Source organism: Lepisma saccharinum, chromosome 10, assembly GCF_977018435.1.
Source record: "Lepisma saccharinum chromosome 10, izLepSacc3.1, whole genome shotgun sequence".
Lineage (NCBI taxonomy): Eukaryota > Metazoa > Arthropoda > Insecta > Zygentoma > Lepismatidae > Lepisma > Lepisma saccharinum.
In genome coordinates, this window is record NC_139238.1 from 45,873,596 (window position 1) to 46,976,105 (window position 1,102,510).

A 1,102,510-nucleotide genomic window follows, 5' to 3' on the forward strand; every position below is an offset into this window, starting at 1 on the left:
ATCCTCACAACCAATTCCACATTTCATATTTCCCATAAATCGCTGGAAAATTAATAATATATCATGGGAAACATATACAATTCTAATAGAATCTTATATACCTAAAGAACAAATAAATTCTTGTCAATCGGTTTCATACGAGGGTCACTATTAATATTTTGAGCCTTGGCAACACTGATTGTAGTTAGGTGCGATTTGACGTTTGCACGGAATCGTCTGGCATTATTGACCATAACGTACTTCAAATGTTTTGTCAATAGCTTCTTTTGTGTTGTTTATGTTGCCTTGGAGATTGTGCGACAACAATAAAATGGAATTAACTCGTGAACATTTTCGTGCGATGATTTTTTACGATTTTCGACGTGGATTATCAAGACAAGAGTGCATCGATCAACTTACTTCCACATTTGGCGATGAAGCCCCATCCTTTGCCACTGTGAAACGCTGGTATAACGAATTTAATCGTGGCCGCCATTCGCTCACCGACGACCGAAGGTCGTCCAAAATCAGTTGTTGTTCAAGAAAACATTGATGCTGTGCAAAACCTAATACTGCAAGATCGTCATGTGACATACTGTGAGATTGAGGCAACCATAGGCATTAGTTCCACCAGCATATATAAAATATTACATGATCATTTAGCTGTGAGAAAGGTATGTTCTCGTTGGATCCCACACAATTTGACAAAAACTCAAAAAGACGCTCGCGTCAATTGGTGCAAACAAATGCTCAATAAATACAATCGTGGTGCTTCAAAAGACGTATATAAGATTGTAACAGGTGACGAATCATGGATATATGCATATGAGCCGGAACGTAAACAGAAGTCGACTGTATGGGTATTTCAAGATGAACCCAATCCAACAAAAGTTGTTCGCGCTCGAAGCACATCGAAACAAATTGTCGCCTGTTTTTTCGGGAAAACTGGTCATGTGGCAACTGTGCCTTTAGAGGAACGTAGAACGGTCAACTCTGAATGGTACACAACAATTTGTTTGCCAGAGGTCTTCGGTCAAATACGGAAAACAAACAAACGCCGTCGGATCATTCTTCATCAAGACAATGCCAGCTGTCACACATCTCGTCTAACAACCGACTTTATGAATAGTCAAAAAATCGAATTGATGGGTCATCCGCCGTACAGTCCTGATTTGGCACCCAATGACTTCTTCTTGTTCCCGAATGTCAAGAATAAATTGCGTGGACAACGATTTTCGTCGGCGGAAGACGCCGTTGATCCGTTCAAAAACCATATTATGGAGGTGTCTCAAGAAGATTGGAAAAACTGCTTTGACAAATGGTTCGAACGAATGCAAAAGTGTATTGACCATAAAGAATACTTCGAAAAACAATAAAACAGTTTTCAATGCCAAATTCCTGTTTTTTCATTGTTAGGCTCAAAATATAAATAGTGACCCTCGTACTATACACTCCAAATTATCACAAAAGTTCTAGACATTCTTAGTTCACGGAAAAAAGTAAATTTTTCACGAATATTTTTTTCAAAAATTCATTGGTGGACCTTAGAGTGCGAGACAGCAAAAACCAACCGAAAGAAGAGAGAGAATCAATTTGCTTCATATCCCACCCTTGAAAATCGTATATTATGAAAAAAAGCAATAGCACAAGGAAAAAAAAAATTCTGCAAGCCAAACGTCAAGCGTGGATTAAATATTGCAATTCAATAGACATGCAGGAATCATCCCGAAATGTGTAGCATAAATTTAATTCCTTACGTAAACCATGTCCACATCGTAAAAAACCAATAGATAATAGTTGGCAAGACCAATTTTTAATGCTTTTGCCTCCACCGTCAGTACACCTTCCACATAAAAAAATGGAGGAAAATATTTCTAACTTGTCACTTGAATTCCCTCCCACTTCTACAGAGGAATTAAAAAACATAATTGATAATGTTAAACCCACTGCACCAGGTTTAGATGGAATACCTTATCAAGCCATACAATATCTACCGAATGCAGGTTTAGATATTCTTGTATCTTTTTACAACAACATATTCCGCACCGGTATAATACCGAGGGAGTGGAAAGATTATATAGTTCTCCCAGTTTTAAAAGCAAATAAATCACCACATTGTGCTACATCTTACAGACCCATAATGTTAATTTCAGTCTTGGAAAATATATTCGAACGAACGATATACCTCAGAATTACCTGGAGACTAGAACGTCAACGTTTCTTTCATCCTACTCAACTTGGCTTTAGAATCAATTATGGCAGTCAAGATGCAATAGCTATCCTAAGCACTACAATTCAAAATCGCAAAATTAGTCACTCATACTGTACAGTCTTTTTATAGATATAGAAAAAGCATATGATTCTATTAATTTACAAATGCTCTGTAACAAATTAGAAAATCTTTTAATTCATCCTCAATTATCGTTAATCATATGGAATCTATATTCCAATAGAAAGATATATGGATGGTTCTCAGAAAAAAATAGTGACCCTCGTTTCACTCCATAGGAATTCCTCAAGGTGCCCTTTGAGTCCTTTATTATTCAATATTTATACAAATGAAATTCATTCCTTACCTCTTTATCCATTCCAGGTAGTACAATACGCAGATGATTTCTGTTTTTACTGTACTACAGATGATGCGACCCAAGGCGTAATCAAAACGCAGAGATTAATTAGCACCATTAGAGAATGGTTTCATAATGCAGGATTAACCATTAGTGAAAATAAATCCAAAATCATTTGCTTTAATAACAAACGCGCAGACAGTTATCCCAATAATATTTTACAAATTTCTGACATCCCAGTGACAGATTCTCACAAATATTTAGGTGTGCATTTTGATAGAAGTTTTACATGTAATACACACATTTTATATTTATTAAACAAAGGTCAAAAGTTTTTAAACATAATTCGTAGCATGACAACAACAAAATGGGGTGGCCACCCAAAAATTTTACTTCTTTTTTATAAAAATTGCTTTCTCTCATTTTCCAAGGTCCATTGGTTCAATTCATACACACTCCCACGGCAAGTCATAGTTTTTTCAGATCAACAAATCACACTCTACAAAGGTTTACAACGTTTAAAAATTTCATTTCCAATATCACTCTCATCCATTCTAACAGATTTATCCCCTTCATTAATATGGATGCTGTATGCATATTCTCGGAAATGTAGACTCGAAATATAAAGTGATTTATATATATATATATATACTTAATAAAAACAGCAAAAGGACAAAAAAGTGAATTATTCATAATAATCGTTTTATATTGGTGGTTCTGATTAATTTGAGAGACTAACTATGAATTTTAGAAGAAAACATTAAAACAAGTACAAAACAATAACGATGTCCAAAGTCGACAAGATAATGCTGACAGGGGCAGTTAAAAAGAAGAAGAAGAAGAAGTAGTAGCTACTAACACGTCGCAAAAATCGGAACAAGCAGGTTGTTGATTTTGTAGCGTTAGATTTATTTTTATTGTATTTTTGTATTTGTAGACTGCAATCATGTCTAATTGTGCTGTAGCAAGCTATGAAAACTGTAACCAGAAAACTAAAGGAACTGACATAAAATATCATAGATTTCCAGTCGATAATTGCGTAAGTAAACAGTGGATTCATGCTTGTAGACGAAATGTAAAAAATGCAAGTGTGCAGTGCCAATTTTTGTGAAGAAGACTGTGTGCGAGATCTGAAAGCAGAATTTCTGTATTTTCCACCAAAGAACGTGCTGAAGCCAACTGCAGTGCCATAGCTAAAATTACACCCAATTACTTTAGTACCAAATAATCGTTGAAATGGTGTAGCTCTCCTAAACACTTATCTTCATAATATGATTCGCTTGTAGGACGTGTTGATAAGGTTTGTAGAGATGTACGCTACGAAAGACATGCAATAAGGAGACGTGCCCTAAACAGGCTAAAGACCATGTTGCCAAAAAAAAGATAAAAATATATAGACGAAGGTATATACACAAACTGCAAACAATGTTTCGTTGTTGGAAAACATATTCGATCGTTTACAAAGGAGAAACACACGTCTGCATAATGAAGCAAATAAATTAAAGATTACAAACAACCTCTTTCAACCTGTTTTAACTAAATAAAGAAGTTCAAAATCTACAACGTAACCTAACCGACAGTACTACAAGAAAAGTCATCAATATCTTGAAAATGTGTTCAACTAGTGCGAAGTACGTAGTGAGCCTAACTGATTTGTTATGTACAGTGTCTCTCAAAAGTTTTAGGACAACGACATTTTAAACTAGGCAACCCAATTTACACAAAGCGTTGGTGGGTTGCGTGTACAGTTAGGCTCACTTTCAGGGTTGCCACATGCACAATAGATATTTATAAAATACGCGAAAGAAATAAAAACAAGTATTATCGTATGAAATTATTAAAAATATCACTATTATATCGCAAGTGACAAAAATTTTTCTCAAAGAAAAAAAATAGGTTTTCTAGTATTACATTGCTGATGAGTCTACAGAAAGGAAAAGAGGTGATAGAAAACGAAAGGTGACAAAGAAGAGGAGAAAGAGAAAGCGAAAGGAGAAGAGGAAAAGTAGAGGAGAGAAGAAAGAAAAGATAGACGAGGAGAGGAGATGTCGTGAGGAGAATGGAAGAAGATTCTAGGAGAGATGAGGAAAATGGAGCAAAGAAGAGAAAAGAGAAGGAAAACGAGATGAGAGAAAAGGAGACGAGAAGAGGGGAGTGGAGAGTAGAGTAAAGGAGAGAAAAGAGAAGAAGGAAAAGACGATTGCAGTGGAGTCGGAAATCTAAGACAGGAAAGGAGATGCGAGGAGTGGAGATGAGTGGGATAGAGATAAGATGCGAGTAAAGTAGGGAAGGCGATATGAGATAAAAGCAGAGCAGAAGGAGGGAAGAAGAAGGAGAAGGAGAAGAGAAGAACAGAAGGGACTGAAGAGAAGAGGTAGTTGCAGAAAATATCGTCTCAGCGTCAAGAATTGATGCATTGGTCAAATTATCGACATGAAACATTCAATAACATTTTGAAATGTATTGGAGAATGTATTAGATCGGTGCGAAATGCCTTTTGGCTGAGTTCAGAGCAAGATAAAATCTTCCATGTAAGATCTTTGATTTTACTTTCGATTATACCACTAAAAACATGAATGTAATTTGAATATTTATAAGAATTAACTGATTTTTGTCCACTTCTCGGTTCGTTGAAATGGAGATTTTGTAATTTAATATTTCCCCTCCCCCCATCGTTAATTCCAAACTGAATCATTCCGTTTCACATGGCGTGGACAATGAACACAATGGGATAGGTCTAAAACTTACGAAAATTTTCTGCCACCGGAAGGGTTTGAACCTACGACCATGAGATTGACAGTCCTGAACGGTAAACACTACCCTACAAGCTTTCGCTCCTGAAAGTAAGTAGAAGGAGCTGACCAATGTGAAATGTAGATGCAACTCTCCTCTTACATGTAATGTGCAAACAATACTTGTTTGTAACAAAGAAATCGAAGGTAGTACGACTCGGCGAAAACATTTAATGGAGAATTGCACATGATGAAAACTTTTCATTCTATATTTGCGGAGTTTTCCTTGCATTGAACTCGAGTGGGAAAAGGGGTAAAATTAGTATGTCCTGAATTTCCACAAATATAGTTATTTCATTAATATTTGTCAATGTCTTTGAAGCAGTACACAGTTATCGTTAGAGTATCATAATTCACGATCGTATACATGAAAATATCCCTTTGAACGTGTGTCAATTTATTTATTTGTTTATCTTTTTTTTATAAATTCCATATGCAGAACAATGTAGCCACTATACACTGCTATTACAAATAATGTTACCATACTCTTGTTTAATAGAATTGAATTAAAAATAGAAAAAAAGAACACCTAGTATGACGCTGAGACGATATTTTCTGCAACTACCTCTTCTCTTCAGTCCCTTCTGTTCTTCTCTTCTCCTTCTCCTTCTTCTTCCCTCCTTCTGCTCTGCTTTTATCTCATATCGCCTTCCCTACTTTACTCGCATCTTATCTCTATCCCACTCATCTCCACTCCTCGCATCTCCTTTCCTGTCTTAGATTTCCGACTCCACTGCAATCGTCTTTTCCTTCTTCTCTTTTCTCTCCTTTACTCTACTCTCCACTCCCCTCTTCTCGTCTCCTCTTCTCTCATCTCGTTTTCCTTCTCTTTTCTCTTCTTTGCTCCATTTTCCTCATCTCTCCTAGAATCTTCTTCCATTCTCCTTACGACATTTCCTCTCCTCGTCTATCTTTTCTTTCTTCTCTCCTCTACTTTTCCTCTTCTCCTTTCGCTTTCTCTTTCTCCTCTTCTTTGTCACCTTTCGTTTTCTATCACCTCTTTTCCTTTCTGTAGACTCATCAGCAATGAAATACTAGAAAACCTATTTTTTTCTTTGAGAAAGAATTTTGTCACTTGCGATATAATAGTGATATTTTTAATAATTTCAAACGATAATACTTGTTCTTATTTCTTTCGCGTATTTTATAAATATCTATGGTGCATGTGGCAACCCTGAAATTGAGCCTAACTGTACACGCAACCCACCAACGCCTTGCGTAAATTGGGTTTCCTAGTGTAAAATGTCGTTGTCCTAACACTTTTGAGAGACACTGTACATTTTATGTAAGTCGGATTTGTAATTACTAACAAATGTATTTATTTAACACAAACCGATGTTGATTGTGATTTGTATGTTCACATTATTGTGAAAGACGTTGTCGGAAATGTGCATTTCGAAGATCACATATTGACTTTCACGCTATTGGAAATGAAATTCTGTAATGACCCCGAGTTTGCCATTACTTCGTGGTTTTATATTATTATTATTATTTCATGCTTATTATAGTTGAACGTATTATACAGTTAATAATTCATGTATATATTCATAAATATATTAATGCCTTCAGCCAATTTTCCAATATGGTCGCCTTTATAATCAACATTATACACTGATATATCTACAAGTATGAATAGCGATCAATTTAAGCAATTTACATAGTTTCAACATTAATCCTTTGATTTGGCTTTAAATGTTCTAAGGAGTGTTATAAGTTTAATTTTAATCAAGTTATTGAAGCCTAAGTTAATAATTTCTGAGTTAAATTCTTTATATCTATTTGTTGTTTCATGTTTCTGTCAAACGCCGTTCGTTTCTCTTATATTTTGAAAGCCATTGTTGATTTATTTAAACTCTTGTGGTGTGAGAAGATCACGAGCTTTTCATTGCATTGTTGCCACCACATACCTAAATTCACTGTGCCAGATTACTGTACATTTCTAATATATTACTGTTGGCTTTTATCAAACTTCCTAGTATTAAAAGGTTATTGTGTCTGGTAACACTGTGTAACTGAGGAAGTGTTTTCGCCTTCCAGAAAAACGGTTAGTAGTTGCGCGGAGAGATTTGAAGTAGCAAGAGGTGCTTCGCGTTACAGGAAAGATACGCTTACGCATCTCGTGCTGTACAGTTCGAAAGTATTTGAATTGTAATTTTAGTCTTACATGATATACGTGCGTGTCTATAATAAACGTAAAGTTGAACATATTCCGGTTTTTCTTTATTTCGAAAGTGCATTTCGTACTTTTGGATACCTGCATCAGGAGGACAACCTCGTGGGTTGTCATTGGACTTCACCTGTGGATCCAAGGGGAAGGAACGCAGTAACTTAGCCCGAACCCTGTGATTATCCAGCATGCTCTGCTGAGCTTATAAGGTAAGTGTACTTGTGAAGTGCACCGCTACGCGGGACGTAGCAATTCACTTACATCTTCAATTCGAGTTACATAGGTGTATGCACGATGGTAAATATTGCATGAGTGAATATTACACCCATCCTTGAAATTTTTGCAACTTCATTCAATTTTCGTATTTCACAAATACATTGTGGATAATTTTGTACTCTTATTTCTTTGTAGTACATTTATGTCAAAAAGAGCAAGATCTATGATTACATATTATATTTACATGGAAATGGAAATGGAAAATCTGCGGACAAAGTCCTTTAACGAAGTGTACGAATAATAATTCGTACACTTGCACGGTCAATCATTGTGAGGTCATGTAACTTTTTCCCTTTATTGTTTAATTAAACTAAGAACTAAGATATTTTCATGGATATTCTCAAAGAGTTTCATTTACCGTGTGATCATAAATATATTTCTATAGGTTTGAATTAGTAGGTTAAGACATTTAAGTTTGATGTTCTTAGCACTCGTCAATTATTTCGAGTAGGTTAAGTTAGTTAAATTAGTACTTGTACACTTTGGCTCGTCTTCTGCACGCATGTGTGTGTAAAGTTCTTAATACGAAAAACTAGAACTATGACAATGATAACTTGCAGCCAAATTTGAACCAGAGAAATTTAAAATATCTGCAAATTACAAACTGGAATTGAGTTTTCAAAGTCTGAAACTACTATCTTACAAACTATTTCGTCATTCTTACTCCACATAAAACTTTCCAAAAAAAATTTGCATGTGAAACTTTGATCCGTAAATAAATATATGAAGAAGGTTTGGGATTCTTTCGAATTTAGAATAAATTTCAAATGCAGAGTAAAATTTTATCTAGATTGTATGTTGCTTCTTTCATTTGATAATTTGAGAAATAAAGTTACATTATGGAGAACGGTAAAGATTGGATTTTAAGTATATCAGTATTATTTTAATACTTTCAACTTATTCAATTCTGTGTCAACCTATAGTTACCAATTTTTTTTCGATTATGCCTTCTATTTTTATCGTCGTGAGAACAAAATAGGATATTTTTTAGTTTGGCAAACTATCGCTCTCTTTGAAATTCTATAAATAAAGAACGGGTGTTTTTTATTTATAGATTATATATTTTATTTATTTATTATCCAAACTCTAATATCATAATTTATAATCCGATAATACTCCTCTGACGTTCTATGAGGCCCGTAGTACCTCGGAGGTTTCTGTCGATCTCCGTGTGGGGAGTTGTTAGAACAGCGCACTACGACGCCAGGTTCGAATCCAATCGGGTAAGACATTGATTTGTCCTTAATGAGAAAATTGAGAATTTAGTAAATGTGATAGTATATGTGGAAACAAAGATTGATTTACTTTATTTTACTTCGCTTCTTGTGCCACTTTTGGCTAATTTGCGAAGATAGGGATGAGTGATGAAATTGATGAATGAACTCTCACAAACATCCATGCCCAGGCCAGGATTCGAACCCGGACCCCTGGCGTTGAAGCACGATGTTCTAACCACTACGCCAAGGAGGCCGGCTTGTGGAAACAAAGAGAACGACGGGGGGGGGGGGAGGAGGGAGGGACTACCGCTTATGGGTTTTCCTTTCATATTTAAAAAGAAGACAGAAAAGCAAAAATAAGCCAAATCTGTCAATCAATTATTTCTTTGTAACTCTTTCACTATGCAATTCTTCTTTAGCATGCAACGTTTTTATTAAAATCATAATACGATTTATGAAATGATGAAATCTGAAATGCTAATGGGAACAAGGACAACCTTCTTTGTAATAAATCGATCAGGTTTCAGAAACATGATTTTTTACAATACATTTGCATGTGCAATTTTCCCTCTTTTAAAAGTAGCATGTTTTAATTATGTTACTAATCATTAAAGGAATACCTCAATACCATCCCGAAGTATGATAATTAATATTTCCCCCTCAAAGTAATCAAACACTTTTCCTCTCTGAAACTCGCGTAGAAATGATAGCGGCCGTTTGCTTCGGCCAAGCCCCGAACGAACATAACCAAAGGGGCACCGAGCATAACCGAGCCTCCCATATGACGTCACGCGTTCGTGCATGATCGGCAATTTTCGGATGGCGCTACCTTATATATTAAGTTACCTTGCATTGTAGTTTCTTCAGATTTAGACCATGTACGTAGTTGAGTCGAAATGTCACTCAATTCTTTGTGTATATTCATAAGTAGAGCCCGGAAGTTTGGCAAAATGCCTCTTTTTATCTACTGCATATATTGATAAAAAATTTCCGGATATACGTTTTTTATGTTGTTTCGAATGTTTTAGAAGCCTTTTCATTTTGCCTATTTTGCCTATTTGGGACCCCACTGCCTATTTTTAATTATAATGCCTTTTTTTTGCCTTTTTCAATAAAATTTGACCATTTTTTAAAAAAAATATGTTGGCATTTATTTTTCTTCCGTTTATTATGTGAATAATTTTCGCTTTATTTAAGTAATATTGAACTCACGCATGTTTCAACATTGCTGAAGGATAAAAGTGTGAGAAAAAAGTATTTCATGCTCAGTTAGGATATTGCCTTTCGGTTAACATTTCCTTGTGCATGATTGACTGCTGAAGTGGAGAGGTTGATTTCGAACACAAAGAAGATATTTCTGAAATCTCCCTCTCGAACCCGAAAATTTCAGGAAGTTGCGCCTGAGCTTAGTTTACCTCCGCAACCAGTCTTGACAAGATGGGAAACCTGGATACCAGCAGCTATATATTATGCTAGCAACCTTGAAAAAATCAGTGAGGTGATCGATGCTCTTTCAGAAAATGAAGCGGCTTCAATTCGTGAAGTGAAAAGCTCCTGTGCTATTCAGAACTGAAGAATGAACTGTCGTTTATTTTTGCACATTATTGTGCACTGCCAGAGACAATTACAAAGCTAGAAAAAAGAGGTGAGACTCTTGTAGCATCCATGAAAATCTTCGAGGAATCCATGCAGCAGATGATGGAAGTGCCAGGAGAAAAGGGGTCAGCTGTTGCGGGAAAGTACAAACGTGTAGTGAGTGCAAATAATAACTTGAAACAATTGAAAACAATTTGTGATATTCTAAAAGGTGAAAATGCTGTTACCAAAATGAGTCCAGCTACATTAGCTTGTTTTATGTATGCTCCAATAACTTCTGTCGAAGTAGAAAGATCATTTTCTATTATGAAAAACATTCTCTCTGACAGACGGCTATCAATGAATGTTGAGAACTTAATAAAACACCTTGTAGTTATGTGTAATCAAGACGAAGAAAATTGAAATGCTTTTCCCAATGTAGATTTTAACATTTTGCCAGAGATTATAGATAAAAGTAAGTGACTTCCAAATGTGCCTTTCTTCGCTTTATTTTGCCTTTTTTTTCATTTTTAGTGCCTATTTTCCACATTATAAATGCCTTTTTGCCTGCCTATTTTAACGAAAATAAATGCCTGAACTTCCGGGCTCTATTCATAAGTAAATAAATGTATTATGTAGCCTGTGAGAATATTGAATATCTATCCCTATATTCGAATAAAGTGGTATAATATTGAATCTCTTCAAGCAATCGACTGTATATAAAAAATATGCACATGTATATGACATAAAACTGTTATTTTGTGAGTATCTAAATCCTTACTTGTCACTTTTTCCTTTTCAGATAGCACCATCAGCATTCTTGGCACCATCGCAAGGAATTTGTTGCTCATGCGTCACGAGGTACGTGATCTTTTGATTGGCCTTTAGGAAAATGATTAGGATTTGATTTATTTTAAGAATTTAGATTTTCACAATTCACAATGTATCAATTCAGATCAAGAATGGCATTAAAGGTGGATGTGAGCAATCCTTGGCCCACAATTTTGGACGTTAAAATTCATAATTGAAATTTCTATTTGTGCAAAAAACAAGCGTGTGTGTCCACGTTCTCGTATACTACCGGGTACCGCAAAAGTTACCTAATAATTCGTCTTACATTTTCTAACTTTTTCCACTTACTAAACATGACATTCACTTACGATGAGTACATTTCGTCCATTGAGAATGTAAATATTTTATCTCCAAGTTGTTAACAAATCGAGATATTTTCGCTATGGTCTACTTAGGATGCAATTATTTTATCTCTGCTATCGCCTGATGCTTATATACAACCAATATTGATATATTGAGAGTATTTTTGGTCCATGTACAGAATTTGCCACGAGAATGCAAAGTCCAACAGCCAATGAAACCTTACGACAATTTCCTCAACCAACCACAAGCGCCATCCGAGTTTGAGATAAATCATTTGCATTCTAACCTGTCACTTGTGGGAGCTGCTTAGCAATAGCAGTGATCTTCGGTTCTTACTTTTGTTTTTAACAGACAAAATGCTTGAATAATAGAGGAATCAAACTAGTTGATTGATTTCCCAAAATGCGAATTATTTATTTTATTTTGCTACCGAATGACAAATTCATTATGAAGTGGTTTCATATCCATCTTGTTTCTAGAATGCAATGTTCTATCTGGTAGATAGAGCACTGCCACTTTCAAATCAAAGCTAGCGTTGGGTTCTATCTGAAATTTCAATTATTAATTACAGCATATATATCTAACCAAACAACTTCTTTTTAGAAGGGCTTCAACATATCAGCCTTTGCAATGATACAGTCTTTCAGCGCAATGGTGACAAAGATCCAAGAAATATATCATGTCAAATTTTAAAGGGGCCTCCTGAAAAATTGGACATGGAATACTTACATTCTCAGTGGACGATTTTGGCATAGGACATTGGTTTATAAGTAGCTGTGAGAAGTCTAACATGATGTTTATAAATTAGATAATTCTGCACTGGCTCAGGTTAATAATTAACTCATTGCGAAATCTTCAGCTCTTGTATAATTTGAATAATAAAATACATCTGATTTCCCATTGTCTCTATTAGCTGCATTTTTTGCCATGAGAAACAAATTTCTATAATCCTTCATTCCTTCGAATATTTTCATATCTAAATGTAAATATGACAAGTTTTCAGTTTCCTATAGATAAAATTACATAATTAACTTTTTTATCCCAAATAATTTATTAGACTCTATAATAAACATACAATAACACAATATGCACCTAAAATAAGCAGTACTTAATGTACTTATATTTAATTCTTAAATTGTTCCAACGATGTAGGAAAATTACAGAAATTTAAATATTTGGGTGCAAACAAATGTGTAGTCAATGGTGAAATGGTTTACAGACCATGAAAGTTCTTTGAATGGTTTTAACAGAGGCGACTAAAAGTTTTGAGTGCCAAGAAAACCAAAGAAGAAACCGATTTGACAATGCTTTTATTTTTCAACGTAATATCCCTCAATGGCTACACACTTGCTCCAGTGACGTTGAAGCGCCTTTATCCCAGTTGAAAATAAGTATTTATACTGGGACTATGAGTACTCTTCCACGTAGTCGGCCAACTTAACTGGAACCCGCAGTCATGGATTGTCGCCATGGCAATCGCTGAGGTGTGTGGGGAAGCATTGTTCTGGTGGAAGAGGACTGCTCTGGTCAGCATGCCTGGTCCCTTTTTTTGGCTTTGCACTCCGAGACGTTTCAGGTCAGAATATACTCTCCTGTGATGGTGTCACCCCTTTCAGGGTAATCAATCAGCTCATAATGGAAAACCTATCGAATCCCAAAAAAACTGATACCATCACCTTCACTTCTGACGGCGTGACCTTGGCCATCGGTGTGTGAGATGATGCTTCCACTACTTCCATTAAACTCTTTTTTCTGTCTGAGAGCGTTAGACCCAGCACTCATCCATAGTAATGAATCGAGCAAGAAACTTGTCCACATCTGCTTCAAACCGTTCAAAATTGTCCCTTGACATCTTGTGCCGAGTGCGCTTCTCCTCAAGAGTCAGACGAAGTGAATCCATCGAGGAGCAGAAACTTCTGAGAAGCCAAGTTCGTCCTTCAAAGTGTAATCGGATCGATCCTGTGAGATGCCCAATCTGTCTGCTACTTCAAGTGCTGACAATCTACGATCTTGAATGTTCAAATCCAAAACATTTTTTTCTTTGGAGATGTCAGTTGCTGGTCTCCCGGACTTTCCTGCCACTCTTGAACTTTTTCCATTTCCAAAAAAATCACTGCACCTTTAAAAATCTGGAAACAAAAAGACGAGAAACGTTAGAAACATGAGCATGGGACATGATACTAATGAAGAGCGCTGTTATCAAAAATATTATTTGGTTTGCCTAGCTACCCATTTTCTGTGTTAGTCTCAAAACTTTTCAGTCACCCGTCGTACGTGAGAAAAATACGCCATAGCCATCTACGTCCCAGTCTACGAAACCGAATCACCTGATAGATGTATCTTTGTATCTTACACTTTATCGTACAAAAATAACAAAACTTCAAATATCTAAGCTTGAAGCTATTTTTAATATTTTGAATTGAAAGACAAAAATGGCTTAAAAGCTGCAAGCGCAAACTACAGTGCAAATGTCAGAAATAAATACACTTTAATCACGAAGGTTTCTAGTGCCCCTTATACAAAACCATATACTACTTGGCTATTCTTCAGACATGGAAACTGGAATGTTAACAATTAAGTTTGGATTTGGTAAGTACAATATTGCACATTGTAATTTTCTTTTCGGACATTCAACTGAAGCAACTACCAAATATATTGATAAACTAAGTACTATTGTTACTGAATAATTGAAACGTGTCTGTGTGGAATATAGAAGCAACATTAATATATAAAGGACTAGTTCTGTTTTACATTCGAAATGCGTTACTTCATTTGGCTATGTATATTTTATAGTCTACTACAAAAGTAACAAAACTTACTCTTGCTGCATTCCTTCACCTGGGAGCCTTCATGTTTGCAAAATTTGACGCAGATTCCTGCCCTTAATCTTTTGTATATAAATTGTTTTCCCTCTTGCCATATCACCGCGAACTGGAGTTCCACTGCCTGATATGTTCCTGAGCCTTAGATGATTTGGTGAGTCAATCGCTCATCCTTCCCTCCCCCACCCTAAATCCCTTGAGGGCCCCCTGGCCCCCTCCTAGAGACCCCCAGATCCCTCTGGAGGGAAAACCAACACCGAGGAAGAGGTCCTGGCCAATGGGAGACTTCCAGGCCGGAGGGGACGTGGGATAACTCCGTCTTCCACCCTGCTTCACACCATATCCCTCCCGCCAGTTAGGGATGGATCCCCCGGGTTCCCAGACGATGTATCGGATGGTGCAGTGGTGGTGTGCCCAGAGGACGACCTGCTGTGGCCAGCGCCGAAAGGGGCGAGAGAGGCCCACACCAAACAAAGATATGAAGGGCTACAACACTAATAGAATGAAGGACGGAAAGTTCTATTAGAATAAAGGACGGAAAGTACTAATAGAATAAAGAAAGGAAAGTACTAATAGAATAAAGACGGGAAGTACTAATAAATTAAAGGATGGAAAGATCAAATAGAATAAAGGACGGAAAGTACTAATAGAGTAGGGAACTAAGGGAGTAATTGAGGGAACTACTGTGACTCCAGCCACATCCTAGCAGCCGAAGAGCACCCCATTGACAAAACAATCTGCTTCACACGAATGTTACCTCGGAAATAGTGGTAACCACGAAAGTCCCTCGCGTACTCTAATAGCAAATTTGGACCTAACTCTTTGTCATTGTTCCTTGCCTCTTGTTACGAGTAACAATCCCTAATCATGAATAGGTACTGGAAAGAATCAGGGTAGATAGCCATGGTCGCCTGCAGGAGAGGATTACCTAAGTAAATGTCGAACTGACATAAGCGCGACCTATCAAGCCAAAGATTCTGATCTGAAGCGAAATAACTATTGAACTGTCATTATCATATTTGTTAACCTTAATGTTGTGAAATAATATTTAATACATTTTATGCTACGTGTAAATGACTGGTTAGTGTAGCAATCTATGAAGCCAAAGATCCTATGTTGGAAACCTTACGTCATTCTGTTAACCTTATCACTTGGCTTGTTATTCAATGTGTAATAACCGAGAGAAGTTGACTGAGAATGTTACATACTTTCCATTGACTGTTCTGACAGTGGCACCATGAGTCACTGGGGAATTGCTGGAGCTGATAGAAAAATGGAAAAGAGAACGAACTGCCTGGATGCGACAGGAGACAGTCTACATGCAACCCTTCCCCTACGGCGCAAAAGCGGAATGTATTCTACCACAACTAAGAAGAGAGGAGGGTGGAGATCGATTAAAGCGGCGGCTGGTGTGTCCGAATTAGGTGAAGGGCTAGTAGGAAAATAATAGAGAGAAAACTAGGTCAATAGTTACACATACTTATTAGAAATCCCATTTTCTGATAAGTACGTGTCACTTCGGTCTAATTTTCTCTCTGTGGCAATATATAACATTAGATCAATGGTTACACATACTTATTAGAAAGTCCATTTTCTAATAAATATGTATAACTTTGACGTAATTTAAAATTTCTATTACTCCATTTTCTCTACTAGCCCGTCACCGTTAAGGGTCAGTCAGTGGAAAACGGGCCACCTCGTAAATCTCGACGTGTAGATGCCTCGGCTCCACGAAACTCTTGCAGCCACTGGAAGAGGGTTCCGTTGTCGCCCGGAAGATGGCAGTCGAGTCTTACGCTTGTATGAAGCAGTGCGAGTGTGAGCCGTGTGAAGTGTAGACGTGCAGGGACTTGCCGTCCGGTACATTGTGGAGGCCAGCAAGGAGAAGCAGCGAGCAATCTTGCGTTTCCTAGTGACGGAATGAGCTAGTACGCGAGACATTCACCGTCGAATGACGGCAGTGAATGGGGAACATTGTTCTTCACTGTCGCGGGTGAAGGAGTAAAGTCGGAGGTTCATTCGCGAAGGACGAGCGTCACTCCAGGATGACCAACAACCTGGACCATACGGTCAATGTTGTCGGAGACCTGTTACCCAGATTTCGGTGGAAAACATTCAACCACCTACCTTACAATCCGGACATGTCCACGTACGATTATGACATCTTTGTAGAGCTGAAACGGGCACTGCAAGGTTGCCGGTTCAACTTACAGGATAAGATGAAGGATGCAGTGAGTTATTGGTTGTTGCAGCAACCGCCTACCTTCTACAGGGCTGCCACTGACCTACTGCCCAGACGGCAGGATCAAGGGCCTCAACGTCTACGGGGATTACTTTTAAAATGAGCACATAGTTTCATAGCTATACAGGGTTTTTCACTGACAGACCTTTATGCATTATAAATAAACAGTTCACGTGCACGTGCTCTTTAAGTTGAGGATTTAAGAGATTTAAACCCGTGTGGAGTTCCCGGTCTCCTATCGGGCGCCTCCTCGGGTGGCGGATAGAGGAAAGCTCACTAGATATTGTGGACACTGGGCAATCAAAATAGCTATGGGGGACCAAGACAAGGACTACTGTCTTGTAGTTAGTAGAGGGATCTACAAAGGCTAGGGGAAGAAAATCCTGAAAACAAATCACCTGGCCCTCCAGGTTGGGGGTTGAACGTAAGGTTGACGCCCTTGCCTTGTAAAAGAGTAACTTGTAGAGAAGCCAATAAACGAACCTCGGAAAGATGGATTTTTAAGAAGAGGACAAGGACAGACCGGGAATATGAGAAAGGTCAACAAGAAGAGAACAATCAACATTGCAACCTGGAATGTACGCACTCTAAGGAAACCAGGTGTACCAAGAGTCGTTAAACAACAGGCTGAGAATAATGATCAACATTATTGCATTTCTAGCAAGAAGATGGAAAGGGCAGGATTCCACATAGTGTTTAATAGCGGCGGAAACGGAATGGCGTATGGAGAAGGTTTCATTGTAGATAGGAATATGAAGAACGATGTACTTAATTTCACACCGATAGACGAGAGAATATGCACCATGAGGATCAAAGGAAGAATGTTGAACATCACAGGAATCTGTATATATGCACCAACTTAAGAAACTGATGATGAGTTCAAAGATGAGTTTTATGAAAAATTGGAGTATGTTTATGATACAGTAGCACAACATGATATAAATGCGAAAATAGGAAAATAATAAATTTTCAAAAAAATAATTGGTAAAGGAAGCTTACACGGTCATAGTTGTGACAATGGTTTGCGCATAATAGAATTGGCTGTAAGCAAAAGAATGGTAGTTTATTGTACTCAGTTGCAAAGAAATAACATTAAGAAAAAAGATGGAACCACAAAACACCAAATCGACCACGTGATAATAGATGATACACTTCTTGTGATGTAATGGATATCAGTTGTTGCACAGGTGCAGACAGTGGGTCTCACAGGTGCAGACAGTGAATATGACCACTTTTCAATAAGAATTTAATACAGACAAAAATTGCTTGTTATAGAAAGAGCAAAGGAATGAAACAAGAAAAATATGATACAACAAATGTAATAAAAGACGAAATGTATAGAGAGATATTAGGAGGTATTAGAGAAGAGATTGGAAGAGACGAATGAGGAATGCCATAATTCTGATTTAGAGCGAAAATGGAAAACAATAAGAGACAGAGTTCAACATACGGTAGAAGAGAAGAATGGTGCGATGAGGAATGTGATAAAGTCATCAGAGAAAGATATCAAGCAAGGATGAGAATGATAAACAGAAATACAAGAGAAAATAGAGAGATGTTTAAGGATAAGAGAGGAGTGGCAGATACATTATACAGAAGAAAGAAAAGAGAGTATGAAATGCAAAAAGTAGCAGATAGAAGAGACAGAGAAAGGAGGGAGTACTTCTGAAAATTGAAAAAGAAAATAATGGATTTCAACCAAGGGTTGCTTTCTGAAAAGATAAAGATGGCAATCTATTGGGAGACAAGGAAGGCATACAAAATAGTTGGGCATAGTATTTTAGTGAACTGTTGAATGGAGATGATAATGAATAAGAAAATGAGGATATGGGAAAAAATTAGGAGGATAGTATCTTGGCGGTAGAAAAGGGAGAAGAAGAGGACATGGGAATGGAGGACACAGATCAATCAGAACTGATGAAACTTCTTTCGAGAAAAGAGTCTACAGAAGCAATTGAAGATCTAAGAACAATAAAGCCTCAGGATACGATAACATAAACGCTGAACTGCTGAAGGGACATCATAGTGGACAAATTAGAACAACTGTACAAACAAATATGGAAAGTGGAGAAATTGGCACAACAATGGAGAGGAGGGATCATATACCCAATACATATTAGTAAAGATAAAACGCTATGTGAAAACTACAGAGGATTACATTTTTCAATATGGCATATAACGTATTTGCAAAGATACTACCCATGGACTTTCCCCAGTAGTAGAGAAGATGATCGGAGAATACTAGTGCGGTTCTAGGAGAAACAGATCGACCACAGATTAAATTTCTTCAATTAGAAAAATGGAAAAGTGCTATGAATACGATATTGACCTGCATCAACTCTTCATTGACTTCAAACATGCATATGACAGCATAAAGAGGAACAAACTGCTAACAATCATAAAGGAACTGAAAATATCAATGAAACTGGTGAGATTAACAAGAGTGACATTAAAATAAACAACAAGTAAAGTAAACATTGAAGGAGAATTATCAGGAAGAGAATTCCAAATAGAGAGGAGTAAGGCAAGGAGATATGTCAACAATATTATTTAAACTTGCACTAGAAAGATTTATCAGACATTTGAGTGTAAACCCAGGAGGGACAATTTATAATAGGATGTGTCAGTGCCTAGCATATGCGGATGATATTGATCTCGTAGCACGAAACAATGCAGAACTAAATAGAGAATTCCAATAACTAGAAGAAGCAAGAAGCTGCCGAGAATGTAAATGTACAAAGGACTAAATGTATGCTTATTTCAAGAAGAGGGAAATACAACGAGAGAATGATATAGGTAAGAGGTAAAGAATTTGAGAGATGTGATAACTTTAAATACTTAAGATCAATAATAAACCAAACAAACAATATATCGGATGAATTCAGGCAAGAATAGTTGTAGGAAATAGATATTCAGTGGCTTTGAAGAACGTTTCCTCTTCCAAAGAGATAAGAAAAAAGACAAGATTAATATATACAAAACAATTGTACACCAAGTTGTAATATATGGGTCAAAACTTGGATCTTAGTGATAGGGGAAGAAGAGGTTTTTAGAAGATGGGATAGGAAGATCTTGTGAAGAATTTTAGGAGTAGTGAGAGAGAACGAAACAAGCTCAAAAATACAAAAGCTGTATAAAAATACGGATATTGTAACAGACTAAGTGTGGACGAATTAGATGGTTAGGACATGTGTGGCGAAAGTAGATTGAACAGGGGAACAGTTGGAAGAAGAAGGAAAGGAGGAACTAGGAAACGATGGCTCGACGACGTGAAAGAAGATCTGAGGAGACTGGAGTCCGGAGATTTAGGACGAAGGCAACGGATGGAGATGACTGGAGGCTGGTTGTGAAGGAGGCCAAGACCCTACATGGGCTGTATCACCAAGGAGGGAGTAAGTAAGTAAGTAAGTAAGTAAGTAAGTAAGAGGTTTCAATCACAATGTACATTTACTACGGCAAAGTTATATGTTAAAACTTTAAAAGTTAATGAACATGAAACTCAGTGCTATAGAAGGGCCACATTTAGAATAAAAGGATACATAGGGTAACTTAGGGTGAATCGGATTACAGGATGAATAGGGTCATTTTTGAAGTTCTCTCTCACTGAAGGAAATGTTTCGATCTGGCTGTGAAGTTTGGAACTCCTAGCATCTAGTGAACGTAGAAAATACCAGGGAGTCGTGTATTTGAAACTGCCAAGAAGTACAGAAAATACTCGTATAGAAGTAAAACTGTGTTTTAAAAATGCCTATGTGTATTTATTACTGTTTTACTGTACTATATGCGATATTTTGAAAATCAATTGTGCGTAGCATGTGTAGTTGTCGCAGAAGAAGTCGTGATATTTTCCTTAGTTTGTGTCGCCGTTACAGTGTTTCCAGCTGATCAACAGAATATTGGAGGATTAGGATCAACACTAGATGTGGCTGTGTATCACCAATCGCAATGTTTAAAGGAAAGAACACCACCTAGAATTTTCTGACAGTTTGCTTTGTTGACAACTTTCAGAACCACCACGTTTCCTGAATCATATTTGATTCTTTTAGATGACCATGCACCAGGCAAGGACCTAAATATTGTATATTGAAATCTTATGAGAAGAACGACTAACACATGATATGTGTACCAAGCCATACGACACATCAACTACAGCCTTTGCATTTTTCGTTTTTCAAGCCCCTAAATTCCGTATTTCTTCTAGTCGAATAACTGAACGTAATATGAACGTGTGATAAAAATAAATACATTAACTTAGGAAGCATTTTAAAGGCATCATGGCTGATGGTAGCAACTCCAGCGATCGCATAAAATGGTTTGCGTCCCATATGTGTTATCCTCTGATCTAACAAGGTCTGTCTGAACAATCACTTGTGTTCAAAAGTATGCTTGTTCAAGAAAGAAGAAAGTTTATTTGTTGATGATGTGCGAATAAGGAAAAGGTCATATACTCTGAACGTAAAGTTTGTATTGGATACTAAATACTAATTTTGCCTAATTTTTATGGTACTCGTATTAACAAATAACTCCACTGCAGCAAATGTACGTTATGATTGATCTTTAAGCCTCTTTAATTCACAATATAAGGAACATGCGCATTTAAGTGTTTATTAATGTATAATGGTCGGTTAGTTGGAAACAGGTCACCCTGTATAACAATGAAACTTTGTGCTCACCTTAAAAGCAATCTCCGTAGACGTTGAGGCTTTTGTTTTCCCGTCCTGGCATTAGGTCGATGGCAGCCCTGTTGAAGGTGGGCGTTTGCTGCAACAACCAATCACTCACATCAGCGTCCAAGTTGAACCGGCAACCACACAGTGCCCGTTTCAGCTCACCAAAGATGGCTCAATCGCACGGGGTCATGTCCGGATTGTAAGGTGGGTTCTGGAGTACATCCCACCGAAATCTGAGTAACAGGTCTCGGACAACACTGGGGCCAGGTGTTGGTCGTGCTGTGCGAACAGTGATGCTCTTCCTTCGCGAGGAAACCTTCGAGTCCACTCCTTCACAGGGAACAGAGATAGACAATGCACCTCACCCACCACCCTCGAATGACAGCAGTGTGTGAGGAACATTGTTCAACTCTGTCGCGGGTGAAGGAGTGAAGTCGGAGGTTCCTTCGCGAGGGAAGAACGTCTCTGAAGGACGACCATAACCTGGATCGTTCCGCCAACATTGTCCGGTACCCGTTACTCAGATTTCGGTGGGATGCACTTCATCACCCACCTTACAATCCGGAAATGTCTCCGTACAATTGTGCCATCTTTGTTGAGGTGACACGGGCACTGTGTGGTTACCGGTTCAACTTGGACGCTGAGCTGAAACATGCAGTGAGTAATTGTTTGTTGCAGCAACCGCCCACCTTCTACAGGGCTGTCACTCACTCACTGCCAAGATGGTGGGACAAATGCCTCCACGTCTATGGAGATTTCTTTTAATGTGAGCACATACTTTCATAATTATACAGGGTGACCTGTTTTCCACTGATTGACCCTTATACATTATAAATAAACACTTCATACGCACATGTTTCTTAATGGAGAATTTGAGAGGCTTAAAGATCACTCATGATGTACATTTACTACGGTAAAGGTATCTGCTAATAGCGAAATTTGGGGTGAATTCGGAGGCTGGGGTGAATTCAGGAAACAGTGTATTTCCTCCCTCGTCCAGCCTGCAACATTGCAGAAGTGTGTTGTGAGTTCCTGCATTGTCGCTTTTGTCATTGCTGAATTGTAGCTGATAACCTTCAGTTATTGAACTTGTGCACGTGTATCAATGTACGTCTAAAGAGAACTTACATTGTTGTTCTTAATAGCGGAAACTTTCGGCCGTAGTTGACAAATAATGAGAATGGGGAATTTTTGTCACATGGATGGAGATGTGAGGACAGTTCTGCGATAATGTAAGCTGTGTACATTTGCAAGTGGACGTGTAGCAGCAGTCAAAGTGGCAGGCAATGCTTCATCGTGGTGAATTCTTTCAATGCTGAATGAGTACAGAGGAGAAGTTGGAGGACGGAATTATTGAAACTATGATAAGAGAGATTTGAAGAATGTCATAAGAGATGTGATGGTAGGAAAATTGACACACAACAGAGCACGTACACAGCAGTGATGAATCAGAAATGCAAGATCAACAAGACAGAGAGAGATTCTATGTCACAAACATGCAACGTTGTTGTAGATGAGGAGGATATGATGTGTTTGTAATAGTGCGTTATACATGCACAGATAAAGAAAAGAGCAAAAACGAAAATATGTTGGTGTTGTAACTGGTGTAGCCGCAAGAAATGTTGATCTGAAATTTCTATGTCCATAGAATAACAGTAAAAGCGTATTTGTGTTTCCTACCGTAGATGATGATGATTCCATTGGAAAACATCAAATCATGGAGATTCTTCCAAAGCCGAAACAGAAGAGAGGAAAATTCACATCTGGATATGATATTCTGTGATGTTATTGTCTTGTTTAATATGCAGATTATGTAATGAATGTTTGTATCTATGCATGTATTTTGTCTGTATGTAGCCCTTTGCGTCTTTTAAAACTAATTTTTGTGTCAGAAATCACCCATAGAATGGTAAAAATTCAGACAATCTGTTTGTACAATTGTTTGTCCGAAATCACCATAAAACGCACATCGGTCATCAGATATATGTTTTAATAAAACTTGAAGTATGATATTTTCATGGAATGTTTTATCTTAGTTGTGTTCCTCATAAATATACCCCACAATGTAATGCGTAACAATTATTCCTGCTGAAAAGTTTGTTTAATATACATATTAAAAATTCAACGAAAGCGTCCGAATTAACCCCAGATTACGATACTTTAAAAGTTAAACAACATGAAACTCAGTGCTACAACGGCCACATTTAGAATGAAAGATACATAAGGTAACTTAGGGTAAATCGGGTCACAGGGTGAATAAGGTCACTTTTGAAATTCTCTTTCCCTACACAAAACGAAACGAACTGATGGAAAAGTTTCGATCTGGCTGTGAAGTTTGGAACTTCTGGCATCTAGTGAACGTAAAAACTACCAGGGAGTAGTGTATTTGAAACTGCCAAGAAGTACAGAACGTACTCGTGTTAAAGGAAAGTAGAGAAGAAAAACTGTGTTTTAAAAAGGCCTGTGTGTATTTATTAGTGTTTTACTGTAATATATACAATATTTTAAAAATCATTTGTGCGTAACATGTGTAGTTGTCGCAGAAGTAGTCATGATATTTCCCTTAATTTGTGTCGCCGTTACAGAATTTCCAACTGATCTATATCCCATATTTCTTCTAGTGCAATAACTGTACGCAATAAGAGGGGGTGAGAAAAATAAATACATTCACTTTGGAAGTATTTTGAAGGCATCATGGCTGATAGTAGCAACTCCAGCGATCACAGAAAATGGTTTGCGTCCCATATGTGTTATCCTCTGATCTAACAGAGTCTGTCTGAACAATCACGGGTGGTCAAAAGTGTGCGTGCTGAAGGAAGAAGAAAGTTTATTTGTTGATGATGTGCGAATAAGGAAAAGTTCCTACACTCTGAACATAAAGTTTGTATTGGATACTAAATACTAATTTTGCCTAATTTTTATGATACTCGTATTAACAAATAACTCCACTGCAGCAAATGTACGTTATGATTGATCTTTAAGCCTCTTTAATTCACAATTTAAGGAACATGCGCATTTAAGTGTTCATTAATGTATAAGGGTCAGTCAGTGGAAAACAAGTCATCGTGTATAACTATGAAACTACTCGTATGTGCTCACCTTAAAAGCAATCCCCGTAGACGTTGAGGCAATTGTCCTACTGTCCTGGCTGTAGGTCAGTGGCAGCCCTGTAGAAGGTGGGCGGTTGCAAAACAACCAATCAGTCAGTGCATCTTTCACCTAGGCGTCCAAGTTGAACCGGCAACCACACAGTGCCCGTTTCATCTCACCAAAGATTGCATAATCGCAATCCAGAGATCCAGATTGTAAGGTGGGTTCTGGAGTACTTCCCACCGAAATCTGAGTAACAGGTCCGGGACAACAATGGCCGTATGATCCAGGTAGTGGATCGTCCTGCAGGAACGTTCTTCCTTCGCGAAGGAACCTCCGACTCCACTACTTCACCCGCGACAGAGATAAACAGTGTTACCCATACACTGCCGTCATCGACGAAGAATGTCTCGCGTATTAGCGCCTTCCGCCACCAGGAAACGCACGACTGCTCGTTGCTCTTCCTTACTGGCCTCCACGATATACCGGACGGCAAGTCCTTGCACGTCTGCACTTCACACGGCTCACACTTGCACTGCTTCACACAAGCGTGCGACGCGACTGCCACCTACCGGGCGACAACGGAACCCGCTCCCAGTCGCAGCAGGAGTTTCGTGGTGCCGTGGCATCTACATGTCGAGATACGAGGTGGTCTGTTTTCCATTGACTGGCCCTTATGATTCGGACAACCACCTGCCGCTGCCTCTCCCACCCCTCACGGCACCAACTGCGACGAGCCCTCCCCAGAGCGACACCAGCATCACACCACCCGACACGGCGCCCAGGTACCAAGAGGACCCATCCCCCGTGGCACATGAGGGTGGAAGTGTGGAGTTTTCACCAAGGAGTGCTTTTCAGCAGCCGCTGGTGCCTACGTCCCCAACGACTGGGGTTACGTCGCCCATGGTCCATTCACCCCTCCGCAGTGTTGTTTCTCCCCCCTGTAGGCCTGAATTCCGTGAAGCCCGTTTAGGCCTCTGGGCCGTGTCCGAAACCGCAGGTGCAACCCTCGCTCGAAGTGGGAATTCCTATACTCTGTTCCGGGGAATCTTTAGAACCAAAGATCGAAAAGAAGTCTCTGTGCAAGTAGTACCTAGCTATCTCCCATTCTCTACCATTATGGGAGGCCTTGGTCAACAGACAGAGTATAGTTGGGGGATGCTTTTCCGAGTGCAGGGATGTTCATATGGATTAACCTGGAGACAATGAAGTAAGTGGGAAATGCTTGAGCAAATTGTCTCAACCGAGTGGATTCTTCCCTTAGATTCTCTTAATGGGAGGAATAGCATCTCCCGTGTTCCCCTCACTTCGAGCTCTAGGTGCAACACTCCATAGCACCTTACTACCCGTCGAATCCCCGTACCGTTCTTCTCTGAATCTGCGTCTCAGACAGGCAGAGTTTGGGAGGAGAGGAGGAAGGTGCGACATGTTCACCCTTAATAAGCCTTTTCCTGCTCTCCCCGAAATAGGCAATAGTTGGGCTGAATAGTCCGATTCTCTAACTATGCACCAGTAATCACAACAGACAATCTGCCATTGATAGAGAATTGCTATCGACAATTGCACCCTTGAGTGTGCGGTTGTCGTCTAAACTTCCACCTAGCGGTAGAAGGCGGCAATAGTGCTGTTCTTTGGACGTCCAATCAGGACGCCTTGAACGGTAGGGGAAAGCGACGGGAGAACAAAACGGATTCGAACACGGCTTTAAGTCTTGGGCCAAATGTGAGGGCGCCAGAAAAAAACCGGGTGAGGAGAAATATTTTCTGGTGGCCAGGCGCATTTGATGTAAGGTACCAATAAAATAAATTGCTTTCTAGAGTTCATATCTGAGACAAGGTTATTTATGTGTTATTGATTATTTTGCTTCTCTATTGACGGACACATCGACCATTCACACCCTTCCCCCACCCCTTTCTGGCGCCTTAAACCTGAGCCTCCCACGGGGCGATAAGTCGGATAGCGGCTCCTGCTTTTCGAGAGGCAAATGGTTGCAAACAAACTCAGCGTTCACCACCATCGCAGCAGTGGCGTGCTCAGGATTTTCGAAAGGGAGGAGTTACGTAACGACTCTTAGTAGTCATATCTCATTTTCTAATCTTTCCCTCCGTTTGGCGCTTGTTTCTTTTATTTGTTTTTTTTGGAAATACTAGGCCAAAAGAAGGGTAATAACTCCTACCGACTCCCTTTAGGCACGCCACTACTTCGCAACAGGATTCTTGTTTTCCGAGCAAGGAAGCTCGATTCTTGCCGGCTAGAGTTTGTCGGCGTTTCGCCTCTTTGTTAAGAAAAGTTCGCTTTGGGAAGGCGGTGGATCAAACAGCAAGGTCGGCCTCCTTATTTTTGCCGCTTCCACCAAACCCTATTTTGTTGCCCCGTGGGATTTACCCAGGACTTAAGCAGAGCCATAAGCCAAAACAAGCTCCATGGATCCCAGTGCCTTGTGGAAACTGTGGGCCTCACCCTCCCCTGCCCTTCCCTTACTTTTCCCCCTAAGGCTGAGGAGACCCTTAGAAAATGGAACCATGGCTTTTCCCCTGTGCCCAGACAGGCCATTCAACGAGGCAGGAGTTTTTTTTTTATTATTAAGGAAGGGCAAAAATCCTTTTTTTTTTAGTCAAATTCTTTGAACCTGGAAGAGAGAACCTTAACTTTAGTGTCGTTTGAATAAAATCTAATTAATTTCACTTTCGTAATACATTTTTGTAAATAATGTCAATATTAAAACTGGCCAAAGACTGAAAATGGCAGATGAAAGAAATTTTTCTTTCGAGAAACATAATAAGAGCCAAATGTCAATCCAGATCTTCTGATTTAACACAGTTTAGTTCCTTCCTGTGGGGAACGGATTGAATGCTGTATACGCCAGAGACACTGAGTGACGTGGGACATGCAATTGAGACGCTTCCCTTCCTGCAGAAACCGTATCTGCTGTTTATCAACCTGTTCAGTTTGCACATAATGTATTACTACCAATGGTGGTCATTTAGAACATCCATTACTTTATGGTATGTGACAAAAAAAAAAGTTCGTTAGTATTGGAATGCAGATACTTTTTCGGGACACTGTATATATATATCATATATTTATGAAGTAGCAAACTAATTCCATTACTAACAGGTTAAAGAAGACAATGAAGTACATAATAGTTGAAATTCATTTATTATATAATAGTTGAAATGATATAATGTTTAATTTTAACTTTCTATTAATATAAATTAATTGTCATACTTATATTTGTCTTGCAGTTGTTTTGCTCTAATTGTGAACTTATTGCTATTGATGTAGATCTGTTAATGATCTCGAGAGAGAGAGAGAGAGAGGGACTATCCAACACTCAAAACCTCAACGCTTTTTGTGTCATCTCGATATTATCCTTAGTTAAGTATATTTGAAGTCAAAACTAATTGCTTAGCTTTTGTTGTTAAACAGAAACGACAATGTTCTTGTTTCTCTTACCCCAGGAGGACTACACACACTCTAATCATTAAACAAGACACGAGTCTAATGTTTCAGTTTCTCATAACGAGTGAACGAAAAGGATAGTTTTTTTATATAACTATCTTTCCAAGTTAAGTTTTAGTGTAAGCAGCAGTGTGACAATTCACAAACAACAAAATAACAAAATTGAATACATCATCATACTGTAGTGTAGCTTAAAAAATACTACTGTAGAGTTGGTAGAAATGCATTTATAAAACAACGCGTTTCATATATTTCTTAATTTTAAAAATGCCTTCTCTATAAAATATAGAATTATGGGTAGATATTCGTCTTCATCATCAGTATTCTACTATGAGCGACTTTTTTGTAGAAGTAAATTTATAACCTGATATTTGAAAACCTAATCTAAAATTTATGGAAAACACCCACTTAAACGTTGCGCAATACATGTGAAAATGCCTTTTGAAAATTCTGGGGCTACAGCACTGCCTACATCTACGGCCCTAAGAGTAACTCCATCGTCATTAGGATTCACTACACTGGAAAGCCACCTAGGGTTATGCAAATGTTAAAACAAGGCTTCAAGATTAAAGACAGCTTCTCAATGCCCCTTGTAATGTTCTGTGTCCTTTTCTTCTGTTATTTTTCTTCCTTACCCTCTCGCTTCTATAATTCTGTCTCATTCGCTTTTTCGTTTCTCTCTCTTTTTGTTCCTCTGTTATCTGCTTCTATTGAGATCAAATGGTTCAACACCCACTACCGGAAAACGCACGGAGCTGAATTTCCGTGGCAGAAGTTAATTTTTAAGTTTATCGCCCACTGAGACACCGAAAACGCGTCTGTTGCGTTATGTTGCCGCGTTTCTTCGCGTCTCATTGGGTGTTAGGTTTATGTCATGCTTAGGGCTCCTGCTGCGTTACGCGCGCAGGTCCGAGTCTCCTGGGGGAAGCGTAACAACTTTTCTCCTGAGAATTTGACCTGTGTATGGACCACTTCGTAGCGTAACTCTGTCACGGAAACATTCAAAAACGACCCTTACTGGCAGGAACCTGTTCACTACTAAATTTTACGATGGTACTTAATTTTTTCTGGTATCTACAAAATAGTTCGTGATTTTCAAAACTGAATATTTTCTCTCATTCGTACATAGTATTGCGAGTCCAAATATAAAATTTTGTTTGTTTCCCTTATACCTTTATAGATATATATTTTTTCATTATTCTTATTTGCACTGACTGGGAAATGCAAAAGTATAGGTCCGAAATATTGTGTCCGAATGTTAATTTTAAGAAATTATTTTGCAAATGAAACTTCTCTTTGCAATAAGAAAAATCCAAAAAATAATCTCTAATGTAGGAATTGTAAAATATTTTTTATAATTATCGACTAGATTTTAAATTCAAATTACATTTAAAATAAATTACGTCCTTCTGTAATTTGTTTTTATAAGTCTCTACATTCCTTCTATGGGCATTTGGACCTTCCGAACCATGATTAATTGGTTAACTGATTTTTTTTCTTATTTAACGTAATTTTTGTTTATTTAGTCTGACCACACTGATCTCAGAAGTGAAATATACAATATCCGTAAATATCCCTACGCTTAACGGCACAAATTTTCAGACTTAAAGTTTGTACTGCATTCGTGTTGTGAAAATATACAGTCGAAAAGTTAGTGGTCCTTTCATAAATGCAATGATTCAGTGTTCAATTAGTGCTGTTAACGTGCACAAAAGAAAAAATAGTGATGTTCTTACGAGTAAGTTATTAGAGATTGATTGATTCCTTTGATGTATGCTGCCTCTGAAGATGGCCTTGCGACTTTTACATTTGGAGCCACATGGCAAGACATCGGTAAACTCGCAAGAAGAGCTCAGGGAGAGGATCTTAACAGTTGGTCAACACATCAAGGACACCATCACATCACGAGTTACGAGACCAAATGTCCGTAAAAACCGGCGTGCCTGCATTCGTAACGGAGGTGCCCACTTTGAGCAAGACGTGTAATGTTCTTTAATTGTATTGTTCATTGATTCCATTCACATGAAGATGAATGAAGTATTATTTCTTGTACACAAATGTGTATGTTAGCAACATTTGTACCTTGTTGGATAGCAGATGTCACAAGGAAGTAATTTACGTAATTTTTACGCTTCGTGTCATACCATTTTTGTTATTAATACGTTGCCAAGTAAACTAAGAGTGCATTTTTTTTATCATCACTTGTAAGTTTAGACCCACCCGTTACTTACATGTGATTGTTATTTGGGAAAAACTTTTTTTTCAATGAACCACTTATTTGTTATCTATCAGAAAACGCTGAAATATGTTCCATACAATGAGCAGTTTTTTCTCAATTCATCTTTTTATGTGGAAAATTGTCATTTTTTAAAAAAACAATTGAAACTCGATTATCTCGAAAACTACTAATTTTCGGACGGGGTATCATATGGTCAAATTTATTGCAAATTGTCACTACTTTAACCCCTTTCAGGGAATACATCTAATTACCAGTCACCCTGTATATTGGTACTTTTTTTTTCCAATTGAGGCAAAATTTTGGGAATAATTTTCATTGTGACTAAAGATCAAAATTGCCCTCTTCCCTCAGGTAGTCTAGCTGTAAGACTGCTGCCTTGTAATCAAGTAGTGCCGGGTTCGATTTCGTTGAGGGACTCGGATTTGACTATAAGTTGTAGGCTTTGTCTGATTAGCCTCTGTGCATGCATGCATGCCATTAATACTAATCTAACCAACCAAGCATTCCAATACTGTGCAAGAACCAGCAGGTTTAGGCAATTCTATTGCTTGTAGTCATATGCCTAGATGTTAATCAATATCATTTGTGAGGTTAGAAAATAATCTCTAGTAGCCCATTTCGATTCCAGCATGTGGAATCAAAGGGGCTACATATGATGAAAAAATTAAAGTTAGGATCTATTATTTTCCAATTCTTGATCACCTGAATTCTAAATTAAATGGAAGGTTTGATAAGGGTAGTAATATATAATTGGAGTTAGCCGTTTAAATTCTGAAAGTGCCGCTTTTCTGAAGGACGAAAAGCTGCAATCATTTACCGCGTACTGCTGTTGTTTTTTCCACAGTTTAGAGTGTCAATAAACGTTATGGCAGAAATGAAACTCCAATTAAGAACCCTTGAGCAACTGCTTGCCATGGTTAAAACACTCAAAATTAACTTTCGCGAAATTTATATAAGCTTTGTGATGTTGCAATGTGCATTTCCCCCTCAACAGCTGGATGTAAAAGAACATTTTCTAGTTTGCGGCAAATCAAGTGTTACCTTCGTAATAGGATAGGTAACGAGAGGTTGTTCAGAATAGTGTTACATGTGGTACATAGAGAGTTGAGAGTGAGTGTAGTTTTTATGGTGTATTTTGATCTGTTAATATGAATAGCAAGTCTGTGATATTATTCCACTAAATAATGTCTTACGAAAAGACTGTAGGCCAAGTACACGGCAAGCGGATATTCTCTAAGAAAAGTACGAATATTTTCGCGTTGAAGTTGTAGACAGAGCAGCAGTTGGAGTTGATTGATTGAATCTGAAAATGTGGGTGCGTCAGCACTAAGGTTATTTTACATCAGTAACACCAGCCTCTTACCACATCTAAAATATGACTAACACAACTGTAATGAAGGAGAACTGAAATATTCTTATTGGGTTAAAAGCTGAGGCTGTAAAGGGGCACTCGGCACACTTAAAGACAAAATGCAGGACAATACACATACGACCCTGCGAGGATTATACTGGCCGTAGTTCCAGACGCTAGAGCCTGCAAAATGTAGTCCAGGGTGTACTACGTGGAAGTGAGGTTGACAATTGGGTGTACTACGTGGAAGGGTCATCCCTTACATCCCAGCAGTTGGAGTCGGGAGTGGATGAAGAGTTACGTGTGCGAGATGTAACCATCACTGCTGGAAATCTTGAAGAAGAGCCACTGCAGCCTTACTACCTCACCATGGTTAGAGAAAATGTTACTTGCAAAAACCCAAACAGAAAGGAATAGATTTTCTATTTAAAAAGCGAGACTTCCCATTGGAACACCCAGTATTATGATAGTCCGGTCAAAGTTCTGCTTTGAAGTGTGGTGACAGCAGTGCTTCATCTATAGATACACAGGCTTTGCCAACACGCTGTTACCGTTTAGTGTTTGTTATTTAAATATAAGGCCGACATGCACAAATTGCATTGAATTTATATACCGTTAGGATTCTTTGATTGAACTACTAATGTACACTTGAAGCAGAATCAAAAGTGCATATAAGCCCAGTATTTGCGTCGTTTTGTTGTCAAGAAGATCCCGGAATACAACGACAAGTATGAAATTGGAATGCGTTCTGGAACGAAAATAGTTCTTTCAGATAGTGCCTATACCGAGAATCTCTAGAGCAAGGGGAGAACTCGGATTGGTGAAGCAGTAGACGCTGCTGCGAGGGCTGCTGACTGCAGTCTCTTTTCCCCTCCACGCAGTCCCGTTCCCTCTCACGCGTCCATTGGTCGAGCCCTTTCGAGAGACTACTTGCGCAGAGACTTGTCTTTATTCCCTTGCTCCAGAGATAACAGGGACAGAGTATACATACAATGCTCACTTAAGGGCCCGTTTCATTAGTATGGCACAATCTGGCCCTGTAGGTCTCATTCATTGTCATGCATCACACTGCTCAGATCTCCCAACCCTGGAGATGACTGAAGCGAATAACTCGTACCTTCTGTATTTAACTCCACTCAGTTTTAGCCGATCAACGTCCACCTGTGGTTCAACCAGTGCGAAATACGACATTTGAGAATTTTTGAGCCTAGTTGATTGGCATGAATGTCGAACTTGTAACAGAAAATATATCTAATATTGCTTTATTTAAGACAAAGAATGTTGATTGTGATTTGTGCGTCCGTGTAATATGTTGTCGAAAATTGTATAGTTCGAAGTGTACGTTCTAGTCACAGAACACGACATTCTATTCCTTCTCGTTCAACAGCTTACTTAAAATAATACATTACGTTCAAGTGTAAAAGCATTATGTACACGATGATAAACACAATTGAAATAAATATAACGTCCATCAATGGCATTTACGACTTCGTTGTATTTTTACGGACTATTTCAGAAATATATTCGTCCATAATTGTGTACCTTTCCACTATGGATGTCATATTCTTCCTTTGCAAAATATTTCTGTCAAAACAGGAACATCATTATGATTGTTTCGATGGAATTTATGAGCTGCATAAAAAAATGTGTACCTGTGTAACATACCAGCATTTAACGTATCTGGAAATGTAAAAGAAACTCTGTAAACAAGTTTCTAAAGTGAACGAGATATCATCTCAGCTTGTTTTAAATGTTACAAGTACAAAAGTGAAAATATACGTAATCATTAACTTACATGTCAGTGAATATAAAGTTAAAATACTATATGCTCAACGAATATCAATCCATAATCTATTTCAAGTTTATGTACACATACTATTTCGCATGAAACGATTTAGATACATGTCCATGTACAGTTAAAAATTAACTGTCCTCTTTAGGGATTAATGAAACACGCGCTGATATTCCTAAAACTAATATCCTATCCTGAAAAACAACTTGCATCATTCATTGCTCTTTGATTTCTACCATTACCTTCCTTCTGCACCGAAAAGGAATAGGCTATAAACTTTATGAACTTTAGAACAAAGAATTCCAGTGGTCACTAACAATAGCAAAATTCTCCTCATAGTACTAGGGACGTTCAATATATGTTTCCCTGTGCTATAAAATATTGTATAAAGCAATGCCATTAAAAAGAAGCACATGGTTGACAAGCGCCATCCTTCGTCTACAAGGAACAATACTCGATTCGTTATCATACGTGAAGGCGCATGCGCTCAAGGGCGAAAAGTAAATGCTTGTTCGGAAAACGCGGGCTCGCGTCATAAGGAGTTCAGAAGCATGGATGCTAAGGGTGTTCTGCTGATGGACTTTTTGGAGCGAGGAAGAGCAATTAATGCTGACCGTTATTGTCAAACATTGGATAAACTGAAAAACGCAATTCGACATAAGCGACCAGGTCTCCTGTCAGCTGGTGTCATTCTTCTTGACGATAATGCTCGCCCTCACTCAGCAGTGCGAACACAACACAAAATTGAAGAATTGGGGTGGGAACGGCTGCCCCACCCTCCATATAGCCCCGATTTAGCACCGAGTGATTTTCATCTTTTTCCGGTGTTAAAGTCTGAATTGCAAGGTTACCGTTTCGAAACAGATGAAGAAGTGAAGCGTAATGTGACAATAGTGCTCAATAGCCAGAGCCCTGATTTTCTTGCAAAGGGTATGGACAAATTGGTGCAACGGTGGGACGAATGGCTGAATCTCTATGGGGATTATGTGGAGAAGTGAGGAAGGATCCTGCTACACATGTATGTATAGTTTTCTAATGTACACTATCTACCAAGAAGTAATTGGGCACCTGTACAAAATTGTTGTTTGATGGTGCGAAACCTGTTAGAACCTCGTGGAGCCACCTCTTGGTACTATAACAGCAGCCACCTGTCAGGCATGCTCTCGACTAGTTTGTGGAAGAAGTCCATGGGAAAAAGTCGCCATTCCTCTTCCAATATCTCACTCAGTTGGACAATGGAATTTGGCCGCATCTCCCGATACCTCACCCGCCGGTCCAATGCATCCCAAAGGTATTCTATGGGATTGAGATAAGAACTCTGTGCAGGCCAGACCAATCGGTGAACATTGTTGTTGGCATACCACTGCATAGTAGCTTCCGAAACATGGCACCTAGCTTTGCCATCCTGGAAGTAACAGGGGTACATTCCGTAAAAACGCCACAAGGTTGGGAGCATTTCATTGTCTCTGCACTACGCGCCATCACTTTCATAAGTGGTTCTCTTGCTCAAGGAACAACATGAAGACCACGCGAATCAAATTAGATACTAAATGATTCAAATTAGATACTAAATTAACCACTATCATAGGTGCCAAATTACTTTTTGGTAGATAGTGTATCTTAAAAATAAATTTTTTTGCAGCATACGGAAACTTATACCTATATTGAACGACCCACGTACATGAGGTCTAGTGCATTATTTTGCTATTTGTTTTGGATTTCTTAATTAAAGTAACCTACTTTCTCTATCATTCTCAATGAATTCCATTTTCCGTGTGAAGTAAATCTCTTTGAATCTTTGAATACGTGAATTAGTGGGTTAGGTCATTTAAATTTAGTGTTCTTAGGATCTAGGTGTTTCGAGAAGGTTAGGCTAATTATGCTAATTGCATTAGTATTTGTACACTTTCACTTCCTTTGCATGGACGTGTGAGCACTTAAAATAACACTAAAAATGTTTTTAGAAAGCTGTAACCTATGACCACGGTAATTTGTGCAGCCAAATATTTACAAGATTTCTGGAAAATTATAAATTTAATTCAAATTACACAGGACAATTATGTTTCCAAAGTTTATTTGATACGAAATTCCAGTCTTATAAACACTTTCCTCATCACCCTATACTTAAAAATTTCAGAAAACTATCTTGCATGCGAGACTCGTACTCTCAAGTTGTCATTACACAGCATTTAAATAGTATTTACATACGAAAGCTGATATTTTTTTACGAATTCAGGGTATGTTTCAAATGTAGTACAAAAATTATCTAATCGCATTATTTCATTTGGTAATTCGAAAAATAAAGGTAGATTATGCAAAACGGTAAAGATTGTATTTTATTATTATCAATATTATTTACGTGCTTTCTAATATTTCATAAAATTTGAAATGTTCCTGGAGGTAGGATCGATTCGGTCAGAAATCTAAATGCTTTTGTGCGTCACTGATTGCATTTTGACGGCATTTTGACGGCTTCTAACCACACATTCGCACACATTATTAGCATTTTACCAACTAAGACGACGTTTACAAACAATGAAGTCAGTGGCGGCTTGTAATCACACATTCGGAATTATCTCGGAAACGGCTCGTTTGCAGACCCATGTTTACTGAGATTTTTTTGCTTCTATTATCGTGTAGTTTCAACTGTGCCATCAGGCCTCCCAGATGTCGCAGTGGAAGCGTCGTCGCCTTGTAATCAAGGGGTCCCGGGTTCGATACCCGGTGGAGGCACAAGTGGTTCGGATCCTACTTTAAACTGTAGGTCCAGTCCCGATTAGCCTTTTTGTGCATAAAGTGGACTTAAAACACCAAATCAATCAATCAACTGTGCCAGTTTGGGCCATTACTTATAATACACCCTTTATATACAGGGTGATTGATAATTCGACCTATTCATGGAAAGGGGTAATACTAGAGCACATTTGCAACAAATTTGACCCTATGCACGGGGGTCGGAAATCAATGGGTTTCGAGTTATTGCAGTTTGTAGATTTTTGTGACATATTCCGACTTGCGACCAAAAAACTACTAATTGTGAAAAAACTACTACACCCTGGGCACTTAATCGACATGTTGCTAACAGCTGACGAATGAGTGACTTCTGGGAAAAAGATGCATGCCCAAAAACCCCATACCCACAGAAAGAAACAGTCATTGGAGCCCACGTCATGAAGAAATTTGGAAATTATCGTTTTATCGAAGAGGATTACTCAAAAAAATGGTAACACACTTAGCGTAAAAATTACGGAAAAAACTTCCTCGTTTCATAAGCTCTCCAAAACTGGCACACTGGTTGGGGGGAAATTTTGAATAAAAAGCGGGGAAGGCTCGTTGTAGACCTCTTTGTAAAGTGAAAAGAACTTGTCGGTTGTGAGAAATAAAGGAACGAAAATGAGTGAAATAATAATGTTATTTACCATTCTCATGATTCGAGGTTGTCAGAATTAACTGTTATGAAAACTACAAATCCTGTTCAAATTGCCTCCCCGGTTACGTATGCAAGCACGCAGCCTGCGGCGTACTTCAGACACAGTCACTCACGTTAACACTCAGTCCCTTATGTATTGGGCGGCTGTCACAATTCTCTCTCTCAACTCTTCCTGGGAATCCACTGGTGTACTGTAGACTAACTCTTTCACGTGACCCCAAATGTAAAAGTCGCATGGCGTCAAATCCGGACTCCTCGCCGGCCAGGGGGTCGAGCAGCCTCTACCAATCCATGCATGGGATAATTTTCGTCCAGCCACTGTCGCACACCCCGAAAATAGTGGGCTGGGCAGCCATCATGTTGGTAGATCATACCCCTTTTTGTGGAGAGCGGCACATGCTCCAGCAGCGTCGTCAATTTTTCCCTTAGTTTTCGTAGGTAATGCCGTTTAGGTTTTGTGGCAGATAGAATGGCCCGATCACATGATGTGGATGATTCCCATTTAGCGAGAATTTTCTCTGGTGAGCCTTTTCTTTAGATTTTCTGGGGTTATGACCCTTAGGGGACCAAAAAATGCTCACTATGAAAATTCGTAATACCATCGCGGTCGAATTTGGGTTCGTCCGTCCACAGAATTCTCGTCAGATGATGGGGGTCTATAACGCGCCTTCTCCGCTTTTTATTCAGATTTTTCCCCTAACCCGTGTGCCAGTTGACAACATTTGTATCGTTTTGGAGAGCTTATGAAACGAGGAAGTTTTTTCCGTAATTTTTACGCTAAGTGTGTTACCATTTTTTTGAGTAATCCTCTTCGATTTAAACGATAATTTCCAAATTTCTTCATGACGTGGGCTCCAATGACTGTTTCTTTCTGTGGGTATGGGAATTTTTGGCATGCATTTTTCCCCCAGAAGTCACTCATTCGTCAGCTGTTAGCAACATGTCGATTAAGTGCCCAGGGTGTAGTAGTTTTTTCACAATTAGTAGTTTTTTGGTCGCAAGTCGGAATATGTCACAAAAATCTACAAACTGCAATAACTCGAAACCCATTGATTTCCGACCCCCGGTGCATAGGGTCAAATTTGTTGCAAATGTGCTCTAGTATTACCCCTTTCCATGAATAGGTCGAATTACCAATCACCCTGTATATGTAACATATTAAAAGGAATTTTAAAAATATGGAATCATATTCAAATTAATCACAAAATAGTGTCTGACAGTATTTAAGGCAATTTAATGTATCAAATTCATAAATTAATCTGTTTAATATGGAATAAAGAAGAAATCCCTCAACAGTGGAAAGAATCCATAATTGTTCCTGTGTTTAAAAAAGGTGATAAAATGAACTGCAATAATTACCGTGGAATTTATCTACTCTCAACAACATATAAAATATTATCTAACATTCTTTTAACAAGACTAACCCCATATGCTAATGAAATTATAGGTGATTATCAATGTGGATTTAAACGTAACAGATCAACTACAGATCAAATTTTTCACATCAGACAGACACTTGAAAAAAAGTGGGAATATAATCAAAATGTCCATCAGCTATTCATTGATTTCAAAAAAGCATATGATTCAGTCAAAAGAGATAAACTATATAATATATTAGTTGAGTTTGGAATACCTAAGAAGCTTGTTAGTATGATAAAAGTATGCACCAGTGAAACAGAAAGTAAAATTCGTGTGGGTATTAATATGTCTGACAAATTTACAATTCATGATGGGTTAAAACAAGGAGATGCATTATCTCCATTGCTCTTTAATTTTGCCTTAGAATATGCTGTTAGGAAGGTAAAAGAAACTAAAGAAGGACTAAAATTAAATGGTGTGACTCAGTTGTTAGCATATGCAGATGATGTAGACTTACTGGGGGATGATGTGAATACAATTAAGAATAATGCTAAAATATTTTTCAAAACTGCTAAAGAGATAGGTTTGGAAGTTAACAAAGAGAAAACTAAATATATGCTTACAGGCCGAAACCACGTGTTAGGTAATAATCAAAATATAATTATTGATAACAACTCGTTTGAACCAGTTTCCAAATTCAAATACTTAGGAGTAATATTAACAAATGAAAATTATATTAAAGAGGAAATAAAAAGTAGGCTTAATTCAGGAAATGCATGTTACTTCTCTCTTCATAAACTTTTGTCTTCTCGTTTAATATCTAAGAAACTGAAAGTTAAAATATACAAAACAGTAATTTTGCCTGTAGTATTATATGCATGTGAAACTTGGTCCCTTACATTGAAAGAGGAACATAAATTGAGAGTATTTGAAAATAAGATCCTTAGGAAAATCTTTGGACCTAAAAGGGGATGAGGAGACAGGTGAGTGGAGAAGGTTACATAATTTAGAACTACATAATTTGTATTCATGTCCAGATATTATTAGAATAATTAAATCAAGAAGACTTAGGTGGGCAGGCCATGTGGCACGAATGGGAGAGGAACGAGGAGTTTACAGGATTCTTGTTGGGAAACCTGATGGTAAGAGACCTGTAGGAAGGCCAAGACGAAGATGGAGGGACAACGTTGAGATGGACCTAAGGGAAATCGGTAGGGATGGAAAAGAGTATATAGAACTTGCTCAAAATAGGGAAACATGGAAGGCCTGTGTTGCTGCAGCCATGAACCTTCGGGTTTAAGAAGGCTAGAGAGTTAGTTTAGTTAGTTAGTATTTAAGGCTAGGCTAGGTACACCATAGTGTACAGTACACTCGCATCACATAGTAGTGGAGCAATTCACTTCTTTATACAGCATTTTGGTTTCTATGTACAGTTCAACAGACATTGAACCAGAATGCTGTATAAATAAGTGAATTGTGGTACTACTAAATGAGGTGAGTTTGCTTGCTAAAATAAGTTATAGCTAAATTTGGTCCCTTATAGAAACTGAGCCAAACTACAGCACTTAAGATGGTTACAAGACGAAACTGTCGCTTGTCATTTGTTTCTTCTCTTGAATTCTTCAAGGAAAATGACTTTAGATAATTATAAGGTCCTATCATCAATTTCGTCTAATCATTACCCATTATCATCGTTACGATTAATAGACAGTTGCATAATAGGGACATAATTAAAAATTACCATTCTATGATTTGTACTTACCTCTAAGTGATACAAAATTGCCTATTCACCCACGTCATTTTGTGCAAATATTTAAGAAAAAAAGACAGAAAGGTTTTTGCACGGCGTCAGTCAACGTGTTTATTAAAGTATGGAAACTTCCAAAATTTGCTTCCCTTTAAAATATTCTAGTGGTACGGATTTGCTGTTTGCTATTCTATTTTGCTGATATTTCCAAGATAATCACGATTCAAATGGACATTTCCACTTTGACATGAAAAACGTTTTAAATCCATTCATTTTACAGATAATGACACAAACATGAGATGTGCAAAATATCTCGGCGATATTTGTTTCGGTTCTCGAGAAACACGCCTTCAAACACGGCTGAAATTCACCTACTACGTCACGGATTTGAAAACGTCCTCTCCACAGACAGGAGGTCCTCTGACGTCATCACTTTGAAATGCGTGCAGGCGGGGCTTCTGCTCGTCCCGTCAACTTAGCATGAGCCGCGGAAGCGACAGAAAATTCACTTGTTAGAAGTCGAATTACTTTCGGAACATCTCCAGCGGACTACGCGAGACTGTCTAGCGAGCCTAGTGGGCGTGTAGAGCCTGAGCAGGGGGTTTAGCGATAGGTTCTGGGTTGAAATGACGTCAGCGGCTCGCTTCGTTGATTGGCTGCTTCGAGAGTTGTGACTCGTTCCGAAGCTTCAAACGCATAACAGCCAAAGATGTTATGGAAATAATCTCCCTCTACTGTGTAAAACAAGTATCTTACAACTTCCAGTGCAAAAATCTGTGCTCCATTTCTTGGAGATGAATTATGCCCTAGCAGTATAGTAGTATTTACTATAATTCAGCCACTCGGTAGAGGGTTTTTCCATTAGGGTGACAAAGCAAACCTTGCAACAGTCAATGGCTGAACTAGCTGAACACGTGAACAGCCTTGTTCATTGCGAATACATAGGTTAGTTCTGACTGGCAAGAACTTTATGTTATAGGAATGCCTTTTCTGGAATTACAATTATTTTCGTCATAATATTTTCTTCGCAAATTTTAAGATAATACTTTTAGAACACACTGGTTTACACGTCAATTTCTGCAATATAAGGTGATACGGTATAAAAAGGTACGGTGAGTTTTTAAATTTCCTGCAATAAATGACAGTTTTCTTCAGTTAATATATATATTGCAAATTTTTGTATTTAGCCTACTTTTACGTCGCTTTTCCGTTCACATTGTTTAACCGCAACGATGAGAACGCATGGTTAATTTATTATGTATCATCTCTAACATCACATTTCTTCCCACTTTTGGCTAATCGCTACAATGAAGATGAATAACTACAAGCAGTATTCGAAGTCGGGGTGCAGGAGTACACCCCCCCACACACACACACACTACCACCAACTGCACAATCTAAGTATCGCCCAACCTGCCATGATAAGAGTATCCTGCTAGAGCGTGTGTGTACACGACATGGAAATACCATATTACAGTTTATAAAAGGATTCTGTCTTCGGCACTTGAAGGGAGGGAATGTTTTTACGAGAGGTAAGTGAAAAATTTTGACCCTCAAGAAAACCAAGGAAGATACAGATTTGACAATGCTTTTATTTTTCAACATAATCCCTCTCAGAGGCTACACACTGTGTTGGAGCGTCTTTATCTTCTAAAGAACTTTTCCGTTTGGACCATAAGAACTCCTCCACGGCTTCAATGGCGGCATCGTCGTTGGCCAACTAAACTGGAACCCTCAGTCATGGGTTGTTCCCATGGCAATCCTTGAGGTGAGTGCAGGGGCATTGTCCTGGTGGAAGAGAACTCCTCTGGTCAGCATACCTAGCTCTTCCAGGATCTGCACTCTGAGACGTTCCAGTAGGTCAGAATATACTCTTCGGTGATGGTGTCACCCCTTTCAGGGCAATCAATCAGCTCATGATGGAAAACCTAGCGAATCCCAAAAAACTGATGCCATCACCTTCTAGGTTGACGGGGTGAACTAGACCTTCTTCGGTGTGAAACATGATGCACGCTCACCTTTGCTTCGATTCTTCTTCTCTTTCCGGCTGATAATGGTGGGCCTAGCACTCATCCAGTATAATGTATCGAGCAAGAAAATTCTCCACATCTGCTTCAAACAGTTCCAAAAATTCACTTGACATCTTCTGACGAGTGCGTTTCCGCTTAGGAGTTGGAAGCAGAGGAGCAGATAAAAAGTGTAGTCGGTTCTCTCCTATGAGATCCCCAATCTGTCTCCTACTTGACGACTTGACAATTGGCGTTCTTGCATGATGATGTCCAAAACAAGGTCATTGTCTCTTTGGTGATGGATGACACTCCCAAACCTCCCTGTCACTCTTGAACTGTTGTACCCAATGCTGGACTGTGGCATATCAAGGGGCATTGTCATGTAAACGATTGAGAATATCTTGATCTTTCTGATGGTGACATTCTTGTCAGATAAAGGTATTTGATCACCGCGCGAAATTCCACTTTTTCCATTTTCAACAAATCGCTGCACCTTCTTCAATTCAAACCTATGGAATAAAAAAAAACGAGAAACGTTAGAAACATGAGCATGGGACATACTAATGTAGGGTGCTCCTATCATGAATATAATTTCGTTCTTAGCTACCCATTTTCTGTGTTAGTCTCAAAACTTTTCAAGCCCCCGTCGTATGTGAGAAAAATACGCCATAGGCATCTACCTCCCAATCGACGAAACCGAGGCACCTGATAGATATATCTTTGTATGTTACACCTTAGCGTACAAGAATAACAAAACTTTAAATATCTAAGGTTGAAGCTATTTTTAATATTTTCAATTGAAAGGCAAAAACGGTTAAAAGCAGCAAGCGTAAACTACAGTGCAAATGCCAGATATAATTACACTTTAATCACGTTCCCCTTATACAATACCATATACTTGGCTAGTCTTCAGACATGGAAACTGGAATGTAACAATTAAATTCGAATTTGGTACAAGTACAATACTGCAAAACAGAATTTTCGTTTCGGTGATTCAACTGCAGCAACTACAAAAAATATTGTTAAACTAAATACTATTGTTACTGAATAATTGAAACGTGTCTGTGTGAAATACTCAACCAACACTAATATCAATAAGACTACTTTTGCCTTTACATTCGAATTGCACTATTTTTTTTTTTGCTATGTATATTTTAAAGGCTACTACAAAAAGTTACAAAACTTACTTGTACTTGCTGCAATCCTTCATCTGGGAGCCTTCATGGTTGCATGATTAGACGCAGATTTCTGCCCTTAATCTTCTGCATATAAATTGTTTTCCCTTTTGCCATGTCGCCGCGAACTGGAGTTCCACTCTCTGATATGTTGGTTCCTCAGCCTTAGATGTTTTGGTGAGTCAATCGCTCACCCATCCCGCCCAACCACCCTAAATCCCTTGAGGCCCCCCCGGCCCCCTTTTAGAGACCCCAGGTCCCTCTGGGGGGAAAACTAACACCGAGGAAGAAGTCCTGGCCAATGGGAGACTTCCAGGTGAGAGGGGACGTGGGGTAACTCCGTCTTCCACCCTGCTTCCCACCAGTTCCCTCCCGCCACCTGGGGATGAATCCCCCGGGTTCCCAGACGCTGTATCGGATGGTGCAGTGGAGGAGCGCCCAGAGGACGACCCGCTGTGGCCAGCGCCGCAAGGGGCGAGAGAGGCTAACACCATGGAAAGATATGAAAGGCTACAGTACTTATAGAATACAGAACGGAATGTACTAATAGAACAAAGGACGGAAACTACTAATAGAATAAAGACGGAACGTACTAATAAAATAAAGAGCAGAAAGTTCTAATAGAATAAAGTACGAATAGAACAAATGACGGAAAGTACTAATAGAATAGAGGACGGAAAGTCAAATAGAATAAAGGACGTAAAGTGCTAATATAATAAAGGATGGTAAGTGCTAATAGAATAGAGGACGGAAAGTCAAATAGAATAAAGGACGTAAACTGCTAATAGAATAAAGGATGGCAAGTGCTAATAGAATAGAGGACGGAAAGTGCTAATGTAGTAGAGGACGGATAGTGACGCCATGAGTCACTGGGGGAATAGGTGGAAGTGATTAAAAAATGCAAAGGAGAAAGAACTGCCTGGATGCGATAGGAGACAGTATAAAAGCAACCCTTCCCCTACTGTGCAGAAGCGGAATGGTTCCTACCATAACTAAGAAGAAAAGAGGATGGAGAACGATTAAAGCGGCGGCTGGTAGGTCCGAATTAGGTTCAGAGCCAGTAGCAAAATACTACTAGCTCGTCACCTATAAGGGTCAGTCAGTGGAGAACAGGCCATCTCGTATATCTCGACGTGTAGATGCCACGGCATCACGAAACTCCTGCTGACACTGGAAGGGGGTTCTGTTGTCGTTCGAAAGATGACAGTCGAGTCGCACGCTTGTGTGGAGCTGTGCGAATGCGAGCTGTGTGAAGTGCAGACATACAGAGACTTGCTGTCCGACACATCGTGGAGGCCAGTAAGGAAGAGCAGCGAGCAGTCATGCGTTTCCTGGTGGCGGAAGGCACTAGTACACGTGACATTCACCGTCGAATGACGGCGGTGTATGAGGAACATTGTTCATCTCTGTCGCGGGTGAAGGAGTGGGGTAGGAGGTTCCTTCGCAAAGGAAGAACGTCACTGCAGGGTGACCAACAACCTCGACCATACGGTCAATGTTGTCCGAGACATGTTACTTCGATTTCGGTGGGAAATACTCGATCACCCACCTTACAATCCGGACCTGTCCCCGTGCGATTATGCTATCTTTGGTGAGCTGAAACGGGCAATGCAAAGTCGCCGGTTCAACTTGGACACTGAGGTGAATGATGCTGTGAGTGACTGATTGTTGCAGCAACCGCCTACCTTCAACATGGTTGCCACTGACCTACTGCCAGGACGTTGAGACAAATGCCTAAACGTCTATGGGGATTACCTTTAAGGTGAGAACATAGTTTCATAGTTATACAGGGTGGTCTGTTTTCCATTGAATGAGCGTTATACATATAAATAAACACTTGATATGCACATGCTCTTCAAATTGAGAATTTAAGAGATTTAAACCCGTGTGGAGTTCCTGTTCTCATATCGGGGGCTCCTCATGTGGCGGATAGAGGAACGCTCACTAGATATTGTGGACACTGGGCAATCAAAATACCTATAGCGGACCGAGACAAGGACTACTGCCTTGTAGTTAGTAGAGGGATCTACAAAGGCTAGGGGAAGAAAATCCTGAAAACAAATCACATGGCCATACAGGTTGGGGGTTGAGCATAAAGCTGACACTCTTGCCCTGTAAAAGAACAACTCGTTGAGAAGCCAAGAAACGAGCCTCGGAAGGATGGATTTTTAAGAAGACGTCCAGGACAGACCAGGAATATGAGAAGGATCAACAAAGAAAGAACAATTAACATTGCAACCTGGAATGTACGCACTCTTAGGAAACCAGGTGTACTGAGAGTCGTTAAACAACAGGCTGATATATATGTCATCAACATTAAGGCAGTTCGAGAAACAAGGTGGAAAGGGCAGTACCCCACATTATAGGTAATAGTGGTGGAAACGGAAAGGAATACGGGACAGGTTTAATCGTACATAGCAAAGGAAGCTTACACAGTGATAGTAAAGCAAAGAGATGAAAGCAAAAGAATGGTGGTTGAAAGTACTCAGTTGCAAAGCAAAAAACATTAAGAAGGAAACATAGATCTCATAGATGATAGACATTCTTCAGATGTAATAGATGTCAGTAGCTCCAGAGGTGCAGACTGTGGATCTGACCACTTTTTAGAAAGATTAAATCCAGACAAAAATTGATTGTTAAAGACATAGCAAAGGAATGAAACAAGAAATATATGCAAAGGTAATAAAAGATGAGATGTATAGAGCAAGATGTAAAGAGGTAATAAAAAAGATATTGGAACAGAAAGTCGAGGAATGGCATTATTCTGATGTAGAGCAAAAATGGAAAACAATAAGAGACAGCATTTAACATACGACAGAAAAAGTACTGGGTAAGAAGAAACCAAAAAGAAGAGAAAAATAATGGGAACATTAATGTGATAAAGCCATAAGAGAAAAAAATGAAGCAACGATGAAAATGATATTCAGCAACACAAGAGGAAATAGAGAAATGTGTAAGGACAAGAGAAGAGTGGCAGATAAATTATGCAGAAGAAACAGAAGAAAATATGAAACGCAAGAATAGCAGAGATAGAAGACACATGGAAAACAAGGGAAAGGAGTGAGTAATTCTGGAAACTGAAGCAAGAAAAGAATGGATTTCAACCCAGGGTTTCCTTCTGCAAAGATAAAGAGGGAAATCTGATAGGACACAAGGAAGGCACACTAAATAGATGGCAGAGTATTTTAGTGAACTGTTGAACAAAAGTAATAATGAACAAGAAAATGAGGATATTGGAAATAGTGAGGAAGAAAGTAGCTTGACGGTACAAGAGAGAGAAGGAAAGGACATGGAAATGGAGGACACAGATTAATCAGAACTGATCAAAGCCCTTTCGAGAAAAGAGGTTAAAGAAGCAATTGGAGAACAAAGGTACAATAAAGCGCCAGAAAATGAAAATATAAAGGCTGACCTGCTGAAGGCAGGAGGGAACATCATAATGGAAAAGTTAGAAGAACTTTACAAACAAATATGGGAAGAAGAGAGAATGTCACAACAATGGGAAAGAGGGATCACATGTCCAATATATAAAATTAAAGAGAAAACGCTATGTGAAAACTACAGAGGAATTACACTTCTCAATCTGGCATATAAATTATTTGCAAAGATACTAGTCAGGAGACTTTTCCCAGTAGTAGAGATGATGATCGGAGAATACCAGTGTGATTTTAGGAGAAACAGGTCGACCACAGATCAAATTTCTTCAATTAGAATAATGGTAAAAGTGCTATGAATACGATATTGACTTGCATCACCTCTACATTGACTTCAAACAAGCATATGACAGAATCAAGAAGAACAAACTGCTAACTATCATGAGAGAGCCAAAAATAGCAATGAAACTAGTAAGATTAAAAAGAAGGACATTTAAAGAAACAACAAGTAAAGTAAAGATTGAAGGAGAATTATCAAGAGAATTAAAATTGTGAGAGACGAGTAAGGCAAGGAGTCGTCATATCAACCCTGTTATTTAATCTAGCACTAAGAAAGGCTATCAGACATCTGAGTATTAACCCAGGAGCAAAAATTGATAATAGGATGTGGCAATGGCTAGCATGTTCACTGGCATTGAAGAAATTTTTCTCTTCCAAAGAGATAAGAGAAAAAATAATATATACAAAACAATTGTACGCCCAATTATAGCATATGGGTCAAAAACCTAGACGTTAGGGAAAAGGCATGAAGAGTGTTAAGAAGATAGGAAAGGAAGATCTTGATAAGAATTTTTGGAGCAGGGAGAGAGAACGAATCCTGGAGGATATGAACAAACATAGAAATACAAGAACTTTATAATAATCAGGACATTGTAACAGAGATTAAGTGTGGACGAATTACATGGTTAGGGCATGTGTAGCGAATGGAAGATTGCAGAGTGAGCAAGAAAGTATTAGGCGGGGGACCAGGTAGAAGAAGAAGGACAGGAGGACCTTGGAAACGATGGCTCGACAACGTGCAGAAAGATCTGAGAAGCCTGGGAGTCCGGAGATGGAGGACGAAGGCTACAAATAGAGACGACTGGAGGCTGGTTGTGAAGGAGGCCAAGGCCCTACATGTATTGCAGCACCAAGAAGTAAGTAAGTAATTAAGTAAGTGGAATAGAGATCAATCATAATGTGTATTTACTTCGTTAAAGTTATGTGTTAAGACTTTAAAAGTTAAACAACATGAAACTCAGTGCCAGAATGGCCAGATTTAGAGTGAAAATATACATAGGGTAACTTAGGGTGAATCGGATTACAGGGTGAAATTGCCGGCCCCTGTGGGGGCATCCCCATCTTTGCAAATTAACAAAAAGTTGCACAAAAAGCGAAGTAAAATAAATCAAATCAAATGAAATCTTTTGAAATTCTCTCTCTCTACACAAAGCGAAACGAAGTCAAGGATATGTATCGATGTGGCATTGAAGTTTGGAACTTCTAGCATCTAGTGAACGTAAAAACTACCAGCGAATAGTGTATTTGAAACTGCTAAGAAGTACAGAAAATACTCGTGTTAAAGGAAAGTTGAGAAGTGAAACTGTGTTTCAAAAATACCTATGTGTATGTATTAGTGTTATACTGTACTATAGCCGGTATTTTAAAGACAATTTCTGCGTAACATGGTATTTAACTTAGTTGTCGTAAATAGAAGAAATCATGATATTTCCCTTAATTCTTGTCACCGTTACATCCAACTGATGAACATAAAATTCTTGCGCTTTGGGGGATTAGGCTCAACATTGCTGTATTCCACCAATAGTAATGTTTAAAGTAAAGAAAACCACGCATAATTTTCTGTTTCTCCAATGAATCGTTGACAACTTTCGGACCCACCATGTTTCCTGAATTCTGTTTGATTCTTTTGAATGGACATGTGACACACAAGAACCTAAATACATAGACGTTTTATGAGAAGAACGACATACACATGATATGTCTACCAAACGATATGACACATCGATTACAGACTTCGGACTTTCCTTCTCCGAGTGCAATAACTTCATACGCAATACAAGAGGGTGAGATAAACAAATACATTAACTTTAAAAGCATTTCGAAGGCAGCATCGCTGATGGTAGCGACTTAGTCCCATATGTGTTTATCCTCTGATTCAACAGTCTGCTGAAGAACTAAGAGTGTTCAAATGTGTCCGTGATCAAGGAAGAAAGAAGTTTATTTGTGGAAGATGTGCGAACAGAAAAAAAGGTCCTGCACTCTGAATCTAAGATTTGTATTGGAAATTAAATACTAAGATTGCCTATTTCAATGTTAGGTAATTGATCCGTGTATTCCTCACGTGGGACCCAATTCACACAATACTCTTAAGGGTGAATAGGGTCATGCAGAGTTGTAATCTAAATGCTGTGAGCAAAAAATAAGTGAACTTAAAAAAATATTAGTTGCAGGCAGTTATTTATTTAAGATCTATTTATATCTATATAGGTATAGAAGTGCGAGGCGTGTTTGGAAAGTAAAGCAAAAGGGATACACATCTAAGGAAAAATATCGTCTAAATCTAAAGTTGATTTAGAGGGGATTAACGCTCAGGCTATGTGAGAGCCTGGTGTTATAAATAATGGCTGCGAGAGGTACATTTGTACGATATGTAAGACATAAGTTGACTACACTGACAGTAAACTTGATCCTTAGTCTTTCCGGAAACGTTCATCACACAGTGCTGCGCTGAGTCTTCTACGAGTCATGCGTGCAGGAAATGGTTGCGGCGATAAAAATCCAGCCAAATGCGTGGTGCGGGTGGTGATGTTGTTTCTGCAGCACGCGTGACTCACAAGACTAGTGTTTACACTTTACGTACGTTCAAATAAGAAAAATTAAATGTCGTAGTAAATAATATAGAATATGGTTATACTGGTGCCTGATGTTGTTTGCTCTCTCTTACAGTGCATGAGAATGTGTATGATGAAAGTTGCTAGAGTCGTATTTTTTATTCTGAACCTGGCCCTTCAAGCACTGAGTTTCATGTTGTTTAACTTTTATGGTACTAACAGATAACTTTACCTTAGTAAATGTACATTATGATCATTGATCTCTAAACCTCTTAAATTCTCAATTAAGGAACATGCGCATATGGAGTGCTTATTTATAACGTATAAACAACCCGTATAACTATGAAACTAATTGCTCACCTTAAAAGTAATCTCTGTAGAAGTTGAGGATTTTGTCCCACCGACCTGGCAGTAGGTCAGACAACAGAAGGTGGGCTGTTGCTGCAACAACCAATCACTCACTGTATCCTACAATTCAGCGTTCAAGTTGAACCGGCAACAACGTAGTGACCGATACAGCTCACCAAAGATTGCATAATCGCACGGAGACATGTCCGGATTATAAGGTGAGTGCTTGAGCGTCTCCCACAAAAATCTGAGCAATAGGTCCCGGAAATTGGCCGTATGATGCAGATCATGGATCGTCCTGGAATAACATTCTTCCTTCGCGAAGGAACCTCCGACTTCACTCCGTTACCCGCGAAAGAGATAAGGAATGCTCCTCATCCACCACCATCGAATGACGGCAGTGTATGGGGAACATTGTTTATCTTTGTCGTGGGTGAAGGAACGGGTGAAGGAGGTTCCTTCACGAACGAAGAACGTCACTTAAGGACGATACACCACCTGGACTATACGGCCAATATTGTCCAGGAGCTGTTACTCAGATTTCGGTGCGATGTATTCTAGCATCCACCTTACAATCCCGACATGTCCCAGTACGATTGTGCCATCTCTGGTGAGCTGAAACGGGCACTGCTGCAAAGTTGCCGGTTCAATTTGAACACTGAGCTGAAGGATGCAGTGAATGACTCGTTGTTGCAGCAACAGCAAACCTTCTACAGACCTCCCACTGTCCTACTGCCAGGACGTTAGGACAAGTGCCTCAACGTCTACGGGGATTACTTTTAAGGTAAGCACATAGTGTCATAGTTATACAGTGTTTTCCAATGACTGACGCTTATACATTATGAATATACACTTCATATGCACATGTTTCATAATGGAGAATTTGAGAGGCTTAAACATCAATCATGATGTACATTTACTACGGTAAAGTTATCTGCTAATCACTAATCTGGGGTCCATTCGGACGCTGGGGTGAATTCGGACAAGAGTGTATCTCCTCCTCTGTGGAGCCTGCAGCATTGCACTAGTGTGTTGTGAGTTCCTGCATTGTCGCTTGTGGCATTGCTGAGTTATGTGTAGCTGATAATCTTCAGTTGTTGAACCTGTGTACGTGTGCCAATGTACGTGTCAGACGTGTCTGAAGTTAGAAGAGAATTTACATTAGCGGAAACTTTCGGTCGTACCTGACAAATAATGGGAATCAGGAATATTTGTCCCAAGAATGCGTCAACAATGGAGGTGTGAGGACAGATCTATGATAGTGTAAGCTGTGTCCATTTGCAAATGGAATTGTAGCAGCAATCGAAGTGGTAGACCGTGCTTCATCGGGGTCAATTCGGACAATGCTGCATGTGTACAGATAAGAAGTTGAGGACAGAATTATGGAAACTATGATAAGAAAGATTTGGAGAATGCCACAAGAGATGTGAAGGCTGGAAAATCAATACACTACAGACTACGTAGACAGCAGTGGTGAATCAGAAATACAAGAGGGAGAGAGAGAACGAGAGAGACCATGTCAGAAACTGTAATCATGTTCTAGAAGAGGATATGATGTGCTTGTAACATGCGTAATACATAGACAGATAACAAAAAAGAACAAAAACGAAATTATGTTGAGGTTGAAACTGGTGAAGCAGCAAGAAACTTTCATGTGAAATTTCTGTCCTTATAATAACAGTAGAACAGTCTTTGTGTTTCCTACCGTAGATGATGAGGATTCCATTGCAAAAGATCAAATCATGCAGATTCTTTCAAAGCCAAAAGAGAAGAGAGGAAAATTCACATTTGGATATGATATTCTGAGACTTTGTACTGGAAGCATGATTTAAGAAAGAACAATTAATCACAAAATGATGTGATTGTCTTGTTTAATATGCAGATTATGTAATGGATATTTGTATCTATGCAAGTATTTTGTCTCTATGTAGCCCTTTGCTTTTTTAAAAACTAATTTTTGTGTCAGAAATCTCCCGTATGGTAAAAATTCGTACAAACTGTTTGTACAATTGCTTGTCCGAAATCATACCAAAACGTGGGGTGACTTCGGACATCAAATATGTTTTAATATAATTTGAAGTATGTTCATTCATGGCATGTTTTATCTTAGTTGAGTTCCTCATAAATATACCCCACAATGCAATAGCGTAAGAATTGTCCGTGCTCAAAAGCTTGTATGATATACTTATTAAAAAGTCACCAAAGCGTCCGAATTTACTCCAGATTACGGTAGGTTAAAAGTTACACAACATGAAGCTCAGTGCTAGAAAGACCAAATTTAGAATGATCAGATACATAGGGTAACTTATGGTCAATCGGGTTACAGGGTGAATAGGGTCACTTTTGATATTCTTGATATTCTCTCTCCTTACACAAAACCAAACGAACTGATGGAAAAGTTTCGATCTGGCAGTGAAGTTTGGAACTTCTGGCATGTAGTGGACGTAGAAACTACCAGGGAGTAGTGTATTTGAAACTGCCAAGAAGTACAGAACACACTCGTGTTAAAGGAAAGTAAAGAAGAAAAACTGTTTTAAAAATGCCTATGTGTATTTATTAGTGTTGTACTGAACTATATGCGATATTTTAAAGATCATTTATGCGTAAGATGGTGTTTAGTTGTGTTAGAAGAAGACATGATATTTCGTTTAATATTTGTCGCTATTACAGTGATTCCAACTGATGAACAGATTTGTTCCGGAGATTAGGCTCAACACCATACGTGGCTGTATTCCACAAATAGTAATGATTAATGGAAACGATGGCGCCTTGTAATTAAGGGGACCCAGGTTTGATACCCGGTGGAGGCACATAGTGGTTCGGATTCCACTTTAAACTGTAGGTCCAATCCCGATTAACCTTACTGCTCATAAAGTGGACTTAAAATACCAACTCAATCATTAAATCAATGGTTAAAGGAAAGAACACCACCCATAATTTTCTGACTGTTTCCCCAATGCTTTCTTTGACAACTTTCTGACCCATCACGTTTTCTGAATCCTGTTTGATTCTTTTGGAGGGGCATGCGCCACACAAGAACTTAAATATTTTGAAGTTGTATGAGAAGAACGACATACACATGATGTGTCTACCAAGCCATATGACACATCGACTACAGCCTTTGGATTTTTCGTTTTTCAAGCCTCCAATTCACATATTTCTCAGAGTGCAATAACTGTAAGCTACATGAGGGGGTGAGTAAAAGTAATACATGAACTTTGGAAGCATTTTGGAGGCAGCATGGTTTATGGTAGCAACTCCAGCAATAGCAGAGAATGGTTTGCGTCCCATATGTGTTTATCCGCTAATGAAACAAAGTCCGTCTGCAGAACCACAGGTGTGCTCAAGGAAGAAGAAAGTTTATTTGTGGAAGCTGTGCGAACAAAAAAAAAGTCCTACACTCTTGAATTCGAAATTAGTTACTAATATTGCCTATTTCAATGTTAGATAACTGACCCATATAACCCTCACATGTGACCCGATTCACACAAAACCCTTAAGGGTGAATATGGTCATGCAGAGTTGTAATCTAAATTCTGTGGGCAAAAGATAAGAACTTAAAAATATTAGTTGCTGGCAGTTTTAGTTCAAGGATCTATTTATAACTATATAGGTATAGAAGTACGAGGCGTGTTTGGAAAGTAAAGACAAAAGGGATATACTATATCTGAGAGAAAATATGTAAGACATAAGTTGACAATACTGACAGTAAACTTGATCCTTAGTCTTTCCAGAAATGTTCATTAGACAGTGCTGAGCTGAGTCTTGTACGAGTCACGCGTGCAGGAAATGTCTGAGGTGATAAAGAATCCCGCCAAATGTGAAGTGCGGTTTTTTTTGTGGTTCCTCCAGCACGCGCGACTCACAAGACTAGTCTTTACAGCTTACGTATGTTCAAATAAGGAAAAAGGTAGTAGTTTATAATATGGACTGGTGACTAATGATGTTTGTTCTCTCAGCATCTGTACGATGAAAGTTGCTGGTGTCGCATCTATTCACTCTAAATCTGTCCATTCAAGCACCCAGTTTTATGTTGTTTAACTTTTGTAATATTAACAGATAACTTTACCGTAGTAAATGTACATTATGATCATTGATCTCTAAGCCTCTTAAATTTTCAATTGAAGGAACATGTGCATTTAAGTGTTTATTTATAATGCATAAGGATTATTCAGTGGGAAAAATATCACTCTGTACAACTATGAAACTATGTGCTCACCTCAAAAGCAATCTCTGTAGACGCTCAGACATTTGTGCTACCGTCCTGGCTGTAGGCCAGTAGAAGCCCTGTAGAAGGTGGGCGGTTGCTACAACAACCAGTCACTCACTGCATCCTTCACCTTAAAGTCCAAGTTGAACCGGAAAACATGCAGTGCCGATTAAGACCACAAAAGATGGCATGATCACACGGAGACATGTCCGGTTTATAAGGTAGGTGCTGGAATGTTTCCCACCGAAATCTGAGCAACAGGTAACGGACAACATTGGCCTTATGTCCACGTAGTGGATCGTACTGCAGTGACGCTCTTCCTTCGCGAAGGAACGTCCGACTCCCTCCTTCACCCGCGACTGAGATGAACAATGCTCCCCATACACCGCCGTCATCGACGGTGAATATCTCGCGTACTTGCGTCTTCCGACACCAGAAAACGCACGACTGCTCGATGGTCTTTCTTACTGGCCTCCACGATATGCTGGACGGCAAGTCTCTGCACATCTGCACTTCACACGGCTTACACTCGCACTGCTTCACACAATCGTGCGACTCGACTGCCATCTACCGGGCGACAACGGATTCCCCTCCCAGTGGCAGCAAGAGTTTCGTGGTGCCATGGCATCTACATGTCGAAATACGAGGTGACCTGTTTACCAATGACAGGCCCTTATAATTCGGACCACCAACCGCCGCTGCCTCCCCGCCCCACGCGGCACCAACTGCGACGAGCGCTCCCCTGTGCGACACCACCCCTACACTGTCCAACACGGCGTCCAGTTACCCAAGGAACCCACCCCCTGTGGCACATGAGGGTGGAAGTGTGGAGTTTTCACCAACGAGTGCTTTTCAGCAGCCGCTGGTGACTACGTCCCCACCGACTTGGGTTACGTATCCCAGTGGTCATTCACCCCTCCGCAGTGCTGGTTCTCCCCGTGTAGGCGTGGATTCCATCAAGCCCGTTTTGACCTGTGGCCCTTGTCCGAATCCGCAGGTGCAAACCTCGCTCGAAGTGGGAATTCCTATTCCGAACTACATCAAGTCTCTGCCCAAGTAGTGACTCGCTCTCTCCCATTCTCTAACGTTATGGAGGCCTTGGTCAACAGACAGATCATAGTTGGGGGATGCTTTTCCGAGTGTAGGGAATGGTCGTATGGATCAACCGGGAGACAATAAAGCAAGTGGGGGATGCTTCCTTCAGATTTTCTTAACTGGAGGAATATCATCCCCCGTGTCCCCCCCACTTCAAGCTCTAGGCGCAACACTCCAAAGCACCTTACTACCCGTCGAATCCCCGTACCGTTCTTCTCTGAATCTGCGTCACAGGTAGAGTTTGAGAGGACAGGATGGAAGGTGCGTCAAGTGCACCCTTAATAAGCCTTTTTGCTCTCCCCGAAATAGGCAATAGTTAGGGTGGATAGTTCAATGAACTAACCAATTCTCTAACTATACACTGGTAATGGCAACAGACACTCTGCCTCCGATAGCGAATTGCTATCGACAATTGCACCCTTGAGTATGCGGATGACGTCTAAACTTGCACCTGGCGGGAGAAAGCGGCAACAGTGCTGTTCTTTACCAGTTAAATCAGAACGCATTGAACGGTAGGGGAAAGCGACGGGAAACAAAACGGATTCGAACACAGATTTAAGTCTTGGGTCAAATGTGAGGGCGGTAGAGGAAGCGGGGGTGGGGGATATTTTCTGATAGGGCAGTCTTATTTGATGTGTCCTACCAATTAAGTAAATTCATTTCTATAGTGTATATTTGAGACCAGCTATTTTTTTGTGGACCTTTCTTGATTTTCGTTAATGGACACATCGAACGGTGTTGCCCTTCTCCATTTACACCCTTGCCCCACTCCATTGTGGCCATGAGCCATAATCCTCCCACGGGGCGATAAGTCGGTGGTGGCTCCTGCGTTTCGAGAGGCAAATGGTTGCAAACTAACTCAGCGTCCACCACCTTCAAAGCAGTGGCGTGCTCAGGGTTTTCGGAGGGCAGGGGTTACATCATCACTCTTAGTAGTCATATCTCATTTTGTAATCCTCTCCTCCCTTTAGCGTTTTTTTTTTTAAATACTAGGCCAAAAGAAGGGTAATGACCTCTATCAACTCCCCTTGGACACGCCACTGTTATGCAGCAAGATTCTTGCTTCCGAACATTGAAGCTCCATTCTGACTGGCTAGAATTTGCCAGCGTTTCGCATCTTTGTTAAGAATACTCCGCTGTGGGAAGGATGGTGGATCTAACAGCAAGGTGGACCTCATTCTTGCAGCTTCCACCAAACCCTATTTTGCTGCCCCGTGGGGTTCACCCAGGACTTAAACCGAGCTTTAAGCCAAAAAAAATCCATGGAACCCAGTGCCTTGTGGGATCTGTGGGCCTCACCCTCCCCTTCCCATCCCCTTCCCCTAAGGCTGAGGAGAGCCTTAGAAAATGGAACCGTAGTTTTTCCCCTCTGGCCAAACAGGCCATTCATCGAGGGCGGGTTTTCTTATTATTAAAGGCATAAATCCCTTCTTTTTTTTACGTCTAATTGAACCTGAAAAAAATGTATTCATTTTAGTTTTATGGAAAACGATAATAAACAATCTAGCTATACCAGTTCCACAATGTTTAATGCTTTGCTAATTGGGAACACACGAGAGGAATTCAATAAAGGTTTTTTCTAATCCACTTCCAGTGTCCGTATGGGAATTAGAGTGCTCTTGGGAAAACTCTTTACACGTGATACACTGCAATTTGTAGCCACGAAGTAATAACTGTTGTTGTATGAGGGATGTAAAGTGTGAGGATGAAGCTATTGACGACAGAGCAGTTATCAGGTTCTTCTTCCTTAAAAGCAACACACCCCAGAAACTTTCCCAGGAGCTGACGACGGTGTATGACCCAGATGCCCTATTCTGTGAGGCCATAATGCACTGGTCGATTGATTTGTTGTTCTAAGTCTACTTTATGCACAGGAAGGCTAATCGGGACTGGACCTGCAGTTTAAGTGGGATCCGCACCACTGTGTCATGTGCCTCCGAAGGGTAACGAACCCGGGATCCCCTAATTACAAGGCAACGACGTTACCACTACGCCATCGGGGAGGCTCCCCATAAAGCACTGGTATAGGCAATTCTAATTCCTATGTGGAAACGGCTCCTATTCTCGGGAGACCACTGTCGGCCATTGAGACACCCAGGGTGCGAAATCACTGAAGACTAGTGGACGAGAGGAGGACCTTAATGCACACGCACGCACCAAAATAATGTTTACACTCTTTGAACTTTAATAAGAGAGAAATTATTAAAGATGACTTGACTGGCCTTTTTGCATTTGAAGCTGCAATGTCTATGTTGAGGATGTGTTTTTAGTCCCGTCACAGCCTGCCAAGCGGTAGTCGTTAGAAGGGAACGGATTTTTAGGTGCTAAGGAAGAGGATTTAGGACTTTTAGGTGCTTATAATATATTAATAGGCATAATTATTAATTCATTAATAATTTTATGAAATACCTGGTTTTAGATCAATTTGTATGCAAAAGTTACTATTTTTTGTGCAATCAATACTATTCTCCGATTATAAAAATTTACAATTTGTCCAAAGTACAACTTGATCATGGTTTGAAGTACTGCACCACCATATGCTTTTCAATGTTCTCCGTGGTGAAGTTCTTCCAGTCATCCGTGAATGGGCTCTTGTACAGTCACAGACACTTCTGGGTTGTAACAATCTCAAAAACTTTCAACGTGATCGTTACAACCCAGATCTGTTCATGGAGAACCTTCTTTTTACACCGCAAGAAGTAACTGGTACAAAAAAAAAGAACTTCATGGTTCGGATCCCACTTTAAACTGTATCCTGAGTCCCGAACAGTCTATCTGTGCATAAATTGTGCTAAGAAATCCAAACGTCGAAACTCAAACCGCATGCAAGTTCGCGGTGGTCTTCTCTATAATAGGGCAGTTGTAGTTTCCGGCGCAACCCTCCCCTTTCACCTAACTGTTGTGTCAATTGGGAAAACAGGTGACATGATTGGTCACTTGCAGGGTTGCCTTTCCTACTCGTTACACCAGACACTCGAAACAGCCAAACTTCAAATCTCCCTGCGCTCTTACACTTTTCGAGGCCGGGAATAACGAAATAACTGTTTTAACAACTGAATGAGGGCGCAGTGGTAGCGTCGTCGCCTTCTGATCATGGGGTCCCGGGTTCCATACCCGGTGGAAGCACATAGTGGTTCGGACCCCACTTTGAACTGAAGGTCTAGTCGGTGTTAGCTTTACTGTGCATAAATGGACTTGAAAACACCAACTCAATCAACAACTGAATGATTTTGTAGCTAGGATTCTGTCCCAAAACAGCCTGCATTTTTGTTTGGTATGCTACACCTACGGTCCCTTTAATTACCTGGGAAGTACAGCGTTTAATAGCGGAGAACGCCTCATCCAGTCAGTTTGCTCTACATATTTCCAATTTCGTGATGCAGACTGGAAGATGGCGGAAATATGCACAGACACTGACAACCCTTGCTGTACCATTGCTTCTCTTGGCTCTTGGATTCGTCTAAAGTTTCAAGGTTCAAGGGTCTCAAACCTTTGTGGTGGAAATTGACAGTTGTTCTTAATAAAAGTTAATTTTGAAGTTAAGCGAATTGTTTAAAAAGCGTTTTTCAAGTCATAATAGGGCTTTTAGGCATTTATAGGAGTTTATAATTCATTTAGACATTTTTAGGTCCTATAGAATTTCAATAGGGGGGTGCTGGGTACATAAAACGCAAAGATCTCTGAATAGCATACTAATCATTAGTGTACGCACATTGCAGAGGTGAGAAATTTTGCTCTCGAGAAACGTACGAAGAGTCGAATAACCATACAGATCTCCTGATTTAGCACCGGTAAATTACTACCTGTGGGGAACTGAAGCCAGAAACACTGAGTTGAGTGGGACATGAAATTGAGACGCTTCCCTTCCTGTAGAAACCGTATCTGTTGTTTATCGATCTGCTCAGATTGCACATAATGTATTGCTGCCAATTGTGCTCATTCTGAACATCTATAACTTTAAGGTATGTGACACCAAAAAAAGTTCGTGTTCTTTGTTATTGGCGTTGGAGTGTAAACACTATTTTCGGACACTCTGTATATACGTATATCATATATTTATAGTAGTTATGTACCCGCGTTGAGTCCGATAAATCAATTGATTGGAAAAGATCGATCTAAGATCAATTGATGATGTAGTTGTGTGGGCAAGCAAGGGGTATTGTTGTGAGCGATGACGTCATAAAATGGGTGTGTCTTAAGTTGTGAGGCTGATTCTGATTGGTGGAATGTTTTAAAATGGGCGTGGCTTAATTTTGTGAGGAGCGTTTTGATTGGTTGTTGGGAAGAGGAAAAGTATTCGGGTTTTTCCCGGTCGGCCGCCGTCTGAAAACAGATGGCGTTGATGATTCTGAAATTCTGGGAATTTGGGTTGGGAAGGAGGAAAAGTATCAAACGATTTTCCGGTGACGGTTGGTTTTCTCGGAATTTCCGGCGTCTGAAAACAGATGGCGTTGATGAGGCTTTTAAGGCGTGCGGTGAAGGTTAAGTGCCTGTTCTTGGAAAATGTGGTTTGTTGAGTGTTAGTTCGAGAAAATGTTGTGAGAATTAATGGATGTGGTTTGTGTAATGGGTCTGGAATGGTAATTGCTTTTTCGTGTTTGAGTGAAGTGTTTTAAGGTCTGTTTTTCAAGGAATTTTGTCGGGAGATTATTTCAGGGTCTGGTGAATGTTCGAGCAGATGACGTTGAAGTGTTGAGTGTGCGAGTCCTAGAAATTGTGTGGGATGAGAGTAGGGTTTCGGGGAATGAGTAATGTTTGATGTCTGGTGTTAATTGGTTTGGTTTTGCGAGAAAGATTATCGTTAAGTGGTTCCAGGAATTGGTGAGCGATGTGTGTGTGGACGGTTGAGAGTGATATGCATGGACCGGATGAATGATGTGCGGAATGGTTGAATGCTGTGCTGGAAGGAGGATTCTCTGCAAAGCATGTGGGATAGCACGTGATGGAGAAAGAGCATAAGGAGAAAAAATGTGCCGGAGAAGACGGATGTAGATAAATTATACAGAGTAAAAAAAGTACGATTCTCGGAAGAGTTGAGTGTGTACAGTGTACCAGGACAGCAAGAAGATATGAGAGGCACGTGGGCGTTGGACGCTCTGCGCGAACGAATACGCACGGAATGTATTGATAACGTAGATCGGAAGGAAGGTATATAAGGGGCTAGCGGATTGTGTTGTTACCAGAATCACCATCTCCATTGTAGAATCAGCAGAGTCGCCTACCTGGAGCAGCATGAATTCCCGGATATCATAGAGGAGACCGGCACGTCGGAAGCAGAAAACGATACAACTTGAAAGGTGAGAAAATAAAATACATTACCTATGGCAGCAGAGGTTTATTTCGGAAATGTACAGCCTATGGTGGGGGTTGGCTGTTCCCGGTCCTCTGGTGGAGGTAATGGAGGCGTAAGATGTCCCTCCTCCTCCTCCTCCTCCTCCTCCCGCTGCACCAAATTAATGAGGGGCGGATCTTCCTCCTCTTCCAGAGCAGGAGAAGGAGGACGAACATAGCCTCTGAGGACCGCCGCGTCGATCCATTCTGAAAAACAATATATAATAATTAAAAAAATATATTCGGTTCCATGTAGATATTGGCTATAAAAGAAAAAGTGGTATGTGAGATATATAATCGGGAAAAATGGTGAACATGCATGTGAAACCAATTTAACTAACCGGGGCTTATTTGCAGTAAGTTTTAATGAGGCCTAACAGGACCGCAACAGGGCGTTCTTTGAAACATGAGTACAGGAGGCCTACAACCTTAAAAGTGGGGTATGTGTAGATTCCGAATATACAATACTCTAGGGATAACAGGACCGTAACTGAGGACCCTTTGAAACACGAGGTCCGGGAAACAGGGTCAGTAACGAGGACCCCTTGAAACTTGAGGTCTGGCGAAAACAGGGTCGCAACTAAGGGCACTTTGAAACGTGAGGTCCGGGACAAACAGGATTGTGACTGAGGGTCTTTTATTTCAATTTTGTTCAAAACTTTTTAAACGTGTTTAAAACATTTTAAACTTTTTTCGATTTTTCGATTTTTGCGGTTTTATTTTTTCGATTTTAAACAAGGATAGTTGATAGGTTGTCGGACCATGTCAAAATATACAATGTTATAAGAAATAAATTAAAATAATTACCTTTGGCGGACGGAAAGTGTCTTCCATTCTTTGACGATTGAGGTGACGCCGAACCGCGAATACGGCTAACGTCTGTTCGTATTTTCCGATTGATTTCTGCCTACTCCTCCAGACACCTCCTAGCATCCCTGGTGAGCTCTGCGAAGTGCTCTTCTTCTTCTGCTCCTATCTGGTATTCGTGAAAAGCATTTCGCAGAGCCTCCCCTTGCTGCATGTTACGTTCCTGAAAATATGTGTGAATTAATATATAACAGTGATTACAGTTTGTGTAATATATATATATATATATATATATATATATATATATATATATATATATAACTAATATATTTTCTGTCTATTTTTAGATGACTACACTTCCACTAGGGTTCAGTCTACTGTATGGTGACGTAAAAGAGGAGACGGGGACTACAACAGAAGAGAGAAGAAATTTGTGGAGCAAAGTTCACGCACGACAAGTAGAAAAGCATGTAGGCAGCTACGTCAATTTCTGCGAAGAAAACGGATTGGCCGAAGATTTATTGCGCCGACTAGAAGAAACGTGTAAAGATTTTGAAGTGAAGGTGGACACATTGGTGAAAATATTCAGCTTCATTATTGAAAAAAAAGAAACGCGGCAGTGTTTGGTGATTTTGTAGAAAACATACAGAGAGCCCAATATGTACCCTCGCATTTATCGTTAAGAATCTGTTTCGAGTTAATGGAACTATTTAAAAGTGTGAGGAATGAAAGAGCAGAAAATAAGAAAACAGGGGGAACGGGGAAAGAGCTAGAGGAACGGATGGTGGAGATGTTAAAAAAGAGAAAACTGAACGAATAAACATTACTAATATTACTAATAAACTAACACGTTTCGTTCAGTTGTGGGAAAATTAAACAATCTAGCTGATTTTAAATTTACTTTATGCACAGAACCATAGGTTTCCATCGGGAATCGAACCCGAGATTGTACATATAACGTCTACATTGAGAGGTATTGCATTTAATGGGTATAATAAAATATGTATAATAGTTTCTTGTAATAAAAATATATGCTGTATACAGAAAATATGTTATTGTTAATATGAATATGAAAGAGGTACTTACCAAATTTCCATCAGCCATCGCACGTTCTGCTTGACCCAACACGAAGTAACAGAATGAGTGGAGGAAAATCTGTTTCAGAAGGTCTGCAGACTTCCTTACACGCTTAAGTCATTAGCAAGCGTGTTACGCGGAAATCTGTAGAAGAGATTAAATTGCGGTGACTGGAGTTCTTTATTACATCATGACAGATTTACAAGGAGGAAAATGCGGGACTGAGGCCTGCAGTTCTGAGATGAGTTTCACAGTAGTTCCTTGTTGCATCCGGTCGACTCTGATAACGTTATGTACATAGTACTTCCTTGTTCCATCCAGACAGATAATAAAAGTATGGAGATATAATTGCATAACCAACTTCCTTGTTAGGTCCTCACAGAACGTCTGAGAAAGAACATCGTGAAATAGATGATGTTGAAAATGTAGCGTTATTGTAATTGCGTTTGTTTCTTAAATAAACAGAATCAGAGTCGACCTACACATATAGCAAATCCGTTTTTACAGGGTTTGAGTGGACTCGTTGCAAAATACAAAATTAAAGCAATCAGTTTTTTGTTTTTTTGTTTTAGGACACACAGGGGGGAGTCGAACCCCTTTGAAAATGCAAAGTTATTTCTATTATTTCTTCCCGGGGCCAAACAGAGTCGGAGTCGCCCTTTGAAAATGCACAGATATGGCAAATCAATTTTATGTTAGATCACACAGGGCCGGACAATAGGCCCGCCATGTTGACCGCAATGTCGGGTTTCTGTATTTCAGAGCGTAGACCCCCTCCATATACTCTTGACGTACAGATTCCGAATCTACAATTGCCTTCACTCTAGTTCAAGTAGGGCCGGCTGGACGGCCCTCCGAAATTTTCCGGACATGTTTTTCGAGTTTTTCAATTTACCTACAACAGATAGGTGCAAGTTAACATCGCCGACGGTTACTACGTAATATTATACAATTAATTGTCATCTCAGCTCGTCATGACAATGGGGGCCGACATCTTGGCCGCCATCTTGGTTTTTGTTATTTTTACCGTAGATCTCCGCCCATATACTCTATTTAAAGGTGTTGACGTACAGATTCCTAATCTACAATTGCCTTCACTTTAGTTCAAGTAGGGCCGGCTGGACGGCCCTTCGAAACTTTCCGGACATGTTTTTCGAGTTTTTCAATTTACCTACAACAGATAGGTGCCAGTAAACATCACCGACGGTTACTACGTAATATTATACAATTAATTGTCATCTCAGCTCGTCATGACAATGGGGGCCGCCATCTTGGCCACCATCTTGGTTTTTGTTATTTTTACCGTAGACCTCCGTCCATATACACTATTTAAAGGTGTTGATATACAGATTCCGAATCTACAATTGCTTTCACTCTAGTCCAATTAGGGGCTGGACGGCCCTTCGAAATTTTCCGGACATGTTTTTCGAGTTTTTCAATTTACCTACAACAGGTAGGTGCCAGTAAACATCACCGACGGTTACTACGTAATATTATACAATTAATTGTCATCTCACCTCGTCATGACAATGGGGGCCGCCATCTTGGTTTTTGTTATTTTGACTTTAGACCTCCGTCCATATACTCTATGGAAAGGTGTTGACGTATACATTCCGAATCTACAATTGCTTTCACTCTAGTCCAATTAGGGACGGCTGGACGGCCCTTCGAAACTTTCCGGACATGTTTTTCGAGTTTTTCAATTTACCTACAACAGATAGGTGCCAGTAAACATCGCCGACGGTTACTACGTAACATTATACAATTAATTGTCATCTCAGCTCGTCATGACAATGGGGGCCGCCATCTTTGTTTTTGTTATTTTGACCGTAGACCTCCGTCCATATACTCTATGGAAAGGTGTTGACGTACAGATTCCGAATCTACAATTGCCTTCACTCTAGTCCAATTAGGGTCGGCTGGACGGCCCTTCGAAATTTTCCGGACATGTTTTTCGAGTTTTTCAATTTACCTACAACAGATAGGTGACAATATCTATCACCGACGGTTACTACGTAATATTATAGAATTAGTAGTCATCTCAGGTTCTGATGCTGGTGTGACAATGGGGGTCGCCACCTTTGCTTGGAGGATGAGTGATAGTGTGTTGGACTCGGAATAAAGTAGAGCAGTTAGGGATGGTTCGGGGATTTATTGGAAAAGAGTGTTAATTAGTTCCGAGAATTTTAGATGGTTTCATAGCAGTCAGGAAAACATCTGGTGAGGACAGTTAGCTATTTCCGAGAATTTTACTTGGGTTTGATATCAGAAAGAACAACATCTGGTGAAGACAGTTAGCTTTTCCGAGAATTTTACATGAGCATTCATATCAGCCAGAAAGGGGGAAGACGGTTAGCAGAGGACTGTTACAGATTTCCGGAGAGTTTGCAGATCAGACGGCAAAACCGTTAGGAACGGAAATAACTGGTTTGGTATGCTTGCGTATATAAAGTACGGTGTTCTCTCCACATGACAGTCTTCGTGACACAGACATCGTACGATCATGGACGTACAGTTATCCGCTGACGATCTGTTATTGCTATATCGTGATGGATATTACAAAACACCTAGACAGTTACAGGAAGTGTTGGTGCAAATTGCGCAAAAAATCATCGCAGGAGAAAGAATCTCCTTGCTCGAGGAGTATGACCGCTTACTACGGACAGTGGCAACATCCGTACCCGATCTTTATGGAGAAGGATGGACAGGTATTTCCGAAGAATAACCAGGCCCTTCATCAACACCCGATCCTGTATCCCGAGTTACTGAGGAGAAGCAGACAACCGCATTTGACCCTGTTACATCACCAGGACCTTCAAGGAACGTCGCACCTGGATCAGGCTCGGAACCTTTACCAGGACCGTCATGCAGACCGGATCCCATGCCCCCAGCAGAAACGTCATCCCCGAGTGTTTCTGTATCAGATAGAAGAGGTAAGAAAAGAAAATGTGATACAGTGTCTCGTGAACAAATAGGGAATATAATATTGCATAACATTCAAGAACGTGAATATCCCAAATTCCATTCCAAAGGACGTCGTGTGGAATTCAGTTTCTCGCACCCTCCACAAAATGTTGATCCTCACACATGGATTCGTGAAGGTGTTGAAAATCTTCTCACCTATGTTGAGAAAAACACCAAAGATGAAGACAAGATATGTTTAACTCTGTCTAACATATCTGATCCCACCGTGAAATATATTTATGTCGGATGGCACAGATGTGACCAGTTACACAGTGATATGGTGTGGAACATTATGTATAAAATATTGCAGAGCGCGAAAACATTCACGGCTACAGACCGTTTAATTTTGCGCGCCGACCATGTCGACATACCTGTCGGAGGTGGCGGAGGTAAAAGAACATATTGTTTACCTAATTACATGTTAAGCACGCAAAAAGAACTGTCGTCGGTGTGCCGAATAGAAAGAAACCACTCTGTTTAGCTGAAGCTTTGATAATAGGAAAATCCCATGCTGATAATGATCCGTCTTATTCACAGTACCGAAAAAAATAGAAATCTTCTGAAACCTGTTTTCGAACTTATGCGCAAAGCAGATGTAGATCTCACAAACAATGCGTGTGCAGGAAGTGGAATTCCTGAACTGAGAAAATTTCAGCAAGTTCTTGCAGAATATAAAATTGTTGTATACAACAATCTTCGTGATGTGAAAGATGTTTTGTTTGAAGGACAGGTTAAAAATGCTTCCAAATATATATACCTTCTCTATGATAACACTCGACAGCATTATGATGTGATAGTGAACCGTGTTGGAGCATTTGCGGCAAAACAAGAATGTCGCGGGTGTAACGAACTCATATTTCAAAAAGCTCATAACCATCTGTGTAAACAATTATGTTCTATGTGCCGTTCAACTCCACCGTGTGTGCCTGAACAGGGTGTTCGCAGAATATGCCAGACATGTCACAGAATTTTCAAAAATGGGAACTGCTTCACAAATCATGTCTCTACACCATTCCGAAACGGTACAGTCTGTAGTGAAATCCAACAGTGTCCCAGATGTTTCAGAATTATTCTAACAAACAATACATATGAAAAAGTGCATAAATGTAATATGAAGTACTGTACTGTATGTAACTGTGTGAAACCTATAAATCATTTCTGTCACATGGCTGTACCGAAAACTAAAGTGAATTCGAAATTTCTATATATATTCTACGATTTTGAATGTTATACAGACATTCCTTACTCTGAGAAAGAAAAAGCGTTTCTTCATGTCCCGAATCTTATTGTAGTACAGACAGCCTGTCACTCGTGTTACAAGAAGGAGGATTTAACAGTTCCCTGTTCTGTTTGCGGAACCAGAGAGTTTATATTCTGGGATGACCCTGTAGACACTTTTCTGTCCTATCTCGAATTGCAGCACAAGTTTTCCAACATAACCATTTGTGCACACAATGCACGAGGCTACGACTGCACATTTCTGCTACGGAGAATGTTGGAAAAAGAAATGAAACCTCGTGTGATCTTAGACGGTACCAAAATCATCAGTATGTCATACCAAAATCTTCATTTTGTGGACAGTCTCAACTACGTTCAGACAAATCTTGCTGGATTTTCCAAACTTTTCGGTTTACCTGTTCAGAAAGGATATTATCCGCATCTGTGGAACACCTACAAGAACAGAAATTACATAGGACCGATGCCTCCTCCTTCTCCATACGGCTATGAATATATGAAAACAGTCAAAGATCAGCACCGTTTTATGTCTTGGTATGACATTGAATGCAGCAAAAATGTTCCTTTCAACAACAAAAACCAACTTCTCCAATACTGCATCAAGGATAGTAGTAGCATCAAGGATAGTAGTAGTATTGATGATATTATTGGGACACTTATAGCGTACATGAAGAGCCCATTTGATTAAACAGCCCGATTTGGCTACACTTAAAACTATGCCAAGATGCCCATATGCCCCAATTTCCCAAGTGTGATATGCTCTTAATCCCAAGAATTCTGAATTCTAGTGTACAAATGAAGAACCCCCAACAGACAGATTTGCCTACACTTAAAACAATGTCAAGATGCCCGCCCATATACCCCAATCGGCCATGTGTGTACATATTTAAGTCTAAAGAATTCTGAATTCTAGTGTAGAAATGAAGAACCCCCCTCAGACAGATTTGGCCAAGTGTGCAAAGGCTGAATCTCTCAGTTTGTTGTCCATAAGCTTGTCAAAAATATGCCCCCTTGATATTGTTTTGACTACACCTAAAACTAAGCCAAAAATGCTCATAAGAGCTTTTGCTCTACAACTTACAGATCTAATTCAATATAGGATTATTTGGACAAAGGCATGCGTACAAATTGAAGTTTTATGTTCTTTCTAATCTTTGATCAGTTTCATGCCCAGGGCAGTAATTACTTTGCTCAACAATGTATTAATCTGTTTGATCGGGAAAATTGATGCATTGCTGAGCAAAGTAATTATTTACCCCAGGCAATAAATTATGCATGCTTGGAGGCTTTTATATGCTGGCACGCAAGAGATATAATCTACACAGCTAAAAAGGGGCATTAATTGAAGGAAATTCTTAGTAAAAAAACATTACCCCCCTTGCATGCTGTCATGCAAGCCTGGGTACAATTCTAAAAGGCTCTGTTCTGTTAATATAAACACAAGTGAGACTTACAGAATATTCATTGCACAGTTCAAAATCCAATTTTGACTGTATTTAGTTGATATAGAGCTCATAGCTCCTGGGTTCTGATACTCAATAAAATGTGGACATAGTCCCATGGCTTATTGCCTTGTAAACAAGAGCTCTGGGTTTGAGTCCTGGTAAAATGTGAGGCCTCCCCTGATTGCAAAGTGTTAATATTGTTGCCTTGTAAACAAGAGCTCTGGGTTTGAGTCCTGGTAAAATGTGAGGCCTCCCCTGATTGCAAAGTGTTAATATTGTTGCCTTGTAAACAAGAGCTCTGGGTTTGAGTCCTGGTAAAATGTGAGGCCTCCCCTGATGGCAAAGTGTTAATATTGTTGCCTTGTAAACAAGAGCTCTGGGTTTGAGTCCTGATAAAATGTGTAAGATTGAAATACATGTGGCAAAATAATATCTCTACACGTGAGATTTTGAGAATATTCACTGCTAGTTAATATACAACTGATAGCTCGCAGATCTGAAACCTGGTAAAGTGTGTTATACAACAGCATAATAGAGCAAAATTATTTTATATTGGGGATCACCAGAGCCTAGTTATTGCTGTTGTCTGGGTATAAAAGCATCAGCTCAGCCACTAACTGCTGTTATAATTGTTTTGGCATATTGTCCATAGTTCTGTTTTTTTGGACCAAGAAATTTTATATAAATAAACAATAAAAATGCCAAATCAAAAATATTGCAATCAATGCAATAAAAATATATCTAGTTCTAATTGGTCTAGGCACCGGCATATTTGTGACCCTAAGAAATGCAGAAAGGCCACAAAAATGTGTCCAAGATGCCATAAAATATTAAGCAAGGCATATTACAAAAGGCATAAGTGTACTTGTTATGTACAGTCATCAATATTGCCCTCACAACCATCTACATCTGGTCTGAAAAGGAAGCATGAAGCACCTGTTAATGCTAGAGCAGCAAAGCAGCCACGCTATGCACCACCTATCCATAGCAGTTTTGCTGGCCAATTAAGGGATCACTGTTTTAAATCAGAGCCAAGATGTGACATTAAGAATTTTTTGAACAGTATAAATCCTGATGTGCAGGCAGTTCTAAATGCACAAAATGGCTCTTATAAGCTGTCCCTCAAATTGTTTACACAATATAAGAAGCCAAATGGCACAAAATTTACACAGCCCACATAACAGAAACTGTAGCTGTATATTCAAATGCAAATTCAGACAAAATAATAAGCAGTTTGATAGATCAATTGAATATTAAACACTCTGAATTTGCTGGAAAAGAGTCAGGATGGAGCCTATGCGGATCTCCACACAAGTTATATGTTAATATTTCTGAATTCAGCCCATTACGAGGATCTACATATCTACCATTACCTGCCAATATTAAAAACAAAAGAGCCGTGGTTAACATAAAAAATAATGATGAGAAATGTTTTCTGTGGTGTATTTTAGCTGCTTTGTATCCAGTTTTAGATCATCCTGAGAGAATAACTTATTATAAACAATATGAACACAATTTTGATGAAGCAATGGAGGGCTTAAAATATCCAATGTCAGTTCAGAATATTGATAAATTTGAAAAAAAGGCCAGGGATATCAATGGTAAACAATTATCTATTAATGTTTTTATTTGTTCTACTGGCCGTGGCAATTGCTTGATAGCACCTCTCAGAATCAGTACACTTGATGATGATTCTGCTGTTCCGATTGATCTGTTCTTAATTGAAGGGGATGACACACACCATTACACTCTGATACACAGTCTTGAAGCTTTAGTAAGAAAACAAATAGACAAATTTAATAGAATATTCAAGTTGTGCAGAAGATGTTTAACTGTATTTGATGGTCAAAAAATGGTGAATGGGGTTCGGGAATTGAATACAGAAATTGCTAAAAACAAGTTAATTGAGCATCTGAAATACTGTGGCAACCATAAACCTGTTCATATGCTTATGCCTAACCCAAGTGAAAATGCCAAATTCAAAAAGTTTGAAGCCTTGTTGGAACACCCAGCATATATAGTGTGTGATTTTGAATCAAACCTCAAACCCCTTGCATTCTGTAGCCCAGATCCTGAGGAATCTTCAATTACATCATATCAATTACATGAACCTTCTAGTTTTTATTATGTGGTTGTACAGGATGGGGTTGTTAGTAAAGAATATTTATACATGGGAGCAGATGCCATCAAAGAATTTGCACATAGAATAGAAAATGAGTGCCATGACATAGCATCTAATATCTTATTAAAATCAAAACCTATGATGCCTTTAACAGAGAAACAGATTGAAGATTTCAACAATGCAGAAAAATGCCCGGTATGTGATTGTGAATTTTCAGATACAAATAGCAAGGTGAAACACCATTCTCATACAGATGGTAAATTCTTAATGGCCCTGTGTAATAGCTGTAATATTAAGATCCAGAGACCAAAATTTGTCCCTATATTTTGCCATGGTGCATCTAATTATGATTTTCATCATTTGATCAGGTACGAGGGGTTTGACAAGCAGAATTTAAATATTTTAGCTGAAAATAATGAGAAATATATTGCTATTAGCAAGAAAATTGAAGTTAATGGTGTTTCTATTCACTTAAGATTTCTTGATTCCTACAGAATTCTGTCTGCTAGCCTGGCTACACTGGCCACTCAATTATCTGATGATCAATTCAAAATCACATGTGCTTTGTTTCCAAATCAGGAGCTGAAATTAATTAGGCGGAAGGGTGTATACCCATATGATTATGTTACAGGTTTTTCTAAATTTGATGAGTGTTCTCTGCCACCACAACAAGAGTTTTACAGCAAACTCAGAGGATCTGGAATCACTGATGAAGATTATCACCATGCCCAATTGATGTGGAACAATTTAAAATGCCAGACATTTGGTGATTATCACAAGGCTTATTTAAAACTTGATGTGGTTCTCTTAGCCGATATACTGCAGACATTCAGAAAATCTTACATGCAAAATTATAAACTGGATCCAATGTATTTTTACAGTGCACCAGGCCTAGCATGGTCTGCAATGTTTTTAAACACAAAAATGCAATTGGATCTGATCCAAGATCAAGATATGTATCTGTTTATGGAACAATGTATAAGAGGAGGCATGGTGCAATGTTCTCAGAGATATGCCAGAGCAAATAACAAATATATTCCTGATTATGATCCAGCACTGCCATCAAATTATATACTGTATGTAGATGCCAACAGCCTCTATGGTTATGCTATGATGGATAAACTGCCATATGCAGGGCTTGAGTGGGTTGAAGATTTCAATATTGAAGATCTTAAGGATTTTGATGACAGTGACTATGGCCTGTTCTTAGAGGTTGATCTGACAATTCCAGATAATTTACACAACACATTTTCTGATCTGCCCCCAATTCCTGAGGTTGAGTGCTCACCTGGCTCTAAACAGAAGAAATTGATGATGACTCTAGAGCCAAAACAGGATTATGTCATATATTACAAAAACCTCCAGTTCCTAATGAATCATGGTGTTCAAGTAACCAAAATTGGCAAAGTTTTGAGGTTCAGGCACTCAAGATGGTTGAAGCCATATATTGATACAAACACAGAGCTTCGAACATCTGCAATGAGCCAATTTGATAAGACCTTGTTTAAATTGATGGTCAATTCTGTGTATGGCAAAACCATAGAAAATGTCAGAAAACATACTGATGTTAAAATAATTACTGACCCCAGCCTGAGCAAAAAATTGATAGCAAAGCCTAATTTCAATTATAGAAGAATTTATGATGAAAATATGGCACTCTTCAACATGAAAAAAACAAAGATTAAGTTTGATAAGCCTATTTATGTAGGGGCTGTGATATTGGAATTGGCCAAATTACACATGCTGGAGCTCTATTATAATGTGTTGAAGCCTTTTTATAAGGATTGTGTAAAATTGATGTACATGGACACAGATAGTTTTATTCTTGATATTCAGACAGAAGATGTTTATCAAGATATGTCACAGCCTGCATAGCTTGAATATTTTGATACCAGTGAACATACAAAGATTCAACCCCACAACAAAAAAGTGCCTGGCAAGTTAAAAGATGAGGCACTTGGTGATGTTATTGTGGCATTTGCTGGGTTAAGGGCCAAGATGTACAGCTTTGAAACATGTAGTGGTGTTGTTGCAAAAAAAGCCAAGGGCATTGGCAGAGTAACTGTAGACAAAGAGCTTGAATTTGAAGATTACAAAAATTGTCTCAAATCATGTAGCACAATCAGAACATCAGAATGCAGAATTCAGAGTGTGGATCACTTGTTGACTACAAATGTTGTAAGAAAAATTGCTCTGGACCCACATGATGATAAGAGATGCATTTTATCATGTGGCATACATACTCTACCATGGGGTCATTGTGATTTGAAAAGTGGTAATCAATGCCCAATTACAGAGCATGATTTGAAATAAATAAACATGCTAATGAACTTATTTGGGTTCAAAAAACAGGCTATTATGGACCTACACAGGCAGACTGTATAATTGTTTACCATATTTACATATATAATTATTATCATGTAATAATTCAACAATACACTTGTAATTGCAATCCCTAAATCTCTGTCTCAGAAAATATAGAACAACCTCACTTGTGTGTACATGCTCTGGGCAGCTGACAAGATCTGGATTAAAATCTTCACCACTGTACAAGTTTCCATCATCTGTTGTGACAAATTCAACACTCTCATCTATCAATTTTCTGTTAATTTTATTGAAATATTTGTAGTGCTTCCAATTTGAGCTCTGCTCTGTAATCATATACATCCTATACTCTGCATGCAATTCATAGCAATTGTTGAACCAATAATTCTCATACAATCTCAACATACAATAATTGTGATAAGACTTGTCTTTGTAAAAATTAACAAAGAACCCAACAATCCTCCTGCACCTGTTGTATACAATTCTTTCAAACTTGCTAAGCATCTTGAGGAACAGGTACTGGAAGCACCTGTCACTGGCAAGCACCCACTGTATTTCAGTTTCATTCTGCACAGCAAACAGGTCATACTCAGACAGGCCAGAGAACCTAAGCTTGAACTCATCAACAAGGGATTTGGATTTTATGTATTTCAAAATACATCTTCTCTCAAAAAAATCTTGTGTTCCCATCACACAGCAATATTGAACAGGTGTTTACCACAGATACATCTGTAGTTGTATAAATTTAAAGAGTTAATATTCAACAAGATAGGGATTAAAATTCTTCCTACTACAAATTCCTATTATTTGTTTCAAAAAATTCTTTTAAAAATCTCCAGTTTGCACTCTAATCTGCAATAATTTCTATCCTGTAATTTGGAGAAGATTCATAACAATTGCTAAACCAACACTTGTAATAAGGGGTGTAAGGGGTGACCTTCCACGTAGGCGCCCAAAAGTCAACCTCACTTCCACGTAGTGCACCCTGGACTAAAGACTAACGAGGCTCTGGCGACTGGCACTATGGCCAGTATAATTGTGTGTGTGTTGTTCTGTTTGTTGTCCTTGTGTGTGCTGAGTGCCCGTTTACGGCCTCAGCTTTTAACAGAAGTCAGAACATTTTAACATTTTTAGTTATGCAACGCTAGAGTTGTTATTTGTAATGATAAGGGGCTGGCCCCCGTATAATGTGACGGGAGCAAAATAGCCTAAGTGCTGACGCTCCCAAAATTTTAAATTCAAATCAAATCAAAAAACACTTGTAATAAGCAATCATTGTAATAAAAGCTGTTTTTTTTTTACAAAACCAACAAATATCCCTACAATCCTCTTGTACTTGTTATACATAAAATTTTCAAACCTGTTAATAATATTAATAGATACTGGAACAGGCAATCACTGGCAAGCACCCACTGCACCTCAGTTTTATTCTGCACTGCAAACAGGTCATGCTCGGACAGGCCAGAGAACCTAATCTTGAACTCCTCAACAAGGGATTGGGATTTAATATATTTCAAAGAAAAAATTCAGAATCCATATTTATTTATCTTGATTGTTGTGTCTGCTGATGATCAGGGCCGGCTGCTGCGGCTTGATGCTCTGCTGTTAAACCTGAAATATTGAGAACATATCTCAGTTAAGTGTTGTCTCAAACTTAAGGAAAGCCCACAACTTGCACAAAATCTCTGCTCCTCTATACATAGGAGCTGCTTTTTGTAATTTATATCAAGTGATGCATCTTGTAAATATTTGATTAATAATTATCTTACCTTCAGCTGCTATCTTAGAAACTGCTTGATTACACCACCTGTGAAAATAAAATAAAATTTAAAATTTCTGCCAATTTTTACAAATTTACTGCTGTTTATTTGGCAGCCACAGTTACCTATACCTACCTGTACAATTATTACAAATAAGCAAGCAGACAGCTCTGCACCAGAAATACAACTGGCCTAGAATCAGGATCCACACAAAAAATGCCAGCAGTTAAAATTGTAGAACTGCACCTCTGCTCTTGTTGCAGGAAAGCAAGTCTGCACCAGAAATACAACTGGCCTAGAATCAGGATCCACATAAAAAATGCTAGCAGTTAAAATTGAAGAACTGCTCTTGCTGCAGGCAACTTCTGCTCTTGGCAGGAAAAGGCAAACATGTGCAAACATAAATACAACTGGCCTAGGATCCACAAAACTGCACCTCTGCTCTTGGCAGGAAAGCAGGCAAACATAAATACAACTGGCCTAGGATCCACACAGAATTTTAAAACTACACCTCTGCTCTTGTTGCAGGAAAGCAGGCAAACATAAATACAACTGGCCTAGGATCCACACAAAATTGTAAAGCACCTCTGCTCTTGTTGCAGGAAAGCAGGATCCACACAAAATTGTAAAGCACCTCTGCTCTTGTTGCAGGAAAGCAGGATCCACACAAAATTGTAAAGCACCTCTGCTCTTGTTGCAGGAAAGCAGGCAAACAGGTCTGCACTAGTACAACTGGCAAATACCAGCACTCACTTCTGCTCTTGTTGCAGGCAAACAGCTCTGCACTAAAAATACAACTGGCCCAATAAAACTGCCCATCTGCTCTTGTTGCAGGAAAGCAGGTAAACAGGTCTGCACTAAAAATACAACTGGCCCAATAAAATTTCCCCTCTGCTCTTGTTGCAGGAAAGCAGGTCTGCACATCCACACACAAAATGCCAGCTGTTAAAATAGTAAAACTGCTCTTGTTCTACACCAGAAATGCAACTGGCCTAGAATCAGATCCACACAAAAAAATATGCCAGAATTTAAAATTGTAGAACTGCTCTTAGGCAAACATGTGCAAACATAAATACAACTAGCCTAGGATCCACACAAAATTATAAAACTGCACCTCTGCTCTTGTTGCAAGAAAACAGGCAAACAGCTCTGCACAAATACAACTAGCCTAGAATCAGGATCCACACAAAAAAAATGCCGGTATTTGCAGAATCAGAGCTTTTAAAATTGTGGACTTGATTCAGAATTTTGTAGAGTGGGAACCAACTCTTCCATGGTAAGTATTCTTTTAGATTATAATTACCTTGCCTTCAGCTGCTGTCTTAGAAACTGCTTGCTTACACCACCTGTGAAAATAAAATAAAATTTAAAATTTCTACAATACACAATTACCTATACCTGAACAATTATTACAAATAAGCAGGCAAACAGCTCTGCCCCTCTGCTCTTGTTGCAGGAAAGCAGGCAAACATACAACAGGCCTAAAAAAAACTGCCCATCTGCTCTTGTTCCAGGAAAGCAGGCAAACATACAACAGGCCTAAAAAACTGCACATCTGCTCTTGTTGCAGGAAAGCAGTCAAACATACAACAGGCCTAAAAAAACTGCCCATCTGCTCTTGTTGCAGGAAAGCAGTCAAACATACAACAGGCCTAAAGAACTGCACCTGGAAAAAACATACAACAGGCCTAGGATCCACAAAAAACTGCCCATCTGCTCTTGTTGCAGGAAAGCAGGCAAACATCAAACAGGCCTAGGATCCACAATACAACAGGCCTAGGATCCACAAAAAACTGCCCATCTGCTCTTGTTGCAGGAAAGCAGTCAAACATACAACAGGCCTAAAAAAACTGCCCATCTGCTCTTGTTGCAGGAAAGCAGGCAAACATCAAACAGGCCTAAAAAACTGCCCATCTGCTCTTGTTGCAGGAAAGCATACAACATGCCTTAAAAAACTGCCCATCTGCTCTTGTTGCAGGAAAGCAGGCAAACATACAACAGGCCTAAAAAAACTGCCCATCTGCTCTTGTTGCAGGAAAGCATACAACAGGCCTTAAAAAACTGCCCATCTGCTCTTGTTGCAGGAAAGCAGGCAAACATACAACAGTCCCAGGATCAAATTGCAACAACTCAGGAAAAAAACATAGTAAGTATTTTTTAAATTATAATTACCTTGCCTTCAGCTGCTGTGTTAAAAACAAATTATAGAATAACCACCTATAAATAAAATAAAATTAGAATTTACCAAACATATCTACACCACTATTATTGCATTTTTACTCAGGCAAACAGCTCTGCTCTTGGCAGGCAAACAGCTCTACTCTTGGCAGGCAAACAGCTCTGCTCTTGGCAGGCAAACAACTCTGCACCTCTGCTCTTGAAGCAGGAAAGCATGCAAACCAGGCAAACAGCTCTGCATTAGGAAAGCAGGCAAACAGCTCTGCACCTCTGCTCTTGAAGCAGGAAAGCATGCAAACCAGGCAAACAGCTCTGCTCTTGGCAGGCAAACAGGCAAACAGGTCTTCACCAAAAATACAACTGGCCCAGAATCAGAATCAGTGAGACCACACAGAAAAATGCCAGCATAGCTTTGAGAATTGTAGAACTGCACATAACATCCTTTGATTCAGAATCAAAGCAGCAGTTCACCTTGCTTTCCCTGTAGGGTGGTGGAGCTGATGGAACCAACTCTTCCTTGTAATATTCCATGCTTGGGTGTATATACAAACCTGAGTCACATCCACCGGATAGGTAATATTATTCACAGAGCTGTTAGGAGCTTAAAATATTTAGCTGGCAATCACAAGAAACTGCTCTTGTAGGCAGTGCCACCAAGCAATAATATCAACAGAACTGCTGTTGTAAGCAGGCAAGCAAGTCTGCACCTATATACAGGAAAGCAAGTCTGTACCTCTATAGAAGTAGAATCCAAGCCTGAGATTTACCTGCTCTTGCAAGTCACATCCACCCGGTAAGTAATATTGTGAAGAAGTGAAGCCAACAGCTCCTCTGCATTGCAGTAATACCCGAGTGAAATGTGGAGGCCCCCTTCCTCTAGATTGAGAAAACACGCACAGGCCTCCTGGAAGCCCCCTTCCATAGGCTCCTCTGCATTGCAGTAATACACATGCCGGGGAGGTTACACGTGCCGAGGTCACTACATGGTTTCAAAACATGCCTCGTGGAAGCCCCCTTCCACTAGATTGAGAAAACACGCACAGGCCTCATGGAAGCCCTCTTCCACTGTCTCCTCATGGAAGCCCCCTTCCACTAGATTGAAAAAAAACATGCCTCGAGGAGACCCCCTTCCACTGTCTTCTCGTGGAAGCCCCCTTCCACTGAGAAATAGCATGGCAGCAGAGAATCAATACTTAATTATTTCTCCGATACATGCATGAACCTGCTTCTATCAGCCTCTGCATGTATTCTTCTTCTGAAAATCTTATACAGAAATTTTCTAAACAATATATACCCAGATATACTGTACAGCAGCCTTCTTGTACAGCTGTGAGCAATTCTATGTCTGTATAGCTGTGAGCAATTCTGTGTCTGTACAGCTGTGAGCAATTCTGTGCCTTGTACAGCTGTGAGCAATTCTATCTGTACAGCTGTGAGCAATTCTATGTCTGTACAGCTGTGAGCAATTCTATGTCTGTACAGCTGTAAGCAGTTCTGTGCCTGTACAGTTGTAAGTACAGTTGCTTGTACAGTTGTAAGCAGTTCTGTGCTTAGATACAAATATATAGCTTGATACATATAATATAGAGCAGTTTTAATATTATTTACATAGTTATTGCTCAATACAATTAAACTGCTTACAGTTGTACTCTAACTTAAGCATAACTGTTTACAATTGTACAATACAAACCTAAAATTAGGATTAATTTTAATCCAACAAGCACAACTGCTTCCAGCTGTACAGCTCTATTCCCACACCTGTACAATTGGGCATATCACAGCTGTACAATGCTCTGGGCATAAAACTTTTCACAGCTGTACAATGCAAAACTTCTCACAGCTGTACAATGCTCTGGGCATAAAACTTTTCACAGCTGTACAATGCTCTGGGCATAAAACTTCTCACAGCTGTACAGGCATAAAACTTCTCACAGCTGTACAGGCATAAAACTTCTCACAGCTGTACAGGCATAAAACTTCTCACAACTGACAGGCACAGAACTGCTTACAACTGTAACACAGAACTGCTTACAACTGAACAGGCACAGAACTGCTTACAACTGTACAGGCACAGAACTGCTTACAACTGAACAGGCATAAAACTTCTCACAACTGACAGGCACAGAACTGCTTACAACTGTAACAAAGAACTGCTTACAACTGAACAGGCACAGAACTGCTTACAACTGAACAGGCACAGAACTGCTTACAACTGTAACACAGAACTGCTTACGACTGTACAGGCACAGAACTGCTTACAACTGTACAGGCACAGAACTGCTTACAACTGTACAGGCACAGGACTGCTTGTAATTTTCTTAAAATTGCTTACAACTGTACAAGTAATAAAATTGTTTATTATCCCCGCATATGTGAGCCTAAAGGAGAACAGGAAATACTCTCAATCAATAAATTGATCCCGGTGCATGTTTTTCACCTAATTGAGGCCTTTCATGCTAACTTGATGGATACTTCTAGGTTAATTGCCTGTATATAGATTGCTGAGGAAACATGTATTGAATATGCCAGAATCAAGAAGACATGTTTGAATATGATACAGGTTACAATTCTCAGCTTCAATATTTACAGCCATATAAGATCAGGGATAGAATATTACAATATGAGGGTTGTTCCTACCCTTTTCCTGAAACAGGGTATTCTCAGTGCAAGCCTACAGTTTTGAAGTTGTTTTTGTAAATTTTGTTGAATATGATACAAGTTACAATTCTCAGCTTGAATATTTACAGCCATATAAGATCAGGGATGGAATATTACAATATGAGGATTGTTCCTACCCCTTTCCTGAAACAGGGTATTCTCAGTGCAGGCCTACAGTTTTGAAGGCTGTTTGTTTTTGTAAATTTTGTTGAATATGATACAGGTTACAATTCTTAGCATGAATATTTACAGCTATATAAGATCAGGGATGGAATATTACAATAGGGTTGTTTCCACCCTTTTCCTGAAACAGGGTATTCTCAGTGCAAGCCTACAGTTTTGAAGGCTGTTTGTTCTGTAAATTTTGTTGAATATGATACAGGTTACAATTCTCAGCTTGAATATTTACAGTCATATAAGATCAGGGATGGAATATTACAATAGGGTTGCTCCCACCCTCTTAATTCTGAGTTCTCAGTGCAGGCCTACAGTTTTGAAGGCTGCTTGCTTTTGTAAATTTTGATCCTAGGTATCTTATATTCCTGGAGGTGACTCGGCATGGCCCACTGAACAACATACTCAAATTTTGAAAAAAATCAATAATTTTGTTTCTCTTATAACTCTGAAACTACTGATGCTAGAGACATGGGGCTTGGTGATTTTTCATAGGCATGCCAAAATGCAACTTTTTGATCTCTACAATTTTTCAAAAAAATCTTGTTGTTCTCTAGATCCTGAATAACTCGCCTATTTTTCAAGATAGAGTCATGGGAGTTGTGTATTTCAACTCTGTATGATGTTTAGAAGTTTTGTGAAAAAATCGATAATTTTTTTGAAATTTGTGATTTCTCAAAAACTACAAGTGCTGGAGACCTGGAATCTTTTCAGGTGGATTCTGTGCATGATTCTCTATATTTTAGGTCTCTATAATTTTTTTGATAGATGCAATATTTAGGCTGTAAATGTCCAATTTATGTCTGTTCTATAAAATTCTATTTATTATATTGTCTTAGTACTAGATATGCAAGTTGTGCCTGGTGCCCAATTGAACTTAAACCGGAAGTGGACCGGAAGTGACCGGAAGTAGACCGGAAGTGACCGGAAGTGGACCGGAAGTAAATATGAGTGGGTGTGGGTGGCTCTTATGAGCATTTTTGGCTTAGTTTTAGGTGTAGTCAAAACAATATCAAGGGGGGCATATTTTTGACAAGCTTATGGACAACAAACTGAGAGATTCAGCCTTTGCACACTTGGCCAAATCTGTCTGAGGGGGGTTCTTCATTTCTACACTAGAATTCAGAATTCTTTAGATTTAAATATGTACACACATGGCCGATTGGGGTATATGGGCGGGCATCTTGACATTGTTTTAAGTGTTGAGGGTTCTTCATTTGTACACTAGAATTCAGAATTCTTGGGGTTAAGAGCATATCACACTTGGGAAATTGGGGCATATGGGCATCTTGGCATAGTTTTAAGTGTAGCCAAATCGGGCTGTTTAATCAAATGGGCTCTTCATTTGTACGCTATGTGTGTCCCAATAATATCATCAATACTACTACTAAGGATGTTACCCTGTTGAGACAAGGATGTTTGAAGCTGAGACAGAATTTCCTAGACATATGCAAAATCGACATTTTCAAGGATTGCCTCACAATAGCATCTGCCTGTTCACTAATTTACAGGCAGAAATTTATGCCGGCTAACACTAAAGGAATAATACCTAAAGGAGGTTACCATCATGCAGATCAGATGTCCAAGTTCGCATTGAAATGGTTAACCTACGTGGAAGAACAAAATGATGAAATACTTCTTCACGGCGGACGTACTCGTGAAAAATATGTCATAGGAGAGCGTTACAGAGTGGACGGCTATCACGAGGAGACGCAGACGATGTACGAGGCGCTTGGCTGCTACTGGCATGGTTGTCAACGCTGCATATCAATTAACAGGGGTATGTATCCGAAAGGTGACGAAGAAGATGAAACCGGTCAGGATAGTAACAGTGATAAACATAGTGACTTTTGAACACTGCAGCCTTCAGATACGAGACAACGTGTCGTAAACTTGAGGCTCTACGTTCTGAAGGATACCATGTTGTCACAATGGGGGAATGCGATTTCAAAAAAAATATTGCAAGCAGATCCTGAACTCGATAGACATCTATCGACACATCCTATCGTTTGCTGCATTCCTTTAAATCCACGAGATGCCTTATATGGGGGAAGAGTTGAAACAGTCAGGACGTATTACAAAATCAAGGAAAATGAAAAATACAGTACTATGATTTTACAAGTTTGTACCCTTATGTGAAGAAATACTGTGCCTATCCTGTCGGACATCCTACCATATTTATAGGAACTTCTATTCCTTCGGTAAATGAGTTTTTGAACATGGAGGGGCTCATAAAATGTACTGTTCTTCCACCAAAAGCCCTTTTACATCCTGTTTTACCTACAAAAATGCATGGAAAACTGATGTTTGTCTTGTGTAACGAATGTGCTATCAGATTAAAATGTGAAGGTACATGCAGCCATTCCGATGAACAACGCGCACTTTCGGGGACTTGGGTCATCGCCGAGGTGCGTAAGGCTTGTAGTTTAGGCTACAAAGTGCTGTCCGTATCGGAAGTGTGGAAGTATGAAACATCGATGTACAACCCTGTCACAAAAACTGGAGGACTTTTTGCTGGTTATGTCAACACCTTCTTGAAAATAAAACAGGAAGCGAGCTGTTGGCCTTCATGGTGTCAGAACGACGAGGATAAGAAGAAGTACATACAGAAATATTTCGATAAGGAGGGTATTCTATTGGAAGAAAACAGTATCGAAGTCAATCCTGGTAAACGTACTCTGGCTAAACTTTGCCTTAATTCTTTATGGGGCAAGTTCTGTCAACGGGACAAACTTTCCCAGACGACCATCATCAAGGAATCGAAAGATTTTCTCGATAAAATGACTGATCCAAATATAATGATTGGAGGAGTCGTATTCATCAATCAGGACACCGTTTTAGTGAACTGGAAATATGTTGAAGAGGCTGTCAGTCTGAACAGGAAAGTAAATGTTCCTATCGGAGCCTTCACAACATGCCATGCTCGTCTGAAACTGTATGAACTTCTCGAAAAATTGGATGACAGGATATGTTATTGTGATATAGATTCTGTAATTTACGTAGATAGTCCAGAAATGGAATATCATCCCCAGACAGGTGACGCACTAGGAGAACTCACCGATGAATTGGCAGATTTCGGACCCGATGCAGTTTTTGAACAGTTTGTTTCAACGGGACCGAAAAGTTACAGCATGAAAATAACAAAACCGTTCTCCGAACCGCAGTATATCTGTAAAGTGAAAGGAATCACATTGAATACCTCCACATCGGAATTGGTCAATTTTGATACCATGTGCGACATGATAAACAATGAGCAACCTGAAGTTATGGTCGAAAATATTTTCAGGATCAGAAGAACAAAACAGTTCCAAGTAATCAGTACATATGAAAAAAAGCTGTTTCAGCCGGTACTGTTGAAACGACGTTCCGACGATGAACATTTATCGTATCCCTTCGGATACTGTGCTGACTAAAATATGTCTGTAGCGGTCCAGAGGTTGAACCCTTCTTCGGACAGTCAGTGTATAAAATGTGTTTACAATGTGCCAGATCTTCATTTTTCTTCAAATCTCCAGTATAAAACATGTTTCCTAAACTTTCCCATCCTTTCACCATGATGGTCTGCGGAGCATCAGGAAGTGTAAAAACTACTTTTGTGACAAATATGGTCGACTCCATCGTTCATCTTGTCGAAGGACCCGTCAAGAAAATCGTATGGTGTTACGATCAGGAAAACAGTATTCCGCAAAATCTTCGAGATGTACAATATCATAAAGGGATCGTCGATTGGCAGTCGTGGAACGGAAAAACCCCTACTCTCATAATCCTGGATGATCTTATGATGGTTGCTCAAGGAGAAAAAGTCGCCGACCTTTTCACAAAAGGCAGTCATCACAAAAACATTTCGGTGGTGTTCATAACACAGAATGTTTTTCATCAAGGGAAAAATTGCAGAGACATTTCGCTGAACGTAAAGCATTTTGTTATTTTTAAAAATCCGCGAGATATGAACCAATTCACTGTGTTTGCACGACAACTTCATCCTCACCGCATGAAGGAACTCGAAAAAGTATATATAGATGCTACCACTCAACCTTTCAGTTATTTGTATATTGATCTTTCACAGTCAACACCGGATCCTTTACGTTATCAGACAGACATTTTTAACCAGAATTACTCAACTGCATATCTTCCTAAGGAATGTTTAAAACATCGAGATGAGGAGAACGAGGAAAACACGTACCAAATCACGTTCTAACAGGGATGGACATTCGTCTTCTTTCAAGAAACATTCACCTTTCTTGCACGTGTTGAAAAATTCACCGACCAAAATCCGTAAATCATTATTGAAAAATGCTCCGAAAAAGACAATTCGTTTCATCAGCGAATGCTGCCTGAACGTTTTAAAAGAAAACGTGAAAATTAAACCGTCCACAAAACGTCGTCTGACACCTTACAAGTCGGTCTTACGCAATCTCGTGAAACCGAAAGTGAACATCGAAAAACGAAGAAAACTTCTTGTGCAAAAAGGTGGATTTCTACCCTTACTTCTAGGTTCTTTGTACCGGGAGTACCGGGTCTTCTCGGTACTCTCATTCCTCATTGAGAAATGACATCTTCCTACAAAAAGATGATCGTCCTTTCACCGGAACAGCTAGCACGTATTCGTGGTTCCGACTCGTCTGTAACTCAGAAATTATCCGTTCTGGATAAAAAAATGAATGATATTCTGAAAATGAAAAATATATCAGACGATCAGAAATGGCGTCTTTACAGAAAGGAACTGGACGAGTATTTATGGCTGAGTCGAAAATCCAAAGAACCATTACAAATTCCTATTGTTCAAGATAACGACGGTTCTTCTACTATTTCGCCAGGATCGACGTATTTTCCTCCGAACCTAGCATAGACGTTACCCCGTAATACACGTCATCAGTTACAAAATATCATCGACGAGTACCAATCTACGGCTCAACATTTGATAGACGAACGTCAGGAAAAAACACTTCCTGATCCGAAGACGTTGAACTTCTCAGCGTCGTCAACGGAAAGCCCTGGACCGTCTCATCGACAGAAACAGAAAAAGAAGAAGAAAGCGGCTGTCCGTGTTTCCAGAAAAACTACACCGTTTCTGAGAACACCTCACGCATACAAGCTGGTTCCTCTGAGAAAAAGCCGTAGACAGAGAGATCAGTCATGGGAGTCCCTAAGTTAAAACACGATAAAATCCTCACCAAAATATATTACGATCCCCGACACCGTGCTTCATTCTCATCTGTAGATCGTTTATGGAACGCGGTACGGGATAAAAATATATCCCGCAATACGGTGAAAAAATGGTTGATGCACCAGGAAACGTACACTCTCCACAAACCTGCAAGGAAAAGGTTTCCCCGAAATCATTACAATGTGTGGAACATAGACATGCTTTGGGAAGCTGATCTCAACGACATGACATCGATACAAAAACATAACGATGGATACAGATATCTTCTGACAGTGATCGATGTATTCTCAAAATATGGCTTTGCATTATCACTAAGAAATAAAACAAGCAATTCGGTAACCGAAGCTTTCACAATTATTTTCGGACAAAGCAGACGAAAACCTGTCACACTACAGACCGACCAAGGAACGGAGTTCACAAATTCTACATTCCAGAAGTTTTTAAAAAATGAAAATGTAAATTTTTCGATCGCTTCAAATTATCCTGTGAAAGCAAGTGTAGTGGAACGTTTCAATAGAACATTGAAAGAACGAATGTGGAAATATTTCACATCGAAACAAACAAGACGTTACGTAGACATTTTACCGCAACTTCTCGAAGTTTACAATACAACTATCCACAGTTCCATAGGAATGGCACCTCGAGATGTGAACGAGTCTAACGTTTACATCGTGTGGAAACGTCTCAACAAACCGGACAAACATATTTCACAACCGTCTTCAGATCTGAATGTTGGTGATTTCGTACGAATCTCTGTCGTCAAAGGACATTTTGAGAAGGGATACGAACAATCGTGGTCACGAGAACTTTTCAAAATCCACTCCCTTGTTCAGCGATCACCTGTACCTGTATACATATTAGATGATTTAAATGAAGAACCTGTAAAAGGCACATTTTACAAACATGAACTGCAAAAAGTTTATTCGGATCCTGACGAAGAGTATAAAATTGATAAGATTTTGAACAGCCGGGGAAAAGGTAAAAATTTGGAATACCTGGTTCGCTGGCTCGGATATCCACCTAGTTTCGATTCGTCGATCAAGGCATCTTCCGTAAAACAGTTATCTGAAAAATAATTTCCAAAACATATTTATATCAAAATATATCGTCACCACGATCCAGTGAATTCTTTGTGTTCGGCGAGAATGGACGATAATTTCTATGTTTACCTTCCGTCATCTGCATCGGAGAATTACTTTCCGAACAACACGCTGACCCATTTCAACGTAAAACTTGCAAAACGGATCGATCTGTCTCCAGAATTGTGGGAAGTCGGATTAGCAGAACTGCATTATTCAACTCTATACGACAATGTTTTGGAAACAGATTACGGAACGGTAACCTTTCCTGTTCGGACGTATGCAAATGCTGAGGACTTGATCTCTACCATCGAAGAATCCCTCCCCAACGACCTGGAAATACGGAGAAACATTCTTAAGCAATTCTGGCATTTTCTGTTGGAAGCGCAATGGGACGCGTCGGGATCTTCTGTTTCTCGATATTAACGAGCAGCCATTTTATTTTCCAGTAGCAACATATACAATAGAGGAGTTCATTCATTTCCTGAAAACAAACCCTGCTAATGCCGTTGTTCCTACTCATCTCAGATTTTTCTTTAAGAGGCTGTGAACAAACATCTGTCCGTGATAGGGGTTTCCGATCCTGAATCGGAAGGTGTTCCAACAAATACTGTTACACCCATAGACGAAACTGATGACTACGCTAAATTTCGATATGACGTATAGAAATCTATTTATTCTACGCACGCAGTGTCCAATAACGTCGTGGATAAAAAACCCTACATATTCATTTATTCCGATCTCGTGAAACAGCAATTGGTCGGAGGAGAAATGCTACGTCTTTTACGTCTTGCCCGAAAACAGTATTCGGAAACAGAATCATCTTGCACAGTACCCGTAGCCCATCATACATTTAATCCGATTCATTACGTTTCTCTGGATAAAGGTTCTTTCGAAACAATAGAAATTGCGATGTATGATAGACAAGGATATTTCCTGCCTTTGAGAAACGGCTCCGTACCTACAATAGCTGTTTTACATTTTCGTAGGAAAGCAAAGTCCTTTTAAAAAAGTAAGGAATCATTTTGCTCAGTCTATGTCGAAAAGCTGATGAATCACCATGAATTCGCAGACCGAATATTACAGTAATCAGATCCGTGGGGGAATTGGACCCATCTATCGTTCAACTAGAATTCAAAAAGGGAGAGGATTGGGGTCTCTCTTTGCAGGACTCTTTAGAATGGTGAAACCTCTACTCTGGAGTGGTGCAAAAGCGATCAGAAAAGAAGCTTTGAAAACAGGCGCTAACATTATCACCGACATTGCAACGAGCCAGCAAACTCCGAGAACTATCGTTCGTCAACGTGTACGTGAAGCGGGTCAAAATCTTCAAAGTGAAGCACAACGGAAAATCGACTCTCTGGTAGGTTCCGGTATAAGAACAAAACCTGCAACTAAAATTGCTCAGTTGATGTTAAAACGTTCAGTCACCCGTATTAGAACATCTACGATCCGTAAAAAAAGCGCATCCAAAAAGCGGAGAAAAACATCCACAAAATCTAGGACAACACGCAAAAGGAAAATTAAACAGAAGGCGGCAGGAAAAGATATTTTTGGATAATGATGGAGAATAACACTTGCATGATCTCGCAGTTCGATCTTTTCAGTAAAAAACCTATTCAGCAAAATGTCGAAAAAACTTACACGGTCGCCTACAAGCCTATCGCTTCCATCGATAATATAATCAGAACATACTTCAGTTTGCCATTCCGCCGGCAGGAACAGATTTTCTAGATCTTTCATCTGCCTATCTTCGTCTGTTAACGCAGATGGTCAATCAAGATGGGTCTCCCATGAGCGCTTCCGAACCTTCCAACGCCCTCACAAAAAACTGCGGGGTCGTAAATTATCCTCTCCATTCACTTTTTTCACAAGTTACAGTGGCTCTCAACGGTATCGCTGTAACAGTTGCCGATAACAATTACGCATATAAATCAATCTTCGAAGCAGAAATCAATTACGGCAGCGATGCTGCGAACACGCATCTCACAAATGCCTTGTGGTACTTGGACAAACCTGGACATCAACATGAAATCACCGCCGACAACAAAGGTTTCACCGCCAGAAAATACTTTTTCCAGCACGTTCCGACAACCGGAAATCCTACGGAAGTGTCTGCCGTAGTCGAACTTATGGGAAAACTGCACATTAATTTTTTCCACCAGCCTAAATACCTGATCAACGGCGTTGAAGTACGTATCGATCTAGCCAGGTCACGTGATGTTTTTTACATCTGGGGAGATCAGACTTCACCAACCACCAGAATAAAAATTTTAAAGGCTGTTCTCGAAATAAATCACATCATTCCTACTCCTACCACCAGTTTGGCCATAGACAGAGCACTCTCTTACGCTCCTGCCCATTATCCGTTCACCAGAAGCGTCATCAAAGCTTATTCTTACGTTGCCGGAACGCAGCAGATTTCGATCGATAATGCTTTTCAAGGTCCTTTTCCGAATGTTGTTCTTTTTGCTATGGTATCCACCGCCAGCTTTCTCGGAGACAGTAAGAAAAATCCGTTCGAAGTTTCAATCTATCTTCTTTCCATCTTGTGAAAAATGGAGAACTCGTACCTTACGAACCCTTGCGGGTCACCACAGGAGGAAACGGCGGATTGATAACACGTGCCTATCAAACTCTATTTTCCGGTACAGGCATTCACCACGCCAATTACGGACACCAGATCACAAGAAAAATGTTCGAGAACGGATCCTTTTTCCTGATTTTCGACATAACGCCTGACTCTTCAGGAAACGACACGCACACCAGTCTCCAGGAACAAGGTATCATCGGAGCCGAGATGCAATTTTCTCCCCAGCTGTCGGAAAATATAACATGCCTTCTGTATGCTGAATTCGAATTTGCAGTAGATATAACAAAAGACAGAAGTGTTATCCTCCATCAGTGAGACCGACTTGTCTATAAATATGTGTGCTCTTGTTTCAGGCCCGCAGTGTTATCGAGACAGTTCTGATGTAGACATTATACTACCTGTGATGGAAAAACCTACCAAAGTGATAACCCGTACTATTAAGCATAGTAGTGTTTATTCGAAAGTGACAACTCCAAAACCTGTGAAGATACAATCGTTTCCCGAACTACTTGACAGCAGCCCTGGGAGCATAGAAATGACCAAAGTAGAAATATTATTATAAACATATGAAAACATATGTAAAGTGAGATGGGAAAACTCATCGAACTGATAACCTGTGATGATATTTATAATAGTGATTCTTTGGAAGTACTGTCTGCCAAACCTGTTGACACGCAACGGTCCCCCCAAATATTAGAATAATATCATCTTGAGAGTATAGAAATAACAGAGCGCTGTACACTCATTTTACGTTTTCGAAAACATAGGCAACATGAACACGTCGCAGATCAGGGAGATTCTATCTCGAAACTGTTCCACCAAGAACATTTTCTACGGTGTTTACTCAAGAGATCTTTTACCTGGGACGTTTCCTACTCCTGCCTTGATAATCGCAAACACTGACACTTCCAACTTCCAGGGTACACACTGGGTGGCCTTCTATTTTGGCAAAAACAATATGGCTGAATATTTCGATTCATACGGATTTCATCCTTTCTATCCAGAATTCGTAACTTTCCTGAACCGTCATTCCTCGGTTTGGACTTACAACAACATTCCCTTACAGGGGGTATTGGCCACGACGTGCGGACATTACTGTTGCGTGTATGTTTATTACAAAGCACGCCATGTTACGACCAAGGATTTCATTCAAGCATTTCCGCCCGGTGTCAGTAAAGATGGATATATCCTACACCGTTTTCGTCAGATCTTCAAATGTTTACCCCATTGCAAGTGCCCGAGAGGGGATCAATCTTGTTGCTCTATCCACGCGATCCGGTGTCGTGTTATGCAAAAAGTATATAAATGTGTGCTGCAGTATCTTTCTCTCAATGCCGTCGAGACAGCTCCAGTGAAAACATCATGGAAGCTGTTAGGGATTCTACAATGGAAAAACACGACAAACTAGTGAAACGCATGACCCGTCAGGATGATGCTTCCAAACGTAAAACTCGCAAACGTGTGCAACCCCTCAAAATCGAAACTGTCCCTATCAAGAACGAACCAATGGACGAGGGAATAGATGTGACTACAGACTGTGATTTCATAAAACGGCGTAGGAAGATCGGCTTTTCCCCAGATACAATCGAATGTCCTGGACTACACAACGTAGAGGCATGTTTAGATCTCTATCTTGCTAACACATATTTTCTGAACAAGGAAGAAAACAAGTTCGTAGAAATAGTATTCGAAAAGCAATCCCCTTTCAATTTGGTGTGGGAGTTTTCGCAACAGGGGAGATCACCCGTACGCATCGATTCTAAGCAGATTAGAGAACTGTGGGCTTTGAAATCTGACTTACTGAATTACGTCGAAACAGGTCGTCGATTCAATTACTTGGTTACGGGAAATATCACCGTCAGTGGTGTAAATGTTTTCGGGAAACGTTGTATCTCGATGTATCAGCATCATTCATCCGATGCTTTTATTTTCACAGCCTCTGAACTACACTTATTTTTGTGTAACCTTTTTTGGCCTCTGCAGAAATTAAAGAACGAACGTTATCATAAATTGCAACCCGAAATGGAGGCTTTTGTATATTGTATCAAGAACAATATGGTTTCAGAAAAAAAAGAAGTGCCCAATTTAGTGAACTATTTTTATATTCTTTGGTACAACGAACTGATGATTGAAATATATCTTGAGAACAATCTTGGACAGACATTGACATTGTAAATAAGTTCTGTTACTTTCATGTATCTGATGTTGTAAATGAACCATTGTTCTTTCTGTGTATTGTTATTTTATGTATTGTAATATAACCCTTCAGGTATTGTAAACCTTTCATATTCAATTGTAAATACAACATTTGTGTTATTCTATGTATTGTACACCTATATCCATATTATCGATTGTAAATAAAACATTTGTATATTTTAAAACACTCTTTGATTTCTTGTACTTATTGCAATAGAAACTGTACATCTTCCAGACATTTCAACTGCACAGATTTTTTTTACATTTTTACATTTGCTATGTTCTTTGCGTCTTCCTGAAGTGTTTTTCACACTATTCAATTTTGGACATTCAAGTTCTTCGATGTTACGTACGGATATTTTACCCATACCTTTTTCTCCAAGTAATTTTTCAAACCATTTCACTTTCTCCGTACCTTTGACGTACACTATTTGATTCACAAGCACAACATATAACAAATCTCCTAATTTCTCATACGGTAGCCATCCATCTCCCCAGTTGAGACCGTGTTTGTTGGTACGGAGTCATTAATTCACTCGGCGATACTTTTCACTCAAAAAGCGTAAACCATATGGAGATTTCACTAAACAGTCAAATGCATTGTCAAAAGGAAATTTTAAAATTCCGACTTCTTTCCACACAAATTCTCCTCCTGCTCCTCGAAGACCTTGAACGTCCAAAAAACAGACATCCATTTTGGGCATCAGGTGAAAACTGTCAACGTATCTTCAATGCTACCCCGGCATACGGCGCACTTGTCCAATTGGGAAGCACAGGATCCGCAGGAAACAAAATGTCGACACGGGAGAATTACAACACTGCTAGGATTCTGAAAACATATTTTGCACACAGAATCCACACTAGGTTTATCGGACGTTTTCTCAGGAGTCTCTATACTGTCGCAATACTTGCAGCTCTTGGAGTTACGATGTAACGCCGCAACACTCTGTATAAAAGGACACTGGGGTACCAACATGTAATGTCCTAGAATCGGACAATCTTTGGATGTCCAATCGCAAAGTCCGTACGAACAATGAAAACATAATACTCTGTCGCTAAAGCCTGAATAGTAAAATCCTGCAGTCACTAATTCTTCCGGAGTCTGACGTAATCCTATAGGCCACTTTCTGTATGTTCTGTATCTCGAATTCACTGATACGTAATTGATAAGATACGGCTCGGCGTGAGTCCAGCAGACGTGGTGAGTAAACACTCTCATACGTCATAAAAGGTAAAGTAATCTGATAATGTAGGTGACGGCGTCCCAGGTATCGGTGATAAAGGAACAGCCTGAAGATCGTCGGGGAACAGACGTCTGCGGACGCCGAAACCTTCTGCAGGAACCACAGGGAAACAGGGATGTCCTTCTAATTTACGTAACAAAGGACGATCACAGCCAGAACACCACAAGGAATTTCTGACTGCCAGCAATGAAAGACACTCTTTCACTCTCTGCTTCAAAGCTTCACCGATCTTGTCCTCTTCCTTCCTGCGACGTAGTTCGCACATACACCCGTGACCTGGAAATCCTGTTCTCTCGTCCGCTCTTCTTTTCCTCTCTTCTATCTCCCTCAACGTCTCGCAGTGATGGTGGACTCCTTTTCCTAATCCGTTGAACAGGTAACATCCACACCAGGGAGATTCAGGTATCGCTACATACATAAACGGGAAATAACTCAGCACCCGATGCAGGGCCGTTGGATCATTGTCCAGGTCGCCGCAAGATCGAACAAGTTCCCAGAACTCCTCGTAGCTAACCTCGTAGAAATTCACACCATTATCAGACAGTCTTGTACCGCACACATCCATCCTCACATGATACTATTATCCTGTATCCATTCTATTTATACCTTCTTTTTTCTACGTCACGATTTCCGTTAAACATACTTCAAACAGTCACCCTGGAAGGTAAAACCTAAAACATGTTAGGACATGCTTTTTCAGACCACACCCAATTCCTGGAATTTCAAACTCATCAACGGTCGCCCGAGAAAAACACCACCTTCCCCGGAATGACTCATCAACGCCATCTCTCTTCAAACAACAAAAACACGTACCCAAATTCCCAGAATTTCAGAATCATCAACGCCATCTGTCTTCAAACACCAAAAACACGTACCCAAATTCTCAGAATTTCAGGAATGCAAAAGCAATTACCATTCCAAACCCATCACCCAAACCACATCCATTAATTCTCACAAAATTTCCTCGAAACAACACTCAACAAACCCCATTTTCCAAGAAAAGGCACTTAACATTCAACGCACCACTTAAAAGTCTTATCAACGCCATCTGTTTTCAGACGCCGGAAACTCCGACCAACCGTCACCGGGAAAAACCCGAATACTTTTCCTCCTCCCCAACAACCAATCAAAACGCTCTTCACAAAATTAAGCCCCGCCCATTTTATAACGTCATCGCTCACAACAATACCCCTTGCTTGCCCACACAACTACATCATCAATTGATCTTTGATCGATCTTTTCCAATCAATTGATTTATCGGACTCAACGCGGGTACATAACTACTTTTATGAAGTAGCAAATTAATTCCTTTACTAACTGATTAAAGAAGACAATAAAATACATAATAGTTGAAATTATTTTATTACATAACAGGTGAAATGAAATCGTTGTTTTGGGCCTCCCCGATGGCGCAGTGGTAGCGTCGTCGCCTTGTAATCAAGGGGTCCCGGGTTCGATACCCGGTGGAGGCACAAGTGGTTCGGATCCCACTTTAAACTGTAGGTCCAGTCCCGATTAGCCTTACTGTGCATAAAGTGGACTTAAAACATCAACTCAACAACATGAAATCGTTGTTTAATATAAATCAATTAAATTCCATACTTATATTTGTCTTGCAAATGTTTTGCTTTAATTGTGCACATATTCCTATTGGAATTAGATATATTAATTATCTCTTGTAAGATAGAGAGAGAGAGAGGGGGGAGGGAGGGAGGAACCATCCCCACACTCACAACCTCAAAGCTTTTTCTGTGTTCTCGAGTTTATCCTTAGTAAAGTACATTTGAAGTCAAACCTAATTGCCTATATTTTGCTTTTATAACAAAAAAGACAATGTCCTTGGTTCTCTTACCCACGGAGGACTACAAGAACTCATCATTAAACACAACATAAGGTCTTATATTTCAGTTTGAAACAACGAGTCAACGAATATAAAGAGAACTGTTCATTTTATCGCTTATTTATATATCTTCATAACTTCATTTTTAGTGAAATCAGCAGTGTGGTAATTCACAAAAGCATTGTCAACAAGAAAGTAAATTACGTCATCATACTGTACTCTAGCCTATAAAATACTACATTTTTTCCTTTAAAAGCATTAAATATCTTTCTGAATTTTAAAAATGTCTTCTCTACAAAATACTCCTCCTTTGTGCCAATTATAGCTATATAATCGTCACCGTCAGTATTCTACAATGAGTCACATTCTTGTAGAAGTTAATTAATTATTTCATACATGAAAACTTAATCCAAAGTTTATGGAAATATACACCCTCTGAAAGTTTTGGGGCTACAGCTACTATGGCCCTAAGATTAACTCCATCGTCATTAGGATTCACTACACTTGAAAGCCACCGAGGGTTATGCAAATGTTAAAACAAGGCTTCAAGATTAAAGACTGCTTCTCAATGCCCAGTAAAGTTCTATCGCCTATTCTTCTGTTTTTTCTCTTCCTTATTTCATTTCTCCTCTCGCTTCTCTAATCTCTGTTATATTCACTTTTTCATTTATCTCTTTTTCTTCCCGTTTTTCTTTTTTCACTTCTTTCCCTGTCACTTCTTATCTCTTTTCGCTCTCTTCATGCCTAGCCTCCATCGTCTTCTTTTGGCTGTTTTATGTCTCTCACTTTCTTTCTTTCTCTCCTTGTCTGTCAGGTCTCATTAGTCTATCGGTTCTTTATTTCATTTTCTTCTTCTTTCTCATTCTCTCTCTCTCTCTCTAGCTTCTATATTTGCTCTCCCCCTATTTGTAACAGGAAGATATTTTATCTCTCCCTCTCACACACACACTTAAGGACGTAAGCCCACATTTACATTTCATCCAACCCACACCGAAGGGCATCCACAAAGAGAGTGATAGGGGGCACTTACCCCCCTGAAATAATCTGGAAAATCTTCATGTGATTCGAAATTGTAGTGATATTTAATTATATTGTTTTCTGAGGTATACAGCTGTAAATTACAACAAAGAACTACATAAACGAGAGAACGTTTTCACCGAAGACATTAGAATCACATTGACTGTCGTAACTAGGGATGTGCAGACGGAAAAAAAATAGGATCGGAACGGGATTAGGAAGGGAAATTTTTAAAACCCGGACGTTCGGGACAGAAAAAAATAGCAATTTTTCAACAAGGATGAAAATTTTTCGACATTTCCTGATGCAGTGAAAATTTCAAATATTACACACTATGTCCTTCTCAAGTGCTTATTTTTGCACTTCCGGAAGGAAAACAGTAAATTTCAAGCAAATACCAAGAATTAATAATTTTTAAATGCGATCCTTTGGAATTTATTGACTGTTAGGGATCCCGAAAAGTCGCGTTATCATTTCTCTGAGCCGGGATCTGACCTTGACACATTTGAAATTATTTTTGTTACAATGTACCGTCAGCGCGTAAAAACATAGATAATAGAGATGCGATGAAAGAGAGCAGATTTAGTGATGTCTATCTTATATCTGTGCATTGTGAAAAAGTACAAAAAGACAATGAACTTTTCATCAACATAGTTAGAGATGTTTATGGAAAGGAAGCAAGGCGAATCCACTTTATATTTAAATAGTGGATTCATTCCTGAAATTGTCAAAAACACTAAGTATTTTCAGTTCAATTTCATGATTTCTATAATAATAATAACCATAATAAACAGAAAAATATATGTGAAATGTCAAAATTCTTACCTTCTGCTCGTACAGTACTCCTCTTGCAAGGTGCTGTTTCTTCTGTTCTTCTATTTCATTGGCTTCTGAGGAGGCTTCGAAGTCGAGAAGTCGAACTTCATGTGTCACCACTCTGCCAGTCCTCTATTGGTGGCTTCTCTTTCCACTTGTCGAAGCCTTCAACTGTCATCTGAGAAACAAAAATGCATTCGTTTTACTATCCCATTCCTACCACACTGTAATCAACACATGAAATTGAGCAAAATTGAGCTGTTATTGTAATGTTCTGCATCAGAACATACATTAAATTATATACGCGTTTAGATTATTCAAATAAACTTATATATGGTCAGTCTTCAAATTTATTTATTTACTGCCACAAGAGAGGTAAATCCTCCAAATTACGGAAGGGAGATAAGCAATCACACAAAATATAAGTTTATATATATATATATATATATATATATATATATATAAATAAACAGGACCAATACAATTAACATACATACATACACAAACCAATAATAAAAATAATCAATTACATAATCACAAGGGTCCCCTCCAAATTTTGATGGCGAACCCCCCTTTTTTTTGGCACCCCTGTCTGAACACCTCGCGAATCATTTTAAGCGCCACACTAAAAGGCAACGCTTGTTTCTGTAGAAATATTCAAGCCTGGCTTCACCGTTAAAACTGTAAAGAGCCAGGTAGGTAAAATGAGTTTGTCTTTGTTTATGAGTGACCTTTTGTTAGCAAATACTATAGTGGAACCACAAGGAAAGAAACCTGCCCAGAACCTCATCACGCTGGCGTGTGGGGAAAAGGACAGGGGGAAGGAGCCTTCGGCGCAGCCAATGTTAGTGTTTCCAGATCTATTGATTTCTCGGGAGAATTCCTTAATAAACTATTGCTATGGCACCTCCAACGGCCTGCTCAAAAAAACGTTTCCTGCTCATCTTACTTGAACATGGAGGGGAGAGATAGAGTGGAATTCCACCAAGCCATGAAAAGTGCTGTTTGAAATTATGCCAAACGATACTCAATTATGCTAGGACATTATTATTATTATTTTATTAGTATCACTACATTACTATTTTTAGACAGTTGTACGTATTTTATCCCACCGGAAAATGTATTTCTATTATAGTTATTTTACATCGGTTTTTTATTTATTTATTTATTTAAAGACATGACACTACAGGCAAATGCCCATTTACAGTGTCTTGTATTATAACACTGTTTGGTACACAAAATATGCAATCAGAATAATTCATAAGGTACAATACTATGATAATATGTGTTACAGTAATATAAAAATTAATATAAGATTAGATATGAAAAAAAGTATAAAGTATTAACCTGACAGTTGGGGATAGAACTTACACATGATAACCAAGAAAATAACCAAGAAAATAACCAAGGAAAAACATATGAGCTTCACGTCACATTTATAAACGATGATATATAGATGTAATGATAGTAATTAGTAAATAACACCAAAAGAAAAAGGAAAAATAGGATAGACTCTTTCGCCAGTACATAAAGAGGCTGAACTGCTAAACAATGTTAAGTCTGTTGTTCGAAGTAAGTTTCATTTTCCCTTTTGAACCTTAGAAAATTTTGGAAGATGTCTATCTTATCATATATGTTTGCAATTTCGTTATATAACCTACACATTCTCCGAGTGGGTGCCGCATTGGCTGACTTTGTTTGAGCTCAAGGTACTTGAAACAGCTCTTTCCGTGGTCTTACCTTATTATATGGAACATAAAAAGTGATTTCTGATAGCAGCTGAGAGGAGTCTAATGAGTTGTTTAAAAGTTTATGTAAAAATAGTAACTGATGTATGTTTCTTCTATCGCCTATGGATTGTACATTGAAGTATTTTTTTAGGGTATGATAAGGAGTATATTTGGGGTAAACGCCGTCTCTTTTCAATCCTAGGAATCGAAGGAACTTGTTTTGTACATTCTCTATTCTGCTGGTTTCAGTTAGGTTTTGTGGGGACCAGACGATAGACGCGTATTCCAATTTCGACCTTACGTAGGTATTGTATAGCGTTTGGAATGTTTCTAATTTCTTAAAGTCGTTTCCCATTCTCATTATAAACCCTAGGTTTCGGTACCCTTCTGCTACAATGCGGTCGATGTGTTTTCGGAAACAGTTATTTTTTTTCAAACTGAACACCAAGATCTTTATAACTTGACACTCTGTCTAACGTGTGGCCACTGATTGTATAAGTGTGCGTGTAGGGTTGTTTCTTTCGAGTGAAAGTCATAATTTTGCATTTGTTAAAATTGAGTTTTAGTTTGTTTTTAGCGCACCATTCTACAAGATTTTCAATGTCTTTTTGCAGTTCCAAGCTATCATTATCGTTCGTTATAGACTTAAATATTTTCAGGTCATCTGCGTACAAGAGTTTCTTGGAATGTAGCAAGCATTCTGGGAGATCGTTAACAATCACAAGAAATAGCAGTGGTCCAAGGTTCGATCCTTGCGGGACACCCGAGGAGGTCTGAAATACAGTAGACATGCTATTATCATATCTAACATACTGTTTTCGGTCTTTCAGGTAGGAGGAGATAAGTTTTAAAACACGGGCTGAGAGGTTAAGATGGTGAAGCTTTTGGAGAAGTGTATCATGATCAACAAGATCGAACGCCTTTGAAAAATCAGTATAAATTACATCAACTTGCCCTTTCCCGTCCAGCATCAAGGTTATAAAGTCGGAGATTTCCAATAAATTTGTTACAATGGACCGTTTAGGTATGAATCCATGCTGGTGAGGGGACAGTATCGGATGAAGGTGTCTGGAAATGTATTTACATAAGATTTGTTTGAAGCGTTTTGCAGGAGTTGAAATAAGAGCGACTGGTCTATAGTTGTTGATATCAGCTTTGTCGGAGGTCTTTGGTACGGGACACACCTCAGAAAGCTTCCACATTTCCGGGAAAACGCAGGTGGAGAGTGAAAGGTTGAATAAGATGTGTAGCGGGTACTTAAGGGTAAGTACAATATGGATGAATGAAAAACTGATGAAATGGTTGAAGTGACACAGACACAGTGAAACACTTCCCCTACTAGGTAGAAACACTGACTTCGTAGCGTGGGCAAATTATTTTATACATGTGTGTGTGTGTATATATATATATCTATTATATAATGTATATACATATATTGAATGCAGCAACATAGAGGCAGCATAACTGATGAATAAAGCATGTGAGTGTTAATAACAAGAAATTTGCTAGAGAACGAAGCAGCATTGTTCAATTACAAAGGAAATAATGCCCCCTCCCCCGTAGTTGCTCCCAAGTTTCATCGGCTTGAAAATACTTACTTTTCTATCCTTAATATACTATTCTATACTTAAATACTTAATTTTCTACAAAATTATATAGCGGCATGGACGTCTAGAAGGAAGTGCAAAAATGGTCGCCACTCCCCTTCCCTTCTGGAAAATGAATTTTGATATAAAAGTACCTATTATTTCAGATGTATGAGTTGATTTCAGTCACAGTAATTTTACATCCACTATTATAATAGGGATGTATGAACGTGATAATTTCAAACTCAAGTGGCGTTTTCTGAGAGGGCAACATTATTACGGGGTAATATGCCTCCTTTACCGCCTGATAAAAATACATTGTTTCCCCCTCGCTGGAAAAATCTGCGGACATCCCCTCCCCCCCCCCCCGTGCGCATGCCTATGGCACCCACCCCCGAGAACGTCGTTTATCCGCTACTATTAGATCATCGGATTTTGTAGCAGATCTTCTGGTTTCCCAAGGAACAATCTCCCGATTTTTTTCAAGTATGACCTGGCAACACTGCCCCGAGCACCGATGCTGGCAGGGAAGATGCGCGAACGCTTTTGACGGAAGGTTTTTTTCCTTCTGGTCGAGCTATACAGCGCCTTGAATAACGTAGTGGATAACGACCCAAGAAACTGGTTCCCGAGACGCTGACAATATAAATGACAGTGCGATCAGCACAGCCAGCTGCTAATTTTCTTATGAAAGTAATGCAGCTCACTTAATTTTTGGAATATATTGTGTAGATTTGTTTGTCTTGAAAGGCGGTACGTGAATTGATGGAAACAGTTATATTTGTGGAGTGATTTGCAGTCACGAAATGGCATTAATTTGGAAAGAAAAGTCAAATAAAATTAATAGATAAATAGCATGCGTAACACAAGAAGAAACATCGCAAATGTGATTCCGGACGTCAGGTGTTGGATTGTGTACTAGAGTTTATTTTTCTATGTTATTAGAATGTAAATAGTATCCTGAGAGATATTTCATACCGAGGCGACAAGCCACAAGTGTCGCATGGAAGCGAACCGTTGGTAACCAATGTAGCCTTTCGAACCGTAGGGACACAAGCTCTTTCCTGAAGGAGATTTTAGATCAAAGCGACACGCGACAAACGATACGGGGATTTCACACCAAAGCAACACGGGTCCTTCTGTCCAAGGGAACTTTCATACCGAAGCGACACGCGACACATGTCACTTAGAAACGAGCCAAACAAGATCAACATTTCACATCGTAGCGGCATGACGGGCAGCACAGGCTAGCGTTCTGTTGGTAAAATCCTCAAACGATAAGTGTCGCGTGCTGCTTGTCGCTTTGGTGCGGAATCTCCCTAAAGCAAGGCACTCATTGCATCTCGCATGCGCAAACAACAAATCACGGCAACACGTTGCAAGCTATTGGGCAAAAGGGCCCAGTATGAGCGACACGTGTGGCTTATCGTGTTGCCTAGATCTGCTGTTCGCACAATTAGCAGAAAGCGCTTGCTAATAGACTGAAGGAACGAACCATGTCGCTTGTCACTTAGTTGGGAACTCCCCATGTGGCGCGTCGGTTCGGTCTGAGCACCCTTCCTTTAAGGAGCTTTCAGACCGAAGTAACAAGTAGCACGCGAATGCGGCATATGAACGTGTCGTTTGCTGTTTGGACCCTCATGCGCAATGCATACTATTTTACAGTCTGGAAGTGTCTGTGTCACTAGTTACATCAGTGTGAACATCCCGTGTCGCTTGTCCCATTGGACTGAAAGTTTCCTTACACTAAGGAAGTTTTGTGGATTTTCCCTTGTCGTTTCATGCAATCATTATTATCATCATCTCCACGATTAGTTTAAAGCGGAAGAAAAGATACCAAAAATAACGAACCTAATTCATACACAAAAATTTAGTTACCAAGAGCATTTCACGGTATTATTCATGAAAGTAACGATAACAGGACTTGGTCGACTGTCTAGAATCTTCGTTAATATCTTCGCAACCACTGTACCAAATATCATAGCAATTATCACATTCATAGAAATGCTTCATGTAAAAGAACCTGACGTTGCAGCGAAAGCTCCATTTACTTCCATTATAAGCAGACGAATACCATGCAGCTGTGCCGACACCAGCGCCTCTAGCGGTATCATTTTCGAGTGGAACCAGGCAGAGAGTCCAGAACAGCGCCGTTTTCCACACTACGTTATTCAAGGCGCTATAGTAAATCCTATATAAGTATTCATTTTAAAACCAAAATAATATTTTCGGATTGCAACAACGCAGGAGATGCTAATTTAAACGAATATCTTATTTGTTTACGAACAAACATGCACGCTTGTAATGATAACCTACATTGATTGATTGATTGATTTGTTGTTTTAAGTCCACTTTATGCACAGTAAGGCTAATCGGGACTGGACCTACAGTTTAAAGTGGGATCCGAACCACTTGAGCCTCCACCGGGTATCGAACCCGAGACTCCTTGATTACAAGGCAACAACGCTACCACTGCGCCATCGGGGAGGCCCCGTAATGATAACCTACATTATGTGCAATTTGAAAGAGGGGCATTCCACGAAAAGTGGTCTTGCTCCATGTAAATTACAAAATGAATTAATATGCAAATTATTTTTTAAAAAAATTGCATTAAGGTTTAGAGGTTTGTGAATGAATACAGTTTGCACATTCACCAATAAATGTTGCTAGCATCTGCAGCCTGTATGCTTCACAGACAAATGAAGTCACAATTTGCTACATTTTAAAGCGTCACAAACGTAACGCACCTGTGTTAAAGCTTTTCATGCATTCAGACTATGTCATCATACTCAAGTTTTTTTTCTTTCATTTGTTAGCAGACACCACAAAGTACTTTATGATTCTATGAAATCAGTTCATTACAAATATTTGAATCCAATCTCACGTCTAGAACCCTATATCTTGTGTCTAAAATGTCACACACGTAACTCTGGAATGCCCCAATAGCGAATTTGTTGTATGTGTTCGTGTTGGATCTTTATTTTATATGTTCATGGACGAATATATCACGCAACTTCTTATTATTAAAAAGCGAAAAGAGAAACACTGATCACTAATAACCTTTATCCAGTGCAATCGCGAATGTTAAAGTTTGGATGAGAGGCACACTTACTTTGTTTTCCTTCATAGATTTTGGCTTCAACTTCTGCCGGACTGTGAAATTTGTTTTTCAGTCACCGATATTTTTTTTTTCATTCATAGTTATTTTTGCAAGACCATCTCTGGGGAAACGGTTAACATGTCGCCATTGTTGTTCTGGTATATTGTTGTAAGACAATAATGCAAATGTTAAGGCTCGGTGGAAGGGCGACGACTTTCTAAATTGTTTGAAATCAGAGAGTAGCAAGAGAAAATTGTGACAGGCAGTAGCGAAGCGTGGTATCGCTGGAAGGGTAGGCACAGGCGTGTGAACAAGGGGAGGGAGGAGGGGAGTTCATGTTGTTATTGCCGTGATTTTTTTAGATGAAGTAATTCCATTGTTCCAGAAAGCTCGAAAATATGTACTGAGTATCGGTGTTACAAATTCCCGAGATAAATGACTGTCTATGATTCCAGGAATTTGTGATAAAAACCGCGTGTCCGGGGTTAAAAAAAACACGAGTATATTAATTAGGTGGAGGCACATAGTGGTTCGGATCACACTTTAAACTGTAGGTCCAGTCCCGATTAGCCTTTCTGTGCATAAAGTGGATTTAAATGAAAAACTAAAGCAAACAAAGGAGCATATTATTTTTGCTGCAGGATACAATGATCTTTTGAGCGTAATCGTGAAGCGGAATCTTGGACAATTGCGATGAAGCCAAAATCACGGACAATTGTGATTATTTTAACGGTCAAGGTCATTTTACAAATTAATGGTAGAACAATTGCGACGATAAGGACCTAACCTAACCTAACCTAACCAAAGGCGCTACAGAACTAATAATGCTGTAGAACGTTGGAACAACAAAATAAATAGGTGGCTTGGAAGACCGCATCCAAACATTCATCATGTTCTGGCCTGCCTCGGGAGCCAAGCAGAAGACACCAACATCAAGTACATGCGGATGGAACTTAATCTAGAAGGTCAGAAGAGGAAGAAGCGTGACATTAAAATCGACGAGAGAGTCGGAAAGTAAGTGTATTCGCACATATGAGGAAACGGACGGGTGACTTCAAAAGGTATCTGTTGGTTCTAGTCCATGTTAAAAAACTTGATTGAACCAAATTCCCAGCCAAGTTTGACAAAGCACTTCCGTGCTGACAAGAAATAAAAGAACAGAGAAAAGTAATAACAAAAATACGAGAATGAGGAAATAGTTATCACTGACGATGTGTGGAATAACACTAATTTTAAACACGCCAAAGTGGTTGTAATGCAAGTACGTTGACAAGCTACCTTCCCAGTCTGAATCCTCAAGTGTGAGAGGAATCAGTGTTCTATTCGAAAATATCAATATTTCACATAGGGTAGGTTCCTATAAGAGTACGCAGTGCCAATCTCCAAAGTTGGCAGCATTGTGGGATGGTGGTAGCTTCTAGACGTTAGCAAGCAGCAGTACGGAAGGTTGTGTATGAGCATGAAGGAAGTAACAAGCTGCTGGCAGGGACTGAGTAATTAGCAGGTAAGTACTTTGATGCCATTTCAGTGTAATATAACGCTTGTAGAATATAACGTCTGCACAATAACGCTAAAACGGGAAGACAATGACATGTATAGTAAATATCTGTGCACGCCACGAGAATACATAGGTGTGGATTTCACATGCCTAGTCTGATTGATTCTGCCGTCTGGTGACAAAACATTAAATGTGGCGTTGTCTTCAAAGAGTATGCATTGAACAGGACCCAAAGAGTCCTACAGACCTTCAAGAACTTGTTAACTGCCCAGGATGCCACTAAATCTACGGGGAACCAATTACAGAAGACTGGATTCACTTTGGAGGTTGCGAGCAATGGTGGCATGAAGCTTGCTCTTCATATAAAGGACAGGGTGCCTTTCAGTGTGGCATGTAGTTAGATTTTATTTCCTTCATCTCCACGACACTTTCAAGTGCGCACTTTTAGACGGCGCGTTGCTTTCTCTTTAAGGACTAGTCCCCTAAGAGTACTATTTTGCATCCATTTAAAAATATAATTGTATATCCTATATTTTGTTTCCATTCCTTTTATTTTTAGTTTCATCCGAAAGTAAAGATACTACTTATGAAGTAGGTGCAGTTGTTTTGTGTTTCTGTTTGTTTACGTTCCCGTAATATGACTTTAAACACTAAGTGCGTACTCTTGTAGGAACCTGCCCGACCCTGTGGCCAAGTGGTTAGTACACTTCGCAACATCTTATTTGACCGCCCCGCAAGAATTCTAAGTCCAGAAATCGTAAACTTAGCAACATTGCACTTCAGCTCCAGTTGAGAGTAGCCAACTTTGAGTAGGTCCTTCCACTAGACGAAAAACGCTGCGGTGAGAGGTTTTCAATTTAACACTTTCCATGAACTTAGAAACTATAAACCGCTTTTATAATATGCAATCAAACAGAAATAATAAATTGGAAAAATAACCTTGAAGGATATTTATGATTCTGCTTGTTCGACTTGAAATTTGGGGGGTTTGAAACACTGAATAGAGTTTTTCTCCACCTGGAGGAAATTGCCATCAAATTTGTGCAGAGAGAAGCAAATTTGTGAGGAGTTTATGCGACATTTTATTTACAATACCTTGCATAATATCGAACAGTTCTCAAAAACATATATTTTACACGACTTGTCGAGAAAATGTGCTTCAAACACAGGAAGGTGGGAGTCTTCATATACGTCAACATGTTTTTAAGGGCATAACGTCATTAAGTTAACATAGAGCAGTTTGGTTAGGCGCTACTATCCTTATTTTTCATCAAGCTCAAAAGGTCGCGGGTTCAAATCCCACCCTCTCCTATTTCTTTTTTTTCTTTTTTTTTGTTTGCTGAAAAGATACCGTTGATATTAGAATATTTAAAAAATGAATAAGATGCACTCTTGAGGGACGTCCCTTCTGGGCATATTTCCCCTTAGAAGTTGGAGATTTCTAGGATTTCAAGTTAAAACTTTTATTTTTACTTATTGTTCATATGTTGTGTTAACACACACATCATGATTAATTCATAAATCACATATATGTATTCAGGATACAAAATGTAATGTTATTTAAGTTATGTATTTTTTGTTCTTCGTTGACACCTAAATTATTGATTATTTGATTTCGATATACTAAAAAAGATTTACAGTTATGTTAAGTAGTGATGTAGTGCAGTACTGTAACGAAGGAGAGCGTTTAATGAGTTCAAATTGCTAAGATTGGTAATTTTATGTCCGTTCCTTCGTAATGACTATTGTCAATCCCCTCACCACCATCTTACCATGCGTCTAAAATAATAGTAAATCGCTAATTAACATAAATAAATTGTTATTGCGACGAAGGCCGATTCGATAAGAAACCACTAATAAGTATTTATATAGTGAGTGACAAACAAAAAATTCAAAATCTCATAATGATCGTTAATTCCTAACTGCTTTGTATCTAAAATGTTTGTCTTCCTTGAACAGAAAGTACGAGTATCAGATATAACAAACTTTCCGCACTAACTTTGCAATATTCGATACCACAATTACAGACTTAGCTCTATGTAACGTGATTCTGCTCATTCCACGTGGCATGTGACTTCCTCCTATCATCGAAATAACTTTCTCTTAATATTTCCTTTCCTCTCGTGAAATACAGAGACCAATGTTAACTTCTTAGCACGGTGGATAAACTTTACACCCAACGATATACTCCTGAAAAAAAATCCTGCCTATGTGGTGAATCGAACCTACGACCTCTCTCGTACGAATCAAGCACGCTACCTCTTCTCCAGGTAGCTCATGTTAAAACTTGCTACCAGTTTGAAGAAACCAATTCACACATAATGTCATATCTATAATTCCCTCGTGGCAATTTCCATGAGGAAACGAATTCAGATAAAATCGAGAAACGCTGAAAGGGAAAAATGATGAACATGTCTATTGGCGTTTTGTCATATTTTGTAAATTGTGCAAAAATTCCTTGTTTTGAACAAGCAATCGTTTAGTTACGAAGTAGTTTGTTGTTTGTTTAAAGTAGGAACAGGAGAGCGAAAAGGAGTCATTTGAACCAGACCGCGTTTGTCAAGAAACTTCAGCTTTTTTCCAAAGACTATGACAAGAGAGAGGAACGTATGAAATATAAAATATGTGTGAATTTAATACAATGGAAACCTTGAAAGATAATACTAACGAACTTCAAACTATGAAAAACATATTTTCGTGGTGAAAAACTCCAAGTCATTTTCAAAATATGAACTTGATGTTTTTCTTTTTTATGAAGTGGAGATATGGGACGTATGATCCCTCAGCAAGAAAATTTTAAGTAAGCTACCTCCAAATTTTCAATGGTCATAATTACTAATTAGGGTCCGGAAGTTGATGAAAAATTAACTTTTTTTCTGACCCTTAAGAACAATGCCAAACCTGATATCATGTCCGTTTCCCTTCAGTTAAAGCCGGAAAACACTTTCTATTTTCCATTTTTTTTCTTTTGAATTTTTCGGCCTTTTTTGACTTTTAGTTTATTTGTCAATATTTTTAACAGTTTTTGTTACATTTTTACTTGTTTTTGAGATTTATTTTTCTCCTCCTCTGTTGTTTCATGTTTCGTGCATTTTAAATGCATTTACTAGTAAATCTTACATATTTAGATTTCTTGACATGGTCCTTTTAGCAAATTCACCATGAATCGAAAATAAGGTCAATAGAAAAGCATAATATTATTCTTAACTGAAATGTTTGGCAATGGATTAAAATACTTTGTGTGAAGATCTACTTTGAGGTTTTTTTTCTGGACACTATTATCGCTTTAATCTGTAGTTTTAAAGTAAAATTAGTCACAATATTAAATGCAATTACACTCTGGTATGCGCGAAGCAGAACTGTATTTTCGGAATCTGGCCGTCTACAGTATCGTAGAACGCCCATTCTGAAAGGAGATGAATTGTTTGATTTGGTGTTTTAAGTCAACTTTATGCATAGTAAGGTTAATCGGGACTTTACCTACAGTTTAAAGTGGGATCCGAAGCGAGTGCATAAAATAACGTGAACCGTGTGGTGTGGGGGGATCGTTTGCTTATGGAATGGAAGGTCATTGGTTCAAACCTACTTCTTTGCAAAATCTTTTTCGGGAAGTAAATGGCTTTGGACGAGAATGCTTATCTACGTTTCTTGGATATTTCCGTTGATATTTATGCGATTTATGTCCAGCATTTCCGGATGCAGAAAGTTGACATGTAACTTCTGAATATGTGTTAACTTATAACAGCTGAATGAAAGGAAAAGTATTTCCTAAAATCCTGCCAATCACTGAAAGATTAAAAACATTAGTAGAAGCATTACTTGAGGCATGCACAGTGGCGACGATTATGGAGTGTGGAGGGGCAGATGACCCAGCACTATGCTAAACATTATCTACCAAGGGAAAGAAACTGTCTTTGCTCTCCCCCCCTCCCCCAACTTGCCCCATCAGTTTTGAAACCCAATCGCCGCCACTGAGCATGCATCGCATAAATATTTACAGTAATATCATATAATATTATATTACGTTATTAGAACACTTCGTACTCGGTAAATAAAAAGGAAAAAATTATGAGGAAAGGGTGGGATTTGAACCTACGATGTTTCGATCTTGACGAAAACAGTAAAAAAACCGAAAGTGCTGTTATCTAACCAACTACTCCAGGAGATTGCTAACAGAAAACTCAGTAAAGCACGTTAATCTCAGTTGAAGCAACATTGTGCCGGAGTTTCGAACCATTTTTCGTCAAGAACCAAGGAAAATACACACTTTGCAGACTCGTTTGGTGTTGTGCAAGGTATCTTTACTAAACATTTCGCATAAAATCATCATAAATTTGCTTTCTTGCATTCAAATGTGACCGTAATTCTTTCCAGGTGGTTGAGAACCTGTTCAGTGTTTCAGAATGCACATACTTTTTCCTATTTTCAAATTCAGAACGAAGAATCTTGAAATATTTTCAACATTCGTATTTCTACTTAACATTGTTTTGTCTACTCATATATTTTATTACTGCTTTAGGGTATCTTTACTTTATGGAATGTGAAAGAATGAAAAAAAATCACAAGAGCGTTTTCATTCAGGAAGAAGAAATGTCGCCAAGTACTCTTAGTTGGTTCTGAAGCTCTATGCTGCCAAATTTACGAATTCCGGACTTTGAATTTTTTCAGGGCGGTCAAATAAGATGTTGCGAAGTGTACATCGCGCTGCGACGCCAAGGGTCCCGGGTTCGATTCCCGGTCGGGCTTGGTTGTTTGTGAATGTCCATTCATCAATTTCATCATTTCATCACTCATCCCCATCTTCGCAAATTAGCCAAGAGGCACAAAACGCGAAGTAAAATAAACTAAATCAATCAATCAATCAATCAATCAATCTTGTAGGAACCTACCCTAATTCTCTTGTAAGAGGTGTTGTACGGGGTGTTAAGTCACCCTTCAATTTGAAAGATTTAAAATGTCATTACAATTGTCCACCCGCTCTTTCACTTCTTTGTTCATCGCAATTGTCCGGCTAGCCGTGAAACGACAACAAGCAAGTTTTATTTCACACATTCCTCGCGTAGCTGTACGACCTAAACTGTTCATCGAAGCCGTGTAACCGAGTCCCAGGAAAAGGCAACTAGTTGAAGATGAGTCACTCGGAATACAGCAATCTCAGGAAATGATAAGTAAAGAAGAAACTTTTCACCAAAAACCTGAGGAAAATGATGTTTTCTAAACTGAAAGAATGTGTAATTTAGACGTGACGGTACCGAAAATGACTCTGATCAGTAGAAGGAAGAGAAGTAAAATGAGGCTTAGATATATTTCTGTAAAGAAAAATAAGGAAATGAAGAGAAATGAATTGAAAGCTGCAAAGAAAGTTGGGGATGCGTCAGTGAAAGTGAAGAAGAAAGTTCGTAAAAAAATTTAAGAATGTCAGTGCAGGAAGATTAGACACAAGTATGAAAAAGATGAAACAAGAAAAGAGCTTAATGCATTCATCTGATGAGCGTGATAGAAAGTTCCAAAAGAAACGAGACAGGAAAGAATGAATGAAAGTTAAGAAGAACGTAACTAGTGATGATTCTCATAGTGAGGAAAATATACTAATGGACAACCGGAAACGAAAATAAAATACTTTACGGATAAGAGAAAATACAAATAGTTTTATCAGACTAATACTTTCTCTACTTGACGAAAGTTGGAAGAAGAGGAAGAAAAATGAAAAGCAGAGAAAAAGGAAAAGTTGGAAGAGGCATGATAGGTAAGACGAACAGGGATCTTTAGAAATGGACGTAACAACCAAGACGGATAATTCAAGAAGAAGAGATATTCTGAGTAGTCGATTGATAATGATGTGTTCCTAAAGTTGGTATATTTTAGTATACCATTTCACTTGTAGAAATGTTGATAATCACAAATTTAAGTAGGTTTTTGTTAAAAATGTGGAAATTGTTAAATGAGATAAGCATTTTTAGAGTTGTGTACCTATATATACTACGGAATGCTAAGCATATTGTAATCAGAGTATTTAGGAAGAAAAGAAGGTTATTTATTGTCAGTTGTTTTAAGTACAGGTTATATGAAACTTGTTATGGTTCAATTTAAAAAGTTTAATGATGGTTTTGGTAAAAGCGCTGATAACTTTTTGCGTTAATCAGCGGGTAGATATTGTAAAATTGAAAATAGCTATGTAATAAGAAAAAGAAAAGGAAGATAGAAATATGAAAGTAACCCTGTAAACTGTTTATGATGCTGCAAGAGAAAGAATGAAGAACAAATTAGAAATAAGATAGAACAGTCATGCTCAGAAGAAAGTTACTGAGGAAATTCTTCAGAAAGCAAGGTTAAATAGCATTAATAGAAAGATGAAGTGATGAGAATTCTTGGATAAACTTGAGATAAAAGTCAGTATGTATTAAGATGAGAAGAAAGTGCGAGAGAGGTACACTAAAATAAAGTCCAATGCGGACCGAAAATGTTGTTGTTAAAGAATAGTAGGTCGAAGTCGGACCGAAAGTGTTGTTAGAAAATAGTAGGTCGAAGGTGACCGAAAATGTTTGATGATATTAATGTATTATACATGCTGATGTAAAGTAAATGTGGAAGTCCAGAATTCTGTTGCAAGTTAAGAAAGAGTTTGTTAAAGAGATAAGCGAAGTATTGTACGATGTAATTTCCTAAAATTAGTAATTTGAGCTAGCTGATACTTTGTACAAGAAAGAAGAAGAAGAAAGCGAAAGGACTAAATGGCATGATATCATGAGGTTTACTAATTAAGATTATTTTGAGGGAAATTATATATATTTGGCATCCTATTTGAAAGGTAGTAGTAAAATTAAGAATAATAATTTTTAGTACTATTCTACCCAAACCCGCTGAAGAGCATATCTTAGAATATGATTGTGATAAAATTTTATCACTTATAAAGAATTAAGTTGATGATAAAGGCTGTAAAATTTAGAAAATATGTTTATTTGTGAAAACATGGAGAGAGTGATGATTTAAAGATAAAAGCTGAATACATGAAAATGATACTATGTATTCAAAGTAAGTTTTATGCAAGAGAAAACAACTGTAAAGGCGATTCAAGGGTAAAATTTTGAACTTTTGTTGTCGTGAAATCATTGTACTTAATTAAAAAACAAATATCATTACTATCAAGTTGTAAAGGAAGATTGAACAATATTTTTAAAGGTGTTGTTCCTATTATGTACAGAGAGTTTTAAAAAATCTTTGAAATTATTGTATCTTTATTTGAACTTTATATTCAAGAAGTAATCTAAAGGATTACTCAACTTTTTGCCTCTCAGAAGCCGAGATTGTGTCTCATCCAGCGCTCTCTGTTCCATAGACTGCCCAGTGAATATAATAATCTAGGAAGCCAAATAGACATTTTTGAAAATCTGGACAGTTTTAGAAGAAAGTTAGCAAAAAATATGTAAGTCTTTTAACCACATGTAATTTTTTTTTATGTTATTATTTTTGATGTATTATGTTATTATTTTTTTGTCCTTATGTTCTATAAAAACGTTCCAATGTAAAATGGCTAACGCTGTATTTGGAATCTTCTATTAAATAAATAAATAAATAAATAAATAAACTGAAGAAAATTTGACTAGTAGCAACTATGTTATAAATATATACAAAAAATGTGAAAATTGTAATCTGAGTTTGATAAAAAATGTATATACGAGGTCTGGTCAAAAATTTAAGGAGATAAAGTGACTTCAAAAGACATTAGCTCTCCTTGATCAGTCCATCTAATATCTTGGGGAAGGGGCATCTATAACCGATTGTTGTAGGACTTATGCTTCGGAACGAATGAAGATGGAAAAGACTTCACTCCCCTTTGAAATAATAGACTGAGTCCCAAAGACAATGGAAATAAGCGCTTGTGAATTTCGGCGCGGGTAGTTGCAACCAAGGTACACTTCGCAACATCTTATTTGACCGCCCTGAAAGAATTCTAAGTCCCGAAATCGTAAACTTAGCAACATTGCACTTCGGCTCCAGGTGAGAGTAGCCAACTTTGAGTAGGTCCTTCCACTAGACGAAAAACGCTGCGGTGAGAGGTTTTCAATTTAACACTTTCCATGAACTTAGAAACCGCTATTATAATACACAATCAAACAGAAATAATAAATTGGAAAAAAGAACCTTGAGGGATATTTGCGATTCTGCGTGCTCGACTTGAAATTTGGGGGGTTTGAAACACTGAATAGAGTTTTTCTCCACCTGGAGGAAATTGCCATCAAGCTTGTCCAGAAAGAAGCAAATTTGTGAGTAGTTTGTATCGCTACGACGTCTACTTATTTAACGTGCCTGACGTCGTTCTGGTTCTACATTACAATGGTAATGTCAAACCCACAAAAACAATTAAACAAATAAACAAAAGGCAATCATTAATAACCTATTTACCTTTTGTCCCAGGGTAAGTGCCATCAGTCGGAGCCCAAGAGATTACATAGGGTAGAACAAATCACACCACAGGGTTAGTTCTGCAGAGTGTCCGAAAAGTCACGCAACCCGGTGTTTACGACCGTATAACGGAATAGCGAAACGGAATTAGAAGAAACGCTTTCTGCCAAGAGAATGCCCTGTATATTGGGAAAATTTAGAGAGACAAACATATGTAAGAACATGCATGTTTTAATAACAAATAAGCAAAGTGTTGCCAAAGGCGGAAAAAAAATATTTGCAAATAGTGTATATTGATGCACAGAACTCACTGAGGTAAATTATTGCAACATTTCACAATACCAACGAACAATTTGGATGGCCATCTATTGAATTTGACAGAAAAAGAACTTTGACGAAGTTTCAAAAACATTGCAGAAGGGAATAAATGGGCTGTTCCAAAAATCGATGTTTTCACAATATTACGAGGGACACTGGCAACACTGTTGGTGTCACGTGTCACTAACAGACGTGTTTCACTTCAGGCTATCACACTAAGTCACTTTTAACGACAAAGGAGAAAGTTGGTTATTCTCGAACATATGGAATAAATTACATACACCTTGCAACCCTGAAATGTGAGTATCCCTAAATGCTTCTCTTACGCAAGAATATGACGATGTTCGGATATATTCTTCAACAATAAACACTCTTTCCTGTGTAGAATATGGCATTTTAAAAACACACACACGACGTCAGCATAAGTAGACACAATCTGGAATGCCGTTCGCTGCAAACAGCAACCACCTAAGGCAGAGAAAACATGACAATTGATACACGTTCTTCTGAACACACATTTCAGGGTTACAAGGTGTATGTAATTTATTGCATATGTTCGAGAATAACCAACTTTCTCCTTTGTCGTTAAAAGTGCCTTAGTGTGATAGCCTGAGGTGAAACACGTCTGTTAGTGACACGTGACACCAACAGTGTTGCCAGTGTCCCTCGTAATATTGTGAAAACATCGATTTTTGGAACAGCCCATTTATTCCCTTCTGCAATGTTTTTGAAACTTCGTCAAAGTTCTTTTTCTGTCAAATTCAATAGATGGCCATCCAAATTGTTCGTTGGTATTGTGAAATGTTGCAATAATTTACCTCAGTGAGTTCTGTGCATCAATACACACTATTTGCAAATATTTTTTTCCGCCTTTGGCAACACTTTGCTTATTTGTTATTAAAACATGCATGTTCTTACATATGTTTGTCTCTCTAAATTTTCCCAATATACAGGACATTCTCTTGGCAGAAAGCGTTTCTTCTAATTCCGTTTCGCTATTCCGTTATACGGTCGTAAACACCGGGTTGCGTGACTTTTCGGACACTCTGTATATAAACTCATACATTCACTCACGCATTCATATCTCGGCAATCCAAAAAACATGAGTAATTAGTACAATAATAGTTCGGCGGCATGTTTAAAGTTAGCTACATTGATTAAACTGTTCTTAATTTGACATTTACTTTTGCATTTACGGAAAAACCATGTTCCGGTAGGAGCTTAACTTGTACGACAAAACACTACTCCTTTTATGTTGTTGTAATTGAATGTTAATCTTTATATGGTTACTTTTTTGCGGTTAACCAGGATCACTGTTATATTATTATATTGACAATTTATAGCGTCGTACAATCTGAATGTTAGATACTTTGGATAAATGGATAATTAAAAACTGTACGGTTTTACATGTTAAAATTATAGTTGGTGCAATTTAATCACCGTAATAAGCAATGTCACTTCGAGATATTTAATGTAATCAGCGAGTTCATTGGATGTCACGACGGGGCGAACGAAGCTTATCCATTTTCACGTCCATTCCGGCTTACCTTTGTCGGCTCTGACTGAAGTCCTCGTGGTGGAAATGTGGAAGCTTATCGGCGTGGTCAATAGATGGTTTCCTGGCGATAAGATTGGATTTCCTGCATCTTCATAGGTGGCAACTGGGTCAGACGCCCCTCCCAGCGGGGCCTTTCGCTGTCTCTACTCCATCTTGATAGTAAACAGCCACGTTGGAAATAAACACAACACGGAACGGTGCGACACACAAAGCGGATACTTTACGCGGGTGGTTCGCGAAAGATTGTGTACGATAACACGCCGAAGAAAATCTGAGTAAAACTGTGTCTTCCGCTTCTCCGCTCGTCTATTTATTTGCGATTCAAAAGGTTCGTTACTGTACCCTCTCTTGCCAAGCGTTGATAAATTGTCCTCAAATCGTAGCCTCTTGTCCTGCTATCTTCGCCCGTATATTTGGAGTTCTTTGACCCTTCTCCAAAAGCACCTCGAAGAGAGGTTACCCTAAGACCGGGCCTATTGTAACCTGCACGTTCGTTCCGAAGACAGTGCCAGGGAGTCTGTAGCTATTGTTATCCAGTCTAGCTGTTTAACCTTTAATATCGGGCTTAATTTATCTCCTATCAAATTCTGCTTTGGGGATTTCGTCGATGATAATCTGCTGCTGGGCTGTCTTTAATTTCAGTTGAATCTGACCATTGGTAATAAATAGGGAAAGGAACTTTAGGTAAATAAATGTTTTTTTCTGCGATAAGATAGAGGCCCTCATTTTTGCCAAAATTCTGATCATAGCCTTATATGTCAACACAGCAAATTTTATTTTACATAAAAACACATATTTTCCAGTTTTCCGTATGTAAATACATATTTTGCGAATTTTCATTTTAAATACATAAAATCGCTCATTGACTTCATCTACCTCGAAATCCTCGAAGGAAAAATGTTTATTCTCCACATCTCTTTCATATCGAGAGTGCTAGGTTTGTTTTGTCTTTGAACACCCTCGCTGGCAGACTTCTGGCGCCTCGCCTATGATTCTATTGGGAGAAAATAGCTGTAAGTAGCTGGGGCTGGCTACACGTAACGATAGCAAGGCCTTTTAATGAAGCAATGCAGCTATTGTGGCTAGAAGGTATAAAATTTGACAATGTTCTTCTCTTGACAGATGCTGCAGCTTACATGCAGTGGTCTTGCCGTTAGCTACCCCAATATGGTGCACATTACATGTGTGGCGCATGCATTGCATATAATAAGTGAAAAGATAAGAGCTCTTTATCCCGATGTTGATAAACTGCTTTCAAATGGGAAGAAAGTTTTTATCAAGTCGCCTAGAAGAATAGACATTTTTAAACAAAAATGTCCTGAGGTTCCCCTTCCCCCTACACCTGTAGTTACGCGATGCAGATGTTATGCCCAGAACTTTGAAAAAAATTGTATCTGTTGTAAATGATCTCGACAAAGAAGAATTCTGCAAGAACTGTTGATGGAGCCCTCCTTAAAAGTCGAATTGGCATACATCTCAACAAACCTGTCCATTCTCTCTAATTCCATATGCAAGCTTGAATCGTCCGCGAACACTTTGGAAGCTTCCATTGGTGAAGTCCGTATAGTAGAAACGAAACAGAAAGAACTCACTGGATCTAAATGTCTAAATGTACAGAATTTTTGGGGAAAAACCAAGGTTTTCAAACATTGTGCCAAATTGCATGTGTTTTGGAAGGAGGTGAAGTAGAGGAAGAGGAAGCTTTGTAAAACTTCGGCGTTAGTGACATTTCGTGCTTCAAATATGCAAGAATTGTTTCTTGTGACGTGGAGCGATCTTTCTCACAATATAAGACGCTTTTTAGAGATAATCGTCACAGATTTACAATGATCCACTGCAACTCTTCCAAAAAATAGCTCGCTAAGAGGTAATCATTTAGAAACTAATTTCAGGTGTTTAAAATGCATGTTATAGTTTGTTTTTGTTACCAAATGTTTTTATTTTTGTCACATATTTTCCTGTTTTTATCACATATTTTCAACATTTATGACACATAAAAAATAAATATTTCTGAGTTTTTTAGCACATAAAGTTCCGTTCCCTAGTAATAAAGTTGTATTTTTATATTTCTTTACCCGAGGCTCGGCCTCTTCTCTCGGGAAACAGGCTAGTCCTTCGCTCTCCGCCGTCCAACTCTCGGTGTACAGCCACCATCCAATGCATATTATTGCTTATTACGATGATTAATTGATTTACCTGATAATTAATGAGTCTTCATAAACGTCAACATGTTTTTAAGTGTGCAACGTCATTCAGTTAAAGTAGAGTAGTTGGTTAGGCGCTGCTATCCTTATTTTTCGTCAAGCGTGAAAGGTCGCGGGTTCCAATCACACCCTGTCCTCTTCCTTTTTTTTTGTTTGCTGAACGGAATATTTAAAAAATTAATCCGATGCTCACTTGAGGGATATATTTTCCCTTAGAAGTTGGAGATTTCCAGGATTTAAAGTTAAAACTTTTCTTTTTAGTTATTGTTCATAATAATAATAATAATCCGTCGCGCAACAGCCCATGAAGGGCCTAGGCGTACCTACCGACTGCCGGTCTCCCTCCCACGCTTTCATTCGTCACCTCTAAGCGTGGAGATCTTCAACCGGTATTGGAATAGTCGGGGGGTCGGCCCGACGTATCCCCAGCCGTTATAGTAGGTCTCCGTGACCGGATTACGCTCACTCACTCGGAGCTCCCCAATTTCCTCACGATGGTGGGTTGCCACCGGCCCTATACGTAGGCCGAATAAATTCCGACCAGAGCCGGATTCGAACCGACGCCGTCCCGCAGCGAACGATCTCAAGACGAGTGAACGCCTTAACCCGCTCGGCTACGGAGGAGGACAGTTATTGTTCAAATGTTGTGTTAACACACACATCATGATTAATTCACAAATCACATATATGTATTCAGGATGCAAAATGTAATGTTATTTAAGTTATGTATTGTTTGTTCTTCACTGACACGTAAAATATTGATTATTTGATTTCGATATACTAAAAAAAGATATACAGTTATGTTGAATAGTGATGTAGTGCATTACTGTAACGAAGGGGAGCGTTTAATGAGTTCAAATTGCTAAGATTGGTAATTTTATGTCCATTCCTTCGTAATGACTGTTGCCAATCCCCTCACCACCATCTTACCATGCGTCTAAAACGTATAGTAAATCGCTAATTAACATAAATAAATTGTTATTGCGACGAAGGGCGATTCGATAAGAAACTACTAATAAGTATTTATATAGTGAGTGACAAACAAAAAAAAATTAAAAACCTCATAATGATCGTTAATTCCTAACTGCTTTGTATCTAAAATGTTTGTTTCCTTTGTACAGAAAGTACGAGTATCAGATATAACAAACTTTCCGCACTAACTTTGCAATATTCGAAATCACCATTACAGATTTAGCTCTATGTAACTTGATTCTGCGCATTCCACGTGGCATGTGACTTCCTCCTAACATCGAAATAACTTCCTCCAACTATTTCCTTTCCTCTCGTGAAATACAGAGACCAATGTTAACTTCTTAGCACGGTGGATAAACTTTACATCCAACGATAAACTCCTGAAAAAATCCTGCCTAGGTGGAGAATCGAACCTACGACCTCCCTCGTGAAAATCAAGCACGCTACCTCTTCTCCAGGTAGCTCATGTTAAAATTTGCTACCAGTTTGAAGAAACCAATTCGCACATAATGTCATATCTATAATTTCCTCATGGCAATTTTCATGAGGAAACGAATTCAGATAAAATCGAGAAACGCTGTAAGGGAAAAATGATGAACATGTCTATCGGCGTTTTGTCATATTTTGTAAATTGTGTAAAAATTCCTTGTTTTGAACAAGCAATCGTTTAGTTAAGAAGTATTTTGTTGTTTGTGTAAAGTAGGAACAGGAGAGCGAAAAGGAGTAATTTGAACCAGACCCCGTTTGACAAGAAACTTCAGCTTTTTTCCAAAGACTCTATGAAATGAGAGAGGAAAGGTATATTCAACGTATGAAATATAAAATATGTGTGAAATTAAAACAATGCAAACTTTGAAAGATAATACTAACGAACTTCAAACTATGAAAAACATATTTTCGTGGTGGAAAACTGCAAGTCATTTTCGAAATATGAACTTGATTTTTTTCTGTATTATAATGTGGAGGTATGGAACGATACGATCCCTCAGCAAGAAAATTTTAAGTAAGCTACCTCCAACTTTTTCAATGGTCATAATTACTAATTAGGATCCGGAAGTTGATGAAAAATCAACTTTTTTTCTGACCCTTAAAAACAATGCTAAACTTGATATCATGTCCGTTTCCCTTCAGTTAGAGCCGGAAAACACTTTCTATTTTACATATTTCTTTTTGCATTTTTCGGCCTTTTTTGGCTTTTAGTTTATTTTTCAGTATTTTTAAAAGTTTTTCTTGCATTTTTACTTATGTTTGAGGTTTATTTTTCTCCTCCCCTGTTGTTTCGTGCATTTTAAATGCATTTACTAGTAAAACCTACACATTTAGATTTCTTGACATGGTCCTTTTAGCAAATTCACCATGAATCGAAAATACGGTCAATGGAAAAGCATAATATTATTCTTAACTGAAATGTTTGGCAATGGATTCAAATACTTTGTGTGAAGATCTACTTTGAGGTTCTTTTTCTGGACACTATTATCGGTTTAATCTGTAGTTTTAAAGTGAAATTAGTCACAATATTAAATGCAATTACACTCTGGTGTACGCGAAGCAGAACTGTATTTTCTGATGCTGGCCGACTACAGTATCATAGAAAAAAGCCCACTCTGAAAGGAGATGAATTGATTGATTTGGTGTTTTAAGTCAACATTATGCATAGTAAGGCTAATCGGTACTGGACCTACAGTTTAAAGTGGGATCCGAATCGAGTGCATAAAATAACGTGAAACGTTTCGTGTAGGGGTATCGTTTGCTTATGGAATGGAAGGTCATGGGTTCAAACCTACTTCTTTGCAAAATCTTTTTCGGGAAGTAAACGGCTTTAGACGAGAATGCTTATCTAATTTTCTTGGATATTTCCGTTGATATTTATGCGATTTATGTCCAGCATTTCCGGATGCAGAAAGTTGACATGTAACTTCTGAATATGTGTTAACTTATAACAGCTGAATGAAAGGAAAAGTATTTCCTAAAATCCTGCCAATCACTGAAAGATTAAAAACATTAGTAGAAGCATTACTTGAGGCATGCACAGTGACGACGATTATGGAGTGTGGAGGGGCAGATGACCCCGCACTATGCTTAACATTATCTACCAAGGGAAAGAAACTGTTCTTGCCCCCCCTCCCCCACCTTGCCCCATCAGTTTTGAAACCCAATCGCCGCCACTGAGCATGCATCGCATAAATATTTACAGTAATATCATATAATATTATATTACGTTATTAGAACACTTCGTACTCGGCAAATAAAAAGGAAAAAATAATAAGGAAAGGGTGGGATTTGAACCTACGATGTTTCGATCTTGACGAAAACAGTAAAAAAACGAAAGTGCTATTATCTAACCAACTACTCCAGGAGATTGCTAACAGAAAGCTCAGTAAAGCACGTTAATCTCAGTTGAAGCAACATGGTGCCAGAGTTTCGAACCATTTTTCGCCAAGAACCAAGGAAAATACACACTTTGCAGAATTGTTTGGTGTTGTGCAAGGTATCTTTACTAAACATTTCGCATAAAATCATCATAAATTTGCCTCCTTGCATTCAAATGTGACCGCAATTCTTTCCAGGTGGATGAGAACCTGTTCAGTGTTTCACAATGCACATAAATTTCCCTATTTTCAAATTCAGAACGAAGAATCTTGAAATATTTTCAACATTCGTATTTCCACTTAACATTTTTTTGTCTACTCATATATTTTATTACTGCTTTAGGGTATCTCTACTTTATGGAATGTGAAGGAATGAAAAAAATCACAAGAGCGTTTTCATTCAGGATGATGAAATGTCGCAAAGTTGGCTACTCTTAGTTGGCTCTGAAGCGCTATGCTGCCAAATTTACGAATTCCGGACTTTGAATTTTTCAGGGCGGTCAAATAAGATGTTGCGAAGTGTACATAGAGATTAGGTAAAGCCATCCGAAGATTGCCGATCTCGCACGAACGCGTGGCGTCACCGGAGAAGCAGTGAGCTCGGCTGAAGCAGACGGCCCCTAGCATTTATATGGAAGATTCAGAGAGCGAAAGTATATTATTACTTTTAGGAGGGGGAAAATAATAATTGCATCCTCCAAGATGGTATTGAGGCATCATTTTAATGATTAGTAACATAATTGAAAACGTACTACTTTTAAATGGGGGCAAAGTACATGTGAAACAATGTATTTTGAAAATCCATATTCCTGAAACTTTATGACCGATGCGCTACAAAGAAAGTTGCGTGTTCTCCTTTAAAATTTCGTAATTTTACAAATTGTAATATAATTTTAACAAAAACGTTGCATGCTAAAGAAGAATTAAAGAGTTTAAAAAAATAATTGATTAATAGACTTAGTTTATTTTACTTCGCTTATCTGTCACATATGGCTAATCGCAAAGATGAGGATGCGTGATGATATGATGAAATTGAAGAAACGAAAGTAGACCCATGCCCGGGCGGGGATTCGAACCTGGGGGCCCTTGGCATCGTAAAGCGTTGTGCTAACCACTTCGCCACGGAGGTCAGCATTACATGGAAATAAACAGAAAATGGCATATATGTTTTAATATGCGAGAAACATTTGCGAGGAGGTTATTGAAGTAACAAATAATTATACAAGACGTTGTGATGAAAATTATTAATATATCTGAAATGCTGAGAGTTGACCTTGCAGTCTTTAAATGTACTTTTGGGGTTACACAAAACCTTTACTCAAAATTGCTAGTGTAAATTTATAAGCTATTAAAGTTTAAAACTTATTCCTGTTCGAAAAAAGAAACTGCCAAGTCAAATTAATATTTCGTAGAAATACATATATTTTTCTTTCATGAAGCCAAGAGAGTATTTGGAGGGGACGGTGGCTTGGGAAGGCTATAGCCCCGGATCTCGATCTGCAAAGGGGCTTCCAGTGGGAAAACATTGCTATGAAATAGTCCAGAAGAAGGGGCGAAATTATTTTTTTAAAATGGCTCAAGAATACAAAGATATAAGTGGACACTTGGCAAGCTTAGTCTAAAACTTACAACTGATATCGTACGTGTGTGTGTGTGTGGGTGGGGGGGCTACGTGAGGTAACACAGTGGAATATGATTCACAATACTAAAATTAAAATAAATATGTGGGAACAATAGAAATCAAAATATATTGTAGCTAGTGACGGCGCAATAGTAAAGATGGTGGGGTAAATCATATTTTGCCTGGGCAATCATGTTTATTATTCCGTTACATACGACACAAAAATGTATATTTTGGCTAAAAGAGCATTCATTCATTTATTTATTTTTGTCGTTTTACTGGGGCCAGATAAGAGAGAGAGAGAGAGAGAAATTGTCGAACGAGAGCCTCCCCCCCCCCCCTTGTAGTGTGGTCACTGCCTATAGCTATGCTGGAGAAGAATGCACCAATTAATACACTATAGATACTTTTAAAACTTTTAATCAAATTATTTGTGAACTATGATTTAAATTTAGCTAGAGAGAGCACATTTAATTTGGATGAGTTAACTTCTGAAGCCTGCCATTTCCGAACCTTCTTCCGGTGTAACTGCACTGCCCTTTGAGCCCTAGCTGCTGCGTTCAGGTGGCGGAACGAGCAGAATACTAATTAAAACAAATATGTGACAAATATATATATAAAAAAACAACGTGTTGAAGCTATTGACGGCGCCAAAGAAAAGACAGAAGAGAAACGTGGAGAGTGCAGTGATATTTTACGGGAAGCAGCAGGCACGTATCCAGGGATTCCTTTCGGGGGGGAGGCTGAACACCATTGTTTAAAGGGGTATCACAATTGTATGTTTAAGGCCGGTGGTGGCAATTGGGTTCCAAAATATGGGGGGTGGGGGGTGGACAAGGAGACAAGCATTAAGAGGCCATAGTGTGATAGTGTGGAGGCAAAAGAATGGGGAGCAACTATCTCCTAAATCGTCGCCACTGTTTAAGTCTGTCATTTTAAATCAGAACTTGAAATCGGGACATTTTCTACCACTCAACTCCTCTGTTTCCATGCATTAACATTGTGTGCCGGAACCATCTCAGTATGTGGGTTTGTCCATTTCTTCTCATCAGGCATCAAAACATCTATGTACCAGAAGTATTTTTACGAAGGTTTTACACATGCACGGAATGCACCATCCACTCGACAACGAGAGATTCAAACTGTGTGCTGGGAACTGGAGGCAGACAGTTCACGAATATTTCTCTCTCATTCGAGCCTGAGCACCACTAATGCAAAGAGAATTAATCCCATTCTCTTTGCACTAATGTGTCTTGTCCTCCCATGTTTGCAGCTCTTATAAAAGCCGAAATCCACCAAATTGTTCATATTCAGGCCTATGCACTCGCAAGTGTTGAAAATTGTCTGTTGAGTGTGTGTCGAACCCAGTAGCCTTAAACAAAAGTATTTTTTTATGGCATGAAATTCTCGGACTGCATACACAAAATTTGGTCCTGGCACAACCAAATCATCACTCAAAACTTTGATTTTCAGTTGATCTGAGCATCTTATTTCTTTTTTAATAAATCGCTCCAATGCCCAGCCCGATACTGCCGAAATATTCACTTTAGAGAGAGAGAGACCTTCGAAATCTTCGTCTTTGGACCCGAGCTACTCGTAGCACTACTCGAAGTTCCGCTGTCGTCAATGTTTTTAGCTTTGGGACCGAACTGGAACTAGTGGTAGACTTCGTTACTTTACGGTATTTAGTCCATTTCATTTTCGAATCACTAGATCTTATAAAGCAACCAATGGACACTGACTGATCGCTAATCGACTGTATGAATTGTCATACTTACCTCTGAAGTCTCCACCTATTCTGTACAGATCAACCGGGAAATTGAAGCCGCGTATTAATATCCTCATTATATTCTAGAACGTTCCGCAGATAAAATGATTCGTAAATATTGCCAGTAGTTCGACTCCTTCTCTTTTTCAAGAACGTTCCCTCTCGCGCTTTCCAGAGATTAAAAAATTACAATGAATCCGAATCGCCCTACGTGTGGCGCTACCTTTGTTGTGCAGCATGCAAATGCTGACAAGTCTCTAGATAGAGTTCAAGTTCGCTACGACAACACCGAAAGCGTAAGAAAAGTTTACGTGCAATATTATCAACAGCAGGGCAGGCGCGGCTCGTGCATTATTTTCCTGGGGGTTCACCGAAGTCATATGACACATATTCAGTTTCCGCAAATAGACTTTCTTCGGGAAACAAAGGGATGGGGGGGTGCTTAAAAGATTGGTACATATTTTTTCATGGAATGAGGTTTCATAGTAGAGGTGTGCCAGGCGCGGCTCGTGCATTATTTACCCGGGGGTTCACTGAAGTGATGTGACATATATTCACTTTCCGCAAAATATACTTCCTTCGCCCAACAAAAGGATGGGGGAGGGTTTAAAAGCTTTGTCAAGAATTCTTTTTATCTGGGAGTATAAGGTTTTGTTGTAGGGGTGTGCGAATAAATTTAGGGCTGAAACTACAATAAATTGTGCCTTTATGAAAAAAGTTGAGTTTTGTTGGAATATCATGGACGTCCTCAAGTAGGGGCAAGTAATATATTTTTTCCCCACGAGGAGCAAAAAACACTCCTTCAGTCTGAAGTTACTGCAACGCTTTTATAATAATTACCAAAAATTACTGTGACTGAAATTAAATTATATGCGTGTAATATATAATTTTTGGTTTACATTCAATTTCCATGGGGGGCGGCCCCCTTTTCCCCTTCCGGACGTCCATGCTGACTAATCAGAACTGGTCCTACATTTGTTAAAGGGAAATGGCAACTAATGGCATGCGCATACTAGAAATCGAACCTGAGACCCTTTCATTTATACGCGACAGGTTTGTTCAAATTTGGGGCTGGTCGACCAGCACACGCTTTTTTTCAGTGGACAAGTTTGTTTGCGTTAATTATGTGCATTTCTATCGGTCATTTCTTACCTGCGCGGACAGCAACGCCTACACTGCATCAAATGACATAACCTAGGTAAAGTCCATCCCTCGTTTCACTCGCAGCATCACTTAATACTTTCCAACAAGTATCCAAGCACTTCAAAAACTAAAAAACTTGAGACTTTGACACCGAGCGACAGCGAGTCACGTCTTCGCGCCATTCTTTCTCTTTCGCGAACCCGAAGTGTTTCCACCTTTAAGGAAAAACCTCTGAATGCATGCACAAGGTATTTTGGTAATGTATCTCCTTTATTTTAATTCATCGCATCTAATTCCAGCTTCTATTTGTTTCCACTCATCCATCTCTGACACAATCTTGCATTTATTCCAAGAAGTTCGGTGCAAAAATGATACAAGAGAACAGAGGCGAAGATATAGTACAAGCAATGCAAGCACTGCTTGCATAATTCGAATATCATTTAATGTACTTAATGTTCTAACCGTATTTAGTTTCCATCGCACTCGATTTCGCGAAAAAATGCGACCGCAAACTCCCCCAGCAGCTCTGTAGCAAGCACCAGCCTCAATGCTTGCAGCCGTTCTGCGGGAAAATAAGGCCTCCGAAGGAGTCACATGGCGAAGCGTGAATTCTGGTGGAACCCGTCCACAAAGCTTCTACAAAAAGCTGTGCTTTCCGAGCTTGCGTGATTCCCGAAAATAGCCGAGTTCAACCGAAAGCAGAAGGATTCATCTATGGGTACGTTGCCAGCAAAGACTAGTAACGAATATTTGTCTTCATGAACACGTAAACAAGATCGCAAATATAATAATAATTGTTAGTCATAAAATAACTAAAAGAAGTTATTATCACTGTTCTAAATTCCATATATATCATCATATTATATTACAAATTATTTTAGATTTCGCGAAATGTAAAACGCGTAAAAAAAGTTGACATTGGGAGTTGGGGCAGTGGAATTTCTGCACCCCCGTGAAGAGTTTTCTCAGGGAGGGAGGGAAGATTGGACGGACCTTGGTCCTGCACCCTGCTTCCTGGTCGGTCCAGCTCAAATTACGCCAGAAGTGTTGACCGCTACCAGTGTTTGCAACTGCCAAATTATTTACGCAGTAATTCAAGTGAGCTCTTTCACAAATTTTACAATCAATAAATTGACTGCTTTTGAATAAAACTTGGGGTGAAAATAAAGCTATCTGAGAAAGAACTATCTACTGATATTTGTACATGGCATAGAAGTAAATCGTATACATTCTGCATATTATGAGCACAAGAATATGTTTTAATGATTGATTGATTTGTTGTTTTAAGTCCACTTTATGCACAGTAAGGCTAATCGGGACTGGACCTACAGTTTAAAATGGGATCTGAAACACTTGTGCCTCCACCGGGTATCGAACCCGGAACCCCTTGATTACAAGGCGACGACACTACCACTGCGCCATCGGGGAGGCCCGAATATGTTTTAAGTTCTATTATTATGACGCAAGTGGTGTTCCCAGGGTCTTTTACGGTCCCCATTTTGTCATCTTTTCCTTCCTTTGACGTTTTTTCTTAGATATACTGGGCCAAAAGGGGGTTATGTCTACCATCCACCCCCCTTCGCCCCGGGCACGCCATTGAATGACACTTTATTACTTAAATATTAATGTACATACTCGTTCTGCTGAAATGATTCTGATTCCTCCGCGTAATTTTATCTCCAAACTGATATATCTTTCCTTTGTGACGGATAAAATTAATGAAATAGGTTGGTATCACTTTCTGTTGTTTCAGAGATTTTCAAAGTGATCTTGTGTAGATGCTTGCATTTGCAGTTGTGGAAAGCGCGTGGGATAGTGTGAGTGTTTGTTGCTTCGTGTTTTGTGCTGTGAATTTATCGGAATGAACGCGTATTTAGGAACGGTTGATGTGAAGTACGGGTGTATTATTGAGCAATTGAAAATTGCTTCGTTTAAGTGTTAAAATGAAAATCGTGGAAGGGGGTCGACCAACACCAAGAGTTTGAAATTTATTGTGGTGAGTACATCGTCTATGCATGTGTTTCTTTGCTTTGAAATGATTTTTTTATTGTTTGTGTTTAACTTTTTATTTAGTGTTTAAGTTACTCCAATGCGGCTTTTAGGGTACCCAAAAATACTAAATTACATCATGCAGCGTAAAATAAACAAATGATTCCCATTTTTTTTTATCTAAATCGGTTTGGTCACCGTTTGACCATATTAAATAATAATGAACAAATAAAGGTACTAATAAGTAAGTAAGAAATTCCGTCTCCCTTTAGTCGTATGCGGAAAGTTCGCATATGCAAAACGTTTAATATCATATGAATAACGTTACCTGGATTTTTTTTAAAAAGTAAATGTGACGTTTGCGGATCATATGGTTTATTTTTAGTACAGTCACTTTATTACGATATTTTGACAAATCCAGCGACTGGGTAAATGAGGCTATAAACCTTGAATCTTTCCCCTCGGCATGTCGTTGTACTACATGTTTTGTTGTACTGAAACATTGCTTGCCTCCTTCGTAAGACTACGCTTCGCTACTGCAAGAGAAGATTGAATATGTAATGTGTGCGCTTCAAACTTGAACCGCACACAGCAACACTTGAAGGGAGGAAGCATCGAGAAAGGAGCCTTGTCCCGCGGCTTCTGCGAGAGAACGAACTGCGCATGACCGTTGGGTAGAGACATAGGTTCTGGAATCTCATCTCCCATGTATTTTGTCCTATACCCTCCTCGCGCTTCTGCTCCCGCACGAAGCTTTCACAATGGCACGAGCTGTCCTGTGGGGGTTCAACTGAGGGTCTGTATCAGGGCGGCCGATTCGCGGTTTCTTCTTCTCAGCAAGAGAGTTCGCCGTGTTACGGGCACAAATACATGACTTATTGTGTAGAATTTTTAGCGAAATAATGTGAAAATTTAAAGACATTGTTCATTGTTCATTCTCGAGGTGATTATCGTATATTACTGGGGGTTCACTGATCCTGTGCGCTATAGGGCCAACCGCGCCTGGTAGGGGGCGATCATTTTAATTTAAGATTTTCGTATGGTATTGTATTTAGGGGTATCTCAGAATTCAGAAAATATTCTCGCCTCAATTTTGCCTCTTCCACTCTTGACAACTCTTTTCTGGTCCCACCACTGTCAAATAGACTATATTATTGGAACTGGATCCTGAACCTACAGTTAAAAAATACAAATCTCTGCCTGCTAAAATGAGTATGTATCAGTCAGTAATCGAACCCAAGACCCCTTGATTACAAGATAATTCTTATATAACTATTCGAAAGTATATCGCTAAATCAAAGCGATTAGATTCTATTCTATGCAATATGTTAACTTCTCGCACAGCAACAACTACACTCCTTCCAATACACAATCCACCTCACTTCACTCAACGTATCACTATGCCATATATATTTCAATCACCAGCCATGCACTTCAAAACAAACTAACAAGTATGGAGACAATGACACGTAACAAAGTTAAATGCGCGCGTCCCTTCGAACACCCTCTCGAGCTAGAGTATAACTGATCGCACGAAACCCAAACAACTTTTTGGTCGTCTTCTGACGTAAGTGCGAAATGCCTTCATTGTTAGGTCAGGCTTGAATAAATAGCAAATATTACATTTTTGGTCAAGCACGGTAAGCCCCGAAAATTGAGTGTAAATATTCTAAGTCAACTAAACCTAAAAAGCCTAGCATGTCAACGAAAGCATTTAGTCTGACGTAAGAAGACCAAAAGGTTGTTTAAGTCTTGTCCGATAAGCAACCCCTCGCCCTCGCGCTATTTTTAACTTTTCGGCTCCTTCCACCTGAAGTGTTTCCATCTTAAAGATGAAAACTCTGAATGTGTAGGCAAGTTGTTTTCTATCATATTTATCTTATTTGTCCCATCATCTTTACTTCTAGCTTTCGTTCGGTGTTACCTCTACATTTATATTACACCCTCTTCATTAATCTAATAAGTCTTGTAAAATATAAAAATACAAAGAGAATGACAAATGAATTCAAATTGAAACACATAGTGCAACACTGGAAGAGAGAAGAGCGTGATTCACTCCAGCTCGCTGGTGATCCTACGAACTGCGCATGTCCGTTTTGACGAGACTGCCTTCCTCCAGTCTCAGACTGCATGTATTTTCGCCATATGTACGCGTCGAGCTTCTGCTAGCCGTCCTAAGCTTTTAGCATGGTAGGGGTTGCCTTGCGGAGGTTCAGCGGAGACTTTGCACGAAACGGAACTAGAGGGGAGCTGAGTGGCTCTGGCCCGCGGTTTCTCCTTCTCACTAAGAGAATTTGCCACTCTACGCTTATGAACTTCTCAGTTATTGTTTATTTTGTATATTACTGGGGGTTCACTGCACATTTGCGCTATACAGCCAACCGCACCTGCAGCAGGGTTATTGAACATTCTTCGTCTCGCATCGATAATTATTTATCTCCTTAAATTATCGTCACATTATTGAAGAAGACAACAACCTAATTTTATCTCGTGTAAACTGAAAAATTTCCTGGGCGAGGGGGCTCGAGACACCTGATGCCCACCGTGGATACGCACTATTAACAATAACAGGGTTATAGAACATTATCGATAATTATATATCTCAAATTATTATCACATTATTCAAGAAGCCAAAAACCTACGTATTTTATCTAGTGTAAACAAAACAATTTCCTAAAGGGGGGAGGAGGGCTCGAACCCCTGATCCCCACCTTGGATACGTGCCATTAACAATAATAGGGTTATAGAACATTCTCCGTCTTGTCTCGATAATTATCCCTCTCCTTAAATTATCGTCACATTATTCAAGAAGTCAAAAACCTAATTTTATCAGTGTAAACTGAAAAATTTCCTTGGGGAGCGGGGGGGGGCCTCGAGCCACCTGATCCCTACCTTGGATACGCGCTAATAACAATAACAGGCTTATGTAACATTCTCCGTCTTGCCTAGATAATTATCTCTCAAATTATCACCATATTATTCAAGAAGACAAAAACTAATTTTATCAAGCGTAAACTGAAAATTTTCTAAAGGGGGTTTGAGCCCCCTGATTCCCACCTTGGTTATGGATAATTATTTTTCTCCTTAAATTAACGTTACATTATTTTATTTGACACCACAAGAAACAAAAAATCTCATTTTATCTAGTGTAAACCGAAAACTTTTGGTGGGGCTCGAGCCCCCCCCCTTGGATACGTGCCTGGGAAGCAGTCACGTTTATTACACCCTTACATTTAGATACAATATTAAAAAGTTCTGCTTTTAGATCTCGCACAATGCCTTTTTCACAAAAATGGGCAATACCGCATTTTTATATCAGTCAATCTGTGATATTTTAGATTTATTCCGTTAGTTTTCTGATAATAGTTTTCACAGCTTTCCATAGCATTTAGGCATGATTTCAGTTGACAAGAACAAAATAATCTTATTTCAAAACATAGAGCAAAAAGAAATCCAACGCGCTTAAGTTAAAACTCCTCCCTTACATTGGAAGCCTGGAGAGAACAAAACAGGGGTTCCTTCGTAACACGATTTCTTGAAAACCATTTTACACATTTCAATCAACTTTGTGAAAAATTGATTAGAAAGGATGAATCTTAACAGTAAAAGTTGTAACTTTTCCCCTGATACTATATTTTAGAAGATATTCGTTGTCAAATATCTCAATATTTGCACAAGGAACCAGCCTTTTCCGTGTCGAGCGTTTCGATGATGACGTCATGCATCCACGGACAACTGCGCATACGATCTGCGCCGCCAAACGAGCACCCCCTGGTTGCAACCAGCGATGCCAACCCTAGCATAATGGTGCTAAACCTAGTATAATTTAACCTTCTTTGGCACCTAGCACCCTGTGTTTGGCATAACAGCCAAATCTAGCATAATCTACAACCGTCGGTAGATACTGAACTCAAAGAAAAGTGCTCTGAAGAAGTAAAAATAAAAGTAACTGCACATGTTTCCAACAAAAGAGAGTAAACTGGCCTAGGGATCCCGTCCCCCACCAACGCCTTTCATCTCTTCGGCATCTTCCTGCCATGAAATCGAAGAGGAGGGTTGGGGCGGCCCACCCTCAAAAAGTTGTCCTTTCTCAACACCCACACAAGGGGTCACCCATTTGCGGTGCCTGTATTTTCGCGAGGAATGTTTAGTAGAAACTTGGATTGATAAAGAAAGCTCATGTGCCGCCCTCCTTTGTCGGCATTTTGACCATCTTCGTCTTCAGTAGTCTTCAGCTTGTGTTCGGTTCGGTCGGGCGGCATCTTACAATCCCCACCGGCGAGAAAAGCGTTATTCGTGTGTATGATTTTAATTCTTCGTGCGTGCATCTTGCTGTGTATTTTTGAGCGTGTATTTGAGCGTATCTATCCTGCTTTTCTAAAAATTTGTTTGTAAAATATATTGGGAACAATTTCGAAAAATGAGTAGGGGCCAAATTACTAACTGTGAAACTCCCGAGAGGAAAAAAGAAGACCGTGGGGATCTAAACCAGAAATGGGACTCGTATGCTCAGAAATATAGAAAGGAATGGGAAAGAGTGGTTTTTTTTTCGTTCGTTTGATACCTTTTTTCCTTTCTTTTTTTATTTTGAAATGTTGTTAGTTTACATAGAAATGCATTGGATGAGCATTTGAAAGTTGTAAAAAACTAGAACAAAAGTGTGTGTATCTTGCGGGGTGTTGTTGGAGGTGGAAATGGGTTAATACATTCTTCCATGTAACGCAAAAAAAATGCAGTAAGTAGTATATGAAAGATATTTGTGAATTATACACCCCCCCCCCCCAGTAATTGAAAGGTGGTAACGACGCTTAAATGTGTCATGTCATCTTCCCTCTCACCATCTGCTAGGAAAAATATGTGAAGTATTTTTACAAATTTACGGAGCCACATGCCCTAGTTCGACCCTTGGTAAGGTATGGACATGTAATTATGTTTTTTGTATCCCATAGTCAATAAACCATTTCATCAGTTCTTCACTCACTCTCATTGTCGTATTTACTCAGAGACCCTAAGGCAAAAAAGCGACTTAAAATAAATAGATCTTAGGGTGGAATACAATATAACATCTGAAAGTAGTAATAAAATATATTGTTAATAATAATAATAATAATAATAATACTGCCCTAGCACAATTGGTTGGCGTTCTAGCATAATTTCACAGTTCAAACAGCATTTTTCGTAGCTGAGGGGTTGGCGAAAGAGAGTTACAGCGTCACGTCTTTGTGGCTGTCCGCGCGCGCGTTGCTGGAAAAAACGCAAAAAGTTCGAGCTTTGACATTTTTTTAGATTTCGTCACCGCGGAACACAAAAGTGCATGGAGCCCAAAAGAGAACACGAATGGTAAAGTCGTAGTTTGAAAGAAGAAAAGACTTGTAGTGTGATGGATCGGCGAGAGGTGGCTTCTACCGCAACCTTTTAAGGATACAGACAGGAGGAATGAAGAGGAAGGGCTATCCAGAAGTTGAAGAATACAAGTGCTCAGTGGTTTTGATAGTGAATCTTGTTTAAGTGTTGAGAGCTCTCAAATATATGGCCTTTTTTAGCATCGATCATTACAAAGTTAAAAGTACAGCGCTGAACTATACAACCGTGAGTAATAATTCTCAATGTGTATATTAGTTTCTATTTTGTGTTAATTTTTAAGTATGGTTACATTTTTAATCTTCATCGAGACAATCAGGGCATTATCCGTAAATTACTGTATCTGAACCTTTTAGTATAAATCAGTTGAAGGAGACTTACCAAGAACCTACTCATAATTATTTGTCAATTAGAAATTCAGAAATAAACGTTTGTAAAAGGTTATTTTCATCTCTGCTTTACACAGTAAATCTGGCTTTGTGAAAAACTGAAAATCCTGCTTTTTGCTCAACTGGGTTAATCAGGACAGAACGTACAGTTTAAAAAGGAATCCGAACTACTATGTAATTTACTTCCACAGGGTATCGAGCCTGGAACCCCTTGGCTACAACTAATACAATATGCACAGGCAGAATGTGGCTACATCTATGTTTGAACAAGAACTGCTGACGAGACGAGTCAGAAATTACTATGATTTCCGGCAATTTTCAACATCGAAACTAGCATTTCTCATTAAATTTAAACAAGCTACTTGAATTAATAATTAACGAATCACTATATTTCACAAATATTGTTTATAATTGTATTCCAATACGTTTTGATTATTTTACGTCGCTTTTCTACCTCTTGGTTAATCACGACAATAAGGATGAATGATGAAGGCAAGGGTCAAACACAATTATACATCCATGTCCTGACCAGGGCTCGAATGTGGAACCTCTTGCTTCGTAGTGCGCTATGAAGTCCAATCCGCCACGGAGGACGGCGATGTAGCTTCTAAAAGTACATAACATTTATTGTACAGGGTGATCCATAAGTGCAGAAACAATCGTTTAAGACAAACACGGATGGGGAAACACGAACCAAACGCTATTGTGTAGTCACAGACACTTATGGGTTGTAATGACATCATTGAAAGTCAATGGGGTTTTTGCAACCAAGAAGTGTCTGTTAGTGTACAAGATATACTAAAGCGGGAGATTTTTTTAGGAATCTTCCCTCTTTCCTATGTCATGTACCAGGCCGTTTTTCGTGTTTCCCCATTCGTAAGGTCAAAGTTCGTTTGAGTCCACTTTATGCTCTAATAGACTAAGCAGGACTAGGCCGATAGTTTAAAGTAGAATCAGTATGTATCCGCCGGTTATCGAACCTGGAACCCCTTCGTAATTGTTTAAAACGAGGCATTTCCACCCTATTTTGAAAAACTACTACTTCCCTGACAAGGGTTATAGTCGACACGCTAGCTTCGTTAACAACCGGCTGGCTTTGGAGCCCACGGAGCGCACCCCCCCAGCTGCACATTCACCGCACAGTGTTGCCACACATCTACTCTCAACATCCACTCTACGCCACCTTGTCCCTCCCCAGACTAGCACCGTCCCACGGTCTCCACATTGGAGTTGCAAACTACGCAGTCATGTGACTGAGACTCCACGTGGAGTAGACGAGCAGAATGACAGCTGCGCCTACCTATTGGCTGAAGGTTGAGTGTGATTGGACGAAAACAACTCGCCCGCTGTTTATCCCCACCCACGTTCGTGGCGGCGGATTTCTTCAGTTCTTGGACGTTAACCAAGTAAACGCGTGGACTTTACTCTTCACCACTTTTAATAAATTGATGGTTCGCAATTATAATTAATTTAATATATTGTAGTGCCCTTTGATGGTTGGAATTAGTACCACAACACTCTTTCTTCTTCTATCTTACCCAACCCAGCCTAACCTAAACTAGCATCACTAATGACTTCACGTCAGCCAATCGGATTGCTTAAAACTGTAGTGGCAGCAATCACTACCCCCTCTGGCAGCAGGAGTAATGTGGCTCCCTTTTCGAGTGCGACATCTGTGCTTTGCCAACGCTCCTAGGAATATTCGTGACCTGACAACATTTCTTAAAAGTTACGAAGTGTGTGAAGAACCGATGGGTTGGCAAACGTACGACAACACGGCTGGTGTACGACGACAGGAAGACTCTAACTTTCGTCGTACACAAAATAACCGAGCTCCACAAGTAAGGATGGTAAGACAAAATAACCGTCCTAACAACCAAAACCAGAATTCATTTCATTCGTACAATACTTCTCGACGGCAGAATCAACAGAATCGGACGTCTCAAACAGATGAGCGGTCAGAAAGAACGAGGCAATGGACACCACCTGCTCGTCGACGACAGCGATACAGGCCGAGCTACCAACGGTCAAGATCGGACTCTCCCCGTCATAACCAGATGGTGAACGCTGAAACAAACACTGATGAGCCGCCGTTAAGTCACGAACAGCAACAGGCCATAAATGACACTCGAAACTACTACTGGAACATAAATCAGGCGGGTGGGAATTCTGCGGAAAACTCTCACCTTGCTTAATTGATCAGCTCCGTGTTGGGCAAGGGCATCTTGAGAAGCTATCCCACGTTAGTGATTCGAGATCTTTTGGAGTGACCACGACGATTGATTTAACTGAAACTGAAAAGGCTGTGATCCGAAGTGCCGTATTTAAAATTCAAAATTTATCTTCAAATAGCACCACTCCGATCATGCATAGTAACATTGCTGGACTTCTGGTATCTTGTGTCATCGACACTGGAAGCGAGGTATCCTTGTTGAATTATGAAATTTGGGAACGTTTAGTGCAGAAATTCAGTGGAATGACACAAAGGAACCACAAGTTAGGCTGACAGACTTTACAGGAAAACAGCACGTACGTGTGTGTGGAAAACGAAAACTTACAATATCATTTGATGGACAGGAAGTTCGAGTGGACATTTTTGTGATTCAAAACATTCCGGCAGATATGTTTTTAGGAGTTCCGTTCCTGCGTGACTACAAGGCTAATGTGGACTTTCAAACCAATCAGCTGATACTTCGTCTCGATGATGGATCATCCTTGTCTGAGAATATATTTTTTTAACATGGGGGCAAATGAGCAAAGGAAGGCTGTGCACCACGTTCAGTATGACAAGTGGATGGCTAGTGAGGAGGATTTGAAGTGCAAGGTCGATGAAAGTATTACTTTGAGTATTTCAGAACGAACGGAACTGTTAGATTTAATTTTAAAATATCAACCGACGTTTTCTGACAGACCAGGAACGGTCAAAGGACTGGAATGTAAAATAAATTTAATTGATCAAATTCCTGTATTTCGGAAGCATTATCCGATTCCCATCTCTAAACGTGCTGCACTCAACAAAGAAATTAGAACAGTGGAAGGAATTCAAGAAATCACCGATTGTGGTCTAATTTCATCATTGATATTGTTTTGGCTCCCAAACATTCGATCTCACAAGTCATCCGACCCTTGCCCAACAACTCTCAAATTGATGCATTTTGACTGAAGGAAGAAATCCCACAAGTGCAAATGATCTTATAGATTCAATTGTTGTTTTGTTCTTTTCATTACTCAATACTGTCAAACAAAATAATCCATTGTTCTGTTAAATCTTAGGTTGAAATGCAAGAAACAAAGAACTGAGAGAATAAGAAAGGGATCTGTTTATTTCTCTTCAAAGCAAGAACGCGCTTTTTCTGTAAAAGCCTGTAACAATGAATGAAGCTTGCGACTGTAATTTCCTGTAAATATTTGAATGTTTTATTTTGGTTTTATTTTCTTTGGTGGAGAAGCATAACTGTAACAATGCTTAAATTGGTAACTTTTTCTCATGTTCGGTGATGGTTGTCAAAGTGCCGACAACTTTTCCTTTTGTAATTGTTTTCTGTGATTGTTGAACCGCTTGTATTTACGAATCGTATATGTTTCTAATGTAAGTTAAAAGGGTAGAATATTTTGACTGTCAAAGAAAAACACGAATTACGTATTGGAAGCTAAAGATTAAGCTCTGTGCACACATGTAAATTCTTTTGGAAGCTTATTTTGTAACAATGCATTGAGTGAAACAAAAAGATATTTAAAGATGGAAAGTTTTTTTTGTGTACAAGAATGGAATAGTACACTAACCTTGGTTTGTTATCTCCATAATCTGTTTATTGTGAATACGTTGCAAAACATTTGTGTAATCAATGTTTAAGATACTTCGTTGTTAGTACGTTTTCTGGCAAAGACAAGTTTTATATTTGTTTTATATACAAAAAAAAATAATTTTCTTCGCTTTTCTCAGTAATGATTTTTTTTGGAAGAGGGGGATATTGTAATGACCCCGAGTTTGCCATTACTTCGTGCTTTTATATTATTATTATTATATCTTATATTATTATATCATGCTTATTATAGTTGAACGTATTATACAGTTAATAATTCATATATATATATTCATAAATATATTAATGCCTTCAGCCAATTTTCCAATATGGCTGCCTTTATAATCGTTAACATTATACACTGATATATCTACAAGTATGAATAGCGGCAAATTTAAAGAATTTATATAGATTCAAAATTAATAGTTTGATTTGCCTTAAAATGTTCTAAATATTGTTGTAAGTTTCATTTTAATCAAGTTAGTGAAACCTAGTTAATAATTTCTGAGTTAAATTCCTTATATCTATTTGTTGTTTCATGTTTCTTGCAAACGCCGTTCGTTTCTCTTATATTTTGAAAGCCATTGTTGATTTATTTAAACTCTTGTGGTGTGAGAAGATCACGCGCATTTCATTGCATTGTTGCCACCACATACCTAAATTCTCTGTGCCAGATTACTGTACATTTCTAATATATTACTGTTTGCTTTTATCAACTTCCTAGTATTAAAAGGTTGTGTCTGGTAACACTGTCAAACTGGGGAGGTGTTATCGCCTTCCAGAAAAACGGTTAGCAGTTGCGCGGAGAGATTTGAAGTAGCCAGAGGTGATTCGCGTTACGGGAAAGATAGGCTTACGCATCTCGTGCTGCACCGTTCGAAAGTATTTTAATTGTAATTTTAGTCTTACATGATATACGTGCGTGTCTATAATAAACGTAAAGTTGAACATATTGTGGTTTTTCTTTATTTCGAAAGTGTATTTCGTAGTTATGAATACCTCCATCAGGAGGACAACCTCGTAGGTTGTCATTGGACTTCACCTGTGGATCCAAGGGGAAGGAACCCTGGGATTATCCAGCATGCTCTGCTGAGCTTATAAGGTAAGTGTACTTGTGAAGTGCACCGCTACACGGGACGTGCTCTATACTGTACAATAATTTACGGATCGAAGTTCCACATGCAAATTTTTTTTGGAAAGTTTTATGTGGCGGAAGAATGAGTAATTTCCGACTTTGAAAACGCAATTCTAGTTTGTAATTTGCAGATATTTTAAATTATCTCTGGCTCAAATTTGGCTGCAAGTTATCGTTGTCATAGTTCTAAAAAGTTTTTTTTTCGTATTAAGAACTTTACATACACACGCGTGCAGAAGACGAGCCAAAGTGTACAAGTACTAATTTAACTAACTTCTAACCTACTAACTCAAGCCTATAGAAATAGATTTACGATCGCACGGTAAATGAAATGCTTTGAGAATATGGATGAAAATATCTTAGTTCTTAGTTTATAAAAGAATAAAGGAGACAAGTTACATGAACTCACAATGATTGACCTTGGAAGTGTACGAATCAATATTCGTTAAAGGACTTTGTTCTCACATTTTCCTTTTAGTACATTTCCATGTGCGTCTGAGTTGTATAACTGAAAATCCAAGGCTGATATGCAACACACATTTGTACATGTAGTTCATTAACGAATTAACTTACATTACACTAATCATAGATCTTGCTCTTTTTGACAGAAATATACTACAAGAAATAATGTAGTATCCATTGGTTTATATTGAGTACAAGGGTACAAAATTATCCATAATGTTTTTGTGAAATATCAAAATTGAACAAAGTTGCAAAACATTTCAATGAGGGGCGTAATATTCACTCATGCAATATTTACCATCGTGTATACAACGCTATGAAACTCGAATTGAAGATGTAAGTGAATTTCATTTCCAATAGCGTGAAAGTCAATACGCGATCTTTACACTTCGAAATGCACATTTCCGACAACGTTTTTCACAACAATTTGAACATACAAATCACAATCAACATCGGTTTGTGTTAAATAAATGAATTTGTTAGTAATTGCAAATCCGACATACATGAAATCTACATAACAAGTCAGCTAGTTTCACTATACGTACTTCGCCTTAGTTGAACACATTTTCAAGATATTGGTGAATTTTCTTGTAGTACTGTCGGTCAGGTTACGTTCTAGATTTTGAACTTTTTTATTTGGTTAGAGCAGGTTGAAAGAGGTTGTTTGTAAACTTAAATTTATTTGGTTCATTGTGCAGACGTGTGTTTCTCCTTTGTAAACGATCGAATATGTTTTCCAACAACAATTTTTTATTTATTTACATTTTACTTGGGATTACCGCTAAGCAGTTTTTCCCATATCTATTTTCCAACAACAAAACATTGCTACGTCTATATATTTTTCTCTTTTTCGGCAGCATAGTCTTTAGTCTGTTTAGGGCACGTTTCCTTTATTGCATGTCTTTCATAGCGTACATCTCTGCAAACCTTATCAGTGACGCTACTTTATTTTTATTGTATTTTTGTACTTGTCGACGGCAATCAAGTCTAATTGTGCTGTAGCAAGCTAGGAAAACTATAACCATAAAACTAAAGGAACTGACATAAAATATCATAGATTTCCAGCCGATAATTGCGTAAGTAAACAGTGGATTCATGCTTGTAGACGAAATGTAAAAAATGCAAGTGTGCAGTGCCAATTATTGTGAAGAAGACTATGTGCGAAATCTGAAAGCAGAACTTTTGTATTTTCCACCAAAGAACGTGCTTTCAAGCTTCACACTATCAGGTCGATCATTGGTGCTTGATGTTTCTCATACCATCCCTTCCATCAAGAAGTAAATTTAACTTGGCTTCGTATCGAACATAGGTGTCTCACTCATGATCATTTGCTGCAAGGGCTAGACCATCCAATGTGCCATGTCTAAATGTTAAGTGATTGGCTTATTCCTACCTAATGTGTAGATTACACTTTCCTCAAACTTTTGATCTTACCAATTATTGACCAGGTTGGGAGATAATGACAGCACTTTAACAAATGTAGAGTAAGGTGGGGTAAGACTGCGCGGCGGGTAAGACTGCGCACCGGTTTTTCGAGGTGAAAATCACACACAGTTGGCACCACTGCGCCATCGTTACTTCGTCCAACATGGTAGCTAGCTGTGGATAGTGGTGAAGATACGTTTGAAATTCGTTGTGCTGAGAGAAGAGAGGTAAGTGAAAAGATTTTGAGGGTGTTTGCTATTTATTTTGGTACTACGTGTTTTGAGTACTACGTCACTGTGAATGTATACAATATTACGATATTGATGGATAGAAGAAGCTGTGTTAATGCCGAGTCCACCTGTGTATTAGTTTCCATTGCTTTGTGCAATGGCTGGGCAGCATCACGTGATTTGTTCAGGAATGCAGCACGGGGCACGACTGCGCACGTGCGCAGTTTTACCCCACAAGTGTGTGGCTTGCAGGTGCAAGTGTGTGGCTTGAAAGGCCCAGCCATTAAATAGATCATTTTTTTGGTCCACTGAAGTCGTTTTATTCATCTGAGTGTGATAAGTGGATGAGTAACCATCCGGGTGGCCCAATCACAGTTTTCCAAGTGGCATCCATTTTTACAAAGGCATATGGGAAGGCAGCTACAGTTGGGAATGCCATGAAGGGCTTTGAAGTGACTGGATTATGCCCTTTCAAACAAGACATCTTCCCTGAGGACGTGTTTCTTCCCTCTACTGTGAAAAATGTATCAGCTCCAACTCCAGGTGAGCAATCTTCAACAACTGGGATTAACAATACTAGACCATCCACCAATGACGTGCCACAGGAGGCAAATGTGGCTCATGCATCAGCTGATACTCCAGGTGAGCAGCCCTCAACAAGTGGGGTTAACAATACTGGATCATACGGGCACATTTCCGTTAACCAGATATCACCACTTCTACGTGCAAAGCATATTCAGCACCGCCGACGAAAGGGAAGGCAGTCTCAGGTGTTAACTGGATCTCCATTCAAAGTCAACTTGGAAGCCTCGTTGGCTGAGAAGAGTAAGAAGAAAGTTCAGGGGAAACAGAAACGGAACATCGTTGTTGAAGAAGATGTAGTAAGCAGAAAACGCCAAAAGAAAGAGTACAATTGCCCAGGTTGTAATGAGAAGTACAGCGATCCTCCAGTAGTGGATTGGATCCAGTGTTCCACATGTGACGAGTGGTGGCATGAAAATTGCACCTCGTATGAAACAGGAACCTTTATTTGTGATTTGTGTTAGCGATTCCTAACCCAAGTGCAGGACGGTATTCACTGGTGATTTGTGTATCATTTTATACAAATGTGACTCTGTGTAGAAAGTGCGCATTCTTACCAGAACTTGATCGCAGTCTTACCCCGCGGTGCGGGTAAGACTACGCATTTGCATGGTCACGGTTTTGTAATTGTTTCATGCAGAAATATTGTTCATTCAGCTTTCGGAAATTTACTGTAAGTTAGCAAAGGATAGTGCAATGTGTATTGCTTTTTTCATGTGTGTCTGTAGTTTCATAGCTTGAATATAAAATTATGAACTCAAACTGCGCAGCCTTGCCCCACCTTACTCTAATTACCTTTTTGAGAAGAGCAGGGCTCTTATACTGTCTCTGAGGAAGTTCGTAGTTTTGTGTATGTCCTTTGCAAGTCTTTATAACATTCAACTTTTCTCAAGGGGCTCTTCACACCCATTTTTTAACTCAGGTATGGGTTCGATACCTGATGGAGACCCATAGTGTTTCGGATCCCACTTTAAACTGTAGGTTCAACCCAATTAGCCTTTCTGTGCATAAAGTAGACCGAAAAGAACAGTTCAAACTCAAGTACGGTTATTAGATAAGAGGATTCTTCCTCACATACCTTGAATGGCTCAATATGATCATATATGCCTACAAGTCCCAAAATTCATTTCAAGCATCTTACTTCCAATTACATATTGATTTGATTGATTGATTTGTTGTTTTAAGTCCACTTTATGCACAGTAAGGCTAATCGGGACTGGACCTACGGTTTAAAGTGGGATCCAAACCACTTGTGCCTCCACCGGGTATCGAACCCGGGACCTCTTGATTACAAGGCGAAGACGATACCACTGCGCCATCGGGGAGGCCCCCCTTCCAATTATATATATAAATCATATTGTTAGCATTAAACATATGGAATATAGAGTAAAATACTATAAGAAATCCTTAAAACCCTACAGCAATTAATTTCCACTGTATTGAATATTATCGTAATATTGTTAATGAGATTCCATGAGACAAACCATTCATAGTCATACTGATAGGTTTCTTGGTCGGACACTCACTATGGTGACACGTTATACTTCACCAAGAATGAATTTACATGTTGAAATACTCCAGAAGAAGAGAACAGTTTCAGAGTAAGTACATTACTCTTAATGATTTAGTACTCATACTGTAAAAATGTAAAACAATATATTCTATTGCTAATAACAAATGTAAGGGAAAATAAACAAACATTGTTATTTAGGTATACATATATTTATTGAATCACTAGTAATTAATATATTTTGCATAAGGTATGATGATCTCATTGAGGTGGTCCTACAGACTTTCACTGGAATAAAAGTTACTGAAATTATTGAAGCATCATTAACACACTCAACAAACATTTCCATAGTAGGTTCACATATGTAGTCTCAAACAGAAAAATGTGTGCATTTTATTTCCTTTAATCAAACTGTTCAAATATTTTACAGAACTGTTTAGCTGAAAATCATATCATCTTTTTTCATCCACCCTGCTTGGAATATTTAGTGAAACATTAAATACATTTGTTTCTAACATCCTCAAGCAATGTATTGTGTTGTTAGGTGTTATGTATAATCAGCAAAATTTATCTCTAAAGCATATATCTTTTAATCAAGAAAAGGGAAAATACCATTTCTTATGCATGAGCCATAACTGATGACAATGTTATTCCATAAGAAATGCAATATACTTACTTGGTTCTACATCTGGGTATGCATCATGCACTAACTTATTTCTATTAGAATTCATAAACATTTTCTCTGAAAAATTGTCTCGACAAACTTTTTGTTTTGTTTGTTTTTACTCAATTTTCACATTATTTCTCATCGTAACTAATTCTTATGGTACCAAACAATGTGTGGAAATGCAAATAAAAACATATTATAGATATTGCACTAAACTTCCTAACATATGAAGCAAAGTTTTACCACATTATTTTTTTAGAAAGAGTCACTGAAGCTTACTGCCTAACCTACAACTGACTAACAATGCAATTTTTGTCATTGAATGGATCATGGAATCTAATCCCGGGAATGGTTCCAAGAAAAATGTTATGACACAACATATTTCTGAAGAAGATTAACTACAGGTATAATTAGGTAATTCCGTCAACAAAATACAACCTTAGTGACAATGAAGTTCGATCAGTCACAAATATAGGAGTGCGTTGTGAAAGAAGAAGAACACATGCATATGCTGAACATATTTTATTCAGCAGGCTACATGGAACAAAGGAAAACATAAATTTCCGCTGCAACGCAGCAATGTATGGTGTCCACACAAAATAAAACATTTTCGTCCATCTACACGTGACATTGAAGTTCGACCACTGTTAGAGGGGATCCTGTTTACCATGGTGTGACGCCGCCCCGTCGGCGAATAACTGTGGCAATGCATCGGGGCATGCTGCGGACGAGTCGTTCAAGGTATTCCACATCGATGCGGTGCCATTCCTCCTGCAGGCAGGCGATGAGAGCAGCCACTGTCGTGGGTCCCCTTTGTTGCACACGTCGCTTAAGAACACGCCACACATTCTCAATGGGCGAGAGGTCGGGACTCGATGGTGGCCATGGCAGAGTTCGCACGTGATGGCGAGTCAACCATTCTCTTGTCAGCCGCGCTGTATGAGGCCTGGCATTGTCGTGTTGAAAGATGAGACGCCGCCTGTGGAACAGGTGCCTTCGTACTGTGGGAAGATGCCGCTCCAGTATGCGTGTATAGGCGTGTGCATTCACAATGCCCTCACAGACGTGTAGTGGGCCAACCCCAGATGCCGTCATGCATCCCCATACCATCACTGACGCAGGTTTCTGTACCCGACGTGCATAACATTTGGCTTCATTCTGTTCCTCCTTCCGACAAATGACTGTTTTCCGTATTTTCCCGTACACAACATTGAAAATGGATTCGTCCGTCCACAAATCCCTGTTCCACTGCCGAAATGTCCATCCCCGATACATTCGTGCCCACCGTAGTCGATTGCCTTTGTTCAACATGGAAAGGAAGGGTTTACGTTTCGCCTTGTACACTCGGTAACCGCATCGCTGTAGGTAACGGCGAATGGTTCTGGTTGACACTTCAATGTGAAAGCGTTCTCGAGTCCACAGTCGTAATTCGGCCACAGAAACATGATTGTTGGTCTGGATATAGCGCCTAAATATCCGTAGGTCACGCACGCTCAGCAGGCGTTTTCGACCGGGGGCCTTACCTGGCTCTGTAGTACCCGTATTTTGGTGGTGTTTGATGATGCAGTGGACGGTTGACTTGGGTAAGTTCAGTTGGCGCCCTATTTCTCGTTCACTGAGTCCATCCCGTTGCAACTCCACCACTCTTCTCCTCACGGTGTTGTCAATAGGTTTGCCCCTGGCCATGGTGATGATGCACTGCGGTTCCTCGGTGCACAGCACGCGCTTATATACGGCGGACTCCCTTATCGTGTCCGTGACGTCATGCTTCCGTCGAATGCGCCACTATCTGGAATTTCCGTATGGGTCTGGTGCCTGGTCGAAGTTCAATGTCACGTTTTCGTTCTTTACGTGACCTTGGGTGCAACATGCTGGGATCACGATTCTTGCCTGCTCACACGCCTCCTCTTACACACATGCGTCACCTCTGCGGGTCACCCATTCCACCGCCTATGCCTCTGTGCATTTAATCACGTATTCCTTTCTGGTCGAACTTCATTGTCACCAAGGTTGTATATTATTATTAATAATAGGAGTAACGTCCATAATTCTGTAGTGTTGGACTAAAGCACATAGATTAAAATGTGATTTGAAACACAAAATCTTCCTTCCGTGGCACCAGTGAGAAAGGATTGTTCTTTACAGTAGCACATGTGTAAATGTTGGTAAAATATTTTAGGTATTTTAAATATATATAAAAGGTTCACATTTCGTGTGACAATGATTGCTAAAATTCTACGATTCTAGAGAATTTTATAAAAAATCATAGAACGATAGGAACCGTTACCTTAGGTTTCATCGCTTTAATATTTGCACGCTTTTCTTTATCTCCTGTACATGTTGACAAAGTTTCATATGCTAGAAGAAATAAACTTCATGCAGTAGCGAATAGGAGCGCGATAACTTGCAACTTTCTGCATTATAACATTCACAAATGAGCTTTTCTGAACCTCAAACAAACTTCAAGTTATTCCCACTATTCTCGTTGGCTTCCTATCATCCTATGTAACTTATAAATAGCATTAAGTTACAAAATCGAACCTTTACCCTTTCAGACGTTTTTTTTAACACATGGCCTTTTATTTAAATGAAGCAAAATACAGAATACGAAGACATGCTAGGAATTATTCTCCGTGGAAATCATACGTGGAAACTAACTTCATGTTAATGATTTTTACATAAAGAGCGAGCATAATTCATAAATAATTAACCTTTCAGGATTTGACGGAACACGAAAAAAGACAGCTCTGGATTCCACTTCTGACAGTTTTTATAATAAAAAGCTGCACAATAAGCCATTGTTTTTCTTATTCTTCTTCTACATCCTTATTAAAATAGTTAGTGTACATCCATCACAGATCATATGGAACGATGTTACGTCATGTAGAAGTAGTGACTTTAAAAATACGACTTTTCTTATACATGTTTAAGAAGGGAAAGGCATTTAATAAAATACAAAATCACGTACAAGTGATCATCATTGATTAATAGATACATAAACTAAATTTTTAATGAGAAAATTAGGATTTAGCATCGATGGTGGTGCCGACTGGTAGCTGGTTAATTCATTCACGAACAAATGAATTCCGAAATTAACCTTGTTCGGATTTTTGCACCAGTGCGGGGGGCCTGGTAGCGTCATTGCCTTGTAATCAAGGGGTCCCGGGTTCGATACCCGGTGGAGGCACAAGTAGTTCGGATTCCACTTTAAACTGTAGGTCCAGTTCCGATTAGCCTTACTGTGCATAAAGTGGACTTAAAACACCAACTCAAATAAATATTCATGAATATTACTTCTTCAGCAAGAAAATACACCAAACCAAACAATAAAAATAAATCGAACGCTATAAAATCAACAACCTGCTTGTTCCGATTTTCGCGACGTGTTAGCAGCTGAATGTACCCCGCACCAAACCCAATTCTTCCAGGTGACGTAATGCATCCACGGACGACTGTGCATACACACTGCACATACTAACGAGCACCCCAAAACCCGATCGTCCCAGATGACGTAATGCATACGTACTGCACATAGCAACGAGCACCCCCTGGTTATTCCTGAGTAAACAAAAAATGATCGATTAGACAATTCGATTATTGATGGCGGGGAAAGAACTTCCGGTTTGGCGAATTTTCCAATGTAAACAAGTGGAATACAGATCGTCACCGACCTTATTTTCTTATAGAAGATCGGAAACAAAATGGATCACTTGAAATTTTTGAGTGATGTAGAGAATCAAAGGTACCTAGAAAAGATTGGCAATTTCCCGGATCGTTTGGATGCAGATATAAGGGACAATACTAACTATTTCCAAGGCAATGTTGATCTTCTACCATCAGTTTCTCCAGGTTGAAATGAAGCTTATATAAACATTGAAATACTTCGATCAGAACAGTAAAAGAAATAATAACAATTACTACCATTAAAATTATTATTATACACTATAAATACCTAATAAAATACATTTGATTCGAATTTAATTATTATTGTTGTTGTTTCTTATCATCATGCTATTCGATCCACAAACCGAGTGAATATCCAGCACAAATATTTTCCATTAATACTTTTACATTTTATAGTTACTATACTGAAATACACAGTTGTTGTATTTTATTATTGACTTTTGCAAGTGTCGTTCAAGAAAGGACTTTAGAAGTTAGAAAAAATACTGACAAAGTTTATATTGTGTGACCTCTTCTAAAATTATAATATTTCGAATTCTGAAAACTGTGGAACCATTTATTCTTTAATTAAATGGTAGAAAATGAAAAATATCCTGGTTCCTGTATTTTTCACTCATTTTTTCGATCTAATGCATATTTTACATTGATTACTCTGTTCGAATACTAACCAAGGTAACTTTATTTCTGATATTAACAATAAGAATAAGGAACTTCCTGCTTTTTTGCAACTTGAAATGAAGGGTGCCAATTTCCAGAAGGGGGGAGGGGTCGACTGACCTACCGACGCCCATGGAGAGAACGCTAATCAACAACCAAAAGGAAAATGCGTTATAATATTATAAATAGTTCCAACTTTTAAATATAATCAACACATGTGCGTTAGACAATTATAATTTTCGAAACGCGTAAAATATTTTCATTTGATTTGATGAAGTGCCGACTGCAGAGCCTACTCCCTCGTGTTTGTGTCCAATATTTTCGCTTTACTGCCTAAATCCACTGACCTTTCAATATTGGGTCTGTCTGAAAACGATGCATAGATACCTGAGAACTATTGTTTGTTCCCTATCTCATGGTGAAACCAAAAGCCACACAAATATTGTCGGCTATTCCGAAGACACTGCCTTTACACCATTGAATTCAATGTTATTATTTTCAAAACCGGAAGTGCAGTCCCCGCCACCGCCAAGGAAGCACAGAAATGTAAACATGCGGTGAATACGCTGGTCTAGTGAACGTCACTTCCGGCGCTGTTGCCATAGCAACAGTATACCTGGCAATATACAACGCGTTGTCCGTACTTTCCCCATGCAGTGAGTATTGGAAGCGGACCGCAAGGGATACCTTTTGTTCTTAGTGACAGGGTTTTTCAACGAAAATGGTAATATCTATCTTACACCATTGTAAAGATTAGATTCAGAAGAATACGCACATAAAATACAGGTTGCTTACAGGTGACAAGTTAAAGAAACAATGGAAGAACAAAAGCAGGCACGCTCCGCTACACAGGCTTGCTGACGGGTAAATGAACGTAATTCGCATGGTTCTTTGTCTGTGGTCAGATATGTCTTATTGCTATGCGTATGATTACAATCATTGTGCACATTAGGCATATTTCGTGCCTTTGAACTAATGGGTATTCAAAAACTACAATGTATTTTCTCGATCGGAAGAATACATATGTGTAATACATAGTCATAGACGTCGAAAGAAATTCTTGTAGGGCTAGTCAGGCCATTGACATATTTTAATAGTAGTAGTAGTAATATTGGGATTGTCTAAAGTGATTTCAGTCAATAGCCGGAACAGCAAACTAATGAATAGGGACGAGTACTGCTACTACTAATATCAACAACAATAATAAATGCATATGAAGATAACAATGGTTTATTATTATTATTGATTGGTTGATTTGGTGTTTTAAGTCCAGTTTATGCACAGTAAGGCTAATCGGGACTGGACCTACAGTTTAAATTGTAATCCGAACCACTATGTGCCTCCACCGTATTATTATTATTATTGCATCCAAAGTAAATGTGTAAACTCAAGGTGTATCACGTCTGTTATTTCAGAAAATTAGGTTCGCATTTACATCTTAAACGAATGGCACTTTCCAAAATATATTAATATTATGTTCTTGAATTTCCAGAAATTCTGAATAATCGTAACTCGTAAATAAGCGATTTCTAACCGAAAATATTTTACTCCCAATGAGGAATTGAGATAATACGAAAGAAATCTCTCCCCTAGAAGCTTATCTTCCCGCTTCTTGGAAATTCACCCCTTTTTCGAGTTATGCATATCGCTGTGTGCATTAAGGACTATTGAACGAAAGATTGAACATGTGATAAATGCAGTGGCGTAAATAACACCTCCGCGGTGCGCGGGTGAGGCGCACGAGCTTCGGGGCGCAGTAAGAATGATAAACTAAGAAAGACGGATAGTTCACTTTCGGCGTTAAAATATATTTTCAACCGAACATATTATATTTTATGCCCCTAACTGCAAACTGAAAATGTTAATCACAAGTAGAAAGTGGATTACCAGATTAGAAAACAAAACTTCATTAGCTCAATGGTTTACGTAGAAGAAAGCTAGACGACAGGCAAGAGAACACACTTGCAACGCCAATTTTCACCCTACTTACAATTTTTACCAAACGGAAAAGAGAAGTTTTAAAAAATCTTCCTCGACGAAATGATTTTCCAAGTTAAAATTCATCAAAAATTACTTGAGAAGCACAATGTCAGGAGTGAGAGTGATCGAGCTCGAAAACTAGCAAAATAATTAGCTTCCATGAAAAAATGCAGAGGACTGCTAATGATCATTTGACAATATCGTAATTTTTGTAATAACAGTCTGTTTTCATATATAATTATAATATATAATTTTTTACAGCTTCTCTGTTGTCTTAACCTTTCGTATCAGTTTTTACATTGACTCAAATTACATGTATGCATTTTCATGTTTTTATATACCTAATATAAATCCTAATATAAATGTGGGCGTGAATTAATATTTTAGAAAAGAAATATATTTGTATATTTTTAGACGAGTATGGGCGCACAACTGAAAGTTGCGCGGGGGGGGGGGGGTGCAGAGCATGTTAGTTACGCTACTGGATACATTCCTGGCGCCTTGAGCGTACTGATCGACCTGAAGGTGTTTTCAGCTTGGCAGCCCATTATTAATTACAACAAATTGTTTTCATTCTAATATTTTTGCATAAAAGAACATGATAAAGTGATAAGTTGAAATAATAACAAGATAATGATGGACAGAGGAAACGGCACATGTTGTGTTCAACCCTTTTGTCCTCGTAATAGGCTCGTAACAAAGGAATAGAGACTACATTGGTTATGTAAAATATTTCATCTGGTTTACGTAAATATAAAGAAAGCAGTGGCGGCGATTGGGTTCCAAAACCGGGGGGGGGGGGGGCAAGGTGTCAAAACTGGGAGGCAAAGACAGTATATTTATCTTTTTAGATAAGATTTAACATAGTGTGGGGAGCAAAAGTGGGCGAAAAAGTGGGGGAATTGTCCCCTCGCCCCCCTAATTGTCGCCACTGAAAGAAAGATAATAAACATCTCTTCGCACATACACAAAGCTAATTGCAAAATTTTCGAAGAACTGCTAGTCACAACACGTGCGACATCTAAGTATCTCTTTCCTTAACATCATATTCTTTCCTTCATGCTTGCTTTCACCCTTACTTTGACGACGCCTTCTTATCTTGTGTATCTGAAACTACGAAAGTGGTTCTCCTTACATGCTAACCCTCCATCCTTCATTGTTTTCGGCTCATCTTTCCAAAACCTCAGCAACGCTTTATAGCCAACGCCATGTTACCGACCTTAGCAACGACCGTAGCAACTGGTTGTTTATTGCCAATATGGCCGCACCCATGCGCGGGACCAGCAGACGACTTGACCAGCATATAGCGTCCATAACTATAGCCATCCCCGGAATAACATTATCCCAAATCGCACATATCTCCACAGACGCCGCCATCTTGCAAGATCTTGTCCAGACGAAACGAGTCAACTTTTCCTTAACTTGCTCCGGCTGCAAGATGGCTGTAAGCCACGTCTCTCGTCAGCGTCCGCCCGCCGAATGCTAAACATGGAAAGATCTTCAAGCCGACTTGAAGTCGTCTGGCCCGCCGAACGGAGCTATTGCATTTGAAAGTGATAGTGATGACTAGGGCTAGGATTTTTATGACCTAAAAATCACCAAAAATATAGGGGTGTGCGGGATCCCGAAAAGTCGGGACAGGGATCGGGAAAAAAATTGGCCTAGTCTGCTGCCAAGCGCGTGTCAGCAGTAAGAATAAGCGTCAAATTTGCTCCTGCCACGTAATTCGTCTGCTAAGAGGATGTTACAAATCTTAAGGTAAAGTGCTCCCCTGTGCTTAGCACCACGCCATGAAGGTGTATAGGGGATGTTGGGGTAACGCCCCACACTTTCTTGATCCGGTCATGAGTGGAGGTGATGTGATCAGCATCACGCCCCTGACCCCCTTTACCCCCCAGGGTTTCCCCCATGTACCCATGTCATTCGACGCTGGGTGGGCGCCGGGGCCGTTTCCAACGTTAGAAAAGTTCCCGGATTTGAACCGGTACAAATTTTAAGAACAGATGAAGACGAAAAAAATGCAAGTTTATGACTAAAGGGAATGAATGTACAGGTAATGTAGAACCTTTTTTTTAGAAAGCATTTAGCGATATTATTTTAATGCTAACAGAACCTAACCTAACTACGAGAGCATTTAGGTTTATTATTAGAAGAATGCAAGGGGACCTAATCTTAAAACATTTTTGTGTAAGTAATTGCTAATACTTCACAGTATGTGTTACAGACGTAATTGCATACATAGCAAGATGAAATCACGATAAAACAAAGACCGAGTTTTTACTGCCACGCGGACCTCTTTTGAGGTTCCAGCAGAAAAAGAACGTGGCAGCAGACACTATTATAGCAAAAGAAAGCAGATATTAGTGAACAATTTAACATAAGCACACATGAGTAGAATATAATTTATAATTAGATATTTTTTCTCTGAAAATAGCTTAGACAGAATCCTAATACCTGACGTCACGTAATACATAGCAGAGTTGGAATGAACGGAGATTTAACTGGTTGAAGGTGCTATAAGGAAGATAATTCTATTCGTGGACATATAGTCAGTTGTTTTTTCAGAATTTGTCGTCTGTCTTCTCACGTGGCTTGTTTCATGATGGAAGAGATAAGATGATTAACCGTCTGTACAAGAGAGACTGTTCTGTATTTCATGATAACTAGAAGAAATAACTTGATGTTTTTAATTTTACATTTTACGTACTGCATAATCAAGGAAATATGAGGAAATACCTGAATATTTACGTACGTCTATTAGAGACCCATCCCTGGAAAATGCAGTCAATTCAAACATGTAAGATTGTCGTACTTTAAGAGATCTCAGTTGTACTTATGTTATATAATAGTATGTGTATTCTGTAGCTGTGTAATAAGAGATAACAGTATGTGTAATCTGTAGCTGTGTAATAAGAGAACAGAATATGTTAAACATAACCAGTTTAATAAACACATAATTATTGAAAGATAGATAATGCATAGAACATAGAGCACAGAGAATATATTAGTGAAGATGCCAGGCCTGATATAATAGGAAGGGATGTTAACTAAAAAGGGGCGTACCTTGGGACAACTTTGGGGGAGGAGTGCAGAATCGAAAAGTTTTCCATCTCATAATAGTTTCTGGACTATTTTGCTACATAACTGTTGATTAAATGTTAGGTATCCTCGAAACGTCTGAAATTACTTTATTTTCTTCTTTTTCACATTGGTACTTACGTATTCTGCATTCCTAAGGATTCTTGAAGGTGCCATTTCGTTTGTTTTTTTCACGCAAATAATCTCAATTTTCGACATATCGAGTAATTGTTGTTTGTTCGTTTTCGCTTGCGTTACACGCAATATGGCGGAGAAATCTTGACGTCGATGATCAGTGATTATGCAGTGTTACAACCTTCTTCATCGAAAAAGACCTACTTTCGTGTTACTGATTTTGTATTATTTTCCAGGTTCGAAAACCCCACAAACCATGCATGGCAAGGTTAGGTTAGGTTAGGCAAACATAGTGTAGTCTTCAAAATTGTTAAAAACATTCATAAATAGCCCCATGAACCATGCACGTGAAGGTTAGGTTAGGTTCAGTTAGGTTATGCAAACATAGTTAAAATTGTCATGTTCTTGCAAATAAATGGTGCAGCTGGAAACACTGACCGGGGGTTACATCATCGAGCGCACACAGCATTTGGTTCATGTAGTAGAAGGACATAGGGGCAACAGCTTTCGTGCATCGGAGAGACATTAATCTTCTAAAATACATGATTTACCGGCTATATAAATTAAGCGATGGGAAAAAAAAACAACACTTGCACGACCTTTCAAAAGTGTACAGAAAGTCAGTTCGGTAAGTACTTTCTCTTGTAAAATTGAAGAAATGCATTTTGGGGATACTGAAATTTTACCATATTCTGCATTGAGAAACATTGTTAAAGGTGGCATTTCACTTATTTCACGGAAAAAAGCTCTATTTACAACATATCGATTAAGTTTCTTTAATTTCTTTTTGCCTTCGGTAACATGCAAAATGGCGGTCACAGTTTCACTACCATACTCTGCATGCAGTGTTTTCACCCCACTGCACCAAAAAATACCTACGTAGCCCCACAAACCATTGACACATAGCCCCACGAACCATTTCCGGTAAGGTTAGGTTAGGTAGGGTCACGTATAGGTTACAATAGAAAAAAATTAGCGTAGCCCCACGCACCATTCTCGCATAGCCCCACAAACCTTTGACACAAAGCCTCACAAAACAATTTGCGGAAACTTACCTTATTCAGTTACAAAAACACGTGTTTGGAAACACTGACCGTGATTACGTCATCACACACAGGCAACATCCGGCTGGAAGGAAATGGATGCAACAGGTTTCGTGCATCGGTCACATATTTATATCGAAAAATAGATGATTTACCGGCAAAATTCAATGAACAATGGGAGAAAACACTTCCCCGAACTTTCACAATTATAAAGAAACTGAATTTGGTAAATTTGAAGAAATCAGTTTTCCGGAGATAAGAAATTTACCGTGGATAATGCATCGCTGCTTACTAGGGAGCAATACACGATAATATATTTCGTATATTTAGAACATTGTGCTCCGAAAAATGGCAATTTCAACGGGATTTTATATTTACCACTCTCGTTTTGCCGAGTTCATTGGTTTTATTTGAAAATGTTGATTTTTCAGGTTCATCATGAAATCTTCCACCCTCGATTTCGCTAGGGAAATTTTTTTGGAGCAATTACAGAATATCAGGAGTATCTCGAATTGCTTTCAAATTCGGCATACTCGCTAATTTTGGCATCCTAATCACGAACCTGCAGTAAAAATCTGATATTCCCCAGACACCTATAACTTCTTCGTTTTGTCAATTTTTGACATTTGTACTTACCTATCTGCTTCGCTGAACATTCTTTAACGTGTATTCATGTTTTTTTGATCTAAGTAATTGCAATTTTTCCAAAAACAAAAAAAAAGTGTTTTTGTAACTGAAGAAATGGTTTGTGGGGCTATGCGAGAATGGTGTGTGGGGCTATGCATATTTTTTTCGAAACCAATTTTTAACTATTGTAATCTATACGTGACCCTACCTAACCTAACCTTACCGGAAATGGTTTGTGGGGCTATGCATCAATGGTTGAATTTCTGCTATGAAACATTCCCACATCACACAAAACACCTCCCCGATGTTAGACAATGCTACAGGAACTTATTACCGTAAGTAGTTTCTTCTGTAAAAATGAAGAAATCTGTCCGGGGAATATCAGATCAGTACCATAAGCAGAAATAAGGGGGTCCGTGAATGAAGTATCGCCAGTGATTTATGAAGGAAACAACAATTTTTTGGGTAACAGTATGGTATTGTGAAAACACATTTCTTCAAATTTATAGGAGAAACTACTTATAGAACTGAGTTTCTGTAGACTTTTGGAAGCTTGTGGAAGTGTTTTCTCCCTTCGTTCAACTTATTTGGCAGGTAAATCATGTATTTTTCGACATTAATGTATCTCCGATGCATGATAGCTCTTCCGACCATTACTGTCGACTACGTGAATTAAATATTCCATGCGTTCGATTATATAACCCCCTGTTAGTGTAGCAACCACGCGGTAGTTTTACAAGATGACATGTTTTTTTTTCTTCTTCTTTTCAAATTTAATTTTCTATGTTTGCCTAACCTAACCTTCCGTGAATGGTTTGTGGATCAATTTTTGCTTAAAAACCTTCTGTGAATAGTTTGTGCAGCATTTCGGTTAATAAGTTTGGAAACAAGATTATGTGTGTGTGTTCTTAAAATAACAAAATCCCACGTTCAAAAATGTTCCGCTATGCATAACAGGTAAGTAAAAATGTAAATAATTAGGAAATAAACGAGTGAAATCTGTTTTCACTATAGCATACTGTTACCACTTTGCAATGATTAGCGTTCAAAAACTATTTTTATGAATACCCTGAATTTTAACTGTGCTTGCCTAACCTAACCTTACGTGAATGGTTCGTGGGGCTACGTGAATGGTTCGTGCGTCAAGTATGTTTTCCACATTTACTGAAGGTGCCATATTGTCATATGTAAAGCAACACTCCATGGAACGGATAGCGAACTTCACTTGTTCACATCATCAAGCATGGCGACCATTAGTATCGACAATCATAGCAGTAATGTATGCAGGGCGAATTTTCTAGACGTGACCACCAATTTTTAACTGCAGATTCGTGATTTTGAGGTCAAAATTAGTGAGTATACCAAATTTGAAAGCAATCTGAAATACTCGCGGTATTCTGTAATAAAAACATTTTTTTTTTTTTTTTTAAAGGAAGATTGTGTGTTGTAAATTGTGAAAAACAAAATTCTCAAGTGCGGAAACAAATATTTAAGAGTGTACAGCCGTTTAAAGTGGAGATACAGCCGTTTAAAGTTGCAAGGTGGAAGTTTACTTGCCGCCATGTCAGTTTCGTAGCAGCCACCTGCACCTGTACCGATGGATATATAACAGTCGCTTTTTCAAGGCTAAACAAATAATTTCATAAAAAATGCTCCCCGATTCTGGGCACCGCCCCTGGGGTAATTGCCCTATCGCCCCTACACACATTAGATAGTAAATTCATATCACAAGGAAATTATATGTCTAATGCAAGTTCACTGGCAATAATGTTATACAGAAATTACTTTTTTTTCCAGTGTGTTAACAGGACCAGGAAATTTTGTTATCAGTTTTTCCATAATGTCATTCATTGTTGAAATATCATTTTCTATATAATCAAAGCAATCATTTTCTGCAGTGGCCATAATCAAAGAATCTTTACAAACCTGCATCTACAGAGCATTCCCTGACATTCGCTACGAGACTCGGCGGCAAGCGGCCCAGCGTCAGCGCTTGTCTTTCCCGGTGAACGTGTCCGCGACAGTCGCTACTCGGCTATTAAAATTACAGTTTTCATATTGTGTACTAACGTTGACTACAGAAGGTGTTGAAAATGATGTCCCTCTCCTGCAACACATTCCTGACATCTCCGAACAAAATTGACATTTACACGTACAAGTTCGTCTTCCGATTTCTCGTACAATACTCTCTTTTAACTCACAGATAGTGTGCGGATTGTCTTTGTATACTTCATTTTTTAGATTTCCCCAGAAATAGAAATGGCAGGCTGACAATTTTAGCAGCTCTAAATGCTGTGGTTTTTGAAACACCCGTTCCTTGTGAGAGGCGGCGGATAGATTTCCGAACTCTCATCGAGTTTTTCCTCAGTAAGTACACGTGGGTTTTTCTTTCCACTTTTATTCAGAACTGACCCTGTTACTCTAAACTTTTTTACAAGGTTTAATATAGTGGTCCCATGTGGAACGGGAACACCAGGAAATTTCGTTGAAAAACGTCGTTGCACTTCTCCACAATTCCTCTTTCCGAAGTAACACTCTACAAGATAAATCCTTTGTTGTAATGTAAACTTTAATGGTGCCATATTAAGCCATAATCTTCAACACACGGACACTACACAACACAACTTCCGAGGGAGTATTAGACTGGCGTCAGTCTGCAACGTCAACAGAAAGGGAAGGAGAACGAAAAACAAACAAAAAAAAGAACAGACTGTAGCGTGCGACTGTCGTGGACCCATTCACCGGGAAAGACAATTGCTGATGCCGGGCCGCTTGCCGCCGAGTCTCGTAGCAAATGTTACGGAATGCTCTGTAGTAATGGCCATGTGGTCTACACATACTGTTTTGTGGTTATTTCTATTTCAGGATATAAATACTGCAATTCTAACATTTAAACTTACCTCTGAACAAATTATATGTTCCTGTCATATATAACAAGTGTGGAAAACATTATTGTGGCTCTCTCTTTTCTTACGAAAATGCATAAGAAATCTACTGTAACAAGCAGCTTCTTCCTTACAACAAGTTTACTTCCTACAGGAAGTACAAAGAGGAAAAATGGATATCCAATTGGAAAGATTGTTTTACACTGATTTATGTAAGCTGGTCTCCGATTGGCTTTAGATCACCTGGTAGCTACCAATTAAATATGAACAGCAAAGTGGCCATAAGTGGGGTAGTGGCCAAAACTAATGCCTCCACCCTACCAAAATATTAAACATCAGAAGGGTACTTACCTCTTTTTACGTAGGTAAGGAATTTTTACATTACAAAAATGTAAGTTTCGTAGCACTTAGATTTCTAAAAATTTCCTTCGGACCTACCTAAAAACACCCTTTCTTATAAAAAACTTTATTTTGGACAAATAAATTTAAAATGTGCTAGAAATGGAGGGTGGAGGATTTCACGACGCAGCCGATTTTTCTTAAAATTTTGGAGAGTGCTGTAACCCCATCTGTCCTCCCTCTACATACACTAATGGGGTCAATTACCTCCCTTGCCCCCCGCCAACCAGTGACGGTGCCAACCTGAAATAAGTGGGTGGTGCTACAGATTTCGGAGTCAAATTCCCAGGGGCTAACTAATACCGACTAAAATGTACTTACTTCATACTTTTAGGGTATAATTTTACCACTTGCATATTTTTCAATCAGAACTCAAGATAAATCAATGAGATGTTGCATTTTGTTCCATCATATACAAAAGCACTTTTAGTCACGAATCTTTTATGTCAAATAAAATGCAATAATTATATTGTTTATTTTCCTAAGTCATTATTCAGTGGAATAATATCAGTCTTACTATTCATGTGAAGTGTACAAAATACACCATAGATACTACACTCATTACATTATCAACTCACTGGATATTCGTATATATACTACACGTAACACTATTTCTATATAAAGAGTGTGACTAACTTGTTGCTAAAATGAGAAAATGAGCCACAGCAAGAAACTACGATAAGATACGTCTGTTTTTATGAGCAGCCACAACCTTTTTTAAATGCAAAGATTTTGCAAGCTCTTCAAAGGACAAAACAGATAGAGCACTCAACCTCTCGTCACCAATTAGATTTCGAAGGTTTGTTGCAAGCAACAGTTGATGGAGATATGAACATTTCAATAACAAAGCTTATAAAGTTCGTAAAAGGAAATTTTGAATGTTTCTATCATTGCAAGCACCTGCTGAAGGTCTTTATTTTGGCTTCCGTTCTGCCTCATAGTGTGCCATGACTCTAAACTGTCCAAATCAGAACAGTAGGGAGTGTATAAAGATTGTAGCTTTTCATGCTTCAGAAAAGTGGCACTAACTTAATAAAATAGGTATCAAATAAGCGAAAACACCCTTGAATAGAAACTGTATTAATGATACCATTTTCTCTTCCATGATCTTACTTTTCTTGTTCAACAACTGGAATTCAGAACTTAGGGCTAAAAATGGGGAGGATGTGAGAAATATTGTCCACTTAGGACGTGCCACTCTGAAGGAACAAAAATATTTTCACTACAAATCCACCTCCACTACGAGACAAATATATTGACATAAAATCAATGAATATATGTAGTTGCAACTTTTGCACTGGGTGTTTTGGTTCGAGAAGTGACTGCTGTGAATATTGATCAGAGTTGGATCAACAGTTTTATGTGATGTGCTTCAAAGATTGATTCTTCTGCACGGAATCAAATTTGGCCATTTTGATGGTACTGCAGATATTATTTTCTAACATCACAAATAATATTTAATTAGCATGTAGGCCTAGGCCTGCGAGGAATGAAATTTGCCCAAGCATGCTGATTTTTGCATTGTATGCAAAAATGTTTACTTGATTGGATTTGTATTAAGATCCACTACATACACAGAAGCTAATTGGGATGAAACCTACAGCTTACAGTGGAATCTGAGCCACTTAATGATATGTGCCTCCACTGGGATCGAACCCGGGACACCTTAAATTTCAAGGCAGCAGTATTGCTGCTAGATAACCAGGGGGGAGGTCCAATTTTATTATTTCCAATTCTTAAAATTTAAGAATTAGTTACTTTGTGTACTCTTTGATTTCTTAACGTCCTATTTCTCCCTCTTGAATATTTGCAATGATAAAGATAGATACAGTATGTAACATTGTTATTCGTACACATAGAATTTCCAAGGAAAGAATGTCATATCTACTAGTAAATATAATCATTTTCATATGTACCTGGAAATTAATGTTAACGAAGGTTTCACCAACAAATGTCAATAAAAATGTATGTTCAAAGTGTATAAACAGAGCCTATAATTTGTGTGAAAAGAGAAAAACACGCTGTTACATGCAACATTGTTATTCGTACAGGCAAGAGTTTCAATCTTCCTCGCATACAGCGCCACCGCTATTCGGGTGATTTCGTGCAGTTTGCAACTTTGTAACAAGTTTGAACATGCAGGCGTGCTCCCCGTCAAGCGGAATGCTGGCGTAGGTATTGTTGTAGGCCTATCGTCTATCTATCAGCGTGTTCAAAATGGGCAAGGTGAAGGAACTTAGTTCCGATCTGAGGGATGTTGTTATAAATTTGTCCCTTAGAGGTTATTCGTTAAGAAAAATTGGACAAACAGTCAATAGATCACACTCCACAGTTCAATACATAGTAAACAAATTTAGAGAGGAAGATTCAACACAGAATGTGCCGAGAAAACCAAAAGAGAGACAGTTGAATAAATGTGATGAATGCTTTTTTTAAAAAAGAGTGAGAGAAAACCCCAGACTAAGTGTTCCTCAGTTACGACCATTAGTAGAAAATGTTGCTAGCAAGATGATGTCCGATCAAACTGTCCGACGTGCCTTGTGGAAACATGGATATCATGGCAGAATACCACGAAAGAGGCCGTATGTAAATAAGGTGAATCCCAGGAAAAGACTATCATTCACGAAAGAGCACATCCACAAGGACCAGGAATTTTGGGATAGTGTCATATGGTCAGACGAGTCCAAGATTAATATATACAGGTCAGATTTGATAAATAGGGTCTGGAGAAAATCAAATAAAGACAATGATCACATTAACACAGTTCCAACAGTTAAACACGGTGGTGGGTCATTAATGATTTGGGGCTGTATGTCGTCCAAAGGTGTTGGTACCATCCAGTTTATTGATGGTATGATGGATGCATATGTCTATTTGGACATATTGAAAAACAATGTAAAGCAGAGTGCCCAAAAAATGGACATGCTGTCTATCTACAGATTCCAAGACAATGACAGTAAGCATAAGGTGCGAGTTAACATGAATTGGCTAATATGGAATGTGCCCAAACTACTACAAACACCAGCTCAAAGTCCAGACTTAAATCCATTGAGCATTTATGGGCAATTTTGAAGAGGCGAGTTCATAAAGCAGGCGTCAAGTCCAAACAAGAGTTGAAAACTGTTGTGCTAGCCGAGTGGAATAAAATAAGCTCTGAAACATGTTGGAAACTGGTTAATTCTATGAAGTACAGGTGTCAAGCAGTAATTAAAGCCAAAGGATACGCATCAAAGTATTAGAACTGCAGTCAATTTGCTCTGAATATACTTTTTTTCTTTTATATTGTTAAGTGTACGAATAGAAAAGTTGTACAAGAAATGGCATGTTTCTCTTTCATTTTAATTTAATTTATCATTGTCATTGGGTAAGATTTTATGTTCCTAATGATACTAGTTATTGAATTGTAAAGAAACAATTTCAAAAGAGTGTATTTCCTTTCAGATATTAAAGCATTTTCTTTGAAATCCGTGTATACGAATAAGAATGTTACATAGTGCATAACGATGAAATGAATGAGAGAACATCGATAACACTCATACCATTGTCAGTACTCGAATGAGGAACTTTAGATGTTGAACATTGTCCTACTTTAAAAAAAATAATTTTACACATCTGTTAGATTTATTCAGAAATATAGCAATACGATTTATGGAGCCTAATAATGTACATGTTTAGCTGCATATGCCAACAATTAGAGAACAATCTCACAGCCACTGAATATGTCGTCCACCTACGAGGCAGGTAACAGATTTCATAGCAAGTTTGGCTGGCACTCATGATTGGTCCATTACGTAGTATCAAATGGTAGCCACTTCTATCCAGGCATATCTGGATATACCCCCTCCCTTTGATTTTAGAACACATCGTATTAAAAGTAACTTTGCGATCTATCTTAACTAGAAAATGTACTTGAACATTGTACTTGCCTCAATGGAATTTTAATAATGGAAAATGTAAACTTAAACCTTTTAAGTTTTCGGTCAAAATCCATCTACCATACTACAAAAATCTTGGGAGGCTACAAGGGGGGGGGGGGGCTGAGGCCAATTTTGGGGGGCTTCAGCCTGCCTGTAGTGCCGTCCCTGCCACCAAGATACACCTATGCTAGCTATCAAAAGCTAATAGGTATTTACTTAACATTTTACTACAGTATAATTTTACAAATGACATATTTTACAGTCAGATCCAAATATAGATATGTAAGATGTTGCATTCTGTTCCATCCAGTGATGGTGGTATGCCGTTGCACCTTTTTAGATGTGATTCTTTATGAATATTGTAGTAGTACTGATGATGAACACAATAAGGAACTAACTTGAAGAGTACTGGAGTCTCTCTTCCCAGAAAAAAGCACTGGTTCCATAATTTACAAAAGTTCTTCTCCTGTACTACTTTTTTCACCTCTTCATTCCACCATCTGGTTCTTTTCCTTCCTGTATTTACTCTTTTATTTGCAAATACCTCTTCCGCTGACTTGAGTATTATATCTTTGATTTTTTGCCACATTTCCTCTATATCTTCATCTTCAAATGTTTCTTGGTTTAGTCATTCTCCTACTTTATTCTGATATTCTCGTTTTTTCTCTTTTCCTTCAACTCTTCTGTTGTTTTTTTTTTGTAAGAGGTCTTTTTATTTTCCTTCTTCATCCCTGTGTAAAACAGTGTTTCTGCTACCAGCAGCCTGTGGTTGTTTCCAAGTTCTGCTCCTTTTATTACTCTTGTGTCTTGGATATGTTGTCTTATTTGTTGTGGGTATATTATATAATCTATGATGCTTTTGGCATTTCTTTCTTCGCCTTCAAACGTTACTTGATGTATTGTTTTATGTTTGTAGAAGGAGTTTCCTATCAGGATTGCGTTCTCTATGCAAAAATCTATGATTCTCCATCCATTGCCGTTTTTAATAATTTCTCCTCCATACTTTCCTAGTGTTCCGAATCCACTCAAGTGATCATTTCCTACTCTTCCATTTAAGTCACCCATAATTATAACTTTTCTTCCTCCTCTTTCTGCTTTTTCCACTTTTGATTGTAATTCTGTGTAGAATTCTTCCTTGTCTCACATTAGCATCTTCGGTTGGTGCATATACTTGAATCTGAGTAATCTTTTCTTCTAAGTCTATGTCTAGAGTTATTATTCTTGAATTTACTGGATCCCAGCTGATTACTCTTCTGTCTATTTCTTCTGTCACTATAATTGCTACTCCCTCTTTTGCTCTGTTTCCAACTGGTACTCCTGAATATCTCAATACAGTTCCTCCTTCAAGTATTTTCCCCCCCATTTCCTTTCTTCTTTACTTCGCTTATTCCAAGAATTTTTATTTTATATCTTTCCATTTCCTTGATATCTTCTACTTCTTTACCATTTAATGTTTTGATATTTCAGGTTCCAATTCTCGTTTCCTTATTCTTGTCTTGCGTTGTCGTCTTTGTGACATCTGTCCCGGGTTTCCGATTCATTCATTTCTTCTCTGAATCATCATCTACCCCTATGCGGGTCATTAGCCCAGCCATAGGGTGCCTTTTGGTTGTTTAGTCCTTTCAGCCTCAAGGCCATGGCTGGTTTTCTGTCGGGGTTTTTTCTCCCTTAGTCTTCTGAGGATCCCTCCTCGACACTAGACAGTGGTTTTCCCAATTTTAACTGCTTGGGAATGTAGTGCCCCTTCCGCCACATCTGCCATTGGGGTCTTCGCCGTTACCCTGGCTAGGGGCCCTTACAAGGTGCTACCATCTGGAGCGAGATGGACCAAGGTTTTTTAGAGAGCTGTTACTCCTCTAGGTTTTCTGGCTCCGCCGCCATTGAGATGACCATCCATCTTTTTCCGCCTTTGGAGCCGTTAACCAGGTTGGGGACCCGTGGTCACCACTCCACGGATTACTAATCCCTGGGGGGATGTTCAAATTTAATGTATTTTTATTTATTTATTTATGTATTTATTTACTAATGGGTGGTCAAAATATCTGGATGATGAACTGCCGGATTTCATATTATCCAGTACAAAGAAACAAATATGTTGAATGACTGACATTCACATACTTAATCTCCAATTTTCTGAAATCCAATAAATTATCTCTGAGAATGGACAAAATTTTATCTGGATTTAACCATTCCCAATTTTGAGTGCATGAAATGAGTTTTACGCCTAGTAGTGATTATTGTATTTTTATCCTCTTTCATAGGTGTCCTTATGTCTGCAGGGGATGTGATTTCTCAGACTATAGTTGAAAAGAAACGAATAAAGGATATGGATCCTGTCAGAGTTGTGAGATTTGGTGCTGTGGGACTAGTCTTTGTTGTGAGTATCTTATGCGGGTGTTTCATCTAACCACATCAAATTAAGTTCCACTTGATCTAGTTAAAGGTGAAGGGTTATGCCATATGCCATTTTATTTGCATGGGAGTGTACAACCAGTGTGTTATTTGACAAATGGGGTAGACTCCGACCTCTTCTGTGAAGCTACAGGATATCATCAACAACACCAACAGATTTTCACAGACTTTATAATGTTTTACCCATTGAGCCAGAGCCCCTTGCATCTGTATTTGTTATCCTGCATGTATGCAATCACATGGCACAGACTCATGGTTGCCAGTGCTATTTATTTTATAGTGAAAATGTACAAAATATTTTATGCCAGTGAAGTGGTATCATGTCGGCATATCCTACTTCACGTTTTTGCATTGCATAAAGGCTTTGAAAAGGTTTCTCCATTCTAAAAGTTAATATACTATAATTCCTGTATTCTGACAGGAAATATAACTGTAGGTGGCAACCATGAATCTCATAGTTGCATGTTTCCATGATAATATTTGCCCTTTGGGGGGGGGGGGGGGAGAGCTTGCAGCATCGAAACAAGACCTCCCGTACAATATGCCTTAATAATAGTCAGGGGCGCCGACTTGTCAAAATTATTGGGGGGGCTCTGATCACTGAAATAAATTAATGCATTACTCCCTCCCTCCCTTTTTTAAGTTTTGGCCTCGGTGTTCGGAATCTCGTAAAATACCATGAATTCCTCAAAAATATCAAAATTTTCATTCACAGTTCGAATGCAGAATGTCAATTATTCACATTCCCGACTTTTAATATCTGCTACCACGGAGCGCAAAACAGATCTCCCTAACATATCAAGGATCTCGTTCTGAATGTCATGGGAGAGCCATTGGTAGCCCGAACGTCCAATCCACTCCCCTAGTTCATGCACATCGTCTTTTGAAACTCTTTAGTAAACATGTTAACCAGGGCTGGATTAAGACGAAATTGGGCCTGATGCTGCATACCGTCGATTTTTTCTGTTCAACTATCTTTGAAGGTGAAAAATTTACTACATCGCATTTACCGAATAATAATAAAGTGGCAACAATCGCCAAGATATTGCAAAAAACGCAGCTAAATTACTATGTAAACTTTTTAACGTAAAATTGATAGCATTAACTTGAAATCTTCGGTGAACAATAAACACAACGACGTTATAGTTACGTCACAGCGCAAAGAATAATAGTAACTGTATAATAAGTAACGCTGTGTCTAGACGTCTGAAATTGGGGCTCCAAATTTAATTCTAAGATTTATTTTCAGGTTAATATAGCAAAAGAAAACTGTTCAGCTTTCTGAAAATTCTCGTCTGTTTTCATCTGGGCCCATTTCAGAAATGGGCCTAATGCTGCAGCATCAATACTACCCACCTTAATCTGGCCTTGATGTTAACAATACTCATAATTATATACTTACAAGGGAGTATTTCTTCCATTGGGCCCATCTATGCACCTGCCACGTTTCATGGAAATCGGAAGGAGACACTTAGATAACCTCCCTCATGTGTTTTGCTGTCTCTGGTCATAGCCCGCCCCCAAAGTTGATTTTTTAGCGGTCTCGCACCCCCTCCCCCCAGCGTTGATGGTCTAGAACATTTCAAATGTGTATTTAAAGTTAAGTTCATGGGCACAATTCAGAGTAAACTTTACAAGAGAAGCAAAGTAATACATTAGATCCTCTTAAGCAAATTATTAGGGGGCTCTGCCCCCACATCGTTAACATTGGGGGCTCGAGCCCCCCCAAGTCCCATGGAGTCGGCACCTATGATAATAGTTATCCACTGTATGTGTTGTGAAAGTATCTTTTGTATACATATATGTTCACAATGTGTGTGTGCTAACATCAAGATTTCTTAAACCTTTCGAAATCATGCAAACTATAGGCTTCTTCATGACTTGAACTAGTGATAATAGTGTCACTGCTCCATGCCAGGTTTGAAGTGTGGTAGTGGATCTATGCCCAATACTAACAGTCAATTATAAATGGTGACAATGACTTTCTGTCACTGAAATCCAGAAATTTTAAAGCATTGCAGAATGTATCGCCTTCTCAAAATGGCTTTCCACTTGTTGCAAATAACATTAACTTTTAACCCTGGTACGGAAGTCAGACCATTGTTTTTGTATGTTCATGATACCACCTTATGTGTGACAGCTTGAGTAATGTAACTTTTTATGTTTTTGTAGGGCCCAGCACTCTGGGCATGGTACAGGCTGCTTCACCACACAGTGCGTGGAAACGATCGTTCCGTTCCATTCAAGAAAGTTTTCTGGGACCAAGGCATAGGTGCTCCACCGTACCTGGCTCTTTTCCTAATCGTTAATGGAGGAATGCAGCAGAGAGATTGGCAGGGGATCAAGGGGAAGATGAGACAAGACTACTGGGATATTCTTATGGCTAACTGGAAGGTGACTACCAAATCCTGAATTACCCTTAGGATCGGAACAATGTCATTGCACCAAAGGTGGGTGCTGACTTAAGTGACAGTTCAAATACACATGCATACTTGGTGGTGAAACAAAATAATTTACTGAGCAATGCGTAAAGTATAACTGCACCATTGGATTAAATGTGTGTGTGTGTGCTGTTGGATTTTCATTAACCCCCCCCCCCATTTTTGCACTTCTGTTGGCTGCAATATGATTGCACAGTTTCTGTTTAGTATATTATGAATGCCCAAGTTCATAGAACTTGCATGTTTATTTAAATACCTTCAGTAGAGCATGTGACATTTTAAATAGAAAGAAACAATCGTGGAACAGAAGATCACTACTAATAAACAAAGTAACAGTAGCAAGATGACACAAAGCTCAGATTTATAATTGGCCTCCCTGATGGCGTAGTGGCAATGTTGTTACCTTGTAATCAGGGGGTTCAGAGTTCGATACCCATTGGGTTCACATTGTGGATCGGATCCCACTTATTGTAAAGCCAGCCTGTGTATAAATTGAATTCTTTTTTAAAATATATAAAAAACAAGGCCTCCCCAATGGCGTAGTGGTAGCATCGTCACCTTGTAATCAAGGGGTCCTGGGTTCGATACCCGATGCAGGCACATAGTGGTTCGGATCCCACTTTAAACTGTAGGTCCAGTCCCAATTAGCCTTACTGTGCACAAAGTGGACTTATAGCACCAAGTCCATAAATAAACAATAAAATTTAAAAAAAAACAAAATCAATCAGATTTATAATTACATTAATCTTGCACAATTTATTGCAAGTTTGACACAAAAGTCAAATCCTGTTCCCCCCATGCAAGTCTGCCCTGAACATTGTGAGGGGCTTAGTTACATGGATAACATTCATTCTCATCACTATGAGGTACTCATATCGTTGTTGTTCGTTGCTCAACTAAGTGTACTGTGTTTTTAACATTTTAAGCTATTGTTTTTTTATTTTTTTTTGTATGTAAGGGGTGACCTTTGAAGATACCCAGAATGTTTCTTCTTGTAGTACACCAAGAAAGCACATGCTTGACGATCTAACACCTGGATTCACAGCTAGTACAATCCTCTGTGGGATTGTGTGTTATTTTGTTTCTTGTCATCTTTGTGCTTAGTGCTGTATTGCATCCTTAACTTTTAGCACTACATGTGTTTTAATTTTTTCTGGATACTAATATAAACCTTTATCTACGGTTTCTGGCAGATGCAGAAGAGAGCTGATGGGCTACAGCCAGGGGTGCTGACTTGTCAAAATTATTGGGGTGGGGCTCTGATCACTGAAATAAATGAATGAATGACTCACTCCCTCCCTTTTTTAAAAATTAAAATTACGTCTTCCTATAGAAATTTTTAAGCAGCTATTATATATATATATATTATAAAATTTGATACAGGAAAGTTTACTGATGAAAGAATTAAGAAAGATTACCAAATTAAACTGTCAAATAGATTTGATGTTTTACAGGATTTAAATGATGATGAAAATATAAATGAAACAGACGTAAATAAGTATTGGGACACATACGTAATGCAATAGAATCAGCGGCTAAAGAAAGTATAGGATACCATAAACCAAGAAAAAGTAAGCCATGGTTTGATAATGAATGTCATAATCTAATAGAAATAAGAAATCAGGCTAGACTTGGTGGTTAAATATCTCTGATGATACAAATCTAAACAATTATAATAGAATAAAGCGAGAAGTTAACCGCACATTTAGAAGTAAAAAAAGAGATTACTTGAAAAGCAAAATTAACGAAATTGAAACAAACAGCAAAAATAAAAATATCAGAGATTTATATAAAGGTGTAAATGAGTTTAGAAAGGGGTGGCAACCTAAAGTAAAATTGATAAAAGATAAAGACGGCATTTTTTTTAGCTGGTCCAAGCAATATTTTAAATAGATGGAAGAGCTACTTTAATGACCTTTTAAATGTTCATGTAGGAGATAAATCAGAAGTAAATGAAGTACACACAGCAGAACCTTTAGTTCCAGAACCTAACTTGACTGAAGTTAAAGATGCTATTAAAAGGCTAAAGAATAACAAAGCACCTGGCATTGATTTAATATCAGCTGAGTTAATTAAATATGGTGGAAATTCGTGAATATGTCAAATTCATAAATTAATTTGTTTAATATGGAATAAGAAGAAATCCCCCAACAGTGGAAAGAATCCATAATTGTTCCTGTGTTTAAAATAGGTGATAAAATGAACTGCAATAATTACCGTGCAATTTCTCTACTCTCAACAACGTACAAAATATTGTCTAACATTCTTTTAACAAGACTAACCCCATATGCTAATGAAATTATAGGTGATTATCAATGTGGATTTAAACGTAACAGATCAACTACAGATCAAATTTTTCACATCAGACAGACACACTTGAAAAAAAGTGGGAATATAATCAAAATGTCCATCAGCTATTCATTGATTTCAAAAAAGCATATGATTCGCTCAAAAGAGATAAATTATATAATATATTAGCAGAGTTTGGAATACCTAAGAAGCTTGTTAGTATCATAAAAATATGCACCAGTGAAACAGAAAGTAAAATTCGTGTGGGTATTAATATGTCTGACAAATTTACAATTCATGATGGGTTAAAACAAGGAGATGCATTATCTCCATTGCTCTTTAATTTTACCTTAGAATATGCTGTTAGGAAGGTAAAAGAAATTAAAGAAGGACTAAAATTAAATGGTGTGACTCAGTTGTTAGCATATGCAGATGATGTAGACTTACTGGGGGATGATGTGAATACAATTAAGAATAATGCTAAAATATTTTTCAAAACTGCTAAAGAGATAGGTTTGGAAGTTAACAAAGAGAAAACTAAATATATGCTTACAGCTCGAAACCAAGTGTTAGGTAATAATCAAAATCTAATTATTGATAACAACTCGTTTGAACCAGTTTCCAAATTCAAATACTTAGGAGTAATATTAACAAATGAAAATTATATTAAAGAGGAAATAAAAAGTAGGCTTAATTCAGGAAATGCATGTTACTTCTCTCTTCATAAACTTTTGTCTTCTCGTTTAATACCTAAGAAACTAAAAGTTAAAATATACAAAACCGTAATTTTGCCTGTATTATTATATGGATGTGAAACTTGGTCCCTTACATTGAAAGAGGAACATAAATTGAGAGTATTTGAAAATAAAATCCTTAGGAAAATCTTTGGACCTAAAAGGGATGAGGAGACAGGTGAGTGGAGAAGGTTACATAATTTAGAACTACATAATTTATATTCATGTCCAGATATTATTAGAATAATGAAATCAAGAAGACTTAGGTGGGCAGGCCATGTGGCACGAATGGGAGAGCACAGGATTCTTGTTGGGAAACCTGATGGTAAGAGACCTATAGGAAGGCCAAGACGAAGATGGAGGGACAACGTTGAGATGGACCTAAGGGAAATCAGTAGGGATGGAATAGAGTATATATAACTTGCTCAAGATAGGGAAAGATGGAAGGCCTGTGTTGCTGCAGCCATGAACCTTCGGGTTTAAGAAGGCTAGGGAGTTAGTTCGTTAGTATTATATTCCTCATGCAAATGAAATGTAACATGAAAAATGTTTAGAAAATGTTTCGAAGTCTCTTTATGTCGTTTGTGTCTACTCATTTGTTTTTTAGATAATTAACATTTTTATTGAAAAGTATGTATTTACATTATGAGGCCAGCCTAACAGTTTTATGCCAGCCTCGGTAGCCGAGCATGTTGGGTGATCGACTCAACTCGCTTTGATCCATAGGTCTCGGGTTCGAGTCCCAGCGAGGGCGTGGGTGTGATTTAATGTCCGCAACAGACATGTGATGGGTTGAAAATAACCTTAGTGTTGACTTACCCATAAAATAACGAATATTTACAATATTTAACAGTTTTATTTAATTATTTACATAAATGCTAACAAAAAAATTGCAGGAAAATAGTTTTACTTTTTTGTTCTTGCTACAATATTTTACTTTTTAAATTTAATTATGCAATAATAAAAAAATAGCATGTACACTAAGATATAAAGTGACATACACAACAAAAACATATGAACATAATTTAAAAATATAGCAAAAGTTGCTCTATGCACTGGGTTATTTTTTTATGAACTCCAAATTATCAAGCACAGTTTGATGTATGTGGAGTACCGCTAAGCTGCTTAATCTCTTCTGCCCCATTGTAGATCTCAAATATATCTTTAGTCTGCGAATAGCACTGAATGACCTTTCGGCTGTGGCTGTCGTCACTGGCACAGTGCGGAGGACCATCATGAATTTGGCAACTTCAGGCAGAATCTCCTGGAGGGTGCTGTCTTCCAAAAGAAACTTCCTTATGTCCTGCATGGTAGTTAGAAAGGGGTCCCTGGTTCGATACCCGGTGGAGGCACAAGTGGTTTGGAATCCACATTAAACTGCAGGTCCAGTCCCAATTAGCCTTACTGTGCATAAAGTGGACTTAAAACAACAAATCAAATCAAAATCAAGCATGCTAGTTAGAACCACTGTCTTCTTTTTGGCAATATCACCAAGCATAGACATGTGTAAGGCGAGCCTATCGGCATCCAAATCTTGGCGAAAGAATTCTAGCGTTTGCTGAAAGTTTGTTGTGCAACTGTTCACAGCTGAGATGCATTCTTTCTCTATGGCTGTTACTTTTTGTAGTCCTGTAAATTCATGTCCTTGTTTAACACATGATTTTACTGTGTCACACACGTCAGTGTATATTGATTTATAATGCTATTTTGGAGTGTAGAACTTGCGAGTTTTGGCAGCATCAGGATTTTCAAGTCTCTTAGGGACAATTCTGGCTCATCAACGAGGCTGGGTTTGCCCTCTGTGTATTTCTGCCAGAACTGCTCAAAACCCATTCGCTTTTCTTGAAAGTATTTTAGTTTTGATTCCACTTCTGTAGCACCAATGCGTGGAGACTGAATCTTACAGTTTACCTCTTCTATTGGACCTATCACATGGCAGTAGAGGGAGAGAAAGAAACATGTCTTGAAGTGAAGCATTGTCTCCAGGTATCCAGCTTCAGTATGGTATGCTTTGTCAGTAGAATCTTCTTCAGAAAATTTCTCAAAAAATTGAGAAGGTTTTCATAGTACTTTAAGATCTGTTGCATACTGGAGGCTCTCAACGTCCACCAACGAGGGCAAAGTGGTCGCAGTCCTGTATGGCCAGCCTTCTCATTCACATAAAAAATATTCCTAAATATTTGCATTCTTTTAGGGGATTCCCTGATTCAGCCTGAGTCGATACCGATACTTGAAGTATGTAACAGTTCAAAGTAGTTCAGTGTGTGTATAAGTTTTAATATCTTAATTTTGTTGGAAGTGTACCACCTTAAATACCAGCATAATTATGTACTGAATTGTACGAAAATATGTTAATAGCTGTTATAACGTTTCTACATTTAAACCCATAAAACTATATATAGGATACAATAAAAAAAGACACTTTTTGAAAAATGTTGATCAGTTCTGACCGGGTAAATTTTTATTTTCACCTTTAACAATTTTTAAAATATTAATCAGTATTTACAGGTGGTGGACATTGAAACTGAAATACCTCGAACACAGTCACTAACCTTTATTAGTAGGTGGCCAGTACAGCAGCAATGTGTCTGTGACATGTTGGTGGAGAGAAGCATCACCACACGTGTTCCTCCAAATGACCCCATAAGGGCTCAATAATGTTCAGGTCCTGCAACTGGGCGGGCCATGGCAGATGTTCAACCTCACCTTTATGTACATCTAACCACTCTCTCACCTGTTTAGCAGTGTGTATCAGTGCGTTATCACCACTGTCCGGAAACAATATTTTCACCATATGGTCATCCAGAATAGTCCTTGGCAGTGACATGTCCCTTTAGGACGATCAGTGGTCCCAGCACTCTGTTGTTATGCTTCGGATGTACTTCTCCACACGTAAACTCTTCCAGATGTTGGAAAAGCAGTGATGGTGGACTCATCCAAGAACATGACATGTTTCAGGTCATCTTACATCCACGATTTGCGCTGCTGGCACCGGTCAGCCTACTTTTTGGCATTGGTCCGAGTGACCAAGTGTTTCGGTATAGCAACCCTGCCGTGGATGTTGGCCCTATGCAGTTCTCGATGGATGGTTTTGGTAGAAACAGGTTCAGTCAAGTGTGCATTCAATTCTGCAGTGACTTTTGCAGCGGTGGTTTTGCACTTTTTGGACATAATCATCTTCAATACCATTGCATCCACTCTTCCCACTGTACTTTCTACTGTGCAAAACCAAATATTCGATGTGAAGTCCAGCTACTACTGTGCCGATGTGACTGGCAGGCACACAGCTATGTGCTCGAATGCCTGCTATGCTGTTCATGACCAACAGGTGGTGCAGGCAAGCCCTCCAGTGGTGTGTTCTATAATCACCGGTGTTTGAGTTTCAATGTCCACTACCTGTATAAGTATTGGAATTAGATCTCAACTGATACCACTTTGAACCAATACTAGTGCTTGCAAATTGTAACAATCCTAAGTTGTTCAAGATATCGATTAATATTAATGGATGAATATTTCGCTCCAACTATAAGCATTAATATACCAGAGCCGTGCTTCAAAAATTTAGAAATTACATCAGAATGTTAAATATGTGCTACATAATGAGAAAGTACTGTTTTTCGCACAATGTTGGTGCAAAATAAATGGAAACTAAATTTTGCCTAATTTCCAGAAAAACCTTTATGAACCTTGCAAAAAAAGCCAAAAACCTGGAAAGGTATCATTGGTATCGGTAAATCAAATCTAACCGCTACTGTTATTAGCGCAGCCCTAGTTTGAAAGGAAGGATGGTAGTGTGTGGGGAGGGGAGGGGGGATAGCCAGGGAATTCCCCTTCTGGATTTTATTTCCCAGTCCTCGCATTCCTAAGTTTTATTCTAATCGGTAAAGGAAGTTTCCTCCCCTCCATTATTATTTTCAGAATTAAATTTAAATTTTGCATGCAAAAGGGGTAATTGTACTCATTTCCAAGTCAGACCTTTGTGAAAGAATGAAAATCATAGAACTGGAAGTTAAGGAAACAAATATTTTAATAAAATTTGTCTTGAGCCCTCTAGGTGCCCACATAACGTTGGGTGGCCAACTTGATTTCACACCAAAGGTTACAGGTTGGATTCCTTGTGTTTCTTTGGGAGTGTCCATTCATTAATTTCATCTCATCATCATTACAATTAGCCAAAAGTGGAAGAAAAGTGGGGCAAATTAAAAAAAATATATATGTAATGCTTTTGTTAATATATTCTTATGAATGCTTGCAGATATTTTTACTTTAATACATAGTTTTAATTGACTTCTGTTACATAAATCATAACACACAAAGAAATACATCAGATATGGAACCCCCTTATTGAATTCCTACTGTACTCCTTAAGAATTTCATCTCCACTGCCTGCTTCTTAATTATGTCTCTTTCTCGTGCTCCTTCATGCAAGAGAAGAGTTGGATGTTCTGGAGAGTTTCAAGTATCTGGGAAGAATAATTAAAGGAAGGTGAAAATTAGATGAGGAAATGGAGGACAACTTTGGAACTCAATCCTGTTAAAGTGAAAGGAGAAGAATATAGCAAATGCTTATGGGATGTAAAATAACAACATAAGAAAATACTATAGTTAAGACAGTAGTGCAAATTTATTGGCTAGTACCACTTGATACATTTCCACAATCTGGGTATTTCATGGAGTTTCACAAAGTGACGGTATGACATTTTTCCTGGAAATTATATAAAATTTGACATTTTCATTTATATTGCACCAGTATTGTGTAAAGAAAATGGATATTGTGATTAAGCAATAACTGTTTTAATATTTTCTCATGTAAAATTATAAATATTTTAAAGTAAAAACTTTGGTTGATTAAGAAGTTACATTTTCAATTGAATTCTTAATAAAGGTATTTTCTACTCTTACAGCGGCCGGTCCTAATTCTGGCAAGGGAAGTGAGAAGCGGGGAAGTGACCAGTCCAGCAGGATAAGAAACACAGCAGCCTGTAGAACGAGGTGGGCACAGCACCTCCTTCTCTCGACGTTGTAACTCTCGGTGCTTGGTCTGCGGCGTAATCCCTGCTTCCCACTTCCCTTACCAGAATATGGTCAGCCACCGTAAGAGTAGAAAAGACTATAATAATGTAAATATTCTGGAACACTTCAAATTATTACAATGTTCAATAGATATTTATTTGTATTGGTGGGGCTCAGTAAGTCTCAATTCAAAGTGGTGTCAGCTCATTCCCTCTCCTCAAAATATAAAATTTAATAGTGTTTCATAATTTTACTGGTTTTTATTTCCTGTACTATTATAGTTCGTAATATTTAATAATTATCTTTGTGGCATTTATATAGTTTTATGTTTTCAGCTCTGGCCTGCTGTACAGTTGGTTAACTTTGCATTTGTGCCCCTAAAATTCCAAGTTCTGTTCGAACAGTTGGTAAGCATTCTTTGGAATACCTACCTTGCATGGAAGACCAATCGAGAAGATGGTTTGGAAAAAGTATGATGAAAGTGAAAGTCGTAGGTAAGATCATATTTCATGACTTTCCATAGCTTTTCTCTAATGCTGATGTAAAACAATAGCAGCGAAATTATTTCATATTTGCATTAGATATGTACTGGCAAAAAATGGGGGATTTTTTCCTTTCAAGTTGCAGTGAAATATTGATTATATTACATAGGTATAATTTTTACATTATTCCACATTGGAATTTTTTTCAGCCTGGCACCATGAAAAAACAAGGGGAATCTACATTATGCATGCAACTTCTTATTTGTCTGCCCTTAATAATTCAAATGATTGTTGTTTATTGATTTGGGTTATTAGTAGGACTACCCAATACTAAGAGAAAGTTGTTTCACAAAATTGATAAGAACGTTTCCACCTGCACTGTATTTAAATTTCATCACAATCGGACCACAAGTTTTTTATTTATAGAATTTCAGAGAGAGTGCTCGTTTGGGAAACACTTTTTTCGTTCTCATGACCATATAAAATCGAAGGCATGCTTGAAAATTATTTTGGTTACTATAGCTTAATGCAGAATTGAATATGCTAAATTTTGATGTAACTCGTTTTTACATAGGTCTACTGGTTAATTTTTAATTTGAGTCCAAACTCGAGCATTCATAATTTTTAATCCGATAGTAGGTAATGGAAAAATAGGATGGTGGTATGTTTACATACCCAGCAATTTGTGAACATAAAAACATGTATGAGATTCAAAATGAAAGTTTGTAAAGGGGCAGAGGCAAAATAAACCATAAAATATAGTCAGTGTGATAAATTATGCAACTTCTTAATCACCAGTGATATTTTCATGTCATTTGAAACACTCAAAATACGTCATATTCAGTTTTGAACACAGACTAGTTCAGGTGGAAAATGTGTTTGTCACAGCAACAGGTGATCACATTCCTGATTTATCTACATGTTTGTTAAAATATATGTGTGCTCACTTGTATTTTGTAATGCTTACAAAGTACATTGAGCTCTGGCTTAGGTGTGTGGTTATCACTAGGGGAGTGGATTTTTATGTGGTAAAAAAAGTGACAAATATGTTATCTAAAATATGTGGCTAAAAGCCGAAAATATTTTCATTAAAAAAACTGTCAAAGAACTAAATAGATACTCACATGTGAATAGATTTCAAAATTTGTCTCTAAGCACTTGCATGCGTGTCCCTGATAGAGTTCAATTTCCTTTCAACTACACTAACATCCTTACAGGAACCTCAAATCATTTTGTAAACATCTGCCTTTCAATAAATCTTGAAGTATCGCAATGGATGACAGTTTTGTCAGACTCATTCACAACACAGGCAAAAGCTTCAAAATTATTTGTTGTGGAGTTTCGAATAGGATAGTAATTTACTAATTTACCTTCTATTTTATGCATTAACTCCGAAATATGCATTTGTAGAAAATTCGGAACCTTCATTTTATGTGGAATGTCTAAAATATGTACATTTTATGTACTTTACCTGTTTTATGTGCTGAAAGTAATATTATGCATTTTTATGTGAAATAAGACTTCACAGATTACTTTGCAACCATATGGTCAGCATTCCCGAGTTTTGTCGACTTCTGAAAATATGCTTTTACCTAAAAATCCACTCAATAGTTATCACTAGAGCCCGGATTTCTATGCAAAATGCATGTTTCATGTAGCATGCAAAAACTTATGGAAAATATATTTTTCTTTCCGACGAACTTGTAAAGAGTCTTTTGAGACGCATATGATAGCGCATATAAGTGCATATTTTGATTGAATTTTGTTTTGCGTGCATATTTCTTCAACTTTGCAGGATAAGGCATATTTCGAATTTTATTGCTACATACTAGCATATTTCATAGTGTATCAAGAGATAATAGCGTTGAGTTTGTTGCCCACATTAGTTGATAAATTCACTTTCGACTGAACGGCGATAACCGAATGGAGAACATACTAATTTAATATACAATAAATATACACTATAATTTTTAAAGTTTTTTTCAGCATTTTATGCAGCGCTTTTTAAACAACAGCGATCTAGCACCTTCTGATGCTTTTACAACTGTGAACTAGCGTGAAGCCTTTCTCGCGACTTGGCAACTATGTGTAAAGGGTTTCTGCTGTCAGTATCAAAGGAGTTCTCGAACGTGTAAGTGTTATTTTGTGTTGTGTTAAACATGCCACCTGAAAAATCAAGTAAGGCAGTATTTTTGCGTAAATATGTACAAGAATTTGGAAGTAGTGTATTTACAGAAGATGGGTCAGTTTTGTTCTGTGTGGTGTGCGAAAAAAGAGTTTCAGCAGAGAAGAAATTTCAAGTTACTCAACATGTCAATACAGCAAGACACTGGGAAGCCCTTCAAAGAAGATCGCGCAGTAAACAACAACTGCTTACTACCGCGTCCACTAATTCAACATCTGAATGCACAGTAAGTGATACATTCTATGTAGATCTGTGTTCTGCGTTTGTGAGGGCTAATATTCCTTTGTGGAAACTGAGCAATGCCCATCTACGATGTTTCCTTGAAAAGTACACGGGAAAGAAGGTGCCAGATGAATCAACGCTACGTAAAAACTATGTGCATGTTTGTTTTAATGAGGTCATGGGAGAAAATCGGTAAGCGTTGAAGCACGAGAAAATATGGGTGTCTATCGATGAGACTATTGACGTGGCGGGACGTTGTGGGATAAACGCAGTGGGTTTACAGAAGAAAACCTAAGGAAGACGTTCATAGTTCATTGCAACAGAGGTCATTAAGGTAAGATGTTTGGAAAAAAAATAATTGTTCATGCATATCTTAGTGCATATTTTTTATATTTTTCGTGCATATTTGCATGCATATTTTGCTGTTTGTTTGTGCATGGAAATCCGGGCTCTAGTTATCACTCTTTGGTGCAAGTGATTCCATTTTTGATCTCTGGTCCTAGCTCCAAAATTTCAGTGTTGACCTAACATTGTGAGGACACCAGTCCAGTATGCCATATAACAGCAGTGATGGCACCTGACACTGACATGTCACCCAAAGAACATCTGCTTGGCAGGGCATGGCCACTTTAATGGCTGTTGCTTCACAGAGTTTAGTTTTTCATTTTTTTATTATTGTGGATTCAGCATTAGCAAGTGACCGTGTTTGCATGGAATGGGATAAAAGTTTTAAAAAAGGAAGTGAAACTTGAACCTTTGGTGGTTTGTGTCAGAAGTTGACATGTCTCTTTTAAACATCTAGATAACTGCCGATCAACCTTCCAACCCACAGAAAAACTTTATCACATATTGTACAAAATATACATTGTGCATGTTTGTGAATATTAGATTTTCCATAGAGGGTTGTGAAATATGTTTTCTTCCAGTCAAAACTTAATCGTGAATTCTATATTGATCACATCACTACTGTAGCTGACAATGTATAGATCCCCAGTCTGTATGATAAGAAGATGTTACTTTTTTAACAGCTTGCCATTATTTACCAATACCAGTATAGTATCGATTATACAGTAAGGTCCTGATAATTCAAGGACTACTCAAATTACAAACAAACTCAAGACTATTTGGAATAACCTATGGACAATCGGAAGAGATGAAAGAAAATCAAAAGAACTACATGCCGTTGAGGGGAAAATAGTTAAACAATATTGAAGTTACAATTTAAAGAAATGGTCAAGTGCCTTCTTCAGGACGTTACACCATTTCATTTTCACAAACACACTTATCAGAAGAAAATTCGATTTAGTTTTTTTTTGCCTTGGATTATACAAAACATCGGATTATCGAGATTCTACTGTAATAGACAATAAATATATATAAATGTTTACTGCATTATTTATTAAACTTATAGCTCATATTTTTTTTTCTTTACAAAATATTCAAATATATTTACACTACAGTCCTGATTAACCGAATTTGATGGTGCTTCAGTTATACGAAAATTCGGTTAAACCGGAATAAAGGTTTTTTGATATTCGTACAGTACAATGGAAATGTTTTTCACTGACTCACCCTTGTCCATACGATAAATAGCCTCCAGGTTGTTTTTTTTTGTCACAACTATTGCTACACACTATAGCACGCTATTGCCACACACTAAGCAAATTGAAGTCCGCCAGGGCTCATAATCGAGGCGTTATGTTCTTGGACGACAATGAAAGACCCCACACTGCAAGGGTCACTGCAGAACACATTCGTCATCTGGGATGGAAGAGACTGAATCACCCGGCCTACAGCCCCGATCTTACCCATCCACCTTTTTCCTGCGTTGAAGTTAGCACTATCGGGATGTCACTTCGGAAGCAATGAAGAGGTGTGACAGGCTGTGAAGAACTTCCTTAAATCGCTGGGTACCGATTTTTACCAGGAGGGTTTCTTGAAATTGATTTCACAGGACGACAAATGTTTCAATGTCTGAGGCGACTATGTGGAGAAAGAGCCAAAAGATTGTATTTTGTTTGTTATGACATTTTATTCTTCTGTTTGTAATGAAGCTTCCCTGTGAAAAAAATGACGAAACTTACTTTCGGAACGTCCCTCGTACATATAGTATAATGCTCACTAACAGTAAGATTTCAGGTGCACTGAACTTAATTACAAATCTCAACTGGCAGGTGTCTCTTGTCCTTGAGCATATAGCACAGTATGCATGCTGCTAAAAATAGACTGGGATGGGGGAGTGGGTGAGTACAGCCAACGCATTGTAACAATGAACTTACTCTTTGACAACTAACTGTTAGACCAAAACAAAGACAAAAGTGCTTCGTCGCTGCTCCCGTGTAAAACACAGTCACGCACGAGTAACTGCTTTTTTTAGCGATTCGGTTGAACGGAACTGTAGTGTATTTAGCTTGTGTAAGCAGGTTATAAATTTATTCACAGTTAACTTATTGATTTTCTTTTTTTTGCATGAGAATTAATTGGGTGAGGTATTTTTTTGTACTACTATTTAAATATAGACCAAACCTTTGCAACCATCATGCAGTGAAACTTTATATTCAAAATGTAGAAAAAATGTTAAATCTTTCGTTAACCATGCTATTATTTTTTTTTCTCACTACAGGTATATGTAAAGCAAGGGAATAGTATGTAGCAGTTATTTACATGTGTGTGATGCTGATGCCGTGTTATTATGTACAAGCCACCAGTGGTATAAGTTAAGTATATGAAGAACTTGTACATGTGGTGCTCATACTTATTGCCAAAAGTTGTGTTCAAATGATATATATATGAAATATGATAATATGACGAAAGGGTAAATTTTTTGTACATAGTCTGAGGAAGACCAAAGAATATATTTGTGTTTTTCCTACATGTGCCTAATTCTCATGTTCATTCTTTTTGTATATAAGAATCTATTATTTTGTCAAGATTGATCAAGAAGCAACAATCTTCAACATTTTTCTAATGATAACTACTTTGGCATTTACTTTGCCATGTATCTGGCTTCGCACTTCTTCAAAGTGGCTTCATTTTCTTGTGCACAACTTGGGGAGAGTAGGTCTTAGTGAGTACTGATACCAATGATTGCTAGGGCTACAGTCATGTAGGTTCAAACCTACTACCGATATCAGCAGATACTGTTTCTGGAGTGCGTGTATCGCAGGATGTGTGTGTAAATTGTGGACAGACACTTTTTACAGATTCTGTATATCATTGGATTTATGTATATTACTAAATTTTCTTTCAATCTGCATCAAAACTGTGTTGCAAAAGTGCATTTTATAATCAAATGAACACAAATTCAATCAATATTTCAATTGACTGAAAAGTAAATCTAACAATATTTCCAAGGAAAATTATTTTAGATTTGTATTGCATAGTTGAAATGTTATACATATATTCTATCACTTATAACTTGGGACGTGAAGTTTTCGTTTTAACGATAACACCGAAAAGTTCAGGAAAGCAAAAGAAAGTGTTTAAAATGTATTTGGGTAGGTAAAGGAGGCAAGTTTTTGGTGTTTTGGAATCTCAAAATAACACGAATTAATGCCATTTTTCAGAATAAAACTGATTTTTGCACTTGAACACCAAAAACGCCACGAAATGTGCAATATAAACGGGACATAACACTTCTTTTGTTAAAAAAGAACTACCTGAAGTGCTATGTGATCTGTCATTTCTAGTCTAGCTGGTGAAAGTTCTATTCAAAAGAGATTGCCGGATTCATTTATTCAAGTACGGCGCAGAAATGACTGACAGTTCTGAAATAGAATTCTCGGCGGGATCTTCCCAGAAGGGAAATTTCCTACGAAGAGGAAAATTTTCAGGGAGAAGTACCTGTTGTGATCCGAAAAGGGGGTGGGGCAAGTATGAGTGTATACACAAAACGGTATTTTGAGGTCGCAGAGGGATTTTTTGGCATTGTTAAGGAAATGTGATGTGCATGATTGTGTTCAAACATTTGGGTTTAATCATTCAGTAAACATTTCATATTTAGTGGATGATGATATGAAATAGTTTTCCACATGGAAGAAATTTGGTCATTTCTCACATAGGTAAGCCTTTTTTTTTTCTTTTTGTCTGTCTCAATTTTTCAGAGCTAGAACAATGTGAAAATCTTAAGCATAGAAGGAACAGTAAAAATGCATGTAACAATAACACCGATTTTGTCCTAAACTGCAAAAAATAACACCAAATTGCAGTAATAATTAACATCGAAATTTAGGGGAAAATAAAAAGAAAACTTCATGTCCCTACTTATAACTATTTTGAACAGTTTAAGAAGTGTTATTGGTCCTTAGTTTAATATATAATGCTTAGAATATCATATGCATGTTGAAGCGTAAATACCAAATGGTAATTTTTACTGTTGCATTATCATGACTTCCAATCTTATTCTGTCTTGTGCACAAGGTTAACTGTGGAACAATATTGCCACTAGTTTCATATGAAAGTAATCAAGGCAGTTGCTGCCAAACTTTGCCTCTCTATGTGCTCAAAACGTAGGTATTCTTAGTGCTTTTAATAAGTATGGCAACTTTGAATATGCTATTGCGGCAACCAGTGGTAAAACTTTATCTTTAAAGTAGAATTGTACTTTTATTTGACTGCCAGGCTTTATAAGAGGCATAATTTGGGCCCATACTACTCGCTTCATTTATATTTCTTATATATTGAAATATCTTGGTTACATTACTGATATGCAATTGCTGGGTGCTTACTCACTGGGAAGTCGAAATTATGTGGTAATTATTGGCACCAGGAATTTTGCAGGTATTGTACATGAATTTACTGTGCAAATGTGCAATATCCCAGCATCTAGTATTCATAGCTTGTAAATGTAGACAGATGGAGGATGCAAGGAACTCAGCAGAGTCTTCATTTTCTCAATTTTTCTTTAAAATTTTATGCAGGTTAAGTTTCAAACTTACGTTTTTGCTTCAAAGTACCTATTTTTTTTTATTTGTCACATAACAGTTGCAAATTATTTGGAAATGCCATACAATATACACTACAAAATAGGAACAATTTTGAATTGGGAATTCTCTTCTCGTTAAACGGAATTTCTATTACGTATAAGAAGGTTTACATGATTATGTGGCATACAATTTTAAACCTTAAATTGTATACTTTAGAAAGCATAATGTTGTCGCCTTGTAATCAAGGGGTCCCAGATACGATACACGGTGGAGACACATAGTGCTTCGGATCCCACTTTAGACTGTAGGTCCAGTCCCGATTAACCTTACTGTGCATAAAGTGGACTTAAAACACAAACTCAATCAATCAAATGTGGGGATGAGTGACGATATACTCAATCAATCAGTAAATTGTGGCAGAGTGGTTAGCACAACATGTTACAATGTCAGGGGTCCCGTGTTTGAATCCCAGCCTGGGCATGTTTGTTTTTTGTGTCTCCCTTCATCAATTTCACATCATCATCCATCCTCATCTTTCTGATTAGCCAAAAGTGGTAGAAAAGCAGAGTAAAATAAACCAAATCAATCATACCAGTAGATTTCTATGATTTTTAGAACAACAAGGATATGATTGCTAGGGCTTTCAGAGGATTTACAATGTTGACATTCCATCTTGGTACAGGTGTAATTGAGGTTTACATTTTAATGGCTAAACTAACTTCATAGTTTTTTTAAAATAGATGATTTTTTCACATAATTTTAAGTTTGTCTTGTAGATAATTTTTTTTTTTTTGCAAAATTTTTCTCATAAACCACTTCATTATTTGTCATATGTGACTATTAGACACACAGTCTTGTTTCTTGCATATGCTTTATATAGTGAATGTAAAAAATTGTATTAGTCTGATACGTTCAAGCAATTACTTCATGCGTCGTATTATTATACTATTAATATTAACTTAATAATACTCAGCGGTGAACGATGAGACTCGGTGAAGTACACAGACTCCTCTCAGGTACAGGGATAGTGTTAGGCAAAGACAATATTCACAGCACAGAGAAATAAAACCACATTACTGGAGTATGCATAAACTGAAAGGGTTTATGCTTTATTTATTGCAATTATAATTCAAATGTACTTGAGACGAAGGCGAGGACTTCGCTTTGTCGATGAATTGACTCAATTAAAACGCATAAACTCAATGCGTGGCTATCGGCAAGCCTATGATCACATAGACTTAGCTTGCGCCCCGAACTACCACACCAAGAGATATGCAATGATAACTGAGCCAATATTTGCTCTTTAGCCTTTTATTTCCAAATTAATCCTTAGGCTAACTTTATTATTTGACGTATCATCAATGCATGGCTATCGGCGTACCTATGATCACATAGGCCTAGCTTGCACCCCGAACTACCATACCAAGATGTATTCACAACACCGAGGAGTTCTTTTTAAGTTTAAAAGCTTCGTCGATCCGTGGTGAAAAAGTGTGATGATTTCTTACGCGATATCCTCGCTTTTATACTCTTTTCGAGAACACAGATTAAAGTACAGATGAATCACTCACTATCTACAAAAGGATACTATCAACAAAACTGACATCTATATATCTTTAGAAATACAATTCGTATAGTGCACTCTGGCAAACATGAAGATACATTAAACTACTCATAACAGAGCATAAAATACAATAAACATTAAACAAGAGATATACATTACAAACAAGGTGCATTATTACAAAGAAATTACGCTTTCTTTTACAAAAATAAATACATTAGTGACATATTTTCTACTGGTGACGTCACATAAAAATGTGGATCATATCAAGTCATAAATAAAATAAATAATAACCCATAGCTCAGTAGCCCATGAGTGCCAGGTCCTACCTGCTGACTGCCGAAGTGGGAGATCATCCAACCAGTTACGAGCTGATGTGTGGTCAGCACGAGGTACTCCCAGTCGTTATTGTAGGTTTCCATGCCCGGGGAATGCATCTCATTCGTAGCTCCCCAATTTCCTCACGATGGTGGGTGGCCACTTGTCCCATACACAGGCTGAAATCTCAGAAGAAAATTTGTTACACTCCCCCAAGTAGACTTGTACCTGCATGCATCCCTTAGCCGATGCTCAAAGCACGATGCCTTAGACACGGTACACGACATTGTATTAACCTTTACACTCCCGAGCAGGTTTACGAAAGTACCCCCGTTCTCGCCCAGGCTTCGCGGTGGTGAATTTTAAATTCGAACACTCTTTGGAGGAAAATTGTTATAACTCGGTCACTATGGGAGCTATCTGTTTCGGATAACTTTTGTTTTGCAGCTAAAACATCAGCGCATGCAACCGTGTACAATTCAGAATGCCGAACCGAAAAAGAGGGGTTTGGGTGGCATGACCCCCGAATTTCAATGGGGAAGAAAATCTGGAGTTTGCCCCCCTCTTCTCCCACTATTTTGGGGAGAAGGCGCAAACTTTAGTATTCGTTTCAAAGAATGGACATTTCTCAAGAGAATGAAACATGTTTCATGTTCTTGGGTGCCATACAGGTTGAATAATAAGCGAAAATGTTTTTATTTTATTTTTTTTTACGAAAAATAGATAATTTGCATTATTGGAGGAAAATTGTTATAACTCGGGTACTATGGGAGCAATCTACTTCGGATAAGTTTTGTTTTGCAGCTAAAACATGAGAGCATCCAACCATGTACAATTCAGAATGCCGAACCAAGGAAGGGGGTTTGGGGGATGCGACCCCCGAATTTCAATGTAAAGGAACATAAAAATCTGTAGTATGGCCCCCTATTCTCCCGCTATTTTGTGGAGAAGTTGCAAACCTTAGTATTCTTTTCAAAGAATGGACGTTTCCAAAGAGAATCAAACATGTTTCATGTTCCTGGGTGCCATACAAGTTGAATAATGAGCCAAAATGTGAAACTCTGTTCGGAAATGTGGCATGGATATGTTGCAGAGGGGAGAGGGGGGAGGTTGGTCATCAATGTGAATTTCCCAGGCTTGCTCCAGACCTGTGTCACAGTTTCCACCCAAACATAACAGTATGAAGGTCCAAAATGCAAATTCATTTCGTAATCAGCACCATGATACCATATGGTATCATTGGGGCAGTACGACCTTACTCTGATGATACCATATGGTATCATCAGGAGAGTAAAGGTTAATCACCAATATTATAAATTACTTTTTCATGTTTGAAATTCTTTATTCATTTACTGCCTAATGATGTTCTATCTGCAAAAAAGTAATCTTTAAATATTTTATATTGGCATTTAATATAAAATATGTGTTATCACATGGATAACCTGCCGAGATAGAACAAAATTAATAAAATGGTTCACTCTTCTGAGTGTTCTTTATCCTGCATCTTTTAGTAGTCCTTTGGCCAACTCCACCACCATTTTAGGCATTACTATATTACAGAAAGATGAATGCTTAATGAACTTATTTGTGCAATCCTAACAATGCAGATTGTTACAGTGCTTTCCAATGTTTTTACATTACCCATATTGTATGTTTTAAACCACTTCCATAATAATAATAATAATTATCAATGTCACTGTGTAAATCTGTGATATTGTAAGCAGATTTTTAATTCAAGCAAAATATACCTAGAACTATTAACATATTTCGTGTTGTGTGAATTTATGTAGCAAAATATTTTTACAACTATAAACTTTTACTAGTGTAATATGTACTTGTACTAATGGATGATATTCAGCAAACAACTTCTCCATATTCATTGCACAAAATCATGCCCACTGCTATATTTCGGGCAAACAGATCAGATCCTGCATTGAAATTATGGGTAAGCATTGTGCGTATGGTCTTTCCTGAAGTGGCTCAAGGTATAATTATCATGATCATATGAGGAATGCAGCCAGCAATCTCAAATTTTAACGCTGTAAGGCTTCTCATATGCTTTCCTTAATACCCACGAATCTGTTTGCCAGACTTTATTCATATTCAACTGTTTCTTCCCAAAGTGCACTCTGTGATGGTGTCAAGTTGAATATCATCCGTTGGTAATAAGTTGTTGAACAGTCTTAATTTTTTTATAGTTTATTGTAAATAAGAGCAAATATAATGTGATTTGTAAATGTGCCTGTACCAGATTCAATATAATGCTTATCATGGTTTGTCAATGCTTATCCAAAGAGTGGCAGGTGTACTTAAAAATCACTTTTCTCTGCTGAATATTGACACTTAAACTTAAAATATACATGAAGTCTTATCGTGACATAGGAAGATGATACAATATTTTTACTTATCAAATTAGCTGTGTGGTTCGTTCGGCTTCCTGTCATGTAAACTGTGGGAGTATGTGATGCTGAGGAGCCATGTATGACATTTTGAAAACCTAAGAAGCCATGTATGACATGTAAATTCATATCAAACTGCACAGTTTAGTGATTAAAATAAACTTATTCTCTGTTCTTCAGAAAAACTTCATTATAAAGTTATGATTAAGTGGTAGTACATAAAGTATTAAAAACATGATTTTTTCATTAAAAGATTAAATATGGCTGTACAGGTTGTTCTTTTTTAATGAAATTTTGCCTAACTGTCTGTGATACCATAACATTTATGGGTGCTAAAAAATGGGTGTTAATAATTATTGGATATTTGTGAAGTTACGTAAAATTCATCTGTTAGTGTTATGTTTGATACCTTTCATATATATATAAAAGCTTGTTTGAAAAATGTCAGTTGTGCATATATTGTAGACTATGACGTGCAGAACAGTTTTAAACTGTTTTGTAGGTATTATGTAATATTTTGATCATTTTTCATATGTGTCTGTGTAAAATTGTCAAATAGAAAATACTTTCTCTAGCTTCCATCAATGAACAAATTAAATATGAGTCATGTTATGGTGAGTCATCAGGATTACAAGGATTTTTTTTTTAAGTAGCATCAAAGACGTAAACATCCTTTATTTGAATGGCAAAAAGAATCAGCAAATTGAGCCTATTATGTATTTTCTATTATGAAGCAAGATGAATGAACAATACAATTACGAGGGACGTTCCGAAAGTAAGTTTCGTCATTTTTTTTTCACAGGAAAGCTTTATTACAAACAGAAGAATACAATGTCATAACAAAATGCAATCTTTTGGCTATTTTTCCACATAGTCGCCACTGACATTGATACATTTGTTGTACCGTGAAATCAATTTCAAGAAACCCTCCTGGTAAAAATGGTGCCCAGCGATTTAAGGAAATTCTTCACAGCCTGTTGCACCTCTTCGTTGCTTCTGAAGTGACATCCCGATAGTGCTGACTTCAACGCAGGGAAAAGGTGGAAGTCTGATGGGGCAAGATCGGGGCTGTAGGCCAGGTGATTCAATCTCGCCCATCCCAGACAACAAATGTGTTCTGCAGTGACCCTTGCTTCCTTCATTGAACAGTGAACACTAGCACCCAACCATCTGCCGGGACATAACGTCGTCTCCATACATGCTCTGTAGGCATCGATGAATATCTGAAACACTAGTCGCACGTGCCCATTCATAGCGCACAACAGCACACACTTCCATTTGTGACCACGTTTCCAGCACATGTCTTTCTGCCATACTGGTTTACACTCAAATGAGTTCGGGCACGTCAGTCTGCTGCTTAACTCTATTCTTCGGCACTCTGCGCATGCGCCATCGCTTCTCTGCTCTCGCTACTCTTGTCGTGAATTCAGGAAAGATTGTCTTTTGTTATGGCAATGTGTTTTCTCACTTTGTAATACATCTTTCCTGTGAAAATAATGATGAAACTTACTTTCGGAATGTCCCTCATATAAATATGCTGCATTTCAGTTCTTAACCAAGAGATTTACCTGCTTTTTTGAGTTATTATCCCACAGTTTGCACTGAATTGCAACAGAACTGTGTGCATCATATTCATACAATCTTCTCAGAGTTTCACAAAGAGTTTGCACATCATATATGAACATTTAGCTGCACTTCTAGCTCGAAATATTTTCCACAGTTGCATTTAGTATATTTCTTAACATTTCACAAATATATAACTCGGCAAAGAAAAAACAAACTTCTATTTGTTTTGGAACACATGTCACTAAAACATGGAAACATAATGAATTTGTATGCTTTCTCTATTCTTTGTAATAAATCCATTCTAATACAATTTGATTGCAACAAAAACTCATGTTCTCTGCCAGACTGCTCATATTTGCAAGCCGGAACAGGAGACAAAGATTCACACAAACGTGGTAACCATGTTTTTCTCTGACTGCCCAGGAAGCCCTTCCATAACATTATAATATTGTAATGATACAATGATATGATATATAGAAGTTACATTATTGTTGTTTTTAGGTAGGGTACACAAAACCATTCTCTTGAAAACAAACACCCTAAAAAATGTTGAAGTAGTCAATAAGAAGCCAAAATATCCACATTGTTATAATTATTTGAGACTGAAATATTTATACGTATTGTCTCTTGTTAATCAACAATTAATGGGAATAGGAAATTATTTTATTGACATAAAATGACAAAAAATGATGATAATGATTTGCATTAGGAAAAGGAAGCTGCATATTAGGAACTTATTTTATAAAAACAGAGTCCATGGAACTAATAATAAGAATGATACAAATAAGAACTAAGAAGCAGCCAGTAAACAATTTTTAAATTGCTGTGTTTTGTTGTACCTCAGTTTATCTGCATTATAAGAACATTACACACAGCATGCATGTCTGCTAAATAGATTATATAGATATTATGTGTAGTGCATTAAAATGCTGAACAAATTTTGTATAAAGAAATTTAGGTGCTCAAGATACAAAAGTTCTTATTTATAATATTTTTAAAGCTAACTATAATATTGACCATTTGCGAAGATAGGCAGGCATACATGAATTGTTTTTCTATGTTCGTAAGAACAATAAGAAAATTACCTAATTGTTCATCAACATGTAAATTATTAAATCAGTAAAATTATTAGCCTTCTTACCAGTAAATATATACATCACTATACAGTGTGTTCCACTTAGATGGCTCGATAAATAATTGATAATTTGAAGTGTAAATAATGGTTTATTAAAACTCCTTTTTACATACCTTGATGAAGAAACTCTCCGAGTTTAGGAAACTGGTCAATGCAACTCGATGCTTGCACTTTGAGTTGCCCTGTAGATATATAAATGATATTCAAACTCCTGCCTAGTGTTCTGTAGCATCTGTGGAGTGACTAGTGCAGATTGTAATGCTTGTGCATGCGCAAGTACATGTATCCACTATTGGTGTATAAACTTGGAGAGTTTCTGTATCTTGTAAAATAAAAATCATAACAATATCTCCGGTTTTTAAACGATGAGCATTTATTTCTCGATCCCTCTAAGAGGAACATGCTGCATATGTATTATGTCCTATAACATAATTTTACCACTTTTACATTTGTAAGAAAACATGTCTTTTTCTGCCATATTATTTCAGAGTTGTTCTGTACACAAGGCTACTAAGCAGTTTTGTGATAATGTTCAAAGTTGATGCAGAACTGTAATGTAAACAATACTAGATTCTAAATGTAGATGAATACCCTAAGTTAAAACAAGTGATGTGATTTATTTTGTAATTACTTAAACATTTCGACCCCAATGGTATCAGTGCAATTATTGTTATTCAAAAATACTGCATGTACACTGTATTGTGTTTAACCCCTTTCCTGTGAAATTTTCTGACAAAATGCTTTCCCTTTCTGTGTATTTTTTTTCTGAATTTGCGTAATATTTTTAAGTAGCTACTGCTTCAGCACAATTCATCCGAGTATCATGATTCTTACATCTTTCTCTTCAGAATAGAACAGGCTTTCAAATGGTACCACACACATGTGTACATCAAGTATGAGCAAAGGGAAATCAGGGATAATTCGGGAAATTTCCCTCCGAAAAATCCCTTTTTGGAACTTTGGGTCCCTCTGGACCGGCCCTGGATATAGGTACCCAATTATAATCTACCTTGAAAAATACTATGGTCTATACATAATACATCCACCAAGTTTCATTGAAATGTCTTCAATAGGTATGAGGGAAAACGTATTTCGCAATCCTGTTTAACAATACTATTAGATACTAATCGGGGATCATTCGGGAAATTTCCCTCTGGAAAATCCCTTTTGGTAACTTTGGGGCCCTCTGGACCAGCCCTGGATATAGGTTCCCGATTATAATATACCTTGAAAAAATTCTATGGTCTATACGTAATGTGTCCGCCAAGTTTCATTGCAATATCTTCAATAGGTATGAGGGAGGGATGAGGAAAAAAATAAATCACCAACAGTTCAAATAACACAACACCAAAAAAAATATACATAAAGCAACTGACTAAACACGCCACACAAACGAACTCACGTTTGCACTTTGTCAGCATAACACAAAACAGTTTACTTTCCTCTGACCTACTACTTCTTTTTCTTCTTTGTCGGCACTGAAATTCATGACTAAATAAAAGGTCAATGTTTCTTCAATAGCAAAACATACGCTTCACCAACAAAAAATGTATTATACCGTTCAACACAGGTTACTTCAGTCAGAGATGTTCGTGGACATAATATTATGCCCAACACACAATAAGCTATAGTGACCAAGGGCGTAATATTATGCTGAACACAGGGAAGGGGTTAAATATCTTCAATTTCAGCATGTCAGTTTCATTGAAATGCAATGCCTTAACATTGTTTGCCAACTTGAGACAAATGTTTTACTTTGAAAGTCAATGTTTGGATAAATATCAGTGTAATGCTACTTTATGCATGTATTTTTACTAATGCTGAGGTGCATTGTTTAAAATAGTAGTGTTACAAAATGATTTTACATTCTTTGAATGAGTGTGTTCTCTTTTTTGAATTATTATGAATAAAATATTTATATACATTGGAATTTTCATTGTGTCATTTCGTAATATGCATTTTGACTGTTCTGGGATGTATTGTTTGTGTTTCGATAGAATTTATAAATACTCATAATTGTTAATCTATGAGGGTCATACCATAAATAGGGTTCCATAATGTTTGCAGTCTCAGCTCCACTCCTCAGTAACACAATAGAGAAGATTTAGGTGCCTCTGTAACACAAGTGCACTTGTGTGTCAGCTCTGATCCACTTTTCATAGAAAAAGAAATCCTCTGTTTTTATATTCATAGCACAAACATGAATAACCTTAAGTGGACAAAATCTTGTGCGCCTGGATAGCCTCTTTGGATGCTATCTTTCCAAGCATACGCTTTTCAAATTTGCTGCGATGTGCAAAGAAATCGTAGCTCTAGAACCAATTGTCACAGAGAGATGGAATATGTTTTGTTTTCTTTTCTAAAGAGCTTTCAGCAGATGTAAAATGTACACATTGTGCCTCCTAATAATGAGTGTTAATAATTGTTACCCCCCACAATGGTAAATGAAAAATGTAGTATGTAGCAGCGATATACATCCTACAACCATACAAAGTTTCGTTGAAAACAGGCTGATTCTCTTTGTGGAAAAAAAATCACAATATATAAGAATGGCAGTATTGACAGCTTGCAGAAACAATTTCCGGAATTTCAGTAGTAATAATAGTAATAATTGATATATTCTTTTGTAATTCAAGTATGTTTTTCCTTTATATGTATACAAAACAAAAAGAAAGAAATTACTGAAATATCATAAACACTAAGTTGCTGACCAAGGCAGTTTATTAAGATAAAAACCCCTAACAGGTAATGTTTCCAAACAAAAAAAAAACATATCCTCTGAGGAAGACCCTGATACAGGGTTGAAACGTTACCTGTTAAGTGTTTTTATCTTAGTTGCTGACCAAGGCAGTTTATTTAGTGTTTTTAATATGGAAACAAGGCTTAATTATATTACAAATTAAATATTATGTGTAGTTTTCAAGAAGTGGCATATTAATTGATGTCACATGCTGGTAGGAGATATATGAAAGATCTGTCCGCTAAAGTTTAAAATTCACTACTTACATCAATGATAATTAACCTCCTCAGGATGAGTGAAATCTATCTTGACCACCTTCACATGGTCATTTCTTGAAAACACCCATGACATTTCAGTTCTGACTTCTTCATTTGTATACATACGTAGGAAGGCATGACAAGACTTGAATTACAAAACATTACATCCATTCTTGTTATTAATAAGCTCAAATTGAAAATGTATTTTTTTTTCTCTGTGTGTTATGGGATAGATTTTGTAAAATAGTGGGATATTTCCAATTTTCAAAATTTCCTGAAAATTACAACTTTCGAAAATGTTGCATAATTTCAGTGTTCTGTTTTCAAAATTGTTGGACGGCCATTACATGCCCTCAATGAGTAGTCTTTTGTTGTGCTTCCCTCAAATTTGCTCCATTCAGCATCATAGTGCTGAAACTAGAAGTGAAATTCTGGATTTTTCCGTAAGCTGGCAACACTGTCACTCTTATACATAATTTTTTTCCCAAGAAGTATCAACCTACTTTCAGTGCAATTTTGGATGGGTGTAGGAATGTACAACTGCTACATATACATTTTTTGTTCACTTTGGTCTATTGTAGTGGCCACAGGATATGCCATTTTTTTTTAAAAAAAATGATCTCATCTTCCTCCTTTCAATTTCATTATTGGAGGTACAATGTATAATTTTCACCTCTGCTAAAACCCTGTCGTTCTGAAAGAAAACAAAACTGATTTCATCTCTGTACGCAGTAGCAGCTTATGCCTATTTGCACGTGCACACCCAAATAAATCTGTAATGCAAATCATTATTACAGTATTATACTTATTCATTGAACTCTATCTCCTTCGAAACATCAAGTGTTCCCATGCCGTTTCACCAAGAGAGGTGGTGGAGAAGCGCGTGATCAGTGATATCAACTCGTGTAGACTGAGGTGCGCTCGCATTACGAGTTTTTCTTTCCCTTTGATGCTGTTGCATAGAGAACGCTGATTGGGTCTTCTGGCTTGGGTGCCATGCCTGTGGATTTTGCATCTAGGGTGTGTTAGCAAATGCAGTATTGCAAACCCATTCGTTCGAGACTCTGTGACAGAGTCGAGGGAACCCATACATCATTGCAAATTGAGTTTTTTTTATTTTTTAGAAAGGGAAATTTCAATTGTATATTGTACCTCTCATCCTGTTCTGAGCATGGCAGGGGCAAAAAAGAAGGGGAAGGGGAGGAGGGTGACTGAAAGTGAAACTGGCATTTTAAACATGTCTGGTTTTGCCTTTGCTTAGTGCATCTTTGCCAAAATAAACTGCCCCTATGGCATCATGCCTTCCCCCCCCCCCCTCGAGCCATGAAATATTTTGATGCAAACCTACAAAAATAACATGGATAATTTTTAAGATTTTGCAAGAATTTAGATTTTCTTCTTGTATAAATGAATGGGTTGTCTCTGGAGAGAGGCAAGAGTCCAGAAGTCTGCAGTCTACTATATTTAGTAGTTTGTTTTATATCCATTTATGCGAAGCTACTAAATGTTCCAATTTTGGTCGGAACAGTTCATCATATTTACGCCCTGTTTTGACTTTTTTCGAACTGCATTCTTGATGAGAAAATTTCCTCCTTTTTTTTGGTTAAGTCACATTCAGACATTCATTATATGGATAATTCCATAGTGTGGTGGTCACATTCAGGGTACGAATTCCCATGGCAGAAGGGGGATCTCTCACCTTCCCACCAACGATCTTGTTCTGTTAAAAAATTTCCCCCATTAAAATTTTCCGAGGGTAAGAGTTTGTATTATAACAACAAAGATAAGCAATTAGTTTGGACTTCAAATATACTTTACTAAGAATAACATCATAAACACATACAAAGAAGGAATAACAAAGAATGATGTCTGCCTGTGTGTGAATGTTGCATACATCTTTTGTTTCTCTCTCTCTCTCTCTCTTTAGGGCTTGTAACAGCATGGGGTAAAAACGTACTTCTACAGTCATAAATAAGATTTTAAAATTATATCAAATTGGACTAGTAAGAAATGGAGCTGTAGCTGTGAAGATAGTTGTCAATGTCACCCTAGGCCCCTGGAACATAGAGACTAGACGGACCTATTTCTCCTCCATTTCTCACCTACTTTCATCAGGAATAAAACATAGCATTTACATGTTAATTTAATAGGAAACTAATGTCTTCATAAAGTTTCTCATATTTTGCCCCTCCACCTAGTTATCTTTAATTTGCAATTTGCAGATGTGAACAATAACACACACTTACTTCAACGATATGAAAATTTTTAATTTGAACGTATAAAAACCTACAAAAATTACGTTGACTGTTTTTCAAATTTTGCATGAATTTCGATTTTGCCTTTGCGCAAATGAATAGGTTGTTTCTGGACAGAGGCAGGCTCTAGAAGGCTGCAGTCTGCAATATTGGGCTATTTTAGTTCTGTAACCATTGATGGAAGGCTATCAGATGTTCCGATTTAGTCGGGACAGTCCATTCCTTTTAATCCATGTCCCGACTTTTTCGTCTGCTCGGACACTACTTTGCTATAAGGTAAGAAAGACTCTTGCACCAGTACAGACATTGTACTGGTTATGTAGGACTTTCTGTAGAATACTGTGTACATTATTAAAATTGTCTGAACTTTTTATGAGTCAAAAACAGTTGTTTTTGTTTATTGACACACAACAAATAGAAACCCCTTGATTGTTGAATGGTTTCTTCTATTACAGTGTCATTAATGTTTCACATAATTAGTATAGAGAAGAATTTTCTATCTTTACAGTATGGAAGAAAGGTTCCTGAATGACTGCAATACAAAACCAACCATACAAGGGGCATTTAGCTCTCCACCCGCACCGCAAGGTCTGTGATCACTTTTCGTCACCACTGAGCAGAAGGATAAAAAACTTTGTTTTCTTTCTCCAACATCAGGGTTTTTCTGCAACTGATGTCCATTCTGTCACTCAATGGCTTAGGGTTAATTAATATTATGTAATTAGAAAAATCCACTTCGCAGCAGAATGGTTGCTAGATTCTTGGGTCAAAAAATTTGTTTTACTGTAACTTTTCTGCTTGTAATTGTCTTGAACATAAATACACAGTGGTGACCGTACAACAGACAACTTTCACAGTGTGCAGAGGACATCAACCCCATTTAATAGCTTCTTGGTTGCCACTGGCATTCATTTTTACTATTGAATAATATTCTAAAGCGAAAATACACCATAGAAACAATATTTTGCCAGCAGACTCACTGTCAGGGTGAAGTCACTTAGCCGTTCCCTTCAGATAATTTATTTACAGGGTTTGCACTGACTCCAAAGTCCTGGCAAGTGGAGGACTAAGGAAAACAAGGCTGGGACTGAGGTCATTGGAAACATTTTTCGTTTTATCTTCCCAACAATATTCCTTTTTGGGTAATTTTGCTTATAAAAGGTTCTTTCAATTATTTTCAAAAATGTTTAACAAACGTGATTCATTTGATTAACTTAGTGTAACTCTTATTTTTTAGCATGTTAAATCATTACCCATTTATGTAAAATATCTGGAAAAGTCAGGGACTTTGCAAGATGGGTGTGAACCCTCATCTATCAACCCCACACACATATGTTGCTTTTCTTAGGCTATTTGAATTGTTTGTATTATGCATACATGTAGTTTACCCGTATAATACAATTTTTCTTTTAGCTCTCTGACAGAAACAAATGTCAGGGTCAACTGCAAATATTTGTCACGTGGTCGTATACATATAGGTTCGAAAATACTGTTCTTCAACATTTCGCTGCAAAATGAACAAATTTCTCTCCCATACACCCCCCCACACACACACACACACACAACAATAAATATATATATAATATAATATAATATACTAATGTCCAAAATTAAAGCAACAAACGGAAATTCTTTCCCGTGTGTCCATTTGACCACATAATACGATCAGGTGATAGTAATATTTATGATGTCATAGACGACCGGTTGAAGATCCCCCCCCCAGGCCAGTGGCGCATTCCCCCCCAAAAAATCATGTCATGCGTTTCCCCCAAATCATATCATTTGCACCCTTAAACCATATCGTAATCCCTACAAAATATTTAATTACGACAGCGTGTCTACCAAAAGTAACTTTTTCTTAGCTTTACTGAACATTATAATTGATCTGGACCTCCTCCCTAAACTAGACCACCCCTAAAATCATTCATCATAGTTGAGAATATCGCCTGGATCCCACTTTAAAATGTAGATTCAGTGTCGATTAGCCTTAGAGTGCATAAAGTGGACTTAAAAAACCAAATTGATCATTCGAGAATATCGCTTGTCTGTAATGCAGCTTTAGTATAAAAACTTCACATTAATCTCATTAAAGTGCCAAGCACACATTGTAGCAACAAAGTATTGCGAGCGAAGCGAGCAAGAAAAATTTTACATTCATTTCTTTGCAGGCTTTGAAGAATATTAATTTAATGGGGTGTCAATGCTTTAAGATCCCGAGATATTTAGTCTTTTCCTTTTCCAGCTTTTTCTTTGGCACATTCGGGGTCAAAAAGTGTGGATGCCTTATCGCTAAATACAATCTCCAAAATGTAATGTTCGAACTCTCTCTCAACTACAGCTATCCCTTGACAATCTAAGATTTAACACTTTATCAAGAGCTTTCTATCTCCCCCTTTAAATTTCATACTCAATCCTACCACCAAAATTTGCCAATTTTAGACTTACTGTTAATATTGAAGAGTAGATACTGCCTCCTCCAAAAAATTAATTCTCAGTCTCCACACCAGAATTTCCACAACAGTCTAAGACAATAGTAATACACAAGAATTTGATACCCCCTTCCATTTAATACTCAATCCCCCTCTAACTAAAGCACTCACCATAATCTAAGACCTGTCCTCCCCCCCCCAAAAGTTTAATTCAGAATCCCCCTCAGAACCCACGTGTCAATTAAGGCCTAATATATAGGAGTTCGATACCCCCCCTTCCCCTTTCGATAATGACCTAAACACTTTCATTTCTTCATCTAATGGATTAAATATGGTGCATTTAAGGTGTAAAATTTTTACATATATTTTGGAAAATATATAAATGTTGAATTTTATATTATTTGAAGGGAAAAAAACAACAAAAAATCTCGATGGCGCAACCTGCGCCATAAAACCCCCCTGTGGGCACCCCTGCCAGTATTTATCAACAAGAAAAATCACACGAGGAAAGGATTTCTGTTTGTTGCTTTAATTTTGGACACTAGTGTGTATATATATACTTGCATACAGTCTGTAACAAAATAACTGCACCACCACTAAAAATGAGGAATATTGAAATACAACCTTAGTGACAATGAAGTTCGACCAGTCACAAATATAGGAGTGTGTTGTGAAAGAAGGAGAACACATGCATATGCTGAACATATTTTATTCAGCAGGCTACATGGAACAAAGGAAAACATAAATTTCCGCTGCAACACAGCAATGTATGCTGTCCACATAAAATAAAACATTTTCGTCCATCTACATGTGACATTGAAGTTCAACCACTGTTAGAGGGGATCCTGTTTACCATGGTGTGACGCCGCCCCGTCGGCGAATAACTGTGCAATGCATCGGGGCATGCTGCGGACGAGTCGTTCAAGGTATTCCACATCGATGCGGTGCCATTCCTCCTGCAGGCAGGCGATAAGAGCAGCCACTGTTGTGGGTCCCCTCTGTTGCACACGATGCTTAAGAACACGCCACACATTCTCAATGGGCGAGAGGTCGGGACTCGATGGTGGCCATGGCAGAGTTCGCACGTGATGGCGAGTCAACCATTCTCTTGTCAGCCACGCTGTATGAGGCCTGGCATTGTGAAAGATGAGACGCCGCCTGTGGAACAGGTGCCTTCGCACTGTGGGAAGATGCCTCTCCAGTATGCATGTATAGGCGTGTGCATTCACAATGCCCTCACAGACGTGTAGTGGGCCAACCCCAGATGCCGTCATGCATCCCCATACCATCACTGACGCAGGTTTCTGTACCCGACGTGCATAACATTTGGCTTCATTCTGTTCCTCCTTCCGACAAATGACTGTTTTCCGTATTTTCCCATACACAACATTGAAAATGGTTTCGTCTGTCCACAAAACCCTGTTCCACTGCCGAAATGTCCATCCCCGGTACATTCGTGCCCACCGTAGTCGATTGCCTTTGTTCAACATGGAAAGGAAGGATTTACGTTTCGCCTTGTACACTCGGTAACTGCATCGCTGTAGGTAACGGCGAATGGTTCTGGTTGACACTTCAATGTGAAAGCGTTCTCGAGTCCACAGTCGTAATTCGGCCACAGAAACATGATTGTTGGTCTGGATATAGCACCTAAATATCCGTAGGTCACACACGCTCAGCAGGCGTTTTCGACCGGGGGCCTTACCTGGCTCTGTAGTACCCGTATTTTGGTGGTGTTTGATGATGCAGTGGACGGTTGACTTGGGTAAGTTCAGTTGGCACCCTATTCCCCGTTCACTGAGTCCATCCCGTTGCAACTCCACCACTCTTCTCCTCACGGTGTTGTCAATAGGTTTGCCCCTGGCCATGGTGATGATGCACTGTGGTTCCTCGGTGCACAGCACGCACTTATATACGGCGGACTCCCTTATCGTGTCCGTGACGTCATGCTTCCGTCGGATCCGCCACTATCTGGAATTTTCCGTATGGGTCTGGTGCCTGGTCGAAGTTCAATGTCACGCATATAGTTCCCCGTTTTCGTTCTTTACGTGACCTTGGGTGCAACATGCTGGGATCACGATTCTTGCCTGCTCACACGCCTCCTCTTACACACATGCGTCACTTCTGCGGGTCACCCATTCCACCACCTATGCCTCTGTGCATTTAATCACATATTCCTTTCTGGTCGAACTTCATTGTCACCAAGGTTGTATGTTTAAATTTAAATTGCCAATGTCATAATGGCAAATTGCACCTGGGATTGTTCCTTGGTGCATCTTGATTCTTTTTTGTTATTTTTGCACTGGTGTCTTTCATTCCACTCTCTGCCAATAGGTGTCTCTGATGTCTGCGTGCAAATGCCTGCCGCCTGTAAGGGTGGCATACCAAGTTCTGAGTGCCATTTGTGTTCTAATAATTTTCATGTTTCTCTTAATGTTCAATGTGTTACTCACTGTTCATAGTTTGAGCAGATACATTGAGTTTTGCTAGCAAAAACTAAAAGAAAAAAAAATAAACAGCTAAAAAAATTGTGGTTGAAATGCGATTTATTAATAATGTCAGTTTGTTCAAAATCAACATGTAATGATTATTTTCCTGAAAATAAAAAAGCAAATGACAAGAGGTCAATCCAGGCTTTAACAGATATAAAACAAGGCCCAGGATTAATCTAAAGTAAAATATGAGCGGTATAATTGTCTACATATCACCTAAAACACAGTTTGCACTCCATTGTGTTAAGTGGTGCAGTTATTTTGTTACAGACTGTGTATGTACAAGGGTCGTTCAAGGTTGACTGGGATTTTCGTACGTAAAAAATCGATGAATAGCCGGATCAAGATGAAACGTGCGGGTGACGTATTGTATTCCTTCGCGAGTAACTAGCGCCCGGCATGACGTATTTCGCTAATGCGCAGCAGTTGCAGCGAACATGGCGGCAAGCAGTGTGTGTCTGGCTGTGGAGCAGCGGTGTGTAATCAAATTTCTCGTGAAGGAGAAAGTGAAACCAGCTGAGATTTTCAGACGATTGCAAGCACAATATGGTGAACAAACGATGTCGCAGACAAGAGTGTACGAATGGTGTGAGCAGTTTCGCGAAGGACGGGAGCTGGTGACAAATGAAACGCATGGACACATTCGCCCGACTGCAGTCACACCAGTGAATATCGCACGTGTTGAGCAAATGATTCTTGAGAACCGGCGAGTAACAGTGTGGGATATTGCTGCCGAGGTGAATATCAGTGTCGGGAGTGTTGAGACAATCATTCACGACCACTTATGCTTCCGCAAAATCTGTGCAAGGTAGGTTCCCCGCCAGCTGACATTCGATCAGAAGTGGACACGCAGGACGGTCTGTGAACAGCTTCTGAATCGGTTTCGAGCAGAAGGTGATGAATTGTTGCAATCCATCATCACGTGTGATGAAACATGGTTGCACAATTCAACCCCAGAGACCAAAAGACGCAGCATGGAGTGGCGGCATAAAGGTTCCCCGCCCCCCAAGAAAAGCAAAATGCAGCCGTCCGCTGGAAAGATCATGGCAAGTGTCTTCTGGGACATGAAGGGTGTTATCCATGTGGATTTTCTGGACAAAGGGAGCACGATTAATGCCCAGTATTACTCCACATTGTTGAGTGGTGCTGTACGAAAGTCCATTCGCAAGAAAAGACCTGGGATGTTGTCTGGAAATGTCATTCTTCTCCATGACAATGCCCGCCCTCACACGGCCAATGTGACAACAACAACTCTGGCCGACATGCGCTGGGAAGTTCTGCCCCATCCCCCTACAGTCCGGATTTAGCCCCTAGTGATTATCATTTGTTTGCACCCCTTAAAGGCCATCTGGGAGGGAAGAAATTCACGACAGACGAAGCACTGCGGAGCGATGTCCTCCAGTGGCTATGACAACAACCAAGTTCTTTCTATGCCAAAGGAATTCGGGAGCTGCCAGAACGATGGCAATGGTACCTCGGCATGCACGGAGAATACTTTGAAAAACTGACATTGGTGTTTCTTCTGCTACCTATTTCCTCTGCAGAAATAAAAGTCCCGGTCAACCTTGAACGACCCTTGTATGAATGTGTGTGTGTGTGTATATATGCAGTGGCTTACGCAAGGTGGAGGGGGGTTCAGGATTTAACCCCCACCCTTTAGCTTTTAAAATATTATGAAAAATGCTGTAGAAAAAATTTAAAATGGCCAATTTATCAGTCAAAGATCTGCAACATTACTACTACTACTAATAATAATAATAATTTGAATTATTATTCCCATGCAGCATAGCATTCCAAACACACGTGTCTTTCAGAGCGAATACCTTGAAAATAAACAAAAATCTTGAAAATAAAATATGACGACAACTATGATTTAAAAGAGAAAAAAAATGTTTTGTATCTCAGCTGAAACAATGTTCAATCAACATGTATTTTTATGTGAACAATGAGCATTAACTAAAGCAAGTTCTTGGTTCGTTGTAAGCGGTTAAAATATAGACAAAAGGCTAGGCAGACAAGAATACACTGTAACCAGTCCGCCTTCCCATTGTTTATCACAGCACGTTTGAATTTCTGAATTCAATTTACAACAATCTTAACTATTGTAAAATGTTTTGTTGGTAAGAACAGCGAGACAAACTACAGTGCGTCCATTTCGATCTGCAGCCGAGAGATCGGGAGAAACGTGGCGGGCGGCGCTGACGGAGATGCCGACATTTGAGGCCTGTAATGCCCGCTTATTTTTGTGGACATCTTGCAAAACGAGCACTAACCTGTGTTATAACACGCAAAAATTCTTCTGTAATTCTTCCAAGTTCCACCCTTATATACACAAATAAATACGCTTTAGAAATTATATTAAGAGCCACAGATAATACTCTGTAAAACATTTTAATCATAGTTTTGACCAGTAACGTCCTGCTTAAGTTTATATCCTTGAAAGAGTTTTGTGTCGATGGGGATCGTTTGGAGGTTTCGAATGTGCAACACTGTATCAAGATTACGCTGCAGACGAACCGTTAAAAGCAATGGTGTTCGTGAGCTTCCTTGCAATCCGAAATCTCCTAGCTCAAGTTTTTTGTTCCTTCGCGACTACAGAGCTGTGAATATAGTGGCAGGCAGATGTAAACCAAGAGCGTGTTAATTTCGTACTGTACGTAAGAGTGTTATTCTTGTTTACTTGCCGTTACTTGTTCGTGTTATTGCAGTGTGTATGTGTGTTGTGTCAGTCAGACGATTGGAATGCCAGCCGCAAGGTTCATGTTAGAACAAAGAAATTTTATGTATGACACTTACGTGAAAACAGACTCGTGTCGAGACGTGTGTAGGCAATTTGTACAGAAATTCCCAGGCGTTTCACCTCCACATAGAGATACGGTTAGACGTCTTGTCCTTAAATTACGAGAAACTGGATCGTTAAATTTTAAAACACCTAAGCAAAAACGACGGATTCTAACCGAAGCAAAACTCGATGAAATTGGTGCAGCGTTAGAACGTTCTCCAAACAAACCTCTACGCCGTGTTTCACAGGAGATGGGCGTGTCAAAATCATCAGCACGTACAGCCACTAAGCTACTAAAATTAAAACCGTACAGAGTTTCTATAGTGCAAGAATTACGGCCCCCTGACAACGTAAGTAGAGTAAATTTCTGTAATTGGGTTTTGCAGAATATTGTAGATGGTATTGTTGATCCACAGTTAATAATTTTTTCGGATGAGGCATGGTTTCACTTGCGTGGTCATGTTTGTTCACAGAACAATAGATACTGGAGCACTGAAAATCCCCGAATAATACACGAAGTTCCGTTACACGATGCAAAAATTGGTGTGTGGTGTGCTGTAAGTGCCAAAAGAATAATAGGGCCTATATTTTTTGAAGACACAATAAATTCAGAGAGGTACCGCACACAAATACTCGCGCCGTTTTTTCAGTTGTTATCAGATAATGAGAGACAATATGGGTATTTTCAACAAGATTCGGCCACAGCCCATACCGCCGCTGATTCTTTGGACGCTATAAGGGAGGTGTTAGTGGACAGAATAATTTCAAGAGGTTTATGGCCTTCACGTTCGCCAGATCTTACCGTATGTGACTATTATTTGTGGGGAACCTTGAAAAATAGAGTCTACCGAAATAACCCTCATAGCATCGACGAACTAAAAGACAATATAAGGGCAGAACTAGGAAGAATTACGGAAGAAGAACTTTTGCGTGTGAATCAAAATTTCATCAAACGATGCCAGGAATGTGTGAATGTAGGTGGACATCACTTTGAACAACTCTTATAACACAGGTTAGTGCTAGTTTTGCAATATTTATATAAATGTCTGCATATGTCCATAAAAATATGCGGGCATTACAGGCCGCAAATGTCGGCACCTCCATCAGCGCCGCCCGCCAGGTTTCTCCCGATCTCTCGGCTGCAGATCGAAATGGACGCACGGTAGATGTGAATTATCGGGGAAGTTTATGCGGGAACAGAGCCGGAAAATTTACAACCAATTCCAGGATCTGCATGGTAGTCGAATGCCCTACCTACCGCTCCTGGGATGAGTTCGATACTTTAATTATTTCAATTTATTTTCTTGTTTTTATGCATTTTTTTCACACTTAAAATGTCTCATCTCGTTGACTAGACAATTATTTCGTAACAAAGAAACAAAAAAATGCTCCCAGGATTTGATAAAAATCGAATGACTAGAAAGTAATTTCGGTCTATTGCTTTCATAAATACTATATTTATGTAGATCTCTACTACTTAATAATAGTAGTGGTATTAGTAGTAAATTAACTAATTAGTTAATTATAAGTATTATTAATTAATTATGAGTATTATTATTTAATTAAAGTATAATAAAACAATGGTAATCTGAATTTGGATGAAGTTTTAGAAATAACCCCCCTTGATGAAATGCTGCGTACGCTACTTGTATGTGTGTGTGTGTGTGTGTATATATATATATAGTACAATATGAGAGAAAATTTATGAAAATTTGCCTATGGGTCTGGTCCCCCCTCAAAAAATCCTAGGTACGGGTCTGCGGGGGGGGGGGGGGGTTACAAGATGTTACAACATGTACACCACTAAAAGTCAAATTGAGCTTATATACTATTTACAGATGATGTTCGAAATGAGCCCCATTTACTTCTTGGCAGTAGAACAGACGAGTATGAAATGCACGTCGAACTTTGCTGAAATGTCTCTACAGGCTGCTATTATTCTTTGTTGCAGATCAGCAAGACTACTAGGTTCTGTTTTGTACACAACAGAACAGAACTCCTCTTAGTTAGATTGGAAGGTAGTTGGAAACACTTCATTACTCCTGTATTGGATAAGAAAGTGGGAGAAGGCAGTTGCAGACAAGGCCATCACTACCCTATGCACATGTAAACTTGTTTCCGGAAATATTTCTGTTGAGTCTTGTCAGGCATGATCTGGGCAGTTTGTGGAAGATTTTTGTGTTCCTACCCCCTCCCCCCCTCTCTCTCTCTCTCTTTTTGTGTGTGTGAGTGTGTGTGTGCGCACGCGTGCATGTGTGCCGAGTCGAGGTTGTGTGTTGCAAGACGGAAATGTATAACTATTATCTCAAGAGCACGTTCATTTATATTAGGGCAGAACCATATATCACACAATACAGGTGAAATTGTTGTAGGTTGACGTGAACTGTTAATCTTCCTAAACTCTTAAAATACTCTAATATCAGGTTTTTTGTTCCACTTATTATTTCAATTTTGAAGGTCTTCATGACCGAGTGCTTTGCATACTGCTCTATGAAACCGGAGACCCTATGTTCGATTGATTGATTTGCTTTATTTTACTTCGCTTCTTGTGCCACTTTTGGCTAAGTTGCAAATATGGAGGAGGCCTCCCCTATGGCACAGTGGTAGCATCGTCGCCTTGTGATCAAGGGTACCCGGGTTCGATACCCGGTGGATGCACATAGTGGTTCGGACCCCACTTTAAACTGTAGGTCCAGTTCCGATTAGCCTTACTGTGCATAAAGTGGACTTCAAACACAAACTCAATCAATCAAATGTGGGGATGAGTGACGATATGATGAAATTGATGAATAGACACTCACAAATCCATGCCGATGCCAGGATTCGAAGGCAGGACCCCTGGCGTCGTAGCATGATGTGATAACCACTCTACCGGTATCTATTTTCGAAGCTTGGGTAATATTTAAGAGCTTATTGTATTCGTTCATTTTTTTGCGGTCCCTCCAACATTCGTCGTTATTGTTGAAAGTAAACAAGAGGGATATAATATAAAAATAGCAAAGTTATCACATGCCTGTTCCGTGACGAAAGAAATGACCTTTACTCGTTTTCTTTTTATATTTGTTTTAGAGCTAATGACAAAAGAGAGAAAATAAACGAAAAAATGAACAACCTATTTTCATTCATGAAGGAAATAAATGGCCAGCTCAGAACCTGATTTCTTGAGAGCTCAAAATAGACAACAAATATTTTTTACCGAGGCCGAATGACCACAGAGAGAAACGCTGTGCTAATTCCTTGATGACTCGTGGTTAACATTACTCTTCTGTGTGGACGAAACGACTGACAGCTGTGCAGCTCTTCCTTATCTTGCATAGAGCTTCAGCATTGAAGCTGCAGTGTGTCCAATTCAATATCGTTTTTTTTTTTTTTTTTTTTTTTTGTAAAAGGTGAGGCCTGAGTGAGACCTTACTAAAGATTTACACGGTACATTGTAATGAGGCCTTTATCAGTGATATAGCTACACATATTATTTTGTATCTTCTGATTCTATTGCAGTCCCAGTTTGATTTTTTCATGTTTTAGAGTATAGCATGGTGTGAGAAACATATTTTTTTCACGAATTTTGGCAATCACATGCTTTGAGATATTCAAGGTCAAAGGTCAAGGTCACGTGACAAAATTTTATTTTTATTGAAAGGTAGGCTTGTAACATATCATTGGAAAGCGTGTTCTATTCCCTGCACAATAAACTTTATTTGAGCTCTCTAGCCCAAATAGGAGCAGAGTTACAGCACATTTAGTACAGCTAAACAAGCTCAGAAAGGGCAATTTCTGAGAATTTCGACCTTCAATAATTTTACAATTACGTACAAGACAAAGGAGACTCAAAATTTTCATAGTTACTAAGTTCCACACATAGCTTCAATTCCCCAAATTTCATGAAAATCGGAGATGGCCAGGTTGGGAGCTGTGTTGATTCCATATGGAATGACTCATAAACGATATTTGAACCTGTTTTTCATATCTAGAAAAATCCGCACACTATATGTATTTACATTGTTACTTTCTTTATGCTTAAAGCATGTTCTGTGCCTATCTTAGGAAAATATTCTAGATCCGGTTGGCCCGGAAAAAATAACGAGAGGAATGAATAGGAGACAACATAATTTGTTCTTGTTCCAGGGTAGGGTCAAGGGACTTGACAGTCTCTCGTTTTCTTTCAGGATATATAGTGTAATCCACACAAACGGCGTCATTCAAGCAAACTACATTTTCACAATAAAAAAATATGTTTGACGCCTCGTTTCGATGCTAGGAACTCTCGAAAACCTGAATTTTTTCGTATGCATACATGAAACCACTTAACATGTACTCACCATTGCCTCTAATGGGTTGACTTTTCGGTTACTATAAGCAGATTTTGTGATACACTGAGGGTTCGAAATGGACGTGTTCACGAAACGGAACGCTTTACTTTTGTTGGTATTTTTTTTTTATCTCTGATCACCACAGCGACAAAATTATCCATAAGAAACAAAAAGATAATGGCAACATAGACCACATCATAGGCTACTCTAAACCCCCAAATGGAAACAACACATCTCCACGTAGAGATTCTTATATAACTGCCATAATATGTACTTACTATTAAAGAACAGTTTAGTTCAGGAGGATATATATATACATGGACGTCCGCAGGATTTTTTCCAGGGAGGGGCAAGCAAGGTAATTTTTTTTCTGGGGGGGGGGCAAAGGACACATATTTTCCTCCAAAATAGTGATGCCCCCTCAAAAAACACTGTTTCATTCTGAAATTATCATGTTTCTTCAACGAATTTATAATAATTAATATAAATTAAGGGTCATTCCACGTCAATGTCACCCACCATCCCCGATTTTGATGAAATTCGGTATGCTTATAGAACTTTTGATGCTGATTACAAAAATGACAACTTTTTTAAAATTGGTCAAAGGGTTCAGAAGTTACGCGCTTCTTAAGATCTCCGTGTACGCCACATGCGGCTCCACTTTGAATGTCACACATTAGGTTATAAACGATTGTATCTTCCCTCGGGTTTGCCATAGAAACTTCAAGTTTGTTTTCTTGTGTTCAGAATAGTATAAGCTTTCATTTAAATAACGTTTCAGATGAATGCATCAAAAAACATGTATTTTTATATATAGTTTTATGTATTTTTTTAGAAAAATAAATGACTAACTTCAAGAGCGAATTTCATGCAATGCCCCCCTTCAATTTCCCCCCCCCCCAATTTTATATGCAGGTAGCTCGGAGTGTGTACTAATGCCTGATGAAAAAATTGGGATGGGCGGTTCAGAGACAGGGTGATTAAAAAATCATTTGCATAAAATGACATTAAAAGTAAATCTTCTTAAAAATTAGCACAATACCTGAAGTACAATATGTTTCAAGCTATAATATTCAAAATTTATGTTCACTATGTGTGAATGTAAGCATAGGCGTAACCTGGCGGGGGCAAAGGGAAGCTTTTGCCCTCTCCCAAATTTATAGATTAATTTCAAATTTGCAAGTAATAATTACAGTGGAACTCATATTGAAGTTCCTCGATTTTACATTTATCTTCATTTTGCATTCAATCTTGGTGGTCCCAACATAGTAAATTTTTTAGAAATTTTCTAAGATTTTACATTTTCCCGCGTATTAATTTTTTCAGCTTGGTCTCTTGGATAACATAAAATCGAGGTTCCACTGTATCTAAGTTAGTTTCAACAGTCTTCATTTTTTTAAAAAAAATTATATATTATATAATTATATATATATAATCATTATTAACATTCTCAAGTTTAGCAAATTTATCTTCGATAACATTCTTTTTGTGCATTTTATCTCAATATGGAAGTTCTTTTTTGGCTACTCTTCATGGGGATACGTAATATGAAGTAAGAATTAATACTACACATTTGTGCTGATTGAAGTTTTTTTTTCAAATTGAGCTTTTTCGCCACATACCACAGAAAATATCCTTGTAACGGGATGGTTGGAACAGAAAAAAATACTTGTATAGACTTCTATAGTATAAATCAACAAGTACGGCGATTATGTACCAATTCCGTAGAAACAGTATTGAAGGCATAAATTTCTTAGTAATCATCTAGGGTGAAATGACAACCCACAGTACAATGTGTTAGCGATTGCAAAGTACTACAACAGTACCAGGAAGTATGCACTATTTTGAACTTACAGGTTCCGTAAGTTACTTTTTACAAGTAACTGGGTTTCTTTTACAGTTACTGTAACAGTAACGTACTGTTAATGATCATTGATTTGTGTAAAAGTTACACAAAATCAATGATCATGAAGACTTCCGTGTTTTACTTATGTTTCTAGTACATAATATGTATTCATATATTTACATTATTACTGCTAATAAATGATGGAAAACACAGTCAGTTTTGCTTGAACGATTATAATTAAAAAATCATTTGTATGCTGACCATGGTGTTTTGAATATGGTGTCATTGATTCCACTTACACCTATTTCTTTCTCCCCCATTCCAAGTTCAACAAGATCCAAAGATCCACTCCCTCGACAATGACTTTTTCCTAGCTGGACAACAACATTCCAAACGAACACAGCAGTCTACCAAAAACAATGGAGTTTTCACATGCAATTAGAAATGAATTACAGTAAAGCGTGGATGTTCTAAACAATTAGCATAGCTTCCTTGCCAGCAATTCCAAGAAAATCCTTTCACGTAGCATCCAGAGAAGGTACATATTTTATTTTTATAGTCTTGAACAGAATTGTCCAATTTAGCTATTTCCCTACTGCAAAAAGTAACTCTGTTACCGTTGTTAACGTTACAGGTACTTACTTTTAAAAGTAGCTACTTACAGTTAGAATTCCTAAATAAAAAGTAACTGTACTTGTAACTTTGTAACTATTTACTTCGAAACACTAGTTGTTTAACAGTCAGAGCAAAATGGTATGTGCTGATGTAATATGTTTTGTATAACTGTATGGTTTGACTTTTGTGAAGAAGTGGATTTCCGAATTCCAACTGTAAACAGTTGTGTAGTAGCATGTGTGTGCGTGCCTCAAACTTGTTTGTAGGATTGCTTCAAAAGTCCACGTGAAAATGGAGATGCAGCTATTAAATTCTCGCATCCACTTGATCCATCAACTTCCTACTACTGGCCACAAAATATTCTGTGTCCAGTGGACATTAACAATACAAATGTATGGACATATGTACTTATTGATAAGTCAAATACTTTAGTGTGTTTGGAATGGTCAAAATATCCATGTAAAATGTGAACGGCACAATTTATAGTACATGAAATTTTGGCAATGCATAGAGTACAATTTTTAGGTACTATCTTAATGGGTGTCACTTGGAAACTATCTTCGGGTTGAGATAATCACAAAGTTTTCCATCGCATAAAAATAGTGTCCAGGATTATTTGATAAATACATTTGAAAAACCACAATTATTACTCTTTATTCGTTTGTTCCTCAAGTGCCAGGAGGATCACAAAATATATTTAACTTGTACATTTTAATTAATATATAAATTCGGTAGTGGCAAGTGTTTCCCTTTGCCCCCGCCAGGTTACGCCTATGCTTACATTCACACATAGTGAACATAAATTTTAAATATTGTAGCTTGAAACATATTGTACTTCAGGTTTTGTGCTAATTTTTAAGAAGATTTACTTTTAATGTCATTTTATGCAAATGATTTTTTAATCACCCTGTCTCTGAACCGCCCATCCCAATTTTTTCATCAGGCATTAGTACACACTCCGAGCTACCTGCATATAAAATTGGGGGGGGGGGGAAATTGAAGGGGGGCATTGCATGAAATTCGCTCTTGAAGTTAGTCATTTATTTTTCTAAAAAAATACATAAAACTGTATATAAAAATACATGTTTTTTGATGCATTCATCTGAAACGTTATTTAAATGAAAGCTTATACTATTCTGAACACAAGAAAACAAACTTGAAGTTTCTATGGCAAACCCGAGGGAAGATACAATCGTTTATAACCTAATGTGTGACATTCAAAGTGGAGCCGCATGTGGCGTACACGGAGATCTTAAGAAGCGCGTAACTTCTGAACCCTTTGACCAATTTAAAAAAAGTTGTCATTTTTGTAATCAGCATCAAAAGTTCTATAAGCATACCGAATTTCATCAAAATCGGGGATGGTGGGTGACATTTTCACAAAATTCTGGATGATTTGACATGGAATGACCCTTAATGTGATTGAAATGAAATTATGTGTGAATTATATAATTTTAAGGTACACATTCATTTTCCAGGGGGGCCGTGGCCCCCCTTGCCCCCTTCCGGACGCCCATGTGTATATATATATATATATATAAAATAACATGAACGATCTGTTGCTACTCCTGACGAGAAGGTTCCAGATTTTCACAAATCGGAATGCCATTCCACAGTGGTTCCAAAACTAGGGAGGACCGGGGAGCAAAGTGGCAAAATGGGGGGGGGGGGGGGCATGGACAGCTTACTTTCCCTTGGTAGATAAGATTTAGCATAGTGCTGGAGCAAACGTGGTAAAATGTGTGTGTGTGTGTGGGAGGGGGGGGCTGCCATTCCGGTCCATTTCGGGACCTGGATATATCGACAAATAATGAGGTAGATATCCGCTTGTTACGTCTGGATAAGTTGCATGGTAAAGTAATTTCGGTTTAGTTAAAGATTTTAAGTCTCTTACAGTTAAGTCTTGTTTTGCAAAAAATGTTAAAAGTCTGTCTTCGGACGTGCGTCGTCACAATATCATCCCTAGAAGTGGCGGAGATTAGGGAAAGAGAGCAGTTACAACCAACTTTTTACCACTTTTTACCCCCGCACTGTGACCTCTTAATGTTAAGCCTTGTGTAATAAAGAATGTAAACTTTCCTTACCCTCCAGCCTTAATTTTAGCATCCCATAGACTGTGTTAAAGGCGGAGCTAACGCGGAGCATACGCACTCGTCTGGTCCCCCTCGAACATCCGGTTACGCTTACGGTGCTATGGATGTTAATATGAAAGGGCAAAGTGGAGATTCTTTTACAAGGAAAGAGGGTGTCAACTGTGTAGCATATGGTTGCACAGTTCGATCGGGAACAAATTTATTGAGTCAAGTATCACTTCGTAGGTTTCCAAAGGATGCAGAAAGACGAAACCCGTTGATACAAGCAGAACGAAGAAAGGATTGGTTCCAGGAAAGGATTTGTACGACTTGCATTTTGTTACAAACATGTTGATAGTTTATCTGCGTATTGTGTTGTGATGAAGAGCACGCCTCTTAGTGAGGTTTCAAACCGAAGCAACACGCGACAGCAGTGGTTCGTACCAAAGTGACAAGCGACACAGGCCCATTTAGTCTATAAATAAGCATTTACCGCTCATGGAAAATCAAGTCTCAGGCGGCACAATACACGCCATTGGAAATCTGAGTGACACGTGCAGCTTGTCGTGTCTCTTCAGTTCGAAAAATTTAATTGATCACTGAGGATTCACTTTTAAGTGGCACGGAGATTACACAACGAATCGACAAGCAACACCTCCTATACTCTAAAGGAAACAATTCACCTTGCATACAAGTATACAACAGACCGAGGCGACACGATGTATGATACTGAGAAAACAACAGTCTAGTCCAAGCGATACGTGCATTTTCTCGTGGTTCGAAAGAAAGCTTTCAGACTGCAGCGATACGTGTCTCTTGGAAACCAACATTCAAAAATAAACAACACCTTTCGAATTAAAAATACACGACAAATTGCAGGTGTTGCTTGTCGCTTGGAATGGGCCGTTTGATCAATACCATGCATTGTGTTGCCCCGGCCTGTTATTTGCGCAAGTGTGGCTGGTGAATGGTTTGCTTTAGATCGAATGCTTCTGTGCGAAATCCCAATATCACTTGTGGCTTCAGTCTGAAAACTCCCTTGTTGTTTGAAGTAAATTCGTGCAAGTGAAAGTGGCGTGCCATATCATAGGTTTTGCCTAAATCCCTCAGGCGGAAAGGTGACGTTGAAAGCACTATTTACTAGCATTTGTTATGTGTCATTTCATTACTTCTGCAGATTTGTTGACAAAGATTCACCTAAGCATACTTTATAATATAATAATATCACTAGTTTTATAGAATAATCTTTCCCTCACTTTTCCATTTACAAAATAATTGAATATATCTAAACTTTCGTACGTTTTGAGTTCGTCGTGCGCGTACATGAGCCCGTATGTAGTATGCTATACAACTGGCGGCCACAAAGACACGTCATATTTTAATAATCTGCTCTGCAGTTGATCATCCAACGGATTCTAGACGTCCACTCCTTCATAGTAGAACTTTAACTAATACCTTTCTTGACTATCGTCGCACAACTGATGAAAACAAGCGCCCATTTCTTACTTCGTATGCCGGTGAATCTGCACTGGCAACAACGGGGACTGGCCTAAACCGGAAGTTCCTGGGGGACCGGGCAAGACCTCACCAATGTTTTTGTTTACATTTTTAACACAATCTATAGCCGCCACTGGTCCATAGACTCCTATGTTAGGGTGACCAGATGTCCTCTTTTAGGTGTCTGTCTGGCGTCCGGGCGGCGAGAATTTTGTTTACAAACAGCTATGCCATATCTAGTGAATTATCCAATCAGATGCGATGATCTGTTTCCCGCTCATTTCTGTCGTCAGCACCTGAGGCCTCTTCTCGCGTAGTTCTGTCATCTTCCATTCATCTCACCGTGGATGGTTCTGGTGAAAAGTTTGTTTTAACTTTTGCGAGTGATATCAGCATGGCAAAGAACCATGGGTGTGCGCACGGTGGTGCAAGAGGGGCAGTTCCTACCCTTAGAAATTTTGTGCAGAGGAATCTTGTCAAATAATATTATGCTCTGAAAGAAATAAGTATTTTCAAGCCGTCGAAAGTTGCAAGCAACTACAGAAGGATGCGCATTATACCCTATGTAATTGAACTATCCAACTTCGTTCTCTAGCAATTTTTTTTATATTAATACTCCAACATACTTTATTCGTTTATTGTGATTGATTGATTTGCTGTTTTACTTCGCTTTTTGTGCCACTTTTGGCTAATTTTCGAAGATGGGGATGAGTGATGACTAAACCCCGGATTTTTATGTAATATCAAATACAAAATATGTACATAAATATGTAACAATAATTGACAAATGTGTACCTAAATATGTATTATCAACAGGCTATGTAGCTAAATATCTAGTATCAAAGAATATATAATAATAATAGAGTATCCAAGCAATTTCAAGAATTCTGCTAGATATTTATTTTATATGAACATATTCAACATACTCGTAATTTTAAGGAGATAAGGTGTTCAAGTTAAAATTTGTATCAAATTTATAAACTCAAAAAAGCACAGCAACGTGTACATATTTAAGAAACCAATTTTGTCAACTATTAATTACTTTTCACATGGCAAATTATTGTAGAATATTTAAATATGTAAGAGAGCTTTTTGTAACTTTCGAAACAAATTGAAAAAAAAAAGCATCTACAGAAAGAACAATCAAATTAAAATGCATAGCTACTATTGCACTTTTTGTACAAGGGAACATTGTGTAAATCGCTATGTACAGGAAAGTAGCTTTCTTGCCCACCGATGCCAAGTTTCTAGGTGCTTTGTCAAAACCTAAAAGAGAAACGAAAATATGTAACCAGAAAGGGGCGGGGGCATTCCAGCATCTTTCAATAAATAACAGTTCCCTTTTTTTCTTTCTGTCTTCAGCCTGTCTTTCGACTTGGAGGTCAATTTTAGGTGACGTTAAGCTTAATGCATCTCATTTATTAGAAAATATTGCATCACATAAGCTACAAATTTTCTTCATTATGTTCAGAGATTGAAAATATAGGGAAAAGGATCACGATAGGAAAAAAATACTAAAATGTGTTGTTTTATGTAAGTAAGTTAGCAAATAATTATCCTCCGTGGCCTTTCGGTCTAAGGCGCTGTGCTTTGAGCTCCGACTGCAGGACGGCATGGGTTAGAGTCCACCTGGATTCAGTCTCAGGGTGTTCGGCCTGTGTATAGGACCGGTGGCAACCCAACATCGTGAGGAAATTTGGGAGCTACGAGTGAGTAGCGTAATCCGGTCTCGGAAATCTCCTATAACGGCTCGGGGTTCAACGTGCTGACCCCTCGTCGCCCCATTACCGGTTGAAGAACTCCACACCTCTAGGTGGGATTGTGGGAGGGAGACTGGCAGTCGGGAGATAAGCCAAGGCCCTTCAATGGCTGTCGGGCTACGGATTATTATTATATATATATAAGTTAGCAAATATGTAAAATATGTAATATCCCGGCAAATATGTAAATATATGCAACATAAAACTTATGCAAAATCATGTCAGTTATATGATTCATTGACAATTTTCTGTTCAAGGTATGTATCTAGAAAGGGATAGAATATATAATTGATTACAAATCCGGGCTGTAGTGATGACATGATGAAATTGATGAATGAGGACTCACAAACATCCAGGCCAGGATTCGAAACCGGGCATCGTAGCGCTATGTGCTAACCACTCCGCTACAGGGGCCGGCCCGTTACTTGTGTTACATCTAAGTGTTTTCAGAATAAATTGCTCATACATTGGAAATCAATGGAGGCGATTGGATGCTGAAATTGTTGAGGGCACGGGCCTGTAGCCGCATTTTATTTCGGGGTGGTTCATCCTTTATCAGCAGCCGCCATCTAAAAGCGAGAAAGAGAGGGGAAGCCCTGAAGATGGATTCCTCAGTACATTACAACTAATTGTAGTACAAGATGTTTAATCCTGCTAAGGAAGTAAAATTAATTACCACTACACACTCAGAGAACTAAATGCATTATATCGGTTGATGCACCAGAATGCATAGATTGATGCACTAAAGTGTGTTTTGTGGCTTCTTCCAAGAATTAGATTCACATTTTATGCATTTGGGTGCATTTTTGTATGTCGTGAAAGAAACACCAAAGTGCATCATTTGATCAAGTGAGGATTTATTTCAGTCGAGATGCACTTCAATGCATCAGTTGATATTCCTTGATGCACCTTCCTGCATCTTTTTAGATGATGCACTTAAATGTTTGATCTGAGCTACAGAGTTTATGTTTAAGTGCATCATCAAAAAAGATGCATTCTGGTGCATTAACTGATGCATTGAAGTGCATCTCGACTGAAAGGAATCCTCACTTGAATCAAATGATGCACTTTGGTGTTTCTTTCACGACATACAAAAATGCACCCAAATGCATCAAATGTGAATCTAATTCTTTGAAGAAGCCATAAAACACACTTTAGTGCATCAATCAGTGCATTCTGGTGCATCAATCGATATGATGCATTTAGTTTTCTGTACACTATTTAAATTAAATATTTGTAGATATTCGGGGGGTTCATCCCCCGGTCTCTCCTCCTGGCTACGTACCTGGTGAAAGGGGGGAGGGGTCAAGAAGAGTTTAGTGTTTCTTTGTAGACAAAGGTTTAGCAGTAAGAGGCTATAGTGCGGTTGTAGAAACGTGCGTGTGTGCTCGTGTATAGGTTAAATTCCTATTCTTATATGTCATTCTTTGTGTTTTTTTATTCCTTTGTAATTTTTATATTGTTTTTTTTTTCTTTTTTTAATATTTCAATGTAGACTACTAACTCTCATATTAAAGAATTGTGTAAACATGGTCAAGTGGAAGAAAAGGCTCCAAAGCCTTAAATTCGCCATGTAAAACAAGACGAAATAAATAAATAAAAAAATAAATAAAGCAATGATGCCCCCTAATAACCGTCACTGATGGAAAATAATAAATTATGTGTAATTGTTTTGAATCTGCTGTATGAAACCATTTTTACATGTAAATTAGTCTCTGAATCAGAGAGAGGCGAAATGGAGGGGCAAAGAACATTGGTGCCACGGAAGTTGGAATTATTTTAATATAGTGATTTTCGATGGGTCCGGACACACTCTATACACGCCCCTGTTTTGTACCCATCCATAGAATAAAACAGTGATATGAAATAAAGTTTTTCTTTATCCGATCGAACATTCATGAAGGCTTGCCCCCACACCTGCACATGCCTATGCAACATAGAAAGGTACAAGTTGCAGGTAAATTAAAATAGAATACAGTGGAATCATGATAAGTGTGCACGTGCAATATGTTGATTTTTAAACCGTGGTTTAGCCTATCAGAAAGACAAATTCAATATGCTTTAATTGTACGCAGTATGTTTACATTGATGACGATATTTTCAGGAAATTTCTCATTTCCATATTTCCTTTACCACGCAACGTACATACATATACAGACATCGATTGAAATGGTTTGAATTTTTTTAATTGATACATTGGGTTGTTTTTTCCAGATGATAAATGTATAAGTGTGTTACATACGCGAAAGAATTAATGATTATACATTGGCATTAACAGTGCTCGAAGTGAGGGTGGATGGTATCTCCCAGATAGCAAAATCTTCGCAAAGCTTCCCATCAGTTCAAGGACGTATTTAGGGGATGGGGTCCAGAGGGTCCGGACCCCCCCCCCCCCCGAAAGACTTACCAAGTACTGGCATAAAATAATGAAAATATACTTTTGAGCATAATACTGTACTTGTGTAATATCACAATCCTTTATTTATCTCTTGTGATAATTACACGTACGTCACTGTACGGAAACAGACCTTATTTGTTTCAAATAAGTTCTCAAATCCGCATAGACGGCAGCACTATTGTGCCTGGACCTTGTCGCCGTCAAGCGGTGTTAATCGAAACTGACTTCCTTCTCCCCCTCCCCCTCGTTTTTTTCCCGATGACTTCGATCGGAGCAATCAGTAGTTCGGTAACAGGAGACTCCAGCACTGCAACACAGGAAGCCATTCACAGTGCAGCAGTTCCTTCGTACGCCTTCCCAGTCAGCGGAGACGGGAGACTTTACTTGCCGTAGAGTGTTCTGCATCCATGTGGATCCTATCAACCGTAGAAGTGGGTACCCGTGCGGTTGGAAGAGGAACATTAAAAAGGAGGCACCTAGGAATACAAGGTAAACCAGAGACTGCATATTAAATCCTGTTGTTTGCGTTGCGATAGAACTTATTGTCTACAAACTCGCCCTTAATGTTTTAGGATTGGCGAGCATCGTGTGTTTAATTGGCTAATCATTACTCAACCTTTTTGTGCTAGTGAAATGGACTCAAGCCAATGCAGCATATAAGCGCCGAACTTAAATTGATTCACACGTGAGAAAACGAGAGTCAAACGTGATAGTCAAGTGCGGCACCATTCAACTCGTTTCTGATTGTACTCCCCCTATCCTTTATTTTTGAATTGCTTGTCTAAGATCAATTGAGGAGTTTATCCACTTATCTAGGGCACTGTCCCTTACGATTTGAATGTTGGTATCTTTGCCTTACCCAACATGATTAAAAATGGGAAAAGTGACCTTAATAAGCCAATGCCTAAACAGTAGCATCAATTCCCGTGCACGAGAGGTCAAAGCGTCACTAAGTAAATTTAATAGAACATTTTTAGGTTGTTCAATACGCTATTGTAAGAATTTAAATTATTTATGGAATGTTAGCCTAATGTAATTACTAAGGTACACTGTGCTGCCTATGTTTGAAGTCATCCCATTATGGGTCGTAATTGTTAACGTTGAGTCCAACTGGACATGTGTTAAATGCCGTAATAAAATGAAAACAGAGAATTGTTTGGTTATGAAAATTGGCTTGTTACTAATTGCTTAAACCTTTGGATAACCTTTTGACGTCCAGAATTAAACATTAAGCGAGAACAGTTCTTATTGTTATTATTTGCCTTTTTTGAAATTGTGCCAATTAGTTAAATGTGAACTACCAAACCGTCGCGATTAGCATTGGCGCATCTTTTGCGGCTTTATAAGGAGATTGGTGGGTAACAGTTGGTATACTCTATACACTCACGCACATATATATTTACGTATCTGCGATTATGTGTTTGGTGTGGTAAGATAAGTGTTTAAAGTTGTAACGTTACTGATATTCTTATAAACATATCTAATACTGTCCCCTTTGTTGGATAAAGAAAAGAACGGAATCCTCAGGATTAGTCCCGTTCTTCGGGTTTCCATTAATGATTGGAACCTAACGCGACCTCCCTGTTAACTGAGTAGTTCTTTGGAACTGACGCATAGCAGGAATGTCGCGTTATTTCTATTTTGTATCGCTTGCTCAGGTTTAGATGTCGATATGGGTACCCGTTACACGTGCTTCCTTTACGTATTATAGAACTAATCTGGATTAATCGACATCGCCCTAATCAGGCGTTACACTTGATTGTACTATAAGCTATGGTTATTTATTTCCTATGAAATTGGAAGGCAAAGGTTATTATTATATTAATTATTATTATTATATTTGGATCATACTGCTTTAAAGGACGGTAAAAAATAAGATTTATGCACACTACTATAATGATGATATGCATAAAATATTAATCAGGAACTTTACTTTTCGTCAACTGGACCTAACATCCTCTCTTTATTATTCGATAAATATTCAATTCCTTATCTATTTGACATTGATTTCCTTGTCTTTTTACAAATTTTAGCGATCTTAAGCACACACAAGCTAGATAATAAATATATGATGTTATATCTATATTTCTAAACCATTTTTTTTACGTATTCATGAAATAATAAACATGCAATATTAATAAATTTACATATTTAGTTAATCTTTAATTTAATTATAACTTAATTATTTTAATTTCAACAATTATGTTAGTGTTATTATTATTATTGAAACACTTGGTTCGGACCCCCCCCCCCCCCCTGAAATATATTTCTAGATATGTCCCTGCTCCAGTTGCCTCATTGTTACAATGTTAAATCATGGAAGCATCCTTTTAGCTTACCTCGAGGTTCAACCAAACATACCCAAAGCTGCATTTTCCACTTCAAGAGCGGGGTATCGAGGACATACGCAGCATCTATATGTTATTACAGTCGCGTGGCATAGAGTTCTTCAGCAGTGTTATCTGCTAAAAGACAATTATGGTTGTTAGATGTTATCATTGCTGCCCCTCCCCTCCCCCATCCAGATATCTTCGATCTAGTTTTTTGTTCATTTCGTTCTATTTTTACAACCCACCTCGGTGATTTATTCACACACATCACTCACGCAGCGCGAAGATCCTACGAATAGTGATCGAGCCCTGTTGTCATTTTTCTTTCCATTTGAGGTGCAGAGGGTAAAAAGAAGAACCACCTCACACTTCTGGCGTCAGTTTTCCGTTAGGCGACAGCACGGTAAAATGTAGCTGTACGTACTATTGTTGCCAACTTATTTTTTTTTTTAATCAAGATTTGTCCAAATCACGAATCACGCCATTGAACTATCCTGCCATAGTCATGTATTACCTAATCAGTCTCAGTCGTAGTTAAATCCAGCCTTGGCTTGCAGACAAAGAAATTTTCATATACGTACGCAAGTAGTACAGAAAATGATTAAAAGATCTTGCCTTCGTTCTCTATCTCACACACCTGGGGAGACACCCATGAACGTCCGCAGGATTTTTTCCAGGGAAGGGCAGGCAAAGTATTTTCTTTTCGAGAGGGGGCAGTAAAGGAGGCATATTTTCCCCCATAATAGTGATGCCCCCTCAAAAAACACTGCTTCAGTATGAAATTATCATGTTCCTTCAACGCCCTTATAATAATTAACATAAATTACTGTGACTGAAATGAAATTATGTATGAAATATATACATTTTAGGTGGACCTTCATTTTCCAGGGGGGCGCAGCCTACCCCCCCCCCTTACGAATTTCGTACAATTTAACAGAAGTTTATATTCTTTCTTTAGCCCATATTTACACTCCAATCGCCGCCACTGGTTTTATCTCATAACAAAACGATCTTACGCAAATATTTTGAAAACAATCACCGAAATCGCTTCTGATATTTACTTTTCCATTTCATAAACTACGACAACCAAAGTGACGTGTTCATTCCACATTCTCTTCCACTGATGTATTCTTCTTCTTCGATGTGTTATTAAATTAATAATAATATTTTTATCGTATAGTCCATGCGTTTACTTCGTTAACGTCGAAGACTATACTGCAGAAGGTTTATTATTATTCCCGAAAGTGGGTAAAACCTTAAAATATTTTGTTCACTGTATAGTGAGAATAAATAAGGTTGGTTAACCAAAAGGACATTAATATTTAATATAATGTTTGTTAATTACCAATAGCTATATAGAGAATGAAATCTACTTTGTTGTTTTCATGCCTTCAATCTACTCTTTTATCCATCATACACTAAGATAGCTTTCAGCCCCAAGCGACAGGCGCCAAGCCGCAGGGGGAGTTTGCACCGAAGTTACAATCAACACGAGCCCCTTACGTATATGGCAAATATTCACTCCATATGCACTACCAACTAACAGACCAAGGCTAACTATACACGATATTAAGTTCAGCGACAAGGAACACATACACCTTGTGTTACTTCGGTTCAGGAGGTCACATTCAGTGGTACGCAAGGGGGGGGGGGGAGGTGGTAAGGGTTTTAAACCCCTCCTTGAGCTTGTGAAATATTATGAAAATTGCTGTGGAAAATATTTAAATGGCCAATTTATCACAGTCAAAGATCTGGGACAATACTATTACTATTACTACTTCTACTACTACTACTACTACTAATAATAATTTGAATTATTATTTCCATGCAGCATGGAGAAAAGCACAGCATTCCAAACACACGCGTCTTTCAGATTGATGGCTTGCAAATAAACACGAGTTCTTGAAAATAAAATATGAGGGCAACTATGATTTAAAAGAGAAAAAAATGTTTTGTATCTCAGTTGCAACAATGTTCAATACACTGGCGTACGCAGGATTTTTTTTTCGGGAAGGTCTGGAATAGTAATGGAATACTAAATATGGATAGCACATGGCTTCGTTTTGGAGGGCAGGATACATAATCAAATATTTCGTATTTTTTGGAGCTTATCAGTCTATAAAAATTGTATTCAAAGACAAGAATGGTAATCGGGACTCTCTTTGTTAGAGGTTTCGCAGTTACACATTTAGATTTTTTAAAGTTCTTAATGAACTTTTATTTGAAAATTCTGATTTTCTCAAAATTTCGGTAGGGGCTGTAACACCATTGGGCACCCCTCTATGTACGCCCTCCTTTCTCCCACGGTTGAGCTTTCGGTTGTTGGTTTTCGAGATATGCCCCCCCCCCCTTGAGAAGGAGGGGGTGAAATCTCTATCATCAGTTGCACTTGGTCCCATTTTTCTTTTTTCCCTAAGGAACATCGGAGATTTCGGCTTTTTTGGTCCTTAATAGGGCCGTTTTTGCCGTTGAGCGATGTGTGCTTTCTGCCCTAAGAAATCCAGCACTTTAAGACAATTTCGATGGACAAATCGTTCTTTCGCTGAGTTTCTTGTTAACTTTGGCAATCCTGATAAGGAAATACCTCAGTGTCGGAGAGTCGGAGTTTATGGGTACCAAGCTTGATGCAACTGGGAAGCCGAAAACCGGCACTGTCCCCGAGGGAGATTGGAGCTTCGGAGTTCTCTCGTCCGGCAGGCGAACGAGAACGTACGTCCGGGGTACGTGTAATTTTGAATTGGGCTGTGCGCTTAGTTGTCACCGTTAGGATCCACGCATGCCCTTCCCCCCCTTCCCACCAAAAAGTTAAGACAAGGAGCCGCCGAAGTTCCACGATGCTCGACTGCTGCCGATTTCCGCCGACTGCTGCCTCCCATCCTGGAATCTCTGTGTTCTCGCTGCCTGCTGTCTGGTAATGGATTCAGTCATGTTCTCTATGCATTTCTGCTGTGCCGAAAGGTTCTTCCCCAAATTTAGATAGAGAGCATGTCCAACGTCAGCGCTCGGAGCCACCAGTCCCTCAGCGTCTGCAAGTAAAGATACCTGCAAAACAAGGCTATATAGTCTGGGCAAATTCGTTACGGGCATCGTGTGGCAAATTAGGTTTTGCAAGGGGGAATCTTACAGAAAAACTCGAAAGAGCTTGCTAAAGAATCGAAGAAATGTTGGAACATCCAGAAATATGGAGAAATAAGAGAATACTTAACCGATGCAAGAAATTAATTACAAATGAGATGTTGATATGGGCAGTGATAGAAAATACGTTTTCCCAGTTACACGTTCAGCTCATCGTGCTACTTCGGTTAGAAAGGTTGTATTTATTACTGAGGTTCGATTCCAAGTGACATAGGTTGTTGCAGTGGCCTGGTCACTTCGGTCTGACATATGCAACAAACAACATGCGACAGGCGAAAAGCGAGAAGTGTCGCTTGCGAACTAATCAACAGTTTCGAGCCAAAGCGCCGTGACTAGCAGGAGAGGATAACGATCACCCAGGGAAGTATACCACAAATTGATTACATTTCCTCACAGAATTCAGGTGTTCTCTTGCTCCATTTTTAGTTTCCGTGTCTTCCCGATTTGCCGAATCGCTCAATTACCCAGAGGCGCATATCACATTTCCCATCCAAGTAAAAATTTCGGCGAAAGGGGAATTCTCGTTTCATTGAATATTTTGAAGGGAGGGAATTTTCTCTCCGCTGGGGAATTCCATGTTTAAACAGACAGAATGCTTAATAAAAAGTTATATGGTGAAAAATACCTAGAGAATAGGGTTATTGACCGCGAGGGGGTTTGAATGGAGAAATATTACAAACAGCCAGAGAGGTTACATGCAGTGTGGTATTGAAGAAATTTCCAGTGGGGGGGGGGGGGGGAGGAATTCTACTGACTGTCTAGGAACGGCATGAGATAATGATTTTATGCCATATAACATATACTCCCCATGGATAAAATTTATCAAGCAGAGGGGGACACAAGTACCCAGGGGGGAAGTACCCCCACCCCCCATAAATACCACAATGGTTACATGTCAAAAATAACTTCCTTCGATGAGATGCTTTGGGTCCTTTCCTTAGATGGCACAATTTTATGTGGAATATTCCTTATTCCTTGTGTGGGAAAAATCGTGTTGTGACGATAACAACTATTGTATGTCTCACTTAACTGTAGTTTACGCGTTATAGCAGTAGTTTTTACTTTAAAGGCGTTAAATATATTTAAGCTGTTTTAAGCATAAACAAATAATAAATTTCGTTACCTATGGAAAGCAAACAAAGCCCGCAATTTTCGTAATTCTCGCAAGGTTTACAATATTTTTCATAAATTTTCCATTCAAAGAAATTATCGAGAATAGTTCTCTCTCACAATGTTTTTACACATAGATATCTGAATTGGTATTTTAGCAAAGTACTTCTATCTAGAGTACTATTACAACATAAACTTACTAAGCTTGAATACATTGAAGAGAGGAAGTAATACAGAATACTGGATTTCGTTAGAGTATAAAAACTAAATAATATAGCCTTTTTTGATGTTATAGACGCTGATTTGGGTTTCCAAAGAAAATATTCTATTCCGAGTAAATAAAAAATCGCAACCGATTAATTATTTTGTTTGTAATTTTTTCTAGACTTTCGAGACGAGATAAGACTTTTCCCGAGCCGTCCCGTGTCGCGTCTCATTTTCGAGACGGGACACGAGACGAGACGACACATGTCTCATCTCGTGGGCAACACTAATTGGGTTTCGGGCGACGAAAACCGTCATCCTCCCATGCACAGATCCCGTGCGTGTTATTCCCCCAGCTACCTCACCTCTCCCCCCCCACCTGGCCTCGCCTCAAAGTGCTTGCAGGGACGTAAAGTGGGAGGACGGTGCCCCGCCAGATTTCTCTAGTTGTAAAAGCCGTTTAGTATTCCCGCGCAGTGGCGTGCAAAAGAAAAAATACAGAACCGACTAACCAACAATCTGCAAGCAAGGAAATACTTGCAATTCAGACAATGTGAAAGCTATAATATATAAATTTATACGTAGTACATCTGCTCTGTGTGCCTAATCTACAATAATTAACATCTCTACGCCGGGAGGAACCAGGCAACGTCGAAGTCTACTGTGTTTCAAATGCAACAGATCCTGTTGCGGTAGCACTGGCAAAGACGATTCCACGCAGGTAAAGCAGCGATTGCGAAAAATCAGGCGTGGCCAGGCTGGCTCGGTACCTCAGTGGTTAGAGCAATGGCACAGTATTCCAGATTATGAAAAACTAAGTATGCTGACCAAGGCAGTAATTTATTAAAAACATAAACTAAACATAACGTTTCAACCTTCTAGCAAGGTCTTCATCAGACTCTGTATCAAGTACAAAACTCAAGTACAAAACTCAGAGTCTGCCTTGGTCAGCATACTTAGTTTTTCATAATCATGAAAACAAGGCTTAATGGTGTTATAAAGGTATGCCAGAGACCCGGGTTCGAGTCCTGGTCGAGCCTGCATTTTTCACTGAAAATTTCTACATAGTACATCTCCTGTGTGTGCCTAATCTACAATAAATGTTAATGTAATGTTTGTTCACTTGTGATTATATATGGAAGTGCAGCGTCCGTATCGCCTGCATGAGCATCCGCCCCTGACTAGTGGTGTTCTAACAAATGACCAAAATTCAGCTTTTACGGAATTATTTCCGACACTGGCCCTTTCTCATCCTTCATTGACTGGGCTACAGGCAAGCTCGCTTACGCAATCGTCCCAACACCTGGCTTGATGTGCGTGTTGCATATTATTTTAGGCGTGCCTCCTTGTGGGCGAGTTTTCTCCAGGGCTCGTGCAGGCCTCTGATTGTGGAGCCTAGAGCACATAGCATGCACTGGACCTATAATGAAAATTGTTCAGATTAATTTAAAAAATCTGAGATCTCAGTCATTTTTATACCTATTAAGCTTTTTGCTATTTTTATGGGATGGAAAAATGGTCGATTCTGTCCCCTACATGCATTGCATTGAGAATTTTGCTGACAATGCCTCTTACTGTAGATTGAGCTGAGAGAAGTTTTTCGAAACTTAAAATTATCAAAAATTACTTGAGATTAACTACGTCGCATATGAAGAGAATTTTCTCTTCATTAAAAACTTTGCATCAAAGAAGACTAGAAAGGTTGAATTTTGATAGACAAACAATAAAGGCATTTGAAACTGAAAATGGAAGTCATAAATGATACTTATGAAGTGACCCACATCAAGCACTACACCTCGCTCTTCACACTCTGTTAGGCCTACATTGTGTGGAGTTCCTGTGCTAAACAATCCGTGACATCTTGTTTTGCAAACGACTTACAACTGTGCTCTCCTACCATTTAAAGCAATGGCCGTGAAATATTTCTATTTGTATAGAAACAGTGGGAAAAATTGTTCTTTCTAAGGACTGATTCCACGTCAAATTAACCAGGCCATGAAACCGACTGATTCAGATTTTAATGAAACTTGGAGTATTTGTTACTACTAACATGGTATGAACACATGCAAAATTTTTCTTCTCTAGACCTCATAGTTATTGAGAAACAGGAGGCCAAAATTTCAGAATTTTGCACGGATTGGTCATTGCCGAGGCCATGGTGGTAGCCTGCAGTGTTAAACATAAAAAGTTATATCTCAAGAGTCAAATCGACATATCACTTTGAATGTTTTTTTCTAAATTTCATAGATATATGTATATTCCATTTAAAAAGTTGTCACAAGGATTCCTTTGCACTGAGAGTCAGAAAAATTATTGTATTGTGGCTCATGTCTGACTGCACGTTTATCTTAAAGGTTCTTATTCATGAGGTATAGTAACTCAGACTTGAAATTTACGTGTCAATCAGCAATTGGTCTATGTTAAAATGCAGGAAACTTGTGCAACCATACATGATGAAATACACTAGATATAAAATAAAGACAAATTAAGGTTTTCATTTCACATCCGTTGTACATGTTTTATGGAAGTGTCTGAGAAAAGGTATTCTATGGTTACTGTTGGAGAGAGGATGGGCGACTGAGCATAATTGCGTAATTCAACATTATCTCGTAGAAAGTACCATAAGCTTAATACTCACTGCAGAAGAAGTGCCATTTAGATAAATGTGTGTAACCAGGAAGAAGCTAACCCACCCATCTTCATTGGCGTCGCCAGAAATTTTTGTAGGGGATGTGGTTCAGGCATCCCATAAACTTGAGGATGAAATAATAAACATTACTATCATGGTGATGATTATTATACAATTGTAACTTTTATAAACGAATAAAAAATAGCCAATTTTATTCCAAATTTATTGTTATTATAATATCCTTGGGGAGAAATTTCTACTGTATCCACCAGATAGGTGAAAATCCAACACAACTGTTTTCTAGTATTTTTGTACATTCCATACGGTTAACCGAAATGCATAGTTATTCTATTTTGTTATTGGCTTTTCAATACCTCATTAAAGGAAAAACGTTCAGAAGTTAGAGGAAAACTTTAGTCATGATGCTTATTTTCTGTGACATCTAACAAAGGACTAATTTTCGGAATTTTGAAAATTGTGTAACTATTTATTTATTCCAAAAATAACCCGGTGCCTCTGTTTTACACAATTCTCATCTAACACAGTTTTAGCTCTGGTTATTTAATTCGAATACTAACTGAACCTCATTTGGGTGAACCAACTGCCTCATTTGGATGTTTTTGCTCTTGAGAAAAAGGAATGCCAAGTCTTGGAACAACGAAGGTGGTCAATGTGTTATCCAAAGTACATATAATAGAATTCTCCCACAGGCGAATTGCACTTCACGAAATGACTTTTGTAGTTTCTAATGCTTAAGAAAATTAATTTCTTCAGTCATATTTATTTTGCAAGAAAATTAAACTCTTCAAAACATTTTTTTTCTGTCATTTACATCATTATGTTAAAACTAGAATATTTATACCAGTAGTTTCATCTTAAGAAAGACGATGAATTATAAAATTATAAATAGGGAAACTATTTTAGACAATTTTCTACCTCTCTTCCAATACTGAAATAGGCCACAAGAAACAACGCAACTTATGGCAGTTCCCACGAATTATAAAGGAATTAATGCCTTTATTAAAACGAATCATGGAGATAAACTCATAATCAAAAACTAAATTTAGGCAGTAAACGTCCACTCTAAATGAAGGACACACAAAACACAATACATAAATATACTGCTGGACAAAAAAAACCGGACACTTGCATTTTTTGTGATAACGCAATGGGTCGATAAAAGCTCTGGTACAAGGGCTAACTAAATGTTGCAGAAACTGAATTAAGTACGAATGCATAAACAAAGTCCGAGCCTATGAATGGTGCATATGGTACTACATGATCTGCCGAACATTCTGTAATATACCTGCGAGCTGTTATTGCAATTCAGATGTCAAATATTAAAGTGTCCGGTTTTCATTGTCCAGCAGTATATAATAATAATATTATTTTTGTTATTACATATGTAAGTGTTTTCGGGTGTTTAATGTGACTGCCTCCCCAGTTAATTTTCTCTGGTGCTGTCACTGTGGTAAGCCATTGTTTATGGCGTGATAATGCCATTTCAATTTTTTCCCTGTAGACGCTGATATTGAGGGAAGAAGGCATCATGCCAGAGCAAAGATGAAGTACCCTCCTCTGAAGGACAATCATTTTATTTGTCAGTGTTTGGGAGTTTGCAGCACATAATCAAAAGTAGCTTGAAGTAATTACGATAGCAAAGTAACATTATTGTTAACCCCATTTTGTAGTGACCAATGCTCATAAAACATATAGTATTGATTTTCCCTTGCTTTAAATGTTTCTATTGTTATATACTATTTAGATAAAATGTTTCCAGTTAACATCCAAACTATGAAATTTGCTCAAATGTTATTGCGATTGTTACTAGTGAATTTCAGTTAACTTTGTTGAAATTGAATTAAGTGAAACATTTCTTGTTTAATAAAGAAAAGTGGTTGGTAATCTTAATCCATGGTTTTGGTCACCTGTAATTATATTGCTTTTGATTGTAATTTAACCAATTAAATATTAGATTGGTGTAAGCACAATGCAATATACATGAAGACATCATAACAGTTTTACTATTTTTCAAGTAAGAAACATGTGTTTTTATGAACGTATGTTGATGCATGATTCAGACAAGCTGACACTTAGTTCACTGCTAATTGGTCAGTTTCTTACCTACATTTGATTTGATAATAGGGCCCAACTATATTTATTCCATTTTGGGGACTAGTTCTTATTTCATTGCATTTTTTCTTGTTGTGAACACAGTCATGCTTCCACACTGCATTTCACAAAGTTTCAACTTACCTTGTTATGTAGTGCATGTTTCCTTTTTATTAAGTGTTGAATTCTTGGAACATTACAGAGGTTTGTCTGGGAAATTCCCAAACATGTAAATTAGTGTGCGAACAAAGGATTCTAGTCTAATGTGACTAATGCTGTGACCTAGTAGCAACATTATAAGCAGTGGCACAACCATAGAGGGGGTATTATACCCTCCAACCTTGGACGTAAATGAGTTCTGGGGGGAGGGGGCAAACATTGACAGCCAAGAGTACCTGCAGGGGCCCCCATTTTCAAATTTTATGCTAAATAAGAATACTTTTCCTAATATTTTCTTGCTCGCTTTGCTCGCATGACCTAGCTTTTCTTAGTCTTATCAAGTTCAGAGCCATACCTAGGGGGCAGCAGGAGTCGGCTTTGGGATCCGTACGAGGTAAATGAAAATGGTTTGAAAAGAGAGAATGCCATGGCAACCCATGAAATTATTTACTACCTATTAATTCAATATTGATTTCAGTCTGCAAAAAATATTGGATCGAAAACTTTTCTTTCTCGCTTTGCTCGCAATATGTGATTGTTTTCTGTAATGCATTGTAAATTAGCAGAGAGAGAAGTAAGACTTCTCTTAATTGATTTTGTCTTAAATGCATAAACAATTGTTTTGAGGAAAATTAGCGTGCACATTTCGGAGACAATTTATATAATATTTGCTGTTGGTTTATTATGAAGTGGATGAATTGATTGTGTGATGTATTTAAATAATAAATTGTTGTGTTTATATGTATTAAAGAAACTTTGAATACGTACAGAATTCAGTGTTGTTACGTTGCATATGTAGTTTAGGTGGCAGAGCAGCCTACGGCTGAACCTTGCCCGATAAATAAAGGAATTATTATTATTATTATTATTATTATTATTATTTAACAGTGCTCCATGTTGCAAATGTGTGAAACATATATCCCGCATGAAAGTTATACATGTTAATGTAAGATAAGAATTACGGTATATTCGGAATGCATTTATCAAGCATTTTCTGTCTTTCAAAAATAGTTTGTGTGCTTGTTTTCCATGATTAATGTGCAATTGAACATGTTGAAAAAATTCAAATCGTTTGTTCAAACACAAATGCTTTAGCACCGACTTCTACCCCTTTTTGGCGTAATTTACGAAGATAACAACATCTTTGATACTGCTATTACTACTACTACAACTAATAATAATAATAATAATAATAATAATGTTATAATATTGTTAATATTATTATTATTGGGTACGTTTATTCTGGTGCTTGCCCCCCCCCCCAGACAAACATTCATGGTTGCACTTCTGATTATAAGTAACCTAATGAAACTGCAATGAGATGGTATACTTAATCATCATAGTTTGCCTGTCTGGGTCAACATGTATGCGGTGTATATTTATGTTGTTTAAATGAGCAATGAATTTGTGTGAAGGTTTCTGTCAAATTCGGGACATTTTTTACAGAATGTGCCTTAAAGCCAGACTCAAACATACGAGTGGAGAAAAACATTTAAAAAAATGGCTGATGACTCTCATTCAGGACAAACCTCAACATTCAAAACTGATTAAACTGTTGCAGAAATAAAGAAGTCATTTCTTCTAATCATTACTTAACACATCATGAGGTGGCTGAAGAAGTACATTGTTCAAAATCTGCCTGTTACGACATTCTGATGGGAAATTTTGGACCATGTTGCATTACAAAACCTGCAGATCGGAGTGAAAATCGATGAATTTGACACTTGCCAGTGCACACAGTGCTAGGAATCCATCACAATTTGGGTAAAGATGAGGTCAGGTCATGGTCATTCTACAATCTGCTTACTTACCTGATCTATCACCAGCAGACATTTTAAGGAAAATTCGCTTGCAGTACTGCACAGTTTCTTGAAAGAAGGGTTACAAAAAAACAAATGGAAGTGATGATAGCACTACTATTTTGAATGTGACAAAAGCCGAATGGTTTCTAAGGCATATGCAAAAGGAAAATATTTACAAAGTTCAGAAATTTCCTGCACAGAACTCAAATATTACATATGAATGGCTTATTGCAGAAAGGGACCTGAGTCACATTTTTGAAGTATCGGAGTTAATTATATTTTTGATTTTCCTAGTTACAGACACATCTTTTAGTGCAGAAAGGACGTCAGTCTCACGAGGCTATAGCCAAGAAAATGCACAGTGAAATGTGTACTTTAATGCAGAAAGGTACCTAAGTCACTGACTCGGGTCCTTTTCTGCAATAAACTTAGCCGTATTTATACGTTGTACGAACTGTGTACTCTAATCTGTAATGCAGCTCGAGGCGGTAAAAATACTGTCAAACTTATTGACACCAGTAACATTATTGGTTTTCCAACGTGGTGCCCTCATGTCTACAAAAAAATGTAGCATCTGTGAAAACTACCATGTGTTCCTACAAGAATAGGCAGTATTTTCAGATTTCCAAGTATCATTACTTTGAATACTGTGTTGTTTAACATAAGGGTACTGTCAAAGTTTCCGAATTCATCAAAGGTTTGAGGTCTTACACCTTCTATCTGATTGATTGAGTTGGTTTTAAGTCAGCTTTATGCACAGTAAGGCTAATCAGGACTGGACCTACAGTTTAAAGTGGGATCCGAACCACGAACTCCACCGGGTATCGAACCCGAGACCCCTTGATTACAAGGCGACGATGCTACCACTGTGCCATCGGGGAGGCCTACACCTTCTATCTGTCCAAAGGTGCAAGAATTGTAATTCCTACGCCACGTACGTTCCCAGTTACACGTATGCCGATCAATCTTACTAAATTGAAAGACATATGAACTGCCTTGTCGTATGTACCAGACAACGTCAAAGGATTTTATGAAGATATTCTTCAGTGGCCCACTACACGCGCCAATGAAACAGACTCAGGCTGAACCTCGCCCTTTAATAAAGAAAATTTGAATTTGAATAACACATGCAAGTATGAGCTCGTACATTATTGTACTTCAAACACCGACAATAAAGTCCAGAAAGTGCAGTACACTGTCATTTTCTGATATGACTATAATTTTCTCTGGCATATATAACATAACCTAGCGTATGTGGCAACGACGTTTGTAGGATATTTCTTGTCTTATTTATCACAGTTTCCACTTTTATTGCAGAAAGGTACCGGAGTCACAACCTTTTCATCTCCACTGTCTCTAGCAGCATACTGAGGGAGGGCACATTGAGGATTGCAAAATTAACTTTTCTTTATGCTGAATATTTGAGCCAACAGCGGTACATTTCTTTCTTACACTATCAATATTATACGATTTTTCTTGTTTTTCTCAGAATTGTGCAAAAGTGACTCAGGTCCCTTTCTGCAATAAGCCATTCATATGTTGAACTGAAATATTGAGCATAACAAATTCATATGAGAGATATCCACAAAATAAGTTTCATATGCAAATATTGCTGCTGCACTGCTGCTCTTATGATAGTGCACATGTTTGCCAAGTCGATGGCTTCTTCGGCAAGGCACAGATGCTCTTTGCTGACATTTGAACAGTGTTTATGTATCATGCTGTGCATTTATGATGTTTAAGAAAATCAAGAAACCACTGCATGTTAAATGGGATCTACAATCTCTCTTTCTCCAATGCGAGGAACTTGAAACCAGCTGAAATTTGTCAACTTTGTGACGTGCACGAGAACACCATGGAACAGAGATGTGTGCAATTCTTCAATGAAGGAGAAGGAGACTGTGATGCATGAAGATTTGATGCATGCAGTAGAAGAGATTAGAGAGAACAGACGAATCACCATTGTATCCCTTGCCCTGCATTTTCTACAAATTTCATGGTCATGTGAAATTGTGTTAAATAAACTTGAGTTTCAGAAAGTGTGTGCATGCTGGGTGCCAAAAATGTTTACAGAAAAACACAAAGTGATTACTTCTTGAACCGTATAGTCACCAGAGATGAGACATGGGTGTTGCATGCAACCCATGAATCAAAGCAACACTCGAAGAAATATAAAATTCAAATAGACCACTTCAACTTGGAAGATCACGTGCACAGTGTTTTGGAACCTTAAGACTCCACAATTAACACAGATCTATTGTGATCTGCTTAAAAAATTGGACTGTAGTGTTGGGATGATTAATGAAAATGCCTGGTCATGCACTACCACTGCAACACAAGATCCCATTATGATATTTGGCTGAGAACAATTCACTCATCGCCCTACATCCCAGATTTGGCACCAAGTGATTTTCTACATCTGAAATCCTTCCTGCTGGCCAGCAGTTTCCACGATGACAATAAAGTCAAGCAAGCAATATCCATGTGGTTGGCATCGCAGGAAATATCATTATACTAGAATAGATACAAAAACTGGTATCTCGCTTTGGCATGTACCTCAATAATGGTGGTAATTATGTCAAAAAGTAGTATACAATATATACATGAAGTAGCATTATAAATGGCTTGTAAATATATTATTGTTTTTCTTAATAGCCCAGCAGAACATGCATTCTGTCTGAATAACCGTTGTATATTCATGGCACAAAAATGGTTCAAAATTAACTTCTTTGTATAAAATAACAATAAGTGCAAAAAAAGTGGTTTAATCATCGCTACAATATATATCCATAGTGTCTCTAGACCCAAATAAATATTCAATTGTGAATACAGCAGAGTCTCCCCAAAGCTGATAGGTGATAAAAATATTACTTCATTACTAGCACAGACATTTTGATATTTTATACAGTGTGTAGACATTTTATCATAATCATCTGCTTATTTTCACTTCATAGATTACTCATTAATAGAAATAATGTGATATGTACAGCAGGAAAAAAGTAATTGGCATATGTTTGTTTATGCGGTTATATGATTGTTATTAAAGAAAGGTCATGCCACATGTTGTCAACGTATGCTCCCCAGACAAAAAAAAAATAGTCACGTCCATGTAGAATATACATCAGTTGCTTTCTGGCACAACAAATGGTATCCTGATAGTAATACAGGCTGACAACGAGAATAAATCTCATCCAGAAGTCTTGTACAGTTTGTCAAACTGATTGCAATAAAGTTGTGGCGAAATGGCAAAAAGGGGCTATCATGGATGGGCATGCCATGGCACAAAGTGAATAAAGTGGTCCAATTTGTAGATCTGTCACAGTGGATTCCCCAAAGAGTGTACAAAATGTGGTTTACTTCACCAGCATTGTAACAATGGGCGAACAAATATGCTCACTGCCAGGGACTGCTACTATGGTGCATGCCTAGTAGGGGTTCAAGTCAGTTTCAAACCCAGCAGGAATTATTCCAGATAGTAAAGAAGCCCATCCCAACCAATTTCAGAAAGGACATTGAGAAGGGGACTGTGCGCGATGGACATCTGAAGCAGAGTATCATGGAAGAGGCCCCAACTAACGGTAGTTCACAATTGATTGATTGATTTAGTTTATTTTGCTTCACTTTTCTGCCAGCTTTGGCTAATTGCAAAGATGATGATGATAAGATGAGATGGATGAAAGGACAATCACAAACATATAGGGATGCCACAATATGTGGCCCGCAGAGTATTATGCTGGCTGTGAGTCCAGAGCTTCATTAGACTGCAAAATGCAGTCCGGGTGTACTACGTGGAAAACAGGTTGACATTTTGGTGCCTCTCCAGAAGGTTCAACCCTTATACCCCAGCAGTTCATGAAGCAGCATGTTTGACATGGAAACATGTAATATAGTCTGATGAAACTAGTTGTTGTACGTCCAATGATTCGAGATGATGAGTGAACCACAGAGCCGGAGGGGGCTCTGTATGATGTTCCGGAGTTGTCTTTTGTACTACGAGTATGAGTTTGACCCTCATACATCAGGATTCTGAATGACCAAGTGTTGTCTTGTAGTTAAATTCTCCCCTGGATGGTCCTGTCTTTCAGGATGACAGTTGCTATATGTACAGGACAGGGATAGTACTGTGTCTGAGTGACATGACGAGCATTCGGCAACTCTCTCTCTCATATCGACTGTCCCACCAATTCTCCAGATTTGAATCCCATAGAAAGTTTGTGCATCTATTTGGAACACCGTGAACAAGTATCAACATACACTGGTGGGTCTTCGTAACATGGGTGGCTGCACATTGATATTGCTTAAATCTGCAATCACACAGGATGCATGCTGTTATTCAGATCAAATGTGTTGTCACCTATTATTTAGCAAGTTCTGCTAGGGGTGATTATCATCATATTATTTGTCCAGAAAGAGTATTAAAAACTGGGGAAAATCACAGACATGTATCTTCTTTTGTCCTCCCGAACTTTCAGATCAACCTTGATCCTTCTTCAGGGATGGATAGAAATAAAAAGTCATGGAAGGTTTAAAACATGGTTAAAATAATTTAAAATGGGTTAAAATACATAAAAAGTTGATGTCCTGAATCTTGTCATTGAAGTGAAAAGCCTTTTCTTGTAGCTGCCTTAGAATGATGTCGTGATCAGAGACATCCATTTTGTATACATTTAATCCCAATTTAAGCTATTTTAACCATGATTAAAACCTTCTACGACTTATTGTTCCCTCTCATCCATGAAGATCAAGATCGATTTGAAAACTTGGAGGACAAAACAAAGAACGTGTGGTAACTTTATCTCGGTTTTTAACATATTATTGTTATCACAATCAGTTTTAAAAGTCTAACATCTGAATTGACATATAAGTTTTTAAAACGCTTCAATGCAAAACTCAAATCACCTTCACCAGTTACTTTCTTGCATCACAGAAAACAGGCTCATTTATTTAATTGGATAATTATTTATCGTGTTTAAGAAAAAGACAGCAGAAAATATCTGATATTTTTTTATCCTTTTTATCTTTTACACTTTGAAGTAACACTCACCACACACGCACACTCTCTCTCCCAATGTATGTATTTTATGTAAGAGAAAAACACAAAAAAAGGGAAATTGATGGACAGAAGTACATGTAAGTTGTATATGATCATGTTGAAACATAGCAGAATAAGTAGCGAAATGTAATTTTTATCAATTCAATTACTTTATTGTCATGAGTCACCATAGTCCCTGGATTGTATGGTACAAGAAAGGTAAACTGTAAAACCGAATACAAGATTTGGAGCTGGTCGCATGTCTTTTTTTTCTCTCTTTCTTTTATCAGTAAGGCTGGGAGGAGAAACTTTTAATAACGATAGAAAATGAAAAATGAAAAAAAGAAAAGAAAACAACAAGAATGTTCATAAATATTATGTTGATCAATAAACATTTCCTTAACGTGTTTCATTAACAACATAGCAGCTTGACTTTTATGATTAGGGTACTGTAGAAATAAGGTTATATCTTCTACTTCTTTTTTTTATTTTTTTAACAACAACATCCTTAAAATGGTAAGAATAGGGTTTTTATTTCTTTTGATAGCACAGCTGAAGTGTTGTAAAGACCAAGATTGAGGATAAGGATCTATGAATACGTTAAATATATAAACAAAACATAATCTTGTTGTAAGTAACAAGAATCAAGGCCACAAATGGTTACCTCTTTGCTTCTTTCCTTTTCCATATATATATATGTATATATATCCCCTTTTTAAATACACATATGTTTGTGTATATAATATATACCTTGAAAAAAAAATTAAAATTTAACAAAGAATTGCTAAAGCTACAATAGAGACCGTGGTAGGGACTTTATTTACATATCTTAATATATCACTTATCTTCCCGTAGAATGCACAATGAATCCTAGAAATCATGTTTTCATGCATGTACATGTTATATAGCGCACAGACATTGTCAATACATAGGTTTCTTTTTTTGTTAATCTTCAATGCAGGCAGTGTTTCAATATAATTAATATATATATATATATCTTTATGCCTTAGCAGACATTTCAACACATCTCACATTTAACAATACCTCTGTTACGTTTGTTATCTTGTTTTGGTTTGTTTTGAATATCAGTTGCACACTATTTTACCTGCTATAAAAAATGTAATGAAGATGTACCTCTTCTGTGCATAACATGCATCTACTCATAGCATTCTCTGAATTTCATCATTGTGTATCTTTCTCTTTAAAAAGTAGTTTTGATTATTTTTTCTACCAATCTGTAGTGCACAAAGAATTCTACGAGTAGAATATATGTTTTGACAGGAGAAGCATTCCCCCATGATCATTTGTATCTTACACTTATGAAAGTCAAAAGGCTAATCTAATGATGAATAGATGAATACATTTGCATATTGTGCAACCATGACTAAAATTTACATGAAAAAAATATATATTATTCCTTTTTTTGTATTTATAAATCACAATGGATAGAGTTATTATTTTCCCAAGATTTGTGTAAAGAAATGTGAGGAATAGAAATTGGTATAAAAAGGAGGAACATCATGAAGATTAAATTAAAACGAAACACAATAGAGTGGAAAAAAAATCGCTCAATATATAATTTCGGTCATGGTTGCACTGACAGTAACTCGCAACTAGAAATTCTAAGACTGTGTAGTTCATTCCTTTGACCCATTTTGGAAAATAAGTACATACTTTGGAACTAGTTGTTTGGTTTCCACAGCCTCTTTTTTTTAATATTTTTTTTAAAACAATATTTTTTTTTACTTTTTTTTTAAATATCTTAGGTACAAAGTCTCATTTCTTGTCTAACTACCCGATATGATGATTTGAAGCCAAGTTACCAAGAGGAGGGAGGAGGGATGGGGAGGGAGGGGAGACAAAACACTGCCAACGCAAGTCAGATTTATGTCACAATAACCCACGTTTCTTTTACAAAACAGAGCAGTTTTTTATTAACGATTGATTTTTGCTATGCCACCACTTGTTTTTTAAAACTGTTTGCATCAATACACTTTTTTGATAACATGGCCACTAGAAACCCTCCAGCCCAAGGGGACAGTGGTCAATTTCATATGAAAATAATGTTTAAATTAAGATTCATGAATAAATTAAGAAAAAAGGGATAATGACTGACATTCTTATTATTAGCAACAAACAAATTGCTGATATTTTCTAGGTCTATCTAAAGTAGACTTTTGAAGAAAGTTCTAATAAAATATTACTAGTTCGCTCACTAGTAAGGAGAGGGTAACGTAGCTGATATTCAACATATTAAAGCACCAATCATGTACTAACCAGCCTTCAGTAAAAAAGGCCTATGATAACCCATTGAAGGCAATATTGGAAAAAGATACCTTTTCCATATATATATATATATATATATTCTTCCATGTCAAATCACAGATATTGTCTTTTTTTAAATGCACTCTCTCTCTCTCTCTTTCTATACAATTTCAGCAACAGGAAATGATGTTTCATTTTCAACACTCAACACCACAAACTCAACAAGGAAAAAAAAATGACACTCAAACAAACACGATACAATTGGACTGATATATATATATACTATGTATATATTTTATCATTATCTTATCCAGAAAACCAATAGAACTTGGCATTCTTGTAATGATTTTGAGGAAAACATGCAAGTAATTTATTTTTAATGAGGGATCCATTTCTTGGAACCACAATGTCAGAGATGCAAGAAGAATGAAATCTTGCAAAATAATTGTTCTCTTAAAAAAACTACAATTAGAGCATTTTGCTTCCTTTTCCTCAGATTTATATATATATATATACACACACATACATATATATAGACCTCAATAATTACCCAGAAATTTATAACAAAGCATTTCAATCATAACATAATTACTCTTATATCCAATAAAGCAACAATATTTTCTTTGTTTCAACTCAACAATTTACATTGCAAAATCTATGAGGGATATGTGAAATGATTTATATATATATGTATATACATATATTTCTTTTGCAGAAGTAGCAAGTAGACTTTTTACTCATAACAAAATAAATATGCTACAGTATATCAAGTACATTTTTTTTTTGTATCACGATATTAAGAAGTGACACAATAGTTTGTTGAAATTGAGACAATGTGTCTCATTAGATAGTCAACCTTTGTTCACTGGTATATAAGCATACACCCGTGACGAAATTTCTCTATGCATCTATAAACCATTTTTCTAGATCTGTACCTACACAACAGTCTGATAATTAGCATATAAAAAATTTTGCAAACAAATGAAATGATGATCAACTTTACAAGTATCCACATGTCAGTCAGTTTTTACACACTTTTTTACACAATATTTTTTTCATTCTGTATTATGGCATCTATTCCTGTGTACTCCATCAGTAAAATGACAATAATAAAAACAGTCGTAAAAAGTGAACCATCCGTATCATTTGAGATATGATCCTTGTATTAAATAATTACAATAGATACATACATACATACATATATATATATATATATATATATATATATATATATATATATATATATATATATATATATATATATATATATATATATATATATAGTGTTCGCAGATTTTGGGAATATTAATTATCGATTAGTAAAAACTGATCCCTTTCATATAGTTGTGTTATGACACCTGGTTCCAAAATAAGAGCAATAATAAGACTAATGACATAATAATAATAGCAATAAAAAATATAATTCACTTATCACCATACAAAAAAAAAACGAAAGGGGAAAAATCACATTGCCACAAAGCACTACGATTTCCTTATCCCTTGTTATAATATCAGTTCACCTAATTTTTCTGTCTCACCCTTTTTATCCTTAATATACATATATATGCATGTATATATGTATATGTACATATGTATACATATGAATATATTCATACATTCATATTCATATATTCATATTCATATTTTATTCACTCAACTCTGGAAGGCTTGATGAGATGCTTCAGACGGAACACTTCGTAAGTTCAGCCCCCGGAACAAGAATCTCATGTTCCCGTTATGAGGAACTTCGCTGACGAGGGAAGCAAAACTTTTTTTTAGCTGAAAACTTTGAAAGTGTACAAAGGGACACAAAAGATTCCCTTGTGGAGGGAGAAAAGTTTCCCCCTCTCTAGTTACGCTTTGCTTGCTGCTGCCATCACAAGTGGAACAGCGGTTCAGAACAACTTGAAGGGGGGCGAGGTCGTCCATTTTCCTGGTCTCGGGCCTCAGGATGTTCACTGTATAAGAAAGCACACGTTCAACAAACTGAATCGCTTCAGATTTTTTTTTTTTCAAATGTCATATTGTCAAAATTACTTAAAGAGGTTGACAACAAAGAAAAAAATAAAGAAAAAAATATGTTGTATCTCTTCAAATATGAAAATTTGTTCTCTTCTGTTAACAAGTCGCAAGTTTTTATTTTTTAATAGGATCAAATTGGCACCTAATAATTAAAAAGACGAACTAGACCATTAACGATCCTTAAATTGCATGCTGAACAATTTCTTAATTTTTAATTAACAGTGTTTGTTAAAATTTATTTTTCGCATTTTTAAACAGCTTTGTTGCTTTAAAATTTCATCTTGAGAAGATATTCGTATAAAATCTACATCATGTTACGACCCTTCCTTTTATGTACACCAAGAAATCCACGCTGATAACTAGATTATTAACATAAAAAATTACCCTACAATTATCTAGATGAATGGTAACTGTTCAGAAAAGAAATGGTTAACCGCTAATTATTGCATTTATATAGAATACGCTACAGTTTCAAGGCAATATTAAAAGAGCAGAATTATTTTTTTTACTGAAGCTTGTGAACTTCCAAACAGCATGCTTAAAGAGAAATACATTATCTACAGAGCTTAACCTTGCAAATTAAAGCTTTAGTATAATTCATGCAGCAGCTTCCGAAATATGATAGCTGTGTTCAAAGATTTACGGTGATGGAAAAATCACAGTCACTACGTCTACGGATCAAATCACTACTTGCAGTGCTTTTTAGCATACCGAATTCTTGTTGCAGAAACGTGTGAGCAAGAAAATAAAGGCAAACAGTGTGTGTGTATATATATATATACATATATATATATATAAGAAAAAAGAAGGAAAAAGAAAAGATAACAAACCTAAAGAAACAAAGAGTATAGTCAGTGCTAATAGTTGAACGTCAACGTTACAGTGTAGAAAGAAATATTCATATTAGAGAGAACTAATGTTGAGAGTTTCAAAAATTTTCAGCAGGCTTAGCTGTTGGTAGCATGTTTGATTCTTTTTTATATATTTTGTTTCTAGATGTCTTGCTTAAAGATTCAGTGAGTCTAAACTAGCCAGCGAACTCTTTCTAGATATGCCAATGGCAGGCACACTAACCAAGGAAGTTGTTCCAAATAGTTTGTACCAGCCTATAACAATGTTTGAGAGGTCAAGATCATCCAGCATTATTTGTGCCACTCCCATGAAGACCTTCTTTCCTTCTATCCTTCCATAGTCTCCCCAAACAGTCACCTATAATGACGAAAAAAAACATGGAGATTAGCTTAAAAGGAAAGCCACACTGCATTGCATTTCAGTTTCTTGGATGGTTCTGTGGCTTCAGAGGGAGATTTCAGACTGAAATGACAGGCAATGGGCCAATTCAGTCTATAACCAAGCATTAACTGTACATGCACGATGAACAGAACGAGCCGACATGCTACTGAGAAAATGACCCAGTCTGAACAACATGCAAGCGACACGTGCAGCTTGTCATATCACTTCAGTTCAAGAGGTTGCATATTACTGACTGTTCGCTTCTACACGATATGAGCCACTTGTCACTTATCGTTTGTTGTTCAGTCTGAAAGCTCCCTAAAGTTAATCACCACGATGAGGTTCAGACTCATAATGAAGTCTTAAATAATATAGCACAAAACCCTTAGGCTGCAGATCCATCCACAAATTTTCAGATATACCAGCTTCGGACAGTGAATCTCACTTTTTGTAAAGACAATGCTTTCAAATGAAAGTTGCAAAAAGTCACCTTCCATTGCTTTTGCAGTGGCAGAGCAATTAATATTATATTCTGTCATGTCGAAATTTCATGGTTTACAGAAAAATGCCATCAAATGCAAGGAACCTCAATATTCATTCCATGCAGGTACCACAGACTTTTAGAAAGAGTTCACCAACCACAGCCATTTTATACCATCCCCAGAGCCTGGGTTGATGGCACCAAGTGTCTGAAAAGTTGAGAATGGATTTACAGATTTAGTATGGCAGGACCATTTCTGACCCTGTAAAATAAAAAAGTATAAACACACACACACAAAAATGCATTAACTAAAATAATTCTTAGGCACCTCTAGACATGAAAGTTTATTCCTATGTCAAGATAAGTCTTCCATGTGTCCCTATCTTTGGCAAGATCAATTTACTTTTGATCATCTTTACAAAATTTCCTTCTTTAATATTGCCATTCAGTATTTGTTTTGATCTTTCTACAGGTCTCTTACCACCAGGTTTACTCTCAAGGATCTTGTAAACTTTTCTATCCTCTTCTATCTCTGGAACATTGAAGATAATGCCATGACTTCAGGGTTGCAAATATCAAAACAGCGATCAAACTAGTCATGACACATTAAACAGCTCATATAACAGTACCAACATGAATCTTTAAAACATTTCCTAAGTTGCAGCATGTTTATGAATCCCATATTATATTATGCCATCCCATGTTACATACCTTACACTATGTCAAAGTCAGTACAAATGCCAGCACAGTATAGTCTTAATTTTCCGTGATGAAAAGTACTTGTGATTTTTTTTTTTTTGGTTACCTATATTCTAGTCAGTGCTGTGTGCACATGCATCAATAACAATAGTCTGTATCTCGGTAATAGACAATGTATACTGTGCAATGCATGTATTTAAATGTTTGCAGATTATCTGTAGATACATTCATAGTATCACCAAGTAAAACTATACACTTTCTTAGCAGTTAGTAAATTTATGTTATTCAACATTTTAACACAATTTCACATATCACACCCAACTCAAAAGCATACTTCATCAAGCAGTATATTTCGTCTTCTGATGTCAAGCTAAATACATTCATAGTTAGGTTAAATGTAGTGTGTTTATGCTAAGAGTTTTAAACCTAACAAGCCTTACCTAACCACAAAAGCATTCTGGGCTTAGGTCGGAAGATGAAATACGGCATATGAAGGCTTTTGAGTTGAAAGCGATGAGTCATACCCTTTCACACGTGTCTTTTTCAGGGCCTATATAAAGGATGAAATGCAATGTCAATTGGAACAGGATTCTCATAGTTAAGAGAAGGCATACTAGTATAATTGATGTTCATTCACATAAAGGTGCTGACTCTGCCAGTGACCATTATTTAGTAATTGCTAAATTAAGAGAAAGACTCGCAGTGATAAATCATAAGCAACAAAATCTAAAAGTTATAAAATTTAATACAGGAAAATTTGCTGCTGAAAGAATTAAGGAAGATTACCAAATTAAACTGTCAAATAGATTTGATGTTTTGCAGGATTTAAATGATGATGAAAATATAAATGAAACAGACATAAATAAGAATTGGGAGCACATACGTAATGCAATAGAATCAGCAGCTAAAGAAAGTATAGGATACAATAAACCAAGAAAAAGTAAGCCATGGTTTGATAACGAATGTCATAATCTAATAGAAATAAGAAATCAGGCTAGACTTAGGTGGTTAAATAACTCTGATGATACAAATCTAAGCAATTATAATAGAATAAAGCGAGAAGTTAAACGTACGTTTCGAAGTAAAAAATGAGATTACTTGAAAAGCAAAATTAGTGAAATTGAAACAAACAGCAAAAACAAAAATATCAGAGATTTATATAAAGGTGTAAATTAATTTAGAAATGGGTGGCAACCTAAAGTAAATTTGATAAAAGATAAAAACTGTGATTTTTTTGGCTGATCCAAGTGATATTTTAAATAGTTGGAAGAACTACTTTAATGTCCTCTTAAATGTTCATGTAGGAGATAAATCAGAAGTAAGTGAAGTTCACACAGCAGAACCTTAAGTTCCAGAACCTAACTTGACTGAAGTTAAAGATGCTATTAAAGGGCTAAAGAATAACAAAGCACCTGGCATTGATTTAATACCAGCTGAGTTAATTAAATATGGTGGAAATTCGTGAATATGTCAAATTCATAAATTAATTTGTTTAATATGGAATAAGAAGAAATCCCTCAACAGTGAATAGAATCCATAATTGTTCCTGTGTTTAAAAAAGGTGATAAAATGAACTGCAATAATTACCGTGGAATTTCTCTGCTCTCAACAACATATATTATCTAAGAAAACTAACCCCATGTGCTAATGAAATTATAGGTGATTATCAATGTGGATTTAAACGTAACAGATCAACTACATATCAAATTTTTCACATCAGACAGACACTTGAGAAAAAGTGGGAATATAATCAAAGTGTCCATCAGCTATTCATTGATTTCAAAAAAGCATATGATTCGGTCAAGAGATAAATTATATAATATATTAGTCGAGTTTGGAATACCTAAGAAGCTTGTTAATATGATAAATGTATGCACCAGTGAAACAGAAAGTAAAATTTGTGTGGGTATTAATGTGTCTGACAAATTTACAATTCATGATGGGTTAAAACAAGGAGATGCATTATCTCCATTGCTCTTTAATCTTGCCTTAGAATATGCTGTTAGGAAGGTAAAAGAAAATAACAAAGGACTAAAATTAAATGGTGTGACTCAGTTGTTAGCATATGCAGATGATGTAGACTTATTAGGGAATGATATAAATACAATTAAGAATAATTAAGTTAAAATATACAAAACAGTAATTTGCCTGTAGTATTATATTGGTCTGAAACTTGGTCCCTTACATTGAAAGAGGAACATAAATTGAGAGTATTTGAAAATAAGATCATTAGGAAAATATTTGGACCTAAAAGGGATGAGGAGACAGGTGAGTGGAGAGAAGGTTACATAATTTAGAACTACATAATTTATATTCATGTCCAGATATTATTAGAATGATTAAATCAAGAAGACTTAGGTGGGCAGGCCATGTGGCACGAATGGGAGAAGAAAGAGGAGTTTACAGGATTTTTGTTGGGAAACCTGATGGTAAGAGACCTGTGGGAAGGCCAAGACGAAGATGGAGAAATAACGTTGAGATGGACCTAAAGGAAATCGGTAGGGTAAAAAAGAGTATATAGATCTTACTCAGGATAAGGAGAGAGGGAAGGCCTGTGTTGCTGCAGCCATGAACCTTTGGGTTTAAGAAGGCTAGAGAGTTAGTTAGTTAGTTAGTTAGTTAATCATCAACAAAGTTTTTTTTGTTTGATTTACTTTACTTTACTTGTCTGCTACTTTTGGCTCATGAAGATGAGGATGAGTGATGATATGATGAAATTGATGAAGGGACACTCACAAAGATTGGCCAGGCTGGGATTAAAACCTGGGACACCTGGAATTATAACATGCTGTGCTAACCACTCTACCATGTAGGTTAGCTACATCATCAACAAAGGAATAAGCAATTAAATAATAACAGTTACATTATCAAGTTGTCAAATAACAACAAATGGTGTCATTTTGATCGCTATCAGCATAAAAGAAATTGATCATCTGAATATGAGAGAAAGTGCTCTCTTGAAATGCAATGTTAGAATAGATATAGGTAACAAAAGCACTACACAGTGGATGAAAGTGCTACCCTGTGCTTTGCACCATGCCATGAAGGCGTATAGGGGGTGGGGCATTAGGGCCCCACACTTTCTTGATCTAGGCCGAGCTGTGGGTGATGTGATCAGCACCAAGCCCCTACAACAGTGGATAAACTCCAATATAATGATGTTAATTGGACCATTAGACCTTGTCACAACAAGGAAAATTATACCTGAACAATTAGATCATTTAATTTGATTTGGCTTGGTTTACTTTACTTTGATTTTCTGCCACTTATGGCTAATCGCAAGATGAGTATGATGAAATTGATGAAGAGAGATTCACAAAGAACGCCCATGTCCAGGCTGGGATTCGAACCTGGGACCACTCTACGGAGGCCAGCCAGCTGATGAGGATGAGTGATGATTTAATAAATGATACTGTAATAGAATCTGTTGTCTTTGAAACACTGTTGACATCAACGGCGCCTATTCTCTTCCTGAGAAAAGCTGTATATTGCATCAGTTGCTAGAGCAATGGCATGGTATGCAAGAGACACAGGTTAGAGTTTTGACCAAGGCTGCATTTTGCACTTAAATTTTTACGTATTCCACTTTATGTTTTTACTTCTTTACAAGCATAAATGTAATTATCCAGAATATACCTGTTTATGCAAATATAAACTAATGAACAAAAAAAAAAGTTTGTTAGAAGAATTTAACATTGGTTAACTAACCAACTGCCTGTTGAATTGGAGAGAGAGAGCTCAGATTAATAAATAATATTGTACTGCCTGTTATTTCACTATTACTAATACTAGTAACTAAGGCAAGCTACCCACCTGCAGAACACATCCCTGATACTGTTCACGAAAGACTAGTTGTTGCTGATACAAAGGGTCTAAGGTTCTACGAGCTGTGGAAGTTTTTGACTTGGCTATGCACTTCTTTCCATTCACTAAATACACCTTTACATAAGGAGCTGCAAAGAGATGTTCAATAACTAGAGACATCTTCTGTACATTTACAGAAAAAACAGTTTTTCAATCATACTGCACACAAAAAACAAAAAAAGAAATATCAACAAAAATTGGCTGAGGCAAAATCACTTTGCCACCAATTGTCGCTGATACTACAGGAAGTTGCAAAATACCTGGAAAGCCCATAAAAAAACTTTTGCACACAGATGTAAATTGTGGAAATTGTGAAGTCAAGAGGTTTGCTTTATAGATCTGAACAGGGATCTTACTTCTGTCAGAAACCACCAGCTTTGTGACTATCAGGCATGTGAATATTTACATGTGTGTGTGTATTTTTTGGGTGTGGTAGATTTGTACATAGGGCAATCAAAATATCTTTGATGAGTATATTGTGTGATAAAGAAATAGTTACTTTCTGGGTAAAGTAATACATTAATGCATTACTTTTGGGAGGATAGCAAAGTAACTTGTAATGTATTTTATTTTTTTGTAACTTCCTGATTTCTGGCTATATGATTTGCAATCATACTAATCATACAGACTAAAAAGATAAAGGTAAAGTGCTCCCCTGTGCTATGCACCATGCCATGAAGGTGTATAGGGGTGGTTAGAACCCCACATTTTCTTCATCACGGCCGAAGGTGGGGGTTATGTGATCTGCACCATGCCCCTGGCCACCTTCACCCCCCAGAGTTTCCTCCAGGTACCCATTTTATACGTCGCTGGGTGGGCGCTGAAGCAGCTTGAACAGGTGGGAAAATATCCTGGTTCTCCCCTGCCGAGGATCGAACCCAGGTCTCTCACATGGTAGTCAGATGCCCTAACGACTGAGCTACTGCAGCTTGCAATCATATAGACTAAACACAAACAATTTAATAATTTACAATACACTTGTGCAATTCCAGTTTAACAGAACAACAACTCACAATTTTTATTTTTTCTCAATAAAACATTTACAAATTACGTATATACAAAAGACTAAAGATACTAATGCGACAAGGACACATGCCACTTAAAAATAAATGAATCGACTGCATGACATGTTTTATAAGTTTCCATTAAATGGGAATACCCAGCTAAGCTAACTGCAGCTGGCAGCACATAACCTGATAATATTTAATTTTAATGTAAGAAACTGTTTCATTTGTACAATTAGTACTTTGAAACAAGAATCAAAAGAGATGATCAACAACAAAGAAGATAACGGAACTTAAAAGAAAATAACTTTTAATTTTTTTATTTTGTTTATGTCATTTGTAAGTTTCACAATTTTTAAGTATTTTATTGTTAAGAGTTAGTGCATTAAAGAATAATATACAGGGTGAACAGAAACTATAGGGACAAACTTCAGGAGGTGATTCCTGACAGGTAAAGGAACAAAAAAGTTCATATCAACATATGCCCGGAAATGCATATTTGCCAAGGTAGATGGCACTGAAGAACGATATCATCCTCTCATAACAACACACAGTGTGCTTTTTTGTGTTGCAGATTGTGTGATAGGAGCTACGTCGAAGCACCATGGTCCGTTATTCATACCAGGAACAAGCCGAGATGGTCTTCATATATGGTCAAGTAGATGGAAATGGCCGAGAGGTCCACCAGCATGATGTAAGTCAAGCAACGGGGTTGTGTATGCTGTATGAAAACCGCTATCCCTATCACCTGCAACGTGTACAGGGATTGTCCAGCAGATTTTCCTCCAAGGGAACGGTTTTGTCGCTGGTTTTTGCAACAGGTGACCACCATATAGGGATTTCTGTCATCAGTTCTCTTCACCGATGAAGCGACCTTTGGTATAGATGGCATCGTCAACCTACACAATCGTCATCTGTAGGCTACAGCCAATCCTTGGGGAATGGTTGAATCGTCTCATCAGCAACGGTTCAGCATCAATGTTTGGGCAGGGATTATTGGCGACCACCTACTTGGACCATTTGTTCTTTCACAATGCCTTAACATACAGATGTATCTGGATTTCCTGCAAAACACTCTGCCTCATTTGCTTCAGAATGTGCCTCTGGCAATAAGACAAGTAATGTGGCTGATGCATATTGGAGCGCCAGCCCACGATCGCATTATTGTTCGTCAACACCTCAACATCATCTTCCCCAGAAGATGGATCAGACGAGGAGGTCCTGTATCATAGCTTGCTCGATCACCGGACTTAAACTCCCTTTATTTATACTTGTGGGGGCATCTGAAAAGTGTTGTGTATGCTGAGCCACTTCCTCATTTGCATACCCTTGAACAGTGTGTCCGTGTAGCCTGTGTTACGATTGAGAATTTTTTGTAAATTTTCATGATTTTCTATGTAATTTTTAGACAGCCCTCGTATAAGTACTTTAAGAGTTCTAATTTTTCTTGAATGCATATTTCGTTCTTAGTTAAATTGTAACGCAGTTTCTGCCAAGCGAAAAAGAGCACAAAGCAAGTTGAAGCTTGCATTATTTTCTTTCTTATTCAACAATGCGTTCTTTTTCGGTCGGCGCTGTAAGTAAATTTTGCTACATTGTGTCTCTTGCTATGCCTTTTTGGAAGGGATAATTGTTGAAGACTAAAAATAACTTTCCGTTGTCCAAATCTTTTGTTCAGAGGAAAGAATTGCATAATCCCGTGACTATAAATACCAGCTGTTTCGCTGGCAGAAGTTAGTATATTCCGGAATTTTTAGGTGATTAAATCGCTTGTCGAGGTCCAGGGCTGGGAGAATATGGGCGTTGTGTGGGGAGTGGCTGGTCAGCTCTCCCTTCCACAATGTCCGAGATTTTCCGAAAGCCACCTTTGAGGTGTAGTGCTGGTTAGCATGGTCCTTAAAGGGGAATTAGCGGGCTTATAAATAATTTATTCATATATAAATATTTAATCTTAATAATTAAAATTTGAAATATTTCATAAATTGTAAATTCTGTTGGAGTTTGCACTGGTCAGTGTAACTCCGATGTAAACTCAACATAAATATATTAGGCTCATCAAAGATATGCAACCCTCTCGTCGAGTTAATTTTATTCTAAATCATTTGGAATTCTCCTGGTCAGGAGGTTCAATTAAATAAAAAAATGACTCTTTTATGACATTAATCCGAGAGCATACCTCTGGTCAGAGGGTGCATTTAAATCTCATAGCCTATATAGTTTACATGTCCATTTAAAGTCTGAGTATAAGGAAAGTTGAGGAAACTTTATGGTTTATTTTATTTGGGTTGATGTTAGATGTGATTTTGAAACAGATATAATAGGTGACAGGTCGAATATATGTTTTTCTAGAAATCATTTACGTAAAGTTCTATTGTACTGCTTTTGTGATGTGAGTAGCCAGCGGCGTTGATAAAGGGTAAACATAGTGACTATTATGTTAAAGGAATTCCACGTGGACATTTGTAATTTGTGGCCAAGATATGGTGTTGATAAAGGGTAGAGAAAGGCTCCCCATAAATTTTATTATGAATGTTTTTAGAGGTTGACCCTGAAAATGGTGTATACCTCATGAATTCTATAGAACAAAGCATGAATAGGAATTTCCGATGGATGTTATGCAAATTTTCTTTGGATTTGGTTACAAGTAATACTGTCGACCATTAGTAAGTGAATAAATTGTCACCCGTTTATTGAAATCAGGTTACAGCTATATTAGATCTTTGATGGGATTTGGACATGTAATAGATTAGAGTGCTCTTGGTTTTATGTTTGTTCAATAGCAAGTTTCTGACTATATTACGGAAGTCGTTATGATATAAATTTATTTTGGCATTGTCATAGTTTTTTTAATTTTTGATCAGAAGTTTGTATATTTTCTTCTATTTTAACTATGTTGAGAACTGTGAAAACTTTGATTAAGGATTAAACAGAGAACTTTCTCTCCTGTCAATCTTGGAATGTTTATTTGAAATCTGAGAAGTAAATAAATTCTGTAATTGTTAATGGGTATTTCCTTGAGGGTGAATTAGAATTATAAGTACATCTTAACTGGTATCCTTTTGGTTTGATGAGGTGTTCCGCCGTCACTGGTCAGTGGGGCGGAGGCTTTATCATCCACAAGATGTCAGTTTCAATTATGTTGATTTCCATCACGACTGGCATGCCTATCCTCACTGGCCAGTGGGATGGGGGTGCGGTCACAATGAGAATTTAAGCATAAGAATGGTTACCTTGAATTAGAGTTAAAGTTCTTAGATAAGTAAGCTTAATATATATATATATATATATATATGTATTATTTTATTATTCAAAGGCAGACCCTTACCTGAACTCTGAGATACGGACTCTCATGACCCGCAGATACTGAGCATAGTCGAGGCATATAACAAAAAGAGAAATGGTAGGCAGCGACGCCCGGTCTTGGTCTTTTGAGGGGACCGAACTGGTGTGTCGTGTGCCTGGCATCGGGCTGACGGCCCTGACACTATTCGGGTACAGGCTGGAACATTCGAATGAGTTAGGCAATCCATGATGCGATGTGTGGACGCTTGCATTGCATCCCATGGAAGCCACTTTGAGCACCTGTTGTAACATGAATGAAAGTCATGCCATGTAATGTGTGCCGGTACTAATTGCTTTATTACAGACTCACCGTCCATTTCCGGACATATGTTGATATGAATTTTTTGTTCCTTTACCTGTCAGAAATCACCTCCTGAAGTTTGACCTTATAGTTTCTGTTCACCCTGTATAATAGTTCAGTATGACTGTGCTTCTATTTTCATAGTTGTTTTTTACACAATGTCACACATCTGAAAGTGCTGTAGAAGTAGGGAGAAAAGGATAAGAAATAGATACATAATTTATTTAATGCAAGGAATACATACATTATCATTAAATTATTGGAGAAGGCATAGTGTATATTAATAAATATCATGCATACGTGACAGTTAATACATATTCTGGATTATCTGAAGTATTCCTATGATTAAAACACCCATGGTTGAACTATGCAACTTGCAAACCAGAAAAGAACATGAAATGTAGTGTGGAATCAAAATGTTTGTATTGTCTATCTACAGCAGCTGGAAACAAACTAAGTGACATGAAATTTTGTGATCTTATCTATAAACATAAGCTACTTAGATCTTCCAAGCTACCCTGCTTTTTTGTTTCATAGCTTCATAAGAATATCATTTCAGAAACTTATGACTTGCTCATTTTAGATTAAAATAGGATTTGAATACTACACAGCAAGCCAACCAAAGGATGAAAAAAAATTATCTTCGGCTCCAACTACTCTGGCACTGCCATCAGAAAAGTGTGATGGTGAACAGCCCCATTGATTCATCAATTGACACATGTAAGTTATCACTTAACCCTTGACTACTATGGACCGTCTCTCAAACTACTCTGAATTTCACCTTTATTTCTTGCACCCCTCCAACTATGCACTTTTCCATACCTTTCAGTGGGGTGCTGGCTACATGCTGTCAAGGTCATGAGGTCTTGCCTTTGTTTGTTTAAATCTTATCTATAAACATAAGCTACTTAGATCTTCCAAGCTACCCTGCTTTTTTGTTTCATAGCTTCATAAGAATATCATTTCAGAAACTTATGACTTGCTCATTTTAGATTTAGATACTCCTCACAAAAAGTTTGGAATATTGTTATATTAGACAATAGGTGATAGATACTGACTTGGAATGCAACCACACATGGTATCTGTCTGCTGGACGTTCTCGTCTTTTGACCAACACATGCCACCGTGCCTATCACCTATTGCCTAACATAACAATATTCCAAACTTTTTGTGAGCAGTGTATTTTTAGAGAACAGTCTGACAGATGTACCATAGTAGTTATGTGAGTTTCTTGTTATATTGTGTTTCAAATGGCTCATAACCCATTTCCAATATCAGCAAAAGATTAGATATTACTTTGATCTCCTGCTCTTCTGACAACATAAAAATGTAGACATTTTAAGAATTTTGGAAAATCAAAATTAATGAAAAAGCCATTGTTGCAAATTTGACCGATTTTCTCCCCCTTTGCATAAATTACATTATGTTTCTTTAACTAAACAATAATAATTGAAAATTCATTTACAATACTCTTCTATAACCATGTAAAGTCAAAAGAAATGCATCAGAAATTGAAAATAGCAAAACAGTTCACAGTTCAACATCAAAACAGTAGTCTGACAGACCTCTCCATAGTAGTTGTGTGATTAGTATCCATAGTGGTTAAGGGTTTAGTGCGAAATCTCCGTAAAAGTTCACACATATAACAATTTCACTATTAAAATATAACTGCAATAAAACACTTTCTACAAAATATATTCCTTGCAGATAATAGCCAAAATAAAATACATACCAGGAGTAACTTTTGAACCTTGCCGTGCTTGAAGACCTCGTGCTCGTATCACCTCAACTTCCAGATTTCCTTTCCTATCACACATGCTGAGCTGAATGTCGCCCAGTGCAGGTGCACCTAGGACCTGCCTCCCCACCAGTTGACCAGGACCCAGGCCTTCTATGAAGTCAGAAAGCTGGCCTTCTCCAGTTAGCCGTAACGATGGAACCCAGCTGTGAACAGTGAAGAAACAATCATATTAATGAAACTGAGAAAATGAGGAAATAGTCTGTATTTTATGTTCCCTAGCTACTGCATCACTAATTGAAACTGATTGTTGCACTTATATATTTTCTAAAAATGACTTAAAAGTACATTTTCTTTGGAATGATAATGCAATATGATAGAAAAAGGCCAATTTCTGTTGCTTTTTATTTATTTATATTGTTGTGTGCATTCGATTCCCTGGAGGTATACAGAAAAATGGTTCCTCTTGCATATGTGACCAAATTGTTGCCACTCTTGTTTCAGAAAGTACTATTATTCTTTGGATATAAAAAACTGGATAATTGACAGAAAGAACATATGAAGCAATGTAGTTCATAAGTACCTCACTAACTTTGAAACTAGGATTAGATTGCCAGAAAGACTTCAAATTTTCTTTTGCTGCATTTCTTGTTCCACTGCAACTTGCTTGAAATCACAATTGGAAATGAATTTATTACGATTTTAGCACTTGAACTGGAACAGGTTTTAGAGGAACATAGTTTGGAACTGGTTCAATTTTCGTACCGGAATAATCGATACTCTTTCAGTATTGACCAACATTGGCATAGCAGTTTGTCAGTAAAATTGTTGATATTTATACCAATCATATATTTCTGTAAATAACTTGAAATTTAGTTTAAAACTCTTTATTGGAATCACTTAAAATTTCATATCGAGCCGTCATCTTTTCATGTTTTCTTTCTTGTATATAATTTATAGTTGGCAAGAATACTGTTAATAAAACATTAAAATGCTGGCCAAGGTAAAATTTATTGTATAAAATATACTCACTAAAAACGTAACATTTCCACCCTCTAACAGGGTCTTTTTCAGATGAACATTCATAATAAATTATTTTTAATTGTGGATGTTCGTCTGAAGAAGACCCTGTTAGAGGGATGAAAGTTAACGTTTTAGTGAGTATTTTTTATACAATGAATTTTACCTTGGTCAGCAATTTAATGTTTTATTAACATGGAAACAAGCCTTAACAGTGTTACCATTGAATACTGTTATGCAAAATGCCACATTAGCTGAACCAACTAGAACAACTCCTATTCCACATGCATTATTGGCCTTCTTCTAGCTTAAATTTACTAATTTTAGACATTTTCTTTTACAAAATAAAATTGCCATGTTATTTTAAAGTATGCCTTAAATTCTTCCAATACCTTTATGATTGAAAATCAAATACAAAAACTAAAGAAATATTTTACGTATCTGAAGGAACTATTTTCTACTACTATCTGATAAAGCACTGAATGCGTTCCATGGCAGAAACATGGTTTTCTTATGGAAGGTAAAGAACTAACATCAAGTTAGCAACATACATAATATACAATGGTTATGTAGAACAGTACATATATCTATGTATATATCAACACTACTTTTTTAAGAACAAAGACAAAGAAGATGATCCCACAATTTATATTTTTAAAAGTTCTAAATTTTGAAGATTTTCGAAAATTCTCTCAATTCAATTATGATTGCTTAAGCTCTCCTTAAGAAAGGAATTATTCCACAAGAGTTCTTTCAAAAATATTACTACACAAATTCTCCAAAAATCAAGAATGGTTTAGAAGACTCAACTGACACCATGATATCTGCATGAAGTAGATCTTCAATTAAGTAGCATTCTGGTGTTTGTATTACATTATTTATCATTTTATTTGTTAATATCCCTTTGAACTTCTTCCTTCTCCTATCCTTACTTCTGAAATAAACCCAAAACACAATTATTTTTATTAAAGCTAATGGTGTTCCAAATTTCTTTTCTTTTCCAAAGAAACATAATTGTTAGTTATATATATATATATATTTTTACATTCCTTTTCTTTTGAAAAGAAACTAATAAAACCATTCACTTCTAAAATTGAGATTTGGCAACATCATTTGGTTGAGTTGGTGTTTTAAGTACACTTTATGCACATAAGGCTAATTGGGACTGGAACTACAGTTTAAAGTGGGATCCGAACCACTATGTGCCTCCACCGGGAATCGAACCCAGGACCCCTTGATTACAAGGCAACTATACCATCACTGTGCCATCGGGGGTTACAAGTTTTTTAATTCAGATTGTTCAGTACTTTTGCCAGAAGTCCTTCTCTGTTGGGATGTAATGAAACCTGACTTAACTGATACCTGACACAGTATTGATTAAATTTAAGTGTAGCTTAGAATACAACAGTGTTTGTACATGTTGGAGGCAACAGAACATTTCACTGTGCAGTATTTGTGTTGTAAATTGTTCCCTTGAATGTTAAAAATTGATGTTACATTGTTATAGTTGTGCTTGAGCAATTAATGTCAAAGAAAACTTTCACCATACATTGTATGAGCTCATGTACTTGTATTTTGGTAGATTTACTGCAAGGAACTATTCCTACACTTCTCTGCAAACTTTTGTTGGTTGATTTGGTATTTTAAGTCCACTTTATGCACAGTAAGGCTAATCGGGACTGGATCTACAGTTTAAAGTGGGATCCGAACCACTATGTGTCCTGCAGACTTTTGAGTTCAATAAAATTCAGGATGAACCTGAAGCTGTTACTTATATATTAAGAAAACAACAGTGTTTCATTAGAGACATTTCAGTAAATGCCTTTGAAGATTGACTATTGTAATCCATGTGACTTACAGAAATTTCAAAAACCCGTGAAAGCCTTTCATGTATATCTAGCAGTATCAAACTACAGTAGTTTAAACACACGTTTTAATGTATAGTGCAAGCAATATGTACATATGAGGAGAATAAAATGGTACATATAAAAGGAATAAAATATCTCAATTGACCTTTTTTTTCTGATTGATGCAATAATAAAATGACAAGGTAACAAGAGTTAGAATCTTTGAAAAATCTACCTAGTTCTGTCTCAACTGGTGTATCTGTCTGTCTGTGGGAGTTGAACAGTATGGAGTCCACAATAAGTATCTCTTTAATCTTTGACATCTCAAAGACAAATGAAGGAATCAACTTTATGAGACAAATAATATCAACAGTGGCGTAGCATGAACATTTCGGGTGGGAACGCCAAGTCCGAAGGAAGGGTCAGCCCTTTCTTGCTTAATAATTTACTTATGGTGTTAGTCGCCACATGTATTATTTGCCTGTAGTCAGCTGGGTTTTCAATAAAACATCATCCATGCATGTTTTAGCTAGAAAATTAGATGCCTCACTATGCAACAAATGTTTTGAACTCTGGTGTTTTGTACCCTTTTTTATACCTTTCGGCGTGACGTAAGTAATTAAAAAACCTCCCTGAATAACAAGCGCCTCTGCACAACAGTAGACTTCATTGTTGTGGATGGTCCAACTACTGATTGATTTGGTTTATTTTACTTCACTTTTCTACCACTTTTGGTTAATTGCGAATATGAATATGAGTGATGATATTGAAGAAGGGACACTCACAAAGAACACCCGTGCTCACGCCGGGATTCGAACCAGGGACCTCTGTCATCTTGGCGCACTGTGAAAAGCACTCTGACACGGAGGTTTGTGGATGATCCAAATATCATACACTCTACTGACGTAACAGTGCCGATTAGTAATTCAGACCACTGTTTATTACATCTTGAGAATGTTGATAAATATTTTAAAATAATTTTGTCCAGAGACCATTCGATGTTAAGAGTTTTCAAATGAATGCCAAACATTTCCATTGACGCAATATTAAGCAGTTAGATAATAACAAAAAAATAATAACAATAAAAAAATAATAGTTTTGCGGGTTAAGTGGTAGAGCAGCCACAGGTTGAATTTCTACCATGAGGACTTCACCAACTTATTTGACAAAAACTGTGTTGATCTTTTAGTTTCTAATGCACATTGCTGTTCGTGCGATAAATTATACAATGCAGTGGTCATTAAGAAGTGGTATATTTGAGATTGGTAAAGTTGCGTCAGTCAATATTGCGTATTGTAGCATCACATAGCATAAGCATGAAGAACCGGGTAGGAATTCTACCGCTGTCGTCTGCTTCAGAAGGAAGGAAAGGTCACATGAACCAATCACGGCAGACCTCTGCTCCGCCAGCGCGTGCTGTAGAGATCAAAGCTTTCCCTCCAGAAAGGCAGCAAGGAATATAGAGTCCTTTATGCCGAACAGGCTCGGCGTCCGGCCAGGAAAGGCATTGAAAAGAAATGCTAGAACGAGTGTTGTTAGTGGAAAAATAGCTATTATAATGCCATGAAGGTTGAACATATATGAAATTAGTCATGTTTTACTTTATATTCACAGCATTTACGCATTTTTGAAATTTTAAATCTGGGAACGCAGGGTGTACGGGCATACTATAATGCTACACCACTGAATATCAATTGCAACCTCCTCCAACTCACAATTTGTTTCAGTTAACAACTGAACTATTCAATTACTATTGATTACACTGGAACAACTTCAGATATAGAATTCAAATTTGGAGGACTATTTCAATTTTGCTTATTTTACATCACCATTCTACAATTGGTTAATCACAAAGATAGAAATGAATGATGATACAAAGAAAATGATGCACCTATGCCTGACCAGGATTTGAACCTGGGGCCTTTATTGCTACAAAAATTTAATCTAATCCTTGGTGAAAATAATTTCATATATTTCTCACTAATACTACCACAGTTTGTGAAAGTTCTTTTTATGCTCTGGGCCTAGAGTTTGAAGTGTGATCCTGACCACTGTGCCTCAATGAAGGATTGAACCTGGGACCCCTTGGTTACAAGGTGACAAATTATCACTATGCCACTGGGGGAGGACTTGGTAATACTACAACCAGGCTAATAAAGCATAACAGGATATTATCTTGCCGGTGAAGTAAATAAAGCATATTTAATCAAAACTACTACTTAATGCTTTGGCCAATACCTTTCTGGTAGTTTCTTGCTTTATCTTTTACACATGCATTTTAACTTATTTATTCCACACAAAAACAATAAAATATTTCTTAGCTGCAGACCTGGACAGTCTGATACTGTGACCAGCTAGTTGATGGTGGTTGATGATTTAATGCCCGAAGCCAAAATCCAAAATGAGCAATACTGATACAATAGGTGAAGTCACAGCAGCAACTTCCATAATCACAAATTTAATTTCACGTTATTTTTGAAAGCTACATAATACCTCTCTTTCTAGTTTTTCAGAATTTTTATCATTCAAGTGTATATGATTCACAGCAAGACAAATGAAATCTATGAGATATGAAGTTACCTCAAAATAAAAATCCTGTAAAATCCAGTAATTTGGTGCATTTACTAACTACTCTTACCTCATACTCATACGACTGTCTGAAAAAACAAATATTTAGAATATAGCATAAAACATTATTATAAATCCTTTTAAAATGCCAGGAAAGACAGCATTAGTAGTTAAAATTTAGAAAGTGCTGAAAAGATGAAATTTCTAACATTTAATGATACAAGTGCTACATAACAAACTAAAGCCATCTCTTTGTTTTGTTTGTAATAAAAAAATAATGATTTCCAAACACCAGAATCGCTACAGTAATGAAGTTAACACTTCCCTTTAAAATAAGCTGTAGTACAGTCACTGACATTTTTGTGTTGTAATGTTTGTTACAACCCAGAAGTTTCCATGACTGTACAAAGAACTAATGAAGCCACTTTCATTAACCACAGTCAATGATTTTATTATAAGGAACCAATGGTAAATAGGGTTAAAAGTTAGGGAGAAAGCATTATTTTTGCAGCTGTGCATAATTTAATTTACTCAAGAAAACTGACGCATTTTCCAAGTGAAGAAGTGTCAAAACTCTCAACTCTGTTCAGCTTCAATATTAAGCAATGTAGCAGTAGCAAAATAACTGATAACAGCAGTAATAAGCAAATATATGTAACGTGCTTAAATGTGTTCAACCTGGGTGAAAGCATTACTTTTGACTGCATGGGTACTTTGCTTGGATTTAATTATTACTGAAATTTTCCATTTTTTTCATTAGAAGCCTAACTGTCTGGCTGCTGTAGATGAGACTAGCTTAAGAAGACAAATCTAAACTTGAAAGGGAATGTAGGTAGAATCACATACAAAACAAAGCTATAACAGATTAGTATTTTGCTTGTATGTATTTGATTGTTTTGTTTATTATCATTTGCATTGTCGTGTTTGTGATTTTCAATGGCTGTTATAACTTGTATCTTAATATATATTGCCAGTGACGTTAATATGTGTGAAACTTCAATGTTGTTTCAGCAGGAGATGATTTTCATGGAACCTGTTTCCCTTATCTGTTCAACTCCTATTGTGCCACTGGACTCATCAAATTAACACACGTGCACTTGCACATGGTTTAAACAAATAAAGTCGGACTATAACAGCTGTTTTATGTGCAATACAGTCTACTATTTAAATAAAATTAAAGCTTTGTTTCTTCCTTTTTATCAGGGTTACCAGATCACTATAAGCAAAACACAGGAGTGTGTCTCCCAAAATGTAAGACTTTACATTAAAATGTAGCACACCATCATTCACAGTAAATAATATATGTTACTTGGAAATGCTAGCAAATAATATAAAACTAGCATATTTCCAGTTCAAAAATAATGGAGTTTTAAAATGAATTCTTCAATACAAAATTTCAAAACTTGTGTTTTTTCACTTTTTAAAAAAATCAAAAAATGAGTTTTTATATAATTATTAAGCTCTGGACAGTTCAAGTATTTGAAATCATACTGAACAAATAAAAAAAATAAAAAAGTTTTACACAATATGTGTAAAATTATACTAGAGTACCTACTATAAGTACTATTTTATCTCAATTATCTCAGGTGATAAATTATTTCCATATTGTCTGTTCCTCCACCTGAAGGAGCTATTTTCTTAATGCATACTGTGCAATGCTCCAAATATAGGGCTTTTACAATTATTTTTTCAAATTTCTCCCGGACAGCAGACACAAAATTAAGATATGGGACATGTCTGAAAAAAAAAGGAAGATACCTAGCAACCCTGTCTCCTAAGTTTCTTTGTCCCAATGACACCTATGCAATAGCTTGAACTTTTTTTTTTTTTTTTTGGACCTAATGTAGAAAAACATAAATCTACTTTAATCGAATTCTGGTTAAATAGTATCTGGGGTGAAGCCGATACTGATCCATATGAGTGGTATAGGTATTGGTTGGAATTCAATCACTTATACCAGCCATCCTTTATCACTTCAAATTTTATCCTGATATCTTACCAATGCTACATATTTTAGAGTATTGGTATCTACCAAAGGCAGCAAAACACAATGTGGAATTTTCGCAGTCTTAATATACGGTAATTAGGTAAGATGCACAATTTTCAATAATTTTGACAGTGTCTGTTCAATGAGAAACTGAACTTCAGCAAGCCAACTTGGCCAATATAAATTATTTTACTAGTGACACCACTGTTTGTTGCATCACTTCATCAGTTAACAATCTCTTCCATAGTATAGTTTTCGTTATTTATTAATTACATTCCTACATATTAATTAATCTATCATGTAAGGTACAAAATAATTTACTGTAAATTATTTTTAAGTCTTGAATGTGTGAGACCTTTGTTGCAAAAATGTGTCATCCAAAATTAGGCTTTGCATCCTTGAAAATACGTTTATAAAATATCTTATCATATTTGGACCCCCAGCGATTTCAGTGTACAGTCCATAATAATTATGGCATACATACATGCTACTTTGTCAAATCCCCCCCCACCCCACCAACACAAGCACACACAATAGGCTTCTGATCAGAGATATTCTGAATTTTTACTTCTGATACATAGCAATCCTAATCTACAGATGTTTATATGAGGTTGCATTCAGTGTCTGGATCCTTTTATTTTGTTCTAAATTATGGAAAAAGAAAAATATAACCTACAGTTTAAAATCGATATGCAATGTGCCTCTACTGGGGATTGAACTCAGAACCCCTTGATTACAAAGGGTGTGTGCATGCATGCATTTGTATTAGGGATCGTTCAGATTAATAAGTACTCTATTGGTATTCAACAGTATAGACATACTGCATATTACAAATAATTTTACCAATCTAATGCATCTTAAATAGCCTGAAATTTATTGGAAACGTCTACTATTTTGTGATTATTTTTGTTAATATATACATATAATTTACATGTCCTAGTGTTGTAAAGTAAATGTCTAAATATACATTGGCCACCTGGTTACATGCATTGATGAAGGATGTAAAGGAACTATTTATGTTCTTCAAGAAACATTTGAAATCAGATCAGCAGAATATCAGTTATTAATATCAGTAAATTTTATATCGGATTTCAAACACTCAATGGCATTGAAGATACGTATGTACTTATGCATCCATGTAAAGGTTTATTTCATTCAAATCATTTTCATGACCACTTTCACCATCCGTCCCACACTGTGGTTATGCGGTTTAAGGTGTCATGTTTTGGGCTCCGGTCAGTGCTCGAAGTGAGACCATGCGGGATGATAGTATCTCCCCAGCTAGCAAAATTTTTTCCACTTCAAGCACTGGCTCTGGCTACGGGATGCGTGCAGGTTCGAGTCGCCTGGAAGAAGAGTAACAACCTTTCTCATGAGATTCCGGCCTGTGTATGGGATCGGTGGTCACCCACCATTGTGAAGAAATTGGGGAGCTACGAATGAGTACTGTAACCAGGTCATGGAAACCTTCATCAATGACTGGGTGTTCGTTGTGCTGACCACACGTCACCCCGTAGTGGGTTGGATGATCTACCACCTCAGCAGGTGGGAGTGAGGCTTGCAGGCCATGACCCTCATGTGCTGTTGCACCATGGGTTATTATTATTATTATTATTAATATCACCACCTAAATCGGCATTTGTAATTATAAGCTTACATTTTCTGTGTACAGTATATTAATATTTATCATGCCCAAAGTCCCGTAACACAAATAACTTTTATTTAAATATTGATAATGCATTGTCATCATGTGAAACTACAGGAGCATCCTTTCAGTTATCCCCAAGGCTCAAGCAAATGAGTTCCACTTTGTTTACAGATGTAAATACATGATATTTAATGCATTTGTCTATAGTTTCAGTGGACAAGCAAAGCATATAAGTTACCTGATACGAGGGACACTATTTATATTTTGAGCCTTGCCAACACTGATTGAAGTTAGGCACGATTTGACGTTTGCACGGAATCGTCTGGCATTATTGACCATAACCTACTTCAAATGTTTTGTCAATAGCTTCATTTGTGTTGTTTATGTTGCCTTGGAGATTGCGCGACAACAATAAAATGGAATTAACTCGTGAACATTTTCGTGCGATGATTTTTTACGATTTTCGACGTGCATTATCAAGACAAGAGTGCATCGATCAACTTACTTCCACATTTGTCGATGAAGCCCCATCCTTTGCCACTGTGAAACGCTGGTATAACGAATTTAATCATGGCCACCATTCGCTCACCGACGAGATTCGCTAAGGTCGTCCAAAATCAGTTGTTGTTCAAGAAAACATTGATGCTGTGCAAAACCTAATACTGCAAGATCGTCATGTGACATACTGTGAGATTGAGGCAACCATAGGCATTAGTTCCACCAGCATATATAAAATATTACATGATCATTTAGATGTGAGAAAGGTATGTTCTCGTTGGATCCCACACAATTTGACAAAAATTCAAAAAGACGCTCGTGTTCGATACCCAGTGGAGGCACAAGTGGTTCGGATCCAACTTTAAACTGTAGGTCCAGTCCCGATTAGCCTTACTGTGCATAAAGTGGACTTAAAACGCAACTCAAACCAAAAAAAAACACTCGCGTCAATTGGTGCAAACAAATGCTCAATAAATACAATCGTGGTGCTTCAAAAGACGTATATAAGATTGTAACAGGTGACGAATCATGGATATATGCATATGGGTTGGAACATAAACAGCAGTCGACTGTATGGGTGTTTCAAGATGAATCCAATCCAACAAAAGTTGTTCACGCTCGAAGCACATCGAAACAAATGGTCGCCTGTTTTTTCGGGAAAACAGGTCATGTGGCAACTGTGCCTTTAGAGGAACGTAGAACGGTCAACTCTGAATGGTTCACAACAATTTGTTTGCCAGAGGTCTTTGGTCAAATACGGAAAACAAACATACACCGTCGGATCATTCTTCATCAAGACAATGCCAGCTGTCACACATCTCGTCTAACAACCGACTTTATGAACAGTCAAAAAATCGAATTGATGGGTCATCTGCCGTACAGTCCTGATTTGGCACCCAACGACTTCTTGTTCCTGAATGTCAAGAATAAATTGCGTGGACAACGATTTTCGTCGGCGGAAGACACTGTTGATGTGTTCAAAAACCATATTATGGAGGTGTCTCAAGAAGATTGGAAAAACTGCTTTGACAAATGGTTCGAACGAATGCAAAAGAGTATTGACCATAAAGGAGAATAATTCGAAAAACAATAAAGCAGTTTTCAATGCCAAATTCCTGTTTTTTCATTGTTAGGCTCAAATTATAAATAGTGACCCTCGTAATAGTGCTATAGATATTAGTACTGATCAAAATAATTAAGAGGAATGAATGATATTAACACTCTTAAAGTCATTCCTTTTTCAGAAACCAATGGTGGGTATTTAGAATATAAGAAAGAAGATAAGAATCCAGTAAAATATTGCTATAATGTACTAATGAGGTGGATATTTGCATAAGCACAATTTAAAATTTATTAACCAGTTATCATCCTACCATTAATTCCTTCCATAACATATACATTTTAAGACAGACAGCTTGCAATATTGTAGCAATAAACTTTTGGATTTAGAAATGCCATGGACCTAGTTTACTTATTCATATAGGTATGAGAAAATGAACTCTTTTAGAAATCGAATAAGAGATTATTCTCTTTCAAAATACAGCCTGCAACGTTGTGTCGATAAACCTTTTGATTTAGAAATGCCATGGAGCTAATTCGCTCATACACATGGACACGGATATGAACTCCTTTAGAAATTTAATAAGGGATCATCCTCTTTCTAAATACAATGTTAATTTACACATTAATGACATCTAAAATGTACTGTGTGACAAGACATAAAAAAGTAACACTGATTAAGCTTTGTATACACAGACACTTCCCCCATCGCAAACATTCACTGCGTCTATACACACATACACGCACGCTCACATACAAACAGTTGTACATGAACAAGAACTTTACAACATAGATATTTACTCAGACAGTATTAAAAGAGAGAGAACACAGTACCTGCAAAAAAGAGAGTGCCAGCTCTTAGGTAGTGAGAAAGGAAACCACTATGAATTTTATGGCATTGAATGAAACACGACAAGGATGGTGACTGTGGTGGACTACAGTGAAGAGTGATCAGTTCTCATGCATATCATGCAAAAGGGAAGCAGTCAGACAAAAATGAAGCTTGGACACCAACAATCGGTGAATATATGAATTCATTTATTGAGTTTTCAGATGTCTGGAAACTAAGATTGAGCTCATACCATTATGTGTGTATTGCAGGGATATATTTACAGGGATCTAGGGTGTTTGAATCCCCTCTCAAGAGTTAACAGGAACAAAAATTATTAAACAAAATACTTGTATGCCATTAGTTGTATAATATCAATTGTATTTCTTTTTATTATCAATTATAATATATAATATCAATTTTATTTCTTCCAAACTTACAAGAAGTTGGGATTTGATTGGGCTAAATCAGTTTTGCATTAGCAGTGGGTATGAATGTTAATGCTTGACCAGTTTCATCAGCTGAAAATAACTATCTTTTAGTTATCTTATAAATATTGAATTTCTCTACTTTTACATTATTTTTCTCTGTAGAACAGCTTTTATTATATAAATTGACATGGTCTCAACTAGAAACAAGCTAGATAATGAATATATGCCATCATCTCTCTATATTTACATCACATTTATACTTTTCATGTAACAATAATAAAATATTATGAATAATAATATGTCAATTATTATTATTATTATTATTATTAATGAAATTTATTATTATGCATGAGAGACTTAGTTAGATGCAAAAAAAAAAACCTCCTGAAATAATTTCCAGATACATGACTGGTGTATAGGTATTGGAAAATATCAGTACAGATTTAGTAACCAATATGAGTCAATACTTTTCTGAGGTACGAGTTCCTATAAATGCCAAGAGCTCAACTATTTTGGTATTTATGTTGAATTTTTATGACTCTTGTGCTTGGTAGAAGTTGTTTTCATGACAACCAAAGAGCAATTTAGATATTATAATACCTCATAGATAAAACTATGAAGAGACAGATTAATCAGTGCTCTATTAGTCAGAAAATACATTTATCAGCAACATTGTGGAAATAATTTCACCCATTCATCATTTCTATAAATAGCGTGTACTCAGAAAGTTATTTTTCCCAAGATAAAGCCAATTGCAATCATCTGATTACATACATTAATTAAAGAGGTGAATGAAGTACTCAGGTTCTTGATAGTGTATTTGCAATGATATATCAGTTTCATTTGTTTGTGTGCGTGTGAACACTTACTGCATGCTTGAATTATATTTCTGATACAAATTATTTATTTTTATAGCATCATATTCCAACTGTATCAGTCATCACCAAGCGATTAAACTAAGATGTATTGCCACATGATTTAAGTTTGGTTAACAGGCTAAAGGGCTCCTACATAGTCAAATGGTTAGTGTTTTCGCCTTTGGTGTAAGCGTTTCCTAGCCTCATGAGGACAATTGGTGAGCCACTTGAAAAGAAGAAGTAGTGAGCAGTGGCAACCTTTTACCTTTACAGGTAAAGGTTGCACATGTCCTGCAGCATGGCTGTGAGGTATAAGGCATCATGGTTTGAGCTCCAGCTCCAGGATGCCTGCAGCTTTGAGTCTCCTGATATTTTGAGCTCTGTAGAGAACCAGTGGCCACCCACATCGAGAGTAAATTGGGGAGCTACGAATGACTAGGGTAACTTGGTCATGGAATCCTACAACGATGACTGGGGGTTCGTCAGCATGACGACAGTCGGTAGGAAGGCCCTGGCCCTCAAGAACTGTTGTGCCATGGGTTAAATTAAAAATTAAAGGTTGCACATTGCAATATGTGGCGGTGGAGATATGGTCTAACACATTGTAATCTATGCCATTTTTGATGTGATCAGCACCATGCTCTGGCCACCTTCACCTCTCAGGGTTGCCCCCACGTATATATTTATTAGAGGTTGGGTACCCCAGAGCTGCTCCATTCAGGGACAATGCTAAAAAAAAATTCCCCACCTGAAATCACCAATGCTGGGAATCAAACCAAGGTCTCCAACATGGCAGCCGGATGCCCTATCGATCGGAACACCACCGCTTTTAGCAAGTAAAGGTACATATCTCCTTTGTACACTGCATCATGTTGTAAAGTTACATAGGGGAATGCCCTGCACATTCTCAATCTTGGCCACCATGGAGATGGAATCAGCACCATGCTCCCTTTGCCTTTAGCATACTCTCTCCCCTCTCCCCCTCTATGAGAGACCAGGTAAGCTTCAAACTTTTGTATCTTATGTGGCAATAAGATGTCGTATGGACTGGACTGTTTCATTCACAGGTAATATTATTTTATAGAAATAAGTCCAAATATATCATTCATAGATAACATCTAGAATTCATTCAACAAAATAACATTAATTTGTGTGAATGTTAACATGCTGGAAGGTTGGCAGATTTTACTAAAACGAATTTACATGTAAAGAATATACCAAATCTGTTGTGAAAATTGATGAAACATATGAAGAAAATGTGTGAAAAATGGTCAAGTTTTGACAGCTATAATAAATTGTATCTGAATTTTTCGATAGAGTACAAGGAAAAATAGGAAATCTAAATCTATATGTTACTTGTGGGTGAACTTTTAATTTGTTAACAATATTGTTTAGTTCAATTTCCACATTATGGCTGTGCCATACAGCTGAAATGTTTCTTTTCCCTAAGAAATAATACATGCCAGAAATATACAAAAAATACAGTAAGCATTTATATTTATGTATTTGTTTGAGTTTGTTTTTAAGTTAACTTTATGCAAAGAAAGGCTAACGGGAGTGGACCAACAGTTTAAAGTGGGATCTGAAACACTATGTGCTTCCACCAGTTATTGAACCTGGAACCCCTTGATTACATTGATTTACTTTATTTTACTTCGCTTTTTGTGCTACTTTTGACTAATTTGCGAAGATGGGGATGAGTGATGAAATTGATGAATGGACACTCACAAACATATGTGGCCAGGCCGGGATTCATACCTGGGATCCCTGGCGTCATATCACAATGTGCTAACGACTCTGCGACAGGGGGCCGGCCCCTTCATTACAAAGTTTCGATGTTATCACTATGCCACTATCAGCCCATATAGGCATATTGGTGTATCAGTGAAATAACTCATACTTTTACCAATAGGATATTCAATAAATAGCCAATAAAACCAAGGTGAAAACAATTAAAATGCAGGGAAATGTAAAATATGAAAAAAATTTATAATACTGGGACCATAAAATGTAATGTATTATGTGAGAAAACGTAAAATCAAGGTTCCAACTATACAAATTTTTACCTTTGTATGGATAAAAGTAATAACAAAAACCACATACGTTTGCACTAAGAGCAAATTGATGGTAACTTTATTGATAAAGTGAGTCATCAATATGCCTTTGTCAGTACTGGTATCAGCCACTAGTGTAATGTGATTAATAAGTCTCATCTCTAACCCCCTCCCCACACACAAAAAACAGATGAGAACAGAAAAATTCAACTATTGAAATTGATTACAATACAATTTCTTACTTTCAAAATTGTCATTCTATAAAACATATTGATGTAGTTTTGGCAAGTTTTACAAATGTGTTTTTGAAGTTTTGTTTTCTTGTAGTTGTTTTCAAATCTCACAACTTCATGCCATCTAAAAAAATATGTGAAATATGTTTCTGTACTATTGTAAAAGAGGTAAGGATATTTATAAAACAAAAGCATTTTTTTTATTTCAACTAGTTTAAAATTGCATTTTGTATCTATTAAATAATCATGTCATCGGAATTAGTTAAAAAATTATATCACGAAATCAGAATTGGTTACATATTGCTACTGGTTCAAAAAATTGTCATGTAACAGAAATTGGTTAAGTACTGGTATTGGAATTAGTTCAAAAAATTGTCAGTGAGTACACAGAAATCATCAAATTTCATGCTTCCTCAGATCATATATAATCATAACCCTAGATAGACTTAAAAGGCCCTGTTTCAATTTTCAGGTTACAGCATCAGTATTGCCACGTAATTGATACAGGTTCAAAGTAGTACCAGTTCGGTTCTACCAGATTAAAAAAGGAATATGCAAATTACAATATGCATTTGCAAGACTGTTATTGTCTCAATCGTTTATAAACAGAAATCAGTAACTGTTTCTTTCACACTAACAAACAAAGCTCTCATGCCTGGACCCACAGACAGGATAATCCTTTGTGGGGTTGTGTTGTTCTTTGTTTGACCTTCTGTGTGCTGAGTGCCTCTTTACAGCCTCTGCTTTCAAATTAGGTAAGGAGATCATAGTCCTCAGATAGTTTAGTTTTAGTTCTTAAGTAATGAATGAATGAATTAGCTTTAAAAATTGAATAAGGAATTTTTAACAGACATGCTTAATTTTCTTGTTAGGGGCCTGTCCTGAAATTTTGTTTCAGTTAATTGACATATCCCCATATTGCATAATGGGCAAAAATAATCTATATGCTGATGTCACTATACAAGCCTTTCTTTGGAAGCATATATCACCACGAGCTTATTAATATCTGATGTAAACAGACCAAAATTTCAGGAAGAAAAATGGACTTAATTTTAGGTTCAATTTCAGTCAGTAAGTGAAATGACGTTTTGGTGTTTTATGGTGTTATTCACCATACTACTTTACAAATTTTACATATATAAGTTTTGATCCATGTATGCATATGTACACATTTATAGGAAATGTGTGGAATATTATAAAACTTAGTACTTTTTTAAAGATGTATTTTTATTTCATCGTAGAGATAATCAAAGTTCCAGAATCTTCATAACACACAGGATAAGTCAGACTCTGAAAGTTTGTTGCAGAAAATGAATTGCAAAATAACCTAAAATCAACATTATAATATCACATTTCATGTTTCTGTGAAAAATGAAATGTTCCTTTTAATAAGTGTTTTTTGTATGTTTTATAAATATCGAGTAAATTTGGTGTCACAAACTTTTTCATTGAGTCACTGCGGAAAGGTGCTACAAACTCAACTACAAATATTACTGAGCAAACATCAACTTCTTTGTTTATTCATGCTTTGCAAACAAATAAGTTGTAAACCAAATCAAAATCAGTGTCAAGCAGATAGCAATATCATCTACTGATGGTGTAATCAAGAATGCAAAAGCTTAGTAAAAAAAGTATTTTCAAACATGAAATCAACAGGGGAAGGTATTGAAAAAATAATTTATTCATAGATAGCTGAAAAGGAGAAACCTCCCAACCATGTCGAACAGCTCTACATGCGACGTGCCCCACCCATGACAGGAAGACAAGACTGATGATCGACGGAATCGACTACTTACGTCGATCCCTCTGAACTTATGCTGTTCATACTTCCATCCGTAGACTCTTTAGAAGCTTGCTTGACAAGACGGGAATGTGTGGCACTCGGAACGACCTCCTGACTTCGTTGGATGCTGCTAGTGATACGTTTTCTACCCTCTGTTCAGCAGAAAATAATAAAATGGGGGGATACAGCTCTACTCAACATAATATCAATGTCCCATCTTGCAACTACATTCTGCATAATCCTCAATACAAGAAATAACCACAAACCCTTTATGTATACAACTGCCCATGAACAACCAAGAAAACAAAGTAGTATATGTAGTTGGTAAACTAAACTCTAGCCAATCGGATTAATAATATTTAAGACATTCACAAAAGCCAAACCGCATACCATGGCTGCAAAGAACGTACCATACATGTTTCAATACCCCAGAGCCAAAGCCATTCTACACGCCACTACAACAAAATATATAATCTACTGGTAAAGGGAAAAATAATTTAAAGGATAAGAAGGAAGAATTCTGTTACCAGGCTACCATGACGTCATGGATACCACATCCAGCATTGTACATAATGGCCCTGCAATGTACTTTTCCAGAGTGACGAGTGATCAAGGATGACACAATTTGTTTCTTTTTTTTTCTTTTTATTTTGTCTCAAACAGTACTGCATGCGATGTAGATTTTAGATAGAAAAATATATATATAAATTGCAATTCTGGTATAATATTTGCATGCCGCTGTTTTAGTCAAACTACTGCAGAAAAGGCAGATATTGTTTACAAATGTAACTACAAAATTGTGCCACCACGCTGTTTAAAAAACACTACATTATCAACTCCCTGTCACCACTATTTGCTCACGCTGTTCCTTTTTTTATCGAGACAGAGGGAACAGAGAGAGAAGATATGTGGATAAAGAGAGCGAGGAAACACCGGCCATCACTACAGCTTAAATGACTGGGATCTAGGGTCCGAACCTGTCACCATCTTGAGAACCCTCTCCATCACTTGATACACTTGAACCCTGTTTCACGATGTGTCGTACATCATCTGGAAACACCTCTTCACTCCTATGGACGGTAATGGAACTTTTGCCTTTGCGGTTAAAACCTAACCTACGTTTCCGACCTAGGCGTAGAAGGATACAGTTAGTGAGTGCCTGAATGTGATGTGGTATTAATGATAAAAAAAAAATAATTATGAAAACTACAATTACTGCCTCTAATCTAGTGTTATTTGGCCAATATACAGTGTGTCCGGAAGGTTCCTATCATCTTACATTGTCTATGTAAATGATGCTTGGAAGTGATGAAATGAAATTACTTCATGTGATAACGTGGCACATGTTTAAAATATACCAAGTATGATTTCCTTGGTAATGTTTCAAGGGAGAGTTGCACATATGCACGAGTGTGACCTTGAACACCCTTCATGGCTTGAATTAGTTTTCTTTCCATTGAGTAGATGCTGAGTCTTATTAGACCATTCCGGAAAGGGAAAGGTATCCTTCCTGAGTAATGGCATCCAAGATCCATACACTCACCTCTCTTCTTATAAGGTCACGTTGGCCATTTCAACGTGCACATTAACACTGAAGTGAAAGGCAATCATGGTCATACTTACATGTATTATTATGCACGACTCTTTCATTGAAACATTACCATTAAATCATGCTTGGACAGTTGTATCATGTGCTACATTGGCACTTGAAATAATATATTTTCCATTTTATTACTCTCAATACATCATCTGCAGAGATAATATAAGGGTATAGAGACTTCCTGGCTTCACTGTGTATGTATATATATATATATATATTTATATTGCTAGTTAAAAAAAATCAACAGACTGCCTGGTAATGCGGTTCTTTAATAAAACAACAAAACTTTACATGATACAGAAACACACAGCAGTCAATACAACTAGCAATAAATGTTAAAACTGAATGCTCTTATCTAAGTACCTAAAAAAGTTTGAAAAATTCTAATTTATTCATTTGTACCTTCCAATAGTTAACACATTAAAATACATACATTTATTATAGTAGTTAAGAAAAATAGATGCTTGCAAACACATACCGCACGTACAATCATGCTTAATATTTTAGATACATCTAACTGAATTTATCTACAACTGAAAAGATCATCAATGTTTACAAAATAAACTTCATAACGACCTACAGAGACATATAGAGAGAGGGAGAGAAAAAGAGAGAAAATATACTCATAAAATCAATAAAAGATGCTGAAACATGATATATATTTATATATAAATTATATGTATAAAATATACCAAGAATGAAATTAAGTCTTAATGAACAAATTAGAAATATAACACCATAGTATAGACAGATACATTTAAATGCATTCACAAATATTTGAATTATGATGCTTTGGTATAATTGGAAAGTAAGCTACAGTAAATAGAAGAGAGACAGTAGAATGTTCTACATGTCCTGTTTATGCTGTGTTTTTTTGGTTTTGAATCAAACTTACTTTGTCCCTTTCCCCTTAACTTCTTGACTGTATACAAAGAACATACAACAGGTGTTAGGTTAGGGGAATTCGAATGAAATTACAAGAACAAGTCATTTCCAATGTTGAAAAACATAATTTCTATAAAAATTAGATATATAAATATATTGCATAATCTGGTACAGGAATTATCTGCCATTATAAATGTTTTACTTTAACACAAAAATTGCATAAGTTTACCTTATTAAATGTGAAGGTGTTAATTAATTTGTACTGAATGTGACGATGAAGGATGTCTATATTTTGCACAATTAACATTAGCAAAAATTATGGAGGGGCAGTGAATAATTTTTAATTTTAAACTTTCCTAGGACTACATATTCTAACTGTTTAAATCTATTTTTTAACATTATGGAAGGCACATTAGTGTGTAAATGACTCCTTGGCATAAATTTGGAAATTAATTTTTAATTCCTTTATGGACCATGAATTCAAGTTACATCATTTGGGTTATAAGGTTGCAATTTATGTTTTTCTTTTATATATTCAGTTTTCGCTTGATGGACTGAAGTACAGAGTGATCCATTGAAGCATAGACCATCGCGTCAGTATTTGCCCTACTGGCAAGCGAGGCACTCCCAGCCATTTGTCAGCATCGTAGAGTGTCGATGAAGCAAGCACACAACAATTTCCATAATTATTTTAAAAAGTTATTTACTTACCAGATTTATTCAAGGAGGTGTCCAAACTAGTCACCTTCAATGCACACACATTTTTGATACATCTTTATTAAGAAACCCAGTAACATAAGCTGGCAAGGGGGGGGGGGGGTAAAACTGTTTTTTATGGAGGTCCTTAAAGTAGACACAAGACTGATGAAGTGATAAGGATCCTTGTTTGTATTGTGTGGCATGTTTATTAGTCTGGCGAGTGCAAAGTGCTTGTTACGTATTGTGTTTTTTTCTAGTGTATTAAACCAGAAAATGTGTTATGGCTCAGCAAATGTTTTCTACTGCACAACGTGTATTTATTTATGATTCATATGTGTTAACTCAATTGGCATGTGAAACTTCCATGTCGTAAATAAATCACTCTTTAAAGTAGTTACAGAAAATTGCATGGACAATCTACAGTGCCGACATACAGCCGTAAGCTTCTCACTTGCCGATAGCGGAAACACTGACATGGGGTCTACACTTCAATGGATAGCACTGTACAATTTTTTAACTCAAGGTACAAATATCGGCGGATATGTAGAAATTTCAGAGAAAAATGGAAGCTCGACTAGGACTCAAACTGGAGTCTCTGGCATACTTCTATCATTGCTCTATCAGCTGAGTCACCAAGCCACACCTGATTTCATCTAATTTTTCGCTTTTGCTGTTTTACCTGTGTAGCATTGTCTGTCAGTGCTACAGCAATGGGAGCAGTTACCTTTGAAACACTGATGACATTGACGGAGCCTAATTTCTCCCAGCATAGTTACCTTATGGTATGGCACACACAGGCCATATATATATATTATATTAGATGAAAAAAAAAAAAACTAATTTTTTTACCACAATGATTTAACTATCAATCAAATTTTACTGATGTATGATTCTTATTTGAGATTATAGTTTTCAATCAAGATTTTTAGAAATTGTCTGTGATGCAGTCTTGTGTTGTCCCAGGAATTTTTTAAAGGTGAGGAAGATGTGTCTGGGCAGTAGGTAGAATGCAGCCAGGGTAGGTATCACCCACATGAATCAGCAATTATTCAAGTTGAGAAAATGCACACACACTATTAGATTGTGACTACAGCCCTAGGATAAGACCTTAAGGGGGAGAACCATTTCCAATCTTCAAAATCACTGTGTTGTTGGATGAGGTTTCAATTCCCACTATACAGTTCAATGACACTATATAGTGTGATGCCCAACTCCCCTTCTCTGTTAGTGGAAGGCATAGTTATATACTTCATATATATTTGGTCCCATAAAACACATGCTCATATAGTGCATAGTGACTGTATGACTGTGTATAAGTATAAGTCCAATTATGGGGAGCCCCTCCCTAAAAGTTATTTTCTGTCTATGGCCATGTGTTTTCATAAGACAGTACTAATTACATTCACCTATGTTACTTTAAGGTGATGAATGAACCTAATAAGATTTTCATGAGACATTTGGCACTTTATGTAAAATTAGTAGGACATGGAAGTGTTGAGGGTAGTGGAGACTTTCAAATATCTAGGAAGCATAATAGAGATAAGTGGAAGAATAGATGAGGAGGTAAACAGAAGAGGACAAATGGGTGGTGGACTCTTATCAAAGTGTTTGAACATTGATATGGAACAGGGATGTACCTATAAAATGCAAGAACGTAATACACAACACATACTATGTGCTAATATTATGTATGGAGCAGAGACTTGGACAATGACAGAGAGAGACAAAAGAAAGATGCAGGCAGTAGAGATGAAATTTTTAAGGAGAATATTGGAGAAGACTAGAAGGGATTGAATAAGGAATGAGGAGATACGACAGACAGTGTGGGTGGTGAAGCTTCAGGACAGAATAGATGAGGCACGGATGAGATGTTTTGGACACATGAAGAGGATGGGTGCAGAAAGACTGCCAGTAAGAGCTTTCAATGCACAAGAAGTGGGAGTAAGGGCAAGGGAGAGACCAAGATGTGGTGGAAAGAGCAGATAGCAGATAGTGTTAGGAGAAGAGGACAAGAATAGAAAACCATGAAAAAGAGAGGAGTGGTGGAAGACCAGAAGAAATTAGAGAGGCTTGACTTCTATGCCAACCCAGCCAGAGGCAGAAAATGGCAAAGGATGATGATGACATTAGGGCAACATATTTATGGTGAATAAAAGATCAAGATTTCGGTACAAAAACTGGTCACATTTCAGGATCAAAAGTGGTATATAAAATGGTATTTCAGTGTTAAAATAGAGAATAAAATCCAAGATTAGATTTGAAAAAACTATACTTATTACACGAAAGAAACATTTCCTTTCTAATAGCACATTTATGTAGTGACCTAGTTATCAAGGTGTTAAGTTTATTCCTGTGTAAAAGCATTCCATATTTACTTCTCAAATTTTTACAGTTGAGTTAGTAAGTTTCCTGTGATTTTGCATACCTCACAGGATAATTCAGACTTCAGAAAGTGTTTTGTTTGTAAATAAAGTCTAAATTTCATGTTTAAGAGTTTATTTCACATTTTTCATTTTATATTGCATCATTTCGTGCCGAAACATGGTAGGAAAATGAACCTCACACCTTTCAAAATTATGAAAAATTAGCATTACAGCATGTTATTTCACATTTCATGTTTCCATCAAAAATGAGATATGCATGCCTCTAAACATTAGTTATCAACAATGATTCATTATCAGTATTGGTTAAGTTTCTGTATTGGTCCATCTCTATAATATTGTTTAGGAGTAGCTAAGAATATGAGCAAGTACACTCATAAAGCCAAGCAGTCATTTACATTAGGATAACATTATACAAAAAATTCAAATGCAAATACACTTTTGAAAACTATATGAAATATATGATTGGAAGTAAAGCTACTTATGAAAGTTATGGAGTCATACCTGTTGCTGAAAGCTGTGATGTGGAACTACTTTTCTTACCCATCCCATATGGACTAGCTTTAGTATTGCTTGCCATTTTGCCTCGAGTGTCCTCTGACATATGACGATTACTTACTGCAGTATCACTTAAACTGCCATCTGGAAATGAAAAACTTTGCATGTGAAAATGAATTACACGAAAAACTTGGTTATCTGAATCATGCTTATCCAAAAATCTGGTTTACCTAAGCCAATTTTAGTAAGTTTTAAAAAACACACAAAAACATTCTTCCTTTGCTATAATCAATATATTGCACTAAATTATAATATACTTATAGATATATCACATCAGTAAAATTATTGGTAATTTTGTTGATAAACCAATATTGTCAAATACTGATTAATCTGTCCCGTCTCTAAAATATAGTAAAAATTATCATTTTTAACTGGTGATACTAAACTATCTTATTGCAAATTTATTATTATAATTATATCTTGCCATGAATATCCACAAAATGTATAATTTTCTTTATTATATCAACAATTCTGTGAGGAAAAATTGATTTTGTAAATACATAATTTTCTCATATAAAATTATGAATATTATAAATCAGGACTACTAGATTGCTATGGTCCAGTTCCAATGGAAAATTTATATTTGAAAATTTATAAATGTTCTGCACTATTTTGAATTGTTACAATTTCCAAGTACCGGTTTTGATTTTGGAAAGAATATCGGCAGTGGTATCCTTATTGGTTCAAAGTGGTATTGGACCAGACCTAGTTTCCAAGTCATCAGCATGTAATAAGACATTAAAATTAGGAATATGGAGGGTTTGACACCTCTTTCATTACATTATTCACACACAGACCTACTTACCAGCCTTTTCGCTTACTGGAACTTCAGCATTTGATAAACTTCTCCCAAACTGACTTCTTTTGCTGGAACCAGAGGGCCCGTAAGATGGCCGCTGGCTAAATTCGCTACAGGAAGGTGAGAAACGAATACTTTTAGCATTACAACACACTAGCTTATCATCAATAATATTTGCTACCGGCTTGAGCAAGCTTACTGAATCACTAGCCTTACAGGTATCAAAGATACATGCATTGTCACTAGGATATAATGTGGATGGAGAAAGGGTATTAAGGCATTTATTATCACCTTCATCACAGTCGCTGTCAGATGCTTGAGCAATTTTCATTCTTTCAGAACACTCTGCACTGGTGCATGTTGCCTCATCATTAGGCTTTGTGAATTTGCAAGTCGGAAACATATTGTTATATTCAATTGTTTCAATAAACCATTCATTACTTTCAGGTTCATGTTCTTCGTCTTCTTTTTTAACAAGTTCTTCCCTAATCTCATAAATAATTTCTTTCAGGGAATTGATGCTGTTTTCAGAGCCATGTTTATGCAACGAGTGTTCACTTAAGCAAATGCTAGAGTTACTAACATCTGCTATCACAATACAAGTGCTTTCTGTATTTATATTTTCCATTGAAGTGTCATTTGATTCATTATGTACTATTTCTACTGGGCTACCTGTTTCAAAAGATTCCTGTACCCCTGCATTATCTACCACCTGCGCACTCAGTGCCTTACTGCCAATTGGGAATAATTCTTTGTAAGTAATTTTGACATGCGGATCAGCATAATAACTTTCAGAGCAATTAGCTAAAACATTTCTAGCTTCATTAACAAAAGCTATACAACTTTTACTCTGTTGGGTGTTAGGGATCAGGATAGTTTCGTTATCTTTCCTGAAAATAAATAGAAAGGAAAAATAAAACTGAAAAAAATATTCTAGTAACTCACAGCTAACATATCTGCTACATTTCTTTATTTAGTAACTTCCTGAACCTTCTGAAATAAATGCACAAAGGATGAAAAATAATATCGGCATTGAGCAGATCAGTCTTTTTAAAACTTGCAGAAAGTAATTGTTCTCTAATAGTGGAGTATTGGTACAGATACACTGTTTGTGGTAAATAAATAAATATAAATTTCAGTACAAAAATGAACTGAACTTCAATTTCAACATTGGCATAAAAAATTACATTTCAGTATTATTATGGTGAACTGAATTTTGAATTTTTACACTTGATACAAGTTACACATTTCCATCCAGATAGGCATCTAAACTATCTAAATTGAAAAATCTGTGCTCAAAGTTTTCGTTCACATATATATTTAGTGTGTGCCTGGGAGCTTTATCAGTCTGTTGCTAGTGTTTCATATGATATAATACTAGGTGGAATGACAAATTAAGTGGAGTTACCAAGTGCTTGCAAGATTAGTTTCTAAAATACATCACATCGTGATAAACTATCTTCATAAAAAATAAATTACTACATGCTATTCAAATGAATCAAGACATTTTAACACTTTTGAAAATAAATGAATAGAAACAGAATACAAAAAACATTTTTTCAAAAACTCCCATCTACCCAAGAAATATTTTTCATTTTCTGATCCCAATAAGTACAAAATTTTCCAAACTTTTCCCATCCACTATATTTACAAAATTTGCTAACTTTCACAACCATAAACTGATTTTTCTATTTTTTCAGGTTTTCCATGTTGGTGGGAACTATATAAAGTCAACAATTGAATGTATCTAATTTTACATACCTGGAAAAAGTTATCAACTCTGAACATAATGAACAAGTGTTCAATTAAAGGTAAAACTCACCATGCTCGAGCTAAACAAATTATAACAACTGTATGTGTGGACAACAGCTGTACAGACATCAAAAGCACCCTTGTTTAATGTTTCTTTAAGAGACTTCTAGTGGTTGAACATAACTTGTGCCTTATCTTGACTCTTTTAGGCTGTTTATCCTGCTTAAATGCATACAAGAATTTTCAATGCATGTTAACTATCGATTTTATCTCAGCATTGGCTTCTGGTACACTAATGATCAAATGGAACCTACTGCAGTTAAATTTTGAACCATTACCTTTTCCGGGGCAATTGATATCATGTACATTCGAGAGTTGTCTCAGTATTTTACCATCACACAGTCCACATACTCACCCACAACTCATCCCTCTGGATCCTCCAGGACGTTCAGATTGGGTAGACAAGGCACTAGTTACACTGACAACACTTTCAATATCACTGTCGCCTAAGTCGGGAACATCAGGAGAGACAGTGGGCCGCGAAGGTCGCATGTGCATCTTTTCCCCAGGATGCCTTGATGGTAAGTCATTATCACTAAGCCCACTGTGCATTCTGGAGTTCTGGCCTGTAACAAGAAGACATTTTCATATTATAAGCTGGTCATTTGAGTTGTTTTGGTTCAAAATTATATTGGCTTACTCCTAATACCAACTCACCAGAGAAATGAGACAAAACAAAAGTTCTTAGTCCTAGTAACAAACTCATTAAGTTAATAAAAGACAGTTTTTAGTCCGAGTAAGAAAAAAAACGATGTTGCCAAAAAGTTCTGGTAACGAGCTCATTAAGTGAAAAGGAGAAATTCACAAGAGAAAAGGTTTTTTGTCACAATAAATAACAAACTCCTTAAGTTGCAGAAGAAACTTCTTAGTCCTAATACAACTCATTAAGTTACGAAAAAAGTTCTTAGTATTAGTAAAACTCATTAAGTTACCAAAAAATGTTCTTATTTCTCATAACAAACTCATTAAGTTACCAAAGGAAGTTTTCAGTCATAGTAAAAGAAACTCAATATGTTACAAGTTCTTAGTTCTGGTAACAAGCTCCTTAAGTATTCTGGTGACAAGCTCATTAAGTAAAAAGGAAAAATTGATGAGAAAAGTTCTTAGTCCTAGTAACAAACTAATTAAGTTAAAAAAGAAAGAAATTAGTCTTAGTAAAAAAAACTCATGAAGGGACCAGTGAATGTGATAAAAGAAAAGTTCTTGGTCCTAGTAACAAACTTGTTAAGGTACAAAGAAGTTCTTAGTCCAACAAATTCATAAAGTTCAGACAGGTAGTTCTTAGTCCTAGTAAAAAAATCATTAAGTTACCAAAAGAGTTCTTAGGTCTGATAACGAACTGATTAAGAAACATGAGAAATTGACAATAGAAAAGTTCTCATTCCTAGTAATACACTCATTAGGTTACATCCAAAATTCTTGGTTCCACTAAAAAAAAACTCAATGAATAACAAAGAGGAACATACCTGGAAGTGGTCCCAAACTTCTGTACGTCTGCATCTGCTTCATTCGGATTTTCATCATTTTGGCTCTGTCCTCCAAATCCTATAAAGATTATATTTGCAGAATACAAACAGCACCTGATGTTGGCCAATCATAAAATGCATTCATCCACCACATGCAGAGAGCATAGTGTACTTTCTAAGAGATATTGCATCATATTGAAGAAATGAACAATGTACAAACATGGTAATGGGAAACTTTAAAATAGAGTAAGTGCGAGGGGTGTACTAGCAATATGATGTACTTTTCAATCAAGTACAAATATACACTTGAGTGTGCACTAAATTGTAACCCCATTGCTAATGAAGGCAGGTGAAGCACAATATTCTGGTATGGTCACAAAGGCATGTGTTTCCATATCACATGACTAGGGGCCACTCATTTTATCTTTCAGTGTCTTGTTGAATCAATACCACTCATAAATACAGAATAGACCAAAGAAAAAGTTAATATAATTACATATTGTAATAAGCATGGGCATCAGAAGGGAGGGGGGATTTAATTTGCTGGTAGTAAAAATAAATATTTATCTTTATGGTAGGCAATGACAGGAGCATGGTAAATAACTTCGAAAGCTAAGTGTAAGTTTAAAAAATCATGTCAGATCTTGATTTAAAAAAATGATCTTTTATGTGAGAGGTCACACAATGCAAACATTTCTTTTACAGTGGGATTCAAACCACCATGTGCCTCCACTGGGTGTTGAACTGGGACCCCTTGATTACAAAATGACGCTATGCATCAGTGAGGCCCATAATTAAATATGAGAAAAAGGTATTTGCCTTTAATTTTCTTTACACTTCACCTTCTTGCAATATAAAAGTGGACAATGGAAGCTAATTTTTCATGCATTATGCTTTATTTTTAGCATTACTATCCCAAATATATTTCAGGAGGCTTGAGCCACTCTCTTGGCAACTTCACACCCTAAATACATCACTCTCAGATTCAATGTCTTCTTCACCTATGGTTGATATTAAGCTACTTTCATGGCAAACGGTGAATTTAGCAAATACTATTAGGTAGGTGGTCGCAATTCAGTGAACACTCTGTGTAATTATTATTCACAGATAATGATACTGTACTGAATCAATATAAGATGATATACATCATAAAGATTCTTTCACCCAGTAGCATGTTCAAGAGAGGGTAGTTCATGGGAGTCACATATCCCCTTTTGGGCCAACTTTCCTAAAAACAAGAAGTCAAATATTGGAGAAAGTGACACAATATAGGACTGGCAACAACAAAAATAGAGAGGATGAGAGCATCATACTATTGTCAGTGAAACTTCTACGTTTTAGCATGATTCTTTCTTCCTTTTATATCCATCTTTGTTTTTAACTTTTTAAACATTTTGAATGTTTTAATTTCTGGGACACCCTGATGAACTGAAAATGGGTCCAAAACATTGGATTGAAGCAGAAGTATCCATTTGTAAGCACAAAAACTTCTTTTAAACATTTAAAAAAATCAAATTATTGCAGTGCTTACGCAAACATTCAAGAAAGTGTTGAAATTATTGTTATTGCTATTCTGCCTCTTTATACTTTGAAATGCAATATTGAGAACTTACCTGAGTAACTTTATTCCTGGAAAACTGCTGCAGACTTGCAGGAATTTGGGGCAGCTGACGCTTTTTTGGTGATCCCGTTGGAGTAGCTGTTGCAGACCGAGATGGTAAACGAGCATACGATTGGGATGGAATAGGGCTGTGTGGCCTGTTGAGATACAAAGATAACGGTGATTAATAGTTATTTGAAAGCTTAATCAGCAACTTCAAAACTATTATGAACTGTAATTCCCTATAAAAAAAAGTCCTATACATTTTAAGCAGAAAATAATATGTTCTTATATTACATATTATTATAACCTTATATGCAATGTCTTGTGCTCATCATGTAATAAATTGGGTGAGTGGGAACAGTAATACAAAAACACTTATATCATTAATATAACCTGCATTAATTGGTCAAGGTACAACAAGTAGACCAACTTTGTATAACAATTCAGCATATTATGTAACAAGAAATGATAATAGTAATACAAAAAATCAGCTGTAGTAAAACTAATAAAGTTGTTTCATTGTTGTAAAGGTGCATATGGGTTGTGGAGGGTAGAGTTCCACTTAATCACAGTGAAGATGCCTTTACCCAAGGTCGCCCACAGATACCAATTGATCAAAGACTGGGTGAGTCCCAGAGCAATTTATGCAGAAACACTGACAGAAAAATCCCTGCATGAAGGGTCACTCACAATGGGATTCATAACAGCACCTGCCAGATATGAATAGTAAGGTGTCCTATGGACAAGATTGTTTGATGGTTTCTTAAATATCATTCATATATTGGTAAAAGCTTGGTAAAGTTCCCCCCCTTCCTGCTTATTGCACTATGCTATGAAGGCATATATGTAGATGTGGGTGTAAGGCTCCCACACATTCAAGATTCTGCCATTTTTTGGTAGTGTGATCAGTACCATGCTCTGGTTATCTTTACTCCCTTTCCTGAGGTGCCCATTCATTCATTTATTACATGTTGGGTGAACCCCAGAGCCACTTTATGGAGGGACAAGGAATCAAACCCAGGTCTTCCCCCATGACAGCCAGATGCCGTACTGACTAGACCATTGTGACTCATTGCATGTATTGAAACAATGAGAAAATAGATTTTAAGCTACAAAACGTACATTACATTTATCATTACAAATTTTTGAAGGATCTGAACTGATACGATTCTTACTAATGCCAACGAAGAATCCGTATATTCACTGATCCCAATAATTGATATTGATGGTCTGACATGAAAATAACAAATATTCATGAAAAACTTGGGAGATGCATAATTAACATGCGACTTTCATGAGTTTTCAAACTTAAATTCTGGGTCTACATGACTATTTGTACAAATTACTATTTAGCAAATTAACTAAAATGCCAAACAGTCATGAATCTTATAAATTCTCAAAAATGGTTCTTATGTGTGGCACTATCAGTTGAGTATTCATAATGTTGTTAACTCACATTTGTAACAAAATGTTTTTGCATTGTTATCCAATTGTTTCAAAGATGAATCCATTTAGTTATTACTATACCTAAACACTAAAATTACTATGAAAGAGAATATATATAATATAGATTAGTGTGTCTAAAAACATGGCACAATATACATCCTTCACTTGCTATCCATAGTTTAACATAAGTGGCCTCCTTTTCCTTTTTGAGAGAATATGAGTCATTTGCAGGGTGTGGATGGGTGAGGGGAAGGGGAGGTAGAGGAACTAATTACTTGGACAAAATGAACACCATAAATGTTAAACAATCACCTCATGTGGATACTCTGTTGCACAAAACAATAGCAAGCTGTATAGTACAGCAGCATTCTTCTTCCAGTAATTTAGAAAAAAATTCAAAGTGTTTGAGGTTGGAACTAGAACTCTGAATGCTTCAACTACAAATCAGTAAGATTACTCATTACACTGCCAGTAAAGGGGAGGGTTCTATACCCAGTGCTGAATAAGTTACTAGACATGTTAAGGCTGAAAGAATATAACTTTCACACAACAGAAATTTCTTAACCATAAATGCACACTTGTGACCAATAAATAATGTCTCATTTTACACAACTCTACACTATAGTTTCACAAACAAACAAACAACACAACACACATTTCCAATGGTACAAAATACTTAACACATGCATAAAATAAAAAGAAAACAAAAAATATTTATCGTGGATAGTTTAAGGTAAGAATTACGTAAGAACACATGAAATGGAAGGTCTACTCCACACCACACATACTTGCAATAAAATCAATGGTTTATACTAGTGAGAATCTACATTTTATTGTCATTCAAAAGAAAATAAACACACGTTAACACCTGAAAACCAATATGTATATATATATAATTTAAAGTGCAAAATGTACTGTGCATGTGATAACACATTTCAGTTTCACACATTACAAAACAGATTCATAATGTTACTAATGTTCATGTGAAGTACATATTAATTCCACTTTAAAATTGTGGATCTAAATGCAGATGAAAATGTATGCTATAAAGTTGTACATATTTCTTGCTTGTGTTACTTCTTTTTGTTTTCTTGAAATGTCTGTTTGGAAATCTATGCAATCCACTTACTTCTTCTCTTCAGTCATCTTGCTACTCTTCTTTTTAAATTCACTTTTATTTATTTATTCACAAGGACTTATCCATCATGCTCACTCCATTTAATTTTAATAGTTGTACAGTTATAGTAGTAACACTCCTTGTCTTGTTTGTTATTTTCTGCTGACTTGCAATCTCAATATTCCATGATGGCACTCTGTTTTTTTTTTTGTACTTTCTTGCTTTTCAAATGAAATCAAACTATGCAATTCCATCAGATCCCTATGTAAAGCTGTAGTCGCAACTCAATATTTATCAGTTAAATTTCATGCTTTTCACTGAACTTGGTTGATATACCTGGACTTTAACTCATATTCAGGTGAACACCTATGTGTGCAGAGTTTTATTGTACATCTAACATTTCTAGCATAGTGAAATGTGTGCACATTAGTTTCTAATAAGCCATGTTAATGAGCAGATGACACTTTGCTGGTGTTGTCCTTGATCATATGAATCTAACAATGTATGTGCATGCATGTATGCATTTTGTGTTCTGTAGTGAAGATATTGAGCACAGCTCACAATATCAATGTTGTAGCATAAAAAACACAGAACATAATCAAACGAGAAACAAACAACAAAATAAAAAATATATAACTTTAAATATATACTGTTTGATGTATGTTGCCCTTTGCTGTTTATAAAAAACTAGGTACTAGGTACCATGTTAAGTACCTATTTTTTATACAAATCTGAAGAAGGAGATAGTTAATCCCCGAAACATAGTTCTAAAGAAAGTAAAATAGGAACAACATACTCACATACGTAAGTACAGTTTTTAACGTTAATTTTTTAACGTCCTTTTTATATTCTGGAATTGTGAGTAATATGCACCAAACCTACAAAATGTTCTTGGGTTACCAGCCAGGTTAAATCAGCATTAGCTTCCAACATTTTGAGCATATACATTTTCATATCACCAGGAAATGTAGCAATGGAGACCAGTGTAGGGTTAAATGTGTGACTATAAAGGGGCGAAGCTTGGATGCTGTCTCCTATTGGCTTGCTTAGCTGATAAGAACACCAGCATCCACAGCGAGTTGATAGGAAGACAGTGTTTAAGCTCTGCCCGATCATAGTCATATATGTATTTAACCATGCACTGGTTTCCATTTTTACATTTCCTGATGATGAGAGCAATAAATGCGCTCGAAACGTTGGAAGCTAATGCTAATTTAACCTGGCTAGTAACCCGAGAACACTTGTTCGAAATTTTCTTTATTAAGTGGGCAAGGTTCAGCCTAGGACTGTTCTGCAAGTTTGACTGCAGTGCAGTGTCCCTAGAGTGTGGCTGTGTGTGTATTTTATGGATGACCTGAGCATCTGTATGAACCATTCAATTGTAATATGCAACCATACAATCCTCCTCCCTAAGCACCCTTTTCCTCTTCAGTGTAATCTATCTTTCATTCTGTTTTGGTAATTTTACATCACCTTTCAACTGCTTGGCATAATCGTGATGATGAGAATGATTGAAATGATGAAATGAACGATGTAGCAAATAGAATGATACATCCACGCCTTACACAGAGTTAGAACCTGGGATCTCTGGCTTCATAACCACTCTGCCACAGAGTCTGGCTCTGAATATAGTAACTCAGTCCAACGATGAATGAAAAATCTGAATAAATTTACTTTTATTTTCTCCCTAGTTTGAAAAGTGGCCAACTTTTTTGGCACATGCACACTCTCACTCTCACTCAGATCTCAAAATGTAAATAAATAAATAAACCCATTTGAAATTATAAATTCTGTTGCTTTGCCATCTCTATCATTTTAAAGTGCAAGGCTTTCGAACATCTCATGTCATTTTATTTTATCTTAATAATTTTGTTTCCTTTGGACCATCCGATTTCTCACTGTCTTTGATTTCATGATACTTGTTAATCTGTTGTAATACTCTGCACTTTGTTTCTTGGGATCGGTTGGTTGTAATGCTCCTCCTCCTTTAAAAATAAACCTTATGTAAAAATTATACATTTTCTTTTACAAAGGAAACTTGTAATTGTAGTTATCCATTGTAACATCTTCATAAAAGTTGATTTTTGTTCTGGATTTTTATTTCTTCAAGCAAGCAATAAAAATTCAGCAGTAAGTTACATTATCACAAGAATTCTGTCACTATTCATTCTCATGGTATTAATCTGTCCTGTTTAAATTTATCCTTGCTGTAACTCATATCACTGTACATAGCAGTGTCACTGACCACATCCTCAACATAAACTACCTGCCATAAAAGTGCTTCCAAAGCAAATCCATCTTCCTGGTTTGTGCTCAATTTTTGCCCTTGTAAACCATATGCATGCCAGACACTGGAACGTCCATGTGGTTATTCTCGGACAAAATAAATATTTTGTCATAAATTAATTGTTCTAAGTATTTACTTGATCTCATATTGTCTGCTACCATCTCATGCATCCATTCAGTCACAAATACCACACTTAGATGCTCTGGAAAAGTACAGACCTGGCCTCTGGCGGAGAGAGACTGCGGTGACTCATTTCAGCCATCCGGCGTGGACTTTTGGAGCGGCTACGTGAGTGTAGGCTCGGAGAATCCGTGGGGGCGGCTGAATGTGAACGTTGCCTACTTGATGGTTCCGACATTACCCCTAAGCCATTCTACAATTAAATAAAGAAAGAAGATAAAGTACATTGTAAACATTAATTGTTCTTACAATTACATTGTTCTATTCAGTTCTTAAGAACATCATACACTTGTAATAATTGCTTTCATGCATGCTTTATATGAATGAAACTATTACATTTAGGTATACAGGTCATTTCAAGTAAAACTAATTTACTCTTGATTTGAACAATATTCATAATAGAAGGCATTATAATAGTACTGTTCCATTTTTTAAGAAAGTATCAATGATCACTCTGTGTATATTTACTCCTTCTGAGAGTACTTGCAACAAAGAAAATAAAGAAACAAAGCACTTTGAGACATTTACCTTGTGCACTGACGAGTAGCCCATCATATCATTACGAGGAGTCATCATGCCAGTTCGCTTTCTCCCTTGAGGTGACATATCCCGCCTTGACAGTCGTTCCGATGTTTCTACTTCTGGAGGAGGGCTAATGTATGCAAAGAAAAGTATAAAGCATGCACTTATTTAGAGTCAGATAAGAGCACTGAGTAATGCCTAAATAAGGGTCAAAATGTTTCATTATTGTTGGTATGTATATGCATGTATGTACAGAGTGAGGCAGTGATTCAAGTAATTTGGAAACACTGGTGTTAGAGAAGTGGGGAGTGAATACCATCAGCTTGTAACTCTCTAGCATTCAGTTACAATGAAGTCACGGACAAAACCACAGTGTGTTTTACTGTAAAAATAATTTTACAAGAACTATGATTATTAACTGCCATTTAGCATGCTTTCACAAGGCCAGTGAGATCACTTGATCAATTTTCATTTGACTTTTTCCTGCATTCGAAATCAAAAGTCTTCCAAGCATTGTCATTGTGGATTCAGGATCTAGAAACAATAAATCCAAGAGAAAGTGGCTTGAATCCCTGGGAACATGTTTCAAAACATGATGGGTAACATACAAACTAGAATTACATGCCATGTATGGAACAAAAGGAATGGAAGCCTAAAAATGCTATTTGAAAAATAAAGATGGTCCAGATGTTAAACTAAATTATTATTATTATCTTTTTTAGTATTTTCAGCCAGACCATGTTATATCACTAAGAAATACATATTTAAGATCTTTGAGCATCATAATAAACACCAGCTTCTTTGCCCTAACCTGGATATACCAATTCAAACCAGAGAAATTACTTATGCCTTGCACTAGGTAATACCTGTTATATTTAGTATTACTACTTAAGTACAAAGGGCGAACTAAACACAATACAACTAGCCATTTTTTACAAAAATCTTACATAAACCATCAGATATAATAGAATGAGAGCAAGGCACCTCAACTCAAACTACAGCGTGTATCAAATCATATCTTACAAATATGGTCATTCAATTATATCTGATAATTAGAGCTGGGCTGATACTAATGCCAATAATCTTACTGATTTCCACCGATATCAAAGTCAATAACTGAAACAACTTACAGTAGTTCAGAATAAATATAAATATCAAAATATAGTATTCAGTTGGAACTATACCACATCACTCAATCAAAGTTTTGATTTAAAATATTCATAATTTCACATAAGTTGATTATTTATTTACAATATTTATTTCTCCCCACAATGCCATTGCTAATAATAATAATTTTCTATAATTTCGTGGATATTTAGAATGTGCGCAATTATGGCATTTTTGCAAACCACACAAGATTCCTGGACTCTAGAAAAAGTGTCGGCCAAGAACGATGCTTAAATCTGAACTTATATTTTCGAGGTACTGGTATTGATTCAGCCCTAGTGATACACAAATAAGATGTTTGTGAAATATTGAGTTGGGTTGTGTTTTGTGTGTTGTTTGTACTAATAATAATATATCAATGAAGCATGTTCTTAAAATTATACTGACTCCAGTAAAACTTATCAACTAAGGAGTTTTCAACTACTCCTTCACATGCATGATGTTAAATGAAACAATCAAACTATCAACACTGTAACCAACATGATGATGATGAATGATGAATAGATTCTCTTGGGCTATCGACCAGGTGAGTCGAGGAAAGAATTCCAAGTAACTCTCATATTCAGGGTATAAGTGCAGTTCTGAGCATCAACCCTGTGTACTGGGGTGGTCCAAAGGTATGGAGACCCCAAAATAAAAGTTGAACTAACACTGTAGGTTTGTAATAGGGGTGGGGGAAATGCTATAGGGCATGCAATGATGACGGCCTCCATCTTGAAACTCGCCATCTTGAATTCAACTTCAAAATTTTGAATGGGAAGGGGGTGATATGAAATATCAAATCAGGCTAGAATTTTATGAGAAATGCAATGCTGAACATTTTTTCGATGCATCTTTAACCAGTAAGAAGATATGAGCGAATTCTTGTATCAATTTGCTTCTTTCCGATGTGTCAGAAAAAAACATTGAAATGTGTCTAACGTGTCAGTAACGCATCGAGATCAAACTGACATCTAGGGAGAAAAGTTTGTATGCCATTGAACATGATTTTAATCAGGGATATTCCTGAAGTTTGAATTTTGTGATTGGTTGTTTTGAACAATTACAATGCCATGCTTCCACTGGAATGAAAAGTCCTTCACAGGGACGAGGCTGATTTTCATGTACATAAAGAAGTTAATAAACAGAATATTCAATACCTTTTATCTGATAACCCATTTTGGACAGATCACAACTGAATGGTCTGTGCTGGTAAGTTAAGTGTAGAACGTGACTGGTTAATCCGCTTCCATCAACGGAACCTTAAATACTGAGGATTATTTGGATTTGTTAAATGAACAGGTTTTTTCATCCTTTCTTACGAAAGAAGGCACTTTTACAGAATTTTTCAATAGGACAGAACACCACAACACTATGGGAACGTTGTGAGACAGTTTCTGTCCAAAGTTAGTTATCAGATGACAAGTGTCTCATTTTCACCATGAACATAAACATTAGCCAGCCTTGTCACTGTGAAGGATGTTTCATTCAATGAAAATGTCACACTGTAATTGTTCAAGACAACCATTTATAATGCACAACTCTTCGTGGATGTATCTAATTAAACACATATGCAATGGATTGTGAACGTCTCTCCCTAGATGTCAGTTTGATCTCGATGAGTTACTGATGCATTAGACAAATTTTAATGCTTCTATTTTGACTCCCCTGAAAGGAGCAAATTGGTACAAGAATTCATTAATTTCTTCTTACCAGTTAAATATAAGTCGAAAAAACCTTCACCATTGCATTTCTTGTAAAATTCTAGCCTGATTTGATATTTCATATCACCCCCTTCCTATTTAAAATTTTGAAGTCGATGGCATGTTTCAAGATGGAGGTCGTCATCATTGCATGCCCTATAACATTTCCATGACTCCTATTACAAATCTAAAGTGTTAGTTTTGCATAACAGTATATCATTCGACTTTTATTTGGGTGTCTCCATACTTTTGGACCACCCTGTATGTTGAAAAGATTCTCTCGAGCTATCGACCAGGTGAGTTGTGGAAAAGGTTCCAAGCTGGGTCCAGTTCAAGCCCCGTGTCGCAATTGAGATTCTCCTTTTCCCTATAAATTGCTTCTTTTATGATGCGATCCCAATAGTTTGAAGATTTGGCTATAATTTCTGTATTGCTGAAATCTGGTCTATGGCCCTCGTTGATTGAATGTTCCGCTATTCCCTACTTTTCCAGATGGAAATTCCTGATGTAGCTCTGGTGTTCTTTGCAGTGCTGTTCTATTGTCCTGCCCATCTGCCCAATGTATGCTTTACAGCATTTGCATATAATACAGTAAACTCCATGTGTTTTAAGTCCTAAATTGTCCTTGGAATTGTGTAGTAGGTTTCTGATCTTCGGTGGTGGTTTGTGAATGGTTTTTATGTTGTGTTTCCTGAGAATTTGGCTTAATTCTGGAGAGATTTGCGATGTATGGCAGGATGGCTATCCTCATGTCAGCTTCGTCCCGGTTCCCTGGAGTGTCTGGATTCCCTGGTGTGTCCATGTCCCCTGATGTGTTCGGATTTCCTGGTGTGTCTGGATTCCCTGATGTGCTGGTCTTCTTGGACAGTACTCGTTATAATGTTTTATTGATATTGTGTTCTGAGTACCCATTCTGTCTAAAAGCTGTTTGAAGATGCTGTATTTCTTCTGATAGATTCTCTGTGTCGCTGATGGAGATGGTCCAGTAGAATAAGGTGGATAGTTCTGTAGCTCATTGATACGGGTAGTGAAAACTATTGGCATTTAGATATAGATCGGTGTGAGTTAGTTTCTGATATACACTGTGTCCTAATGGTCCATCTGGCTTGCATCTGATGAGAATATCCAGTAATGGAAGGCTGTTATTATTCTCTGTCTCCATGGTGAACTTCATATTTGGGTGTTGATTGTTTTGGTGCTCTAGGAATGGCTGAGAGTTTCTTTACTGTGTGGCCAGACGATGAAGGTGTTGTCGACATATCTGTAGAAGGTGTCGTAGAATGTGGTCTGGAGAATAACTGATGCATTTCCTTTGTCTGCTGGTAATATGAGGATGCCCTTGTCTTATTTTAGTGCCTTGAATGCAGCTTTCTCTGCTTTTTCTTCCTCCATGAATGTATATACACTGGGTTGATGCTCAGGACTGCACTTCTACCCTGAATATGAGAGTGATGTTAGCTCTTGAAAGCTTGGAATCTTTTCCACAACTCGCCTGGTCGATAGCTTGAGAGAATCTTTTCATCATTCATTGCTAGGAAAGCTTCAAGACTTGTTCATAGAGGGAGGTTCCCAGTGAAAATGGCAGAAAAAGTGCCACTTCAAGATTCACTGGAAATACTAGAACAGCACTTCACACTGAAAATCATCAGTGTATTCAAACATACACTGATGTCTACCTACTTCAGCTGTGGGGAACAGTACTACGAACAAACTGACGGTGTGACAATGGGCTCCCCACTCTCGCCTGCCATAGCCAAGTTTTTCATGGAAAACTTTGAACATGAAGCGCTGCACACAGCTCCATTGAAACCCGCAACCTTCTACAGATACATCAATGACATCTTCATCATCTGGCCTCACGGTAAAGAAGCTCTTCAGTCATTCATAGGTCACCTAAACAAGCAGCACCCAAATATAAAATTCACCATGGAGACAGAGAAGAATAACAGCCTTCCGTTCCTGAATATTCTCATCAAATGCAAGCCAGATGGATACTTAGGACACAGTGTATACTTGAAACTGACTCACACCGATCTATCTCGATGCAAATAGTTTCCACATCCATCTCAATGAGCTACAGTACCCTCCACCTTATTTCATCAGCAACATGGAGAATCTATCAGAAGAAATACAGTATCTTTTGCATGGCTTTTAGACAGAATGGGTACTCGGAACACAACATCAAAAAAACATCAAACCGAGTGCTGTCCAAGAAGACCAGCACATCAGGAAATCCAGACATGTTATGAAATCCTGACACATCAGGAAATCCAGACACACCAGGAAATCCAGACACATTGGGAATCTGGACACACCAGGAAATCTGGACACATAATCACACAGACACACCAGGGAATCCAGACACTGCAGGGAACCTGGGCAAAACAGACATGAAGATAGCCATCCTACCATACATCAGAAATATCTCTAGAATTATAAGCAAATTCTCAGAAAACACAACATAAAAGACATTCACAAACCACCGGCGAAGATCAGAATGCAACCCCAAAGACGAATTAGGACTTAAAACACCTGGAACTTATCGTATTATCTGCAAAAGTGGTAAAGCATATATTGGGCAGACGGGCAGGACAATAGAACAGTGCTGCAAAGAACACCAAAGTTACATTAAAAATTTCCATCTGGAAAAGTTAGGACTTGCGGAACATTCACTCAACAAGGGACATAGACCAGATTTCAGCGACACAGAAATTAAAGCCAAATCTTCAAACTACTGGGACCGCATCATCAAAGAAGCAATAGCTATTCATTCATGGGAAGATAGAGAATCTTAATTGCAACACAGGGTTCGAACTGGACCTGGCCTGTCTAGCAATAGTCAACCAATAGCGCAGATGCATCAGAACACTGTACCCAATTGGTCCACCATCTTTACCGGTAACCTCCCTCTACGTATACATACAGGTTGATGCTCAGGACTGCACTTCTACCCTGAAGATGAGAGTGATGTTAGCTCTTGAAAGCTTGTAATATTTTCCACAACTCACCTGGTCGATAGGCTGAGAGAATCATTTCATGAAAAGATCTTGCTAAAGTCATTTTCACGTCGTGAAGGCACAATAGTTCTTATGGAGAAAACGTGCGGTGTTGCCATTTAAAGTGCACTAGCTCTTATCGTCGGCCTGGATTACCGTGCTTCCTTCCTTTCACAATAAATATGTTGTATATATTATATATTATTATTATAATTGTTGTTACATCTGTTACAGTAGTTAGTTTTCCATTATTATTATTATTATTAATCAGAGTTAACAAAACACGGGGAGACTCTTATGAAATTGGTGCACCACCACCAGCATCACCATAATTCCTCTATTTCATAAAGTAACATTCAACTTTGTGTCTGTGGGTTTTTATATAGACTTACTAGCTGATTACCTGGCATTGCCCAGGTATCTATTTATCCCAATCTTCTATTAGCCAGGAAAATAATGAATTCTAACTAAAGTGTAAAATGTAACAAAATTTATTTCATCGTGAATGTCACCAATTCAATTAGCTTAGAGACTCCGAAAACTATGGATTCGACACTAATCTAGGTCATTTGTGGCATTTTATTTTTCACTCCTGCTCACTCCCCATGCCGATAGGTTCAAGTTGAACTTGAAGTTGAACCGCATTGGGAGTGTCACTAAAACTATGGATTCCACACTAATATCGGTCATTTTCACAACACAGTCTGAATGTTAGACAACCTGAGAAACACTATCATTGTGCAGGATTGCATAGAGTCACGAATGTCTGTTTGTGCGGAATTTAATATAGGTCGTTTTGGATTATTTTTACATGTCACCCCTTCCCACCCCACCCCTAGGGGTGCCAGGGGTGTCTTACCCCCAAAATCTTATTTCCAGATTGCAGGTGATACGTGTACCAGGTTTTGTTGAAATTGCTCCAGGCATTCGAGAGTTATGCCGGAACAAACAAACATACACACCCACACACATACATCCATTTTTATACATATAGAGATAAAAAAAAATTAGCACAGATTTTCCACTGCGCCAATAAAAAAATCCACACCATTTTTTATTCGACAATTTAGTTCTTAAAGACATACTTTTAAAAATATTGAGAACCATCGGGTTCTACATAAAATTTGATGCGTTACTGTATTTATTTTTACTTCATATAAATTTAAAACATATTTGACAACAGCGCACTTTATTTTCCCATAAGAAAAGCATTGTTCATAAGAGCCCATTTTGCCTTCACGATATGAAAATGACTATAGTAATAACTGAACCTTTTGTGGACAGATGGAAAAGTCTTGCCTACACTGTGGCACGTAAGTGGTATGTCTAATTTTTGTGCTGTTTCCGTCAAATTTAGTGTTTGTTGGTTACATCATTGTTCATGTGACTACTTCAAATATTCATATGCAAAAATAAAGGATCTAACATTTTACTCCATTTTCAGTATTTTTACACATTGAACCTCCACTTTAAAATGTAGAATTGCACAGGGATGTCCATTTTTTCACAAAGAAACGTTCTGGCATGCCACATCTGTTGTTGGAGATTGGAGTTGTGGAATTAGGGTGCTGGATGCAAGGTACACAATGAGGCACTGAATTTTATCCCCTTCGTTACATGTTGAGGAGAAAGTACACATGTGGACATGGGCTTCTGTTTCATCATCCAAGCTTCAAAGAGTGAGCTTCAGCTTATGTCAAAATAATAATAATAATAATGACAACAATAACAACAGTACACAGTACAAACAGACAAAGGTAAGAGTTCATAAACATAACTCTAGCTAGCAGACTACTGTTCTCTCACACAGTTGTCCTAAAGCAGGTCTGTAATATGGTGGAAAGGGAGGAATGATTGAAGACCAGTTGGCTCGACTCGTATGCTGACCCAGGCAGAGACTGAAGATGATGATGTTCATAATTCCAAATAGCCCTGCTTTTAATTCATATATAGAGAGTGGCTATAAAATCCTTCCAACATTACAAAGGTATATTACAAAGAAACTATTACATTTACAGCTGCGTGATTGTGACAAAAGAAAGATACACCCGTTTTTTTCTCTTTGTTCTAAGTAGAGGCTGTGTTGGTATGGGAGGCATTGCAATTGTTTGAACTGAAAATGGCATCAGTGCAGAAGAATGCTCACTGTGCTTTATCATACCATGACACCAAATCACCTATTGCTGTACAGCGAAACTTTTGTAATGAGGTGGTGGTCATCCATATTCTCTCCTAAAATTTTGCTGCACATCAATCAGTGACTTGGTGTCATGGTACCAAAAAGTACCTTGAGCTTTCTCCTGCACTGATGTCATTTTTAGATTGCCACAAGTCATGTGGCTTTGTAATAAACCCTTGTAATCTTGGAAAGACTTTATGGCCACCCTGTATATTTTATTTACAAGTGGTGGTCATTGTTGTTTCAACCCACATTACGAAATTCGATCATTGCACCTACTGTGAGTCATAGAGAGCAAGGGCAGAAAATTTTTTTTTGGATAAAAGTGCAAGTTAAAATTGAACACTACATGATTAATCCCAACTACATTCTTAAAAGTGAAATTTCATCACAATTACAGATTTTAGTATTTTTAAAATCTGAAAGTTTAGTTTTTATGATATTCCTTTTCATGAAGAAAAAGAGTAAATGTTCTGAGATATGTTCTTAGAGAGACATAGGCTAGTACAAAGTACAGACCACATGATGTGTCTGGCCTTGCCCTGTATACACTGCACTGTGTACCAGCATGCACCTTCTCTCCAGAGTGTAGCACCATTCAGGGAAATATAGGATCTGTCTACAAGGGGGAGGACAGGCTTGAACCCTCCTAAAATAACAGAAAAATACTATTGTTATTACCAATTTCTTTACTGATTTTTTAAAATTTTGTGCAGTATTATCTTTATCTTTAAGAACAAGGAAATCATAGAATGTATAGACTGGAGTTAAAAAAGGAAGGAAAAGCTATGGAAACTAAATCATAAATACAATCCTCCATTTAAGATTCCCGATTGTTATCCATGTAATAATTGCACCTATTACTGGCCACTCAGGCATATAATGCCTCACAATCGTAAGTCCTACTTCTATGGCAGTGGAATGTTCAATTACAGTAGGGCAGAAAGTAATAATTTCCTTATTGGTCACAATGCACTGTATTAGAACCACCACTGTTATCTTCTAGGCATCTACCGATGGTACTTTCATGCATGTGAAATAACACATACCTGGAAGAACTGCCCACACTGCTAATGGAGGCGACGTCTGTGCGTCGATCACGTACAACGCTCACACCATCATCATAGTCGAACTCCGAGGTATCGGAATCCGACAATCTTGAAGTTGTGCTAGGAGGAGATAAGTGGTCGGTAGAAGTAATGGTGGAAGCTGCCTCTGTGTCCAGGTACATGTTCCGTTTCTGCAAACAATACAATCAGAAGTTAACTTTGTTTCCAAATTTCTTGTCCAGGTATACAGATAATCTGGTCAGCCAGACAATCTATTTTCTGGATAGTCAGCTTTTTGGTCATTCTTATTTTTAAGGATATTTCATATTATGATCATAATGTTGGTTAACTAAAACTACATGGCACAACAGATCTCCAAGTGTCTGGGTCTGCCAAGAAGCGTTTGCTAGGTTAATGCATGGTCAGGGTGATGAGTCCATTTGCTGCTGTTTTTGGCTTTTGACACCAGAGATCACTACAAGTAGCTCCCCAATTGTCTCACATTGCCATGTCAACACCAAAATTTTGCAGGCTCCCATTGGGAACTGAACTTGGGACCACTTACACCAAAGTCAAGAGCACTAAGCATTTGGCTGTGCAGGAGCCTGTATTGGTGAACAGAGATGCTAATAATATGATGCTGCCACTATGGCCATGAAGCTAAATGTAACACTCTATTTATCATGTAAGAAGTTCACGGTTTGTCCCCAGCCTTCAGTGTTCATTTAGCTTTTTTGAGAAAAATTGGGTGCTACTTGAAACGACAAAGTATCAAACTTTGATCAACAGTGTCAGAGTGATTGGTATAACACCTTGTGATCCTCCGAAAGGCTCAAATTCTGAGTAAGGCATGAATGTATCTATGTTCACTCTTATATTTTATCAATTCATTATTCACTGTCACACTTAAACTTGAAAGATATAATTGTAAAATAATAGAAATACCAAGACTTTAACCTTGAGGACAGCATGTCGTACAGCTGTCTGGTGACCGAGCACATTAAATTAACAACTTTTGATACTGCCACTGAAGTTCCCAGGCTAGGTGAGACTAAAATTCTCACAACCTAGGTATTATTTCTAGAACACCACTTGTTTCTGTGTTTTATTTTTGGACACAAGACAGACAACAAACCAAACCCACAAGTAGGCCACTTTTTAATTTGATATAATAGTGATGTGTTGTCATGTTTTTTTCTGGTAGTAATGTCTGTGTGACAGCTCACTGTCTTGGCTACTACAACATAAATGGCTTTGAGGTTCATGAAAGACTAACTTGAGAGAAACTGTGCATGTGAATCTGAGTTTATATTGGTGAAATATGTAGAGGAAGAACATTTGGAGAAGGCAAAAAATAACATTGCTGGAAGGTAACAAGTTCTTTTTTCAAGAAAAGACTAATAAAATTAAGTTACTTCTATATTTGCTTAATTAATAAAGTAATAGTTTGCAGAAAATGAAATTGTAATCTTCATGTATACACAGGTCCGCCATTAGGAAATGTGAGACCCTGTGCGAATTATACCCACGAGGTCTTATATTTTGGAAAAATAAAATGTATACACTTTCAATTTCTGGCAAAATTATACACAAAAACCAACATGGTTATTAATATTGCATAATTATTACCCCCCCCCCCCACACACACACATTCAACACATGAACCACCAATGAAATTTGGCAGCATGTAGAGGACATCCAGACAAATAACTTCCATTCATTACTTTTTGCTACTTTTGTACCTGTTTCGACTCTTATCAGTCCCCAATAAACATAATATTTTATCCTGTATATATGTACAAATTCATCATTGACAACATACTAAAGACATTAGTACCCTATTGAAACAGTATAACGCTAACACAGAAGCTGGCAGAATGACATTCTTGATTGAGGGTAATCTTTTCTATCAGCCTGTGTAAGTGTATATTCATATATACATATAAATGTTTGCTTGTTACTTAAAATCTTTAGCAATGCTCTGAGTGGGGGCATGTGAGGGAATGGCATTCCCGAGCTATGAGATTTTATGCAAGGAATCCCCCTAGCTACCCCAAAGGCTCGAACAACATCTCCCACCTAATGATTTCCATATGAACGTTATTCTTTACACACTGGTATTGTGAAAGTATAAATATTTCATTAAGCATTTAGTATGGCATAGTTGAGGGAAATTCTTTTAGAGAATACAATGAAGCTTACCTCTAGTTTAAAATGTATCTCTCGCCTTTTGTGTAGCAGTCGACAACCCCAGGGATGCCAACTCCCACATCATGTCATAATCCCCATAAAGTATCTAATTATGACAGCATGACTATCCCATTACTAAAAGTCACTTTTGTTTAGCTTTACTGAACAGTTTACTTGATCTCCCTCCCCTAAATTCTTCCTTTTCTTCATTTAAGGAATTAAATATGGTACACCTAGTTGCAAAAGTGACTTGGAACCATCTAAAGTAAATGAATTTCTCGGGAAATATATTCTTATTTACCCTTCACCCTGGATCATCGCAGGTGTTACTAAGGTGTAAACTTTTCACCCCCAAATAATTTGATGGTGAGGTTCATGCAATTATCACACCTCCCCCTCCATGTGCACCCCTGGTCAATCCCATCACTGAAGTCAAATTTTGATGCCACATCACTTTCTGTCTATAATCTGGCAAGAGAAGAGAGCCAGCCAATTGTGCTATTTGAAAATTTCCAGTGGGAGGAATTTTAGTTAATTGCTCCTAAAGCAATGGGATATTATAAAATTACACACATAACATCCCCCAGAGCAAAGCCCTTTGACCACTACTTTCCCACAAAGCAGGTGGGAAGCAGGTCAAAGGACCTTGGATGGAGAATCCAGAGGGGTAAATTTGCTGTCATCCGCTCTTCAAATACCACCTCCGGTGATACTTTTTTCGGGGGGGGGGGGGGGCTCATTGACATAGTGGTAAAATCAACAAAATCTCTGGGTTTAAAGAAAGAAGAATAAAAGTATCTCCAGATCTTTAATTATAAAACAGAATATACTGATGGGACAACTTTCCCTGCCACAGTCTGTCCTCTTCTTGTGCTCATTTCTCAATTTAGCTGCAATGTAAATTGCACATCCTCAAATTTGGGTCTCTCAGCTTCAACGCAATCACAATTATGTCTGTGCTCTCTTGAACAATAGAGTTTATGACAGGAAATCGGTAGAAAGTTTGAGCCACAATCAAGAAATACAACTGTGTTAGAGGGAGATATTTTCTTTTCACAGCCCGCTTGTTGTCCCTGTTTTAATCTTTGGTTTCCTTTTTCTATAGCACATATGCTGATTGCAAATATAGCTGTGTTGCTAATGTAGGCTTGTTTTATTTTCTACTTTCTATTCTAATGTGATCGCTTTTGCACAAGAAAAGAATGTAAATAAAAGAATTAATAATCTCGAAGCGCAAGGCCCTTTATAGTGGCACGTGTCGCACACCCTTAACAGCGAGCCTGTATATACATGATATGTTCATTTGTGATGCCACTTCGTCAAGTATAGCTCTATGTATATTTACATATTTAATAAATATGAAGTTTATTATAATTTAATGACAAATAATGTTAATTTTGGATGTCATAAGTAAAAAAAAAGGGCTCCGATATCTTACACTCTGGATTTCGCAAACATTTCAAATATTTTTGTCAAATAACAAAGGGTTATTTCTTGCAACAAAGGGTGTTTCTAAATAGCATGGAAGGTTTCAAATTAACTTCGACCCGCAATTCAGCCTGCACTTGGGATAAAGAGGTAAGTTACCTTTTAAGGTTTAATTTCAGCCTTATTTCTTTGGTACCTAAATGTGTCAGTATGAAAAATAGGGCAGGGACTCTATATAGAAAGGCGGGGCCGCGATAGTGGTAGGAGGTGGTAAGCTAATTAGCCCAGCGGCGGAGCCCGGAATCGGTAGGAAATTTGAACACAGCAACCACCTTGCAACTTCAAACAGCTACATCTCAACTTCAAGCGGCTGTACAGTCGTAAATACTTATTTCCGCACTCCAGAATTTTATTATTCACAATTAGCAGCACATAATCTTCATAAAAAGAAAAATCACCTCCGAAATCGAGGGTGTAAGATTTTGACACGAACCCAAAAAAAACAGCATTTTTGTATTTGATGCATGCAACACATTCTTCTCTACAATAAAGTAACTAGGAAAGGAACTTACAGTTGCTTTTAAAGAACAGTAATGCGAGTTACCTTTTGAACAAAGTAACTGTAACTCAGTTACTTTTAAAAAGTAACATTCAGAAGATGAACAAAACTTCAAATACACGGGCAGCTTCTTAATGTATGATTGTAAAAAATCATGGGTTAGAAATATGTTGTATAACTGCATTTCTACTTGCACACTTTCATAAACAAGTAACATTCGTTCATTGAGGAAAAAAGTACTGGCACACTTACCAAATGTGATGGAAGAATTTCTTCATGAGCACTCAAATAATACCATTCTGGCTCCTCATCTAAAGGAGCTGAAGTAAGCTCTATCACAACCTGAAAAGAGCAATAACATTTTATCAATTTAAATGTCTTGATAATCAATAATACATTTATCTTTCAGTAACTTTCCTTTAATGTTTGGGATGGGGGAAGGGGGTTCACATGTATGTTTATAGAAAATTTCACATGTTTCATGCATCTGCATGTGGACATCCTGTCAAAAGGAGGTGTAAGTGCTGTGCTGATACCAATACTGATGAACTGATATCATTGTTACTTATTTGTATCATAATGTAATATTTGGATGTTCAGCTACACATTGTGTCACCTTGGTCGATTCTGACCATTTGCGCATTGTAATCTGGAAATGTGGCATATGTGATTAATCTATTGGTGCATTCTATTCGAATTTTCTGAAAGAAAAATTGTATCAGTATTTAGAAACAAAATTTTTTATATTTGTGATTTGTTTTGACCTCAGAAAAATATTTCAGAAAGGTGTGTCATTTTCAAATTTATCAATTTTATGTAAAAATTGTAAATGGTAAAATTACATGAAGTAATTCTGTAAATCTAAATACTGGCCAGGTTGTTTAGGCATTTGTAAACAAATTTTCACTATAAAAAGAGCCAAAATTATAAGCTCTAGGGTCTACTTTTCTGGTTGCCACAAGGCTGGTATCTCAGGTCAATGGATAGAGAAGAACTTATCCCTTAGTTTCGGATTTCCTCTGGTGCAAGCCAGTGGGTGTTTTTCACAAACCTGTTGCCTTTGAGAGTGGTTCTTGTGATACAAGAAGAACCATGGTTAGGTTCTGGAAGGGATACCCGGTCAGGATGCAAGGTTCAGGATGCAAGGGTCAGGATGCAAGGGTCAGGATGCAACGAAACATGATTTCATTACTGTGAACTGGACACCAAAGTCCACTAGATGCAGTGTAAGCTCAAGGTCAGCCCCCTTCAGACATCATTTCATGAACATAAAATATCTGGAAGCAGTTGTCTAGGCATAGGCATGGGCCTAGGCACTCTGAAAAAGTGGTTCGAAGAGAGTTTGGAGACACTACACACCTCTGACACAAGTGAATGCATTTGAAGGGAGGCTATATTGAGAAGGCAGCCCTATCTACCGAGTTGTAAGTGATCTGTTTGTGTGGGAAAAAATAATAAATTGTAATTCAATATGGTATGCCCATTTTATATTTTTCTTTAATTAACACCTCATATACTGGCCTCCATGGTGAAGAGATAAACTGCAAAGGTTCAAACCCTACCCAGGCCATGAATATATTATCTTGTTTGTCCATAATCAACTTCATCTTTTTATCACTCATCTACATCGTTGCAATTAGTTCAAAAGCCAGAAGAGTGACAAAAGATGATGATAATAAAAAAGAAGTGGAAATACATTCTATACAATATGAAAGACATAGCAATACATTCTATCTCATAATATGACTCTTGTCTTTTCGTAGTAAGATGTCATTTGACTATGTATAGTCAGTCGAGTTTTGTATTTGTGTTTTGTTATTTAGTGTCACTTTGCTGCCACTTTGGCTAATCAGTATTATGAGAATGAGTGATAACTAGGGGCGGATATCTGCATATGTGCATGTTTTTTTCCTTGGGGGAAAATTCATATGCTTTCAATGGATTCATTCATATTACTTGATCAGGAATACTCTGGAAAAGTTTTATTTGCATATTTGAGGTGTTGGTGGACATTTGGGCTTAATGTGCATACAAATCCACATATTATAAGTAATTTTCATAGAATATTTCATTTCAAGTTTGCCTCTTCCATTTTTTGTTCCTTGAATCACCTACACATAGGCTCTATTTGGGTCAAGGACATTCAGTAGCTGTATATTACTACAGTTATTGCAAAGATCATGAAAACCAACTTTCCACCAATCAGTGGCATCTGAAGGAAATGAGCCACAGTTCCATGTGCTAGCAACAGTAGCAAGGTGGTATTATTTGTTGATTAGCTGTGTTACGTTAGCTTCGTAATAGTGTGTGGGTGCCCATATCTAGAGAGGGACATAAAAAAAGGACTTTTTTTACTTTAGGTTACAAATGCTCATCCCTTGTGGAATGCTTCCAATGAATTTCATGAGCCGTCACAGCCTCCACAACTTGGAACCGTTCAAAGTACTACATTCGTGTGTGTTATTCTCCATCCACTGTAAGAATAAGGTAAATGTAAACAACAGCACGTGCCTTGTGAAATTCTGACTTAATTCCTTAAATCTGATGCCAGCTTGTTTGTAGGTATGGTACTTGAAAGAAACCCCCCTTCTCTTTCAGTATAGAAGCTTAGTAGGTAAGTCGTATCTTTTGTCAGACACACTTTATTCTGATGCTTTGGATCAGATGCCATTGGAATTAACAAATTGAATTTCTGTCAGGCCATGTGCATTTGTTTACATATATATTCATTCTGGCTGTGGATGGATGACAAAGATTTTTAATACCGAAGGAGCAAAGAGAAAATTGCTTCAACAATGAATAGGTTACTAATGATCAGGGACGTAGCTAGGCTAATCAGTTTGGTGGAAAGGGGGGGAGGCAAATATGAAATATTGTTCCTATGTAAATATCACCATACACCATGCAACACCATATATACCTATGTGAGTGTGTGCATACTTTTTCTGTATATATATATATTTATATACAGTGCACAGGAATATCAAACCACTTCAAAGTGCATGTAATATATTTTATATGAATCCTGGAGGTCAAATAAAAATTACAAATCAAAATTTTCAGGAAGGCAAATCAATTACACCAATTTTTCTTAATTTATTGTATTTTTTGTTTGTCTCAGTGACAGCTTTTTTTTTATCGAAACCATCTCTGATGATTTTGTGTGTTCTGACAAATTATTCTGTATATCATTTATCCTATACATTCTGGAGAATCCTTGTGTGAATTATACTTCTGGCTGTCTAGATATTGCATATTAAGTTTATGGAGAAATGAAAATACTACATTTATGTCTCAACATGAACACAGCCACAAATGTAATCATCATGAAGATACTCCCGAACATAGTGATTATTAATTTTTCAGAAATTAAAAAAATAGCTTTCACAGAGAGATGTTTTCAAAACATCGTTCAGATTTTAAGAATTTCGGATTTTCAAAATACGCCGGCATATAAGGTCTACTGTTTGTTTTCCTGTATATCATCAACAAATCATCAATTATACATAAACTCAGTTTTTGAATAACAAGTACATTTAGATACTTATTAGAAATACTTATAATGAGGGCGAAGTGAACAAGAAAAGTATTACTAATCCCATTTCTTTTCAGATAAAGACACAAATTTACTTTCATCTGGCATCATACTTAGCTCTATTTATCTTGGTACTGTTTTGTTTTGTTTCACTGTTTTACAATTATTTGTTTCCAGTTTAAAATGGCTTATGCTGCACTGGAAAAAATCAATAAATAAATACTCCTCCATATTTTTCCCCCTCTTGCCTCCGCCATCCTCTCTCCCCCCCACACCTCTACTCCCCATGCTTGCTCGAGGGCAGTTAACTCTAACATAATTTGGACAGTGCTGGTACTTGACAGCCTGAGTTTAACATTGTGGCAAAATGTAGCAGAATGAACAAAGTTAATCGAGACCAAAGGTTTGTTGTGGAAGGGAAAACTTAACTATCTGTGGGTGGAAATGTATTTTCATTTCAGAAACAGTGTAAGCGAACAACAGGGGTAAAATAACTTAGGGATAGGGATAAGTTTTCGATACAATTTGCTTGCCATTTCCTTCCTTTTATCTTTTCCATCATTCCCTTGAGCCCTCAAATCAAGAAAGGTCGCTCCCTCAAATTTGTCAGGTTCGACACAAAGGGTCATATGGTGATGGCTGTCCTCTTGCAGGAACAATTTATAACGGGCAATTCAGAGAGTATTCGGGTCACAGTGCCTTCTTTGGTTTTCGGTGACCTTTGCACCAACATTTGTTGAACAAGCTTGTTGTATTGTCTCCATTCAAGCATTGTGCTGATGTTTGGGCTGCCTTATTTGCCAAGATGTTACCTTGAGTGAGTGAGATCCTGTTTAATTCTTATTTCTGGCTGTGTTTAGGCTCCATGTGTCACTCGATCCCCTACTGTTGACCGCTAGGCGGAGTCTGTAAGGGAAGGGTCATTTGCAACAAAAGGTTTGAATCTCTGGTATCTAGAAACTTTGGGCAAGGGTAGTAACCTCAAGGCAGGCAGATTAAATGACTTTGGTTACAAACCGGTAAGCAAGGAGAGGGTGTCCTACATTTGTTCTGAAGAGTATCTTCAAAATAGCAAGTTTGTTCTCAGCTCAATGCTTCCAGTTCTGCTATAAATTTACTGGAAAATTTATGTAGTTTTAATTTACGATAATTTTTATAGGTCAAAATTTTGTTTGAGGGGGCCACAGTTACAACTGGTGGGGCCGGGGCCCCCCCTGGCGCCTCCCCTAATGTCGTCCCTGCCACTGATGCCAAAATTATTTCATGTCAAGCCTATCCTGAGCATGTAAGTATTACGTTTAATATCTTAGGTATTTAGAAAAATCTCTTGTGGTTCACATGTAAATTTGTATACATATTAATATCATCACAAGTACCATCTACCATCCAGCATGCACATGTAATCTTATGGATGACTAATCACAACATTTTCAAAGCTTGGGGTGTTTTCTGTTGCAGGACGGTGTTAGTTCACTCTTCACATTTCTGCTGATTTTTTTTGGAAAGAAATCGAAGTACAGCCATTTATCTGCAATGGAATTCAAAGTCAACATTGAAAACAAAATAGGCTTCTTTCTGTACTGAATTATTTGACCATCACAATCTTTCGTTCATGTATTCCATGTATATTACAGTGGGAAATTGGTCCTTTTGTAATGACCAATGTAATTTTTAATGGCAATAGAGCAGTTGTGAGTATTTGTGCGATTTTTAATAATTTATTTTGCAAATTTTGCATACAAAGGATGGTATTGTTGCTGGTGTTTATCTGTTAATAACTAGTGCATGATGACCCTGTTATTTTCTACAAAAACCTAAACTAAGTTCCAGCAACTAGTCATCATTTCCCATTTTTCATGTTCAGCCATTATATTAGTCAATTACACTGAAAATATTGATATATGGATAGGAATTCCTTTCAGTTTTAGAAGTATGTGGCCAGTGACATGCCAGAAGGAGCAGGAAAGGGGTATTGGTGCAGTTATAAAGCATATGTAGACGATAATACACAGTTTTTAGGACACATTTAAACATTTATAGTGCATATTTGAAGTGCATATTTTGGTCTTTTATAGTACATATAAATCTGGCCTCTAGTGATTACTAGATGAAGTTTATCGAGACTCACAAAGAACTCCCATGCCCAAGCTAGTACTCTAATCTGGGAACATAAGTATTGAGGGGATAGTCAACCACTTCATGTGCTTGGGCACTGAGTCAGCTAGTTTTGTTTATAGTCTTACACCTATAAATGTCAGATCTCGTTCATGACACCTATGCACCTACAAGAGCACAATTCACTTTTCCCATCTGTGAAAGTTAATAAAATGCAATAAACTCTAAAGAAGAGATATAAATACAAAAATCTATTTGTTCATTCTTTACTTATTAGAATTTAACTGCTTATGCCGCACATTTGATAACACTACATGACTACTGTTACCATGCAGACATTACAGAATACAAGTGACTATGTTATGCCTAGCACATCCTTAATTATTTTTTTTCTGATTGTACTCACCTCACCCAAAAAATCATTGGCCCCATAACGGTCATAATCCCAAACAGTAATTTCTAATATCCGAAGTTTTAGATCAGCTCTTCTAACAGGTGAGTAGATGAAGGTTTGACTCCATTTTGGATCATTTGTATTAGCCAAAGTTTTGGTTCTTCTTTTAGATTTTTCACTGGAAGAAAATAAAGAAAACAGTGTCATAACAGGTTCTCATAATACGGCCAGCATTAAATCTAATATAGTGGAACCTAGATTTTTATGTCTGAAAGGTTTACATTGTGCCACAATTAATCTCTGTGGTCTCATTGAAACAACTTACATATTTTTTAATTAAGAATTTACATTTTCCAGCATTTTAGTTCTACAGGCACAGATTGCTGAAAAACATATACGAGGGTTGTTCCGAAAGTTCATGAACTGAGATCACTATTCGGAGTCTGAGTCAGTACAAGAGTTGGTGTAAGTTTCCTTCTCGAAGTAGCACCCTTTACACTCTATACACCTATTCCAGGATGCACTAGCTTCTCAAACACATGTTGCAGACCATTTTCTGAGAGTCGGTGTAAAGTAGTGGATGTGACAACTTTCACTTCCTGGTCCGTGCCACGTAACTCTTTCTTAAGTGTAGGAAATGCCCAGAAATCCAGGATGCGAGGTCTGGGCTGTATGGAGGATGGTCTAGAGACTGCCCACCAATTTTCTCCAAAGCTGCAATAGACGTTCTACATGTGGCTTAGCGGTATCCTGCAGGGGAAACCATTCTTCATGAAACAATTCACGTCTTTTTTTGCTAATTGCTCCCTTCAAATGCACTTACAAAACATTAGCATAATAATCTCCATTTACAGTTTGATTACTTGGAACCCAGTGCTGCAGTACCTACTATTCCATGGATATCAAAAAACAAAATCAACATTAACATCTTTGTTTTCATTGTTCACTGATGTTGATGGATGCCCACTTCTCACCTTATCCTGCACATTGCGTTTACCTTCCTTAAAATGCTTCCACCACTTGAATACGGCTGATCTGCCCATTGCTTCGCCACCGTAAGCTTCTTTGATCATCTCAAACATTTCCTGGCAACTTTTGCGTAACTTCACACAAAATTCAAAAGTGATTCTTTGTCTGGTGATTATCGGTATATCATTCTCATCCACCATTGTAATACACTCTGCAGTTTGACATTTATAGCGAGCAAACAAACAACAGCTATGTGTTGGTTCACTCGTACATTAACAAAGCATACCACAGGCTATCTTCACGTGCAACAATCACAGACTCGGCTTACAGAGAATCAGCACAGTGTTGCAAATCCACAAACTTTTGAAACCTCCCTCGTAGTTGAAGTTCCACTGTAAAAGCACTAGTAATATAATACAATAAAATTCTGTTTTGGATGATTTGTTCCCCTCCAGTTTACCAAAACTTTCCTAGGTTAACACTACCATGATATATGAAATTGTACCTGACCAGTCACTCTACACAAGCAAGCATGGTTCAGAAGCATGCTGCCTGTCACTTTAGCATAAAACCTTTCTAACGATTCCTATTTCATGAATTTCTACAGAAATAGCTATATTTTGTTTTTTACAGAATTATTATTTTTTAGTAATAGTGTACATTGATGAATTCTGGAAGTGGCTGTCTGTTTAAGTTGCAGAGAATAATCATGTGAAAGTACAATACATAAATTTGTGTGGAATTTTTTTGCCCAAGATAAGATATAAAAATTTTCCAACGTTCAAAACTGAAAATGTTCAGAATCTTTTTACACTTTAAATATCTCAATTGATTGATTGAAATTAAAATGTTGGGTGACTCAGAAATAAGGCAATTTACCCTGCAAAAATATATGGGGATGAATCCCTTGTCAATAAACATATGAATAACAGGTTGAAAATACAACAAACAAGCCTTCTTAATTAAAACTCATTATGGGGTGACAAAACTGCTTACCTAGACTACAAGCAATAAAATATATAAGAACTAAAATTTCCATAATTATGCTACAAGTTGAGGCTGTAAAGAAATTCACTGTACAGAAATTGATAAAAAACAAGCTGCGAGTCCAGACATTAGAGTTTTGTTGGCCTTCTAGATTGCAATTACTGGGGTTTACTATGTGGAAGTGAAGTTGAATTGGTGCTTTCAGAAAGGGTAACCCCTTACTACACTTAAATATATCAAATTCTACAACTATTGAAATGATTGCTATCACATTTCACACTTCACAAGGCATTTCCAATACTTATAGTGCATCAAACTTTAAGCCATTTTAAACTTCCCATTTATTTGGGATTCCCAGAATTGGAAAAATCATTTCTTGAAATTATGATCAGCACAGAACTTTCTTCCCAATCCCAGTACCAACATTTCAGAATGCTGCACACCTCTAGCAGACAGTAAACATTACAAATGACACAAATGTAACAATTATGATGTTTTTGCACTACTCCAACTCACCTACGGTCTGGAAGTAGAAAAAGCTTTGCATATGGATTTCTTGGTTGCCCATTTGGCCGAGGAGTTAATCCTGCCGCACAAACAATGGTAACAACTAGTTGTAATGCTGAGGCATCGAACCACAACTTAACTTGTAGCCGGCCCCCTACATTGGCAGACTGTGGCCGTAATCGTGATGTGTCTGGAGAGCTGGGGGAAGTTACCATAACGCTTGGTCTTTCCCTCATCCCTTCACTAATTTTTCGGGGTTCATATATATCTGTAACAAAAGATACATGTACATGTATAATCAAAATCACTCAATCTTTTTTTGGCTTAATATTAGCATCAATAATATCACAAGGCCATTATTGTCCTGAAAAAAGATACATAAACTGGCACAGTGCAATGGAAGTTATTCAGTTCCTTTAAACATTATAAAAAAATCTGAAAATAAAGTGGAAAGGTAATTAACTTGTAGTTCTCTAATAAGAGTGTGCTGTAAAACGACTCCTGTATTAAATAAATAATTTCAGATCCAGTAAACCACTACAGGGTGTCAAGAAATGAATGGAGCTATGGCAAGGACTGGGAATGCAACAAAATACCACATAAAAACTATTATAAAGGATATGACAATTCCTTGATAATAATTATGATTAGGAAACAAGTGGAGCTCTGATTAATGCTGAACAGTGAAATAATACATGAATACTAATCAGATCTTAATATATCCACAATTCACTGGACACAGATATTTGTGACAAAGTAATGAAAATAATTCAAATGGTTATAAATTAATATTTGGTAAACAATTTGTATATAAAATTTTATATTTGTAGTTCCTGTTATGTTGTATGTAGCCCAATAGAAATTTCATCACCTACTATGAATGTATATATATTAACGATTTACTAATATGAAATTTTGCTGATACTACTACCCTCATGGCACCTGGTAATCAAGGGATTCTATCTTGATTCCCAGTGGAACTACATAGTCTTTTGGATCCCACTTTAAATGGTACATCCAGTCCCAATTAGCCTATATGGACATAAAATGGACTTAAACTAACAAACAACAACGACCAATAAAGTAAAATACCAAATTTATCAATTCTGCCTAATGATATTCTACAGAAGCAATATAAAATTGCAAATGTTCATTGCTGAACCTGAATGATTTATCTGCTACTTAAGTAATGTACGAAATTAGGTGACTGGCACCAGGTGACTAACACACCTTGCTTTGAAAAGAAGCTGCGCAGTTAGGCAATATCTTTTAAAAACCAGAATAGGTAAATTACACTTTCTTAATCATAAAAAGAATCAAACACTCAAACGTTGACATTTGGGTTTTTGATTAAACATGGAAACAAGGCTTAACAGTGTTACCATAAAAAGAATTGTAAAATGGGAGAATTTTCAACTAATCTAATATTTGTTATAGAAATATTGGATCAACCGATACATTGTCAGAATATATCAGCTGATACTGATTAATCTGCACCATCATATTTGTGTGTGTGTGTCTACAATGATTAAGTGGAAAGATCAATCAAGAATATATATATATATATATATATGAGGAGGAGTCAAATGAAAACCTTAAAAGTGTCATAAAATGTTTACTATTTATGCTATTGTGATGAGATTTGGTGGTGCTGTTACTCGTACTTTACTTTCTCTCCAATAGGCGGTAGAAGAGTGTTGGTCGTTGTTGTAGGAGCAGTTTCAAGATGGCCACCCCACAAAGAACATTCACTAAGGAAGAACAGCATTCTGTGATCAGATTTTTGATGAATGAGGGCATTAAACCTATGGATATTCATCGTAGAATGAAGACGCAGTATGGTGAAGCTTGTGTGTCACATCAACAAGTTTATGAGTGGAGTAGGAAATTCAGAAGTTGTGTGACATCTGTTGCAGATGCTCCTCGCCCAGGCCAAGCACATCGAGTTGTGATGCCACAGAATATATAGCGACATGGAATGGCGCCATTCATCTTCCCCTAAACCCAAAAAGTTTTCTTCACAAACATCTGCCAGTAAGGTCATGCTGACCCTTTTCTGGGACCAAAACGGCTTTATTCTGGAGCACTACACGCCTAGGGGACACACAGTAACTAGTGCTTCATATTGTGATCTCATGAAGAACCATCTGAAACCTGCAATAAGGTCAAAGCGATGCAGACTGCTGTCGTCAGGTGTCATTTTTCAGCATGACAATGCTAAGCCACATACTGACTGAATGACTGTTGCAACAATTAATGACTTGCATTTTGAGTTCCTACCCCATCATCCTAACTCTCCAGTTTTAGCCCCAAGTGATTACCACTTATTTGGACCACTTAAAGAGGCCCTAGAAGGACAGAAGTTCCATTCTGATGATGAGGTCAAAGAGACGGTACATACGTGGTTATGCAGCCAACAATATAATTTTTTCCGAGGCATACAAGCACATTATAAACGATGGGAAACTTGCATTCAACGTGGAGGGGATTATGTAGAAAAATTATAACTATTTGTTTCACTTCCACGGAATACATATATTTTTACAGCACTTTTAAGGTTTTTATTTGACTCACCCTCGTAATATATCAAGTTGGCATTTCACACAGTTTTTTTTAGTGTAACAAATTTCCTATTTGTAGTCTGAATGGTTTTAGTGATGCTGCAATGCAGAAATTATTGATAGATTTTTGCCCTGCAAGATAATTTAAGTGAAAATAAAGTAATATTTGCTAAGTCCTAAAATTCGGTAAATATTTTTGTTGCAGTGTTGACTGTTTCCGGAATATTTATGTGCCATGTGTGGCCAATTATTGTCGCTAGCAGTCATCGACACAATATAATTTATGAGTGTTTATTTACAGTTTTGTAGGTCTATGTACTTTTTAGCCATTAGCATTTTGTAGACAGATCAATTAACATCAACATTCTATTCATGCTTCAGGGAAATAAAGATACAGTGCAAATTAATATACTGAAATGAAGTACTTATTTATCCATAGAACTGTTTTCTATGATATTCTATTCATTTTGTTGGTTGATGACAGTGTCCACCAGAATGAATAGAACAGTATTATAAAAATAGTTTTACCGACATGTGAGTACTTCATTTTACTATTCTTCCTCTCTAAAATGTAATCAATTTTTAGAATTGAAATAAATAAAAATGAAAGAGTAATTTTAGTTTTGTGATAAGTGATATATTTTAATAGGAGTAAAATGGATAGTTGTAACAATTGCATTGTGATTTTAGATCAAACACTGAAATAGTTCATGGCAGATTGAATGTGGAAGATTTAAGTTTAGGAAACTCTAGTTGTTGTTATTATTTACTTTGAAAGGGCTAGAAAATATCACTTAGCCAGCTTGTAATCAGAAGCACACTATAGTGTCAATTAAGGATTCAAGAGATGTAATCATGTTGGATGGACAAGCAGAGAACCAATAAATAGTGTATATTATGGGTAACTCATAGAGCAAGCAGGCTGTCCTTTTCTTTACTGAATATCATCTAAAATCAACACTGATTTATATCATTTTAAAATAGTAAATCTCCATGTTCAATATGAAAATGTAGAGGTAAGAAATTTTAAGGTAAACAATTAGAGTTGAAAAATTATGTGGTCAAACACATGTATGTAATGAGATTGTGTATATAATGAGATTAGGGACGTACCACTTTGTAAAAAAGGTAAAAAAGCCAATCTGATCTAAAATTACAAATGCTCCTTGCAAAACATGATTGAGTCATTAACTTTACAAATTAATGTATATTACCAGGTGACTGCAATGGGCATTGCTTTGAAAAAAAACTGCATTTACTTCCCGAACCAAAGCATATGAATTATATGTTTATGTCCATAAATTTTGGCAGAATTTTGCACTAAACTGTAAACCATTTGTAGATATATCAGATCAGTAAAATCATGTGCAGATACTGATAAGAGTACTAATTAATTTACTATATTCCTAAATTACATTAAAATTTTACTCCTCCGTTTCATTGAGCTTAGGCATAAGCTGGAATTATCTATTGGATTGAATTGGTTTCAATTGGAATGTATCGGATTCTATCGGATGTCTAATATAGCTATCGGAATGTATTGGTTTCAATCAGAATCTCAACTGAAACCAATTAGAAAATCAAGACAATTTCCAATTGGTGAATTGTATCCAATTGTAAGTTTGTATATATTGGAGAATCAATATGTTATAAATTCATTTATTGACTAAAAAGCATAGGTAGTTGAATTCTTGATACAACATTTCTTGTAATTTAGAAGTTCATTGAAAAAACAGCACACTTGAACTGAATTTCATCTGAATTCTAATGCATACTACTGAAGTCAGATTTATCTTAATAAATACCTAACAGAAGCTCTTTCTTAAGAATCAACTATACCTTAAAGCAGCTAGTAGTTCAAGTAAATGTTCATATTAATTCTTGATTTCTTGCAATGTGGAATTGCCATAGTTATTCTTATGCGCATGTAATGCAATTGGAAAAATGAGCATTTTTTGATCAACTAAGTCGATCTTGACAGTGTTTTTTATTTGTTTATCACTTTTTCAAGTGTTGTGGGTCAGATTCTTTGTTTAACCCCTTCCCTGTGTTCGGCGTAATATTACGCCCTTGGTCACTATAGCTTATTCTGTGTTGGACGTAATATTAGGGCCGCGAACATCTCTGACTGAAGTAACCTGTATTGAATGGAATAATACGTTTTTTGTTGGCGAAACATATGTTTTGTTATTGAAGAAACAACGACCTTTTATTTAGTCACAATTTTCAGTGCCGACAAAGAAGAAGAAGAGGAAGAAAAAGAAGTAGTAGTTCAGAGGAAAGTAAACTAATTTTGTGTTATGCTGACAAAGTGGAAACGTGAGTTCATTTGTGTGCCACGTTTAGTTAGTTGCTTTATGTACTTTTTTTTTTGTGTTGCATTATTTGAACTGTTGGTGATTTATTTAAGGTTTTTGAGTTTCTAATAGTATTGTTAAACAGGATTGTGAATTTTTTTTTTCCTCATCCCTCATACCTATTGAAGATATTGCAATGAAACTTGGCGGACCCATTACGTAGACCATAGTATTTTTCAAGGTAGATTATAATTGGGTATCTAAATCCAGGGCCGGTCCAGAGAGCCCCAAAGTTACCAAAAGGGATTTTTAGGAGGGAAATTTCCCGAATTATCCCCGATTTCCCTTTCCGCATACATGATGTACACATATGCGTGGTACCATTTGAAAGCCTGTTCTACTCTGAAGAGAAGGACGTTTGAACTATGATACTCAGATGAACTGTGCTGAAGCAGTAGCTACTTAAAAATATTACTATGCAAGCTCAGAAAAAATTAATACACAGAACGGGAAACCATTTTGTCAGAAAATTTCACAGGGAAGGGATTAACCCAATTTGTTGCTGTTTTCGCATATATTAAGGAAGAACAACATGTCAATTTATGACTGAAGCAGCATGTTTTTCGATTCTCTATAAGTGTGTTAAACACAATGAAGCTACAGAGTTAAAAACATGTTCATATATTTGAAAAAAAATTGTATGTGAAAGTTTTTGTAAGTTACAAATTTGACATGCTTTACCAGAAACTTATTTTAGTTGTTTTATATGATTTCTCCATTACATTTACAGTTGTATACACAAGAATTTTTCACAAGCAATATATTGAAAACAATAAAATACTTTCCAATAGAAACCAATTCATTACAATTGACCAATCGGTTCCGATAGATTGTCTAAAAACTCATATTGGCTATCCGAACCAATAGGAAAAATTTCCAGCTGGGAAAGTGGGGGGAATTTTCTGTACAGTTGCAGAGTTCAAATGACTCTGGGAGTCACATAAACCTTACTGTAATTATCACTAATATGACTGGACTGTGTTACTCTCTCTTCCATACATGAGCAAGAGTACGAATACTGGAGCCTTACCACTATACCCCATACCTAGTTTTAGTGCATTATGCTAGATTTTAAACTTTATAATACTTTTGTATGTATCAAAGACTGCAACTAAATCTGAACAGGAGGCATATTCACATTACATAGTACACATTACTTTTAAAAGCCAGGTGTCCCAGGTTCGAATCCTGGTCTGGGCATGGTTGTTCTTTGTGTGTTCCTTCACCAATATCGTCACACATTCTCATCTTTGCAATTAGACAAAAGTGGTAGAAAAGTGAAGTAAAATAAACCAAATCAATTACTTTTAAAAATCCATGGAAGCAAAAAGTATCATATTAATACACACACGCACACGCACACACATATTCCTCTGCTTCAAACCACCCTCTTACTTCCTTAATATGAACAAGTGCCGCAAAGCAGCACAGAAAAGCACACAACGTAAGATTAATGTACATTGTACACCTTGTGTTTTGCATTGCCAATAGGGCCTCCCCGATGGCGCATTGGTAGCGTCGTCTCCTTGTAATCAAGGGGTCCCAGGTTCTATACCCGGTGGAGGCACATAGTGGTTTGGATCCCACTTTAAACTGTAGGACCAGTCCCAATTAGCCTTACTGTGCATAAAGTGGACTTAAAACACCAAATCAATCAATCATGCATTGCCAATATGTTGTAAAATTTGTGTACTCAGCAGTAAATAAAGCAGATTGCCATAATGATCAATGACCCCTAATTGTTGGCATGAGGACACTACAAATGTGTCTTGGCATCCTCACCAGTTACAAGTGGACTCTACAAGACAAAAGGATTGCATCTATTTGGACCATCAGTATGGCAGCTATCACGGAAGAGAGAGAGTTACTATTTCAAACACTGGACCTTCCGGAAGAAAATATTTACTATTATGAATTCCTAACAGCCCTAGAAGCATTATTAATGTGTGTACAGTTTCACACCATAATTCATGTTGATAACCAAGCAGTATTTTATAATTTGCGTAGAAAATTATGTAATGAGTGCAGATTAATGTACATTGCACATTTTGTATTTTTTGCATTGTCAATATGATGTAAAATTTGTGTACTCACAATTAAATAAAGCAGATGGCCCATCGAGGGTGCATCTGATAGAGAATTTTTCATTTGGGGGGAAGCGTAAATGTAAATTTAGCATTAAAATTGGATATTTGTGAAAAATTTGGGGCTTGTTAGGGTGTGTGTGGATAAATCACTGATCTGCATCTAAGATTCCATACACCTCTGGACAACAGTTTGACAGTGAGCTTTGGAAATTAAGTTTGCAAATACGAAAAGTAATACAGATCCATTAAACACCTTCTGTCTTGATATTTGAACTGTGTTTATCATGACGCATCATAAATGTGATTGAAGAAGCATGACATAAGTTTAAAATAACTCTCATATATGCAGAGTTGACAAGGGAATTTACTTGTTACGTGTTTTACGTAAATTACACAGTTTTTACGCAGACATAAAAAACGAATTTTCTTTCATAAATTAGTAATAGAAAACTACTTTAATTATATTACATTTTAAACTTTAATTTTCTTACATATTTCAGCACAAAATCATTATTTTTTGAAGATTGTTTGTAGAGCCACTTCACGCCCTCATGAACAGATTTTTAAAAATAGAACTATCCTTTCACATATATTAAAAAATTGAGAAAACTGTTGATATACTGTATATGTCTTGTATTAGTACTTGTATTTATAACATGACATAACGATTAACAACAATTTATTTGGATTGGATTGGATTTCAAAGTTTTACTAACAGCTTCAAATTCATTTTTCATACGTTTTAAACATTTGCATAGGCTAATTATGATGTGAATGTGAATATGGCAGTTTGTAAAATTCCAATTCAAGAGCTCATACAAATTAGGAAGCAAAGTTTTTTTTAAAAGCTTTATTTTTTGTTTTGTACCACTGACAACTGCTGTACATAACAATAGCCATCGCAAAAAAAACAACATGTTTTCTTGTAATTTTTATGTTTGATTCTACGTACTTTACATTTTATACGGGTCATTCCATGTCAAATGAACCAATTTTAAAATAATTGGTTGCATGACCATTTTAGAAAGAAATCATTGTTAGTACATACGTTTGTACATGTTTCTAGATATCAAAACCAAGTTAAAAAAAATTATTGTATTTAGTTCTCCTGGGGTACCCATTTTTCCAACATGGCACATAGCTTTTTCTTGCTCATGTAGCACTTTTCAGAAACCTTAATATCTCAAAAACCATTAGAGCTAAACACCTGAAACAAAATTCATTTTGTAGCTAATGAAGTATACTTCCTATGATATTCAAGTATGTTTTGCTTAAAATTGCATCGTAAGTACGAAAACTATGGTGGAAATTGGGGGTAACAATAATTAAAAAATTGGATTTTTGAGCCTGATTATTTCAATGAAGGGGTTTAGTCTAAGCCTTGATTATTTTTTTCATGTGAAGACCTGTCTGCAGGGTGTCTGTAAATAAAATATCAGTGCTTAGAAATGCAACACTTTTTTACAGCATGGGTTCAAATGGCCATTCATTGAATTTTGACAGTTTTCGGGGTTAAATATCTGAGATGGATCCTCTTGAAAAATTCTGAAATTTGGCACAAAGGAAGCCCTGTATGAACCTAACTCACAGTAAAAATCTCAACTTTTAGATTCAACTCGTTTTGGTCAATATGAGGTAACATATGTCACCTAATTTCTGACATTGCAAAGTAAGGTTAAACTACATCCCATACTTAGAATAATGAAGTACCGGGTGTTCCGTTCAAATCTCCCTAATTTCGATTAATCGTAGAAAAGAAAGTATGAATGATAGAGCAATGAAATTTCAGAGAATTTAAGAAAAACTCATAAATTTTATTTTCCACACACTAATACACCTCCATATGTGCCCCATTGGTAGCACGAACAATATCCAGTCTGTATTCAACTTCTTGCCATGTTCTCACCAACATGTCCCCTGTTACTGTTGCAATCATATCACGTATGCGGGTTTGTAACTCTGGGATGAAATTCACTGGAGTCGCAAACACATGATCCTTGACGTAACCCCACAGGAAGAAGTCCAGCGGAGTGAGGTCAGGTGAACGTGGCGGCCACCATATCAGTCCATCGCATCCAATCCAGCGATTCGGAAATGTCGAATTGAGGGATCTCCGGACATCAAGTCTCCAGTGTGGGGGAGCCCCCATCTTGCACAATTTGTTTGCCAGAGGTCTTCGGTCAAATACGGAAAACAAACAAACGCCGTCGGATCATTCTTCATCAAGACAATGCCAGCTGTCACACATCTCGTCTAACAACCGACTTTATGAACAGTCAAAAAATCGAATTGATGGGTCATCCGCCGTACAGTCCTGATTTGGCACCCAATGACTTCTTCTTGTTCCCGAATGTCAAGAATAAATTGCGTGGACAATGATTTTCGTCGGCGGAAGATGCCGTTGATGCGTTCAAAAACCATATTATGGAGGTGTCTCAAGAAGATTGGAAAAACTGCTTTGACAAATGGTTTGAACGAATGCAAAAGTGTATTGACCATAAAGGAGAATACTTCGAAAAACAATAAAGCAGTTTTCAATGCCAAATTCCGGTTTTTTCATTGTTAGGCTCAAAATATAAATAGTGACCCTCGTACCAGTTAAATCAATATGCCTGACATGTTGGAGTAAGATTTTCATATCTGGAGAAAGTGACTCACTTAAATGCCAGAATGAAAATGATGTCCAAGAAAAACTAAAGGAAATGCATGAAGTCTGTTCTGTTTTTGATGTATCTCCTCTTTCAAAACTGAGGAGGCTGATTGCAGAAAAACAATAAAGTGCTCTTGCACGAAAAACTATTCACATCATGCAAGGAGTGCAAAGGAAACTGGAAAGTTGCTTTTCACAAAGTATTAGAACTGAAGAAAAGGAAGACAAGTGTGACAATGCTTTGCATGACCAGTACAATCATATAATGGAAATTATAAGAAGAAAAATGTAAATTAGCGAAAACTAATGTTGAAAAGGTCAGAATTATCAGTTTGATTGCTACCACTTGGTCAAGAAAAATATATGTGATGAACTGAAGGTTTCTGATAATTTACTTAGGAACTTAGTGAAAGAACAAAGAATTCTGCCTAATTTGACAAAGAGAATGAATAGGATATTGGAGCTGACAACACCAACTGGTCGTGGGTACCTAATAAATCAAACCTTTTGCAATAAGATTTTGCAGATTTTCAATTGTCATACCTTGTAATTTGAAGTTCTGGTAAGTCAAGTATTAAAAACTTATGTTACTATATTTTCTGAGGCTTTAGTTAACCCAAATTTAAAAAAAGGAAAGAGAAAATACTTCATTATTCTAAGTATGGGATGTAGTTTAACCTTACTTTGCAATGTCAGAAATTAGGTGACATATGTTACCTCATATTGACAAAAACGAGTTGAATCTAAAAGTTGAGATTTTTACTGTGAGTTAGGTTCATACAGGGCTTCCTTTGTGCCAAATTTCAGAATTTTTCAAGAGGACCCATCTCAGATATTTAACTCCGAAAACTGTCAAAATTCAATGAATGGCCATGTTTGAACCCATGCTGTAAAAAAGGGTTGCATTTCTAAGCACTGATATTTTATTTACAGACACCCTGCAGACAGGTCTACACACGAAAAAAATAAATCAAGGCTTAGACTAAACCTCTTCATTGAAATAATCGGGCTCAAAAATCCATTTTTTTAACTATTGTTACCCCCAATTTCCACCATAATTTTCGTACTTACGATGCAATTTTAAGCAAAACATACTTGAATATCATAGGAAGTATACTTCATTAGCTACAAAATGAATTTTGTTTCAGGTGTTTAGCTCTAATGGTTTTTGAGATATTAAGGTTTCTGAAAAGTGCTACATGAGCAAGAAAAAGCTATGTGCCATGTTGGAAAAATGGGTACCCCAGGAGAACTAAAGACAATAATTTTTTTTTGAACTTTCGTTTTGATATCTAGAAACATGTACAAACGCAAGTACTAAAAATGATTTTTTTCTAAAATAGTCATGCAACCACCACTGGATCGTTTACATGGATTGACAACCCATACACATTTTATGCATTTTTTTACAAGTAATTTTGTGTCATGTAGAAAAACTTTTTTTATGTGTAATTGCGCAACCCTGCTTATATGGAATCCTTGTCATGAAGTTTATGACATTAATATCAAATGGATGCCACTAACATGTTACATATGCATGTCTATGCATAAAATGTTATGAGGGTATCGTGGGTGTTAAACAATACCTTTCATCACAGTATAGAAGCTACAGAAGTAAGTACTCAAGGAGTAATATGCAAAATTTGGTACTTGACATAGTAAGATTTGTCCAAAGCAATAGTATCTTTTGTATTTTTTAACTGGTCTAGGAAATCTCAAGTTATAAGCTTTTTTCATAGACACCAGCTATCTGGGCAAAAAGAATAAAACTTTTTCTATGCCTGCATTGATTTGAAACTTTTAGTATGGAATTCTCTTTTTGGAGAGATACTTTTACAGCAATTATCGGCTCTACCTCAATGCTTTTTACAATGAAATTATTTTAGATAACAATATAAAGGCTATTATTTCTCTATTTTTTCCTATCGCCTGTGCATTGCATGGCATGGTGCGAAGGAAGGGTCAAACATATTCTCAATCAAATAGCGATGATGTGATCAGCATCATGTTGCAGCCCCTGAAATCCAATGATTAAATGCTGGATGAGCCACAGAACCACTTTATGCAGGGTTATTGCCAGAAAAATTTCTACCTGAGTAGAATTGAACTGGGTCTCCCATGTAGCAGTAAAAAAAGCCCTACCAACTGGACAACCATGACTCCATTTCTGTATTTGTATTTTTCTAGTTTCAACATTTTTGACTAATCATGACAATAAGGATAAATGGCAATTAGATGAAACTGACAAACACACACCACAAAAAAACACTCAAACCCAGAACCTTGAGTGTTAAGATAATTAATTCATCTTTAAAATTATGAATGAATCAGCACGTTTATTCAGATTTTTTTTCTATTTGGTTGTTTGAAAGTAAATTTAGAACAAAAAATGACCATAAATTTTGTCTTCATGGAAAAAAAAATTATGGGGGTGTTGCAAAAAATTTGTGGGGTTGGAGGGGTTATTGGGGTGTGTGGATATATCTCTGATCTCATAATGAAAGGGTGTCTCTCTTAATAAAATATATCCTCTTAAAACTCAACTCTTTTCTTTTGTTAATTTTGCCGATATGGATTTAAGGTTTGAATTTACACAACAACAACAACAACAGAAATTATTATTATTATTATTATTATTATTATTGTCATTGTTTGTGTAAATAATTACTGCAAATTTTCTGCTCAAATGTAAAAAGCAAATACACAACATTCAATAATTGGGTAATTTATCAATTTGATTGATATTAATGTGAAGAAAGAAGTTATAAACATTGAAGTAATTCTGATTCAAATTATTGCTTTCTTAAAACAAAACTTGTTGCACATAATACATGAATGTGTCCAGTCTCCATGATGAAGTGGTTAGTGTAACATTGTACAGTTAATGGCAAATTTTCCATTGTTATTTTCATTCCTTTTTCTTATTCTATATCTTGTGTTGTTTGAGGAATGAAATTTTGTTGATGAGAAGCAGATGTCCTCTGTTTGCTAAAGTTTCTATTACAATACGTGACGATCACATTGTGGATAACATTGTGGACAATGAACGAAAGTGGTGATGGACAATTCATCTACTATTACTTTTGCTCTTGAGTATACAATCCAGGGGGCCATAGATTCAAACCCTGGATAAGGCTCATGATTAATGTAGAGAGGTAAAAAAAAAAAACTGATGTACTAAGTAAATCAAAAACTGAAGGCAATTTTGTGTTTTCGCAGGAATAAACAAAGACTAGGTGTGTCTGACGTCACCATGTGTATACTTGGAGTGACGTGGAAATAGGAGTATCCATCACTGCCCCATTCAGTCGAGTGTCGCAGAGCAAAAAGATCACATGTATGGATGCACCACTCCACGAATGCACCATTGAAGAACAGCGTGCCATAGTGCACTTTTTGCGGTCGGAGGTTGTGAAACTGGCAGAGATCCACCGTCGGCTGTTAGCACAGTATGGAGCAAGCAGCATGACTCAATGAAAGGTGTATGAGTATCTTGGAACAAATCGTGACAGGAGACGAAACATGGGTTCACCACTATGAACCAGAAAGTAAGCGGCAAATTCAAACAACAGCCGTCCTGTAGGAAATTGATGTTAACGCTGTTTTGGGATGTAAAGGGACCAATTCTGACGGAGTTCCACCCACATGGTGAAACTGTGAATAGTGCAAGTTATTGTGCGGTCCTGCAATACAAACTAAACTCTGCAATTCGTCACAAGCGACGAGGACTGCTGTCTAAAGAGGTGCTCTTACTCCACGATATTGCCAGGCCTCATACAGCAAGAGCAACAGTAGACACTGTGCACAGGCTTGGCTTTGAGTTGCTTCCCCATCCTCCATACAGCCTTGATCTGGCACCATCAGATTACCACATCTTCCGCCCTTTGAAGGAGGTGTTGCATGATCGTTGGTTCAGGTCAGAAGATGAGGTCCAGCAGGCGGTGCAGACGTGGCTTCGTGAGCAACCAAAAACCTTCTTCGCGGACGGGATACAGAAGCTGATTGCATGATACCAAAAGTGCATTGCCGTGCAAAAGTCGAAAAGTGATATGTGTGATACTTTTTGATTTACCCTAATACAATAACTGGATATGGCATTTGCAAAGTTTGTTTTGAGTCCACACTTTATTCTCTGACAGGCTAACTGGGACTGGAACTATAGTTTGATTGAAACCATTGCAAAGTGCCTCCACTGGGAATCTTGCCAATAACCTCTTGATCACAAGGCAACATTAGCCACCTCACTATTGGGGAAGTCTATTTCAGTGTTTGTTTCTTTATTATATTATCAATCGCTTGCTTTATAATTGCAATTAAACAAAGCTAGTGCGGAACACATGGCCAAGATAACTATCTTCAATGCTGTCGATTTCAATGGCACAATATCATCTGCATGCAAGTTACTGTTGATCTACAACAATGGAGGCAGCATTCCTCTGAAGTTAATATGTTTTAAAGAAAGACGAAACTTGGAAGAAAGAAACCTTTGCTATTTTTAACATAAGGGCATAAAAGTAACATACTATAACACAAAACAACACTCCCTTAAAGTTTATTTTGTTTTAAGGATAGTAAATCAACTATACAGTTGGAAAAATCAATACTCAACAAAGCAGTTTTGATGGACAACAATGCGTGTTACTCAGACTGTATATTGTACAGAACTCTGGAATTTACTAGATTACTGACAGTAGGAAAGACGTATGTATGAGGGTTATTCAAATCAAACCAGGACTTTATGTCTTTCAGATTAATGGAACAGACCCAGATATACATAAAATACCAGACAAGTGTGTAATATTCCCATGTGAAGCGTTCATGTCACAAGCAAAGTGAGTCACTTGTTAAACAAGATGGCAGACAAGCCTATGAGTACAAATGTGGAACAGCATATTGTGATGAAATTTCTTGTGAATGAAGTGAATTCACTGAATACTTCAGGCACAGCATGGTGATTGGACTCATAGCTGCAGAAAAAATATTTGAAAAGTGAAAACAGTTTAAAGAAGCATGTGCATCAGTGCAACATGATTTTAGTATTGGTGTTACTGTCTTCCCGTAAACCTTCAGCAAGTGAAACACCTGATTCAAGAAAATCGACAGATAACATGTTGCCAAACAGCAGAACAAATGTATATTTCTGTGAGAACACTCTTAAGAAAAAATGACCTGGTTTGACACTAAAGGCATTTTGTTCTTGCAAGACTGCCCACCAAACAATTTGCACACTACAGGAATTTGACTGGGAACTATTGCCACACAACCCTTACAGCTCAGACCACCCTTCAAGAGATATCCACCTATTTGAACCCTAAAAGAAGTTCCTCGGAGGCCAGAATTTCAGCAATGATGAAGAGGTAAAGCAAGCAGCCTGATCATGGCTCCCAGGATACTGAGAAATCTCTCTATGTTGCTGGTATCCAAGCACTAGTGAAATGCTGGCATAAGTGTAGTAGTGTAGGGAGTGATTACATTGAGAAATAAAGTATTTTCTAGGTGTCCAAATGTGTTCTGGTAATGAGAAAAATCAAACGTTGTTGTTTGACTTGAACACTCTCATATAAGCAGAAAATATTTTTTGAATGTATTGAACAAGTATATTTTAAGGAAGGAAAAACTTGAGTTAGAACTATTCCATGTTTTCACCGGCATTGTCAATTCCAGATACCACTGAGAACTTGGTACTAGAGGCCATGGTCAACTAAGAAGGCAGTCAAGCTTTATCGGGCAAAAGCAATAACTTGTTAGCATCAAATTTTGTTTACAGAAACATTTCAAATGATTCAGATTGCATCGTGCAGGATGAGTTAGCCTTAAGGCTGCACCAACCTTACTCTCAGCACTCTACTGGCAGATTCCTTTGTTTCCAAAGTCACTTGAGCCCGACCCTGTGGCTGAGTGGTTAGCACATCGTGCTGCGACGCCAAGGGTCCCGGGTTCGAATCCCGGTCGGGCTTGGTTGTTTGTGAATGTCCATTCATTAATTTCATCATTTCATCACTCATCCCCATCTTTGCAAATTAGCCAAGAGGCACAAAACATGAAGTAAAATAAACTAAATCAAATCAAATCAAATCAAAACCAAAGTCACTTGAAAGGGCATCGTTTTCAATCACAGAGAAGATTCAACAGTTTGAAATTCAAGACATCTGCACAATCCAAATACGTGTTTCAGGACACTTTCCAAGAATGACAAAAAATTTGAAATAGGAAACAACTTTGAAAGAGATGCCACTTAGAAAGTAGAATAATAGATAACACTGGGGAACAGTGAAATTGCGGCACAGTGTTTGAGAGCTAATTTAGGGCGATTTCATGCTGCTGAATAATGATATAATAATATATTTCCTGAATTGGCTCTAATTTATGAAATAAATGCAACTAAACCAAAATGGCGGAAACATAAGAATACGTATAAATGAACTTCCAACAACAATTTAATATTTCTTTTTGTGATTACAATCATTATTATAAAAATAAATTTATATAGGCCTATGATCATAATAATTAAGAAAATATGTACACAATGAAGTAACAAACTATGTGAAACGTTTTCTATTAGATTTCCTGCTGTATTGCTTTTTAGGACAATTCCTCTGTAAGCTCCAACAGTAGTTGGCCATCATGTGGCGATCCCACCGTCCCTGGTACCTTTCTTCCATTATCCTTATATCCTGATGGAACCTTTCTCCCTGTTCTTCACTAAAATCACCAAGGTTCTCAGGGAATCTGTTAATGTGGCTATGTAGAAAATGTATCTTCACACTCATATTAGCTCCCAATTTCTCAAAATTTTTCAACATATTTCCTTCCAACTATATCGCGGTAGTTTTCTGCTCTGTGATTCCCCAAAAGGTTTTTGACGACGGACACAAAGCTCAGCCAGGCCTCAGATTCGATGTAAGACATGTAAGTTGTAAAATTGGCATCATTTTTTATAAGTGTACGAATTTGTGGTACGTCCAAGATTCCTGCCTTCAATTTTTCTATACTTAGTCCTGGAAAAGTGTGGCATATATATTTGAAACAATCAACACTTGTATCTAAGGCCTTGACAAACTGTTTTATCAACCCAAGTTTAATATGCAGTGGGGGAAGGATGATTTTGTCCCTATCTATCAGCGGTTCATGAATGACATTAGCTTTTCCCACTGTAATATTTTCCCTTGTGGGCCAAAATTTTATCGTCCAATGCTTTTCTCTAGCACGACTATCCCACACGCATAGCAAACAGGGATGTTTTGTGTACCCACTTTGCTGTCCTAGTACAAAATTCACCATCTTCAAATCCACACACACAAGCCACTTATGTTCAGCATATTCATTTTTTTCTAAAACCATTTTTATGTTTTGGTATTCTTCCTTAAGCTTTGTTAAGTGTCCGATAGGAACTGAACGATGTTTATTACCATTGTGTAGTAAAACACATTTCAAACTTCTTTTAGAACTGTCCAGAAATAAACGCCAATGCTCCGGGTGATATGTTGATAGACCTAACAGCAGCAAAAGCTCAGGAATATTGTTACAATACACAAGATAATTGTCTTCGCTAAAGTAAGGAAGAATGTTGTGTTCTCTAGTTCTATATGATGTTACAGTAACACCAGGCTGAAGACAATGTTTTTCTCTTAGTCGCGATGCTAGAATCTCAGATGATTTTTTTGACAAATGTAGGTCACGAATCAAATCATTCAGTTCACCTTCGGAAGAATGCTTGCGGTGTAGAACTACATCCTTCAAAATCACTTTCGTTTTTATTGTCACTTTCATCTGATATCTCAACGTCATCGTCGATATTTTGCGAAAAGTTACATACTGGTAAAGGTATATTTTCACTGTGCAGTATTGGCGGCTTTGCTGACTCTACATTAGAGTACACCCAATTACGCTTTTTGAATCTATTCATGCCTTTAACATTTACAGCACGAAAATAGCAATCATTAACATGATTTTTTGGTTCACTCCATGTCATGGGCACTCCAAATTTGAGGCCCTTTCGTCCACCTTGGCCTCAATAACGAAGTGATTCCAAACAAGTTTTGCAAACTATATGTTGGACCCATTTTTTATTCTGTTGTCCCAGATTTTTGGCAAAATAAGCCTGATACAAATCTCTCACTACATCCGTGATATTTCTTCTCTGTGATGGTAGACAATAGGCTATATTCCACATATATAGCAAAAAAACATTTGGGTTATTGAAACACTTACTACGTGAGGAACTCATATTTCCAATGTATTCACATTAAACGCATTTCGCTTAGTTATACTACAAAATTCAACATTAAGATATATATTGCCTAGCAATGCTTCATAAGTTGCCTAGCAACAATTTACAAATAAATAAATAAGTTTCTTAATGGGAATTTCAGCCAATTATCAAATTTTGATATTACCGAGAAAAGTGTGGAGTAATTTTACCTCCTACATTTTCCATGGTGTGTTTATTTTTGTAACTGGAGTCAATTCAACTGAATCAATCATACAATTGGCAATCATAGCTGTTTTGTGTGCTGAAACTGTTCTTAAACTTTATGCCACAAAATAAAATCTTTTTTTTGTTCCCCAGTGTAATCAATTTTTATAGCAACAGTTCAGACTTGTTCAGGCTTTCTAGACAAGAGACCACCACTTCTTTTCAAGTAGCTTTACAATTGTTCTCATGATGCTGAGCCATACCTAAATTCGAGATTCCCTCTGTGGATCAAACCCAAGACTACTCACAGCGCATGTGGGAGTGCTAACCATTTGGCTTTATTGAAAGCTCCTTGTTTTGAACATGACCATTCAGGGACCAATACAGCAATGCATAAAGATCAATTTATTAGGATTATTTAATTTAATTTTCAACTGTGAGGAGCATTCTGTATTCTTAGAATATGCACTATCTCATCAAAAGAATCCGGACACTTATCTCTAACTCATAAACTCATGTCTAGAGGTCGCTATGGCCTGACCAACAGGTACAAAAGGAGCACAGAGCTATGTGTTGTTCAATGAGAAGTAGGAACAGAATGGATAAGTCAAAGGAGCTCAGTGACTTTGAATGTGGCCACATGAGCAGGAAATGAATCACACACATTTCAGCCCTTCTCAACTTGCCCAAGTCAACTGTTAGCAATGGGATTGTAAAGTGGAAAGCTGAAGGCACAACCGCAACAAAACCACAGTCAAGTAGGCCATGTGTAATGAGAGAAAGGGACCGCCATGCTTTGAAAAAAATAGTTCGCTAAATTCGCCAGTCATCATGTGTAAACACCACCCAGGAGTTCCGTAATGTTACTGATTGTCCAGCAAGAACCATGATTGTACATCGAGAATTGAAACAAATTGGATTCCATGGTCACACAGTCATCCACAAGCTAAACATTACTGCTGTAAATGCTAAGCGTCACCTGCAGTGGTGTAAAGAACAACACCAGTGGACTATGAATGACTGGAGTAACGAATCATGCTTTACCATGTGGCAGTCTGATGGGAGGGTTTGGTGTGGCAAATGCCTGAACCATACCTGCCAGAATTTGTAGTGCCAATGGTGAAATTTGGAGGGGGTGGGGTTACAGTGTGGTGGTTTTTTTCATGGAATGGAATGGAATGTACCCCTTTCATAAAACTGAATAGAAATCTAAATGAAGAAGAGTACAAAGACATTTTGACAAGTTCCATCCTATCTATGATAGGAGAACAATTCGGTAATGACAATTGCCTGCATCAGCATGACATTAGGTTATCATTCACAACAAAGGGTGGACCCACACTGTATTAATGTCAATTACTGGAACTTGTGGCATAAAGTACATCTGACGACAGTTTTAAGTATGTGTCCATATACTTTTGATCGGATAGTGTATGTTGTAGATATATGATAATTTGAAAGGTGCTGTTTTTTAAGTGTCTGTCCTCATGATACTGATCGAAACCTAAATTTGGAATTCCCTCTGTGGATCAAACCCAAGACTACTCACACCACAGGTGGGAGTGCTAACCATTTGGCCTTATTGGAAGATCCTTATTTTGAACATGATCATGCAATTCATTAACAAATGAATGCTTATCCAAAGAGCATATGCCTCAGTATGCTATTCTACCACCCTGAATAGAATATGAAATAACAACAACCTCTAATAGAGATAGTGGTTCAGTCAGTGTGGCATCTGATTGCTATGTGAGAGACAGGATTTGATTTCTAGATGAGTGGTGACTTCAAACAGGAATTTTTCTGTTCATATCACTGAGGCTCACACAACCTGTCATAAATGAGTACCCAGAGATGATCCAGGAACTGAGTTTTTGTTTTAAGTCCACTTTATGCACAGATAGGTTAATTGGAACTGGGACTACAGTTTAAAGTGGGCTCCGAATCTCTATGCAATGCCACTGGGTATCAAACCCCTCGAATACAAGGCGATGATGTTACCATCATGCTACCGATGAGGCGAGATGATCTAGGAGAGGGAACTAGTTGGAGCAATGAGGATCTATGTAGGCCTACCTTCACACCCCTATGTGTCTTCACAGCAAGAACAATGCAATTACCTCTAATAGAGGAAGTGATAGACACTCCACAATCACCAAATCTCCAACAAAACCAAGGACAAGCACATCAACTTTTGCACCCGATTTTAAAGAAGAATAAAAACTGATAAGAAAATAATTGAAACATGAATAACATGAACTCACAACATTAACTAATTCGCTAATCAAAATGCTGTTTCACTACCTCAGTTGTCACACAAACTGGCCTCCCACTCCAATGTTCATCACTGACATTTCGTCTTCAGTCTTTAAATCTTTCCACCCATTCATACACTCTCCCCTGACTTAAACAATTGTCTCTGTACAGAACCTTCATTCTGCTGTAGATTTCAGAAGGTTTCACTCCTTCTGACCACAAACAACGAATAACACTTTGTTGCTCTTCTACGGTGCAAGTCAATAGTGTAGCTGCCATGTTGTACGAGCTACTGTGCAGGCGCATACCTCTCGATCATCATGACATTTTTATGGCATGTTTCTAAGGAATGTTTTTGAGTGCCGAATCACAAATTTTCGTTGTGCATAAATCTCCATGAAGTTTAAAATAAAATTCCTGTTATTTAATTACTTCCCCTCATACATTTTTCAATTTGCTTACCTGATATTAAAAGTAATAAATTTTAGGTATTTCCATGTTATTTGTAGTTCAAAAATTATAAAATAAACAAATATGAAGACTTCAGCATCAACCACTCAGCTTAGAGTTATGGTTTTAACATGGAAGTCAACAAATTTAGCGAATTTCGCACACATTACAATACAAAAAAATAATATCCATAGAAACCCATTGCCGTCCCATTATGGAATTTTGCACACAAATAGTCAATTGATGTCTTCAAAACATATATATTTTTTTCAAAAAAATTAAAAATGGTGTTTTTGAGATTTTGATTTTTTTTTCTTCAAGTGTTTCAAAAATTACAAAATTCAAATACCACAGTCATGTTGTATTTCAAATTAAAGCTCATTAAAAGTAGAAGAGAATGACACCAATTTGGGCTCTCTAGGTGAAATAGTTTTTGATCTACAGCTGTTTAAAAATTTCAAAATGTCGTCAAATTTGGGGATTTTTGCTTCTTTGAAAGTCAATAACTCAAAAACTAAGAGCCAAAAAAATCTGAATTTAGCAGTTTTCGCCAACTTTACTGGAATAACCATTGCACCAAAAATTATCTATTTCTGAGATGTGAAGGTTCAGATCCTGGTTGATTTGACAAGGAATGATCCAGGGGCAACTGCACTCTCATGACTTAGAGAAAGCCTCCTGTTGTCTAATATTAAAAACTAACAATAAATTAGCAATTAATATAAGGGAAAGTAATGATCACTGTCCCCTTTCATGTCTAAAAGTAAGTAGTCATCCTCAAGATGAGTGATGATAAATCATCAATTAACATGAGCACAAAAAACAACCATTACCCTCCCCCAACTCCCTTCATATCGGAAACAGTCATTGCAAATTGAAAAATTGTGTGTCATTTATTTTCAGTTTTAAACCTAACTAAACCTAAAAAGTTACCACTTTTGGCGAACTATATAATTCTGATATTTATAAATATGATGTGCAATTTGTATGTTATCTTGAATTTTTGTGATTAAACATGATGGAAACATTTAATATTTTCAGATTATTGGACAGTGAGTAAAGAATTTCCTTTCCATATTCAGCAAACTAACTTTATGCTATGCTAGCTTCATGGACTAAGAGTGTGATCTATACTTGACAAAATTACTGAGAGCTTGATATCATAACCAAAATCTCTCACTACACAGCACCAATCAATTTGTGTTCCATGTACTGTCAAATATTGACATGTGATATATTGACAGGTATTGAAGCATTTCAGTAGAAAAATTGAAGAATGTTTTAAATTCTACTAATTTTATTCATTGTTGTGTGGTCTGCAAGAAGTGCAGAAATAAATGTATCTCATATACAATAATCAGATATATTGCCTGAACTCTGCACCTAAAATTTAAAATATAGTTTTGAAGCTTTACCTCTCCCATCCCCTCCTTTACATTTAAAATTAAGCTATAAGACCCATGGACTGACATTTTGAACCAACAATATCCCTTCAAAAACCTAACAAACCACAGCTAAGAAAAAGATCATTGCTCTCACAAAAGATAATTAATATGCTACCAGTACTTCTGTCCAAGGAAGAAGTAACAGTGTGACCTTCTTGACTTATTATGTTTAAAGTTTTGTTTGTGAAATGAATGGGCAAAATATGTGTTAGTATGACTGAGATTGGTCATTTATTAGCAGGTTACTAAATGGCTTTATGAAAGGAATCAAGAAATAGTAATGACACATTTTATTGATTTAAACTGTGTGTGTGTGTCATCTCTGAAAAAGATAAAAGGGAGGGAGGGGAGGGGAGAGAGAGAGAGAGAGAGAGAGAGAGAGAGAGAGAGAGAGAGAGGTAGGGGTAGGTAGGTGCGTGTGTGTGAGAGAGTGGGTAGGGGGTAGGTAGGTGCGTGCACACATGTCTGAGTTTAAGGAAAGATGTGGTATTGCAACGATCATAGGGTAAATACATGGCTGCATATATTCTGAGCATGGAATTTTTTTAAAAAACTTGCCAATAAATATACAGGGGTTTCAGAAAAGAATTGAACATTTTTGGAAGATAACAATTCTGGCATTTGATATTGTATCCCACAGGGAAATATTTCATGTTGAACAGCAACTTCAAAAGTATTGTTCTGAATCTGATGGTGACTGTGTTTTATGTTCTTACCACTAGTTGGCACTAATTATAATATGGCGACCATTCAGGAGAAGGGATTCAATTTGAAATGACAGAACCAACATTGGCCACGCAAAGGACTTTTTGGTGTGTTTTGAAATACCATCCAAACCATGACTACTTGACAGCAGTGGCAGCTGGTGGTCTGGCTCTATGGGTGTGCACTTCAGTCTCATGTCCAGAAATGTTGTATACCACCCCTGTCAAATACTAGCACCCGTTTTTGCATACATAATGATGCTAAATGTATTGGCAACCCAAGTTGTGACCACCTTTCACTAAAAATGAGGCTATCACGGAATTATATTTCATGATTTTTTTTTAACCCAGAATTTTTAACAAATTTCAAATATTTCGGAAATTATCCAGCCAATCACGAGAAGAGCGATGTTATTGTGCAATATGTAATTCAGCATTCGATAACCTGACAAAATCAGTCAAAACATAGAAATATCGATCTACAATATCAATACTATTGTCGATTTGCAAAATATTTCGTAAAAACTTCCTCCCTCGCTCCATTGATATTAATGAACAAGGAGAATAATAACATTGGAATACACTAAAGAAGCCGATCCAACTGCCACATTGAGGAAATCAGTTGTAATCTATCTAGCTGTTGTTTATTTCTAATGACAGACTGATCGAACCAAGCAAATCAAGCAAAATCAAGAGAATAATAAATCTTAAAGAAAATGACAGTACTCACTCAGTCACACTGCCCAGCTTCGAACTTCAGAATTTTTCCTTCCCTTCTGCTGTATCCATATATATTACTGCAGTTGCTACAGGCTTTGTAGCTAACTTCCCTCCAAAAATTCAACGTTAAATATTAAGTCTCCACTTTCGCTATGTACAGTTTCCCTATTCATCATGAAATCAAACACTTTGCACTGAAACAGGAATGATATTTTGACAGCGCTAAACAATTTTGCAATGCAGTAACAGGCACACAATGCAAAACAGCTGACTGATTGATGTATGCTTCCTCCTCGTGGGTTGCTAATTCGGCTACTGCGCCACAAGGATCATTTATTTTGGCCAAGATGCACTAAGCATACTCAATATCAGCCATGTTTAAAACACCTGTTTCCCTTTCAGTTGCCCTCCTCCCATTCCCCTTCTTTCTTGCCCCTGTCATGCTTGGGACAGAATGAGAGGGACAATATACCATCAAAATTTCCCTTTTCTAAAATAAAAATACCCTCACTTTGCAATGACGTATGGGTTGCCTCGACTCCATCACACAATCTTGAATGGAATGGGTTTGCAACACTACATTTGCTAACACAATGACCGCTGTATTCATGGGTTTCCTAAATGATGCAAAATCCCCAGGCATGGTGCCTAAGTCAGAAGATCCAATCAGCGTTTTTATGCGACTGCTACAACAGCGTCAGAGGGAATGAAATTCGCATTGCGAGCAGGGCTCGGTCTACGCAGGTTGATAACACTTGGGTTTGAGTTGGTGTTTTAAGTCCACTTTATGCACAGTAAGGCTAATCGGGACTGGACCTACAGTTTAAAGTGGGATCCGAACCACTTGTGCCTCCACCGGGTATCGAACCCGGGACCCCTCAATTATAAGGTAATGACGCTACCACTGCGCCACGGGGGAGGCCCGCGGTTGATAACACTGATCGTACGCTTCTCCACCACTTCTCTTGGTGAAGCGGCATGGTAACAGTTGATGTTTCGAAGGAGATAGAGTTCAATGAATAAGTATAATAATAATAATAATAATAATAATAATTTGCATTACAGATTTATTTGGCTGTGTACGTCTGAATGTGCGAATAGGCAGAAGCCGCTACTGCTTTACAGCACATATGGTCAAAGTTTGCATCAGGTTACCTGTTTTGCTTTTCTTTCAAATACAGTATCTCATTGACAGTTGTCTATGACAGCAGCATTGCAGCCTGGTAGAGTTTCATAACATTGACAAAAAGTATTTTGCACATCAGTTGTAGATTATGAATTTGCAAAATTGTATCACACAGAATGCCTTTTCTTGAAGGGTTGGCATAATGTAATTAGCAACAATTGGTGGTAAGACCATGCAAAATTGTGTCCAACAGATTCAAATAAAACTTTCAAGCTGCTGTTCAACATAAAATATTTTTCTTTGGGACAGAATTATAGTGCCCCAAAAGTGTTCAATTCCTTAATAACTGCCCTGCCTAAGAGATTATACAGCATGGCCTCAGGTGACAAAAGTGTTAAGGAGTCAGTATTTTGGTTAACGTTTTGGATTACACTGTATAACAAAGAATCTAGAGGTGGAGTAAGGTGAAATCATACCATAATAGGAGAAAAATACCAGTTCATTACTGGTATAGGCTAAAAAAATCTCTTCCAGCAATTGAGGCGTTAATGAAAGAAGTAGAGGGGACTTCAGTATTAGGCCAGATGACAATCTTAATTCAATGACCATTTAACTGATCATTCCATGAAAAGTCTCTTGACATACCTGAATCTTCAATTTAACAGATTTATTTTTTATTCAGCTTATAAAAAATACCAGCAAGAGAATTTTGATAAACTAGGCAACAAACTGTGATGAGATAAACTCAACTCTCTGGAAAATTGGGGTAAATGTTTTATTTCAAAATAACCAATGAAATTAATACATTATAAGCTATACTTAAAACATATTGAACTGAAGTTCACTTGTGTACTGTTTAAGATGAATATTTTGGGGACTGATAAGGCAGTTATAAAATTGTGAAAGAAATAATACTGCTTACGGCCATTTCAAAGATAATGTCACTAGTGATACCATTATTAACAGAGTATTAGGTCATAACTTATTACAATATGTAAATCAATTTAGTTTGTTGGAATAAAAATGTCTTACGTTAAACTGAATTCAGGATTAACTATTTTATAGTAACATATAGATACACTGCTAAATGGAACTGGATTCATTTTGGAAAAGATGAAAGTCTCCCTCGTGCCACGAAGGCATGTAAGGGCTGTGAAGGCAGTGTTCTACACATTCTCAACCTCAGATGCAGCAGCGATGATGTGATCAGCACTGTGGTTTGGGTGACTTTAACAGAGTTCCCTTTTCAGATAGTCATTGATGAGAGACTGGGTGAGCCAAGGAACCACTAACATGGACAGAAAAATTCCTACCTGAGATCACAGACTCTGGGAACTGAATCCAGGTCTCCTATAGGGCAATATGATATCATATTGACCACACCAAGATTTAGAAAACATTTCCTTTTCATTAAGTAACATTTCTCTAATGAAAAGAGTTAAAATTCTAGAAATGTTTGCTAATTGGGATTCAACATACAGTTTAAAATTAGATCCAAACAACAGTGCAATGTGTCCACCATAAAACAAACCCAGGACCCCTTCATTATAATGCAAGAGTGTTACATCTCTGAACCATGGGAATGATTACATGCAATCAGAAAGTAATGAATGTCAAAAAGGTAAAGCTCAATCCTGTGAATTTCTAACATGCCATGAGGGCACAAGAGAGAGGGGTGCTAGTAGGACTCCACACATTGTTGACATTGGCTACAGTGTAAGTGATGTGATCAACACTGTTCTCCTTCCACCTCAGTGAAAGGAGAAGTAAATATACTGCAATGATACTTAACTGCAATATTAGTAACTTACAGTATGAAATTGGCTTAATGCTTTGTTCACAATTAACAATACAGATAATAGCATTTAATAATTCTACAGATAATACCATTCTCTTGAAGTTACGAAGGAAGTTTCATGCCCAAGAAATCCCACTTTTCTTTTCTGCCTGTTTTTTGAGGCCATACACAATTACAACACATGACAAGGGCTGGGTAGATATGAAATTTTCAATGTTGGGTAAAGAAAGTGTAGTTGTCTTTTAATTGCATCGTACATGTTCTGATTAAAAATAAACAATTTCAGATAGATTTCAGGTAAGCTAAAATTCTATGCCATGACAGCCATATACTATTTGTGTTGGAATATTTACATTACATTTATACTAAAACTAAATGACAAGGTAAATGATGATTATCATGTAATGTATAACACATGAGAAGCACAAGAAAACGTGCCTGGTGGAAAGCCAGGTATTATTGAGGGCCCTGTTGTTGGTGTTGAGGTCGGTGGGCTTCCTGCCATCAGGAATATGCATACCCATAACCTGCTCCCCGCATGACAAGAAACCAAGCCGGACCTTAATCTCTCACAAAAAAGCCTTCCTGTGCACGTGAACTAACGCCTTTCCATGGAAGCAGAAGATGAACCCAGAACCAATACCTACAGCACCAAAACCCCAATGTGTGGCAAAAGAAGGAAGCACTATGCCCACACCGAAATGCCACAAAGTGAAAGGACCGCATCAACTAGCACCATCGCGAACACAAGCGGAAGAAGAAGGAACCATGCCTAACGAAGCTACCAGATGGGTGACGAAATCAATCGCAAAGAACATCTGGTGAAAAAATCAAAAGTGAACTTATCAGAGTAAATTACCTATCTCTGCATAACCGCCAAACACATATATCTTTAGATGCAATAAGCTTCAGTTACCACATGGATACACAAATCTCATTTTGTGATCAGATGCATGTTCATGTGCATGTTTTCAAAACAGTTACATATTATTGGAAGAAAATTACCATGATTTGAGTTGTTACTCTAGTTAAAATATTTTATTCCCATTTGAAGTTCTTGTTAAAGTATACAATGGATGAAACTGACAAATTGAATTAAAAAAAGGTAATTGCTCTCTTCTTCCTTATTTATGAACTTTTGCTAAATATTAGAGTAACTGTGAATAGATATTCTATTTCAGCCTCTGCATTATATTATATATAATACTAGGGCTTTGCCGATATCACTTTGAACTGATATCAATACCAATGCCGATACTCTAACCGATTCCCACCGATACCGATAGTTGAAAATTACAATTATTAAAATTGTTCAAAATATTGGTGTGTATATAATCTTCTCCATGTATATGCATCAATATACAAATACATTTGCTTTATAATATTCAATAAATAAATCAGAATATTAAAATAGATATTATTTAATCACAAAATACAGTTTCTCATGCAATACTTGTGCAAAATAAAAAGAAAACTGAATTTTGTGTAATTTCCAGGATAATTAGACTTTGTGAAAATGTCACGTGGCATTTTTTCGAATCCCGTGAAAGACCAAATTGCCGGAAAAATGTCGACTGGTATCGGTAGAGGAATTCCAACCAATACTTTCTGATACTGATACCACTGGTATCAGTCGAAACTGATACATCTGCATCAATATTAGCACAGACCTATATAATACCCTTGAACATGTTTAGATAATTTCCTTTCAAATTTATATCAATATTTTCACACGTGTGTGGCAAAGTAGTAACCAAAACTGTTACTGTTGGCAGTAATCACCAAAAATATTAGAATGGCACAATAAACAGATTCATGGATAACATAAGTACATGCTACATATGTATGAATACTTCATTCAATTTCTTGAAACATACTTATTGTTATTGGATTTTGATTGATTGATTGAATTGGGTTATTTAATATCGCTTTCTGCTACTTTTGGCTAATTGCAATGATGAGCATGAGTAATGATAAGATGATATTTATGAAGGGACACGATAACACACGCTTGGATTCAAATACGGGATCCCTGGTGCCATAGCATGCTGTGATAACCACTATTTTTGATGGGTATAACTGTATATTTACACAGTGTGTAAATATAATTCAATTTTCATTGTACAATTCATTATGGATTGCCCATTACAAAATTCATTATTGTCTTACATTTTTGTGTAACTTTACTGAAAAAAAAAAGTTTGAATCCTATCACAGAATACTAATTTCTGAAAAATCCTTCATGTGGTTAATCCTCCAGAAGATATTCATACAAAAAGAGAGAAGAACTTTAAATACTTAAACATATAATATTAGCTCTCCAATGCACTGATTCCATAAACAACATACTAAAATACAGGAAATCTGCTAAAGAAATGAAAGATATGAAAAGATAAGTGAGAAATCGGGAAACACAAATTGAGTCACAAAGCAGAATTGATAGATCAGTGACAGATAATCATGAAAGAAAGATACTGTAAGTGTTATAAATTCACATCTTTTAAAACAATTCTAAGATAAATTGGAAATCACTCTACAAGAAACAAGAGTAAAGAAGTGGGGGATAAAGAGAAAGAGTGAGAGAGAGAGAGAGAGAGAGAGAGAGAAAAAAAAAGAGAGAGAGAGAGAGAACTGTCAATCACAAGTACAACTCAATTCCTGGAGAAGTATTCAATAAAATAAAACCAGGTATATGTATCATATCACATTTCAACATTAGAAAGTCCTGTACCTCCACAGATTAACTGGAACTATATCAAAAGAAATATTAAAAAGCAGAATTAGATGTAAAACATCATATCTGTAAATTGAAGACAAGTCATTATAATGGTGGCAAATACAAGTTTCAATTAGTTATATCATCTTTGCATTATATACTTATTAACCATATTAATGAGCTAACAGTAATAAAAAGAATAGATATTTGAAGTCATGCTGTATAACAGTCATAAGAGAACACACAAAAAAAAACTGCATTCCACATCACAATACATGCTCATGTTTTACCATTTCCTGTGGTAAAATTTGGATAGTCATTTTTTTAAATTTCTTGCAGTTTAATGTGAACCAGAGAGTTAAAGTTGTTGCTCCCATATATATTTTAAATAAAGCACACAAATATGCACTCTGCACAAAAATGCTCACACACATACGCACATGATTACATACATTAAGAAAAAAACATAACAGTTAGTTAAAGAGAGTAACCACAGTGTTTCGAAATCAGCTCTCTTCATGGTCTAACTTGTAGTTGAAGGAGATGTGCATGCTGTAAACAACACTCAGTTAGAAAACTTGTCAATCATCTGGGAAAAGGACAAAGAAAACAGAAACACATTTAAAACTCTAACAGTGTAGAATGTTGAAAGGAGAAGCCAATAACATAATTCTTAAAATTATCACAAGGTATTCAGAAATCATTTAATGTTTAAAATGTTTGCATGCAACAGTGACTACTTCAGAAAGCATCAGACAAGAATATGAAGAATTCTTTACACGAGAGAAAATTTTCACAATATTTATATAATTTTTATATAGAACATATATTGTCAGTCATGCACACTTTTAAAAAAAATATGCTTTCTCCTTTAAATTTAAAGCACATAAGTTAAGATTTTGTTTGCACTTTAGATAGTATTAATAGGTATATAATATACAAGATGATAAAGGCAACTTTATTTCCCACCAAAAAATTAGTGTGATACTACGTATTAAGAACAAATAAGAAAAAGTTCTAAATAGTAAAAGTATATTTAATATGCTAGAAATAAATTGATATTAATGGACAAAATGTAATTTGTGTGTTTGTACCAGTTTATAGGCTCAATGTGTATTACTGAATACATTAATTTAAGAATGATTAGCAAATATATCAATTCAAATTAAATTTCAGTGGATGGATAAACATTAAATTTTTGTTGATACCAAGAAATTACTGATCTAAAATTTACCAATGAAGATGACCAATATTCATCCAATCTGATATAAATTTGCAGGTGATTGCAATGGGTTCATATTGAAAAATGAACTGTATTTAGACATTCACTTTACAGTACTAGGGTATATGAATTACACATTAATATGCATAAAAATTGTAACAATATGGCAGAATTTGTGATAAATTACAGGCTATTTGTAGATATGTTGGACAAGTAAAAATATCAGTAATTTTACTGATACTAATAGAGTACTGACTAATCTGTCCCAATACTAATACAAAGTGATTAAGGAAAGTAATTTTTCTTTCTTGATTATGAAGAGGTGGAAAACTTGAAATATCTGACTCAACAAAACAATGTAGAGCTTGATATCAAGGAAAAAATTCAGCAGGCAACAAACATGGTCATATCTTTGCTGATGTATTTTGGAATAGACGACTATCAAGGTCTTTAAAATTCAGTGTGTAGTGTATAATACCATGATTTGACCAACAAAACTGCATGAAAGTGAAACCTGGACACTTTCGGAGAGAGCATCATTAATGATTTGGGAAAGGAAATATTACAAAAAATATACGGACCAAAATATTAGATTGAATGAATGTATTAAGGAAAATATTTTCCATTAACCCTGATGGCAGATGAAGAAGAGTGCCACCCATGATGAAATGGATAGATGGTGCAGAGAGAAATATCAGAACAATGAGGATAAGAAGGTGGAGACAAAAGGTGCACAACAAAAATTAATGAACTGGCATTGTTGAGAAGGGTTGTAAAACCAAAGGAAGAATAAGAAGTTATTATTGGATAAGTCTATCAGTTCACCAAATTTATTTTTGGCCAGCTATGGTAGTTTCCAATATATATACAGTAAAACCTCATTAATCTGGACCTTGATAAGCTGGACTTGGCTTAATTCGGACAGACCAATAAAAAAAGCAGAATGCAAGGTTTTAAATGTAGCTAGAAGTCAACAAGAGAACTTCCCAAAGAAAAGGCAGTCAACCACTGATGAAATTCTGTTTCCCGCAGACTTTGTAGTGTACTGTATAGTGTTTTTAGGCCTATGCCCTTTAAATACACCATAATAAACATGTTTTGTTGCTATAAACAGAGTTTTAATGGACTTTCTACTGTTCTATTAAGTTATTTCAGTTAATCTGGACTTTTGTTAAACTGGTCAACTTATCATTCCCATTAGTCTGGATTAACGAGGTTTTACTGTATATACATACATCCAAGTATCTGATTGACACAGATGGACACATGTTTACATTTTTTTCTGATTAGTGCCCAGAAATCATTGGAAAAGGATAAATGCAATGTGAAATAGACACATAGGGAATACGTTTACAGAAAATAGGTTCAAACTTCTTATAGTATCTCGCCACATCTTCTCGATTTAGTTTTAATGCTGAGGAAGATCCTAGGTTCATGGGTCAAAATGTTTATCATTTAAAGTGATATACTATACCAGGTATATTTTTTAAAATATCTTATTAAAAATTGTCAATCGTTTTTTAAAATGTATCTAATCACTTTGAAAGGCTCTATTTGGAGTAAGATCAATATATCTACAACACTTCTCCTTAGCAGTAAAGTGCAATCACATATCTCCAATTTACTGATTTTTTTTGTGGAGATCTGAATCGATCTGACTCTAAATAGAGTGAAACAGATGCATTAAAAAAAACCAAGCACTGCATTTTTTACGTTACATTCCTCTGGTTCTCCCACGACAAAATAATATTTATTTTCTTAATGGAACTGTCTTATTAGGCTTAGATATGGACAATGCAAGAGGAGTCAGAAATTAGCTGCAGAAAATGGAAGACGAAATTCTTAAGGAGTATAAAAGGAAAGACCAGAAGTGACATACGAAGGAGCAAGGATATTCAACAGAGAGAGTGTGTGAGGTTGTGAAGCTACAGAATAGATCAGGGACAGATGAGGTGGTTTGGACATATGAAGAGGATGGGGCCAGAAGGGCTGCCAATGAGAGCATACACTGCACAAGGGGTGGTAAAAGGTCAAAACATGATGGAAAGGGAGCAACGGTAGAACATCAAAATAAAATGGAGCATTTGGCTGACTTCTATGTCTTCCCAGCCAGAAAACTGGAAACAGTGGAAGATGATGATGATCCAGAGTTTGAATTCTGCTATTCGGATCTGATCCAGCATAAGAAATTTCAGTGGAAGTTAATATTGATTGATTTGGTTTATTTTAATTCACTTTTCTGCCAATTTTGGCTAATCACAAAGATTAGGATGAGTGATAATTCATAGAATTAGGTTATTTTATTTTGCTTTTCTGCAACTTCTGGCTAATCGCAATGAAGATGAGTGATGTGATAATATGATGAAATTAATGAAGGGACATTCACAAAGAACACCCATACCCATCTCCTTGAACCTGGGACCCTGGCAGGCTACTATGTCAGAGAGAATGGCAGAAGATAATAAGAAGTAAGCCATGGTGTAGAAAGTGAGTTAGAAAAATTGATGACTTCACCAGTCATTAATTGATAAGTGAGTTAATGTTAGTATACATTTGAGATGTGGATTACAACACAGAGATTTCACATTACATAAAAAGTTAAATGAAATTTCCTCCTTTTCAGAACATAAAAATGTTGTCACGCAGAGAGAAATAACTTACATTAAAACATTTAGGAAAGTCTTTGTTTGTTTGTTTGAGTTTGTTTTTAGATTTCCTTTATGCACAGAAAGGCTAATTGGGACTGGGCTTACTGTTTAAAGTGGGACCCAAACCATTATGTATCTCCATTAGATAGGAATGTTTTGGATACACAACACTGTCATTTAACACAAATCAAGATGGAAAACGTTACAAAAGAATATTGATTGGTTGATTTGGTGTTTTAAGTCCACTTTATGCACAGTAAGGCTAATCGAGACTGGATCTACAGTTTAAAGTGGGATCTGAACCGCTATGCACCTCCACTGGGTATCGAACCCTGGACCCCTTGATTACAAGGCGGCGACACTACCACTGTGCCATCTGGGAGACCCGAAAGAATACTGAATACCAAAAACAAAGTTTAGGGCATCGCTGACAATGGCATATGCATATACCATTAGAATTCTTGATAATTCTGTTATTATTACTGATATTCTATAAAATAGCCTGTGACCTGATTCCACAATTTTATCATCTCATTCTAGTTCATATGAAATTCATGTAGAACAGTAACTTCTTTCTTAATGCAGATGGAACTGAATTAATTGGTACTGTATTGGCATTGCAGATAAATTTATTGATTCAATAATTCTATAAATAGCCTGTAATTGAACTCAAAATTCTACAAATTGTATTTCTTTTTTTACACACATTAGGGACCTTACAGTTTAATTAGTACTTGATTGGTTTGATTGATTGATTCATTGATTTGGTGTTTTAAGTCCTTTATGCACAGTAAGGCTGATCGGGACTGGACCTACAGTTTAAAGTGGGATCCGAACCACTGTGTGCCTCCAAATACTGGATTGGATTGAAGATTGTAGATATATATATAATATGTCAGCAAAACTACTGATAATTTACCAATATGATATTTCTATGACTAGTGTAACTGAATGTACTATTGTACCTGTTAATGTTTAATCTTGGAGCTCAACCGATATCACTTTGAACCGATATCAGCGCTGATACTCTTACAGATTTCCACTGATACGGATACTAGAAAATTATAACGGGGCCTCCCCCATGGCGCAGTGGTAGCGTCATTGCCTTGTAATCGAGGGGTCCCGGGTTCGATACCCGGTGGAGGCACAAGTGGTTCGGATCCCACTTTAAATTGTAGGTCCAGTCCCGATTAGCCTTACTGTGCATAAAGTGGACTTAAAACAGCAACTCAAACCAAACTAGAAAATTATAACAAGTCAAAACAGCTCAGAGTATTTATAAATTTTAATCTATAAATTTTCCATTGAAACTGTATAAATGTGCCACAGTTATGGTTTAAACTATTCATAATGTCACATGAGTTAATAATTTAATCACAAAATCCACTTTTCCCCACAATGTTGTTGCAAAAATAATGAAAATTATTCATTTTTGCATAATTTCCAGGATATCCAGACTCTGCAAAAGTGTTACGTACCATTTTTTGTGGACCCTGCAAAAGGTCCAGACCCTACCTAGGTAGAAAGTATTGGCCAGAATTGGTGATTAAATTCCAAACTATACTTTCTGATACAGATACCAATATAATTTTGAATCTTTGTGAAATGTTTGTATCTGAAATTTTTATAAATATTTTTAAAGTGCTAATGCTGTTAAAAGGAAGCAATAATTACAATAAATGAAACATCCCCAAGTGATTCTGCTTTGTTTATGTTTCTTAATCACCCTTGAACTTTCTAAGGAAGAAGGAGGCAACATGAATCTATAACCCTCCCCCGAACACATGCACATACTTGTAGTAATGAATATGTATAGGTCTGGAATCATTTAATATGAGCTTAAATTTGTTATGTTTTGCATTCAGCAAATAGAAGGAGTTGTGTAATGTAATGAGTACTCGCTCATTGGTCAATACAGGCATATCAGTCTACCAGTTGATTGGTTTTGATTGATTTACTTTATTTTACTTCACGTTTTGTGCCTCGTGACTAATTTGTAAAGATGGGGATGAGTGATGAAATGATGAAATTGATGAAGGGACATTCACAAACAACCAAGCCTGTGCGGGACTCGAACCCGAGACCCTTGGCGTCGCATCACGATGTGCTAACCACTCGGCCACAGGGTCCGGCTCCAGTTGATTGGTAAATGTGCTGATAATGTTTCTATAAACAGGCTGTAACTTAGTGCAAGATTCTGCCTTTTGTTATTCATTTTATGTGTATAAAATAGGGTTAAGCTGATAATGATAATGATGTATCATTATTGGCCGATACCATTGGTACCAGTATCAGAAAGTATTGGTTCAATTTTTTTCACCGATATTGGTCGATACTTTTTCAGAGTTTGAGAATCTCACAGGGTATGCAAAATATCAGTGTGAAAAAAAATATCCACCTTCAGAGTCAAAATATATTTTGAAAATTACACAAAATGCATAATTTTTGTTATTTTGGCAATGGCACTGCAGGGACAAATGGATTTTGAGAAGAATTAATTATACAAAATTATTAATATTTTAAAGTAAAACCCAAACAGATTGATATGGTGTGGTCCCAATTATTTTTTTTTTAATTTATAGATATTTTGAATTAATTTAAATTCTTTCAATTTTCAAATATTTGCATCAGTATTGGTGGATTGGTAATGGTGTTTTATTGGCTCATTCCTATTATAAAGGTGAAATTCATATACCCTGATTTTACAAAGTAGATGTCTAAATATACAGTTTTCCTTACAAAGGCAAACCCATTGCAGCCACTTTAACTAAGGACATTAATGAACTGTTCTTGCTTTTCATGGAATACTTGCAATTTTATATCAGATCAGTTGAATATTATAAGTACCGGCAAATTTCATATTGGTGCTTGACCAGTATCAGAAAATCCCTACTAATAAGTATTCTCAAGATCATTCCAAGGATGGTAGCTTCAAATCTCAAGTCTTACAATACTTCAGTATAGACTGAATTTTGTTGCCAGAGCAAGTATTTTCACCATTCGTCATAGTGCTGGTGCAACATTGTGCAATATTGTGCATTGAACCAAGATAATGCAATGTTCTAAAAGCCTCTGCCAAAATCAGATGTTGAAGCAATTTGGACAGTTGGACTGCAGGTGTCAAAGATATTCTGATAAAGATTAATCACAGATTGATACGACTCACTATGATAGAAAGCAAAATAAAAATGGAAACAATCAACTTCCTGCACCCTTTGTGCATTTTGGTAGGCATTGCAGCCCTTGCAGTTATGTATGGGTTTAGAGACAATGGAAAAGCATGAAAAACAATTCATGCTTATGTCATGAACCTCTTCAATCATCATCATTATACATGATGATATTAATCGATACATTAACTAAAGAAATATAGTACATAAATTGTATGTATCAAATATAGATAATGATTTTAATATTACACTATCAAAAAATAGGAAATATTATGTAAAATAAATTAAATAAAGTTATGATTGATTGATTTGATTTATTTGACTTTGCGTTTCTGCCACTTTTGGCTAATTGCGAAGATGGGGATGAATGGTGATAAGACGAAGTGGATGAAGGGACAATCACAAACACATCACAACATAGAGGATTACACTGGTCATGGGTCCAGACGCCAGAGCGTTGTTAGTCTGTAAAATGCAGTCCAGAGTGTACTACATGGAAGTGGAAGACATTTGGGTGTCTTGAGAAAGGGTTATTTCTTACACATCTAAATAAAGTTATGCACAGAGATGTGTTAAAAAGAGGTGTAATGAGAATACCTGTAATTGTAGCTGTATGAAATAAAATTGAAAGCTTTACTCATTCTAGTTTCTATGCTCAACAGCAAATCAAAGTATGAGTCAGAATTAGAAATGAAGGTTTGATGCACATAAGGTGGTGTTTGTGAGTTAATTAATATCAAGAAATTCTAAATCATAGTTGTAAAACACCCTGAAGAATAATTCTTAACTCTTGGTGGAAAATATATTTTAGGTTCTTTTTATTCATTTAATCAAATATACCAAATAATGAAATTTATTTATGAGAAACAACAAAAAAGAAAGAAAATTCCTGGAATAAAACAGAAAAGAGAGAGGAATAAGGTGAAGATGTAACAGTATTTGGAATTCTGTTATTTAGCATCACTTTTCTGTCACTTTTGGCTAATCACAATGATGAGGATCAATGATGATTACATGAAATTGATGATGGGACACTCACAAAGAACACCCATGCCAAGGCTGAGACTTCAACCTTCAAACTTCGGTGGTAAACTTGAAAGTTGACCACTGACTTGACCCCAAGAGTGTTGTGATAAAGTAACATTCCAAAGGAAGGCTTGGCTGGGTGACATTGAACAAAACCATCAAGAGAATTACAAAATGGCAGGACCATGAAGGAAATCAATAATAAAATTGGATGAGAGTGTCCAAGTTTCAATAAAATAATAATTGAAAAATTGGAAACATGAGGATGTGGCATTGCTCAGCTTACCAAAACTCAAAGAGTTGTGGCAAGTGAATAATAATGCAGCATGTCCAATTACTATAAAAGACAATTGAACTTTTAAATATGAGAATACATGAATATACGAGGCACATGTAAAAAAAAAAGGGCCAATAATTTTTTACTTGGGAATGGCAACACTGACGAAGCTGCACGTGCAATGAAGCATGCTTTAGTATTCTGTGCATGCAACAGAGGTATATTTCTCAGTGTGGAGGTGCGTACGTGCGAGTAGCAGGAAGTTGAAATGGCTGCTGTAATAGAAAATCTTGCCAAATCATGGCAACCGTGTTTTGGGACCAAAAAGGTGTAATCATCGTGAAATTCTTGGAACCAAGATCATCACAGTCATGTATCGCCAAACACTGTCTAATCTGCGACGTGCCATCCAAAACCAGCAAAGAGGAATTTCACGGTCTGGAATCCTGCTTATTCATGACAAAGCCTGCCCACACACAGTTGACCATACTGTTGCAACACCTCAAAAATTCTGACGGGAACGTTTTAATCACCCACCATACAGTCCCGATCTTGCCTTAAGTGATTACTTTCTGTTCCTTCACCTCAAAAAGTAGCTTGCTTCGCAAAGTTTCAATGATAGTGAAGTTCTCAAGATATCAGTTCTCAACTGGCTGAGATTCCAGGTGGCAGATTTCTACGCAGAGGGTCTACGCAAACTTGTTCCAAGGTACCAAAAATGCTTGGAGCATCATGGTGTCTATGTAGAAAAATAGCCAGGGTATGCACTTGTATAGCATCAAAATAAAAATTTTCTCGCTTGATTTTATTCTCTGTGATACCCAATCGGCCCGTTTTTCTGATCCCAAAACACGGTTGCCATGATTTGGCGGGATTTTCTATTACAGCAGCCATTTCAACTTCTGCTACTCACACATACTCACCTCCACGCTGAGAAATATACCTCTGTTGCAGGCACAGAATACTAAAGCATGCTTCCGTGTACACGCAGCTCCGTCAGTGTTGCCAGTACCAAGTAAAAAAATTATCGGCCCTTTTTTTGGCATGTGCCTCATATAACATCATTACAGAGTCCAGTTTCTCAGAAACATATTCAAGATGCATTCCTATGTTACCTTATAATATGAAAACACTAAGGAATCAAATTTGCTTTCTATATACACTTTATGGATGTTCATTTAAGTATGAAATGCGTTAACAGAACATAATTTTATCTTCCACCCTTCACTTAGTAAAAAACTTATAAAGCAAAAACAATTTTATGCTTAATGGAGGACATGAAATACATTCACGTTCAGGGCAAAAATGTGTATAAATTTCATACTGCATTTAAAAAAAAAAACAGTTCTGTGCTGAACCAATGTTCCTACAGTGAAAGTTAATACACTGTGAAATATGTTTATTTCACCATCATGTAACTGATCTCAATATAATTTCTTTACCTTACCATCAACGAAGGAACAACTTCAATTAGTTATGAATCTTCTTTTTCTCTTCAACATAAATGACATGCACATACCTGTACCTATATTGTTCACACTACAATATTATTTTATATATGTATTTGTAAACATATGCATTGGACAATGTTGCTTCTGTCTACTTTTTTTTTACCACACTTTTTTTTCTGATTGAAGTTATTACACAATTACCTTTTCCAGCTATACCCGCATTAGTGTGTCTCCGTAGAGGTTGTTCTCGAACTCTACGGCTGTCAGTTAGTGTACGAGAAACTATAAGTTCTACTTGAGGTTCTTGTTTTGATTCGGCAATTATGTCATACACTTCTTCGAAACTTTTTCCTTGTAGTGACCGTCCATTCCATTCTATCACTTCATCACCTGAAAGTACAAGAATACATGCTGTTAGTTGATTTTATTCATATCACAGACAATTGTTTGATTAAAAATTATCTTTAGCAACAACTTGAGCATACCTAAAAGTATCTAGTTGAACAATTGTAACATTCATGTTAATATTAATTACGAACATAAAAGGTTTCATTCTGCACATTTGGAAGGTGATGAGATCAGCACAATGCTCTGGATGCTTTTATCCCTCCAAAGAGGTTGGCCCCACGTATCCATTTATTAGAGGCTGAATGAACTCCACAGCTGCTCTATGCAGGGACACTGTTGGAAAAATTCCCACCTGGGATCACCCACCCTGGGAATTCAACCTGGGTCACCTGCATGGCAATCAGATGCCCGATCAACTGGTTCTAATTACTAGGGACTCATTCATAGTATTTTTTGGCTGAAACTAAGTAAGGATTGGAAGTTGATGACTTACAACAGCAAGGGAAAAAAGGCCTATAAAATAACTTTTAAAATTATACACAATGGCCTGATATGTTAAAAAATGACCTATGCTGAGCAAGATTTATATACTCTTTTCCATCCCTACAGATTTCCTTTAGGTCTGTGTCAACGTTGTCTTCCTCTTGGCCTTCCTATTAGTCTCTTACCATCAGGTTTCCCAACTAGAATCCTGTAAACTCGTCTCCTCTCCCATTCGTGCCACATGGCCTGCCCACCTAAGTCTTCTTGATTTAATCATTCTAATAATATCTGGACATGAATATAAATTATGTAGTTCCAAATTATGTAACCTTCTCCACTCACCTGTCTCCTCATCCCTTTTAGGTCCAAATATTTTCCTAAGGATCTTATTTTCAAATACTCTCAATTTATGTTCCTCTTTCAATGTAAGGGACCAAGTTTCACACCCATATAATAATGCAGGCAAAATTACTGTTTTGTATATTTTAACTTTTAGTTTCTTAGATATTAAACAAGAAGACAAAAGTTCATGAATAGAAAAGTAACATGCATTTCCTGAATTAAGCCTGCTTTTTATTTCCTCTTTAATATAATTTTCATTTGTTAATATTACTCCTAAGTATTTAAATTTGGAAACTGGTTCAAATGAATTGTTATCAATAATTAGATTTTGATTATTACCTAACACTTGGTTTCCGCCTGTAAGCATATATCTAGTTTTCTCTTTGCTAACTTCCAAACCTATCTCTTTAGCTGCTTTGAAAAATATTTTAGCATTATTCTTAATTGTATTTATATCATCCCCTAATAAGTCTACATCATCTGCATATTCTAACAACTGAGTCACACAGTTTAATTTTAGTCCTTCTTTAGTTTGTTTTACCTTCCTAACAGCATATTCTAAAGCAAAATTAAAGAGCAATGGAGATAATGCATCTCCTTCTTTTAACCCATCATGAATTGTAAATGTGTCAGACATATTAATACCCACACGAAAATTACTTTGTTTCACTGGTACTAACAAGTTTCTTAGGTAATCCAAACTCGACTAATATATTATATAATTTATCACTTTTGACTGAATCATATGCTTTTTTGAAATCAATGAATAGCTGATGGACATTTTGATTATATTCCCACTTTTTCTGAAGTGTCTGTCAGATGTGAAAAATTTGATCTGTAGTTGTTCTGTTACATTTAAATCCACATTGATAATCACCTATAATTTCTTTAGCATATGTGGCTAGTGTTGTTAAGAGAATGTTAGATAATATTTTATATGTTGTTGAGAGTAAAGATATTCTACGGTAATTATTGCAGTTCATTTTATAACCTTTTTTAAACACAGGAACAATTATGGATTCTTTCCACTGTTGAGGGATTTATTTTTATTCCATATTAAACAAATTAATTTATGAATTTGACATATTAACGAATTTCCACCATATTTAATTAACTCAGCTGGTATTAAATCAATGCCAGGTGCTTTGTTATTCTTTAGCCTTTTAATAGCATCTTTAACTTCAGTCAAGTTAGGTTCTGGAACTAAAGGTTCTGCTGTGTGGACTTCATTTACTTCTGATTTATCTCCTACATGAACATTTAAAAGGTCATTAAAGTAGCTCTTCCATCTATTTAAAATATTGCTTGGGCCAGCTAAAAAAATGCCGCTTTTATCTTTTATCAAGTTTACTTTAGGTTGCCACCCCTTTCTAAATTCATTTACACCTTTATATAAGTCTCTCATATTTTTGTTTTTGCTATTTGTTTCAATTTTGTTAATTTTGCTTTTCAAGTAATCTCTTATTTTACTTCTAAAGGTGCGGTTAACTTCTCGCTTTATTCTATTATAATTGCTTAGATTTGTATCATCAGAGTTATTTAACCATTTAACCACCTAAGTCTAGCCTGATTTCTTATTTCTATTGGATTATGACATTCGTTATCAAACCATGTCTTACTTTATCTTGGTTTATGGTATCCTATACTTCCCTTAGCTGCTGATTCTATTGCATTACGTATGTGCTCCCAATTCTTATTTATGTCTGTTTCATTTATATTTTCATCATCATTTAAATCCTCAAAAACATCAAATCTATTTGACAATTTAATTTGGTAATCTTTCTTAATTCTTTCATCAGTTAATTTTCCTGCATAACTTTTAGATTTTGTTGCTTATGATTTATCACTGTGAATCTTTCTCTTAATTTAGTAATTACTAAATAATGGTCACTGGCACAGTCAGCACCTCTATGTGAACGAATGTCAATTATACTAGTATGCCTTCTCTTATCAATGAGAATATGATCTATTTGATTATGAGTTTTACCACCTGGAGAAGACCAGGTATATTTATGGATATCTTTATGTTTAAGTGTGGTACTTTTCACAATTAAATTCTTTAAGGTTGCAAAAGTAATCAATCTTATACTATTATCATTACTTCATTCATGAAGACTTTCTTGATCATCCTGTGCTTGTGCTAGGCATAGAAAAGGGATAAGAAATGCCAACATAATTATTGGTATCCTCTGAAGTTGTTTCCTATAGGTCATTATTCTTTCTGAAATAATAGGAATGCATTCATGAGTGAAGAAAATGTTTCCTTCTCAAAAGCTGAAATTTGAGTAATACATTTTCATCATATTTCTAATTGTTGTTTGTTGCAAGATGTGTTAACATATGTAAGTTAATCTGATAAGAAAAAATACTTGATGCGAGGCTAATCTTCATGCATATCATGCAATGTTCAGTACAAGATTTAAACCTGGCTCAGCAAATTCCTTGCTCGAAATCTGAACTCTGCACTTCCAGAGCCAGCTCAATCTTTCGAAAGTGAGCTCCAACCATCTTGCCTTGCAAAAGCCTTTCCGTCGCCTGTTGTGAAAGAATGAATGCAAGTGAATGACTTTGAATGATACTTTACGAGTTGAAATTGAATTGAAATCTCTGTGCATGATAAATGTTTGTAGCCTTAATTTATATTACATGTGACTGCTTTCTTTTTCCATGGGGAGAAGCGTACATAAAGTTGGAGATGCTATTACCAATCGACAGGATATATGAGAATAGAATTTTGTGTAATATTGCTTTTAAATATCATCGAATGATGTATTCTGAATGAAAGGGACAATTTGTTCTTCCGAGGCCCGAATTTCATTTAATATTGGCATATCCATATCTTTATTATTTATGGTAATTTCTACACTGTTTGTTTTATCATTTGTGTCTGATTTGACAATATAATTTTGTGTAATGAATTCCAAATTTAAGTGTTCTTGGAAGTTACAGACTTCATTGTACAACGGTTCACTTCCAATCGTATGATTTTTGATTTTCATAAACGACTGCATCTGACACACAACAAAACTTTAAATTATCACTCAGTGGTATATTATTAATAATTTGTGGTTCTACAACTTCATTTTACATTTCCATGTTTCCACTTTGGTTACATGTTTATGATTTAAATTCGTACATTGTCTCCAGCAGCACACAAATAAAATGACAAACATAGTGCATATTACAATTGTTGTCATTACTATACCGGAAAATGGTTTTCCAAAGAATCAAAAAGCACATTTGGATTTCGAGGGGAATAAATTAGTATTGAGCAGATTTGGAGTATAACACATTCCAAGAAAACTTTTGATGTATCCATCAAATTGGCTAATCTGATAAAACACACATTAGAACTGGACATTTACCTGCTAAACTCCTTTCTCATCATCTTTGAGTTGTGAGACTCACACCTGCACCGACAGACATTCCACAATATATATTAGGGCTGAGTCGATTCCAGTGGTATTATTGGAAGGTATTGGTTATATTTCATTTATCGATACCAGCTGATACTTTTCCAGCATTTTGGTTTTATGCGTGGTTTGCAAAAATGCCACCAGACACTTTCAGAGTCTCATTAAATTTGGAAATTATCCAAAATTTAAAGTTTCCATTTATTTTGCATCAGAATTGCATGAAAAATTGTATTTTGTGATTGTATAACACATATGTTGATATTCTGATGTAATTCTGGAATATGATGAAACAAAACTCTGGTAAATTGATGCTTATAATTGGAGTGAAACACTCACTCAATAATATCAATCGATATTTTAAAATTTCAATTGTCACAATTTTCAGGTATTGGAATTGGTGTGAATCTGTAAGAGTACTGGTATCAGTATGACCATTGATTCAAAGTTGTATTGGCTCAGCTCTAACACACACACACAGTTTACCAATCAACCACACAACTCAGAAAACTTCAGGATTTTATTCACACTTGGGGTCTTCCTGATAGTCTGACTGACTCTACTATAGTCACACTTATCCTACAGATCACTGCATTTCTACTTTTACATACTACCCAATACTGGAAGACCCATTGTGTCCAGTCATAATTCCCCCAATGAAAGACACCAACCAGTTCCTTCAGAAAATCAGAATGGGCCCATCCAATATGGACCTCTTCATAGGCAAACTCAAAGAAGAGTGCCTGGATACACAATCCTTGAAACTCCCCCCCCCTCCCCCTGGATCCATTTATTGATGACATGTTCATGCTTCTGGACACATGGGGAACCCTTCCTATCCAATTTACAAAACCAACTTAATGACTTACTGAAATGACATTCAACCAAGTAGACGAAGATTCAACAAATGCCTGTCTGCTGATTTAAACGTTCATTTGATTAGTTAGCATTCACCACATGATCATACACCACACATTACAATGCTCCAGAACATAGTGCAAATGATACAGACACCAAATACACTACTTGACACCAAATCAACGAAGTAGACGAGTCAATGTTGCACCATGTAACCAATTAGATGTGCAAGTGCAGAGAGAGTCAAAAAGGGCAGCGAACTAGATGGGGCTACTGTCACCAATGAACCTGACACAAGCTCCACTTAGTACTTGTCACCCAATATCACCCTGACCTAATCGAAACCAGTTACGCCCTATATTCCCTCCTCCCCATTCTCAACAGTGATCCAAACATCAGAGACTACTTTCTGACAAGTCCAAGGTTGTTATCAACTGCCGACCAAATCTCAAAATCATCCTGGTCCACAAATAGTCCAGCACCTTGCAACCAACACCCTGCCTTCACAAATGCAACTTCAAATCTGTCCAGTTCTCATCATTTCTTCTACTTTTCAGATTCACATTGCAACAGGCAACTCTTCTCTCCACCCAAAAGAAACCTGCCACACTTTGAACCATATTGATATACTACCCTGTAACTTCTGTGTTAGCTTTTACCTGGGAGAAATTTCCACAGGTCTCAGCCTCAGGATCAACAACCAACAACTTTCCACCCAAAAACCTGGAACTGACTGATGCCATTCACATCAATAGCACCTTCAACGATTGCTTCTGGGTAGCGATCATCCATACATTCAGTTCAGTCTACCATCACCTCAGTATGAAAACATTGGGAATGGGCTTTCATATGAGCCTTGAGTACAATCATATTAACTGGCCTAAATGAAGCCACTCAGTAACTCTCCCAACCAACTTCAGCCTCCACCAGTCTCACTACATGCCCACATACCCCCTGCACCCACACTGTGCCACTCGACAGATTGCTTGTTTTGACAAGCCTGGTTAGAAGACCATGTTATTCTGTACCAACTATATCTTTGTTCTTCACTTGGCAACCAACACTGTACTGTGTACCCAGTTGTTTTAAATACTCCATTCAGTAAAAAAGAGTTGTAGATATTCCATTACGAACCTAAATATTCTATTCACCTTCTCAAGTAATGCGTGTAACTTGGAGACTGCAATAAGTTTTTGCTTAGAAAAAGGAACTGGGTATTTAGATATTTACTTTACCAAACCACTGTACAGGAATTATAACTTTACACACATAAAAATAACAACAAAATGGTAGAATTTGGTACTAAGTGTCATTCACAGAAACAAAAATTATTGACAATTTTACTGATAAACCAATATGCTTAATCAGTGATTACTGATGTCATACCGATTAGGCTGTTCTATCTCTAACTTCAAGTATACCTTACTACACATAATAAACAGCTGTGGTAGACTGATTACACTAATCTGTTTTGGCTAATGTCTGTGTGCACATATATTTTCATGGCAATAAAAATAATTATCACAGGATATTCTTAATTCCAGAAATAGAGAAATAAAAGACTTACAAATACCATATTCTTTGTTCATAGCATTTTTATGTTTGCTAAGAAAGAATGACACCATTGTCATGAGTGTAATATTAAGAGCAGTGTCACTATCACAGCTATTATAAGTGGCTTCTATTGTTTAGTTCTGAGGTAATACAGAAGTATATCAACCAATGAAATTGGCAATGAAGGGGTGTCAGTCCATACTTTTGATATAATGCAATGCTTGCAATATCAGAGTGTACACTCATTTTTCTAAAATAAATTTCCTAACTTATCCAGTTCTTCCAGATAATGTCAAATTAATTTTCAAACATGTCTTTAATGTTCTAACTTACTTAAGCACTATTTACATGCAGATTATTCTATAGTCTGACAGTATTGGCTAATATAAGCATGTAAGCATATCCGAAAAATTACCAATAATTTTACTGATCTGTTCTATAGATGAATAGCCTGTAATTTAGTATCTGCCATTTTTGTTATTATTCTTATGAATATAAGTGTACATATACAATATATTCATATTCATACAATTCACAATTTTGTAAAGTAAATTTCAAAATTGTGAATTGTATGAATATGACTATATTGTATACGTACACATATATTCATACAAATAATAACAAAAATGGCAGATACTAAATTACAAGTAAATGTCTAAATACGGAGTTTCTTTTCAAAGGCAAATCCCACTGTAGTCACCTGGTTATGTAATTTAGTAATGGAAACAAATGAACCATTTACTTTTTTCAAGAAACACTTGCCAATAATAATTTGAATTTTCTACATTTAATATTCTTCATTTATATCAGACCTATTCTAGAGGATAATACACCTGTCTGAAGCTTTGCATGTAATGGAACTAAGAAACAAGTGATAGGAATAGTACATTATAGATTTGTTGCATCTAAGGTGCACTTTTTTTTTTATTTTGGATGTTGAAAATTTAGGTGCACCTTGGATTCGATGGTGTCTTGGATTTGAGTATATGTGTATAAATATACCACAGTATTACTGAAGCTCTAAAGGGTTGAGATATCCAAATAATGTCATCAGTACTTCTCAAGATTACCGGCACTGTTGTATCAGAATCCTATTTAGAAAACAATGGTACTTTAGTTATGATAATGCATATATTTTTTATTTTCAAAGTACACATACAGAGTATCCCATAAGTTTGAAACCATAGCTCAAGTTATTAGACACAATATCAAATGTTATTCAATGTGTTACTGCCATGATCATGATCTCTAGCACTGTGTGACAAACAGGTTCTCTAGTGCTACTTATATTTTTGGCTCAAGACCTGCTTAGTTCATTTTTGATTGGGTGATATCTTGGTCAGTGCATTGTGTTCCATCACGTCACTCATCTAATTTTAACATCTGCTGGATGAACATTAAAATTTCTGAGCTCCATTTGGATTATACCCTGCCTCAGTCATACCAAAGGCGAGAGTGTTAACCAATCATTTATGCAAAGGATGTCCAAAGTAATGATATGTACTTTCAATTGAGGCATATTTTGAAGTTTAACTGAATTCACCAGAGTGTACTAGTAGCTTTAAAATGATGTCAAATTGAGACTTTGTGTGGGCCATTAAAAAATAAGGTTACAAAATCACTATAAGCAAAAAGTAGGCCACACTGTCACAAACAGGCACGTATCCAGAAATTATTTTTTGGGGGGCTAAATAACATTTGTATAGGGGTATAGATGGAACCTCACAAGTGTAGCTATATTTAAGGCCAGTGTGGTAATTGGGTGCTAAAACAGGGGATCCCAGTGTGGTAATTGAGTGCTAAAATGGGGGAGGGGGGAGAGGTTGGAAGGAAAGTTTACTGTGTCTTGGTAGACAAGGTTTAGCATTAAGAGGCCATAGTGAGGGGGCAAAAAATTGGGACCGACTGTCCCCTAAATCGTCGCCACTGTTTAAGGCTTCCATTTTTATAAGAACGTGAAATCAGGACATATTTTACCACTTGACTCATCTGTTGCAATGAATTAACATTTTGTGTGTGTGTGTGTGTGTGCCGAAACCATCTCAGTATGCATGTGTTTCATTTGTCTGTTTCTTTTCATCAGACATCAACACATCTATGGTGTCTTTGACTGTTTTTATGAAGGTTTTATACACGGAATGGGCAATCCACTCAACAACGCGAGATTCAAACTGTGGACTGCAAAGTGGACGCAGACAGCACTCGGATACATATATTTCTCTCTGCTTCGAGCCTGAACACCACTTATGTGTTCTGTGCTCCCATGTTTGCACATCTTATCAAAGCCAAAACTCACCAAATTGTTCATATTCAGGCCTAAGCACTCGCAAGTGTTCAAAATTGTCTTTGTCACAGCTTCAGCAGTCATGACATATATCGGCACGAAAAAGAGGAAGTCTTCTTGTATACAGCTGGATTGATTTTCTTTCGAAAATCGTTGGCACACCACTGTTTTTCTCGGACATGTTTTTTGTAAAATCAAATCACCAGTATTATTTCGTATTGGAGATTGAAGTAAGATGAGTTCTTGTAGCAGGTTTGGATAGGATCATTTAGGGTGTTGTCACCCGCCTTTGCACCTAATCTTAACAAAGACCTAATATCCCATCCTTGTGACTTGGATCTTCAGGACTTAGGAAGATTTCGGTCCGAAAGGATGTGATATATGTCATTTGTAATGAGTGAATCAACAGCAACATTTCACACCATAGCGACACAAAAAGCTGCACAAGTCTGTGTTAGACTTGTGAAATCATCATGCGACATGGTCTGAAAGTCCCTTAGTAGGCCACTGTCATCATCACCTCGAAGTAGCAGCTCATGTTGACCACAGAAGAAAAATGTCTTGTCAATCAGTGGGAATGTGGGAATATTCACTTTAAAGATCTTTGATCTCTTCAGCTCTTGATCCAAACTAGCACTACACTGAGGCTCCAAGGAGTTCCATTGTCATCAATGTCTTCAGCTTTGGACTCAAGCTGGAACTAGAAGTAGACTTCGGTATTTTATGGGAAACTGTGTCACTAGTCCTCTTCATTTACAAATCCCATATAAAACTGTCAATGGGCACTGACTGATCACTAATCCACTGTATGAACTGTCACACTTATCCCTGAAGTTTCATTAACTGATTCTGTTGCACAGATCAACTGGGAAATTCAATCCTCAAATTTATTTCCTCATTATGTTCTGCAGATAAAATGTTTTGTTAATATTGCCAGTAGTTCGACTCCACTTGCTATTCAAGAACGTTTCCTTTTTTGGTTTTCCAGAGAATAAATAACGTAATGAATCATCCTACTCGTAACGCTACCTTCAACAGTGCTTTGTTGTGCAACTTCCAAATGCTGACACACCTTTACACTATGTTCATGCTTGCTGCGACAATACCGAAAGCGCAAGAAAAGTTTACATGCAATATTATAAAAAACAGGGTTACAGAACATTCTCTGTCTTGCCTCAATAATTATTCCTCACCTTAAATTATCGTCACATTATTTTAATTCACACACACACACACAAGAAGCCAAAAACATAATAATTTTATCTAGTATAAACTGAAAAATTTCCGGAAGTGGGTGGGGGAGGGAAGCCCCTGATACCCACTTTGTATACATGATATTATCAATAACAGGGTTATAGAACCTTCTCCATTTTGCCTCGATAATTATTGCTCTCCTTAATTTACCGTCACATAATTTTAATTTACAGACACGAGAAGCCAAAAACTTAATTTTATCTAGTGTAAACCAAAAACTTAAGGGGGTTCTCGAGCCACCCCTCTGGATACATGCCTGCTCACAAATGCAGGACACAGTCACATTTAACCTTCCGGGATGCATCCTTATTTCACTTCCGCGAGCAGTCGCATGTTGTACATTTTACAACATATGCAAATTAGCTGCTTTTTTACAAGTTTAATTTATCCTGTATTTCTTGACTATATATTTTTATGTTTTTACAATTATATTATATTTAATTTTTTTATTATAAATTGTTTTAATTTATTTTGCTGGGTGAGATTATTTCATTAATTTTAGAGGCACAGTACACAGTGGTTCTGATCCAATTTTAAACTATAGGTCCAGTCCTGATTAGCCTATGTGTGCCTAAAGTAGACTTAAAACATCAATTCTAATATTCTATTTTATTATTTTATATCGGCGACAAGGTTTTTTCAAGAAAACAAAAGAATTTACCATCCACACACTGTAAGCAAATGTTTTCTTGAGAATTTTATGCTCAATATTTTCTTCACTCAGGACACTTTCACTTTAATCTAAATCACTAATTACACCTACATCGTTCTCCTCGCCTGAAGGTTCTTGAAGAAATTGTTCTATTTCACTTGTATCTAATCCATATGACATGCTGAATAAAACAAAATTGCTCGCAAAAAGTAAGACAACCAAAAATAAAATACTACATGAGAAGGCACGTGTTGTAAAAAGTACAACATTCACTGACATTCATTGTTCGAAACCTTATTTGCCACTGACAAACCTTTAGGGAAGTTACTTGAACTTATGGAAGTGGTGGAGGAGAGTCAAAGCAAAGAATAGACACGGGTGCCACGATGCACGATAACAAATGTCTTCGTTATTAACAAAAGAACAATGCTGTTGTAACATTTACAATGGTGTGCATCCCGAAAGTAAAAAAGTAAAGTGTTCCCCTGTGCTTAGCACCACGCCATGAAGGCGTATAGGGGGTGTGGGGGTAACGCCCCACACTTTCTTGATTCAGTCGTGAGTGAGGGTGATGTGATCAGCATCACACCCCTGACCGCCTTTACCCCCCCCCCAGGGTTTCCCCCAGGTACCCATGTTATTCGACGCTGGGTGGGTGCCGGGGCTGCTTCCATCGTTAGAAAAATTCCCGGATTTGAACCGGCCGGGGATCGAACCCGGGACCTTGAGCATGGTAGTCAGACACGTTACCGACTGAGCCACCGCGGCCACTAAAGGTTAAGTAAAAATATTATTGGGAATTATTAGCAAATAATGTGAAAATAATATATTTTCAGTTCAAAAATAATTTCTTAAATGCATATTTGAGTACAAAATACCCAAGTTATTAATCAATAGCAGTACAATATGTGTTTCAAGAAGGAGTGTGAAGGATTGTACATTCTTGGTCAGGATGGGTTTAGGGAAGGGAAAAAATTCAGGCATTCAGGATGGGAAATGTTCATAGTTTCCAAAAACATCCGGTAGTTTCTGATATGGGAAATGTTCCAAAAACTGGTATAATCTCAAATTTTAAATCATATTTTGCCCTGAAGTTTTTGCTTCACCCTTCCCACAGATTTTCAACATTTACAGCATTGAAAAAACTTCACAATTTAAGCACTTTAATGTGTGACAATATGAAATGTTCTGTTTGTTTAAGTCAATTTTCATGTGAGATAGCCTAATTGGGACTGGGCCATCAGTTTTTAAACTGGGATCCGAAACATTGTGCGGCCTCTCCGATGACATAGTGGTAACGTCATCACCTTGTAATCAAGGGGTCCTGGGTTCGATATATGGTTTGGATCCACTTTAAACTGTAGGTCCAGTCCCAATTAGCTTTCCTGTGCATAAAGTAGACTTAAAACAACAAACCAATCAATCAATCAAAAACAAAACACTGCGCAATGTGCCTTCATTGGGAATCATGCCCAGTAAGTTACATAGTAACAGTTCTACCTCTATGCCATCAGGGCGGCCCAATTTCATGACTGTTTTGGATCTTGAAAATTGAGAAGTCATTCCATGAAGTCAGGATTGGCATTGATTTTTTTTATTATTATTTTTATATTTTTCAAGAACCAGTAATAACTGCGCACACCCCTAGTTTCAACCAGCAAGGGGTCCTGGGTTCGAATCCCGGCATGGGCATGGATGTTTGTGAGTGTCCATTCATCAATTTCATCATATCATCACCCATCCCCATCTTCGCAAATTAGCCAAAAGTGGCACAAAAAGCAAAGTAAAATCAAGCAAATCAAACAATCAACCATCAAGGAGTCATTTTTCCCCAAACTTTTATCATCGAAAGACATCACATTCTTAAATGTGATGCCCAAAATGTAGGACACTTACGATTTCTTTCCCAATGCTCCAGGATGCTAGATGTATGTCTAAAATTAGGACATATTTTGAAAAAAGAGGGCTACCATATGCTGTTGACTTATCCAGCTGTCACTGATCCTAGAAGACCAATACAAATTCAAGACATTGGCCAAAACCAGAATGTGCCTGGCTATGTAATGAGTGAACTAACTGCATCAAGATGGAATATGAGCATGTACTGTAAATGTCAGGAGGTAAAAGCAGTTCCCTTGCAGAGCCAATATGAGCTATGGGGGTTGAGTCAGGGTTAGACCTGAATTTGGGAGAATCTGAGGCTACAGCCCATGGCCTCCAATGCAAAGGCAGTTCCACTGGGGGAAAATTAACTTTAACTCCTTCATGAGTAAATGTAGGTGGCAAATTCTGGTCGAATATTTTTCCCCCAAGTTATCTAATATTTGTGACCATTTTCAGATCCCTATGTTTTTATCATGAAAGAACACATTGTCAGGACTTTGCACCAGGGATGTAGCTAGGTTGATAAGTTGGGGGGGGGGGGCAAATGTCAGACATTTCTCTTTCAAACCATTAAGAAATTTAACAACAACCAACATTATGAATGTGGGTATATATATATATATATATATGAATATGAGAGTGAGCTAGAGAGAATGAGAGACAGACAACTCTCATATACATACGCGTGCCACTCACCCTTGTAAGCAGGATGTTTTTCTGGGGTAGGGGTGTAGAATTGTAAAATTGGATAATGCACTCTAGGGGGTGAAAATTGTACTCAGAAAAAATAGCAATCGTGGCTAATTTTAATGGGGGTTTTCTTGATTGAGTTGGCGTTTTAAGCCCACTTTTTGCACAAAAAAATGGTTGATTGAGACTGGACCTACAGTTTAAATGGGGATCCGAACCACTTGTGATTCCACTAAAATCCATACGGGGATCCCTTGATTACAAGCAGCGATGCTGCCACTGCGCCATCGGGGAGGCCAGTAATGGGGCTTTGCTTGATTGATTTATTTTACTTCGCTTTTCTGCCACTTTTCGCTAATTGCGAAGATCAGGATGAGGGATGATATAATGAAATTGATGAATGGACACTCACAAACACCCATGCTCAGACCGGGATTCGTACCTGGGATCCCTGGCATCATAGCATGATGTGCTAACCACTCCATCATGGGGGCGGCTAATGGGGTTTTTCATTTGCCACTTTCTTTTTCATTCTTAGGTTACCACTCCAATGACAGTTTACCTTCTCTTGGAATTCAAGGCTTAACATTGAGAGGCCATAGTGCGGGGCCAAAAATGGCAAGGAGTGGGGGGACTGCCCACACACACCCCTAATCACTGCCACTGGGTCTTGTAATTTTATTTACTTTACGTCGTTTTGCTCCGAATTTAGGTCAATTGTGACGACGAGGATGATTACATGGAATAAATTTAGAGATTGTGGGAAACACCCACAGTTGTACCTGGGCTTGAACCTGGAACCGCTGGTCGTGAGATCAGGAGCCCAGTACTAAATGCCCACGGCCCCTGAGGTAATACCCTTGAGTACGTAATAGCATGGTAGAACGTCACAGTTCTAAGCAGTGAGTTCTTCTGACAGCCCAACACCGAACAGCGGCATATTTATTTTATTTGTGAAACAAGGTTTCTACCGATTTTCCATCATAAACTATCTCTGGAGAGAGTACATATTCATGATTCTTTTGTGTTGAAGCTGACAGAGACAAATTTGAGGGTTTGCCACCCCGCGCACTGGCATTTAGGATGTAGTGAAGAAAGATGAAATGAAACGGACAGACCATTGGCGAAAGAGAATGGGATACATCCCATACTTTTTGCCGTCAGCATTCAGGAAGTCAGAAGGTCCACTGGGTTCTTTTCCACCCTCTTGTGTTTACAACCACTGGAGGGTTTTTCTGACATCAAGATGAAACTGCCTTCCGAGTTTCTCATACTTCAGTACTACAAAGCACGTAGTGCTGTTGTTTCTTAGAGTAATAAGCAGGGGTGAAGATTTATAGACGCTAAAAGCTTTTAATACGGCAGGCAAATAGACAACAAAAATGATGAAAATGCACGTAAACACTTGATGGCACAAGTATTGACTTGATTGTTTTGGTATTTTATTGTATATTTCTTATTTTTGCATCACTTTATTTACATTCGGTTAATCACAACAAATATGATGAATAGTAGCTAGATGACATTGATTATAGCAAAAATGCTTTATTCAAAGATAATAAGAAGAAGAAGAAGAAAGAAAAAATGTGAATTTAAGCATATTGCAGGGAAAAAACTTGGAAATTGTGGATACATTTGTTTCATTGTTATCCTCCCCTTTTATTCCTATGCTAATATCTAGTTCTCAAAAACTCTGGCTTTAATCGCGGTGTTGAGGACAAATGGCGATAAGATGAAAGGACAATCACAAAGCAACATTGACAAGACAAAACAGAACCCGTCAGGTTCACATATCGGAGCCTCATTAATCTGCAGCAATGCAGTCCACAGTGTAGTACGTGGAAGAAAGGTTGATACTTGAGTGGCCTCCGTAAACACCATTCCCTATTTTAATTAATATTGGTGGTTTACTGTGGTACAGTAAGCGCACGTGTGTGTGTGTGTAACAATAAGTAATCATTATGCAATATTAATAACCATGTTGGTTTTGAGAATAGAATTTTACTAGAAATGGATGTTGTCTGTTATTTCAGTTTTCATAATGTAACATAGATGCCGACATAAGCCTTGAGTGATGTATACTTGCGCCAAGATAACCGAAATATTGGAAACATTCCATTCCTCTTTCTTTCACCCTGGCACTTACATGCTAGGGTTTCAATGGGAATATAACTCCAATAAATCCTCTGCTGGGCATCTCATGTATATAGTTTAAACCAGAATCGAACCTAGCACTTTTTATTTTGAGGCGATCGTGTTACCCACTGCCCTTCGGGGAGGTCCCTGTCTGGTTCTGAACTTCAAGAATGATGACGTTGGATGACAAATTTTACATGCATTTATGGAATAATTTTGTAAAAAATAATCTTGTCTGTGAGTGTTCTAAATATTTGATGGCACTGGATATAACAGATTTCGCACAGTTAGTGGCTAATTTCATTTTTATACGTGAACCGAATGTGTCTTTTTATGCACCCAGCGATGGTACTTTCCTTCAGCCCACTTTTACAGTTTTTAAAAAATTCCGCTTCCAACAAGTAAGTGTAATACACTATGAAGCCAGATGCCCCATGCTCTAACTCTGGTCAGGCATGGGTGTACCATGCTTGTCCCATCACCATTTCTTCAGTTCATCATTCATCCTCACCGCCGCAATTAATGAAAAGCAACGAAAAATAACCAACCAATCTAGAAGTGGAATTAAAAAATGTTCTCTCGAAATTGCACAAGTTGAGTACACTGACCCATGGGAAGAAGACTGGCTAATTTCCGAAGATAGGGATGAGTGATGATATGATGAAATTGATGAAACATCCCAAACATCCATGCTCAGGTTGGGATTCAAACCCAGGATCCTTGGGATCATAGCACGATTTAGTGCATACCTCGTTATATTTCATACATGAGGGGTGGCTTTTTCTTCATTATAGCCATGTGATAGCAGCAATCCCCCCTAAAGGTTTATCTTGCAACTTCTATCACATGCACCACACTATAACTGTCTCCGTAATCTGAGACAGGAATGAAAATTGTGTCCAAAGAGCTCCGGAAGGAGTGATGTAGATCCCGAGTGACATCTGTTACCGCTTACTAGTCATTTGGCCGAAATTTTGACCTGGCAGGAAGGGAAGGTGCTTCTTCAAAAGACCTCCGAGTTCCCTTAACGGGATGGGCTATAAAATCATTAGCAGCAGCTCCTGCGTTGCATTTGTTTTCGACAGGCAAGAAGTAGAAAAATGAGTATTAGAAAGACAAGTCTTGCTTTGGCGTTCATGTGGCGGGAAATTTGGGAGCAGTATTTCAAACTGTAAGCAAACTTTACTGAAGAACAATTTTGCAATATTTGCCATTAAATTAAAATTTCCAATAAAATACAGAAACATTTGTCTGGGCCACGTAGACATTTGTGATGCCCAGTGCCCCCTCGGGCCCCCCCTAACGACGTCCCTTCTTTGCACTTTCATATTTTCCTCAAGAGATGTCATTTGAAGCATGATAGAGCAGTGATTCTAGGGTATGTGTGGGAAAAGCTTGTTTGTTGCTCAATCTGTTGTGAGAAAAGTGTTGCATTTATTACTGTGTAACTTTGAAAATTGTTTTTTTCTTCTTCAGTGATTCTGATTTCACAGCTAGTGACCAGGAACTACAAGGCAGTCACGATTCAACAACTGACAAGGAATTTTCAGATTCTGAGATGACCAACGTTCATTGTGAATTATTTCTTAGTTGCAACGACAAGCTTGGGACGTCCATGGATTTCCACAATATCCATGGATGTGAACTGGACATTGTGGATATCCTATGGATGCCCCTTGGAGATGTGCGCTGTATGGAATAGTACATGATGCATCATCCTGGAAAAATGCATATCCAGTCATGCAAAGACCTGTTTACTGTAATGTAGCATCCTGTTCAAAACCATGGAGAAAAATCACTGAAAGGATCTAGAATTATCGAAAGTGGCACTTTTAAAATCAGCGGCCAAAGAATGGAATGAACTTCCTCCCTCCACAATGTCCCTCCCCGATCCTAGCATACTTAAGAATGAGCTAAAGAATCTACTGTTAGATGAGCAATCTCTCTCTTCAAGCTCCCTTGAATAGCGTTCTTAAACTGTCTTGCAAATCCTTGACAAATTCTTAACCACATTGTAACATATTTACCTATGCATTCTTCTATTGTACACAAAACTAATTTGTATGAATCTCCTACTCATAAATGTAGTGTGTGGGTGTGTGTTTTTCTTTATTTGTGTCTCTTCTTTTTATTCCATTATTGTTCTGGGTACCTGGAGGAAACTCTGTAGCATAAAGGCAGCCAGGGGTGTGGTGATGATCACATCACCTCCATGTTAGACCATGATCAAGAAAGTGGTGGAACCCTAACTCCACACCCCCTATACAGTATCATGGCCTGGTGCAAAGCACAGGGGAGCACTTTACTTTTTATTTTTTAGGTAACAGTAGTATAAGCCGGAGACGGATTTCTTAAAATTTACAGGAGAAAAGACGAGAAAGTACTTACGGAATTGCGTTCTTGGGGACTTTCTGAAGCCGGGGAAATTGTTTTTTAGAATCGTGCAACGTATTTTGCCTGTAAATAAGGTATTTTTCGTCAATCATGCATCTCCGTTGTACAATAGCTCGTGCCGCCATTACCGTCGACTACGTGAATCAAATGTTCCATGCGTTCGGTTATGTAACCCCCTCACAGTGTAGCAACCACGCGGAAGTTTGACAAGATGACGTGTAAGCGGGTTTTTTTTTTTTCAAGGTAAGGTAAGACTCTAGTTTACGTCCTTTTCCTAAGGAATACGTGTCATATATCGTTGGAAAGCTTATTTTATAAGGAATTCAACAACGTAAATCCCAAAGCGAGCAAAAATTTCCTGAAGGAGTAAATCGAGAAAAACCGATGTTGTCCGGATATGCGCAATTGAACGTACTGAGGAATTTTTTAGATGATGAAGCACATATTTAGGGGTGAAATGAGTGCTAATGGAACCTAACCTAACAGGCCTAACCTAACCTCGTAGGCATACCTCGATCCCGTGAATGGATAGTGGGGCTATCGTGAACAGAGAATTCAACAACGTAAATCCCAAAGCGAGCAAAAATTTCCTGAAGGAGTAAATCGAGAAAAACCGATGTTGTCCGGATATGCACAATTGAACGTACTGAGGAATTTTTTAGATGATGAAGCACATATTTAGGGGTGAAATGAGTGCTAATGGAACCTAACCTAACAGGCCTAACCTAACCTCGTAGGCATACCTCGATCCCGTGAATGGATAGTGGGGCTATCGTGAACAGAAAGTGTAAAAAGAAAAAGGTACTTACCCAAAGAGATGCGCAATTGAACGTACTGAGGAATTATTTAGATGATGAAGCACATATTTAGGGGTGAAATGAGTGCTAATGGAACCTAACCTAACAGGCCTAACCTAACCTCGTAGGCATACCTCGACCCCGTGAATGGATAGTGGGGCTATCGTGAACAGAAAGTGTAAAAAGAAAAAGGTACTTACCCGAAGAGATGCCGGGTGCCGCACCACGATCGCGCACCGCGAACGCAAAGAAGCAATCACCATGCAGATAAGGACGTAAAGTAGAGTATAGCCTCAATTTTCGCTTCAAAACCTTTCGTGAATAGTTTGTGCGGCATTTATCGGTTCATAAGTTTGGAAACACTGCACATCAGCTGACGATACTGCATATCAGCTGACGATAGACAACGTGAGTCAAAATTTGAGCGCCGAATTAGCAACGACCAATAAATGATTATAATGTTAAAAATAACGCTTTTTTCATGGGAAAAAAAGTTATCCCCAGCTTGAAAAATCTTCCGCTATGCATATGAGGTAAGTAGCAATGATTTCTATTTGAAAACAAACGAGTTTAATGTGTCTCCGGCTTATACTACTGTTACCATCTTTTACTTTACTTTGTAATGTAGTTGCAAGTTAAAATTGAATTTGATATCTCCCTATGAAGGAAATATAAACTACTGATTTGATAATCCCATACCATGCCACAGTCAGAACCATGCTCCATTGACATATGGAACTAGTGGATTTGTTGCCAATTCTTGTCAATGCTATGGTCACTGAGCAGGAACTTGTAATCACAATCCATTCCTGCTTAAGATTTAGGACATGTGCAGCATTTCAGTGATTTGGTTATGGTTTCAAACTTCCAAGACACTCTGTTTGCATACATAAAATTTTAAAAATTCCTACCTGGCCTGAGATGTCCTACTGTATCAGCTATACTTCCCTTCTTCACCTTTTCGATAATAGCACCAAATTTTCCATTTTCTAATTTTTTCCCACCTACAACTTTGAGTCCTAATATTACAGCACTGGAAGCCGGCCCGACCCCCTCTCGAACAGTCTTCTTTAAGATCATGTGACCTATCATTTTTGCCCCATCTGCACTAGGTTGCCAGGAGACTGGATGCTAGAAAAAATAGATAAATAGATAAATAATAAGCAAAAATGATTGCATACTACTGAACTGCTGGTGCAACTTTGATATTGATGCTGGTTGAAATTACTAATTTGTTGGTGAGTATGTCAAAAAATTGAAGACAAGTCAAAGAAACTCTATTAACTACTGTAAACTATGAAAACGAATTGTGCTATTTAAACTTTTGAAGAGAAAATAAACAATGCAATCATCATAAACTATTGAATTATCAAAAACTAACTGAAAACTGCTGTGATGACTAATAAATATATATAATTAACTTTTTATTAATACACAACCATTGTTCAATGCAATTATATATCATCAATATCAAAATTTAGCTGTTATTGCAATGTTCCAGACTTGAATATTAATTACTGATAGAGTTATTTAAAAATAATTAATTTTAAGTCACTAACCACATCAATGTCTGAATTTGTCCTAAACAGTACCCTCTTTTCATAAAAACTAAAACTTTTACATATATTAAAAAAATAAAAGAAATCAAAACACACAGTTTTTTTTAAACTTTACCTTAATATCACCAGGGGCCGAATCATGCAAGTCCTAAATTTAAAGAAATATATGAAAAGAGGCACACAATGCATTAGAAAAGGACACACAAAGCACCATTTTCAGTTCCAGCAAAGCTTGGCAAAACAGCTAAGAAGTAGAAGAAGCAACAAAAGCATGAATTATGAAAGTGCAGCATGACTTCATAATTTCTTCTTTAAACAGAAATTGGTAAAAGGGGGGGGAGAGGAAGTGCAGCATCACAGTGCATAAAGTAAAAAATAACAAAAACAGGCTTAAACTCGGGAAAATAGAAAACTTATTGCATTGGTGTCAAGTTTGTGTTCTGTGCTTAAAACAATATGTAATTTGTTTAAAAAAAATCATTAGTTAGCTCTTACTACCATTTTCAACTTATAAATCATTTCACACAGGTTAACATTATATTGCTACTGTATAGGGAATAATACTCAGGTATGTAATTCTATTAGGAAACTACAGTAGTATGCAACTGCCTACATTAAAAATTCTAAACTCTAATCTTCTCAAGAACTACTTCATGCAGTTGTGCCCAAACATGCTTTTTATACTTCCAGAACAAGTATTGTGAATAAAATTTACCTCCATTATTGACAAAACAAGATTGCAAACATTTTTACTAAAAAAAATCATATGTGCAATATTTCATAAATTATCACTGATCTATGACGCACACATGTAATAAATTAAATTTTAATTGAGACTGCAACATATAGATGGGTATATTACCAAATAACAGTTATGCCGAATGAAATAAAATACTTCATAATTTATCAACGCATAAAATACGTAATTTAAAATTCTCTCAATACACACACCCATAAGCTTGTTCCTATGAAAGACAAGAAAGATGCAGAAAAATCAATTCAAAGAGAAATAAGAGAAACGTATAACAACATACTATATCATAACACTATTTTGTTCAGTGTTAGTTTTGTCATAGACATCGATATATATCTATATAAATATGAAAAAAATATACACTTATCTCAAAAAGCACGTTTGGTCACAGCTACAGAAAATTATATACGTGCAGAACTTTGCTAGCTTCTGGATATGAACAAACTATTCACTACATTTTCAACACTGACTTTCATTACAATGAATGATTTTCCTATAAAATGTGCTTTATTAAAATATATGTTGATATGAAAAAATGTTCGTCTCCATTTTGTAGTTATCATGCAATAGTAAAAGAAGAAATTCAAGAAAACAAAAACTAATATTCAAGATGTATGAAATATAATTCTGCGTATTTATGTATTTGTATATACTTTGTGCTAACAGCAGATATTTGATAGTATATCTGAAGCATATGTGTAAACCAAAGTCTATATTTCTAGTCCATGCACTATGCAAAAATACAATACATTAATTTTAATTACTGACTTCTACATTGCCTCTTACCAGAACTATTAAAGTTATATACTATTATACTACTTATATTTAGCATAATTGCTACAAATGCCATTGTTCCTCAATAAATTACAATACATAAGTGTTCCTCACTATGCATTTCCATACTTAAGATATAGATTGCTTCATTCTAAAAAAAAACTTATATCAAAATAGAATATCCAAACAAGAAAAAATTTACAATGTGATACAAACTTGTAGTAGATTTTGTTAATACAATCTCAATAATTTATTTTAGTAAAATGTCAATTTGGGCATTTGCTAATTCTGAAGTGAGATTTTTACCTCAACACATATTTGCAGCCTTGAATTACAATGAAATTCGATATCAACAGAGTTGGCTCAATAATTAAAAAACAACAACATAATATTCATGTAAATGTGAAATTAATGTATATAATTTTCACTAATTTACACAAAAAATAAATTCCTTATAACTAATCCGAAGAGAGGTGTGAATTATCATGCCATTAAATAAATAATATACCAAAACTTTACAATTAAAATATAAGAATTCAATATCCTTACTATAGTTTTAAAAAAACATGAGCAATGTGTTACAAATAAAAAATAACATAAGTTATAAAATATGAAATTTAACAACTTGAGAGTTGAACCATTTTAAAGATATAATCTCTACACATTTGTTATAATTACATTTGAATGACATCATTTGTAATTGAAGTACTTAGTGCTAGTTGTAATGAATAATGTTTACTGTGCACAAGAAATAATTGATTCTTATTTAATGAATGGACAATGAAAAATAATGGCACACATATCAGTGATCCCAGTTACAGAAATTATTGAATCAAATATGGAATTGATTTGCACTTAGGATAAAAATCCATGTAATTATTGCTATGCACTACTAAAATAATCATATTTATCCCAAAGGGAGGGGGCAAGTTCTTTGAAGGAGGCATCTTATATTCTAGCCTCAGCATAGGAATTTCTAGCTAGGGTTCTCTATATGTGTTGTAAAAAAATAATTGCATCAGTCACACAAAGAAGCCAGTTTGAGTTAACAGACAATTCCAGCTTGTTATTTGTTTGCCCAGGTTGAATTTTCTATTTTAAGTTTTGTAACAATTTGTGTTAAGTATTCAAATTTACATTATGACATTCATTTAACCAATCAATGAGCTAGCTTTCTGTTATTTCAAAAACTTGAACAATTATAAAAATATGGACAGTTTATTTTTTAAAAAATCAATTACTATGTATTCATTATCCACACTAGTTTGGGATTATGATGAACGATTTTTTTTGGGGGGGGATTTTTTCACAGTCTTAGGTGGGATGGGCACCCCTGTTTAGGGGGAGGGGCAGATCAAGTATAATGTTAAGCTAAAAAGTTACTTTCAGTAGACACGCTCTCGCAATGAAATACTTTATGAGGACTATGATATGATTTGGAAGGAGTGCACCATTACCATTAGGGGGAGGCACTGCTGAGTTTCAGTTGTCCATCACTAATTGATCCTGTATGAACTAGGTGTAAATTGCTAAAGCATTGATCGCAGAATTATTAGCAAGGTTACATTCATAGCTCATCTAATCATTAAAGAGATGAGGAGGGAGATGGTGAGATGTGATCATCCAATGTGAAATAATGCAAGGGTTTCAAACAGAGCTTAACCAATAACTTTTCAAGCAATACCATGCTCTTGCCAATTAATGAACATTTTAAAAAATTAAATGTAAATTACCACGTAACTTTACTATACAAAATGAGCAAGATATTGCTTGAAATATTTGTAGATTCAATTAGGCGATAATCAGAGTAAAAGTAGTCACTTTTGGTGAAAATTTAGTGAAAATGATGTATTTTGTATGCATAATTCACATATTATTTGAACTCGAATCACATACTGCTTCAATTTCTACATGTAACATTATACTTAAAATCTAAAATGATAATGGTGATAACAGCAATAAAATTATAATCAATGATTTACAATACCCATAATGAAGGTTTTCAACTCAGTCCTAATTTTAAATTCATAATGAATTAAGTATTTATTAATTATTAAGTATAATTAAGTATTTATACAATAAAATTAATATAAAGACACATCATTACAAAAGTTAATGAAAAAGAGTCATAATGTTTTCAGCAAGTACTTTAAAGTATGAACCATTTATATAAAACAATACTTTCAATGCAAGGGTAATTTAAAATGACCAAAGGTGTATCAAACATTGGGAATATCAAGTTTTGACAAAACATTGCATCATTATTCTGCCTAGAGTTACATAAATGTGTGTTTCTCTTTCACAAAGCCTTTCTGGAATTGCTTCTAATGAATTCAATATATGTGAATGGAATTGGATTCTAGGCTACATTGGTTGTTCTTAGCTCTCTACATTAATTGGAAAAATGGGGACGAATGTTGAACTGATGAAATAGATAAGGTGAACAAAAATAATGAAATACTCATGTCATATCCAGGATTCAAGCCTGGGACCTCTTGCTTTATGGTGCACTATGATGTCATGAAGAATGACATGTATTGAAGAAGAATTTTAAAAAATGAACTGAAGAAGAATTTTAAAAAAATGAATTGAAGGAGAATTAAAGATGACCACACATCAACACAAGTGAATTTATATAAGTACATTATGGCAAAAATAATTTCCTTGATTGAATTCACAGGTTATGTAAACATTATAGACTTCATGAAAAATTATAATTTAATCTGACTTGATTTTTTAGGTGCTATGTAACAGATATAGGGTTCAGATGCTACTAAAACCAATGAAACATTGTACTGAAAAATCATCTACAGAAAGTTGAACACCTTTGAGCTGAGTTAGATTCAAGTTTGTGTGTTCACTTCCAAGAAAAAGAGAGTCACCCCAAGTGGCTTTTCATTGGGCGATGCATGGTTGGCACATTGAATTTCATTGCTGCTGTATTGTTTCTTACATGACCAGTGTTTTACTATTGCTATCAAATAGCTCCCCAATTATCCTCATGATGCTGGGTGTACCCCAAATGTTGAAGCTTCAACAGATGACATTCACCAAAGTCGAGAGCTCTAACCATTCAAGTATTTGGGAGCTCTTCATAACATTTCTCCTATGCCAATTCTTGTAATGTTGGACACACACTTCAATCTAACCCATATCATTTAAGCACAAGCACAGAATGTGACGATGGCACCTTACTTCGCCGTTCTCTGTTCCCTCCCAGAAAAAGAGGTGAAGGATTGACCAGATGTTTTCACTATTATTTGCTTCATTTCTGCATGCTTTCACTGTACCTTTTCTGCTAACTGCTTTCCTTGTTGATAGGTATATAAATTGTCCATAAAAATTTGGTACAACTATGCAACAGAATGACCTCAACTTGTGTAAGTGAACTGTTCTGAAATTTCTTACAGAAGTTCAATTTGATGTATGTAATATATCCCCCTCCCCTTCTTTTTTGACCATCAGTCATTATGTGGAATATTGAAATAAAATCTAAAAAAATTAAATGTGTGAAAATTCATGGGAATAAGATGTTGCACAGTAGATATGGGTACAAAATCTACTTCTGCATAATGTTCACAGATGGTCAAACAGCTTCAAAAGTAAGATCTTGAGAGGAAATAGTCCCCAATGACACAGTACATCGAGTGATGAATTATGAAGCAATTCTCTCTGCTGAAGGTCAGATGAGTACTGGAGAAGTTACCAAGCTTCGAGAGTAATCATAACTCTCATTTTTGAAAATTAAAGTGCCATGTAGTCGACCCAGTATATATTATTTTGTGTGTGTGTGTGTGAGGGGGTTCCTGGCTGCTGAACTGCTGCTGAACTGGATCCTGCCTGACTGGTGATACTGGATCTAGAGTATCTTTTTTACTTATTTTCTGTCACGTTTGGCTAATTGTTGAACAAAGTGTGAACACATCTTCATATATGCATATATGTAAGCTTGAGAAAGATAAACATGAGGTTTATGGCAATGATGGAGAGAGATCAGCTTACGTTTCAAGCCAGTGTGCACTACTATTTAAGTATTCAGACTTAAGACACTCACAATACACACATTTAACAAATGCAATTACACTTCATACATTTTGTACACATACTATTCATAAATAATACATATGCCAAATATAAATTTGTACACATGTTTATATAGTATGCATTTACACATGTTGAGGTCAGTCTGTATTTCCTTATAGCACTGACAATATAATTGGCGAATTCATGTAACCAAAAAGCTATCAACTTCTATAAAAACCTGAATAACTATGTTATCGATCACATGTGTACACTTCAAATGCTTCCTATAAAACAATAACAAACAATGGCATTGGTCTCAAGCCACTATGTTCAAAATAAGAATGAATAATATGGACTTCTTTGCATGCACGGTAACAATATATATACATTTAAAATATATGTTGCAGCATGTACCTCAACCTTGGCACTCACTACATTAGTGCTAGTGTCACATGATATTCTTGCTACAACATGAGTTTGGTTATATCACATTCTACCATGTCACACTAAAGTTTTGTTAAAATCTGCTTTATCTCATTTATTTTTTGTTGATTAATAATTTCTCTGTAAATTTATCTCTCATGAAGCACAGTATTCAGGGATGTTGACTTCAAGTTTGAATTAATTGCTATTCCAAATTGTCAATTTCATTTTCGATTTAGTTTACCAAAACATTATATATACAGTATTTTTTTTTTAAAAAAATCCCTTTAATTAAAGAGCATGTACCTCCAAACATGAAAAAAATATGGGGTTTGTATCACATTGTTTCAAATTATTCAATTTTGGGGTTAAAACAGAACCCCCAAAATTAACTTGGGTAGTTAGAAACACTCACAATGTAAAAGCAAATAACTATCCACTACATTACATAGAGAAGGTAAAGGCAAAAAAAAATCTTAAATTCACCAAATATAACTACAAATTATCTCCTATCAAAACTATTTTCTACTTATTTTTGTATAAGTTCAAAGTCATTGTAGAAATGTGCATGCTGCATGTACATTCATTTCTCCATATTTCTTTTAGATGTTTTGCCATTTATGGAACTTTGTATAGTTTTTAAATACATTTATTACAGTATTCTTTGAACATATTTGCACGTTTCATATCCTACTTAAATTAATGAAACTCAAATTGTAATGTAAACTTACATCAAATATAAAGCTTCACACATTGGAAAGTATATTTTAAAATCACAAAAAAAAAAACCATTTTGATTCTACATATCATACTACTGCCAAAGAATCGCTGTATTTTGAATACCCTCAATAAGCATATGAAAAATATTATCACCTTTGTACTACCCATGGAGATACTTAGAAAATTAATCTATATGCTATGAAAGTGCATATGGTGGGCATATGGTATGGTATGTACTGGTGTGGATATCATGTTTTCAAATAACTAAATATTATGTAATACTATGCACATAAGCAGTGCTTTTTAAAGGAAGCATGTAATGTTGCATCAATATTTACTCTTTTTTGAGAACAACTCAAGACTACACCAATATATATATTTATACATATGTTCATGTATGAATAAACCACACAGATTTTAGTAGCTCTCATGAGTAATTTTGTACGAGTTTCATGGAATAAGTTGATTTCACTTTCTTCTATTTTTAGTGTCACAGTAGCAAATTGAGTTAAGAAAAATACTAAAGTCCCCCCCAAAAGCACTGTGTGTATATATACACATTTGTGTGTGTATGTTTGTGTAGTAGGATGAGGCAATAGCACTGTGAACTGATACAGATTCCAGATATTCTCACCTAATTTTGTGTCAATCCCAATATTTGAACAATCTGAAAAATCTAGAAGATTAGGTGTCACTTCATATGTTTGTTATGTTATCTACTAGTATTCTGGTCTAAAATATTCTTATGTTCATATTTTATAATCCAGATATGAAAACAATAACTTCTGCTAATTTTTTTAATTATTTTGAGAGCAGGGTGATAGAATTACTGAAATTCTTAATTTTGTGTAATTCATGACACAAGAAAACAGAACATCACAAAGGGATTAAATTGCATCTACTCTTATTTTGGTTATTTAAACATAACTTGGATTAATTGTCATGAATCACTCCATCTGATATCCATACCAGTTCATCTCTAGTAGTCAAATATGCAAACACACAGTGTGTCATTCTTCATTCTATAAACCCACAATATTCAGGGAATGTACTTGGCCTCAAATTGTTCTAATGTGTTTCTCTTTGAGCTATTGGTCCTTGAAAAACAACATGGATACAAGGTTGCCACTGACATTTATTTTATTTTCTGTCAGAGAACATAGTGAAAAAAAAAGAAAATTTTGTTAACTAGACTGGTTAACCAGCCAAGATAATGGACCCTGTGGAGTATGAATAGCCCTGGGCAAAAATAATTAATATTATCCTTGATCTTTTTTTTATTATTTATTCTACATCAGTTTTCTACCTCTTGGTTTAATCACAATGATGAATGATGGAAGCCAGCCCCCATGGTGGAGTGATTACATTGCGGTATGACACCAGGGGTCCCGGGTTCAAATCCCAGCCTGGCATGGATGTTTGTGAGTGGCCATTCACCAATTTCATCATATCATCACTCATTCCCATCTCCGCAAATTAGCCAAAAGTGGCACAAAAAGCGAAGTAAAATAAAGCAAATCAATCAATGAATAATGGGAGAAACATAATGATACAGGTTCTACCAAGGGTTCAAACCATCGAATTCATACCACACAATCATGGAGGGCAGTGCAAAAGTATCTTACAGTATAAGAAACATATGGATGGATGGTGATATGTGCATGGAGTGAGAGCTTTACAAATGCTAATTTCACTCTGGCACTTTATGTGCAGCAAGGCTAATTGGGACTGGACCTATAGCTTTAAAGTGAGATCTGTATCACTATATGCCGCCACTGAGATCCCTCATTCACTCTGGTAGCATATTGATTTTAGTAAGTCATACAATACGAAAAGAAAATGTCAGTGGCAACTGTGGAAATATGCTGCATGGTTGGATACATAGAAGATAAAATGCAGTTTCTTGACAGCTTGTAGCATCAAAATGGCAGGTACATCAAAACAAGGCCTCCACAAGAAAAATATGATTAAGGAAAGTTGCTTATCTTGAAGGCTTCACTTCTTTTGAATATCTTGCTTTTGCTTAGCTACAGACTGTATATATTATGGCTGAGCTGACACCGATACCCATGCTTAAAAATTGTATCAAAAGTTGTTCAAAATAATGTTTAATATTAATAAAGTCCACTGCAACTTATGTGCATAAATTAGGAGTTTTACTTTAAAATATTCAAGACTGACTTACTCTTACTTACAAAATCCACATTTTCATGTAATTCTTGTGTAAAGTAAATGAAAACTTAAAATTTTGTATTATTCGTAGGTTAATTAGACTCTGAGAAAGTGTTGCATGTTATTTTTGCAGACTGTGCTCAATACCAAAACTCTGGAAAGGTATCAATTGGTATTGGTGAAAAAATTCCAATCAATACTTTTCTATCTTACATCAGCATCGGCATTGGCTCAGCTCTAATAAATATGTGTATCCTCATTGCAATATTTACTATATTATTCAATTCTAGAAGTCCATTCTTTATATAAAGATACCTTTAATCATAAAATCATGAGTTCATAAACATAATATAATAATTTCATTTCAAAATTAGCTTCCTTTTTTAACAATTCCCAGTCAACAGAAAGCCACTCTCAAATCTTGAAACTATAACAATATACAAGGAAGTGTTGATGTTAAAATGCACTTTATATGAATCTTACAGAGATAAAAAGAGAAGAATTTCAGTGATAATCACGACTATACACATTTGGTTTAACATGTTCTTTCTGTACTAGCAACAGCTCAATAGTTCCTGTGTCAGTCTTAAATGAGACAACAGTTGATGGTCAAACAACATGGAAACAAAGAAGGCAGCGTTGGTCCACACTCTGTTGGAACATTGTAATTTAACATGCATATTCCTAGCTGTAATGTTCTAGTAGTGCATTCATGCATTCCAATGTAGTTTGTGCATAGCCTGTCTACCCCACAATGTTGTGTTGATTCAATCTGAAGCATGAGCACCATGTGGCAGTGACAATATGATGCCTCCTTTTCAGTTTTTTTTTAAAAAAATGACCATTAATATGTAATGGCAATCATTATTAAGATATGTAGTATTTTGTATTAACTTTCAAACTTCCAAAAATTTTTTTATAGGATCACTACTGCCATCTAATTTCTCAATGAAAGGTCAATACATGGCAAGTTCAGAAAGGACAACGTTACACCAAATGTATTTTAAATAAATATAATTTTCCCTTCCAGAGAAATGGAAATATAAATATAATTTTCCCTTCCTTACTTAATGCATAAAAAGAAAGATTTTTTTTAACAAGATTTAAATGAAATTATGTACATTAAAATAACAGCTTCATTCAACAATGCACCCACACATTCAAACCATCACACACACATATACCTATCCTCATTATAATGCAGCATGTATTAGAGAAACATAACTAAACTAGTAAAACATAGGACAGTGTTGGGTAATCAAATAAAAAGAGAAGACTGTGCTAACCAATGCAGGCAAAGCAAGAAAGATGTGGTTGTTAAACTACCAACTACTCAGGAGTGCCAACTCTGCTGATTCCAAGACACAAAACATCCAATTGTACTTTACCTAAATTCCAGTCTGCAACATGGTCTACACTATTATATATCTTTTCAGCAAATTTAAAATTAGCAACTATGCATACATAGGGTTTTTGTCTTGTGGAAACCTCACCCTAACTATACTTAAGAAGGATTTGTATGTTTTTATTATCTTTTTCAATATTATTTTGTGCTTACTACTGGTGTGTGTAATTTTAGAATGAAAGATGAAGCAATTTATTTTTCATACATTTATATTTCAATTAATTCTTCATAATAACAATTATATTTGGGTATCCCACTGAAAAAATAAGTGTCAGTGGCAACAATGAATCGGTACTATATGTGTGCATACACTTAGGTTTAAAAAATGTTTTGTAGTGCTAACAAGATTTCAACGAGCAAATTGTTACCATGAAAATTTGTTTCCCTTGATGTTCTCTACTCAATGTGAAAGTTTGTTAGTATTTTCCTCCAACAACTTGTATGTGTGTGATATAAGGGAAGAGCAAGAGAAATTCTGGGGTGTAACAACAAATATTGCAGTTGAGTAGATCGGTAATATATAAAGTCACTTGTTAGGAATAATGATGCTACATTTTGGTAAGTTTGCCATTTTCAAGAAGATTAGCTGTGTGTGTGTGTGTGTATGTGTGTGTGTAACAAGCATCTCCTCCTTAGAAGCAGCATACTCTCAACAATACAGAATTCTTTTCAAAGTAAGTGAAATTGGCGACATCCTGTAAATACATGTAAGTGTAAATATAGATACACACACAAACGCACACAAGATGTTGCCAACAAATTTTCAAATCTTGTATAGGACACCAAGACAATCAAGTTTTATGATATTAAAAAACTTCTTACGTCTTCAACATTTTTGTTTAAAAAAAACACAAAACACATAAACAGCACAATACCAGACACTTTCAAAGTTTATCTGAGCTTTCAACTCCATCTTGGCATTGGTAAGTTCCAGGTTGTTCTGATTTATGGCTGAGAATAATGGATTTATCATAGTACAACACAGTTAAATGTGAAAAACCCATCCTCTTCAGCCATCAACAGGAACAACCTGAAATTTACCAACACTGTAGGACTGCAATGACATCTTCCAGCAGATAACAGCAAGTAGTGTCATCAGAACTTCAACCACATCTTCTTTACCGTCTCTCGATCAACCAGCCTTGTGGATAACTTCGAGATGGAGTTGAAAGCTGGGACAAACTTTAAGGTGTCTTGTATCATGCTGTTTATGTATTTTGTGTATTTTTTAACAACAAGTTTTCTTAGTGATATTTGCCATAAGTTCTAGGAAAAAGGCATTTTCTATCCTGTATGAATGCAGCAATGCATTACAAACTTATGGTTGCCACTGACTCATTTATTTCTGTCAGAAAGTGACAAACAATTTTAGTGTGCTATGGACACACCGTTATGCAATCAATGTAAAGTCTGTAGGAAAAACTTCCAAACTACATACACTAAGTCCTTCTTCAATGCGCAAGAAAAAATATATGGGGGATCAGAGGTGCTGGAACAGAGAAGTACAGGAGTACACTGTACCTCCCAATTTTTAGGAGAGAATACAGTACTCCATCAATCCATATTGTACCCTCTGAAAGCTTGAAAGGTACAGAAAGTTACAATAGATGTGGGGATTATAAAAGAACTTTTTTTCATTCATATTATCTCCAAAAGCATAGTTTCAATTAGGATATATTATTCACATTAAAAAAAATCCTAGCATGTTTTCTGTGTAGTGTACTGAAAAGCATGAAGAGAGAGAGAGAGAGAGAGAGAGAGAGAGAGAGAGAGAGAGAGAGAGAGAGAGAGAGAGAAGGAACATGTTCCAAGCTCATTCGAAAGTAAAAGTATTGGTTTAGTAAAAGGAAGCAACAACATGCTCTCAGAGTTTGTTCTGAGGTTATACCAATATTTTGGAAAATAGCAATTTTCAAAATGTGTATAGTATTTTTGTACTAGAAGCACACAGATTTTGCAAATTTCATAAAAATCTAAAGAAGGGGAGATTGAGTCCTAATTATGTGTGTATTCTCCATTACCTCTCTCACTTTTATATACATGTAAGATTTTTATTTTTATTATTATTATTATTATTTAAGTGAACCCCAAGTCAGAAATGTTCCAGAGTCAGTGTGCAGGATAATGAGGAATATAAAACAGGAATACATGGTGGTACATGATCATACATGCGTGGGGGAAGGGGGGGAAGGTCAGCCTGCACAAGTTTATGCTTGCATGAAAGTGTTTCCATGAGCATGGCACATTATCTCTATTTAATATGTTATCCAACAAATAAAATAAACTATAATGGCAACAGGATAGAAAATGTCACTTTTGAGGGCTTATAGCATCGAAACAAGACTTCAATGAACCAAACGCTACTAAGGAAAATTGTTCGTCTTGATATCCTTTACACACTGTGAAAGTCTGTTGGAGTTGTACAGTGACACCCTGTATGGCAAATTCAACAGTGATGATAGATGGAACTGATGAAGGGTTAGCCACAAAGAAACACTTTTGCCCTTGACGAACTCAAGCCTGAACTGCCAGTGGCAAATTCTTGAGCCTCGACCATCAGGATCACTATTTTGAAGTTTGTATTGATCTCTAAACAGTAAACTTAATGTTTCATATATTGCAAATTTACATCAGGCTTGTAGCGTTATGTATGAAATACTTACAGTTCGTGAACAATGAAAAAATAATTTGGTTCCTCACGTAAATAAATAAGCTTTTAAAGCTTAAAGCTGAATCTATTTTAAATTACATTTGTATAAACCTTTCGTAAACCCCCAAAAATCATCATGCTCTTGTTTCATTGTATTCTCTTAATCCATGATTAACGTATGGAATTACCTCAAGAAATATGCATTTAAAAAAGGACATAGTTTAATAAATCGTGAAGCACTCAGTCTTATATGTATAATTGTTTGTTGTATAACAGTATATCAGTTTCATATGATGAAAAAAATTAAAACTACTCTGAAATATATCAAAAGTCATCCACTCGAACTGGTTATATAATGTACAATCTATTAACCTACCATGGTCTCTTGATAAAAGTTTATATCTGTGGAACCAAAACTTAAGCAAACAAGGAATCTTGGCACAGTAGGAACAGAATTTAATATGTAAATTCACTGTTCTCAAATTGAAGAACTTGACTGCAAAAATAATACAATTTACTTTTGAGGTACATTAATTTTCCCATATTTAAAATAACTATGCTACAATTTTGTAAAAATACATATTTAAACATTTCATGATAACTCGTTGAAGTGGGACATGTAATATTTTGGTAAGAAATAATGTAAATCCTATAGCATTAATGATGTGAAATATTTTCATTAACACACATATGCCTAAGATAAACTATTTTTATGACAACCTTATTAGTAATTGCTCCAGTTTTATAAATAAATGTGTAAGAGAAAATATAATTAGCACCAGCAGCAGTGGACTATAAATAGGTGTATGTGTATGTGTGTGTGTGTAAACAATCAAGACAAAAACTCTATGTTAGTTGCAAGCTATTAAGTATTCAACACCCAAACAGGTGACTACTACAGGTACTATTATAACAAGGCAATTTTCTTGATATAGAACAACACTACTAAAATGCTAAGTACAAACTACCAATAGCTACCATCTAACAAGCTAATCGTATTTGGTTTTATTAGGAAATCAGTGAATCACAAGTTAAATATACTGTAATCATTTATCAGTCAAAATAAACTGATAAATGGATAACATATTAAAAAAAATTCTGTACAGGGATTTTATATATTAGCTTGAAATTAATTATTTTATAACTGCCAATCACTATCTATATGCCTACCTAATTTATTTGCATTATACAAGCCTATATGAATATATTAAGGTTGTACAGAATGGATATCATGAGAAGACAATAACATACCCAAAACAAGTACCGGTACGAGTATTTACATTATCTGAAACTGTGATTCTTTATTTTTAATGTGTTGATGATGGCAGTGGCAAACAAAATTAATAGAACAAAACTAATCATAGTATATTAATAAGGGTATTCTACATGGTGTTTCTGTGATCTTGAAACAAACGGGCAGGGTGGATGGAGACTGACCCAATTACCAATGTGAGATAAGGAACCCCTGTCTGGAAACATGTCATTAAAAACTTATACGCCAAAACTACGAGGGCTATTTTTTTCCCTTCAACCTCCAATGGTGCTGCCAGGTGGCCTGTGAAGTGATAGGAAGCGAGGCATCACACAGCGTGATAGGCATCCCCCTGCCACTACCACCACCACTGCCAAGGCCAATGCTTCAATTGAAGCTGAGCAACGGGCACGTAGAGATGTCTGCTACAATCGACTCTCCCGCCAAGTGCGAGGTGCGTAGTGTGATACGATTTCTACAGGCAGAGGGGCACAATGCAGCGGAAATTCACCCTCAAATGAGCCATGTATACGGTGAAAACTTTCTGAGTGACGGCGTGGTTCGCGAATGGTGCAGGAAATTTCAAAATGGCCGAACGGACGTTCATGATGAAGGTGGTCAGGGACGGAAGTCTGTAGCGAGCTCAGATGTACTCCTGTAGCATGTGGATCATGTGGTTCGGATGAGGTGTCGGTTCACAATTTCAGAACTGTCCGAAGATTTTCCCAAATTTCACAGTCAGCCCTCTAACCATTGTACAGAACACCTTGGATACTGTGAGACATTGCGTAGACTATGCAGAGCCATCCAGTACAAACGGAGAGGCATGCTGTCTTCAGGCATTGTCTTGCTTCATGACAATGTCCGACCGCATGTTGCTGCATTAACCCAAAACCTTCTTCAACTATTCCACTGGGAAGTGTTTGATCACCCTCCCTACAACCCAGACTTGGTGCTGAGTGACTTCCACCTTTTCCCAGCGATGAAAAAGTGGTTGGGAGGATGGTAATTCCACACCAATGAGGAGCTTTGGAACACTGTGCAGACCTGGCTCAACAGACAGGCGGCACCTTTTTTGCAGAGGGTATTGGAAAGCTGGTGCATCGGTACGATAAATGTCTGAATCTTCTTGGTGATTACGTTGAAAAGTAGATTATACGTGTATGTAACTTTTGTCAATATACCCATTTTCCTATTATCTGTGGTTTTGATTTCATGCTCTATTGGAGGTTGAAAAAAAAAGCCCTTGTATTGGGACTGCCTATGACAGTGGAATAAGACAACTGACAGATGTGTTGTAGATTTTATACGGACATTACTAGAGTGCATCATGACACTATACATTGAAAACGTTACAATAGTTCTTCAAAATGGCAGCCCCAAATGTCGAAGCCTGTGATATAGTCAGAACAACTCCAGGGACGTTAGAGCGGATGCAACAGAGCTTCTTGCTATGCTGCCTTGCCTGCATCAATGCTGGGGACCACCATTTTGAACATCTACTTTAACATTTTCATTGTAGAGTGCTACAACACACTGTAGAAATGTCTGTATTAAATCTACAAGCTGCATCTCTCAGTTGTCTTACTCCACTGTCATAGGCAGTCCCAACTAGTTTTGGCGTATAAGATTTCAATGACATGTTTCCAGACTGGAGTTCCTTAGCTCATATTGGTACTTGGGTCAGTCTCCATCCACCCCTGCCAGTTTGATTGAAGGTCACAGAAACACCCTGTATAAGAAAATTTACCCAGTGGAGGCACATGGCACAGTCGTTTGGATCCAACTTTAAACTGAAGGTACAGTCCCAATTAGCCTATATGTGCATAAAGTGGACTTTAAATTCAATCAATCAATCTACAAATCTATTTATATAATCTATTTAAATTATGTTAATATGAGGTTTATTCATAAAATCGTCTATCTTATAAAATCTATGAATATTGTTTCTCCCTTATATAATAAATTAAAATGAAAATAAAGGATGTTCTCAATAAGTTTTGAACATATGATAGTAGCGATTTATTCATTCTGTTTTGGACTTTTAACCACTGTGATATTTTTAAAATTACCAACATTTCGGAGGCTGATTCTGCCTCCATCTTCAGGGTAGTGTCTGATCTACTAAATCATATTGCAATCCCTGGACACATGATGTGTTTGGGGGATGGTGTCTATATAGAGAATAAATTGTTGCCTTGTAGGATTATTCTCGGTGGCCAAGGCTCCACCTTGTCTGTTGGTTACAAGCACCTCTTGTACATGAAGTTGCCAGGGAGAGTTATGAGTGGCCCAGGCTCCACTTCGTCTGGTGGTCCCTTCAGGACTGTTTTTTTCTATATAGGTTGCCAGGGAGGATTAATTTGCGGTGGCCCAGGCTCCACCTTCCAAAGGATTGATACCATTGTGAATCAACCCCCTAAAAATGTAATGCTCCTTCAGTGCTGCTTACATGCAACTGTCAGACCCTGAATGGTTGTGGATATACAGTTCTTCCAGTGCATGTGCTACACTGATCCTCTTTGGATACTGACTGGCCAAAGCAGGGTTGGAGATGTATCTGTAAATGATGTAAAGGGGGGTTGGTGTGCAATGTATATGAATAATCTATAGAGACTGTGCGTGAGATCTTAGGTGTATGGAGATATAGTGTCCGAATTGTGTACTCTGGTCCCGTTGTTGTTTAAGATTTTTTTTATAATTATTTTTTTTGTACAATTTTTTCACTATTTTTTAGTGTTTATGTTGTGTTCTGTGGATAAATGTGTCATGTGGTTGCGTTTGGTGTAGTGCTGCCTTCTATTGTTTTTTGAAAAAGTTACTAACTAATGGTGTCCATATTGGTCCGGTCTCTAGGCTGGGTTGGTTGATCGGTTCTGTTGTTGCAGTCATATGTGATATTTCCTTGAATTTTCTGTTGTAGCTATTTTCTTCCCTGCAACTTCATGTACAAGAGGTCCTTGCAACCTACAGACGAGGTGAAGCCTTGGCCACCGAGAATAGCCCTACAAGGCAACAATTTATTCTCTATATAGACACCATCCCCAAACACATCATGTGTCCAGGGATTGCAATGTGATTTAGTAACTTACACACTCCCCTGAAGACGGAGGCAGAATCAGCCTCTGAAATGTTGGTAATTTTAAAAATAACACAGTTGTTAAAAGTCCAAAACTGAGAATATGATAGTAGTGTTTCAGAAGTCTTGCAACCCTAAATTTGTTCAATTATAACATCAACACTAGAAGGGATATTCATTATGCATTATGAAGCAGAATGCACTGATATTTTAAAATTACTTTTGGTTGCAAGTTCCATACAGGAAATATTAATTAGTGGCTCAGTTAGTGTGAAGGTTTATGAAAATGCCAACTTCAGTGGAGAATAAATTACCAGAAACCATCACATGGTCATAACTTGCAATTTTGAGATTGACTGCATGATAGAATCGTAAATCATCATTTGGCCCTGAAATGTCACTTCTGTAAGGATTATTGGTTGCTCCTGGGAACCCTGGTTTAACTTTCCTATTCCAGTTATTCTGGTATTGCAAATTACTTGCTCCCTGGCACAACTCAGTAGTATTGCCAGGTGCAACAAAAATTACTGTAAAAAGTAACTTTTCAGAAGCAAAATTATCATTTATGATTTTCCAAGGGGTTATATGATCAGTACTTGGGAACTATGCCCACTAACAACATTTTGGACTGGTAGTGTTGCTAAGGTCAAATGCCACTAAAATGCCATCTTTTGACTTCACCCATAAAACCACTATTTTCAAACCCTTCAGGCATTGCACATGACCAAATTGGACACAAACTAATGATTAGCATGGGAGCAATGATGAAACTGAATTATGACCCATATCTTCTCTCCTCCAAAATTAGTATTCTGGGAAAAACATTTCTCAGACTTGGCTCATTAATTAATTTCTACAGGTTTTTGTAAAGAAAAGTAGACAATGTAAAGTATTTAAATATTAAACAAACATATCAAACAACAAAGCTCCAAGATGAAAGATTGATTGATTTGGTGTTTTTAGACCACTTTATACACAGTAAGAGTAATCGGGATTGGACCTACAGTTTAAAGTGGAATCTGAACCACAATGTGCCTCCACCGGGTATCGAAACTGGGACCTCTTGATTACAATGTGACAACACTACCACTGTGCCATCGAGGAAGCCCTCAATATGAAAGAAAACCTTAAGTTTTCAAATTATTGTTGATAAAAGTTAGAGTTGTGTGACTTTTGAAACACTGCAGTTTGATGTTTTTGTAAATAATTTTTTAATGTACATTTAAATATATTTACATCATAGTTCTATAACATTATTAAAATATGCTGCCCAGCTCATTGTTTGAACTGTAACGACACCAAATTTATATTTCTCCTATTCCAAGATTTCAGATGATAAGTTTCAAATATTCACGAAATACAGGAGTTCTTGAATGTACATTAAGAGAATATATCATATCTGTCTGATGATTGATTTTCTTTGCATTAATCTATAAAAATATGCATCCGATATGAAACAAGTAATTTTTAAAAATATAAATAATTTTATGAATTTGAACCACTGGATATTAAATAAAAACACCCTGTTATCTTTTCAGTATTTGCTCCAGCACATAGATTTTGAAAGTGTTACAAAATAATTAAATAATTCACACTCAAATGTAATAGCTTATATTCCATAAAGACAAGTTTGTCCTAGTTTTCTAGCTTTTCAATGGTAACACATTCATACGGAATACATGTGTATTGGCATTTTTGTTATTTTACTCCAGTCTTCTAGTACTTGTGGATAATTGTAATGATGAGGATGAGAGATGATTAGATGAAAGGATACTCACAAAGAACACCCATACCCACACCAGAGCTCGAACCTGGGGAGTTCGAAGGTAAGATCAAAAGATTACCTCATGAGCCGCAACATGTTTGGCCACCGAGCATTGATAGATGCTCTCAACCATGTGAATGTGTTTGCCTTGAGAAAAATCTAGACTAGGTTGATTGCCTTCAAGAAATAAAAATAACCTGTGTGAATTATTTGGTTATATTGTAATAATTAGAAAGTTATAAGCAAAATTTTAAGATGACTGAAATGATTTGAAAAGTGAACTTAATCTTTATTGTGCAATAAGATTTTACATAATGAAGAAACCTAAAAGTCTTACGTTTTGCTCAACAGGTTCCTTGTTACCTCATTTAATAATCTCGCTTATTGTATTGTACAGTTATTACCATATTATATGTATGCTCACAATATAGTTAAAACATTAATCTATCAGGACTCTGAAAATTTGTGGTATGCGTATGGTGGTGCATGATTTGTCACATTTTATCATCTCATTAGAACTATACTATTGCAGTATCAGGTTGCACTTGTATAAGCAAATGTTTTACTTCATGGAAATTATGCTTCATGGCATACTGAGTACCGGATGTAATGAGTATGCAGGCTATGTTACAAAAGTTTCATCCCCCAACCCTTGAGAACATGTCTACCAATCCAGACACAGTGGCCCATGCAGGATGGAGCATGTACACACACTGTTGACCTTCTTGACTTCCTGCAGGAAGTATTTAGTCTCTGTGAAATATGAAATTAGCTCTCCGAGTATTATGAAGGTGGCAGAATAAACATTAATCCACATGGTTGTCTTCTGTGTGGTGTCTCGAACTGAAGGTGTACCAAAGAGACTCAGAACATGTATTGCTGCAACTTGTCGCCATGTGCTTCTTAAAGATTTGAGTCAAAATGTTGTTGCCATGTCATGAGCTATAATAGTGGTTTTCTAGAAAATTTCATCCCTTAGAGGTAACTTCCTAGGTTTTAGCGACCAATTTTATTACAATCTTGTCAAGAATAAATCCATTACTCTTAGAACAGATGATACTTTCATTTTGTGTATCATACTGCACATATATACACTATGAGACGTGAATGTAACTTAATGGATTACAAAGTACATACAAAATCTTGGAGTCGTTATAATTTTTTAAAATAAATGTCAGTACAATAACAATGTGTGCAAAATTTGTTCATGTCTTGTGGCTAAAAAAATATATATGCATATATATGAGAGCAAATATTACATCACTTAAAATTTTACAATGAAGAATACCAAGTATTTAATTTCTATCAAAATGCATTTTCTTTTCATTTTGCATTTAATTTAAAAAATAAAAATAACACTTGTGATTCACTGAAAACTAGCGAAAGGGGGAGACCATTCAAGTATATTTTTCAAAATTTAAACTGTACAGGAAACAATTTAGTCATAACACACACAAAAAAGTGCACTACTCACATTGTTTGGTCTTCAGAGGTTAAGACAGAATCGCATAATTTAAATATATTTTTTTTAATATACATTCAGTAAGATGCTGAAAATGTACGTCTTTTTTCAATTAGAAAAAAACAAACTTAAATGGCCCCTCCCTTGAATATTCTTGAAGGCACTGCAAAAGTTCTTCACTTAAAATTCTATTCTAACAGTTTCGGTTGTTAGGTGATACCTTCGGGCACTCTCCTCGGTTTGAATCTTCACTGGATGTAAATGTGCTACTTGTATCAATGCCGGAGTCCTTAGTTTGTGAGTCCTGAGAGCCTTGCCGGTCCCCATCCCACCGGCCACTTGTGATATTGCTTAACGTCATCCACTCCCCTTCAGTCTCCCGTAATGAGTCACCATCTTCGACCCAGTCATCTGAGTCAAAACGCACTGTTTTCTTTCTTCGCTCTGTGAAGCGTCTGTTATCACTTGACCTGGGATCACTAGTTTCTTCCCACAGTTCAGAATATTCTTTCCCAATGCGGTCACGAAAGGCAAAATAACGATCACGATATTCGTTCAGATCACGTGGAAATTTCTCTAGTTCTTTGCTCCCCCGTTCGTTTGGTCTATCTCGAGTATCGTCCCTTGGAGTTCTATTATACCTATGGTAGTGTCTCTCCCTATGGGAGTTGCGATGGTGATGATTTGAATGCTGACTGTGACGATGTCTCAAGTTTTCTACTTTCCCTAGTAGAGTCAATAATAAAAGAGGACATAAGACTGGTTCAACATTGCTACAACAATGCACAACATGAAATCAACAAAAAGAACCATCCCAAACTGAGTAAAAAACAAATGCAAAAAGTAGACTGTTAACAAAATGTTGTCAATGGAAGCTGAAAGCCAATTTGAAAGACAGAGAAGAAAAAAAAACATTCAGTTAGTTAACATTATTTGAAAAAAGACATCCATATTGAAACCTAGGAATAAATACATTACCAGTATGTTTGCACAACATGAGCACTGGACATAGAGGAGTCTACAATAGGGGGTATTTATTGTTCAAATTAACAACACAGATGCTATTTCACAAAGCTCAGCAGGAGATGGTTCTAGGAGACACATGAGGAGGCGGATGAAGAGTTCCCACTCCTAAAAGACACATGCAAAAGAGCATGACTGAAAATATCTGCAATCGGAACTTGATTTCTCACCGCTAAAAATTTCTTTATCTTTGCATCGAGAATTTCCTGTCTTTTCAACCTCTCGCCCAAGTTCTCTGGCTCCCCTAGAAGAGAAAAATCAGTAACAGTGGTGAAATAGTGGGAGCAACAACTTTTCTTTTCTTTTCTATTTTTGGTCGCAGTTTCAACAATAATATTTACTCGCGTAAAATCTCTTACTGGTGACTCCACACATCAAATATTGTTGATGGACCCCCTATTGACTGAAATTATTGCTCTGCATCAACGTAAAAAGTGCTTGTGTCCTTCGGCACTTTGTGAAATCTAGTTTCTTTTCGAGGTTGTATTGTGTGTCTCACACACAACATGTTTGCTATGTTACAAACACTGATTTATTCAATGTTACCACATTAAATGATATGTGGGAAAGCTCATTGCATAGATTTCTTTAAACCTTACAATGGATAACTAATTAAAGAAAACTTATAAGGGCATACTGCCATATATATATATTTAAAAAAAATCACCTATCCTATAAATTTCATGCAATGATCAAAATTTCAATAATTTCAATTTGCGATTTATGCAGAACACTTATAAAAATATCCCCATTTTACACGAGGCCTTAAAGTACCCAATGTATGCAACAACAAATTCAAAATTATTGTCGGATATGTATGTGGTATGTTAAGCCGCAAAAAAACAACTTCTTAATATGTTTTGGAATATTTTTTTCTACATTTAAACACATCAATGAAAGAGCTTTTGTTAGATCTGTCCGCCCTTGAATTTCGATTATTGTCAATTTATTGTTGATGAATCATTCAGAAGTAGTTTTCAGAAATTTTGGGGGAGCACTTGTGTTATGGAAGGTGGAGGAGATTCAACGAGGTTTCAAAATTGAAAAACACAGGGTTAAATTTTCTGCTACTTGTACAATTATCAGTCTGTTTTATACAATATTATATTTTAACTCAAAATATTACAGCATTAAACTATTAACTTGGGATATTAGCCTGATCACCATAGCATGTAAAGTTTGGGAGAGACACTTGCCTGCTTGCTTAACTACTCTCCCACTGTTGATAAGCCTGACACTTTTCTCTATAGCAAAATGTGTGAAATTTCATGTAAATCAAGGGTGGGCGGATGTATTATGATTCCAGAATAGTACCTTTGTTTTATCAATGTGAAAAATACATACTGCTTTACCAAGAAGAGGAAAACCCTAAGCAAGCAAAGAGAGCAAGGGTGATGCAATCAGTTGCTTCCCATGCAATCCTGCCCCATGTTGCAGAAATCTTCAGCATTCTTCAGCACATCGTCATCACCTTCATTCAATACCAAGTGTTTTTATCAGCATGAAGGGAAAACCGTAAACAGCAAAAACAAGGGAGTTTATATAACGGTTGTCCGAGAAGTCTTTGTATGAAAACAAATATTAACTGTATCCGCTATATGCAACATAGACATGAAGAAATGGTACCAAAATGTTCAGAAACCATTCAACCTCAGATGAAAGGGTGGAAGATGTCAGAGTGACTTTTGTGTGCAGTCCGAAGAAATCCGTGCGTATGGCCTCACGTGAATTACAGATGCCAAAAAGTTCTGATCATGATGTGTTACACAAATGTTTACTGTTTCGCGCATACAAAGTGCAAATCCTGCAGGCTTTGTTGCCCCATGACTGCAAACGTCGGTATAACATTGCGGTGAAAATGTTATCACGCATTGACGCTGATAATGGCTATCTAGAATGTGTTGCTTTTTCAGACGAGGTGGTCTTTCATGTCAGTGGTTTAGTGAATAGACACAACATGCGTATCTGGGGTAAAGAGCCCACTCATGAGGGAGGGAGTCGACCATGGGCAGCCTGAAGGTGAATGTTTGGTGCGTGCTGCTGCATGACAGAATAATCTGACCATTCTTTTTCTGTGAGGACACTGTAACATCTGGATTGTATCTCGACATGTTGCAATTGTTTGCTGTTCCTCAATTGTTAGAATACCACCAGATGTTATCTTTCAACAAGACGGTGCACCGCCACATTGGAGTCTGGATGTTTGTTCCTACATTTCCTGGAAAATGGATTGGTCAAGATGGACCGACAGCATGGCCTGCACGATCTCCAGACATAACCCCTTCAGATTTTTTTTCTATGGGATTATGCGAAAGACAATGTCTACAGAACTCCTGTATCCGATCTTGCAACTCTACAAGAACGGATAACCAAAGTCATCACATCAATCCCTCCTGTGATGTTGGCTAATGCATGGCGAGAAGTTGAATTTTGACTAGATGTACTCTGTGCTACCAAGGGTGCTCACGTGGAGATTTATTGATTTCTTTCCTATTGCCAATAAAACGTGAATAGTTTCCAAACATTTTGGTACCATTTTTTCATGTCTATGTTGCATATAGCGGATACAGTTACTTTTTGTTTTCATACAAAGACTTCTCGGACACCCGGTATAATGTTAAAATTTTGACAACATAGGGGCACTGAGGCACAAGCACAGGGGAACATTTTTGTCTGCGGTGAATATGAAAGGAGTAAATAAATGGCTGTGGTTCTTCTCTTCTTGATACAACCGCGCAAGTATAAATCATTATCTAATATACATGACAGGAGCTATATTGTATTTGGAGAATGTGTGCGGTCCATGCATTACTACCTTGTGTTGACTTAATATGCTCTACTACTCTCAGTGTGTCTGTCTTTCCTTCAATTGGTTAAACAAGTGGTCCTTTTATGATTTCATTTTGTAAGGAGAGTGGTAGGTTTTTTAGTGTCAGTTCTTATGTGACTCGATGGTTTTTATTTCAGTTATATTTTATTTTTGTCATTTTTGTCACTTTTCTGCCATTTACAGTAATAACAAGTTGCTGTAAGAATAAAATTAAAGTAAAAAGGTACACATGGCTTGTGAGAAAACCCAAATCCATTGTTATTCAGATGGCAGCTGTGCAGAAATCTTTCATGTAGGAATATAGTGCTAAAAGTCATACTGCTCAATGTAAGCACCATAATGAATTGTCGATTTGCTGTTTTAAGTCCACTTTATGCACAGACAGACTGATCGGGACTAAACCTAGAGTTTAAAGTGGGATCCTTTGGAACCACTATGCAAGGCGATGACAAGTTACCATAATGAGTTTGTTGTAACTTATATACAGTAATGACCTGTACAGTTATGTCAACATGCATGGTGCCCAAAAAAGAGTGTATCTTTTTCAAATATTTATTCTCATCCCCATTATGAGATATGAGCATGCATTCTACAACAAAAGGAAGATAATTCTTCCAAGTTTTGTTAACATACATTACAAAATTACAAGTTTACTTTCAACCAACCTCTGTGGAAAAGTGGTTATTCCTTCATGTCCACACTGAAGACCGAGCAAAGTGCTTACATTTTGGTTTAATGAGTGCCTGCACATGTTACACCTTGTGAGCCTTCAGATGCAAGTGCTTACAAAGCACATCCCATGCCGTAGAGTGGGACATTTCCAACTCACAGCTCAGTTTTCAAATCGCGTTCTGGGATTGCGCTGGAAGGCTTGCCAAACTCTATCCACTGCCTCCAGCAAACATGATGGGCAGCCAGTGCTTTTGTCTTAGAACAGGCTAACTTTCTCCAGAAATTGCAATACTAATGCTTAATGGAATTCTTATCGGGTTGGTGAAGTCCAAACTGATGCTGAAAATTTTGATCACAGATTCAGATATTCTTCAACACAAAACCCTTTCTGTTATTTCGTCAGCACCATTTTACACAAATAGTTTGCATGTACGCAGTGGGTAGTTCAAATGAAATTTCTGAAGTCTAGTTGCAATCAATGTCTCTCCGCACACTGGTTACTTAGAGCGAGAGAAGAAATATATAGAATCTTCTCTGGACATTCTGTATTTGGAGCAAAGATAGCAGGAACTAATAAATAGGAAAGGAACTATTTTTAAAAGTCATGTGGTTTTCTTTAAATCAGCGTTGTTGTTACAATGGATGAAGAACGATGCCCAAGCCAACCCCTGACATATGCAGGGGGGCAGCAATGGGGCTACAGCTCCTGGAAAACCAGAGTGGTAAATGCAAATTCCTCTTACAATGACCCCCCGATTGCCATTGTTGAGAGAAGAATGTTCTAAAAATACAAAACATCCTATTGTGTATACCATCCATCTAGAAAGCAACTATGTACTATTCACTTTTACAATTTCAGTCTCTCTCCCCCAAAAAATCCTGGGTATACCAGCGATACCAACCATCAGTGACAACACATTGAGTCCAGCATTCAATGTGCTTAGCCAATGAGGTGACTTACTTCAGTTGTATTTGAGATTGATTGATTGATTTTTTCGTGCCACTTTTGGCTAATTTGCGAAGACGGGGATGAGTCATGATATGATGAATGGACAATCACAAACATCCATGCCCAGGCCAGGATTCGAACCCAGGACCCCTGGCGTCGTAGCGTGATGTGCTAAGCACTTCCTCACGTGGGCCGGCTGGTTGGATTTGAGAGTATTGCTTTACAGTGTTCAGGATTGCTACATTTTTTTTTATTATGAAATTCCCTGACATTTCCAGGTTTTCCAGACCAAAAATGAAATTAGGCAAACTTAGTTAAAATTGTCATCCTCAAAATTGTCATGTTCTTGCAAAAAACGGCGTGGTTGGAAACACTGACCGAGGGTTACATCATCGAACGCACGCAGCATTTGGTTCACGTAGTAGAAGGACATAGAGGCAACAGCTTTCGTGCATCGGAGAGACATTAATCTTCAAAAATACATGATTTACCGGCGATATAAATTAAGCGATGGGAAAAAAACACTTCCACGACCTTTCAAAAGTGTACGGAAAGTCAGTTCTGTAAGTAATTTCTCCTGTAAAATTGAAGAATACTAAAATTTTACCAAATGATCATTCTTGAGTAGTTAACTCTTGATGTTTTCTACAATATGTGTCTGGAACCAGTGGCGTGTCAAGGATTTTTTTTAAAAAAAGGGGGTGGCTTACGTTGACATCTTTTCCTGCCTTTGACGTTCTTTCGGGGGGATAAGGGGGTGGTTATGACCGCCACGAGCCCTCCACCTGGGCACGCCACTGTCTGAAACGCCTTGGAAACTGACAGTTTTTATTTGGGGAAATAGTGTTCATATTTCGAGATTTTCATACTATCTGGAAATTCCGAATATTTTCCGACTTAGTCGGGAAGTGGCGAATTTTTCCCGCCCCGAACGTTCAGGATTTTAAAAATTTCACGTCTCAACCAAAAAATTTCCTTCCTGCACACCCACTGGCGTATACAGAAAGGAAGCTTAAAGGTCAAAGAACCTCCCGAAAAATTCAGAAAACAAAAGTTTCAAATGAAAGCGGTATAGAACTCGATATAAAGCATAATGGTAAATGCAAGCTTCCCTTAAAATGAACTCCGATTACCATTTTTATCTTTAAACGACTTTTAAAACGAAAGTTAAAAATGGTAATTACGAAAATTTTTATTGTGTATCCCACTTCCTCTAGAACGCAGCTATTAATGGCCACTTATACAATCCCAGCCCCCTCCGTAAAAAAAATCCCTGCGTACGGTAGTGTGCACACCCCTACAAAATAGATATACCTATATTTTCATGTCTTCAATGTTTTCTCAGTTACTGCTTCATTTATTCCTGTTCCATCAAAGAACAACATACATTTGATCATATTTCGATGTGTAAAGGCCCAAGAGGCGCCCTCCTACAAACAAAAAATATCAATTATCTAATTTTCCTTTTTATTATTGTAGCAATGCCGACAATAACGGTGCGTTCCTTAAAGCCAGGAAGAACAGTTTCAGTGTCAAGCCAGTGGAAAGGCCCTAAATCGCTACTTTCTTACCGACCTTTCTCCGCGGTGAGCTGTGCGCTCACAAACTTCGGGGTGTAGACAAACACACAAATGGAAAGAGGATACGTTGATGATTTGATTTACCGTAACTTGAAGTTGTTGCGTTTCTTTTCCTTCATAAGAAATGCATTGGGTTCTGAAAATACTTATTCATTATATTTTTCAAACATCGCGACTAGCTTAATAAGCACTATAATTGTGCTCGGCCTGTTGTGCTCTATCAATAAAAATAAAAATAAAATAAAATAATCAACTTGAAAAACATGAGGAGACATTCATACTCTCCGTCTCTTGTATAGTCGTTTTTTAGTAGCAGTGCCTATTCCTACGATATTGAAAAATATGCACAACAAGTGCGAAACTGTCCCTCGAAACGCACGGATCGAACGAAAATAACTGGCACCGTGAACAGTCAGCCGCAGTGTCTTTTTATGCAAGAACTTATGAACGGCCAGTGGCGTAGGGGCCACTCCCGCAACCTACGTAATGAAGGGGGTTAGGATGTTTATGGGCTCTGTTTTCTTTGTACTCTTGAAATTTTGTATAATGCCAGAAATTCAGAAGACTGTGTCACTTACATGGAAAAAATCGATTTAACGAAAGTCGCGTTTTTGTGTGATTGTCGATCCAGATTTATGGGAAGGAGGCTGAAAAGAGCCAGAAAATGAAAAGGTTTAATTTGAAATGCAACTTATATATATATATATATATATATATATATATATATATATATATTTATATCTGTGTGTGTGTGGCGGCCTCAATGCATGTAATTGTTTCTTTGGGTAAAAAATAACTTAATCTGGTTAAATATTGCTTAGGCAGCAATGCTACAATTCTAGCTAAAAATTGTTTGAGGTGATTACTGAATAGAAAAAGCTTTTCTTGTTGTTTTTATGTTGATGAACTTACAAGACTATGGGTGCCACAAAGAATTTCACGAATGCTTGTTTTTGTGTTATTTTTTTATTTTTTTTATTTGCTAAACAGGGGATTTATTTCCTTTTCAGTATACCACAATGTTTGGCAGACCTTCATATAGGGAAAAGGAGGGGGGTTGAATTTAGCCTCCAAATACAAAAGGGCCTCCACTGAAAAAGAAATTGCTTCAAAAGGATGACAAAATTTAAAAAGCAGACGTTTCACATGTGGTTAACATATAAATAATATAAGTTATAAATTGGTTGACTTAACTTCGCCTAAAATTTATAACTCAAATTGTATATAGGGGACCTCACTATGATGTTAGCCTGAGCATCCACATATACAAATCCGAGCTTGATGTCGGTGATAATAATTTGTGTATTCTACAATACACTGAGGCAAAGGGTACGTTAAATTCCGTCATTATTTCTATGTATTTGTGAAGTTCGTAAATAGATCACATACAATCTTGAATTGATTTTTCTTTCTCACTGAAGTTTTAGCGACATTCCACCGAACGAGATTTTCGGTGACAGTGTGTTACATATATTTTGACGTTGATCCATTTTACAAAAAGGTATTATTACCGAAATGTCTCATAAAGATGTATTCATTGGTATACCGAAAAGAAAGTCCATTGTTGCAGTCAGAGAATCGAGTTAACTTCTGCTCCATAACTCTGGCTCAAGACTAAATATTACTTTCTAGTAAACTCTACTGTCCTCACGATGCTAGGTCAACGCAGACAATTTGGCTGCGCCACGGAATTGAAGTAAAAGGTAACATCAACAATTTAAAATCTTCCAGTTATTTATGGAGAAATTCACAATTCCGATTAATTCGTAGAAGCTATTTTCCTCATATAAAAAATACCATGCGTGTGCATTCCAGAACAGCAAAGCCAGAAGAGCTGGACTACAGCATTGCAACTGCAAATCTTTTTGCTTTCACTTGGATTTTTTCTATAATGATTTCTGCCATCTCAAAACATTGAACTTTTAATCCTTTCAGTCGCAGTCCATTTTTTTAGATGAAAGCCCTTAGCACCATCGATTTGGCAAAATATGTGTATTTCGTCCAAGACACCGGGCCAAGGGGAAGGAGGACCTGAAAATGGAGTAAATGACCTTGAACCATCCAATAACAGGCCAGCTTCTATGCACGATACCATAGAATAGATACCTTTACACTCCAATCTGCAGGGGCTGAAATGCAGTCGCAGTACTATCAACAAGGTCTGCTACTGAATCTATCGTAGTCTTTCAAACTAAATATCTACGTGCAGGAAATTTTTGTACCGTATAATGCCATCACCAGCGTTGAGGCAAATCAGCGAATCATTTTCTAAAATTACAATTAAAAGCTTTGGAGCGAAGTGGACACACAAAACTATGATTTTTGACGGAAGAACAACTTATTATGCATGATGGTGATCGATTGGAAAATAACTTTTGCACACAAAGCAAAGGATATTTTTATCAAGAAATGACTAATGAGTTTTTGCAATGACAGAGAAAGGCCACCTTTTACCTTCAAATAGCCACTAAAGATCATTTTGAAGGAAGAAAGACATTAAGGATATTTTACTTTCTTAATTTTTCTGCAGATGCTTCTCGCCATTGAAAAATATATACACATATCTATAAGAAAATGTATGTGGGAAGGCAGGATAGAGTACAATTTTGGGGAGCATATCTTAATTTCCTATCCGTTGTAGCTCTAACCCTCTGGCGTCTTAATTGTATAGGTACGTTGAATTTTTCACTAAGGGTCCCCCATATTTTATCTGCTGTGGGGGAGGGGGTACAAAAATGCACTAGGCCGCCTGAGAGCCAATGGACACAGCTCGTTTAACGCGTTAAACTTGGGCGACTTTTAGAACGCGACCTTGAGCCTCCCCCAGGGGGCAGTAGTAACGCTGTCGCCATGTATAATAATAATAATAAAATGTTATTGTCATTAGGCCAAGTACAGCAATAGACAAAGTCAATAGTTAAGATATGCATATAATAGTGTGAAACCTATAGGCTATGCAAAGTCAATTAAATTATGTACCAAAACTAAATCATATATCTACTAGACATTCAAAAAACTCATTAATATCATAAAATGGGTGTAAAACTAACCAATTGCTGAAATCGTTTTTAAAACCCTGTAACGATTCATTATGCAAGTAGAATGGAAATTGGTTGAAAAGTTTTTGGCCAATTACTTCATAACTATTTAATGACTTAGACAATCTATGATGAGATAAGTAATGTTCTCTGTTATACCTTGTATTGTAATTATGTACATTTTGTTTATATTTCAATTCAGGCAACCTATTTTTAGTATAAATCAAAACAGAGTAAATATATAAATTTATTACAGTCATTATTTTGTAATGAATGTATGCCAGGTGTCCAAGGTTTGATCAACGGTGGAGGTACGTAGTGGTTGGGATCCCACTTTAAACTGTAGGTCTTAGTTTAGGGATTAGTTTCTCTGTGCATAAAGTGAAATCAACAGACAACAACTAAGAGGAGGCCACGCCCCTACTGTCCCCTCGCGGTTGCTCTAGCCTAAAATATGTGCCTCTTCGTATGCTTTTCACGTGTGAGGTGGCATAGTCCTACTTAGTAACAATACTCGTATATTAAAAGGTTCACCTCGCTAGACATTACTGTTGCTATTATTACGAAGGACTATTGTACTGTATAGTATGTTACATGTGCGGCAGTGTTCAGTTTTAAACAAAGAAACCTCGGAGACATGCGTACGATGTGTACAAACAATCAAGTAAGTGACGGATCGTAAACATACATTTGAAATTATCTCGCAAACGGTTCGTTTGAGACCCCACGTTTACTGAGACTTTTTCAGTACTACTATCGTATACTTTTCACAGTTTCAGTTTGCGCCACCACTTCTGATACACCCTGTATGTATAATGACTTATTGGTACAGAGATATTGAGAGTTTAAGTTTAATAAGTGTAAAATCATTATAAAAGTTTATTATGTTTAAAATCTAAAGCATTCATGCTTGTTATACGTTATACGCAGTAGCGGTGATTGGGTGCCAAAACTGGGTTGGCAAGGCTTAGCATTAAAGGCCATAGTGCGTGGATAAAAAGTGGGGGGCAACTGCCCCCCTATCCCTCCTAATTACTGCTATTGGTTATACGGACAAGATACAGAGATATAGTTATGTCTGTTAATGTGTGCCCGACCCTGTGGCCGAGTGGTTAGCATATCGCGCTGCGACGCCAAGGGTCCCGGGTTCAAATCCTGGTCGGGCTTGGTTGTTTGTGAATGTCTATTCATCAATTTCATCATTTCATCACTCATCCCCATCTTCGCAAATTAGCCAAAAGGCACAAAACGCGAAGTAAAATAAACTAAATCAATCAATCAATCTGTTAATGTGGTTACACATGTGTTATACGTTTACAAATTATACAATGAAGTTACTTTAATTTATAAAAAGTATGTTTTAATTAAGCAACGAAGAACAAATAATACATGTGCTTCTTCGATTAACGGAATGGATAATCTCAGCTCTGGGGCTCACCCAGCCTCCTATTGTATCTGGGAGCAACGCTATGGGGGAAAGGCGGCCGGAGCACGATGCTGATCACATCACTAAACTATAGCCGAGATCAAAAATGTATGTAACCCTACCTCCACATCCCCTATGTGCCTTTACGAAAACACGCAATGGACGCAATTGAAGACTAAAATTGGTAAACGCTGTAAGTGCCACAATAATTGAAATACCGTTTCCCACGTTAAACTGTGAAATGTGCCATGCTTTATAATGTGGTAAACGTGAAATGTGGCTTGTAGTCCTCTAAGTAGTTCAAAGGGCGCGTAAAGAGGTCACTAGTGTGCACGTTCTTACGGGCTGATGTGCGGAACGATGCGATTTCCCAACACTTTATCTATTGGCACTTACAACGTTTACCACTTTTAGTCCTCAATTTTACCCTTTGTAACCTAAAACAACGACCTCTTGCTCCACTGCGTGTTGCGCTCAAGCCTCAAGGGTCTACAATATATACACGTATGTGAATTGCTTTGTTCAGTACGCTACGTACGAACAAGCGCGCCAAATGTATGATAAAACATTCCTATGATCAGAGATAGTAAGGTTGGAAATGCTGTATCAAAACAGCTTGCACAAGTCGTGTTTCCAAACACGCACATTGTACTGAGTAGAAACCACGAAAGTGGCTCCCCCCAAGTTGCACATTGGAGTATTGATCAAGAGGCAGGGTAGGAACGTGACCTCATAAGGTCTTTATCTGCAATCAGATCCTGTGCCGAGGTATCTTTATAACGTAGGTTCTTTATGGGGTCAACAGCACCGAAATGGGACTAAAAATAACATTATATCGCGGCACGGCAGGGCAACCTATGGCTAAATTAAAACTTGTTGGCAGGTTAGTTACGTTACGCAGTCAAACGTTAACAACAGTAGAAAACTGGAACCGGAAGTCATTATTTTTTGGACTGCACATGCAACGTTTGGATCTCTGAGCAATAGCATTTTACTTTCCGACAGTAGTTCAACCAAGATGAATATATATACCTGATTTGTTTGCTGACATAGTTTCATGGTGATCGACAAACCGTCAAACTTGAAGGGGTGGGAATTTTTAGCTGGCAAGCAAATTTTTAAGATTCCTTTCTTGATACACTGTAAAATGTTGGCTGGTGAAATGACAGTGACTATTTTTTTAAGTATTAACAACTGTTCATAGTTAATGATAATTGAAGACTAAAATTGGTAAACGCTGCAAGTGCCACAATAATTCAAACACTGATTTCCACGTTAAACTGTGAAATGTGCCATGCTTTATAATGTGGTAAACGTGAAATGTGGCTGGTATCCCTCTAAATAGTTCAAAGGGCGTGTAAAGAGGCACTAGTGTGAACGTTCTTACGGGCTGAGGTGCTGAACGACCAACACTTTTGCTTTTGGCACTTACAACGTGTACCACTTTTAGTCCTCAATTATGGTAATAGTAGTTTTAAATAATATATTTATGATGCATCAATTGTCATTTCTTGTAATTATATAGCTTTATGCACGATAAAATATCCAAGTTTAAATTTGAAAGTTTAATTTTATTGTATGCTATAATGCTGTTCTATAAATGTTAAACGTTAACGTCAGAATATTGTACATTTTAAAGTAATTTCTAATAGTTTATGGATATGTGTGCAATGTGCATCACCAAATGATGTGCGTCTAAGCGTAAACAAGGACTATGCCTCAGAAGGTGTATCCTAGTATCGTTCCCGCCACTCGGTGTTCTGTCGTCTGCAGGAAGACCTTGGCAGTCATCACGTGAGTGCTTCCACGCAATAGGAGGAACGCTGGACACATCACGTGCTTTGTTCTCTGCTCGCCGTTTCGTTTGCGAGGGGAATTTGAACACTTGGTTGTCATATTCATAGCGAAAGGGAGGGAAAGGAAATTCAGGGAACAGTTATTTCAGATGTCGAGAGGAAAGATATCGCCTTCTAAGGGCTTGAATAGCTCATTGATATTATTTGCTTACCCTTTCGTAGGACTTGAAAACAGCACGATGTAGTGAAACATAACATACGAAACAAAACATACGTTTGGCAACGATGACCCATAAACAACAGGTCATTCCTTGGCGGGTACTGTACCAGAATAAACCTTCTGGCCTATACGCAGCATAGACATTGTACGCATAAACAATGTAATCTACAACATTGTGACGAGCATGGAATTAAGAACGGTAGAAGTCGCGGTAGCTCAGTCGTTAGGGCGTCTGACTACCATGCGAGAGACTCGGGTTCGATCCCCTGCGGGGGAGAACCGGGACTTTTAAACACCTGTTCAAGCGGCTCCGGCGCCCATCCAGCGTGGTATAAAGTGGGTACCTGGAGTAAAGGCGGCCAGAGCCGTGGTGCTGATCACATCATCCCCAACTCGGCCGAGATCAAGAAAGTGTGGGGCCCTAACCCCACACCCCCTATACGCCTTCATGGCGTAGTGCAAAGCACAGGGGAGCACTTTACTTTTTTATGGGATTAAGAACAGGCGTTGTGGAGATGAAACACAATTATCCTGATTTTCAATTGTTGAAGAAGAATGAGAGTCAAGGGCGGCGCCAAAAGGGAGCCAGAGTGGTTAATGGCCCCTTATCAAAATGTAATAGGCCAATTTCGTGATAAATATAAAATTAAAGTGCATAGGCACTTGTTTGGTTCGTGTAACAATGTTAATATTACAATACATTTTTCCTAGAAGATGAGGCCCACCCAAATCTTGAATGGTCGTCCAGTGGCTCATGTATTTTATAAATCAGAAAGTCTGGCGCCGCACGGAGAAGTGCACTCTTACAGTTCGAGGAACGTCCTGCAAAATACGTGAGATACGTACAATATATGAAATATTCTAGTGATTGTTGGCAAAATAGATTATTTCTTTTCTCGCGATTGCCGTGCTTTTTTACTACATTTTTCCTTTTCCCAACAGGAAATTCTGGAAAGAGAAGGTAGAATATTTTTTTGTTCTCGGTCGGATATGAAACAGACACGATTGAGTAATGGAACTTGTAGTTCAAATGTGTGTTGTCAATTATTTTCTAGTGTAGTTTACATTGTTGACGTAGATAATAGATAAATATTATTTTTGCTGAGAGTTGCCATATTTCTCCAGGATACACACTGAATGGGAATGTAAAAACCAGCTTTATTACGCTGACACGCAACGATATTATATACTGCATAAATACAACATATAATGTATAATATTAACTTGTAGTATGGGTAAAATAAGGTTGGAGACGGAAATAATTATTAGAAAGCTAATTCCTTCTGAAATACGTTCTTTAGGTCCCCCTGTACTTCCCCAGAAAAATCCCAAAAAATCCTGCATGGGGAACACCCTTAAATTTTGAATAAACGGCCGCCATCTTGGATTTTTTAAAAAATGCGATAACTCAGTAATGGACAATCATAGGGAGGTGCTGTTGGTGCCAAACATTTCAGTTTTGAAAGAAGGAACTTATTATTGAAAAAAAAGTGTAAAATAGAGAGTTGATATAAATTTATTAACAGATTATTAGATTATTACATAAAACAGGTTTGAAAACATACAAAAAAATAATTTTTTCAGTACAGAATTGTAGAATTTGTTTCGAAACATTTCAAAATGAAAAATGAACACGTATACATAAACAGGTAAGGTATAATATGCCTGACAAATTTCCGTCTTCCATTAAACTCGTCTTCGTTTTGCATAATCTTCTCTGGTGGAGGCTCTCGTACGTTTGGCTTCGACATGATCCTCGGTATCGCAGTAGGCTTCGATATAGTCTTCATCCTCGGAATCCAGGTAAAAAGGTAAAGTGCTCCCCTGTGCTTAGCACCACGCCATGAAGGCGTATAGGGGGTGTGGGGGTAATGCCCCACACTTTCTTGATCCGGTCATGACTTGGGGTGATGTGATCAGCATCACGCCCCTGACCGCCTTTACCCCCCCAGGGTTTCCCCCAGGTACCCATGTCATTCGACGCTGGGTGGGCGCCGGAGCCGCTTCCAACGTTAGAAAAGTTCACGGATTTGAACTGGCCGGGGATCGAACCTGGGGCCTTTAGCATGGTAGTGAGACGCGTTACCGACTGAGCCCCCGCGGCCACCTCGGAATCCAGAATATTCCGATTGAAGCAGGACTCCCCCGCACATTCGCTGCACATAGTGGTGCATGTCAGCCCACTTCGCTTGCACTCACAATTTCGGGAGAAGTCTCCTTTGCACCCACGTGCACGAGATGCAGCAGGTTGTCTGGCGCCGGGGGTAAAGTGGATGTGACAGGCTTATGGTGTCCCTGTTCGATGGTCCAGCCCCAATCTTTAGCTGAAAAGGAGGATTCACCTGTCGGCACTCCTGCAAAAGCTTCCACTGCTTCCATCTCCTGGAGACTTCCTGGCATGGTGGAAATCCAATGCGCTAATACGCTTTCAGACATATTTCGGCCTTGTGTCAAACCACCGCTAACCTTTATAGATCGCATTAAGACCTGCTCTATAGTCATGTCCGCACCAAAACTTATCCGATCACCGAGCTGTAAAATAACCCTGACTGACAAAACGTTCAAACTCTTGATCCGACAAAGTAGTCTTAAGTTTAAACATATTCTGGAGGTAAAGGTGGGCTGATTTAGCGTAATGAATATGGCCAGCTGCATGGAGGTGAACTAACATACGTTGAACGGAGAAGAGATGAAGGTTCCAGTCGCCTGTTCTTTCCGCTCTCACGAAGTCATGCATTATAGAAACTTGCTTGAAATACTGCAGCCATAATTTAGCAGTACGACTTCTTTCTTCAAGTGTCTTCATCGCACTGGATACAGCACTCAGTAAAGGTTTGACTTTGGATAGGAAAGATTCTGCGGAGGAGGACAAGTTTAACACCTCACTGTGAATTCCCATGAGAGTTTGGACGTCAGAGCTGATCAAAAGTCCGCCTTCCTCACAACACTCCAAAATCAAATGAGCGATAGCTGCCTGAGACAGCGAATGAGCTCGTAATGCTCTTGCATAAGCATGCCCATTAGCCATGTGGACAACAGTGTTCTTGGCAAATACCTCACCCCACATTTCTTCCATACCACTGCCACCCATGATTTTGCCCATCCATGTAACTCATAAGCAGATGAAATCCACGTAATCTCACGATTACCTTGGACAGCTCATCAGTTTCGTCTAATATATAGTCTGATAGACTATATCCATGCCTTTAATGAAAAGGGGCTGATCAAATGTCACAATACACCTTTGTTGCCGCTTCCTGCATTTTTCTACCGCGAAAAGAAGACAGGTGTTAATTGAGGTGGGGTTGGAAGGTTGGAGATTGACGAAGTGCAAGGGTATCACTGCTGACTTTTCGTAGGATCTTTTTCCTGTGGCAATCTCCATGAAGCCACTCCATCCCGTATGAGGTTCTTCAGCTGACTTGGGACCCACCATCCAAATCCATTGGTATGAGGTTCCGATTTCTGCATCTATCGGCCGCAATTCCAGGAAGAGGACGTCTTCCATTACCAGGCGATTCAATCCATGGTTCTTGGGCCGGTAAGTAACGATTGGGATGAAGCCAAACTTTCCAAGTCGCCGTTGGTATAATCTTCGGTCGTGGAACACGAGAACTCGTCTGAACAGTTGAAGAAGCCGTTACACACTGCACTCCTCCCATCCCATGATAGGTTCCATGTCCATCCACAGTTATGATCAGCATTATCGAAGACAAACTGCACAAATCCATGTTTCTGAACATCACTTGAAGTGTTCATTGTCACGGAAGTTTCATACTTACAGATTTCACTGTAAGAAACAGAGCAGCCTAAATTATGAAGAAGGTTAATTAGATGTTTTGATCGGAAACTCCTATGAAGAAACACTCCAATTCCAACCTGCACAGCTGACACAAATAAACGTGAACGCACCGAAGAAATGATAGAGTGCGCAACACTCAACACCTTCTGGTTGCAATGTGGACCTTTTACTGGTTTCATTAGACCAGAAAACAGATGAGTCAGCATGTCACGTAATTGATTTTCTCCACTTTTCGATATTTCTTCGTAGGATGGATATGTCGAGCAATCATAAACTTTAGATCTTATCTCTTCTTGGAGGATGGTAATAGCCGCGTCTTAATCCTCTTCTTTTCTTCCACAGCGTCTTTTATCTGTCGCTGTACCACTTGTCCGTTAAAATCCTCGATGCAACGGGCCTAAAAGAAACAACAGTCCCGAAACATTTCTTGCTGGATGACATAAGAACAGTATTGCCGTAGGGTGCTGATAAAAGCTCCCGCAGACGCTTTTCACTGTATAACTTGTCACTGTCGGTACTGAACTTTAAGAGCATCTCCATAACGTCAGACAGCAGGTACTGGCAGTCATCATTGTCATCCAGGAAGTTGTTCGATACCCGGTGGAGGCACAAGTGGTTTGGATCCCACTTTAAACTGTAGGTCCAGTCCCGAATAGCTTTACTGTGCATAAAGTGGACTTAAAACAGCAGCAACTCATCCAGGAAGTTGCATAATTTATTGAAAGCCTCTAACTTGGACTAGTCAACAGGTCTTCCGACCACATTTTCAGATGGCTCGCCTGGAATGCTTGAACCAACGATTGAAAATTGTGCATCACAGTATTTATGATATTGCGCTTCGGCCGCAATCAGGTCACATTAGCTATTAATGCGATTTAGAACTATTTTCCCCCACTTGTCGCACCTATTTGCGCACATACTCCGAATACTTGACATTTTTTGTAAAGTTTCCACTTGGCATATTTTTGGGTGGCGATGTGGGTGCTTGTTGCAAGCTTCCTTATCAACCGTCTCCCCGCAATAAAGACAACACGCTTTAAAGTTGAAGGTATGTAGGTCACTTCTGAGGAGGGGTTTTGTTGCATTTGTTCCTACAGGTAGAGACACTGGAACGTAATTTCCATGTCAGTATAACGTTTTCTGCACTGTACATGCACTCGCACATGACTAACGCCCTAAATTTTCCCCCCAATCCCATCTTTTCTCTTTATACTGAGATTCCTCAAAGTCTCTAACCCTCTTGTCACATTGGCACTGTCAATGTCCACCATCCCGCCTTCACCACAGAAAATGCACTTCTCCTCCATCTTCTGTTCAGCTTTCAACAACCACATACGATCACTAACACCTGATAAGATAAGAAACTATTAAAAATAATGGTAATGCCGTTTTTTTTCTGAACATTCAGTTTTTTTTGTCAAAATTCTTATTGATTTCATTAAATTTTTGCCGTAAACTGGACTTTCTTTAGAAAATACATGTTTTAATCGATTATACTACACAAACCATTCATTTTAGCACAAAACAGCACCTCCTCATGATTATCCATTACTGACTTATCGCATTTTTAAAAAAAATCCAAAATGGCGGCCGTTTATTCAAATTTAAGGGTGTTCCCCATGCAGGATTTTTTGGGATTTTTCAGGGGAAGTACAGGGGGACCTAAGGAACGCATTTCAGAAGGAATTAGCTTTCTAATAATTATTTCCGTTTCGAGCCAAATTTAGGTCTAAATGTACTATACTATTGTGGGGCCATCTAAACAGATTGTAGAATGCAGGAAAATATTGTAAAACAACAGGATGTGACAACCCTATCTTTGCTGTACTTATCCAACATTGCAAGTTTCAATTGCTGTTACAACTAGCGTAAAATACGAAAATTAAGAAAATAATGTGGATTTTTTTTAATACAAAACGTTTTTCAGAGTGTTTAGTCAGTGTGATAAATCTTCAGAAAGTTTTTCAAATTAAGTTAGGTACCTAGCTTTTATGATTTTACTGTAATTGACTTGACATAACATTTCAATAAACAAGAATTAACCTTTTAGGGTTTTCATTCCTGAATTCCTAACTTGTTTAATTCCTGGAAATTACAAGAGAGTGTCCGCCTCCTCAGCCTCCCATTGTTTGTGTTCTTGAAATTTTAGACAACCTCGGAAATTAAACTAGCAGTGTCTCATATATATAAAAAATCAATACAAGAGAGAGGTGTGTATTTTTTTTTATGTGCTCATGATTATGAATGTATGCAATTATTTATTCAGGAGACAATCAATTGTTTCTAGAAAAGACAAACGAATTACTTCGCTGGCTTTACAATGCGAGTGTCGTGAGGAATCCAGGAGGAAATGTCTCCCAAATAGATAATAAGAGAATGTTACGTATATAATATTGATGCATTAGGCAAAATTCCTACAAGAATTGAAAGGTAGAGACACGTACGGCTAAGAATGAAACGTTTCTACACGGTTAGAATTTAGCATTAAATTTGCAATATTCTACCGTTAAAATTTAACAGCAAGGTTGTTAATTTACAAGAATTGGAAGGAACCATTTTAAATTTAAAGAATTTATATTTTATCAATCACTAAGATATATAGTGATTAAAAACTGCATTTGAATTCACCATAAATATATATTTAAAACTAAATCATTAAAATTATATTAATTAGGTCAACTATGTAATGGTTGTTAATATACAGTACTTTAAAAACGGTCCTAGTTATGTTGTTAGTCTTGGGGTCAATATATAACTCCTGCACTGTAAACAACGTTGGACATAGAAGGTGCATCAACAATTGCCTAGGTGAAACAATTGTGAAATATCTGTGTTACAAATATGACTAATACATTGTTCTATGGGGCTGGGTGAAATCATCCCTTCCTGATGGATAAACACCTTCATGATTACGTTACAATCATGAAAGGACACGAACACACATATGTTATGAGTCGAACACTTAACTACCGCAATCGAAACAGCTATGCACACTATAGGCACACCAACAATTGTAAACAAGTCGGGTAGTTACTCTGGGCGGTAAAAGGAAACCCGGTTTATAAATCAAACAGGAAACAAACAAACAAACCAATGTTTCCAATTTATGCGGAATTTCACAAAATGTATAATGTACATATTGGTAAATGCTGGATTCCATTAAAAAAATCCCAAGGGAAAAAAATTCCAGATTATCACTGTAGTTAGCCTAGACTATAAATCTAAAAATGGCAACTTTATTAATTTTGTTTGCAAAATTCAGAGACAAGAAAAGTTCTGTTAATTGTAAACTCATGCCCCACATAGTATTAGTAACAGTAACTTAAATTATGTCGATAATTTTCACGGCTCGTTCTTCTCATGATTTAGCTATTCTCAAATAACAATAGCTCCTTGCATCAATAAGCAATTTATTTTCTGTTTTCTTTTGGCAGAGCAGAGATTGTGTTCAAATACTATGATGTAACTTGTATGTTTATGTTATGTATTTTGTCTACATGTTTTTATTTTTACTTATTTTTCATTCATTTTATTTTATTTTTATGTAGTTGTCTTTTCACAATTTTTGTATAATTTTATTCATACATTTATTACAATTATTTTATCAATAGATTTTGTAACTAAATCATACAGTTTATTGCACACTGTATTAATACTGTAATAACGTATGTATAAGAAATGTAAATTTAAATGTAATCGATGACACGGGTTAGGCGGCAGAACAGCCTTAGGCTGAACCTCGCCCACGTAAATAAAGAATTTGAATTTGAATTTGAATTTGAATTAGATTGACGAGCCCCTATCATGGAAAACATTACTGATGTAAATACGCGTATATATTACGGTTTTCATGTAATTCACGATCAATTTTGAATTATCTATGTATGACTCATCCTGTTCACTTCATTCTAATGGATGATATTGACCTTGACGTCATCACACAGTGCACTTTGGGAAGAAAGAGCATGAAGTCGGGCAAACAGATTCACATGTGTTAAGGAAATCGTATTAGAAGCCTTCTTACAGCGAGAATTTTTTCGATATTTTATAAACATTCCTCATATGATCATAATAATCATACCTTGAATCACTTCGGCAAAGATCATACGCACAGTGCTTACCCGACATGTTTTCAACGCAGGTTCTGATCTGTTTGCTAGAAATACGGTGGAGCGTGCTTTCACGGAATGAATTGTGGGAGAAGTTGTTCGCTGAATATCATCCAATAGAAACACAAAAATGGAGACTTCACATCTAACAGCTTGCAGCGACATGAACAACCAACATCTTAAGCACTGATAGACGTGAAAAAAATGTTTGCAAACAAATTTGCCAAAAGACAGTTTTTTCTTGTTCTGCTGGCAATGCTATTTTGTTCCGCAAGCAATATGTGGGAAGAATTCTTAAATGTAGCAACATGTCTATACATTTGTCAGTTCGTTTCTGCACGATCACACACACACGCACACATACGCGCGCTTGGGCAGCGTGACTCGATTGAGCGAGATAGCGTTATTCACGTGCACAGCCGGTCTTGCTCAAGTCTTACTAACCCCTGCGTGACTGACTGTGCAAAAGTAGAACAGGAACGAAACAGGGCGATGATAGGGATCAAAGAAAATAAAAGCAAAAAGACCACCTAAAACTCACGGAGTTGTCGAACAAGGAGGTATAAAAAAAACGAAAAAAAAACGAGCAAGCTAGACCACGGGGAAGGAACTAAAACAAGCGTTGATAGGATTGGAAGATATAGCTAGCACATTATCTTCCGACACGCTAAAATAGGATCAAATAGGCAGGGTACAGTTTTGCCGTTTCGAATTTCTAAATGGGAGTAGGTTTTTAAGATAAAAATGACAATGACAAATCATCCTGTTCAGCTGCTTTACGTGATTTTTTCGTTCGTTTAGAATTACTCCCACTTTACACGCAAGTTAGTTCATGACCAATATTCTCATTTGTATCGTGCTAAATGGTTTCTAAATAACACCTAATATTATCAAGTCCATCAACCCTACAAACTTCGGATAAACGTCATGAAGTAAAAATTCATAAATTCACCTTCAAATTTACTTTTCACAGCCGTTAAATTGGGGAAAATGTTGCTAATAAGGTTAGACAAATAATTAAGTCAAGAAGACTTAGGTGGGCAGGCCATGTGGCACGATTGGGAAGAGGAAAGAGGAGTTTACAGGATTCTTGTTGGGAAACCTGATGGTAGGAGACCTGTAGGAAGGCCAAGACGAAGATGGAGGGCCAACGTTGAGATGGACCTAAAGGGAATCGGTAGGGATGGAAAAGAGTATATAGATCTTGCTCAAGATAGGGAAAGATGGAAGGCCTGTGTTGCTGCAGCCATGAACCTTCGGGTTTAAGAAGGCTAGAGAGTTAGTTAGTTATAAGGTTAGACATATCCTGAAGAAGCATGTTCACTGGCCCTCACAAAGACGTCAGACTGTGCCACATTTACGTCATGAACAAACAACACGATGGTTCACTTGATATACGGACCGGACACAAATTCGTTCCTGCCGCCAGGTGACGTGTGAGTTCGGATACGTACGTATTCACGGTTCACTGTAATGATAATGTGGAAATTCCTACTAAGGAATAATTAGTTGTACAGTGGGATCGATGAGTATTACTGTGCAAATTGTCCATCACCATGTTCGTGCACTTTATTTGACCCAATAAGAGCTTCAAGAATTAAAATAAAACTCAAAACAAGCTGTTGACAACTTTTGCACCAGCATACATAGAAATCCATCGCCTATAAACACATAGGATGTGAGAGAAAAAGTAAAGAAAATAGTCATGGAAAATTTGCACGGTAATTCTCATGGATCCCACTGTACCTAATATAAAAGTGCATATTCTTGAACGTTAAATTATAGAATTGGAGAAAAAAGCGTGTACCTACAGCATCTCTCAGTACGGTTACGTTTTTCTTGTACAATATTTGCGGAGTACAGTGATTTTAAGTGTTTCTGAAATGTATGATATTGTGTATTGTACTTTTGTAATGAATGGCTTGTTGCCATGGAAACTAGTAATATTTTAAATTTGCCACCAGGTACTTTAGTAAATTTGATGTACACACTCGAACTACGCATTACATACATAAAGTTGAAACATACAATAAACATTTTATGAGACTAATATGATTAGAAATGAAGCACCGTTGACAATACTTTGTCTACTAACTTCTTCCTTCTCAGTTCTCATATTCTTACTAAATATTTCACTAGGTCAAAATAATGTTGTTAATAGTTAGTACGTTATTTATTATTGTTTGTTGTTAATTAGGTAAGTAATGAAAATAGGAATTGCAGCTTGCTAAATTTGTATAACTGGCGTATAGACAATGTCTATAACCATGAGAAAATCACAGATAATTTGTCATTCGTTTGGTTCTTGTTATCAACATAATGACATAGGCTGATTTTGCTTACCTCCTATGGCCTCATATAGACTACTGTTTCACCCATAGACATAAGCAACAAGAAGGTTTAGCTCTGCATATAATATAATTTGATGCTTGCCATAGCGAGCCCTTACGAACGCTGGCGTACGAAGGTTTTTTTCGGGGTGGGTGGGTGGAATTGTAAGGGTAGATATTACATAGCTGCGTTCTGCGGGAGGCAGAACACGCTATAAAATAATTAATAATTTCCATTCTTAACCTTTGTTTTAACAGGCAAAAATGAAAATGGGGGATCATTTAAGGGGGAGTTGTTTTTACCACTTTGGGTTTTCTCGAATTATTTATTGCTTTGATTTGAAAATTTTGATTTTCTCAACATTTCAGAGGGGACTGTAGCCGCATCAACTCCCCCTGATTACGCCAGTACTTACGAATGCAGGGTAGTGGGACCAATTAAACGAATTGTTATCTAATGCGTCACAGAGCAGAAGGCTATCAAAGTTGCAGCGATAACTGGTGAATTAAGTACAAAGTTGTGTGATCTAAAGGAGCATTCAAGTACTAGATACATATAAAGAAAAAACAATGCTCCATATGTTTATCTGGGGAAAAAATCTAAGTTACATGACCTTTCGATAATTCTATCATTTCTTTGTGTGTTTTATTTTAAATACGTTAATATTTCTAATATATGTGTGCATATATATATATTGCAACGAGTCTTCAAGTTCGTCCCGAACTGCACACAGTACATAACAATTGTATTATTCTAGTTAATTTATCAATATACATACATATACAGGTTAAATATATGCAAGAGTTATGACGCTAAGCAGTGATGTTTTTACTATCCGTGATGTAATCACATTACCCACGAAACCAAATTTCCTAATAGGACGTATTTTGGCCACTGAATTATGTTACTAAGGTAGATATGATTGCTTGACGACTCGCTAGCCAACGGTTTTTCACAAATGGATGGTGTTTTCTTTCATTATTGGCTTCCTCTCTACGCTGGAGGCAACCAATCAGAATGGACCGTCAGACACGTTGTTGTACCCCCCGAGTATGTTATTTATACAGCACACTATTTTATATATTTTTAATCTCTCAGCAACCACGTGCATGTTTCAGTTTATACTTACCGCATTCACATTATAGGGTACATTAAAAATGAGTTGAAGAGAATAAAGCATTAATTACTGCTATGAATTTATAAAACGTTAGACACATTTTATGCCCTTCATCTGACCGAATATATTTTTATCACTTAATAAAATTTAAAATTTGGAAATATAATTGATGAATCACAGACGGCCATCACGTGAGTTGGAAACATCTCTTTGCCTTGCAGTGTGACAGGCTGCTCAATATTTTTGGAACCAGATCTCATTATCCTCCACACCCAACAATGGACGACAATAATCACGCTATTCTATCAATACACAGTGTGTCCCATAATTTTCCGGAGTAGGAAGAGAAAACAGGAATCGCACATGCAATGACACTCTTGGGTGTATAATGTTCAAAATACATTCCTTGTGCTTCAATATATTGAATGCAACGCTCATACAGCTTGTCAAAACACTTCTGGAAGTCCTTGATGGGTGGGAATAGTGTTGAGATACTCGGTCGAAGCTCTTTTAATGTCTGCAACAGCATCAAACTGGGTCCATTACAGCCGTAATTTCATAGTTTCGGTGAAAGGAAGTAGTCAGGAGGAGACAAATCAGGAGGATAGGGGGGATGATCAAGCAGAACAATCCCCATGGAGGCCAAAAACTGATGGACAGCCACTGACCCGTGACTTGGTGCATTGTCAATGAAAAACTACCATGTGGCCTGTTGTCGGTATTGTGGGCGTACCCGTCGAATTTGCGTCCACAGACGCTTCAAGATCTCAAGGCAGAACTCCCCTGAGACTGTGTAGAATGAGAACAAATTCTCTAAGAGTGATACCCATGGAGTCGAAGAACGTGATGAGCATCGTTTTGATACCTACGGGACTTCTGCAGGCAAAGTTTCTTGGCTTTTGGGGACCTTTGGCTCTTCCACACCGAACCTGGCACTTTGTTAACAGCTAATATTGGAAACACAACGTTTCGTCACCGGTCATGCTAGTTTTCAGGAATCCCTGTCTGCAGCCCTAATCAGGTCTCAGCAATTTTCAACATGGTGACCTAGGGTGGTGTCGCTTGTATTACTGTAACTTTTAGGAGGATCCTTCCCCAACGTTCAAATTTACCAGAAAGAGAGAGGAAACATTAGGGTAATTGGAGAGGATGTGCTTTTCCAAATCATGCAATATGTTAATGCACTACGACATCAGTCCGGAAAATTGTGGGACATACTATGTAAAACGGAAAGACAATTTCATGTTCGCATCGCTCCATTGAAAAAGGGAAACATTAGCTGGCTTCTGAGGTCTCAAAGCCTCTATAGGGTTTCCTCAAGAATACTGTATACAGTGATAAAACCACGAACAGTGGATGTTCTAAAGGACAACATTCGCATTGCAATTCCTGAGCTCTCACAATAAATTTGAGATAAAATTATGTATGGACGTTCGGAAAGGAGGGAAGGGTGGGGGAGGGGCACGAACTCCTTGGTAAATCAATGTCAACCTCACAGTACATATTTCAAACATATAATTTAATTTAAGTCAAAGTTAGTACTGAAAGGGAGTTGCATGAACCTCAAATTGAAGAAGTGTTTTTGAGAGGGCAACACTATTATAGGGGAAATATCCCTCGTTTGCCACCCTCCCAAATTACTTGATGATCCTACCTGGAAAAATCCTTCAGGACGTTGTGGAATTCGTCGGAATATGAATGGTGGCCACATGACCAATCTTATTTTTCATAAATAATCTCCAATGTGTAGGCTTCCAATGCACGAAACAGTTCTTGTTGTAACACATAAGGTAGTTTACTAATGAACAAAGCAAATGTGTTCACAACTTTCCAGGCACCCATATAATTTTGAGGTGATATTAATTTTACAGACAAGGCAACGCCTCCCACTAACCCCTTTCCCTCTGGACGACCATGCTTGTACCAATCATAAATGTGAATGAAATTTAGTAAGTTACATTACAATAGCATCAAGTCCAATACTATTCTGTAAAACCGATGTTAAATTTGTTTTGCTGTTTTATGCTACAGCGTGACATTAATCCTTTTGATACCAGAGTTATAATGGAAATAATTCGTATCATGTTAAAAATCGACGCAGTTTATGAAAGTAGCCCCAAATAGAGAGTGTAGACAATACATTTTCATATTTCCTCTTAAAATGCCACGATTACCAGTGTAATATTACTGTCCTTTAATAAACCTAAATTTCGCTATCAGGCCTGTATCGTCTCTTTCAAGGTGAGTACATAATAGGTAAACTTAATCGAAAGTGCAGCATTAGTTGACGAGAGATGACGTCATATGTAGGTTATGTAGGTTGTGTGATAGATAAGAGAACAATCATGTCATGCCATATGAATATTGATTTGTTGTTTTAAGCCCACTTTATGCACAGGAAGACTAATTGGGGCTGGACCTACAGTTTAAAGTGGGATCCGAACCACTGTGCCATGTGCCTCCATCGGGTATCGAACCCGGAACCCCTTAATTACAAGGCGACGACGTTACCACTACGCCATCTGGAGGCCCGTCATATAAAGAGAGAGAGAGAGAGAGAGCGAAAGAGAGAGATGTCTTACTTGGAGTTTGAAGTAATGACACTCCGGCTTTGCAGTATGTTAACTCTTCTAATATCAGGAAGAGTTGTAGAAAGTGGTGCAGGAACAGGATAAACAGTGTATCTTCTATTATCTGCAGGAATTTCACATGCTGGGGACTTTATAGACTTATCAATATTTTTCTAAGTATTACATCACAAAAGCTGGCTATGGAAAATTTTGTGAACTTTGTGCTGTTCACTCTTTAATGGTACTCCAATTTGTTAAATTTAAGACTCGTATATTCAGTTTTCGTCAGTGTTAAGATGCTAAACCAATTAACTTAATTCGAGTGTATGTCTTCAATCGTGCAGCCCCACGAATGTGATTTTCGTTCTGGTTTACAGTTCTGTAAAATAATTCTAACCATCTGGATAAAGAGAGGGAAGTATTTTGCATTGCTAGCGTTAGAAGAGAACCTTTGTCCTTATTTCACAACACGGGAGAGAGAGAGAGATAGAGAGAGAGAGAGAGGGGGAAAAAAGGGCGATGAAGAAAAGAAAATGCGTCTCAGAGCACAGACTCTGCTGCGCCGTGGAAGGAGATGTGGCAACGACGGAAAGCGCGGAGCCGGGAGAGTGTAAGGGGGACCCATTGATCGCGGATCGGCGGTGCTCGCTTCCCACTGCCCCTTCCAGCCTCTCCCTTCGAGCCTGCAGTGCAGCATCGCGATCACATTAATCACTGGGTTGGCAGAAGCACCAGTGCCTTCGAGGAAGGGGAGGGGAGGGAGGCGGGAGGGGAATCACCACATTGCAACGAAAACGTGTGGAAACTGAGGACAGTGCACGGAGTATCTGATAAAAGTCAGGAGGAGCAGAAGTAACCGAAGGGAAAAAAACCGTTAATAAAATGATCAAGTGGTCGGAAAGTTGGATAAAGACATACTTAGATTAAGATTTGATCTAACAACTTTCTCCTCCCACAATCATTCGGGCCACAGAAATGGAGAGAAAGATACCGCCTGGTAAAAGAGACTGTCAATTCTTAGTTGATGTCCAATCAGGAAGAAAATATTACCACCCAGAATGTAAAGTTAATGATTTGTACCTGCGACGAGCGAAACAGAGTTCTACCAATTTAGCCTATGTACGGAATCGAATCGAACATTTCGAGTGTATTCGAGGGGCGATGAATATGTTCGACAATATGAACGATATTTTACTGAGCGACTCAACAATATTGTGGGTTGATTAAATTCGCTTGACAAAATAATGGAATGAAATGTTTCCTGTGCCTGTCAGAAGAGTTGATCTAATTGTATTTTTTGTTATTTACATAATGCACGATACAGTTCCTAATTCTGTTAATAGAATTAGGTCTAATTATGTATAACCAGCATGAAAATAATGTTTATATTTTTTACCTTGTTCAAGAAGCTGATTTAAATTGTAAATTTCCTGAATATGACACTTAAAGATTTCACATGCAACATCAATCGCAGATCATGGACAAATACCTCAAACTTGGATACATTTGATTCACTCGAGATGGTCAAAAGTAATGTTGGGCATTTCAAGTAAAGAAACCATTCAGTGGCGCCTCTATCGTCTCTAAATGGAAATAACAGATCCAAGGAGTCAGTAAAATATGTCACAATAATTTATACTGCCTAGGAAACAAGCTTTTTTCAAACGACGACCAAGATGGAATATCTAGAAGTGGTCTCATCCTGCACGTTTTCTGATCTTGAATTTTTGCGTGACGTTAGGTTGGAGGCGCTCAGACATTAGTCTAAAAGGATTATAATTATAGCATTTTGACGCAATTCATTTCCCACATATGTATTATTTTACGTTAAATTATACTAGGATAGGATTATTATCCGAAAGTAAATCTGTGTATTGAATACGGGTCACAATATTTCACGTCATTAGGAGTTTTTATGTGAAAGGAAATGTATTTTTATACATCACTCAAGGCTCCTCGATTAAAAGTTTGTTTCATTTGGATGTAACACTTTCTCAAGAACGTAAGGTAAAATAGGGGCAATGAACCAAATGACGTCATGCACGCTCGTTTTGTTTCTTGCGTCACTGAGGCGTGTGCCGTTTCGAGATAAGAGATTGGTACTTGGAAATTCCTGATAAAAAGAAAAGAACGTCGAACGAGGAAGTTTAAATATTAAAATTACTTTAAGCATGCAAACTTTATTCTTGGGGCAACCAAAAATTCTCTTGCCGTTTTCTCAATGGGTTCTAGCCAATGTTTTGTTGCTCGTGGTTTTACCGGTCATATAACTTGTAAGTATTGACTACCCTGTAATAAATTTAGTCTTAATTTGTGACTATGTTTAATTCTTTATGTTACAGTAGATTTTTGACAAGGAATGGCGGGTCTAAGGTTTCTCTAAGCCTCCAAAGTTGATTATTGGGGGCAACCCTGTGAGGTAAAGAGCGTGGTGCTAATTACATCACCTTCGAGATTGGGAATGCGTGGGAGATAGAAGAAAGAATAGGAGGCCTAAATCGAGTACATTGCGCTACGACGCCAGGGGTCCGGGGTTCGAATCCCGGCCTGGGCATGGATGTTTGTGAGTGTCCATTCATCAATTTCATCATATCATCACTCATCTCCATCTTCGCAAATTAGCCAAAAGCGGCACGAAAGGCGAAGTAAAATAAAGCAAGTCAATCAATCAATCGAGTACATCAAACAATATACAGACGAAATGAAGACGGAGAAAGAACAAAATGAGCCAGTACCAAGACCAGTTTTCCGAAAGTACAAAAGCAGGAAAAGAAAGAAACAGAACAGATAAGAAAATGAAACAAACGAAAGGAGCAGGATAATGAGAGAAGAAAATAACAGAAAGGAATAGAGAAGAAACCAAAGAAAGGGAAGCATAATAAAATCCAAGAAAATATAATACAGCAGTCCAAAAGAGGACAAAATAGCAAGAAGAAAATGAAAGAAGAGAATAACATAAAATAAAAAAGAAGAAAATTTGGAAAAAAGCGAAGAAAGTAGGGAAGGGAAGAGAAAGAAAGAAGATAAAAGAAAATGAAGGAAAACAGAAACGAATGAAAAACAAAATATTAAAAAGGAAACGGAAAATGAACAAAAGAACTGAAAGAAAAAGAGAACAGAAGAACAAAGAAAAGAAACAGAAAATAGAAGACAAGAAAAGAAATAGAAGGCTAAGAGGAAATGATTCAAACTTTTCATGGATGGAGGGCTAAATTAGTCTTGAGTCGACCAACATCAGGGTTGATCACTTTAGAGCCTGATTTTTATACAACCCAAATTGCATATGTATGGTGGGACATATAACTTTCAGGATGCCGTTACTTCAGCCGTTCGAGGTAAAATGACTACTTGTCAACTTTGACCTGTTTCCGAAAAACAAATCTGAATTTTTGGTTCAGCAATGGTTGAGGCGTAGAAAGAAAGAATAATGGAAAGTGTCATTCCACGATTAATTTTCACAGACTACTTAGAGGAAGCAACCGAAACAACGGAACACATTGATAGTTGGCATCCATTTGCACATATGCACCCAACCGGAAGCGACACCACAGTCTCATAATGCGACAACCTTATCGGGTGTTTGTGAACTGTGTGTTTCTGTATTCAAGCCAGACTTCAAATAAATGTTTTTATACTCCGTCTTCCTGTTCTCCCTCGCCACGACCGCGAGGAATTGTCTACGGCAAGCAATCAGTCCATCGAATCAGTCACCATAGTTATTACATCTTGCCGAACAATAGGCGTAACTTGGTGAGGGCAAGAGGGCGTTCGTCCCCAAATTTTCAGGTTTATTACATTTTACAATTAAGGGTACTTTTGTTAACCTCCTGGAACCTGATGAGCAAAGTAATAAAGGGTAATATTTGTGATTTTGCAAATGTAATACTCCCTCTGTCCCATAATTATAATCCGGTATGCCAAAATGGTAGTACAGGAATGACAGACGAAGAGGCAGATGGAAAGCAAAATTTGTACTGATCCTTGATTAATAAAGTTGTATAACTCATTCTTGTGTTTCATGTTCTTCTTCTGTATACACCAATGTCACAGTTTGAATATCGGGCAATTATTATGAGACAACAAACAAAGGTGTACCGGACAATAATTATGGGACAGAGGAAGTAGTTAATTAGAAAATGATCCTGGATGCTATTTTTATTTGATGGAAAACTTTTTGATTCTGCCCCTCCAAATTTAAGCCCTAAGCTCAACTCTGACCCCAAAGTTAGGCTCAAAGTTACGCCCATGTGCTGAGCTCCACCTTGAAGGAGTGATTTTTAGTAATAATAATTAAACATAAATAAACAATTAACATTTATAATCCATATACTAGGTGATTACCATTACTTCGGAAACAATAAAATAGTATGGTGTAAATGTAATTGGAACTATGGCGTGAATTAAAGAGAGAGATGACATATATCTCCCAAATAGATCCAAGCATCCAAAACGAAGGTAATTGTTCATCTCTGCCAGCGATTTCCACACTTCAATGTAGCTATTGTGAAACAGACAGAATATTCAAAGCTCATTATCAAGAAATAGTTCGAAACAATATTTTAGTATATAGTATATGCTAGGTAAAATAAATACATATATTAATAAATTGTATGCAGTAAGTTCATACTAGAGAAAATGATTAAGGTATTTATTTCGTCATTAACACGTCACATCCTTCCACAAGTACTGTTTTTTTGCGACTATGTATAGATTCCATATATTTTACAAGACAAAGTTAATTGATACAACGTATGAAGGTCCTGTAAGAAGCAACGCAATTTGTTGGGGATACACAAAACGACTAATACACGCAAATCACTAGAAAACGATAGAGGCAACAGTGGCACAGTAAAGACTCGTGTGCATCGAAGTGGAACATACATTAATCACTGACCATGTATTCTCAAATGTGGATACATTTTAGTTACTCGAGAAAGTCAAATGTAATATTGGGCATTACAATCAAACAAACAGTATCTGCCGTCTCTAAATGAAAATATCTTCAAGGTGTCAGCAAAATATATCATAATAATTTATACTGACTAGGTACAAATATTTTTTTAAATGACGACCAAGGTAGAATTCCTAGAGATTGACTCATCATGCACTTTTTGTGATCGTGAATTTTTGTGTGACATTAATTTGGAGGCTTTCAGAAACATGTTATCTGATCATAATTAGGATGAAATCAATCAATTCTATACATATTGCTGAGAGGACTGTGAGATCTTTATATTATATTATAATTTTCTTCTAGTTACAGTTAGCAATGACAAGGTACACTTATTTCTCCCCACTTCTCTCCTTGCACCAGAATACTTGTTGAATATAACAAGTTTTTGTGAAAACTTTATAAAAAGACACTATTCTACGTCCTCAGATCTTCTGGCCCCTTCTATATCTAGGCTGTTTGAGAAAAGCACTTAAGTAAAAAAATACAATTTTACAGCAGACAGACTGTTATTTATATGTATTATTTGAATATAAAGCATTACCGACATGACATACATATTGGATCATCACTGTTTAGAATCATTGCACATGCCTAATATAAAATTATAATTACAATATTTTCTTTAATGGACTCAATATGACTCAAGTGAAAACATAAGAAAATTGCAGTTTGTGACTTATGTGCTTTTTCCCGAACACCCTACCACCCCCGCATCGAGGGCATATATAGTTTGATTGTAAACAAATAATGAAGGTAACACAATAAAAGACAAAGCATGGTATTACAAATGCTCTAGCTACCACACCAGGCACGAACGTGCGTGGGCAGACTATGCAGCAACACAGCTCAGGTGACGTCAGACTCGGTGGGCGTGAAGAGCAGAGAGTTAGAAAAAACGCAGCGTAAGAAAAGTAGTTTACATTGATGCACTCTAAGTTCGTAGAGTTTGTACACCAATACACTGTGTTTCAATGCCATTTTCCAAATTCAATCAGCGCACATACGAGAAAAGGGTATCCTCATCAATATTGTCTAACTGAAGCACGATTGAAAGTCATATTAAAGATTTACAGACAAAACATCTCACCCGGGCAATTTTTCGAACCGATCATTGATTAATGTAGAACATATACTACAGTTTTAAGTCAGAGAACGACATATACAACAACAAGAACTTGATGATAAGTGCTCGCTGATTTAGAATTGACGTTGAAGTGTAGGGGATGTCCTTTTCAGCTAAAGAGGCTTTGGCGTCTCAATTCATAGTTAGGATAATAATTTGCTGTTTTTTTTGTTTAGCACTTTTCTAGTGAGAACCTTTTCATAACTTGAGCTCTTATCATTGGTATGGCGATTTCAGTTTTGATGTGAGCCATTCATGAAGAAAAATACAATCTTAATCGCGACACGGGGCTCGAACTAGACCCAGCTTGGTTAGCGTTAGGTAACCAGAAACGCGCACGCAGCAGACACGCCACCCGATTGGTCCGCCACCTTCACTGGGATCCCCCCTGCACTTCAACCCTGAAGGTGAGAATGACGTTAGCTCTCGAAAGCTTGGAATATTTTTCACAACTCACCTGGTCGATAGCCCGAGAGAATCTATTAATCATTCATCCTAGTTGTTATACTTCACTGCCTGACGGTAGTGTAAGTTTTGTTGCCTATACGTCAAGGCGTGTCAGAAACCAGCTTCGTTAGGCTTAAATAGTCCTCCTCTGTGGCCGTGCGATCTAAGGCGTTGTGTTTTGGGCTCCGACTGCGGGACGCCATGGGTTTCAGTCCACCTGGCTCTGGGTTTTCGTCCTGGGTATAGGACCGGTAGCAACCCACCATCGTGAGAAAATTGGGGAGCTACGAGTGAGTAGCGTAATCCGGTTTCGGAAATCTATAAAGGCTGGGTGTTCGACGTGCTGACCCCACGTCACCCCATTACCGGTTGAAAATCTCCACGCCTCTAGGTAGGATTGTGGGAGGGAGACTGGCAGTCGGGGGATCGGCCTAGGCCCTTCAAGGGCTGTCGAGCCACGGGTTATTATTATTTATTGGGTTTAAATAGGGTGCAAAATGAATTGGTTTATTTAACTTCGCGTTTCTGCCATTTTTAGCTGATTGTGAAGATGCCCAACGAGTTAGAGTAAGCGCGATTTCAAGCAAGTAATAGTTATGTAAATGTGTGTGTCTGATATACGCACTGCCAACAATGATATAATGAAAACCTACTTTATGATAGTTTTAAAAGTAAACCCACTCGGTGCAACAGCAAGTGACTTTTCATCGGGTGAAGCTACCAATCGCCGATGTTATCTGGTTTTGAGACCTGTTTTCTCTACATCTTATTTTCAAAAAGCTCCCCAATTTTTCTGAAGATGCACCAGATTTAGTGCACCCAAGTGGATCGAAGAAGGAACTCGTGATACCAAAGGCAGAAGCCCTAACAATTCGTTCATTCGGTACCTTTCAGAACTAATTGCATCTTCCAATAATGTCTGGAATAAGTTTTGTAGGATGTTGACATTCTTATAGTATTTAAATTGCATTTAACTCCGTTCACCTCAAGTACGAACCTTCACTATTGTGAAACATTAATGCTAAGATATCTTCAATCCTCGATGAATGTACAAGGTGGAGAATCCGAGTAAACGCAGATAAAAGTTTGGCAGTGCTCTTCACACGAAGACCTCGATTCCAACCAGCCTTACAAATCCATGGCAACCAGATTCAAACGCAAATAGGGTGCGGTATCTTGGCCTGATAATGGACAAGAGCCTCACATTCACGGATTTAGCAGATCGGGGTAATCGCCGGATAGGACAACTATATTCAATCTTACGCAACCAATCGCTGTCGATGGCTAGCAGGCTCAACATCTTTCAAGTTCTGACCGGACCCTCCTACGCATGCGTGGTGTGGATGCACAGTGCTCCAATTCATCTAGTCAGACTTCAGTCGGTGCAAAACAAAGTACTACGGATAATATAAGGCAGCAGACAGATACATGCCAAATGCAATGATGCGAGATGTCCAAGATCAGGAGACTTTATATCATTTCATGGCGAGGGCAAGAATGAAGTTCTGGGCAGCACACCCGCACCATCCAAACCCAACGATCAACATGATTGGACAAGCCAACCCCAGACGTCATGTATCCAAGCTTCCTCGCTTGTAGGATTGCCTCGTCATCGTAGTCGACGCAACCTTATTTCACCACCGTATGTTGCTGTAGTCGTCGTCGTTGCAGTCGCCGTCGTCTTCGATATCATTGCCTTCAACGCCGTCTTTCCTTGCGAAGACATTCAGGAAGAAAGAAATTTACCGCCGGAAAGAACGAACATAGTAGCAATCAAGATAGTCTGGATCTTCGAATGTGAAGCCAGCGACTCCAGCCAAGAACGATATACAAAATAGTCCATTACTGCGACAGTTGTGGGAAGGACATCTAGAGATGCGAATAATTTAACCCAACATGACATTTACAAATATTAGACAACTCTGAGTCAGAGATCTAATAAAAGAACTGACACTCACTAATAGACAAAACCCGACATGATAAGACCTTGCCCTTGGCAAAAACACGTTAAACAATTACAAGCCTTAAATTGTATTACTAACATTTTGACACCTCGGTGGCGGTTGTGAGGTCACCACAAGATTTTACCACTGGGTAATAATTTGTGATCAATTTCATTCTCATCGTTGCGGTTAAGAAAGTAGACAGAAAAGAAGAGACTCAAAATGAGAAAAATACAAAGTACAAATTTATTCATATTTGTATTAATGTGGCGCAGAAAGCAGGTTAGTGCAAGCCGCTACCAATTTCGATAACATGGGTGCAGTCTGAAGATTTTTTTTAAAAAAAGAGACGCCGATTAAAAAGAAGCGTAATTATATCCTAATTAATCTTATCCGTTTTCTTAAATACAGAGTGCCCCGCAAAAATGTCTATTTTAGTGATAATATGCTTCACTTTAAGTTAAAATAAAGAATAATTAAGTAAAACCAATTCGTCACATTCATTGAAAATAAGTACATTATCTTCTTTGTCGCTTTTCTACCTCTTGGTTAATGGCGATAATGATGATAAATTAAAAACTGATGAAATGGCCTGAACCTGCAACCTCTGGCTTCGTAGTGCATTAAAGTGCAGCGGCTCCCAATTGTGTGGAAAGAGCATTTGGAAAAACAAAATACTGGATTTTTCGGTACATTCTGTGTATGTTTTAGGTGCTTGTGGAACACTTCCCATGTGTAACACTTGAAGGATTGATTGCCTTCATCTCGATTATGACCAGAATTATCGTGACATTAATGTGAGTCTCTGAATGTTCAGCGGGAGGGGAAGGGGGCTACACGTCGTTATAAATACGTAAACTACAAAGCCACATATTACACGCACCCTAACTCACACATGTGTGTGCTTCTGCACAAGAGATTATTGTAATGCAACTTTATACATACAAGTCAGTGTGTCTACAGTTTTACAGGAATCGTTAAACTGAATTTGTTTTGTTTTGGAATCGAACCTGTGACCACCTAAATCACATTTCAACTAATGGGGTGGACAAAATAAGAATAATACTAACTTTCTTATCTTAGACGGAAGGTTGAAACTCATTGCTTTTTCATATTTTTCTGCAAGGTAAAACAGTGTTTCAATTCAAGCATTCCAATTTGCTTACGAAATCCGATGTTTTATTCAACAGATTTTAGAGTTATGCTTTAATTAACACATTTCATAACCAAATATCAAAAAGTAATTCCCCAAAAATTATGGGAGGGGGTAGAGTTTCTGCCTAAATCCTTTGATCCTTGTACCCCTCTCAAATAATGTTACGGGCGCAAGATGTTGTCACTCAAATAAACTAGTCTTTAATGTTTAAACGCAAAACGTTATCTTTCTTGTTATTTATCTTCATCTGTTCTCTTGGAGAACTAACTGTAAGAGGAAGTAAAAACTGTTTAGAATGAGTGAAAAACGATATAATTGAGCCTAGATCTTATGTTTCTGGATTGCACAAGCTTTTTACACCTCTTTTAAATATCCAAAACTTTCTTTAAAAAATCAATGGTTTCTTGCAAATTTTACTTTTGTATTGGCGTTACAAGGTTATGATTGTTTTGTAATTTATTTACGCAGGTCACATATTGATACATTGAAGAACAGATTTTATGCTACCATTATGTCAATTTCCCCAGAACAATCTGCCAATCATGGCAGAAGTAGAATTTTGCGTAGGTGTGCTTCTTGCAACAATATTCCTCACGTGTAGGTCTATTGATGATGTCCGAAAAATGTAGTGAGTTATCCCACACTTTGCCACAAGTTTCACTTCTCTATCTTAAACAATTCGGAAAGTCAAACGTTTGTAATCAACGACTTTGTGAACATCCTGTATACCGTTACGGATTTAACAAAAACAGGGGAAAATTCTCACGATTGTACAGACACTCGCATAAAAGGGGAAGCATATATCCTGAAATATCCACTTCCCTGCAATGCGTTACGTGTGTTGCGTAACTCCACGGCGATGACCAAACTTCATTTGTAACTTTTCAGTGATGGTATGAAATGTGATGAAATGCTGTGCAATGTTTTAGAAGCGTAGCAAACGTCCGTTTTAAGAAGATGTGTTAAATAGATTATTTGTGAAGTAACATGATTCACTCTAGTTCATGTTTTTTAATTTTACAATTATATTCCTTAAAAGTTACATTTCCAAATCTTAAACGGACCATGTTCATTAACAAGTAGTAACCATACAGTGTTGTAACCAGTAATTTCCAAAAGGTAGAGTACCTTGAAGGTATTAGAGTGTAACGAGCGATTTCCCAACCTAGCAGGGAAGGGGTCAACGTTACAGCGTGTCATATTTTCACGCATTTGAAGTTCTAATCTTCAGAAAATCTCGACCCCTACACTGGACACTCCACTGGAACCATGTGTAAAGGTGCTACAGTACTTTTTACGCGTTTCGGCTCCCGTGTTCATTAGTGATGCTCGGGAAGGCTCCCGTTCGGAGGTGTCTGGTCCAAGAGGTTAGGGAATCGATACTGGGCAATGCCATTTGGAAGAAGCACGGTGGGTTTTTACGCGGATGCTCTTTAGGAAAAATCCATTGTTCCACTACAATGCCCGCACCCTCAGCAAGCGGTATATACAGAGTGTTTCACAGTGTAACCATTTTTCTTAATAACCTTCGTCTTTGATGAATTTTTTCCATGCTCAAAGTGCTTGAAGAAAACTTTCAGCCTGTCTGTGTGCAATCTAGCAATACAAAGAGGTACATAACGCTGGTTCGGATCCCACTTTAAACTGTAGGTGCAGTCCCGATTAGCCTTTTTGTGCATAAAGTGGACTTAAGACAACAATTCAATTCAATTCTGCTCTATTCTATTGTAATCAATCTTTTGTATGAGTAATATCACTGAGATTATCCACTAAACGAATAGATAGTTTGGAGAAAGAAAGCTGACGAATTTTCAATTGAATATATATGGGGCAGCAAAAAAGTTGTTGATATAAAGCCCTGTTGTGAGTGGAAGTGCGGGGGCAAGATATCCGATCGAAAAACCTCGATACACTGTACTTCCTTGTAATTTGCAAACAGAGCAAGAAGTGGAGTTTGGCAACTTTATCTCAACGAAACCGATATTGTTGTTCTTAGAATACTGCCACGATAACAGCCGGCGCAGGGACCGCCTATATGGCAGTGACCCGCTGTTGCCGCGTTTACCTACGAAGGAACTTGCGGTCAAACAGTCAATTAGGCCTACCACTGCTCCCTTGTTTGTGCTAAAAACGGCAACCTTAGAATCCCTCCTCCCCGAAGCAGCCAGCAGAGAAACAGGATTTTGTTAAAATAACCGTTCTGCGCTGTGAATGGGGACCGGTTCTTAGTATAGAAGTTCACGCCACCCTCTCTAACACACGCCTCTTGAAGACAATTAGCAGATATAAAAAAAAACTCTCAAGGTCACCCGTCATAACATTTACTACTTGTATACTAGCTGTGACAGTTTGTCAGTTCCGAACGATACATCCTGTATGGTAGCCCAAGCAGTCTCAATTTCCAGTGGTTGGGTAAACCCCACTTTTGGTACACACTGTACATGCTCCGTGCATACATTCAGCCTCGTCATAAAGAAAAACAAGTAATATGACTACATACTCAAAAAATATCGCTGATATTGTAAATTTTAAGCAAAAGGGAGGGAAATCAGCTTTTCTTCGTCAAATGTTTTATTCCACGGGTGTCTCGTATGATATGATCTCTGCAAAAAGCTTCCATCCGACATGTTTAAATTTAAAAGCTCTGCAACACACTGCAGAGGGTGAATCAGTGTTGCCAAACAACGAAGACGAAATGTTACTAGAACTCATGCAAAAACCATCTACACTTTGGTGTATTTTTCATGTGTAATATAGTCATGGCATTGCATATTACAACGATGTTGTCCAAATACACGAAGTAAATGTGTATTGTTTACAACATAACAGTATTTTACATACTTAATATTCGTTCACCAACCCAGTGACTGTCAGCCTTTTATTCTTGTTCTGTGATCTGCTTCATGGATCATCCAAAAGCAGGAAAGTTGCGTAAAGTACTACGAAATACAATGTCGTCAACTGGTTCTAAATATTGTTTTAGTCATTAGGCATGAGAAGACGTGGCACAGTTTTTTTCTGATTGCAAAAGTCGGTCTCGTTCTTAAGCTCATAGCGATGTGTTAACCCCAGTCTCGTCTCGGGCTACAAGTGAAAGTTTTGATCTCGTCTTGGGCGTTGAAATTATAGATACAGAGATGTGCAAAAATGCCTACTAAACGAACTCCATTCTCGTTGTAACTATTATGTCATTTACGCAGATGACTTCATGTCCAACGCTCCTTTTCAACTATTTTCCTTCATATCATTTTCAGGACAATATGCACTTGTAACTATGCGTATGAAGAATGTATTTTTATTACTTAAGTATTATTTACCATAATTTATAAATCAGTTTTAAAATTGGATCACTCTTTGACACATGATGTTCTGAAGTGAAATGAGTTTAAAAAAAATCGATGAGACTAAAAATGAACACATTATCCAAAGTAGTTTTCTTGTAATGAATAATATGCATTAACATTTTCTTAAATTTATACATTCGGGAATTTATTTGAAGGAGGTTAAGGGAGATACTCTTCAATGCGAATACATCGCTCCCCACATATATATGTATGCAGTATATACATATAATTAATGCGCATGTGCAGAGTGTACGTAAAATTGTCCTCTGTGTTTTGCATCATAGCATTAAAATACACAGGGATATTTTGAGGCAAAAAACTCCACACATAATTTATGTCAGCTATACTGAGGTGATGTTATCAACACCACGTTCCGGTTGCCATTCCCCTACCTCTCCAGTATGGTCATTGGAAATTGGAAGAACCCCAGATCCGCTCATGCAGGGACACGAAGTGGAAAATCCGCTACAGTTTTAATTCGGCTTAGTCGCCGATGTGTATGAGCGCAACTTCTGCTGGCGGAATTGCGCTGATATTGCTTGGATCTACGTCTTTCTCCGTCTTGTTCCCATCTGCGTTAAGACAGAACGGCGCTTTGAAGAGAAACACACACACACACACATTCAGAGAGATATATAAGGGGGAGAGTATATAATGCATTCGTACGCAATGGAGTATATGTGTGTGTGCCGGAGCATGTCTTGCCAGATAGGTCGCCAGTGAGGCATTACTAGGCGGCTGGTTGCACGCAGGAGGGGCGGGGAGAGGGTTGGGGGAGATCGGGTGGGGAGACGGCGACAACCAATGTCTCACGAGAAAGAAGCACAGAGTATCGCCGCAATAACTCACTTTTGTCTATGACCACAGAAGAAATAGATATAGCTTATTATCCCTATGTCCACTAGAAGAGAGAGGGGAGGGGTATGTAAAACTGAGGGAGAGGTTGCGTAAGAAACCGCGCCAACTTTTTTTTATGCGTAAAAATGGAAATGCGTGTCCTCGAAGAACAAGCAGGAACTGCGGACATTAAGGCGTCCTGCAAATCTTTCCACCCAGACAGCTCATCAGCCACGTCGCTGCATTGTCTCTGAGGACTTCTGCCAGGAATACATTGTAGCCAAGGCCTCATTGTTGCCGCAACAAAGGGAACGGAGGGAAAAGTTTTTTTTTCTTTGTTTGAGGAACAGTGGGACTGGCGGGCGAGTGAAGAGTCTCGGTCCATTATTTGGATATGAGGATACTTCCGTTATACTGTATCGGCATGGCCAAGTTTTTTTTCCCACTAGCCCTGCAATGCAGTGATACCATACTAGAATGTTTGGTGGACAAGTTTATTCTCGTTTCAAGCTGCTTTACTACATTTTGGCATTGCAGACTGAACAGCACAAGAGAAACGGTTTTGTACTTTCTGAGCTTTTAACCAGTTGCAAATTTACGTGTCTTGGTGTAGTCCTGCCTCATTACATAATTCGTATTATCTATGTTAGGACACTCTAATACGGATGGGTCTGCGTCATCCATTGGTCAAAGAAACGTGTCAGAAAAGTACCTAATTCACAAGGATTCCTTAAATATTGCTAATTTTTTAAAAGTTTATCAGTATTATTTTTGAACGCATTTCGGGGATTGGAACTTCCCTCCCAGCAAGCCGTTGTTCGGTACAAACTGAAGCTAAAAACAAGCATTGGTGAACTACGAGATAACCACTCAGTGCGAAAAATTTGTCTCGAGTAGTTCACATTTTCTGTAGTTTTAATAGTAGTAGAGACTCTACCGTGGTGCTTCAGTCGGTAGGGTGTCTTGACTGTTACGCGAGAAACCCTGGTTAGATTCCCTCGTGCGGGCGATTTCAGGTGGAAATATTTTCAGCAGTGTCCGTGCATAGGGCGGCTCTTAAGTCCACCTAGCCTCTAAACCGGGGGGAAATCCTGGGAGGTAAAGGCGACCAGAGCGTGATGCTAACCTCAATAGCAAGTTTACGATGAACTTAGAAGTGTGGAAAATCACAGAAATGGAGGAGAGTAGCCACGTAGCTCCACAATAATGTAAAATTTACTGACGCTCAGGAACCAGCAAACGGCCAGCCACAAAGCCACAAATTATCCCAATCGGTCTGTCTTTGAGTGTCCAACAATTAAAAATTGTTCATGTATGTGCAACATTCGTTCTAATGTTAGCTTGATCAAGTTAAGCTATTTCTATTTGAATATTCCTTTGCTTCATCGAGACAATAATCGAAAACAATCGATATCTTTCGATTTCTAACTGACTACTATAGACTATAGATACAAAAATATATTTGTGGACTTGAACATTTACTTAAGGTGACAAATATTGTTTTAAATTGTTTGTGCAGTTCACTCATCTATTCACTTTATCCTGCAACGCGTACATGAATGGATATTATGGACAAAATGACACAAACTGATAGACCTATTAAATATTTGTGCTGACTATGCACTGAAAGGTAGAGAGAATTAGACATCAGAATCCGATACTTGGTACCAAAAGAAGTGTGAAAAATCATGTTGTCAAAATAGAGTGGTTGACAAATTAGGGGGAGAGGGAGAAACTCTCTTCGTGCTTGCAACTTTAAAGGGATAATAACTGTTTGTCATACTGACGTCGCCTTTTGAAAAGATCTATATTTTCCTCACAAATATTCCAAAGTCAACTTTATTGGGACTTATACAGCATACTCAATCCTATCAGAGCTCGTACGGAAACGTATCTCTCGTGTCTCAGGTGAGTGTCTTTATCTAAACAAAAACCAATGTGAGAACCTTTTGGTACACGATTGAACAAACTATTCCTATCGAATTTATATCATGTCCTTCTTAAATTACATCTAGGAATAAAGCTTAAAATACTGCAATTTATCGTTACATGTTTTCTAGTTAATTTAAAGAAGATAGTATTATTAAATGGAAAACATAACTAAGATTTTGTCTGTAAAGAGAAAGTCTTTGCAAAATATGTTTCTGAAATCTAACTTAAAAACAAATTGTCAGAAGTTGCCATCTATTGTTACTAAATAAAACTAACAGTAATGAGTCAAATTTAGAGTTGTAATTATTTATTTTTGTGAGTTCATTTTAAAATAATATAATTTGTCACGCGGTAAAGTACTTTATCGAGGTTGTAACAGCCTGTCATCACTACTTGTTTTTCCGTGGTCATATTCAGTCCATGTAAAGTCTTCAGCTGCCAAGGCAAACCCTATCATTAGACAGGGCGTCTGATTGTCACGTGAGAGACCCGGGGTGGGTGATCTAAAAATGAAACGTCCCTGGAGCTTGTCCAGACTCTAATTAATGGGAGCTGGGTGCGAGTAAAGCAGGAGAGTGATGATAACCACATCACTTCCATTATGGTCGAAATCAAGAATGTAGGGGATTATCTTCGCACCCCCTGTGTCTTCATGGTACCGTGCAATCATTGCATCCACAAGGGGTATCTTTACCGTTACCTTTTGCCCTGGTAAAGTTCAGAAAGGTAAATCAAGTACTACAGTCCGCTCAAATTCAAATTTTCAAATTGGGTCCGGAGTTTATGTACACACTGTATATATCGCCACGTTACCTGCAGCCTCAAACAATTGAACTATTCTATGACTTGATTTAGTCGGATAAGTTCTTTTGTTCTTTGTTGGAATAATAAATACAACTATTTTATTATTCTTTTTCATAAAATTGACTCTAGTGGCTTGGAGGATTCAGTGGCGGTTCAGTAGGTTCAAGTTCTAGCCTGGGTGCTTCTTGTGACTGTCCTCTAATCAATAACTTCTCATTAGTATTCATACTCATCGCCGCGGTTAGCCAAAAGTGGAAGAAAAGCGACGCTAAATAAGAATTCAAACATAGCATGAACTGCGAATGTTGATTAACATAACTAAAACATGCAACAACTGTTGCAGTTGTAATTACATGTTTTGAATCAATTTCCATTATATTAGATAAAAGAGCTTAAGATTACAGTAAGGCTTCACCCGTCCTTTGCTGACCACATTTTCTTCAAATCAGCAGTGAATATTGGAAGAAAAACTGAAAGGAAAAACGACAAATTCGAGAGCGCCAGTTACGCATCCCCTAGCACGTTATACAATTCGCCAATCCGCTGTGCATTTCGGGTTGCCTGCAGTAAGGATCTGTCCAATACAACAATCGTTTGCTGCTGACGGTACGAACGCAAGATTTTGAACCGATACCTTTAAACGGCGCTGCCAGCGGTACCACCTCCCTCCCCAGCGTCCTTCATGCCACCCGACCTCAACCTTCGCCAGTCGATAGGTGAGTCCATTGCACGGCGGAGGTGGGTGGGCGGGCGTTCCTTTCCCTTTTCCTTCTCTTCTTTAACGGAAAGGCAAGTCGGAACCTGCTACAAACGGGGGAGTGAATGATCCTTATTGTTGCGGGACATTTCTCTCACCCTTATGCTTATATTTTGCACGTTATTCCTCTTTCACCATGTTCGTTAATTCACGTCCCGTAATAGAATGCAGTGTTGCCAAATATTGAAACAGCAATTTCTCATTTTCTCGTCTAGTTTCTCGTTTCATGGTAACCAGCCTATGGGGGTTATGTTGCTAAAGTGTGTTTTGTGCTTCCTCCTCCTCCCCCGCAGGGAAGAAGTGCGGAACCTACTTATCAGATGGGACCGATGAGGGGACATTCATAGGCATTCACTAATCTAGAACAGAATTCGAACCCGGTACCTTCGATGGCGAGATTGTGAGTCGACAACTCGATACATTCGGCTAACGAGACGGCATGACCGTAAGTGACAAAAGAGCATCGAGAATACATAATGGAGATGAGTAGACACGAAACTACAGTGGGTTGGCAACCCCGTTATCTAATTTTCCCCTCAAACATGTACCCCAAATATGCATTTTTAATATGACCCATCTCCCCAAAAACTAATGGCTGGATGAAAGAATCCGTGTTATTATTACTATTATTAGCCCTTTTAAAGTTGGGCATATTCCCCGGAAATCCATTAATCTAGGCACCATTTACATATCAACTGTTCTGGATCCCAGAATGGTTTTTGTTCTAATTAACTACCCACAACCTCTATAATAAAACAAAACATATATATATCACAAATCGATACAACAACAACCACATCACATCACCATATATACAGACTGTAACAAAATAACTACACCACCATTAAAAATGAGGGGAATATTGAAATATGTTTAAATTTAAATTGCCATTGTAATAATGTGCAAAACAATGGCAAATTGCACATGGGATTGTTCCTTGGTGCATCTTGCATTTGCAGGTGTAAAAAACAAACTGTTTGAGTTCCTCGTTCGTTCTGGACTGGTTTCATTAACGTAAGTTCAATATTTTACTTGCAATAAATTTTTTGTAACCCCTCAATTATTTATGAAACACCCGGTGTATATATCCAGTAGAGCATTTAAGTATAAAATTTTCTCCCGTGGAATGCGAACTTAACTTCGTTTCTGTACCATTTTAAAGCCTCTCTCAACAGTCTTGTTATCGTTGATTTAAATTGTGAAGTGTACATGCAGTCACTAGTGAAGAGATTGGCACCGAGGGGGCATTTTCAAAGTAGTTTGAGTTGAGTTGGTGTTTTAAGTCCACTTTATGCACAGTAAGGCTAAGCAGGACTGGACCTACGGTTTAAAGTGGGATCCGAACCACTGTACCATGTGCCTCCACCGGGTATCGAACCCGGGATCCCTTGATTACAAGGCGACGACGCCACCACTGCGCCATCGGGGAGGCCCATTTTCAAAGCAGTGACAAGAACAAAATCATGCCCTTCGAGACGAGGTGAACCTCGTCAGAGTTAATGCAACATAAGAAGCGAATATGATCATGATATATATATTTTATGTATAGTATTCTTTATCGTAACTGTACCCATTTCTAGAAAATTCTTAATCAACTTAGTAACCTGTCTGAGTCATGTTTGTTGGAATCTTTTACAAGAACACTACACAATTTCCACCAGTTTTTCTGGGTTTTAACATCATTTCCAATCAAGCCACGTGTAACGAAAAACATTTGGGGCTCAAAGAGTATAATCACAGAAAAACATATTCCTATATCACGTCTATTTGATCCGTGTTTCCCCATCCGTTTTAAACAGGTGTTTCCAAATTTATACACCTCCCTGTATATAATGGCCTTAGAAAGTTGGTTTGATTATTCCTACGCAAGTACAGTATTACATTTTTTTAACCATTTAATGCCGAAGAAGAAAATATTTCTGTATTCATAGATAGATGCAAATACAGTATTTCAGTTAGCATTTGAGAATATATTTTTCACGATTAGTATTACGAAAAACTTTTTATTTTTTAAGTAAATGAGCTCTATATATAAACTTCGCAGGGTGACGGATATTCTAAGGTTAATGGCCTGCTAAGAATTAGCATCGAGTCTTTCGGGTTCGAGCGGATATTGACATAGACGAGAGTTAACCTGACTGTTCTCATAGTCGGTAACTATTATATATATATATATATATATATATATATATATATATATATATATATATTAAATATATATTTATCGGGAATATTAATTACCATTTGATGCGTAGGTACTTTAAGATTGTTACAATTACGGTATTTTCTTCCTTTCAAAGGTAGGTAGGCATTGCACCATACCATGTAGCACCCACACACTTTCGATCTCGACCATTTTCTTCAAGGTAATTTGATCAGCATTATGCTCCGACCGCCTTTACCCTTTCCCCTGGGTCTCCCCTCTCCCCCAAATACGTATTTATTTGAGTCCGTGTAAACCCCAGAGCAGCTTTTGGAGGGGCAAGGCTGGAAAATTCCGACATCAGATCACCCACCGCGGGACTCAAGCCCGAATTTCCCGCGTGGCAGTCAGAAGCCATACCGACTGAACCACCGCGACTCGACTGTTCTAAAAATAATATTACGGTACTATTATTGTTATTATTATTATTTGAAAAAGTTTGCTAAGGAGTGTTTGGCGGTAGACATTCACAAGGATAGTTAAATATATGCGTCTAAAAGTAACACTTATCGACTATCACCTATGGACTGTTAGCAGCTGAGGATGCCTCATCCCCACCCACGCTTAGAAGATCATTAAGCCACTCCCAATCAACGAGGGCTTCCCTAAATTTGATATCCTTATCTTTAAGGTACGAAAGGTTCGCATACGTCTCTCCAGTTCGGTGACGGAGAGCGTTAAGTAATCGACTTTCGATCTCGCCATTGAAGCTCCCAGGTCCAAATCCCGGCGTGAGCATGAGTCTTCTTTGCGAGGGTCTTTTCATCAATTCCATCAAATCTTCTTTCGTTCTCATCGTCGCGATTGGCCAAAATGACAGAAAAGCAAATCCAAATAACAAGAATACAAATGCATATATATGTTTCCATTCTTGACGTATTCAAGTAACTCCTGCCACACTGAGGTAATAACCACCGGACTTATCGCAACATAGCAGTTCACACAGCAACTTATCAACTTCCGGTAAGAAAATGCAAAAGATTTATTCGACTCTGAGAATTTCTAAAAATATATATTTGGTCTAATTAAGGTGGAGCCCGAAAATAGCCCCTTATATATATATGTCTCTGATTCACATAGCAGTACCCTCCAATCTTAGCACTTTCCTACTTTTCCAAAAGGCCCATGCTCTGTTTCATATAGTAGTAAGCTCTACTCTCGGCACTTTGTAATATCTTTCGTGAGTTCCTCAAGGTCCGATTCACATAGCAGTACACTCTACTCCTAGAACTTGGTAGTCTCTTCTTAAGTTCATCTCTGCGTCGCTGTTAACGTAATTGTACAAATAATCGACGTTATCTTAGAAGAGCCCAGTCCATAGTTTCTTCTCAACCACCGGGCCGCGGTCCTGTACCTGAAGACTCGAGGATTCGAGCCAGATGGTTGAACAAGTTGGCAGTTTCAGATACCTGGAATCTATCATAAGCAGTGACATGACCTACAGTCATTGTGAGAATAGGAATTGCAAAAGAAGCACTTCTTAGAAGAAATGTGTTTGTGGACATTTGAACAAACCGCTAAGAAAGATACTAATGAAGTTATTTGCGTGGAGTGTAGCGTAGTGTGGTGCAGAAACCAGAAGTGAGCAAACGAGACTAGAAGGTTTAGAAATGTGGCTATGGTAAAAATTGGAGATTGTGAAATGGACAAAGTAGGAAATATAATCGTGTTGGAAAGAGTTGCTGCAAGAAGAGCAATACTAAAAGTGATCAAGAAAAGGAAAATAAATTGTCTTGGAAACTGGCTAAGATGGAACCTCACGCTAAAAGACATTGGATAGAATTGCTAAGAATAAGAAGATATCATATGATAGCTGATAGCAAATTAAGTGGATCCTATCCTGACATGAAGCTTAAGGTGCAAGATAAGTTCGTAGGTTGCAGTGAAAACCTGCCTATTAAGGTTAAAAACGATGAATAATTAAATATTAATCAATGCATGAAGTTTAAACAATTGGAACATTTTTTTCTTGTTACAAATGTAGCATTGTAGTAAACTGTATTATTGTATTATTTCTTTTTACAAATTTGATATTGCAATCCTGTATTCTATGACAATTTCCATATACATGGATATGGGTCAACGGAAATAAATCATATTTTTTATTAACAATAATAATAATAATAATTTTTACGAGTAAGGTTGTTGGTATCGGAGCATCGACTTAAAAAAAATATCGGCCATCGTCTCACGAAGGTTGGGAACCACTGATCTAGTATTCCAATCATACGCACCGTTCCGATTAACTTAGAAACTGGCGTACAGTAGCCGATAAAGAAATATTAAGATTTTCTTTCTCGATGTAGAGGTATTTCTCTCCGAATAGCAACACTGCCCGTGTCATGCATCAGAGTTGCGTCACGGAAGGGAGCTGCAATGATCCCGTTTTCTGGCCATCCCTGAAGCACCGCGACGTTGCCACGTTTAGCGCCGTCGGCCTAGTGAACTCTTGCAGGCACCTGTCAATACAAGATCGCTTGCGACCGGCCGGGGCGGAAGGACATGCCACGGCGGGGAAAGCAGAAACAAAAAAGCAGCGGAAGAATCAGACTAAAAGAAGAAGAAACCGTGGCTATAAATAGCGCAAGTGCAAAAGGCTGGTCCTATCAGGCAGGACAGATTCGTTTCTTTCCCTTGTACATTTCTTGGATGCACACTGGACATCCGAACGGGGTGAAGCTTCGATAACGACGCGTACTCATAATATATTGTCAACAACCTGATCTGAATCTGTAGAGTATCCTATCTGATTTTAAAGTAGCTTAATGAAATAATAATCTGTGGTGTAACAGGCCGTGAGGGCCAAGGTTTACGTACCGACTGCCTCAGCAGAGGTGGAAGATCATCCAATCAGTTACGGGATGACGTGTGGTCAGCTCGACGAACCCCAGTCTTTGTTGTATACCGCGTTTGTTAGAACCTGTCCCGTTTCCCGCGCTAGAGATCGCTCAACAGTTTCGGTGCCAATGAGAAACGAGGAAAAAATCGTCTGCTGGGCAGCGAGGAGCGAATGGAAGCCAGAAGAGAGGCGCTTACGTAGACACTGTTGAGACGTTGCGTATTTTAATTGGCTGCCTGGCTTTGACTTTCCCCAGCACGGAGAAAAGCCAGCGACCAGCTAGCGCGGGAACCGGGACAGGTTGTAACAAACGCGGTATAGGTTTCCATGTCCGGGTGACGCCATTCATTCTTACGTCCCCAATTTCCTCACTATGGTGGGGGGCTACCAGTCTCATACACTGGTCGAAATCTCAGAGGAAAAGTTTTTACGCTTCCCCCAGGAGACTCGAATCATCGCGCGTCCGTAGCCCGAGCCCAAACTCTGACGGGCGCTTTCAAGTCAACCAGTCTGACCCAGCAATGAAAAAACAAATGCTACTTTTAAAGTCCTAATACACATTTTTGATGATCCTCAGGAGTCCATAGATGTGGCTGTAACTGAAAAAACTCCTGCCTTCTTACTCGTTTTTATTTCTGCTGCTATCACTGTACCAATATTCAGTTTCTTGTTCAGCGACTTAATTCAAGACTTCTTACTAATTACTAGATCATTGATTCCCATTGCTTAGATACGAAGTTAGTAAGGTATATCGTTAGCCCAAGACTTATCTGCTCCAGTGATGCTCCTTCAATATATTTAACTTTTAGGTTTTAATACGAAACTTAGTTAAAGTGGACGTTTTAAATAATGTTCAATTGCTTTTTCCGCTCCGTTCATTGCACATACGAACATATTTGGATAAAAATTGAATCATTGGATTCAGGAAATTTGTTCACTATATCACAAGCTCATTAAAACAGAAAGGCCTTCCCTTAATCCGAATTGAGATTAGTGCCGACAGAGGAAATAAAGGCTGAACTACACGAGGCTAGATTTGCTGCTTGGACTTGGACTAGCGGTGTGGTACTTTCTCATTTGCTAGTTTCCGCCTCACACGATACTCGTTGACGTGCTTGTTGGTAGACGTTTGTTCCCACAAGGCATTGTACAGAGCATACGAGCTGAAAAGATGGACGAACGACTTGAGGAGAAGAAGGAAAAGAAAAGTGTGGGCTAGTAATTGGCTCGAAACAAGAAATTGCAAATACGGTTTACTCAACAGGCTTTTATGAACTCGGGTATATATTCGTACATGGGATTTGAGATTCGCAGGATTCATTCATATAAAAATTGTTTTAAACTAAAACATTATTACAAAATTTAATACATTGGTAATAAGGGAGACTTTCACCTGTCGTGTACAAATCTCATTGCTATGGAAAGATTCCTAAATATTTTATACACGAATGCACTTCAGTTCTGTTATATTTATTTCATCCGGCAACAAACAAAAAATATCGCCAACACTTAAAAACCACAGACAAAAAACGATTTTCCTTGCCGAACTCACAAATTATCTTTACGTGACCAAACGTTCCTTCTGATTGTTTCCACAGCATCGACCAGAGAAGCCAGGTACAATTAGAACACGATCTAGTCGCCAAAACCAGTCTGACAGCCATCATTTCTAGCCAGTCCAGCACTCCATTAGAAAATCCAGTTCCGTGTGATTAGATCTTAAAAGAGACCTACCCGATATATATAATACATAATACACACATCATTTCTACCCTAAAGATGAGAGTAACGTTAGCTCTCAAAAGCTTTGAATCTTTTCCACAACTCACCTGGTCGATAGCCCGAGAGAATCCTTTCATGATTCGTCGCCAGGAAAGCTTCAAGACTTACTTCTCAGGCAGAAGTAGTTTGATCAACAAAGGATCTACTAACTAAAGAAAATTCCGAATACAGTACAGTAAAAACAGAAATCACGTGTTTCGTCACCACAATAAATCACAACTCAACCCCCTCATCCACGCTCCACTTCAGTCACTTTTCCTGCTACGATAACAAAAACAGAGAGGAAACCAGTTTCTTCAAGTTTTCAAGCTAATATAAAAAGGTTTGTTTTGAAGTACTGTACGAGGGTGGTTCAGCATGCTCCGCCCCTGACATAGAAGGAACCCTAGTAGGAAAACCAAATCACTGTCACTTTTCAACATAGTCCCCTGCAACATTAACACACTTTTCCAATCGGCCTTCCAGTGCTTCAATCCCAACAGAATCCCAGTCCTACACAATTCACAACACCCATAACCTCGGAATCATTGGCAAAATGTTTTCCACAAAAGTGTTTCTTCATGTTCGGGAACAGGTGGAAGTCACTGGGGGCCAGATCTGGAGAATAAGAGGCATGAGGGACAATTTCAAACCCTGCTGCATGAATTGCAGCCACCGCAACTTGGGAGGTGTGGGCGGGAGCATTGTCACAATGGAACAACACACCTCGGGCGAACATTCCGCGGCGTTTCTCCTTGATGGCAGTACGTAATTCCTCAATTAGGGTTGAAAAATAAACACCTGTGATTGTCTTTCCCTGTTGGAGATCATCTATCAAAAGGATTCCTTCTGCATCCCAGAACACAGATGCCATCACTCTGCCTGTGATGGTTGAACCTTGAATTTCTTTGGGGGTGTTTCCATTGCATGCTTTGGAGTTTACTTTCGGGATCGAAGTGGTGAACCCACGTTTCATCCATTGTAACAAATCTCTTCAGAAACTTTGGCTTGTCAGCCTTTATTGTCCGCAACAGGTTCTGACTTGTCACACGACATGTCCTCTTTTGGTTGACCGTCAGCATTCTCGGAACCCAATGTGCAGAGATTTTTTCCATTAACAAATGATGATGAAAAATTGAATGCACACTGCCAGTTGAGATGCCACATGTGTCTGCTATATGGCTGAACCACCCTCGTAGTAGCAGACTTGCGCAACCATTCAGCTTTCATAAACTGATGTTTGCAACTGAGGAAGTTCGCCATTTCCAGGAAAAGTAGGAACAGAAGTTGTTTATGCGATTCTGGAAAGAAAACAACCTTTTCCAAGAAATTTCCAGGAACTTTTGTGCAGAAAACGTCTACGTAGAGTCAAGCACTTCTAGTACACAACCATTCGACATTTTTCGACTGTTGTAAGACCCTATTAATCGCGAAATCATTTCGTGGATTTGAATGCTACGTATCTTCCTTTTTTGTCTTTTCACCTACTCTCATCTAATGGTTGCACTTTATTTTCTTGGAACTCCAGTTCAAGTCTAACGTTCTCAACCGATCTCCAAAGATACGCAGATTATGATACTTTCTCTGTGGATGTGGGGGGTTGGAATTCTTCTTTGTTTCCATCCAAGGTCAGTCCAAATGAACCTCAAGTGAAACGCTTCTATCAATTGGTCTCAATTGAAATGGATTCTAACCACGTGGCAGTCAGATGTCCTATCGACGGGACCACCGTGGCTACTAATGATAATGTATTAATAATAATAACAGTCAACTTTCTTGGATGTTCACTTCTATACCTCAAAAAGTTTATTCTGGTACAGTACCGGCCACTAGGTGGTCTGTTGTCTGCTTGAAGACCTTGGCTGGCAGCTGTCACGTGCGTGCCAGAGACAGCACGTGCTTTGTTCACTGCTAACTGTTCCCTTTGGGAAAGGAATAGGTTTCCCTGGTTGCCACAGACGGTAAGGGACACATAGGGAACATATATTTCAGATGGCGAACGTAAAATAATTTCCCCTGTAACGGTTTGAATAGCTGGTTCATATTATTTGTTCGTCGGCGTTGCCTTTTTTAACATAACGACTACAGTATGTCTTTTCTGTATCACGGGTATCATTAAATCAGAATAACAAACATACCAATTCCACTTAGTCATTACTGATTGAAGCTCTTGGTTCGTGTAATCATTTGACCTGCCACCTGGTGGAGTGTTCGAAATGAAAGACATTTTAAGGTCTAACAGACTCGAGTTGTTCATGTTAATCATTGTTCATGGCCATCTTTTAGAATATACGTATTATATAGTTATTCATGCTGTTACCTGTTGAGCCTTCTTTAGTAAGGCCACTCCACTCCAAGCATTAATCACTTGTAATCCAATCCAATTAATAAATTAATATTTGAAGGTTGCATTTCAAAATGTGTAGCTTTTGTTTTCTTAGCGTGTATTTGAAAAAGGAGAAAAGGGGATGGCAACTGAATAACTTTTAGTTTTGCCTACCCCTGGCAAAGGTGTATGAGCTAGCAGGGACAGAACTGTGGAGCCTTACAGGAGAAAACCCGACAGTCTATTACGCACATTAGCTTCCAGCGCGTCCAGCAGAAAGCATGAAACAAGCCTGATCACCGAACAGCAAGCTGACGTGGTCTTTCTGAGTCGATTTGCCCCTACTACACGATCATCTTACCGCGTAGATTTAGCGAGCAGTGGCGTGACAGCTCCGGCCTTCGATACGGGCGCGGGAACGGGCCCTGGGGGTGCATTCCATCAAGCGAATACGGGTCCCGTCTGCATTGATCCGGGGCCCCCAACTACTTCCGCTCCAGCTCCATTCGCCCTCCAGTGATTGCCCATGAGAAATCTCGGACCGATACATTTTCTATTCTAGGATCTTCCCCTTCTACGTTCTCGAAGGTGGCGAAGGCATAGCCGCGGTAGATCAAACGAAAACCGTCTCACACCAAAAGGTTTCGACGCTCGCTGCGATTTCAATGCGATCAATCGCTCGATATATCTCTTCTCCTCGCCTATCTTCATATGATTCCAGAAATATATCGTTTCAGGGTGTCTTTTCTGAGGCGTTCTTTATTCGCTATCTTCAACCCCTGTCTAACTCTTAGCTTCGCACCAAATCCAAAGACTTATATCACCTTGTAGAGATATTAACTGCTTTCAGCCTTCAATGCGGTTCAAATCTTCAATATCAAGGCTTTCTAGATGTGAATCCCCTTAAATGTCATTTACGTTTTTGTAAATTACATTATTCAGCAAGCAGTGTTGCAATGTAATTTTCCTAAAGTAAGGAGTTGGGATATATTAGAATTACATAATCAAAATTGTTGTTAAAGTAACTTAGTCTGTAAAATAAACATGACTCTTGAATAACTTTGACTGCAATTATAAATAGGCAGTAAGTTGACTTAGTATGTAAAAGAACCACAAGGTATCTTTTTTTTTCTCTCTCTCTCTCTCCGCAAAAATATAGATGATATTTGCTTAAATATTTACAAAATTTTCAAATATGATCTCAGTTTTTCTTTAATACCTAGCATTGCATTCCCTTAAGATTTGAGTAACTTGTTTATTGTGTTATTCAGTCTGAATTAATGTAATCGTTATAGTTTGATCGCTTTGAATCAGTATCAAAGGGTTCAACTTAACTCTCTTTCATATTGTGCTTCCATCTATATTTTCACTTCTTTACACATCTATTGACATGTGTTGGTAGGTGAAAGAAGAGTATTTATGAAATGTGTTAACGAGGTTAATGAACAATTAAAGCCAACTCCGTCAATTAATGTAAGAGAAAGGGAAATCGTTCCTCCCTAGGTGATATAGCAATCGACTTTCTTGATGTACAAAATTATGCAGTTACCCCGGCAACAAGGCATTCAAAACAAAAAATCTTCAATTACTAATAAGATAAAAACGGTCAATGGCAGCGATTATTGCTACTTTACACCCGAGATATGGCTTTTTAATGCTAAGTGTTGTATACCAAGAAAAAGTAAACTGTCCTTGCCCCTCCCAATCCCCGCCACTGAAGACGATCCTTTGGCCAATCATGCGGATGATGAGATGAAACTGTTGAGAACGTTATTGAAATGTGTAGAACTGTGAGGCGTTCTTAATCACTCAGCTAGTTGAGTACAATGGCTTATTTATGACGTCATTTATTAGTATCGTCCACGAACAACAAAATTGTAACGTGGTTGTCTAAACTTGAGCATGAGAATAGGCTTTAACATCACTTTTTACACTCTCGAAAGTGTCTCCCTCTGCAAGAGGAACACTGAAAATCAGCTCCGTTTTCCTAACACATCAAAGCATTGATGTTACCGCTTTACTATCACATAGATAGCAAAAAACATAGTTAACCTGCAACAACTATTATGGCCTGAAAGTCCAATACTTTACAAGGTTGAGGAAAATGAAAATCAAACGCAATGCTCATGCAACGGAGGATGTTCTATCCCGCCCGGCACCTGCATCACAGACTTCCCCTTTCCCGGCGCAGCCCGTCTCTTGCATTGAGCCGATACGTGGCAGGGGTGTCCAAGGAGACGACCCGTCTATCACGGCGTCCCAACCAGCAACGGCCTTGCTTGCTGGGGTGTCCAAAGCCAGGATTAGACGCCGGAACCGAAATTGCAAGCCGCACTGGACCTACAATGGATTACCATGAACAACTCGAGTCTGTTGTACCTTAAAATGTCTCATTTCGAACACTTTACCAGGTGGCAGGTCAAACGATTAAACGAATCGTAAGATTCACTCAGTAATTACTAGCTGAAACTGGAATATTAATTTACTTAGACTATTTTTAGACTAAATAACATGTTTAAAGAGAATATATTAGTGTGATTCACATTAATGATGTTATGTGGCGGAGTTCCGTACCAAGCCAATGTAGTTTGTAACTATTCCGTAGGTGTCTCTAGTCAACGCCTCATGAGTATATTGCATTTGATATATGTGAAGTTGGAGATCATAATTTATTATTGGGACTTCTAGCTCAAATAAGTGAAATAATGGTACTTATGGAATATGTTAATGAGGTTAAAGAACAGTGGCGTTTTTTCTTGCTGTTACAGCCTTCGATGGGTTTAGACTATCGAAAACCGTTGTTCGACTACTTAAATAGTATTATTGTACCGTTAAGTCAAACACAGCTAAGAGGTAAAGAATGCTACTTCGTAAGGTAAAGGTATCATTCTGGCGCTCTCATAGAGTGACTTTCTGGGGGTGGGTTGGTTCGCTAAATGGCTTTCAAATAGTTGTGTGGGCCACGTATACAAATAGTGACATTGTTATCACTGATTTATTATCTAATAATAGGATGTTTAAATTTTGAAATGCTGTATTGAAAATATGTTAAAGTTTAGGTACAAATCTGCATAATCCGGGGGATGCCAGAACTCGCTTCGAAACCATATTCATAATTATCTGTACATATTAATTTTACTGTTATGTACCATAAAACTTGCCTATGACAGTTTGAACGGGTGGGCCAGCAGGTGGGGCAGTCTTATTTTTGGACAGGCCACGGCCCATACTGGTCCCTCCTTGATCCCGCATACGCTGGGAAACCCACGGAAAACAGCAGTCAGTAAGGTCAGCAGAGGGTTTTAAACCCACGACCTTTCGAATACGAATCCGCGAAGACTATCTGATCATCTATCTCTTGCGTAGGCAAATCGTGTTTCCATTATCAAGAAATGATAGGCCTGGAGGTTCGCGTTTAGCGCCAGGTGTGAAATGAATTTATGCTTCACTGGTCTTCAACAATGTGCATACTACAAATAGGTGGACTTCAAACATCTATCAGTACTTTTTTGTGCTTCCTTAAAACAGGATCAGACAGACAGGTATAGAGAGAGCGAGAGAGAGAGAGAGAGTAATACCTGATATTGATTCTCGAGTCACATAGATGAACTAGGTCATTCTAGTCATTCTAGGTAATGGTTGAATTGGTAATTATAACATATTTAGCTGTTATAGCACCTAATGAGAAGAAAAATGTTATTAACATGTTCAAAGTCTTCCATCAACTTTATGTACATTTGTGTATTTGACAGGAGTATAGAACGTTGATGAAAATCACCTTCTTTTCCTGGTCCTTGAATAAGACAATAAGCATAATAGTAGTTCATTTCTTTTCAGTTAAAACCAGAAAGCATTGATTTTTTTTTTGCATTAGGGGGTTATTGTTTATTTTTCTGTATTTTGAAAGGTTTATATTGCATATTTATTATTATTTTTGAGGTTTCCTTGCATTATTTTGCTCCTTCATAGCTATTTCGTGCATTTTAGTCGTGTTTGCGTCTCCCAAAAATCTACAATGAAAAATTAGTATCTTATTTCGGTTCAAGTGCAAAGAGGTGAAAAGAGAGGGGGTAGAAATAAAGAGCAAGTAAATATATAGATGAATAACATTGCACTTAATTGTAAAATTTTCCTTGCTTCAGTAGTTTAAAATAACAAACATCTGGTTGTGTTGAAATTAGTCAAGTATTTTCAGATGTACATCACTGGTTTTGTCAATTATGAAAAATTTAAAGTTACATGTTAATATATAAGGTAACATTCTAGTTAATGTTTAGAAATAACTGGGTTATTTTTAAATTTCCGAGTCCTAACAAAAGCCACGTAGCCAACATTCTGCATAAATACTGGGATGATTACACCCATTAAGTCGGATTCTTAAAAAGGTAATAGATATACAATTAGAACAATACTTACATTGTAACAACCTACTTGCTGGCAGACAATTCGCTTTTAGTAAATATCACTCAACAGAATTACTCCTGCATGAACTGTTACATAACTGGCGGCATGTGTTAGATCGTAAAGGTAAGTAATACATCGGCATAATTTCACTAGATATCAGTAAACCATTCGATAGCGTTCAACCAAAGTTATTAATACAGAAATTATATCAGCAATTCAATATTTCTGCTACTGCATGCAACTGGATTGAAAACTATTTACGCAATAGGAGTATCGATACAAAAGTTGGCAACTCGATTTCGAACAGTCTGAATGTATCTCTCGGTGTATCATAGGAATCTAGACTGGGGCCAAAACTTCTTAACATGCTTTTAATGATATCGCAGACAATGAATTTGGCTTTGAATTATATTTATACGCAGATGACTGTGTCATGTACTGCGCATCTAACACATTAGATAAAGTAATTGAAAACATTGAAAAAAGCATGCCGGAAGTTCTTGAGTGGTATCACTCTAACATATTAAAAGTGAACGAGTCCAAGACGCAAGTATTAATATTATCCACGGAAAACAATAACATCACGAAAGTTGACAATGTTAAAATAAGTATTTCAAATATAAAACCAAGTGAGAGTGTAAAATATCTTGGTAATCTTCATGTGAAGATTATTTGTGTACGTGCAACACCCAGAATCAAAAAGTTTCAATATGTCTCCAAATATGCACACCTTGCTCACAAATTAGCGTTCTACAAAGCATTTATTAGACCGTTACTTGAATATTGTTCCTCTGTACTCTATGGGATTAACATAAATAACACTAATTAATTAGAAAAAATACAAAATTGGGCTGTTCGTAGTATACGAAATACAGCACACACGACTTCACGAACGAGCAGAGAAGAACTGCAGCTACTCACGCTTGAATCTAGGCGAAAATATGCGTTCCTACTCAAAATTCATCAAGTAATTCACACAACCACTTACTAAGCGACAAAGTAATTATATGTAGTAACATGCATTATCCCAATCTGCGATCGAATAACACCAACAGTATCCGAGTTCCAAAATATAACAAGGCAAGATACGGATCAAAATCCTTATCATCGCTGGCAGGTAAGGCTAGGAATCAACTGCCTGTAGCCTGGAGAAAGGAGAGAAATTTCGCCAAATTTAAATAACAAATTAGGACATTAATCTATGAACACAGACACCGTGCCTCATTTACATCGTTGCCTCCTTCACATATACTTCTTTAATTTGTATTTCTTCTGTATTTCAATTATATAGGTACACTTGCAGTTTTCTATATTTTGTATATTTATAAACATTCACACATATTTAGCAGAATTGTATACCTTAACAAATTAATTCATGTAAAATTCATCTGTGTAAAATAAACTGTAAGCTACTTCAAATAATACATAATAATAATAATGATTCAGAACACATGTTAATATAAGTTATCAAATCAAAATTTGTAACTTTGTATTGACTTAGTATTAATCGATTGATTAATTTAAATATTTCAGTATTCTGACTACAATGTTAGACAGTAAATATGATGACTGAATGATGTAGCTATGATGTTGTCATGTTCCAAATATCTAGTAGCTGCAAGGAAGTTTTTTTTGGAAGACCTGATCCGATTATTATTATTATTATTATTATTTATTATTATTAAAGTAGGGTTACAATTATTAATTACATTTTTCTGTTTATTTCCAAAGTGGAAGAGAACTGAAACCAAGCTGGTCGACGGAGGACGTTAACGAAAGTTCAGTGACGGGATTTTTAAAAAAAATACATTCCATCTCCTCACTGTTTTACAAATTCTGCATTGATGCACACAAAACAGGGGTGTATGTAGAGTTTAGCCGAATCCACCGAAAATCTCACTCCTGTGTACATTTAGCGTAACTTTAGTCGTAATTATTGTACATGCCATACGTATGATGCGTAAATGCAATGATATTTACTCCATATAAAGAAAACTTGAGTCTAACAAATATCACGGCTTTATAAACTAAAAGTATCACTGCACATGCAGTTGCGAATCAAATGCACTTACAAATATTTTAAACGCTTTTACTGTTACTGAAACACACTAATAATAAGAAATAATGTTCCCTCGTTGCTTGTAAATTTCATAGGCTTGAAAAATGTTTATTAACGGCGATAAAATCTCTCTAGACTTTATTTCTAAGTGAAATTATCAAGAAGGAAATTGCCCTTTCCCCCCGCACCGTATGCAAGCCAAAGATGACACCACTCCTCCTGGGGTTGTTACTGTTAGCAATCTCTGTAGAAGTAACCTTACGCTACACTCGCCTAGGTGGACGAATGTTCTGATGATAGATTCACGATATCGATACTGAAGGTTCAAGGTTTGAATTCCGGGTCGTGGGTGTTTCATTGATGTAATTAACATCATTGTCGTGATTAACATATAGAGGTACAAAGCCGAAGTAATATAACCAAGGTAATGGCACATCGACAATCAATAACAGACGTAGTTATAAGGGTGTCATAGGGTAATCCGAGAAGGGGGTATGAAGTGCTAACTGCACTGTTAGAAGTTACAATAAAACATAAACAGTCTGCCTGTGAAAAATACAAAAAAAGGACGCAACCTTTTTGTCTGTGTGAACGCATGCGCTTTCTTTATGCGTCACCAATCTGTCCTGTGGCTAAAAGTCAACAAGGTGTAACCGCTCGGGAAGCTAAACACAGACATGCACTAATACATTTTATACACACACACATGCCTGTAGTACATTACTGAGTCATGTAGAAATAACTTGAGTTTGGGGTTGAGTTTTTGTATTAAGTCCACTTTATACACAGATAGGTTAATCAGTACTGGACCTACAGTACCACTATGTTACCCCACCCAGCATCGAATATAGGAAACCCTTGATTACAATGCGACGACTACCACTACGCCATCCGAGAGGCCTAAATTTGAATTTGAATCTGTATCTTGAATAAAGATACAAAAGAATAGTAATGTTACATTAAAAAGATACAAAAGATAGATAATAATTGTAAAATCTCAGTTGTATGTATTGTAAATGTATTTTTAAAAAGTGAATAATTAAAATTACATTCATTACAGGTAAGGCTCGGCTGGACTTTTGGCCGAGCTCAGGACAGCTGATTTCGAATTTTCTTCTCGTTTCGAAAATCTGAAAAAATACATCAGCTTAGAATTCCTACTAGAGCATTCAAATGAATCTTAAACTATTGACAATACATCAGGCAATAGTGAAAGCACACCACACGAAGATTCACTTGAATGTTCTAGAATTCTAAGCTGATGTATTTTTTCAGATTTTCGAAACGAGAAGAAAATTCGAAATCAACTGTCCTGGCGTCGACCAAAGTTCCAGCCGAGACTTAACTGTGTAATGGACGTTAATACAGTGCGGAAATTGACAGTTTTGAACTGTAGTACCGCGATATCGAAATTTACAAGAGCTGGCAACCCTGTTGTTGTTAGCATATTTTGGATGCCTGTAATCCAGCTCCGGGCGCAGTCTGCAATGGGTTTCGGCACACTGTCCCCGCAGTACTCCGTCTGATGACCGTGCAAGCATTGTAGCCAGGGTAATCAATAAAAATGTTCTGGTGGGAGGTTCGGTCTTGGAGTGACGAAGCCGAAAGCATTAGGCGGGAGGGAGGGGAGGAAAGGGGAGCGAAGGTTAGTGGGTAGAGATTTGTTGAAGCCCGGATGTATACATATCCACCGTTTGTGCATGGGTCGGTTAAAGGGGGAGGGGCGACCATCCAACTTGAACATCTAATATTAAGCCACCACCTTCTCCGCGTTGATGGTAACGCTGCCGGTTTGTAATCGAGGAATCCCGGGTTCGATGTCTGGTGGAGCGACACTGCACAATTGCTTGGATCACACTTGAAACTATCCTTTCCTGATTAACCTAATGAGAATAAAAGTGGAGCTGGAGAAACTTTTGAGGTGTCCAAAAATAAGAGAGTGAGGGTTTTGGTGAGCTCAAAACTCTCTCGAAATATCTTCGAAATAACTACACTATTAATACAGCCTGAGAAAATTATCTTTCTTTATACACTTCTGATACAATCGGTCCTCCTCAGTAGCGAGACACCCTGATAAAGCATTAGGGTTAGCATTGATCTGTCTGTGAGGAAATTAAAGAATTTTTGCGAATAGCTAATAATTGCACGAACATTAAAATAGGCAAACACGAAAAAAAATTCCAACAATAAAGCAGCTCTGAGGCTCATCCAGTCTCGAAGAAGAAATGGGTACCTGAACGTGGTGCTGATCACACTACTTTCACTAAGCTAAGGTGGACGTTGAAAATATGTGCAGTCTTGCCTTCAAAGCCCTACATGCCATCATGGCACGGAGCAGTACACAGTAAATAGCTTTGCTATAACACTATACAGGGTATTTCCGGGCTGATGATAAAAACTTTCAGGGATGATGGAGAAGGGCACATGAATCAATTTGAGATAAGGAGCCCTGGTCCGGAAACGACTTAGTCGAAAGTTATAAGCGAAAATCGGTGTATGAAGATGTGATACTTTTATTACCTGCACAAGTTTCACAAGCTACTACATTCATAACAGTTGTTCAAAGTGATGTCCCCCGGTTTGGTGAAGGCATGACATCGTCGCACAAAGTTTTGGCGTACCCAGGCAGCGAGAATTCTTGCGAGGAGATCTCTGCAGTCTCGGTTCCTGTGACATTGTTCGAACGACCCCGAGGTTGTTCCAACGGGTACGCCTGCAGGGAAGCCACTTTGAACAACTGTTGTGAATGTAGCAGCTTGTGAAACTTGTGCAGGTAATAAAAGTATCACATCTTCATACACCGATTTTCGCTTGTAACTTTCGACTAATTCGTTACCGGACCAGGGCTCCTTATCTCAAATTGATACATGTGCACTTCTCCAACATTCCTGAAAGTTTGTATCATCAGCTCGGAAACACCCTGTATACTTCCTTTAAATAGCACTTCTTATATCAGCTAACCCCGCTTTCGTACAGGTGGAGTCCATATGTTGTTATGTAAATAACTGATTGCACTATCTTGTAGACTAATATAAATTTGAAGATACAGAAGTCGCTTGTCACTTGGGAGTCACTCACACAAGATTGTTTCTTTTTTACAGCTTGGAACGCGTCACATCGGCCTATTTGTCCCGCATGGGAGAAAGTAGCTACTGAGGTGTTCGCAGTTTGTGGTGAAGTGAACTTGCCACTTTGGTGTGAAGTTTGTGTTGAAGTGTCGCTTGTTACTTTGGTGTGAACTTTGTGATGAAGAGTCGTCATTTTGGGGCGAAATTTCTATAACGTCTCTCCCACCTACGCGACTTGGAAAATTATCAATAAACCTTCTGTGAACCTATCACGGGAGAGCTAAAACAATTGTTATCGAAAGTCTTTAATCCGCATTTGCATACACGTTAGAACTTGATATAATAGTAACATTTATTACATTATTATTATTATTATTGCGGAAGTAGTTTTCATAACCGTACTTGCTGATCAAACATATTTTAGCGGCAAATTACGAAAAACGTATAAATGTAATGTGTCAAAAGTGTACGAGATTTGATTTGATTTAGTTTATTTTACTCCCCTCTTCGGCTACTTTGAGCTAATCGGGAACATCAAGATAAGGTAAGATGGATGAAGGGACAATCACAAACACACGACACGAAATGACACAAGCCCCGCGGAGGATTATACTGGCCGTGACTCCAGACGCCAGAGACTCGCTAGTCTGCAAATTGCAGTCCAGGGTATGCTGAGTGGAAGGGACATTGACATTTGGGTGCCTTCAATAAAAAGTGTACTAGAGAGATGCCAGCGGGATCCAGGACTCTTTGCAGTAAAAGGATTCTGTGTCCCTAAAAGTTGCACATTTTGTAGCTTGCATTCTAAGGCAATTACAGGTTTTTGAAACGAGATCCTTAATTTATCAGAAAATCGTACCAAAACGAACAATTTGGAGGTTCATTTGTAAAATTTCTCTTTGAAGTGAGATACTTTGATCCACGTCGAAAATGTAAAGGAAGATGCATATGTATGGATTAGTCACATGCCGAGCAACAGTGTTGCTGCCTCAGAACAAAATTGAATTTTTTATACTGAATTAACTTTGTGTTCAAAACTGAGAACACTGACACCAGCAAACGTGCAGCAGTGTTGCATATTTTAAAATAATTATCCGACATTTTTGTTAGTAAATCTGGGCTAAACATGAAAATACCCAACAATAAATCCACTTTCTAGCCACGGCCCTCATGGACTTAGTAGAAAAATTTGGAAGGCATATTGAACATACACTTTGTTGTTACCAACACCAAATTTTACTAAACTGAAACGCAATTATGCATATTTCATGTCGCATGCCTGCCTCTTTTAACTAATCGCCATTATGAGGACCGGAACCTTACATAGCGAGATTTTGAGTGGGCCACTCAATTCTCTCGGTCGCTATGGTGGGTTAAAATGCGAAAGTTGACGAAATAATATTTTGACCCTTATATTTCTGTAAAAACGCCGGGACCTACAACGTCAGTGTTGCCGTAAAGTTACAGTTCTTCCACCGTAAAAATCACTAAGAGCAGATACAACGTCAAACGATATCACAAACGCAGGGAAACAACACCTTATTGTTCTTTGTCTTTCATTTGTTTGCATGTGGTGCCATCCAGTGGCAGTAGTATAAACCCGTTATAACTTGAATATAAACTTTTATGTACTCTTTTGGAAGTTATTTTGCATCAATTTGAACTCCTCATGGAAAAATAGACGTTTTATAACAGTTCTATAATATATTTTAATTACTTGTACTTAATGTACAGCATTTATAATTTAGAAGTTGCATTCGGTAATTTTAGATTTCTCTTAATTGCGCTAACAATACTGTAGAATAAAAGTTACAATGAACCATCAGTAGAGTTTACTGTGTTTTCACCGAAAAGTTACAATTGTTACTGTGTAACAATGAAAAGTCTTTAAATATGCACAATTTTTTGGACAAATTAGCGTAAAGAAACGACTATTTCACTGTGCGTTACTTGCTGAACTATGATTGTTTAAAATATATTACAAACTCTCCTGCACGCTCAAATATAATTTAAAAAGTGGTACAAGTTGAATCGGGTTACAAACGAAACATGATCGATTACATTAACGTCAGACACTTAAAATCTTCATGCCAGATAAAATTAGTCGTTTATTAAGGCGAAAGGTGTCGCTTTGAATTATTTCCGGATTACACAAAGCGAGTATGACGTAAATGATACGTCAGGAAGCATAATTACAATAGTAAAAACTGATGACGTTGATGTTTCAAAAAATGACGTCAGAGCGTTGGAGCTAAAGAGGATATTAAAAGTCTGCAATGAGTCTGTGACTCGCAATACGGTTTTATATCCAAGGTGGGTTCATGAAGGGCGGGCACTGTCTAGAATTTGTGTTTACGTGTGACGAACGTAGGGAGACCGTCCTTTAAACCTTTTTCGCACAACTACGACTTCTCGAGTGTAATTCGTTGTACGTGAACGCGTGTGTTACAACGATTGCATCAAGGTTAAATTTATAATATGAATATTCTGGAGAAAGGAAGGGCCTCAACACCACGTGGATAATGCGATCCAATTTTGCATCTGACTCACTAAACGAGATTGTAGGTGTCTTGGTTCACCTGGCGTTATTAGCTTCCTGGGGAATGAGTTCTTCTCGAAAATTAAGTAAATTACAGCCCTACTAATTGCAAATCATCTGTGCCATGTGTGTGTGTGTGTGTGTGTATGTGTGTCTCTCGCACTCCCTCACTCCGTATGTGTGTGTGTGTGTTGGCTATTTTCTGCTTACGTTCGCAATTGTTTGGCGTTCAACATTATAGAGCTTTTTTTAGTGGTCCGAAGATATAGTGATCGCAGAGCGACAGGTCAAGGCTGTAGAGGTTGGTCGAGAGCATTACAGCTGAAGTGTCGGAGCACACTCTTGCTACTACTCTGTACACCGTGACAGACACTCATTTCCATACAAGTCATTCCTACGACGAAACATTTCCGCTTCTGCAGTCAAAATGTGAGTAACTGCTTGTTGTGTCAATTCATGTCACGAACGTACGAAGTCAGCCTGCTTTAGCACATAAACGCAATAACACTTTCCGACAATAACACTTTGCATCCTGCTGTACAGCACCATCAACCGGCGCAAACGCAAAGCTCCCTGTGTTTAAATAACGACATTAATACAGGTGTCTCCCTTTCACTTAGGCAACCGTTATGCAAACAATAATATTTTTTTTTTTAAAAAAAAAAAATAATGGTTTCACTACAAACGTCTAGACGTCACTCGCAGTCATGCAGCTACTTCGTATATTATAAATTAATTAATAAAAAATAATAGTTAAATTAAAAAGAACCCAACATTTTAGCAATATGTTGTAAATATCTCGTTTAGACCTTCCTTACTACACATACATCCGGTCTCAAGCTTTATGTATTTCAAACCAAATAATCCATGTTATCATCAATTTCGTCTGATGTATAGTTACAATTACAATAAATTAAATTCGGATTATATAAACTCCAATCACAGAAAGTGACCAAGGTTCACCTCTTACCTACCTCGTGAGTTAATCGCGACCATGAGAACGAACTGATAAAATGATGGGGCAAGCATAAGGGGATGTACGGAATTCGAACTAATGTACCTTGTATTCATAGCATGTTACGTTAATCACTCGTCCCAGAGGTCGGCAACGAAGTTTCATTAACTTAAGTTAAAATGGAAACGATATTTCAGTATAGAGTACAGTGAAATTCTGTGCAATTTTACAGAGTGACTGCTGTAAATTCTGAAAGTACACTTCCACCTCTTTCAGTTCATATGTGTTGATGTTTCCCTTTAGTTGAAAGGAAATGTCCATTTCTACGGATATCCCTAAAAATTAGAGACTGAACTTCACGATTTTTTAGTAACGGGAATTGTAAGTGACTTTTCTAAACATGCTCTGTGCGTTGTTTATATGATTTTCACCAAATTTGTAATGATTACGTTGTTCGTATGTTTCACCCCCAGCCCATCGTAGGTTTTCTCTATAGTGCTCTCCTTTCTTTATCAACAAAAGAATATGGTAATGGTATTTGCTTTAAGCAAAACGGTGGCCTCCACGATGACGCAGTGGTAGCATCGTCGCCTTGTAACCAAGAGGTCCCGGGTTCGATGGGTTTTGGGGTGTCCCTCCCCCCTTTGTTTTGACACCTATGAGCACAAACAGGTGCTCTCTCTTTTTCTCTCTCTCTCTCTCTTTCTCTCTCTCTCTCACACACACACAAACACGGGGTGTAAGGTGTGACCTTCCACGTAGTACACCCAATTGTCAACCTCACTTCCACGTAGTACACCCTGGACTGCATTTTGCAGACTAACGAGTCTCTGGCGTCTGGCCTTATGGCCAGTATAATTCTGTGTGTTGTCCTGCCTTTTGTTCTTATGTGTGCTGAGCGCCCCTTTACAGTTTCAGTTTTTAACCAAAGTCAGAATATTTTAACATTTTAGTTATATGACATTACAGTTATGTTATTTTACTTATGGTTTAGGGCTGGACCTAACGTGACGCGTGCGAAATAGCCTCAGTGCTGACGCACCAAAAGTTTTAAATTCAGATTCCAATTCAAATAAATCCACACACATATATGAGTTCCGGTGGTCCGGTAAATAGACCGTCTGAGAATCACACGGGAGACGCAGGCTTGATACTCGGGGTGGGTGATTTCAGGTGGGAAGGTTTGAAACATAGAAAGGCTCTTGGTTTCACACAGCTTCTAATAAATCGGTATTTGGGGAAGCGTCTGGACCGCGGTGCTGATCACATGATCTTTACAAATGGTCAAGATTGTGAATGTGTGGAGCCCCGCCTGCACCTACCCGTATACTTTTGTGGCTTGTTGCAAGGAGTAGATTTACTTGCATATATAGTACATATAGCGAAGTTTCTTCTTTTAATTTTACATATTCTAAACATAGATGTCTCACGTTTATAAGTTGATTACGTTCAAGAAGTGGAAAAGCAAATAACGAAAATACTTTGAAGATCAAGATTTATGAAACTCATCTTACTTATTTTGTAAAAGGAAACAATAATAATAAAATAGCTCAAAATATATACAAGTACGTATTCTCCAAAGAGCAGAGAGAAAACTTTCAACATTATAAACTCGTTTCAATTCAGAATGCATCTCGAACAATAAGCTAGTGATTCATGTACAATATCATGACAATTATACACATATATAACATTAAATGCCGGGTCTACAAAAACGAAATACAAAAATCTACGAAAAAGTGGCTCTACAGAAAAAAAAATGCTTATCAAAAGATGAATACAAGTCCACTTTATGAACTTAATCTAATCGGAATGGTTGGGGCTATGAGTCAAGTAGAAATAAAATACGATATAATTAGATCCCAGTTAAACGTGACATCTGGTTCAATAAGCTATAAGGAATTCTATATAGTTAAATGAAAGTAATAGTATTAAATTTCATACCAATTCTAGTAATCAGAAAAGCAAAATCAATGGAAAACATATACACATTGACGCACATATGGTCCCAATCATATAAATTTCGCTCTGCAGCTCTGATAGAATAGATCTTTAAATTAATGTGTTTAAAATACATATGGGTTAATGTAGTCGTGTAGCACTCGCTTAGAGTCCAAAGGTCGCATATTCGAAACGGTACGAAGGAAATAATACGTCGCCTGAAAACGAAGAAAGAGTTATTCTCTTAAAAGAGTTTACGCAAAGAAACAATAGGTGCTGCTTCCAATGTGTCGCATTAATAAAATAGAAGGGCAATCTCTTAAAATAGAACGTTCTATAGACTAGACATTAGAAGCATTTTATAAAAATAGATCATTTGAAAACGAAATAATATTTCTCTTAAAATATGTTCCTCGAAGATGAGGCTGTTTTAATATGACATCTTAGTAGGATTCCCTTAAAATAGATAACCTGCAGAGATAACTGTTCTATTAAAATAGTTATTTGACTAAACTAAGAAGTATTGTATTGAATCATCTGAGGACTACACTAGAGAATAATGATATTGAAATAGGTTATTGGAAGGCGAGGTAACCTGAAAATCTGTAGAGTGAAGAAAAGACACATACAGGAAGTAAGTTAACAGAAATAGTTACACCAATCCTACAGCCTACAAGTTCAAGATAATGTCTTGTTATCGAGAATGCAGAAATTGATACCCCGAATAACTCCTGTGACTACAACATTTACTTTGACACGTAATACATCTATCCACAAGGTCTATACAAATTTAAAAATGGTTATCTACGACGCTTTCACTACAAAGAGAAGAGATGATCGATATTAATAAGGATAGAAACGAGTGTTTAAGGGTTACGTTTTGTTTCCGTGCTGACTTTCCTGGCAGAATTCTGAATGAGATTGTTAGTAGGGTGATTCACGAGTAGCGAGGCTGCGTTGAAACAAATGGTTGCCAGTGCTAAATATATTTTCGTCCTACATCCCCAGCCTCGCCCATTGATGAAACTTTGGCTATGCGAGAGAGAGAAAGATGATGTTAAGGCTCTTTTCTGAAACGGTGAGGCACGGTCAGACATCGCCTTGCCGTTGCTGGACTTGCGTCTGAGGAGAGCTTAAGTCAGTATTGGACACCCACCCGGTCGCTTCTACTTACAAGTTGGGTCGTTGCCCATAACAGAAGATCCCCTTGGAGTGTGGCATCGAGACTGCTCCCGTAGCCCCAGCAGACAGCCAGACGTGCGGCCGAGGCTCGAACCACAGACACTGTAATATCCAGTCCCAGTTGGGAGAACCTGTGCGAACACGTATCGTCCACAACAAAACACAGAGCTAGACTGGGGCAACCCACAATTCAGAGACTTGGAGAGGAGGAGGGGGGGAAATCACGTGACAAATTCGCCAGAGTCCTCTATGAGTGGTTTCGCTCCCTTTCTCCGCTTCGATATTCTGAACTAACCCTCTTTTTCCCTCCCTCCCTCCGTCGTTTTTTTTTCATGCCCGCTCGCTGACGTCATGCCGACGTCAGGCTCTCGAATCCCGCGAGTGGGCGGAGCGATCCGCGAGTCACATGACTCCGGGAATCGATTTCCCGGGAACCCTCGTGACGTCACGAAGCTGCGAGAGGGGAGGTAAAGCATTCCCCGACCGCCCTACACGGACCAGGATTATTGCGGATGTAGTTGCCATTTGCTCTAAAAACAACCAAGCTCAGACGAAAAAATAAACATCAGTGGTTGAAAATAAAAAAAATAGCATATTTTTTCTCACAGTTCTTATAATTGGGACGCCAATAGCACGTTTAATATTAGTAGTACTCAAATCAGAAAAAACATATTACGCAATGTCCTTAAAATAAGTAGTCCTGGGTTCGAATCGCGAATAAAGTACTGCTGTTCTCTTCTTATTGTTATATTAGCCTATGAATACTCATCGTTGTGACTAACCTACAGCGACGTAAATTAACATTGGTGACCACACGAATAATTTTTATGCTATTATACGATCCTGTATAAATCAGACTTCAGCATAGAAATGTACACAAGCAGTCCTCAGATCGAATCAAGGCAAAGGTTTGACTTCTTATGACCATTCTGTTATCATCGTCGTTATTATATTTTACGTGATTCGTCAGTTCTATAAATATTGGTAACATTTCCGATAACATATGCTCGCCCAAATTACCGTAGTTTCTTCAGTTATCGTCCTAGAGAAATTTCGCTACCACTGGCAACGCTGAATTTCTTTAGTTACCTGGTCAGGCAGAGAAACGAATTCATCCTGCCGATGCGACAATACGCAAGAACATGCAGTTAATTGGGTTGCAGCGCTTCCAGGCGCTGACCTACCTACGGACGGAATGGCACAGCTGAGCGGGGTTGGCAAAATATAGACACAAATCGTTGAAAGGCTATGAGTTCGGAAAACGAAAGAGAGAAAACTGGATATGGAATTTCCTACGGATCACGCACTGCTAGAAGTATGGCGGGTGGTCAGTTACGCTCATGGTGTAATGCCATTGATTGTTGCACTCTCATGCGGAACAGACAATAATTCCTACCTGTAGTTCGAAACAGGGTTCCCTCATTACGCAATTTTTCATCTCCGCATCTCTTGTCTTTTCTAAACTTACAAACTGCTTATCAGCGACTTTTGCAGAATGATCTCAGTTATTTATACAAAATTGTGAATGGCAAAATCCGCTGCAACACACTCCTTGAGGACCTATGCGCACAACTCGCAACACAAGATTATTTTATACAAAGAAACCTAGACTACAAATTCAAAAAAAGATCCCTCTTTTACAGACTTGCCACACAATACAATGACCTCCCATCAAAGATCGATATATTTTCCTCCGAGTTTGCCATTCGGTCTTCTATTAGAAGAAATGTTTGTAAATATTATCAAATAGTGCCATCTTTTGCTTATTTTTTTCTCAATTTGCTATTCTCTTTGTGTTATTTTGTTACTTTTAATTATTATTTTTTAATATATTTTTGCTTATTATTATTATTATTATTATTACATTTTCATTGTTGACAATTTCAGTGTAAAATGCCCACCTGTGCTGTATCTGGAATTTTCTCAATAAGTAAATAAATAAAAGCGACAAGGAAGCTATGCCAATGAAGGCTAAGGAAGCGCTGGCGACTGGAAGCGCAGTCAACATGAATTTTAGCAAAGTTGACCTGTGTTAGCGCAGCACACTAGCAGTCATGTGTATGACTGTAGTTTTATCAGGGTCAGCATCTTCTACACCGTGTTTTCATGCCGGCCTCCGTGGCGTAGTGGTTATCACAGCGCGCTACGACGCCAAGGATCCCGGGTCCGAATCCCTGCCTGGGCATGTGTGTTCTTTGTGAGTGTCCCTTCATCAATTTCATCATGTCATCACTCAACTTCATCTTTGCGATTAACCAAAAGTGGCAGAAAAGCGAAGTAATATAAACAAAATCAATTAATCAAAACAATCTGTATTTTCGATGCAATGGCGTGGTTAAGTAACGATTAAGTTAAAGAACGTACACAAGTGATGGTCCGGACTCGAACCCACACCTTCGATGTGGTTAACTAACACCAGGACCAATAACGAAATAGAAAAGAGCACTCGAAACTGAGTCTAGTCCTGATTTGATCACGTGGCCAAAATGAACACTGTGCCAAACCTTTCGCGACAGTGAAAGTGCTTCCAACTCCGGAAACGAACTCAGGACGTTCTCTGTCACAAACATCATTGTCCATTCTTGGTCAGCCAGAACGCTGCATCATATCACTTCAGGAAATAGAGAAATCGTTTGCAAGCCTTCTTTTCAAACAATGGGAAATCTAACTAGACAAAACTTTATTATGTAAGAAGATTACACTTGGTATCGCAGTGTTACGTAAGGCATTCTCAAGTGTGGATAACCCCTCATTTACTTCGCATTTTTCTAATTACATTTTTGTTGTTTTATGTCACAATTGTGCCTCTTTTAGCTAATGGTGAACGATGATGCGTGATGATTAGATTTAATGATCACGGGACATTTAAAGAGAACTCACATTCCCAGGTCGTGACTCGAACCGTGAAACATCGCTGGCGAGATTATTTACTTGTAAAAGGTTACATTGTACGTTTTGCGAAACTAATTCATTCGTTTTTACGCATATTATTTATCGCCACTGTCCATCATCAAAATTTGTTAAGAAATTATAATTCTAGATATCAACAACAAACATTGCCAATTACAATTATTGGATTACAATCAACAACTTTTGAATTCATATAATACAGATATTGAATGCGATGAAAGATGAATATGCAATCTACTATTTTGAGAAGCAATCGTGGTAAATCATTAAATAAATAAAGCTAAACGTAAGCACGCTATTCACATTTCGATTCATTTCAACGCTCTACTGTCACCGAGTTGGAATTCAGATAGGCCTATAAAACACTTGTTGGCGTTCAGGAGTTTTCGTGTGATGTACGTTAGAGACACTTACAAATGTGGACAAAACTACATTATCGGGCGTGACTTTTTCCAATGAAAGGTTTTTAAGGAAAATTCTCTGTAAATTGACGTATATGTGGAGCATTAATTGGACTAAAGTGTTAAATTATAGATATCACTATTAGCTGATTAACCGGCGTTGCCCGGGTATTTATTTATCCCAATCTTGTATTAGACAGGAAAATAATGAATTCTAACTATAGTGTATAATGTAACTAATTTTAAATGTGATCGTGAATGTTTCCAATTAGCTTAGTGACTCCGAAAACTAATGAAGGTCATTCGTTGCATTTTATTTTTCACCCATTCTCACCCCCCATGCCGATAGGTGATGAACTTGGAGTTGAACCGCATTGGGAGTGTCACGAAAACTATGGATTCCATTCGCAACACAGCCTGAATGTTAGACAACCCGAAAAATACTATCGTTGTGCGGATTGCATAGAGTCACGGATGTCTGTTTGTGCGGAATTTAATATCGGTGGTTCTCGATTATTTTTACATGTCACCCCTTCCCACTCCCACACATAGGGATGACAGGGAGTGTCTTACACCCACAGCATTTCTTTCCAGGTTGCAAGTGATACGCGTACCAAGTTTGCTTGAAATCGCTCCAGGCGTTCGAGAGTTTTTGCTGAACAAACAAACACCCACATACACACATTTACACACATACATCCATTTTTATATATAGAGAGATTATTCTTCAGAAAGTGAAAGTCCTCTATAATTGTGAACGTTGAATATATAGTTGTAGCTTCCAGCGATACATTCAGAAATAACGTCCATTTTCCTCCTAATCCTGCCTTACTTGAAGTTGTTATGTAAGGTTTTTTGAAACTGGTGCCTCAATATTACATTTGTTTATCTGGAGTAAAGGAAACTTTTTGAAACACCAAATTATTGAAAATGAACATTACGTTACATAAGAATACACATATGGAGTGACGTAGTAAGTTCATACAGGTAAATTCAAATGTGACAATTTAACTGTTTTGGGTTCATATTGTTCTTATTTATTAACGCCTATCTGTCTATTGAGGCAAATCGAGGGGACGAGTATAATTAGAATAAATTGACGAGGGTGATAAGGGAGACGGGAAATCTAAGTATCCGTTCTCATAACTGAAAAGTTCAGTTTCGAGACGGTGAGTGGACCACTCATTGTTCTCGGACAACGAAATGGTAAGCGCTTAGTTTACTGTCAGGTTATAAAAAACCTAACTCTTTCGTATTTACATAATTGTTTAGTCAATTGCTAGAAACTTGTTATAACTGGCTTAATATCAGTTTTTTTGAGAAAGGCACATGTGTAATGTGTCAAAACTCTAAGTAATTACAAAGCACAATTTTATTGACGTGTTATTGATATTATCTGAATAACATTTAACTCAACACTGTGATAAAATAAGATTTTGAACGTTCTTGCACTTCCAAGCTTTTGTTATTATTATTATATACACGATGTTTTTGTTACGTACTGGTGTTTATAATTAACTCAAAGCAGGGGCGTTGTAGTAAGAATTGAATTTTGAGAGCATCTTGACGTTTTTCTTTATATCTCTTCGGGGAAAATTTTACAGAAGTTGCCAAGTTCACGTGAATTATACATATGCTATATGGCCTATACAATAGAAACACATTCAAGTCCAAAACTGAAAATCTGAATATACTATTCTTCGTGAGTCATTTATTTGTTTTAGTGGTGGTTTGATTTATTATTAATACAACGACTTAAATTAATAAAAATGCCCAGCTAGAGCTAGTGTAGTAATATAAACAGAGATAGCATTATGAAATTAGTATATTGCGTAGAAATTTAAGTGAAAAAAAGGCTCGAACTCGGGTCATAGTTCTACCAGCTGAGCTACCGAGTCAGTCCTCGTTTCGAGTGTTTTCTTTATTTCCCGACTGTTTTACCTGTGTGGAACTATCCCTTTCAGTCATACAGCAACGTGTTACAAGCAACAGATCCCGTTTCAACATCACCGGCAGAGACTAGAGCTACACACGCGCAAGTTCATTTAAAACAAAACCAACTCCACTGAACACTCTATTTTCTTATTTTCTGTTATGCTACGATACAATCTTGTTCTCGCCACTCCAATTTTCCAGCTTAAAACCGGAGAGTAATTTCCTGACAATAACTTGACATTTCAAGAGAAAAAAATAGATAACCGCCACAATTCTACAAATTCAAGGAAGATGGAGAGAATTGCAAACATTTTCTCCCTTAGAACCATTATGTCCCGTTATTTCACCTGATGCAAATGATGTGTATCTGTTATCATCTCCCGAAAATAAAATAATACATAACATTTCCAAAATATTTGTGTGTATAATAGATGAAAGAAAATAGTTATATAGGGAAAGTGATACTTAAACTCAGGTTTTTAACTTTATCATGGAAAACTTTTAAACGAAGCATTTAACTGCAACTTAAAATATATGAGACTCTGCCTCGATTTCCGGTATGATTACAGAATAAAGATTGTATTTTTTTAAAATATATATATATATAGCCGCGGTGGCTCAGTCGGTAACGCGTCTGACTACCATGCTCAAGGTCCCGGGTTCGATCCCCGGCCGGTTGAAATCCGGGAACTTTTCTAACGGTGGAAGCGGCCCCGGCGCCCACCCAGCGTCGAATAACATGGGTACCTGGGGGAAACCCTGGGGGGGTAAAAGCGGTCAGGGGCGTGATGCTGATCACATCACCCCCACTCACGACCGGATCAAGAAAGTGTGGGGCGTTACCCCCACACCCCCTATGCGCCTTCATGGCGTGGTGCTATGCACAGGGGAACACTTTACCTTTATATATATATATATAGCTATATATACATATATATACAGGGTTACTTCAAACTCGACGTATTCCTTTGAAGGCATGATAGTACAGCGAATTTGCAACAAATTGAACGCTAAAGTACCTTATACCAAAGGGGTCCATTTTCGAGATATTTTACATTTATTGATTTTGTTGAAAAATTCCCGATTTCCAGGTTCGAAATCAAAATAAAAAGAAACTGGTGATCGAATTCAACTTGTTTTAATTTGTATGTCATGCCAACACGTTGAGATGTTTTATGAACAGTAAAACAATAAAAAGCACCGAACATTTTCAAAGAGCAGGTCAAAACTTACTCGATGTTTACATTTTCAATGAAGTTGCTTACCATAAAAACAGCAAATACCTCAAGATATCAATAAGACACTAAGCGTACAAACTACTAGAACAACTTCCTTGTTTATCAGCTGTCCGACGACGTATTATAATGTTCACAAAAAATTTAAAAATCTGGGAAAAAGTTTAATAACAACGGCACAGGTAGAGCCCGACTATGAAGTGGAAATTGAAAGAAAGTTTCTACGTATGTAAGAATGGATTTAGTTCACAAGTCTTTCTCAAAATGTTCTCCTTTATATCGAATACACGCCCGAACCCGATCCCTTACTTCTGTTTTAGTTACTCTTGAAGTGAAAGAGCGTCGCATTTTTTCAGTCGCATCGACGATTCTTTGTTTGGGACTTTCCACGGAAGGAACTGGTGTTGCTTAACTAAGGCCTTCATGTGCCCCCACACATCAAAATCGACAGCATACGTCGGGACACCTTGCAGGCCACGGGATTGGCCCTACTCTACCGATCCAACTCCTTGGAAAAGTTGCGTTTAGACTCTGTCGTGTGCCCCAGGTATTGAAATGATTCGTGCTCTCACCTTTTCTGCGAGCGGTCCCGGGTTCGATTCTCGGTTGGAGTATCCAAAATTTCGTTGATGAACCAGCATCGTGTGGAAAATTGAGGAGCTACTTGAAAAGAAGTAGCGGACACCGATCTCGAAATCCAGAAAACAGAGGCGATGGGATTCGATGCGCTGGCCACACTTCACCCAATGAAATAAAACGCTTGTCATGCGCAGACGCTCAGAGCGCTAATGTGCCTGTAGAGGTAAGTCTGTAGCTTCGCGACAGACAAAAATATTCTAATTGGATAATAAATTTGCATAAATATTAACACCATCTCAATAAAACTCTCGGTGTGGATCGAATGAAGATATTTCGAACGTACGAGTGCCCTACTAGGAGGGTACCTAAACATCGAACCGTAAAGGAGGTCCAATGGCACCTGATTTGATTTTAATTTCAAACAACTTTACATAAATAATATATTTTTGCTTCATGGGCACACAAATACTATTTTACTGTTTCGATGAGTCTTCAGCATTCTAATAAGCTAATTCTTTCAAAATAGAGAAGACATTAGGGTGAGTAGAATGCTTGTTTTGCTTGGTTTGCAAGTCCACTTTATACACAGAATAGCTAATCAGGACTGGACGTACAGTTTAAAGTGGAATCACAACCACCACGTGCCTCCACTTGGTATCGAAACAGGAGTTCCTTCATTACAAGGCTGCGACGCAACCACTACGCTGAAGGGAGGCCCTGGTGCTTCAAGGGTAGGCATTTTAACTACTCGATTGGCGTTTCGGCGGGAAATAGCAGATGTGGTAGGGTTCTTGTGGCATGAATGCGCGAACACACATCTGCGTAGGCGTATTACAGAGAAGGAATTTCTATATAAAGAGCATGTTCAGGAACCCGTCAAGTCCATAGTGTAATAGCACAGATAGTAGTAATTTACCGCCTTCAAGTATTTTCGTGGGCGTTAACGTTAATTAAAAATACATATAAATCTTGCCACCTTAGCCACGAGCTGGACACGGGTACCGCAACCACAACAATCCAATGACGCTGCGTATTATTTCCCCCTTTCCCCACTTCCCCCACTCTGGACTCTCGAATAATCAGTCTTATTATGCGACACGAAACAAACATGGCCCTCGTTTGTTACCAAAGAAATGTCTGTACGAGCGTTGCTTAACCTGTGGTTCGCGGACCCTCATGGGGTCATCTGAGGCTTGCAGAAATGTTACGAGCTTTTCAAGGAAAAATAAAGCCAACCCCCGTTGCGGAGTGGTTATCACAGCTCGCAACAATGTTTGAGGTCCCGGGTTCGAATCCCGACCTGGTCATGGGTGTTATTTGTTAGTGTCCCTTCCTTCATCAATTTCATCATATCATTACTCATCCTCGTCTTCGCAATTAGCTAAAAGTGGCAGAAAAGCGAATTAAAATAAGCCAAATCATTCAATGAAGAAACACACTGTCAATTGTCAAACAGGTTTAAAAATTAAATATCTTCCATGTTTACAAAATGTAAAAAACGTAACATTGTTAAGCCTTGTTTCCATGCTCAATAACACACTAAAAATGAGTGTAAATATTTTGTATCGTTTCTGTTAATATTTTATATTGTTTATATATGCAATATTAATATGAAATATTATGTTAATATTCACTGCTCGATATTATTGTTATTGTCAAAATAACAGTATGCGTATTATTATAAATTGTATTGTTTAATTTAATATCTTTCACGTGTAACCTTATAACAAATGCACGTTCTGACTTCAAATATGGAGTTGAGTATTTAGGTACACAGAAATCAATCTGACTGAATGGAGATCCGTGGTAAATGGATCCGATGGTCTGTACTAAAAATCTCACTTCTTTTCGGCCTTTGCGGGAACACTGGCTACCCTGTCACATGTCGAAGTACACCTACGTAGCAACCAATAGTCCCATACATTAATTTGCAACTGTTCAGTTGTGTGTAGAGAAAAGTGAAGCTTCAAAAAATATTCTTGCTATTATTATCTTGTTATTATTAATCAGTAATATAGGTTAGAGGTAGCATCCGGTGTAGAAAATGTCTTTACGTATCAATAGATGGAAGCATTGTCAAGGTAACGAACATATTCATTCACTAGAACCTAACCTAACCAAATGAAAGAGCAATCAATGAAAACACAGTGTTGTGCACGTTTTGTTGGATAAAGAACTTAATATAAAATATACTCACAAAAAACATTACTGGACATATTTGGGAATATTAGTAATGTGAGGCTATTGATACTTGTGCACAGAAAATTACCGAAGGACGCTTAAGAGGCACAATTATTGCGTAGATATGTAACCTAATCTCTTAGTCGAAAGTAAGTGACACAGATAAAGACATAATACCAATATGTTACTGGTTTTGAGTTTTCAGTAACGCAATGGAACAAATATTATGGTGTGGATTAAATAAATGTATTTTACAACTTTTTACGTACTTTAATAAAGTCATTTGTAACCAGTTTGCTGAATACGCATCGAATGCATGAGTTTGTGTGGGAGTGGTGTGAGGGGTATTAACGTGCAATACGAGAAAACATTAATAGAACTGTGACATCGACCTAAATAGCTTTTAACACTTAAGACATCAAAAGTGAAGATTTATTATCTGCATCTGGGGGAATATTACCCTCTCCCTTTCGTATATTATCAAAATTTGTCTTTAAGTTCACTTTATACTCCGATGCCTTACCATACAGTTTAAAGTGGTATCTGAGGATCTGTGAAATGTGATACCACGGAGAGTCGAAGGCTAGACCTCACGATTACAAGGCGACAATCACCGCACCATGAGAATGCTTAAATGAAGCCCTTGTTTATCTAACATAATAATATTGTAATTAAGAAAGACTGGCGCTTTTGCCCAGAGGAAATCACATTGTAGAATGTAATGTTTATGAGTCCACGCCACCATGATATATATGGCGCCAAGTATGGGCTAGAAACTTTTTCATATGAAACATCAGGGCGAGTATTTAAGATGACATGGGCGTTAACACTTGGGTTGGTAGTAATCAAGTTGTTGATTAGTACGATCCTAAGTGGTAAATTCCCATGTAATTATAAATACCGACTGACATGTTTATATAAATCAATACATACAAAAAGTTCTTAAAACTCATGACACGTACTATAAAGCTGAACAGAACAGAAAATAAAGAATGATCCTATGACACAATGGCTAAAATTTAGGGTTAACTGTAGTTAACATACAAGAAACAAATAAAGCAATAATGAAGAACGCAAGACTTGCAACAATGTAGATTCAAAGAGAATACGAAACAGAATTACACGTATTATGGACATTGACAAGAAAGAAAGGAGAGTAGGGTGCAAAACTGAAATCACTCGGAGGCGAGTCTCATTCTCTCATGATGAGAAATCCACGCTTTATCATCCTTACATTTCTAGGTTTCTCCATGCTTCATCCACCTGTGTCATCTTATGTGTATATGCATGTGTATGTATGCGCACGCACTATTTTGATGGATTTAGAAAAATAAGAAAATGTTCATTTAACCGAAACTCTAATGCAAAGTTGCAAAGTGCTATATTCGTTCTTGCGGACGAAGTTGGATCACCATTTCTTCATTACGAACGCGTAACCCATAAGTCAAGCCAACGGCCATTTGCATTTTCTGCTTCAGAATCTTGGCACTTAACTTGCCCTCGTGAACATCAGACTCCAGATTTTCCAGAAATATTATTTCCATTGTGCTGGAATCTTCATGACTCAACAGCGGATATTCTTGCCTTGTTTTGTGCAAGAGATATTCACTGCAACCAAGTCAATAGACTCGCTGCAGAACATTTCACGCATCTTGTCATCGAGCCAAAGGACTTTCGTAGAAGCGTGTAATGGTGTTACGAAGAAAAACGAAGCTAGTGTCGCAGAATTCTAAATGTAATATCTTTACTGTTATACTGAAGAGGGTACCAAAGATTCGGATGGTGTGAGTGGTTCCAAGATCGATCATTGGTGTTGATCAAGAACCGTGATGACAATTGGAGTTCTTGTGCGTTCCTGTCTATAAATTTAGATAAGATCAGGTCCAAATGTGAGCCAGGCAAAAGTCTTTTGGCGGACCTTTCAATCCAAGTACGTTTACATTAGTGTTACATGAAGTAAAAAAATGTTACGTACTTAGTAATGTCACTCAACATCTGAACTAAAGGGGCCATAGATGGAATAAACAATATTAATGCTAACTAATTAGAATAGTTAAAGCGAAATCCAAGAGGGGAGAGTGTAGAATATTTAGAATAGAGATGTTCTAAAAAATATTTGTACACGCTTTAAGTGAGTGGGCATATAGTTCAGGCAATGTGTGCATACTACATGTTCATCATGTGATGTATATACATATTTAATACGTTACATTTTTATCAACATTTAAGTTATACCTGTATAAATGTTTGGCCGCACATATAAACCCCATATCAACAACACGACCAGCAAGTCGACTAAGAAGCATCACATAATCCGAGTGGTCTCAAACACATGTTCACATATTTCAAGAACAAAAACACGTAGATTTTTATCGTAGTAATATCTTCATTTTATGTGTATATTTTCTTTTTTCTGGCATGCGCCATTGCTCATCACTATCGTATATCCAAACATAAAATTTTGCCTATCTCAGTGTGTTTACTTAACATTTTTAAAGTTTTATGTTGCCAACTCATATTGTCAATATATGCCAAACTAATACTATTACGTTCATCACCTGTAAATTTGGAAGTTCGAACAACCATCATAGCCGCTGGCTCAAGGGATACATTTTCAACGAACACTGTTTGGGAATATGTTACATACAAGGTACAAAGGAAAGGTATGTTGAAGTTTACACATACATGTGTGTGGTATTCGAAAGCGAACACACTTTGATAGTGGCTGTACAAATCTACGTTATTGGTTGGTTGGTTAGAGATACCATATTTTGGAAGGTGTCGTTTATTTCGAACCTAGCAGCAAAAGTTGTATGCTTTCAACTGTGTTCAAATACAATCAAGCATAATTAATCAAAGTACGTTAGCTTGCCAACTTAAGTAGGATGGCCAGAAAATACGTTAACTATCCAAATACTACCACCAACGTTTCCTTACTGTTACTAAGTGAGGAAAGAAAAATGTTAAATCTTTGTGATAAGTTTGTAAATCCTGGAACAACGAGTTATATACATACAAGATGTTCCAAAAATGAGCTAGTGTTTTAATAAATATATCTCAAATATTGCACTTTGTTCCTAGTGTTATTCCGATGAAACAATATGAATTTAGTTTTACTAAACAGATCCTCCAAGACTTAGAAATATCAACGTGTGTAGATCTTTTTTCTGAAATCCCCATGTACTCTCTTCAAATCGACGCTGATTGTGAAATTTGAAAATTTGAATCTGGAATAACACTTACGTCAAATACACGTACAAAATTGTGTACTTATATACTAGATAACGAATGGCAGGAAATGTTATTATATCCTAATAATCATATAGAAATAATCGAGAGAGAGTTCGAAAAAGATAATAATATATTCAGATATGGGACATCTGTTTGAATCTTATCCAACATCACTAATTCCAACATGATTCAACCAGGATACAGCTTCATTTGTAAAGAATCATCCAGACTACTGTTTGAATTGAGCTGTTCCCACATAGACCATATATGTATATTTCATTCCGATATGAATCATACAGAATACCGTTTATGTTCAATAATTTAATACAAGCCATGCATTTAGTATGTTCCCTTTAAATATGTATAGTTCATAATAATTAGGCTGAGCAATTGGAATATAGTCCATGACAAAAGTAGTTTCAATTAGATATATAAAACAATATTATATAATCCATCATATGATGATTTGGATTTACAGAGTGTCCACAAAATACTTAACACTTTGAATAATCATACTTGTGTATACGACATGTATGAATAATTTTCATGTTGAACAAGTCCTCACAGATGAGTTTTAAGGATAGCAGGGTAGCAAGTGTTGCCAAACAGTTGTATCACTAGTAAACAGGGCCTCCCCGATGGTGCAGTGGTAGCGTCGCCGCCTTGTAATCAAGGGGTCCCGGGTTCGGTACCCGGTGGAGGCACAAGTGGTTCGGATCCCACTTTAAACTGTAGGTCCAGTCCCGATTAGCCTTACTGTGCATAAAGTGGACTTAAAGCACCAACTCAACTCAACTCAACTCAACACTAGTAAACACTAAAACCAAGATGGAGTATACAACTGAATGCAACTGACATAAATGGGCCTGGCTTCAATATTCATCAAAATAATTTCCCTTTGATCCATTTATTGGGATATTTGAAGTATCATTAGAGAAATAAAGACTATTGACATAGTCTTTGCAAAACTGATGATGTGGAAAGAACATTCAAACCTGTGTAGAATTCTTAACCGAACTGTAGAAATAATTTGAGTAGTTTCTGCGAATGTTGGAAGTTGGCGGTAGTTGCTGATGGATCTTGTGGAAAGTATTTCGCATGAGCACACCAGACAAAAAAATAGTTTCCATTGGTATAGAGTGTCTAATGTCGAATTACTCCTCCCCTTAGCCAAATGTCAGCAGCAATTGGAATTTTTATGGACTTCACAAGTTGTTCGTGTGACATCAGTCTGAAGTCACACACATCACCTGGCTTCGAAATTAGGTGAGATTGGTCGGATGTCTGCGTTCACGTTTCACTCTTTTATCCAAGTATTTGAACAGATTTAAGATTTAATTTAGAATTTAAAGCAGGAGTCTTCGCTGGCCAGCCAAGGTGTGAGAGGATCTCGGAGTGTACTGATCTCAGATATATACAAAATGTGGGATGCTGAAAAAAAAGGAACCCTTTATCATTCAGAATACCAGTTTATCCCTGTTAGTTCAAGTTCGAAGCAACCTTAAGCAAAGACCCCTTTCTCGTTGATGGATTTAACTTTTGTCTGGTGTGCTGATCAAGTACCAAAGTCTGAGGGACTGTTAAACATTAAGATTATTCATGTATGTCATGTCTTAGAATAAATACAGTGCGTTCGTTTTGGCTCTGGACCGAGATAGCGCGTGACATGGCGCAGATGCCGGCACTTTCGTCCCGTAACGACTCGCTAATTTACACACATATGTTTAGCATGTAGAGTACTAACTTGTGTTATAAGAGTTGTTCAAAGTTGTTCACGCGCTATCTCGGCCCAGAGCCAAAACGAACGCACCGCATTATGATTTGAAAACGTTGTGGCGTTTGTGAAGACTATATAGTGGGTACCTACAGGATAACATCTGACCTTCCTTATTTTGCTTGTGGAGTATAAAAGTTTTGTGATGTGTTGGGGGGAAAAGTTGTTGCATACATTGGGGCGACGATGCAGTTCCGTCCTCGCCTGCAGTCGGAGGGGTTGATTGATGGAAAAGGAAAGGACTTACCCTTTTCGCTGACGCTCCCACTCTCAGCCTCTTGCTCTTCGCAGCTAGTGCATTCCGGGGTGGATCTCACCTCGTCATCCGAGCTGGAGAAGGATCTCTGCCGGGGCTTCTTTCCTCTTTTGTGCTTGTGGGGCTTCGGAGGCGACGGCCGGGTCCTCTCGGACTGGTCCGAACTCAGGGAGTCGTTCCTCAGCCCCATGTCGGCCTTCCGTCCGACCGCCGCCGGGTCAAGATGGTTCCTCCTGAACTCCTGCTCGTACCTGCCCCGTCCACTCCCACCAACACTCACACCACCACTAACACCACTCACACTTCCGCCGTGGCCGACGCTGGGAAGGCGGGATCTCGGTCTGTCGTCCTCGTATCTCCCTTCGTACTCGCGGCCCGTGGGCCGATCTAGTTCCCGGTAATCTAGTTCGCGGTAGTCTAGTTCGCGCCGGTACCCGTCCGGTTCTCGTCGAGTCCTCGAAGGGTCGCGTGATCTGGGAGACCTATCCTCTATCGACATCGGCTCCCCGCCCGCCGACAGTCTACGAGGCCCGGGGACGACGGATCTGCCTCGCTCGCCCTCCAGCTCCTGCGAGTACTGGCGCCTCAACTCGCGGCCCTGGGCACTCACTGTCCTCTGCAAGGGTCTGTTATCTTTATCTAAACTTGACGATCCTCGCTCGAGCTTTGGCCTCTTGTCACCCGTCGGTGTTAGATCCGTTTTTATCGAGGCGGATTCACTACCCGAACCTAAGTCCGCCTCCATCTTCTTCAAGATGGCGTCTTGAGGTCCACTCATCCCGCTATGCATCCACTGGCCAGTCTTAATGAGGAGCTCTTGTTTCTTCCGACAAAGGATACATACCCAGATTGCCTGCGAAAGAAAGAAAGCAATTAAATTTTGATTTCCTATATGCAACATAAATCATCTACGCTAGCATATATTAATATATTATGGTAACACATGTAGGACACTGTCAGTCAACAATACATATATGGCATCGGGATTTCGTGAGCATGTGATGGCGACCCAAGGACCAATTTTCTAAGTTAACCTCAGGCTATACCGTGCATCTCAAATGGGTGGAATCTGAGCACCGATTCATGGGACACATCAATCGATCCCAAGATGTAGAACACCAGAATACATGATATTCAACATACTCTCAGTAAGAATATCCAAGTAGAAAGACATACATGCACCGTTTGCCCTTTTGGTATTTATCTCAGTTGATATCTCAATTTTCAGGATTTGAAACAAATGTAAAACAGGGATAGACCTAGACTATAGGTATACAAATTTGTATAGTGATTTTGAAGTAAAGGTAAGGGAACATGATCAAAGTTATCCTGAAGTTCATTAATCCGCTTCCCAAGACGAATTTTCAGTGTTGAATCTTGTATTCAGCAAGAAAAAAATGTCCATATTTGGACAATTTGTGCGATGAAAAAGTCACACATCTTGTGTGTGTCTATATATATATATATATATATATAATATAGACGAGATCATGCAAACATGATCATGATCGTGTAGCGCTAGCATATATTAGTGCATTATGGTAAAACATGTAAGAGAATGTCAGTCAGCAATATATACATATATGTATATGGCATTGAAAATCCGTAAGTATACGATGGCGACCCAGGACCACTAAGATTATCTTGTAAGTTAATATCAGGGCAATTCTCTGAAAAGTGAAACCAGGATATAAAATAACGAAGTTCCAATATTAATTTTATATTCATGGTATTTAGGTGGATTACGATCTAAACCATCATGAAAAACAAAAACAGGTAAATATTTAGAAAATATTTATGAAATAAAGATTTGTAAAGTTGAATGTCATTTTACAAGTGAAAACCTCTTAAACTTTAGCTCATGTACGGATACATGTTTAGATATATTTATAATTAGCATATCTGAATTATTTTTATTTATCAAATATAGGGTTATATACTGTATATATATATATATATATATATATATATATATATATATATATATATATATATATGCATATTGAATATGGAAATACAGGAAATAGTGTTTTTCTAAACTTCAACACTGGCCTTTTAAAAGTACTCTGCGGCCTTGTCTCGTGCATCACGCAAAATATTAACTTTTTCTTGTGGAGAAAGATTTTTTATAGAAAAACATTTCCAAACTAAAATATACTTTTAATATACAGCATAAAGTACTGGAAACATAATTATTACAATTTCAATCAAGACACTGACATACCAGTGCATCACACTTCAAAGCATAACATCTTGAATCTTGAAGTTTCCTCTGGAATTAAGTAGGAAAGGAGGCCTATATTTTAGTTTTACAATTTGCCTGGTTGGGTACAATAACTTATCAGTCTTCAAAAGCCACTTCCAGTGGTTGGTATGAACAGCCCTCACCACTACAGATATCTCATATTCACCACCAACCTTTCTCGTAACTTAACCGGGATAGTGTTCTTCGTCATATCTTACTATGACCCAGTCACCCATGCTATAGGCTGCACTCGCATTCACGTCAATTTCTAATTCAGGAGTTAGAGCATTCTCAAGCATCCTCTACCTGGAATAGCTTTTATGTTACGTACTGATTTGATGCCTGCAATTGGTTGAGCATCATCCCAACTTCTCTCCTGTTAAATTGCTTTTTCATTTATAAAAAAAAAACTTTAGTTTTGGGCATGTGATTTCTAATTACTTCTGAAAAATCTGAAGGAGTCTGTATAATTGGCGCAGATTTACTTTTACTCATTACATGAGTACGAATAAGTGATTTTCCTTGTCCTCTAATTCCATCCACAACTTTTACATGTGAAGTTGCAAAATACTTCCAGATGGATACAGAGTACAGGTTACAGGAATTTGGTCCTACGCTGTTATCTTCAATAACGTTGTGCAGAATTAAATAACAGATAGTATACAGCTAATATATATATATATATATATATATATATATATATATATATATATATTCTTTTTCATCAGTACACCTCAATGTGTGCCCCTCTCGTTGACCTCAGGATGTCAAGGCGATATTCCACTTCTACCCATACATGCTGCAGCATATCAGCATCAACTGTGCTGCAATGAACCTTCTGCGAAGTGTAACGAAATCTGAAACAGGGGTTTGATATGCACAATCCTTGACTTATCCTCAAAGGAAAAAATCCAAGGGGGTGATATCAGGAGATTGCGGGGAGCAGGCTTGGTCCGTCACAGTCTAACTGTCTATTCAGAAAATCCCGAACATAATGAGACCAATGTAGGGGTGCTTTGACTTATTGGAAAATAATGGATGGCTGCAACTCCTCCACCTGGGGGAGTAGGTACTGTTCGAGTATATCGCAGTAAATGTTCCCTGTAATCAGTCTCCAATTAAGAAAAATAGGCCTAGAAACACAAATGACAAAACAAAAATAACTTTTTGATCTTTAGAACACGTTGCAAAAAAACCGCCCTGCTCTATGCCATGTGGTTTCATAGTTATGTTTGGTTATAATGGTATGGAGACTTTAGGGACACCCTCTCATTATAAGGTTACCCTTGGTATAGGTTTTAAAGAAGTTGTGACACGTTTTGAGAGAGTTTATGAAGCCAGACATTACCTACAGTGGAGTGACAACATAAAAGAGTGAAATGTCCCGTGCATCCCGTATTAAATGTCATTTGCATCATACAAGAAAAAAATGTTTTTATAAATATGAAAATGTTGTTCATTGCATATTGTAGTACAAAGTATACAGAAAACTGTGTCTAAATATGATACCCTGGAACTTCTTCACATCATGTTTCTCTGAGTCCCGTGCATCACACAGGTTTTTTATTAAATTTTGCATTGTTAATTTGAGAAAGAATCTTATTTCCTGGTATATGATAAGTAATCCACTAAGTATTAAAACACTGACTATGATAGATCAGTACAATATCAATTAACTAACACACCAGACTCGTTTAACCATGTACAAATGTCCAGTGCATCACGCAGAGAATCGCCCATCAGGTAGATCATATTAAGTTGTTGAAAATTATCTTCAGCCACCAAGAGTCCTAACATGATCGGAGAGCGGAGAACATTGAGAAACATATCCGATCTAGAGTTCTGAGTGTAGCACGTGATCTTGTTTGTTGTTTCAGTGGGAGCCAAAAAAAAACGGATACCTTTAACGTTGGGTCTCATCACTACGCCAGTGCAAAAAGCTACAAGGTCAAAAGATCTGGTGACGGTTTTCAAGAAATCTGGACACAGCTTAATTTAAGAGCAGGTCTTTCAAGTGGATGCTTTGTTGGGTGGGACATTCTAAAATCACTAGATTGGACAACTAGTACCTTAATACATTAGGACGAACACATTTGTCCACTACACAAATGATATATTGGAAGAGAAAACTCACCGAAAAATATTATTCATATAACCCAAGTGACTGCTTGCCAACGGAGCCGTGTGATCAAGGGGTCCCGAGTTCGATACCCGGTGGAGGCACATGGCAGTGGTTCGGATACCACTTTAAACTGTAGATCCAGTCCCGATTAGTCTTTCTGTGTATAAAGTAGACTTAAAACCATAATTCAATCAATCAACCAACGGAGCAGATACGTATTTGAGCCATCCATCGGGCGCACTCGTATTGTGTGCCCAATGTACCTAACATTCACTCGTATATGAAAATGGAATAAAAGTATGACGACTTAGGACTAGAACCTATTGCATGAGTCAATGTTGTCAAGGTCGCCAATCAGATCTGAAGTACATACACATTAGTATAGTATGTATGATCTCGAGAAGTTGCATCCTGCCCACAATACCCCTGATACGTGTCAGCCAGTGTTCTTTGTCCTTGTTGATCAATCTCGTCAGTGAAACCAGATAACAGCATATTCCTAGCTTGAACTCATGAGTTGAGTGCTCTATATATGATAAGCTAATTCCACGCTTGGGTGGGCTTCATATCTCAATGAGCTTTCTAAGAGCTATTGGAGATCGTAAGAGTGGGCGTGGATTGGCTGAGGAATAGGTGTAAAGCGGAGTGACAGGAAAAAAGTACTGTTGTATGAAGCGGGAAGCCAGTTTACTACAGTGTCTTCCGCGATACCAATGTTTCCCACTTTGAGCGTGCACAATGGAAACATTTTTGGATGACAGTACTTAGAAGCGATACATACCAAGTTGTTGCTGTTTCGACAATCTACCTTTTCAATCTATTTTGACACTCACACCAAGTAAGTGGAAGGCTATCAAAGAGTACCATCAACTCTCTGATGAACCCACAGAGGAGACTATCAGAACACAGACGGTTGGCTCAGCGGGACATATCTTGTTCTCCAAGACTCGTAGACCAGAATCAATGTTACGTACAACCGATGTTTTTCGTTTCCACTTGATGAGAGTGCATTACCAAGGCATGGTGTGAAGAAATGTTAATATCAAATCTTTCTGCGTCTGTGGAAACGGGATGGAAATATGGTGAGCCTATTCTGATAGGTCGCAAATCAGATCAATATAAGTCTGTTATAACAACTCAAACAAGTATAGACAAAAGTAATCTAAAAATTGGAGATATATAATAAGGGTAAGCATTTCTTAAAGTAGGCAATGTTTGTTCCCTAGTAAATAACCTAATCGCGTAAGCAAAAGGCTGAGAAAATACCACAAACCCGAACCCTATTAGGCCCTTTTAGAATCTGAATATATCCTAAATAAAACCTTACGCTCAAGTAAAGTAAAAAAAAACAACTCCAACCAAAATACATAAAACTAAAATAATAAAAAAAACAATTCCAATAAGTATTTCTAATACCATTTACTATAAGAAAGTATGAACTTCATTTTTGCATCCTATATCTAATGCACTTTTCTGCCATTATAGTAATTATTATTATTCATTATTCATATTCTTATCCATAAATCGGATAAGAACCCTTGAATGAATCTGATGTACTTCAGAAAACCAAGATGACGTAAGGTAATCCTTGTGACTGTATATGGTGTTTCATTATCAATTTTCAACTTCTCCTTAACAACATTAGGTTCCCTATTTTAGTGTCCGTTACAATACGACCATCCGATTGAATACCTCCTTCGGTAAAGTATGCCCTAAATCAACAATACCGTTTGGGTGAAAGTTGGACGTGAATGTGGATTACCTGCATGCATTTACATGACATACAACATCTCCATCACAGAAATGGTCTACTTTTGACACTTTGATAGGCTTTTGTATTTGCTAATTACAAGGTCAAACGCTGGAAATTCTTCCTGGAAACCTGGTTAATCGAATGTTGCAAACCATAATTATGTCAAAATCCAAGATTCCCAACCTTTATCTGCACTTGGAAACTTATAGATAGCTTTATTTTGTAAATCCGTCTAATCTATCCGCCATATTGAAACGTGTTAACCATTTCGTTTAAATTTTCTTTGGAAAACACAATATTGGGAGACCCTCACTGTGGAATTTGAGCCCAAATTAAGAGATACGAATCGATCTCGACGTTTGGAAAATTGATTTATATAGGGGAACTGGCCATGAAATGACATACTTTTTGTAGAACGCCTAAAAAGAGGACAAGATTACAGGTTAGAAAGCTGATTTTATTGTAACCCATTCTTACATTCTTTTGCTACAACATAAATATAATTAGAATGATATATGCTCAAAGAACAACTAGTAATAATCGTTTGAAGTGCAAGATGCAATTTTTCAAGTACTGAAATAGTACGCCTAAAATGACACAGTAAGTGATGGTAAAATGACATACGTGTAATGTTAATTGATTGTTGTTTTAAGTCCACTTTATGCACAGAAAGGCTAATCGGGACTGGATCTACAGTTTAACGTTGGATCCGAACCACTATGTGCTTCCACCGGGCATCGAACCTTGACCCCTTGTTTCAAGGCGACGACGCTAAGTATAAGTATAAATGTTTACTCATTTTCTCTACTATGGTAAAATGACATACTGTAATTTTAGACTGATCAGTAATGTGTCGTTTTACCCGATGACATGAAAAAAAGTTATGAAGTGTCTTTCTCAGACGCCAATAGATCATTTCACGGGACAGTACATTATCATTTAAGCCATTGAACAGAAAGTGTACAGTTTAAGATGTACAAATACATTTCCTGTTACTTGCAAGAGAAAACTTCACCACTTAATTTTTCACAAAATCACTTGCCAACGACAGCACATTCGTCGTACACATTAGCTCCACATTCGAGAAACACGCACTGTGTCATTTTACCTGAGTATGTCATTTTAGGCCAGTTTCCCATACCGTTCCAAATGCACTCAGGTATTTCCACTTTTAGCTGTTTCAGATATTTTCAAAACTATAACTAAACTAACTTCAGGAACTAAAGTTGCAGGAATTTTAGGATATCGCTTGTGTTATGTGTTACATAACACAAGCGTTTACTGGCGTTTTATTGCATTCTTTCGAAATATCGACGAAATGAGGTCTGGAAAGATTTTCGAGCTTTCCAGAGTTGTTGTCACTCTCTTATTCAGGCATTGGTTCACGAGATTGACGTCATTTATGGCAAGTTCAGAGACATATCCAGGAAACCTTTTCATGACAATAAAAACGTTAATTTTTTTCGCATGGTTTAAGAAAGTGTGGGTCCGTAAAATGTGAATTTCAACTTAAAAATTTTATAGGAGTGATATATCTATCCATTGGCAAATGTCAATTAGTGAATTAAATTCAAGAAAAAGGACAAAAACAAAAATGCCTTCATGTTACGACTACCTCATATATTGCAAATTGAGAGGTCCTCGGCTGAAATTTTTACATCGCTAGATATCTTGAAGAAATGATCTATACTTACATATCAGCAAAATGGATTACTTTTAGTACACGATAAATTGTAAAACTAGCATTAATAAATATTCATCTATCAAATAAACTAAAGTCTAAAATATACAAAACAAAGATTACGTTTCCTACTATTTTATTGGTCGGATCCCTTACACTAAAATACGTTCACAAATTGGACATTTTTGTACATAACCTCTCGATAGTAATATAATTAAGTCTTTTTTTCCATATTAAAAACACTAAGTTGCTGACCAAGGCAAATTTATTAAGAAATATAAACACTTAACAAGCAACGTTTCAACCCTGCATCCGGGTCTTCTTCAGACGAAGAACTGAACTAAAAATCAGTTTTTAAGTTTAGTTCTTTGTCTGAGGAAGACCCTGATGCAGGGTTGAAACGTTACTTGTTAAGTGTTTATATTTCTTAATAAATTTGCCTTGGTCAGCAACTTAGTATTTTTTATAAAATCTAGATAAAAATATTTGTATCAAAATGGAATAAGAATCGAATAAGTAGAGAAGGTTATATATTTTACATTTACATAAAATCAATGTTCATTTTCTAATACGTATTGGTAGAATACGAACGTTATTTTTAGGAGTAACTGAGTTACAGTTAGAAACTTTCTTAGAAAAGTTTCGTTCTAAAAAATTAACCCAGTGCAGTTACAGTTATCGTTGCTGTTGAACGTAATTGTAAGTTACTTGTAAGATTACTTCGCTCGCAATTACTATGTATAACTCGTAGAGTGTGTTTCATGAATGATAGTTACTAATGAAGTAAACACTACCGCCACCGAAGGTTACAGGTTTGAGTCCTGGCGTTTTTTTTTTTAGGTGTCTACGTACAGCACAAATCTTCACAATATACCTATCAGTTATCAACAATGTCCAGTTCTGATCCATGGATATTAAGTAAATAATCAGTTTAGGATATCCATTTCTAGATTTCCAGGATATATGTTTTAAATGTCTACAAAATTAATCCAAAAATTATCCACATAACATCCTTTATGGGTACCTAAGATGCCTCCTGGACGGGCGTGTAGATATCCAGGGGATTGGATATTTGTTAGATATCACGAGATTTTGCAAGAAACGTCTTGAGAACGTTTGTGTATCGGTATGATCATCATCGTCGCGATTAGCTAAAAGTGACAAAAACAACGTAAAGTAAGACAAACACAAGTACATACATCCGGGATTTGAATCAGGAATCTTTGAGAGTCCTACACTCTGAACACTAATTGTTCAGACAGTTTTGGTTTGATTTGATTTAATTTCATTTCATTTGATGAAGGGACACTCACAAAGAACACCAGGCCAGGCCAGGATTCAAACCAGTGACCCCCGGCGTCTTACCGCGCTGTGCTAGCCACTCCGCCACGGAGGTGGGCAGCCAGGTTTTGTAGATCACGAGTTAGGAAAAAGGCCGCTTGGAAAAAGCAAGGAACCCCGTCAGCTATAGTATGGATATCGAAATCTCCCCATCCGCCTCCCCTCCCCCTCTCCGTCTCTCTCGCTAGCCTCGGAATAAATTACTCAGTACCTTCATGCAAGTTGCACGCTCAACGTCGGACTGTCGTTTGAGACAGGGTTGGACGTCAATTATTCGGCTGACAACCACTCTCGTCCACTGTTGCATAGAATCGAAAGTGAGATTCTGTATGTGGAAAATTTCGGAGCAATCCGAGGCAGAGAGCCATGCCATTGGTCGCCGGCATTTTCACGTGACCTTAAAAAGGTCAGAATAGAGTCGTTTGAAACCCAATGCTCTGGCATTTCCAATAAAAAGATTGAACTATTCATCCACGGTATGTTGAATATACCTTGTTCTTCTTACCGCCAAAATACCTCTCTAGATAAACGATCTCCGTGGTTGTGTGGCTGGCGTCATGAGCTACGAAGGTTTGAGTCCTGGGCAGAAGTGATACTCGGTGGCAAGTATGGGAAGCTATCAATTTTAGATCCAATATACCTTCCACAAGGATGTATCATTTTTGTCTCCTCAAGAGCCTATTTCCGGGGTAGAATTACAGCATACCCCCTCTAGGTACATATCTGTTCTAGGTAGGGTATGTGTCATTGCGTTTACACTCGCCGACCTCCATTGCGGAGTGGTTAGCACAGTGCTCTATGACGCTAGGGGTCCCGGGTTTGAATCTCCTGGGGTTCTTTGTGATTGCCACGTCGTAAATTTCATCATATCATCACTAATCCTCATATTCGCGAATAGCCAGAAGTGGCAAAAAAGCGAAGTAAAATAAACCAAATCAATAAATCAATCATGTCGTGTTTGCTCTCGCATCCATTTCTTCATTTATCCTCACCGTCGCGGTTAACCTACAGAGGTAGAAAGGAATTTAAATTGATCAAAGTATAAAGAGCAACACCCACCACCCACGGCCACATCCACCCGGCCCTCTCACACACACATGCATACTCACCTCCCCCGCCCCCACACACATAGCATCAGTTTATTGCTCAAATTTCTTGAACAATCCGCGTGAGAATCCCGGCATACACGTCACGAAACTCTAAAATCCCTACCACATTGTCATGCGAACAAATAACATTAACATTCCAAATAACGTATAAAGGCGGGAGGCAATGTTTAGATTTTTTTAAAAGGTTGAATTGAAATTTTTTGATGAAATTGGTACATATAGACATTTTACATCTTTGAAAAAGATCCAATTGTCTAAAACTCTTACCTTACATTTAAAAAGGGGTGTAAAGAGCCCCTTGTTATCATGACCCTGCATTAGGTATTTTATTCTTGTACCCTTAGATATTTAAAATTCTGATTGTATATTATAACCTGTGTTTATTAGAACCATTTTGGATCCGGAAAAATACAACTTTCGGAAATTTGTCACTTTACCCACATATCCCCGGTACATAGGCAAGAGGAGGGATAAGGGGGCTGAAGCTCCCCCGAAATTTTACAAATATTTAATTTAAATTGTGTCTATGGCTCTTTTCCAATCTTACGGCGGGAGCTTCAGCCCCCTTATCCCTTCCCTTGCCTATGTACCGGGGATATGTGTGTAAAGTGACACATTTCCGAAAGTACAGTATATGCTGGCAAGGGAATTGGGGAGCGGTGAAGCGACCAATCCAGCCTGATAAGAAATGCATCAGTCGGTAGAACGAGGTGCACGTAGTACTTATTCCCGTCACGTCGTAGCTATCTCTCGGCGCCACTGCTGTTGTCTGGTTGATCTGCGGCGTATTCCCCGCTCCCCACTTCCCTTGCCAGCCTGTAGAGCGTCCGCCGCAAGAACTGAAAAGACCTATAGTGGTAATTAATTTTACTTCCTTAGCAGGAATAAACATTAGATCTAAAAAGGTTTAGTGTATAATAGAGGAACCAGGTTATATTGTAATTTTCTACCATTTAATCCAAAGAATAAATGGATACACAGCTCTCAAAATGTGCAATTTTCTTTGTACAAGGTAACACAATATAAACTTTATGAGAAAAATTTGGTCCTAACTTTGAAAGCCTTTTTTAACGGAATGTGTAAAAGTTAATAACAAAATAAAATAACTATGAATTTCAGTACACTAAGTGTACAAAATGTAAGAAAAAATCATGGACAGCAGTGTTGGATATTCACTCATTCGGTGGATCGAGTAGCGAAGTTTCTCCATTTATATAATAATAATAATTATTATAATAACAATAAATTTGGATATAAAATTGGGTAATTTTTAATAACTTATAATTGTTATTTTTGTACATGAAAATTGTAACCTTGGTAATAATTATTATTGTCATTATTATTTCTATTAATCAAGTTTTATCAATGGCCAGCCCTCCTCTACAAATATTTCTGACGACGCCTGTGCTGATAAGCGATGAGCCCCCCCCCCCCCCGTCGCGAAATAAAATCCTGGCTACGGGACTGTCCCCGACGAATTTTCATAAAATAAATAGTTTCAGAAGGGGATTTAATCCAATGCATACAGACATGACGGCCATTTTTCAATTTCTCTCATTTGCGTTTCAAGAGGTGGAAAGCAGATCATTTAATTAAAGGTGAAATGTAGAATCCGAAATCATTTCACGTCTGGTCAGTTGATCCCCTTGACGCCATCTTAAAAAATGGAGCCATAGTTCGATTTCTATGTAAAGGAACCAGAATTGAATTCTAGAGGGTGAAATTTCCAATAATAATGTGTATTTATATTTTTGCAAACTACTACGAACCTGAATAGATTGAATTGCATTTTTTTCAGTTTTGCGTAGGAAATTTCTCGTAAACGTATTATTTGCCAGTTGATAATGACGTAATACTGTAGCAGCATTGTCATTAATAGTTACATGTGAATTATCATACGCGTAAATGAACGTGGATATGGTCACTGAGATGTCTTCCTCGAAACTTACGCCCATTACTTAGCATTTGGCTGGTTTTGGAAAATGGCCACTATTTCAGAAAACACGATTAATATAATTAAATATATCAGTTACCTTGCATCTGGCGAAAATATGTATCTTTTTTACTGTCTTTGCTTCTCTCAAGTTACGTTTCTCTTTGCTGCCTTTCATTCTCTCTCTCTCTCTCTCTTTCTTTCTTTCATGTGTTTCCCTCTTTCCTTGTCTTCTCTATATTTCTTTCCATTACAGTATTTTCTTCTTTCCTCTCTTTTCTTCTTTGCTTCTTTCTTTCTTTCTTCTTTTCTCTTTCCACTCCACTTCTACTTACTGTTTTCGCTTTCTCCCGTTCTTTATCTATATCCGTTTGCTTCTCTCTCTCTCTGTCTATTCTTCCAGTTTCTCTATCTCTTTAACTGCCTTTCTCTTCTCTCTTCTTTGCTTCTCTTATTTTTCCATTTCATGTTTTTATTGTTCAGTGTGATTCAACTTCACTGAAAATTCCTTATGTGCGATATTTGGTTAAGGGTATTTCACGATGATTTAGAGCACATCTTAGAAAACCCAGTAGCTATGCTCCTGATCATGACTCTTCAGGAATAAAATTCAAAGTACGTCACTAATATTGATTAAAAGGAAAGACACACGCTAAAGTAAGGGAGCATTTCTGTTATTTTACGTCACATTTTTGCCACATATGGCTAATGCGAAGATAAGAATGAAGAAAGATTGGACGAAACTGACGAACGGACACTCACAATGAATGCCAGGGCGTGACTCGAACAAGGAATTTCGGTGGTGGGAAGGAAAGTAGACTAGTTAACGGGATCGGTCACTGAGCCGTCATAATAAGATATATGGTTTGTCGCACTCCTTTTGGCATGGAACAATATTTTGCACCGTCCATTTCACTAACACTATCAGGGTCTATCGGTGTGGTTATGAACCTGTGGTCCGCCGGCATCCAGGGAGTCCACGGAAGCTTGAAGAAGCTTTGATGCCGATTTAAGAAATAAATATGTTCCACGGTTTGCGAGAGATGAAAAAATTGCATTTTTTAAATTTTTTATAACTTTTATTAGATTTGATTTCATTCTGTTATTTAGCGTCGCATTTCGACAACTTTTACCTAATCGCGACTATGAGGATGATGAAATTGATGAACAAACAGCACCAAGCCCCAGACCGGGATTCGAACCCGGGAATCGTATTGCGCTGTGCTAATCACTCCGTCACGAAGGTCGGCATAAATATTATTAATATTAGAGATCATTTATAATATACAACTGGGATATTAGAAACTTTCTACGCTAGCCTAAACAGAAATGATAAACAATCTAACGCAACGCAATTGTTATTTATTACTTAATTTTATCGAGAACTGGTACTGAAAACAACCAGATTTAGTGACTTACAGCTAGAGGTGGCAACTATTTCTAACAGCGATGGGCATTATTATTACGTTAAAAATGAGTATTGTAATACATTGTATTGAATAATTGCATTAAAATTAAATTGATAAGATATTTTATAAATAAATATTTGATGCACTCCACAACTTCAAACATTGAGTCAAGTCCATGAGGTTCGTAGTTAATGAAAGCTTAACCGTTGACGTAGCTTTTTCGAAGATACTTGTAAACTGTGCAAGGGAAAAATGGCGGTGGACAAGGAGTCGCAAATGTTAATCCTTTGCCTCACGCACAAGATTTCAACATTAATTATTTAAGCGTGTCCAGCTGCTTTCCTACCTGCGGATATTAGGTATAAATATGCGATTTGTGCGGCATCTCTTGGGACAATAGGGAACTAACATGATCAGCATATTGAAGAGACAAGGGAGGGAGAAAGTCCCCTTTTTCCTATCTTCACACCAATGCGGACGTATACTGGAACAGCATTCGATCATGTTCGACCTTGCTGCTTACAGTGTTGCAATACTCAGTATATTTTTTCAAGCATTTTCTTGCAATGTTGCCTTCGAGAATTTATAGATGGCCCTTTGTTATGGAGTGCATAATATGCATTGCTCCACACACACGCACAGAGGAGTTGGTGGGCTCAGCCACCGTGAAATAATCCCTGCCAATCCCAACCTACTGCCCACCAATGAGGAATGTTCAGAATCATTGGAGTAGAGTAAGATATTATATAAACAGAAGAATAAGACGAGAGAGAGAGAGAGAGAGAGAGAGAGAGAGACAGGCAGAGAAATTACTGAGTTCCTTTTATGCCCACTTTATGCATAGAAAGTTTATCCGGACTGGACTTATTGTTTAAAGTAAGATCGGAAGCACTATGTGCCTCCACCGGGTATCGAAGCCAGGACTCCTTGATCACAAGGCCGCCACGTTATCACTATGTCATCGGGGAGGCCACAGAAGGAAGGAGAGCAAATAATGAAAGAGAAATTGAGAAAGAAAGAAAGAGAAGAGATAGATTACAGTAGGGAACAGCCATTTTGCATCCTATTAGCGAATATGCGTTCTTAACTAATTTCGGTATGCTGATTTCGGATTTGCCACTCATTTTTCTCCACCACGTACCATTTTCGAGATACGCGTGACGTCATATTTCATATAAAATGGGTAATGTATACACCACTGAATTCCGCTTTTCTTGTAATCTGGCAACACTGCAAACTATTTGCGTGCCAAATCATCATGTATATCTTCAGTCGTCTCTTATGTGTTGGTATGTGAGGTTTATTGTAACCCTGTTTGCTACAATGAAGGATATTAATATATATCGTAATAAATAAACATGCAGTTTACAGCGTTTGAGTTGTGCAGTGACACAGCGGACTGTGCTGTCATAAACTATGTTGACTGAAAGAACCCCTTAGCTGTGTATATCATCCTAACACATTCTGTTACATTTCTGACGAATGCACTCCAAAATTGCAATGTAAAAAGATCACAGATTGTGTAAAGATAGTGTATCGTCTGTACTTTGGTGGTCGCTGGGAGATCAAGACCGCTTCTGGGCCTCACATGGTACACGTCATAGTTGCTCTGTAACACTAAGAGAATGGTTGAATGTTATTCATTCAATGCCTTTTTGTGTATCCATGATATGGCTTGAACCAAGGGACCACGTGACAGATTTTTACTTTTGCTGCACCGTAATGTGTGGCTATTCCTCGAAGAATAAAAGCATATGCATATGCATATGTCGATATGTTCTCCGCATTGAAATCGGTACCACATAGTGAGGGATTCTGAAATTCCTAAATCGCTATCCACCACAGTGAAATTGAACATTTCTCGTGACCAGGAACGTTCTTTCAAATATAGAATATACTGTTAGATAGAAAAAGATAGGTAGCTTACTTTTTTGCACGACAAATTTCAAATCTTCTATTTCATCTGGAAATTAATTTAATAACATTGCCACATGTCGGCGCACCTGATACTGCAATCTGACACGACCAACGTTCCCAGTACACTTCGTATTTAAAAGAAAAAAGAAAAAGAAAATACATGAATATGGCATGATTTTATGCATAGAATGCATGAAAATGTATCGTTCTGTTATCAATACGATAACTACCCATTGAGACCATCGATACACATAAAAAATTATTGCCAGCGACTTTTATCCATGTTTTTCTTTCCTATGTACAATAGTTTTTTTTACATCTTACAACTACAAGCGTTTATTCCATACTGAACGTTCATGCAAAAAAAAAAAATCGTGTTTAATGTTTAAAGTATATCCATATAGATAGAGTTAATAACTAATACAAGGTTCATGTCTCTTATCGTTTTTTGTACAAACGTTAAGAACGTTAAGTCGGTTTCGTGACTTTTGGGACACCCTGTATATCTCGGAAAGACGTGATACACAGAAATTAGTAAACAACACGTTATTTCATCCAGGATACAGAAAAAAAGTTGAAATTTGTTCCCTAGTGTTTTATGGTTGCACTATCTGTCGATATCTCAATTCTTGTCCCCAGGCGGTGTATCATGTGTACCAGAGAAACAAAAGAGGAAAATAAAGAAAATATAGAGAAAACGAAATTAAGAGAAAGAAATAAAGAAAGATACAAAGGAATGAAGGGAAAAGAAGAGGGTTAGATATTGAAAGAAAGAAAAGGAAAATAGAGAGAAATAAAAAGAAAGGATAGAGAGAAAAAGGAAGAGAAAGATAGGAAGAGAAAGAGAAAGGGATAGATAAATTAAACAAAAAAGAAAGAAATAAAGCTATGGAGAAGCAAAGGAAGATATTGTAGCGTGACGTCGGGTAAGGTACGGGATCGAGTCACGCCGGGACGTAGCTCAGATAAATACAATAGGTCTTAAGTTTGACTTGGTTAACCACCTCTACCCTTAAGGAGGCTGATGAAGGATTGTTGGGAGCCTGTGTTGTTGAACGCTACTCACCCCTTGCTGTTGGTCTGGCCCTCGGCTTCTGGCGTCGGCGACGGTGACAGGTGTCCGCTGGAGAGATCGAAGATGACGATAAGAGACGGCAGGCAATTCGGCGACTTGTTTTATTCTTGCAGATTCTTCGGTTGGCTTAATCCGGACTGCTTATGGACTTCTCGCTTGTTGCCGCCTCGTAGTGTCGCGATCTCTCAGCAGGCCGTCGTTCTCTTCTCGTCGATCAGTTTGGTGGTGATATTGGAGCGAAGTGAGAGATCGATTTACTGTCTCCAGCGGTTTTATACATTGGATTTGAGTCATAGGTTGGTGGACTTTGCACCTCCACTGTGCACCTGGGGTATCCCTGGATGCAGATGGAAATTTACAGTGGAGGTGCACTCATCGCTGGCGAGGGCCGTTGCCTTGCTGAGTGTGCAGAGCCGAGTGGAAAATTCTTGTTGCTCGGCTCTGCATCCGGTGGAATGTGGGGTGAATGAGCGTTCAACTTGCGAGCATCATACAGCCAGCCAGCCAGCACATATTCTATTGCAGACATCCTGATGCAGACATCATGTAGCCAGCCAGCCAGGAGACCTCCTATTGCAGCAGACATCATGATGCAGACATCATGCAGCCAGCCAGCCAGGAGCCTTCCTATTGCAGCAGACATCATGCAGCCGGCCAGCCAGCAGATATCTTATTGCAGCACACGATGCAGACATCATGCAGCCAGCCAGACACCATGCCGCCATCCTGCAGCAAGCACATAAACATGTAGCCAGCAGACCACAGGCAGCCTGCAGCTCAGCATACCACCAGTAGTCAGCATTCCAGCTGAACATGCAGCCAGACCCGTGCAGTACAGCTATGCCGACAGCTCCAACTTTTTTTAAATTTTATTTTTCCACATTATTATATACAGGGTTTTTATTTTTCTTTACTCAATGTACTTTCAATTATTATTTCAAAATATACTCTCCATAACCATCTCTACTCTGCTTCGTAACCACTCACAGTGGATACATCTTGGCCAGGGGAATGATGAAGGAATTGGGAGCATAAAAGTCGAAACATTAATTTGCCTCAAACATCGCTCTGAAGCTCGCAAGTTGAACGCTCATTCACCCCACATTCCACCGGATGCAGAGCCGAGCAACAAGAATTTTCCACTCGGCTCTGCACAGTCAGCAAGGCAACGGCCCTCGCCAGCGGTGAGTGCACCTCCACTGTAAATTTCCATCTGCATCCAGGGATACCCCAGTTGCACAGTGGAGGTGCAAAGTCCACCAACCTATGACTCAAATCCAATGTATAAAACCGCTGGAGACAGTAAATCGAGCTCTCACTTCGCTCCAATATCACCACCAAACTGATCGACGAGAAGAGGACGACGGCCTGCTGAGAGATCGCGACACTACGAGGCGGCAACAAGCGAGAAGTCCATAAGCAGTCCGGATTAAGCCAACCGAAGAATCTGCAAGAATAAAACAAGTCGCCGAATTGCCTGCCGTCTCTTATCGTCATCGTCGATCTCTCCAGCGGACACCTGTCACCGTCGTAGACGCCAGAAGCCAAGGGCCAGACCAACAGCAAGGGGTGAGTAGCGTTCAACAACACAGGCTCCCAACAATCCTTCATCAGCCTCCTTAAGGGTAGAGGTGGTTAGCCAAGTCAAACTTAAGACCTATTGTATTTATCTGAGCTACGTCCCGGCGTGACTCGATCCCGTACCTTACCCGACGTCACGCTACATGGTGGAGATAGCCGGCTCCACTCCGTGGAATTGCAGAAAATTTTAATTTTTTTTACGTCACTCAAAACCCCATAATTTAAAATCCCCGCCGCACACAGCAGCAACCCTAGAAATTCTTCTTTTTCGATAATACACTTGGTATTATAAACTCCCCACTCGTAAAATTTCTCTTCCGCTCACTATCCTTCATTTCTTGTGAATAAGTGCATAAAAAATTCCCCCTCCCTAAATTCGCATGAACGAATCCCAAATTATTCTTCACGAAGAGCTAGACCGTTCTCTTGACCAGATTCTCTCCTTAGCCTCCGCTATTAATTCCCCCGCTCCTTCCCCCAGAATAACCAGATCCAAGGCTCAACATCCCGATTATCCCCAGTTTTTAGGTGGTCTAGAAACACCCAAACGAAAAAAGAAACACCCAGAACCCCAAACCAGTACACCTAAAACTAACACCCCTACCACCATCAATCCTACCCCTACCACCATCAATCCATCCCCGTCAATAATGTCCGTAAATATACCCCATGGTTTATACCCCGCCCCCTTTACAGGAAAAAACCCTCAAGAAGTTGAGCAGTTTTTTGAAAAGTTCGATAGCATTGCGGGCGCTTTGGCGTGGGAGGAAAATAAAAAACGCGAAATGTTGCCATTGTTCCTCGCAGACATAGCGCTCACATTTTTGAACGATTTCAAGAAGCAGCCAAACTTCAACACCCTCACCTTTCCGCAAATCAAAAAAGAATTAATTTCATTATTTAAAGGCAGTCACTTAGTCAGCATGCCCATCCAAATTTTATTAGAGACAAAGCAGGAAATTAACCAGCCCATTCATGATTATGTTATTCGTAAGAAAAATCTCGTCCTTCAATTCTTCCCGCAAGCGACGAACCCTCAAATCCTTTCCTATGTTGTGTCGGGACTTCGATCTAAACACATCGCTGCGATAGGAGACAAAGACTTCACCGACACAAGTTCTCTTATTGCACATCTGCAGAATCAAGAAAGGCAAGACATGCTGATTCAAGCTAGACGCAATGAGGAACAAAGTGAAGCCATGAAACTGATAGATGCCGCTAAGTACATGCACTCCATTTACGCAACAGCCTCCTCTCAGTTTCCCATACATGGATGTATGTGTGTATCTCTATCTCTTCCCTATATATATAAAAACGGATGTATGTGTGTATGTATGTGTGTTTGTTCCAGCATAACTCTCGAACGCCTGGAGCGATTTCAACCAAACTTGGAACACGTATCACTTGCAACCTCGAAAGAAATACTGGGAGTAAGACACCCCTGGCACCCCTAGGGGTGGGGGTGGGAGGGGTGACATGTAAAAATAATCGAAAACGACGGATATTAGTATGGAATCCATAGTTTTCGGGGTCGCTAAGATGAATAGTAACATTCACAATGCTGTTCAACTACAAGACACTTCTGGCACCCCTAGGGGTGGGGGTAGGAAGGGGTGACATGTAAAACGACCGATATTAGTGTGGAATCCATAGTTTTCGGGGTCGCTAAGATGAATAGTGACACTCCCAATGCCGTTCAACTCAAAGACATTCCTGGCTACCCTAGGTGTGGGGATGGGAAGGGGTGACATGTAAAACGACAGATATTAGTTTGGAATCAATAGTTTTCGGGGTCTCTAAGATAAATAGTGACACTCGCAATGCAGTTCAACTCCAACACAGCTCTGGCACCCCTAGGGGTGGGGTGGGAAAGGGTGGCATGTAAAAAGAATAGAAAACGACCGAAATTAGTGTTGAATCCACAGTTTTCGGGGTCGCTAAGATGAATAGTGACTGTCCCAATGCCGTTCAACTCAAAGACACTCCTGGCACCCCTAGTGGTTGGGGTGGGAAGGGGGTGACGTAAAAATAATCGAAAACGACCGATATTAGTGTGGAATCCATAGTTTTCGGGGTCGCTAAGATGAATAGTGACACTCCCAATCCTGTTCAATTTATTTATTCTTGCTCTTGGAGGTGGAACTAAAAATGTTGTTCATAAATTGTTGTTAAATTTATATTATAGTGAATTTGTAAAAGATATTACTTTATAATTTGTATACTGTACTTATACTCATAGGCGCCGACTCCATGGGGCTTAGGGGGGCTCGAGCCCCTCAATGTTAATGATGTGGGGGCAGAGCCCCCCCAATAATTTTGCTTAAGAGGATCTAATGTATTATTTTTCTTCACTTGTAAAGCTTACTCTGAATTTTGCCACATGAACTTAACTTTAAATATACATTTGAAATGTTCTATACAATCAACTTTGGGGGGGCTGAGACCGATAAACCATCAACTTTGGGGGGGGCTATGACCGGAAACAGCAAAACACAAAACTTATAACTATATACTAAGTATGTATATAATTATTATTTACTATTATACATATATTAATCAGAGACATAATGAATTTAGCCAACGACTTGTTAAAGACTGTTTGGGAATCCCCTAAAAGAATGCAAATATTTAGGAATATTATTGATGTGAATGAGAAGGCTGGCCATACTGGACTGCGACCACTTTGCCCTCGTCGGTGGACGTTGAGAGCCTCCAGTATGCAACAGATCTTAAGGAACTATGAAAACCTTCTCAATTTTCTTGATAATTTTTCTGAAGAGGATTCTACTGACGCAACATTAAAATGTGATGGATATCTGGAGACAATGCTTCACTTCAAGACATTTTTCTTTCTCTCCCTCTACTGCCATGTGATGGGTCAAATAGAAGAGGTAAACTGTAAGATTCAGTCTCAAAGCATTGGTTCTACAGAAGTAGAATCAAAACTAAAATACTTGACTGACATCTTTCAAGAAAAGCGAATGTGTTTTGAGCAGTTCTGGCTGAAATGCACAGAGGGCAAACCGAGCCTCGTTGAGCCAGAATTGCCCCGGCAACGTCAGGTCCCTAAGAGACTTGAAAATCCTGATGCTGCCAAACATCACAAGTTCTACACTCCAAAATAGTATTATAAATCAATATACACTGACGTATGTGACACAGCAAAATCATGTGTTAAACAAGGACATGAATCTACAGGACTACAAAAAGTAACAGCCGTAGAGAAAGAATGCATCTCAGCTGTGAACAGTTGCACAACAAAGTTTCAGCAAACGCGAGAATTCTTTCGCAAAGATTTGGATGCCGATAGGCTCTCCTTACACATGCCCATGCTTGGTGCTATCGCCAAACAGTTGAAAGTGGTTCTAACTACCATGCGTGACATAAGGAAGTTTCTTTTGGAAGACAGCACCATCCAGGAGCCAAATTCATGATGGTCCTCAGCACTGTGCCAGTGACGACAGCCACAGCCGAAAGGTCATTCAGTGTTATTAGCCGACTAAATACATATTTGAGATCTACAATGAGGTAGAAGAGACTAAGCAGCTTAGCGGTACTTCACATACATCAAACTGTGCTTGATAATTTGGATCTGAGACCGCTCGTTAATGAGTTCATAAAAAATAACCCAGTGCGTAGAGCAACTTTTGCTTTATTTTTAGATCATGTTCATATGTTTTTGTTGTGTATGTCAATTTATATCTTAGTGTACATGCTATTTGTTTTTATTATTGCAAAATTAAATTTAGAAAGTAAAATATTGTAGCAAGAACAAAAAAGTAAAACCATTTTCCTGCGATTTGTGTTAGCATTTATGTAAATAATTAAAAAAAACTGTTAAATATTGTTTATTTTATGGGTTATTTGCAACCCATCACATGTCTTTTGCGGACATTAAAACACGCCCATGCCCTCGCCGGGACTCGAACCCGAGACCTCTGGATCAAAGCGGGTTGAGTCTACCACCCAACACGCTCGGCCACCGAGGTCGGCATAAAACTTTTAGGTTGGTCTCTTAATGTAAATACATACTTTTCAATAAAAATGTTAATTGTTATCTAAAAAACAAATGAGCAGACACAATAGACATAAAGAGACTTTGAAACATTTTCTAAACGTTTTTCATGTTACATTTCATTTGCATGAGGAATATAATAGCTGCTTAAAAACTACTATACGAAGACGTATTTTTTATTTTTTAGAAAAGAGAGGGAGTGAGTCATCATTCATTTATTTCAGTGATCAGAGCCCCCCCAATAATTTTGACAAGTCGGCGCCCCTGCTTATACTTTTAAATACCTGTAAATAAAATTAGTTACATTTTACGCTATAGTTAGAATTCATTAAACACCCGGGCAGCGCCGATCAATCAAATAGTTGTTTTATAATTATGCATTCGATAACAAAATTTGTGCGCAAGTTCTTTCGTTTTATAAAGAGCCTTGTTTAAGCTTGCAGTGTCGTATTTGCTGGTTAGAAACCAACAATCACACTCAGTCTTGAATGTTTACGTGTAAATAACTGCGGCTTGTGCTCAAATAGAAAGTGTTGGTTTTATATTCTTAGAAGCTGCAAGTCTCTGAAGACAAACCTGTATAGTAGTACAGGTGGCCCGGTTCTAAAACCTCAATTGGGGCTCGAATCATCATTTGGGGCTCGCAGTGTTGCCAACTTGTTACTCGAAAAAATCACCAAGGTTTTTGGGGTAACCTAACCTAAAGCATGGAGCTGGCAACCTTTTTCTCGCCCGAAAGTAAAGCTTGGTGGGGCTTGCCTTGATGGTTTGCTCTTGTAAGGCATAAACCCCCCCCTATTTTCTCACAGTGTTGCCAACATCTTACTCGAAAAAAATCACCAAGGTTTTTGGGGTAACCTAACCTAAAGCATGGAGCTGGCAACTTTTATCTCGCCCGAAAGTAAAGCTCGGTGGGGCTCGCCTTGATGGTTTGCTCTTGTAAGGCATAAACCCCCCCTATTTTCTCACAGTGTTGCCAACATCTTACTCGAAAAAAATCACCAAGGTTTTTTTGTCTAACCTAACCTAAAGCAAGGAGCTGGCAACCTTGCTTGAGGCTTGCCTTACAGTACAGGTGGCCCGGTTCTAAGCTATTATTTGAGGCTCGAATTATTATTTGAGGCTTGTCGTAGCCTTTTATGATGTATATTTTAAGGACACAGAGTTGGCAACACTGTGGGGGCTTACTGTAGCCTTTTATGAGGGGGGTCTATTGCTCTCTGTTTACATCTGGCAACACTACCGTAGATTTTTTGACAGTGTTGTTAAACCTACTGGGTTTTTTTTTCACTGTAAATTTTTATCAAAGGACCTGAGGGGCCCACGTATTTTTTATGTCAAGACTCGTCGGTGTTGCCTACCCACTCTACAAAAATTCTACTATATGATTTTTCACAGGTTAAGCTAACCTACAAATAGGAGTTGGCAGCACTGACTTATAAACCCACTGGGTTCTCTTGGCATGTTTTTTCATGATGTGTTGCTAGGCTATTGAGCATCTTGGCGTATACAATGTATATTCTATCCGCGACGGAGACCGTGGACCTGGGCACTATGGGAGAATTTTTAGGTTTCGAGAACAACCACCCAAAACTCGAAGCTGACATCAAGCACGTAGCAACCAATATTCCTAAATTCACCTAACCTAACCTAACCTAACCTAACCTAACCTAACCTAACACATAACCTAACCTAACCTAACCTAACCTAACCTAACCTAACACATAACCTAACCTAACCTAACACATAACCTAACCTAACCTAACCTAACATAACCTAACACATAACCTAACCTAACCTAACCTAACCTAACCTAACCCACTGGGTTCTCTTGGCATGTTTTTTTATGATGTGTTGCTAGGCTATTGAGCATCTTGGCGTATACAATGTATATATTTTGAGAGGGGGGTTATAGCTTTTTATGCTGTACGAATACTGGAAGCTTGACAGTGACAACCAACAGAGTAAATAAACCTACATCCAAAAACTGGCAACACTAGTTTCTGACAGTGAATTTGAAATAAAATATTAAACAAAATACATGAGTAAGCACTGTGATTACAAATAGTACCAGTGTTATGCCCCCAACTCCAACTGGACAACTGGGGAAAATAATTGTACAACAATTTGTACCTAATTGTACAATACTTGTACCTAATTGTACAACATATACACAAACATAAAAGAGAGAGCCTTCCCGTAACTTACTTCATGTACAATTTATATGATTTTACAACTGTGAAAAGAAAGCATATGTGTTCTGTATGCACACATTTATTCTTATTTTTCGAAGTTGAATGAAAGCACATGTTTTTACGCTCTCGTAATACTAACCTTGCTCCACTGATTTTAAATTGCTTCCATCCGCTTTTTTTTTCTGTGTTATTTCCGTATGCACGCAACATTCGCTTTCAATAGGCAGAATAATAAAAAGCACATGTGAATATTTGCGTGTGTTCATGTTATATGACGACTGAGTAAAAAAATAATGTTGACTCCCCGAAAGATAAAAGTTCCTAGTTCGACATCAGATGCATGCAAATCGCTACGCTCCAAACGCAATGTCTCGACCCCATTCTGAAAATCGATTCCGAACTGAAAACGCTCATAAAAAATTATGTCGACGTACCTTCTTACGACAGCGTTCAAAATATACAGTTGAGTGTGGATTCGCTTCAAAATGATTTGGCCAAATTACAGCAATTTCAATCGAAAAATAAAAATTTGGAAAAATTGAAACTCGAAATCGAAGAACGAACTTCGCATTGCCAACCTACTGGTACTTTTACCATAGCCTTTTACAAAAAAAAGAGAGAGGAGAGAGAGGGGGAAGAGTTAAACAACCGACAGCTGCCAACACCCACCTACAGCTTTTTTTTTTATGGTCTAACCTAACCTAAAGCAAGGAGCTGGCAACCTTGCTTGAGGCTTGCCTTACAGTACATAAAGCAAAGTTACCAACCTACTGGTACTTTTGCCATAGCCTTTTACAAAAAAAAAAAGAAAGAAAAGAGAGAGGGAAGAGTTAAACAACCGACAACTACCAATACCTACCTACAGCTTTTTTTTTTCTTGGTCTAACCTAACCTAAAGCAAGGAGCTGGCAACCTTGCTTGAGGCTTGCCTTACAGTGCATAAAACAAAGTTGCCAACCTACACACACTAAACAAGGAGAGCCGGCAACAAACACGCACTGCCGTAAAAGAGAAAAAGATGGGTGGATGGCAACACAGTATGTGTGTGCGTGTGTGCGTATAATATGTAGCATTATTAACTAGAGTGTGTTGGCAACCCACTTACAACTAAAAAAAATAGAGATGCCAATGTTGCTGTAAGATGAAGAGAGAGAGAGACCTATAGCTGGCAACAGTGGTGAGCGAATGTTATCGTAATTATCCAAGTCTGGGACCTATGTTTATATATCGTGATATTTGTAAACCTCTCTCGGGAACGATGTGCCACACACACATGCGCGTGCGTGCTTCTTATTATTTTTGTATTGTGACGCAAGCAAACAAACAATAATAATTGTTTTTTTTTCCACATGTATGTAATGCGATTTAGGAAGAAGAGTGGGGGACTAAAATTTTTGAACTTACGGCTGGAAAAATGTTACGTGGTGGAGTCTGCTTAGGGCTTCTCATCAATTTTTTTTTTGCAAATGTGATGAGAAAACACTGCAGTACGTGAAATACTGCGATTTTTATCTATTTCATCCCGAAATATGATGAAAATAATAGAGCCTTCTAGCTTTTCAAATTACGTACGTGCGATATGGCGCCGGAATTTTCACTTGTTAGCGCTTTATGTTGTGTTAATAATCAACTGTTACCAAATATCAAGAAAAGAAATCAAAAGGTAGACCTATCAATATGTTACGCGGTAAGGCGCAAATAAATAAGAGTAGAGTTTTAACTAGGTTATTCGGCGATTGGCTTGTGAAAAGATGAGAATTAACATTAGGATGTTGCATAAAGGTTGGTTAAATATTTTAAAGATGTGTTTGGTACTGTCGTCACTCTGTTACGCGATTGTTGAACCTAACTTATCAAATTTCCGGGAGAGTAAACAATTGGATTGCTGATAATGTTTTGTCAAAGTCACGGGGGAGATGAGAAAAGAAAACAAGCAACTTAGTGCTAATTTTAAGCTAATCAAGCATTTTTCCTACACATAGGCTAATCATAGAATCATGGCGCAATCTAGATTTATCCACCCTAATATTCTCGAAACTATCCAGTTTCAAGGTAACATTCACGAGGATGTATTAAAATTTATTGACAAATTTGAAAGTTTAGCTATTCTTAATGAGTGGAATGACTTAAAGAAAAGGCAATTGCTACCGGCATTTTTGGCTGATTCAGCATTGGAATGGTTCAATACTTGGAGTTGAACTCAGGAAGCACAGGATATAGATTTTGTAATTTTAAAAACTAAAATTGTGGAAGAATTTACGGAACCGGGGGATATTTTTCAATTAGAAGAACAAATCAGATTATGTTTTTATCATGAAAATGAACCTGTTTCAAAATATGTGAGAGAAAAACAGTTATTGTTATTAAAATTAGATCCTGCCATGGATATTAGTGAGCAAATTAAGCAAATAAGCGGGGGTTTACAACCTAACTTTATCAAAGAAGTTTATAACAGGGAATATGATTTAGTGCATGAGATGTTACGAGACCTGAAAAATGTTGAACAATTCAAATATCTTGTGCAAAAACGTAAAATTCTAGAAACTGAATGTGAGACAATGAAAGCTCTGTTGTGTTCTGAATCGAGTCGAGCCTACATGCCGACTCAGCAAGCTATCACATTGCAGCGCACGGTTAATGGTTATGTTGACATAAGTTATTCTCAGGCTAATCGGGAGATCGAGGAAAGATTAAATGCACTACAACAAGATCTTGATCAATTACAGTCGAACGCGGGACTCCAATCTTATGAGTCAGATTTAGTTTTGCAATTTTAGAATCTTGAGGCTAAAGTAAATGCACTTGCAGAACATCGGAAAAACATTTATTCACTGAGTTATTATTCTCATATACAGTTAGAGAAAATGAACATAGAGATAGAAACAATAGGAGAACCTATTATCATAATAGTAATCATAGAGCTCAGAATAGAAATACTTAACATAACAACCACAATAATAATCTCGACACACAGTCACAACGTTCGCCTAGGGGGCGATAGTGCAATAGTGGTAACCCTCGATTTCAGTGTTCGCATTTTTTTATTTTCATCGCCGCGAATATTTTTAGAGCAACAACAGGGGCGCAAAGATCCAAATAACCATACTAATCAGGTTGTTAATGCAAATTACTCTATTTTTCGTAAGAACAGAAGCAATTTTAAACGAGTAAGATCTGCATATGACGGGGATCTAGGTGTAGGACCTACGAAAAAAAACTCTAACGGTCTCTATTTTTTCTTCTGAAGATTTGATTTACATCAATGTGAAAGTAGATAGGGAAATTTGACAGTTCATCCTGGATAGTGGAAGTCAAATTTCGGTTACGGGAGATAAGAACATACCAGTCAATGCCAAGCGATTTAACATAAATACTGCGATTAGAGGGGTTACTAATAGTCAACTGACGGTTAAGGAAATTGTGTTACTACTATTCTCTATACATAACCAAACATTTGTTCATCTATTTAGAATTGTTAAGGATTTTAATCAAATTACTATATTAGGAAATGATTTCTTGAAGGGGCAAAAGGCTAAGTTAGATTTTGAGGAAAATAAGCTTATATTGCATAGATTTGGCACACCTCCTAGAAACCAAATTAAAAATGAGAATAAGAAAGCTTTTGACGTGTCAATCAAAGTTTCCTATTTGTTACACCATGTTTTGCAACCAGAATTTGTAGCTGCTAAAAAGATAAAAGTGAAACCCAGGACATATTTGTATATTCTATTGAAATTGGCTAATTCATGTGACAAAGATAGGACACTCTTGGAACCAGACCTACAGTTTTAAGAGAAAACGGGATTGATGGTTGCCAGAGCAATTATTAATCCGGATTCGAATCTTATTTGGATTAATAATTTTTTAAATTATAATGTTACAATTAAGAAAGGCACTATTTTCGGGAAAGCTGAAACATGGGATAGGCCAATCATGAGTAACAATAATGATGAAATTGGTGAACAAGCACAGGTTTTCGCGACGGAAGAGTTAGGGAACGTCAGTGACGCACGGGCGGACCCTAGTCGGTTTGATGTGAATCCGAATTTAGAACCTCAGCAAAAGGAGCAACTTTTGGCTGTTTTAATGAAATATCCACATGTTTTTTGCGTGGTCAAAGGATGATATAGGTAGAGCCACGAATTATAAACATAGAATTCAACTAAAAGATGACACGGAATTTCACTTAAAATCCTATCCAATTCCAGTTCATCTTCGTGATGAAATTAAAGATTAGTTGAGGAGAATAGGAGAGAGAGTAAGGTCTGCGGATTGTGAGAGAGGAGCAAAGTGGAGAACGATTATTGGACGATGGTGTGTGACAGATTCGATGTCTGACAGGAAGATCAGACAAGCGATAGTTGAGAGGACAAGCTAGGAACAATCTCCACATATTTGTAAGGCAAGTAATATTTTTTTTAACCAATCCATATCGGTTCAGTTATGGAGAGTATAAAACCCATATTTAATCTAAGCTAATTTCTATCGCTATTTTTTTTAAAAGGTAACCTCTTGCATTTATCACATTCAGGCCAAGTGAGTGATAACTATTTGAGAGAGGAATGAGGAATAGCTACATCACCCAATTAAATCTAGAGGTTCTTGGTTCGATCCCAAACGCAGCATGGGAGTTGCGTTACGCGCAACGCGAAACGCGCAACATATATGAAATACACGAAGACGAAGATCTTACTGTTTTCGACGTGAGTGCCGGCGATAGGCTGATTATTCAAAACACGAGCGAGCTGCTATTTTTTTGAATCCCATCACGCTGGTGCTTCTCTTCAAACGTAATCTCTAAAAATGTCAAGGCAAGCCATCGTCCAAGAATTGCATAAACCTGCACGCCACAACTACGAACGTTTAGCGGTGGTAACCAAGGGAATCGACGACCTTTGGGAAAGCGACCTCGTCGAGATGAGTAGCGGCAAGTTAAAAAACGTACATAAATTGAACAAGGGTAACAAATACCTCCTCACCGTCATAGACATATTTTCGAAATTCGCATGGGCTCTACCTTTGAAGGCAAAAACAGGAACGTGCGTCACGGAAGTATTCAAGACAATTTTTCGCGAAAGCGGCGGCAGACGACCTCGGTTTCTGCACACGGACAAGGGGAAGGAATTTTACAATGTCGTATTCCAAAAGTTTATTCGGAAACACAACGTTCAACATTACTCAATCTTCAGTGACGTCAAGGCCGGAAAATCAAAATGAAATTCGCAACTTTTTCACGCAAGGTCGTCACAAAGGAATGGATTGTTTTTACCTAGCTCAAACGTTTTCCAAAATTCAAAAACAGTTACTACGCGACAACGCTAATTTCATATGTTTGTTTCGTCAAGATCACACCAACCTCAAGCACGCGTACGATGACTACGTAGGCGGAGACATGAACTACAATCAATTTTCGGAACGCTGCTGCTCTTCTTGCTGGAACGGTGACGATTTCGGATTCGCGACGATCGACATGACGAGGAAACCCAACGACGGAAAATACAGAAACAAAATCAACGACTTTCTAAACGTTGCAACGTTGAGAAACGTTGAGAAACGTTTCTCACATCGTTGCAACGTTTAGAAAGTCGTTGATTTTGTTTCTGTATTTTCCGTCGTTGGGTTTCCTCGTCATGTCGATCGTCGCGAATCCGAAATCGTCACCGTTCCAGCAAGAAGAGCAGCAGCGTTCCGAAAATTGATTGTAGTTCATGTCACCGCCTACGTAGTCATCGTACGCGTGCTTGAGGTTGGTGTGATCTTGACGAAACAAACATATGAAATTAGCGTTGTCGCGTAGTAACTGTTTTTGAATTTTGGAAAACGTTTGAGCTAGGTAAAAACAATCCATTCCTTTGTGACGACCTTGCGTGAAAAAGTTGCGAATTTCATTTTGATTTTCCGGCCTTGACGTCACTGAAGATTGAGTAATGTTGAACGTTGTGTTTCCGAATAAACTTTTGGAATACGACATTGTAAAATTCCTTCCCCTTGTCCGTGTGCAGAAACCGAGGTCGTCTGCCGCCGCTTTCGCGAAAAATTGTCTTGAATACTTCCGTGACGCACGTTCCTGTTTTTGCCTTCAAAGGTAGAGCCCATGCGAATTTCGAAAATATGTCTATGACGGTGAGGAGGTATTTGTTACCCTTGTTCAATTTATGTACGTTTTTTAACTTGCCGCTACTCATCTCGACGAGGTCGCTTTCCCAAAGGTCGTCGATTCCCTTGGTTACCACCGCTAAACGTTCGTAGTTGTGGCGTGCAGGTTTATGCAATTCTTGGACGATGGCTTGCCTTGACATTTTTAGAGATTACGTTTGAAGAGAAGCACCAGCGTGATGGGATTCAAAAAAATAGCAGCTCGCTCGTGTTTTGAATAATCAGCCTATCGCCGGCACTCACGTCGAAAACAGTAAGATCTTCGTCTTCGTGTATTTCATATATGTTGCGCGTTTCGCGTTGCGCGTAACGCAACTCCCATGCTGCGTTTGGGATCGAACCAAGAACCTCTAGATTTAATTGGGTGATGTAGCTATTCCTCATTCCTCTCTCAAATAGTTATCACTCACTTGGCCTGAATGTGATAAATGCAAGAGGTTACCTTTTAAAAAAAATAGCGATAGAAATTAGCTTAGATTAAATATGGGTTTTATACTCTCCATAACTGAACCGATATGGATTGGTTAAAAAAAATATTACTTGCCTTACAAATATGTGGAGATTGTTCCTAGCTTGTCCTCTCAACTATCGCTTGTCTGATCTTCCTGTCAGACATCGAATCTGTCACACACCATCGTCCAATAATCGTTCTCCACTTTGCTCCTCTCTCACAATCCGCAGACCTTACTCTCTCTCCTATTCTCCTCAACTAATCTTTAATTTCATCACGAAGATGAACTGGAATTGGATAGGATTTTAAGTGAAATTCCGTGTCATCTTTTAGTTGAATTCTATGTTTATAATTCGTGGCTCTACCTATATCATCCTTTGACCACGCAAAAAACATGTGGATATTTCATTAAAACAGCCAAAAGTTGCTCCTTTTGCTGAGGTTCTAAATTCGGATTCACATCAAACCGACTAGGGTCCGCCCGTGCGTCACTGACGTTCCCTAACTCTTCCGTCGCGAAAACCTGTGCTTGTTCACCAATTTCATCATTATTGTTACTCATGATTGGCCTATCCCATGTTTCAGCTTTCCCGAAAATAGTGCCTTTCTTAATTGTAACATTATAATTTAAAAAATTATTAATCCAAATAAGATTCGAATCCGGATTAATAATTGCTCTGGCAACCATCAATCCCGTTTTCTCTTAAAACTGTAGGTCTGGTTCCAAGAGTGTCCTATCTTTGTCACATGAATTAGCCAATTTCAATAGAATATACAAATAAGTAGTGCAAGTGGGCGGTTTGAACGCCCTCAAGTGAGGAGCTGAAGTGAGGAGCTTGCCTTAATGGATTTCTCTCGTAAGGCATGAGCCTCATTTTCTGGCAGTGTTGCCAGCTTCTTACCCGAAAAAATCACCAAGGTTTTTGGGGTAACCTAACCTAAAACAAGGAGCTGGCAACCTTTTTCTCGCAGTGTTGCCAACTCCTCACTCGAAAAAATCACCAAGGTTTTTGGGGTAACCTAACCTAAAGCAAGGAGCTGGCAATTTTTTTCTCGCAGTGTTGCGAACACTACACCCGAAAGTAAAGCTCGGTGGGGCTTGCTTTAATGGTTTGCTCTTGTAAGGCATAAACCCCCCCTATTTTCGGACACAGTATTACCAACATCTTACTGGAAAAAAAATCACCAAGGTTTTTGGTCTAACCTAGCCTCAAGCAAGAAGCTGGCAACCTTGCTTGAGGCTTGCCTTACAGTGCATAAAGCAAGGTTGCCAACCTACTGGTATTTTTGCCATAACGTTTTAAAAAAAGAGAGAGGAGAGAGAGGGAAGAGTTAAACAACCGACAGCTGCCAACACCCACCCTAACCTAACCTAACCTAACCTACCCTAACCTAACCTAACCTAACCTAACCTAACTAGGTCTAACCTAACCTAAAGCAAGGAGCTGGCAACCTTGCTTGAGGCTTGCCTTACAGTGCATAAAGCAAGGTTGCCAACCTACTGGTATTTTTGCCATAACGTTTTACAAAAAAGAGAGAGGAGAGAGAGAGGGAAGAGTTAAACAACCGACAGCTGCCAACACCCACCCTAACCTAACCTAACCTAACCTAACCTAACCTAACCCACCCTAACCTAACCTAACCTAACCTAACCTACTCTAACCTAACCTAACCTAACCAGGTCTAACCTAACCTAAAGCAAGAAGCTGGCAACCTTGCTTGAGGCTTGCCTTACAGTGCATAAAGCAAGGTTGCCAACCTACTGGTACTTTTGCCATGGCGTTTTACAAAAAAAAGAGAGAGGAGAGAGAGAGAGAGGGAAGAGTTAAACAACCGACAGCCTACCTACAGCTTTTTTTGTCTAACCTAGCCTAAAGCAAGGAGCTGGCAACTTTGCTTGAGGTTTGCTTTACAGTGCATAAAGCAATTTTTGCCAACCTACATATACTAAACAAGGAGAGCCGGCACTGCCGTAAAAGAGAGAGATGGATGGGTGGGAACACTGCACGGGTTCAACGTCATCAAATAAAAATCGCCTTAATGGTTTTTTCTTGTAAGGCATGATTTCTATTTTCTCGCAGTGTTACCAACTCCTACCTACACTTTTTTTTACTTAGCAAGGGCTAGAGAGAAAGAAAAACTTATAGCTGGGAACAGTAATGAGCGAATGCGCCATATCGTAATTTTCCAACTCCGTATATCGTGACCTTTGTAAACCTTTCTCTCTCTCGGGGGAACGATGTGCCACACACACACACACACACACACACACACACGCGCGCGCGCGCGCGCGCGCCCGGCCAAAATTTTTGAATTTACGGCTGGAAAAATGTTTTTCTATGACATGTTTTCGTTCGAGGCAAATTCGTAGGTAGATATTGTTAAATAAATATTAATATTGTAAATATATATATTGTATTTAGTTTTTCGGTATCGAAAAGCGACTGTCATATTGTATTTGAAAAAATATTACGCTTTTGCCTGTGGATATCTAGAAAAACGACAATTTCGTTCCCTCTCCCTCTCTGTATTTTACACGGAAAGCATTTCCCGTCAACTAGAAAGAGTTGCCAACACACACACGCTATTGTAAGAGAGATGGATGACTGGGAGGGGCAGCATTTCTGGCTATTCACAGTGGCGGATGTACTTCCTGTTTTTTTTAAAAGCTAACAATAATAATGTTGACGCAATAACACAAATTCAGCAAATACATATGCTTGGTGGCAGAGAAAAAATACAATGAATTTTCCGGTTATTTATTTCATAGCCAGTTAACAGCATAGGTAACAATGATGCGATGCATTAACTTGTGAATTTTCGAACACAACTCGCAAAATGATGTGACAGAAATGTAAGGGGGAGAATGTTCTAGAGAATTTGGTTCTTGGATTTCTATTGGTTCACGTTGCGTTGGCTAACATATCATTTTTGACGTCATTAGAAAACCGTATAAAACTTAAAGCGCTGGTGTAGAAAGTTGTGTTTTATTTTCAGCGTCAGTGAAGAGCATTTCTGCAGAATTTCTAAAAGTAAGTAACTTTGTTTCTTAGCTTGCATGAGTTGGCTTTGATTTATAAGTATGGCACTGCTTTTGTGGAAGAAAATATACTCACAAAACATGCAAAAAGAGAGAGAATATAGAAGTTGTTTCATGTCTCTCTCTGCTTTTATATATTTGAAGCATGCATCTTGGTAGCTGGAATATTTTTTTTCTTCCGTGTGCCGTTGTTGGTAGGTAGGAAATATGTGTGCGGGGCATATTTCAAAAAAATAAATGTGTTAAATTGTTAGAGGAAGACAGGAAAAATAGAGGAGAGTTGCGTGTTTTTGATATCTAATGGAAGTACTGATTGATTTGATGTTTTAAGTCCACTTTATGCACAGTAAGGCTAATCTGGACTGGACCTACAGTTTCAAGAACCACTTATGCGGGTATCGAACCCCTGATTACAAGACAACGACGTTATCGCTACGTCATCGCAGAGGCTAGTGGAAGTACTGATTGATTTGATGTTTTAAGTCTATTTTATGTACAGTAAGGCTAATCGGGACTGGACCTATAGTTTCAAGAACCACTTATGCGGGTATCGAACCCCTGATTACAAGACAACGACGTTATCGCTGTGCTAACGCAGAGGTTAGTGGAAGTACTGATTGATTTGATGTTTTAAGTCTATTTTATGCACAGTAAAACTAATCGGGACTGGACCTACAGTTTCAAGAACCACTTATGCGGGTATCGAACCCCTGATTACAAGACAACGACGTTATCGCTACGTCATCGCAGAGGTTAGTGGAAGTACTGATTGATTTGATGTTTTAAGTCTATTTTATGCACAGTAAGGCTAATCGGGACTGGACCTACAGTTTCAAGAACCACTTGTGCGGGTATCGAACCCCTGATTACAAGACAACGACGTTATCGCTACGTCATCGCAGAGGTTAGTGGAAGTACTGATTGATTTGATGTTTTAAGTCTATTTTATGCACAGTAAGGCTAATCGGGACTGGACCTACAGTTTCAAGAACCACTTATGCGGGTATCGAACCCCTGATTACAAGACAACGACGTTATCGCTACGTCATCGCAGAGGTTAGTGGAAGTACTGATTGATTTGATGTTTTAAGTCTATTTTATGCACAGTAAGGCTAATCGGGACTGGACCTACAGTTTCAAGAACCACTTGTGCGGGTATCGAACCCCTGATTACAAGACAACGACGTTATCGCTACGTCATCGCAGAGGTTAGTGGAAGTACTGATTGATTTGATGTTTTAAATCCACTTTATGCACAGTAAGGCTAATCTGGACTGGACCTACAGTTTCAAGAACCACTTATGCGGGTATCGAACCCTTGATTACAAGGCTATCGCTGTGCTAACGCAGAGGTTAGTGGAAGTACTGATTGATTTGATGTTTTAAGTCCACTTTATGCACAGTAAAACTAATCGGGACTAGACCTACAGTTTCAAGAACCACTTGTGCGGGTATCGAACCCTTGAATACAAGCCTACCGCTGCGCCATCGCAGAGGTTAGTGGAAGTACATAGTTATTCGAATCTTATTTATTTAAAATATTTAGTTTTTTTTTATGCACGCTTATTGATTTTAAACCTAAAATTAAATAAAATCCGGCAATTATATCCAATTATACTTATGGCTACAACGAGCATTTGCAAAAAAAAAAATGGCTTGAGATTTTTTTTTGCTACGTAAACAAAATGGCTGACATGCCAAATATGAACAGGCTATATAGATTTGAGAGAGAGATGGATAAAAAAAGTTAATTGAAATTTAATTTCATGATTGCAACACGGAACTTAATGATTGATTTAGTTTATTTTATTTTACGTTTTGTACCTCTTGGCTAATTTGCGAAGATTGGGGATGAGTGATGAAATGGACATTCACAAACAACCAAGCCCGACCAGGATTCGAACCCGGGACTCTTCGCGTCGCAGCGCAATGTGCTAACCACTCGGCCACAGGGTCGGGCAAGTGTTGGTATATACATAGATCAAAGTTACATGGTTCTAGGCCCCATAGGAGCCGAGAAAATCAATGTCTTGGAAAACGTCTTAAGACAAATATCTCAATCTTTAAGAAAGTCGACTTCCGGTATCTCAAGATGTTACTTCCGGTCTCTCAAGAAAATTTTCTGAAGACAAAAATCTTAAGACGTTTTCCAAGACATTGATTTTCTCGGCTCCTAATTGAGCTAGGATGATGATTTTAGGTTTGTTGGATAGGATTCGACGATAACTATTCGACTAGCAAATAAAATCGATTCTACCCCCTCAAGTTTCGGAAATACAGACAATTTTTTATTTTTTTGAGAAACTTGATTTGCAGGCTTAGTTTTTGCCCTAATTCGAAAATTTTAATAGCATTCGATGCACAATTAGAAGTACTCTACAACTTATTGGAGGGATGATGACTACTGCCTGCTGTTTTCGAGTTATTTTGGATTAAAATTTCAAGATGTAATTTCTAAGATGTTTTGTAATTCATCAACTATGGGTTGTAGGAAAACGATTCTTGCTCTATCTGCTATCGCTCGACGAATACTATAAACATAAATAATGCTTATGGTTTGATTTTTAAAATGGCGAGCGGAAAATAACTATGTTTTCTGAAATTATGATTTATACTTCATATGCCAAGAGGGCTGAGGGTTAGAAAAAAAAAAGATTGATTGGTAGAATTATGCACACATAATATTTTTGTGTTTTCTATACACAAGCTTAATTATTTTTTTTCAATTATTTACAGGATTCATTAAGAAGCAAGAAGTAGCATAAATAGCACACTCCCACCAAACCCAACACCATTGTGAATTATTGCACAGTATTTATTTTGTGGCACTCCACTATATATATATATATAAAATAACATACCCCACAAATATTTTCAACAAAATGCAATCTGAGAAAAGTTGCCCTGTGTGCAAGATAACCATATCAAGCCAAAATTTTGCAAGACATTGTCGTACCTGCGCACCTGGTAAGCGTGTAACCGCTAAAAAATCATGTCCCAGGTGCGGTATACATATTACTATTAATAATTTAAAGAGGCATATAACATCATGCAAAGTTGTCGTCGGAGCACCTGTTCCACAACCGTCGACCAGCTCGACCAAGAGGAAAGCGGAAGCCGACTCGCCACCATCCGCCAAACGCGTCAAGCCTGTGGCGAAAGCTAACCAGTCTGCTTTCCAGCGTTTGTTAGAAGATTTTTTCATCACTTCGGAGGGCTCATGCGACGTGCGTAGCTTTTTGGAGAACGTGCAAGCCAAAATTATTTCCATCCTCGGTGATGCGCTTGCAACGCACTCCACCAAATTCTACGCATCGCTACGTTGCCAGTACAAGAAGCCGTCTGACGAAATTTACAGCTTCTGCCACAACACCAAGGCGAAGACACTGCATCTGGCGGATGTCGACAACCTCGAGGTCATCTACAAGCAGTTTGCCGATGAGCTGGTGGCAAAACAGGAGGAACATCAAGCTAAAGGGTCGGGGGGTTCGCTGTGCGGTGAACCCCACGAACTGTGCGTCAAACTTTGTAAGTTCGTGCCTCTCTCCGCCTCCAGCTACGTCCCCTTACCACCTACCATTGCGGCAAAGAAGGCCGTCCTGAACATTCAGAACAGTGACGCCAAGTGCTTTCTCTGGTCGGTGCTTGCAGCATTACACCCTGTCCACTGGAAAAATCATCCACACCGAGTTACCCACTACCTACCCTACGAGCCAGAGCTGGAAGATGCGATGGCTGGGATCGACTACCCGGTGGCGCTTTCGGACATTCGAAAGTTCGAGGCCCGTACACGCAACCCTCGGTTGGCCATCAACATTTATGGCCTCACCGACAAAAATATGGTGTACCCCATCCGGGTGAGCGACGTAGACGACGATGATGCTCGAGAAATTCATCTTCTGCTCATCATGGACGAGACCCATCACCATTACACCCTCATCCGTTCCATCTCTCGGTTGGTGTCGAGCCAAAAAAGCAAGCATCGTGATAGCATAGAAGTTTGTCGAAGGTGCTTGTCAACTTTTGATAATCGAGAACAGCTGGATTATCAGCGCATCAGAGGTCCCAACATCGCTGCAGAGAAGCTTGCCAGCCACAAGATCTACTGCAATGCCAACGAGCCGGGTGTGGCAGTCTTGCCCAAACCTGGCACTGTGGAGCGTTTCCACATGCACGGTGCCATGGTAGAGCATCCCGCTATCATCATCGCGGATTTCGAAGCCTTCCTCAAACCCCTGTTCACTTGCGATCCCGTCCCCGAAGTTTCTTCCACCACCCCTTACCAACTCCACGAGGCCTCGAGTTATGCCTACGTTGTGGTGCGACGAGACCAGCACATCGCCCCCGAGCCCTACGTGTACCGTGGCCCCGACGCAGCCAAACACTTCCTCGAGAGGATGGTTGTCGAGGCCAACAAGATAGGGAAGGTACTGTTGGCTCCCAAGTCTATGCTCCCACTGCCCCCCGACGATCAGCGTAGACACGACGAGTCCATCGCTTGCCCTGTCTGCGACAAGGAGTATACTGCCAACAACCGTAAAGTCCAACACCACGATCACTTTAACGGTAGGTATGTTGGACCTTGGTGCAATGGATGCAACCTCATGGCCCGGGACCCGCGATTTATCCCTGTGTTTTTTCACAATGGCTCGGGATACGACTTCCACCACCTCGTCAAGCATCTTGGGTACGACAACGAGGGAATCAACGTTCTCGCTCAGAACGAGGAGCGTTACATCAGTGTGAGCAAACGAGTGTCGATCTCAGGATCACACTCTACCGTCGAGCTTCGCTTCCTCGACTCTCTGAGGTTCCTCCCAGCAAGCCTCGATGCTCTCGCAGGGAAGCTTAGCGACGAGCAAATGCTCATCACCTCCGCGAACTTTCCGAACTTGGACGCAGGTCTCTTCAGGCGCAAGGGTGTCTACCCCTACGAATACATCACAGACCCTACCAAGTTCGCAGAGACGTCGCTACCTCCCCAGGCGAAGTTCTACAGTCAGCTACGCGGCTCGAACATCACCGACGAAGAATATCACCATGCCCAGTCCATGTGGCGCGAGCTGGGTTGTCGAACTCTCGGGGACTACCACGACGCCTACCTCAGACTTGATGTGACGCTCCTCGCCGACGTGTTCCAGGCGTTCCGTGCAACTGCGAAGACCATCTACAAGCTGGACCCTGCATACTTCTACAGTCTCCCCGGACTGGCGTGGTCAGCCATGTTTCTGGTGACGAAGATCGAGCTGGAGCTTCTTTCGGACGTGGACATGATGCTGTTTGTAGAACGTGCCGTGCGGGGTGGAATGGTCCAGGTGTCGCAGCGACACTCGCACGCCAACAATCACCACATGGCCACCGGTTACGACCCCTCACAACCGTCCAGCTACATCATGTACACGGACGTCAATAACCTCTATGGACACTCCATGATGCAGCCACTCCCCTTTAGAGGCTTCGAGTGGGCTGACCCTTCCAACTTCGACGTCGAAAGCTTCGACGATTCGGAACATGGGTTCTTCGCCGAGGCGGACCTTGAGTTCTCCGAGAAGCTGCAGGATTTGTTCTGCGATCTTCCCCCTGCACCCGAGTTCAAGTGTCCACCCGATTCCAACCAGAAGAAGCTCGTCATGGACTTCGAGTCCAAAGAGCGTTATGTCCTGCACTACCAAAACCTCCGGTGGTTGATGAAGCAAGGGGTTACCGTCCGCACAGTACATCGAGTTTTGATGTTCGAGCATTCTCCATGGTTGAAGCCATACATCGAGCTCAACACCGAACATCGCACAGTCGCCACTTCTGATTTCGATCGCGATTTCTTCAAGTTAATGAATAATGCGGTGTTTGGCAAAACTATGGAGAATGTACGGAATCGCATGGACATAAAATTGGTAACGAGGAAAGCACAATGTCGCAGGCTCGTAGCAAACCCATTATTTAAATCGAGGACCATTTATAATGAGCAGCTTGCTCTGGTGCATATGAGGAAGAGTGAGGTGAGGCTCGACAAGCCAATTTATGTTGGTGCCTCAGTATTAGACCTGAGCAAGCTGCACATGTTCGAGACGTACTACGACATATTACGTCCACATTATAGCCACAACATCTCGCTTCTCTACACGGACACGGACAGCTTGGTGTACCACGTCCACTCAGCCGATGCATACAGGGATATAGTCACGGTACCAGCTTTGGTTAACCTCTTCGACACCTCGGGCTATCCCCAGCCGAACCAGTACGGCATCCTGGCCCGCAACAAAAAAGTGCCTGGCAAACTCAAAGACGAGAAGGTCGGTGATGTAATTCTCGAGTTTGCGGGTCTTCGCGCCAAGGCCTATGCCATCAAAGCCGAGGGCAGCGTTACCAAGAAGGCCAAGGGTGTCGGCAGACAGGTGGTTCGGGAGCATCTCACATTCGAGGACTTCGTCGATTGCCTCAAGACCAGGTCGTCGGTTCTAAGAGCAGAACAACGCATCCAGAGCGTCGACCATGTGTTGACCACAAACAAAGTTAGAAAAATTGCACTGGATCCCGATGACGATAAGAGGCGCGTCCTCGAGTGTGGTATTCACACATTGCCGTGGGGGCACTATCGCTTAGCAGAAAGCAAAACCTGCAACATATGTCCATCTTCAACAGAAGATTCATAAAAACAAAACAAAACAAAAAAAAAACACTTTGACTGTCATTACAAAAAAAACTTTGACCGTATTCTTAAATAACCAGCATGCCTATGAATTTGTTCGGTTTCAAAAAACAGATCATTATGGAAACTATACCAGATCATGAAGTCTTACCTTCCGTGTTACCTAAACTCAACGGTCTGTTGATCATTCACCTCAACAGCATTTGGACGAAACTGAATGACGATGTGGGCAAGATGTTTTATGTTTTTAATAACAATTTACATTTCTACGAAATTCCGATCGACGGGAAACTTCAAATCACCGTGAATCCGGAAAACACAGGCGAAATCAAAATTTCTACCGGCAAGAACATTTTTCGAATCAAGCACGACAAGATGCTTTCTAACATTACGTACGATGTGTCTGCAGGAGATTACCTGTACGTGGAACTCCTCGGAGATTACGACAAACTCATTCCTCTTTTTGTAGAATTACGAATCGTCTATCATATTATAAATAACCGTTAACCAAAAATGCCTAACGACATTTTCGGCAACACCAAGCGTGTAGACCACGCAGAAGAGATTCTCATGTTGGACGTTCGTGTTAAGAAGTTGAGGACCGATTTGATCGCTTTGCAGGAGACCTTAAACAAAAGTTTAGAGTCGGAAATCGCTACGCTCCAAACGCAATGTCTCGACCCCATTCTGAAAATCGATTCCGAACTGAAAACGCTCATAAAAAATTATGTCGACGTACCTTCTTACGACAGCGTTCAAAATATACAGTTGAGCGTGGATTCGCTTCAAAATGATTTGGCCAAATTACAGCAATTTCAATCGAAAAATGAAGATTTGGAAAAATTGAAACTCGAAATCGAAGAACGAACTTCCGCAATCGAAAAGAATTTCTCTGAACTTCAAACCGTGGTGAACGATATAGATGTAGAACGCTTGCATGTCGTCGTTTCCAAATTACAAGAAGAATTCACCGGCACGTTGGAAGAAATTAAATCCAAGTTGCAGACTTTGGAAGATACCATGACGAGCCTACCATCGTCGGACGAACTGCAGGTCATCGGTAAAAGCGTCGCGAACATAAAAATTCAATTGGAGGCCTATCGAGATTTCGAACACATTCAAACCACCATCGCTACGCTTCAGGCGTCCTTGGAATTGATCAACGAAGAAATTAAAAATATTCACGCTGAAGCAAGAGCGTTGACGAGCATTCAAGACACGTTGAGCACGGTTCAGCAGAAGATCGAATATTTAGAAAATTTAAACGTCGAATCCAATCTCGCTCATTTTCATCACGTACTGGACAACATACAGGGTGACTTGGAATCGTTACGGACGAGCGTGCCTTCGAGCGAAGATTTGGAAAAATTGAAAACGGCGGTGACGGCACTATCCGATTCGAGCGACGTCAAAAGTTCATTGAGCGATCTCGAGAGTAGGGTGGCCAATCTCCCCACCTCCAAAGAATTGCACGTTTTGAAAAGGAACATATCACGTATGCTGAAACGACTGGAAACGGAAACGGCGAACGTGGAACAGATTCGAGACGAAATTAGTTCGCTGGTGTCGACGCTGCCCACTTCGCAGAGCGTCGCCGACCTTCACACGCAGTTTACAGAGATGCGAAGCATCGTGAACGATCTTACCGAGAAGAGCTCGAAATTGAATCAAGTCGAGAACCTTCAGAATATTGTCGTCAACATCAGAGATCAAGTTGGAGTGCTGGAATCCACGCAGGAATCGACGCTGGCCTCTTTCGGTGCCAAGTTGCAAGAACTCAACGAAAACTACAAGCAGTTGAACGTGGAAGTGAAAATCAAACCGTCGTTGTCTGCCGTAACGGATACCATAGTTGAGCATTTGCTGCCCATCGAAAATAAACTCGGACACGTTCACAGTAATCTGCTCGGCGTCGACACTAAATTCGCTAAACTGCATTCTCTGCAAGCCATCGAAATCAACAGCGTACCCAATCAACAGAGAATCTCCACGTTCGTCGAAGGTAACAAACTGTACATGTTACATCCTTATCATCCGTACTACAAGTTTCTCCTCGATGGCACGATTCAGATAAACGAATTTTCGTACTGGTCTCACGGTAGAAAAGCTAGCGTTCCTACCATGACTTTGATATCGAATCGTGGTGTCCAGAAAGCAGGAAGCATTCCTCTGGCACGTTGGAACGAAACGCGCAACATATATGAAATACACGAAGACGAAGATCTCACCGTTTTCGACGTGAGTGCCGGCGATAAGCTGATCATTCAAAACACGAGCGAAGTGCCACCTTCTTTGAATCCCATCACGCTTGTGCTTCTCTTGAAACGTAATCTCTAAAAAAATGTCTAGGCAAGCCATCGTCGAAGAATTGCATAAACCTGCACGCCGTAACTACGAACGTTTGGCTGTGGTAACCAAGGGCATCGACGACCTCTGGCAAAGTGACCTCGTGGAGATGAGTAGCGGCAATTTGAAAAACGTGCATAAATTGAACAGGGGCAACAAGTACCTTCTCACCGTCATAGACACGTTTTCGAAATTCGCATGGGCTCTACCTTTGAAGGCGAAAACGGGAACGTGCGTCACGGAAGCATTCAAGACAATTTTTCGCGAAAGCGGCGGCAGACGACCACGGTTTCTGCAAACGGACAACGGTAAAGAATTTTACAACGCTGTATTCCAAAAGTTTATTCAAAAACACAAGATTCGACATTATTCGACCTTCAGTCACATCAAAGCCAGCATCGTGGAAAGATTTAATCGAACCTTGAAAACACACATGTGGAAACGATTCACGCTTCGGGGAAATTACAAATGGGTCGACATCCTGCCGGAACTCGTCGACACCTATAATGATACGGTACACAGAACAATAGGCATGAAGCCAGCTGACGTTACCAAGTCCGACGAGCAGCGTTTAATTTCTACAGTTTACTGTCCAAAGTACACTCCCACGACAAAAAAAGCTAAATACAAAATTGGAGACCAGGTGAGGATCAGCAAATTCAAACGCACCTTCGAGAAGGGATTCACAAAAAATTGGAGCACGGAACTTTTTACGGTGGTTCGAGTTCTACCTGGAAACCGACACACGTATATAATAAAAGATAGTAGCGGCGAGATTTTGAAAGGAAGATTTTACGAAGAGGAACTCTCTAAAACGAAACACCCCGACACGTACCTCATCGAGAAAGTATTGCGTAGGAAAGGTGACAAACTGTTTGTCAAATGGCTGGGACTTCCGGAAAAGAGTTGGATCGACGCGAACGAAGTGATCTTGTGAGTACGTGGAACGTGGTGAAGCGTCTACCGGATCCGGAAAGTCAAACGAGAAAAAAAAGAACGGCAAGTTGCTTCCCGACAGCATCCGCTGTCTGATCGTAGGTCCTTCGGGGTGTGGGAAACGACACTGCTCGTGGACAATTTTCTCCTCGCACCGAATTGGTTAGATTGGAAGAACAGGCACCTGTACGTGTTCTCGAAAAGTTTGGAGCAATCCAAATACCAGCAACTGATGAAAGTGTACGATGGTCTGGACATTGCAACGTTCGCTTCGGAAATAAAACCACTCGACGATTGTCGTGAAAATTCAGTCGTCGTGTTCGACGACGCCATCCTGGAAAATCAAAATGAAATTCGCAACTTTTTCACGCAAGGTCGTCACAAAGAAATGGATTGCTTTTACCTAGCTCAAACGTTTCCCAAAATTGCAAAACAGTTACTACGCGACAACGCTAATTTCATATGTTTGTTTCGTCAAGATCACACCAACCTCAAGCACGCGTACGATGACTACGTAGGCGGAGACATGAACTACAATCAATTTTCGGAACGCTGCTCTTCTTGCTGGAACAGTGACGATTTCGGATTCGTGACGATCGACATGACGAGGAAACCCAACGACGGAAAATACAGAAACAAAATCAACGACTTTCTAAACGTTGCAACGTTGTGAGAAACGACGTATATAAATAACGTCATGACGAAACGAAAAATCGAAGACGAAAATCTCAAGCTTCGCGATTACCTCGCGAAACGCTTCAAAGGTTGGAAATCCGAGAATCGCGGATTCTACGAAGAGAAGAAACGTCAGGATCAACCTGTGATCGATGCCATCAGCGGTCTAGGTAAAGAAATTAAAAGTGTCACGGAACAAAATAAAAATTTGATTAATGAACTCGTACCGCTCGCAGCTAAAAGTTACGCCGTGCCCACGCCTATTTCGAGCATTCCTTCGACGCCGTTCGAACTGAAGGATGCACCGGCACGACGTCGAGCCATTGGTAGCACGTCGTCTTCGGATAAAATCGAGTTGGGACCTTTGGCACGAGACTACCTGAGCACGGGGAAATTCGACAAGGATGAAGTGTTCGGATTGTATCCCAGCATGGAAACCAGCGAAGGCGGCGGTGTGGTGTGGAAGATTGGGAAATCGAAGGTGACCTTCGAAGGCAACGACATTAAAGTCAATTTAGGCGACAAGGATAGTTGGAACAGGTATCCGGGTACGGTGGGACTGTGGGAACTCGTCGCCAAAAAGCAGCCGAAAGATTACACCGACGAAGATTACCAAAGTTACAAGGAAATTCTGATCATGACGGATGTCTTGTACCAGAACAACGATGCCACGCAGAATAGGGTGAAATCGAGCAGCGGCGAGAAGTACAGGAATCTCATCAAACCGATTTGGAACCAGGTCAAAACAGGCAGCGGCGTCAAACGCTACAACACGTTACCCAAAGAATTCGTTTGGGTGGACGACGTTAGGAAACTCGTGGACCGATTGTTGGTGATAGCCGGCGAAGAGAATGCAGGCAACCGTAATTTCTACAACGAGAAGGTTGGCATCGTGGACATGATCAGCACGAAACTTTCCAACTTCATCGTGAACGACGACAAGGGCATAGGTTACCTGATCAAAATCATCAACACGCTGCCTCCGAGATTCTGGAACGTGGCCGAAGGAAAGGGACTCGTGAACGACATCATCAACAAGTTACCTTTCGAGATGCATTTACCTGGCTACCAGTACTGCGGACCGGGTACCAAACTCGAGAAAAGATTGGAGAGAGGAGACAAGGGTGTGAATCCGTTGGATGCCGCATGCAAAGATCACGACATCGCCTACAACACCACGCAGACGGATCTGGATGCACGTCACGAAGCAGACAGAAAGTTAGAGCACGCAGCTTTCGAAAGGTTCGTGAGCAGAGACGCATCGTTGGGTGAACGGGTCGCCGCACTGGGTACCACCATCGCCATGAACACGAAACAAAAATTGGGGTGGGGTATATAAATAACATACCGTAAAAAAACTACACAAGAAAAAATCTCAGAATATATATATAAATAACATACCGTGAAAATAACACATAGAGCATCAACATGAAGCCCAAGGGTGTCGTGTACCAGATACCATATTCGAATCTAAAAAATCTAGGTGCTCTCGATGGGTTACTCACCAAGAAACAACGCGAGAAGAAACGTTCTTGCTTGTCGAAAGGACACGGAATGAAATTACTGCTCAGCACACCTCAATTGAAAAGATTGCAGCGTTCGCGGAAACAGCAAAAGATCGGAGGTTTCATATTCAGCATCCCGGCCATCCTGGCAGCATTGGGGGCCGTGGGAAGTTTGGCCGGCGGAAGTGCCGCCATCGCGAAAACCGCCATCGACTCGAAGAAGAACAAGGCCGAGTTGGAAGAACAGAAACGTCACAACCTGGCCATGGAGAAGAAGGGGAAGGGCGTGATGAGAAAGTTTAAAAAAAAGAAACAACAGCACTCACCAACCGAGACATTGAATCTCTGATCGATCCGTTACGAATCAAGCACTTCAGAGGAGTTTTCATGTCCGACTCGTTACCTTCAACCGTCAAAAGAAGAGAATGCGGAGTAGTCAACTTGGACGGTCAAGAAAATCCAGGCACGCATTGGATATGTTACCACAAAAACGATGACAAGGCATTCGTTTTCGATTCTTTCGGAGGTGTTCCACCTACAAATTTAATTCATTATCTGAAAACGAACAAAACCTCCATATACTACAACGACGAACGCATTCAAAATTTCGGAGACGTGAACTGCGGTCATCTCTGCCTCTCCGTGCTCGCGTTTCTCTCTAAAATAAATAACCCTACGATCGAGGATTTCCAGAAAGCATTGTGGAACCTCAAACAGCATCACTAGGATGGGCGTGTTCCATCTCACGAGCGAATCATCGATCTTGAAACTCACGCTGCACGACGACATCGTCTATCCTAAATCCGTGGCTCTGCGTGCATTCTACAGCATGTACCTCATACCTAACGTCACGCAGCACAACAACAAAATTAGCGTCGGAAGCGAACACATCGTCGTCACGCCAGGACAATACAATCTTTCCACTTTGCAAGCTCAATTACCCAAAGGCACATACCTTTCTCAAAATTCGGTCACGCACAGAGTGGAAATCCTATCCGCTACGGAGACCGTGGACCTGGGCACCATGGGAGAACTTTTAGGTTTCGAGAACGACACCAAACTCGAAGCTGGCATCAAGCACGTAGCAACCAACATTCCTAAATTCTTGGCCATAGAGACTCTGAACGTACACTGTAACGTGGCGGAAGGCATGATCACGAAATCTTCGGACGGATTATTAGGAAGTCACAAGCAGACGGGAATCATAGCCACTTTCAAACCAAGTTCCGAGTTCATGGAACCGATCATCTACACGCCCTCTTCGCCGATCTATTTTCCAGTATGTCGCAACCGCATAGACGACATAGAGTTGGTGGTGACGAACGAGAAAGGAGAGGTGGTGGATTTCGCAGGTGCAACGACCACTGCCATCGTGGAGATCAACATATAATAAATAACCATACATGTAAAATGGAGCAAATCGAAAGTTACGAATTGCAATCTTTCCCTCCCAACCGTCGCACGTTCGCCAATCTGAACGAAGCGAACAGGGAGATCGAATACGACGTGGACGTAGGCGACGGGTTCATTCATCCTCACAGAGCGGACCTCTACCTTCAATTCGACGTGGTGAAGAAGGAAAGCGGAGACGCGTTTCCCGCAGCAGCAAACTTGATACTCGTGGACAACTTCGTGCCTCACCTGTTCTCGCAGGTGGAGGTGAGGAAACACAACACCGTCATCGACAGAATAGATTATCCAGGCATCACGTCGACGGCAGTGGGAACGTTGAAATTATCCAAAACGGACGCAGCGTACTACCAGGCCGGGGGATTCGAAGCCGGGACCAAAATATCGACGAGAAGTCACACGGTGCTCTTTCCCATGCGTCTGCTGCCGGGTTTCTTCTCGGACTACAAGGAGATCATGTGGAAGGGAGGACTGCGCGTCACGTTTCGAAGAGCGGCCAACGACAACGACGCACTAATGCGATACGCTACTTTGGGTCCGGACGGCACCACGCCGATAGCCAACACTTTACCCGAAGCAGCCAAGTGCGTCATCCAAAGCATGGAATTGAGAATGCCTGTGGTAGAATACGAAACAAACTACGCCCTCAAGTACAAAGCGGAGATCTTGAAAAGTCGCAGGTGTCGATTCACTTTCACGGTTACCAGTGCGTGCAGAAGATGGCGTCGGGAAGTCACATGGAATTCGACGTGACAACGCAGTTCAACAACATACAGTTCGACATGCCAGATTTCGTCGTGGTGCTCTTTCAGACCGGACGCGATAACAATCAGGAAAAAGATCCCAGCAAGTTCGACGACTGCAAGATCAAGAACGTTTATCTGAAGAACGGTAGGAACGAAGTGTTCCCGCGCGAGAATTACAACCTCGACGTGACCAAAGACGATTACCTCAAACTTTACGAAGCGTTCTCGGCTTACAAACGCGTGACCGAGGGAAGCGTGGACATGTACTACACGCCCAGCGAGTTCAAAGCACGGAGACCCATGACCGTCATCAACACATCTAAGAGAAAGAAGGTTGTGGTCAACGATCGAACCAACATCAAGGTCGTCTGCGAGTTCCACGATGCCTTGCCCGAGGATACCCTATGCAGTGTCATCCTGATTGCAGAGAAGTCCTTCGCCTACGACGTGAAGAACGAGAGGGTCACAGAGCAGTTTTAACAAGTTTTTTAACATCTTTTCTTGCACAATAAGAAATTTCTTGTACTAGGACAATCAGTTACAATAGCACAATACAAATTTCACTAGTTCAGATCAGTTACAAATGTCAATTTTATTAGTTATCAGTTACAATATCTTTTTTGCACTATAGCACGAGACAATCAGAAATTTTGCACAAAAATTTTGTTGTTGTTGTTTTTACATGAGAAAATTAACAATAAAATTTTTTTTATCGTTTCAGATGCTGTCGAACATCAAAAACACATACACACACACTAAAAAATAAGCATGCAACTTTATTTGTAACACACATATATTCTCCATCTTCATCAAGAAAATATTATAATAAACATAATTATTTTTATCTATATCTCACAATAAAACTCTATATCCAAAATATTACAACATCAAATAACACTAGAGTCGTTAGTACACGTTGCATGCATTACGGAGGTCCTCTGTAGGGTTTCATGGAAGTTTAAGAAAAAAAATAAAACACGTGAAACTCTACAGAGGTGCGGTTGTAGATAACCGCAGCCATTAGAAAACTTTTACTTTTTTGGCTGGGCACCACGCACCCTGGCGAGGTTATAGGGGCCAGGCATCCTAAAAAACAACAATTATTATTTTGTTTGTTTGTTTGTGTTACAATACATACGCGCGCGCGCGCGTGTGTGTGTGTGTGTGTGTGTGTGTGTGTGGCACATCGTTCCCCCGAGAGAGAGAAAGGTTTACAAAGGTCACGATATACGGAGTTGGAAAATTACGATATGGCGCATTCGCTCATTACTGTTCCCAGCTATAAGTTTTTCTTTCTCTCTAGCCCTTGCTAAGTAAAAAAAAGTGTAGGTAGGAGTTGGTAACACTGCGAGAAAATAGAAATCATGCCTTACAAGAAAAAACCATTAAGGCGATTTTTACTTGATGACGTTGAACCCGTGCAGTGTTCCCACCCATCCATCTCTCTCTTTTACGGCAGTGCCGGCTCTCCTTGTTTAGTATATGTAGGTTGGCAAAAATTGCTTTATGCACTGCAAAGCAAACCTCAAGCAAAGTTGCCAGCTCCTTGCTTTAGGCTAGGTTAGACAAAAAAAGCTGTAGGTAGGCTGTCGGTTGTTTAACTCTTCCCTCTCTCTCTCTCTCCTCTCTCTTTTTTTTGTAAAACGCCATGGCAAAAGTACCAGTAGGTTGGCAACCTTGCTTTATGCACTGTAAGGCAAGCCTCAAGCAAGGTTGCCAGCTTCTTGCTTTAGGTTAGGTTAGACCTGGTTAGGTTAGGTTAGGTTAGAGTAGGTTAGGTTAGGTTAGGTTAGGTTAGAGTAGGTTAGGTTAGGTTAGGTTAGGTTAGGGTGGGTTAGGTTAGGTTAGGTTAGGTTAGGTTAGGTTAGGGTGGGTGTTGGCAGCTGTCGGTTGTTTAACTCTTCCCTCTCTCTCTCCTCTCTCTTTTTTGTAAAACGTTATGGCAAAAATACCAGTAGGTTGGCAACCTTGCTTTATGCACTGTAAGGCAAGCCTCAAGCAAGGTTGCCAGCTCCTTGCTTTAGGTTAGGTTAGACCTAGTTAGGTTAGGTTAGGTTAGGTTAGGGTAGGTTAGGTTAGGTTAGGTTAGGGTGGGTGTTGGCAGCTGTCGGTTGTTTAACTCTTCCCTCTCTCTCCTCTCTCTTTTTTGTAAAACGTTATGGCAAAAATACCAGTAGGTTGGCAACCTTGCTTTATGCACTGTAAGGCAAGCCTCAAGCAAGGTTGCCAGCTTCTTGCTTGAGGCTAGGTTAGACCAAAAACCTTGGTGATTTTTTTTCGAGTAAGATGTTGGTAATACTGTGTCTGAAAATAGGGGGGGGGTTTATGCCTTACAAGAGCAAACCATTAAAGCAAGCCCCACCGAGCTTTACTTTCGGGTGTAGTGTTCGCAACACTGCGAGAAAAAAATTGCCAGCTCCTTGCTTTAGGTTAGGTTACCCCAAAAACCTTGGTGATTTTTTCGAGTTATCTTTTTAGCAGCTACAAATTCTGGTTGCAAAACATGGTGTAACAAATAGGAAACTTTGATTGACACGTCAAAAGCTTTCTTATTCTCATTTTTAATTTGGTTTCTAGGAGGTGTGCCAAATCTATGCAATATAAGCTTATTTTCCTCAAAATCTAACTTAGCCTTTTGCCCCTTCAAGAAATCATTTCCTAATATAGTAATTTGATTAAAATCCTTAACAATTCTAAATAGATGAACAAATGTTTGGTTATGTATAGAGAATAGTAGTAACACAATTTCCTTAACCGTCAGTTGACTATTAGTAACCCCTCTAATCGCAGTATTTATGTTAAATCGCTTGGCATTGACTGGTATGTTCTTATCTCCCGTAACCGAAATTTGACTTCCACTATCCAGGATGAACTGTCAAATTTCCCTATCTACTTTCACATTGATGTAAATCAAATCTTCAGAAGAAAAAATAGAGACCGTTAGAGTTTTTTTCGTAGGTCCTACACCTAGATCCCCGTCATATGCAGGTCTTACTCGTTTAAAATTGCTTCTTTTCTTACGAAAAATAGAGTAATTTGCATTAACAACCTGATTAGTATGGTTATTTGGATCTTCGCGCCCCTGTTGTTGCTCTAAAAATATTCGCGGCGATGAAAATAAAAAAATGCGAACACTGAAATCGAGGGTTACCACTATTGCACTATCGCCCCCTAGGCGAACGTTGTGACTGTGTGTCGAGATTATTATTGTGGTTGTTATGTTAAGTATTTCTATTCTGAGCTCTATGATTACTATTATGATAATAGGTTCTCCTATTGTTTCTATCTCTATGTTCATTTTCTCTAACTGTATATGAGAATAATAACTCAGTGAATAAATGTTTTTCCGATGTTCTGCAAGTGCATTTACTTTAGCCTCAAGATTCTAAAATTGCAAAACTAAATCTGACTCATAAGATTGGAGTCCCGCGTTCGACTGTAATTGATCAAGATCTTGTTGTAGTGCATTTAATCTTTCCTCGATCTCCCGATTAGCCTGAGAATAACTTATGTCAACATAACCATTAACCGTGCGCTGCAATGTGATAGCTTGCTGAGTCGGCATGTAGGCTCGACTCGATTCAGAACACAACAGAGCTTTCATTGTCTCACATTCAGTTTCTAGAATTTTACGTTTTTGCACAAGATATTTGAATTGTTCAACATTTTTCAGGTCTCGTAACATCTCATGCACTAAATCATATTCCCTGTTATAAACTTCTTTGATAAAGTTAGGTTGTAAACCCCCGCTTATTTGCTTAATTTGCTCACTAATATCCATGGCAGGATCTAATTTTAATAACAATAACTGTTTTTCTCTCACATATTTTGAAACAGGTTCATTTTCCTGATAAAAACATAATCTGATTTGTTCTTCTAATTGAAAAATATCCCCCGGTTCCGTAAATTCTTCCACAATTTTAGTTTTTAAAATTACAAAATCTATATCCTGTGCTTCCTGAGTTCAACTCCAAGTATTGAACCATTCCAATGCTGAATCAGCCAAAAATGCCGGTAGCAATTGCCTTTTCTTTAAGTCATTCCACTCATTAAGAATAGCTAAACTTTCAAATTTGTCAATAAATTTTAATACATCCTCGTGAATGTTACCTTGAAACTGGATAGTTTCGAGAATATTAGGGTGGATAAATCTAGATTGCGCCATGATTCTATGATTAGCCTATGTGTAGGAAAAATGCTTGATTAGCTTAAAATTAGCACTAAGTTGCTTGTTTTCTTTTCTCATCTCCCCCGTGACTTTGACAAAACATTATCAGCAATCCAATTGTTTACTCTCCCGGAAATTTGATAAGTTAGGTTCAACAATCGCGTAACAGAGTGACGACAGTACCAAACACATCTTTAAAATATTTAACCAACCTTTATGCAACATCCTAATGTTAATTCTCATCTTTTCACAAGCCAATCGCCGAATAACCTAGTTAAAACTCTACTCTTATTTATTTGCGCCTTACCGCGTAACATATTGATAGGTCTACCTTTTGATTTCTTTTCTTGATATTTGGTAACAGTTGATTATTAACACAACATAAAGCGCTAACAAGTGAAAATTCCGGCGCCATATCGCACGTACGTAATTTGAAAAGCTAGAAGGCTCTATTATTTTCATCATATTTCGGGATGAAATAGATAAAAATCGCAGTATTTCACGTACTGCAGTGTTTTCTCATCACATTTGCAAAAAAAAAATTGATGAGAAGCCCTAAGCAGACTCCACCACGTAACATTTTTCCAGCCGTAAGTTCAAAAATTTTAGTCCCCCACTCTTCTTCCTAAATCGCATTACATACATGTGGAAAAAAAAACAATTATTATTGTTTGTTTGCTTGCGTCACAATACAAAAATAATAAGAAGCACGCACGCGCATGTGTGTGTGGCACATCGTTCCCGAGAGAGGTTTACAAATATCACGATATATAAACATAGGTCCCAGACTTGGATAATTACGATAACATTCGCTCACCACTGTTGCCAGCTATAGGTCTCTCTCTCTCTTCATCTTACAGCAACATTGGCATCTCTATTTTTTTTTAGTTGTAAGTGGGTTGCCAACACACTCTAGTTAATATTATACGCACACACGCACACACATACTGTGTTGCCATCCACCCATCTTTTTCTCTTTTACGGCAGTGCGTGTTTGTTGCCGGCTCTCCTTGTTTAGTGTGTGTAGGTTGGCAACTTTGTTTTATGCACTGTAAGGCAAGCCTCAAGCAAGGTTGCCAGCTCCTTGCTTTAGGTTAGGTTAGACCAAGAAAAAAAAAGCTGTAGGTAGGTATTGGTAGTTGTCGGTTGTTTAACTCTTCCCTCTCTCTTTTCTTTCTTTTTTTTTTTGTAAAAGGCTATGGCAAAAGTACCAGTAGGTTGGTAACTTTGCTTTATGTACTGTAAGGCAAGCCTCAAGCAAGGTTGCCAGCTCCTTGCTTTAGGTTAGGTTAGACCATAAAAAAAAAAGCTGTAGGTGGGTGTTGGCAGCTGTCGGTTGTTTAACTCTTCCCCCTCTCTCTCCTCTCTCTTTTTTTTGTAAAAGGCTATGGTAAAAGTACCAGTAGGTTGGCAATGCGAAGTTCGTTCTTCGATTTCGAGTTTCAATTTTTCCAAATTTTTATTTTTCGATTGAAATTGCTGTAATTTGGCCAAATCATTTTGAAGCGAATCCACACTCAACTGTATATTTTGAACGCTGTCGTAAGAAGGTACGTCGACATAATTTTTTATGAGCGTTTTCAGTTCGGAATCGATTTTCAGAATGGGGTCGAGACATTGCGTTTGGAGCGTAGCGATTTGCATGCATCTGATGTCGAACTAGGAACTTTTATCTTTCGGGGAGTCAACATTATTTTTTTACTCAGTCGTCATATAACATGAACACACGCAAATATTCACATGTGCTTTTTATTATTCTGCCTATTGAAAGCGAATGTTGCGTGCATACGGAAATAACACAGAAAAAAAAAGCGGATGGAAGCAATTTAAAATCAGTGGAGCAAGGTTAGTATTACGAGAGCGTAAAAACATGTGCTTTCATTCAACTTCGAAAAATAAGAATAAATGTGTGCATACAGAACACATATGCTTTCTTTTCACAGTTGTAAAATCATATAAATTGTACATGAAGTAAGTTACGGGAAGGCTCTCTCTTTTATGTTTGTGTATATGTTGTACAATTAGGTACAAGTATTGTACAATTAGGTACAAATTGTTGTACAATTATTTTCCCCAGTTGTCCAGTTGGAGTTGGGGGCATAACACTGGTACTATTTGTAATCACAGTGCTTACTCATGTATTTTGTTTAATATTTTATTTCAAATTCACTGTCAGAAACTAGTGTTGCCAGTTTTTGGATGTAGGTTTATTTACTCTGTTGGTTGTCACTGTCAAGCTTCCAGTATTCGTACAGCATAAAAAGCTATAACCCCCCTCTCAAAATATATACATTGTATACGCCAAGATGCTCAATAGCCCAGCAACACATCATAAAAAAACATGCCAAGAGAACCCAGTGGGTTAGGTTAGGTTAGGTTAGGTTAGGTTAGGTTAGGTTAGGTTATGTGTTAGGTTAGGTTAGGTTAGGTTAGGTTAGGTTATGTGTTAGGTTAGGTTAGGTTATGTGTTAGGTTAGGTTAGGTTAGGTTAGGTTAGGTTATGTGTTAGGTTAGGTTAGGTTAGGTTAGGTTAGGTTAGGTTAGGTTAGGTTAAGTTAGGTGAATTTAGGAATATTGGTTGCTACGTGCTTGATGTCAGCTTCGAGTTTTGGGTGGTTGTTCTCGAAACCTAAAAATTCTCCCATAGTGCCCAGGTCCACGGTCTCCGTCGCGGATAGAATATACATTGTATACGCCAAGATGCTCAATAGCCTAGCAACACATCATGAAAAAACATGCCAAGAGAACCCAGTGGGTTTATAAGTCAGTGCTGCCAACTCCTATTTGTAGGTTAGCTTAACCTGTGAAAAATCATATAGTAGAATTTTTGTAGAGTGGGTAGGCAACACCGACGAGTCTTGACATAAAAAATACGTGGGCCCCTCAGGTCCTTTGATAAAAATTTACAGTGAAAAAAAAACCCAGTAGGTTTAACAACACTGTCAAAAAATCTACGGTAGTGTTGCCAGATGTAAACAGAGAGCAATAGACCCCCCTCATAAAAGGCTACAGTAAGCCCCCACAGTGTTGCCAACTCTGTGTCCTTAAAATATACATCATAAAAGGCTACGACAAGCCTCAAATAATAATTCGAGCCTCAAATAATAGCTTAGAACCGGGCCACCTGTACTGTAAGGCAAGCCTCAAGCAAGGTTGCCAGCTCCTTGCTTTAGGTTAGGTTAGACAAAAAAACCTTGGTGATTTTTTTCGAGTAAGATGTTGGCAACACTGTGAGAAAATAGGGGGGTTTATGCCTTACAAGAGCAAACCATCAAGGCGAGCCCCACCGAGCTTTACTTTCGGGCGAGAAAAAAGTTGCCAGCTCCATGCTTTAGGTTAGGTTACCCCAAAAACCTTGGTGATTTTTTTCGAGTAAGATGTTGGCAACACTGTGAGAAAATAGGGGGGGGGTTTATGCCTTACAAGAGCAAACCATCAAGGCAAGCCCCACCAAGCTTTACTTTCGGGCGAGAAAAAGGTTGCCAGCTCCATGCTTTAGGTTAGGTTACCCCAAAAACCTTGGTGATTTTTTCGAGTAACAAGTTGGCAACACTGCGAGCCCCAAATGATGATTCGAGCCCCAATTGAGGTTTTAGAACCGGGCCACCTGTACTACTCTGTATTGTTGTGTTTGGTAAAACAAATTGTACTGTGTTATAGTGTGTGGCTTTCTCTTTCTCTGGCTGTTGTAAAGAAAGGGAAATACGTTATAGTGGAACCACAAGCAAAACAACCTGCGCAGACCCGCGACTCCTGTGCACCATACTCCCGCGAGGAGGGAAGGGGGAGAGTGGACCATGCTTTCTTATGGCCCGAGCTGAACAAAAGAAGGGAAAGCTTCGCGAGGACTTTCCGTCCAAGGTTTTTTCCTTGTGGTCGATCTATAGTTGGTTACGAGAAGTGCAGTTGGCACGACACGCTAAAGTTTTTTCGCGGAAAAAGGAATATTATATTTCTTTAATAATTCGCGTGCGAGCAGGAGTTCGCAGAGGAAGTGAACAGCGCGCGTCTTAAAGTTAATCGCGACGCTCTGGAACACAATTTTCTTGTGATTAGCGAGTGTACGGTGTGCAAAGAAGTGACAAGTTTCGAGTCATATTGCACGATGACGGTCGAAGTATGTGGCCGTTTCGTCCATGACTGAATCGCATTCAGACAGCGATTTACGTTCCTTTCTGTGTTCCGACAAAGGAAGTTCCGATCGAACTCCAAGTGGTAAATGCTACCGTGATGGAACATTTTATAAGTAACTAAAGTTTTCTCCTTGGTATGTATGGAGTAGACCTTCTGACCTGTCGAGCGGAGTGGCTACGAGCCTCATTGGATACTTTCATGGTACAAAGCTTGACCTCGTCTAATTCCTTCGTGCTACTTGTGGTAAAAGAAGCTGAGTCTTAATTCTTGCCGCATTACAAAAATCAATGTAAATTTATAAATATGAGCCATTGTTAACTGGTTGTGGAAGTCACATTACAATTCACCGTTCTTTTGTTTTAAACGGTGGTTATGCAAACTTGTGCTATATATTCTTTAAGTAAGAATGGTTAAACTCGAGGCCAAGACTTATTCGTAAGGATCCTTGAGTATTTTATATCAGAATACATAATAGATCGTTCATATTAGTAGACAAAAAGTAATATTATGTGATCTTGTTTATTTTGATTTCAATAAATATAACTGTTGTAAATCTTCATTCATGTCTTTGTAGTTCCGTTTTAATTCACTTAATGATGGTTAATGTTTCAGTTCATGCTTACCTTTTTGACTAGTGTTCGTGTGTTTCCTGAACTCTGCTACTGGCTAATACTATAGGTGAGAAAAATCACCCCTACTGCGCTAGACGACTGATACTTTGATCCGAGGAAACAGAGTGCGGATGTTTCATTATAGGAGAATGGTCGTCTTCACTCCAGGCGTCGTTATAAAGGAGGTAGATAAACAGAGGAAGCGAGAAGGGGAGAAACATGAAACACGCAGACATAACCACGAAAACGAAGCCCACATGAAAATTTTCGACTGCCCTTGAGCCCACCCCAAACAAAATTCTCTGGCAGTGTGACAAAAAGACATCACGTCAAAGTTATTGTCCTTGGCTCTTTTCGACGCTACGAACTCTCGAAAAACACTATTTTGTACCTTGCAGGTATTCAACAACAGCAGATCCGCTCTCGTATAGCCAGTACGACTTGACTACCACACGTGAGATCCGTGTTGCATCATCCTGGTGAGTGATCTCAGAAAATATTCGTAGAGTGGCTCCCGAACACTCACTCTCTCTCTCTCTCTCTCTCTCTCTCTCATCGAGATTCAAGAATATTGATATCCCCAAGAAATAGCAAATTGGGTGACTCAGGGGAAAAGAACCAGTGATTAACCCACAGAGGTAGATAAATGGAGTAAAATTATGTTTATATCATGAAGGTTACTATTGTTATTATCTTAAAGTATTTCGCAATGGATATGATTTATTTTCTGTATGTTCACAACCTTCATCCCAGCCTAAATTACACATGTCTCTAATGAAACCAGCTCATCTAGGCCGGTTTGGGTCCTTAGTTAAAAATAAACATACCATCGCTCTTGTTTTGTCACGGGCCGAAAGAAAAATCCCTGTTAATTGGCTCCGACTGCTCAAATTTGCTCAGAGAGCGAAGCAGAAGGCTTTGGCTTCCGCGACGGAGACCAAACAAGGCTCGAACCGAGGACCGAACAAACAATAGGTGTGGAACGGGGAAACCATCGCGAAGCCAAATGCAAATAGTTATGCGATGTTCCAACACTGTAGCAATAGTACTTGGGACCCAATTGCATTGTGTAAACGATAGATGGTAGTAAACGATGCGGAAACATGAACTACGATGAAAGTAAGACAAGTCTATTCTTGTGCCGGGATGGTGCTAAGAATATTTGGGGTATTGATGTTTCTCGTGTCAAAATATCAAAGCATTTAAAAAATGGAAAATTCTGATTTATAATAAGAACACAGAAGTGTTACTACAGATCCATACGAAGAATCAAGTTGTTGTAGTGTGGGTCTAAGTGCTCTAAACCTGACATCCTAGTTTAACCACATATGTATTATTAGATTTAAGCGGAATTCTAGGTCAGGAATTATTAGGTGAGGTGGACCAGGTTTAGAGTTCTTAGGATTTAGTTTTAGCGTTTGATGGAAGATCGCTGTGCCCCTCACCAGACCCGCTGTAGTGTATGTAAGGGGATTACTACGTGAGTAACGTGTGGGGAGTGTTATGTATGTGTATGTATGTAAGAGTATATTGCAACGTAATATGTGACGTACTATTAAACATTTGTACTTTCTTTATAATAGTAGGTTAATGCCTTTGTAATAGGAAAATCTATATATTCTCTGTAGAAGCAAATAAATAAATAACAAAAGTACGATTACAAACAGAAATGTATCAGATTCTTTTAATTCAATTCTCCATAAACAATATAAATTGGTTTGATTTTATTTTATTTTTGTTATTTAGTGTCGCTTTTCTGCCACTCTTGGCTAATCGCGACGATGAGAATCATTGATGATATGATGAAATTGATGAAAGGACACTCACAAGGATGTCCTGGCCGGGATTCGAGCCCGATGACGTAGTGAAGGAGGTACACCGCACAGTGGTTCGGATCACAATCTAAATTGTAGGGCCAGTTTTGACTGGCCTACCTGAGCATAACGAGATCTAGAATCTGGGACACAAAATCTTATCTCATCTCGACTTTAAAGACGTCTGTCTCGTTCTAGGTATTGACTCAGTATCATCCCTAAAAAGTCGGACAGGTCATTCCATTTCTTCTTCCTCCAGAATGTACGGATTCGAATTATACAGAATATTAAAACTTGTGCTTAAGACACATTTGGATTCTGGATGTTCTGCATATTGATTCTTCCCATAATAAATATGCTTCAATATTGGAAAATGGCGTCCAATTTTAGTATTTTTGTTAACATTTAGAACAAGAATGTTATGCGTTCCTAATCTACACATCTTTCTTCACGATAAATTTCAAATATTTTATTTCATCTGGACATTGATAGAATAACATCACACCTGTACTGACCTCTGGCACGACCAATGTTGCCAGTACAAATCGTAATTTCGAAAAAACAACTTTTTATGAATATGCGCCAAACTGCAATAAATGAATCGTGACAATCTCTTATAAATTGAACTTTCACACGCTAGACTAGAAATGACAGTTGTAATGGCGCTTTAGGTAGTTCTTTTTGAACAGAAAAATATTCCCAGTTTATATTGCATACTTCGCGGTATTTTTAGCATTAAAATGGAAAATTCGGTATTATTCTGAAAAATTGCAAAATTCGCGTTATTTCGCGATTCCGAAAAACCGAAAACTTGCCTCTTTAACCTACCCAAATACATTTTTAACACTTTATTTTGCTTTTCTCAACTTTTCGGTGTTATATCGTTAAAGCGAAAACTTCACGTCCCTAAATGACATGTTATGTCATCAGATTTTTTTTTTCACACAAAGCTGGTGCAACATAAAGAGAAACTTCGAATTTTGTATAAATTTGTAGGATTCTTCCACTCCAAGAATGGGTCGAGAGTAATTTTTGCACAGCTCGTGAAAACCCTAAATGCCGTAAAAGGATCGGCTGGTATCGGTAGATGAATGCCAACCTATACTTTCCGATACAGATACCGGTGGTATCGCCCGATACCGATACGTCAGGTATCTGGCTCAGCACTAGCCACTACTGAAATTAATTCCTCCTTCAAGGTTTCTGGTTCAGTCCTCACTAGATCCGCGTCTAGACAAAACTTAGGTCGGCACATCCACTCGTAAACCCTCCACCGTGTTGTTACTCCTGTCGCCAGGAAGATTCTAGAAGCAGCATCCCTGGGGATCCGGCGGCCACTGGTTCACGTCCCGAATAGCTCCGATTACGAGACACCCGGGCTGTGCCGAGGGGTAAAATTCAGAAGGAAAACCAAAGTCTCGCGAAAGAAATGATGCTCTTGGGGAATATAGAGGAGCTGTTGGAAAATTTGTGTGCTCCTCCGTAAAAAAATATCTGAAGGAAAACAAACACACGACAAATATACGTTCCCAGTCCAAGTCAAGCGCAGTGGTAGCATGCAAAATGATTCTCCGTGAGCTCACTGAAAATTCTCAGTTGAAAAATATGACGAATACAAAAACTTACTTTTAAGGCAGTGTTGCTACATCAAGGGATATTTCCCTTGTCGCAGGGAAATTCGAGTAAAACTTTATGTGAAACGGGAAAAGGGGAATTTGTACAAATTATTAAGATTTCATGGAAATTTGAAGAGTTCGGGCACATTATTTTTTGTTATTTTCATGAATTCAACCAATCAAAATATTTCTATGGGTTAACTAATGATCATAATACTTGATATTAAAGTTTTATTATCATCACCATTACCTGCCTCCACATCCCCCTCACACATTTTTTTTTGCGCAACACCAATGTTCTAATGTCTTATCTCTGAAGGTTAAAATAACTTTTCAATGCTGTGCAACGGAATTAGGGTAAAAATATTAATTAAAAATAATAATAAAATGAGGACAAAATATTATTACTGTAATTTGTTTATATTTTACATTTTTTAAAAGTTATGAACGAACTGCTTCTTCTTGCCTTGTTACCTGCACTCTTTATAGCACGAGTTGTGCCATACTGCTCACTGCTTTTGTGTTTTATATTGTTTTTTTAACAAAATAATGTTGTTTTATCTATCAGCCTCCATCATATGTTTGGTTTTTACTGAGAAATCACCAAACCCACAAATGCCGTAATGAAAAATCACACAGTGAAGTCATGGAAACAAGAAATTCTAACATTAGTGACAATTTTTTTTAAATGGCTTGTACTGACTTTACTAACCATTTTTAATTCCAGCAAATTCTGAAAACTACACCTGTTTGAAATTCCTTGTAGAGCATTCAAGTAAATTTTTTGTAGTTTGCTTTCCCTTCTGTATATATATGATAGTTTATTTGCACGTAAACCTATTTTCTATCACAGATAGAAATTTCTAGACAACAGCGAAAGCAAACTGCGGGCAGATTCACTTCAATGCTCTAGAACGAATTCTAAGCAGATGTAACATTTCAAAATTTGGAATTTCATATCGTTTTCACGAAAGGAGAAGAATGTTCGAAAACCAAGCGCTCTACGACGGCAGCGGGTATGGGCTCGAATCACGGCCTGCGCATGTGTGTTTGCATGTGTCCGTTCATCATATCCTCATTAGCCAAAAGTGGCAGAAAAGCAAACGTTAGATAACAAAAAGAAAAAAATCAAGCGTACCTACTCTAATTTAGTAGTTATTTTTTTTTGTTTTTTTGTAGAAAATTAAGTGTAAGTCATTTCAAACAGTTTTTACGACATCAATTTTCGAGCCCTTTTCATGGCCTATACTGGATAAATGACAGGGTGCATAGAAAGAGTACTTCACTTTTTAATCAAATTAGTTAGTTTCGTCCGGATAATATTTCGCCCGCGTTTTAATTTGCTAATTAGTAAAAGGTACTTGTGTAGCATGATCGTGTCCAATTGTCAGGGTTAACTATCGGGGTCTCAGAAACAGGCCTCACTTATCGCACCAAACTCGAACACCTTCTTGGTCAAGCACTTTATTTTGTCTTATGGCGTCAGGCTATACGCGCTAGGCTAAATGTAATGTATTTATGCAAAGAATTTAAACATAGCAAGCCTAACCTAACCACGAAAGCATTCCGCGCTTACGTCAGAATATGAAATACGTTACTTGACCAAGAAGGTGTTTGAGTTCTGTGCGATAAGCCTTCCCCCCAGAAACTGCCAAATCTATTTTCTAGATCGGATCCATATATTTGTTCTGGTCAACAAACGACATTTCTCAGAAACTGTTATAGATGTAAACATGAAACTCTGTGGACAGTAACATCTACCTACTACTAACCTAACGTGATATAAAGGATCTGAGTGTATGCCTGTCTATGGCTGCCAAACAATAAAAAATTAGCAATCTATATATTTTTATTCAGAAGTAAATAAAGCTAAGGCACGTGATTTGGGAAGGAAAGGGGGTTTACCAAAAGATACAACTCATTTTAAAGCAATATTTTCCCCCCGAAATCCATCAATTTGTGTATTCCTGTCAGGAATCGAACCATTCGTTATCTGTATATAGTATATCTATACTAGATATAGCGTATCTGAAACAGATACCAGGTGCTAGTATAATGGAATACTTAATATCTTGATCGGAATGGGAGCCAGAATATTGACAACAATAAGTATTATAGCAACTTATCTGCAACAAAGCGTGGGCAAAATTCCGATAATATATAATTATCAGGGAACGGATTTATATGACAATACATGTTTATGTATGAAGCTGAAATCAGTTATATTTTGTATTACCTTTGCGCATCATGTACGTTTTGGCTCATATTTGAGATATTTTTAGATATTATTTTCCATATTTCAGAAAGTTTCTCAACATATCCTCCATATTCGCGGAGTGATTAATTTTATTACCGTTATTTTCTCAGTTATAGGATTTCTAATGGCACTTTTAGCAAGGGAACGAACGCACTAAAATAATAATTTTGCACATTTGCGTCGCGGCGTCGCCGCGTGGGTGCCCGCCGATTTTCAAATTTCGTAAAAAAAAAAAAACAAGTTTTTCTTCTTTCTTCTTCTTCTACCCGATAACGGTGAATTTGGTTTATAAGTCATAGGCTTATAGCCACCACATCTGTACTGAACAAATCGTGGTATAATTTGTATCTCCAGCTTTCTTAGTTCCAGAGATATAAAATTTTATATAAAAGCATGCAGAAATTTAAAATTCCGGCTGGAAATGCCTCGGTCGTTCGTGCTTTTACCGGAAAAACACGCTCGGTCGTCTAAGCGTTAAGACACAACAGAAGGAAATTCATGTTCGAACACTTGCAAAAAAATATTGTTATTCATTGTTTTGGAAACAGAAAATTAAAACATATTTTGTGTTGTTTTACAATTGCTGTCAATGAAAGGATACTGTATTTTTTATGTGACACGTGTAGTCTCTTATATTATTTAAAACGTATTTTGTTTTACAATTTTAAGTCCATATTTAATTCCATATTTTGGTGAAAATAACTAAATACATATTTACATATTTACCACATTTTTATTACATATCAATCCGTTCCTTGATAACTAGAAAAAAACATCAGTAATGACTATTTGCCTATTTATGAAACTACGAATGCTATCCTGATTCTTATTGCTTCAAGATAGACAGTTCTCAGATTTCTCTCCCTCCATCGTTCAATACAGTACCATCCCTGAGACACTTACCAGAGAGAGATATGCTTGAAAATTTTCACATCATTACTTCAGAATCTCGTAGATACATATGAGATATGACATTACTATATACGATCATTGATGAAAAGTTATGATGTAGAATCAAGGGTGAAGAACTTTCGGCATTGAATTTGCGGGAGATTACGGGAAATTTAGTTGCGACAAACTTTGTACATTTTTATAGACGTGGCGTTACTCCAGCAAATGTTTATGGATTGGATAATATTAAACAAAATAATTAATTTATATTTTATATAGTATACAGATCACAATACAGAACAAAAGTGTACACATTTGCATTTCTTAATGTATTTTGTCCACTGCTGCTGCTGCAGAACTAAGCATCAATCAACTACCGCAAGATATGACGTCATTTCCGCCCGACAAAGGCACGTTTAGTGAATGATCTTGCAGCGGACTTAAAGTTTTGTACGACTCGCTGAACTCGGAATGAGTTGAAATTTCGCAATCTTTGTTGTTAATGAAAATTACAGGAGAAATAGAATGTTAATATGGGAGCCGGAAGGATCCCAAAAAATTAGCTCTTAGACGGGAGATCCCGGGAAATACGGGAGAGTTGGTCATCCCAGTAGCATCCAACTCCTCAAATCCTCAAATTTCAAACTTTTTATCAGACAGCTTGGACAAAAACCATGGAACAAGGAAACTTTCCACACTGCAACTCCCACACTTTTTATTAAAGGATACTGAACATACAAAACCTAAAACATTATCACCAACCTACAAAAAAATGAACATAAGCAATGAAACAGTGAAACTGATCCCTGGTTAATCTTGATATTCTTTTGTTTTCTTTATCACCATTTAACCCCTAGGAGTATTGTTTCTTTTCAGTTAAAAATGCCGTACTGGAAATTGCCTTAAATACATAAATAAAAATAAATAAAATATAAGATTTTGTGTAATAAAATTGGATTCAAATGTGTATTAATTGTGATAAATTATCCTCATTAATAAGGCTTTAAAAATCTTCAATCAGTAAACCACGATATATGCCAATATTCTTATTAGTATGATATGATCCATATTTTTATGTAACGTCACCAGTAGAAAATATGTCACTAATACGTATATTTATTTTGTGAAAGAAAGTTTCTTGTTATTATATGTAATAATGCACCTTGTTTGTAATGTATATCTTTTGTTTAATGTTTATTGTATTTTATGCTCTATTATGAGTAGTTTAATGTATCTTCATGTTTGCGAGAGTGCACTATACGAATTTGTATTTCTAAACATGTATAGATGTCAGTCTTGTTGGTAGCATCTTTTTGTAAATAGTGAGTGATTCATCTGTACTTGAATCTGTGTTCTCGAAATAGTATATAAGCGAGGATATCGCGTAAGAAATATCACACTTTCGCCACGGATCGACTAAGCTTTTAAACCTTAAAAGAACTGCTCGGTGTTGTGAATACATCTAGGTATGGTAGTTCGGGGAGAAATCTAGGCCTATGGGATCATAGGTATGCCGATTGCCACGCATTGAGTTTATGCGTTTTAGTTGGACGAAGCCGGTGGAGAGAGAACTAGGGAAGACAAACAAGTCTGTCGGCCACGAGTTACTGCTGATTCAAGAGCTAATGAAGTGGCCTCTGCAGTTCCACCTACCTTTAGTTTTTCGGGCTATGACAGAGGTTATAGAGAGCGTGAATCTCGCCGGGTACGGCATCGTCCTTATGAAGAAGGGGCAAAGAGGAGAAGTCCAGAAAGGAAGAAAGGTCGCAGTTCCTCCTCTTACAGCACCAGCTCCGACTCTCAGTACGAAGCGAAAATCAGGAAGCCAACACGAAGGTATGGAAATGTGAGAAGCGGGTCAGATGAGTCTCAACCGCGAACTCAGCGATCAGCAACGACAGGAACCCCAAGGATGGTAGACCTTAATTCCTTGTCCAAGTTCAAGGGAGACCTGGAAGCTCAGAATGCTGAACAGTATTTGAAAGAACTCAATATCAACTTTGATTTAATGCAAGTTCCATACGAATACCGATTGGAAATTATTCCTCGGTTATTCAAAGGCCAGGCTGAGCATTGGTTTCGAACAAATCAGTTGGAGTTCAGGTCCTATTCTGATTTCTGCCGCCGTTTTCGCAAGCAATATTCTTCTGAAGAGGTCAAAGAGAGGCAGCTGACGGCAGTGAGATCTCGCAGATATTCAAAGCAGTCTGGTATGAGTATGGAGGAATATACTTGGTCCATTTACTCAGCCTACCGCAATCTGTCTGCCCGTTATGTAGAACCAGAGATAGTAAACTTAATCATCTCCCAGCTTCCATATAGAGCCCGCAGTCTGAGTTTGGCTAATTCTCCTCGAACTGGACGACAGCTTGCTGATTTTTTTAAAAGATTCGAGGTGCTTGAGGAGCAGGACAGTTGGAAGCCGGTGTGGAATGAAGAAGGTCCTGGCCAGGGAAATGCTCCTAAACAAAATAGAATTGGAAACAAACAACCCAGGGTCAGACAAGTTATGCAGAACCATAGAAATGAATATTCCAATTATAACAGGCGACGTAATTCTCCGAGAAGGGATGGCAGGAACAACTATACACGTGGGCCGTGTCGTTCCAGATCTGATTCAGAAGACCATTCCTGTGACTCTTCACGTAACGCCTCTGAACCCAGTAACTTCAGACCGACGGCGCCTCCGTTTGAACCTTCTGCATCACGCTTAACGAACGAACAAAGCCAGAGCGTCAACATGACAAGATACTTTTGTTGGGTGCCATCGACTAGTGCTAATCCGAGTGGTATGCAGTCGGATTTAGCCAGTCGCCCAACATGAATTCTTCGTTCCCGATCACGGTTGGGCTAAAATCTTGGACTTCTCTGGGAACAGATGACAGCGTTATGAATAGTGAAGGCAATCATCTTTTAGTTGTGCTGACTCTCAATGAAGGAGAACAAAGTTTAGATAGAGCACTACAACAGGCAGTTAGAAAGGAAAATTTACCCAGGGCTCCGTTAATTAAAGCAACTGTAACAGGCGTTGATTTTATTTGTGTTCTGGACTCTGGCAGCGAATGTAATCTCATGAGCTACGCCATTTGGAAGAAGATTAAAGAGAAGCTACCGTCATTGCATTTACAACCATGTCCAGATGTTAGGCTGACTGATTTCACTGGGAGAAACAAAACTAGGGTTGTGGGATGTAGACAAGTATATCTGGACATTGCTGGAAGAAATTTATTGGAGGAAATGTTTGTCTTGAAAGGTATCGAAGCTGATTTTATTTTGGGCTAGCCATTCCTCAGGAAATATGAAGCAGGAATTGACCTACAGCGCGAGAAGTTATCCCTCACCGTAGACGGAGTTCCGGTAGAGCAGGACCCCGTGAATAATGAATCTTCGACAGGGACGTGTGTAAGAAAGGTCCGTGAAGATTCCCATGTCGATCAGTGGACGGCTAGTCCTGGCCACATTCTTCAGAAGGTCAATGCGAATGAAATTTTATGGGAAAGGGGTAGAAGCCAATTGAAAGAAGTCTTATTGAAGCATAGAGATGTGTTTTCCGAGAGACCTGGTACTATTAAAAACTTCCAGTGTGAGATTGAACTCACCACAACAGAACCTGTGCATCGATCTCCATATCCCATACCTATAGCCTAAAGAAAGCTCCTGAAGGAAGAACTGATAAAGTGGAAACAATTAGATTATATTGTGCCTTGATATTCATCTAGTATAAGCCCTTTAATTGTTAGTAAGCCTGATGATAACATACGCCTGCAGTCGTTTAGTTAATTAATTATTCTATTTCTGAAACTACTGGATATTCGCCTGCTGAACTATTCCTCAATCATCCTATACCCAGAGAGATCCTAACACATTTCAATTCGCCCGAACGGAAAGAAGCCCAACCGGATTGGAAGTCCAAATTATTCTTAGCACAACTCAGGGAGAAGAAGAAGCTATCGAAGAATATAAAACAGAAGGGAAACGCCAAGGCAGTGACAGTTGGAGACTTCGTGATGGTTAAAAACCATTCCTTAAGCTCCTCACTAGATAAAACTATTCAAAAGTTGTTTATGTTGTGGGTAGGACCTTATCTAGTAGACAAAGTGTGACATTGCTAATTCGAAGGACAAAAGAATTATATGGTAAAGTTAACTTGGATAACCTGAAACTGGTGCACTTTTCGGAGGATAAGAAGAAAGAGTTAAAACTAAGTTTTCCTCCAGGTAGAAAACTTCCTTCCTGAAACTTAGTTCCCGAAAGGAAGGGGCAGATGATATGATCCATATTTTTATGTGACGTCACCAGTAGAAAATATGTCACTAATATATTTATTTTGTGAAAGAAATTTTCTTGTTATTATATGTAATAATGCACCTTGTGTGTTATATATATCTTTTGTTTAATATTTATTGTATTTTATGCTCTATTATGAGTAGTTTAATGTATCTTCATGTTTGCGAGAGTGCACTATACGAATTTGTATTTCTAAACATGTATAGATGTCAGTTTTGTTGGTAGCATCTTTTTGTAAATAGTGAGTGATTCATCTGTACTTGAATCTGTGTTCTCGAAATAGTATAAAAGCGAGGATATCGCGTAAGAAATATCACACTTTCGCCACGGATCGACGAAGCTTTAAAACCTTAAAAGAACTCCTCGGTGTTGTGAATACATCTAGGTATGGTAGTTCGGGGAGCAATCTAGGCCTATGGGATCATAGGTATGCCGATAGCCACGCATTGAGTTTATGCGTTTTAGTTGAGTCAATTCATCGACAAAGCGAAATCCTCGCCTTCGTCTCAAGTATATTCGTATTATAATTGTCATAAATAAAGAATAAAACTTTTTAGTTTAGCTACTGCAGCAATGTTGTTTCATTTCTCTGTGCTGTGAATATTGTATTTGCCTAACACTATCCCTGTACCTGAGAGGAGTCTGTGTACTTCATCGAGTCTCATCGTTCACCGCTGAGTATTATTAAATTATTATTTATAAATATAATAATACGTTTAATAGTGTAATAATACTTGAAATAAATCTATGAACGTATCAAGTACCCGTAGAGCACATAGTAAAAGCAGCCCCATCTTGTTTTAACCAACATTATAAAAAATTCCCAACCCAGTCCCTTCTTGTTAAAACAAGCAGTTTTTCGAAAAAGAGTGTAAAATTGAAAGAAACCAGCTTCAACTATTAAAGTAATGCATCACGAAATTCCTCTATTCACAATCCGTTGTTCCCGAGATCGTAAAAATTTCCACACCAAACAACTTTTTTTTTCTTTTTCGTAAAATAAAAAAAAAATATGAAAAAAAGAGTCATGTGAAGTCGCAGTATCGGGGCTTGAAAAGGAATTGCTATTTTCGGTTCTGGGGAGAGGAAAGTGCGGCGGGGCGTAAAGGGGGGTGGAGGGGCGAGTTTCTTAGGAGATATGGCAAAGGGGATGGAAGTCCTTGCGAAGCCTCGAGCCCAAAATCGATAAGAGAGAAGGATGCGTCAGGAAACGGGGAGCAAAGGATGAAAATTTTGCGGACACCAAGTTTAGCGCTGCCTCTCGGTAACGGCCACGCATGGTTGGCGCCAGACTTTATAGTTTTGTAAGTTTTGATGCGAACAAAATTTTCGCGAAATTGAGGCACCACGTTGCTTCGAGAAGTAAAGTTGCCGCAATTGGGATTTTATAGTTATTGGCGAATTTAGATGAAGGGTGGCTAAGTATTGGGTAAAATTACGGTAAAATGAAACGGCAAGAAACGAAAGAGTGTAAGTGGCATAAAATAAAAACCAGAGGGGCACTGGGGCAAGTGCCCTTTCCTAAAAAGAGAGTGCTAAGTGTTATATGACGATGAGTTTGTTTTAAATATCACTTTATGCACAAAAAGGCTAATCAGGGCTTGACTTACAGTTTAAAGTAGGATTCAAGCCTCTATATGTCTCCACCGGGTATTGAAGCCACTACGCCATCCCGGGGTCATATTAAGTGTCTATCACATGAAATGATGATATCTTTGTATTGTAACCAGAAAATTAAGAGAATACATAAAAATTAGAATAATTATTTAATTGGCATTATTCATGAATGCCCATCTGCGTATCCACAGGGTGTCCAGGGGCGGGTACTTGCCACTCCTTATGAAAACAAGTGTTGAAAATGTCATTCTGTTCAGTGTGCTATTTTACGTGGAAAGTAAAATAAATCTTATTCCCTTTTCTAATAATTCAAAATTAAGGATCGTCCTCCCAGGGGAAAGGTTGTTTTCTCCTTCCTGGAAAATGTGTTTTTCGTCCCCATGGAAAAAAGTTTGTTTTCCCCTCCCCACATGGTTACGCCCTTGTAAATATCCTTCTCAAGGTTTTTTTTAAAAAATCATAATGTGAGTGGAGAGACTGTAGATTTGGTAAAATTTAGAACATTTTAAAAAATTGTTAATTTTTTTCATGCTCGCTTCGGGAAGTTAATACTCCAAGCTATTTTTTTTTACAAGTAACGTTAACTGTACCGTGCTTCTTTTCAAAACAAGTAACTGCAGCTGTTACTCAGCTAATTGTTTTCAGGTAACTGGTAACACGGTCATTTTTAATGGCGGGCGTAGGGTTTAAAACCCCCGAAGCTTCTGGCTTGCTGTATTAATGCAAGTTCATATATCAAAATCAGCAACTAATTTCCAGATACTTATTTTAAGTTTACACAAATCTAACGGAAGAGACGTAGCTGAGACAACCTTTTCTTGACATAATCGAGCCAGAGTATTCAAACATTTGCAATTCCTGAGACTTATGAGAAACAGACTTTATTCTTGTAGCTAATTACAGACCATCTGCAACTCATCCGATTTTACTACTGGCCGTTCTTTCTTTATCCCTGGTTGAGACTGACATATTATCCCTGTGTTGTTTGATAAAGTGCTTTAATCTCTCTTTGTCAAGCGTTCGAACCTGGGTCCTCTAGCTTCGTAGTGCGTCACGTTAGTCGCACACAATCACACATACACACAGTTCGGCGTAGTGTCTACCTAGGTAGATTCTATCCCATAAAGCACATGCTTGTATAGTGCATACTGACTACACATTAAAGGTCTTTTCTACGGTTACGGCGGGCAGCCTACATGCTGCCAAGGAAAGTGGGGAGCGGGCAATACGCAGCAAACCAACCAGACAACAGCGGTGGCGCTGAGAGTTACAACGTCGAGTAAAGGAAGTTCTGCCCACACCTCGTTCTACAGGCTGCTGCGTTATCGCACTGGATTGGTCGCTTCTCCGTTCCCCACTTCCCTTGCCAGCATGTAGGGCGCCCGCCGTAAGAAGAAAAGAGCTCTAGTGTCACGTACAGAGTTTTGTTTCTGTCTACGGCCAAGGCGAGTAAGGAAAATAAACTAATTTTCTGTACGTTTCCACAATATGAATAAAATTAAAGTTTCTTACAAAGAGAAGCAAAAGTTCAATCCTCATATAGCAATACGAGCAATTGCTTTGCCATAATTTTCATTCATACAAATATGAGGTTTATTATCAAAATAATTATACTCATTCGCACGGGTGCCGAAACCAAGAGACCAGGGTTCCTTAGAATCCGTTGAACCCTTCCGGTAAGGGACCCGACATATTGAATATAATGACTGTCCTCCTTTTAATCTCACAACAGCCACAACTACTTAAGAACAAGTCCAAATTTTGTACATAATTAATTCGTCATTAAATTTATTACAGATAGAAGCAAAATCGACATAATTTTAGCACCGAATCCTACGTGTTTCAAAATCTAAGTTTTATGTTATGTAATACGTAGACTCTAGTTTAATTATTACGTACACTTTGAACTTCTCCAGTTCGTATGTCTCTTATCTCTCAACAGTACAATATTGGGGATATTTTTGGTGCCAAAACTGTGGGGAGCATAGTTTATTTTTTCTTGGTAGACAAGGTTTAGCATTAAGAGGCCTTAGTGCGAGGGCAAAAAGTGGCAAACAGTGGGGGAAACTGTTCCCTAATCGCCACCACTCTCTCTCAATTTTTGCCGTTTCATTCTTTCTTTCTCAGTTTCTTTTCCAGGTAAAGCTTCTGTCTTTGTTGGCTTCAGAGCACTTGTTATTTTTATAATTTCTCCTTCACAATCCTCAGTCCTTTCTATGAGACTTAGTATTGACAGTTCTCATCTATAGCTTCACACTTCCTTGCCTTCTACTATTGTTTTCGTTATCCTATCTTAGTTCCTCCTTCCTTGCCTCTTATTATTGTTTTCATTTCCCCTTTTTACTTCGCCATTCTCTAGTTTCACTTCAACTTACTCTATTTTTCACTTCGTAATTCTCTATTCTTACCTCACTATTCTCTATTTCCACTTCGCCATTCCTTATTTTCACCTTACGATTCTCTGTCTTCACTTCGCCATTCCTAATTTTCACTTTACGATTCTCTGATTTCATCAATATACGTATATGGGGCACATAAAAAAGTTGAACTAATAACATTCTAATTAAGACATTAATTTATTAAACATGCGTTAACGCACGTCAATTAACCTTAGTTGAAGAAAAGACAGTCTAGAATTGTCGTTTAGTCCAAACTTGTTATTTACTCAACGTCACACGAAATTTTTCGAAAACAGAGGAACTATTTTCATATATTCAGAGAAGTAATAATGCCATACCTGCGAGAATGACTTGCCAAATAGCCATCGAAATCGTGTTAATGATTGTTTTATTGCAGCAACTTGGAAATGTATTTTTTTCGAAACTAACTGCTACATGGAAACTTCTAACGATTTAAGGGAGTTTAAAACAAGCAGTTTTTAATAAAATTATGTGCAGTTTTTATCTTTTAAGTGACACGGTCGTGCCAGGTTCAACTATAGCATATTAATATCCATAAGAATAAATTTATCTCAATACAAATTGAGCATGAGTAACATGAGACTGTATATCGGTATACACGTGATACCTCCCAGGGCACGGGAAAACATTAAGATTTGCAGTAAATTAACAAACTCAGGACTTACGTGTTAACATCTAGGTTCAGAATATATTTATCTTGATTATGCAATTAAGAACAACATTTTACATCATAACGAAATGCACTAAAAATCATAGTAACAGCAGCACAAAAATTATCACATGAACTTCCATTAATCTCGTAACTTCTATTCCCAGATTCATATCTATCAGGCGGGATGATGTACTTCAGCAGACTGTTCATACGTCCGGGAAGGACATGTCAATCGCCCCCTCCATTGAGAAACAAAATCGACGACGACTCGTGGAAGCACTCACAGTCTAGGAGATTTTGGATTCAACCTTCTAAAAGTATTTTCCTCATGTCTGGAGAACAATTAAAAATCTTCAGATTGTCGAAATTTACCTTGCACACTTCTTTACGAGTTTTTGTGTCCAATAACACTGCCGTGTTGAATTTCACTTGGGTAGCTATGAACGGTCCTGTCCACAAATAAAACAACTTGGAAATGGTTCGGTTAACAGCTGAACTTGGACGATGACTTCTTAGCAGCACCAGGTCATCCTCCTTCAACTGCAAAGCATGGCACTTCTGCTTCAGTTTCCGCCTCTGCACAGAATATCGTTCCCTTAACTGCACTTGAACAACCTTACTCTGCCAGTCTTTCTCACCGTCTTCTGACACAGGCCATGGAAAATCTCTTAGCACTTGTGGTGGAACTGAATGGTGGAAAAACATTTCAATGGGTGAATATCCTGTAACTTCAGAAAGAGAATTGTTAATTAACCAGGCAACTTCATAAAGATGCTTGGACCAAATCTGGTGATCGTGCTGGCAATAAACCCTAAGTAAACGAGTTATCTCTTGGTTTGCTCTCTCTACTAAGTTTCCTTGAGGGTGGTAGGGCGTCGTACACACATGTTTCATTCCCATGGATTCGATGAAACTCTGCCATGACCTGGAAGTGAACTGGGATCCTCTATCCGACAAAATTAGTTTAACAGCTGGATAATGGGCGAAATATCTCTCCTTCATTAATCGAATTATCTCAACGGTACTAGCCTTCCGCACAGGATAAACTGTGACGAACCTGGAGAAAACATCTATAAGGCTGAGAATATAATAGTATCCTGAAGAAGGCTCTAACTTTCCAATTAGGTCAATGGAAAGCATCTCATGAGGTTCCTTTCCACTAATGTGCAGCTTTTCCTTCATGATACCTAACTTGTCAGGCTTCACTTTTGCACAAATCAGGCAATCACGGATATAGTTAGAAATATCAGGTTTCATTTTTTTCCAATAATATCGGGATTGCAATTGCCTATAACACTTTCCCACACCAAAATGACCGCCGTCATCATGAATTTTTTTCAGCAGCTCGGGACGTCTGGAATTCGGAACACACAACTTGTACTGTGGAGACTCCCCACTGTAACTTCTAAACAGCAATCCATGATGAAGTTTAAAGGACTTCCGTAACCTGGTCATGCCTGCATCTTCGTTTTCAGTAGGCTGCTGAAGTTTAGCAATCATTTCACTGCAAAAAGAATCTTTAGCCTGGGCTTCTTTCCAATCACTCACTTCTTCATCTTCATCTTCTTCCCACAGAAAATTTATGTGGTAATGCAGACAATCAGACTCCGGTTTGCTCTCAGTATCTGCTTTCACAGGATATCTAGATAGCGTATCAGGAAAAATGTTTTCTTTTCCACTAACATACACTATTTCGAACTGATATGATTGGATTTTCAAAGACCAACGAGTCAATCGACTATTCCAATTTTTGCTATTTTGCAGCCACTGTAGTCCTTTATGATCAGTATAAATTTTAAATTTTCGCCCCTTAAGATAGACTGCAAAGCGTTCTATTCCAAATAATATAGCAAGGCACTCAACTTCATGAACAGAAAAATGAAGTTCATTGTTACGTAACTTTCGGCTAGCATATTGGATAACGAAAATATCATGTCCATCTGTCTGGAACAAAACGCAACCAAGCCCTTTTCCACATGCATCTGACTGTAGACAAAATTCTTTAGTAAAATCTGGTTGCGATAGCGCAGGTGCACTAACCAAATCAAGTTTCGTCAATTCGAAAGCTTCATTTTCTACTTCTGTCCATTGAAACTTCACATTTTTGGACAAAAGATAAGTAAGTGGTTGCACTTTGACTGCAAAATTTTCAATGTACTTTCTCCTCCAACCGGCAAGTCCCAAAAATTTCCTAACGTCTTTTCTATTTCTAGGCCTAGGAAAATTTAAAATGGCGTCGTTCTTCTTAGGATCAGTTCGGATGGAATCCCCAGAAACAATATGGCCTAAATATAATATTTCCGACTTAACTAAGTCACATTTCTTCAACTTCACCGTCATTCCAACTTCTTCTAGTCTGGTCAAAACATAATTAATGTGCCGGAAATGTTCGAGCAAATCACAATCGAACAGTAATAAATCGTCGATATACTGGGTCAGAAATGAATCAGTTTCGGGCCCAAATATAGAATGCATAGCCGAAACAAAAACTGAAACTGCGTTAGCTATTCCGAAAGGCATTTTTGTAAACATCCACTGTCTTCCTTTATAAGAAAATGCAGTGTATGACTGGCATTCTTGCTTTACAGGAATCTGCAGATACCCGGATACCAAATCAAAACTAGTGAAGTACTTGGCACCTTTAAATTTCTGAAGTGCTTCGTCTATTGGTTCAACAGAACTTCTAGGAACAATAACAAACTTGTTCAACAACCGAAAATCTACACACGGTCGTACAGACCTATCCGGTTTGTCCACAACAATGAGCGGGTTCAAGTACGGAGAGTTACAAGGCACAATTATTTCCCAATCTTTCCATTTTTGCAGCTCAGCCTCTAGTTTTGCTCTTTTTGCCACTGGAATCGGGTACGGTTTTTGACTCACTGGAACGGTACTGGACAAATGAATATCACAGACTAAGTTCTTGGCAGTGCCAGGCCTCTCTGAAAACACCTTACTATGTGCAATAAATATCTCGAACAATTCGGCTCTTTGTTCCTTAGCCAATAATTCACTGGAGTCAATCTTCTCCCTTATATTCTCTAGCGGTGTAGCCCATATATGGTAGCCAGCTTCAATCCTCCGGACGCTCATTTGCTTATCAACGGAATCATCTTCATCTAGCTTTTGCTCAATTGGCTCTCCATCCACCATTAGATACAACTTCTTATGCTTTAGATTGATCTCTGCCTCACATTTCTGCAGGAACGAATAACCCAATAATAAGTCTGAAGGCAAATCCTTCACAACAAAAATTTCTAAAGGTATGGTGCTCTCAGCAATTTCCAGCACGATTCTGCGCTTTCCCACAACTCAAGTTCGACTTTTTCCAGCGAAATCAATAAGTCGCACCTCCGGAGTAGCTTGTAACATGGCCCCTGGCAAATTTTGCTTTATTTTCTTCCAAATCTCGAGACTCAGAACAGATATTTCAGCTGCAGTGTCCACTATACAAGTGATATCAACATTTGCTACACGTGCCTTGAACTCAGGCGCTCTTCCAAAATTTTTAGACTGACTAGCCTGACACAAATTGTAAAGAAACTCACTCTCTTCATGATTAATAACAAACACCAGCTTCAGATCATTACTTACAGACTGGGAATTATTTTCTGCAGGCCCCAGTTCTATCCGAGACCGCCCGACATCAAAAGGGGACGTTTCTATGCCAGGCGTGGGGTAAAATCCCGCACCTGGTCGAGATTTGCTCCATTCTCCCAGCAAAAATTTCTGGTCAGCTCGACGCTCTGTTGCTGCTCGTTACTAGGGTACGACACTGCAGCATCTGTTTGTAAGCCACTGCTCGCCGCTTGGAATCGTGGAGAGCTACGACCTTCCCTCAAAGGTTCACTGTGCTCCGGTGAAGATACACGGTTCTCATTTCGTGGTCTCTCACAAGGTTCGTATCTGGGAGCAGCATACTCACGTCTCTGCCTATTTTGGCTTTGTTCACGATAACGATTGCCGTTTCTATATGGGCCTGCAGGGCGATTTTCACGGTAATTATTCTGCCTCTGGACCATACGAACCCTCGGGTTTCTGTTTGCCGAGTTGCCTGGAATATCTCTGTTGTTCTGGTGAGTAGGATTCTCCTTCCTCCACGCAGTTCGCCAAGCATCCTGCTCTTCCCCTTGCTCTTATCTCTTAACAAAATCTGCAAGCAAATCAACAGTTACGGGAGCGTGGGCCATACACAATTGCTTCACTCTATAAGGCAATTGGCCGATTATGAGGTTTACCACCTCCTGCTCTGTGTAGTGGCTACTCAGGTTTCTGTAAGCAGAGTATACAGACCAAACATATTCTTCCAAACTATTGTCATTGTTTTTATTGTACCGTTTGGCCCTAACAGATGCCAACTCCCTTTCTTTTGCCTCTGAAGACGCAAAACGCCTCTTAAACGCCCTACGGAAATCTGAATATGTGTGGAAATCATTCTTATGAGAGTAGAACCAATGATAAGCCATGCCCGTTAGCAAACGAGGAATAATCTCCAGCCTGTATCTATGCGGGATCTGAAGGATCTCAAGGTTGGTATCTAATTCTTTGAGATAAATCTCAGCCGAAGTGGCTATAATATTTCCGTCGAATTTCCGCATGGAATTCAGGTCAGCCATCCGGGGAGTCATCCCACCACGCGTAGCATTGGTTCGAGATTTTCTTTCTTTTCTCTTTTCCGATAAAGTCGACTCGCTGCCTGAAGAACTGGAAACGATCTCTCTGTGGCGTCTTTTTTTTAAATGTGTACGATTTCGTTGCCCCGAAGAGACCTCAGAACGACTAGGAGACAGTAACCTTCGAAAAGGCGCGCCCAGCTGGTCCACCCGCGGTAACTCTGGTTCACCGGAGAGTGACAACTTGCTTAAAGTGGTTGAAATTTGAGCCACTTCGTCACAAAGATTACGCATGTCTGAAGAAAGCTGCCCTTGTTTGGATTCCATATCATTTTTCCACTCTTCAGCATTCTCTCTAGGACCCTCTGTGCCTTTAAGTTTTTCCGCCACAGTCTCTTCAACTCGCAAATTCAGGTTTTCTCTCAGCTGATATGCCATATTGGTCACCTGGTTGTCCAACTCTCTGGACATTTCTTCTCTGAAACCGCTCTGCGTTTCACTGATTTCCTTTCGGAACTCCTCCTTGGTCTGCTCTGCTTCTTCCCTCAACAGAACAACTGTTTCATCGAGTTTAGATTCCAGCTGCTGAGAATTTGACTGACATGCTTGACGTAAGCTCATCATCTCAATTTCAAGGCTTTCCTTCAATTTCTGCTGTCCCTGAGACATTTGCAGAGTCAGTTGTTCGATCCTCCGTCCCATCTCTGAATTGGACGCAGCGAGTTGTGAACAACTATGGGCCAGTTTCTCCTCCATCCTTGCTTCTAGCCGGCACTCAAGAGTTCTACTACTTTCTTCTAGTCTTAGTTGTAAACTGTGCTCCAAGATATTCATATTTTCCTGAAGTTTATCCTCTAACCTCCTAGAGTTCTCATGTAACTTAGCCTCCAAGCTATCAGAATGTTCCCGCATTCTAGATTCCAGTGACGTGCGGTGACGTCGACACTTGGGGTAGCAGTCAGTGGCGTGCTCAAGGGGGGCTTGGTTGGTGTGAGTCACACCCCTCCTCCCTTTAGGGCCAGCCAGTATTCCTTCAAAAAAGAAGAATGTCAATAACAGGAAAAGATTGCAAAATTATGAATGAGTACTAGAAAAAAGTACACGCAACCCCCACCCACATTCGAAAATAAAAAAACTATTTGATTTGACTCTAAGCCAGAGATCCTGGGTTCGAATCTCGGATTGGCCATTTGTGTTCTTTGTGTGTTTTCCTTCATCTATTTTGTTGTACCAAAGGTGGCGGAAAAGCGAAGTAAAATAAACCAATTTGAGCAATCAATCAATGATTTGATTTCATTTTTGTTACTTAGCGTCGCTTTTTTGTCACATTTGGTAAATTGTGAAGATGATACGATGAAACTGATGAAGGGAACGAGCACAGGGAACGCCCATGCCCGAGTCGGGGTTCGAACCCGGAACGCCTGGTGTCGTAGCGCGCTGTGATAACCACTCCCCCGCGCTTGGTTGATTTGGTGACAGGAAACAAAACACAACACACTTTTTTGTAGTTTCTTCAATGATATTCATTTGACTTTTTGAGTTCTGAGATACATTTTTCATTCCAAATTATTTCATTATTCACTGCAACACAGGACAAGAATGCGCACTCATCACGGATTCGAATCCTGGCCTGGATTGTTCATATGAGGTCCCTTCACCAATTTCATCATATCATCACTCAATCCTCATTTTCGCGATAACCAAATGTGGCAGAAAAGCGAAGTAAAATAAACCAAACCAACAACAATATGAACCCGCGTTCTCTTGCACAAATAAATACATCCGTATTTATGACTGTTACAGGCCAATATATTAGTATATTTAAATAAAACACTACTAAAACGAGAGTCAGAGAGAGCCTGATCACATATTTGTAATTTAATCATTATATATTCCATATTTGTAAAAGAAAAAAAGAAAGAAAGCATAACATTATTGTCTGCACATAACACGTTCCCATTTTATAAATAATAAAACTACATCCCATATTATACATACACACATATTGTACAACGTGTAAAAGGTTGTGTAAATACAGAGAACATAAGTACTGCAGAAAATTTTACCCTGTGTTCTTTAGAGGATTTACAAAAAAATTATGAGAAACCAATCCCCTATCTGTCCTATAGGAGATAGACTGGGGGACCTGAAAGCCTGGGCTTTCAACCATTGCAGCGGGGTGCGTGGGGGCAAGGGAAGTAGAGGTAGAAATCTTCCTTTTCCTTGCGCCGGCCGTTTCTACCTGGAAACTGGCCTGGCTGAAGAAGAGCGAGCTAGGGTATCCAGCCAGCTTTGCCCGCGGAGAACATCGATGGACGAGAAGTGCGTGGAAAAGAAGGTGTTGCATATGAGCTGTGGTGGCTTTAACAAGACAATAAATATTGTGATTTGAATATAATTCGAGATGTGAGATTGATTGATCTATCTCTGCTAGACTAGCTACTCCTCAGTGCACGTCACTGCTAGATTCTAGATTACTAGTATTTTCAGCCATTTTAGCTTCCAGATTGCTGGAATTTGCCTCCAGCATTCGCTGCAATGACGCGAGCAAATCAGTAGTAACAGGAACAACAGGAACTGCAAGTTTTTCTTTGCATGCGACACATGTTAATTCACAAGGAGAATTACTTTCCTTTGGTGACTTTAGCTTTGCACAATTTAAATGAAAAGTATTGTGACACTCAGTGCAAACAAACGTATCATCAAGCCTTGATGTAGTCTCACAGCAAAACACATGAACTGTGCTTTCGTCAACATTTAACGCTTTGCTTCCACTTCTTAATATTTTCTTTTCCATTGTTGCGCATCAAAAGTTCTGAGTCAACTGCAAATCTAAAACACGTTACCAAAGATTAACGTAACTAATGCACAATGTGTTCGTGGCCCCACGTTCTGTCCGCCAAATTATTGACACGGTCGTGCCAGGTTCAACTATAGCATATTAATATCCATAAGAATAAATTTATCTCAATACAAATTGAGCATGAGTAACATGAGACTGTATATCGGTATACACGTGATACCTCCCAGGGCACGGGAAAACATTAAGATTTGCAGTAAATTAACAAACTCAGGACTTACGTGTTAACATCTAGGTTCAGAATATATTTATCTTGATTATGCAATTAAGAACAACATTTTACATCATAACGAAATGCACTAAAAATCATAGTAACAGCAGCACAAAAATTATCACATGAACTTCCATTAATCTCGTAACTTCTATTCCCAGATTCATATCTATCAGGCGGGATGATGTACTTCAGCAGACTGTTCATACGTCCGGGAAGGACATGTCATAAGATATGGTTTGAAATAACGTATCGTATTAAATATTTTTATTCAATGTAACATGTATTTCATTGCACAAGATTTCAAAGTTGAAGTTCTCGTAGTTTCATAAATAGCCCAAACTATTTTCTTCAAGGTATTTTATATGCGTTTTACTTCAAAGAATATTGCATTTCAATATTTATATGTTGGTACTAGGTAAATAAAATTTCGATTGTTATTCTCCGCTTCTTTGTCTTCCATTTGCACCTGACAACAAAGGTGTTTAATATTCCATTACACAACTTGGTACTACGTACTTCTGTCAACGAAGTACATTTTTGAATCTGTTGTACAAGCCAAGTTATCAAAAAGTATCGAATGGTTCGACTGCTGACTCGAAGAGACCAACAGGTTGCAAATCGAAAATATTTAGTCGGTGTAGGAAAATGTTGTAATAAAAATAATAATGTTTTCTTCGAATTCCACGAGCATAATACAGATTAATATAAAATAATAGACTAGGTATCATAGGAATAATAATAATGATGACAATAACAATAACCATAACATCCTGTTTCTTGAAACAAGTACTTGCCTCCAACCAGAAATTAAGAGAAATCGACTCTTATTGTCATCTAGGGGGCGGATTTATATGCACTAAAAATGACCAAAATATGCACGCTATGCACTAAAAACAGGCAAAATATGAACTTAAAATATGCATATAAAGTTTAAAAAGACGCCCTAAAAATTGTTTATTACAATTTGTATATGCTTTATGACTGCACCAATTACCCCCCCCCCCCACACACACACAATTTCTAGGGGAATGTCACTATGCACACAATTCAAATATTTTTAGCAGTTCCCATACGGAGAACCATATTTCCAGCGTAGTTAGCTAATATAATTGCTCAACACGGATAGTGAAAAATATTGCACTTCTGTCATTTGTGGATAAAGACTGTTTGCAAAGCAGGAAAATATGACTAGTTGCTAGGGCTTATTTTAGGATTCTGTCCCAAATAAGAGGATCATTATGCAGTAGATGGTAACAGCTAAACAATGATTAAAATACCCTCCACTAAATGCAAAATTTGTAAATTAACTTAATAAAGTTTCTTGTATATACACAACAACTAGTCTTACTCAGTTAAGAAGTTATTGTTGAATGCACTGTTGTCCATATTTTACAAAGCCATGAAATCTTGGAGCAAACCCAAAAGACCAGTTTCCTACAGAAGTATTCACATATATAAATTCGAATAACGAACTAGTAGCTCGAACTTTGAAAACGCCGTGCTTAGTCCATACAGCATGTATGGTGGGACCGAACCGACCCATTCTGTTCACGGTGAAATCGTTGCCATGATGAAAAGCGCGAAGTTGATGTATGTGTCAATATTAGTGCATGTAAATTTCCATGTGAACCACAAGAAATTGAGGACTAAAAGTGGTAAAAGTTGTAAGTGCCAAAAGCGAAAGTGTTGGGAAATCGCATCGTTCTGCACATCAGCCCGTAAGAACGTGCACACTAGTGACCTCTTTACACGCCCTTTGAACTACTTAGAGGGCTACAAGCCACATTTCAAATCCCTTAAATCCCTTAAATTATCCATTGCCAGAAGACTTTTGTGGGCAGATGCATTGACTTGATGAATTTCTTTTCTTCTGCGAACCGTGTCTTCTCTCATTTCATCTAGTCGGTTGAGATTGGAAAAGTATTATTTTGTTATTGTCTATTCTTTTGAAGATAACCAATAGATAAAATTCTTTTGTTATCCCAAAAGACCGATGCCATGACCTTTCCTGCTGATGGAACCGACTATATCTTTTTTGGGACTTTTCAACTGGCTTCTGTCCATTGTTTTGACTGCTGTTTCGATTCTGGTGTATAATGATGATTCCAAGTCTTCTCATTCATAGTTATAAATTGACGTACAAATTCAGTTTTTACTCTTAATCAAACGCTCTAAACACTGTTCAGAGATTTTCATACGAATGCGTTTTTGATCTGCTGTTAGCAAGCGCGACAACTATCTTGTGCAAAGCTTTTTCATGTGTAATTCTTCATACAATATAAAATAATACAGCCTCAACAATTTCACGCAATTCAACTCGCTAGTCATCTAATACCATATCGTGAATTTGTTCAATGATTTCTGCTGTTGCGGTTTTGTGGACGTCCTTCACGTGGATCATCTTCAAGACTGGTACGGCATGTTTAAATTCATCAGCACATTTTTTTAACTGTTGTCGAAGGAGAAGACGAGTCCCAATAACCTTTTATGAACTTGGAATGAATTTCGTTTGGCGTTAAACCTGTTTTTGCAAAGAATTTTATTCCTGCACGATATTAACAATTTTACCCATTTAGTGGAATAGTACACACACTTCTGTTCCAGATAGCTGTATTCAAGAAACTACTCGTACTTGATAGAATTGACTTTACACGTATGCTTATGACAGATGTTCCAACTTGAGGAAATCTCGTAACGATAGCATCGCCATCTACGGTTGAGGCTAAGAACTTTTCACACCAGCCTCGCATAATCAAGAATAAAGTAAATGTAAAAGCAACTTACAGTTACTTTTTAATGAAAAGGTAACTAAGTTACGTTTCATAACTGAGTTACTTTTGAAGCAAAATAACTGTAACTGTGATTCAGTTACCTTCACTAATACCAGTATCCGGAAAAACGTGTTTGAAATCCAAGTTATGCTAAGGGAGGTTAATAAGCTACTTGACCTACAGTTTGAAGAGCGATCCGATCTTGGGACCCCTTGATTACGAGGTGACAGAGTTAACATCTACATTTTTGGAAAGGCGCTTGCAGTATCTGAGCACGGCATGAGCTGCATAAATAAAGTGGCGTGATATCGAAACTCCTGCAGAAATAGATATGCATAGTGCACAACCTAATATACAGAGTACAACATTTCATGAGAACGTTTCAATTCCGATGACTACACCCTGTCCCTGGGATCTCTGAAGTAAGCGAACGAAAATAAGTCCTCTGCGCAAATAGTGATTCAAGTGGGCTCGAACAATGAACGCGTGAGAGGAGGAAGTGAGTGCATGGAGGGGAAAATTCGGCTGCAACTACCAGCTGCTTGCAGCAGCGCGCACTTATCTACCGTTATGCGCGACCTTGATCCACAGAGTTCCTGGACAGAGTAGTATCGATGCTTCGATCCTGAAAGGAAAGGCATTTTCATCTGTATATATACAACCACGCAGTACAGATTCACGGTTGAGATGGGCCTGAAGGAAGCTGTCAAGGATGGAAAGATTGAACTGATCTTGCCAGGATAGGGACCGATGAAAGGCTTCAGTTTCTGTGTTAACCACGTTCGTAAAGGTGGGGGGCTGATGGGACTATAGCCTCCACCGAAATGTCCGATAAAATCAAAGTTTGCAAATGAATTCTATAATTAACTATGGAAACACCAAAGTGTCGAATGCAATCCCCCTTAAAACCCTTACCAAATTTGAACAACTTTTAAAACGAAGGTTAAATTATAATTACGAAATATTTTATTGTGTATCCTGCCTCCCCTAGAACGCAGTTATGTAATATTCGCCTTTACAATTCAGATCCCTCAGGGAAAGAAATCCTGCGTACGCTAGTGGCGACAACAAAACTCACGATTGAGAAATGTCGGAGACAGGTTAAAGTAATAAAGGCCTTCCTTTCTTTTATTTAAATTTTATGTGTGAAATATTTAATTTTAGGTTGACGTTCACTTTTCACGAAGGCTGTGGCCCCCTTTGCCCCTCATTCCGGACGTCCATGTAAGTAAATGTGTGCTTCTGTATGGTTCGTGAATGGCAAGCGGAAGCAGTTAGCATTTACAGGCCCTGTGCTAATAGCATTTGAAAATGTTAACGTTTTCAGGGTCACAATTTATTTTCGGTATATTCTCTCAACTTGAGGCTGCTTACCAACGAAAAGAACAATCCACTACATTCTAATAAAACAAACAAGGATGGAAATAACCAGGGAACGGATATATATGTAATAAAAATGTCCTAAATATGTAATTACATATTTAGTTATTTTCACCAAATAAGGAGTTAAATATGCACTTAAAATTGTAAAAATTTACCTTTCAAATAATGTAAGGCACTACACGAGCTCCTTAAAATACAGTACGCTTACATTGACTAATTGTAAAACAACACAAAATGTGTTTTCATTTTCTGTTTCCAAAACAATGAATAACAACATTTTGTTGTAAGTGCTCGACATGTGAATTTCTTTCTGCTGTCTCTTAAGATGGATTTATTGGGTTGATGCATAAATTCGTAGCGTTTTTACGCCGTGGCAAAAGTTTTTTATTTGATAGTATTTGCCTTCATTGTCTATGACAGTCTACCAATGCTGGGGCAGTTTTTCGATTCCACTCCTGAATAAATAAGCTGATTTGGGGTTAAAGACGTCGTCAAGCCAAGTTTGAAGAGCACTTTCGTTACCGAAGGAGTTTCCTTGAAGATTGGTGGATTGAGAGCTGAAAAGGTGGAAATCCGAGGGTGCAAGATCGGGGAAGTAAGGAGGATGAACCTCCAACCAAGCTCCTGGTTAGCAGCTTCTTTCATGTTAGGGGAGTACGGGAGTGCATTATCGTGGTGCAGCAGCGCTTGATGCAGTCTTCCTGGCCTACTCCATGATTTGAGCTGTTTTCACTTATAACGTGCGGTATCCTGAACATGGAATGAAAAATGTCTCACGATACTTGAATGGTCAGAGATCACCACATTTGCTAATTCTCGAGTCACCTGACGTGGATCACGATGGATTAGAGCGTTTCAACGGTCTTCATTAAAGCCCGAAGTCTTCCTCAACGTGGAGAATCACTCAAGTCAAAATTGCCCTCTTTGAAATGACAAAACCATTCTCTTGCCCTGCTTTCCCTGTTGGCATTCTCCCCGTACGCGGCACAAGTGTTTCGAGCCGCCTCCGCTGCCTTTGCTCATCTGTTAAACTCAAGACAGAAAAATATGTGTTCGTTTTTTCCTACTTGTCACTTATTGTTCTTTGGCCCACAAATAAAAATGTCTTCCTTCAAATCTGCAAAATTCAATGCGTATTCACAAGCACAACAATGCCACTCCAATTTATGAACGTCAAACGATAAACAAACTTCTAACACCGCAGTGTTGCCATACGAAGCACAAACGCAACGAACTTATGCATCAACCCAATATATTTAAAATTGCGTTCAATAACGTAAGAACTAGCGGCAGTGTATTTCAAATTTGTCAGTTATTCGCAAGAAATTCACCCAGTTCTTTAGGTTACAAGGGGACATGTAGTTAGCTATTGCGCGAATATGGAGTATATGTTGAGAAATGTTCTGAAATATGGAAATAATATGTAAAAATAACCTAAAATATGTAAAATATGAGCGAAAACCTAATATATGTACAAATATGGAAAATAATAACTAAATTTTTTCATTCTAAATGCTATGATCCGCAAAATAATACAAAATACGAGGGCAATTTTTTAAGTAAGGTCCGTTTTGCAATCAAAACGAAGTAAGTAAATGTTTTTTTTTAAAAAAAACATTAATTTGCTGAATTTACATACACTGCTCTATTTTTCTACATAATTTCCTTGCTGGTTTAAATATTTATCGTAACGAACTACGAGTTTTTGGATACCCTCGTCCTTTATCTTGAGCCATCCCAACCAGGAATAATCATCCTCCACCCACTGCATATAGAAACCATGTTATTGAATATATCACGCTTCTAAAGTTCCATTCAGTTTAGTTCATTTTAATTTGAAAGTCCCATAGCTACACATAAAATGATATTTAAGCAATTTTTGGCTGATGTGTACCACATCTAATGCTTTTTAGAAGCCAGTATTTTCTCAGATATTTTTACAGGACGCTTGTATTATGAAACAAAACAAATGAGTTTAGATGGTTCCTGATCAACTCGTAAGAGGTCTAACTTTGGAATATTTGTAAAACAATGCATTTATTTGTAATATAAATAGCTGTACCTAATGACGCTCTCAAGCACTGAAAGTATTACATTATCATTCATTTCATGTACAAAACCGAAATCCTTCATATCTCAGAGCAAGCAAAGAAAACCACACGCTCGAAAGTTGTTTTCTTTCCATTTCAATCTTTGGTGGACAATATGAAGAACCGGCCAAAGTCTCTTTTCGTATAGTGGTATTAAATGCAGATTCATGCGTCTGTCTTAGGGTGACATGCCAATTCCTCGTTTACGTGAAAAGGTGAATTTTAATGTAAGCAAAAGCATGTGTGCGTCACAGTTAAAGGTTTTCGCATCCACAAAGAAAATCCAAAACACATTCCCACCTCGCCGGCCTCCGTGGCAGAGTGGCTAGCATTGCGCGGTACGACGCCGGAGGTCCCGGGTCCGAATCTCGGCCAAGGATGTGTGTTGTTTGTGAGTGTCCCTTCATCATATTATCACTCCTCCTCATCTTCGCGATTAGCTAAAAGTAGCAGATGCGAAGTAAAATAAACCAAATCAATCAATCAAACAATTCCATCTCACTCACCAAAGATCTTGTGAATCCAATAAAAAATCTACCAATATCTTCAGCCGAATGTGCCGAACTGATTAGGCATATCACTTAGAAGCTTTAAACCTACTTTTCCTTTCTAACCCCCAATGCATTGCTTCCTTGCAGAAAAAATTGAAAGAAATTAGATCAAGTCTAAGTATCACAGTGCTCGTGATAAGCCAACTGGCAAACCTGTGGTGTGTCTCATTTGTCTTGTGCAGTCATCTGACTAATATGATTTTCTTACAGTTTGACTTTATAGTTTAACTTAAAATGGCGTTTGTGTTACATTCGATATCAAAATTAGAGTTTAAGCAATTAATGTCCAATTCTAACTACACCTAATATATAGTTAAAAATAAGTCCTTTCCCCTTTGATAAAATCACAAATTGGTCCCTGTTTTAATGTATATGAAACATTTAGTTTCACGTAGGAACGATATATCGATGCGACGAGTCGAGAATTGTCATAGCCTCGTTTCGTCTCCTAGGTACTGAGGTCTTTGTCATTCTTGTTTGATCTTATTTTTCTTTCGGTTTCTAATCAGAAGTTACAAAATCTTATTCTAAATTCACTTCATGCTCCACACAGAGTTTTCTTGTCTCAGTACCATCTCTCTTTTCAAAAAATCTGTTAATACAGAGTGTTCAAAAAGTGACGCAACCTTATAGGAAATATCATGAATTGTTCTTGTTTCGTTATAGGTGCTGAATAACTTAGCAGCCATGGGATATACGTTGCAACAGCGTATATTCATTGTGACAGAGTACATTCGCACCAGCAGTTATGCTTTGACCCAGAGGACTTACGCAGAGAAGTACGGAATAGATGCTCAAAAAAAATCCTTCATCAAGCGGCTGTACGACAAGTTCCAGGTGCAGGGAAGTGTAGTGGACGTACCGAAAAGCGGTCGATCAAGGTTGTTAACGGAAGAAAAGTTGACCGATATGCGAGCTGCATATGTTGCGAATCCAAAAAAAATCAGTGCGACGCCTTTCAAGCCAGTCCGGGCTCTACATTGGCAGTGCACACACGGCGTTGCGCATGTGTTTGAAATTGTACCCCTATAAAGAGAGAGCTGTGCAACAACTGCTGCCTGAAGACCTGAATAACCGCTATTGTCGTTGGTTCATGGAATCTGTAACGCCAGAAGGGAAGGAACTTGATGATTGGTACTGGACTGATGAGGCATGGTTCCATCGGGAGGGATACATTAATGCCCAAAATTCTCGGGTATGGGCCAGTGACAACCCACATGTTATGAAGGAGTTGCCTCTGCGTTCACAGAAAATTGGCGTTTGGTGTGCCATATCACGTAGTCGCGTGTTCACTACATTCTTTGTGACAATCGTTAGAGAATTTGTTAACACGTTGTCAGCTGAGACGTTGGAAAGCACATGGTTTCAACAGGACAATGCCACAGGCCACACAGCTGGGAACACAGTGCGTTACTTGGAACAGTATTTTCCAGGACGACTGATCTCATTGGGGTTACGGCCACCGCGATCTCCAGATTTATCGCCTCCAGACTTCTTCTTGTGGACTTAAGGACTCCGTCTACATTACTCATCCACACAGTATTCCGGAATTGAAATACATATTCGTAGCTGAGTTGGTAACATCTCACAGATAACATTGAAAGGGGTTTTGAACAACATGGTTCGACGTGTCCACTTGTGTGAAGAACAAAACGGCAGTCACTTCCAGCACGTAATGTAAAAAATGTAATAAGAAATGTTTTCCCATAAGGTTGCGTAACTATTTGAACACCTTGTATATAGGTTTAAGTATAGTTTGCCGAAGACCCGCTTACAAAGCTATGGAAATGTGTGAGGTACACCAACATTGTAACCCCTCCCTCCAAATCGGTATCTCGTGTCTCGTCTCTTTTGTGTATTTCGTTTCGGAAAATTCCATTTGAAAAATTCAAAAGAAAAGGTCAGTCATATTCTTCTGATGAAGATTTGTATTTTATCTTCGAATTGACGCGACTACGTTATTAGAAAAGTGTACCCCCCTTACGCAAAAGATCATTCGCCAGGAGAGTGATTTTCTGAGAGTAAACTTTACCTGATTCTATGGTTCCACACATTTTAAACAATTTTCAAATCTTTAGAGAGGTGTCCAAACCTCGAACACAGTAGTAGCAAGCATAATTAGAAAATTAAGTTTACATTAGTTTGAATTTCTTTGATAAGGAAGATAATACTTACACATTCTAAACAATATAAACCTTTTATATTGAGCGAATTGAAAATAGGTTCTTTTAATAGCAGTTCCTTGCCTGTCAAGTTATCTAAGAGGGGGTACAGCGGGTACAACTGGATTTACGGATTTAGAGGGTACTGTACCCCACTTCAAAAATTTGTGGAAGTACAATGTACCCCTGTACCCCCTGTTCCTGCGCCACTGCGGCCGTATACCCTAGACTACAGCACTGCTTCTTCATATCAAAGATTATCATCATTACAATAGAATAGGGAGTGTTACGTAGAGAATGACAGTCACACCCCATGTTTATATTCGCTTGACACAAGCGAACACAAATTACAATTATAAGAAATGGACTCTTGCACAATTATAAACACGTCAAATTTGCATTCACTCTGCAACCGCAATATGCTCTTCTGGTACTGAATAGAAATTGGAAAAACAATATTTATTACTCGCAGATCCTTTAACAAACTGTACACCCAGGTTAGCTTGAAAGCCACAAAAACAATACGACAGGTCAGTCGGTATGCAAACTGTTGTCTTGGCATCTATAATTTTTTTAGTTTCTTGTATGTTTTGTTTGATTGATTGTTTGAGTTGGTGTTTTAAGTCCACTTTATGCACAGATAGGCTAATCTGGACTAGACCTACAGTTTAAAGTGGGATCGGAACCACTATGTGCATCCACCGGGTATCGAACCCGATGTGTTCTGTTTGTGATGAGGGTGAATGTTGAATAGGTGCATTTGATGAAATGACACTCATAATGGAATACCTATAGCCTCGAACCCGGGATCGCCTTTGACAAGTTGTTCCGAGTCAACGAAGCTAAACGTGCCTACATTTACTTATTGTTGACATTATTGTTTGGCTCCCGTCGGCAGATGGGATACGTTTCTTAGTGTACTATGTTTTATCTTCGTATTCCTAACGATTTTTTAATAATCGATGGGTAACCCCATTGGGAAGACTAAATCAGACAAATGGAGTGAGTGGTCAATGGATTGATTGATTGATTTGGTTTATTTTACTTCGCTTTTTGGCACTTTTGGCCAATCGCGAAGACGAGAATGAGTGATGAAATTGATGAATAGACACTCACAAACACCCATGCCCAGGCTGGGATTCGAATCCGAGACCCTTGGGGATAACCACTATGCTACGGAGACCGGTGAGTGATCAATACATACACATTGATATGTTACTAACTAACCAAATTCATGTTTGTAGCTCATATAGCGTCAAACATACATATCACAACGTCAGTGGTGGCGGCAATTGGGTGCCTAACTGGGGGCAAGGTACCTTCTCTTCAGCTTAGAATTAAGAGTCAATGCTGCGGGACATCAAGCGGCAAAATTGGGTGGGTACCTGCCCCTTTGCCCCCTAATCGCAGCCACGGCACAACACTAAACAGTAATCGAATGCTTACTTTATATTATTTTAATGTCATCGATGGACTGACAGGGAAAATGTAATTAAATTCGAATTTACTACTTCTTCGAGAAGTTACTCTAGTTTAGACAGATTTGCAAGATACGTATGTCCAGACGAAACGAGACGATCGAGCATTTATCCATTATTATCCATCAATATACAAATATTTCGTTTTGGTGTGTCTGTCACTTTCTGAGAAGTTGACATTTGTTGTGACGGACGAACACACTCGTCGCATAATATGATTTTTGAAGCTTTTGACCTTAAAAAAACTTAATTACTTTTAAACGATAAAGTAAACAGTTGCAAATATAATCCACGGCTCGAAGACGATACAGTACGTCAGAGACATCTGTGGGTCGATCCGGGAAACAACACAGTTTCGGTGCGGAAAAGAGAGAGAGAGAGAGAGAGAGAGAGAGAGAGAGAGGCAGAGGTTATAGGACGCAGAGCTTCCGTTTTCGTCCGCTACTGTTTCTCGGCAGCACCTGTCAGTGAAACCTCTTGGAGAATAGGCTGGGTTCAAAGTCTGGAAAAAGCGGGCGGTTCTGGATCAATAAATTGCATCACACAGCAGTTGCTGACGTCATCGTATTCAAGAGACCAAACGGGTAAATAAGGTCTTTTTTTTTAAAAAAAAAAAAGGAAATTGCAGAAAACAAGGTGATGATAAGAAGAGGCTGACACATAAAAGAAATATATTATGATTTGCAATATGTGTGCATGTGCGTGTGCGTGTGCGTGTGCGAGAGAGAGAGTGAAAGAGACGTAGGCGTGAACGGATAATGTTAGACTCAAACTGAATTGACCACTTCATTTTCACAACTAAAAGACCCCTCCTTCCCCCCTCTTCCTGTCCTCGATTCTCAAGTAGGAAATAGTGATTTATTCATTCTAGTTTTCCATCTACATTACACATACATTGACGTATATTTGGATATACACATAACCATATTCTAACATCTTGATTTGATAAGTAAGTTAGCCTCTTAAATGAATTAAAGTTCCCAAAGTATTTTTCGGACAATACAACTGTAGAAATGAGGGCGTTAAATTTTATAAAGATTTTTTTTTGGAAATTATTGATTCTCACATTTGAGGACATTTATCAACATTGCCAGAAGATAACATCGATAATAGTATTATAACAGTGTACTTATTAAATCAAAGAACATGCAATTATAAACGGGTGCAAACAGGTCCCGGGTTCGATCACCGGTGGAGGCACATAGCACAGAGATTATCATGGCACTGTAGGTTTAGTACCGACGGTGCGTGCCCAAGGGGGGAGGGTTGGTGGGGGTCATTACCCTCTTTTGGCCTAAGATTCCTAAAAAAAAGTTCGTCCAATTCAGGAAGAGATGAGGACCGACTACTAAAAAAAAGTGTACGTGACCCCCTTTTTTCAAAAATCCTTGGCACGCCACTGAGTCCCGATTAACCTATCCGAGCATAAATGGAACTTAAGGCGAAGAGGGACAATTACGCACCAGTTGTGCATTTATTTCAATATCGTCGGATTGGGCACTGCTATTTAAAAAAAGGGTTTAGTATGCAAGAGAGTATTTATTTATTTATTTATTTATTTATTTATTTACCACAGAATTCCAAATACGGCCAAAGCTGTATTACATTGGAATGTAATAACTAGAGCCCGGAAGTTCAGGCATTTATTTTCGATACAGATCAATTTCTCTCCATGTCGCAAGTAGAAACTGTCTTTCAAGTTGATTAGTAAGCTAGACACGATGTTTGAAAAATATGATGAATAAGTTTTTCCAGAATCCCATGTATTCCTTATGGGAAATCAACTTCAACTTCCGGCTAATCAAATGGGAGTTGCGACTTTTCCTACTACTATGACATAGTTCAACGTGTCCTTTTTCCGTCCATGTACTTTTCTACGTCATTGGATGTTTGATATTCCCGACAGAACGAATAAAATAATGGTCCCATAAACCTAAAGCATTTATCCTTGTCTCCTACGACCATCCTGGCAGTGTTGCCAAACCTGATGTGCATAAAAGAGCTACATTTCACCACTAATAGAGCTAAAGGTAACTTTCAAGGAGCTAGATTAACGAAGGCTGCATAAAGTGCCTCCTAGGGTAATTTTAGGTGTCAGAGGGGTGGGGCGCTGCTATTGCCGTTAGCTTTAAAGTGACTTAGAGTGACGGCAATTTATTCTTAATTTTCACCGTCTAGATTTGGCGGTATCCCCCATCTTAATAATCCACTGATGCTCATATGAAATCGAAAATAAAGGATTCCCGGATAACAATATTGTCATCTTCACCTCAGCCACGGCGCTATATAGAAGTAGCCTGGGAGCTAAGAGGGTGTGGGTGACACAGACAATATAACAATATCACCTCACGTGCAAAAATTCACACTCATGGCAAAAGTTGGTCTTTGTGGACCGGAGCCAGTGGTGGCATCATAGTGGGGCAGGGAGCGGGTGCCACAGTTCACAGCCAAACGAGTGCACGAAAGAGCCAGATCTGGCTCCAAAAGAACGAAGTTGGCAACAGTGATCGGCAGCTGCCGCAGCGAGAAAGACCTAGGGGAAATTGTCCCTCTCTCCCTTAAAAGAAACGAACAAACAATAAATATTGCAGCGTTAATTTTCAACTTGAACAATTACGTAAATGTACGTCTATAAGTGTTGCATACGTGTATATGCACATAGTATTCACAGTTTTAAAATTTACGTAGTTTTCGTAGACAAAATGCTGTTTAGAAGGGAAAGTGTCATATTGAAAAATGCTAGCTCACCTAAAACATCGTATGAATATATGACTAGGGAACACTCACGTGACAGAAGTTATCCATCTTCACTAGCAAGAATACTTCATACGTTGCATTTAATACGTCATAGGAAAAATACTCCAAATTACAGTAAAACCTCGTTAATTGGGATCCCGATAAGCCGGACTTCGTTTAATCCGGACAGGCAAAAGGCCCAAAAAAAGAAAAAGAAGCAGAATGCAAGGTTCTAAATGTGGCTAGAAGTCAACAAAGGAACTTCCCAAAGAAAAGGCAGTCACCCACTGATGAAATTCTATTTCCCGCAGACTTTGTACTGTACTGTATAGTGTATTTAGGCCTACGCCCTTTCAATACACCATAATAAACGTGTTTTGTTACTATAAACTTTCTACTGTTATTTTAGGTTTTCAAGTTAATCCGAACTTTCGTTAAACCTTTCAACTTATCCCTCCCCATTAGTATAGATTCTACTTATTAATCATAAAAATAAAAGCCCAATAAATAATTTTCTTAACCCACTACTATAATTAACATATTAGTCCGGATTAACGAAGTTTTACTGTACATGGAAAAGTGTGCGGAACTTCTTATAATTCTTAAGCAGTCTTGCTTTTCTCATTCAACCAGGAGAAAATGAAGTTGGTATGAATATCATTCGATTGATTTCACAATAATTTTTTCGCATATTATTTCATTTCCCTTTTCTACCTCTATGTTTAATTACGACGATGGAAGTGAATAATGATTTCGTTTTAATTCCTAAAAGGACACATCATATATTAATACAATATAACTTTAATACAATTTTACGTAGATCTACTTTTAAATTTATTTTTGGTCCTTAAAAATTTGCTCCTTATAATGACATGCATCTTGAATTTCTTGAAACCTATTTAACACCTCCTCTTGTGAAATTTGTCCAGAGTTCTCACTGTTAAGTCTACCAAGGTGTTTTTCACCTCAGCTTTAATAAATGGCTGAGAAACAACCTCTCCTAGTAGTGATAGGAAGAGTTGCAGCAGTACATAGATATTTTGTCATAAAATAGTTCATTGCACTAAAAGGGTTCTGCATAAAATTACTTGGTAGCTCAGAACTGCGGAGGTCCAGTCCGTATCGACATCCGTGGCGGAGTGGTTGTCACAGTGCGCTACGACACCCGGGTTCGAATTCAGCGTAAGACATAGATGTTTGTGTTTGTGCTTAATGTGAAGAACTGAGAATTGACTAAAAAGTGGAACATGTGAAAACCGAGAAAAGGAATGACGGGGGAAATTATCGCTTACGGCTTCTCCTTTATTAGAAAAATAATAAGAAATAAAAATAATTTTAAAAGTTTATAGGATATCTGACTGACAAGCGGGAGACTCGGGTTCGATTCCCAGGGTGGTGATCTAATTTTTCCGACCTTGTCCCTGCATAAAACGGTATTGGGGTTTGTCCAGTCTCAAATAAATGGGTGAGGTTAAAGGCGGCCGCAGCGTGGTGCTCATCACATCACCTCAAGGAATGTGTGGCACATATCCTCCCTAAATGTGCCTTCGTGGAATGGTGGAAAGTGCACGGGTAACTTTAGTCTACCCTATCTACAGGTACAACTCCCGTTGTGAGTTTTTCGTTGTTGGTTGCTTCTAAACTGAAATTTCAGGATAAAAAGAACGAATTTCAATATCAGCATTGTACGTGTCACAAAAGTCTATCGTAAATATCATCAATGCATTCAACAAGATCTCATGCCCCTGTAAGTTTGTGGACCCGGGCGTCGAAAGATGAGGGTTCGGAATAAAACTTGAGACGAATGACCAATCTTATTAGCTTGCTGCAAGGGTAGATTCAAGGGGCGTGGAGGCGACCAATCTTCCCTGAGGATTTTACAAGGCTGAGGGGAACTATTTAGTTTTCAAAGGCTTTATTTTATTTTCTCAGATATTGATAATGGAGGCACATAGTGGTTCGGATTCCACTTTAAACTGTAGGTCCAGTCCCGATTAAACCTTACAGTGCATAAAGTGGACTTAAAACACCAAATCAATCCAATGAATCAGATATTGATAAATAACTTGCACATTTGGAATGAAATATAGTAAACATCGTGAATTTTACTACACACACGGCAAAGCTGTAGCTATGGGGCGGAGGAGAATGTCACGGGCGCTGAAAGATGTAGGAGAGAAGTGTGGTGCTCATCAGCCCACCTCCATAGACCTTTACAAGCGTCATCGCCTTGTAATCAAGGGGTCCCGAGTTCGATACCCGATGGAGGCACAAGTAGTCGGACCCCACTTAAGACTGTAGGTCCTGTCCCGATTAGCCTTACTGTGCATAAGGTAGACTTAAAACACCAACTCAACTCAACTCCATAAACCTTTACGGCATATAATGTAATGTGCAGGGGTAGTTACACTTTAACCTTTATCTTCGTATAAAACAAGGTATAAATTATGGAACCAATGGGATTTTCTTTTCTCCTGGAAAATGGATAGGCAAGAGAGGAACGGTAATGGGCTCCACGGTCGCCCGATTTAAATTCACTAGGGATACTCTGAAAGCACAAGAGTATGTGGTGCAAATCAGAAATCTGGATCATCTTCGCGAACGTATTACTACAGCCTGCGCCTCTTTGGATCAAGAAATGTTTCGCCGTATCCAGGGGAACATAGATAAACGTCTCCGGCTATGTTAGGAAAATCAAGGTGGACATGTCGAACATGTTCTGTAGTGACATATTTTATTAAAACAAGCGTTAGTGCTTTTTCCATTTTTGCCATTGGTTCCAGATTTTATGAACACACTGTACTGTATATCTAAATGTGTATGTAATTTCTATATTCATATTGCAAAATAGTAAATTATTCCATTATCTAAGTATAATATAAGTGATAAAACATTGTACACTTTATTGGGGTGCTTCTACACGTATGGTCATTTTGCACCCTTCTAAGTATACGAGGAAAATCACCCTTATCTAAAACTGGGTTTTAGTAAAACCATTACCTTAAAGTTTAAAAAGGTGTGTAAAGAGTCCCTTTGGAAAGGTTTAAAGTGCAAGTTGTATAGGGACATGCACAAAAGGTAAGGATCTATATTAAAAATGGATGTATGTGTGTGTGTTTGTTCCGGTATAACTCTCGAACGACTCGAGGAATTTCAACCAAACTTGGTACACATATCACTTGCAATCTGGAAAGAAATACTATGGGGGTAAGACAAACCTGGCACCCCTAGGGTGGGGGTGGGAAGGGGTGACATGTAAAAATAATAAAAAACTACCGATATTAGTGTGGAATCTGTGGGATCCATAGTTTTCGGGGACGCTAAGCTAATTGGCGACATTCACGATTGCAATTTTAATATGTGTACCAAGTTTGGTTGAAATTGCTCCAGGTGTTCGAGACGTTTGATTACTTTATAATTTGTATACTGTACTTATACTTTTAAATACCTGTAAATAAAATTGATATAAACCAGTTTCCAAATTCAAATACTTAGGAGTAATATTAACAAATGAAAATTATATTAAAGAGGAAATAAAAAGTAGGCTTAATTCAGGAAATGCATGTTACTTCTCTCTTCATAAACTTTTGTCTTCTCGTTTAATATCTAAGAAACTAAAAGTTAAAATATACAAAACAGTAATTTTGCCTGTAGTATTATATGGATGTGAAACTTGGTACCTTACGTTGAAAGAGAAACATAAATTGAGAGTACTTGAAAATAAGATCCTTAGGAAAATCTTTGGACCTAAAAGGGATGAGGAGACAGGTGAGAAGGTTACATAATTTAGAACTACATTTGTACATACATGTCCAGATATTATTAGAATAATTAAATCAAGAAGACTTAGGTGGGCAGGCCATGTGGCACGAATGGGAGAGGAAAGAGGAGTTCACAGGATTCTTGTTGGGAAACCTGATGGTAAGAGACCTGTAGGAAGGCCAAGACGAAGATGGCGGTACAACGTTGAGATGGACCTAAAGGAAATCTGTAGGGATGGAAAAGAGTGTATAGATCTTGCTCAAGATAGGGACAGATGGAAGGCCTGTGTTGCTGCAGGCATGAACCTTCGGGTTTAAGAAGGCTAGAGAGTTAGTTAGTGGTTAGTTAGTAAATAAAATTAGTTTACACTATAATTAGAATTCATTATTTTCCTGTCTAATAGAAGATTGGGATAAATAAATACCCGGGCAACGCCGGACAATCAGCTAGTAGTCTATAAACTTCCTGAGAAACAGTGTAAAAAGCTAAAAATATTCGCTACAACACGGTCATTATCCCAACATGGATGCAAATCGTTCCTCTTTCTGAGGGAAGTAAAATAGGCGCATTCAAGAAGAACATGTCGAACACTTAATAACATTATATATACGAAGGCTTATTGATTGTAAAAATCATAAACGTTCGAGTGGATTAAGTACATTTTCATATTTTTTATTGTTTTTAATTTCCTACAAGAGTGTAAATTGTTATATGAAACTGACTACAATCAAGAATGCCGTGAATCACCAAACTGAAAAATTGTGCACTTGTCGTTCTCCTTATGTGATTCAAATTCAGCTACTGTACGGACGCGATAAGAAGCGGCGTGCAATCAGAACGCAGAACGGCAGAACGTGACCAAATTCTGTCTCCTCGTTGGCTGCCATGTGGCTGGGAGATTTCTACGTTGCCACGTTCGCACAAACACACGGACAGGCTAGTCAGCTATTGGCAAGCTCGGGCATTCTGGCAAGCATGAAACATTTTATCTTCCTGCTCTACACAGCAACCGAAAACCTTCACTGAAAGAACCTTTGTTGTGTTTTTATTATGGTACATTGCAAGCATCAGCTACCGGCATCTTTTTACTTATGTTGTATCGTATCACAATTACCAACAAAAGAAAATGCGTCTTCTGTTATGAACAACACTGTGGCAAATCGTTCTCCTTTGATGTCATGCCGTCTCTTTTTGCCTTCTTTGTCACGCCGCGATTGTTGAAGCTTCAGAATGTACAAATGAAATGTATTTCTTGAAAATTAGGGCAAATTACGTATGAACAAATTACGTACAACTTCGTTTCGTTAACACGTTTTTAAATTATATTTTGAGGAACCTACAAAAATTCACCTCCAAAACAGAATTTTACAGAACTGAGTTACTGTATTACGGAGAAGAATTTATAAAGAACAAATCAATTGTGTGTGAATTGATTGATTGAGTTGGTGTTTTAAAGTCCACTTTATGCACACTACGTCTAATCTGGAATGGACCTACAGTTGGAAGTGGGATCCGAACCACTATGTGCCTCGACAGGGTATCAAACCCAGGACTACTTGATTACAAGGCGACAACACTTACCCTACCACTGTGCCATCGGAGAGGCACATGTGGGTGTGTGTAGTGAGATAATTTGGGAGCTATATGAGAATACAGGCTCTGGCAATACAGAGTTCAATAAATTACAACGAAACGCTTGGCAATTGCTCGCTTTCCTTAACATTAATGATACATTTGGTACATGTGTTATTAATGCTTTGAGCTACCTGTATGTAAAAACATAAAAAATGAATGAAAGAACAGAAGTAGTAGTTAAATAATCAGTTGTTTTTGCTTCCCGGCTACCATTGCAGTGGCGCTATCCCAAGATCATCTTCATTGTTGGTTGGTAAAGGAACATCTTCTTCTGAGCTACTACTGTCACTGCTGTCTTCCCGCCCAAGTGAAATTACAAAATCCTCCATTTGCTGCTCTTCAACTCCCTCCTTTTCCCATGCTTCGGAAATAATCTTCCTTGTGTGTTCTATAGCCGAACGCCACCTATCTGCTGTCACATCCCCGATAGCCTGTTCTGTCAATTGCAAAATTTTAGACGGTGTAAAAGGTGGCGAAGTGTTCCTCTGTGCTACCAGCCCTTTGACCTGTGCCCAAATAAGTTCGATTGCATTGTACATACAATGATAAGGCGGGAGACGGACCACCGTATGTCCCGCTTCTTCTGCAAGCTATTCGATATATGGGGAACTGGGGTTTGTGTAACATAAGGAGCTGCAGTAGTTCAGCCTTCCTCATGTTTCTGTGGGCTCGCGAAAATCCTGAAGTAGGTCAATCCGGCAACAGCGCGTCGCTACCAGAGTGGGTGGTCCCACGCCGCTTGCTAGCGCGTCCCGACAATAATTGTGTAAGGAGTACACAATACGGGTTCTTTCATTGCAGTCTATTACTCTACCGTCAGGTAAAGGTGGATAATGATCTTACCGTTGTAGGTTTTTGTGAAATTCATTATTTTCGAACTATTTGCGGTACTGAGCAGGCATTGGTCAATGACGTTTTCGAGAAACGCACGTCACACAGGTACCGGATTTGAATCCCGGCCTGAGCAAGGGTGTTTTTGTGCGTGTCCCTCATATCATCACTCATATTCATCGTCGCGAGTAGCCAAAAGTGGCAGAAAAGCGACGCTAAACAACGAAAGTCAAATCAAATCAAAGTCACGCCACACCTCCGATCTACAGACCTGTGTGGATTCGTCGATTGAATGATTTCAAGTTGTTCGTACATCAACACATTACGAGGATAAGCACCTTAACAAAACAAAATTAAGGACAGGACCCTAACAATAAAATAAAATGTACGTTTAGATTTTTTCTCACTCAATTTCTAAAACTTAGGCTCCTTGACAGCAACAAAAACTAAACTGTTTCCGAGGATAAAATCCCGTTACCTAGGTGAAAAGCTGAGGCTGTAAAGGGGCACATACATGGACAAAACACAGGACAATACATCTCTACAGAGAATTTTCCTGGCCGTGGATCCAGGCACTAGAACCTCGTTGGCCTGCAGTAATTGTAATGACCCCGAGTTTGCCATTACTTCGTGGTTTTATATTATTATATTTTATATTATTATTATTAGTAGTATTATACAGTTAATAATTGATATATATATTCATAAATATGGCCGCCTTTATAATCAAAATTATACACATATCTACAAGTATGAAAAGCGGCAAATTTAAGCAATTTACATAGTTTCAACATTAATCGTTTCATTTGCTTTTAAATGTTCTAAGGAGTGTTATAAGTTTCATTTTGATCAGTGAATTGAAGCCGAAGTTAATAATTTCTGAGTTAAATTCCGTATATCTATTTGTTGTTTCATGTTTCTGGCAAACGCCGTTCGTTTCTCTTATATTTTGAAAGCCATTGTTGATGTATTTAAACTCTTGTGGGGTGAGAAGATCACGTGCTTTTCATTGCATTGTTGCCACCACATACCTAAATTCACTGTGCCAGATTACTGTACTTTTCTAATATATTACTGTTGGCTTTTATAGAACTTCCTAGTATTAAAAGGGTTATTGTGTCTGGTAACACTGTGTAACTGAGGAAGTGTTTTCGCCTTCCAGGAAAACGGTTAGTAGTCGCGCGGAGAGATTTGAAGTAGCCAGAGGTGCTTCGCGTTACGGAAAAGATAGGCTTACGCATCTCGTGCTGTACCGTTCAAAAGTATTTGAATTGTAATTTTTAGTCTGACATGATATACGTGCGTGTCTAAAATAAACGTAAAGTTGAACATATTGCGGTTTTTCTTTATTTCGAAAGTGTATTTCGTACTTGTGGATACCTGCATCAGGAGGACAACCTCGTGGGTTGTCATTGGACTTCACCTGTGGATCCAAGGGGAAGGAACGCAGTAATTCAGCCCGATCCCTGGGATTATCCAGCATGCTCTGCTGAGCTTATAAGGTAAGTGTACTGGTGAAGTGCACCGCTACGTGGGACGTAGCATAATGCACTTACAGGGGTGTACTACATGGAAGTGACGTTAACATTTGTGAGCCTTATCAAAGGGTCACCCCTTCCACTCCAGACTTGTGTGGAACCCGACGGAGGAGATATTGAGCCAAATACTGCGTTCTGGCCTATTATATGAACTTTTCGGACACCCTGTACATTAGCTGTATGTATCGCCTGATATTATCAGGATAATTCATTGAAAAAGATTTCGATTAATAAATCAGCGGGCCACCATTTCGATTGCATAAAGTATGTGGGACTTCAATTACAACTGTATCTTATTCTTATTAGCCTGTCTAAAGCTAAAGTGAATTTTAAAAGAAACTTTTACTTCGTCAAGCAGCATATATGGGAGCCACCAGAGTAGAGGGCGCGGTTTAAATGATCCTTGTTGGGAAACTTGATGGTAATAGACCTGGAAGAAGACGAAGACAGGGTCGAGGGACACTAATATTTCCCAGAATAGGGATTCCTTTATGTTGCAGGATTAAACCTTGGGATTTATGAAGAGAGTTAGTTTTTAGTAACTATAACGGAAATAGCATATATATGTATATATTTAAACCCTCAAATTACGGCGGTATACAAACTGACTAATTTACAATAATAGGCCAAATAAAACGTGGAATATCGATCACGGAACAGAGCACCGCCAAATTCTTTGAGTTTCAAGATCATAACTAATATTAATACTACTACTCAAGCTAAATTAACAATGATAGTAATAGGGTATCTAATCCTAGTCTAAACGTATCACCTTCATAGAATTTGTAAACATAATGAACAATTATATATTAAAATTGTCACCTAACAAATAAAATACGAACAACCAAAAATTAATTATTACTACAATTAAGCCAACCACTCTCCATTTATTCCCTCCCGACTAACCACGGCAGCTGACACGAATATGGCCGGGAAACATTATTAAAAATTAAAATCCTGTAATCTAAATTATATTAAGGTAAACAAATCCACGCACTGCGAACCACCAAACCAACCCTCAACCACTAAACCCCCAGAAATTAGCGGAATATTTTTACCTCTCTTTAGTAAATACATATGTTAAATTTAATTAAGAAGATTTAAACCAGAATAAAACTTTAATTTAGATTAAAAGAGAGGTACATATTATTACATAAAATGGATTATATTAAATAAAATTATAATTAAAAATGATATCACGTGCAATTCGATATTTTTTGATACTGTTTGTTTTAGTTTATAGTCAGATTTTTTTATGAAATGGAATTTTATATTTTTTTGTTATATATTTTATTAGATATAAATTGGTTTGTGATAGATTATTAGTACAGTGTTGGGATGTATTAAATATATTAAATATTAATTTTTATATATAGAAGATGTTAATGATCGTACCTTTGTATCAGGGAGGATTAAATTTTAATTGAGTACCCTTTTATCTCGAAAGGTGAGGAGCTAGTAAGGTTAATTTTAAGGTGAAAGTGTTATATTTTTCTGTTAAAATTATTATTTGTAATAAAATGTTATTCGAATTACTTTATATGTAGTTATTAGGGAATTATATTTAATATAGCTTTTCGTTTTAATATTTTTATATTAATTTATACCATAATATTAGTGTTTAGTTATGACTTGGGGGATGTGGTTAATATATAGTATTTAGTTTTGCGGTTTATCTGTCAATAATTAACACTGTAAAGGTAACGACAGAAAGCACATTTCGCAAATCTGATTCCAAGTTTCTTTGGAAGCTGAAGTGACGGAATTCCCGAAGTCTTCAGCATTTTCGCTTTGTTGGTTGCTAAATATAAAGCTGCAGGGTTCATTTAGCGATGAGTTTTAGTACATTTTATTTCAGAGCTTATCAGCCCCGTAGGCGTATTTACAAACCCTACAGTACTGCAGAACCTCCAGCGATATTTGGCTACTGATAGGCTGCCATTCCGGAAGTTAATGCAGCGTTCCTTCAAGTTAACGCTAGATGGCAGGGTTCAAATTAACAGTATAGATTTCAGATATCCATCCCAACAAGATAAGAAACCCATTTACAATAAGGTTCATTTTTTAGCAAAATTATTTAAATTAATGTTTTAGAAGACGGAAATCAGAACTCTTCTTGAAGTGAATGATTTTTCTATTTAAAGTCACATCAGAGCAAAAATTGCAACTACCAATGACTATTGAGAAAATTATGTATATCCAACGTATAGCATTTTAAACATTATATTTTATTATATAAACGTATATTTCTTAACATAATTTCGCCAATCTGTTTACAAACTTTATTACTATATAATCACAAGTCTAATTTTTTCCATACTTTTGCTGTAAATGAAGAAACAAGGAACAATGGACACGGAACATAATCACTTCCGGTTCACACAGCCAACAAGAGAGTGTTATATACCTCTGGTTCTGCAGCACTATAGGGTTTGTAAATACGCGCCCCGTAGCTGGATATTTTGACGACCTAGGCAGGATTGTGCTTTGGAGCCCTTCCATCTCCCCGCACTACCAAGCAGCCAAGGACGTATTTAGGCGAGGGGGGGTCCAGGAGATCCGGAACCTCCTCGAAAAACTTAGTAAGTACAAAAATTAAATAATCAAAATAATGATATAATAAAATAATTAGAGCTGAACCACTTTGAACAGATACTCCCACCGATAAGGATACCTGAAAATTATAATACTAATTAAAATGTGTTCAAAATCAATATTGGTGTGTAAATAATCTTCTCCAATTATATGCATCAATTTACCAATAAATTTGCTTTAGAATATTGAATAATTACATCAGAATACTAAGAAGAGATGTTATGTAATAAAAACATAGTTTTGGACATAGACTTGACCTACAGTTTAAAGTGGGATCCGAAAAACTATGCACCTCCACCGGATATCGAACCCGGGACCCCTTGATTACAAGGCAACGACGTTACCATTACGCCATCGGCAGCCCTAAAATTAATATAATGAAAATATACTTGTTGTTTAATCGAAAGTTATATTTTTCCGTCGAACGTATTGTAAGGCAAGGATTATATTGGGATCATACGACTTTCAATAACTGACATAAAATATTATGAGAAACTTTACTTTCCGTGAACTGGATCTAACATTCTTTTGTGATATTTAATAAAAATTAAATTCTTTATCTATTTGACATTAATTTCCTCGCCATGGCAGTTGTTGTTTTTTTACAAATTTTGCCGATCTTAACTATACGTAGCTAAATAATGAATACGTGCAATTATATTAGTATCCTTGTATCGTCGTATTACCTATTCATATAATAACAATATTAATAAATTTAAATATTTTAATGAATAGTAATTTCAGTGTCCTTTGTCATAACGTGTCCTTCCCAGACATCCCCCTCCCGGACATCCGAATGGGGGGCTAGTTTACGTCCGGAATATTTTGCCTTGGAATGACTCATCATGATTGCAGTTTTTCTAGGGAAAAGATATATGCGGTAGCTTCCCGTTGCTTTCCGCACACCACTCTCTCTTTCGCATCTTGAAAGATCCCAGGGGGCCCCATTAATTAATTTAATATGATTTTAATTATTTTAATTTAAATACAATTATAATAATAATAATAATAAAAATAGACACTTGGCTCGAACCGCCCCCGAAATATATTTCTAGATACGTTGCTGCAAGCACAAACATTTTATGTGCTCCCTTCGATATTTTCTTCTCATGTCATGGTTTGTGACGTTTACATCCTACAAATTTTAAAATGAGGAAACATAAGAAAACTAATTCAAAATAATATAGGTTAAATATTCGTATTTTGCATTTCTCATTTTTAAAAAAAGTTTAGTATATTTAACAATATTTCAGTTATGTCTTACTGTTTGAATAATATGTTTAATAACGTGCTATTATTACTACTTTGGTAAATAGAAAATTCCAGCAGTGTGTTACCATAATATTTGACTACAAGTATGAAAAGAAAATAATTAAAATAAATATTTATAAAAAATCACGTGATGATCCCCAAAGAAAATATCTACGGGTCATTTAATCCATCATTTGAGAATCTTGAATGGGAACAAGGGTCGAGTAACACCTAGTATATTTTCCTTCTCCCCCTCCCCTGCCTCTGCCAAGTATAAATTTATCTGACTTTGTTGTCTTTAAAAGAAGCATTGAATGACGCCCTCTGTTCCTATCCCTCGCTATTGGCCTGGAGCTTATGGGCATTCGGTATGGTTGAAACAGGAGTAGGCTATTATGTTGGTATGGAAAAAGAGAGAAAAAGTGGGAAATTAGAAAGATAAAGAAAAGGGGAATAGAGAAATAGGGAAAAGAGAGAGAGAGAGAGAGAGAGAGAGAGAGAGAGAGAGAGAGAGAGAGAGATTGCAAGAAATAAATATGATGAAGGAGAAATAGAGAAAGAAAGAAAGACAAATAGATAAAATGAAGGGCTCGGAAGTAAAACATGTTAAGTGACATTTTGGTAATTTTTTAGTTATGAAGTAAAATGTGCTATCTTTCAATTTTCGAGTGAAATTGCCATGTCATACAATTTGCATTGGACTAAGTGAAGCCTTCTGAAATTGGTAAACACAACACGAAAACAATTTATATACAATATAGCTTCTAATAACCTTTTTTCTTAATGAACTCAGATATGACCAAAATGGCACTTATCGTGTTTTACACCCGAGCCCTTCAAATGATTGAGAAGAGAGACAGAAAAAGAGGGAATTAAATAGAGCGTGAAAAATCAAGGAAGAAAGAAAGACAACAATAGAGAGGAAATATAAGAGAAAGAGATGATAAGAGAAATCTATTTTTTGATTGCTTAGTTGTTTCAGTCCACTATATGCACAGATAGGCTAATCGGGACTGGACCTATAGTTTAAAGTGGGATCCGAATCACTATGTGCCTCCACCGCGTATCGAACCAGGGTCCCTTGGTCACAAGGCGACGACGTTACTACGCGACATGGGTGTGTGTGACAGGGAAAACATAAAGAAGGATAGGAATTAGCACGGAGAAGGGGGCTTCACACTCAAAATAGAACAAGAGATCATTACGTTTGCCACTCGCATCGACTAACTCATGATTTGTAAGCAAATCGTATTCAATGTAAGTTAATTCATTCCTTCCAAGCGAAAAGCAAGATATTTTCCCGCAAGTGTTTTAAAAATATCCACCGCCACCCTTAAAAACAGTGGATGTTATTTCGTTCTATCTACGAAACTTCCTCCTTCGTTGAACAAGATCCCACTTCCCCGTCTGACGCATGCTGCCGAGACAGAACCACTAGTGACATCTGTGGAGAAAAGAGTGAAGCAAAACGAAAGCTCTTTGAACCGTTTGCTGTTTCTCTGCAACCTGATTGCAAGGAAGTCCCTTTCACTGACGCTCTTATGCTGTCCTGAGGTTATAATTTTTGTACTTTATTAATTTTACGTTACACGAGAATCAATTAAGAAGTGCGAGCATTAATTTCAGAACAAGGCCTCCCCATCGTCTTATAACACACCCCTGCATTTTGAGAAAAAAAAATCGGATGATTTCAAATCAATATGACGGATATGACATAAATTTCTTCCCATCACGTCAGGATTTTCCCCTAGATCAGGATTTTTCCCCACGTCATCAAATTCAATCAACCCACTACATTATAACACTGAGTTTTGGACATTTTGTGAAGGAAATTTTTAGGAGGTATTTCGAAAATATAACTTACATAATCAAAGTTTACAATGTTCATGCCAATGTGATTTGTGAAGATAGAAGGTAGAATAAATGCTTAGTATTCTATGTGCATTTATAGTTATAGTTTAAAATTGGAGGATTTGAATTCTAGAAAACCAATATGTTACCACCATAAACAGAGCCATCTATTGAGGAAATGATGGAACTACTAATTTTATTGTGAAATTAAGGCAGTTCATATATTGGTATTTTCTGGAAAAAAATAGACGTGATGGTAAAAGTGGATTTCATTTTTGGAATCAGCCTGCTGAAATTATTCAGACAACAGTCATCTGCTAGTCATCTAAACTCATGCAGGCCGGTCTAACCAAGGGGTCGCACGTTCGATGTTCTGTGGCGAGACACATATTGTTTGAATCTCACTTTTAAACTCTAGGTACAGTCCCAATTAATGTTAAAGTCCCCTTTTCTGACCTAGTACCAATATTTATTTATATATATATATATATATATATAAATATATAACAAAAAATAAAAAATAATAAAAGCAAGGAATAAACTTATAATCTAAACGCCCATCAATGCACAGAAGTAATTTCATGCTGAACTACCTACACTATCCTATCTTTACACAACACAATCCAAAATCCATCCAAATATAAAAAAACCTAAAACATATCTAAAATATTTAATAACCTATTGTAAACCAACTTATTTCTGAAGAATCAAAAAATGGGTTGGTATCTTCGTTTTATTTTTTCTCCATATGTATGTATGTAATAATTATAAACATAAGGCAAAAGAAAAGGTGCCAAAACTTGGGGCGGGGGCACAAGGACTGTTTATTTTTTTCTTAGTAGATAAGGTTTAGCATAGTGCGGGGGCAAAGTGGCTAAAAGTGGGAAGGCAACTGTCCCCCGCCCCCAATAATTGCCGCAGTGGTTTTGTATGTAAATTGCTTGATGAATTTTGAGTAGGAACGCATATTTTCGCCTAGATTCAAGCGTGAGTAGCTGCAGTTCTTCTCTGCTCGTTCGTGAAGTCGTGTGTGCTGTATTTCGTATACTACGAACAGCCCAATTTTGCATTTTTTCTAATTTGTTAGTGTTATTTATGTTAATCCCATAGAGTACAGAGGAACAATATTCAAGTAATGCCCTAATAAATACTTTGTAGAACGCTAATTTGTGAGCAAGGTGCACATATTTGCAGACATATTGAAACTGTTTGATTCTAGGTGCACACATAACTCTCCTAACACTATTTAGGGGGAGGTATTAGAGGGTGTGGGAATGAATGAATAAACCATTGTTCTCACATATCCTAGATTTCCTAAAACAAATACATTTAAGGTAAATGCAGGGGCGATATTCGGTTCTTTATAATTATTTCATGCGCACATTTGGCTCAACGTATTACTGAAGAAAATTTCCTTATATGAGAAACGTGACATTGTGGCAACATCACAAGGGGAAAAATATAACAATTATAACAATTAGAGTCAATGATGGATGTCAGCTGCAGAAAAAAATCACAGGTAAAAATGTCCATTTCAGCATTGGTTCATTGAAAGATACTGACTACTGACCTTATTTGAGCGAAGTGTGACCTTTCCCCCGCAGCGCGCGCAACATCGTATACTACAATAGTTGCAGAGGTGACCGACCCCGTCTGCAAACTTGGTCTTGAGGCAGATGTGGCATGTTGCATCCAGTTCAATTCCGGCCTTCTTCTGCTGTTCGCTGCGCTGCCTGATCGTGTCCTCCAGCACCTTGACCTCGTCCTGCTTCTTCCTGCAAGCGCAAGTGACGTTACTGGTTAGTATATGCTACCGATAGGAATACCTCATCGAAATACATATTAGGTTAAAACGTAAAACGGGATGCTAAAATGTTCTTTTTTTGTGAAAATGACTTACCGGCATAGAATTACTGCAACGTACACCTGCTATGAACTATGGAATTCTATGAATTATTTCACATTTCAATGTCCACAATACGCCATATTCCAATTTTATTAACATATTAGGGTTTCTTCTTGCGAGAAAGGAAAGGAGAATCGGTGTGGCATTGTTGTCTGTATTTATTTAATTGCAATTATATAGGAAAGTTCAATGCATATTTCTGTAGCAGCAGCGAGCGATGTGATAATAAATTAGATTCGAATACCCATTACAATATATGATAGTTTTGTATTTAATCTTAAATAGTGGTTTAGATGAACAAAATGAAAAATAACTACCGTATATCTAAGTGGAAACAATATTTTGTGAAATTATTTTGTCATTATAACGGCCCAGTTTCTCTGGTGTCTCAGATTACATTTACGATATCGAGTTTCTGATATTCATCTTCCTTTGAAATGAAAATAATTACATCTGATACCGTTAATCTATTTATTATTGTTTCTTGCCGTAGACACTGCCATCTTTCGGTAACAATGTGAAATTGTTGTCAAATTTTTCTTTGATCGTGTATGGGTGCATTTTCAGACCTTTCAAGATTTCCAATACGAACGTTGTTCAGTGACTTTCGATTTTCGGTAACACTTTACTATACCGGAGACGGATTTCTTCAAATTTACAGGAGAAAGTACTTACGCAAATCATTTTCTGTAGCGTTGTTGAAGTTCGGGAATGTAGTTTTGATCCATTTTAATGCGAATGCATTTGGTTTTCTACGAAAATTTATTTCCGACGCGCTATTGCTGCTGCCGCCATTTGCTTCCTGCACGAGAGCACAATACACTCTCGTATTGTCCGTATATGCTAAATTGAACGAAAGGAGTGCTAATGGAACCTAACCTAACAGGCCTAACCTAACCTAGTAGGCATACCTCGTCCCCGTGATGGTTCGTGGGGCTATCGTGATTTTTGGGCTAACGTCAATGGTTTTTGGAGCTACCCTTGGATTGTTTGTTGGAAATAAGGAACAACAGTAAGTACTCGTTAATGTAAGAAATAGGCATTATTTTCGTTAGAAATTCATTATTTCACCTAAAGAAGTGTTCCGCAATGCAGAATAGTACGTTAGCAATGTAAAAAATTGCGAAATAATTCATTGATAGGTGTCTCCGGTATAGTAAAGTAGTACCCGATTTTCAATTTTCTTCGGCCACGAATGCTATTATGCTTCAATGACAATGATTCGAGTATGGTGACAAAAGGCGGGCCAGATAAATAAACTTGGTGGGCCGTGGGTCGTAGTTCAGGCAATGGTGAAAGAGATCAGCAGATAGCGTAGATGGTGCTTAATCCATATCCTACTGAATGAACAAAATTTTCAACATCTGAGCGTGAAAACAAAGACTAATAACTTTGTAGATATTGTAATCTGTGAACTGGCAGGAACGACTGTAATGTTTGTGAAGAAACGTAGTTCGGTCTCAAAGTTTTTATTAGAAGTACCAAGCTACATTATAGCATATACGTATAGTATAAGATGGAAAATACATTTTATTGTGACAAAGTTCCTGTCTCAAATCAAAGAGCGAAAGGAATATTTATTGACCGAAATTAAATTGTTGGTGCTATTTATACGCGTCACATTATACGGGAAGACTAAAATTTCCATATCCAGTTTAAAAGTTGAGGCTGTGAAGGGATCAGCACATGTAAGGACAAAACACCAGAAACACACAGCCCCACAGAAGAGTTGGATGTGTAAGTATTACCAATCAAATTGACAATCACCACGTATATTATCTGTTTTACACAATGAGAGCTTGAAGTATTGAAACAATATGTCAAACAAGCTGCTGAGAACATCTGCGCCAGCATACTTAAAATCCATTCCTTAAAAATTCCTTAAGATGCAAAAATAGTCATGCGAAATTTACCGAGCAATACTTGCGCATCCCACTGTACCACGTGTAAGAGAGATGGACATTTGGGTGCCTTCATGAAGGTCACCCCGTATCGATATCGATACGTATGATACGATACAGTTATCGTCAAATAAAAATCGTCAGTCTGTCTATAGTAATACTTCTAACTACTTATTAAGGAAGTTTGCTTCTCCAAGTCTACCGTGGTATCTTCCTTGTTCGTAAAGTGGGATGCTTAAGTATTGGTCGGCAAATTGTCCAGGACTATTTTCATTCAATTTAATTGCATCTTCCGTGTTTTCAAAGAATGGATTTTTGCGGATACTGGTGCGGAAGCTGTCAGCAGTTTGTTTTGTGTTCTGTTTAAATTCTTGAAGCTGTCATTGCGTAGAAGAGAGAAAAAAACATGGTAGTGGAAATTTGCTTGGTAATAATTATGCACTCTACAGTCGAATGCAAAGATCATACAAATCCAACTGCGGCGATAAGGGTGCCGAGACTCCATGTTGCTACGGGGAGGGAACTCCATCAAACGGATGGTCCTAACCATTGGTAATTTTATATATTTAAAATATATTTTTTCAAAGGATGGAGTTGAAAAAGTGGAAAAATTCCCTATGAAATTTGATTCTTTGCGTGCAAAAAATACAAATTTATATGAAACATTATTTACATTGCAATCGAAGATGACTTTCATTTCTCTGTCTAGCGCCAAACAAACTTTTTGACCAATAAAATAAAATAACATGATATTAAAAATCCATACAGTTTTTTTTGCAAAATGGTTGGTGTTGTTTTTCATTATTCGAAAGGACTATCAGGCTACTTTTAGATTTCTATATAACTATTTCCATATAGTATTCATTATGTAATAATCATAATAATTAAAATTTTACTCATTCTATTTTTATCGAATGCTAACGGTGTTATATTATGTTCAAGAGGATTCAGGTTTGATTCTCGGTGGAAGAAAACTGCTTCGTGATTCGGATTCCACTCTAAACTGTAGGTCAAGTCTCGATTAGCCTATCTGAGCATATAGTAGACTTAAATATTATATAAACGGCCTCGCTAACATCGCTAAATTCTAGTAAGATTTTTATGTGCAAAATTAAGCACACCGGTAGAGTGAAATTATTTTCACAACATCTCTGGTGTTATGCCTGGCAGCGAATCTTAAACTACCGAAATCTCCAATCAACAAGCGAGCTGTTGACGTCGTCTCAATCCAGCTCCTATCGCTAACCTTCTTGCGCACGCTGTACGCTGTTGTTATGCTCGCTCGACGTGCGCAGCCGGCTGGAGATGTTTTGAGAATACCTAGCTACTGACTCTACTTTACGTATTGGAAACTACAGAGAAAAGTTATGGGGGCCTGATTTATGTAGCGTCTCGAGTTCGGTTCTGTAGAAAGGGAACGTACAGTCACTGCGCAAGGTAAATTGTTCAGGCTCAGGAACTGAAATAAAGTGTCAGAGAGTTGGTTTGAGTTGGTGTTTTAAGTCCACTTTATGCACAGTAAGGCTAATCGGGACTGGACCTACAGTTTAAAGTGGGATCCGAACCACTTGTGCCTCCACCGGGTATCGAACCCGGGACCCCTTGATTACAAGGCAAAGACGCTACCACTGCGCCATGGGGGAGGCCCCTAAAGTGTCAGAGAGGCAATTGAAACCTCTGCACTAGCATCAGCGTACTTCATTCCTTAAAAACACGCAGGTGTGCGAGAAAACTGAATGAAATGCTGATGGGAAATTTGTATGGTGAAATTTTTGTATCACACCGTACCTTAGGCTTTCACGAAAAAGATCCAGATTTAGAGAATTCTACAAGTGTGAGGACCACTTCGAACGCAAAACATCCACTCCTGCGCGCCCTTCGATATCAACGAAAAACCAGGTACAGTCACCGACAATAAAACTGGGATACCTAGATCCTGAGATACTCGTTTCCCTGCAACGTGTTTTGTATGCTGCCAAACTCTACGTCGATAGAAATTGCCATTGAAAATCCACTTATCGCCTAGAGTTAGGCAACACGCATAACGCCTTGCAGGGAAACGAGTATTTCAGGATGTAGGTGTCCCATTTTCTTGCTGGTGACTGTACATGTCTTCCAGGAAATCAACTGGGATAAAATAGTACACGAACCGTTATTTCTTCAAACACCTCGTAAACATATTCCTTGAAATTTTGGTGAGGATGTTAGGACCAAAGTGTTACATGACTGACAATAGTAGTTCAAGAACTTTCCGAGAGGGGTTGGGGAGTCTAAACCCCTCGAAGATACTTTCGAAATAATAACACTAATAAAACATTGATGATGATGAAAAATCGCGAAAAAAATTACCTGCCTTTCTTACCTCCTTTTATACCGTTTCATGTATAGCCTACATACACATAAATATATAAACAGCAATATTTAAAGCATCGAAATTGTTGTAAACAAGGTATTATTATTATTTATGTTAACTGGAATTTGTAACTACTAACAGATATCATAACTATTGATTCTGCCCCCTATAGGGGAAGCCAAACGAAAACTATAGCGGGAGCCCGGACCCCTCCCCGGCCCTCGGTTTCGGCGCCCGGGGTGATGTGATATTTTTCACACCTGGAAAATGATACATTTGTTACAATCATGCAGTCATAACTTTTTCCTGATTAAAGATAGGTTGAAGAAACCTTCACCACTGCATTTCTTGTGAAATTCTAGTCCGACTGCCACTCGGGAAACACAGGTGGGTGATCTAAGGTCGGAACTTTTCCGGCTTTGTTTCCGCATAAAGCTGCTACAGGGCCCACCCAGCCTCAAATCAAATGGTACCCGGTGGGGGTAAAGGCGGCAGGGTCGAGGTGCTGATCACATCACCTCCAAGATGTCCTACATCGAAAATATGTGGGGCCTACCCCCACACACCTTAAATGTGCATTCATGCACGGTGCTAAATGCACAGTGAACTTTGACTTTACCTTTACCTGTATGTATAAATGTTATTCGTTTCTGTAACCCTGAGTAACTACGTTTATTTTTTACATACTCATATACGATCCCTCTTCTATGTCAATGGCTGAGGGCCCCCTAGAGGCTCACTTCTCTCCGGGCTCCCCCGCACTGCGGGGTTCTGCGGCTTGTAGATCCGGCACTGACCATAGCTTCGCGTAAGGTGCCGCCGCAAAGGTAAAGCAGAATGTGCTGGTGTTCCATCGTGCATGAACCACATACACAACCGCTGGTGAAGGGAGAACATCTTCCAGCATGCGTGGAAGATGATTACGTAGGAACTGAAGGTACCCACGACCATTGAGTTTGGGTTGCAGGATGGGAGGTCCCAATATGAAATCACCTACTCCACACATCCACACATTCAAGGTGAAACGTTGCTGATGTCGTGACTCAAACATTTCATGGGGATTTTCGTCACACCATACGTGAGTATTATGAAAGTTTACAATTCCGTCACTAGTGAATCCAGCTTCGTCTGTGAACAAAATGTCACCTAAAAAGCGTGGGTGTAATGCAAGTTTTTGCAGCATCCACTCACAAAACCTAACCCTGGCCTCGCAATCCGTTGCTTGGAGACCTTGTACGCTTTGGAAATGGTACGGGTAGAGCAACGGGCGGTGTAAAATACGCCACACACAGCTGTGAGAAACACCTCGCTCCTGTGACGCGATCCTCATAGTTGACGTCCCTGGTGCTTCTTCAACGCGTTGTAAAATGCTTTCATATTCTTCCACTGTGATACGTGTAGGCTTACCACTTCTTTCTCCATATTCAAAACTATCGTGTTCTCGGAGGCGTTAGTGTAATCTTATGAGCACGCAACGATCAGGGTGCCGTCGGCGAGGAAAAGCTTCCTGGTACAGGCGTGCAGCCTCCACTGCATTGCCGTCTGCTCTCCCGTAGAAGAAATGCATGTCCGCATATTCCTCGTTAGTGTACACACGTTCCATTTGAACCGCAAAGTACATGCACTTCACTGACAGACACTGTTGTGCGTATTCCGTCTCGAACAGACTGAACTACGTCTCAGTGTGCCTTCTAGCCTCGACACAAGTCACGCTGCCCCCTGACGGTAAGGATAGGAACTACGCAAATTACGTATTACGTAATACTAGTAGAACACGTCGTACCTTTTACGTGATTCAAAGGCACCTACAGTATGAAGTACAGTGATTTCCAATAACGTCATGTAAGTTTCGATTAGGGATGGTATCGAGACGAGACGAGACGATACTTTCTTTGGTCTCGGTCTCGTCTCGTGTACTAGGTGGCCGTCTCGGTCTCGTCTCGAACACGTCTCGAGGGTGGTGGTCTCGTTCTCGTCTCGTCTGTAGAGAGGCGGTCTCGTTCTCGTCTCAATCTCGAATTCGAGACGAGACCGAGACAAGACCGAAACTGGTCTCGGGCTCGGTACCATCCCTAGTTTTGATTAACAATAAGTACGTGTGTACGTAGGTATCGTACCTACATCCTGCATTCACACCACACCACTACTGTGTCACAGTGCCCAAGTGGTAAAGTGTTCGGCTTACATTCAGTAGGTTGAGGGTTCAACTCCCGTGACCATCGGAAAACACAATTCTTTCTACCACTGTAGGTATTGGTATTGTTTCTTTCAACTTACGTATTCTCATTTTTGTACGGGTGTATCTTCCGTCACAAAGGTGGGATGGAGGTTTTTCAAAGGCCCTCGTCGACTCCCTTCACACATCATACTCTTTCCATCTTTTACAAACTACCAACCACAGCTAAACACTGTTTTCCCATGACATTCGTCAGCCAACGAGCATTTTGCTTGCATTTACTGTCGGTGTTGCTATACCCATTGCCCCTCCGGCAACGCAACCATGCTAAAATTATCCCGGTTTCGTCTATCGTGTTTCCGTAATTGTGAATGGTATCTGGATATCATGTAATTGACGTCCACCTGCTTCCTCAGCTACCCCTTTCCGTATTAATTCTACGGGGAAACCCATTTCCTATGGGGAGTCTATTGTGCATAGGTCCCTCAGATCTCCCAAGGTGCTTTTCTGGTAGAGCGCAAAAGATTCCATTATGACTTCTTTGGAACCGCCTTTCTAACTGCCATAGTACTCGTCCTACAGAGATGTGAACTGTACTTTCCCACACTTTCGGTTGTGTCTAGGTCCGACACTGAGCATCTCTCGGAAAAGTGGAAGAGAAACTTTCGTCTAGGTTTGACGCGATGTATCTCTGGTTTCATTTATGACCATCACTTATGATACACCCTGTATATATATATTGACTGCCCTCCCCACAAAATATTCCCCCAGCTTCTCCTCTTTGATTTCGTACTCATAACTTTTCTTAAGTCGTTAATATGAGAGATGTACGATAATCAAATTCTCGTTTACAAAGTATGTGTACAGTCATGGACAGTTCTGGGTTGTAATGATTTTATTGAATGTCATTGCTACCGTTACAACTCAGAAGTGAGCGTAACCGTACTTACATGCGCAACATGTACAACAGTGGCATGATTGTATCGTTAATTACACGATTTTTTACCTTCGTGCCGGACTACATAGAATCTAACCTTGTCGATTTCATTTTAAAGGCATGACTGAATATTGTCATTGAATCTGTTTGATCTGTTTAATCGATTTTCCTGCCATCTTGTGACCAGTTCCAAACTAGAGAGAGAAATATACAAGAACACCTTTAAGACAACTTAGCTAATTCCATGCTACGTTGTGTTGTTTTTAAACATTACATGTTCCGTGTGACTGTCATTCATAGCAAGTGAGATTTCCGTTTGTCATCTGTTTGCTATCATACACTCCCCCTCCCCTGAATATTGGCTGTTAGCCTGCAGAAGTCACGAAGTTAGCAGATATGCTTGCATGAATGTGTAGCAGTGCGTACGTATATCGATTACATTCAGGCCATGCGGGCTCTAATTGCCGGGTGCAGCATTGCAACGACCCACGCAGTATCTGTTTCAGTGTTGCAAGGTCTTGAGTCTGCTTATCACTGTTATGCATCGGTGATACCACTAAGAACGAGGGAATTTGTTGAACTGTTACAATCATTGTTTTCCATTTCGTATTTTGCTATTACAGTTTAAAGGAATAGAAGCCCGTGGAAATAGTGATATTTTTGTCTAATCCCCTACGCAATTTGTGCGAATTCTGCTATTTATTAAAAATGTGTGCTTCCATTTGAAAAGTGGTTTTGCATCTTTATTTTTGTTATTTTAGGTCGGATTTCTGCCGCTTTTGCGTAATCGCCACGGTAATGGTGAATGATGGTTAAATTCATGAAGGGCTAATCACAATGAACACGCATGCCTAGGCCGAGACTCGAACCCAGGAACTTGCGAAAATAGCTTCAAAATTCGACGAGTTCGTTCTTGAAAATCGAATAAATATATAATGTGCGGGTTCAAACTACCAACGCACAAGTGAGTAAAAATATGCACTGGTGGTATATTTTTCATACCAAGTGTAAACGTTCACTATTCAGTTTGCCACTGTTATGCGAAAGAAACATATTTTTGGCAAATAAAATGTCATATTTCATTAAACAAAATCTATAATGTAAATAAACAGGCTAATTTATTTGTCATGGGTAGTGGTAGCGTCGTCGCCTTGTAATCAATGGGTCCCGTTGTTCGATACCCGGTGGAGGCACAAAGTGATTCGGATCCCACTTTAAACTGTAGGTCCCGTTCTAATTAGCCTTATTGTGCATAAAGTGGACTTAAAACACCAAATCAATCAATCAATCCTTTGTCATGATTACGTTTTATGAATGATTATTTCTCTTTCGATTCTACTTAATTCGAAGTTTATACCTAGGTAGGTTTAATGGTAATTATTATGTTATATTTTATCATATATAAGATCACATATGTGGTTTGCTGGCCACCATTTTAAACCTTCATATTTGACAAAAGCATGAGATATTGGCGGACTACTTTTATTTAAAAGTTTGTTTTCAGTCTCAAAAAAGCTAATAGAGAATAAACTACAGATTAAAGTGTGATTCAAACCATTGTGATAAGTGTCTCCATCGAGAATCGAACGTGAGACCATTGATAGGAGGCAGTGTCAAGGAGGCCCTGGGACTTTTAGCATTGATTTGTATATTGTTCACATGTTGGAAACCTATTATAAAGTAACACTTTTTGCTGTATATTACTTTTAGCAGAGTTTGGTCTGTCTAAAAATAATGGAGCGCATTGATTTAAATTATTTTCACCTTTCTCCATCTCACAGTTGTTACCTTCATTTTTTTAAAAAATTATACTCAGATGTATAATTAACGATGATGTTCAATGAAAAGACAGGAATTCACTTGGACGACCATCATTGAAGTAGTGAAAGTGATATGTAATATGACAACACTTTTTGATGTACCAGCAGCAACAAAATGATTGACAGGCAACGACGTTCCCTGTGTGTTTCTGGTTTCTTGCATAAAACGGATTTCCTCTGTTGTGATTGTGCAATTTCTCTTATGGGATTTTCTTCCGGGATGTGTATGGGCACACGGTGTGCTCAGACTTATTCTGTGGTTCTAAAAACTCATTTTCAGCTGTAATACAGGTCATGAAACATTCCATGCCCAGAAATCTTAACACATAACACATAAAAAATATTGTTCATACAAACCAACACATAAAACATTGTTTCTCATGCAAATTCACACATCCAATTTGGCTACCCATCCTATTCAAATCAACACATACAACATGCTTGCTCAAGCAAATCAACACATACAACACGCTTACTCATCAAAACAACACATTACAGCTTGTTTCCTAATTCAAATCAACACATACAACATGTTTGCTCGCGCATATCACATAGCAGAAATGACCGTTCAGTGAATTGCTCCGAAAGATATTTATGAGTTCAGCTACATTTGTAATGGTTTCTACCATCACTTCCATTTTATTCCATATTATGACTATAAAAAAAATCAGCTTTTGAATTTTTGAATATGCAAAATACTTTAAAGAATATCATAATTGTTAACAATAATTGTAATTTGTAACAAATATCAAATTCAAAATTATTTTAAATTTATCGGTTTAACAGTTTTCATGTAACTTTGTTTAAACAAAGAGCTCTGTTATTCTATTTATAAAGTAAAAAAACTCTGAGTAAGAGCTGAAAAGTTATAAAAGCAGTAAATAACTTTGCTAGGCGTTTCGTACTAAGTTTTTTAAAGAACCAGTCAGTGCATTACTAAGCAATGTGTACGATTAAGAACTTTTTACTTAGGCACGAGCATAAGCGGGGCCGGATTAAGACGAAATTGGGCCTGATGGTTCGGTGAACAATAAACACAACAATGTTATAGTTACGTTACAGCGCAAAGAATAATAGTAACTGTATAATATGTAACGCTGTGTCTAGGCGTCCGAAATTGGGCTCCAAATTTCATTCTAAGACTTATTTTCAGGTTAATATAGCAAAAGAAAACTGTTCACCTTTCGGAAAATTCTCGTCTGTTTTCATCTGGGCCTATTTCAGGAATGGGCTTAATGCTGCAGCAACAAGAGCACCGACCTTAATCCATCACTGAGCATAAGGCATTTTTAAATTATGTCTTGGTTATTATTAAATGGTTATTCGTTATTTCGGAATTGTGTTTCATTTTCGGATTTATTCCGTTTCTCACCTATTCTGTCCCGCGGTAATTCCTTTCTTTTCCCTTTCATTAGGATGGCCTCCCCGATGGCGCAGTGGTAGCGTCGTCGCCTTGTAATCAAGGGGCATCGGGTTCGATTTCCGGTGGTGGCACATAGTGGTTCGGATCCCACTTTAAACTGTAGGTCCAGTCCCGATTAGCCTTACTGTGATTAAAGTGGACTTAAAACAACAAATCCATCCATCCATCCTTTCATTAGGTATAGAGTTTGGCTGTTGTATTGATTCCGATATTCGAGTTCATTTCTTTCGTGTTTCTTTCTTATTTATGTTATTTCTTTCGTGCTAAGAACCTTTCAAGGTTGTATCGTTTCAAAGTTTCAATTTCAAATTAATTTCTTCCGTGTTTAACACGTTCGAAGGTAATGTTGTTTTGTGTTTAACACATTTCAAGGAAATTTCATTTGTGCTTAAGATGTGTAGAAAAATTTACTTTGTGCTGTACACGCTCTAAGATCATTTCTATTGTGCCTAATCCATTCCATTCTAATTTATTTTGTATTTTAGGCGTTAATTTGTGATTTTAACGTTCTAAGCTAATTTCTGTCGTGCATAACACGTTTCAGTTATTGTTTTTAAGTCCATTGATTCATTTACTTTATTTTACTTCGCTTCTTGTGCCACTTTTGGCTAATTTGCAAAGATGGGAATGAGTGATGATATGATGAAATTGATGCATGAACACTCACAAACATCCATGCCCAGGCCAGGATTCGAACCCGGGACCCCTGGCGTCAAAGCGCGATGTGCTAACCACTCCGCTACGGGGGCCGGCGGTTTTCAAGTCCACTTTATGCACAGAGGCTCATCGGGACTGGTCCTACAGTTTGAAATGGGATCAGAACAACTATGTGTCTTCAACGGGTATCGAACCATTACAAATACATTACCATTATGCCACCGCGGAATACCGTGCTTAACACGTACGAAGGTAATTTTTGTTGTGCTTTTAACATATGCCAAGGTAATATCTTAAGTAGTTTGGGCATTGCAAGGGATTTTTTTTTCCAGTTCAAATCCGTTTCAAGGTCACTATTTCGTGTATAACAAGTTTCAAGCTTTACGCGTTTTCAGGTCATTCTTTCAAGCTTAACGCGTTTCAAGGTAGTACTTTTAAGCTTAAATCGTTCCAAGGTCTGTGTTTCAGGCTTAACGCGTTTCAAGGTCAGCCTTGCAAGCGTTGCACGGTCTTTCTCTCAGGCATAACTTAATTTCTTCTGCGTTTAATCCGTGAGGTAATTCTTCTCCCCCGATTCTTCGAGATCTTTTATGTCTGTTCGTTTGAGTATTTAGTTTTACTTCCACGTTTAGTTCTGTTTCGCGATTCTTCCCGTGTTGAATATGACTTCTGTCCGTCGTAAATATCCTCGCGAGTTTCTACCAGTAGCGTGAACGACTTGTACATTGTGGCAGAACGACACATTGGCGTAGTCACCAGCTTCCAGGGGATATTCGGCTACGCAGCGGTAGTCGTTGTCGAGGAGAACGTATGGATCTGAGTTCACGTTGCCTCCTCAGGGAAAGATCCGACACGATCACAGCCCTATCTTCCGACTCTACGTCTTGTTTATGCGGTATGTTTCCCTTCCTATCTTGTACCATGCAACTCGCCGTGTTTTATAGGGGGTCCACCAACTTCGCTATTCACACGCAAACGTAGCACAAGACTCGCCTGTCGGTGAACCACGACGCGGGCTGAAATCGCTAAGAACATCGGACTTAAACTGCCTAGGGTCCTGTTCATTTAGGGAGTTTGTTAGCAGTGGTTTAAAAATGAATGATGAAAACAAAATCGACAAATAAATAAGCCAAATCAATCAATCAATCGTCTCGTGTATGAGGGGACCTGCCTCGTTCTCGGTCTCTACTTCAGGTGAAAATGTCAGTCTCGTTATCTAACTCTTCTCGATTGATAAACACCCCTCCCAGTTTTGTCTTGGTCTCGAAGAGCAAGTTTCGGACTCGTTTTCGGTCTCGAAATTCTCTCAGTCTTAACCTCTTAAGTTCACAAGAGTCACATACGTGCACCTTACTTCTGAACCACTAATTTTTGTGTGTAACAGTATATATATATATATATATATATATATATATATATATATATATATATATATATATATATACAAGGGTTGGATAAAAAGTAATGGCAACACTGCTGTCCCGTGAAAGTGGTGAGTCACAGCGCCACAAGCGTTTCGTGGCTGATAAATAAATGTCAGACGAGGAAGTATAGTGAGTGGGAACGATTGTATGTTATTCAGTCAAAAACAGCAGTGCTCTGAAGCAGAGGACGAGAGTGCAAGCGCCCTAACAATATGTTTAGGCAAGAAGAACAACGTCTCTCAGGCAGACGGTCAACGCAGCCTACTTCTGCACCTTCTTGCAACACCACCTTCGTCTCGCATTAAGAAGGAAGCGACGGCACGGTGTCCCATCATCCTGCTTGACAATGCAAGGTGTCACACTGCGAACAATGTGACGGCGCTACTGCATAACTGGTAGCGGGAGGTACTGGAACATCCGCCGTATTCACCGGTATGAGACCGTGTGATTACGACCGTTTTGTCAAAATGAAGGAACCACTGGGCGGGAAGCACTACGACACGCGCGAAGCCATCATACGTGCTATAGGGCGGTCACTGCGGGACATCGACAGAGATGGACGCGCTGACGGTGTACGACGCCTTCCATACGTGTGGCAGAAGGTCGTAGAGATGAGGGGTGATTACTTTGAAGGAATGTAACACGTGCTCCTCTGCCAATACAGTCAAGTACCAATTATACCAGTGTTGCCATTACTTTTTATCCAACCCTTGTATATATATATGTATATAGCTGAGACCCGAGTTGTCCTTTCGTCCAACTCTAGTCTCCATGCTGCTACCGGGATTTCCGTTTCAACTTTCAAGCTGCTTCTTGGTCGTCGTTTGTTTGCTTCAATTTTATGGTTAGAACATAATGGCGTCATCTGACACTTGTGTGCAGGTAAGGGCTATTATTTCGTTTTGTACAGAGGTATTTGTGTGTTTTTGTGATAAGCAAGGTTAATAACTCTAATTATGGTTGTCAATTAGAATCGTATCAAAATAAAAATAAATAGATATATATATATAAAAAAAAACTGATTTGAATTTGAGTCATACCTTAGTTCTCAGTTCTGCATGTTTACTGTACTATAATTTGGACTTGTCTGTGCAAATACTGATGTAAAAATATCACCATAGAAATGTACTTCTAAATAGAAAATTACAAATTTACTGCAAATGGATGCGTATTTGTGTATGTATGTCTATGCGTAACAGCATGGGGATCTGGGGTTTGTACCCCCTAACCACTTCCTCCCCTCTTTCGATAATTCCAACTGGATATTGGATTTTCTTGTTTCACGTGTACGTAAATAATTTCTGCTTAAGAATTCATCAACTTGAGCATGAAATTGCACTTTTTATCAATAAGAACATAAAAAGAAGGTAAGGGTAACAAATATCCCTAAGAAAAATCCAATTCATAAGATGTATAGAGAATTCTGGAAGAGATTAGTAAAATAAAGAATAAGTCATGCTCCTGACATTTTAGACTAATATACACTCTTATGGAATAAATCTACACGATCTAACATAATTGAATTATGGTTAATTGCAGAATGTAGGAATGTACAAGAAGTTATTATGTACTCTGTATGTTATACATTCTACTTCAATTTATGTGTTATACAACATAATAAGCATTGTTTTCTTCTTCATTCCTTGGTTTTATTGATGATGAAGGCATTATGCAGACTATAAATCAGAACAATATGAGTGAAGTACCAAATTCATCACATGAAGAATGCATTCGCATGGAAAATTAAGAGTGCAAATGTTCAACGATTTTATTGAACTAGTGATAATAAAATGATGCAGAACAGAAGATGTTAATTGGCTGAACTCCTAACATCACCAGTTAATTCTAATCAGACATTTAGCACATAATTTGGCCAAATCATATCACAATCATCCTCTAGAAATATACTTAATTGATTCTTTCTATTATTATTCAGAAAAAATCAGAAAAGGAAATAGAGGAAGTCAACAAACTTCCATACCTGCAGTTAGGTATGGCCATTTTGGACATTCTCAACAGCTAAAGTTGTGAGTGGTCACAGTACATAGAGTCAACATCATATTTTTAGCTCTCAAGCACAGTTTCCGATGTTATTTTTCAAGTACCACCTCTTCCCCATTTTCACCAAAATGTTTTGCGAAAATCGGGATCAACAAAATTATAGAACTAGCATCTGGGATCGAACCTGGGACTTCTAGCTTGGTGCTAGAGCACTTGATGCTAAAGACGACAGCACTAACCATTCCGCCACGTACAATGAAGAAATACTGGTTCAGCAGCTCAATATTGTAGGAATAAAATTAATTTAAGTTAAATAACCAAATCTGATAAAATGCTAAGGTTGTTTTATATTTTTTTTTACTGATTGAAACCTAAGGTTCACATATGTATACCACCATTTTTCGTTAATTTCAAATAAAAATATTTTCAAAATTGATATTTTTGTGTTCAATTAGCTACAAACAATGCGGGGAAACCATGAATATGATTTTGTTACTGTAAACAAAGTCTCAGGTCTCAAGTGGTTAAGGCTCTCAAGGTCATTCTTTCAGGTAACACGCTTCAAGGTCATTCATTCAGGCTTAACGTGTTTCAAGATGATTCAGGCTTAATGCTCTTCAAGGTCATTCATTCAGGCTTAACGTGTTTCAAGATGATTCAGGCTTAATGTTCGTTCTTCAAGGTCATTCATTCAGGCTTAACGTGTTCCAAGACGATTTAGGCCTAACACGTTTCCAGGTTATTCATTCAGGCTTAACGCGTTCCAAGGTAATTTATTCAGGCTTAACGCATTCCAAGGTCATTCATTCGGGCTTAACGCGTTCCAAGGCCATTCTTTCGGGCTTAACGCGTTCCAAGGTCATTCTTTCACGCTTACAAGGTCATTCTTGGAACATTCTTTCAAGCTTAACGCTTTAAAGCATAAGAAATATGAACAGAGTGTCACTGCACAAACTTCCACAGCATATAGAGATCGTTAAGGAAACAACCTTTCTTAAGAACGTTTATCATTTTGATATCTCATTAGGTGTCAATAATGGATTTGTCTTGCCATTACGATAAACAAAATATATTACAAATACATAATAAATCAAATATCGTACATCATAATTTATCAATTAGTGTCTGTTCGTTACTATTTAGTTTTACTTTCACGTTTAGTCCTGTTTCGCGATTCTTCCCGTGATGATTCGATACCCGGTGGAGGCATATAGTAGTTCGGATCCCACTTTAATCTGTAGGTCCAGTTCCGATTAGCCTTACTGTGCACGGACATAAAACATCAACACTCCCCGTGATGAATATGACTTTGGTCCAACGAGGCCCACAATTTAGGACTCTCGTATCGATTTCACACAGGTTTATCTCGATCTCTATCTCATCTCGATAAATCTCTAAGGGTCTGGTCTTGTTCGAGTCTCGATATTTAAAGCACCGTGTAGGCCTAACCTACTCATGTAAGCATATAGGAGCGAAATTACGAGATGGAGTTATATCTTGTCCAATAAAGAAAAATGTGCGTAGCCTGATGCATTGGACGGCGGAGGTTATGATAAATGTGTGTCAAAAGACAGATCTAGCAAAACGGGTGTGACTTTGAAACAGGATTGGCGAAAATAATGTATCGTGGGTGCAATGACACCTTTTGAACAGAGATCACTGGTGGACAAGATTAACGCTGAACTCTTTTATCTAAATTCGAAAATAAATTAAGTGGCCCTTAGGTTGGGGACGTTCTTTTTTTGGCACAGTTCCTCGATGTGAGTCACGTGACAGCACATAGTGATTTCTCATCAGTGATGTACTAACTGGAAATCCCATTGAATGTATTCATAATTTCTTGGCGCTTAACATTTCGTCATTCACCTTATAGATTTCCATCTGCAGTGTTGCCAACAATTGTGTTTAGCTTCGCTATAAAGCATTGATCATTAGTAAATACGCCGTACGATCATTTATATTGATTATAATTGCTAGGAAATTCAGTTTTATAATGTGCAATGATATATAAATATAATAAGTGTCGTTATACTTCATTCAGTATGTGGTAGGCTACTTCATTCTTGCTGTATCGGCAGGGTTCGAGATATGTTAAGGGCCTTCCAGGTGGCCTAGTGGTAACGTCGTCTCGTTGTAATCAAGAGGTCCCGAGTTTGATATCCGGTAGAGGCACATAGTGCTTCGGATCACACTTTACACCGTAGGTCCAGTCTCGATTAGTCTACCTGTACATAAAGTGGACTTTAAAAAATCAAACTCGATATATTTTAACATTGGAACTGACCGAGACTAGACAAAACTTCTTATATGTTCACCTCGTCTCGTGAATTATTATTTCCGTCTCGTTCTCCGTACAGTCTCTTTCTTTTTATTTCGTATATTTTACGTTATTTTTCTATCTGTTTGGTTAATCTGGACGATAAATTATTCTAAAGTCTGATGGAATGAAAAATATGACACAGGCACATCTTGACTTGGATTCGAACCTGCTAGTTGCTGATCTGGGGTTCAACCAGCTACTAGTAAATGAGTAACTGGTAGTGAAGGTGGTCTGAGCGTGGTGCTGATCACATCACCTACACAAACTGTGGGGATGTGGGGGCACCACATCCCTCCATATGCTTTAATGACGTATTGAAATGTGATTTAAAATATGCGGGGGTGTAGACACACACACCCACATACATATTGTAATTTATTTTTCGGTGGGAAAACCTATTTAGACAGCATCATGCCAGCAGGGTGAGCTCGCCGAAATTAAACACCTCACTTTAAATCATGCATGTATCGCCATCCAGACATATGCTGCTATCCTATTTTATTTTTTTACATTAAAGAAGGGATTTGTAGGTTTTGGTCAGATATATTCTCACTCAGGCGGGTTGGCCTTTGCACCGATTGATTACACGGTCCTTTCTTGCATACTAAATTCTTTACAGTTTTCCGACAAGAAATATAGCTGTCAGTGGCAACGACGAATCTGTACTCCATGGCTGGATAGATACAGGGAAGAGAATAACGTTTTTTGATCGCATGTCTTCAAATCCAGGCCTTAACGAAAGAAGAAAAATTGTTCGTATTGATGTCCTCTAAATGTTGTGAAAAGTTTGCCGGTTTGCAGCGACATCTTCTCTCTGTGTGTATGTACAGTCATCGACATTAAAATTGTAGAAACCGAGATCCTAAAATACTAGCTCCTCTAAGTCTACGACGATGAGCAAACTTCAATAGCAAGTTGTGCTACAGCCGTGGAGTTAGGCAGCTCACATAACACCTTGCAGAGAAGCCAGTGTTTCAGGATCTAGCTGTCCCCAGTGGCGGCTGTTGGTCTGGCTCTATAGATGTGTGCACTTCAGCCTCGTGTCCAAAAGTGTTATTACCTCTCTCAAATACTAACACCCATTTTTGCGTACATAATAATGCTAAATGTATTGTCAACCCAAGTTTTGACCACATTTCACTGAAAATGAGGCTATGGCAGAGTTAAATTTCACGGAAAATTTTTAAAATAAGATTTTTTACAAATTTGAAATACCTCGAAGATTTTCCCGCCGATCACGAGACGAGCGGTGTTATTGTAATTTGACGAAATTTTTGATTGGACAGAACATGTAAAGACGCAATGTAGGAAAGCTTATGGAACACTTAGGAATCTGAATCGTTTCCGTGACTTCCTCCCTGCGGAATGCAAGCTAAGACTCATCCAAGCATTAATCTACCCATTGTTCGACTATTGTGATAATGTTTACGGCCCTCAACTCTCGCAAAAGCTCAGTAAAAAAATACAAATAGTGCAAAATGCGTGCTTCCGATACATTTTTCAAGCAAAAAGATCCGATCATATTCTTCCATTCTTAAATAATAATCAGGTTCTTACCATGGCAAACAGAAGGAAGTTGCACTATCTCTGTTTTATACGCCGCATACTGACAGAAGGTAAACCGCAGTACCTGTTTGAGAAGATGCATTCCCGTAGGGAAATACATCAGTATGTTACACGTAAGCGGAACAACTTCAATTTACCCCATCACTCTACCACGGCCTACAAATCCTCTTTCTCCTTTTCGGCTCCCAAAGCATGGAATGCGTTGCCTGCAAATATCGCTAGTGTAAAAAACCCATTATATTTTAAAGGTAAAATAAAAGATCTGCTGTTAATGGAACAATGGCAGAGTCGGGGCACATACTGAAGGTATCAAGTCACTCACTAAAAGGAATTGTATTATTGTATTATTATTACTATTGTATTTTTTATTTCTAGTTACACTTTTTTTTTGCAACTAATTCCTATGTATTTTTTTCTTTCTTCATTTTTTATTTTTATTATTATTATTATTATTTTACGTTTAGCTTACTGCTCCATAAGTTTATAATCATCTCATATGTATTCTCATATTGACAAGGGTTAGGTGGCAGAGCAGCCCTTGGCTGAACCTCGCCCGCTGAATAAAGAAAATTTATTATTATTATTATTATTGTGCTATACATAATTCAGCATTCGATAACTTGACAAAAATCACTCAAAACATAGAAATACCCATTTACAATTTCATTACTGTTATCAAGTCACAAAATATTTAATTAAAAACTTCCTCCTTCGCTCCACTTTTAATAGTGAACAAGGAGAATAATAACATTGGCGTACATCAAAGAAGCCTTTCCAACTACTACATGGAGTAATTCAGTTGTAATCTATCTAGCAGTTGTTTATTTCTAGTGACTGACTGACCGGACCAACATAATCAGGCGAAATCAAGAGAAAACATATTTTAAAAAAATAACAATACTTGCTCAGTCCACACTGCTCTGCCTCTTACTTCAGAATTATTCTCTCACTTCCGATGTATCCGTATTATTACTGCAGTTGCTGCACGGTTTGTAGCTAACTTCCCTCCAATTATTCAACAAAGTTAAACATTACGTCTCTGCTTTTGGTATGTACAGTTTTCCCTTTTATCATGAAATCAAACACTTCGCACTGAAACGGGAACGAGCTTTTGACAGTGTGGAAGAATTTTGCAACGCAAGAACAGTCACACAATGGTAACAGCTGACCGATATACCCTCCCTCCGCGCGCGTTGATAATTCGACTATAGCACCACAAAAACAATTTATTTTGGCCAAGCCATTGCAAAGACAATGCAAGGCATTACTTTAAAAACGCGTTTTGCTTTCAGGTGGCCCCCTGCTCCCTTGTTTCTTGACCCCGCCATGCTCAGAATAGGGTGGGCAAAGATACCATAAAATTTACCTTCTGTAAAAAAAAAATCCCTCAACAATTTGCAATGATTGCCTCGACTCCATCACACGGTCTCGAATGGAATGGGTTTGCAACACTACACTCCGGCGCATGACTGCTGCTACTAACACACGAACCGCTGTGCGCACGAGTTTTCTAAATCCCGAGACATTGCGTCCAAACCAGAAGAGCCAATCAGGATTCTCTACGCGAGCGTGAGTCAACGCAACTCGACTTGTGCGTTGCATTGCGTTGCGTTGCATTGCGTTGCCATGGCTTACACAGGTTGATATCACTGATCGTAGGTTTCTCTATCACCTTTCTTGGTGAAGCGAACATTTGATGTTTTGAAGGAGATAGAGTTCAGTGAATAAGTGTAATAATTACTATTTGCATTACAGATTTATTTGGGTGTACACGTGCGAATGTGCGACTAGGTAGAAACCGCTACTGGCTCTCTCGAAGTTATTGTCGTTGACTGTACATTCACACATCATCTTTAACCGCACTTTGAAGCGAAGACAGACTAGAGAAGCACTAGATAGAGGACTGTTTACCAAAATGGAAGTAACTTTAAACAACTCTGCGAACGGTAGTTCGTAACATCTTCCCACAATTGTACGTATAAAATAGTATATTTCTTCTAATATTATTATGATAAATGCAATTGTGCTGGAAACACTTTTTAAAACAGTAAAAAAGAAGGAAAGTGCTCCCCTATACTTTGCACCACGCCATGAAGGCGTATAGGGGGTGTGGAGTTAAGGCCCTACACTTCCTTGATTACGGCCGAAGGTGGGGGTGATGTGATCAGCACCACGCCCCGGCCCGCCTTTGGTCGAGAAAAGAAAATGACATTAGCTGGGACACTGGATTAATATTATTACTAGAATAAATAAACAGGAACATCTAGGAAAAACCTAGCACCTACATTAGCTAAAATAAATTAGAAAGGCACCCCACCCCTTGCTTCATGTAAAACAATATGTACAAATATTTTCGAGAAAACTCATGTTAATGCGTTTTCATGAGTATATTGCAATAATGGTATTCAAATATTGCCGTTACATATTAATAGCAAAATTGTTTTGTTGTTAAAACTGTTAGCATTGCAACTGGAAATCATCGGAACATATAAATTAAAATCTAGATGATATAAACGGTCATATGAACCTCGAAGAACACTTTGAAAACAACGTTTAATGGAAGTGACGTAATGTTTCTCCTCGAATTCAAGGTTAAGGTCCAAGATATGTTTTTTAGGATTCGTTCTAATTTGAAGCAACCAGGCCACTGCTATTGAAATCGATTATGAAAAATAAGCATCGAGTTATAGAATGCTATTCATTTATATTCTGTGACGATGAGAAAGCGATACCGACAGTGTAAACACATGACTTCCGAGTGAGGAAAGGAGCAGCGGTGGAACATTCTTCCTGGTATCCATTTAATCTCGATTTTATAGCAAATGATAATATATATTTCTATAGAAATGAGTGATGTGTTAGCTTTAATTGCATTTTAAATGAACAAAATGAAAATGAACTTGACCTACCTACCTATAAATATATGTGTAAATAATATTTAGTGAATCCTTGCGAAATCAATGTACGGTTTTACGGGCCTCCCCCATGGCGCAGTGGTAGCGTCATTGCCTTGTAATCAAGGGGTCCCGGGTTCGATACCCGGTGGAGGCACAAGTGGTTCGGATCCCACTTTAAACTGTAGGTCCAGTCCCGATTAGCCTTACTGTGCATAAAGTGGACTTAAAACAGCAACTCAAACCAATGTACGGCTTTACGATCACGCAGTTCCGCCGATGTTCCAAATTACGTTTATAACATGAAAAAAATACATCATACGTTTTTAGTGAAACAAAATTATTGGTCTCGTTACGGCTAATCTACATATTTCTTTTTCTTGCCGTAAACACTGCCACCTTTCAGTAAAATTTGAAATTATTGTCAATGTTTTCTTGATCTTGTACGAGAGCAATTTCAACCCTTCACGTTTTCCAGTAAGAATATTGCCGAACGTCTTTCAATTGTCGATTTGCGTACGGAGGGGGGAGGGGTTGATGGGGTACAGCCCTATCCGAAATTTTGCAAAATCAAAATTTTCAAATGAGAACAGTAAAAATCCGTAAACAACAAAGTGGGAAGTGCAAACCAACCTTAAAATGACCCTGATAACAAATTTTATTTTTAAACAACTTCTAAAAATGAAGATTATAAATGGTAATTAGGAAATATATTATTGTGTATCATGGCCATCCCCTAGAACACAGTTATGTAATATCCACCTTTACAATTCCAGCCCCCTCCGAAAATAATCCTGCGAACGCTAGTGGTCTTGAACGCTCTGTTTCGATGATAATTGAATCATATACTATCGTAGCTTGGCAGTTCAAGAAAAATTCGCGATCGACAAGGATTTGCATTTTATGCTTATGTCGTTCACACACAGGCAGACAGACAAGACAAACTTACCTTATAGCAGCGAGAGCTGAATATGAAAACGTTGTAGGATTGTAGAAAAAGGAGAACGCCATCTTGATGGAAGTAAACAATGTGCACTGCCGACAGTCTGGTTAAGTGAAAGCTACATGATCGAAGATCAAACAAAACTGTCACTCCTTCCACGTTCTGCGCGTTTCGCAGCAGAATCAAAGCTATTTTAGAGCGCCGAAGGGAGAGGGGGTGAGGGGAGGGGGAGCTTTGTGTTGCTGAAAAGTGATTGCACGGAAGAGCGGGATCTTTCGCTACGCAGTTCCACCGTCGCTTGTTTCCATGCTTCACTAACGCCACCTTCGCGTTAGCTGCATGAACTTCACCGTAGTGCAGCGGCGAGATCAAAAACATCAAAAAGACGCAGTCTCGCCACTCGGTAAGACTGAAAAACTATCAGCATATGGTCGTAATGTGCTGCAAATTATTTGAATGTGTGACTGAAACTATACTATAGCCACAGGCGTTACTGACTGAAGTTTCGGGTTTATCAAGCAACTTCCTTGGTGTCAATTTTATATTTGCCGGTTTCAGAAAATATTTAGTTCAAACAGAAGAACCACAAATAATATAAAATGCAATGTACATGACATCAAAACCAACCACCATGGAATAATAAATATATGTATTTTGTTCTCATTCGATTCTCTCTCTGTTCAAGAATAAAAAGGGCCCAGAGGTGTGCCCTGGATTTTCGAAATTGGGTTGTTGAATATACTTTCTTTAGTAGCCAGCCCACACTTTGCCATCTTTCCTACCTTTGACATTTTTTAGGATTACTGGGCCAATACCCCGCCGCCCCTTTGGGCAAGCACTGGTGCTAGCCTTGAAGTCTGGAACCAATGATCATACGTCGACGTACGCGTCTGACAAGATGACACGTTTCCCGGATGCTGGATTGGGAAAAATGGGCACCACGCTCCCTTGACCTCAACCCCATGAACTTTGCCACATGAGGAATTTTCAAATCTGATGTCCATGTTGTGAAAATCCTGGACCTGGATCATCTCCTGGAGAGGATAACCACTGCAATAGCTGCTCCACATCCTCATGTTTGATAATAATTCAAGGAAACATGTTGAATCGTTGGAGGAAGTGTGTTAAAACTGGTAGCGGACATGTGGACCATATTTGCTTAAGGACTTTGTGTGATGTTTATCAGTAGGATGAGGGAGCCTCGCAATTTTTTCTATGTGCTCATGACATTTTGAATAATTCAACACATAGTGTCGCTGAAGAAACTGATACTGTGATCTAACAATGACACAAATACAACTGTCAATTCTTTGAGGCTACCAGTGAATTAAAAGAGCAGCTCTTTATGTTATCTATCTCTGAATAGAATATATGTATACAGGGTTTTCCAAAAATCCTTCCCACATTTAAATTCACTATAACTTTGTAACGAACAGAGATATTTCAGTGAAATAAAGTTTGTACTGCATAGTAGTCTTTAAAGTTAATCCTGGCAACACTGCGCGTTGAGAGGATTACGTGAATGCCAGCGATCAGGTGATTCCAAGATGGCATTGATTCAGGAGGCAGGTGGATTGGCTGCAGAGGACCCACATCATGGCCCGCAAAGTCTCCAGACCTGACTCCGTGTGACTTTTGACTGTTGGGATATGTCAAGACGAAAGTGTACGCGGATCTTAATTACCTCAAAGCAAGATATCTGCAGTCATCGAGGGCATTTCGGATTCAGAACGAGATTGCAGGAATGCATCAATGTGAATGGTGCCCAGTTGGAGGTCTGGCGATGAAGACGCCATATATACAGTGTTGCCAGGTAAAACTTTAAAGACTGCTGTGAAGTGCAAACTTTATTTCACTTAAATATCTCTGTTCGTTACAAAGTTATAGTGAATTGAAACGTGTCCATTAACAGGTTTTTTTGTAAGTATCGGTATCACTGAGCCCTTGACTTACTATCATGTTCTTACAAAGTAATGGATGTGCAACATTGCTCTGCCGTCCGGGATTAGAAAATTTCATCAGTACATGGAACTATTGTGTGACTTGAAAAATATGAGTGATTATTTTCCGCCTCCGTCAATGCAAAATGGTAACAAGGAACTCAATAATTTCGAACTAGTGAAATAATACAAATTAATTATTGTTCAAATCCCGGCCGACAGAGCAATGTTGCACATCCATTACATTGTACGAACATGATAGTAAGTCAAGGGCTCAGTGATACCGATACTTACAAAAAACCTGTTAATGGACATCAATTTGGAAAAAAAAAAACAAAAAAACTCGTCTCATACTTTTACAGGGCGTTTGTCGTAAACTTGTAGAGTGTAAATTGTTAAATTGTTTACAGTCATGAATCAAGGAGAAAGATTCAATTCCTAAGCCAATCTATCTCGTCATGCCGCAGAACCACTAATAGTGAAGACACCGGGTTAACCTACAAAGGAACTTGCGATCCAACAGTCAATTAGGCCTACCGCGGCCCCAGTTGGGGCAACAAGCGACAACATTTGAAACTCTCCTCCCCGAAGCAGCCAGAAGGGAAGCAGGATTTTGATATCAGTTCTGCGCTGTGAATGGAGGCCGGTTCTTATGGCGGCACTACTTTAATACTCGTTTTACGCGCTGTATTTGAAATGTAACTTCCCACCAAATATTTTCAAAGGGGCCCTAAGCCTATTTAACATTCAAATCAGAGCTGAGATAAATTTTTCACACTTGTTAGACGAGATTCTTGTTTGTTATAGTTGCACTGTGACAATGTAGTTGATTTCTCTTTAACAGTTAGACACTTAAAAAGGGCTCAAATATTCAGTAGGAGATTGAGCTTAGGGGGAATTGCCCCTTTTTTCGTAGAGGCCAGTACGTCCCTGAAAATAAGTCGTGTATTCTACATTCCTTTTCTGTCGCAAAGAACACCCTGTAAGAGTTAAATGTCAACAATATTTAGAAAATTTTGTGTTTTCATTTTTCTTCCGTTTTGAAGGTTTGTTTACTTTCCTGTCACGTTAGATTTTTCCAGTGTGTTATGAGCATATCGATTATTATATATTGACAAAATACATTGTATTACATATTGACATTGTATGTTTTCTTGAATATGTTAGTCATTATTAGATCAGTGTCATTAACTTTCCGTTGAGTCTTGGGTTGGTGCTACTAAGGAGGTGCCTTGTTTGGCTGAAGCTCCACCCTTCAAAGTCCAAAAGAGGAGTGTGTACTACACTTTGAACAATTTTTCAAAAATAGTATTTTTTGAATGTCTGTGTATGTATATTTGTAACCTAATAGATTTTTTTAAAAAAAATATTGAGCAAAAATACATAAGATCATGCACTAAATATTTGGAAGCGTGATTCTTCTCCCTCCTCTACTCTGGCTGCTCCACTGTGTTGAAGTAAAATATTATTTCCTCATCCAGTTATTTATGAGAGAATCATATACGATAATTCTGATTTAGTTTCTAGAAGCTGATTCACTGATACATAAGTCGATAACAAAAATGGGGTGGCAGGGTGGAAGATGTTTGGGGGAGTCCATTAGGTTGTGTCCTAATTGCGAACAGTGCCTAAACCATCCTAATTGCGGACACATAAAAGTGAGGAAATACTTCCATGTCCTAATTGTGAACACATGTAACTGAAAAAACTAATAAGGGTAGTGAGTCAGAGAGACAGCTGGTTCGACTAGCAACAATAGCCAACCTGATTGACTTATCATGATGGATGATTTTTTTTTCTTTTTTGACGAAAAAGTGGCTAGGAGCACTAACAGGTATGAGGGAATTGATGGTATACATAAATTTTAAGTACAGTGTCATATGTTTTGAAATTTAAATTTGAAATTAATAATTATTTTATTAAATGACGAAGTGTGCAGTATGTAGTCCTTATATAAAATAGGCCACACTTTTATTATTAAATTATTTATACTACGCAACGGCTTTAATCATGTCGAATTATCTATGTTCCAACAAGGCACTGACCAGTCTCAAAGTCCCTGAAAAAAATCATTAAAATGACACAGGAAGTGGAAGAGAAAGTTGTAGGTCGAAAGGCGGAAATATTGTTTGCTATTAGGACACTGCCCTTCGAGTACAATCCTGTTTAGGCAGGAGGTGTTCGCAATTAGGACTGTTCGTAACTAGGACTGTTCGCAATTAGGACGACGACACCGTACGTTATGGCTCGGGGGTGGGGGGACGATAAAACCTAACTATAGCACGTCGGTCCACTCCTCTGGCATCATCAATGCATACATTCATTATAGAATTCTCGATAATTTTTTTCACCAAAGATCCCGAATGCTTTACTTGCGATAGGGACAGAAGTGTGTTGCTCCCACAGAAAGCTGCACTACCTAGAGGTATATACCCAGATTATTATCAAGGAATACTCACCAATATTGCATATTTCATTGTTGGGACTAAAATAGGAGTTTAATGCTTAAAATTCAATAACATACACACCATTGTTAAATTCATCAGATACCCCTTCACCATTGTCACAAGGATTACGGCTCGTTTCGCCTTATCTCGTTTTCACCTCCCCCAATACAATTTCGCGTGATTTATGTGACACTAACTTTCTAAGGCGAAACGGGAAGATACGGTCACAAGCATAACTTTTCTGTTGTCCACAATCATGTTCGTTCCTTCCCTTCGCCATTCCATCACAACAAAAAAAAACCAGTGCAAACAGACTTTCAGTATTTGGAAAATATATGCAAGGGACGGCTCTGCCAACTTAAGTCCTCCCTGTTTTATGCCAGCAAGTCACTAGCGTACGCAGGAATGCTTTTACGGAGTATTGTAGAGGTGGATATTACAATAGCTGCCTGCTAGGAGGCCAGGATACACAATCAAATATTTCGTTATTACCATTTTAACCTTCGTTTTAAAAGTTGCGGCTTTCATTTGAAAAAAAATATTTTCTCAAAATTCCGGCAAGGGCTGTAGCACATCGTTTACCACCTGCGTACGCCAGGTAATGTTATCAATATATACGACTGATTGTATCCTGTATACAATATAATGTCTGTATTCTATTGTATTTTTCTAATTTATTCATTGCTTTTCGTTACTTTTGGCTAATGACGACGACAATGATGAATCGTGGTTACATGAAATTGATGAAAAGTCTCTCTTCATAACTGTACCGTGGAGAGGGTCAAAGTAGCGAGATAAATCAGTAATGAACGAAAATTACCCGTTAACAGTCTGCGACTCAAAATAAGCATTTATAAGTCGTTATCTGGCCCGTAATAACATCAAATGAATTTATATTAAAGCTTACGATTTATTACAAAGTAATAAAGGGGCTCCCTATGGCGCAGTGGTGGATTCGTCGCCTTGTAATCAAGGTGTCCCGGGTTCGATACCCGCTGGAGGCACATAGTGGTTCGGATCCCACTTTAAACTGTAGGTCCAGTCCCAATTAGCCTTACTGTGCATCAAGTGGACTTATAACACCAATTCAACCAACCAACCAACAAAGGAATAAAAAGACTAAATACAGCATCACCCTGATTGTTACTATTTTTAGATGAACACTGGGGTGTGATTATGAGTGCTGTGTAGAAAAAAAGTTGCACAAGAACCTCTCGCACTATATTTCTCGATGTACGAGAGACCTGGTTAAATCGCCGTATTTATGAAGAGCGCTCTAGTATGCACGTCTGGACTGAAAAGCGAGCAGCGTTACTGTGGCGTTGTAAGAGGAGCGAAAAGGAGGGGGTGAGCGAGGCAGGAGGCTTCGTCGGTCGCGTTCGTGCAGTGGGGAACCTCTCGTCATGAGTAATAGTGCAGTGTGTGGAATTGTAGTCATAGCAGAAGAAACAGGAGGTGGTTCTGTAAAAAGGAGGGACCACGCAGTGCTTTTAACCTCTCAACGTAAGCGACCTCTGCTGCTTGCTGGCCTTGAGGAACAGTGTGGCTTGGGAAAGCTCGCACCGCACGGGGCGCTCGATGACCTCCACAAGTACAAGCGAGATACTCAAGCCTGGCCGATGACAATCATGAAAAACGCGAGTTGATGGATATAATTATTGCAATTTAAGGAAGCAATAATAGAGTGAAATTTTCAACCACCATATTCATTACTTGGTACACACATTGCAAAATAAACGCCCACTCACGGTTCCAAGTTCAAATATTCAACTTCATCTTGTCACCTGTCATTTTCATAGTCGCGATTAGTCAAAAAGTGACAGAAAAACGACAGTATAGAAAAATGAAAAAAGTAACTTATTGAGGGCCTCTACACCAGCAATTAAATTTCATTCTTTCCCAAACATGCTGGGTAAAAAGAAAAAGAGTATCAATATACCATTTGCAGTAATCAAGATGTCGAGACTGAGAAGGACTTTTGTTTGAACTGTTTAACTCCACTTTATGCACAGAAAGGTTAATCGGGACTGGAGATCCGAACCATTGTGCCATGTGCCTTCACCAGGTATCGAACTCGGAACCCTTGATTACAAGGCGATGACGATACCACTATGCTATAGGGAGGCTAGAAGGACTTTTAAAAGTCGAGACGAGATTTGTCGAAGTGTGATGAGAACGAGATCAGACCTCTTTGAAAATAAGACGGGACTATCTGTTTATTTATAGATCGGCTACACACAGTACGTCTATGTCATTCGCGACCATCGATGCTATTGCGCATGCGTGAATTGGACGAGTCCACTGGCAAAATAAGAGTAACGGCGAGAAGTGGAACGAATACGGGAAGCGGATTCCGTTTGCTCAAGTATTGTCCTCGTAATAAGAAACAAGCGACAATAACGATAACAAACAACCACAAACGAAATACTACCGAAACACTGATATTTATCGAATTCTGTTTCTACCCACCTATCCAGTTTAGTTTCTTTCACTCGAGCTAGGTGTGTCCTCAGAGGTCGAACAGTATTTTATTGTATTAATTACAAATTCATTCTATTAGTGGCAATTATTAGCCTGTACGGCGTGGCTCGATATATTCAGCAAAAAAAATGCATTTTACGAGGGTTCGTAGCGTCGAAACGAGGCGTCAAACACAAAATGTTATAAAGGAAAGTTCTTTGCCTTGATGAATTCTCTACACCGTAAACGTTTGGTGGAGACACGCTGTGCTAATCACGCACAAATGACAATCTGGCTACACCTCCAGTTACTAACACCCATAGGTGTCCGCTTGATAACAGAAAAAGACAGAGGACGCCAGGCAAAAGTTCCAAGTGGCACTGCAGATATTCGTACAAGTACAAAATGAAATCCTAATCAACTTTCTAGTGTTCCCTGGAGGGGGTGGGGGTGGGGCTGCTGTGTCACATGTACAGTCACCGTCAATAAAATACACCTAGATCCTGAAATGCTTGCTTCTTGGCAAGCCGTTACGTGTGTTGCCTAACTCTACGGCGATAAGTGGATTTTAATAGAAAACTATCAATGGCAACTTCTACAACTGTACACATTTTTGCTTTTTTATTTTGCCTGTAATTATGTCATCATTTCTTAATTTACCCAGTAAGGTATTGCGATGACGTACAGCATTCTGGACTAAACATGTTCAAGCAGGTCCGTATTATTTATTTCTGAGGGGGGGGGGCTCATCCAACCGCCATCTAAAGGCGAAACGTTTGGTTGGGGGTTACAAGCCTTGAAGATGAATTTCTCACTATACACCACCAAACTTTTTGATAGCAGGAAAAGGTTTATTATCCATTTGCCTTGACTCATCTCACCCAACAGGTCGTTAGGTGCCGCGGCTTGCCCGAGTTGATAGCTTCCTGGAGATGAGGTCTGCTCGAAAAGGTTTATTATCCAACCTATTATAGAATATGTTTAATCCTGCTAAGGAAGTAAAATTAATTATACTCTCTTTTCAACGAAACATTTCTAGCATTTCGGGGGGGATGGGGGTTCAGCCAGCAGAGCCCACCCCTTACTACGTGCATGGTGGCAATATTGCATTTTCGGCTATGATTGAGACTTGAACCAGTGCGCAACCTTTACGTTGAAAATTCAAACATTTTATATAGAAACCCACAGATTTCGGATATTTTCTCCCTTTTTCAATGTTTCGCTATGTGCACTAATAAAGCAGTTGTCCTATGGGGCCAAACTTTTGATCACCCTGTACATAAACTCGAGACTAGACTGAGAACAATACAGGCATTACCAAATCGAGACGAGACCTCTCGATACCATCCTTGATGAACGGCACAAGAACCAAGAATCTAGGAGTGAGTATGAGGGATGGAAAAGCACGAGTAGTGCTAGGTTTATATCGTAAAACAACACTCAAGGATCATACGATATCGTGCAAAGAAGAACAAACGACATGATTTATACAGGGTGTATCATAAGTGATAGCGCAAACTGAAACGGTGAAAAGTACATGATAGTAGAAGCAAAAGAGTCTCAGTAAACATGAGGTTGCAAACGAAGAGTTTGCGAGATAATTACGAATGTATGGTTACGATCCACCACTGACTTGATTATTTGTACCCATCGTACGCTTTCTCTTTGTGCACTCCAAGCTTTCGTTGTTTAAAACTAAACACTGCCGAACATGTAACATACTGTATAGTAGTACAAGAGTCCTTGGTAATAAAAGCAACAGTAATGTGTAGCAAAGTGAACCTTTTAATTCTGTTATTTTTACTAAGTAGGACTATGGCACCTCAAACGTACAAAGCATACGATGTGGCGTATCAAGTCAGTGGCGTATCGTAACCAAACATTCGTAATTATCTCACAAACAGTTCGTTTGCGACGCCATGTCTACTGAGACTTTTTTGCTTCTACTATCATGTACTTTGCACCGTTTCAGTTTGCGCTATTACTTTTGATACACCCTGTATATAAGGGGGGCAAACCAAATATATACAAATTCATCCTATTAGTGGCAATTATTAGCCTGTACGGCATGGCTCGATATATTCAGCAAAAAAATTATTTTATGAGGGTTCATAGCGACATGTTTTCGATAACATTATAGCAATAGTAGTGTTTTATGAATACAGTTGCCATAATTGATATACATAGTAATAGCCATAATGTTTTTCTTTACTACTATCTTCTCTCTAATAATTTTCCAACACACTTTATCGAAGGTTGGGCACCACCAGTAAATAAATCTTACTTACATCCATTATAGGAGCATCATTTTGCTCTACACATTAAAATTATTATGTTAAAATCAATATATTTTACGGCAATAAGAAAGAGATTAAGAAGAGGAATAATTATAAGTAATGTCATTTGAAGTTTGTTTGAAGTCCACTTTATGCACAGAAAGGTTAATTAGGATTGGACCTTTAGCTTAAAATGGGATCCGAACCACTATGTGCCTCCACCGTGAACGGCACCAGGGAAGCTTTGGTTACCAATGAGCCATCGAAGACCCTAAATATAGCGAAGGCCAACTTTGCTGGCAATATAAATGCTTCCCACTGTACATCTTACAAAAGTCAAAGTTTGTTTCAAGTTCACTTCATACTCGGATAGGTCAATCAGGATTGGATCATCGGGATGATCCACTGTATGTACAATGTCCTTCCACCAGGATCGAACCTGGACCCAGAGGCGTAGCAAACGGTGGGCGAGATGGGCGATCGCCCGGCCATCGCACCATTTGGCTTATTTCTTACAAATGTAATAAATAGAAGTGAGAAAAAGAGATGAAAAGGGCTAAAAAAAACTAAAACATTTTATTTTTATCCCGGCTTTAAATTCTAGTTAAACGTTACAATTTGAATCTAACGTCAAATATTTGGTATTTTAATAAATCGGATGCTCCGTATATAATGAAATGAAGTTCACAATTATTAGTCACAATATTGAAATTCAAAATGAACAACGAGTAATGAACAACAAAGTCAAAATGGCCACATTTAAAAACGGTAAAATTAGTAAGTTAATGTTCAGTTTCAAATCTTTACTTTCTTTAGTTCGAAACTTCTTTTATATCCTAGATTATTTTGTACGTAAACGTGACCTAAGACTTTTACATTTGGACAACAATATTTAACATTCAAGAGTAATTGTTAATTGTTGAAGCTCGTTACAGTAGCTACGAAACTACATTTAAAAAACTGACTGCCAGACACGTATAAGAACTTTATTCTACTGCCAGCTTCAGGATAATACGTAAGTGTTTTTAATTTTATTACTTTCAGTTGCATGTCTGCAGTTTTTGGGTAATAGCGACCATGCGGATGAGTGATGATGTGATTAAATGAATGAAAGAACACTTACAAGGACTCCCATACCCAGATCTAGATCTAGACCCGGGATCTTCGGTGGCAAGATCGAAAGCCGACCACTTAACATGCTCCGTCACCGAGCCGACGTGTTTATGTTATTAATGCTACATTGATCTGGCTTATTTTACTTCGCTTTTCTGCAACTTTTGGCCACTCGCGAAGATGAAGATGACGGGACACTCACAAAGAACACACATTCTCAGTCCAGTATTCTAACCCGGCGCCATTACCTATTAATGCTATATATGTTCAAAGGTGTTTGTCTGTAAAATAGATAAACCTTGAGGCCAACAGGTTTTAGAGCGCCAAAGCCTGCCAACCACATTCCTAGTGAACTCATAGAATCCCATCACCGCTGCTGCATACAGCTTGATAGATTAGATTGCAGAATGAATGCTAGTTATTCTCTTTATCTGCTACTTTATCTACTAGTTATATCCTGTGTGTTATATTTGGTGCTAACAATATATAACACACAGGATTTTCCTGAAATTACTTGGATTCTTGCTGTAACACGATTATGCCTTGTTTCCATATTAAACACACTATAGCTGTTGACCAAGGTAGTCTTTTTAAAAAATTAAAAGCACTTTACACGTTACGTTTCCACCCTATATCTCATGAATTCCTGGTATTCGGATGGCAAGAAAAACTGTAGGACCTCTCCCGATAAGGTTTTTCCCTACCATTTGGTAGGACACCTCGTGGAAGTTCCACCTAGGGCAACGGGCCTGCCTCTGCTTTGGTGGCCCTATACTAGGTGTGATAGTACATGAGGTTTTCCGAGCTAGTACGAGTTCGTCTGCTCTGGAATATTTCTGGGTCGGGAAGGTCCTACGTTTGCTCAGCATCCACTGTTGTTATGCTGGGGTAAACTTGGCCAGCTTGCCACAGTACAATTACAGTATTAACAGTAATCCCTGAGATTTTTCCATGTCACTTCAGGAAATGTAGGTATGTAATGAAGTAAGTCTTCATAGCCAGTATGTAGGTATTCAAATAGTAACTATGTAATGTTAGACCACTAATGGTTCTTCCTTTTGGGTCTGCGAAGTAATTCCTTAAGCTTGTAGGTTAGCTTATGTGAAAGGTTTTCAAGTGCATTGTGCAATTTTTACTACCTTAGATATAAGCATGCCAGTATTTGCGGACTCAGAAGAAAGAATGGTGTATTACAAGAGATCGCTGTGTACATGAAAGCGAGATCTTGTCATACACAGATGGAATCGATATTTATATCGGGTCTATTTGCAATCGATATATCAAGTCGATTGCAGTTGGTTTTCCGGCGCAAGGCTGTAAGGTACAAATGGGCTTGCGTCCCTCTTCCAACTGAAAAAAGAGGCCCTCACAGATGGTAGAGACTTTGACGCAGTTGTGAGGCTTCAAACAAACATCTACCTGTACCAACGCTAGTTGACTATATCTTTCAAGGACCTTAAGAGACATACTCGTAGATTGCCTGGGAACCATCGACATAATTATGGAGAGCTATTGCGCCGACACGAAAGCATATCAGATGTCCTAACTTCACGGCCTCAAAATCAACGTAACAAGGAGGTTCGCAGAGATCCATTCCAGGTCCAGAATTGTGGAATCTCAACTTGGAGCCATCTCGAGATTGAAAGCACAATATACCATACCAGACGTCATAATAAGTAATTGAAGGTAATTCAAGAACAGAGTTGGGAAAATAGTCCAGTATTGCGATAAACTCTCTGGAGAGCTTGTGTGATTGACATTGCCACCCAGAAGATCCACTTTAAAATCTTTTGAGAGTAAGCTGAATGCTAATAGACACCAACCAATAAAACTCAGAGGAAATAATCTTCCGATAGTAATAGAAGCTAAATATCTAGGTGTAAAATTACAAGAAAATATGCAAGAATCACAACGATTCAAAAGCTGAGTTTATATAGCTAATGAATAAATTGGCAACAATAGGTTCGAACATACAGAGACTCCCAATGTTGCTTATAAAAATCTACAATCTACAACGCGATTGTTTCTTATGGCGCACTAATCTGGGAAGACTTCCATAAATGTGCAACCTATGTAACAAAAATAAGATCCGCAAAAGTGAATGATATTATTAGAATGACAGATGCATTTCGAACAACGCGACAATTACAGGGCTATGGCCTATCGACGAAATAGTCAAACAGAGAGACGCCAAAGAAGAGAGAGTTAACTAAGAAATTGGTAGATATGCCCCTACTGTTGCAGAATTAAACTCCCAGATCTTCCAGGAGTGGCAGGAAGAATGGACTAACAGCCTTCCGACAGGAATCTATACCACTTCTTCCCATGTATAAGAGAGAGGTTGATGACGACAGATCGCCATCGTTGACCTCTTCAATGACGAATGGGCACTTCACTTATGGTAAATAGCCGAACAGATACACGGTTACCAAATTCCTCTGCGCACAAAATAACTTTTATGTTTAAGTGCTGCATCATAAGTAGATTATCGGGTGTAATGGTAAACGTAATACAAAAATTGCCACCTCGGTGGTTGAGTGCGATAGGTGGTCGACTTTCGATCTCGTGACTCAAGTTCCTGGATTCGAGTCCCACCCTTGGCATTCGTGTTGTTTGTGAGTATTCCTTCATCAATTTAATTGAATCAATCAGCCTCAATTTCGTGATTAGCCAAAAGTGGCAGAAGTGCGAAGTAAAATAACAAAAATGCAAATACAGCACCAAAATGGCCATAGGTCAGTGGCGTGGCCAAGGAGGGTTGGTGGGGATCATAATCCCCATTTGGCCCAGCATTCTTAAAAGAACATCAAAGGCAGGAAACGATGGCAAAATGAGCGCAGACTACTAAAAATAATACTACCCCCCCACCTTTTCGAAAATCCTTGGTACGCCACTGTCATAGGCCAAGACAGTGATTTATCAACATACAGGTAACACACACCCAAAAATTTCCTCAACATCCTTACAAAGGCCCATCTAAATCGCACTGAATCACGTAATGATCATATTATATTATGTACCGTATATCATGTCTGTAATGTCTGCTATTAAAGAAAATAAACATTAGAAAAGGTTTGCTGTAAAATTGTAATTATTTAAAGGATGTTGAGGAAATATTGACATGAGTGCATTTTCCCGAACAGTCTAAAGTTAATTGTCATTTTAGCTTTAAATGTAACCTTACAGATCTAGCTACACCCTACACACACACGTGTGTGTGTGTGTGTGTGTGTGTATGTATGCAAGTATAGATATACACATATTTATAATTTTATTAAATATTTAAAATTGCATTATTATGAAATATAAAATAATTTGTTGCTATTATATATACTAGATATTTATAAAGTAACAAACTAATTCCTTTACTAACTGGTTCAAGATGTCAATAAAAAACAAATAGTTGAAATAGTATTGTAATGCATAAGATTTTGTTTAGATCTTGATTTCTATTAATATAAATCAATTAGATTTCATAGTCACATTTGTCCTGCATTCTTGTCTTACTATTATTGTGCGAATATTATGTGGTGTATATCTGTTAACGATAGCTTGAAAGAGAGAGGGGGAGGGGAGCGAACTTGCAACACTCATAAAACACACTACTTTGTGTTTTCGATATTATCCTTAGTAAACATAAGTGATGTCAAAAATAAATTGCTTACATTTTGTTGTTATAACAAAAACTCTGCAGGGCCTCCCCGATGGCGCAGTGGTAGCGTCGTCGCTTTGTAATCAAGGGGTCCCGGGTTCGCAGGGGCGGCGCCAGGAGGGCGCGAGCCGGTGCTTGCACACCCCTTAATTTTCTTACGCACCCCCTTCAGCACCCCCAACGTTCAACTGAAAACACTAACCCTTACAATGTCATATTATATGTCGTCATATTGAGCGCCGAATGTTAGGTACTGAAGTAAGACCGTTTTTATTGTATGCAACATGCAAGCATTTGTACACTGGCGTCAGCCTCTATAAAGATCAGCGGCCGTTTTTTTCTTTCATCAGCACTGTTGTTATGCATTCTTTCATATTTCTTCAAGTGGACTGTTTGTGGTTTTTGATAATTGCCTGTAGCTTAATGTGAGAAATGTTTTTTCTTTCACTTTCTTTCTTGAATTGTCGATTTTCCGTCTACTTGTTCTTCCTCGTACTGGAGCAAATATTTCAGTTGCTTTCAAGGTATCACCAAGTCGTGCTCGGGAAATTATTATATGCGAGTTGTAACGTGAAGGGTAGTTTTCTTGTTAATACGTTCTATGTATGTGTTCCACTTAACATGTCTATTTTGTAAACGTACCATTTCAGGCTTTTTAAAAAACTGTTAAAATTCTACAGTTCGTTGTTGGGGATAGTGCGGCCGGCAGAAGTGATTGTAACAAAGACGAAGTTGCTGTGCACTTTGCGTTTTGTCCTGGAGTGGCAGACGGAAGGAGCAAAAATTGTGTTTTAAAGGCAAGGATAATTTCATTTTGTATTTCACTGCATAGTTCAATATGACTGCAACGTGTATCTGAATGTTTACATTGTACACCACTTTCTTGGAGTATAAGACTTAATACATATCGTCATGGATGTCCAGGGGGGGCAAAGGGGGGCACAGCCTCTCTGCAAAATGAAAATAAAGTTATATATTTCACACATACTGTAATTTAATTTCAGTCAGTAATTTATGTTAATCAGTGGCGGCGATTAGGGATGCATTGCCCCCCACCCCGCTTTTTCCTATTATTGCCCCCGCACTATGCTAAACCTTATCTGCCAAGGGAAAGTAAACTGTCCTTGCAACCCCGCCCCCCCCCCCAGTTTTGAAAGGTTGCATGCGTGTTTCATGTTTTCCTTATTTTCAGATCGCACCCCCTAAATTTCCTTCCGCACCCCCTCAGCACCCCTAAATGAATAATACTGGCGCCGCCGCTGCGGGTTCGATGCCCGCTGGAGGCACATAATGGTTCGGATCCCACTTTAAACTGTAGGTCCAGTCCCAATTAGCCTTACTGTGCATAAAGTAGACTTAAAACACCAATCAATTCAATCAATCAACAAAAACTCTGCGCCCCGGAATTTTTTTGTTGAGGGATTTTTTTATGACAAGATTGTTGGTAGGGATTAAATCCCCCTGTCCCCTAGGATTTCGCACATTGCACCCTCCACCCCCGTAAATACGAACTGACACCCTCCCCCCCCTTAGATTTGTAAACCCCTGGTAAAGCATTTGTACAAAAGTAAAATTGGGGTATTGCCAACATTTTGGGCGGTGGGTGCTTAGGGCATAAATTATCGGTTATCACTATCCCATCGGGGAGACCCTGTACATTTTCCGCTAACCCAAATTTTATTGTACAGTCACGGGCAATAAAAATGGAACACAGATCCTGAAATACTCACTTTCTGTAAGGCGTTATGTGTTGCCTAACTATACGGCGATAAGAGGATTTGAATAGCAAATGTTCAATGGCAACTTCTACCACCGCCTAGAGTTAGGCAACACACAGGACGTCGTGCAGGGAAGTGAGTATTTCAGGATCTAGGCGTCCCATTTTTATTGCCGCTGACTGTACATTCCTAGCTCCAGTACGTTCTGAGATATCGATAAGGGATTATGCGTGAGACAGGGACCGGGGAAGGGAGAGAGAGAGAGAGAAAGAGAGAGAGAGAGAGAGAGAGAGAGAGAAAGGAGGATCGCCAAGAAGTGTGCACGAAGCATACGCCTGTGTGCGAAAACAGAATGAAGCAGTCCGCGCTCTGACGTCACACATCTCCCCTCCTTCTCCTCCTCAACGGTGAGACGAGTGGGAGCAGGGAGGTGCAGTCTGCATATATGCCAATCCCACTCAGTTCAGCATAGGCGATTTGATTCTCCTCTCCGATTGGCTGATTTTGCGGATGTGACGTCACACAACACAAAAAACAATTGAATGGATAATGCGAATTGATAAACAACGAACATGTGTAAGTGTTGTGAATACAAAATATAATATTAATGTAACAACGGTGGAAGTTGTGTGTAGTGTGTGCAAAAAAAAGTCACTTTCGTACTGTAAACAGGAGATATAATTAACTAGTTGAGTTAAGAGAAATCAAAGGATATCTGTATGTATTTTTTAAAATATCAACACAAGCGAAAACTTAGACATTTAAAGTGAACCAGATATTCTTTATCACCTGCTAAATTTTAGTTTCGTACAGCAGAGAAATATTGTAATGGTGTAATGTGCAGAAAATAAAAACACGTTGTTAAGTACGAAGCAGTATTCTTGATAACTTTAATTTTATCCTTTAAATATTTCTTTCGTGCTATTTTTACACTAAAATGCGTCTAAGTTTTGACTGTAATCATTTTAACAATTTGTATAGAAGGGTGGATAATGCATTTACATACGTCGCGACTATTATCACCAGGTGGTGAGAATAGTATGTGAAGCTACTGTCACCAGGTTGTGAGGATAGCATGTGGAGCTATTTTTACCAGTTTCTGAGAATAACATATGGGACAGTGGAAAGTGCTGAATACCACAAATCACATTATGATTATCAGGTATTGGAAGTATTTACAGAAGTATTTTTAACGCTAATAACTCTAAACCTGACCTGTCTAACCTAACAACAAAAGCATTTGGGAATGTGTTAAGTATACGTTTGTACCTATGTCAAGTGACATATTAGCAGTAGCAGTGAATGTCGGAACACCTTGTGGTAATTTTTCAAAACCCATGGTGTGCAGAAGTAGAAGTACTTGTCACCCAAACGAAAAGAAATGCAAACTGACGTAAGCTTGATACATGCTAACAACTAAAGAGTACACTTATGCATATAACAGGCCAAGTTATGTAGATTATGCACATGTGCAGCTTAGAAACCTGGTCACTTCATTTAGAATATTGGAAATGTGTGCAGAAGTAAGCTTCAAGTTTGGAGAAAGCAATTTGCTAATTTGTTCAGTATATGCCTGTTTAACTGATAGGTGGTTTTAGCTTCAGTTCATGCATGTGTGTGGGAAGCTTTGTTATTTAATTCTAAGTAAAAAAAAATAAACATTACTGTTGTGTTTTGATATGAAAAAATTGTACATGGAAAGTTCTTCTGATACACAGTGTAGCACACTATGTAGAAGTGTAGAATGGCTAGCCATGTGTGTGTGTGTTTATTTAATTTTGATGTAAGCTTGAAAAAGTTGGGAAACCAGAGGACACATTGCAGGAAAAATAAAAACCACTAAAAAATGTTATATTTTTATGCCTAGACAATGTCCATTCATGTTGTGTGCATGTCTACAATGTGAAACACCATGAAATGGTGCATAATAAGAGTTTAAGTTTAATGGTGCACTACCAAATCGCAGTGGCTCAGTCGGTAACGCGTCTGACTACCATGCTAAAGGTCCCGGGTTTGATCCCTGGCCGGTTCAAATCCGGGAACTTTTCTAACGATGGAAGTGGCCCCGGCGCCCACCCAGCGTGGAATAACATGGGTACCTGGGGGAAACCCTGGGGGGTAAAGGCGGTCAGGGGCGTGATGCTGATCACATCACCCCCACTCACGACCGGATCAAGAAAGTGTGGGGCGTTACCCCCACACCCCCTATACGCCTTCATGGCGTGGTGCTATGCACAGGGGAGCACTTTACTTTTTTACTTTACTTTATAGCCATTGCCAGATAAACTGCCGCAATGTATATATTTATTCTATCCATTATCTGTTTTAACAGTGTGGTATTCAAGTCTGGTTTCAATTTCTAAATTAGGCATGCTCTAATTTTGAATATTATGGTTAAATATATCATACCAAACTAACATTAGAATAAGAATGGTATTTTGTTTACAAATGATGTCATAAATTGTGCAAATAAAAAAGCAGTCATTGGAAAAACTAATCTATTTCCAAATATATATAAACTACATTTGACAGATCTCATTAAATCCAGTCAATATTTTTAAATTAACAAAGACAAGAACTTTAATTTTCAATAAACTTCTGATTTCATTTGGTATGCATTTGCCGAGTGAAGAAATTCGTTATTGCAAATCAAACAATTAAACTTCACAATATGTTAAAACAAGGTATGAGTTTCCAGGAGTTTGTGTTTGTGATGATCCCTTCATCGCTCTCATCTTATCATCATTCATCTCCACCTTCATGATTAGTCAAAATAAACAAAGTGAAACCAAATCAAGAAATAAAGATAAACTACACGGGGTCATGTATGCAAAGTCCAATAAACCAGTTAAAGGGCTCCATCTTGTGTTCTTTGGGTATGTTAATTAGGATGGTCATTTATCAAGGGGTGGATAAAATGTTAACATTTCAGCTGCTTTGGTGATTGTGTCTATGTCTGTTAGAAATTTCGTATAAGTGTATATCTAACTTAAAATGCTAATTTTTGTCACCTTCAAATTTCTTACGTTCGCACTTTGATAAATATAACCCAATAATTAATTCCCCATATCCTTATTCCAATTTACACTAACAAAAATAAAAAACAACCATAAATAAGTGCAACCTAAAGTGTTCTACTCTTGAGACTTTCACTTATGTATAAAATGTACATCCACTGTTCTTAAACATTATAATATTTTTGGGAAAAAGTTTACTTAGTTCTACATCTTTTTGTTCTTTGCTTATATAGTATGTGGTCGCAGCTGGTAGATTGTTACTAGCGATTCATATACATTACATGTACAGTCAACGGCAAAGATAATGGTAGGCAAATTGTTCACTGCCATTTTCATTACTTCTTTATTCTACATCCTGTGTTGTTTTAAGAAATGAAACTACGTTGGTTCGAAGCAGGCATTGTTCTCTGCTTATTGAAGTCATTATTTCAATTCATCTTCATCACATTGTGTAATTCAGACCGAATGAAAATGGTGGTGGACAATTCGCCTACTGTTTCTTTCGCCGTTGGGTGTACATATATATATATATATATATATATATATATGTGTGTTCTGTATAGGATGCTGAATTAGAAAATTAAATAAAAATAGGGAAATATCATGAAAATAGTTATACACTATACTCTCGCTAATCCAGCCTGTAGTCACTAAAGCATAAATGATGCGCACAACAATGAATTATCAACAATGTTGTTAGTTAAAAATGTTAAACAATGCTATACATACGTACAGTATTTGAAATTGTGACTTTCTTACAGTAAAGTTCAGTACATACTTTGGCTTCTAAAAGGAAACACGTAAAGTACAGCCTGTATAGGCTAGTCCCTATGTGTTTAAACTACATAGTAGTACGGAATTTCCGACCCTCTCAATAATCCGGCACCCATATGTGCAAGGAATGGCCGTATTAGCGAGAGTCTAGTGTATTTCACATATATGTAAGCAGTAACATCTCCCATTTATGTATGAAAAACAATGTAGGGCATATGTCCACCCCTACTGAGTATGCATGCATTTATACTCTCTACAAAATTATTGATAACCCTCTCACAGATGTCTGTTCTGATGCCTCCAATCACCCGTATGATTTCCGCTTTCAGTTCCAATAGGTTTGTGGTTTGTTGGCGTACACCTGTGATTTCACAAACCGTCATAAGAAGAAATCACATGACTTTGCCGGCCATTTCTGGGCACCGTGCAAAGAGATCACTCGTTGCGGGAATTTTTCATGGGAGTTCCATATCGTAACCAGAACAAACAAGTCAAAAGAATTGAGGCTACATTAATTTGCATAACAACAGATACCAACATTGGTAAGAACAGGTCTGACAACCTCGAAACAAAACAATAGCACTTGATTCAAATTCGGCATCCTATACGAAACACCCTTTATTACCTTCAAATTATTGTTGTATTGTTATTTAATTTCTCTTCTTGTGTCATTTTGGCTAATCATGATGAGGGTAAGTGATTATTGGATGAAATTGATGAAGACACACATCACGAAGAACATCTATGAACAGGTTGGGACTCAAACCTGGGAATTTCAGTGACACTTTTGAAATGTGATCACCTAAGATATTCAGCAATCAAATTGACTATAAATTGCCATTCATTCTCATTCATAATAATTGTAATCATAGAAACAAAGATTGATGGAAAGTAAGATAGAAAATATCTTGCCACTAGTGGTCCTCCAGAGTCTCCCTGTCATCAGTGCTTGAAGTGGAAATTCCTAGCTGGGCTGGTGGAATGCTTGGGGATAGGAGGGTGCTTGTATGAACCAACATGGAAACAATGCAGTAGGTGGGAAGATGCCTGTGCAAATTATCCAAACTGAGAGATGCTTTATGGAAAATTTTCAACGTTACCCGCCACTTTGAGCACTTGTAACAATTATATACACAAGTGACCCTGGATTAAATACACCCATGCAACAGTCTTGTTAGGTTGTAAATGAAAGTAGTGCAAATGCTCCTCTTTTGTATTGAGTTACAGAAACATGCGTTTTTCTTACTTAAGCATAATGCTTCAAATTTGAAACCAACGATAGTGAGCTGGAACTCCGTTCCTGCCAGTCATCCATTTTATTTATTTACTACACTACAAAAGTCTGTCCATTGTTACTTTATTTTTTGCAAACAATAGATGAAGAGAAAGTTCTTGTACTAAATTTGTCTCTCGACAGTGAGCAGTGAGGAAATTTTGAAAAAAAATATTATAGTTGGGCAAGTGCTCTCTTTTATAATCCAAATGACAACTTAAATTTCCGGAAATGGTAAGAGTCTAGTTTATGACTTTTCCTAAGGAATATATGTCATATATCGTTGGAAAGGTTATTGTATAAGGAATTCAACAAACTAAATCCCAAGGCGAGGAGAAAATCGAGAAAAACCGATGTTGTCCGGATATGCGTGATTGAACGTACTGAGGACATTTTTCGATGATGAAGCACATATTTAGGGGTGAAATGAGTGCTAATGGAACCTAACCTAACCTTGTAGGCATACCTCGTTCCCGTGAATGGTTGTCTGCTACCCTAAGAGATGCCGGAGCGCCGGCTGTCTGCTAGCATGGTTTTGAACGATGAACTGAATTATCATTGGGGATAAACATATTTTACACTATCTAGAAGTTTTTGGAACCTGTTGTTCTGTAACACGCATTCACAACGTGAACACAAAAACGAGCATGCAGTGTTGTTAACTCCCATCGGTTACCACCAAAAAGGACGTAAACTAGACTCTAGCCTTCTGAAATAACAGATGTGATAGTTTATATTTACTTTGTATGCAATAATAATCACAATACCAAATCACCATTATTATTGTCATCATTAGTAGTAGTACTCATGTTGATTCATTTGTGGTTGACATTCTGGCTATTGACTGAAATCACTTAAAGCACTGATCATGAAGGTATGTCTACAAGCAGCACTAGAAATCAGTGCATTAAAAGAGCAAGCAGTTAAACAATACATAAGTTTGTAATACCAACAAATTGTATTTGGCATGCTGTTTCTTCTATTCTGCACTGTCAAACCAGGGATGCTCACTTTCAATCCTGCACAAGGCATGCATGTTTTTTGTGTTTGCAGGAGATGTAGAAAATAAATATAGATACCAACTTTCTGTGTGTGTGTGTGTGTGTGTCTCGACCTTGCGGGCGAGAATATTCACGAGTAAGAGATGATGTGCTTTGAGATGGGCACTATTGGCTTTTAGGTTACTGCCCTGTGGAAAAGGGCATTCAGGATGGATAGGCATTGTTCCTTGTGATGGAAGCTACGGACTGGTATGGGGAATTTATTTCAGAAAGGTTGTATTTTACATCACATATTAACACCATAAAACACAAACCAGACAAAGTTGGTTGTGACTTTGCATTGCTTGTATTTTTAGGGATATTTTTTACACTGAAGGGACATGTGTCAATTGAGGATGAGACAATCCAATGGTGGCTTGTGCAGTGAATCAGTGTGAATTGTTGCTATTCATTCCAAGTGACACTTCATTTTAGTGTGAAGTCTCTCGTTAGTTTCCATATGTACCAATATTTCAGAAACTGGTTCTGCTCCTGTTTTCTGGGTAGTGTACTGTACTTGCTTCCATGTTGTCCCATGTAAGAGTGAGACAGAACCAGTCTCTGAAACATAGGCACATACAAACACTAAAGTCAGTGGTTACATGTAGAAACAATTCAACATGTCACTCCTGTTCACTTGACTGGAACGTTTGGTGGTGAGATCATGAGTCAACTTTGCTTCATGAAGAGGCTAAATTAAGTCATATGTAAATATATGAAGAATGTATAATGAAGTTTATTGGTCTGTACAGCATGTTATCTTTTGAGGTTTCTTTATATAAAATCTTGTGTAAAAAATAAAATATAGTGAAGACAGCAGAACCACGTGAAGTATTGCATTAAAATCAATCATTTTTATCCAAGATAAGAATCATTTCTAAGTTCACATCTATGAAGCAGGATATTTGAATATTAACATTTGTTACCGTTAGCATACTTCTTTCCATGGTATTATTTGTTCAATTAGATTCTGTATAAGACTCCATATCAGTTTTTTTATTCATGAACAAAAATTTATGAAGTGCGAAGGTAATAAACCTCCAGTACTCGTGGACATTCTGAAATTATATAGTTGCAGTTGCAAACTAGAAATCAACAGTGGCATGTCAGACACTCTGGAGAAACCATGCTCAAATCTTGGTATGTAAGGTAATGGTCACTGGTATGTTGAACAAGTAATAAAAATAAATAAATAACAAGCTATAACATGGATACATTTACAGGGTGGCTACTCTAGGTACATGATAAAATTTAATTATAATTGCCAGTTTTGAAAGACTAACTTTCAAAAAATTTAGGGGTATACAGGAAGAAGTTTTCTCTATTTCAATCTTACGTATTACTGCCTCTCACCATCCACACAAATATATTAACAATACAAAGAGTCCGTGTGATTCAAACTTATCCAAAAAGTCTAATTCAATTAAATGGTTTATACACATTTAAAATAATTTAAGGTGCATAATTTACCACTGCGCCATTGTGAAATGTTAAATTTGTTTACAATTGTGTGGGAAATGCTATTTAATACATATTTATTTATTTACTGAGTAAATTTTAGATACAGCATGGATAGCCATTTTACGCTGAAATTGTCAACAATTTAAAGAGCAAAATTAAGAATATCACAAAAATGATTGACAAATTATCAAAAAAATAAGTAACACTACTTGATTATTTACAAGCATGTCATGTGATGGAAGACCAAAAGGTATACCTAGTGTAGGTTTTTCTGTGTAAAATATATTTGTGATACGTCCTATGTGCATAGGCACTCGAAAGTGGAATTCCTGAAGGTGTGTGTTGCAAGGAATTTTGCCATTGACAATTTTGTATAGACAATTGATGTCATTCCACAAATGGTTGATTGATTGATTGATTTGGTGTTTTAAGTCCACTTTATGCACAATAAGGCTAATCGGGACTGGACCTACAGTTTAAAGTGGGATCCGAACCACTTGTGCCTCCACTGAGTATCGAACCCGGGACCCCTTGGTTACAAGGCGACGACGCTACCACTGCGCCATCGGGGAGGCAGCATTCCACAAATGGAGCTGATAGGGAGTCTCTAAGTTTAAACACAAGAAGAGATGCAGTATTGAAAGATTGTGTAATGAGGGAACCCTGTAACGAACTATAGCTACATAAAAGTGAATCGATTCAAAAGGTTGTGGGGGTAGCATATGATGCTGAGATGTTAACGTATCATCATTACATATTTGGAGGAAGATGCCTGACATGATCGTCATTGCACATGAAGCAAAGGTGTAAAAAAAATTATTCATTCTAAGAGCACTGTTCAATGTGCTTGTTTACATATGAACAAATTAGTTTGCTTAAAAACCCTCTACAAGTAATTACAAAGTATTAATACAAAAATTCATCCACATATGTTTGTTTTAAGACACATTTTCTTTTTTAAATTTTGTTTTCTATGAAGTGTACATGCCATATCATGATTAATTATTATTGATATTCTGATTTGGATATTGAACGATAATATCTCAGTAGATAGGAATATCATTACTTGATATTTGGGCAGGCTATTATTTCATGTTGGAAACCATAATTTTTGTTTACATCTTCAAACAACTGATAACATGAAATAAATAATGTTTGTGTTTGCGAACATATTATGCTATGTCATACTTAGGACCAATAATAGATACGTGTAGTAATCAAATGGTCCCAGGTAAGATTCCTGTACTAGGTACAGTGCATCCCTGATGGTGCAGTGGTAGCGTCACCACCTGGTAATAAAGGGTTCCCGATTTCGATACCCGGTGGAGGCACATAGTGGTTCGGATTCCACTTTAAACTGTAGGTCCAGTCCCGATTAGCCTCACTGTGCATAAAGTGGACTTAAAACTTCAATTCAATGTACTAGATACATTTTACACTAGTACTTAAAGATCCGAAAAGGAACGGTAATTTCAGTGCCGATTAGCCTGTCTGAGCATAAAATCAACGTTTGAAAAATACACTCGAGAGCTCTTAGGGCTGCTGCAAGTTTTTAATTAATACAAAGTAGTGAAAAAACACAAAATGAAAAGTGAAATCATGTAGATAACATCTTGAAAATATTCACGCTGAATTTTCGTATTTATTTATTTATTAGCATTCAGGTCATACGTCTAACAGGCTGATCTTTCTCATTTATTACCAAGAAAAGATTTTAAATTGACTAGCATCTTTGTAATTTTATTATTAACATTAATATGCCGCCTTCCTTTGACATGCTCATTTTTTATTCATTTTGAATTTGTTGTTTTACATATGTCACTTTCAAGGAGAAATATAAGTAGTCAGATGCATGTGTAAGATTTCTCCTGCAAATGAAACATACAACTTATGAGCTATATTCACATTTGCATGTGATAGTTTTTATCCATTGTGTACAAATTCTGAATAAGAATTCACTAAATAAACTTCATGAAATTTTAGGAACATTTTTATACAAGGTTTCTATAAATATTTTGAAGCCGCTGATTTTTTTCCTGAAAAAATGTACAAATAATTATGTACCATCTCACGATTTACATTGAAACTTGTAATCAATTGATTTCATTTAGGTGTCTTGGCATGGGAATTGCAAATTATTCAAATTTGCCAGAAGCAGGCATTATTCCAGTAATTTACAGTACTACTCATTGATAAAATATTCAAAGTATATCTATGTTGCTTTCTCTCTTGCATATAGAAAAATGAAACGCAAATCAAAGCTTCACTAAGTTGGAAAATTTGAAGTTTCATTTTACGATTTAAATGAATGGATTTTATTTTCTACTAGCTACAGTTATCTTCCGATGAACGTACCATCAGAATAAAAATACTCATTTTCATTAATTTTTTAGAAAATAGTGTACATTTTACAGTTCTCATTAGGTTACATTTTCAACAAATATATCGTGTGGCTACCATCAGAATAAAAATACTCATTTTCATTAATTTTTTAGAAAATAGTGTACATTTTACAGTTCTCATTAGGTTACATTTTCAACAAATATATCGTGTGAATACGTGTCTTGCTTTCAAAATACCAGCAGAATACATGTGTTAGGTCACTTCCGCCAAGTCGACCAATCAGGAACAAGAATTGTTCCTCCTATGCTGAACTGAGTGGGATCCGCAAATATGCGTGCAGTCTGGCGTTCGGAAAAGTTCGGAACCATTCGTAAACCTTCACGGATGACGTCAGCCACAGGACAGCTCAAAGACGAGCACCAGCAACGGCATAGGAATTCACAATTCTTCCGTGTTTTCGGAAATGTCTTTTAAAAATCGAATGAATGTTCTAACGTGTGTGTGTGTGTGTAAGTAAATGTATATGTATAGAGCACACTATATCTAGTAAATTGTGTCGCTGAAGGTTAACTATCAATAGAATTAACATGTAATGAAAAGCGGGAAAGCCGGCTCGGAGGTGGAGCAGAGGTTTGTTTAGAATTTTCTATTTGAGTGGTGTACGTTCTTGTTTATGGGGGTGAAAAGGTATATTTAGAGCCAAAGTGACCACAAAGTTGTGCTTTTTAAAAACTTGTGTGGGGTGTTAGGGCGAAGTTGGTGGATAAATCACTGGGTCCGAGACATTACGACTTCATGTTTCATAATCTAAAAGTTGATTTTTTAGCACTTTCATCCTGTAGTGTCTGCAATTTCTTTACTTGTTCTTCAGCACATTTTAATTTCTTTTTCCGAGTTTCCAACACACTATCTTGTTGGAGATTGGGCATATTGGGTATATATTTAAATCAAAGTCTCTGAATTATGTGCCATGCAATTTCTTTTGCGAGGAGACAACTCTTCAAGTGTTTCCACTGCTCGCTTTCGAATCTGACGTTTATTGGCACATCCACTTCGATCAATTATGTCATTTGGCTGTTGAACACTACTACAATTCACCACACAACTAGGCAAATTTAAACATGGTACAGCGTTTTTACTAAGCTGCAGTCTACAGGTAATGCTCAGCAGTTCTGCTTTTAAGTTCCGTTCGTAATCGGCATCCAGAAAATGCGATGAGCACACTGTCGCTGTTTTGGTGTTAACAGGATCTAACCTCTTATGCTTTGAACGTGAAATCGGGACATTTTTTACCACTTGACTCCTCTGTTTCCATGCTCTAACTTTGTGTACAGGAACCATCTCAGTATGTGTGTTTGTCCATTTCTTCTGACCAGACATCAAACCATCTGTGTACCAGCTGTTACACATGCACGAGATGGACAATCCACTCGACAACGCGAGATTCAAACTGTGGGCCTGGGCTGCGAACTGGACACAGACAGTTCTCGAATATTTCTCTCTGATTCGAACCTGAACACCACTAATATGTCTTGTCCTCCCATGTTTGCAGCTCTTATAAAAGCAGAAACCCACCAAATTGTTCATATTCACAGGCCTAAGCCCTCGCAAGTGTTCAAATTGTTTGTCACAGCTTCCGCAGTCTTGTCACACATCGGCACGAAACAAAGGAAGTCTTCTAGAATACAGCTGGATCGCGAAACTATTAATGCACAATGAAAACCCTTCCTTTCCCAACACATCTAATGTTTCGTCTCCCAATATGATTAAATGCTTACTTATTTATCTCCAGTGACGTGCCCAAGGGAGGGTTGGTAGGGCCATAGCCCCATTTGACCCAGTATTCCTTTAAAAAATGAACGTCAAAGACAGGAAAAGATGGCAAAATGAGGACTGACCACCAAAAATAGTATGCGTAACCACTCTCCCTTCCGAAAATCCTGGGAAAGCCACTGGTTATCTCGGAAACATTTTTTTAAAATCAAGTCACCAAAAGTTTTTATCATTTCGTATTGTAGACTGAAGTAAAGCGCTTTGTACGCGATAAAATACATCATCTACAAGTCCTTGAATTGAACGCTTAAAAGGAAATGACGTCAGAGACAACGCCATTTTTCTCAATGGATCCACCGTCCGGTCAAAGAATATCTATTTAGGAATGGTTCTAATGAACGCATATTTATATCCTCATTATATTCTAGAATGTTCCGCAGATAAACGATTCATAAATATTGCCAGTAGTTCGACTCCTCTTATTCAAGAACATTCCCTCTCGCGTCTTCCAGATATTAGAAATTAAAACGAATTGCCCTACGTGTGGAGTTAGCTACCTTTGTTGTGCAGTTTCCAAATGCTGACAAGTCTCTACATAGAGCTCAAGTTCGCTACGACAAAGAGCAAGAAAAGTTTACCTGCAATATTATCAACAACAGGGTTATAGAAAATTCTCCGTCTTGCCTTGATAAGTATTTCTCTCCTTAAATTATCGTCACATTATTCAAGAAGATAAAAATCTAATTTTTAATAGTGTAAACTGAAAAATTTCCTGATGGGGCTCGAGCCACCTGATCCTCACCTTGGATAGGCGCTAGTAACAATAACAGGGTTATAGAACATTCTGTCTTTTCTCGATAATTATTTCTCTCAAATTATCATCACATTCAAGAAGCCGAAATCCTAATTTATCTAGTGTAAACAAAAAAAATCCTTAAAAGTGGGGGGGGGGGCCTCGAGCCCCCTGATTCCCACCTTCGATACGTGCTATTAACAATAACAATGTTATAGAACATTCTCCATCTTGCCTCGATAATTATTTCTATGCTTAAATTATTGTTGCATTATTGAAGAAGCCCAAAGCCTAATTTTATCCAATGTAAACTGAAAAATTTCCTGGAGAGAGGGGGGTCAAGGCCCCTATACCCCACTTTGGATGCGTGCTATTATCAATAACAGGGTTACAGAACATTCTCCGTCTGCCTCGATAATTATTTCCCTCCTTAAATTATCGTCACATTATCTTATTTCACACCACAAGAAACCAAAATCCTCATTTTACCTAGTTTAAACCGAAAACTTTCGTGCCTGCTTACACCTACTTCTTGCATTGTTCGGGCACAAAGCAACAGCACAATTGCGCGACATTTTTCTGAAATGTTATTGTTGTTGCAAAAAAATTATCCACTATCACAGAAGAATTACAGAAAAAGGAAACACAAGACACTCATGTCAGTGATTTATCCACACACCCCTAATACCCCCCCAACACCCTCCCAAAATTTGACCAACACCCCCCCCAAGCAGAAAAGTGGAACACCCCCCCTGTAGGGGGGTGTAAGTATGGATTTTTATATCAACAATAGAATAACAATACTTCAACATAAAGGAACCATTTGTAGCTCTACAAGAAGCGTAGTCCAATGGACCATTCGATCAACTACAACCAAAGTGTCAAAGAAGGAGGGTGGAATGTTCAGCATGGTCATTTCCTGGAAACACCAGCTTCCTTGACAAGGCTTTGGAAGGAACACTGCCATCTGGAAAATGTCAAACTGACCTCTCGCCCTCCTTCCAGGGAGCACATACCGCACACAGTGTTGACAGTTCAGCGTTTGAATACCTAAATAAATATTTCTTAAATACGTTACAGATTTGTAAATTGAACCCCTGAGTCAATGAAATTTATATTGCGTTGCATTTTCCTTTCGATTCTTTCATGTGAAAAATGTACGATAAAAGTAAGGGAAGATATTCAAAGATACAGGTTTGACTTATTAGAGTGAATTGTGTTACTATGGTTAGCAACACTATTTTCTGTAACTTGGGCGAGATGGATGATTTTGGAGTGGTAGAGAAGAGAACGGTCAAACGCCTTAGGCCTTAGGTCAGAATCTTAGTGTAGCATCTCAGTTCGTGTGTTGTCGTTCTGCTTAGTGTAACAATGTCTGGAACTTTACTACAAAAGTGGTTAAAGAAGATACGGGATTTTGAAAAAGAGAATGGAATCAGACAAAGAAACTGAAAGGGGTGAGTAGAGAAGCAGTGACACTATATGTAGGTATAATTTTTCCCAACGGATTCATACAGTACCAATATAAAATTTACTGACAGAGTATTTGCTATAAAACTGCAAGTAATTCATGAAGAACCCAAGTGATTCATTCACGTCTATAGTTGACGTATGTGACCATTTTTGTGGCTCTAAGACTTTTTACCTTCGTAATTGAAATTATATATTAGAAAGAGAGTTGTAAAAAAAGGGGGGTTCGCACGAGGTGGTTGCCTTGGAGCTAAGGACAAATGGGGTGTCGAACAAGCAAGAAGGATAAAAATAGAAAAGCGTTAATGTCGTGGTGTCCTGTGAAATTACTGGCACCCTATTAAATGAAAGTTATTGTCAGTTTGCAAAGATATAGATTTAGTAAAAATTGTCGTCCTCTTTTTATGTAGTCGGTTCCCTGACATAATGACATATTTAATTTTTTGCAACTTTTAAGAATAAGCAAAGGAAGTATGAGAAATTAAACATAAAAATAAATTTAATTTACATTAAGTCCAAAATTTATATCTGACCATAGGCGCACCAGTGGGGGCACGACGGCGCTTGCCACTCACTGCCTGCTGGAAAACGTGGAGATAAAAATTTTGTTTCGTTCATTGTGTTCCTTGTGCTGGAAAGTGAAATAAATGCTATTCAATTTTTAAATAATTGAAAATAAAACATTACCTCAATTTAGAAGTGAAAATTCCTTGCCTTTCCTTTGCAGCTAATGTGCCATATGTTTATTTGCACATGTTTTTTTCATTTTCTTTTAAGGCAAAGATACACATGACCCCTAATTCCATAGTGTCTCTCGTCCAGTATTTGAAAGATAAACTCTCAACAGCGTGAATAGTATTTTCCAAAGTTTTATAAGGGTATAGGACTTCAATATGAAATTGCTTGACCGATTTCGTTCAAAAGCAATAACAGGCATCTATCAACTTGCATCCCAACTTCCCACTAATTTTAAAGTCTTCATAACCATGCTCTAAATATATAGTTTCATTACTTTATTTCAGTTTGTGAATCATTGTTTAAATAGAGATTTGAAAACAACAGCAGTATTTGTAACTCACTCGCAACATAGAACTATTAAAATTATGCATATTTTCTAACTGAAGCTAGAACAGGAGGGGGCAGGGTGCATGTGCTTAGGTAAAGAGGACACCGAACGAGCAAAGCCAGATTGTAAAGAGTAAACATCGTGGGATACCGTGAAATAAAAGTTGTCGCTATGTTTAATTAATAATATGCATTATCAGTTTGCAAAGAAATGGTTCTAAAAATTTTCTTGCTCGCTTCGCTCGCAGTGTATTCATTTATTTAGGTCATATTATATCTGTATTCAAACATGCAAGCGTGCACGCACCCAATGCATTCTCACTGATATTTCATCAATGAATTGCCCACCCTCTAAGATGAACTCCGACTTACACCTATGACAAGAAACATACAAATTCAGTTTGAGAATATTGCGCAAGTGTTCCTAATTTCTTTATAACTAGCTTAAGAATTGCATGAAATGTTTCTGGTAATAATGTGTTTAAATTTTGTGTTTTTCAATGTCATCTCGTGTCTTTTGTCTAACGATTGATTAAATCAAGTAGTGAACATTATCGGAAAGCAATACTTGAAATGTTAGACTGAAATGTTAACATTATCACAAAAATCTATTTCCCATCTTTTCCTGCATTTGACATATCTTTTTTACTGAAATGTTACGTGAAGGGAAGGGGGGAGGGGGTTAATCTCTGGAAACATCTATGAACAAATTGAATTAGAAACGGTCCAAAATATTCACTTAACATCTCCAAACTTACACCCCCCCAAAAGTTTCCAACACCCCCCCAAGAGAAAAATCCTGGATAAACCCCTGACTCATGTTCCCTCACACAAAGCAGATCCTATAACAAGCGGAAAGGCCAGTGACAGCGTCACTCCTGTCCTGTGAGTGACGTCAGGGTTGGGACCGCCCACGACCCTCTTTTTTTAGATTCGGGAGGGAAGACTGCGCTACTTTCTCAACTATATTATATACTTACTTTGAGTGGGAGCCCCGTGCAGTTGACGCGGACGCCGCTAGAGTGTGCTGGGGTGCCTGACGAATGGAACCGCGCCCAGCTGTCTGCAAAGCAGCAGCAACAAAATGTTTTTCCAGGATCCCACCGTCTCCCCCTCCCCTTCTTCCCTCCTTTCTCCAAACGACTCTATCTCTCCTATTTTTACGGCTTTCTCCCGTAACGGTTTACGGTTTATAACGGATCTAAAGTGCAGCACTGGTATCTGATTTTACATTTCGTCCCCCGCCACCCGATACACCTTCGCCCCCCTTTCTTGGATCGTTACGTTCAGATCAATCATGTAACGTGCAATTTATCAATGACTGGAACCGTTTTATGGATGTTCTCTAACTGCAACTCGCCACTCACTAGAGTTTGGCCATTATAAATCTAACCAACATGCTGTTATGAACAGTGGCGTGTTTACGATTGCATTTCTGGGGCCGACACTCTACGATTGGCTCCTGCCTGAGATTCGTAAGATATGGGCAATTCTTCATGAATTATGACTTTCTTAGCCGACCTCTGTGGCGGAGTGCTTAACAGCGCGCTCCGACGAAAGGGGTCTCGGGTTCGAATCCCGGCTTGGGCATGAGTGTTCGTTGTGAATGCCCCTACATAAATTCATCCGTGTCCTCGCGATTAGCCAAAAGTGGCAGAGAAGTGAAGTAAAATAAAGCAAATCAATCAATCAATCATTACGACTTTCTTACCCAAGGAGTGGTGATGGCCTTATTGTTTCTGATGCGAAGGACACCTTGGGGGCAAGAATGATATCGAGTTTAAGTGTGAGTTTTTGTTTTAAGTCCACTTTATGTACAGGTAGGCTAATCGGAACTGGACCTACACTTGAAAGTGAAATCCGAATCACTACTGGATAACGAACCCGAGACCTATCGATTGCAAGGCGACGACGAAGGATGACATCGACTTGATCGACAACATATAACTACAGTCATGGACACTTCTGGGTTGTAACGATTCCATTGAAAGTTAATGGAATTGTTATAACCCAGAAGTGTCCGTGACTGTACAGCGTGTTACCGCACAAATCTTCCCAGCGTAAAGAGGTCATTAAGACATATAACGCCTCTTTTCGACGCTTCGATTCCTCCAATGGCCTCAAGTCTCGTCTCGTCTGGAGGCCATTCCTACCTACCTCGAGAGGGAACTGAGGATTTCAAATATCTGTGAAATGTTGGTACAAAAATAAAACATACTCGTAAAAAATAGCTTTTGTTTGGCAGACATTTTTATGTCATAACCCCTTCCGAAATTTTGAGAAAATCAATATTTTTCAAATGAAAGCAGAAAAGAACTACGGAAACCCGAAAGTGGTCGAGGAAAAATTTTCCTAAAATTACCCACCTTAACATTGTTCTTTGAACCATTTTTAAAACGAATGTTAAAAACGACTATTACGAATTAATTTAGTGTATCCTGCTTCTACCTAGAACGCAGCTATGTGATATCCACTTTTTCAATTCCAGCCACTTAAGAAAAAATCTAAGTACGCTAGTGTCTCATGAGCCTCCCCCATGGCGCAGTTGTAGCGTCATTGCCTTGTAATCAAGGGGACCCGGGTTCGATACCCGGTGGAGGCACAAGTGGTTCGGATCCTACTTTAAACTGTAGGTCCAGTCCCGATTAGCCTTACTGTGCATAAAGTGGACTTAAAACACCAACTCAAACGCTAGTGTCTCATAATATTTATACATTATATAAATCTCGAAACTCACTTTATTTCCCACAGATCGATCATAATTGTTACGCAAACAGCTGACTGCCCTATGCTCTAACGAAAAATATTCTTAAACTAAAATCCACTAAACTAATTAGACTATAGCTCGAAAACTGAACTCGATTTCATGGAAAAGAGTGAGGAAAAAACAATTCGGTTTTGTACATTAAGTGACAGGGAAAATGCCATCACGCATTTCAACTTTTTTGCAGATCTAGGAATGTGTGTAATCTCGTAATTTTGGTATTGGGATCGAGAAGAAAATCTTTCCGTCACGATTACGATTTGAAGAAATTTTGTGATTTTCAGGGGCCCTGAAAAATCTAGAAATTTGGAGTGATTTTGCATTAAAAGTGCTTACATGTCTAAAATGACTTGTAAATAACAGTCTTTTATTGTAGATATGTGAACTCGGAGAGAAAAGGTGTGAAGAGTTCGCATATGCATACATACATACATTGGCATCGTGATTTTCTGGGTCTCCAAGAACACCCAACACAATAGCAGAGTTCGGGCCTCTCCGATGGCGCAGTGGTAACGTCGTTGCCTTGTAATCAAGGGGTCCCGGGTTTGGTACCCGGTGGAGGCACATAGTGGTTCGAATTCCACTTTAAACTGTAGGTACAGTCCCGATTAGCCTTTCTGTGCATAAAGTGGACTTAGAAAAACACAATTCAAATTCAATTAATATAGCAGTGTTCAGGTTCTAGGTAGCATACCATAGCTTTTCCTAGATGCAGAGTTGAGAAATAACACATTCACAGCTGATAAAAATTAACCATCATCTCACGCCCCATGGTTTTCACACTGCACTCCAAGTTTGGTGGGTAGGCCACGGAATTTAACATACATATACGTATTTGTATTAATTTCCAATATAACTGCGAAATGAAATGTTTTGTACCGTGTTTATCATTACGGAAACAATGGATCGAACCGGATCGGATATCTTAATCCAAAATACTTGACCCGATATTGGAATGTCATATTCTAAATCCGATATCCGATATCCGAATCCTGAATTCTGAATCAGATATCCGAATTTCCAGACCTGGATCAGATAACCGAATCCCTAACAATGGATCGGACATGAGAATCCCGAATCTTTTGAACGACATCCGAATTTCGAAATCTGAATCCGATATCTGAATCCCGAATCCCGAATCCCGGATCCCGAATCCAGGATTCGATATCCGAATACCGAATCTTAAATTCGATATTCAAGTCGACAACTGTGGAAATGACTAAGAAAATTAATATTGTGTTCGCAGCCTACTTTGGTGCTTTTTTATTATACAATACCTTTCAAGTGCATATTTTTTATCAGTGGCGGCTTGTAACCACACATTCGCAATTATCTCAAAAACAGCTCGTTTGCAGATCCATGTTTACTGAGACTATTGTGCTTCTATTATCGTGTACTTTCAACTGTGTCAGTTTGCGCTATTACTTATGATACACCCTGTATAGAGCAAAATTATCGGTCATTGTCCACTTCCTTTGTATCGCAACATTTAAATCCGAATGCTTTCAATGTATTGGCTCCACTTAAAGTATTTGTTATGTAAACAGTTGACTGCACTATGTTCAGTGGCGTGCTCAGGAGTTTCGAAACTGGGAATGGCCCATATTTTTTTGTAGACAGTCGGATATTTTGCAATCTTTTCCTACCTTTTAAGTGTTCTTTTTTTTTCCATCTGGAATGCTGGCCCAAGGAGAGTATGGGCGAGAGCGCCATGCATCACTTCTTAAATACGGCGTACAAACCCACCCAAGTGACAACAAGATATCTCAAGAAGTTCACCAAGTATCATGTAAGGTAAGTGAAAACTAACATGATAATACTTGCAAGTGATGTCATCACGCTTCAGGTTTTCGCAAATCACTAAGAGTGCGTGGGATCCCGAGATTTCGGAACCAGGACCAGGATTTTTTTCCTGTCCAGATCCAGATTTCAGTAAATAATTTCTCGATTTTCGGGATCCCAAACAGTCGAAAATTTTGAATGGTTTTGTATTAAAAGTGCTTAATTCTCCATGTACTCTGGCCAGATGAAAGAAAATATTTGAAGTTTATGGTACAAAAAGATAGGTAGGTTAGGTTAAACACACTTAAAACTTCATCGTCTTTTTATCAATTAGATAAATACCCACACAGGCCATCGGTACACATTGAAATGTTTTTGCAAGCGACTCCACAGCTGTCTTTTATCCATGTTTCTTTTTACGAAGTAAAAAACTTTTTACACCTTAGTAACTTTTTCGCACACTGGACGTTCATATAGGGCAAGATTTTATTGTTTAATGTTTAAAAAATATACACAAAGACAGAGTTAATACCCAGTGTAAGTTCCATGTCTCCATCGATTTTTGTACAAAACTTACGTCTGTTTAAAATCTCGGTTGCGTGGCTTTTTGGACACCTGTATGTATGTATGCATATCAGGCTTTAACAACTCGCTTGCACTTGTGGAGCCTAGCGAGAGTTCCGTGCTGTACGAGCTTCCCGCATGAACACAGCGCCTGGGCAACCCGCCGAATTTGTGTAAGAACGCTCTGGCATGCATATGTAAAGTACAGAGCTATATAGACGACAGACTCATCTGGCGGCTGACCTAATAGCTCCATCTGTCCACCAATCGTCTTAGGGGTGTGTGCTTCGATGAGTGCCAACAACCTCAGTTGCGACGTAAAAGCTGTAGTGGTAACATCACTATCCCGTTACATTTGTCAGTTGCTTTTATTAGCTTGTTTATACAGTGTGTGGGTATCTTGTGTACTATTTTCCAGCGCTTTGTGTACTTTTATCCAGTATCGGTGCTGATCAACTCTCTCTCTCCCCCTTTTTACAGTACGTTTGGCAACATAGTGTGCATCCGCCGCTCATTTGTATTGTCCCGCCGGTGACTTTCGGTACCTTGTGACACGAACATGCCCGATGTGAGTCGAAGAGAATTCAACTGATCGCTGATTCGTTATTTCGCAGCCTCCAGCTGGAAATGCGAGCAGTATAGCAGCGGTACTGTATCGTTGTAGAAGGTGCGGAAAAGCAGGGAGTGGGCAAGGTAGAAGGCTTCGTCGTTTGCTTTCTGCAGTGAGTAACCTGTCGGCATCGGATTCGTGAGTAACGGTGCAATGTGACAGTGTGGAAAGAAGTGAAAGTGGAATCCTCACAGGTGGGCCTGTTTCGCGTAAGTTTCTTGAATTTCAAATATTTGGAAAGTCTAGAACGAAGATTTCTCTGAACAATTTCCCTAATGTGCTTTTATAAAGCTTTGTATTAAGTAGTTGAAAGTGAGATGCCAATATTGATTTCTGAACTTGTATTAATTTAACATGCGAGAAGTTTCAGGAGAAGCGAACCCTAAAGTAAGACGACCAGATTTTTAAAACAACAAAATTAATAAATAAAAACTGTGTAAATAACTTGCATAATATGATTATACGCACTGCACTCCAACCAAGTAGTAATTTAGAATTAACAGTTGGGCTGAAAAGTTCGTAGGCTGATTCATAGATGGCGCTACTAGAATTAAATCTATGTGATTTTTACTTAGTACTAACCTTCAAAAGATACCTGTATAAATTTCACAGCTGCCGGATAATTAGTTCGTGAGATATAGCATTGTGAGTGAAGCAGCTTTTGTTATTGTGAAAAAATGGATAAAAAAGAATTTCGTTTGTTAATAAAGCATTGCTTTTTGGCGAAAAAAAATACTGTTGAAGCCAAGGCTTGGCTTGATAAACATTATTCGGACTCTGCAGCAGGAAAATCAACCGTTGAGAAGTGGTTTGCTAAATTTAAACGAGGCGAAATGAGCATCGAAGACAATGCACGCAGTGGACGCCCCAAAGAGGCTGTTACCGACGAAAACATCAAAAAAGTCCACAAAATAATTTTAAATTATCGTAAAGTGAAGTTGATCGAGATAGCTGAGATTATTACATAGCGTTGTTGGAGCGTTTAAAGGATGAAATCACGAAAAAACGGCCCCATTTGAAGAAGAAAAAAGTGCTGTTTCATCAAGACAATGCACCGTGTCACAAATCAATGAAAACGATGGCAAAATTATATGAATTAGACTACGAATTGCTTCCCCATCCACCATATCCTCCAGACCTGGCCCCCAGTGACTTTTTCCTGTTTGCAGACCTTAAAAGAATGCTCGCTGGAAAGAAATTTAGCACTGATGAAGAGGTAATCGCCGAAACTGAGGCCCATTTTGAGGCTAAAGAGAAATCGTACTATAAAAATGGCATCGAAAAATTGTATGACCGCTATAATCGTTGTATCGCCCTCAAAGGCAACTATATTGAATAATAAAATCGAATTTTGTCAAAAAAATATTTTTTACTATGTTAGCCTACGAACTTTTCAGCCCAACTTTAGAAGTCGTTCCTGTAGTCAGATGTGAATGACTGATTTCATACTAATAGTACAGAAGGTGTATTCTTACAGTAATTCTATCCTGATAAGTCAAGTGGACATTTTTTTATTTTGATGTGAATTATTTTACTTCGCTTTTCTTCCACTTTTGGCTAATCGCGAAGACAAAGATATGTGATGATATGATGAAACTGATGAAGGGACACGCAGAAAGAACACCCATGTCCAGGTCGGGATTCGAACCCGGAACCCCTGACAAGAAGGGACATTTTACGTTTTGAAAAAGTATCGGGTTCGATACCCAGTGGAGGCACATAGTGAATCGGATTCCACTTTAAACTGTAGGCCCTACTGTGAATAAAGTGGACTCAAAACACCAACTCAAACTGAAAAATCAAACGTTTTAAAAAATCGGGACAGATACTAAAAAAAGGATTGTCCCGGCCAGAGGTGTCCGAATGGAGGGCCCGGGGGGGGGCTCTTGCCCACCCCCCTGAGATTTCTGGAAAGATTAAATGTAATTCGAATGGTGAAATTGTAGAGATATTTTATAACAAAAAGTATTGTTTTCTATGTCTTACAGGCCGTAAGTTACAGCAAGTATTATTATTATTATTATTTGAAGTTGGGTTACATTTAAGCTTACAGTTTATTTCTACACTGACTATCTATCTAAAAAAAAGCAGATTTTTGTACTACATGAATTAATGTTAAGTATACAGTTATGCAAATTGTATATAGATATACAGAATATGCAAATTACAAATGTATGTAATTTTAAATAAACATTAGTAGTAGTAGTAGTAGTAGTAGTAATAGTAATATAATAATAATAACAACAAAACTAAAAACAATAATAATGGCAGTAATAATATTATTATTAATAATGATAATAATAATAGTTTATTTAAAGTACTGAGAACAGTTACAAAAACCTCATACAGCACTATGTCACAAAGGGTAATATAAATGGATTAACTCATAATGTTTTTTACAAAAAATCAGAAGCTATACCTAAATATAATATTTTAAGGGAAGTCATAATCGAAATCATCGATTAATATTTTGATAAATTCACCACCATTTTTCAATTTTACTGATAATAATGCATTTTTTCTTGTTTTATATTTTGGAACGTTATAAACTATTGTAATTCTAAAGTATTCACTATCAGTTCTATTTGACAAGATCTTTTGTATAAATACTTTGATTTTATATTTCCTTCTTAAGCTCAAGGTTGTTAAATTAAAAATTTCCAACCACTCTATATATTTTACTGACATGTAACTTTTCTTCATCTTCATACCAAGTAACCTAATAAATAATTTCTGATTGATGATGATAATAATAATAACAACAAAAGTTTGTGACTCTTCCCCCCCTGAGAAAAATCCTGCGCGGTACCCTTGACTGTTCCGGATAATAGGTGTGTTTCACCTACGTCACAAACTGTTGCATTATGGGATCGAGCAGCCATGATTGAGGCCGGTTCTTGTAAGCATACGAAATTCAAGCGGCGGGCGGGAGATTTGACCCTTGTTTACAATAGTACATTGTGAACTATTCGGTTGTTTAACAGAAACTCACGTTTATCCTCCAATTTCCCGAGAAAGAACAAAAGGTGCGATTCACGTCACGGAACTCGGTAATTGTTAACATGATTGGCGAGAATAAATTGTGCCAACATTAATGAACAGACTGTGGAGTGAACATTTCCTCTTAGGTAAGTTCATATATCACCTTTCTCTGTGACTTTTAGTACAAATGGATCAAGCTGGTGCGTTTAATCATACTTGCAAGTAGTGTTTCTTCGTTTTTGTTTGGTAGAAAGGTGCCGATACTTCCAATAAATTTGACGATAAAAATGATAATCTTCAAAGTTTAATTCATCTTGATAATTTTACGTTTGTACTTGATTATTTATATTTCTTTATATAACACAAACTATTATTAATTTTTAGCGGATCCATGAGAAAATGTACCGTTAGTAGGCTTTGCGTACTGTCAGACAAGAAGGTACTGCTTGATTAAAACATATTAACGATACATCAAAGTATCCCAAATTGATTGATTGATTTGGTTTATTTTACTTCGCTTTTCTGCCAGTTTTGGCTAATCGTGAAGACAAGGCTGAGTGATGATGTGATGAAATTGATTAAGGGAAACTCACAAAGCAAACTCATGCCCAAGCCGGGATTCGAAACTCCACCACGGAGGCCAGCATGTTCAAAATTGTTAAAGCAAGGAGCGAAATTAGTGTTCTTGAGCAACTGAACATTTTAAGTTACAGCGCTTGAAAAAACCTTAAAAGGAAACAGAGATGAAAATGGCAGAGCCTTGAAAATATTAGGAAATCTGTACTGGATGTAAATATTTCAAGCAGAATCCGAACCACTAATAAATACGAAAACGAATTGATTCCAGGTAGCTGGGTTAAGTCATTAAACACACGTGAACTAGAGTTGGTCAAAGGTTTAGGCCCCTTTTCATTTCGTTATCGTCCAGTTCATATGGATCTACACGGCAAAACTTCCCCTTTTCTCCATATGTTTTTGTGTCGACTGCGCAAAGAGCTTGAACACGAAAAATTACCGCCATTTCCAGATGGCACAACATTGTCATTAATTGTATGCAATGTTGCCGAAATTTTACACAGTACTAACAACAAACGTACAGTTGGCGCAGGTATAACGAACGTTACGTGCAAAGAGAATGGATCCCATTCTCCTACGTGGTGGGTATTTCCTTGCAGACGACAAACAATTCGGCCGCAAACATGGCGACGTCACATGAAACCCACCTATACGGGACGTCTGGTCACCTTGCCCTAAACCCCCAATAGAAATTGTAAAATAACATAGTTACTTTCCAAGTCAGTTACTTGTAGTAAGTAACTTTCTCAAGACGGCCAAGAACTATGAAACGTCATAAAGAGTATTCAAATGAAAGGGAAACAAGGACAGTCTGTAAGCGGCTCATTCATCTCTTCTTAATCTCGCCAACAGAGGTTCTGGGTTTAGGCTTCCAGCCGACACAGTTTCCACTGGCTAGACATGGAGGCGCCACTATGCGTTTTTATCCTTCAGAAATTTAAAGAACGGGGTAAAAGAGAGTCAAACCTCGCCGTGAAGAATGGCCGGAGCTTGTATTTTGAAGTGTTGCCAACTTCAGACCAATGCCACCGCCAGTAGTGGGATTTCAATGAAAGGAGCGTCTGTTTTACGCAGAGAATGGAACCAGAAAACTCTTGGTTATTGGTTCAAGAAAAAAGGAAAATAATTGATTCATTGATTTGTTTTATTTTACTTCGCTTTTCTGCCATTTTTGGCTAATCGCGAAATATTTTTTTAACATAAAGACGAGAGAAGAGATGCTCTCTCAAATCGTAATTAGAATAAGTATAGTTTAAAGCAATAGACAATGGATAATACCCGAATAACATAACATGCTATTGTAACTTGTGACTCTACCTCTGAATTATTGAGGGCGACAGTTTTATAATGGACCTGCATCACACATACATAAAGTGTCTAACACCGACAGGCATTAACATCCTATACAGCACACAAATGTCCAAAAGACATCCATTGGATATCTTTGGATATTCGTGTCGGAAGTTCTGGATATCCAGGAATATCCAAGAGACATCCATTGAATGTCCCCTAAATATGGATATGTATGGGTACGAAAAGTACATTTTTAGACTACATTTGGATCTTATCTGGACATTATTTAGATATGAAAAGAACATTTTTTGGACCAGTGCGTAACATTTTCTGGATGTTATTGGGACGTAACAAGGATGTTTCCAAGATGCTTTATTGACTAGATTGGATCATATTCTGGACATTTTCCTACCATTATATGGATATAACAGCCACCTTCTTCTCTCTCTCTCTCTCTCTCTCTCTCTCTCTCTCTCTCTCTCTCTCACACACACACACACACACACACACACACACACACACACACACACACACACACACACACACAACACGAACAGACGCACAAAAGCACACACACTCACGTCTACATTTCCGAAAAAATGTCTTATAATCACATGGATATCCGTGATAAGCAGAGCAGTGGCGTAGCGGCCGCCCCCGCAATCCCCGCAATGCGTGATGGCCCCCGAGGTGTAGGGGCCCCGCAATGTTTTCTCTGCGCGTCTGAAATTTTATATAATTTCGGAAATTCAACACATAGTGTCGGTTATTTTTTTAAAATACGAAATACGCAAAATGTAAGTCAACGATGATTTGAACTCGAAATTCACTGAGGTAAGCACTAAATAGAAACACCAGATCTGTGAACTTAGAATACGTATCAACAGAGTTAGTACTCAAATTTACGAGTCAGTTGACTCAACAAATAACTTCACGACTGTTTTATTTCTTTATTTTCATGTGGAAGGTGGTCGAGTAAGTTCCAAGAAACATATCATAAGACAATGTCTGTGACAATAAGCAGGGGCGTACTGGCTCGATCAAAGGGGCCCTGGCAACTTAACCTGTGGGACCTCAGAAATGTCGTATTAATTTACTTGCTCGCAGATCGCCTAAAATAGGAAAAAATCCCTCATCTCACACCTTTATAGATATACCGTGTGTCGGAATCTTTTAGAGTATAAATTGTCTGTAGTTATGAATCCAGTAGGAAGATTCAGTTGCTCAGCGAGTCTGTTTTTGATTGCCACACAAATAAGAAAACTTGGTAATTCTTGAACTTTTACCACTAATATTAGTTTTATGTGTGGTATTTAAAATGTAACTTCCACCAAATATTTTCAAAGGAGTCTCAAGCCTTTTCATATTCAAATAGGAACAGATATATTTCCAACATAGTCCACACCTGCTAAATGTTACAGATTATTTTCGATTTTTAGCTGTATTGTGACAAGGTAGTTCCATTTTCTTTTAACTGTTAAACACTTCAAAGGGGGTAGCTAACTGTTGTACGTCTGTTACCCTCTGACGTCATCGATGATACATATACGTTGTAGTATTTTCGATATTTTTTTTACCAGCCCCCCCCCCCCCAATATTTTAGTTGCAGGAGGGCCCCAGGGCACTGCGCTACGCCACTGAAGCAGAGTATTGAGCTTGTACTTCATTGCCACGTGCACGTATCGCATCTTTCTGAATTCAAACTGGCGACAACGAGCGAGACGCAAAGGCACTTTTACCTGGACTTGCGCGCGCATGCGTGACTCGCTGGGACACAGACAATGGCCACACGAGTGATCCCATGAATATCCAGACCGGGAGCTCCTTGGACGTATAATGAGTATCCCTAATATACGTACATGAATCCTATGAATATCCCTTCCTATTGACTCGATTCTAGTTTCCATTGTATTGTAGCGTTTCTGATTCTAAGATAAAAAGGTTTCAATCGTTAATAATAGTAAATAACAAGTAAATTAATATATAAACGCTAATGAACGAGTGTAAGTAATTATTGATTGAATTGCATGACAAAATATGAAAAATATCTATATTCATTTTCTAATATCCTAAACACATCCTATTTATATCCATTATTGGATATCCAGTTTTGGACAAGTTCTAGCTACGTATTGGATATCCAGAATTGAATGAGTTTTAGATATCCAGTTTTGGACAAGATCTACCTCTATATTGGATATCCAGAATTGGATGAATTTTAGATATCCAGTTCTGTATATCCAAAGGACGTTGAATGGATATCCCTAACTGGATAGCTAATGGATGTCCAATGGATATCTATAATATGCATGGATCTGATCTGGACATTCTGGATATCCAATGGATATCGCTTGGAGATTTGTGCTCTATGGGATCATATACAGACTATCAAGGTGGACAACTTCTCTTAGTAAGGTTTTACTGGTTGAGGCTTCATTGCAATGTCACGAGCCACCAAGAACGGAATTTTCTATTCTGATTGTAAGCAACCACGCGTTGCAGGTTCATGGTTGCCACTGACATCAAGTTTCTTCCTGTAATTTTTATCCGTCTCTCCAAATGAATACTCATATGGTACTTTTGACGAAGACCAGGCACACTTTCTGTTACCACAGTAAACGTAACAGTAGGCAAACTGACTATTTCTCCTTTCATTTTCGATCTTTATCAGATATTAGGTGATGTACGGGCACGGACAGTTGTAATGATTGTAATGATTGTAATGATTATATTGAAAGTCAATGGTATCGTTACAACCCAGAAGTGTCAGTGACTGTACAATTACATTGCCTCAAATAGGGAGGGAAGCACCCAGGGCTGTAGTCGAGGGTATACGGCAGTATACGTCAAATACCCTCTGGTTAATCCAACTCATTACAGTATAGCTTCTGCTACAATGCGCACAGGTTCTACTTTCGTTCCGATCATTTATTTTGGCTATCACTGCAGTGAGCTTATGATGGTCAAATGTATGATTTCACGTGATAGGGACATAATGTTGAGAAGGCCAGTTGATCAATTTGAACCCTAAAAATATGTGAAGACATGACTAGAAAACTGCAGTGCTGCAAAGAACACTAATTCAAGACTTTGTGCAAAACGTTTTAGTGACAAGTGAGGTGACATATCAAGAGAGGTACTTGGGAGTATTTTCGAGAAGACAGGTAGAAACAGCTCCATTTATTGTTCAATATAAGTAGCGTGATCCTCAAAGTATTTTCCCCAAGTCTTTCATTTTTAGTGTTATTAGCAGTATTATTAAAGTTATTAGCATTATACAAATTGACGGTTTACAAAATTAATATTAACAAGAAAATAAAAGACAATAACATGCTGTATTGGGCTGTGAAATACAACTGTAGCGTTTACGATCAAATGAAATTATTAAAATAAAATAAAAGTTTCATATTTTATTTTATTTTAAGACGCCTCTATTATAATATGGCTCTTTAATGCCAGTTACGAGTGGCTTTTTTCTTTTCTTTGTAGAAGTTCATTTATGTTTAATGGAAAATAATGCAAAGTTAATTGAAACATGACTACAGCACTGAAAGTAAGTCACGGACACTGCCGGCTTGTAACGATTAAATTGAAAGTCAATGTATTCATTACAAGCCGGCAGTGTCCGTGACTGTACCTCAAGTTGGGGCATCGATATTTGGCCTTGACCTTGAACCGTTGTTTCTGCACGTAACAGATGGCAGTGGAAATGCCCGACTGGCAATAACGCGAGAGGAACGAAATATAGAAAAAGATGCCTGACAGCGAACAGCGCACAGAAAGAGCAGCTTAGGTGAGGAGCCTAGGGTTGACCTTGAACCGTTGACATTGAGGTATCACAGAGTAGATTGAAATACCTGACTGCAGTATAGAGAAACATTGGGCGGGCAGAACTCAGACAATTGTTTTATAATTTTATGTAATATGACAGAAGTAGATTGAGAATTTGCAGTGAGATGTACTTTCTTGTTCACCTTCATTTTTTCTTTGTTTGTTTATGTTCAGAGAGATTAATTTTAATTGGGCTTAAAGTGCGACCCGAACCACTGTGTAATGTTCCTCGACTGTCATGGGTGTCAGACGGAGGAGGAGGGGGCCCAACAAGGCCATCGACACCCTCTGGAAATTTGAATCATTCATTTCAAGTTGCAAAATAATAGAAAGCTTGTTACTTTCATTTTTACTAACATAAGTAAAGTTCAATTAGTTATTATTCGAACAGAATAACGAAGTAAAAAATGCGCTAACTCCAAAAAATTGAATGAAAATTACAGAGACCAGGTTGTGTTCTCATCTTCGGCAATTTAAACCAAAGAATAAATCGTTTCGCAGTCTTGAAAATTCAAAACATTAGAGTTGTGTGTGAGGGGGCACACAACACAAAGACTATGTATGAGTAAAGTTTCTCCCCAACTTTGAAAGCTTCATCTTGAACGAGGTGTGTAAAAGTTATTCATTCAATAATTACGAGATTAATGTACTTTCACCAAAGGTGATTCTGATATCTACAAAATCCTTATGTACATTATTCTATATATTATTTAGTGACTTAAATCAGTTATTTTTTTTAAAAAAAATCACCTGATTTAAATCGCGATTTAAATCAACCTGATTTAAATAATACACATTGCTTTGAGTAATTTCTCTCTTGAATAGCAACTGCAGTTTATCGCTCAGATCCTGATTATTAACATGTTGGAGCACCATAGACAGGTCTGGAAATGTAGGTATGTTGAAAAACATGGGAAAGTTAGGGAGACACGAAATTTCCTATCATAACTTACTTGGTAAGTGCGACTACTCTTGGTAACAAGAGCAACCTTTGAAACTTCTTGTTCCAAAGTATTGCGCAATAATAATAATACAGAATAAGCGTCGAGGATTGCTGTCAAAAGGTGTTGTTTTTCTTCACGACAACGCACGACCACACACTGCAAATGTGACGAAAAACCTCCTACAGGGATTTGGCTGGGACGTGTTTGACCATCCTCCGTACAGCCCTGACCTCGCTCCTAGCGAATTTCATCTGTTCTTACATCTCAAGTCTTTCCTTGGCGGTCAACACTTCAACAATGACGACGAGCTGAAAGAAACTGTTTCCAACTGGTTGAAGACACAGGCGGCAAATTTCTATGAAGAAGGTATACAAAAACTTGTGCCACGCTATGACAAATGCCTGCAAAATTTCGGCAGTTATGTGGAAAAGTAGTTTAAGAGTTGTAGAATTTTGTGCAATAAATAACTTTTCTGTATCTGTACACAATTTAATTTTATTACCAAACGGAACTTACTTTCTGGACGTGCCTTGTATTATAAAACAATGCAAAATCCCTAAACAACGAGAAGCACTATAGCAATGCTCATTAAACAATGTAAGTTGATAAAATCAGCCTGGAACACGTCAATATCTAGTTTGGATGTATCGCAATCGAATTAAAGCGGCCCCGATATCTCCTTTGTACATATCACAATATCCTGGAAGTGGCCAGAAGGGCCGATATCTCCTTTGGACGTATCGTAATTGAATGAAAGCGGCCAGGAGGCCCGATATCTCCTTTGGGCGTATCGTAATCGATTCGAAGCGGCCAAGAGGCCCGATATCTCCTTTAGACGTACCGCAATTCAATTAAAGCAGGCAGGAGGCCCGATATCTTCTTTGGATGTATCGTAATGGAATGATAGCGGCCAGAAAGACCGATATCTCCTTTCGGCGTATCGCATTATACTGGAAGCGGCCACGAGGCTCGATATCTCCTTTGGGCGTATCGCAATATACTGGAAGCGGCCAGGAGGCACGATATCTCCATTGGACGTATCGTAATTGAATGAAAACGGCCAGGAGGCCCGATATCTATACTTTCAGCGTATCGCAATATACTGGAAGAGGCCAGAGTCACAATGTCTCCTTTGGACGTATCGTAATTGAATGAAAACGGCCAGGAGGCCCTATATCTCTTTTGGACTTATTGGAATCAGCCACAAGTGGAGAAAAGACCCAATATTATGTTTGAAAGATGTGGTTCTGTATAATTTTTGATAACTAGATTTTTGTGTTATCTGTATTTGGTAAAATTCTAATTATGCAATATATATGTTTTGTTGTATACAACTTCTGGTACGATGTGTACTTTAGTCGTATCTAGGGTTACCAAATCGCTTTGAGGGAAAAGTAGGACATAATGTCCCAAAATGTAGGACTTTAAGTCAAAATGTAGGACATAAAACATTCACAATAAATAATACACATTTCTAGAACACGTTATAAAGTAATGTACAATTTACACTTTTCAACATTTAAAATATTGGGATTTATTAATGAATTATGAAAAACCGAATTTCTGGTTATCGTACTAATATTTCTTAGTATGCATCAGTGCACGCTTTAATAGGAGCACTTTTCTTTCCCTTTTGGTAACAAGCAATTAATAAAATTTCATTGATGCCTATAACTCTTGTCTAAGAAAAATCCTTCTTCCTTTGAACTTTACATTTACTATACTTTTGGTTTAAAATTCTACTTTCCCCTCTTCGTTCTTAACAACAATTCTGAATAAGTCTTTCTTAAAATACTGGTATATGGTTCTGCCATCTATTGGTAAAAATTTAAAAGTGTCAAAATCGAGAATACGTTCTGAATTGGAATATAGTGTAGTTGTGTGGTGTCATGTTTATGAATCGCAATAAATATCATTGATAAATTCGTTTATCAGCTAAACATAATCAAGCGATTGAAAGAAAGAAACAATACCGTCTTCTACTTCTCCCACTTTTGGCTAAGCGCGACGATGAAGATGAGGAGCTAGCTATTCATGTTATTAAGGGACGGGCACTCACAAAGAACTCCCCCGGTGTCTGTGGCGGAGTGGTTAGTACAGCACAGCACACACGCATGTTTGTTGCCCATTGTATTTGATGCGTTTCATAAATGAAATAAGTTCGTAACACTCCACAGGATGCCTAGTCTATCCGTATGGTTCTACACATTTGCAATTTTTCAGTGGCAGTACAAGCGTGACTATTCTCCATAGTTGCAAATATATAGGGCAGAAATGCTAGGTCAGTGACAGGGCACGATATTTTTTCCACAGCATACTCTCGTTTTAGAATCTCACCAGACAGAAAAAAATAAATAGGCAGTGGCAACCACAAGGCACTCCATGGGATTGCATACATTCATGGCTTGTAGCATCGAAGTGAAGTTCCTGTTACACATGTGTTACCAGTATTAATGCAGTTTTTCGGAGTTGGTTCATTCGTTGTGCATGTGCATAATGGAGGAATCCGTACAGCATCTTTAAGAGATAAGTCACATGGAGTAACATCTGATGGCATAGGTGACAAACTGAATCGTAGAGAAATGCTTGCTGTTCACTCGTCATTTTTCTTGAATTGCACGCTGTAGGAGCCGTATCTTGTAGTGTGATATGAAATTTTATGCCACACTGGCATTGTAAACACAAAATATGTGTCCGTTTGAAATCGAACGAATCATTTTGAATTAACTTGCATTTTAAGTTGGGGAGCCTCAATTGTTCTGTTTCAGATTGGATTTGCTTCGGTTACCATGGATTCTCTGTTACTTTCTCAACATCTTTATCTCTATTTCCTTTTCTCTAACTCTGGAATTCCTAAACCGGAAAGTTTTTTTTTTTTTTTTTTTTTTACCGGAATAACACAAGTCATTCCATCTGTCCATATTACGGTCAAGATCAATCCACTTTCGGCTATGATACTTATTTCTTTCAGATTCATTGTAATATTGTCATTCTATCTTCGTCTGAGCACCTTGCAGGTATGTCTCTTACCATCAGGTTTCCAAACAAGGATGGTGTAAAAAATTATATCCTCTTCCATAGCCTGCCGGCAAAATCTTGATGTAATTATTCTTATAATCCATTTATTTTTGTCTATATTTCCATCTTTTCCTTCTTCCTCCCTATCTCTCTGTGCTGTTGTGTGCGTGTATGACTATCTTTATCAACTACAAACGGTAGATTATTGTGCTATAAGGTTTATTGGCATTATTTAATAGGTTAAATATACACTGGTCAAAAAAATTAGGGGAGCAAACAAGAAATCCCAAAACCAAAGTTGGTAAGTCAAAAGTGATAGACGCATGATAAGAGGAAGAAGAAGAATTTGTATTCTATAGCATGTTATTGATTGGTTGTTATAGTAACCGTGTGTAAGATGTACGTGAATGGCTTCCATGTATTAAAGTTACGTTGTTAATTTGAACCTACGTGTTTTGTATGTCTTGTATATGTATAGATAAGAAATCACACACACAATCAACAACAAGGCTTACATCTATGGCGCAGTCGTACAGGATATTCTTGGTGATTCTTAGTAAGAAGAAGTATGGATGAAGACGTCACGAAGAGTACACGACGATCATCATTCCAGCATAGGTTTATGCAAGGAGAAATTGTGTCGGCTTGATCAATTTCTACGGTAAGAACCAAGATTACACGGTTTTTGTATTAGTTACAATAATTGTACAAGAACAAAGTTTAAATCAGTGTGATACGGATTGTGTTTACGATATTGTGATATTTAGTTGACCACAATTACGAATATGTTCGGTTTGAATTTATTCTCTGAGTTCCGGCCAGATTCGGAAGAAATAGAAGATTATTTAACGAGGTTCGAACAGTCTTGCTTGGCTCATGTGCTTGGCTCATGATGTTAATGAAGCCAGGAAGGTACCCATACTGATTGCAGTTATAGGGTCTGAAGCTTTCAAAGTGCTGAAGAACATCCTTGCACCTGAACCAGTCGATCGTCAAACGTATTCGATCCTCAAGGACAATCTGCTTAAACATTATGGCCAGAGAACAAACAAATATGTGGAACGTTTTAAGTTCAGGCAATGCATTCAGGAAAGCGGCGAAGATGCAACACGATTTATGGTACGTGTTAAGCAACAAGGACTTAAATGTAGTTTTGGCCAGTACTTACAGGAAGCCATTGTAGAGCAAATAATTGTAGGCGTTCGGTCTGACGCCATTAGAAAGAAATTGCTTTCTGAACCTACATTGACTCCAGCAAAATGTCAAGATATTGTGCTTCAAATAGAATTAATTGAACGGGAAACACAAATGTTCATACATCGTGAAAAAGATTATAGTCCTAATCTAGTTGCATTTTCTGGGACACAGAAATTGAAACCATGTTTCCAGTCCTCGCAAGCAAGCAAAAATAACTTTGTTACTCCTCGGAATAGAAGTTATAGAAGCACTAAAGAATGTGATAGATGCTCCAGAAGGCATGATCTTGGACATTGTCCAGCAAAATATTCGATATGTTCATTTTGCAAAAAGAAAGGTCATTGGCATGTAAAATGCAAGTTTAGGAAAAATAATGGTGGAGTTGCGAGTAAGACAATTACAAGTGATCAAATATCTACGTCTAATATTAAACCTTTAGACGCTATTGTTGAACAAAACATACATAACGAATTTCATGGTTTGTCTTTATTGCACGTTGAGGTTAGTGATTCTCATCCGCCAGAAGATAGTACTTGCACTATTTCATCGAACACAGAAAATATGCAAGTAGAGGATGCAACACTCACTCGTTCAAAAGCAAGGAGTGTTAGTTTCAAGCCAAGAGCACAAGCTATAGATGGCACTAATGTTCTTGTGTCAGCAGAACCGTGCGTAGTTGATTTGTGTATTGATAAGCGAATTGTACAATGTGAACTAGATACTGGATCTACGGTTACTTTGTTTAATAACAAGTCTTTCAAACAATTGTTTCCACATCGGCGAACACATTGTACTTCACTAACGTTACGAGGCGTGAATAATGATAAGTTAAAGTTGAAAGGTCAAACCTTGGTTGATTTATCATTGAATGATGTATTGTATAAATTGCCGGTTATATTGTGTGAAGAAGAACTGCGTTATCCGTTGATTGGACGTTCATGGCTGGACAGTATTCATCCGGGTTGGAGAAAACTGTTAGCACAATGTAACACATTGTTCACAAATACGGGGTCCGAACGAAATGATAACGCAGATATTAATACTAAAATACCGGAAAGTGAAGGTTTGAGGGCACAGCTGGAGAAGAAACTTGACCCGAAAGGAAAGGAGAAGAAAGAAGAGCATCTGAGGCAGTTGGCTCAGAAGGCGAGAGAAGAGAGAGCTGGAATTCGAACACAGGCAATGAGAGATAAGGATGTTGAATCAAGGGAAAGTGACCAACTGCGATACAAGAGACATAAATACATGACTGAACGGGAAAGGCGAGTGGATTGCCCACCATTTCTTGGATCACGGCGGGGCCGAGAAGAGAGGAAGAGACTTGACAAAACTTATCTTGCATATCTTCCGAATGATCCAGTCTGGGTGCAGACCCCGAAGGTAAATTCTCCGAAGCATTACCAGGAATGGTATTGTCTAGAGTTGGCAACAGCCTAATATATAAAGTGCATTTGTTCGACGGATCGACACGAACGGTACACGTCAGGTGGCTACGAAAACGTGAGTGTGAACCAAACCCCTCATCAACAGATACTCCTGAACCAAACTTTGAATCGATACCAGCAGGACAGCCGGAGGATGCAGAGGGAAGAGATAACCAAAACCAACATATACAGACGCTGGGCACACACCAATCAGAAGATCGAATAGACTTAGGAGACCTCCTGATAGATACGGTGAGACCAGCACTTAAAACAAAAAAAAGAGACTCCAGGAGGAGATGATAGACGCATGATAAGAGGAAGAAGAAGAATTTGTATTCTATAGCATGTTATTGATTGGTTGTTATAGTAACCGTGTGTAAGATGTACGTGAATGGCTTCCATGTATTAAAGTTACGTTGTTAATTTGAACCTACGTGTTTTGTATGTCTTGTATATGTATAGATAAGAAATCACACACACAACAAAACAAGGCTTACAAAAAGTAGCAATGTATTTTGATTAGGTGAGTGTGTCCTCAACCAGTACAATACATGTATATTGAGTCATTAGCACAACAGAGTTCTAGGGGTGATTTCTGCAAGGTACTGCACAAAATCAGGAGAACAGCACGGTGATAAGACAACAGAAATGGACAGATACGCAACAGATCCATACCTCTAATAAGGCGTGTGGTCGCCTTGAACTGCTATGACAGCTGCACATCTGTTTTGCATGGAACCAATAAGGTTATCAACGACAGCCTGCGGGATATTCACCCATTCCTCCAGAAGGGCCATTTCCAACTGTTGCAGAGTTGTAGGCGGCGCTGGCCGAGGAGCAATGCGTCTTCCGAGTGTGTCCCACACATTTTCAATGGGATTCAAGTCTGGGGAGGACGCTGGCCATACCATTCGTTCGATACCCTCATCCCGTAGCATGGCGTCAACCAGACGTGCTCGGTAAGGTCGGGCATTATCGTCCACAAAAAAGAAATGATCACCGATATCTGCAGTCATTGGGACAACATGAGGCCTGAGGATCTCATCCCGGAACCGTAAGGCTGTCAAAGTACCGTTCCGGATAATGTGCAGGGGGGTACGTCGACCAACACTGATCCCTGCCCATACCATTAAGCCACCGCCACCATACTGAGACACTTCGCGCACAAGTGCGGGATAATTGCGAGTCCCACGTTCCCTCCAGATGAGAATGCGTCGATTATCTGACTGGAGACTGAAACGCGAATCATCCGAGAAGAGAACTGAATTCCACTCTCCATGTCCCCACTCACGATGATCCACAGCCCACTGTCTGCGGGCCCTACGGTGTTGGGCATTTAGAGGGACACACACCATTGGTATTCTTGCATAAAGACCCCTTTCCCGCAGCGATTTCGTACAGTTTGGCCCGAGACTCTTTGTCCTGTTGCCAAAACAAGGCCGCGTTGCAAGTCAGTTGCAGTTTGCTGCCTATTCCTGCGAGCCGACAATGGTAAGTACCGGTCTTCCCTAACTGTTGTTGACCGTGGGCGACCTTGCCCAGGCCTCCTTCGTACTGTACCTGTCTGTTGAAATCGTGTCCACAACCTGGAAATGACACTGCGTGACACGCCAAAGGCTACAGCCACCTCACGTTGTGTTTGCCCTGCTTCCATCCTCCCAATGGCTCTCCATGCGCTAGATTCCCCTAAATCGTGTTGTTCTGCCATCGTTCCTATTCAACACTACTCAACTGAATCCCACCTGCACTTACGGTCTGCCAGCACCAAACAACCGGTGTTCCCAAGTGACCTCGTGATTGCTCCTCATATCACAAATTCTGCCATGTGCCTTATGGTGTCACTAGAGAGCTCTTCATGCTGATGATTCATCACAGATGAATTGTACTGGTTGAGGACACACTCACCTAATCAAAATACATTGCTACTTTTGACTTTCCAACTTTGGTTTTGGGATTTCTTGCTTGCTCCCCTAATTGTTTTGACCAGTGTATTTCAAACCTTTAACTAATGTAATAAGAAACTTACTTAGGCGTAAGGATATAACGACCCCATCGCTCAGTGGCTTGTTCACTGCAGTTAGTGAAACAACAGAGTGAAATGGTCAACATTTTGCTTTGTTGGGATCAACAGATCTGTCCTGTCATGGCTCTATGAGCATCCCACAATTGGCAGAAGTGGGGTGTGGTTGGTGGACTACAATGTGATCCTCCCAGCTAGATCCGAGGAATCCGCTGACCAACGACAGATGCGGTCCTCCATTCATATTGGGGGTTAGGCGTAGAGTTGACAACTCTGCACTGTAAACAGACACGTCAAGAATCAGCAATATGAGGCCATGTATGTTCTCAAGGTAAAATATTCCGGAGGTAAAATAGTCTCCCATTCGGACCTCCGGGCGGGGACTACTTTGGGAGGCCCCTGGACTAAGGATAAGATCTACATTAGGAATAAGCATATTAAATTAGGCACTTGGAATGCTCTGAGTCTTTACCGGCCTGGGCCATTTCAGTGTACAGTTAATGAGATAGTTAAGTATAAATTAGATGTAGTAGCTCTCCAGGAAGTTAGGTGGCCAGGAGAAGGGAATTGTAAAACTAAAAACTATACTTTTTTCTATGGTGGTACTGAAAATCATAATTTTGGAACAGGCTTTTTCATAAATAATAGAATTATCTCGACTCTTAAAACAGTAGAATTTATTAATGATAGGATATCACATGCAGTTTTACAGGGTAGGTGGTGCAAAATTATTTGAATAAACATTTATCCACCAACGGAAGATAAAGATGATAATACTAAAGATGATTCTTATGCAGAGATAGAACAGGTCTTTGATAAATATTCCAGTATGATATGAAAATTCTGTTAGGTGACTGTAATGCACAGATTGGCAAAGAAGAGACATTTAAACCCATGATTGGTAAAGAAATTCTTAATGAATTAAGTAATGATAATGGTATAAGAATAATTGCTTCTTGCAACCTCAAAGAATTTAATTTTGAAAAGTACCACTTTTAAACATAAATATATCCAGAAATATACCTGGTCTTCTCCAGATGGTAAAACTCATAATCAGATAGATTATATTCTCATTGATAAAAGAAGGCATACTAATATAATTAACTTTCGTTCACATAGAGGTGCTGACTGTGCCAGTGACCATTATTTAATAATTGCTAAATTAAGAGAAAGTCTCTCGGTGATAAATCATAAACAACAAAATCTAAAAGCTCTAAAATCTATTACAGGAAAATTTACTGATAGGTCATTCCACATCAAATCAACGCAAAAAACTAAGATTTTCACACTCACCAACTCCGATTTCGATGAAATTTGGTATGGTTGAAAGAAATCCCCTAAAGTTTTTCACTCTATCTCAAACTGTTTTCATTTTACAGCACTTTGAAATGTCATCAAATCAGTGTTGTCTGTCACTCTTGAAACCCTCGACACAAGATACCCTTGATTACATTTTATTTCTTTTCTCCTTAACCAATCATCAGATCACTTTGAAATTTTACACAAAGTTCAATGAAATAATGAGGATTTCAGAAAAAATGCATCAGCACTCAAAAAATTTTGCAAATGCCTATAAAAAGACTAATAATGGATTTGTAGCCTAATTTGTGTGGTGGGAAAACTAGGTTACGAAAATCTGAATTTTCATCATGTGGGTATGATGGAACCAAAAACTTTTGATGTTGAAAATCATTGCAAAGACATGCTCTTTCTCTACAAAAAGTAGATTTTTTGGTTTTCTTTATTCCTTCTAACGAAAATTTTCTGTTTTTTTGGAAATTGGCTAAAATTTCAGGTTCAATCAGTACCAAATGGTCCAGCACTGGTCGCTCGACCATTTTTAAAAATTTTCATTTGTTTGTCGTTGTAACCCCTGTACAAGGGTAGTTCAAAACTGGCATTTTTTTTCTAAAACTAGACTTCGTTTGAAATTGGCGGCCATTTTTGTTTCATGACTTGCAACATTTTTGGCCTATGAAGACAGTTGCGATAATTATGATAACTCAGGTAAGAAAAATTATAGAAATCTGGGATAAAAATCATTGTTTTCAGTACATATCAGGCTACATTTTATGTTCCGTATCTTCTTTCACCACATCTAATGCAAATGGTTGAAATTTAGGGTCAAAACTGATTGATATTCAATTTTGAAGGAAATCAATGTATAGGATATATTTTTTTAGTAGGTAAGCAATGAAATATCAGATCTATATTTTTTAGAGAAAACATGTACATCCAAATTACAGCAGAAAATATTTGACGCACAGCCGAACACACTTTTTATTTGATAATAGCTACTAACGGGCTTACTATGCCATTCGTATATTGCAATTAGTTATTACATACAATAATTGTAATTGCATGATAGTTCATTAAAAGTAAATAATTATAATTGTAACTAATAACGTAAATTTGTCTGTTTTTGCCAAACTTCCCCCTGTTGTAACTTTGTTATCATGTAATATCAATCTCGAAATTTCTTACAGGTACCTCTTTATGCAGTAAATATCAAATTTTATTAAGTTCCCAACATGATATTGGTTTGATTTAAGTTTTAAGCCAACTTTATGAACGAAAGGCTAATCGAGACTGGACCTAACTAACTAACTAACTAACTCTCTAGCCTTCTTAAACCCGAAGGTTCATGGCTGCAGCAACACAGGCCTTCCATCTGTCCCTATCTTGTGCAAGATCTATATACTCTTTTCCATCCCTACTGATTTCCCTTAGGTCCATCTCGACGTTGTCCCTCCATCTTCGTCTTGGCCTTCCTACTGGTCTCTTACCATCAGGTTTTCCAACAAGAATCCTGTAAACTCCTCTTTTCTCTCCCATTCGTGCCACATGGCCTGCCCACCTAAGTCTTCTTGATTTAATTATTCTAATAATGTCTGGACATGAATACAAATTATGTAGTTCTAAATTATGTAACCTTCTCCACTCACCTGTCTCCTCATCCATTTTAGGTCCAAATATTTTCCTAAGGATCCTATTTTCAAATACTCTCAATTTATGTTCCTCTTTCAATGTAAGGGACCAAGTTTCACACCCATATAATACTACAGGCAAAATTACTGTTTTGTATATTTTAACTTTTAGTTTCTTAGATATTAAACGAGAAGACAAAAGTTTATGAACAGAGAAGTAACATGCATTTCCTGAATTAAGCCTACTTTTTATTTCCTCTTTAATATAATTTTCATTTGTTAATATTACTCCTAAGTATTTGAATTTGGAAACTGTTTCAAACGAGTTGTTACCAATAATTAGATTTTGATTATTATCTAACACTTGGTTTCGGCCTGTAAGCATATATTTAGTTTTCTCTTTGTTAACTTCCAAACCTATCTCTTTAGCAGTTTTGAAAAATATTTTAGCATTATTCTTAATTGTATTCACATCATCCCCCAGTAAGTCTACATCATCTGCATATGCTAACAACTGAGTCACACCATTTAATTTTAGTCCTTCTTTAGTTTCGTTTACCTTCCTAACAGCATATTCTAAGGCAAAATTAAAGAGCAGTGGAGATAATGCATCTCCTTGTTTTAACCCATCATGAATTGTAAATTTGTCAGACATATTAATACCCACACGAATTTTACTTTCTGTTTCACTGGTGCATACTTTTATCATACTAACAAGCTTCTTAGGTATTCCAAAGTCTACTAATATATTATATAATTTATCTCTTTTGACCGAATCATATGCTTTTTTGAAATCAACGAATAGCTGATGGACATTTTGATTATATTCCCACTTTTTTTCGAGTGTCTGTCTGATGTGAAAAATTTGATCTGTAGTTGATCTGTTGCGTTTAAATCCACATTGATAATCACCTATAATTTCATTAGCATATGGGGTTAGTCTTGTTAAAAGAATGTTAGATAATATTTTATATGTTGTTGAGAGTAGAGAAATTCCACGGTAATTATTGCAGTTCATTTTATCACCTTTTTTAAACACAGGAACAATTATGGATTCTTTCCACTGTTGAGGGATTTCTTCTTTATTCCATATTAAACAAATTAATTTATGAATTTGACATATTAATGAATTTCCACCATATTTAATTAACTCAGCTGGTATTAAATCAATGCCAGGTGCTTTGTTATTCTTTAGCCTTTTAATAGCATCTTTAACTTCAGTCAAGTTAGGTTCTGGAACTAAAGGTTCTGCTGTGTGGACTTCATTTACTTCTGATTTATCTCCTACATGGACATTTAAAAGGTCATTAAAGTAGTTCTTCCATCTATTTAGAATATCGCTTGGGTCAGCTAGAAAATCACCGTCTTTATCTTTTATCAAGTTTACTTTAGGTTGCCACCCCTTTCTAAATTCATTTACACCTTTATATAAATCTCTGATATTTTTATTTTTGCTGTTTGTTTCAATTTCGTTAATTTTGCTTTTCAAGTAATCTCGTTTTTTACTTCTAAACGTGCGGTTAACTTCTCGCTTTATTCTATTGTAATTGTTTAGATTTGTATCATCAGAGTTATTTAACCACCTAAGTCTAGCCTGATTTCTTATTTCTATTAGATTATGACATTCATTATCAAACCATGGCTTACTTTTTCTCGGTTTATGGTATCCTATACTTTCTTTAGCTGCTGATTCTATTACATTACGTATGTGCTCCCAATTCTTATTTACGTCTGTTTCATTTATATTTTCATCATCATTTAAATCCTGCAAAACATCAAATCTATTTGACAGTTTAATTTGGTAATCTTTCTTAATTCTTTCATCAGTAAACTTTCCTGTATCAAATTTTAGAACTTTTAGATTTTGTTGCTTATGATTTATCACTGAGAGTCTTTCTCTTAATTTAGCAATTACTAAATAATGGTCACTGGCACAGTCAGCACCTCTATGTGTACGAACGTCAATTATACTAGTATGCCTTCTCTTATCAATGAGAATGTGATCTATCTGATTATGAGTTTTACCATCTGGAGAAGACCAGGTATATTTATGGATATCTTTATGTTTAAAAGTGGTACTTTTCACAATTAAATTCTTTGAGGTTGCAAAAGTAATCAATCTTATACCATTATCATTACTTAATTTATGAAGACTTTCTTTACCAATTGTGGGTTTAAATGTCTCTTCTTTGCCAATCTGTGCATTACAGTCACCTAACAAAATTTTCATATCATACTGAGAAAATTTATCAAAGACCTGTTCTAACTCTGTATAAAAATCATCTTTAGTATTATCATCTTTATCTTCCGTTGGTGCATGTATGTTTATTAAAATAATTTTACACCACCTACCCTGTAAAACTGCATATGATATCCTATCATTAATAAATTCTACTGTTTTAAGAGCCGAGATAATTCTATTATTTATGAAAAAGCCTGTTCCAAAATTATGATTTTCAGTACCACCATAGAAAAAAGTATAATTTTTAGTTTTACAATTCCCTTCTCCTGGCCACCTAACTTCCTGGACAGCTACTACATCTAATTTATACCTAACTATCTCATTAACTGTACACTGAAATGCCCCAGGCCGGTAAAGGCTCAGAACATTCCAGGTGCCTAATTTAATATCCTTATTCCTAACGTAGATCTTATCCTTAGTCCAAGGACCTCCCAAAGTAGTCCCCACCCGGAGATCCGAACGGGGGACTATTTTACCTCCGGAATATTTTACCTTGGGAACATCCATGGCCTTATATTGCTGATTCTTGACATGGAGACTGGACCTACAGTTTATTAAAGTGTGGGATCAGAACCAGTATGTGCCTCCACTGGGTATCGAACCCGGGACCCCTTGATTACAAAACGTCGACGTAACCACTATGCCATCGGGAAGATCTTTCCAACCGGACATATATTTGGGGCCCAACTTTGAGAAAAATGAGCATTTTCAAAGATCTTTAAATCAATACGGAAACCAGTAACAGAGAAAAGATATTTTCTGCTCAAACTTTGGATGTACAGGTTTCCTGTAAAAAAATGATAGCTCTGATATTTCATTGCTTCCCTAAAAAAATATATATCCTATACATTGATTTCCCTTCAAAATTGAATATCAGTTAGTTTTGACCCTAAATTTCAGCCATTTGCATTAGATATGGTGAAAGAAGATAAGGAACATAAAATGTAGCCGAAAATGTACTGAAAACAATGATTTTTAACCCAGATTTATATAATATTTCTTAGCTGAGTTATCATAATTATCGCAACTGTCTGCATAGGCCAAAAATGTTGCAAGTCATGAAACAAAAATGGCAGCCATTTTCAAACGAAGTCTGTTTTTAGAAAAATAATGCCAGATTTGAACTACCCTTGTACAGGGGTTACAACGACAAACAAATGAAAATTTTTAAAAATGGTCGAGCGACCATTGCTGGACCATTTGGTAGGGTTGACCCTGAAATTTTAGCCAATTTCCAAAAGAAACCGAAAATTTTCGTTAGAAGGAATAAAGAAAACCAAAAATTCTACTTTTTGTAGAGAAAGAGCATGTCTTTGCAATGATTTTCATCAAAAGTTTTTGGTTCCATCATACCCACATGATAGAAATTCAGATTTTCGTAACTTAATTTTCCCACCACAAAAAATTAGGCTACAAATCCATTATTAGTCTTTTTATAGGCATTTGTAAAAGTTTTTGAGTGCTGATGTATTTTTTTTTAAATTCTCATTATTTCATTGAACTTTGTGTAAAATTTCAAAGAGATCTGATGATTGGTTAAGGAGAAAAGAAATAAAATGTAATCAAGGGTATCTTGTGTCGAGGGTTTCAAGAGTGACAGACAACACTGATTTGATGACATTTCAAAGTGCTGTAAAATGAAAACCGTTTGAGATAGAGTGAGAAAACTTTAGGGGGTTTCTTTCAACCATAAAGGAAGAGTGCATACTAAATTTCATCGAAATCGGAGTTCGTGGGTGTCATGACCTCGTTGAAATGGTATGGAATGACCCTGATGATAGAATTAAGAAAGCTTATCAAATTAAATTGTCAAATAAATTTGATGTTTTGCAGGATTTAAATTATGATGAAAATATAAATGAAACAGACGTAAATAAGAACTGGGAGCACATACGTAATGCAATAGAAACAGCAGCTAAAGAATGATAGGATACCATAAACCAAGAAAAAGTAATCCGTGTTTTGATAATGAATGTCATAACCTAATAGAAATAAGAAATCAGGCTAGACTTAGGTGGTTAAATAACTCTGATAATACAGATTTAAGCAGTAATAATAGAATAAAGGGAGAAGTTAACCGCCCATTTAGAAGTAAAAAAGAGATTATATGAAAAGTAAAATTACCGAAATTGAAACAAACAGCAAAAATAAAAATATCAGAGATTTATATAAAGGTGTAAATTAATTTAGAAAGGGGTGGTAACCTAAAGTAAACTTGATTAAAGATAAAAATGGCAATTTTTTAGCTGACCCAAGCAATATTTTAAATAGATGGAAGAACTTCTTTAATGACCTTCATGTAGGACATAAATCAGAAGTAATGAAGTCCACACAGCAGAATCTTTAGTTCCAAAACCTAATTTGACTGAAGTTAAAGATGCTATTAAAAGGCTAGAGAATGACAAAGCACCTGGCATTGATTTAATACCAGCTGAATTAATTAAATTTGGTGGTAATTTCGTTAATATATCAAATTCATAAATTAATTTGTTTAATATGGGATATAGAAGAAATCCCTCAACAGTAGAAACAATCCATATTGTTCCTGTGTTAAAAAAGGTGATAAAATGAACTTCAATAATTACCGTGGAATATCTCTACTCTCAACAACATATAAAATATTATCTAACATTCTCTTAACAAGACTAACCCCATATGCTCATGAAATTATAGGTGATTATCAATGTGGTTTAAACGTAACACATCAAATTTTTCACATCAGACAGACACGTGAGAAGAAGTGGAATATAAACAAAATGTCCATCAGATATTCATTGATTTTAAAAAAGCATATGATTCAGTCAAAATAGATAAATTATATAATACATTAGTCGAGTTTGGAATACCTAAGAAGCTTGTTAATATGATAAATGTATGCACCAGTGAAAGAGAAAGCGAAGTTCTTGTGGATATTAATATGTCTGACAAATTTACAAGTCATGATGGGTTAAACAAGGAGATGCATTATCTCCATTGCTCTTTATTTTTGCCTTAGATACGCTGTTAGGAAGGTAGAAGAAACTAAGGAAGGACTAAAATTAGACGGTGTTACTCAGCTGTTAGCATATGCAGATGATGTAGACTTACTGGGGGATGATGTAAATATAATTAAGAATAATGCTAAAATATTTTTTGAAAGCAGCTAAAGGGATAGATTTGGAAGTTAGCAAAGAGAAAACTAAATATATGCTTACAGGCCGAAAGCAAGTGTTAGGTAATAATCAAAATCTAATTATTGATAACAACTCGTTTGAACCAGTTTCCAAATTCAAATACTTAGGAGTAGTATTAACAAATGACAATTATATTAAAGAGGAAATAAAAAGCAGGCTTAATTCAGGAAATGCATGTTACTTTACTGTTCATAAACTTTTGTCTTCTCGTTTAATATCTAAGAAAATAAAAGTTAAAATATAATTACAAAACAGTAATTTTTCCTGTAATATTGTATGGATGCGAAACTTGGTCCCTTACATTGAAAGAGGAACATAAATTGAGAGTATTTGAAAATAAGATCCTTAGGAAAATCTTTGGACCTAAAAGGGATGAGGAGACAGGTGAGTGGAGAAGGTTACATAATTTAGAAGTGCATACTTTGTATTCATGTCTAGATATTATTAGAATGAATAAATCAAGAAGACTTAGGTGGGCAGGCCGTGTGGCACGAATGGGAGAGGAATGAAGAGTTTGCAGGATTCTTGTTGGGAAACCTGATGGTAAGAGACCAGTAGGAAGACCAAAACGAAGATGGAGGGATAATGTTGAGATGGACCTAAAGGAAATTGGTAGGGATGGAAGAGAGTATATAGATCTTGCTCAGGATAGGGACAGATGGAAGGCCTGTGTTGCTGCAGCCATGAACTTTCGGGTTTAAGAAGGCTAGAGAGTTGGGGTTATACGTCAAAACATCGACGTAAAAACATCGACAACAAAAACATCGCCTACATTTCATCGACAGTACAAAATATCGACAGCACAAAACATCGACAGCACAAAACATCGACAGTACAAAACATCGACAACAAAAACATCGACGGTAAAAACATCGACGACAAAAACATCGACGGCAAAAACATCGACAGTACAAAACATCGACACCAAAAACATCGACGACAAAAACATCGACGGCAAAAACATCGACGCCAAAAACATCGACACCAAAAACATCGACGGCAAAAACATCGACGGCAAAAACAACGACACCAAAAACATCGACAGCAAAAACATCGACGCCGAAAACATCGACGGTAAAAACATCGACGGCAAAAACATCGACACCAAAAACATCGACGCCAAAAACATCGACAGCAAAACATCGACACCAAAAACATCGACGCCAAAAACATCGACGCCAAAAACATCGACACCAAAAACCGACGCCAAAAACATCGACGGCAAAAACATCGACACCAAAAACATCGACACCAAAAGAATCGACACCAAAAGAATCGACACCAAAAGAATCGACGGGAAAAACATCGACAGCAAAAACATCGACGCCAAAAACATCGACACCAAAAACATCGACGGGAAAAACATCGACGCCAAAAACATCGACAGCAAAAACAGACACCAAAAACATCGACGGCAAAAACATCGACACCAAAAACATCGACAGCAAAAACATCGACGCCAAAAACATCGACGGCAAAAACATCGACACCAAAAACATCGACACCAAAAACCGCTATTTTTTGTCATTAAAACTGTTAATTTATAATGCAGTCATGTTTTATTATTATTGGAGGAAGGCGGAAAGTAGGAGGAGCAGAGTAGAAAGATGGGGGTGAGTAATAGGGTGGAAAGTAGATCGGTGCTAAAACTTCAACTCGCCCAGGTGAAATTTATATCTTGATTCGCTTCATGAATAGGATTTAGTGTTATGATAATATCATCATGAAGCTACAGCTCTTCTTTGTTTCGACCAAACATGCCTACATTGGTCGATCTTGTTTTTAGATTTCTTATCAGCCATGGTTGTTGTGCAAGAGCGGTATTTTCATTGATTCGATAATTTCGGGCTGCACGCGCACCTTCTGACATCAAAACAATATTATTATTAGCACCTGATTCTTGCCCCAAAGCTCAAACAATGGAATCGTAAACAATGCGAAGTGTCATGTTTCCTTCTGCTGCTTTTAACTTCATAGACGGGATAGTTGTATGCTCGTTATATTGTGGATGTGGAAGAAATGTTCCTTTATGACTATGGTACGAACCGACTGAGGGCCCCTTTGCTTTACCTCCCCCGCCCACCTTCACACAGCAGACCCCTTGTGACAGCGACTGGACAGAAGCCTTCAAAACATCGTCTCTCACAAACATCAGGGTTTATCTGTAACTGATATCAGTTCTACCAGTCACACCAGAAGGGTTTCTAGAATTTTTGTCACAAATGTAGATTGTGCATGAAGGGTTTTTAACAAACAACGTGTTTTATTTTTTAAAATACACAGCCTTATATGAACTTAAGAAAATAAGGAGAATAATTTAGCTGTAATTTTTTGCTAGTAGTTTGTGTTAGACATAAATATACAGGTTGTCGCCATACACATAGGCGGATCTAGAACTTGTTTCTGAAATGGTGTCCTCCTGCATCCACATAACAGTTGGGCTGAAAAGTTCGTAGGCTAACATAGTAAAAAATATTTTTTTGACAAAATTCGATTTTATTATTCAATATAGTTGCCTTCGAGGGCGATACAACGATTATAGCGGTCATACAATTTTTCGATGCTATTTTTATAGTACGATTTCTCTTTAGCCTCAAAATAGGCCTCAGTTTCGGCGATTACCTCTTCATCAGTGCTAAATTTCTTTCCAGCGAGCATTCTTTTAAGGTCTGCAAACAGGAAAAAGTCACTGGGGGCCAGATCTGGAGAATATGGTGGATGGGGAAGCAATTCGTAGTCTAATTCATATAATTTTGCCATCGTTTTCATTGATTTGTGACACGGTGCATTGTCTTGATGAAACAGCACTTTTTTCTTCTTCAAATGGGGCCGTTTTTTCGTGATTTCATCCTTTAAACGCTCCAACAACGCTATGTAATAATCGCTGTTGATGGTCTGGCCCTTTTTGAGATAATCGATGATTATAATACCATGCGCATCCCAGAATACTGATGCCATAACCTTGCCAGCCGACTGTTGCGTCTTTCCACGCTTTGGATTCGGTTCATCACGTGCAGTCCACTCGGCTGACTGTCGATTGGACTCTGGAGTGTAGTTATGGAGCCATGTTTCATCCATTGTAATATATCGACGGAAAAATTCGTGTTTATTACGATTGAATATCGCTAAACATTGCTCCGAATCATCAAAACGTTGTTGCTTTTGATCGATTGTGAGCACGCGCGGCACCCATTTTGCACACAGCTTTCGCATGTTCAAATATTCATGCACAATATGTCCAACACGTTCCTCTGATATTTTTAAAGTCTCAGCTATCTCGATCAACTTCACTTTACGATCATTTAAAATTATTTTGTGGACTTTTTTGATGTTTTCGTCGGTAACAGCCTCTTTGGGGCGTCCACTGCGTGCATCGTCTTCGATGCTCATTTCGCCTCGTTTAAATTTAGCAAACCACTTCTCAACGGTTGATTTTCCTGGTGCAGAGTCCGAATAATGTTTATCAAGCCAAGCCTTGGCTTCAACAGTATTTTTTTTCGCCAAAAAGCAATGCTTTATTAACACGCGAAATTCTTTTTTATCCATTTTTTCACAATAACAAAAGCTGCTTCACTCACAATGCTATATCTCACGAACTAATTATCCGGCAGCTGTGAAATTTATACACGTATCTTTTGAAGGTTAGTACTAAGTAAAAATCACATGGATTTAATTCTAGTAACGCCATCTATGAGTCAGCCTACGAACTTTTCAGCCCAACTGTTATTTATCTATAAGAAATTTTCACTAACACGTATCAGTTCCTCTTTCGAAATTGCTTCAATTTATTTCTCCATATTTTCTTTCAATTCTTCTGATATATGGCTTCCGGTATAAAACTCGCCACGATGACGTTAGAAATATGTCTTTCTTGTGCAAGGCGTCTGAGAGATTTCTGAGGAGTATGTTTCAATCATGTTCCAACGTTGTCTATTTTATCCTCAGTAAGCACGTGCCGTTTTACCTTAACAAGAGCAGACCCCATTTTCCTAAATTTGTTCACAAGTAACAGATCACTGTCTCTGTGTGAAACAGAAACATCTGGTAATTCTGCTGCAATACGCATTCTAACTTCACTACAAGAATTCGTAATGACGTAAGAGTCATATATAAAAATTCCTTGTTTAAAATTGTACGGATAGCGTGGCATTAATAGATTGCAGAAAGAACTGGTAATACATAAACTAAAACAAAACAATCTAAAACACTTGTTAACAATTTAACACTTCACAAACACGTGCAAACTGGACAACAGCTGTTTGGATACTGAAGCACGGACGTGTCCAATGTCAAGGTCAGCATACAGTTGTGGGTTTAAATGCCGGCAGATGTGCTCTTACTTTCCGACGCGCTAGCCGCCGCCCAAAGGCCACCTCGGCCGTGAAAGGCAGTGTATACGTATATCCTTATCACTAAAAATTCCGAGAGAGAGAAATACGACGTTATGAAATCAAGGAGTTAACAAACTATGAATTAGAAATATTAAAATTGAGTTCCACACCTAGGTAGTCTGGCAATAAGACTGTTGCCTTGTAAACAAGTGTACCCGTGTTCAATCCCTGGTGGGGGTACATTTCATTAAGTGGCTCGAATTCCACTATAAAATACTGCAATTTGTGCAAGAGTCAGCACGCTTGGGCAAGTTAATGCTCTTCGGAGTCTTAGGAGTATGCCTACATTCCCCAAGCGTGCTGATTTTTGCACCGTATTGCAGTATTTAGTTGGTTGGATTTATATTAACCTCATTTCTGAGGTCAGAAAATAATTTGTGCACTGTCATAGTAGGCCATTTCGATTCCAGCATGTGAAAGCAGAAGAGCTACATGTGAAGAGAATATTAAAATTATGATTTATTAATTTCTAAATTAAAGGAAAGCTTTATTAAGGACACTAAGTGATGTGTTAATTGGATTTGGCCGTTTCAGTTCAGAAAGTTCCGAATTTATGAACTAAAGAAAGCTACAATCCTACGCCGCTCACTACTGTTGTGATATGGAAGGGAATTAGCAATAAGAACCCTTCAGCAACTGCTTGCAATGGTTGAAACGTTCAAAATTGCCTTTAACGAACTTTATAAGCTTTGTGTTATTCATCAAAAGTTAAATGCAGTGGAGGCGATTGGGTTACAAAACTTTGGGGGGGGAGGGGGCAAACAATTTACTTTCTCTTCGTACATACGGTTTAGCATAATGCGGGGGCAAAAGCGGCAAAAAGTGGGGGGGGGGGCATCTGCACCCCCATGCCAACCTAATCGCCGCCACTGCACTAATCGAGAATCGAAAAGTTGTTCCATCCCATAAAAATAATATCCAGGACTATTTTGTTAAATAACTGTTACATTTGAGGGAATAAATACAGCACTCAACCTCCAGTTACCAATCCCATTACGAAGGTAACCCATGATTTGCTGCAAAGTAGAAAAATGTTCTTTCACATTTAACTAGAGGCGGAGATTATGGGGACGTGGAGGGACAGTTGCACCATCTCATACATTTTGCCACATTTTCTCTCGCACTATGCTAAACCTTATGTACCAAGGGAAAGTAGACTGTCCTTGTCCTCCCCCTCCCCCAGTTTTGGAAACCAATCGCCGCCACATTTAGACATAATTTTGCCACGTATTATCTATTTTTTTGTTTGACGAGGAATTTCTCTATCCACGTTCATGGGTGTAACTTGGAATCTAACTTTAGGGGGTCACAATCGAACTTGCCGCTCAACTTTTTTGGGGAGGATGAAAAAGTTTTCTAGGCCATAAAAATAGCGTCCAAGATTATTTCTATTTTGTGAAACAACTGTCACATTTGTGAAATCATAAAAATTGCTCCTCTGGCCCGAAGAGGTCAATAAAAGTACCATTGACTTGTACATTTTAATAAACCTGAAAATTTTAGACGGCCAATGCCCCCCTTGCTTCCGCCATTCTCATTTGCGAAAGCAGTCCTCTTCTATTGCCTTCACTTCAGTTACTTTTGTATTTGAGACTATTTCCTGATGTCAAATATTTACGGAAAGAATTTATGACTGTCGTAGCATTCGCACAGCAAGCCCATCTTGTTACAGATAGGATCTTTAATGGAATAAGTTTCTATCCTGCATCTCTTAAGATGCTTTCGAAGATACCATGCCTTGTTGGACTACTTGCAATTAAGCTATATATGTATTGCATTATTAAAAAAAGATCACACTGTTTAAATTATATGTGACTTTAAATTAATCTCTCAGGTTCAGATTCAAAACAACTACACATAATTTATTAATTTCCAAGTATGAGCCATTTATTCGCCAGCCATATTAAGCTACACAGCTCACAACTTACAGCTAACGTATAAAGTATGTGTGAGTGTAATTACAAGAAATTTCCTAGAAAACGGAGTGGAATAGTTCAATTATATAAAAAAGTAATACAAGCAACCCATTCTCCCGTAGTTGCTTGGACATGTATCGACTTAAAAATAGGTAACATTCTTTTAGAGTTTAATATTATAACTGCAATAAGATTACATTGCATTTCTAAGTAAAGGATTAGGGGAGACAGTCGGCCACCTTTGCCTCCCGTGCGCAAGCCTATGAAAATGAAGCTTAAAGGTTCGTTAGGTGTTGAACGTTCTCCTACTTATAAAAAAATATTTTCGCACCTGTTACACCTATTCCTAATAATGGTGATTCAATTTTTGTAGCAAGTTTGGTGAGTTATGATTGGCCAAATGGAAGTTTGTTAATGGAAAATATTGAGTGAGAAAACTTCTAGTTTTTCCTATTTTTGGTCGAAATGCGTCTAACCTACTATATAAATCTTGGGGAGAAGGGAGCCAGAGATGTTTTGTCCCCTAGCCCGCCTGGAACGCCGTCCCTGATGAGGTGGACATAAGGGAATAAGAGCGAATATTCTGAGGGAAAGTAACTCACTAGATTGACAGTTTGATTCAGATGGTCATTGATACCCATCACTGTAACATTTGTAAGAGTGCAGTGAAAAATTTAAAAATACTTTCAATCACCAATTACTTTATTTGCAAAAGAAACTAATTTTTCCAATTGTCTCTGCAAGAAACGCAGTGTTACCCTGTAATCAATGGGTCACGGGTTCGATACCCAGTGAAAGCACATGGTGGTTCAGATCCTATTTTAAACTTTGGGTCCAGTCCCGATTAACTTCTCTGTGCATAAAGAGGACTTAAAACTATTATTATTAATATTATTTTATGGGTGCACATGTAACATTGAAATTTTCGGTATTTGGAATGTTATTTATTTTGTCCTGTATATTTATTTTTAGAAACTGAAATATGCAATTCGTAGTTTTATACAATATCAATTGTTTGCAAATATATTTATAACAAAAAACAATATATATATTTAATCGTAATAATTGAGGATTTGGTGTGTTAGACCTTTAATTTAACTTATATCAAGATCCCGGTCTCTGGCACCGTGGGCGATCAACAAGAATTTTTTTTCTCGTGTGACCCACGAAGGGTTAATCGGAACTGAACCTATAGTTTAAAGAATCTATACCACTGTGCCACTTTCCTCCACCGGGGATCGAACCTCGGACACCTTGATTCAAATACAACAGCGATACTGATACACAGTGAAGGCGCTTCGTCGTGCGACACCCGGGGAAAATGTCTGGAGAGGAAGGGGGCTAGACAATATTGCAAGGGGGCAGTTATATTACTTGCACACGGTGTGTACCAGTGCATGAATCGAAAGAAAGTCACTACAGAAAAGTCAAGTTGTATATTGGTCCTTTCGGTCTCCTGCGTCTAATAAACAAGAAATAACAATAGTCGGTGGTATTTTCATGTTTCACACGGAGGAGCCTTCCTTTCCCTTTCCCCCGACCACAAACGCTGCCGGCGAGAAGTGATAAATGGTTACCAGAAACTAAACAATCACGTTAACTGCGCAATCTCATTGTTTGTAATTTAATCAATAATAATAATAATAATAATAATAATAATAATAACGTCTTTATTGAGAGGGCGTGTTTCGGCCTCGCGGACCGTTCTTAAAACAATGCCCATTATACATTGGTAGCACGGTAGCACTATAAGTTGGCAACTTGAGTTGGCTCATTACACATTGTTCGTTTCACTGAAACACTTTATAATTTAGGATAGCCCATCTCAAAATATTCGGGATTAGATATGAATTTATTAGTGTGGAAAACTTTGTCAAAAAATGATTTTCCCGTCGATGTTTTTGCCGTCGATGTTCTTGCCGTCGATGTTTTTACCGTCGATGTTTTTGCCGTCGATGTTTTTGCCGTCGGTGTTTTTACCGTCGATGTTTTTGATGTTGATGTTTTTGCCGTCGATGTTTTTGCCGTCGATGTTTTTGATGTCGATGTTTTTGCCGTCGATGTTTTTGGCGTCGATGTTTTTGATGTCGATGTTTTTACCGTCGATGTTTTTGATGTCGATGTTTTTACCGTCGATGTTTTTGCCGTCGATGTTTTTACCGTCGTTTTTTTTGATGTCGATGTTTTTACCGTCGATGTTTTTGCCGTCGATGTTTTTACTGTCGATGTTTTTGGTGTCGATGTTTTTGCCGTCGATGTTTTGTACTGTCGATGTTTTGTACTGTCGATGTTTTGTGCTGTCGATGTTTTGTACCGTCGATGTTTTGTTGGCGATGTTTTGTCGGCGATGATTTGACGCTACACCGAGAGTTGGTTAAAATAGATTAACTATAAATTTCAGTACCCTAACTGTGTGAAATATAAAAAAAAGAATAACGAATAACAGTTGTGCTGGATATTCACTATTTGGTGGATCGAGTAGAAAAGTCTCCCAAAAGGCTATAAAAAAGGTAAAGTGTTCCCCTGTGCATAGCACCACGCCATGAAGGCGTATAGGGGGTGTGGGGGTAACGCCCCACACTTTCTTGATCCGGTCGTGAGTAGGGGTGATGTGATCAGCATCACGCCCCTGACCGCCTTTACCCCCCAGGGTTTCCCCCAGGTACCCATGTTATTCGACGCTGGGTGGGCGCCGGGGCCGCTTTCACCGTTAGAAAAGTTTCCGGATTTGAACCGGCCGGGGATCGAACCCGGGACCTTGAGCATGGTAGTCAGACGCGTTACCGACTGAGCCACCGCGGCCATCCCAAAAGGCTATAATAATAAAAATAATAATAATAATATATTTGGAATATTTTTTGTTTTTGATTAGTTTACAATAGTTATTATCTTATAATAATAATCATAACATAATAATAATAATTGTTATTATGTCTACTCTTCAAGTTTTATCAATTGCCTGACGTCTCTCCTCTACAAAAAATTCTGGGGACGTCCATGTTGACCGGGAATCGAATCGGAAACCCCTTTGATTACAAGGCGACAGCCATATTACTTTGCCATATGGGAGGCCCTTAGTTCGGCTTTGAACCGTCGATTCTGATGTTAATGCGAGCACTGCGAGGAAGGAAAAGGAGGAAGAAGAAAAAGAGCTTGAAGTGTGTTGAGCTGGACTTCGACCCCAAGCAGTGTCGATTCTAGCGTAACAGAACATAACAGATTCTTCCATTATTTTGCCCACTAACACGATACACTCAGCTACATTAATTGAGGCGGCTGTCAAAAAGTTCGCTGTTGCCCATATTGTTGCCGGTGCATATCCTCGTAACTGTAAAATTTCGAAGTATTACTAGCAAATTTGATTCAATTATTGTTGGAAAAATCTGGACTTGACCCTTTTCATTTAATGGACTTTTCGTTCTAATGGAAGCGCGTTACTGTAATTCTTCGAGACAACCGTTCATAATGCTGAACTATTACAATCATGTGCAATGGAACTTCTCACCATGGAAGTCGGTATGATCTCGATGCGACACTGACGCGTTATAGGCATTTTAATGTTTTTTTACTGACACCCCAGTGCATCCCCGATGGTGCATTGGTAGCATCGTCGCCTTGTAATCAAGGGTTCCCGGGTTCGATACTCGGTGGAGGCCAGGGTTGGCTAGGGGTGGGCCCAGCCTAGTTTTCCCCATGCGGGTTTTTTCAGAAAAACTCACCTTGAAAAAACCCACCAAACCCTCAGATAATGTTGTAAATTATTGCTTTAAGAGGTTCTATAATTGTCAACAGTTTGAGAAAACTTGTAAAATAAAGGTTTAGCTTATAATAGTCAAAATAATTAATGTGATAGAAGTCACAGTGGTTTTTTTCAGGATATTTTCCTCAAATCATGCTAGAAATGAACTTTTAACAGAAATAATGCGAACTTATATCCAAGAAACAAAAAATCAAAAGGGTCTGAAATATTTGGATAAAATATGGAACAAACAAAGCTTATAATTTTGAAATGTGCTAGCACTTTAGATATCAGTCACATCCGTATGTGGGCAAGCCACATAGTTTCACCTGTGACGATCAACTTTTACAATACATTTATTTTTGCATGTATAAAACATTACAAAGGAGAATTAAGTACATTTTATTGAAATGTGAAAGTAGAATAAAGTTAACTGTGCTTTAATTAAACCAAACACTTTTTGAATGATTCATTTCATTTCTCAAAATTAAGTATGTGTGCAAATGTTCTGTTTTCTTTCCAATGCCTTGCACTGAGACAGTGACCCTTCCAGTTCAGTGCATTGCCCATGTAGGATAAATGTTATTTGTGGTTAGGAGCTCTATACCCAAGAAGTCGAGCACACTCATAATCTACCAGAATTTATTTTTTCCTAAAAACATAGGGGGTGTGGGGTACTCAAGTAAATACGTACAATGCATACGTATACTTTCATATTTTGACCATTTTGACATTTTCAAACCTTTTTAGAGATTACAATTCCGAGCTTTGTGCATAAAACTTTCAGGAGCATTGTGACATCACTTGCACTGTAAATTCACAATACAATTATCGAAACATAATGCACGATTTAGTAGGAGCATGGGTGGGGTGGATGGGCAAAGAAAGACAATTCAACTATTTAGTGACCATGATAACATGTTTCTGCAATAGAAAACTTGATAGACTGCAATGGTATTACATGTGAGTGAAATTGAACAATGTGTTTCAAGGTGGTGAATGAATAACTGATTTTCCTCATGTTGCACGCACGCTCTATACCATGCCTCTCTTCCCCCAAAACTGTCTACAATGCATTTTCGGAGTATAAGGAACTAAATTCAGTCATTGTAGATAATTCGTCGGTCCGAAAATTTGCAGTAAAACTTTTAAAATTATATTTCATAGTTTAGGAGAGGAGTGGTGGTAATATCGCAAACATACATCTTGCCATAAATGTAAAGCTTTTGAGTTGCAATTTTTAGAGTTTCAAAATAACTTAAAGGATTGGTGTCATATTGTATTTGAGAAAAAATTGTTACCATGTTTAAGGATGGTAGACGACAGATTGATTTAACATGCCTTGCGAGAGCTTTAAGTTATGCAAATATTTGAGGTTTGATTTTCGTAGAGTAAGAAAACCAAGTCTCAGCTACGTTAGGACATTACTTGAGCATTACTCTGTAATATAGTGTGTGGTTTAGGAAGGGTGGGGGAAAGACACCAATCTTGAGACCACGATATCTGTAGCAAATTTAGAGTTTTTAAGCTGAAATTCATGTCGCAAATAGATACACCCAGGGAATGATTTTATTTTGCATTTGCAATTGTTGAAAGCATTTCAAAATGGTGGATGAAAAATTGATTTTTCATATTGTGAGGTAGCTTCAAATTCTGATGCCACTTTCAAATATCTGCCTAAACTACATTTTTGGACATAAATAATGGAAACTTAATCATTTTAGGGCATTTCTAAAGCTATGGCTTGACAAATAATTATTTTAACAATATAGTGCATATGTATGTTGGGATCCAAATGGGGGGCCACTAATGTTTTGTCCAAGGGAACTGTTAGTTTCATAGCAACCAGATATTTTGGAGGATGGATATGGTATATTTCATTTAGATGAAATCAGTCAAGACAATCAAATATGTCAGCCTTATAATTTTGGCATAATTAATACACGGAGGAGATATTTAAACTTAAAACATCCACAAAAATAATGAGAAAACACAACTGTGAACAAACTGTATTGAAGCAGATTTAAAAGTGTGTGTGCAGCTACAGTATGTTGTATAGTAGGTAAAGGTAAAGTTCCCCGTGCATATAGCACCGCACCGTGAAGGCACATTCAGGGGATGTGGGATAAGGTCCGACATATTCTTTATCTCCTGCGATTTTGGAAGTGATGTGATCACAACCAAACTCTGACTGCCTTTTAACGCCCAGGACCCATTGATTTGAGGCTGGGCGAGTTCCAGAGCTGCTTTATGCAGGGACAAGACTGGAAAAATCCGACCTTAGATCACCCCCCCTCCCCTCAAGATTCGAACCCGGCTGTTCTACATGACAGTCAGCCAGCCTGTCTACTTTTATTTTTACATTTGTAATAAAAGCAACACCACTAAGCAGTAGTATTCCCCTTCTCTCTATTTTCTCAATTTTCACTACTATTTTCTCTGTATTATCTATTGATTGATTGATTTGCTTTATTTTACTTCGCTTCTTGTGCCACTTTTGGCTAATTTGCGAAGATGGGGATGAGTGATGATATGATGAAATTGATGAATGAACACTCACAAACATGCAGGCCAGGATTCGAACCCGGGATAATTTAATCATTTGTCCCGCACTGTGGCCGTGAGGTCATGCTTTGGGCTCCGGCTATAATCGTGTGCAGGTTTGAGTCTCCTTGGAGAAATGTAACAGTTTTCTCATGAGATTTCGGCTTGCGTATGAAACTGATGAACACTCACCATCATGATTAAATTGGGGAGCTACAAATGAGAAGCATAAGCCGGTTATGAAAACCTACAACGACGACTGGAGGTTCGTCGTGCTGACCACACGTCACCCCATAAGAGTAGGATTAGGTGGGAGTGCGGCCGGCAGTCGGTAGGTAAGCTTGGTCCCTACCTAAATAGTCTGTTGCGGCACGGGTTATGTATATTTTTTTGTTTAATCATTTCAATTTGTGAGACCTTGATTGTCATTTCTTAACAACGTTAACACAAAATATTAAATAGTTTTTGATTCAGTGAACTAAAGCAATACAAATTGAATGTTCCAATATATTACTATCAGGGAAAAATGTGTTTCATTTTTAAAATATATGTATATATAAACATAACCTGAAAAACCCAATAAAACCCAGTTTTTCCCGGGTTTTATTGGGTTTTATCTGAAAAAAGAATCGAAAGAACCCGGGCAAAATGCCAACCCTGGTGGAGGCACATGGTACTGCATTTCCAGTCCAGATTAGCCTTACTGTTCATAAAGGGGACTTAAAACACCAAATCAATCAATCAATCAATTTTCCTGGCACCTCGAAAAGGAGCAAATGGGTACAAGCGTTCATTAATGACTTTTAACTGGTTAAAGATACGTCGAAGGAACTTTCACCATTCCATTTCAAGTGAAATTCTAGTCTGATTTGACGTATCACATTACCCCCATCTCATTTAAAAATTTTGAGTTGAATTCAATATGGCGGCCACAAATATGGTGGACGTCAACTTGGAACACACCAATATGGCTTCCTCTAGGCCTAACCTATCTCTATCATGACCATTTGTACCCAGCCTAACTTTTTTACATTTTATAGTGGGTGTTGTGGGGACTTTTGAATCACCCTGTACAAAGGAATCTTCGTTTTGGGAATATTCATTAAAGTGGATGCAGGTAGCAAAAGCAGGGTAATTTTGTGTGTGCAAGCATATTTTTTCTCACAAATTTGTTTGCTTACAGGAATAAGCACATGCAATCTTCTCACTCAGAGAAATCAACACATGCAATTTTTTGCTCATATAAATCAACAGTTTCTGTAGTTTCCAAAAGAGCCCAATCGAGATTATTAACGTCCGCCAAATTTTTATCTTAGTGAGATTTCCGTCACCGGAATATCATGTTCGGCTTGTGACGTTACTTGCCACAGAAGTTCGACTCCAGCTGCCGTATTAATGAGCAACGAGAAGTCCAAAAAACATCGCAGAACCCTCCATATATATTGTTAAATAAATTGTAGAACAAATCTACAGAAAAGTAACGATGAACCGAATACGATATTAACTTGCCAATTCATGAGGTTAATAATTTCCCTCTCTTGTCAATAGCATATTTTTTAAAGGAATAACATGATAGGCAAAACGCACGAAACGCAATCACCTTTTTGGTAAAGCTCAGGCCTTCGTTGTTAGGTTTAGTTCTCTGCATTTTTTACCTGACGTCAGAAGACGAAGGGCAGGGCTTGACCAAATAGATGCTTGAGTTTTTTTCCGATAAGTGAGACTCAGGCAATAAGAGACAAATTTAAAACCGAAAGATGAAAAAGTTGATGATTGAAACTAGGGCGACCAAATCTATGAAGGGCCAGAAACTAATTGAGTATTTGGTCTTGGGCACTTGTAAAAACCTCAAAAGGAAGAGGTTTTATGGATACTAAAGCAGGCCACATAAAAATCCTTGGGCCGGTGGAACTGATCCAAACGAGTAAACAATTACTGTACGGAAACTAATTTAAATTTTTCAGAATGTTGAAAATACTTTGTTTAAAATAAAATTAACAGGAGTTTTGTGTATTCTAAGGTATAATAAGTTACTTCGAATGTGATTTAACCAATTGTCGAGTTCAGGTACCTATATTGGTTTACAACAATATTATTCACAGCTTGAGAAAATGGGAAAGTCACTGTGATGCCGACAGATAGACTGAATTGTTTTATTCTCATTATCATGCAGACAAATCGATCGATATATAACATTTCATTATGTCTGGTACTACTTTCAATACATTAACTTTCAATCATTGGGTATCGAATGGTTCGACTGTTGAACTGATGTGAAGAAACAAACAGATCGACCAAATAACATCAAATTACATACGTATTTGTAGCATTAGTTAATTCTGAGATTCGAAAGGCTAGACGTGTACTGATTGTTGACTCTCTGATCGTTTGAGTGCTACACATAGACATACAGGGTGTACACGATGAACCTCCGGGATTTTGAAGTGATAGGAAATTAAAACGAACACACCTGCACATCTTTTGGTAATTTTATTGCAAAGAGCAACTAAAAAAGTTTCTTACAAAAATTACCACACTTCTATGTGAGCACCATTAGTAACACGCAGATTGTCCGGCCGTTATTCCACTTCGCGCCACATGCGCTGCAGCAGGGATGGTATCAATGGCAGCAACAATTCGGTCACGCAAAGCATTCACTTTGGGCACCTTCGTTGAGTAAACTGCGTCCTTAACATACCCCCAGAGGAAGAAGTCCAGAGGAGTGATATCTGGGCTACGTGGTGGCCAGGAGATAGAGCCTCTCGCCCGATCCAACGATCTGGAAAAGTGGCGTTCCTCCCCCTGGGTTCTTCAACACACTCCCCGTTCCAGAAAACTTCTGTACCATGCCCTGATACTCTTGTCCGTTGCGGCGCTTTGTTAAAGACACGCCGAAACTTACGCTGCACCATAGCAATTGATTTTGACTCCGCAAACCATACCACAGCGTGTGCTTTCTCTTGAGAAGACGCCATTTTCACAAAAGCGACGACAGCGCTGCCAAGCATGACGCGCGCGAACTAAGAAAAAACCACACAAACGTGAGCGTATATGGCACCAAATACAAAAAACTGGGTTGTCGTAACTTTATTTTCTGATCTTTAACATTGCGTCGAAAACCAGGAGGTTCATCGTGTACACCCTGTATATCAGATCGATATTCTTTATATTGCTTTAAGTTAGTACTATGTAAACGATCCAGCCCACCAAAAAGGGTGTTTCCATGTTTAGGAGTATATTGGTGTGTATAGATTTGTTTCTACTAGTGCCTAGAACAATGTAACTATCACTTCAAGCTGGTGGATATTTCGGCTTACCACGTTTCACATTTATTGCTCTAATGGTTTCGGAGATATTGCAATGTTAACATATTACCGCTTGTGGACAGGGTACAATTTGTGATTTTATCAGAGAAAGGGTGGGTTTACTATCTTAATAAGCTTATAGATCTTTGCCAAGATCTCCCCAGAAAAGTAGATTTCCTTTAATTTCAATTTCGTAGGCAGGATCTTTTATCTGTGTATATTGGACGTTAATTGCTTACAATATCATTTTGATATCGAATCAATAATTTCAAATGTTTCAAAAGTTTTTCTAACCACGGCAGTTTTCTGCTTCGCTCTAGGAACTGAAGAATTTCGGTTTTGCATACACAGTGATAGCACTTTTAGTTCTTCTAGGGCCTCGCATAGTCTGAGTAATTCCATTAAAATAACTACTTTGTCAAAATTAATGTTTCACCAATCCTTCAGACTTAGACCTCCTGCGAGATCATCGTAAGCTATTACGACTCAGACACACAAAAACATTATAGCTCTCTCAACAAGCTAGCGATCCAACGTATGACAAAACCAAAGCCAAGCCTTGTATTCGTTTCATCATTATTGTTATTATTATTTTACAGTATCCATCGCACGTAAAAACATGGATCAGAAGTAACATGAAGGACAGAATATTAAGTGGTCTCTGACTCTGATTGATATCTGAACATTGTGAAAATGCACAAAAAGAAGAGGAACTGTTCATCAACAAAATGATAGACGTTTATGGAAAGGAAGAAAGGCGAATCCAGTTCTTATCTAAATAATAGACTCGAGTTTAAACTTGTATACAACGCCAGGGTATTTTCAATTTAATTTGAATTTTATGAGTTGTAAAGTAGTAGTAGTAGTAGTAAATAATAATAATATAGAAAAGTTTCTATGACTCTGCCCCACCTCCCTGAGAAAAAAATCCTGCGGGCGCCCTTGGCCAGGGCCTACCTACCGACTGCCTGAGCAGAGGTGGAAGATCATCGAACCAGTTACGGAGTGTCGTGTGGTCAGCACGACAAATCCCCAGTCGTTGTTGTGCGTTTCCATGACTGGGTTACGCTACTCATTCGTAACTCCCCCATTTCCTCACGATGTGGGTGGTCAACGGCCCCATGCGCACGCGCACGTGCGCACGCCTATGAATGTAGTGTTTTGACCAATTTTGATATGTCATTTCTTTTATTACACAATTAGTGCAAAATGTTTATTAAACCAATGGGAGGAGTTTGAACCCATTAGACATAGACAATATATTTATATGGAAACATCGCATTTCTCGAATAAAATGTACCTAAAAGTAACACTAGCACTAATAAGATCATATTGTAAATTTCGATTGAAGCCATCGGTTTTCTAGTTGATGCTGATCTAGCATTTCTCAGTTCATAGACGTGATGCAAGTTTGCATTAGAATATGCCCGATTTAACAATACATGTATCTGCTCCAAGTTTCAATTATTGAAAGCATTGCCTGGGTTGCGATTGTTAAAACTCGTTGCATGGAAGCCTCTATATGTCCATACTAAGTTGATTGAAGCTAAATCGCTGGTATTTTTTGAGTGCAATTTCAAGATTATGCGGATGTCAATGTTGCAAAATGTTCAGGAAGCTGACCAACTAGCACTACAGATGGCGTCGGTGGAAGATTTGAAAGGATTAACACCATCTGTCGCAGAAGAACCATGGGCAGATATACCGCACTGCTCCAGGGATGTTGGGCACAACATCAGAACCACCACTACATGTTTGGAAATTGGGCCATGAGAGCAGAGAGGAAAGTAGGAAGGAGATGATCTACATTGAATAATGGAAAGTGGCTGATAAAGTAGATGTGCCGAAGATTTGGAGAAGAAGTGGAGCAGACTATGCAGAAACGAAACACTCTGCCACAGAATGCAAAGAGCTTTTCCTCAAATAAAAATTAAACACGGTAAGTACAAAATTAGAGGAATCTTCGCGCAGCAAGACACGCGAGGAAACCTTTTCCTGCCTGAGGAAAATCAGGAGAGTAGATTTGGACTGGAATTTGGAATGTGACCTGATCAAGAAGATCCACGCAGCTGGCAACGAGATTACTGCAAAATTAGATGACCATTTGTGTGAATTAGAAACCTCAGCTGAAAAGTTCATCCTGGAAAATCCGAATTCGAACAGACACGATTTGGAAATTTTCGCCAAGAAGCAGCAGCTGGAAGCGAAAAAGACTTGCCTCGCTTTGGAAAAATTGCTTCGTGAAGAGCTTACATCAATATTGTGGATGCTTCCACTCAGAAGAAATCGAAATTTTATTCTATGATTTGTAACTTCATATCTTGCGTTCGGGTGTGATGATTTTAACAGGCTATGGACAACGTTTAGTAAATATGCGTTATCGCCCGAACGGATTTCTTCAAATTTACAGGAGAAACTACTTACTAAAATCAGTTTCTGTAGCATTGTCGAAGTTCTTCGAGGTATTTTCTTTCGCGGAAACTGAAAACTTCACCATAGAATGCTGCAGAACAAGAAATATTCACTTCTTATGTACGGAACTTGCATTTTCTGTAAAGCGACAACATTATGCCGTTGTTTTCATTATGTACCTGCAGATGGCGCGAGCGTCGAAAGTCACGCGGTCTCGCCAGGGTTTCCAAACGTGCCTTATTTTTACGAGATTTTTTTTCTTTCTTTTTAACTATGCTTAATTAACCTAACCCAACCTAACCTAACCTTGCCGGAAATGATCCGTGGGACTATCCATCAATGGTTCGTGGGGCTATCGTGAATAATTTTTGGGGCTATCGTGAATGGTTTTTTGGGGCTATCCGTCAATGGTTTGTGATGACTAGAGCCCGGAAGTTCAGGCATTTATTTTCGTTAAAATAGGCAGGCAAAAAGGCATTTATAATGTGGAAAATAGGCACTAAAAATGAAAAAAAGGCAAAATAAACCGAAAAAAGGCACATTTGGAAGTCGCTTACTTTTATCTATAATTTCTGGCAACATGTTAAAATCTATATTGGGAAGAGCATTTCAATTTTCTCCGTCTTGATTGCACATAACTACAAGGTGTTTTTTTAAGTTCTCACCATTCATTGATAGTCGTCTGTCAGAGAGAATGTTTTTCATAATAGAAAATGATCTTTCTACTTCGACAGAAGTTACTGGAGCATACATAAAACAAGCTAATGTAGCTGGACTCATTTTGGTAACAGCATTTTCACCTTTTAGAATATCACAAATTGTTTTCAATTGTTTCAAGTCCTCACTACCCGTTTGCACTTTTCCGCAACAGCTGACCCCTTTTCTCCTGGCACTTCCATCATCTGCTGCATAGATTCCTCGTAGATTTTCATGGAAGCTATAATTGTAATTGTCTCTGGCAATGCACCATAATGTGCAAAAATAAACTTGAATAGCACAGGAGTTTTTCCACGTCAAGAATTGAAGCCGCTTCATTTTCTGGAAGAGCATCTATCACCTCACTGATTTTTTCAAGGTTGTTAGCATAATATATAGCTGCTGATATCCAGGTTCCCCGTCTCGTCAAGACTGGTTGCGGAGGTAAACTAAGCTCAGACGCAACTTCCTTAAATTTTCGGGTTCGAGAGGGAGATTTCAGAAATATTTTCTTTGTGTTCGAAATCAACCTGTCCACTTCAGCAGTCAATCATGCACAAAGAAATGTTAACCGAAAGGCAATATCCTAACTGAGCATGAAATACATTTTTCTCACACTTTTCTCCTTCAGTAATGTTGAAACATGCATGAGTTCAATATTACTTAAATAAGGCGAAAATTATTCACATAATAAAAGGAAGAAAAATAAATGCCAGCAACGTTTTTTGGGAGAAAAATAATTTATATACACATTTTTATAAAAAAAATGGTCAAATTTCATTGAAAAAGGAAAAAAAAGGCATTATAATTAAAAATAGGCAGCGGGGTCCCAAATAGGCAAAATAGGCAAAATGAAAAGGCTTCTAAAACATTCGAAACAACATAAGAAACGTATATCCGGAAAAATTTTATCAATATATGCAGTAGATAAAAAGAGGCATTTTGCCAAACTTCCGGGCTCTAGTGATGACATAATGAACACAAAATTAGGTATTTTTCGGTGAAGAAGGTTGAAACACTGCATGCCCACTCAGAATCAACAAAACACAAGCATGACGCGCGATGATCCATGACGAGTGCACGCCATATTGTCTGTTACCCAAGCGGAACAAGGAAGACAAATAATATGAAAAGTTGACACTATTTTATGGAAAAAGGCATAACTTCACCTGAAAGAATCTTCCGCAATGCAGAATAGGTAAGTGTCAATGCTAAAATCAACTAAATAACGAGTGAGAGGTGTTCGGGCGATATCGCATAATTACCCAACTTTTACCTGCTTTAACATTATACATTATTGAGACTTCAGTCGCTTAATGCGGTATCTACCTGAATGTGAGATGTAACCAGTTAGGTTAGGGATTGTAAATAGTTACGTTAAGAGCTGTAAATAGTTAGTTAAGGCTGTAAATAATTATAATAAGGTTGTAAATATTAGTATAAGTTAGGAATAATCAGCTGTGTGTGCAAACCAATCTTGATATGTGGCCAATTATAAGTTATTGAACTTGAAGCAGCCAAATAGATCCTTGACAAAGATTCCTTTCATTTCTGTGGAAGGTAGAACACTGATGCATTAGCACAAACCGTGAAGTGACTTTTGATGGGGCGAATTGACTTAGTATAAGTCTGAAGACAGTGTATATGATTATATGAGGTACTTGTAAAGAACAAAAAATGGAGACTTGAATCCCTAAGACAAAAGAGTCTAACTTCAGTAAAAGGATAGCAGAACTAAAGTAGATTGAACTAGTAAACTAAGTAAGTTGCAAGAAAATAGAAAATACACTTTTAAGGTCATTAATATCTCAACGTAGCCGACATCACGCGAATAAATACAACTAAATTGCAATTGAAATCTGATACTTGCGTTTTTTCTCTCTACATTTTACAGTATCTGCTTACACAAAAATGAAATAGCCACAGCGGTGGCTGATCTTGCAACTGAAGGTTCCTGGTTCGGGTCCTGGTCTGGGGATCGATGTTAATTTGTATGTTCGTTCATTAGTTTCATCTGATCCATCATTCATTCTCATCGTCACTGTTAGTTTAAAATGAAAGAAAACGACACAAGGATTAAATACAAGGACTTATAGACGGTGTTAAAGGAAGGAGCTACTGCGGAGCATGCGCACTCGTCTGGTTCCCCTCGAACATCCGTTTACCCTGACGGTACTATGGACGTTCATATGAAACGGCGAAGTGGAGATTATTTTACAAGCAAAAAGTATGCCAGCTGTGTAGCATATGGGTTACAAGCTCGATCGGAAAGAAATTTGGTATGAATTTACAATATCGGAAGTATCTCCAATTGCTTTCAAATTCGGCCTACTCACTAATTTTGGCCTCGTAATCACGAATCTGCAGTTAAAAATTGGCAGTCACGTCTAGAAATTGCAAAATTACCTTGTCAATTACCGCTATGATTCTCCATACACTAACATGGAAACGATATGAAGACGTCTTCCTTTCCGTACAACGGTCTTGCTACCAACGTTCCTCAAGTGTTGTGCAATAAACGAGAGCGTTGATTTGCATGTGAGAAAATGCCATCTTGCGTAAAGGTGGAATACATGTTTGCCCCACGAACCATTCACGGTAAGGTTAGGTTAGGTTAGGTTAGGTTAGGCAAGCATAGTTAAAATTAAGGGTCATTATAAACATAGTTTTGAAACGCTAGTAATTGCAAAAAATAGTTGTTTTCTTCATAAATCAAGGTTGTTTACTCCGTTCACGAACCCACTTTTTTCGACTTATTTTGCAATTTCTAGACGTGACCGCCAAATTTTAACTGCAGATTCGTGATTACGAGGCCAAAATTAGTGAGTAGGCCGAATTTGAAAGCAATTGAAGATACTTCCGGTATTGTAAATTCGCTCCAGAAATTTATTGAGTCAAGTATCACTTCGTATGAACATAGAGAGAAGAAACATGTGGATACAAGCGGAACGAAGAACGGATTGCCATCCTGCTCAACACAGTAATTTGTACGACTTGGCATTTTGTTACAAGCATGTGGATCGTTAATCTGTGAAAGGTGTTGTGGAGAAATGCACGGCTCTCAATGAGGTTTCAGACCGAAGCGACACGCGACAGCGAGAGTACACGCCGAAGCGACAAGTGACACAGGCACCTTTCTTCTAAAGCAAACTATTCACCACGCATGTAAGAACAACATAGTATTGTAAAAACGGCTCAGTCCAAGCTACACGTGCATTTTGTCGTGTCAATTCGGTTCGAAACGAAGCTGTCTGTTCATATACAGAATGGTGTCCCTTTTAATCCACAATGCTTTTCGACAGATAAATCATTGATGAGTCGAGTGGGCCATTAATGGATATTAAGGATTTTTCAATTGTGTTTCTTACACATACTTTCAATTCCATTATATTTCAGAGAGATAAGAACATCCCTGGCAGGGATAAAAATAATTTTCTTTGCCGGGGATAAAACATATTGTGGGGGGATCCCGGCATCAACCCTGTTAATTCGCACATTGGTTAACTTACAAGTGACCCTTCAAGGACAGAGAAAAGTGGACCAGTTATTGCATATTTGGCTTATACGAGGAAAGGATAATTTTTACATTTAATTACATAAAATACAGTTGAAATTAATAAATAAAATCAGTGCTGTAGTATTTTTACATAACTTCTAGAAACATGTAGGTCTTGTTAGTTGGCAACGTTGCTATTTCGTCTGAACGCATGTCGCGCCGCGCTCCAAGGAAAGACAAAAAGAAAAAAAGCAGGAAGGCGAGGGAGCGAAACAGATGCATTCTTTTAATTATTGCTGTATTTCTAGATGGATAACGTGACTTGCTTAATATTACCGGCAGTCATGTGTAGACTTACTAACTTCTATAGGGAAGTTAGTAAACAGTGCGAGAATTAGACTTCTTCCTTTTGGGGAGTAGGGATAAAGTTGAGAACAGTGTATCAATTTGTGCACACTTGTATGAAAGATATACGCTTAAGGCTACCAGACGTCTCAATTTAATGGGGACAGTCCATTGTTTTAGTCCTTGTTCCGAGTTTTTTTCCTTAGTGTGAAAATATCCGAAGTTTTTGTTAGTACACATTCAGACGCGTTCGTAATCAAGGAGTCCCAAGTTCGTATTCAGAAGGGGGATAGGGGCTGAAGAGGGGGGGGAGAGTCAAAGGCCCCACTCCGAATTTTTTCGTATTAGAGTAGGCTAGAGGAAATAAGGTTTGTGTCTTCTCAAGTGGGAAATAATATATTGTGGACCTAATTTAACAAGTTAAATAATTATAATTATCATTCATTGATATTGCACGTAAACTTTACGATATCATGTTCTACGTAATCTATCGTTTCAAGTTAACGATGTACACAAGTGTAAAATATTACTTCTATTGTGTTAATATTTTATTGGCAAAACGTTTGTTAACACTTGACGAAAGATTTTATCAATTACAATGTCAATTATGTTTCATACTAATTTTTATTCTTTGCATGCACATAAACGAGTTTCTTGAAGATAATTTTATATGTTGAAAGCGTTGCTCTTTATATTGTGGAAACTCTACTCCCACTCTTCAACTACATCACTTGAAAAATTCATATATTTTAATCATACACGTATAAAATTTCAAGTAGTTCGATCAAATTTGAGTTATTGCCACGAAATCAACCACTTAAAGGGAGTTTAGCCACCTTCCGCGCTCGGAAACACATTGCATCTTAAACAAAACAGTACGTATCTTATCAACAATAACAAGTTACGTATTTTTTTCTATACAGATAAGATTATTAGAGTTTTCGAAACACGAGGAAAAATTAAGAATTGTTTTTGAAACCTTGCACTGTATTTAAATTTCATCACGATCGGACCACAAGTTTTCATTTATAGAATTTCAAAGAGAGTGGTCGTTTGGAAGACATAAAATACAGGAACTTTTTTGTTCTCACGACGATAAAAAAAATCGAAGATATACTCGAAAAACAAATTGGTTACCATAGATTGACGCAGAATTCATTAAGCTAAATTTTGACGTAATTCGTTTTTATGTAGGTCTACTGGTTAATTTTTAATTTGAGTCCAACCTCGAGTATCCATAATTTTTAATCCGATAGTAGTTTCACAAATATAAGAAATATGCTACAAAACCTGAAACCCTAAAATTGCTATTCTTTTCAGTGAAAATATAAATATGTAAATACAGGCTTTAGTATTCAAGTCGTAATTCCCTGTAATATCTTCTCACTTTCCTTAATAGTTTATTTTTATTTAGCTTAACTGACATTAAATAAGTAATGTTTGAAATGCTTCTCTTTTCCTCTAGTGGTTAACGCCATCAGTAGATGCCCTTTTTACAGAGACCTTCCGCTGTCTTTGTGTGTTTGTAAATTTTAAAACTTGTGAGAAATGTAAAATATTATGGTGTAGAGCAAAGTGATATATACGTATGTGTCAAGATTCGGGGTTGGGGTACATTTCTATTTCCGGTGGAGTTTCCAAAATATAGCCATTGTCCCAGCATCGTGAGGATAATTGGGGAGCTACTTGAAAAGAAAGCCAGAAAACAGCGGCGATGGGACTCGATGCGCTGACCACGCGTCACCCAATGTAAAACCCACTCTGCAGGCTCTTAGAGGGTTGTTTCGAAATGGAGTTTATTTTTTAGATGCATTTATATTATTACTAAGGTAACTTATCCCCAATCTAGAGCATTTCCATATAAAATAAAGCTGGAGGGGTTAGAGTTTTAGACTAATCTAGCGTAATATACTTTACAGCTGGCCTTGGTGGTAACGTAATTGTGAAGTTGTGTTTGAAGTAAGTGACGCTCGTAGACATAATATGAGGATGCTAAATATGTACTTGTGTAAACAAATCATATTACCTACGTGATATTTACAGTAAAAATAAACTACTGCATGTCTGATAATTCACTAAATTTGGCAACACGAAGTCGGATTCCCAAAGCCAATCACGGTTGGAAACTCTGTTTTGCCACTCAAACGATTCAACTGACTATATTTTCCAGAGTTCCCACCTATGTTCTTTCTTTATGGAATGTGAGCCCAAAGGGGATTCTGACAACTTCCTGTGCACGTAAATGCAAATGAACAATATATAAATTGAAAGAAGAAAGTTTGCACACACATCCGATACAGTGTTCACCTCCTGCATAGAGTGGAATGCATAAATATTACGTGGCAAATTACCCATCTCTGTGTTTATTCGCTTTTGTTTTATTGGTTTTACCCAGTGCGAGATTCATGAACTAAAAAAAAAAAAACAACAGCAGAGAAGCACTTAACCTCTCCATCAGCATCGGTACAATTGTGTTCCAAAGACATTATACATAAACAGTACATCAACAGGTGACGCTGGCGGTCCTTAATCTATTGCATGCTGAAAGAACTCTGATGAAAAACAATCTAAAATAAAACTTCGGATAAACTAACAAATGAACAAACTAGTGAAACATTTAAAGTGATAGGGGTAACAGAAGGCACGATAGTAATCTGTATTAGCAAAGCATTTTTCGAATGATGCAGCACTCTACGTCACATTCGTGTTTAGAAAATACAACTTTTGCCACTTCAGTGTGGTGGAAAATCTAACATAAATGATTAACCGGATACCTTTTATGTTATATAATGAATTTAGAATATTATACAACGTAAATTAACAAAGATAATACCTGATTTCTGCACTTGAATAATTGAAAGATGCAGGTCGAAACAACGTCACAGATGAAAGAATAATCTGTGGTTATTTGTTCCATAAATAAGATACCTGAACCCAATATGGCCTACGTATGGTTTGTGACTTTCTAATTGTGTAGAAAGTCAGAAAACTAAACCAAATCGCAAGATTCAAAAGAGAGAACGTTTCTGGACGTTTACTGAAAATTGGAGCCAGTTCCAAATAATAACATGGGAGCAGTGAAGATTTTATTAAAAAGTAACGTTTAGACCATATTGGGTACAAATGTACCCAAAATGGCCTAGAGATATTTTGTTCTTTCACACCAAAAAATGCAACAGAAATTGTAAAGAAAGTACCACAATGTTAATTTTATAGGTAGATAAGTATACAGACACTGAGTTCTTTTTACATAATGGCATATGGGATTAAAAAAAGAAATGACATCGTTTACAACCCAATAAAGAAGGAAGTGACGTGTCACAATTTGTCTCCAGAAAACTATCGCATCACAGTCTGAGCAAATGAAAGGCCCTTTATCATCCTTAGCGAGTTCCACACACTTTACGTGAACATAAGAGTAACAAATGTCACATTTGCGCATGTCTTTCACGATACCTTCCTATGTAGGCCATATTGATTCTACATATTGTACCTTACATAGTGTTCTTGTTTTCCTTGTTATGAACAGGACTTTAGACTAAAGTCTGAACGTTGTTGTAACGTGTAAATGATGAGCTGCAGTAATATGGACTAGATATATAAATTCACATCACTCAGAAGATGTAGAAAGTAATAGTTTGACTATGCGATATTAGATCATGTAGAACACAATCACGAGGTCCAGCTATTTCGTCTCTTTGTTCACAATTACTACACTATAAGTGCAATCAACAGGTTCAACACGTCATTCGGACAGTCTGCATGGCATAATAACGTCATCTATTGAATTCACCATGCAACTACTTGGAAACAGCAAATAGGCCATATTGGGCACTAGGCCATATTGGGTTCAGGAGCTTTACATTGTATTATTCTTGCCATTCAAATCAGCGGTTCATGTGATTATATTTTCTTCCTCGTGTTGTCCCATTCCTTAAGCACACGTACAGAAAAATGACTGAAAGGGTTGTGGACAATGTGGTTGGTGATATTTATGCATCCTACTATATTTCAATTTGGAAACCGATTCAAATGGGTGAACAGTTATTCATCTTTGGTCATTACATAAAACTTGCTCTCGGCTTGTAAGTATATTCATTTTTTTTGTACTGACTTCCAAACCTGTCCTCTTTACTGCTTTTAATATTTTTATTTTTATTTGCTTTATTTTACTTCGCTTTTTGTGCCACTTTTGGCTAATTTGCGTGCGAAGAAGGAGATTAGTGATGACGCTCAGGCCGGGATTCGAACCCGGGACCCCTAGCGTCGTAGTACTTTTAAATAGATAGCAGAGTATGGGTGTGTGTGTGTGTATATATATACAATAGTATATACAGACACAATACCAGAAAACCTAAAATACTTCACCCCAGGAGGCGAACAATCACCCTGTAATCAATTCGATGTAAAAATTTTCCCCGCACCGCAGTGACGTCAAGAAAACAATGCCCACACAGTTTCTCGTCATGGTGGGTTGTATGTTATCCGATTCGAGGTAAGTGACGCGCGATCGTGGGCGGTTTGCAAGTAGGGACGGGTTTTCCAGCGTAAATTAAGTGTTCCATGTCAAGGGTGGTCAAGGGTTGCTCGCCAGTTGCATTTGACTTATGATGTGGACTTGTTGGTTGAGCTTCTTTTAGCATCATTGTCTCCGCCGTAGCAAGAATTCTATAAGGGAGTCTATTACGTTACTGGCTGTGGTCAGTGCTTGAAGTGGACATACATACCTGGGGGTTTACTTGGTCGAGTTTTGTGTGGGTGGGTGGAAGGGAAAGGGGGTTATGGAAATTATACTAGTTGGGGAGATGATTCATTTTAAATGGGGGATAGAATCCGCTCCGCGTTCCCCTCACTTCGACCACTGGTTATGGCCAAAGAGAGTAAAAATTGAGCAAGTCACTAGTATCCTTCAATTTCATTGGCATATTTTCACAGAAGCCTACTGAAAGTTGATTGGTATTTGATGTAGTAACTAAAGCATGCATGTGTTTCATGTTTTCTATATTTTCAACATCGCGTCCCCTAAACTTCATTCAGCAACCGCCCAACACTCCTAGAGGGGGTCTTATTTATCGCACATGTCTTAAACACCGTTTTGGTCAAACCCTGACATTCGTCTTCTCACGTTAGTGCGGAATGCCTCCGTTGTTAGGTTTTAGGCAGGTTTAAGGCTCTTAGCATAAATACACTGCAACTTTTCATGTATTGACAAAAAAGTTATTATTTATGATAAGAATCCTAAACAGAACTTAAGAAAGAAAGCATTTAGTCTGAAGTCAGAAGACGAAGGGCTGGACTTGACGAAGAAAAATGCTTGAGAAGTGTGCGATAGACGATAAATCCTGGCTTCGATGCTGGCATGACGCCACGAGTTTTACTTTATTCAAATTTATCTATTTTTGCTCATGCGGTGCCCTCTTGGTCTCGGAGGTCTCTCCATAGCGTACTGGTAACGTCGTCGCTTTGTAATCAAGGGGTCCTGAGTTCAATACTCGGTTGAGATATATAGTGGTTCGGTTCCAACTTTAAACTACAGGTACAGTCCCAATTAGCCTATCTGTACATAAAGGAACCTGAAACTCGAAATGCTTAGATTCGGCGCCTGGCGAGTCCCTGTAGCCACAGCTCTGCACCGAGGGCTCGAAGCTTCTAAACAAGGTCTTAACGAACAGAACGTAAATGGTTCATCTTGATGTACCCTGCGTCTTGTGAAAGTTTGAAGGTGTTTTACGTTAACGATATTTTGCGTGTTTGTTCAGATTCATTACTGAACACAGGATTCAGTGGTGTAGTGTTCATGCTAATGTGCTTCGAAGTCAAAGAGCCTAGGTTCAAATCCTGCTGTAAAAAAAGTGTGCTAAAATATAACACAAGCGTGGTCTTGCAGAGACTTCGTGTAGCAGAAAACTTCTTATGATGTTAATGAGGAATTGGAGCTGTTCAGCAACACCCTTTTAAAACATCGGGAACCAAATAACACCAAGTATAGAAGCCTTTAACATCAGATTAGGTGGTGTCGTTACACCATGCCACAGAAGGTATTATATTGGTACAATTCCTGCCACTTGTTGGTCTGTTGCTGGAGGTCCTTGTTAGCTATCACGTGAGTGCTTCCATCCACTTACAAGAGCGCTGGAGATGTCACGTGCTTTGCTCTCTGCCAGCCAGATCTCGGCACCTGGTTGCCACATTCACAACGTAGGAGATAGGAACGGCAACCGACATATAGAGAGAAGGTCAGATGGCGAGAGGAAACGAGTAAACCCCCTAAAGGCTTTGGTATTGTTTACTTGCCCTTTCGAAGATTCATGCACCTAGAATATGGGTGCCACGTAAAATACAAGAACGTCCCGTTTTTCATTACGGTGTCCCGTTGTCCCGACAAAAGTTCTCTGGACAGCTTTTTGTCCCGTATTTGAACGATATGAATCGTTGACTCAACCTGGCCTCACTATTTTCTATTTTCACCCGTACTAGAGAAGTTAAACCCACTGTGGTAAGTTACGGGCGTACATATCCCATAATAAGAAACTCATAGAAGCGTTGCAGAGAATCTGATTGTGAGGAAGACTAAACATCGTTGACTTGGTGTTCTGCGCACACAACGAAAGTTCTCGGGCAATTAGATAATTCTTGTAGCTATCCATGCTAACCCGAGATGTGAGTAAGAGTAGTAATTGGAGTTCTCTGTATTCCCGGATTTTTCTTTTTCAACTGAAAATGCCGAAAATAAAGTGTGAACTTATGAATCAGTGACAATGAGTGACAATGGTAGAAAATAGCATTATGAAATTAAAAATGAACGTCATTTATTGTGAAAGGCTCCATAAATACAAGTTTTCTTAACCCAATTTTTTCCTAGAAGATATTATCAGTTGTCAAGCTTTAAAAGAAGGTGTCACACGTTCCATTAGAAGGACGTATTGTGCATCGTAACCTTGAAAATCAAGTGTACGTATTTTTCTTTGAAATATGTGAGGACCCTAACTTAGAAACAACAGTTCGCAGAACGACAAACCACTCAATGCCGTGGACTGAACCTGAATTATACTTCTGACCTATAAGTTACCACCACTTTTGATGACAAATCAGTGTCATATTTTTTTTTAGTGTAAGGCAAGAATGTTGGAATATCTTGTGTTTGTTCCGTCATTTTCATCGCGATTAACCCAAGAAGTAGAGAAGCAATGTATAATAAGCGAAATAGAAAGAAAGAAAGATTGTTGGAGGGGCAAAAGTTACTCTGAACCGACCTTTAGGTAATAGGGATGGGGGAAGGGCAGAAAGCACTTGCACCTCAAATCGGCTATGTATATGTGCCCCGAAGTTCCCGCTTTTCCAATGACGTCACATTATCTGAAGTTCAATGCAGAAGGTTCAAGACAGAAAACAAAATATGCTGTTTGAAAGTCTGTAGGAGGGGAAAAGCCAATGTTATCAAAGAAGAGTGTCTTGGTCCATTAAGGCTCAGCGCCATCTTTGTTTCTGCATCTTTTCCCCTCTCCCTTCTGAAATGTCCTGTCTTCCCCCATCAACGTGGTTACCCCTAAGGAGCTTGGGGAAATGCTCTTTTCGTCCATTACCCTCTTTCTCAACAGCACACATCGCTGAATATTAGAGAAAACTTCCAGCCCCTAAGCTTCTACTTGGTTATGAAGGAGAAAGAGCTTGTAGAATCCGGAAAATAGAATCATTATCTTTCTTCCGAGTTTCACAAGACCTTTTCGGCGCCCGTGAGTGACAACTTCCCACTACCTCCACGAAAATATGGAAAAACATGCAAATATATTCCAGGTGTGTGTGAAAGGTAAAGGTAAAGGTAGGCTACCTATGTGCGTGTGCATGCAGGCCATGAAGGCATATGGAGTGATGGGGAGGTATAAGCTCCATATATTCTTGATCTCGGCCATAGTTGGGATGATGAAATCAGCATCATACCTGGTCGCCTTTACCTCCAGGGCTGCTTCCAACAGGTACCCATTTACGAGGCTGGGTGGCCTCAGAGTCGCGCAGAAACATGGAAATGACTGGCGTGTGTACGTTTAAAAAATTGGGCGGGGGGAATATGTCACGTTATTTTGTTGAAAACAACAAGAAATAAGAAGATTGACTATTTGATGGAATTGATGGACACTTTTGGCTAATTGCGAAGATGAGGATGAATGAGGATGATAATGAAACTCATAAAGTGACCCAAAAAACGCCCAATGCCCAGTCCGGGATTCAAACCAGGGACCCCTGCGTCTGCTAACCACCTCGCCACGGAGGTCGACAAGAAAGAAGAAGAAAGTAACTGAAAAGAACATGACATATTCTCCTTCCATGTTCTTTTAAACGCACACACATACTTGTTTACAACACATATCACACAGGACCACCGGCTTTGAAAAAGGTGTCCTCAACTGCTACCGATTCTACTCAGGCAAATACAAGCCGTTTGGGTAATTCTTGCTGTGGATGTACGGCAATTTAGAAACGATCTACTGTGCAATGTGCTTCCACCAGGGGTCGAAACGTGAGATCTCTTGATTACAGGGCAACAGCGTTTTAACTACGCTATTGGGGAGGCCAGGTAATTTAGAAGCAATTAACGGTGTAACTTTGTCAAGATTTAGAAACTAATTCGCGATTGTCTTGGAATAAACTCCTGCTATGCGGAATGCATCACTGCCCTCATTCCGAGGTGACGAGATCGGGCAAGACACAGCGTATCGAAACGACATACGCTAAAGATTAGTCCGTCAGAGTCACAGGAAGACACACTTTCAAATAAATTAGCAATTGTGATATATTATAAAATCTGCTTCAGACGTATCACTTCCTTAAATTTGTAAATGAATCTTATAGAAATAAATACTTACCATATAATAATATAATTAAGCCTTGTTTCCATATTAAAAACACTAAGTTGCTGACCAAGGCAGATTTATTAAGAAATATAAACACTTAACAAGTAACGTTTCAACCCTGTATCAGGGTCTTTCTCAGACTAAACTAAATATTTTTTATTATATATATATATATATATATATATATATATATATATATATATGTATATATAATAAAAAATATTTAGTATATATAGTTCATATAGTTTATATAGTTCTTCGTCTGAGGAAGACCCTGATACAGGGTTGAAACGTTACTTGTTAAGTGTTTATATTTCTTAATAAATCTTCCTTGGTCAGAAACTTAGTGTTTTTACCATATAAAATTTTATCATGTTTCGTTCAAATTAAAAATGTTCATAACATTACCATTTTTGTACAAGAGATTTCAAGGAACAAGTAAACCTATACGTTCTGTTAAAAGGCTATGTGGTGCCAGATCATTTAATCATATTATTCTTCAACGTTCAGAATTACTCCCCCCCCAATTTAAGTATATGGTCATCTACAACCTTTTCTACACAATTACGGCAAAATATTGAAGAAGCAAGTGACTGCTCGGCTGTTCTCCTTCTTTTTCTTATGCGATTCCCAAATGTCAAATAGTCCTTTTTCTTTGTCGATTCTCTTTGCATATTCGGACAGTGTTCGACTCGATTACGGCCCGTTTCGCCCTATTGCGTTTTAACCCCCCCCCCCACACACAATACAATTCCGCGTGATTTATGTGACACTAACTTTCTAAGGCGAAACGGGAGGACAAGGTTCGAGTCTGCAAGCGTGTCGTTACGTATTTCCTCGTCGATTTTCTGTGCCGTCCGAATCGAAAGACTTCCGAATAATACAGTTACCACTTTCCTCGTCAGATGTCAAGGTATCATCCACTGCGAACTGGGGTGAAAGTGCACAATACGAAGCAGGAGAGACACGCCAAACAAACATGATAATGCTTTCCGCCCGTGTACCACTTACATTGGAATTGTGGCATGTGGTTCCTTCTTTTACAATTCTTGTAAATACAGTATTATCGATAATATCCATGTAGCACCGAGTTTTAGATCGTCTAACCAGTAAACGTTGCCTGTACAAAGTGAAAGCTGCAATATGGCTGCAGAGCGTAGCGCTACAGTAAGTTGACACATGTTCTTGTTTTACCTTTCATGTTTCTACTCCTAGTTCACCTATGGCGCGGATTCGGACTACAAGAGCACGGGTATTCCACAGGTGCCAATTCAGACACGACGTTAGAGACGCTCGACGCATTATAGCTACTAAGAACAGTAGAGAAACAATGCATGTAGGTAGCTGCTCCCGACTTCATGAACTACAGGAGATAAGTGGCTATAGTTATATTTTCAGGCTATTCTAGGTAAATATTTAATCTAGCTGTTTGTTGATTTGTTGCTGATTTGGTGTTTAAGTCCACTTTATGCACATTAAGGCTAATCGGTACTGTACCTACAGTTTAAAGTGGGATCCGAACCACTATGTGCCTCAACCGGATATCGAACCCGGGACCCCTTGATTACATTGCCCCATCGGGGAGGCCATCTAGCTGTTTGATTTGTCAAAACGGTGGCGACGATTGGGTTCCAAAACTGCGGGGCTAGATGCCAAAACTGGGTGGGGGGCAAGGGCAGTTTACTTTCCCTTTATACATAAGGTTTAGCATAGTGAGAGGGCAACTGCCCCCCCCTTAATTACCGCCACTGGTCAGAAAACTAGATCACGAATCTCAGAATGGAAAGTTCCACGTTTATCATCAATAAGATCATGATTCTTATCACCTAGAAGTCACTAAAATATTCAAAATAGAAAAATGTTCCATGCAAAATCCCTAAAATGTCCATAAATATGCCCTAAAACAGAAAAAATCTTTAACAATAATAAAATTTACAATTAATAAATCGTGTCTTTCTTATGGGATGAAAGATTTATGAATTAAAAAATAAACAATAAAAACGAGTATAAAGTATATAATTCGAAAGTATGTAGGACTGTTGGCCGTGCGGTCTAAGGCGCTGAGCTTTGGACTCCCACTGCGGGACGGCAAGGGTTGGAGTACGCCTGAGTTTAGTCTCTGGGTTCTCGGCCTGTGTACTGTATAGGACCGGTGGCAGCCCACCATCGTGAGGAAATTGGAGAGCTGCGAGTGAGTAGCGTAACCCGGTGTCCTAAATCTCCTATAAAGACTGGGGGTTCGACGTGCTGACTCCACGTCACCTCATTACTGGTTGGAAGATCTCCACACCTCTAGGTAGATTATGGGAGGGAGACTGGCAGTCGGGGGATAGGCCTAGGTCCTTCCAGGGCTGTAGAGCTACGGGTTATCTAGGACTGTTTATTTTCTTCCGAATGACAATAACATACGCTGGTATATTCTCACATACTTCCTGGAGGATAAGAGGCAGGCCAGGCAGGAGCCATGGAGGCTCAGCCTCTCTGGCACTTCCATCAGCTGAAGTATAAGTAGCCGCAAGTATTTAGAATATTCTCTAGGCTTTGTATTCCTTCATGGGGGAGCTTCTTTATCTGTAACTTCACTATCTCTGTTGCGACATCCCGTTTAGACAGAAATCTGAGACTTTGATGCAGTGGCGGCGATTAGGGGAGGCAAGGGGGCCAGTTTTCCCCCTTTTGGCACTATTTTTTTTACTATGCTAAACCTTATGTAACAAGAGAAAGTATACCTTAATTTATTTTCATAAAATGGATTTACTTAAATTTCAAAAACAAAAACCCTGATAATCCTAGCCATGGTCAACAAATTATGAGCGATTGAGTAAATTCTATAATTTTCACTCATATCTACGTCAGTTACATATAATCTCATAAACTATAACTTTTCCTACTCTCTACTTATAAGTACATCTATCCTGATCCTATGCAAAAACAGCATATTCAAAGTTCATAACAAGAAGAGGAGAATGTGAGATCTGAGCTAAGATCCTCGCGAATGTAGCCTATTCGTGACCTCATGGCTGTAATGTACTCAGATCTTCATGAACACAGTCTATTCAGGGCCACAAATACAAAGGTGGCAGTACAGTTGAAATGATATTGGATCTTGTGCGTCATACTGATCAATGGAAAGCTTGCTACTACCATGTTTAGGAATGCCAAAGAATTAGTGTGTTCGGCATGGTTAAAAAACAATGGGAGGATGGTGGGGAGTTCTTGACTATACTGCAAGCGGTCCCAATTTCGATCTTCCTTACGAGGTATTCTTTTTTTTTTTAATAAATCTTTCTCCTTTTATTAAACAAGAGCATTGAAACATTATATGTAATAGCAGTGTAAAGTGGCCACAATGTTCTGCATATGGAAAATCCTCAAAAGATAAACAAGTGAATGAATTGATGTACGTTCAAAAGGGGATTTTCATATGGAAAATAAAAGTTAGAAGATCGTGAGGTAATGATACTCTGATGATAAGTGTATACGGATTCAAAGATATTAACAAAAATTAATTAATTAAAAATTTATATTTTTTTCACATTGATCAGCTTCTTCTACCTCTTTTAAGAAAAGGAAGCTTGTACGGTAGTGGTACCGATCATGATTATCAACCTGATGGTCGTAGGTTCAAGCCCCTCCGATGGCAGAAACTTTTCATAACTTATATCGAAATTGCATTGTGTTTATTGTCCATGCCGTGCAAAATGCAATGATTCTGTTTGTCATTAACGATGAAATATTAAAGAATAAAATCTCCATTTCAACAAATTGAGAAGTGGTTAAAAATTGGATAATTCTTAAAGTATCTAAAATAAATTAATGTAGTGATGTAATCGCTGGTAAAATCGAAAATCTCACGCGGCAGATCTTATTTTGCCCTGAACTAAGCCAAAAGTCATTCCATCCCAGACTGTATTAGATCACAAACATGTTATTGATTATTTCATGTTGATAATTCAATTCTTGAAGCTCAGACGATATTTTCGGGATCGCTCGTCTCCACTCTTTCTTCTCTTCTTTTCCTCTCCTTCTCCTCTCCCATCCGTCTCATCTGATTCCATCTCGTACCGCCTCTTTTCTTCGCCTCCTGTCTCCATCCGCTCTTCTCCACTCCTCTAATTCCCTCTTCTATCTTCGATTCCCGACTCCACTGCACTCTTCTCGTCACCTCTTCGTTCTTCTCTTTTTCCCACTTTTACTCTACTCTCTACTCCCCTCTTCTCGTCTCCTCCTCTCATCCTATCTCATCTCGTTTCTCCAATCTTCTCCAATTTTCTTCTTTCTCCTCATATCTCTTTCTCCTCTTCTATCCTCTATTTTCTTCACTCCTTTGCTTTTCCTTTTCTTCTTTCGCCTCCTTTCTTCTTCTTTCTTTTTTTGTTTCCTCTCCTCTCTTCTTATCTTTCTCTTCATTCAGTGATGAAATAGTAGAAAATCGATATTTTTAAGTAGAGGAATTCTATTTCTTTCATAGTATTTTGTCATTTGCAATATAATACATTTGTTTTTTTGTATAAATACATAATACTTGGTCTTATTCCTTCCTCGTACTGCACACATATCTATCGTGCACGTGGCAACCCTGAAATTGAACCTACGTCTTGTGCAAGTTGGGTTGCATAGAATAAAATGTCGCTGTCTTAAGACTTTTGGAGCTAAATTTGACCGCAGGAAAATCTAATATTACTTTGAGTTGACTTTGAAATATCAAGACGGGACCTCCACGGCGGAGTGGATACCGCAGGGCCCTACGACGGCAGGGGTCCCAGGTTCGAATCCCGGCCTGGGCATTGGTGTTCTTTGTATCCTCATCTTCGCGATTAGACAAAAGTGGCAGAAAAGTAAAGTAAAATCAACCAATCAAAGTATCAAAAGCAATCAGTATCGCCGAGTACCTTAATTTATTTTCAAAAAATGAATTTACTTAAATTTCAGGAACTTATAACCATTCCCAAAAAAAAAAAAACATAATTATCCTAGCCATGGTCAGCAAAATATGGTGATTGAGTACATTCTGGCCAAGAGCCAGTGATTATGTGGATTGGGATGCAAGTATTGTCAAGCAAATTGTCCATCACTACATTTATTATCTTTGATTTGAGCAATGAGGGCTTCGAGAATTGAAACAAAACGTCAAACAAGTTACTCGCAACCTCAGCATCAGGTAAAAACTCATCCTTAAACACGAGAAAAATGAATGAAAATTATCATGGACAATTCGCCTAGCAATACTTGGGCATCCAACTGTACACGATCATTGATAGTGATGGACAATTTGCATCTTTCTGCGAGGTTATTCAAGGAAGTCCTACACGAGAACGCTCGCATCGGAGGCTGCTTCTTAGCAGGCCGATTCATGCGGTGCTTGCCATCATGCGCCAGACAGAGATGCCGCTCCAGCTCGGCAGAGGGCAGGTCGATCGAAAGAAAGAATCGAGATCAATATAGGAAGTCTCTGTTTATCGCCCCAGCATAAAAAAGAACTTCTAGATGCAACGTAATCATATCATGTCAAATGTAGTGGAATCACGCTTGAATAACGCTGCCAAGGGTCAGACTACGAAGGGAGGAAGGGTTTTATCGAAGCAAAGATGAGGAGAGATCTTGTATAATCGCTGTTTTAAGGCGTGGGAAAGTTGTTGCTCGGCTTGCATCTCGTGCTGTATACTAACGTTCACAAATATTACCAGGTAATTTGTGCATCATCATGTTCATTCATTTTATTGTACATACGAATGTATTGCGACCAGGACCGTAAATGTAGCCCTTTATACATATGCAATGGAATTGTGATATGGATGTGTTATATTATTAGTCAGAAAAGCAATATTTCCACCTGCGCTTCTCCTACAATTTCTGTCTGATCTAATGCAGTTTCCATAAAGAGAACTTGGCTTCCCCGATGGCGTAGTGGTAATGTCGTCGCCTTGTAATCAAGGGGTTCCGGGTTCCATAAAAAACGGTGAAGTCACACAGTGGTTCGAATCCCACTTTAAACTGTAGGTCCAGTCCCTATTAGTAATATGTGCATAAGGTGGACTTAAAACAAAACTTAACTCAACGTAAGAGGAACTACCCCCCATGCCAATGGCGCATCGCCCAAGATCATGTCATAATCGCCACAAAGTATTTAATTACGAGAACGAGTCATTTCTTTGATCGATTGATTTGGTTATTTTACGTCGCTTTTCTGCCAATTTTGGTTGATCGTGACGCTGGGGATGAGTGATGATATGATGAAATTTATGAAGGGAATACCCATGCCTTGAACGGGATTCGAACCCAGGACTCCTGACGTCGTAGCGCGCTGTGATAACCATTCCGGAAAGTCACTTCCTTTTAGCATTATTGAATACTTTACTTGGACATTCCCGTCTAAATTCTTCCTTTTTACATATATCGGATTAAATAGGATGGTTTGTCGCATCGGAAACTGAAAACTATTTTTTTATGGTATTAATAAGCAAACGCTGAAAAAAATAGTACCCGTATGCGACGATTATCTCCATCTGTCCGTAGAAACTATGGATTTATCCGAAACTACAAAACTGCCCACATTAGTTGGCGCCACTGTATGAATGGTGTGTAGACTTGTGCAGCATGTCATGTCGCTACGGTGTGAAACATGTATGATGATTGGTTCTTTCGCGTGTCGCGTGACCTTTGTCACTTTCTGTGGGAGATTCCAATCAGAGTTTCCGTGTTTTCGCTATTTCTCTTTACTGCCATCTCTCGTTTCAGCATAAAACAACTGTTTCTATACTAAATAAGACATTAAGTTCAGTCAAGAATATTCCAACAATATAACCGGAGTAAAAACATAACTTGAAAATTTCAGTGCAAAGTTCCAGAACCAGATCAGAACTTCATGTTCTTCCACTACATGACAAAAAATTCCTCCCCTTAACTTTTTCATGAACAAGGCGCATAAAAAAAGTAGGCTTTTATTTCAGTATATTAGCCGTATCAAATATGTACCAATAATTGTGCTGTATGATGTAGCAGAATTCCCTCCCCAAATTCTTATTATTAATAATAAGAAATTGGCAATAACAATGATAGTTAAATTATTAGTAGCTTCTAATCATACTTCTATAAAATATACTATAACACTATAGTAATATCATTATAAAATATACGATAATATTGTAATAGTGTTGTAATTTGATCACTATTGGTTTCAACCTTAGAGTATAGAAGGAATAGAGAGAGTGCAAGCGGTGTTTTCTGGGCGAGGGGTATGAAGCCGTGAGGGGAAGGGGGTGAGGTAAAACCGCCATCTTGGGATGTGCCACAGTTACAGCTGATACAGTGGTGGAAGTAGGAATTTGAGCGTGGAATGTTCGTTTATAGTGCATACTATCTGTACATTTCAGTGACACTGTGAGTAGATAATAAATAAGAAGCTATGCCTCTGTGCGCAGCTTTCGGATGCAACAATAAGTGGCAAGAAATGGTTTTAAAGAAGCAGGAATTGAGTTCCCCAGATAAACATGCTTACAACAGATTTACGTTCATTATACACGCATTTATGTTGTGACTTTATTAGTGGTATTATTATTAACAGTACGTATAAAATTTTAAATTCAAAATTGTGACATATCGGAATAGCGAAAATCGTTCGCACGATTCATAAATATAACTATGGAGAACTTTGTGGAATGTAAATTCATCGAACTAACAAAGAAAGACTTGGAAAAAAAAGACGTCGCTTGGAAACCTACCACCAGAAATAAATTAGACCTTCCGAACCGAAACGACACGCCAAGCTGCACCTGTCGCTCGGACTGGGCCGTTTTCTTAATACTGCACATCGTGTCGGCTCGGTCTGTTGGTGGGGCATGCACGGTTATTTTTCTTGCTTCAGACTGAAGGGGCCCGTGTCGCTTGTGGCCTCTAATAATGGAGTTTTCAGATCTAATGTACACGCGACTCGTGTCGAGTCAGAACGAGCAAGCCAAAGTTTACACCTGCCTTAGCGGCAAGACAGGCCGCACAAACCTGCATTGGTCAATATCTCAAAGCATCACGTATCGCTTGTTGTTTCGGTATGAAATCTCTCTATTCGGACCGAAGTGACAAGCAACACGTGCCGCTTGGAAGCGAACCCTCAGAAATCAATGCAACTTTTCAAACCGAAGAGACATGGCAAACTGCATGTGTCACTCAGACTGGTCCATTTTTCCAATAGTCTTTATCGGGTCGCTTCTGTCTGTTTATAGCGCATGCGCGGTGAATGCTTGCTTTTAAGGAGATTTTGCACCGAAATGTGATACGCGGCATGTGTAGCTTAAGGATTTCACCAATCGAAGGCAGGCTAGTGCGACCTGTCACGCCTCTATGTTGTGAAATGTTGCTGTTGATTGGCTCGTTCACAAGCGGCATATGTCGCGTGAGCACCTGAGAATTTACACCAGAGTGGCAAGCAACAAGCGACAAGGACCCCTTCAGTATAAAGGAGATTTCACACCAAAGCGACAGGCGACACGCGTGTACATTAGTTCTGAAATCTCCATTATTTGAGGCGACAATCGACACGAGCCCCTTCAGTCTGAAGCAAATAAAAATAACAGTGAATGCGCCACCAACAAACCGAGGCGACACGATGTACCGAATTAAGAAAACGGCCCAGTCCGAGTGACAGGTGCAACTTGGCGTGTCGCTTCGGTTTGGAATGTCTCATTTATTTCTGATGGTGCAGCCTGTCATGTCGCTACGGTGTGAAACGTTTGATGTTGATTGGCTCGTTCCCAAGCGACACGTGTCGCCTGCCACTTCGGTGTGAATTCTCATCAAAGCAAAATATTCACCACAGATGCGCGAACAACATACCGAAGCGACACTTTGTATGGTATTGAGAAAATGACTCAGTCCGAGTGACACGCGAGCGACAAACGACACGTGCAGTTTGTCGTGTCGTTTCAGTTTAAAAAATTGCATTCATTTCTGAGAGTCTGTTGCCAAGAGACACTTATCGATAGTCGCCTGTCGCTTCGGTCTGAATGCTTCCATTGAATGAACGGGCTCCTGTCTTTTGTCGCCTATCGAGTGTGTCGTATCGCCTGATGTATCGGTTCGCTATAATCTCGACTTAGGCTTACTTATTGAGGTGGCGTAAATTGTTTTGTGATGCATTTACGAGTGTAGGAGTTATAATGCAACTCCTCTTTTGATTATATTGGTGTACTAACGTAGCATTACATATGGTAAATGAACACACCCCAGTGCATAAAAACGTCAAGATCTCTTTGTTTTTTCCTCAAAACTAGTAACTAAGAACTTTGTGTTATTAATTGATTGATTGATCTGCTTTATTCTACTTCACTTCTTGTGCCACTTCTGGCTAATTTGCGAAGATGGGGACGAGTGATGATATGATGAAATTGATGAATGGACATTCACAAACATCCATGCCCAGGCCAGGATTCGAACCCGGGACTCCTGGCGTCGTAACGCGGAGTGCCACGGGGGCCGGCGAACTTCGTGTTATTGTTTCTGACGATTTAAAGATAACATAACAAGCAGCCTTAATTTTCCCGACGAAATTCCCTCTCGCTGAATGTTAACAAATAGACGCAACAGCAGGGTGGCAGATCTCAACATGGCGGCCGCCGCAAGCTATTTGGCTTCAGCTGACGTCACACACGCTCTCTCTATACCTTCTATACTCTAAGGTTTCAACTATTCAATTTTATGTGAACGTCCTGACCCTCCCGCTTGCATAACTTTCTGATGACACCATCTTTAGCGATCTTCTGTTATTGCTCCTATGTCTCTCTCTCTCTCTTTCTTTCTCTGTATGCCTTCTTTCCAGTTTCTCTTCTCTATTTCTCCTTCCTTATTCTCTATTTCGCTTCCTATGCCACTCTCGTTCTTCTTTTCGTCTCTCTATTTCCCTTCATTTATCTCTCACTTTCTTTGTCTGGATTCTTTATTTCCGTACTCTCTTTCTCTGCCTCCCTTCTTTTTTATCTCACTTTGTTTGCCACTTCTACACTTTCTTTCCGTTGCCTCTCTTTCTACGTTTTGCTTCTCTACATCCTTTCCTTTGTCTCCTTCTTTATCCGCCTCGCTTCTCTATTTCTCTTCCTCTATCTCAATCTTTCTCCTTGTCGCTTCTCTATTTCCCTTCTCCCTTTTGTTTGTCTATTTCTTTTCTCTCTTTCTATGTCTCGCCTCTTCACTTCACTTCCTAAATTTCTGTCTTTCTCCATCGCACTTCTTTATTTCCATTATTTTGCCTCGCCCTTTCTCCGTCTTTGCTTTTTTATCCTTCCTTTGTCTCCCCTCTTCTCCGTCTCCCTTCTCTATTTTCTTTTCTTTGTCTTTTTCTCCGTTTTGCTTCTCTACATCTCGCTTCTTTATTTCTAAGCTTTCGTCTCTCTCTCTTTCTTCATCTCGTTTCCCTATTTTCTTACTATGTAACTAACTCTCTTTATACATCTCGTTTCTCTACTTTCCTTCCTATATCTCTTTTCTCCTCGTTTCTCTATTCCCATCCATGTCACTATGTACGTCTCGATTCTCTATTTCCCTTCTCTTATCTCTGTTTCTACGTCTCGATTCTGTACTTTCCCCTCTTTTGTCTCTATCTCTTTCTCAGTCTTACTTTTTAATTTTCTTCCTTTGTTTCTCTTTCTCCCTTTTGCTTCTCTATTTCCTTTCCTTTGTCTCTCCTTTTCTCCGTCATTTCCTTTCCTTTGTCTCAGGCCTGGGCTTAGGTGTTATATGTACGTACGTGTCTCTTCTTCAATTCCGCCATATCATCACTAATCATCGTCGAGATTAGCCAAAAGTGACAGAAAAGCGACGTAGAATAACCTAATTCAATCAATCAATCAGTCTGTCTCTCTTTCTCCGTCATTTCCTTACTTTTGTTTCTCTGGACCTTCTTTCTGTTTCTCCCTTCCTATATCGCTCTCCTTCTCTGTCACTTTCCTTCCTTTGTCAACCTCATTCTCCGTCTTTCCACAACCGACCTCCGTGGCGGAGTGGTTACCACAGCAGGCTTCGACACCATGGGTTTCGGGTTCGAATCCAGGCATAGGGATGCGCGTTCTTTGTGAGTGTCCCTTCTTAAATTTAATAATTTTACCACTCATCCTAAGACATCCCCGGTGGCGTTGTGGTAACGACTTTGCCTTATAATCACAAGGGGTCACGGGTATGAGCCCCGTGCATAGTGATTCGGATCCAATGTAAAACTGTAGGCCCAGTCCTGAATAGCCTTTCTTTGCATTCTCCGTAATTCCCTTCCATTGTCTTTTTCTACGTCTCGATTCTTTATTTCCATCCCCTTTCTCTCTCTATATATTTTTCTCCGTGTTGTTTATTTCTATTTTTTGTTTCTCCCTTTTCCAGTCTCGCTTCTCTATTTCCCTTCCTTCGTCTCTCTTTCCACGGCCGACCTCCGTGTAGGAGTGCTTATCAGAACGCGCTATGACTCCAGGGGTTCCAGGTTCGAATCTAGGGTTGGGTATATGTGTTTTTTCTAAGTGTCCCTTCCTCAATTTCACCATATCTCTACCCATTCTCGTCCTTGCGATTAGCCAAACGTGGCAGGAAATTCGCGTAAATCAACTAATTCATTCAACAACACTGGTCAACAATGATTTTGTTAAATGAATAATTTTCACTGATTCTTATGCTTTTTGGTAGGCTAATCTGAATATGAAGTCGGAATTTCTCTACTGGGCTCCATTTTTTGTAATGCGTTTACATTTGTTTTTCTCATTGTAGCCCATTTTGACCAAAATGGAATAGCAAAATTACAAGTATTATGAGTTCCAAAACATGAGTAAAATTGCTTAAAATGTTTCTTAACAAGCGAATCATTGATGACAACAATAGCATTGTTGACAACAATGATAAAATGCTGGTTTATTACTATCAGGATAAACAGAAATGGTAACATTTCAGTTGAAATCCAGTTCTCTCACGGTTGTGAAATAAATAACTTTATTGGTTCTAATTTGTCCATATTTTGTGCTATATCCAATGTGCATATGTTTAAAAAATACCTCATAAGTGTGTTAACTACCCAAACAATTGTTGTTATATTTGCGGTGAGTCAGTATCGGATCCAGAAGTTACAGTTGGAAGGAGCAAATTTTAGTCGGGTGCCTCACCTAACTGAGAAGCTTTTCTAACCTTTACTTGCACTGCTTTACATAAACAATTTATCGTACTGTAAACAGGAAGCAAGATGACTTCCATGTTCTAGAGGTTACAGTATTGTTTTACAAAAATTAGTGTCCAGGGATGGAATAGATGTGAAAATAAAAAGGTGTGAGTAAAAACTAGATTAGGTTTATACTGATTTATTGAACATGCGTATTTTTCTGGAGCGTAAATATTTATTTCTTGAACTTGTTTGGATGGGCTGATTGCTATTCTGTCAAGGCATCTCAGGTTCAATCCCAATTGCACCGTTGTTGATCCAAATTTAAACTGTAGGTCCAGTTGCGATTGACCTATCTGAGAATTTAATTGATCTAAATACAATTTTGAAAAATACTCTCGACATTAAACGTGGTGGAAAAAGAACATTTAAGCCTTCAAAAACATTAGGCTTAATAATACATCCAAAAACCTGCCAGCTTCCCTATCGCCCTCCCCGTGGATCCTCGTCTGCTGTGAGTCAACTTTGAAATGTCAAAAAAGAAGCATAACTCCATTGGTTAGGAAATCGTATGAACTATATTTTGTATGCAAAATAGGTGACCACGATAACTCTTTGGGTTCCTCATATATGCTCTGCTTAATGTGAGACACTGTTATGTGAAGCTGAAAGCGTTTGTGATATGCCATTCGGAGTGTCCATGGATTGGAGAAAACCGTTGAACCACTCAACGGATTGCTTTATTTGCATTACATAAATCTCTGGAATAACTGCGAAAACTAGGCATATCGTGAGATACCTATGGTATTACTTCAGCTAGAAGGCCTGTGCCTCACAGTCCAACTCTTTTCATGTTTGAATGAAGCTAAGGTGTCAGCAAGGAGATCACTCCAAGAAGTTGCAAATAAAATTGCCATGGAAATCATAAGGCAGATAACTACTGAAACTGGGTGGACCCTAGAGCCGTTTCACGCATCCTGGGAATCGAACTCGAGTCTCCCGCCTGGCAGACGCCCTGCCGACTAGAATACCAGCTTCGAATTTCCAACAGAACTAATTCAAATATATATATATTATTTTTCTTATTTCGTCCTTCTTTTCTCTCATTTTTGTTTAATCGCGACGTCGAAGATGAACGATGATGTGAAGAAATCGATGAATGGGCATTCACAAAGGTACATCCATGCCAGGACTCGAACCCGAGACTTAAGATTATGAGTATAACACCAATGTGCTCGACCACCGAGAAGACTTCCAGTGTTTTTAAGCTTCTTTGCTGGAAACCACTGGAAAGAAACATCTGCTAACAGCCATCCTTCTCTCAATATCTTTCCAGAAAGAAAAGCCTTTATTATGTGCATTTAACGCGGACGGGTCTAATGATCTCTGACCTACTAGATTCATCCCTCCCCTCCCTTCCGTAGTTTTGTGAGTGTTATACACACGATGCTATGGCAACTGTGAAACAGGAAAAGCTAACGATAAAGAATGCCTGGGATTGGGAGTGCCACAAAATATATGGCACGTTGATCCACGTAGGAAGAAGAGCGCGGTGACTTAGAAATATGGCCAACGTCATCCTCTGAATTTTAAGGCATAAGCAGCCGAGGGGCTAGGCGCGTGCAGCCATCTTGTCTTCCTCACACCATAACGCTAGAAATAAGACAAGGGAGTGTTTACGATTTGTATTTCCTGTTGAAAATGATACACCTCAATATGTATTAAGTTATTATTTGGACTGTCGCATATCGGTTACATACACAGAGAAATGAAAATACATAAAGTTTAAATTGTTCATTTCGAACGCATCAATTGAGACAACATTGCAAGTATTTTTTTTTTTTTTTTTGTTTTCACGGGTCGTTGTTCATCGAGTGACAGAGTGGTTAGCACACCGCGTTACGACACCAGAGGTCCCGGGTTCGAATCCTGGCCTGGGCACGGGTGTTCTTTGCGAGTATCCTACCATCAGTTTCATCATATCATCACTCATCCTCACCATCGCTATTAGTCAAAAGTGTCAGAAAGTCGACTTAAAATAAACCAAATCAATAACAATTCATTGTTCATTGAAATTTCTGATACGATGCACCAAGAGAAAACAAAATGTTATGATGATTTTGTTGCTGACTTAGTTTATTTTACTCCCTTTTCTGCCAGTTTTGGTTCGGGAATGAATGGTGATATGATGAAATGGATAAAGAGAGAATTACGAACATGTATGGACAATATAACACGAACCCCACAGAGGATTATACTGGCTGTGAGTTCCAGACGCCAGAGCCTCGTCAGCGTGCAAAATGCAGTCCAGGGTGTACTACGTGGAAGTAAGGTTGGCATCTGAATGTTTGCAGAAATGTCGCCCACTTACACCCCTACGTATTATCTTCTGTATATATAAAAATTGTTGTATGTGTATATCTGTGTGTGTGTGTGTATGTGTGTGTGTATATATGTTTGTTCCGGCATAACTCTCGAACGTCTAGAGCAATTTCAACCAAACCTGGTACACGTATCACTTGCAATCTGGAAATAAGATTTTGGGGGTAAGACACCCCTGGCACCCCTTAGGATTTGGGTGGGAAGGGGTGACATGTAAAAATAATCCAGATCGACCGATGTTAAATTCCGCACAAACAGACATCCATTACTCTATGCAATCCGCACAACGACAGTGTTTCTCGGGTTGTCTAACATTCAGGCTGTGTTGCGAATGGAATCCATAGTTTTACTGACACTCCTCATGCGGTTCAAATTCAAGTTCATCACCTATAGGCATGGGGGCTGAGAGGGGGGGGGGGATAAAATGCCACGTAAGACCTACATTAGTTTCGAATCCATAGTTTTCGGAGTCTCTAAGCTAATTGGTGACATTCACGATCACATTTAAAATTAGTTATATTTTACACTATAGTCAGAATTCATTATTTTCCTGTCTAATACAAGATTGGGATAAATAAATACCCGGGTAACGACGGGCAATCAGCTAGTAATGAATAAAACAAAAGAATACTTCTCTGCACATCAATCGAAATTCAATGAATTTTTTATTGCATTTCATTGCATCATTAGTTCATACAATTCGTTTACTTTTCTTGCATGTTCCTGTTAACTGGGATTACATTGAAACCTAACTTTGGTGGCAGGGGGCTTAACATTCGGGGGTAGAGTAGAAAAGTTTTCCATCCCCCCAAAAAAAGCATCCAGCAATTTTTTTCTACATAATGTTAGATTTGACAAATCCAAAATTACTCTGCAGTTCTTTGCTCCTGAGATCCAAGGAGGTAAACAAAAATACCCATAACTTTTAATAAATAAACCTGCACTTTTTAGGGATACGTGTGCCCTTCTTGTCCCAGCTTAGTTACGCCTATGTTAATACTTATTAAAGTTATCCTCACAAACAGCAAGTTATAAATGACCAACATTTAACAACTTATGCAGTATCTATGATGCATTCAATAAAAAAATAACAATTATTTTAAACATCAAGATGCAATATTTAAACTTTAAAAATTTAATTATCTTTGGAAGTAAACTAATGAAATGTCTGATTCGTTTTAACGAGTCGATTAGTACAAATAATATTTATAAAAATTAGTGCATATTCAATATGAAATACATTTAGGTGTTTAATTGAGGCTACAGCCCTTATGCACTACTGGGTTAATTCGTGTGCTTACTTTTCTATATGTACGTTTTATGATACTAATCTGTTAAATCTGGAAATATCTCTTCTTCAAAGCGTATTTTCCGCCCAACAGTCAAGTCAGCAGTGTCTGTCTGCCACGAGGAAGACTCGAGTTCGATTCAGGGGGTGAGGGCTCTCAGGTGGGAACATTTTTCAAAGCACCCTACCTCTTATCAATTGGGCTCTTCTTGTTCTTTTTTTTATTTATTTATTATTATTATTATTACTTTCAACAGAGAGAAGTTCTCCAATTACAGTAGGTTATGCCATGATAATTAGTGCTGATCCGATACTGATGGCGATGTGTCAGTATCGGCCGATACCAGTGGTATCGGTATGAGAATGTTTCTGTTGGAATTTAATTACCGATACTTTTCCGGCATTTTGGTCTTTCGCGGCCTCTGCAAAAATGCCGCTCGGAATTTTCGTGGAGTCTAAATATCCTGGTATGCACAATTCGAAGGTTGTTTTGATTTTGCACCAGTTTTGTGTGAAGAAACTTAATTTTGTGTTAACGTAACATGTAATTTAATGTTATAATGTAATTCTCAAATATACAGGGTGCCTCAAAAGTAATAGCGCAAACTGATACAGGTGAAAGTACACGATAATAGAACCAAAAAATTCTCAGTAAACATGGGTCTGCAAACGAGCCGTTTTCGAGATAATCGCGAATGTGTGATTACAAGCCGCCACTGACTTCATTGTTTGTAAACGTCGTCCTAGTTGGTAAAATGCTAATAATGTGTGCGAATGCTCTGTTTGATTGCAACGCCACCTCTCGGAAATGTTCTGTTTGATTACAACGCCACCTCTCGGAAATGTTCTGTTTTGTAAAGAAAGAGCAAACCTCTGAACGCGCAAGGACTAAAGCACTCGGTGTTTACAAAATGCAATTAGTGAAGGCTTGTAACTACACATTCGCACACATTATCAGCATTTTACCAACTAGGACGACGTTTACAAACAATGATGTCAGTGGCGGCTTGTAATCACACATTCGCGAGTATCTCGAAAACGGCTCGTTTGCAGACCCATGTTTACTGAGACATTTTTGCTTCTATTATCGTATACTTTCACCTGTGTCAGTTTGCGCTATTACTTTTGAGACACCCTGTAGAAAGCAAAAATCCTAGTAAATTGATGCATAAAATTAAACTGGAATACTTGAACTAATATTAAGATATATATTTTGAACAAGTTTTTAATTATTACAATATTAAAGCATCAGTATTGGTATCGGTGGGAATCGGTGAGAGTATCGGTATTTGTTCAATGTGGTATCGGTTCAGCATTACATACATTCTAAAAAAAATGTGCAAATAAGTTGCCACCGAAAGTGGTGTATATATCACTCTTGTTGTTGAAACTCAACACCTAACCCAGTGTTAAAGACCTTGGCCACACCATACTTAGCGTGGTTTGACAGCCCAATGGTGTAACAAGACACCAAAGATGGCGCTGAACAATGCCAATTTTTGCTATAACACCAAACGGAGTGTCCTGTTTGCTGGCACAACTTTTGGTGGCAACTCAAGTGCATATTTTTTTAGAGTGTACATACTCTATGTGATCAAAAGTATCCGGACACACCGCGAAACGTGTGTTTATCATAGAGGGCGACACAGTACTGCCATCTACCGCGTAGAACACATAGTCAACAAACTCAGTAGTCTGCAGACAGTGTGAGACAGCAGTATGAGATGGTCTGAGGAACTCACAGACTTTCAACGTGGTCAGTTGGAGATGTGCCACTTGTGTAGGAAGTCAGTGTGTGAGATTTCCACCCTCCTAAACATCCCTCGGTCCACTGTTTCCGGTGGTATAGTGAAGGGATGTGTACAACCCAAAAACGTGCAGGCCAACCTCCCATGTTGACCTCCAGAGACCATTGAGTGTTGAAGAGGGTCGTACAGCATTATCGTCAATCATCCATCGCCATCATAACACAGGAATTCCGAACTGCATCAGGATCTACTCCAAGGACCATTACTGTTTGGTGCAAAGGTGCGGCAACTTGGTCTCCATGGCCGAGTAGCTGCCCATAAGTCAAACATCACACAGAGAAATGCCAAACGCTGCCTCGTGTGGTGCAAGGAGCGTCGAAACTGGACCATAGAATAGTGGAAAACCGTTGTGTGGAGTGATGAATCACAGTACACAATGTGGCGATCCGATGGTAGGATGTGGGTGTGGCGAATGCCAGGTGAACGACATCTACCAGCCTGTATAGTGCAGACAGTGAAATTCGGAGGTGGCGGGGTTGCAGTGTGGTCAAGTTTCTCCTGGAGGGGGCTTGGCTGCCTTGTTGCTTTACATGGCAATGTCACGGCACAAGCTTACGTTGACATTTTAACAGCTTTCATGCTGCCTACTGTCGAAGACCATTTCGAGGATGACCATTGTGTCATTCAACACGATCGAGCACCCGTCCATACTGTAGGGCTTGTGGGGGAGTGGTTTGACGACAACAACGTCCCACTAATGGACTGGCTTGCGCAGAGTCCTGATTTGAATCCCATAGAACATCTCTGGGATGTTTTGGAATGCCGACTTCGTGCTAGACCACACCGATCTACATCAATACCTCTTCTCATTTTGACGCTCTGCAAGGAATGGGCTGCCATTCCTCAGGAAACCTTCTGGCACCTGATTGAAAGTATGCCTGTGAGAGTGAACGCTGTCATCAAGGCTAAGGGTGGGCCAACATTGTATTGACTGCCAGTGTTCCCGATGGAGGGTTGTCCAAGCATGTACTTTATTTTCAGTTGGGTGTCCGGATACCTCTGATCACATAGAGTATAACGTAACAAAACATTATTAACAATCCAATGTTTATATTGCAAACAGTCAGTTTAACATCCTCTTATAAGTAGCTATTGTAAGAGGTAATTTTAAAAAACACACTTACACGTTTGGTTCGTCTAGTCACGATAAACATCTCCCTGCCAAGTTGTACAGGCACGTAACCAGTGCGGGCGGGGGCCTCGGGGCTGAATTTCCCCGAAATCACAAAAAGGATTTGTTGGAAATAGTGTATAGCGGTAATTAATTTTACTTCCTTACGAGGAATAAATAATAAATAATCTTGTAATAGGTTGTAATATACGAAGAATTCATATTCAGGGCTTCCATACCCCAACTTTTTCGTCTTTACATGGCGGCTGCTGATAAATAAATAAAATTCTGGCCACGGGCCTGCAACGAAGTTAGGAGGCCAATTATGAATAAAATCTTAATTGTTTCGGTAAAAGGATGCATTGAATGTAATTAAGTTTTCTCTGTTCTGTTTAAAAATGAGTTTCTGGTAAAGTCACCCTTTCTGTAATTTTGAGACTTGGTTACATTGAATGGAATTTATCCCTTGCCTTAAAATCAATGTAGTCTCAAGTCCTTTGGGCAGTTATGTTTTTATAAGATCAGTTCTTGTTGTTTCTTCAATTCCATCGTAATGGTCCTGGCCGAATAACAACGAATGGCTAAAGACACTGGCGTGCGTAGGAATTTTTTTCGGGGGGTGGAATTGTAAAGGTGGGGATGACATAACTGCGTTCTAGAGGGGGTGGGATACACTATAAAATATTTCAGATTTACCATTTTTAATCTTCGTGTTAAAGGTTGGTAAAAAACAAATGAATGTAATTGAGGGTCATTTTAATGCGGGGTTTCAGTTACAACTTTGTTTTTCCCGAGTTCTTTACTGCTTTCATTTTAAAATTTTCATTTTATAAAAATTTCTGGAGGGGCTGTCATCACCCTCTGCTTACGCCAATGGTTAAAGAGGATCTTCGTTCTTTTAATCTCCCATGTGTATTTAGATTTTGAGTTATTCTAAAACACATTTTTTCAAAGGAAAGCGTGGTGCTTCGGTTTGGCCACGAATGTGTAGGGCTGTACCTTTACACCCCCTACGTCTCTTCATGCCACGGTGCGTACAATGCACAGGGGTTAGATTTACCCTTTCCGCCTATTCTTGACAGTCGGTGGTTTAGTTGTAGAGCGTGGTCATCGCACGCGCTAGGACGCCAGATGTCCTGGGTTCGAATCCTGGGTAAGATATGAACTTTTGTGTTTTTCTGCCATAACGAAAATTAAAAGAGTAATGGCGAAGAATTGAAAACAAGGAAATAAATAATAAGATGCGAAAATATTTTCTTTTTAAAAAATGTCGATAGAGCATTTGACTGCAACGCAAAAAATCCGGGTTCGATTCCCGGGGTGGATCATTTCAGGTTGGAATTTTCTCCAGCAGTCTGAATGGAACGGTTCTGAGGTCACCCAGCCTCTAACAAATGAGTACTTGTAGACAACCATGGGAGTAAACGCGGCCGGAGTGTGGTGCTGATCACATTCCCTCCACAAAGGGGAGAAGATTGTAATTGTATGTAACCATCCCTGCACGTCATTTTGCATTGGGAAGAGAGTACCTTTACTTTTACCTTACTATATACTGAACCCATAGTGTGCCAATGGAAATAAATATGTTGGTTCCAATAACACGTGCATGCTATTATTGGTGCATCAAAATACACACAGAAATGCACCCAAGGGCACTTTTATCAGCTGCTGTTCTGTATGATCCTCTAAAAATACAGGGTAATTATAAATGATTCATCGGGTTTTAAAGTGAAATACTTCCAAAACTGTTAATATAATATGTGTGTGCTAATCATGAAACGAAAGAACACATCTGAAAGTTTAATTTCTCATATTTGTAACTTTGGCGCCTGCCGACAGATGGCAGCGCAAACTTAGTTTCCAAAATGGCGTGTATGCAGCAGAAAGCCTTCTGTGTTTTGGAATATGAGAAGTGTCTTTCCGTTGTTACTGTAGAGCGTGCATTCCGGAGACAGTTTGCAACTGCACCGAAGCATTCAGGTGCGTTGCTAACTGAACGAAGAGCTCCCACGCCGTTGGATTGGGCGATGTGCTAAAGATGACTTAGCGCTTTTCCCATGGCCTACTACATTTCCCGACCTAACGGTTTGTGATTTTTTCCTTTGGGGGCATGTGAAAGACACAGTGCATGTGCCACCACTACCAACAACTTTGGTTGAGCTGCAGGATCGGATTACAGCTGCATTTACGACCATTAGTAGGGATATGCTAGAGCCCGTGTGAGGTGAACTAGACTATCGCATAGATGTGTGTCGTGTAACGAAAGGAAGTCACATCGAACATTTGTGAAAGTATGTTTGAAACTTGGACAGTTTCTGTTTATTTTCATGTATCATTCTTTATTGTATATATTGTGTTATATATTTTTGTAATGAAGCCCTTTCAAACCCGATGAATCATTTATAATTACCCTGTACATGAATAGGCGAAATGTGACGGGGACAAGAGTGTAATGGCTCCTCAAAATTTTCAGGTTTAATACAATTTACACGTGTTGTATTCGAGAGCGATGTATAAAAAGCGATGTGGGACTCACATTTCAACATCAGGATATCTTCAATAGTGGAATTTTCTTTCCGAAAATACAATAAAAAAGTGGGGCTGGTTAATCTTCCTTGATGTCTACAATTAAGAAATCGTTTGCTTGAATTGTTATTTTATGTCGCTTTTATGTCACTTTTGACTAATCACGACGATGGGGATGGATGATGATATGATGAAATTGATGCAGAACGCTCACAAAGAACACCCATACACAGGCCTGGATTCGAACCGAGACTCTTACGTCCTAGCGTGCTGTACTAACTGCTCCCGCCACGGAAGTGGCCAATCGACACCTGAAATCAACCGTAATCAAGGCCATCTGCAAGTGACGAAGTAAGGTAGTTAATTTCTTACTGGCTACAACTTGTATCGGATTTTGTAATCCTTCGTAAAAAGAAACGACTTCAATAATAAAGAAAAAACCGCCAAATTACATAACGTGCATATGAACTGTGAACATGAAATGATAGCGCAATAATTTTCTTCAAACCATATTCAAAATTAGCTCCAACTTCTCAATTAGGGTAATTTCGAACCTGTAAATACCACGGAATATGATAAACTGCATTACAAGAGCTTCCCCCAAGACGGGTAAGGGTGTGTATTCCGAAGGTCGCTTGTTCAAACATGCAGCTAGTGCTAGCCTTGAGGATTTTTCCTTGATCATCCGAGGTAAGGATAGTACCGAGACATGTCTCGATCTGGTCTCGGTCTCGTGTTGAAAATCGACCCTTCAAGTCTTGTCGAGACTAGATTTAGAACGAAACAGAATGGATGATTTTTTGAAAATCTTACCCAAGTGAAATTTACTTTACTTACTTTACTGTACGACCCAATTGAGACATACCAAGCGGATATTTACCTGATTATTTATGGGCAGGTAATTATAATTTGTTTATCGTAATTGCAAGGTTAATCCATTAGAGGAAGGGATTATCTACGAAGTGAAGTGTAAAGAATGTCAGAGTGTGTACATAGGAGAAACGAAAAATAGGCTAAAAGACAGGTTGAAACAACATAGGGATGATGTACGACTTAAGAGAGAGAAAAATGCGATATTTAAACACACGAGAGAAACAGGACACAGAGTGGGATGAGGCTAAGCAGATAGGAAGGGAGAAGAGAGTACTAGTAAGAAAATGGAAGGGACCAAGGAAATGGAGTAGAAAGGAGAAGAAGACACAATGAACTGGAATGGGGGACTGAAGATAAACAAAGAATGGAAGAAGGTGTTAGAAAGAGTGGAAAGGACAAGAGCGAAAGAGTCCAACCACTTTCCAGATGAAAGGAAATATTTATCCAAATCGCCTGTCAGGTGTAAGTACAGTTGACAAGGGACGGCCACCTGCTGGAATGTTCTAGAGAGAAAACAACTTTCTAATAATCTTGTGTCTGGAGGGGAGTGATTTCTGTGTATATATATCTTCCTGTTTTGTACCTTGTTTCATTTGTACTGGGTACAGAGTCTGAAGAAGACCTTGTTAGAAGGTTACGTTTAGTTTATGTTTTAAAATAAAATAAATTTTCTGCCTTGGTCAGCATATTGAGTTGTTCAAATTATGAAGATAATCACGTCTTTGATACTACTACTACCACCACTAGTAGTAGTAGTAGTAGTAGTAATATTATTATTGTTGTTATTATCACTATCATTATTATTATTCGTACGTTTATCCTGGTACTTGACCACCCCCCCTAGCCTTCTTAAATCCGAAGGTTCATGGCTGCAGCAACACAGGCTTTCCATCTTTCCCTATCTTGAGCAAGTTCTATATACTCTTTTCCATCCCTACAGATTTCCCTTAGGTCCATCTCAACGTTGTCCCTCCATCTTCGTCTTGGCCTTCCTACAGGTCTCTTACCATCAGGTTTCCCAACAAGAATCCTGTAAACTCCTCTTTCCTCTCCCATTCGTGCCACATGGTCTGCCCACCTAAGTCTTCTTGATTTAATTATTCTAATAATATCTGGACATGAATACAAATTATGTAGTTCTAAATTATGTAACCTTCTCCACTCACCTGTCTCCTCATCCCTTTTAGGTCCAAAGATTTTCCTAAGGATCTTATTTTCAAATACTCTCAATTTATGTTCCTCTTTCAATGTAAGGGACCAAGTTTCACATCCATATAATACTACAGGCAAAATTACTGTTTTGTATATTTTGACTTTTAGTTTCTTAGATATTAAACGAGAAGACAAAAGTTTATGAAGAGAGAAGTAACATGCATTTCCTGAATTAAGCCTACTTTTTATTTCCTCTTTAATATAATTTTCATTTGTTAATATTACTCCTAAGTATTTGAATTTGGAAACTGGTTCAAACGAGTTGTTATCAATAATTAGATTTTGATTATTACCTAACACTTGGTTTCGTCCTGTAAGCATATATTTCGTTTTCTCTTTGTTAACTTCCAAACCTATCTCTTTAGCAGTTTTGAAAAATATTTTAGCATTATTCTTAATTGTATTCACATCATCCCCCAGCAAGTCTACATCATCAGCATATGCTAACAACTGAGTAACACCATTTAATTTTAGTCCTTCTTTAGTTTATTTTACCTTCCTAACAGCATATTCTAAGGCAAAATTAAAGAGCAATGGAGATAATGCATCTCCTTGTTTTAACCCATCATGAATTGTAAATTTGTCAGACATATTAATACCCACACGAATTTTACTTTCTGTTTCACTGGTGCATATTTTTATCATACTAACAAGCTTCTTAGGTATTCCAAACTCTACTAATATATTATATAATTTATCTCTTTTGACCGAATCATATCCCCCCCACAAAAATTCGTGGTTGCGTCTCTGCATACAGGGCACCACTGACTTTGTCGTTAGATGTATCTGTTAATGAAATACGATGTGAATTTGTTATGGAAGGGTCATGAGTAATACACTTCTTTTTTGGCAATTTATGAGGTTTGAATACGATTACATGGAATAGAAGCTTAATCTTTCAGAAGTGCCCATATCACACCGAATTACTTTGATCATTTTCGCCCTAATTGCAAACTTTTATGTAAGTTGGTACTAGTACTACTGTGTCAGGATGAGGCACAACACGATGATGCAATTCGTAGAGTGTGAACCATTGTTCTAGCTTTGTTGTTACTACATACACAGATCATTATCTCATACAATATTCTGTTTAGATCTTAACTCTGTAGTCACAAATAACATCAGCTGTATTTTTTTAGCATAATTTCGAGAAGTACTTCACTTTAAACAGCTCCTGAACGCTTGATTTTCCAGCTCAGATGAGTACGCAGTTGCAAGTGACAATCAAGACTCCACTGACGTTGTAAACCTACAATTGTTTTCTTTTTCACCGCACACAGGATATGCTGTGACGCAATAACCTTAAGTGTGCACATATTCTCCACGTGCCCATTTTCCCCCTAGTTCCCCTAAATCTGCTAATCTCAAGAAAAGGTGCAACAAAGTGTGTTCATTTTACTTGATTTCATGTCCTAAAATACATACCTCAAACGACCGGTATGAAAACAGCTATATTTTTGGAAAGGGGCTGCACCTTAAAATCCGTTCCCTACTTACGGCCATGAAAGTGTAATCTCATTGAGATTATGTACAAAAGCAAACAAATTACCAGCTTCTCTTTATTGATTTAATATTTTAAAAATCACAGAATGAATGTTGAGGGTGGAGGGGATTCTTTTCCTTCTTGACATTTGGAGGGACAATAATAATAGAAAACGAAATGCATTTATTTAGCGATTGTCTCGTCTTGTCTCGTGTATGAGGATGACTGTCTCATTCTCGGTCTCGTATAGCTTGAATAAGTTGCACAGTTAAGTAATTTTCGTTCACGTAAAATTTTCAGGAATAATTCGAAAGCCTCGAATGAGACTGGGAGTCTCGGACACTTCGTCTCGTGTCGTCAGAGGTTTGTCTCGTTTTCGGCCTTGTCTCGACAAGTCTCGAAGGTCCTGATCTGATTTCCATCTCGTTTCAGTCCCTACGTTATTAATATATGCCAACATTTTTAAAAACATTTTTAATGTTTTAATGTTTATTTAAAAATACAATTTGTGTAAATATAACAAACAGTTTTAAAGTCTTCCACTTTCACAAAAAAACTTTACTTATCTTCTTGGGAACGAATTTAGAAATGAAAAGGCTAAGGCAGCTAGAGACGGCAACAAAACTAACCTACCTAACTTTCTCACATGTTTTTCCCTGCTACTTGTATTTACTTGCTTGAGTGGGTTAGGTTGGTCAGGTTTAGTTCTGTTACCATATATATCTACAGTTGTCTCTAGCCTTGTAATCAAGGGGTCCTGGGTTCGATACTTTGCACTTTGCACAGTGGTTCAGATCCCACCTTAAACTGTAGGTCCAGTCCAGATTAGCCTATCTGTGCATAAAGTGACCTTAATACAACAAATTAATTCAACAAAATTTGTCTCTAGCTGCTCGTTGTAGAACCTAGGCAGGTACAGTCACCGGCAATAAAAATGGGACACCTAGATCCTGAAATACTCGCTTCCATCTGAAACATGTTATGTGTAGAGCCCGAATTTTTATGTACAAAGTACAAAATATGCACATAAATATGTAACAATAATTGATAAAATATGTACCTAAATTGTATTATCAAAAGGATATGAAGCTAAATATGTAGTATCATAGAATATGTAAAAATAATCGAGTATCCAAGCAATTTCAAGAATTCTTCTAGATTATATTTCAACATATTCAACGTAATTTTAAAGACATAAGTTGTTCAAATTAAAATTTGTATCAAATTTATAAACTCATAAAAGCACAGCAACGTGCACATATTTAAGAAACCAATTTTGTCAACTATTAATTACTTTTCCCATCGCAAATTATTGTAGAATATGTAAATATGTACGAGAGCTCCTCGTAACTTTCGAAACAAATTGTAAAAAAAAGCGTTTACAGAAAGAACAATCGGATCAAAATACATAGCTACTTTTGTACTTTTTTTTACAAGGGAACATGTTGTGTATCTCGCTACGTACAGGAGAGTAACTTTATTGTCCACCGATGCCAAGTTTCTAGGTGGTTTGCCTAAACCTAAAAGCGATACGAAAATATGTAACCAGAAAGGAGAGGGGATAGAAACTCCAGCATCTTTCGATAAATAACAGCTCCACTTTTTTTGTTTTTTTCTTTTCTTCAGCCTGTCTTTCGACTTGGCAGTCAATTTTAGGTGGCCGTAAGCACTGTGCATCTCATTGATTAGAAAATATGACATCACATGAGATACAAATTTTCCTCCTCATGTTTCAGAGATCGAAAATGTAGGAAAAAGGATCAAGATAGGAAGAAATTGCCGAAATATGTTTTTTATGTATAGTAAATTAGCAAATATGTAAAATATGTAATATCCTGGCAAATATGTAAAAATATGTAACATAAAACTTATGCAAAATGATGTCAGCTACATAATTCGTTGACATTTTCGTGTTCAAGGTATGTATCTAGAAAGAAATAGAATATGTAATTACTAGAGCCCGGAAGTTTGGCAAAATGCCTATTTTTATATACTGCATATATTGATACAATTTTTCCGGATATACGTTTCTTATGTTGTTTCGAATGTTTTAGAAGCCTTTTCATTTTGCCTATTTTGCCTATTTGGGACCCTACTGCCTATTTTTAATTATAATGCCTTTTTTGCCTTTTTCAATGAAATTTGACCATTTTTTTAAAAAAAATGTGTAAATAAATTATTTTTCTCCCAAGAAACGTTGTTGTCATTTATTTTTCTTCCGTTTATTATGTGAATAATTTTCGCCTTATTTAAGTAATATTGAACTCATGCATGTTTCAACATTACTGAAGGAGAAAAGTGTGAGAAAAATGTATTTCATGCTCAGTTAGGATATTGCCTTTCGGTTAACATTTCCTTGTGCATGATTGACTGCTGAAGTGGACAGGTTGATTTCGAACACAAAGAAAATATTTCTGAAATCTCCCTCTCGAACCCGAAAATTTAAGGAAGTTGCGTCTGAGCTTAGTTTACCTCCGCAACCAATCTTGCCAGATGGGGAACCTGGATATCAGCAGCTATATATTATGCTAACAACCTTGAAAAATTCAGTGAGGTGATAGATGCTCTTCCAGAAAATGAAGCGGCTTCAATTCGTGAAGTGAAAAAACTCCTGTGCTGTTCAAGTTTATTTTTGCACATTATGGTGCATTGTCAGAGACAATTACAATTATAGCATCCATGAAAATCTACGAGGAATCTATGCAGCAGATGATGGAAGTGCCAGGAGAAAAGGGGTCAGCTGTTGCGGAAAAGTGCAAACGGGTAGTGAATGCAAATGAGGACTTGAAACAATTGAAAACAATTTGTGATATTCTAAAAGGTGAAAATGCTGTTACCAAAATGAGTCCAGCTACATTAGCTTGTTTTATGTATGCTCCAATAACTTCTGTCGAAGTAGAAAGATCATTTTCTATTATGAAAAACATTTTCTCTAACAGACTACAATCAATGAATGTTGAGAACTTTAAAAAACACCTTGTAGTTATGTGCAATCAAGACGGAGAAAATTGAAATGCTCTTTCCAATGTAGATTTTAACATGTTGCCAGAAATTATAGATAAAAGTAAGCGACTTCCAAATGTGCCTTTTTTCGGTTTATTTTGCCTTTTTCCCCCATTTTTAGTGCCTATTATCCACATTATAAATGCCTTTTTGCCTGCCTATTTTAACGAAAATAAATGCCTGAACTTCCGGGCTCTAGTAATTACATACAAATCCTGGCTCTAGATATGTGTATTACCTAACTCTAAATGGATTTTAATAGCAAATTTTCAATGGAAACTTCTACCACGCCGTAGAGTTAAGCAACACACATAACACCCTGCAGGGAAGCTAATATTTCAGAATCTAGATGTGTCATTTTATTGCCGGAGATTGTACATGAACACATAGACCTCAAAATGTATCAGTCAAGTTTAGTGCATCAATTGACAGTTGAACTAGTAATTGAAATGTAGTAGTATCTGAAATGATCGTGTATGGTCCGTTCAGTTATGAATTATTAGTGCATCATACGGAACAACAGCTGATAAAAGGTACACTTCGATATACATTACTGTGTCGTGTGCATCACTTATCACAATATACATAAAATCTTGTTACACGATTTGTTTGTTTGATTGATTTTGTTTTAAGCCCACTTTTTACATAGATAGGCTAATCGGAACTGGACCTACAGTGTAGAGTGGGATCCAAACCACCGGGTATCAAACTCGCTTGAACATGGTTACACGATTTATTACTATTACAATGGAAACTTGATAACTCGAACTTGAGGGGGAAAATAAAAAAATCGAGGTATCAAGGATTTCGACTTATCAAGGTTCGAGTTATTGAGGGTCAAAATCGCCGACTTCGAGTTATAGAGGTCTAAACGTTTTCTGACCCTTCTGAACGTCGGCACGCACACTAAGCATATTAACAATAATGGTTACATACACGGCAGGGTGGGGGAGTTCAAGTCCCGACACGATTGTTGATCACCTGACATTGTACGTACGCACCCTACACTTCGACTTATTGAGGTCAGTGCGACTAAAACTTCGAGTTATAGAGGTGATTAAAATTTAACTTCGACTCATAGAGGTTTTTCATAGTCTACCTTCGAGTTATTGAGCTCGAACGGCATCCCATAAACTGTACAAAAATTCCTCTTATCAAGGTTTTATTCGAGTTGTTGAGGTAAAATTAGTATCGAGTGTTATGGACAATTCAAGAGGATTACAAAAAAAAATCGACTTATCAAGGAATTCGAGATGTTGAGGTTTGAGTTATCAAAGTTCCACTGTATTACTATTGATAGGAAATTTGGGAGTGCGAGTCCTAAAACTAGTGATGCACAAGCGCCTCCTGGCATCACTCTGTACCAGACAGGGGAGAATTTTGCTTTTAGCCTCTACCAATCCGAACACTGCTTAGGAACATTTGTAATAGCTACCTGGCAACAGTGCGAGCGAGTTCTAGGAATCAGGCAATGCAAGGTAAAGCAGTACGGAGGGCAAGACCACATAAATGCTCCTCAGCACGAAACTACTCGCTACCGATGGCTATTAATACTTTAAAAATAGCCAGGAGAGCTAGTTGCACGATTGCACACGTAACATATCTCTGGCACACTCAGAATGTCCATAATTAGAGGTCGGTTACACGGTGAAATTAAATTGGAATGCGTGCGAAAAAAATTAACTTGGTTGGAAGAACATTCTCGCTAGTTTGAAAGGGGCGAATTGATGAATGTCTTGGACATAGTTTTCCGTGGTCTAGTGACTAGTGTTAGCTGCTGCGACATCAGGGTTGTAAAGTTAATTTCACCGAGAAACCTATACTGGTGTCGGACGAGAAGTTGATTTGCTGTTTTAAGTCCACTTTATGCACAGATAGGCTAATCGGGACCGGACCTGCAGTTTAAAATGGAATCCGAACAACTATGTTCTTCCACCGGGTATCGAACCTGGGAGCCCTTGGTTCGTACAAGAGGTAGAATTTTACATGGGAACTTGCAGTGGCGGAAATTAGGGGATGCAGTTGTTCCTCTCTCCAACTTTTTTTGCCCCGCACTACGGTCTCTTAATGCTAAGCCTTTTCTACCAAAAGAAAGTAAACTGTCCTTGCCCCCCCCCCCCCCCCCGGAGTGGTCATCACAGCACGATACGACGCCAGAGGTCCAAGTTCGAACTGGCCTGTGCATAGGCGTTCTTTGTGAGTGTCACTTTTAATCTACAATTTAATAATATAATCACTCATTCTTGCCTTCGTGATTGCCGGACCCTGTGACCGAGTGGTTAGCACATCGTGCTACGACGTCAAGGTCCCGGGTTCGAATCCCGCTCGGGCTTGGTTGTTTGTGAATGTCCATTCATCAATTTCATCATTTCATCACTCATCCCCATCTTCGCAAATTAGTCAAGAGGCACAAAACGCGAAGTAAAATAAACTAAATCTATCAATCAATCGCCTTCGTGATTAGCCAAAAGTGGCAGAAAAGTTAAGTAAAATAAACCAAATCAAACGTTTATCAAGCATCATCATCGTCACGATTAGCCAAATGTGACAGAAGAGGGACAAAAAATAACAAATATACAAGAATTTCCAAAGCGAACGGACAAGAGGAAGTTCCAAGAAAATAGAGTCGGTAATGAGAAAATGTGGCTTTGAACAGCTGAGTTAAAGAGGGAAGGATCAAGTATTCATTCTCCATAAGATATAAACGGTAGTCTTAACACATTTGTTGCTGTGACTTTTAATAGCCAGCTTAAAAAGTCGCCGTAAAGAGTTGCTTGCATCTGCTACATAAGGAGAAATACATACGCCAGAATATCACGCACACACACACAAACACAGAGAGAGGGAGAGAGAGGGGAGAAAGAAAGAGCCTTCTCTCTCTCTCTCTCTCTCTCCTCGTTTCATTATTTGTTTTCCTTCCTTTCCACCTTCTATTCTCTCTCTCTCTCTCTATGTTCTATGTTTTTCTTCCTTCATTTACTTCTTTCCATCTCTCTTTCCCCATTCTCTTTTTATTTCTTCTATAAGTTCCCCTTTTCGCTTTCTTTCTGTCTTTCCTCTCCCTCTATCTTTTCTTTTATTCTTTTCCTTCTATTTCGCTTTTTCGCTCTCTATTTTCCTTCTTTCTCTCACTCTTTCTCTACTCCTGATAGAGAGAGGGAACTCTCTCTCTCTCTCTCTCTCTCTCTTGGTTTCCCCCTCCTTTAAGAGACAGAGAAATATATCTTTCTCACCCTTTCTCTGGGTCTCCCCCTCTATCTCTCTCTCTCTCTCTCTGCGTGTTTCTTTTCCTCTTTCTCTCTCTTGCACAGAGAAGACGAAAGACAGAGGTAGAGAAAGAGAGAGAGAGAGTCTGTTACCTTCCTTGCCCATCTCTATCTTTCTTATGCTCCCTCTTCCTATCACTGAGAGAGAGAGAGAGAGAGAGAGAATGAAACCCCGAAGAGTTTTTCCAACATTAACGTGCATTTCGACAGAATTTAAATAAATGTGCACTTCATTGAAAACCACCTAGTCCCCTTCAGGCAACTTTCGAACTGAACAAAATGAAGTAAGAATGACTGAAAGAGACGTCAAAAATGTCTTCATATCAAGATTTTTGCGAGCCATAATTATTTATAACATGGTTTAAAAGACACATAATTACAGAGCTATATATAACACAGTGACGTATTTAAGCATGGGTTTAAAAGCCTACCCCGAAATATAGCCGAAACTAAAATTACTCTGGTTATAATTGTTTGTACTTAAAAATTATTTCCTCCCATAAATGTTATATTGTATTATGAATGTTCTAACGTATAACTTCGATGCAATCGTCGTGGATTGCGAGAATTACAGACAGTCGTACAGATAAAAAGCAGCCCTCACAATCATAAATATGTCAATGTCGTACTTTACCCTATCATTGATGAGGGGACACTTTTAAAGAGTCCAGGCCTGAATTACAACCCGAAACCTTCGATGGAGAGATCTTTATTAAGTTTGGTTTTAAATTTTAGTTTTCAGGAATGAATGTTTTTTTTATAACAATTTTAAAATTAATTTCTCCCATGTATGCAATATAACGATCAAGCATTTGGTGATGGGAGTTTAAATCCACTTCATGCACACAAAAAGGCTAATCCGATCACCATGTGCGTCCATCGGGTATCAAACCCGGGATTAAGCATTGATGGTGGTGGGCTCTGACAAACGCAGCGGGGAGGCTGATGGGGCTACATCCCCTCTAGAAATTTTGAGAAAATCGAAATTAGGAAACGAAGATTAAAGAACTCGGGTGAAAAAAACAACTTGGTAAATGCAATCTCCCTTAAAATGGCCCCAATTCCGATTTTTGTCTTTGAATAACTTTTAAAACGAAGACTAAAAATGCTAATTACAAAATACTTTATTATGTATCCTACCTCCGCCATGTAATATCTACCTTTAGAATTCCAGGCCCCTTCGAAAAAATATTCCTGGGCAGGACACTGGCGGTGGGTATCGTATCTATTATCAGCTTACCCTAGTCCATTCACCTTATGTCTAGCTATGAATTACACGGTGCAAGTTGTATTTAAAGTGCAGAAAAGAGTACATTTGACACTAGTTCATGGGGTGTGTGGAGAAGATAATTCTTAACAACCACATTAACCACATTCAGAATTGTCTACTTATAGAGAAGAGATGAAAGAAACCGGAAAATGAAATGATATTGCATAATACGAGTAATATCCAAAGAAGAGTTAAATGGCGTTCAATCTCCATCCCTATCTCTCTTCGAAACGTGATAGTTCCAGAAAGAAAGATTTTTCATTGCACTATGTCGGTGAGCAATATGAATGCGTACTAGTATTTCCATATTTTCCTGCATCCGAAATGTTTTAAAGTAAAAATTTGGCTGAAGGGAAGGGTTAGAGCCCACCAGTCTTCTCCTTGAGTGGTGTCGATTCATTTTAAACCACAAAGCCGTTTCAGAAATAATATGTTGATAATTTACGTATGCCTTATTGCCTAAGAAAGAGTAGAGTATGATAATCTAAACATACCGAAAAAAACACTAACTAATTGATTTGTTTTTAATGTTTGTTATTTAACGTCGCTTTTCTGCCAATCGCGATCAGGAGGATGATACGATGAAATTGATGAAGGGGTACTAATAAAGAGCATCTATGCCCAGGGCAAGATTCGAATCCGGGACCCCTCGTATAGTAACCCACTGTGCTAACCACTCTGCCGTGGAGGTCGGCTAGACGCTACCACACACACACAGAGCGTGCTCTTTTTTCTGTCGGTACCCAATGGTAATAATAACGTTATAATAATATTACAATAAGAAATCTCTCTCTCTGTGTGTGTGTACACATTTATTCATAAACATACACATTTTACGAACTTCTTACACGGGTGCCAGCAGAAAAATTTCCAGGGCGTCTAAAATATGCATCCAAAAGTTAGATATATATATATTGACATCATGTTCACATGATGCAATGCAAGAAGCAGTAGAGAATAGAAAGGAAGAGAATTAATGAAGCCACACAGAGAGAGGAGAAGAAAGTTCCTCTTTTTCATGACATTCGAAGTACATACTTTTCTACAATAAACACCTTAAGTGAAATATCATGAGCATTTATAGTACTCAGTTCGGTGGATATCACCCCAATCTACGACCATTTTATTCCTAAGCATGCCCAAATAACCAGTCTCTAAGAAATATCAACGATATAGTTGGAGAGGACAGAAAGAAAAACACAACAGCCAGCGATAGTCAGGGGAATTGCTATTTGAGATTTGCGCTTGATTTATGGCAGTATTAAAGGATGTGTGTCCTTATGGTCCCCTATTTGGGGTGTTAGGTTGTAGATCAGAAACAGCTGAAACTGTCTCTTCGTAAGCCATTTAGATTTAGTAAAATACAATACAAACATTTCAACTTTTCAGAAAGGTAGAATTTTGGCAATTTCCTTGATAGCTGAAACTTGGGGCACAGGGCACGTGGCCATCCAAATACTCATGATGCGACGATATTGTTATATCCTAACGAACAAAAAGGTTGCAGCAACATAAAATAAAATCCATCAATAATATCTAAAGAATAGACAGAAAAAGTTGAGCACAATTAGGCTAATCGCTGGATCTATACGACACTGAAATTTGCTGCCACTGAAATTCAAATCCTAGACATCTTGATTACAGGTCGACAATGTTAATATGCGAATAACGTTAACACACCCCAACAAATGTAGTGTGGTCGATATCAGTTTTCTGCCCCTGCAGAACTAATTAAGGGGGCCTTAAGGAGAGGGCATACAATTCTCTGTAGTTTCCAGAACTTGCGGTACTTTTTTACACATCAAAGTGTAACGAGAATTCAACAACATCATCATTGATATGCAAGAAAAATTGAAGAAATTAATAATAATAGTATGGTTACATTTTACCTTTGTACGGGGAGATTTTTTTGCACTTTGCTAAAACATGGGTTTCGGAGTCTTCCTCGGACTCTATTTGCCATAAAGGGAGACTCATGCACCGCATTGTACTAGTTAAGTAATTACATCATTTTGCAAATATTGTGTGCAAATATTTGACATTTGACAAATAGAGAGAAACGCCTTGATCAATTATAATTCATATCAAGATTCAAAGAGGGTAATTGTTAAATTCTGGTCTCACGAATTTTGGATTCACATTATTGCAGACCACCGGACGTGTTTGGGTGTGGAGAACGTCTGGAGAAGCCTTTGATTTGATTGACACTATCCTACTGTGAAGTATGGAGGAGAGTCTTTGATGGTGTGGGTGGGATATCTTGGCGTGGTCTTGGACCACCTCCATGAGAGGGTCACAGCAGAGGAATATCATCTAGGCGAGCATTTCCATCCTATGATCCAGATTGTGTTCCCTGGGGAAAAAACTGTGTTTCAAGGCGACAACGCACCCATCACACTTCTCGGTGTGTCACAGCATGGTTCGATGAGCACGAGGATGAAGTGCAACATTTCATCTGGCCTCCTTAGTCGCCTGATCTTAATATAATTGAACATTTATGGTGTGTTTTGGAGGCCAAAGTGTATGTTAGGTTTCCACCTCTAGCCACACTTTCTGAACTACAGACAGTCTTGCACGCGGAATGGATTCATATTCCCTTGAATATTGTGCATGACCCACTTTGGATACAGGCTGTAATGCAGGCCAGGGATGGGCCAACCACCCCTATTAATAAAGATTTGGTGTCATATAACGGTGTTCATATTTTTTGTCCACCACCTGTACGTATGTATGTATATGTGCTTACAACGCATCCTCTGCCCCCATAGAAAAAAATCTGGATCCACCTCTGTTCATTGCAACATGCAGTGAACGCATGAGGTGGGAGGATTTGTGGAGGTGACGTGATCAGCACCATACTCGCACCACTACCCCCCTACCCCCCTTTTCCGGTATTCATGCTGAGTGAACTCACGAGAATCTCCATGCAGGGCATTGCAGAGATATATTGAACACCTGAAATCACCCACCCACGAACCTGGGTCTCCACGTGGCAGTCAAATGACCTACTGAGCTGGATCACCACGGCTCTCATATATAAATACTGTATACGTCTCTGACTTTGTATTTGTCTTTAGAAGTACGGAATTGAATTAAAGGTACAGAAGCTACAGTTACTTTTTTAAGTAATGATTTGTAATGTTACTTTTTAAAATGAACAACTTTAACTATAACTGAATTATCTTATAGTTGAAGTAACTGTAACAGAGTTAATTTTAAAAAAAAAAAGTGCGTTTGGGTGTGTGTTGGGAAGTGACGAGTTCGTTTTAACACAGTTACTTTTCCGAGTAATTGTACCTATTTACTTTTTGAAATGAGTAACTGTAACTCGATTACTTTGTTCAGGTAAGAAGTAACGAAATTAATAGTAACATCCTTTGCACGTTGCAACAGTAATTAACAACATTATTGCTTAATAAAAATAGAAGTAGAATTCTAATCTTCATATTTATACATATTTGGTTCGAGAGAATGTCTTGTTTTACGTATTCTTTTCAGGTATAGGGTTTACTCTAAATTTTATTATATTATATGTATTATGTTAGAGTTTATTATAATATAATTTAATGAAAATTTATGCTAATTTTAGATCTGCACTGACGAAGGAACAGCCTACTGCAGTTCATACATGGAACATGTTATACGAGTTTTATTTAAACTAGAATAAAGTAAATGTACAAGTAACTAACAGTTACTTTATAAAGTATAGGTAACTGCAGGTCCGTAGCCAGGCAGGGGCCTGAGACCCCCTGACACTGCAGTCAATCCTCTCGACATTAGATAAAACTATTTGTTGTATAATTTGTGTGCAGTGAAAAGTGAAAATGCAGACAGCAGCTATTACATTAATTCATCTTGTTTACGAGCCGATGTCTAGGTAGAAGATTCTCTAGTCTTTAGAAAGTTATTTTTAAGGGAACTTCTTTATTGATTGATTGAATTGGTGTTTTAAGTCCACTTTATGCACAGTGAGGCTAATCGGGACTGGACCTACAGTTTAAAGTAGGATCCGAACCACTATGTGCCTCCAGCACATTGATCTCCAGCGGGTATCGAACCCGGGATCCCTTGATTACAAGGCGGCGACGCTAACACTGCGCCATCGGGGAGGCCCAGGAGAACTTCTTTATCTGTACCTTCTCTGCCCCTTCCACATCTGCGTCAAAAGTCAACAGCTCCAATTTTTTGGGAACGAAGGGGAGTTTTATTGCTTCGGGCAGGGGTGGAATGTACTGTAGGCACTATGATTGAATATTGCGTATTTTTTCTTGTATGGTATAAATATCTGTATCATCAAAAGTAATATGGAGTGTGTAGCAAGGGATGTTGTCAGTACAAGCCAATTAACACCTCAAGAAATGTTTTAGAAGATATAGAAAAAACGGTAGTATTTGTGTTTTACATTAACTTGATGATCCTCCCCCCCCCCATACACACATAATTTACCTTCATTTAAATAATGTTAAACTTTCGGAAATGGACTTGGTCTACAAAGCTCCCCCTGATAACCCGTGAGCCCCCCTGGAGATCAATTCTAGCTACGAGCCTGGGTAACTAATTGTAACTCAACTTTTCATAGACATATATACAGGGTGTTACCGTACAACACTAATATAATACCACGACTCTTAGTAGTTGAAGGATAGCAAATTTAAATAAATTTAATGTTAAAAATTATTTACGATTGTGGAAGGCATTCCTAATGTTAACTGGTTGATAATTACATTACTACTGTTTTTAAATAGTTTCCAGCTAATAAAAATATTACTTTCTAAATATCTCATTGTATGTATCTATGTGCACTAATCATAAGCGTGCCCAGACTTATTTATTTGGGGGTGCCTTAAGGAGGGTTTCTTCATATTCCTTTTTCACGAAACTATTAACTATACGAGGATGAAATTTCAACATTATAGTCTCTGAGGATTCGTTATCATTTTAGCACAAGTTTTCTATAATTGTGACGGTAAGTTAGGGCCGATTTGTGCGATTTAAGTGAAAAACATCTCCCTTACTACATCACTGTTCTACGAAGGTTTTATTTCTTGTGAAAATAAGTTTTTCTGAAGGAATTTGGTATGGGAAATTCAAATCCGTAATTAGAATTTCGCTGTCAGGGATAGTTTTTAGTTATAAAGAGTCTCATTTTACTCAGATTCACCGTTCATGATAAATGCAGGGAATTGTCAGATGAGCAGCTGGCAACATCTGCTTCTGTTTCAGATGTTGGCAGTTCTGTTACTAAGCTACATGATCTACCTGCAAGTTATTGTCAAAATACTAAGCATTGTGTTTGCAGCTTTTGTTTAAGTTGATATACGTACTTTGCCTGTCGATATCAACCAGGTAGCTTCTGCTATATATGTGAGTGGAGAGTTGGCCTTTGCAAGGCAGAAGAAGAGGATTCGATCTATCATGAAGAAGTATTACAAACATTACCTTGGAATCGACCAATATAATCTCCACCCCAGCACAAACATTACTAAATTTAGGCAAACGTGCCTATTTTGAAACTGAGCACCTACTTACTGATCGCAACGACGTTAGTGGTTTAAAATGAACGTTCATGCGTTCTTCTGATGTCACAATGAAACCTGTGAGATATTAGAAGCTAACTAACTAACTCTCTAGCTTCTTAAGCCAAAAGGCTTATGGCTGCAGCAACACAAGCCTTCCATCTGTCCCTATCCTAGGCAAGATCTATCCAATATTTTCCATCCTTACCAATTACCTTTAGGTCCAGAGATATTAGAAGAAATCCATGGAATATAATGAGCATAAGTTGAAGATAATTAGCGACTTCAAGATAGTTGCAATGATATTGGGAATGCAACATGGCTACACAAAGTATACCTACTTCCTCTGCAAGCGATATACCCGTGAAAGAAGAACCACTGCACAAAAAAGAATTGGTCTCAACGAAATTGACAAGTGGGAGAAAAATTATGCAGCGTGTGATGTTCCTCTTCCCCCTCTTCACACCAAGCTAGGCCTTACGAAACAAGTTGTAAAGGCTATGGACACAACTGGAAGAAGATTTAAGTATATTTCAAACAAATTGCCTCGTTTTCACCAGCAAAGCGAAAGAAAGGTACTTTGTGGGACCTCAAATTAGAGAACTTCAGCAAATCCAGAGTTTGAAGCATGTCTAACAGACAAAGGAAAAATAGCATGGATAGAATGTTATATGCAATATAAATTGCAAAACATTTATTATATTTTTTGAAAATAGGTATTATATAACAATTCTGTGTGCGAATATTATGTCACATATCACATTTAGGCTATAACTTTTAAACATAATATACTAGGTTTCGAGAAAGGATGATTAAATTTTTCCATGAGTTCACTCAGTATTCGCCTTAAAATTGCAAGAATTTTAGATAAAATTAAAATCACGATTACTCGTAAACTATCCCTGGCAGAGAAAATATAAATACAGATTTGAAATCAGCGCAAATTTTGCAATAGGAATCAGAACTTTTCCCCTCCAGAAACAAGAAAAAAGTTGTTTTTTTTTTGTTTTTTTTATAGAACAGTGTTATTAGACAATGTCACATTGTTTTGGAGAGAGAGAGCGAGGGGTCATCTCAAAGGAAACTAATTCCTCACTTTCTTTTCAACACGGATATTATTCATTATTTTATTGGTAGTTTCTACATTTTTCTTTTATTTTTTGATGACCCCTCGTGCTGGACACCACTCGTTCACACGCCTATGACAATAATTATATCGACTATTACAATATCATTTTTATTATGTACATTTAGATTTTATTTTCAAAATTTTCAAACCATCTGTCGAAATATGTCTTCATATTTCCATTTCTTTTTTAAAATGTATACGATTTATTACCATTTCACAATTTGTTTTTAACTACAAATTCTGAAACAGTTTTTTTTGATGTAACGAAAACAAGATTATTGTACTTGAAGAATACAAGACTATCCATTATATCTATGGAACACCTCTGAAACGTAAGTTATATTTTCAGAACCATTTCAAGCAATGTAGTGATTTGATCAAATGTTGATGTAATTATGCAATTAATGCATATTATTTACTAAATCAATGTGAGGGGTTTGGACCCGTGAAACCCTCCCCTTACATACGGTCATGCATAAGACATCAAAGCGAACAACTTTTCTCAGTAACGTTTTGCTCGTCGAGGTCTTGCTTCAATTCGATACTACGAGCAGGGGAGGGGGCTTTAAACAGGCATTTTCTATGCTGTGACCGACATCTAGAAGATCTGGAAGTATGCCTTGCTATTACGTTTCATCGATAAAATTAGGTCAGTAATATGTTGTAGGAGAGCATTACTCGAAAGAAAAAAAATGTCTATTTTTTTTCATTACGACAATTTCGTTCCCCTTATCTTTTTCTAGTTGCCCTTCTACGTACAATCTATCTATCAACTTGCGCGTAACATGCACATGTATGCCAGCTACTAATATTCATTGTAAGTGAAATCGAAAATAAGAGCATGTAAGGTCACAGCTGTTCGACGCACGCGTATGTATGATCAATATGGCACGAATATTGAAGCATCGAGAAATCAGTTCACAGACTACAGCTCTCACAGATACGCTTTCTGGGACCTCGCATACTTTCTTGTTGACTGTGTAAGGATCGCTTCTCTTTTCCTTTCTGTTTATTCTTATGATAATGTCGCCGATGTGGATCCTGGCATAACTAATTGAAGTTTGCACAACAACTATTTTTCTTTCTTTTGGCAACAGACATTGCCTCTTATCATGGTTCGAATCTTTAACGCCAACATTCTTACAGAAGTAAAGCCACGTTGATAACATTCATGTACTGTGTGCACAAAGCAACCTACTCCAATTTCTCAAAATAGTACGAGATTAAACAAACAAGACTGAATTCCACAATTTTATTTGTAACATACTGTTTAGCATCAAATATAGTTCGAACATTTTCTGAACTCATGAATAAAACTTGCAGTCATCAAATAATTCGTGACGTTTATTTCACATACAAGGATTAATGTTATGTTTAATTTTTCGAACTGTTTAGAAAGAAAATGACACACAATTCATGCTAATAATATTTTTTGACCGAGTATATTCTACTATGGCTCTACTTTTATTTAGTCATATAAATGTCTATGTGTGTTGTCATAAAAAAAGGAACACATGTTTTCACACATGTGGCGAAATCTGAAGGTAGGTGGGCGTGCCCGCCCCAGCTACTTTGGTGCTTCGAACGCCACTATTTGGGTATTGCATGTTCTTAAGGGTTGTAACCTTGGGAGTAGCAATACACTCCTTAAGGTTAACTATGTGCATGCCCTTTGTCAAGATTTAAAAATAAAGAAATATATATAATCTGGCACATGCTACAATGAAATTCAGTAACGAAGTATGTAGGCATGCATGCAAATGTTAGTAGCGACACGTAGAATTAAAAATCGGCTTCCTAATTCCATTGAACACCCAGCCTAGGTTTAAAACAATACTATTAGCGTAGGAAAAGAATATACCCAGCAACAAGACGAGATGTCCCACAACAAATCAGGATTAAAATGAGAAGTGTTTGTAGAATGAATACCGTATTCATTTTAAGATTGATAATCAATATAAAAAGTAAAAAAAAATAATGCATTTAGCTTATCATTTTCAGCAATTATACATGCACCAATAAGGAAAAATTGATAGGATATAAAGTTCAGAACTCATTTATCTTAGTTTTTGTTCTGATTGCTTCAAGCAAGACTGTTCTTGGAAACTGCATAAGGTCAACAGGATTTGTATAACTGCCTTTTTATTTCTTCATAATAATACTTGGTAATAACTTGGGTAGTTGCTTAGTAGAATAGGCATGAATCTATTTTCATCAAAAGGGGGTGGGGTGTCATTTCTACCGCAAGCCTTAAACTATCTAGGATAGTTCTACTTGGAAGGAGTCACTGCAGTAGGTAAAAACCACACTTGCACATTTTGAATAAGTAAGATTCGTGGTGCTTCACCAAGGATTACGACTAGATAATCGACCATAGTAAAGGCCATACAAATACTGTATCCCAACCAACAGAAATTTGCCACCTGTCTATCCTAGATGAATAGTCACAGTGCAAGAGAACGGCCATTGCAGATCGACACCTACCTCATTATCTCGTGTTCTCGTTCTTCTTCCTGCTTTTGCCGCATCATCACAGACTCGATAATTCTTCGTTCTTCTTCAGTCAGATGGGACAGGTCCGGCAAAGGCGGCATATCCGCTTGTCCCCCTCCTACATTGAACCTTGGGTCGGCCATTTTCTTTAACGCAGCGCACAGGTACGGAGTCTTCTATCGTAGCACCGTGCGTCCTTTCGGGCGAAACCCAACATCGGGGGGACTTAACATCGCATCGGTTTCGTTGTCTATGGCATCTTGGCTATGTTGGCGATTCCCGGCTCTCCGAAGCGAACGAAAATTCGGGGTATTTACACACCTTCGCCATGGTTCGCTATACGTTTTCTAGACCCCCTGCACTATAACCCTGGAAATCGTCAGCGAGCGGGGGTAGAGTGCGGGAAGGGTGAGGGAAAACCAGAGTTTCGACCAAATCACTTATTTCAGACTCGCGCGGAGCGATCTCGCTTCCGCCTTCGAAAAGTAGTTCTCTACCCTCCCTACAGCACCTACATTACTCATTCATGCAGGGTTAATAAATAATAGGATGCGTTAAATCTGCACCAATGGCGTGGAGAATAGCAATGACGTCATTGTGTCAGAAGGTATTGATCCGCTGGCGGCGCTACGATCGGTGAATGAAGAAGCTAGGATGAAGGAAGGCAGGTAGGGGAAGTGAAGAGGGAGGGTAAAAAAGGGTGTAACAGCGCGCGGATGCTTTGCACAGGTGTCCAGCACACGATAGGTTTTGTTATATCAGTGTGGGTGTGCTGGTTTTATCCGGGATGTCATATGCAGAGAGTGCATCACGCAAGCAGTTTGCCCATCGCAAAATGTGTGCATCGGAGAGTGTGACGTGTGTGTTTTGCAGTGTCAGATGCGGGATGCGGGTAGGCCTTTTGGAGGTGTTTGGTTACGAACACTTTGGTCCGTTTCTTCATACTTTCTGAGAAGAGGGAAGTGTGGGGACATGTTATTCAACTCTAGTCACTTGCATCGGCTAAAACATGTACATCCTATAATGGTACGCAATCCGTAACGTTCTTGGATATTAGAATACCATGCGATAACCCTTCGAGTCGATTTTGAAAGTAGTCCCACACCAAGGCATTAGTTACGCCATGGTTACAATGGGCGGGTCTTTAAAAGGTAGCACATGGTTTTCCCTTGTGGAGGAATAGATTGTTAACCGTTCAGAAAACTACCTTTATTGTCAACAGGAATTAGCCTTAGTGGTGAAGCTACGTTGTGCGATTGGTATGGTAACAACGCACAGGCACATCGAGCGTTATACTTATAAAATTATATTAAGTTATTTCAATGAATGGGGATGCCGATGGGCGTTTACGAAATGAGGGGGCGTTTAGTCCCATTTTCCCCACATTTTACGTTCCTGCACAGTGGCGTACAATGGGATTTCGTAAATGGGGATTTTCAGTGTATTTTTAGGGAAGTTGCAACAAAGGGGGGTTATGAGCTCATAATTCTTCTGATACGCCAATGCTCCTCCAGATCTGTTCAACCTTACGTATGTAGTAATATATACAGTATTTATTTGAAACCCTTTCAGAGGGTAGATATCCCAGTAACTTGTTCGGAATCTTTTCTTCCTTTCTATTTTTGTTATTTTATGTCCTGTTCCTGGGTCAATCCTGACAATAAGGATGGATGATGAATTTATGAAATAGGCAATGATACAAATACGATAACATATCCAGGGTTTGAACCTATAGATTTTTATAGTTCATTACACTGATCACTCCACCGCAGAGGTGATACCTTCTTTGGGATCATCCTTTGCTATTATGTGCACTACCCCCTCCCCGCCAAACCTATAAAATAACGATGAAAGAGGGAATTTCTAATCATTCCCAACAAAGTGAGTTGAATTTCCGTGAAGTACCTGAATGTTTCATTCACCTCAAGTAATAGATGTAACTAAGAAGCTGCAATAGGTAAGACCAGTTAGCCAATTATACAGACAATGAATGACCTTTCAGTGTGGGTGGATGACTTTTTTTTTTAAGCTGTTACTTCTATATTCTTAGTTTTAGATCTGCAGGGGGCAATTGTGTAATTTTACGTCAGAGGGGGGAGGGATAATTCTGAAGGCTTCTCTCAATCTCCAATGGTTCTTCGCCATACCCATTTTTTTTATTTTTTCTTAAATCACTATTTCAAAGATCTGTGCTGAAATTATATATTTTCAAGAATTAGTTCTGCTACAGTGCCTTCAATCATGTAGTGTGGAAAATGGACGGTTTGGCCTCTCTGGCAGGTTCCACTCAGAAAGGATACCGCTAGAGGCGCTGGTGTTGATCCCGGTGCTTGGTATTCATCTGCTTATAATGGAAGTAAATGGAGTTTTCGATGCAACGTCTGATTGTTTTACATGAAGCATTTCTATGAATGTGATAATTGCTATGATATTTGGTACAGTGGTCGCGAAGACATTAACGAACATTCGACAGTCGACCACGTCCTGTTATAGTCATACTTTCGTTAATAATACGGGAGAAAAAATACGCGTGGAATGTTCTTGGCAACTAAATTTTTGTGTATGAATTAGGTTCATTATTATTATCATTTCTTTTAAAGATATACACACTGAAGCATTTGTATTTTTGATATTTACTGTCTCTTTTCTTCCGCTTTAAACTAATCACGGCGGTGATGATAATGATAATTGCATGAAATGACAAGGGGAACCCCACAAAACTTTCTTAGTGCCAGGAAACTTTCAAACCTATGGAACAAGCGACACGGGATGTTCACACTAGTGACACACACTTCCAGACTGTAAAATAGCATTCATTGCACATGAGGGTCCAAACAGCAAACGATAGTTCATATGGCGTATTCGCGTGCTACCTGTTACTTCAGTCGAAAAGCTCCTTAAAAGTAGGGTGCTCAGACTGAAGCGATGTGCTACAGGGGGAGTTCCCAACTAAGTGACATGGTGCCTTCAGTCTATTAGCAAGCGTTCGCTGCTAATTGTGCTAACAACAGATAGGCGACACGATAAACCGTACATTACAACAACAGATCTAGGCATCACGATAAACCACACGAGTCGCTTTGTCACTTGTGCGTCGCTCAAACTGGGCCATTTCCTCAATAGCTTGCAACATGTTGCCGTGGTTTGTTATTCACACCTGCATGATGCAATGAGCACCTTGCTTTAGGGAGATTGCGCACCAAAGCGGCACACGACACTTATCGCTTGAGGATTTCACCAACCGAATGCTGGCCTGTGCTTCCCATCATGCTGCTACGATGTGAAATGTTGCTCTTGATTGGCTCGTTTCCAAGCAACATGTGTAGCTTCGGTATGAAAGTTGCCTTGAACTGAAGGACCCATGTCACTTTGGTGTGAAATCCTCGTATCGTTTGTCGCATGTCGCTTTGGTCTAAAATCTCCTTGAGGAAACGGTGCAGTCAGAGCTTGTGTCCCTATGGTTCGAAAGGGTGCATTGATTACGGACTGCTCGCTTCCAAGCGACACTTGTGGTTTGTCGCCTCGGTATGAAATATCTCTCAGGATACTATTTATATTCTAATAACATAGAAAAATAAAACTCTAGTACACAATCCAACACCTGATGTCCGGAATCACTTTGCGATGTTTCTTCTTGTGTTACGCATGCTATTTATTTATTAATTTTATTTTACTTTTCTTTCCAAATTAATGCCGTTTTGTGAATCACTCCACAAATATAACTTTTCCATCAATTCACGTACCGCATTTCAAGACAAACAAATCTACACAATATATTCCAAAAACTAACTAAGCCACATTACTTTCATAAGAAAATTAGCATTCATACTGATCGCACTGCCATCTATGTTTGTCATCCGTCTGGGGAACTAGTTTCTTGGGTCGTTTTCCACACTACGTTATTCAAGGCGTAGTAGTTCTGCTTAAGGTTACTCTCATGGACATAGCAAAAAATCAGTTGATCCCTCCCCAACCAGTGGCAGGTCCAGAAGATACAGTTGGGAGGAATTTCAGTTGAGTACCTCACCGAGAATACATTGTAAGCTACACTTGCACTGTTTCGTACAAACAACATATAGTACTGTAAACAGAAACAAACTACATTCTAGAGATAAGCTTCTTATTTTTTTGGTGCAAAACTGTAGTTCCAGGGATGGAATAGATTTTTATTATTGAATGTTGTTAACACAATTCCTCCCATTGTCACGATAAACTGAACTATCAGATATGAGGAGTAAAATGAATAAACAAAAAAAAAACATTCTCTTCAGGAGGTTCAGGTTCGTACCCATTTGAGGCATCTTGCAGAGTGGTTCAGATCCAAATTTAATCTGTAGGTCCAGTTTCGATTGGCCTATCTTGAGCAAAAAGTGCGGGCTTAAGCAAACATAACACATATACTCGAGCTTGTTAAACTTGGTCATAGCAGACAGAATATTGTCTTCAAAAATATTAGGCATAATAATATTTCCAAAAACCTGACAGTTGGGAGGGGCGATTGCACCTGTCGCCCTCCTGGTGGAGGGCGACAGGTGCACCTGCCCACCACCAGAAAAAAACATGTTTTTTATTTCAAGTTAAATAAGAAAAGTTCTAATTTTTATACTCAATAACATATATGAAGTTCAATTATTTATTTTTATTTATTTATTAACTTAAAGTTTCAGATACAGTACTGAAAGACCATTTTATACTGAAACTGTAGCAACAAGAACAAAATGAAAATAACAACAACAAAACAATGCAATACAAGATGGCAGACGAAAAAAACTAAATTGTTACATGTACATGCTTAGTGATTGTCGGAAACTGTGTTCTGACAAGAAAATATTCAACACTTACAGGCAGGTTATTATATAAGTGGGGAAGCCTATAGTAAATAGACTGTTGTAGGAGAGAGAGCTTTGTAGCGGGAATGTGAAAGAGCTTTACGTTGCGGGTTGGCTGTGCGGGCATACCGTAGATGAAATTGGTTGACAAGGAATTCAGTTTTAATTTTGCCATTAATGATTTTATGATTGATTTGGTGTTATAAGTCCACTTTATGCACAGTAAGGCTAATCGGGACTGACCTACAGTTTAAAGTGGGATCCAAACCACTATGCACCTCCACCGGGTATTGAACCCGGGACCTATTGATTACAAGGCGACAACGCTACCACTACGCCATCGGGGAGGCCCTAATGATTTTATGCAAATATTTCATATCTGCTAGTTCATGACGAGTGTGTGGTGACTGGATGTTCAAAATAGACATAATCTGTTTTATGGAGGTGTCTGAGAGAAGGTATTCTATGGCGAGGAAAAAAACCTGGAAAGATTAGTTTTAGAAGCCATAGTCCAGATGGGAGAGCAGCATTCAAGAATGGGGGGAGATAAAGGATTTGAAAAATATGCTACTGGCTGATTGGTTTTGGATTTCAGTGAACCTATACAGAATACCAAGGAGACACATGGCTCGTTTAGTAGTATGTGTAATGTGGTCATTGAAGTTTAGCTTTTCGACGATGATAACACCAAGATCTTTTTGAGAGGAAACCTTTTTGATAGGACTGTTTTCGAGAGTATAAAAAGAGACCACTTTGTTCCTTTTTAAGGAACTGGTGAGGCAGGAGCATTTCTGAGGATTCAATTCCACTGGTGACACCACAAAAGTAGTTCTGTAACAGCTTGTTGTAGGATTAGTGAATCGCGTACAGATGAAATTTCTTTGAAGAGTTTACAGTCATCGGCAAAGAGAAGTACATTTATGGGAAGATAAGACAGTCTGTCGGGCAGATCATCCATGTAATGAAGGAAATAAATGTAGGCCTAAGACACTTCCCTGGGGGACACCAGACATGAAGGGTAGAAAGCTGGAAGAGGAACCAGCGAGGATAACACGCTGCTCTCGTGCATGCAGATAGTCTTTTAGCAAAGATAGAAGTTTGCCATGGATGTGAAATCTGGAAGGAGATTATGGTTGATTTTATTTAAGGCTTTTGAAATGTCCAAATATATAACGTCAAGCTGGGAATTGTTTGAGATAGACTGAGTAGCATGAGAAAGTAATACTGGTAGATTGGTCAAACAAGAGCTGTCTGAAAGAAAACCATCCTGAGCAATATTTATAAGGGGAGATGTGAAATTCAGCAACCTGTCTTTGATTATTTTCTCACAGGTGATAGAGAGAGGTGACAAAATAGAGATAGGTTGATAAGATTTTACCTAATTGGCACACTTGAACAGTTCAGAAAACACACCTGGATAAAAGCACTTGTTTAGTAAGACACACAGATGGTGAGCCAGGGAGTCAGCAGTTTTGAGAATAACCAAACTAAAAATACATTATATTCAAAAAATGGTTTTAAAATATAGGAACGTTTTCATATTCTCCCACCTAAGGCAAAGAATAAATGGTTCCATTAGCTTACAAAGTTTCAAAAATTAAATATTTTATGTGAGAGGTCTCGCAAAGCAAATTTTAAAACTGAAATTTCTACATAAAATCAAAAGTTTTCTTGAACAATGTGCACACGAATTAATGAGAATGTAACTATAGAGTACTGGATAATCATTCATCTAGTGGATTGAGTAGAAGTACCTACACAAGGATATTTTAATAATAAATTGGGAATTATAGTTTAATATTATTACTTTGTAGTAGTACTTATTATTACTATGCACAAGCTGTTGTCGTGAAGACAACAACAAGTTGTTGTCTTTCCTTCGAGGAAGACTTTCCACCTGGTTTCGGTAATTGTCTGCTCGTAGTCGCTTTCACTCCTCCTGCAAAATGGCAAACAGAGTATGGCTGGTGGTGTTTGGGTGGTTTAGCCTGGATCGCAATGATTGCTCTAAATCAATCCAGAAATGTTCAAAGGGGTTGAGATCAGAGCTCTGGAGGTAGCCAGTTGAGTTCAGTCACTCCCATGTTGTCAAACCACTTGGTTATGGCCCTTGCATTAAGGACGGGAAATAAAAAGGGCCACTTCCTAAGTGTTGCCACTAGTTGGGGAGAACGGAGTTGTTTAATATTGCATGATAGGCATCAGCATTCAGGGGTTCCAGACATCAAAACAGGGGGCCAAAATCATATAAAAAACAGCCCATACCATGATTCCACCCACCGCTGGTGACGATATACTTCAGTAAGAACTGCTCCCTGGGCATTCATCATGTCCCCAGATGTCCATCATATCACTACAACATGTAGCATGACTTGTCACCACAGGATGTTTTCCTTTTGTTCTAGGAACATACGGCGATGTTCTTTGCATCACTTTAATCGACATTCCACGTTCCAGGTAGTAATCATTAGGTTATGTGCTACAGCTCTCGTATGGAATCCCAGTGCCACCACCTCTCACCAGATGGTATGAGTACTGGCATCACTTTCCAATGTCGTTGAAATGTCTGTGGCCACAGTGTCCAATGAAGCCTACCGGTTTGACTTCACATGTTGGAGCACTCGCCGATCCCTATTGGTAAATTTTTCTAGTTTCTCAGGTCGCAGTTGTGATTTTATCACACTCTCAGATTTCCATTTCACCATTACATCACTGACTGTTACTCGTGGTTTCTAGAAACTGGAGGAAATCTCATGGATGGAATGCCCGAATTGCTGGCTGCCAAAAATCATACTCTGTTCAACCTCATTCTTCCTCACTGCATCCTTCGCTGTACATGTCTACATCAGACACACGCCCTTTAAACACACACACACACACGCACACAGAGGTACATACTGCTCAAGACTAGATGATACCTTGACTGAATGGTGTCATGTACATACACATCAAATTATCCGATATCTGTTTTAGATGCAACGGGTAATTCAGATATCCGGATAGTACAGATTTGACGAAGGATTTGCAGAAAATCTGTAGTGAAATACGAACATGACAAATAAAATAAAATGCGGATAGCCCACAATGATAAAACTGTCTGGATAATGCACACAACAGATACCCAACATTTCAAATAATCCAAATATAGAATATCAGATAATCCGTATATTTGATACGACAATACATGTACAGTCACGGACACTGTAACGACTCCATTGAAAAAGATTGACATCAGTGTTCTCAAATGTGATGGTTCTGGGGAATTTTCTTTGAAACACTCCACTTTAATATACTTTTTAATGTGCCCAATTGCTTATTTTGCTTGAGGCATTATATGAAAAATGATTCTTAACATGAAATCGAAGGGCTCATCCTGAAACGTTTAAGCTACAACACATATTTAAAAAAGAATCAATACTTCAAGCTATGCTAGAGAACAATGTATTTTCTGTAGTAAAGTACAAAGCATACTGTTTACATTATGTCAGTAACTCATGTTTTTTGTTATTATCATATAATAATATACAACATGCACAAGAACATATTTCAGATAACAATTTGCATTATTAACAAAATATTAATTTACACATTATACAGAACAAAATCAAATTGTACTTCCTCAATATTTATTTTTTATTCTGATTTTGATTCAGGTTTTGTTTCAGAAAACAAATATATATATATATATATATATATATATATATATATATATATATATATATATATATATATATATATATATATATATATATTACAATATACATTATGCAGTAGCATGGGGATATCAGTGGAATTGTGACCATTCTCAAATATACAAATAATAACACAATGTTCACTTGTATATAGAAATACTCTTTTTAATACACAACTGTTATGAATTATGTACACATGTAAGTGTGTACGTTATTCTTGCAAACACATAAGGAATACATAAAAAAAATGGAAAAACTGACATGGTGGAAACCTGATTTTAAATTTTCAATATTTTAAAGGATTTTATTTATTTGACTTTATTAACCCCTTCCCTGTGGCAACATAGAAAGGAAGTGCTTCCAAAATGAAATCATCTCTATATAGATGCAACCACAAAATCATTTCATCATAAATAACGTAAAAAAATAACTATAAATAGACTTACCGCAAAATGAAGCTAGAAAAGCAATCTACATATAGACTCTGCCGCAAATTATAAAACACAGGAAAATATTCATTACAAAAAAATATGTTTTTCAGGAATTGACAAAGTGACTTGCTGCAATACAACACCATTAATTTTGAAATATTGTCTATATATAGATGCTCCGGTCTATAGACCCACCACAGTTAATGGGTAAATAGGCTACTGAAGAACATATAATCGAAGTTCCACTGTAATATTTTCTAGGAATGGGGTTAACGGTTAACTGGGTAGGATGTATATATTTATTCATGACATCTTTGCAGCAAAAAGTAAATTTGTGGCTCAGGTATTAATGAATTCATCATAATGGTGTATGTCAGTGGTTCTTAATCTGTGCTTTACAGATCCCCAGGGGAGATACAAAGAGACATTCTATGAAAATGGGACTTAATTTTTAAATAAGCCTTAACCTTCAAATGCCATGATTTTAGGATTCTCATCATTTCTCCAGAACAGCATTTGATACTTCATTTCTCTTTTCTTTATTATTTACATACATATGATGTCGTCGCCTTGTAATCAAGGGGTCCCGGGTTCGAGGTACAGAGTGGTTTGGATTCCACTTTAAACTGTAGGTCGAGTCCCGATTAGCCTTACGTGCATACAGTGGACTTAAAACACCAAATCAATCAACATACATATGGAAACATGACATACATGAATCTCAATGCAATATGAGCATTGTAGGTTTGTCGAAAGCTGCTCTTTTTTTTTAATGAAATAGATATAAATTTGAAATACACACATACATAAAAAATATCACCAAATGAGAACTAAAGGATCGATGTTCGATTTATTCTGGGTGAAATGGCAAGGACTTTCACAGGAAGTAAAATTTTGACATCCCACCTTCATAAAAATACAATTATACTTGGCTGGATCATAATGACTTGCCAATAGAATATTCACAGATAAAATTTCAATTTTTTTTCATTTTTCATCTTCTAACTATGCTTGTTGGGAGTGACAACGAAAATATTTAACTTTCAAGAAGTGTGTGGTCTTCCCCCACCCCCCTACACAAAAACCCTTGATTTTTCTACAGTGCCTTTCACAGGTGAGGTTGTGTCAGTGCTTCATTATCCAGATAGCTGGTGTCCAGCACGTGTTTGTGAAGTGTTAAAGTTTTAACAAGTGTTTTAGATTGTTTTGTTTTGATTTACGTATTCCTGGTGCTTTTCTGCAGTCTAATAATGCCACACTATCTGTATAATTTAAAACAACGAATTTTTATGTCTACAAGTCTTACGTCATTATGAATTATTGTAGGGAGTCACAAGGCATTTTGCAGCAGAATTCCCAGATGTTCCTGTTTCACACAGAGACAGTATTCGGTTACTTGTGAACAAATTAAGGAAACAGGGTCTGTCCTTGATAAGAAGCAAAGGGTAAAATTTTGTTATGTGCATTTGTGTATGCATCTATAGACATTTGGAAATAATGGTGTTCCCAACATCAATTACTGCCCCAGTACCAAGGTCCCTGATATGTTTTGACTGAAAATCTATAAAGTTCTTTCTGAAATTAGTGACTGGTAATTCTTGTGATCATTTTCATCATATTTTTCCATGAATATATCAGCAAAGAAATGTGTGTGTTACAAGAAGAAGTGAAAGGACAAGACAGTGCACGGAATGTAAAGTTAATCTCCATCTGCCACATACAATCTTTATTTTGAAATATCATGTACTGTAACAATAAACATTTTTTTTTCAATAAATACGAAATTTGATGTCAACATAAACAATATTATTATTTCTATTTTGTGAGGCACTGTCTATTGGAGGACATTTAAATTAATGTCACACATATAATTTCACTTCAGTCACAGCAATCTATGTTAATTATTATGAGGGCATTGAACGGACATAACTTCAATCTGAAGGAGTGTTTTCCGAGAATGCATTATATGCCTTGTTTCTTTCCCTCTCCAGAAAAGTTCCCTTGCTTGCCTCTACCTGATAAAAATCCTGCCAACACTCATGGTATGTCCTACTAGGAAACAAACCTGGGACTTGTTGAAAGCATGCTGATAGACAAAGAGGGAAGTGAAGGTATGAAGATAATCACACAAGGTGTAACTTGTATGTATGTAAAAATTCCAGTCCCATTAGGTATACTGGGAATGACATAGGAGGATTCATTGATTTTCTGCCACTTTTCGCTAATTGCGAAGCTGGGAATGAGTGATGATAGGATGAAGGAATACCCATACCCAGGATGGGATGTAGTGTGATGTGCTAACCACTCTGCCACAGAGTCCGGCAAAATGGAAGAGTTAAGATACTTAAACTAGAGTAATGTCAATCCTACTTCAAACAATATATATACACAATGCTACTGATTCCTGCTGATAATAATACTTAACACTGATCAATTAATAGAGGCACATATTTTTGGTAAATAAAAAAGCAAAATTTCAGTAAAAAAGCAAAATTTCGGTACAAAAACAGAGTCAATTTTGGGTTCAAAAGTGGCAAATGAAATAAAATTTTGCTGTTATAGCGGTGAAAAAGTGGTATATACAACGACATTTTGGTTTTAAAAATGTGAATATAATCCCAAATTTGATTTAAAAACTGCACCTACTACACAAAATAAACTTATGTCATTAGCAGAATATTAAGTTTATTCCTGTATAAAGGGGTCGATTCTTGCTTCTCAAATATTTACATCATAATTAATAATTTTTACGTGAATTACATAACTCACAGAATAATTCAGACTTCAGAAAGTGTCGCATCATTTTGTGACAAAACAGGGTAGCAAAATGCACGTCAAACCTTTCAGAAACATGAAAAATTAACATTACAATGCACTATTTCACATTTTGTGTTTCGTCAAAAACGAAATATGCATGCCTCTATCAATTAAAATTACTAAGAATAATTATAACCAGAGCTTTTTGGATGGAAATAAATGTCCCAATATTCTTCAAGTTACGTAGTTTGTTATTGTGTTCATTATAAGAACTACTCAAACTACATCCATGCATTTCTGTTGTTAAAATAAAATGTTATTAGCTTTATTCCCACATGTAAAAAGGTGCCAGTAATGTGTACTGCCAGAGAAAAAAAAGAACGGGTTATAACTATTTTATGTACTAGGCAAAAATTGCATGGAAAATATCATTTACCTTACTTTTACTTTTTGGGACATCTTTACGTTTTCACATTGTGAACATGTTTGAAAATAACTTTAAAATAAAATGGAACTTCTATTTTACATTTTCCCAGTTATGTTTTACTTTAATGGCCCCAATAAAACAAAATGTTATAAAATTTTCCTGATTTGTAAGTTCTTTTAGCCACAGACTCTATTTTAGAATGTGTCACAAAATGAATTATGGATGCATCTAGTAGTATAACATTGAGTATCCTAATAAAAATGAGTAATTTCAAAGGTTGTTGGCACAGTGCATACAGATTAAGCATAATTTCTTCAACAAATGCAGTCATCATAACACTAACATCTTATATGTACATCTTACTTGCATTGTATAACATATCTGTTTTACAACTACAGTTCTATAACAGGGCTTGAAACATGCCTTTTGTATTTAGGAGTCATTTGGAAATTATTGCATAATATTTGTGAGCCAAAACTGACAAATCAGTTGCTAAAATGCAACTGAATAGTAAAAAACCAGATAGCGCAACTAGTGTACACAGGAAACACATTTCTACTATTTTTAGGACTACACACTAATGAATAAATTAATATTCCACTATTTTCGCAAGGAAACATATCTTCTATGGTTAAACCTTTTGCTCAGAATGAGTGGAAAAGCTGCCGGTATGATACAGTTGAATGTTGAACAGCATAAGAAAAAAAAATTAATTCATGCTGCAAAGCAAGAGGTACTGGATTGAAATCGAGGGTCTTTATGATCTTTCTTTTAGATTTTATCAAGCATTTGTTTATATTTACAGCCATGAAGAAGCTACTAGCAAAGAATAAAACTGACTGACCAGAAATGCAAATAAAATTACACGTTTCTCCAATAATCTAAAAATATAAAGTACTCATGCTCCTGCACATAAACAATTTGAGATAACATGTAAATTTTCAATCATACTTATATATAGATCTGTATTTCATAGTTGTCAAAACAAAAGGAGGGGAAGCTTCCTAGATTCAGTCAGGACACAAGACTGAAAATAAAAGTTGTTTTTTTGTGACTTGTGGCTACTAATTTCAAATGCTGTTCTCTAAACACACACACATTAAAAACGTATCTATTTTTCGTTATGTTTCAGGAGATCTCGCACTTCCCTCTTCAAAACTATATTTTTAACCTGAAACAAAACAAAAAAAAAAGTTTTGTGTGTGTGTGCTTATAAAATGTTATATCGGGTGTTTCATAAATACTTGAGGGGTTACAAATATTTATTGCAAGTAAAGTACAGTAAAACCTCATTAATCCGGTTAAACTCCGATAAGCTTATTCCGTGAAAAAAAAAAGCAGAATGCAAGGTTTTAAATGTGGCTAGAATTCAACAAGAGAACTCCCCCCAAAAAAGGCAGTCAACCACTGATGAAATTCTGTTTCCAGTGGACTTTGTACTGTACTGTATAGTGTATTTACATCTATGCCCTTTAAATACACCATAATAAACATGTTTTGTTGCTATAAATGGAGTTTTAATGCACTTTCTACTCTTCTTTTAGTTATTTCAGTTAATCCGATCAACTTATCCCCCCCATTAGTCCAGATTAATGAGGTTTTACTGCATTGAACTAACGTTAATGAAACCAGTCCAGAACGAATGAGGAACTAATGTTTTTTTAATACCTACGAATGTTCAATGTGTGCATCACGGGTGACACAGCACGATAGTCTAGTTTTTGCAACTCTCGCATCAACATGGGCCTGTCGATAGTGTCTATCACCGAGATGATATGCTCCCTTATCGCTGCAATATCATGCAGCATCGGTGAGACGAATACCCTGTCTTTGATAAAACCCCACAAAAAGAAGTCCCACGGTGTAAGGTCCGGTGATCTTGGGGACCAAAACATTGCACAAAACACTGCGAGTGATATGGGTGAATTAAGTGTCGCCTAGCAGCAGGGATATGAACTCTCAGCTTAACAAAACATGCATTCACAAACTGTTTGCGTTCCTCGATTGTTCTGGACTGGTTTCATTAACGAAAGTTCAATAGTTTACTTGCAATAAATTTTTGTAACCCCTCAATTATTTATGGAACACCCGGTATATAACTGAAAGTGTGTTAAATTTTTATGTGTTTTGCAATTTGCAATATATCCATGTTAAACAGTTCGAAATTAAAGAAAGTACAAAATTACCTTTCGGTAACCTCAAAGCACAATTTTTTCCCCATAGACACAATTCATTTTCCACCTGCAACACAGAACCCTCTACCTATCCAGTCATGCCACAAACATTTTAAAAACTTATTCCTTTAAAGCATATACATTTTCATTCACTGGCTCACATAACATGACATTATGTCAAAAGAATTACAACTGCACTAAGTTAAAGCATGAATAGTGCCATAATGCAGCATATACAAACAATATATCTATATCACATATGCACAGTTTCTCAAAAGAAACAAATACTTATTTTGAAATGTAAGTTTTGCATTAGATACACAGTATCTAAAAATATATATGTAGTATGATGTATGTTATACCTGAAGTACATTATTATATTCATAAAAATCTACAAAATTCTAAACTTCTACATACACAATATGTACAGCATGACACTTCATGTATTTGTCATTGTTATTTTCACATCTGAAATAAAGAAACAATTATTATTGTAATTTAAAAAATAATTTTATACAGTCCCGAGTGTAGATAAAATGTAATTACTGCACAAAATTATATTTATCCTAACCACAGATTTTACACTCCCTTGATTCAAGTAGGATGTGTAATAAAATAATAAAATAATGCAGCTATTCGTAGTCTTACCTTTGCTTAGAATTTGCATAGAGCTGTTTTAACTATTAGTTATGTGTAGAGCTTGGATTTTTATGTAATTATTAGGGTGTAGACTTTTGTCTATTTGTCTTTTTTATTCCTTTGTAGTAAAACATAGGCTTTCATCTTTAAAGTTTGTTTCATGGTGTTTCTAATTCAAAAATGCATTTTTGTAGTACCTATTTTGGTCAATCGTGAATAAAATGCCTCTTCTGCAATTTTTGCATACTGCAGATTTTTTTACCTGCCTTTGGCTATCCTATTTGAAGGTAAGCCTTTGTTTATGTTGAACTGGCTGAAATCTGGTATTTGCCACATATGAGGGTCTTTGGAAATTTCAAATGTTGCTTAATCAGGGTAAGCAAACTGGGCAACTAGTTGGTGACTCTTACTTGGAAAAAAACATGCCAACCCATCCCTTATTTTTTCCAGCCGGAAATTTGTAGGAATCAATCAGTACTCATTTGCTTTGTTGTGCATGTGAAAGGAAGTAAGGTGGTTATATGGAGGTGTTCCAAAATGCCAAAGGACAAGGGTGTCCACAGAGGAAGACAATGACATAGACCACCATATCATTATTAATGATTTAATGCATAAATATTATGTAATCCTCTCCACCTTTTCACCTTACCTGTGTAAAAATATAAGATAGGATATCAAAATTCTAAGCAACTTTTCAAAGGACACTGTTACAGATTTGCAACATGGCAGACTACCATGCTTGAACTCCTTACTGCTCCTAGTTCCTGGGTGTGGAGTGTAGTTTCGGGTATATCACTTACTCTCTGGCTCAATGAAACATGTATGGTAAATTACATACACTTAATCACTCGAAGAATGCTAAATTCAATGAAAATGATGCAATGTTCTCCACAAATGCACAAGGTAAATGACAAAACATACAACTTCTTGCACGACTGCACAAACTGGTATGGCAACACCAATACAAATGGCAGTTTGCGTAAACAGACACCATTAACAAATTACAAGAATGGGATGGATATATTTATGAAATTCTCAATAATCTTACTGATTTATTTCTATACTTTAAAAGCTGATAATAAAAATTTACTGATCACGATAATCAATTGTACTGATTCAATATAAAACTGCAGATGTTCCATGAAGGACCACAACAGTTCCTCCAACTCTTTAATTAATATATAACCAGGAGAATGTACAGGTTTTAGGTAGACATTTAGCCTAATGCAGATAGCTGGTAGAAATGTGTACCAACACCACATGGCAGCAATTAACGCGTCATTTCTTTAAAACTACACGTGATATTTCAGTTGTCCTTTTTTGTTCATTAGTATACATATACAGGTATGACATACTCGAATTACAAAACAATATATCCATTGTTAGTATTATTGATGGAAAAACTAATTTGTTTCCCTCTTGGTATTATGGGATAGATTTTTAAAAAAAGGGCTAACTCCACAACCATCCCTTTTTTATATGTATTTCACTTTTACATGCAATACTAAGACCAAAAGAACACTTCAACAATGTGCGACAATTAGGGGTCTAGTGGGGATCCAGGGACAAAGGCCCGAAGTTCAAAATTTTCTGAAATTATGCAACATTTCCACCCCTTCCCCCCACCCTTACCCCAAAGTTGTGGTACAGGCATTACATATCCTTAAAGAGTGGTCTCTTGTGTACTTTGCTCCAAACTTGGTCCATCCACTGCCCATAGGGCTAACGCTGAAAGTGAAATTCTGAAAATTGTTTCCGTAAGCTGGCAACACTGCTGTCCTTATACATTCTTATTGTTGTTTTTTTTACCCAGAAAAGTATCAATCTGTTTTCAGTGAAACTTTGCATGATTGTAGGAATGCATCACTGCTACATACTACATTTTTCATTTACTTCAGTCGATTGTGGAGGACACAGGGGCACATGTTTTGAAAAAAAAAATCAGTTTTCTTCTTTTTCTTCCTGTAACACTAATTTGGGAGTCACAATGTGTATATTTCACCTACACTAAAAGCCCTGTCATTCCAAATATAACTAAAACCAATTTCATCTCTCAACGACATTTAGTTTTCAAGCCATGATTTTGTTTTTGTACATCGCAGCAAGTTTGAAAAGTGTGCACTTTAAACATTCCTGACTGGAGAGGCTTTACGGAAACACGAGGTTCCATCCACTAAAGATTAAATGAAAAATGCAGGACCTACTCTGTCCAAGTCTCTAGCATACCGTGCCATTACTTTATCAACAGTACTACCAACAGAGCGATGCTTTCACCTCATTTTCTCCTTCTACTGTTTTACCTGTGCAGTCTCACTCAGTGATACTGAAATGGAGTGTGTGGACTTGGAATTTTTCACTTACATTTCTATGTAGTACATCTCCTGTGTGTACCAAATCATAAGGTTGCATATATTTTGTCTTAGAAGGAAAGGCCCCATTTTACAATCACAGTAATAATTTTAAAACTGCACAGTGGCAGATTTCGGAACAGTACAGACACTAAGATATCGGATATAAGGTTGTAACATGGAGGCATGTTATACCTGATGCATAGGTAACTTGCAGAATTCTAATACAGGATAAAATATTGCGTGAGTTAATCTTCCAAATCCTGCCAGGCAAGGACAGACAAAATACAGATGAAAAAATGGAAGAGAATTGCATATTTGATAACAGTCCCTTCTTTTGTACATGATGACATACTGTGGCATGTTAGTTGCACTTCTGACAGTAACAGTGAGATGGCTGGAAGAAGTTAAGAAGACTGATTGATTGATTTGGTTTAATTTACTTCACTTTTCTGCCACTTTTGGCTAATTGCGAAGATGAGGGTGAGAGATGATAGCATGAAACTAATGAAGGAACACTCACAAAGAACATGCATGCCCAAGCTAGGATTGGAACTCAGGATTCCTGCACCGTAGCGTGCTGTGCTAACCACTCTGCCATGGAGGTACCCCTGTGCATGTGCACACAGGCCATGAAGGAATATGGGGTGATGTGGAGGTATAGAGCTCCACACATTCTTGATCTCAGTTGGGATGAAGTGATTAGAATCACGACCAGCTGCCTTTACCTCCCAGGGTTGCCCCCAGGTACACATTTGCAAGGGCCGTGCAGAAACGGAAATTACTTGGAAAATTCCTGGTCCACATCATCTGTACCAGTATTCGAACCCGGGCCTTCCGTGTGGTAGCCAGATGCTCTACCAACTGAGCTACCACGGCTCTTACCTCTGCCACGGAGGCCGGCAAGAATTTAAGAAGAAAGAGTATGCAAGTCATACTATCCCTCACCACCGAAAGTCCAACAACAAAATAGACAACAAAAGAAAAACATGTGCAATGGCAACAAAATACAAAATTACAGAGTAGTAGAGAGAGATATTCCCCTTTACTTGAGACACCAATGTGAATTATGACTTTAGCAAACGGCATCGATGGTAATTGCCCTCTTTGAAACATGTACAAAAGTAATATTTTAGCTATCAAATTTTTGGTGAATTTTAGGAACTATTAGGTATTCATTGGAGGATGAAGAGGCAGTATTGTCATATACGCGTGCCACTTCAACATGTATACAAGTGGCACAGGAAGTTTAAAAGTGTGGTGTCGAATTTGACTGGGCATCTCACAATGGCCAGTCTCATGCTATAAGGCCAAGCCAACTGAGAGTGACCCAACCTTCCCCTTGAGCAAATGGTTTCGTCTAGTTACGTGATATTAGGTGGGCAGGCTGCCGTGGCCCCTGTGCTTTCATTCTGTAATTGGTAGTACTGCAGGGCACAGCCGTGGCCCCTGTGCTTTCATTCTGCAATTGGTAGTACTGCAGGGCACAACAACTCTGCAGTTGGTGCATGTTAAACATCGGTCCATCGTACAGTGGAGCCTCCAAAAGAGGAACAGCGTGGTGTGGTGAGATTTTTAACCACCGAAGTTGTGTCACAACACGAGATTTATCGCTGCATGGCTGCAATACATGGCCGATCATTGCATGCTTTTGTCCACTGTGAAACAATGTGCAACCGTTTCCATCAAAGACATGTCAGCTGCAGAGATGACGCAACTACCAAGGGAGTTTTATTGAGTCTAACATTACCAGGCTCATTTGAAAATTGGACAAGTGTCTCAATGTTGGAGTTGCATAAATTTAAATATTTTTTCTAACAGCTTCAATCTCATGCTTAAATATAAGCAACATAAACATATCTCCACATAAATTATTAATAAAATTGCTGGTTGGTTGGTTGACTTGGTGTTTTAAGTCCACTTTGTGCACAGTAAGGCTAATCGAGACTGGACCTACAGTTTAAAGTGGGATCCAAACCACTGTGTGCCCCAACGAATAAAATTGCTATAATAAAACATAAAATAAATATTAAAATAATTAGAATGAGCTAATTGAAGAGTTATAGAACCACATGCATATGTCTAATTACTGATTAATAAATTATGACTCTGCACACAAAACTACTTTTAGGTGGGTACCACAACAACTAACCCCAAAACTGAAAGCATCTCATGTGGATGTTGTGAAACAGTCATATAATGCACAATACACAGTATATAAATTAGTGATGAACATTTGGGCCACTACTTTTAATTACAGACTACGCAAGACATGGCATACTTCTTCAGTAAAACCAAAAATTTTCAATACAACTCAGTCAGCCGAATCCTGGAACGTTACATGTCCAGGGAATTCAGTATCAGCATCAAATCATTCTGTGATCTGCATTAAAATATCTTGAAACCTACAATCTGGTTAAGGACTGTTCAGTTCTTGTGTGGTTACAGCATGATAATGCCTGACTATATGCAGCTCATGCAACAATAAGATCAGAAAATCACACATCTGTATTTAGATATCTTCATCCCATATATTTACCCAATCTTGTAATCAGTGATTATGATGTGTTTGACCCTCAAGGAGGAACTTGGAGGTAAGAAGTTTAGTGTGGATGATGAAACAAAATAGAGAGTGTATATATGGCTACATACGAAAGTTTACTTCCCATTGAATCAAGTTACTGTACAAGTGTTGGCATATCAGCATCAATGAAGTCATTTTAGAAAAAAAAATGAACGTGAGACAGATTTTTTTTGCTTAGATTTCTATACAGTACATTTACAGCTTAAAGTGAGATCAAAACCACTATGTGCCTCCAATGAATATTGAACACAGGATATCTTGATTACAAGGTGAAACCATTAACAGTATGCCATCAGGAAAGTCTTAAAAAATATAATTAAAAATGGTAGTATTTTGTATGAGATCACAGAATATTTAGATATTTAGAGAAATACTGCAATGTAAAAGCTATTGGCAATTTCACCGACATACCTATATCAGCTGATACTGATTAAAACATCCTATCCAACAAAATACATTAACTTAGCATTAATCTCAGCAAGATATCTGAAGAAGATTCAATTATTCTGTCACATATGGAAAATGATGAAATTAAGGCAAATAATAGCAAGGTAAAAAAACAATGTAAATGTATTGATGGAAGTTAAAGCAAGATAAAAACAAAGTAGATGTATTGAGGAAAGTGATAGCAAGCTGGAAAAACAAATTAGATTTGTATTGAGGGAAACGATAGCAAGGTGAAAAATAAAGTAGATGTATTGAGGGAACTGATAGCAAGGTGATTGTTTGATTCTTTTGATTGATTGATTTAATTTATTTTACTTTGCTTTACGTGCCACTTTTGGCTAATTTGCAAAGATGGGTATGAGTGACAATATGATGAATGGACACTCACAAACATCCATGCCCAGGCCAGGATTCGAACCCGGGACCATGGATGTTGTAGCGTGATGTGCTAACCAATCTGCCACGAGGGCTAGCTGAAAATAAGGTGAAAAACAAAGTAGATGTATTGAGGATAGTAGGGATGGGCCGATATGAAATTTTGGCCGATACCGATAAAGTAGCGATATAAAATTTACCGATACCGATAACCGATATTCTACCGATCCGATATAAGATTAGAAATGGTCCTTGAAAAACCTGAAAGGTTCACTGACGTCTTTAAGCAATGTGTGTTTCAAGGTGACTGCAGTGCAAAAGAAGTTGCATATTTAGTCAATTACTTTTTAGAAAGTAGGGCATGGATATTACCCATAGAAATTACAACAAAATGGCAGAATTTTGCACTAAATTATCAGATAATAATCGATATATCGGATCGGTGAAATAATCGGTAATTTTACCGATAAACCGATACACCGATATGCCTATATCAGCCGATACCGATAGAGTACCGATTAATCAGTCCCATCCCTAGAGGATAGTGATAGCCAGATAAAATCAAAGTAGATATATTGAGAGAACTGATTGCAAGGTAAAAACACAGCAGACATTTTAAGGAAAATGATAGCAAGGTTCAAAACAAAGTAGATGCATATATGATAGTGATAGCAAGGTAAAAACAAGGTGGATGTATTTAAGAAAGTGAAAGAAAGGTGAAAATCAAAGTAGATGTATTGAGGGAAATGATATCAAGATTAAAAACAATGTAGATCTATTGAGAATAGTGAAAGATAAGTGAAAAACAAAGTAGATGTACTGATGGAAGTGATAGCAAGGTGAAAAACAAAGTAGATGTATTGAGGATAGTGATAGCAAAGTAAAAAACAAAGTTGATGTATTGAGGGCAGTGATAATAAGGTTGAAAACAAAGTAGATGTATTGATTGAGTGATTGATTTGGTGTTTTAAGTCCACTTTGTGCACAATAAGTACTTTGAAAACAAAGTAGATATATTGAGGGAACCTATAGCAAGATGAAAAACAAAGTCGATGTATTGAGGATAGTGAGAGAAAGGTAAAAACAAAGTAGATGTATTGAATCAAGTGAATCAAGGTAACAAACAAAGTAGCTGTATTGAGGGAAGTGATAGCAAGATGAAAAAGAAAGAAGATGTATTAAGGGAAGTGACAGCAAGGTTAAAAGGAAGGTTAAAAGCAAAGTAGATGTATTAAGGGAAGTGCTAGCAAGGTAACAAATCAAAATAGATGTATTGAGGATAGTGAAAGCAAGGTAAAAACATAATAGATGTATCAAAGGAAGTGAAACAAGGTGAAAACAAAGTAGATGTATTGAGGGAACTGATATGAAGGTGAAAAATGAAGTAGATGTATTGAGGGAAGTGAAATGAAGGTGAAAAACAAAGTAGATGTATTGAGGATAGTGATATCAAGGTAAAAAGAAAAGATGTATGGAGGAAGTGATAGCAAGGTAAAAACAAAGTACATGAATTAAGGGAAGTGATATCAAGGTTAATAAACAAAGTAGGTATATTTGAAGGAAATAATAGCAATGTGAAAAACAAAGTAGATGTATTGAATGAAGCGATAGCAAGGTCAAAAACAAAGTAGATGTATTGAGAGAAGTGATAGCAAGGTAAAAAAACAAAGTAGATGTATTGACGGAAGTGATAGCAAGGTGAAAAACAAAGTAGATGCATTGAGGGAAGTAATAGTGGGGTAAAAACAAAGTAGATGTATTCAGGATAGTGATAACAAGGTAACAGCAAAGTACATGTATTGAACGGATTGATAGTGGGGTAAAAAACAAAGTAGATGTATTATGGAAGTGATATGAAGGCAGAAAACAAAGTAAGTAGATGTATTGAGTGAAGCGATAGCAAGGTGAAAACAATGTACATGTATTGAGGGAAGTGAAAGCAAGATAAAAACAAAGTAGATGTATTGAGGGAAGTGACAGCAAGGTTAAAAGGAAGGTTAAAAGCAAAGTAGATGTATTAAGGGAAGTGCTAGCAAGGTAACAAATCAAAATAGATGTATTGAGGATAGTGAAAGCAAGGTAAAAACATAATAGATGTATCGAAGGAAGTGAAACAAGGTGAAAACAAAGTAGATGTATTGAGGGAACTGATATGAAGGTGAAAAATGAAGTAGATGTATTGAGGGAAGTGAAATGAAGGTGAAAAACAAAGTAGATGTATTGAGGATAGTGATATCAAGGTAAAAAGCAAAGATGTATGGAGGAAGTGATAGCAAGGTAAAAACAAAGTATATGAATTAAGGGAAGTGATATCAAGGTTAATAAACAAAGTAGGTATATTTGAAGGAAATAATAGCAATGTGAAAAACAAAGTAGATGTATTGAATGAAGCGATAGCAAGGTCAAAAACAAAGTAGATGTATTGAGAGAAGTGATAGCAAGGTAAAAAACAAAGTAGATGTATTGATGGAAGTGATAGCAAGGTGAAAAACAAAGTAGATGTATTGAGGGAAGTGATAGTGGGGTAAAAAACAAAGTAGATGTATTCAGGATAGTGATAACAAGGTAACAGCAAAGTAGATGTATTGAACGGAGTGATAGTGGGGTAAAAAACAAAGTAAGTAGATGTATTGAGTGAAGCGATAGCAAGGTGAAAACAATGTACATGTATTGAGGGAAGTGAAAGCAAGATAAAAACAAAGTAGATGTATTGAGGGAAGTGACAGCAAGGTTAAAAGGTAGGTTAAAAGCAAAGTAGATGTATTAAGGGAAGTGCTAGCTAGGTAACAAATCAAAATAGATGTATTGAGGATAGTGAAAGCAGGGTAAAAACATAATAGATGTATCGAAGGAAGTGAAACAAGGTGAAAACAAAGTAGATGTATTGAGGGAACTGATATGAAGGTGAAAAATGAAGTAGATGTATTGAGGGAAGTGAAATGAAGGTGAAAAACAAAGTAGATGTATGGAGGATAGTGATATCAAGGTAAAAAGAAAAGATGTATGGAGGAAGTGATAGCAAGGTAAAAACAAAGTACATGAATTAAGGGAAGTGATATCAAGGGTAATAAACAAAGTAGGTATATTTAAAGGAAATAATAGCAATGTGAAAAACAAAGTAGATGTATTGAATGAAGCGATAGCAAGGTCAAAAACAAAGTAGATGTATTGAGAGAAGTGATAGCAAGGTAAAAAACAAAGTAGATGTATTTTCGGAAGTGATAGCAAGGTGAAAAACAAAGTAGATGTATTGAGGGAAGTAATAGTGGGGTAAAAACAAAGTAGATGTATTCAGGATAGTGATAACAAGGTAACAGCAAAGTACATGTATTGAACGGATTGATAGTGGGGTAAAAAACAAAGTAGATGTATTATGGAAGTGATATGAAGGCAGAAAACAAAGTAAGTAGATGTATTGAGTGAAGCGATAGCAAGGTGAAAACAATGTACATGTATTGAGGGAAGTGAAAGCAAGATAAAAACAAAGTAGATGTATTGAGGGAAGTGACAGCAAGGTTAAAAGGAAGGTTAAAAGCAAAGTAGATGTATTAAGGGAAGTGCTAGCAAGGTAACAAATCAAAATAGATGTATTGAGGATAGTGAAAGCAAGGTAAAAACATAATAGATGTATCGAAGGAAGTGAAACAAGGTGAAAACAAAGTAGATGTATTGAGGGAACTGATATGAAGGTGAAAAATGAAGTAGATGTATTGAGGGAAGTGAAATGAAGGTGAAAAACAAAGTAGATGTATTGAGGATAGTGATATCAAGGTAAAAAGCAAAGATGTATGGAGGAAGTGATAGCAAGGTAAAAACAAAGTACATGAATTAAGGGAAGTGATATCAAGGTTAATAAACAAAGTAGGTATATTTGAAGGAAATAATAGCAATGTGAAAAACAAAGTAGATGTATTGAATGAAGCGATAGCAAGGTCAAAAACAAAGTAGATGTATTGAGAGAAGTGATAGCAAGGTAAAAAACAAAGTAGATGTATTGACGGAAGTGATAGCAAGGTGAAAAACAAAGTAGATGTATTGAGGGAAGTGATAGTGGGGTAAAAAACAAAGTAGATGTATTCAGGATAGTGATAACAAGGTAACAGCAAAGTAGATGTATTGATCGGATTGATAGTGGGGTAAAAAACAAAGTAGATGTATTATGGAAGTGATATGAAGGCAGAAAACAAAGTAAGTAGATGTATTGAGTGAAGCGATAGCAAGGTGAAAACAATGTACATGTATTGAGGGAAATGAAAGCAAGATAAAAACAAAGTAGATGTATTGAGGGAAGTGACAGCAAGGTTAAAAGGAAGGTTAAAAGCAAAGTAGATGTATTAAGGGAAGTGCTAGCAAGGTAACAAATCAAAATAGATGTATTGAGGATAGTGAAAGCAAGGTAAAAACATAATAGATGTATCGAAGGAAGTGAAACAAGGTGAAAACAAAGTAGATGTATTGAGGGAACTGATATGAAGGTGAAAAATGAAGTAGATGTATTGAGGGAAGTGAAATGAAGGTGAAAAACAAAGTAGATGTATTGAGGATAGTGATATCAAGGTAAAAAGCAAAGATGTATGGAGGAAGTGATAGCAAGGTAAAAACAAAGTACATGAATTAAGGGTAGTGATATCAAGGTTAATAAACAAAGTAGGCATATTTGAAGGAAATAATAGCAATGTGAAAAACAAAGTAGATGTATTGAATGAAGCGATAGCAAGGTCAAAAACAAAGTAGATGTATTGAGAGAAGTGATAGCAAGGTAAAAAACAAAGTAGATGTATTGACGGAAGTGATAGCAAGGTGAAAAACAAAGTAGATGTATTGAGGGAAGTGATAGTGGGGTAAAAAACAAAGTACATGTATTCAGGATAGTGATAACAAGGTAACAGCAAAGTAGATGTATTGAACGGAGTGATAGTGGGGTAAAAAACAAAGTAGATGTATGATGGAAGTGATATGAAGGCAGAAAACAAAGTAAGTAGATGTATTGAGTGAAGCGATAGCAAGGTGAAAACAATGTACATGTATTGAGGGAAGTGAAAGCAAGATAAAAACAAAGTAGATGTATTGAGGGAAGTGATAGCAAGGTGAAAACAAAGTAGATGTATTCAGGGAAGTGAAAGCAAGATAAAAACAAAGTAGATGTATTGAGGTAAGTGATATGAAGGTGAAAAACAAAGTAGATGTACTGAGGGAGGTGATATGAATGTGAAAACAAAGTAGATATATTGAGGGAAGTGACAGCAAGGTAAAAAAAACAAAGTAGATGTATTAACGAAAGTGATAGCAAGGTTAAAAACAAAGTAGACATATTTGATGGAAATAATTGCAATGTGAAAACAAAGTAGATGTATTGAGTGAAGCAATAGCAAGGTAAAAATAAAGTACATGTATTGACAGAAGTGATAGCAAGGTGAAAAGCAAGGTAGATGTATTGAGGGAACTCATAGCAAGGTAAAAACAAAGTAGATGTATTGAGGATAGTGGTATCATGGTGAAAAACAAAGTATATGTATTGAGGGAAATGATAGCAAGGTATGAAACAAAGTAGATGGATTGAAGGAAGTGATAGCAAGGTAAAAACAAAGATGATGTATTAACAGAAGTACTAGCAAGGTAAAAAACAAAGTAGATGTATTGAGGATAGCGATATCAAAGTGAAAACGTATTGTAGATGTATTTGATGAAAATGATAGCAAGGTGAAAAACAAAGTAGATGTGTAGAGGAAAATGATAGCAGTGAAAAACAAAGTTACAAATGAAATGTATTGAGGGAAATGATAGGAAGGTGAGGAACAAAGTAAATGGAATAAAATAAGTCATAGCGAGTCAAAAAACAAAGTAGAAATGGGAAGTCATAGCAAGGCAAAACATATATGCATAGAGGAAAGTGGTGGTGAGGTAAATTTCAGAGTAGAGGAATGAAGAAAAGGAAAGCAAGGTCAAACACAAAGAAGATGTATCATGGATGTGATTCAATTCAATTCAATTCAATTTTCCTTTATTAAAGGGCGAGGTTCAGCCTGCGGCTGTTCTACCACCTAACCCCGATGGATACATATACATATTAAATACTTTCTACCTACTAAATGTTTGTACAATAACAAACAACGAAGAAAGAGAGAAACATAAAAAAGACACAAAAAGAACAAATACAAAATTGAGAACAAAGGCTCGTCTACACACTAAAAATAATAATAAAAAGATTGAAAACAAATACACAAGGATACACAAATTAATTGACACAATTGTGCTTGGTGTGATATGGTTAAGAATAATACAAATTAATATTATGTTATGTGTAAAAAACATATAAATGTTCTTAATATGTGAGAAAGGACAAAATATTGTTAAGGGTTGGCAACATGTAAGAGGAAAAGTAAACAAGCAAAATGAAGATGAAAATACTTGTTATTAGGAAGTTGGTTCAGATATGCGAGCCATTATTCGTGAGTGCTGGAACACAGATATTGTTCATTTAACAATAGAGTCTTTAGATTGTCTTTGAATTTGTTGCGATTAGTGAGGGACGTTATGGAAGGAGGAAGTTCATTCCACGCTCTTGCAGATGAATACGTAAATGATGATACGAAAAGCACTAGTGTGTGCTTTGGAAGTTCAAGTTTCGATTTTCCCCTTGTTTTGATATCATGTATTTCCCTTCTGAATTTTAATTTCTGGAATAGGTTTCTAGGTGTTTTGGTTTGTAAAAGATTATGAATAAAACAACACAGATGCAATTTTCGGCATCTGGTCATGTTCAACATTTTGTTTGCGTTTAGGGTTGGGAGGATATGATCGTATTTTCTTATATGGTACACGAAACGGAAACATGAATTTTGGACTTTCTGGATTTTGGTTTTGTTTCGAACGGATAGATTTGGTCCGAAAATTACGTCGCAGTAGTCCAGTAAAGGAAAGATAAGTAACACTTTTTTTTACCATAATTTTCATTTTCTTTTTTTCCTGTTTCCAGTATTTCCATGTCATAGACCATCACTAAACACACCTTTTGTTGCCTTCAAACATCAACAGTGTTGCCACTGTACCTCATAATTTTTTTAAAACACCCATTTGGACCGGTACGCCTTTACGAGGCATTTCAGGATTGGCTATATGCAAAAACGATCGGTTTTCTTCTCTGAACTATAGATGGCGACATAGTCCACCTACACAAGGTGGAAATTGACGTCCAAATTTCCGTACGAATGTTTGACATGCAATTTTCCATGCTTTGTGGAAAAATAAATTTACACTTTCACTTACATTTGGCAACACTGCATGAACAACACTGCACCCCGTTTGTTGTTTCTATGTTTAAAAATATCTACTTGGACAGGGCTAACATTTGGTGTATGACTTATGTATGTACAGGTTTCGGTTACAAAGTAACGCTACTCTTAATTCCCAGTTGCGCTGTTCGTGGGACACCCTGTAGTATTTTAATTTGCTCAAGAGCAGGTCATGATGGACACTGTCAAAGGCTTTAGTGAGATTCAGTAATACTAACGCTACTGCCATTCTCTTGTCGATTGATCGTAATAAATCGTCAGTTACTTTAAGTAAAGCCGTTGCCGTGCCGTATGAGGGACGGAAACCAGATTGACATTTCGGAAGTAGATTTAGGTCATTAACGTGTTTGCGAGTTTGCTTGTTAATAATTTTTTCAGTGATTTTGGAAAATATAGGTAAGAGACTTTTTGGTATAAGGTCATTCAGGGACATTATTACTTTTTTCTTTGGTATCGGAACAACATGTGCTGTCTTCCAGCTGGTCGGGTATTGTCCAGTCCGGAATGAGAAATTTACGATGTGTGTCAGGGGACGTAAGATGTGCGGTAATAACAGTTTAATCATTTTTATAGATATTCCATCATTACCAGATGCATTAGATGATATTTCGTTTATAGCTTTCATTGTTTCGGCTTTGTTTATTTCTTGCGGGTGGAAAGTTTGAGCACTTTCGTTAAAAGTGTTACCATCAAAAAACTCTCGAGTTTTGTTCACGGCATCTTCGGAGACATTCGCTTTGCTGCATACGCTACAAAAATGTTGGTTAATTGAATCTACATTTCTCAGGTTGGAAGGTATCTCGTTGTTCATATTTTTACTATATACACCCCACGTTTTTATTTTTTTCCACAACTCTTTGCTGTTATTGTTGCAGCGGAGGTGATGATTAAAATATGCTTTCTTTTCTTGCCGTTGGACCGAGGTGGTGAAGTTTTTCAGTTCTTTGTAATAGTCCCAGTTTGCCTGGGATTTTGTGCGCTTATATTTTATTAGGGCATTGTCACGGAGTTTCATGAGCAGTTTTGTATTTTCGGATATCCACGGAGAGTTTTTTGATTTTATTAATTTAGTTTCAAGGGGCGCATGCTTGTCGAAGAGATTTATTACGTTTTGAGTAACGAAGTGTACTTTATCATCGATGTTGTCGAAGCTATCAATTTGCATCCATTCAATTGTTGCAGCATCCCTATCGAATATCTCTTTGTCGAGGGTAGAGAAGTTTCGAGATTTGATTAATTTTGGTTTTTCGATGGCAAGTGTCGTGTTTACTAGACAGTGGTCAGACGTTCCGACGGGAGCGGTTACGTTAAATGAGCGTACAAGATCCGGGTCATCCGTTATGAGCGTACAAGATCCGGGTCATCCGTTATTACCACATCGAGGAGTGATTGGTTGGTTGCTGTTATTCTGGTTGGTCGGTTAATGATCTGAACCATGCCGAAAGAGTCGATTATTGATTGTAAATACAGGGCTATTCAAAATGATGGATACACTTTCATTCATGTATATTTCCTTGAATATACATTGAATATGAATAATATACATACAAGAGAGAGGAGAAGGTCTAAAGTTTCTAATACTACCGCTAGAGCGCAGTTGCGTAACCAACCACTCGAGTGCGCATGCTCGTGCCACCAAGAACCCTTCAGTTCAGTTCCGAGTAAGATGGCCACCGTGCAGCAGAAGGTTTTCTGCATTCTTGAGTTCGGCAAAACTGAATCGGCAACAGCAGTGCAGTGAGCATTCCGTCTTCGATTCGGCATAGAACCACCAATTTGGAGGAGCATATACCGTTGGTTTAACCAATTTCAGCAAACTGGATGTGTCTGCAAAGGAAAAAGCACGGGCCGACCGCGTGTGTCAGAGGAGGATGTGAGACGAATTGAAGGCAGTTTTGTGCGCAGAATGTCAACTAATGCAGCTAGCAGAGAACTTGGAATACCTCAAGCAACTGTATGGCGAGTTTTGAGACGCCGTTTCTCAATGAAGCCCTTCCTCACCGATGGATAGGTCGCATAGGAAAGGAAGACCTGGCTCTTCTGTCGTGGCTACCGAGATCTCCTGATCTCACACCATGTGACTTTTTCCTGTGGGGGTATGTCAAACAAGCCGTGTACGTACCACCGCTACCACAAACTCTGAGCAACCTGCAGAACCGTATCACAGCTGCAGTGAACTCAGTTACACAAGAGATGTTTCTTCGTGTGTGGAATGAGTTCGGCTACCGCTTAGATGTTTGTTGAGCAGCAGGCGGCGGCCATATTGAACATCTGTAACCTCTATTGTAAGATTGTAAACTTTAGACTTTCCTCTCTCTCTTGTATGTATATCATTAATATGTAATGTATATTCAAGGAAATATACATGAATGAAAGTGTATCCATCATTTTGAATAACCCTGTATACTGTTTCTGGTTTATGGGGAGAAAGGAAATCTGCATTTACGTCACCTAAAATAAGTAATTTGTGAACGAGTGGAAAAACTTCCGAAATCGTGGTTTCTAAGCGCGATAATTTTGTATACGATATATTAGGGGCTTTGTACACACCAATTATTCCCAGAGTTAGATGCTGGAGCTTCACAGTTACGCTAATCATTTCGACTTTGTCGTCATTTTCGTTGCAAGAGGGAATGATCTTGACATTTAGGTCTTTACGGTAATACAAGATTAGGCCACCCCCACCCCTTTGTTGTTCTATCCTTTTTTATTGCTGCGTAACACGGTATGAAGGTCGAGGCGAGGGCTTAGCGGAAAGACCAGCTCTCGGTGACCAGGAAGATATCGAAAGCTGACTCGAGCACCGTGGTCGCCAACTCCTCTAATTTGGGTGACGAGAAGGACCTGACGTTCTCTTGAGCGAGGGTCAGGAAGGGTGGCCTTGGGGGGCGATGACCGGGAGGGAGGAAACCGTTAGTTGCAGGAATTTCAGGCGGTGGAGTCGACATCAGGGAGAAAACAAAGACAGGGGTACCATTTGTTGCGAGCTTGAAGGAAATCGATAAGATAAGATAATAAAGTACATGTATGGAGGTGAAGGATAGCAAGGCAAAATAACAAAGTAGCTGTATAGAGGGAACTGACAGGCATGGTGAAAAACAGTGACAGCAAGGCAAAAGAGAAAAATACTTGTATCGAGGGAGGTGATATGAAGGCACAAAACATGGTGTGACTTTTCATCAACTTCTGAGCTCTGATAATAAGCAATGCAGCGGTGTATATTTGGATATTAATACTGATATTGCTTTATTTTAAATGGAGAACACAGCTGAAAGCCTTCTACAGCATTATGTTACATATAAACATAACACTGCAGAAGATTGTGTATAACTACATACAGAAGTATAGAGGGAAGTGACAGCAAGGAAAAAACAGAAACAAAGTGGATGTATCAGGGGAAGTGACAGTGAAAAAGAAAATATATGAATTTAGAAGTGATAACAAGGAAAAAATACAAAAAATAAATGATCAAAGGAAAAAAAAAAACAGTTATTACACTTACCAGGAAATAAATTATATAAACTTAAAACATTTCTGCTTATCATGTGGAATCCTTGTTTTGAAAAGTATAGAGTCTGCCCTGAATTGTGTATTCAACAGAGGATTATATCCAAATACCTGAAAAGAAGCACAAAAAATTCAATGATAAAATAGAAAAAGATTAGCATATTTTACCTGCTTGGTTATTGTACATAATTACCTTCCATTTCTTTATAAAGAAGTGCTTCTATAGACCAAATTTTTTAAGCAGAGCCTTCTTATTGCTGCATGAAAATAACTAGATTATATCTACATAAACACTACTGAAATAATAAATAATTAGGGCTGACCTAATACCCCTTTGAACCAATGCCATTACTGATATTTTTATGGATTGCCACTAACACTGCTACTTGAAAACTAACAATTCAAACTAGTTCACTTGAAATACACCATAGCAATCTTGATTTAAAATATTTATGATTTCACATGAGATAATCATTAATCACAAAATCCATCTCTCCCCACAATGCAAAAATACTACAAATTCAACCAATACTTTCTGATGCCGATACCATTGTCAGCAATTGATACGGATGCCAAACTTTTAATTACTGATAATAATATACAAAGAGTCTGTAAAAAAAAGCCTGCATTTCACATTTGACAATTACTGGTCACTTTTTTGGAAGGAAAAATCATTAACTTATTGATGCCATGCGACTGTTAAAGACAACAATCTAAAAATCCTAGTAAGAATTACATGCTGGGGTTAAATATTAGGAATATACAATTATGATACATTGTAATTAATTGTATTATTCCTTAATGATAAACCAATATTGCATTTTTGCCAATATCAATATGGTACTGACATAAAATTTACCAATACTTTACTTATCCAATATAAATTGTTCAACGTTTATTCACTCTCTTAATTAAAAATAATCAGCTGTTCAAATTTTTCCTTACAAAACCAGAATATCTGAATCATATCTTTATATTCATAAAAATAGTAATAAAATAGGAGAATTTTGCACTAAGCTAAAGGTTATTTTTTTAAATATGGATTGCAAAAATTATCAGCAATTTCACTGGTAGACCAATATTATGCCTGTCTATATTGAAATACCGGCAACACACTGTAATATATTCATTTTTAATGTTTTTTAAAGGTGTGGGTTATGTTTTGCTACCATGTTTGGCACAAAAATAACACAAAATGAAATGCAAATTGTGAAAATATTTTTAAAACATGAAATTCAAGAGTTGATTTATTGGCACAACCATTTCTGAAGTCTGAATTATCCTGAGTGTTATGCAAAATCATGGAAAATTGATTAATTCTGCTGTCAAAAATTGTCTTCTTTAAACAGAAGTAAACTTAATACAGTGGAACCTCAATTTTACGTTTTTCAGGGGGAGCAGGGTGAAAGAAGTTAAAATGTGAGAAAATGTAAAATTCATGAAAATTTTAGCATTTTGCTCTATTGGGACATGAAGATTGAATGTATAATGCAGGATAATGTAAAACCGGGGAATGTAAAATCGGGGTTCTGCTGTACTCTGAAAACTATACAAATGTGCTATTTGAAAGGAAATGTAAAGTAAGTATACTTTTCAAATCAAATTTCACTATTTTTACACTGATGTCATTTTATTTACAGTTATTTTCATGTATCACCCTATCAATAGTGCTACTGATTACTGTCCAATGCCTATTATAAATATACACAGGCTGTACAGGGTGCTGCCATACAACAATGATAAATTTTTGAAGGACATTATTAGGGTGTTTTTTACTAACATTGTTTTCAGCGAAGCTTGTTTTGGTGTAATAAAGATTCAAGAAAAAGAACATTTTTCTATCTCTATGCAACAAGCCCACTTTCTTCAAATAATTTTTACTACACAGGAGAATGTGCTAATAATTCAGAAAATCAAAATAGCTAGCGTCTTCCCGATGGTGCAGTGGTGGTGTCGTCGCCTTGTAATCAAAGGGTCCCAGGTTCGATACCCGGTGGAGAAACATAGTAGTTCATATACCACTTTAAACTGTAGGTCGAGTCCTGATTGGTCTTACTGTGCACAAAGTGGACTTAAAACACCAAATCAATCAATCAAAATAGCTATACCCATTAAAATAAAACACATTAGGTTGCATTGCAAGCATTAGCATAGATCTGATTCCAAGCAAACAGAATTTTCCGTGTAGGTAAGCAAAAATCTAGGTGCCTACGAGTTAAGGAAGCAAACAACCTATAATATTTTTTATTGCAACTGTGAAAAAATATATATTACTCTCATCTGAAAAGCTGGCTGCCCATGCCCAACCTGCCACTGTCTGCACATTTTTTTTCTTCAGTACTGCCATATCTGGCTTTGTTCACAGAATTTTCTCACAGGCACACAGCAGTGAGAGAGAATCCATGTCTTAGTGTTCCCTTACCTTTGTAAAGAAGTTTATGCATTTATGCCTCTCTTGAAAATGAGTATCATCTTCCGACAGTGACACAGGGCACCCGGGACACCTGAAGGTCCAACGAGAAGTTACCTGAAGAATAAAAATGTTATATTAGATTTAGTTTTTCTCACTTCAGTTACAACCACATTTTAAAGTATACACAGGGTTTTCAGTTTTAAATCTGCAATATTCAGAGTGGCTACTCTAAGACCAAGTTTTCAAGGAAAATTTTCCAAAAATTCAAAGCTATGAGTACTAGTTTCTCCGTATTTATTTTAACATTTTACATTAAACATATACACATAATTCCTTGAACAGCTTATAAAGTGCGTGACTAATATTTGGATATTAAAAATTGCACTAATTATATCAATGGTGTGTTTTGACATTTAATTTACATAAATAGCACATATTAATTACACCTTTGTTTTCACAAAAAAAAACTGTCATAATTTTGCACTAGATTACATGTAATCAAGGGATCCCAGTGAAAGTGGTCCACATCCCTCTTTAAACTGTAGCTTTAGTTCAGATTAGCCTTCTGGTGCAAAAAGCAGACTTAAAAACTAACTCAAACAAACAAGCATGAGATTAAAGACTATTTATAGAAATACTGTATTGAGGAAATTATCAATTTCACACTAGGAGCGGTAGTGGTCGAGTCGGTAGGTGTCTGAGTGTCATGTGGGTGAACTAGGTTCAATTCCCTGTAGGTTGCCAACAATGTAACTGCATGTGTGACAGGAGGTGCATACTCGAATATTGCCAGAACGGTGCAGTTTTCTCGGTACATGCTCGGTGGCTGTGGCCAAATCTGGAACTAACGTTGGCATGAGAAATTATTTGCAACATGTAACAATGCCACTTCGCATTTACAATACATGAGATTTGCCACATAAGAGTAGATGGCAGAGAATAAGTTACACAGACGTCTAGTTCTGAGTTGCAGACTTCAAGTCTATTCCAGTTTGTAAAAGTAAACTAGTTAGAAACAGCAGGTATGTTAACAAAGTTTGCAAGATTGCTGACGACTCTTAAGACAAAATTTCATCTTGATTTAATAGAGTTATAAAGTGAAAAAGTGGTAAAGGACTGGCCCAGTTGTGTGAAGATCGCAGGTTCAAATCTCTTGTAGAGCCGATTTTTTTATTTAGTACAATTATTGCTTTTGGACATTCATAAGAGAGAGAATCTGAAAACTCTTCTTCTGATAAATGTAATTACTTGTCGACACCACTTGGGATGTGTTTTCCCATATAGATTCTCCAATACTAATTACTTCCTACAGGAGGCAATAGGTAAAAATCTTAACTCTTCGTGGCCCAACTGTGAGGTAAAATATGAGTTGATTGTCTTTTTAAAAAATAGAAGTCACGACAACCCATGTATACAAATTCCTGCGAAAGCCGTTGCAAATCAACCAAGGATGACCTCATACTGCTGCGAGTTGTGTGTGTAAATTGTGGTCTCAGGCAGAGATTACAAAGCTTGCCAATCGTAGAACTGCGCATGCTCATCTTGCAGTCTTCTGTAGGTAGACTGTTGAATCATGCACGACATGGGTTATCCTGTCTGTGACCAAATTCTAAATTACCTACTTTTCAATATTTAGAGTTAACAAGAAAACATAATGCATAACACCAATTTAATTGTAATATTCTGTTTGAAATACTTTCTATAAATAGCAGATAAAATAGTGCAATATGGTTTCAACGCATGGGTAGGAGCATATAAGTAATAGATCGATAAGGACGGTGTGGTCCAGTCATTATGATACCTACTTACCATACAAAGGGACCCTGGTTCGACTCCTCCCCTACAGCAATTTTTTTGAACAATAGAATGCCAATTAATATAAATCTGTGAAATATTTATTGTGTATTTGATGACAATTTTTTTTACTTTTAAAAACAGATGACATGAATAAAATGTAATGATAACAACAATAAACAGTGTATTATTTAAAACTAGTGTTTGCATGGAACTGATGGAACTATATTATTTGCTTAGTGCATCATTGGTTTACTGATGTAGCTATGCTAATAAATCTTGCTTCTAAATCCACACACAAATGCAAACATTAATGTTGGAATTGTTAGTAATCCAGTGTGAAGCTGTCATTTCGTAAAGTGATGTTTCTTGCAGTTTGCCATTTTCCTTCAGTTTCTATTATAATAATACATGATTTATGTTGCTTTATACCGTGAAAAATTGTGTAGTTTTAGGCGTTGTATGCATGTAGTGAGCGAAGAAGATATAGACTTTGTATCACTGCACTTATCAGTCCATAACTACATACAAATGTTCTTTAAAAACAAAGAACTTGATCACCTCCCCACTCCCGCCCCTCTTTATACAAGCATATCCCTTGCTTACAAAATTACTCACCTCTCCATGGCACAGAGGTTTCGTTTGTGGAACCATGTGATTGAACTAAGGGGTGAAGCATGTGAAGGCTACATGTTGAAGCAGAGAACTAACTTCCTGTGTATGATTTGTATCTCAGACAAAAACAGGCTTTTGTATGTATGATTCTCACTTCCCTGCACTTTCCTTTAATACCTAAACTTAATTTTTTTGTCTAATAACACACAAAGTTGTACAATATTTTTTCTAACGAAGCCTAAGTGGGCAAATAAAATGCCCTGTGAATGTGACATTACAGTCAAGTCGGTATGATAACTTCCAAACATACCAATGATCCTAGGTTTGCTTCTCATCAAAGGCAGAACTTTTTTGTTTACAGTACAGTGCCAACTAGCATATACCTACGATGGAATTAATTACACATTTTGGCACGACTGTTATCTTTAATAAAAATGTAATGGTTGAGAGAGGAAATACTTGATATTAAATCTCTTACAAAATATGGAAATGCATGTGAACGAGACATTCAGTTCTTGCTTTACATATCATGCAAGATCTAGAAACAGTGGATGTTAATGTAGAAATTCTTAACAACCACATCAAAAATTCGAGCTGTTATTGATAAACATATTGGTTGAGTTTTGAATAGAATTTACACTACATAGATTTCGATTTTTAAAACAAAAAAATATACACTGAAGTTCCAAAAGTCATGGGATAGCGTGAGGGAACTAGTTGATGGCGCTGTAACATAGCGGCAAAACAGTCGATGTCGCGAAGCAAAGCAGTTGCAGTGTTGTCAGGTAGACTTCTGTGAGTGCAGTGAAACATCGTGTACCATGGTGATGGCAACCCGACCGGAATTATAGGCATTTGAATGCAGGATGATAGTTGGTGCTAGACGAATGGGGCATGCGATTTCGGAAGTCGTCCGGACACTGAACTTTTCTCGCTCCACAGTGTCAAGGGTGGACTGTGAGTACTGCATTGGAGGCATTACGACCCATCAGGGACAACGCAGAGGCCACCCACGAGTGATGAATGACCGCGACTGGCAATGTTTGGGCAGACTCGTCCAGGCAAACAGACAAGCAACAGTGCGTGATCTGACAGCAGGAATCAATGCAGGACATCACAGGAACGTGTCTCAGAGGTCAGTGCAACGGAATTTGGTCTCCATATGGTTTCGTAGCCTAAGACCGACACGTGTGCCGCTACTAACCGCTGTCCATCGGCGACGGCGATGCACATTTGCTCTGGAACAAGTGCATTGGGCCTTAGAGGACTGGCAAAGTGTAGTCAGATGAGTCACATTTCCAATTGGTGCGTGCGGATGGTAGGGTCCGGGTGTGATGCAGACCCCATGAGGCCATGGACCCAAGTTGTCAACAAGGCACTGTGCAAGCTGGTGGTGGCTCCGTCATGGTGTGGGACATGTTTACTGGCATGGTTTGAGTCCTCTGGTCCTCGTGAACCACACAATGAACGTTCATCGCTATGTACAGCTGCTTGGTGACCATCTCCAACCCTTTGTGGACTGCATGTACCGTGCCAATAATGAGATTTTCCAGGATGACAATGCACCACGTCACCGGACCGCAATAGTGCGCAACTGGTTTGAGGAACATTCTGGCAACTTCCAACGCATGAATTGGCCTCCTAGATCACTGGACATGAACCCTATCGAGCACATGTGGGATGTCATCAAACTGACTATTCGTGTCCAGGATCCTCCACCTGCAACAATGACCGAATTGTGGACAGAAATCGAGACTGCATGGCTGCACATCCCTCCAGCGGACTACCTGCCACTTGTTGCATCCTTGCCACGTCGAACTGCTGCACTTCGCCGTGCTCAAGGGGGTCCCACTCGTTATTAGGTAGGTATCCCATGACTTTTGGCACTTCAGTGTAGTAGCTAAGAACATACTAGGTTATATAAGTCGATCGAAGTAGTCCAGTTCAAGACCCGGTGAAGGCACATAGTGGTTCGGATCCCACTTTAAACTGTAGGTCCAGTCCTGATTAGAGTTACTATGCATAAAGTGGACTTAAAATATCAACTCAATCAATCAATCAATTAAGCAAGCGAAGTAGCCTAGATCTTAACATTATAATTGTGTTCTAAAATCTGTAACTAAAAATAAGAATAGTGAAAATAATGTTCTGAAGACTACCTTTAGCACATTGTTTTTTGACCAATCAGTATCGTCTCGATTTACATTTGTAGTATCGATATACTGTGTAAAAGTATAAACGTGACTCATCCGTATTCTAGGATTCCAGAACAATATCTCTTCAGATATAGATTAAATTAAACGCATTTGTAGGTGACAATGCAAACTTGTGTCAACAAACTCAAAATCATCTTTAGCTTAAAATATCAATGCATGTAATTTATCATCACAGTGAAAGTAGGTATGATCTGACAGCTCTGTGTTTTGTCCGCAAGTGTAAAAAGACTTTGTTAAGAAGGAAAAATTTATGGTGTTTTTCAAAATGAACAGGTGAAATCATGGATTAAAAAAAATGTGGTATACACTTCCCCCATCCCATTATTCGAGAATCTGTGTAAAACAATTAAGAAAAAATTCAATGTCTAAATGCAGATTCGAACACCCTCATTGGATCCTAAAAAAAAAACCTTCTCTAATTGGGCTCGGACATGCATTCTTGACAACATGAAGCCATAACACTAACCACTCACATACAACTTCTACTGGTAGGTGATCATTTACTTATCATGTTAGTTTTTGAATTGTTTCACCACTGGCGATGCATATCTCTTCTCGTTAATATTCTTTTAGATGTAGTTGTTTTTTCAGACAGCTACAATTTATTTTACTTTCTGCCACCCATGGAGATTCTTATGAAATATATTACTGGGACGCAATTCCCAGAAAAGAGAATATCTTGGTTTTAAAAACTTGAGGTGGGAATTGTGTATTCAGTCATACATTTGACTTTACAATTTATAACATCTGAAATTTTGCTTGCAACGCCTCCATCAACCGAGCATTTACTATCTGGACATAGAATACCATTACATAATTGTACGAGGGTCACTATTTATATTTTGAGCCTTGGCAACACTGATTGAAGTTAGGCATGATTTGACGTTTGCACGGAATCGTCTGGCATTATTGACCATAACCTACTTCAAATGTTTTGTCAATAGCTTCATTTGTGTTGTTTATGTTGCCTTGGAGATTGCGCGACAACAATAAAATGGAATTAACTCGTGAACATTTTTGTGCGATGATTTTTTACGATTTTCGACGTGGATTATCAAGACAAGAGTGCATCGATCAACTTACTTCCACATTTGGCGATGAAGCCCCATCCTTTGCCACTGTGAAACGCTGGTATAACGAATTTAATCGTGGCCGCCATTCGCTCACCGACGAGATTCGCGAAGGTCGTCCAAAATCAGTTGTTGTTCAAGAAAACATTGATGCTGTGCAAAAACTAATACTGCAAGATCGTCATGTGACATACTGTGAGATTGAGGCAACCATAGGCATTAATTGCACTAGCATATATAAAATATTACATGATCATTTAGCTGTGAGAAAGGTATGTTCTCGTTGGATCCCACACAATTTGACAAAAACTCAAAAAGACGCTTGCGTCAATTGGTGCAAACAAATGCTCAATAAATACAATCGTGGTGCTTCAAAAGACGTATATAAGATTGTAACAGGTGATGAATCATGGATATATGCATATGAGCCGGAACGTAAACAGCAGTCGATTGTATGGGTGTTTCAAGATGAACCCAATCCAACAAAAGTTGTTCGCGCTCGAAGCACATCGAGCACATTTTTCGGGAAAACTGGTCATGTGGCAAGTGTGCCTTTAGAGGAACGTAGAACGGTCAACTCTGAATGGTACACAACAATTTGTTTGCCAGAGGTCTTCGGTCAAATACGGAAAACAAACAAACGCCGTCGGATCATTCTTCATCAAGACAATGCCAGCTGTCACACATCTTGTCTAACAACCGACTTTATGAACAGTCAAAAAATCGAATTGATGGGTCATCCGCCGTACAGTCCTGATTTGGCACCCAATGACTTCTTCTTGTTCCCGAATGTCAAGAATAAATTGCGTGGACAACGATTTTCGTTGGCGGAAGATGCCGTTGATGCATTCAAAAACCATATTATGGAGGTGTCTCAAGAAGATTGGAAAAACTGCTTTGACAAATGGTTCGAACAAATGCAAAAGTGTATTGACCAAAAAGGAGAATACTTCGAAAAACAATAAAGCAGTTTTCAATGTCAAATTCCTGTTTTTCATTGTTAGGCTCAAAATATAAATAGTGACCCTCGTATATGTAAGTTGTGTTGCTATGCTCCTCAATATGCATTTTTCCTTATAAAACCAAGAGCATTGCATAATACCTTATACAATGAGCTGAAATGGACAAACAAACACACACACACATGGAAAAAAAAACTGTTACAGTAATTTACCTTGACTGGAGGTTTTCTTGTCAAGTGCGATACCAAAAAGTTCATAGCAATGTCTTCGCAGTTCATGTAAAAATCTACCTTGTCTCGAATGGCTTGAGGCATCCAGTAGCTGTACAGGTAAGCATAGTACTTATGGAAAAATGCAGCACCTGAAAGGAAAAACACTATAAAATTATGGGCATGTTATCAAGCATAATGACTTTCTGCACCATTCACACAATTATGGTGATGAGCCCCTAAAAAACAAAACAAAAAGAAAATGGTGGACAGAAAGAACTCTTTCACGGTAATTCCACTTGTGCAAAGTACAACTATTCAGTGAATTACAATACATAAAAAAAGTTTTAAAAAAATTAATGTGGCCATCATCTGTCATATGGAAATGTACCTGAAATTTTTTTTGCACCACACTGATGGCAGTTTTCCTCCATTACACAAAATGCCATTCCAACCTATGTCTCAATATTTACAGAAATGGAATCAAATGAGATGGAATGAACCTTTGAAATGTTTCCTTTCTATTCATGTATTGTTGTATTGCAATTTAGCAGAGCTGTGGCATTGTGAGAGTGTAAAGATTTGCTTCAATTACCTTGTACATCCTTTCAAAAAAATCCATTCATTAAAACAAATAAGACAGATCCATTAAAAAGCAAAACATACAACTGCTAACAAAAAATCAATGTGTATTATACAACTTTAGGTTGCAAAGGAGCACTCGGTACATACACACAAGCACAGAGGATTGTCTAGGCAATTGGTCCAGATGCTAGAACATTGCTAACCTGTACTTACACCCCAATACACGTAATTTCAAATTTAAAGCTTTTCTAGTGTCAAATCATTGTTTTGTGGTTGATTAGACTGAAGATAAGCATCATTACAGTGTAGTTAGTCTACCATCAAGTCAAAAATGCACATATAATTCTGGTGGAAATTCCCAAAACTGAATAAAACAATCATAATCATAATTTTGAAATATTTGTTTGACATCACAAGGGTGTCTACAATTTCATAAAAACAAAATTCCCTGACTTCTCTAGACCAAGTCATTAGGGCAATTCATGCATTGCAAGAAGAGTCACTACACATTAGATAAACAGCACAGTCAGAAGTAATAATGAGAAGGAAAACTGAGCAGAAATTGACTGCTGAATAGAGGTGAGCTTTTAGATAATACTTATCACCTACTGACTAATGGTAAACAAGGAATCATTATCTACAAAAAAATCATAACAATTACAGCATCAATAATACAGTGGTGGCAAGGGGGGGGGGAAGTTGTCCCCCTGCCCACCCACTTTTCGCAACTATTGCCCCCGCACTATGCTAAACCTTATCCACAAAGGGAAATATACTGTCTTTGCCCCCCCCCCCTCCCCCAGTTTTGGCACCTTGCCACCTGGTATTGGAACCAATCGCTGCCACTGATTACAAACATTTTGATTTTTCCAGAAAAACAGTAAATTTCACTGGTATTTCCATTACTCATAGGCGTAACTTTGCAGGGGCAAGAGGCACCGTTTGCCCCCAAAATCTTCAGGTTTGTTAAAATTTACAAGTTAAAGGTACTTTTGTTAACATCCTAAAACCTAAGGAGCTAAGTAATAAATCATAATATTTATGATTCCGCAAATGTAATAGTTATTTATCAAATAATCGTGGACACCATTTTTATGGGATGAAAAACTTTTTGACTCTGTCCCCCCAAAAGTTAAGCCTCAAGTTCGTACCTGCCCCTCCCCCCAAGTTAAGTCCCAAGTTACGTACATGTCATTACTTGTCCAGAAAAAATAAATTATCAACTTTTAAAGGATTTTCAGTTGTAGACACCCTGATAACACATAAAAATCTAAGAATTGGAAATCCGAGTTCTACTGTATTGACAATAAAATCCATAGAATGGAACAACTAATAATTGCCACACACATTTCTTTAATCACAATGATTAGGATGTATGATGTATGGATGATGAGACACACACATACCTTAATCAGGGTGTGAACCTGAGATCTCTGGCTTTCAGGCATGTTATGACCATTATTTCACCAACAGTAATTTCTAAGAATCTCATATTATTATTATTTTAATTCAGCAGAAAAAAGGGCTTTTAGAAGCGACCTTTAAACATTTTGTATTCAACGATGGCATAAAATAATACTTAATTACAAAACTTATTACAACTTTCACATCATTATTATCGAATCTAGGTATATATTACTGTTGAAAACTTCAACTTACCAGTCAAGACCATTGACAATTCACAAGAATAATTGGAATTATACAGCCATCCATCATATTTTAAGTCCCAGGCATGATATCTTCCAGGGAAACCTACGATGCGATCTCTCTGTTCTCGCCATACTCTGCAAAACATACTTTCAATTAGAGGATGATAACACGAAAATTATTCAAATTTATATCATTTACTTTTTTAAAAAAATGAGTATGCACACACAAACGCAGGCAAAATTAGAAGTGTAACTATATATTCAAAATTAAAGAAATCTCGCATAGTTTTCTTTGAACTGAGTATATATGCAGTGGTATCCAATGTTAAAACAAAGCTGACCCAATATATAGTACATGGTTTCCCAAACATCTGGAATTATAGTGAGAGCCTTCATTTTCACTGCTGCATGAGAATACCTTGATTACCATTTTCCAGGACGTTGCATAGGTTGCTGAGCAAGTGGTGAGTGGCTGTTACAAAAGCAGCATCTGACAGCACTTGACTTTTATCTTTGAGATACTTAAAATCCATGGTTTATGCCGGGGAGATTTGTGATTTGGTGTACACAAGCAGGGACATTGTTAGCAAAATTGATCCTACAATTATCAACTGTTAATAGAATAGCAACAGTGATTGGATCTGGGTGTCATGAATAGAGCTACATATAAGGGTGGATCAAATGAAAATGGAACAGGGGCCACAGAATGAAATCAACACGGTTTATTTCAAACATAATCTCGAAATTTACACAAGCACTTGTCACATTGTTTCACCAAGTGGTGAATACTCTGCTCGTAGAACTCCTTTGGCTGAGATCGGAACCAGTTGCGAACATTGTTCATGATGTCATTGTCCGAGTGGAAGCACCGAGCCTTCAATGCCTTTATTCAATAGACCAAAGATATGGAAGTCACATGGCGATAGATCAGGTCTATACGGTGGGTGTTCCAACAATATCCACCCAAACATCGCCAACATGTTCTTTGTAACAGCTGACATAGCTGATATATGTGGCCGTACGTTGTCATGTAGCAAAACTACTCCAGAGGACAACAGGCCGGGCTGTTTGGCCTTGATTGCTGCGTGCAAACGGTGGAGGATACTGCAGTAACAAGCAGCATTGATCGTTTGACCATGGTCCAGGAACTCAAGGAGAATGATCCTTCATGATCAAAAAAACATGTCAGCATCACTTTGCCACTACTCTGCACCATCTTGGACTTCTTCGGCAGTGGAGAGCTCGGATGTCTCCACTTTTGGCTTTGTTGTTTGCTTTCGGGTTGGAAGTGGTGGCACCAAGATTCATCACCTGCCAAAACCCGTTCCAGGAAATTGTCCTTGGAATGATATCTCAGAAGATGCTGCATACACAATCCCATACGGAGGCTCTTCTGATGATCCATGAGATGGTGCGGCACTCAATGTACTCACTTTCCTGTACTTCAGTCTGTCTGTAATGACGGTATGTACGGAACCGAAACTCACTCCCACATCCATGCTGATGTCCCTGATGCTGACTCGTCTGTTTGCGTGGATTACCCGGTCGACTTGTTCCACCAGAGTGTCCGTGATGACGACGTGAGCTTGACCAGGTCGCTCATCATCCTTCACAGATTCCAGTCCCTTGCGGAAACGCTTGTGCCAGTCCTGCACACAGGTCAATGACAGAGCATGTTCTCCATAGACTGCCTTTATTCGTGGCTGCACTTCACAAACTCCAGTCCTGACTGACTGTCTGCCTGCTCGCTTTCTTGGACGACACTTCTGCCAGACCGCCTACACATTTCACGTGCTCATATGCGACTATCTAGGGGGAGTCCATTATGCAAGTAGGGGTTTCCATCCTTACCTCCTGCTCTACCTCTACACAGGGTTCCTGCCACACACATACATAAATATAACCCAATACATCTACTATTCTGTTTTCATTTGATTCACCCTAATATTTATAGTGAATAAAAGATCAAGATTTCGGTATAAAAACTGGGCATATTTTGGGTATATAAAATGTCATTTCGGTGTTAAAATGGTGAATGAAAACCTAAATTTGATTTTAAAACTATTCTTATTACACAAAAGTAGAGCTGCAAAAAAGTCAGTTTTTTTGAATGGATGGTTTTTTACTATAAAAAGCAGGCTTGTTTGAAAAAAAAACTGGGAATTTTGACTTTTTTGGCTTTTTACCAATTACAGCTAACCTATTTCACTTGAAGTTACTGTTATGAGTTTACAGGTTTGTAGTGACATATTTTACAACTAGATAAAAAAATTTACATGATCAAGCAGCCAAGAGACAGATATTGGGCAATCCAAGTGGACACATATTGCATAGTGGTTCAGATACAATTTTAACCCAAGCTTACCAAGGGGGAAGGGAACTTGCAGGCCCAGCACATCTATTTTTTAGATTTTTTAACTGTTTGAAAAGAAATTACATTGTTCACTAGGATGTTCCCAATACTTCTGTATTACTTTTGCTCATAAAAACATAAATGTAATGTAAATAGGATGCAAAATCCACTTGGTGGACTTATCAGATGCCATGTTTGAATGTGTCTCATTCGAGACACCCTTGCCAGTGACAGTCTACAATTGGTTGGTAATGATGGTAATTATTATATTTAACAAACAACTGCACTTCTACAGACAAAAAAGCATAAATACAAAAAATTGTTTATGGATTTTGTGAGTCTTAGTGAATGATAAAATATATGTGACACACTCAAGCAATAATTGGTTATTATCTTTTTTATTAATAATTGTAATTTTTGTAATTATTATAATAAATAAATAACTGCACATATATAATCAGCAAAGGAAGCAGTAAGCTAGGGTTAAAAGTGAACATGTAGTCCTGATGAGCACATCTGAACATGAAATGGGACTTAAAACAACCTTTTACATGTTCGTGTCTCAATTGAAATGTTGATGTCATAAAATATGAAACAAATGTTAATGTCACGAGCTGGCATTAAATGCAAAATCAGCACAACTCCCCGGTGACAAGAGGTCACTGGGGGAGTCAGAAGTTAGTGGCCAAGGGAGTCGGAAGCGAGTAGCCTTAGTGTGTGAACCGTAGAGTGTACCTGCTCGGAAGTTTGGTCTGTACCCCGCACTGCAGGAACATCAACAGGTACAGTGATGACAACTGGTCTTTCTATTATCGGTGTTTAATTACCTTCTTCTTGTATGTGTGTATTGCTTGCATTCTACAATTATTTATCTTGTAGTCTTCGGTTATTACAAGCAAAAAAACACAGTTTTTCATTGTGACGATTCAGGAGAACACACACTCCCTTCATCAGACATTTATTTTTAGTCTGACTCAAACTAAAAATAAAGGGAGCGTGTGTTCTCCTGAAACGTCACAACAAAAAACTGTGTTTTTATGCTTGTAATAACCATAGGCTACAAGAGAAAAGTTTAATTACCTTTTGATCCGGCTTGGGCGTGAACTTGAATCCTAAATAAATATTGGTAAGGGGCAAGAGCATTAATTTTTCCGACTCCTCACTTACAAATACAACCTCTCGCAGCCAAGCAGTTTAAGCCGGCTAATGGTCAAAACGTAACATGGTGGAGACTGCCGCTTCCACTTAGTGGATTTATGGCCAAAACGTAACATTAATATGATGCCGGTACAAACGATGCACATCAACATAAGAATCATTATTTTTATAAAATGCACGAATACAAAAAGCACGTTGCTGCCCCGTAAAGTGATCCATGGCAACTAAATATTAACAATATTGCCAAGCGTTTGCGATCTATCTCATTTCTCCGTAATGAGTGAATTGCCCCAGAGGCAGATTCAAAATCAAAAATATTTCTGAGACACCCCTTACAAATGTTTTCATGGTTAAGACCATACTTTAACTAGCTTTGTTAGTACATTAATTTTAATAGCTTCACCTAGTGAAGCCAAATTAACAATTCAAATTATGGTTCATTTTGCTAGTTTGTATGTTGAAAGACAGAATGGTTCTCATATTTCAAAGAAATTGAACCTGAAATATGAGCTCAAAGAATTTAATGTTGTTCTATTCACCTATAATTATACTTAATTTTTTCTTTGCATCAAAGCAATATTCCTTAATATGTTTCCCGTTTTTAAAATCTCCTGGTAAGGACATAATTTTAGCAAAGGCTCAGTCAAGTGTACGTTTAATTTTAGTCCAAATCTAATTTTTGTGTGGTTCACGTTATTATTTCTGGTGCATAACCACTGTTCATGGTTTAATCATTTAAGTGTTGAAAATTATGTTATCTTGTTACTCCATGCATATGTTAAGCACTCTTTTGCTGAGGTTAGATTTATACTTACCTAAAGCCAAACATAATTTCGTCAGGTCTCAAATGAGCATCATCGTCCACTGATAAAATAGCTTCTGTTTCTATGACATCGTATGGAAGGAAACGATTGTTGAGACTATTGTGACTAGCTTTGACAACCTGAAAATTTAAAGGCACAGTAAGGTTCAGTCTCCTTTCCACATAAGTAAGCTATCCCAATAAATCACGATCAGAAAATGTTGGTGGCACCATGAGGGTACAAGAGGCAGTGCTGGAGCATCCTTGTTTTAAGCTCTACACTCCTTATTAGCCTCTATGTTATGCAAGGGTGTATTCATAGCAACATGTTTCCAGAACATTTTAATGAATATACTACATTCTGAAGTAATACGATGACTCTCACGAATATTTTTCCTTGAAGATCTGCACTGTTTTTAGTGGCTTAGCTGATACGACTTTGAACAGATACTTATTCAAACGCGCCCGACCCTGTGGCTGAGTGGTTAGCACATCGTGCTGTGATGCCAAGGGTCCCGGGTTCGAATCCCGGTCGGGCTTGGTTGTTTGTGAATGTCCATTCATCAATTTCATCATTTCATCACTCATCCCCCATCTTCGCAAATTAGCCAAGAGGCACAAAACACGAAGTAAAATAGACTAAATCAAATCAAAATCAAATCAAATCAAACTTATTCAAAGGCCAATACTCCTAGTGATTCCCACCAATACCAATGCTTGAAATTTGTAACAATTAAAAGTTACTTACGTGAAATTTAAAAGATTTCGTAATTCCGCGTTGCACAATTTAATGGTTCAATCCTATTAATTTCGAAGATCCACTGTCTTCATTCACAAAAGGGTACGGCATTTGAAGCGGAGATGGTACCGCGTCAGTACATTGTTTGTTCCCGGGCGGCGGTGGTTGCGATTTTTCCCGTTCGGCAGCACTGGCGTGCGCATCTTGGTTTGCGTCGTCTGCTTCCTGTTGTCCGGTGGCGTTGTCAGTTGGGGGTTGGGGGGCTGGGCCGTGTTGCTCGGTAATGTGCCGTTCCTGTTCCCCGCGTGGCTGGAGGGGGGTCGGGTATGTGCATAGCATCTTTTCTTTTTCAGGTCGGGGATCTTTCTGAGGACAGGGTGCCAAGTTGGGTGTGCTTGTCCATTGTCCAGGTTTAGTGCTTGTTTCTGCTGGATGATAGCATGGGTTTCTTTGATGGTGTTTTCTATGACAGAGCCGGTTGGGTGAAGTATGGATATGGAGGAGATGGTGTGGTTAGTGGAGTGGAGGTGTTGGGAGAGGCCTGATTTAGGTGTGTCGTTTTTGGAATCTTTTACATGTTCGTTGATCCGTTCTTGGACGGTGCGGATGGTTCTGCCAATGTAGGTGTTGTGGCATTGGCATGTGGTCTTGTAGACACCGGGGGATGCAAGTTTGGGTAGGTAGTATCTCTTGAAGTTGGGTAGTGCTCTTCCGATTTGGGATATGGGTTTGTGTGCTACTCGGATGTTGAAGGGTTTGAGGGCCTTGGCAAATTTTCCAGATGTGGTGGGGTGGTATGGAAAGGCGATCCATTTGGGTTTAGGATTTTGGTTCGGGTTATCTCTGTTTCTTGGATGTCTGAACTGGGTTTCTGTTTTTGCGCACCACATGGATAGTTGGCGCTCGGTGTAACCGTTGTTTAGGCCTATTTCTGTTACGCACGCTATTTCATCTTGCAGGTCATCTTCTGTGCAGCTGTGTGTGAAGGCTCTTCTGTAAAAGTTCATCCATACTCCAGCTTTCTGTTTTGGTGGGTGGTTGGATTTTGCATGGATATACTGGGTGCCCGAACCTGGTTTCCTGTATACGGATGTGACGAACTTGTCTTGGAGTCGTCGGATGCTGAGGTCGAGAAAGTTGAGGGGTCCATTTTGTTCCCTTTCAACGGTGAAGTTTATGTTGGGATGTATGTTATTGAGGGCAGTTAGGAGAAGGGTTAGGTCCTCTTCCTGTTTGTAAATGACTATGGCGTCATCGGCATATCTTTTGTATCTTATATGAGCAAGCTCTGGTTGGGTGAGAATTGACTTCTCGGCCACATGCAGCACTATGTTGGATAGGGGTGCAGAAAGGGGGTTGCCCATCGCTAGGCCCCCTGTCTGGTGGAAGAAACTGTCCTTGAACTGGAAATAGTTGTGGGTGAGGCAGGCTTGTAGAAGGTTGCAGATTTCATCAGTTACAAATGGAGGCGTGTTATTGCTGAGTAGCCAAGTTCTGGTGGAGTCAAGTGCAAGGCTGATCGGGATGGAGGAGTACATGTCCACTACGTCTATGCTGGCTAGTTTGCAGTTGTCGGCTTTGACAAAAGAGGTGACAAATTCTTTTGCCTCGAGGCTGTTTTTTAGGCAGTAGGTGAGTTTGTCATTGTGGGCGGTCAGTTTCTGGAGGAGCCATTTGGTTAGGTGGACACTTGGTTGATTGAAGTCGGCCACTATGATTCTCAAGGGGGTTCCTGGTTTGTGAGTTTTTGGTATGCCATATGCACAGGGAAGGCTGGGGTGGGTGTGATTACCCTTTGCAAACATAAACCCACAGTGCACAATAAACTAAGGAACACAACACAGGAATTCCGAAAGTGGCTACAAGACAACAAATGTTGGTGCATAAAATCGGACAAGGGTAATCAATACGTCATAATGGGAAAAGGCCAATACAGTGACAAAATGCAAGCAAAACTAAACTCTGACGGCTACAAAAAGCTGAAACGTGACCCCACAAGCAGATACAATACAGCCATCCGCCGAGCCATAGATAACTGTGCCCTCCTTCAAGATAGTGAAAAGAAGAAACTAAGGAACACCCACCCCAGCCTTCCCTGTGCATATGGCATACCAAAAACTCACAAACCAGGAACCCCCTTGAGAATCATAGTGGCCGGCTTCAATCAACCAAGTGTCCACCTAACCAAATGGCTCCTCCAGAAACTGACCGCCCACAATGACAAACTCACCTACTGCCTAAAAAACAGCCTCGAGGCAAAAGAATTTGTCACCTCTTTTGTCAAAGCCGACAACTGCAAACTAGCCAGCATAGACGTAGTGGACATGTACTCCTCCATCCCGATCAGCCTTGCACTTGACTCCACCAGAACTTGGCTACTCAGCAATAACACGCCTCCATTTGTAACTGATGAAATCTGCAACCTTCTACAAGCCTGCCTCACCCACAACTATTTCCAGTTCAAGGACAGTTTCTTCCACCAGACAGGGGGCCTAGCGATGGGCAACCCCCTTTCTGCACCCCTATCCAACATAGTGCTGCATGTGGCCGAGAAGTCAATTCTCACCCAACCAGAGCTTGCTCATATAAGATACAAAAGATATGCCGATGACGCCATAGTCATTTACAAACAGGAAGAGGACCTAACCCTTCTCCTAACTGCCCTCAATAACATACATCCCAACATAAACTTCACCGTTGAAAGGGAACAAAATGGACCCCTCAACTTTCTCGACCTCAGCATCCGACGACTCCAAGACAAGTTCGTCACATCCGTATACAGGAAACCAGGTTCGGGCACCCAGTATATCCATGCAAAATCCAACCACCCACCAAAACAGAAAGCTGGAGTATGGATGAACTTTTACAGAAGAGCCTTCACACACAGCTGCACAGAAGATGACCTGCAAGATGAAATAGCGTGCGTAACAGAAATAGGCCTAAACAACGGTTACACCGAGCGCCAACTATCCATGTGGTGCGCAAAAACAGAAACCCAGTTCAGACATCCAAGAAACAGAGATAACCCGAACCAAAATCCTAAACCCAAATGGATCGCCTTTCCATACCACCCCACCACATCTGGAAAATTTGCCAAGGCCCTCAAACCCTTCAACATCCGAGTAGCACACAAACCCATATCCCAAATCGGAAGAGCACTACCCAACTTCAAGAGATACTACCTACCCAAACTTGCATCCCCCGGTGTCTACAAGACCACATGCCAATGCCACAACACCTACATTGGCAGAACCATCCGCACCGTCCAAGAACGGATCAACGAACATGTAAAAGATTCCAAAAACGACACACCTAAATCAGGCCTCTCCCAACACCTCCACTCCACTAACCACACCATCTCCTCCATATCCATACTTCACCCAACCGGCTCTGTCATAGAAAACACCATCAAAGAAACCCATGCTATCATCCAGCAGAAACAAGCACTAAACCTGGACAATGGACAAGCACACCCAACTTGGCACCCTGTCCTCAGAAAGATCCCCGACCTGAAAAAGAAAAGATGCTATGCACATACCCGACCCCCCTCCAGCCACGCGGGGAACAGGAACGGCACATTACCGAGCAACACGGCCCAGCCCCCCAACCCCCAACTGACAACGCCACCGGACAACAGGAAGCAGATGACGCAAACCAAGATGCGCGCGCCAGTGCTGCCGAACGGGAAAAATCTCAACCACCGCCGCCCGGGAACAAACAATGTACTGACGCGGTACCATCTCCGCTTCAAATGCCGTACCCTTTTGTGAATGAAGACAGTGGATCTTCGAAGTTAATAGGATTGAACCATTAAATTGTGCAACGCGGAATTACGAAATCTTTTAAATTTCACGTAAGTAATTTTAAACCGCGTTTACCGCAACCACCATGAATTAAAAGTTATTCAAAATATTATTGATTAATATCAATTCCCCCAATTGTGCTCCAATTATATATATCAACTTTCTTCAAAATATTCAAGAATTACATCAAAATGTTAAAATAACTGGTATGTAAACACAAAAATCTATTTTGCCCCACAAAGGTGGCGCAAAATAAATGAAACCATCAAATTTTGCATAATTTGCAGGATAAATTAGACTATGTGGAAATGGTATTTTTGCAGACGAAAGTGCTGGAAAAGTATCAGCAAATACCATTGATATCAGCTGATGCTGATACATCGACATCATTATCGGCTCAGTCCTAATCAGTAATATCACATTCAATACTAATAAAAAAAAGTATAAAAATGTATACAGTTACAATGCTTTGTACACACATTAACAGATTAACAAGGTTCAAGTCGCAACAATTACTTTTACAAATTTGCTTTGAAAAAAAAAAAAGTGTGCAGAATACAACCTCATGAAAGCTTCACAAATAGAGCAATTTAAATTAAAACATTTTCTTGCTTCTGTCTATATGTACTGAATTTGGTACTAGCTTCATCGAATACTGTGTTTGTCAAGCCACACATACTCAAGAAACACAAAACAAAAATATCCATACCCTTGGTGGCTAAGCATGTTGAATGATAGACTGACGATCCCACCACTGAAGGTCCCAGGTTCGAGTTCTGGCGTGAACATGGGTGTTTCTTTGTGAGTGTTCTTTCATCAGTTTCACATAATCACCATTCATCCTTATCAGCGATTCATTAAAAGTGGCAGGTAAACAATGCTAAATAAGGAAAATACAAAAACATGCAGTGCAGTGAAAGTTTTATGAATGTAGTACAGCAGCACACTATATATACAAAATACGTTGTTGATCATAATACAAAGGATTACTGGAGTATTTAAACCTTATGTAGGATACAACAAAGTAAATCTCTCCAACAAGTTTAATAAAGTACTCTACCATTAACTCTGTACTAAATCTACTATATTAAATTTCATTGAGTTTTATAGTGAATCAGCTAACTGTCCCAGTTAGAATACATTGCTTACATGAATTGGAACGCCTATCTCTGGCCAGCGAAGATCTTCAAGAGGTGGCTTAGGAGAATTCCAAACAACAACCACTTTATTTAAGTACGGAAGTCCATAGAGGCGGCTCAATGAATTTATAAGTACCTACAAATAAAGCACATTATGTAGTGTGTTTCAAAAGTCACATAATCTTAACTATGAACACATATAACTTGTAACTGATTGATTTTTTTTTAAAATTATGGGTACGTCAGAACATTTGCTATTTGTGTCTTGTTACATTTAAAAAAACAAAACTGAGGACAAGAAAATAAAATATGTCTGTTTTCAAGATCATGTGAGAGCTTTCTTGTCTTCAGTTCCTGACAAAATTAGAAACCTTATTTATATCCATTCTTAAGTTCACTCAAATACAAAGCAGAATTGAGTTGCACACTGCCCAACTGAAGTACGAAAAGGCAGAAGAAGAAGAGCAATTGATGTTCCACTCTTTATTTCAAGGCAGCCTTTATATTTAACAAGTGACCAATGCATAGAGCCACATATTTATTGTGAATAAAATATTAATATTCCAGTACAAAAAGTGGGCACATTTCGAGATCAAAAGAGGCCTATAAAATGGCATTTGGCAAGATAAACTAAATTACATCTTAGCATGGAGATGACTATGTTCACTTAAGTTTCAATTTCACTGCATCTTTCACTTCATGATCCATTATTTTAGGGCCTGATACCACAGACAGATGGCAGTTATACATGTACTACCAGGCTTCGAGTGTATGCTCTTCATTTTGCCTGGTCAAGCTTCATTTGCTCGTGACGTTACAGCAAGCAAGGAGTTCTCAATTCTGTACACTATTCAGTGTTGTCTGTGCGAACTATCGAGCGAACAGCTCTTGCTGCAGTACTCTAGTCCAGACAGTACATGTATGATAATTTCACATTACATGAGCAGGTACCCACATGTACAATCATGCCCTAAGTATCCACACCTGAAGAACATTTTAGATATGTAAAAAGAATTATAAATAGCATGCCAATACTGAATTGTAGGAATGTGCCAAAGCACATGTATGAAAAGTATGTACGAAAATCGGCAGAAATTAACATATCGACATCGGATCGGCAAAAATCCGATACAAATAATACTAGTTTTACCTTCTAATAAGTTTTATATTTTAGTTTTGTAAGATTTATTGAAAATTGGGTTCGTTAGGAAAATTCTTCATCATTGTAGTCTCTTTGTCATAAAATTATTGCAAACTCTCATTCAAACTCTCTCAAAATCAGAAATAGAACAGTACATTGCTGAACCAACTAGTCCACGTGACCAGGATCCACTGTTGTATTGGAAATTCAAAAATTAGAATCCACACCTGAAGCAAGTGGTGAGAAAATACTTGGGCATGCCTGCTGCATCCGTATTCAGTGAACGAGTGTTCAGTGTTGCTGGACAGATTTGCGATAAGAGAAGAAGTAGGTTACTTCCAGAAGGGCTTCAAAAACTCGTGTTTCTGAAGATAAATCTGCCCGCATTAAATTTACAACATTAAGAACAGGAATTAATTTTGCATTTCAAAGTACTGCTTGTGTACTAATGTTAAATCTCTTGAGAATATATGTTCTTCTTAAAGGTTCACATAACTACTTTTTTGTAGATGCGAATGTACATTCGCATCTTTTGAGAATATATATGTACATACATATGATATGCAATAGAAATGTACATAGCAAATTTATTTTTGTCATGCTGAAAATAACATCCCATTTCTGTTGAATAATCTTATGTATCGGAATCGGTTTGGGTAAGTATAAGATGAATATGCACAAGAAATTGCCTCTAATTTCAAGAGACATCATTCCTGAAGTTATTTCACATAAACAATAATCAAAAACTGAACGGAAGTGTTCCTAATTCAATGAAATAATTACTACAAATAGAAACTGCAACAATCGAATCACTCTCCAGTTTTCTGAAGGGGAAGGGGGCAAGGTGGTTCAATATGGATAACAACATCTTCAATTCTTCTGCCTCCCTGATGATGTAGTGGTAACGTCATTACATTGTGATCAAGGGGTCCCAGGTTCGATACCTGGTGGAGGCACACAGTGGTTCGGTTCCCACTTTAAACTGTAGGTCCCGATTAGCCTTACTGTGCATAAAGTAGACTATAAACACCAACTCAATCAATCAATCAATCAATTTCCACCTGACACCTTATAAATTATTGCTTTCAGAAAAGGTTAACCTTTAGTTGATATTGAATCACAAAATCCACTTTTGAGGCAATTTTTTCATAGAATTAATAAAAATTAAGCATTGGGTATTTTAATTCAGCATGACAATGACTTCCGGATCTGAAAAAGTATCTGTGGTACAAAAAAGCTTACATACAATGCAACTGAAGTTCACAACTGGTTGTGTACATGCTTGAAAGAGTAAAGTATCCACTACATGCCAATGTCTGTTCAAAGGAAAGTTTTAAACAAGACCTCAGTGTGATAGACAAATGTTACTCCTCTAGTGGCATCTTGTGCAATGGGATTCTTAATAATTAATTTCCCATTTATTAATTAATGCTGTCTTGTATACAGTTGTTTATGTGAGATTGTGCTTGATAGTCTTCATATATTGTTTCCTAATTACGAAAATAAAAGTTCTTGAAACGTGTGGAATTTTGTTTCAAATTAGGGAAAACTACTACAGGGCATTTTCAGTGTTAGAATTTAAAATTTGACAAAATCTATAAATAAAAGATAAAGCTGCATAGTGGTAACATTGTTGTCTTGTAATAAAGGGGTTCTGGGTTCAATACCCGGTGGAGGCACATGACACAGTGGTTCAGATCCCACCTTAAACTGTAGTTCTAGTCCTGATTAGCCTTTCTGTGCATGACTTAAAACAACAATTCAATCAATTCAACCCATAAAAGGTAAAGCTAACCTCTTAATATTGCTAAATGTTGTGAAGCATTTGGGGAAATGTGGAGACAGGACCCCACCATTTATGGAGGTTATGTGATCAGCACCATGTTCCAGTCACCTTAAATCCCAGCCTTACCACAGGCTGTTCGAAGACCGAAGATGCTGCATGCATCTTGAAAAATCACTCTCCCAAGGAATCAAACCTGGGTCTCTTGCATGACAGTCATATGCTATACCAACTAAATCACTGTGGCTCTGCATGAAGACAAACCAACATATGATCATCTTTACAGGCCAATCATGTTGACAATGTGCTTGCTGTAGTTAGGAGAAATAGTAATTTGAGGAGGTAAGAATCAGCAAAAGTTCATATCGTGTGATTCTAGTGGACACACAGTAAATTTGAGTATAAATTTTTGTTTTAAGTAGACATTATGCACAGACATTGGGCCTACAATTTAAAGTAGGATCGGAACCACTGTGCAATGTGCTATCAACAGGGTATCGAACCTAGGACCCCTTGATTGCAAGGCGGCAATGTTACCACTACACCGTCGGGGAGGGCCTGAGCACAGCTTGAATTGCTGCAAAATTTGTACTATGTAACTGACCAGCAAAAAGGAAATGGCACTGAAATCAGTCAATAGCTTATTATTATTATTATTATTATTATTATTAACAACAACAACACATCATAATAGATGGTGACAAGATATGTATGACAATGAAATGAAACAACAATTGTTGATCACAGTGAGTGGGGAAATCATAATTTTCTTCGTAACGGAAAAAAAATACCAGGAGCTCCCAACAAAAACACACAAACTTCTGCATATTATAAACAAAACAAAATGGATGGATGAAACAAGAGGGTATACAATGCTGAAAGAAATCCACTACATGGCCTCATTAGTGAAGTGTTGACTACCAGTCACATGGGGGTGATGTTTCAAAAGCTCCTTTTCAACAGACCTTGTATTACTCAAAACTCATCTACAGTTTTCACTTGACTCCTCAGTAAGTACACTGAAAGAACTTTGCAACTATTCTATAATTTAGCATACCTGTTCTCTTTCATAAGTGAGCATTACAATTGTAAACTGTTCGCGAGGAGAGTTACCGCCAAGAGATTCACTGAATTCCTTTCCGGCGCCACCTGCTCCCTTGCCAATTGGGCGAAAGCCAAATCCAGAGCCTGAAAAGAATTGAATAAATTAATAATAAACCTCACTTTACCATTGAATACCAACATCACACAGACAAAAAAACAAACTGTATATGATTTATTTTGGGATGACTCCTAATACTGGTAATACTGTCACCTTGTAATGAAGGGGTCATGGTTTGATCCCACAGTGCACAGTTATTCAGATTGCACTACAATATATAGCCGAGTAGCCTACCACCTTAGCATAAACTGAACTTAAAAACTAACAAGACAACACTCCCTTTAAAAAGGGGAACATTTACAGTATATAAAAACTGACAAAGTGGTTAAAAATGTTACATCAGGGGTGTATTAACAACAACGAAAAAAGTACTTTTTTTTTTGACAATGGTCTCCATATTAAATGGAAACAGCATACAAAGAAAGGCTTCCAATTAATAAGCTACCTAATTCTGTGTAAACTAAGGACAGAAGAAATGCAGCGATGACAAAGGAAAATAATAAAAATATTGCACTTTAAATATTTTAGAGAAGTGAAAAAATAAGTCAGAATATTCGAATATTTGAGCATGGAACCGCTAGAAATACTCAAGAGATTCGCTAAGGAGAGCCCAGTTCTGGAAAAAATAAGACAGTTCTGGATCCATTTTTTTCCCTTCATAGTATTTCTTCTTTTAATTTTCTCGATCCTGTGGTTCAAATATCGATTTTGGAAAAACGTTCTTGCTTTACAAAACACAAAGTACTTCCTGTTGTTTTGTATTTACTATGTGATTTAGTGGATTGTTTTACTTTAGTTCGCTTTTGGTGCCACTTTTGGCTAATAGCGAACATGAGAATGAGTGGTGATACAATGTAATTGATAAGGGGATACTTAAAATGACTATGCATGAACCCGGAACCCCTGATGTCGTAGCATGCTGTGCTAACCACTCCACCACGGAGGCTGGCAGATTTACTATGTTTACAAATGACAATACTGATCAAGATTCCTTTTGATCTCGAGGTGACAAGACATACTCAGACAGAACTTTCTTCATAGCTGATCTTACGTAGGTCGTTCAATATATAAGTTTCCGCATGCTGTAAAAAAATTGATTTTTAAGATACATTAGAAAATTATACATACATGTGATCCTTCCTCACTTCTCCATACAATCCCCATAGAGATTCAGGCATTTGTCCCACCGTTACACAAATTTGTCCATACCCTATTGAGCTCTATTCTCACATTCCGCTTCACTTCTTCATCTGTTTCGAAACGGTAACCTTGCAATTCAGACTTTAACACCGGAAAAAGATGGAAATCACTCGGTGCTAAATCGGGGCTGCATGCAGGGTGGGGCAGCCGTTCCCATTTAAACAAAAGTGAAAATAAAATTGACAAACAAGGAAACTGGTTGAAACGTTGTACTTGCACAATAAGTCTTACTACTGCAATTTGAAAACAGTAACCAACCAAGAGGTTTAAAGTTATTATCATTATCAGCAAGCTTCAATTAGTATAGTCTGACTAGCATTTCCTTTGATGTAAAATAGCTGTACAACACTTACCAATAAATTTGGAATCCGAAGGCAACAATATGTCAAATGGAAGTTGAGGATATAGATGGAATGGATCACCCCATTCGTTCCACATTTCATGGCCCTAGAACACCAGTGAACCAAAGAGAACATTACACGCATATCACAAATGATGGCTTACATAGTACAATTTTAATACCATTGTCTTCCCATGTTTGTTCATCACAATATTTGTGTACAGTTCATGGAGAAATATGGGAAGAATTTTGTATTTGTATATTTTTTTTGTTACTTTTTCTGTCACTTTTGGCAAATCATGAAAATAAGTATTAGTGATAGTTATATGAAATTGATGGACAGATATTCACAAATAACTAGGACTCAGCCGATACCAAAACAGTGAAATCGCGGTTACGTTTTTCTTGTTAGTAAATTTTTGTTCTTTTTCTGTCAGTCCCTGCCAGTTCCCCTAAGGTTGTGTACTATTATACATCAGTTTTTCGAGTTATATGTTCAATGAGTTCAGTTCCAACAACAACAAAAAAAAATAAAAAACCTGTAATTATACGTTTTTAACTATTGCTTGTTCGAAAGAATGCTGCCTTTGGAGTTCAAGATTTCCGTGAAGATAACATGTTCTACCTGTTCCCATGCAGATTTTCTTATCAGCTGTAACTACGGGATGAGACTCTTGACTTGGAATTCTAATTTTGTTGGTTGCATCAGAGATCAGGGGAGGAGCAAGGCACTCTTGAACCAGTTTGGTCAATGCTAAATATTCCTGCTTTTGTTCCTTGCAATTCATTGCACAGTGTCGTATCTGCCTGAAGCAGATCAGAAACAGATATATTTCAAGCCACTGGCTCCCATTGGGTAACTAGCAAATCCCGGGAACTGCATATAATTCATATATATCAACAGGTGTAAATACAATTTACACCCACAAGTTTGTCAACGTTCGCAGGTAAATATCATAAACAATTTCATTAAAAATTGTTTCCACGGTGTTTTTACGCCTTCTATCAGAATGTTTTGCATCGCCAAGCAATACAGTGCCATCGTGCCAGTCACCAAGTGCGTATGGGAACCATATCATCAGTATTTGTCAAACGAGAAATAATGGAATATAACTTCCCAAGTGGTGCTAGTCACTACTCTCTTACATTTGCCTCACCAACCGCAAATTTTCGAACTGCAATTATTTTCCTGAGCAGACCGCAGAACTTGCAATTTGAAAGCAGGAGTATAACGCGCTCTCTTTCCGATCTTGTTTTCTTTTACCACATATTAAAAATGGTGGTTATGGTTACAAAAGTGAAACTTTTGGAATGCTAAACAGAGAAGAAAAGATGGGTAGGTAGGTAGGGTGGGAGGAAGGGGGGAAAGGGGCTTGTGTACATTATAGCAATGGTTAACTCATTGCAGAGGCACGTGTTTCGTTCTTGAAGGACATAGCAAAAGCTTTATGACCTACAACTAGGCCATAAAGCATTACTTGAACCTGAATTGTGCTTCACATCATATTCAAGATATAATTTTTTGTCGCTTTTTTTCCATCATGGTGTGAATTATACATGTGTATTACCGTACATAGTACTCTCTTACTTTTTGTGTGTATCTAATTTTAATATTATATTTATCTTTCAATAATAAGTTTTCCTCAGTTGTATGTTTTTTCCTTCTCTACTTCTTAAAACATATAATTGAGATTTCACTGTACTGATGCATTGGTATCAGAAAGTATTGGTTAGAATTTAACATTTAGGGAATGAAGCATTGCATGCTTGGAAAGCCTCTGTGGACGGAACTTTTTCAAGCATGTGCTTTTCAAACTTGCCACAAAGTACACAAAAAACTTAGATGGAGAACTAATTCGTCATGGAAAGGTAAAATCAATTTCGTTTTTCTTTCTTAAAGACAGGACTTCTAGTGGATGAAAAACTTATACAATGTGCCACCCAATAATGAGTGAATGAAAAATGTAGCATGAAGCAGTGGTACATTCTTACAACCATACAAAGTTTTGTTGAAAACAGACTGATACTTCTACGCTAAAATAATATGATACTTCTATGCTAAAATAATAACAATGTATAAGAGCGGTGGTGTTGCCAGCTTACAGAACAATATCCATAATTTCACTTCTAGCATCAGCCCTACGGATGCTGGATGGACCAAATTTGGAGGAAAACACAACAAAAGATCACTCTTTTAGGATATGTAATGCTCGTGTCACAACGGAAATTATGGCATTCAGAAATTTTGCGTAATTTCGGAAAATTTCGAACTTCGTGTTTTTGCCACTGCATCCCCCCTGAACTCTTAATTGTCACATGTTGCTTAAAGTGTTGCTTTTTACTCTTTATTACATGTAAAATTCAATTTTTTAAAACATGCAGTGGTTGTGGAGTTATAGTCCTATTTGCAATATTTATCACATAGTGAGAATAGGAAAACAAAGGACATTTTCAAATGCTGCATGTTAATAATAGCAACGATGGATATATTGTTTTTAATTCGAGTATGTATAATACCTTTCGATGCATACTCATCATCATCCTCTGCCATTTCCTGCCTCTGGCGAGGCAAATATTGTAGAATGTTTTTCATACCTTACATACCAAACACATTTGCCAAATTCCATTCTGTTACAGAAGTCATTTTTATTCCATTGTGAAATATTGAAATTATCCGCCATGCTTCCAATATGGTGCCATTACCTACCATGTCATGATCTGCAGGAAACTTAATATGTTGTAATTGATGTTACTAGTGTTCTCAGAAAGATATATATATCAAACATCAAGCTATTATCTGTAATTTCCATTATTTTTTCATAGTTGCGGCATGAGCATTACATATCCTGATAGAGTGGTCTTTTGTCATGCTTCCCTAAAAATTTGGTCCATCCAGCATCCATAGGGCAGATGCTAGAAGTGAAATTCTGGGCATTGTCACAAAGCTGGCAACACTGCCACTTTATATAATGTTCTTATTTTTTTACACAAGAAGTATCAGTCTAAATTTCAACATAACTTTGCATGCTCATAGGAATGTACCACTGCTACATACTCATTTTCTCATTCACTTTGGTCTATTGAGTTGGGTACAGGGGCCATTTCTTAATAAATAAAAAAAAAAAACAATTTTCTCCTTCTTCTTCTTCCTTTAACACTAATTATTAAGAGGCAGAATGCATAAATTTTATCTTCGCTAAAAGCCCTGCCTTTAAGAAAGAAAACAAAATCAATTTCATCTCTCTATGACAATTAGTTCTCAAGCTACAATTTTCTTTTGTATGTTGGGGCAAGTTTGAAAAGCACCCACTTGAAAAGGTGATGGCTTCAATCAATTAAAATACAGGTGTGCAAGGCTCCAGACCCTAAAGGTTGAGGGTTGGCTGGAACTCTAGCCAGCTGTTTTCATATCTTTCTATCTTTTCAAAAAAACACTACGATATTCCAAAATCTGAAAAATTACTTCTACATCATTCACTTCAATCTCCGTGTGGCTTGCTTTCGCTGTCATCTAAATATTATCAATAGTTTCGTGGCTACACAATCATTAAACTATTGAGAATATCTAGACAATAGGTGTTGGCCAAAGATCCAGTGAAGCTTTAATTCATAGATCCACTGCCTCTTCATACCCTTTTCTTCCAGTAATTGCAAAGCGAACTGAGCAATTATTTCAGGTTTATCATTTGATGATGACATCTTGCAAACTGACCAGAGAAGCAGGTCGTATCCAGAAATAACTTGGGGGGGGGGGGGTTTCAGTCAGGGGTGCCCATCCCAAAAGGCCAATGGCACATCCCCGCTCTACATTAGTAGGAGGAACTTATCTCATTTTTTTTTTTGTTTGTTTATTGTTGTTATTTTTGAAATTGTAATTTCTGAATTGAATGTCTGTTGAAGCTTTTCAGAAGCATTTTGAAATATTTGGCTGAACTCTTCATCTGAAATCTCCCGAAGTCTCTGAAGCAGTTCTGTGACGTCTCTTGGCTAAATTGTGATGAGGGCTCTAAATACTTTGGCAACTGTTCAGTAAAACTGAAAACCTTTTCTCAGATAAAGAGTACAATTAAGTACAATTAAGAAAGTCCCCTTTTCAACTGCGGCTAGAAGATCACTTGCTTGGGATGGTTCACTCGGGCAGCTACACTTAACTGACAAGGTTGAAGAAATTTAACAAAAACATGAAGTGAATCATATTTTTCTAGAAATCAAGTTTCACACACTGACAATAGTTTGATTTTACTGTCTGGTACATAACGCATATATTTGTTTTTGGCATTACACCTATGCATGTATTATTTCTATTAAAAAAAGCACAACATTCACTTACTGTACCAAAACAGTTTCTCACTGAAGTCAGATTTTCAGCTGATATATCACTACTCAGTGTGAAACTAGAAAAAACTTTTAGTGGATGTTATTTTCAGAATCCACAAACCGTGTACACAGAGAATTTTCTATACCTGCAACATCAAGTGTCTCATCGGAAAGTATGTATTTTCAATAAGAAGAAGGGAACTTGGGAGGGTCCGGACCCCCTGGATAAACCCTTGCAGAGAAGCATGTGCCACTTGTCAGTTCAGTGCAAAATCTACCCCTATATGAAATAAAGAGTATGAAAGCACTTACTTGAGTGAGGAAGTACGTAAAATTTCTTTTGAACTTTGGTGAAGGATATGGTGGTTCCAGTGGGCCCAAACTCTCATCTGGCTCGGCTTCAGGTACTACCACATCTGTCTTCAATGGCTGAAAGTAATGTTACTGATGGTGAATAATGAATTTCTCACATTGAGATTTCCTCAAAATTCATGTCAGTACCATTATCAACTTAAATTCATAGAACTGTGTAGGCACTCGGCACTCTATTGGTTTCGGCCAATATAGGTACAGTATATTGGTTTATTGATAAAATTATTGATATTTTTATTGATCTATCTATAAATAGCCCACAATTCAAAATAAAATTCTGCCATATTGTTCCTATTTTTATGGATAAAAACATATAAATCATATATCCTAGTTTTGTACAAAAACTGTCTAAATATGGTGTATCTTTCTCAAAAGCAAAACCTATTGCAATCACTTGTTGCATACATTAAATAAATTAAATAAAGAACTTCAATAAACCACTTCTCCTTCAAGGAACCTGTAAAGCTTGATATTGGATTGGCAGAATTTTGCTTATCAGTAAATTTTACATCAATACAGGCAAAAATTTTTTTATTATTGCAGCACTGATCAACTACAAATAAATATGTCATGAAGGAAACATGTGTTCTCCCAAAATATTACATCAAATAACATGTTTAAATGCTTCTGGCAACCATAAACTAGAAGAATACTACAATGCAATCAATAAGTACACCCAATAATAAGTTTATGTATTTTATCATGATACAGAACTTTGCTACAATTACATTATATTTTTATATTAGCAGTGGAACTCATAAGTTCAGAGGGCCATTTTTCTTGTAGTAGCAACACTGTTGGTATATGCTTGTCAGTTGTCGCTGGGACAAAAGACGATAGGGTCTTGTTTAGTCTTAGATCATGTGAAGGCCTTTGGTGCTGAATAGTACTGTTATGTGGTAGTTAGATGTTAAACTGAAGTGTGTGTATAATACCGCCCTAAACAATGGTCACGCGTGAAGAACAGCGAATATTCATCAAATTTCAGGTTGCACGTGGAAGGAACGCACGGCAAATTCACAAGGGCACACACGAGGCATGTGGGAACCACCCTTTACCGTATCGTACCATTGCCAGATGGGCCAAGGCATTTGAAAGTGGCCGTGAATCAGCCGCGAAAGAACATGATGGCGGGCATCCTAGTATGGCAACAGATCCACGCCACCTTGATGCACTTTGCTGGAAAATGATCAGCGTTGGACATGTAGTGAATTAGCAAATGAACTGAAGATTTCACTAAACTCATTGTCCATACCTCAGCACTGTAAGTTATTGCCAGTCTTATGTTTTGTATATCTGCTAATTAACTTGCTTTTTAGTAATTGTATATTGGCATAATATGTGTTGTTCCCTGCATTTATTCTTTCTCTAATTGTATCATGCATATTATTTTGGTCATTTATCGTCATACTTGAAGTTTGTTACTGATATTTCTTGTCATTTATTGTAAATTGGTCGTAACGTTTTTTTACCTTGTTTTGGTGTCAGTAGTATGAATTTGGTTTTGTTCATGTTTGTCTGTAACCCAATTTTATTTGCTTCTTCTAATATTCTATATGTTCTTGTCACGTACCCACGCGTCTGGCTCCTTCGGACTCCACAGGTACCGTTACCTTCTTTGATCGGACACTGTTCTTAAGGCTAAGGTAACACCTGGTCCGTTGCCAGCGATACAGGTAGGAATCTTCCGTTCTTAATCCTTGAACGGCTTTGTTTATTTCTATTGATTAATTTTATTTGATGCTGCTGCTGTCTTCTCGATCACAAATCTTTTATTTGATATCACCAGCTTTATAAGATACCGCTATTCCAAGCTGTAGCTTTATGTAGCAATATCTTGAAGTTGCTGCTGCCTGCGAAAAGATCAAAATGCTTGTTAGCGGTGAGAGAAAGGTACCCGAGCGAAAACCACAGGTTGCCTTATTACAGACTCTGCTGGTGAATATCAGTCGAAAGGTCCTGGTTGGGTTTAGGTGAAAACCTCGTCCCCCTTCCACGTTTCCGAAATGATCCTCATTCAGCTAAGTCGTCGTCCAATGGATGAAAACCCTGTTGGCAGGACTTTGGGCAAAGTGCATACGAGTGAAAAACCACATATGACTCATATCTATCGGATTTTTCTCACTTTTATAACGGAATACTGTTTATTTTGTTAATATGCAACTTTCAGCTGTTTGAGGTAACTAAGGATCAAATTTAGCTTTTAGTCTTTCTGGCTATTCATAATTTATAAATAATATATCAGGATTATTCTTTGAATTTTCTTAATCCTTTAAACTGATAATTTTCTTTATTATTAGTAGCATCATTAGTTTTGCTAAAATATAAATTTCCATGTTTTAATATTGATCTTCATAACATTGAGATTTGGAAAGCGGCCGTAATAGAGGAGCGTCCTGAATACATAAACGTGATAAGTAGGCGTTCCTATAGGTGCATCCTCATAATTGTTTTTACATAAAAGAAATTCTCGTAGAGGGGTACCTGTCATTCTCTTTAATTCTTCTTCTGTTCTGGATATTATAACTATGTCGTTGGCATATGCGTTAATCTCGCTAAGTTTCGTAAATATTGTTTCTCTTTTGTCTATCTTGCTTATTATTCCATGTAGTGCTATGTTAAATAAGCTTGTAGATAGTCCATCTCCTTGTTTTACTGTTATATTTTGTTAGTTCACCCATATCGCTCCATATTTTGACCTTGAAATATGTGCGTTGCAGTGTCATATTTGTTAATCTAATAAATTTCTTAGGTATTTGTAATTCTGTCATAGTTTGCATTAATTTATGCCTTTCAATACTATCAAAAGCACTACAAAAGTCTATGAGTAACGTGTCGAGGTTGTATTATGTTCATAATGTTTTTCCATTATTTGTCTTATTGTGAATAATTGATCTATGGTGCTCCTTCCTTCTCTAAAGCCTGCTTGGTATTCTATTATGTTTTCTGTTATTGCTGTTAATCTTCTATGTATAATGCTAGTCAATATTTTGTAAGTTGTATTAAGTAACATGATACCTCTATAATTATTACATTCTGTTTTGTCACCTTTCTTGTGTATTGGGCACAATATTCCATTATTCCATGCTTCTGGTATGTGTTCTTCTTACCAGATTTGTTTTATCAGTTTGTATATTTCTTCTATCATATTTGGTCCAGAATATTTTAGTATTTCTGCTGTTATTTCATCTTCTCCTGGTGATTTATTGTTTTTTAGATTTTTTATTATCTTCTCAACTTCTTCTCTTGTAGGTGATCCTTCTGTGTTTTTTCCTTGTTATCTTCTGTTTGTTCTTCTCTATACATTTCGTTGTATAGTTGTTCTTGGAAGTGTTCTGTCCATCTTTCTAGTATGCTTTCTTTGTCTCCTATTATCTTCCCATCTCTACTTTTACATCCTCTCTCTTTGGGTTGATATCCCTTATTTATTCTCTTTATTGTTGCATAGTACTTTCTAATCTCTGTCTGTCGACTAAGTTCTTCTATTTCTTGGATATTCTTTCTTATCCATTCTTTTTTCTTTTTCTTACATAAATTATTTGCCTGTTGCCTTAGTTCCTTGTATTTGTTACTTCTTGTTTCTCTTTGCAGCATCTTCATTCTTGCAGCGTTTATTTTGGTTAATTATTTGCTGACATTCTTTATCAAATCACTCTTTCTTCCTTGAGGTTTTCTCTTTGCCCATTACATCTTCTGCAGCTTCTGTTGACACTTTTTTGATTCTTTTCCACTTTCCTTCTATTGTTTCTTTCTGAGTATTTCGTTGTAACTTATTTTTAATTGCCATCCAATACTAATAATTTTCAGTGGCTAGAAGAGTGGGTAAGAGCAACAGCTCATCTCAACATTTGTCCTCTTTTAAAGTTCGTTCACTCTTGCTTGTGACAGATTGGGACACCAGCACAAGAAGTTCCATAGATTTTCCTAGAAATGCTGGATAAACCCCCACCCTCCTGGGAAGCAGATGACAAGATCAAAGGCATGGGTAAGTGAAAGCTGAACCCAAATGTGACCATGAAGGCATGTAACTGCTTAGTTAATGCTGCGGAATTAAAATAAACCATTCATTGCCAATTCTTGCTTGAAAGATTGTGGGTGCAATATAGGTGGAAGTTTAAAACCACACACCATGCTATTGCCGGGTCAGGTGATTACAGAGTTCTTGGAAAAGAAGGATAAAGGATGCTGTGAAATTAGCTTTGTTTTTCTACGTTCAAGTGGAAAGTGGATTCCGCAATTTCTTCTTCTACTCTTCCCTTCTATGTAAGTATTTTGTGTTGCTTCTGGTATCAGCCAATCAGGGTTATTTATTTCCGCAGAGATTAGATTGAGCTAATACAGCTTTGAAAGACAGCACTAAAGAAGACTGAGTTTGAATTTGACTTTTTGCTTCAAGCCCACTTTATGCACAGGTAGGCTAATCAGGACTAGACCTACAGTTTAAATTGGAATCCACCAGGTATCAAACCCAGGAACTATTGATTACAAGTCGACGTTACCAGGCCCCTCTAAAGATTTATGTACACCACTACTTATAATAATGTACATAAAAGGAACATTTCTTTTCATCAACTGAGCATAACATAATTTACTTTTGCTATTCAATAAATATTCAATTTATTACTTTTTTTATATTAATTTCCTTGCCACAACAATTGTTTTAACACAAATTATAACTGTCTTAACTACATGTAAGCTAGATGATGAATATTTGCTGTTATATCTCTGATTCTCAGGGTTGCTACGATTTTTTGATTATGAAATTCCCTGACATCTCCAGGTTTTCTGGTCCAAAAGTGAATTTTTCCACACATGTTTATCATCATGATTTTTGCTTTTAACCTTGCGTTTTTCAATTAAATATATAATCTGTTAATTATTATGAATATTCACTTTCACAACTTTCTTTAAGCAAATTTCATCCTACACACACAAAAACACGTGAAAATTACAATCGGCATCATGTTCATCTAGCCTTCAGGCTAAGATGACAGAGCTCTATTGTTTCACCATAACAGATCTCCACAATATAAAAACAACAGAAAAAGTTCATAAACCATACACAATTTTTCATTTTCTTGTGGATTTAAAGTGTCATAGAAAATGCTGCTTTTTTGCTTACATTTATAAGTACACAGCATCTGGAGAAATTTTTGTTGCATATAGGAATTCTATAGGAAATGCCAACAAGACTTAAGATCTATAAAATAATAGACCATAACCTCATTTTCACCAACCTTTCCGATAATTATGATCATATTGTCAATGTAATTTAGTTATCAATCAGATATCTGGACTATAAGTTTTACTTTGATATTCTTTCTAATATCTAGTATTATAAAAGTGAAAATTTATTACAGAAATTCGAAGGAACAATAATTTTGCACAAGACTGAGAATCATAAGAACTAAAGAAACAAGTTTCTAAACTGAATCTTTTCTGAGAGTGGAATCGCAAGAACCGAATCCAGAAGTCGAAGTGAACTGCTTGTCCATTTTGCAACTTTTTTTTTCGCAGACTCCAAAATGCACATAAATTCCAGACAACCTGCAAAATTCCCTGATTTTTCCCTGACAAGCCAAATTCCCTGACATTTCCCTGTTTTCCAGACATGTAGCAACCATGGATTTTATAATGTCTTTTTACTATTCAAGCAATAATAACAATAACAAAATGTTTTAGTCAAGAAACAACAAAAGAACAAAATCGTATTAATATTGTCTTTCCTCCGTTTCTTAGTCTGTGGTTAGATACAACATTACTCCGTACACATCGCAGTAATTAAGTACCAGTTAATTAATTTACATATTACTATGAATAGAAATACAATTATATTAACATATAAATAAAAACAATTTTATTATTATATTTCTAAGACACTTGGTTCAGACCGGCAAACAAAATTATATTTCTAGATATGTGTCTGGTGATGTGATGAGTTAGTATGATTCCGTAACTAGCCTTTCCCTTTATACTGGAATTATACAAGTATCAGCATCGGAATCGGTTAGGGTATAGGTATCGACAAATGGTGGTATCGGCTCAGCCCTAATACACATTATTTCAACTGTATCACACAACACATAGAGCTATATTCAATATATGAAAAAAGCAGAAAAAATTACATTACCAGTGAACTAACTTTTAACATGTTAAAAATTATAGTTTGTCAAAATATATTTTAGTTTAAGGACTTCATAGCGACTATTTAATGCAAATGTAATATTTTGTGTATAAAAAAGATAATGCGACAGAAATAAAAATAATATATATAATATATATATATATATATATATATATATATACAGGGTGTCATTTTAATGGCGCCCACGGACCACGGAAACGTGTAGAGGACATGAAAACAAACAACTTTTCTCAGTAACATTTTTCTCGTTGGTGCGTCGTTTCGGCGCTACAGTCGTTCAAAAAAGCCCGTTTTGCCGCCTGAATGCTGGCAACCACACACAACATTTGATTGCATTTGTGACGTCATATCCCGTCGTGAAGCGATGCGTTCCAGGGTTGCCAGGAACACACATATTCTGTGAAAAATGACATAGCTACAATCAGCCACATTATGTACCGTAAAACAAAACGAGAAAACACGTTCTGTAACCTAACAGGAAGTAAACAAACGATACGAAAAATGGTAGAATGAAAATCGAATTCAAGTGGAAGTGGTCATATCGAATTTTGTATCAGCTTACATGTCAAATATTTGCAAATTTAGTTACCAAGTTGGCATCTACAATTTAGTCTTATCCACTTTGTCCTTCTAATACTAGTTGTCTGTGACACACTGAACAGATGACAAAATAGAAATGAAAGAACTCAAAATTCCAAAGGTAAGCAACACAAAGGATAATATAATGTATATTCAGGACATTATGAGGCAAGTGGCAAAAATGGTTAAAAATACAGGGATATAAGTAGTAGTAATACAAGCTCTCCGAGGACTCTGTTTATCTATGCACCGGATACACAAGTAATAGTTTACAACTGTGAACAGGGCAGTATATTAGCTACTGATTCATCATTAGATTGTTACTGTGGCTGTACGTGTTTTAGCCGTAATGTAACAACGTGAACCTCGGATACTTCCCTTATCAGCACAAAAGTACCACATGGCATCTGGACACAAACCTGTAGATATCAACCTTGCAACGAGATTTGCAAATATTTGACATGTAACTGGGCGTAAACAGCCACATGTAAGCTGTAAATCCAATAAAATTTATTATTGTTGATATTTGATATGTAGGCTGAGACAAAATCCGATATTGACACTTCATTTTGAATACGTATTTTTACCATTCTCATATCGTTGGTTCACTTCCCCCTTCACCGGAGATGACTGCTGATCTTCTGGCTGGTAGGCTATGATGTTCGGTCTTCTGGACACGTTTCTCGCTTCGTTTAACAGCTAATAATGTGGTTAGTAGTTTGTCATTTTTCACAAAATTTGTGTGTTCCTTGCAACCCTGCCGTGCGCTGTTTCGCCACAGGAAATGACGTCACAGATACGATCAAATGTTGTGTTTGGTTGCCAGCATCCAGGCGGCAAAACGGTCTTTTTTGAACGGCTGTAGCGTCGTATCGACGCACCAAAGAGAAAAATGTTAGTGAGAAAAGTCGTTTGTTTTGATGTCCTCTATACGAATCTGTGGTCCGTGGGCGCCATTAAAATGACACCCTGTATATATATATATACACAAATAATGAAGGAGACAGTAAACACTTACCACACACCACATTGCGGGAGACCACTTGGAAACATCCATACATATCAAACCAACCAACCACCTCCAGTATCTCCACTACTCCAGCTCACACCCCTACCACACCAAAAAAGCCATCCCATTTTCCCTTGTCCTCAGAGGCCAGCGCCTCAACTCATCCCCCTCATCCCGCCAAAACTACAACCTACGCCTGCACCAAGCCCTAACCAACTGTAGCTACCCCTCCACCCTCATCAACAAACAAATCACTAGAGCTAACTCCCACAACCGCACCAAACAACCCAAAACCAACCCTCCAACTCTGATCACCCAATACCACCCTCACATTACGAAAATCAGACATACCCTCCAATCCCTCCTCCCCATCCTGCACAGTGATCCCGAGACCAGAGACATCTTTCGGGAAAAACCTAGGGTCGTCTTCCGTCGCCCCCCCAACCTCCAAAACATCTTGGTCCGAAACACCCCCACCCCTTCCCCCCGCCCACAGGTGCAACAAACCCAGATGCAAGACCTGCCCCATACTCATCACCTCCCCCACCCTCCTGATCCCTACAGCGGCAGGTGAGTTCACCCTAAGGGCACCTGCCACTCATCCAACCTAATTTACACCCTCATCTGTCAAATCTGCGGCAACTTCTACCTAGGCGAAACCTGCACCCCCTTGAATCTAAGGATAAATAATCACCGTTCCTCCACCCAAAACTCCGATTTCACAGTTGCCATCCACAAGAACAGCCATAACACCACCTTCAATAACTGCTTCCGTGTTGCCATCATCCACCTTTTACCCCCCCGCTCTGACACATCTTTCCGCAGGTGATGGGAAAGGGCCTATATAGCAGGCATGCACGCCACTATACCCCCCGGACTCAACCTAGCCAACCAGTAACTCTTTCCTCTCCTCCCCGAAACTACCCACCCACCTTACAGTAAACACTGGCTAAAGTATTTCGTGTTTCCTTTCAACTGTTTCTGGCAACACTGACCGTAGAGACGCTACGGTCAGTATTCTGTGCCTCTACTCACAGTGTCGTCGATCTTTTATCTACCTTCTTGAAAATGCGACTCAGATCGCGAAATATTGAATTATTTCTATTCGTGTGGTAAGTGTTTATTGTATTTATCCGCCCTTCTGGCACCATTTCTAACCCTATTCCCCTCCCTCCCTCCCTCCCTCTCTCTCTCTCTCTCTGTGTGTGTGTGTGTGTGTGCGTGTGCGTGTGTGTGTGTGTGTGTTTGTTTGTTTGTTTGTTTGTTTGTTTGTTTGTTTGTTTTCCTACAATGATAGAAAATATTAGCATGAAATATACTAGAACTATAACTTTACAACTATTAAATTCAAATCTTCATTAAGCATGAACATAGCCATGCATTAGTCAAATGTCACTGACTTGTGTAGTATATAATAGCAAATACTGTAAAGCAAGATACATTTGTATAGATACAAACACTTCACACATTGTAACAATGAATGAATGAATTATTCTTTTTAATATATGTTCTTAAATTAAAGCATCCTACTTTGTGTACATCCATATGTTCTATTTTATGAAGCAGAGTAGTAAATAATAGACATGCAAGTATGCTTACCACAAATGATGCATTAAATATACTGGGTGATGGTTCGTCATCTATAGGAAGAGGAGGAATTCCAAGTCTTTCCCTGAATACTGCTACTATCGTATCAATGACACTTTGCATTGATCCAAAATAGTGTTCCCATATGAGTCTCCCCTGTCTTCTCATGGCAAGTAGATCGTTATCAGGTACTGTGCGGAGGAAGAAGTGCAGTTCCGTGATTCTAGGCTTCGGGAGAAAAAGAGCAGCCTTCTTCCATGACACGAACTCGCTAAACGGCAGCTCAATGTGATCTCCAAGAAATACAGGGACTGCCCCATGCCTCAAAGATTCGTACAGCCGGACTTGAAGAAGTGTTGTAGAAATTATGGAGAAGTTTGAGGGTGCTATTATAAGCGAAAACGTGGAATCTTTTAAGATATTTCCACGAATAGCTTCAGAGTCACAGAGGAACCACTCCGACGGTAGTCCCTGTATCTTATTCCCACCAGAGCAGCTAAACTGGAAGAAGAACTTATCTGACGTTGAACCAAACTGTATACTTTTCAAGTGTTCTACGATGAAATTATCTAATTGAATGATTTCAATCATAGACTCCATTGATTTTGTCTTTTGTGTTGTGTATGTTGTGATTTGTTCATTGACTAGATTCAAATTTGCTTCTCTGATCGTATGATAATTGTGAGGGAAGTTATACTCGCCTTGAAAGGAAAGCAGGAATCTCCGTCTTGCCGGAAGCATTGGGGCACACAACTGCCACACGTCACCTCCAGGAGGACCAAGAACGGGTGGTATGACTAGATCAAAACCTTTGCGAAACTGCGAATCAAAAAACTGGGACTGCACTATCATGGCACGACCAACGTTAACACCAAAAAACACATCACCATTTGTAGAACTCCGTGCTAGATTCAGAAGAATATGATTCCGCCCATCTCCGTTCCAATATGGCAGGTTGCGCAAACGATCCTCGATCTTACTTCTATTGTAACCCTGTTCCTGAACTTCACCGACTAAAACTAAATACACGCATGCAATCTCAGGATCTCCTGTAAGGTGGGGGTTGTAACCTAATGTCTGCATGATGGTTGTCTTGATAAACTCCTCAATGTCACTGGGACTCACAGCATACTCTTCTGGATCATAAATGTACACAGGAAATCCTGACGTTAAAGAGCATCTTGAGTAGTCAAAACAAAGATGCATCTTGCATTTTGAGCTTTCTTCAGGTGTTGGATTTGGCAAAACTTCTGTCATCAAAAGACCAGGCAGTAGTTTCTTCGGAAGGGCAAGTTCTGGAGTATTCTTCTGGATTGCTTCCCTTTGAGAAACTTTGGCCTGTAAAAAAAAATGAGAAGAATAAGCAATTATGCTTAACTTGAAACTGCATTATAATTTAACTATGGTTAATGCAATAGTGACAGTATTGTAGTGTTATACATTACAATCCTCTGATCACCGCATAAATCAGCATTTCTTTTTTAGACAAAAAAATAATATTGTCAAGGTGCAACAGTGCACAACAGCATTCAAGATTCCTGTTTAGCCAGCCAGCAGCATGCCACACATATGCTGAGGAAGAAACAAATTTGTCAATAAGCAGCTACAATAAAGAGAACATCCAAAGTTAAGTTTTGTGAAGAAATTATTTGGATGTAAGGTAGATAGCTTTATAACTGTGGGTCACACTAGTATTTGCCTCCATGCTTAGTTACTAAAAACTGGAAATAAATGTTACATTTTGTGAATTCTTGTCTGACTATCGTAATGATCCTCAAGATCACAATTTGTTGTACATTATTTGCTCTGTGTTACTTGTGATCATTTTCAACCATTACTTTCATTACTGGTGAATTCTTGGTGTTAAGTATTCAATGTTAATTATAATAATTAATCTGTGTTAACTGTTTTATGTACTCTGTGATATCAGTATTAATGTATTATGCTATAGCATTACCTTCGTCCACCAAGGTTGTGAAGAAAATTTAATATATATCTTACGATTGTTTGTATTAACGTTTAGCATACATTTTACATTATAATGTATGATTTATTTATCTACCTTTAGCATGTAATTCCACTGAATTCTATTTGGCTATGTGCTGCAGAGGGTGGACAAATCATGATTTTTATTTAAAAAAACATTATTGATATTTTTTTAAAAAATAAATAGTTTTTTTTTAAAAAGAAACACGCTTAAAACTGTTTGTGTGGTTTTTGGCACCATATGATATGTGTTTTTTATAGGAAGCCTTTTTCTGGTAAACGGCCCTGTAAAATATGTCAACAATTCGAACCTCAATTTTACGTTTTTCAGGAGACCAAGTTAAAAAAAACTTAAAATGGAGGAAAATGAAAAATTCCAGAACGTTAAATTGAGTTCCGCTGTATAGATTTTTCTGTTTCTGATAATGTATATATCAACCTACTATGGATATGTTTGTTGAGTGTGTTAATGAAACTATAATACTTTCAATACTTTTGTTCTGGTGAAAATAAAACATTCTGGATGTACTATATAATTGCAACTTAAATTTTCTTTAGTCTTTGTAGCTGAATATTGGCAATATTCTTAATGATAGTTTGCAAAATATCAGCTGCCATGTTTATTTACAGTTTGTAACGAAAAGCTACACTTCAGACATAAGCTTTTCCTTACATACGAAAATGTGAAGCATCTCACGTAATATTCACGTAGTTATTGGTATCGCCGCCAGCAATCGGTACAGCAATCGATACTTGCTCCTCCCCTAGTGGCAAAACTTAAAATTAACTTGCAAGCTTGCAGCAAGGTAAAATCAACCTCACTTGGCACTGATAAAGCACACAGGAAACATCATATATCTCGATCTACTGAACTTGAATGGCGTACGTGACTATGGATTGAGCACGAGGAAAATTTCCGTTGTATTGCCATGCACCGAAGACCCCATATGCATTTTTTGAGCATGCAAATACTTTGCAAGCATGCTACGGTCTTCATAGGAAATAGCAGGACAACTATTATAGGTGTTTAGAGTATTTTTGCAGTGCAAATTACAGGTACATTGTTTAGTGAACTTTTGAAACTTGTGATTGTGAACAGTGAAATGATAGAAAAATCGTGTCACATGTGAACCTTACGAATCGTATCTTTAATCATTCTGGCATGTTCGAAAAGAACTGTTTTGAACTTATTAATAAAACATACGACTAACGTTTTATGTTTTTCCAGGAACTTGTAAAAATTCCATTGTGTGCCAAGTCAAGTCAAAATGAAACTAATTGATTCAAAACACGTCAAATAAAGCTAAGGCAAAACGTGAGAAACTAATGTTTTTATTTTCTCAATAGAATTACAATATCGCATTTGAGATGCATATCAAGTGAGCTCAAAATTGCAATGCTTCTTTTTGAACACAACTTGACAAAAGTGATATGCAGTTTAATCAACGTTTAAATGTGGGTCATACTGTTGCTTAAATTGTTGTAATTTAAAGAAAAGCAAATCGCCTGAATTCATGAAATTTGAGAAATAATACCCTTCTCCTAAGATTTTGATACTTATTCTTTCCCCAGAATGGTCAAATTTGTAATACGTAACTCAAAAAGGTATTCTAACTTAGATACTAAAGCCATGCCTTTGGTTCATTTACATTCAAGCTAAAATAGTATAATTATTACGTGAACAATGAAATCAAGCACAATGTTTAATAATGAGCGGATGCCTGTAAATAAATTTTGATTCGCCCATTGAATTAGGTTACGAATGAAAGTTCTTGCTGCATGTGCAATGTATGATGTTTGCAAAAAGCTCATGCTAATTTTGAAATTGCAGGCGTAAAACTATTGTTGTTAGTATTGCATGTTATGTGAAATATTCATTAATAAAAAAACATATTTGAATGTTACGAAATAATTAACATCTTTTTGCTGAACAATCAAAAACTCCCCTTCCCCAAAGCTGATGATAATATACGTAAATTGCATGCTTAGTGAATGGAAACGTAGCTTAGGATAGTACACAAAAAAAAGGTGAAACGATCTTTTTTTGAAAAGTAACGCACACACCATCGTATCAGCCAGCTTATTTACAATATTATAGTGTTTGTGTCACTTCCTAAATATAGAACAATCTTTAGTTGTAAGAGTGACTATTTAAAATTTGTCTTTCTATAGAGAATATAAGAACAAGGGAAACATTGGTATACCTGATATCCCACGTCTCGTACACGATTAATGTCTTTGTACCCATAATTTTTTTTTTAATTTGTGTTTTTTTTGAGAACGTGATGCAATTAAGTTATTACCCTTTGTACTCCCTCCTATTTTTTGTATTTTTTATCTTGTTCATCGCTAGATTTTGTCAAGAAACCTTTATTAAACATAAACCAAGCGATTGAACTAAATAATTTGTGACAGCTGGGTTGGCTTTCTGATCATTAACATCTTTGCCCCTTTGCGCATACTTCCTAACAACTTTACCTCTAGGTAAGCATTAGAATCCCACCAAGCGCCACAAGTTTACATATTAAATTTCCTTTCATGCGAGGTTCACCCTGTACTTTCACCAAAAGTAATTCTGATATTTACGAAATCTTTATGTACATTATTTCTTTAAAGTGATTTAAATCAGTGATTTTTTTTTAAAAAAATCACCTGATTTAAATCAATCCACCTTGGTGCTGCATGTAGTTCAATCTCTCAAACACTTTTACTAACAGCTGTAGACTATATATATTTTGTGACAGTCCTGTGGATCCGCACAATATAATTATATGTTTATTGAAATTATTAATTTTGTATTATACAAGCCACTTTCTATTAACGGTTAAAAAAACATATAACTACTACTTTGTTCAACATTATGGTTTATGTTATTTATTATGCTAAACACTAAATAAATGAAGTAATATTTGGAATTTTAACATTGCTATAGCAACGAAAATCAATATTCATTATGTGGTAATGGTTGTAACAAAATGGAAATACAGGTAATAGTGAACTGCATATTGCTCAGTTATTTTACTAATACATAGACCCATAGAAGTTGTATCTTCACCTTTGTGTTATAATTCCAAATATTTATGAACAAATTCTAATCGTGCAAATGATTGACCACTGATTGTCACAGTATAATTGGTGACCAGTAAGGGGAACATTATCAGCACGATCTGAGTGATGTGTTTTGCTAAGTGTTCACTTATACCATTGTTCTTGTGAATTTAGTTTGTACATAAATTTCTATTATGTAACAGTTGGGCTGAAAAGTTCGTAGGCTGACTCATAGATGCGTTACTAGAATTAAATCCATGTGATTTTTACTTAGTACTAACCTTCAAAAGATACGTGTATAAATTTCACAGCTGCCGGTTAATTAGTTCGTGAGATATAGCATTGTGAGTGAAGCAGCTTTTGTTATTGTGAAAAAATGGATAAAAAAGAATTTCGTGTGTTAATAATAAAGCATTGCTTTTTGGCGAAAAAAAATACTGTTGAAGCCAAGGCTTGGCTTGATAAACATTATTCGGACTCTGCACCAGGAAAATCAACCGTTGAGAAGTGGTTTGCTAAATTTAAACGAGGCGAAATGAGCATCGAAGACGATGCATGCAGTGGACGCCCCAAAGAGGCTGTTACCGACGAAAACATCAAAAAAGTCCACAAAATAATTTTAAATGATCGTAAAGTGAAGTTGATCGAGATAGCTGAGACTTTAAAAATATCAAAGGAACGTGTTGGACATATTGTGCATGAATATTTGAACATGCGAAAGCTGTGCAAAAAAGTGCTGTTTCATCAAGACAATGCACCGTGTCACAAATCAATGAAAACGATGGCAAAATTATATGAATTAGACTACGAATTGCTTCCCCATCCACCATATTCTCCAGATCTGACCCCCAGTGACTTTTTTCTGTTTGCAGACCTTAAAAGAATGCCCGCTGGAAAGAAATTTAGCACTGATGAAGAGGTAATCGCCGAAACTGAGGCCTATTTTGAGGCTAAAGAGAAATCGTACTATAAAAATGGCATCGAAAAATTGTATGACCGCTATAATCGTTGTATCGCCCTCGAAGGCAACTATATTGAATAATAAAATCGAATTTTGTCAAAAAAATATTTTTTACTATGTTAGCCTACGAACTTTTCAGCCCAACTGTTACGCATCAAGAAATCCTTATAATCTGAGATCCAAAACAAGTCTTACAGCTATATCTATCAATTGTGGTGATGAACCTGATGAATCACAAAATAATAATGCTGCCATGAATATGGTGAAGTGTTGCAAAGATCCCAATAAGGAAAGGTTGGTAGCTTGTGAAAATTGCTGTTAAATGAAAATTATTTCTGTAAAGATTGTGATCCATCTTATGATCTGTTCAGTATTGAAGCTTTTGTGTAATGGAAAAGAATTTAAGAAAATGTTCCCGAAATTATTTGTCCTTCTGTGTTGGCCGAGACGTCAACGGAGCAAAGTAATGTTCCTTTCCAAATGTTTGACCTGCTTGCAGAGTTAAGAAAAATCAGCATGTCTCAGAAATTGCAATTTTCAAATATTAGAGTCACAACAGCTGGAATTTACAAAAATTAGGCAAACTAAAGAACCCCCAACAGCTTGAGTTTACAAAAATGAGGGAAACCCAAGAGCTAGAATTTACAAAACTAAGAGAATCTCAACAGGAAATTCAAAATTCACAGCAACTACTCAACATTGACTTCCACGAATTGAGTACATCATTACGGAAGGAATTGAAGACTAAAATTGGTAAACTGTAAGTGCCACAATAATTCAAACAGTTTTCCACGTTAAACTGTGAAATTTGCCATGCTTTATAATGTGGTAAACGTGAAATGTGGCTGGTAGCCCTCTAAGTAATTCAAAGGGCATGTAAAGAGGTCACTAGTGTGAATGTTCTTACGGGCTGATGTGCTGAACGATGCAATTTCCCAACACTGTCACTTTTGGCACTTACAATGTTTACCACTTTTAGTCCTCAATTAGCTGAAGTTGCCAAGTTCTGCAAATTAGCAACACGTTCATTACATCAGGAAATGGAACGGGAAGTGCAAGGACTAACAGAGAAAATAGAGGAAGTCAACATTACTTGTACAGAGAATTCTGCTAAACTTGCTGGATTGAATAATCAGATTACAGAATGTCAGAGCAATCTGTCAGGGTTGTCTCAGAAAGTTCAAAGACTTGAAGTTGTGAAGTCGTCGTGCTTCCTAAATATTCGGGAGATTCTGAAAAATCAAGCCCACGTAAATTTATTGAAACTTTAACTTCCTACTTAGACTTACTGCAAGTTCCTGACATGCAGAGTCTGGAAAGTATCACTAATTGTTTCCAAGGCCCTGCAGAAGGTTGGAATAATACTCATGTTGATTCGTTCCCATCGTACAAACAGTTTGTTGACGAATTTCTGAATCACTACTCGTCTTATTTGTTAACTCAGGATCAATTGTCTGAACTTAGAAGTCGTAAATATGATCCTAAATCGACGAGTAGTATGGAAGTCTTTGCTATACGTACTCATTCAGCATATTATAATTTAGTTGATCGTCCGAATGATGCAGAAGTTATTGATATTTTAATCAATCAGTTGCCACATCTATTGCACAAACTATATTAGCTGCAAGATTGAATAAAATGGATACTGTAATTTCGTTACTAAAGAGGTTAGATTTAGTGAATTCAAGATCAAAGAAGAGTTTTAATGTTCATGATAACGTACAGGAAAAAAAAATCCGACATGATGGGAATAATTCTAATAGTTTTACCGACAATAATAGTGCACGCGCAAAACGGAGAGTTCAAAGTGTTGCTAAACGTTCATCGTTTGTGAACGATGATGAACCTAATGAAAATCAAGGTTCAAGACGTAACGTAAGACTTAACGATAGTGTTTAATTTTGTTTCTTCTAGCGATGAAAATAAATGAATCAAGATCTCACGTACAGATGTTTCATCTGGTACTGAAAACCAACAATCGAACTCCAACCATGATTTTTTTATAGTAATAATAATTATGGGAAACCTAACCTAACTAACAGACTATGTAATCATTATAGACGTAATGGTACAGGAACTCAAAACTTTCGGCAAAATAGGAGCCCAGACAGCTGTCGATACTTTAGCAATAATGGTAAATTTATGGGCAACAGTTTCAATGCCAGAAACAAGCAAGAACAGCAACAATTTACACTGCATCCAAACTCTCAGTTTTCTAACAATAATTTCCGCTCATTCCAACCATGCAGTGTATGTGCCAATTGTGGACATTCATCGCCTCAGTTGTCAAAGGAAAACAGTTGCAATGCAACTATAGTGGCGAATACTCCACTAAATCAAAATGCCCCATCTTTCGATCCAAGAGAAACTTCTTGTAAACAGTTCCTTCCTTCTGCCCCTCAAGAAACATTAAACAAATGTTTTGAGTGAATGTGGACCAGTTTACTCGCACTAACATAACATGGGCACGGTAGCTCAGTCGCCAGAGCATCTGACTACCATTCGAGAGACCTGGGTTCGATTGAATTTTTTCACATCTGATTTAGCGGCTCTGGCACCCACCCAGCATAGTATAAAGTGGGTACCTGGAGGAAACTCTTGGGGGGGGGGTAAAAGCAGCCAGGGTCATGGTCCTGATCACATCACCCCCACCTTCTGCCGTGATTAAGAAAGTGTGCGGCCCTAACCCTACACCAAGACTAGTAGAGGAGAAGGCTGGGGCCATACCTGATCACGTGGTCCTTGACGTCAGATCGCTCTACGCTCCGGTTTCGCAGCCGAATCAAAGCAGTAATTATGAACAAAAAAGAGCCGTAATTATGCCCAAAAGCTAATTGGGAGTGAATACACAGACTTACTTAGGATCCGACATAACGTATGTCCTTACAGTTGGATTACACAGCCATTTACGCACACATTTTATCGGTAGTTTATATGTCGTCACATTCCTCTGTGAAACATTAGTTTCATGTAAAATTGGGGTTAATACACCTAGTAATGAGTTTTGTTAGTGCAGAAAGAAAAATATATGTTGAATGCGTAAAATAATTTTGTTAAATAAAGAAAGGCAGAAAGCCAAAATTATGGATAAGTTGAATATGTAAAAGAAAACAATCTCATCTATTGCTCTCTTTTAGGAGTGAGAGAGGAGCTGTTTTCACTTAACTTCTTCAAATTTGGTAACTTTGCTTCGACTATTGGTATTTATTTCTTAATTAATTTTCCTTATTCAGATTACAATTCTGAGTCTTACGAATCTTTGAACTACACAGGGAGGAATGTGGGGAAGTTCCGTGTGTATTATGTAACGAACACTTTAAAAAACTTTTGACTGAACGAAAACTTGAGACATAGATCTGAAGAAAGTCGAGGGTCACTTTATATACGTATATATATATATAATCAGTGGGATGTCGAACAGGGGTGCCCACAGGCGGGTATGTGAAAGCTGGTTGAGTCCACTTAACTTTAGGGGGGGGGATTGTGATGAAAATTTGACTGAATAAATAATAGAACAATGGAGGACGCAAGTTGAACTACGTTGTCATTTAAGCATCACTCGTATATAAATAGCAAGTTGTGTATTTCCAAGGGAATTATAACAGTTACTATATTGTATTATTAGTGTTGTTAACGAGACTAGACACGAGAAGAGATGGCATTTTCCCGCGACGAGACATACCAGTGTCGTCTCTCGGCAACACGGTATCTACTATTTGAGGTGCACAATATCCAGCCAGCTATTACATATTAAACCTTAACTTTTTATCGTGAATTCTGATGTGGAATTACCCTTGGCTGGGGAAGTTTCCAACTCTATAGTAAGGAAATTGAGCACTAGGATGGGAGATAGCCAAGTCTTGAGTATTACTTACTGTTGCGCTTAGACTGTTGGGGGAATTTTGGTATGGCGATTGAGAATTAAATTATTTGGAGGAGGTCGAGATTTAACTCTTCAATACCAACAGTGAATCTAAAATTGACATAGGAATTTTGGTGGGGGACTGGATATTAAATTGGGAGGGGTATGCTTGCAGTTTTTTATCTTACTATACTCGTGAGAGTCTTTATTAAAAAATTACAATATTATTATTTTTTATTCTAATAATTGTAACCCAATTGAAGTGTATGGTAGCCTGATGTTGTGTAATGAGACTACTGGTATCGCAATCCACTAACAAGTCTCGTTAGATGCGATGTGTTCAGTTATATATTGTCGCCCGCTGTTTTTATTTTTTCATCAGAGATCACGACATGTCACAACACCTCACTGAAAGCATTGTGAACTGCAACACCTCACAACCCACCAGGGTGCGAAATCATTGAAAACTGGTGAGGGGGAGAAAGTTCGTAACCTACAAACCCCCTCCCCGCAAACATATGTGTGAATTATACGATGTACATATTTGTAATGTTAGTAAAAGTAAAAATAAATTACTCAATTCAAATAATTTTTGTGATTATTAATTAGAAATTAATTTGTTACTTTCATACATATCAGATAGTGTAAAGCAGCTAACTAATTCCATTACTAACCGGTTAGAGATGTTAATAAATTATGACATAGTTGAAGTGGTTTTACTATGTGGTGTAAGTTTTGTTTAGTTTGTGCACTATGTTAATATAAATCAATTAGATTTCATAGTTATTATTGTTTTGCATTCTTGCTTTACTTTTACTGTGCGTATTGATGTAGATTTGTTCATGATCTCTTGAGACAGAAAGCATTCAACACTCAAAACCACACTAATTTGTGTGTGTTTTCGATATTATTCTTAGTAAAGTTGAAATTAAAAGTAATTGCTTATCTTTTCATTGTTATAACAAAAACTCTTTCCCCCTGGAAATTTTTGGTGTTTTTTTTTTTTGTGGCCAAGATTGTTGGTGGGGGAAAATCCCCCTCGTCCCCTCCAGGATTTTGCACCCTGAACCCAACAATCCAGAAATACAAGAAAAAAGGAGCGAAAAGAACAAAACAGATCAGCCTTTCCACGTTTCTTTCCATATGGGGTAAAGACTCAGCTGGGTTTTGTCCGCCCATGACGTCACACCCGCGGCAGTCACGAAAAGAGGCGTGTCTGACCCCAGCCTTTCCTTCTAGTAGTCTTGACCCTACACCCCCTATACACCTTCATGGCATCATGCATAGCACAGGGGAGCACTTTATCTTTTAACATAAAGGAGGGGCCATTTAAATCATATCGTAGTGATAACATATGCACAACTTGTCAGTATGCTGTATTAAGTAATTCTGTTTTATCTGAAGTTGATCATTGTTATTCGCTTTCAATATTTTTTCAATTAGATTGGTACGAAGAACCTACTTGGACTTTAAATGATACTGGTATACCTATTCCTATTATTTATCAACCTCTGATCATAGGAACAGTTGTGTGGTATAACTATACAACGTGTCACCTACAGTGGAAACCACTGTAATTTAGTTAATTATGAGTTATGGTGTAGTATAAAATGTATTATTCTGACTGCCAAATTGATTGCAGCGGATCAACTTAAGTTATATACAGTTTGTATATAACTCCTCTCAAACCGCAGTGTTTTGATTACATAAATGTTATATCATGTCCAAGGAGTTTCATATAGTATTGCTGATACATTGAGCAGATTTCCACCTTGTACGAGTTATTTCGCACTTGATAAATTATACAACAATCAAGTAATCGTGAAAGATTCACAAGATGATACTTTTTCTATTTTGTTAAAAGTTCAATGAGCAGATGAGAATTGAAATAATAGAATTTCTCACCTGGAAAATAGTAAAATTGATAATGGCTTTTCAATGCATTTTCTTGTTCAATTTGTATATTGAGCCATTCCTTGTCAAGAAAATAAAGGACAATAATGCAATTCTTTACACAATGAACCAGCAATATTATGACAAGGTGAACTTTTAAAATCTTCTAGTGTTTAACCTTTAGTTGAAATTTGTCCCAGATATGGAACGAAAAAAGTAAGTGCCTTGTCGTAATTTGGTGCAGATATGCACCTTGCAGCTTCAGATACAATTATCGAGGGTTTGCCACACTTATATTTGTATATTGAGGTGGGAACACTGACAGTCCTTTCTGGAACATATTTTGCAATCGTGTTTTCCAAACTTCCCCCTTCCAACATGACCATGTCAAATGTTCGAGTCCTGAGTTGAAAAAAAGCAATAAATGCTTGGTATTTATGATGCTGTTTTCGTTCAAGCTTAGATGCTCTGACTCACCAGAGATAAGGCACAGGGTCGTCTTTGTTCTTGAAATTTTGGAGCTTGCTTGCAACAGGAGGTCCTGCTAAAGTGGGTGGAGGTGGGAGGGGAGCGGGGTCAGATTTATGTCACCTCTATGCTATAAATGGAATGCAGCTGGAAGCTAGGAAGAAGCATGGACAAAACAAAGCTGGATGAAAAGGCTCCCCCCTGCTGCACTTTTAGGAGAGGCCTCACCAGAATCGGTCTGAGCAGTGAATGTGGAGTGCTTCCTGGGCTGTATTGAACTTGTGTTCGTAAAAAAACAGAGTTTTAGATTATGGCTCTTTACTGAAATTGTATTGCACCCACAAACATGAAATAAGTTTCATTCTGTTGTGAAAGGTCCATTCGTTGAAAAAAAGGCAAAAGTTTGGGTTTTCTTACCAAAATAGCAGGGGAAGAGGGGGCAAACTCCACATTTTTATGTTTTTTTCATTGACATTCGGGGGATTCAGCCCTTGTCCGTAACCCCCCCCCCCCCCTGGTTGGGGCTTCCAAATTTTACACAGTTGCATGCGCTGATGTTCTAGCTGCAAAACAAAAGTTATCTGAAGTAGATTGGTCCCATAGTGTCCGAGTGATAACAATTTTATGAGTAATATGCAAATTGGCTATTTTTTTGTAAAAAGAACAGAGTTTTAGATTTTGGCTCATTATTCAAATTGTATTGCACCCACAAACATGAAACAAGTTTCATTCTGTTGCGAAAGGTCCATTCGTTGAAAAAAAGGCAAAAGTTTGGGTTTTCTTACCAAAATAGCAGGGGAAGAGGGGGCAAACTCCACATTATGTTTCTTTCATTGACAATCAGGGGATTCGGCCCCCGCCCGTAAACCCCCCTCCCCCTGGTTGGAACTTCCAAATTTTACATGGTTGCATGCGCTGATGTTCTAGCTGCAAAATAAAAGTTATCCGAAGTAGATTGGTCCCATAGTGCCAGAGTTATTACGATTTTTCTCCATTAAGTATACAAATTTAAATTTCGCGCTAAAAAGCCTCAGCGACATTGGGCTTACTTTCATCAGACCCACGCGGCATACTAAAGGTTAACTGTTCAGAAGGAAAAATGAGTCAACTCTTGTATGTTGTATCCAGAAAATAAAGACAGTTTGGTTATACAAAATGAAAAACACAATATTTATTGGAAAAAAAAACAATTCTGTTACATACCTGAAGCTTACTTCACTTCTCTACATAATCACCTCCTACATTTAAACATTTGTTGTATCTGGGCACGAGCTTCAGAATTCCCATGTTATACTCTTCTGCAGCCAGTTCATTAAGTATAAGTGTCTCAATGGTAAATGCATTCAAACAAAAGACCGCTTGCGTATTTCCACCAAAAGGCACTACGATCAATGCAAATCGTTATTGTGAGACTCTAAGAAAAGTACGGTGAGCCATCCAAAACAGGAGGCTGCTTTCTGTAGGAATTGTGCTTCTGCACGCAATGCCCGCCCTCACACTGCTGGTGCAACTCAAGAATTGCTGGATCAATTCGGATGGGAAATATTTGATCATCCACCCTATAGTCTGGGCCTTCCTCCTAGCAATTTCCACCTTTTTCCTAAGCTGAAAGAGTTTCTGGGCAGTAAACGTTTTGGAAGTGATGGAGAGTTGGAGAAGCAGTGACCACCTGGCTTAATGAACTGGCAGCAGAAGAGTATAACATTGGGAATTCTGAAGCTCGTGCCCAGATATGACAAATGTTTAAATATAAGAGGTGATTATGTAGATAAGTGAAGGAAGCTTCAGGTATGTAACAGAATTGTTGTTTTTTTTCCAATAAATATTGTGTTTTTCATTTTGTATATCCAAACGGTCTTTATTTTCTGGATGACCCTCATAATAAAGCCCCTTCTTTCCCCTGTTCCAATTGAAATAAAATACTGGTTAGTTAGTACTTTAAAACTTAGTGCTATTGACATTTCAAACATAAAGGCAGAATTGCTAAATGGCTCATAAAAAATACATAAACACATACCTGTTCAACAGAGATCTTGAGGCGTTCTAATTCCGTCTGAAGGTGGGACATTTCATTCTTTAACTCATCTATGCGCTGGCTATATCCTGCTATCTCCACCAGCAATCTCTGCCTTTTGGACTCCAGGTCACGCAATTCATTACTAACTGATACTGAAACAAGATAAAGGAATACATGAAAAATCATTAAAGAAAGAGAAAATCTTTCACTCTACTTATTGCCATGCTACTTTTCACAGATTACTTGACACAAATAATACCTTGATATTTATACATATATACCTCTTCAGGATATGGTGGCTAAAAAGCTTAAAATGCAGGGAAGCATAATATGCAGATAATATTTTTTGTTTGTTTCATGAGAACTTAGAAGAAAGAATAAAACATACAATGAAGCAAAATGTAAAATACAGAGACATGAAATCAGGGTTTCATGGTGCCTACCTTATAACATTTGACATTATTATACGTGGGCTATCCAGAAAGTAACTTACGTTTTGGTGGAGTGCGGCAAGGAACGGGGCTAAAACCGCCATCTTGGTGTCAGAGCTTCCCCTCGCTCAGTACACATCCAGCTGTGGTAGCGTGTGGTTCGTTTTGCTTTTGCTGTGTTCACTGTGAATGTTTAAAATGTGTGCTGCAATCGAAAATCCCGCGAGTTATGAAGTGTGGTCAGTGTTTAGATTCTTGTTGGCAAAAAACCACAAACCAATTGAAATTCATCGGCAACATTGTGAGGTGTATGGAAACGATGTAATGAGTGAAGGCGGAGTGAGGCAGTGGTGCAATATGTTTAAAAATGGCTGCACTAATGTGCACGATGTAGAGCAAAATGGCCGACCGAGCATTGTGACTGATGAACTGGTGGCGAAAATCAATGCAAAGATTCGTGGAAATTGCCACTTCACAATTACGGACAGGGAGGGTGTGCTTCTGTTGGATTTCCTCGAACGTGGTTCAACAATAACTTCTGAGACATATTGTGAAATATTAAAAAAGTTAAGAAGAGCGATTCAAAACAAGCGTCGGGGAAAGTTGAGTTCCAAGGTTTTGTTTTTTCATGACAATGTCCACCTGCAAATAGCCAATTACACTCAAGAGCTCCTGGATGGTTTTGGATGGGATGTGTTTGATCATCCACAGTCTGGATATTGCACAGAGCGACTATCACTTGCTTCCACACATGAAGACCTGGCTCGCAATGCAGTGATTCAACGAAGATTCGGAACTGAAGGTAAGTGTGAATGAGTGGTTGAAGTCCCAGGTGGCAAAATTCTATGACGATGGAATTAATAAGCTGGTGCACCATTATTATAAGTGTCTCAATTTGTACAGAGACTATGTTGAAAAATAGTGTAAGAGTTTGACTTTCAATTCTATATAATAAAAAATGTTTCCCTTCACTTGGGTTTTACTTATTCCAAAACTTAAGTTACTTTCTGGCCAACATATTAATATAGTTATAGTCAGTGCTTTTCTCTGGAGAAAAAGGTCGCAGTACTATTGATCAGTCAATTTGCAGTTCATGGTGCCTTCAGTCTATTAGCAAACGTTTGCTGCTAATTGTGCAAACAACAGATCTAGGCGAGACTATAAGCTGCATGTGCCACTTTGTGGCTTGCTTGTCGCTCAAACTGGGCCATTTCGTCAATAGCTTGCAACATGTTGCCGTGGTTTGTTGTTCATGCATATGCAATGAGTATCTTACTTTAGGGAGATTGAGGCACACAACACTTGTCACTTGAGGTTATCACCAACTGAACGCTGGACTGTGCTGCCCATCATGCCGCAACGGTGTAAAATGTTGCTGCTGATTGGGTCGTTTCCAAGCGACATGTGTCGCTTTGGTCTGAAAGCTGCCTTGGACTGAATGACCAGTGTCGCTTTGGTGTGAAATCTCCGTATAGTTTGTCACGTGCCACATTTGGTCTAAAATCTCTTAAGGAAACTGTGCAGTCACAGCTTGTATCCTTACGGTTTGAAAGGCTGCATTGATTACAGATTGCTCGCTTCCAAGAGACCCTTGTGGTTTGTTGCCTCTGTATGAAGCATCTCTCAGGATAATATTTATATTCTAATAACATAGAAAAATAAACTCTAGTACACAATCCAACACCTGACGTCCGGAATCACATTGTGATGTTTCTTCTTATGTTACGCATGGTATTTATATTATTTTACTTTTCTTTCCAAATTTCGTGACTGCAAATCACTCCATAAATATAACTGTTTCCATCAATTCATTTATCGCCTTTCAAGGCAAACAAATCTACACTACAACCAACCTTAGAGCAGGCTGTACAAAACACGTATTTGCAATTTTATATTTTCTTTAGGCAGTTTAATCCTCAACAAATTAAACTACGACAAATTAAATTTATTATGTACAAATTTTACTTCAATCCCCAAATATATGCATATATAAAGAGGTGAAACAAATTACAATACCTCCAAATTTACATCTCTCTTTTATGGCTAAACCATTCTTCCAAGCACATGGTCACCATTTTCAAAATGTTGTTAATTAAGCACTGACTCACAAGGTTACAGACCCAAAAACACTTTGGAAATATTTTTTTAACTGTTAACAATTCATTCCAGGCATTCACATTCATTGAAAGCAAAAAATTTAAAGTCACAAAATTCGTACACTAAAAATTAAGAAATTCGGGCATTCTGGGATTATTCCAAGATGGCGGACATACAACAACAACATGGGGAGGGCAACCAACATTAGTGCTGGTCACACCAACCAATCAGAGCTCTCCCAGCAGTCACAGGACTTCAAAAGTAGAAGTTTGTAGTCTGTGCAGTGGCTGGGAGGCTTGTTCAGTTCCTTTGTGTTGCTTGGAGTGGCAGGATGTGAAAAACAGTTTGTCGTGCAGGTTCTCATGTAGTCAGTGAGGCACATGGTGAACAAAGCCAGGTTTTGAGCTAGCAGTGCAATCCCGCCAAATCTTTTTGTGTTGCCTGGACTGGCAGGGAGGAGAAAACACTTTGTCCTGCACTCGATCCTGGATCCCTTAAAAGAGCTAATCCATAGAGCATAGTTGTCTCCTGCTAAAAGAACCATATAGCTATTCGGTGAGGCACCAGACTCTGAAATTAGCCCTTCCCAACAGTAATCTCTGAATCCACCACTGACACTGACACAAGCACCTAGGTTTCTTCTAAAAACACACAGTGGTTCTTTTACATTGCTAGTCCTATGTGTGCATATATCATTACACTAGCATCTAGCCATTATCATACAAATATTTACCTTTAATTCGTAGCATTTCGGCAATCCGTAGTTTGAGATCTGAGGCTTTAAAAGCACTAAAATCTTCAAAGGCTTCTAACTGTGATCTAGTCCTGTGTATATCACCATTTGAGCTATCACTTTCAACCTACAGACAAGATAATACATGATAATATTGCACCTAGAAATAACTTAACACTAAACAAAAATAAAGAATTTTAATTGTCCAGAAAATACTACATAATGATGTGTACTTCCACACTATCTCTTGCACTTTGGTCATGCAAAACTTGACAGAAAAATGTATTTTCATATTTACTTCTCCTTCTTCACATATTCGATACAGGTAACATATTGATTGATTGATTTTCATTATTTTAGTTCGCTTTTGTGCCACTTTTGGCTAATTTGCAAAGATTTGATGAATGGACACTAACAAACCTCCATGCCCAGGCTGGGATTCGAACCCTGGACCCGTGGGGTCATCGCACGTTGTGCTAACCACTCTGCCATGGGGCCCGGCTCAGGTAACATATTATCTATATGTATTGGTGTTTTTCACACACCTGCGTACATAAATGGATAGCACTCTCGCCTTCAGCACTAGTGGTCCCAGTTTCGATTCCCAGCAGGAGCCCCCAAAATTTCAGTGTTGACTGAGGACAATGGGGAGCTGCTTGAAAAGTAGTAGTAATATGCTCCATTCTTGAAAGTCACAAAACAGCGTAGATGGGAGTCGATGCACCAGAGTTGGGCCCACTTGTAAAAACCCATTTTAAAACCCAGTGGGTTTTTTCATTAACTTTGGTATTTCAATGATTTCTGAAATGAAGGAACGTCACAGAGATGTATACTAATGAAAATTGCATTTTAGATCTTTAGAATGCAATCATGACTGTCATTATAAATCGAGATTAATTTTGCTATCTAAAATGCACAACACTTGTAATATTGAAATGAAGTAGAACAAAATATTAGAGCTCAGTACACCAATACAAGCGTTTAATCTTTATTAAGAAATTACATAGGCCTATATTAAGCTGTAGATTCTGAGGTACTTTAGACAAAAGATTCCAATATGTATGTTGAACAGCAATAATTATGTTTGCTCAATACTGAATACATTCGTTACTGCAGTTTATATACCAAATAGCATAAGTAGATGTATTTAGACAGTTCTACGCCCTCTATTGGGGTTCTCCTTACTGCATTATCTCGTAAGGCATGAGCCCCAATAGAGTGCAGTGTTGCCAACTCCTTACTCGAAAAAATCACCAAGGTTTTTGGTCTAACCTAACCTAAAGCAAGGAGCTGGCAACCTTTCTCGCAGTGTTGCCAGCACTGTGCCCGAAAGTGGGCTCGGTGGGGCTTGCCTTAATGGTTTGCTCTTGTAAGGCATAAGCCCCCCCCCCCTTCTTGTATTTTCTCGCAGTATTACCAACATCTTACTCGAAAAAAATCACCAAGGTTTTTGGTATAATCTAACCTAAAGCAAGGAGCTGGCAACCTTGCTTGAGGCTTGCCTTACAGTGCATAAAGCATGGTTGCCAACCTACTGGTACTTTTACCATGGCCTTTTACAAAAAAGAGAGGAGAGTGGGGGAAGAGTTAAACAAACGACAGCCTACCTACAGCTTTTTTTTTCTAACCTAACCCCAAGCAAGGAGCTGGCAACCTTGCTTGAGGCTTGCCTTACAGTGCATAAAGCAAGGTTGCCAACCTACTGGTACTTTTACCATGGCCTTTTACAAAAAAGAGAGGAGAGTGGGGGAAGAGTTAAACAACCGACAGCCTACCTACAGCTTTTTTTTCTAACCTAACCCCAAGCAAGGAGCTGGCAACCTTGCTTGAGGTTTGCCTTACAGTGCATAAAGCAATTTTTGCCAACCTACACATACTAAACAAGGAGAGCCGGCACTGCCGTAAAAGAGAGAGAGATGGGTGGATGGCAACACTGCACGGGTTCAACGTCAGAAAGTGGAGCTCGGTGGAGCTCGCCTTAATGGTTTTCTCTTGTAAGGCATGAGCTCTATTTTCTCGCAGTGTTATTAATTCCTACCTATATTTTTTTTACTTGGCAAGGGCTAGAGAGAGAGAAAAACCTATAGCTGGCAACGGTGGTGAGCGAATGCGCCATATCGTAATTTTCCAACTCCCGGGGGCCAACGTTTGTATATCGCGACCTTTGTAAACCTTTCTCTCTCTCGGGGGAACGACGTGCCGCGCGCACACACACACACACACACACACACACACACACACACACACACACACGCACGCACGCACACGCGCGCGCGGGGCCAAAATTTTTGAATTGACGGCTGGAAAAATGTTTTTTTATGACATGTTTTCGTTCGAGGCAAATTCGTAGGTAGATGTTGTTAAATAAATATTAATATTGTAAATATATATACTTATTGTATTTAGTTTTTCGGTATCGAAAAGCGACTGTCATATTGTATTTGAAAAAAAATATTACGCTTTTGCCTGTGGATATCTAGAAAAACGACAATTTCGTTCCCTCTCTCTGCATATGCTATCAACGTTGACACAATGACACAAATTCAACAAATATGTAGTCAACCGTATATTTTTTTTTCCTGACAATTTCGTTATCTGACTAGGGCGGAAATGGGTTTTCCGGTGACAGAAAATATGATGCTCTATTTCTATACAAATAACCAGAAATCACCACATGCATTTCGCAACTATGCTTGGCGGCAGAGAAAAAATACAGTTCCGGTTTAAATCCAATTTCAATGAGCATCTATTGAAGATAGATTCAAAACAGTATTCAACCGGCGAAATGAAAACACGAAGTAGCGTCCGCTCTCGTGGGTGCAGAGGCGGGGTCAGGGGCTACGAAATAAATAACCGGAATTGTATTTTTTCTCTGCCACCAAGCATAGTTGCGAAATAATGTGGCTGAAATGTAGAAGAGAGAAAAAGGGGAGAATGTTCTAGAGAATTTGGTTCTTGGATTTCTATTGGTCCACGTTGCGTTGGCTAACATATCATTTTTGACGTTATTAGAAAACCGTATAAAACTTAAAGCGCTGGTGTAGAAAGTTGTGTTTTATTTTCAGCGTTAGTGAAGAGCATTTCTGCAGAATTTCTAAAAGTAAGTAATTTTGTTTCTTAGCTTGCATAAGTTGGTTTTGATTTATAAGTATTTCATGTCTCTCTCTGCTTTTATATATTTGAAGCATGCATCTTGGTAGCTAGAATATTTTTTTTTCTTCCGTGTGCCGTTGTTGGTAGGTAGGAAATATGTGTGCGGGGCATATTTCAAAAAAATAAATGTGTTAAATTGTTAGAAAAAGACAGAAAAAAAAATAGAAAAGAGTTGCGTGTTTTTGATATCTAGTGAAAGTACTGATTGATTAATTGAGTTGGTGTTTTTTTTTGAAGCCTATTTTATGCACAGTAAGGCTAATCGGGACTGGACCTTCAGTTTTAAGAACCACTTGTACGGGTATCAAACTCTTGATTACAAGGCTATCGCTGTGCTAACGCAGAGGCTAGTGGAAGTACTGATTGATTTGATGTTTTAAGCCTATTTTATGCACAGTACGGCTAATCGGGACTGGACCTACAGTTTCAAGAACCACTTGTACGGGTATCAAACCCTTGAATACAAGCCTACCGCTGTGCTAACGCAGAGGCTAGTGGAAGTACTGATTGATTTGATGTTTTAAGCATATTTTATGCACAGTACGGCTAATCGGGACTGGACCTACAGTTTCAAGAACCACTTGTACGGGTATCAAACCCTTGATTACAAGCCTACCGCTGTGCTAACGCAGAGGCTAGTGGAAGTACTGATTGATTTAATGTTTTAAGTCTATTTTATGCACAGTAAGGCTAATCGGGACTGGACCTACAGTTTCAAGAACCACTTGCACGGGTATCGAACTCTTGATTACAAGACAACGACGTTATCGCTACGTCATCGCAGAGGCTAGTGGAAGTACTGATTGATTTGATGTTTTAAGCCTATTTTATGCACAGTAAGGCTAATCGGGACTGGACCTACAGTTTCAAGAACTACTTGTACGGGTATCAAACTCTTGAATACAAGCCTACCGCTGTGCTAACGCAGAGGCTAGTGGAAGTACTGATTGATTTGATGTTTTAAGTCTATTTTATGCACAGTAAGGCTAATCGGGACTGGACCTACAGTTTCAAGAACTACTTGCACGGGTATCGAACTCTTGATTACAAGACAACGACGTTATCGCTACGTCATTGCAGAGGCTAGTGGAAGTACATAGTTATTCGAGTCTTATTTATTTAAAATATTTAGTTTTTTTTTTATGCACGCTTATTGATTTTAAACCTAAAATTAAATAAAATCCGGCAATTATATCCAATTATACTTATGGCTACAACGAGCATTTGCAAAAAAAAATAGCTTGAGATTTTTTTTGCTACGTAAACAAAATAGCTGACATGCCAAATATGAACAGGCTATATAAATTTGAGAGAGAGATGGATGAAAAAAGTTAATTAAAATTTAATTTCATGATTGCAACACGGAACTTAATGATTGATTTATTGATTTAGTTTATTTTATTTTATGTTTTGTACCTCTTGGCTAATTTGCGAAGATTGGGGATGAGTGATGAAATGGATATTCACAAACAACCAAGTCCGACCGGGATTCGAACCCGGGACTCTTTGGCGTCGCAGCGCGATGTGCTAACCACTCGGCCACAGGGTCGGGCAAGTGCTGGTATATACATAGACCAAAGTTACATGGTTCTAGACCCCATAGGAGCCGAGAAAATCAATGTCTTGGAAAACGTCTTAAGACAAATATCTCAATCTTTAAGAAAGTCGACTTCCGGTATCTCAAGATGTTACTTCCGGTCTGTCAAGAAAATTTTCTTAAGACAAAAATCTTAAGACGTTTTCCAAGATATTGATTTTCTCGGCTCCTAATTGAGCTAGGATGATGATTTTAGGTTTGTTGGATAGGATTCGACGAGAACTATTCGACTAGCAAATAAAATCGATTCTACCCCCTCAAGTTTCGGAAATACAAATATTTTTTTTTTATTTTTTGAAAAACTTGATTTGCTGACTTAGTTTTTACCCTAATTCGAAAATTTTAATAGCATTCGATACAAAATTAGAAGTACTCTACAACTTATTGGAGGGGTGATGACTACTGCCTGCCTATTTTGGATTAAAATTTCAAGATGTAATTTCTAAGATGTTTTGTAATTCATAAACTATGGGTTGTAGGAAAACGATTTTTGCTCTATCTGCTATCGCTCGACGAATACTATAAACATAAATAATGCTTATGGTTTGATTTTTAAAATGGCGACCGGAAAATAACTATGTTTTTTTTTCTGAAATTATGATTTATATTTTATATGCCGAGAGGGCTGAGGGTTAGAAAAAAAAGATTGTTTGGTAGAATTATGCACACATAATATTTTTGTGTTTTCTATACACAAGCTTAATTATTTTTTTTTTCCAATTATTTACAGGATTTATTAAGAAGCAAGAAGTAGCATATACATAAATAGCACACTCCCACCAAACCCAGCACTATTGCGAATTATTGCGCAGTATTTATTTTGTGGCACTCCACTATATATATATAATAACATACCCCACAAATATTTTATTATAGCGAATTAGCCTTCCAAGATTTTTTTTTATTGTAAAGCATTTATTTTGCGGCACTCCTCCACTATATATATAAAATAACATACCCCACAAATATTTTTACTATTGCGAATTAGAAACATACCCACAAATATTTTCAACAAGATGCAATCTGAGAAAAGTTGCCCTGTGTGCAAAATAAGCATATCAAGCAAACATTTTGCAAGACATTGTCGCACCTGCGTGCCAGGCAAGCATTTGGGTGCTAAAAAATCATGTCCCAGGTGCGGTATACATATTACTATTAATAATTTAAAGAGACATATAACATCATGCAAAATTGTCGTCGGAGCACCTGTTCCACAACCGTCGACCAGCTCGACCAAGAGGAAAGCGGAAGCCGACTCGCCACCATCCGCCAAACGCGTCAAGCCTGTGGCGAAAGCGAACCAGACTGCTTTCGAGCGGTTGTTAGAAGATTTTGTCATCACTTCGGAGGGCTCATGCGACGTGCGTAGCTTTTTGGAGAACGTGCGAGCCGAAATTATTTCCATCCTCGACGATGCGCTTGCAACGCACTCCACCAAATTCTACGCATCGCTACGTTGCCAGTACAAGAAGCCGTCTGACGAAATTTACAGCTTCTGCCACAACACCAAGGCGAAGACGCTGCATCCGGCGGATGTCGACAACCTCGAGGCTATCTACAACCAGTTTGCCGAGGAGCTGGTGGCAAAACAGGAGGAACATCAAGCTAAAGGCTCGGGGGGTTCGCTGTGTGGCGAGCCTCACGAACTGTGCGTCAAACTTTGTAAGTTCGTGCCTCTCTCCGCCTCCAGCTACGTCCCCTTACCATCTGCCATCGCGAGAAAGAAGGCTGTCCTGAACATTCAGAACAGTGACGCCAAGTGCTTTCTCTGGTCGGTGCTTGCAGCGTTGCACCCTGTCCACTGGAAAAACCATCCACACCGAGTTAACCACTACATACCCTACGAGGCAGAGCTGGAAGATGCGATGGTTGGGATCGACTATCCCGTAGAGGTCCCGGACATTCAAAAGTTCGAGGCTCGTGTGCAGTTGGCCATCAACGTTTACGGTCTCACTGACAAAAATGCAGTGTACCCCATCCGGGTGAGCGACGTAAAGGACGATGGCGCGCAGGAAATTCACCTTCTGCTCATCAAGGACGAGACCCATCACCATTACACCCTCATCCGTTCCCTCTCCCGGTTGGTGTCGAGCCAAAAAAGCAAGCATGATGGTAGCATAGAAGTTTGTCGAAGGTGCCTGTCAACTTTTGATAATCAAGAACAGCGGCATTACCAGCGCACCAGAGGTCCCAACATCGCTGCAGAGAAGCTCGCTCGCCACAAGATCTACTGCAATGCCAACGAGCCGGGTGTGGCAGTCTTGCCCAAACCTGGCACTGTGGAGCGTTTCCGCATGCACGGTGCCATGGTAGAACATCCCGCTATCATCATCGCGGATTTCGAGGCCTTCCTCAAACCCCTGTACACTTGCGATCCCGATCCCGACGTTTCCTCCACCACCCCTTACCAACTCCACGAGGCTTCGAGTTATGCATACGTTGTGGTGCGACGAGACCAGCACATCGCCCCCGAGCCCTACGTGTATCGCGGTCCCGACGCCGCCAAACACTTCCTCGAGAGGATGGTTGTCGAGGCCAACGAGATAACAAAAGTACTGTTGGCCCCCAAGTTTATGCTCCCACTGTCTCCCGACGATCAGCGTAGACACGACGAGGCCATCGCTTGCCCTGTCTGCGTCAAGGAGTACACCGCCAACAACCGTAAAGTCCAACACCACGATCACTTTAACGGTAGGTATGTTGGTTCTTGGTGCAACGGATGCAACCTCAAGGCCCGGGACCCGCACTTTATCCCTGTGTTTTTTCACAATGGCTCGGGATACGACTTCCACCACCTCGTCAAGCATCTTGGGTACGACAACGAGGGAATCAACGTTCTCGCCCAGAACGAGGAGCGTTACATCAGTGTGAGCAAACGAGTGTCGATCCCAGAATTACGCTCTACCGTCTAGCTTCGCTTCCTCGACTCCCTGAGGTTCCTCCCGGCCAGCCTCGATGCTCTCGCAGGGAAGCTTAGCGACGAGCAAATGCTCATCACCTCCGCGAACTTTCCGAACTTGGACGCAGGTCTCTTCAGGCGTAAGGGGGTCTACCCCTACGAATACATCACAGACCCTTCCAAGTTCGCAGAGACGTCGCTACCTCCTCGAGCAAACTTCTACAGCAAGCTGCGAGGCTCGAACATAACCGACGAAGAATATCACCATGCCCAGTCCATGTGGCGCGAGCTGGGCTGTCGAACTCTCGGGGACTACCACGACGCCTACCTCAGACTTGATGTGACGCTCCTCGCCGACGTGTTCCAGACGTTCCGTGCAACTGCGAAGACCATCTACAAGCTGGACCCTGCATACTTCTACAGTCTTCCTGGACTGGCATGGTCGGCCATGTTTCTGGTGACGAAGATCGAGCTGGAGCTTCTTTCGGACGTGGACATGATGCTGTTTGTAGAACGTGCCGTGCGGGGTGGAATGGTCCAGGTGTCGCAGCGACACTCGCACGCCAACAATTACCACATGTCCACCGGTTACGACCCCTCACAACCGTCCAGCTACATCATGTACACGGACGTCAATAACCTCTACGGACACTCCATGATGCAGCCACTCCCCTTTAGAGGCTTCGAGTGGGCTGACCCTTCCAACTTCGACGTCGAAAGCTTCGACGATTCAAAACATGGGTTATTCGCCGAGGTGGACCTTGAGTTCTCCGAGAAGCTGCAGGATTTGTTCTGCGATCTTCCCCCTGCACCCGAGTTCAAGTGTCCACCCGATTCCAACCAGAAGAATCTCGTCATGGATTTTGAGTCCAAAGAGCGTTATGTCCTGCACTACCAGAATCTCCGGTGGTTGATGAAGCAAGGGGTTACCGTCCACACAGTACATCGAGTTTTGATGTTCGAGCATTCTCCATGGTTGAAGCCATACATCGAGCTCAACACCGAACATCGCACAGTCGCCACTTCTGATTTTGATCGCGATTTCTTCAAGTTAATGAATAATGCGGTGTTTGGCAAAACTATGGAGAATGTACGGAATTACATGGACATAAAATTGGTAACGAGGAAAGCACAATGTCGCAGGCTCGTAGCAAACCCGTTATTCAAATCGAGGACCATTTATAACGAACAGCTTGCTCTGGTGCATATGAGGAAGAGCGAGGTGAAGCTCGACAAGCCAATTTATGTTGGTGCCTCAGTATTAGACCTGAGCAAGCTGCACATGTTCGAGACGTACTACGACATATTACGTCCACATTATAGCCACAACATCTCGCTTCTCTACACGGATACGGACAGCTTGGTGTACCACGTCCACTCAGCCGATGCATACGGGGATATAGTCACGGTACCAGCTTTGGTCAACCTCTTCGACACCTCGGGCTATCCCCAGCCGAACCAGTACGGCATCCTGCCCCGAAACAAAAAAGTGCCTGGCAAACTCAAAGACGAGAAGGACGGTGATGTAATTCTCGAGTTTGCAGGTCTTCGCGCCAAGGCCTATGCCATCAAAGCCGAGGGCAGCGTTACCAAGAAGGCCAAGGGTGTCGGCAGACAGGTGGTTCGGGAGCATCTCGCATTCGAGGACTTTGTTGATTGCCTCAAGACCAGGTCGTCGGTTCTAAGAGAAGAACAGCGCATCCAGAGCGTTGACCATGTGTTGACCACAAACAAAGTTAGAAAAATTGCCCTGGATCCCAACGACGATAAGAGGTGCGTTCTCGAGTGTGGTATTCACACATTGCCGTGGGGGCACTATCGCTTAGCAGAAAGCAAAACCTGCAACATATGTCCATCTTCTACAGAAGATTCATAAAAACAAAACAAAAACAAAAAAAAACAAAAAAAAAACACTTTGACTGTCATTACAAAAAAAAAAACTTTGACCGTATTCTTAAATAACCAGCATGCCTATGAATTTGTTCGGTTTCAAAAAACAGATCATTATGGAAACCATACCAGATCATGAAGTCTTACCTTCCGTGTTACCTAAACTCAACGGTCTGTTGATCATTCACCTCAACAGCATTTGGACGAAACTGAATGACGATGTGGGCAAGATGTTTTATGTTTTTAATAACAATTTACATTTCTACGAAATTCCGATCGATGGGAAACTTCAAATCACCGTGAATCCGGAAAACGCAGGCGAAATCAAAATTTCTACCGGCAAAAACATTTTTCGAATCAAGCACGACAAGATGCTTTCTAACATTACGTACGATGTGTCCGCAGGAGATTATCTTTACATGGAACTCCTCGGAGATTACGACAAACTTATTCCTCTCTTCGTAGAATTACGAATCGTCTATCCTATTATAAATAACCGTTAACCAAAAATGCCTAACGACATTTTCGGCAACACCAAGCGTGTGGACCACGCAGAAGAGATTCTCATGTTGGACATTCGAGTTAAGAAGTTGAGGACCGATTTGATCGCTTTGCAGGAAACCTTAAACAAAAGTTTAGAGTCGGAAATCGCTACGCTCCAAACGCAATGTCTCGACCCCATTCTGAAAATCGATTCCGAACTGAAAACGCTGATAAAAAATTATGTCGACGTACCTTCTTACGACAACGTTCAAAATATACAGTTGAGCGTGGATTCGCTTCAAAATGATTTGGCCAAATTACAGCAATTTCAATCGAAAAATGAAGATTTGGAAAAATTGAAACTCGAAATCGAAGAACGAACTTCCGCAATAGAAAAGAATTTCTCTGAACTTCAAACCGTCGTGAGCGATATAGACGCAGAACGCTTACATGTCGTCGTTTCCAAATTACAAGAAGAATTCACCAGCACGTTGGAAGAAATTAAATCCAAGTTGCAGACTTTGGAAGATACAATGACGAACCTACCATCGTCGGACGAACTGCAGGTCATCGGTAAAAGCGTCGCGAACATAAAAATTCAATTGGAGGCCTATCAAGATTTCGAACACATTCAAACCACCATCGCTACGCTTCAGACGTCCTTGGAATTGATCAACGAAGAAATTAAAAATATTCACGCCGAAGCGAGAGCGTTGACGAGCATTCAAGACACGTTGAGCACGGTTCAGCAGAAGATCGAATATTTAGAAAATTTGAACGTCGAATCCAATCTTGCTCATTTTCATCACGTACTGGACAACATACAGGGTGACTTGGAATCGTTACGGACGAGCGTGCCTTCGAGCGAAGATTTGGAAAAATTGAAAACGGCGGTGACGGCACTATCCGAATCGAGCGACATCAAAAGTTCATTGAGCGATCTCGAGAGTAAAGTGGCCAATCTCCCCACCTCCAAAGAATTGCACGCTTTGAAAAGAAACATATCTCGAATCCTGAAACGACTAGAAACGGAAACGGCGAACGTGGAAGAGATTCGAGACGAAATTACTTCGCTGGTGTCGACGCTGCCCACTTCGCAGAGCGTCGCCGACCTTCACACGCAGTTTACAGAGATGCGAAGCATCGTGAACGATCTTACCGAGAAGAGCTCGAAATTGAATCAAGTCGAGAACCTTCAGAATATAGTCGTCAACATCAGAGATCAAGTCGGAGTGCTGGAATCAACGCAGGAATCGACGCTGACCTCTTTCGGTGCCAAGTTGCAAGAACTCAACGAAAACTACAAGCAGTTGAACGTGGAAGTGAAAATCAAACCGTCGTTTTCTGCCGTAGCGGATACCATAATCGAGCATTTGCTGCCCATCGAAAATAAACTCGGACAAGTTCACAGTAATCTGCTCGGCGTCGACACTAAATTCGCTAAACTGCATTCTCTGCAAGCCATCGAAATCAACAGCGTTCCTAATCAACAGAGAATCTCCACGTTCGTCGAAGGTAACAAACTGTACATGTTGCATCCTTATCATCCGTACTACAAGTTTCTCCTCGATGGCACGATTCAGATAAACGAATTTTCGTACTGGTCTCACGGTAGAAAAGCTAGCGTTCCCACCATGACTTTGATATCGAATCGTGGCGTCCAGAAGGCAGGAAACATTCCTCTGGCACGTTGGAACGAAACGCGCAACGTATATGAAATACACGAAGACGAAGATCTCACCGTTTTCGACGTGAGTGCCGGCGATAAGCTGATCATTCAAAACACGAGCGAAGTGCCACCCTCTTTGAATCCCATCACGCTGGTGCTTCTCTTCAAACGTAATCTCTAAAAAAAAAAAAATGTCTAGGCAAGCCATCGTCGAAGAATTGCATAAACCTGCACGCCGTAACTACGAACGTTTGGCTGTGGTAACCAAGGGCATCGACGACCTCTGGCAAAGTGACCTCGTGGAGATGAGTAGCGGCAATTTGAAAAACGTGCATAAATTGAACAAGGGCAACAAATACCTTCTCACCGTCATAGACACGTTTTCGAAATTCGCATGGGCTCTACCTTTGAAGGCGAAAACGGGAACGTGCGTCACGGAAGCATTCAAGACAATTTTTCGCGAAAGCGGTGGCAGACGACCACGGTTTCTGCAAACAGACAACGGTAAAGAATTTTACAACGCCGTATTCCAAAAATTTATTCAAAAACACAAGATTCGACATTATTCGAGCTTCAGTCACATCAAAGCCAGCATCGTGGAAAGATTCAATCGAACCTTAAAAACACACATGTGGAAACGATTCACGCTTCGGGGAAATTACAAATGGGTCGACATCCTGCCGGAACTCGTCGACACCTATAATCACACGGCACACAGAACAATAGGCATGAAGCCAGTTGACGTTACCAAGTCTGACGAGCAGCGTTTAATTTCTACAGTTTACTGTCCAAAGTACACTCCCACGACAAAGAAAGCTAAATACAAAATTGGAGACCAGGTGAGGATCAGCAAATTCAAACGCACCTTCGAGAAGGGGTTCACAAAAAATTGGAGCACGGAACTTTTTACGGTGGTTCGAGTTCTACCCGGAAACCGACACACGTATATAATAAAAGATAGTAGCGGCGAGATTTTGAAAGGAAGATTTTACGAAGAGGAACTCTCTAAAACGAAACACCCCGACACGTACCTCATCGAGAAAGTATTGCGTAGGAAAGGTGACAAACTGTTTGTCAAATGGCTGGGACTTCCGGAAAAGAGTTGGATCGACGCGGACGAAGTGATCTTGTAAGTACGTGGAACGTGGTGAAGCGTCTACCGGATCCGGAAAGTCAAACGAGAAAAAAAAAGAACGGCGAGTTGCTTCCCGACAGCATCCGCTGTCTGATCGTAGGTCCTTCGGGGTGTGGGAAAACGACACTGCTCGTGGACAATTTTCTCCTCGCACCGAATTGGTTAAATTGGAAGAACAGGCACCTGTACGTGTTCTCGAAAAGTTTGGAGCAATCCAAATACCAGCAACTGATGAAACTGTACGATGGTCTGGACATTGCAACGTTCGCCTCGGAAATAAAACCACTCGACGATTGTCGTGAAAATTCAGTTGTTGTGTTCGACGACGCCATCCTGGAAAATCAAAATGAAATTCGCAACTTTTTCACGCAAGGTCGTCACAAAGGAATGGATTGTTTCTACCTAGCTCAAACGTTTTCCAAAATTCCAAAACAGTTAGTACGCGACAACGCTAATTTCATATGTTTGTTTCGTCAAGATCACACCAACCTCAAGCACGCGTACGATGACTACGTAGGCGGAGACATGAACTACAATCAATTTTCGGAACGCTGCTCTACTTGCTGGAACGGTGACGATTTCGGATTCGCTACGATCGACATGACGAGAAAACCCAACGATGGAAAATACAGAAACAAAATCAACGACTTTCTAAACGTTGCAACGTTGTGAGAAACGACGTATATAAATAACGTCATGACGAAACGAAAAATCGAAGACGAAAATCTCAAGCTTCGCGATTACCTCGCGAAACGCTTCAAAGGTTGGAAATCCGAGAATCGCGGATTCTACGAAGAGAAGAAACGTCAGGATCAACCCGTGATCGATGCCATCAGCAGTCTAGGTAAAGAAATTAAAAGTGTCACGGAACAAAATAAAAATTTGATTAATGAACTCGTACCGCTCGCAGCTAAAAGTTACGCCGTACCCACGCCCATTTCGAGCATTCCTTCGACGCCGTTCGAACTGAAGGACGCACCGGCACGACGTCGAGCCATAGGCAGCACGTCGTCGTCTTCGGATAAGATCGAGTTGGGACCTTTGGCACGAGACTACCTGAGCACGGGGAAATTCGACAAGGATGAAGTGTTCGGATTGTATCCCAGCATGGAAACCAGCGAAGGCGGCGGTGTGGTGTGGAAGATTGGGAAATCGAAGGTGACCTTCGAAGGCAACGACATTAAAGTCAATTTAGGCGACAAGGATAGTTGGAACAGGTATCCGGGCACGGTGGGACTGTGGGAACTCGTCGCCAAAAAGCAGCCGAAAGATTACACCGACGAAGATTACCAGAGTTACAAGGAAATTCTGATCATGACGGATGCCTTGTACCAGAACAACGACGCCTCGCAGAATAGGGTGAAATCGAGCAGCGGCGAGAAGTACAGGAATCTCATCAAACCGATTTGGAACCAGGTCAAAACGGGCAGCGGCGTCAAACGCTACAACACGTTACCCAAAGAATTCGTTTGGGTGGACGACGTGAGGAAGCTCGTGGACCGATTGTTGGTGATAGCCGGCGAAGAGAATGCAGGCAACCGTAATTTCTACAACGAGAAGGTTGGCATCGTGGACATGATCAGCACGAAACTTTCCAACTTCATCGTGAACGACGACAAGGGCATAGGTTACCTGATCAAAATCATCAACACGCTGCCTCCGAAATTTTGGAACGTGGCCGAAGGAAAGGGACTCGTGAACGACATCATCAACAAGTTACCTTTCGAGATGCATCTACCTGGCTATCAGTACTGCGGACCGGGTACCAAACTCGAGAAAAGATTGGAGAGAGGAGACAAGGGTGTGAATCCGTTGGACGCGGCATGCAAAGATCACGACATCGCTTACAACACCACGCAGACGGATCTGGATGCACGTCACGAAGCAGACAGAAAGTTAGAGCACGCAGCTTTCGAAAGGTTCGTGAGCAGAGACGCATCGTTGGATGAACGGGTCGCCGCACTAGGCACCACCATCGCCATGAACACGAAACAAAAATTGGGGATGGGTATATAAATAACATACCGTAAAAAAATAATAATAATAACAACATGTCTCGCATAACTGATTTGCCGCACGAACTACTATCTAAAATATTCAAAAAAGTAGTTAACGGAGATGTTAATAAACTTGTAATCATAGCAAGAACGACGCCGGAATTTCGAATTCCGTGTGAAATAGTTCTCAAGGACCGTCTTCGGGAGATCAGCGGCCTGAGGTGCGGTGATCTCAACATTCTGCTTTCGGCCGCAGGGGAGAAATTAAACGATAGGTTCGATGAATTGCACGAGGCAATGCAGGGAAGAAGACGGTACACAGTAGATTGGTACAAGTCTATGCAGGAGAGGGAAGATATCATTACGCACATCATCGCGTTTTCCGAAGCACGGACTTTCTTCCTCTGTTAAAAAAATAATAATATATATACGTGTCAAAAAAAAACTTGATATATAAATAAATAATCTTCGGTATATATAAATAACACACATCGTGAAAAAACAATTAAATTTCTCTCTAACACTTTGAAATTTTTTTTTGATATGACGACTGAAAAAATAAGTGATCTCCAAGCATTAAAACAAATGCTAAATTTGTCAGTCGAGTATGTAAAAATTCAGGAATTGGAAGTCGACAAACCTTACACGATAACTTCTGGTTCAATCGTTTCTACCCAGTATGGTCCCAAGGTACGCCTGTTGCTCAACGCACAATACAGTCTATTTTTACCAGATCGATACGCTAACATGTTATCTGACGAGAAGCTATCTATTTTAATCGAGAACAAAACTCGAATTGTGTACAAGGGGACAAAGGAACTTCTTGGCAAGAAAACAAAGCACGTAATAGAATTTGTGTAACGACTGCGAGGCCTTGAAAATATATAAATAACATACCGTAAAAAAAACTACACAAGAAAAAATCTCAGAATATATATATAAATAACATACCGTGAAAATAACACATAGAGCATCAACATGAAGCCCAAGGGTGTCGTGTACCAGATACCATATTCGAATCTAAAAAATCTAGGTACCCTCGATGGGTTACTCACCAAGAAACAACGCGAGAAGAAACGTTCTTGCTTGTCGAAAGGACATGGAATGAAATTGCTGCTCAGCACACCTCAATTGAAAAGATTGCAGCGTTCGCGGAAACAGCAAAAGATCGGAGGTTTCATATTCAGCATCCCGGCCATCCTGGCAGCATTGGGGGCCGTTGGAAGTTTGGCCGGCGGAAGTGCCGCCATCGCGAAAACCGTCATCGACTCGAAGAAGAACAAGGCGGAATTGGAAGAACAGAAACGTCACAACCTGGCCATGGAGAAGAAGGGGAAGGGCGTAATGAAAAAGTTTAAAAAAAAGAAACAGAAGCACTCACCAACCGAGACATTGAATCTCTGATCGGACCGTTACAAATCAAACACTTCAGAGGAGTTTTCATGTCCGACTCGTTACCTTCAAGCGTCAAAAAAAGAGAATGCGGAGTAGTCAACTTGGACGGTCAAGAAAATCCAGGCACGCATTGGATATGTTACCACAAAAACAACAATGATAAAGCATTCGTTTTCGATTCTTTCGGAGGTGTTCCACCTACAAATTTAATTCATTATCTGAAAACGAACAAAACCTCCATATACTACAACGACGAACGCATTCAAGATTTCGGAGACGTAAACTGCGGTCATCTCTGCCTCTCCGTGCTCGCGTTTCTCTCTAAAATAAATAACCCTACGGTCGAAGATTTCCAGAAAGCATTGTGGAACCTCAAACAGCATCACTAGGATGGGCGTGTTCCATCTCACGAGTGAATCTTCAATCTTGAAACTCACGCTGCACGACGACATCGTCTATCCTAAATCCGTGGCTCTGCGTGCATTCTACAGCATGTACCTCATACCCAATGTTACGCAGCACAACAAAATTACCGTCGGAAGCGAACACATCGTCGTCACGCCAGGACAATACAATCTTTCCACTTTGCAAGCTCAATTACCCAAAGGCACATACCTTTCTCAAAATTCGGTCACGCACAGAGTGGAAATCCTATCCGCGACGGAGACCGTGGACCTGGGCACCATGGGAGAACTTTTAGGTTTCGAGAACGACACCAAACTCGAAGCTGGCATCAAGCACGTGGCAACCAACATTCCTAAATTCTTGGCCATAGAGACTCTGAACGTACACTGCAACGTGGCGGAAGGCATGATCACGAAATCTTCGGACGGATTATTAGGAAGTCACAAGCAGACGGGAATCATAGCCACTTTCAAACCAAGTTCCGAATTCATGGAACCGATCATCTACACGCCCTCTTCGCCGATCTATTTTCCAGTATGTCGCAACCGCATAGACGACATAGAGTTGGTGGTGACGAACGAGAAAGGAGACGTGGTGGATTTCGCAGGTGCCACTACGACGGCCATCGTGGAGATCAACGTGTAATAAATAACCATACATGTAAAATGGAGCAAATCGAAAGTTACGAATTGCAATCTTTCCCTCCCAACCGTCGCACGTTCGCCAATCTGAACGAAGCGAACAGGGAGATCGAATACGACGTGGACGTAGGCGACGGGTTTATTCATCCTCACAGAGCGGACCTCTACCTTCAATTCGACGTGCTGAAGAAAGAAAGCGGAGACGCGTTTCCCGCAGCAGCAAACTTGATACTCGTGGACAACTTCGTGCCTCACCTGTTCTCGCAGGTGGAGGTGAGGAAACACAACACCGTCATCGACAGAATAGATTATCCAGGCATCACGTCGACGGCAGTGGGAACGTTGAAATTATCCAAAACGGACGCAGCGTACTACCAGGCCGGGGGATTCGAAGCCGGGACCAAAATATCGACGAGAAGTCACACGGTGCTCTTCCCCATGCGTCTGCTGCCTGGTTTCTTCTCGGACTACAAGGAGATCATGTGGAAGGGAGGACTGCGCGTTACGTTTCGAAGAGCGGCCAACGACAACGACGCACTGATGCGATACGCTACTTTGGGTCCGGACGGCACCACGCCGATAGCCAACACTTTACCCGAAGCAGCAAAATGCGTCATCCGGAGCATGGAATTGAGAATGCCTGTGGTGGAATACGAAACGAACTACGCCCTCAAGTACAAAGCGGAGATCTTGAAAAGTCCGCAGGTGCCGATTCACTTTCACGGTTACCAGTGCGTGCAGAAGATGGCGTCGGGAAGTCACATGGAATTCGACGTGACGACGCAGTTCAACAACATACAGTTCGACATGCCAGATTTCGTCGTAGTGCTCTTTCAGACCGGACGCGATAACGATCAGGAAAAAAATTCCAGCAAGTTCGACGACTGCAAGATCAAGAACGTTTATCTGAAGAATGGACGCAACGAAGTGTTCCCGCGCGAAAATTACAACCTCGACGTGGCCAAAAACGATTACCTCAAACTTTACGAAGCTTACACAGCTTACAAACGCGTGACCGAGGGAAGTGTGGACATGTACTACACCCCCAGCGAATTCAAAATCCACAGGCCGATGTTCGTCATCAACACATCTAAAAGAAAAAAGGTTGTGGTCAACGATCGAACCAACATCAAGGTCGTCTGCGAGTTCCACGATGCCTTGCCCGAGGATACCCTATGCAGTGTCATCCTGATTGCAGAGAAGTCCTTCGCCTACGACGTGAAGAACGAGAGAGTCACAGAGCAGTTTTAACAGGTTTTTAACATCTTTTCTTGCACAATAAGTAATTTTTTGTACTAGCACAATCAGTTACAATGGCACAATACGAATTTCACTAGTTCAGATCAGTTACAAATGTCAATTTCATTAGTTATCAGTTACAATATCTTTTTGCACTATAGCACAAGAGACAATCAGAAAATTTGCACAAAAAAAATTTGTTGTTGTTTTTACATGTGAAAATTAACAATAAAATTTCTTTTTTTTTTTATCGTTTCAGATGCTGTCGAAACATCACAAACACATACACACACACTAGAAATAAGCATGCAACTTTATTTGTAACACACACATACATTCTCCATCTTCATCAAGAAAATATTAATAATAAACATAATTATTTTTATCTATATCTCACAATAAAACTCTATATCCAAAAATATCACAACATCAAATAACACTAGAGTCGTTAGTACACGTTGCATGCATTACGGAGGTCCTCTGTAGGGTTTCATGGAAGTTTGGGGGAAAAAAAAAAACACGTGAAACTCTACAGAGGTGCGGTAATCTATAACCGCAGCCATTAGAAAACTTTTATATTTTTGGTTGGGCACCACGCACCCTGGCGAGGTTATAGGGGCCAGGCATCCTAAAAACAACAATTATTATTTTGTTTGTTTGTTTGTGTTACAATACACATGCACGCGTGCGTGCGTGCGTGCGTGTGTGTGTGTGTGTGTGTGTGTGCGCGGCACGTCGTTCCCCCGAGAGAGAGAAAGGTTTACAAAGGTCGCGATATACAAACGTTGGCCCCCGGGAGTTGGAAAATTACGATATGGCGCATTCGCTCACCACCGTTGCCAGCTATAGGTTTTTCTCTCTCTCTAGCCCTTGCCAAGTAAAAAAAATATAGGTAGGAATTAATAACACTGCGAGAAAATAGAGCTCATGCCTTACAAGAGAAAACCATTAAGGCGAGCTCCACCGAGCTCCACTTTCTGACGTTGAACCCGTGCAGTGTTGCCATCCACCCATCTCTCTCTCTTTTACGGCAGTGCCGGCTCTCCTTGTTTAGTATGTGTAGGTTGGCAAAAATTGCTTTATGCACTGTAAGGCAAACCTCAAGCAAGGTTGCCAGCTCCTTGCTTGGGGTTAGGTTAAAAAAAAAAGCTGTAGGTAGGCTGTCGGTTGTTTAACTCTTCCCCCACTCTCCTCTCTTTTTTGTAAAAGGCCATGGTAAAAGTACCAGTAGGTTGGCAACCATGCTTTATGCACTGTAAGGCAAGCCTCAAGCAAGGTTGCCAGCTCCTTGCTTTAGGTTAGGTTATACCAAAAACCTTGGTGATTTTTTTCGAGTAAGATGTTGGTAATACTGCGAGAAAATACAAGAGGGGGGGGGGCTTATGCCTTACAAGAGCAAACCATTAAGGCAAGCCCCACCGAGCCCACTTTCGGGCACAGTGCTGGCAACACTGCGAGAAAGGTTGACAGCTCCTTGCTTTAGGTTAGGTTAGACCAAAAACCTTGGTGATTTTTTCGAGTAAGGAGTTGGCAACACTGCACTCTATTGGGGCTCATGCCTTACGAGATAATGCAGTAAGGAGAACCCCAATAGAGGGCGTAGAACTGTCTAAATACATCTACTAGCATAGAATTACATGATTACTACATTATTACAATAACACAACTATTACGCTCTACGTAACAGCGTATTTCTTGGCAAAAAGAAAAATACACAACAGAACAGTTTATCTATTACAACATTTAGTATTAGAAAACAGTCAGTTCTGTTTCTGGCAGTCTCATACCTTACCAATCAATATTTTGAGATTCTCTATCCACAGAGGAACAGAGGTAATCAGGAAATCGTAAGAGAATACTGGATAAAAAATAAACATTACTATGGTTTAGCAGATTGTTGTGGTCTGCTAGTTGGTATGCTGGGTGGAGAAGTGCAGTGGGTAGGTTGAGCGGCAATTACTAATGTGAATTATATTACGTGTATTCACATTTTACTTATAAAAGCTCGACAAAACCCAATTAAACCCACAGGTTTTTTTTTTAAAAAAAACTGTTTTTTTCAAACCCTGCAATGAATAGACCATGTGGCACCCATTACACATTAATGGAAAAACCACTCTGGCAGCCCTTGGTCCTTAGAGGGTTGTTGAGCATGGAGATTAGTTACATGTGTTTTTAAATTTATATTCATATTAAGCACAGTTTCATTTTAACATCCAAACAAACCAATCAAAAAATGTCATGTGCAAATATCTCCAGAAATCAGAACACATGTTCTTTCATTCTGAATGGCCCTATATTACTATTTAATAGGGATGGGACAGTTTAATCTGTACTCTATGGGTATCAGCCGATATAGGCATACCAGTGTCTCAGTTTATCGGTAAAATTACAGATTATTTTACTGATCTGACATATCTATAATTATCTTATAATTTAGTGGAAAATTCTGCCATTTGTTATACTTTTTATGGATAATCTCCATGCCTATCTTTAAAAATAAAAACAGTAAATGTCTAAATATGCAACTTCTTTTGCACTGCAGTCACCAGGAAAAAACATTTATTAAGGTGGTCAATGAACTATTCACATTCTTCAAGGCCCATTTGGAATTTTATATTGGATCAGTAAAATATCGGTTATCCGTAAATGTTATATCAGTACTTTATCGGTATCATATTTCCTGCCAAAATTTCATATCAGCCCATCCCTATTATTTAATGTTCATTTTGCAGATTTATTATTAATAAAAAGTGGGATATCAATTTTACATTTTCATTTTTTTGACCTTGGCCCTCTGAAAAACATAAAAAACTGATGATGCACATAGCATAGAAAGTGTTATGTATAATTATAGACAGAATGTAAAAAAATTATAATAATAATCTCTGAAGCATCATACAGATGTATCAATACATTACATAATATGTCTCTTTTAAAACTTCTATTCACACAATTTAGGCTTTGTGTTTACTAAGTGATGTAACCACTAGCAACCTAGAAGTCTTGAAAAGCAGTCAGTCAGTTACAGCAACAATTAAAGACCAGTGTGTGAAATGAGCAAACAGTTACAAAATTCTAATGCAATTTTCAATTGCTCCTAAATGAATTCATCAGGTTGTCATTCTTTGTTGCTATGTAATCCTAATCATTATCAATATTAAGAAATTTTGCATGTTATCTTGGCACTATGAATTGATTGATGGACTTGGTTTACTTTACTTCGCTTTTCTGCCACACTAAGGTAATTGCAAAGATGAGGATGAGTGATGATATGAAGAAATTGATGAATGGACACTTACAAGAACACTGAGGTTGGGAATAAAACCTCGGACCCCTGGCATCATTGCATGCTGTGGTAATCAGTCTTGCACTATAAATACAGGAGCAATAACTATTTGATAACATCCAATTAGTGGACAAAGAGTAATTTCCTTTACATTTTATTGGCCATTTGATATTATATTTTGATACTTTTGTTGCTACTATAATCCTTAATGAATACTTCGTGAAATTCATGACAGACAACTGCAAAGATGCCTTTAGATCAAATGCAGCACAGTGTAGTGGTTCACATCGCACCTTAAACTGTTGGTTCAAATCCTCAACCTCCAGTAACTATCAATTTGTGTTCCCTACACTTTCCCAAGGTCCGTGAAGTCTTTCTGATACCTCGCTTGAAGAGATCTGACCATAACAGCCCCTTTTCCGCGAAGGATGGGGGGTCATAATCTTGTGATGTCACTGCGGAAGCAAGCTTTCCCTCTGCTTTGACAAAGTCATTTGAAAACAACAATGAGGTGTCAATATTTTCCAATAGTTACAACAAAATATTTGACTCATTATATCGTTTAGTTTATTTCTGGAGCATGTCATGGACGTAGACACCTATCTAGAAAGATATTTCGGGAAGAGTTCTCGAATGCTGGTCAATTGTATCATATGCAATAATAATAGCAAAATTGTCTTGGTATTACAATATCTGCTAATAATACTATATTAGCCGAGCAGCTAAAGTGGTCGACTTTTGATGTCTTCACCAAAGTTCCCGGGTCTGAATCCTAGCTTGGGCATGAGTGTTCTTCATCAATTTCCTCCAATTGTCATTCATAGTCGCATTTAGCCAAAAGTGGCAGAAAAACGATAAAATAAACAAGGAGAAAGAAATAGATACAGAATATGTAATACTTGTAATAATTATGGATTATGTGAATATAGGCAGGAAGCTGCGGTGAGTTAGTCGGTACAGCGTCTGACTGCTACGAGACCAGAGTACAATTTCCGATAGGTGATCTAAGGTCGAAATTTTTCCACCTTATACCTGCATGGGGTCAACTAACTAACTAAATTAACTCCCTAGCCTTCTTAAACCCGAGGTTCATGGCTGCAGCAACACAGGCCTTCCATCTTTCCCTATCTTGAGCAAGTTCTATATACTCTTTTCCATCCCTACCAATTTCCCTTAGGTCCATCTTAACGTTGTCCCTCCATCTTCGTCTTGGCCTTCCTACAGGTCTCTTACCATCTGGTTTCCCAACAAGAATCCTGTAAACTCCTCTTTCTTCTCCCATTCGTGCCACATCGCCTGCCCACCTAAGTCTTCTTGATTTAATTATTCTAATAATATCTGGACATGAATACATATTATGTAGTTCTAAATTATGTAACCTTCTCCACTCACCTCTCTCCTCATCTCTTTTAGGCCCAAAGATTTTCCTAAGGATCTTATTTTCAAATACTCTCAATTTATGTTCCTCTTTCAATGTAAGGGACCAAGTTTCACATCCATATAATACTACAGGCAGAATTACTGTTTTGTATATTTTAACTTTTAGTTTCTTAGATATTAAACGAGAAGACAAAAGTTTATGAAGAGAGAAGTAAGATGCATTTCCTGAATTAAGCCTACTTTTTATTTCCTCTTTAATATAATTTTCATTTGTTAATATTACTCCTAAGTATTTGAATTTGGAAACTGGTTCAAACGAGTTGTTATCAATAATTAGATTTTGATTATTACCTAACACTTGGTTTCGGCCTGTAAGCTTATAGTTAGTTTTATCTTTGATAACTTCCAAACCTATCTCTTTAGCAGTTTTGAAAAATATTTTACCATTATTCTTAATTGAATTCACATCATCCCCCAGTAAGTCTACATCATCTGCATATGCTAACAACTGAGTAACACCATTTTAGTCCTTCTTTAGTTTCTTTTACCTTCCTTACATCATATTCTAAGGCAAAATTAAAGAGCAATGGAGATAATGCATCTCCTTGTTTTAACCCATCATGAATTGTAAATTTGTCAGACATATTAATACCCACACGAATTTTACTTTCTGTTTCACTGGTGCATATTTTTATCATACTAACAAGCTTCTTAGGTATTCCAAACTCTACTAATATATTATATAATTTCTCTGTTTTGACCGAATCATATGCTTTTTTGAAATCAATGAATAGCTGATGGACATTTTGATTATATTCCCACTTTTTTTCAAGTGTCTGTCTGATGGGGTCAACCCAACCACAAATAAATGGGTTCTTGGAGGCAACCCTAGGGTGGACTAAGTTGGCCAGAGCATGATGCTGATCACACATCTAAACTGGCGAGATCGAAGGTGTGTGGTTAATGGCACGGTGCAATGTGCAATGGGAACTTTACCTTACCTATATGAACAGTAAAGAGAAGGAGTAAGAATATCCATGCAACAAAGCACATTCATTATCTAGCTTCCTCTTAGTTTAGACCTATTCTTTTTATCAGAGAGAGGTGTTTTACCTACAAAATAAATAAATAAATAGTAAAATGGGAAATTTATAGATCAACGAAAAGATTGATTGATTGATTTGTAGTTTTAAGTCTACTTTATGCACAGATAGGCTAATTGGGACTGGACCTATGGCTTAAAGTGGGATCCGAACCACTATGTGGTATCGAACCTGAGACCCCTTGACTATAAGGCGATGACAAGATTAACGAAAAGGTTGTTAGTTCCAGGAGAAAAAAAAATATAAAGTATTATTATTATAATCATTCATAATGCACTAATTTCCACAGACACTGTCAATACAAACCTAATTCATTCAATAGCCGGAACGTCAACCACGAATGAATAGACCTGGGAACTACTTTGATTTGATTTGGTTTATTTTACTTCGCTTTTCTGCCACTTTTGGCTAATTGCGAAAATGGGAAGGAGTGATGATATGATAAAATTGATGAATCAACTCTCACAAACACCCATGCTGGGATTCGAACCCGGAACCCCTGGCGTCGTTGCATGATGTGCTAGCCATTCTGCCACGGGGGTCGGCTCATGGGAACTACTTCTACTACTGCTGCTGCTGCTGCTACTACTACTACTAATAATAATAATAATAAACTTATTAAAACAATGTAATTTTATTTATTATTAATAATATTATCAAGAAATGTTTCGGTACTCTTCAGGTTCCTCTGATTTTATTATTATTTGTTATGTTCATCATGAAAACTATTCTAAATATTGTGGTATATTCATAAATGATCGTGCAGGGTGGGGTGTAAGGAGTGACCCTTTCTCAATACACCCAAATGTCAACCCCACTGGACTGCATTATGCATACTAACAAGGTTCTGGCATCTGACCCCATTGGCCAGTATAGTTCTCTTTGGGACTTGTGTTGTGTGACTGTTGTCAATATGTATTTGTGATTGTCCCTCATTTATATATATCGTACCACCATTTTCCCTCGTCCTCACAATTAGCCAAAAATGGTAGGAAACTCCCAGTAAAATAGAATAATTCGTCATTTATAAAATATCGTGCAAGAGACAAATGGAGTGACTATATTATTATTATTATTGCATCCGAAGTAAATATATAAACACATTAACACAAGATCTATCACTTCTGTCATTTCAGGAAATTAGGTTTTCAATTACAACTTAAACGAATAGCACTGACTGAAATATATTTTCTTTTCTAATTTTTCGGACCACCACTCTTTCCTCTTTACCTACTGTGTGCAAGGTGTAACAAAGGATGGACTGTCGTGTATAATGTCGCAGAAGGAACTCAGTTCCGGCTCACTTTAAACCCTGATCATACTGTAATCAAGTATTTTGCTTATTTAATTTTAGCACTTGGCAACTTTTCAGGGGGAGTTTGACCCCCCCCACCCCAACCCTCCCTCTATATACAATTCCAACAACAATTGCTTACATATAGTTCTCTATACAAATTGAAAACATTCGTGCCTCTAATGCGCTTCCATGTAAAAAGAGTGGCGAAAGAAGGCAAGTGCTTCCGCGATCACGTCACAGAATTCTAGGCCGCGGGGATTGTTAAAATGCCCAGTTATGGCGGGACCTTCTCAGGCAGGGAGCAAGACTGATTCCACGGACCTTGCACTTTCCAACAATGAAGTATGACATGTCAGTAGATTTTCAAAGTAAGCTCACCAAAATATTTCACCTAACAAGGTGAATTACTCTTAATGCAAAAATAAAGATAACTAACTAACTTCCTAGCCTTCTTAAACCTGAAGGTTCATGGCTGCAGCAACACAGGCTTTCCATCTTTCCCTATCTTGAGCAAGTTCTATATACTCTTTTCCATCCCTACCGATTTCCCTTAGGTCCATCTTAACGTTGTCCCTCCATCTTCGTCTTGGCCTTCCTACAGGTCTCTTACCATCAGGTTTCCCAACAAGAATCCTGTAAACTCCTCTTTCTTCTCCCATTCGTGCTACATGGCCTGCCCACCTAAGTCTTCTTGATTTAATTATTCTAATAATATCTGGACATGAATACAAATTATGTAGTTCTAAATTATGTAACCTTCTCCACTCACCTGTCTCCTCATCCCTTTTAGGTCCAAAGATTTTCCTAAGGATCTTATTTTCAAATACTCTCAATTTATGTTCCTCTTTCAATGTAAGGGACCAAGTTTTACATCCATATATTACTACAGGCAAAATTACTGTTTTGTATATTTTAACTTTTAGTTTTTTAGATATTAAACGAGAAGATAAAAGTTTATGAAGAGAGAAGTAAGATGCATTTCCTGAATTAAGCCTACTTTTTATTTCCTCTTTAATATAATTTTCATTTGTTAATATTACTCCTAAGTATTTGAATTTGGAAACTGTTTCAAACGAGTTGTTATCAATAATTAGATTTTGATTATTACCTAACACTTGGTTTCGGCCTGAAAGCATATATTTAGTTTTCTCTTTGTTAACTTCCAAACCTATCTCTTTAGCAGTTTTGAAAAATATTTTAGCATTATTCTTAATTGTATTCACATCATCCCCAGTAAGTCTACATCATCTGCATATGCTAACAACTGAGTCACACCATTTAATTTTAGTCCTTCTTTAGTTTCTTTTACCTTCCTAACAGCATATTCTAAGGCAAATTTAATTTAAGGGTTATACAGAGCATTCCCTGACATTCGCTACGAGACTCGGCGGCAAGTGGCCCGGCATCAGCGCTTGTCTTTCCCGGTGAACTGGGTCCGCGACAGTCGCTAGAGTCGGCTGTTTTCATATTGTGTACTAACATTGACTACAGAAGCTGTTGAAAATGATGTCCCTCTGCTGCAACACATTCCTGGCATCTCTGAACGAAATTGGCATTTACACGTGCAAGTTCGTGTACTGTAATTCTCTCATGGATGGTGTGCAGATTGTCTTTGTATACTTTTTTTTTCCCCCATTCTTCTTTCCACTTTTATTCAGAACTGACCCTGGTACTCTAAACTCTTTTACGAGGTTTAATATAGTGGTCCTATGTGGAACGGAAACACCAGGAAATTTCGTTGCAAAACGTCGTCACACTTCTCCACAATTCCTCTTTCCGAAGTAACACTCGACAATCCTTTGTTGTAATGTAAACTTTTGTGGTGGAATTTAAGCCACAATCTTCAACACACGGGCACAACACAACACAACTTCCGAGGGAGGATTATACTGGCGTTAGTCTGCAACGTCAACAGAAAGGGAAAGAGAGCGAAGGCAGGGAGAGTGAAAAAACAGACTGTAGCGTGCAACTGTCGCAGACCCCGTTCACTGGGAAAGACAAGCGCTGACGCCGAGCTGCTTGCTGCCGAGTCTCGTAGCGAATGTCAGGGAATGCTCTGTATAACCCTTAAATTAAATTTGACTTATTCATTATTGATTTTATAACTGGTCACTTGGCTAAATGCCATAAGAATAATTTGGAACATGAAACACAGTAACAAGTTGAATTTTATATAAAATTTTCTTAAAGGTAGGTTTATTATCCGAGTCTAAATACAGTTTTAAATTAATCAGGTTTACTTACCTTGGACAGGTAATAATGGGTGACAAGGGGGAAGATAACCAATACAACCAATGTTAATAGTATGATACGTGATAGCTTGACATGGCTAAGCCAATTACAAACAACTTCTCTTGTACTAGTTAAGGGCCTGTACCCATTAACATCTACAATTGCTGCCATTCTTTACAGATTTCTGTTCTAACGTATGCAGGACATCTTGAGCACCATACTCTTGTTAAGTACACTGATATCATTCACATCTTTCATATAAAGTTGTATTGTAATGATATCCATTTTTATGTCCTGTAAAAATAGAAAAAATCAATTAATAACTAAGTCATACTTTTTCATGTTCAACTACCTAGTCTTACCATAAATACTGTCAAAAAGTTTTAAGTTAATTGGCACAAAATGCTGAGAGATATTTTAATATCCTAATAACATTACTGAAATGGATGCATGACAAATCAAAATCACAAATCAATATTCATAATGGCCGCCCTTAGCACGCACACATTCCATAAGTCTTTGTGGCCCCGCATCAATTGAATTACGCAACACACTGACTGGAAAATGAGCAACTTCCTTCAGAAAAGGACGACCACTTTAAACTTTCAATATTGGGATGTCTCTTCTTACAAGCCATCTCCTGAAACTTGGACCACAATTTGTAGTCCAAAGGGTCGCACTCTTCTGAAGGCAGTTGCTGATTTTCCAGTCGATGTGTTGCGTAATTCAAAAGATGCGGGGCCACAAAGACTTACGGAATGTGTGTGTGCTAAGGGCGGCCATTATGAATATTGATTTGTGATTTTGATCTGTCATGCATCCATTTCAGTAATGTTATTAGGATATTACAATATCTCTCAGCATTTTGTGTCAATTTACTTAAAACTTTGTGACAGTATTTATGGTAGGACTAGGTATAATGTAGTTTTCGTATCTGCAGCCATAAAGTTATGTATAAAAATAAATTAAATATAATTGTCTATTCACATTCACCAAATGGATAGCACAAACCACCTTAAATTCGACTTCCAAAATGTAAGGTGTGGATTTCCCCAAGGCTCTACCCCAGGACCATTGCTATTCAATCTATACGTAAATGGTCTACCTAAGTTCATTCATAAGCTCATAAGACAGTTCTAAATGCGGATAACACCACATTCCTCAACATCGGTAGTAACAAGAGCATGCTCGGCACACTCAACAAAGAAGTAGGGAAAATGGCTGCACACTGGTCCCAAATAAATCAATTTTCAATAAATGAAAATAAAACTGAGAGAATATTCTTCACACTTAATAGGAACATTAAATGTACATCAGTAAAACTTCTTGGATTATACTTAAAACTCAAAGCTATCCTGGGACACCCAAACAAATAACCTTTAATAGTATTTATTTTTAGGTGAGGTTCAGGAAATGCTGATCTACCACCTAACCCCACACAGAAAGATATTGCAGAGTACATGATTATACAGGAAATTTTTGAGATACTACATGAATGAGGCTATATATATAGGCTATATATATAAAAGCTACCACTACTACACAAAGAAATGAAGAAATTTTCCTGCATTGTCATACATGCAAACTTGATGGTCCAAACATAGAAAAAAGTTATAAAATTTCCCTAGATTTTACATTTTCCTGTATCTTACGATTTTCAGCTTGGTCCTCTGAAAATGTAAAATTGAGGTTCCACTGTGCATGTGTGCAAAATAAATGGCAAAAATAATAATAATAGTTTCATCCCAGTTTAAAGTAATATACTCGAAGTGATCAAAAGTATCTGGACACACCACAAAACGTGTGTTCATAGTACTGCCATCTACCAAGTGGAACACATGGTCATCGAGCTCAGTAGTCTGCAGACAGCAGTATGGATTGGTCTGAGGAACTTGCGGACTTTCAACGCGGTCAGGTGGTTGGGTGCCTCTTGTGTAAGAAGTCTGTGCACGAGATTTCCACCCTCCTAAACATCCCTAGGTCCACTGTTTCTGATGTTATAGTGAAGTGGAAATGTGAAGGGATGTGTACAACCCAAAAGCATGCAGTCCGACCTCCCGTGTTGACCTCCAGAGACAGTCGAGTGTTGAAGAGGTTCGTACAGCATAAACGTCAATCATCCATCGCCACCATCACACAGAAATTCCGAACTGCATCAGGATCTACTCCAAGCACCCTGACTGTTTGGTGCAAGGTGTGGCAACTTGGTTTCCATGGCCGAGCAGCTGCCCATAAGTCAAACAATACACAGGCAAATGCAAAATGCTGCCTTGCGTGGTGCAAGGAACATCAAAACTGGACCATAGAACAATGGAAAACTGCTGTGTAGAGTGATGAATCACGGTACACAATGTGGCAATCTGATGGTATGGTGTGGATGTGATGAATGCCTGGTGAATGACATCTACCAGCATGTATAGTGCTGACAGTGAAATTCGGGTTTGGCATGGTTACAGTGTGGTCCAGTGTGGTCATGTTTCTCCTGGAGGGGGCTTGGCCCCCGTTGCTTTACGTGGCAATGTCACGACACATGATTACCTTGACATTTTAACTGCTTTCATGCTACCTACCGTCGAAGACCAGTTCGCGGATGACCATTGTGTCTTTCAACACAACCGAGCATAGGTCCATACTGCAGTGCTTGTGGGGGAGTGCTTTGACGACAACAACGTCCCACTAATGGACTGGCCTGCGCAGAGTCCTGATTTGAATTAAATAGAACATCTCTGGGATTGGGATGTCTTGGAACGCTGACTTCATGCTAGACCACAACGACACCTCTTCTCATTTCAAGGCTCTGTGAGGAATGGGCTGCCCTTCCCCAGGAAACCTTATGCCACCTGATTGAAAGTATGCCTGCAAGAGTCAAGGCTAAGGGTGGGCAAACACCATATTGACTGCCAGTGTTCCCGATAGAGGGCAGCCAAAATTTGTACTTCATTTTCAGGTGGGTATACGGATACTTCTGATCACAGAGTATTTTCTGGTAATTCACATGGAATTTCAGTCTTTCATCATATGTGGTTTCACTTACATTTTGATCAATTAGTGAATCATATACTGTCTCATGGAAGTGTTTGTACTTCTGTAGTTTTACTTCCTTCGGGAGTGCATTCCAGATTTTAGGTGCCACAGAGGTGGTCATTTTCATTCAACCTCCCTCACCCTCACCCTCATGACTCGACTTTCACCCTCAAGGATTGACTTCACCATTGAACTCACATGCCCTCACCCTCACAAGTCTTCGGAGGGTGAGGTCTGGCCTCATGCGAGCAGCCATACAGAGAGTTTTGGCGATGTTTGAAGAACTCACTGGGTCTTTCCTTTACTACATGCATTTCATACTTGGAAATGACACGAAATTGAACTTATTCAAGTAAAGGAAGTTAATGAAGAATGCAATATGGTTTCCCAATGAGTAGTATTTTGAACTAAGATTATTTGAGTTATATATTGCATAATTAGATTTATTTACATCAATTATAATTATGATTTTTAATATAAATATTATTTTTTGCTATATGTTGTCACAAAAATCGTGCCATATATTGTAGGTGGGCAACTGACAGTCGCGTTCACTTTATAAACACTTTAGGCCTATCAATGGAAGATGCAACTGCTCAGTCTTTATTTCTTGATCATGTTAATATTTGTTTATCAAACTATAACATTCATAATATGGAAGCATCTGAGTTGTGGTATCACTTTATCCTCTGCACAAAGATGTTGAACTTGATCTCACTAATGATCTTCTAATGGAAAAGCCTTGCTTTTTTAACGAGAAATTCCAAAACCCAAAATTGCTATCTCGGAGACTATGAATCCTAGAGTTAAAAAATTATGTCTTGTTTTCTTCAGTAAATTCTAGACTATACTCATATAGGCGAATAAACTTAATTTTCATTTATACTGTAGAAGAAGAAGATGGAAGTAGAATAAAACTATATTTTTATGAAATTTTAATGTCATCAGGCCCCCACGAAGGCAACGAAAGAACGTGATGGTTTAAAACAGAACCTGCATATTGCCGGATGTGTTTCATTCTTGTGGCAAGAATTGCACAGTTGCTTCTGATACTTTGGGGTGAATCTAATGTAAAAGCTGTAATTTTTTTCGGGGGAAATATATTGAACTTTACTAATTACTAATAGGATGTTTCAAGGATCTTTGTGTAGCACCAAACATTACCTGAGTCGCAGTGTGCTCCAAAAGTCGTAAAAACCAAATGTGACATTCGTCACGTCCTGGCGTTTAAGGTTTAAAAACATGTAATGGAACAAATGACCACTTTTTTGTAACAACCATAAAATTGGTCTTTAACCTCGCAAAAAATCGCTAATAAGGAAGTTGATGATTATTTACAGTTCTTTAGACACACACATTAACAGACTGAGTTAAAAGCATAGGTTCCCCTTTCATTTCAGAAAAGGAATGGGAAATTAAATATCTGAGTACCACAGCTAAAAGAGGGTGATGGGACCTATCTTCCAAGATAGAACAACATCTGCCGTATTGAAATCTGCCATCTTGGGTTCAGATTAGGTTTTTTTTTTTTAAGAGAAGGGTGTCATTATGATGCACACGTTAGGCTAGTTTTTTTCCTCAGAAATTCATTTCTTCAATCTGCTTTAGGGTGTGTACAAACGTTATTATTTTGTTTCAACCCGCTAGAAACATTTGGTGTCTTGTGGCATGAAAATGCCCGATTTCAGTTTAATAGGATTCAACTGATTGGTAATGCCTTCTGTTTCCCAGCCGCCAGACAAAAATGTGAGCAGTATACCTCCAAAGGACCACGTGATCTGCATCTATGTGATGGGTTCAGTACGTTACTCCTTGTGTGTCTAAGCACAGAGCATAATTGTCCACTCGTTATGCACTCACACGAGAACATCTGGAAAAAATATGTAGCACTTCTCCATGATGCGATCCTGCAGGTGATCTTTGTTGCAGATTTTCATGGTATACACAAAAGCTTTCAGATGTTTCACAAATAGAATTCGGGGGTTAGGTCAGGTGATCTGGGTGTCCAGGTAATTCAAATCAAGCAACTGATGAACATTTGTTCTATACTGTTGTGGAGCTTTATTATGAGGGGCATGTCAAAAAAAAAGGGCTGATTGATTATTACAGAGAATAATATCAAACAAGAAACTTTTATTTTTATTTTGATGCTATACAAGTGCATAGCTTGCTATTTTTCTACATAGTTACCAAGATGTTCCAAGCATTTTTGGTACCGTCGAACAAGTTTACGTAGACCCTCTGCGTAGAAATCTGCAACCTGGGATCTCAGACAGTCGAGAACTGATGTCTTGAAAACTTCACTATCATCGAAACTTTGCAAAGCAAGCCACTTTTTGAGCTGAAGGAACAGAAAGTAATCACTTGGGGCAAGATCAGGAATGTATGGTGGGTGAATAAAATGTTCCCATCGGAATTTTTGAATTGTCGCAACAGTATGGTCAGCTGTGTGTGTGGGCAGGCGTAGTCATGAATAAGCAGAATTCCAGACCGTAACATTCCTCTTCGCCGGTTTTGGATGGCACGTCACAGATTAGACAGTGTTTGGCAATACACATCTGCTGTGATGGTTTGTCCCAGTTCCAGGAATTGCACAAGGATTACACCTTCTTAAGTTCTCAAAACACGGTTGCCATGATGTGATGGTGTTTGCTTGAATTTCTTCGGTTTCGGTGAACCGGAGTGACACCATTGCATTGATTGCTGCTTCGACTCACCAGTGACGTACGCTATCCAGGTTTCGTCTCCAGTCACTATGTGAGAAAACAAGTCATCCCCATCCTTCTCCAATCGGGCCAAAAAATCACGTGCTGATTTAATTCATCTTTGTGAGTGTTTGTCAACATTTTTGGCACCCACCTCGCACACAGTTTGTGATAACCCAGATTGTCCGTTAAAATTCGGTGCAATGTATTATCAGACACTTCAGGAAACTGCTTTCCTAGATCAGTAATGGTGAAACTGCGGTTGGATTGCACTTTCTCATCAACATGTTGCACAAGGTCATCCGTCTGAACACTAGGCCTGCCGCTCCTTTCGTCATCATGAACATTTGAACGTCCCTCCCGAAAAGCATGGCACCATTGTCTTAGCTTTCCTTCACTCATTACTGTTGGTCTGTAAATGGCACACAATTCCCGATGAATGTCAGCTGCACTCAGTCCTTTTGCGTTGAGAAATCTAATAACCGACCTCACCTCGCATTTGGTGGGATTTTCTATTACAGCAGCCATTTCAACTTCCTGCTACTCGCATGTATGCACCTCCACTGAGAAATATACCTCTGTTGCAGGCACAGAATACTTAAGCATGCTTCCGTGCACACGGAGCTTCATCAGTGTTGCCAGTCAAGTAAAAAATTATCGATCCTTTTTTTTTATTTTTTTATTTTTTCCTTGTGCCTCGTATGTTGGAAATAACAGGGGAAACTGCCATCTTCACTAAGAATGGAAGAGAAAATTTTGTCCAGTAGCATTTCCAGCTAGCACTGTGCGTTTAGGGTGAATATGGGTGAAACAAATACCACTTGCAGCAACAAATCCTGAAGTCTGTAACACAATATATTTTCCAGATGTTAGGTTGCATAACGACTGGACAAAGCACCTTCAACGAGCATGAAAGGTAACACATTGGACACATAAAATATTAGCACATCATGTGGTCCCTTGGAGGTAGTTGTTTCAAATATTTTAGCTAATAACTTTGTATCACACCAGATATCACAAAACAAATGTAATTGCAGAAATGAAATCCCGAGGGAAAAAAAACTGGCCTGATTTGATATAATGAGTAACACACATTCCACTTCAAAAAAACTAATCTGAACCCAAGATCAATAAGATGGTGGATTTCAATATGGCGGCTATGTTGGAGTTCTATCTTGGAAGATAGGTTCTCTCCAAGATTACTAGAAGGAAAGTCTGGGGTCAGACATGCCTCTTTTCTCGACTGGCGTGGGTGGGACGCCATCGGCGGACAAAACAGATGAGCCTTTACCCTGATCTGTTTTGTTCTTTTCGCTTCGTTTTCTTTGAATTTGTGGATGTGCGCAGTTTATAAGGCCTTCAGAGTGAAGTGTTGAGACGAGTCGTGTTCTGCGATGAAAGAAACCAGGGAGTGATAATTATACATAACTGAACAAACCGAACACATATAACGAGACTTGCTAGTGAATTGCGATACCAATAGTCTCATTACACAACATCAGGCTACCATACACTTGACTTGGGTTACAATTATTAGAATATAAAATGAATATTGTAATTTATACTAAAGATTCTCACGAGTATATATAAAGTTCAGTTTTGGTTGGGAAGGTAGTTTGCAAAAACAGAACATCTTAATGGTGTCCGTGGTATAGGAAAATAGCGAATCAGTATACCAATTTTATACCAAATCCCTATTTTTTTCTCGCCAAAATTTAATATTTGACCCTGCTACATTACAGAAATCAATTGACCATGTAAGATCAGTTTCATATCCCCCTCCCCAATTTAGTATCCAGTCTCCCACCAAGGTCTCCATGTCAATTTTAGGTTCACTGTTGGTATTGAAGAGTTGAATATCGACCTCCTACAAATAAATTAATTCTCAATCTGCACACCAACATTTCCACAACACTCTAAGTGCAATAGTGATACTCAACACTTGAATATCTCCCAACCTAGTGCTCAACTCCTTACTAGAGTTGGGTCCTGGCTTCGATACCCGGTGGAAAAACATGGTAGTTCGGATCGCACTTTAAACTGTATGTCCAGTTCCGATTAGCCTTTCTGTGCATAAAGTGGACTTAAAACAAAAATTCAATCATTCAAACCTTACTAGAGTTGGAAATTTCCCATACCAAGTACAATGCCCAACTAGAATTTACGTGGCAATTTAAGGTTTAATACTTAATAGCTGGATATTGTGCACCGCAAACAGTAGATAGTGTTGCCCAGAGACAACATTTGGGTCTGTCTCGTCTAGTGAAAATCCCATCTCTTCTCGTGTCTAAAGTCGTTTTCACGTTCAGAAGACACAACGGCGCTTATGGAGAAACCGTACAGTGTTGCCAATACAGCGCTAGCTCATGTCGCCGGGAAATGATGAGCTTCCTTCACAATGTAGGTGTTACATATTTTATATATATAATGATAATTATATGTAATTATTAATATTAATATTATACTGTGAACATTACAGTTCATTAGCATGTCAATTTCCCATTAGATTTAATTTAATACACAGGCACATTTAATATTCATTCGCCTTTCTCTGTAATTATTTCATAGAATAACATTGAGATATGGTAATGTGTTACATATATATATATATATATACAGGGTGTTTCTAAAGGTCGTTTACAACGCTTGGGAGGTGATTCCTCACACGAAAACAAGCAAAAAGTCTAAGTTCCATTTTTACGACTGAGGCTTCGTTTCCGAGAGAGGAACCTCGCAAAAGGTGACAAAGTGAACGTCACACCTGACTGGGACGAATACTATAACAGATAGAGAGGCGGTTCCAAGGGAATCATAAAGGAATCGTATGTGCTCAGTCCGGAAGTCACTATGAAAAGTTCACTGCACGCATGCGCAATGGAGTCCTCAAAGGAATTGGGGATTTCCAGCAAGAACAATACATGGAACGCAGCAAGAAGGACCGTGACAATGAGAAATGCGTTAAAGACAACACATCCCGACCTTAAACATCAAAACATGAGCACCGAACACAAAATCCGAAAAGTTGAGCACGGTTGCATACCCCAGTTACACGCGAGGAATGAACGAATCATGTCATGTGGCATACGAGAGACACATTACTCCACCAGGAGGAGGGAAAGGAAAACACAATATCAGATGATTGCGACAACGTGTATTTTTACACGCGACAACTACGTAATATCCCCCCCCCCCACACACACACACAACAAACAACAAATGCTACAATATCTTACGCACAGACAGTCCGTGTCACTGTACACCAACTGAAGATGTCACTTTCACCACACAAAGGAGGTGGGGAGCAATACCAAGAGTGTTCTCACTGGTATTTGCCGAGGGCAATAATCACAGACGGTTTTCAAAATGTCTGCCGTTTACTTCTACGCAGAGATGACAGCGACGAATCAAGGATTGTCGAGTACGAGCAGACAAGCCAGGTGTATCTGCTACCGTCGCGGCGGCGACGTTGATGCGAGCAACGAGGTCCTCAGCTGATGTGACAGGTGTGTCGTATACGAGGGTTTTCATTTCTACCCAGAAGAAAAAATCGAGAGGTTTGAGATCTGGCGACCTCGGTGGCCAAGGCACAGGCTCATCCCTACCAATGAACCTATTGCGAAACACGTCATGCAGGAAATGTCGTACATTACAATCGAAATGAGCTGGTGCACCATCGTGTTGGTACCACATTCCTTGCCGCAGTGCCAAAGATACGGTCTCCAACAGTTCAGGCAGAACCTCACTAAGACATGCATGATACGTGCGACCATTCAGGCGAACAGGGAGAATGTATGGTCCAATTAAATGATCATGTACTATCCCGCACCACACATTCACTGAAAACCTGTGCTGGTGATGGGCCACAAAAAGTGCTTGTGGGTTGTCAAAGTCCCATACATGACTGTTTCTACTATTGAAGACATCCATCCTGGTGAAAATGGCTTCATCTGTCCACAATACGTTTGCCCCGAAGTGAGGGTTTGTGTCCAGCTGATGCAACAGCCATTGGCAAAACTCCATACGAGGGCGAAAGTCACGAGGTAACAGTTCTTGTACTTTCTGCAGTTTAAAAGGGTGCATTTCTTCCTCTGACAACACTCGCCAAACATTCACACGAGACGTGTTTCGTGCCCGAGCGAGCACTCGCGTACTGGTGCCAGGATGTTCTGCTACCGCTGTCAACACATCTTCTGCAAACTGATATGTGCGTACACTTCGGGGTCTTCCAACTTCTTGCCGCGGTGGTAACACTGACCCTGTTTCACGCAGTCGACTGTCCACTACCTGAAAGAAGGTGTGAGACGGTAAACGTCTATGTGGAAAGCGTTCTCCATAAAGACGCCTTGCCTCACGGCTATTACCACGTGCCTCCCCATACATGAGATGCATGTCTGCTAGCTGCTGGGTCGTATACGCAGCCATCTGTGTAATAGGAGCTGGAACTGCAAAGTATTGTTTTTGTTTAACACTGGCACACTGCACAAATTGGCCGTATCACGTACGAACACCACAGACCAATTGTTGCGATACTTGACTTGCCCACTCCACCACGTCAACTTCTTTCAATACAACATACTAGTACTCTTCAATGCGTATGACAACCTCGAGCGAACTGCTGATCATATCCCAGCACCTGCAACACGACTGGAACGACTGCCGGAGAGAACCAACCCTTCGAGCTCCTCTCGCGGGAACAGCAGTCATGAAGGTCAAACGTAGACTACGAGAGCCAGACTTGCCTGTGCAGCGCTTCCAAAACTGGTCTCTTTTACGTCACAATGATCGCGTGCGAACACTTTTGGTATTGCTCCCCACCCCCTTTTTGTGGTGAAAGTGACATCTTCAGTTGGTGTACAGTGACACGGACTGTCTGTGCGTAAGATATTGTAGCATTTGTTGTTTGTTGTGTGTGTGTGTGGGGGGGGGGGATATTACGTAGTTGTCGCGTGTAAAAATACACGTTGTCGCAATCATCTGATATTGTGTTTTTCTTTCCCTCCTCCTGGTGGAGTAATGTGTCTCTCGTATGCCACATGACATGATTCGTTCATTCCTCGCGTGTAACTGGGGTATGCAACCGTGCTCAACTTTTCGGATTTTGTGTTCGGTGCTCATGTTTTGATGTTTGAGGTCGGGATGTGTTGTCTTTAACGCATTTCTCATTGTCACGGTCCTTCTTGCTGCGTTACATGCATTGTTCTTGCTGGAAATCCCCAATTCCTTTGAGGACTCCATTGCGCATGCGTGCAGTGAACTTTTCATAGTGACTTCCAGACTGAGCACATACGATTCCTTTATGATTCCCTTGGAACTGCCTCTCTATCTGTTATAGTATTCGTCCCAGTCAGGTGTGAATTTCACTTTTTCACCTTTTGCGAGGCTCCTATCTCGGAAACGAAGCCTCAGTCGTAAAAATGGAACTTAGACTTCTTGCTTGTTTTCGTGTGAGGAATCACCTCCCAAGCGTTGTAAACGACCTTTAGAAACACCCTGTATATATATATATATATATATATATATATATATATATATATATATATATATATATATATATATATATATATATATTATTGTCTATGAATTTATGTGTACGTTGGAAACTGAAAGGTGATCTTCATTTCAGTATTAATGTCGACAGTAATGTAAACAAAAACAACGTGTATTTGCTACAGCACTAATGTTGCTCACAACAGCAGCATTGGAAATAATTGTCAATTATTAAATTAAAGTAATTGCAATTATATTATAACAAACTGAATGAAGTTAATATTTTTACTGAATGGAAATAAAATAACTCGAAAACTTGGTGGTGATTAGCCGGAATGCTGCGGTGAGTCGGTTGAAGATGGCCAGACAACGTCCCCTTACTTCGTGTGCGGTTCGGGTTAAAAAGAAACTCCAAATGAATGGAAGTAATATTTCTGGGAACCTTTGAGTGGTTATAAAAAATAATTTCATTATTTTCTTCACAACTTTGTCGCTGGAAGTTTTTACTTGGAATTACAGAACAAAAAATGGCCAGCGACGACATTTTCTACTGCACGAATATAAAAAATCTCCACATACTTTATTTGAATATTTTTTAATGCGAATATGCTTTAAAGTATTGATAAATTCTGAGCACCACCATCACCTATGACAATTAGAAAACCGTGTCTTTTTTTTCATAATGAATGCTTCAATTTTACGGCATGTTTCAACGTTAGGAATGAAAGCAATGTAAAAATTTTGTTTTCACAGAAAATTTGAGTTTTTAATTTATCTAAAAATATGTAAACAAGTTGCCACTTTTTTGTGCTCACCATCGTATTCTCTACAAAATTTCCTGCAAAACTGAAGGTACCGATTTTACGTAAGCTAAATTTGTAAATCGAGAAATTTCACAACAGCACGCTCGTATTTACCATAAGAAAAGCATTGTCCATAAGAGCCCATTGTGTCTTCTGAACGTGAAAACGACTTTAGTCTCGTGAACAACACTAACAATACATAGTAACTGTTATAATTCCCTTGGGAAAACACACCTTGCTATTTATATAGCAGTGATAGTTAAATGACAACGTAGTCAGCTTCGGGCCTCCATTGCTCTATTGTTTATTCAATCAGATATTCATCACAATCCCCCTCTCCCCCCTCCCACAAAAGTTAAGAGGACGAAACCAGCTTCCACAAACCCACCTGTGGGCACCCCTATTTCACAACCTACTGATTCATTTTTTTGTGAATGTAAGGTGACTCCAAACTTTATTCAGTATGTCCTTAAAGTTTTCGTTCAAAATCAAAAGTTGTTTAAAGTGTTTGTGAACTTCCTCACATTCCTCCTAGTGTAGTTCAAAGATTTATAAGACTCTGAACTGGAATGCTAATGTTGCTAATAAACAACATCAGTGAAGATATAAATATTAAATAGATAAGTTTTTCTTCTCTTTTACATTTTCTACATATACAGAACTTTTGCTTTCAATCATTATATGTATAAAAAAATTGATGACCAGGAACATTAACTTCAATTTTACTTGAAACTTTAGATTTCACAGATAAATGTGACGATATAAAAACTACAGATGCAATACTATGTAATCCAATTCAGAAGACATACATTATCTCGGACCCTAAGTGAATCTGTATATTCAGTCCCAACTAGCTTCTAGGCATAATGAGGGGTCCTTTTTGTTCATAATTGCTGCTTTGATTCGACTGCGAAACCGGAGCGCAGAGCGATCTGTCTGCCGGTGACGTCACGCCTGACGTCAAGGACCATGTGATCAGGTATGGCCCCAGCCTTCTCCTTCTAATAGTCTTCGGTCCTCTCACCTTCTTTTAGCTGTGGTACTCATATATTTAATTTTCCATTCCTTTTCTGAAATGAAAGGATGTCCTATGATCTTTAATTCATCCTGTTAATGTGTACGTGTGTCTAAAGAACTGTAAAAAATCGTCAACTTTCTTATTAGCAATTTTTTGCGAGGTTAAAGACCAATTTTGTGGTTGTTACAAAAAAGTTGTCATCTGTTCCAATACATGTTTTTAAACGTTAAACGCTGGGACATGACAAATGTCACATTTGGTTTTTATGACTTTTGGAGCATACTACGACTCAGATAATGTTCAGAGATATGTAATTTGTCAATATGATTGTAGTAGATATATTGGAAGGGTGGAGCAATCCCCCCCCCAAAAAATTACAGCATTTACATTAGAAATTATATATTTTATTTCATAAGGATCCGAAACAAGTGCACAATTCTTGCCACAAGAATGAAACACACATCCAGCAATATGCAGGTTCCGTTTTAAACCATCACGTTCGGCGTTGCCTACATGAGGGCCTGATAGAATTAAAATTTCGTAAAAATATAGTTTTATTTAACTTTTGTCTTCTTCGTCTACAGTATAAATGAAAATTAAGTTTATTCGACCATACAAGTATAGTCTAGTGTGTACTGAAGAAAACGAGACATAATTTTTAACTCTAGGATTCATAGTCTCCGAGATAGCAATTTTGGGCTTTGGAATTTCCCGTTAAAAAAGCAAGGCTTTTACATTAGAAAATATTTTTCTAAGAAAGTATTATCAGTAAGTGCGCAATTCTTGCTACGAGAATGAAATACATATTGGATAATAAGTAGGTACTTTTGAATTTGAATTTAAAATTGTGGGTGCGTCAGCACTAAGGCTATTTTGCACCCGTCACATTATACGGGGGCCAGCCCCTTATCGTTACACATAACAACTCTAACGTTGCATAAATAAAATACAATATTAAAATCTTCTGACTTTCGTTAAAAGCTGAGGCTGTAAAGGAGCACTCAGCACGAATAAGGACAACACAAACAAAATTATACTGGCCATGGGGCCAGGCACCAGAGCCTCGTTAGTCTCCAGTCCAGGGTGTACTATGTGGAAGTGAGGTTGACTATTGGGTGCACTACGTGGAAGGAGCACCCCTTACACCCCAATACGTAGGTACTGTTTTCAACCCTCATGTTCTGGCGTTGCCTACGTGAGGGTCCAAAGAAATTTATATTTTGTAAAAAAAAATAAGATTTTTAACATCTCTCGTCTTCTTCTTCTATTTGTGAGTGAAAATTGTTTGGTTTTCTCACAATAGGTGTACCTGCAGTACAGCTTAGTCTGTACTGGAAGAAACTAGCTCTTATTTTGTAACTCTGGCATTCGTAGTTATGGTGACATAAATCTTTATTTCAAACTTTGCAGAATTTTAAACTTCCCACTGAATATGCGCTCCGCCCTTAAGGGTATATCTTCACTGCACTAGCGCCTTGCAATAACAAGTTGCAATTTTGACACACATTAGAGAAAGGTCTGATTATGTAATGTATACAACTTGCCTTGAATATTTCTTAAACCTTTTGTGTTACACTATTTAAAAAATCAGTCTTTTTCTGGTGATTTTTCAATTTCTTGCATATTCAGCCACATATAATATGGATTGGGTGATATATATGGTGGCAACATAATGTGTGCATACTAGACCAGTTACTAGAAAAATTAATGCCACCATCCTGGATGGATTACAGTTGTAACAGCAGGCTCACAAAATATAAATTTTTTGATATGTAACCCTTTATAAGGCATATTTTGGGGTATTTTATTTCCTAACGTAAACAATCTGAGGGTATTTTGACACAATTCCCGTGTTCCTTGGTTGGAGGTGGGTTTGGTATGTAAACATCAATAGGCTGTGATTAATAGTTCCAAAGTTATTGAGTGCTGAAGTTAGCTCTGAGGCTCATTTCTCAGATTTGGGTCGCATTTTCTGTTGCGCAGGCTATAACTCTAGAACTATTCCTCGGAGGAACCTAATATTTGGAATACAAGCCTTCCAGACATGTTTGAACCTTCATGCCAAATTTCATCCAAATCAAAAACTATGGTCTGGAGGCCCTGGTCGATCTGACTTGGAATGACTCTTCAGTATTAAAAAAAAATCCTAAACTCTGATTTTTGTTCAAATCAATTTTGGCCTTAAATTTCTCATTCGAGATTGTGCAAAAAGGCACAGAATATAAAATAATGATTGAAATGTACTGTAAACAATGTTGTTTACCACAGCTTTCTATTGTTTTTCTTAGTGGAACTATCATAATTATCGCCACTCTCTGCAAAGTCCAAAAATACACAAAATCCTGAAACAAAATCATTTTTAAACAAAGTCAAGTTTTAGAAAAATAATGCCTGCGTTGGAACAAGAAAAATATTGAAAATTTTAAAAGTGGTCAAACAACCAGTGCTGGAACATTCGGTATGGACTGACTGAGCCATATACATTCTGGACAAGAACTCTGGTCTTAGTACAATTTCTGTAAACTAAAAGTGGATGAACATCGTAATAATGCTTCTCCCATTTATTCAACATTTCTAACAATATTATGTGTACTCATATTAGTAGTAATTTGTGAGTGTTTAGAGCAATTTGTCAAAAATCTAGTTGTATGCCAGTGGAAAATTGGTTCATGCACCCCATACTGAAACCTGTGATATTTTTCCTATGAAAAATATTACCTTTCCGATTTTTTTACATTATGTTTGACATGTATTCATTATGCTGTGCAACAATTTTCATTGTGGTAAAACTTGGGACTCCCTGTCAAACAATTACCCGAATTTGTGTATCTTTTTCATTACAATAAATTACTTTATTTAAAAATTCTTCTACTTTCTGAATAGATGACAGTGCTAATGTAGTCATTTTCAATTAGGACGGTCCTCCTCCTCTCCAACAATACCTAAATCATCTCAATACTCCACATAGTTTCACAAATTAGATGTAGTAGCTGTCCGGGTGGCTAGCAGAAGGTAAGAAAAGTGTGTCTACCATGGGGAATATTCACCGCAAGTTTACATTTCTGTACTTCCTTGATGGGGTTGTCTAACGCACACGTGTTGACTATATTTAAAAATTGAAACTGTTTATAATCATCCAGAATTCCAAAAATTAGAATTTTATAAAGTAATGTAATCAATGTAAACTTTATTACTAAAATTTTTACTAACTTCTAAAGTATTTTCTTGAATGACACTTGCAAAAGTTAATAGTACAATACAATAACTGTGCATTCAGTATTGTATCTGTTGTGATGGATATACATACACTCGAAAAGCATTAATAAATAACAATAATAATAATAATAATAAATTTAGAATAAAATTTGTTTATTTCATTAGTTTAGTAATTATTTTAATTATTTATTGTATAACATTTATAACAGTTCTAATTATTATTATTATTATTTCTACTATTCTACTTTTATTATTGGCCATTACCCTCTACAAAAATTTCTGACGACACTCTCTCTAAGCCATATGCTAAAATTAAAGGGGCTGTGTTCGACTACACAATGTATAAAATTATACATTTTACTGCTGTAAAATTGAATTATTTCAATGTTTATAATTTATGTAAGTTTTATTTCAACCTGCAGAAGTCTTAACATGAAACTGTTCATAGAAGATCAACTTTGTCTTGGAAAATACTACTATTTTTCTGTAAATCTTCATCCAAAGGATCTGGGAAAAAGCCAACCTTTTCTAGGTATCTTTGTTTCTCTATATCACTCAAAAATTTCAAGTGATATAATTTGTATCCCATCTATTATAAGAAAATTAGCTTGGTGACGATCTGTATTCCACTGGTTTACATTGGAAAATTGGCCAAACCGGAAGTTCTTTCCCCGCCATCTATAATCGAATTGTCTGACTGAATATTTTTTGTATACTCAGGAAAAACCACCATAAGTTTTAAGCCTTTGAGAATTTTCTTGAAGAAAGTGTAGTTACTACAATTTTCACAATGAACCTGTCGGTAATTGTCCAGTAGATGGATCGTGCATATGTAGTGACATACTTACTCTTAATTGTAAATAATAGCATTTATAATAAATTATGTACGTAAGTACAATCTACTCCTCAGTTCTCTGTTTTCGACTGAACTCCCTTAGCATTTACTTACTACAGGGTGATTCTAAAGGTATAGTACAAACGAAAACCACAGATACCTCCCATGAAATAGAGACGAAAGTTCCCCTTCCACTTTGCCGAGAGATGCCTCCGTGAGGAGCTAGACAACGCCGAAAACGTGTGAAAATGAACTTCACACCTCTGTACAGCCAGTACCAGTGAAGATAGAAAGGCGGAACAAACGAAGTCAAAAGGAACACCAAAGTCGCCCATCCGAAAAACACTAGGCGGCAGCTACGCAACGCATGCGCATGGGGTTCCACAAAGGAAATAGGAGTGTCCCGCAAGACAAGTGAAGGGAAAGGGTAGCGATCGACAACGGTAGGGAGAAAAGAAGCTATGAAGCATGAAGTAACAATTGCACAGCGGGAAACAAACACATGCAGAACGTGGGGAGTCCCCAAACACAGTGGGGAGACACCGCATCAAGAACAAAGCACGGTTCAACAAAAGAGAAAGAGGACCGGATGGGGAATGGTACCTGTCAAGGAGACAACAAATTTGGGACGAGGGATTCCCCGTAGCAGCACCGAGGGGATGTCACACAGAGGTCGTGTGCCAGCAGGACAAACACAGCAACTACGGGCACAGGAGGTTTATTGCCACGCAAAGGTGCACTTACAGATAGGAAAAGTACGTAGTCGTACCCCGGACTGACGTTGTTACAAAAGTTGCTCAAATTGACGACCACCACATTCAATGCAGGCATTGCAGCGTCGCAGGAAATTCTGGCGAAACCTATCAAAAATCTCTGGCATGGTACACACCTCGGCCGATGCTGCAAGTATCCACGCTACCAATGTTTCCTTGTCAGGCACCGGGGTCTCGTAGACGAGTGTTTTCACACATGGCCCCACAAGAAGAAATCCATTGGTGTGAGGTCAGGCGAACGGGCGGGCCATGGGACGGGGCCCTATCTGCCGATCCAGCGCTGTGGGTAGGTATGGTGCAAAAGGGTTCGCACTGTGCCATCAAAATGTGCCGGCGCTCCATCCAATTGAAACCACTTACGATGTCGCACGTTGAGGGGTACATCTTCTAGCAGCTCTGGAAGGACTGATGCAAGAAAGGTGCGATAGAGGCGGCCATTTAAACGTGGTGGCAGCAGGTATGGACCGATAATCTGTTCATCGATGATACCTGCCCAGATGTTCACTGCAAACTGGGTCTGATGGTGCACCTCGACTGCTGCATGTGGATTTTCATAATCCCACACATGGCTGTTTCGGCAATTGAAGATGCCCTCACGGGTGAATGTTGCCTCGTCCGTGAAAAGCACATGGTGTAAAAAACGGGGATCGTCGGTACAAAACTGCAACAGTCGTTGACAGAATTCCACACGTCGTGGGTAATCCCCAGCCTGCAACGTGTGGACTCGCTGTGGATGATAGGGATACAGCAGATCATCATGAAGGACACGCCACACTGTCGACTGTGATACTCCCACTGCACATGCAATGCTACAGGTGCTAGTGGACGGTGTGTCGTCCACGCGAGCAAGTACGTCCTCCTCGACCGCCACGGTGCGCACATGTCTTGGGTGACCGACATGATGGCATGCACGTAACACACCTGATTCACCAAGGGTACGGTGCACGTTCGAAAACAACCTGCTGTCGGGTTGTCGCCTCTCCGGATACCGTCCGCGATAAAGGCGTGCAGCTGCTCGGCCATTGCCATCTGCAAGGCCGTAGACAAAATGCATGTCCCTCAGTTCTACAAATGTGTAGCGTTCCATGGTACGGTGAGGATAGTGCCAATTATGGAATACTGTACTGCAGTGCACAGGTGGCACACACACACTGGTCACAACGGCTTCGAAACAACGTACTCAATTGTCGTACGTCAAGCACACCACCACCGCACCGGCTATTTCACTGACACGCTCCCTGACGCTGCACTTCCAATCAGCCCACACGTCCGCACGGCGCTGTGGTACAATCAGGTGACGTTCCTGAGCCACCCGTGCCTGTGCTCTTCACTACCTGACCACTGCCGTCAGGTGGGGCCATGTACTCTGGGGCCTTGTCATCGTGGAACACATGTAGCGTCCTTCATTCTTGCCCCATTCACCCACAACACGTACTTCGTCCGTCTTGCTATAGCCGACGGAAAGCACTACGTACGATCGTGTGGTGTTTGTGTACACCAATGAGGGGTAACCCAGCAGTTGAACAGACGTGCATACCCCCACGTAGCTTCATTACACGATTGTCCCACGCAGTTTATCTGTCCAGCCTTGCTCGGCCCGGTCTCACACCCACGCGGCAGTGTGCGGCTGCGGTGGTGTGAGGCCATGATTGGTTTCGGAGTGGAAGGCTGCGGCCGAAGAGGGACTCTAGTTGTTCGGCTGGGGTTGCGCTCGGAAGCAAGCAGCCGTGTCAGGTCTGGGAACGGTGGACCTGGTGATCGGGATGGAAACATTCCGACCTCGTCCATTAGTGTCGTCCACCGTACGGAGTAGTGGAGTCCGTACGACACTCCAGCAGCCTTTCGCCCGCTCTCACCCAGCGATGTGCCTCCGGCTTCATTTCTAAGAGGCTGATTTGGCCACATCACGACGTTTGTTACAACGTCAGTACGGGGTACGTGGTCCTATCTGTACGTGCACCTTTCATTAGCAATAACCTCCTGTGCCCGTAGTTGCTGTGTTTGTCCTGCTGGCGCACGACCTCTGTGTGACATCCCCTCGGTGCTGCTACGGGGAATCCCTCGTCCTGCATTTGTTGTCTCCTTGGCAGATACCATTCCCCGTCCGGTCCTCTTTCCCTTTTGTTGAACCACGCTTTGCTCTTGCTGCGGTGTCTCCCCACTGTGTTTTGGGGACTCCCCTTGCGCTGCACCGCCAGCCCCGCCATTTCTGCCCCGAACCATGTACGCGTCTGTTGCCTGTCGAGTGTCACGGACCACTTTGCTTGCATTTTCGGTGTGTTTTTACATCCTACGTCGTCCTCCCGTGGTTCTGCAACCCCGCACTACTTTTCTCGACTGCACTGCTTCAGTCATGGTGTTTGTTTCCCGCTGTGCAATTGTTACTTCATGCTTCATAGCTTCTTTTCTCCCTACCGTTGTCGATCGCTACCCTTTCCCTTCACTTGTCTTGCGGGACACTCCTATTTCCTTTGTGGAACCCCATGCGCATGCGTTGCGTAGCTGCCGCCTAGTGTTTTTCGGATGGGCGACTTTGGTGTTCCTTTTGACTTCGTTTGTTCCGCCTTTCTATCTTCACTGGTACTGGCTGTACAGAGGTGTGAAGTTCATTTTCACACGTTTTCGGCGTTGTCTAGCTCCTCACGGAGGCATCTCTCGGCAAAGTGGAAGGGGAACTTTCGTCTCTATTTCATGGGAGGTATCTGTGGTTTTCGTTTGTACTATACCTTTAGAATCACCCTGTATATATTGTAGTTACAGTGTTCACTCTTCATAATATACTGTAGACATTTAGATGCAGAATTTTACTGCTGCTATAGCATTACAATTTTCATCCTGTAACTTTATTTTACTGCGCTATTCTCCCTGGAAACCTATCTGTGATATGTTTGATTGAGAATGACTACTGATTCTAATATCAGGTCTACCATTTCAACTGCTGAAAAGTGGTGGTTAACATATTGAGCTAATAAAGCTCCAAGTAAAAAATAATAAAAAAAGGGGGCCTCCACAAAACATTTTGCCCCGGAGCCTCCACAAACATTGATACGGCCCTGTGTAGGAAGTAAGCTTGTTGTAAGGAAGAAGCTGCTTGTTACAGTAGAATTTCTTATGCATTTTCGTAAGAAAAGAGAGAGCTACAATAATGTTCCACAGTTGTTATATATATCAGGAATATATAATTTGTTCAGAGGTAAGTTTAAATGTTAGAATTACAGTATTTATATCCTGAAATAGAAATAACCACAAAACAGTATGTGTAGACCACATGGCCATTACTAGATGCAGGTTTGTAAAGATTCTTTGATTATGGCCACTGCAGAAAATGATTGCCTTGATTATATAGAAAATTATATTTCAACAATAAATGCCGGAGCCTATCCTAATGCAAGAGGTGCGACAAAATTTCCTGGTCCTGTTAACACACTGGAAAAAAAGTAATTTTCTGTATAACATTATTGCCAGTGAACTTGCATTAGACATATTTATTTATTTATTTATTTATTTATTTATTCAAAGTTTCAGATACAGCACTTTTAAGGCCATTTTACACTGAAAACTCTAACAAATAACAAGAACAAGTCAAGATGGTTTAAGGTAAAAACAAGAAAAGTTAAATATAAACATAAGGCATAAACAAGGAAACAAACAAAGATTTACATATTCATTTTTAGGGAAGATCGGAAAATGCTTTCAGGGGCAAAAATGTCTATGTTTATGGGTAAATTATTGTAGAACTGGGGCAGCCTGTGGAATAGAGCGCGCTGTATAAGAGAAAGCCTAGCTGTGGAGGTGTGGAACAATTCAGTGTTTCGGGTCGATCGGGAGGGAACTCTGAAGTTGAATTCTGTAAGAAGAGATTCAGATCTTAATTTCCCGTTGATGATTTTATAGAAAAAATTCATATCGGCCATATCGCGTCGGGTCTGCAGTAACTGAATGTTCAAAGTAGTCAGGATGTCAGGTTTCTGAAGATGCCGCAAAGAAGGAATTCTATGACGAACAATGGCGGTAAAGAAGCTGAGGACGGAATCCATGCTAGAAAGATTTGTATTGGAAGCCATGGCCCAGACTGGAGAACAGTATTCGAGAATCGGAGAAATGAATGACTTGAAAAACAGGCTAAGAGAAGTTGGAGTATCAATTTCAGTGAATCTGTACAGGAGGCCTAAGAGGCGCATTGCACTTTTAGTTGTAGCTGCGATGTGTTCCTTAAAGTTCAGCTTTTCATCTATGATAACACCTAGATCTTTTTGGGTCGCAACTGTAGTAATATAATTGTTTTCAAGAACATAATGAGAATGTATTTTGATCTTTTTTAAAGAGACTGTGAGGGAGGAACATTTCTGTGGGTTAAGTTGTAGATTCCACTGGTTACACCATGTGACAAGTTCGGAAAGAGCATTCTGGAGAATCACAGCATCTTGCGTGGTTGAGATTTCTTTGAAAAGTTTACAGTCGTCAGCAAACATGAGTAAATTGACAGGAAATGAGGAAAGTCTTTGAGGGAGATCGTCCATGTATAGGATGAACAAGAGAGGGCCCAAGACGCTCCCTTGTGGTACCCCAGACAGGACAGGAAGAAAATCAGAAGAGGCGCCTGAAAGGGTGACACGCTGTGTCCGTGAGTGTAGATAATCCTGGATTAAGGAGAGAAATTTGCCATTTATGTTAAATCTAGTTCGTAATTTGTGAATAAGAAGAGCATGGTTTATTTTGTCAAAGGCTTTTGAAATATCCAAGTATATCACATCTAGCTGGGAATTTTTGGAAATAGCCCTAGTGGCATGTGAAAGGAGAACTGAAAGATTAGTCAAGCAAGAGCTACCTGGAAGAAACCCGTGTTGGGCAGTACCGATATGCGGAGATGTAAATCTGAATAATCTGTCCTTAATGATTTTTTCACAGATTATAGACAGAGGTGACAGGAGTGATATTGGTCTGTATGATGTAGCACTATTTTTGTCTCCAGATTTGTGAATGGGTACAACGTTGGCTTTCTTGAACATCTGAGGAAACACGCCTTCAGAGAAGCACCTATTTAGCAAGAGAGAGAGAGGATGAGCCAAGAAGTCGGCAGTGTTACGGAGGAAAATTGTGGGAATTTCATCTGGTCCTAAAGAGCGGTGTATGGGTAATGAGGCAAGGAGAGATTTAACTTCATGAAAAGAGGTTTTGATAGTGGAGAGAGAGTGTGAACAGACCGACTGCACGTCGGGGAGTGGGTTGGTTGAAGCATGCGAGGTGAAGTTTTCGTGAAAGAAACTGTTGAATAAGTGCACTCTTTTATCTCCACAGGCTGATTCCGATTTGTACTTGATTTCCATGGGGACGCGTGGTTTTTGCTTTCTTGAATTTAACAAAGTAAAGAATTTCTTTGGATTGGTAAGGCACTGTGCTGTTACGTTGTCTACGTAGTCCTTATATTTTTTCTTAAGTAAATACTTGGAGTGACGTCTAATACTACAGAACGTTTGGTGTGTATGCACATTGGGGCTTTGTTTCCACAGGTTCCAGGCTTCCTTTTTGTTTTTTAGCACCAGGAGAACTTCATTGTCAAACCACAACGGATATTTTGTCGATTTCGGTTTCCTGGCCGGCACGAAGTCATCAATCACGGCGTGCAGTACGTCCACAAACATCTCCACTGATTTGTTGACGTCACCATCCTGCACCAGACACCACGGGTAGAAATGAAGAGCTCGGCGAATGTCCTCCCAGGGTGCATTCCGCCACAGGCGATATGGCTGCTTATGCGGTCGAGACTTTCTCTTCTCCACGGGGGGCAGGTACACAAGGACATCTAGCGAGTCGTGGTCCGATGGTAAAATGTTTCTTTCCGGGGTTATTTCTGGATCAGGCAGGGTTGCCAGGACGTAATCTAAGTTGCTATGAAACTACTATCTAATGTGTGAAAACTTTTTTCTTCTCATTTTTATTTTTGAAACTGACATTTTGTTATTTTGTTTACTACGGAGTGACATGAGAAGTATGGAAATGTTAATTTATGTTGTTCAACTACATTTACACTATGTTCCTCCATTGAAAACTATGTTATTTACCTTTAACATATTGTGTTTCGTCTGTATTACTTCATTATTTGTTCATACACAAGGTGGCCATAAGTGAATTTAAGTGGCCATAACTGAAGAATAGTGTCACGTTTGGTTAATATTTTTAAAACTCTTTTCTGATTAACTTGTTTGTATTTGTAAATGCTGTCATAATGTACAGACTCTGTACCACTGATCATAATTTTTGTAAGCCATCAGTAAAATTATTATGATGTTAAAAGTTGTATACTATTGTACATTTTCCTTAAGATGGCCTTAACCCTATGTCATGATCAGAAGTTTGTATATTTTGGGAACTCCAACCATGATTCAAAAATGTACAATTTCATTTGATGTATAAATCCAAGCATGATGATTAAGCCACATACAATTACATTTTGGATGACAAGATATTGTTTACCTTGTTACAATATTGTAAGACCCAATGCCTCGTTTCTGCCAGGAAAACTAAATGTATATTACAAGACGCTCCAGGCGCTTATTGTTCGGCTAAACTGGAAAGAAACCAGGCTCCGTGAATAGCCCACGTGATGAGGTCAGTGGAGTCCTCTCCCCTCCCTTTAGCTTCAGGGACAGTTATTTCCATCAGGCACCCTCACCCCCTCCTCTCCGACTCGGCTATTGTCAATCGCCGCTCCCCAAACAGAAGCTAAGCAATGGCCTCGAGTCTTTCCCCAAAGAACTGAAAGTGTGTCACTTCAACACGGAAGGTCAGCTAAATTCTTTTGACGAATTTAAATACATAATAAACAAATTAAATTTTCAGATCATAGGAATTACCGAAACGTGCCTTAAACCACATATTTCGAATAACACAGTAGCATTAGATAATTACGATATTATCCGTAATGACAGATGTGATAGGACTCGAGGAGGTGTTTGTTTATATATACACAAATCATTACAATGGAAAGCACTCGAATTGCCTATTCAAAAATATAATGACATCGAAGCCTTAGCTGTCGAGGTAACCGTACAGAAGGTGAAGGTCGGGATATTAGTGGCATACAAACCTCCTAAAGTTAAGTATACACATCTAAGCGATATTGGGGATATCGTGCAATATTTTCATTTGAATTATGCTCATTACGTTGCGATTGGTGATCTCAACGTAAATATGCTGAAACAAAATGAACCCAACACGCGATTCTTAAACGACATCATTGCCGAGGCTCACGGTAAGCAAATCATCACAAAGCCCACGAGGGTAACGCCAACGTCAAGGACTTTAATCGACGTTATCATCTGCTCTGATAACCTGAAGGTGACCCACGTCGATCAGAATATAATGTCCGGTATATCAGACCATCACCTAACATATGCCGTGTTCGGAATCAACTGCACCAAAAAATATAACAAATTGGTTCAAGTCAGAAGCTTTAAGAACTTTAACGAAAGTGAGTTTAACAAAGACGCGGGAAATATTAATTGGGACTTAATATGCAGCAAACACGACGTAAACGAATCCGTTTTTCTCTTGAACAGCAACATTATTGCGTTGGCTGACAAACATTTTCCAGTAAAAACTTTTCGAGTAACTAGACCACCCGCCCCTTGGATATCTGAAAAAGTAAAAGAATTTTGGAAAATACGCGATTACTTTCACCTGAAATATGTTAACACCGGAGATCAAGACGCGCTTCTCTCTTATAAATATTTTAAAAATCGTGCGAAAAAAGCCGTGAGAAACGCAAAATTCCACCATTATGACCGGGTTCTCAATGAAAAAGTTAAAAACGCTAGAGCATTTTGGCAGACATTAAAACGAGAGGGAGTTGTTACTAATAAGTTTAACCAAAAATTACCCTCAAGTGTACTCAATGCGGATGCAATAAATGACTTTTTTGTAAATTCTGCTTGTCAGCAAACAAACACGACCGAGATTGAGAAATTAATCGAGTCATATAAGACACGGCAGACAACCGGAACCTTCAAACTGAAGAAGGTTAATGAGGCTACCGTGTTGAAGGAGGTCAAAAAACTACATTCCAATGCCAAGGGTCATGATGGCATCAGTCTAAAAATGTTGAGACTACGCATCCCTCATTGCCTAAAGAGCCTAACTCACATCTTAAACTGCTCTCTTTCTCAAGGGGTATTTCCCGAAGATTGGAAAAAGGCCGTAGTGACGCCCGTTCCGAAAACCACTGTTTCCCTTGATGTTAAAGATCTAAGACCAATAAGCGTACTACCAATTATGTCTAAAGTTATGTTGCATGACCACTATTCTCCACGTCAATCAGGCTTCAGAAAACAGCACAGCACGGTAACTACTTTAGTTAGCGTTGTTGATGACATTGCCAAGGGGATGGATAATGGAAAAATTTCGTTTCTGGTACTCCTTGATTACACCAAGGCATTTGACTCCATAAACCACAACCTTTTGGCAGAGAAATTGAAATCTATCGGCATACGAAATAAGGAATTGTTATGGTTTCGGTCTTATCTAACGAACAGGCAACAATGTGTAAAATTAGTACATGAGAATAAATCGTGCATGTCTAAATGGCTTGATATCAAACAAGGAGTACCACAAGGAAGTATTCTAGGACCTATCCTATTTTCGCTTTACATCAAAGATTTTAATGATTCACTAAAACACTGCAAATACCACCAGTATGCGGATGACACACAAATATATATACAAACACCATTAAGAAACAGTGCAATGGCCCTAGAGGCATTGCAACAGGACCTAAATTCAATATCTAAATGGTCTGAATGTAATGCACTCAAATTGAATTCATCCAAGTCTTACATTTTAACTTTAGGCACAACGAGTAACCTCAAAAAGTTAGAACAATTAAAACTCCCCCTCCCTACACTGAATAATTCCAAAATACAGAAAGTAGAAACAGCACGCAACCTTGGCATAATATTGGACGAGAATCTACAATGGGGTTCTCATGTCACACATATAATTAAAAACTCAATAGCCAAACTGAAATCACTTTTTCCATTAAAACATATGCTAAGCAAAGAAACGAAAACTCACCTAGTCAACACACTTGTAATGCCAAAAATTGATTATGCTTCCCCCGTAATTATAAACATCCACAGTGCTCTAAATTACAAGATACAAAAACTTCAAAACAGTTGCATAAGATTTATACTGAATGTCAAAAGAAGAGAACACATATCCCCGTACTTACAGGAACTTAATTGGTTAAACGTTAAGAATAGGAGAACATTTTTGGCATTGTCTTTATTGTACAGGATCCTGAACAATAAGGAACCAAGATATTTATATGATAAAATTGCTCCGTACAGGAAGAAGGGAAAACAAATTAACCTTCGTCAAAAAACACACTTCACGATTCCTGTACACAGAACAACATTCTATGGGAATTCTTTCATAGTCACCGCAATAAAAGAATGGAATGACCTCCCCCCAACACTGACCTCAGGGGAGCTCCACCCTGCAACATACAAAATAAATTTAAAGAAGCATCTGCTGTCCAAACAATAGTGCCTGGTTTCGTCTTTTCTGTAATGAATGGGAATGAGGTATTGGTTGTAGTTTTAGCTGTAATAATTGTATTCCAATTGTGGTTTTAGATTTAACTCTGTACTTTCAGTACATTAATTGTTTACATTATAAGTAGGAATGTTTTTTTTATTTCTTATTTTTTGTATTTTTATTATTTCTACTGCAACAATGATTTTCAAGAAGTAGAAAGTGTCAATTGTAATATGTTTTTTTTTTAAAGGGTTTGTTGTAAGAACGGCCCGCGAGGCCGAAACACGCCCACTCAATAAAGACGATATTATTATTATTATTATTATTATTAATCAGGAATATTTCTTTTGTATTATATTTAGGTCTTGGGTTATTTCAAAGTGAGTTGTAAATAAATTCATTAATTGATAAAGTTTGTTTCTTTGAAAAGTTATAAGTAAATGTAACTAATGACTATTGTATAGATAATATTTTGTTGATTGACGGACTTCTGGCTTGACAGGGTGTTCCGCCACCGCTGGTCACAAGTTCGCCAGTTATTTTGGTGCTGCTTCCATCATGACCCGCATGTACGTTCTCAATGGTCAGTGGAACGTGGGTGCGATCACGATGGTTAAGCCAAGTACCGAAGTGAGGGTAATGATGCTTGAATATAGTTTTAAGAATCAATAGGTATGTAAGCTAAGTTGAGATGCAGATCCTGTACCCAAACTCTGGGATGCGGTTTCTCATGTCCCGAAGGTACTGAGTAAATAGTCGAGGCAAATAAGAATCTGACATTTTTGGCAGTGACGCCCGTTCTTGGGCTGTTCGAGAGGATCAAGCTGATGCGTTGCATCCCGACATTGGGCTAGCGGCCTTTTATTCATTGCAAATATTACGTATTGGACCAAGTATCTATCTGTAAAAAAAGATTGAAGAAAATCCATGACTACGAAGCAACTTTCTTGTCTTTTAATTGGGTGATTTCATTTTGAAGATCTATGAAAAAGATGTTTAAAATCAAAAACGGTTAGGAGGGATATATTTTTATAAGATTTTGATGAGATATGCACACAATCTTTGTTTAAAAGGGCTTGTTTAGTTCAATTTGATTCATTTTGACAATTATAATAAGCAAGTCATTTTATTTAAAATTCTGATTGCTTCAGCTACATTACTTCCTAAGACACTAAAGCATAGGTAGACTCCCCCCATTTATTAATGAAAATAATTGCAACGGAGAGGAGTATTTTTCCCCTTAAGGTCATACTAAAAGGGTGTACTCGAGTCTTGGGTGGAAGATACAGAACAGCTAGACAACCACCCTGGTACCTCCAGCACTCTTGTGTGTATGAAAGAACATCAGGGAGAGAATACAACATTGGTCTGTAGATCTACTCTATCTCTGGGGCTAAGATTCTTTATGCGATTCAATATTTTCTTTTTGGTTAATAAATAGGAACTATGTAACAAAACCTTCGGAATTGTTTGATCAAAATATATACAGTTTTGAAGGCATAACAAAACATTTTACAAGATGTACAAAACTTGTACATCATTTTAAGCCAATTCTTGAAGATCGCCAATGTTGCACTAAGGTGTCAACTTGGAGTGTAACTTTTAAAGTTTGAATTTCTCTTGAACCGAGGTGTTGCAACTTTTTATTGGGTGTACAAAAGTGTAGATTATTTTAGGTCCATTTTTGAAGATGTAGAGCAAAGTTGCACTCAGGCATCAACTTGGAGTGTAACTTTTGAAGTTTGAATTTCTCTTGAACCGAGACATTACAAAACATTTTACAAGGTTTACAAAACTGTACATTATTTTAAGCCCATTTTTGAAGATGTACGCCAATGTTGCACTCAGGGATCAACCTGGATTTCATCTTTTGAAGTTGCCTCCCCAATGGCCCAGGGGTATCACCATTCCCTTGTAATCAACCAGTCCCAGGTTCAATACATGGCGGAGACTCACAGTGGTTCGGAACTCACTTTAAACTGTAGGTCCATTCAAAATTAGCCTTTCTGTGCACAAAGTAGACTTAAAACGAAACTCAACTTTTGAAGACTTAGCTTCTCTTGAACCGAGGAATTACAAAACTTTTTATGAGGTGTCAAAGCTTTACAATACATGTACATTATTTTAAGATACACTGCACTTTAATGTTGCATTCAAGTCTCAACTTGGAGTTGAGACAACAAAGACTTTTAACATATGACTTATTTCTCTTTCAATTTGACTATCATATTTTACTTCGACCCGCAATTCGTTGAGTGCCTGGCCTTGGGATAAAGAGGTAAGTTCCCTTCTGATGTTTAATTTTTTGGTACTTTCCTAATGTTTGAGTGAATTGTCGAAAAATAGTGTTGGACAGGTTCTAACATGCCTTTAACGGGGCTCTATAGAAAAAGGTGGGTAGCCGGAGCGGAGGGCCAAGGTAGGTCAACTACCCCAGGGGCGGAGCTCGGAATAAGATGGAATTTTTATGAAAATTTTGGAGCAAATTTACAATACCGGAAGTATCTCCAATTTGTTTGAAATTCGGCATATTCACTAATTTTGGCCTCCTAATCACGAATCTGTAGTTGAAATTTGGCGGTCATGTCTAGAAATTGCAAAATAAGACTAAATAGTGGGTCCATGAACGGAGTAAACACCCTTGATTTATGAAGAAAACAACTATTTTTTGCAATGATTAGCGTTTCAAAAGTATGTTTATGATGACCCTTAATTTTTACTATGCTTGCCTAACCTAACCTTACCGTGAATGGTTTGTGGGGCAAACATTTTTCCACCTTATGCAAGATTCTCAAATGCAAATCAAGGCTCCAAGCACCGGGTATCACTTATCGCACAACATTGTAGCAAACGCACCGTTGCCAAACTTAACTCTATTCAAAGCCACATTCCACAATCCCTCCTTATTCTCATCGTCACTGTCATCATTCTCCTTGCATAACGATCTTTTCATTCCTTTCCTCCTCCATTCTTCCATGATCAATGATCTCCAACTACGATCAATGATCTCCAAGTAACAAAGTAACAGTGTGGCAATGCTGTAGACAGCGTAACGAAATAGTGAAATTCACTTGTTCACACCATCAAACATGGCTACCATAATAGTGTATCAACAATCATAGCGTTAATGTGTGCACGTAATTTCTGGAAATGACCGCCAATTTTTAATTGCAGATTCTTGATTACGAGGCCGAAATTAGCGAGTATGCGTAATTTGAAAGCAATCTGAGATACTCCGGTATAGTAAATTTATACCAAATTTTTTGTTTAACTCTGAAAAAGCGACTTTTATACATCCATCGGTGCGGGTATAGCCCAACACATATATTTCTGCCGTGCGATGCGCGACACAACTCAAGAAGCAGTGTTGCTAATGGAGCAGATAGAAAAATCGCTGCAGTGCGCCGATGCACAGCTGTTACGTACAAGAAAGTTAGAGAATTCAACGTTTTAAACGTCATGCATTATACCAGGAATAGGATTAATATGTACTAACAAGTGGCTTTGTATGTAGCTACATACATATGGACTAAAAATTCGCAAAATATGGACTAACATACGTAAAATTACCAAAAATGCTGCAAAGAAGACTTCTTCATAGTTATTCCTTATTTGAGTGATTTCAAACAAAATAAACACTTTATTATTTTCCGTTGCATTAATGCACTGGTGGCGTTCTAACTGTTCACTCCCAAAGCCCGTCTACACTGGTACGGAACTCAGGCTGTATCTACTTGATATTTACAAGTCAATAATGTTAATAGGTGAATTAATATGTACTACCAACAGCTTTGGGCCTCTCTGCAAATGATTAAGGGAGCCCTTTATAAATCGTGCTTGATAATGTTTCCCTCTAGTTTATAGTATGCAAGATTTTTACCCACAAAGGAATCTAACAAGAATCCAACAACACCATTGTGTTGTGTTATGCAAGAAAAATCAAATTAATTAAATAATAATGGGTACATATTATCTACACTTTGATGAATAGTATAAAAATCTGTAGTACTTTTCTTGTACTTGCTAAAACATTAAAACATGGGTCCTTAGTCCACCACGGACTCCTTCAAAGGAGAGACTCTTGCATCACTACAGATAATGTTTGCCTACTGGTTACGTTAACCATTTTGCAAAATAGTGTGTAAATTGTATTATATTATAGTTAAAATACATGTTTTGACACCTGACAAACAAATAGGAATCCTTTGATTGATCAATGACTTCTTGGATTACAGTGTCATCATTAATATTTCATATTAAGTTTCATAGAAAGAAATTGTTTTAATAGGGCCCAATAATTTAGGAGCACCATGGTATTCAGTTTAACATTTTTTTCATATAGATCGTTTGGCTCCCAGGGCCGACTCCCGCTGCCCCATAGCTTTGGCTCTGAACTTGGACTATAAGAATAGCAGACATTGTTAGTGAAGCGAGCAAGAAAATTTTACGAAATGTATTTTTATTTGTATAAATTTTGAAATTGACCTTCTGTGCCCCTTGGAAGTGCCCTTGACCATCTGGAAGAAAAATGCAAGGAACATGTAAAAACTAATTCCATCAATGGGTATCCAATTGTCCTACTATTCTTAGATTCTCCTAGTCTTGTTTTTTTTACTTCAATGTTTGCTTCCCCTAGAATGAACTTCCATCCAAGGTCATGGGGGGGGGGGGAAGGGACAATGCCTTATGAGTGTCTCTTTATCAATTTCACGTCATTACTCATTGTTGCAATTAGCTAGAAGTGGCAGAAAAGCAACGCTAAATAACAGAAACCAAATATTCACTCCCTCTCTCTACCATATGAATCACTATTACCAAAAGGTAGACTTGGGAAACAAAACTTTAAGCAGTTCCAAGTTCATAGCAACACATCCAAGAGAAACATCTGAACACATTAGGCACCTTTAATACAAAAATACTCAAAATGCCACAACTGTTCTAGATACTGAAAATTGCGAAATCATTTACTGTAGTCTGAATCTGGAAGGGAATCCCCCCCAGATACAACATTATACGGAATCCCATACACCCTAATAAATCACAAAATCTTTGTTATGTTGCTAGAGTAACACATGATATAATTGTAAAGATTAGTGAGAATTCCAGGTAGGAATGTGTTCTGTATTTTTCACAGGGGGGGGGGAGCAAGCTCTGAGAGGGGGCAGTTACCCCCCCCTCTAGCTATGGGTCTGATGGAACTGCAAAGGCAGATAATACACGACAGACACTACTACTGCTTTGAGAACTAATAACATGCGAACGTTTTAAACCGTGACAATTGGACCACAACACTCCTCCTCAAGCAGTATTATTGCCTCTGTGTGATCAGCGACAGTTTGTTGTACATTTACAAACGCTGCCGGCTTCCACAACAATAACAAGTACATATACTGCCACTAGACAATAAACCGCACGGCATTTTTTTTTTTTTGCTATGAACTTGTCACTCATCAAAGCATGGCAATTTTAACACAGAAAACAATATGCATAGCATTTCTACAAGAACACGTGCCGGAGCCAAGAGTTGAAATACTCATGGAGCCACATAATTTATTTCTTTTGAACAATTCCAAAATTATGAAATATGAACAATTTGTGAATTTCCCGAGCTTGCCTATGCAAGGTTTTTGATTTCAACTTTGACAGAACTGGAGGCATTATGAAATTTAACGTTCATTAACAAACACACGCAATACACGCACACAACGTCAAACCGGTCAAATACTTAGTATAAAATAAAAATATAGTGCTTCCAATCCAACAAAACTCACCGTCACTTTAACTGACTTTCTCCTTCCGTGACAGAAATAGTGCTTCATTATTACCATTGGCAACACTAGTTACTAGCTAGCCAATGAACATGCACTGCATAAAAGAAGCCACCACTTCATCATGCTATAATGCCACATTATCATCCCTGCCGAACGGTGTGATCCGTGAGCTGGAGTGCTATTCAATTGTTTTCAATGATGTTTGCGCGAGTGTGTCAACGAATGGAATGACAATATGGCAACAATGGCGAAGGTTGGCGAGCAGTGTATAACATGTGATGATAAGAGAGAGGGAGACGAAAGAAAAATGTGTATGTGCGCAACGGCAAAGATATGTGTGATGCACTCTAGCTGCTACAAAACTGACATGGCCGAAAGTAGACTTCTACCTCGCAACTTGAAATGGCTGTATCTCCACTTTATACGGCTGTACACTGATAAATATTTGTTTCCAGAATTTTGTTTTACACTTTCGTATAGTGGAAACACCTAATTAAATCATTTCTTTCGCACTTGTTTATATTCCTAACGTACTATTCTGTATTGCGGAACATTTCTTTAGGTGTAATAATGTAATAATGAATTTCCAACGGCTTCATTTTTTGCATTCTATAACACAATATGGCGAAAGCATACTGGTTCATTGCACATTGTGCCAGTGTTTTGTCGATTTGGAGTGTGTTTGCAGTGTTGCAACCATGTTCACCAAAAAATACCCTAGGTACTACTTTTGTATAGGTGAAACACCTAGAAATCATTTATTTCACACTTTTTTTACATTGCTAACATACTATTCTGCATTGCAGAACATTTCTTTAGGTGTAATAATGAATTTCTAATGAAAATCATGTCTATTTCTCACATTTCCGAGTACTTACTGTTCTTCGTTATTTCGATTCTGTAACACACAATATGGTGATAGCATACTGGCTCTTGCACCTTGTGCCAGTGTTTTTTCGATTTGGAGTGTGTATGCAGTGTTGCAACCTTGTTCACCAAAAAATACCTACTTTCATGCCTGGATTTGAAATTATGCTAATGCCTCGCAAACCATTGACGTTAGCCCCACAAACCTGTAAGGTTAGGTTAGACAAGCATAGTTTAAAAAAATTTTAAAAAAATTAAAAATACTCGACACGTCATGTTATAGTGAAAACACGGCGAAATTTGAAACATTTACTGGGGGTTACGTCATGTAACACACGGAACAATGTGCTCACATGCAGAAAGCAAATGGAGGCAGCAGCAATAATGTGTCTGAGAGATATTTTCGCAGATAAACACATGATTTTGCATTAAAATGGACCAAAACTACATTCCCGAACTTCAACAACGCTAAAGAAAATGATTTGTGTAAGTACTTTCTTATGTAAAAAGTAAGAAATCCGTTTCCGCTATACGAAAGTATTACCAATACCTACTTTTGTGCCAGATTTGAAATTACGCTAATACCTCGCAAACCATTTGGTGTTAGCCTCACAAACCATTGACGTTAGCCCCACAAACTATTGACGTTAGCCCCACACACCATTTCACGTAAGGTTAGGTCAGCATAGTTTTAATTTTCTTTTTTAAATCCTCCACACGTCATCTTATAGTGAAAACACGGCGTGATTTGAAACACTTACTCAGTGGTTACGCGATCTAACACACGGAACATTGTGCTCACATGCGAAAAGCAAATGGCAGCAGCAGCAATAGCGTGTCTGAGAGATATTATTGCAGATAAACAATTGATTTCGCATAAAAATGGATCAAAACTACCCGAACTTCCACAATGCCACAGAAAATGATTCCCGTAAGTACTTTCTTATGTAAAAAGTACAAAATTAGTTTCCACTAAACGAAAGTGGAATACACAATCTTCGTAAAAAAAAAAAATCCCTAGCGAAATCGAGGGTGGAGGATTTCATGATGGATCCATCTGAATTTCTCCATAATCGATGAGCTACAAAACTTTTTACGAGGTTAACAATACTGTACAAAACGTGAACATTATTTAAGCCAATTTTGTAAGAAGCAACCAAATGTTGCACTCAAGCATCAACTTGAGAGTCCCAAGTGAGTTTTGAAGATCGACATTCTCTTGAGCTGAACCGTTACATAACATTTTTTATGAGGTGTACAAAATTACAAAAAATTGCACATAACTTTAAACCCATTGGTACTAATTTACTATGCGTCGGACAGATTTCTTCATTTTTATAGAAGAAACTACTTACCATAATAAGTTCCTGTAGCATTGTCTAACATCGGGAAGGTGTTTTGTGTGATGTGGGAATGTACCATAGCAGAAATTCATGTCCTTTGTTGAAAATTAATTCTCCGACAGACAATAGCCTTTGGCGTGTACACCTTCGTACATCATCACACGTCGTGATTGTGTTTTGTTCATGTTCATTAGGTATCCAGTGTTTCGAACTGTCTGTGTTTGCAACGAAAGTTAGAAACATGACGTGTCGAGGATGCGTGGTGAAATTCGTACCGGGTGTGGAAGATCCAGTGGATTTTTTAATTTAATTGAACATGGGATCGTGAAAGAAGGAAAGGAATGTCGAAAATGTGGCAGTGAATGTAAGCTACTCGTTAGAAGGAATGGGCTGTGGGTATATGCCTAATATGATGTGTCATGGATGTGTGGTGAAACTCAGGTAAGTTTTCCGTATCCTGGAAACGGATTTCTTCAAATCTAAAAGTTTGGAGCTGATTTGGGGGCAGGTGACTCCGGACAATTTCTAACATGCCTTTAACAGGGACTCTATAGAGAAAGCCGGGTAGCAGGAGCAGAGCGGAGGCAGGACCACAGTAGGTCAATTACCCTAGGGGCGGAGCCCGGAATCGGTGGGAAATATGGACTCAAAAATTTCAAACGAAAATATTTTTTTTTAGTTTCAATTTCCCACTGATTCCAGGACGGATAGTCCCAAAAAACATTCACGGATAGCGCCACGAAACATTTCAATTTTCTTTGTAAAACAATGTGAAAAAGTTTTTTTAAAAAAAATTGGATCAGATGAGCATTGTTCACGGGTATTTCTTGGGTTCCGAAGGTTGAAACACTGCATAACAAATGAAAATCGACAAAACACAAGCACGGCGCGCGATTATGTAGGAAGGTGTATGCGCCATATTGTGTCTCAGGCAAGCGAAAAGACTACGAGAAATATTGCAATTACTTTGATCAAAAAAAAGTCAATACTCCTTAAGGAATGCTCCGCGAAGCACATAGGTAAGTACGAATGTCAAAAATTGATGAAACAAAGAAGTTATAGGTGTCCCACAGATAGTAAATTGTTACCAACCCATTTTTGAAGATGTAAGTCAATATTGCACTCAGGCGTGAACTTGGAGTGTAACTTTGAATTTCTCTTGAACTGAGGAGTTAAAAAAACTTTGGAAAAATTTTTGTTTCCGCAAAACATATTTCTTCAATTTTACAGGAGGAAGTACTTACCGAAATGAGTTTATTTATACTTTAGGGAGGTCTTGGAAGTGTGTTTTCCCCCCTTGCTTAATTTTTTTGCCGGTAAATCATGTAATTTTTGACATTAATGTCACTCCGATGCACGAAAGCTGTTCCCTTGATGTCCACCTACTACGTGAACCAAATTTTTGCGTGTGTTTAACGACTAACAACCGGTCAGTGTTTCCAAATATGCGGTTTTGTAACTGTGTAACAGATCTAGAACATAAATAAATGTGTGTTACTGTTCATCATTTCTGATTACGAACTTGCGACAACATGACGTGGTGCACAGGATCAGTGGCGTGCCCAAGGTGGGGAGGATGGGAGTTATAAACCCCCCCCCCTTTCGCCCAGTATCTCTAAAAAAAAAATGTCAAAGGTAGGAAAATATGACAAAATGCAGGCTGACTACCAACAAAAAGTATACATAACCCCTCCCTTTCGAAAATCCTCAGCACCCCACTGCACAGGATGTGTGGTAAAATTGCAAAACAATTTAACTATGTTTGCCTAACCTAACCTTGCCGTGCACAGTTCGTGGAGCTATTTATCAATCGTTTGAGAGGCTATCCGTGCATTTTTCAAACCTGGAAAGAAATACAAAATCAGTAACACGAAAGTAGGTATTTGGTACTATTATAGTATGGGGGTGACACCTATAAATCATATATTTCGAACTTTTTTACATTGCTAACGTACTATTTTGGAATGTGGAACATTTCCTAAGGTGAAATAATGCATTTCTAACTAAGATAATGTCTATTTCTTACATTTACGAGTACTTACTGTTACTTCTTATTTCGATTCTGTAACACATTATGGCGGGTGATAGCGTAGTGGTTCAGGGCACGTTGTGTGAGTGTTTTGTCGATTTATGCAGTGCTGCAACCTCGTTCACCAGAAAATACCTACTTTCGTGCCCGGATTTGAAATTATGCTAATACGTCGTAAACCATTGATGTTAGCCTCATAAACCATTGACATTAGCCCCACAAACCATTGATGTTAGCCCCAAAAACCATTCACGTTAACCCCAAAAACCATTGTCCGTAAGGTTAGGTTAGGCAAGCATAGTTAAAAAAAAAAATACTCGACACGTCATGTTCTAGTGTAAATACGGCGAGGCTGAAACACTGACTATGGGGTTGCATCATCTTAACACATGGAACATTGTACTCTCGTGCAGAAAGCAAAAGACGGCAGCAGAAACAGCGTGACGGACAGAGATTTTCGCAGAAAACAACATGTATTCGCATTAAAATGGATCAAAACTACATTCACGAACTTCCACAACGCTACAGAAAATGATTTCCGTAAGTATTCTCTCCTGTAAATTTGAAGAAATCCGTCACTCCTATACTATAATGTTACCAGGTATTTTTCTATGATGTTGATTTAGTTTTATTTTACTTCGCGTTTTGTGCCTCTTGGCTAATTTGCGAAGATGGGTATGAGTGATGAAATGATGAAATTGATGAATGGACATTCACAAACAACCAAGCCCGACCGGGATTCGAACTCGGGACCCTTGGCGTCGCAGCGCGATGTGCTAACCACTCGGCCACAGGGTCGGGCGTATTTTTCTATGAAGAAGGTTGCAACACTGCATAACCACTGATCATGGACAACGCTAGTCAAGATTTCTCCGCCATATCGCGTGTAACGTAAGTGAAAGCGAACAAAAAATAAATACTCGATCTGTCTAAAATTGAGATTATTTGCGTGGAAAAAACGAAATGCCATCTTCAAGAATCCTTAGGAATGCAGAATACGTAAGTATCAATGGGAAAAATAAGAAGGTACTACTTTACTATACCGGAGACACCTATCAATGATTTATTTCTCACTTTTTTATATTGCTAACGTACTATTCTCCATTGTGGAACATTTCTTTAGGTGAAATAATAGATTTCTAATGAAAATAATGTCTATTTCTTACATACGATAGCCCCACGAACCATCACGGGGACGAGGTATGCCTACTAGGTTAGGTTAGGTTCCATTAGCACTCCTTTCGTTCAATTTAGCATATACGGACAACATCGGAATTACAAATTCCATGGAATCTTCCACACCCGGCAACGGTAACAGTTAGATATAGTGAAAACACATTTCTTCAAATTTACAGGAGAAAAGACAGGAAAGTATTTGCCCAAAACTTGTACAAATCTTTGATATTGTGAAATTTAATTTTCGTTCTTATTGCACACCAAGTTGATGGAACTATTGGAAGGAGGGAGATATATATATACAGGGTGTTTCTAAAGGTCGTTTACAACGCTTGGGAGGTGATTCCTCTCACGAAAACAAGCAAAAAGTCTGAGTTCCATTTTTACGACTGAGGCTTCGTTTCCGAGATAGGAGCCTCGCAAAAGGTGACAAAGTGAACGTCACACCTAACTGGGACGAATACTATCACAGATAGAGAGGCGGTTCCAAGGGAATCATAAAGGAATCGTATGTGCTCAGTCCGGAAGTCACTATGAAAAGTTCTCTGCACGCATGCGCAATGGAGTCCTCAAAGGAACTGGGGATTTCCAGCAAGAACAATGCATGGAAAGGGTATGTAACGCAGCAAGAGGGACCGTGACAATGAGAAATGCGTTAAAGACAACACATCCCGACCCAGTGAGAACACTCTTGGTATTGCTCCCCACCCCCTTTGTGTGGTGAAAGTGACATCTTCAGTTGGTGAAAGTGACATCTTCAGTTGGTGTACAGTGACACGCACTGTCTGTGCGTAAGACATTGTAGCATTTGTTGTTTGTTGTGTGTGGGGGGGAGGGGATATTACGTAGTTGTCGCGTGTAAAATTACACGTTGTCGCAATCATCTGATAATGTGTTTTTCTTTGCCTCCTCCTGGTGGAGTAATGTGTCTCTCGTATGCCACATGACATGATCCGTTTATTCCTCGTGTGTAACTGAGGTATGCAACCGTGCTCAACTTTTCGGATTTTGTGTTCCGTGTTCATGTTTTGATGTTTGAGGTCGGGATGTGTTATCTTTAACGCATTTCTCATTGTCACGGTCCCTCTTGCTGCGTTACATACCCTTTCCATGCATTGTTCTTGATGGAAATCCCCAATTCATTTGAGGACTCTATTGCGCATGCGTGCAGTGAACTTTTCATAGTGACTTCCGGACTGAGCACATACGATTCCTTTATGATTCCCTTGGAACCGCCTCTCTATCTGTGATAGTATTCGTCCCAGTTAGGTGTGACGTTCACTTTGTCACCTTTTGCGAGGCTCCTATCTCGGAAACGAAGCCTCAGTCGTAAAAATGGAACTCAGACTTTTTGCTTGTTTTCGTGAGAGGAATCACCTCCCAAGCGTTGTAAACGACCTTTAGAAACACCCTGTATATATATATAGTATGTACGCGTTTTGGTTCATACAAGCAACGCATAAACTCGGGAATATTTTGATAATCTGAAGAAAAAAAACTACCCATTACAATCATACGTCAAGCCTTGCACAGTCGAAATAATTAAGTTCTCATTAAGGAATGGCAATTCCGTTCATAAGCAACAACACTAACGACGTAGCTGCGTCAACTTACGTTATAGATTTTAACCACATCACTGCAAAAACTGCATTTCTTCTTTTCATTTTGTACCAAGATGATGAAGTTTACATTCACGGTACAGCTTTGTATTCACACTAAATTCGTCGCCATTATTATTGTGTCTTCTTCAGATCCTCCAATTTGACCATAATCGGAATATCAACGCATTTATTCCAAGTACCAGCCAGTGTCGACTTGCGACTGGCAATTTTGTGGCCGCAATAAATACTTTATAAACTATTTTGTGGTATTAGATATTAAATGCAAGCATTTTTCTTTTCATTTCGAAATGCGTGAGCAACGGACTGTACATATAGTCAGTCAATATTCTGTGAAGAAGGATGGTTGAACCTATTTCAATTTTTAATCTGTGTTCTGTTGTGTCTGTGACTGCGTGAAGGATTAGAATGGGAGGAGAAAATCGTGGAAAATATCAGGTCAGATGTTATGAAGTTCTTGTGTGATGATAACTGACGGTAGTGTAAATGTGACATTAATGTCGAAATATTCATCATTTATTTCATGACACCTGCTCTCTCAATCATCCACTAATTTTTCGTACGCTAGTTAACATGGCTGAAGGAGGTGAAGTGTTAGAAGGTTTCCTGTGTCCCGTGTGTATGCAGAATTTCGGTACAGCTGTTCAGTTACACTCACATTTTCAGGACGAGCATAATGAAGATCAAGATGTACTTCGATCACTGAAACACCTTATATTCAACGCTACCAAGAAAATACTGAAACAGGAAAACACAGATGAACTTTCACAAGGTAATTTATACTCGGATCAGCCTGCATCAAGAAATGTACAATATGTTGTGGAGTACGAACCACAGGAAATTGGTGCGATTAGGAACCATTCCAATACCTTTCGAGCAATACGGAACAAGAGAATGGAGCGATATGTGGCAGAAACGAATAAACTACTTATACGTTTAGACAAACTCTTGCATGATATGCCTGCGGATCCTGTTAAGCGAAAAGCTCATGAACAACAGATTGTTCCATGGGTAAACGATGCTGACGTGAAATTGTGTCCAAATTGTGCTAAGTCTTTCAATCTAACTCGCAGAAAGCATCATTGCCGCTTGTGTGGTGGAATTATGTGTCATGTGTGTTCTCAGTTTTTGCCGTTTTCAAATGCTAAGAAGATGATAAATCCTGCATTTAGTATCAAAGATCCATCCCCAACCTCGCAAGTAATGTTGTCATCAATGTTGCCTAATTTGGGGGCACTAACAACTCTTCAGCGTAGTGGATCAAACTCGAGTCTAAATTCTGTGCTTTCAATTGTAGATTCTGTAACTGGTGAACAACATATCCGTTTATGTGTACATTGCAAGAAATTACTAGATTACCGAGAGGAGCTGACGGAAAGTAGAACAATGAAGCCAATAATATCGCAATTTTATGATCGCTTGCGAGGCTATCAGAAAGAAGCAACAGATCTTTGTGCTATGTATAACAAAATGGCAATGTCCCTTAATTGTGGGGAAACTGTATATCATTTACACGATGCTCATGCACTACGGGTGAAACTCCTAAAAATGGCAGAAAGTATAGATTCTTTAAGCAAGAAGATAGCAGTTCTAGGGACAAAGGATACAGATAGTCCACCCAGAGGAAAAGCACTGAAACTTCAACAAATGATACGAGTTGCAGCAGCCTCTTACTTGAAGGATCAGCTTATAGGATTACCATCTCTTCCCTCAGAGAGTGAACTAAAAGAGTTGCAAGACAAAAGACGGCAGGTGATTGAAGCTCAAATACAGCAAGAGAAACAAAATGCTCTAGAAGCCCAGCAAAAGATGCTTATGGCTGAACAAAGGAAGCTACAGGAATCACTGTCACCGAAACGAGATCAGTCAATTGGATATAGTAAAACAAGGGAGGAAGTGATTGCCAAGGAAGGTTGGGGTCCACAGGCAGCACAGACTTTTGATATGGATGATCCAATGGTGCAGCAAATGAACATAATACGTAATTACATAAAGCAGGCAAGAGCAGCTCATAAGTATGATGAAGTGAGCACATTAGAAGCCAATTTGTATGAGTTGCAACAAGAGTATCAGAGACAACAAATGCATGAAAAACATAGTTACAGCTAGTGCAGTATTTTTGCATTTGTTACGGAGTGCTTGTCAGTTGTGCATATTGCATATTAATGGTATTGTGTGTACGTAATCATGAATTACAAGTAAATTATTTCCAAAGTTATGTTTAGAAAAAAATAGAGGAGCTTTAAATCAGGAATCGTGGTTAGTAGGCAATTTTATATGATAGCACATGAAAATGTTGTGAAACATGTATGCTTTATGAACAAAAAATGTAATGTTTACATTTGAAACATATGCATTATGGGGAGGATTCATTTGTAACTGAATATATCATATGGGATACTATTGTTGTCTTAACATCCTTGTGTTGTGTTAAAGTAGTAATCTTTATGCAATAAATATCAAGGCACCAAGTATTGTGTTTAATGCACTCTCCTTTTGAGCACAAAATTCATAAGTAAATTCCATTCATTCTACTAACTACTAAACTAGGTTCCAAACCTGAGAATATTTTACAGTACAGTGCATTCCTAAATGTTTTATGTTTACATTTTTACAGATGCATGTAGAATTATTGGTACTACAGTACTGGTAGAGCAGTTATTGTGGAGCAGAATATACATATTTTGCATTTGTAAACACTTTAATCAAATTCAGTGAATTAACCTACAAGGTTCACCTAATGATGAGAATTTGGGAATGTGTAATTCTTGTAGATGGTGCTTTGTGGCCCCCTGGTGTATTTTTAATATATATATTTTCATGTTCATGTGTATTTTCTAAATATATATATTAAATTTGTTTTTGTTAAATTTACTGAACTATAAAATGTGTAATTTTTTGAATAACCAAAGTATTTTACAAATATATTTTTTCCATCACAACTATCTCAACTGAATAAAAAATAAGCAATATTGGTAAATGACATGCTTATCATAACTGTGTGTGATCCATTTGTGCATTAATTTAAATTGAGCGATGCAAGCACAGTGATGGTGTCTGTGAATAGTGTAATTAAATATTCACTTATAACGAACTAGTTTCATTAATTGCATACAAAACATCTTGTTACGCACTCAGTACTTATTAATGAACATATTTTGGTCATTGAATACCTCTCATTGTATTGTGTTTAAATTTACAGTGTTATTTTATTCACTATTTATCACAATTAGTGTATGCCTATCATGTATGAGTGATCTTGCATTTAACATTTCACACTATTTTATGATTAAGCAGCCATAAAGATATATTTCCATTCTGTAATGCTCTTTTTTTTAATATCAAAAGGTAGCATAGTGCTCACACTAAGGTAATACAATTTGGAGTCGTTTCACTACTGGAGTGTTATATTTGTGAATCAGGTTTAATTTTGGGGATTCAGAATTCCTGTGGCATTGCAATGAAATGGAAACATCTACAAACATTTAAATGCATAATGTATAGCTTTCAGAACATGTTTTCCAGTTAGAATTTCTGAACGCTAAAAAGTAGAAAAATATTTACACATCAGTATAATTAATGTACAAGTGATTTGACGATCAGATGTTTTTTCCAAAAAGGAGAATGAAAACCTGTAGAAATATGCGAAAAGAAAAGAAAGTGGTCATTATACATTATTACACTGCACTTATGTCTGTGCTCATAGTGCAACAAATACACCTAAGACAATGAGATTTCATCTCATTCATTTACATCTGATCTTGCAGTTGAAACTAGGGAAATACATAGATTAAAGGAAGTATCAGAAAATTTATCAAAAAAAGTTTCGGAATAAAACCATATTTATTTCAATGTACAAAACTATGTGAATGACATGAATATGTTGAACTTCCTTCCAGTATAAAATAAATTATGAGCAAAGTAAGTGTTAACTTGGAACAATGTTCTATAAGAATGAGCATTTTTGTAGTGTGTTCCAATTGTCTAGTGGTTAAGACAGTTGCCCACCATGCAGAAGTTCATAGGTTCACTTCCTACTGAGAAAATTCAAGTCTAATTGAGCTAGTTTTCCATTGACCTTCAGAGGATGCCTGGTTTGATTAAAAAAGAAAAAAACACCTAAATTGTGCACTTTAGGATGGCTGGTTTCAAACAAAGCCAATACCACTTGATAGCAATTAACAGGTCATTTCTTCAAACTACAGGTGGTAATGCATTTCTGTCTTTTATGTTCCTTTTATACATATGTAGGTGTGACATGTTGGAATAACAAAACTATGTTTATTTCAATTTTTTTTAAACACATTTTGAAATTGTTGATCCCCACCCTTCTCCAAGCAAAAAAGATGTGATGTAACATATGGAGGGGGTCATTAATTACTCTCAATTACAGTTTCTTGCTTGTATGTTTTACTTGCACATATACGTGGTAAAAAAAAGGTAAAAGGTAAAGTGTTCCCCTGTGCATAGCACCACGCCATGAAGGCGTATAGGGGGTGTGGGGGTAACGCCCCACACTTTCTTGATCCGGTCGTGAGTGGGGTGATGTGATCAGCATCATGCCCCTGACCGCCTTTACCCCCTAGGGTTTCCCCCAGGTACCCATGTTATTCGACGCTGGGTAGACGCCGGGGCCGCTTCCATCGTTAGAAAAGTTCCCGGATTTGAACCGGCCGGGGATCGAACCCGGGACCTTTAGCATGGTAGTCAGACGCGTTACCGACTGAGCCACCGCGGCCACATATACGTGGGCGTACCCAAAATAAACCGAACTAATTTTGTGGTGGGCAGAGCTTTTGTAGTACCGTGTTTTGCTGCTAGGAGCGCATAGAGTGAACCTTCCTGAGTCCGTAAGCCGAGTGCCGTCGCTGAAGCAGGTCAGGACACGTTTCGGCGGAGTTTAGAGTGACAGCTGTTTTGTGTGATCGTCGTATTTGCAATGGCTGATTTTCGGGAACAGCGTGTGGCGGTGAAATTCTGTTTTTTGCTCAGAAAGAGTGGAACAGAAACTCTTGAAATGTTAAAAACGGCGTACAAGGATGATGCTATGGGGAAAACTCAAGTGTTTGACTATTTTTCCCGTTTCAAAAATGGTGAAATGTCAATTGATGACAAACCTCGTTCTGGTCATCCTTCCATGGCCCGAACACATGACAATGTTGAAAAAATTCGTGAAATCATCAACAAAGATCGACGACGGCCCATTGAACAAATTGTGGAGCTGTCGGGAGTGACTTGGAGTTCAGTGCAGCAAATTTTGACAGACGATTTGGGAATGAAAAGGGTGGCTGCCAAATTCGTGCCACGACTGCTAACTGCTGAACAAAAACAAGGTTGCGTGGAAGCATGCCGTGCTTTGAAAGAAGAGTCCCAAAATGATCCAAACTTTTTTTCAAAAATTATCACAGGTGACAAAACATGGTGCTATGCTTACGATCCCGAATCGAAGCAACAATCAAGCTAGTGGAAGACTTCAAGTTTGCCACGCCCCAAGAAAGCTCGTCAGGTGAAATCAAACATTAAAACAATGCTGCTTTGTTTTTTTCGATGTGAGAGGAGTCGTCCATTCAGAGTTTGTTCCGCAGAGTCAGACAGTTCACCAGGCTTTCTACTTGGAAGTTTTGAAACGATTGCGCAACAGTGTGCTGCGGAAGCGGCCCAATTTGTTGCAGTCGGGTGACTGGTCTTTCCATCATGACAATGCCCCGGCTCACACAGCCCTGTCTGTATGACAATTCTTGACCAAAAATGGTATGACCCCTGTTCCTCACCCCCCATACTCACTCGACCTTGCTCCATGCGACTTTTTTTTGTTTCCTAGAATGAAAGGAGACATGAAAGGAAAGCTGTTGCTGAGGTGAAGAAAAAAACGATGGAGGCGCTGTCATGCATCACAAAAGATGACTTTAAAAAATGTTTTGAAAAATGGAATCAAAGATTGGACAAGTGTCTTAATGCAAGTGGAGAGTACTTTGAAGGGGATTGAAGGTTTGTACTTAAATTGTGAATGAATAAGTTCACAAAAAAAATAGTTCGGTTTCTTTTGGGTACGCCCACGTACTTACAAAAATGACGACAAAAAATGTCCACAGCATATGATGATTAGGGGTCCAGTGAGGGCATCCAATTTACAAAATTACCTGAAAATTATGATTTTCTAAACTTAGTTGCATATTGTTTTCAACATAGGGCAATGGATATTACATGTGCTCGAAGAGTAAACTTTTGCTGTGCTTCCTTGCAAATGTGGTCTATCCAGGATCCATGGGACTGATGCTAGAAGCAATTTTTAGGATTTTTTTTGTCTGTGAGATTGCAACATGGGAAGATTTCTTATACATTATTATTTTCCCACCAAGAAGTTTTTCTATTTTCAACGGGACTCTGTGGTTTTAGGAATATAACACTGCTACATTCTTCTGTTGTTTTTTTTTCATTCACTTTGGTCTATTGTGGTGAAGATAGGAGGGTGCTGAATATGAATTTTTGTGTGAAATTTCAATTTTCTTCTTTTTACTTTCATTATTGGGAGGTAAAATGTGTAAACTTCACATCTGCTATGCCTCCTGTAATTTAAATATATATATACAGGGTGGCTCAAAAAGTCACTTAGCACCCCCAGTACAAGGCCACTGCAGCGTGCAACATGGAAATAGTGATGACCAATCATTATCAGGCCAAGGGGGAACTACATTGACGCCACCTGCAAGGTCGGTGGCCATCTTGAATTCAACTTCAGAATTTTAAATGGGAAGGGGGTGATATGAAATATCAAATCAGGCTAGAATTTCACGAGAAATGCAATGGTGAAGGTTTTTTCAACGTATCTTTAACCAGTAAAAAGTCATGACTGAATTCTTGTACCAATTTGCTCCTTTTCGAGGTGTTAGAAAAATGTCTTAAAATTTGTTTAGCGCATCGGTAATGCATCAAGATTAAAGTGATGTCTAGGGAGAGAAGTTCGCATGCCATTGCACACGATTTTAATTTGATACATCCACGAAGAACTGCACATTATGAATGGTTGTCGCGAACAATTTACAGTGTGACACTTCCATTGGATTAAAAGTCCTACACAGTGACAAGGCTAACGTTTATGTTTAAGTTTTTTCCCGCGGCCTTTTTGGGTAGGCTTTTTTCACAAAAGTGAAATCAATATTTTTCCTGTTCCATGGTTTTCATTTATCTCCCTACTGTAAAATAGACACTCATTTCTAAATACAATTTACAATATTAAATTCATAGCTAAACAAACAGTGTTTTCAAAGAAGCTGGCATTTTTGAATGGGTGGTTCTTTCCGATTGTTATCTTAATCTTTCGGTAGGCTTATTAGATATATCTATGTACAGTATGGCCAGAAAAAGAAGTATACCGAAAGTTACAGACTGTGTACAATGTCATGGACGTCTGCAGGATTTTTCCCAGGGGAAGGGGGCAAACAAGGCACATTTCCGCCATAATTGTGTTGTACCCTCAAAAACATTCCTTCTATTTGAATTGTCATGTTCATGCAAACATATATTATTGTGACTGAAATGAAATTATATGTGTGAAATATATAATTTTGGGTTAAATTTCATTTTCCAGGGGGAGCTGTGCCTCCCCACCCTTTGAGATGTCCATGTACAATGTTGCCAACTTTCAGTATACTTCTTTTCGGGCCATACTGTAGTATAATCATATTCACATAACTAGAGTAGTTTTGTATGTGTTTTTAATACAGGAACCTAATAGTAAGATATAATTTTCAATGTTTGAATTTGTTATATGAACAGGTACATGAAGCAGAAACGAAAATACTGCTCTACCTTTTCAATATCTAGTATCAAATCTCTTTACATTAAATTTTGAGTTCAGTAAAATATATTTGTATTCTGGCTTTCCAGTACATCATGTATAATTTGGTTAAATGGCTGCTAAACCTGGTTACAAAGCAACTAAAGTCTGAATCACGAAACTTCCGGCCATCCGTAAACAAACCGTCTCACTTCAAGTAACATATCACTCCGAGTCAGCTGTTCATGGATGGCATGCTCATCGTATGCTGTTGTTCACTCGCATTTCACCCAAATATGTTACATGAAAAAAAAGTATTTCTATTTTTTATGACATCCCTACACATTGAAGCATAAGAAAATTTTGATTAAATACGTGTTCTTGTTGAAGCTTGAAGTACAGGTATGAACATATTTTCGACTTCATTTATCTGACACTGGGTTAACAGGTCCCTCCTCCCCCTTTTCTCTCAGTATGACGGGGCCAAAGTAAAACTAAGAGAGCGAGAGAGTCGATTCATTAAATTCAAGCCTTTTCGTTTTATTGCTACCCCTTCCACCAAGCTATTGCCCAACATTGTTGACATGCAGAGAATTGTTTATCTCCGTTCATTTCTCTTTCTTGAGCACTGAAAAAAAAGTGAGAATAAGAACTCACATTATTTATGCAAGGGAAAAATATTTACTTGCTTTAATCCAATGGGAGAGGTTCGATGCCTGTCAGATCTTCATCACAACTATCTTCAGATTCACTTTCCCCGTCATTAACTTGGATAACGAATCTTTCTAAATTTAAATCGTCTGTCAGGTTGTCCACTTCCCACAATTTCTGCTCTTCTGTTTCAATGACATGCTGCACTGCATCAGCCCTGTTACGCACCGAAATCTGAGACATAGCAATCTCAGTCAGTCTCTTGACCTCGTCCAACTTGAAGGTCTTGTTGCGCGCAACGTACCCTTTGACCTGAGCCCATATCATTTCAATGGGATTCAGGTTGCAATGGTAAGGCGGTAGACACAACACGGTGTGCCCAGCTTTCTTCGCCATTTCGTCAACAATGTATTTGTCATAGCTTGGCTTCATACTCGAAACGTGGTCCAAGAGTTCCACCTTGAGCACAGGCGAGGGCAGACCGTGAGGGTGAGATGAGGGCAAGATGCGAGAGGGGGATGGGTGGAGGTTGATTTAAAATGAACACTTTTGCTCTAGAAAGAAGAAAAGCATGGTAATTTAAAAAGAAAACCCTGCAAATATGCATTTTATTTCATATGTAGGGTGCAATAAAATGTGACTGCCTCCTACCGTCTTCTTCCCCCCCTTTTCTTTCCAGTCACAATACTTCATTGTCATTGAGTTGACGTTTTAGTCTCCCTCAGCATTTTTGCTGCTTAACCCAGAATTTTAGATAGAGGTGAAAAGCGCATATGAGTGTTTTGGGATAGATAACTTTAGAGACGTTGAAGAAAACTCTGGAGCATGTTGTAATGTGTGACATTGACGTGTATATCCCCCACACTGTTATACACACTTTATGTCATTAGTTGCCGAGACGATGAATATGATTCAAGAACTTAGTTAATCAAATTAAATCTATCAGCTTACTTATGTGCAATAGTAATAATAAATCATAACACTTTCAAACTCCAAATGAATTTTATCAATAAACCACTGTTTTAAAAACGTCATTTATCTCAATGTGTCATCACATTCCCTAGCAAAGGTTATTTTTATCATAAGACGACAGAAGAATAATCATTTGGTACTGATCTGTCACACCCCTTAGGGGATAAGATATACATTTTGTTATTGATTTTTTTATATTTAACGACTTTATCTTCCACATTTGGCTAATCGTCTCTTCTTGCACTCAGCCAATAATAGAGAACATACAGACCGAAGCAACACATGACAGTTGGGGGTGTCACATTGAACTGACATGGGGCTCTTCAGTCTTAAGCAAGCATCTACCACGCATGCACAAACAAGACATCAGATTTCAGACTGAAATCACAAATGACAAGTGACACAGTCTCCTTCAGTATAAAGCAAAACATCCACTGTGCATGCAAGAATAACAAACCGAAATGACACGATGAACAACATTGAGAAAATAGTATAGTCCGAGCAACATGCAAGTGACACTTGTCGCACTTCAGTTCAAAAGGTTGAATGGATTACTGAGGGTCTGCTTCCAAGTGACAAGCGACAGTTACAGCTTATGTTGCTTTGGTTCGAAAGGTTGCATTTACTTCTAAGGGTTGGTTTCCAAGAGCCATGTGTCGCTTCTGTCTTCGTTGTTGCCCTGTAATCAAGGGGTCCCGGGTTCGATACCTGGTGGAGGCACAAGTGGTTCGGATCCCACTTTAAACTGTAGGTCCAGTCCCGATTAACCTTACAGTGCATAAAGTGGACTTAAAACAACAAATCAATCTCTTCTGTCTCAAAATTCTGTTAAACAGGATATATACACAAATTCACGTAATACTTATAGGGCTCCATATGTGTTTTGACCAGTAAAAATTTCTAATTGTCCTGAAACATCGAATATTTTGATAACATTTGTTTCATATTTTATGACATCAACATTTAAATTGAGACACAAATATGTAAAAGCTTGTTTTAAGTCCATTTCGTGGTCAGATGTGAACGTCAGGTCTACATGTTTATTTTTAACCCTACCTTGCCCATGCTGTACAAGAAACTTACATACCGGGGGCGGCTCACAGGCCCATACTTATTTTTATCATTAAAATTCAAGAAACTGTTTTATTATTGAATCACTGCTTCCTTTTCTGATTATATAGGCACAGTTATATTTTTAATTATAATAATTACAAAAAATACTATATAGTGTATCATTCACTAAAACTCACAAAATTCATAATAATTTTTTATTAATGTTTTTTTTGTTTGTAGAGGTCAGTTGTTTATTAAATATAATAATTTAAATAATTACCATTATTACCAACCAAATTAATTGTACACTGAAGCTGGCATGAGTGTCTCGTACTTTCAGCACATTTATGCCATTGTCAAACAAAAGTTTGAAATCCACTATGGTAAAATTCTTGGGGTTGCTTTTGTTCCCATGAGTTTACAGCTGCTTTAAACCTTTCCAAGTTGTACAAACTGAAACCAAAACCACATCTGTAGCCTACAGGCTGTCCTTTATAGGCCCTACAGGTAGAAATTATGGATGGCCACAAAATCTGGATAATGGATTTCTGGATTTCAAATTATCTGGTATCCATTTCGGATAATCCAGATATCCAAATTGTCCAAATAATTTGGATATCTGAATATCCATATAGTGAAATACGAACATGATGAATAAAAAATTAGTCCATAAAATGGATAAATTACTCTATGTGATCACAATTATCCGGACACCCACCTGAAAATAATGTACAAGTTTGGGCAACCCTCCATCGGGAACACTGGCAGTCAATACAGTGTTGGCCCACCCTTAGGCTTGATGACAGTGTAAACTCTCACAGGCATACTTTCAATCAGGTGCCGGAAGGTTTCCTGAGAAATGGCAGCCCATTCCTCGCATAGCGCCAAAATGAGACGAGGTATTGATGTGGATCAATGTGGTCTAGCATGAAGTCTGCATTCCAAAACATCCCAGAGATGTTCTATGGGTTTCAAATCAGGACTCTGCACAGGCCAGTCCATTAGTGGGATGTTGTTGTCGTCAAACCACTCCCCCACAAGCCCTGCAGTATGGATGGGTGCTCAATCGTGTTGAAAGACACAATGGTCATCCCCGAACTGGTCCTCGGCTGTAGGCAGCATGAAAGCTGTTAAAATGTCAACATAAGCTTATGCCGTGACATTGCCATGTAAAGCAACAAGGGGGCCAAGCCCCCTCCAGAAGAAACATGACCACACTGTAACCCAGCCACCTCCTAATTTGACTGTCGGCACTATACAGGCTGGTAGATGTCATTCACCAGGCATTCGCCACACACACACCCTACCATCGGATCGCCACATTGTGTACTGTGATTCACCACTCCACACAACGGTTTTCCACTGTTCTACGGTCCAGTTTCGACGCTCCTTGCACCACACGAGGTGGCGTTTGGCATTTGTCTGTGTGATGTTTGACTTATGGGCAGCTGCTCGGCCATGGGAAAGCAAGTTGCCGCACCTTACGCCAAACAGTAATGGTACTTGGAGTAGATCCTGATGCAGTTCGGAATTCCTGTGTGATGGTGGCGATGGATGATTGACGATGATGCTGTACGACCCTCTTCAACACTTCATGGTCTCTGGAGGTCAACATGGGAGGTTGACCTGCACGCTTTTGGGTTGTACACATCCCTTCACTATAACATTGGAAACAGTGGACAGAGGGATGTTTAGGAGGGTGGAAATCTCACACACAGGCTTCCGACACAAGTGGCACCCAACCAACTGACCACGTTGAAAGTCTGCGAGTTCCTCAGACCATCCCATACTGCTGTCTCACACTGTCTGCAGACTACTGAGTTCGCTGACTCTGTGTTCCACGCGGTAGATGGCAGTGCTGTGACGCCATCTATGGTAAACACATGTTTCGCGGTGTGTCCGGATACTTTTGATCACATAGAGTATATAACTGTCTAGATAATGCACACATTCGGTTATCCAGATAATTTGGATAATCCAAATATGTTGATAATGTGGATGTCTGGATAGTCCATAGTAGAAGGAGCCAAATCAGTGCTGTAAGGCAGATGAGGCACTGTCCCATTTTGACAATCGCCTGGGTTGTAAAGAATGACACATAACCATGCATAATCAGGATGGATCTGTAGGGAATGAATGTCTTTCTGTGGTCTTGCTGGCCATTGTTTGATGCCTGCCCAAAAAGACAGTAAGAATAACACCGTGCATGTTTCAATGCATCAGTAAGCCAATGGTTTTCATCTGTGACTGGTATTAACAGATGATCACTCTTCGGCTTATCTGCTATTTCGATTTCTCCTCCTTGAAATGTATTCACACAATACCACACATTATTGATGCACAGCATCCGCATAATCCTCAGCAGCTGAATAGGGATGTCCTTAGGTGAGCAACCCTCTTTTGTCAAGAATTCAGTGACAGCTCATTGTTTAAGTAAGCACTCAATCCAAAAAAAGAACAACATATATTAGTAAAGGAGACCTCTATAACATTGTACATAAACATTCAATACACTAAAGCTGCTGACCAAGGCACTCTACACGTTACGTTTCTGCACTATATCAGGGTCTTCCTCAGACTGAGAACTAAACTCAAAAAACAGCATGTAACATGTAAAGTGGTTTTGATTTTTGGTAAACTGCTTTGGTCAGCAACTTTATAGTGTATTTAAAACGTAAACAAGACTTAATTGTGTTACCAATAAACATTGTCATCCTTGACAAAAATTACAAACATGGAGGCATTATTTTTTTGATTGCCCTTCATACTATACAAAAATGCCTGTTTGGTCCAAGAGCATTTATCTGTGCACTTTTTCTTGTTCCTGGAGGGGTGGAAGGCTGGTTGACAGGATTTTCCTCCCTACTCCAAGGGGCTCTCACTGTTCTGCGTGTGTCGTAAAATGTCTCAGTGCTTGCTTTATTTTATTCCCTGCCAGAATAATGGGATCTGAGCAGTTACTCCCTGCATGACACTCAAGGCCCTTTGGGTGTAGGTTGTGTCCTGGACTCTTTAAATTGCTCTTGGAGGAAGCTAGTAATGTTAGTCCTTCACCCAAGTTCAATTCGGCAGCTCCCTATCTTTCTCTGCTTTCCACCGAGTACTACCTTTTCAGGAGTGTCGAAAAATGCCTCGTTTGTTTTATTTCATACCAACTGTGCAAATTTTTTATCAATATCTGAACAAGCCCTCGTGTGGGTGTGACCAACCAGTATCCTTGAGGGTGGGAGACGGTTTTTTCAGACACCACCCTTAATCCACCCTCTTACATGCCTTAAAAAACCACAATGATTTTTACATTTCATTACAAATGTGCAAATTGTACATCAATGTGTGATAAAGATAAAATAGGCTCTCAGAGAAAGTTGCCCATAATGTTCCCTCGAGGGCTTTAGGGAGGGCAATTACCTCCTCCGCCCTTTCATTTAATCTGCCCTTGATATACAAATGGCGAGTGTACCCATGTGCATGCAAGTGGCTTTTTGTAAAATAGAATGGCAAAGCTTTTGCACAGCCAAATTCAAAGATATGTAAATCGCATATTTGCCACTATTTTAATTTGCTTGTCATGTGCATCCTATGTGCTTACTTGGGACTTATTACATACTGAAGTTTAGAGGATGTGGAAAGGTCGCGAGCTATTAATAGTTTTGAGGTACCAGTGCAGTTTTTCCTTAGGGATGAGATGTCATACAACTCATCTTGTTATTAATAATTACATAAAATGCAGCTTTATATTTTATTTGATGTGATGAAGCAGGAAATCTGATTACAATGTACTACCCAATAATTTTTTTAACCAATACATATGATTAGGAAATTTTTATGACCCAAAATGTCCACAAATAAGAATCTGATTTACACTGTGCAGCAGTCATTTTGCATCAGAGAAGCGAATGTGTGTTCTTTACTAATTTTGGTATCCTGATTTCAAATACAGAATCAGTTTTTCACCTACACGTACAAGTTCATAGATGCATGTGTGAAGTCATATCTGGTATGGGGAAATTTTCTCATTTGGAGCTGGCAACACTGCAGGCATTTTTTGCTTACTTTTTAGTTCTTTGTTTACCTAGGTCATTTAAGTTGTGTCAAACTGTGTACTTTGTTCAAAAATTTCGTCTGATGCAAGAAAAATGTTAAAATTCGTTGAACAGTGTTATTGATAGTTTAAATACCTGCTGTATGAATCAAGGAAACCTATGACACCATGGCAACACTACACTACTAAAAGCGATGAACTATTAAGTCCATACTCGGAATGTTTGCAGTGAACTGAAAGTTGCAGCATTACTTACTGGTTTGCAAAGTAATGTTGGTTTTTGAATCTCAGGGATAGTCGTAACATCCAATCACTACATGAAAATGAATGGCCAAAACAAAAGAATTATAAAGTTTGGTAAGAACGATGTTGCCAATCACCCTTAGTTCCTCCAGCAAAAATAATCCTACCTCCAATTCACATCAAAGTTGGCTTGATTAGGGTTTTTGTGAAAGTTCTCTGTCTAAGAAAAAAGTTTTTGAAAGTGAATAAGTAAACTAACAGGGTTGTTATGGCACCACAAATAAGGAGTCTCCTCAGGGACAAGGAATTCGAAGCAGTTGTCTCAAAAGCATTGCAATATTTTGCAGCTATGTGTAATGGCTTCTTGAGAAATACAAAATCAAATTATGTACAACTGGTCAATGACTTCATTGGAACATTCTTTGTGTAAGATGCAATTAATCCTGCATAGGTCACCGCCGATGGTCTCTAGTTCCAGTTATGTGGTTTTAACATCGTCATTTATGAATGATTGTTTTGTCATACTCTGTGTAGCTGAGTATTTAACCTTCCTCCAAACTATTTTGTTTTCAGTGTTAGCCAGATATTCAAGCCACTAGTGGGGATGATTTGTTGAAGGCCTGTTCTGTGAGTCCATGTGTGACTAATGCAGAGTGCCTTTTGGGCGATTCTCTATGTGATGCACGGGACATTCATACATGGTTAAATGAGTCTGGTATGCTGGTTCATTGATATTACACTGATCTTTCATATTCATTGTTTTAATACTGGGTGGTTGTTTACCATACGCCAGGAAATAAAATCCTTTCTCAAATTAACAATGCAAAATCAAATAAATAAGCTGTGTGATGCACGGGACTCAGAAAAACATTAATTAATTATTTCTGTGATTTGAAGAAGTTCCAGTTTGCTACAGACTTTGTACTACAATATGCAATGAACAACATTTTTATATTTATAAAAAACAATTTTTAATATTTTTTTTCCTTGTGTAACGCACGGGACATTTAATATGTGATGCACAGGACATTTCTCTCCCTTATGTTGTCACTCCACTGCAGGCAATGTCTGGCTCCATAAACTCTCTCAAAAGGAGGCAACACTTTTTAAAAAGTATCTCAAGGACAAAAAAAGAAAAGATTTGGTATTTTAAGCCTATAACCAAAGTAACCTCATAAATATATTCTAGTATCTGTTATTGAATTCTGCATAATGGTATTGCAGATTTGCAGATAACAGTGTAGGACTAATATCCTGTACATTGTTCACAGATGCTTCAATTTTCTTGGGTGAATGTCAGACATACCTTGTGTTCTTAGATCACCAATATTGATGAACATCTTCAGAATTCACAAGTAGAAGAGAAGGCCTTATTTTTGCAAGAACTTTCTTGCAAATACAGAACAACATTAATCCGGAAGTATTTTACAAGTTCACATGGGAAGGGAGTAGTAGATGGAATTAGCAGACAAACAAATAAGAGATTTATTCGTACTCATGTAATGAGCAAAAGTAAATCTGTACCAAATGTACAGACTACTTCAGATTTTTCAGAAGTAATTAGAAATCTCATGCCCAAAACTAAAGTTATTTTGATAAATGAAGAATGTCACGAGAGAGAAGTTGGGATGATGCTCAGCCAATTGCAGGCACCAAACCTATACATACTATAAAAGCTGTTCAAGGTAGATATTTATATACAATACCCTTGAAAGTCAATTAATTAGAAATTCAAGTGAATTCGAGTGCACGCTACAGCACTGGTGACTGGGACATAGTAAGATATGACGACGAACACAATCGCGGTGCAGTTGCGAGAAAGGTTGCTGATGATTATGAGATATCCGTAATGGTGAAGGCTGGTGATACCAACCACTTGGCCGGCCCCGTGGTGGTTAGCACATCGTGCTACGATGCTAGAGGTCCTGGGTTCGAATCCCATTTGGGCATTGGTCTTTGTGTGTGTCCAGTCATCAATTCCATATCAGCACTCCTCCCCATCTTCGTAATTAGCCAAAAGTGGCAGAAATACGAAGTAGAATAAACCAAATTAAATCAAACCAACCCCTGGAAGTGGCCTTTGAAGACTAATAAGTTATTGCACCCAACCAGGCCACAAAAAGGCCTAGTCTCGTAGTTAATTCCAGAGGACAGTTCAAGTTTCAAGATGTTATGCTTTGAAGTGTGATGCACGGGACACGAAAACTATTTGCACTGGTGTTTCAGTGGCTTCAATGAAATTGTAATAATTACATTTCCAGTACTTAATGCTGTATATTGAAAGTATATTTTAGTTTGGAAATATTTTTCTACAAAAATTTCTTTCTACACAAGAAAAATGTAATATTTTGCGTGATGCATGGGACAAGGCTGCTGGTACTTTAAAAATGTCAGTCTTGCAGTGTATATAAAGACTAATTCCTTTATTTCCATATTCAATATGCAGTTAAGTAACCCTGTATTTGATAAAAGGTAAAAAAGGTAAAGTGGTCCCCTGTGCTTAGCACCATGCCAGTGGGGGTGATGTGATCAGCATCATGCCCATGACCGCCTTTACCCCCCCCCCCCCCAGGTACCCATGTCATTTGACGCAGGGCCGCTTCCAACTTTTCTAAGTTCCCGGAATTGAACCAGCCGGGGATCGAACCCGGGACATTTAGCATGGTAGTCAGACGACCCTATCTTTGATAAATAAAAATAATTCAAATATGTTAATTATATATATATCTATAAAAATGTATCCGTACCCGAGGTAAATCTTCAGTTTTTTTTCACTTGCAAAATGACCTTCAACTTTACAGATGTTTTTCTTTTTAATATTTTCTAATTATTAACCTGATTTTTGTTTTTCATGATGGTTTGGATTGTACTCTACCTAAATACAGTAGCATGAATAAAATAATAATATAGCAACTTCGTTATTTGGTATCCTGGTTTCACTTTTAAGAGAATTGCCCTTTTACTGTTTATTTGTGTCTGTGAATTCTGTTAAACTGTCATATTTGTACAATAACTGAACAGTTGGTGTCATAACATGTACTGAAGGGAAGAAGAGTGGATAAGACATTTATTCTCAGAAATTTTGAGGGAAAGTGACTTCAATAGATGGACCATTCAGACCCAATAGAGTTAACATTTGTAAGTGCGCCATGAAAAATTAAAAAGACTTTTCAATCACCAGTTATTTTATTTGCAAAAGAAACTCATTTCTTCCAATTGCTTCCCTGTTGATGCAGTGGTAACGTTATCACCTTGTTATCAAGGGATCCTGGGTTCGATACCTGGTGGGGGCACATAGTTGTTCGGGTCCAACTTTAAAGTGTGCACAAATTGGAATTAACACAAAAGCTCAAAAAAATCATGTTTTCAATTTTATGGTCGCACATAAAACATTGAAATTTTCATTATGTGGAATATTACTTATTTTGTCCTGTGTATTTATTTTATTAACCCTTTCGAGGCGGAGCCTCCAGATGACAAAAGTAACTGAAGGACAGTTGACGAATATTTCGGCAAACACATATCTTCGTAATAAATGTTCAATAAACAGGAAACCAAATAAAAAAAATAAAAAAAAACACGGAATCCTTTTGGCTTTAATCTCCAAGCATCCACCTCACATCTGCCGTCATTGCCGGGTAGACTCTGACGTCATTGTCGTGTCGCCAGGCAGATTGTTAAAAAACACAACAAAAGCCCACGTGTTTTTCAAGGCTTCATAAGTTAAAGGGCTCAGTCTTTCAAGTTCTAAACAAGCGACATTTCTACACAGTAAATTTGGCTCTGGAAGGAAGAAAGGGATTAGAGCTTTGTTTGTCCTGTGTTTTCCACTTAGCAACAGGTGGGGAAGTGGGAGGGAGAGGAAGCCTTTCTGTATAGCGTTATTCGAGAGTGCTTTTCGTGGCATCTGTGCCGCACAGGTGGCTACAGTCTTCAGGGGAGGGGATAGGCATGGGTGAAATGTAATACGCACTTGCAGGCAAGCAAGCATTCTCTTGTGATCGGGCTATGAACGTGAGTGCTTTTGAAACCTTGTCGTGAGAAGAAAGTGTCTTTTGTGATGGCATCTCTTGGGCCAGGAGAAATTCGTGACTTGTTGGAGGAAGGGTTTGACAAGGGGGTGAAACAGAAGTTGAAGATATACAGGGTGGTTCAGAAGATGATATACAGGGTGTGCCAGAAGAGGAAGGGGGGAAGATGAAGAAGAATTAGAGGAGAATGAAGATAGTGGTGATGCAAGTGCAGTGCAGTGGGAAGAAGTGAAGAAGGGGGATAGGCATGGGGGGGGAATGTTCTTCCTTTCTCTGGACAGCCAGGTGTAAGAGTTCATGCCCTTGCAAACAATCCTACTCCTTTTCAAGCTTTCAGTTCGGATCGATGGGCAAATTTCTGATGGAGTTTCCGGTCAGTTGTGATAAACATTCTCCTTCACCTTGAGTTTTCTTTCTTCTTTTTTTTAAAAAAAATACTATTTGTATTCTAGTTTTGATACTATGTATATCGATGAGTGCTTAACATGTTTACCTTACCGAACGAAAGCCTTGGAAATTCTGAATAAAACGAGCCCTCATTGGCATTTTTCGTGTTATTACAACTTTTTTAAAATAACATTTTCCAACATGTTACATTTTGCTTAAAATGAGCCCCGTCCTTGGGGAATTTCCATGCATGACGAATATTTCGTCATCCGCCTCGAAAGGGTTAACTAAAATGTACATTTCATAGTTTCATAGTCTAAATTGAATGCAAAAAAGAGATTTAATCATAATAATTAAGGGATTGGCATTTTACACCTTAAATTGAACATGTTTTAAGAACCTGGCACGATGCAACGTAATTTTTCTCACACGATCCACGAAGGGTTAACTGCATTTCCAACCGGACTCCTTTCAGGACAATCAGGGCAGCATCAGTGATGAATATGGCATAAGGAGATAAGTGAAATGGAAATGACACCAGGGTATAGAGCGACCGCAAGGAAAAGAACCTTCGACGAAAAGTCTCCGTGCAACTTTCCCTTCCTCCGTTCAGCTCGGGCCATAAGAAAGCATGTTCCACTCTGCCCCTCCCCTCCACATGGGAGTACGGTGCACAGGAGTCGCGGGTCTGCATAGGTTTTTTTGCCTGTGGTTCCACTATAGTTGAGGATACATCTATGTTGGCAGATGTTTCTCTGCAAGAGGCAGATCTTTTCATGCAAAAAGCAGACCAAGAAAGCCCACTTCCAAATGGAACACGTTTGATTTTTTCATTCCCATATGTAATACTGTTTATAATTTTGTTCCATGACTCCAAATATGCAATTCCTTCATAATATTATGATGTATGATATGATACTTAAAGTGCAAAAGCTTGAAACATATGTTGTCAGGTTGGTGCGCATGCTGTTTTAGTGATTTTCGGACTACCCTGCATACAGTTTTGGATGCCATTGCTGAAATAAGGGCACAATGTGAGTTAGTAAAGAATGCTTTATTTCATTTCTGATGCAGGAAGAAAGTTAAAATTTATTCACAATACGTGAATAACTTGTTTCAATTCCTGAACAAAACAAAATGAATGAATATGGTGCATGTATCTTTGAACTTGATTGTTCACAGAACAACTTTACACTTACAAAAACAAAATTTCCTTTAACTCTATACTTTATTTGTTCTATTGAGCAAGAGTACATTAAAGGTTTCAAAATAGCATATGAAAAACACAAAGTTAAATATTCTTCGCCATATAATTAAGCCTTCTTGAGCATTAATGTAATACATACATCGAATTTCAATTATTCACTTCAATTATTAGAACTCCAGAAATACTCTTCATTATTAAATTATCTGTAGCAATAGTAAAAAGATAAATATACCTACTTCACACAAAGATAAGTCAATTTCAAGTGACACCTGCATTCAAATTTTTAAAGTGAAAATCGAAATGATTGTAATTTGTCCTCACAAGGAAATGAGGTGATAGTGTTAATACATTTTTCACAAAGATGTATATTTGGTTGTGTGTGGACAGCCTTCTTGTTCAATTGACTCCTCATTTATCATTGTTAGAAATGGGTTTTCATGCACTAAACATTATGTATGAAATATTATTATTTCCTGTTTATTACATGAACAAAGAATGCACTTATTCAAGATTACATCCTTCTAACTTATTTTCATTTACAGTGCACAATGATAATTTTAATTATCTTGTATTTGTTTATTTTATGGATGACAAATCATCATCTGTGGCATATCTAAAGGCCGAATCACATGGAGCTGGATTACCAGTAGGAATGCCCTAGTTGGCGCTGGACTGGCTACCCATCTGCTAGTTTTAGCCTCACACGATACTTGTTACCTTACTTGTTGGTATACTTTTGTTCCCACAAGACATTGCACAGAGCAGACAATCTAAAAGGATGGACGAGCAATTTGAAAAACGTTGTAGGAGAATTACTGCTGTTATTAAAAATTAAGAAAGAAAAGGATGGACTAGAAATTGACTTGAAAAAATATGGTAAGCTTTCTAATGAACTCTGATATGCATGCATACATGAGATTTAAAGGATTCATTCATAAAAAAAAATATTTTGTTCAACTAAATACATCAAACATTTAATACACTTGTAATAATCAGGATTTTCATTATCGGTTAATTATAATTGTCATGTACAAATTTCATGGTTTTGCATAAATATCTAAATATTAATGAACTGAACATGAATGCACATTATCTCTGTAACTTTTTCTTTTATCGAGAAAAGAGAACGAAAACAACCAACACTCGGAAATCACAGACAAAAACTTTCCTTTGGCAAACTCAGAATATCTTCACATGGCCAAATTTCGCTCTGATTGGCTGTTCCACAGAATACAGTGAAAGGAAAGCCAGTTGCAATTAGAACATGGCCTATTCATGAAAACCAGAAAACCAGTCAAGCATCCAGACCGGCAGCCATGATTTCTACCTAGGTAGCCAGTTCAGCACCTACTAGGACATTCCTACTGGAAATCCAGTTCCGTGTGATTCGGCCTTAAGTTGGTGAGGAGGGATGGCTCAACATTCCTAATAAAAATATGTAGAATGCAGGAAAACATGGCTCCCATTCATTACTGACCACTTTATAATCCAGTTCCCTTTGGTATGTTAAGTTTATCAAGCTTACACCTTTTCAAAATTGGTCATTGTTGCATCAGTGTTACGACAACATCAAAATTTTGGAGCTCCTATCAGTGACCACTCTTAGCAAAGACAAGAATGCTATTTATTGCCTGAAAAAGTAATTTAGAAAATATATATTTTACAAGTATTTCCATAATCACGGGGTACACTGAATTACAGTTAACATGGTTTGTCATTTTATCACAAAAAGACTAGAATTGCGAGTTTGAAATCAAATACGAAAATATGGGTACAGAATGTATTTCTGGAGACCTAATCCTGAAATGCTTAACACAATGCCTCTCTCCAATTACACATTTCAACAAATACCATTTCTTGGTAACTTAAGGATTTTATCTTACTCAAAGGATACATATATATCACATGTTATCACAAACATTCCATCTAAATCACAATCCTTCTGACTAGAATACATATATGAAGGTAATTTCACATACTTCTTGCAATACAAACACCTCCATAGTATACTCGAGCAAGATTTGCATGTATGGAAAAATATTATTATCTAAACACAATGTACTTTCCAGGTAAAAAATAATCACAATTAGTTCCGGACAAATTCAGATATCGTATACCATTTAAAAATTTCCTTAACCAAAGAAACTAGCACAAAGATCAATATGGTGACAAATTTTTGTGATGTGAAACTCTTCAATTTGTAATTAAATACAAAATTATAGATACTGCGGTTCTGACACCTTACTCTTTTATTCATAATATTCTGACTATAAAACAGTTTTATAATCAGGAGTATAAAATAATAAGATATGCCAAAGAGGCCTTTATTACAGATTATGTTCCATTAAATAATTCGATTTGTTCTTTTTTAATAAGGTTTTAATTAAGGCTGAGCCGATAACAGTGGCATCAGTACTGGAATATATCAGAATTTAATATCTGATACTGGCCAGAATCTGGGTGTCTCGTGGAGTCTGCAATTATGCTGCACAACACTTTTGCAGAGTCTATATATCCTGAAAATTATGCAAAGTGTATAATTTTATTTTTGCAACAATCCTGTGGCTAGAAATGGATTTAGTGATTCAATTATTATCTTACATTAAATCATGAATATTTTAAAGCAAAACTTTGATACATTGATATGGTACAGTTCCAGTGGAAAGGTTATGTGAATATTCTGAATTACCTGGAATAGTTACAGTTTCCACATATCAGTAAGAATATGGACAATGGTATTGGTTCAAAGTAGTATCGCCTCAGCCTTAGTTTCAATCCATACATAATGCTAAATTTGCTCTAGACTGACTGAAAATAGAAATCTGATAATTTTCTAACTTCCAAGTGGCGGTTACAGTTTTGTTCACCTATGTGGCAGGAATGATCCTAGTAACCTCACGTATCTGCATCAATTGCTTTGAATATGAAACCTAAAACTTATTAATGCAGATCTTATATTCTTATCTGCAGATGTGTCTGTATATCCTTAGCGGAGAACAAACTTGAGGTAAATTTTAATAAAACATGATGGAAAGATGATAAATGAGGTTTAAAATACAATGCAAGTTATGGATAGAGTATTTTTTCACATTTAACCCTTTAAAGCCTAGTGGTACAATAATGTACCAATACATTTGTAGTTATATATATAGTTTTAAATTAATATTAGGTAGTTGTTGCTGTTTTTATTCAACATCCAGTGCTTATTATTACATAAATCTTTTTCTTCCAGCTGGTACCACTGATTTGTGTTTTCTGTTTTGCGTAGTGTGAAGCTGCAAAACTTTGAGCTCCTAAAAACATGGATTTTGGTAAGAGGTAAGATAATTTATTCTTAATTTCTTCATATTTACTAGTAGTATTACTAATTGAAGTGTTTAAATAGTTCATGAACAGTCTGGAGAAAGCCTAAATTCCACTTATTATCTAATTAAATTTTTCTTTGTTAATGAACTACAACTGAAAATCCGCTGGTACATTTCTGCACCGCTAGGATTTCCCACTATCGCGGATTGTAATGTTTGTAATGTAAATGTGAAATATGATTTATTTCACTTCAATCTAAGTTAGTGAGTTTTGGTTATGGTCTTATCAAGTTACATTAAAGAAAAAAACACACACACAAACATCATTATATGTTTCTTATTCATTAATTTTGGGATGTGAACCAAAATATGGATATTTTCCATTTTGTAATAGATAAATTGCAACGTGTGTTTGTCTCAGTTCTACTTGTTTTGCTATATAAGTAAGTTTGTTGGTTCAGCAATTTGCATATGTGCATTAGTGTCTTTAGCACCTGCATTTTATTTTAGTTGATTTATGTTTTATGTATTGTTTATTTCAGGTTGACAGTAGCTGAAATAGCCACTTTATTAGAAGAAAATGACCTGGAATTAGACAAGCTCTATATAGAACCCCCAGATGAAGGTGACCTGTCTGGTGCTGATTCTGCAGAGGAAGACACAGGTGGAACGTTAGACAACATTTCTAAGGATCAACTCGCCGGACAAGGAGAAGCTTTGTTGAGGGATGGCAGAAGAATAGGTGCAGGGGATGACAGAGAAGACCAAGGTAAGAATGGTGCTGCAGATAGTACTACCACTGAAGGAGTGCCTAGTTCTGACAATGACCCATCTGAGTCTAAACGAAGAAGAACTGAGACAAATTTGTCGCTTACAGCCAAATTTAGAGAAAATGAATTCACTCCTGTTGACACCAAAATACTAACATGGAAAAGGAAAAACATTCAACAATCCGTTACAATAAAACCAACCCCAAATTATTCCCACTATGGTAACAAGAGTCCTGTGGAGCTTGCTGAATATTTGTTGTCCGATTATGTTATTGAACTTCTAGTCTGCGAGTCTATAAAATACAGCAGACAGAAAAACAATAACGAATTTCATGTTACAGCGGAAGAAATTAGATGCTTTGTTGCTATTTTGTTGTTGAGTGGCTACAATCATGTGCCTAGTAAAAGACACTATTGGGAAAATGCTGAAGATGTTCGTAATGAACTTGTACGCAATGCAATGAGAAGGGATACTTTTTTTCAAATAATGCGTTATTTGCACTGTGCAGATAATACTCTTCTCCCTCAACAAGACAAGCTTTTCAAACTAAGGCCCTTGATGAATCTACTAAACGAAAAATTCCTAGAACATTTTCAAGGCGATATTGAGCTCTGCTACGATGAGTCTATGATTGAATATTATGGCAAGCATAGTTGCAAACAGTATATCCGAGGCAAACCCATTAGGTTTGGGTACAAGGCATGGTGTCTGTGCAATACTAAAGGGTACCTGGTCAATTCTGAAATATTTCAAACAAATATACCGAACCTCAGTCCACATGATGCAGCAATGTTTGGGAAATCATCTGCACCCTTGGTGAGAATGCTAGACCGGATCCCAGATCGATTCAAAACCCTGCCGTATGAATTGTATTTTGATAATTTGTTCACCAGCGTGAATCTGCTTGCATACTTGAAACAAAATGGGTATACAGCCACAGGAACTGTTCGCGAAGTTCGAGTTCCTAAAAACTGTACGTTAGTAAGTGTTCGTGAAATGAAAAAGAGGAAGAGAGGATCTTTCGATATGATGTTATGCGAGGAAGAAGAAATTATCTTTGTTCGGTGGATGGATAACTCTGTGGTCACTGTTGCTTCTACTGGCTATGGTGTGGATCCTGTAGCAAAAGCAGAAAGGTATTCTAGAACCGAGAAAAAGCATATACAAATATCCCAACCACACCTCATTCTCAAATATAACAAGAATATGGGAGGTGTCGATCGGATGGATCAAGATCTTGGAAATTATAGGATAGGAATTCGAGGGAAGAAATGGTATTGGTGCATTTTTACCTGGTTTATAGATGCAGCTGTTCACAATGGATGGGTCCTCTCTAGAGCAAGTGGATCAAGTATAACACAGCTTGAGTTTAGAAGACATATAGTTCAGACGTACCTTTCAAGATACAGAACTGTTCCTAGAGGACCTGGACGTCCCCTTGGAATGTCAAGATTCAGTGCAACAAACAGCCAGATCTCCGATGACATTCGATATGACCGATTGGACCACCTCATCCAGCAAACAGACAGTGCCAGAAGAAGATGCCAAGGAGAAAAATGCAAGAAACGAGTACAAACTGAGTGCAGCAAGTGTAAAATTGGACTTTGTTTGCATTGTTTCAAGCCATTTCATAGGCAATGATTTCTTGTATGTTCACATTTTGTGTATTTCTTTAGTTTCATTATTATATTACTAATTGTAACAACTTGTTTTTTTGAACTTCAATATAGTATATTATTTACTAATGACATATAATTAGACAATATTCATCTTTCTCCATTTTCTATGCCTTAGCATTCTGAAAATAATATATATATATATATATATATAATTACATAAAAATACAATATAATTTACATTAAACTCAATCCCCGACCAAAACATAAAACCTTATTAATGTTTATCTAAAGGAACACATAAAATTTAGTTATAACATTTTATGAAATTATCATTGTAAATAAGACAACAAAAATATGACAGTTCAGGAGCCTAGCGGTACATTAATGTACCACCTTCGTATTCGAAATTGAAAAATAGAATTTGCCAAAATAATGTCAAAAGTCTTCTAAACATGCCTAACTAACATGGTAATATAGAAAAAATTAAAATTCAAAAGAAAAAAAAAATCAGGCTTTAAAGGGTTAATAAACATACAGTGCATAGCTTTATTCCTTCAGTCAGGAACTCCAAGGCAGTAGATGCCCTATTATATGGAAAAGGTTAAGAAAAAGAAAGGTCTGGAATTGTAAAAGCTATTTGGATTTGATCTGTAGCTCATTGTTGTACTTGTAAATATCTATGTGAGAATTAAGAACTGAACCAGTATTAATATACATAGAGTACTGCAAGTATCAGAGATGCTTGTTGCGAATAAATGCTTCAACTTAAATCCCGTGTAATACTTTACCCTAGTCTGAACATTCTGGGTATGTACTGTATGTGCAATTTATTATTTACCATATCTTTTTTGTCACTTTTGGCCAAATGCAACAATCAGACTTAATTTGCTCAAACTCCAAAACCTTTGATGGAGAGATGAGTCGATCACTCAACTGCAACATACAGCAGCAAGGTATGATCTGGAATGTCATAAAAATACTTTTTTTGTTTGAAAATAATACTGCTTCCATTTAAAGTGCAAGCTATAATAATGTTAGGGAAGCATCAATATAAACACTTTTACTGATACTCACAGGTATTGACAAATATTGAAAAATCTGCCATGTTGAATTGATGATTGGTCCCATTCTTATTTATAACCAATAAGTGTGATTTTTAAACTGGTTAACTGTATAAATTAGGGATGGGATAGATTAAGCAATCGTGATGGAATAAAAACATATCAGTTTATCTGCAAAACTGCTGATAATAATTTTACTGATCCAATATTTCTGGGAATTAGTCATTCTGTTATCCCATCATTTTTGTGTACAAAAACAAACAAAAGTGTAACTGAATTAGTCTGGTTTTGCATAATAAATTTCTAATATATAACTTCTCTTTTTCTGAGGCAAAACTCGTGACCCATGCATTAATTAAAGATGGGGATGAATGGTTTGAATTCTTAGATGTAAATTGGTCATACTAGTAATCAGTATTGATAAAAAGGTCATATTGATCCATCATATTATCTATTTGGAAATTCATATTGATATTAAAGGCACTTCCTCATTTGTCAATATCCTGTTGCTAACTTACATGTACATGTGAGGAATTCTCTTCCAGCATAAATTTCTTACACTATGTACTCAATTAAAGAGCATTGCTCCTTTCTCTTATTTATTTTTTAAACTTAAGAATACATTTATTACATGAGGAGTATTCAGATAGTAAGTTCCGGTAAGCTGTTTAAAAAAATAGCACAAATATTTATTACAGATTTTATTTACGGTCAGAATACATTTGTCAGTTTTTTTATGGTCAGAAACTTTATACGATAAACTACTTTTTAATATAGTCACCACCATTTTTAAGGCATTTGTAAGACCAGGAAACAGGCCTTGACTTTTTGTAGAAATTGGTTGCCTGATTTTTTTTCCATTCACAGACAAGAATCAAGTGGCCAATGTCTACACTAACTGTCTGTGAAGGTAGTGTGAGCAAATGTATCAAGACACATCTCCCAGATGCTTAATTATCCCAACTTTTAACTGAGAAGTAAAATGTGTACAGCCTGCTTTAGAAAGAAAGAAGCATTTCCCTTAGCATTTTTGCTAGCATAAATGCTTCCAAAAATCTCATGGCATTTTTTTTATAGCAGACAATAGTTTACATTGAAGCATTTCCTGTAACATTCAAGTTACCATTTGTGATTGTAATGTGAAGCATGCAGAGATCTTAAATAATATGTGCAGCACAAAAGACATATGAGACGAGCCAGTGCTTACAATTTAAACTACATTTTTCTTCCATTTGTGTAATGTACAAGCTCTAAAAGATGTATTTAAGCAGCGCCATTGGTTTGTACCTAATACCTTTTTATAGGGAACATTATTCCTCTCAGTTGAATAGTTATGGGCTTTTAAAAATGTGAAGTGGTGCACTGTTTACACCTCACTCAGCCACCATTACATCTGCACTCTTGACCTAGAGGTCACTTCTGATTGATTATGCTACGAAAAATGCTATGGAAATAGGAGCGACTCTGTCCTTGAGAAATACCATAGGATTTTTCACTTCATGGCAATGAAAATGCTTTCAAAGTCAGCCTTATACTTTCTTAGTATTTTATTCTGATTTTATCACTGTCGGTAGTGCAAGAAGTGAACTTTAGAAAAATAAATATATTTCAGAACATCTCTTGCACACACGTACCAGTCATGTGCCACAAAAAAAATATATATAGATGGTTCCTTCACCAGGCTTGTCGAAAACTGTGAGTGGGGGGGGGGGGGTTGGTTGGGGAAAAGTGGTGGTGAGGGTGAGGATAGGGGATGAGGAGCGTTACTGGGTGGCCTTGTTCAGGCCTGGGGATGTGGTTGCATTCATGGTCGATATGAAGGACCTCTCCCAACTTCTACGTATTGAGGTGTTGGTGGATTGGGGCAAGGAGTGGACGATCGCTACCTGGAAGCAGTCATTAAAAGGAATACTGTGGTGATTGGTGTGGCACTGTCAACACTTTTTTTTCTTTGGGACCTGGCAACACTGCAGGTCATGCTTACTCTTCCTTCTTGTCACCAAGTTCTACAACGTCTCTCTACTCCTGAAAATGTGACATACCATCACGAAAATTTGAATTTTTTCTGTGTCCGGTGAGTGTTTCCTCTCTCCTCTTTCACTTTTTATTTAGCCCTTGTGGCCCTCCTTCCTTTTATCCTATATATATATATATATAAAAGCCAGGAGGGCCAAAAGGGCTAAACAAAAATCAAAGAGGGACAAAGGAAACACTCACCAGACAGTGGAAAAAATTCGAACCGTCTCTTTCTTCTTACTCTGAAGATGCTACGATTAAGCTAGCAAAAATTTTTTCTACTGTCTGGTGAGTGTTTCCTTTCTCCCTCTTTTATATATATATATATATATATATATATATATATAAATGTTTACAACATTTCTCGTCTGACTACCATGCTGAAGACCTGACTTCGATCCGAGGGGTGGGCGATTTCAAGTGAGAATGTTTCCAGCAATCCCCTGCATAGATCATAGTCTCTAATAAATGGGTCTGGGGAAGAGGGGGGAGGTAAATGAACCTTGAGCATGGTGCTGACAAAATCACCTCCACAAATGTGAATGGGTGGTGCCAAACCTCGTGAGTGTCTGGTAGATTTACCTTTTTAAAAAACATTTTAAACCCTTCTTATCTTATTATTTTGGTAATGGGATTTTCTTTTTCAATATTAAACATTCTAAACCTATACCTAGGTAGTTATCTGTGCACTTGGTATGGTTTTTCAGTTGCTACATTCAAAACATTGAATGTACCGACTACCGGAACTTACATCCCAAATACTCCTCATATAAAGATAATACAAATTTATTCAAAGGATTATATGAAAAATTTGAAATACCTTACATCACTCTCTATGCTTTTAACTTCTTACATATGTAGATGAAAATATCACATAAAAATACTTTATTGTTGCACTAAGCAACATTGGCTACTATAGTCGTATTGCACCAAACATAATTAAAGGTAGAAAACAAAGGAATAGCAAAACATTCACAGACATACCGCAATATGAAACATTTTCAAATATATTAAAATCAACAAAATCCACAATCACATAAGAAAAACAAAATCTAAATATGGCTTGTAATGCAAAGTTCCAGCCTAAAATTGCACCTACATTCCTTACTGGCACTGACTTTGTTAGGGAGGTCACCATTAAAATGTTTGTCATTGTTATCAATGCCAAAAGTGCAACAGTTACAGATACAAAACTGACAAGTGATTCCACGTGTACCTGAAATAGAAAGGCAGCTGTTTTAAATTTGTTTTTTTAATTATATAATTATACAGAAATATATATTAAAATGGCAAATGATCATCTAACACTGGATAAAAGTATGACTGAACAATAACTATATATATTTTTTTAAATAATGATTCTCAAGTGATTAATCAAATAGACAGTGGTCGGAAGTAGCACGCTACTTGTAGCATCGCTACTAGCTAGCTACAAAATTTGTAGCGGTAGCTGTAGCGGCGCTACATTTTGAAAATTGTAGCTGTAGCTGTAACAAAGCTACAAAATTCCTGTAGTTGTAGCGAAAATTTCGCTACAGCTACATTTTCTTCTCTGCATTATGAGGAAACTTTTGAAAGTGACCACAGCATTCAAAAAAATCGACAATAACTATTATTTTTGGAGGAGGTTCATAAAGACAGTCTATTACATGGAAATATGTATAATCTACATTATAAATATCTTGATATCGCAGATTATGGGTATCTGTGTAATACAGATATATTTCATTAGTATAGAATAAATCTAATATCGAGATAACTAAACTGAACTGGCATATATGAATATATTCTGGCTAACGGCTACATTTTTTTTAGCTGCATCACTATTTTTGGGAGAAACATGCCTCGTTTGCAGCAACCCTAAAAAAAGGCCTCATTTTTACCACCCCAGGAACAAACCCTGTTGTTGGTGTAAGAGGCAGGTAAATGTCATTAATTTCTGTGTAAAACACAACTTGCAGCGCAAAAACGAGCGATCCAGTCTCCACTACAATGACAAAGCAATATGCTGGCAATCAATAGTTCAGCATTAATCATTGTTATCATATAGGATCTCACCAGCAGGAAATTATTGTTACAAGAATGATAGAAATACAGTTTCTGGAATTACAATTATTTTCGATATAATATTTTTTCAGAAGTTTTAAAATTTGCAATACGTTTACAACACTCGAGTTTACACACCACTTTCCTCAATATATTTTATGATATTGTAAAAAGTATGTACGAGGTATTGACTTTTCTGCAGAAACGATAATTTTCTTTAGTTAATATACAGTTTCCAAATGTATGTAATTCTTCTACTTTTACGTCGCTTTTCTGTAACTTTTGCTAATCATGGCAATGAGGATGAATGGTTTATTTTGTTATTATCTTATCTAGAGTCGCTTTCTGTCACTTTTGGCTAATTGTGAGAATGAGGGAGAATGGTGAATGATGATGATGAGCAGTGTGGAGAATGTAGGAACAGGAGAATCCATCCTCCCAACTAGGTGTATTTCCTAGTTTTTGTTTTGAGTCCACTTTATGCACAGAGACAAGCTAATCCAGACTGGATCTGAACCACTAGTGCCTCCGCCAGGTATCTAACCAGGGGCCCCTTTGATTCCAAGGTGACAAAGTTTCCACTGTGCCTTCAGGGAAGCATTCCCAACAGGAAACTTACGTAAAGCATATCTCCATCTGTCGCTCATTTAGCTATACCAAAGAAGCATCTTTCAGCTATCCGCAAAGTTAGAGCAAACATCTAACGAATTACCATCGTATTTTCCAGTAAGTACAACTATCATACTAGGGGCTTCATTTGAATATCCATGTGCTTGTTTCAAGTTTTTTTTTCTTATGCAGAAGTAGCGCAAAAGTAGCGAAGTAGCGAGTAGCGCACATGAGTAGCGTAGCGAGCTACTTTTTTAGTAAATGTAGTTGTAGCTGTAGCGAAGCTACATTTTTGGACAAGTAGCGGTAGCTGTAGCGAAGCTACTTTTAAAATGTAGTGTTCTGATCACTGCAAATAGAGTATACTTGACTCATCATGTTTACATTCTAAAAATTAATTTGACGAGACAAAACTAACATTTATCTCAATAAATAAATAAATATTTACCAGTGAAAAGTATAAAACAGCAGAGCTTCCAAAACACACAATCAACATTTTACCATCATCCATAATTCTGGAAAAAAGGTAATGTCCAAATCCCTGTACAAAAAGTGGTAGTCCAAAGGTACCATAATTAATATAGGCTACAAAACTCTCATATGAGAAATAACCAGTCTTCAAGGCAATTCCTGAAATGAAAGATAGAATAATTTAAAACATTTAATCCAAAATGCTATGTAAGTAATAGTATTTATTTTTCTTTATGCATGGTTATTTAAAGTCACTTTTCTACCGCTTAGTGGTAGAGTTGGCCACTCAAAATGTTCACCCTCTGATGTGGGTGGCACAGTATTTATTGGACATCAACAACTACTATAAATGTATGCGTGTATACACACACACATATACCCAGAGACAGCTACCATAGAGGTTGATTCGCTTCCATCTGGTCGACTTAGTGTTCACTTACCTATGACAGTCCTGCCTTTCACCACCAGTTGTATTCGAAGTGAAGGCCAGCACTCCGAACTACAGTATTTCACCGCATAATCATCACACCCTGTTTCTTCAGTTCAAAAATGGTTTGTAACCTTTTGTTGCGTAATCATCGCATCAGATAACAAAAGTAATGAAAGCAGTGTGTAATCTATGGACACAGTATATTACATTTTGTAAGTCAATACCTTGCAACACTACTAAATCTTCTCAAGTGTAATATTTAGACTAGAACGCATAAATCAATTTATTACAACTAATGTGTTAATTTTTTTATTCATTGATATGGACTATTGAATGTCGCACCGATTTTTTTTTTTTACAAAAAAAATTGACATAAAATCTGTGACGATTATGCAATGAAATACAGTATTACCTAACAGTTCGCAGTTCCTAATGGAGAAGACTTCTTTGCAGTTGTACCATGGGTATCTTATCTCACTCCTGTTGCCAAACTTTCCATATACCTTATGTGAAGAAAGGCTGTGTTTCAGAAGTCCAAATGCAGAGTAGACTATTGGACGGGCATCGGGACTCTTCATTAGGATGTCTTTGAAGGGAATTGCATGAATCTCAGTCTAAGCTTCCATCTGTCTGTAGAATGGCAGCAATGTTTGGCTGTGTGACAGTATGCTTTGTCTTGATGCAGTTCCACCCAATTAGTGTCCTGTCCATGCAATGTGAGGGATTTCCTTCTTGTGAATATCAATCAATACACATGTTGCTCAGCGTTGATTTTCAGGTTTTTTTTTCCACATGACATATAGCTTCCTGCAGTTGATTTTTCCATTCGATGACATGGATGGGTTTCAGAACGTGAACACTAGCCTTGTGTACCACCATCAGATGTAATTTCTCATGAATGGCATCGTTAATAGTTGATTGTGACACAAGGAACCATTTGGCCATACATGCTGTCTCAGATGATTCTCAGAAGCAGTCAATTTGAGAATCTCATGCAGCGCCGGTGTTGTCAGTTTCACTGTAGTCAATTTCGGACAGGGCTTTGTCGGCAATATATATACGAGGGCCACTATTTATATTTTGAGCCTTGGCAACACTGATTGAAGTTAGGCGCAATTTGACGTTTGCACGGAATTATCTGGCATTATTGACCATAACGTATTTCAAATGTTTTGTCAATAGCTTGATTTGTGTTGCTTATGTTGCCTTGGAGATTGCGCGACAACAATAAAATGGAATTAACTCGTGAACATTTTCGTGCGATGATTTGTTACGATTTTCGACGTGGATTATCAAGACAAGAGTGTATCGATCAACTTACTTCCACATTTGGCGATGAAGCACCATCCTTTGCCACTGTGAAACGCTGGTATAACGAATTTAATTCTGGCCGCCATTCGCTTACCGACGAGATTCACGAAGGTCGTCCAAAATCAGTTGTTGTTCAAGAAAACATTGATGCTGTGCAAAACCTAATACTGCAAGATCGTCATGTGACATACTGTGAGATTGAGGCAACCATAGGCATTAGTTCCACCAGCATATATAAAATATTACATGATCATTTAGCTGTGAGAAAGGTATGTTCTCGTTGGATCCCACACAATTTGACAAAAACTCAAAAAGACGCTCGCGTCAATTGGTGCAAACAAATGCTCAATAAATACAATCGTGGTGCTTCAAAAGACGTATATAAGATTGTAACAGGTGATGAATCATGGATATATGCATATGAGCCGGAACGTAAACAGCAGTCGACTGTATGGGTGTTTCAAGATGAACCCAATCCAACAAATTCGCGCTCGAAGCACATCGAAACAAATGCTCGCCTGTTTTTTCGGGAAAACTTGTCATGTGGCAACTGTGCCTTTAGAGGAACGTAGAACGGTCAACTCTGAATGGTACACAACAATTTGTTTGGCAGAGGTCTTCGGTCAAATACGGAAAACAAACAAACGCCGTCGGATCATTCTTCTTCAAGACAATGCCAGCTGTCACACATCTCGTCTAACAACCGACTTTATGAACAGTCAAAAAATCGAATTGATGGGTCATCCACCGTACAGTCCTGATTTGGCACCCAATGACTTCTTCTTGTTCCCGAATGTCAAGAATAAATTGCGTGGACAACGATTTTTGTCGGCGGAAGACGCCGTTGATGCGTTTAAAAACCATATTATGGAGGTGTCTCAAGAAGATTGGAAAAACTGCTTTGACAAATGGTTCGAACGAATGCAAAAGTGTATTGACCATAAAGGAGAATACTTCGAAAAACAATAAAGCAGTTTTCAATGCCAAATTCCTGTTTTTTCATTGTTAGGCTCAAAATATAAATAGTTACCCTCGTATAATCCAGAGATGGCCAACCTGCATATAATCACACTATGGCATTCCCTGTAGTCTATCCACATGAAATCTGTGTTCCTGGCACTGTTTGACTATGCTGGAACAACTAAAGTTTGCACCAGAAAGTGTTACATTGTAGCCTTCTCAGAATCGATTCAATTTCATCAGCATTAGAACTCTGCATTGTGCCTGCAGTGTAGAGTCATGTTTCAAACTTGTTCAGGTAGAACCAAATCACCCTCTGCATAAAATCACTCCAAAATTTCATTTACATATTGCACACATGGCATGAGACTCAGGGAGTTTTCAGTGAAATGTGAATTTCATACCGAAGTGACAAGCAGCATGGGCCCTTTCAGTCTAAAGCAAAACATTCACCATGCATGTGTGAAAAACAGACCAAGAAGACACAATGCACAGTATTGAGAAAATGGACCAGTCCACGGGATGCACAAGCAACAAGAGGCTTGTGCAGCTTGTCATGTCACTTCAGTTCGAAAGGTTGTTCTGATTACTGAGGGTTTGCTTCCAAGCAACATGTGTCAGTTCTCCCTTCCTTCTGAAACCTCCCTCATAGTAATAAAATATGCAGCATTCCAAAGAGTATCCCCTCAACCTATTCATCCGAGACGATGTCTGTGCCTGCACAACTTGAAGGTTGATTATGAATACCTTCCGTAACATTGAGAGGCATGTATAGCCATGCCTCGATGCTGATGGCAATCACTTTCAACACTCACTATGAGGTCATTATGCCTCTCCTACAGCAAGGCATGCCCATATCAAATTTCAATGAATTACATTCATTCATTTGAAAGTTATGAGGGAACATCAGGTACCGAGAGCGAGTGAAACACCCTGTATATTAAGAATTTAATACTGTCTCTCTTAGCATGCATGATATGCACTGAGTGCTCACAGAATTGAGACCACCTCTCCAAACAACAAGGAATGGCCCAGCAGCTGCTTTGATCACATGACCACCTTCACTGGAAGTATTGTGGTAAATGTACAGACACAACGTTACATGTTAGTCGAGCAGCACACCTTAAAATAGGAGGTGGTCAGGATTTAATGTCGTTTCAAAAGGGCATGAATGTGGGTGCCCGAGCATCAGGCGCATCAATAACCCAGACAACGACACTGGTCGGATATGCCAGTTCCAGTGTAGTGAAGGTGTACAGAGAGTGGCAAGAAAACGGGGCAACAACCACCAAGAGGCAGAATTGCAAGGGCATACGGAAGGTGACACTGCGTGGAAAGCGTTGAGTAAAAACAGTTCGTGACAGCTGAACGTACCATCAGCATCTAGGAATTACGGGACCAATACAACAGTGAATGCACAACACCCATATCCCATGCAACTGTGCAGTGCACACTAGCACGCACGAAGTTCCACAGCAGATGACCCACTTGTCAGTCACTCCTCACGAAGCATCACCACTGACTTCATCTTGCTTGGGCCCACGAGCATGCTGATTGGACTGTGGACGATTGGTAAAGGGTGTGTTGGTTCAATGAATCAGTTTTTGCTACACCACTGTGACTGGCGTGTGCTTGTGTGGTGCCAAAAGCAGGAGGCTATGGACCCTTCCTGCATGGGGTGTGCTGTACAGGTGGATGGGGGCGGCTGTACGGTGTGGGGTTGCTTCTGTTGGCATAGACTGGGACCAATGGTGAGTATGGACTGACGTGTGACATCCGTTGTGTATTGGGAGGTGTTAGGGGACCACTTACACCCCACAATGCAACACTTCTACCCACATGGGGATAGCATTTTCCAGGATGAAAATGCACGGTGCCACCGAGACGGGACTGTACTTGCTTGGCTGGTGGAACATTCCACAGAGATGCAGCATATGAATTGGCCCCCTAACTCCCCTGATCTTAATCCCATAAAACATGTGTGGGATATTGTGGAACGAGCTCTTCGAACCATGCATCCTGCACCGACGTCAGTTGGCTCATTATACGAAGCCATCAAGAGTATATGGTGTCAGATCCCTGTGGAGACATATCAGCACCTCATGGAATCCATTCCATGTCATGTCTAGGCCATTCGCCAAGCCAAAGGTTGATTAACAAAGTATTAGGTAGGTAGTCGCAATTCAGTGAGCACTCAATGTATATTAAGGGGTTAATATTTCATTGTGCATTTATTTACTGTGTTACAAAGAATGCAAAGAATAAAAAGTAGGCTTACCTTTCAAAGATGATGAATATGCAAAATTTGAAAGGCACAGAAGCCCTTTAACACAGAATAAAAGGGCGATGTTCTTCTTAGACACACAACCAATGGAACCTTTACTTCTTTCTTGATTTGGCTCTAAAATAAAATACATGTTCTGGTTAAAAGAATACCCGAGAGAATAAAACCTTGATTGTTTTTTTTTCACACTACTATTTTGCCTTTATGGAGAATTAAAACTTACATATTTGGATTACTGATCAACTTTGTTAACAATTATTCAAAGGAGCCCCTACTATTCATTTCTTGCAAAGGAACATTCATATTTACTTGTATTTACTTGAACTTCACACTCAGATTGCCTGTTTTGTTTTAGGCTAGAGAGCTGTATAAGACTCTTTTGATTTCTTTCAAAAAAATAATGGAAATATTTCGACAATGAAGCAAGTTACTGATCCACCTGTTTCGGTTAGAATATACTGACATGGCATTATATGGGAAAAAAAGTTTGTACTTAAAAGTGGTTGACTTCACAGCTTACTATACAATGTTTGGACCTGTTTCAGAGTCCTTCTTCAGGGAGTCCATTAATTAAAACATTAAAAATGTTTTAAAAAATCCTGAAGGAAGGAGGGTAAAATACAAAGTCAGGATCATGCCGAATACGACTACCTGAGCATCATAGATCCACTTTTTTCTCTCTCCCATGCAGTCTCCTCTACCTCGCAGGAGTTATCTGGTAAACAAATCTTGATGCTTGCTTTGAAGTCAGTGAGAAAGGAGGGACATTTTACAAAGAGATTGAAAAAAATACTTTTATAACATTTTGATCCACTGCACCCTCCACCATCGTGGTCATTTTCATTTTTCTATTTTCCCAAATCCATCTTCATTCTACTACTTTCCTTTCAATGTCGTTTTCATGAATAGCAGGAAATTGAATTTCCCTATTAAATAGCTGTTTATAAGCATGTTTATAAGCTAAGGTGCATGTTTAAGTTGCCTTATTTTACATCCTCTGTGTGTTCTCAACAACTCTCAGTAAAACTTTTCTGACGTAACTTCTTTTTTTTTTTTTTTTGGAAACTCCACACTTAATTTTGTAAGCCCCTTTATTTCCTCAAGTGTTCATGATGGGTGGATATTATTTTAATGATGGAAGGGGTTTATAGCCAACACTTAGGCTGTGCATGCTGTACATTCTTCTAATATCAGATACCTTGTTTGATTTGATTTTCATTGTTTAGCATCGCTTTTCTGCCACTTTCAACTAATTGCAATGAGGTAGATGAGTGATGATATGATGAAAGGACACTTGCAAAGAATACCCATGCCCAGGCCAGGATTCAAACCCTGGACCCCTGGCATTGTAGCACATTGTGCTAATCATTTTGCCATGGAGGTCGGCGCATGTGCCTTGTTGTACAGAACACTGCAATTTTTTCCCCCTCATTTTTGCCATTTGTTCCTTTCCTCACTTTTTCCACTTTTCCGACAAAATTCAACATTTTATACCTGGTATACCAGTTTTTAAACCTTTATTGACTATCCATTCAATTTCCTTTCATTGCTCTTTTGACTGTGGCATTGTTTGCAGAAGAAAGCTATGTCAAAGCTTATTTTTGATTCTCCAATCATGCACAGTAATCTGTAAAGTGAACCATTTTTAAGTACAAACTGTCATGTGAGAAGCAGAGAAATGTAACTCCAAAAATGTGGTTTCCACTTTTGTTTAACATATGTTCTCTGAAGGGCTTTATTTGGAGTCAGATTAACAAATCTCCTTCACTTCTTGTAAGCAGTAGTGTCATGTATCTTCAATTTTCTGATTCTTTTTAAGAGTCAGAATACATTATTTCCTCAATTCTGTAAATTTGATAAATTCGAGTTACATCAATCTGGTTTCACATGGCAAAACTTTTTTTTTTCCCAGATTGGTATCTGTAAAAGTTCAGCTGGGAAATCATCCCCTCTTCAGTCCTGATATGGCACCTAACAACTTCCATTCTTCTATATATTTACAGCATTCAAGTAGGTGCTGGCTGGACATCATTACACCAGCAATGATAATGATGAAATCCATCATTAACAAACTCATCGGTATGCAGGGCAAGGTATTTTATGATAGGGACTCTTTTAACCTGATACACTAGTGTGGCAAGTGTCTCAAAGTCTGTGAGGCCCATGTTAAAATACAGGGTAAGTCAAAAAGAATTAAACACATTTACACAGCTATTATGGCATAACTATTTATGATAGAAAATCAAACAAGGCACCAATTTAAAGAAAAAGTTTTCCGCATATGATTCACATTATAAAGGTTCAACATGGGAACCACATGCAACGCGGAAAAGGTCCAAACGATAATCAAGTACTTACTATACACGAGACAGCAAGTCGTTGTCAACAGTTTCGAAGGCACTAACAATTCGCAGTTTGGAAAATCTTTCGGAAGGGTGAAACATATGCATTATTACCGAAAAGCATGTGGAAATGTCTTTGCACCATTGTGATTGAATCAGTCTTCGCTAACTCCAACACACAATACGCCTTCTGCTAGTCAATTGCCATTTGGCCACACTAGCGATCCTAGCGGAGCAGCGGCAAAGCTGCATAAGCACACCAAGTGGCAATAAAACTTCCAGAGTTATTCTTTGCATTGGTGCCTTGTTTGATTTTCTATCATAAATAGTTATGCCATAATAGCTGTGTAAAATTGTTTCATTCTTTTTGACTTACCCTGTATAACAACAGAATTTACATTTCTTACTCACAGAACCACGAAACATATTTTTCTGAACTATTTCACACAGCAATCCACAAGTTGTAAGTTGGGATTCCTACCAGGTCAAAATATAGAAGGAAAAAATAGTGTAGGTCATCTGAAATTGTACGAGATGTATGTATTTGAAACTATGTGAAAAAAGGAAAAAACATTAATTTATGTTCAAAAACCATTACATTATAACATAATGTTACTCTTTTAACATTGACATAAGCATTAATCAATAGGTTGGCTTCTCAAAGCTGTTTTTATCTATAATCTCACCACAATTTAGCCAATAGGCCAACAATATGAATAGGATCCAACAAGAAGTGCATAAAAACTTAATTTCTTCAACAGAACTCGTTCTAAAAAAATATTATGTCCATTACATTCTGGAATATTACATTTAATTATTTCTTGATCCACTAATACTTCAATAAAAACTCATAAAATAAAAGAAACATTACCTTTTTGATTTGTACCACAATGTATAACACATGTTAATATTAGACTGAAAGCCGAAGATGAAATCTCCAAAAGAATACTTGCTTCAGCCCTTTAGAAAAAAAGAAAAGTTTTACTAAATACAATCATTAACGACAAGGTTAAAGTTCTAAATAAAATCTAAATGCACTTAAAATATCAATTACCCTCGTTAATGACATGCATTAATTCTCTCTCATTCACACTATGAACTGACGCTTAAATGTGCAATGTTTTGTATTGTGTTGTCATTTTTTCATGTGAATTATGTTGTAAATGCAATGTTTTACTGATGTTTCATTGAACTTTGCATACAAAGTTGCACGATTATGTTACATATTGAATTACACATAGTTCCCATATCGAATCTTTATGATGTGGAGACGAATTTGGTGTGCTTCTCTTTCATATGACATGCATGCTAAAGCTGTATCATTTGTAGAAAAGTGTTACCAGACATTATGGACACCCTGTACATATAAGCAGGGGGATAAAAATAGTGTGGATTAGTTATAAAATGACCCTTGTAGCACAATGTCACTTTTTGTGTAACCAAAGTTTCTATGTAATTATATGCTTTGGTATACTTTTGTGGTAATGTTTATGTATCTCAGCTGCACAACTGGCAACAACATTTGTTAAAACAAGGGGTTGGTATCAGAACAGCAGGGTACATTTAATAGGGATGGGCAGATATAAAATTTTGGCCAATACCAATAAAGTACCGATATAAAATTTACCAATACCAATATTTTACCGATCCGATATATAACTACAAATGATCCTTGATAAACCGGAATGTTCATTGATCTCCTAAATAAAACAGTGTTCCTAAGTGACTGCAATGCAAAAGATGTTGCATACTTAAATATATACATTTTTTTAAAAGTAGGGCATGGAGATTATCAATAAAAATTATAACAAAATGGCAGAATTTTGCACTAAATTAAAAAAATATTTATAGATATATCGAATTGGTAAAGTAATCGGTAATTTTACCGATAAACCGATATGCTTATATCAGCCAATACCGATAGAGTACCGATTAATCTGTCCCATCCCTAACATTTACAAAATGTAATGTAAGTGACTATGCAACTACCCATTACCGTTACTTTTCTTCCAAAAGCAATGCATTGCAAAAAGTAACATATTACTTTGCTTTGAAAGTATAGTAAAACTTCTCAATAACGGACAGGCCTATGGGAAAAATAAATATCCGTTATTAAGAAGTGTTCGCTATTGAGAAAAAAGTGTAGGATGTTACACAATAGAATACGCATATCACAGTACGTACTTTGCGACACCGTAGCAGAAGTGATACACACTTCTCAAGAAAACCAAAAGGAATACTGTCTACTGTCTGTACTTTTAAAAAGAAAAAATAAATATGTTTGGTGTAACTTGAAACAATACACACTAGTTCAAAATACTGGCCATTGTTGTGTCGAATTCCAGGAATTGCGACAGTTTTCTTTCAGGTTGTCCACTATTAAGAAGTTTTATTTGCGTTGGGGAGGTAGTTTTCAGTGTTCGTGTCCATTATTGAGAAGTAATATTGCCAATAAACACCATGTATTTCTGCCGGGGAATTTAAAAATGTCCGTAATTTAGAGGTATCCATTAGGAGAAGTTTTACTGTAATATGTTACTTTTAAACAATAATGTTCTTTTCAATACTACAAATACCCCCTAATACAAGTGTAAATACAGACCAGAGCCACAACTAATTCATTTGTATTACACATACACAAATCGAAAATAATAAATACTATTCTATTAATGAAAAAAATAACCTCCTTTACATATTTTCACCAGTTTGAATAATATTTCTAAACCTGCATAAAAATTTCTGCTAAATAAATTTCACTTAAATCATGGATGGCCGTAGGCACTGTATCAACCCCCTCCTCCTGCACCCAGCCTACAATGGGAATTCTCAGAATCACTTATAGTAGAGCTAGAATCACACAGAGAATAAAAAACAAGAGAAAAAAGAATGAGACAGAAATTGATAGAGAGTGATGAAAAGAGAGAGAAACAGAGGAGGAAAGAAGAAAAAATAAAGAAAAACAGAGAAACAAATGAAGGAGGGAGAGAGAGGGGGAGAGATGCAGAGCCCAGGTAAACAGAATTCTGTAACTATTGACCTGAATTGTGTTTCACTAAAAAAAATGTGTACTGCTACTGGTTATCAACAAAGATAGAAATAAACTTTGTACTTTGGTCTACTAACAAATTAACATATAAGGCATTGGAGACAAGCAATGATTGAAGGGAATCTTATTGGGGAATTCAATCACATTTAGTGCTCAATATACTACCTGATAGACTAAGGAAATCAAGAAGTGACAATATCTGTATCAAAACTTGTGTAACGTTTGCAACTTTATATAAAAATTCACAAACGTTACACATAAAAATACAGGAACATTCTTCTTTCATATATAGAAGACGTTCTCTTTCCCGCCGTCAGAGGGCAGCGCTCATCTGACAGCTTAAGTTCCTGCTGCCACCTGGCAGCAAAAATTAGTACTTCATTTGCAGCTACACTGCGTCATAAAAATTCAAATCACTTCGACTGCAAGATTCGTGCAAGCAACACTACCTTCTCCTGCTACCAACTGTGACCCATATCCAGCTGTGATCACGTACCGACCAATGAACATCCGATTTTGTTCTTAAGGCAGCCATTACCTTAGTACCATCAAGCACGTGCAACCGGACCACACCGTTTTTCTTGACTACTTGCTTGTATGCTCCTACCCATGTGTTGAAACCATATTGCACTATTCTATCTGCTATTCATAAAATGTATATTACAATTAAATTTGTGTTCCTCGAAACTACGAAACAATGTTTTCTTGTTAACTCTACAAATTGTAAACGAGTACATTTAGAATTTAGTCACATATAGGATGGCCCATGTTGTGTATGATTCAACTGTCTACATAAGAAGACTGCGAGCTGATCATGCGCAGTTCTACGATTGGCAAGCTTCGTGATCTCTGTCTGAGCCCACAATTCACACAGTGAACGCGAAGGTGTTGTGACCAGTATGACATCATCCTTTATTGTTTTGCAACACGGTGCCCAAGAATTTGTAAAGAAGGTATATGCAGTGGAGTGTCAAGGGGTGGGCGAAGTGGGCGACTGCACGGGGACTCTCGTCTCATGGGGTTGATACAAAAAATGTATTAAATAGAAGTGAGGGAAAAAAAGATGAAACAGGCTAATTTTTGTAGGCAATAAAATTAAAACATTCTTTTTTGTTTGGCTTTAGATTCTAGTTAAACGTTATAATGCATCAAATCAGGGACGTAACATACAGGCTCTAAGCCTAAAGGGGCCTGGAAAAATTAAAAATTATTGTCATATTTCTCATGTGTAACATTTTTGCAAAAAAATCACGATACCTTGCGTGGACATTTTTACCCATTTATTCATTTCTCGAATAAAAAGGAATTTGTCTTGTCTTTTCTTCTTTCTCTCGACCTTGCACTCCCGATTTTAATATGTTAACAATAAAGCACCTCCAAATGACACGAAGCAAGTGCGAGGCATTTAAATGCTTGGGTCGTTTGTAACTCAAGAAGGCAATGGATAATATAAGCAGTTCTTACTTCCTTCCTTATTTCAGCTCCCGGAATACAAACACATTATTAGAGTGAGTGAAATTATTAAATACAATTTTCTTCAATAATTTATTATATAAATATGATAATCTGCTGACGTATCTTTGAAGATTTTGTATCGAGTCACATTGAAATTTCAAATTTAAAAACAGGTTGGGGATTCGTATTCTCATCTCGCCCAGGACCTTGCAATATGTTGACATGCCACTGGGTATTTGGGTTGTCACTATCCTTCTATTTTAATTAAAAACAATCAACTCATATTTTACCTCACAGGGTGGGCCTCAAAGGGTTAAGATTTTTGCAAATATCTCTCTGTCCACCCTATTGCCTCCTGTAAGAAGCAATTTAGTATTGGAGAAACTACACGAAAAGGACATCCTAAGTGACATCGACGACGAATTAGATTTATCGTATTTTGCTTCTTATAAATGTCGACAATACACTAATTCTACTTAATAAAAAAAATTGGCTCTAAAAGAGATTCGAACCTTCGATCTTCAGACAACTGGGCTAGGCCTTTACCACTTCCCCACTTTGCCACTCCAACAAACAAACATCAAATTTTGTCTTAAGGATCGTCAAAAATCTTGCATACTTTGTTACCATACACTTGTTTATTTTTACAAGCTGGAATAGACTTAAAGTCTGCAACTCAGAACTAGACTTCTGTGGCAACTTATTCTCTCCCGTCTACATTGATGTGACAAAACTCACGTATTGTAAATGTGAAGGGGCATTGTCACATGTTGCAAATAATTTCTCATACCATCGTTAGTTCCAGATTTGGCCACAGCCACCGAGCATTTAGTTTCTGGACATATAGTACATGAAAGTTATGCATGTTACATGTACAAAAAGAATTATTTTCGGAATGCATTTATCATTCATTTTCTGTCATTCAAAAATACAGTCTGTGTGCTTGTTTTCCATTATTAGCTGTGAAATTGATGGTGTTGAAAAAATATTTCAAATACCTAGGTAGTTTGTTCCAAACAAATGCTTTAGCACTGACAATAACGTCTCTGATACTACTATTACTACTACTACCACTATTAGTTGTAGAAATAATAAAAATGCCATTATTAACGTTTTCGTTATTATTATTATTATTATTGGCACCTTTATCCTGGTACTTCACCCTTGCCAGACAAAATTTCGTGGTTGCGTATCTGGCGGCAGGGGGGTCTTCGGAAGGGCTACTGGACGTTTTTGAACATTTAATAATCTGCAACAAACAATAAGCGGCACGATAAACTTTATTTTAAGTAGTTCGTAGTATTGCTTCCCTTCGGATACTCAGTTCTGGTCTGGTTGAGTGAATCACATCCATTAGAAGAGTACGGTCTTAACAGTTTGCATACTTCTTATTTTTTCTTTCTGGTTTTCCGTTTTCGCATCCAATGAAAATGAGTACAGCAAAGAAAAACTGTCAGGGGCAGAAAATAGGAAAAGGCAGAGAGAGAACGGGAAAAGGCTACCTTGCGTCAGTCTCCTTTCATGAATAATTTTCTGAAACGTTCGAAATCAGGTGAGTTATTGAAATCATTGAAAAACGGCCTACTTGTAGTGAATCATTTTTGTACACTTTTCCCGAACAGTATCATATTGAAAAAAAAATTGTGATTCGAGTTTTGAAACTAGATATTGACACTTATGTCAGGTTTAGTGTTGTTTTTGTCTTTGCTTTTCTCCTGGCTTTTTCCTTTGAAATCACAATAAAATATTGCTGCAAGAATTGGACATTTCTTGGTAAAACTACGTATAGTATTAGGTACGGCTAACAACAACTAAACAAAATGTGAGTTAACCAACCTTTCGTCCGTCAGGTTAAGTTATTGAGAGACAATGAGAACACGTAACATTTCGCACCTGAGAAAAAGTTAACCAAATCAAACGTTTTGGGCAAGTATTTGAGTGAAGTAGTCATAGTACTTAATTCTATAATTTCACCCATTTCTCATACTTCTGGTCGTCTTAATGATTCTAAAAGCAATAAACAAACAAATTCTCTTTTATCGTCCCCCAAAGAAAACCAAATATTAGGGTTAGACATGTAATTATACTGTTCAGAAACAATTTGGCTTCTAGGTTTTTTTATGTTGGTATGTATACTTAGGACCAAAAATCTTAATTTTCAGTGTTAATATGGTAGCTAATGTTAATATTTCACATTGCATTGATAGATTTAGATCATACGGCCCTCGTAAGCTTCTTTTGTAAACTCAACTGTTAACCTTGGTATTTTTAACATGCACAAACATTTCAGTACAAATAGAGGAAAATTAAATAAACCTTACGGCACCGGCGCCACAAGAGAAAGGTGGATTTCGTCTGCGTAAGGTGGATGGTAATATTTTGGAAAGGAGGACAGAAATCAATGATCAATCATAAGTTAACTTTCGTCTTTCGGAACACATATTGAAAAAATATTGTATGTAATACCCCTCCTATCATGTACTAGGTTTTATTATAACAAATACAAAAGACATTAACAATATAGAGCCACTAATTATAATAGGTATTTAATTATTAAATATTAATAATTAAATGTTAATAGTTTCATTACAGGCATACTAGTGGTGTATATTCCAAAAAGTTCTTATGTTAAATATACTGTATTATTAAACTTATAAAAAAATCATCATACAGATACTACATATAAAATTACTAAAAAAAGATTTAGTATAATACATTCTACTAGAAGAGAAATCCACAAGCAAATTCTATTGTACAAAATTATCAATGGATCAACGGAAAAGCAGGAAATTTTTAATTTATTTAAATTCAGTGTGAACAAAAATAGGTTATACACTTCTTTTGCACTTGCTTCGCTCTTGCAGTAAATTGTACATTAGTCACGTCAATGGGTAAAGGTATTGTAATCTATAAAAGACATTGTGAAACTGTGTACTAGATTTTCATTCTGTATAAGTACAGAGGGGGCGCTGTTTTGCTTATCGTACCTCTGGTTCACGAATCACTGAAACCCCCAGTGATATAGACTCTCTAAAATTGTCTTTTTTTGCAGAGCATCTATATAGATATAGTATTTTAAAATTAATGGTTGTAGTATAGTGGCAAGTAATTTTTATAGGCATCACTTTATCATGCTTTTATTAGTCTTTTTGAGCAAACAATCCATTCTTAACGTTTTGTTGGTTCCTGAAAAATATTTTTTTATATAATGAGTGTTTTCCTACATTTTACAATTTGCAGCAGTCTCTATATATAGATTGCTTTCCTAGCTTCATTATGCAATAAGTCTTTTTGTAGTTATTTTTAACATTATCTATGATGAAACGATTTTGAGGTTGCATCTATATAGAGATGATTGTATTTTGGAAGCAGTTGACTTCAATGTCACCGCAGGGAAGGGGTTGATGAAGCTTCTGTGCCTCATGAAAATCTTCATCTGCTTAAAACTCATCTTTAACTTGAGTAATGATGTTGAGCCATATTGGTTGTTAAGTCCCTTCAAAATTTTCTCTGCATTTCACTCCTATTCTCATACTTGAAGTCACTTTTGGATACCTCCCCTCCCTCTACCCACCCATTTCGAAATTAACTTCAATTCAGTGAATATCCAAATCAGGTAAAAATTACGTAATTTAGGGGCTGTAATATTGACACCTGTAGTATTCCTATTTACTAAATTTTCCAAAATGTATAGCTATGATGCACTTACCCATAAGAAGCAATCAACATTGGAATACTCCATTTAGCAACAAATGTTCCACAGCTGTATACAAAACCTACAAAGGAGAGTGCAACAATTCTTCCTGTCTCTGAACTTTCTTTCGATATTACAATCTGAGAACCTACAGGAAGAAGAATTTGTATGAATTACAATCATCAAAAGAAGCTTCAACTATTTAGCTACTAAATTCATCCTTTTGGCAGCCCAACATGCAAAACTACAAGCACAACACACACACACACACACAAAAGGAGTTTTAAAACAATGTTATTTTAAGTACAATGTGAGCTTGGGTTTCACATGTTAAATTAGCAGAAAAGATGGATCAGTGAAATGCATTGCTTTACAGCCTATTGCACAATTTACATTCTAATCTCTATTCTGTTGTTTGACAAACAAGAATAATTAATAAATAACAAGAACAAAATATACCACACCTACAGCTGGATCTTTAAGAGTTAATTTTGGTGAAGCATAAGCTAACTCTAGTTTATATTGCAGTATCTACAGTTTCATTAAATATTAACATTAAAGTAGAATTGTACTGTTTCTAATTTTAATTTACGCTACAAATAGGGACATTGAATATTGGAACACTGACAGGAAGGACTGAAGGAATCGTAGATCTAATGGAGAGAAGAGGAATCAACATCTTTGGAATGAGCGAGGAGAAATGAATTTGAGGACAGACTATAAACTGTACTGGGCAGGTACTGAAGAGGGCAGGAGAAGTGGGGTTGGATTTTTGGTCAGAAGTGGAATGAGTGAGGATGTAGAGAGGGTAAATGACAGAATAATAAAACTAAAAATGAATGTAAGAGGGAAAGTAATAGAAGTAATTCCAAGTGTATGCCCCACAAACAGGTTGTACAAGGGAGGACAAAGAAGAATTTGAAGACGATTTGGAAGAACATGTAGGAAAGGAATGGCAAATTGTGATGGGTGACTTTAATGCACAAGTGGAAAGAGACAGGAAAGGGTTTACAGAAATACTTGGAGCAGATGGATGGTGACAGAGGAATGAGGAGGGAAGGAGGCTACTGGACTCTTGTAAGAGAAACGGACTGTTAGTAGGTAATAGCTGATTTAAGAAGAAATATGCCATAAAATCACAAGATTCAGTTGGAATAATGAACAAAAGTATATTCGATTATATATTGGTAAACAAGGAGGTAAAAAAGAAAATGAACAACATTAAAGAAATACCCAGTGAGAACTTAAACAGTGACCACAGGCTACTAGTAGGAGATGTGAGGAGGTGGAAAATAAAAAAAAATAGAAGGGAGGAACAAGAGAGAAGGATAAGAGTGTGAAAATTGAAGGATAAGATTATAAAAGAGGAATATCAAGAAATATTGTGAACCAAAGTGCCAAGAGGTGATCGCAAAAGAGTAGAAACAGATTGGATGAGATTTAAAACAGAATTAGTAGAGGCTGCCAAAAAGGTATGTGGAAGGACAAGCGAGAAAAGAAAAAAACACCATGGTGGAATGAAAGAACTAGACACACAGTGAAAACAAAAAATGATGCATTTAGAAAATGGTTTAAATTTAAATCACAAAATGCACGAAAAGAGTACGTGGAAAAGAAGACAGAGACAAGAAGGAAAGAAGAAAGTGGATGGAAGAATGAGCCAAAGTGTTAGAAGATGATGTAGATGGGAACAAGAAAGTATTGTATGGACTAGTGAGAGAAAAGAAAAGAGACAGAGGAGACAGCTGTAATCTAAGGGATGAAAGGGAAAATGTTGTAGAAGAGGATGAAGAAATAAGGAGAATGTGGAGAAATCATTTCGAGAAATTGCTTAATATGAAAAAAGGAAATAAACATGAAGAAGTGAAGAAAAAAATTAATCTCACATGGAAAGAAGCGGAGGAAGTACTGATGAGAAGTAGAGCACCTGGAATAACTGTAGTGCCAGTGGAATTGATACTAGGAGCAGGAGTGATTGGTGTGCAGTGGCTGTACAGTGTTGAAAACAGTGTGGTAAGAGAGAGAAGTGCCAAGAGATTGGACAAAGAGACTAATAGTTCCCATATTAAAGAAGGGGGACAGAAAGAAATGTAAAAACCACAGAGGAATAACACTAATGTGCTACTCAGCAAAGGTGTATGACAAAATACTAGAGAAAAGAATAAGGGAAGTAACTGAGCTGAACATGAGAGAGGAACAGTATGGATTTAGAAGAGGAAGATCAACAGTAGATCTGATATTCACCATAAGGCAAATGCAGGAAAGGCACTATGAGTATGGAAATGATTTGATTATGGCATTCCTAGATATAAAAAAGACATACAATAGCATGGACAGAACAAAGATTTGGAAAGCTCTAAGAGAGAAAGGAGTCGAGGAAGAGATAGTGTGTAGAGTGCAGAGCTCATACAAGGCCAAACAGAGCTGTGTGAAGACACCAGTGGGAAGAACAGAGTGGTTCAGTATAAGTAATGGACTAAAACATGGAACTACTCTTTCCCCACTGCTCTTCATAATTACAAAGGATGCGATTAACGAAGAGGTGGGGAAGAAGATAGGAGAGGAAGAGATGAAGCCCTGTTGTTCGCTGATGACTTAGTAATATGGGGAAACAGGGAAGAAGAAGTACAGAGACAGCTTGATAGTTGGAATGAGGAAATCAGAAGAGCAGGAATGAAATTCAGAGCAGAAAAGAGCAAGGTGCTAATAAGAACAAGAAACAGAGAAATAAATGAACCAATAATAGAGATGGACACGGAAAAATTGAGGGTAGTGGCGAGTTTCAAATATCTGGGAAGCATAATTGAGAGAAGTGGAAGAATAGATGAGGAGGTAAACAGAAGAGGACAAATGGTTGGTGGACTATATCAAAGCGTTCGAAGATTAATATGGAACAGATATGTACCTATGAAATGCAAGAGGGTAATACAGCATGTAACAAAAGTCCGGGAACACTTTTAAAAATTTATTGTAGCCAAACGAGTAGCATTACAAAGTAACAAAGTACATCATTTCAAAGAGTAAAGTTGTACGTTTTTTTCATTGCAGGTGTTACGTGTAGTTCCATATATCGTTGCTAGGTGGTGTCATAATCAAGATGGCGCTTTCTGGAGCTGGTCTTTGTATTTAGGATATAACGTTTGCACTAACTGTAATCTGTACGGTTTCATGTTTATTTTTTTTACGCAAAACATGCCACACAGTCATTGTTGACATTTCCAACTCATGTGAAGCATATAGATTTTCTCAGACTCTTGTGAAAGCTTCTCTCACTCGCTCAATGCCATTTTCACTCACACCTGGCCGACCACTTCTCTTCTTGATACACAAACACCCAGTTTCAACAAACTTCACATGCCAATTGTAGATTGCCTTCCTGGTTGGTGCTGCTTTCCCGTACTACATCTTAAATTTTCGTTGGGCATCCGTTGCACTCTTTGTTTTGTCAAATTCTAGCACGCAGAAAGCTTTCTCAGCTCCAGAAAGCACCATCTTGATTATGACACCACCTAGCAACGATATATGGAACTACACGTAATACCTGCAATGAGAAAAAACTTACAACTTTACTCTTTGAAATGATGTACTTTGTAACTTTGTAATGCTACTCGTTTGGCTACAATATTTTTTTTAACGTGTTCCTGGACTTTTGTTACATGCTGTATATAACACATACTATGTGCCAATAATTACGCACGAAGCAGAGACTTGGACAATGACAGAGAGAGACAAAAGAAAGAAAGATGCAGGCAGTGGAGATGAAATTCTTAAGGGATAGAATAAGGAATGAGGAAATCCAACAGACAGTGGGTGTGGTGAAGCTTTAGGACAGGATAGATCAGACACAGATGAGATGGTTCGGACACATTTAAAGGATGGATTCAGAAAGACTGTCAGTAAGAGCTTACAATGCACATGGAGTGGGAATAAGGCCAAGGGGGAGACCAAGATGTCTGTGGAAAGAGCAGGTAGCAGAGAGTGTTAGGAGAAAAGGACAAGATTGGAACACCGTGGAAAGGGAGGAATGGTGGAAGACCAGAAGGAAATGGAGGGGCTTCACTTCTATGCCGACCCAGCCAGAGACAGGAAACGGCAAAGGATGATGATAAATGATTTATTGACTTCTTCATTGACTGTTTGATAGTTATATTAATATTAGGCCCATCATTATTAATTAATAAGCAATATACATTATTACCAATACAAAGTTCGCACACATTTTGCTTCAACAAATTTCCTGCCACTTCTAGGTTTTCCAAGTATTTTCATATCAATTCTGAGAGTACTGTGTCCTATTGTAGCTTATTTTAACTTGGTCTACAGAATTTTCTTTAACAGTGGGATTATGAAAGCACTGGCATCAGCATATTTTTAGTAATTATTTTTCTATGAACACTTGGTTCAACATATTTACGATACTCTTACCCAGAAGTAGACAAAATTAAAAATAATTCAGGAGCTCCTTTTTCTTAAGACATATCCAACTAGGATAAGCTATGAAAAGTTATCTTAAAACATTTAATTTATTAATTATTTCAAGATTGGATTAAAAGTCATTAATTCTTGTGCTGGAGTGGCCTTCCTAAAGAAGGCTCAACTGGTAACAGTATGAATAACTATGCAATACATTCTAATATATGGCCGACACTACCATAAAAAATTCAGGAGCTAGGTAAAAACTATCAGGCACATGGCAATTGGATAACCTGAATTTTTCCAACTCTGCTCTTGCCAATTCCAATACCAATGCTCAAACATTGTAACAATTGTTGTGTTCAGAATATTAATAAATATTACATTGCAATTAATGGGACCACTAGTGGGTGTTGTAATCGTAGGCAGAATAACCAGTTGATTGATGAAGCAGTTTTCGAATGAGGGCCGTTGAAGTAGGGCTATGTGAGAGCATTGCATTGATAGTGCCGTGATGGAACACAAGAGTTGTGACCGAATTTTACTCTATATTAGGAAAAAGTTCAACAGATATGTACAAAGATTTGAAACATGTTTATGGGAATGACTGCCTGAGATGTGCAGTGCACATTGTGCACAGGTTGTTTCCTTGGTATTCAACATTCCAGAAGGGGAGGGAGTCGTGTGTTGCAACAATCACATGTGAAGACAACAGTCATTGTTTTCTTCAATGCCAATTGAATCATTCACCACAAATTTGTTCCTGAGACACCACCATGAATGGCCAGTATTATCTGGGAGTGATGCAATGTCTGTATGCCTGTGAAATGTCAAGAATGAACTATTCAAGAACAACCTGCTTCTGTTAGATAATAATGCACTATCACACTGTGAACTATCTGTGAAGGAGTTTCTGGCCCCAAAGTCAATCTATGTGGTGGAACCCCCCCCCCCCATATTTGCCAGATTTGACCCCTTTACCTAAAACTCAAGTGTGCACTGAAAGGAGAGCGTTTCAGAGCCATTACTGACATTCAATATGCTGAAATGCAGTAACTTGGGCAAATTCCTTTACAGGACTTCAACTATGCCTTCAACGAGTTGTTTATCAGGTGTGCACATTATATAAAGTCATAGGGACACTACTTTGAATGAACTTAAGTAGCATTTCCATACACTGTTGTTTGTTTTCACATACTGGCTGCAGCCTCATTGCTTATCAGGTAGACTGTGTAGTCACTATTTAATTATGCGGTGGCTCAGTCGGTAACGCGTCTGACTACCATGCTCAAGGTCCCGGGTTCGATCCCCGGCCGGTTCAAATCCGGGAACTTTTCTAACGATGGAAGCGGCCCCGGCGCCTACCCAGCGTCGAATAACATGGGTACCTGGGGGAAACCCTGGGGGGTAAAGGCGGTCAGGGGCGTGATGCTGATCACATCACCCCCACTCACGACCGGATCAAGAAAGTGTGGGGCGTTACCCCCACACCCCCTATACGCCTTCATGGCGTGGTGCTATGCACAGGGGAGCACTTTACTTTTTACTTTACTATTATCATTAATTTTCAGTCACTTTTGACTAATTGCAATGAGGATGAGTGATAATTAAATTGACAAAGGGATACTCATTATTGGTACAAGCTGTTGATATTTTATTATTATTATTTTTGTTATTTAGCATCACTTTTCTGCCACTTTTGGCTAATCACGATAATGATAATCAGTGACTATGTGATGAGATTGATGAAGGAACACTCACCAAGATCACCCATGCCCAAGCCAGGTTTCAAACCCAGGATCCCTGACAAGTTTTGAGAATATACAAGGGTCGTTCAAGGTTGGACGAGACTTCTATTTCTAGGAAAAAATTGGAAAGTCCTACAAGCATCAAAATATGTGAGTTTTTCAAAGGAATCCCCCTGAGCATCCAGACACTGCTGCCATTGCCATTACAGGGTGTCTACCAAAAGAACATATCCAAAATTCTTCACTTTTTCTTTTTCTAAACATTTATTTAATCGTCCACTACTTAGGTACAGTTGGAAATTAAGAAAATTTACATTGGTACATACCTGTATTGGAATTTTGTAAAAGATTTGTACAAATATTCAATTTTATCAAATCCCAGTACAGATATATAACAATGTAAATTCACAATACTGTAAAAAATAGCAAAAATTCTTGACCGTAAGCATAATTTCTTGACCTACTTGTTGATCTCTTGACTTCTTCTTAACTTTCTTGACATTCTTGACTGGTAGATACCCTGCATTATTGTGTCAGTTCCCTGAGTCCTTTGGCGTCAAAGGAAGTTGACGCTGTCGTAGATGCTGCAGGACTCCTTTGTCAGTGCTTCACCTGTCTTCAATTTCTTCCCTCTCATATGCTCGTTAAGAGGTTCAAATAAATCTGATAATCACTGATGGCTAAGTACAGTGTGTAAGAACATGGAGCAAAACCCTGAGAGTTGTTGCTGTCAAATTTACATGTGGGATTGTGCATTGTCATGGTGAAGAATAGCATTTGCAGACAACATCCCAGGTCTCTTCTTGTGAATGGCATTACGTACAGCACACTCATCAATGTGCAGGAATACTGGGCTTTAATCATGACCCTTTCCACAAAAAATCCTCATAAAAAACATCCAGTCGGACAAATGTGTCCATGCGGTTCATTCGTCAGCAACTAGGGTTCTTTGCCAATCTGACATCCTTTGTTCGCCATACTATACTTGCAATCTTTCCAAAATTTCAGCTGGCATCAGGTTCTCCTTCACAAGGAATTTGATCATACACCACTGCTCCACAGCTACAGACACACTACTTGAAGCCATTTTTCCTAACACTACTGTGCCAACTTCATCGGGGCAAACACACACTACTCATGATGGATGAAACTACGTACATCCTCTGGCAGTTTTATCATTCTCCAGCTCTTTACCACTTTTATATTCACAAATGATTCGGTCACCATTGAACGACCCATGCTTAAATGAAATAGTTTTGTTTGTTAAAATATGTTCATGGAAGTCTAGTAGGGAAGGGAGGGAGGGAAGGAGGGAGTCAGCCCTAAATTTTCATCTTTTATTATGCCTTCTAGACATTTTTGGCTCATTTTTCCCTCCATATGAAAGGTGGAACTGTTTCAAATAAGCTTGCATTTGGGTGCCTAAAGCCATTACAAGTTGATTTGTAAATTTACAAAGCAGATCTGCCATTTACCAATTTTATGTTACAATTAATGTACACTAATTGAGAAGAGTTGTGGTGGGCTAGTCCATATGGCATTTGTCTGTCATGTGGAACACCAGCAAGAGCGCCTCCAGAGGGGGACCAGGAGGGGCACTTCCCCCCCCCCCCGAGATATCTGGAAAAACTTCATAAAATAAAAATTTTGAAATTGTAGCATGAAAATATGGACAAGGGGTGTTATGAAAGACAACAAATTAAGTGCCTATGCAAATTATCCTAGTGCTGGGGATGCTTTATGATAATTCTCTTTAACTGGGGCAAAGCATCACCCCACTTTTTCTCAACTTTAAGCACTGCTGCCCCCCTGATAAAAATTCTGCAGGCAGCCCTGAACACCAGGGTTTGATTCCTGGGGTCGGTGATGTAAGTTGGGATCTAAGAATGCCTGTGTAAAATGGATCTGGGTGCCTCTAAACCAGGAGTTCCCAAACTTTTTCGTTTTGCAGCACCCTTGGTGTTTCAAGAAATTTCCATGGTGCCCAAGTTAGAATGTAGGCCTATCTAACACCTGCAACGTTCAGTTCGTGAGGATAGGTTGCTTGCTTTAAGGGTTAATCCATATGAAGTGGTACAACATGGTTGCTTAACAATTTCTTAAAATGTATATATTTTGTGTGGTGTGAGCCTCGTATGTTGACAGTTTAGAGCCACTGTTATTCTATTTTTACTATCACTGATTTAAAAATGGTAGACATTTTTTATCGTGGCGTGCATCATTTTCTACATTTGTAAGCATCAGCGGTAACTTTTTTTTCTCAGCTTTGATTGATTTATGAATTTGGTGTTTTAAGTCCACTTTATGCACAGGACCTACCAGTGGCGATTTCTCTGGGTGTGTAAGTCGTGTGTCAATGGCCAAAGGAAAATAAAATAAAGAAGAAAGTATCTGTACTTTTATAAATTACGATTTTGAGCTTTTTTCTTCAATTGTCAGTCACGAGCGCCCGGTAGTTTTCGAACGCGGCGCAGCACGCAGTGGTTGTCAGGCAGGCAGATCGGTCCGTGACGGGCAGGGCGTTGCGAGGAAATCCAACGTCTTACCACTGCCAAAACATAGCATGACCGCGCATGCGCACCCTGTCACCCACCAGCATGGTTACCTTCTCAAGGCGTTGTATTTGTTCCCAACGATTTGGATTTCATTCGCCCCGCGTTGTTTTCCTCGTGATTGTTGTGCATTATTTTTTAAACGTGTGGTGTGAAGTGACGTGATTATTTTAAGATGGAGAATAGTGAAAGTGTTGTGCAAAAGTATTTAAATAATTTATTTTCTTCGCTTTCGTATTCAGAGAAGAAACAAGTGATTGACAATAGTCGACCATGTTCGAATCTCACGATGTCAACATGTGTTAAAGGAAAAAGTTGTGCTGAAAAAGGTTTTGAGAGACATTTTCGAAAAGAACTCTATGAAATTTCAGACTGGCTTTGCGGGTGTGATGTGGTGAATAAATTTTACTGTTCGACATGTTTATTATTCTAGACTAAAAAAGGTGTTGGGAATTATCAAGGGTATGCGGATTTGAATCATCTCAATACTGCAGTGAGAAAACACAGCGAGTCTGAATTGCATCTTTATAATAAAGTTTCTTTAAATTTAGTAGTTTTGTTGCCACCCCTACTAGAATTGACGTTCTTTTGGATACTCAACGAAAAGCTGAAATAGAGCTACACAATGAAAAAGTAAAAGAGAACAGGGAAATATTAAAGAGGTTGATTAACGCCGTCTGCTATTTAGCAAAGCAAGAACTGCCATTCCGAGGCTATGAAAAAAATGCAGCATCTCTAAATAAGGGCAATTACATGGAATTCCTTATTTCAAGTGCCGAGTTTGATCCCTCATTAAAAATAACATTTATTAAATTCTACAGTTTTTCGCGGTACTTCGGCAGGCATTCAAAATGATTTAATAAATTCAGTTTCGGATGTTCTGAGAGATGAAATCTACAATGAAATTCAAAACACAGACTTTGTGGCTATCATGGTCGATGAAACATCAGACATTAGCAAAAAATGTCAGGTGTCAACAGTGTTACGTTCAATATATCACAGAGAGATTTCTTGCATTTCATGACATGAGCGCCGATAAAACTGCAGGAGCTCTTTTTAGTCACGTGACTGAAATAATGGATAAATATAAGTGTGGGGATAAATTAATTGCCCAGACATACGATGGGTATTCTGTATTGAGTGGTCATTTGAATGGCCTTTAAAGTAAAGTTTTGGAAAAACATCCGAAAGCTTTTTATACGCATTGTTATGTTCATGTAATGAACTTGGTGCTGCAACAATCGTTAGAATGTAACAAAGAGCTTAAGGTGTTATTTTGTGGTCTTAAATCACTTAAATCTCATTCTCCAAAGAGGTTACACGAACTTTCTGCTTTCATGTCCAGAAAGCTCCCGTCATTAGCTCCTACCAGATGAAATTTTACCTCTAGGCTAGTGTGGACAGTCAATGACAACAGAGAAGCAGCACTGCTTATGTTTTTTGAACATGTTAGTGAAAGTGGAGACTTCGATCATTTGACTGCAATGACTCCAGAGGATTTTCTAGCTTCTTGAAGGACTTCGAAAATATATTTTTAAAAAAGGCTTTATTCAACTTGCTTGCCTTTTCAGACGTATTATTCAGTATATTGCAGTAATAAAATAACTGAATTTCATCAACAACAGCTGAAAAAGGAAATTTCGAAACACTATGGAATTCTATAACTGGTGCAGTAGAAGAGGAAGAGGTTGTTGAAATGAAAAGGAGGCGACCGAACAATGAATCACAGAAAGACAACTGCCGGAGGCTTTACTTTGAAATCATTGATAATATCAGCAACCAGATAACAATTAGATTCGCATCATTTGAAAAATTGCAATATTTTGATTTACTAAATCTCACAAAACTTGAATAAAAGAGAAAACTTTCCTCACCATCTCGTACATAAATTGTAGGAAATTTATGGCAGTGTGTTTAATTTAACCAAACTGCAGAAGAATGAACTTTATGTTTGGTATGCTTCCACTGAAGGATCAGAGAAAACATCAATTAAGATTGTAAATTATCACGAATCTAGTGGGTGAGTTTACATAAATATATAAATTAGCAGTGTTGATCGCAACAATTCCTTCCACGACGTCATCTGTCGAGAGATCGTTCTTGTCACTGAAGAGGATCCACACATTCTGCCGATCTACTCAACCTCAGAACCGGATGACGAATTTAAGTCTTATCTCCATCCAGAAAGAATTACTTTCTAAGCTGCGAGAAGGGGATAAATCCAAATTTTATGAGGCGGTGATCAGCGCATTTCTCTCTAAAGAAAGAAGAATGGAGCTGGAATTCAAGTAACTAAGTAATGAGCAGTTGATTTTTCAAATTTTACTTTTTGGAAGGATAAATGAAGGGTAAGGGGAAAAACCGGGAATGCATTTTAGCGATTTTTCAATGAACGGTCATTCTTATGTCCACGGTGTTTTTTTATGGGTGATAGGTAGGAGTTCCACCAACCCCTCTGGTTGCAAACTCGTGCTTTAAAAATTAATTGTAAGGCGAAGTATTGAACATATTAATTTTCTCCTTACCCTTCAAATATATTAATACTTTAAATGAAGTATTTACTTCATTTAAAATAATTTATGTAATTTAATGTTTTTCTAAATATTTATAAATTTACACCAAAAAGGTACGGAGAAAATGTGTAATATTGGTTCACAGAAATGAGAGGGGGAGGGGTTAACATTCCTTCTTTGCCAACGCCTGAAGTTCAGGGTCAGAAGACGCCACTGGGACCTACAGTTTAAAGTGGGATCCGAACCACTATGTGCATCCACGAGGTATCAAACCCGGACCCCTTGATTACAAAGCAACAATGCTACCACTGTGCCATCAGGGAGGCCCTTTTATCTCAGCTCTGGTAAGTCCTATGGCAATGAGACAAAATCTGTGATGTTAAGCATATTATAGGATACAATTATATTTGTGAAATTTTTTAAGTATTATTCCTTCATAATAAATTTTAAAATCAAAATTGTGTATTCTAATCACTCTAAATATAATCTAAATATAATTTTCAGATATTTTTTCAGGGGAAGGCAGTTTATTTGACACTTGATTTCTTTTTCTTTTGCAATTACCTATGTACCAATAGTGTGTCAAAAAATTATTTTAATCTTGAGACTAATATTTTTTTTTCCTACAGGGTCATAAACATGTACTTTTTTTAAAAAAAGCTCTGACTTCAGGGGTGGGCAGTTGTTTAAAAATCTGAAATTTGTACACAATACAGTACTCTATGATAAGTGACTTCAGTTAAAATTTTGAGTTTGAGATTCAATTGGTTGAGGAGATACGGTCATGCAAATATCACAAAAAATTCAATAATTCGCATTACATAAGGTATGTCAAATTTCATTTCTTATTAACATATTTTGTGTTAAAATTCTGCAAACTGTGACTCAGAATGTACATGAACAACTGAAATGGATCTGCGCGCACACACACACACACACACACACACACACGAGGATATAATGCCTCCTGTTCTTTTGTTACTGTGTAAAAGCATTTTGGATTTGAGCAACCATGCACTGTACTTATCAGACGTTCCCGCTTCTCCATTGAATGTTTCTAACTTCTATCGCCAGGGGGTGCTGACTATAGCGAGGAAAATGGCAGCTTGTAACCATGCAAACTCAGTGGAGCTCCTGAAGAAGCTTGTGGTGATCGAGTTTCTAACCGCAGAAAATGTGCCCACAATTGACATTCAAAGGAGAAGTAAGGTTTTTAATGGGGATAACCTGCGACGTTCGGATGTTCATGCTTGTAATGAAAACTCCAGCTGAAGAAGTCGTAAAACTCACCTAGTCTACAGGTCGGGACACGATAGCATGCGGCATGGAACCACCCACTCTGGTAGCGACGTGCTGTTGCCGGATTGACCTACTTCAGGATTTTCGCGAGCCCACAGAAATATGTGTAGGATTAAACATCTGGTTAAACAGTCAACAACGGGACACTTCCATTGTTCTCATCGAACTTATTTGGGCACAGGTCAAAGGGCTGGTAGCACAGAGGAACACTTTGCCACCTTTTACACAGTCTAAAATTTTGCAATTGACAGAACAGGCTATCGGGGATGTGACAGCAGATCGGTGGCATTCGGTTATAAAACACACAAGGAAGATTATTTCCGAAGCATGGGAAAAGGAGGGAGTTGAAGAGCAGCAAATGGAGGATTTTGTAATTTCACTTCGGCGGGAAGACAGCAGTGACAGTAGTAGCTCAGACGAAGATGTACCTTTACTAACCAACAATGAAGATGATCTTGGGATAGCGCCACTGCAATGGTAGCCGGTAAGCAAAAACAACTCATTCTCTAACTACTAGGTACTTCTGTTCTTTCATTCATTTTTTATGTTTTTACATACAGGTAGCTCAAAGCATTAATAACACATGTACCAAATGTATCATTAATGTTAAGGAAATCGAGCAATTGCCAAGCTTTTCGTTGTAATTTATTGAACTCTGTATTGCCAGAGCCTGTATTCTCATATAGCTTCCCAAATTATCTCAATTCACACATCCACATGTGCCTCCCTGATGGCACAGTGGTAGGGTAAGTGTTGTCGCCTTGTAATCAAGTAGTCCTGGGTTTGATACCCTGTCGAGGCACATAGTGGTTCGGATCCCACTTTCAACTGTAGGTCCATTCCAGATTAGACGTAGTGTGCATAAAGTGGACTTTAAAACACCAACTCAATCAATCAATTCACACACAATTGATTTGTTCCTGATAAGTTCTCCGTAATACAGTAACTCAGTTCTGTAAAATTCTGTTTGAGAGGTGAATTTTTGTAGGTTCCTCAAAATATAATTTAAAAACGTGTTAACGAAACGAAGTTGTACGTAATTTGTTTATACGTAATTTGCCCTAATTTTCAAGAAATACATTTCATTTGTACGTTCTGAAGCTTCAACAATCGTGGCGTGACAAAGAAGGCAAAGAGAGGCGGCATAAAATCAAAGGAGAACGATTTGCCACAGTGTTGTTCATAACACAGGATGCATTTTCTTTTGTTGGTAATTGTGATACGATACAACATAAGTAAAAAGTTACCGGTAGCTGATGCTTGCAATGTACCATAATAAAAACAACAAAGGTTCTTTCAGTGAAGGTTTTCGGTTGCTGTGTAGAGCAGGAAGATAAAATGTTTCATGCTTGCCAGAATGTAAAATTCACACTGGCAGTTAACGTCAACCTACAAGAAACTTCAGATTCAAACTTCTAGATTCGTTAAATTATCACTTTATGACGGAAATAACATATATTAGCATACTGATACGTACGTGCTTAATTTCGCGTGATGCTTTTTTCCCCGAGCTTGCCAACAGCTGACTAGCCTGTCCGTGTGTTTGTGCGAACGTGGCAACGTAGAAACCCCCCAGCCAAATGGCAGCCAACGAGGAGACAGAATTTGGTCACGTTCTGCATTCTGATTGCACCCTGCTTCTTATCGCGTCCGTACTGTAGTAACGGTCTCTGGTTCAATGCCAACACTGTGTCTTCCCTAGTTCTGGTAGAATGCCCTGATGTTTCACTAGTTCTCTTGTCAAGCTTACCAGACGTTCGTGTGGATTGAACTCTGTAGCTATTCTCTTTCGAGTCCATTACGTAGGTAGCAGATTTATGATTTTGACCTTCTCTTCTCCCTTTGTTTGCCATGGGACATTTTTCTCCGAGTTCTGATAAGTTGTTCAAACTCATCTCTGAGATCCATATTTTCTTCAGGATTTTCCATTACATTATGAAATGAGCTCTCAGAATTTCTTCTTAAAGCAGCTGAAACCTTCCCTATGTTTGTTCTCATGACAGGCAGTCTTTTCTTTAAGCTCAATTTTCTAATTAGATCACCAACATGATTTCGATGACCTCCATCAATTGCAGTCAAGGTCTTCCACTACGTTCTGTCACATACATTGAGAGTTCTTCAGCTGGGGTTTTCATTACAAGCATGAACAGCCCAATGTCGCATATTACTGATGTCTACACATCCCCATAAAAAACCTTTCTTCTCCTTTGAATGTCAAATGTGGACACATTTTCTGCAGGTTAGAAACTCAATCACCGCAACCTGCTTCTGCTTCAGGAGCTCCACTGACGTTGCATGATTACAAGCTGTTATTTTCCTCGCTATAGTCAGCACCCCCTGGCGATAGAAGTTTGAAACATTCAAAGGAGAAGTGGGAACGTCTGATAAATACAATGCATGGTTGCTCAAATCCAAAATGCATTTACACAGTAACAAAAGAGTAAAATGCATTACTTTTCAGCACATCCTCGTATATATACTTTATTGCCGACCCATTTCAATTGTTCATTTACATTCTGAGTTACAGTTTGCAGAATTTTAACACAAAATATGTTAATAAGAAATGAAATTTGACATACCTTATGTAATGCAAATTATTGAATTTCTCATGATATTTGCATGACCGTATCTGTTCAACCAATTGAATCTCAAACTCAAAATTTTAACTGAAGTCACTTACCATAGAGTACTGTATTGTGTACAAATTTCAGATTTTTAAACAACTGCCCAGCAGAGATATTTAACTCTGGAGTCGGAGCTTTTTAACAAAAAGTAAATGTTTATGACCCTGTAGGAAAAAAAAATATTAAAGTCTCAAGATTAAAATAATTTTGACATACACTATTGGTACACAGGTAATAGAAAATAAATTCAAGTGTCAAACAATTTTGTCTCATTGTCATAGGACTTACCAGAGCTGAGATAAAAAATTACCACTGATGCTTACAAATGGAGAAAATTATGCACGTGACGATAAAAAAATGTCCACCATCTTGAAATCAATGATAGTAAAAATAAAATAACAGTGGTTCTGAACTGTCAGCATATGATGCTCACACCACACAAAATATATACTTGTTTAAAAATGGTCTAGCAACCATGTTGTACAACTTCATATGGTAAGTTAAAAGATAAACATATTTTAAATTCAGAAACATGTTATATCAGGGTTGTTAAAGGTCCAGGAATTTTAAATAAATTTAATTCCGGTCCAGGAGAGAAAATCAGCAAGCGTAAATGGGTTCTGGACCATAACAAACCTTTTTTTCTGTATGTATTTCAATTCGGTCCAGGAACCTTTTTGCCCGGATCAATTCAAATACGGTTCAGAAACCTTTTTTCTGGAAGAATTTAAATACGGCCCAGGAACCTTTTCTCCAGATCAGTTTCATTGAAATGAAATAATATGCAACTTGAATCGAATTTTAAATTGTGCAAGAAAAAATGTTCCGGTCCTGTTATGAAGCCCAATAGAACCCATTAGAATGTATGGGTTCCTGGCTCTTTAACAATCCCAGAGTTGTTAAAGTTCCAGGAATCATAAAAAAATTCAATTTCCTTCTGGGAGAAAAAATCAGCAAGTGAACATGGGCTGTGGCCCATAAGAACGTTTCTTATGTTTAAAGTATTTAAATTCTCTCCAGGAACATTTTTTTTTCTGGATGAATTTAAATATAGTCCAGGAACCTTTTTTCTGGACCAATTTAAATACGTTCCAAGAACCTTTTTTCGATGAAACAATAAGCAACTTGGACCGAATTTAAATTGTGAGAGAAAAAAGGTTCCAGTCCTATTGCAGAACCCAATAGAACACATTAGAATTAATGGGTTCCTGGACTTTTAAAAACTCTGCTTTATTTGTAAAAAGTATTAAATAAGCACATATTTGCAACAATCATACTCTTATTCATAACAATCAGTCATTTCAGAGAAAATATTTGAACATTTTGCAGTGAGACACGGTGCCACTTTGGGAACCACTGCCCTAGATGAAAGAATTAATGAATAAAATAAGAGGTTGGTTGTTTATTTGAAGTAAGCTCTCACTACGAGCACAAAGTTTGCCTATCTATCTCAATCTCTATGACAACTTTGGTCATCATAATTGCTTAACAATTGACATTCCCTGACTTTGTAGTCAATATCTTTTCCACAAAATAAATGCATGTCTGTGATTTTATCGGACTTTGGAAAAACCATAGCTGCTATCAGTTATCAAATACAAACTGATATTGTCTAATACCAGCAGTCCTAGTATTTACTTTTTCTTTGTGTATGAACTAATGTTAACTTACAGGAATATGTTCTTTCATTGGTATGTTGATGAATGTTCCCTGTTTACAATCACTTCACAAGACAATAGAACCTTACGTCCCTAGTAAAAATATTTTAACAATTTCTATAAGTTAGGAATTTCTAAACATATAAACTGCTTGTAGAAATAACCTGGGTTGTAACTTCATAAGCTTACAGGAACTGTTACTTACCGAGATATGTGTATGTGAACACAGCAGGAATGTGTGACAGGTACATAAAAATTGTCAGGTTCATGTAACTTGAAACACAAGTGCACACACTTGTCAAAAATACCATGCAGCATGTTACTAATAAGGCCTGCTGACTCCCACACACATCAGCAAAATGTCCAAATGCAGGTGCTATAGCAAACTCCAATAAAATCAAATATGGCTGAAAACTACATAATATTCCATCTACTTTGTGACTTTTGGTTAATTGCTGAAATAGTAGGGAAAATGTTAGTGAGTACTGACAGATTCATGCTTTGTTAACTACAAGTGCAGAAATCAATAGTAGTTTTAAAATGTGGTGTATATATTCAGAAAATAACTTCAGAAATTAACTTTCAGTCTACGGTGAATCAAGAGAAAGAAAAGCAAGATAACAAATATTCATTTCATTAATTTAATTTGAGATTATTGTGGTTTCCTCGGGAAAAGAAGTATCATCATAATATCCAACAACCAGCAATGAACAAATTAGTAATAACAACATATAAATAAGACAATAATCAAGTGGAATACCATCCTGTCACTGTACAGTAAGAATATACATCCTTCGGGACACAAAAGAAAAGTTTCAGCATAGGCTTACTGCTGTTCAGTTTATTGCTGGTGCAGGACAAATTTCATTTTTTTCTTTCTTATATGGAAAAACACAACGATAAGACTTTCTCAGTCGAAAGAGGAATTATGGTAGTTAAAATATCTAAAAATGAGAAAAATGGATTGGGGTGTGTTTTGAGCTGTTCAGACTTGAAATTTGAACAGAGTAAGACATTTGAATTGGACTAAGTTTCAACTATTGATCATCTCGTAATATTTTACTACTTCCCCAAGATATACGAAATTGAAAATTGCATGTGTGTGAAAAATTGTTTTTGATCAACTCTCATATAATTCGTAATAATCATATTTCAGCAAAATCCTTTCACAGGTGTCAGTTTTTGGAGCAAAGGAAAGTTGTGTACCAATATCATCAAAATCGGTGACTATGAGGGTCAACTCCTGCCTGATTTGACATGGAATGAACCTTACAGTTTCTATTCTTTCTCATTTTTAACTGTGAGAGTCAACCTGCACATAAGGCTCGACTGGTCCTTTGGCCAACATGAGGGCAGCTACATATTTTTGAATTTTTCTCTCCTTTTGAAAACCACTATGATGTTCCAAAATCTGAAAAATACATCTACTTCCAGAGAATTCACGTGAATCTCAATGTGGTTTGCTTTCGCTCTTATCTAGATACAGTGTTTCCAAAAATAATGTTTAAACTCTTTGAACTTAAATAACAGAGAAACTATTAAAGATGACTTCATTGGACTTCTCGCATTTGAAGCTGCAATGTCTATGCTGAGCATGTGTGACAGCACATAGGCCTTCATTTGTTTTTTGTCCCATCACAGACTGTCAAGCAGCGTACACAAAATGGTAGAGGTGAGAAATATTTCTTTCGAGAAATGTAAGAAGATTTAACACAGTTAAGTTACTACCTGTGGGGAACTGTGATCAATGCTGTGTTATTAGTGTTCCTGTTATTGACGTTCAACGAGTGCAAACACTATTTTGGGACACATTGTATTATCAATAGTTTAATAGAATTACATAACCACGAAACTAGTGAGAATATCTAGGCAACAGTGAATACTCTAGAAGAAATTCTAAGATGTAATTTTTCAAATTTTGGAATATCAATTGGTTTTTTGAAAGAAGAGTGAAACTAAAAGAAAAAATCTGTCCCTCTGTTGAAAAAAGCTCCAGCCAAGCCTTAAGGCCATGCTGGAACTTTGGCTGATGCTAACCAAACAGTGTTTGAAAATTATTTTTGAAAGTTATTTTCTGAATGGTCATCATATTATCAAATCAGTCTAAAATTACACATAATGTAACTACATAAAGCAAGTATTACAGTACAACACAGTTAAAATAAAGCAACAAAGACAAAACATTTACCCTCACACTTGTTTCCTATTTTTCATAATCTATTAGTTTTGATGGCATGCTTCATTCCTTGCCTTTATAATAGGTAACCAATGGGGGGTGGAGGATAAAGGTGGACTGAGTATGGTGTTGATCACAGTACCTCCACGATGGTAGAGGTCGAGAATGTGTAGAGTGTTACATCCTTACCCTTGTCTCTTCATGGCACAGTGCAATGTACAGGGTTGCGCATATTGTATCTACCAATAGAAGTTGGCAACCCTGTCTGAACGCAGGTGCGCATGTGCAGAAATTTCCCATGCTTAGGCAGCTGCAAGTCTCACAATTAGTCTGCCATGTAACGTTGGCCGGTTCAGACACGAATCATGGCAGTAGAGGCATTCATCCGAATGGGTCCCATTCAGGAGATGCAGTAGGTACTGCACTGGGAAGCATTAGGGTGCCAGGGAATTCGCCTCCTTCAACCTGAAGACTTCTGTTTCTGCACGCTGTCATTGGCTCTCTATTGTGTGACCCATTGTATCATGTCGTGATGCTCTGGCACTGGTTGATGGCAACCCTCGTTGGGCCTTTGTCGCAGTGTCTCCTGAATGGGACCCGTTCGGATTAACACCTCTACTGCCACGATTCGTGTCTGAACCAGCCAATTACATGGCAGACTAATTGCGAGACCTGCAGCGGCCTAAGCATGGGAAACTTCTATGCATGCGCACCTGCATTCCGACAGGGTTGCCAACTTATATTGGTAGATACAATATGTGCCACACTATAGTCAGGGTGGCTACAAACAAGCAGAAATGAAATTCCCTGACATTTCCAGGTTTTCCAGGACAAAATTTACATTTTTCCCTGACAATTACAAACTAAACTAAATCAATGTTTTTGCAAATTGAAATAATAAACTCATATAGATCCAGGTATGGATTTGTTAAGTACCAATATTATCTTCTATGAAATTGATTTAATTTCTCTATTCTCTATGATTTGAATTCAAACTGCAAAATAGTGAATTTGGAAAATTATTACAATTCACAAGCTAGGGAAGGATTACGGAATTTTGTCATACGCAGCGGAATTTTGTCATACGCAGTAAGTTTAAAATAAAATACTTGATTATTTTTAAAGTTACGACTAAATGAGATAAGAGTGAAGAGTGGATGATTAAGAAATACAATTTGTAATTTATCAGTCTCCTTATACATTCTCGGTATTATATGTTGATATTTCCACTGAGGTTTGGAACCCTCTGCTTGCAAGAACCATGAGTGCGGACTCATTTTTCAATGCATAAAGCTACTTCTCTCTTCTCTGTAAAGCAAACAACTTAACTTTTGCATATAAGTGAAACAATTGAATCGAGCAAAATAAAGTATCATATTTCCTTACATTATCAATGGGATTTCTGCTTCAGTACAGTATATCCAAGTGAAGTACCATGAAACTGACAACGTGCAGTTATACCATAAATGCTGACGAAAAGGGTATGTAGGTATTAGAAATTTAACGCAAGGAATTTATAGAATTGCATTGTATAGGTACCTGATTTATCTAACCACACATTAAAACAGGAACACTCTAATAATAAAAGCTTCTGAAAGTTCATATACGAGGGGCATCCTGAAAAAAGCTCCAATGGTGCCTATACACAGCACTAGTGGTCGAAGAGCGACACACACACATGCAGGCAGGATGAAGTGAGTGGCATATAGCTGTAATCTGGTACAGTTGCAATGCAGCCGCTTTAGGACAGTTCTAGGTTAAAGATTGCAGCTCTCATACAGTCTCCCACCGACTGCGATGTAGCCTACATTGCACGCTCAAAATTTGGCAGACGTCGTGAGTGATAGTATGGTCAGATGATGGTCCAGACAATTCACGGAAAGCCAATCGAATGTGCACAACCCCATACAGCTGAGTACACACGGGCCCTTTGTATCACTTTAGGTGAGAGTTCTTGGACCAATCCCTGTACAGCCCTGGCCTTGAATCTACCGACTTTCATCTCTTTGTTTAACTGAAGAGGTTTCTGGCAGGACAAGGATTTGACAGCTACACTGCAGTAGAGATAGTTCCAGTCTTTGCTGTCAGACACATATACCATGGGCATACAAAATTTAGTGCCATGCTACGACAAATGCCAGAACAATGGTGGTGATTATGCCGAAAATTAGGATAGGACTCACTGTTACTAATGCAATAAATTACAACTGGTATTCTTGTTTTATTTATGCCTAATCAGTAGGGACCTTGATATTTTCTTATTTTTTTAAAAAATTGGTGTATTTTTTTATTTTTTATTTTTTTACTATACGGTGTTATTTTTCCCAAAATTCACATTTTCATTTTAGCACATTTTCTGGCAAATATCTGAAATTATACCTTCATGGTATGTTTTTAAACTACTGTTTCAAATTGTAAGTCACATGGCTTACGCCTCTTCATGAGAGTTTGTCATGAGAGTTTGATATCTTGAAAGTTATTTTCCATACCCCTTTTTTAATTTTAAGGTAAGCATTTTAGATAATGGAATTTTCCCTGTATATACTGAAGGGTGCATAATGACCATAAGTGGCGATGCACCCAAAAAATTAAAACCAATCATTCTCACGTGACAGGTACCGATATATTATGGCACCAAAAATTGGCATTATCTTTTTTGACTTGTTAGTGTTATGTTTCCCAAAATTCGTGATTTTGTTTTTTTAGAAAATTTATCTGCCAAATATACCAAAACGTAATACTCCATTGTGCTTTTAAACTATTATTTTAAATTGTAGGTCAAATGGTCTACGGATTTTGGTGACAGTTTGATATGTTGGAACAGATTTTTGAGGAAGTAAAGTGTTCCCCTGCACTTTTCCATGAAGGTATATAGTAGGGGCGTGGAGTTAGGGCCCCACACGTTCTTGATCACAGCTAAAGGTAGGGGTGATGTGATCAGCACCACGCTCCTGGCTACCTTTATACCTCAAAGTTTCCTCCAGGTACCCACTTGATATGATGCTGGGTGGGCACCCGAGGAGTTTGAATAGGTGGAAAAGATCCCGGTTCTCCACCGCAGGGGATCGACCCCGGGTCTCTAACATGGTAGTCAGATGCCCTAACGACTGAGCATTATTTCTCGCTCGACAAATGCCAATGGTGCACGCTTAGCTTGGTAATTCAAAACACATCTCACGCGACAAATACTTAAGATGTGACTCCCATGTGACTGTATATACACACTCGATATCCTGTTAGAACCCTGACACTCTGCCCTGTGATGCAAATGGTTTTGATAGAAGTTGAAAAAATCGTGGGAAATACATGATTTAATGTGGCTGTCGGAATTATTCCATGTACGTATAACTCTATAGTTTACTCTTCAGTAAAATGTTGGAAAACTTGCATGTTCTATGTACACAAACATGGCCTAGAAAAGACAAGAATGTTGGATTTCATGGAATATTTCGTTGTTTTAGGACATTTTTTAAAAAAAAATCGCTAAAAATGCCAACAATTGGCATTTTATGCCAAGTTCGCATTATTTCGATATTTCAAAAGAGCAAAAAATGTGTCCAGACATCACTGCACATTCCTAAACATAACTTCGCAGCAATTACCATTTTTCACGGTTTTGGCGTTTGCGAAAAATCAATGTCCCTACTAATTGGAAATTACTTTATGGCCACCCGTCGTATAAATCAGTAGATGGAAAGTTAAAATTTAGCAGAGCTGGCAGAGAAAAGTCAATTCTTGAAGAAAGTGATTTGCTTTTATGATTGAATGATTCGAGTAAATATGATATTAAAATATTGACGTATTTATTATTAGTATTTTATTTTATAATATTGGACATTAACATTACTCAGTGAGAGATTAATGGCCATCTCTCATGAGTTTAAACAGACAGGACAGAGAGTAGTGTTAATTTCATTGCAATACTAGTGTTGCAGCCAGTAGCGTACGCAGGATTTCGTCAAGGGGGGGGTTACTTCTAAAACTTTCTCCAAATTCACATTACCTTTGATTTATTATACTTTAATTAAATAATAATGATCACAATTAATTAATAATACTTATAATTAATTAATTAGCTGAATTACTACTAATAATACTACTAATACCACTACTACTATTATGTAGTAGAGATCTACATAAATATACCATTTACGAAAACAATAGAAAGAAATTACTTTCTAATCATTCAATTTTTATCAAATCCTGGGAGCATTTTTTTGGTTTTTTTTTTGTTTTTTGTCTGGTCAACGAGGTGAGACATTTTAAGGGTGAAGAAAATCCATAAAACAAGAAAATATATTAAAATAAATTGAAATAATTAAAGTATGGAACTCATCCAAAAAGCTGCGGTGGTCTGGTCGGTAGAGAATCTGACAATCACGCGGGAGATCCGGATTCGATTCCCGAAATTGGTTGGAATTTTTCCGGCTTCTTCCCCGCATAAATGTCCCCGATAATTCACATCTGGATTGTCTCACTGTTCTTACCAACAAAACATTTTCCAATAGTTAAGCTTATTGTCGTTTGAATAATTGTCTAGTCAACAAGGTGAGACATTTTAAAGAGAGACATTCAAACGTGCTGCGGTAAATAATACAATGGGAAGGCAGACTGATGACTGTATTCTTGTCCGCCTAGCCTTTGTCTATACATTAGAATCTAACAACGAACCAAGAACTTTCTTTAGTTAATTCTCATTGTTCACACAAAAAAATACATGTTCGTTGAACACTGGCGTACGTAGAGGCATGGCCGATGGTTAGAGGCACATACTTTTGGTAAATAAAAAAGCAAAATATCAGTATAAAAACAGAGTCAATTTCGGGTTCAAAAGCTGTTATAGCGGTGAAAAAGCTGTATATAAAATTACATTTCGGTTTTAAAAATGTGAAAATAATCCCAATTGATTTGAAAACTGCACTATTACACAAAATAAACATACTATCCCTTCTAATAGCACATTAAATCATTACCAGAATATTAAGTTTATTCCTGTATAGAGGAGTCCATTTTTGCTTTTCAAATATTTACAGCAAAATTAATCAATTTTCCGTGAATTGCATAACACACAGGATACTTCAGACTTCAGAAAGTGTCGCGTCGGTATATAAACGGTAAATTTCGTGTTTAAGAGTCTATTTCGCATTTTGCAGTTCATTTCGCATCATTTCGTGACAAAACAGGGTAGGAAAATGCACCTCACACCTTTCAGAAACCTTAAAAATTAACATTGCAATGTGTTATTTCAAATTTCGTTTTCTTTTTGTCAAAAACGAAATATGCATGCCTCTACCGATGATGCTACAGCCCCTTCCAAAATTTTGAGAAAATCAGAATTTTCAAATAAAAATCCGTTAAGAACTTTAAAAAATCAAAATGTGTAAATACGAAACCTCTTTTAAAGTGAGTCCCGATTACCATTTTTGTCTTTGAATACAATTTTAATAGACTGAAAAGCTCCAAAAATACGAAATATTTTATTATGCATCCTGCCCTCCAAAACGAAACCATGTGTTATCCACATTTACTATTCCGGCACCTCTTTCCCCCCCCCCCCCAAACTGCGTACGCCAGAGTATTGAAATACAAAACATTTTATTTCTCTTTTAAATCATAGTTACCCTCATATTTCACTTTCAAGAACTTGTGCTTATTTTCAAGGCATCACTCTGAAAGACGCGTGTGCTTGGAATGCTGTGCTTTTCTTCATGCTACATGGAAATAATAATTCAAATTATTATTATTATTATTATTAGTGGTAGTAGTAGTAGTAGTAGATGTAGTAATAGTAATAGTATTGTCCCAGATCTTTGACTGTGGTAAATTGGCCATTTAATTTTTTTTCCACAGCATTTTTCATAATATTTCACAAGCTCAAGGGGGGGGTTTAAACCCCGTAACCCCCCCCTTGCGTACGCCACTGGTTGCAGTAAATTTGAGGTTGGGAGCAAGCACTTGCAAATTTTTATAACATTCACCAATGCAGATTTATGTTTCACTTTTTCGTGATAGTATTCAATATATATCCCATTTGGTTGGATTCTTCTTGATATCTAAGAATAGTGCAATGTCATTGTAATGTATGTTAACTTGTGCGAAACCAGTAATACGTCAGGATGATGAAAGAAAACCTTCGTAAACACTGCTACATTAAATAAGGTGAAGTGAGCCAGTAGAGTAATAAAATTTCAGCAGCATATTTGCAGTCTAAAGCTCTTCTTGTTTATGCATTCGATTTTTATTGGATGTTGCAGTCCATGCAATTTCTGTCCCATGTAGTAGTGAGATACTTTGTCGGGTGGCAATATTCGACAAATTCAACTTGTATGGCATTAAAGAACATGAAAAATGTTACGTTCTCTTAAGAAATGTCCATTCTTTGAAACAAAAATACTAAAATTCGCACCTTCTACCCAAATAGCAGGAGAAGAGGGGGCAAACTCCAGATTTTTATGGTTTTATCATTGAAATTTCGGTGTCGCGCCCCCCAAACCCACCTTTCTCGGTTCGGCATTCTGAATTGTACACGGTTGCATGCTATGATGTTTTAGCTGAAAAACAAAACTTATCCGAAGTAGATTGCTTCCATAGTGCCAGAGTAATAACAATTTACCTCCAAAAATGCAAATTACCTATTTTTCATAAAAAAAATCACATTTTGGCTTATTATTCAACTTGTATGGCACCCAAGAACATGAAAAATGTTACGTTCTCTTGAGAAATATCCATTCTTTGAAAAGAATACTAAAGTTCGCGGCTTCTCCCCAAAATAGTGGGAGAAGAAGGGGCAAACTCCAGATTTTTGTTTTTTCCATTCAAATTCGGGGGTCGCGCCCACCAAACCCCCTTTCCTCGGTTCGGTGTTCTGAATTGTACACAGTTGCATGCTCTGATGTTTTAGCTGCAAAACAAAACTTATCCGAAGTAGATTGCTCCCATAGTTATAACTAATTTCCTCAAAAATGCAAATTACCTATTTTTCGTAAAAAAAAATAAAAAATCACATTTTGGCTTATTATTCAACTTGTATGGCACCCAAGAACATGAAACATGTTTCATTCTCTTGAGAAATGTTCATTCTTTGAAAGGAATACTAAAGTTTACGCCTTCTCCCCAAAATAGTGGGAGAAGAGAGGGCAAACTCCAGATTTTTGTTTTTTCCATTGAAATTCGGGGGTCGTGCCCAAGCCCCCTTCCTTGGTCCGGCATTCTGAATTGTACATGGTTACATGCGCTGACGTTTTAGCTGCAAAACAAAAGTTATCCGAAGTAGATTGCTCGCATAGTGCCCGAGTTATAACAATTTTCCTCTACAGAGTGTTCGAATTTGAGGTGTCAAAATAAATAAAAATAAAAAAGTCAATGAAGAGGAAATTCCCTGACATTTCCCTGACTTTTTTTGACACCTCAAATTCCCTGACTTTTCTCGGTTTTCCAGGTCTGTCGCCACCCTGATAGTTCAAACAACATAAATACATAAATTAAAAATACATCATGACAAGCTCACGGAACAGGGCCAAATTATGTTAGAAAACAGTAATATTAGTGGTTTAGATTTTGATTCCAAGTGTAGAAAGTAGCCCAGATAATACACAGCATGAATTTACTCCCAGCTGATATTATAGATGCAGAAAATTAATATCAGCGAGGAACTTCTACAACAGCAAGAGATAGTAACCTTGTATGGCAGAGGCATGAGCTGAAAGATATTTTTAAGTGACAAAAATTTCCCTTCACAGGACAGTCAGAAATATAGGATGATAGGGTTTTAGCTCATTGTTATTGTACTTTGATCAAAAGGTGATAACCATTATTGTGTAATAGACTAACAAGTCAATACATTCAGGGCTGTACTCCTAAACTGTAATTCCATGTTAGAGATTGGGAACCACTGACCAGGATGAAATTTACATGTACTACAGTTCACTCTGAAAATTTGAACAACTTTTACGACGAGGGTAAAAGATTATAATTATGATTATCATTAGAATTTCAGACATCTCCGAAAAAATCCTGCATATGCCATTGATCAGGACAAATGGGGAGATATTTGAAAAGACAAGGTCTGCTTACACATCATACATTGCAAAGTCACCCTCACGACCATAGAGATCAGATCAGTTTTCTTTAAGATGCTTTATACACTGCATGAAAGGAACAAATTTTGGTTATGAAGCATCTTGAGTGTTTGATCCTCAATCTCAAGGTTCTGAGTCCAGTCCTGGAAAGGATATGGGTGTTCCATATTTGGTTTGTTCAATTTGATTAGCATTCATCCTCACGGTGCCAATTAACTTAAAGCAACATTAAATAGTCAATACAGAAAGGAAAAAAGGCTTGTGTGTAGATGAACATAATGAACGCACATGCATTTTAAAATTAATAATTAACAAAAATAGGAAACAGACAAATGCTATCGTAGGATTAGTAATATTAACAAAAAAAGAAACATTATTTATATAAAATGCACAGCTCATAGTGAACATTTAAAGACACACTAAATGTATATCAATGACATAAATACAGGTATACATCATGCACAGAGCAAAGGGAAAATAAAGATATACACGAGCTTGTGTAATTGAGAAATTAATTAATTCTTTATACTTTGAAGCAAATTAGTTAGATGTGGTTCTTGTACTCTATAGGTCAAATCATGAACTAAATTTAGAAACTTATTCCTATATGTGATCAGCAGTGCTGTAATAATAGTGCCTTAGTTTAACATTTCAGTATTCTCTTTCAGATTTTGCTTGAAAGAATGTGTCAGCTATGAAGCACAAACACTGATGCACTTACCCCTATATATGAAACTTCTATGGTTAAATGCATGCTAAGTTTCCAACAGGTTAGAACCTAATGACACCCTTGCAAATTAAGCACACATGTATCAAAAAATAAGAAAATAGAATGCAAAAGGTTATTCCAACATTCTGCAAATTATGAAAAAAAATGTTCCCTGATATAATAAACTGTGTGTTCTATTGCGTATATACGCACAAATGTAAATTCTATTGAAAAGCATCAGACTTAATACACATCACTATTAACATGTTGAGGTTGAGAACATTTGTACATATGCATGACTACTCTGTGAGGCTAAAAGTGTTTTGTGACAAGTTTAGTGCCAAAATCACCATGAATTGGGCTTTCGTGAAAAATTTTAGGTGGTGTTAGGGGTGGATCAATCAGTGGTAAAGTTGTGCTTCACCAGACGTATGTGCCTAAAATGCCACTCAAACCAACCATCATCACTTCCTGGGACCATATCTACAAGGAGTACATGGATTGAATTGAATTATTTTGGTTCGGGGTGAGAGAGGGAGTTTCAAATGTAAACCAGAAATGAACACAGCATATGGAGGGAGGGAATTAATTAAAAAAACATACTTTTCTTAATGTCATTTCGCTCATTTCCATGCCACAAATTGTCAAAGTCCATGTACGCAATCACATCATGAGATAGGTAGGTAGGTAGGTTGGTAGGTTGGTAGGTTGGTTGGTAGGTTGGTAGGTTGGTTGGTTGGTTGGTAGGTAGGTAGGTTGGTTGGTTGGTAGGTAGGTAGGTAGGTAGGTTGGTTGGTTGGTTGGTTGGTTGGTAGGTAGGTAGGTAGGTAGGTAGGTAGGTAGGTAGGTAGGTAGGTAGGTTGGTTGGTTGGTTGGTAGGTAGGTAGGTAGGGGGGTAGGTAGGTAGGGGGGTGGGTGGGTGTGGGGTGTGTGTGTGTGTGTGTGTGTGTGTGTGTGTGTGTGTGTGTGTGTGTGTGTGTGTGTGTGTGTGTGTGTGTGTGTGTGTGTGTGTGTGTGTGTTTTTTAAGTGTATTACCAATGCATATCTTGAAAAAGAAACCTCCCTGATTTCAAATTATAATTGTGAGGAAACTATTCGACCTAGAGCCTTGCAGCATCATGTAAAGCAACTTCTTTATTTTTTACTTCTATGTGATCTCATCTCGTAACACTCAAAATGCCTAGCTGATTCTCGATCTCAACCCACGTGCGCACCAGCATGTCAGGGGTGATGGAGTTGATGGAATTCTCAATCCTCGTGCGGAGATCCTACAGATGAAGTGTAGACAGTGTTTTTTACAAAACACCACAGGAACAAATTCAGAAGGGCTATGTCCAGAGATCGCAGTGGTCACCTGATTGGTTCATCGTGTGCTTTCCATCGATGTGGGAACGTTCTATCCAGAAACTCATGAACATCCAAACTCCAGTGTGGTGGTGCACCATCCTGCATGTCCATATAACAGTTCCCGGTTACTGTTTGCACACCACACATTCACCTTTTTGCTGTTCCTGATATGTTCCCGAACAGATGGAACCCCAGATACGAACATAGTGCCGATTAACCTTCCCAGATGTGTGGAAGGTTGCTTCGTCACTGAAAATCATAATCCTCAGGTATTGCTCGATTTGATCCAACATCTAAATAGCAAACTGTTTGTTTGTGGATTGACTTGTGGCTGCAGCACCTGAAAAATTTGCATTTTGTATGCATACAGACAAATACGTTTATGCAACACCTTGTGAACTATTGAGCATGGGCTGTTCAGCTCTCGTGATGTTGCGAACTGACATTGACGGGCTTCTCTCGAAGGCTTCCCTGATCACCTCTACTGTTTCATCAGATGTGTGTTTTCTACCAGAACCTGACTGTCGGTTAACACTCCCAGTGACTGGGAACTTGTCATACCAAGCCTTAATTGTCATCACATCTGGTGGATCCTGTTCGGAAGGAAGGAAGGAAAAAAAAAGTTGCTTTACATGATGCTTCACACTGCAAGGCTCTATGTCAAATAGTTTCCTCGCAACTACAATTTGAAATCAGGGAGGTTTCATGTGGACACCCTGTATATTTTTACAGTCCAAGTGTCAAGAATAGAAGGAAGAATGTTTTCTTAATACAAATCAAAGTTTACGAAATCGTTAAAACTTTTCATATTTTCTCTTGAAATGCTGAGTGAATAATTTATTTTTAAAACACTTTCGGTAACATGGGTAGTCTGCAAAGATTTGGTACTCAACATGTTAATATGGATGTTTCGTTTGTTCAGATATGATTAAGTTTTCCTTTCCTCCACTGTCATCACTAGCTACCTGTTCTCTTACCTCACAATTTGTAGAATGGGCATGTACTGTCACAGCAAGAATAAAAAGCCTGAAATATAATAAAAACTTGAAGAACAGCGACTCTTCTTTTCCCAATTCCTCTCTTGCAGTCTTCGGTTTAATGATATTATCATTTTCATTGTTATACAAAGAAAAATCATCCTGGGTGCAAGGCTTCTGATTATTGTTTGAAATACACTTTGATCTATCTGTCTTGACATTTTCATTGGACTTCTTTGTCTTTGATGATCTTCTCTTCATAGTTGGAGCCATCACTTCTGTTTATTTCCTACTGATAGTCATTTCTGATTGAATGCCTACACATGGTGGCTGAAATGAAAATTCAGAACATTTCAAAAGAATAATAGAAGCACTACTTTTTCTGCTAATAATTTATTCAATGGCAAGAGCAGTAATTTTGTAAAGGGGTTGTGAATGTATGGCTTCCCTTTTTAGAGAAGTGGTAACTTTTACCATATGACCATTTTTTTCTTTTACGTATTATGGGACAAAGGAAGAGAAGTTATAACCCTCAAAAACACCCCTCAGACAGTGACGTGCACTGAGGAGTAGCTAGTCTAGCAGAGATAGATCAATCAATCTCACATCTCTAATTATTTTCAATCCACAATATTTATTGTCTTGTTGAAGCCACAGTTCATATGCAACACTGTTTTTCACGTGCTTCTCGCAATCTGCAGGCAAGGCTGGAAGGAAGGAACTGCTCTAGCTGGGTTTTCCCCAACCTCACCAGTTCCAGGTAGAAACAACTGCCCGAAGAGAAAGGGAAGATTTCTGCCTCTACCTCCCTTGCCCCTTTGCCCACCGCTGCAATGGTTGAAAGGTCGCAGTTTCAACCTTTCATGTGCTCCAGTCTATCTCCTACAGGAACAGATAGGGGATCAGTTTCCCCCATAATTCCATTGTAAATCCTCTAAAGAACTCAGGGGGGGGATTTCTGTAGCACTTATTTTCTCTGTATTTGCACCACAACTTTTTACACGTACAATGTATAGAGCGACCACAAACAAAAGAACCTTCGGCAAAAAGTCTCCGTGCAGCTCCCCCTACTTTCGTTCAAATTGGGCCACAAGGAAGCATGCTCCACTCTACCCCTCCCCTCCACACGGGAGTATGGTGCACAGGAGTCATGGGTCTGCGCAGGCTTTTTTGCTTGTGGTTCCACTATATAATAAGGGCTGTAGTTTTATTACACTGCACAACAAATTTGAAGACATTTTTTGTCCTTTAGATGAAATCATGTGATTTGGACTAAACAAAGGATACAGAATTGAAGTGTGAAAACCGTATGCTTCTATCATGCATCATTTTCACTGGACAGCCACCTGATGCATTGCTAGAAGTATGTGTGATAGGCATATTACAATACAATGTACAGTAAGAAAACACAGTAACAATACCTACGAATATGATGTTGTGGAGCATTTACGCTTGTACATATCTGTAGGGGTCTCCCTGATCATAGACCAACCAACAATAGTCAGCAAGCATACTGCCATACCAACGTCTTTTCAAACGCAGCAATATCCTGGTGGAACCTTTCCCCATGTTCATCACTGACTGCTCCCAGGTTTTTCGGGGGAAAGCCCACATGTGAGTCCAGAATGTGTAATTTGAGGTACATGTGGCACCCCATTATATGAAATCAGGGCACCATGTCACGAACAGTGACTTCATATTTGTGTGCTTTGACATTACCCAGGAAACTAGAACACACCAACTTGCTGGGTCAGAAAGTGTAGAATCAAATGGCTCTAATCTGTGTGCCAACAAACAAACACACCTTCCTTAACCTTTGCCTCACTCCAGTGTGGGAATTTCATGTAGAGGTACCTGAAAGCTTGGCCCTCTCAGCCTAGTACTTTGACGAAGATTCTCATCAAAGCAATCTTGGTGTGTAATGGGGCAGAAATACATTCTGATTGATTGATTATATTAAAATAGCTTCTTCCTCGTTGCTGCATCCCACATTTTGGGACTTCTCAATTAGATCTCATTATATGTTCTTGATGACGGTAGTAGCGGCCAGGGTTTATCTCTGTCCCAACTGTCCCATTCACAGAGGAAGCAACAGTATTTCATGTAACCTTCTTGCATACATCTTATCCTGTCATAAAAGTGTGTGTGCTCCCCTGGGCTTTGCACCACGCCATATAAGGCATATAGGGGTGTGGAGTTACGGCCCCACACTTTCTTGATCATGGCCAAAGATGGGGGTGATGTGATCAGCACCATGCCCATGGCTGCCTCTACCCCCAGAGTTTCCTCCAGGTACCCACTTTATACGACGCTGGGTGGATGCCAGAGCCGCTTGAACAGGTGGAAAAATTTATTCTTTCATACCAATGTATAATTTCGGGCATTCATTCTCTGTAACACAGGAGAAACACACTTTCGGCTATTGTACCATACGTTTCTTATGTAACTTTCAAATTTTGTGTTTTTGGCTAAATTACACGTGATACATGGAAACAAATTGCAGATTCGTTTTTGTCATGCACAAATACATTAGAATCACACATTTTCATCTAAAGGACAAATTTCGTGTTGTGCAGTGTTATTTATGAAATGGGAACGTATTATGTGCAGACAAAAATGTTATGCTTCCTTTTCTTTAAAATATGGAATATGTAATGATTAAATAACAAATATTTGCTCACGCTCTCCCCCTCGCTCTCGTATTAGTAGTGTTTTATTTAAATATACAATCTCTTGGCCTCTGATGAAAACAGTTGGGTAAGCTAACTACGGATGTATTTATTTGGGCAAGAGAATGTGCGTTCTTATTGTTGTTGATTTGGTTTATTGTACTTCGCTTTTCTGCCACATTTGGTTATCGCGAAAATGAGGATGAGAGTGATATATGATGGTTTGGTTTGAGTTGGTGTTTTAAGTCCACTTTATGCACAGTAAGGCTAATCGGGACTGGACCTACAGTTTAAAGAGGGATCCGAACCACTTGTACCTCCACCGGGTATCGAACCCGGGACCCCTTGATTACAAGGCAATGACGCTACCACTGCGTCATGGGGGAGGCCCAATATATGATGTAATTGATGTAGGAAACTCAAAAAGAACAATCCAGACCAGGATTCGAACCCGTGACGAGCACGCATTCTTGTTCATATGTGTTGTATTTTGTATGAATAATAAAATAATTTGGAATGAAAAATATATTCCAAAATTCAAAAAGCCAAATGAATATTATTGAAGAAACTACAAAAAGGTGTGTATTGTTACCTGTTTATCACCTTTAATAAATTGAATTTTTACCACCTCCCATCACTTTTTCTAGCTGTATAATTTAATAGCGATAAGTAGCTAATGAACTTATGGAAGTCATACTACTCTGTTTATAAAAACATGAATGTAACGTAATTAGGAGGCAAAATGCACTTGGTGGGCATATCAGGTGCCATTTTTTAATGTCTCATTCGAGACACTCATGCCAGTGACAGTGTACAATTTGTTGGTTATGATAGTAATTATTGTAATTATCATATTTTATAAACAACTGCACTTCTGCAAACCACAAAACATTAATAAAAATTGTTACGGATTTTGTGACTTTTAGTGAATGATAATAGAGTATGTATATGTGAGACACTCATGCAATAATTGGTTATTATTTTTTATTAGCAATAGTAATTCTTGTAATTATTATAATTAATAAATGACTGCACATATATAATCAGCAAAGGAAGCAGTGATTTAATCATAAAATGGTTTCTTGATATTTAGTGATAAAACAAAGTGTGGCCTGTGAGTCACTCCCAGTATGTAAGTTTATCATGGGTAAGCTAGGGTTAAAACTAAACATGAAGTCCTAATGCGCACATCTGACCATGAAATGGACTTAAAACAAGCTTTTACATGTTTGTGTCTCAATTTAAATGTTGATGTCATAAAATATGAAACAAATGTTAGTATAAAAATATGTGATGTTTCGGGACAATTAAAAATCTTTACTGTTCACAACACATATGCAGAAGTATACGTATTACGTGAATGTTTTTATATATCCTGTTTAACGGAGCTTTGAGATGGAACCGACACGTGGTTCTTGGAAACCAACCTTTAGAAGTAAATGCAACCTTTCGAACCGAAGCAACATAAGCTGCAAGTGTCGCTTGTCACTTGGCCTGTACAGTTTCCTCAGGGAAACTTTCAGACCAAAACAACAAGTGACATGTGCCACTTGGAAGTAGTAATCCATTCAACCTTTTGAACTGAAGTGTGACAATGAGCTAAACATGTCAGGTGCATGTTGCTCGGACTATACTGTTCTCTCAATGGCATGCATCGTGCACGGTTGCATTGGTCTGTTTTTCTTACATGCACAGTGAATGTTTTGCTTTATACTGAAGAAGTCTGTGTTGCTTGTCATCTGTGACTTCAGCCTGAAAGCTCCTTCAATGGCATGCATCATGTCGCCTCGGTCTTGTTTGTATGCTTGCTTACAGACTGAAGGTGCCCATGTTACTTGTCACTTCAATGTGCCCCCCCTCCCCCCTGCGCAGTCATGTGTTGATTCGGTCTATACTTAACAAGATTGTTAGCTACTTCATCAGAGATTAAGATTTCATGTAGCCTGTAAATCACAGAGAACAAATTGCAAGTACTGTTGATGGAAAAGGCCTGCATTTTGATAGAATGTTCCTTTTATAATCATCAATGGGGCCTCTGGAATGGAATAAACTAACGCTGTTGCCTTGTAATAAAAAGGGGTCTGAGGTTCAATCCCCAGTGGAGGCAGAGTGCTCTGGATCTAATTTTAAACTGTAGGTCCACTCCAGATTTCTTTTATAGATTTTTTTTTCATTTGCAGCCAGTCTTATTTGCTTCTACTTCAGTTTTAGTGCCAGTGTTTTTCAACTGCCAGGCCACAAAAGTTCCGTTGCACCCAGGGGTTGACGACAAATTTAAAACTAATTTTATATTTGACAGGAAGTCTATATATATATTTGAATTATGATTATGCCATACTTGATACATTAATATTAATTTTTATATAAACTTGAAAGATCAGAAATGTATTTATAAGTGAAATTGTTGGGATCAGGGCATCGGCTTGTAAGAAATATATTTACTGCACTGTGGTGTCACAAAGGTCGAGAACCACTGCAACAACCAGGCAAAATACATCACTAGTTGCTCCGTGACCAGGTTTAGCAGCCATTTAACCAAATTATACATGATGTACTGGAAAGCCAGAATACAAATATATATTACTGAACACAAAATTTAATGTAAAGAGATTTGATATTAGATTTTCAAAAGGTAAAGCAGTATTTTCATTTTTGTTTCATGTACGTGTTCGTATAACAAATGCAAGCATTGAAAATCATATCGTACTATTAGGTTCTATTAAAAACACATACAAAACTACTCTAGGTATTTGAATATGTTTAAACAACATAGATATATTTAATAAGTCTACCAAAATATGAACATAATGCTCAGAAAGAAAACCCCATTCAAATAAGCCAGCTTTCTTGAAAACACTGTTTTTGTCTAGCTGTGAATTCCATATTGTAACTTGTATTTCATATTTAGAAATTAGTGTCTATTTTACAGTAGGGAGATAAACTAAAACCATGGAACAGGAAAAATACTTCCGACTCCTGTATTTTCATTGATTTGAGACATTTTTGTAAAAAAAAACCGAACCAAAAAAGCCACAGAAAGAAACTCCAGTTTTTTTTTTACCACAAAAGCCGTTTTTTTCCAACCACTTCCAACTCTAATTGCTGCATGATAACCCCAGGGTGAACATGGTCAAAGGAACTAAGGAGGCATTATATTCATTGGGTTGGGAAGTTCTGCCTCATACAGCTACTTCCCTGACATGGCCCTTCAGACTACCACCTATTTCTGTACCTGCACCACCACCTGATGGATTTCTACTTCAGACATCTTCAAGAGGCAAAAAATAGAATTGTTGATTTATAGACTTTAACTGCCATTGTTCTACCACTAAGGTAGATGCCAAAAAGGTGTAAACTCTAATGGAGATCAATTTTTCGATTAAAATATTCAGACTATATTCAAGAATAAATATTTTATTTTTTTAAACAGGCCAAGTCCTGCACTGTGGCTGTGTGGTCTAAGGCACAAGCTTTGGGCTCTAGCTATGGAATACCTGCAGGTTTGAGTCTCCTGGAGGAAGTGTAACAACTTTTCCTTGGCCTGTGTATGGGACCAGAAGCCATGACCATTGTGAGGAAATTGGAGTTACGATCGAGTAGTGTAACTTAGTCATAGAAAACCTACGACGACGACTGAGGGTTCATCGTGCTGATCATACACCACCCCAAAAAGGGTTCGATGATCTCCCACCAATGGTGGGAATAAAGCTGGAAGTCTGTGTGTAAGCACTGGTCCTCACGGTCCGTTACTCCACTGGTTTTTTTTTTTTAAAAAAAAGCTGAGAATTAATTGGTACCCGGAATAAAAAATACAGCAGAACCACAATTCAAAGTTACCAAATTATACATTTTCCCACATTATACATTCAATCTTGATGGTCCCAATATAGCAATTTGACTTCTTTGTGCATTTTAAGTTTTTTTTTTTTCAGTTTGGTCCCCTGTAAAAATTAAAATTGAGTTTCCACTGTTTCCCTGTTGTGTATTATTAGTGTGTAGAAGCTGGTTTTTACATTCCCATACAGTGTGTTTCCTGAACTGACGAAGGAGAAACATTACACCTCTACTTCCACTGCTATGCACACAATGTAATTTATCATAAACTATGTAAACAAATTTTGTTCAATGCAAAATGAAACGTGAGTAGAACACATGAAACCTTGAAATTGAATGTCATTCTAACTGTGATTTTTTCACATTTCGTCTAACATGTTGTCTTTTTCATGATAGCAATGGTGCAACCACTATTGTGTCAAACAGAATTGAGATTCTGCTAGACGAGGAGGACCAAATGAAAATGTTGTAGTTCAAATCTCAAGTGTCTTATACGTTTTATAGAAGAAACTCCTTTATCCAAGTTATTTTACCAAAGATTAGTGTACATACCCATGTAGCTTATTCACCGCTAGGTTTTTGAATTGACTTACTTTCTATTGACAATGCAGTGTGTTTCTCTAGAGAGGTCAACATTCAGGAAGTGCAGCAAAGACAACATGACAGACAAAGCATAGTTAAGTGTAGTCACAACAGCAGCATTTTCTTTATCATTTACATCACAAATTAAAAAAAAAACAGAGTTATTTGTACTGAAAGAAAGACTAGAAAAATGTGTATACAGTGCTAAGTTATATTCTGTGCATGCTGAGCCATGGATGGGGCAGAAAGTAGAAACATAATTGTACAAGAAAAGACTATTCATTTTCTGTTTACTTAACACCCCATTAGTTAAATGGCCAACAAACTTAATCTCAAATAAGAAGATATTTCTTACACTCTGAAAGCAGTGTGTAAGAAGAAATTAATGAGGATATACCGGGTGTCCCAGAAGTCTTTCCCTCATTATAAACTTTATTCTTTCCGCTATATGCAATGTAGAGATGTGAAAATGGTGCCAAAATGTTGGAAAACTAACAAAGTTTATTTGTTGCAGGTTTCAGTAATGTGGCTGTAGTGTAGCAGTGTCAGTGCCAAGGAATCCGGAATTAATGCTCTTGACATCGGGTGGCATCTTTCTATACAATGTTTCTTGGACTTGACAGGATTTGGGAATGAAGATAAATTCCATTTTTTAAATACCAACTTATTGATGGCAGATATTCTAGACGAAAGAATTCTGTACATTTAAAAGTTCCTCTGCACTGTTATTAGTGACCGGGTGTCGAGATACCAGAGGACATATGCTGAGCTTTTTCCTGATTTGTGAACATTTCCGATTTTCTGGGCACTGACACTGCTACACTACAGCCACGTTACTCAAACCTGCAACAAAAAACTCTGTTAGTTTTCCAACATTTTGGCACCACTTTCACATCTCTACCTTGCATATAGCGGATATGAATGAAGTTTGTAATCACGGAAAGACTTCTGGGACACCCGTTATATATACACATCACCATTACCAACTTAAAAACTACAAAGCCAAACATGCAATACAAATATCCATTGAATATCCACAATTTCCAGTTTTAGATACAATCTTTTGGATATAAAAGATATATTTTGATATCTAAAGTGCATCCAATATATGTCCACATTAGGGCTGAGCCGATACCACCATTTGCCAATACCAATACTGATACTTGTATAATTCCAGTATAAAATAACAAGTTCAGAAGTCATACTAACTCATTACACCACCAGGCACAATGTAATATAATTTGTGGGACAGTCTGTACCAAGTATCTCAGAAATAATACTAATAATATAATAATAATTAATACACTAATATAATACATATATATATATATATATATATATATCATAATCATATCACATCATAATATGTAAATTAATTAATATTGCTATTGCTATTATTACATGAATAGTAAAAATACGCTATAGAATCAGAGCTACACTATCAAATGTTCATAATCTAGCTAACGTGTAGTTAAGACCTTTAAAATTTATATAAAAACAACCATCCTGGCAAGGAAATTAATGTTACAAAGTAAAAAATTGAATATTTATTAAATAACAAAAAAATGTTAGGTCCAGTTTGTAACGAACGTTACAAAGGACGTTGCATAGTTATTTTGGTGCAACAAGCGTGGGGCTTCAAGTGCAAAATTATTTTAGCAACGCAAATGTGATGCCCGATTTAGTGCATAGTAAATATTCGTCCATTGAAATTCACAAAGGTGATAGTGAAAGTCCTTGGAATTCACGAAAGTAAACATGTGATAGTGAAGTGAAGGTATTAACTGGTAGACGGTGCAGTAGAATGGAGAAAGAAGCTTTGGGAATGAATCTTCGAAGCAATGGACGCTGAAACCAAGTTTGGATGCTGTGAGGATCTTGAGGATGGCAAAGAATTCTTCCAGTGTTGCCAATGTTTGCAGAAGGTAGAGGGCAGAAAAAGTTATGATGGGCAGGAAGTAACCTCTGCATCAAATCCACAGATGTGATGCACATCCTCCTTATCAACACCAGAACCAGAATCGAGTCTTCCTACCCAGTTCTCGTCAGATCATTGGTTACTTGATTGGCTGATGAAAGATAAAACAGAACGAAGACAGAAAGAAAAAGAGGATGAGAAACAGCGTAAGAAAGAGATGGCTCAGATAGAGAAACCTAGGAGAAAGAGGAGGATGAGGAAAAGAAAAAACAAGAGCTACAGGAGCTTAGAGTGCTCATAGAAAGTCAGGAAAGTAAGAGAAAGAGGAGGAAGAAGAAAAGAAAAGTGAAATAGGAGGAAGAAGAAAAGAGAAGGAAAGAGGAAGCAGAGGAAAAGAAGAATTAGATATTTTCAGTTCTTAGAATTGAAAACCAGGAAGAAAGGAGACTACAGGAAGATATAAAACTAAGGTCAGAGTTACAGGCTCTATTCTCTCAGCACAAACATGAACAGGTTGAGATCATCAGAGGAGAGATAGAAAAGCTTAGTATTAAAGTCACTGAAAAGGTGGACGACAATAAAGAAAATTGTCCAAGAGCAGCTAGAGTTCCTAACAGTTCAGCAAGAATGGATAGAGAAGGAACAGGAACAATTGACGAAGAATATGGAAACTTGTCTTGAAATTGTCGTCTGGAAGAGAATCTGAATGTGACCCTCCAGAGAGAGTTCAAGAATTAAAATTTTCTGTAGAATCTATTAATGGAGCAGTAAAAACAGAATGAATGAACAGAACTCGTGGAAAATATAGTGCAAGAACAGAAAGTCGAAATAAAGGCAGCAGGAGGAAAGGTTAATTTTCTCCATGAGAAGGCTAAAAAGATGAAAGTATATATTTCACCAAGAAATTCAGGAACAGACAAGCACATTTATAAGAAGGGTCAATGAACTGCAGGAAAACTTCCATAATTTACAGATTCGACCAGAAACCTCTTCTGTATATTACCTGATTCAATTGAGCATGGAGGAGCAATCAGCGGAAACATATCTGTGTGAGTTAAATGTAAGTTTCAACCTAATGCAAGTGCCTGAGCACTATAGATTCGCATTGTTATCTAGGGTTTTCACTGGCAAGGCTGAGCATTGGTTAGCTGGTAATATGGACAGCTTTGTAAATTATGCTGATTTTTGCACATACTTTAACACGTTCACTGCTGAAAGCGCCGATCGCCGTCTGGGTGATTTCTCCCGATATGCATTGGATGCCGATTGGCGCTTCGCGTTCACTTCGTGCAGAGTTGATTTTGGCGGGAGATCATCCTGCCAGTTTTACTGCAGCCATTGTCGTACTGAATGTGGCGGTAGATGAACTTTAGATTCAGTTCATTGTTGCATTCGTTGCGAAGTACTGCAGAAAATGAATCGTGAAAGATGCGGGGAAATGAATCGGCCTCTTACTTCATCAAGGGCTAAAAATATTGATATCGAGAGCATGACTATTAGTGAACTGGATAATATATCTGTCACGTCACAGGTACCCTTAGGGCTAACAGAAAAAACAACCCACAGACAGTCACACGAGCGAAACTCAAAAAGGGGGAAAGCACAGTGAAATACTCTGATGGAGGCATCATGATCGGCAAGTTGCGCGATAAAAGAGATGTGCTTTGTGTATCTACAGATTTTTCAAATGAATTAGTTGAGATCATAAATAAAAGAAATGAAAAACACATGAAACCACTTCCGATTGTACAGTACAATTGCTACATGTCGGGAGTAGACGGACAGGATCAAATGATAGCTTACTACCCAAGCGATCGCAAGACAATAAGGTGGTATAAAAAACTGTTTGTCCACTACGTACAGCTTATGGTTTTAAATGCTTTCCACCTCCACAACAAATACACTGTAAACAAAACAATGAACCTATATGATTTCAGATTGGTTATAATTAGACACTTGCTGTCCTTCAAATCAGCCAGACCGGAAGTTCTTCCAACTTCTTCGAGAAAATCAGATCATCTACCAACAAAGTGTACGCAAGGACCAAAGGGAATAAGAATGCGGAAGAAATGTCGGGAATGCAAGAAAAATGGAAAGAGAACCAACACTATTTACAACTGTGTAATCTGTCCTGGTACTCCTGGACTGTGTTTGCATCCATGTTTTTATAATTATCACAAACAAGTGCTCCCCTGTGCATAGCACCACGCCATGAAGGCGTATAGGGGGTGTGGGGGTAACGCCCTACACTTAAAGTAATGATCTGAAAATAATGTCTGCATGTCATGTAAAGAATATGTATAAGTTTTGATGTACCAATATTTTGTTTGCTGTATGTACAAGTAATAAGTATGTAATTTTTTATCTCTAAAAACTAAAGCAATTATTTGTATAACATTGTATGACATAATAAATCATAATTTTTAACAACTCCCTCAGAATTGTGTGTTGTGAATGTAGCTAAAAACAAAAGTATCAGTGGGCGCCTTTCGGCGTCTTCAGCACAGAGCAAGGAAATTTGATGCTGTGTGCTAATGGCGCCGAAAGGCATCCACCACCATATTTGTTCATGATGACTTCCATAACAAAAAAAAAAAACGTGTTTTATGTTGTCTACTAACTACAAGGAACCATAAAAGTACATAATGTGGAAAACAAAAAATTCAACACCTGGGGTAAGTATTCAAATTTTGATCAGCAGTGAACGTGTTAAGCACGAATTTACCTCTGAAAAGGTGAAAAAAGACAACTCGTGGCTGTGAGGAACCAGAGGTATTCTCGTCTTGTCCACAACAACTTAGAGACTTTCGCCTGGAGTGTCTACGCAGCGTACAGAAACCTAGCTGACAATTTTAATGAAAGCGAAGTTCTCAATTTGATCATTGGAAAGTTGTTGTATCTCATTCAAAACCTCTGTCTGGCGCACGCTCCACGAAATGTGGATAAAAGAACGTAAAATACAATTATTATACGTAAATTTCTGCTGACCGAATATACATTTTCAGGCTTTCAAATGCAAAAAAAAATGTTCCTGATATAAAACTGGTAGATATTCCCGAAAGCTTAAAGATGAGAGTGTTAGGTGGTAGAGAAGTAGAACTTGATATTAGTGGCATGAATTTTAGCACCAAAGTATTCATTTAAGAAGGTTTTGGTTATGACTTTCTATGACTGTGCTTTTCTAAAACCGCATTATGCAGAAATAAGTTTTAGCAAGAATGAAGTTAATGTATTATTCAGTAACACTCCTGATCAAGTGAAAGGGATCCTCTAGATATATAATTAGCGCGGTAAATCCAAAAGGTCAAGGATGAGGATAGACTGGATGTATAAAACCGCGCACCTCACAGAGAAGGTCGATATAGTAAATATTTGGATTAATTCCTATAAGCAGGAGTTATTATATTGCTGGTGTGGAATTTAAAGGTTTTATTCTATAGATCGACCACAAGGAAAAAACCTTGGGACGAGAAGTCCCCGTGCAGCTTTCCCTTCTTCCCTCCACCTCGGGCCATAAGGAAGCATAGTTCACTCTCCCCCTCCCCCACTCGTGGGGGTACGGTGCACAGGACTCGCGGGTCTGCGCAGGTTGTTTTGCTCGTGGTTCCACTATAGAAGCAAGAAGATTGCTGAGTTTGAAGTGCTATTGAAAAGTACTGATTCAGTTTACCGCTTATCGAATCTTACATAGCTTTCTACAAAGGTCTTTCTGGAGAAGAAACTAGATATATGAAAGCCTTGAGCTCTATTGCACCATCATGGAATCATTGCCTGAATTCACTGTTTATTGGTTGCTTAACTATCCTGGATTTCATTCTATTTTGGATACTGTAAACTACATTCCTCCTGAGCTGTTTTCAAAGGAAGAGAAGCATTTATCGGTGAAGCTAAGACTTAGTGTCAGAATAATTCAGATATTTAGATATTCTTTATGTACTATTTTTTTTTCAGAACTTGTAAATTACAATTTCTTCAAAAATTTTGCCCGGACAAGGGGCAGTTGTAACGAACCTTACTGTTTAAGGTTTTATATTTGTAAAAATGTTACTTATTAGTTCAAATAATGTTCAGAATATCACAGACAACTACAGTTAGACTGGTAAAGTTGTTGGTGGAATTTGAAACATGTTTGAAAATGCATCATAATCTACCAATGATGATGTCAGTTTTTGCACTTGCCAGAGGAAGTTAATGAACCTGCCTGAATATTTTCAACTAACAAAGGGCACTGTTGAAAAGAGATACATTATATAATAGTAGAGTTTGGAATACCCAAGAAGCTTGTTAGCAGCCCTGGCCCAAAACCATGGTAACGGTTGAAGTTTTTGCGTTCGATGACGTGTGATCGGCCAAGTGAATGCATCACTTCAATGTGAATTCACGTGAAATGACAAAACGACAGTGTTGCAGTATGCAGATATTAAACACCAGAACAAGAACAATGTCTAGATGAGGATGTGTACTACAGTCTGTGGAAAAGGAGATGTGATAACCACTAACGCCGTCAAACGGTTGGGCGGGAACTTTACGTCACATACCATGAAGAAGTAATAGGGTCTGAGCTGATTATGTCCTTTGCGATTAGTCCACTCAGAATTAGTTCACTTCATCAAATGATTTACTAAATCTCATCAATTTACATTGTCGAATTCATTATTTGAGTTTTTTTGGTTTAGGGTCAACATCTTCACCGAAGAGAAAATTATGCTCATTTCTTTGTTTTCGTTGACCCTGTACATCCAGGTGTGTTATATACAGTGTACGTACAACTATAGATTGAATTGTATATGATTGTATCTTCTCCAAATATGATGTATAAAGAAACAAACTGCCGGAGAACTAAGTGAGGTGAGTGTACAATTTTATATTACTATTATAGTGGAACCACAAGCAAAGAAACCTGCGCAGACTCGCGACTCCTGTGCACCGTACTCCAGTGTGGAGGGGAGGGGAAGAGTGGAGCATGCTCACTTCTAGTCCGAGTTGAACAGGAAGGAGGAAGGTTCTTTTTCTTGTGGTCGCTCTTGTAAGTAAGGGGAACTTTGATTTTCCATTCATCTATTTTATCACTTCTTCATCATCTCAATTGACTTATATGACCGGAAGAGCAAAGTAAATTTATCAAATATAAATACAAACACGTACCGTTTAATAAATAACCAAAATGGAATGAAAAGTTAGCAGTTTGTATTTTTATTGCTTTTGTGAATATGTAGGGAAAAAGCGAGAGAGAATTGTACACCAATGGCAAAGAAATGGTAGGCGAAGTATTTACCAGGATTATACTCCCTACATTCCTGCTCATGATAAGGAGTCGAAGGCATCTTGCTTAAGGATCTTTCTTCGATGTAAACCTAAAAGTTGACTTTTCAGATTACGTACATAATCTTCTGGGCAGAAATGCGCACTGCAGATTCTAGCATTAGCATGATTCACGTTAGCGTTCTCACACGAATCCAAAGCTCGGTGACCAAAGAATCCTTTTGAAAAACGTATATAACGTATATATTATGTTCAACGTACTTGGAAGATGTATCTTGTGCTGAACTAAAATAAATAATAATAATATGTGGAATTGCGGTATCTCGAAAAGTCGGTACCGGGATCGGAAAGAAAAATTCCGTCCCTATCCCGACTACAGCAAATGACTTCCCTACTTTTCTGGGTCCCGAACAGTCGGGAAATACCGAATGGTCATTTTAAAACGGTATTAATTCTTGACGTTTTCTGCATTACAAGTGTCTGGAACTTATCGAAAATTGTTAGTTTTCATTCCAGAAATGCAAAGAAAATCACTTAAGGTGAAAATGAGAATTTGAGATTTCCCGACAAGTCGAGAAATTGCGAATATTTCCCGTCCCGAATGTCGGGATTTTAAAAAAAATTCCCGTTCCGATCAATAATATTCTGTCCCGCATAACAATAAATAACTATCTATATTTATTTTCAATTTGTCTGAAGCCACAAAATGTAAATGGGTGGAAATGCTCATTTGTGTACTCGATTTCGTGTGTTCAGTTTCTGGCATGGTTTCCTATCTGCATAGTGCAACACTAGCGCATAAATTTGGAATTCATTTCATGGATAAATTCACCTCTTACCGTCGTTTCGTCATCAAGAGTAAACAACGGATTGGCCCAACCTATACTTCAAATAACCTTGCTTGTTAGTATGATAAAAGTATGCACCAGTGAAACAGAAAGTAAAATTCGTGTGGGTATTGATGTGTCTGACAAATTTATAATTCATGATGGGTTAAAACAAGGAGATGCATTATCTCCATTGCTCTTTAACTTTGCCTTAGAATATGCTGTTAGGAAGGTAAAAGAAACTAAAGAAGGACTAAAATTAAATGGTATGACTCAGTTGTTAGCATATGCAGATGATGTAGACTTATTAGGGGATGATATAAATACAATTAAGAATAATGCTAAAATATTTTTCAAAACTGCTCAAGAGTTAGGTTTGGAAGTTAACAAAGAGAAAACTAAATATATGCTTACAGGCCGAAACCAAATGTTAGGTAATAATCAAAATCTAATTATTGATAACAACTTGTTTGAACCAGTTTCCAAATTCAAATACTTAAGGAGTAATATTAACAAATGAAAATTATATTAAAGAGGAAATAAAAAGTAGGCGTAATTCATGAAATGCATGTTACTTCTCTCTTCATAAACTTTTGTCTTCTCGTTTAATATCTAAGAAACTAAAAGTTAAAATATACAAAACAGTAATATTGCCTGTAGTATTATATGGGTGTGAAACTTGGTGCCTTACATTGAAAGAGGAACACAAATTGAGAGTATTTGAAAATAAGATCCTTAGGAAAATATTTGGACCTAAAAGGGATGAGGAGACAAGTGAGTGGAGAAGGTTACATAATTTAGAACTACATAATTTGTATTCATGTCCAGATATTATTAGAATGATTAAATCAAGAAGACATAGGTGGGCAGGCCATGTGGCACGAATGGGAGAGGAAAGAGGAGTTTACAGGATTCTTGTTGGGAAACCTGATGGTAAGAGACCTATAGGAAGGCCAAGACGAAGATGGAGGGACAACGTTGAGATGGACCTAAAGGAAATCGGTAGAGATGGAAAAGAGTATATAGATCTTGCTCAAGATAGGGACAGATGGAAGCTCGTGTTGCTGCAGCCATGAACCTTCGAGTTTAAGAAGGCTAGAGAGTTAGTTAGTTAGTTAGTGTTGAAAAACAAAAGAGAGTGAGGAATCAACAGGAACATGGTAACAGAAAATGGAATGCCAGTGTTATTGGTTTGCATTAATTTAGTTTCTTTCTAGTGATACTCGAAAATAATAATTAAGTACAGAAACTTTTGTGTATTTACGTTTGTCTTGTCCAACGTTAGTGATTGTAATTTGATATGCTATAGAATTGTTCTTTTCCCCTTTACAGGCATCAAATTACAAAACTAAAGAAATCTAAGTAAATTTGTATGTTGCTTTAAGTCCACATACAATAGGAGATATAAGTAATTATAAAACTGTGCTAAACTTTGAAAACAGTGTTGTGTTTTTAAACCTAGCAAGCCCTAGAGAATTAAATAGAGTTTCATGCTCCCAACTCAAGAAGCAGCAGACTAACTTTGTACCGATTAGTGTCAAACTGGAGGACGTTGCAAGTTGATAAAAAGAAAAGTTTCTGATTGATATTTTATGGATATTATTATAAGTGTACATAATTTGTCTTTAGTACTGTCATTCAAAGCTGTATGGTGCCAGTCTAATCTTAGTGGAAATGAATAACCCTTGTTTGGCCTATACCAGCAGTAACACAAAAGACTTACATAGAAAGAAAGAATACAAGAAATTGCTAAATCCACTTCCTGCTTGAATGTAGATAAAACAAAGCTAATTTCACAGTGTCCTTCATCCCTCTTTTCGAAGAATTCCGAAACCACCTGACCCGGCATTAGTGTAGCATGTGGTTTAAATACACCCACCTATCTTACCACGAGCTTCAAGCAAGAATTGGCAATGAATGGTTTATTTCCCACAGCGTTAACTAAGTTACAGTTACAAGCCTTCACGATCACCTTTGGGGGTTCATCCCATCTGCTTCCCAGGAGGGTGGGGTTTTATCCAGTGTTTCTAAGAATATTTGTGGAATGTCATGTGCTGGTCTCCCAACCTGTCACAAGAAAGGGTGAACGAACCTTTCAAAAGGACAAATGTAGAGACGGGTTGTTGCTTTTGGCCACTTTCCTAACCAGTCAAAATCTTTGATATTAGTGGAAAAAATTCAACCGATACTGCCAGTACTGGCCGATACCGATACATTGGTATCAGTATGGGCTCAGCCCCAGTCCATATATCACCACAAAAGTGGACATTAATCTTACATTTGTCACACAGCATTTGACAGTGTGACTACTACTAATGGTTAAACTCTACATCAGAATAAGGGGAATAGCTCCAAACTAATTAAATCATGTATACAAGACAGAGTGCAAAATATCCAAGTCACAGTTACCAACATCAAGTCAAACAGCAGAAAAATATTTAGGATAGCACATCAAGCCTTGCACTTCATATTATACATTAACGACAAACTAAACAAACACAAAGGTAATTACATATGCCGATGACACAACAGAGATAAAAACAGAAATCAACACTGATCATAATCAACCAACTGACCCAACCTGCTTTTTCCATTAGTACAAATATATACGTATACATATATACTGTAAATACCTTCGCCTTGTTCTTATTTGGTTGTTTGCCACAGTTGCCACTATTTTTGAGGGGCCGTTGACCCACTGTACCATCTCGAGAGTGATGTTGATTTTCTTTTAATCAGCAGATTTCAATGTTTTACGTGATATAAAATTAATTCCAGCAAGCAGAAAACACACACAACCTAGTTATTTGATCCCAAAGTATAACTCACATAAGTAAAAACCTGCCATTTTGGAGCATTTTTTTTTTTTATGAAAAGCTGTTTGTATGCACACTCAAATAGCAAAAGAACGCTCAAGTCCCTATTGTTTTATTGTGATTTCATCATGCTACAAATGCAATTTGAACATTGATTGATTTTGATTTACTTCTCTTAATCACATATTGCGGAGATTTAGCAATTACTTAAGATTTTGTTCAATGTATGCTTTCGTAGTTAGGTTAGGTAGGCCAGGTTTCGTTCTCTTAGCATTAAAATAAAGTCCCTAAATGCATTCTACTAAGGTTCCGATTTACTTTTACATTAATTCCCACTATATTGAACGCAACTCCAACTGGCGGCTGACCTTGACAGATATGTCTGGCCCTTTCTGTCCCCCAATCGTCTTCGGGTGTGTGGCTCGATGGGCATCAACAAACTCAGTTGGGAAGTAAAAGCTAAAGGGATCACATCGGTCTCCTGAAACAACGTTGACAAGCGTACTTCTGTTCTTGCCAGTTGACTTTTTGCATGTTTGCTTGTGAAACTCCCTCGTGTAGGACCACGTGTGCAGTTGTACCATTAACACCCTGCTGATTTCTGGTGCTGGCAATATCGTTGACCGAGAAGAGTCTCTCTTTACGGTACATTTGGCAACATGTGGTGTACCCAACGCTCATTTGTTTCATCGCACAAACAATGTTCGGTACCTTGTGACTCGAAAGTGCCTGATTTCAGTCGAAGAAAATACAGCTGATCGCTGTAACCCAGCCGCCAGTTGGAGTTGCGTTCAGTATAGTCTACGATACTTACAGTCGCTTGTCAATGGAAAATACATTGCATAAGGTAATTTTTAAGTTGTTTCTTTTCAACATAATTTTTTTCTGAAATCCAAACAGTGCTCATTACTTTAAGGAAGGTTCAAATTTCGAGTGACAATGATTGCAAAAATTCTATGATACTTAGTCTTCCTGCTACGAGAATTTGACAAAAATCATAAAACAATCGGAACAGTTATCAGTCCAAAACCTAACATTTTGACATAAAATTATAGTGGCTGCTGTGAAATGGGTAAATGTCTGTTATATCGGAGACACATTTCCATCGGATATTTTCAATTTTAAATGGTTCGTACTTACCAATTGTGTATTGCGGAACATAGTTGAAGGTGCCATTATGCTCTTTACACGAAAACAACTTTGATTTTTCACATTACGAGTAATTCTTTTGGCTCCTTTCTTCCCTTGCAGAAATATGGCACGCACAGCTGTGGACCATCGTGCGTCGTGCTTGTGTTTTGTCGATTTGGAGTGGGTACGCAGTGTTGCAACCTTCTTAACCAAAAAATACCTACTTTCATGTTCATTATGTCATAACAAACCACGGTATAATTTAACAATACAGGGAATTTCTCCAATTTGTTTGAAATTTCGGATACTTACTAATTTGGGTCTCCTAATCACGAATCTGCACTTAAAATTTGGCGCTCACGTATATAAATTCCTGAATTATGGCTAGCCCCACTGATCATTGGTGCTAGCCCCACGAACCATTGGCGCATGGTTAGGTTAGGCTAGGTTAGGAAACATAGTTAAATTTTAGGGTCGTAGTAAGAACAGGAATATATATATTTTGTTCTTTAAGTATTCGAAACGGAAAATCTTGCTATAAATAATGAGCAAATGTGCATTGTCAGTTGCTATGACTGACCCTCTTATTTTGCAAGTTTGACACGTGAGCGCCAAATTTTAACTGCAGATTCGTGATTAGGAGCCCTAATTTAGTGAGTATGCCGAATTTCAAACAAAATGGAAAAATTCCCGGTATTGTAAAATCGCTCCCAAACCATTGACGGATAGCCCCAAAAACCATTCACGATACTCCCAAAAACCATCCACGATAGCCCCATGAACCATTTCCAGCAAGGTTAGGTAAGCATAGTTAAAAAAATAAAATTCTGGTAAAAAAAAGGCACGTTTGGAAAGACTGGCGAGACCGCTTGACTTCCGACGCTTGCGCCATCTGCAGGTACATAATGGAAACAACGGCAAAATGTTGTCGCTTTGCACAAAATGCAAGTTTATTATATCAAAAGTGCTTATTTCTTGTTGTGCAGCATTCTATGGTGAGAAAATACCTCCACGAACTTTCAAAATACTACACAAACTCATTTCCGTAAGTAGTTTCTTCTGTAAAAATGAAGAAATGTGTCTCCGATATAACAGACAATACCGGACCACTCTCCAATTTCTATAAAATTTTGCCTACTTACTAATTTTGGTGTCCTGATGACGTAACTGTAGTTCATATTTGGCGGTCGCTTGTTAAAATTGTACATTTACGTCTAGAAATTGTAAAATAACCTTGCGATTTACCACGCTGATACACAGCAATTCGGAACCATCTTTCTTTCGCAATTCGTTAATGGTCTTCCTTTATGCACAACAATCTTGCTGACGTAATAATAATAATATTTTATTGTCATTAAGCTTGTACAGCAATAGACAACGTCAAGAACATAATACATGTGAAATATATTATAAAATAATATAAAATTATAACCCATTTTATGTTAAGGTGCACTAAAATACAATATTTTTAATTTCAAGAAATTCTTGAGTTGAGTACAATGGTGTAGCAACTAACCAGGCATACAGTTTACGTTTAAATACATTCATAGGCATATTTGTCACATCAAGAGGTAGCTTATTAAATAGTCTTAATCCTAGAGCTTCATAACTATTCAGGGATTTTGAGAGTCTGTGATGGGGTATATTTATACGCCTGCTGTTTCTTGTAGTATAAGAATGTACATCTTGTCTACTTTGTAGCTGTCGCAATTTTTTCTTTACATACAACAGCACAGTGTAAATATATAGATTTATCACAGTCATAAATTTTAACTTAATGAACAGTGGCTTACAATGAACTAATTTGTGTGAGTTGGTAATTATTCTCACGGCTTTTTTCTGCAGTATTAAAATTTCTTGTACATAACTGCAGTTCCCCCAAAGTAAAATTCCATATGAAATAATAAGACGAGGAAAGCCTACGAGGTTAGGTTAGGCCTGTTAGGTTAGGTTCCATTAGCATAAATACAAAGGAAAATTAATATTTTAGCTACGAGAACTATGCCTTGTCTTGCCTGTTGATTTCTTCATGTTGGGAAAATGGCGTCTTCCGTGGAGCTTTTGTTCTTATCGTAGGGTTACGTTACGTTAAGAAAACATAGTTTATTTCGTTTTTTTCTCGATTTCCATACTTGACCGCCAATTATTACATGCAGATTCGTGTTTAGGAGTACACAATTAGTGAGTAGACGACATTTCATAGAAATTGGAGAGTGGTCCGGTATTGTAAACTCGTTCCCAGACATTTACCGAATAGTCATGTTGGGTGCTATATTCATTTGCAGCAAGTCTTTGGGCTGTTCTGCTTCACTGTAAGGTCATAGACATACTTTACTTTGTGGCGTTTCTATAACTTTTGACAATCTTAACGATGGGAATGGTCATTATAATTATATTGATGAAGGAACACTAACAAAGAACACCTATGGGCAGGCGGGGATTCGACCCAGAACATTGGTGGCGAGCTCTCTCTTTACATGCGTGTGTCGAATACGTGGATGCACGATTATTTATGAACATATCACAATATTTTGAGTACATATTAAGAAAATATGATCTACAAACACACAAAAAAATTCCAACATCGCTGGGATTATGGTAAAACTTCGATGATTATTTCAGAATAATTTTTTGCCATGTCATAAATATTAAGTTTTATCCCTGCACTAAATCCAATACATACCTAATAAACACACACCTGAAGCAAAACATGTAACATTGCTGGGGTTAAATGTTTATATCGTCACATGGCGTAACTGTACACATCTGCAGCGCAACTTTTGCTACAAACAAAACATATGTCCGACAAAAACTAAATAATAAAATTCAGAATTACGTGATACATTATACCATTGGTTACCTTGAAAATTACATTCAACTCTGACTACAGTGGAAAACTACTTTTTCATTGAAAATTCTTTGGCTTGTGATTAAAAGCACACTTAAAATAACCTTTTATTCACGCCAATTTCAAAATACAACTTCTGCTATTTTCTTCCGGCGGAAGTTGGGGCTCGTCACATGCAGTATAGCCAGCTATTAAATACAGTAGTGGCATTAATTCTGGACACTTCTGTTTTGATTCAAGTTTTGATTTTAATTTAAATTTACGTTTTTATTGAAGTCAAATTTTCAGGAAATAGACAAACATGTTTTTATGTTCAATGTTTCAAAAAGTGAGCACACTAAATTATAATTAATAGTAATAATAATAATTATACAGAAAATGTAACTAAGTAACTCGCACAGTGGCGAAGCGTAGAGTTCCTAGCAGGGTAGGCACAGAAGTGCGATAATTTCCATTAGTTGCTTAAATCTGTAAAAAGAAAGGGAGGGGGGAAGGCTATGTCATGGAGAGTAGTTCAATGTCTCTCCAGACCGCTTCTTTACTTGCCAGTGGCATGACGTTTTCAAAAGTGTTGTTACCAGCCATCAGTACGATAATTATGTCTTAGACGTTCTCCTCCCACCCACCAGATGTCATCGATCTAGATTTTTGTTCATTTCTGGGTTTTTTATTTGTTTGTATTTTTTCAACCCCTGATTTATTCACACACCTCCAGAAAGAACTACCAATCATGAGACATCGCGAAAATACAACGAATAGTGCTCGAGCGCTGTTGTCAATTCTTCATCACTTTTTTCTAAATTTATTTATTTATTTTGCAATTGAAGTGAAAAGGGCTAGAAGAACTCCATAATTTTCGGGTCAGTCTGACGTTTGTGCCGTAAGCAGACGACAGAATTCCGCACTTTCAGCGACTGTCAGTTTGGTACGTTCTATTTCTGCCAACTTAGTTTTTCTTAGCAAGACTTCCTCGCACCGAGGAAAACACCATTGTTATCTGTTGTCTAACTAAAGGAATGGTTGTAGTTAATTCCAGTCTTGGCTTTCTAGATAAATAAATTTCTGACACCTGTATGTGCAAGTAAACATAATTTAAATTTTGAATATTTTCGTCTCATTTGTTCTGATCTATGCTAATCGTGACGATGAGAATGTATGGAGAATGAATTAAAGATGATCAGGAAACACTGACATGACCACAATTAGGTCACCTGGCTTCGTAACGTGTTAGGATGAAGACTATGGGGCTTTCAAGAAAAAACATAAGTAAAGGTGACCTCTCTCATTCAGTGTGTATACTTCGCATCCTAGTTTGTTCTACCCCTTGTGTTAGTAGACACCTTTACGTGATGATAGAACATAGGATTCTTGTTTGGGACCCGGCAACACGACAGGTTACTATGTAACATATAAACAGGTTATAATAAATGTAGTTGGTCGAGAGAATAGAATCCCAATTTTCGGCGCAATTGAGCTCTTTTCTGCTAATCTAATGTGACAACACTGGCCTGTTCCGCCAGACCTGAAACAGACATGGCCCTCGCAATAACCCCATAAACCTCTTTGTCCTAAATCCAAAAAAGTATTCCCTTGCATTGTACTCTCATTGACCCCCTTCTTCTCTTGTTATCCCTTCAAGGTAAACGAAACTGCCTACCTCTTCCGCTTGTGTCGGCTGCATAAAAATATGTCTGCTTGTAATATTTATTCAACGGCAGTGTTAACGCATTAAATAACCGTTTCAACATTTTAAATATTTTGCTGTCACTTGCCACTGCTACTTGCAAAGGAAAATATAGTTGAAAACATTTTAGAAATGATTGTTATAACAAGGAAACATGAAAGACCAAAAGTGGGTCCTACCTTACTGATGATTACATCTTCACTCAATTAAGAACTCGATTGTTCTTGTTGTTCTTGCATTTTAGTCCAGCACTTCCTTGCATAAATCTGATCGCTGCACACGACACGAATCACAAACATCAGCTCTACAGTCACGAAACTCGCGCTCCGAGTCAAGCTCCCTTCTAGCGTCCTGAGCAGGAGGCAAGTTTTCACAGAGGGAACACGAGCGAGGGAATCCCCGTTCACGATAAAAATAAATTATTCTATTCCCAGCGAAAGTAAAACTACTTTGTAAATATAAGGCGTAACTATCATTTTAATTTACGTAATTTGGTATGAAGACTTACTTTACAAATACAGGGTGATTCTAAAGGTATAGTACAAACGAAAACCACAGATACCTCCCATGAAATAGAGACGAAAGTTCACCTTCCACTTTGCCGAGAGATGCCTCCGTGAGGAGCTAGACAACGCCGAAAACGTGTGAAAATGAACTTCACACCTCTGTACAGCCAGTACCAGTGAAGATAGAAAGGCGGAACAAACGAAGTCAAAAGGAACACCAAAGTCGCCAATCCGAAAAACACTAGGCGGCAGCTGCGCAACGCATGCGCATGGGGTTCCACAAAGAAAATAGGAGTGTCACGCAAGACAAGTGAAGGGAAAGGGTAGCGATCGACAACGGTAGGGAGAAAAGAAGCTATGAAGCATGAAGTAACAATTGCACAGCGGGAAACAAACACCATGACTGAAGCAGTGCAGTCGAGAAAAGTAGTGCGGGGTTGCAGAACTACGGGAGGACGACGTAGGATGTAAAAACACACCGATAATGCAAGCAAAGTGGTCCGTGACACTCGACAGGCAACAGACGCGTACATGGTTCGGGGCAGAAATGGCGGCGCTGGCGGTGCAGCGCAAGGGGAGTCCCAAAAACACAGTCGGGAGACACCGCAGCAAGAACAAAGCACGGTGCAACATAAGAGAAAGAGGACCGAACGGGGAATGGTACCTGCCAAGGAGACAACAAATGCGGGACGAGGGATTCCCCGTAGCAGCACCGAGGGGATGTCACACAGAGGTCGTGCGCCAGCAGGACAAACACAGCAACTACGGGCACAGGAGGTTATTGCTAATGAAAGGTGCACGTACAGATAGGACCACGTACCCCGTACTGATGTTGTAATAAACGTCGTGATGGGGCCCAATCAGCCTCTTAGAAATGAAGCAGGAGGCACATCGCTGGGTGGGAGCGGGCGAAAGGCTGCTGGAGTGTCGTACGGACCCCACCACTCCGTACGGTGGACGACACTAATGGACGAGGTCGGAATGTTTCCATCCCGATCACCAGGTCCACCGTTCCCACACCTGACGCGGCTGTTTGCTTCCGAGCGCAACCCCAGCCGAACAACTCGAGTCCCTCCTCGGCCGCAGCCTTCCACTCCGAAACCAAGCGTGGCCTCACACCACCGCAGCCGCACACTGCCGAGTGGGTGTGAGACCGGGCCGAGCAAGGCTGGACAGATAAACTGCGTGGGACAATCGTGTAATGAAGCTACGTGGGGGTATGCACGTCTGTTCAACTGCTGGGTTACCCCACATTGGTGTACACAAACACCACACGATCGTACGTAGTGCTCCCCGTCGGCTCGAGCAAGACGGACGAAGTACGTGTTGTGGGTGAATGGGGCAAGAATGAAGGACGCTACATGTGTTCCACGATGACAAGGCCCCAGAGTACATGGCCCCACCTGACGGCAGTGGTCAGGTAGTGAAGAGCACAGGCACGGGTGGCTCAGGAACGTCAGCTGATTGTACCACAGCGCCGTGCGGACGTGTGGGCTGATTGGAAGTGCAGCGTCAGGGAGCGTGTCAGTGAAAGAGCCGGTGCGGTGGTGGTGTGCTTGACGTACGACAATTGAGTACGTTGTTTCGAAGCCGTTGTGACCAGTGTGTGTGTGTGTGTGTGCCACCTGTGCATTGCAGTACAGTATTCCATAATTGGCACTATCCTCACCGTACCATGGAACGCTACACATTTGTAGAACTGAGGGACATGCATTTTGTCTACGGCCTTGCAGATGGCAATGGCCGAGCAGCTGCACGCCTTTATCGCGGACGGTATCCGGAGAGGCGACAACCCGACAGCAGGTTGTTTTCGAACGTGCACCGTACCCTTGGTGAATCGGGTGTGTTACGTGCAGGCCATCATGTCGGTCACCCAAGACATGTGCGCACCGCGGCGGTCGAGGAGGACGTACTTGCTCGCGTGGACGACACACCGTCCACTAGCACCCGTAGCATTGCACGTGCAGTGGGAGTATCACAGTCGACAGTGTGGCGTGTCCTTCATGATGATCTGCTGTATCCCTATCATCCACAGCGAGTCCACGCGTTGCAGGCTGTGGATTACCCACGACGTGTGGAATTCTGTCAACGACTGTTGCAGTTTTGTACCGACGATCCCCGTTTTTTGCGCCATGTGCTTTTCACGGACGAGGCAACATTCACCCGTGAGGGCATCTTCAATTGCCGAAACAGCCATGTGTGGGATTATGAAAATCCACATGCAGCAGTCGAGGTGCACCATCAGACCCAGTTTGCAGTGAATATCTGGGCAGGTATCATCGATGAACAGATTATCGGTCCATACCTGCTGCCACCACGTTTAAATGGCCGCCTCTATCGCACCTTTCTTGCATCAGTCCTTCCAGATCTGCTAGAAGATGTACCCCTCAACGTGCGACATCGTATGTGGTTTCAATTGGATGGAGCGCCTGCACATTTTGATGGCACAGTGCGAACCATTTTGCACCATACCTACCCACAGCGCTGGATCGGCAGAGAGGGCCCCGTCCCCTGGCCCGCCCGTTCGCCTGACATCACACCAATGGATTTCTTCTTGTGGGGCCATGAGAAAACACTCGTCTACGAGACCCCGGTGCCTGACAAGGAAACATTGGTAGCGCGGATACTTGCAGCATCGGCCGAGGTGTGTACCATGCCAGGGATTTTTGATAGGTTTCGCCAGAATTTCCTGCGACGCTGCAATGCCTGCATTGAATGTGGTGGTCGTCAATTTGAGCAACTTTTGTAACAACGTCAGTCCGGGGTACGACTACGTACTACGTACTATTCCTATCTGTAAGTGCACCTTTGCGTGGCAATAAACCTCCTGTGCCCGTAGTTGCTGTGTTTGTTCTGCTGGCGCACGACCTCTGTGTGACATCCCCTCGGTGCTGCTACGGGGAATCCCTCGTCCCGCATTTGTTGTCTCCTTGACAGGTACCATTCCCCGTCCGGTCCTCTTTCTCTTTTGTTGAACCGTGCTTTGTTCTTGCTGCGGTGTCTCCCCACTGTGTTTGGGGACTCCCCACGCGCTGCATGTGTTTGTTTCCCGCTGTGCAATTGTTACTTCATGCTTCATTGCTTCTTTTGTCCCTACCGTTGTCGATCGCTACCCTTTCCCTTCACTTGTCTTGCGGGACACTCCTATTTTCTTTGTGGAACCCCATGCGCATGCGTTGCGCAGCTGCCGCCTAGTGTTTTTCGGATGGGCGACTTTGGTGTTCCTTTTGACTTCGTTTGTTCCGCCTTTCTATCTTCACTGGTACTGGCTGTACAGAGGTGTGAAGTTCATTTTCACACGTTTTCGGCGTTGTCTAACTCCTCACGGAGGCATCTCTCGGCAAAGTGGAAGTGGAACTTTCGTCTCTATTTCATGGGACGTATCTGTGGTTTTCGTTTGTTCTATACCTTTAGAATCATCCTGTATAGGTTCCTTGGACTTTCTGTTTATACTACGGGGTTGGGTGAATCGACAAGACCATCAGCACTCTGACCAGAAAACGAAGTCAGAACTACAGTACTCCGTAATTTCCAATTTCACTTACACGTGTCGATGAAAGGAAGGAAAACCTAAGTTTCGTACAAATTATGAAGAATGTACAATGAAATAGAAGTGTCTCTGCACGAAGAAAGGCTAATGTTTATAAAAAATGCTGGTACACCACAAATTTCCAACCCTGGTGGAAATACAGTGTTGCTGATATTCTGTTCGTCCTAATGGGTAACACCGCGAGGCCGGCCTCACGAGCACGTTATAAGCATACGTACAGTACTCGTAAGATTAGGCTTCCCGCATATACGACCGTAGGACGGAATGTGAAGAGATGAGGCCCCAGCAAATGTGCCTCATTCCGTGAAAAGTTCGTATACTGGACAGGGTTAGAATTTTTTTGTAATTATCATAAATGAAAATTCAAACTTTTCCATTGCATTACATATGGTTTGACGAAATAAGTAAATACACCTTTAAAAGAGTAATGGCGTGGGTAGGCCCGGCCTCCTGGCCTCATAGGACGCTTCGCCACTGAACTCACACCTGTAAAATGTTCATTCAGTAAAAAGTAAATTTTGGCACACACTCATTATGGTTATTGTAACTGCGTTGTGTTAATAGTTTTTTGGGATATCCATTCGATTTGATAACTGCCTCGATTCTTCGTGGCATCGAGTCCACCAAACACTTGAGATCTTCCGGTATTATCACCCTAAACCATGACTGGAGGATGGCCTCTAACAGCTCCCTCTTGTTACTGGGATTCCGACGCGCCACCAAAACTTTCAGCCTTGACCACAAGTTCTCAATCGGGTTGAGGTCGGGACTGTTCCCGGGGCAAGGCAGAACAGTAATACCATGATCCCTGAACCATTGCTGATTGATTCCAGTGGTGTGACATCTCGCGCCATCCTGCTGAAAGATGCACCGCTGAACGTTACCCCCAAACAAATCACGAATAGTGGGCAGCAATTTTACTTGTAAGACCTGTTCTTGGTATTTTTTGGCATTAATGTTGCCTTCTAACAGTGCTAGGCACCCGACACCATGCCGTGCCATGCTTCCCCACTCCATGACACTGATAGGATGCTTCATAGTGGCGGTGGTGCAATCAGGTATCATGTCTTCACTTTTTTGGCGATGCACATACCTGATACCATTACTGCCAAAGATGCTGATCTTGCTTTCATCGCTCCAAATTATAACGATAAAATCTTGCTAATTATAAGGTAAATCAATTAATCGCCGTAATAAGCAATAACATGTATTGGATGGTGGCTGTACACCGAGAGTTGGACGGCGGAGTGCGGAGGACTAGCCTGTTTCCCGAGCGAGGAGGCCGATCCTCGGGCTAAAAAAACATAAAATACAACTTTAGTACCAATGATCAGATTCACCTGAAATTTAAGACGGCGCAGCAGCAGATTATAATCAACAAAATCCCAAAAGCAGAATTTGATAGGAGATGAATTAAGCCAGATATTAAAGATTAAACAACGAGACTGGACAACAATAACTACAGACTCCCTGGCACTCTCTTCGGAACGAACGTACAGGTTACAATGGGGCCCGGTCTTTGGGTAACCTCTCTTCGAGGTACTTTTGGAGAAGGGTCAAAGAACTCCAAATACACGGGCGAAGATAGCAGGACAAGATCCTACGACTTGAGGACGGTTTACCAACGCTTGGCAAGAGAGGGTACCGTAACGAACCTTTTGAATAGCAAATAAATAGACGAGCGGAGAAGCGGAAGACACAGTTTTACTCAGATTTTCTTCGACGTGTTATCGTGCACAATCTCTCGCGAACCACCCGCGCAAAGTATCCGCTTTGTGTGTCGCACCGTTCCGTGTTGTGTTTATTTCGCACGTGGTTGTTTACTATCAAGATGGAGTAGAGACAGCGAAAGGCCCCGCTAAGGGGGGCGTCCGACCCAGTTGCCACGCTTGAAGATGCGGAAATGCAATCTTATCGCCAGGAAACCATCTATTGACCACGCCGCCAAGCATCCACTTCTCCACCACGGGGACTTCAGTCAGAGCCGACAAAGGTAAGCCGGAATGGACGTGAAAATGGATAAGCTTCGTTCGCCCCGTCGTGACATCCAATGAACTCGCTTAATTACATAAAAAAATCTCGAAGAGACATTGCTTATTACGGTGATTAAATTGTATCAACTATAATTTTAACATGTAAAACCGTACAGCTTCCAAGTATTCATTTATCCAAAGTATTTAACATTCGGATTGTACGACGCTATAAATTGTCAATATAATTATATAACAGTGATCCTAGTTAACCTCAAACGTAACAATATAAAGATTAACATTCAATTACAACAACATAAAAGGAGTAGTGTTTTGTCGTACAGGTTAAGCTCCTACCGGAACATGGTTTTCCCGGAAAAGAAAAAATAAATGTCAAATTAAGAACAGTTTAAATCAATGTAGCTAACTTTAAACATGCCGCCGAACTATTTTTGTACTAATTACTCATGTCTATTGGATTGCCGAGATATGAATGCGTGAGTGAATGTATGAATGAAAGGGGCAATGATGTAAATGTTTATGCATGTGCTCTTTTATAGAAATTACATTATATATAGAACTAACTCTGTGGTGTGATTTGTTCTACCCTATGTAATCTCTTGGGCTCCGACTGATGGCACTTAGCCTGGGACAAAAGGTAAATAGGTTATTAATGATTGCCTTTTGTTTATTTGTTTAATTGTTTTTGTGGGTTTGACATTACCATTGTAATGTAGAACCAGAACGTCGTCAGGCACGTTAAATAAGTAGCCGAGGCGTTAAAAAATTACTTTAACCCAATCTTCTTGTGTCCACTCCCTGTATGCTAACGCCCATTGCACACGCTTTTTCCTCTGCTTTTGGTTGAGATAAGGTTTCTTTCTTGCGACCCTCGCTCGTAAACCATTTTTACAAAGTTTTTGTCGGTCAGAAACTACTACTCCAGAAGTTCTCAAAATGGCATTAACATCTTTTGCCGTACGCCGGCGATCTTGTAGAGAAAGGCGACAGATTCTACGACAGTCTTGACCAGTTAATTTTGGTTTCCTGCCACTTCTTGGAGCAGTTTGTGTGTTCCCAGTTGCTTCATACCGCTTGTAAAAATTTCTAACGCCTGACTTTGAAGTACCACCACCCAACCTTTTTGCTATTTCTTTATAAGAATAACCTTCATTATGAAGTGTCAATGCCTTACTCCTTTTACTTGGTGACCAATCAGCTCGTTGTATTGTGTTAGGAGCCATTATTTGCAATTTCAGTATCACTTTTCAACTTGCTCCACTACATAGAGTAGGCTACCTAACGATGTTCATTTCACAAAAGTCAGCTGCCAAGTGCAGTAAAGAATGAAAACAAAGAGTTCAGTTGGTTGAAAATACCAATAACAATACTAATAAATATACAATAATCAAACAACAATGCTGCAGTAAGGTGCGAAGGATTCTAGAGGTCAGCGAACGATGTACACTTCGCAACATCTTATTTGACCGCCCCGAAAGATTTCTAAGTCCCTAAATCGTAAACTTAGCAACATTGCACTTCAGCTCCAGGTGAGAGTAGCCAACTTTGAGTAGGTCCTTCCACTAGACGGTGATAGGTTTTCAATTTAACGCTTTCCATGAACTTAGAAACTATAAACCGCTATTATAATACACAATCAAACAGAAATAATTAATTGGAAAAAGAACCTTGAAGGATATTTACGATTCTGTTTGCTCGACTTGAAATTTGGAGGGTTTGAAACACTGAACAGAGTTTTCCTCCACCTGGAGGAAATTGCCATCAAGTTTGTGCAGAAAGAAGCAAATTTGTGAGGAGTTTATGCGACATTTTATTTACAATACCTTGCATAATATCGAACAGTTCTCAAAAACCTCGTATTTTACACGACTTGTCGAGAAAATGTGCTTGAAATACAGGAAGGTGGGAGCCTTCATAAACGTCAACATGTTTTTAAGGGTATAACGTCATTAAATTAACGTAGAGCAGTTGGATAGGCGCTACTATCCTTATTTTTCATCAAGCGTGAAAGGTCGCGGGTTTAAATCTCACCCTCTCCTCTTTATATTTTATTTTTTTTTTGTTTGCTGAACAGATATATATTCATATATATTTTTGCTGAATAGAGATCGTTGATATTAGAATATTTAAAAAATGAATCCGATGCACACTTGAGGGTTATTTTTCTGCGCATATTTCCCCTTAGAAGTTGGAGATTTCCAGGATTTAAAGTTAAAACTTTTCTTTTTAGTTATTGTTCATATGTTGTGTTAACACACACATAATAATTAATTCACAAATCACATATATGTATTCAGGATGAAAAATGTAATGTTATTTAAGTTTTTTATTGTTTGTTCTTTACTGACACCTAAAATATTGATTATTTGATTTCGATATACTAAAGAAAGATACACATTTATGTTAAGTAGTGATGTAGTGCAGTACTGTAACGAAGGAGAGCGTTTAATGAGTTCAAATTGCTAAGATTGGTAATTTTATGTCAGTTCCTTCGTAATGACTGTTGTCAAACCCCTCACCACCATCTTACCATGTGTCTAAAACTAATAGTAAATCGCTAATTAACATAAATAAATTGTTATTGCGACGAAGGCCGACTCGATAAGATACTACTAATAAGTATTTATATACTGAGTGACAAACAAAAAATTCAAAACCTCATAATGATCGTTAATTCCTCACTGCTTTGTATCTAAAATGTTTGTCTTCTTTGAACAGAAAATACGAGTATCAGATATAACAAACTTTCCGCACTAACTTTGCAATATTCGAAACCACCATTACAGACTTAGCTCTATTAACTTGATTCTGCGCATTCCACGTGGCATGTGACTTCCTCCTATCATCGAAATAACTTTCTCTTACTATTTCCTTTCCTCTCGTGAAATACAGAGACTAATGTTAACTTCTTAGCACGGTGGATAAACTTTACACCCAACGATATACTCCTGGAAAAAATCCTGCCTAGTTGGAGAATCGAACCTACGACCTCCCTCGTAAGAATCAAGCACGCTACCTCTTCTCCAGGTAGCTCATGTTAAAGTTTTCTACCAGTTTGAAGAAACTAATTCACACATAATGTCATATCTATAATTTCCTCATGGCAATTTTCATGAGGAAACGAATTCAGATAAAATCGAGAAACGCTGAAAGGGAAAAATGATGAACATGTCTATTGGCGTTTTGTCATATTTTGTAAATTGTGTAAAAATTCCGTGTTTTGAACAAGCAATTGTTTAGTTACGAAGTATTTTGTTGTTTGTTTAAAGTAGGAACAGGAGAGCGAAAAGGAGTCATTTGAACCAGACCCCGTTTGACAAGAAACTTCAGATTTTTTCCAAGGTTCGAATCTGGCTCTGGTCGGAATTTATTCGGCCTATACGTATAGGGCCGGTGGCAACCCACCATCGTGAGGAAATTGGGAAGCTCCGAGTGAGTGAGCGAACCCGGTCAAGAAGACCTACAATAACGGCTGGGGGTTCGTCGGCCTGATCACCCGTCACCCCAATACTGGTCTAAGACCTCCACGCTATAACAGGTGACGGAGGAACAGTGTGGGAGGGAGACAAGCAGTCGGTAGGTAAGCCAAGGCCCTTCAAAGGGCTGTAGCGCTGTGGGTTTAGTTTTTTAGTATGAAAAGAGAGAGGAACCTATGAAATATAAAATATGTGTGAAATTAAAACAATGGAAACCTTGAAAGATAATACTAACGAACTTCAAACTATGAAAAACATATTTTCGTGGTGGAAAACTCCAAGTCATTTTCGAAATATGAACTTGATGTTTTTCTTTATTATGAAGGGGAGATATGAGACGATACGATTCCTCAGCAAGAAAATTTTAAGTAAGCTACTTCCAACTTTTTCAATGGTCATAATTACTAATTATGTTCCGGAATTTGATGAAAAATCAACTTTTTTCTGACCCTTAAAAACAATGCTAAACCTGATATCATTTCCGTTTCGCTTCAGTTAGAGCCGGAAAACACTTTCTATTATTTTTTTTTAATATTTCGGCCTTTTTTGGCTTTTAGTTTATTTGTCAGTATTTCTAACAGTTTTTGTTGCATTTTTACTTATTTTTGAGGTTTATTTTTCTCCTCTCCTGTTGTTTCGTGCATTTTAAATGCATTTACTAGTAAAACTTACATATTTAGATTTCTTGACATGGTCCTTTTAGCAAATTCACCATGAATTGAAAATACGGCCAATGGAAAAGCTTAATATTATTCTTATCTGAAATGTTTGGCTATGGATTAAAATACTTTGTGTGAAGATCTACTTTGACGTTCTTTTTCTGGACACTATTATCGCTTTATTCTGTAGTTTTAAAGTAAAATTAGTCACAATATTAAATGCAATTACACTCTGGTATACGCAAAGCAGAACTGTATTTTCGGGTGCTGGCCGACTACAGTATCATAGAACGCCCGCTCTGAAGGAGATGAATTGGTTGATTTGGTGTTTTAAGTCAACTTTATGCATAGTAAGGCTAATCGGGACTGGAACTACAGTTTAAAGTGGGATCCGAACCGAGTGCATAAAATAACGCGAACCGAGTGGTGTAGGGGGGTTGTTTGCTTATGGAATGGAAGGTCATGGGTTCAAACCTACTTCTTTGCAAAATCTTTTTCGGGAAGTAAACGGCTTTGGCCGAGAATGTTTATCTACGTTTCTTGGATATTTCCGTTGATATTTATGCGATTTATGTCCAGCATTTCCGGATGCAGAAAGTTGACATGTAAGTTCTTAATATGTGTTAACTTATAACAGCTGAATGAAAGGAAAAGTATTTCCTAAAATCCTGCCAATCAATGAAAGATTAAAAACATTAGTAGAAGCATTACTTGAGGCATGCACAGTGGCGACGATTATGGAGTGTGGAGGGGCAGATGACCCCGCACTATACTAAACATTATCTACAAAGGGAAATAAACTGTCCTTGCCCTACCCCCTACCCCCACCTTGCCCCATCAGTTTTGAAACCCAATCGCCGCCACTGAGCATGCATCGCATAAATATTTTACAGTAATATCATATAATATTATATTACGTTATTAGAACACTTCGTACTCGGTAAATGAAAAGGAAAAAATAGTAAGGAAAGGGTGGGATTTGAACCTACGATGTTTCGATCTTGACAAAAACAGAAAGAAAAAGAAAGCGCTGTCATCTAACCAACTACTCCAGGAGATTAGCAATAGAAAGATCAGTAAAACACGTTAATCTCAGTTGAAGCAACATTGTGCCGGAGTTTCGAACCATTTTTCGCCAAGAACCAAGGAAAAGACACACTTTGCAGAATCGTTTGGTGTTGTGCAAGGTATCTTTACTAAACGTTTCGCATAAAATCATCATAAATTTGCCTTCTTGCATTCAAATGTGACCGCAATTCTTTCCAGGTGGATGAGAACCTGTTCAGTGTTTCACGATGCACATACATTTTCCTATTTTCAAATTCAGAACGAAGAATCTTGAAATATTTTCAACATTCGTATTTCTACTTAACATTTCTCTTGTCTACTCATATATTTTATTACTGCTTTAGGGTATCTTTACTTTATGGAATGTGAAAGAATGAAAAAAATCACGAGCGTTTTCATTTATGACGAAGAAATGTTGCAAAGTTGGCTACTCTTAGTTGGCTCTGAAGCGCTCGCTATGCTGCCAAATTTACGAATTCCGGACTTTGAAATTTTTCAGGGCGGTCAAATAAGATGTTGCGAAGTGTACAACAATGATGCTCGAAGTTGATGTAATACACAAGAATCGCACACAAGCGTTCTGTTGGATGAAAATAACAGTAACAATAATAATAATCAGATGCATTATTGATGTTACTGAATGATGTAATTTAAATTGTTTAATTTTTCTATACAGGATATAGTTTTACATTCGAGTTATTCTAAAAAAAATTAACATTTTACATAAAAAAACATAAATAACTGGCATCCATTGCGTTCCAAAGAGCACAAAAGTACTCGCTTCGTGTCTACTCTTTATTTTTCGAAAATAGTAAAAAAAAATATTTACAGCGTTTAAAGTTGAATGAAAAGCCTACTAATTCTCTGATATATGAAAATATTGTTGTGAGATTATGCTCTGCTGCAGCAACCAATAAACTATTTGCATGGCCGTAGACAGAAAAAATATTTCGGGGGGGGGGGGTTCAACCATAATTGATCATATAGTTAATAGTATTACATGCAGTCACTAAACACTATATGTGTTTCATGGCACGAAAAAAATGGTTAGATGTAAATACTACACTGGACATTTCCACTTTGACATGAAAAACGTTTTAAATCCATTCATTTTACAGAATGACACAAACATGAGATGTGCAAAATATCTCGGCGATATTTGTTTCGGTTCTCGAGAAACACGCCTTCAAACACCGCTGAAATTCACCTACTACGTCACGGATTTGAAAACGTCCTCTCCACAGACAGGAGGTCCTTTGACGTCATCACTTAGAAATGCGTGCAGGCGGGGCTTCTGCTCGTCTTGTTAACTTAGCATGAGGCACGGAAGCGACAGCAAATTCACTTGTTACTGTGTAAAACAAGTATCTTACAACTTCCAGTGCAAGAATCTGTGCTCCATTTCTTGGAGATGAATTATGCCCTAGCAGTATAGTAGTATTTACTATAATTGAGCTACTCGGTAGAGGGTTTTCCCATTAGGGTGACAAAGCAAACCTTGTAATAGTCAATGGCTGAACACGTGAACAGCCTTGTTCATTGCAAATACATAGGTTAGTACTGACTGGCAAGAACTTAATGTTATAGGAATGGCTTTTCTGGAATTACAATTATTTTCGTCATAATATTTTCTTCACAAATTTTCAGATAATACTTTTAGAACATAATGGTTTACACGCCAATTTCTGCAATATAAAAGGTGATACGGTATAAAAAGGTACGGTGAGTTTTTAAATTTCCTGCAGTAAATGACATTTTTCTTCAGTTAATATATATATATTGCAAATTTTTGTATTTGGCCTACTTTTACGTCGCTTTTCCGTTCACTTTGTTTAACCGCAACGATGAGAATTTATTATGTATCATCTCTAACATCACATTTCTTCCCACTTTTTGCTAATCGCTACAATGAAGATGAATAACTACAAGCAGTATTCGAAGTCGGGGTGCAGGAGAACACCCCACACACACACACACACACTACCACCAAATGAACAATCTAAGTATCACCCAACCTGCCACGATAAGAGACGAACTTTTTCTTCTGTCCCATCTCATTTCGAAAACATTCACTTGTCCCATTTCCTTTTATGAGACGAGACGGAACATGCCTCGTCTCGTGAGCAACACTAACATTAACAATAGAAGCATCCCCCTAGCTGTCCCCAAAGCCTAGAGCAAACATCTTCCTATGTAACAATTTCCAGTTCAATGAAATGTCACTCACAAGGAAACAGTCATGCCCAGGTCGAGAGTCAAACCTGGAACATGCGACTTCCTCAGATAAATCAGATGGATCAACTTTTGGTATGATTAGGGTTGCTTTATTTCGTAAGTGAAAATCCAAGACACTGCGGGCCGGAAGCTTGTTGGGGAGCAGGGGGGGTGGGAAGGGGTGCTGGACCCGACAAAGTTGTGTGTATGTAGTCACACTATTTATTAGTATTGATACTGTTCTGTTCATCTTGTGTCACTGCGTTTTTAAGAACCAAATTTCTTTAATATGATTCGATGGGGAAAATAACTGATTTGACAGTCTCAATGCAGTTTCTTATTGCAGAAATTCCGAAACTATCAGGAAATTGCAGATATTAGTCTGCAGTCCCACCTGGTGTGTGGAATTACGAAATTTCCTTCCCATCCGTTTCCCGTCCTATACGTCTCTAATTTAAGAGAATGAAATAAGTCCTAAGGATTTTTTTATGAACAAGCGGATAGAACAAGGAAACTGGTAATTTTAGTGAACCAAAAAAAGAGGGGGGTTGGACCCGTTGAATCCCCCTTAATATTTTTGCATGGTTAGACACATTATTTCCTTGTAATAATTATACATAAACTAAGTATAGATATGTACTGTGCAACTAATGTAATCTTCTCAGTGTATTTTCTCTTATCTGCACAAAAATATTTGATCATAATTTGCGCAACAAAAATGGAACACAAACTGAAATTGCTTTATGCAAAATAAATTTAAATAGACTTTATAAATAAAGTGAAGAATGTGAAAATTCCTCTTTTGCACTACATAGGTTACGGTAAATATCGATAAATATAAGTTTAAAAAATAAATTTGAGTGTCTGGTCAGCAACCAATTTTATAAGCAATATTTTTGCATGGCCTGAGAACACACAAGCAGCTGAACAACTTTCATTTATCTTGCACGTGAGCAGCACGGATATTTCATAGAAGAATGATCATTACAAAGCATAGCTTTCCTTTCTCCTATCGCTCCTTCTTCGATTATTTAAATCGGTACAGATTTGTGAAACTGCTGCACGTGTTCGCTCGCTGTGGGCTACCCATCCGGAACTGGACGCTCGAACGACAAACGAGCTCTCCCTAAGTAGTGACGTAGTAACATGGCGGCGGCGTGTTTTCAGCGCAACTACAGCGCCTTGAATAACGTAGTGTGGAAAACGACCCAAGAAACTGGTTCCCCAGACGGATGAGAGACATAGATGGCAGTGCGATCAATCTCGGTGCTAATTTTCTTATGAAAGTAATGCGGCTTTGTTAGTTTTTGGAATATATTATGTAGATTTGTTTGTCTTGAAAGGCGGTACGTGAATTGATGGAAACAGTTATATTTGTGGAGTGATTTTCAGTCACGAAATGACATTAATTTGGAAAGAAAAGTAAAATAAAACTAATAAATAAATAGTATGCGTAACACAAGAAGAAACATAGCAAAGTGATTCCGGACGTCAGGTGTTGGATTGTGTACTAGAGTTTTATTTTTCTATGTTATTAGAATATAAATAGTATCCTGAGAGATATTTCATACCGAGGCGACAAACCACAAGTGTCGCTTGGAAGCGAGCAGTCCGTAATCAATGCAGCCTTTCGAACCGTAGGAACACAAGCTCTGACTGCACCGTTTCCTCAAGGAGATTTTACACCAAAGCGACACGCGACAAACGATACGAGGATTTCACACCAAAGCGACACGGGTCCTTCGGTCCAAGGCAACTTTCACACCGAAGCGACATATGTTGCTTTGAAACGAGCCAATTAAGAGCAATATTTCACATCGTAGCGGCATGACGGGAAGCACAGGCCAGCGTTCGGTTGGTGAAATCCTCAAGCGATAAGTGCCGCGTGCCCCTTGTCGCTTTGGTGCGCAATCTCCCTAAAGCAAGACACTCATTGCATCGCTCATGCGCGAACAATAAACCACGGCAAATGTTGCAAGCTATTGAGGAAATGGCCCAGTTTGAGCGACGCACAAGCGAAAAAGCGACACGTGTGACTTATCGTGTCGCCTAGATCTGTTGTTGTAATGTGCGGTTTCTCGTGTCGCCTATCTGGTGTTCGCACAATTAGCAGCGAACGTTTGCCAATAGACTGAAGCCACCATGTCGCTTGTCACTTAGTTGGGAACTCCCCCTGTAATGCGTCGCTTCGGTCTGAGCACCCTTCCTTTAAGGAGCTTTCCGACCGAAGTAACAAGTAGCACGCGAATACGCCATATGAACGTGTCGTTTGCTGTTTGGACCATCATGTGCAATGAATGCTATTTTACAGTCTGGAAGTGTGTGTCACTAGTGTGACAGCGTGAATATCCCGTGTCGCTTGTCCCATTGGTTTGAAAGTTTCCTTACACTCATGTCGATGGCATGGAGTTCCCCTTGTCGTTTCATGGAAGCATCATTATCATCATCGCCGCGATTAGTTTAAAGCGGAAGAAAAGAGACAGTAAATATCAAAAATACAAATGCTTCAGTGTGTATATCTTTAAAAGAAATGATGATGATGATAATAATAATGAACCTAATTCATACACAAAAATTTAGTTGCCAAGAGCATTCCACGCGTATTTTTTCTCCCGTATTATTAACGAAATTATGACAATAATAGGACGTGGTCGACTGTCTAGAATGTTCGTTAATATCTTCGCGACCACTGTACCAAATATCATAGCAATTATCACATTCATAGAAATGCTTCATGTAAAAGAATCAGACGTTGCAGCAAAAACTCCATTTACTTCCATTATAAGCAGTCGAACACCAAGCACCGGGGTCAACACCAGCGCCTCTAGCGGATCATTTTCGAGTGGAACCAGCCAGAGCGCGCAGAACTGTGCCGTTTTCCACACTACGTTATTCAAGGCGCTGTAGCGCAACGCTAGCCTCGCAACTTTGGAAGTCTCGTTTCTGCCTTAAACTGGACGCAGAGAAACGCGAGAACTTGCATGGGTCATTTTTCCAGGGTGTAGTTTTTAAAATTGTTGTAAAAAAAAATTGAGTGGAAATGTCCATAGTAAGAGTAAAGTACGAAGTTAGGGGGTTCCAGGTTCGAGCTCTGGTCAAGCATGGGTAGGTACATCCTCATCATCGCGGTTAACCCACAATGTAGAAAAGCAACATAAAATAACTAAAATAGAAACTTATATGCAGTAATTTTTTGAAAATACAGAAAACGTCTACTTAATGCTTCAATGATGTTCTCGCAACAACGAAAAGAATAAGTGAATAAAGAAATGAAGAATATGTGGCGGCGATAATATTTAAAATGTGACACATACAAAATTCAAATTCAAACTTTTCTCCTACGTGATGATGATGATGATGATGATGATAATGATAATAATAATAAAGGGAAACAACTCAACGAAATAGAAGCTACAATACAAAACTCCGAGAACGCTTTGAAAACTGGTCGAGCACATCCTCAGGGTTTATCTTCATGTTGCGATGAACAGACATCAATGCCAGACCGTTTGAGTGATGAAAATGTTCTTTCCGGTGAAGAAGTTGAAACTGGCAATTTAGCCAGTATCTGTAGAAGTTTACTTATGTTGGGAAATATTGAAGAATTGTACTGCACAAATCCTTCTACAACAGACTTGGGTGGTGTGTTGTGCTTCTCCCATTTTGATTTCCACACCGCAAATTCAGCGTGGGCAATACTGGGCTCAGGAAGGCAGTTTTTATAAAAGTCTACACATTCCTTCAGGTCTTCACTATTGGCTGTAACACATTTACTTGGAATAACATTTTGCAAAGAAGAGATCAGTGTCCTGTGGTGTTGGAATCTGTCACTAAACTGTGTTATAATATGGTTTAGAAATGGACGAAAAATATTCAACGTATAATACTACTCACAGGTCATAGAGGGGATATTGTCTCGATGGGCTTGTCTTTTCACGACCCTGGGAAAATCCATATGGCCACCGTTTTTAGTAACCATGTAAGTGGCATAGGCGAAAATCTTCTTGAATTCTTCTTCTACATTTTCGCGCATGGCATTTAAAGTATTGATAACATGGTCCACATGGTTGCAAGCTTCTGCTAAGTCTGCATTTACAGCCTGGAGTTGTCTACATAAAGTTAGGATGTAAGAAAATATGTTTTCTAAAATCAGGAGGGGGACAACGAATTTAGCTCCTTCAATGGCAATTAAAAATTGCAATGCCTTTTGAGCAGTCTCTTTGTTTGCAGACGATTCTAGCAACTCCAGTGCATTCACTACAGCTGGGTTCAACTCTTTAAATCTGATAACACTCTCGTGCTTACGGACCCATCTTGTTTCACAAAGACCTAACAGAGTTCCATGTTGACATTCTGGTAGGTTTTCTTTCATTGCCGTTTTCAGAACTTCGTTTCTTTGAGCAGACGAACGGAAGAAATTTGCAACAGGCTGAATGCTTCCTAGGCAGTTGCGTATGGACGATAGAGTGCACGAATTTGCCAAAGCAAGGTTCAAGGAATGAGCACTACAATGGACGTAAAGAGCCATGGGGTGGTCCGTCCTAATATATTCATTAACACCATGCAGGTAACCGCTCATGGCCGACGCTCCATCGTATCCCTGTCCAACCAAGAAATGACAGTTACGTTATTTCTTTTTAAGGTTGCAGAAAGCAGTGTGGCCAAGCCCTTGCCTGTAAGGTCGACTGCTGGAACAAATTCAAGTAAATCTTCGCGAATTTTACCTTCCTTCACTTCTACATAACGCACACACACAGATACCTGTTCAATTCGAGAAATGCCTGTAGTTTCGTTTGCCATCACAGAGAAACACTCTGCAGCATTCACTTTCTCCACTATCTCTTTCTTAATTATGTCACCACAAATCGTAATTAACTTGTTCTCAATGGTAGGGCTTGTGTACTTTGAATTGAACGCACCCGATTCCAAATGTTTCTGAAGCACAACGTCACCTGCACTTACACGGAACCGTAGTAAGGCACGGAATTACCGTCGTTTGTTTCAGCCTCCTCAGACTTCATCACGTTTCCAAAGTCATCCGTTCCGCGAAGGGCAATTTCTTGACGACCGCAGAGAATAATTGTTTCTATAATGGAGTGCAGTTTCTCGCGATTCTCAGCTCCTTGTTTAGCTCGCTCGCTGCACAATTGGTCCACTATCTTAGTACTTTTCCCTTCAGTCACTTTTATGAAATTCTCGGCTAGCTCTAAACACCGTTTATGGTATGACGTATTCGCATGGTTTGCAAAATCTTCCAAAGCATTTTTTAAATTGCAGTGCTCTTTGGTAACGAGAGTCCCTAAATGTTGATGCCCCCCTTTACCCCCTTCCTCCCCTCGAGAAAACAGTACGCACACTTTGCACAATGCGCCTTCCAGTTTACTGGACTGGGCTAGCCACGGAAACTTTTCCAACCACGTTAGCTGAAATGAAATCTTAGATTTCGTGCAGTTCTGCGCGGGAAAGCATATATTTTTTCAGATTGTTGAGATTTGCTACATTAAGGTAAAGGCCGATATCATTTTCACAGAAGAACTATCACTATTAGTTAGCAACAAATCGACTGATGCATTTGTGATAATATCATTTTGCTTGTCATCCGTTGATTTCGCGGCGAAGTCATCATTAGAGGTGTCACTAATGTTACATCCGTTTTCACTTTTAGGTTTTTTCTTGAAAAACCTCCCAATCGAGAGTTGTCCGCTTCTCCCATCTGCACGGCGTTTCATTTTTGTGTTCGCAAAGCACTAGAACTCCGGCACAAGAAACACACTCGTATCACACCACAAGGACGCGATCTACAAGGACAAAGATACTTCCATCCAGCAATGACAAATTTGAGACTCGAGGCTATTGGCTAGGACAACGACTGGACTATAAGAGTCATGTTTGTTTGACAGTCAAATCTAAATTCAACCTTAAGCGATCCATTCATTTGTCACGATGCAGACGTATCTCGCGCATGGTGCAGTAATATTCCCAGTAGGGAAATTGTTCAAACAAGGGATTTTGCGGGGGGGATTTCCCTCGGCACAGGGAAATTTGAGGGTGAAAAGGGAAAAGGGAAATTTAATGAAAAATAGCTAAAAAACACGGAAATTTAAACTCTCATTTTCGTTTCATTCTTTTAAAAAGTTCGAAAATATTTTATTTCAGCGTGTACTTTTTCCAAACGAATAGTTAGCAACAGAGACACTTTTCATTAAGCTTTCTTTCTCCCTGTTATAGATGACCTAGACCGGTCAGTCTTATATTTGTCGCTTTTCCTAGAAAGGCCTCACATGGAAAGAATTTTGGAGGCGATTTTAAACTTCTTTCCTTGTTCCATCCATCATTTCAGAAAGTAGTGGCTGTGTGTGTGACTTTGTGTGTCCTGTGTCGTTGCAAGGAGAATGGAAGAGGTGACTGATAGGAAGCTACCTGCAACTCCCAAAAAGGTTAGAAAACGTCGTGGGGATTTATCTGCGGATGAAAAGATATCTGGGAAACATGTCTTCACAATCCACACTCATGATTTTTATAAGAGGGAGTCAACAGACGAAACATAATCATGAAACAGCCCTCGTTTGTATGTGTGCCTAAATTATGGTTTTAACAATCGTTTACTAAATTGTAATTGTCCGAGAGTTACTGTTTTTCTTTTATTCTTACAGAAAAATGGAGAAACTTTATAAGAAATTTAAAATATGTGTGTGTTACATAAATGCTTTTTAGTTATGAAAATTAAATTAGCAACATAAAGCTAACACTGTTTCCTGAACTTGTGATTGTCTTAGAAATATTTGCACTGTGAGCGAAGCGAGTAATTTTTTTTCTTTTAAAACTAGCAACATATTGCGTAATAATAATTGTTTCCTAAATCCTTGAATATCATAGAAATGTTTGTATCCCAAGTGAGGCGAGTGGGAAAATTTTCTCTTTCTATTTCCCCAGGAATATCTGAAAAACGTCGAGTACCCGACCCCACTTCGGTGCACCCCTGTTATCTTCTCTTGTTCGAAAATATCTGCCCATTTCTTCACACTTTTATGATTTTTATAAATAATTTAATAATAATAATAATAAAGTTTGTTCCTCAGGCAAAACAGGCGTCAAAAGAAAAATATTAACAGCAGGCCCCTAGCTAAGCTTTGACAATGGGTGGGTTTCAAAGTCCGACAATCATTGCGCCGCAGACGAAATTTATTTGGTTTGGGGATTTTTTCAATAAATTAGTGTTTAATTTTAAAATTCAAATGTTTATTTTAGGATAATTATATTATGAAACTATGATCAGTTTCTAGTATTTTATTCAATGGGGGTTTGAACCCACTAAACACCCTTATATACGGTCCTGATTAACAGTTATAGTAATACAAAGATACAGCTTCAGATGTGTTTTGAAAATCGAGGGAAATTTAGGTCAAAAAGGGAAATTTTACACTGGTAAAAGGGAAATTTTACACTGGTAAAAGGGAAATCCTACATTCGGAGATTGGCAACACTGGAGAGACGGAGAAAAACTTATAAAAATATACAATAAACTGGAAAATGAAAACATTAAACTTTTTTTTTTTGAGTCCCAACCAGAAATAACACTGAAATGAGAACGGTGAAGTGAAAGTTTAAGTTTCGCGGGTGGGCTGTGGACAATAGAACCTGTTTTCCTCAAGTTTCAGGAATTCCAACTGTTTGAAAATTCTGACTAAATTGTCCCAAGGCAGATTTCTCTCCACACTGTCTTCCTGTTGCATTTTTGTACCTAGGTAGGGCTGTGACTTTGGATTCTCAACCTGTATAAATCTAACATGTCAGAAGTTTCGGGGGGGGGGTTGAACCCTAGAACCCCCCTTAAATACGGCCATGACTATTTGTATATTTGTTATTTTTATTTCATGTTGCCTTTCTTCCACTTTTTGGCAATGAAGATGAGTGGTAATTAGAATAAATTGGTGATGGGACACTGACATAAAAACACATATATGTTCTGGCCGGGATTCGAAACGATGAATTTTTGTAAACACAGTGGCGTATGCTGGTTTTAACTAGTGGGTAATCTCAGACACTTGATTCATTCACCCACTCCTGAAGTCTCCCTGCAAATTTACCTCAACATTCATACAGGATTTACGAATGTATGTGTGAAAAATGTTACCTTATTGTTGCGACCACTGTCGAATAATTGTTGTGATTGCAGTTGCAGTTATTCTACGTTTAGAATTTCAAACAATAAAACAAGATAATATAATAAATCTATAAGAAAAAACCTGTAACAAAGAATATGAAAGGAATTCGGTAGTGAAATAAAAACCCTCAATATTAATTGAAGTGTAAAATTCAACTTACCCCAGTACCCAGTTAGTCGTGCATTCCTGATTTTTGTTTTTATACACAGAAGTTTGAGTTCAAGACCTGTGGTACAAGAGATTATACTGGCCTACCTACATTAACTATTTGCAATTTCTCCGGAAAAGATCCCGTTCCAAATATTTTCACACGAAAATAATATATTATATCCATTGCCTTTAACTTTAAACTAGCACGAATACTAAACCACTAACAGCTAAACAAATATTAAATTCTCGAATCGCTACAACACGCATTCAATTCCCTGCGCCAATCTTCTACTGTGGTTCCTTACTGCTTGACACAGACTTCATATTCCCTGCGATGCGCGAGGTTCTATAAGTTGGAGTCATTGCGTTTTTTGTTTATATATTTTACATTCAAACATCTTTTATCATTATGATGTAATCTAGAGAGGGGGAGAAGCAACTTAAATTACCTAATATATGTGTACGTATATACATAATTTATTTCTGATAGCTTTCCCTTTTAAAAAAATATTCATTTCTGTGAAAGAAATACTCTCACGGGTTTTGAAGGATACAAAGAAAGTAATCACGCATTTTAAAATACAAAAATGAATAAAAGTAAGCATATAGTTTAATTACTTCATTAATCGATTTATTAAATTGTTATTTGACGTCGCTTTTCTGCCACTTTTGGCTAATCACTACGAGTGATTATATGAAATTGATGAAGGGACATTTACAAAGAGCACCCATGCCCAGCCCGGTATTCGAACCCTGGAGCTCTGACGTCGTAGGGAGCTGTGGCAACCACTCCGCCACACAGGTCGGTGTAATTTCTTGAATTTCTAGTTCAAATTTTAATTTATTTAATTACCGTCATCTTCAATATTAAAGCTTTTTTTTTTTCATATGACAATATCTGTTGAAATAGCAGATATCAGGAAGACAGAAGCAAATGTAAAATGAGAATTAACATAGAATTGGTTCGCAAATGTTTCTCGCGCACTTTCAGATGTATTTTCTCTACTTTCCTTTTCAGTACGTAATTTGCGAACCCAGAATTCTGTTTCCTGAGAAATTTTCCAGTCGTAAACAACACAGCTCCTAGGATACAAAGGCCATCGGGGAAGAATGGCAGAAGAGGGTGCCAGCCGAGGGAACGGCAAAGGCTCTGGGGTGGAGAGTGCGACCGATGGACTCTCTCCAGAAGGAGCTTACCCTTGTCACGGAATAACCGCGCCTGAGAAGCAGTGTTTCCTTCCCCTCCCGTCAAGGGATTTAAAGGGAGCCGGTGGAATCTCACCCTGACGTCACCAGATTCCACCAGCTGGAGAAAGTGGCTGAAAGCCTCTCGGACATTCAGCGGCAAACGTTTGAAAAACATTCGCGCGCTGGAAGTAAAGAAATATGCGAATCAAAATTTGGTTCGGAAGAATATTGCGAAGAAATAAAAAACAACTTTTTTTAAAAATTATAGTCGGGTCATCTCCGATTACCTAGGTGACCCAGAGTATACGCCGCTGTGTAAACACTATGCAGGGCACTGGCTTGTCGGCACAGTATAAATTAAAATAACACACGTAATGTCAAATTTAAGATATAGCACATAAGACTCCTTTTAACTCTCCTCAATGCTAAACAAGATTGAAATTGTGTGTTACAAATAATAATAATAATAATAACTTACAAACTACCTACTGTGGAACCAAGAATTCCTTTCGGGGGTGGGGGGGGGCTGAACACCATTTTTAAGGGGTACAGATAGAACCTCACAATTGTATGTTTAAGGCCAGTGCACTGCAGTGGTGGCAATTGGGTTCCAAAACATGGGGGAGGGGGGGGGGTTGCAACGAAAGTTTACTTTCTCTTGATACACAAGGATAAGCATTTAGAGGCCATACTGTGATAGTGTGGAGGCAAAATAATGGGGAGCAACTATCCCTTAAATCGTCGCCACGATTTAAGGCTGTCATTTTAATCAGAACGTGAAATGTGAACATTTTTTACCACTCGACTCCTCTGTTTCCATGCATTAACATTGTGTGTCGGGACCATCTCAGTATGTGTGTTTGTCCATTTCTTCTCATCAGGCATCAAGACATCTATGTACCAGAAGTGTTTTTACGAAGCTCGACAACGCGAAATTCAAACTGTATATTTGTATTGTTCATATTCAGACCTAAGCAATCGCAAGTGTTGAAAACTGTCTGTCACAGCTTCCTTGGTCTTGTAATGTATCGGCACGAAACAAAGGAAGTCTTCTCGAATACAGCTGGGTCCCAAAACAATTAATGCACAGTGAAAACCCTTCCGTTCTCAACACAGCTAATGTTTCGTCGCCCAATATGATCAAATGCTTACTCATTTATCTCCAGTGACGTGCCCAAGGGAGGGTTGATATGGTCATAAGTTCTTTTGACCAAGTATTCCTTAAAAAAAAAAGAAGAACGTCAAAGACAGGAAAAGATGGCAAAACGAGGGCTGATCACCAAAAATAGTATGCGTAATATCTCTTCCCTCTGAAAATCCTGGTCACGCCACTCTTTATCTCGGACACTTTTATTAGAATCAACTCACCAGAAGTTGTTATCATTTCGTATTGGAGACTGAAGTAAAATGCGTTCTTCCTGCAGATTTGGATATTATCCTTCAAGGTGGTATCGCCTACCTTCGCACCTAACCTTAACAAGCCCTAATTTCCCATCCTAGTGACTTGGATCTTCAAGACTTAGGAAGATTTCAGATTTCAGGGACACGCGATACATGTTGTTTGGAAGGCCCGTAGCTAGAGAGGGGCAAGGGGGCAACTGCCCCCCTGAGAGCCTGCTTTGCCCCCCTGCGAAAAATACAGAACACATTCCTACCTGGAATTCTCACTAATCTTTACAATTATGGTAGACCAGGGCATTACGGATCAATTTTTCTTTACAACAGTTTTTATTGGCCAAGGAATTATGCTAGCAACACAAAACTCTACCAAAAAATTAATTATAGTTTCTACTACATGTGCATAGCATTGAAAGAACGAGAAGTTGAAAATACAATTCAGAAAAAAATATTTTGTGAGACACTGCAATTGATCCGTATTGCCCTGATAGCAGGGGTAAAACGGATCACTAACGGGACAATATGGATCAGTTTAATTTTATGTATACAGCGTGAGGCACCTAAAAGTACCACCTGAAATAGCGAAGAAACCAGAAACAGTAGCGATGTGAGGTTTGCGGGAAACAATAATATCAAATGGGGCTCGTAAATCGGAGGTATGGGGTGGGTCGAAAAATATCGACAAATGGGGCATCTGGAGCAAAGTCATATTTTTTTTAAATGGAACGATATACAATAACATGCATAATATAAAAGAGCACACGCAGAGAAACACAACGCCGTTGGTCTCATGCATCTACTGCACATAGGGACGAAGATATGGCCATGTGAAAATATGTAAACAAACTAACAAGTGGCCCACTTGACCGTCAGTACCACGGCATGTACAAGTATGAGATGTCGGAAGCCATTGGACAAGATGAAGACAGAACGTGTTAAAGGAAGAAAAAATACAGTAGACATCGTCAGCACCATGTATTTGACAGTGTTACAGCATAATGAAAATGACCATGACAGTATGTCGAAGAACCACTGCGTAAGAAGCGAAAACCTGTCAAAGTGTGTGTTCAAAATGGTGGCCGTCAGCTGCGATACAGGCAACTAGGCGCCCACGCAAAGTTCGTTGCACAGAATGAAGCATCTCGTAGGGAATGTCCCTACAGGCCGCAGTAATGAGGTGTTGCATATCCTCTGGAGTTGTTGGCACATCCCGGTAGACAATGTCCTTCGGCTTTCCCCACAGGAAAAAGTCTAACGGTGACAAATCTGGGGAACGAGCCGGCCATTTGACAGGCCCTTCACGTCCAATCCAACGATTTGGAAATGTATTTTCCACACATGCTGTAGCGCGTCTTGCACTGTGAGCTGGGCACCCGTCATGTTGGTACCACATTTCCCTCCTTGTCTGAAGTGGTATGTCCTCCAATAGTACAGGCAGTTCATGTTGTAAAAACTGTATGTATCGGTCAGCATTCAGTGTACCTTGTATAAAAAAAGGACCAATGAGATATTCACCTACTATACCACACCACACGTTCACACTCCATGGGCGCTGGCGTTCCACTTGGCGAAGCCAATGTGGATTTGTCACCGACCAATAGTCCATGTTCCTTAGGTTGACATTTCCGTGATTGGTAAAAGTTGCCTCGTCAGTGAAGAGGATACGTGACAAATCGGGTGTGTCGTGTCGTAACATCCATGTGCAAAACCGAACACGGTCCACAAAATCATTCCCGTGAAGTTCCTGATGGAGGGAGATATGATATGGGTGAAACTTGTGTGTGTGCAGAATGCGCAATACACTTCGCTGACTCATCCCAGCATCCCTGGCAATTTCACGGGAGCTAACGTGAGGATTCACAGCAACAGCGGCGAGAACATTTGTTGCACCTGCCTCACCTGTAGTTGGCTTGTTCCGCACACGTGCTCGTGGTGTTACACTTCCGGTGTCTCTTAATTTAATAAATAACTTACCAAACAGACGTCGAGATGGCTGTCGTCTGTCCGGATATCTCTCTGCGTACACACGGTAGGCTTCTGAGGCATTCTTTTGGCATTCCTCATAAATCAGGATTATGTCCGCTTTTTCTTTTATATTATGCATGTTATTGTATATCGTTCCATTTTAAAAAATATGACTTTGCTCCAGATGCCCCATTTGTCGATATTTTTCGACCCAACCCATACCTCCGATTTACGAGCCCCATTTGATATTATTGTTTCCCGCAAACCTCACATCGCTACTGTTTCTGGTTTTTTCGCTATTTCAGGTGGTACTTTTAGGTGCCTCACGCGGTATAACATAAGATTTAAAACATAAAAAACATAAAAACAAGTACCGTATACTATATTACAGTTTTGGGATCTGACATATACCGCACACAAATTGTTTTCTTCCGACAGCATTTACGCAACGCTCATGATACCATTTACTACAGGACTGACATTGAATCCAATCTCCCATCTGTGAACATCTTGGATCATCATATGAAATGTTACAAAAAGTACAAGAATTGCTAGCAATCATGTCTACATTCGACATGATATTTGTTCGTACGCCCTGAGTAGTCCTTTTTCTTTACTAAAGGGATGCGGTATGTTCTCTTTCTCTGCAAACTTGAAAACGGATCTTCGCACAGCTTTGGATATTGGCCCGAATCCTCTTCGAGCTAAATCACACAATCTCGAAGAAAGAGCCTGCTCAAACTCATCACTAAACACTTGCTTTACACCAGGACGACCAACGTCATATCCACCAGATGTTCTTCGTTGCAATGATGTATATGGCACACCACAAAGTTCCGCAGCTTGCCGAATGGTCTTTTCTCCGGATGTCACCAAACGCACAGCTTCACACATTCCTACTAGAGACCACGAATTTCTGGTGGACTTGTTTTGATAATCGCGAACCATCTGGAAATTGAAAGCGTCGTGTTAGAAGAGATACTGTTAAGTAAAAGTACGTAAAACGTACTGAAAGTGGGAGATCCGTTTTGCCCCGTTTTGGCCGATCCGTAATGCCCTGATTTGCATATTCTCGACATATGTCCATTTAAATAATAACAAATAGGGTTAGTCATATCAAATACTGGCACATCGCAAAAACACACCCTACCTTATCACATGTTAAATTGTAGAGCACTTAAACCCCTACATTTTACAATGCAACCTTACCAAACGTCGAACAAAACTTACAATGAGTACTTTTCCTGCAGTCTCCACTAACTTGCTTACAACAATCACTTGTCACAGAGGCGCTCCAACTGCCACAGCGAACAAAGACAGGCAGCTAGTAAGCGGACAGATGGCAGCATGATCCGCTATATTTTTCAAGTTCGTGCCTGCAACAGTTTTCTTTGCAGGTCACGTGAACCTTACATTGATCCATAATGCCCTGTGATCCGTAATGCCCTGGTCTACCCTATATCCAGTATTACTCTATCAACATAACAAAGACACTTAATGGTTTTGTAATTTTAAGGGTGTATGGGATTCCGTATAATGTCGTATCAGGATTGGAGTGAAAAATACCCTTCAAGATTCAGATTTCGGGAAATGATTTCGTAATTTTCCGTATCTAGAACAGTTGTGACATTTTGAGTAGTCTTGTATTAAAGGTGCCTAATGTGTTCGGATGTTCTTCTTGGATGCGTTGCTATGACCTTTGAACAGCTTAAATTTTTGTTTCCCAAGCCTACCTTTTGGTAATAGTGATTCATGTGGTAGAGAGAGGGAGTGGATATTTGGTTATTGTTACTTAGCGTTGCTTTTCTGCCACTTCTAGCTAATAGCAACAGGGAGTAATGACGTGAAATTGATGGAGAGACACTCATAAACAGAGCCGAACCACAGGAAGGAAGGGGGCATTGTCCCCCCTCCCCCCAACCTTCGACGGAAGTCCATTCTAGGGGAAGCAAACATTGAAGTAAAAAACAAGACTAGGAGAATCTAAGAATAGCAGGACAATTGGATACTCATGATGGAATTAGTTTTTACGTGTTCCTTGCATTTTTCTTCCAGACGTCCAAGGGCACTTGCAAGGGGCACAGACGGGCAATTGCTCTCCCTCGATTTCAAATTTTATACAAATAAAAATACATTTCGTAAAATTTTCTTCAGAGCTATAGCTATGGGGCGGCGGAAGTCGGCCCTGGGAACCAAACTATCTATATGTGGAAAAAATGTAAAAGAGAATACTATGGCTCCTCGTAAAATTATTTGCGCCCTATTAAAACAATTTCTTTTAATATTAATAATGACACTGTAATCCAAGAAGCCCTTGATCAATCAAGGGATTCCTTCCTATTTGTTTGTCAGGTGTCAAAACATGTATTTCAACTACAATACAATTCACACAATATTTTGCAAAATGGTTAACGTAACCAGTAGGTAAATATTGTCTGTAGTGATGCAAGAGTCTCCCCTTTGAAGGAAATAGATTTCGTGGTGGACTAAGGAACCCATGTTTTAATGTTTTAGCAAGTAGAAAAAAAGTATTACAAATTTTTACACAATTCATCAAAGTGTAGAAAATATGTAACAATTATTATTTAATTAATTCGATTTTTCTTGCATAACACAACACAATGGTGTTGTTGGATTCTCGTTAGATTAGTTTGTGCGTAAAAATCTTGCATACTGGAAACTAGAGGGAATCATTAAGAAGCATGCTTTATAAAGAGCTCCCTTAATCAGTACTGCAGAGAGACCCAAAGCTGTTGATTAATCGTCTCTTAACATTATCGACCTGTAAATATCAATTAGATACAGTCCCTATTAGCCTATTTATGTTAAACTTTATATTCTTTGGCAATCTGAAAAGGTCATTATCGAAATATTGCTATTTGATGTTGCTCGAAGTTTTTTTTGTTCGTTGCAGTTTCAAGATATCATCCCTTTTCTGTTACTTATCTCTTTTGGGTGAGGGGGCAAGTGGCTCTGTATACCCTGCTATATCTGCCAATGCGACACAATATATTAAAAATTTGCCCCTCTAGGATTGACTTCGACCCCCTCCCCCCCTACAAAGAATTTCTGGCTACGGGCCTGTTTGGAACGAGCCAATCAACAGCAACGTTTCACACCCTAGCGACACAAAAGGCCGCACAAACCTATGTTCGACTTGTGAAATCCTCAGGCGACACGGTGTGAAATCTGCCTTAGTAGGCCACTGCCATCGTCACCTCTAAGAGGTAGCTCTTGTTGACCACAGAAATATGTCTCCTCAACCGGTGGGAATGCCCCTAAGTTTTCTTCTTTGTCCTTTATTTTCTGTGCTTGTTCACTGTATACAGGCAACATCTTACGATTTGACATACACACGTGTACTATGTAGATATTTTAACGAAAAATCAGTAGCAGTCAAAGTTGACTTGGTGGCTCAGAGCCCTGATTCGGGTCCTGGTAGAGCCTGCAATGTCAGCTTAAATATCTACATATGCAACATCTTGCTTTCTCTTCTCGACATTCATAAATTTTCGGCTGTCCTTTCATGATAGTTAAGTGTTTGAGTGTGTGTCGAACCCAGCAGCCTAAAACAAAAGTATTTTCTATACCATGAAATTCTCGGACTGCATTCACAAAATTTGGTCCTGGCACAACTAAATCATCACTCAAAATTTTGATTTCCAGCAGTTGATCTGTGCAGCATATTTATTTTTTAATAAACAACTCCAATGCCCGGTACTGCTTAAATATTCACTTTAGAGAGAGACATTCGATCTCTTCGGCCCTCGACCCGAACTGAGGCTCCGGAAGTTCCGCTGTCGTCAATATCTTCAGCTTTTGACCCGAACTGGAACTAGTAGTTCGTTACTTTACGGTATTTAGTCCTTTTCATTTTGGAATCACTAGATATCTCGTGCATCACATGTCGTTGCAGTTCCAGTACCAGTGTGGACGAGCGTATTGGGAGTGAACAGTTAAAATGCCACCAGGTTCATTAATGCAATGGAAAAATAATAAATTGTTTAATTTTATTTGAAATCACTATGAAGAAGTCTTCTTTGCATCATTTTGGGTAATTTTACGCAAGAATTAGTCCACAGTTAGCGGTTTTAGTCCATATGTATGTACATATAAAGCCACTTGTTAGCACATATAAATCCCAGACCTGGTTATAATGCATGGCGTTTAAAACTCAACGTTAGATAGAGCAGAGTTCTCTGCGCCGATCGCGGCAGAAATATCTGCTTTACATCAAATAAATTCGTAAGTGTGCCCTTGCACCCAAAAGTGCCATGGAGATAGGCTTTTAAGACAGCCAAGAGACTTTCGTCTTCAGTTTTCAAGGGTTACTTGGTACAGGTAGATCTTAGTTTAAAGCCTCACAACGTCGTCAACGTCTCTACCATCTGTGAGGGCCTCCTTTTTTCAGTTGGAAGAGGGACGCAAGGCTATTTGTATACATTACAGCCTTGCGCCGGAGAACCAACTGCAATCGACTTAATATATCTATTGTAGATACATTCGATATAAATATCAATTGCATTCGAGTATAACAAGATCCCCATTTTCATATGAACAAAGGATCTTAGTATACCACGTTTTTCTTCAGTTGAAGCGCACAAAATGAAATCTAACCTAATCTACAAGGAAGTTCTTCGACAGACACAAAATGAACAATTGAACCACAGATAAAGATATTATACGTATACCCTTATCTGTGAATGTACACTTACAACTAAACAACACAAAGTTAACCATCATGTAAATTAGAGAAGCAGCTAGTAAACAGGTGGTGACATGGCTTTCCACAGAATTGTTTGAACATAACTGAGAAGAGATTCCAAACTAGGAAATAAGTTTAACCTTAGATCACCTTTAGTCACAAACCAACTTATGCATCAAGGGTTTCCATTGGAAAGCTATGCGCAGTACAAACTAAGAAATCTATTAACACGCATTGTTGTAGAATTCAAAGGGAAAGATAAGAGCATAAACGATGTGACGAAATACGGTTATTAGGAAGATTTCACCGTGAAATGACACGCGACGTGCGACACTGTATAATAAGAATAAGATCAATATATAGTAGAAAGTAGAACTTTAGCAAAGGGTAGTATTAAAGAGCTCACTAATTCTGAACAGCCTGTGCCCAACCTGTCATATATTATCACACCCCCAATATATTATTTATGTGTTTACACATAAACCCATACCAACGGAGGAGGGGAGGGTGAAGCTTCGACTAAGGCCCCGTGTAAACAGGAAGGGTACACTGAAAAAAATAAAGGTGTGGAAACTCACCTTTTGGGGTTAGTTTGGCTTGTCACAAATAGACGTCCCCAAAAGGTGAGTTTCCACACCCCATATTGGGGTGAGTTTTTCTCACCCTAGTATAGAGTGTGTTTTTCCTCCCATAGGGTGAGTTTTCTCACCCTAGTATAGAGTGTGTTTTTCCTCCCATAAGGGTGAGTTTTCTCACCCTAGTATAGAGTGTGTTTTTCCTCCCATAAGGGTGAGTTTTCTCACCCTAGTATAGAGTGTGTTTTTCCTCCCATAAGGGTGAGTTTTCTCACCCTAGTATAGAGTGTGTTTTTCCTCCCATAAGGGCGAGTTTTCTCACCCTAGTATAGAGTGTGTTTTTCCTCCCGTAAGGGTGAGTTTTCTCACCCTAGTATAGAGTGTGTTTTTCCTCCCATAAGGGTGAGTTTTCTCACCCTAGTATAGAGTGTGTTTTTCCTCCCATAGGGGTGAGTTTTCTCACCCTAGTATAGAGTGTGCTTTTCCTCCCATAAGGGTGAGTTTTCTCACCCTAGTATAGAGTGTGTTTTCCTCCCATAAGGGTGAGTTTTCTCACCCTAGTATAGAGTGTGTTTTTCCTCCCATAAGGGTGAGTTTTCTCACCCTAGTATAGAGTGTGTTTTTCCTCCCATACGGTGAGTTATTCTCACCCTAGTATAGAGTGTGTTTTTCCTCTCATAGGGTGAGTTTGAGAGGTTCGTGAGGAAGAGGTAAATGATCTTCATTTAGTATAATAATGCTTACCTTTAACCTTGAAGAATCAGTCAGATCTTTTCTATCTTATCCAATATGAATTCAGAATAAGATAGAGCAATCATAACTTCATTATAATTTCTTCCCAGATGGCAAATGTATCAAAGTAGAGAAATGCAATGTTAACTCTTGCATTGTGTAATATACGACATAACAGTGAAAACAGTGTTTCTTCATTTAATGCGTTCAGATTTTAATGTGATTAATTGTCTTCTTTATAAAAATAATACCATTCAATTCAGCATTAAAATTTGACAAAGCTTAAAAATCTTAGAGGAAACTAAACGCAGCACGCTCACCAAGGTATTCATGTAGAAGAACAAGCCATCCCTAAATTACATGAAGCTTGCAAGGAATATTATGTATCGATTTCTAAATCATACAAAAAATCCGCAACTTTTAATGTACATACATATTTTCCAATAAGTCTTTTTTGAGACTTCCACTTGATGCTTAGAAGCCAATTGGGACTGGATATATGTACAGTCACATACACTGCTGGGTTGTAATGATTTAATTGAAAGTCAATGGTGCTGTTACAACCCAGAAGTGTCCTTGAGTGTACAATATAACATGAAGGGTATTGATCTTCAGAAGTCACACCTGTTAATTATAAAATAACAACTTCTTTCTGTACTGTTTGGAAAGCAACACTCATGCTCACATACATTGCTAGGATAAATAAATGACATACTTAACACAACAAAATACTGTATACTTGTATATCCGTAGATAAATTTTATGTATACGTTGGATGCAAGTATATACATACATGGTAAGGGGATAATCTCTGAAAAATACTACCTTGCCACTAAATGCATACACATTAAGCAATAATTCAACCTTACCTTTCCTTTGCTGTTGGTTCTGCACACTCAGTTCAGTGCCACAATCATTACAATGTGAGTGATTTTTGGTGCTTTTAGAACCTATTTCAGTTCTTTAATAAATTAATTAGAAACGAAAATGTACATTCTTAAGAAGGCAGAGCAAATTTAGTAGAAGTTATAAATGTTCATATACATAATTTTTAACCACTCTATTTCAAATACAGAGCTTAATTTTTTTCGCCCCAAAGATTAGGTTGAAGAAATAAAGTTACCAGTTAGCAAAAAATTCAACTTTATTTACAATATTCGTACATTTCATCTTGCAATAATTCAACATAGTTCTCACAATTTTATCCAAAAAAAGAGGAATTTTACTTCATTGCTTAAAATTTGCATGCTGTATTCCTTTAAAATGTCTGTATGGAAAGGCGTCCATGATCTGAAAGGAGAAAAAATGTAAGAGTAAATAAGAATATAACCAAGAATGCATTTAGGTCAGAGTGTGATAGTTTAGAATGTACTTATAACATTTATGAGTCTTAATACTTCCCTGAAAAGTATACTAGTGATGTGTGCATACAAAGTGATTCAAGCTTGAGTAGCCAGCCTTCATGGATGAATGGTTACGAAAGCATGCTAAAACGCCTGGGGTGTCGAGTTCGAATCCCAGCCTGAGCACAGGTGTTCTTTGTGAGTGTCCATTCATCCATTCCATCATATCATCACTCATCCTCATGTTCGCAATTAGCCCAAAAGTGGCAGAAATGCGAAGAAAAATAAACAAAATCAATCAGTCAAGCTGCTCAATTGATAGATTGACTTGGTGTTTTAAGTCCACTTTATGCACAATATGGCTAATCGAGACTGGACCTGCGGTTCAAAGTGGGATCCGAACCACTATGTGCCTCCACAGGGTATCGAACCCAGGGCCCCTTGATTACAAGGCAACGACCTACCACTGCACCATCGGGGAGGCCCTCAAGCTGATCAGTTTCTACATTGAATGCAGTAGCACTAAATTGGCAATTTATTTTACACAGCATTTCCCATAATATTTAAAGCTCGGGGGGGGGGAGGTTAAACCCAGTAACCCCCCTTGCGTGCGCCACTGATTGAATGAACAGGTGGAGGGACTAAGAGTATGTCACCCTATTATGCAAAGGTAATATAAACATGCATGCTTTTATTTCATAAGCAAGGGCCTATAAAAGGAGGGTGATGATGGGGCTATAAACAGGCAGAAAAAAATAGCGAAATGAGGGCTGACTACTGGGCACGCCACAGCATATAACTGGAAATGGCACACTATCTTCAAAAGTAAGAAATTACTTTAGGATAATATTTTGTGCTGAAACATCGGTGTCGGGAGATGGAGGTGGAACATATCCGTTGACCCCCCCCCCACCCCCTGGAATTGCCATCGGCCATTTCAAGTCACAAAAAGCAGAAGTTGTTATAACATAAATAATGTTTAGAAAGCTTTTATTGAAAAGTTAAAACTTAAAGATAAAACAGAATAACTGTGCATTTCAATACACTAACTGTGTAAAATGTAAAAAAAAAAAAATATATAGTAATAAGGAAAAGTTGTACTTGATATTCATTCATCTAGTAGTTCTCCCAAAGGATTTAATAATAGTAATAATAATAATATAATTTTATTTTTTTGTTATAATAGTTATTACTGTAAAATTATTATCATAACCATGATTCTTATTGTTAATATTTGTTCTACTATTAAGTTAAGTCAATGGATTGCCCCCCAATACACACACACAAACACCTTTCTGGTGTCGCCTAAGAGCTCAAACAGTACCATTCAATGTTGGTGTGAAAAATATTTTTTTTACTAATTTTTGAGTGTTTAGCTTTAGCTTTCTTTTGTTTCTGTTAGTTCTGCAGGGTGCGAAATCCTGGGGGGACAGGGGGATTTCCCACCACCAACATTGGCCTGGGGGAAGATTTTTTGTTATAACAAACGAAAGATAAGCAATTACTTTTAATTTCAAATATACTGTACTAAGAATAATATCGAAAACACACACAAATTAGTGTAGTTGTGAGTATTGAATGCTTTCTCTCTCAAGAAATCATTAACAAATCTACACCAATACGCACAATTAAAGTAAAACAAGAATGCAAGAAAATTATAACTATGAAATCTAATTGATTTATATTAACATAAAGCACAAACAAAACAAAAACTTACACATAATAAAAGCACTTCAACTATTTCATAATTTATAACATCTTTAACCAAGTTACTAAAGGAATTAGTTGGCTGCTTTACAATATCTGATATGTATAAAAGTAACAAATTAATTTAACTACTAACTAACTAACTAACTCTCTAGCCTTCTTAAACCCGAAGGTTCATGGCTGCAGCAACACAGGCCTTCCATCTTTCCCTATCTTGAGCAAGTTCTATATACTCTTTTCCATCCCTACCGATTTCCCTTAGGTCCATCTCGACGTTGTCCCTCCATCTTCGTCTTGGCCTTCCTACTGGTCTCTTACCATCAGGTTTCCCAACAAGAATCCTGTAAACTCCTCTTTCCTCTCCCATTCGTGCCACATGGCCTGCCCACCTAAGTCTTCTTGATTTCATTATTCTAATAATATCTGGACATGAATACAAATTATGTAGTTCTAAATTATGTAACCTTCTCCACTCACCTGTCTCCTCATCCCTTTTAGGTCCAAATATTTTCCTAAGGATCCTATTTTCAAATACTCTCAATTTATGTTCCTCTTTCAATGTAAGGGACCAAGTTTCACACCCATATAATACTACAGGCAATATTACTGTTTTGTATATTTTAACTTTTAGTTTCTTAGATATTAAACGAGAAGACAAAAGTTTATGAAGAGAGAAGTAACATGCATTTCCTGAATTAAGCCTACTTTTTATTTCCTCTTTAATATAATTTTCATTTGTTAATATTACTCCTAAGTATTTGAATTTGGAAACTGTTTCAAACGATTTGTTATCAATAATTAGATTTTGATTATTACCTAACACTTGGTTTCGGCCTGTAAGCATATATTTAGTTTTCTCTTTGTTAACTTCCAAACCTATCTCTTTAGCAGTTTTGAAAAATATTTTAGCATTATTCTTAATTGTATTCACATCATCCCCCAGTAAGTCTACATCATCTGCATATGCTAACAACTGAGTCACACCATTTAATTTTAGTCCTTCTTTAGTTTCGTTTACCTTCCTAACAGCATATTCTAAGGCAAAATTAAAGAGCAATGGAGATAATGCATCTCCTTGTTTTAACCCATCATGAATTGTAAATTTGTCAGACATATTAATACCCACACGAATTTTACTTTCTGTTTCACTGGTGCATATTTTTATCATACTAACAAGCTTCTTAGGTATTCCAAACTCTACTAATATATTATATAATTTATCTCTTTTGACCGAATCATATGCTTTTTTGAAATCAATGAATAGCTGATGGACATTTTGATTATATTCCCACTTTTTTTCAAGTGTCTGTCTGATGTGAAAAATTTGATCTGTAGTTGATCTGTTGCGTTTAAATCCACATTGATAATCACCTATAATTTCATTAGCATATGGGGTTAGTCTTGTTAAAAGAATGTTAGATAATATTTTATATGTTGTTGAGAGTAGAGAAATTCCACGGTAATTATTGCAGTTCATTTTATCACCTTTTTTAAACACAGGAACAATTATGGATTCTTTCCACTGTTGAGGGATTTCTTCTTTATTCCATATTAAACAAATTAATTTATGAATTTGACATATTAATGAATTTCCACCATATTTAATTAACTCAGCTGGTATTAAATCAATGCCAGGTGCTTTGTTATTCTTTAGCCTTTTAATAGCATCTTTAACTTCAGTCAAGTTAGGTTCTGGAACTAAAGGTTCTGCTGTGTGTACTTCAGTTACTTCTGATTTATCTCCTACATGGACATTTAAAAGGTCATTAAAGTAGTTCTTCCATCTATTTAGAATATCGCTTGGGTCAGCTAGAAAATCACCGTCTTTATCTTTTATCAAGTGTACTTCAGGTTGCCACCCCTTTCTAAACTCATTTACACCTTTATATAAATCTCTGATATTTTTATTTTTGCTGTTTATTTCAATTTCGTTAATTTTGCTTTTCAAGTAATCTCTTTTTTTACTTCTAAACGTGCGGTTAACTTCTCGCTTTATTCTATTATAATTGTTTAGATTTGTATCATCAGAGTTATTTAACCACCTAAGTCTAGCCTGATTTCTTATTTCTATTAGATTATGACATTCATTATCAAACCATGGCTTACTTTTTCTCGGTTTATGGTATCCTATACTTTCTTTAGCTGCTGATTCTATTGCATTACGTATGTGCTCCCAATTCTTATTTACGTCTGTTTCATTTATATTTTCATCATCATTTAAATCCTGCAAAACATCAAATCTATTTGACAGTTTAATTTGGTAATCTTTCTTAATTCTTTCATCAGTAAACTTTCCTGTATCAAATTTTAGAACTTTTAGATTTTGTTGCTTATGATTTATCACTGAGAGTCTTTCTCTTAATTTAGCAATTACTAAATAATGGTCACTGGCACAGTCAGCACCTCTATGTGTACGAACGTCAATTATACTAGTATGCCTTCTCTTATCAATGAGAATATGATCTATCTGATTATGAGTTTTACCATCTGGAGAAGACCAGGTATATTTATGGATATCTTTATGTTTAAATGTGGTACTTTTCACAATTAAATTCTTTGAGGTTGCAAAAGTAATCAATCTTATACCATTATCATTACTTAATTCATGAAGACTTTCTTTACCAATTGTGGGTTTAAATGTCTCTTCTTTGCCAATCTGTGCATTACAGTCACCTAACAGAATTTTCATATCATACTGAGAAAATTTATCAAAGACCTGTTCTAACTCTGTGTAAAAATCATCTTTAGTATTATCATCTTTATCTTCCGTTGGTGCATGTATGTTTATTAAAATAATTTTACACCACCTACCCTGTAAAACTGCATATGATATCCTATCATTAATAAATTCTACTGTTTTAAGAGCTGAGATAATTCTATTATTTATGAAAAAGCCTGTTCCAAAATTATGATTTTCAGTACCACCATAGAAAAAAGTATAATTTTTAGTTTTACAATTCCCTTCTCCTGGCCACCTAACTTCCTGGACAGCTACTACATCTAATTTATACTTAACTATCTCATTAACTGTACACTGAAATGCCCCAGGCCGGTAAAGGCTCAGAACATTCCAGGTGCCTAATTTAATATCCTTATTCCTAATGTAGATCTTATCCTTAGTCCAGGGACCTCCCAAAGTAGTCCCCACCCGGAGATCCGAACGGGGGACTATTTTACCTCCGGAATATTTTACCTTGGGAACATCCATGGCCTTATATTGCTGATTCTTGACATGGCTTTTTACAGTGCAGAGTTGTCAGCTCTACGCCTAACCCCCAATATGAATGGAGGAACTACTACAGAAGACAAACACAAACACATTAGACAGCACAACTACTACACAAGACACACCCAAATACATCACAACTATAACACAATATAAACACAAACACACCACAACTACTACACAAGACAAACATAACCAAATTAGACAGCACAACTACTATGCAAAACAAACATACTAGACAGCACAACTACTAAATTTTCCTCCATTTTCATGAAGACAAAAAAATGCAAAAAACCATTTCTGTTAAATACATGTGTTAGGAACAATATAAAAAAATAAAATCGAAATTCTAGCTAAAAATAGAAAAGTTATAACGTAAAAACTACAACCTTGACACAGCGTCTCGATCGAGATGCTTGGGTGGCAAAAGGTTAACACTATAAAGGGTGTGTGTGATGCCAACATTTTAAAAAATGTTTAATTCAATTCAATTAAATAGTGCATATATTTAAAATATTTAATTTACATTTGCCACATATACTCAGACTAACAATACATCTACAAACAAGTCACAAATGTTATGGGATATACTAATCCATGAAACATTACAGCTTTCTTTTCCTTCCTTGATAAAAATTAAAGCTAAATTTTGATGAAAAAACTTACCAATGGGTTTTGGATTAATAAAAGTTGCAATTTTTCATATATACAGAGAAAAATTCATGCATAATTACCGGAGCCAATAATTTACCCGGAATTTCTGGTGAGTAGCCACCCTGTTATAATAATCAATATTTGAAGGGTGTGTAAGGGGTGACCTTCTAGTAAGGCACTCAAAAGTCAACCTCGCTTCCACTAATTACCCGGCAACTGTTTCTTCTAGGCCAATGAGGGACTGGTGTTTGGATCTGCAGCCAGTAAAATTCTCTGTATGGCTACTTTGCGTCATTATATGTGCTGAATGCCACTTTGCAGCCTCAGCTTTTAAGGCTCGGCTGGACCTTTGGCCACCACCAGGGCACATTTTTAAAAATTTTCCTCCCCTTCCAGAAAAACTGCTGCAATATTATAAAATCTGGGAAATTACATCAGCTTTGAATTGCTTCTAGAGCACAGATGTGAATTTTGTGTGGTTTGCTTTCGCTGTTATCTACAGGGTGTATCAGAAGTCCCTTACCACCCCTTGTAAAATCTGCAGTGATGTATTTTCATAGAATTTGATATGGGTGATACAAAATAGGCCTAGGGGGACACCTTTTTTGAGTATGTCACGGGGATGGCCGCCATCTTGAATTCAACTTTTTTATTTAAAATGACAGGTTGGTCATGTGATACATGACCATAGGCTAGAATTTTGTCAGGATGTCAAATCTGAAATCAGATTTCATGTAACTTCATTTGGTGAAATGTTATTGGCAACTGCAAGTGATGTTTACCTGTTACAGAATGTGCTCCACATGTTGTCCGTGCTGGGCAATGCACGTGTGCAGATGCTTCTCCCAATGTCTGTGGACACCGAGCAAGGTATCTGGTGAAATTTGCTCAAAGGCAGTCATGATACGTTGTTCCAGATGACGAAGATCACAAATTTTCACACCATACACCATAGCATTAACATGTCCCCAAAGGTAGAAATCCATTGGAGTTAGGTCTGGCGATTGGGCAGGCCATTCAACTGGCACACGTCGACCAATCCATGCCCCAGGAAATTGTTCATCCAGGTACTGAAGCATCTAGATGCCATAATGGGAAACTTGTTTAAAAACACCTGGGGAATGTACCATCTTCTGACATCAGAGCTGGCAGTATCTGTTCCTGTAGGATCTCCAGGTATCGTTCCACATTTAATTTCCTTGAATGTAAAAAGGACGGATTATCCATGTTCCCTATATGCCTGCCCACACCCTAATTTTGCCTGCACCGGTCATTTTGGAGGGATCTGTCCATGTGGGATTGTCATGCGACCAATAGCACGTGTCTTGCATATTCACCTCCCCATTTACGTAGAAGTTTGCTTCATTGGAGTGGAGTATCTGCATAGTGACGTTTGGATTTAGCTGTAATTGCGCCATAGCCCACCTGTAAAACTGTACGTGGTGATCTGGATCGTCCTTGGAGAGGTGTTGCTGCATTTGCACTTTATACGGATGGCACTTGTGCCTCTGTAGCAGATGTTGATTTTAGTTACAGTAAGGGATGGGGACACATGACAAATTAATTTACTTTTAATAATACACACATGTGGCGGAGGGGGAATGTAAATTAAGAACTTTCTTCCCCCACCAGTTTTCAATGATTTCGCACCCTGTAGTTCTGTCCTGTCAAAGTGTATGTGTAAACATCATGTAGCGAAAAGGCAAAAAGATTTTATTTATTCTGTACATTACACTAGCATGTAACAGGCACAGTGCCAGAAGGAGAAGTGAGTGGATGCCTCATTCCATCCCTTCACCCAGCAGACAAGAGACAATTTTAAATATTTTCTATAGAAACAAGACATAGCTACATGAAAGTTCAACTCTCCAAAAATAAAAGCATGGATATGATTCTGTTTTCAAGTAGCAGAAATAAAGTTCTATTGAAAGTTTAGTAGGCTACGAAAGAAATACATAAAGATTATAATTTGTATATTTATGCTAAGGTGCATTTTGGAAATGCATATCCAAAGATTCTTAATTACAAAATGAAAGGTGTGTATGTATGGTTCGCACACGCAGCATTATATTTTACGTTCCTAGTTCTATTTATGTGATTCTGACATTTTCAGATTACATACAGGTTAATTGATTTATTTACTTACATTTCCATTTACAAAATCAGGATCATCTTCAAACATCAGATGTGGTTATTTTAGTTAAACAGCATTCAATGTCTGAAATAAGGAATAAATTTAAATTAGATTAATCTTGAAAGTAGCAAAAATTTAACTTCTTCAATACAACAGTTTATTGTACAACTATATTTCTTAATAGATGGGAGACTATTTGAAGCGTTCAAGTGGATTTAACATATAAAAGTTAATTATCATGCAAAGTTAGTATCATTTGGATCCCCCCAGCAATTTAAATTCTCCTAAGGAATGTCTATATATACAGTGGAAGATTGAATGAAAGAAACCCAGAATGATGAAAGTTTAGATACTTTTCAAATAAGAATTAATTTCTTTATATGTGTGTTTTCTTCTACATAACATCTCAAAATGAATTTAATTTCCAAAGACAAAATTTGTATGTAGGCTTTTACAGGGTAACTGATAGCCAATAAATGTAGCATCACAGACCCTCACTTTGCAAGTTGAAAAGAGAAAACAAATAAAATGTATGAATCACTTACTTCATCCCACATCCACAAGAACACTAAATTGTACACAAGCAGCAATCGATTCTCAGAACTTAAAGATGCTGACACAGAAGTATATTTGCTGTGTGGTCTAGTGAACCATTTTTTTTCACTAATCCTCCATGAAATTAATTGTGTAACAAAGATATTAGGAAAGGTATGTAAAGAGTGAGATGCATAAATATTTCCCGGAGAAGTTCAATGCAGTTCAATTCCTTAAATACACGTGGGACATCAAAAAATATTGAAAATTATGAACAACTTGCCTGATAATATTTTAACATCTCGCTGTACACATTGTGTAATTAGTATGCCATATCAATTTCCAAATACTTCTTAAGACAGTCACAACAAAGTTTTACACTCCAGCCTACACTGTGTATAACTATTAGTACTGTCCTTTCCAGTGGCGAACACTCCCTTTGAAACAGAAATAACCGAAGCTATGAGACACCCACCCACCCTTTCCTATTTCCAGATTTGTTGTTTGAATTTGTTTTTAAGTCCACTTTATGCACAGAAAGGCTAATCGGGGCTGCACCTAAAGTTCAAAGTGAAATCTGAACCACTACCGAGTATGGAACCTCGGACTCCTTGATACATGTATCTATGTATGCATGTACTTTGACACTTTAATTTTATTTTCACACTCACTATGATGACTAAATGTTCAATACTAGCTGACCACCTCTAGCGTGCGCTACACCTGGGTACATATAGTGGTCGCCACTGGTCCTCCCACCTCAACATATAAGCTTACTTCCTAAGAGACCTCTTCATTTCAAGTTCCTACAGCTTAAAACTTATGAAAATAATGAATAATAAATTCCCTTGAAAAGAGAACAAAATTAGATTTGAACTACTCTACTTACATTGCATATCTGTGTAAACCCAACCCATGCAGGATCCTTGAAAAACTGCTATCGGTGATGAGTGGCGAAATGTTCAGTGTAGATTGGAACTAAGGCGAGTGTGTTTGTGGGTATTATCCGTATTCACTCCTCTCTATGCATGGCACATTCCTGAAAAGGAGTTGAAAATTAAAATAATACTTAAAATTTTATGTTACACAACAATATTTATGTGTAAAAGAAATCTAAGACAACACTCTAAAAGAAATTCTAGCTGCTGCTTGAAATTGTAAGTTTTCTTAACTTAAATTGTTAATGTTTAGAATCCCCCAAGGACCGAAAATTAGAAGATACTATGGACGCACACTACAGAAAACCTCACGAATATCAGCGTCTGAATGTGGGAAGGCGACCATTGCTCCAGAAAATTAATGTCAAGGTATATTTAACTTTCACGCCCTTGTTTACAATGTGTCTTTTTTCCTTTAAAAAATTGTGAATTAGATGCAATCGACTACAACGAATGAATGGAGTTTAAGCAGCAGCTTACAAATCTTATAAACTCTTACAGAAGCCTGTTTTGTAAATAATATTTCCCATGCAAATTAACTTTACGTCCCACAGTATCCCACTGCATTATTTTGGCCTCTTTACTTAAAAATCAATTAAAAATCCCTCTGGGGTACGTTCCGACAGGCAATAACGAAAGATTATGAATTATGCGCAACAAGTTACTTTACAACTTTAGGAACATCACACACCAAACGAAGGTGCCAGTCGCAGTCAGAATAGTCGACACCAAAGGGGGCTCTAGCCCACAACGAAATATTTTTGGCCCATCTCCTCCTAACACAAATAGCCAACAGTTAAAAATTGGGATTGCTTACAGCGCAGCGAGAATCACACAAGAACAGAAGAACACAAAGAGAGAGAGTGAAAGAGACCGAAGATACATTGACAGCGAATGACAGAGAACATAAATAGAAGGAAATGGGAAAGAGAGAAGGAAGCGTAAAAAGAAAGAGAGAAAAGGTAAAGAAGAATAACGGAAATGGAAACAGAGGAACCAAGAGAGCAGAGAAAAATTGAAACATATGAAAACGGAGAAAGAAATAAAGATGATAGAGAATCCTAGTAGCAGTGATAATTGTAGTAGGGTCAACCTTTGTAACGTTGTTCCCCCAAACATCCACATATTCTGTTTAAAGTAACATTATCTTTCGTTTGTACCGGATTGTATAGCATTTACTTTTGTTTGCAACATTACAGAGTTCGAGTATTCACAAATTGAACTTGGGGGGGGGGGACTTAAATGTCTTAGCACGTCGAGCTGCGACGCCAGGTGTCCCGGGTTCGAATCCCGCTTGGGCATGGTTGTTTGTAAATGTCCATTCATCAATTTCATCACTCATCCCCATATTCTCAAAATTAGCCAAGAGGCACAAACCGCGAAGTAAAATAAAACGAATCAATCAAATCAAATCAAACCATCACGAATGCCAATCTTCGGACGAGAACTATTGAAAGGGCTCACACTGCATGCTAAACAGTGCCCTCTCACCGTGTACTGTCATTATTTCGAAATGTGAAACACATTTTGGTCTAAGCATTTAGGATAGGACAATCTGAGCATATATAAAGAAAACTTACAGTGTAAAAATATTGAAAACGTTATTGAACTTACTTACCTTCGAATCCTGCTTTCTTATCTTCACTTTCAAATACCCACTCAGCAGACAAACTATTCTTGCCCACGGCACAGACGACCTCACACAATGTCAACGGCAAGGCTATTCTGGGCCTGCTTGTCCCAGACGACCTTCGATTGGTCCACACGAAAAGCGCGCCGTATACGACGCGTGACTTGCAACAAAAGACACTAAAAGTGAATGTCCTTTAAACAAAGCAACGATCTTTGGGGGTGGGGGTGGTTTAGACAACTTTTGTGGCAGGCGGATCCACTGGGGGGGCGATGGGAGCGATCTCCATTCCCAACTGCCAGTTCTTGGATATGATATTATACCTGATATTTTTGAGACTCAAATGTTCCGACTTTTATCCCCAAATTTAAAAGGCTCGATAATATTTATAAAATAAATCAACCTTATGATCAAATAAGCTAATCGAAACTGACACTACAGAGTAGTTATGTTCCCGGATATGGGTCGATAAATCAATTGATTGGAAAAGATCGATGAAAGATCAATTGATGATAAAGGGCAGTGGACAAGCAAGCATTGTTTATTTTTGGAGAGAGGCCAGAAATGGGCGGGGTTTGAGATATGGGTGAGAGATTTGATTGGTTGTTTGGATGAGGAGATGATGACGTCATAGGTGTTTTGAGTTTTGATTGGTTGAAGAGTTTTTTGACCCCGGAACGGGAAATTCCCGAGCTTGATTTCAACAGGAAATTACTGAGTCAGTTGAATGATGATTAAAATGTTGTCTGAGAAAGGTGAAAGGTTATAGATAAGAGGTTGAGGTTTAGAAAATGTTGTGTGAATCACGTGAAAATCACGTGATAGGAAATTGTTGATTCGGGTCGATTCTGAGAATTTCCCGCCAAAATCACGTGAAAGTCACGTGACTGGAAATTCCCGGCTCGGGTTAATGTTCGAGTGAACAAGCAGACATTGTAATTATTTGGCAGGGTTCCAAAAATGTGTGGAGTTTGAGATAGAGGTTAAAAGGGTATAGATAACGGATGGGGAATGTTTTACTGTTGTTTTTTATTTTATTATGTTTGTTTTTCGGTACAGAGGTTGATTTAGGTTTTCGAATTTAATGACGCATTCAGTATAGAGGTCAACAACCTGTCTTTGAGAAGCCGGGAAAATGTTGCTGACTCATTTGATTCAAAGATCGTTGTATTAATTTAAGAATACAAAAAGTATTTATTTGGACATGTTTAAGGAAAATGACGTAATAGGAAGAAGGGTATATATATGTAGACGGTATAAAAAGAACGAGAGTGTGTCACAATGGCAGAGTATTACATAACGTTTCCGGAGAAAGCTCTGAATTTCTACGAGATAAGTTACGAAGAGTTTTGGGAAGTCATAGAATCCTGCGGCGATATCGATACCGATCGTGAGGCTGTACAGCGAGTGTTGAAACAGTTCCCGTTTATGTACGTAGCACTACGTGAAGCTCCATGGTGCGGATGTTACCTGTTCAATAGATCGGGAGAAGCAGTCCATCATTCCTGCGAGACGTTGAAGGAGATAGTGGAAAGAAAAAAGTTTACGGATGAGAGAACAGGATTTCCCAGTCACAAATGTTCGTGTGAACTCATTCAGAGGAAGGATGAAGATGAGATTGCCGAAGCTTTAAAGCAAAGAGTGAAAGAGTGGCTTGCCGTGTTAGTGAACAAAACTATTTTGTGGTGTACTACCTGCAACCGTTCTCTACTACGTAAATTAGAAGGACACCCCTGTTTTCCAGTGTTATCTTCGAATCGTCTTGGTTTTTCCAGAGCCCTGTTCGATAGTGATGTAGAAGATACTGTGCCGGTACCGTTATCACCAATACCTGGAACCCCATCACCTATTGTATCAGATTGTTTTTCTTTGGCTGATTTATGAAAGTGTTCAGTTACCCCTGCTACCGATTTTCGGGGCATTGTAATAACTACCTATCAGTCGATTCTCGATACAAAACTTACGAAAAGTGGCCTGTAGGATTACAACAGACACCTGAAGAGTTAGTGACTGCAGGATGTTACTATTCAGGCCACGGTGATAGAGTACTGTGTTCATATTGTTTTTATGGCTTTTGTGATTGGACACCGGAAGATTGTCCTGTTATAAGACATCTGGCAGCAGTGCCCCATTGTAGTTTTATACAAAGTGTTGCATTACTACATTATAAGGTCGAATGTAAATATTGTGCTAATAGAGAAAAGTCTGCAAAAAAAGTTATTGAAAAAAATGCAGATTCTGTAATGATTTGTAAAATCTGTTTTTTGAATGTTTGCGATATAGTGTTTCTCCCGTGCAGACATTTTGTCAGTTGTCGATCCTGTGCCTCACAACTCGATAAGTGTGCTATATGTCGTGGATCTATTAAAAATACATTGACAGTTTTTACCTGTTGAACAATGGATGTACGTTTTTTGGACGTTCAAGGTTTACGAGGAAAAGACGGTGAATTTGTGTGGAAAGAAGTCGGAATATTGAAGTCTCCTTTTGAATGTACATTTGATTATTTAGTAAAACCTCCATACGGTCTACATTTGTTAAGTGAAAAATATCGTCGTGTGAATTATTGGCTCCGTGCAAACAAACACGGACTCTCCTGGGAAAATGGTTGGGTACCGTATGAGAAGTTAGGAGATCTTTTATATTCTGTACTTGTAAATGAAAATGTGTATGTTAAAGGTACTGAAAAAACTAAATGGTTGGAAAAATGTATCGGAGAAAAACGTATGAGTACGTTAACCGTAGATAATATTGAAGAATTTGGGTGTCCAAAATTGGAGAGTGTGAAACTTTCGGTAGAGAAAAAGAAATGTAGAGAACATAGTGAATCAAAAAATGTGAACAAAACCTGTGCAGTTGAAAATGTTTGGAAAATGTACCATTTCTACTGTAATAGAGAAAAATAAAAAATGTTTAACCTTTTTTTCAAATGTTTTACTTACAATTTAATAATATACATATAAAGATATACATTTACAGTAAAAATACATAATGGATAATAAAATTATTTATAATATCAATGAATGTCCAAGATTGTGTTGAAGATATATTTCAATCATCAATTCGTTGTACCAGAGAACGTGAAAATGGCTTATCAGGTTTTCCGGTACTTCTTTTCTTTCTGAAAACATATTCTTTTCGATACAATGCACAAAAGTCTGTATATGTGGCTGTAATTTATGATAACGTTCGTTCGTTAATTTTCTTAAGGGTGTGAAAAGTTCACAAAAAAATAAATGTAGTTCCGGGGGTGTAAAAATAAAAGCATCCGGTGAGGAATGTTGATACATGGAAATACAACGTTTTCCGAAAAAATTTACAGCACTGACAGTAACATTCCCTGTGACGAGATAATTAAATCGTCGACCTGTTTCGATGTAATTAAGTACATCAGATTTCAAAACACACAATTCTCTAATCTGTGAAGAATTAATTCGTACGGGTAATCTTCCTTGTTGCGAAAACTCCCATACCAGATTGAAAGGTGTTTGTTTTTCGAATCCTACTGCTACATATTTGGTTTTTTCTGTGTTCAGAAAGTATATATTTGCAAGATAAAGATCCAAACAGACATCTATGTTGTGCAGTTCCGAACATTCGGTTTTATTTTGGGAAGAACTGTTTTCTTGACGTATTTTCATGAAATCACAATCCTTTGTCACATCCGGTTCACTCTCGATCGGTTCAGTTTTTATAACAGGAATCTCAATTTTGGTAGGGGGCAGACGTCTACGTTTTCTACATCTAGAAACACCATCCTTATGAGTAATACGGTCTAGAAGCTGATCATGTTTTTCCATTGTAGAATTTTTGACCGGTTCCATGATGTTTTCACTAAAGGTGTCAAGATGATACTGAGAGTGAGCAGAATCATCATACATATTTTATATAGAAATCACCTTATACACTCCCGAACTGGTTTGATGGAACGACACACTTGTGCTCCTTTAGGACACTTTGAATGCGGTAAACATTTGAAGATCTGACGAAAACGGTGTAAAATATATTCATCTTTACTGACACCCGGTGGGAATATCCGGATGAAATCCCTGGTTGTGACGTGATGTGCTTTATAATAAGCATATACACAACAGTAATGTCCGCAAGTTGTAGCAAATATTCCTTGTAAGGGGGTATTATTGTGAGTCCAAATAGAGGAATGACGGTTCAAGAATGTTATGAATTCTGGGTAATAGGGGTGGAAACCGTATGAATCAAAATATTCTGCCTTATTGTTTTTGTCGAAATAGAAAGCAACCCAGTGTGTTCCTTCGGAATCGGAAGTATCCGTGTTTGCGATTATCAAAGCAGGGGTGGAGAACGTTCGAGGCAGAAGATCTCTCGGGTAAACACCACAAAAAATTGTTTTGGTGGAACAATTGTGAGATAAAATATGTCTGATCTGTGATGTGTTCATGTCGGATACGTTTATAATAAAGTACACAAACACGATAGTCTTTTTCTATTACGATACAGGTAGGTTTCTGTGGCAGAAAACAGGAATACACCAAATTTATAGAGTAAAATTGTTAGGTTTATTAGTGAAGGATAACACCTCTGTCTTTTGTCACATCCAAGGCCACTTCGAATTCAGCATAGAGAAGACAGGTAACATTTTCCGACAGTTGTGGAGAAAACTGCATTTCTACTCCTAAGGTACCTTGTTCCTGTAGACTGATGTGTGTATCGTTTCCTGAAAAATCTGGTGTAATGTCGTAAATTAGAAAAAATGATCCGTTTTCAAACATCTTCCTTGTTATCTGATGTCCATAATTATTGTGATGGATACCTGTGCCGGAAAAGAGAGTTTGGTAGGCACGTGTTACTAAACCGCTATTTCCTCCTGTACTGATTCGTAAAGGTTCAGAAGGTGTGAGCTCTCCATTTTTTACAAGATGGAAAGAAGATAGGTTAAAACTTCTAAAGTCGAACGGATTTTTTTTACTGTCTCCGAGAAAGCTGGCGGTGGATACCATAGTAAAAAGAATAACATTCGGAAAAGGACCTTGAAAAGCATTGTCGATAGAAATCTGCTGCGTTCCTGCAACGTAAGAGTATGCCTTGATAATACTTCTTGTGAACGGATAATGTGCAGGAGCGTAAGAAAGTGCTCTGTCTATAGCCAAACTGGTGCTAGGAGTAGGAATGACGTGATTTATTTCGAGAGCAGCTTTTAAAATTTTTATTTGTACGCTAGGTGAATCTTGATCTCCCCAGATATAAAAAGCATCACGTGACTTGATAAGTTCGATACGTACTTCCACACCATTGAGTAGATATTTAGGCTGATTGAAAAAATCTATGTGGAGTTTTCCCATAAGTTCCATTTCGGCTGTTACTTCCATAGGATTTCCTGATGACGGAACGTACTGGAAAAAATTTTTTCGGGTGGTGAAACCTTCGTTATTGGTTGTGATTTTATCTTGGTTTCCAGGTGTGTCCAGGTACCATAAAGCATTAGTAAGATGTGTATTTGCAGCATCAGTACCGTAATTGAGAAGTACCTCAAAAATCGATTTGTATGCATAATTGTTGTCAGCATTTGTTACAGATATACCGTTGATAGCAACGTTACATTGTGAAAATATAGTATTGAGGAGATAATTTACTACCCCACAATTTTTTGTGGTTGCATTATCGGTCGGCAAAGCACTCATACGACTCCCATCTTGTTTAACCATCTCCACCTGTAAACGAAGATAAACAGATGCAAGATCCAGAAAATCTGTTGCTGTTGCAGGTATGAGAAATGGTATCACGTTCTGGTTATCGATGGATGCAATAGGTTTGTAGGTAACAGTGTAGGTTTTTTCGACATTTTGTTGAATAGGTTTTTTCCGAAAAAGATCGAACTGTGAAATCATACACGTGTTGTCCTGCATCATTGTGTAAAAATATTTTTGACTTTGATAGTCTGTTTGATTTTTCTGATCCTCGAGGTTCTAACACGGGTACCTGAATGTTTTAACATCGAATGAGTATTTTTTCTTGTAATTCTTCTTCTTATACCCGAACCTGTCAGAGAATCGATTTTTGTAGTGCTCTAGTTTTAAGATTCTGACCAGCTTCACGTATTCGCTGACGAACAATAGTTTTCGGAGTCTGCTGACTTGTTGCAATCTCGGTAACAATATTAGCACCAGTTTTAAAGCTTTTTGTTCGATAGTTTTTGTATTGTTCCAGAGAAAAGGTTTTATCATTCTGAAGAGTCCAGCAAAAAAAATTATCGGGCGGCCGCTGTAAGCGAAGATAGAGAGGTTCGAGAAACGAAGTTACATTCTGGTTATCGAAGGAAGCAATAGGTTTGTACGGAATAGTATGTTTTTCTGAAAAAAGGTCGAACTGTGAAATTACCCAGGTGCTGTTCTGTATCATGATGTAAAAATATCTCTGACTTTGATATTTTGTCTGGTTTTTCTTTTACGTGTTTTTCTAGATTTCGATGATGTTTTTCGACGTTTTACGGATGTACGTTTTTTCTTGATTCTCGAGGTTCTAGCACGGGTACCTGAACGTTTTAACACCGAATGGGTATTTTTTCTTGCAATTCTTCTTCTTATACCCGAACCTGTCAGAGAATCGATTTTTTGTTGTGCTCTAGTTTTAAGATTCTGACCGGCTTCACGTATTCGTTGACGAACAATAGTTTTCGGGGTTTGCTGACTTGTTGCAATATCTGTAACAATATTAGCACCAGTTTTTAAAGCTTCTTTTCCGATAGCTTTTGCACCACTCCAGAGAAGAGGTTTCACCATTCTGAAAAGTCCAGCAAAAAGAGAACCTAATCCTCTTCCTTTCTGAATTCTGTTAGAACGAAAAATGGGTCCGATTCCTCCATGTATTTGGGTTGTGTAATATTCTGCTTGCGAATTCATGATGACTCATTCGTTTACCAATATAGACTGAGAAAATAGTGTTATGTCGGTTTTTTAAAAGGATTTTGTTTTTTTACGAAAATGTAAAACAGCGATAGTAGGAACGGAACCGTTTCTTAAAGGTAAAAAGTTTCCTTTTTGATCGTTTAAAGTAATTTCTATTGTTTCAAAAGAACTTTTATCCAGAGAAACATAGTGAATCGGATTGAATGTGTGATGAGCTACAGGTATCGTACATGTGGTATCTACTTCTGAACATTGTTTTCGAGTAAGACGTAAAAGACGTATCATTTCTTCACCGACCAACTGTTGTTTTACAATATCTGAATATACAAATATGTAAGGATTTTTATCGACAACGTTATTAGATATTACGTGCGAAGAGTAGATAGATTTTAATATATCATATCGAAATTTAGCATAGTCGTCTGTTAAATCTATTGGTGTTATTGTATTGTTTACAGAGGCATCGGGTTCAGGGTCGAGCATTCCTGTTTCGGACAAGTGTTTATATACGGCAGCTTTAAAATAGAATCGAAGATGAGTAGGAATAGCTACATTTGCAGGGTTGGTTTTCAGGAAATAAATAAGATCATCTATTGTATAAGTAGCTGCAGGAAAATAAAACGGTTGATCGTTAATATATAGTGTGTTATCTGTAGAAACAGATGACTCGAATGAACTCCATTGCGGGTCAGCCAGAAGATGCCAGAATTTGTAAAGCACAGATTTTCGTATTTCTCGATTATCGGGAAGGGAAGTTACGATCGACGAAATCAAGTCGTCAACATTTGTGTATGTTCGAACAGGAAATGTTAGTTGTCCTGAATCTGTTTCCAGAACGTTATCATAAAGAGTTGAATGACATAATTCTGCTAAACCGACTTCCCACAAATCTGGAGGCAGATCGATACGTTTTGCCAATTTTACAGTAAAATGAGTTAATGTGTTGTTTGAAAAGTATTTTTCTGATGAAGACGATGGGAGGTAGATGTAGAAATTATCATCCATTCTGACTGAACAAGAAGAACTCACTGATTCGAAATGGTGATATATTTCGATATATATTGAGGTTTAGTTGTCTGCTATCGGTTTTAGCGATGATGCCTTGATCCATGAATCAAAACTGGAGGGATAACCCAGCCAACGAACAAGGTATTCTAAATTTTTACCTTTACCTCGTGTTTTTAAAATTTTATCAATTTTATACTCTTCGTCAGGATTCGAATATACTTTCTGAACCTCCTGTTTGTAAAATGTTCCTTTTACAGGTTCACCATTTAAGTCGTCCAATATGTAAACAGGTACCGGCTGCCGTTGAACGACGGAATGAATCTTAAAAAGTTCTCGTGACCACGATTGTTCGTATCCTTTTTCGAAATGTCCTTTAACAACAGAAATTCGCACAATGTCCCCAACTTTCAAATCTGAAATTGTGTGTGAGATACGGTTGTTGTGTCTATTGAGATGTTTCCACACTGTGTAAACATTAGTTTCGTTTACATCTTGAGGTGCCATTCCTATGGAACGATGGATCGCAGTATTGTAACCTTCAAGAAGTTGAGGTAAAATATCTATGTAACGTCTTGTCTGTTTTGCTGTAAAATATTTCCACATTCGTTCTTTTAACGTTCGGTTAAAACGTTCCACTATACTTGCTTTTACAGGGTGGTTAATTGCGATCGAAAAGTCTACTTGTTCATTTTTCAGAAAATTCTGGAACACAGAATTCGTAAATTCTGTTCCTTGATCTGTCTGTAATGTGGCAGGTTTTCTTTTGCTTTGTTCAAAAATGGTTCTGAAAGCTTCGGTTACAGAATTACTTGTTTTATTTTTTAGGGGTAATGCATAAGCATATTTTGAAAATACATCGATCACTGTTAGGAGATATTTAAATCCGTCGTTATGTTTTTGTATCGATGTCATATCGTTAAGATCGGCTTCCCAGAGCATATCTATGTTCCATACATTGTAATGGTTTCGAGGAAACCTTTTTCGTGCACTTTTGTGGAGAGTGTATGTTTCCTGGTGCATTAACCAATTTTTTACTGTATCACGAGATATATTCCTATCTCGTACAGCTTTCCATAAACGATCCACAGATGAAAATGAGGCTCTGTGTTGAGGATTGTAATATATTCTAGCAAGAATTTTATCATGTTTTACTTTAGGGACTCCCATGATTGGTCTCTCTGTCTACGACTTTTTCTTAAAGGAACGAGTTTGTATGCATCAGGTGTTCTCAAAAATGGTGAAGTTTTTCTGGAAACACGTAAGACAACATTTTTCTTCTTTTTTTTCGCAGGTTTTCGTTTACGAGACGGACCAGGAATCTCCGTTGGTGATGATGACGATGAAAAATTTAAAGATCTCGGTTCCGGAAGCGTTTTTTCCTGATCTTTTTCGATTAGACGTTGGGCTGTAGATTGATACTCATCAATAATATTTTCTAACTGTTGTCTTGTATTACGTGGTAATGTTTCTACCAGGTTTGGAGGAAAATATGTTGATCCTGGTGAAATACTAGAATCACCATTATCCTGGATAATAGGAATCTCTAATGGTTCTTTCGATTTTCGACTCAACCATAAATACTCATCCAATTCTTTTCTATAAAGACGCCATTTTTGGTCATCTGGTATATTTTTCATTTTAAAAATTTCGTTCATTTTTTTATCCAGAACAGATAATTTTTTATTTATAGACTGTTCGGAACCGCGAATACGTGTCAATTGTTCTGGTGAAAGAACAATCATTTTTTTGTAAACAGGTGTCATTATTAATGTGGAATGAGAGTTCCTAGAAGACCTGATAATAGAGATCCTAAAAGTAGGGGTAGAAACCCTCCTCTTTGAACAAGAATTTTTCTTCGTTTCTCGATATTTACTTTAGGTTTTACAAGTCTACGTAAAACAGTTTTGTAAGGTGTTAGACGATGCTTTACAGACGGCCGAAGTTTTATATTGCCTTTTAAAACATTCAGACAACATTCACTTATAAAACGGATTGTTTTTTTGGGAGCACTTTTCAATAATGTTTTACGAACTTTTGTTGGGGAATTTTTCAATATGTGCAAAAAAGGTGAATGTGTTTTAAAAGAGATATTCTGTTTAGAACGTAAGTTGGTACGTCTCTTCCTCGTTTTCTTCATCTCGAGGTTTCAGGCATTCCTGAGGAAGATATATGGTTGAATGATCTGTATTAAAAATATCTGTTTGATAACGTAAAGGATCCGGTGTTGACTGGGAAAGATCAATATACAAATAACTGTGAGGTTCTATTGTTGCATCTATATATACTTTTTCAAGTTCCTTCATGCGATGAGGTTGAAGTTGTCGTGCAAAAACAGTAAATTGGTTCATATCTCGTGGATTTTTAAATATAACAAAATGTTTTACGTTCAAAGAAATATCTCTACAATTTTTTCCTTGGTGAAAAAGATTCTGTGTTATAAAAACAACTGAAATATTTTTGTGGTGACTACCTTTCGTAAAAAGATCTGCAACTTTTTCTCCTTCAGCAACCATCATAAGATCATCTAGCACTATAAGGGTAGGAGTTTTTCCGTTCCATGATTGCCAATTAACAATTCCTTTATGATATTCCACATCACCAATATTTTTTGGGATACTATTTTCCTGATCGTAACACCACACTATTTTTTTAACAGGTTTTTCGACAAAAGAAAAAATAGAATTGACAAGTTTTGTTACAAAAGTAGTTTTTCCACTTCCTGATGCTCCACAAACCATCATTGTAAAAGGATGGATAAGTTTAGGAAACATTTTATATTAAGCAAAAATTTTACAGATTTGTATCCAGGAACTTGAAAGAAAATGACGGTTTACCAGACTATTACTACATTTTATATTTATTTTGTACAAGATTATATAATACAAGTATACAATATAAAAAATACTGAAACAAAAATTTGAACTTTGGACCTAAAACCTATTACAATACCTATTACAGATTAGGATTACAGACATATTTATAACCTAATCTGTACGGTATCCGAAAGGAAATGATAAATGTCGGTGGTCAAAAAAACGTTTCATTAATACTGGCTGAAACAATTTCTTTTCATTTGTACTGATAACTTGAAACTGTTTTGTTCTTCTAATTCTAAAGATATTTTCTACTGTAACGTCAGATTTTTCATTGTTCATCATATCACACATAGTATCAAAGTTGACCAATTTTGATGTGGAAGTGTTTAAAGTGATCCCTTTAACTTTACAGATATATTGGGGTTCAGAAAGAGGTTTTTTAATTTTCATACTGTAACTTTTTGGTCCTGTTGAGACAAACTCTTCACAAATTGCATCGGGACCGAAATCACTTAATTCATCGGTGAGATCCCTAATTTATCACCTGTTCGGGGATGATATTCCATTTCAGGACTATCTATGTAAATCACCGAATCTGTGTCACAATAACATACCCTGTCATCCAATTTTTCAAGAAGTTCATACAGTTTCAAACGAGCATGACATGTCGTAAAAGCTGCAATAGGAACGTTTACTTTTCTGTTCAGGGTGATTGCCTCTTCAACATATTTCCAGTTTACTATAACAGTATCCTGATTGATAAATATAACTCCTCCGATAATTATATTAGGATCGGTCATTTTATCGAGGAAATCTTTCGACTCCTTGATAATAGATGTTTGGGAAAGGTTATCTCGTTGACAAAATTTGCCCCATAAAGAATTAAGACAGAGTTTAGCCAAAGTACGTTTTCCAGGATTGATCTCAATATTGTCTTCCTCCAATAGAATCCCCTCTTTATCAAAATAGTCCTGTAGGTATTTTTCTTTATCCATTCTGTTTTGACACCAAGTAGGCCACCCACTGGCTTCCTGTTTTATTTTCAAAAATGTGTTGACATACTCAGCAAACAGTCCTCCAGTTTGTGTAACAGGATTGTACATAGATGTTTCATATTTCCACACTTCCGACATCTCCAATATTCTGTAACCTAAACTGCAAGCTTTACGTACTTCTGCGATAACCCAAGTTCCTGAAAGTGCACGCTGTTTATCTGAATGTTCACAAATACCTTCACATTTTAGTGTGATAGCACATTCTTTACATAATACAAACATCAGTTTTCCATTTATTTTGGAGGGTAAAACAGGGTGGAGAAGAGTTGTAGGGGGTAGAATTGTACATTTAACAAGTCCTTCCATGTTTAAAACTTCATCGACTGGAGGAATAGAATTTCCTAAAAATATGGTAGGATGGCTTACAGGATAGGTACAATATTTGTTCACATAAGGGTACAAACTTGTAAAATCGTTGTATTGTAATTTTTCATTTTCCTTGATTCTGTAATAAGTTCTGACTGTTTCAACTCTTCCGCCATATAAGGCATCTCTCGGATTTAAAGGAATACAGCAGACAATAGGGTGTGTAGATAGATGTCTATCGAGTTCAGGATCGGTTTTTAATATTCTATCAAAATCGCATTCCCACATTGTGACAACATGGTAACCTTCAGAACGTAAAGCTGCAAGTTAAAATAGAACAACAATTGTAGAGGTCAAATTGCCTGATAACCTAAAACTTGGCAAAATTTCAGAAAACGTAAACATTTCAAAGAGACATAGTCGTGTTGCTGATTGAGTTAGCCTGAAAACCGTTACAGATTCGGAATCTGCACATCGAGACCTTTTAGTAGAGTGGTCGGAAGGGGAGTCTTCGATTGGTAATAAAGGAAATAGGAAACTGTTGATCCTAGAATGATGAAATCTTTTCCGATAGAAAGAGGATTTCATTCCGAGTTCAACGACCTATCGATCATCCTTCTATCTCAATTAGGCACGGAGATATAACGATTTGGAAATTTGCCAAAAAAAAAAAAAAAAAAAAAAAAAAGTTAAAAAAAAGCTAAAAAAAAAGTTAAAAAAAAAAAAAAAAAAAAGTTCAAAAAAAAAGTTCAAAAAAAAAGTTAAAAAAAAAAAAATCAAAGGTCGGGGTCAAAAGTCATTCACCATTTTCCAAAGGGCCCGGGCCGGCCCTGGTTTTCGATATACATACAGAAATAACATTACGATGGTTATTCACCATTTCCCAAGGGTCCGGACCGGCCCTGGTTTTAACATGCAGTGATAACTTCAACAATCGTTATTCATCATTTCCTAGGGGGCCCGGCCGGCCCTGGTTTTCGATATACATACAGAAATAACATTACGATGGTTATTCACCATTTCCCAAGGGTCCGGACCGGCCCTGGTTTTAACATGCAGTGATAACTTCAACAATCGTTATTCATCATTTCCTAGGGGGCCCGGCCGGCCCTGGTTTTCGATATACATACAGAAATAACGTTACGATGGTTATTCACCATTTCCCAAGGGTCCGGACCGGCCCTGGTTTTAACATGCAGTGATAACTTCAACAATCGTTATTCATCATTTCCTAGGGGGCCCGGGCAGGCCCTGGTTTTCGATATACATACAGAAATAACGTTACGATGGTTATTCACCATTTCCCAAGGGTCCGGACCGGCCCTGGTTTTAACATGCAGTGATAACTTCAACAATCGTTATTCATCATTTCCTAGGGGGCCCGGCCGGCCCTGGTTTTCGATATACATACAGAAATAACGTTACGATGGTTATTCACCATTTCCCAAGGGTCCGGACCGGCCCTGGTTTTAACATGCAGTGATAACTTCAACAATCGTTATTCATCATTTCCTAGGGGCCCGGGCCGGCCCTGGTTTTCGATATACATACAGAAATAACGTTACGATGGTTATTCACCATTTCCCAAGGGTCCGGACCGGCCCTGGTTTTAACATGCAGTGATAACTTCAACAATCGTTATTCATCATTTCCTAGGGGGCCCGGCCGGCCCTGGTTTTCGATATACATACAGAAATAACGTTACGATGGTTATTCACCATTTCCCAAGGGTCCGGACCGGCCCTGGTTTTAACATGCAGTGATAACTTCAACAATCGTTATTCATCATTTCCTAGGGGGCCCGGGCCGGCCCTGGTTTTCGATATACATACAGAAATAACGTTACGATGGTTATTCACCATTTCCCAAGGGTCCGGACCGGCCCTGGTTTTAACATGCAGTGATAACTTCAACAATCGTTATTCATCATTTCCTAGGGGGCCCGGCCGGCCCTGGTTTTCGATATACATACAGAAATAACGTTACGATGGTTATTCACCATTTCCCAAGGGTCCGGACCGGCCCTGGTTTTAACATGCAGTGATAACTTCAACAATCGTTATTCATCATTTCCTAGGGGGCCCGGGCCGGCCCTGGTTTTCGATATACATACAGAAATAACGTTACGATGGTTATTCACCATTTCCCAAGGGTCCGGACCGGCCCTGGTTTTAACATGCAGTGATAACTTCAACAATCGTTATTCATCATTTCCTAGGGGCCCGGGCCGGCCCTGGTTTTCGATATACATACAGAAATAACGTTACGATGGTTATTCACCATTTCCCAAGGGTCCGGACCGGCCCTGGTTTTAACATGCAGGGATAACTTCCGCAATCGTTATTCATCATTTCCTAGGGGCCCGGGCCGGCCCTGGTTTTCGATATACATACAGAAATAATGTTACGATGGTTATTCACCATTTCCCGAGGGTCCGGACAGGCCCTGGTTTTAACATGCAGTAATAACTTTTCTGAAACCTTATTCATCATTTTTTAGGGCCCGGGCCGGCCCAGTTTTTTCAATAAATATCATTTCACACAAGGTTCCATATTTTTAAAGTGTCTGTTCTGTGTAGTTTCGTAAAAGATCGACCGCAAATAACCTCCTTAGGGTTTATTCTTCTTGTAAACCTTTAACCCTCATCTCAAAACTGTTGATTACAATTGCATCCTTAACTTTTAAACATTACTACGTCTACCGAGATATTGAAACACAGAATTTATAAACACCGGAGAACGAAAAAGACTCGAGAGTTTATCGACTCCTTCATTATTTCTCAATACTCTCAAATGTGACAGAGAACCTTCTCGAGACTACTAATTGCTGCGTAACCTCTAACCTTTAGAATGATACATAGAGATACTGTCAGAGAATGTCGAAACAGCTTGTAAAATATGTTTCCTGATTCCCAATTATAATTTGACCGCTAACCTTTAAATGATACACGGAGGATGTTACAAAATTTGGATCAAACTATACCGTCAATATAAGGAATATTTATAGCAGTCTTTCTTCACATTTATCGTCTGTAGCAGAACAGAAATGGAGAACGGAAACTTGGTAAGTAATTTGCATGTTTGTCTGTTTCTAACTTATTTTATGTAAAGAGACTAATCACAACTAGACCTCCAGTTTACACCGGGGTTCGAATTGTTAGACCTCCCCGATGACACAGTGGTAACGTCGTCGTTTTGTAATCAAGGGTCCCGGATTCGATTCCCGGTGGAGGCACATTTCGGATCCCACTTTAAACTGTAGGTCTAGTTCCGATTAGCCTTAATGTGCATAAAGTGGATTTTAAACAACCAATCAAAATCAAGAGTTCGAATTACTGTGTATTTTTACCAGGTGTCGAACCCGGGACCTTAATTATGAGACATGTCACCATAGTAAAATCGGATTCGAACCATTTTTATGGAATAGCAGATCCGGAACTCTGATTACAAAACAGCTATGTCACCAATGTATTATGAGAAAAACGTAATTAACATACAGGTATTTCATATTAATATAAAAATAACATATTTTCTGATTATATTTTATTATAAACATTTCACATCCATCTAGCTGTATTTTAAAATATATACATTTCATTTACTAAATCACCTATACACTTTCTCATTTAATTTTTCGGGTGTAGACAAACGAAAATCGGACAAAAGTGTTAGTGTATTAGTGGTATTAGTATTTATTTGTCCAATTTTCTTTTCTTTAGAAGTTCTGACATTTTACTCTCCATCTCCTTTTCATCGTTCTTTTTTGTCTCCTCCGTTTTTTGTTTTCTAATATTTTTGAAAACCTCCATCATTTCGAAACATACACGAAGGGATAAATGAGATGGCACATACTGTGCCTGTTTTACATTTTCCAAAAAATCCCCAAAAACTGGGGACGTGTTCTTTTTTTCTGATATGTAACTAAACATTTTAGTGAGCGTGTCGATTTGGACTTCCATATCACGGCAGACCTCCTCCAGGTTCTTCATCAGGTTCTCTGCTAATCCGTTCTCCTCGCAGAAATCTATGTAGCATGCGATCTGTCTCTCCACTTGGCGAGCTTGGACCTTGCTCCACAGATTCCTTCGTTCCCCGGAATGTTCTGTATCTTTTAGATTCCCATGCAATACATTGAATTCAAATGGTAGGGATGCCATATCTGAAAATATAGAAAAATTATGTTAGATATATCGCACGTACACCTTGATTACAGTTATCCATTTTTATTTTAGAACAACCGGAAGCTGGCTCTTTTCGAAACCTTCCTGTTATATGAGATGCCTCCTGTTGCTGCGCCACCTTCTCCTGCTGCTGCGCCACCGTCTCCTTCTGCTACGCCTCCCATTATCGGTATCACCGATGAAGAAGATGGTGATTTATAGCCTAATCAATAAATATAGGTAATATTTTTCTCATCTTTTACCTTTACACGTCTTCAACTTCTGATGTGTCGGTCTCCTCGATGATATCCGGGAATTCACGGTGAGGTGAGGTCGAAGTTCTCGTAAACTGTTCTTCTACTTTATGAAGACTAGAAATAAAAAAGGTATACCTCTTACATCATCTCGTAGTAATGGGTTGTAACAATAATCCACTAATTCTTGCATTAACATTACAGATGGTCTCTTCGATGGCGCAGTGATAGCGTCGTTGCCTTGTAATCAAGAGGCCCCGGGTTCGATACCCGGTGGAGGCACATAGTGATTCGGATCCTATTTTAAACTGTAGGGTCAGTCCCGATTAACCTTACTGTGCATAAAGTGAATTTAAAACATTAAATCGGTCAATCAATGTTCGGATTCTACTTTAAACCGTAGGTCCAGTCCCGATTAACCTTACTGTGCATAAAACGGACTTACAACACTAAACCAATCAATCAATCAATCAATCAAAACATTACAGCAACGTAATAATTTTGGCGTAGTGGTAGCGTCGTTGTTTTGTAATCAAGGGTCCCTGGGTTCGATACTCGATGGAGGCACATAGTGATTCGGATTTTACTTTAAACTATAGGTCCACTCCCGATTAACCTTACTGTACATAAAATGGACTTAAAACATCAATCAATTAATGTTCGGATTCTACTTTAAACCGTAGGTCCAGTCCCGATTAACCTTACTGTGCATAAAGCGGACTTACAACACTAAACCAATCAATCGATCGATCAATCAATCAAAACATTACAGTAACGTAATAATTTTGGCGCAGTGGTAACGTCATTGCCTTGTAATCAAGGGTCCCTGGGTTCGATACCCGGTGGAGGCACATAGTGATTCGGATTCCACTTTAAACTGTAGGTCCACTCCCGATTAACAGTTATCCATTTTTATTTTAGAACAACCGGAAGCTGGCTCTTTTCGAAACCTTCCTGTTATATGAGATGCCTCCTGTTGCTGCGCCACCTTCTCCTGCTGCTGCGCCACCGTCTCCTTCTGCTACGCCTCCCATTATCGGTATCACCGATGAAGAAGATGGTGATTTATAGCCTAATCAATAAATATAGGTAATATTTTTCTCATCTTTTACCTTTACACGTCTTCAACTTCTGATGTGTCGGTCTCCTCGATGATATCCGGGAATTCACGGTGAGGTGAGGTCGAAGTTCTCGTAAACTGTTCTTCTACTTTATGAAGACTAGAAATAAAAAAGGTATACCTCTTACATCATCTCGTAGTAATGGGTTGTAACAATAATCCACTAATTCTTGCATTAACATTACAGATGGTCTCTTCGATGGCGCAGTGATAGCGTCGTTGCCTTGTAATCAAGAGGCCCCGGGTTCGATACCCGGTGGAGGCACATAGTGATTCGGATCCTATTTTAAACTGTAGGGTCAGTCCCGATTAACCTTACTGTGCATAAAGTGAATTTAAAACATTAAATCGGTCAATCAATGTTCGGATTCTACTTTAAACCGTAGGTCCAGTCCCGATTAACCTTACTGTGCATAAAACGGACTTACAACACTAAACCAATCAATCAATCAATCAATCAAAACATTACAGCAACGTAATAATTTTGGCGTAGTGGTAGCGTCGTTGTTTTGTAATCAAGGGTCCCTGGGTTCGATACTCGATGGAGGCACATAGTGATTCGGATTTTACTTTAAACTATAGGTCCACTCCCGATTAACCTTACTGTACATAAAATGGACTTAAAACATCAATCAATTAATGTTCGGATTCTACTTTAAACCGTAGGTCCAGTCCCGATTAACCTTACTGTGCATAAAGCGGACTTACAACACTAAACCAATCAATCGATCGATCAATCAATCAAAACATTACAGTAACGTAATAATTTTGGCGCAGTGGTAACGTCATTGCCTTGTAATCAAGGGTCCCCGGGTTCGATACCCGGTGGAGGCACATAGTGATTCGGATTCCACTTTAAACTGTAGGTCCACTCCCGATTAACCTTACTGTCCATAGAGCGGACTTAAAACACTAAATCAATCAATCAATCGATCAATCAATCAAAACATTACAACAACGTACTAATCTTGGCGCAGTTGTAGTGTCGTTGCCTTGTAATCAAGGCCCCGGGTTCGAACCCGGTATTAACCTTACTGTGCATAAAGTGGATTTAAAACATTAAATCAATCAATCAATGTTCGGATTCTACTTTAAAGTTAATACTGTGCATAAACGGACTTCAAACACTAAACCAATCAATCAATAGATCAATCAATCAATCTATCAATCAAAACATTGCAACGTAATAATCTACCATCATATACTTACTATGATATACCTGCTAGATCACTGATAGTATCTATTCGAAACTGGCTCCGAAAGGTAGTCTCTGGAAGAAGACGATGGCCACACAGGGTGCTCACTGTGATGTAAACATAAACAGATCAATTGTCCTTATATACCTCATCCTCCTTGCTTATCACGCACCTATTTTCTCTGCGCATCCTCTCGCGCAAAGCGTCCAACGCCCACGTACCCCTCCTATCCTCTTCCCATCCCGGAATACTATACACACTATCCCCTTCCGCAAATTGTACTTTTTTTCTATTTACTTTATTTACTCCCTGTTTCTCTACAACTTTTTCCTTTTTCACTTCTCCCTCCATCGGTCGTTATCCTATACGGTCGTTACCCTATACCGACCACACATACAATGACGCCACTATCGATAAACACGCAAAAACATCTCCCGGAAACATACAACGAACTTTATCTCCAACCTTTACACCGTTCACAATACCTCCTTTGTTCTACGCCACTTCCATATCACCCAACAGTCCCACACTCACATCCTGATTTCGTCATTCCAACCGCTCATCTGTAACCTTTCACCTTTCTCAAACAACACTCTCACTCACCAGCCCACGCCACCATCTCCCCATACCCCACAAACCAATCAAAACCCATCCACATATCTCAAACCCCGCCCATTTCTGGCCTCTCTCCAAAAATAAACAATGCTTGCTTGTCCACTGCCCTTTATCATCAATTGATCTTTCATCGATCTTTTCCAATCAATTGATTTATCGACCCATATCCGGGAACATAACTACTTACAGTTTAAATTTGTATTGAATCACTGTGCAATATGCTTCAAAATGAAATCGAACTGAGACCCCTTGAGGGAATAGGCTTTCGTGTTCTGTGAATATTCACTATATTTCTCATATCTGCTCATTCAGATTACATTGTGGCAATAGGAGGTCAAGAGGCATTATGATACAATAATAACCACCTATTATAGTCCTCGACCTCTATTTTTGCAAAGGAATTCTCTATCTTCTAGAACACAAAATCAGCTTCGTTCCTGTTTACAGTATAATATGTTGTTTATATATAGCAGTGTAGTGTATGTTAGAATTGAGGTTCGGTGAGGTGAGGCATTCGAATGAAATTCGCCCCTCCCAGCTGTAACTTCTGGATCCGCCACTGGTTTGTGGCAATTTGAAAGCGCTCTGTGGATACCAAAGTCCTAAGAAAATAAAGGACAGAATTTCTCTCCTCCACAAATTGATTGAGCTGGTTTATTTTATTTCGCTTTTGTGTCACTTTTGGCTAATCGAAAAGATGAGGATGAATTGATGATATGATTAAATTCATGAAGGGACACTCGCAAAGAAAACACATCCCCAGACCTGGATTCGCTGCGCTACCCACTCCGCCATGGAGACCGGCTTTCCTTCACAGAGATAAGTACTTCATAATAATATTAATGTAGAATATAATATTGTAATTCTCATCCAGGAACAGCCCTATAGTAGGGGGGTGGGAGGATAAGGGCAGTTGATTCAGGTTCCGCAACAAACAACTTCAAATTTCCCCAGAACTTATTAGTTAATAGTTGACATTGATACTTTCTAATACACATGATTAGTTGACCAAAAATCTAGATTTTTACCCCCTAAAAAACTAATTTGAACATGAGAATGTTTTTTTGTCGCTTTTATATAAAGAAAACTTCAAACTGCGTTTATTGTGTAATGCTGGTTATTATCAGTTCGTTACAATAATCTGTAATTAAAATTTTATAATAATAAATGAGTATTTAATGTCTTATTGTTGAAAATATTGTCTTTGCATTTACTGTAGTGTCCTAATATACTGATTGGAACAAAGAACTCCAGAAAATATAACTTATATGGTGGTCGTTACCAAAGATAATGTACTCTTCCTGCGGGATTTGTAAGCAATAAGTTCTTCTCAATAAGGGGACTCCCACGGACAGGGTGCAGAGCTGTGGTGCAACGCTCTCGTCACTTGGTGTCCAGATTCGAGCCTGGGTGAGTGACTGTTGAAATAGCCATTTCCATAAGATAAATTATTTTCTTGTATTTGTACATATTGCCAATGGACACGAGAACTTGCGAAAAATAACATTTTTTAAAAATAATCCAGATAGTTAATAAACAAGCGTGAATGTGAAGATATGAAGGACGTATCATCGAAAATACAATAAGTAACTTAATTTTTTTTTAACTAGTCGTTGAATGCAGGGTCTTGCACTACTAATAAAACTGTATCTTAGATAGTGGTAAGCAGGAATAATGCTGTTTTCTTTTCCTTCTCACTGGCAGGCAGACACGTCATTCGAGGTATTACATATATCGATTGCCTTCGACTGTTGACTAGAACAATAGAAAACCAGATTTTTTTAAAGGAAGATCGGCCGTTGGTATAAAATTTATTATTACGTATTATGATTATTTTGATTGATTGATTTGCTTTATTTTACTTCGCTTTTGTGCCACTTTGGCTGAAACCGAGCACAATTTAAAATGAAGACAAGACCGAGAGTGACAGCCGTCTGTATAATCGAGACTTATACTGTCCGATAGCCTTGTATTGTTCAAGGATTTGGTAAATCGTAGTGTAAATTATTTTTTGAATTCGTTATAATCAAAATTTCTATAATATGCAACTTGATTTACTTTTTATTTAAATATGTTTAATTTTCTAAAACTTTCGTTTTTAAGTTATATTACTAAATGTTTTTGAACATTTCTTATATATTTATTATTGAGATAATCTAAACGAGACCGAGGCTTTTCCTTCGGGAAAGAAAGAGCAACGAGAACGAGTCTGCTTACAGCGACTCTGGCGAAGAACGAAAGGTTCCTTCATTCTCGTCTCAGTTTGTAACCTAAATTCATGTTGCACTTTTATTAATTTTTGTAAAAGTAATCCTATGTTCAATGGCATTGATTAACTTCAGTTGACCATATTTTGAGAAATCTTACGTGCCAGTATAATGCAAACTGTCTGAAATAAATGTAATAAGTTAGCCGTGACCGAGCACGTTGAATAGTAGACTCAAGGATTTTGCTACCGAATGCTTGATGGTCAATTAGTTGGCTTATGAAAAGATCCACGTATATATCCAAACCAATAATAATAATAATCTCTTGATTTAGTAGGTGACGTGCGCGTGGATTACAAGGAAGCAGAATTCTTTATAGGGGTGGTCAGGCCAACAATAAAATTTAAAGTGTAATATTAATAACAATAATAATTATCATGCTTATGATTATTATTGTTATAAACTAATTGAAATAAACCAATTTTATTCCAAATGTATTATCATTACTATTATTATTATTATTATTATTATATCCTCCTTGGAGAGAATTTTCTTCTCGATCCACTTGATAAATGAATTTCCAGCGCAACAGTAACTTGACTGAGATGCTTATAGTCATTAAATTTTGTTATTAACTTCTATAATAATAATACCCGTGGCTCTACAGCCCTCGAAGGGCCTTGACCTATCTCCCGGCTGCCAGGCTCCATCCCACAATCCTACCTAGAGGTGTGGAGATCTTCAACCAGTAATGGGGTGACGTGGGGTCAGCACGTCGAACCTCCAGCCGTTATAGGAGATATCCGTGACCGGGTTACACTACTCACTCGTAGCTCGCCAATTTCCTCACGATGGTGGGTTGCCACCGGTCCTATGCACAGGCCGAGAACCCAGAGACTGAACCCAGGCGGACTCGAACCCATGCCGTCGGAGGCCAAAGCACAGCGCCTTAGACCGCACGGCCACGGACGAGGACAATTAACTTTTGTACAGTTTGTTCAAGAAAAAGCTTTCAAAGCTAGTTAGAAATTTTAATCACAGCGTTTATCAGAGGAATATAATCGTGTACCAGAAATAAAACATTGCTTCGACTTGTAATGTCATTCCCAGGGAAGACTTCAGGTTTGGTGCATTGACGCGTGACGCGCACAGCAAGGGGTTGCTCGTTACAAAGGAAAAGGAGAGAAAGTCCAGAAACGGAACTTTGGAGGATATTCACGTATGGTATTCAACACGTCGTTGCAAAATTTATTTGTTGCCGCCACATCTATTTGAAGACAGTGGCTCAGAAAGGGAACCAGTTTGCCTCATTAAATGTAGCGTATATTTGGAAATGAAACAAGAATAACAAATTGGAACTGCGTTTATGGTATTATGTGCTCATTGAAATTAATTAGCTTAACCAAAATTTCTTTTGAATACTTAGATAAGCGGACCTATTTAGAAACTTTTATGATTTTTGTTTATGCAGCTCTAAAGATTTCAAAAATATGGATAAGCATTTTAGGTTGTACATTGACTGTGATGTAGGGGTGGGGGAAAAGTAATGAAAGTTGAATGTCTTCTGGAGTTGCGGTCCCTTGCAAGGATAAAACGCAAAGTGGGATGAAACATTTTCTATTAGACTGTTTGTTGTTGGCGTTATCGCCCTTAGGCAAACCTTTTGAATAAATGCAAAAGATAGTCGTTGGTGTAGTAAACTACGAAGCAGAGGGTTTGGGTAAAGTTTGAATATGTCCTTTTCTTTGTCTCATCAGTGTTATCCTCATCGTTACAATTAAGCCATTCGTCAAATTGCAAATTGAAGTATTCGTCACATGTCATATTGGTGGCGTACGTAAGTTGTTTGGCAGAGAACTTTAAAAAAAGAATTTCAAATGCAGGAAGGATGGGAATTCTAGGAACATGACTATAACACAGGCCCGTTTATTTCGGGGGGGCTCATCCTTATCACCACAGGCGTCGCCAGAAATATTTGCAGAAGGGGACAGGCCATTGATTGGTAGAAAGAATAATGACAATAATAATTATTACCAGTTTACCACGGTTATAATTATCATTTTATAATAACAACTATTATAAGTTATTGAAAATAAACCAATTTTAATCAAAATTATTTGTTATTATTATTATTATTGTGTAAATGGAGAGAGACTGCTACTCGATCCACTGTATGAGTGTATATCCAACACATTGTCCATTTTTTTTACATTTTGTACAGTTAGTGTACTGAAATTCATAGTTATTGTATTTTGTTATTATCCTTTACACATTCCGTCAGTAAAGGCTAAATTTTACTCATAAAGTTTATATAGTATGACTTGTCACAAAGAAAACTATAAATTTTGAGAGCTGGTGGATCCATTTATTCTTTGGATTAAATGGTAGAATATAACAATATAAACTGGTTTCTCTATTATACACTAAACTTTTTTCGATCTAATGTTTAATCCTGCTAAGTAAGTAAAATTAATTACCTCTATGCACTATTTAAATTAGATATTTGTAGGATTTCGGGGCTTCAGCCCCCTGGATACGTGCCTCATAACAAGAAGGCATAACCCTTCTCTTATGGTCATAATCCTTTACGATAATCCCAGTGACTTCGGAAATATTAAATTTTTAATTGTGGTGGGGTCACATTTTAAACATTAAGTTTATTTTACATCTCAGCACAGAGAATTGTCTTGACGCCTCTCGTTAAATTTACTGTAAAATAGTAAGGTTAAACAAATTATTTAAGCGTTAAAAAATAATTCCAATTACATTGAGTACTCAGGATGTGTACTCCTGGTGTTATATCTGTAATCTGTGTTTTGCATAAGAGCTTCCTCCTAGCCGAAAAAAGTAATGAAATAAGAATAGGAAAAGTGTAATGCAGCCCGACAGATAAGCGTTATGAACGAACACTAGAAATACAGACTCCAAGTAACAAAATTTACTTCTCCAAGATAACATTGATAATGAAGGCACATTATATTTTCATGAGAAAATAACTACAAAGATGCAGTCATACAGGTTCGAACAACAAGAAAGAAGAAATATTGTAAACAAAAAAAACACAGTTTTTTATGCCTTAATTTGTATGCACTTGCACGATTGCATATGTCACACGTTCTTTCAGGCTATAAACATGTATTTCCTTTGTTTAAGTGAGGAAAAATCATATTTTTCTTTCGGCTTAAATTTTGTTAATTACTGACGTAAAGCAGTGAAATTGTACTTGAAAATTAGAAATGACTATTCAAATAGATTATTCCTGAAATTTACATGTAACATACAGGTATTTATTTCGTACACTTTCTAATTATTAAAACATCACAGGGATCTCAAAACTGACAGGTTTATTCCAAGGTCCCTCGACCGCTAGTTTCCCCCACACGAACAACGTCCACGGACTTTAGGTTTTCGACCTATTTTGAAAGTATTTCACGATTTAGTCACTCGAATCAGCGCCACTTGCAGTACAGCGCCTCTGCTGAATATTTAGAGAACTGCTATAGGGTGGTAATTTGTTGGGAAAAGGGTTCAGCAGGTAGAAAAAATTGCCTCGGAGAGCCTGGCAGGGGGTCCAGGACGACAAACGTTGTCATGTCGGCAAAATTCTTTCGCTATGACAAGGCCTGTGAGTGGATTTTCAGTGGGAAAGTTTATACATGTGGCATCACGGTGCAGCCGAAACTCACCCAAAGGGGTGTATAGGGAAGGTTTTCACGACAGATCTGCACTCACCCTAGGGTAGGGAGGAGAAACTCACTCAAAAGGGTGAGGATTCCGAGTATTCTGACCTTCGAAGCCTCCAAAGAGCGAAACTCACCCCAAACACACCTTTTTTTTTTGCAGTGTAGGTTACTCGACCAGCACTTCTCCCTCTCCCCGTTTGGACTGGGAATTAGAGAGCTCCTGGATCAAGGGACTGAAAGCTACACGGCCTAAATAATAGGCCAAATTTGTCCATTTCTACGCACATATACTTTTCGGAAAAGGTCCTACAGTTTTGTTCGCAACTCGAACCACAGGAATTTCCTCTCCCAACTGTTCCACATATACCAGGGTGAGTCAAAAGTTTGTTCGTTTTTGCACATGATGCTTGAGACTGGAGACACAAGGTGTGACATCGGACTTATTCGGCAAAGTCTAGGCCATTCTGTTGTTCGTTCTTCTGCCAACGGTCCTATAGAGCCACCATTCGGCTGGTTTCTAGGGCAAAAACTCACGCACCCCTGTTTCCACAGCATCCAATGTGCCGAACTGTGTGAGAGAGTGAAACATATAGTAACCTTATGACACGAGATCAAGGCTGTTTGGGGGATGAGGCAACACTTCAATTCCCTCCAAGTACTGCAGTTTCTGGGTAAAAATTCTTGACCGGTGACATGGGGCGTTATCGACCTACAACAAGGCTGGTCTCTTCCGACGCATCAATGTTGGGTACTTCTGGAACACAGCATTATCGACCCACTGCATAGCACAGCGTAAAGGTTCCCATTGACTGCACGACCATCTGGTACGAGTTCCCAGAACACTTGGACCAACGATACTTCACCATATGCACATCATGACCTTCTTTTAAAACCGTTCTCTTTCAACAAGTGTCATTGCTTCTTGCCGTGGCCGCAACCACTGCTTACCACTGTCAGACTATCGTAAAAAGGTCTGCTTTTCGTCACCTGTAACAATGCGATGCCAAAACCTGTCGTCCCGTGAATTTTGAAGCAATGTTCACAGATGGAGACTCGTCATTCAGCCTGTTGTGGTGTCAACTCGTGGTGAACAAGTCGAGTCCATCGAGAGACAAGACCCATTTGGTGAAGAGTGCGAACCGTGGTGCTTTGGAACGATCCAACCTGTCGTGCCAGTTGCCACGTACTGGCGCTTGCATGGACTGTCATGTACTGTAGTAGGGCATCTGCATCCATGTCACCCGGTCTCCCAAATCGGAGATTGTCTTCCACACTCATTTTCCCATACGAGAACCGCTTGAACCATTTCTGTGCTGTCCTAATGTTCACTGTACCCTCACCTTGCACCACATAAATTTCCCTCGCAGCACTCGTAGCTTTCACCCCTTTTTTCCAATAATGTCGTAACAAGATAGGCACGGCCAATTTGTCGACCTCCATGACGGACCGAAATGCGCTGTGCCTGTGTAAATGTATGTACCAAGTGGTGTGTACGTCATGTGCCCACCGCGAGGTGTTCGCTTGGCTTTCCAGGTATTTTCTCCGGCTCCACTGTTTCCTATGTGAAAAAACGAACGAGCTTCCAACTTAACCTGGTATTAGAATATACGAGAAAATAATTCATATTGAATTGTTTAAATTTAGCTATGACATCTTCTTGAGATTTTCGCAACAAACTGTTGCACACTTTCATTTACGTAATGCAACTAAAAATCAATATTTCTAATAATAACACAATTAGGCCTAGGACTAGGTTATTTCATGAAAAGAAACGTAACTGGGCTATCACTAAATTTTGATACAAAAGGAAAACATAAGTTTACAATAAATACTTAAAATAATAAAATATGAAGATTTTTTCTTTCACAGAGCGTTATAAATTGGACATAATGCTTTGGGATAATATTGTGTGGCAAAAATCCATCAAATCATCCTTCATTTTCCCCCAATATATTATTTATGTGTTTACACACGTAAACCCATGCCAACGGAGGAGGGGAGGGTGGAGCTTCGACTAAGGCCCCGCGTAAACAGGAAGGGTAGGTTACTCGACCAGCACTTCTCCCTCTCTCCGTTTGGACTGGGAATTAGAGAGCTCCTGGATCAAGGGACTGGAAGCTACACGGCCTAAATAATAGGCCAAATTTGTCCATTTGCACTCACATATACTTCTCGGAAACGGTCCTACAGTTTTACTGGTATCTGAACCATGAGAATTTTTGTCCTCTCCGGTAGGAATGAAACTCGAGAACTTCAGTTTACAAGGCCATAGACGAACATTCACGTCAACATGTAGCTCTCAAATTAGAAATTAAACGCTTCAAATTATCGCCCAAATATATTTATGTGAAGTGAATTGTAAAATTACAACCTTAACTATTAAAAATTATACATCACACGTATATAAAAGAACGTCAAATACATGAAAAAGTATTTAGATATATATTGATTACTTTAGAAAAAAGCAGAAATCCCTTCTACAGTCGCATTTTTCTCTCTGAACACACCACTTCAAACGAATATGAGTTCTGCTTTTCCCGATTTATATATATATATATATATATATATATATATATATAGAGAGAGAGAGAGAGAGAGAGAGAGAGCTGTTGAATGATAATACTAGATAATAATTAACCTACACTAAATTGGATCAGACCCTTAGTTAAACGACTGATGATGTTTTGGTTCGAACGTCATTCCAAACGACAGCTTTGTTTAGGAAAACATTTTAGAGAAAAGGGTGGATTAGCATTAGTGAACTCTCAAAGTTATTACACAATTAAAAACAATTTTTAGTGGAAGGAAACGTAATCCTGTATGCAAGGGCTTGAGAAATAACAATAAGTAGTTTGAATATGTTGGATGAGATAAAAAAAATATATATTCACAAATCATGCTCAAGTATTAATAAGACAGCATTAAAACTTACAAAATTATAGATTTGTTACACACCCGGCCCTTGTAAATGGAGATTAAAATATGACTACATTACCTGACCTTGAGAAAACTAGTTTTCCTCTACATCGCGATGAGCAATGAATTCAATGTTGTTCTGTAGCTACCGTCGCATATTGTTGAATATTCAAACATTGTTACTCTACAAATAAGAAAAATGGTAAACTACTTCCATTAATCCATTTTTGCAGAATTGATAGATTATTTGCCATGTAAGGTCACATTATAAACACCTGCTCAAATTTATCTTTGAAGTAGTAACTTGTTATGTTATGAGGTTTATATAAGAGTAGTTACGGTATTGTTTAGAATTTCATTGTAATCATCCTTATAAGAAGATTCCCCTCACACATCCCTCCACACACAATACATCAATACATTTCTGGGGTCAGTTTGATGAGGTCTTGTACGTGCACTTTCCTATTTTAATTGATGGATTTTCTTTTTGTAAAAGTATGTACTCTCTCTAAATGTGGTGTTAGAGGCCTACTGTAGTAGAAAATGGATAAAATCAATAATGTCCAATTAATATTATATGCTAAATTACTAGAAACCACATTTCTTGCAGTGAATCTCATATTTGTTTGCATAAATTAGCCTCTAACGTAGTGGAAGTAAATTAGTTGCTAACTTCACTGTTTTCAGGTGAACTATTGCTTGGGACGATGAACGAGAAAAAGTTTGTGAGTACTATTTACTACTACAAGTCAGTATTTTTCAAAACTGTTGGTGAGCCTCACTAACCGAAATCGGCACTATATGTTTGCAGGGAATAATCAACATAATTGTTCAAACGGATTCAGGAGTTGTGAAAAAATCGGAAATCTTCGTTCCTTGATCTGAAGCATTCAGAAAGCACAAATGTCCCGCGAGCTGCACTCAGTGCCACCTCATCAAAAGCAACGTTATTTACGTGAATTATTGATGCAAATCGAGGTTAAATTACACTAGCACTTACTGGAAATCAGGGAAAATATACATGAACGCAAACATGTCCATTTCGTACATTTTTATTAGCTATTAGAAGAAACGTAAACAAAAATGACAGAGTGTCATACAATTAAAGGCTTAGACTCTTGAAGCAAATGCACCAAAATATTATTCTAAAAGTAATTAAAACCTTTCCATATAATGAAGGCACAAAAATATCAAAAGTATTTTCCAAAAATTTTCAACGTATTTGTCAAATTTTTCAACGTATCGTATTTTTCAAAACGGATTGAAATCATACAACTTATATGGGCTTAGAAAGGAACTAATTGTTTCAAAATTATGTGTCAAAATCTAACTCGCAGAAAAAACAATCGAATGTAGAAAACACACCTCGAAGAAACTTACAAATTATTTTTAAAATGTTCAAATCTCAATTTGTTTCTCGTACTCTTACGAGGTATACGTAAGAAAAGACATACTGACTCAAATATAAGGAACCGAATGTTGTCACTTTTCAATGTCGTTATTTTGATAACTCCGACATTTCGTATGGGTACTGCAATGGTTTCTGCATACAAATAATTTGCATTCCGAACAGCGTACCGTGGTTTCATTATTCTTATTTCCGCAAAATTCATGGCTAGCGTGCTGTGATTTACGGTAGGAAACGTCCCGCGCGCTGTACAGAGTGCCGCCGAAGGGGGAGACCGGTCAATTGAGGGGCGTGGAATCAACTGAAAGAACGACAGAAAAAAGGCGCCAACGCCTCTATGTTTTCGGGGAAATAGTGAAGATAAGTTGCCTTGTGCTTTCCCGATCATTATTGCACTGGTAAGGAAAATAATTCAAAATTGCGCTGGTTACGGAGGGTTAAGGGGCATTCCATTGTGATGGGTGGAACACGTGAACTACATTTTCTATATTAATGCATTGTGCGAATTAGCAGGGTGAGGGATACCAGGGATTTACCCCTCACAAAACATTTTATCCCAGGTAAAAGAAAATTATTTTTATCCCTACAAGGGATGTTTTTATCCCCCTCAAAGAAAATGAAATTGTACACTGTTTCTTAACTAATATGTGACAAACACAACTGAAAAATCGTTTGTGTCCATTGATGGTACAGTCATCAAAGATTTCCCTGCCAAACGTACGCGGCAATGTGGATTAAAAATGTACACCATTTTTAGATGAACATTCAGTTTTAACGTGGCAATAGAGATTTGGTAGATGTTTCCGTGTTACTAGTTTGATGGTTTTTTTTTGTGTGTATTTGGTCTTTCTTAGAATGCAAATATACTAAATGTTTCTAAATTACATTTAAATGTTATAAGATTTAGTGACGTAGATTAGAATCAAGGTACTAAGAACCACAAGGCAATAGTTTTTGTTTACTGTCTGGTAACAAATACATATTTGCATACCCCAAAACAAACCTACCTCCCGAAATGAAGTCACATATACGCCACTGATTGGGCATCCCCCCCGAATGCAAGAAGCTTAATTCGAACAGTGTATTAATGTAACTATTGTACTGATAGTAAGAAACAATTTTATTACAGTTTCTGTGCATTGAAATATTAAACTTAGGACTGTTGATTAAGCATGACACCCTTAAAATTCTTTCCCATATTTGTAGGTTAGGGTGACCAGATTTTCTGAAATGAAAAGCAGGACATCCATGGATGTGTACGGGTGCGTTTTAGCTATAAGTAAAAGAGGACAGGGTCAAGTGCACCTCCTCCTCCCTCATTGGTAAAGGGAAATTCATGCTGCTTACATGTCTCTTCAAATATTTCACAATTTTCTATAATCTGTTCTCGTCTTAATTTGATTTGATTTTTCTTATTAAACGTCACTTTTCTGTCACTTGTGCCTAATTGCAACAATGAATATGAGTGATGATATGATTAAATTCATGTGGACACTCGCAAAGAATATCCATGTCCAGGCCGGGATTCCATCCCAGGACCCCTGGCGTCATAGCGTTCAACAACTCCTCCACGAAGATCTTTCCTTCTTATCCTTCCTGCTTTTTATTTCTCTCTTTCTCGTTCCTCCTTTGGCTTATATCTTTTAATTACAGATTAACCTTTGTAACTAAATAGGTGGGTACTCAAATAATAAGCAAACATGGGAAGACGCGCAAAAGAGGCCGTGGAAACAAGTTACACGTACCCAAATCTACCAGTTACAAAAGTCGTTGTTTGAGGTTAATGACGTGTATTTTGTACCGTCACCTCAGTCTCGTGTGAGAACCAATTAATCGGGACCAAGCGATCTATTAAACAAAATGATGTCTTCGTGCTAAAGTCAAAAATATGTTCCCTTTTTCGCGACAAATTTAACCCTTAAACTAGAACGTGAATTCTGCCACGGTTCCGTATCCGAACAATTACAACCTCGTTTGCCCAATTTTTAATTTTAAGGTACAGTTTTTTTCTAAGATAAACATGTACTACAATATGTAATTTGCGACACGTGGTCAAATTTATTATATTAACCCCGCAACGAAGAATGGTTAATATTTTCTCATCAATGGTTAATATTTTCTCATCAACAACAAATACATCGATATAAATATAACATTTCCCCTTCTTTTTTTTTGACGAAACCAGCGTCTGTTCAAAAGTTTAACATTCCCCGGAGGTAATACAATAAACTAGATAAACTGATAACATATATGGATAACTTACACAAGGATACTATTAAAGTTAGAAAGGTCTATCATTGGCATTGATATACACGACTTTTTTTTGAGAGAGAAACCTATTTTTTTTGGTGCTCTTATTCGTTTTGCCAAATATACGTAATATACTTATTTATCCACAAGAGTGCCAACCAGGAATTACGTAAATTGTATTCCCCCCTTTTTTGTGCCCAATTTAACTCTGATTAGTGCCCGCCTTGCATATACAAGAAATGAACCGAACGTCACACCACGTTGCTATAAGTGCAATCACGACGTTGTCGTAAAATTGGGGAGGAAATCACTAAAAATCCTTTTTGTTTGAGTTCCCTTTTTTACAATCCCTCTTAATGTTTCGACTTGCAGTTTGGTCAAGAGTAACACGTACATTCGACAGACGACACTTCACAGTTCACTACGTAATGGTCGTAAAAGTACATACCTCAATAAATGGATCAATCTGACAGCGTGGTTTATCTGTGGTGGCGAACTGGACAGTCAAATGACGCCTTCCTCCGGGTCCTTTCCACGTACGTCCAAAGTATCCTATACTGCTCCTTGTATCCTTTTTCCTTGAACTTGGCCAATTGCGTCTTCATAATTCATGTCCCACATCGTGCGCGAAAGAACGACGATCAAAGTAGCCAACGGTCAAAAGTGTTTCGTGTAGTCATCGTCGCTGCTTGCTATCTTTTCTCAAAAAACACCAACTCTCTCGCGTATTAGTCTCATGCAATCCAAAACAGGGCAGTTTTTTTGTCGTGTTCGAGATATAAAGGTAGCCCACTATTACCAAAGGTCATCGGGAAGAGGTATGTCTAGCCGTACGAGTCCATGTTCTCCTCAAGTCGAGGCCGTCCCTTGCAAACTCCTTCGCAACTGACCAACTCGTTCGGAACTAACTTTTCCTTCGATCGTGATCGCACAAAACAAGGAGAATGCCACTAAGGGCCTCTAGCGGTCAATCGACCAACTAGCCCCCAATAAGAGGCTGACGCAAGGCGTACCGAAGACATGAGGAAGAATGTGAGGCTTTTCTACGCGATAAATTAACGTAATACATTTATTACGATCTGCGCAGAAAAACGTCACAAACTCCCCCTACTGGCACAAACAAGAACCTCGCTGGGAAAGCACATAATCAAGCAAAATAGTATATAATCCCAGAGCACCATAAATATAATTAAATCCCTAAAGAATATATATATATATATATATATATATATATATATATATATATATATACCGCGTGAGGCACCTAAAAGTACCACCTGAAATAGCGAAGAAACCAGAAACAGTAGCGATGTGAGGTTTGCGGGAAACAATAATATCAAATAGGGCTCGTAAATCGGAGGTATGGGGTGGGTCGAAAAATATCGACAAATGGGGCATCTGGAGTAAAGTCATATTTTTTTAAATGGAACGATATACAATAGCATGCATAATATAAAAGAGCACACGCAGGGAAACACAACGCCGTTGGTCTCATGCATCTACTGCACATAGAAACGAAGATATGGCCATGTGAAAATATGTAAACAAACTAACAAGTGGCCCACTTGACAGTCAGTACCACGGCATGTAAGACTTCTCAGGTGCCTGACAGAACTGCCTTTACGCAGAGCAAGTTTTGGTAGCAGGTCCACGAGATCGTGTTAGTTCATAGCAAGCAGTCGTAGTGGTAAGAGCGAAGATTATGGTGTTCACAAACATAGAAAAAGCGGACATGATCCTGATTTATGGGGAATGCCGAAAGAATGCCTCAGAAACCTACCGTGTGTACGCAGAGAGATATCCGGACAGACGACAGCCATCTCGACGTCTGTTTGGTAAGTTATTTATTAAATTAAGAGACACCGGAAGAGTAACACCACGAGCACGTGTGCGGAACAAGCCAACTACAGGTGAGGCAGGTGCAACAAATGTTCTCGCCGCTGTTGCTGTGAATCCGCACGTTAGCTCCCGTGAAATTGCCAGGGATGCTGGGATGAGTCAGCGAAGTGTATTGCGCATTCTGCACACACACAAGTTTCACCCATATCATATCTCCCTCCATCAGAAACTTCACGGGAATGATTTTGTGGACCGTGTTCGGTTTTGCACATGGATGTTACGACACGACACACCCGATTTGTCACATATCCTCTTCGCTGACGAGGCAACTTTTACCAATCTTGGAAATGTCAACCTAAGGAACATGCAATATTGGTCGGTGACAAATCCACATTGGCTTCGCCAAGTGGAACGCCAGCGCCCATGGAGTGTGAACGTGTGGTGTGGTATAGTGGGTGAACATCTCATTGGTCCTTTTTTTATACAAGGGACACTGAATGCTGTCCGATACATACAGTTTTTACAACATGAACTGCCTGTACTATTGGAGAACATACCACTTCAGACAAGGAGGGAAATGTGGTACCAACATGACGGGTGCCCAGCTCACAGTGCAAGACGCGCTACAGCATGTGTGGAAAATACATTTCCAAATCGTTGGATTGGACGTGAAGGGCCTGTCAAATGGCCGGCTCGTTCCCCAGATTTGTCACCGTTAGACTTTTTCCTGTGGGGAAAGCCGAAGGACATTGTCTACCGGGATGTGCCAACAACTCCAGAGGATATGCAACACCGCATTACTGCGGCCTGTAGGGACATTCCCTACGAGATGCTACATTCTGTGCAACGATCTTTGCGTGGGCGCCTCGTTGCCTGTATCGCAGCTGACGGCCACCATTTTGAACACACACTTTGACAGGTTTTCGCTTCTTACGCAGTGGTTCTTCGACATACTGTCATGGTCATTTTCATTATGCTGTAACACTGTCAAATACATGGTGCTGACGATGTCTACTGTATTGTTTCTTCCTTTAACATGTTCTGTCTTCATCTTGTCCAATGGCTTCCGACATCTCATACTTGTACATGCCGTGGTACCGACGGTCAAGTGGGCCACTTGTTAGTTTGTTTACATATTTTCACATGGCCATATCTTCGTTCCTATGTGCAGTAGATGCATGAGACCAACGGCGTTGTGTTTCTCTGCGTGTGCTCTTTTATATTATGCATGTTATTGTATATCGTTCCATTAAAAAAAATATGACTTTGCTCCAGATGCCCCATTTGTCGATATTTTTCGACCCACCCCATACCTCCGATTTACGAGCCCCATTTGATATTATTGTTTCCCGCAAACCTCACATCGCTACTGTTTCTGGTTTCTTTGCTATTTCAGGTGGTACTTTTAGGTGCCTCACGCGGTATATATATATATATATATAATGAGACCACTTCATGACATTTTTGAGAAAACCCTATGAACATAGAAATAGATGAGCCAAATACACACAATGTCATGTTACATATGTAATGACTGCAAAAATATTTCTCCCAAAGAACCTGTTACTTTTTGATAAATCAATAGCCAACATCATAATAAATATATATAAAACATCCCATAAAATTGAAACATAATAAATGGGGACAGGTACAGTTAATGAGATAGTGAAGTATAAATTAGATGTAGTAGCTGTCCAGGAAGTTAGGTGGCCAGGAGAAGGAAATTGTAAAACTAAAAATTATACTTTTTTCTATGGTGGTACTGAAAATCATAATTTTGGAACAGGCTTTTTCATAAATAATAGAATTATCTCGGCTCTTAAAACAGTAGAATTTATTAATGATAGGATATCATATGCAGTTTTACAGGGTAGGTGGTGTAAAATTATTTTAATAAACATACATGCACCAACGGAAGATAAAGATGATAATACTAAAGATGATTTTTATACAGAGTTAGAACAGGTCTTTGATAAATTTTCTCAGTATTATATGAAAATTCTGTTAGGTGACTGTAATGCACAGATTGGCAAAGAAGATACATTTAAACCCACGATTGGTAAAGAAAGTCTTCATGAATTAAGTAATGATAATGGTATAAGATTGATTACTTTTGCAACCTCAAAGAATTTAATTGTGAAAAGTACCACATTTAAACATAAAGATATCCATAAATATACCTGGTCTTCTCCAGATGGTAAAACTCATAATCAGATAGATCATATTCTCATTGATAAGAGAAGGCATACTAGTATAATTGACGTTCGTACACATAGAGGTGCTGACTGAGCCAGTGACCATTATTTAGTAATTGCTAAATTAAGAGAAAGACTCTCAGTGATAAATCATAAGCAACAAAAGCTAAAAGTTCTAAAATTTGATACAGGAAAGTTTGCTGATGAAAGAATTTAGAAAGATTACCAAATTAAACTGTCAAATAGATTTGAGGTTTTGCAGGATTTAAATGATGATGAAAATATAAATGAAACAGACGTAAATAAGAATTGGGAGCACATACGTAATGCAATAGAATCAGCAGCTAAAGAAACTATAGGATACCAAAAACCGAGAAAAAGTAAGCCATTGTTTGATAATGAATGTCATAATCTAATAGAAATAAGAAATCAGGCTAGACTTAGGTGGTTAAATAACTCGGATGATGCAAATCTAAGCAATTATAATACAATAAAGCGAGAAGTTAACCGCACGTTTAGAAGTAAAAAAAGAGATTACTTGAAAAGCAAAATTAACGAAATTGAAAGAAACAGCAAAAATAAAAATATCAGACATTTATATAAAGGTGTAAATTAATTTAGAAAGGGGTGGCAACCTAAAGTAAACTTGATAAAAGATAAAGACGGTGATTTTCTAGCTGACCCAAGCGATATTCTAAATAGATGGAAGAACTACTTTAATGACCTTTTAAATGTCCATGTAGGAGATAAATCAGAAGTAAATGAAGTACACACAGCAGAACCTTTAGTTCCAGAACATAACTTGACTGAAGTTAAAGATGCTATTAAAAGGCTTAAGAATAACAAAGCACCTGGCATTGATTTAATACCAGCTGAGTTAATTAAATATGGTGGAAATTCATTAATATATCAAATTCATAAATTAATTTGTTTAATATGGAATAAAGAAGAAATCCCTCAACAGTGGAAAGAATCCATAATTGTTCCTGTGTTTAAAAAAGGTGATAAAATGAACTGCAATAATTACCGTGGAATTTCTCTACTCTCAACAACATACAAAATATTGTCTAACATTCTTTTAACAAGACTAACCCCATATGCTAATGAAATTATAGGTGATTATCAATGTGGATTTAAACGTAACAGATCAACTACAGATCAAATTTTTCACATCAGACAGACACTTGAAAAAAAGTGGGAATATAATCAAAATGTCCATCAGCTATTCATTGATTTCAAAAAAGCATATGATTCGGTCAAAAGAGATAAATTATATAATATATTAGTAGAGTTTGGAATACCTAAGAAGCTTGTTAGTATGATAAAAATATGCACCAGTGAAACAGAAAGTAAAATTCATGTGGGTAATAATATGTCTGACAAATTTATAATTCACGATGGGTTAAAACAAGGAGATGCATTATCTCCATTGCTCTTTAATTTTGCCTTAGAATATGCTGTAAGGAAGGTAAAAGAAACTAAAGAAGGACTAAAATTAAATGGTGTGACTCAGTTGTTAGCATATGCAGATGATGTAGACTTACTGGGGGATGATATAAATACGATTAAGAATAATGCTAAAATATTTTTCAAAACTGCTAAAGAGATAGGTTTGGAAGTTAACAAAGAGAAAACTAAATATATGCTTACAGGCCGAAACCAAGTGTTAGGTAATAATCAAAATCTAATTATTGATAACAACTCGTTTGAACCAGTTTCCAAATTCAAATACTTAGGAGTAATATTAACAAATGAAAATTATATTAAAGAGGAAATAAAAAGTAGGCTTAATTCAGGAAATGCATGTTACTTCTCTCTTCATAAACTTTTGTCTTCTCGTTTAATATCTAAGAAACTAAAAGTTAAAATATACAAAACCGTAATTTTGCCTGTAGTATTATATGGGTGTGAAACTTGGTCCCTTACATTAAAAGAGGAACATAAATTGAGAGTATTTGAAAATAAGATCCTTAGGAAAATCTTTGGACCTAAAAGGGATGAGGAGACAGGTGAGTGGAGAAGGTTACATAATTTAGAACTACACAATTTGTTTTCATGTCCAGATATTATTAGAATAATTAAATCAAGAAGACTTAGGTGGGCCGTGGGCAGGCCATGTGGCACGAATGGTAGAGGAAAGAGGAGTTTACAGGATTCTTGTTGGGAAACCAGATGGTAAGAGACCTGTAGGAAGGCCAAGACGAAGATGGAGGGACAACGTCGAGATGGACCTAAAGGAAATCGGTAGGGATGGAAAAGAGTATATAGATCTTGCTCAAGATAGGGACAGATGGAAGGCCTGTGTTGCTGCAGCCATGAACCTTCGGGTTTAAGAAGGCTAGAGAGTTAGTTAGTTAGTTAATAAATGGGGATGATTAATAAATACAATTAATATGAATTTAAAATGGACATGAGTGAACAGATTGCAATCTTAAAATGAAAAATGAACAAGAAATATGAAAACATTTGACGATTACTAAATATAAAAATACATAACATTACAGTTCCAAAAAAATTTACCCGTATACGCCTATAAATAGTCTATAATGTTCACTGGTTAGGCGCATGAATTTGCACTGTACAGAATAAGATCATATTATACCTGATTCCTTGCACTTTTGTATTTGGGGGGGGGGGGGGGCTGACGATTAAGGAAGTACTCCTGATGTACACTGGTAGGGAGAAGTATTCTCAGATAACACGTATGAACACTATTTTATTTCATGAAGGATAGGCGGGCCATCCCAGTTGATGCCTCATTCCTGTATTCCGAGTTGGTACGTAATATTTGTAAGTTTCCTCGTAAACCATGAAAATAAACAAAAACCGCAAATTAGAAGGAAAAATAGAAGAATGAACGTATTTTAACAAATGTTTATAAGTTATACAGTGTTCGAAAAATGAACATAAGGGAACACCTCTACATAATGGAAAATGCATTAGACAAAAATCCACAATAAAACCCTTAATATTCTAATATACACATACACAAAACTAATACAGCACCAATATTCTTATTGCAAAATGCACCTGTTACATTCTAACTCATGGGTCCCGAGTATTGTAGTTATTTGGAGAGGGACGACGTCGGCAGTACACTCGAAATCGAATGAAACGCCCCCCTTACGGTTATGCAACCCGGAATTTTATATCATCTAGTTTCGCCAGGAATAGCAGCTCGCGAGAAGCGTAGTGTTTCCAACTCTTGAATCTAGCCACAGATTCACGCGACCGGGTGGAGATCTTGCTTTCCTCTTGATTTGATTTTAACGGACAAGAAGTTTATTTTGAGAATGTCTCTGGTAATAATAACAAGTGTTATTAACATTTATGCTTGAGTTTTTTATTATTCTTTTACCACTTCCGAACGAATATGTGAAGATTTTTTTTTCATTTTGCAATAACGCTTTCGGCATTTTTCCTTCAGAGTTATTCTTTTTGTTTTTAAATTTTTGGCGACATCTGATTTGGAAAAAGTTCCACGAAGTTTGTTTTAAGTGTAAGTGCATCTGGACATACAGTGTAGAGTGGGATTCGAACAACAAATATGAGCTTCCGTCGCGAATCGAACCAGCGCTCCTTTCATTATGTTTTCTTTCCACGTTTATTAAAATTTGCTTCCTTCAACCTACTTCCGATTGTCGTATATTTCAATTCGTATTCCCGTTATTTTTTCATTTGCATTGTTCGAGCCGTGATAACTTTCTCTCTTAATCTGGTTATTCGAATACTTTTATACTTAATTTTTTTTTCCTTTTCTCGATTTTCCCTTCGCACTCATTACAGATTTCGGTATCGCGCTTTTCCATATTTTCAGTAATTTAATTCTTTGACTATTTTTAATTTGCCCTTAGTCCGAATCAAGAAAATATGTTAGGAAATGTTTCCCGTGTAAATCTTATTGTATGGTGGTGTAAAATTGATGCCAGCTTTTTCTTGCGATAAGGGTTTTGAAAGTGCAAGGGTCTCATTTATTAACCATGGTGGGAAGGAGGGGGGAGCCGAGGGGTGCCAGAAACCTTCCAGTCGGAATATGCCTGAAACGAAAAGTATAGATCGACCACAACGAAAAAAATCCTTGGGACGAAAAGTACCCGCGCAGATCTCCCTTCTTCCCTTCAGTTCGGGCCATAAGGAAGCATGGTCCACTCTCCCCCGCCCCTCCTCGCGGGAGTACGGTGCACAGGAGTCGTGGGTCTGCGCAGGTTGTTTTGCTTGTGGTTCCACTCTTCCATCAGCAGGTGTGTGCTGAGAAGGCTATGCTATCTGCGAGTGAAGGGGAGGGGGTGACGAGCAACACTGCCACAGCGAGTCGCTGTAAATGATTTTATTGTCTGTGCTGGGTGAAACCGGTTCTTGGTGCTCCTACACTTTTCCGATACATTTCTGCCAGCCTTTCTAGCGAAGCGAGGTCATATGTTCCAGATTCGAACTCTGGTCAGGCATGAATGTATCACTGAGTTTGTCCCGTCACAATTTTATAAATTGATAATTCATCCGTATTATCGCGATTAACTCAAGAGGCAGAAGAGTGATGTAAATTAACCGAAATAGAAATTGATGCATTTGTGCCTGGTGCTAGTGTAACGACGAAGTTAACTCTTTATAAATAATGAAATAGGTAGCCCTTGCGCTCAAATACACTTATACCTTGGCACAAAAAAAAATCTAACTTATCGCTGATCTCTTACTACATTTGGAATACAGCCAAGAGCGATGTAAACCAATGCAATTACATTGTGAATGTTTCACATCCTATAGTCTTTCTTTTTCTCGTAGCGGGGGCGGGGGTTCATTCATTACAAATATCTAGGAATGGATTTAGCAGCAATCCGTGATATACTTAAATATCATAACATGCTGCGTAGCCAGGGTTCTTGGGTCCTAGCCTCTGATAATGAGTTTTTCTTTTTCGTTGTTTCTTCAATCTTCATCAATTTCCCTGAAGCATCATTCATCCTCTGTCGCCATTAGCTATATGTAAAAGTTGACATAAAATTAGTAAATTTTGAAAAGAAAACACAAGGATCTGCTTTTCTCATAGCTCGCCAAACATGCACATTTCTGTATTTTATGCTTTCGGCGCTATCATTATTCTTGGCAGGCAATGGAATTGAAGCAACTCTCACAACTAACGTAAACTACATATCACTCAGGCATGACAATTCTCGCGGGCAAAGTGGATTTTTTTGGCATATGGTAGCGCAATAACTATCTTCTGACCTAGATTTAAATCCGTACTTTTTATTCCAGTTGAGTGATTGACTCACAATTTTGCCATTGAAGGTTTGGGTTGTATTTGGGTTATACGTATTGTGTTTTTGGTGCGCTAGGAAAAAGCAATCCCAAAGGTTCGCACTGAACAGAAAATTGTGTGCTTTTCCTCTCTCTCTCTCTCTCTTCCAACTCCGTCCCTCTCTCTCACCCCAAGTCCCCACTATTTAGGTAAACTGTTGTTAGAAACATATTTTCCGAAGAATATCCACATTGAAAATAATATTCCCCAATTGTTTTGATAGGGCATTTCTATTGCTCCGAACGAATTATCTCCGTAAGAGGACTAGGGCCTCCCCTATGGCGCAATCGTAGAGTCGTCACTTTAATCAAGGGGTCCCGGGTTCGACACCCGCTGGAGGAACATAGTGGTTCGGAACCCACTATAAACTGTAGGTCCAGTCCCAATTAGCCTTTCTGTGCACAAAGTGGACTTAAAAAAACAACAATTCAATTCAATTCAATTGAATTATCTTATCAATATTTTTAAATCTGCATGCACCTGCTTAATTTAATAGATTATACATTTATATTCATTGCGGGCAGAAATGTGCGAGAAAACAATGCATTTTTTTCAGGGAATGCATGAGTCAATAATAATGTATATTTTACGGTATATACTCTTTTATATTGCATTGATTCAATAGTATCCTTATTTCCTAAAGCAAGCGTGAGTTTCTTTGCACACACCACGCAGCAGGCCCTGCTTGACGTAAATCTCAGATGCAGTAACTTCACGGTTGCCTTTTGCCACCACGCTTTGGCTTTAATTCGAGCCCCGGTGGGTGCTTCGTTCGAGATCCTGCAGCAGTTTTACTCGTATCTATGCCTTGAGCATGCCACTTGCAACGGAACCAATAAAATGAAACTTTCTGCACCGGAATGGGCGTGAAACTCTACATGCACCAATGATAAGGTGTTTTCAAGAGGCATGTGCCACGTGCAGCATGTCCCTTCGGTCCGAATGTTCCTTTACGATATCATTTCATCATGCCTTACTTTCGGAATTTACAAGAGAGAAGATAGTCCGCATGTTCTTGTGCGGCGGATCTGCTGCACTACAGATTGCTACGACCCTTGGTGTGGACGATTCATGCGTCAGGCGTTGGATTCGGTGTTACGAGGAAAAAGGGGACCAAGGAATGAAGTGAAGACCCAACAAAGGCCGGCCGAGGAAGGCAACCAGGGAAGAAGATGCAGGCATCATTGAGATGAGCGAGGGCAATCCCTTCATGGCTACAACGAAGATTCGCCAAGAGTTGAAACTGGAGTGCCATGCTGCAACAGTTCGGCACCGTCGAGCGGCAAAGAAAGAAGCAATGATGCATTTCCATCACGAAGCACGGATCAGTTTTCTTTACAATATTTACCAGCTCCTCAAGAATTTTGGCAGAACGTAATTTTGAGCGACAAAAAAGTATTTTCCTCTGACGAAAATGGTCAGGTTTATGTTTGGAGGCGCAACAACACTCGCTACGGCCCCGAGAACATTTCTACCCGTGCTAGGAGTGGCAGGATATCCGTGGCGGTGTGGGGATGGATCAGTTCGTCTGGAGTAGGTGGATTGGTGGAAGTGTCCTCGAGAATGAATTCGCAGGAATACATCGCAGTGCTGGAAAACCACACGCTTCCCAGCATGCGAGAGAGACACCTTGAAGATGAGATTTCGCACGTGACTTTCGATCAAGACAACAGCAGCGTCCATACATCGAAAGCGAACACCACCTGGTTTAATCAGCACCCAGGAATTTCAAGAGTAGATTGGCCAGCGAAGTCTCCCAATCGAAAACATTTTCACGTGTTTGATGTTTGGGAGAGTTTAAGGAGAAGACCAAACATCTGCTCGTGAAATCCTTGCCTCGTCGACTAGATGCAGTGCTTGAATCCAACGGCGGGTGGACACAGTATTGAAACCCCGCACGGTTTAACCGATGTTCTTTGCTACATCCCAGAACAAAACTAATTACACACATCTCCATATGCAACTTATGTTTCCAATTCTTTTTTATTGATACCTTGGTGCTCATGGTTACTTTTTCACACACCTGCACCATTATATTATATTCTATAATATTAAAATTCACATTATTGACAGATATGATTCACATGAAATTCAAATGCGCAGCACACATGCACCCATTCCTAACACTTAACTATTAGTTACATTACACATATCACGTTGTCACAGTTCTAAATCAGTGGTGCCCAGGGGGAGGGGCATTATGGCGCAGACTGTGATGGAAATTTGACTGAGTAAACAGGGAACAAGTTTAATTACGTTATCAATTAGCCATTGCTGTTATACAAATAGTAATTTGTAGATTGTCAGGGGAATTGTTACGGCTAATAAGTAATATTGGTGGGGGGGGGGCGATATCCAACTCTTACATATTAGGCCTTAGATTGATAGGGAAATTATGGTGGCGATTAATGAAGTTAGTGGGATTTTCAGGTAGCTGGTTTGATAATTATTTTGGGGGCAGGGAATCCCAACTCTTGTGTATTACTATTACGTCTTAGATTGCTTTTTTGGAGGGAGCAATATCAACAGGAAGTCTAAAATTGGCATGGAAATTTTGTTGGGAAGATTGAGTATTAAATTTGAGGTGGAGGGGAGGGGAATGAAGTTTTGATAAAGTGTTATGTCTTAGATTGTGAAGGGACTCGAACCCGGAACATTCGGTGTCTGGATCGTTAGTCCATCACTAACCGCGCTTGGCCGCAGAGAAGGTTCTCTTTGGTGGCCAAGCGCGTTAAATGGTCCACTTCCGATACCACGAAATTTCCGGGTTCGAGTCACGGCTTCAGTATTGGTATCATGGTGTCAATTTAATCTAATCGTCACTCATCCTCATTAGCCGAAAGTGGCAGAAGAGCGACTTAAAATAACAAGAGGTACAAAAACAACTTTAACCCTCTAGTAATTTCTGATCAATAGATGCGTATTAGCTTTGATTGTCGACTCTTTAATGATAAGCTTACGATTATTATCGTTAATATGGATTGCCATCCATCAACAGAAGGACGGACCAATCGATCATTTAATTCATGTCGTTTTTTTGGTATTTGTTGTCCCTTCGGATCAGCTTAGAAACCTAAGGAAATGATTAGATATCTGTCTGAAGTTAGTGACAATGGTTCTTTAAATTCCTGTAGTTCTTTCAGCCGGCGCGGGAACCACCTTTATGGCAGTGATCCTCTGTTGCCGCGTTTACCTACGAAGGAACTCGTGGCCAAACAACGAATTAGGTCTACCGCTTGGGCAAGAAGCGGCAACTTCACAAAGCCCTCTTCTCCGAAGCAGCCAGCCGGGAAACAGAATTTTGTCAAAATAACCCTTCTGCTCTGTGAATGAACACCGGTTCTAACAGCGTTTCTATACTTAATTGGACATTATCCATTGTTTTTCTTTTTGATTGACTATATATTCTATCTATATATTTCGAGACATATCAAGAGATCACCTCTTCTCTCATCTTCAGGCGATCAATTTTTGCTATGGCTGTAGTGTGATTGGAACTATGACAGTCCATGATTTTTTCCAAATCCGGTCCGCTAAGCAACCAGTCTTAGATGCCCATTCGAAATCGACAGCTATAGAGCAAAATATGTTTGAAGTGAAGAGTCTTATTGAATGAAGCATAGCTCGACTCACCCTCACATTTGAATTTTTTTAGATAACTTGCTTGCACTTCGTATAGAAAGCACCACGAGACTGAAAATTCACACTATTTGGCATGGCGAATAGACCTTATTCCAGCTTCGCTGAAAGTTCGATGTAGTTGTCAGTCATTAAGTTCAACGCTCTCTGCGCGTGTGTTGTGATGGGTTACCGTGTTCCAATTTTGTTTTAATTCCATTTCATGCTCAAAAAGGCTACCCGAAGTGGGACCTACAGTTGAAAGTGGGATCCGAACCACTAGGCAGTTGTGTCTCCACCAGGAATCGAACCTGGGACTCCGTGATTATAGGGGGTTAACGCGTTCATGGCTTTACAGTTTCGTGAATTCAAGGAAGCCAAGGTGAGAAAAATGTGAAGAAATATCTTCTACACGGAGCTAACTGTGTGTATGTATGTAAAACTTTCTAGCACATCCATTTTCCTACCTTCATTTTATCATCATTACGTTGAATTTTGCACCAGTGATTTTTCACTACGTTCTAGGTCACGTCACTTTGAGTCGTAAAGTATTGTCTGTAATTCAGTTTTAGTATAGTTTGTAGCCTCTCACCCAAAAATTTTTAAGGTGGGAGAAGGGAGAGGGGACTCAACTTCTGGAAAAAATAGTGCGAGTTCAATTGAGAATACGAAAATAGAGCGGAATGATTATATTGCTACAATATCTTCAGGAAAGTAAAGCGTAAAATTGAATTCTGCCTCTGAGTGAGTCCATGATATTGTTTATGTTTGAAGGTAATATATTAAACATGACTATCAGCATAACCGAACGCATATAATGAGATGATTTATTAGTGTTACCAGACTAAAGGTGTGGAGTGCGGCCTGTTGCCTCGTTCATTACGGAATTCCACATGTAAAAATTGATCAGCTCTTATTGCTAGTAACCATTATAGGCTTAGACCAAATTCTGGCGTTTATATTTCAATTCACTTCCTCAACAAATCCTTTCTCGATTGACTAGATTTTAAGCGGAGCGTCATTCAGTTGTTTGTGAGTGTTCTTTTTGCAGAAGCAACAGCAGCTCGCTCGCACCCACAGTTCCCCGCCCACTCGACAAGACGCGTGGTCTGTGCAGTGCAGAACAATGACAGTGTTGCCTCTCTATTCGATCTTTGTATTCTCTTTTGCCTGCCACTACACACACATTTCAGACAATTCTTCCCATACAACAAATGGAAAAGCAATCAGGCAACTGTTAAATGGGTCTTTTCTAGATTTTCTATTAACACTTTCCACGGCCAAGATATGTTAACTTGGTTCTGTTTCGTATTCCCACAATTTGGCTTCGTGCAGTAGGGCTTTATATTGCAAGCTAAAAAAAACAACGTAGGCAGGTATTTTAACATTTTAATTTTCATCCGTTTCATGATTGTGTGAAAGAATATGGTGGAAAAATACACTACTTGAGACAATATCACTAATAATAATTGTCCGCCGCTGTGCCCGAGCGTGGTAAGCCGTCGGCTTTTGATCTCGCTGCCGAAATTCCCGGGTTCGAGTCCCGGCCTGGGTATGATTGTTTATGAGTGTTCCTTCATGAATTTTATCATACACTAATCCTCATCGTTGCGACTAGCCAAAAGTAAAGTACAAAAAGAGAAAGATATTAGTAATAATAAAAATATGAATCTAGCTCCCCATGGTTCCTTTATGACTGTCCTTATATCAATTTCATCGAGTCATTATTCATCCTCATTGTTGCGATTAGCCAATAAATGGTAGAGAAACTGCGAAAAATAAGATGTAAAATAATAACAGAATTTTCTCCACAGAAGGAAAAATAAATGCTCCAGAAAACATGCAATACAGGAAAAGTGTGTCCTGTAATGTGAGTCTGTAAACCAAATGTAAATCACGAATGAAGATGTTACGTGAAGGTTTCGTCTTCTACGAAGCAATACAGGCTTGGATGGCGTAGTGGTAGCGTCGTCGCCTTGTAATCAAGGGGTCCCGGTGGAGGCACAAAGTGGTTCGGATCCCACTTTAAACTGTAGGTCCAGTCCCGATTAGTCATACTGTGCATTGTGGACTTAAAACACCAAATCAACAACCAACCAACCAATTAGGGGTTGGAAACACTACGGTTATAGGTTTGGAAACACTGCTCCTCTCGGGAACTACTCTACCAGGCGAAACTAGACGATATAAAATTCCGGGTTGCATAACCGTAAGGGAGGGCGTTTCTTTCGAATTCCTGTGTACTGTGAGAAGTGTCCGGTTATCCTGCAAAAATTGCAGTACAACGCTTGAAATTGACGCTGTGGGCGATTATAATTCTGTCCCCGTGTGGTGATATGAGGTGGTGAAATAGCAGCACATCGATTGACCTGACCTAGTTGCTGTTGAGTGTATGCTTTTTGCATTTCTAGTGGAGTAATAGATTGTGCCAATGCCACTAATTCAATCATAGACTGCGGACGAGACTGGAATAAAAAGACAATTGGTTGAAGTGTTATTGAGATGTTGAAGAATAAAAGTTACCAAAACGGCAGGATCCCATCCCAATGCCAAAGCCTCCACCGAATCTCTGACGTCCGACACGTAAGAATGGAGAGTCTCTGACTCCTTTTGAGGGCGTGTGACGTGTGTATTTATCAAAACGGTATACAAGAACATCGGAACAGAATATCGCCAAATATAAACTTTCATGTCTTGCCAGGACATCATCGAAGCCATAGCAGTCATCCAAAGAGTTTGTAAAACCCCCTCCGTACGACGAGTAGCATTTTGCAGGAGCCAATGTAAAGGATATTGGTGGGATATCACTAAACGTTGTAAGGCCAACATAAATATAAACAATGCGGAATGGCTTTGGCCATCACACATGACAAGGGCATCAATATGGGTATTTAAATTCCTCAACAGGATCTTATTAGAGATAGAATTATCACTATTATGGTGAGATGACATAAGCGAAATCGGAGATGTAGGGACCGTTACCGTCGCGGCGGTCGTAGCTGGCGAAGGTGATGAAAACGTTAAGGAAGCCGTAGAAGTTGTTGGAGCTAAATTTTCTGCAAGTAAAGTTGCCAAAGACGTAACATTAACCGAATATAATGGATGAGGACCAGTTAAAGACGGAGGTGGTGGTATAACAAATGGGGAAGAGTGCTGCTGTATATGCACCAAATCGCCAACACTACTAAATTCAGGTAGAGCCATAATGACAGGGAAAAAAATTCAGTAAGGTGTGAAGGGGGGGGGGGGTTTGCTGTGATGCTATTACCAAAAATTTCAATATAAGGGATTTTTTTTTTTCCAAAATTGAGCCCAATTAATAATTCCTTTAGCAAGAAAAATAAGATACAACCAGCTCTGGTACCAGGAACTTTGTAACTAAATAGGTGGGTACTCAAATAATAAGCAAACATGGGAAGACGCGCAAAAGAGGCCGTGGAAACAAGTTACACGTACCCAAACCTACCAGTTACAAAAGTCGTTGTTTGAGGTTAATGACGTGTATTTTGTACCGTCACCTCAGTCTCGTGTGAGAACCAATTAATCGGGACCAAGCGATCTATTAAACAAAATGATGTCTTCGTGCTAAAGTCAAAAATATGTTCCCTTTTTCGCGACAAATTTAACCCTTAAACTAGAACGTGAATTCTGCCACGGTTCCGTATCCGAACAATTACAACCTCGTTTGCCCAATTTTTAATTTTAAGGTACAGTTTTTTTCTAAGATAAACATGTACTACAATATGTAATTTGCGACACGTGGTCAAATTTATTATATTAACCCCGCAACGAAGAATGGTTAATATTTTCTCATCAATGGTTAATATTTTCTCATCAACAACAAATACATCGATATAAATATAACATTTCCCCTTCTTTTTTTTTGACGAAACCAGCGTCTGTTCAAAAGTTTAACATTCCCCGGAGGTAATACAATAAACTAGATAAACTGATAACATATATGGATAACTTACACAAGGATACTATTAAAGTTAGAAAGGTCTATCATTGGCATTGATATACACGACTTTTTTTTGAGAGAGAAACCTATTTTTTTTGGTGCTCTTATTCGTTTTGCCAAATATACGTAATATACTTATTTATCCACAAGAGTGCCAACCAGGAATTACGTAAATTGTATTCCCCCCTTTTTTGTGCCCAATTTAACTCTGATTAGTGCCCGCCTTGCATATACAAGAAATGAACCGAACGTCACACCACGTTGCTATAAGTGCAATCACGACGTTGTCGTAAAATTGGGGAGGAAATCACTAAAAATCCTTTTTGTTTGAGTTCCCTTTTTTACAATCCCTCTTAATGTTTCGACTTGCAGTTTGGTCAAGAGTAACACGTACATTCGACAGACGACACTTCACAGTTCACTACGTAATGGTCGTAAAAGTACATACCTCAATAAATGGATCAATCTGACAGCGTGGTTTATCTGTGGTGGCGAACTGGACAGTCAAATGACGCCTTCCTCCGGGTCCTTTCCACGTACGTCCAAAGTATCCTATACTGCTCCTTGTATCCTTTTTCCTTGAACTTGGCCAATTGCGTCTTCATAATTCATGTCCCACATCGTGCGCGAAAGAACGACGATCAAAGTAGCCAACGGTCAAAAGTGTTTCGTGTAGTCATCGTCGCTGCTTGCTATCTTTTCTCAAAAAACACCAACTCTCTCGCGTATTAGTCTCATGCAATCCAAAACAGGGCAGTTTTTTTGTCGTGTTCGAGATATAAAGGTAGCCCACTATTACCAAAGGTCATCGGGAAGAGGTATGTCTAGCCGTACGAGTCCATGTTCTCCTCAAGTCGAGGCCGTCCCTTGCAAACTCCTTCGCAACTGACCAACTCGTTCGGAACTAACTTTTCCTTCGATCGTGATCGCACAAAACAAGGAGAATGCCACTAAGGGCCTCTAGCGGTCAATCGACCAACTAGCCCCCAATAAGAGGCTGACGCAAGGCGTACCGAAGATATGAGGAAGAATGTGAGGCTTTTCTACGCGATAAATTAACGTAATACATTTATTACGATCTGCGCAGAAAAACGTCACACCTTCCTATCTCCCTCTTTCTTACTTTTTTGTGTTTCCTTGCTTTCTTACCATACATTGTGAAATAATATTAAAACATTAATCAATACTGAGAATATATTTGCCTCTTGCCGCAGCTGTAGTAATCATCTCATCATAGGATGAAAGATGCAAATCCCGAGAATTAGGCTATTTTCAATTCTCAAAACGCCACTAATCACTTTTAGTAATTACTCGTAACTTGAACATCATAGTATCATGAACAGACTGCATACAATATCTGCTTCAAAGAAATAAATATTAGGTTCACAGTAAAACGAAGGTCGCGAGCGAATCGAGCGCGAAAATTTTTAGATTCACAAGTATTTCTATGCAAACTAACAATACTATTATTTTAAAAGGCACTTATAATTTCACAGAGGTAAACAATTGATCTGGATGTTTTGCAGGACATTTCGCAGGACGCTATTGAAAAATACACATAATTGTTTTTGTTCTTTTGTCATCGCAGACCTCAGGACGTGACCGTCAAAAAAAGGACTGTCCAGCGAAAACCAGGACGTCCGGTCACACTATTGCAGATAGATGAGAAGGTCTAAATATGGGCGAAGGTTTAAATATGAGTTTTGGAGTTATCAGCGCTGCTGGGTGCTGCAGCATGGCAGAGGTTATTGGAACTGGTTATCTGTCAAGCATAAATGTTGCGGCGCCAATTTGCAAGAGAAAGTGGTGGTTAGTTTCAGCCTTGGACACTGTTATAGAATTGCAACCACCGAAAACTTTTTGCAGGTATGTTTTAACTCAGCGTTGTCTGAATTCTCATCTGCTTTGTATAGGTTATGATATTAGCGGTACATAAAACAAATGTGGGATTTTATAATGCCATGATTTGTTAGTGAAATATGTACCACAGAGAGCAAAAATAAATTGAAGAAGAAAAATAGCACGATGGTTTAAATATGGGCTATGACATGAGGTTTAATATTCAGATCACATTTTCAACAAATATTTGGATGTTTTTCTTAATTTCGATTTTTCCCATTCCGCGTGATTTTCAAAACAATAGATTATTCATAAATATGAATTTTATTATGATTTAGCGATAAATGACTTGCTTTATAAAATTTTAATTGCTTTTTGTGATATTGTCACTAGTAGCCCATATTTAGACCACAATTTTGAAATACATCATTTTACCATTTTTTGGAATTGACTTTTTTTTTTAAAAAAATTGAGACCATCTATATACTCTAGCATGCTATTACATTTAAGTATATATTTCATAGATATGCATTTTAAAGGCAGGTGCTTCATATATTAATTTTTTCCTCCGAGAATTACAATCTAAAAAAGGGGGCCCATATTTCGACCTTTTCCTCTATAAATGAACAACTTTGAGTCATGATGGGACCAGTGGCGGCGATTACTGGAGGCGTTGGGGGCACTTGCCCTCCGGCCCAATTTTTCCCCTTGCCCTTGCACGCTAAATCTTATCTAGCAAGGGAAAGTAAACAGTTCTTGCCCCCAGCAAGACAGGAGTTTTGAGTAACAGGTAGCAAAAGCAATTAAGCTTTTCATTTTCTATGAAACCTTATGTATTAATACGTAAGTATAAAGCATCATTAGCATTGTACGAAAATTTTGTTCATTACTCAAAGGATCCAATGTGTTTGTCCCTCGAGCCACGTCAGAATCAACGCAATGCTCACTATATATATATATATATATATATATACCGGGTGGTCCATTTATAATGATAGTATGGAATATCGCATGCAGAATACATTCAATCGAAAAATTGCACAGAATAAAAGTTTGATACTATTGAGGGGGTAAGTCAATGCCGCAAAAATTTCGTCGCCGCCACCAACCCCTTAGGGGGGTGGGGGTAAATTTGAAATTTCAAATGGAACACCCCCATTCGTTTTACATATTTGGATTCCGTGTTGAAAGAGAAGAATTTTTGGTTGGAAAAATTTTGTAAAAAAATTGCAAACTTCGAACATTTATAAACATTTGGTAGTTTCAGATTCATTTTGTTCCCTTTATGTAATAACGGTTTTGGTTTCCGTTGAGAACATTGCATAAACAAATTTTATTCAAAAAATGTGTGCAAAGAATTCGGCAAAAGAAAATTATTTTCAATTTATGTTTTTGTGTAACAATAAATAATATTAATTTGTTCCAACTCATTGGTTTCAAGGAACAATTTCATGAACAACAAAATTAAGTATGTTACTACAAATTAGTTATCATTTGAGGTACACAAATAAATGTTTAATGCAGCAAATGTTCAAAATGATGACCGTTCTCTTCAATGCATTTCAAAAACGGTGTCTGAAGCTTCACACTGTTCGTCCCAAAATGTCAGGAGTGATAGAGGCACAAGAATCAATAATTCGTTGCCTCATGTTTTCTGTCATTGTTGGAACTTCGTGGTAGCACCTTTCTTTAAGTAATCCCCAAAGGCAGAAATCAGGCGACGTGATATCAGGTGAACGAGCTGGCCAAGAAACGGGTCCTCCACGTCCTAACCATCAACCAGGAAACTTTGTGTCTAACATGCCTCGAGCCTGAATGAAATAGTGAGTAGTGTTGTTCTCTTCAATGCATTTTAAAACACGGTGTCTGACACAAAGTTTCCTGGTTGATGGATAGGACGTGGAGGACCCGTTTCTTGTTCAGCTCGTTCACCTGATCTCACGTCGCCTGATTTCTGCCTTTGGGGACTACTTAAAGAAAGGTTCTACCACGAAGTTCCAACAACGCCAGAAAACATGAGGCAACGAATTATTGATTCTTGTGCCTCTATCACTCCTGACATTTTGGGACGAACAGTGTGAAGCTTCAGACACCGTTTTTGAAATGCATTGAAGAGAACGGTCATCATTTTGAACATTTGCTGCATTAAACATTTATTTGTGTACCTCAAATGATAACTAATTTGTAGTAACATACTTAATTTTGTTGTTCATATGAAATTGTTCCTTGAAACCAAAGAGTTGGAACAAATTAATTTGTGAAGAACAAGTCCAGACGATAAAGTTCAAACTGCGTCCCCGAGAAACATTTGCAGTGGAGCGCGTCAATAAAGACTGTTCGCTATATCAGGCACAAGACGCAACTGACTTGTGCACACGCGGCACATACCCCCACTCTTTCACTTCCTGGTTACGTCATGTTTTAGATGGCGTGATTACGACGAGATATCTCGCAAATGGCCAGTGCTGCCATCTGTCAAAAGTTCAGGGAATTAAATAATGAGGGATTTTATCACTTATTTGAGCGGAGCAAATTTCCAACACGCAGTGTTGGAAGTTGTACGATTTTGCGATCTGAATTGCAATAAGTCGCTACATGTTCTTACATTCCCTTCGACAATCTTTTAATTTCAACTTCAGCAAGTGAGATTTGAAAGATGCGCGGTTCCAGAAACTGTCAGTTTTATTTTCTTCAGCTTTGGTTTCAAGTTTTGAAAAGTTTAGGGCTGAAGATATACTGATGCCCTGACTAATTGCTACCAATACTTGTATAATTCCAGTTTAAAATATGAAAGACTAGTTACCGAGTTATAATGACTCATCAGAGGCACATATCTATGTAAATATATTTTGTGGAGGGGGTCTTGTGCTGGCCTCCCAACCTGTCACAAGAAAGTATGAACAAACCTTTAAATGGAGAAATGTTGAAACAAGTTGTTGCCCAAAGCATGATACCTTAGACCACACTGCCACAGTACGGAAGACTGGCCGCTCTTCTAGCCAATCAAAATCATTGGTATTGGTGCAAAAAATTCAACCGCTGGTATCTGCCAATACTGTTACATCAGCTCAGCCCTACAAAGATTACATCTGCTTGGAATTTCTAGAGCATTCATGTGGTTTACTTTCGCTGTTATTTAGATATTCGTAATAGCTTCATGTCTATGTAAGCCTACTTTCCATCACAGGTATCTAAATAAAAGCTAAAGCAAGCTGCTTGAAAATTCATGCAAATGCTCTGGAAGGAATTCTAAACATGTGTAATGTTTCAGAATTTGGAACTTCATAACAATTTGTTAATATGTTTGTTTTGTCTTGCGTAGTAGTTGTGGAGTGTAGTTTGTTTGTGTTTGTCTTGTGTAGTATTTGTGGAGTGTAGTTTGTTTGTGTTTATATTGTCTAGTAGTTGTGGTGTGTTTGTGTTTATATTGTGTTATAGTTGTGATATGTTTTTGTGTGTCTTGTGTAGTAGTTGTGCTGTCTTATGTGTTTGTGTTTGTCTTGTGTAGTAGTTCCTCCATTCATATTGGGGGTTAGGCGTAGAGCTGACAACTCTGCACTGTAAAAAAATGTCAAGAAACAGCAATATAAGGCCATGGATGTTCCCAAGGTAAAATATTCCGGAGTTAAAATAGTCCCCCGTTCGGATCTCCGGGTGGTCCCTGGACTAAGGATAAGATCTACGTTAGGAATAAGGATATTAAATTAGGAACCTGGAATCTTCTGAGCCTTTACCGGCCTGGGGCATTTCCGTGTACAGTTAATGAGATAGGTAAGTATAAATTAGATGTAGTAGCTGTCCAGGAAGTTAGGTGGCCAGGAGAAGGGAATTGTAAAACTAAAAATTATACTTCTTTCTATGGTGGTACTGAAAATCATAATTTTGGAACAGGCTTTTTCATAAATAATAGAATTATCTCGGCTCTTAAAACAGTAGAATTTATTAATGATAGGATATCATATGCAGTTTTACAGGGTAGGTGGTGTAAAATTATTTTAATAAACATACATGCACCAACGGAAGATAAAGATGATAATACTAAAGATGATTTTTCTACAGAGTTAGAATAGGTCTTTGATAAATTTTCTCAGTATGATATGAAAATTCTGATAGGTGACTGTAATGCACAGATTGGCAAAGAGGAGACATTTAAACCCACGATTGGTAAAGAAAGTCTTCATGAATTAAGTAATGATAATGGTATAAGATTGATTACTTTTGCAACCTCAAAGAATTTAATTGTGAAAAGTACCACTTTTAAACATAAAGATGTCCATAAATATACCTGGTCTTCTCCAGATGGTAAAACTCATAATCAGATAGATCATATTCTCATTGATAAGAGAAGGCATACTAGTATAATTGACGTTCGTACACACAGAGGTGCTGACTGTGCCAGTGACCATCATTTAGTAATTGCTAAATTAAGAGAAAGACTAGCAGTGATAAATCATAAACAACAAAATCTAAAAGTTCTAAAATTTGATACAGGAAAGTTTACTGATGAAAGAATTAAGAAAGATTACCAAATTAAACTGTCAAACAGATTTGATGTTTTGCAGGATTTAAATGATGATGAAAATATAAATGAAACAGACGTAAATAAGAATTGGGAGCACATACGTAATGCAATAGAATCAGCAGCTAAAGAAAGTATAGGATATCATAAACCAAGAAAAAGTAAGCCATGGTTTGATATTGAATGTCATAATCTAATAGAAATAAGAGATCAGGCTAGACCTAGGTGGTTAAATAACTCTGATGATACAAATCTAAACAATTATAATAGAATAAAGCGAGAAGTTAACCGCACGTTTAGAAGTAACAAAAGAGATTACTTGAAAAGCAAAATTAACGAAATTGAAACAAACAGCAAAAATAAAAATATCAGACATTTATATAAAGGTGTAAATTAATTTAGAAAGGGGTGGCAACATAAATAAACTTGATAAAAGATAAAGACGGTGATTTTCTAGCTGACCCAAGCGATATTCTAAATAGATGGAAAAACTACTTCAATGACCTTTTAAATGTCCATGTAGGAGATAAATGAAGTCCACACAGCAGAACCTTTAGTTCCAGAACCTAACTTGACTGAAGTTAAAGATACTATTAAAAGGCTAAAGAATAACAAAGCACCTGGCATTGATTTAATACCAGCTGAGTTAATTAAATATGGTGGAAATTCGTTAATATGTTAAATTCATAAATTAATTTGTTTAATATGGAATAAAGAAGAAATCCCTCAACAGTGGAAAGAATCCATAATTGTTCCTGTGTTTAAAAAAGGTGATAAAATGAACTGCAATAATTACCGTGGAATTTCTCTACTCTCAACAACATACAAAATATTGTCTAACATTCTTTTAACAAGACTAACCCCATATGCTAATGAAATTATAGGTGATTATCAATGTGGATTTAAACGTAACAGATCAACTACAGATCAAATTTTTCACATCAGACAGACACTTGAAAAAAAGTGGGAATATAATCAAAATGTCCATCAGGTATTCATTGATTTCAAAAAAGCATATGATTCGGTCAAAAGAGATAAATTATATAATATATTAGTAGAGTTTGGAATACCTAAGAAGCTTGTTAGTATGATAAAAATATGCACCAGTGAAACAGAAAGTAAAATTCGTGTGGGTATTAATATGTCTGACAAATTTACAATTCATGATGGGTTAAAACAAAGAGATGCATTATCTCCATTGCTCTTTAATTTTGCCTTAGAATATGCTGTAAGGAAGGTAAAAGAAACTAAAGAAGGACTAAAATTAAACTGTGTGACTCAGTTGTTAGCATATGTAGATGATGTAGACTTACTGGGGGATGATATGAATACAATTAAGAATAATGCTAAAATATTTTTCAAAACTGCTAAAGAGATAGGTTTGGAAGTTAACAAAGAGAAAACTAAATATATGCTTACAGGCCGAAACCAAGAGTTAGGTAATAATCAAAATCTAATTATTGATAACAACTCGTTTGAACCAGTTTCCAAATTCAAATACTTAGGAGTAATATTAACAAATGAAAATTATATTAAAGAGGAAATAAAAAGTAGGCTTAATTCAGGAAAGGCATGTTACTTCTCTCTTCATAAACTTTTGTCTTCTCGTTTAATATCTAAGAAACTAAAAGTTAAAATATACAAAACAGTAATTTTGCCTGTAGTATTATATGGATGTGAAACTTGGTCCCTTACATTGAAAGAGGAACATAAATTGAGAGTATTTGAAAATAAGATCCTTAGGAAAATCTTTGGACCTAAAAGGGATGAGGAGACAGGTGAGTGGAGAAGGTTACATAATTTAGAACTACATTATTTGTATTCATATCAGGATATTATTAGAACAATTAAATCAAGAAGACTTAGGTGGGCAGGCCATGTAGCACGAATGGGAGAGGAAAGAGGAGTTTACAGGATTCTTGTTGGTAAACCTGATGGTAAGAGACCTGTAGGAAGGCGAAGACGAAGATGGAGGGACAACGTTGAGATGGACCTAAGAGAAATCGGTAGGGATGGAAAAGAGTATATAGATCTTGCTCAAGATAGGGAAAGATGGAAGGCCTGTGTTGCTGCAGCCATGAACCTTCGGGTTTAAGAAGGCTAGAGAGTTAGTTAGTTAGTTAGTTGTTCATATGAAATTGTTCCTTGAAACCAAAGAGTTGGAACAAATTAATATTATTTATTGTTACACAAAAACATAAATTGAAAACAATTTTCTTTTGCCGAATTCTTTGCACGCATTTTTTTAATAAAATTCATTTATGCAATGTTCTCAACGGAAACCAAAACCGTTATTACACAAAGGGAACAAAATGAATCTGAAACTACTAAATGTTTATAAATTTTCGAAGTTTGCAATTTTTTTACAAAATTTTTCAAACAAAAAAATTCTTCTCTTTCAACATGGAATCCAAATGTGTAAAACGAATGGGGGTGTTCCATTTGAAATTTCAAATTTACCCCCCCCCCCCTAAGGGGTGGGTGGCGGCGACGAAATTTTTGCGTCTTTGACTTACCCCCTCAATAGTATCAAACTTTCATTCTGTGCAATTTTTCGATTGGATGCATTCTGCATGCGATATTCCATACTATCATTATAAATGGACCACCCTATATATATATATATATATATATATATATATATATATATATATGCAATGTGCTTAAAAATTACCGGCAGGCAGAGACATAAAATTTCATTTCGCAATGTCGAAATCGCGAGTAGGGTTTTTTTTCTTTTAGAATTCAGTCTTACACTTTGTATTGTTTTCGTAAGTGTGTGTGTGTGTGTGTGTGTGTGCGTGTGTGTGTGTGCGTGCGTGCGTGTGTGTGTGTGTGTGTGTGTGTGTGTGTGTGCGTGCGTGTGTGTGTGTGTGTGTGTGTGTGTGTGTGTGTGTGTGTGTAAGATGCAACAATGCAGTGCTCGTAGTGGAAAGTCTTAGTGGGAATGTTTGCTCGTAGTGGAAAGTCTTAGTGGGAATGTTTCCTTGAACCTTAGAGCTATAGTTAAGGGCTGGGGAATGAAATCCTTATTTTTAACAAGCGGATAATGGGGCAGTTGAAGGGGATGATTTCCTAGTTAGAGGGATGCCATTCGCTGCACTTCGACCACCGCAACACTATTATTATTTTTACCTATTCATTTATATGGCTCTTGCTTGCAAGATAACTTATTGTTTGAATCAGAAAAGAGAGGTGCAAATTCATCAATAATTTAGCAGGAGGCACAATTGAATTCCATAGGTCATGGCTTATTGAGATGAAGGTTAACCCAGTAGAATCATGGGAAATGGTTCGATGGTTTACTGTATGTGCAAATTACAATTACTTTATATTTGATGGCAAAATCTATCAGCAAAATAATGGTCTATCAATGGGAAACCCAGTATCCGGAATCATCTCCAGCATTTTCCTTCATTACATAGAATCTCCAATTGTTAATGCGATAGGTGCGGATATCAAACTCTACATCAGATATGTAGATGATGTGCTAATTATTGCTAAAAATGAGAACACCATCATGGACGTATTTAAATCGTTAAATGAATCACATCGTCGCATAAAATTCACTTGCGAACCCATGAATAACAATGTAATTTCTTTCCTTGATCTGCAAATTAAGACAACTGACTCAACAATTCAAACATCAGTCCATAGAAAAAAATTAGCGGGGGAAAAATACATCCATGCCAAATCAGAACATTCGCGTATAACAATGGATAACATATTTTTAAATTTTTTCCTGAGAGCACAAAGACTATGTTCTAATAATGAGGATATCAAAAATGAAGAAGAAAGGCTCTTTAATATAGCAAAAGAAAATGGCTTTCACACTAACAGAATAAACCAAATCAAAAAACAAGTTGCAAGAAAACTAAAGGAAAAGAGAAATACAGACAAAGATGAAAAATCTGTTGAAAAGAAATTTGTGTGCATTCCATTCCACAAGGGATTCTCACATAAAATTGCAAAAATTTTTAAAAGTTTTAATTTCAAAATTGTTTTTAAAGCACCAAGAAGTTTGGAATGTACATTTAATGAATTCAAAATGAGAAACTCGCTACCAGATGTGGAAACCACAGGAATATATAATATAAGTTGTTCATGTTCAAAAGATTATGTGGGACAAACAGCAAGGAAAATGGCAATAAGATGGCACGAACATGATTTGGACATTATAAATCTAAACCCAAGAACAGGTTTGTCAACTCATATCATCGAAGAGAAGCATTTGATTAAAAAGAGAAGGGTTTTAAAAAGATTAACGGGAAACACAGAGTTGAATGTCTGGGAAGCCTCGTTCATTGCAGAAGAACACTGGAATAAATTAAATAATGAAAATGGTAACATAGATCCAGTGTGGAGTTTTCTTTTTCACAAATGGAGTAAGCCACCATCTTTAAAATTTAATGTAACAGAAAACATCAAGAGACTTTGTGAAAACAATGATGAATTTGAATTACCTGATGATATTTGGGATTCATAATTTAAAAAATTCTAAAATAAAAATAAAATAGACTGCTTTTTTCACAGTTAAGTTGCTATATTACAACAATGTAACATTGACAACATCCATTATATAACGGATTCTTTTTGTTTAAAAATTACTAACCATTGTTATAACTGTATCTTTAGTCAAAATGAAAATAAATGTCTGATGAAAGGAGCGTGTGTTCTCCTGAAACGTCACAAAGAAAAAACTGTTTTCTTATGCTTGTAATAACCGTAAACTACAGGAAAATAATTCTATCATGCAAGCAATGCGTACATACAAGAAAAAGAAGAACGAAACTAATAAAACCTTCTACGTCATACGGCAAGTTCTCTAACAATGAAAGCAAACAGAATATTTGAGATGAACGTTGATACTGATATCCTCTAGGTGGACCACTATTGAGTTCAGTGTTTCCAACCTCACAACCGTTTCTGTGCTTCCAATTTTAACATTCTAAGTTATCCATTTTGTTCTCTATTAACAACAGGACCCCGAGTTCTTTGAAACAGGCATCATGAACCTCGTGCAGCGCTGCAATAAATGCCTGAAGACTTTGTTGAGAAGTAGTGTATGAAGTGTCCTTTCACGTGAGTCCGTTTGTATTCGTCTAATAAATACCTACTGGAATTTACAGGCTTTGTATTATTTTTTCCCCATCATCCCTCGTATAAGTGCAAGGGACGATGTACATACTGTCGCTGTGTAAAAACTGGACTCCAATGCACTTGCGAAGGTCTTTGCTTGAGAATAGATGAATAATGGACTGATTATATTGACATAATTATATAGAGTTATTATATATTAATTATTATAGAGTTATAGAGTTCAAGTAATTGCTAAAAGCTCCTTCTTTTGGGGGGATTGTTAAGGTCAAATTAGAAAGGAAACAAATTACTGATAACGAATCATGAAGGAGCAGTTTTAATTAAATGATTGATTGAGTTTGTGTTTTAAGTCCATTTCATGCACAGTAAGGCTAATCGGGACTGGACCTACTTTTTAAAGTGGGATCCGAAGCACTACGTGCCTCCAACCACGGGGAGCAGTTTTAAGTAGCTGAAACTAATAATACGTGCAAGCATACAGAAAAATTTATAATTAAATTTTAGAAACTATTTTAGGCAACCTTAAACATAGTGTTGTGTGGAAATGGCATTATTAAGTGGATGCCACAGGAAATTACATGAAATATGGGGGTAATCTAATAATTCGAACTTTTTTGAAAATCTTTGGAATTTATAGTAAAATGTGTAATGATCTATCTTTCAGATAAAAAGTATGCTTTAAAATTAGACTTGTTTAATTAAAATCCGTTCAGTAGTTTCTGAGATATTCTACTTTAAAGAATCTGCTGGTGGCCAATTTGATGACGTCTCTGAGCCGTAATCATTTCTAAGTTTGTCTCCCGGCTGATTTATGTATTTAGTATATATTTAATAAACTCCCAAAGTTTGGTTCTAGTATCCAGAATTGAAATATTTTGGCGATTATTCCCCGCATTAATCTGCTCTAACATCCCCGGAGTCGTTCTGACGGTATCACAGGCAGGGTTCTTGCCAGGAGGAGATGCAACGGGTGTCCCTCGCGCAACACCCAATCGTCAATCGTTTGAGTGAGGAGGGCCTGTTGTCAACAATCATTGCCATATCGTTAGAAGGACTCAAGAGTGGATACGACGGAGCTTCTT

At 38.1% G+C, this 1,102,510-nt stretch overlaps 6 protein-coding genes and 1 long non-coding RNA gene across 16 annotated transcripts; 2 read left to right on the forward strand and 5 right to left on the reverse strand.

The window, feature by feature from the left end:
• The first annotated feature begins 149,807 nt into the window (after window positions 1–149,807).
• LOC145993898 (mitochondrial inner membrane protein Mpv17-like) lies at window positions 149,808–188,903 on the forward strand. Of its 3 annotated transcripts, XM_083129792.1 has the most exons (5): window positions 149,808–150,004; window positions 161,553–161,668; window positions 163,876–164,097; window positions 172,516–172,674; window positions 177,693–188,903. In XM_083129792.1, the coding sequence occupies exons 1-4, from the start codon at window positions 149,932–149,934 to the stop codon at window positions 172,654–172,656; spliced, it is 552 nt and encodes a 183-aa protein (XP_082985918.1). In that variant the 5' UTR covers window positions 149,808–149,931; the 3' UTR covers window positions 172,657–172,674; window positions 177,693–188,903. The 3 variants fall into 3 exon arrangements, with proteins under 3 accessions (XP_082985918.1, XP_082985920.1, XP_082985919.1); XM_083129794.1 differs by lacking the exon at window positions 177,693–188,903 and having other exon boundaries at window positions 163,876–164,153; window positions 172,516–172,591; XM_083129793.1 differs by lacking the exons at window positions 172,516–172,674; window positions 177,693–188,903 and adding an exon at window positions 169,045–169,146.
• Window positions 188,904–236,492: 47,589 nt separating this feature from the next.
• Rim (Rab3 interacting molecule) lies at window positions 236,493–737,458 on the reverse strand. 6 transcript variants are annotated; one of them, XM_083129798.1, is made up of 22 exons: window positions 737,078–737,458; window positions 579,203–579,407; window positions 470,549–471,410; window positions 386,239–386,744; window positions 364,892–365,111; window positions 345,093–345,281; window positions 305,821–306,079; window positions 303,361–303,526; window positions 297,557–297,646; window positions 293,128–293,318; window positions 284,061–284,184; window positions 283,571–283,725; window positions 278,513–278,657; window positions 276,900–276,978; window positions 275,789–275,999; window positions 273,628–273,731; window positions 272,769–272,906; window positions 267,677–267,827; window positions 249,880–250,091; window positions 243,450–243,589; window positions 238,298–238,432; window positions 236,493–237,159 (listed from the first exon to the last, which is right to left on the reverse strand). In XM_083129798.1, exons 1-22 carry the CDS (start codon window positions 737,227–737,229, stop codon window positions 237,157–237,159), a joined length of 4,437 nt encoding a protein of 1,478 aa, XP_082985924.1. In that variant the 5' UTR covers window positions 737,230–737,458; the 3' UTR covers window positions 236,493–237,156. The 6 variants fall into 6 exon arrangements, with proteins under 6 accessions (XP_082985924.1, XP_082985923.1, XP_082985921.1 ...); XM_083129797.1 differs by lacking the exons at window positions 236,493–237,159; window positions 267,677–267,827 and adding an exon at window positions 266,713–266,851 and having other exon boundaries at window positions 238,229–238,432; XM_083129795.1 differs by lacking the exon at window positions 236,493–237,159 and having other exon boundaries at window positions 238,229–238,432.
• botv (exostosin like glycosyltransferase 3) lies at window positions 288,103–895,348 on the reverse strand. Of its 2 annotated transcripts, XR_014442305.1 has the most exons (16): window positions 895,226–895,348; window positions 855,043–855,324; window positions 827,227–827,353; window positions 823,966–824,117; window positions 809,743–811,068; window positions 800,351–800,467; window positions 795,735–795,828; window positions 794,077–794,207; window positions 790,106–790,231; window positions 784,428–784,555; window positions 780,112–780,236; window positions 777,871–778,019; window positions 771,011–771,115; window positions 768,584–768,699; window positions 746,313–751,864; window positions 288,103–288,113 (listed from the first exon to the last, which is right to left on the reverse strand). XR_014442305.1 is itself a non-coding variant. In XM_083129802.1 (15 exons), the coding sequence occupies exons 2-14, from the start codon at window positions 855,199–855,201 to the stop codon at window positions 768,595–768,597; spliced, it is 2,844 nt and encodes a 947-aa protein (XP_082985928.1). In that variant the 5' UTR covers window positions 855,202–855,324; window positions 895,226–895,348; the 3' UTR covers window positions 745,662–751,864; window positions 768,584–768,594. The 2 variants fall into 2 exon arrangements, 1 of the variants encoding a protein (XP_082985928.1); XM_083129802.1 differs by lacking the exon at window positions 288,103–288,113 and having other exon boundaries at window positions 745,662–751,864.
• Window positions 895,349–895,609: 261 nt separating this feature from the next.
• Rbsn-5 (Rabenosyn-5) lies at window positions 895,610–898,913 on the forward strand. Its single transcript, XM_083129803.1, has one exon. The coding sequence runs from the start codon at window positions 895,804–895,806 to the stop codon at window positions 897,337–897,339; it is 1,536 nt and encodes a 511-aa protein (XP_082985929.1). The 5' UTR covers window positions 895,610–895,803; the 3' UTR covers window positions 897,340–898,913.
• Window positions 898,914–924,736: 25,823 nt separating this feature from the next.
• Window positions 924,737–995,136, reverse strand: LOC145994344 (solute carrier family 22 member 18-like). 2 transcript variants are annotated; one of them, XM_083130461.1, is made up of 8 exons: window positions 995,008–995,136; window positions 973,109–973,438; window positions 960,026–960,275; window positions 943,029–943,161; window positions 935,690–935,778; window positions 932,471–932,593; window positions 927,469–927,650; window positions 924,737–925,581 (listed from the first exon to the last, which is right to left on the reverse strand). In XM_083130461.1, the coding sequence occupies exons 2-8, from the start codon at window positions 973,379–973,381 to the stop codon at window positions 925,279–925,281; spliced, it is 1,353 nt and encodes a 450-aa protein (XP_082986587.1). In that variant the 5' UTR covers window positions 973,382–973,438; window positions 995,008–995,136; the 3' UTR covers window positions 924,737–925,278. The 2 variants fall into 2 exon arrangements, with proteins under 2 accessions (XP_082986587.1, XP_082986589.1); XM_083130463.1 differs by lacking the exon at window positions 995,008–995,136 and adding an exon at window positions 994,831–994,960.
• A 35,130-nt stretch (window positions 995,137–1,030,266) lies between these two features.
• LOC145994345 (uncharacterized) lies at window positions 1,030,267–1,041,235 on the reverse strand. The gene is made up of 4 exons (XR_014442337.1): window positions 1,041,176–1,041,235; window positions 1,039,509–1,039,658; window positions 1,038,098–1,038,169; window positions 1,030,267–1,030,311 (listed from the first exon to the last, which is right to left on the reverse strand). It is a non-coding gene; the product is annotated as an uncharacterized LOC145994345 (long non-coding RNA).
• Window positions 1,041,236–1,067,543: 26,308 nt separating this feature from the next.
• LOC145994083 (histone-lysine N-methyltransferase SETMAR-like) lies at window positions 1,067,544–1,067,927 on the reverse strand. The gene has a single exon (XM_083130169.1). It carries the CDS (start codon window positions 1,067,925–1,067,927, stop codon window positions 1,067,544–1,067,546), a length of 384 nt encoding a protein of 127 aa, XP_082986295.1.
• Window positions 1,067,928–1,102,510: the final 34,583 nt, after the last annotated feature.

Coding starts and splice junctions, on each gene's coding strand:
- LOC145994083 (XM_083130169.1), bottom strand. CDS start 1,067,927: ATGGAGGTCGACAAATTGGCCGTGCCTATCTTGTTACGACATTATTGG.
- Rim (XM_083129795.1), bottom strand. CDS start 737,229: ATGGCCGACCCAAGGTTCAATGTAGGAGGGGGACAAGCGGATATGCCG. Junction 471,411..579,202: donor TCACACTTCGCTCAAATAAG/GTCAGTAGTCAG, acceptor TTTCTTTCGCAG/GCAATCTGGGTATGTATCCT. Junction 272,907..273,627: donor TCCAGTAAGCGAAAAGGCTG/GTAAGTAGGTCT, acceptor TTTCATTTCCAG/ATGGCAGTTTAAGTGATACT.
- LOC145993898 (XM_083129792.1), top strand. CDS start 149,932: ATGAGGAAATACCTGAATATTTACGTACGTCTATTAGAGACCCATCCC. Junction 150,005..161,552: donor AATGCAGTCAATTCAAACAT/GTAAGATTGTCG, acceptor CCTCTTTCATAG/GTGTCCTTATGTCTGCAGGG. Junction 161,669..163,875: donor CTGTGGGACTAGTCTTTGTT/GTGAGTATCTTA, acceptor ATGTTTTTGTAG/GGCCCAGCACTCTGGGCATG.
- LOC145994344 (XM_083130461.1), bottom strand. CDS start 973,381: ATGGCTCCAACTATGAAGAGAAGATCATCAAAGACAAAGAAGTCCAAT. Junction 943,162..960,025: donor GTTCACATACACATATCTCG/GTAAGTAACAGT, acceptor TTCTTCCTGTAG/GTTCTCAGATTGTAATATCG. Junction 927,651..932,470: donor ATATTCATCATCTTTGAAAG/GTAAGCCTACTT, acceptor CTTTCATTTCAG/GAATTGCCTTGAAGACTGGT.
- botv (XM_083129802.1), bottom strand. CDS start 855,201: ATGGCAGCAATTGTAGATGTTAATGGGTACAGGCCCTTAACTAGTACA. Junction 778,020..780,111: donor ATTGTCAATGGTCTTGACTG/GTAAGTTGAAGT, acceptor TTTTCCTTTCAG/GTGCTGCATTTTTCCATAAG. Junction 768,700..771,010: donor GCATAAACTTCTTTACAAAG/GTAAGGGAACAC, acceptor GCTTCTTTTCAG/GTATTTGGATATAATCCTCT.
- Rbsn-5 (XM_083129803.1), top strand. CDS start 895,804: ATGGCTGAAGGAGGTGAAGTGTTAGAAGGTTTCCTGTGTCCCGTGTGT.